Source organism: Mus musculus, chromosome 8, assembly GCF_000001635.26.
Source record: "Mus musculus strain C57BL/6J chromosome 8, GRCm38.p6 C57BL/6J".
Taxonomy (NCBI): domain Eukaryota; kingdom Metazoa; phylum Chordata; class Mammalia; order Rodentia; family Muridae; genus Mus; species Mus musculus.
The window spans coordinates 13,950,672-14,877,132 of NC_000074.6; the positions used below are offsets into that span (position 1 = coordinate 13,950,672).

At 45.1% G+C, this 926,461-nt stretch overlaps 3 protein-coding genes, 3 long non-coding RNA genes, 1 other non-coding gene and 1 pseudogene across 23 annotated transcripts; 3 read left to right on the forward strand and 5 right to left on the reverse strand.

Annotated features, from left to right (window-relative positions):
• Positions 1 to 1,336: 1,336 nt before the first annotated feature.
• Positions 1,337 to 24,807, reverse strand: Tdrp (testis development related protein). 8 transcript variants are annotated; one of them, XM_011242083.3, is made up of 4 exons: positions 24,355 to 24,807; positions 23,810 to 24,058; positions 5,049 to 5,146; positions 1,337 to 3,464 (listed from the first exon to the last, which is right to left on the reverse strand). In XM_011242083.3, exons 1-4 carry the CDS (start codon positions 24,421 to 24,423, stop codon positions 3,116 to 3,118), a joined length of 765 nt encoding a protein of 254 aa, XP_011240385.1. In that variant the 5' UTR covers positions 24,424 to 24,807; the 3' UTR covers positions 1,337 to 3,115. The 8 variants fall into 8 exon arrangements, with proteins under 8 accessions (XP_011240385.1, NP_001348558.1, NP_001348554.1 ...); NM_001361629.1 differs by having other exon boundaries at positions 23,870 to 24,058; positions 24,355 to 24,403; NM_001361625.1 differs by having other exon boundaries at positions 23,846 to 24,058; positions 24,355 to 24,403.
• A 10,611-nt stretch (positions 24,808 to 35,418) lies between these two features.
• Gm5907 (predicted gene 5907) lies at positions 35,419 to 52,890 on the forward strand. 2 transcript variants are annotated; one of them, NR_131137.1, is made up of 3 exons: positions 35,419 to 35,478; positions 52,173 to 52,342; positions 52,607 to 52,890. It is a non-coding gene; the product is annotated as a predicted gene 5907 (long non-coding RNA). The 2 variants fall into 2 exon arrangements; NR_131136.1 differs by lacking the exon at positions 35,419 to 35,478 and adding an exon at positions 48,269 to 48,475.
• Positions 52,891 to 71,358: 18,468 nt separating this feature from the next.
• Positions 71,359 to 74,769, reverse strand: Gm39134. Its single transcript, XR_870160.1, has 2 exons — positions 73,903 to 74,769; positions 71,359 to 73,130 (listed from the first exon to the last, which is right to left on the reverse strand). It is a non-coding gene; the product is annotated as a predicted gene, 39134 (long non-coding RNA).
• Positions 74,770 to 75,210: 441 nt separating this feature from the next.
• Erich1 (glutamate rich 1) lies at positions 75,211 to 139,667 on the reverse strand. Of its 2 annotated transcripts, XM_011242050.1 has the most exons (7): positions 139,570 to 139,667; positions 128,099 to 128,245; positions 113,534 to 113,668; positions 82,665 to 83,093; positions 79,922 to 80,113; positions 77,290 to 77,482; positions 75,211 to 75,906 (listed from the first exon to the last, which is right to left on the reverse strand). In XM_011242050.1, exons 1-6 carry the CDS (start codon positions 139,589 to 139,591, stop codon positions 77,409 to 77,411), a joined length of 999 nt encoding a protein of 332 aa, XP_011240352.1. In that variant the 5' UTR covers positions 139,592 to 139,667; the 3' UTR covers positions 75,211 to 75,906; positions 77,290 to 77,408. The 2 variants fall into 2 exon arrangements, with proteins under 2 accessions (XP_011240352.1, NP_001030034.2); NM_001034862.2 differs by lacking the exon at positions 75,211 to 75,906 and having other exon boundaries at positions 76,894 to 77,482; positions 139,570 to 139,656.
• Positions 139,668 to 145,104: 5,437 nt separating this feature from the next.
• Dlgap2 (DLG associated protein 2) lies at positions 145,105 to 902,755 on the forward strand. 8 transcript variants are annotated; one of them, NM_172910.3, is made up of 16 exons: positions 145,204 to 145,470; positions 228,912 to 229,010; positions 307,301 to 307,355; positions 580,358 to 580,390; positions 744,444 to 744,509; positions 776,258 to 777,327; positions 792,579 to 792,790; positions 822,563 to 822,710; positions 827,525 to 827,744; positions 871,672 to 872,024; positions 872,903 to 872,944; positions 879,198 to 879,283; positions 880,562 to 880,977; positions 889,028 to 889,119; positions 892,827 to 892,979; positions 895,819 to 897,016. In NM_172910.3, exons 2-16 carry the CDS (start codon positions 228,996 to 228,998, stop codon positions 896,035 to 896,037), a joined length of 3,180 nt encoding a protein of 1,059 aa, NP_766498.2. In that variant the 5' UTR covers positions 145,204 to 145,470; positions 228,912 to 228,995; the 3' UTR covers positions 896,038 to 897,016. The 8 variants fall into 8 exon arrangements, with proteins under 8 accessions (XP_006508846.1, NP_766498.2, NP_001139437.1 ...); NM_001145965.1 differs by lacking the exon at positions 228,912 to 229,010; XM_006508781.4 differs by lacking the exons at positions 145,204 to 145,470; positions 228,912 to 229,010; positions 307,301 to 307,355 and adding exons at positions 418,148 to 431,517; positions 503,730 to 503,855 and having other exon boundaries at positions 895,819 to 902,755.
• Gm3160 (predicted pseudogene 3160) lies at positions 185,480 to 186,741 on the forward strand (annotated as a pseudogene).
• On the reverse strand, positions 322,510 to 322,640 carry Gm26184. The gene has a single exon (XR_003947721.1). It is a non-coding gene; the product is annotated as a small nucleolar RNA SNORA17 (small nucleolar RNA).
• C030037F17Rik lies at positions 794,658 to 815,535 on the reverse strand. The gene is made up of 3 exons (XR_001778520.2): positions 815,385 to 815,535; positions 795,282 to 795,361; positions 794,658 to 794,860 (listed from the first exon to the last, which is right to left on the reverse strand). It is a non-coding gene; the product is annotated as an RIKEN cDNA C030037F17 gene (long non-coding RNA).
• Positions 902,756 to 926,461: the final 23,706 nt, after the last annotated feature.

Sequence of the window (926,461 nt, forward strand, 5' to 3'; positions counted from 1 at the left end):
TCCCTAGTACATAACAATGTGAGCATCTTCCTCCTGAGAGCTTGATAACAGGGTAGAAGGTTCGATTTGAGCGATGTATTTGCCTGGCTCTGAGTGGTCACAGGGAGACGGAAGGTTCAAGAAATCTGTGAATGTTTCAAAGAGCTGGTCAGAATTAAAGACGCCGCCTTTCCTCCTCACACTGTCTTCTGGTGATTCTGACAATCTCATCCCAGTTGATGAGTGACTAAGAGCCAGAGAAGCAAGGAGTAAGTAACCAAAAGCCAGCAGGGAGTCTCCTGGGACACCGGCCAGGAGGCAACAGGGGCCACGCTGAGGCAGCTCTGGGAGCATAAGCCTGAACGAACGAACAACAGGGCTGCAGTGATCTGACGAATTCTGACCAGGATCAGGTACGTGGATGGTGAGGAAGAGGGTGAAGCTCAGTACCTGCCTCCTCCTTAAGGCATCTATAGCCAGAAAGGGACACAGGTAGGCTTTCGGGAGCTTTCTCGGGGTCCAGTTCCTATGCGTGTTAATCTTAATAAAGGTCACTGTTTGGGGTGGGGAAGATGTATTTCCAAGGGATGGGTACATTTTTTAAAAAAGAAACTGGACAAATTTAAACAAAACAAACCCACACCATCCCTGGCATGCTCCCGTCTCTCAGCTGAAGCCTACGAGAAAAATTTGCTTATGGGCTTACTTAGTTAACTCACTAAGAGCGGCAGACTGGAAGACACCCAGGGCACTCAGTGCACCGGTCACACTCCAGGTGACAGCCCAGTATAGCTGGCTCACCTAATGAGAAGGTATATGTGCAGAAGTTCAGCCCAAACTGTCTGTCAGTCGGCTTATGGAAGGTGGATGGCTACTTCCTGGTTTGAGGACGGTGAGGCCACCATGTCAGGAAAGCCTGGGCAGATCAAGGAGACAGACGCAGGTCCTTTTGCTTTCTTCTTTTCTTTCATTTTTTTCATTTTTTATTTAAAGAATTATTTATTTAGTATGTGAGTACACTGATGCACCAGAAGAGGGCATCAGATCCTACTACAGATGGTTGTGAGCCACTGTGTGGTTGCTGGGAATTGAGCTCAGGACCTCTGGAAGAGCAGTCAGTGCTCTTAACCACTGAGCCATCTCTCCAGCCCCTCCTTTTGTTTTCTTTAATTCTTAGCTTTAAGGGGGACTCTGCTCCTCCCAGAAAAGGACAGAACGGAGTTCTGGGTACAGCCCCCTCTGCTAGCCGCAGAATCACAGCGACAGCGACATCGCAAACTGCTTCTGAACAGGAGTTCGCAGGAAGCCTTTGAAGAGATGTTCTGAAAGCACACCAATAAATATACACACTAAAGAATCTCGAACACAAGATATTTTAATTTGATACAACAGAAGAAAAAAATCATTTGTAATTAATCTTTCTGGTTTACAGTGCATCTTCACCTCCTGAGAGGAGACAGGGTAAAAGTCCCTGTGTCAACGTGCAACACTGCATCTCAGGCACACGGGTGCAGTGAGCTACAGGCACTTAGCACTCAGCACAGGCCCAGTAGACACAGACAGAGGCTGTGTTGTGTTCAAGAGCTCCTTCCCTACATTCTCAAGGCTGGGTTTGTATTCCTGGGCCACAGGTGGTTAGCCAGACACACCAGTGGGGTCCTGCTGTGGGCGACAGCATGAGCCTGCTCTTCCTTCCGATCCTACAGTTACCTCGTTTCGAAGTCAGAGCTCATGCACTCAACCGGTTACCTGAGGATAGAGATTTTCACACTCACATGTTATAGTAAAAATTACATGCTTTGCATTATGAATCAAAATCTCCATAATTTCACAACTTCCAGGTGTTAACAATTTTTTATTTGAACCCTCCTCTCAAAGCTCACTAAGTAAACTTATTGTTCTATTGTTAGAAGATTAATAGCTTGGTTTATGGGTGGACAGACTGATGTGTGGACAGGTGGATGGGTACGGGTGGCTGGCAAGCTGGGTGGTAGACAGACAGGTAGCTGTGAATGACAGGTAGATCTAGTAAACCCGGGCCACTCAGCTGTGCCACAGAACATTGCGTGGGACACGCAGGTACACGAAGCACACTGCTTACACTGTGGAGACTCGAGGACAGTGTGACTGGAGGCTTTTCATTATTAACCAAAACAAAGAGAACCACGGCTCCCCTGTCCAAGCACTGTAACTGGAAAACAAGACAAACATGCGCACCACGTGAACATTCCCTACTGAGACCGCAACCGAGGACAGTCAGCAGTGTGAGACAGGCAGAACTAGGGGGTAGAGACACTTCTTATAGACTTCACATCAATCATAAAAGTTTTTCATTTTGAAAAACTAAGCATCTGAGAATAGAAACGAGGCACTTCAGTGTTTTATCCACAGTTTAACGCTACAGTAAGCAAGTTAATGTTTTCCAAGCAAAGTCAAGATTACTGGGTGACTAAAACTTATTCCTAGTGTTTCTTCCATCTTTAAGTTTAAAATCAACATTTATTTGAAGAAAATAAAGATCTGTATTTAAACGTTCAAAAGTAAAAATAGAATTCCATAAAAGAACTACTTGCTACCCAGGCCCACACTGCAGGCCACTCCTCCTCAGCAGATGCGCCCCTCAAGATGTCCTGACACCCTACCTCAAACCACCTTCAGTTGCTTCCAGCATCTAGATTTTGCTTCGTTTGTAACTGAATGAGGAAAAATGAATCTATTGTTACACTGAATTACTGTAACCTTCGGAAGATGCTTCTTGCGTTCTGACAAGGGGAGAGGTGCCACAGAGGCCATGTTCAGATAGCCACAACACTCATGTTGCATGCAGAGACAAGATGGGGACGTCCTAAAATCTCAAGTGACTGAGGCTGGCATGAACTTAGAGGAGACTGGCTCACAGGACAGTGTCTACAGCGCACACATCCATTCAGCATATATGCACCCAGTGGGTGGATGTTTCCGCAGCAAGGCAACCAGATGTCACCCGGAAGCCATGGTGTGTGTGGGTCACTGAGCACGAAACACTAGCAACTCAGTGGGTTCCTTCCCCGGGTATGAGAGGGCTCAAGAATTAATGGTGCACTAGTAGGCGGCTGGCGGGCTTGCCAACCATAAAGCAATGTGATGCGCCTTCGGTTCATTCTCCCTCTTCACAGGTCTCTGTCAGGTGGCCTTTGCTCTGTCGCCTGATGCTGACCAGCTTTCCCGCTGACCGGAGGCTCCAGCGGGAGCTGCTGGCTGAGTTGGCGAGGCTGGTGTACTTGGTAGAGCCCTTGGTATCGTCCTCCCAGGCAGACCAGGGTGGGCAGCCACTTCTATCATCCTCGGTATGGTCGGCGACCACGTCTTCAGCAGTAAGTTTGGGAGGCTCCCAACCTTCGATCTGATCTGGTTTTTTAGGCTGGGCATTCTGTTTCAAAACCAAGGCGTCCCAAAATCCTGATTTCTTCTCTGCCTTCAGCTCTTCTCTTAGTCGTTGGTTAGTTCTGTAGATGAAACAGTTTAGTTTTGGTCACACAGTGATCTCATAATGTGTCAGTTTAATAAAGTTGGGTTTCTTTTCCTAAAAATTTTAACTTGCTTAGAAAGCCAATGGAAACCTGGGCATAACTTTGAAATAAATATTAAAAACAACAGTGGAAACTTCGCAAGCATAAGCCTGTAGAAGCCATGCAGTGCGGGCCAAGCACCAGGTCTTAGACAGGAGACTGGACACTACTGCCACAAGGAACCAACTCTCAGAGGCCACAGGAAGGAGTTTGTGGACATTTGAGCAAACTAGACATGAAAAACCAAGGTCCAGGTTAGGTTATAAGAAAGGGGGAATTCTATTCATTAAGTGGGTTTTCAGTAGGGTGGCTCATATAACAAACTTCTCCTAAACATTTAGTGGGTGGTTTACTCCAGAAAAAAATGACTCAAAACTTCTCTCATGGAGAGGAAATGACTACCCAGGCAGTCGAGTGCGCAGCTTTGATCCCAGTACTCAGGAGGCAGAGGCAGGTGGATTTCTGAGTTCAAAGCCAGCCTGGTCTATAGAGTGAGTTCCAGGACAGCCAGGACTATACAGAGAAGCCCTGTCTGGAAAAACCAAGCTGAGTTGGGATGTGTGTGGGAGACGTGGGGGGTGGGGAGGTGGGGTGGAGAGAAAGAAAGAAAAGGAAACGAGTGATACAGAGAACGCATTGTCAGTGTCATTGTGGCTTGCTGGCTATTAGGATCACTCAGACACTGTCGGAGACACTAGGACACAGGTGTCCAAACCTGGTACATCACCCAGTGACCAAGAGGACCTTTAGTGAAACTGCTGCTCCATTACTGCAGGAGGCCTGCATCTGTCTCAGTGAGGGAGAGCTGCCATCTGCCATCATAGATAATCCTCTACCAGAAGGAAACCCAGTTACAGGCTTCCAAGGTCAGGCCCTGCCATCAACAGGCAACTCTGCCACGTTTTTACCTGGAAATTCAAGCTTAACGTTCTGATGAATGCACAATAAGGTAGCAACAATGTATCAGTTTATTCTTAACTTTCTAGACTCTTTTGTGGTTTCCTATCACCACTTGTGGTTTTGTTCAGTTTTGAGGGCACTGGGATCAAAGCAGGTCAGTGCATGTGCTAGGTAAGTGTGTTACCCCGCCCCCACCTTAGTCCTAACCCTGCACACTATCAGGCATGCTTCCCTCACTGCCTGAAGCTACTCAGAGTCACAGCCAGCTGCTGGGCCCTTCTGGGTAGTGAGGTCCACACATGAGCATGGCTCCAGGTTGCCTTCTGTGAGGTCCATTTTCAAGTTCTAGCTTTTTACTTCACTTTAGCCTTTCAGAATGCTTTTCTGTTTACATAAGTTTTACCCAAGGTACATTCTATTTGTCCCCAGGGCACCCCAAAAGTGCACTCCATCTCTTTGTGCACCCAAGCACTCATATCTCAAAGTTTGACTGAATCTGCAGCCTGGGGCAGCAGAGGGCTCTCCGGAGGCAATGGTGGGTATAATTAACCCCTCTCCTTATACCACAGCAATCTCTGCGTCCCTGGTGATGTCACCTCACGACGGCTGCTTCTGACTCACCCTTTGGACTTAGGAGATCTGGAAGTCTCGAGGAGATGTTCTTCATCATCTTTATTAAACAGAGAAGTTGCTTCTTTCCAACCTCTGAGACTTGCTCCCTGCGTCAGTGAAAGGGTGAGAGGGTCAGGACTGATGCCACAGTGCATAGATGTCCCCTATGCCGACAAGTCCATAGATGGTGGTACAGCTTGCAAGATGTAGCACCAGGCGACTGTATCACTGTTAAGATCATAAAAGTGGCTGACTCACACCTCAACCTAGGTATAACCTATGACACACTTTGGCTGTCACATGATGTGGGCACTGAGCAGGGAAACAGGTAACAGGCAACACCTTACATGTCCAGGTGCTATGTGACAAACACAACTGTACGTGCATTCTGTGCTTTCATGGAAGGAATGGACTGTGCTGGTGTCAATGGCTATAACATGGTTGGCTAAGGGCATTTCCAGCCCCATTATAATCTCATGGACATGTTGACAGAAATGTCTGAGGTCGAGCACATCCCAGACCCTTCCATACCTACACAAAATCTATCTTACCCGCGCATCTATGTTCTGGGGAAACTACATCTTGTAACATACTAGCCAAGTACGTTGTACTTGTGGAAAGTCACATTAAAGCTCAGTCCAGTCCAGTAAAGATCACCACACAGGAAGGAATTGGACCTGGTACCAGCAAGCTCTCTGCATCCCTGGTGATGTTGCTCTCTCAAGACGGCTGCTCAGGAGTCGCCCTTTGGACTTGGGAGGCTGTTTACAGGTTCTGCACTACCCCTAGGCTCCAGCATCTTGGGGGGATGGCAATGCCTACCTAACCTCCACAAAGATATGCTTGAAGAAGAAATGATGTGTTTTGTTGATTCTGAAAAACGATTTTATGCAACCTCACTTATGAAATCAAGGTCTTATAATGAATGTCACTGTAGATCATTAAGTATTTTAGTAAGCAGAAAGGAATACGGAGAGACCCTGGAAATCTAATTTTATACCCCCTATATCAGCATCCGAGGTTTTGCTTGAAGGGAACTGTCACAGAGCAAGGTTGTACTTTGAGGTGTTAAATGAAAAAAATACAAAAGAGAGTCATAAAAATGGACCTGAGAGGTGATGGAAGCCTCTGATTCGAGACAATATAATATATGTTTTCAGCAAACCCACCAGGGCAGTGGAAAATCCAACATGCCCAGGAACCAGGCTTGCTCTTTTTGTCCCATGTCAGTCTGGACTTTAGGAATCCACTCTGGGCAGAGGTCTGTCTCCAACTGTCAGGCCCTCCATCAACACCCCTCCCACCCCAATCCCCGTGTTAAACCCTAAGTGGTCTACCCACACCAAAGAAGTCATTGCAGCAAAAACAAAAACTTGGCTATGAGATGCAAGTTTATCGGACCAAGCAACACAAGTCACACCAGTGCTGCTCAGGGGCAGTCTAGGTCTGATCCACTGAGACCGTGTGGCTAGCACTGAGAAACTGTCCCCAGAGTACCTCTCTGGAATGGAGACCCACAAAACAAACTGTGAATCCCTGTGAGGGTACAGACTGTGAGGCCTCAAGGCACTCAACTGAAGCAGCATCCACAGATACGGGGAGCTGGAGCCAAGATATTTTTGGGGGGTTATGATGTTTACCACGCCCAGACCCTCCAGTGCAGATATCACAAAGCAAAAACACCCATCTTGCCTGCTCCTCCCCAACGGGGGCTGCGCATTCCATGATCCCTGACCACAGTTGCCAAGAGCCAGTTGGCTCTGTAAGACAGCCAGGGAGAGGGGCAACTCAGGAGCTCTGAATACCACCCACACCTTGTTTAGGAAGAAGATGCGGTAGTCTGCAGTAAATGGGATTTAAACAAAGAGCCCTGAGGGGGGAAAAATGAACAAAGGAAGAGAAAATGCACCAAAGAGAAAAACTTCCTGGATGCAAAGTGAATGAGTGGTAAAGGCACTTTTCAGGACAGACAGATGGATGCACCTCCCTCAGAGTCAGGGTATTGGAGGTGTGATGAGACCATTAATATAGATAGTTTTATCGGGCTGTGGGCAGCTGTGGGGGAGCTGTGGGCAGCTGTGGGGGAGCTGTGGGCAGCTGTGGGGGAGCTGTGGGCAGCTGTGGGGGAGCTGTGGGCAGCTGTGTCTCCCATGCTCCTGTCCACCCCATAATCACCTGCTGGCGTTTCCTAAGAGCCAGGCAGCCTCTGCTGAGACCACTGGTGTGACTTCAAGTGTGCATCAAGCCAAGGGGGCACATACACTCACATACATGCAGAGCAGAATGGCTGATGTCACACTGGACTGGGTTTCCAGGCCAGAGTCCCCTCTTGCTTCTCCTGGCCTGCTAGCACTCGCATTGGTCAACACCACGCACATTAGAAAAACCCAGTCACGGTTTTTTCCATCTCTCAGTCAAAATGCCCAAAAGTCTTAGGGAATTTGGGCTTTATATTCTCTGGGTCCTTTCTTGGTGAACACTCTTTCCAACACGGTTAGCTGGCAAATCCTGTGTGGTGTCAATTCTGCTCCGACTGAGGGAGTTATCAAGGTTTGTTAAGTTTATATGTTTTGCTGGATTTGGGGACAAAAAAGACTCCAGGAGTCGGTGCTGGTGTTTTCCCTGTAAGTTAGTTCTAGTTCTTGGAGACCCCACAGCAGCCAGCCTGAGGGCTCTGTCTACTCCGTGCATTGGCCCTTAAATAAATATAAAATGTTAGATACTAGTCACTGAAAGTCTCTGGGAAGACTGTCCCTGAGGCTAAAGCCACATGAATGCCCTGGACCTGAGGACACTGGGCAAATGAGTGTCCTAGGCATCAGGAACAGAGGACATCCTAGCAAGGGGTATGCACAAAGCTTGCGGCTGTGTCCTACCTACGCTGCCCAATGAGACGATCTGTCTATACATTAACTCATCAAACATCATCAAACATAGCAGACAAGAACTTATATAAAATTTACACAAAGCTAACAAGGCACTGATGTTCCCAGGTCCCCATGCAGGGCACATCCTTCCCTCAAGGAGCAAAGTCTGGTCTCACCACCAATCCAGAGGGTGACTTCCTTATACGGCACATGAAGCCACCACCAAGGTTTCTGAGCTGCATGCAGCACAGCCCACACTAAAGTGCTGTGCTACAAGTTTGTGGCTCGAACCAAACTACCAAAGTACTCAGCATTTCTGCAGGGCAGCCCTTCTGACTCCCTGGCGGGGAGCTGCAGAGCAGCTTCTCCAGGGAGTGGAGAGGTGAGTGAAGAGACGCTCTTTCATCCTTCCGGGTCACCCCACTTCTGTGGTGCAGAAGTTTCAGGATCCCCTGTAGACCATGAGAGCTGAAACACTAACTCTCCAGCCTCCGTCCAGTATAGAACACCTCATTTGTAGCACCAACCGCACCTGTCACAGGTGACAGCCCTGTTCTTCGGGTGCTCCAAGCAATGCCATCCCTTGGACACTGTGTTCTGTGAATCAGCTTATGTTCACATCAGTGCCCTGTACCCAAATCCCTGCTGCAGTCACTGTGTGTTCTGTGAGTCAACGTGGCCACCAAGGCCTTACTCTGTCCTGTAACCCTCCTGCACAGGCCCAGGGAGGGCTCCGAGGTGATGAATCGTGACCCTTCTCCCTACAGTGTCCTTGATCAGAGAAGTGCAGCCTGGACTGCCTCAGTGGTCCTGGAAGGCCATGCAGAGTGAGCCCGGATGGCTCCTCTCTGGGGGACTGCCCCTGTGTTTCACTCAGAGAAAACCTCACAGGTGCATCCCACAGGACTGGTAAGAGCAGGCCTTGTTTGTTGTATTGGAAGATGTTAATAGTTCAGGGGCGGGAGACATGGACCCGAGGTGGGGCTCACCTCCTCCTGTGTGGGGTGAACGTACACCCTCCACTGTGTGGGCCTCTAAGAAATTTCCTTCTGAGCTCTCTGCCCTTTAGCTACCCTTTAGGGAAGACGTGACAAACCTAAGAAGCAGCCTGCAAATCGGAAAACCTGTGTGAGTAAACCAGTGACAGCGAAGGCTAATAGGGCGAGGAGAGCGAAGCTACAGACAGGGAGCAAGAGTTCTGTCAGACCAATGACAAACTGCTCTTTCCCCAGTTCTTCAGTAAAAAAGCTGGCGTGGGGAGGTGGGGAAAGGAGAAGTGCCTCTGCTACCCAGGACTCTCACTGGAGTGGTGAGGCCGAAGGGCTTGTCAAGTATGCAGAAGAGCCCAGGGAGATTCCGCAGGTCGCAGGGGACATCACGAGCATAGGACACAGGGAAATGCCCAAGAGAGCTTCAAGACAGACTCCGAGGGAGGCTGAGACAGGAAGGTAATGAGTTCCAGGCCAACCTGAGCTATGCAGCAAGTACTAAGCCAGCCAGGATTCAAGAGGAGTCAGTCCCCACCCGCCACCCCACCCCTCACACACACTCACTCACTCATACACTGCACACTCACACGGACACACACAGACACACTGCACTCTCACACGGACACACACAGACACACTGCACTCTCACATACACTCACACTCACTCACACACAGACACTGCACACTCACATACACTCACACAGACACACTGCACACTCACATAGACACACTGCACACTCACACAGACACACTGCACACTCACATACACTCACACAGACACACACATACACACTGCACACTCACAGACACACTGCATACTCACATACACTCACACAGACACACTGCACACTCACATACACTCACATACATTCACACAGACACACTGCACACTCACATACACTCACACAGACACACTGCACACTCACATACACTCACACAGACACACACATACACACTGCACACTCACAGACACACTGCATACTCACATACACTCACACAGACACACTGCACACTCACATACACTCACATACACTCACACAGACACACTGCACACTCACACACTTCCAGGCCAACCTGAGCTATGCAGCAAGTACAAAGCCAGCCAGGACTCAAAAGGAGTCAGTCCTCCTACCCTATCCTCACCCCGACAAAAAACACACTGCACACTCACACACTCACAAACACACACAGACACACTGCACACTCACATACACTCTCACACACACACTCAACACTACTAGCCTGGCTTTCTAAACTGTGCCACCTTTCCTATCCTCTGCTCCCACTACAACATCAATGTTTTGAACACAAACCTCCGAGTTCCCCAGAGCTCAGGGCAGAGTAGCGTTTATGTTTCTATTTTCCTTCAGGTAGGACACTAACTTCAGGGGTTGCTTATGTAAGCCAGGCAGCTGTGGCAGCTTCATCCTCACAGGCCCCGGACAGCCCTGTTTCCAAGCTGACGTGGTACATGGTCTTATCCAGGGAGACCTTGTTTTACTTTACTACCGCACACGGTACACGAGCCGCTGGGCTGCCAATCATTCCACAGAGATGCCCATCTCTTACTGTACCTGCTGTGCAGGTTAAGCACTATTCCAGGCATCTGCTGGACGTCTTGGGAATTCCCCCAAGACAGACAGACAGATGAAGGGGTCACTGTCCATATACCTCCAAAGGACGCCCTGGTCCCACAGCCACGAGCACGCCATACTTCCTCATGTGGATGGGACTAAAGCTGCCCGGGACCACATCCTGCTGGGGTTCCTCCCAACTCTAGACTTTCCTATACAAGGCCCAAGGCTGGCTGGCATCTTGTCTGCAAGGAGGGGATAGAAATGTGTCTTGCAGCTTTGTGGTAGCACAGTAAGATACCTGCTGCCTAGGCATGTGCGGGGCATCCTCCTTCAAGCAGGACAGCCGTGACTTTCATCAAAGCAGCCCTGACTAGGCAAGGGACCCTCAGACCAAGCCTCTTAAGAGTGGACTCCTTCTCATGAGGAAGAGGGGCAGGAGCGTCCTTGCAGGGACGCTCACTTGAGATCTTGGCCTCTCCGGCCTGCACCTCCCACTCAGCTCTCTGTGATTCTAACTGTACACAGCCTCAGACTCCCAAAGTGCTGAAATATATAGAACATAGAGAGCTGTCTTAGGGATCTCACCTAGGCAGCTACAGGGAAGCCATCATCCATGCTGAGGCCGCCGCTCTGGAGTCACCCATGCCTCTAACTGAGCTCAATAAACTCACTGGCTCCCCAGGGTGGACGCTGATGAAACTGCACTTTGGTTTGTTGACACACTAGTAGGAGGTAGATGTCTGTTTATCTATTCCCAGGGAAAGGGTTCCCACAGCAGGCAGTGATCTGACTGGTGGGAGCAGAAGCAAGCCTTCCCAGAGACTTTCCTGGATATCATCAAGAGCTGTCAGCACGCTGTTCTTCTCCATGATCAGTGTAGATATGTTTGCCACTGCGGAGCAATGTTTAGACCATGTGCGGGGCTGTGCCACCTACCCAGGTAGGCTGTTTCATCATGATATGGAGAGATGCAGAGAGATGACCCAAGTTATGAATTTGGAACTTAGAATATCTTAAGCTAAAACACTCAGGTTAGAGAGAAACTGGTATTCTGGAGAAATTTAGGATTCTAGGTCAACAGTGAAACCAAACCCAAGGCCTTTTTATCAGAACCAGAGTATCAGGCTACAGTAGAGTTTTCATGAGACTCGCAACATCCGAGAAGAAAAAGCTGCAGAGTGGCGTGGACCTCCAACTGACCTCACAGAGCCAGGGGCAGAACACGTGGGCGTGCTCCCAGGCTTTGCCCACTGAGATAAACCACAAAAAACACAAACACATACACCTGTGTATGGGTGAGAACATGCAGCCAGTGTGAGAAGCTCAGACAGGGAAAAGGCTGTGGGCTCTGATATGAGCACTGTGAAACGCCCGACAGAGAGGGCACCCAAGAGTCTCCTGTTTCCTGCACTCATGTTTGTGGGGGGTGTGTATGTATAAGATGGACAGATAGATGGACAGAAAGACACATACATACATACATACGCACGGGGGCGGGGGGACTCTGTGGATAGCTTCTGTGTTCACAGTGTCTCTGGGAGATGAACAGGTCGGCTCACTGCAGAGGACTGGGAGCCTGGAAAACAGAACTGAGGAACACAGTGTGACTCCCTCACACGAGGGTATCACCTGTCCTCTTAGGCTGTTGTATGGAAACAAAGCAGTAATTATTATGCCTCTTACCACAGTCCTGATCGGGCCAACAAAAAGATTACCACCCACATAACAGAGATCAGGAAGGACCAAATACACAGACATACCAATACTAACCCACAAGACTTCAGGTACATCCTGTAACATATAGAGCACTGGATGGCTATGGGTGAAGGTGGATGTGGGTAGCCCCCAAGTTTCTCTAAATCCCATATTACAGGGCACTGGTAAGACCAACACGGTCAGAGTAAGGGCATCCATCCGCACAGAGATAGTTATAAGGCTGCAGAGATACTCCTTGGAAAGCGATCAAACAGAATTGCTCTGTGAATGGAACTCTATACCACAGGTAACATGGGGGGGGGGGGGGAGAGAAACAAAATAGCAGCCATGTTGGTAACCAACAGAGTTTAGCTGGCTAAGAATGCAGACAAGCCCCACAGCCCACAGCAAGCACTTACTCAGTACTCCGGAGCAGAGATGCCGTCTGTGAAAGAGATTGCTTTCTACTGAGTTATTAAAGAGGGTTATCAGAGTCCCTCGGATTTGCTCTGAGCCCTCGACCTGGAGCGAAGAGACTAAACAAAAACAGGCTGTGACCACATAACCAGCACGTCACGGAGGCTCATGGTGGGAACAATCAAATGGCTGTTCTCAAAGCCCAGGCCTGTGTGTCACTTATAGACATTCTGTACTGAGGGTAAGGGGACAGATCAGTAGCTCAGGCTGCGACATCTCAAAGGTTGCCTGGAGCAGGAGCAGCACCCACAGGCTGTCACAGAGACTCACTGTCACACCCGCAGTCAGAGGGGCGTCCGGAGACGCAGGTAGGCCCAGGCTCCTAGCAGACAGCTCCCAGATATGGAGGTGTTCCCTGAGGACGCAGGCCTTGCTCAGTGACCGCTGGTCTTCCTCCTTGCCATCCCCCAACCTCCCTTTGTCGCCTCCCAGAAGGACACTGCCACAGGTCCTTTCTATTCTCCTAGGAGGCAGAAATGAAGAGTCCAACTAATGGCTTTCTCTAGAAACTGGTGCTCTAGCGTTCTCCATTCACTCTCCTTCCTTCCTTCCTTCCTTCCTTCCTTCCTTCCTTCCTTTCCTTCCTTCCTTCCTTTCCTTCCTCCCTCCCTCCCTCCCTCCCTCCTTTCCTTCCTTCCTTCCTCCCTCTCCTTCCTTCCTTCCTTCTTTCCTCTCTTTTCTTTTTTTGTGAAAAGAAATGGAAATTGTTCAGCAACACAGAGGCCAAGCAAGAGAGGGCCAAGGACAGATGGATCTGGACAGACGGACAGATCCAGGCAGAAGAGAACAGCGTCCATCTTCCTTTTCCAGTCACGTTGTCATTACTCAGAACATGGCGTAACTAGAAAACACCTGAGCCTGCAGTTCCCATCCATCCTTATGGCGCCAAGGCTTCATGTGCTTGCACATGCTCTTGAGCAAGCAATGTGCAGCCTCAAAGCCCAACCCTAGGAAGCACTTGCTCCCCCCCCCCCACCCGGCACTCCCCCCAGGCTGTCTTCTCTAGACCGGTCTGGAAGGTAAGTCGGAGGGAGCCAGGACCACTACAGACCCCGAAGGCCCTGTGGGGCTGTGCCCCAGGCAAGGAATAAACCTCCATTGTGTTTGATCTAAATCTTGGACCCACTGATACATTAACCGTCATGTGAAAGGCAGGGCAGCTGTAGCTGGTGGCGTGCAGCAAGTGTAAAATGGGCAAAGATCTGAAGGTTACCAGTGAGCAAGGCTTCACAATTAAAGGAAGACCTGCCAGCCTGGGACGCTGGAGTCAGGCATCTGGAGGAAGAGGATAAACGGCAGTGGATCTAAGAAATGAGGAACCCGGCAGCAACGGGGAAACCACCGGACCATCACAGCAGCCTCCACCCCCACCCCATCGCCTGCCGCCAAGGCAGGGCCAGCACTGAAGGCTCTGTAGCTTCTAGTGACAGTAAATATCATTCTGCAATGAAAACATTACGTAAATAGGTCTGGCTGATCTCACTAAAAGATAAAACAAGACAGGAAAAGGATCCAGATTGAAACTGCTGGGGGAGGCGGGGTCACGTGAACTGAAGGACGCACCCGAGGTGCCTGGTAAAGTGGACATGAGCGACAACCCAGGAACCTATAAGTAGACCCACACTGGGAGAGCAGCTCTGGGGACCCAAAGTGCCTGGACAGCAGAGATCCTCAGGCAACAGTACCAACATGGGCAAGAAGGAAAAGGGCATGCTCCCCACAGGCTGGAGCTCCAGTTCCTCTGGGCCAACTTCCTGCGGTTTTGACAAGGATAGCTGTCTTGAAACGCGAGTGCCAGAACTGACTGGCCAGTGGGGCTAGCCTCTCTGTAGCTCTTCTTCCTAGAGTTTTGACACTTTTGCCTGAGACTGCACGGAGGGCAGGACTTATTTTTAGCTTTCCTTCCTTGACACGTGTGATTTATCCACGCAGTCGGGGGGAATGGTTCACTTGCCATTTCACCTTTGCAGGATCTTCTTTCCTCCTGCTATAAAACACCACTCATGTTCTTGGCTCAGACCCCAGGTCTTGAGCGAGCGGCACTGGTCTTCCTGTTCTAGGCAAAGCCAATCTCCATCCCACTCTAAGGGTGCCCAGGCAGGAAGTGGGAAGGAAGAGAATTTAGAGTTGCAAACAGAAGGAGAACAGGGCGCAAGGGACTCACCATCCACCTCAAACTGCAGAAACAACATATACGCTGTCCCTCTCTGAGATTCCATATGCAATATCAAGGCAGTGTAATATTAAGCCAGTCCAGGACACAAACAAATAGCCTGCCCTCTCACCCCTAAAAATGTAAAGTCTACTGTCAGATAGGAAACTAGGAATCAATTACACTAAAATTAATTTTAAGTATTTGCAACCGCAATATTATAACAAGTTAGAACAGGAACCTAATTGTGCTGCATGTCAAAGAATTCAGTTGAATAAAAATGCCAAAACAAATCACATCTAATACACAGACCAAAGGTATGTGATCTGTGTTTACAAATCACAGCAATAATCTAAATTACTCTTACAAAATGAACTTAGAAAGGTAAGGTGCACATGCTTATTAGACAAAGAAGAACTGGGGTAATCACACATCGTTAGACAATCCTCCAAGGCCTCCGGAAAATCACAGAATGTAGGCACAGCAGCCATGGCAACCCCCACCTCCAGCTCTTCAGAAGCCTATGGCGGAGGCAGCGGTGACTGGGGCTCATCAGCCCTGGGTCAGAGCTGGGCGGCCTCACAGCAAGCAGACAGATGCAAACACTGAGAGAAAGAAAGGACCTCACACCTGTAACCTGAGCTCCCACCTGCAGAGTTGGAAAAAGAAGGGCAGGTAGGTGAACCTCAAGCAGGCATTTGGGAGACACAGAGACCAGGTCAGGGACAAACAGATGGACAGACAATAATAATACAGGTCAAATCAGAAAAACTGACGATAAAAAAAAAAAAAAAGGATGGGAATGCTGGGGGCTTGTGCCTGAGGTCCCAGGTCCTGGGGCAGAAAGATCACTTGAGCCTCTAAGTTCAAGATCAGCCCGGCTCAAAACTGGATAATCTGACTCAAAGGATCACAAACAAAACTGACACATTTAATTAACTGAAGGAAACAAAGATTCACATTGCTCAGGCTAAGAAAGAGAAAGGAAACATTACTCCAGAACATGATAAATAGCTGAGAATTAACATAACTTATATCAAAATGAACAGATTCCTGTGAACACACAAAGGACTAGACATTTCAAGAAGCAATAGAAAATGTGAACAGTTCTAAAACAAGCAAAGAGAAACAAATAGTAAAAAATGTCTCCAGGGCTGGAGAGATGGCTCAGCGGGTAAGAGCACTGACTGCTCTTTCTGAGTTCAATTCCCAGCAACCACATGGTGGCTCACAACCATCTGTAATGGGATCCAATGCCCTCTTTTGGTGTGTCTGAAGACAGTGACAGTTTACTCACATACATAAAACAAATAAATCTTTATAAAAAAGACTCCAAAGAAAATGCAAGGCCAGACTCTCTACTATTAAAGTCTACTGACTACTTAAAGAATGAACAGAGTTGGAGAGATGGCTCCAAGGTTAAGAGCACTGACTGTTCTTCCAGAGGTCACAAGTTCAATTCTCAGCAACCACATGGCGGCTCCTAACCATCTGTAATGGTTCCGTAACCTCTACTGGTGTGTCTGAAGACAGTTATAGTGTATTCATATACACAAAATGAATAAATCTTTTTTAAAAATTAACAGCAATTCTTCAAAAATATCCCTAAAAATAAAAAAGGAGCATTCCCTTCCTCAGTCTGTGCTGACAGTGTTACCTAGATACCAGACTGTGCTGACAGTGTTACCTAGACACCAGGCTGTGCTGACAGTGTTACCTAGATACCAGACTGTGCTGACAGACAGTGTTACCTAGATACCAGACTGTGCTGACAGACAGTGTTACCTAGATACCAGACTGTGCTGACAGTGTTACCTAGACACCAGGCTGTGCTGACAGTGTTACCTAGACACCAGACTGTGCTGACAGTGTTACCTAGACACCAGACTGTGCTGACAGTGTTACCTAGATACCAGACTGTGCTGACAGTGTTACCTAGACAACAGACTGTGCTGACAGACAGTGTTACCTAGACACCAGGCTGTGCTGACAGTGTTACCTAGACACCAGACTGTGCTGACAGTGTTACCTAGACACCAGGCTGTGCTGACAGTGTTACCTAGACACCAGACTGTGCTGACAGTGTTACCTAGATACCAGACTGTGCTGACAGTGTTACTTAGACACCAGACTGTGCTGACAGTGTTACCTAGATACCAGACTGTGCTGACAGTGTTACCTAAACACCAGACTGTGCTGACAGTGTTACCTAGATACCAGACTGTGCTGACAGTGTTACCTAGATACCAGGCTGTGCTGACAGTGTTACCTAGACACCAGACTGTGCTGACAGTGTTACCTAGATACCAGGCTGTGCTGACAGTGTTACCTAGATACCAGGCTGTGCTGACAGACAGTGTTACCTAGATACCAGGCTGTGCTGACAGACAGTGTTACCTAGACACCAGACTGTGCTGACAAACAGTGTTACCTAGATACCAGACTGTGCTGACAGACAGTGTTACCTAGATACCAGACTGTGCTGGCAGTGTTACCTAGATACCAGGCTGTGATGACAGTGTTACCTAGATACCAGACTTCACAGCAAAAGACAGCTGTAGACCATAAGTCACAGATGTAGACGGGAAGATCTGCAACAAACGGCTAGGGAAGTGTCACGTGAGGTGGGGCACGCCTTTATCCCAGCACTCAAGAGGCAGAGGCAGGTGGATCTCTGTGAGTTTGAGGCCACCCTGGTCTATATACAGAGTTCCAGGCCAGCCAGGTCTACACAGTAAGATCCTGTTTCAAAAAAACCAAAGCCAAACAAAAAATGTAAAAATTAATTATTAAAAGCATCATGTACCTGGTCAAGTGGCTATTACTCCAGTAGTGTAAAGTTGGGCAGACATCTGGAACTCAATTATATATCATAGCAAGAAAATAAGAAATAGAATTCACATGATAAGGACATGGAAAATTTATGACAAAATCTACCATCTTTTCATGATAAAAATGTACTCAGCTCTAAGTTCATGATGGACATTTAAGAAACTCCATAGCTGCCTTCACACTCACAGGTGAAATACCGAAGGCTTTCCCCCTAGAATCAGGAACAAGAAGAGAAGACTTGAAAAGAGGCCCAACAGATCAGTGAAGAAAAGGAACCTAGGGGCATCTAGACTGCAGAAGAAGGAAAACTGTTCCCACGTGCAGAAGCCTTAACTCTTACAATGAATAAGAGATAAGCAAACATCACATATATAAGCAAGATATAAAAATATACATCAGCAATGAATAATATAAAAATCAAATTGAAGCAATTCTACTTACAATTGCAATTAGAAATAGACAGCAAGATTTCATATTTAGTCTATGAAAATTATAATTTTTTAAAAAAGTCTTGCAAGGTCTGAAGAAATGAAAAATCATCTCATATTTTATGAATCAGAAGACTAAAGTACTGCTAACTTAGCAATGTTCCTGAAACTGATCTACAGGTTCAGTCCCTACGGGAGGCTCGGCTGCCTTCTCTACAAACAGTGATAAACTGATTCTAAAACGCATATGGAATAACTAAGAATTCCAAACAGCAAAATTAGCCTAGAAAAATAATTACACAGAAGAGCTAAAGTTTTCATTTCAAGACTCTCTATGCTGCAAGCTGTAATCAAGCCTGAGGTACTGGCACACGTACCCTGGGGGTCTAGAAAAGATGGCACAGGCATGGCCAACTGACTGTCCAGAATGGCACTGTGACAATTCAGTAAAACAGGAATCATCTTTTCAACAAATGTGACAACTGACCTCCATGCCAAGGAATCAACTTAGACTCTTACTTCATACCATGCACACAAACGAGAGAACCCAGGCCATGGGGAAAGACGTCAAGGTCTGGGACTTTTAAAAGCAATTAGGGTGGCTCTTTAGAACTCTGGATTTGGAAAGTGACTCCCAGAAGAGATATTTAAACCAGAAACAACAACAAAAATAAAAACGTGCTTCAGATGATATCAAGAGCCTAGAGACAACCTTGCTGCTCAAGAAGTAGCTGCAAAAATCTGGTTCAGGAGGCAAGAGGCTCTTATCTAGAATATCTAGAATGTAAGAGAACTTTATATTTCAGCAGTAAAACTGCGGGTCATTCAGCCAGGTGGTGGCGCACACCTTTATCCCAGCACTCTGGAGGCAGAGGCAAGCAGAGCTCTGTGAGTTCAGGGCCAGCCTGGGCTACAGAGTGGAAACTGCCAAATCAAACAGAAATTATGAGTTGCTGATTCTTTTTAATGATTAAGAGACCAAACTGAAAGTCTCAGTAGTTGCCAAGGAAACATAAAACAAGATTGAAAACTACTTTACACCCACTGGGGTCATTAGAATAAAAAGTCAGCTATGAACAGGGTTGGTAGGAATACAGAGCACCCAGAATCCTCACACAGTTGAAGGCATAGAAACTGGTCCAGCCACCATGGTGGCTGCTTCCTCTATGGCTAAGCAAGGAATCAACAACAGGGCCATGCTTAGGGTCGTAGCTACAAAGATGGAAGCAGGTCAACACAGAATCTCGTCTATGAATGGTTAAACCAACACTGTTGTAGAAACAATCCAAGCATCCACTGGAGGATACAGCATAAACAATGCCTTTCGGACATCAGGCCAGCCGAGTATTTAGATACAAAACACTATGGACTGATTCCTGCATGATAGGGTGAGCTAGGTACAAAAGTCCAGTCAGAAACCCCACACAACTACATGACGCCATTCACGTGACATTCCCAAATAGGAAAAGTTACAGCAGCAGAAAGTACTGAGGTTCCCTTAGGCTATGAGGAGAGACGGAAGCCAAGGCCTCACAGCTGTGGAGCACGGCATTCCTTCCGGTTCTAAAACTTCCTACAATAGGGATCACATTAAGAATCACCCCGCTAGGGCTGGTGAGATGGCTCAGTGGGTAAGAGCACCCGACTGCTCTTCCGAAGGTCCAGAGTTCAAATCCCAGCAACCACATGGTGGCTCACAACCATCCCTAATGAAATCTGATGCCCTCTTCTGGAGTGTCTGAGGACAGCTACAGTGGACTTATATATAATCAATAAATAAATCTTTAAAAAAAAAAAAAAAGAATCACCCCACTAGCCGGGCATGGCGGCACATGCCTTTAATCCCAGCACTCGGGAGGCAGAGGCAGGCGGATTTCTGAGTTCGAGGCCAGCCTGGTCTACAAAGTGAGTTCCAGGACAGCCAGAGCTACACAGAGAAACCTTGTCCGGAAAAAACAAAACAAAAAACAAAACCAAACTAAAACAAAACAAAAAGAATCACCCCGCTGCCATGGTTCATGGAAAAGCACAGTGTTTTATGAATGATATCCCAGCAGTGCTCCTAAAAAAGAAAATGCATGGAGCTGGAGAGATGGTTCAGAGGGTAAGAGCACTGACTGCTCTTCCAGAGAGGTCCCAAGTTCAATTCCCAGCAACTACATGGTGGCTCACAACTATCTATAATGGGACCCGATGCCTCTTGTGGTGTGTCTGAAGACAGCTACAATGTATATAGAATATACATAGAATAAATAAATCTTTAAAAGAAAAGAAAATGTAGCCAGGCACACTGAACCACTGAGGATCCAGACCCCCTGAAGGGGCTTGTCCAGAAGTCACACATCAGAGTCTAGAAGGAGACTACCCATCACCTTGGGGTGGCAATGCGTGCCAGCCACACTCAGCGCTTAGGAGATGACAGTGAATTCAGAGCAGGCAGTCAAATCCAGCCTGATTACATATGGTTTTAGGCTAGTCTGGCCACCTCTACATTTCCCTGTCTTTATTGTCACAAAACTGTAGAGGAAAAAAAAAAGAAGAAAGAAAACAGAGAAGAGAAAAGAAAGCTATTTCATAAACCAACTCAGTGAGCATAAACACTGAGACCTAATTGGATGGATACTGGCACATTTACTTGACAACATTAAGTTCAGTGAGAAGAGAAAGGCAAAGAAAGGCAGGTTGCAGGAGAACAAGGATAACCATGGCTTGTTAGCTTTCTACATGAAGGGTCATATGACACAAACAGAAAGAATCTAAGGCACTTTAATCTTGGACTTGGAGCCTCTAGAACCCTAGGAGTCTAGAACCCCAGGAGATAAATGTTTGCTGTGTGAGGCATTGGCTTATCTTCTTATTGAGGCCACCCAGACAGGCCAAGACAGTCTTACGACATAAAACCAGAGACTCGCAGGGAATAAAGCGCTTGGTACAGATAGAAATCTGCAGTTAACACGCACAGGCCCACTTTACTCCCTCAAAAAGGACACCGCGGTTCCCTTAGTAGACTTAGAAGCCGAGCATGGACGGACGCTGCACTTTACAACCCCCCATCCATCCCAGATCCACACCAATGAGCGTTCATCAAGGAGCAGAGCCCCTGGAGTACCCACAAAGGGCGGTCTGAACAAAGAGGGTCACTCCGATTCTCTCTATCACCGAATCGGAATTGGTCAAGGGATGTATTTCAGTGCTCACAAGTGTACCTGAGCCTTGAAAAGATTATCAGGAAGATGTGTCATGCTTTTCCCAGTTTGTCTGTCAAGGTATTAATTTACAGTTTGAATGGCAAATCCCTACAGTTAGCTCAGGAGTAGGGAGAAGCCTGTCTAAGCAGTGCCAATGCCGGGCATCCTTACGGTCCCTTGTTAGTATTACCACAAAAGCTGTAAGGAAGTGAGTTTTAAAAACCGACTGAAACAAGGGCAGTAAGACCTGGCAGATACCTCACATTTACCTACAACCCTCGGACTCCCACAGCCTTGAATGAGCTTTAGCTAGGGGAGCTAGAACAGCAAGTGTTCCATGAAACGCATTAGCATAAAATAGAGCAGTGCAAGACACATACAAATGTCCCACTGACAAGCAAATGCACATATGTAAACGTATTTATAGATTTGCATAAGTGTTTAATGGATATAAAAAAAGCTTAAGAATGCTCCTTTTGAGACAGATGGAGTTATGACCTAACTACATTTAGAAATCTTGTACTATGTGCATCATCAACTTTAATTTTTAAAGTAGACACTAGAATTTATTAAAAAACATTATCTCCCCTTTTGGGATGGCTGGAATAAATAGTCCTTACAAGCCTCACTGAATCTCATGTTATGTTTATTACATATTTATATTAAGTTATATTTATGTTTTTAATGCAAACAGATGTTTCATTTTTAATCTTTTATTGTCTATTTCAATTATGTTTGTTTTTTAACATTTCCTGCATGTAAACAATGAAACGCAGTAATATCACCCACCCATCTCCCCCTAACTCACCTGTAACTCCCCAACACGCTCTCTTCCCAACTTTATGTTCATATTTTTATTAACTCACTAAAGTCCAATTAGTGCTACCCTCAAGACATTTATTCTCAACAACAAAAACAAAAACAAAAGCCAATACTCTAAAGCAATGCAGAGAAATTTGTTCTCCTGAAGGCAGTGGTGGAAAGAGGATCTCAGTGGGAATGGTGGGAACCTGGGGGGGTGGGCGGGAGGCGGCTGTGCACGGACAGGTGCTTGTTCTGCAAACCTGACAACCGGATCTTGATTTCAGACGCAGGGCAGTGGGTCTGTACTCCCAGAACTCCACTGGGACCGGAGCTGGGGGTGGGAACCGGTAAAAACAAGGAGACCCTGCTCACCGACGTGGAAACAAACACTTGCCTGCACTCACCGGTCATACACACATGTACGTACACACATGCACATGCACACACACACACACACACACACACAAATGCACTCCATGACAGCCCAGCAGTCACATTGTCTTACTTAAATGATCTGAAATTCTACAGAAGGCCCACCCTGCCTATTTACAGGAACTTCAGCATCAGCTATCCAAGCTTGGAAGGAGGTGACATGATATTCTGAAGGTAATCAGTGCCAAAAAGAAACTTACTATCGAACCATGAAAAGACAGGTGAAGCAAACTTAAACACATATTGCTGGCTAGAAGATGATTTAAAAAATATCTAGAGACCACAGACAAATGCTCATTACTGCCTTCTAAGAGTTGCCGTCTAGCTACAAAACCTTGAAGGCTGGAAAAATGAAAGCTAGGTAAGTTCTAGGGACACAAAAAGGTGACTTCTCAAATGTAAATTCAGATACAAACCATACCTAAAAGCTTACACTCATCAGCTGGAATGTCTGCGTGCTGGCAGCGAGCTTTATCAAATTCCCGAGAAATGTCTTACAATGAAACTTCATTCCTAACAGACGTTCTTTTGCTCCAACTAGGGAAGAAGCAATCTCGGGACTACTTCCAAGTTTCAAAAGAAAGATTTGCAACAGCCACAGTTTTCACACTATGCTTAAAAAAATAAATAAATAACTTTATGCTTAAAAATTGGCGTACTTTGTGACCTAAATTTCCTAGCACATGAAAGGGAATGAAAAGTGTCCCGAGAAGGTGGGTGGGGAAGCCTCACACAGATCCACCTGGGATCCTGTTAATTAAAAAATTCTACACATTCCAAGCGTATCTCTATACTTGTCGGGCCAAAGCTTTTTCTGTATAAAGGTCTCTGATCTCTTCTTCCGGGAGAGGGGGCGAGACGGGATCAAAGGCTTAAAAAAAGGAAATACGTGTTGTGCAAATAAATATCCAGCACACTTTATATTCGCTATAGTCACCAAAAGAAAAGGGAAAGGAAAAAACAAAAACAAAAACACCAAGCTTTTAAGTCTGAGCGAACCGCCGTCCCCGGCACCATGATTCAGGACTTCTCTGTTTCTCCAACTCCGGAATAGAAATACCTGGCCTGGAAGCGGTCACCCCGCGTCCCCGGTGTCTCAAGCCGAACCCCAAAGCCCTTGTGGCAGCAGAGCGAAGGGCAGCGCCGCCGGCCAGTGCGGAAAGTGCCCGGGGTACGCGTCCCCGCGGTACCCCACACATGCTGGCTCTGGGGCCCACGACCTGTAGGACCCGGCCACTCATCAGAGGGGTCCTCCGGGGCAGTCACCTCGCAGCCCCGAGAAGCGTCGGGTCCCTGCCAAGTCCGCACCCGGCACGCGACCCCATGCACCTGCGCTCGGCCTCCAGAGCACCCCGCGGCCCGCACCTGCGCCCCTACGCGTGCCCTCACCGACGCCGGGGCGGCTGCTGATGCTGGCGGTGCCCCTCGCAGCACATCCTCTTCCTCGGGGGGCTCGTCCAGAAGCACTCGACTTCGGCTCAGCTTCCACATCTCCGGTGCTCGACCGCTCCGCGCAGCTTGGCTCCGGGACTGAAGGAGGACACCCGGCCCGCCGCGGCGCTGGGACAGTGCGGAGGACTGGGCGGGGAGGGGCGGTCAGCTGCGGGCGGCCGTCCCCGGCCCGCCCCCAGGCCCGCCCCCAGACCCTCCTCCAGCCTTCAGGTTCCTCAGGTCCCCTGCCTCCCTGGTCCTCCCCCACCCTGACACTCAGCCCGCGGGTCCCCTACTTCTCCAGGACCGCTCCAACCTCCCTAAGTAGGCCCCCCAGGGAATCAGCGGGCCGAGTGCTTTACCAAGGGGCCAAGAACACTGACGCACCAAAACCACGTGACATTTCACACCGGCCGCCCCTCAACTCCCGGCCCTTCACTCACCCAGCCCGATGGGCGTGGTCCATCCTGGATCACCAAGGCAACGCCGAGGTGGGGCCGCGCTTTACGCATGCTCGCCCAGTTGGTGCTACGGGGGCCGAGGGCGGGGCTTCGGTGACCGCAGGCTGAGGGTTAGTGGTCTATGCTGATCCTAAAAGGTCCATTAGTGGATATGGACCACCGGAGAGGGGGGCACCTGCAAGGGAGGAGGGTGTTAGGGAAAGAGAAGGGTTCCTGCATAGACTACGGTCACTTTGCGCTGCTGTGAGGCCTGCATCGATAGAGTGATGGACACAGAATCAACCAGAGTCCAGGGAAGGTTCCCAGGGCCCAGAAGAGACTAGGTAGGTGGGTTGGCAGTGCCAGTTGGACCTGGGGCCTCGACTTCCCTTTGTAGTCTCAGGGTGACACTCAGACTAATGCAGCCTGAGTTCAGATCTCCAGCCACCAAAAAAAAAAAAAAAAAAATCTGGGCATGTGGGCATGGTGACATAAGGGGGTGGGCAGAAGACAGTGTGCACTCAGTGTGGCCAATCAGTGAGCTCTGGCCTAAGACGTCTTATCTTTGAAAATAAAGTGGAAAGTGGTAAAGACAGCAACTTGACTTCTGGCCTTCCCAAATACTCACTCTGTCCAACACTGTACACACATAACAGGTAAATAAAACTGTCCACAATTGTATGCTTTTGTGAGAAGTGCTGTAGGTAAACTCCGAAATGCCTTGTTCATGTTCTTCAAGTGCATAAGAACGTTTAAGGATGTAAACACAGTGAGAACCTTCTCCAGCCAGCTCAGACCCGCCTGGCCTGTCTGGGAGTTATGAACAGGTAGCCGCAGGGTACTTGCGAATACAGCAAGCAAAGGCTTCACAACACCGTGGTTTACAGGTGCAGCACAGGCCTCCTCTAAGGCTGCATCCTGCCAGGATCGGATGCTCATAGTAAGTTAAACTAAACTGAAATTCCCAGATGACTCAGAAGGCCAGGCCTGTTACCCCACATGCTAAATTCTAGACCGCTTTGAAATGGCACTAAAGACTTTGTGTGGAAGACCTCAGTTGTTAGGAAGGGAGACGGGTAAGTAGAGATGGTGGCTCTGTAAAGGACATCTCTCAGGTCCCGGGGACGCGATGCGGGTCACTGATTCCATCATCTCTGAGGCATGATATTGTCAGAGTTTGTAAGAGAATTATACAGTCTGGCTTCATTAAAAAAAAGAAAACAAAACAGTCTTTACACATGCAAATTCATTTGGGGATCCAGAAAGATCTTGCCTAACCATCCTTTCCTGAACAGCCACTTGGAGGAAGCTGTAGATTTTAAGCTAATTTGGCCTTTATTGAATAAAATAGAATTTATTGATGTAGAAATTCTTTGTTTGTTTGTTTTGTGAGACAGGGTTTCTCTGTGTAGCCCTGGCTGTCCTGGAACTCACTTTGTAGACCAGGCTGGCCTCGAACTCAGAAATCCACCTGCCTCTGCCTCCCAAGTGCTGGGATTAAAGGCATTCACCACCACCACCTGGCTAGAAATTCTTTTTTTGCATGTCAACTGTGTCACCTCACTCTGAGTTCAAAATGCTCAAGGCCCAACTTACTGAGATATTAGTGGATTGATACAACACAGTTCTTGTCGAAGGAGAGGAAAGATTTCCTCTGAGGTGTGGCTCAGGACAGATTCAGGTTGGCTTGACAGACAAGTCTCACCATAGAAGAAGAGAAGAAGTGTCATGAAGTGTTTGGTTTCAGTTTTGTTTTAGTTTGTTTTGTTTTGTTTGAGGCAGGGTTTCTGTGTAGTCCTGGCTGTCCTGGAAATCACTCTGTAGACCATGCTGGCCTTGAACTCAGAGATCTGCCTACCTCTGCCTCCCAAGTGCTGGGGTCAAAGGCATGCGCCACCACTGCCTGGCTACAAAGTGTTATTGTCACAAAACAAAAGAAGTTGTAAGTCAACACTCTTTTTTTTTTTTTTTAATTGATATCGGTGGGAGCATGAAATAAGGGGGCTACACACCAGGGAAGAGTCTTCTGAAGGTGGTGAGGTGACATCACTAGCTTTCTGGTTAAAGGAGGACACAGGTTAATGACACAGCTGAGAACTTTACTTACCAGGCACAGGAATGTTAGGTGAGATACAAAGGTAAAAGATTATTTAAAGGACTAACAGAACCCAAGATGAAGTTGGTTCTTGACTGGCCACCTTCCATCTGTCTACAACCATCATGCTCTGGGGCAGTGGCTCTCAACCTCCCTAACCCACGGCCCCTTTTACAGTTCCTCGTGTTGTGATGACCCACAACCTTAAAATTATTTTCATTGCTACTCCATAACTGTAATTTTGCTGCTGTGTTTTCCAGTGATCTTAAAGGACCCCTGTGACGGTGTCATGCAACCCCTGTGAAAGGGTCCTTTGACCCCCATAGGGGTCTCAACCCACAGCCAAGGTCAGCAGCTACAGGATCTTTGATATGGCGACTGCCTGCCTCTTCAGAGAACTCTAGTTTACAGATAATGGACAGGAGAGGACAGTCATCACAAACAGGACATGAGCATCTATTGGGACGCACAGGGGCCCTTTCTGTCCCAGGATAACCTACGCATAATTCCTGTGATACAGGTAGAGCTTCCCGTAAACAGGGGTGACTGTGCGAGTATCTGCGACTGAGACCATTAGCCAGCCTCCTCTTTTGGCAAAGCTCCGAGGGCTACCAGCAATGGGCACTGCTTTGTTCTTTCCTTGTGCAGCAAGCGAGCGGCGTTCACTCCTAACAGTCTGAAAGCAGAGTGGAAGTGTCCCCCATGTCCTTGAAGGCCTCCCCACCCACAGGCCAGGGCCAGTGGCTTCCTCCTCCTGGCCCTCACCCTCCCTTCATGTTCCCAGACCAGCCAAAGGCCAAGGCCTTTTCCTTATTTTCCGTTTCCTCCTCAGGAAATGATATGATTATAATGAAATACCAAGAAGAATGGTAACTACATTTGCCCTTCCTTCAAAGACTCTATTTTTAAAAGCACTTCTGGGTCCGGTGTCTTATATGAATCACTCCCAAGTCTTCACTGTCAAGGGTGGTGTTTATTCCCTCTTTAAAAGTCATCATCATGTTAAAGGTGTTGATGATTATCCATGGCTCTTGGTAAAAGGCTGTATTCAGAACCATCTCAGCAGGCTATAGGGCCACTGTAGGGGGTGTCCCACAGAGGGGAATTGTGGGTGCCACCCAATACAGTTAGAAGTAGGGGGGATCTAGATACAGGGAGCCTGTTTGTGCTCCTGTGTGTATGCATACATGCGTACAGTCCCTTAGAGGAGAGGGTGGGACAGGGGTGGGTATTCTAGCTCAGCTGACCATAATGACCTGATATTGCTGAAGGCAGGGAAGGTGCAAAGACACCACCCGGGGGTTGCGAAGGATGAGGAACTAGATCAAGTAATCTGTAATGAGGATGTTGGATAAACAGCGTTTGCTCTGGTGCTGAAGATGGTACCCAGCACCGGGCAGGTAATAAATTCACACTCTTATCACTGAGCTAGCTTCCCAAATTACACTCCCTAGCCCACACAAAGTTTTCCTTGTTAATCTACAGCCCTAAGAGGCTGGAGAGTGAAGCCATGGACAGACCTGCTGAAAGGGTTCAGAGAGGATGGTTTGAGTCTGTTAAGGTGGAGTCTGCCATCTGAGGTCCCTTCTGAACACACTTCCCATTCAGCCACTTGTTAGGGGCCAGCTAAACACCCTCTGGGGTTGGTGCCTCCTGATTTACCAAGGGTTAGCTGGTCATCGGGCATTTAATGAAGGGGGTTTCTAGGAAGGTAAAAGAAAACAAAATACAGCTAATGATTGCCAAGCGGTTATCTGAGTCCATAGGGCATCTTAGATTGTGTTTGAACAGCCTGGAGGTGGACAACAGGGTGGTCTAAAGGTAGCCCCACTTCTGCTTACCACTCTGGGAAGACGGCAGCTTTCAAGCAGTCTCCAAGTTAGAGGGGAGGGTAACAGGAGAGTAAAACTGGTTTGTGGTGCTGATGTGGGAGGGAGACAGGGGAAACTGAGACCCCATACTGTGGGGTGCAGAGGTAGGGGAAACTGAGACTCTATACTGTGGGGTGCTACAGTTTTCTACTGAAAGAAAAAACTTTCCAAACAGTCTGCTTGTCGGTCACAAATAAGCCAAGCCCCTGAGCCTTGAGATTTATACCACAGTATCTTTGTACAGACTCTGTTTTTTCTCACCCACAAACCTGTTCTCAATGAGTTGTGATCAATCATTTACACGAGTGCAGCACCTTAATCTATTTATGCTGCCACCACAAAATGTCTTAGGCCGAGTGGCTTAAGGGATTGCTGATATATTGTTTTCACAGTTCTGGAGACTGGCAGATTCCCTGATCACAAAATGTCTGGTGCTGCGCTGCCACGTTCTCAGTGGGAAAGGGCAGACAGCTCTCTGATGCTTCCATTTCAGGACCCTAACACCATCTCCAGGCCCTGAAGCACTACCCAAGGCCTCACATCCTCACTCTGTCTCCCTAAGGATTAAGACTTCAGCTTATGAACAGGGGGGAAACACAAACACACATAGCCAGAAAAGTCATTTATCTTATCAGAAAGCCACTTAAAGTTATTGTGTTGGACTCCACCCCACTCCCACCGCACAGTTTACGGAATCTCAGATTTGTCTTTTTTTTTTTTTTCTCTGAGACTGGGTTTCTCTGTGTAGCCCTGACTGTCCTGGAACTCACTCTGTAGACCAGGCTGGCCTCGAACTCAGAAATCCTCCTGCCTCTGCCTCCTGAGTGCTGGGATTAAAGGCGTGCGCCACCACACCCGGCAGATTTGTCTTTTAAAAAGCTACCCAAGACTGCAAAAAGAATCGCAGCACCTGACTTTGTTTCGTGTCATTGACTTGGGTGGATTCCTTTCTTAGCCAGATCATCAGGTCTCTTAAGTTTCCTCAGCCTGTCAGGAAGTGAGCTACATGAAAGGCTGAGGCCCTACCACTTAGACACCAGCCTAAGAATTAACTCTAGAAAGGCAGCTGACTGCAAATACTATGGGGTGTAATCACGCCGGACGCATCCCTACAGACCTTCCCAGTCAGAGCCTTGATAATATAACCAGTGTTTCTAATTGTGTCCCTTTTCCAAGATTCCTGCCACACGCGAGCAACTGCACTGACATGAGAAGAAAGCTCAGGAACTCCCCCAGCTCTGGAGGGACGAGGAGAGAGAACCGGCCAGTGCCGGTATTGTTTCTGTTTACAACAGTACAACATCTTAATGAAGAACATCAAAGAGCTAGCGACTTTGTAGACAAAAACCATAACCTTCCTGTTGCTCTTGGTTCCTTCCAGTGTAATGGTCTCTGGCTACCAGGTTCGAGAGCCATTAGCTGCCTAGCTGGAGTCCTAGAAACTGGGACTCAGTCCAGTGTGCTTTTTCTGAAGGTTAATTTTCGGTGTCAACCTGACAGATCAGGGATTCCGGGGAGCTGGAGTGTATTACCTCTGGGTATGTCTGTGAGTCTCTGTGGGTGTTTTAGTGTGGGGAGCGGGTGTGGCGGCAGTCCCAAAGGCGCCAGGGACTGCAGCTAAGTCTCGAGCGCGCCCCCAACTCGCCAGCAAGAACGACGCCACAGCAGGATCCTTCTGCACACGTTTATTCAGTCCTGTTTCTTCTTTCTCTATATCTCCCTTGTTTATATCTCCCTTGTTTATATCTCCCTTGTTTTTATATCTCTCTTGTTTTTATATCTCCCTTGTTTATATATCGCCCTCGTTTTTATATCTCCCTTGTTTTTATATCTCCCTTGTTTATATCTCTCCCCTGTTTATATCTCCCCCGAACCCTGGGCCTCTCACTCTTTTATACTCTCAGTTCCCATCCACGCACAGCAGGCCACGCCACCTCACCAGGCACGCAGCTTCAGCTAATCAGGGCAGCAGGGGCAAATCTCCATCAGACTGGATTCACCTGTATCCTGGTACACCTGCCCAGCACTCAAGATGTTTGTGTCTTATATGAGGAAGTCAGGTGCAAGTCATATGACTTAGCTGCAGTCCCTGGCGCCTTTGGGACTGCCGCCACACCCGCTCCCCACAATTCCCCCTTTTTTCTTTTTTGGCAGAGAGAATGTCTGTAGATAGCCCCTCGCAGCCATGCCCCTTACCCGTCCTTGGGTGACAAACAGCATTGGTTTGATCCCTGTCTTAGGTTGGTGACATGCCCAGGGAGTCTTATCACTGACTACCTCTCAATCATGCCAAGCCACACCTGGGGATATTTTGTTTTGCTTGTGGCAGGTGCATCAAAAGGCCAGGATGTTAATTAACTTATGGCCAGATCTTAATTGCTGCAAGCAAGCCTCATGGGTGAAGGTAGAGGTCTGATCCCCAGTGTGCAAGCATAGGGGCCCTACACAAAACCATCCCTTAGGCTCATCACCCAGAGAGGTCTTGGCCAGCTCCCGTGTCGTTTTTCCTGGGGGAAGGGAACTAGGACACTGAACCTTCATGCAATCAGACGTACCTTCCACAGGATGCCAACAGCAAGCTATCCTCTGTGCAGTGCTTAGCCTCGCACCCCACGGCATAACGCAGCATAATTTCTTTTAGAGCGGCAAACCGAATCTGAGGAGATTGTCCCGCCTCCACTGCAGCAAAAGCCTATGCTACCATGGCGAAAGTGCGGGCCTGCACACTCTGCACCTAACACATGTGCCCAACACAAAACACACACACACACTATAACAAGCATACATCCCAGGGCTCTCATCCCCGCTCATCTTCCCTGAAGCAAGGGACAGATAGCCAGAGGGGCTATCTCTTTAAGGGGAATTCAGGGATCAAAAAGCATGGAAAAATTTGAATGTCATGTCGAGCTGGTATCGGCTTCTGGAATACCGAAAGGATCTCTCATCTCGGCTCCATCCTTTGTGCTTGTGGGATCATCCACCACATCCACAGGGGCAACTGGATCAGGAGCCTCATTCTTGCAGCGTCTCACCAATCTCTCCGGCACCCAAAGAGGTTCCATCTGGTCCTGTGGAAACACACAAACAGACCCTCTCGCCCACGTCAACACCTGATCTACTCGATCCCCAGGGGAGATGGACACAATACCTCGTGGTAATGAGACCATAACCTCAATCACCTGTGTGTCCATCTGGGGAGTCAATATGAGAGTCAAGTTTTCACTAGCTTCCCCTCTGTTAGGCAATGGTTTCCGTGCCCTTATGGCAATCTGATTTACCTGCTTAAACACCTGCACTGGATATCCTGTTTGTTGTTGTGCAAAGCGACCTTAACCAAGCAGCATATCCCTATCCCATGCTATCTTTGCCCTGCTTGGTCGGTGAAAACAGGACATCCCAGCAAGGAGAATCTATCCTCTCTCCAAACCTCCGGACAGAAGGTCCGCCTATAGGTGGCTGCTGAGGAGGCATAGGGAGAGGACGCAGAAGCTAATTCGCCTTCCTCCTCCGCCTCGGCTCTTTTATTTTGTCCTTTCTGTCCATCTGATAACACTGTGTCTCCTTTCTTTTTCCTTTTTCTTTTTAAGCCCTTCTTTTCCGACATACTCTCTTGTTGCTCTGTAAGGATTTTCTGACCTGTCTTGACTGCCTCTTGATTCAAACAGTAACAGAGTCCATATATCAGAACAAACAAGACCAAAACTATCAGACCTACCCACAAAGGGTCAATGGGAGAAAAAAGCATAACTACACAGCGAGGATCTATTGATCACTACACTGAGGTTATCATAGTTCCTTAACTTGTCCCCAAACCAGGAACCTTAACTTGTCCCAAAGCCAGGAACCTTAACTTATCCCAAAACCGTGAACCTTTCGTTACTTTGTGCCTGCTTCCTGGCAACTTTATATTCCCCTCTATTTTATCCGAGGTCCTTCCCAAACTCCTGGGTTACTTTGTGCCTACTTCCTGGCAACTTTATGCTCACCTCTATTTTATCCGAGGTCCTTCCCAAACTCCTGGGGTCACAAGTTTCACTCACCTTGAACTTACCCTGCCGGCAACCACTGACTGCTGAAAGTTCTGAACTCGGTGGGGGAGTCGGTTCCCCGTACGGGCCACCAATTGTTGCGCCCGCTCTCGACCAGCAAGAACGATGCGACCACCAGTCCTTCTAACAGCAGTTTATTCAGTCTTCATCTTTCTTCTTTCTCTTCATCAGTACCGTTCCCCAGCTGAAGAGTTCTGAATCCACGCCAGATCCTTCTCAACAGTCTGTTTTACGGGAACACTTTATTAACCCCTTCTTCCCCGTTATGCAGTTCTGAATCCTCCCTGTAGCAGGGGGTCTTCGCTCATGCCTGAAGATGTTTCTTGTCCCGGGTTTCGGCACCAACTCTCGAGCGCGCCCCCAACTCGCCAGCAAGAACGACGCCGCTACAGGATCCTTCTGCACACGTTTATTCAGTCCTGTTTCTTCTTTCTCTATATCTCCCTTGTTTATATCTCCCTTGTTTATATCTCCCTTGTTTTTATATCTCTCTTGTTTTTATATCTCCCTTGTTTATATATCGCCCTCGTTTTTATATCTCCCTTGTTTTTATATCTCCCTTGTTTATATCTCTCCCCTGTTTATATCTCCCCCGAACCCTGGGCCTCTCACTCTTTTATACTCTCAGTTCCCATCCACGCACAGCAGGCCACGCCACCTCACCAGGCACGCAGCTTCAGCTAATCAGGGCAGCAGGGGCAAATCTCCATCAGACTGGATTCACCTGTATCCTGGTACACCTGCCCAGCACTCAAGATGTTTGTGTCTTATATGAGGAAGTCAGGTGCAAGTCATATGACTTAGCTGCAGTCCCTGGCGCCTTTGGGACTGCCGCCACACCCGCTCCCCACATTTTAGGGAGACTGACAGTAGGCCAGTGTACAAAGGGGGACTATAACTTCATTGAGCCAAAATAAGTTGTTTTTAGTCAAGTGTTTAGTCAAGGAGATAAGTACTACCGGATGGTGCTCCGGGAATGTCCCTTTTCGGGGAATCTGACAGGGCCTGCTCTGGGCCTGCCACTTCTCTAATCATTCCATCTTCCAGAAAGAAGAGGGCTGGCTGAGGTGTTAGATACCGAGGCACCTTCTACAAAAAATTGTAGTGTCCCTGGATGCCTCAAGGCGTAAGAAAACTGGAACATTCTAGAATGCAGTTGAAAGGAGTTTTGTACAGACAATAACCAGCCAAAGCTGCCTTGGTGACTTCACTGAAATCAGTTAATACCATAAGAAATATTAGGCCAAAAGAGGAGAAGGGAAAAGAGGAGGAGAGGGAGGAGGAGGGAGAGGAGGGAAGGAGGAGGAAGAGGTTGAGAGGGAGGGGGAGGAGGCCTTTCTCTTGCTTCTGCTGCTTATGACTTATGTAGTCACAGCTGTCTAGAACTGTTCCCACCCCATGGTGGAGCTGCCCTATCTAAGCTTTCCCAGGCTGACCTTCAAGCCTGTGCAGACCATCGTGCTGCCAGGGCAGCTATCAGTAGGACTCAGTGGAAGATAGGGCCCTGCTCCATAATGCCTCTTACTCCTTCGCCTGGGACTTGCACGCTTGTGTCTGCGTCTAGGATTTAGGTCCAGAAAAGTCATTGCAAGTATAGGTGTACGTGTTGCTTTTCTGTTGTGACAAACCGCCATCACCCAGAACAACCCATGGAAGAGTTGAAGAGTTTGCGGTCATGGATATGTAGTCGATGGTTACAGAGTGATAAAAGATAGTCACAGCATTGGGGTGTGGCAGCAAGAGGCATGCAAGATGTCAGGAGGAATCCAAGAGCTCACAGCAAGCCGAAAGCAGAAAGTCTGCTGGGCTATAAACTCCCAAAGCCTGAGTCTACTTAAGGTCACACCTCCTAAAACACCCCAAACAGCACCACCAACTGGGGACCAAATGTTCAAATGACTGAGCCCCTGGGGGACATTCTTCATTCAAACTTCCACATTAGGCCTAGAGGATTACCTGACACACAGTTTTGGTAGGCTAATTATGACAAATAATCTTTTAACATAAACGTCCCAGGGCAGCAATTCGGATCATATGCCTGGGATGATGTAGGCGTGTTATGTATTTGTCTGGGCCCACCGTGGTTCACATGTCAGGACTTCGAGGGACAAGAGTCTGTCTGAGCAAGCTCCTGGTGGCTCGGGATCCCAGGTGAGAAATGTTGCTGCCCTTTGCCATCCCCGATGTGCAACACTAAGACCTAATCAGGTTGCTAGCTGCCAGCCAGGATGTCCGATGACCAGGCTGTCATGAGGCCCAGAACTTCCAACCAAGGATACACAGGACGGCAGGAGCAGAAGCGGCTATCGGTGAGGGCCACTGAGTATACACCAAAGAGAAACCAGCACTTAGGATTTGGCAATAGGATAGGATGGACACGCTTATTATGGGATGGATGACATTTTAAAAAGAGACGGACAGCAAGGCAGCAATACCCAGGTGATTTCAGCATCTAGATGTGATTTATAGTGGAATTACATCCAGGAGAGTTAGCCACACACCTGAAGCAGCACACAGGAACGGAACCCCTGACAGGTGGGAACATTTCAGATTTCCCACAGGTAAGCAGCCCACAGTGGCATATGGCTGAACTCACTGTGGCTTAGAAATCGGGCTTCCTTTTAGAAATCAGGCTTCCTTGTAAACAGCTTGAAAGGAAACTGCCTTTCCTTTAGGTCTGGGACTGGGGACAGGGCTTTTTAATTCCGACTAAAATGTTTAGCCAATACCTAAGTTTATACACCTATTCATGTCAGAGGAATTGAAAAAAAAAAAGTAACTCTCAAGCGAGTTTCCAAATTCATGGAATTTCATAGTAAGCTGTGGCTCGTTATCACAACAATAATACCTTAAGACGCTTGATAAACATCCACTAAAGATTGTGAGCTGAGGTCTTTTGTGGAAAACATCTTGAAGCGCCCTCAAACTGACAAAGCCAGAAGCAAATGAAAGACACAAAAAAGGGGGCCATGACTGCTCTTGGGTATGGTGGGGGGAGAGGGTTTATTGTGGATAAAAGACAGAGTGTAGCCAGAGTCAGCCCAACCCTGAACAAGAACACGTGAGGGAAGCGGAGAGCCAGAAGACCCCATAGGGAAGACCAAAAGACCAGGTAATCAATGGCTGGATTATGTAGGGAAGAGCAGCTGGGGAAGGGTAGCCTAGTCCCTGGGAGGGGGGAGGGTATGCAAGCCATACCCTGTAAGAGGTAGGGACTGAGGGATGCTGGGAGAACCTGGCTGCCTGGTCCTCTTTGATATGTTAAAACAGGTACTTGGGTTAGCCATTTGCCCCAGGCAGATCTCTGTGTGTGAGGCCAACTTGGTCTATAGAGTGAATTCCAGGCCAGCCAGGGCCATGCAGAGAAACCCTGTCTCGAAACATCCTGCCTCCCTCACAAAAGAAGCTAGCTTTAAAATAAGTATAAAAATAGTTTATAGACATTTAGATTGTTTCTATCCCCTTATTGAAGGGGTAAGAGGTAGAAATGCATAGGTGCACAAAGAGTCCCACTAGCGACACAGATCGGGTGACTGCAGATAGTGGCATGGCAGGAACAACAGCCACAGTCATTGGAGGCAAGACAGCCCTGGTTTTCTAAAGCAGAGCAACGTAGGCCTGCTTCTAGGGCCCTCCTTCCTCCGTCAGCTACAGTGTATCGTCTAGGGAAAGATAGGTCAGAAAGTTTACAAGGTTGAAGGAAATGCAATTATTACCAAGACTCTCCAGGGAGATCTCGGAAAGGAAAGGAGGAAGGAGGAATGGGGGGAAAGGAGACAAGGGGGAGAAGAAGGGATTCTTTCAAGAGTATCAAAACAAATTTTGACAAAGGAAAAACAACATTCAAAAGTTGTGTCTGAGGAGCCATAGGGTGGGGGCCCCTGCAACCTGCTGTTTCTTATCTAAGCAGACTGCAGGCATCTGGGGTGGGGGTTCCTGTTTGGTCTCTGGCTTTGATGTGGTCAGATGGTCTGTAAGAATAGCTGGTCTGTATAAACATACAGGTTCTGGGAGAAGGAGTGAGTATTGGCTCTGAAGGAAGAGGTCTCACAGAATAAGTAGTCAAAGCCCAGGGTGCCTCGCTGGGGTCCCGTGCCCCACCACCTGATGCTTTTATTTTTCCTTAGGAGCGTCTATGCAGACATAATGTTTCTTCTTTATCAATAGGCAGATTTTGGGACTGGGGATGCAGCTCTGCGGTCAAGGGCTTGTGTAGCTTGTGCTAGGCTGGGGTTTGATCTCTAGCACAGCAACAAAAACAAAGCCCAATGAAACAAAGCCTTTCTCGAGGCACCAAGGACCTGCCTCCCAGGGGAAGCCCCTGCTCACAGATGACAGCGAGGCTCAGTTCTTAGCTGCTCTTCCGCTGCAGTGGTGGAGTGTCAGACATTCAGGACCGTTCTGCATCCAGCCCCTTTGGGTTGTGCTGGCCATTTTAGGTCAACTAGCAGAAAGCTAGAGTCATTTGAAAAAGAAAAAGTCAATTGAGAAAATGCTTCTGAGAGATCCAACTGTAGGGCATTTTCTTATACAGAGGTTGATGGGGGGAAGGGCCCAGCCCATTGTAGGTGGGGCTATCCCCTGGGCTGGTGGTTCCGGGTTTTATAAGAAATCTGTGCTAAGCAAACCTTGAGGAGCAAGTCAGTAAGCAGCACCCTCGGGACCTCTGCATCAGTTCCTGCCTCCAGGTTCCGTTTGGGAAGCTATATCTACAGATTGGAAATGTTTTAAAACTATACACCTACAAAAGGGCTCTATATCCCAACAGCTAAATTGTTCCTAATCTGATAGGCTCATTTTCTTCTAGGTTACTAATGTTATCCTCCTCCCCCATGGTTAAAATCTAGGAGACGCCACCCGGAAAAAGTTAGAGCTCTTTCGCTGCAGTGACATTTCTGTGGTGGTTAGAGACAACTCCATGTTTCCATTGTTAATCTCATAGTTGCTGGACATGCTGGCTACCAATAAATTAGAGCCTTGTTGTATTGGTGACAGTGTCTTGGGAGAAGTCATGCCAAAGTTAGTTACGTGAATATAGCGACTGTCAATAGGTCCCAGGAGGCTACAGGGCCACTATGGAGGAGCCCCTATTGAGAGTTAAAGTCCTATTTATTGTCTTTACCTTGCTTATCCAGGCTTCACCAAGATTTCCTACCTAGTTTAGTGTTCCTTGTACAAAGCAGACTCCTGCAGCCAGCCAGGGTGGGGGCCCACAGAGGGTGGGGTTCCAGTGGCCTACTGGAGTCTGTACCCAGAACTAAAAGCTTACAGTGGTTAGAGTTTCTAGGTCCCTGGTGGGGGCCATGTGCAGGTCTGGGGCCTCACTGGCAAGTCTCAGTGTGGATGGGTAAAACGGGGTGCCTTTCTCTGCAAACAGGGCAAAAGTCAGTGATAGAACAAGCTCTGCCCACTGAGGCTGATTATCACAGAGGCCACGTCTATGTGGTCTCTGGACTGACTGTGTGCAGGGCACTTGACTCCTACAGGGAAAATAAGGAGTTAGAGCAATGATGCAGCTAGCTCTAGCCAGCCAGACTGGCAGGGGGAATCTGTACTTCCCTCACCTCCCGCTGTGTAGTTCCCGGAGGCTCAGACACAGTGCCCCAGATAGGACCTGAACACTCCGCCCAGCTCCATCTCAAGCTGCTGCTGACAGATCAGACTTCTCTGTCCTCTGTGGGACTGTCTACTCTCCCCTAGACTCCAGCACAAGACGCACAGATGTCCTCATTTGCTCCCAAGAACACGCAGTTGTCTTTGGCACAGAGGCCCCGGCCGTGAAGGCAGCAGCGAGCGAGGGATGGTTCCTTTCTCTATAGCTCTGTGTTCTCTCGTGCTACTTTCACGATAAATAATTTTCAAGGTCGGCCAGGGCACATGCAGTGCACTGAATAATCAGAACCCACATCAAAATGTAGTTTCATTTCATTTGTTTTAATTCAAAAGCCAAAATCACTTTTCTAGTTTGAAAATCACACCCCATGGCTTCCAGGTCTTTTATCCCTGTGCCAATAGCACCATTTTCTCCCAGTGGGTTTCTCTGTCTTACTGATGGCCACTCTTCCCCTCTAATTTTTTTTTTTTTTTTTTACCCAGCAAGTGTCCCTAGAGCAAGGTCAACATCAGTGGAGCATTTAGGTGAGCCACACGGTGGTGACACATCAATTTTCCTGTATACTATCCCATGATTGTGATAGTACTGCCTGCTAGGACTGAAGACATTTCCCAGACAAAGCAATTTGCATAGGTAAATGTGTGTGTGTGTGTGTGTGTCTACCACGCCCAAGTATGACACCTGGAATGGGTCCCCCAAACCCATGCCCTGGTTTTGCCAGAACAAGTCACTCACTTGTAATTTTGGGAGGTTTCACTTGGACATGGAAAGCCAACATTGACTCCGGGAGTCTTATATGTCATTCTTTTCTTTTTTTAAAGACTTATTTATTATTATATGTAAGTACACAGTAGCTGACTTCAGACACTCCAGAAGAAGATGTCAGATCTCATTACTGATGGTTGTGAGCCACCATGTGATTGCTGGGATTTGAACTCAGGACCTTTGGAAGAGCAGTCAGTGCTCTTAACCACTGAGTCTCCAGCCCCTTATATGTGGTGTAGAAATGCTGCATTTGTTTCTGTGGTTTCTCATGCTGTATTGATTGTGATGTCGTTTATGTTGCTACCAGGAGGGCAGTGTGATCTACAGGGAAGAGAGCACTAGCCCATATCACCGTTGCCGGGCTGGCCTTCAAGACTCATAAAGAGAAACGTATGGGAACTCCTGGCTGTTTACAGCCTTCCCACGAGGCCCACTGCCCACTTGGACTATTGACTTTGCCATTTTCTATATTTCCCAACACACAACGCTAGATACCAGTGCGTTGTCATCTGAGTGTGGAACAAGACGGTGCTCTCAAGAGCACTGGCCCGCAGGTACTCAGAAGGCTCCTTGATCACTGGTTTGTCTACTTTTGCTTGACAAGACCATGTTAAGATGCAGCAGGTCCTTCAGGTTATGAGTGCCTCAGGCTCACTCTTCCCAAAGGCTCATCCTAGTAATGTTGTGTGGGCAGCATCCACAGCTAAACACAACCTGAATCCCATGACCTTATTTTATCCCAGGCAGACCACAGCCCGAGGGCTCAGCTTCCAACTAGAAACCCACGTGAAATGTGAGGCAATAGAGGACATGGACATTTGTCACAGCACCCTCTAGTCCTTTTGACATTCAAGGAACTCTAGGAGAGTGTTGCACTATTGGTGGTGTGTGTGTGTGTGTGTGTGTGTGTCTTTTCACATGCCTTCTTTCTTCTGTGTTTCTCCAGTGTGTGTGTGTGTGTGTCTGTTCACATGCCTTCTTTCTTCTGTGTTTCTCCATTGTGTGTGTGTTTGTTTGTGTGTGTGTGTGTCTTTTCACATGCCTTCTTTCTTCTGTGTTTCTCCAGTGTGTGTGTGTGTGTGTGTGTGTCTGTTCACATGCCTTCTTTCTTCTGTGTTTCTCCAGTGTGTGTGTGTGTTTGTTTGTGTGTGTGTGTCTTTTCATATGTCTTCTTTCTTCTGTGTTTCTCCAGTGTGTGTGTGTGTGTGTGTGTGTGTGTCTGTTCACATGCCTTCTTTCTTCTGTGTTTCTCCAGTGTGTGTGTGTGTGTTTGTTTGTGTGTGTGTGTCTTTTCACATGCCTTCTTTCTTCTGTGTTTCTCCAGTGTGTGTGTGTGTGTTTGTTTGTGTGTGTGTGTGTGTCTTTTCACATGTCTTCTTTCTTCTGTGTTTCTCCAGTGTGTGTGTGTGTGTGTGTGTGTATTTGCATTGCTGGGGGATTCACTTGCTTAGGCAAGTGCCCCAGCTTTAAGCAGCATCAGATCACTGGTTTTTTGATGGAGTCTACAAGGCTGTCCATGGTGAATTCAAGGTCTGTCTTCCCCAAAGCAGCTAGAGTTACAGGATGCAGGTCAAGCAGACAAAGTGTACCTCGCCCTGCCCCTCAAGGAACAAAGATAGCTCAGCTCTTTCCCATTGCACGAGACCTCGGGCACTCAGTGCTGGCCACAAGGAACCTGGACCTCACCAGATGTGAACACTGGGGCACTATGGGTACCATTCTTGGACCTGTGCAGTTCATAACCTTGAGATGTTCTATCTGCAGCGGAGTGCCTATTCCCCAGAACACCTTTAGGCCTCCTTTCCCTTTCCTGCCATCAGTTGGAGGGAACAGACTTCTTTGGGGACAGTCATTGTGGTTTCCTCATGGTGCAGCAGGCTGCTGCTCCCCCCTCCCCCAGCTCCAAGCCTGGGAAATATCAGTCAAGGGCCCTGGAGCTCAGATCTGACCAGGCTGTCAGTCTGTTTCACTGTCTTCCACGGAGTCTCCTTTTGTTTCATGCCTGTACACTGGGTTGGGTTTTGAACTGAAGAACTTAAGTGTTAGGAACAGGCGAAGACATGCCATGTCTGTTTCTCTCCAATGGTGGAAGTCCTAGGAATCACTCCCTTGGGATTTCCTTCAGGAAAGACCCTTAGCTACCGAGGGTGTTTTCGATCGATTCCACTGATGGCTCGTTTTCAGGATAAACGTTTTTTCTTTGAGCTTTTTTTTTTTTTTTTTTTTTTTTTTTTTTTTTGTGGTTCTGGAGATCAGACCCAGAGCCTCCACATGCCAACTGCACACTCCAGCACCAAGCACGACCCAACCTGCTCATTTTTCCTTCCTGTATCCTATAATCTTAACCACGGATTGATTTCTTCCTAGGAAGCAACGTTACAGATGTTCCTGCTTTTCTTCTGTGCGCTGTGATTTCAGCTCAAATTCATGCAATGAGTTGGTTTTTCATTTGTTTTGTTTGTTTGTTGTGTTTTGTTTCGTTTTTTTCACCTGCATATACTGATTTTCAAGGAAGGTTAGTACTGGACAGTCACACAAGGGTGTTTTGTCCGGGGCAGCCATCCTGGAGCTGAGCTGCATTCAATGACTGTGGAACCCTGCTCTGTCCCTAGACCAGGACCCTATCCAGCAAATAATCAAAAGGTGCTGATGGAACTGTGTGACCGGGGCCTCTCCTCACCTCTGGGAGGCTGGCATTAGAGTGCCTCAGAGAGCTGGCGGTGGAGAAAGCAAGAGCAGAAGCTGCCCCCAAACACCCGGAGCGCAGTGGCTGTGTTAGGACCAACCTCAGCCATCTTGGTCGGAAGAAGATCCAATATTATCACGCCTAAAACTCGCTTCTTTGCCATATTGATGATTTTGATTTAAAAGGAATTGAGAACCAATTAGTGTTGAGCAAATTCTACTTTTCACCTCTATTGCCTTGAATAAAGTACACACTTTCCCTTTGTGCACATACATAAAAGGAATGTTGCCAACAAATGGCTCCGGCCAGGAAGAGAGTGGTACTCACAAGCTTTGATCAGCGGAGGAATCTGCCTTGTGGCACAGCTGCCCCTGACTGCCCACACCCTCTCTGTAGAGCCCCATAGCATTTACGCTCCTGTGAGCCACTGCGCATGTGTGGACACCGAAATGCTTTTCTCCTATTACTTTCACGTTAAAATGAATTCATAGACTGGCTTAAGAACCGAAACTGGCAGGAGGAAGTGATTTGCTTTCCACCTAGAGCCCATATTTACTTTCTATTACCATTCTGACTCTTTTGTTCAGTGTCTAAAGTGGAAGAGTGTAACTTCCTATGGCTTTGTGTGGCTGGCCAGATGCACAGCCTTGCCACCTCAGGAGGAAGTCGTCCTCCACCCACCCACCCCCAGCCCCCCCGCACTGTACCGCAGCTTGGAGATCTAGATGTCACATGAAAAATAAGGGCTCAAACTGCTTTGTGGCAGTAGGGTGCCAGACTTTAGGGCTCATGCCTCTACCTGAAGTACAGTGGCCTAACGTTGCTCTGTGCCTGGCTGGTTTTCTGTACAATTAAGTTCATTTAAACACAGGGCTCCCTGGCCAAAATGTCATGGTGAAAACCACCAACCCAGTTCAACCTCTTTATTTTCTCCGTGGCTCCCTCGCGGGGGGAATGTACTTTACTATAGGTCAGAGAGTGAGTGGTTTGGCAGAGCTGCCTAGACCAGTCCCGAGGCCCCAGCAGCATCACAGAGACCTACCGCAGCTCCGAGCCCTGAGACCCAGCGCAGTCCTCTTGGATCTCACCCGGTCCACGTAAAAGTCTGTGCCTCCTGCCAAAGGTCACCGAGTTCAACCCGCCTCTAGCCAGAGCCCCACGGCCACAAAAATTACAGTTTTTGAAAGCCCAGAATGGCATCTTCAGTGTACAGTGTGTGTGTGTGTGTGTGTGTGTGTGTGTGTGTGTGTGTGTGTGTGTGTTGTGGCTCTGAAGGAGATGGACCCTTTTAGGGAAAGGAAAGGACAGAAAAAACCCAAAGCAAAAAACAAGACAGCCTTGAATAGCCATTCTGCTGACCCCAAACAACTGTAAACAGTAGCAATAGAAAAAACATTTAACCTCTGAGTTCTGCTCCTAGAAAACAAGACAATGCACGGGCTACTGTTTCGGACAGAGCAGCGGGCCCCTCCCCTTGACACACCCTCCAAGGCCTCTAAGACCCCCTTATGCTAATCCCTGGTTTCACGTGGGTCTTTTTCTCCAGTATAGTTCAAACAACTACACTGAGGTTTCTCAACTCCCCCCACATCTGCTTTAACACAGCAAAAAACACACATGAGTTTGCCTAACATCTGCTCGCTTCTCAGTGTTGTTCCTAGGAGGATGTGAACCAGTGGTCTACGTAATAGTGGAAATGCCGTCCTTGGGTGTTCTAGTCACTAACAATTAAAAAACTATTATTGTTAACCAAGAGCAGTTACTGGTATATAATCCCCTGCCCCCCCCCCCCCACAGTACAGTTATACTTGAGAGACCATGTTCTTTATTTAGAGAGAACAAAATTAACTACTTTTTTTTTTTTTTTCCAAACAGGGAAAGGCATGAATACAGTCCCTTGACACACAAAGCAGGCAATCAAGTTTCACACAGTTGGGAGAGTCTTTGGGATTGCGTGCTCTCTGTAATGGGAGCCTGGGTGGTGGTGGTGGTGGTGGTGGTGGTGGTGGTGGTGGTGATGGTGGTGGTGGTGGTGGTGGTGGCGGTGGTGGTGGCGGCGGCGGTGGTGGTGGTAGTGGTGGTGGTGGTGGTGGTGGTAGTGGTGGTGGTGGTGGTGGTGGTGGTGGTGGTGGCGGTGGTGGTGGCGGTGGTGGTGGTGGTGGTAGTGGTGGTGGTGGTGGTGGTGGTGGTGGTGGTAGGGCATTTTACGATCACAATGTCTCCCCTACCTGATAAATTTCTTTTTAATGACTGAAGAATCATATTCTTATTGCACAAAAATAAGAAAATTCAGTAAGATATACAGACGGAAACACAAAACAATCCATTCTCAGAAGTAGCCTTGAGGAACATTTGAATGTATTTTTTCCAGTATTTAAACACATACCTGAGGTCAGACTCCTATGGTATTTGAACTGCATTTGAAAATTAACAGACTTTTGGACTGGAGATGTCTCTGAGCTGCAGATGGATTCCTCAGCAGGTACGTGTCACTGTATCAGGCTAAAATTATCGTTTAAATTTTTAAAATAATATTTAGGTATCTTGAGATCAGGGACACAAAGGAAAGTCGCCTTGTATGGGGAGATCAAGTGTCTCAAAGTGAGTTTGGATAAAACAGCGCAAATCTTGTCAGATTCACAAATTTAGATGAGTCTAGCAGATGGCTATGTTACTTGTTTGTTTTCTATTTGCCCGGCTGAAAGGTGATCTTAGACTTATTTATTATATGTGATTTTGTTTTTAATATAAATACAGATCTGAGAAGGACTCTGTTGGGACAAGCGAACATCACACATAAGCTGCTCTGTGCCTTCTGGCCTTAAGTGTGGCCTGCTACCAGAACAAGTGTGTAAATCCCAAATAAGAAATGCAGTGCTGTGCATGTATTAGAAGTTGTATTACAGAATGTCATATATTGATGCTACGGGATATAATATATATTATACCATACACACACATATAACATTATATGTGTGTATGTATGAAATATATATTATATGTTATATATATTATATGTGTGTATGTATATGTATATATACATATGTGTGTATATGTGTATATGTGTGTTATGTATATGTGTGTGTATATATATATATGTATACATATATGGAATGAGATAGCAAGTCAGAGCAGGGGCTTCCCAGGGAGGTCTGGGGGAGTTACCTGTTAGGCAGGCAGTCCTTCAACTGCTACAGCACACACTTGGCATTTGACAGCTCCTTAAGAGTCCTGTGCAACTGGGTGAAGACTCTTCTATCTGAGAGCCTCATGCTAGGGAGATGGAAGCCCTGGCTGGTAGAAGTGTTTAGAACCACTCAGGAATCCATGCAGCCACAGGGAACAAAGTACCAGTAACCAGTACTCACTGGCATCCAACAGATGGCGAAGGTAAGGACAGCACAGGCAGGTCACTGGTGTTGACAAAGGACATGCTCCTTTCTAAGGTTCTGGATCAGATCTTGGGGACATCCATGATTATCCAACAGGGGCAGCTGAGCTCCTGTCTGCCGTGAATACAGCATTTCCAGCCTTTGTTCCTGTACTTTATCATGTCTTACCCCTACCTCCCTCCATTTTAATCATCTTTACTGGGATGTAATGCATTCCTTTGTCCATTCCAGGATGCTATAACAAGATACCTTCAGCCTGTAAGCTATAGAACAGTGTGGTCCTCAACCTTCCTAACTTTGTGACCCTATAATATAGATCCTCATGTTGTGGTGACCTCCAATCATAAAATTAGTTTCACTGCTGCGTTATGACTATAATTTTGCTACAGTTTTGAATCACAATGTAAGTAATATCTGTTTTCTGATGGTCTTAGGTGACCCCTGTGAATTAGATCCATTTCATGTGACCGAATTCTTGCTCCATAGACAACATTTTATTCGTGTTCTCTCACATGGGGGATGGGACCATGAGACTCATTAGGTCTCCTTTATAAAGATAGTAAGCTAATCATGAGGGTATACACTCTTATTCCCAAATTACCCCCAAAGAGCCCTCCTCCTTGGCCTTACTCGAGGGTAAAGGGTCAAAGTATGAATTTTGGGGAATAGACACAATCAGGCCACAAACAACACAGATAACATAAGATCAGCCAATTATAGTATTCATATGTATATACATAGACAGACACATTCAACACACACATAATATATAATAATATATGACCCAGTCCACAGGTCTGTCAACGGGGTCTACAAGAGAGTGGGAACTGAGGGGCAGGAGACACAAAGAATGAAGACAACACAGGCTATCTGCTCAAGTCTCAAGTCTCGGTCTCCTTTATTGAAAGGCAACTACAGGTATGCATGCACTTGCTGGGGAGTGCAGCTGGAGACACTTAACCACAGCTCCAGGATGTGTAGGAGAAAAACCAGATGTTATCAGTGTGTTCAGCTGTGGTGGGCTTCTTGCAAAAACATCATGGTAGGAAACCAAGTCTCTCGTCAGGGTGGAAAAGACCACCTGTAAGTAAATAGCCTGAGATGGCTGCAGAGATGACAGCCACTTTCTGCTAAGTGTCGGCTCCCAACAAGTATATATGTATATGTGTTGGGTTTTGTCCGAGGTCCCCTTGGCTATGGCTATTGGCTAAGTGGCTAGAACAATCAGTGCATCTGTTGTGAAAGCTGAAGCACCTCTGGAAGGCTAAGGGATCCAGGCAAAAGTGTGTTGTGATCATGCTTGGAGCATCCACGTCCCAGAAAGCAAAAGTCCTCCCTTCTCATCTTTTCACTGATGGTCTCTTCTGAGGGCGGGTCACAGTGACATGCTCTGGTTTATCCTGCCTCTGGCTTGGGACCAGCCATAAAGATGTTTTCTGACCTACTTGGAAATGATAGCATATCCTAGGACCCCATTCCACAGGCTCCTGCCTAGCTCTGAGGATGGAGACACGTGCAGAGGTCACGAGTCTGAGCACACAGGACTCTCTCGCCACTCAGTTGGACTGAAGTCAAACCCTTTTGTACAATAACCTTTCTACACATCTATCTGTGACCTGACCTCAATGGAGTATCTAGAAAGATCTGGGTAACAAACACATGGAGGCTCCCAGGAGGTGAGTAAGATTTTACTCATGTAGCAGTCAGACCCTCAATCCCTGGGGGATAGAAGCACCTGTCCTTAGGACCCTTCTAGATGGAGGCCTGCATGAGATGTTTTATTTATATCCTTTAGAGTGCTCTTCATAATAAATTAGGAAACATGTTTCCCTGAGTTCTGTGAGCAGGGCTAGCAGATTAATCAGAGCCAAAGGGGTGTGTGTGTGTGTGTGTGTGTGTGTAATCCCTAACTGATAGGTGGTAAGTTCTGGACGCTGGGATTTGAAATTGGTCCCGAAGCAGAGGCCATCTGGAGGCCCCAGCCCTGCTCTGTGGTGTCCGCCTTTGCTTCCTGGAAGAATCAAATCCAAATTGAATGATATTGGAGGCTGCCTTGCAGGACTTTGCCAAGAACTGACTACTGGATTGATGTGTAGGGAAACCCACACAGTTGTCCAAAGACTGCTGTGAGAGCCGTGGAAGGGACTGAGCTTGTATCTTTTTCCTGTGTGTCCTCGGACTGTCTAAGCTGTTGATGTGCAAATCTGTGGAGCTGCAAACAGTTGAGTGGCTTTGCAGTTCTAGGATGTTTCTCACTCCCCATCATTGCCAGGACTTCTTCCCATTCCTGAGGAACACAAACTCCTCACTCCTCTCTCCTAGGCTCCGACACTCCCATTCTATTCTCCATCTCTGTGAGTTCAGTAGCTAAAACCCCTAGCTGTTTCCACACCTTCACATGGCCTGGGTGCTACAAGCCCTTGCCGATTCAAGCCTTCTGGTGAAACTAGCCCTGACAGTTTCTGCTACTTTTTCAGATATTTCTGTAGCTCGGTGCTCAATGTGATGATGGCTCGTATATTTCTGCCTGGCTTCCTTCTTGTGCAGACATGTTCGCATACATAGACTTCCGTTTGCATTTTCTTCTGAGTAGACACGCTGGGCCATATGAGAGCTCTGAGAAGTGAAGGAAGATGCAGTGAGTCTTCTTTGCCCAGGGAAAAGAGATTCATGTGTGCAAATCTAGATGAATTATCCAACATTATACCAGGAATTCTAAATGAACAGATTTGAGAGGTTCGTGGAGTGTTCTCAGGGAGAATAATCAGGCTGTCAGAGAGGACGTGGATTTTAAGTTGGGGCATGTTTCATGATGAAGTGGCCAATGGATGACAGACACTCTTCAGTCTTCCTATTGAAAGAACTTAATTGAGGGCTTTTGGGCATGGAACATGGAGACCAGGGTGTGGACAACTCATCTGTCATTGCACTGAGCATGCGCACCACCACCACCACCCCAAGCTAGAGTTTCCCAGGCTGCATGGTACTAACATCAGGACAGAATGTTTCCCCATCACAGGGAGAACAGTTCTCAATTCCCCATACTGAGCACTTAGGAATTTTTTCCCCTTCTCTAAGGAATCTGAGCTGTCTCTTTTTTTAAGGAACAAGTGCATAGCCCCGAGGAATGCCAGTGTCTGCAGGGATGGGTGAGATAAGAGACATTTGCCTGGAGACAGAGACACAAGCTCTGGGTTTAAAAGAAATCAAGGCTGATGCCCTTGAAGTTGGGGTCGGAGCAGACCCAAGGTAACTGGGAGGCAGCCAAGATTAATTCTGAGTGCATTCCAGGGATGTGGTTGAAAAAGTTTGGTATCAATTTGTTGATAGGGCAGAGTGTGGGAAAGAAAGACTTGAAGCAGGGCGTGCCAGCATGTAGCAGAGTTAAGGTGACTGATTCAGGAAGCGGCTGTGCAAGGAAAGAAACCAGCATGCTGTCGGGGACATCATGGATGCTGTCAGGGGACATCATGGATGCTGTCAGGGGACATCATGGATGCTGTCAGGGGACATCATGGATGCTGTTGGGGAATATCATGGATGCTGTGGGTGACATCATCGACGCTGTTGGAGGACATCTGAGGAAGACCCATGAACAGAACTGGGAACGTGAGGGCTGGAGGCAGAACCTCAGGGACCACTTGTTTTCGAGGTTCATGCAGACACAGATGTGTAGTCCACTGAGACATGGGGAGGGGGGGAGATGGGGTATGGAGAGAAACCAGCATTGTAAGCTGAAGGTGGCCCTGCTATAGGGGGACAGAGGGAAGGAGGGGAGACTGGTGAGAGAATTCAGGCATGGAGGACAATGCTCAGAAGGGGTAAAGGGTGAGGAGTGAGATCCATGGCTGGTGCTGAGCCAACAGAGTCCACTGATGAAGCAGCCTAACTCAGTTCCAAGCATCTCCTGCTGCCCTGCTGCCACACAGCCCGGCTCTTTAAGTCCACACAAGTCCTGTCTGTCTGTGCAAATGGGGAGACAGAAAGTGACCTCAGAAGGAGGAGAGAGGTTTCCTCGGATGAGGTCAGTGAGGCCTAGGATGCACAAGGGCTGAGCATCAAACCAGGGTGGCATTCTTGGGTTGGTGGATGCTGAGGAAGGGCTCTGCCAAGCCACAGGCCTCCAGGCCTCTCGGTGCAGTGGAAGTAGGTTTTCCCTGACGGTCACGAAGACACTACATTGTGTGAACGAAACTCAATCTGTTTAAATGGCTAATACCAAGAGATGTACAAAACGAGCCACTTTTCTTAAAGTGGAAACTCATTCCTTCTTAGAAATTTATCCCTTCCCTCCCACACTGCCCCCACCCCTCTTCTAACTTAGTTTGTTTCAGTCAGGAAAGGGGGCAGGGCAGGGCTGGGCTGGAAGGATGGGCCAGGTTTAGCCTCCTCAATCCACGAGAGGTATAAACTTTATGCTCATGACATTCAGGATAAAAACACACACACAAGAGGTTTCAGTACTTGCTTTCAGGACAGCAGGGTGAGCACCCGGATAAAAGGAACTTGGATGTGAACCAACTGCCACGGGTGACACCCGACATCACCCCAGGGTGTCACCCGGATCCTCTGCCCTGCTCCCACAGGTGAATGAAATATTCGATGATTGTTGTGTGTCCCTAGTACCCAGCTATAACTCAGTTAAACGATTTGTTTTTATTTCATCTCTAGTTTTTGTTCAAAGTGAGGTGACAAGGGGTGAAATCCGAAGCCACTTTTATATGTTAACTGATGCATAATTAATGCATTACTTAGAGAACCTGTGTTTGAAGTTCAAAATACCCCCAAAATGATAGAGCATTTTTCATTAGGCATAGTAATAAAATAAGGTAGGTGCCACATATGTTAGTCTTCTTGTGTGGGAAAATCCAGTTATAAAATGCACGAAGAAGTTGAGTTTCATACATGTGAGCAGAAATAAGTGACTTAAAATTAGCATATTAGTATCCCTGAGACACAGCCCAGTAAATGCATGTTATAAAATTATAATCAGAACTGATGAAAACAAGAATCTATAGCACATCTACTCAAAAGAGCTTTTAAGTCTTCCCACACCTTAAGGTCCTCATGCCTTTCTAGTGTCCTTATCTATAGTGGGCTACCAACGTTGGATCAAGTTTAAAAGGTATCTTGATTTGGCTCTTCTGACTCTCTCTCTCCCTCCCTCCCCCACCTCATCCTCTCTGTCTGTCTGTCTCTCTTGCTCTCAATCGCTCTCTTTCTTTCTAGAAGGGAACTGCAACATAACGTGGGTTCCTTGACCTTGCTGTGTATCTTGAGCTGCAAGCTCAGCCTGCTGAGAGTCGGGCACGTGCCGCTGCACCTGCTCTTTTGGCAAGTGCTGACCAGGTCTGGTGCTGCATCGGTGTTTATTGCACAGACACTTATGCTATTTTATTTTTCCTGCACCAAGTCCACCCTCTCAGTGTTCCTTGGCTGGGAACTACAGACTCAACCAAGGATTTATTTCATACCAGTGATGAACACAGTACACACTAAGGATCTGCCGTCAGGGATTCATAGTCCATCCTTCCCACGCCTCCTTGCGATGTCACTCTGAGGAGAGCAGGAGCAGAGGCCATTGTCTCATGGGTGCCTCTCTGATGTTGGTGACTTGAGCCTCAAGGCTTTGTTCTGGGCTCAGGATTTCAGCTAGTCCATGGGTCCTGGATAGTGCTAGTGTTAGCTGGACTCAGTCCCCGGGAGATCCTAGATAGAGAAGGCAGTAGTTGTGGGGTGTGAGTCTCCTGAGTGAGCAAAGTGAACATTGCAGACAGTCTCTCAAAATCCAGAGTTTCCAGAAGGGCTGGCCTGCTGCCGGCAATGGCCAATGGCCGTGACCTTCCGTCTCGATTCGGTCAATATCTGAAGAGTGGTTTGCTTGGCACCGGAGGCAGCTGGAAATGACAGTCTGTGTACTCGGGAAGATCCACAGAACAGACAGTCTAATGCATGTGTCATCTGCCTCCAGTCCTGCCAGTACACTAGGGCCCCTGAGTGTCACTTGCAACCCTCCTCGGTGGTGGGGCCTGTTGAGCAAACCTTTGGAAGCATGGGACCCTTAGGAGCATGGGACCGATCCTTTCAGAAAACAAGGGTGTACCAAGCCTGTTCTCACCGAGTCAACACCAGGGGCACACATCGATGGTAACAGCCTTTTGAATTCTCGGTTGCAAAGCTGGGCCAACAGTGGCAATTTGACTTACTTCATCCTGATGGACCCTGAGGGGTTTTCCAGTTTCACACCCACCTTACGGCTTCCCCCTCCCACTTGGAGTCAAGGCTAGGCCAAGTTCCATTGTCCACCCACAGGAACATTCTTGAGTAAAAAAAATTCTCAGAATGTACTGACATAGTTACCCGACCCTCTGGAAAGTTCCAGGTAGAGTTCAAATGTGTGTCATGCTTGCTAGTCAATAGATTTAAAGGTCAATATGCTTAGCCAATGAGTTTGAACTGTAACCTTGCTGATGTAACCTGTGCCCCTCAAAAGTATAAAAACTGCTTGTAATAGCCATTTGGGGTCGCCTTCTAGTCACCTGCCTTGAGGGACTAGTTGAAGGTCGACTCCTGGTGTGCCAGAAAATAAACCTCTTGCTTTTGCATCGATCTGCATTTCGAAGTTAAGTACCACTGACAGAGGAGGGTCGGGGTCTTACATTGTAGCCTTGCTGTGGCCTGCTTTTGCATCTGTCTGCACAGACTGGGAGCCACACACCCGCCACTTTATTAGGCTTGTCAGGTTATCTGTGGAACAGTGGCGAAACTGCCAGTGGATAGTGTTTTGTGTCCCTTCCAAGGGTCAGTCTGGTGTGGATAAAAAGCCCGATTTGCCATCCTCGGTTTCACGAGCTATTAATCAGTGCATTCGGAAGAATGGCTGTCATCTGCTCATTTTGGTGCAGGCTCAGCTCTGAGTTTGAAATGGTAGACCCGAGGTCAGTTAATCTACAGTGAGGGCCCTTTATTATCATAGGTGAGAGTCAGACCACAATCAGCCCAGCCAGCCAAGCATGGCCCTCAGCTGTCTGGGATTCCTTAAAGTACTGAAGCTGTTCCCAGAGTGGATACCAGCTATGATTTCAGCAGTGACCGAAACCTTAGCTCTGCTTTGCCACACAGGGTAACTGCATCTGAGTCTCGAGTTTCAGGATTATTACTTAAATGTCGATCATTACATGGCAGAGTTGGAGAACGATGACCCCTGAGGTGGGACCAGCGCAGCTGAACTCAGCACCACACAGATCATCCGGTGCACCTCTGTCCTTCATCCCACCATTTTTTTCCGCAGGGCTCCTGCACCAGGCTCCTCTGGCACTGACTTTGACTCAGTGATCTCTCATCTTCAGGTCGATGCCAACTCCTGGAGGAGGAGATTCCCGAGGTTTCCCCACTAGCCCCCTCTGTCCAAGGCCATGCAGTGAGGACCAGATTCCTGTATGCATGCCGGCTCTGCTCTGGAAAGGGGGTGCCAGTGTGCTGGACTTGGTCACGGAGAGCACGCTCATCTTATGGCTTGGTGAGAACTGTGTGGGATGGCAGAGAAGGCACTAACTGGCACCTGTGTTTAATAGCAGAAAGGATTACACTCCAGTTCTGGCTAGAACGTCTTGTGTCATATTTCCAAACATCTTGTTACAGAGTCCCAAAGTATCTGAGGAACATGCTGCACCCCTCCGCAGCAGAGAAGATGAGCATATTATCTTCATTAACTTTGATACTTTAGGGGACCTGACTGTTATTTTATTTTAAAATATCCCAATTTATTCTATTGTCTTCATAGGTGTGCATGTCTGACGTGGGTATGTACATGAGTCCAGGTATCTGAGGAGGCCTTGGATCCCCTGGATGTTGGAAGCTGCTTGACATGGTGCTGAGAACTGAACTTGAGCCCTCTGGAGGAGCAGCCAGTGCCCTTAACTTCTGAGTCATCTCTCTACCCCTGACATTGTTAGAGATTGCTGGGGAAGACTCGTACTTACTCTGTGTGTGACACCATGCCTTCCAATGTCTAGTTTCATTCCATGCCCAGAGATGTGTAAAAAAAATAAAATCAGATAAATTTCACTGCTTGTCTGGTAATTTTTCTACGTGGGCAACTTGCTTAGATTATATTGGAAATGAAACTGAAGGTAAAGATTAGACATTGCGGCAACCTGAACAGCGTAGCCGTCCAGATTCCCACCGTTTCCATGTATCCAAGTGTTTGGCACTGACCTTTCTAAAGTTTAGTTCTTGTCGCTGTTTGGAGGGATGGACTTGGAGCAGAAGAGATAGAGCGCACTGTATACGGAAGCAAACCTTGGGTAACAGAGTTCTCTTGCAGCCAAAGCTGTTGGATCTGGGGTTGGGCAAATAATCAAAGACTGGTACAGTCAAAACATTCTTCCTGGGAATTTGGATAGCTCTAGAGGGAAGCAATCTGGAGAGAGGGTTCAAGGACAGAGTTTAAGATGGGAGGGAAGGAGGGAGGCCAGGGATGGGAAGACAGAGAGCACAAGAGATGCAAGTATGCAAATGCTCAGAGGAAGAAGATGGGGACAGAGTCAGTCATCCCTGCTCACAGCTCAGCAGTTCTTCATGCCAGACCTTCGGTTTACAGATTAGAAACGGGAGACTCAGGAGTGACACAAGCTTTGGGTGGGATACAGCCGTTTCTGCATGGCTTACAGATTTTCACCTCTCCTGTCCTATGGGACTGTAACTGTACTGTCACAGGGCCACACTTGGCTGGACCACTCTGAGTGTGTCACAAAGTGGAATCTGTAGAAACAGGAAGTCCTCAGGCTGTTAGGGAGCTTCCTGAGCCGAGACATCCCCCGAGCGCCATATCTATGTTCTCACAGGGCGCCTCCTCTATCTGTTATTTTTGGATTCCTAACATGCTTGGTTTTCTTGTAAATGTCCATTTGCTAGGCTCCTCTGGGCCTGTCACAGCAGGTACTGATAAAGCCTCTTCTAGAGGCTGTAGCTCAGATGGCCAAGGGCTGCCAATGCAACTTCCTCATACCAAGCAGCCAGTATTAAAACTGGGCTTGCTTCTGTCACGGATGCTGCACCCTAAAGCAACCTCAAAGCTTCTGTGTCTGGTTCTCAGAAAGGCGATGCAGGAAGATGGCCATGACGAAGCTGATGAATTTAGTTCCCTAAACAGATATCCATAAGGAAATCAGCCTGGAAGTAGGCAAAGGCAACTACCAACTTTGGGTGGGTAGTGATGAACTGGGGCAGTGGAAGACCATGGTCAATGAAACAAACAGGCTGTGTCTATGGAACTAAAGATGACCAGTGACAGCATCTTGTCAAATAGATACAGCAGTAGGAGAAAGGAGCTATTAAAACCCACATGGGAATCTTGGAGTTGAGTATCACAGTTGACTAAGCTGGATCATCGCTGGGGCAGCTCACAGCAGCGTTGAGCTGGAAGAAGATGGGGAAATTTGACAGTAGAACAGAAGAGACTTTATAAGCTGAAGTACAGAGAACAGCACAGAGCCAAAGAAATGTGAGACACTGTTGAGACAACAGTAATCTCGGTGTCACCACCTGGATTAGTCTCACATCCTGGGGTCACCCCACTGCTAAGTCTAGGCTCTTGTTCATCTGTGCGCGTTCAGAACTGAAGACAGTGTTTTTCCCCAGTGTTTTTCGTACTTGTCAACTGTATCCCACGGCAGTGGTTTGAGTCTCTTGTCCTGGGAGTACGGAGAGGCAGTCCTTCTTGCTGAGACTGAGGCTGGAATATTTCTAGATCTGGACCAGTGTGCTCTGGGGGACGAGACGCTTCACCTGTGCCATGGGTCTGGTACAACTTCTGCCTCTATGGTGGGCCACACTTCTATGTTATAAGTGACAGAGGGACATGTCGGTATGGTGGCATAGTAGCTTGGCAAGAGTCCAAAACAAAACAAAAACTTTCTCTAGAAAATTTTATGCTAGGAGGAGATGGGCTGAAGGCAAAGTTGCTCCCAACAATGCCACAACATCCCACAGCTCTGATAACAAAGTATCTAACAGCTAAAGCTTCATTGTATTTTCCTTGCTTCTGTTTAATTTCCTTTGTAAATTGCAATGTACTTTTCCAATTTATAGGTGGAGCGAAACTGAGAAATTTTCTCTTCCTAGTTCTGGTAAAGACTATAAATAAACCCGTATCCATTTACAAATTCCCGTCATATGTGTGTGTGTGTGTGTGTTTTAAGTGTCAAGCAGGGGACTTGAGATTCCTGTCGCAGGAGAATTACTGGCTATCTGATGACATGGTTCTCAGGAATCGAGTACAATGGCCTGGTTCAGCATTACTCCCTAAGTCCTGTGGAGCCTTGGCCTCCTGGGTCTCACATTTCTCAACTGTAAAGTGGAGGCATCAGAAGTGGATTGACGGTGCACAGACCTGACACAGAACATGCTCAGCAACTGGATCCTCATTAGATCCTCATGGATCCTCTAATGAGGCCCATGTGCCCATGTCCTGCATGAGGCTTGGCCTCTGTACAGATGACATCTTTTTAAATGACATTGGCTGACCCAGGAGTCTTATGTAATTTTTTGTAGGGGGTGGTTGAGACAGGATTTCTCTGTATGCATCCCTGGACATCCTGGAACTTGACCTGTAGAACAGGCTGGCCTTGAACTCAGATCTGCCTGCCTCTGTCTCCTAAGTGCTGGGATTAAAGGCATATGCTTCCACCTTCTGACTTTACAGATAACATCTCAGTAAAGTCTTTTACATACCTCTGGCATCATAGCAAAGGGACAGCAAGTGCCAATAGATCAGACACTGGGAGAAGGAACAGAGGGCCAGGCTCCCATCAGACCCAGCTCTGTTGTCTGCAAGGTGCTGAATATAGGGCCTGGCATACGGAGACCCCACAGCCTTAGAGGATGTAGATAGTTCTCATTCCCACTTCTTTTTATCAGATGTGACTATTCTGTAGTCTGCCCTTTCCATGATGGTCAGAAAGGAAGTTGCAAGCCACAAGGAAGCAAAATCAAGCTTCGGGAATCTTTCTCAAAACTCAGTTGTGATGTCTCTAGGCAGTCTTTTTCAAAACTCAGTTGTGATGCCTCTAGGCAGCTTGTTGGAGGCCACATCTGACCTGTTAGTCAGAGACCATTGGGAAGCATCCTGGCCCATCATGTGGTATCTGTAAATAGGGCTGCACCCTAACTCTCCCCCTGAGGAAACTCCTGTCTTCATTGGGCTTCTTCAGGAGGCCCTTGGTACCTTCTGTCTCCTGGGGGACAGTCTCCTAAATGATAACAGTTTGACAAAGAACCTGGCTTTCCTTGCTCTCCACGTGTACCCTCTCTGGACCTGTGGATGCTTGTTCTCATGCGCTGGTCCCACGGCCAGGCAGGGACCCAGGTGGTACCCAGTGGAGCTACATCACAAGCATGGTGAGGCCCTGGCTCGATAAGGCTTAGGGCTCGCCCGTGTTTGTGGGTGAAGCTGTCTGGTTCTGAGCCAAGATGGGAAGCAGAGCTAAATTAAGAGGAGAGATGGCAGATGTCAGTCAGCATCCTTCTTCCTTCCCTTTCTTTGGGCTGGAGATAGTTTGTGTTTTCACTTGGGTAGCCCCAGAGCACCCTCTGTCCTGGCCTAGATGGCAGTGTCTTAACACAATGACCCCCAGATGAGAACCTACCTGTTTCCACTGGGAAGGGCTGGGAGGACCATGTGCCACCTACATGCCCTATATGAGTTCAGAACACAGACCCACCGTCTAGCCAATTTCCCAAGACACTGAGTGGCCTGAGAACAGTGGCAGGTTATAACCTGACCTGAACAAGAGTGGAAACCTGGATGTTAAGAAATGAAGGGTTTGGAGTTACTTTGATGCCTGTAGACATCGCTTTCTCCTGACCACCTGCTGCCATTCCAGTCCCCTTAGCCTTTTCAGAACAAACAGACACACTGAAGTCTGGGGTTTCTGGCTACCACCTTCCACATTTTCTACATGAATGGGGATGTCTTTCTTTCTTTTCTTTTTTTTTTTTCTCTTTTGGTTTTTTCGAGACAGGGTTTCTCTGTATAGCCCTGGCTGTCCTGGAACTCACTCTATAGACCAGGCTGGCCTTGAACTCAGAAATTCACCTGCCTCTGCCTCCTGAGTGCTGGGATTAAAGGCGTGCGCCACCACACTTGGCTTCTCTTCTCTTCTCCCCTCTTTCTTTTTCTTTCTTTCTTTCTTTCTTCCTTTCTTTCTTTCTTTCTCCCCCTCTCTCCCCCCTTTCTTTCCGGGATGTGGCTTTAAATTACTTTTCAAATGAAATCATCTCATTTCTCCTTAGCAGGTTTACTAAGTCACTGAGATGGCTACACAAGAAAGAGAAATTTACCTGCCCAGTTTTGACTTAAAGAGTTTAAAAATGGGGCTGGTGAGATGGCTCAGTGGGTAAGAGCACCCGACTGCTCTTCTAAAGGTCCAGAGTTCAAATCACAGCAACCACATGGTGGCTCACAACCATCTGTAACGAGATCTGACTCCCTCTTCTAGAGTGTCTGAAGACAGCTACAATGTACTTACATATAATAAATAAATCTTTTTTTAAAAAAAAAGAGTTTAAAAACTAGGATGTCATAACTATGGCCTTGTTTTCTATCAACATCACAGAACGGTAGGTCCAAAATCTGGATGGAGCTGTACTCTGAACACCTGGTGTGCACACATGTACATCCCCGCTCACGGGGATGAAAGGCACTGAGCACTTTATGAATGGAAAAATCTCAAATGAGCAAAACGTGTGCCCAAAGAAATAAGCTATGTCTGTGAGATGATCCCTCGATTATTGGCTTTTCTTTTATTTTCTTTTCTTTCTTTCTTTTCTTTTCTTTTTTTTTCGAGACAGGGTTTCTCTGTGTAGCCCTGGCTGTCCTGGAACTCACTCTATAGACCAGGCTGGCCTTGAACTCAGAGATCCGCCTGCCTCTGCCTCCCGAGTGCTGGGATTAAAGGCGTGCGCCACCACGCCCAGCTGGATAATTGGCTTTTCTAACTGGCTTAAAACACTGATTAAAGCACAAGCTTGGGGCTTTCATCACAGAGTTGCTGATGGGTTGATAAGATTTTCAAAGGAAAACAAACAAAAAAACAAGCAAACAAACCCAGTCTCCTAGATGGTATGGCTGGAAAATCAAAACTACCATATCTCAACATCCTTCCGTTCACTTGAAAGGAGCTGCTTGCCTGAGGCCGCAATCGTGGGTCCATGATTGACTGATACTCCTGCACCTGAATCTTTAACTCCACAGATCCCGAGAACTGAGATTATAAAATGTGTGTGGGGTGGGAACATACCAATGTGCACTAGGCGGGATGCTGAGCGTGTGCGTGTATGTGCATGGGATGCTGAGCATGTGCCTGTGTTTATGTGCATAAGATGCTGTGTGTGTGTGTGTGCATGGGATGCTGAGTATGTGCATGAAAGAACAAATGGAGTGCTGGAGCAAGCCAGTGCCCTGAAGAGCTCTGCTCTGCCTCCTTCACACATAGCTCCTGGCACAAGTTGGAGAACATAATGTCCTGCTGCTATGGGTTCAGTTGTGCCCCTTTTACAAGAGACGCGTGGGGATTCTAACCCCTAGGCTTCCAGAATGGGACTTTATATCTCTACAGAGCTCATCAATGTAAAATTAGGGTGTTACAATGGGCCTGATCCAATGAGATTGGTATTCTGTGTCTTTCTAGAAGGAGGGGGAGGGAAAGGGAGAGGAGGAAGAGGGAGAGGTGAAGGAAGGGGAAGAGGAGGAAGAAGAGGGGAGGAGGGGGAGGAGGAAGAAGAGGAGGAGCAGACGGTGGTAGTGAAGAAGGAGTAATGGCATCGATGTGCCAGAGAGGTGCCATAGTTCGCTACAAGGGGAAAAAGCTGAGAAGAGGCTCTTGGGGGCAGGAGTGGGGGATCAAGATGGGGACGACAACAGCTCTGCCTCTCCATTGATCTTCTTGTTCCAGAATGTGAGAGAACAGATTTTTCTTGTTTAATCTATATACCTTGGGGTATTTTTCTACAGCTTTCCTGGTACTGAAGACAAGAAAGGCCAGGTTCTCCTGAGCACAGGGGCTGACATTAAAAGCCGAGAGATGTGTTTGCTTTGTGCCTTGTGTAGTGGCAAGCCTTCCTGACATCTCAGCACAAAGGTTCTTAAGAGGCAGCTCCTGCTATAACCCTACCTCATTTGACTTCCGTTTACAAAGGCATCTGGAGCGATTACTTTCTCTGATGGTGAGCAAGCACAGCGAGTACTCCAGTCAGAGCAGCCTCCCTGCCAGTTATGCATCATTTGCAAACAACACACATAAAGAGGAAATGCACAAGAGCCACGAAGGGGTGTTCTATACGGACTTCCTCCGCACAGCACTCGGAGCTTCGGATCAGAACCCTAGGGTGTGCTCCATACACCCATTCTGGACCCTTCTTTACCTGGTTTCAGGTCTGCTTGAAGCATATTGGTGGAACCAGGTCAGGAGATCATCTGAGATGCCAATAAAACTTGGCAATGGAATCTAGCTGTACACCCGGGAAGCTGAGAAATTCGAGCATATTCTTTCTTCAGCTCGGTCACTGAATACCCATCTCTTGTCCCCAGTACAAGGCATACAGCCTTCTCAGAGAGAGAAACAACCCAGAGCTCCTTCCTAATACTGCATTAAGCTAAAAAATTTAGGACATTTGCCCAATATTCAGCACCCTGATTAGACCCATAGTGGTTCTCTATGGATAAGTGCATGTTAAACTAAGCACAAACTACCCTTTGCTCTCAGCTCCCAGCCCAATCATATAAGTGCTTAAGCAGGAAACGGATTTTTATGCTCTCAAATCCCAGTTCAATCATACACATAACTAAGCAAGAAAAAGAATTTTTGTAGCATAAATTCCTTGTCCAAATAGAGGGGTGTGAGCCACAGCGGTAACATAATCCTGGGTGGGAACACGAAACCCTTGCTGTGAGGTGCTCTCTTCCACGGACCCCAGGTCTGCTTCTGGCAGGACATTTCTGCTGCTGGTGACATTTTGTCTCTGCTTTCTCTTCCAGTGTCCAATTTGACTTTTGGATAGCACTCTTGGAAAACACCCGAGAGCCTTTACAGCCATTATAATCAATGTTCTGCTGGGGCCCAAGGGTTTTTATGGTCTGTGCTAGATTCCAAAGATGTGCTGAGCCTTTGAGACATTCCTTCTCAGGTCCTGGTGTGGGTGACAAGCTGGATTGGTTTCCCTCAGCCTCCCTGGCTTCTTCCTCCTTTGCTTATGTTCCCTCCTCAGTTTCCTTTTATCAATAAACTCATGTTCAGCTGAAACAGGTATGCTTGGGTGAGCAGGCCACATTCTTTAAAAATTATTTTTATAAACTTTATTTTTTAAAAAAATTGCAAATAAATACAAACGGCACACACCAGAATTAACTAGACCCTAAGTCTATCATCCTCACTGTTCACGTCACCTTTAGCCTGGCAGACCGTTCCTCCCTGTGAAATCTTGGAAGTCACATCCATAACGGTCTCTCCGTCTTGCTCTTCTGGCCTCCGTTTTGAGACAGGTCACTCCTGGAAGCCTGCAGAGGTGCTTCTCCGATTTTGTTGAGTCATATGTTACCATGAAAACAGTCTTCATGAGGCCTCACCAAATCTCTCCAGAGCCCTGGCTCTGGGGGCCTCTTTGGGCCGTCCCAGTGAGCCGGTTCTAGGCATAGCTGGCTTTTTCTGCTGTTCTTGAGCTGTCAGTCTTTTCTGATTCAGCTGCCCAAAGCTGTCCATTCCCTGCAATTCAGGATTTCCTCAGTGACTCATCATTTTCCAAATAGTAATTTCTTAGGTCCTTAGGGCTGCCTGGGCTGTCAAACATCTTAGCTGCAATTTCAGAGGATGTCCTGACACTACAGAGCGGTTGGAGGAAGGGATCCTGTTCTACAGTCATTCACCTTGGAGCGTCTGTGGCTGCCCTCACTACAGTTAAGTTAAACCGAAGGGCAGAGCATATGAGTCTTGATGGGCACTGTTCTTTCACCCCTTGTTATGACTGGATCATGTGGCCACGATGGACTGCAAGGGAACTGGAGTATCTGGTTATGTTGTATTCCAGGAAGTCAAAGAGAACTTGGGGAGTGAGTGGCACTTTCTGCCATTGTTAAATATGTGGCAGTATCCAGGATTCAAATTTAGTCCAGGGACGTGAGGAGTCGGGGAGTCCCTCACCACACAGACTAGGTGGCTGTTGACATTCGGGCATTCTGTAACACCCAGGGTGCATCTTATTGCTGAAGGCAGTAATTCAGCAACAGGCTGAGAATCTGCATTCCTGACAGGCTTTGGAATTCCAACCAATAGGCTGGAGGGGTTGGACCTGGAGAGAAGCTGGTGGACAAAGCAACCATTTGATACAATGAGCTGATGTCTTGCTACATTTTCTTAGGCTGTTCTCTCACAGTGAGCTGTTGGCACACAGATAGTGGGTAGTTGTTGCACTGGCTAGATATGACCCTGGCAACAGTTATCTCCTGCTTAAGGAGAGTGGAGGCCACTGCAGATGAATATCTGAGCTGCAAGAACCAAAACTTGGCTGGGCGGTGGTGGTGCATGCCTTTAATCCCAGCACTTGAGGTGGAGGTGAAGGGGGTAAGAAGGAAGCAGAGGCAGGTGGATCTCGATGAGTTTGTGGCCAGCCTGGTTTGCAAAATAAGTAGTAAGACAACCAGGGTTACACACACACACACACACACACACACACGCACACCACGTCTCAACAAAACAAAACCAGCAACAAAACAACCAAAAATTTCTGGGCGTGTTTGCATTCACCTTTCTTAAACCCCATCACCGTAGATGCAGAGGCAGGCGGAGCTCTGGGATCAGGAGCAGCCTGGTGTGCAAAGAAAGTTCTGCGCCAGCCAGAACTACATAGTAAGACTCTGTCTCAACAAAGAAACGAACAAAGAGCAAAGTAAACCTCAAAACAAGCCCCTGAGTTTCAAAAAGCTTTCTCTTTTTGATTATTTTCTGTGGTACTGGCTGGCAAGCTCTAACTGGCTGGCTGTGGCCCCTTCAGCCTCAGCACCGATCCCATGCGCAGCTCAGGTCTCTGCTCTAGCCTGGCACTCACATAGGCATTGGGGAAGCTAACGTGCTTCCAGAGGCTCCTTCTCCAGTCAGGACATCGTGCTCTGGACCTAGCTCACTTCCTTCAGAGCGGGGCATACCTTGGGGTGTAGGTGGGGACCAGACACGCCAAAGCCAGGAAGTGACGTCAGCAAGATCCTGCTCAGACAGGGACCCGCTATCTTCTCATACAGAGGCCTGTGGTTAAGAGGTGTCCACACCCCCGTGTGCTGCTTATACAGGGGCCCTGAGTTCACCTCCCTCCCCTGTTCTTGGCTCTTCAAAGCCGCACTTTGGTCCAGAGTTCTTGCATCCTCCTCTTTTGCTTTGTGCATAGTTAGGATAGGGTAAGGCGCTAGTCACAAATGGCATGATGCCGTATTGCTTGATACCGGACTTAGCCTTCCTACCCTTAGGACCCAGACATACATATGATCAGCCACTCAAGTCCTAAGATACGCTGATGCAACACAGACAGACAGACAGACACTGTTCACACTGGAGAGGCTCAGTACATAGAGACAGAACTGGATTTTTTCCCACTTAATACGTGACAGTGGCTGGAGTGCGGGACAGAGTTGTCCTGATCATTCTGACCTAATCCAATAAAAGCTTGAGATAATTCACATTTTCTTAAAACTCAGTTTTGCTTCAACAAAAACTTTAAAAGTTCCTCTAGGGAGAATGAGCGGTGGAACATTTGAAACTTAGCAAATCACTCCAGTTCACTGCCTCAGCCTGGCTTGGGGTTTGACTGGACTCTGCCTTCAGAGAAAAAAACCCCACAGATCCCTAGACTGGAAGCAGACTCCATTTCAAAGACATATACCTCCTCACTTCGCCCGGCAATGGGGAGCTAGGGAAAGGGTTTACTCCATTCTAGCGTACAGTTCCATGACTGTAAAATGATGGGCAATCTAACCAACTATGCTTATTTTTCTTTCTTTCTTTTTCTTTTTCTTTCTTTCTTTCTTTCTTTTTTTTTTTTTGAGACAGGGTTTCTCTGTGTAGCCCTGGCTGTCCTGGAACTCACGTTGTAGACCAGGCTGGCCTCGAACTCAGAAATCCGACTGCCTCTGCCTCCCAAGTGTGGGATTAAAGGCGTGCGCCACCACGCCCGACCCAACTATGCTTATTTTTCAAATTTTCTTCAATCAGATTGCGAAGGGAGAGCAAGGCCTCAGTTTGCTTTGGGCCTGCCTTGGTTTGTGGCCTCAGTGAATATGACTCACATCCTGAAATGAAGCTCACCGCCTGGATGAGTGCCCCTTTGTGGCTAAGTATAAGCTGCACTGTCAGGGCATCATTTTCAAACAAGAATAAAAATGAAGGGAATTCCCAAGAGTCCCTTAACAGCACGACTTAGGAAGCCAAAAGGGGAAAGAATCACAGTTGTAACTCTGGAAGGCCGTCATTAGCGTGGTGAAGGTTAATAGCTGGTGCCCGTAGGATTCTCCAATCATTCCCCATGGACAAAACCTTCTTCCAAAGATTACTCCAATTATAGCCAATCATAGTGCTTTGCTGCACAAGGAATCTCGGCTGAGCTCATGTCACTCCTGTGCACAGGGGCAGTGCCCTCCTTAGACCTTCTGGAATCTGCCTCTTCTCCACCTATCGACATCTGTCTACTTTCTCCGTGTTTTCCCCAATACTTCATCTCTGTGAAGCCATCAAGAAGCCCAACAGACCGAGTTGTCTCTGCTCAGTAGCATCTCTTGTAACAGCTCTTCTGTTCTTACCTCAGAGAAGATTCTTCTTCCTTCCACCATCGCTGGGAGGAGCTCGTTCTAAGTGTTTGAAGGTTAGGAGGGAGGGAAGTCAGAGCCACTCTACCCAGAACAAGAATGTCATGTGAACAAAGTTTTCAGACACAACTTTTTCCTTTCAGATCCCTAAATGAGGCATGGAGAGGGGCTCCAAGGGGTGGCTGGGAGCGGCAAAAAGAATGACTGGAAGTCATATAGTGGGTCCAAGCTGTGTTCTGCTTGCTATTCTAAGAGATCTCTCTGTCCATGTCCTGCTTCTGGGGTATATGTGCATGTGTGTATGTGTGAGAGAGAGACAGAAACAGACCGAGAGTTCTCCTAGCAGTTCTCTTTTTATGCTAAAAAACCTTATGCTCATCTCCTGCAGAACACAGGTCTAGTCTTCTATTTATTTTACACATCAATCCAGTCATTTACTCCAGGTTTCTTAGGATTATTTTATGAGGCTACAGTCCTCGACCCAGCCCTTTGATTCTTAAGAGATACTAACCTTACATTTTCTTCCCTTTAACTTTGCAAAAGAATTTAGAGATCTGTCTGCCTTTGTTTAGCACATAAACTAGCTGGGTGGGGCCCCACCTTGAAATTACCATTTCTAACATACCTGGGCCTCGCCTGGGTCCCAGGCTGACCTTGACCTCAGGAATCTGCTTGCCTTTGACAAGCTGGCTCATTGTGTAGCTGCCTTGTTCCTTTAGTTTCATGAAGTCTCTCATAATTCACATCACATCCTTATATTTTGCATAGATGAGAAATTATATCTATTTTGGACTCATGTATTTAGAGCTCTTTCCCGTAGCCTTAAGGGCTGTCCTGAGGGCCCAGTGTGTTTACCAGTTTGTGGAGACTTAGCCACTCCCTTGCCTCGGACTGTCTGATTATCATGGAGTCTTCAACATTAACAGGGAGAACCTGCCTTTAAGGAGGAATGTAAAATATGCACATTATTACACAAGCAACCCTTATGCCCACAGCACACTGGGGCCCTGTCCCAGGGGCGGGAACTATGATACTCTGTCCCCACCAGGGCCATACTGGGCTTGGCAGAAGATTCCAAGAAAAGAGCTTTGCTTTTTTGCTGCATGTATAGAAGACTTGCTTTAGAAGATCACCTCTTGGGCACATTATGTATTTAGAGAGATTTTCCAGTTTGTCTGGGTTTGGGGAGACAGAGACAAGAGAAGAGGCTCCACTTGAGGGCCCAGGTGCTCAGTGCTGAGCCAGAGCAACACAGGGGCCATGCCTGTTCTAACATCTCAGTGCGCGAGGATACTCTTTTTTATTTATTTATTTATTTATTTATTATATGTAAGTACATTGTTCTAACATCTCAGTGCGCGAGGATACTTTTATTTATTTATTTATTTATTTATTTATTTATTTATTTATTTATTTATTTATTATATGTAAGTACACTGTAGCTGTCCTCAGATACTCCAGAAGAGGGCATCAGATTTCGTTATGGATGGTTGTGAACCACCATGTGGTTGCTGGGATCTGAACTCAGGACCTTTGGAAGAGCAGTCGGCGCTCTTAATCACTGAGCCATCTCGCCAGCCCCTCGAGGATACTCTTAAACATGCTAGTGTGTGTAAGGGTAAAACTGAATCAAAGGCTCTGGCCACCCAGCAGGACTGAAGAGTTCAGCAGCTCTGGTCAGACCTACCCAGTGAGTGCCTCTTAGGGCATCTTGATCTTCAGAGGGAACCACCTTAGTTATCACCATCTAGGACCCTGGGTCCCCAAAAGATCTGGCAAAGAAGGGGCCCAGAACCTACTAGCATCTAAAGCTAGCGACTGCTTTGGTGCTTCTCTTGGTTGGACATTCTGAGTATCGCTCCTGAGCATTCTCCTCTGTGAGGAAACAGAGGTGCTAAGGAGCTCATTAGTAGGTGTCCTAGTTAGGGTTTTATTGATGTTAAGAGACACCATGACCTAAGGCAACTCTTATAAAGGGAAACATTTAATTGGGACTGGCTTACAGTTTCAAAGATTCAGTCCATTATCGTCCTGGCAGGAAGCATGGCTGCATGCAGGCAGACATGGTGCTAGAGATGGAGCTGAGAGTTCAATATCTTCATCTGAAGACAGCAGAAGGGGAACTATGCCAACACTGAACCACACTTGAGTATATAAACATATACATATACACATACACATGCATGCACACATGCATACATACATACATACATACATACATACATACATACATACAAGACTTCAAAGCCTGCCCCTACAGTAACACACTTCCCCCAGCAAGGCCACACCCACTCCGGCAGGGTCATACTTCCTATTAGTGCCACTCCCCACGGGCCAAGCACTTACTTGCATGAGTCTATGGGGGCTGTTCCTATTCAAGCGACCCTAGTAGGTAACCAAAGAAGGCAGACCAGGAAGGAGAGGATATAAGAGGAAAGGCTGCATCCTCTGAGCTGTGGAATAGCTCAGGTTCCCACAATACTAGCATTCTCTGTCAGCTTCAATGATGAGGTACAAGGTAGCCATTGCACATCCCAGCCAGACTTATGAATGGATACCAGGACCCAGGAGAGCTGAGCTGTGGGTACTAGTGGCTGCAGGCCTAGGCCCTTATCTGTGTTGGTTGTCTGGTGGATCAGGAGGCCTCTGATCTCTGACTGGTCTTGACACATGAGAACTGCTCTCTTAGAAGCAAGAATGCAGGGCCCTAGAATCAGCTCCTGTTTCCAGAATTTCCCCAAATCTCTGCATACCTCCCCTTGGATGAAGTGGGAATGAGCAGGGTATATGGATACGGAACCTCTGGCAGGCGATCAAGAGGGCTTCATGTGGTGGGAGGCTGGGCTAGAGACAGTCTGTAGGGTGGATGTCAATGTGCTTTGGGTCTGCATACAGTAGAAGACTCTACCTGGCTTCTGGGCTCCATGTAGGGAGCTCAGTCCTGGGACAGGTGGGTGGAGAAGAAAGGCTCAGTGGTGAAGCCAGGTAAGCAGCGTCTGTCTGCACAGGGAGCAGATACCAACCTTCCATGGAAGCAGTGCAGTGCGAGGAGGGACAGGGTTGATTCCTTTGACACAGGAGCTGCTCCAGACCCTGGAGGCCAAGCACCGACTCTCTTTCCCTCATAGCCGCTCTCTACTATCATCCTTTGCTTTGTGGTTTGAAAATGAATTCTCTCCCAAGGCCCGAGTCCAATGCGCAACAGCACAGAACTGCCCAAGCTTTGCCTTCAGTGAAGAGAGGTGTTGCTGGCTCCCAACAAGGCATCGTCGACACAAGCTGGGTCAAGGGTCAGAGACCCAAGCCCTGGCCTTGAGAAGGACCTGAGAAAGGGAGTGGGGAAGGAGGGTGGAAGGGAGGGAGGGAAAGGCTGAGAAGGCGGGCGGGGGTGGGGTGGAGCAAGTCTTGGAAACTGGGAACCAAGGTCAGTTTCCTTCCTTGGTACCACTGTGTTCACTGTGACCCCTAGGGTGTTTTATAGTCTGACTCCTGCGCTTTTGAGTCCCAATTCCAGCATAGGCTGACCTCTGGTGAGGCTGCAAATGGGAAGGGCAGTGGGAGCCTCAGAGCTGGCAAGAATTGAATATCTTCAATGCCCAGCTTAGAGTGTCGCTGTAGTTTGTACCATCTTATCAATTTCAAGCTAGCTGTGCTGTGTTGGAATATTCTGTCTGTGGAATGTAACTTTGCAGCAATTGGAACTATCAGGTTGTCCAGGTGGAGACCACACTCCAAGAGTTGAATGCCAGGTCTTCACATGGGTGAGGTAGGTTGACCCAGCTTCCATGGCTCGAGGCCCTGTTTCTGAATTCCTCCATCTGCACTAGGCAGCATGAAGTCCGTTGGAGAAATGTCCATTGTGTAATTAAGTGGGAGATACTTCAGTTCCTCGTCCAAGTGTAAAAAAAAAAAAAAAAACCAAAAAAACAAGCCGGGTGTGGTGGCTCACGCCTTTAATCCCAGCACTTGGGAGGCAGAGGCAGGTAGATTTTTGAGTTCGAGGCCACCCTGGTCTACAAAGTGAGTTCCAGGACAGCCAGGGCTATACAGAGAAACCCTGTCTCGAAAAACCAAAAAGAACCCCCCCCCCCAAAAAAAAAAAAAAAAAAAAAACCTCGTCCAAGTGTTTGGCGTTATGTTTAAAATGATAGCTATTATCAAAATTATCAAAACCCATTTACTTCTTAGCAGATGTTTAATTAAAACCCTCCTAAACTACTCTGAGATTTAGCTAGGCGAAGCCCATGTTGACTCGAATTAGTTTCAGCATATTACAAGCCAGAATGGCGTTGAGCAGAAAATATACAGCATTTCAAATGCTCTAATTAAAAAAGGAGAGAGAAAAAAAAAGAGTTCTTCTCCTTACCTGCAATAGCCTTATGTATTCAGGGTAATTCTTCACAAATCAGAAAGAAAGAAAAAAAAAATCCTACCAAGAGCAACTAGAGGAGACCTGGAAAAACTTCCTGGTCTCACAAAGACTTTTTCTAAACTGACATTTAACAAAGTATAGAGTGATTTAGGTAGTGCTTTTTCATACCAGCATGTGAAGGCTATGAGGCAATACATTAAGTCACTGAATTACCCCTTAATAACTTGCTGTCAGGATCAAATGAATGAGATTCTCTAGGGGTCACAAGGGCAGAGCCTGGCTCCAAACACTCTGCCTTGCTGGGAAAACATGGCGATCCTCTGTCAAAGCTTAACCAGGAAGGCAGCAGTGTCCCAACCTCTCCCAAAAGCTTCAGTGATCCCGAGTTGCCCATTTGATCCTCACCAGTTGTGGTGAGTTTGAATGAGAATGCCCCCCGGGGACTCATATATCTGGATGCTTGGTCCCCACTCAGTGGAACTGTTTGGGAAGGATCAGGAGGGCATGGCCTTGTGGGAAGAAGTGTGTCATTGGGGCAGGCTCAGAGTTTCCAAAAGGCTTGTGCCAACCTGGGTTTTTTTTCTCTTTCTCTCAGCCTCTTCAGCTTCTAGCTTGTGGATTGAGATGCGAGCTCTAAGCTGTTCCAATCCCAAGCCTGCCTGCTGCCTGCTACCTGTCATGATGGTCACAGATTCTAACTCTCTGAAACCAAACCAATAAACTTTTTCTTCTATAAGATGCCTTAGTAATGGAGTCTTAACTAAGACAGGCATGGTAGGCTGTTGCTATCCCCACTTTTATAGTAGAAACCAAAGCTCAGGTAGCTGTCTGTACAGATGACAGCAGACCTCGTGTGCATACCGGGTGCATGCTACGCACCCTCTGAGGGAGCAGTGCACATATTACAGTTCCTCTTGTAATAGGTTTTCCAATTAAGAGGGGACCCTAACTTGAAGGAAACTGTCATATCAGACCTGTGATTGCAACAAACTACTAGTTATGACCTCACTTTTGAGGATGAAGATGTGTGGCTACAGACCAAGGCTGCATCCACATACTCTTTCTAAACTCAGAGTAGCACATGCAGGGGGCTGTCATGTCAGGAGTGCAGAACACTTTGAAAGCAAACTTGCATATGCCTGACAACTGCATGGAGATTTAGGATAGAAATGCCATTTACTATAAGTTTCAGTGTCTCTGGTTTTATGTTAAGTTCCTTGATCCACTTAGATTTGACCTTAGTACAAGGAGATAAGTATGGATCGATTCGCATTCTTCTACATGATAACAACCAGTTGTGCCAGCACCAATTGTTGAAAATGCTGTCTTTCTTCCACTGGATGGTTTTAGCTCCCTTGTCGAAGATCAAGTGACCATAGGTGTGTGGGTTCATTTCTGGGTCTTCAATTCTATTCCATTGGTCTACTTGTCTGTCTCTATACGAGTACCATGCAGTTTTTATCACAATTGCTCTGTAGTAAAGCACTGAAACTTATAGAGGAGAAAGTGGGGAAAAGCCTTGAAGATTTGGGCACAGGGGAAAAATTCCTGAACAGAACAGCAATGGCTTGTGCTGTAAGATCGAGAATTGACAAATGGGACCTAATGAAACTCCAAAGTTTCTGCAAGGCAAAAGACACCGTCAATAAGACAAAAAGACCACCAACAGATTGGGAAAGGATCTTTACCTATCCTAAATCAGATAGGGGACTAATATCCAACATATATAAAGAACTCAAGAAGGTGGACTTCAGAAAATCAAATAACTCCATTAAAAAATGGGGCTCAGAACTGAACAAAGAATTCTCACCTGAGGAATACCGAATGGCAGAGAAGCACCTGAAAAAATGTTCAACATCCTTAATCATCAGGGAAATGCAAATCAAAACAACCCTGAGATTCCACCTCACATCAGTCAGAATGGCTAAGATCAAAAATTCAGGTGACAGCAGATGCTGGCGTGGATGTGGAGAAAGAGGAACACTCCTCCATTGTTGGTGGGATTGCAGGCTTGTACAACCACTCTGGAAATCAGTCTGGCGGTTCCTCAGAAAATTGGACATAGTACTACCGGAGGATCCAGCAATACCTCTCCTGGGCATATATCCAGAAGATGCCCCAACTGGTAAGAAGGACACATGCTTCACTATGTTCATAGCAGCCTTATTTATAATAGCCAGAAGCTGGAAAGAACCTAGATGCCCCTCAACAGAGGAATGGATACAGAAAATGTGGTACATCTACACAATGGAGTACTACTCAGCTATTAAAAAGAATGAATTTATGAAATTCCTAGCCAAACGGATGGACCTGGAGGGCATCATCCTGAGTGAGGTAACACATTCACAAAGGAACTCACACAATATGTACTCACTGATAAGTGGATATTAGCCCCAAACCTAGGATACCCAAGATATAAGATACAATTTGCTAAACACATGAAACTCAAGAATAATGAAGACTGAAGTGTGGACACTATGCCCCTCCTTAGAATTGGGAACAAAACACCCATGGAAGGAGTTACAAAGACAAAGTTTGGAGCTGAGATGAAAGGATGGACCATGTAGAGACTGCCATATCCAGGGATCCATCCCACAATCAGCATCCAAACGCTGACACTATTGCATATACTAGCAAGATTTTATTGAAAGGACCCAGATGTAGCTGTCTCTTGTGAGACTATGCCGGGGCCTAGCAAACACAGAAGTGGATGCTCACAGTCAGCTAATGGATGGATCATAGGGCTCCCAATGGAGGAGCTAGAGAAAGTACCCAAGGAGCTAAAGGGATCTGCAACCCTATAGGTGGAACAACATTATGAACTAACCAGTACCCCGGAGCTCTTGACTCTAGCTGCATATGTATCAAAAGATGGCCTAGTTGGCCATCACTGGAAAGAGAGGCCCATTGGACATGCAAACTTTATATGCCCCAGTACAGGGGAACGCCAGGGCCAAAAAGGGGGAGTGGGTGGGTAGGGGAGTGGGGGTGGGTGGGTATGGAGGACTTTTGGTATAGCATTGGAAATGTAAATGAGCTAAATACCTAATAAAAAATGGAAAAAACAAACAAACAAAAAAAAAACTGAAAAAAAAGGAAAAAAAAAAAAAAGAAATGCCATTCACACGTGCGTCCACAGAAATCTAAGTGAACACGCCCCTTTTCAAAGAATTTCTCACCAACAAACTTCTGGTACCCTGTTGGTTAGCTTATTTTCCCAATTGCCAGAAAGATCTAACAAAGTTATTGTCAGTTTCCTGAGAGAGAAATGGTCCAGCTGTTAAAGGCTATGGTTAACAACCAGAAAGTCAAAAATTACTTTTTTTTCCATTGATGAAAAACCTAGAATCCAACTTTCCTCCTGGAGTGACATAAACAGGACCAAGTCTAGTATTTATTTTAACGTGTAATCTTTTGATTAATGTGTCAGTTGTGCATACTGAAGAGGTTCAGAGTGACATTTAAACATATGCCCATTCACGGACCAAGGCACTTTCTACCCACACCTACCCCTTCCGGTCTTAGCCACATTTCTCATTGCTGGGTGGGTTCATTTTGGCCCATGGTCTCAGAGGATTCAGCCTATCCATGGTGGAGAAGCTATGGAGGCAAGAGCTTCAGGTGGCTGGCCATATTGCCTTTGCATAAGCTCTGCATCTCTGCCAGTCTGTCTCATTCACCATCAAGACAGCCCGAGTAACTCTGTTCCTGGAAGGGGTTTTTTCTAGGAATGAAAAAAAATCTGATTTTACTTGACAAGGGCCAGGAAGCTCAGTGGCTTGCCATGTCTCAAAGGGGACGGTTTTGCTGTGAACAAGTGGAGAGCTGTCAGCATCAGGAACTGAGCTCTGTCACAAGCCAGCAAGATGTTCTATGCAGGCCAACTTTCCCCCCTAGCTGCCTTGTTGGCATGTGGCCTCTGGACTAGGTTTTCCTTGCTGACTGGGGCTATTGGTTGAGCATCAGTGATAAGGTGATTGCACCACGGGACACATGATCAAGTGACTACCATAGAGTAGGGGCCTCATGTGAAATACTCTCCGACTATTTTACATCAGGCATTGTTGGGTAGGCAGGCCTGGGGAATTAATTACAACCCAGTTCAGGGCGACCTTGGCTTATTAGAGGCTAGGGCAATAGATTAGCTTGACGCTTTCAAAGGAGACTCAGCCTTGGAAGGAACAAGGACCGAAGTCCAATGAGAAAACAGTGAATGTCTCTGAGGGAAGAGGGAAGAGAAGGAAAGAGCAAGGGATGATGGGAGGAAGAGTGAGCAGCACTGTATCCTGTCAGAAGAGGGAGCAGTTTTTAGGTTGTGTTGGCAAGAGTAAAATAGCTGGAAGCAGCAGGGGAAGCCCAGACAGAGGGAGGCCTGGAGGCAAAGGCTGCCAGACCATACATACATACGTACATACATACATACATACATACATACATACATACATACATACATAGAGCCCTATTCTCTCCCATTTGTCTCTTCGTTCTCAGTCTTTCCCAGAGCTTGGTACTGAAGGGTGTCTCCCCAAAGCCAGGACTCTGAGCCCCAAGAAGTAGAGAGAGGATGTATCAGAGAGCCAAACTGGAAACAAGAGCTCAGTCCTACGGCCATAAGAACAGAACCTGAAGCAGCCATCTCAATCTTATTAGACTTTTTCAGAGCCCCAAGCAGAGTACCCAGTCTAGCTGTGGCAGACACATGTGGTGGGAAACAGTGTTGCCTCAGAACATTTATCATAATTCATAGTAGGTAGCAGAAGAAACATTGTAACACCACATTGCTGAAAGTCTCTGGGGCTGGGGTGGAGGGAGCGCAGTCCCCTTGGAACTGCACAGGACTTTGTGTGGTCGAAGCATACATGTGCATGCTTCATGGACATGCTTGGAGAAAGCTAAATGCATTTGACAGGTTTTCAGAATACAGTGTCTGGGAAGGAGAAGACATCCTCAGGGCTAGGCGGGAACGAAGACTCAGAATGAATCAATAGTACTGGGCGTGTGGGCTCCATGAGCGCTTCAGCGATGGTAGCAGCAAGGCTGGGCACCAGCACAATTAGGGAGGTGTGCCTGCCCACTGGTTACTGCTCCAGTCTGTACAAATAACACCAAAATCAATCAGCAGAGTACTAACAAGCTTAGAAAATACCACCCCACTTCTTGAACCATAATCACCCATGTTAGCAATCTCCTAAGCTCTCCCTATATTCTTAAGAGCCTCCTTCTCTTTGTCTTCTGAAGGGTTTGTAGGGATTAAGTGGGCTGTACGCACAGTTTGTAACACTGCAGGAGAGAAACTGATCTTATTACTTATTGACTTCAATCATAGCGGGATAAACAGATTAGCCACGGTTATGCTAACGTATTACAGACGAGCTCTGCTTCGGCATAGTTCTCTGTCTGGAATTAGAATTACATACAGAAGTTATGAGCTGTGATTATCTTACCTGCTCCCATTCAATTACAGCCTCCACTGCTGCAAACTAATGTGTAACCCTGCGTAGGTGCTCCAAGAAGTGGATTAGGGGCATCAGGAAAGAAGTCATTAAAGTTGTCTCATTTGAAATTGGAAATGTTTCCTAAACATTACTAAGGATACCTGCTGCAGAGACTAAAGCTGAGAACCCAGTGTGTTAAGTCAGAAGCAAGATTGGACGTTACGTATAGAAGAGACTGAGGTTTGAGTAGACTCAGGGCCAGGGCCTGGGTCTAGGTGCACGGCCTGTAGCTCATCATTCTTTTCTATCATTCACAACCTGTCCCTCCCCTCTCCTAAGCATGGGAAATAACAGGGTCCCTAATGCCATTTACTAACATATTGTAACTTGGTCCCAGGCACTATCCCATAGCCCTTCTCAGTCCTTACCTTTTCCGCCACACATTCCACTTCCCAGATGGAACCGCTACACTTTTAGGGTCAGGAGCACTAAAGAAGCATTGCAAGGAAAACCAATCTCTGGTTTACAAAGGAAGAAGAGATTACGGAGCTTCTGTGGAATCAGGTTAAGGGCAGTGGATTAGAACACACTACCCCTCAATGGTGCATTCATATGTTGGGCAAGGTGATGTAAGTCAGGGCTGTCCAACCTTTCGTCTTCTCTGGGCCTCAATGCATGATGTGTCTTGGAGCATGTATTAAGTACACAACACACAAACAAGAACCTAAGGGTCAAAAAGGAGCTTTGTGTAATTTTCACAATCTCGACCACTGCAGATACAAGACCCCACATCGTAATAGTAGTTATGAAGCATCCTATATAGAAAGCAGGTCCCACATTTGCTATCACTAATGAAAATGAAGAAAACACACACACACACACACACACACACACACACACACACATAGAATTAATAAAACTTCACTGATTTATCTACTTATTATAGAAGAGGGCAGCATAAAACCAGTGGAAGACTCGATGTTTAATTTGAGGATGAAGGCGTCAAGATCTCGTTTGATAGGTGTAGCTGAGATTCTTGGCTGTGTTCTCAAGCTGAGCATCGAATAATTTGTTCAAGTGTCTTCCATTCTTGAAAATAGTTGCTCACGTATATCAGTGCTATGAATGTGGAGATGGGATGGCCTGAAAAGGGTGTACTTGTGCAAGAAAGGATATTTGTTCCTGTGAGGATGGGCCCCATAACAAAGAGATACAATAGAGATTTTCTCAGCTGGGCATGGTGGCACACGCCTTTGACCCCAGCACTGGGAGGCTGAGGCAGATGGAGCTCTGTAAGTTGGAGTCAGCTTGGTCTACACACCGAGTTCCAGGCTACCTTGTCTCTCTCTTTTTTTTTTTTATTCTTTAATTTGAATGTCATTGGAAACACTGTGCATTCTGTCTGAAAATTGGCAGGTAACATACGGAACATTCAACGGAAAATGGAGTCATAAATATACTGAAGTACTGATATTTTCCTGGACTGTATGAAATGTTTTAAAAATGTAATATCAAAAGATTAAGGTTATAATTTTGCCCCACAACATGGTGTTTAATCAGTGTATCAAAATACAAACAACGCTGGACTCAACTGGGGCTTGCTATCATTTCAATTTCCTTTGAAAGCTGTCATAGTTTGACACGCATTGAAAGTTGGTTTTCATCTTGATGACACATGCTTAATTCATTTAAGCAAGCAGTTAAATTCACTAAAAAACAAACAAACAAACAAAAAAAAAAACCAAAAAAACTACATCTGTAAGCCTGTCTTTATTGTCAAGCTCTGGCATACATTTTGCTTCGATATCATAAAGGACTTGATGATGTTACAAGTCATAAATCTTTTAACATTTGGCCCCAGCTTAGCTATCTTACTCCCAAAAAGTGACACTGTTGGTCAGCACCAGTGACTTTAAGGCATTTCTAGAGTTGACAATGACTTCAAGTTTGCCTCTTGGGAAGTTCAGACTTGATGGTGATTTGTGTGGCATTCTTATCCATCCTTAATGATCCTGATGTATTTTGCTGTGATACCCCATTAAATGTGAAATTTGGGTGGAAACTGTATCATCTTTGATTAGTTTTACAAGTCCCTCTCTTTTATCTGTCATTAGTAGGACACCATTGATAACTATACAAGATATGCTGGCGATGGACAAAAATTCTCATTTAAATATGTTTATGTGCATGAATGTTTTTCCTGTATATATTTATGTGCACTGTGTGTATGCCTGATGTCTGCAAAGGCCAAAACAAGACATTCAATTACCTGGAACTGAAATTGTGAATGGTTGTGAGCCACCGTGTGGGCTAAGAACTGAACCTGGGTCCTCTGCAAGATCAGCGCTGCTCTTCAGTGCTCACTGTCTCTCTCCAGCACCTGCTTCACGGTATTTTGTTGCTTCATGTAAACTTCTCGATCCAGCTGTGTCCTTTAATATAATTAAAGAAGCCATTTCTTTCTAAAAATTATATTATCTAGTAAAATGGCAAGTTAAGTAGTATTGTTAGCTTAGTGTCGTCATCTATCGCCAAAGCTAATTTAAAATCAGCTCTTCTACTCTCCAAGACTTTCAAGAGACTTTCCCGGTTTTTGTTTTTTGTTTTCAGTTTGCCTGGCTGTAGTCTAGTGAGACAAGCTGATTTTAGAGCTAGGCACAGTGGCACAGACTTACAAAGCCAGTGTCTGAGGAGTGTCTCAGTGGGACAGTGAGGACACTACCACTCCAAGGTGACTACGAGATGACCTTTATCTCATCCATTATTCATTACTAAAGTTGTTATCTGCACAGCTAGTTTGTATCTTCCCCAGCACCTGTGACTGATGCTTTTAGAACTTAAAACTGGTGGCTGCCCCCTTAGTACAAAGAAAGATACAAAAGAAAGAAAGAGAAACAGATTGTTCATATGATTCCTAATGTAGATAATCAGGAAGAGAACCAATTTATCTATAACAAAGCTGTGTAAGCTTTTTGGTACCCGTATAGAACGTATGATGCCCCTAAGGCATTTTAGAAAATGTTAATTTTTGTCTGTGCAGGACACCAATGATAACTATATAAGATATGATGACAATGGACAAAAATTTCTGTTTAAACTTTTTTTATGTGCTCCTGCCTTCCCCTTCTCGAGGCCTCTGCTGCTGATGCTTCGGGGCGGGCGGGGTGGGGGTGGGGGTGGGGTGGCTGGCTGGCTGGTGAGCCTCTGGGAAATTCTCCCACCTCGGCCTATCATCTTGCTGTGGGTATACTGGGGCTGCAGTACAGATGTGCGCTGCCGCCACAACAGCACTGGGTTTCAGTGTCCAAACTCCAGACATCACACTGCATAGCCAGTGTTTCTACATGCCGGGCCACCTCCCGGGGCACTGGGTTCTCACACACAAGGCGATTTATAATCTTATCACAAATATGATAACTCCAAACTATATAGTTTATTTAATAAAATATCTGCTTTTGTTACAGGTACCAAAAAAAGATCTAGTTTTATGAAGTAATTCAATATATACATAACAGTAAGCAAGTAAATTGCTTTCATTTTATCCCAATTTCTCACTTCAAGTCTCAGGTGATACCTTGCCTATGATATACAAACACAGGAATAAATAACGTGGTAGAAATGTCTTCAATGTCTCCAGTGTTTGATTCACCAAAAATAATAATAATAAATACATATATATGTACAAGCATGAAGTCTGAGTTCGAGTCCTATGCATAACTAACACCTTTGAGTCAAATGACAGCTCTTCTTTTTTTTTTTTTTTGGTTTTTAGAGACAGGGTTTTTTTGTGTAGCCCTGGCTGTCCTGGAACTCACTTTGTAGACCAGGCTGGCCTCCAACTCAGAAATCTGCCTGCCTCTGCCTCCCGAGTGCTGGGATTAGAGGTGTGCGCCACTACGCCCAGCATGACAGCTCTTCTTAGGTGATGCTGATCTTATTCGCTGCTTTTTTCAGGAAGAATCTGCGTGATCCAATAATTAAAGAAGGCTGTGATTATCTTGGCATGGTCTGTAAGGCAAGAACAAAACAAAACAAAACAAAAATAAAATCATAAATAGTTATTTTACAGGTTTTAGCCCTTGGGCCCAGAGGAAACCCTGAAAGAATCTAGCAAGATGATGTCTTGGTGCCCAAGCTGACAGAGATCTGGTGCAAATAGAAACGGAAAGAGAACAGACATTGGTGTCAAGGAGAGAAGAGCCCTAAGTAGTGTGGACCAGGAGCTGCACGGCCTGTGGCTTTCAGGACGGCAGTTCTGTGCCTGGACAGCCAGAACTCCCCGGGGGGGCCAGCACATCTCCAACATTGCCTGCCAACACTGCAGCCCCTTCCCAAGGCAGCAGTAGCCAGAGCCAGGCCTTTTCTCAAACATCAGCTCTGGAGTCACCCTGTACTGCCTGTGAGTTCCGGGTTCCGGCTTGGACACACCTCCTAGAGTTTAGTTTCAGACAGCTCTGCTTCTAAAGTTCTCAGCTACAGAGGATACAAGCTGACGCCAAGACTGGAGGTCTTCCAGAGTGGGGGCAGAGGGGACCCCTCCCAGGTCTGGTCAGACCCCAGGGCTGCCCTGGTGTAGTCTGTTTACTTCCAAACTGTGTAGCATGTAGATTCTGGGAGCTCTGGTGCACGGGTAGGGTGGTGGTGCCCAGTTTCCCCTTAATTTCACACAAATACTTTTTATTTTTTGCCGATGGACAAGGTGTTTGACCTCTCTTTAGTTTTCTTGTTCTCTGTTTGGATACTGTAAGTAAACTTCCACACAGAGAATACAAGGAGAGCTGAGTGCAGGCAGCCGTGCCTTATCTGTAAGTATCTGTGACACAGGTCGGCTCAGCAGACCCGTGCATCGAGGGACCTGTGACACAGAAACAGGTTCACGTCCAGGATTTAGTTCTGTCCACCACTCATGGCAAATGTGCCTGGAATAGACTCTGTTCAGTGAGCGTAAGGCAGAACCTGTGGCTTTCACAATGCAGGGTCTCCCCTGCCCACACTCTTGATGTATTTTGGGATACACGCAAAAAGTGCCAGGACAACTAGAAGAAAATTAATTTCATCTCATAAAAAGTTCACATTAGTTTAACTTAACAAAACTAGCTTGTTACAGTTTGCTTTTTAAGTTTTTAAAAACGGTTTTTGGTGTGGGGTGGTGGTTGTTGTTGTTGGTGTGTGTGTGGCATGGTATGTGTGTGGTGTGATGTGTGGTATGGTGTGTGGTGTGGTAAGTGTGTTGTGTTGTTATGTGGTGTGTGTGTGGTGTTGTGTGTTATAAAGGGTGTGGTTTGGGTTGTGTAGTGTGGTTATGTGGTGTGTAGTGTGATATGTGTATTATGTTGTGTGTGTTGTGGTGTGTATGATTATGTGTCTGTACCTCATGTGCACAGGCAGAGGTAAAGGGAGAGGCAGGTGTCTTCCTCTGTGGGTTCCTGTCTTATCTCTTTAAAAGCTCTCCTTGAGATTAAAGTTCATCAACTGGATAGGGCGGCTGGCCAGTCATCTGGGATCTGCGTGTCTACACTGCAGGACATACAGACAGACACATGTAGGACATACAGGCACACGTTCTCGTTCCTGTTCTTCTAGATAGGAGCTGGGGTTCACATTCATGCCCTCTGCACACATAGCAAGTGTGCATACCCGCTGAGCCATCTCTGTAACTTGATTTAATATTCTAAAAAGCCTTTTTGCAGTTTGGCATAAAACCTTATTGTAAATATTAAATTTGTCAAATACTTAACACAGGCCCACTATCTGCAGCCCCTCTTCTTCCCAGATACACATCTGTACTCCCTACAAGCACACTTCCATATTTGTGAGCTTCTCTGTCCCACATCTTTTCCGGTCTCTTCCATCTGTCCGGTGGCCTGGCCTGTCGCAGGCCATCTTTGCTCATCTCTCTTGTGATTCCTCATTATCTGTCATAAAAATGCCTTTGTCATCCATTTCCCCCTCAGCTTCATCTAAGTGACACTGCCCCTCAAACTCCTCCAGCTCTTCGGAACAAACCTTGGGTCCTTAACAGGGCCACGCACCAAGCCTGATACCACATAAAACAGTTTATTGAGTGGGTCACTGAAAAAGATCAGAGAAGTGAGAAGAAGAAAGACCACCACAGCAATTCAATAGTCTTCCTAAGTGTTCTAATGCTGAGTTTTTAACAAGGCACCAAGATCTCCTGAAGATGGAAAACTTTAACCTCTATCGATCGAGTTGGCAGAAAAGAGAGAGAGAGACAAAAAGAATTATTTCTCTTCCAATTAAACTTAGAGCAAGTGGCCCCACCAGACCCGATGCCTCAAAGGCCAAATATCAGATGGCGCATAGGTTTCTGGATACGTTATGAGGCATCTTTTTATGCCAAATGGAAGCACAGGAAATTCCTTTCTCTGTAGGTTCTGTTCTAGGTCTTATCGGAGGAAATTCCTGAATAGACACTGCGGCACTTACCTGGAGGCATCGTACAGTGCTCTGGGAACATCTCCAGGGCGCTCTTCAGTCTCTCAGTGTCCTGCAGAAGCAGCAGGGTTTTCATGTGGTCCAGGATGAGCACGTCCGCGGGAGGCATGCCTCCGGACTCAAGGAGGTGAAGCAGCTCTTCAGCGGTCTCTGGGCACACAGCTGGATCGTCTCTGGGAGTATCTGGAAGAGTCACAGAGTTTTAGTTTCAAGACAAACTCCCGCCCCATTAGGAGTCCCCAAGTACACATCCCTGGGGCTGAGATGTGCCGAACATAACAAGTTACCAGGACAGAATGGGAACAGAACTCTGGGAAGAAACATGACATCCAAGTGCCGCCATACCAGCGACTCTGGAGAGGCGGCCTGTGACCATGTCTTGTTGTACTGGCTGGTTTTGTGTGTCCACTCAACACAAGCTGGAGTTATCACAGAGAAAGGCGCCTCCCTTGAGGAAACGCCTCCATGAGATCCAGCTGTAAGGCATTTTCTCAATTAGTGATCAAGGGTGGGAGGGCCCACTGTGGGTGGTGCCATCTCTGGGCTGGTGGTCCTGGGTTCTGCAAGAAAGCAAGCTGAGCAGACCAAGGGAAGCAAGCCTTCCACGGCCTCTGCATCAGATCCTGCTTCCTGACCTGCTTGAGTTCCAGTCCTGACTTCCTTTGGTGATGAACAGCAACATGGAAGTGTAAGCTGAATAAACCCTTTCCTCCCCAACTTGCTTCTTGGTCATGATGTTTTGTGCAGGAATAGAAACCCTGACTAAGATACTTGTCTTTTAAACACCTTCCAAGCATAACACTATTCTCTGAGTCACTGACAACAGCCGGAAAAACAGACACGGAAACTAAGCCCAAGTCATGCCACGGGTCTTTGAGAATATCAATGGAATCAGAGTTCTGGCCGCAAATCAAGAAACCCCTCCTGGAGGTCAGCCTTGTCCGTTGTCCTGAAGGCCTGCTGGTCCAGGTGCCTGTTTTGGACAGAGAATGTCTTTTCCTCTTTGGCTCCTTTTAAGATCTTTTAAACTTTCATCAATTTACTTATTGTTTTTGGCTAGCACACAGAGTAACAGGTTTCATGGGGACATTTTGCTTTCACGTGTACTCCTGGCTCTTGCCCCACCCACTGCCACCACCACCTTTCTGGTCCCTAATGAGTCCCTCCTGCTTCTGTGTCACACGTTCCACATCATCTGTTGCCCCTCCCTCCCATTCTTGGCTCATTTCCTCCCACCTTATGGTCCCCCTTCTACTTCCAGGTCCTAGACACACACATTTGTAAACTAAGGCTCATATTTTATATGAGAGAAGAAGCCATTGCAATGTCTGTATATTCAAGTCTGGCTTGTCTGACTTAACATCATTAAGATCTTCTATCCTGTTTCCCTGTAACGCTCAGCTTTCAAACTTTCTGCAGCTGGATACAATCCCACTGTGGTGCGCACCGTCTTTTTTTGTTTCTTTGTCTTTCCCAGAGTTTTCTTTTCTATCAGCGTTCTGTTGGACATGGCGTTCATCTGTGATGCTGTCTCTAGAGTCCTTGTGGTGGCTTGAATAGGAATGGCCCTGTAGGCACATAGATGTGAATGCTTGGTCACCAGGAGTGGCACAACTATGAGATGTGGCCTTTTTGGAGTGGGTGTGGCCTTGTTGGAGGAAGTGTGTCACTGGGGGGGAGGGCTTTAAGGTTTCAAATGCTCAAGCCATGTCCAGTGTGGCATTCACTTCCTGTTACCTGCTAATCCAATGTAAAACTGTCAGTTCTTTCTCCAGAGCCATGCCTGCCTGGATGCTGCCATGCTTCCTGCCATGATGATAATGGACCAAACCCCCGAAATGTAAGCCAGCCCCAATGAAATGTTGTCCTTTTAAGAGCTGCTGTTGTAAAACATTATGAAAAAGAACAACTGTCAACCATGAGAGAGTAAGTCTTTACTCTCACAGATCCCATATAAATATATATATTTAATTGAAAATGCTTACTGGGAACTCACACCTGTGAGTTGTATAAGGAAGAGTGAGCGCCCTCCGGGAGAGAGCTGTGCGGCTCCTCCTTTTGTAGCTGCTTATGAACACGACATCTGCTCAACCCTTGGCTGCAGCCATCCTTGTGTAGAAACACAGCCTCCAACACCAAAGCCTCCCAATCTACACTGGGAAACCCAACTTCACGGCGGGAGCCCCAACCACACCGCAACAGTTTTTGATTCCCACGAGGTGCAGGAGAAACGACAGGTAGGATCAGTGGGCTAATATGGCTACGTGTTAGAAAAAGTGGTGACCTCCCGGGTTTCGATTTGAAACTTACTCTTTGTTTGAACACCGAGCCGGTTAATCCCGGTTGTCAACTAGAATCACCTGGGAGATGGGGCTCTGGGCACCATGTGGATTTGATCAGGGTAATTAAAATGGAAACATCCACGCACTGTGGGTGGGTGCCGCTTTGCAGGGCAGGATCCTGAACTGTATGAAAAGGAGAAAGAGACAAGGACAGCTCTCTTCTTCCCGATGGTGAAAGCCATACGACCAGCTGCTTAAAGCGAATGCCACCCTACACTCGCCAGCAGGGTGAGCTCTCTTCATCATGTGTAAAATAACACAGATAGAAAAACCAGCCAGTCTTTTCACCCCTAAGTTACTGTAACAGTTTAAGCCTGTGACTACCCTTGGCTATTTTCCAAACCCTAAGTGGATGCCATTATGCAAAGGACAACCGGGGTAGGGATGCCTACCATCGTAGAAATAAAGTTCTTGTGTTGACTTCAGAAAACTCAGTACGCCCTCCGCCCTGCTGCTGGCCAGCTCAATGTCTTCCTGGGTGATGTCTGTGACCGAGCGCTCCGGATCACCTTCCTCCTCTCCTCCCACATCATCTTCAGCCTCTGCCTCCTCGCTGCTCTCGGGCTGGTAGGTGAAGCTGACCCCAGAGGCCTTCGTGGCTAGGCCGGCTTCTCTCTTCCTCCTAAGCCGCAGCTTCGTCTTTAGTTTTCTTCTTTTATTTTTGCTCAGGGCAGGGGGGTCTGGATGCTGTGGGTGCATTTTCTTTTGTTGGGTCTCTAGTTCGGTTTGCCTTACAATAACGTCACTGAGGTTTGTAATATTCTTCTTTGATTTGTGTCTTCTAATTCTTCGTCTTTTTGGTTGCTCAGGAAGTTCCAGATCTGTGAAAAAATTCAAATACAGTGATTTTTTAGGATGAGAGAGCCATGACATCCACATTTAATGTAAATACATTTTTCATCAGGATTTTTATAGCTTTAGTAAAAAGGAGTTTAAACAATCAGAAGCCCTCTTCTGGTGTGTCTCAAGACAGCTACAAGGTACACATATACATAAAATAAATAAATGCTTTTAAAAAGAAACAATTTACTTCAGTGATTCTTTTTTTAAATTTATTTATTATTATTATTCATAAGTACACTGTAGCTAACTTCAGATACACCAGAAGAGGGCATCAGATCTCAATACAGATGGTTGTGAGCCACCATGTGGTTGCTGGGATTTGAACTCAGGATCTTCAGAAGAACAGTCAGTGCTCTTACCCACTGAGCCATCTCACCAGCCCTACTTTAGTGATTCTTAACTTTACTCTAACTAACCACATCACCTAAACCTTAGTACAAACCACAATTCAAATGGATATACTATTCCTCCTGCTCTACAAAAAAAAAAAAATACACAGCTGTTACAATTGTGACATCTAGTGTATTTTTTTAGGGATATAAAGGTTGTTTTATTGCAAAATTTAGTCTCCCATGGCCCTGGAATAAAAACAAATGAACTATTCTTATATTTGTCTTGAGATAGGAGCTTCCTATAAAGCCCAGACTGGGCTGGCTTTAAATTTGAGACCTTCTTGTTCCCATTTCCAGCTTATCTCTAGCTGTCTGCTTTCGGAATGTGAGTGGTATAATATTAAACAGGAATAGACATTTACAGATGACTGCAGGATTGAGCAACTCACCACCCCACCACCGAGGCACCGAGCTATCTTAGGAGCAGCACAGCCCTACATAGATGAATCGGGGAAGAAATACTGCACACAGGGTCAGCTGGCAACAGCCAGTGTGTGTATTGCTGCTGGCATATGGAAGGCCTGACGGTGCAGAGCCGACCCTTGAGTGTATGTACGGGGACTGTGGAAGTGTGACAGACAGTTCTGTACTCCACCACACATCCACTTCCCACTTTGGCAGGTGACTTAGCACACAGGCCAAGGACATAACCCGTTCTTCTCATCACAGGTGACTCCTGCCTGAACTGATCCACAACTGTAAAGCCTGCTGCTGTACTTTGTGCTTTGGTTTTTGACAGTTCTAATTTTTAGGAAATTCTTAGTCGGGCGTGGTGGTTCACACCTTTAATCCCAGCACTTGGGAGGCAGAGGCAGGCGGATTTCTGAGTTCGAGGCCAGCCTGGTCTATAGAGTGAGTTCCAGGACAGCTAGGAGATTTCTGAGTTGTCCATTCTTAAGAAGCCAAGATTAACAATGTGCTGCTTACTGACCCCGCAGAGAACTACCTGGCTGGACATCCTTTTTCTGTTTGGACAGCTAACTCCTGGGAGATGCTCTGTTTGCACACTACAGTCCTATGGACAGTTAACTCTCGGAAGATGCTGGAGCAATTATAGTATGCTTCATCACCATGGAAATACACAGCCTACGTGTCTTAGTAAGCTCGAGCCCTTGACTCTCACTGACGCGGACTACCCCTCAGCTTTGTGTCCTTCTTGGGTTAGATGCTGTGTTGTGGGAACGGCGAGCAACTCCCCTGCTATTTTTGAGTGAGAGTTCACAGTTTTCTCCTGTACTTAGCAACAGTATCTATGAAACCCACTGCTACCTCAAACTTGACATGAGGCCAAAACTACTCCTCATAAAATCATGATATTAGATTATGGTCTAGCTCATAAATGGCTTTCCTTAATCACTAGTAGATTTCTCAATAGCGTTCCTTTCCATTTCATTTGCAAGTATGAATCGATACGAGGGGTCTGCTAAGTGTGGCTGACAGATCAAAGTCTGACTATCTCAGAGTTCCTGACAACGAAACAGTCTATTAAATATTCATGTCCCCAAAGTAATGACTGTTATGGGATTGTCTATCTTAGGTTCACTGCACAACAGAAGAGTGGTCCTTCTGGTGTCTTAAAATATTTAATGTCATTAATTTGAAGAACAGAACCCATCCATATTTTATGATCTCAAAGGAGGGCCATTTGGGAGCCAGTGTGACAGGGGCCCTGGGTGTGTGGGGTCCTGATTGCTCACTGAGGAGGGTGGGGGGAGGCGGAGTCCTCAGTTCTCTCCAGGTTATCTATGGGTGCCTTCCCCCTGGAAGCCACCTTCCGGATTACACTAACCGCCATACCATAACATGAACGGCTGTTGTGTTAAGAATGATTGCAGTATTGATCTGCTATTTTAAAAAGACTATAAGGTACTAATTTTAAAAGGTGGCAGTGGCAAAACAGCTCTCCAATGATGTATTTATGACACGTTTTAAAATAAATCTATGCGTGTGTACTGTTGAACAGGAAAACTTAGCCACAGGTAGCCCAGACCTGGGGCTTGCACTCTGGTCACTCGGGGCGACATGAGGCAGGCTGGCCGTGCTCTGCAGCACCCGTCACATCTCCATTTTGAGAACACTATATACTGCTTTATAATGAGGAAAACATCTTAAATTTGAACTTAGGACATCACAAAATGTAAAAATGGCTACTAAGTATTTCTTAAAGGTATTTGTTAACTATATCAAGAAGAGAGAAAATCAGTAGTAAGTATTTATGTCATATAGGTAGTAGTTTAGGGGTACAAGACTGTGGTCAGGGATATAGCTCAGTGCTGGACTATTTGCCTAATAAAAGAAGGCTTTGGGCTATCATCAGCACTGAGAAATAAATGAATAACACATACATACATATATGTATATGTTTATACACATGCACACATAACACATGCACACATACACATACATATACACATGCACACACACATACACACATGCACACACCTTCACACATATGCACACATACATACATACATACTCACACATACACACATGAACATACACACATACACACACCTTCACACATATGCACACATACATACATACATACTCACACATACACACATGAACATACACACATACATACAAACATACTTACATACACACACATACACACTCACTCATACACACACATACACACGCACACATGCATATATGTATAGGGGCTGTTTCCCTACTGGGTGTGGTATGAATCTCTATAATTCCAGCAGTTGATAAGCTACTGCAGGAGAACAGGTAATATTCTAGAATTCTGGACCCGTATGAGAGAGTTAGATCTGATATCAAAATAAATATAAATAAATAACACAAGCAAGCAAACAGCAAATTAAAGAGAATTAGAAGGAAAGCGAATACAGGATAATAAGCTGTAATACCTCTGCTACTGCCATACACCATGCTAACGTGTTCAAAACCTCTTTGGCTTAGATGGAAATAATGAAACTGTGCCATTTGCTCGTGGGTTGGCTCCAGGCAGAAAAAAGGGCAAACAGAGATTGTGTGAGAATCACACTGCTGTGTATAAGGGAATCCAAAGCTGTGAAGACAAGCTCTTTACTAACAGGTAAGGGTAAAGATGAATGTGAAGGGTGTAGCTCACCAGTGAGAAACAGTGAGCTACCGCTACGTACCTACAAGGACCCCAAGTCAGGACATGCGTGCGCGCGGTAGGAGATCCTAGACCAATTCCCAACACGGAAAAAATAAAAAACCAAAACAACAACAAACCAACCCATGACCCCATGCAAAGTTCTAGGATGGGGATCAAGGGGCTTTCCCAGTCGGCAGGATCGAGGTCAGGATCAAGGTCAGGGTCCTTACAAGGCATGGGAGGACTTGATGGAGGGAGACTTTAGGAGTAACACACTGCACCTTGGCTTCTGCACTAATGTGTGCCTAGGGAAGCTGAAGAAGTCGGGGAGCCCTCTGTGGAGCCCAGAGATGTGATTCCACCTTTTACATATGCTGTGGCTATGCACCCCTGGGTCCTAGCATTTCCCAGGGTTGTAGAGCACAATGTAGTGTATAAATACATGACATATAGATTCATACAGGAAAACAATGTAGCTCTTGTTGTATTTAAAACACATGCCTACCAGTCGTGTGGCTTACACATATATTTGGCAAATGGGAAAATAAGATGTGTATGCCTAATTTTCATATGTTAGCTAAAGGAGAAACAATTCCTTAGGATCTGGGAAAAATACCTTAAGGAAGAAAATGTAAGCATGATGGCAAAGGTGTGTGTGACTGCAGTCAGTGTCATAGAAGCAGCTGTTCCATCCTAAAGGCACCAATTTTCCATCTACATGGACAAGCTTGTTTCTTAGAACATACTTTTCATCATGATGCCCTTTTCCTGGGCAACCTTTTTTTTTTTTTTCTTTTTTTTTTTTTCTTTTTTTTTTTTGGTTTTTGAAGACAGGGTTTCTCTGTATAGCCTGGCTGTCCTGGAACTCACTTTGTAGACCAGGCTGGCCTCAGACTCAGAGATCCGCCTGCCTCTGCTGGGAATAAAGGCATGTACCACCACGCCCGGCTTTTTTTTTTGTAATGTACATTATACATTACACACATACACACACACACACAGTATCTGCCCTCAGACACAGCAGAAGAGGGCATCAGATCCCATTACAGATGGCTGTGAGCCACCATGTGGTTGCTGGGAATTGAACTCAAGACCTCTGGAAGAACAGAGAGTGATCTTAAATGCTGAGCCATCGCTTCAGCCCTTCTGGGCAACCTTTTAAGACTTCCACATGGTGAAAAAGCCCTTTGGCAAAGCTTCTGTGCTTGGCCAAACTACAGTTGCTCTGCAGGCCTCCTTCAGGGCCCACCTGTGAACGGTTATCTAAAATCCAGCCCAAGCCAGGCCTCTGATAGGCTGAGCTGGCTGTAACACCCACCTCATGCTCCCCCAAGCCAGGTCTCTGATAGGCTGAGCTGGCCGTAACACCCACCTCATGCTCCCCAAGCCAGGTCTCTGATAGGCTGAGCTGGCCGTAACACCCACCTCATGCTCCTCACCTTGCATATCTGATCAACCTTTGTACAACTCCAAGGTGAGGTCTGCTCACTTGCCTTCCCTCAGCAAGAATCCCGTCAGGTTCGTTTGGCAGGAATCCTTCTCATCCCTGATGTTTTCTTAGTGACACACGCCCAAATTCTCCCTCTGCCCCCAGTCCCAACTCTAAAGCCTAACTTGCCCACACTGTACCTGGGCTCCGGAGGCATGTCCCTGTACCGTCAGGATGGCCCTAAACACAAGCCTGCCAAAACCAAGCGTTGTGAATGACTTTTTTTTCTTTAATATTATGACATCAATCACACTTGCAACCTATGGCTTTCCCAAAATCTCATCAGAGGAAGCTGATCATGTTGTCAGATAAACCCAAGATAATAACTATTACAGAAATAAGATGTTGAAGGATTATAACACACTTCAATGTCAACTTAGTTTCTGATGTAATTTTCTCATACTTTAAATTTCTCATATATGTGTATGTCTGCCTGCTGTAAATAGTTATGCAAAACAGGTTCTGTTTTCATAATTCTGTATACCCTAAATATTTTATTATGACTTCTGGCAGGACCACTTTGCTCAGGGAGTCTGAGGAAAACTATGGTGCAGGTCTGATTCCTGGGGCAGTCAGGTTTCTATTGAAGAACTAAGAGGGATGCGCTCTCTGCACACGGGAAAGAGAGCTCAGGCTCCTGCTTCTAAACAACAGGTCACAGGTAGTGGCCACAGAGGAAACCCGTGCGATGCTCATGGCTGACGTCTGTATGGCACACTGGACTGAAAGCCCCTGCTCCTGGGTTCTAGTGTGCGTAGGTTCATCTGCATTCCCCATCTCTCTGCTCACCAGGCATGAGTGGGCAAAGCATGGCCGCTCCTGTAGGCGTTGGCAAATTCATGGGCCCAGCTGAGCTGATGAACTCTGGTCCACAGACCTCAGCCTTATGCCTACAAGCCTTAGGTCTCATCAGGAACTCTCCCTTGACACCCCCCCCCCCCACCCCCGCCACTTTACTCCAACAGCCCCAGTGAGCCAATCAAGTCACTGATTCTATCACACTGTGATCAAAGCACTTCTCTCCAGCGTGGCCTCCCACTAGCCCTGAAATTTCGGAACAGTGCCACCCTTGTGCAACAGGGAAGTGTCCTCGTGGCTGTCACTGGCTGCAAGTAAGTGCGTGTGTGCTTCAAGGGTGGCTTGTGTCCCAGGAGGACCAACTTGTAGATCTTCCCTTTCCTGATCAAGTACAAGATCCATATGTGGCCAGAGGCAGCTACCTGGGGCAGGGTTATGTGCACAACCGGAAGAAGTGTATTCTGGGATGTTAGCTAGAGTTTTAAGCAAAGACAAAAGGCAGGCATTAGAAAGACAATTGCATCATCAATTAAGAAATAACTTTCACCATACAGTCTAAGACAGTATCTGTTTTAAAAGCATGTGGGAAGCCAAGTGCATTGCTTACGCCTGTGTCCCTGTAATACTATCAGCACCACCACCATCACCACCACAACCAATTCAGAGGAGAGGTAGGGGCTCTTACCGAGCATCTTGGTTGTGGGAGCATGTGCAGAGGCTATTCTTCACTTCTTGTCAGAAAGTGCGTAAAGGAAAATATCAGGGTGAGACAGTTATCCTAAGTATGACATGCCCCTCAACCCCCCTACAGCAAGGCCCCGTCTCTTGTCTTTCTCCACCTTCCAATAATACCATCATATGATGAACCCATCAAGGGATTAATCTATGGATTAGCTTAGAGCCCTTCAGACCTGTCTCTGGTCATCCGTTCACAGACATACCCAGAGATTTGCTTGCCTAATATCCTAGGTATTTCTTAATCCAACTGGGATGATGGTACAAATCAGCCGTCACACAAAATAAGTCTCAGTTAATTCGCAAACTGAGCTGTGAATTTCCAATCCCACTGAGCCAGCACTGGGGCCGTGAAAATAACCAGTGCAGACAGGGCCCTGGACAGAAGGCCTGGGATGAGAGTCATCAGGGCTTTGGCCGCAAAGGGAAGGAAATTACAATCCACCTTACTTAACTACAGGCCTTCAAGTCATAGTTAGGGGCACACTTCTATTTTTAAAGTAATGATAGATTGAAATCCCTGCTCATTGCATATCACGAGTGTCAGATACGGCCACAATAAAGAGTTTCCTGCGTTGCCCCACAGGGACCAGTGGCCTTCTCCGCAGCAGATGACGGCTGAGTACGGTTTTCATTTTTAAGTCCAGAGCTGGAAACACTGCTCTTTGCTTCTTTCGTACTCTTCAGGGAGGAACTTCGTGTTAAATGCGCATGAGCAGTGCTGACTTGTTCTAGAGTCCTGTGGGAACTGCTGGTGTTGATTCGTCCTGAGTTTGTCTGGAAATGACCTGCTATCAGAAGGGTCCTGCCTAGACTGGGTGACAGTTCCATCTAAGCCTCCACTCTAGCAGTTCTCGGTGTGCCTCCTTGGGACAGGATTTTCCCTGTCCAATCACACTAAAATATTAGTGCAGCAGAAGGCCTGTGATTGGACAGGGCAAAGGGAGGCGGAGCTAAGAGTTGTAGAGACAGAGAGCATCTTGGGAGAGAAGGGACTGCAAAGATAAAGGAGGACGGACAGGAGAAAGAACCTAAACCAGCGTGGCTTTAGATAGCCACAGGTAGTTATGATATCATAAGGTTAGAATAATTGGGACAAAACTTTTATCATCATCAATTGGTTCTGAAATTATTGTATTGGCATCTTGTAAATTAAGAATTTACTGATACATAAATCTGATTGGTTAATTTTAAGCTTCTAGAGTTTTGTTTCTACCAGGTAAATGGGTGTTGTGGTGGCTGACCATGGGGCGGACAGTCATTGTATGTGGATTGCGTGACAGCGATCCGCCAAGATACTCGGGAGCTCCGGCTCAGAGACCCAAGCATAGCAAAGGCTTTGTTAGAACACTTTACTTAAAGCCAGACACAAAGGCTTTACTATAAACTTAAACTCAGACATAAAAGGCTCTTCTATACACCTCACTACATATGATAGTATACATAAGTGATCCTCGAACTCCTACCATGGAACTCCTACAGCTGAAAAACACTTTCAGTGAAGTGGCTGGATACAAGATTAATTCAGAAAAACAACCAGCCAACCAACCCAAACCAAACCAAACCAAACCAAACCAAACCAAACCAAACCAAACCAGTAGTCCTCCTAGATATGAATAACAAATGGATTAAAAAAGAAATCAGGGAAACAACATGTTTCATACTGGACTCAAATAATATAAATCATCTTGGGGTAATGTTAACCAAGTAAGTGAAAGCCTTATATGGCAATAACTTCAAGTCTTTGAAGTAAAAAAATGAAGACAACATCAGAAGATGGAGAGATCTCCCGTGCTCATGGATCAATAGGATTAACATAGTAAAAATGGCCATCTTACCAAAAGCAATCAACACATTCAATGCAATCCCCACCAAAATTCCAGCACAATTCTTTACAGACCTTGAAAGGACAATTCTCAACTTCATATATAATAATAATAATAATAATAATAATAATAATAATAATAAAATCCTAGGATAGTTAAAACAATTCTGTACAAGAACTTCTGGGGCATCACCAACCCTGATTTCAAGTTGTGCTACAGAGCTATAGTACCCACACGGTACTAGCATAAAAACAGGCATAAAAAATGAAACTGAGGGCTGGTGAGATGGCTCAGTGGGTTAGAGCACCCGACTGCTCTTCCGAAGGTCCAGAGTTCAAATCCCAGCACCCACATGGTGGCTCACAACCATCTGTAACAAGATCTGACTCCTTCTTCTGGAGTGTCTGAAGACAGCTACAGTGTACTTACATATAATAAATAAATAAATCTTTAAAAAAAAAAAAAAAGAATGAAACTGAACTGAAGATCCAGATGTAAATCTAAATACATACGGACAACTGTTTTTTGATAAAGAAGACAGAAATTCACATGGGAAGACAGCATCTTCAACAGATGTGCTGGTCTAACTGGATGTCTGCATGTAGAAGAATACAAAATAGATCCATATTTATGCACAACACTCAAATCCAGGTGGATCTAAGGCTTTAACAGAAAACAAGATTCACTGAACCCAACAGAAGCAAAGTGGGGAGCAGCCTTGACGGCTGGGCATTTCGACCCTGAGTTTCTGGAACAGGGTTGGGTTCTTTCCCACTGGACTTTTCATGGCTGGGGTAGCAAAGGTGGGAGTGTGGGGTGTCAATTTTAGGTTGAACCAAAGATGGCTCCAGCTGAGACAAGATGGAGGAATCTTTGCCCTGTCTTGTCTCCTAGTCACTGTGGTAGGCAGGGGACTGACGTTCTCAGTGGCCAGCTGGCACACAAAGCTGGTCTTAGTTTATGTGTGCAGGGATGCAGAGCCCCGGTGATGCTCCCCAGTCTAGTTCTATGGAACCCGGCTCACCCTTCCCCATTCTCCTATTAAATCTCCAGTTGCCTGAGCAGAAATCACAGGACCTCAGCTGTTTCCTCTGTTCTGAGCACCTAATGTTTTCAGTGCTTTAACTAAAACTGGTGTGCGAACGTTTGACATTTATAGAATCCTGTTCACCCACTGTTAGGTCCTAACACACTCTCATCTTTCAGATGGAAGTTGTGATGGTTTGTGTATGCTTGGCCCAGGGAGTGGCACTATTTGGAGGTGTGGCCCTGTTGGAGGAGGTATGTCTCTGTGGGCGTGGTCTTAAAGCCTCATCCTAGCTACCTGGAAGCCAGTCTTCTCCTAGCCTTCAGATGAATATATGGAACTCTCAGTTCCTCCTGTACCATGCCTGTCTGGACACTGCCATGTTCCTGCCTTGATGATAATGGACTGAACCTCTGAACCTGTAAGCCAGCACGAATTAAATGTTGTCTTTATAAGAGTTGCCTTGGTCATGATGTCTATTCACAGCAGTAAAACCCTAACGAAGACAGAAGTATACATGAAAACACACACTGCCACTCACTGAGTTCCCGAAGTGGACTCACATTCGGAAAGCTTGTACCAGACTGTTCTTCCTCTGTCCTGCTGAGGCTCCCTGTCCCTGCTGTCTGCAAACCAGAGTTTATCCTCTGGATACAACCACACATCTGGTTTTGTGGCAAACCATTATTTCTGAAGGTTTTTTGTTATGACCATTTGATTTATTTGCTTGTTTATACTTTACAGGTAAAATCTATAAAATAAACGGTGTGCTAACCAGATTGTGGAGGTTTGCTTGTTAGTTTCATTGTAAATGTGTAGAAAATATTGTCATGAAAGAAGGATTATTTCATAGACTTTGCAAAATTTTACATGATGGTTTCTCTCAACAAAAATAAGTTTTGACATTTTTCTGGAAGCTCTAATTAAAACTGTTAAACACGCGAATGTCCCCTGCAATGCCCCTCAGAGCAAGTCACACACATCTCTCCTTAAAATGAATGTCCCAGGAGTCATAGCAAGTCACACACATCTTTCCTTAAAATGAATGTCCCAGGAGTGCTCAGCTTTGGGGATGAGGAGTTCAACCCGTAACCCATGGTAGCAAGTGATGGCCCAATTGCAGTTCATAGATAAAGGCAGATGATCCTGTTCCTGTGCTAACCAATTGAATTTCTTTATTCACAATGACAAAGGGATAAAGGCATTCATTTAGTCTGAGCACGATCAAGCGAATGACATAGAAAAGAAACAACATTAATCAAACACATGAAAACTGTTTAAAAACAGAGCAGGAGACGGGACAAAATAAACAGAAATAAAAGGCCTCATTTTATAAATTGCATCAAGGAATTCAATTTTCATCCTTAAGTGCTTGCTTGCCTCGGTGACTAATGTTGCTCAGCTCCTGATGAGCAGAGAGTGCCATTTGGAGGCCTCACACCCAGCTCTCGAAGTGAGAGTGATCCACCATGCCACCAGAAGAGTACAGAGGCCACACACTGCTCCACTACATTGCCTACCTGTTACAGTTTGAATGTCAAATGTCCCTGTCTTAGTCAGGGTTTCTATTCCTGCACAAACATGATGACCAAGAAGCAAGTTGGGGAGGAAAGGGTTTATTCAGCTTACACTTCCACATTGCTGTTCATCACCAAAGGAAGTCAGGACTGGAACTCAAGCAGGTCAGGAAGCAGGAGCTGAGCAGAGGCCACGGAGAGATGTTCTTTACTGGCTTGCTTCACCTGGCTTGCTCAGCCTGCTCTCTTATAGAATCAAGACTACTAGCCCAGAGATGGTCCCACCCACAAGGGGCCTTTCCCCCTTGATCACTAATTGAGAAAATGCCTTACAGTTGGATTTCATGGAGGCATTTCCTCAACTGAAGCTCCTTTCTCTGTGATAAGTCCAGCTGTGTCAAGTTGACATAAAACTAGCCAGTACAGTCCCCAACAGGGTCATGTTGATGCAGTTTTTTCTCTGGTTGGTGACACTATTTTGGCAAGTCATGGGACTTTGGTATAAGGGCTATGGCTTGAGGTGTTCACAAAGACAGGGCTTTAAGAGTTAATCTGACTTTTGGCTAGAGCTCTCTGTCCCCTGGTTGGTGCCTCGTGAGAAGCCTTCAGTGCAAGCTTGCCCCACTCCAGCTGCCATGTGTTTTCCTCCATGATGGACTGTGTGCCCTCTAACTGTAAGCCAAAAGAAACCTCTCTTCCTTTAAGTTTCAGGCATTTGGTGAAAAGAAAGTCACTAATGAACTACCCACAGCCAGGATCTATAGGGGCATCTGTGAGGTAATCTCGGAGCTTCCAGAATTGCTCTGAGAGGCAACGGACCCTGGGTGAAGGTCTGGCAATAGTTCTAGGTGGGCTGTAGGAGGAGGAACATGTCAGTATCCTGAAAGGAGGGTGTCTGATCGTTCTTTATCATTTCTAAATATAGACCACATTCAAGGGTTCTGGTGAGGTCCCATTTGTCAAACAGCACAAGCAATTGCGGTTCTGTTCAGGAAAAAAAAAAAAAAAAGAAGGCGGCTCTGGTGAAAGGGGTGTGTGTGTGTGAAATAGATTACAGAATATTATAAAAAAGGGGCACTAGATGTAGTCAGAAAAAAAAAATCCTGTGGAGGGTAAAAACCATTATCACTGGACCTTGACTTTTAAATTTCAAATCTGGGGTAAATAGGGACACTCACAGTGTGAGCGAGGGCCTAGGGTGACGCTGCTCGGTGAAGTCCTGGGTTTACACCCTCGTTCCTCACAGTGCCCCCAACACAGGCGCCCCTCCTGTGACACAGTGTGTACTATGCAACTCTGTGGAGTCTTGAACTTGAGATCCTCTCCACTTTCTCTTCTGGGTGCTGCTGGGATTACAGGTAGGTACCGCTGTGCCTGCTTAGTTCTTGTGTATTGGTGCAAAATATAAAATTACTATAACAGCAATCATTATAGCCTTCATATGTCATTACAAAAACATATAAACACCATCCATAAAATTTTCTAGTAAAACGTTAGAGCAAAACTTAGAAAAAAAGAAATAGGCTTATAAATATAAGATACTCCAAGTGGTGTGAATGTATCCCCAAAGTTTTTGTGTTGAGACTTAACCCTTACCAGGACAATGCAAAGAGGCAGGGCCTTTGGGAAGAGGTCAGGCCAGGAGAATTCCACCTTTGTGAATGGATTCTGTCTTCATCAGTGGAGCAGGCTCTGACTAAAAGTATGATCCCGGCCTCTTCCCACTCCTGGAAAGATGAGCTCTTCCTACACCTTCTACACTGGGAAGGATGGAACTCTGACTCCTCCCACTCCTGGAAGGATGAGCCTGACTCTTCCCACTCCTGGCCATCTTGTCCAGCATTCTACCACCGTTGATTGAACACAAATGTCTTCATCAAATGTGGCCCTTTGATCTTGAGAGTTTCTAGGTTCCAGATACATGAGGCAAACACAAAGCTGTTCATTATAAATTACACAGCCTCTAGCATTCCTTATAGAAGCAGAAAACAGATTAAGAGCCTATTTGATAAAAATCTTATGGAAATCGGAAAAAAAATCGCTGCTTTATTTGATAGCTAAAATGGAGGGTCGACTCCATGGTAACTATGTCAAGGATCCTATGAAACAGGCAGGAATTCCCCAAATTTCTGTTTTTCCATCAAGAGGCATTCTCACTCACAGGTGTTCTCAAGCTAAAGTGAAGACCTAGGTGTGAAGAGAGTTGCTAGCATGTTCTCAGAGCTCCTGGGAGCTAGGGACTGGTGGTCAAGGACAGGGTGGGCAGAGCCAGACAAGTGCATTTCACACAGAAGAGGGGCTCTTATGCAAGGCAGAGCTCATGAAACCAGGAGGTTTGTTTATCCTGAGCATATGAATCTACAGGTAGTCGGTACGCGCCAACGCTGAGGGCAAGCTGCTTCCAGCTCTTGTCCTATTTGCTTTGCAGTCTACTCCTTTTGTCAAGACGGGAACTGCATGCTTTGTCACCATGGAGATAGCTGTTCTGACCCCATGTACAGATAAACAAAACCCCAGAAGGCGCATCGGCCACTAGCCGCCATTCACCAGGGTCACACCATTCACCAGGGGTCACGGAGCTGGACAGTTCACACTTTCTGTCTGCACACAGAGATGGACAAGACGACCTGTGCTATGGACTCGGCTCCTCCCCCTGCCTGTCTCATGAACAAGTGGTTAGAGGCAGTGACTACAGTAAGTCAGCCGAGAGCCTTGGCTGCACAAGAGCCTTTCCCAGAAAAGCACACAGTGTAAGGTCATGCCTTATTCTAGGGCTGAGTCTCAGCGGCGGGGGGGCTGTACTGTAAATGTATCAATGGGGGGCCAGGTACCCCACAGTCAGCTGTTCTCTGCATTTTGGCCAGGCGTGGATATCCGAGATGGTCTCCATTAAGATGGATACTCTTGATCCTTAATGTAGCAGCCTCAGCTTTGCCAGTGGATTCAAGCTGACAGAAATGAAAGAAAAGCACTCAGAACGCTGGTTTTCAGATGCCAGGAAGGTCACAGCAGAGAATAGGATGAGTGGAGAAGGAGATAAGGAATACGTGTACTGAACCTTTTTCCTGAACTTCTTTTCTGCTGTCTAAGAGATGGGCAGGTCCTATGGCTGTGTGGAGCAGCCTTTTGGCTTGTCTCTTTAGGGGATTTTATCTAAACATTCTCTCAGAGCTCCAAAGGTCCACAATGTGACCCCCTGCACACAAAAGCTGTAAAAAATGTCCATGAGGGAACCGCGGAGGTTTGGCTAGTTATGATTTCTGAAGCACCACGTTTGAAAAGATGTCACCCCCAAGACATTCCTCTCAAGACCTTATAATTAAAAAAATCTAACGTCGTTTAAATTCTCTAAGCTGCTGGTTGGCACCTGCTTTCTGAATAAACTGCTGGAGTGGAACTAGAGTCTTTAAATAGCCAAGGCCTCCTGACCATTTCAATCTCCACAGCTTCCTCTGAAACAGCCTTGAATTATGGGATAGAACTCACTCAATTCAGATTCAGCCCTGAATCATATTAAAAGAATCCATAGGATATGGGAGTGGGGAAGTGAAATACAACAATCAAGGCGCTGACCTTTCTGAGATTTTAGATGCCAAGGCTTGATAGTAATCAGATACTGTTCTAGCAAGTTTTTTTTTTTTTTTTTTTTTTTTTTTTTTTTTGTTGCCTTGACAGTGGGGATTTCCCGGATTGGTCGTTGATGTAGAAAGGCCCCGCCCACTGTGGGAGGAATTATCCCTATGAGGGTGGGCCTGGGCTATAATAGAAAGGCAGCTTCAATTTCAGCTCCTGCCTTCAGATTCCTGTCTTCAGCACGTTCCTGGCTTCCCTTGATTCCCTTCGCAGGCGGACCATAGTGTGTGAGCCAAACGCACCCTTTCCTCTCCGAGTTGGCTTTGATCAGTGTTTTATCACAACAACCAGAAACCTAACCAGGGCAGATGCCATCTAAGGAAAGACTGAACTATTTATTCGTTGCTAAGGTTACATTTACTTTATGAATACGTGATAAGTATGTGGACAAACATGCAGTACTTAACTGTTTTTAATAAGCTTAGTTCCTGAATTCCTTCCTGAAAAAGCAGAAACACTGAAGTAAGTTCCAAATTTTCTAGGTTAATATTTATCTAAATACTTCTCTGTGTGTGAAGTTCAAGCTAGACAAAATTCCAGCACATGGAAAGACACATGGGCACAGACACACAGACACATGCATTCTCACCCATACTCGAGGAACTGTTTGCAATCAGCGGCTGCTGGGGGAATGGAAATCAGTTTTCTTCAACGGAGTGGCACTGGGTAAGTCAGTCCCACCCCAGGACAGACCGTGCTCAGGGATACTCGGATAATTCAAGAGTCTCCAAGACTTTTGTTCTTGTTTCATCTTGTTTGGGGGTTTTCTCTCTTGTTTTGTGTTTGCAGAATATGGAGATGGGTTGATGGGGAGAGAGTCTGGGAGAGTTGGGAGGGGGAAGAAAACAATGAGAAAGCTGGGAGTACTGTATGTAGGGTCCTGTTCAACACTTACTACATGCGTGAGTGAAAGAGTGTGTGTGTTGTTTTATATGCAGTGTATGTATCTGTTAGTATGCGTGTTGAGAGTAGGTGCAGAAGCCAAAGCTTGGTACTAGATGTCTTTCTTCAATTGTTCTTCATCTACTTAGATGTATATGTATTTTGACACTGTTTTTTTTTTTTTTTTTAAGATTTATTTATTTATTATATGTAAGTACACTGTAGCTGTCCTCAGATACTCCAGAAGAGGGCATTAGATTTTGTTACGGATGGTTGTGAGCCACCATGTGGTTGCTGGGATTTGAACTGGACCTTCGGAAGAGCAGTTGGTGCTCTTAACCACTGAGCCATCTCACCAGCCCCTTGACACTGTTTCTTATTGAACCTAAAGTTCATTAAAATGGCTAGACCAGAATAAACCTAACCATGGAGGTGAAAGATCTCTACAAGGAAAACTTCAAATCTCTGAAGAAAGAGATTGAGAAAGCCGCTGACAACGGAAAGACACTTCATGTTTGTGGATGGGTAGACTTGATAGTGTAATGATGACCATGCTACCAAAAGGAGTTTAGAGAATCAATGCAATCCCAATCAAAATACCTACAGCATTCTTCACAGAAAAAGAAAAAATAAATTCCAAATTCATACAGAACCAGACAACGACGGGACAGTGAACCCTGGGCGAGTAGCCCTAGTGGATACATCTGCCCACACGGCTCCTGCACTTACTGCTCAGGGAAGGTCATGGGCTGGGAGGGTCTGGAGAGAGAAATGGAAGGAGGAAGTGATGTAAATCACATTTTATTAAAATGTATTAAAATAAAAATAAAAACAAAATAAAACACACAAAAAGATATTTAAATTTTTAAATAAGCACAAAGCTATAGATTCTTTAAGTACAGTAAAATATTCCACAAAAAGAAAATCAGAAGAGGTTAAAATGAGGACTGCTGGGCCTTGCCAGGCTAAGCAGGGCGAATCTCAGTGTGGCGGAGACTGACAGGAATGCCAGCTCTGAAGACTACTGTCTAGGGTTACTACTGCTGTGACGAAACAGCATGACCAAAGAGCAAGTTGGGGAGGAAAGGGTTAATTTGGCTTACACTTCCTCATCACTGTTCATCATTGAAGGAAGTTAGAACAAGAACTCAAACAGGCCAAGACTCTACAGGCAAGAGCACAGACCATGGAGGAGTGATGCTTACTGGCTCACTCCTCATGGCTTGGTCAGCATGCTCGCTTATAACCAGAACCACTCACCATGGGCTGGGCCCTACCCCATCAATCACTAATTAAGAAAATGCTCTATTGCTGGATTTTTTTTTAAAAAAGAAGATTTATTTATTATTATTTTATGCATATGAGTATACTATCCTGTCACTGTCCTCAGACTCACCAGAAGAGGGCATCAGATTCTATTACATGATGGTGAGCCACCATGAACTTGCTGGGAATTGAACTCAGGACCTTTGGGAGAGCAGTTGGTGCTCTTAACCACTGAGCCATCTCTCCAGCCCCTACAGCTGGATCTTATGGAGGCTTTATCTCAATTGAGGCTCCTTCTTTCAGATGACTCTAGCTTGTGTCAAGTTGACATAAAACTGATCAGAACAGATATGCTCCTGAGTTCAGGTATAAAGCAGGATGCACCAGGTTTATTTCTTTTCTCTCCAAAGACATTAATCAGGGGAGTCTGGAGTGATGTTCACCTCCACATCTGTCAGCATAGGGCTTGGCCCACATTGGACTTAAACAGAGGTGTAACGATTTCCAGAGAAAAGAACTGCCAGAATATGGAACAAACAAACAAAACTCCAGACTTGAAACATGAAAGGCCCAGGCCAGAGCGATTCCTACCTGACTCACATCTCTTGAGAATGAAGCTGTCCATGTTGGACATGCTGTCTTGCTGATGCCCATCCCCAGGAGGTGATGTTTAGAACATACTATAACTGCTCAGGCATCTTCTCTCATTTCTGGAGGACAACCACGGGATTCTGCCATCATACCCACTTTTCTTGGAGTATATGACTGGCTCTTCTGCTGCCTTTAGCTGCTAATGGGTTGTTAGGTTTAGAGCATACTCTATCTTCCTAATATTAGCTATTAGACTGCCAAGCAGCATTCCCCTCTCTTCCTGGGAGTAAACAGAACAACTAAGTTATCAGAGATAAGGACTGTACTGGCTAGTTTTGTGTCAACTTGACACAGCCTGGAGTTATCACAGAGAAAGGAGCCTCCCTTGAGGAAATGCCTCCATGAGATTCAGCTTTAAGGCATTTTCTCAATTAGTGATCACGGGGGTTGGGGTTGTGGTGGTGGGGAGGTCCCCTTGTGGGTGGGACCATCCCTGGGCTGGTAGTCTTGATTCTATAAGAGAGCAGGCTGAGCAAGCCAGGGGAAGCAAGCCAGTAAGGAACATCCCACCATGGCCTCTGCATCAGCTCCTGCTTCCTGACCTGCTTGAGTTCCAGTCCTGACTTCCTTGGTGATGAACAGCAGTATGGAAGTGTAAGCTGAATAAATCCTTTCCTCCCCAACTTGCTTCTTGGTCATAATGTTTGTGCAGGAATAGAAACCCTGACTAAGACAAGGACTAAACATCAAAGCCTTCAATACTTTGTACTTGTTTCTGACTCTCAGGTTCTGTCTCTTAATGTTAGTAGGGTGGTCTGACAGAAATAACTGTAGGAAAAACCGACTGTCTAAAATGCATGACCGTGTACCACCTCCTCACATAGTGCTACCTTCTTGCCAGGTGCTTAGAAATGACTTTTCTAGAGAGAAAACTTCAATATTTGTTCCCTAAGTTTAGCATTTGGTGCTATTTAGTCTGTAGCCCCTCACTGATTTGGACACATGGTTTGCTGGATTTCTGAAGACAGGATTTTATGCTACTATATGGCATGTAGCTCACATCACAATCCACATTATTTGCTTCTTCTGTGGTGTTAAATATTACACTGTCAAGCAAAACTCATGTCTTACTCACATGAGCATATTTTAAAAAATAATAATGAAAAGAATTTGGATCCATTTTTAGAACTGTGGTTTCGGACTGAGTCATATGCACCATGAACTCTTGGCAAAGGAAGGTCACTTACAGCCTTGGAGATGTGTCAGGCTCAACGCTTGAGAACGCTTTTCTCCACATACCCACCGGGAACCCCTCACTATCACTGCCCTTTCTGCCTGAGCCTGAACCACCCAAATCTTTATTTTTCAATCTCTTCTCACAGCACCGACTTAAAATCCAAGTTCTTCAGAAAAGCTTGCCTGAATGTCCAGAGCTGACCCCACCATCACTGGCATCTCCACAGCATGTGGTCTGTATAACTGATAAAAATCTGTTTTTTTTCCTTACTGCTAGCTCTCTACCAGGAAGGATCCTGCCGTAGGTGTTTTTGCATATCCAACACCTGCATGGGCGGTTCTCAAACGATTTGGATTTTAGGTGGGGCAGAAATAGAGAAAATGCAGCAGAATTTCTTGTATTCTGAGAGCCAAACGCAGCACCTTTATCCTTATAAACATCAGCCAGCGCCTTCTAGAGCCCAAAGTCGTACGCTTGGGTCCACTCAGATGGACTGGGCGTGAGACTTGCTCCCTGGCGTCCCGCATCGAAACAGCCTTCTTTTACTCAGGCTTTCTAACGATCAAACAGGACTAGTGTGACTTGAAACCAGGACACTGGTTCTTCTAGGTTCTAACTAGGAGTCTTGAGCTATCAATTAGTTAATCTGTATCACATAGCTAAGCAGCTTCTACAACCCGAGAGAACACAGTGACGTCCAAGACTCCTCGGCTGAATCGCTGAGTGGATAATGCATGGCCAACCACAGATCCAGACAGTCCATTTGTGTGGAAAGTTTTGAAGCAGAAATCTTGTAAAAACATTCTTTATCACTCTAACTGCATGAACTTCTGAGTTGAAAATCAACTTGCTCACTTTTTTTTTTTTTTAAAGTCAGGAGTTTCTAAGTCCCAGGAGCCACGGCCGATGGAGTGCAAGAGGGCCCCCTGGTGGAAGTGGATTGCAAGGCCCTTTGCACAGCCACCTGGGCAAACTCAAGTTCACAGGCACAGGTTTTTAATGGAAGTAAGAAGTGGCTGGGCACGCGAAGACAGTGGAGTTGGTATTCCAAGCTCACAGACTAGCATATATATGGCCTTCTTCTTTCACTGCACTTCAGAATCTTGAGCAATCCTCATACATGGACCCTGCTTCTGCTCTGTGTCTATGTTGATAACAGCTGCATACACTTTCCTGGTGTCTGGAAGTATTTTCCTTCCCTATTTCATCGGTAATTTCTAGGAATAATATAGGTGCTTGCCCTCAAGCCTGACCACCTAACTTGAAGCCCCAGAAGGAGAGAACCAACTCTACAAAGATGTCACCTCCCCACATGCACCACGGTATAGGGTGAGAGAGGGGCTGGGAATGATGGGAGTCTTTTAAAACCTCCAAGCCCATCCCTGTTGACACACCCCCTCTAACAAGGCCACACCTCCTAATCCTTCCCAAACAGTTCTACCAACTGAGGACCAAGTATTGGAGCATGTGAGCCAACAGGGGCCTTTCTATTCAAACCACCACAGGCCTTAATTGGGGATGTCTCTATCTGTAGCCTCACTCACAGCCACCTCATTTGAGGGAGAAGCCAGGCATGGACAGAGTTGAATGTTCTGCCTCATGTCCGCATACAATAAGAATGAACCATTGTCCTATCCCAGGCATATGTGGAGTACAGGAATGTGTCTCCCTCCTGGCCAGCCAGGGCCTCGCTGTACCTGGGGAAGTTCTACTTTTCTATCGGTCTCTCAGGATGCCACATTACCTGTTACCCGTTGCTCAGCCACATGGTACCCAGAGTCCTGGCTTAGGCTCTCCTCAGTAAAGACAAAGTGTTGAACATGACCAAAGCATCATCAATAAGATTTGAAACCTGTCTGTCTTGCAATGAAGGCTTGAGTCTGTCAAAACATACAACGACGGGCAGTTGATTCTCAGAGATAACTCCCGGGAGAAGCGAACTCGCTCCACCCTTGCAGTCCTGAGCTGAGGGGAGTACGGGCACAGCTGCTTGCATGACTAACTGTTCACTTCAGCTTATCCAGCGCTGACGTCAGAGCTCCCACAGGCCCCAGGCCCCTCAGGAGTGCAAAGCCGGCCACCTTCCCCCCCTCCCCCCAAATCTGTACACCATCCTGCTCCACATGCAGATGAGTTGAGTGATTAGAGCTCATCTGGAGAGGAACTCAGGTTAGGACAAACGAGAGTGAAGAGGGCCACGGACAAGAGGTAGCAAATAACTCGCCATGAAGATGTTTTCTAAGCATGCTGAAGAAACAAAAAGCTAATCCAAGAGAAGGTACTGGATTAAAACAAGTAAATTTATTTTTTAGAAGAAAGAATTGACCTATTTTCAGTGGGTCAGATGTTTCATATGAAGAACCTGAAGATGAGGCACGGCGCGGAGGACGGCTTAGGCGTTTACTACGAGAACACCGTTCTTTCAGGAACATCTGGTCCATCAGTGCCATTCTCCCGGCCAGCGCACCTTTTCTCCCTGGAGTGTAAACCATGCCATACACAGACCCTTCTGGCTTTATTTCCTCTTCAGGTTATTGTTCATAGTGTCTTCTGCCATGAAGACACTTTAAATATCTTTATACTCAAATCTGTATGTTATAGTTTTAGGTTTAGGAAAAATTTCCCTAATGGATACTTTTCTGACATGAAAATGTAAAAGATGTTATCCAAACAATTGGCTAAAGCCTATAAGGTTAAAAATGCTTAGGCCAATGTTAAGAATGTGAACCGGGGCAGCTGTCTAAAAGATTCTGCTGACTATCTTAAGATAGCTCGGCTGGTAGGCTCCCTGGCCACTTGGCCTAATGACTTCGGTTTGATCCCTGAAACCCATATGGTGGAAGGAGAGAACCAACTCCTGCAAGCCGTCTTCTGACTTCGACACATGTGCCATGGCAAATATGCCCCTACACAGATGTATATGAGTGTTCACGTGCACTAGTGCATGCATGCTTACACACACACACACACACACACACACACACACACACACCACACACACCCACACACACCCCTAGTGTGAAAATAAGACTCTGTTGATTTGCTTTAAAACCTATGCCCTGGCTGATTTTGTGTCAACTCGACATAAGTGAGAATCATCTGAAGGAGACACCGCCTCCGTAAGACCCAGCGGTAAGGCATTTTCTTAATTATTGACTGATGTGGGAGGGCTCTACCCATGGTGGGCTGGTGTTGCTTGGTTTTATAATATATTAGGCTGAGCAAGTCATGATGAGTAAGCCAGTAAGCAGCACCCCTCCGTGGCCTCTGCATCAGCTCCTGCCCCCAGGTTCCTGTCCTGTTTGAGTTCCTGTCCTGACCTCCTTTGGTGATGAATAGCAGTGCTGAGTGTAAGCTGAATAAACCCTTTCCTCCTTGAGTTGCTTTGGTGATGGTGTTTCATCACAGCAATAGCAATCCTAAGACAACCTGGGACCTCTAATTCCCAAGAGTCTTTATCTTTAGGAGCTGTCCTGACGCACACAATGCAATGTGATGTACATGCATACGTGATAGTGTTCATGCACAAAGACTCTAGCACAGCGCTACATAAACATCTGGAAGTTCAAAGGGAAAGGGAAGCCAGTTATAAAAGAAGTGTCTCTTGAAATAGATTTTATTATTCTCGAAAAATGATACATAGAAAAGTTTAAAAAAAAAACCTCCATAATATAATAAAAGCAGAATTTATGTGAGAACTATGTGTATGTATACACATTAATATGTACACAGAGAGATTTAATACTTATCATGACATCTGCTTACTGCCCCACGATGACAGTTTACTTCCTGGACATCTTCTATGTTTGACTTTCCTTTGATTAGCATTGTTAATAGCTATGGTTTTTTTTTTTTAATTTAGGAAAAAAAATACTAACTATTAGAGCATATAGAAGAGGCACTTCTTCCAAGGACTTGCCTGTTTGTTACAACCGAGCTTTCTGCTTCAGTATTTTCTAATGACGGCTTTCTGCATAGATGCTGATGATGGTCTAGGACCTGGGCTGGTTCCACCATCAGGCAGGGCTTGTGCCACAGCCATGATGGTCTGCTCTAGAACCAAGTGAGCTTGCCATCCTCACAAATGACTGTCAGCGTACTTTGTTCCAAGTGACACATCCTTGGTAACAAGATGAAAGCAGAAAAGGGAAATAGCTAATCAGAGTCTTCACTTAACTGGGGAAATGGAGATTAAAGCAAAGAAAACACTAATGACAGGTGTATCAGCAACCAGCTGAATACCCTCCTGACATCACCCAGTGGTATTTTCAATAATGTACGACGCCTAAGACATCAGGCTCCTTGGACACCTGGGGGGGTTCACCGTGGAGCTGGAGCTGAAATTAGGGAGCATAGTTACAATGCTGTTTCTAAGGAGACAAGGCAAGGCGTCAAGGCTTGTTGCTATCTGTTGCAGAGCTGCATCTGTGGTTCAGCTACTTAAGCGATTAGCAGATATAGGGCATGAGAAACAAACTGAGCCATCACTATTCAATAGTGAAAGGTGGGTTTCTCAAAATGCTGTGACCCAAGGTTAACATTGTCTTATTGGGAGGAGCAGTAACAGGGTTCTACAAGGCTTTAAATCACTGCCAGAGAACACAAGAAATCTACAAAAGAGACACAAAAAGGAATTTCAATTTTAAAACAAAATACATTTTACCAGACTGGCCTGTAATGCTTGCATTGTTTCTGTCTTCAAGAAAACTGTGAGTTGGCTCCCAGTGACAGTTTAAACATAAAACAGCATTCGCTTGTCAGTCACCTCAGCATTCGCTTTGGACTCGAACATGCTCAATGGGATTCACCAATATCCCAGTGTGTTTCCATACTCTAGTACATGCTAATACTGGGTGATGAGCTGATACTGAGATAGAAGTCACTGTGTTAGGATGATTGCTACACTGAGCGTCAATAGCTCAAGGCTGACACGGGGTGTGTGTGTGTGTGTGTGTGTGTGTGTGTGTGTGTGTTGGGGGATGGGGGGGACAGAAACATGTGATTAACACTCCCAAACAGGAGAGAAAGAAATGGGTTTCCAAACAAACACTGTTATGATCTTGGAGGAAAAAGTCCAAGCACAATACCAGGTCAGAAGACCAAGGCTCCACAATTAGATACAATGTCTCCAGGTCAGGAGACCAAGTCTCTACAATTATATACAATGTAAATGTCCCCAGAACGAGATATGAAGGTCTTAACCATCAGAGTCTGTCACACAATTCATGGAATGTTACATGCTCTGGCTCCATATAATTTATAATAAGGTTTTCACCAGGCCCAACCCTAACTGTTCAAAGTCTCATGTCTTTTAGATGTGTCAGATCTCAAGAGATTTTATCCAGAGACTTAGAAAGACACCAGCAAGAAGACTTTCTCAGAAAGGGCAGAGGTGGCTCTGGCCAGTCCCTTCCCCCGGGGATCTCAGCCTCTACTGAGAACAGTCTCTACTGCTTGTCCACCCATGTAATCTGCTACTGTTGCTGCCAAGACATCCTGGTACTGCCCAGTCCCCCCCCCCCCGGCCCCCCAGTCTGGTGAAGCATTGTTAGATGTGATGGCTCACACTGCAGAGGCGCCTTCGAAGCACTCCTTCCCGCAGAGTGACCATGTCCACACACACATCTGGATCTGCCATCTCTGGATTCTCTCGGAAGCAGGTGGTAGTACAGCTCCAGGACAAAACCAAATCAAAATCTTAAAGACCTTGAAAGTTTGGTCCAAAATGACTCGCTCCCTGCTTACCTGTCCCCACCCATTAGCGAGGTGTCTTTTTGATGCTGCTGTGTTACGGGGTCCCAGTGACCCTGCTTCTGTCTGTTGGTCTGCTGTGTTTCAGGAGCAGCTGTGTGCCCACGCCCTGTGCTCTGCCTTTTTCCACTCGGCTGGCAGGCTGGAGCCTCCTCTGCATGCTGGCTCTCAGTGCTTTTCTAGACAGCTCAACTACTGTGCTGGCTGGGGTAGGAACAGCCCCCAACCAGACTTCAGGAGGCACTGAATAGTTTATTCTGGCCCAATACATGAGACATGAAATCAATAGGGGATTACTGCAGGAAGAAGGGAACCAGCAAGTCAGGGGCAGGGGCAAGGGATCGCAGTGGGGGAGGAGGACAGATAAGAACAGTGTATGAAATTGCCATAATGAAGTGCATTACTTTAAACTAGAGGGGACACAAAGGAGTTTCATGGAGTGACTAGCTGCAGAATATCCTGTACTTCCAGAGAGGGTATGGCGTAGCTTAGAAAACTCAATGCTTTCAACAATCTAGGAAGAACTATCCAAAAAACGAAGGTCTGGGAAAAACAACTGCCCCTGGACGAGCGCAAAGAAAGGCTGCACGACGGCAAACTGAGGGTCTGTGCGGCGGCTGCGGCGGCGGCAGTGGCACAAAGGTTACCGAGAGGAGCACATCACCTACCCGAGATCATCAGTGTACAGTTCATAGGGTCATAGTTCACAGGGCATTCACATCCCTTTGCCTCCCGACTGTGGGTGCAATAGGACCAGTGGCCTCCAGCCCCTGCAGCTGCACTTCGCCGCCTGCCGCGATGGCCTGCATTCCCTCAGCTGTGAGCCCAAACAGTTTTATCCGACACATGACTTTTGTCAGGTGTTTGATGACAGCAATGAGAAGAGAAACCAAACGCTATGTCCAGCTACATCAGGTACTCATCTTTATTTCCCTTGGTAAAAGTCAATAAGCATATATATGTCCTGAGTATGCAGATTTGCTTTAATCTTTGAAGGTAAAATGCTAAAGAAATGTTTAAAATAAATTTCTTTATGATTTATTATAAAAGTTTTTTTTAAAGCACAGAATGCTTTTCACCTGGATATATATGAACATCAGTGACCACACACTGTCTATAGAATAAAATTCTCATAGTTTCACCCACCAAAAGAGGAAAATGAACATGGAACACTCATGCCATGCACTCGTATGCACACATGTGTGTTTGTGTGTGTATGTGTACGTACAAATATATCTGCTTGTGTGTGTGTCTGTGCATAGGCCAGAATATCATTCCTTGGGAACAAAGGAATTTTACTCCCGCTGCAATAGATCATATAACTTTTCATAGGGCAGTGTCCTGCAGATATGTCAACAGTAAACAAGTAATTAGTACACTAAAGAATTGCTAGGGAGATTTTGCCAAAAAAGGAAAGGCTGGGTAGAGTTTATCGAGAGCTGTTTTGTTAGCAACAGCCCAGAGGCGGACTAGCTTTGGGAATCAACAGACACCAGGATACCAGGGTAGGAATGGAGTCCCAGGGAGGGGAGGAGTCTCTCTTTACCTAGGACTACATTTAATTTAACCCATATAGATGGGGAGGGCATGGAACGACCCCGTTTTACCTTTAAAACATCAGCATTACAAATGTGCCTTCCCTCACATACTCATAATTTCCATTTGTTCCTAAGTAGCTGCAAGTCTGTGTTTGTTACACCCAGAGATTGCCCCAAATAATGGACCAAGGAAGACATGGAGTGAGCAGGATGTCTGTGTGGTAGGGGTCTTGGTCCCACAGACTGTGTTCTGAGCATATCCCTGTCTTCACTGTGCCTGCGCACGCGCACACACACACACACACACACACACACACAGACTTATAAGGTAGTAGGCCATGCATTAGGAACAAGGGATAAACACACAATGGAGCACAGGTCTGACAGATCTGAAGATGCTGTAACGTGGTAAGTGCTGCTTGCGGTGGCCCAGCGGAAGAACCCAGAGTCCTAGGAGCACATGAGACACATAAGGATTCCAGACACAGTTTTAAACACCAGACTTGCTGCTATGTTGATGGGGTGGGGGTGCTGCTGAGCAGTTGGTCTAGGCTTCCACTTACACTACAGGGCTGGGCAGAACCCTGAGTGCAGGCATGTGGGAGGCAGTTGGTGAGAGACTGGTACACAGTGATAGTCAACATTGTTCTCATCTCCAGCTATCTACAAGTTACTGTCTGTCAGTCAGTCCATCCGTCCTAGTAAATCAAAGACAACGACTGAAACGGCTTCTGTGGACAGCAAGGGCAAACCCACCCCTTTCCATTCTCAATCCCCATGCCTTCTTTGCTTAAAATGACAACTGAGGGGGTCTAGAAACTCCCCTTTGCTCCTCTCAGATGTCTCTATGGCTTATACCAGAAAGAGCTGCGGGTTCTGGGCTCTGCATCTACTTGTTGGGGACTCCACCAGATTTGTAGAAGCCCTGCAGTCCTAGGAAAGAGCAGCAAGTCTGGTGGTTAATGTAAGAAGTCCATGCCTGGAATTCTTATACTTCTCACGTCATTGTGCCCATGGGACACTAATGGAATCCTCCAGTTAGGCCACAGCAAGATACACTTACTACATTGGCTCTTCTTCAGGTCTGTTGACCCTGTGCTCCACTAGGCTGGGGCTAGATCCTTCATCCTCTCTACCCAGTGCTCAGCGCACCACCTGATGAACACTGAGGATTCCATACTTATTAGCTGAATCCATTTTTGGGGTGCAGGACTTGCTCAAACTCACCCCTGCCCGGAGCCAGGCAGGCCAGGACTCCTAATATTCTTGTTTTATGGAGAACAGACATGGTCGACATGAGCAAACAGTGGGGATTCTTACACTTTTCTCCAACCCTATCATTTCAAATGTCATTAAATGCTTATTTTATGGAATTCATAATGAAAAGCATATTTAAATAAGTTGATAGAAAAAAATCAAAACATTTGGGTATAAGTTATAAGCATTCAAAGTTGAGATATCAACTCCCCAGCTGAATTCTATCTCCAAGCTGTTCAAAGACATCCTGAGAAACCAGAGAGATGTTTTTAGCTTATGCTGACTCATGAATAGGCTACAGGCCTCCAGCAGGGTCCTGTGTGGGAAGCAAACAGCAGCAGGCCAGTCTCTGGCAGGTCCTCTGCAGATAGGGCTAGGTGTCAAGATAGAGGTCCATTTAGGTTAGGGAAGTGGAGACCCCATCAGAGAACTGGCAGAGGGCTGGGCATGGTAGTGCACCCCTTGGATCCTAGCACTGGAGAGTCTGAGGAGAGCAGACTGTGAGTCTGACACCAGCCTGGGTGAAAAGGCAAGACTCTCTCAAAAGAGATAAAAAAACGTTTGGGGTGGGCCTGGAGAGATGGCTCAGCGGTTAAGAGCACTGACTGTTCTTCCGGAGGTCCTGAGTTCAAGTCCCAGCAACTGCACTATGGCTCACAACCATGGTGGCTCACAACCATCTGTAATGAGATCTGATGCCCTCTTCTGTTGTAGGCTTGTCCCAGAGCCCTGGTTCCTGGCTGACTTGCTTCAGGGCAGGCATGCTCCTCACCCACACATAACAGAGGTGACATATTTACCTCCCAGGAGCCAGGAAGCAGAGAAGAAAATGGAGAGTAGAAACACTCTGACTTAACGTTCAATGAAAAGTGTAACTTCTGGTAATGATTTGAAGTCATGGTAACCATACCACTGAGTCTGATTAATTGCCATTGCAATGTCAATAGACTGAATTCTAATGCCTGGACTCCAGAACTCAATTCAGCTCTGGTTTCACTAGGCCACAACAGTTCCCAGCAGCCTGCCTGGAGGAAGTGACAACAGCTGTAGACCACAGGAAGAGCACAACTGCTCAAGAGCTCAGGGACACTTAATCACACAGAAAAACCTTAGGAAAAGCACGTATTTGCCAACTTGGTGCCAATGTGTTTCTGGTTCATGAAAGAGTTTCACCCTGGCACAGTTAGGAAGCATGGGTTTCATGTTTACAGCGAAGTGAGGCTTTCTTAAGTGACACAGCTCGTTGTAGTAGGTTACCCGCAAGGATAACCATCAGCAATGGAGCCAACTGAATACAGCAGGGTGAGAGTAAATAACCATGTGTAAAAGCGACTACATATAGTGGTACACACGTGAACACCATCATGTAACAGCAACTACATACAGTGGTATACTGTGAACACCATCATGTAACAGCAACTACATATAGTGGTACACGTGTGAACACTGCTATGTATCAGTGACTTTATATAGGTGTACACATGTGACCATCATTATGTAACAGCAACTACATATAGCGGCATGCATCATGTAACAGTGACTATATATAGTGGTACATGCGTGAGCACCATTATGTAAGAGCAGCATGTGAGAACCAAACGACTGTAAAACCTCATGAGTGGACAACTGACCTCAGCATCACAAAACAAACTTTGTACAGACATGACACGTGAGAATTGCATGTATGCAGGGAGCGGGTGGGAGCTGGCTCTGTGACATGTGAATGAGGACTAATACATGTGATGGCACGTGAGAGCCCAGAACACAGCAGCGGGAGAGTGAGAGCCAGGTTGATGCCATGGCGTGTGAGTGGAGTGCCTGCGGGGTATTAAAGCATGGGATAGCTGACTGCAAGAGTAGCACCTGGGTCAACTACTCAGAATAAAATCCGTCTGTGGAGGCATGCAAGCGAATGAACTGTATAGAGAGGTGCATAAATGAGAACCAATTGCACATAACAGCTCATGAATGAACCCAGGACCCTTTCTGATGAAAGATATTAAGTTCACAATTGTCAGAAGCCATCCAGGAAAGGCTACGGCAAGTGTGTACTACGAGAAAGCAAGGCTGTGTGAAACTTGCTATGAACTTATAATGAGCCTATAGGATGAAACACTACTTTAAACTTACTAGTGACATCTGCCTGTAACTCCCCTTTTGTGTAACACTTTATCTATGAGGTAATTTTATAAAGAGTTGTCTAAGAAGGTATAAACAGGCTGAGAAAAGAAATAAAGTTTGGCTTTTGGCACTCTGCTCCACCCACCAAATGTATTTATATGTATATACGTCTGTTTGTCTGTCTGTATGTACAATATGTGTGGTGCGTGCCTGCCTGACTTTCTTTCTTTTTCTTTCTCTGTGAAACTGCCAGGTCAGCAGCTTTTGGCCCCCAGAGCAGTCAGAGAGTTACAAGGTCAGAGGTCATCAGCCTCCGGCCTTCTTCCTATGCTGTGTCCCACCTCATGACCTGGCTCTCAGGGTTGGCTCCTGGCACACAATGACATACATTCACCAAAATATTCAGTTTTCATAAGCACGCATTTAAATTTCCTAAATAAATTACTCATCTGATAATATTTCAAAGACTTCCAACAGAGCTTGAAACAGGGACTATGTGGCTCCTAAGTTATTCCAACTCCTAAGTGGTTCTGACTTTCTGATTAGGAAGCCAGAAAGATGTATGTGTTACAAAACCCACAACTTCTTGATAGTCAAATTAACTAATATTTAGGATAAAGACTTTCCCAATTTTACTTGATAGGAGTCATCCTAAGCTGCGGGAATCTGTTTTTAAAGACTATAGGTTCCTCTTTAAAAAGTTTTCAAATTGAATATTCAAAGGGAAAACTCAACCATTTTGATTTTAAGATAAAAACATAACATTTGGAAACACTAACACTCTTACTCAATAGTGAACTGAGTTAAATATCATACTCTCTTTCAAGAAGTCATTCAACAATAAACACAATTATAATAGGCTAATCTCTTCTCAAGACAGATAAAAATAAGTTGATTCTTTCATTTTATAGTTATTAGCAAATTTGAAAAAGCTTAGAAAATCATGGCCCAAGTTCTACTAAAGCAAGACCAATGCCAGCAATGCAGAGCTCTCTAGTCCAGACTACTCGTGTGTCGACAAATGAGCTCATAACCTCATCCAAGCCGCAAGTTCCTGGCCCAAGTTCTCCTCTGTTATTGCGAGTTTGTAATCATTTGTAATGGCTGTGAAATATCTAACAGCCCAGTATATGATTGGGTATACAGTACCATGCTTACTCATACCCATCAACTTATCAGTTTAAAGCTAATTTACAAGACTAAAAAATGGTGCAATACAGAAAATCATGATGGAAACAGGCTCCATTTCCCTCCTGCCCAGACTTTTTACCTTCTGTGTCACCACCGCTGGAGGCATTCTCAGAATCCGCACAGCTGGTCGGTTCGGGCAAACAGGGGATATACCCTTGAGGAGGCAAACTCACAGTGTAGAGCCGACGTTCAGGCTGGATCTTAATGTCACCATCTGTAAAACAAGGGGGGGGGGCTCAGCAAGCGCTAGTAAATATTACAGAATACAAGCAGACAGTTATTTGTCCTGATTACATTAGCATGGTTTCTCCAATAAAATTCAGTGAAGACAAGAAATCAAGTAACTCAATAAAACCAAATCACTGTCATAAACACTGAATTCAAAAAGCAAAGTATTTTGTCAGGAGAGCAAGTCGGCTCTGTGACTGGTCTTGACAAGTGAGCCAGCTACATTTACAGTAAGCTAGTCAAAACGTAAACTTGTGAGCTTCTGAAAGGTGATATAAAATATAACTAGTTCATGGATATGAAATAGAAAATATAAACAGCGCATATAATATACCCTTTACTATCATAACATGAATCTTCCAATATTTTTGTACCTAGTTTCTCCTTAATTCTGTTTCCATGTCTGTAGCATGTACAGAGAAGGTGGACACATTATCCTCACACTTAGAAAAGATGCTCACAAACCTATACACATGACCATTTACACACACAGACATGGACACCCTTTCAGACCAACATGTGCGCACAGGCACTGTAAGTCACAGGAACATGCAGATACACAGACATAAAAATACACATGTTATAAATATATATTTATCATATATATATATATATATCCTAACTTCATGCAACATATAATTCACAAGTATTATATGAGCATTTAAAATTAAGTATAATATTAAATAGTGTAACACAGTATTTTAGCCAGCATACTCTTACTAGTATAAAATATTTTATCTATGGACAAGCTGTAATTATCTTTTAATCGCTATCGTAAATCTTGCTCGGGGGCGGTGGCTCTGAACGGTCACTCTTGTGAATGGTGACTATGGCCATCTGCAATGGTCATTTTCTTCACTTTTGTGCTCAGGCACCTGACAGGTGTCTTATGCAAGAAGTCTTTATTTTGGCTCACAGTTAAGAGATGCAGGCCATAATGGCTAGAAAGGCACAAGAGCAGCTCATGGCTGTGGAGGCAGTAAAGTCAGGCTTCTTGTACACATCTCCACAGAGCAAGAACCACGGACAGGACAGAAAGAGAAGCCGGGCTCCAAATGCCAAGGCCTGGGCCCCAGAGATCTACATTCTCCATCCAGTCCAGCCTCTTACAGCTTCTACAGGGCCCCAGAACACCAGACAAGAATCAAGTGCGCAAACACACACACCTGTATTTTGCACGGGAACCCTAACTCCACCCTCGCTGTGGCTCCTTTTGCATGATTGGCCATTCAGTCTCTCCTGATACCTTCTTAGAATTGGAACTGCCGGTTTGCAGTCTGACCCTCTTGCTGTGGTTTTTATATCCAAGCAGATGAAGGCTCTTTTCTCCCACACGCCTCAATGTTTCCTACCAATCTCCATCTTTTGAGTTTCATTTACACTTTGTTAAGGTGACTCTCACGTACTTGGCAAACACAAATGGGTCTCTCCATTAGTCTTCCACAGAGTAACTAGGATTTTATTTTAAATCCACAACTAACATTTTATTTTAATCCAACAATGACCAGGACTGAAGAAAATAACACAGTGAAAATATGCTTTTAAGATAGTTAAACACAAAAGCCACGAAACCTTTGCTGGTTCCTCGCCATCAATATCTCTCAGTCTCTGGAGGCTAAGTATTCAGGATGTTGCCAGAATTCTGCTTCTTCATTTGATTCGCACAGTTGATTAATGACTACAGCATTCCCTGCTAGAATCGAGGGCAGATGGAGATATGCTTCTATGTATACTAATCCTATTGCAGAACATCAACATTTGATCATTTTTTTTCACAGAGTATTTTTGGAGGCTTTTAACCACTAAATCTTCCTTAATAAGAAAGTTAAATAGAACTTAGAAATGTCATTGTTCACTTAATTACTGGGATGGATGTAGGAAGTAACATGGAAGTGAAGCACGAGATGATTCACACGTGAAAAACAACAGCATGGAAGTGGAACATGCCATGGAGACGGTCCTCTGGCTGGTAACTGCATGCTGACTCTACAGATGGGTTTCTAAGCTGCATGTGACATCACTGCCACAGCCGGGGACATCCAGAAAAGACTATGGAAGATTAAGACCCAGGAAACTATAACCTGGCCCCTGGTTTGCTCATCTCCAAGTAAAGGTGACCAGATCACCTATCATAATGTTTGGTTCTACTCTGGAAATCAGTTTGGCAGTTCCTCAGAAAATTGGACATAATACTACTATTCACTGAGGACCCAGCTATACCACTCCTGGGCATACACCCAGAAGATGCTCCAACATGTAATAAGGACACATGCTCCACTATGTTCATAGCAGCCTTATTTATAATAGCCAAGAGCTGGAAAGAACCCAGATGTCCTTCAACAGAGGAATGGATACAGAAAATGTGGTACATTTACACAATGGAGTACTACTTAGCTATTAAAAATGATGAATTCATGAAATTCTTAGGCAAATGGATAGAATTAGAAAACATCATCCTGAGTGAGGTAACCCAATCACAAAAGAACACACATGATATGCACTCACTGATAAATGGATATTAGCTCAGAAGCTCCAAATAAACCAAGACAATTCACAGACCACATGAAGTTCAAGAAGGAAGACCAAAATGGGTACTTCGGTCCTTCTTTGGAGAACAAAATACTCACAGGAGCAAATATGGAGATAAAATCTAGAGCAGAAACTGAAGGAAAGGCCACCCAGAGACTGTCCCACCTGGGGATTCATCCCATATACAGTTACCAAGCCCAGACACTATTGTGGATGCCATGAAGTGCATAGAGGAGCCTGATATGGCTATCTCCTGCGAGGTCCTGCCAGAGCATTACAAATACAAAGACAGATGCTCATAGCCAACCACTGGACTGAGCGCGGGGTCCCCAATAGAGGAGTAAGAGAAAGGACCGAAGGAGTTGAAGGGGATTGCAACCCCACAGGAAGAACAACATTATCAACCAACCAGTCTCCCAAGAGCTCCCAGGGACTAAGCCATCAACAAAGGAGTACACATGGCTCCAGCTGCATATGTTGCAGAGGAGGGCCTTGTCATTCATCAATGGGAGGAGAGGTCCTTGGTTCTATGAAGGCTCAATAGATGCCCCAGTGTAGGGGAACTGAGGGCGGGGAGGTGGGAGTGGGTGGGTGAGTGGAGGAATACTTTCACAGAAGCAGGGGGAGAGAGGATGGGATAGAGGGTTTCCAGATGGGTGTGGTGGGAGACTGGGAAAGGAGATAACATTTGAAATGTAAAGAAAATATCCAATGGAAAAAAAAAAAGGAAACTGAAAAAAAAGTTTGGTTCTAATTTTCCATATTCCTTTGTAGAATACAGTTTGCTGTGATCTTTACTTTTTCAAAAGTGGGTATCAGATCTTTTGCACAGGCAAAGGGCCAGGGTGAGATGGGTTACACTTGGTGTGGCTAGCAGCCATTTGTTTCTGCAGTCCATTACCCCCACGCAGCACAGAGAGTGTTGTGTCTGTCAGCTCCCGGGATTTCCTTATTATAGTCAACACTCATTATATTACTATAATTTCTTTAACCAATTTCTGTATTCACTGCTCTTTCCAATCATATTTGCCTTCTGATCTAGGCTGAATTTTGTTTTTGCTGAGACACGCAGGATGCTCTTTTGATAGGTACGTGATTGGAAAGGTGCCTAAGTAATGCAGGTGTGAAAGTATCTCCACTGGTTCCCTTCTACAAGATGATGTTCTACAGTAACATCACAGATAAAAAGGTGCAGTGAGGGGATACAGTTACATCACAGGTAGTACAAAGGTGCAGTGAGGGGAAACAGTTACATCACAGTACATAGGCACAGTGCAGGGGATACAGTTACATCACAGTACAAAGGTGCAGTGCAGGGGATACAGTTACATCACAGGAGGGACAAAGGTGCAGTGCAGTGGATTCAGTTACATCACAGGAGGTACAAAGGCACAGTGCAGGGGATACAGTTACATCACAGGAGGTACAAAGGTGTAATGCAGGGGATACAGTTACATCACAGGAGGTACAAAGGTGTAATGCAGGGGACACAGTTACATCACAGGAAGTACAAAGGTGCAGTGCAGGGGATACAGTTACATCACAGGAGGTACAATGACACAATGCAGGGGATACAGTTACATCACAGTTAGTACAAAGGAGTAATGCAGGAGATACATATAAGTCTAACAATAAGTCTCTCTCCTACTCTGCTCTGGCCTCCGCCTCCTTTCTTGGGAAGCAATGAATCTTGCTATATGCTTGGATTTCTGCAAGGCTACTGGTGAATCTGCAAACAGAAAGACACACTACACTAGTCCTGTCTCATTCTCTGTAGTGAATCCTATAGTAAACTTACTGTCTTTGCCTTTCCATCTGATAACACATCTTGGTTCTCATTCTAGAAGACCACCTAGGGGCTTGCATGTCTTTTGAAGAGAGCATAACCTTCCATGGAACGCGTGTTCCACAAATCATTTAATCAACTCCTCCAGCAGCCCCAGGGCTGGTGAGAAGGCTTAGCAGGTAAAAGTACTTTTGCCAAACCTGACAACCTGAGTTCAATCCCAGAACACACACAGTGGGAAGAACTGACTTCTGTAGGCTGTCCCCTGACCTCTACAAGTACACTATGGTACAAGCACACATCCCCTCTGCCCACAGAAAACATACGGATAAACATAAAAAAAAGGTTTGAACTAGCCCGCAATGGTAAAAATCTAGACTTCTATTCTCTCTTTATTCTGAGCAATGTCACAGTTACTAACTTAGAGAGTGCCAATCTTAGAACATAGGAGTTCTTTCACAGGGAAACTGGCCAAGAGGTAAAACTTTCGGGCATGCATGGTGTATTTGGAGATGACCACATTCTCTGTCTGCCTTTAGTCACGATGGTCAGGTGTGAACTTCTGACAAAGGACGTGGATCAATGAGTCTATGACAATATTATAGATGAAAAAGGGACCCCGATTCACTTGTAATTAGTGTTTCTTACGTTAGCGGAAGCTGAGCGCTCTGTTTCTTTAGTGTTGAGAGAGTTGAACATTTGTTATGTGAAATGCCAATGACCCTGTGTACTGGCTAGTTTTGTGTCAACTTGACACAGCTGGGGTTATCACAGAGAAAGGAGCTTCAGTTGAGGAAATGCCTCCATGAGATCCAACTTTAAGGCATTTTCTCAATTAGTGATCAAGGGGGAAAGGCCCCTTGTGGGTGGGACCATCTCTGGGCTGGTAGTCTTGGGTTCTATAAGAGAGCAGGCTGAGCAAGCCAGGGGAGGCAAGCCAATAAAGAACATCCCTCCATGGCCTCTGCATCGGCTTCTGCTTTCTGACCTGCTTGAGTTCCAGTCCTGACTTCCTTGGTGATAAACAGCAGAATGGAATTGTAAGCTGAATAAACCCTTTCCTCCCCAACTTGCTTCTTGGTCATGATGTTTGTGCAGGAATAGAAACCCTGACTAAGACAAATTGGTACCAGCAGAGTGGGGTATTCCTGTGACAACCTGACCATGTTCTGGGGAGGACTGTGGAAGGACTTTGGAACTTTGGGCTTGAAGATCCATCCATTGTTAAGAGCTCTGTCAGATGTTGTGTAGGAGCTTGGAAGATAATGTTGAGAACACTGCAGAAGATGGAGGTCTGGTTTGTGAAATTTCAGAGGGAAAATTAAAGACTCTTTTCAGGGCCATTGCTGTTTTGATTGTGAAGATTCTGTAGTTCTGGTTAGCTGGGGCTGAAGAATCAGCTGTGATTAACAAGATACCAGAACTACTAAAGCAAAAACTTTGCATTACTGGGACTTTTGATGCTGGTTAGCTGGAGCTAAGAAATTAGCGGTGATTAAGAAGAGACCAGCATCATTGAGGTGACATCTTCTGGGAAGTGTTTTCTGAGAGCACAGTGGCTGTGTTCCAGATATAGCCAAAGTTGTACCTTGTGCTCTGGCTGGACTTGGTAACGTGTAAGGGTCACCCAGGTGGTACTGGTTTTGAAGGCATGAAGGAGTTGAGCAGAGCAGCTGAGGCTTGGCACTGTGAGAGGCCATGGAAGGCCATTGGTGAAAGTGCAGCCTCAGTTGCAATTGATGGCCCAGGACTGAAGGGGTCATGCAGTGTTTTGGAGATGCCAGTACCATGAGATGACCACCAAGAGCAGCAGCAGCAGTGGAGTAGAGGCATCTGGAGCCTAGAGGATGACGCGAGTGCTACAAAGGGCATGGCTGGAGAAGTGACCCAAGCCCTTGGAGGAGCCCAGAAGATCGTGAGTTGGATCCCAGACATTGGACGGTTGGAGATTGATTTTTGCTTTTGATTGTGACTGTGCCCTGATATTTTCCCTCTTGAAGGAAGAAACTGTTTTAGTGATGCCCACAGTTAAGAGACTTTTAATTTAAAAAGACTTTGGATTTTTAAAAGAGATGGATATTTTAAAGAGATTGAAATTTTAAGAATATGTAAAGACTGTGGGACTTTTAAAGTTATTTAGATCTTGGGGATGAATAAGAATGTAAGGGTTGAGGCTTACTAGTGATGTGTTTGTGTGTCAAGTTGACAAGGGGTCAATTGTACTGGCTAGTTTTGTGTCAACTTGACACAGCTGGGGTTATCACAGAGAAAGGAGCTTCAGTTGAGGAAATGCCTCCATGAGATCCAACTTTAAGGCATTTTCTCAATTAGTGATCAAGGGGGAAAGGCCCCTTGTGGGTGGGACCATCTCTGGGCTGGTAGTCTTGGGTTCTATAAGAGAGCAGGCTGAGCAAGCCAGGGGAGGCAAGCCAATAAAGAACATCCCTCCATGGCCTCTGCATCGGCTTCTGCTTTCTGACCTGCTTGAGTTCCAGTCCTGACTTCCTTGGTGATAAACAGCAGAATGGAATTGTAAGCTGAATAAACCCTTTCCTCCCCAACTTGCTTCTTGGTCATGATGTTTGTGCAGGAATAGAAACCCTGACTAAGACACCCTGCTTTGACCAATTTTCTCTGAGATATTTATTCTCTTTTTCTTAATGAACATGCTAACTTTTTATATATTAAACAAATAAAATGAATCCTCTGCCCATGCTAGCAGTTGCCAATGTTTTCTGAGTTCATTATTTGTGGCAATTCTGATAAGTATAATCTATACTTTTTATGGCCCTAGGCCATATATATCACCTTCTAGGGAAATAATTCTCCTGTGTGGTCTTGAGTACTTCCACACTCTCATGTTCAATTTAAAATTCTGTATCATTCTGGAATTTAGTCAGCTCATCTTTCCTCAGCTATGTAGGTGGTCTCAACAAAATAACAAAATAAATGAAGAAAAAAAACCCACAATCCACTAACTGGTTAGCCCCCTGGGCTCCGTGGGCTGGAGGATCAGGAGAACACACTGCTCTGGTAAAAAATGCTCTGTGTCTGACTATCCACTGCCTCAGTTGCTACCCCAGGAGGCCAAGGAGTGCTGGACACAAACTGCTAGCATGACAGGAAACAGAATTTTAAATTTAAACTAAATAAACTTTCAACTTAAAATGTCTGAATGTAGACGAAGGCCCAGCTGTAATTAAACACCCTGAACAAAGGAAAGGCTGAGGGTTTGTTCCTCCCTGGGTAAGGGTCTCACTGTGCCCTGACCTCGATGGTCTGTCTGGCTTATACTCTCATCCCATATGTCTACACTGCTCTCCCTTCTTCATGCTGCATGCCGTGTTCTTCATACCCACATGTGCGCAGTGGCTTGTCAGTGGGGCATGGCCCTCACCGTGTCCCTCACTGGAGTCAGCTCCTACCTCAGCATGCGGCATTTTGAATGTGCCTCTGTGGCTGCCTCCTGCACTATGCGCTCTCTCCAGTCTCCTCTTTGCAGAAGCTAGGGAAACGTCTGTAGCTAACCACACTCTGGGCAGGGTTTCCTTGCATTTTTTTTTCATATTTTCCATTACTTTTTCACAGGTTTGATCATGTCCCCAGTAGAGTGTGAGTTTAAGCTTGGCAGAATGGGCCTGTTTTGCCACTCTACAATCTATAATCATCACACAGTGTGTTTATAAGGGAAATTGTTTCCTGATTGGTAATTCCTAGTGTTGTTTCTGTAACACAGTGATGGATTTCAGACTCTCTGGTCCCTGGGGGTCTACCAGACTGCTCAGAATTTATAAATCCAGGACCTACAGTATCATTTTGGGCAGGCAAAAACATTTGTTGGGCCTGATATGATTTTAAGTACTAACATTACAGCTGAGTTAGGATAGGACTTATCATAAGTATCCATGATTCTGAGTGTCAGTTTGAACAGGCTGTTGGAGAACTGGATAAATGCACACCAGTGGCTCAGTAGCAAGGAGAGCGCCATAGACAAAAGCCAGGACCAAGGACAGCACCACATGGCCTGGGACAGTACCAGAAGGGACAGAGTGGCTGGGGTCAGCACCAAGGACAGCACCAGAAGGGCCACAGTGGCTGGGGTCAGCACCAAGGACAGCACCACACACTGGCAGGAGCATCAAGGACCACATTACAGTACAAACAAATACTAAGAACAGTGCCTTCAGGGAACATTGGAAATGACAGCAGAGCTCACAAAGACTGGAGGTTGGGGGTGGGGCTCTGTCTCTCTCAGTTGTTGCTGGTATCCCTTTGTCTTCTAGGTGCTGTTGACTTAATACACTAATGAGGTAATACCTCCCTTTTCAGGGGCACTTGGGAAGGCCATAAGGATCAGGAGAGTCACGACTGTCACAACACAGACCTGATCTTCTGAAGGTGCAGAAATGAGTGTGTACACTGATACACAGAGCAAGGTGACCTTATCTAAAGTAGCAACAGAAAGAAGGACCCCACTGCCCCATGGGAGACTCTTGTGAGGTGTTAGAGCTTACTTGACTATCTCTGCATGCAATCCAGGGAGGAGTCCTAAGCCCAACGTGCTATGCTCTTAGGCCTGTGTCTATAGGAAACTCTGACACGGACCCTGTGGTTATTTTCCACAGGAGCTGTCCTTAATGGTGAGATGCAAAAGGATTCAGTGATTTAAAACCTTAAAACATTCTTCTAAATGAATATACCACATTTAATTTCTTCACTTCCCATTTATGTTAATGGTAGGAAGATTGTCAGGGATAAAACAAGTTTTGGGCTTTTTCTCATTCACATTTTTTTTAAAAAAAGAGTTATTTATTTTATTTTATATAAGTACACTGTAGCTGTCCTCAGACACATCAGAGGAGGGCATCAGATCCCATTATGGATGGTTGTGAGCCACCATGCGGTTGCTGGGAATTGAACTCAGGACCTTTGGAAGAGCAGTCAGTGCTCTTAACTGCGGAGGCATCTCTCCAACCCCATTCACATATTTTTAAAATATTAAACTAATTCCAGTCAGCACACATATTTTCATAATCTGCATTATGTACATATCAGTGTGCCCTGCTGTCAATTCACTCCCACTGTCTCCCTGCCCTGCAACTTGGGGGTGACCATCCACCCCCAGAGAGACCTCCTTTTGCTTTCCTATTCTGTATTACACACATGTATGCAAGTAAATATACCTTTGCATATGATAAACCATGAAGTATCATGCCTCTTTCCCCTATACTACCTTCTTGGCTTTCCCTAAGTGGCAATGGATCAGGCTATTGTACCTCAAAACAGACAGACAGACAGACAGACAGACAGACAGACAAAACAATGATAATTCACTACACTGTACAGCAAGGGTGGTCATCAGTCAAGGAGAAGAGTAAATATTTCCTACAGTTCCATCAATAAAACCACCATTATTAAAACACAACCGAATGCTTAAAATTTGAATTGACCACATGGCTGGAATGCGTTTCTTTCATATCAAGCAATATCCACTCACATACTTAATAGCCTGACTTTATTGCATGAAGAACATTCCATCCTTTGGATATACACAACACACCAGTTTCAAATATTGAGTGCTCAGATTTATAACCTGAAGTTCAAATAACAGCCTGATGCGGCTTGTTTCTTCCCACATCTTAGAGAATGAAGGGAAGTTGGCTCAGGCTCCCAATTACAAGACCTATGACAGTCACAAGCCCACCTACAAGCTGCAGACCACCTCTAGGTGACACTTTCTCAGCATCTGCCCAGTCCCTGGCTACAGGAGCTATCCCCGCTTTGCACTTTGTCAATCCAGATGCCGATCATCCCATACCCCACACTTGAAGACTTGAATGATTTTAACGGACAGGTGTGGGATAGGACGTCAGATCCTGCCCTGCTCCATCTTTGTCTTTATGGTCTCCCAATTCTATCCTTCTGAAGCTCGCTAAATTGTCCTAAACATTAAAACAAAACAAAACCAAAACAAAAAACCCAACAAAACAAACCCCTGTGCTCCTACCAAGATTCACACTCTCAGCCACTCCAATAAGTCTACCACTTAAGCAGGAAACTAGCTTACAGTTCAGAGTTTCCTATGACAAGAGGATGCAGGTATCCAGACAGTGGCACCTGCTGTCTGGTAGGCAACGAAGCAAGACTGATAGTTTGGGCATCAGCAATGCATTCAAAATACTATGATGACCATCCTAGACTATTGTACCAGCTGCCTGCCATAGCTATAGAAGAAAGGAAAACTTTCCATGATACAAACAACTTTAAATATATATAAAGCTGGGCAGTGGTGGCACATGCCTTTAATCCCAGCACTTGGAAGGCAGAGACAGGTGGATTTCTGAGTTCGAGGCCAGCCTGGTCTACAAATTGAGTTCCAGCCAGGACTATACAGAGAAACCCTGTCTCGAAAAAACAAAACAAAACAAAACAAAACAAAACAAAACAAAACAAAACAAAATTATATCCCACAGACCAAACCTAGGGAAAACACAGGCAGCAGTATTTTGGGCTGAAGAGAAAAAAGACGGTAGCAAAGAAACTGTAGAAAAAAAAATTAAGCTATAATTACTAACATACAAAGGACCACTGAGACACAAACAACAACACTGTGTTAGTTGTGCCTATGAGTGTGCGGTAACTAGAGCCATCTAACGTTTGACAAAGATGCCCAAAACATACAGAAGAAGACAGCATTTTTCAATTAACGATTCTGGGAAAACTGTCCACAAGTGGATGACGGGAAGTTAGACTGGTATTTCTCATCTTATACAAAAACTTAGCTCCAATTGGATCAAAGACCTGATGTTGAAAGTGCTAGAAGAAAACACAGCACACTACAGGATGTGGGATAGAGAAAGATTTTCTGAATAGGACACCATTTTCCTAGGAATTAAAGCCAATAATGGACAAGTAGGACCTCATAGGACTAAAGAGTTTCTGAACAGCTAAACTGAATGAAGAAGCTCACAAAACAGTAATCTTTGCCACCTATAAATCTGACAGGGAATTAATATCCAGAATGTGTGAAGAAATAAAAAATTACAGAGTTAAAGAAACAAATGACCCAATTAACAAATGGGCTTTGGATCTGAACAGAGTTCTCAATAGAAGAAATAAAAATGGCTAAGAAATACCTCAAAAAACAAAAAAAAAACAAAAACAAAAAAAAAAACATCATTCCTAACAATTAGGGAAATGCAAATTAAAACAATTTTGAGATTTCATCTTATCCTAGTTCAAAAGAGCTGGCCACAAATGCTCATGAGGTTACAGGGCACAGGGAACCTTCACATGCTGTTGGTGGTGTTGGAAATCAGTGTGGAGAACCCCCCAAAAGCTAAAGCTAAATCTACCATATGACCCAGCTCCACCACTCCAAGGCACACACCCAAAGGACTAGGCATCCCTATTCCACAGACACTGGCTCTGCCATGGTGACTGATGCTTTCTCCACAATAGCCAGGGAATGAACCAACTTAAATGTTCTTCAACAGATGAGCGGAAAATGAAAATGTGGTACATACACAATGAAATACTATTCAACTGTGAAGAAAAACAAAATCATGAGATTTGCAGTTAAATGGCGGAACTAGAAAAGATAGATGGAGTGAGGTAATGCAGACCCAGAAAGACAAATAGCATGTGTGGTTCCTGGCTCCAAGTCTTCAGATGTGAGTATAGATCCTGCAGTAACTACAGAAACCAGGAAAATAAAGGGGAACTATCTGGCGGGGGTCGGGGGGGAGACATAGCAAGGTACAAGTGATTTTAAGGGAGAAACAGGAAAAGTGGAGCATGGGGTCTTTAACTTGATAGGGAGGAAGGAGATACATACAAAAGGAGGGAAGGTGATAAAGTAAGAAGGAGGATGTCCGAAGACATCAAAGGAGCATTGGAGCATTGTTTATCTTCCTAAGATTACATATGGTACATTTGAGTCTATACAAACCTACACACACACACACACACACACACACACACACACACACAGAGCTCAGCTGACAATGCTCTCCCAAGATCCATGGACTACTTATCAAAAACCCTCAATACCAGGCATGAGAAACCTTCTTCTGAACTGCTGATCAGGGCTGCTCAAGAGATTCAAACATAATAGGCTAGTGCCGTTGCCCTTGATTGCCTCCCAGAGGTGGTAGGTTAAGCCCCAGTTGGTGAAGACACCATGCACTTTAAACATAGGACCCAAACGACCTGACAACCTCCTCCCTGAAGACTACCTTTCATGGTCCCAGAAGGATTGATGCACGCTTTAAGGAAGGGAAGCCACCAATAGTCCTATGACACTTACGAACCACATCAACTACCATGGCACTATGACCATACCTTGAATCATACCAGAATGCAATACTGGCACACACACCTTGGTGGTAACCAACAGCTCTCTGATTGGACTCAAAACACACTCAAAAGAGGGAAAACTAGCCAACTACCTGAACCAAGAGAATTAAAGGATCTGGTAAAGAACCTACAACCGCCACTTTACATCAACACAATCTCTAACTACATTAAATATTTATCCTTATTCTCATAGATGGGCGTAACTCACGTGCTTGTTCAAGGAAACTTCTTTTTGCAATGACCATTACAGAAAACCATAACTGGTCAAATTATGCAGAGAATAAGAGATCAAGAGACTGTGTGGTGTCTAGTCCCAATGGACACATCTACAATATTACTCTTGTACCTAAGGTTCAGGGATCATTGCACAAGAGGCATCAGAAGGATTTTAATATCTATAGAAACAGGATGTCTGCTAAGATTGTATCACCTAGAAATGTCAAAGAAGAGACACCTATAAAGTCTCATCAACATGGCTTACGAAGCAAGGCCTGAACAATGAGGCCTAAGGTTAGCATGCAAAGAGCAGAGCTCCCAGGGGCTTGACCCTAGACAAAGAACTACAGGCAGTTAAGGGAGGCTGACAGTGGAAGAGTCTTCTCCAAGGTCTCCAATTGGTTAACCAAGACTAGATGGTCGGCTCTGAAATCATGCATACAAATAACAATATTGGACTGAGCAGGTTGTATTTATATATTCTTATATACATGTATAGATGTATATGTATATTCACATATATTTGTGTATATATACATATATGTCACACACACACACACACATATATATATATGCACATATATCTATATATATATATTTATACACAAACATACATTCCACACACACACACACACACACATATATACATGCACATATATCTGTATATATATTTATACACAAACATAAATTCCACACACACACACACACACACACACACACACACACACACACACACTCGAAGCCCACATGAAAGAACACTGAAAAGAAAAGAGGTGATGAATTTGAGCTAGAGCGAGAATTGGGGTCTATGGGAGGGGTTGGGGGAAGGAAAGAGAGGTGAGGAAATAGTATAATTATAATGTCAAAGAATAAAAATAATACAAAAATTGACAGAGAAGCGATCTCAAAAATTCATAAGCTCAAGATTAGCTTTTATATATTTATATATAAAAAGAAAAAAAGAAGTCTCCCTGCTATGCCTGTGTATCACATGGTCTACGTCACGAGTCTTTTGAGGAATAGTCCCAGGGCGACAGAACTGTGCTGTTGGGGAATAGGAACTGTTGGGGCTCTTCCTGTAGCTTTTCCCACTGCCCCACTTCTCCAGGATGCATACTTGCCAGAGAGCCATGTGCAAGAAGCATCACCCGTCCTCCCTGAGTTGAGAGAAGCCAAATTGGTACTCAAGGGGTTGTCAGGAGTCAGTGTAATGACTGCGGGTAAGGTGACAGCGGCTCTAACTGTAGCTCAGCCCAAACCTGCCCATGTCCAGCGGCCTTTTCCAGAACAAAACATGGAAATGAACTCAACAAGCACTACACGGTGGCCTCCTCAGTGTGTGGCTGGGATGTGATCCCCTCCATTGAGTCACACTGTATGTGTAGAGCGTGAGGCCTGTCCTGCCAAAATCGGCTTTCAAGACTGGAAAAGTGTGTCCACCCAGAGTCCCCAGGCTGAGGGACGCTGCCTGATATACTGTCCAGAGCTAAGTGTAGAGAAGCAGGGACACCTGCAACCCGTCCTTACCTGTCAGACTGTGAGCATCCTTCTGCTGTACTGCTTCAGGGGTCACATCCTTGGATGGTGTCTCGGAGGCTGGAGGCTGGGGAGTCCCCTTTTCTTGACCATTTGAAACATTAGGGAAAAGCCTCTTCAGCACTTTCTCGGTAAACACTACAAAGGCAACAGATGAACAATAGAATGATTTACTATGTTTACTTAAATCACATAGGGCTTCCATTCAAAACAAAGGCATCCTTACTACCCAACAGCCAAGAGTCTGGCCCAGCACTGGTCACCAGCATTCAGAGAATACCTAGGCACACCCAGGTCGGTATGCAGACACTGCTTGGCAGACAATCTCCCAGAGCCCACACTTCAAATGGACTCCCATGGACTCTGCCCCTCAAATGACTTCACACAGGCCCTGTATGATCGATCCCTTTTGTGTTTTTGGCCTTCTCAAGGTGTGGACTTGTGGATAGGGAACGGAGAGAAAAGAGATATACAACAAATAACGTGCAGTTTGATGAGGAAAAGAGCATGGGTACATTTATAGTTGCATATAAGGCAGGTGAGAAGAATGCAGCCATCAAACAGAGACCCAGAAGTTCTGCACTGAGAAAACAAGGTATGTGTCCTGAAGGAAAGATCTCACCCATCAAAAGGATCCAATTTGTAAAAGTGAAACTGACTTCAAGGAGCCTGAAATGGGAAGGCGGTTGAAGGGATTAGCTGTACAAACCAAACCAAACCAAACCAAACCAAACCAAACCAAACCAAACCAAACCAAACCCAAGCCTGTGGAGCAGCCCCCAGGTTCACCCACAGATGCCAGCACAGCTGTCATGGGAGGCCAGAGTATGTCTCAGAATGGCAGGAAAACTTGGCGGGATTTTCCACGAGGTGCTAGTATGGCAAGCACACAGAATACAAGACTTAAGGGGGTTACAGAGGCTTGTACCAAGATTCCAGAAAGCAGTTGAGGACAATATGTGGTTGAGTTGAATTTTCCATGACCAAACCCTCAGAGGTCACTCATTACAGCTGCAAAACTAAAGTCTAACATCAGTGGCAACTCCAGGATATCTGAAGTTGCAGGATCAAAGGAAGTCCAAGAAGCTGTAGATATATTCTATAACTAGCCTAAAAGAGAGGTCTTATATGCTACAGGTGGCAGAATGGAGGGGCAGGGATGCCTAAGGCTATTAGAGCCCAGATGATGCCCCTGAAAGTCTCAGATGCTGCACCCAGAGCGGTAATATTTGGTGTTTGTCATCTTGGGTTTGCATCTTGCTTTGGTTCAGCTGTTCTCCTATTCTTCCCTACTAGAACGGAAATCTTACTCTATGCCACTGTACTGAAAATATGTAACAGTTTTTCCTTGAAATTGCCTAGAGTCAGAAGAGCGTTTGTACTATTTGAACAACATCAGACTGTAAAGAATATGGGGACTTGGAGCCTGGACAGATGGCTCATCTTGCCATCCTGCTAATGACCCAGGTTTGATTCACAGCATCCGTATGATGGCTCATAACCACCTGTAACTCCAGTTCCAGGAGTTCTGATGCCTTCTTGACTCTGCAGGCACTATAGTATACATACATACAAGAGGTAAAATACTCATATACAGAAAAAAGGGGGGGGGATTTTTGGAGTTGAAATGAATGAATGGCATAAAATGGTCATAAGCCTATGGGAGCCAGAAGGGCAATGCTATCATTTAAAGCTGGTGATTTGGGGAGATAGATTAACAAAGGGTGAACTTGTGCTTATTGCTATTCATTGTCTACTTAAGATTTAGGAGTACTGAGGAGACTCACGTTGGGTTTCTCTGTGAAAGGCTTTTCTGAGAGTTATCACTGAGGGATAACCCGGATGTGGACAGTAGCATCCCATGGGCTGGGGTCCCAGACTAAAGGAAAGAGAAAGTGAACGATGCAACAGCAGTCATTCGGCTGTGCTTCCTAAGTACCGCTGCGTTCTTACCCACCAGTCCGGCTCTCCAGGGCTCTCCCGGCTGCAACTAGCCAGCTATCACTGCCCCGCCATCCTTGTCAGACTCAAACTGTGAGCTTGAGGGGATGGTCTTTCTGGGCACTATGTAAAGATTGTCTTTGCATTACTCAGATGCTGATTTCTGTACTGGCAGACTCTGGCACTGTCATTATTATGAAACATATCCTGCCTAAGTATTTTGTAAACATTGGTCTCCATCGTCTTCTGATTGGTCAAATAAAGAGCTGACCGGCTAATAGCAGGGCTGGAGAGTTAAGGCAGGACTTCCGGGCTGAAAGAGAAAGTTCTCAGGTGGGAACCAGAGGCGGGGGTGGGGGGTGCCTAGCTGGATTTGGATGAAGAGGCAGGTGCCAGGACGAGCTTAAGATGGACAGGTAGCTGGGTCATGTGGTGGGATGTAGGCCAGGCTAGTGTTGTTGGGTTAGAATAACTGAGAATCTGCCCAGCTATAGTGCCAAAGCTTATAATAAATATAATAGAGCTGTGTCCTCATTCAGAGCAAGGGTGGGCACAGTGAGGCCATTATGGTTACATGAGCTAAAACAAACTCTTCCTCCCTTAGGTTGTTTCTGCTACTTATATTGTCACAGCAACGAGAAAAGCAGTGCACACACCATTGCCATGCATTATTTATAAAGCAAATCAGTGAGCGAGCGCGAACGCAGATGGTCTCAAAGAGACATCAACATGGACACCTCATTACTGAGTGGAGCTTTAGTCTTTAACAGTAAGCTTAATAAATATTAGTCCAATTTAATCCTAATATCTTGACATCTAAAATAACACTGCCAACCAATGTCTAAATGTTTTCAATTGCCACAATATAAAGCATAAAGTGTTTTGTTTTGTTTTTTTTGTAAATAATGCGATCTTAATTTTTAAAGTCGCCTATAAAAGAGCAAAGCTTACAGAGCAAAATTAAAATGTCATTAATTACTGTCTACCAACTAATATTGCTGGGTCGCTCCTGGGCTTCACTTCTAACCTTGCGCTTGAGATTGCAGGTGGATATCAGGGTCGGTCTCTAAAACCCTGCCCCAGAAACCAAACATTCTGCGCCCTGCCCTTGTTCGCCTCCTCGCTCCTCGAAATGCTTAAGAACAACAGTAAATATAATCCCTATGCACTTCTAAGGGGAGCAGAGCAGCTGCAGCGCATCAGGCTGGCACACTCGGTCTACACTTATGAGAGACAAAAAGAAGCGCTTTCCTGTCACTAACAGTGCTCGCTCCACCAACTTAGAAATACTTGGCTAGTTCAGATCATAGCTTTGTGTAGACACTTTAGTACTCAATGCTAACACTGAACATCCAGGTTATAGCAAAACTTATAAATTGCCTCACCATTTCCTATAAACACATCTTCAGCAAATAATGCACACCTTCTAATACACCAACTTACTTTTGGATTAATGCTGAAAACAGACATAAATGGATCCTTTTTTTTATTTATTATTATTATTTTTTAAGACTGAGCCTTAGTATGTAAGTCCACAGTACATCTAAGGTGTTAGACAGCAGATGTAGCTCAGCGGACAGGCTAGTAGCTTAGTGTGAAGAAAGACGTGAATTCAGTTCCCAGCACTATATGAAACCAGGCATCACGGTGCATAACCCTAACCTTAGCACTTAGGAAAGGGAGGAGAAAGGATCAGAATCAAGGTTGTTCCTGGCTACAAAGTGACCTCAAGGCCAGCCTGTGTGAAATGAAGCACTGTCTCAAAGGGAGGGAAAAAAGTATTTATATTTTAATGTGTTAAAATGTTCATTTTTTACCTGGCATGTTTTTGGGAATATTATGTGTATGATGTGTAGATTTACATACTATAAATATGGGCCTGAAAATCAAGTTAGTGGTCAAGAATCTTTTTTGTTGTTGTTTAAAATCTAATGTGCTTTAAAAACAATTAAAATACTCCCGCAAAACTAGATGATCTACCTGGTCCTTGAGAGACAGGCTCTTGTCCTAGGCCCCAGAAGGCTCAAAAGCTGAGTTCTCATGTGAATGACATAAAAATTGCTTAGTGGTCATGACAGAGACTTCTAAACCTCCACCAGGACCCAGAGGGAGCCTTGTCTTTCTCACCCCTTATCAACAGCCTCCTTTTCTAGCACTGGGAGCAAGTTTTAACTTGAAACTCTAGTGTCTGTCAGAAAGCAATCATAGGAAAATGAAAGGCAGGGGAATGGGTGTTTAATACCAGTTTTAAAAAACAGCCTGCAGGAGAACAAACACAATTACCAAGCGGACCGGGCAGTCAGAGTCAGGAAATGATGGATTCAGGAAAAAGCCAAGTGAAGGAAAACATCCTAGTTAAAATTAATACATCGCAATACCAAACACAGAAATTAAGTCTCCTTCCCACGGGGGAATTGAGTTATTTCGATATAATTTCCAGAAAGAACTAAAGGCTTTCCAAACGTCTATGTCAGTGTAAAGGCAGAAACCAAACAAAGCAAAGCTTGCTTGAGTGTTGAGTTCTTTGGAAATCAGACACTTAGGGAAACTTTTAAGAACACATAGAGCCTGTCGAGGGATAGGAAATTATATTGCTGGTGACAGACCCATGGAACCCTAATTCTGCTCAATGCGGTTCTTGATTTAAATATTTTACATTTGATGTAAAAAGCGAACATTTCTCCCCATTTTAAATAAAGGTGTTAGTGGCCGCATTCAAGGAAATATTTTGTCCGTTTAACTGTGGTGTTAGTACAGAGAGCAAGAGCCGAGGATGGTGGCTCTCACACAACTGTGGGCTGCAACCCCGTTGGGGTTAAATGACCCTTCCTTTCACAGGGGTCACCTAAGACTATCAGAAACTGGATATTTATATTGTCATTCATAACAGTGGCAAAGTTATAGTTATGAAGTAGCAACAGAAATCCCTTTATAGATAGGGGTCACCATAACAGGAGGGACTGTATTAAAGGATCAAAAGTTGAGACCCACTGATCTAACAAGATCCTCCAAGACAGAGCCGCCAGTAAGAAAGTATCAATCACTCGCGATGCTTCACAGCCCAGCCTACTTCCTATTAATATTAAAGAGACTGAGTGCAGAGCTTCCTTTTCTAGTTCACTTATTCTTTATAGATTACACCATAAGGTCTGTGTGTTTACAGGGAACAGTGCAACACCTCAATGCATATAAATGCATTATAGTCAAATCAAAGTCAATGTCTTCATGCATTTCTCTGTGCTCTGGGTCTTTGAATATGCCTCTCTTTTTTGTTCTTTATAAAGGAGATGACAGGGTATTGTAAAATTCACCATGCAGAGTAAGCCATAGCTGTCCTGCTGTGCCATAAGGAGTTGTTCTCCCTGGACCTGGAGCGGCTCAGTGGTTAAGAGTAAGGCCAGGCGGTGGTGGTGCATGCCTTTGCTTGCGTTAGCTTTAATCCCAGCGCTCAGGAGGCAGAAGCAGGAGCATGTCTGTGTGTTGGAGTATAGCCTGGTCTACAGCCTGAGGTCCATGAGTTCCAGGACAGCCAGGGCTGTTATACAGGGAAACCTCGTCTTGAGAAAAAGAAAAAAGAAAGAAAGAAAGAAAGAAAGAAAGAAAGAAAGCAAGCAAGCAAGCTGCAAAGGACCAAAGTTCAGAACTGCCTCAAACTCTAGCTCCAGGGACATGGCTTCTACATGCCCTGTGCTCACATGCTCAAACCTACACTCAGACATACACTTATATACCTAACTGAAATTAAAGTAACATCCTAAGAACAATCTATTCTTCCTCCCAATTGCATTCTGATACTTAGTGTCTAACCGGCCACCTCAGCCTCCTCCCTTCTTTTACTCCTGGCCTCAAATCACTACTAATTGACTCCTATGCCGATACTTTTCCGTGAGTGGAAACATGCTTGTTTCTGTGCTTGGCCTGTTTGACTTAGTGTGATACCCTCCACTTCCACCCACGACGCTTCTAGTGGCAGGAGTTCGCTGATCATAAGAATGTGTGTACTTCTAACTGAAAAGCTTTTATGTAAAAATAAACAAACCAAACACAGAAATACACGTTTCCCTTTTTATAATATTCTTTCTACAAAAAAGAAAATTAAAGCCATATTAAGAGAAATGGGGATTCTGCAATATTCAAGACCACCAAATGTTAGCCTATCAATTCAATGAATATTTTAATATATTTTAAACTTTTTATTTTGATCACAGAAGTATGTTTGTTATCTCTGTTAGCAATCTGTTTAAGCTCCACCCTTCAGTTACCTGGCAACAGTCAGGTAGGCCTGACCCACTATCAAAGGGGCTGCTTGCCCCCTCCTCTTTCTCTTGCTCCTTTGCTCCTGCTGTCCTCTCAGCCCTTCCCCCCTCTCTTCTCGTGCTCAGTCAGCCTCTACTCTTCTACTTCTCCTCCTCTCTCTCCTCCTCCTCTTCTTCTCCTCCTTTTCCTCCTCCTCCCTTTCCCTCTTTCTCTCTGCCTCTACTACCCTCTTTAAAAAAAAAAAAGATTCTGACACACCAGAAGGAGGCATCAGATCTCATTATGGGTGGTTGCTGGGATTTGAACTCAGGACCTTTAGAAGAGCAATCAGTGCTCTTACCCGATGAGCCATCTGGCCAGCCCTCTACTACCTTCTTAACTCCCCACCCCATGCTCTGAATAAACTCTATTCTATACTATACCATTGTGTGGCTGGCCCCTCAGGAGGAAGGGATGCCTCAGCATGGGCCCACCAAGGCTGTGAGAGACCAAACTGTGGGAAACTAAGTCCCGCAGTTACTCTCACCCTAAAGATCCACTGACCCCTTGAAGGGAATTATGTCACCTCCTCCTTCATTGCCTCCACCTGGCGCCCGAGACTGCCAGCTTCACTCCCTCCTTCACTTGGCGCCTAGAACTGCTTAGATTAAGGCAGCTTCACCTCCGCCTCCATGTCTCCGTTTGGTGCCCAGGACTGTTTAGTCAGGACAGGCATTCCAAGATAAACTGCAGAATGTTTGAAGGCCACCGGGACTGTTTTAGGGCCAACATTCCAAGATAAGTTGCAAGAAGCCTGTAATCAGCATTCGCCCCAGATGTCCAGCCCTTTCTCTGTATTTTATTATGTCCCCTCGACCCCTCCCTATTTTCTCTCACTGTGTGCTTATAATCAGGCTCTTAGCCTTCATTAAACAGACCTTGACAACTCTTTGCTTGGTCTCGCTTCCCTTTCTCCGCTCATTTCTCTTTCAGGCCCTGGTCCTTTTCAACCCACGGAATAACTAAGTCCTGCTGGACGGGACACAAGGCACCTCCTTCCCCCACACCTTACCACATCTCCATAGAACATATCCCCCCTCTCTTTATCTTTTTATAAATACATCAATCTCTGTGTGTAATATGCCTCATTGAAATTTAGAATAAATGTATAAATTTTACTTTACTGAATATATACTGCACATCTAGAAAGGAGAAATGGTGGAAGACACCAGAAATGATGCTCATTTGTAATTGACTAATACAAATTTTCAAAATTCTTATAGTATCAATAAACTAATGCCTGTTTGGGAATTGTAATTTCCAGAAAGAAAAAAAAAACCAAAAAAACTGTGTGATTGAAACAGTTCATCTGGCATGGAAGCTCTTTAAACAGGAATGTAAATAAATCAAAATAGCTTCTGGAAGTCCCTGAAACTGACCAGTCTCTAGGCTCTTTTCGGCCAGAGTAAGGAGAGGCAGGGTGCCAAGAAGACTGAAGCCAGACCAGCTAGCTGCCTGGAAGATGTTGAAGCCAGCAGAGCTGTGGGGAAGAGGTTTGGGGCAACTGAGGTCTACAAAGGACACTCTCCAGTCTGCTGAGCTGCATGCGGGTTGTGCAGTGTGCTTCAGGGTCTCAGTTTATGAGCTGTCTGTTACCTATGCTGAGGTGGCTCTGGTCATCCCAGCTGTCTGTCATTTCTGCTCCCTCCCGTAAGTAACACTAGTAAAACTCATTGGTTCACCAAGTTGGACTTCAGTGGTATCCCATGTTTATGTCTTCCCAGGAAAAGGTTTGTTACCAGCAGCTGTTGACTTAGGGATAGGAGGAGTGAGATTAATTCTGAAAGAGTTATTTCAAAATGGAATGTTCATGAAAAGCTGTTAACATTGATAGAACCATATGCTCACAGAAATTACATTGAAGCGAAAGAGATTGATAGCAAATACCAACAAACAGCGTTTACAATATAACTTCTCCGTCTTCGTTTTCAGAGGAACCTCACAGAACAAACTGGCTCATGACAGACCCTTTTCACTTCATAAAAATTTGTTACTGGAAAACAAGAGTTATCAGGCCTTTTAAGTATCAGAACTGACCGGAAATAGAAACTTTCACTGATCTTACAATGTCCCCTTTCCATCTCACTCTGGTGTACTGAAGAGAAAGCTCTCAAAATATCACTCCTAAAACTACAGCATAAAAACAAATCAAATTACCTTGCCAACTTAAACTATTTAGTAAATACACACACACACACACACACACACACACACACACACACACACTTTATTGGGCACTTTAATTTTTTCAGGTTTGTTGTAGTTTATTGAAAACTGATACTCTGAATTCTTTCTTTTCAGAAAAAAACTGGTTTCAACAAGCTGCCTGAATGTATGCCAGCCTACGTAGGGCTCCTGAAGATGAAAGGTTCCCCCCCCCCATTTTATTTCTATAAAAAGGCAAAGTATTTAACCTTTGTCTGTAATCTAGAAAAAAATGAATAAGCTGGTTACATTGTTACTTCAGAAGTTCAGTATATTATGTTAATTCAATAAATGATAGAATTATAGGTGGAAAAACGATTAGCTGAGATTTAAATAGGAGTTGGCAAGCTTTGTGAAATATTAATTAACAGAAAAACAGTGCTCCAAATAAGATTCAAATGGATCTGGATTAGAATCTATCTCCAAGTAGCAGAAATATACTAGAGAGCCTGGCATTGTGGTACATACTCACAATTCAGTAATCCAAGACTGAGACAAGGAGACCATGGTTTTAAGATTCTAATCATGTACAAGGCCAGCCTGGCTTATACAACCAAACCTTGTCTTAGAAACAAACAAACAAACAAACAAACACAAAAAATCTATTTGCTCAAACTTTAAAAAATTTTTAGTACTTAAAAATTAAAAAAAAAAAAAGAATCTGGGTACATTTTGTTCAAAGCTTTTTCTCCTAGAGGGTTTTAAAAATAGCAATCGTCACACAATTAACTACCCATGCAGGAGATAAGCCCCAGGTAAGGCTGCAAGAACTTTCATTGGGATCTGTCAATACATTGTAGCAGGAGAGAGAGCAAAGAGTACTCCTGGACCAGGTGGGCTGGTCCTGTTCCAGACTATAATGGAAGCTTCGTCAACTGCTCAGCGTACAGCACTGCCTTCTCACCCAGACAGACTGAGCTAAGAAATGGCAGCTGCCACCCACGAGGCAAGTCTGTAAGCAGCACTTAGAAACTGAGGCCATGAGATAGATTATGATTTTTGTACCAAGAATTCTACTTTTCCAGTTCATTGTTTTTCAATCAGACAAATTTGGGGTTCGACATAAAGACGCAGTGACTGGAAAAGATGTTCTGGACCAACGGTTCTTAACCTATAGGTTGGGACCCCAAAAGGGGTCGCCTAAGACTATGAGAAAAAACAGATACTTACATTGTGATTCACAACAGTAGCAACATTTCAGTTCTGAAATAGCAACAAAGTAACATGGTTGGGGGTCACTACCACCTGAGAAACTGTATTAAAGGGCCACAGCATCAGGAAGGTTGAGAACCACTTATTTTCACGTGTGGGTTCTGTGGCTCTACAGATGGGAAGGCTATCAAAGAAAAACTGCTGCTCACATTTCCTTACTACCCCTGTCCTGTGGACTCAAACTTTCTGGGCTGGGGCTTTAGGGTGGAACGTTATACTATTTATAATATTTTTCAGGTCCTTGGTATTTCTCTTTGTCCTTCAAACACGAAGTCTTCTCCCTACACATCTGCTGCTCTTTCTCTGCAGGCAAACAAAGGAACTTGCTGCCTCGTTCTGCATGACATCATGTGGGTAACCAGATCAGTCAGGTTCTTCCTTTAGGCCTCCTTCTGTGGTCTCCTCTAGCCATAGCAGTGTTAACGCTGCCCAATCCAGACACTGCGGCTGGCCTGAAGCTCTGATCTAGGTCTCTTTCGGTATCTTATTCATTACCAAGCTGAGTCTTTCCTAGAAACCTTTCTTCCCATCTCTCTCATGCTTTCCCTCCCTCCTCCATCCCCATATAACCACCATGAGGCATCCTAGCTGGCCTTCTCAGGCTTAAATGCCTACTTCCAGGTTTATGTTTTGGGTTCACAAGCCCCACTCTTTGGAAAACACAGTATCCTTCAACTATTTACATTTTACCTGATAATTCTGTCATATAGTCTCTTCAACAGAAAAAGAGACTGTTTTCAGAGAGTAGTTTAGTGTCTGATTAAAACGACCAAAAGCTTTCCTGCATTTTACCTTAATTTACTGAGGTTAAAAAGAGTCTTAAAGTTGGCGAGGTGCTTTATAGATGATATAATTCCTTGCATTTAATGCCAAGTTTTGAAGCATCTCGAACATAGAAGGGAATTCAAGAAGAGAAAGCACAGGGTGTGGCGTCAACCCAGGAAACAGCTGAACCTATAAAGTGTTTGTATCCTCTTCCTTGCAAGGATTAGAAAAAGGTTTTGCTGCTCAGTAAAGAACACTTATGTTCATCTTGAAACACAACATCAGATCAGACTGTTTTGAAAGGGTTATATCTGTCCTTTCTGATCCCTGAGATCATCTTACTTCCAACCCCCCCCCCCGCCCCACCCCCATAAAGTTTGATGAAACTTAAGTCACTGAGGCTGAAGTGGAAAGTCGCTAGTTAAGGATGGGGACTATACTAATTTGTTCATGGTTTTCTTGCTTGCAGAGAAATTAGTTTCCTGCTTTTTAAGCAGATACTTATTAACTATATACAGTTGCCACTAGCCGTCTCCTCCACCTCCCTCCCATTTCACAAGAGAGAAGCATGTTTTAAACACAGAAAAGTCTCATATTCTCTACTCCTATCACATGAACTGCACTTCAGGACCTCAGGGTACTAACCCAGAGATGACTGCAGGCCTGGCTGCCCTAGGTAAAGGCAATCCTCCAGACTCTAGGTCTTGTGTCCTCCACCCACCACCCCAATCCCCATCCCCACGCGCCAGCTCCGCCCCAGCAAAGAAGATCCCAGAGTCCGGTGAGGCCTCTGCTCCACTAGTGTGGTCCAGGGAGAACGAAGGCCCCTAAAAGCTGCGACAGCGCCAGACCCAGCCAGCAGGAAGGGGAAGCCACCACAAGAAGGGTACCTCAGGGCCCAGCATGTCCCATCTTGCCCTAGACACTCAAGGTCCCTGTAGCCCCTACGATCCCTCAGTGCTCAGGGCCATCAGCCTACCACGTCCGCCACCCCTGGGTATCTCGGATCCAGTCTCCGTTCGCGTTCCGCGCTTCCTGCCTACCCTGCTTCCGAAGAGAAGACATACTGGACCCCAGCCGGGATCTCTGGCCCCAGCCGCCACCAGTCGCGCGGCGCTTCCGGATTCCTCTCGTGTAGGCCCGCCCACAATATTAGGAGTGCCTAATCCGGACCCGAATTCCCCGCCGCTGGATGTCAATCATCCATATTCGGGGGCGGATTGGTTCGTATGCGGCCCGGGCGTGGCTTAAACTCTGCCTCTAGGAGCCTGGCTCTGGAGCCTGCGCGGAAGGCAGACGGCCTGAAAGCTCTGCTCCTGTGGTTTGCGGTTTGCCCCTGTGATGGACGTGGGCCAAGACACAGCTGGGGACAGTACCGGCTCTGCACACTTGCGGAACTTGGAGTGCAAGCTGGAGAAAGGTTGCTGAGGAGAGAAGGAAGGTCTGGAGGCTTGAAGCAAGGCAAGGTTCCCCAGACACCTGCAATCCGTTCCGCGCGCCCCTCACCACGTCTGCCAGTTGTACCGCTGCACGGCTGGAGATGCTCCCATCTGTTTCGCGTCTACGAATCCCTCTCATTGTGTCGTCTTCCACTTTGCTTTTAGACCAGCTGTGTTACCGCGCTGGAGCCCTTGTTCCCTGTTGACATTGAGTCTTCACCCTTGAACTGCGTCTTCAGAAACATGACTGCCAAGTTCCTACATGGTCTGCAAGCTGGTGGTAACGTTCATGAAAGGTCAGATAGAGGAGCATGACCAAGAAGACTGTAAGGACCATATTCCAAAGAGATGGGCTCTTTGAAGGGAAATAATGCAGGAGCAAATGATTTGGGTTTCATCTTTGAGAAGATGAAAGAGGAAGACCTGATGTTATGAAGAGAATGCTCAAAACATTTTTAGAGCCTATCTAACGCAGGTTTGGATCTGGAAGGAGAGAAGGCGCGCGGTTGTTGCTATTGCAGGACTCTCTGGAACACTCACTCGGACATCAGTGAGAGTAGAAGCGAAGAGATGTCGCAGATGGACTCAAGCCAGGGTTGCTCCTGAAAGGCTTGGTTGGGCTCCAGTCTGTTGTTTGCGTTTTATACTCTAAAACCACAAGGTGGGGTGGGCAAGCAAGCGAAATTTTACAGATGCCTAAGAGGCAGTCAGCAGGTTGTTAAGGGTAACATAGCCCAATGTTTCTGCTATTTCTCCAGGTCGTTATGTTCCAAGTAGCCAGTAAAGACATGCTTGTCAAATAAGCAGGACAAGCAGTGCTTTGAATAAGTCATGAAATGAATCAATAAATCAGTATTTAATAATAGGTCTCTGCTGCTTTCTTCTACTTTACTGGTAAAGATCATGGAAGAAGCAACTTCAAACGGAGATGTGTAAAATTGATGCATTGAGCTTCGAAGTGAAATGACCCAATGTAAATGTCAAGGAAGTGGCTTCTGTCTCTCGGTTAAAAGGAGGTTGTAGCAGATGAAGCAAAAGTCCATTGCTAGCCCATTGCCATAAGGGAAATGTTGATCGTTAGCATCTGAGTTGTGACATAGAAGGTTGTGGGAAGAGTAGTCAGAGTGTGGATGTGTTTGCAGGCAAAGCAAAGGAAATTTTCTGACTCATCAGATTGGTCTGTGGTAGAAAAGTGAAAGTTTAGAATGGGTTCAGAGTTTTGGTTCAGAAGCTGAAAAGTTGGGGTTTCAGGATCATCATGGGGGGCCTTTGGGAAGCCCTTTGTTAACTTGTGCTGTGTGGCTTTCGATGCATAAACTTAGGAGATCATGGAGGGAACCAGCATGGCCACAATGGTGGTTAAGAATTGAGCCACAAAGACTTCTGGGCTTTGGAAAACTGAGAGATGAGGAGACCTAAGACTGACTAGAGAGGATGACCAGTGACAACTGTCCTGTGGCCACGTCAAAGACGAGATCCCCTGATTCACAGTCGTGTTTGTTCAGGGCAGATCTTTACCACCTTTGGAATCCTAGGCACAAAAGCCTGCCGGTTAAGGAAAACAGAAGGTGCTGGATGTGGACCACCACGCCAGCTTCTACACTCCCAAGAACTCCAGCAAACACCAGGATTCCTGTATCACGCTCAGTTGACCACAAGCACCATTCACTCAGATGCCAGGCTAGCCATGTGTGATTTGTATATTGTTGCACCAGGGAGGCACCATTTGGAGGCCTTGTTGGAGTAAGTGTGTCACTGTGGGTGTGGGCTTAATACTCTCACCCTAGGTGCCTGGAAATCAGTCTTCCACTAGCAGCCTTTGGATGAAGACGTAGAACTCTCAGCTCCTCCTGCACCATGCCTGCCTGGATGCTGCCATGCTCCTACCTTGATGGTAGTGGACTGAACCTCTGAATCTGTAAGCCAGCTCCAATTAAATGTTGATTTTTTTTTCAATAAGACTTGCCTTGGTCATGGTGTCTGTTCACAGCAGTAAAACCCTAAGACACCATGGAAACACGGCCACTTCTGTCTCTCTCCCCTGTCCCTGACAGATCTACTCACAAAGATCCCATCTAGTTTGTCTCCTTTTCAAGTTGATCTCTTCCCTACTCCTGTTGCTGTTTTTCATTCTTACCCTCCTACCTTACCATCTCTTCTGTTCATACCCACCATAAAGATCTTTGAAAAGTCTAAAGCAATCACTGCAGGGCAGGAGAGATGGCTCAGTGGTTAAGAACTCTTGCCGGTCATGCACAGAACCTGGGTTTGGTTTCCTGCATCACATGGTTGCTCATGACCACCTGGAGCTGTATTTCTAGGAGATCTGACACCTTCTGCCCTCCGAGAGCATCGAGCATGGACACTGGTGCATTTGCATACATTCGAGCAAAATACTCATACACATAAAGTAGAATAAACATTTTAAAAAGTCACTTGCTGTAGCCCATTACAGGACCAGAATGATATTCCCTCTAACAACTGATTTTCAATATCATTCTAGAAACCTTAGCTAATGTAATGAGACAAGAAAAGGAAATAAAAATGTTATATATTGGGAAAAAAAAATAAAAACATCTCTGTCTACAAGTGACTTGAAGAAAATCCTAATGTCTTGGTCAAAATCCCACACAAAATTATGCTGTGTTTTAAGACACTATTCCAAGGCCTTTAAATGTGTTATAGAACCTCCCAATTCATTATCTGTTAGTTCTCATTCAAGATGGTCTCACAGTTCTTCCTTGTAGCAGGAATGGCTGGGCACCTCTAGGTAAACATGGGGGATGAGGGCACACAGCCCTAAAAGTATCTCCTGCAGGAGGACCTAATTGAGGACTGCCTAAGAGACCAAGGATTGCTGGTTTAGACAATGCCAGCCAATCAGGAACTGCAGTTTAGAAGAGATGCTTTCTTGGGACCAATGGGGTGTGAGTGGAGGGTATTAAAGGAGCTTGCAGCAGTGTTCAGATGTGTTGCTGCTGCGCCATAGACTCTGCACAACCTCACCTCCAACCCCCATGGGTAGGGTCAGGCATCGAGCACTTCCTAATTTCATTAGTCATTTAGAAGAAAAGATAAGTCTTTCCTTGTCTCTGGGTCTTTGGGTCTGTTCTTCCCACTGCTGGAACGGTCTCTTACCTCATTCTTTTCTGTCCCAAATCCCAAGCTTCCTGGGAGCTTGGGCAGAAGTCAACTTCTGGATTTACCTCATTCAACTCAAACTCTACAATAGCTTTCTTTGATATTATTCAAGTTGCTCAGTAGGGGGAGTCGAGGGGGGAGAGAGGATGGAAGAAATTGTGGAGTGTATCTCAGACTATTCCACTAAGAATCTTCAATAGGATCGAGTCCTTGTTGCCTGAAAGATCGCCTTGGTGACACATCCTTCATTATCCCTTTTTTCCCTTTCCCACTCTTTATTCCTGTTTAGTTTCCAGAGATAATAAGTTTTTCAAATAACTCACTGGAATCCATGTCTCGGGACCCGCTGTGTGCCAAACCTAGAGGAAGACTGTATGTAATGACACCACACAGTATTCCCCTAGGGTCACAAATAATTCCCTGTCCTTTTCCTTTTCCAATAACACTGTATATTTCCTTCATAGGAGCAAGTGCCATTCATGCTCACATGTTACTCCTATAACGTCAAATGGCTTCATCCCAACACTGGATGCGTGCCCAGGGACAGTCTTTCTTTCTGTTTTGGTACAAGTCCACGACCCAAAAGAGCTCACAGCAAGCACCACTGTGCTCCTTTCGTTTGCCTGAGATGGAAGACCGGAAGATGGGGGCACCGTGGAGAGGAGGAGAAAAGTGGATATTAGAATCTTCAACTTGATGTGCAGTCTAGATTTTTTATTCGAGGTCTGGAAACCCACCTTCCTTCCTTCCTTCCTTCCTTCCTTCCTTCCTTCCTTCCTTCCTTCCTTCCTCTCTCTCTCTCTCTCTCTCTCTCTCTCTCTCTCTCTCTCTCTCTCTTTCGATAGTGGAATCCAAATGGAGTGTGCTACAAACACTAGAAAAAAGTCACATCAGATACCTTTGATCCATTTGTGTATCTTTCACACACCTTAGTATTTTGCTCTGAAAGTGCACTGCAGTTGATTGATCATAGGAAAAAACATCTTATGGAGGCTGTTTTTATGGAAAAGATCTTGGGATTTAGGGAAATACAGGGCTGTTCACCTGTCTCTCCTCTATTCGACACCCATTCACCTTTCTGTAAATAGTCACCTTATTGATTAAGTTTTGGTCACATTTAAACTTCTTGACAACGGAGACGAAAGCCCCCTATTATATTTACACGGAGCCTAGAGACCGGCCCAAGGTTAAGCAGGTGTAGTGAGTATCCCCAGAGCCCGGTGCCAAACTATGTCTTTAGTTGTCAGCACCTTTTACTCTAGGCCACAGAAACTTTTCTTGACTGTTCAGTGGATCTAAAAAGGGTATCCCCACGAATCTAATTAGGTTTCATCAAAATATGGCTAATTTTGCTGAATTTGCCAGACTGTTTTTTGTTGTGTTTCTGATTTCGCTGAGGAAAAAAAAAAAGATAGTTTTTTTTCTTTGCTTCCGAGTGCAGCAGCAAACAAGGGCCGACACCATCTCAGCCCTCTATCTGGACCAGGTTTATGACTAAAGATTGCTGTTCAAGGTGCTGGGGATTCCTGTGAGCCCAGAAGCAGCAGTTTACCAGAGCTGGGAGGTAACAGGTGGAAACAGTGGTCTTATTTCACAGCACCCAGAGCAGCACTGTGCTCTCTTAGTGGCCAGTGCTGAGAGCTCCTATCTTCCATCGCTCCCTCTCTATGACCTGGGAGCCCAATAGGCTTTCACCGTGCAGAGTTCAGGGTGCCGATGCGTCTGCAGATCCCACATCTCGGTTCACATTGAGCTGGCCCTTCCCAGGCGCATTGGCTTGCTTGTGGGTTCCCACGCTGACCTACAAACACACGGAGCACACGCGGTGTGGGACCTCTCCGCTCCCCCTCCGGGAACCATCACTGTCCTGGAGTGACCCAACGCTCTGCGCGCAACAGTTGGGATCCGCTGTGCGCGGGCTCCCGGGCCGTGAGCGCCATGCGACCTCTGGGCCAGGCTTGCCATTGGCAGCGGCACCGCGGCCTGAGCGCTCCCCCTAGGCGCGTGGCGCTGGGCCCTTCCTCAGATGGAGCCACGCACCGGCCGCCCCCCAGTGCGCCGGTGCCTCCCCGGGCGCCGAGTGCGCAGGCGCCGGCCGTGAGGACCGACCGTGCGCCGGGCTCGAACGGGGTCGGAGCGCGCGGCGGCGGTGGTGGCGCTGGCGGTGGCGGTGGTGGAGGCGATAAGCGGTAGCGGCAGCGGGGGACAGACAGACTGCGGATCGACGCACGGACCCAAGGATTCTCGAGCTTGGGAGCTGGCGGCAGTGCTGTGCGCACCGCCTGGCCTGAGGGGTGGCCACCTTGCCATGTCGCTCTGCACCCACTGAACTAGGAAAGCCCAAGGATGTCTGCTCTGAGGAAGGTGCGAGACGCGCGGGGCCGCGGGGACCGGGATGCGGGGACCTGGGCGCTAAGTGGCGAGTGCCGTCGGGGCAGGGAGGGGGCGGTGCTGCGAGCCGGACCGGCGAGGGCCCTGCCTGAGTGGCTGCGTTGGGGATAAGAGGCTCCCGGGGACCCGATCCGGGAGCGTGAGAATAACCCCAGGGACGGCTGGTGCTCCGGGGTCCGCCGCTGGGGTCCTTCCGGGCTGCAGCGCCCCGCGGCAGGATTGCTGGCACACGGGCTCCCTGGGTGCAGGAGCGAGGCGGAGGTGTGAAATTCCCCGCTCCGCGAGGCCGGGTAAGGGGGTGCAGCCCGGGGCCCCGGCCAGAGAGGGACTCTGGTGGGGCAGTGGGGTGCGACCTGGGTTTCCCCTCCCCCAAGCCCGGGTGGACACCCGGACCTAGACTGGGAATGAATGAAAGGTGCTTGGAGCTGGTGGTACGGGCACTGGGGTCGCGGAGGCGGGGAGGGGCCACTTGTGCCCTTTGCAACAGCCTTCGCGCCCGGCAGGGCCTGGGCCTCGGGCTTGGGAGGGGGTGGCCGCTGCTGGGCTCTCCAAGTGCGAGCCGGGAGCACGGGGGCTTTTTTAGGGGTGGTTGCTAAGCGAAGCGCTACCCAGCGCAGGGTTTTGTAACTAAGCCTCCCCCGGCAGCTGCTGTTGCTGTTCTCGGGCTCTTTCCCTAACGATCGCAGAAGAAATAATGAGGATGTAATTATTACAGCCCTGCGCGGCGAAGGGCTGGGGGGCGGCAGGCACCGGCTCCTCTGCTTGACGCTGGCCAGGTGGGGCCGGGCGGGGCAGGGGATTTCTCTCCCATCCTCCTGGAGCGGCTGGGTGGCGGGAGATGCTCGCTGGGACCCGAGGCAGGGGCCGGGGCTGTATACCGAGTTAGAAGAGATGGGGAAGGGCAGCAGGCAGTGCCTAGGCGGGCGTAGAGTGTCGCAGGTGAAAGGGAACCGGGAGCGCCGCGGCTGCTTAGCCGTTTCTCACCCGAAACTCAAAACACTTCGGGAATGTGGTGCCAGCCGCCCGCATGTCGCTTCCTTCTTTTCAAATGGATGTGGATTCCGGCCCGGGTCGAAATCCAAATGCGTGACTGACTGATCAGCCTTAGCCGGCTTGTATCGATGAAGAGTATAAAGTAACGGGCAGCGAATTCGCCCTCGCTCTTGATGAACTCTGCCAGTCCGAGCTGTGGGCGTTTCAGGGCTGGAGATTAAAGCGTACCAGTTTTTCCTGGCGTCTAATACTTGGAGGCGGGAGGGAGCTGTCTGGACTCGGAGCCTTGGGATTGCTGTTAGTGGCCAGGTGGGTACATCAGCCTACAACCTTGAGATCTGACCGTTACCTTGGATCCCAGTCACCTGTGTTTTGCAGAAGGCTTTTATTGTACAGTCCACAAACTAATTGCATTTGTATTGAGAAAACAACCCGGAGTCACAGAATAGCCCAAAGTAACCCAGGACCGCTTCAGAGTTGTGTACAAATCTGAAGCTGACTTACTTAATCCAACCTCCCCAATAGTATATAGACTTTAAGTGCACTATAGCGTGATTTTCATCTTCATATTCCCTGTGGAAGGTGCTACATAGCCAAGGCCAAGAAAAATTTGGTGATATGATGAAAAATAATAAAATTTGGCAGGTCAGGTTGTTACTCTGGTGTTTTAAAAATGCCGTTTAATGCCATTAATCAGGATTCTCCAGTAGCCAAATTGTCTTGTGCAGGCAGTAGGGTGACTCACACAGATTTGGCTTCCATGGTAATTGTAGATTGTGCATACGACTTCCTTTTAGATGGTGTGACTTTTTTCATTACTTAGAAGGGAACAAATTAGAATATTTTCCGCCCCACATCTGGCTGCCTGGCTGGCAGGCCTCAGGGAGCCCGCTGCTCGAGCACATCTGGATTGGGAGAAACATAAATCCAATGGAAGATGGGCAGTAATCCGCAGCGACACCACTTCTCCATTCCATGGGGCTGATGTAGTGAATATGGGTTTTGTTCTCTGAGATGGTCTGTTATGAGCTGTTTATGTCCCACTATTCCCTTCTGAAATCATCTCCACTGTTAAGTCAGTAGAGGTAGAGCCATAACTCTTGCTCTGACCTGTGAATACCTTGTATTTTAGGTCAAAGGGTAATACACCAAATGGTGAGTGCTATGTCACATAACTCAAAGGAACATAATTAAAATTACCGCCCCTCCCCCATGGAACTTTTGTATTCCCCAGAGAAACCTTCCAGGCTGAGCAGTGCCAAGCTCCAGTCCCTTTGCTGCCTGTGCAGCCATAGTGAAGTCAGCCTGTGTGGTTGGCGTTGCTGGCGGGAGGCAAGAAGCTCATTTGCAGATCCCTCATGTGCTGCGCTCGCTCGAGGGCGCCTCTGATTCAGGTGGTTCAATGGCAGTGTTGTCATTTCTCCAGAGTGACGTAAGTATGTCCCTCTGTGGCAATCTGTTGCATCTCCTATTTTTGTCCACTTCCTTTTTGACAGTGATAGAAATTCCAAAATGAATATTAGAAGCAAAAACATGCTTCTTAGAATTTGACTCACGTACCCAGAACACGATCCACTGCGGAGCTAAAAAGTTCTAGGGTTTTATTAAGGGTTACAGGACTTTTAATGCTGTAATATTCCTTTAGGATTATATTTGAGGCAAAAAAAACCCAAACCAAACAAACAAACCAAAAAACAAAATCAAAATCAAACAACCCTTCATCACAGTTGCCCAAGGAGTGGAATGCTATACACTTTGATTATAGAATTTATGAAGATGTTAATTAAATATTATTTATTGACCCTTGGAATGGATAAGCCCTGATCATGCATTGGCTACAATAAAAATAGCTGTGATTCATCATTTTGGCCAGATGGAAGTCATATTTAGAGCATTGCAGTATGTTGGCTATAAAGGAATCAGAGATTCACCACACAGGAAGTTAGTGGGCAAAACATTCCATGCAGTTGAAACTGCTCTTACCCAACCACAGTTTTCCCTAGCCTTTGCTTTTCATCTTATGAGGACTCACGCTTTACCGGCATCAACCGAATATGTTCAGTTGTTTCTCGGTACTTGTGTGTGGGCATTTTGAACATGACCACTCACTGGTATTCATAATAGAAGCATGCCAGGTTTTCAGGAGGCAAGTGTCAGGGGCTCTGATTCTGACCAGGTGTGGGATTGCAGGCTCCCGTGCTGGTGTGAAAGCCACAGCCGCCCTTGGTCAGCTCTGCCTCCCAGGGCTTCAGAGCTGTGGCACACAGTATGTTTAGTTCTTAATCTCTTTGGCAAAGGTGATGGGGATTAGCCAGCTGATTTTCCTTGATCCTTCCATTTTCTCTAAACATGAGATGGCCTCTCCATCAGTTCATTAGGGTCTTAGTAGTGTCCCTTTTTATGGGCCAAGGAGAACAACTGTTGTTCTCTGTCTGCCACGACACTGGAGGGGCGAGATCCCGTAAAAGCTTTTGCATCTGGTGTTGCTAGGGAGCTTTTCCTGCTCCTGTGATAAAAGCCAATAGTTTATCATCCAGCCTTTCTTTCCTGACCTCCCAAGATGTAGTGACCTTATTGGTTGCCAGGATATCATGTTGTGTGAATTTACTCAGCTCTGCTTTTAGAGATCCCTCCCATGCGTAGGGTGTGGCTGTGGTGGGCCACCTCCTTCCAGCAGTGGGACGAATGATTGACTGGCCCGGCACATTGCAGGATATGTGACTTTGTCAGGTTGTTCAATCATTAAAGGACGTTGAAGTCTACTCAAACCTAAGTTTTTTATGTGACTTCTGAGAAAAATGTTTCAGAAATAAGAATGAAAAGACAGAAGGCTTGAAGTTGCTGTAGTCAATTTGCAATCTCTCTAAAAGATAAGGTTGCAGTCCATTGCTCCTGTCTAAGGAGGACAGGGCAAGACTATTTGAGAGAACCATCTTTACCTGTTGTTTCAGAGATGGAAATTCTCCTGTTGGATTGGGTCATCTGCTCCTGACAGTCAAGTGTTTTTATGAGTAGGTTTTCGTTTATTCAGAAGCTTCCAAGTGAAAACTTTCATTTTGGAGCAAGATTTGTTCATTACGAGGTGATGTTTTTGCCTAGTATACTTCTTATGTGTTCCCACCGGAACAAAAAGAAAAATTCTAACCAATTAGGTCTGGAAAGGGAGAGACGTTTGGACACATACTGCCAATAAAATTATAGCAAAAAAAATTAAAGTAACTTTGTGTATATAATTAGCCATTGGTCTAAAAATGATACCCCGTGCTGTGCATACTGAGGGAGACCAAATAATAGGCATAAGAATACAGCTGGAAATGAAAGAATGTAATTATTCCCTAGAGCCCATGGAGTAGCCAGGCAATATGCAAACATATGCTCTTGTGCTTAATGGACATTGGTCCTGCTGTTTCTGCACAAGGTGACAAGTGGTATCTCATCCTGTTGGTGTAAAGGATGGCTGAGTTCAGGTCTGCTGTCATCTGCCTACACTACAGAGTGGCATTTGGCAATCTGGTTGGCCTCGCTGCAGTTTAGTCACCCTTCACCAAAAGGGGATGATCTCATGTTACTTTGGTGGGATGACCTCATGGCTTAAGTGGATCAATAGCATCAGTGTTGTAGGAAGGATGCTGTAGAATGTTCATTATGTCCTGACTCTTTCAGTTATGAGGAAGCAGAGCCAGTTTGAGCCACCAGAGCTGAAAGTTTTAAATTACCCTGACTTCTGAGAGAATTGTAGCACTCTTGCTTATTTATATATTTGTTTGTCAATCCTTCAAAAAAAAAAAAACCATCCAAATGTAAGTGAACTTAACCAGTAAAAGCATGGAAGAAATGTTAATGAACTAGGTAGGGCCAGTAACTAGGCAACATTAAAGTTAAAGACATTTTTGAATGTTACATTTGACTATGAGCTCCCTAGGAGTCATAGCAACAAAACCCAAAACACACAAACCTTTACCTGGTTAACTTGTTGCGTTGGACATCACAAATACATAAAAGTCGTGTAGGGTCTTTCCCAAGGAGATCACATACGGAAGAGTTGGGGCTGTAACAAAGTAGCTGTTGTGTTAATCCAGAAGTATTTTTCCTGATTGTGCCTATGACACACTACAATGCAAACTAAAGACAACAGAGGCTAAGCATAGCCTGGAAGAGGGCATGCATAGCTGTCCATTTGTCACGTTTTATTTCAGTGGCAAGACGGAGAGCGAGATGGCCAGGACTTTATGGCTTTGCATCACTGACAGGCGTATTACAGTCAAGGTCAAAGATGCATGTCAGCCATGGTGCAGATCCTGTGAAGAACTCAAGCCTTTGAGGTTTATGCATCTCCATAGTTCCTGAAACCCTGGTACATGACATTTTATTGTAAGGCAAGTGACCTTAACATGCTGACGGTAACAGCATGTGAAGAGGGTCCTTCTTAACAAGTGCTTCTAAAATGAAAATGAGCCCACCACTCGAAAACTCTTCATTAATCGAAAATACCAAAATGCCAGATATGTGTCTAATACACTTACCAAATGTTATAGATTAGCCTCCCCTGATTTAAATGTGTTTAAACCACTGGCATTAGCCTATGGATAGGCAAAATTATCTAACAGAAAGCCTCCTGTAGAACTAGGTGAATTATAACTTATCCAGTAGCTGTACTGGAAGCAGAAGCTGGAAGGGTTGTAGAGGATACCCTTCTGTACCATCCTGAGGTTAAAAAACTATTCACCCAGGTAGCTTTGTTATCTCTGACTCATCTCTGGCTTGTTGCCACTTCTTGCTCCCCCATCCTACCTGGTGAAGCTTACTCAGTGTTTGTCTCCCCTGGCCAGCACCTGCTCCACTCCGTGGGATGCCTTACATGTCGGTCTTCCCCAAATCTGCTAAAATGGTAGCATTGTGAACAAAGGTGCTCGGTCTTAATTGCTCACTTATCTGGGCCCAAGAAGATCTCTTGCATCAGCGAATGGTCCCAAGAGCTGCATTCTGCTCAGCACGGGCCAGGATTGTCCCAGCTCTGTCTTGGAGTTGCTCTTTGCTCTGTCGGACACTCTGTCTTTTGTGAAGGTTAGCTCCCCGTTCCCTCTCCCTCACTCCCATCTGCTCCATCTTGTAACTTTGTATTGCACTTTGGCCACAGAGCACCACATTTTCGCTACACTTAATAATGTTTTCTTTTTAAAAAAATTGTGTCTTATGTGTGTTTTACCTGCATGTATGTGTGTGCCATGTGCGTGTCTGATGCCCCTAGAGCCAGAAGAGGGAGCTGGATTCTTGGCAACACCTAGAGTTGTAGACAGTTGTGAACAGCCAGGTGGGTTCTGGGAACTGAGCATGGGTCCCCTGAAAGAAGATCAAGTGTTCTTCACCATGGAGGTAGGTTCCCCAACCCCTAATTTATTTTCCAGATATCTTTCATACTTTTCCAGACCTAGTTGAACACTGCTTCCCTGTGGCATATTTCCCAGACCTGATGCCAGATGAGGTCATCCTCTTAGTTCTTGCTTTGTGCTCAACAGGGACCATGGAAAGCACACTGGGGTGCCGGTGGCCATTTGCTGTCCTTGGTGCTGTAGGAGAGCTATGAGAAAGACAGAACTACCAATCCCCGTTGTCTATCATAGTGTTGTGGACATGGCTGCTCAATGAACATTGGAATGATGAGTAACTCCATAGCTACTGGCCTAACTATACAGCCACCATGTGGGCCCTCAGTCAGATCATTACCCACTGCTTCTCTGAGTGATGTGCATGTAAGTGAGATTGAAACTTTATTACCACATCAATGGGGTTGTATATACCTTGTTTATATGCTTTTAATGGGAAACGTTTGGCTCTTTAAAACAATATTTTATGACACTATTACATTTTGACAGTTCTGAACTAATCTCTTTTAAGTATTTTCTGATAAAAGCGCAGCATAGAATCTATATTATAGACAACGTAGAGATTTTTATAAATGGTTGAAAGGTAGTTTCAAGATTATATTGGGGCCATTTCTGAATCTAAAACAAAATGTTATGGTTTATCACTATAATTAGATTGAAAGCTTTATTTTTGTTGTGAAAGATGAGTTATACAGCTTTTTCCCCAGGCAACTAAACAATAGAAATACTTAGTAAACTTCTTCAATTTACCCCTTTTCTTGTTTCCTTTTTTTATTATATTTTTTTATTACGTATTTTCTTCAATTACATTTCCAATGCTATCCCAAAAGTCTCCCATACCCTCCCCCCCACTCCCCTACCCACCCATTCCCACTTTGTGGCCCTGGCATTCCCCTGTACTGGGGCATATAAAGTTTGCGTGTCCAATGGGCCTCTCTTTCCAGTGATGGCTTACTAGGCCATCTTTTGATACATATGCAGCTAGAGTCACCTATTCTTATTTCTATAGTGGTATTTCTTAAATATCACAGCACTCAACCAAAAGAAAACTTTCTTTGTATGTAGTAAGTTCTGGGATGTTCACTTCTGGGAGTTTATACTAAAGAAAACTAAAGAAATAATTGCGAACACTCCAGATTAGCTAGTCAGATGCACATTACAGCTTTGTTTTATGGAATAATACTGGAATGAAGGAAAAAAAAGAGGATTCATTTGTTAAAATAGAGCCACAATATAAAAATGCACAGGCATAAAAACATGGAGCTTAAATATTTAATGCTACAGTGTGATCTTCCTATATTGTGAAGTAAAGGAAACTGTTCACAAGATAGCATACCCCATACCTCCATGTCCCCAGGCCCCTGCCCTTGAACATGAAAGGAAGACTAGAGGGTGCCCGGCAGCCAAGCAAGGATTCAACTCTGTGAATCCTGTCTCCTGACAATTAGTCAGTAGTCTGCATATCCATCAGCCACATCATTGGTACCCTTAACACATCCTGCTGCCACTCTGGCCTCTTGGCTAGTCTCTATACTCACAGCTACATCCAAAGTCAGGGACTTTATACCAGATGCCTGTCACAGCTAGTGACCTGCCCCCTACATCTTGTCTCCTGCTCTTTCACAATTGTGCCTCTCTGCTAGGTCAAAGGAAGGGCAAAGCTTTGATCCCCCTTGCTTTGCTACTTTCTCCTGTGCTGTGTAACTTCTTTGTAACATTTGCCCAATAATGGGCACCATTCATAAATATTTAGTGTTTTCTAGGTCTTCTAAGTGTTAAGTTAAATAAGTTTCCAGTGTTAATGTACTTAATTTTTGCAGAGTCCTGTGAGGTCAGCCACCTGCATGTTGCTGAATAGGAATCAGAGGAAGGGAGAATATATGACACTATGGGGGTCATTGACATAGTTTGGCATGCCACAGTGTGGTGGGCTGGCTCCATAGCTGAAATTTGTAGCCTCTTGGTTGGATCGATGCCCTAAGAGGGCAGAGGTTCATCTAGTTTGATCACTGCCACAACCCAAGCACCTAACAGATTCCCGGGTACGAGGCATCAATCCAACATTTGCTGAATGAATGAACTGATGAGTGAAGAGATTCAGATAGAAATGCTATCATGCACATGCAAATGCTTAGCTGTTAGTGATATGTGTGTGTATGTTTGTGTGTTTGTATCAAAATACATTTAGCTTCATGTTTAGGAAATCCCACCAAAACAACTCGAATAAGAATATTTGTTAGACTGTCCTCTGAGAGGCTCCACCTAGCAGCTAACTGAAACAGATGCAGAGACCCACAGCCAAACATTAGATGGAGCTTGGGGAGTCTCATGGAAGGATCGAGGGACCTGAAGAGGACAGGGACTCCACAGAAAGACAACCAGAGTCAGCTAACCTGGACCCTTGGGGGCTCCAAGAGACTGAACGATCAACCAAAGAACAAGCATAGACTGGTCTTAGCCCCTCCATATGTATCATATGTGTACCTTGGTCTTCATGCAGGTCCCCCAAAACTGGGAGGAGGGGCTGTCCCTGAAGTTGTTGCCTGTCTGTGGATCCTGTTCCTCTTACTGGGCTTCCTTGTTTGTCCTCAACGAGAGAGGATGTGCTTAGTCCTGCAGTGACTGATGAAGTGTGGTGTGTGTGTGTGTGTGTGTGTGTGTGTGTGTGTGTGTGTGTGTGATACTCAGGGGGGCTCTCCGTTCTCAGAGGAGAAAGGGAAGGAGAAACAGAGGGAGGAACTCGGAGAGGGGATCTGAGAGGAGCGGGAGGTTGATAAGAGAATGTAAAGTGAATAAATAAATTAATTAAAAATAATGTATAATAAAAACATAAATCATATTTGTTACCTCCTGGTAGGGTTGCTCCAAGTGTCACCCCGGATCTTTTGATCTGTGGTGTCTTCCCCCATCTTGGTAACAGGTGTCATCCCTACTAAAAAGGGTGAGAACAGCCAGCAGGACTTGAATCATCAGGTCACCAAATGCTGTGAGCACACTGAGGTGGTGCTGACACAATGCATGCAGGCCTCTGGCTCTATTAAACGTCAAAGGGGCTTCCTGGGCCTGTGGGTGTCTTCCCCTAGGGTGCACATTCTGTACTCCAGCATTTGTAGGTGGTGGCTCCAACTTGGTCAGGAAGGAGGTCTCTGTGGTGACATAGTCGATCCTCAGCAGGGAAACACAGCATTTGTAGAGCAATATGAAGGAATGTACACCCAACCTTCTACATATTTTCTGTCTGCCTCTGTCTTTGTCACACTTACAGCAGGTCCAGCAGGGTGTAGACCCAAATAGACCCAGAAGGGGAAGAAGAGAGCTTGGCCTTGCCCCCGGGTAATCTCCTTGTTTCACCTTTGCAGGGAAGAGACCTTGCTAGCTATCTCTGAAAGTCTGTGTTTCACGTATCACATCTAGCAGATACTGCCAAGAGCAGAAGCCACCTCTTGAGGCATTGATTAATCTTAATCTGCTTCCAGGTTAAACTGTCCCTCAAAACTGTCCCCTGATCCCATGCAAAGGACAGATCCCTGGGGAAAACTGGGCTCCCTTAACATCAGGAAGACTGGAGCCTGTTTACAACTAGCAGTCTGAGATGCACTTCTGAATTTACCTCCCACCTGTGGCAGGTGATGTTTTGCAATTTAAGGAGATTTTACATGGCTTCTATATGTACATTTAGAGAAAGAGGGAGAGAGGGGGGGGGGAAGAGAGAATATATATATTGAAGTAGACCTCTCTTTTAGAATCCATTAAGCCATTGTAATCTTATAATTTATGATTTATCATTTATTCATACACATGATTGGATTCACTAAGTAGAAAACCTGTAGTTCTGTGGCTTACAAGGTGGAGGGGATGTTGGAAGGAAGTGGCTTATGTTGGGGACCAGAAAAGACTAAGGATCAGGTACAGGCAGGGAAGGTCCTTGACCTTTCAGCCATAGGCTAAACTGACTAAGTACCATTCTCCACGTCTGTGAACTTCCCAAAGCGGACTCAGTGTGTCAGTGTTGTGCGACAAACATTTTCCTGAGAAGACACAACACACATGTCTACTCATCCCAGATAATGATGATAGACTAAAGTACAGATACCACAAAAGTACAACTTGATGAACTATGAATTTTACTGGGGATATTTTGCAGTCCTATATAGGTGAGGGGTTCCTTACAAGAACAGGAATGACCCAAAGACAGCTCCATCACCAAGGGCCACCCCAGCATGATGACATCTCACAAAGCCGGGTACCTGGAGCTTACTGCTCAGCTTGAAGGCAGCTCAAAAGATTGAAGAGTGTCCTTTCCAAGTGACTCAGTTGCTCTAAACCTCTTCCAGGCAGGTCAGCTGATTTCTGCCTTTTCTAGGCAGCTGGTCTGGCCTCAGTCTTTGTGGCAGGGTTTCTCCGAGTCTTCTCCCTGGCTTTCAAAGGTTACTGTGGCAGGGAGGGGCCTAGTAAATCTGGTCAGCTTCAGGGACTTCCTGTAGCTACTTTGAGTTGTTTGCTTTTTGGCTTAAGTAGCTTCCCTGTTGGATGGAATGTTTCAATCCCAGAGGAAACTGTTAAAACAACACTTGCATATCACCTGCTGCTTTTGAATTGTGTATGAGTACAGGGATCTTTGGTTGCCAGGAGAGGGGGAGAGGGGAAGGGAAAGGAGGGAGGGAGGGGAGGAGAAGGGAGGGAGGGAGGGTGGGAGAGGAAGGAAGGGAGAAACCTTTCTTCTCCTTTATAGAACACTGTAGTATAAATCAAAAAGGGAAGAAATACCTGTCGTGTGGTGTGTGTGTGTGTGTGTGTATGTTATATGCATGTTCTTGCTTGTGTGTGCATGCAGATTCATGTGTTTATACGTGCATATGTGTGTGTGGTGGCCAGAGGTTAATGTTGGTCTCCCTCCATCTATTCTGTTGAGAAAGAACAGAACCTAACCCCGCCTCCCTACTTAGATTAGGCCAGCAAATTTTAGAGATCTGCCTGTCCCTGCCCTTCTGGTGCCATGTTTATAGGTCCATTACTACTCTCAACTATTTACACAGGTGCTGAGGCTCCAAACTCAGGTCCTCTTATGTGCATGGTAAGCATCTAACTGATTGAGCCATCTCGTTAGCCCCAAGATCCCTGGCTTATATCATCTTAAAATATTGTAGTGTAGAAGAAAATTCCTGTGTGTGCACTAGGTTAAATCCAGATGCCTAGTGGTATGGATTTGTTAATAGCCTCGCCAATAGCCTTCCAAGGAATGAATTGCCTGCCGTGTGCAGCTCTCTTGGCTCTGCCCCCTAGTGCTCCATTCCTTTACATCCTTCTTCTGTAACATACGTAGGATCCTCTTTGAAATGCATTTGTATGTTTCAAGGGAACAAGAATAGGGGAAACCCAGAGGTCACTGTTTCATTGTGCAATTGGTGATGCATTTCCTTAGCGGCCAGATTCCCCCCCCCGCCCCCCCCCGCCCCCGTTAACTGTCATGCAGTCTGTCTTTTCAGAGTCCTGTCTCCTCAGAAGTATTTGTTCTCTCCCTCATGTAGGATGGATAGGAGAATCTTTGGGCTCTATCCATGCATTTTCTTTTTTTCTAGGTCTTTAATATGTGTTAAATGCTTTGCAATTATATCGAGGCATAAATTAATGTGTTAACAGTCAGCATTGATTCTGTGGCCTACAAATAAGTATAATCTCTTTCTTGGTATACTTCTTTGCAATTATCTTCTTGATTTTTAAATCAAAATTGATAACTATGTTTATTTATTTATTTTGCTAAGAACTTGATCTAAAATATCTACAGTTTTCTTTTTAGTCCATGTTTAATATTCTAGTATATAATATAGCCCCCATTTCTTCTTTTCTTTATACTTTCTTCTTCACATAAGTTCCATTACCCCAAATTAGCTTTTACTTTGTAATTCTTTTATTTTCTGAAACTCTATTTTTCCTCTAGTAAATTCGCTAAAGGTGTATTTAGTTTATTGAGGCTGCCATAATAAATTGCCATTAAGTTGGTGGCTTGCAATGACATAAACATGTATGTAGTCTTGTAGCTCTGGCTGCTAAAAATGTGATCTTTCCAGTCTTTTTGAGCTTCAAGTGGCTTTAGGTGGTCCATGACTTGTGGCCACACCAGTCTCCCAAAGTCTCTGTATTCAGATGGTTTTGTATATACCTAAATCTCTGTGCCACGGAATACTTCTGGTTTACTTAGGGCCCTCTTCCAGAGACCTGGGATTAACCTCTCACCAGAAAGTCCTTGATGAGCAGACCTTCAAAGACTTTTCTGCCCCAAATAAGGTCAGGTTTATGGATTCCAGGAATTTGATAAGAACTCCTTGGGTACAACTTTGGTACTCCAGTAACATGACCACTTCTAAGAACTTTAAAACTATTAGTCAACTGTGTCTTAGGCCAGCAGTGCCCAGAAGCCAATGCCAATTTTGCTATAGTCTCTGCAGTCATGGGGATGACAGAGGCCAATAAGAGGATATAGGCAAGAACTTCACAAAGTGTCAAAGGACACCTGGTCTCCTTGTCTCCAAACAAGATAAAGGCTCAAGGAAGATGAGAGAATATGTAGGGTTTTTTTTGTTGGCCCAGATAAGCCATAGTGCATGTGATCGTTGAAGGAGCACCTTTACCCTGAGAAGGAGAACAGGCTTTATATATAAGTAAAGGATCAAAAAATTTAAACCAATTAGTAAGGAAGGAGCTGGAGAGCATTTGAGAAATGGCTGAGTCACAAAGGCACGGCAACAAAGAGGCAAATTAAAGAGTTACTTTGTCTAATTTACCAAATGGGTTATCTTTTAAAATAATGACCACAAGTGCTTTTATGTGTGATTTTCAAGGTGACTACAGCTAGAGTCCCTTGGTTCATTTGCCTGGAGCCTGCCTTCTCCTCAGCTCCACTGTATGTCTGCCAACTGTGTGTACCTTGCAGCTGCCCCTCCTGGGCCTCCAGCTGATCCCAGAACGCTGTGTTCTGTTTTGTAATGAAATGTAGACTTCCTCTGTGAAAAGGCTTAATGGGATAGCATTTTTAAAAAAGAATTCAAGCTGGCTAAATTTAGTTTCTGAACGGTGTCCAGTCTGGAAATAAATCTATTTTGAAATCTTCATCTCAGGGCCCACTCTTCCACCTGGGAAGGTGCCCTGGCCAGATGGTTGTTAGCTGGAAGTTTCTTCTTTTACCCCTCTGCCAGCAACAGGTATTGCTAGTCCCTCTTGCCAGCGCCTGCTATTTGTAAATACCATGGAGCTTAACCATGCTGTCCTTCTAAGCATTGGCAGTGGAGGGTCTGTATGTCTCCTGACCTTCCTCTGACTCTCTCCCCATCTTCTCCTTGAGGGCACCACAAAATATTAAGGGTTATAAGGGATTTGCCTTCTTCTCAGTTCCTGACTTTGTCCTTCCACTAACTCTTAAGTTTCTGTTACTTCTGGCTTCCTTTTTTACAGGCTTTTTTTTTTCTCCCTCACAAAGAACTAGCCACTTGTTACTACACAAGAGGCACACCATCTATATCTCTGAACATAGCACCCAGGGTGACTCCTAGGCTCTGAATCATCCATTTTTATCTTCCTGCCACTTGGAGGTGTGGCAGGTGTGTGTCCTGTGCTCTTCTTACAGTATGATATACTTGGCAGTTCATGGTCATCACACTCACATGCTAAAGGCACTACAGACAGGCCTTTTCTGAATTTAGAATAAAGAGGAGGGGCTGAGCCTCGGCTCCACCCCGACTTCCTGTTGTAGCGACCATTATTGCTTTGCGCCTGTCCCTTGTACCCCTTGGATGAGAAGCTGTCTAGAAGGTTCACATGGCTGTGGTTAAAAAAATGAGTCAGACTTAACCATTGGCCTGAAAATCCCATGGTCCAGTGAGAAGCACAGACATGAAGGTTGTATGGTGCAGGGCAAGCAGAGAGGTGGGTTGCTGGAGGCTCCTGGAGCGTCGGCCAGGCACAGTTGCTGTAGAGATTTGGTGTGGCCGTTATGTTTCTGTGTGGGAGGCACCACAGAGGAGCCTTGGCTTCCTGGCTTCATTCTGACCATGAGTTCTGTGCCGAGTGCAGTGAGTTCTGTCCAGGCGTTGCAGATACTGGGCTCTCCTTTGAAATGTATGATTGAGGAGATGGAAATGGTGGTCAGGACCGTTCGAGTAAGGTGACCTGGGAGCTTAGTTCATCGAGACCCCTCATGGACAGCACAGCTAGACACACAGCAATCATCCTTCTGTGTCCGCTACGTTCTGCAACTTCTGAAAAAGGATGCTCGTCCTGTGTCCCCAATTCACCAGGCTTTACTGACTGTATGTCACTTCCTAAAGCGTGCTCATCAAATTCTTCACTGACTGAGCCATCTCCCAGCGCAAGATGTGTTCCGTGCTGATGGGGCTTCACGATGAGGATCGTGAAGCGTTCTTGCTGGTTCAGCTGGACCCATGCTAGTGGGCGTGTGAGGAGCAAGTGGGCGGGGACAAGTGGGCGGGGACACCGAGGTCCAGAGGATGAGTGGCACCTTCAGTGGGTGATGCTTGTGAATGAGGTAGGAGAGGGAGATGGGTAATTATGAGAATCGACTCATGCTCGTCCCTGTTCCCAGCTGTTAATTTTGGAAATGGCAAAAAGTTGTCACTCTGCTCCACTGTCAGTCTGTTTCTCCTACATTTTTTTTTCTTAAAAGACCAAGCAGTTACAAACTAAGAGAGAATTTGACCTTGGTGCACTTAAGTCAGCGACAGCCATCTCTCTTTTGCAGACAGGTAACTCAGAATCCATTGAAAAGTTAGGTAATCTTTATGGGTGGGACCTAAACCTGAAATTTTACACCTGGTGTAACAATATGGCAAAGATCTTCCTACTTCTTTACAGAGAAAGGATAAGGCTTACTTCTCTGAAGAATTGCTACTACGTATCTCAGAACAATAACTTAAATACACTTCAGAGACCCATCCCATTTAGGGGAGTGAGTTTGTTTCCTTTTCTGCATTTCTGGCTAATAAAGCTAGGACTTATTTACACGAAGGTCCTTAGGGGAAATCAGGGAATGCAGTCAATAGAAAGAACAGGAGTTAATGAAATCATAATTATATTTAGTTTAACTGTTTGCTTAGAAAAAGCAATGAGAGAATTGCAGTGAGAGAGGAGGGCACGGAGAGCTTGAGCCTGGGACAGGCGTGTAAGGAGTAGCCATGTAGGTGAGATACAGGGGAAGTGGGAATCCCAGGGAGAGTGGATGGAGGCACAGAAGGGGAGCAGCGGGAGGGCCTGGGAACCAGCCTAGAGGCTTCTGTGAGTTCTTTTGTTCTCATCAGTCAGACACTGTGAAAAGTGTGTCAGTTCACTGGGTTAGGACCTTGACTGCTGATGCTTGGATGTCTCACACTGCCGTTGTTTTGGAACTTTCGCTGGAGATTGTTGTAGTTGTGAGTTTTTAAGCCGGCTGTGGTAGGAACAGCACACCCAAGCTTGTGCTGTGTGCATGTTGTGTGCACTTCAAGAATTGTGTTAGGAGCTTCTAGGTAGCATGGTGTTAGGCAGTAAGGGTAGCTACCTCAGGGTATGTTGGGATTCAAGATTAGTGCACACAGGCTCCACCTATGCTTGGAGTTCAGAGCAGGGCTTGGAGGAAGTTGATTAAAACCACTGAGTTTTAAGCATTATTGAATGGTAAGGTTGATGCTGGGCTTGGGAGAGCCTTTGAGGTTGCACACGTGAGTTTGGCATATCTGTGTGTACCTGTTTATGTGTATGTTTAGTTTAATGTGCATGGAGAAGCCAGAAGTCAATGTTGGATGCCTTCTTCACTCTTTATTATTTATGTGTTTGTATCTATTTATTATGTGTGTGTGCATATGCATGCATGGGTGGGTACATGTGTGGATGTCAGAGAACAATATGAGAATCACTTCTCTCCTATAACATAGGACCTGAGGGCTAAACTCAGGTCATCAGGCTAGGCAGCAAGAGCTTTTACCTGCTGAGCCATCTTGTCTACCCTATTTTAGTTTTCTTTTTCTTTCTTTTTTTTTTTAACAACAGGTGCTCTCACTGAACATGCAGCTCATGACTTGACTGGGCTAGCTGGTGGTTCATCTCCATGGATCTGCCCTGTCCCAGCACAACACTGGCTATCCTACAGGCACACACCACCATGACTGACTTTGTATGGTGGTGCGAATCTGAACTCAGGTTCTCAGGCTTGCATAGCAAATACTTCATGGATCGAGCCATCTCCCTGGCCCAACAGGCGCTTCTGATGCGGCTTCACGTTGAGGATCGTGAAGCATTCTTGCTGGTTCGGCTGGACTCACATGCTAGTGGGCGTGTGAGGAGCAAGTGGGCGGGGACAGGTGGGCGGGGACACCGAGGTCCAGAGGATGAGTGGCACCTTCAGTGGGTGATGCTTGTGAATGAGGTGGGAGAGGGTGATGGATGAGCACCATTTAGGAAATGACGTGGTTGCACTGAGATGGGGAAGAGGCACTGGGTGGGGGTGGGGGATCACTCCAAGGCTTTCTGGCCTCTGCCTGCCAGAGCAGGGTGGGCAGCCACCAACCCACTCCTTGAGAATGTTCTCTAATGTTTTTATTTAGCACGGTGCAATCTTGTATATCTGAGATTTTAAGATGTAATAAAAATGCATGAACTTCAGTTTGCCAAAGCCGGGTGTGAGGTTGAGACTTTGTGTTTCTTCTCCCTGATTGGATCTTACCGAGGCCTCAGGATGGACTTCTGCTGGGTCAAAAAGTACAAGCTGAGTCCTTGCAGGGTCAAGCCTCACATTTTACAGGCAGGGAAACTGAGGTCGGGTCCCAGAATTCCTTGCTCTCCCACCCAGGCTCGGCGCCCGACCACGCCTCCCCACACTGTGCTTGAATTAGGAGAACATTCTTTCAGCAGATCTCCACGCCTCCGGTCTCTCTCGGCTTGAAACCATCCTACACACAGCTGCTGGGATAATCTTTCTAAAGCCATTTTTATCATGTCACTTCTCGGCACGATGTTTTCGGTTGCCTTTTGTCACATCCAGATTTCTCCTTTCTGGCTCTCGGGGCTTTCTGCAAAATGTCCTCTTTCCCGGGGTTCACGATGAGCTTTTATGGGAAGCTGCCCCATATTGTGTGATTCCCTACGTTCCTTGTCATTTCCTGCGGCTAGGCCTCTGCATCAGCCTTGTTACCCTCCCGGAAGGTTCTTTAACAACTCCTGTTACTTTTCTTCACCGACCCATGTTCATTCCTCACCTCGGAGCCCTTGCCTTATTTGAATTCACTGCTACAAATCCTTTCCTTCCCCCTTACTATTCCTTTGCCTTCTGGCCCTCTTTAGCAGCTTACAGTCTTACATAAAATATAATAACCCAGCAAACCTAGGGTCATGTGATTACCTAACTTGAGAAAACAAAAACGGGCAAACCGGAACAACAAAAGCACACATGCTCAGTGGCACAGCCCTGCGAAGTTGCTTTGGAAAATGGTTTCCGCTGGGTGCTGGAGATTGTGTGGTCACGCCATGGCCGTTTGTCTTACCAATGTTTTAAAGAAGGGTGCTTTGTGGTTGAGCTGCTCCCACGCTTCACTGGCTGGTAGCATAGTCCGTAAGTTCCCAGGAATGGCATTTTGCCACAGCGAATCCTTCCTCTGGATCCATGGGTGTGCCATCAGAATCGTATATCATTACCAGTAGCCAGTTCTTGGTGCTGAGTCACCTAAAATGGCCCACAGGCAGAGAAGGAGTTTGGAGTCACTCTGCTTTGCATATGAGCTCAGGTGGCTCTCCTTGAAAGGCCACGTGTCTTTCATTTTCTTCTTTTGGATTCATGAATTTAGCAGTGTTTGGGTGGTGTTGAATTGCCCAGCTCTCTGCATTGGAGTCACTGAGCAGAGTCTGAGTTTGTCTGATATTTGCTTATTAAGTACTTGGGGCATGTGGACCAGGTGTCAAGTGTCTTCCTTATTTTTGAGTTTATGGGTGTGACTTCATGGTGTGATGAGGGTTACATGGACTTGGCTGAGCTGTCCACAGTTATTTTGTTTGTGAAATGGGCACCGGGATTGTCTTGCTATCCCCACACATGGTTGTTACACAGATCACTGTAAAGATGAAGTTCCTGAGGCTTGCAGAGCTGGCTCTCCAGGAGGCAGAAAGCTGGAGGGATGTGAGGTTTCCTTGCTCTCTGAGGGATCTTCTGATCACTGCCCACTCTGCTCTTTACTGTATGGTGTATTTTGTCAGATCCCCATTGACAGAGCTCAACTGTATTTATAAAGCAGTCCTGGGAATCTTTCATTCACTGAGAAGAAAGGTGTATTGCCTTCTATGGGTTCTTTGTGTAAAACCAGCTGCTTCTATGAGGGACACATTCCTTCATGTTGTGAATCTTGGTGTCTGGCTATTAAAGTCAGATCTAGGGCTGCAGAAGTGAATTAGTAAGTGAAGCCCCAACTTTGATTCCTAGAGTCCAAGTAAGGAATAAGTAAGTCAATAAAAAGGAACAGGCATGCTAGTGTGAGTTTACAGTCCCAGCACTGGGGAAGCAGAGGCAGAGAGGCAGAGAGGCAGAGGCAGGAGGATCTTTGGGGCTTGTTGGCCAGTCTGCCTAGGTTACCTGAGCCCTAAGCCAGTGAGAGACCTTGTCTAAAAATAAAACCAAGATTGATTGTAAAAAGTAACTTTTGTTTGATGATGAGTGATTATCATCAGAGCCTTACTGCCTCTATCTGCTAGTCTAGGCCTACTCCTGGAAGCTTCTAGCCTCTGTGCAATCTTATCTAGTCCTCGAAGTCTCAGCCTCTGAGACTTACTACTGATAAACTCACCCTTTCTAGTTCTTTCTGAACTCTGGTTAGCTGGTTCAACTCAGCTGTTCTGCCTCTCCAAACTGACTGATTCAATCTGGTTTCTCTCTTGGCCTCTGACTGAATTGCTCTGCTTGGCCTTATGTTAATTTGGGCAATCTGTTCTAATCTTCTTGCTGCTCATTCTCTGGCTCCTTCTGTCTTCACCTGTGTCTGGCTCGTTCTCTCAGATACCTGTCTCTCTATCACTATTCTGGCAAAACTGCCTTTCCTCTCTGTACTGCTCCCTTAAGTAGCTTCCCTCCTTTCTCCTCTTGTGAGAGTTGGGTGTATCCTATTCTGTCAAATCTTTCTCTGATTTGTCACTTTGTCTGCCACTCATTTAGACATCCCTTTCAAATATGGGGCCTTCCTTCCACAAACTAACTTTACCTTCATTGTTTGGGATTAAAGGTGTGTGCTAATGGTGTGTCTGTGTTCCATCCAGAGTAGCCATGTTGCTGGATTAACATCCCTCTACAGCCGATCATACCTGAAGAACAACAGCTGGCCCACACATGTATTGTACATACATATATACTCATACATACATAGATTCACACACTCACATACATACAAATATATATATACATACAAATATATATGCATACACACACACACACACACACACACACACACACACACCAACCCCATAAGTAGTGAAGAAACTATCAACCAGCATATATGAAGTATTACTACAGGGTAAACACACTTTTCTGAAATGTGTGCTAGGAAGGTTTTGAGCTTCAGATTTTTTTTTCAGATTTGTTGATACTTATATAAATATAATGAAATACTGTGGGCAGAGTTCATTTATGTTTCATATATGTATAATCTGAAGTAATAATTTTGTTGAATTTTTAGTGTGCCTGAAGTTGGAGTCTGTGTTGTCATGTGAGGTTAGGCATGGAATTCTAGAATCCATGCTCAGTTGATACATGGATTTCCTAGACATTTTCTAAACATTCCCCCTGCATTGTCGCTCAGCTCTGGATCTTCAAGTGCAATGCTTGAACAGCTAACCCTTTCCTCTAGATCTGGGGAGACAGTGAACAGTCTGGGTCCCCTTTGCTTCTGCACCTGAGTCTAAGGACTGTGCTATTTGGTGTCATGTGTCTCTTGTCTTGGTGTTTCTCTTTCCCAACTGTACCCTCCCATGGGTGACAGTGTCCTATCCAGCCAAGCATCCTACGACACTTGACAGTGTGCTTATTGATGACGTCAGAGACCCTTTAATGATCACTCTGCTTTTCTTCCAATGTGTATGCTTTCTGAAGAGTTATTTTATTAAGGTACATCGATCAGTATGCAGATTGCTGAGTACACACACACACACACACACACACACACACTAACATTTCCACTTCCTTTTGTGATGGCCTCTTCTCCAGAGAGCCATGGTTATCTGCAAACCAGCCTCACCTTGGGGCTCTGGTTGTCTGTGCAGAAGCGGCTAGAACTGGATGATCCGGTGGCGCACAGTTGTTCTCAGGTCTAAGCACGTTTCTTTTCTACATTACTTGGACGTAATTGTTTAGCGCAATGGCCCCTGGTTTACTTTTCCTGAGATGCGTTATGTTCAGATGCCGTACCATCTAACAAGTGAGTTCCCAGGCCTGCTGCTAAAGGATGAAGACATGGCTTCTCCCTGCTTCCCAGCACTTTAGGAAGTTTGTCAGACTTGGACCACAGATTCAAGCCCCAGGACAGGGACTGCTGGATTCCGAGCTGGTCAGTAGACCAGGTGATCTGCCCTGCTGGAGGGGTCATTAAGCGTCCTGCTGTCGTGAGGTGTCTTTAACATTGTAGGTCTTATTATGATTATTTCCTTGCAAAACCTAATCTTGCCTCTAGACTGCTTCCCACAAAACAGCAGAACAGGCGGCAGTAGCTCTTGTTTCCCTACTGCTTAATTTTAGGTGGATTGAGTGAAAGAATTTAAAGATAACATGAAATATAGGATTGTGTGCTTTGTGAGAGAAGTTTACCTATTTGCTCATATATTTAAGGAAAAAAATGCAACTGTGCACAAGGAATTAGAGTGGAAAGAGAGAATGCCTTACTCTGCTTCTCTGCCACCCCAAGGCGGGTGAGTACAGTTAGGACATCGTAACAGAGTGGAATTTCCCACCTCCACTGCAGACGACAACTCCCTGCATCGTCATCTCACATCCTAGAGAGTCTGTCTGGACCAGCTTCATTGCCCGTGACCCATGGCTTACGTGGTGTGCTAGCTAAGTTGTATGTTAACTCGACACAAGCTAGAGTCATCAGAGAGGAGGGAGCCTCCATTGAGCAAATGCCTCCAAAAGAATGGGCAGCAGGCAAGCCTGTAGAGCGGTTCCTTAATTAGCAATTGATGGGGGAGGGCCCAGTGTATGTGGGTGGAGCCATCCTTGGGCAGGAGGTCCCGGGTTCTATAGGAAAGCAGGCTGAGCAAGAGCAAGCGGTCAAAGAGCAAGCCAGTGAGCAGCACCTCTCCAGGTTCTCTGTCCTGATTGAGTTCCTGTCCTGACTTCCTTTGATGATGAACAGCAACGTGGATGTGCAAGCTGAATAAACCCTTCCCTCCTCATGTTGCTTTTGTCATGGTGTTTTACCACGGCAGTAGTGACCTAACTAGGACACAAGGGGACTCTTCACTCCTACTGCTGCGTTACTTGTTTTGTGGGCTTGGAAGCACACCAGAGGTATGCGCCTATACCCCGAGTTCAGCCTTGTATGCTCACGGCTTGCCTTGCTGGTGACTGCTTCTGAGTGTGGGTCTGTCTCCTCAGGGCAACCCCCTGCCTCCTCACCAGGGTGTTTCTGGTGTCAGCTGCTCAGCCTGTCACTGGGTTACTGCTTTTAGTCTCTCCCTTGGCTAACTCGCTAGCTCCAGCAGTGAGTTCCACCTTTATTTCTTATCCTGGCCACTCTAGGCATTGTCACCCGACAGCCAGCCTGTGTGTGGAGAGATGCTAGCTCCTCTGAGCTCACTGAACTTCCAGTTTCTCTCTGCAGCCCAGCATTCTCTATGGCGGATGCTATGCACGGTATGTTTAGCAGTCGCAGTTAATTCTGGTGCTTTTGCTGTAGCCTGGACATCAGAAATAAGTACATCTGTTCACATTGTACTCGCTGAATATGGCAGAGCTGCCCAGCGCATGGTGGCACATGGTTTCTGTCTCACATAGATCCCTGGAATGCCTAAGGGTGTTTCTTCTTTCCTTCTGCCAATTCCTCTTCCTTTTCCCTTCTCTCTATCCCTCTTTCATCTCACTGGCTATCCAGGGTTGATCTTGAACCCACAATCCTCCTGCCTCAGATTCCTCACTACTGGGATTACAGGTATATGTCACTCTGTCCAGCTTCTTGGATTTCTTGCCTGTTACAGTTATCCCAAAGGCCCAGGGAGATAGTTTATACTTCTCAGATATGGATCTCTGGACTTTCCTTCCTTCCTTCCTTCCTTCCTTCCTTCCTTCCTTCCTTCCTTCCTGACAGGTTTTGATAGATCACTAGGCCTGAGCTTTTTCAACACTTCATGTCCTTTCTGGTCATCTGTTTTATTTCTTGAGTCTGCCCCTTTCTGTCTGTATTGATGTCAGGCTTGCAGTAGTACTGTGGAATAGCAAGAGTGGAGGGCTAGTTTCTGATCGTGCCAGCCGTTCCCTCTGTTAGAAGGTCTAGCCCGGTTATTGAATTCTAAGATCATTTCCCCTCTGTTGCCCCTGTCCCCTCTGGAGAGCTTGGTGACGCTGTCACCTATTTCTTCACTTCCAGTTTTCTTTTTTCTGGTCAGGAGTACTCATGCTCTCATGTGAAGCCTGCTATCCTCCTGCTGTGGAGTGTGCTATGTGGACATTCCCGCTGTGCCTTTTTTCTATTTTCTGGTAGATTTTGTTAACATTATGACCTTCCAACATATCAATTAAAATTCCAGTCTCAACTGTTTCGTTTAAATTTCCATTGCTCCGCCCCCATATCTTTTTAAGGTGGCACGATATTTTCTCAGCTTTCTCTGTACAAAGTTGTCTTATCACTTGCTGTGTGATTGTCTGCCTTTTCTTTTTCTTTTTTAATATTTATTTATTGTTATTATATCTAAGTACACTGTAGCTGTCTTCAGATACACCAGAAAGAGGGCATCAGATCTCATTACAGATGGTTGTGAGCCACCATGTGGTTGCTGGGATTTGAACTCAGGACCTTCAGAAGAGCAGTCGGTGCTCTTAACCACTGAGCCATCTCTCCAGCCCCTTGTCTGCCTTTTCTATGGAAACTTTTAGGATTCCCTTTGGCTTCCCTTTACAGAAGGGTGGTTGGTTGCATTCACTTAGGCTCTAGCTGTATCTTGTCATGTGGGCTAAATTTTTTAAGATGTCTGGACAATTAGCACACCATATTGTGATAGAGCCTAAACCCTGAGTTCAAGTCTTCGTTTAGAGGGATTGCCGTTGTTTTAAAGGGGAAGGTGATTGTAGTGCTTACGGGAGGGGCTGTGAGGTGGGAGGTGCCAGGCAAGGGGTGTTTCAGATGCCTGTCTATGAACGCTGATAGGCATTCTGTGGGTGCTGCTGTAGCTACGCTCTGCTCTCCCAACTCGGGCTCTCCACCTGTTGCCTACGTTTTTGAGCAGCTGGGGCAGGCATTCTGGCATCTGCACAGTTACTGCTCTTCCAGCCTCACAGATTACTTCCTGTCTTATCCTTCCACTTGATGTATTCTGCGGATGAGTTGAACCTAATGACACCGTGTGTCTTACCCACTCCCCTCCTTTCATCTCCACGGTTTGCTTTCTTTTTAAACGCCTTCGCTGCCCCTTAATTTGATCTCGGAAGGAAGAGAAAGGTAAATCTATCTGGCCACCCCAACACCTCCCGCGAGACATAGCATAGAGCTTTATTTTATCATAGCTTTGGGGGTTGAAATGTAATATAATTCTCTGACATTATTCAAATGATAATGGCCCGACAGTCTGTTAGGTTATGGACTTCTTCTATCTCTGCCTGCCACTGGAAGTAATCTGTGGATTTTTATCATTGCGTAAATGAACATGGAGTGCCAGGGAGCTGGTGTGTGATGGCTCTGACCTGCCTGGGCAGCAGGCATTTGTACACATGCTTCCCTCTGTGAGCATTGTCTGAGAGTGGAGAAGAAATACAGTTGAAGCCACAGTGAAGAATTATGTGTGTGTGTAAAAGACAGGCCGCAGTGAACCCTACAACAAAGCCTGGGCTTTCTTTTCCCTAAGACTCGTGCTTGACAAAGTGCCTGAAGCAAGCCTTACTTCTTACGTCCTTCCACGTCTTCTTGCTTTGCCCATAGGAACCTGGAGTGGTGACCTCCTGGAGAAACCTCAGGGAGCTTGGAGACCTGCAGGCTGGAAATGTTGTCTTTAGACACCCAGTAGCTCTAGCTTCTTGGATCATAGAACTCCAGTGGTGGCCCGAATAGACCGTCAGGGGAGGATTACTAATAACCCTCTGTGCACATGCGCAGTGAGCTTTATCTCCTAAGTTCAGGGGATTGGCGGTCTGAGAGACATTCCTATAACAAAACTACATTTGGCACCATTTATGTGAAAAGAACTCCTCAGGTTTATATCTGGGAAAACACAATAAAAGCCCGGTGCCTGTATTCCAGCTGAGGCAGATGGATCAGGAGTTTGAGGCTGGCCCGGGCTACTGACTTCTCGTCAAAAACAGAGAGGAAAAGTGAAACAGTCCAGAAACAGTGCTGAGCCCTTCTCCATCCAACACAAAACAGCATTCGGAGAGGCTCCGTGGGAAACAAATATGCTTTTCTTTCTGTCGGGTGGTAGTGTTTTCGGTCTGTGTTTAAATCACAAATGTAGTGTTGGGTATCATTACAGGTGTGGATTTTACTCTGAAGGCCTCTGCTAGAGTTTCCAGGCTCTTGGGCCTCTGTATAATTGAATTGTACAGAGATGCATGGGCAGTTAAAGGAAGGGAGATAGGTTATTAAAAGAGAACTGCAAGCAAGCTCTGAATCACACCAGATACGGCCTGTGGCCTGGCTCCCAGCAACAGAGAGGAAAGGCCTGGCCCTGGGGTGGGGCGATGCGTGTGTGATGTATGTTTGAGACTTTGTATGGGCCATTTACTTAGTTGTCCTCTCTCTCCAGCTCATGTGATGCAGGCTATTATTGAGCATGCTTCCTTGGTTGAATGAAGCCCAGGTGTGCTAAGGCTGTCTCAGTCTTAGGTTGCTCTTACCATTTATGTGCTAATCTCTGGGATGTTTTTTCCATTCTAGTCACGATATTCTCTATTATTATTATTATTACTACTATTACTATTGTTATTATTTATTTTACATCCCAACCATAGTTTCCTCCTCCCTCCTTTCCTCCCAGCCTCTTCCCCCATCTCCCCTCTGCTCCCCCTCCATTTCTCTTCAGAAAAGGGCAGGCCTCCCACGGATATCAACCAAACACGGCAGACCAAGTTACAGTAGTCATCTCCCCTCAGATTAAGGCTGGAAAAGGCAACCCAGCAGGAGGGAAATGTTCCAAAGCATGCAAGAATCAGAGACATACCCCTTCCCCACTTGCCCAACCGTAACATTTATGCAGAGGGCCTAGGTCAGCCCCGGCAGGCTCCCTGATTGCTGCTTTAGTCTCTCGTGAGCCCTTCTGAGTCCTAGTTAGTTGATTCTGTGGGTTTTCTTGTGTTGTCCTTACCCCTCTGGCGCCTACAGTCCTTCCCTGAGCTCTGCCTGGTGTTTGGCTCTGACCCTCTGTGTCTCTTTCCAGCAGTTGCTCTGTGAAGCTTCTCTGATGACAGTTGGGTTAGGTACCAATCCATGCAAGCTATGAGTATAACAGAATATCATTAGGCATAACTTCATTGACTTTTTTTTTCCCCAGTCATGTTTAGTATTATTCTAGGTCTCTGGGCTATCCAGTCTTTGGTTTCTGGCCCTCCAGATAGTGTCGGGGGTGGACTCCCTCTAGTGGCATGGGTCTCAGGCTGGACCTGTGATTGGTTGGCCATTCCCAGCACATCTTGTAGGCAGGATAAATTGTAGGTTGAAGGTTTTGTGGCTGGGTTGGTGTCCCAGTCCCTTTCCTGGAAGTCTTGCCTGGTTCCGTCAGATGGCCAATTTAGGATCCGTGAACCCCATTGCTAGAAGTCTTAGCTGAGGTCACCTTTGCGGATTCCTTGGAGTTTCCATTGTACTAGGTTTCTAGCTCTTTCTCCAGATGACCTCCCCTGCCCCCAATTCCAGTTGTCTCTCCCAGTACCCTCTCCATCCCTCCACTGACCGATCCCACCTGTTTCTGTGCCCCACTGGAAATGTCTATTCTATTTCCTCTTCCCAGGGAGATTCATACGCCCTGCCCCCCTGAGCCCTCCTTGTTACTTAGCTCACTATTCTCTATTTCAGTATCTGTGGACACGAGTACCTGAGCCCATGGCATAGGTATTTATATCATGGCTTCTTGACCCACATATGTATCTGTTGCAGAGAGGCATAAAATGACAATCAGTAAAACCTCAGGCATGCAATGCTTCATTTGAGGATGGATTTCTTTAGAGGAAACAATGTGAAGTTAAGAACTGAAGCAGAATAAAAGAAACTGCGGAGTTTCTAGCCGTAGGCCTGCATTCACAGCTGCTGCTTTCATGGCGCCCAGGGCTCACCACCAACTGGTAGGGTAGCGTCATATCAACACAGGAATAGTTCCAAGGATGGGACCATGGGTGGTAGTGTGACTATGGGTGGAGGTATGACCATGGGTGGAGGTGTGGCCATCGGTGGAGGTGTGGCTATCGGTCGAGGTGTGATCATTGGTGGAGGTGTGATTAGAGGGGACTGAGAGACATCAAATGAACAAAGTAACAGTTTTACTTAAAATGTCAGTAATTACAACACCCTAGGGGACCGATTCACTTGCTAGGTTTAACCAGTTGCCCACAACTCTTCGAAGGGGTGATAACATAGCATCATGAAGCATGGGTTACAAAGTGAGGAATTCAGAAACCTGGGAACTTTGAAATCCTGGGGACACAGTAGGCTGCTGTACTTCAAAAGGAGTGTGATGCGTGAAACTGTGTGGGAAAACAATGGTGTGTAGTGTGGCTAGGTTTATAGAAGGTTTGGAGTGACCCCACGTGTATATTTGCATGCTGCTTAAAAGTTCATTTTAAAGGAGACATTTGTATAGAGCAGGGCTGCTGTTTCCTAGCGACAGAGTCAAGATGCCCTGTCCTCTGTTCAGACAGGGTGAGGATGCTGCAGCTCTAGGGGGCCTCAGAGGGCTCCTGAGAGGCCTGATCTCACAAGCAGACCCAGGAGAGGACAGGATGCAGGAAGGAGGGCGTGTAAGTGTGTCCTAGGTGCGATTTATTCGTTCTATAACGCCCTTTCAAGAAACTGGTCCTACTCTGATTTGCTGAAAGGGTTTGTTAAGAATAGGAGATAGGGAGTTATACTTTGTGATTGGAGACATACATGATGCATGACAGATGCTATTTAGCAGAGGAATGTGGATCTTGGTGAGAAAGGTGCAGAGGGCGTGACATGCTTTTGCTCTCAAGGCCCATTGGCTATTCAGAGGGGAAATGCTATCTAAGCATAGCATCAGGCATGCTCGAAAGGCACGAGTCGCCGCGTGCTAGCTGAGTTGGAAAAGCGAAGGATTATGGGAAAACACAAAACGGAAGGCCCTAACTCCAGCCTTGAGCCTTCTCTGATGGTGTCCTACTTTAAGACCTGTTTAGAATGACACAGAAGCCACAGTATCTGGAGGGGGCCCAGGGCGATGGAGTGCCGGGTGCTTCGCATCTCTGGACGTACTTCCGGATTTTAATTGGAGAGCCTCATTTGGGGGCCATGCTTGTTCCCGTGGCTTGTTTATGTCTCATGGCTCCCTGATCTGTAACCAGATTTAGTTTTTATGGTTTAAATGTGTTGATGAGGTGCTGAGTCACGATTTCTTCCTCCAGAAGGCGTGACTCTGCCCAAGTGCAGAATCCAGGGTGTGTCCTGCTGTGCGAGTTGCTGCCACCAATGCTGGTTCATTTTGACAAAGAGCAGGCATAGGTGTGGGCTCAGCTCGCACAGTTGCTAAGGCTTCTCGCCTCATGAAGTGAAGGGACATGTGGTGCAACGTTTTTATTTCTGTTCCAATTCAGAGGAAATACTTCCATCACCAATCTTTTTTGATTAAAAAATTATTTTTGGAATTAAAATAGTTACAGCATTTCCCCTTTTCTTTCCTCCGTCCAAACCCCTCCCGTGTACCCCCTGATGGGTTCTTTCTCAGATTCATGGCATCTTTTTCTTTAATTGTTGTTTGGAAGCACTCCCCACCCCCACATACACACCCCACACAGTCCACATATTCTTACCTGTATGTGTATGATTTCAGAGCTGACCACTTGGTATTGGATAACAAATTGGGGTGGGGGTCTCCCTTGAAGAAGACTGTTTCTCTAGCTCTTAGTATTTCTTAGTTGCTTGTAATTCTTTGGGGTGAAGGCTCCATGAGATGTTTCCTCTTTTGTATTAATATACCTATCCATGCCATAGTTCAGGTTTTGTTTCGGCAGCACTCTTATAACAAGTATAACTCCCCGATGTTTCTGGGAGACACAATCTCACAGTTGGTCATCTGGCTCTTAACAATCTTTCAGCTTGCTCTTCCACAGTTTCCTGAGCCTTGGGTGTGGGAGTTATGCTGTGCATGCGTCCTTTGGGGCTGGGCACCACACAAGCACATGTTCTCTGCGCTTTAACACATTGTGGTTCTCTGTAATGATCTTCATCTGTTGCGGAAAGAGGTTTGAGAACTTATCTGTAAATACAAGGATAGATCTTGACAGTGTAGTCAGAAGTTATGTTGGCTTAGTAAAGTAGTAGTTTCAGGCTTTCCTCCAAGGTTCGTGGCCTCGTTAGACCAAGGTAGAGCTGCCTAGGTTTCCAGAACTGGGCATGACTTCCCTTCTGTTGAGAAGGCTTTAGGTCCAGTTAGAGAGCTGTTGGTTAACGCTGGGATATTTATGCCACCATTGCACCCTTAGGGTGATCATTCCATGCTTGTCACTGCTATAGTCCATAACTGTCATATCTGGGTAGGATTATTGGTTGCCTGCCAACCTTGGAGGCTTGCGTGGGACCTTCTAGTACCATGAAAGCTAATACTCAGAGGGTAGGTTTTTCAGGCTAGATCCAGCTCAGATTTTTTGGATCCCGTATACCACTATTATTTTAAAGCCCCTACTCAGGTATTTTCGTATGTCCCATGAGTGATTCCATCCATTTGGGGAGAAGAAAGGAGATCAAATGTACATACATACCTTTTATATGTTCCTGTCATGTCACTACAGAAGAGGGCTTAGCCCTCCTGAATCTTCTAGTGTGTCTTTGGACAAAACAACCACTAAAAAAATGGTTGTGATTTTAGGGTCCTTGTGCTTTTACTGCTCTGGGTTTTGTCACATGAGTTAAGTGATGAGATGTCCCACGAGTTAAGTGACAAGATGTCCCACACGTTGGTAGGTGGTTAGTTTTGCGGTTCCATTACCTGTAAGTACCGTGGCATAGCACTATGTTATAGTGCTGAGGTAGCATGCTGCCTCTAGTGTAAGACTTCAATAGGTTCCCACAGATGGAAGTGGACCCTGGACAAAGAACAGTAGTGCTCACACAAATTCTAGCCATGTGACTTAAAAAAAAACTATCAAAATTTGCCCCGTAGAGTTCAGATATGTAATCTATCCAAGGCTGGATGAAATTCTAGATACAATTTTGTTTCAGTGACCAGAATAAATTAAATAAGGCTTGGTCCATCACTAATGCAATCTGACACTAACTAGTTTGTGGTATGCACACTTCATTAGAAAGCTTGGCCAGAAATGTAGAAAGTTTTAAAGAACGCTTGAACAGGAGCTTGGAGTGTTAGGGAGCCCAGGTGAGTCAGAGCCAGTCCTTGACTTCTGGACTCTGGTTTGGGCCTTTGAGCTTCTGTCTGTCCTTCCTACAAGGGTTTTATACATACATACAGGCATTTGATATATAACTCATTGCAAAAACATGATAACATGAACTGCATAATTTCCAAAAGCCATGCTGGGTTTACAGTGGCTTGGTAATCTATAAATTTTACTAAAAAATTACATTCATTTGTGTATGTGTGTATATACAAGTTATATGCACATATATGTACACATATATGCTACGACTCATGTATGGAGGTCATAGGACATCTGTGGGAGCTGGTTCTCTCCTTCGAACCCATGGATGTCTGGAATGGGATTCAGGTCATCTGGCTTGGTGGTAAGTGCCTTTACCCATCGAGCCATCCCCAAAGCCCAGTCTATGCATTTAAAATGGTATGCTTAGGGAAGCTTTGGTTTTCCTTTGTGCCTGTGTGTGCTGAGAACATCCTTAGGCCTGTCAGGCTGTGAATGGAAAATTTTACAACGGAAATTCTTCACTAAGTGATTCCTGCAGTGTGGGTGCCACATGCTGGCAGAGGCAATCTCTATTCATTTGCTATAATAGGATCAAAGCAGGTACTTTCCAAGGAGGTGGCATTTGAGTTAACTGACTAAAATGACATTAATACACAGCAGTTTTTAAGGTATGTGTGAGTCTATAGTGTATTCTATGTAACATCCCCCAAAGAAGGCCTGACATAATAACAGTAGCTTAAGGGACAGATTAGTATTTCTGTAATAGAAACAAGTACCCAAGCTAGGGCATAGAGCTTGTGATGTTCCTCATCCCTGGGGATTTGAACTTCTTCATTTTGCTGCTGGCCTGTCTTTAGCTTTGGTCATCTATCTCATGGACCGAGAGGGATGCTGGGGCTTCTACCATCTCAGCTGTTTCTTAGACAGCAGGAGGAAGGATGGTGAAGAAGAGCATCTTTTCCAGAGCTACACATGATTTAGGAGTCATATACCCCATTCCTGCTAAACTTTGCTACTCAGAACTCAGTCATATGATCATTCCAAGTTTTAAGGAGAATGAGAAGACATCTTTATCCTAGAACAGTTGTAGCCAACTTTTCTGGAGAGGACTAGGTAGGGGATACACTAGGTGTGTGAGACCCATAGTCTTTGGTGCAGTGACTCTGCTCAGCCACAGTGGTGTGAGAGCAGATGACAGTCTGCTGCAGTCAGTAGTGATGCTTGACTTGGTTTCCATGTAATTTTCATATATCATAAAGTATTAAGTTTCTTTTAACCATTCAACAATGAAAATCTAGTTTTAGCTCGTGGGCTATATAAAAATGGGCAGTGACATTTGTATGATTTGTTAGAGTTAGCCAGCCCCTATTCCAGAGTGCCAGGAGCCATCCAGGAGAAGCTAAAAACTAGCTGATGATCTTTCGGAGATGGTTCCATCATGGACTGTAAAGCTATGATGAATTTGCTCTTCTAGGCAAGGTCAAAGAGATGACATTTGGGGAAAGATACCTTCTATTAATATGCTCGCCCCCCACGACCTTGGGCATGAACTCTACAGCCAGTCCCACAACATTCAGAGGAAGCTCCATGCCCAGGCTTTCTAACATGCCCAGGATTCCAGGATTCCGGGATCCCAGGAGCTTGGCCACACCAGGATCTCAGGATCCCAGAGGCAGCTTGACTCCCAGGAGCTCTGACACACCCAGGATCTCAGGATCACAGGATCACAGGATCACAGAGACAGCTGGATTCTGAGGAGTTCTGACACAACCAGGATCACAGGAAGGACAGGCTTCAGTCAGATATACCAAGGGCAGGTAGCACTAGAGATAACAAGATGTCGGGAGGCAATAGTAAGAACATAAGCAACAGAAACAAAGGTTACTTGGCATCATCAGAACCCAATTCTCCCACCATAGCAAGTCCTGGATACACCATCACACCAGAAAAGCAATATTTGGATCTAAAAATCACTTCTCATGATGGTGATAGAGGACTTTAAGAAGGGCATAAATAACTCCCTTAAAGAAATACAGGAGAACACAGGTAAACAGCTAGAAGCCCTTAAAGAGGAAACACAAAAATCCCTTAAAGAACTACAGAAAAACAAAATCAAACAGGTGAAGGAAATGAACAGAATCATCTACGAACTAAAAATGGGAATAGAAACAATAAAGAAATCACAAAGGAAGACAACCCTGGAGTTAGAAAACCTAGGAAAGAGATGAGGAGTCATAGATGCAAGCATCACCAACAGAATACAAGAGATAGAAGAGAGAATCTCAGGTCCAGAATATACCAGAGAAAACATTGACACAACAGTCAAAGAAAATGCAAAAAGCAAAAAGCTCCTAACCCAAAACATCCAGGAAATCCAGGACACAATGAGAAGAGCAAACCTAAGGATAATAGCTATAGAAGAGAGTGAAGATACCCAACTTAAAGGGCCAGTAAATATCTTCAACAAATTTATAGAAGAAAACTTCCCTAACCTAAAGAAAGAGATACCTGTGAACATACCAGAAGCCTACAGAACTCCAAATAGACTGGACCAGAAAAGAAATTCTTCCTGTCACATAATAATCAAAACACCAAAATGCACTAAGTAAAGAAAGAATATAAAAAGCAGTAAGGGAAACAGGTCAAGTAACATATAAAGGCAGACCTATCAGAATTACACAAGACTTCTCACCAGAGGCTATGAAAGCTAGAAGATCCCGGGCAGATGTCATACAGACCCTAAGAGAACACAAATGCCAGCCCAGATTACTATACTCAGAAAAACTCTCAATTACCATAGACAGAGAAACTAAGATATTCCATGACAAAACCAAATTTACAGAATATCTTTCCACAAATCCAGCCCTACAAAGGATAATAGATGGAAAACTCTAACACAAGGAAGGAAACTATACCCTAGAAAAAGCAAGAAAGTAATCTTTCAACAAACCCAAAAGAAGAAAGCCACACAAACATATTCCACTTCTAACAACAAAAATAACAGGAAGTAACAATCACTTTTCCTTAATAACTCTTAACATCAGTAGACTCAATTCCCCAATAAAAATACATAGAATAGCAGACTGTATACATAAACAGGACCCAACATTTTTCTACATACAGGAAACACACCTCAGTGACAAAGACGGACATTACCTCAGAGTAGAAGGTTGGAAAACAATTTTCCAAGCAAATAGTCCCAAGAAACAAGCTGGAAAAGCCTTCCTAATAACAAATAAAATCAACTTTCAACCAAAAGTTGTCAAAAATATAAGGAAGGACACTTCATACTAGCCAAAAGATAAACTCAATTCTGAACATCTATGCTCCAAATGCAAGGGCACCCACATTCATAAAAGAAACTTCACTAGAGCTCAAAGCACATATCACACCTACAAAACAATAGTGGGAGACTTCAATGCCCCACTCACAGCAATGGACAGATCATAGAACCAGAAACTAAACAGAGACACAGTGAAACTAACAGAAGTTATGAAACAAATGGATCTAACAGATACTTATAGAACACTTCATCCTAAAGCAAAAGAATATACCTTCTTCTCAGCATCTCATGGTACCTTCTCCAAAATTGACCATATAATCAATCACAAAACCATCCTCCACTGATATAAGTAGATTGAAATAATCCCATGCATCCTATAAGATCACCACAGACTAAGGCTGGTCTTCAATACCAACAAATGGAAACAATGGAAAGCCCACATATACATGGAATCTGAACAACACTCTACTCAATGACAACTTGGTCGAGGAAGAAATAAAGAAATTAAGGACTTTTTAGAATTTAATGAAAATGAAGACATACCATACCAAAACTCATGGGACACAATGAAAGCAGTGGTAAGAGGAAAACTCATAGCTCTAAGTGCCTCCAAAAAGAAACTGGAGAGACCATGCATTAGACGCTTGACAGCACACCTGAAAGCTCTAGAACAAAAAGAAGCAAATACACCCAAGAGGAATAGATGGCAGGAAATAACCAAACTCAGGGCTGAAAAGTAGAACCAAAAAGAAGTTACAAAGAATAAACCAAACCAGGAGCTGGTTCTTTGAGAAAATCAACAAGATAGATAAACCCTTAGTCAGATTAAAAGGAGGGCACAGAGACAGTATCCACATTAATAAAATCAGAAATGAAAAGGGAGACATAACAACAGAAACCATGGAAATTAAAATTATCAGATCCTACTACAAAAGCTTATACTCAACAAAATTGGAAAATCTGGATGAAATGGACAATTTTCTAGATAGATACCAGGTGCTAAAGTTAAAACAGGATCAGATAAACCATCTAAACAGTCCTATAACCCCTAAAGAAATAGAAGGAGTCATTAATAGTCTCCCCACAACAACAACAACAGCAACAACAACAACAACAACAACAACAACAACAACAACAACAGCAGCAGCAAGAAAACCCAGATGGGTTTAGTGGAGAATTCTATCAGACCTTCAAAGAAGGTGTAATACCAATACTCCTCAAACTATTCCACAAAATAGAAACAGAAGGAACACTATCCAATTCATTCTCTCAAGCCATTGTCACACTGTGTATTTTCCCTTGGAGATGGAACAGTTTCTGCTAATTAGGAACCTGTCACAATTTCCATAGAGGACTTCATAAGAAATCTTTTTTCAACTTCTATCATGTTTGATGTTCCAAATAGATTTTAAAAACTGATTGAGTCCCTGGTAGTGTTGGTGCAGGACTTTGATCTCAGCACTTGGGAGGCAGAGGCAGGTGAATTTCTGAGTTCGAGGCCAGTCTGGTCTACAGGGTGAGTTCCAGGACAGCCAGGGCTATACAGAGAAATCCTGTCTCAAAAAAAAAAAAAAAAAAAAAAAAAAGAATTCTTAAAATTGTACTTTATAATAGACCTGCTATTAAGTCCTTTCCTATGTCAAAACTGCAATGTGAACTCTGCCAGTCTTCAAGTGTCACTAGTTAATTACTTCTGAGATAGCAAGCAGGCATCTACAACTTGGAGCACCTTCCAAGAGGTTGTAAAACCATTAACCAAAGGTCATAAAAGGGAACTGATGATTTACTGTAGGTCCAAGGACAGAAGATAAAATATTGACTGGGTTTATCTATTCAAAACTTTAATGGTAACTGAGTTATGGTCTTTAACTCTCCATGAACCTGTAGAGCCAGTGACAGAGAATGAATGTCTAGTCTTAATGAATACATTTGTAAACATCCTCTGATGTAAACGTCTTATTCAATTTATGGTTTGAAATTATGTTTGAACTTCTAGTGAATTTTTGTTTTAAAGGATGTTTGGGAAAACCATGTGATCTATTCCCCTAGAAAATATGTAAGAAACTTGGAACGATGACATTGCAGGACATTATTCCATCAGAGCAGGAGTAGAGAGCAAGATGTGGAGGAGGGCAGCAGAGTAGACTATCTTAGAGGTTAAAAGGGAACGTAGACATTAAGAGGGCAATATGCAGAATGCTAAGGGAAAGAGGAAAAAGGAATAAGATGCAGAGAGAGCAGAAGGAGCAGGCAGGCTTCTCCTTACCATGGGACAGTACAAGTCTTTTCTCAACAGCAAGGCAGGCTTAATCTTACTAAAGAAGATAAAGCTTTCTTCTTACAGACTTGGGTTTAATTCATTTAGCAATAAAAGAGTAGGAGCTTTTTCTTTCTCGTTGCAGTAAAGATTAGAGCTCATTTTTCATCCAGAATGAGTGAGTTCTTTCTGCACTGGTGCTTGGCCTTTTGCTCCATATGCAAGTGAAGTGTGACACTGTGGGCACAGGCTTTGAGATCTCCCAGTGCTCACACTCGCCCAGTGTGGTACATAGTCTCTTGGCAGCCTTCGGATCAAGATATAGAACTCTTAGCTCCTCCAGCACCATGTCTGCCTGCACGCTGCCCTGCTTCCTGCCATGATGATAACTGACTGAACATCAGAAACTATAAGCCAGCCCCAATTAAATGTTTTATTTTATAAGAGCTGCCTTGGTCATGATGTCTCTTCACAGCAACAGAAACCTTAAGTAAGACACGGTTTCTCACCCCTGACCATAAAATTATTTTTGTTGCTATTTCATAACTGTGATTTAGCTACTCTTATGGATTGTAATGTAAATATCTGACATGCAGGATATCTGATGTGTGACCCCTGTGAAAGGGTCATTCCACTCCCCCCAGAGGGGTCGCCACCCATAGGTTAAGAACCACTGCTCTAGAACTAGAGTAAAGTAGTGGCTGCCAGGGGACGGGATGGACTTTTATCAGCAAGTACCCTGCTGCCCAACACTGTGCCCAGGTCCAGGCACAAATCCAGGAGGGCAGGTCTCCGTTCTCAGACAAGTGGCATTCTTACATAAAGTACTTGGGTGACGCTGCCTCTCACACACACTGATTTCGCCCTTTGCCCTTTTAACATGCTATTAATTGTAACACACAGCTCTCCTGAGGTTGGTGCAAAGTTGTTAGTCCTTTGAAGTAATCCTGGCTTGACAGATAAAGTGGAGACTTTTCACTGTGCAGTGCTGCCTCCTTACTGTGGGCTGTATTGTGGAGGTTCAGGAGAGGACTCTGGAGGGGCAAGGCAGAGTTGAGGTCTGCAGTGTGGCAAGTGTGCTGTTGGCGCCCTCTGCTGTCTGAAAGCACCTTTCTACTTGCCACCCGTGCAGGTGTGTGTGTGTGCAGAAGTGCAGCTGTGTGTGTGCAGGTGTGGGTGTGTGTGCATGAGTACAGTGTGTGCACAGGTGTGCAGGTGTGTATGTGCAGGAGTGCAGGTGTCTGTATGCAGGTGTGCATGTAGACTCACACCTGCTCTTGGTGGCCAGTTTCTACCCGTCATCACATAAGGATACTGTTTATAATTTTTTAAGTAGAGCTGACTTTTGTTGGTTCAAATGACAGAGGTTTGTTTTCAAATGACTTTTGGCTTTGAGTATCAATTTTGGCACATTTTATTAAAAATTAATAATAGCAAAAATGAGGACAAAATTGATCATTTCTTTTTGAATAAAAATTTTAGTTTACTTTTTATCTGTTTATTTTTGTGATAGTGCTGGGAACTGAACCTGGGGTATCATTTATTCTAGGTGCAAACTTTCACACTGAGTTTTAGCCCCAACTCTATTTTGTTGTTGTTGTTCTTAATATCAAATTGATGGAATCAGACATACTTGTCAAGAACATCATGTCATGTAAAGGATATCTGTTTATTTTTCTTTTTAACTGGTAAACATTGATGATTGTTTCTTGTAGGCTGGGAAACCAGATGTCTGACCTTAAGGCATGGCAAGGCCAGTGGCTCTTTTCTTTATGTCCTCAGTTAACCTTAGTTACCTCCCTAAACGCCGTATCTTAAACGTGGTGACTTGGCAGACAGGGATTACACACAGTACTTTTCGGAGAACCTACTTGAGACAACACACTAGTGAATCCTCAAACATGGTCTCCACTGATGAAATGCTGTCTGTGCTCAGGTGAAGAGAGCCAGGTGTGTTCACCATTGCTGTGGAGTTGTGTGTTTCAGTGGAGCTGTTCCCAAAGCAAGGGTACATGGGCTAGAGTCAAAAACAGGTCGTGTCATCGTTTTAGCTCCTTCAAATGTGTTTCTGGAAGAATTAGCTAAGTTGTTTTGAGCCTCATGCCAGTGACTGAAAATCTACATGGGGAGTTGCCAGAAATAATTCATGTATACAAGATCATGTTTCTGGGCTTAAACTGAGCCCCTTTCCCTGGACGTGAACCCAGACTTTGGGTGGGAGACTATGCAGTGAAGTGTTTTCTTTTACAACTTCCCTCCTAAGCGTGTGCGTCTGTGTGGGTCATCTCCCATCTTCTTTCTCCAAAAGCAATAAGGATATATATCTCATCTTATTTGTGCATTGGTCTGTTTTAAAATTTGAAAGTATAAGATCCTATTGAAGCCTAAAATATTGCAGAAACATTGAGGCCAGGGTGACTCCTTGTCACACTTGGCCTCTCTCTCTCTCTCTCTCTCTCTCTCTCTCTCTCTCTCTCTCTCTCTCTCTCTCTCTCTCCTTGTGATGATCCTTCATGAGATCATCTTGGTGCGAGGTACCCATGATGGGAGGAAAGGTTGCAGCAGCCGCTGGTTTCCAAGGAGACCAGGTGCAGTCATTTCACTGGCTTTTGGTGTTCTCAATTCATAGAAAATGACTCAAGGGCACATCTACTGAAACCATTGGTAGGGATGGATACATGGCTTTACACAAAGAAGAGAGCACTGTCATCAGAAGAGGTGTTTGTTCCATTCTTGATAGGAAGAGACCTATGAGTTTGCAGGCAACCAATCTCTCAAAACCACCAGATTCTCAGTAGTCTCATGTTGAAAACTGACTAGTTAATTTTCAAATCATCTTTATGTGCTAGGTGTGTGTGTGTGGTATCTTCTGCAATAGGGGCCACCCTCAACCCCTGGGTGGCAACCAAGGGTTACATGGACAGTCTGTATTATTTGGGGAGTCACTTGGACTACCCTGACCAATAAAAGGGCTTTTCTTCTTCCTGGCTCCTGTAGAAAACACAATCAGCTCAAGTGGCCTAACTTTCTATAAGACACACACACACACACACACACACACACACACACACACACGTATATGTCTTTGTATATGTATACATAATATACATATATGCAAACACTTATATGTATTGTGTATAATTATTTTAGGGAAATACAGAATAATACAATTTCTTTCTTTTTTTAAATAAATAAGTATTTTCTAAAGTAGTTTTTATTTTATTTATATGAGTACTGTAGTTGTCTTCAGACACACCAGGAAAGGGCATTACAGAAGATCCCATTGCAGATGGTTGTGAGCCACCATGTGGTAGCTGGGAATTGAACTCAGGACCTCTAGAAGAGCAGGCAGTCAGTGCTGTTAATCACTGAGCCATTTCTCCAGCCCAATACAATTTCCTAAGGTTGTATCAGACAATCCTGGAGTTATTTGTCCCTCATACCTCCTGTCTGTGTTGACTCCATTCCCCTCCTCAGTTAGAGCCCTGCCCTGGTTTTCTGCTTCCTGCTTCATTTCACCTGTACCCTGTTATTCTCCTACAACCCAACCCCTTGCCCCAGTGCAAGCTTCCAATTAAGGGAAGCAATGAAACAGTCCTACCCAGCTTCAGTACTAGTGAACCTCAACAGTGACCAGTATGGCAAGATCATCTGCGTAGGTACAATAAGTGCTACTCACATGCTAGTGGGAACCAACATCTGTCTAATCGGACTAACAGGAAGAGAATCACGCCCGGTGCTGAAAGTCTAGCTAGCTTCCTGGGGCTGGTGAGGCCTCGGATCATAAAAGAGAATCTATTACCACCACTCTGCTAAAACAGATGATTCCTTTCTAACATTCTGTGTCTTATCTATACTTAAAGATGAGTGTAGCTACCAACTCCCATCCCAGAGCCTCTCTTCACAGCAAATGGTGACCCACCCCTCTGTTGGACACAGTACAGAGATCAATAGATTGTAAAGAGCCCAGCTCTGGAAGATTATGACTCTGAGAAGGGGTGGAAAGATTGCAAGGGCCAGTGTACCAGGAAGTGCACAGTGAAACAGACTGTCCTGGAAATAGCTGCAAAGACAAGACAGGGACAATGCCAATATCAATGGACATCTCAACACGGGTGGGGATAATTTCATGGTGTCCCACCACTAGACAGAGAAAGGCTGAGAAAAGGAGAACTGGCCCCTCATATGGAGGAGCCCCAATACTGATTGGAATGGTCATCCATTTACATACAAATAACAACAGAAGACTTACATATTAATGCACGCACATGCAAATGTATGTGTTAATAATAAAGGAAAAGAATCTGGAATGTTACAGAGCGGAGAGAGTGAGGAGGCTGCGTCTGGTTTCCACTCTCACAGCCATTGCAGTACATTGAGCTCCATAGAGACAGCGCCGGGGCAAGCGCGAGCCGGACGGGCACTGGGCGACTCTGTGCCTCGAGGAGGAAAATCAACTAAACATGGGCAAAGGAGATCCTAAGAAGCCGAGAGGCAAAATGTCCTCATATGCCTTCTTTGTGCACCTAGATGCTTCTGTCAACTTCTCAGAGTTCTCCAAGAAGTGCTCAGAGAGGTGGAAGACTATGTCTGCTAAAGAAAAGGGGAAATTTAAAGATATGGCAAAGGCTGACGAGGCTCGTTATGAAAGAGAAATGAAAACCTACATCCCCCCCAAAGGGGAGACCAAAAAGAAGTTCAAGGACCCCAATGCACCCAAGAGGCCTCCTTCAGCCTTCTTCTTGTTCTGTTCTGAGTACCGCCCCAAAATCAAAGGCGAGCATCCTGGCTTATCCATTGGTGGTGTTGCAAAGAAACTAGGAGAGATGTGGAACAATACTGCAGCAGATGACAAGCAGCCCTATGAGAAGAAGGCTGCCAAGCTGAAGGAGAAGTACGAGAAGGATATTGCTGCCTACAGAGCTAAAGGAAAACCTGATGCAGCGGAAAAGGGGGTGGTCAAGGCTGAAAAGAGCAAGAAAAAGAAGGAAGAGAAAGATGATGAAGAGGATGATGAAAAGGAGGAAGAAGAGGGAGATGAAGGTGAAAAAGAAGAAGATGATGATGAATAAGTTGGTTCTAGTGCAGTTTTTTTTTCTTGTCTATAAAGCATTTAACCCCCCTGTACACAACTCACTCCTTTTAAAGAAAAAAATTGAAACGTAAGGCTGTGTAAGATTTGTTTTTAAACTGTACAGTGTCTTTTTTTGTATAGTTAACACACTACCAAATGTGTCTTTAGATAGCCCTGTCCTGGTGGTATTTTCAATAGCCACTAACCTTGCCTAGTACAGTCTAGGGGTTGTAAATTGGCGTGGAAATTTAAAGCAGGTTCTTGTTGGTGCACAGCACAAATTAGTTATATATGGGGACAGTAGTTTGTTTTTTTTCTTTTGGTTTTATTTTTGGGTTTTATTTTTTTCATCTTCAGTTGTCTCTGATACAGCTTATACAAAGATAATTGTTGTTCTGTTAACTGAATAACACTCTGCAATTGCAAAAAAAAAATGAGGCTGTTTTGTTGACATTCTGAATGCTTCTAAGTAAATACAATTTTTTTTTATTAAAAAAAAAGAGTCTGTACACTCAAGAGACTGTGAGGAGTGCATGGGAGGCTTTGGATGATAGCCGGGAGGGGCTGCAGGGAGGGAAGAGAGGGGGCAAAGTTAGGTAATTCTATTTCAATTAAAAACACTTAATATTTGACCTTGAGTCCCTCATCCCTTTTGTGGAAAGCCTCTGTCTCTAAGTTCTGTGATGGGAACATAGTCTACCTCTTCTCTGAAGACTCTCACCCTTGTCTGGCCTTACCTATGGGTCGTCTGAGTTGATAGACTGTTTACTAGCTGTTAAGGGTTGCAGGTATGACTTATATTTCACTGGAGCTATTTCTGGGTTTCCCATTTTTTCTATTGGTCTATGGATTTGTCTTAGGGTTTTACTACTGTGAAGAGACACCATGACCAAAGCAACTCTTACAAAGGTAAACATTTTATTGGGGCTGGCTTATAGTTCATTCCATTGAGGTTTGGTCCAGTATCATCATGGCAGGGAGCATGGCAATGTGCAGGCAGACATGGTGTCAGAGAAGGAGCTGAGTGAGAGGTCTACATCTTGATCAGAAGACAGACAAAGGCTGTCCCACACGGGGCAGAGCTTAAGCATAGGAAACCTCAAACCCAGCCCCCACAGTGACACACTTCCTCCGACAAGACCACACCTACTCCAACAAGGCCACACCTCCTAATAGTGCCACTCCTTAAGGGCCAAGCACTCAAACACTTGAATCTATGGAGGCCAAACTCATTTAACCACTACAGGATTTACTCAGTGATGATTCACTCTCTTTCAAAGGAGACCTAAGGAGGTAGACTGAATGTTATACTCATTTTCATGAACAGAAAATAGTGGACAGTATTTGTGAAAGTCCAGTGTACAGGTTGTGACCACTTGGAGGGATGGCAAGGACTCCTGGACAGATGCCTAGTCTAGGACCACATAGCAGGGGTGGGAGTGGGGAGAGCAGAGCACAGAGCTGAAGAAGAGCCAGCCCAGGATCTAGGCTAATTATGGAATGTGAAGAAGGTTCTTGTGACTTTTCTATGAGAGGCCCCTGGAGAAAAACGAATTTGAGGATCATTAAAACCAACATCTGGAACTCTAGGAGAGGATCGCAAAGGCCCATTATTGTCTACTCAGTGTGGGATTCAAGGGAGCAAATGCCTGGGATGCTCCCTCACTGGGGAAAGAGTCATCCTTGCACCAGGCAGGGCCTAGCATGCCTCCCCTCAAGAGCCCAGAGCATCTGGCTCTGCTCCCTGCTGTGGGAGCCTCTGGGGACTTGGAGCCCTACAGCTCAGGGACTGAGCTTGTGAGTATATTTGGAGTTGGGAAAGTTTCAAGAACACCCAGGTGGTGATGTTTTAGGACCTCTGTCAGAGAGGATTATGACCAAGGTCTCTTTCTAGAATTCAGAAGTCATCCTGCTCTAGAGGAAGACTGTAGGAAAACGGAGAAACCCAGTAGTGAGGGTGACACTCATCCTTTGTCATATGCAATGTGACAAAGAAGTGGGAGCTGTCCGGTTTTGGTCCTAAAGGGCTGGGCTTCTTGGTTTCGTGAGGGCAGGGGGCAGTTGAAGAAGCTTCTCTCCCACACGGTGCCCAGTGGTGAGCGTGAAGTGTGGTGAGAGGGGCAGGGGGATTTAGAGACATGCCCTGTGTTCACATAGAGCCTGAGTCTAGCTGATCATTACTTATCTGATTCTGTTTGAAATGAGAGGATTTAAAGGCTATGTGATAGTACCTGTCCTAGGTAGATACAGATGAAGGATTGGGTACTGCTCTGTGGCAAGAGCCAAAAACCCTACTGTGGGCTTTTGTACGCCATTAAGAGGTGCCTGGAGCTTGCTTTGGGATTCTGTCAATCATCATTTGAACACAGAGTGACCAATGGATACCTGGTTCAGAGAGGGGGGCTCCCTTGCTGGTACTCTTTGTGCCTGCAAGCAGAAAACGACATTGCTGAATGTTATTAGAGTGTGTGATGGTTTGTATATGCTTGGCTCAGGGAGTGGCGCTGTTAGAAAGTGTGGCCTGATGGAGTAGGTATGGCCTTGTTGGAGTAGATGTGCCACTGTGGGCATGGGCTTTAATACTCTCATCCTAGCTGCCTGGAAGCCAGTCTGCTAGCAGCCTTCAGATGAAGATGTAGAACTCTGAGCTCCTCCTGCATCATTCCTGCCTGGATGCTGCCACATTCTTGCTTTGAAGGTAATGACTGAACCTTTGAACCTGTAATTCAGCCCCAATTAAGAGTTGCCTTGGTCATGGTGTCTGTTGATAGCAGTGAAACCCTATCTGAGACACGGTGCATGTAGGGTGAGTTTACTTGTGGCTTAAGATTGAGTCATGTCTGGAATGGAATTAGTTGATTACTTGATTGAGATGGTCTCCATTAGCCAGTGACTTAATGAGTTTAGTAGTACGTTGGTTGGTGAGCTCTAGGGATCTAACTCTCTCTTCCTCCCTAGTGGAGAGATTTCAAACACATGCTACTACATCTGGATGTTTTTAATGTAGTATTTTAGGTGGCTGAATAAGATGGTCATGTTGCGTAGACAGAACTGTACCCAGAATTCTGTTTGAGACTGAAGGTGTGGGTTGCTTATTGTAGAAGCTGTGTGCTCTGTTGTGCCATGAGGGCTCCTGTGAGCTCTGGACAACATCTGAGCGTGAGTCTCATTTCATTTTGACCCAAAGCCCTCTTGGTGCTGGTATCCTGTTGGCTGTGAGGATTTCCTTGCTGATTTGGCTGTGTGGGAACTTAGATTGTGTGACAAAATCAAGGGCTGTGTGCTTTCATAACCTGAGCTGGCAGTGGGATAACTGTGGCTGGGCTCAGGCACACAGTGCACGGTGATTTTTATCTCTCTCTCTCTCTCTCTCTCTCTCTCTCTCTCTCTCTCTCTCTTTTCTCAGGGATAGGACATGGCATTTGTAAGCCACACTTCCTGCAATGACACTTCCTGCAGTACGGAAGGGCTCTCACACCAGATGGAGCACCTTGCTTTTCTGTGAATGGTCTTGTCCTGACTTCCTGGCCAAAACAGAGGCTTTTGAAAAATGCTATCTCTAGTAATGATTCATTTTGTGTGAGGCTTTGCACAAAGAAATTCAAAGTATCCAAGGAAGTAAAGCCTGTTTATGGGAGGTCATGGGGAGCCACGCAGCTGTGCTGTTCGGCAGACGTGGGCTTATGGTTGCATCTTCTCTGCCGATCCTCTCATACAGGGCTTGGGATTCAGCAGAAATTGCAAAATCAATTTACATTGGCGACTGTTTAAATCTCCACAAACTCTAAACTTTACATCATGTTTATTTCGACTTCGCTGGCCACAGTCATCTGCAAATGCCACAGGGAATTTTTGAAAATGCTCAAATCTCAAAGGTCACATTCTTAATTCCTGCTGTACAAATGCTTTTTTTTAATGCATGGCTCTGAGGGACTTAAACTTACATGTATTCTATAGGTCTCTCTCTGAGGGGATGAAAAATACCCGTAGAAGCCTTATGACAGACTCACTAACAGGATTGGACCCTCCCTTGTTATCCAGACCCCACCGGCTATAGCAGAGCACTTAAACCAGGCCTGCGAGCTTTCCACAGACCCCAGCTTTTCCACTACAGGGTTAATCTCGGTCCAAGATAAAAGTCTGCCAGGGCTGGTTAACTGTGTGGTTCAGACAGCTCACCATGAGGTGCTTCTCCTTGCTGCCTGGCGTGACACAGTGTGTGTGCACCCTCTGAGATCTGTCCCAGGGCGCCTTCTTCGTTTAACTATTATGCGAGTGGGGCTAGGTATGGCTCAGTAAATTTATTTATTAAATGTTTGGTCCTGAGCTACATCCCCAGAATGAAAGAAGTAATACTTATGAAGGCAGTTAGTATTTAGCACAAAGTGAACGGAGCACACAGAAATGCAGACTCAGGCAGGAGCAAATTCTATTCTGTAGAGGACACTGCTGTTATAGCCTGGTGAGCGCCTTCAATCATAACACCATCAGAAATGTAATTTTAGGCACTTGTCAATTTTAAGATTGCTGATTGCCAAGGTTTAAAAAGCTAAAATCAGCAGTTAAAAATCACATATTTAGGCCAAGATATTTAAAATGTCATTTACCCTGTGTCACTATAAAAATTAATAAGTTTATCCCCTTTTTACTCTTATGTGTATTTTTATTTTCATCTTTTTCTTTTAGTTTAAACTTTTTATTTTTTTCGAGAATTTCATACACGAATACTATATTTATTTCACTTACATCCTCTCTCCTTCCTGTGTCTCCCCTACTCATTCTTGGATCATCTCTTCTTTAATTATTATTGGTACACATACAAACATACACACACATACATGTAAACACACCCACACAGCCACATATATACACATTTGTACACATATATACATAAACACATGTATATATCCATAATCTCATACATATACACTTAGACACACAAATGCACAAGTATACACATGCGTATGCACACCTACACAGTACACATACATACATACATACATACATACATACATACACATACAAAACACATAGGTACACACACACCCTACTGAATCTATTTAGTGTTATTCCTATGGATATATATTTAGGCTGACCACTTGGGATTGGATAACCGCGCAGGGAGCTTGTCTTAGGGTTTTACAGCTGTGAACAGACAGCATTTAATTGGGGCTGGTTTACAGGTTCAGAAGGAGCTGAGAGTTCTACATCTTCATCTGAAGGCCAGGAGGAGAGTCTTATTGCCCACACCCAATAAGTAAGTGACACACCTACTCCATCAGGGCCACACCTCCTAATAGTGCCATTCCCTGGGCTGAGCACATACAAACCACCACAGAGCTAATCCTTGGAGAATGCTGGTTCTCACTCTTAGAGCAGCCATTGACTGTCCATGGCTTTTTATCAAGGGGTGTGGCCTTGTTCCTCATCTAGGTTAGCATGTCAACTGGTGGTGTCATTGTAAAGGTCTTGCTTAAGTGACCACGTTGAGATTTCATGACAGATTTCTGTCATGTCTAGAAGAACTCTCCAGCAGCAGGCACTCTGATCCTCAGGCTCTTACACTCCTGTCCCCTCTTCCTCAATTTTCCTGGAGGGGCTTGCATTGTAGATGTAACAGTTGCCGTGGGCTCCCCCAGTCACCTGTTCGCTACATGTTGACCAGTTGTGGATCTCTGTAACAGTCTCCATCTGCTGCAAAAAGAAGCTTATCTGATGAGAGGTGAGAGAGCTAGTCTGTCTGTGGGTGTGAGGCTAAGTATTTAGAATACAGTTAGAAACTACATTGGTTTAGCACAGTAACAGTCATAGGCTTTCCTTTAGGAAGATGGCAGTCATAGGCTTTCCTCTAGGACCCATGATCCCCTTCAGCCACATGGAGCTGCCTAGGTTTATGGTACCAGACACGAAATTCCTCCTGTTGAGCAGGTGTTAAGTCCTAGTAGCTGGCTGATGTTTCCCTCCAAGATAAAAGTCCACTACTGCTCCACTCTCCCATCCTTGCTGACTGAAGCACACTTCTTCCTCTTGGGCTGGTTCCAATTCAGGCTTCATTGTCACAGCTTCGTGTAATGGCCTCACTGGGGCTCTATTCAGGGACTGCATTGCACACATACCTGGCCTGAACAGCTCTCAAATAATTATTTCTCAAGTAGTTAGGTTGATGTAGGCAGGGTGGCAGGTTGTCTTATAAGAAAGGGATTGGACAACTTAAAAGACTGTTGGTAAGGCAGGTCTCAAGAAAGAAGTGGGGTGTGTGTGTGGGGGTCGGGTTCATATGACCTACATGTTTGTGGCCACTGTGAAAGCCACAATGCTCAGCATATGAACTATGGGATTTGGGCCTGGTGGGGTTTCGGTGTGTGCATGGAAACAAGCAATGCTGCCCAGTGTCAGAGTTTCACCTGGAGGCAGATGGGATGGAACCAGGTCTCTTCCATCCTCTTTGCCAATAATCAGAGATACTAATTAGTTGACAGGATCAGGGTGCCTGCTGCTGGAGAGTTCTTCTAGACACGACAGAGAAATCTGTCATGAAATCTCAACATGGTCGCTTAAACAAGACCTGTCTTGTCTTCAGTCTGCTTGTGTTGGATTTTGACTTTGCTAACACACTTGTTACCAATAAGCATCTTCTTGCTTGGAGTAGCACCACAGCACCACGTTTATAAATGTGCTATGTCAACCAGAGATGAAATGTGTTTGTTCAGAGTTTTTGCTTCTATCTTCACTGTCACTTGCTATAATATTGTAACCTTTACTTTGTTATTCATTAAGTGCTGTCAATTCCTAATAATATAGATAGAAGGGAAAGAACTTCCCTTTATAGAAGGGAAAATAAGTACTGTTTTCTCGAGTTTCAAAATATTAATGGATTCAAAATACAAACTCTGAATGCAAACATGAAAGCATTTGGGGACACGCTACAACCACAAGTGCTGTAAGTGAGCCCCGGTATTTAGAACTCTCTTAAAGTGAAGTGTTGTCAGATGGCCTGTCAGGAAGGGCTGAGTGGCTGAAGATTAGGGGATGGGGTAGACAGAGGAAAAAGGACCCATGTGACATGGCTGTGCTGGACACGCAGTGGGGTGCTGAGGAATTTACCCTAAGCTCAGACCCACATGAGCTTCCACACGGAATCCATCTAAATGCCCTGAGATAGTTGCTATGGGAACTATGATTTCATTTCTTGACATAAGTTTGTTAGAATTTTCTGAAACAACAGTTATTTAACCCAAGGTTTGTGCCATAATTTTTTTGGTTTTTTTTGTTAAAAAAAAAAAGAAGTTGGATGCATTTAGGAAATAACACCACTATTGTTCAAGTGGTGGGAAGGCACTAGTTCTGTTTTGCCGCATGCTCTAGTCAGTTCTAAGACCTGGAAGATCTTACAGGACTGTACCCTGAGTGTTTCCTATAAACCATGTGTGATTTCAGACTGCCTGGAACTGATGAAAGCCGATATTAATGAACACTCTATGCTGCTAGACTGTCAATTATTTATAAATAGATAAGATACTCTATCATTTAATGAGTCAATTTCTAAAGGTCAACTGTTCTCAATCACCTACCTGTCTCTAGGTGTAAATTCATATTGAATATTTGATAAGATATTTTGATTTCCTGATAGAATAAGAGTTGAGAAACAATTTGGGTTAAATTACCGATATGGGAAATTCCAAAGAGCATGTGTGAAAAGGAGTAGAGGCTTAGGCTGTACACGGGGATGGGGTGCCAAGGCTACCACCTGTCCTTCCTCATCCTGGTCTTTACTTGGCAACAAGGTAATGGAGACCCCAAGTAGCCCATCCTCCAGCCCAGCTTTATTGGTTATTATAGTTGGCCATTCCATTCGCCCATTGTGCCATTCATAGTGTGCTAATCCCCAAGAATCCATCTTCTGCCAATCTCATTCTGGCCTTACAGCATTTTTAAGATACAGGGATCTTATCTGGTCCCTGTCTATATCCAGGTCTCCTTCGGTAGTGGCTTTGAGGTCAGTTAATAAGAAATAAGGTGCCTACCCCACATATCATTGTACCATGTTGGGGCTCAGAAGCAGTATCTGTCTGTGCTGCCTAAACATAGGGTAGGATGAAGAGGGTCTTGGGTCTGAAGCACCCGAGGGAGTCTGTCCTTGTACCTTAAACCATGTATGATTCCCCAGAGTTATAGGAAAGAGGGCACCTCTTGGAAATTATTTTATCATCTGGCTGGATTAGGTTTTCACCAGTTGCAAGACTCCCTATGACCTCTGGACCTCCCCGGATAAGCCCAGTATTGATGGCGTCTGTGTTGCTGCTGAAGGATTGATCAAACCTACATCTGTTCAGACATGGTACAGCGGGTGATTTACCTGCACTCCGTTCCCTTGGAAACTTGTTTTAAAGAGAGCGGGGTTAAGGATGTGAAAACACATACCAACCTTTCTTGCATTCATCTTCGCTTAGTCTCATCTTCAGATTTTAGAAGCAGTCTGGCAGTGTCATGTATGTGATGAAGTTCCTCAGATGACGATTTGCTGAGCTTTAACAGCTGCGTGCAAAAGACAGATACAGTTTCCTCGCTGCCACACGCAAAGGGCCGAGTCATTTTGTTATAACAGCCGTCTCTGGACAGTGGTGTGTGCATGTCAATGGAAAGTCGGGCTTTTTGTGAATCCACACACCTCCTGCTAGAGTGTTGACTGAGAGGATGAGCTGAGCTAGAGAGTTTCCTCTTCTCCTTTCTTGCCCCTCCTTCTTCCCAAGAGACAAGAGTGAGGCTGCCATCCCAGGTGGTTTTGCTGCTCACAAGTTCGAGGCTAAGGAACACCTGGAACTTATTTTTGGCCTCCAATTTTTGCTTGCAACTTAATTAAAAGAAGGCATCATGAAGTGATAAGCAAATCCCCAGTATATATTTTGATTTCCCAAGGAGTTACAAGAACAAAGTCATGTTGCCATGACAAAATGCATTGGCATTGAAGTACAATAGACCCAAATTCTGCCATCTTGGAGCTGAAAAAGTCAGGGTGTGGTACTCAGAGTCTGTGCTGGTTAGTTTTAACTCTCACCTCAACACAACTAGAACCACCTTCGAGGAGAGACTTAGTTATGTAGCTCATGCTGGCCCGTGTGCATGTCTACAGGGTACTGTCTTTATGAGGTAGGATGACCTGCCCTGGATGTAGGTGGCACAGTTTCATGGGCTGGGCCTTAACCTTGAACTGAATGTGTAATAGCAAAGAAAGTTAGGCACTGTACTGACTGGTTTTGTGTGTCAACTTGACACAGGCTGGAGGTACCACAGAGAAAGGAGCCTCCCTTGAGGAAATGCCTCCATGAGATCCAGCTGTAAGGCATCTTCTCAATTAGTGATCAAGGGTGAGAGGGCCCATTGTGGGTGATGCCTCCCTGGGCTGGTGGTCCTGGGTTCTGCAAGAAAGCAAGCTGAGCAAGCCAGGGGAAGCAAGCCAGTAAGTAATATCCCTCCATGGCCTCTGCATCAGCTCCTGCCTCCTGAGTTCCCGCCCTGTGTGAGATCCTGTCCTGACTTTCTTTAGTGGTGAACAGAAATGTGGAAGTATAAGCTGAATAAACCCTTTCCTCTCCAGCGTGCTTCTTGGTCATGATGTTTGGGCAGGAGTAGAAACCCTGACTAGGACATGCACCTTGCTTCCTGTGGGCCCCAAGAAGCAAGCAATCAAAGAAACAAGTAGGCAGCATGGGTGCCTTTGTGGACATGGTGTGAGCATCTCCCTTGAGCCCCTCCTCTGTGAAGTCCCTTTAAGGATGGCCTGTGACATGGAATTGTAAGGCAAATCAGTTCTTTCCCTGTCTGTGCTGCTTCGGTTGGGGTGTTTTATTACAGCAGCCAAAGGGAAATCAGGACAGTTTCCTTCAGCTCAAAAGCAATGTTTGTCCATGAATGTATTAGTACTGATCTGAGTAGAAGTCTCCATTTCATTCCGAGTTATTTCTCTCACCCAACTTTTGTAGTTATTCTTCAAATACTTATTCTTCAAAACGTAGAACCTTCTTGGACAAATGGTTGTATCTGGAGGATATCATCCTTAGTGAGGTAACCCAATCACAAAAGAACTCACATGATATGCACTCACTGATAAGTGGATATTAGCCCAGAAACATAGAACACCCAAGATACAATTTGCAAAACACAAGAAAGTCAAGAAGAGGGAAGATCAATGGGTGGATACTTCATTCCTCCTTAGAATAGGGAACAAAATACCCATGAAAGGAGTTACAGAGACAAAGGTTGGAGCTCAGACGAAAGGATGGACTATCCAGAGACTATCCCACCCAGGGATCCATCCCATAATCAGCCACCAAACCCAGACACTATTGCATATGCCAGAAAGATTTTGCTGAAGGGACCCTGTTATAGCTGTCTCATATGAGGCTATACCAGTGCCTGGCTAATACAGAAGTGGATGCTCACAGTCATCTATAAGATGGAACACAGGACCCACAATGGAGAAGCTAGAGAAAGTACCCAAGGAGCTGAAGGAGTCTGCAACCCTATAGGTGGAACAACAATATGAACTAACCAGTACCCCAAGAGCTCGTGTCTCTAGCTGCATATGTATCAGAAGATGGCCTAGTTGGCCATCACTGGGAAGAGAGGCCCCTTGGTTTGCAAACTTTATATGCCTCAGTACAGGGGAATGCTAGGGCCAAGAAGCGGGAGTGGGTGGGTAGGGGAGCAGGGGGAGGGAAGGTATAGGGGACTTTCGGGATAGCATTTGAAATGAATATAAAGAAAATATCTAATAAAAAAAAGGTAGAACCTTTATATTAGAGGGTCACCTTTAAGAGTAGGTCAGTGATTATTTTTATTTTATTGTACACCACCCTTGTCACAGAAAGTTAAAAAATAAATTCTTGCTATCACCTCTCTCCTCTCTGTGTGTGTATATAATATAGAGAAATATAATAGAGAGAGAAAGATAAAGCGATGTCAAGAGAGGAGGGGAGAGAGAATATGGACATGAACAAGATTGGAGACCCTTTCAGCCCCAGAGCCCAAGCATCTGTTGGATACAGCCCAGCTCTGTGGCATAAAAAAGAAAAGAAAAAGAAAGTTTAAAGACAGAAGTGAACACTGTAATATTTCTAGCCATATATAAGAATCCTGTTTATGTTTTAAAAATGGAAATGGCTTTTGATATGGTGTTTGGATTCCAGTGGATACTTTTAAAAGGATTGCATAACAGTTGGATCTCAAAATGTCAAGTGAATTTTATACAAGATTTCATATCTTTTAAAGTTATGCAAAAAAATTTAAATTCTATCCTGAACAGGGTTAGGAACATGTTTAATAGTTTTCCTATATTCTATATAAAGCATGTGTTGGACAAATACCTGGGAAAGCCAGGCCGTTATATTCCTTAAGACACATACACATATGCATGCACCCACCAACACACACACACACACACACACACACACACACACACACACACACACACAGAGAGAGCAAAAGAAAGAAATACACAAATAGGAAGGATAGTAACTCACAGGATCACAGGATTTGTTTTACTTTGGAGATTTGATCTCATGGGTCAGTGAGAAACTGAAAACCTTACCCTCCACTCCTGTTGTAGCCTTCCCCAATCCTTTGCTCTTCCTGGCCGGCCTGTTCTTCTCCAGGACTCCTTGAGCAGACAGTAGATGTCTGTGCGGGATGATCTGGCCTTCTGGTCAGCTGTGGTGTTTCGTGTGGTTTCAGTTCCATAGTGATACTGACATTTGAAATGCCGAGGGAATGCTTTTCTTAGTTGTCATGAGCTACCTAGCCATAAGTTTAGCTCTGTGAGGAAATCTTAAAAGATACTTCTTGCCAGCCATGGTGGCAATGTAAGTCTTTAAAAGATGAACACTAAGAAACACATCAATAGTACCCTCCTTTGGTGTTTGCTTATTTTTCATGCTGTGTTGTAGCCAAGGATGACAGCTCTGCCTGGTGAAATTTTTTTCATCTTTCTGATGCCTGCACAGGCTTCAATTGCCATTGGTGTCTTTTCTTTGAAGAAGTGATTGAAAACTTTCCCCCCTTTTTGAAAGGCAGGCTGTCTGTTGTTTTTTTGTTAGGAATATTTTATGTTCCATGTACACATGATGCCCTTGGACTTTGATCTGCAGATACTTGGCAGTTCCCTGGAACTTGTCTTTCATTCTCTTAACCACTTTTTTTGAAGCACCTGCAGATCATGGTCATCTGAACCTGAGTTGGAAAATGCTCACTCCTTTATAGAAAGCATGTAGAAGTGCCTACTCTGCTATAGAAGACAGAAATTGCTTCTGCTTCTAGAGCTTTTGGCTCCTTTGGAAGTCAACCAATACCTAGAAGGCAGAGCCAGATCCAGCTGGGTGTGGAGGAAAGCTGGTGGTACAGGGCAGAGCCCTGTGCTTGCTTGGTGGAGCACTGCTGGCTGCATAGGTGGTTGCTGTCCTGAATGTGTTAGATACCAAGTCATGAGAACTGGACACTTGAAGTAGGTTAGCACCTAAGCTGCCTGGCAGAATCACATTCTTACTTCTGAGTTTCTTCCCTCTTCTGTAGGAAGTAGGAAGAGCCTTGCCTCATGGGGACCGTTGTGAAGGTCAAGGAATTGGCAGGATGGGTGAGTGTTAGTGCAGCAAGTGTGATAGGAAGCTTCCTTCCCTCCCGTCCTTGTCTCTTCCCCAGAGCCAGTCAAGAAATTATATGAGGAGTAAAAAGGGAACCATGGGGGAGTTTGGACTTGCTCGGGGGTGGGGCGGGTGCTTAGAGTGTGAATAGACCTTCAGTGGAAGGGAAAAGGGGGCAGAGACATGGCAGCCTCTGAGCTGGAAGCATCACCAGTATTTCAAGGCAAGCATGGGAAAGTCTCCCTGGCAGGTGTGAGCCACTGACAGTGATGGCAGAGGATATGGCTGAGTGAAAAAAAGCTTTCAAAGTTGAAACATTCCGAGCTTTGCTCCAGCTCTTTGGCGCTTGTGTGTTGTGCTCTGTGCATAGGCTTGCATAGGCTTGCATATTTTTTACTACTTAGTCCCAATTGTTAGCGTTTTGGAACCTCAAGGAGGACCCTCACTGAGGAAGTGGATCATTGGAGACAGATCTTGAGGTTTTGTAGTCTGCAGCCCTTCCTCTCTACTTTGTTTCCTCACTAGAAATACAATGTAACCAGCCTCACACTCCTGCTGTCCTGCTGCCCAATCTTGCTATGACAGACTGTGTCCATCTCCTAACATCGCTTTTTGTAACGTGTTTGAACACAGCCATAAGCGAAGTCACAGATACAGTTGTGCAATGACATCTTCCATGTGTCTCTATTGTTTTCATTGATGGAGAGTGTTTCCTAAAAGCTGAAGCCTAAAGATCAGAATGCATGGAAACTTGTGTAAATGCTGCGAGAGAAAGACAGAGGGTAGGCAGCTTGCAGGTCTCTCATTCTGGAGCAGATAAGTTCCATGTGACATGTGCTGAGGGGAACTCCATATCTGATCACCTGATCGTCTGCCTTCTTCTGGGGTGGGGGAGTGGTAGAAGAGACCCACCTGCCTTCTTCACCCTTACCTTTTCTCGACACTTCTGTCTGTCAGGGCTGGGCATCCAGCATGGGAATTTAATGACTACTAAGTTGACTTATGGTTTTGAATTAATCTTTGTTATTCTTAAATGTTAAAATTCTTGCTAATTTCTACTTTATTTTTAACTAATATTCAAAGGAATACAAGCACATTATAAAGAGGGTAAAAAATTGGAAAATGAAGGAAAAAAGCAGGCTAGGCAGAGTTAATCTGTGTGGGTCACAGGTCCCACCCAACTTCTGTGACACTCACACTTTTTGTCTTATTTTATAGTGTAGAACATACAGCCCTGTGCTGAATACTAAAATTAATCATGAGTGTCCCTTTGCTTGTGATTGTAACAAAAATAATTTCCATCTTCCTTCACAGGGCAATTATTGTAGCGATAAGGTGAATGAGTGGTTTTTCATCACATTAAAGAAATTTCACTTTAATATCAGTTTACAAATTATTCAAAAGATAAATGATGTTGAATTTATCAGGTGTTCATTTGGTACCAGTCTGAATAGGTTTCTCTTTTCTGTAAGTTTTGAATGGAATGGTTGCTAATATCTACTGAACACTTTTTTATTTTTTATTTTTTTATATTTTTATTTTATTTTTATAGAAATGGCACAACACTTTACTCCACTGCAAGCATTTTACTGATAGTTTTAGCATCTTGCAATGATGGGGCTCAGCAGTTCTTGATTCTGTTTTGCTTGTCTGTGTCCTGCTTTGACAGGTCCTCTGTCCTAATCCAATACGCTCTTCCGTACCCTGTGTGGGGGCACGAGCTGCTTGTGGGATCTGTGGCATCTGCCACGTCTCCTTGTAAGCTTTGATTTTCCCTTCATTTCTCCGATATCTGTCTTCCAGAGTCTCTTTGTTAACATCTGTGGGTGGGTAAGTGTTCAGAATCCTTGCATGTCTAAAAATATGTAATTCTCACATGAAATCTAATTTTACTGAGTTCTGGAATCTCAATTCACAGCAATTTTTCTCAAAGCTGTGGCCAGCCAGCTGAGGAGGGCTCCTTCTAGTCTAGTACTTCCTTGAGGGTAGCCTGTCTCCTCCCATCCTTCAGTCTGGTTGAGGACCCTGTGACTCTTGGGTTCTTTATGCTATGTGGTCCTCTGTGGACATCTCATCATCTCTCTTTAGTTTTGTGGACTCTTCTCCTTTAATTATCTCTGACTTTCCTCCTGAAACTGTATGATGGACCTTGGGAGTTCTGGCATTTTCTTTTGCGTTTTTTGAATATTTGTGTGTGTGTGTGTGTCTGTATGAACATATGTTTGTGTATGTGTATATATGCATATGTATGTGTGTGTATGCATGTGTATGTGTGTATGTATGCATGAGTGTGTGTGTGAATGTGTGTGTATATGTGTATATGTGTGTGTATGTATGAATATATGTGTATGTGTGTGTGTATGGATGTGTATGTTTGTATATGCGTGTATATGTGTGAATGTGTGTATGTTTATGTATGTTTGTGTATATCTGTGTATATGTATGAATTTATGTTTGTGTGTGTATGCATGTGTATGTGTAAATGTATGTGTATGTATGAATATATGTGTGTATGTGTGAATGTATGTTTATATGTGTGCGTATGTGTGTGTATGTATGTGTTTGTGTATATCTATGAATAGGTATATGTGTGTATGTATGAATATGTGTGTATATATGATGTATGTATGTATGTATGTATAGTGTATGTGTGTGTATGTATGAATATACGTATGGGTGTATGTGTGTATGTATTTCTTCTAGTGAAACCTTGTGTCAGACCTACTCTCTCTTCTGTGTTTGTACTGCCTTATTTGCACTTTGAGCTGTTAGCCCATGCTGCTCCTTTCATAGAGTCTGGAGTAGCAGCATTATAGCACTCACGCCGCTCAGACATGTGTGTCTGTTGTGTTTTCAGTCTGTAGATAAGCTTTCTCCACAGAGCTGCTTTCCTAATGGATGCTGTTGACCTGATGGTAGATAATGTTTACAAGATATCAGGGTTGGAGAGATGGCTCAGAGGTTAAGAGCACTGGTTCGGTTCCCAGCTGTGGTTACATGGCAGCTCACAGCTGTCTGTAACTCCAGATCCAAGGGTGCCAACACTGTCACACAGACATATACATAAGCAAAACACTGATGCACGCCTCTCTGAGGGAGAGGAGGGATCAGCTACTGGTCATCATGACTGCCCTATCTGGAATGCCTCTTTTGGTCTGGTGAGAAACTGGCACATCATGACTTCAATCCTGTGTACTCAAGGGGGCCCAGCGACTTAATGGTTGGTGCTTTTTCCACTTCTCCAGTGACCTGGCTACATGGTAGTTTTCCCGCACTTAGTATTGCATGCTGAATTACAGTATGAACTCTGAAGTACAGAATTCCGAACCGTAGTTCTTCGGCAAAGATAGGATTGCATTCCTCAGAGACCATATCATCTTTACTAAACAGCCAATAGATAGGGTTATTTGTGTTTAAGATACTTGGTCTGATATCTCCTTTCCAAATGGTTTTCTTAGTTTCAGATATCGGGCACATGCAGGCTCGTAAAGCCAGCCACAGATGCCCCAGTCTGTAGTATCTGTAGTTGATTTGTTAACTTTGAGATCACAGCCAGAGCACAGCAATTCATGCTGAGCCAAGCTTCTCCAGCACAGCTTTCTATGCGACTATGGCAGCATTGCACTTGAGGACACAAGACATATCAAGGCACACACTAGGTGACTCTAAACTCTAACCTCATCAGCAAGACGTGCAGGGAGTGGTGATGAGGCTCTGAATGAAGCACAAGGGACAGTGATTTGTAGAATCAGAGCTGAAGCAGGAAGGTGAGGGTCACCTTGTCCAGCCTCAGCTGAGAGTAGCTCACCAGGGGCCTCAAGGTTTCTGACATGTCCCCCGTGCAGGTGCATCTAGTGGGAGACTTGACTTTGGGTTACAAGTAACTTTATCAAGGAACTAAGGTAGAAGAGAAGCCACCTGTGGCAAGGCTGGAGCCTGCCAGGATGCTCAAGGGCTTTATCATTAATGTGCTCTACTTCTGCCTTGCTGAACACCTCCGGGGAAACGGCTTGATCCAGGCTTGCTGTCTGTCCCACTTTGTGTCTGCTTCATGGGCAGCCCTTGAGACTTCCGTTTGCCTGGCTACTGTCCCCTCTTCCCATCCCTTCTTTCCCTTCCCTTCCCTCCCTTCCTCTTTGTGCTGTTCTTTAAAGAAATGCTTTCTCTAGAGAAGAAGTGAAGAGCTCCCATATCAGCACTTCATAATCTCTGCAGCTGCTTACTTCATTTGGCGTCTCTGGGCCTTTGTCTGATTGGTGTCAATCTAGGTAAAGTCCTGTCTGCTGTTCAGCAGATCCTTCCCACCAGTCAGCAAATTCTTTTAAAGCTACCAGCTGATGTTGTTCCCTGTCTGGCATCCTTCTCCAGCCCAGTCCTAGTACCACTGGTAGTCTTGCTGGATAGCGGCCGTGTCTCTCTGGTGCTCACCTATTAGACAAGGGATGGATGGGTGGATTACCTCTGAACAGCAGTCTCATAGGACCATGTTTCTTCCCTTGAGAGGTTGTGATAGTCAGTGCTGTGCCCCTATTATTTTCCTCGGCAAACACGTACCAAGATGCACTAGACTATTACAGTGGCCGTCTGAGTTCCCAAAGTCGGCCTGTGGATACCATCTTAGAAAGAGGAATATGTCAGAACATCTAATACCACTTTCAAGTTTCTGTTAGAACAATTTAATATAAAGTGATCATATATCAAATGTCAGTTCACTAAGTTTTGTCAGTCATACAGTTAAGCATTTAAGCATGTCACCACCTACAATGGAGGGAAGCAGGTCTCCCAGCGTCCAACACGATTTCTGTTGCCTGTTCCTGACGAATTCTACAGGCACGAGTCCATGGCTTTCTGATTTCTGCCACTGTAGTTAGCTTTTCGTTGCTCTGACAGAATGCTTGAGGTCAACAGCTTGAGTAGAGGAAAGGGTTATCTTGGCTCATGGCCTCAGAAGTATTTACCTGAGATTGCTTGTTCTTTTCTCTTGGCTTGCATTGACTTGCAACAGGGCAGTGTGTTTTGTGGGGGAGCAGGCAGTAAATCAGAGCACCTTACTCCAAGGGGCCAGAGCTTGCTTGATTAAACCCCTGACATCCCACTAAGCCATGAACCCCTCAGTGGATCAGTCCATCCACATAGTGAGAGTCCCCAGGATCTAGTCACTTACAAAGGTACACCCAGACCCAGGTGGACATTACATAAGCCTTTGAAGACTCTAAAGATACAAACTGTATTGGGCACTGTCAACCAGTCTTGACTATTTCTTGAAAAAAAAAAGTTTCTTACACTAAGTATATTTTTGAGTTTTCTTAAATCCAATGCAACGTTTTTGAAGTTTCTTGAGATTCTTGTATGTATCAGTTGTTCCCTTTCTTATGTGACGGTTGATACCCAGTCAGTGAATTCAGGGTAAAACACTGGTTTTCCATTTTCCTTCTAGTTAGTGAGCTCCTGGCTACAGTGATTTCTGGCTTCCGTGAGTAAGACTATGTGGATGCTTGTATAGGACTTTTGTGGACATATAGTTCTTCTCGAATAAGCACATGGGGTGGGATTTCTGTGCCTTAATGTGTGAAAGTCATACCTTTTAAAGAAACTGGCAAGGACTCCACCGTAGTAGTTGCCTGTCTTATATTCCTGCCGTTGCTGAGGGGATTGCCTGGAGCTCCAATCCTTACTAGCATTCAGAAGTTTTTAATTTATCCATCCTGGATGACCTGCACAATTCTGTTTTAATGAAGTTGTTTACAAATGGTTTCTCATTGTCGGCTTTCAGATCACCTTCTAAACAGGGACAGTTCTGTTCTTCCTCTAGTAGTTCCAAGCACCAGTCCACCTATACCTGATAACAAGCACACAGTAGGTGCTGTTTTTCTGTGCTTGAGCACACAGTAGGTGCTGTTTTCTGTGCTCAAGCACACAGTAGGTGTTGTCTTCTGTGCTTGAGCACACAGTAGGCACTGTTTTCTGTGCTTGACCATGCAGTAGGTGCTGTTTTCTGTGCTTGAACACATGGTAGGCCCTGTTCTCTGTGCTTGAGCACACTGTAGGCACTGTTTTCTGTGCTCGAGCACACAGTAGGCACTATTTTCTGTGCTTGAACACACAGTAGGCACTGTTTTCTGTGTTTGAGCATGCAGTAGGTGCTGTTTTCTGTGCTTCCAAAGTCAGTGTTTATTGTTAATTTTTCCACTGGATGATTTCCTTAGAATCTGAGTCTTGACTTTGGATGTTCAGTAATGACTTGTTCTGAGTTAGCTGGATTCCCCTCTGAGAATGTATGAGTCCTGGAGGAGCTGTACTCAGAAAACTTCTGTTCAAGTTTCTACCACAGATCATTTCCCTGCCAAGGATGCAGTTGCCCCCAGAATAATCAGCATGTGCCATCTACGAGGTGTGGCTGTGTAGTTACATTGTGTCCTCTGCCAAAGGGGAGGAAGAGAGGCAGAAAGAGGAGGAGGGGGAGGAGAAGGAGGAGGAAGAGGAGGAAGAAGAGGAGTAAAAGAAAGAGGAAGAAGAGAGGAGGAAGAGAAGGAGAGGAGGAGGAGGAGGAAGAGGAGGAAGAAAGGGGGAGGAAGAGGGAGAGGAGGAGGAGGCATCGGTGGCATGGTGGCAGGGGCAGTGTGGCATATTGTTGAGGGCATCCAAATAGTTGCTGAGTGGAAAGCCACATTGGGATCCCAGACTGTGAATCCAGCTTGGCTCTAGTCCTACTTGGGGCTGGCCATGCATGTCTGATGGTAAGCATGGCAACGAGGCGGGTTCTGCAAAAGTGCGTCTTGTTAATGATTCATATCAAGTGATCGATACTGGCTGTGAGCTCACTTGAATTATTAAAAGGAGTTAAATATTGTGAATTACTACTGTAATTATGGTGATTGGACGTGCCCTCCCACATGCCTTAATTAAAGCCATTGTGATGCTCAGACAGAGCAAACCTTGAGAACTCTGGGATGTTATTAACAGCCTTCACGGTGGGCACTCTTCCTAGAGAAAAGCACCTCCCGCGGCTGTTGCTTGTATCCCTTGCTGAACCCTGTCCTCGCAAATGTCGAGTAGATCTCGAGGTGCAGTTTGATGCCATGGGCTGAAGGCTCCTCAGCACCTCTCCACTCAGGAGGAGTTTGCACAAGGTGGTGTTTTTTTTTTTTCAATTTTTTAATTAGATATTTTCTTCATTTACATTTCAAATGCTATCCTGAAAGTCCCCTATACCCTCCCCCCCATATCCCGCTCCCATACCCACCCATTCCCATTTCTTGGCCCTGGCGGTCCCCTGTACTGGGGCATATAAAGTTTGCAAGACCAAGGGGCCTCTCTTCCCAATGATGGCCAATTAGGCCATCTTCTGCTACATATGCAGCTAGAGACACGAGCTCTGGGGGTACTGGTTAGGTCATATTGTTGTTCCATCTATAGGGTTGCAGACCCCTTCAGCTCCTTGGGTGCTTTCTCTAGCTTCTCCATTGGGGGCCCTGTGTTCCATCTTATAGATGACTTCTGTATTTTCCAGGCACTGGCATAGCCTCATACGAGACAGCTATAACAGGGTCCCTTCAGCAAAATCTTTCTGGCATATGCAATAGTGTCTGGGTTTGGTGGCTGATTATGGGATGGATCCCCGGGTGGGGTAGTCTCTGGATGGTCGATCCTTTAATCTTAGCTCCAGACTTTGGTGTTTTTAAGCGTGAGTTGTTTAACTATGTGTCAGAGATGCTCAGGATGGCGGGTTTCCAAGACAGGAAGGCCTGTGTGGAGAGAGAGGCTCCACGAGGAAGCTCTGTGATGTTTGCTCACAGTTTCCTGGGTGGGCTACATCTGTACTGTGTTCCCAGACAATCGTAAACACCAGAAACACAAGGCTGTGACCAGGAGACACAGATATTGGCTCTTAGCTCTTGGTGGGGGTGGGGCGGTTTCCATCCACAGTGGAAATAGTCAACCCTATCTGGGTAGGGCCAAAGCCCTGCAGCCTTGGAAACTGAGCCTGACAGAAAGCCTCACTGGTGAATGAAAGCTGTGTGTGCATGTGCATGTGTGTGCACATGTATGTGTGTGCATGTGTATGTATGTGTGCATGGGTGTGTGCATGTGTATGTGTGTGCATGTATATGAGTGTGTGTGTGAATGTATGTGCCTGTGTGCATGCATGTGTGTGTGTGTGCGTGTATCAGTGTGTTCCTGTGTTTGCATATGTGTGTAAGTATCTATCTATCTATCTATCTATCTATCTATCTATCTATCTATCTATCTACATGTATGTATGTTTGTGTGTTTGTGTACATGCATGTTTTATAAGTGGTGATATATTTGTGAGTGACATTTGTTAGAAGGCAGTTGGAGTCCACAGTCCTGACTCTTCTGTGTGGTACTCTTATTAGCCTGGCCTTGCCGTCATCCTCCCCTGAGTGCTGTTATTCTTCCTGACTCCAGTCATCCTGAATGCTCATCACCTCTCTGGAGCTGGGAGTCTTTTAAAGGACCGTGTATCTAGGCTTCCTGCTCTCACAAGTGCCTTTGACAACGGTCTTCTCTGCTTGTGTGGCCATCATACAAACAGTAGGTTGTGTCTAATACCCTTGGGCACTTCCTTCTCAGGTCATGGAATTCTGCATGTGTATTGTTTACCACTCGAGAGCCGGGGGAACCTGGGAGATGGAGCCTAAAAATGAGACCTCAGGCCGACTGAGTTCTCATGCCACAGACAACTTTATTCAGAGCATCAGACAATTTATACCTTGAAGGTTACAGAAGTCACCTGACTAAAGCTCTCATGAGTTCAGCTGTATAGTCACAAGGACAAGCCCTGTGTGCTACAAACATGTTTTGTTTTTCCCATAGAGGCATATAAACAAATAACAATATCTAGTTATAATGAATAATCTAAAGCAAACTCACTCTTAATTGCTATACCCAAGAGGGGCGAGGAAAACCCATTGCAAGAACAATTCTGTGTTTTTTAAGAAACAGAGGTCACAGGACTCTTGTTTATCGAGGGTTTCTTACAAGCACTTGGAACTCCCCTCATAGGACTCTGACAATGTGTGATCCTCCTGCCTCAGCTTCCTGAATGTTGAGATTACAGGCATGTGACATCAGATCTGGCATACCATAAGCTCCAAAGCGGCAATTATCATTGATATTTACCAATAAACTTTATTGTATACATCTGAAGTTTGCAATGCTGTATCATGGTCCAGGGTAGTTTAAGGCTACCGTAGAGAAGCAGGCCACCGTAGAGAAGCAGGCTAGCATATTTCCATCAGTTTATAGAGAGCAGCTAAAATCTACCCATTAACAGTCGGAGAAGGTTCAGAATTACTGGTTGAAGGTGAGACAGTCTTCAGTCTGTCACTTGCTCAGCTGCTCTTATAGTTGGGTGCAGTGGCTCTGAGAACCCAGGGTCCCTTAGCTGCTGAATGGTCCCGGCCAATTCTGTGTTCTCAAGGAGATGCCTTCCAGAAGGATTTTATAATGTCCACAGCCAGAGAATTTTTTCCCTTGTTGTCACTGACCAATTTCTTCTTTCCTTAAGCTGACCCCACAAAATCCATTTTATATCAGTTTTCTCAGAACCTCTGCCTTTCCCAGAAATACAAATGCTTGGGCCAAAGGGACTACATTCTAAATCAGTCAGAGCAATACACCATCCCTTGAAGTTTGCCATAGTTGTGCCAACAATTATGAGCACAATGAACGAGTGCTTTAACTTTGTGCTGTGGTTAAAAAAATAACATTTTACCAGCATCAGGGAGGAAATGCCATTCAAGAACTTAGGGATTCCATGAGGAATTTGACGTTAGATTGTGGCTAAAAAAGACAGGCCCACTAAAAAAAAAACAAAAACAAAAACAAAAATTCCTTCAACCTGCAGCTCGGGTGAGATGAAGCTGCACTTGTGTTGCTTGGGTGGAAAGAGGCACGTGTCATGAATTTTAATGGCAGCAAGTGGGATATTGGCTCAGAATGGAGAACCTCACCTTCTGCACGTGACTCTGATGGAGCACTAAGGCATGCTCACAGAACCTGTGAGAAGGCCACCCATGTACTGGATACTGCTGCCCCGCCCCTGGGGTCAGAGTTCTTCCTGGGCAGCTTTAAGCAGGGTTCTTCCTTTTGAGAAGGTGTGGCTCTGCTCTACCTTCTTGGTGCTCAGGTGTTAATCCTCTTATCTTAGCTGAAGGAGAGGCTAATCTGAACCGACCACGGATTTGTTAGCCTTTCTGCTTTTCAGCATAGAGTGTGTTCCGCTGAGCTGAGCCGGCTCTGTGGGCAGCAGCTGACCTCCGCTTTTCCTCCGCCACCTCAAAGTCTTGTCAGTGACAGGAAAAAATGGTTGACATTTTGCAGTTTGTTCTGTAATTTCCAATTTGTGCTCATTTGAGGACATCAGTGCTGGCTTCGGCTTCAGCGGCCCGCACGCACTTCGACTAGGAATATTTTGACATAGAAACAGGAGAAGAAATGCATTTAATTATTTCTTCTCTTTTCCTGAAGAATGTTGGAAAGTTTCTCAATATTCTTTTTTTTTCTTTCTTTTTTATGGTTAAGTTCAGATTCAATTACAGTACCCAGAAAGAGCCCTGGTTTTACTCCACAGATTTATATCAAGTTTCTTCCACTATGAAGACGTCCAGCTTCTGGCTCGAACGGTTTTCAATAAGAGATTTGCTCTCAGCAACTGGCAGCCTAAAGGGAGATTTGGTTTTCTTCTCCCTTTTATGATGTCCAGGAAAATGCAGGTTATGCGCATCCGTACTAGAGCTTTAAGCCGCCATCATATGCCATACTCAGTCTCCCCAGCCTGCTCGTCCCCGAACTCTTCCTGTGAGTCTCTTATTACTTCCAGGGCAGTTTCTTCTTCCTCCAATGGCATCCTCACAATTGCTGCCTCTGTCTGTGCTGAGGGGAGTCTGTGGGGCTCGGGTTCTCTGCCCCAGCTTCCCAGCCTCCATCCTGTTCTTAGAAACCTCCTTGGACTCTCCCTGGTTTCAGCTCTTCCCCAAACTGCAGTCCACACCCATGATGGCTTCCCACCAATCCTTCAGAATGTCCTTCAGTGTACCTGGCTTGAGTTCCCAAGCCTCCTGTGTAGCTTGTTTTTGTTTGTTTGTTTGTTTGTTTGTTTTTAGGTTCAAGAAGTCTCGGTACCCATTTATAACTATCATGCCAAATGTGCTGCGGATCAACGTGCTGTAACGGTGTTTGGTCATGATCTGGGTGGGGATAGGAACAACACCTAAGACGCTTACAACTTCTGTGGGAAATAAAAAACCACACTGAGAATTTCAGCTTGGTCTGTTAGTTTCTGCCAGAAGGAAGAAAATAGTAGAAAGCACTAGCTTCCTAATTCGTTTATTACACGACCCTTGCCAAGACTGTTTAGAAACCTCACAGAATGCTGGATATGTTAATAAGCTTACAACTCAAGGACGGTACAGGACAATAGCCCCTGACTGGGCTGGAGCTGACGCTTATTCAGTCGTTTAGGGTTTATTTGGGTGAAAGAGACAGAGTCACAGCTCACTTTGGTTTATAAATGCAGATGGTGTATGCAGGCACGGGGCTTGAAGGCTCAAGTGATAGAGTAAAGGTGTGTGTGGGTTCTCCTACTCCTCTTGGTTCCAAGCTCCAGCATCACCTGTGGCTTTCACCAGTATCTTCATATTTCCCCCAGATTTCCTAGCATAAATCACACCATTGACTATCCCTGAGGTACCAAGTGATGCCTATAGCTTAAATAGTTCCCATGGATGAAGCACAGGCCACACCAAATGTCCACTTCTGGATCATATGAATATGGCAAGTCCCCCAAGAGTGGAGGAAGGGGTGACTCTTCAGGGGTGGTTGGGTTTGGCTCTGCAGGTGGTGACTTCATGCCAGCAATCTTAGCTGTGTTATTATTTATCAAACTCTTGGCTCTGAGTTTTGGAGTGTGGGTTGGCCTGTCAGAGCTCAGCATTATTCTTGTGTGTCTGCGAAAGCATGGTTGGTTGAACAGTTTGACTTTCCAGGACCGCGGGTAAGTGAAACTGTAGACTTTCCCACATAATTCTCAACATGGCGCCTGCCTTCTTGCTTAAGAGGTTACAGATATTAGAGAATGATGCCCGAAAGAGCAAATACTAAGTTATCGGCCATGTGGATAGAACGCAGGGTGACATGTGCACAGTATGCAGCTGTGTCCGGGGTGACCTACAGCTACCTCTTACCTCCATACTCATTGTTGTCATGTGCCTCTTGCTGGAGACATGACCAGGGATTGCAGTAACTCTTTCAGAGAAATACTGGAAGCACTCAGCCTTGACTGTTAGCATTCCTTCTAGGCTCCGCCCCACAGTTACCTGGCTGTAGCCAGGTGTGCCTAACTCACTATAAAGGGGACTGTTCCCCCGCCCTGACCCCTCCCCCCCCCCACTCTCTTACCCTCTCCTGTTCCTGGCTGGCCTTTCCTCTTCTCTCTCTCCTCCCTCCCTCTCTCTGCCTTTCTCTATCTCAACTTCATCCTCAACTCCCCTTCCCATGCCCTAAATAAACTCTGTTCCATACTTTATTTGTCATAAGGCTGGCACCTGAGGGGGAAGGGATGCCTCAGCATGGGCCCACAGAAACACCTCCTTTCACCTCACTATACACCTCGCTCTACAAAACATATCCTTGCCCCCCCCCCCCACCTTTTTTTTTTTTTTAATAAAACGCAGTAGTGCCATTAGTATTTTGTGCAATTATCTTGCTGTTAAGATCCAGTTTTGGGGGCTGGTGAGATGGCTCAGCAGGTAAGAGCACCCGACTGCTCTTCCGAAGGTCCAGAGTTCAAATCCCAGCAACCACATGGTGGCTCACAACCATCCGTAACAAGACCTGACTCCCTCTTCTGGTGTGTCTGAAGATAACTACAGTGTACTTATATATAATAATAAATAAATCTTAAAAAAAAAAGATCCAGTTTTATTGTGGTCAGATAGAATAGAAGAAGTTACTTCAATTTCTCTATATTTTTAAAGGCCTGCTTTGTGTCCTAAAACGTGGCCTGTTTTGGAGGACGTTTTATGAGCTGATGAGAAGAATGTGTGTTTTTCAGCGTTTAGGTGGAATATTCTGTAGGTATTTGTTAGATTCATTTGATTTATGATGTCACTCAACTTCAATGTTTCTTGGTTTAGTTTTTATCCAGATAACCTGTTTATTGGTAAGACTAGAGTATTGAAGTCACCCACACCCTGTGTTAAATTTAATCTGTGGGTTTGCATTTAGTGGTGTTTGATTCATGATTCCAGGAGCACCCATGTTTGGTGCCTATATATTTAAGATATTCCCTTGATGGATGGTAGCTTTAATGAGCTAACCCTCTTCATCTTCTGACAAGTTCATGCTTGAAGTCTGTTTTATCAGATGTCAGAATAGCTATGCCTGCTTGTCTTCTAGTTCTATGTGGTTGGAATACCTTATCTACTGCATTGTTCTAAAGTGGTCCCATGCATTCTGAGCCAATAGGGGAGGGGACATTTCTGATTGGAATCACCTCATTCAACTCTGTTCTCTATTGGATTACAGCCATATCACGATGGAAAAATGCATTTAGTTCAACTTTAAAAATCTCCGTGGTCCTTATTGGTCAACATTGTTTAAAAGTCCAAAGACCAATGTTTCTTCTGAGACTCAAAGCAATCCTTTAACTGTGATCCCCCTTTGGAAACAAATAAATAAGTAAACCAAATTATATCTAACATCCAATGGCACATAATATATATTTCCATTTCAGAAGGGAGGAATGAGGGCAGTGTGGAAAGACTGGATCAAAGCAGGACCAAGTCCCAGCAGACAAGTAAATCCTGATGCCCTATGTCCAATGACTGAGATTCTAGACTCTAGAGTTTAGATGACTCTACCATGCCAACTCTTTCATGCTGGCTCCGCCATGCCAACTCTGCTACCTGTGGCATGTGTCTCTTCCAGCTGGTTCTAATTCCTGCACGCAGTTCTCCTTGACAGCTGTCTTGGTATCTATGACATCTTGGGATCTCCACTGAAAACCAGGCTTCACTCTATGAGCCTTATGCATTAGCTTCTAATAGGGGCTCCTGTCCTCTCCGTGCCTTCTCTCTGGGACTACCCTGCCACTGGTCTCGGTGTTTCTCTGAAGTCATGGCAGAAGAATCAAAGCTCTCCATGCCTTCATGGCGTCTCCATGCTTCCGAAGCCCATGGTAAAGCCAGTATCCCATGGACAGTGGTGTCAAGTTCGGCTGCCTGGCTGGAATGAACCTTTTCCCCCTTGACCACCCTAGCAGCAGCTTTTTGTGCTGAAGCATTTGATTCCTAGGAGCAAACAGCTCTTTAGGCTTCCCATTCACAAGGTGGGAGCTTGCCTGGGTGGAGCCTTTCATGATGGCACCATGTCCATTGTTCCAGCGTGGAGTAGGATGCTCTTACAGGTACACCTCTCTTGAGCAAGGACAGCTTCTCTTTCAGGATAGGCCTTGTTGGTGGCATTGAGTCTCAATGCTCTTCTCTTGTGCAAACTGTGTATCTTGTATTTCTTTTTGTCTCATTGACTTCATCTTAAATGTAGAGTTGCATGACAGTTATCAGTAATAACTATACCAAAGATTCAATGTTATGTTGTTTTCAAATTTCTCCTCCAAATAAGTTGACCAATTACTATTTTTAACCTGGCCATAGACCCGACCTTGCCTCGGGGGAGATCTGAAGACACACAGAAGATTGATAATCTTTGCCAAAGTCTCACAAGTGGCCTCCAGCCTCGTTGCTGTTAGAGTCCTTGCTTCTATCTGGAACCTCATGTGCAGGACCTCTACCGTCTACATTTCTCTCAGCCCCACTGTCCTCCAGGCTCCTACTAGAGTGGTCACTGAGCTCACAGCATTCATGTGTGTTACTAGATTAAAGTTCCAAAGTCTTCCACATTCCTCCAAAGAGCAACAAGATGGATCCTGTTTTCCAATCTAATCTGTTAGTCTCTTTCTTTTTACTGGGCATTGAGACAAGTAGTATTAGGGTTATTATTGACAGGTGTTGTGTTGAAGACTTTGTGGTGTTTTCTGAGACATCTTTTGGCTAACTGCCTTGGTATTGTTTATCCCCACCCCCACTGGCCTCTGTGGTCATGTCTAGCCCTTTGTTAAGTCTGAAGCATTTTTTTCAGTAAGCTCGCTATAGAGCCCGAGGAGTAACCCTAGGTTCCTGTACTCTGCTTTTGTTTTTGTTTTTTGTTTTTTGTTTTTTGTTTTGTTTTTTAAATCATAGATGCTTTCTTATTTTTTATTCTCTTATAAAAGATAGATTTGCTGGGTATAACAGTCCAGATTGTTAGCTGTGGCCTTTCTATGTGACTTAGCCTTTCTCTCTTGCAGCTTACAGCGTTCTTTATTTTAGTGCCTTTGACATCAGAGGGCATCTCGTTGCTAGTCGTGTCTTTTCAGTGTTCTGGAGGTCTCTTGTACTGGTATGGGCACTACTTTCTGAAGCATTGGGAAGTTTTCTTTTATAATTCTAACCTGTAGCTCATGGAGATAGTCCGGTACTTTTGCTAGATAGAAAAGGGGAACATCATTAGCTAGTTTGCAAATACTTCTTATACGACAATATTGCAGTGTCTGGGAAATCTAGCTGTATCTGGGATACTTGAGAACATGCATGGTTTATTAGGCTTATGCACGTGTATTCTATTGCTTGAGGTAAAGTCAGGTGATTTTGGATACTTGAATTTCTTGTAAACTTGACTTGAATTCAGGTGGGCATCACAGATCTTGTTGTGAATATTTACAGTGCTTGCTGCACAGTACTGCTTTGGATAAACTTTCAAGTTCAAAATGTCTTGAAAGAGGTCATGGTTTCCTTTGGCTATAAATAGGTTCCTCAAGAAATAATGTTCTGTGGTATTGGTATCCAAGGGCCAAGGTTTGTACAGGGAAGTTGGATGGCGAATCTGCAGTTTGGTACATTCTCATGTACAGGGAAGTCAGATGGCGAATCTGCAGTTTGGGACATTCTCGTGTCCTGGAAGCTTTACTAGCACAGTGAAGACGCTTTGACAAAACGCCTGAAGCTGTGGTTTCACCTTTCAATTTTGCATTTTAGAAAATAATTAAAAAAAAAAAAGAAAAAAATATTTTCTATGTCTTTGGCTTGGATCTCTTCTTCTTTTTATGTCCATAATTCCTCAATTCCTCGATTTGGTCTTTTCATGGTATTCCAAAGCTCCCAAATGTCCAATTTATGTGTTTTAAAAAATAATTATCATCTTATGTGACTGATCCACCCAACTCTTCTATCTTGCTTTCAAGCCTTGATACAGTTTTCTTCATAATGCATTCTCTTGGCGAGAATTTCCAGTGATCTTTTTATCTAACAAATTGAATTTTTCTTCTTTTTTTCCAATATATTAATATTTATTCAATATAGTAAAAATATTCAATATATTATATTTATATCATTAATGAGTATATTATACTATTATATGCTATATTACATATAAACACATATGTTATATGTTTTATATAACAATATATAATATATCAACATATAATATATTACTTTTGTATTAATATATTATTTAATATGTTCAAACTATATTCAATATTTTCAATATTTTTCTTCAGTATTTCTGTTTATTTCATACTGTAAATTGTCTTCTTCACTTCATTTAGCTGTTTGTGTTTCCATAGGATTTAATAAATTTCTGCTTCTCTCAGTTCATACATGTGCTTGTTCATGTCCTCTGTAAATTCTCTGAACAGATTTATAATTGTTTTATTGAATTCGGTATCTTGAATTTTATCTTGTCACGAGGGCTGTTACTATGGGGTGAGTGTTTTGGGGGTATTGTTTTATTTTGTTGTCATTGAGGACTATTACTATGGGATTGGTATTTTGGGGGGTATTGGCTTAGTTTTTCACATTGCTTTTGCTTTTCCAATGAGGCCTGGACATCTGGGGCTTTAGTTCAGTCTCTTGCTATGTGCTTTCAGCCCATGAGGCCAGAGACTAGAGGTGACTGTCAGACTGGCTGGACTGGGGGGAAGATTGGTCTGGAATGAGGGGTTTGCTTTACCAGGTCTGCTTAGCTGGATGGCTAGGGGATAAAGATGCTCTTGAAGCTGGGGAAGAGATAGAGGCATTCAGGGTAGAGGGGCTGCCTTTCTGGTCTTTGATCCATGGGCTGAGCTGATTGGGGGGTTCCAGGGCTGGAAAGGGTTGCCGGTGGTCAGTGTTAGAGGGGCTGTCAGCCTTGGTCCAAGGCAGTTTGCTGGAGTGAGCTTCTAAGGTTTGTCTGTTTGAAATTTTGATCAGTCTGTTGGCCTTTATTTAGAACATGTATTTTCATGTCAATTTTTGTCGCTAAAGAGCTGTCACTAGTGACTTCCGGAGGTGAGGCTGTAACCCCCATCACTCTGTTCCTCTCTGCCATATGTGGACCTCTTCTTGGCTGTTTCTCTGTCTGTTCTTCTCCCTCCTTCACAGTCTGTCACAGCTACTTCATGTAGCCCTGATATCTTAGGCACTCTTGGCTTGACCTGTCTAGTTAAATATCTCCTTTTTTATCGTAAGAATCAGTTTCCAGTAGAAGTCTACTTGACTGGAATGAATGAAAATGGCCAAATCTCCTCAGTAAGAGACAAGGTGCTTGACTGAATGGTTCCTCACCTCTCCCAAGGAGGGGGAGATTCCACAACTCTCTGGGAGCTCTAGGGTAGTCGTCTGTATTCCTTTGTCTGCCTTGTTCCCTGAGTGTGATTCATCCAGAAGTACTGCTGATGTCTATCTGGCTTGCTTCAGACCCCCCTCCCCCCAGCTGACACACACTCGGCTCTCTCATGATGTCCTGAAGTCCTGAGTGTGGGGCTGGCTCACAGCGAACACAGTCAATGTGGAGATACTTGTTCCTGGAGGGACCAGTGCACCCAGAGTGTGGAGCTGCAGGCCATACTACTCCCACACCTCTTTTATTGCTCTGCTCAGGATTTGTAGGAGTCACAGTTCTGTGAACTATGTGGATTTCCCACCAGGAACCTGCATCTGACCACCTCCAACCTTCATTTCCATAGTGCACCCCTGTCTGCTAATAGCTCCAGTTTTACTAATTATTTCACTTGGGAATTTGATTTTGTTTAAATTCACGTTTCACTGAAATGTTACTTATTATCTTTTTAAGTCATTAATTAAAATATTTGGCAAAATATAGTGTAGCCAATCTGGTGCAAACCATTTCTGAAACAACCCCAAGGATGAAGAGGTAACTGGCCAATCCCTATGACTTCATTGCACACAAGGCTCATTGACACCTCTTGTTTTTGAAGTATGTCACATAAATGAAAACTTCATTGCACTCTAAATTGTTTTTCTATCGTCATTATTTATGGCACATGACATCCTATAATTTTTCCTAACCTTTGTTTGCTGAGTCATATTGGGATTTTCAATAGGATAATCAACTGCAAAAGGGCATAATTGAGTTTCCTTGTCCAATTTGTTTATCAATGGCTTTTAAAATTAGGGACAGAATAGGAAGAAAAATGGTTATTAGCAACTTGTGAATCAATATCCTCATGTCACTGTGTGAATTTTCTTACTGTGGTAACCGGAGCCCGAGCTCAATTCCCAATGGTTCCCATATTTGATGATGTAGTTTATTAATTAGAGACACATGTTTCAATGTAAATGATGAGGTAATCTTTGTCCTTCTTCACAGTTGGGGGCATTAAGTGAGTGCTATCTATGGGTTTTTGACCTGAAAAGCAGGCACATGTGAAGCAAGTAGAATACCCTGTGACCCCCTCCTGCTTCCTCAGGGATGTCCTTGTTACTGTCAGGTTGCCCACAGTTAATTAGACCATGGTATCCATGCTGCCTGGCACTTTGGAGGAAGCTGGCTGCACCATCTGGCATGCACTGGATGTACGTGATTTGTACTGGGTGCAAACCTTTGACATGGGACAGACAAGGTACCTTCTTCTCCCCAAGACAGTTTCAATTTCTGATAATGGGAATTCCACAACTATACTTTTTGGAAGACAGAAAAAAAAATCATGAGAATCCTGGTTACTCCTCCTGATACCTTGGGGGTGTGATTGACAGCCAGTTGAGGACCATCTATGGGAAGAAGAGGGAACAACCCAGAAGCATCACGGAGTGACTGAAACAGATGAACTGAGCTATAGACTTGGGCAGTTATGAAAACAGTTAATCAACTTAACATTCCAGAGGAGATTGAGTTGGTGTTTCTGACAATTACACTTGATCCCAAGTAAGGGATATGAAAGGGCCACAGGGAGTGATTTTTCCAGATGTCTGCCAATGTCTTTGACAGTCAGGGTTCCCCCAAAGGACTGTGGTGAATAGGATGCACATCTATTTCTGTGTCTGTTGAGAGAACAAAGGTGAGAGGGAGACTCATCACGAGGAGGTGGCTCTTGGGAGCACAGATGCTGGAGATCTGTATGAGGTCTCCAGGAGACCAGGATGTTGATGTTGGAGCTTGCTTCTCCTGCAGACTTTCCCCGTGACCTTGTGTGGTTCATCCCGTGTGAAGACATGAGAGGCCTGAACTTAGTGGTGGTTGCCATGGGAAGACTCTGTCTTCTAGTGCCCTCAGAGGACATCTTATGCCCCAGTCTTCCAGTAACTTGGCACTTGTTATTCCTCTGGGAAAGATCATTTTTAGCAGTGGAAGGAACAGGGCAGAGAAGTCTCTTGTCATTAGAGACACGGGGTCATTGGAGAATGAAATGCTTCTATTGCCAATAATTGAATGCTCAGCATACTTCAATAAAATCAATAGCTACAAAGTAGCAAGTCACAAATGAATAAGACGGCTAAAAAATGGAATTAAGCTGGCCACAGGGCCTTGCATTAGTAGTATGGTCAAGTTGGGTTAACAGTAATCAGCATGTAGGAAGAATGGAGTTGCAAAGTCAGATCAACATTGTGATGGCCAGCTTTGGAGCATAGGACTATTGAATTCAAGACAAGACAGTGACCATGCTAATAAACTGTCGCAGCTAGGGTTTCTTTGCTGTGAAAAGACACCATGACCAAGGCAACTCTTATAAGGGACAACATTTAGTTAGGGCTGGCTTACTGTTCTGAAGTTCATTTCATTTTCATCAAGGCAGGAAATATGGCAGCATCCAGGCAGGCATGGTGCTGGAGGAACCAAGAGTTCTACATCTTGATCCAAAGGCAGCCAGGAGAAGACTGGCATTCTCAGGAAGTTAAGGAGGAAGCTTTCTCAAAGCCCCCTCCCCCCACACTCCCGAAGTGACACACTTCCTCCAGCAAGGCCACACCTACTCCAGCAAGGCCACACCTCCTAATAGTGACACTCCTAGGACCAAACATATTAAAACCACGACATTCCACTCCGTGGTCCCCATAGGCTTGTTTGAATACATGAGTCTATGGGGGCTGTGCCTAGTCATAGCATAATGCAAATGCATTTAGTTCAACTTCAAAAATCCCCATCGTCTATCACAGCCTCATCAATGTTTAAAAATTACAAAGTTCAAAGTCTCTCCTGAGATTCATGCCATCTCTTAACTGTAATCCCCTTTAAAAATCAATATCAAAAAAAGCAGATCACATCCTTCCAACATATCATGGCACAAGATATACATTACCATTCCAAAAACATCATAGCAAGGAAATGCTGGACCAAAGCAAGACTGAAAACCAGCAGGGCAAACTCCAAACTCCATGTCTACATGTCCAATATCAAAGTTCTCTTCAGATCTCCAACTCCTTTCATCCTTGTTGACTGCTCTTGGCATTCGGCAGCAACAAAGTTTGTTCTCTTGGGCTGGTACCAACTCCCTTTTAAAAGGAGCTTTCCTCAGCAGGTATCCCATGGCTATGATATCTCTAACATCTTGGGGTCTCCAAGGCAACTTCAACTTTATACCTTCTTATTCCAGTGTCTGGGATCCACAAATGATCTTCTGAGTTCCTCCAAAGGGCTTGGGTCACATCTCCAGCTCTGCCCTCTGTAGTAATCTAAGCTCAGGCTGATCCACTCCACTGCTGCTGCTGTTCGTGGTGATCTTCTCATGGTACTGGCATCTCCAATTCGCTGGAGTCTTCCAGTGTAACTAGGCTTCTTCATTAACTTCTCACGCTCTCTCAAGCCTCAACTTCTTTCCATGACCCCTGCAGTTCTGGGCCATGACAACTGCAATGGAAGCTGAACCTTCACCAGTGTTCTTCCCTGGCCTCTCACCGTGCCAAGCCTCACTGCTTTCCATGACCCCTTCATATTTTCAAATCAAGTACCACCCCCAGGTGATTTTTACACATTACCACGTTCAGCTGTAGCACGAGCTACAACCTTGGTTATCTTTGGAACACACTTTTTTGTTTGTTTGTTTTTTTTGTGCTCTCAGAAAACACTTCCCAGAAAAATTTACCTCAGTGATGCTAGTCTCTTCTAATTTCTTAGTTCCAGCTCAGCAGCATCAATTGTCCCAATAATCTCTAATATTTTTGACCCCAAAGCCAGAGTCATGTGGATGAAGCTGCTGAGTTGTGCTGCTTGCTGGAGCTGGAACATGGCCCCCTTATTCTATTACATTACCAAAAGCTTTCTGTTTCCCAGTTCCTTCACTGCCTAGCTTGGCTGTCCTGGAACTTGCTCTGTAGACTGACCTTGATCTCTGAGATTTGCATAGCTCTGTCTCCTGAACGCTGGGATTTAAGATGTGCACCACCATGCTTAGATTTAAGCTTATCTTTAACTGGAACTTGCTCTGTACCAGGCTGGTCTTGAACTCAGAAATCTGCTTGCCTCTATCTCCTAGGATTAAAAGCATATACCACCATGCCTGGACCTAAGTTTTTCATGGCCAGGGTTTCTCAAGATCTGGATTGTATTTCATTCCAGATTAAAAGTCCAAATGAAAACAATAACCAAGTACTAATAATGCCTAACATGATATAACTATTCCTTGTTCAATTGCGAACACATCCGCAATTAGCGTAGCTGCATGGGATATTGCCCCAAAGTCACCATTCCCTTCATTTGTTTATCTCCTAGAACAGGATCCAGCTCCATTGCACTTCTTGGTGTCCTTTTATTACTTGAACCATACATTTTGTATTTTTACTTTTTAAGCTTGCTATGCTTGATCCAAAGACTTCATAAGAGTAAACCAGAAGACAAAGTCTATGTTGGGCTTTTCTGAGACTTCCTTTGTCAGCGCAATTAATGGAAATCTCCTTATCTTAGCTTTCAGACAGGGCAAAGAGCAACAATATTCTTCACATAAACATAAGAACAATCTTCAGAGTTCAAATCACCCTCAGCACCATTGTCTTCCATATTCTTACCAGAATGCCCATTAAGCCCCACTTAAAGCATTCCATGGCTTCCCAAATCCAAATTCCCCAAATCCATATTCTTCCAAACTAAAACCTGGTCAGACCTATCACAGCAATACCCTAGTCCCTGCTTCCGACTTCTGTCTTAGGGTTTCATTGCTGTGAAAAGACACCATGACCAAGGCAACTCTTTTAAGGGACAACATTTAATTGGGGCTGACTTATAGGTTCAGAGGTTCGCTCCATTATCATCAAGGTGGGAAGCATGGCAGCTTCTAGGCAGGCATGGTGCTGCAGGAGCCAAGAGTTCTACATCTTGATCCAAAGGCAGCCAGAAGAAGAGTGGCATCATGAAACATCTGTGAAGAAGCTCTCTCAAAACCCACCCCCTCCAGTGACACACTTCCTCCAGCAAGGCCACACCTCCTAATAGTGCCATTCCTTAGACCAAGCATATTGAAACCACCACCTATATCTTTAGTAAAATTGCTATTTAACTATAGTGATTAGGTTCAATGGTGCTTTTGAATACATGTTCATATTTGTTTGCAAACTCACTGGAGACTTTCTTTTCTTACTCTCAAAACGTGGAAGCATCACAAGATATGAGTTCTAAGGTGATGCCTGGAAAACCACACCAATTCAAATCACTAAAGAAATAACTTCCTGTCTCCCACTGCTGTAGAGAATCCCCAGACTGGATTAGACAGACAGGACAAAACCTATAGGAATTTTACGAGGCCTTAAGATAAAATGTAGGGATTTTTTTTTCCAAGAAATTTGAAGGTCCATGTGAGCTGGTTGGTCTTCTTGATGAGTTTGAATGAGCATCACCTAAGGTAGATAATGTTAATGAGCCACAGACAGAGGTACGGCTTCTCATTGGCTCGCTTATAAAACCACCGTTTCATGTCCCATACATTCTACATGCGACTCCATGAAATGATCATTTTATATTATTTAAACTTTCCTCGAGTAGTAAATATCACTGTCTTTTAGTGATTTCAAAACTGGGTTAATGTAGCAGAAAAGGATCTCCTCGCTTGAGATTATAGATAATATTTTAAAAATAAGAGCCATTCAGTCTACCTAGATGTAAAATATGAGCAAGCAGGCTTTGCTTTGTAAATGAAGTATGACTTCAGAGGTAAGATCTTGGTTGTAATAACGCACGAAGTGAGCATAGCGGCGAAACAAAAATCACAGTTATATCAACAGATAATGGAAGTCCTTGATACAGTGTAACAGCCACTTCTGAAACATATTTCAAAGGAATGTAATTATATAAATGGATGTAGCATCTGACAGATTATAGAAAGTGTCTCTGACACAGACTGGAGTCTAGTAGGTAGTTTAGCAGTGCTGTGCAGTGCCTGAGAAATCCAGGACTGCTCCTACATCTCCTACGATCCCACCTTGGGTGTCATTTTGAGAAAATATGTGAGACTGGGCATTAGTAATCAAGTAGAAGATGGAAGTCTATATAAAATCTATTTGATAAATAGGAACATTGATAAATATTGTATCACCAGATAAATATCACTGATGCTATTGCACATGATAAGGTAATGAAAAAGGGGGTCCCATGTCAGAAACTATTGCCTCACAAAATGCCTTGACATGAGGAGGAGAACCTTGATCACTTGGAAGGGGCATAAACTATGGCCAGTCCTTTGTAAAGAGAGGTGTTTAAGTGGCAATATCACTGTGAATGTATGTTACTTCTGAGCGTGTTTGTCTGCATGTGTAAATGCATGTGCCTTAGTTAGGGTTTTAGTGCTGTGAACAGACACCATGACCAATGCAAGTCTTATAAAGGACAGCGTTTAATTGGGGCTGGCTAACAGGTTCAGAGGTTCAGTCCATTATCATCAAGATGGGAGTATGGCAGCGTCCAGGCAGGCATGGTGCAGGAGGAGTTGAGAGTTCTACAGCTTCATCTGAAGGCTGCTAGCAGAATACTGGCTTCCAGGCAGCTAGAATGAGGGTCTTAAAGCCCATGCCCAAAGTGACACACCTACTCCAACAAGGCCTCCTTCTAATAGTGCCACTTCCTGGGCAGAGCATATACAATCCATAACAGCATGTGTGCATAAGTATTGATTGATTGATTCACAGCAGATTACTTTCCTGTATGGAGAAACGGTAAAAGTGGTTAAGTGGGGACCCGAATAAGGGACAATAAAGCTAACTCACAAGAATAACCTTGCAAGGTTTTTAAAAATTAATTAACTTACTTATTCACGTTACATCCTGATCACAGCTCTGCCCTCTCCTCCTGGTCTTTCCTCATACAGGCCTCCTCCCCTTCTCTTCTGACAAGATAGAGCTCCCCCCATCCCCCACCTCAGGTATCATGCCAACCTGGTACATCAAGTCACTGTAGTCCTAGGCCTGCATTCTCTCTCACTAAGGCCAGACAATGTGGTCCACTTAGGGGAATGGGATCCATAGACAGGCAACATATTCAGAGACAGCCCACACTCCAGTTGGAGTCCCACATGAAGACCAAGCTGCACATATGTGTGTGGGGCCTAGGCCCAGTCCATGCTTGCTCTTTGGTTAGTTGTTCAGTCTCTGGGAGCCCCCAGGGGTCCATGTTAGTTGACATGGTGGACTTCCTGTGGAGTCCCTATCCTCTTTGGGCTCATAAGTCCTTCCCCCAACTCTTCCATAAGACTCCTCGAGCTCCATCTAATATTTGGCTGTGGATCTCTGCATCTGTTTCCATTGGCTCCTGGGTAGAGCCTCTCAGAGGACAGTTATGCTATGTTCCTGTCTGCAAGCATAGCAGAGTATCATTCATAGTGTCAGCGACTGCTTCTTGCCCAAGGGATGGGTTTCAAGTTGAGGCCGTCATTGGTCGGCCATTTCCTCCATCTACTCCATCTTTGTCCCTGCACATCTTATAGGCAGGACACATTTTGAGTAGAAGGTTTTGTGGGTAGGTTAGTGTCCTTATCCCTCAACTGGGAGTATTGCCTGGCTAGAGGAAGTAGTCACTCACTCAGGCACTCACTGCTAGAAGCCTCAGCTAGAGTCACCCCATAGACTCCCTGGAGCCTCCTCCATCCCAGGTCTCTGGCACATCCTAGAGATGCCTGCCCCATTTACCTTCACTCTCCTGGCCCACTCTCCCTTGCTCTCCCCATACCTGATCCTCCCCCCCTACAGTTCCCTCCTTCTTCCCACCTCAGATATATATTTTATTTCTCCTTCTGAGTGAGATTCAAGCATCCTGCCTTGGGCCTCCTTGTTATTTGGCTTCTTTGGGTCTGTGGGTTGTGGCATGGTTATCCTGTACTTTATGACTAATATCCACTTATAAGTGAGTATATATAGTACAAATCCTTTTGTGTCTAGGTTACCTCACTCAAAGTGATATTTTCTAGTTCCATCCATTTGCCTGGATGTCCTTGTTTTTAATAGGGGAGTTAGTATCCCATGGTATAAATAAACCACATTTTAAAAATTAATTCTTTGGTTGAGGGACATCTGTGTTATTTCCAGTTCCTTGATACTACTAATAAAACTGCTATTTACATAGTGGAACAAATGTCTTTGTATGGTGGAGCATCTTTTGGGTACATGCCCAGGAGTGGTATAGCTAGGTCTTGAGGTAGAACTGTTCCCAATGTTCTGAGAAATTGTCAAATTGATTTCCAGAGTGTCCTTTCCAGGAGCCAATGGAAACAGACGCAGAGATCCACAGCCAAATATTAGATGGAGCTCGAGGAGTCTTATGGAAGAGTTGGGGGAAGGACACGTTTGTACTTTCAGCATCAGTGGAGGAGTGTTTCCCTTGCCACAAAGTGCTTTCATAAAGAAATTGGAGAGTCCTCATACTAGCAATTTAAAAGTACACCTGAAACCTGTAGAAAACAAACAAACAAACAAACAAACAAACACACCTAAGAAGATTAGATGGGAAGACATAATCTAACTCAGGGCTGAAATCAATCAATTTGAAACAGAATCAGAAAAACCAAGAGCTGGTTTTTGTTTTGTTTTGTTTTTTTGTTTGTTTGTTTTGTTTTAGAGAATCAACATGATAGACTAACCCTTAGCCAAACTAACTAAAAGACAGAGAAACAGTATCCAAATTAACAAAATCAGAAATGAAAAGGGAGACATAACAATGGATGCTGAGGAAATTCAAAGAATCATTAAGTGTTACTTCAAAAGCCTGTACTACACAAAATTGGAAAATCTAATCAAAAAGAATGATTTTCTAGACAGATACCACCTACCAAAGTTTAATAAAGATCAGGTAAATATCTAAATACCTATAAACCCTAAGGAAATAAAAGCAGTCATTAAAAATCTCCCAACCAAAAATAACCCCAGGGCCAGTCGGTTAGAGCACAGAATTCTACCAGACTTTCTTTCAAAGAAGAACTAATACCAATACTCCTCAAACTATTCCACAAAATACAAATGGAAGGAATATTGCCAGACTTATTCATATGAGGCTACATTCATTTTGATATCTAAACCACACACTCAACAAAGAAAGAGAATTTTAGACCAATTTCCCTTAAAACATTGATGCAAAAATAATAAAATACTCACAACTGAATCCAAGAACACATCAAAGATATCATCCATCACGATCAAGTAAGCTTCATCCCAGGGATGCAGGGATGGTTCAATACATAAAAATTCATCAATGTAATCCACCACATAAACCAACGGGAAGAAAAACAAAACCACACTATAATCTCATTAGATGCTTTTTGAAAAAGTCTTTGACAAAATCCAACACTCTTCATATTTAATGTCTTGGTGACATCAGGGATACAAGACGCATTACCCTATAAAGGCACCATATAGCAAGCCAATAGCCAACATCAAATTAAATGTAGAATAAATTAAAGCAATCCCACTCAAATCAGGGACAAGACAAGTTTGTCCACTCTGTCCCTATCTTCAATACAGTACTTGAAATCCTAGCAAGATTGTTTAATAACAAAGAGTTTTTAAAGAAAATCTAAGTTGTTGGTTCGGCACTAGGAGAAACATGAATGCTACAGGCAGCAAATAAATCTGTGGATGAATGTTTTTATATGGATGGCACTTTCAAATTAGGAAATATTCAGTAAATTTTTTGAGGTAATTGTCTATTGGAGAGAAATAGAATTAATTTCTAATTCACAACTTAAAAATGCATGTATAATATATACAATCATTAAAGAAAAATATTCATATGAATTGTGGCCAGTTTATTATTAGCTTTCAATACATTGAATTTACATACATATGTATTTTGAGCACGACTATTCTAAAAATGTATCTTAGTAGAAATGCTACTTAAATGCATAGATAAATTAAGTCAGTAACGACTTAAAAAAAAGAAAAATTTTCTTTTTAAAAATTCTTCTCTCATACATTGCATCCTGACTATAGTTACTTCACTCCTCCGACTTCCCCTTGACCCCAGATCCAGTCTTCCTCTGTGTCCTTTCAGAAAAGAGCAGATCCCCCAGGGATATCAACCAAACACAGCAACAAGAGATAGTAAGACTAGGTGCAAGCCCTGATATCTAGGCTGGAGGAGGCAACCCAAGAAGGAAAAGGACCCATTGGGCAATAAGGTCAGAGACAGCTTTCCTCCCCTACTGTTAGGAGTCCCGCACGAGCACCAAGCTACACAGCCACAGCAGATATGCAGAGGACCTAGCACTGATCCCTATATAGGCTCTCTATAGACTATCACTTTGGTTTCTGTGAGCCCCTATGAGCCCTGCTTAGTTGATTCTGGGGGCCATATTCTCATGGTGTCCTCCACTTTCTGGTTCCCATGACCCTTCTTTGTCCTCTTCCGTGGAATTCCCCAAGCTCAGCCTAATGTTTCGCCACGGGTCTCTGCATCTGCTTCTATGAGTTGCTGGATTAAGCCTCTCTGATGATGATTGGCCTAGGTTCATGTATCCAAGTATATTAGACATTCATTAGGAATCCTTTGTCTATTTTTCCCCCCAGACATGTTTGGTTCTACCCTAGGTCACTTGGCAATTCAGCTTCCTGTTTCTGGCCATCTAGGCAGTGTTGTACATGGGCTCCCTCATGGTGTGGTCCTCAAGTTGGACCAGTCATTTATTGACCACTCCCAGAAGTTCCGTGTCACCTTTACTCCTGCACATCTTGTAGGGCAAATTGTAGGTGGAAGATTTTGTGGTGGGTTGATGTCCAGTTCTGCCACCGGAAGCCTTGCCTGATTATAGAAGGTGGCAGGTTCAGGGTCCATATCCCCTGTTACTAGAAGTCTTTGCTCGGGTCACCTTCATAAATTCCAGGGAGTTATCATTGTACTAGATTTGCACATCACTCCATAAGTGCACATGTGTATGAGTATGTGCATGTCATATCAGTGTAAGTATGCATGGAGCATGTGTGAAGTTCACACACAACCTCAGGATTTGGTCTTCACCTGCTACATTGAGACAGGGTCTCTTGTTGGTCACTGCAGATGCAGACTAGCTGGCCCATGAGCCTCCAGAGATTTGCCCGTCTCTGTTTCCCATCTCGCGGTAGGAGTGCTAGCATTATAGGCACATGATACCACGTTTAGCTTTGGGTGGCTTCTGGGGGATCTTAGCTCAGGTCCTCACTCAGGTGCCGTAAGGGTGTTACTCACTGAACCACCTCCCCAGCCCAAGTGTGACTCACAATTACTTAGTACAAGGTAAAACAGACCTCTGACTAGTTCTGTTTTCACAAGTGTGGAGAAATGCGGATGGACAAGTCTACATCCACTGGAAAGGCTGTGCTGGCTGATGTCTAGACTTGAATTTGCATGGATGGACAGCCAAGAAAGCTTTGTGTTAACTGGTCACGAGAAACACTCGAAGTTGACTCGAGTTTATGTAACGAGCATGCCCCAGATGTACTTGTTAAAAATTCATATCCTTAGCTTATTAGCATTGTACATTTAAGAGTCTTTCCTTAGCATTTAATAGCTCATCAGCAAACCTATTTGTCCAAGATTTAGGGGACAAAATAGTTTTCAGAAGACATTGCACACTGTGCAGTATTCATAAATGCTATTCGGGGCATTATTGTGTTACAATTGTGACTTTTAAGGGTCACATAGAGTACATGTTTTGTGATTGTGCCTTCTCAGTGAGACAGAGAGCATTGTGTTTTCTAGTATGATATTATGGAGCCAAAGTTCCCCTGCCACCCAGTTGGTATTTGCTGCAATGGTGATTTTAAGTTTTAATATGTAAGGAATGAAAAAAAAATAAGGAGTTTTAAAATCTGTCAAATACATGGATTAAAATCAAGGGCAACCTTCAGTGTTGTCCGGGGTTATAACCCCATTTAAATGTTTAATATTTGATGTCACTTCTGTCTTGAAGTGGGCCTGGACTGTGGGCTGATTCACAAACCTGGTTTAATCACCAAGTTGCAGGAGGAGTTACAGATCTTGATTTGCAGTGTAGTTTTTCTTTTTCTCTCCGGTTTAATATTTTGAAGTTGTTAAATCCATTTATCATCTCGAACCTTGCCTTAAAATTGAGATATTTTTCACAATGGTGCATGCTGTGTGCCCTTAGTGTGGCAAGTCCCTATTGCTGTTCTCAGTCTCCCGATTGCTGGGTTGTTTATCTTTAATGTGTACTCCATGTTTTCTCCCCCTGGGGAAGGTTGCTTACCCTTTTTTATCATTTTCCCCATTTCTATCCATTCCTCATCTTAGGCTTTCCTATCATCTGAGGCCCGGCCATAGTACCACGTGATTTCACAGCCGCTTGCGAACCCCAGCCTGCACCTGCCAGCCATAATGGGGACGGCTCAGGTACTGTGTGATCTCTCTATTTCTCCCTTCCTTCCTGTGTTTGTCCATTTGCCAGCCTTTCCTCACTGCTGTGACAGGGCCTTTGTCTCAGGATTGATGTAAAAAGTGATAGCTTAAAATTCAGCCGGTCAAGGGACCTAGGCAACTGGAGAGGAGCTGATGAGCCAAGGTGGTCAGTAATGGCACATAGCACACCCCAACCTCCCCAGGAGCAGGAGTGTCAGGGCAGTGTCTTGCCTGTCACACAGATGTGCATCAATAAAGGTCCCTGGTCCCCAGCACATAGGTAGCAGAGGGTTGCCTTGTCTGGCTTCAGTGAGAGAGGATGCGCCTAATCCTGTAGAGATTTGTGAGGGATATAGGAGGACACCCTCTCAGACTGGAAGGCAAGGGGAGATGGGGAAGAACTCTGCAGGGGAGGGGGGACTGGGAAGGGGGCAACATTTGGGATGTAGATAAAAAAATAATCAATTAATTAAAAAAAGAAAGACAGACTTGTAATACTTAGGAAAATTCATCAACTGGTTTAGCCAGAAAAGGAACCCATTGGAATTCATTAGAGAGAAACTGGGATTCTGAGCATCTCACATCAGATAAAGGAGCTCAGCACAGAGCTTAGTCCTGGACTGGATTACACATGGGGAAGTCGTGTGTGTGTGTGTGTGTGTGTGTGTGTGTGTGTGTGTTGGGGCGGGGGGGGGGGGGGAGACTGGATTACACATGGGGAAGCTGTGGGGGGCGTGGGGGCAGGATGTACAGTCGATGCCTGCCTCCAGCTGCCAGAAAGGCTGGAAAACTTTTCTGTTGTTTACATTTATTTTTTTTACTGTACCCCATGAAAGTGTTAAAGGCTGTATGGGGGAGCCCTTGGTGGGATAGAGAGGAATATAAGAAGAATAAACAAAAAACGAAAGAAGCTTGGGGGGTGGTGGTTGGGAGATCACTAAAGGGGTTGTAGCTCCTCACCCCCTTCTTTCTTCCTCAGACTTTCAAGTGACATCCTTTGATGTCTACTCTAGACCCTAGTAAAGGATTAGGGGGCCAGGCTCACCTCCCTTTTCCCGGTCTGCTGCTCTGGCTCGGGAACCCTAGGACTTAGAGCAGAGGAAAGTATAGCCAGTGTGGCCCTACTGGGGAACAGGGCACACGTTACCTTGCTTATTGGTCATGACTGAATAGAGGTGCGGCAGGGCATGCAGCTGCTGTGGGGAGCTGTGGTGGCCGAGGTCTCTGTTGCTGTTGTGTTGCTGGTCTGTTGTTTTGTTTTGTTTTTCTTTCAAAGGCAGGTGGTTAGCTTTGATGGTAAAATCATTTTGTTGTTGTTCATGTTTATTTATTTTTGTGACCCTGGTATCCTGTGCGACCTGAAACTAGACCTCAGCCCCGTGCCAGCTGGACTCATAGGAGTACAGGATCTCCCAGTGTTCTTCCTACTTAGATATCCAGGCATCCAGGGTGGAGCTTGGGCGTGGGGAGTTGAAGATTCTGTCTACCTCTTGGTTCCTAGGGCCCTTCTTACTGCTGAAGGAGAAGCAAGTCCATTCTGTAGGCTTCTAGGAACACTTCTTACCATTCCATAGGACAGAACTCCTACCATACACCTCTCCCCGACCCCTCCCAGGGTCACTGGATGGCTTGGCTTGGCAGGACCCTCCACTGCTGCAGCATTTTGGGATGGCTCTCTGTGAGATTCTCAGCCTATTGTTGGCCTGCTCCCAGATCTCCTTTAGGATGGAGATAATCCTGCTAAAGCCAGCAGGAGATGACAGAAGTGTCTTCGAGGAGCAGAACACACACGTGGGTCAGGCTTTGGTGTTACAGGGCTTTTCTGACAGCAAGGTATCTTCTGGCCTCCCTGTCCTCTCAAGATTCTGGTCTCTAGCTGGGAAGACCAGTGTGGGCAGACATCAGCAGGCCTCTGAGAAGCATCGCTGTCAGTGGGAAGTTGCCTATAGTGTTCCCCAGGACTGCTCTTTCTGCCCGTGACACCTCGGATGACCCTGCCTCTTAGTTTTGTGTGCTGGCAACTGGGTTTTCTCTCTCCATCCTTCATTATTCTGAAGATTACTGACTCTTTGTTTTCCCAGTGAACCAGCTTTGGCGCCACTGATGTTTTTGTTGATTTTGTAGTCTCTGCCCAACTGATGTTGGCTCTGCTCTTTATCTGTCCCTTTCTTCTGCTGCCCTTTGTTCTAATTCATTCTGGGGGGGTGGGGGCAGGAGAAAGAAAATTTAAAGGTTAAAAATCCAGCAGTTGATTTGAGACTCGATTGCTTTTCCAAAGACGCCCCAAGTTCTGTAGACTCATCTGTGATTTTTCTACTTTGTTGGGTGCTAGATATTTTTGTATTTCCATAAATACCTCCGAGAGGTGGCGAGGCTGCCTAGAAACAGTGTCATCTCTCTGTGTTTTGTGGGCTAGGATCTGCTGGAGGCCCTCTCATTCCCCATGATGCCGCCGGGCCTCACCCCCTCAGCCTCCACCTAGGCTCTGGGATGTGGGGTTCGCTTTGTTTCTGTGACTCCATTTGCTTTCTGGTCTCGGCGTGACCCTACAGATTTTGCTCACTGGATGGTATATGGTATAGTCTTAGTTTTCCAGCCAAGTTTAGGACCTGCCCTTATTTTAAAGCCTTGCTTACTTGCGTGGAGTTAAGGAAGGAGAGAAAGCATGAATGTGTGTTCCATTGCCCTGTGTCTAATCAACCTTTCTCGTTAGATTTTTTTCCCCTTAGAAAAACACAGTCTTCTTGTTCTTTCTCATTAGCGGGGATATGTTTCAGTACTGGTGACAGGATTGCTCCAGATCTCCCATCGGGAGGCGGTTAATTGTTTCTTGTTGCAGTGATTCTTAAACGGAAGTAGCTTTCCTCCAGGTGGCATTGGGACGTACGTGTCTGGAGATATTTGTGCTTGGCACTCTGGAGAGAGTACACTGATACTAATGTCCTATAGGCAGAGGTCAGGGATGCCAAGGGACAGCCTGTGGTACACAGGATGGCACCAAAGCAGAGAGTTACCAGGACCAAAAATGCCAAGGGCATGTATAGTCTTTATAGTCTAGGACCCGACCTCTGATTCTCAGGTGCTCCTGGGTCTAATGAGAGTGATGACATCCTGCAGAGGACTGTTCATCTTCAGTACCTGAGTATTCTTTCCCCTGGAAATGACAGTGTAGCAGGTTTGCACAAAAGATAGTCACAATCACACCGTTCCAACTGTTTACTGCGGCAAGTTAGGAAGTGCATGCCCATGTAAAGATAAAACACGTCATTTGCAGACGTGTGCCATTCAGATTGGTTATAATTAAAGGGTACATCTGGGCAGTGAGGGTCTTTGAATCATTCACAGGGGCTGATTAGTACGTTTGTGAGCTCATACCGCAGACCCCCCAGTAGTGACATCACCGGCACATCCTCACAGGGTTAGGATAGTGAGTAAGCTCTGCTGTGCTCACTGCAGTGGGGTTTGTCTCACTTTAGAGTGAGATATTACAGAGAGAACACTCAGCATGGACTACAGATGCAGTCCCAAGTAACCCCTTGTAGGGAAACGGTTTGTTCAGTAAACGAAGTTGTTCAGTCTTCAAGGGATGTGTGAATAGAGTTGTGTGGACCAGTGTGCCTAGGGAAAGCAACTGAAAAGGATCCGTTTATTATCCCCAATGTGTGAATGTACTAGACTCAAGTTCCAAGAATGCCATGTCCATTGTGTGTAACTTTTTTTAAAAGTTAGCTTTTAGAGCACATACTCTGATTCTTAAATTTTTTTTTAACTTTGGCAAACTTGGTCGTTTTCTTATTTGATGCCGTATCTGATTTGGCAGCACTGGTTAAGCAGGAGAAACTGGCTGTGCTTTCCCCGGGCATCTCCTGACGGAAACCCAGCAAGCTCATCTGTAGCTAGTACACCTGCAGAGGGCTCCTGGCAGCTCAGTGTGATGTGGGGGATGTAGACATGACCTGTACTGGGTCAGCATGTGGAAATCCAGGTTCTAAAGTAGGTCCTTTGGCACCTCCCTTTTGATGGCGGCAAAGTCTGCACCGTCATGTTCTCATGTCCTCATGGGACAAGCTCTGACCATAGCTCCACGTCTTTTCTGCCCTCAAATTTACATTGTTGTATTACAAAGACCTCTGAGCCATGGGACAATAATACCATTGCTGTCACAATCCAACGAGTCCAGTTCTTCTCACTGTAGCAAGTTAGGAAAGTACATGCCCGTCTAGAAACAAACGAGAAAGTCAGTTGCAAGAGCGTCTTCCATCATGCTGTCTCAGAGCGTGCCTTGTAGAGTTATAAAATTCACTATGAGCCTGTATGGTACTTGTGTTTTAAAAGAATCTAAGTGAGGTCTGGAGAGATGGCTCAATGGTTAAGAGGACTTGGCTCTTCCAGAGGGCCTGAGTTCAGTTCCAGGTACCCACCCATGTCAGGTTGCTTATAATTGCTTGTTTCTCCATCTCTAGGGAATCTTATACTGTCTTCTGGCCTCAGAGGTACCCACGTGCATGTGGCACGCACTGACAAAGACACACAGGCCTACATCAATAAAAATGAAATAAACACTTTATGCAGAAACAAAGTCTAAACAAAAAAAATTTAATATGTCTCACCATTGAAAAGTAACACGATGAGAAAAGCTCAGAGGTGGAATTTAGAAGATACTGATTACTTTCTGAAGTGGAAACTTCTAGTTTCTTTGGAAAGGTAGTTATGTCAAATGCTGTTTTGCTGGGGTACACAGGTTAAAGGATGTCTTGCTAAAGCAAACATGGGAAAGGCTGTTTTCCTGCAGCAGACACAGGTGAAAGGACCTCTGATGAAGGAGTGTAAATATGACCCCACAGGCACTGGGAGAGTACTGAGCATTGATTTGGTTTGCTCTGCCTTGATATTTTTCACTAAGGACACACATGCATTGGTTCGCTTTACATTGCGTTGTTGCGCTCAACGTTTGGTGATACTGCCATTGAGAGAAACTCGCCCAAGAACTGCTCATGAAGTTCTTGCCAGAGCTTGGCGCTTCAGTGGCCTTACCTCAGGCTGGTTGGTGAACCTGGCAGTTTCTTCAGGATTAAACTACCTTTGCCTGGTGTCTGCTTGCTGACAGGACTGGACTGTAGCTGCTGGTTCGTGCCTGGTGTCTGCCTGCCTAGAGGACTGGTCTGTAGCTGCTGAGTTGTATTTAGTGTTTGCTACGGGACTAAACTGCTGCCCAAGAAGATCAAGCTCGCCCCCAAAGAACTATTGCTGGACAGGTGCACTTCCCCCATATCCTAATAACTTTTCTCTTCCACTGCCTCTGGTGGAGGAGAAGTTGAACCATTATTAAAAGTACGTTGCAAAAAAAGTTATGCTACAACTTTCCACCAGTATATCTCCTGGTTTATATAAGTAAAACTGTTACAATAACACATTTGACAAATTAATCACATATATTATTATGATAACTTGTAAAAGTTTTTTTAGATAGAGTTGAATATAGTGCAAGCACATGTTCAAGCATGGATGTACACGCGTGTGTACCTGAGAGGTTAGAGGTTGAAGCTGGATATTTTCCTAGATTTCTCTCCACCTTATTTTTTGAGACAGTCTCTCATTGATCCTGGAGCTCACCAGTTGTTTACCCTGGCTGGCCAGGAAGCTCTGAGGATATGCCCATCTCTCTCCCTGCTCCCCAGCACCTACCCAGGTTACAGATGTTCACTGTCACACTTGACTTTTGCATGGATGCTAGAGGACCTTCATGCTTGTACAGCACATGTCACTGACAGAGCCACCTCCCCAGCCTTCGTTGTTCATTGGTTTGGTTTTCCAGACAGGCTCTAATGTGACCCAGGCTGGCTCCACAATCTGTCATCAAAGGATGACCTTATACTTCTCATCCTCCTGCCTCAGCCTCCCGAGCAAGAAGATCTCTGGCAAGTACCACTATTCCCATTTTGTGTGGTGCTGGGGATCAACCCACCCCCCAACCCCCAGCCCAGGACCCTGTGCATGCTAGGCAAGCATTCAACCATCCCTAGCCCTTCTTGACAAATGAGAACATCTTAAAGCCATCAAGTGCACCCTTGTGTGGACCTACAGCAGCTGTGCAGAGCCCCGTGTGGATGTCTGAGCTTGGTGTAACAGATCCTCCACACTTCCCTTGCTTCTGGATATTTAAGTACTTCAGAAAGTATGGCAATTTAAAAGATTTTCAGCGTATATTTCCATACAGTTTCCAGAAAAATGTGTGTAGCCATTGCCCTCCAACTTCTCCTGGGTTCTGCTTGTGATGTCTGGTCCATCTGTGGCTTGTGGGAAGGCTCCATCTTCTAGGCTTCAGAGTTCACCAAAGTGATACCTCTGCTGTTCCTCTTCTTCAGCCTTGAGTTGTAGCGTATGGTCTTCTAGCTCATTTCAGCATGATTAGGATGCTGCTGCTGCTGCTGATTATTATTATTAATTATTATTATTATTATTTTCCTTTTGCTTTTCCAATTGTAACTGGATTTCCACTTTATCAGTTATTATACCTAATAAATAATGTCTTATAAGTCATGTCTAGAAATCTGTTTGCAACTTCTGACTTCGATGCTATATTTTAAAATTGCCTTTCTTTGAGAAAAAAAACCCACAAGAAATACACATTCAACTCTCACAGTTAACTTCTGCTATCTGCAGACTTTTCATATTTATATATAGATATAAAGCAGGGTCCCTGCCGGTGCTTCCAACAGTTTTGTCCTCTGCCTATCACCATGTTGTTGCTTAGGGATAGAGCTCTGACATCTTCCAGTTTGCTAACAGAGCCTGTATTCTCCCTCGATGTCCTGTTTCCTTCCATTGACTTTTTTGGATAACCTATTTTTTCTCTACGCTAAGGTGGAAGTAATATCAACCATTTCACTAATCTATACTTCAAGTTTACATAGCCACAGGTACAGCTGGTCAATTACTTGGGAAACACCTTGTTTTTCTAGACACAGTCTGAGGTGACATGGCCTGCCTGTATATTGCTATTGTGTGTCTCAGTGGTTCCTGTGTGACTTGTGCAGGTATTTGTTGAGAGGTCAGGGAGACTTTGACATTGCCACATCCCGAGAGGACCTCTTAGGAGAAGGGTAGCAGCAGAGGGACCTCTTACTTCAGACGTTGTCATGATGTTCCCATGAGTCTCAGTCTAATACGCTAGTGTCTCAATTCTGCACGTCCTGTCAGTTTGGGGTTTAGTGGGGAAATCCAGGTGTCTATGATGCTGCTTCCTCCTCGAAGGCTTGGTTTTGTGTGTTTTCCTCCTCTGGGACATCCTGTCTGCAAACCTCAAGGACTTTCTGTCACACATTCCCTCGTGTTCTCTTTGGGGACTCTCTAACCTGAGTCACCTCTACCTTCGGATCTGTCACCACACCTGCAAAGGCTCTATCACGTGACGTCACAGGTCTCCAGGCCCCGGGAGCCTGAAGCTCTTGGTGCCATTATTCTGTAGCCACAGTTTCTTCTTTCCCATTCCCATTCAGCATTCATCTTTGGGGGGTTAGTTTTCAACATAGATTTGAACAACACCTCTACATTTCTTGTGTGACTATTTACTTTTGATCTTTTCAAATGAAACATGTTACAGATGAAACAGGTGGGGTTAGCTCTTTTGAACTTTCACAGCAGTGGAAAGATAGACGTTGTTCATGGAGACCAGTGTCCCTGCAGTGTTCCTGGACAGAGGCCAGTGTGTCCCTGCCATTGTTCCTGAATCTGCATGCTTGCTATTGGTAAGGTGGCTGCACCATCTTCCTGGACACATGCAGGCATAATGAGAATGCCTCCTGATTAAAAAGTTAGTCAGTAGCCAGTGATTAGGATCCATGAAGGCAGAAACAGAAGCCTAGGAGAGCCACATATACAGCAGCTCGGGACTGGCAGGCATGAAAGCCAACTGAGGATATGACTGTATAAAATTTTCGACTCCACCTTGGAAGGAGGCAGTGGAGTAAGGTGCAGACAGGCCAGTTCGCTGAGGAACACTGTCTCACTTGGGGTCTGTGTACTTACCCACCCACCACGGAGTGCAATAATTTCAATGTGGGCTTGGAGTGTAAAAGGTGAAGCACATGCTCAAATGAGCAAGCTGGGAGTCAGCCAGCAGTCCTGGCAGGTGTGGTGCGAGGTGCTGAGGTGGGTGGAGCTGGCCTGGGCTGAGGTGGCCACTTCTTGATGCCAGGAGCGCATAATTCTATACATGATTGAGTAGAGTGAACAGTTTTTAGTTTAAAAAATTTGTAAATTTCACTTCGCTGCCTATTTGCCCTTTTAGTCGCTCCTCTTTAGTATTTACAGTGTTCTACCTTAGAACAAAACAAACTACAAATAAGAAATTAAAAGTAATTTTTAAAAAATTTGTAACACTTTTAATACTCAAGTTAGAAAAGAAAGGCCAGCCTTTACCAATCCGTGTAAGAGCAGGAATGAGCCTGAACTGCAGGGCTTGGGAGCAGCCTCCCTTGAGCTGGGCTATCTAAGGGTGTTTTCTTCTGTCCATTTTACTTGTTGATTCTTTCTGTGACGTAAGCACAGCTTTCTGTAAAGGTCTCCAGCTGCTAAAAAGGGAAGCTTCCTTTTATTTTTTAAAATATTTGTTTTATCATTTATACTAGATAGATGTATGAAATTTTGGCTAATAAGGTCATGTATCTTGAAGAACATACATTATACATATACTAATAAATTATAATTCCTTGTATTCTAAGTATGTATCCTTATGCTCACATATATGGCTCTCAAAGCTTCTTTTGGGGCTGGAGAGATGGCACTGACTGCTCTTCCAGAGGTCCTGAGTTCAATTCCCAGAAACTACATGGTGGCTCACAGCCATCTGTAATGTGAGCCAATGACCTGGTGTGTCTGAAGACAGTGTCAGTTAACTCACATAAATCTATCTAGTGTTTCTTGATCATATTTACACTCTACTTCCCGGGCTTCCCCTAAGCCTCCATCACATATTTATCTTTAAACAACTAAATATAAAATTTAAGAAAGATACTTTATGGGCTCAGGCATGGATTCCATGCTATGAGTCTGTGTGTGTGTCTGTTGGTGTGCATGTCTGTCAATGTGTGTCTGCATGCCTCTGCATGTGAGTGGTCCTGTTTGATATGTTCTTTCTGGATGGAGTTTATCTCTGCTCAGATCATGGGCTCAACTGGATTCAAACAGAAACAAGGACATGATACTTAGTCTGAACTGTTACCTGGCATTGGAAACATTTGCGTACTCAAATTTACCTTTCACTACTTACTTAGAATGTTACCTGCTTTTCTTCAGCTAGTTCCTTCTTCTTAAAATCTCCAGAGCCAACCCCTAATGTTTGAAATGCTTTCTTTAGAGACCTACAGGAAATGAACCAGCAAGTCCGGCCCGCTGCCGTGAGTACCGATTCCATTAATCCACCTGTGGGTCTCACATGGCTCCTGAGCATGCTCATCCCTCACTCTTCCTCTTGTCAAAAACTGACTATCTCATAAAGTGTTAGTGCTTTGTAGCAGTTTTATAGTAGATGCTCCCTCTGGGGGCCTCTAAAACAGGGCCAGGTGGTTTTTGGCCAACCCGGCTAAGAGCCCAGAGCCTCCCACACACAATCATTTTGTAGGGTATTAAGGAATGTACAGAGTAAGCGCCTCTGGAGAGCTTCAGGTTTTTTGTGTCTGTAGAGACAGGGCCATACTGCGTTTAGTGTTCCCACTCAGCCCCCTGAGCAGCGGGATGACAGATGCATGCAGTCCTGTGCATGTCAGGTTTCAGGTTTTGCTTGTCAACTTGGAGTTCTTCCAGGCGAGGCAACTCCTCGGGTTTCTTGAATACTTAGCAAGAGATCCTGTAATTAGCTTGTGTTTCTGATTGTGGTGACATCTTATAATTAATTCACCCGCACCACCAGACTCGCTGTCTTCTGTGAGTTGGCCTCAGGTTCGTGACATCTCTGCAGTTTTTTTGTCAGGTATCTGCCTTAGCATTCTTGTATGCCTTCATTGATTGAGTTTATCACACGTGGGTTTTTTTTCTGTTAGGTCTGATGTTTGTGTATGAGGCTTTTGTCTTCTGAGGTCTTTCTATTCAGTGAGTAGATTTTTTTTTAAGGTTTATTTATTTATGTATAGGAGTACACTGTCGCTCTCTTCAGACATACCAGAAGAGGACATCTGATTCCATTACAGATGGCTGTGAGCCACCATGAAGTTTCTGGGAATTGAACTCAGGACCTCTGGAAGAGCAGTCAGTGCTCTTAACCGATGAACCATCTCTCCAGCCCCCAGTGAGTAGATCTTACATAGCAAAGCGAGCAGCCAGTTTGAAGACCCTTTGCATCGGAGAGCACAGCAGTGGCTGGCAGCCATGTTGTTCAAGAGACTCTTTCTCTGGTCCTGCTTTAGATATAGCGATCCTATGAATCCCAAGGAAACCCCAGAAAAGTAGGCCTGGGATACAGCATTACCAGCTCAGTGTGTGCTGTGCAACTTTCCATGAATCTGGCTTAGAGAGGCACAGCGACTGTACCCTGTTGTGAAACAGAGTATATACCATTGTCTGTTGCTGTAATCCTTCGGTTATCCAGGGCTACCCGTGTATCTTAAGGGCATCTTAACACTCACATGTCTGGAATTACAATTATGTAAGAGTCTGTTTGTCACAATGCCTGAGTTTTGGGCAGCTGTGGAACATGGGTCTGTCAGAGCCCATGCTGGATTGGGAGGTATAGGTTGTTGGTCATAGTTCTCAAAGAGAGGTTACATAGGAAGTGGAGAGAATTGAAAAAAACAAAAACAAAAACAAAAACCAAAACCCACAAGGTTAGCAAATTTAACCTGAACCCTGGGGAAAAAGAGAGAGGAGAGAGCAGGGGGAAGGAGGTGGGAGAGGGAGGGAGAGGAGACTTAGAGAAGTCTCTCATCTACTGAGCTTGCTTATTTTACGTGAACAACCTCAGGCCCCAGGAAAGGAGCCCTGTGCCTGCTGGCTACACAAGTCTTTTTTGTTTTTGTTTTTGAGCAATGAGCACTTGTTCTTAGAGGTGATTTCTTCAACTCTGATAAGAAGGAACAGGAAGCCTGGGTAGCTGAAGGGTGGACCAACTCAGGCAGGATCCAATGAATATAGAAACTCATTCCCTTCTCTGATGGTCTTCTGGAGCTCCAGGCTGAAATCAGAGCCTGTTTGGCTGGGTTGGTGGCTCATGTCTGTAATCCTAACATTCAGGAGGGTAGTATAAGAGAATTTCCATGAGGTGTGAGCTTTAGCTATGGGTTAGCTAGAAATAACACCCAGCAAACAAACAAACAAACAAACCCACAACCTAGTGACTTAGGAAGGAGCACTGTCCTCAGGCTGCAAAGCTAGAAGGCCAGTACTGAGATACGACAGGACTTCTTCTTGGGGCCCCGCTCCTTGGCCTGCCAATACCCCCTCACCCCCTCTAGCCCTGCCATCCCTTAGATACCCAAAAGAGTTCTTATTGGACCACAGGGTCCACTAAGGAGCGTTGAGGTTTGACTCTCACAGAGGCAGCCTGTGCGTGTTCTCTCTGGAGACCTGTGAGCGAGTTCTGGAGAAATACCACAGAATGGAAGGCTTACGGAAATCACAGAATATGATATTTTAGAGGCCTGGAATGGAGGGCTTGGTAGGTAACAGGCCCAGAGAGGAGCATGCCTTCAAAACCAAGGTCCTCTTGTTACCATGGTATCCAACTGTTCTGGAGACAACAGCCCAGCGGGGGCAGAGTCCCTCAAAGCCTGAAGTTTGGGTTTTAGAAAAAGCACAGTGCTTCCTGGCTAGAAGGCTTAAGGATAAACAGCACTGGAGAAAACACTGTCTCGCAGTTCATGGAGACCTTGCTCCTCTGGTGAGGGGATCTTCCATGATGTTCTAATGATGCTCCTCTGGTAATGGGTACCTCCATGATGTCCTGATGTTGTTCCTCTGGTGACGGGTACCTTCATGATGTCCTGAAGATACCTCAGGGGAAGACGCCGGATGGCGCTGTTGGGCCTGGCCATATCCAACTTCAGGTCCTTTGTGCTGGCTTTACCATAGGGCCAGGACATGGTGGGTATTCAGGGTTGACATAGGAAAGCTCCTATAATATGGGTTGTTCTTTCAAGTTTACGGTGCAGATTTGAGCTTTGTTCCTTCATTTAGAACACGGACATAAGGACATAAGTGAGGGATTTTGAGAGTTGACATACATGGGCTCTGGGAGCCATTCCGTAGTCTGGGTGTTTGAGCACAGGGTGTGTGAGAAACTGTTAAGACACGTTGTTTTCAGGGGCCCAGTTGATAGAAATGATGTGAGCAGGGATGTCCTGTGTTGCAGCAGGGATGTCCTGTGCTGTTGGACACCCATAGTTCTGAAGCAGAAGGTAGGACACAGTTTGGGAGTGTGACAGAAGGGATTGGCAACACTCTGGCTGCAGCCAGGTGAGAACAGTGGGCAGGCAGGCAGGCAGACACTGGACATGGGTCGGCCCTTGGCCTTGGGAGGAGAGTCCTCCAAAGTCTTGAAGAGTGTTAATGGACAACAGGATCTGGAAGGTCCCACGGGCCTGACAAGAAAGAGCGGTCAGGTCAGACTGATGCCTTAAAATTGGGGCTTCTGTGGAGCCATGCTGATGGAGGTTTCCTGGGGACAGTGTATCTAAGGCCCAGTGAGTTTGGGGACTGGAGGTGTTGTCTGTGTGGCCTCCATGTATTCTTGTTCAGTAGAGGTATGTATGCGTAAGGCCCATTAAAAGTCATTAAGGCTGCTGACCTGGCCATACACTCTCCGAGAGCCTGAGCTACACATTTTCTGACCTGAGAGGATTTGGAGAGGGGAATTCCAAGAGCCAGAGATGCCTGTTTGAGGGGGTGGCATTTGGCATAGTGCCATGTTACCAGGTTGTTGTGAAGGCACCCGGTTCCATTACCTTGCACATGGACAGTGAGGAGTTCTGCTGCCATTTTGAAGCTTTTACCCCATGCCCTTGCTCCTGACTGGCCAAATGGTGCTGAGTTAGAATCACAGATCTGCAAGTTATCTAGGCTTGTTGTGTGTCTTGCAGTTGGGTCTCACTTTAAGGTAACTTCCCCCTCGGGGCCTCTATTGTGTAACAGTTTCCTCTGAGTTTGAAACATTCCATCCTGCAGGGAAGCTCCTTAAGCAGGAATGCAAACAACTCAAAACAGCTTCAGGAAGTCCCTGAATCTGACCAGATTTAGTAGGTCCCACCCTGCTAGAGTAAGCCATAAAAGTGAGAGTTCCCTCTCAGACATGTCTGCCTGCAAAGACCCCGAGGTGCAACCAGCTGCCTGGAAGAGGCAAAAGCCAGCAGAACTGCTTGGCTGCCCAGACAGAGTCACTTAGAAAGGATACGATTAAGCCAGTTGAGCTGCCTGTAGGCTACACAGTGAGCTTCAGGTTCCCAGCTTTGTGAACTGTCACTGCCCTGGGAAGGGCCTACATGATGTAGCTGCTCCTATAAGTGAACCCACTGCCCATATCCCTGTAAAAAACCCCAGTAAAATTCATGGTTCATCAAGTTAGACTTTGGTGGCATCCATGTTTTGGTCTATTGTGGACTCCCTGTCTTGGCTGAGTAGATGTGTGTGGAGTCTCCCCAGGAAAAGTTTTGCCACACGACAGCCTCTATGGAATGCAGGTGGTTTTACCCACATTGTAGAGAATCAAATGAGTTAGCATGATAAAGCTGATCTGTCACATGCTGGGTGTCTCCCTCCCCTTTCGACCTGTTCTGAGGAAGCCTCTCATGCTTCCTGCAGAGTGAGGATGGTCCCTAAGACAAGCCTGGGCAGTGCTCACATCTTTACCTTTAGCACTGCCATTTAATCTTGTGCACTGACTTTGTCAAACACCAGTTTTAATGGATACTGTAAACTTAGACTCAGGGATGGAATGTTGATGAAGGCAATTTTCTTTTTCTTCATTTCTAAGAATTCTCCTCAAAATCCTAAACAGCCTCTCTTCCTTATTGACCCAGCCTGAGGGTCAGTCAACGGGGTCTGCAAGTGAGAGAGTGGGGATGGAGGGGCAAGATGTGAAGAATGGAGACAAGACAGTTTGTCTGATCAAGTCTCATTTATTGAAAGGCAACAATGGGTATATAAGCACAAGCTAGGGAATGCAGCTGGAGACACAACCACAAGCCCAGGATGTGTCTGAGAAAAACAAGATGTTATCAGAGTGTGTTCAGCTGTGGTGGGCTGCTTGCAAAAACATCATGCTAGGAAAACAAGTCTCTCATCAGGGTGGAAAAGTACCAACCTGTAAGTAAATAGCCCGAGATGGCTGCAGAGATGACAGCCGCTTTCTGCTAAGGGTAGGCTCCCAACACCTTATCTTCAATCTGCCTTTGGTAAATGACAGTATGGGATTTGGTTTCAGGTGATTGCTGGATCAAAGCTGCTGTTTATTCTGTGAGGCCCAGGAGGCCAGGCTCCATGGTTGTCTTCTCATTTGTAGTCAGAATCCTTATCACTGATGTGTACAAACTCAGCGTGTGCTTTTTGAATAAATGTTGATTGAGCTACTTTGGTGTGGATACTGAATTGTGGGGGGATGATGGGAACGGAAGTAAATACTTCAGTCCTCAGGAAGTGTTGTAAATATATTTTTTAAAAATCCAGTCATATTCGTGTTCTTTGTTCATCTTTTTCTCTTCCACGCTTTGATTCTTGCTATTTCTTTTCCCCACCTTGCCTCTGTCTTCTTCCCTTCTTCCTTTTCTCTTTTTGCTCCCCTTTAACTAAGGTATAACCCTTAAAATTATGGACTTTTCTGTTGGTGTAGTTATTATTTAAACTTGTTAACTTGTTGTTAAGAGAGAGAGAGAGAGAGAGAGAGAGAGAGAGAGATGATCAGAATCCTTCTCCCTGCAGGATGAATAGTCTTTGGCCTCTATGCTGTGGGGTGAGAAAGCAAGCAAGCTTCTGGCGTTCCATTTGCACAGAGCAGATTTGCTTGTCCTGGCGTTTTCATCCAGCATCAGTATAAAAAAGTTTCATTTTAAAAATTGCTTCCTTAAACATTATAGGGCATGGCCAGGCTGTGAACTAGCACCGTGTGTTAACAGGGATGTGTATGTCCTTGAAGGTTTGTGCAGTCTATAGAACGTGTGTTTTATAAGCAGATCTGGAGTGTGCTGTTTGGCTCATGCTTTCTAAGAATAGGAAAGCAGCCAGGCTTTCTCATCCCCTAGCTTTCCCCTAAAATATTGTCAGTGCAGTGCACTGTGACATCAACACGGTCCCTAGTGGCTGAGAGGAGGAGGCCATCAAATACTTTTATTTCTGGGAGGAAAAGCCTTCATGTTTGTGCCTTACTTGGGGGGAACAGGTGTGGAGGGGACAGTGAAAACCATTGCCACAGCACCCAGGTAGCAAGAGAGGTAACACTGGTGCTTCAGGGCAAGGAACGACTTTCAGCCCACTGTGAGTACAAGTCCCCTCAGTAATAAGGTGCTCACAAGCACTAATTGGTGAGTTCATATAATATTTTGCTAAATCAAAGAGTTTGTATTCAGTTCTGCACTCGCTCCCAACCCTTTGAGAAAGCCGTTATCAAAAGTGAAGCTTGCAGGTCAGTGCGGGGTGGAGGAAGGGAGTCCTGGGTGCACTGTTGGTGGGATGCACAACAATCAACATAGACGCATCACGGAGCTTCCTACAAAACAAGACAGAAATGGAAATAGACATACGATTCAGCGACTCCACTCTCAGGACTACACAAAGGAGACAGAGGCCGTGCCTGCGGGAGGCCCCCACACTTCCATGGTTATTCATGCCAACCCGGGTGTGGGACTGACTTGTGTTCCCAGTTACAGATGAATGGATAAAGAGCGTAGCACACGGGGGAGAACTGTTCGGCTGCAACAGACAGAAATCTGTCACGTGCCTCGTCCACGGGCTAGAGGACATTGTCAGGTAACTAATCTAGGCACAAAGTCCAGTGGTTGCATTTGGTGAGCTCTAACAAGGTTGGTCTCAAAGAAGCACACAGAGAGACATCACTTACCAAGTTGGAGAAGGCACCCAAAGAGGAAAGATTGGTCAAAGGACACAAAGTTTTAGCAGTGAGATGAGTGAGTTCTGAGTTAACGTGCAGTACAGGGTGATAGCTGGGAAGAAAGTCTGACAGCTCACATCTTATTCACTGATGATCCCATAAATTACTTCTCTGTGGCTGTGTTATCATCAGTGTGAGGAGTTTCACTATAGTAAAACTGAAATATGCAGATGACATCAATCCCAAGCACAATTTGATGATTTGTATATGCTCAGCCCAGGGAGTGGCACAATTAGAAGGTGTAGCCTTATTGGAGTGGGTGTGTCACTGTGGGAGTGAGCTTTAAGACTCTCATCCTAGCTGCCTGGAAGCCAGTCTTCTGCTAGCAGCCTTCAGATGAAGATGCAGAACTCTCAGCTCCTCCAGCATCATGTCTGCCTGGATGCTGCCATGCTCCCACCTTGATGATAATGGACTGAACCTCTGAACCTGTTAGCCTGCCCCAATTAAATGTTGTCCTTGTAAGAGTAACCTTGGGGACTCAAGACTCGAGCCCCGGGCTACCTTGCCAGCAGAGTCTTGCCCAACACCCGCAAGGGCCCACACGGGACTCCCCACGGGACCGTAAGACCTCTGGTGAGTGGAACACAGCGCCTGCCCCAATCCAATCGCGCGGAACTTGAGACTGCGGTACATAGGGAAGCAGGCTACCCGGGCCTGATCTGGGGCACAAGTCCCTTCCGCTCCACTCGAGACTCGAGCCCCGGGCTACCTTGCCAGCAGAGTCTTGCCCAACACCCGCAAGGGCCCACACGGGACTCCCCACGGGACCCTAAGACCTCTGGTGAGTGGAACACAGCGCCTGCCCCAATCCAATCGCGCGGAACTTGAGACTGCGGTACATAGGGAAGCAGGCTACCCGGGCTTGATCTGGGGCACAAACCCCTTCCACTCCACTCGAGCCCCGGGCTACCTTGCCAGCTGAGTCGCCTGACACCCGCAAGGGCCCACACAGGATTCCACACGTGATCATAAGACCTCTAGTGAGTGGAACACAACTTCTGCCAGGAGTCTGGTTCGAACACCAGATATCTGGGTACCTGCCTTGCAAGAAGAGAGCTTGCCTGCAGAGAATACTCTGCCCACTGAAACTAAGGAGAGTGCTACCCTCCAGGTCTGCTCATAGAGGCTAACAGAGTCACCTGAAGAACTAGCTCTTAACAGTGACAACTAAAACAGCTAGCTCAGAGATTACCAGATGGCGAAAGGCAAACGTAAGAATCCTACTAACAGAAATCAAGACCACTCACCATCATCAGAACGCAGCACTCCCACCCCACCTAGTCCTGGGCACCCCAACACAACCGAAAATCTAGACCCAGATTTAAAAACATTTCTCACGATGATGATAGAGGACATCAAGAAGGACTTTCATAAGTCACTTAAAGAATTACAGGAGAGCACTGCTAAAGAGTTACAGGCCCTTAAAGAAAAGCAGGAAAACACAGCCAAACAGGTAGAAATCATTAAAGAAAAACAGGAAAACACATCCAAACAGGTGATGGAAATGAACAAAACCATACTAGAACTAAAAGGGGAAGTAGACACAATAAAGAAAACTCAAAGCGAGGCAACGCTGGAGATAGAAACCCTAGGAAAGAGATCTGGAACCATAGATGCGAGCATCAGCAACAGAATACAAGAAATGGAAGAGAGAATCTCAGGTGCAGAAGATTCCATAGAGAACATCGACACAACAGTCAAAGAAAATACAAAATACAAAAGGATCCTAACTCAAAACATCCAGGTAATCCAGGACACAATGAGAAGACCAAACCTACGGATAATAGGAATTGATGAGAATGAAGATTTTCAACTTAAAGGGCCAGCTAATATCTTCAACAAAATAATAGAAGAAAACTTCCCAAACATAAAAAAAGAGATGCCCATGATCATACAAGAAGCCTACAGAACTCCAAATAGACTGGACCAGAAAAGAAATTCCTCCCGACATATAATAATCAGAACAACAAATGCACTAAATAAAGATAGAATATTAAAAGCAGTAAGGGAGAAAGGTTAAGTAACATATAAAGGAAGGCCTATCAGAATTACACCAGACTTTTCACCAGAGACTATGAAAGCCAGAAGAGCCTGGACAGATGTTATACAGACACTAAGAGAACACAAATGCCAGCCCAGGCTACTATACCCGGCCAAACTCTCAATTACCATAGATGGAGAAACCAAAGTATTCCACGACAAAAACAAATTCACACAATATCTTTCCACGAATCCAGCCCTTCAAAGGATAATAACAGAAAAGAAGCAATACAAGGACGGAAATCACGCCCTAGAACAACCAAGAAAGTAATCATTCAACAAACCAAAAAGAAGACAGCCACAAGAACAGAATGCCAACTCTAACAACAAAAATAAAAGGGAGCAACAATTACTTCTCCTTAATATCTCTTAATATCAATGGACTCAATTCCCCAATAAAAAGACATAGACTAACAGACTGGCTACACAAACAGGACCCAACATTCTGCTGCTTACAGGAAACCCATCTCAGGGAAAAAGACAGACACTACCTCAGAGTGAAAGGCTGGAAAACAATTTTCCAAGCAAATGGACTGAAGAAACAAGCTGGAGTAGCCATTTTAATATCGGATAAAATCGACTTCCAACCCAAAGTTATCAAAAAAGACAAGGAGGGACACTTCATACTCATCAAAGGTAAAATCCTCCAAGAGGAACTCTCAATTCTGAATATCTACGCACCAAATGCAAGGGCAGCCACATTCATTAGAGACACTTTAGTAAAGCTCAAAGCATACATTGCACCTCACACAATAATAGTGGGAGACTTCAACACACCACTTTCTTCAAAGGACAGATCGTGGAAACAGAAACTAAACAGGGACACAGTGAAACTAACAGAAGTTATGAAACAAATGGACCTGACAGATATCTACAGAACATTTTATCCTAAAACAAAAGGATATACCTTCTTCTCAGCACCTCACGGGACCTTCTCCAAAATTGACCATATAATTGGTCACAAAACAGGCCTCAATAGATACAAAAATATTGAAATTGTCCCATGTATCCTATCAGACCACCATGGCCTAAGACTGATCTTCAATAACAACATAAATAATGGAAAGCCAACATTCACGTGGAAACTGAATAACACTCTTCTCAATGATACCTTGGTCAAGGAAGGAATAAAGAAAGAAATTAAAGACTTTTTAGAGTTTAATGAAAATGAAGCCACAACGTACCCAAACCTATGGGACACAATGAAAGCATTTCTAAGAGGGAAACTCATAGCTCTGAGTGCCTCCAAGAAGAAACGGGAGACGGCACATACTAGCAGCTTGACAACACATCTAAAAGCCCTAGAAAAAAAGGAAGCAAATTCACCCAAGAGGAGTAGACGGCAGGAAATAATCAAACTCAGGGGTGAAATCAACCAAGTGGAAACAAGAAGAACTATTCAAAGAATTAACCAAACGAGGAGTTGGTTCTTTGAGAAAATCAACAAGATAGATAAACCCTTAGCTAGACTCACTAAAGGGCACAGGGACAAAATCCTAATTAACAAAATCAGAAATGAAAAGGGAGACATAACAACAGATCCTGAAGAAATCCAAAACACCATCAGATCCTTCTACAAAAGGCTATACTCAACAAAACTGGAAAACCTGGACGAAATGGACAAATTTCTGGACAGATACCAGGTACCAAAGTTGAATCAGGATCAAGTTGACCATCTAAACAGTCCCATATCACCAAAAGAAATAGAAGCAGTTATTAATAGTCTCCCAACCAAAAAAAGCCCAGGACCAGATGGGTTTAGTGCAGAGTTCTATCAGACCTTCAAAGAAGATCTAATTCCAATTCTGCACAAACTATTTCACAAAATAGAAGTAGAAGGTACTCTACCCAACTCATTTTATGAAGCCACTATTACTCTGATACCTAAACCACAGAAAGATCCAACAAAGATAGAGAACTTCAGACCAATTTCTCTTATGAATATCGATGCAAAAATCCTCAATAAAATTCTCGCTAACCGAATCCAAGAACACATTAAAGCAATCATCCATCCTGACCAAGTAGGTTTTATTCCAGGGATGCAGGGATGGTTTAATATACGAAAATCCATCAATGTAATCCATTATATAAACAAACTCAAAGACAAAAACCACATGATCATCTCGATAGATGCAGAAAAAGCATTTGACAAGATCCAACACCCATTCATGATAAAAGTTTTGGAAAGATCAGGAATTCAAGGCCCATACCTAAACATGATAAAAGCAATCTACAGCAAACCAGTAGCCAACATCAAAGTAAATGGAGAGAAACTGGAAGCAATCCCACTAAAATCAGGGACTAGACAAGGCTGCCCACTTTCTCCCTACCTTTTCAACATAGTACTTGAAGTATTAGCCAGAGCAATTCGACAACAAAAGGAGATCAAGGGGATACAAATTGGAAAAGAGGAAGTCAAAATATCACTTTTTGCAGATGATATGATAGTATATATAAGTGACCCTAAAAATTCTACCAGAGAACTCCTAAACCTGATAAACAGCTTCGGTGAAGTAGCTGGATATAAAATAAACTCAAACAAGTCAATGGCCTTTCTCTATACAAAGAATAAACAGGCTGAGAAAGAAATTAGGGAAACAACACCCTTCTCAATAGTCACAAATAATATAAAATATCTTGGCGTGACTCTAACTAAGGAAGTGAAAGATCTGTATGATAAAAACTTCAAATCTCTGAAGAAAGAAATTAAGGAAGATCTCAGAAGATGGAAAGATCTCCCATGCTCATGGATTGGCAGGATCAACATTGTAAAAATGGCTATCTTGCCAAAAGCAATCTACAGATTCAATGCAATCCCCATCAAAATTCCAACTCAATTCTTCACCGAATTGGAAGGAGCAATTTGCAAATTTGTCTGGAATAACAAAAAACCTAGGATAGCAAAATGTCTTCTCAAGGATAAAAGAACTTCTGGCGGAATCACCATGCCAGACCTAAAGCTTTACTACAGAGCAATTGTGATAAAAACTGCATGGTACTGGTATAGAGACAGACAAGTAGACCAATGGAATAGAATTGAAGACCCAGAAATGAACCCACACACCTATGGTCACTTGATCTTCGACAAGGGAGCTAAAACCATCCAGTGGAAGAAAGACAGCATTTTCAACAATTGGTGCTGGCACAACTGGTTGTTATCGTGTAGAAGAATGCGAATCGATCCATACTTATCTCCTTGTACTAAGGTCAAATCTAAGTGGATCAAGGAACTTCACATAAAACCAGAGACACTGAAACTTATAGAGGAGAAAGTGGGGAAAAGCCTTGAAGATATGGGCACAGGGGAAAAATTCCTGAACAGAACAGCAATGGCTTGTGCTGTAAGATCGAGAATTGACAAATGGGACCTAATGAAACTGCAAAGTTTCTGCAAGGCAAAAGACACCGTCAATAAGACAAAAAGACCACCAACAGATTGGGAAAGGATCTTTACCTATCCTAAATCAGATAGGGGACTAATATCCAACATATATAAAGAACTCAAGAAGGTGGACTTCAGAAAATCAAATAACCCCATTAAAAAATGGGGCTCAGAACTGAACAAAGAATTCTCACCTGAGGAATACCGAATGGCAGAGAAGCACTTGAAAAAATGTTCAACATCCTTAATCATCAGGGAAATGCAAATCAAAACAACCCTGAGATTCCACCTCACACCAGTCAGAATGGCTAAGATCAAAAATTCAGGTGACAGCAGATGCTGGCGTGGATGTGGAGAAAGAGGAACACTCCTCCATTGTTGGTGGGAATGCAGGCTTGTACAACCACTCTGGAAATCAGTCTGGCGGTTCCTCAGAAAACTGGACATAGTACTACCGGAGGATCCAGCAATACCTCTCCTGGGCATATATCCAGAAGATGCCCCAACAGGTAAGAAGGACACATGCTCCACTATGTTCATAGCAGCCTTATTTATAATAGCCAGAAGCTGGAAAGAACCTAGATGCCCCTCAACAGAGGAATGGATACAGAAAATGTGGTACATCTACACAATGGAGTACTACTCAGCTATTAAAAAGAATGAATTTCTGAAATTCCTAGCCAAATGGATGGACCTGGAGGGCATCATCCTGAGTGAGGTAACACATTCACAAAGAAACTCACACAATATGTATTCACTGATAAGTGGATATTAGCCCAAAACCTAGGATACCCAAGATATAAGATATAATTTGCTAAACACATGAAACTCAAGAAGAATGAAGACTGAAGTGTGGACACTATGCCCCTCCTTAGATTTGGGAACAAAACACCCATGGAAGGAGTTACAGAGACAAAGTTTGGAGCTGAGATGAAAGGATGGACCATGTAGAGACTGCCATATCCAGGGATCCACCCCATAATCAGCATCCAAACGCTGACACCATTGAATACACTAGCAAGATTTTATTGAAAGGACCCAGATGTAGCTGTCTCTTGTGAGACTATGCCGGGGCCTAGCAAACACAGTAGTGGATGCTCACAGTCAGCTAATGGATGGATCATAGGGCTCCCAATGGAGGAGCTAGAGAAAGTAGCCAAGGAGCTAAAGGGATCTGCAACCCTATAGGTGGAACAACATTATGAACTAACCAGTACCCCGGAGCTCTTGACTCTAGCTGCATATATATCAAAAGATGGCCTAGTCGGCCATCACTGGGAAGAGAGGCCCATTGGACTTGCAAACTCTATATGCCCCAGTACAGGGGAACACCAGGGCCAAAAAGGGGGAGTGGGTGGGCAGGGGAGTGGGGGTGGGTGGATATGGGGGACTTTTGGTATAGCATTGGAAATGTAAATGAGTTAAATACCTAATAAAAAATGGAAAAAAAAAAAAAAGAGTAACCTTGGTCATGATGTCTGTAAAACCCTAACTAAGACACACAAAGAACGGTAGTTTTTAATATTGGCGCACAGAGAGTGAAAGAGATAAATGGACAAAGTCTATAGTAAGACATAGTTTTAAGGAAATTACTTTTGAAATATTTATTTCATCTGTCTGTGTGTCTGACACATGTGTGGCTACCTTCAGAGATCAGAAAAGAGTGTTGGGTCCCTCAGAGCTGCAGTTACGCATGGATGTTGTCTACACGACGTATTTGCTAGGAACAAAACTCAGGTCCTCTGGGAGAACAACAAGTGCTCTGAATGCCTAAGCCAACTTCCCAGCCCCTGTACTTGGTGACTACATCTTGGTCCAAGGATGGTATCACTATGTCCTTTGATTTCCATCCCAATCAGAGGACAGCCCCCACCCCCCAGGCCCAGAAAGCTGTTGTCCCTCATTGTCATGGTGATCATTCCTGTCTCTCCAGAGCTTCATTGCCCCAGGGTCTAATGCATGAACATCTCTTTTCATCAAATCATCCTTTAGATTCTTGACAACATATTCTTCTCTTGCTCTTTGTTCCCTGGCCTCTGACCTACACACTCTCGCGCGCGCGCACACACACACACACACACACACACGCACATGCACACGCACATGCCCATGCACACACACAGCCTTGTATCTGCTGTGCACTCCTGCATGCATGTGACTCCACTGCACTTCTCTGTCTCTGTGTCCTATGCGTTGTCAGCTGTGTTGAGAGACACACATTGGCTACCACACATTCTATAGAGCAGGTCTGAATGGTGGGAGGCATTTCCCATGCTGCAGTGAGGTCATGGTGGCTGATGTACCCATGGACTCCAGCTACGTGTCAAGGTACAGCCAGGTTTGCCTGTGCTTTATAACTTGAAAGGTAAGATTCATGATGAGGTGTACAGGTCACAGAGGAAAGCCAGTATTCTTCTCTTACATTAATTAACATTTATCCAGTTATAATTCCCAACCAATTCCAAAAGACTACCAATACACTGAAAACATTCTAGCTGGGCAGAGTGGCACATGGCTACAGTACTAGCACCCAGAAGCTGACCCAGGAGGCTTGTGAATTTAGGGCTAGCCTCAGTTATGGAACTGACACTCGATCTCACAGGAGGTTGTTACAGACTCATGAGTCAACACAGCTTCCATGTTTCTTACTGATGTGGGTTTTTTTTGCAAACCACATTGAGCCTCAGGTTCTCTGTCACCAGCAAGTGTGACTTCGTCTCTTTGCTCCCGAGTCCTTTTGACAGCGTTATTTGTCCGTGTTACATTTATGCCATCATATCCTGTCCGGTGTGTGTCTTAAGATCCCTGCTTTGTTCACGGACACAGCCCATCTAGGTCACAAAGGCCTGTACCTACAGAGTGGTCTTGTCTCTAGACATTCCGGGGATGGTGCGGGGAGTGGGGGGGGGGCTTTCTTCTTGCGCTCACTGACTGAGTGTTTAGTGTATGTGTGCTTCAGAGCTTATTGTTCTGAGATAATTTCTCTGGCACATGGTGTGGTCGTCTTTCAGTAAATTTCAGCCAACTTCTCTTCAGCTGTGTTTGCTGGGACTTTTGTTCTCCTCGTTTTCCGCTTTAGAGATACTTATCACCTGATCTTCCTTCCTTTTTTTTTTTTTTTTGTCAGTCTTTATATTTAACTCTTTCTTATGATGGCAATCATAATCATAACAGAAACTCAAACATGGCAGAAACCTGGAGGCAGGAGCTGATGTAGAGGCCATGGAGGGATGTTACTTAGTGGCTTGCTGCTCTTGGTTTGCTCAGTATGCTTTCTTATAGAACCCAGGACCATCAGCCTAGGAATGGCGCCACCCACAGTGGGCTGTGCCCTCTCCCAATGATCACTACTTAATAGTATGCTTTACTGCTGGATCTCAGGGAGGCATTTTCTCAGTTGAGACTCTCTCCTCTCTGATGACTCCAGTTTATGTCAAGTTGACATAAAATTTGCCAATACATATGGTAAAGAGTGTGATTTAAGCAAGAAGTAAGATTTCATGACTTTATTTATTTAAGCTTTCTCTGGCCCCTCACTATCGTTTAAGCCTATTATAGGTACCTTCTTTGCTTAGAAATTACATATACTAAAAGCATTTTTATTCAATGCATACATTAAAGTGTTTTGTTTTTGTTTTTGTTTGGTTTGGTTTTGTTTTTTCGAGACAGGGTTTCTCTGTATCGCCTGGCTGTCCTGGAACTCACTCTGTAGACCAGGCTGATCTGGAACTCAGAAGTCTGCCTGCCTCTGCCTCCCAAGTGCTGGGATTAAAGCTGTGCGCCACCACACCTGGCTACAATGCATAAATTAATTGCACAAATATTTGGTCCTGTATGAATGAATGGATCCATACTGCTTTCCTGTGGTTGGTATGTTCAGTGCTGTGCTCCCGAGATACACATATATTCCGCACTCATTAGGGATTCCAGCTGAACACAGTTATTCCCCATTGTTGGCTACAGGAGCATTCAAAATGTTCCCAGTGCCTCCAGCCTCAGGGCTCTCATGAGTGTTCGTCTCTGTGTCTCCTCTGTATCAGGCTCTCTGTCCGCCTGCCTGTCTCTCAGCCCCTGTCCCCCACCAGGTATGAATTTTTGGTCATAGCTATTTTTTAATGGATTTTTCACTTTAAGAGATGAAGTTGCCATAAACAAAATTGGACTGTGATGTGAATGACAGAGAAGTCTCAGGTACCTGGAAGGGTACCAAGGATCAGTTCAGATGTCTAGGAAATAGCGACAGCTTAGTTAATGTAGTTACCCTCTTAGTTTATTATATATGTCACTATGATGCATAAGGACATTATCATGTAGGTGTACACTGTACATATAGCCTTACTGTGCTCCTTTGTGCTCCCTGGCCACTTCCCTTTGATGTTGATGTCTAATGCATGATTTAATGTAACCATATATAGGAACCATAAATGAGAAAAATATATTTGTCTTGATTTGCCCTATATGATTATCTCCCTGTTGCATCTACATTCCTGCTAACGTCAGTCTCCTTTGTGGTGCGTGTTGGTCAACTTTTCTTCATTCCCTCTATTACTGGACTCTTAGCTTGGTTCCATTATTTATTGTGACTGGGGTTTTGATAAATACTGATGTGCAGATATATCTATGATATGTAGACTTGGAGTCATTTGCCCGTAGCTGTAACTGCAGTGATTATGAACACCTTGATTAAAAGATTAGTTATCTTTTTGCTGCTGGTTTTTAGAAATCCTTAATGTTGGGGGTTCAAGTTGTGCATCATTTATGAGCTACCACAATTATGGACATTTTTTTTACACGTCTTCTGCTTATGAACGGAGGTTCCTAGAAGCAATGGCTTGCTGACTTTCTTACTTTGTGGCAGAGGGTGGCTCTTGTGGGGAAGTAGGCGGTTTCTGAGGGGACTCTGGATGACTGAAAGAAGCAGTGAGGAGCCCAGCTTGTCCATGGTCTGAGGAGGAAGGTGTTGCAGGATGGGCTGAGAGTCTAGCCTGTGTCAGCGACACTTCTGAATTTGTAACAAGCTGTTCAGACCTTCTGACTTCCAGGGAGGGGGGCAGAGTGAGTGTCTAACCCTGCTTCCTCCTGTCCATTATCCTCAGCTGGGCAGAGCTGGCGGCCAAGAGAGGGACTCTCCTGAAGAACAGCTCCCAGGGTCGGGCTGGAGCAGGTGCAGACTCCAGGACTTCCTGCCTCTGTCTGAAGCCAGGCACAGCTCTGGCTCTGTCTGTGGTACACGGGAAGTCTAATCCTTAAGTTGTTTGCCTTTCTTATATTATTGAAAAGAGGATCGCTTATGGACACATACACATTGGTTTCTCATCAACAGAACGTTATGTGTCCTCCAAAAAGTCGAGAGTGGGCACTGAATTCCCCCAAATGCTTTGCTTCCTCGATGGATTTTACAGTGTAATCTTTCAGCCTGTTACTGTTGGGAATGCTACTATATCTTCTGATCTTAAATTTGGGGGCCTGGCTCTACTTGAACCAACTTAAGAATGATGCATCCTATCCGGCATGCTTTGAATAAGATCTCTTAGTTCACTTTCTCTCAGTATTTTAGCCTCTGCTTTTGCTGTTGCTTCGTTGGGACTTACTCTTAGGTTTATGCCGGATGCACAGAATGGCATGTGCGGTGCAGTGGCTTTCTGCTTACTGTGGAATCATTTTTGCACAGTTGGGCTTTTAAAAGAGACACTTTAAATGTTGTGGTAGATTTTTCATCTAAACCACACGGGCGGGCCTGGCATTTAGGGGGATGTAAAGGTATAACCTCTATAGGTTCAAGACTCTGGGATTCTCAGATTTCCTGTTTATTCTCAAGACACATCAGGAAAAGCTTGTTTATCTAAACCCTTATCTTAGGTTTCAAACTTAGGTATCGATTACTGTGTTTTCTAAAGCTTCTGGGGGCAGCTGATCTTCGCATCTTTTTAAATTGCTTGCTCTCCATTTTATTGCTATGGCTTTGTAGTGCCTTTTAGGTTTAATTAAAGTCAAGCAATCTGATGGCAGCAGGTCTTATTGACACCTCTCCCTTTCCCCTTGTGTGAGGCTGGCTAGGACCTCGGTCATTTTTGCTGTTAGTTGCTCTCTGTTGTGTCTGTTTTCCCACTTGATTTCTGTTTTGATCACACCTTCTCTTCCCTTGCTAACCAGTGATTATTTTTCTAGATTTTTATGTGGATGCTTGGTGTCACTTGTTTATTTACTCTCTCATTAGTTTAAACTAACTGGGAATAAGGAACAAGGTGCACTGGCCTTCCCAGGACGCTCTGCTGTGTGGATAGTGTCTGTGTTTTCTGTGAGTTCAGGCTTGTTCTTGAGTGCTCAGTATCTTGTATCTTTCCCTTCATGTTCTCACAGTCTCACACGCTCACACACGTTTACACGGCCACACACTCACATACAGTCTTACAAGCAGTCACCACTCTCCCTCACACGTATGGATTCATACATAGCCAATCTCCTAGTCTGACACATTCACATAACACTCACATAGCCTCATTAATATGCAGACACATGCTCACACACATACAGGACTTACACACACAGCCACATATATTCACGGACACACATGCTCACACACCTGCACAGCTTCGATCCAGATACCACCTTAAGTGTCATGTATTTCACTTAAAACTGTGATGCTCAGTTCTGCCAGTTCCCGCTGTAAATATCTCCAGTTCAGTTTTTTCTTTACTGCTGGATAAAACTTCAAGGAGTGTGCATCACATTTTCTTCTTCGCTTATCCGAAGAAGCTAGTCTGGTTCCATTCCGGAGCTATCAAGAACAATTCAGCAGTAAACGTGGATGCGCGAGCGTCTCTGTGACATGTTGACTTATTTCGAGCACACCCGGGAGTGGGTGGTCAAGCTGCTCACATGGCTGTTGGAGTTTCATTGGTTTCCGTAGCGTCTGCTCCAGTCCTCATTCCGGCCAGCAGCGAGTAAGGACTCCTTCGCCCCTTCATTTTTACCTGCATCTGCGTTAGACTTTTGCTGCTTTGCTGAATTATACACGATGGATCCATTACTACTTTCTGTTTGCTTTTTTATTCTTTTCATGAAATGTATTCTTTCATACACTCTTGTGATCGAGACTAGTGTTTTCTCTTCCACTTCTGTGTTTAGCATTGCTTGGAGTATCTCTGCAGAGCTGACTTCTTTGTTGTGAATTGCCTCAGTTTATGTATGCTGCATGCTATCCTTATTTCCCCATCATTTTGAAAAGATAACTTTCAGGATGTAGTAATAGTGCCTTGACAGTTATTTATGTTCAGGGCTTGACATATGTCACTCCATGCTTTCCTGGACTTTAGAATTGCTAATGAGACATCCGACATTACATATTTTGCCTTTGTAGTTAAGCTGATGGTTTTCCTTACATATTTTGATATTTAGTTTTGTATTTTTGACACTCTGACTGATACAGGTTGCAGAGCGGTTCTCAATGCCCCTCACCTGGTGTGGCACTTTCTCTCTGTTTGGATTTTTTCTGCTGTAATTTTGTTGACTGGATTCTCTGGAACTTATATTTTTGTTAGCATTTTTTTCTCCACCATAGATTCTTGAATTTAATATCTTGAACATATTCCACAGTTCTTGGGAGTTTTGGCCATGTGTATTTACCTTTTCCTTTATATTTATCGGAATGTACAACCTCAACCTTGTTCTTGATATTCTTTCTGGTACTGGCCATATTTCTTTAATTAAAAATATTTTGAAATATTTTTGTCTCAGCCAGGGTTTCTATTTCTGCACAAATATTATGACCAAGAAGCAAGTTGTGGAGGAAAGGATTTATTTAGTTTACGTTTCCACATTGTTGTTCATCACCAAAGGAAGTCAGGACAGGAATTCACACAGGGCAGGAACTTGGAGGCAGGAGCTGATGCAGAGGCCATGGAGGGAAGTTACTTACTGGCTTGCTTCCCTGGCTTGCTCAGCCTGCTCTCTTATAGAACCCAAGACTAAGAGCACAAGGATGGCACCACCCACAAGGGGCCCTCCCCCCTTGATCACTAATTGAGACAATGCTCCACAGCTGAATCTCATGGAGGCATTTCCTCTAGGGAGGCTCTTTCTTCTGTGATAACTCCAGCCTGTGTCACGTTGACACACAAAACCAGCCAGTACTGTGAGACCCCAACTTAGAGCGTTTCTCCCTGGGAGGAAAAGCCCCTGAACGTTCCCACAAGCCTGTTTTCCCCGATCTCAAAAATTACAGCCAGAAAGAAGCTCTTTGTTCTCTATAGCCTGCAAAAAACCTTTTTGTTTCTATACCTTACAACCAGAGATGTGATAATTGTAAAAAGACCTAGCCAGGCACTTGCCTGGCTCCCTGTGCCAAGGACATGGAGATAAAATTTCACAATATTATATTATTATATTATATATATGTATGTAATACACATACATGTAATATTATTAATATATTATATATGTGTTAGAACCTCTAATTAAAGAGCATACATTGGCTGGACCTAGGCACCCCCATACATATGTAGGTCTTCATATGGGTCCCCCAATGATTGGAGCAGAGGGTATCTCTACAGCTGTTGCCTGTACATGGGATATGTTCTTCTAGCTGTGTTGTTTTGTGTCTCAGTGGGAGAGGATGCACGTAGCCCTGCAGAGACTTGATGTGCTGGGTAGGAGCATCCCTGTGGGGGCCTCCACCCTCTCAGAGGAAAAGGGACAGGAACATGGGGGACTGTGTGAAGGGACTAGGAGAGGGGACATCAGTCAGAATGTAAAGTGAATTTTAAAAGGTATTTTTAGCTCTCTGGGAATTTTTGTATAGTGAACTATGATCATATTCACCCTTTCCCCATTTCCTCCCAGACCCCCCCCCCCCGCTTTTCTACCCACCCAACTCTTTGTCCTCTTTGTTTTAATTGACTTATTTGTTTTTTAAACACCCATCCTATCCAATTGTTCTGCCCAGTGTGCCTTTCCACTGTAGAGTGGTTGGCTTACCATGGTTGGAATTTTGTCTGTTGTAGGCATGCATGAGTTTTGTGTGTGCTTGTAGCAACCATCATGTGTTCCTACGTGCAGTTACTCTGTTGTATGTAGAAGATACTGTTTCTTAGAGTCACCTACTCACTCCTGTTCTTACACTCTTTCTTCTTCCTCTTGCATGATGAACCTTAAACCTTGAGTGTTTTATAGTTGCCCCACATAGTGTGATATACACTAAGTGTCCCACTTAAATATGGAAATTCTTCAGTCTCTTATTATCTGGACTTTGACCAGTTGCATTTCTATATTAATCACTGTCTACTACAAATCAAAGTTTCTTCAATGAGTGTTGAAAGATACATAAATCTATGGGTATTACAAGAAGTCTTTAGGATTCAGTTTAACACTAGTTTATTTAAAAAAAAATGGCAGGTTCTCCCCTAGAACCTATGACCTGACTAACCACAGGGTCTTGGTTCTGGTGACGGTGCGTGATAAGAGTTTCATTTATGGATTGGGTAAAAAATCCAAGCTGAGTGTGGTTGGTTACTTTCATGATGTTCATGCTACCACTGGGCATGTCTTTGCAAGGTCATCTGTTATATTAGCACACCGTGTGGATTGTTGGGTACCACCGATGCTTGCTTTTCTCCTCCAGTAACATGTACAGCACTTTCCAGCACCATGAAAGCCTGCCAGTAGGTATGAAACTTCCAGATGAGTACCAACTTGATTTCTCCATGCTTCTTGACTCAAGTATGTTGTTATCTCCAACAATAAAGTCTTACCCTCAATACTGGAGAATGTCCACAAGCACTGGCAATACCCCATAATATTTGGGGGGTCTGTGGGTCCTCAGTGGTTAACAACTCCCCAAAAGTTACCTATTTCTGGCAATGTGCTCTTTATTTGTTAGCCTGTGGTGTCTAGTAGAGACACTGTTACCTAGCTCCAGGGTCACTTCATCTTAAGTGTGTGTGTACATTCGTGAGCTCATTGAGTGTTTCCTACAGTAGTCGGTTTCCAGATGACTTTGAAAAATGTGCCCAGCGTTATATGTTCCTTCGTATATCACCTCCCTTCCCTGGCCCTAATTTCACCTCAGTCTTGTTCCATTATTCTCCTTTAAGCCTTTATAACACTACATTCTGACTTCCCTCCCTTGAAAGGCCAGGCCCTTGCAAATTTCCTGACCCCTGTGGGTCTTCAAAATGGAAACCACAAATCAGAAGATTCAAAGCTAACACCTGCAGATGAGGGAGAACCTGTAATGCTTATCTTTCTGAGTTTGGGTTACCTCATTCAAGAGTGATTTTCTTTTTTTCTCCCCAGCTCCATCCATTTACCTGTGAATGTCAGAGTTTCATTTTTTTGTTAATGTTTTTCTTAGCATACTATTTCTGTTATGTAAATATGCCATATTTTCAATGCCCATCCACTAGTTGATGGACATCTAGGTTGTTTCCATTTCCTGGCTATTGTGAACAACCCCATCAACAATAGCCTTGAAAAAAACTTCTTGGAATAAACGTATCCAAGGAAGTGAAAGACTTGTAAATTGAAAACCTTATGTGTAGAGCTGGAGGGAAGGAAGCCACCAAGGAAACAAGGTCCTCTAAATCAACATGATACCAGTGCATGAACTCACAGAGTCTGAGGCAGCGTGCATGGGGCCTGCCAGTGTGTGCACCGGAGGGAGTCATTGCTGAAAGGAGAGGTGCACACATGCCCCGTCCCCAATTCAGAAGCGAGCTCCAATTGGGGTTGTTGTTGTTGTTGTTTTGATGACAATAAAGTAGTGTCACCATGTGTGGTTCCCTCTCTGTACCAGGTTTAGGCACTAACATGTAGAGAACTTGAAAGGACCACCTTTTAGTTAGGAACATAAATGGTGAGAGCCAAGATTTTTGCGTCAGGTATTAGGTAGTCTGCCGATCAGAGAAGTAGCTGCTCAAAAGCAATCTCCTGTTTTCTTCAAGGGCATCTCAGTGGGAAAGCAACGTATTGTAAAGGGCGGGATGCATATCCAGCAGTGGATGGCCAGCAGTGGATGGCCTACAGAACTGAGCTCGGTGGTGTCTGTGGGCACTTCTTGCTTCATAATGTCATGTCAAGGGTTTTTCCTTTTTTGTTTCTTTAATTTATATTTTTATTTTAATATATTTTTTCCTTTTCTCTTTGCATATACATCATGGCTTCTAGGTTAGAGTTTTATGGGAGTCCCGAGTGTGCGAACAAGCGGGTCTCTGGTTCTCGTGCCTTCTCTTGGTCTCTTTTTCTTCTGCTTGTTTGCTCTGCAGTGTGTTAGAGTTTATTTTATTTTATTACTGCCCGTAGCCTGTTTCTTTTTTCTAATAAGGGGGTGGATATGGTTGGGTGTAAAAGAAGGCAGGAGCTGGAAAGAGCAGAGAGAGGAAACCATGATCGGGATGGATTATGTCAGCAAACGGTCTGTTTTCATAAGAGGAAAACCAAAGTAAATAGAAACCTTAAGACACTGAAGAAAGAGATTGAAGTAGATAACAGAGGATGAATAGCCCTCCCATGTTCATGGGTTGACAGACTGGGTACTGTGAAAATGTCCATTCTACAAGCAAGCTACAGCGTCAGTGAGCTCGGCATCAAAATCCCAATGCACGAAAATTGAAAAAATAATTTTATATCTCATACAGAAACACGAAGACCCAGGAGACCCAAAGTGGTCTATTCATTTGAGGGTTAGTGTCCCCCTGTCCTTTGGTGAGTGTCCCCCTGTCCTTTCAGTTAATTGATGGGCTCACTGCCAATATTTCCTCCTTGTGCTTTTCCAGAATGTCAGCTTCCTTGATGAACTCATCCTTTAAAAACAACATTGTCCTCCATTTGCTTACCTTTTAATTGTTTTTTTAAAAAACTCTTATCTAGGTCTTATATTGATTTCCTTACCTTATTCATTTGCTCATGAGAGTCTTCTGTGTGCTCACTGAGCTGTTCAAGAAGGTGCCAAGGTCTTAGCATTTCAGCAGTCCTCTCTCTGGTTTCCAGGACTGGGAAGCGGTGAGCTTGTAGAGATGTCAAAGTTGTTTGTTGTGTCTTGTTGTTTGTTTGTGTGTATATATGTGTGCATATGCATATATATATGTGTGTATGTATGCATATGTGTGTGTGTGTATGTGGTGTGTGTTTATATGTGTGCATGTGTGTGTGGTGTGTATATGTATGTGTGTGTATGTGTGGTATATGTATGTGTGTGTATGTATGTGTGTGTGTGTTTTGCATATCTGTTGGGATGGATTTGCCCCCTGTTTTATTTTATTCTCCTTTCTACCCTGTACTGGCTAGTTTTGTGTCAACTTGACACAGCTGGAGTTATCACAGAAAAAGGAGCTTCAGTTGAGGAAATGCCTCCATGGGATCCAACTGTAAGGCATTTTCTCAATTAGTGATCAAGGGGGAAAGGCCCCTTGTGGGTGGGACCATCTCTGGGCTGGTAATCTTGGTTCTATAAGAGAGCAGGCTGAGCAAGCCAGGGGAAGCAAGCCAGTAAGGAACATCCCTCCATGGCCTCTGCATCAGCTCCTGCTTCCTGACCTGCTTGAGTTCCAGTCCTGACTTCCTTGGTGATGAACAGCAGTATGGAAGTGTAAGCCGAATAAACCCTTTCCTCCCCAACTTGCTTCTTGGTCATGATGTTTGTGCAGGAATAGAAACCCTGACTAAGACAAATTGGTACCAGCATAGTGGGATATTCCTGTGACAACCTGACCATGTTTTGGGGACGACAGTGGAAGGACTTTGGAACTTTGGGCTTGAAGATCCATTTGTTGTTAAGAGCTCTGTCAGATGTTGTGTAGGAGCTTGGACGATAATGTTGAGAAGATGGAGGCCTGACTTGTGAAATTTCAGAGGGAAAAATTAAAGACTTTTCAAGGCCATTGCTAGTTTGATTGTGAAGATTCTGTAGTTCTGGTTAGCTGGGGCTGAAGAATCAGCTATGATTAACAAGATACCAGAACTACTAAAGCAGAAACTTTTGCATTACTGGGACTATTGATGCTGGTTTGCTGGCGCTAGGAAATTAGTGGTGATTAAGAAGAAACCAGCATCATTGAGGTGACATCTTCTGGGAAGTGTTTTCTGAAAGCACAAAGAGGCTATGTTCCAGAGATAGCCAAGGTTGTACTCCTGATGCAGTGGGACTTGGTAATGTGTAAGGGTCACCCAGGTGGTACTGGTTTTGAAGGCATGAAGGGGTCACACAGAGCAGCTGAGGCTCGGCACTGTGAGAGATCATGGAAGGCCATTGGTGAAGGTACAGTCTCAGTTGCAATTGATGGCCCAGGACTGAAGGGGTCATACAGTGTTTTGGAGATGCCAGTACCATGAGATGACCACCAAGAGCAGCAGCAGTGGAGTACAGGCATCTGGAGCCTAGAGGACGACGTGTGTGCTACAAAGGTTATGGCTGGAGAAGTGGCCCAAGCCCTTGGAGGAGCCCAGAAGATCGTGAGTTGGATCCCAGACATTGGATGGTTAGAGATTGATTTTTGCTTTTGATTGTGACTGTACCTTGATATTTTTCCTCTTGAAGAAAGAAACTATTTTAGTGGAGCCCATAGTTAAGAGACTTTTAATTGTAAAAAGACTTTGGATTTTAAAAGATATTGTACATTTTAAAGGGATTGACTTTTAATATGTAAAGACTATGGGACTTTTAAAGTTGTTTAGATCTTGGGGATGAATAAGAAATTAAGAGTTGAGGCTTACTAGTGATGTGCTTGTGTGTCAAGTTGACAAGGGGTCAATTGTACTGGCTAGTTTTGTGTCAACTTGACACAGCTGGAGTTATCATAGAAAAAGGAGCTTCAGTTGAGGAAATGCCTCCATGAGATCCAACTGTAAGGCATTTTCTCAATTAGTGATCAAGGGGGAAAGGCCCCTTGTGGGTGGGACCATCTCTGGGCTGGCAGTCTTGGGTTCTATAAGAAAGAAAGCTGAGCAAGCCAGGGGAAGCAAGCCAGTAAAGAACATCCCTCCATGGCCTCTGCATCAGCTCCTGCTTCCTGACCTGCTTGAGTTCCAGTCCTGACTTCCTTGGTGATGAACAGCAGTATGGAAGTGTAAGCCGAATAAACCCTTTCCTCCCCAACTTGCTTCTTGGTCATGATGTTTGTGCAGGAATAGAAACCCTGACTAAGACATACCCCTTTTATTGTTTTATGTGGCACATTTCTGACTGAGTACACGTTGTGTGGTGTGGGCATTGACTCACTGACTGCACTGACATACACAGATCCAGAGTCTCCGTGTACTGGAGGACACCAGCTCACTTTACTTCCATTCCAGTGGGCCTTAGAGACAGCAGCACCAGGGCACTGCTTAGAGAAAATGAAGTTCATGGATTTGAAATATCTAAGGGTGTCAGGAATAAGTATAAGTACGAGGGAATAGGGAAAGGAGAAGAAGAAACACACTAAGGGCCCAGTGAGTGAGTTAAAGCATTGGTTCTCAACCTGTGGGTCGCGACCCCTCCAGCCAACCTTTGTCTCCAAATTTATGATTCACAACAGCAAAACTATAGTTACGAAGAAGCCAAAAGAAATAGCTTTATGGTTGGGGGGTCACCCCACACAAGGGACTGCATTAAAGGGTTGCAGCCTTAGGGAGCTTGAGACCCACTGACTTAGAGTAATGAAAAAACAGCAGAGAAGATCTAGAATGTGTCAGAATAAGGAAGGACAGTTATAAATCCTAGTCAGAGAAGATGTATTCTAAAATAAAGCAAGCAAACAATTGAAATACCAGAGTAGAAATAGTTAGATAGGTAGATAGATGGATAGCTAGATAGGTAGACAGATGGATAGCTAGATGGATGGATAAATGAGTGGGTGAGTGGGTAGGTAGGTAGATGGATGGATAGATAGATAGATAGATAGATAGATAGATGAATGGATGGATGGATAAATAGATGGATGGGTGTATATATGTATGTATGGGCAGATCGATGGATGGATAGGTAGGTAGATGGATGGATATGTATGTATGTGTGTATATATACATATATATATATATATATATATATATATATATGAATGATAGAGAAAATATCTCAGTCGGTATTTCTCACTGAGATGGATGTGTATTCCTCCAGCTGTCTCCACGTTTCCCCTTGCAGTGTGTTCTGAAGTTAGTGAATGCTAGTTGTACTGATTCAAGCAGGCTAAGTGTGAGAGAAATCTTGTGGGCCCAGCCTTCTGTCTGAGACCCCATCTGCCAGCCTTCCCTCTGGAGGGCTGAGGATTGTACTTTCCACTTGGGGCTTCTGGCTTCTGGAAGTCCTGAGCAGCTGGTGAGGAAGGCCCACATGCGGTTTCTGCTTACCCTAGCTTCCGGATGCTCTCTTGTTCCCTGGGACCTGGCTGTCCTCATAGTTCTTGCCTGAGAGTAGTACTTGTGTCCATGAGAGAGACTGTGCCGTGGCTAGCATTCTTCCCATGTGCCTATATTGTCATTTGCCCAGACAGTGGCAGGGAGGGTGGCCTCCAGACATTTCTCAGTCTAGTCACTTACAGACTTTCAGGGAGAATCTTGGCTTCTGGTTCCTAGGGAGAGTTTCTGCCAGAGCCTCTGGTCTCTCTGCTCTCAGTTTACCCCTGGTCATATCTCCCCAGCTTGCTGAGTCTCTAACTGCAGGATCCAGGGTGCATATATAATACACGGATCTGCCTGTCCGTCACCCAGAGACTGATGACTGTCACGCTGTATGTTAGGGTGCATTCCAGGTGCTGTACATTTTATAGGTTTTGGCAAATGCCAAAATGTTTGTTTCACATTTTGGCAACTACAATATGAAGCTGCAATGAGTGTCTCCATGCAGGTGTTTATGTGGCCTGGAGTTTTCACCTCCTTTGGTAAGTTGAGTTTTATAAGTCTTGGGCTATCTCTCAGGTAGCATTTGGTGCTGTGGCTGTCTGGAAGATTGGACATTATTGATAGACTATCAGTATTGATTTTGATTCCTTATTGACGTAGGTGTAACTTCTCCCATGCTTACCAATACCATCTGCACTTTTTTTTTTTTTTTTTGGGTGACATGTCTGTTAACACCTCAACCGAAAAACAATTTTTTTGATCAAGTTGTTTGTTCTTACCATTAAATTTTATCATTTTCATGTAAATATTAACTGCCCTCTCCCAATGTGCCTTTTGATTTTTTGCTCTGACTTATCTTTTCGTTCTCTTGATACTTATTTATTGAGAAATTATTCGGGTACTTCCCGATCTTTTAAAGAGTCTAGTTTCTAACACAATCTATTTAAACAATTCAAAAAGTTCTCCCACCCTTAATATTTGTCTGCAATATAAGGCTTAATTAGCATGTCTCGCCTGCTATACACCTGGAAGAGAATGCTTGTTAATTATTCATGGATTCTTTCATTTGTAAGAGCTTTGTTTGAGAGGCGGGTTGATGATTCAATTTTTATTTAATTTAATACTCAGTTTTTAATGCACTTATTAAATAATTGATTTTTATTTTATCATTAAGCAGCCAACCTTTTCCATGCATTTATATGCCATGGTGAATAAAAGGATTATGGATCTCACAGAGGGAACTTCTGCAAACATTTAACTACCAATTAAAGCACTTAGCCGTTTGGTAACATTTAAGTCACACTTCTCATGCAATAGATTCTTTTAAGCACCATATTCTGAACTTACAAATAGAGACAAAAACAATGTAGTGTTCTAATGCTGATAGAGAACACAGAGGGGACATTGCTTTATCGGCCACATCCATAGTTCTGTGCCTAGGGTCCTGGGGTTCAACCTGGCAACAGCAGAATAATGAGGGAGAATCAGGGCCCAGACTCCCAACTACAGGGACACAGGGTAGATAGAGGGCCCCTATTAGGAGAAACCAAATTCTTTAGGGAAGGTGGAGTTTTAGAGCAGAGGTATTGGGGCGCTTACATCTGCACATGCCCCCGTGGCCTTCTGCATCCTCCGGATTCCTGAGCAGTCCTGGAGAGGTTCCTGTGGCCCATTCCCTGCACATCTCCACTGGGAGTTCACTAGCTTGTCAGAAGTTTTATCACATACAGAGGAAAAGATCCATAGCTGGCTCATTTCTGCCATGGTAGCTAAAGTGTGCTCAATTTGGGAGGTCTTCTTACTAGCTCTGGGTTCCAGAGCATCTCCACAGAATCCAGTTGCATAAAGATGTGAAGTGTCACACTGTTGGTCAGACATCAAATCAATCAATCTCTCCCTCCCTCCCTCCCTCCCTCCCTCCCTCCCTCCCTCTCCTGCCCCTCCTTCTTCCCCTTCCCCTCCCCTCCCCTTCTCTTTCTTTGTTTCTGTTTCTTTCTTTCTTAAGCTTTTAAGTATTTAAACTTTATGCCGGGCGTGGTGGCACACACCTTTAATCCCAGCATTTGGGAGGCAGAGGCAGGAGGATTTCTGAGTTTGAGGCCAGCCTGGTCTTGTAGAGTTAGTGAGTTCCAGGACAGCCAGGGCTATACAGAGAAACCCTGTCTCAAACAAACAAACAAACAAACAAACAAACAAACAAACAAACGTATTTAAACTTTAGAGCTGCTGTGTTGGATCTGAGGATTCAGACACAGATATTGCCATTAATCCATCTATATAGCCAAGTTTGCTATTCACTATGTTGTAAGAGTTTCATGTTCCTGCTAGTGGATGCTTGGGTTTTGTGTGTCAGGGGGTGTGGGGGGTGTCTTTGCATGTTGTGTGTTTACCACAAGGTTTTGACATGGTTTGCTCACATGACCAGAAATGTATGCCTTTATTTATGTTTTTTTTAAAACAATATTGAGGCCCGAGAGATGGCTCAGTGGTGAAAGCACTGGCTGCTCTTCTAGAGGATTGGGGGTCAGTCCCCACCACCCTCATGGTGCCTCACCGTGGCCTGGAACTCTGGTTCCAAGGAGTCTGATGCCTTCTTCTGGCCTCTGCTTGCATTGCATGCACAGAACACTGATACACCTGTAGGCAAGTTAATGATAATAATAATAATAATAATAATGATAATTTTAAAAACTTTATTACAACAGAGTATCTTTTTAGATGTTTACCTCCTAAGAATTAGGGGTAGAGTTAGTGTGACTAGCTTGCCCCGTTATAATATTGTATCAGTGTGTTGTGTAGAGCATACATTCTTCTGTTATGGCTGGTATTTTTCATCTTGCTGTCTCTCATTATTAACACTGATTGGTGTTGTAATTATGTACATTTATGGAGTACATTGTGCTAGTTTAGTGCATATATACAGGGTGTGATGTTGGGCTCACCGTCCATCTGGTCAGATGTATGTGATGCCTGCGGCAGCTGCTGCTGCTTTTGGTTCTCATATGGCTCCCACGTTAGCTGCTTCTTTCTAAGATAGAAAAGAGAATGTAATTTGAATTTCTGAGTAGACTAATGTTACCAGAAGAAAGGATTTCCATATAATCATGTATGTAATATTTGTAATAATAATATCATATAATAAATATAGAATATGATCATGTATTATTGTATATTATATAATTATATCATGTGCTATATTATATAGTAAATAGTATCTAACTATATATGGTAACATGTATAATGCATATTTATTTTTATGTGTCAAAATCAGTAAGTAGACCCTTGATTCTTTGTTTCTTCAGAATTTCAACTGTATATTTCTTAAAGTACCTCCTGTTCTTACTGGGATTCAATGAGGAACTCAAGTGTTGTATAAAAGAGGGGGCTGTCCCTGTCTGTCTGTCTGTCTGTCTGTCTTTCTCTTTTTAAAGATTTATTTATTTTATATGGGGCATCAGATCCCATTACAGATGGTTGTGAGCCACCATGTGGTTGCTGGGAATTGAACTTAGGACCTCTGGAAGAGCAGGCAGTGCTCTTAACCAGTGAGCCATCTCTGCAGTCCCCTGTCCCTGTCTCTTTTGCCTGTTGGTCCCTTTTCCTCCTACCGGGCTGCCTTGATGTGATGGTGTGTGTCTGCTCTTATCTTTACATGTTATGCCCTGTTTGGTTGATGTCCCTGGGAAGCCTGCTCTTTTCTGAGGTGAGGTAGAGGTGGAGGGGGGGAGACTGGGGGGGAGGGGAGGGAGGTGAACCAGTAGTCAGGATGTAATGTACAAGAGAAGAATTAAAACACAGACACTATTGCATATGCCAGCAAGATTTTGCTGAAAGGACCCTGATATAACTGTCTCTTGTGAGGCTATGCCAGTGCCTGGCAAACACAGAAGTGGATGCTCACAGTCATCTATAGGATGGATCACAGGGCTCCCAATGGAGGAGCTAGAGAAAGTACCCAAGGAGCTGAAGGAATCTGCAACCCAATAGGTGGAACAACAATATGAACTAACCAGTACCCCCAGAGCTCGTGTCTCTAGCTGCATATGAAGCAGAAGATGGACTAGTTGGCCGTCATTGGGAAGAGAGGCCCCTTGGTCTTGCAAACTTTATATGCCCCAGTATAGGGGAACACCAGGGCCAAGAATTGGGAGTGGGGGGGGGTATAGGGGACTTTCAGAATAGCATTTGAAATGTAAATGAAGAAAATTCCTAATAAAAAATTGGAAAAAAAGAAGTGATTTAAAGTTAAAAAAGAAAAGAAAAGAAAAGAAAAGAAAAGAAAAGAAAAAGGGAAGGGTGGAAAGAAGGAAGGAAGGAAGGAAGGAAGGAAGGAAGGAAGGAAGGATGATTTTATTTTATTTTCTGGTGTGTATGTTTCCCCCTCTCCAAAGCCTTCCTCCTGCTGTTTTCTACAATAAGTTGCTAACACCTTATGTGTTGAAACTGTGAAGATCTGACTATGCAGTTGGGAGAACATAACCTGGAGCTGGGGTAGCCATTGGTACTTTGTAATTGTTTTACAGTAGTATGAAACTTTACATTATTTTACATCTATCTATGAGAAGAGGCGGGCGGGGAAAGGATGAGTATGAGAGTGCACTGTGCTATGGTGAGCAGGTAAGGGTCAGAGAATGACCCAGTATAGTCTGGGACTTGAACTTGGGCTTGGCAGCAAGGATCTTGACCCATTCACCCATCTCCCTGGCCCAGTAATGTGAAATCAATCGGGCTCCTTTTAGCCTCTCTTTGAAATTATGCCGCGTGTTTAATTTGCTGCAATTTTCTCAGTGACACTGCAGACGGAGCTAAGAGTGATTTTTTTTTTCACCTGAACAGCCCAGAGACAAGCTAATGAAACCTCATCACAGGTTTCCTCATAGAAAACCCTTTGCCCTACGTTTTCATTTATACGATAGCTAAGATTCGTGAAAGTCTTACCAAAGCCTCTGGCAGAGCCATGCCCTTCCGAGCTAAGGGGCAGGCAGCCAGTTCTTCCGCAGCGTGGGACCTCTGGGTCAGGTTCTCTCTCACCTCATCTATCTGTTAACCTTTGCTTCCCTCTAGGGCAGATGTTCCCCTCCCAGAGCCGACTACTAGGGAGGCTCTGAAAAATGTTTCTTTTATTGTGTTAAAGCCCCAAGGTTTTCTTTGCATTATTTATCTCCAGTCTTATTTTAATTTTATTAATTCTTATCTTCCACCTTAATAAGCAAATGTCGGTGGATGAGAGGCTGTCACACTGTTGTGGCTTCCAGCTACGAGATGCTTGTAAATACCTTAATTAAAAATAATCCCTGTGATCAAAGCCGCCACACCACAGAGGTACCTGCACATCTCCATCATTTCACACTCAAGAGAAAGTCAAACCTGGGCTCATGCTGAGTGTCCATCAAGTAGAGTTGGTTTATATACACAATGGGAGTCACACCCAGTCACCTCCAGGCTCTTTGTACCCCAGCTTCCCCCTGAGGGTCACACCCACTTGCTAGGGCAGAGTTTCAGGCTCTTACACTGGGGCATCGAACACCCTCAGGCCCCAGGGTCTTTCCTCCCACTGATGTCCAACAAGGCCATCTTCTGCGATACAATACATTTGTATTATACCCTCTTATTGTCTGTCTGCTGAAAGCTGGCCAGTCTCAGCAGCCATTCTGCACACAGGCAGGCAGCCTTTCCTTCCTGTTCCTGCCATCAGCAACCAGGCATGTGGATTCAGGGCTCACTGAGCATGGGGTGGAGGAGGACACGAAAGGAGATGCACAGGTTGTCTTTACAGCTCTGCCAAGAAGCAGAAGAGGAGAATGGCTTCGGTCTGATTCGACCGGCTGGCCGAGATTGGAACAGAGGAATATGGTGCTCTGTGGTAGCTTGCTTGCACCACACCTGAGCAGAGGAACATGTCACTGGAACTGCTTTCAACCTAGTACATGACAAAACATTCATAGCCTCAGCATGTCAAATAAGAGAAAGGAATGGAGACTCCTGTACAGATCTTTGGAGAATAGGGCTGTCACCCAGCAGCAGCAAACAGACAGGAGGTGCCATCCAATTATGCCAATCGATTATGCCAGTGGCACCTCTGGCAATGGCGAGTTATTGGTCATCAAAGTGATTTTCTGTAAAACCTGGAGTTGTCCCCAAATGCCATTCTAACCAATATGCTTGAGAGTTTAGATAACAAAGGTCATACTTGACATGCTATGGTCAGTGCTGTCACAGAAACTGGTGAAATCTCCTTGCCACCACAGAAGGGCAAAAAGACTAGAAACAAGACTTATCTTTCCTTGTTTCTTCAATGTGGAAGCAGCAGCCCTGCCCCTTTCCTTCAGTGTTCTGGGGGAATTCTCACGTCCTCTGACACTCAGCCACTTGAGAGTGTGCCCTACCTTTGCCACATTCAAAAGCTGACCCTCCAGTAGCCAGCTGTGCCCTGTGACTCCCCAGAAGTTTCTGGTGCTCTGGGCTGACTGTGTCCCACCAAGGAAGGAGACTGCAGAAAGCAAAAGTAGTGAGCGACAGCTTTACTCTACCCTAACAGAAGAGCCCCATCCAGTGTGTGGCAGCACCTGGAGCTACCTACCTGTGGTAGAGGAAAACTGAGACAAAGGAAAATAATCTCATTTGGTATTAAGGATGTAAAGCCATAGTTTGGATTCTCCCAAGCTCTCACTAAGGCTTGTTGGTATTTACTGCATCTTGTCGCCTTTATGAAAATGATTAAGTAGCCAAGGTGCTCACATGACATTAGGCAAAATAATCAGTGCGGAGATTGTTTGCTGAAGGCATAATACCCAGCTTTCAATTCCCATTACCGCTTCCGAGGCTGAAAGGTGTCAATTTGCTCATTCACTGCGAGCAGACAGTTGATTAAGCTGGCGGGACAAAGATGGAAATGGTTCTCCAAAGCTTGAGTAGAATTGAGCTGGTAATTCATTAAAACTTACAGCTGAGAACTCTGCCAGACAGTTAAAGAAGAACTAATCTCAGCTTGCCTCAATTGCTCCATATCATCATCTCTGTGAAGTATTACCAAACCCCGATGACGTCACAGTAACAGAAACTAAAGACCAACAACCTTGATGGGTGTAGAAGTGAAAGTTTCCAATAAAATACTTGCAGCCTGAGTTAACATTTTACTCTTGATCTTAGCCAAAAGGCCAAGAAGCCGTGAGTTAACATCATTTCATGGATCCAAGGATAGTTCAAACTATGCAAATCAGTAAGCTTTGTGCAACACACTTACATAGAATAAAGAATTTCACAACGCTTGTTCATCTCAGTAAATGCAGAGAAAGCCTTTGATAGAATTCAGTGCCCCTTCATTGATAAACCTCAGAGCAAACTAGACATAGAAGGAAAATATCTATCATAATAAATGCTATATAAACAAGCCCGTGCCAATGTTATACAGAAAGCTTTTATACTGGTGTTAGGCAAGGAAATTACCACAGCCATGAAGAAAATGAGTATGTGAGTACTTCAAAAACAAAAAAATAGAATTACCATGAGAGCCAACTGACCCCCTCTTGAGTAACCATTTCTCTTGGTCACTTTTCTATTGCAGTGATTAAAAGAAAAAGAAAAACAAAAACATTGCCAAGACACCTTATAAAAGAAAACGTTTAATTTGCCTTACAGTTTCAAAGGGCTAGAATCCATGATGGCAGAGTGAAGGAATATCCAAGATCCTTCACACTTGAGTCAGAACCATGAGGCACGAAGAGACAGGGGGCACGGTGGGGGAGCACTGTGAATCTAGTGAGTCTTTTGAAACCTCGGAGCCCACCCCTAGTGATAAACCTCTGCCACAAGGCCTCACTTCCTAGTCCTTTCCAAATGGTTCCACGAGCCAGGGATCACGTTTTCAGATGTATGAGTTGATGGGGCTGTTCAGCATCAGAACAGCACAGTATGTGAGGAAATGAAGTCTCCTACATAGCCTGGTGTATCATGCCCTGTTCACAATGGCTGAGTCAGGGAACCCGCCTGAATGCCCATTAGCGGATAAAGAAAACCATATATATACATGCACAACAGCATATACACAATGGCGTTTTATGCAGACAAGAATACTGTTATGTTTTTTTTTTTTCAGGAAAGTCAGTGGGGATGGAAACATTAAGCAAAATAAGCCAATCTGGGAAAGAGAATTATCACATCGCTTCTGTCTCACAAATGTGGGAGGTAGAATTGAACAAGGGATGGAAAGTGGAAGACGGAAGGAGACAACTGGAACAAGAAGGGATGGAAAGCAGAGAGGTGGTGGTATAGGATGTGTGGTGATGTCACACTGAACTGATCAGTGTGGGCCATCAACATGCGAATTATTATAATGACAGATAGCACAAGGGATGATGAGCAAGGCACAATACTCAAGATCATAAGAGGACTGTTACTGATTTATGTGATTATTTCACTATACTTTTAAAAAGCATCATTTAGGAATATAATACTGTGAAAAAGCTTTTTCTTTAATTTTTTGTCATTATAAAAGACTTGCGAAAAGATCAATGTTTCCTCCCCTTCTGGCTGGAAAGCTAAAGAATGCCTGTCAGGGGCTAACCTCAGACCCCTGACAAGTCTGGGCAGGTTCCCTCGGAGCCCAGATACAGGAGACTGTGTCCAGTGAGTCACAGTGAAGGGGGAAGGAAGAGAGAACCTCTCTGTACCAGGCGAAGCGCTTGCCTGTTGTATGTTTATTGTATGTATGTATGTATGTATGTATGTATGTATGTATGTATGTATTTTAGGAGGAATGGTTTATTAAGTGCATTGCGAGAGGGAAGAGTGACTACAGTACTGCCTTCTCATGTGTTTATTTTAGATACCGAGCCAGCTGGAGCTGTGCGTTGCTACCCTGAGCAGATGGTGGCCTGGGAGCTGTCCTCAGATGGAATGTTGTGATTTAGAAGGGGATTTAGTCTGCATGCTTTGCAGAGCCCAAAGCTGAGAGCAGATCACATGTGAAATGAGCATGGTGTGACAGCCCCTGTGGCCAGGACCTCCATGATTGTCTATCGTAGTTCATGTTGTTAGAAAGGAATTGAACTCCTCACACAGTGAATGGTGTGAACCACACAAAATCCTGGACAGAGGATGAGGGTCAGGGACCTAACTCATGAAATCCTAATGTTTGCAGGACCCAAAATCACAAAGCTGGGAGCTCAGGTTTCTAAGGAAGTTTTATATTAATGCTTGGAGGAGAGAAAGAGAGAGAGAGGGAGGGAGAAAGGGAGGGAGAAAGGGAGGGAGAGAGGGAGAGAGAGAGAGAGAGAGAGAGAGAGAGAGAGAGATTGAGAGAGGGAGAAATGGTTACCAGGTTCATTAAATGAATGGTTCTGACTCAAGGGAATAGTATCTTCTAAAAATCTATGGACAGCTAAAGCTGTTGGAAACAATGTTTAAAACAAGGTGATACATCCATTAAATGTCTGATAACTTTCACTGTTGAGCCTGACTAGGAATACCACCTATGCTGTTATTACAAATAAAATGGTGCCCAGTATTCTGGAAACAGCCCGAAAATCCTGGTCTACAAAGAACTTAAAAAAAAAAAGAAAGAAAAAGAAAAAAAGAAAAAAGAAAAAAGATTCCAGGTGTGCCCCTGAGCTCAGAAAAAGCCGATGAAGAGAACAGGGTGTAAACTGTCTCTTTAGACCAGGGATCACCTGGAGGGAGTTAATTCAGCTTTGTAAAGTACCTCTTCTGTGCGAGACAACGCTTCTAACCACCTGCGCTGGAGAAAACATGAAACCAAACAAATGGAATGGAACTCAAGTTGTCCGTGGAAGAGCAGAAATGAGTCATTGGGACAGTTCGAACTTTCACTGGCTTTGAATGACAAGTCTTAGCCTAATTACCACGATGTGTTTTTTAGGGCGCACTCTAACAATGCAGAATACGTTTAATTGTGAGCTTTCCACAAATGCCTACTATGTAATTTGATCATTTTTTGCTATTCACTCTCTTGTTTGGATTCTCTGACTGCATATCTTTCCCTTTTCCTGATTTTCCATGTCTTTCCTGCCTAGATTCCAGACACTCGACAGCTCGTGCAGTATCTGTGTTTTTGATAATCCCTAGTTGTATCCATTTCCCTGCAAACAACAAACTCCGTTTGTGGGTGAATAAAACATCTCTGCATGTATCACATTGTCTTAGTCATCTGTGGCAGGTCGCAGAGGCTCATCCTACAGCCGGGCTATTGTGGATGCTGTGTACATGTCTCTGTGCATGATCACTGGCTTAGATTCCCAGCTTCCAGTTTTCTACTCTAACAAGCATCGTTGGCTGGTTTTCCTCACTCACCGTGCACATACAGCTGAGAGGAGATGGTGGTTTTGCACTGATCGTATGCATACAGGTTGGTGCTTACGTGGGTTCAGGTAGCATTTGCAAACAAAGCAATCTTTGTTCCACAAAATTAATTTACAGTAGAAGTGTAAAACAAGACAGGAATTTGAACACTAGAGTTTGACTCATCTGTTTCTCAGCTGGGGGTCTCAATGATTCTCTCTTACACTGTGGCATTGTGCCTAGTACTTAGATAAGGAGCTTAACGCTTTAATGATGAATCTGTCTGTCTTTTTTTTTTTTTTTAAGGAACATATTTCTCAAATTTGTGGCATCTCTCATAGCCGTTGCTATAGGTTTTGGTGTGGGTATTATTGGCACTGCCATGGATATTGTTGCTAGCATTGCTACAGCAGTGGTAGACATTGGTGACAGTATTACAGATGTTGCTTTAGATAGTGCTACAGACATCGATAAAAGTATTGTAGGGATTTCTGTTGATACCACATTGCTGAAGGCACTGTAGGTATTTATTTTAGATATAGCTGTAGGTATCATAGATACTGCTGTAGATTTTTCCAAGGTATTAGAGGCACTGCTATAGATATTATAGACACTGCAATAGATATTACTGTAAGCATTGCTGTAGGTATTATAAGCCTTATTGAGTAAGAGAATGAAGAGGCATATGTAGGATAAATAATCCAAAATAAATATATAAAGTTGATATAGAAGGTTGAAATTCAAGCTAAAGGGGTATAATTCTAATTAGATTCTACTAATAGGTTCATTTTAGTTAAGTGCTTTTTATTACTATCAGTAAATTTTCAAGCTTTATCACCTTCAGTATAATATCAATTTAGAACTTCAAACCAGGTAAAGAAATATTCAGAAAATTGCACATGTGCTTGACAGCTCTAACAGTGGCTGTTGTCTGTAGATACTTCTGGGATAGCCACACGGACTGCAACAGATGAAGGGATAGTATTGTTACCATCATTTCATTAAGTAGGGCACATCTGGCTTCTAGAAGATTCTATTATTGGATTCTTTGCTGTCTGTCTGTCTGTCTGTTGGTGATTGACATGACATTTTACTCTTCAGGTAGTAATTTGTGGCTCAGTATAGATGATCTCATTACCTTTTGTGAAATCATTAGGATATTATTTCAAATGGAAGGACTGTGTAAATTCTCATCCCCCCCACCCCCGCCCCAGCCTCCTGTGTTGGAGTATGCAGTGTATTCATAGCTCTGTAGCTCAATGGCTCCATAGCTTGCCCAAGATGTATGTGTAAATAATTATTACATGGTTTCGGGAACTTATTGTGATTATGACTCTGCTCATTAAAACATTTAAAAATGCCATTTGAGCTGCAGAGATGTGTGACACAGTCCTAATGACATATAACTTTGGAAACTGGCCAGCTCATGCGTGTCTGCAGCAGGGAAGGGAAGACTCCGGAGCTATGGGCAGCAGGGACCTCTGAGCCTGTTCAGAAGAGGAAGTGAACGCCATGCTATCCACCGAGGCAGAGGCTCTGTGTCTCATCTCTCACTGGTAGGCTTTCTAGGATTGAATATACCAAGTTTACTGACAGAAACTCAAGGGTTACTATAGAAATAGCTGCTAACGCTGAGGAATTCACTGCATTCTGTATTAGTCTGCACCTGGGAAGTTAATGAATCAGAACAGACCCTGCCCAGGTCTCTGTGACAATGTGTTTTGAGGTATATACATAAATGGTTTGACCTGAAGCTCCAGCTTTTAAAAAACAGTCATTTTGATCAACTCATAGTTGACCCAAGAAGGCATGTGGGGTGACAGGTGGGTACATATTTGTCACCACAGATTTTTATCATGTTCTTTGTTGAGAGTACCTAAAATCTCCTTCACAAATCTGTTGAGGGTTGTGTTGATATTCGTTACCCCACTGTGCTATAACCATGAGAAGTCACTCTCTTGTCTGGGTGCCTTTCTGTCTAGCCATCCTCTCTTCATGCCTGGTATCTATAGTCTGGCTCTGGGCACCTCAGCTCTCCTCTCTTCTGGAATCATCTTCAGCTTAGCAGTGTAAGTTATATCTCTGGAGGTGAACTCAGAGACTCAGAAAGTCAACCATCCCATATTATACAGCCATGTAAAGTATCAGTAATGGCTGGTGTGGGGATCGGGATCCAGAGTCTCGCCTTGTGTAAGTTAAGTTGCGTATGCGTGTTCCATCCTGTCCGAGTGTATGGGCCATATGGGTTACTTGGCACAGATGATTCCTGTTCACGGATGTTCAGTTGTGTTAGGATCGTATCTTCCTTTACCTGTATTGGGCTGTCTGAGGCAGCATTTGATACCAGTGGCATTCTTCTCTGGCTTCAGTGGGCCAGAGCTTTGACTAGTCCTGTCATCGATGGAGTGGCTGATGGTGTTCCACACAAATGGCAATGTAGTCTCTGGTATTTCAGAGCTGATGTTCTTGGTCGGGGATGAAGATTGCTGTTCAGTCTTCCTTTCAATGTAGACTAACAGAGAGTCTTTTTAATTATTTTTTGCATTTGGTATTATTATTATCACCACCATCATAATCACCACCACCACCACCACCACCACCACCACCACCACCACCACCACCAGCAGCAGTATTTTGGCAGTTGGTGGGGTCCTACCTCCTTCTGAATTAAAATTCTGGTTTTCTAGAGTACCTTTGGGGCAGAAAAACTTCTGAGACTGACCTAGGAGGCTTGACCATTTATCCAGAAGCTTCTATGGTATGTTAAATTTTAACTCATGTGCCCACATACAGATACCCAACCAAGACCTGCCTGCCCAGTAGCTTTGACCTTTGTGGGGGTGCTTCACTTGTGGTGGCCTCAACAAAGTCCCTGCATGGAAATTTCCTTGAGTGACTCTCCTGCTGGTCTCCCTTGGAGCCTGGTTAATACTGAAGGCCTCAGCACTGAGCCATTGCCTCCTTGGAAATGCTGGTCTCATGCTGTGAGCTAATGCTTTTATATCAGCTCCTGAGGGTGGTGATTGATTCTTAGATTGCACTTTAGAGCTGAATGTGGGGGCTCACCTTGATTTACGAAGCTGCTTCTGCCTTCAAGTCCCTGTTAAGCTCTGTGCTGTTCTCTGCACTGATCTGATTCGGTGACACGCCCGGAGCCAAGCTTACCTCGCGTGGCGACGCGCTAGCCACGATCAATAACTCTCCATCTGCCTTTTTATCCCGTTCCTCCCGTGCTCCCCTTCCTCGGCACGCACGTGCGTTTATGCTGTTTTTACTTGTTAGGGACAATAAGTAACAGCTGACTATGGCTCTAAGGTCTGCAAGAGCAGCTGACATGACGCCAACAGCTTTTCTCTTTGTAAAACGACCTCTGACCTGCTTGGGTATCTGGCTTTGAGTCTTCTCCCTCTCAGTAGGGCTGGGCTTTCCTGGACACCGTCACCCATCTGATGATGGCTTTGCCCAGCCACTTTCCAGGCTTATTTCCTTAAAGACAAGAAGGACGGTGGTGTGTGCATAGTAGGGCAGTGTGCACAGTAGGACAGGGATATCTAATGTGCTCACTTAAAATACGAGCATTGTTTTCCTTCTGACCTTCCCTCTTAATCCATGCTAAGAGTTGCTAAGGGGATTGCTTTAAAAGCACATTAGTTCATTTTTCCACTACAGTAACGAGTTACTTGAGGCTTCTTAAGAAGGATTTACTTAGCCTCAGTGGCTCCAGGGCATGGCACCAGTGTCAGCTCTGCTCTGGAGAGGACATTCTGGAAATGACAGTGCAGTATGGGAATGAGATGATGGGTAGGTAAACCTTGCGACTGGCACAGTGCTATAACACAGCACTCTTGGGCTTTTCTCCTTCATCTTTATAGTACAAAAGAAACTTCTCCTTAGACCAGGAGATTCAGGAGGCTGCAGGTCATGTCACTTCACTGTCCCATCCTAAACAAACAAATGCCATGGACCCTAAAATTACCTCCTGGTCTAAGGAGAAGTTTCTTTTGTACTATAAAGATGAAGGAGAAAAGCCTTCTGGCTCATATCCCCCGGTTCCTCTCCAAACACCTCTCAAAAATCTCTGGATTTTTGTCTAGGGGTTTTTTTCCGAGTCTGGGATACTGAACTGGGTCACTGCTCCTGGTCCCTGGCGCACAGTGTCCCAGGTGGCAGCCTCAGTGTAGCAGAGGGGTCTGTGCACTCTTCTGGGAGCCTCTGTGGCCCCCTGCTGTGTCACAGGTGCTCAGCTGGTGAGGGCAGAGGCAGGTGAGGCTTTAGGGTTTAGGGCTATCTGTGAGAGGGCAGAGGCAACTTATTCAAAGGTATGTTTCTAATACACCAGTGTTGATCCCTTCTGCCCGAGGCTTTTGCAGTCCCCTTACCTTGGGACAACCGGGTCTCAGAGGCCTTGGTTACTAGTTTATTTGGAAACAGTACACAAGGAACAGGATCATAGGCTGTGTGTGTGTGTACTTGGTACAGGATAGGGCTGACTGCTGATATACAACCCTTCTAAGAGGACAAATGTCACCTATTGTCACATTCCTCAGCCGAGCTGGTAACAGCTTCTGATGGCCATTTTCAGTTGGTTTCCAAGTGTTCCCTGCAAGTTGACAATGAACGTCGGGGACAAAATTCAAAACTGTCTTAAGTCTATGAAAGCACACGTGGAGTTTCGCTTGCTACAATTTTGGCAAGCTTTGTTTACATTTGAGATAAGGTGCCTTTAAAAAATTCACAGTATTTCCAAACAGGCCTCTTGTCGGTGTTCAAAATGATCATGTGCCCTACTTTCCTATACTTAAAGGTGGTTTGGAATTTTGTCCCTTATTACATTTAAGGAGTGTAATCAGCCTGTGAGTGAGAAAGGGACAGACCTCTGAGAGGAAGAATATTCTTTTTACTTATTCATAAGTTCTTGTTTATTCTTGAGCATTCTTGCATAGCCCCACACTCCCAGAGCTGTAGGTCCGGCTGTCAGGAGACCCATGTACACCTGTTGTTAAATTGTCACATGCTACACTCATATGACAGGTACTGTTATCACTGAGTCAATTATGACACAGAATGTGCTCTGTGAATACAGAAGACATTCTTTAGAAAAGTGTGGTGTGCCCTAGGCATGTGTGAGCACACAGGAAAGTGCCTCCCCATGACACCATTGCTCTTCAGTGTCCTGGGAAGATTTCCCATAGTTCAGGGAGTGAGGCCTTTCATCATGGGAGTAGTACCTTCTTTCCAGATCCTCTGTCTCATAAGATATACACCCAGTTCTTTTTCTCTAACCAAGAGAATTGATGGTTTTTTTTTTTTGTAAAGAAAATTGGGTTTATATTTATATTTTGAGAGCTTGACTGTACAGTAATTAAAATGGATGTTTCCCAATTTTCTTCTCTGGGAGTCATGGTCAGACATAGTTAATTGTGAAGCACAGAGACCTTAGTAAGGCAAAGGCTTCGTAATTTCCCTGACAGCAGCAGCAGCAGCAGCAGCAACAACAACAATGACAATGACAACTGTGTTCTCTGAGTTAAGGATGAATGTGCAGACTTTGCATCCTACCAGGAACACTTTAGAGATTTTCCCAAGATTCCATGTTGCTGTCTCTGGCCATGCAACTCTGTGGTGTGTGGTGAGATGACAAGACCTCAGTGACCCCCATAGTAGCCATCAGGCCTGGACATCGTGGGCTCAGACCCCCAAATGAGCTGGGTCAGGACTTCGTAACAAGATTACTAGGCGTCCCTCAGGAGGCAGACAGTTCATTGTAACCTGAAAAGTTGCCATGACTAAGGCATAGAGGATGATTGGATGCTAACTTCAGGTTTCTTGTCTTTCTTTGCTTCTTGTTGAACATTAGGCCGTTTCGTGTCTACAGAGCTATTTCCTTGTTAATGCCATCCCTCATCCCACTGTAGCACCACTAAAGACATCTCATGGCTCTAGCATCAGGATCCTGTGCAGCTACATAAATGTCCATGCTGGCACTGACGGCCTGGATCCCTTATCCTTTCTTCATGGAAGCAGGGGCAAAACACAAGGAGCCACTGTCACTTCTATAAATGGTGCTCCTCTAGTCTCACACCAGAGTTAAGAGTTAACCGACCAGACTGTCTTCTGTCCAGACTGTGAGCAAGGAAACCTTATCAGAAAGTCCATTTCCATTCCTGCTGTTAGTTATGTCTGGATTTCCCCCTCCCATTTCCATAGCAACACCACATTCCTTTAAGAATTAGTTTTATATTTACAGAACGACCCTCCATATTAATCTGTCTCTTCTCCTTTCTCTGTTATTCATCATTAGAGTCAGAGTGCTGTACTGGGAACCTGGCTGCTCCTGTCTTGCGTGGAAGTGACTTGGTTTCATTTTGTCTGCAGATGTGGAAGTGACTTGGTTTCATTATGTCTGCAGATATCTAGCAGGAGCGTTTCTCGCTTCCTTCCCAGCTCTGTGAATGCTATCAACCTGCTGTGACATGGTCTGGGAGCAGAGTGGTGATTCCCACGCCTGTGTGTGCTGTGTATCAGTTACTCGCCTCTGTTCACATACTACAGTTTTTGCCTTAGCTGTTTCAGTACATCTAGACTAATGACTGATTTTGGTTTTTGTTATTTACACTGGTAAAAGTATGGAGTTTCTTTACCTTGTTTGACAGCTTTGCCCTGAGGTCTAGGATCCTCAGGAGGATACCTTAACTCTGTCTGGGTCTCTTTATTTTGTAAGCCTCAACACTGGATTTTGCTTTTTGACATGCTAATTGGGAGATTTCATCCCAATTCATGTCTGATTGTAGGTCATATTTTGATTTTTTTTCAAATTTATGACATTGTGTTCATGGCTTAAAAAATTAAAATATCTTTTATGTATATATGGATTATAATTTTCCTTACCAGCCTCAGGAATTGGGAAAACAGTTTTTATAATATTTAAATGTTATTCTGAAAAATATAAGTAAACACATTTTTGATTAATTTCAAAGCTAGAGGAAACATTTTAAAGATCATCAAACTCATTTTCATTGAGGAAGGTTAAGATGAAATACACACACATAAAAAGAAATAAAAGCACACACCACAGGGTTTATGTATGTTCACAGATACATGTGCAGCCATCCCCACAGTCAACTTGAAATCTTTATCTCCAAAGAGAGAGCCTTGTTTGGCTGAGTTTCTATCTTCATGTTCACTGTGGCCCTCTCTGTTAACAGCCCATCTTGGTGTCATGGCTTCCCCTGATCTGCTTGGTGTGTAAGTGGAGTCGTATGATTTTTACGATGGGGGACAGAAGTATATTTATAATTGTCACATATCTTTTCTGAGTTGACTGAAATAGTCCTCTTTGTTACTAGTAGCACTTTTTGTTTCAAAGTGTATTCTGTCTGTTGTCAATATAGCTGTCCACTTCTCTTGTGTCTATTCTTTGATATTACAGCATTCCCCACCCTTGTACTTTACATTTATCTAAGTCTTCTCATGGTACAGTGATTTTCCCCTGAATCTTTATCTAAAGTGGGTTTCTTCTGGGCACTGGAGAGCTGGGTCTTTGTTTTCATTTTTGTTTTTTTGTTTTGAAATCTAATCTGACAGTCTCTTCCATTTGGTTTGATTACTGATTCATTCACATTTAGTGTGTCTGTTTAACCTTTATCCTGCTTTTAATGCTATCCGTGTGCTCATATGCTTTACACTCCTCTGTTCTGTCTGTAGCCTTTTCTTTTGGTTCAGTGATTACTTTATAACACAGCATTATAATGTAGATAATTACTTTTGAGTCTTTTGTATTTAGCTAGGATTATGTATATACACACACACATATGTATACGTTAAGAGTTAAGATATATATATCTTAACTTGTAAGCAATGACTTTAGGTTTATGCTAGCTTAATTCTAGTCATATTTAGAAATATTACTCCTACATGTCTCTGTGTTTTTACCTTTTCTGTAGTATTTTTACATACTTATTTACATATCTTCCTGTGACAAACCCAGTGATATCTCGTTAGATTTTCATTTTTCCATCTGTTTCCATTTTCGCAGTGAAGCAGCATTGCTTACATGCATGCCCTTTGTTCTGACATTGGCAAAATGTCACACATCCATCTCTGTGTGTTACAGGCTTAGCAGTATTCTCTGCACACTATTTTATACAATTCCACTTCATATTCATTAAGAGATGGGAACACATCTATTCTCCATGTAATGAATTAACTGCTGGTTCTCATCTCTGTCCACATGGACCTCAGTTGCCTACAGGGTTCATTTGCTTCTGTGTGAAGTGTTTCCTTCAGAATGTCTCGGAACGTACATCAGCTCACATGAATTCAGCGTTTGCTTTATTTTGCCTTCAATTTTGAAGGAAAGCGTTTCTGGGTGTGGGATTCTAAATTGGTAGTTTTATTTTTGTTGCCCTGGGCACTTTGAACATGTCATCTCACTTTGGTGCTGTTATCGCTTCCTGAGAAGTTCTTCTGAGAAGTCAGACATTAACCTGACTAGGCGTCCCCTGGGAGCAGCGAGTCATTTTTCTCATGCAGTGTTCGTGATTGTCTCCTTTCCCTCGACTTCTCTCACTCCTGTCGTCGTATGCACTTGTAGATCTCTCGGCCTGCATTTTCCTTGAGAAAATGTGAAGTTTTCGGTAAGTAGATGGTAATATGTTCCCTGAGTTGAGAATTATGCACAAAGGGGCTACCGGCAATATGAGAGCAAGCAACAGAGAAGGTAATGCCAAGGGATAATGGCTGGAGATATCCTAAACTTACGGAACACCAAACAGCACCTAGGCACCTAGAACAGACAGAGTTAAAGAATTGTGGCTGAGTTCCACGCAGGTGCTCTGATTATAAGAAGTGGGTAGGTTGCATATAGGCACTCTGAGCATGAGGTTCCCAGCTAAGGGAGGAATGAGAGGTACAGTTCCAGGAAGGTTTTAGGGCCACTGTCTTTGAGGTGTGGCTCAGTCCTCCATAATGGCGCGTAGAGTCTTGGGGTTGAGGTGGTTTTGTTTCTAGGATGTTTTTGATCAGTGTGGACTCGGGTGTATGAAAATCCCCACTAGGCCTTTTATGTTGAGTTCTTGTGTTAATAGGATGTCTATAAGTTTATCAAGGATTTAGAAGTCATTTGGGGTGACCAGTTTATTCCCTGAAGAAGTGAGAATGAAAGTGATCCCTATTATATCAAGGGGGACGGACCCTGTTCACTCAGTGTTTCTGAAGACCTATCAGTTCACTGTGAGTATGGAGAAAATACTTGTTCTGCTCTTGGATGTTCACGCTAGTGGGGTACGCTGTGCTGGGGGAACATTGGGTCCTTCAGGATAGAAACCTGGTATTCCCACATAGCATCTGCCTTCCTGGAAGTGCTCTACAGCTCTCTGAGAGTGGAGCTCAGCTAGGCCCTGCTCCCTGTCTCTTGCTACATAAGACACTTGTCCCCATGATGTCACCACTTGCTAGGCAGTTTGGCCACGGAACCTAGCTCTTCGTTTGCTCTTGTTTCTCAAAGTTAGTTTGCAAGTAGAGTTGCAACTGGAGCAGCTTTGTGTACCCATCCATAGAGGTGAGTGTGGGTGACCATGGCTTCTCATCCCATTCTCCCCTGAGCTATGACAGAAAACTCACTACCCACCTACTCCTGCCTGGCTTCGTTGAGTTGATTCATTTGGAAATGTAGATTCCTCCACGTGCTGACCTGTCACTGTGTCACCTGCAGCTTTTCAAAGGAAGGACTAAACTCCACTGGCTTGTGCCCCTTTTGTATCGGCCCAGCACCCAAGGATGTTGAGAATGAGCTGTGAAACCCACATAGAACAGACAAAGATCTTCTCAGTGTGTTGCAGTTTTGGAGGTCATCTCCTCTGTCATCTGCCACCTCTCCATGACCCAGGTTTTTATTCTCTGCCTGGGGCCTTGTTCCTCAAGGCTGCTACCCTGGTTGCTTGCTCTGTTGTTCTGCTCACTCAGCACATGGGTAACTGCTTGGATTATCCCACGGTGCTCCATGTTTGGGGATGCTGCTGCTGGGAAGTGTTTCCTCTTCCATGCAGGTGCCTTGCCTGGTAATCTTGTTTTCCTGGGTCTCGGTGTTTTGCCTTTGGATTAGTCACCTGTCTGAGCAAGGCTTGCTGTGTTTCTAGCATGAGTTCTGTTTTGCTTCTCTTTGTGGAAGAATAGCTATTAATCATGGCTTGAGTAGCCATCTCCCATCATGAATGATTGCTTAACACCCCTGGAAGTGATAGCTTCCTTGTGGCAGCAGCTGGCTGGCATATCTTCATAGACTGCCTGTTGGGAGATTCTAGGATCCCACGGAGGATGCAAAGGCCATTGTTCTATGGGGCGGGGAGGGGGAGACTTTCAAGATTATCTTGCCTGGGTTTCTTGGCTGCTCTAAAGTCTATAATAAGTTCCCTTGTGTACTTAGGTTATGACATAAGTCATTAGGAGAAGCTATCCAGGAGTAAGCACACACAGCTTGGCTTTTCTGCAAGAGTGTTCAGTCTGATGTGTGGATGGATGAGCATCACACTCCAGAATCCAGGGCTCTAGCTTCCGTGAGTGCTGAGTTCTACCCTAGATATATAGTTCAGAAATTGCTGTTCCATCTCTCTGAAAGTCGGGAACCCAGGCCACCCTGGCTTCTTCCCATTCTCTTTCTCAGATCAGCTGCCTTCAGGATTACTTCCCTGGGCATGCCACGTGATTGCTTCCCTTCTCACTCTTACTCCTGTCTCCAGGGAGTCCCTGCATCATCGAACCTTGCTTCTCTCCTCACCCACTGTGACCCTTAAACACAAATTATCTTCTGTTGTTCTTCCATGGGCTCCTTTACAGGCCCTGATGTACACATCTCTTTCCCCCCAACCCTAGACTCTGCCACCAGGGTCTTTCTCCTATAAAGATATCCTTGGTAGATAAACTGTACTAGATGTTCCAAGGTGACCCTGAGGGAGCTTGCTCTAATTCCAGGCCTCAACAATATACTCCTTGGGGCATTTCTTCCTCTCCCTCCAGCAGTGACAATCAGTGTTACTAGGTTTTCAGGCTGCTATACCAGTGTTCCCCACTCTACCTCCTCCCTGTGTGCTGGAGGGGTCATGTGATTTTTGTGTCTCCACACTCTAGAGAGCCAGTCCTCCAAATGCTTATGAAGTGTGGCTACTCCTTTCCAGAGCTGAGATGAAGTTTGTAAGAACGCATGAGCGAGACATAATCCCAGTCCCTAGGTAGGCTCTCTGTTAGGGATGTAGCTCACAGCCTGTTATAGTGATAACGTTCGAAAGTTGAAGGTGTTGAGAACTGTGTGACAGGGAAGGTTGGGGGGTCACTTCGTTTCTTCCTTTTTTTTATGGTGTTCAAGAGATATACAAAATGTGGGGTGAAGGTCTCAAATGGGACTAAGAAATGGCAAGCATCTAGTAACAACTGGCATGCTAGGCAGGATACAACAATGTGGCCATTAACCAGATGGATGTATGACAGGAAGACAAAGGAATCCTGTGCTGTCTAGAATAGTTATTAGTGTCAGCTGGTGTCTATCCTGGCTCCCATCCTCCACTTGTTAACTGGAGTATGATAAGAGGCTGGGCCTGGGGGCGAGCTAGAGGGTCTGGGGGGAGACAAGGCTAGTCTGTGTCCTAGCAGTCTAGAAGGCTGACATGGACAGCTAAGAGGTGTCTAGCTTTGAGAGCAGGAGAATTGTGAGGACTGTGGTATCTAAACTAGTGATAAGTATGGATTCCTGTAATACTTACAATGGCCATACTACAATGAGAATTCTGAAACACATCATAGTGCTGGTCAGCCTAGGAATACAGAGAAGACCATGAGAGCATCCTAAGGGCTCTGTGATGGGAGATGGGAGGGCTTCATCTGACAGGGCATCCTGTCATGGCAGAAGGTATATTTTCCTGTGAGTGTGTAAGTGTGTGCTTGAGAGGCCTGACAAACACAACTTTATACCTCATGGGAGGACTGTCCACACTGCCCCCTCCCCCCATCCCAGAAAACCAAAAACCAAACCAAAACTACACATCAAGTTGGAGGCAATGTGCAAAACTGGGGGACTTACATATATGGTGTTGGTGGGAATCCACAGTGATTCTATGCAGTGGAAAACAGGAAAGTTAAAGTTAAAACAGAATTTCTGCCATCTAGCACTCCCATTCCTGGGTAGCTACTCAGGTCCTGGAAACAGATCCTTGGGTTATTTGCACACCTGTGTTCATAGCGACACTGTCTGTGAAGAAATGGAAGAGGCCTGAATGCCCATCTGTGCATTGTGTTTATTCATCAGCTTCACAAAGGAAGCACTTCCCAATACAAACCACAGTATAGATGGCCCTCCATGGCCTTGTGCTAAGTGGGATAAGCCAGTCATTAAAGGACAAATCCTGCCTGAACCCCTGCCACCAGCAGGCTTGCAGCTACAGATAGTGGGACAGTGGGTATCAGGGAAGAGGGAGGCAGGGGTATATAAAAGAGTAAATCTAGAGCAGCAGGTCTCAACCTTCCTAGTGCTGTGGTGACCCCCAATCAGAAGATTATTTCATTGCTGCTTCATAACTGTAATTTTACTACTGTTATGAATCAGTGTAAATATCTGACGCAGGATATCTGACAGGTGACTCTCAAAGGGATTGCAACCCGCATCTTGAGAACTGCTGATCTAGATGGAGAAACCAGACACTTGTTTACAGAGAAAGGAGAGACCAACATCTGTCATCCAGGACACCCAGATGTCTGAAGCTCCTCAGAACCCAGCTGCTTCCTTAATGCAGAAGGCACATAACCCCTCTGTCAAGAGCCCCACCACGGGTCACAAAGGCCGTGCACACACGGACCTGCAGTATTCCCTGTGCACGTGGTGGGTTAGATATTTGCTGCCCAGCTCTCCCAGGCTGTAGAACTGTGACGTTTCTGTGTACCCATGGTTGGTCAAGGTTTCGTCTTTGACAAGTGCCTGTACTTCTGCCTTTCACAGGGACCTGAGGCTCGGTGTCCTTAGATGGCAGGAACAGAGCCCTGCGTAGTGGTACATCTGAGACCACCAAACTGTATAGCTGAGCAGGTGCACTCAGATAGCGTGATTACACAGCCATTCTGTGAGTGCAGTGATGTTTCTTAAACCCCCAGGCTCTCTGATTCTTGTTCCCCTCTACTCAAGAGAAAGGAGACTGGCCATTAAAAACCAGCCTGGAGACTCTTGTGCCAAGACGATCCATTCGCTCGGCACACACTTGTGATTTATCTTGGGCATTTATTCTTTGTGCACCAGGTTTTCTTACTGCCAATAAATTTAATTAGATTTAATTAAATAGATGGAGCAAATGCTGTCTGCTTTTTCTACAGCAGAAAAGTAGGAAGTGTCAGAGAGGGGGAGGACACAGGAAAGGCCATGTGCTGGAGGGGGAAGGCATCTGCCCTCCTACTACCTGGAGTCATTTGAGCCCCGGTTGCCATAGGAGGAGCTCCTAGGACTCAGTCTGCTTGGGCAGAAGGAACCGTGGGTTCGTGGCAGGGTCCACAACTCTGCTCATGGGTCTGTTCTTTTGAGTAGTATTTATAGAGTACAGACTCTAAGGCATGGTGGTGGGGGCTGGGTTTGTGGTTCTGGGTTCCCTAAGAAAGTAAGCTGATCAAGCCATGGGGACAAGCCAGCAAGCAGTATCCCTCCATGGCCTCTGCATCAGCTCCTGCCTCCAGATTCCTGCTGTGTTTGAGTTCCTGCCCCAACTTCCTTTGATGATGAACAATGATATGTGTGTGTAAGCCAAATAAACCCTTTCCTCCCCAAGTTGCTTTGGTATGGTGTTTCATCACAGCAATAGAATCCCTAACTAGGACAAAGGCTGATGTGGTACCCGGATGTCCTAGAGTGTGGGGTTCCCATGGTAACTGACAAGCCAGTAGATGCAGGCATCTACTGTGGTGGCTAGGCATTTCCTTATTAAAGAGTCAGCTTTTGAAGCAGAAATCTCTCCTCAGTGTATTTCCACCAGTAGCTGTAGGCGACCTCTGTGGCTCTCTGTTCTCTTCCTCTGCAGCCTGCAGGGTGGTGCTTCTCCCTCATGGCTTGGAATATCATGCCCTTGTATAGGAGCCTTTGTTGTCACATGTGGGCTGAGACTCCTTTGATACTTCACTCTCCTATGGTGCTTCAAGAGAACATACTGTGTGTAGTGGCTATTCCTGGTTGTCAACTTGACAATATTTGGAATGAACTACAATCCGGAATTGGAAGGCTCACCAGTGACCCTTATCTGGAGGCTTGGAGATCCTTATCTGGATCTTGGTTTGAAGATCTTGAGCCATAGTGGCTATGGATTCCAGAAGATTGAATCTCCGAGTTTAAGGAACACACCTTTAATCTGGGCTATGCCTTTCATCTGGGATTAAAGGTGTGGTGGAACACACCTTTAATCTGGGCTCCACCTTCTGCTGGAGACAATATAAGGACATTGGAAGAAGGGAGTCTAGCTCTTGCTATTGCTCCTTCGCCTGCTTGCTGCGTGAGACTGAGTAACTGCTAGATCCTTGGACTTCCATTCACAGCTGCGACTGAATCATTGTTGGGAATTGGGCTGCCGACTGTAAGTCATCAATAAATTCCTTTACTATCTAGAGACTATCCATAAGTTCTGTGACTCTAGAGAACCCTGACTAATACAGAAGTTGGTACCAGGAGTGGTTCTAGAGTAACAGAAGTACAAGGATGAATCTTTTAAAATACTGGAATTGGCTTGTTGATCCACCAGCACTTTCAAAATGGAATAGTTCCACTTACTATCACTCCTAGTGACCCTCTAGGAAAATTTTTGCTTCCTGTCCCCATAACTCTAGGTTCTGCTGGCCTAGAAGTTTTGGCTCCAGAGAGGGGAGTGCTCCTACCAGGAGCTACAACAAACATTCCATTGAACTGGAAGCTCAGACTTCCCCCTGGTCATTTTGGGCTTCTAATGCCCTTACACCAACAGGCTAAAAAAGGAATAACAGTGTTAGGAGGGGTGATAGATCCAGATTACCATGGGGAAATTGGATTACCTCTTCACAATGGTGGTAAGCAAGATTATGTCTGGAGTGTAGGAGATCCCTTAGGGCGTCTCTTAGTACTACCATGTCCTGTGATTAAAGTCAATGGGAAACTACAACAGCCTAATCCAAGCAGGATGACAAAGGACACAGACCCATCAGGAATGAAGGTATGGGTCAATCCTCCAGGAAAAGAGCCAAGACCTGCTGAGGTGCTGGCTGAAGGAGAAGGAAATACAGAATGGGTAGTAGAGGAAGGTAGTTATGAATACCAATTAAGGCCACGTAACCAGTTGCAGAAACGAGGATTATAAAGTAATATGAATGCCCCATTGTAAATTTACAAATGCGTTTGCAATTGTACGAGGAATAGTTATATCATGTTAGGCGTATTTACAACCTTGTTATTGTTTCATGTGAACATGAGATATTATTTGTGTCAAGTTGACAAGGGGTGGATTGTAGTGGCTATTCCTGGTTGTCAACTTGACAATATTTGGAATGAACTACAATCCGGAATTGGAAGGCTCACCAGTGACCCTTATCTGGAGGCTTGGAGATCCTTATCTGGATCTTGGTTTGAAGATCTTGAGCCATAGTGGCTATGGATTCCAGAAGATTGAATCTCCGAGTTTAAGGAACACACCTTTAATCTGGGCTATGCCTTTCATCTGGGATTAAAGGTGTGGTGGAACACACCTTTAATCTGGGCTCCACCTTCTGCTGGAGACAATATAAGGACATTGGAAGAAGGGAGTCTAGCTCTTGCTATTGCTCCTTCGCCTGCTTGCTGCGTGAGACTGAGTAACTGCTAGATCCTTGGACTTCCATTCACAGCTGCGACTGAATCATTGTTGGGAATTGGGCTGCCGACTGTAAGTCATCAATAAATTCCTTTACTATCTAGAGACTATCCATAAGTTCTGTGACTCTAGAGAACCCTGACTAATACACTGTGGCTCAGTCCCACATGGGCTGAAGATAAGCAGTGAAATGGGCGCAGAGCTCTGTAGCTTTCAGCCTCCAGACTAAGGCACTGCCTGCTGAGGCCCCAGAGGTGAGAGAACCTTTCAGTGTTACAGAGTCCTGGCTAGTATGCGGCTCTGTGGAAGGGCATTTACATAGTCAGTATTGGGTCCAGGACCACAAAAATACATACATGCATATATACATTCAAAGGAGCAGGGAGATACCTTGGTTGGTGTCTTAGTTAGAGTTTTACTGCTGTGAACAGACACCATGACCAAGGCAAGCCTTATAAGGACAACAGTTAATTGGGGCTGGCTTACAGGTTCAGAGGTTCAGTCCATTATCATCAAGCTGGGAGCATGGCAGCATTCATGGTGCAGGAGGAGCTGAGAGTTCTACATCTTCATCTGGAGGCTGCTAGTAGAAGACTGACTTCCAGGCAGCTAGGGTGAGGGTCTCAAGTCTACATTCACAGTGACACACCTACTCCAACAAGGCCACACCTCCTAAGAGTGCCACTCCCTGGGTCAAGCGCATACAGACCATCCCAGCTGGTCACATGCCTGCCCCACAAGCATGAGTTTGGATCCCTAGAGCCCATGTAATATTCAGGAACTAGAAAATCTGCAACCCTGCTCCTAAGGATGCAGAAACAGGCAAATCAAAGGAGCTTATTGGTCAGTCAGTCTAGCCAATTGGCAAACTCCAGGCTCAGTGAGCAGCATGTACTTAAAAAATAAGGTGAGGACTGGAGAGATGGCTCAGCAGTTTAGAGGACTGACTGCTCTTCCAGAGGTCCTGAGTTCAGTTCCCAGCTACCACATGGTAGCTCACAACCATCTGTAATGGGATCTGATGCCCTCTTCTGGTGCGTCTGAAGACAGCTACAGTGTACTCATATACATAAAATTAATAATTCTTAAATAAAAAATAAGGTGAAGAGATTGAAGAGATGGCTCAGTGGTTAAGAGTATTTGATGTTCTTGCATCTTCCAGAGGATCTGACTTCAGTTCCCAGATAGTTCCCAGCCTTCACAGAGCTCCCATTTGTGCAAGTCAGAGAATAATGGAGACAGCCTCCCAAGGGGAAAGATGAAGAAGCCAGTTTGAGACCAAGTGACGGAGCTAATAAGTGAGAATGTTTCTGAAGTGTGGGGATTGAGCTGAGATATCCTGTAGAGTCTTCCAGACAAAGAATGTTATGTGCAAGGAACCCCAGGTCATACATGTGTCCTGCACATGGAGCAGTGAGGGACTGGTGCCGCGGACCTTGAGCAGGCTGTGATTGGCAGCTCTGATCAGGTCATGTCTGGCCTTTCAGCCCTTTAAGATCTAAGTGCTCCTGGGAACTGTTAGGAGGGGTTTGGGGAAAGTATAGTGTGTGCAATGTAGTATATGACATGACTTCTGAATGGAGAGATAATTCTAGTCTTGTTCCAGTTGCAATGCTAAATACCATGATCAGAAGCAACTTTTGAGAGAAGGGAGTTTATTGGGCTTACAATTCCAGGTTATCATTCTTGTTTGCTGGGACGTCAAAGTGGGGACTCACTGGGTGACGTGCACCACCAAGAGCAGAGAGAATGATGGATGCACGGGTCCCTGCTTGCTTGGCGCTTCTGTTTAACTACCTTCCTTCACTCTTTCACAGATCAGAGCCCAGCTCAGTGAAAGAGTACTGTATGTATTCGGTGTGGATGTGTGCACCTTTCCTTCAATTGACTACCAAGATAACCCCTCAACTCCCTGCTATATCCATGGGCCAATCTGACTTATGTGACTCCTTGGAGGAAGCTCTTCTCACAGGGGATTCTAAGTCATGGCCAGCTGACAATTCAAACTCATCGTGGGGACTTATAGGGGTGGCTTTCTGAAGACAAGGTTTCTGGACCCATGGACCTCACTAAGGTGAGGGAGGAAAGGAAGTTGGCTGGGCGGCAGTGGTAGGTGCTTATTTAGTCCCAAGAATTGATGCTGGGTTCTGTGGGCTGAGGGCTGGCGTGGAGAGGAGGTGGGCAGGGCGGAGGGTCCTGCTACAGAAGCTGGGGAGAGGTGGCAGGTAATCTGAAGGTTAGTTACATGCAATGGGTTCATTCAAAGCTGTCCAGGGATATCTAAGCGCTGAAAGGGAGTGGGCAACTGGACACATACTTCTGAAGTTAGACAAGGGAGGCTTGGAGGAAGGGATCAGAAAGACAGCAAGAGTGTCATACAGGGGGGAGGGAGGGCGGTGCATGAGGTCAGGAGTGATGCCCGGGAACATTGATTTAACCTCTGTCCCAGTTGAACTCACTGGTGATGTGGCAGGAGTCCCTTGGGTTCTGGTGAGGGAGGGGTGGTGGGGACCAGACTTTACTCATTTAACAAGGTGACAATTCAGCATTTTACAGCATTCTAAAACTATTCACCACAGCTTCCACGAGAGCTGCGAGTTTCTGAAGCCACGTGGTATTTGCAGCTTGTGGTCGCCAGTGGTTGAATGTGCTTTGGGTAACTGGGGGAGAAGGGGGTGGGGCTGGCCAGGGGTGGTGTCCTCACTTGAGGCCAGTGCTTCTGGTGGCTTTGCCCTTTCTAGTGAAATTAATGAGGAATAGAAATTGGGCTTCTCTCATGATCTGAATTATTATTTCCCATCTGTTTTTGGGAAAACAGCCTCTTACTCGATTCCTGACTTCATCTGCCTGTGGTTCCGGAAGCTCAAGCCTTGTGCCACTGCCGTCTGGAATCATTACATGCTGAGTTCTGCTACTGTTAAGCTCAGAAAAGTAAAAGAAAACCAAACTTCTGTAAAATTCATTTAATGGTTTCTCATAAGAAGGGAAATGTCTATTGAGTCTTTGGTTTTTTTTTTTTTTTCCCACCTGTAACAGTGATAACGATAGTTCTTAGACAATGGCAGTAAGCAGGTTGACTTTGGAAGTTCTTGCTATGTAATGTCTGCAGAGGTGGAGGACAGGTCTTCGAAGAGTGCCCCAGATCTGACTTTAGAAGGCAGAATGGCTTTTTCCCATGGGACAGTGCTCTAGGCTTGAGGCTGCATGTGAGGCTAGAATGCCTAAAGGCTCTGGGTAGGACACAGGTCCAAAGCCCCCTAAGCCAGGGCTTTGTGTGAGCCATGCCCAGAGGAGTACACTGCTAGTCCCTCAGGGGACAGGAGTGTGACACCAATCAGAGATGACTCCTCCTGTCTGTCCTTGGGGGAACCCTGGCTTTTTGACCCACCGGGACCCAGTTGAGTTTCCGATTTCTTTGCTGAGACCCAGATGAGCATCTTCTATGGATGAGGCTATTGGTCTTCACTGGCCCACTGGTGGATGACCAGAGTATTCTGATTGGCTGGAAGCTGCCAGTCTGGGCCCCAGGGCAGCAAGGTTGTGGGTGTGTTGAAGGGTTGCTGGGAAAACCTGTGGGATTGTATTTCTAATTGCAGGACATATGTCAGGGTTGTGCCTCTGTGTACGGGGAATATCCAGGGCTGGGTGGTGCCCTTGGAGGGAGAGGTCCAGTGCTGAGGTGGATGTTATTGCTGGGGGAAAGAAGGTGTCCTTGCTTGCATCCTCAAGCCCCCTGTGCTCATGCTTTCCAGACAGCACGTTCTTTATAGGAGGTATGGGATGGTGGGTCCCTGAATGCCTGCATTAAAGATCTATGAGGCCAGTCACTTTTTGTGTCATAGGAGCACATGGTTATGGTTGAAGGCATTACCCAACTCCCAGGACACATAGTTGCCTTGAAAACCACCTCTTTTTCAGAGGCAGAATTGAACATTCTGACCTGGTGCCTTAGAGAAACCCATCACCTTGGATTCTGTGAATCCTGCTTCTCTGAAGATGAGAGTGTCACTTCTGTGATAGGAAGGAGGGTTCTGTGAAATGAGAGCATGACAGAGGTGCTTTTGTGGCTTTTATGAGTCATGGCCACCTTAGTGTCTCTTTCCTGTAATAGTGGACAGAGTCTGCTTTGCCGCACTGTGCTGACCTTCTGACCATGAGATCACAGGCAGTGGTAGATGGAGGTGTATCTCTATGCAGAACTGTGTTTACACCAGTTAACCAACATTTCTGTTGGCCACTGTATTGGGCACTTTTCTAGCCACTGTTAACCAAACACCTGAGAAGAAACATCTTGAAAGAGGAAGATGTATTTTTTGCTCATAGTCTGAGGGTACAGTCCATTGTGACAGAAAGTACGAATGGAGAGTGGCTTGGGGCTGTGGAGGCAGGAGAAAGGGGTTACTTGCTCACATCTGGGAAAAGTAAAGACAGTGGGGACAGGGGCAGGGGCAGGGGCAGGGCCAGGGGCAGGGCCAGGGGCAGGGGCAGGGATGAGCCAGCTACTGTTGACTCAATTCCTCCAGCTAAGCTCTACCTCCAAAGGCTTCAGAATGTCCCCAAACAACATCAGCAGGTAGGAATCTTGGGTTCAGACACAAGAGACGATGGGGGAACAATTCGTCTCCAAACCTTAATGCCTATGATCTGAATGAGCATTCCACAAGGTCTGTCTGGGCACTGGAGGAAATCAGAGTGGAGTCAGGGCTGTCAAGACTGGATGAAGGTTGGAAGAGCTTCCTGTCTTGCAGAAATAATGCCCACGTGTGTTTCTAGATGCCCACACTAGTTTCTCTGGGATAGGAAGGCACTGGTAGTGTTGTCTTTGCTAATACACCCTGTGTGGTCCATTGAGATGAAGGTAGTGTTTTAGAAGTTAAAAGGGGTCTTGTGAATGTCAGAACTAGAATAGTTAACTCTGTCTGGCAAATTGATGTTCAACTCTCTCCTTTATTGATGATATTTTATTGATTGATTGGTTGATCTGTCTTCTGTCTTTTGTTGTCCAACATGGCTTTAGCTCTTTAAAATGTTTAACTAGCACTTAAAATTTGTATCCCCCACCAAATTCTTGTTTTGAAGCCCTAGTGCCCAGTGTGTGGAGGGGGTGACTAGGGTTGGTGAGGCCACGGGACTGGGGCTCATTCCTCATGAGTAAACAAAGAGATCAATAATCTAATTTCTCACCTGAGGGGAGCTTAGTGGGGGACAGGTGTTATTCTTACTTCCCACCTGAGGGGACAGGCATCTGCATGTCACGAATGTCCAATATTCCTCATCAGAATTTGTTGGAACTTGATCTTGGACTCGCAGCTTCCAGATCTTCAAGACATTCTCACTAATGTTTAATCTTGAGCCTATTGTGTGTTGTTATAACAGCTGGGGTTAAGCAGGGTGGCGTGTGTGTGTGTGTGTGTGTGTGTGTGTGTGTGTGTGTTAGAGAGAGAGAGTCAGAGAGATAGAGAGGCAGACAGACAGAGAGAGACAGAGAGACAGAGAGAAAACGACACACAGAAAGAGATGGATAGATGGATGAGTGGATAGATAGATGGATGGATGGATGGATGGATGGATGGATGGAGAGAGAGAGAGGGAGAGAGAGAGAGAACATGAGCACAACCCTCTGTTGGCTCCACAGAGTCATAGGAAGTGTTTTAGCCCAAGGAAACATGTGATCTTTGTGAGATGTTTGGACAGTGGGGTTGCCCTTTGGATTTGGTAGCAAACCAGGCAGTGGTGGTGCACACCTTTCATCCCAGTCTGAGGAAGCAGAGGCAGGCAGATCTCTGTGAGCTGGAGGCCAGCCTGATCTGTGGAGCAATTTCCAGGACAGCCAGGTCTACACAGAGAAATCCTGTCTCAAAAACCAAAACAACAAACAAGAACAAAACAAAGAAAGCAGGTCATATTTGGTAGCAAACTCTAAACCATGGTTGTCTCCTTTCGTGCTGTCAGAGCAGAGCCCCTGCTATGTGGGTGAAGGTGGTGAACGATCCATTACTTGACCCTGATGTGACCACTGAGAAGGGCGTGAGCCAGGTGATGTGTGAAGCATTTACCAAGATTCTGTTACATTTATGACAGGAGTCTCCTGTTCAGTGCAGCATGCATACAGGAGACTCATTCAGAAGAAGGATGCATGGGGTGAACCCTAGGCCCTGTCCTGACACCCATAGCCAAACCGGAGAATGTTAAACATACATCTGGCTCCGAACCAGGCTGTTTCAGTGTCTTTCAAAGAGCTCTTCTGGATTTGCTGGGCATGCGTTTCGAAAAGGAATGCAAACATGCTGACCTCATGGCGGACACTGACTGCAGCAGGACCTTCTGAAAACACCTGAAGTCCTCTATTCTAAGGCTCAATGTTGCTTGTTCTGAAGGACACATGGTACTACATCTTCAGATCCATAAGAGTCATTGTGGGGACTTGCCAGCTTCATGTCTTAATTGTGTCTGGTTCATACATATGCATACTGTAAGCATTGGTTGTCCTAAGAGACTGGCACTGTACTCTTAGGCATGCTCCCCCAGTGCTGTTTGGGGGATTTGCTTCCGCTCCATAGCCAACCCAGCTCTACCTTGGGTTTAAAGGGTTCCCATTCTCTGCTAGGCTGCCCCTGTTCTGTGTGACTTTTTCCATCACTCCTCTCTGATAATAGCCTAGTCCTTTCGTCCCAGGCTTTCTTTTTTCTATTTTTTCCGTACAATGGTGCAGAGTGTTCTCCACCAGCCTTCGACAGCAGAGGCAGGGTTATTCTAGGAAGCCCTGTGTATCCAATGCTGTCTTCTTTCATCGATAGCCCCTATGAGGAGATTTCTCCTCTCACTTTCCAGAGCACCGCTCTTCTTTTCTTTTGCTCCTTGCTGTCCATGTTCAACGCTGTGGGTGTGTTTGGAGCCTCCCTCCTTGTCATTTCACTGTGGTGTATTGGGTTAGTCACTGAGATGTGGCTGGGTGTTTTCGGTGTTCTGTGGCCTTCGAAGTCCTGATTCTATTTCCCATGTGTCTGTGGATTCAGGCTGGCTTGCTTGGCCTGCCCACCACTGTGCTTATGGAAGAGAACAGGCTCTTCTACTGTGAGATAGAATGTGCCACAACTAAGTTTCTTGCTTTTACTCCTCTTGGTCAATCTGTAGTATCTTTCTACATCCCAAGATAATGTCTTGAATCTATTTTATTTTATTTTATTTTATTTTATTTTTTAGCATTTCATTTTCTTGAAAGCTGGTTGACTCTGACTCCTAAAGGTACCTTCTTGTTCTTTGGGTTTTGCTTCTGCGAGTGTAACATCTTACTTTCTAGTCAGACACAACTATCTAGTGTTGCTACATATGGATCCTTGTTCTAGCCCCCACAGGATTTGAGGCAGGAGAATTGTGAGTTCAAGGTCATTTGGAGCTACATAGTGAGTCCCTGCCCCCAAAGCAACAAACAAACAAAAAACTAACAAAACAATAAAAATATCATCTGCACCATCTCGAGAATTCTGAAATATTGAGAGTACTTGTTTTTAAATGTCGTATTCCTTACTGAAATTCTGTTTGGTCTGTGCAGGTTTGGTTTTTCTTGTAGTGGAAACTTTCCTGTACTGTCCGGTGACTCTTGAATGCTCCCGTTAACTGTGAGGCCACCAAGGACTCATGGGAGTCCCTTGTTAGCATGTGGGGCTTGCCGGCAGCAGAGTGGGAGATTTAGCTGCAAAACTTGTATTTGTAGAAGGTGTTATGCTTAAAATGATTATAGGGAACATCTCCAGCTGTGCTCATTCTGGGAGTGCTGGTGCCCCATGGTGGAGGGTGGCCTTGCTGGGTGTGTAGCCTGGTGGTGTTCATGTGTGTTTGCATCAGTGGGTTCTATGCACAAACCTACATATGTTGATTCCCTCTCCTGGTTTCCTGGATATTCTTAGGACTCTTTTTATTTATACCATACATGTGTACCAACCAGAGGTGATTAGAACCTGACAGGACCAAATTAGCATGACTTACTCGTCTAGGGTTAAGGAGGCAACAGTAGATTGTCCATGTGCAGAGGGGTTGGTACCAGTGCTGGTGAGGAACCTGATGGGTGCCATAGGTCTGGATATAGATTTCCAGTTGTCCACATTACCCCTGCCCTTTAAGATATCAGGTACCCCTAAGCTAAGGATCGTTGCTGTAATCTGCTCTAGAAATACTGTTATTTCTAGCTCCTCTGAGTAGCTCTCCATCTTTCCTCATGTCACAGAAGCACATCGAGATTGCTTTCTCTGTGCACAGCCTTTCTGCTGTCTGTCCTCTGTCCGCTTGTTCTGGTGTTTCTATTGCATGAACTCTGATGGGATAACTGGTGCATGAGATGCTGATGGACAGATGTTGTTGGCAGGGATATGTGGCTTGTCAAAACTATTTCCTAGACTGTTGCTGCAGCATCCCCGGGGAACGTGAATTCAGCTCCTGGCCTGGGGGACCAGGATGCTGCACATATGATCGGCGTATGTGTAAGTAGCACTGGCACAGGCTGAGGTGTGAGTTTTTCATGGTAGACTACCCTCACTACTGACTCAAGCCTTTTAGTCCCTGAAGTGGTCCTGTCTCCACAGATAACACAGATGGGGATGCTGATGGCAGCTTGTCCATTATCAGGCCCTACTTGTGTTCTAGGTTGGAGCGCTTTGCTCCCCATGAGCCCCTGCATGAGAATCATGAGGTATAAGGCAAATATCTAATGCCGAGACCCTGCACCCCCAGCTGACAGTTTTCGTTCCAGCCTTCATATCCCTTAGTCTGCTTTGGAGGAGTGTTCTCACCCTGAGCTAGGCACTGAGGCAGAACCTCGAGTCAGCTGGCATTCTTGTAAGTGAAGGAGCTGGATGTTAGCCAGGCAGCCTGCCCTCAGTACCCACACCGAGCTCAGAGCCTGAATTCTGTAAATGGTTCTGGAGCACACATAACTGCTTACAATGATGAAGGTAAGGGTCTTTACCCATGCTGTGATGAGCATGAAGAAGGCATATGGAGACGTACAGGGAAATTCCGAAGTGAGCATCTAACTTGTCCTGTTGATGGCTGGTTCGTGGATGAGTCCCTACTCATCAGTGTCTGCACCACAAGAGGGAGGCAGGAGTAGAGGATGGTCCAGCATCTCTAGAGAAATCGGATGCTGCTGAGTCCCCTTTCATGAGAGACATGGGATGCCATGTTTTCTAGAGGAAACCCAAGGCTGTTTCTTCATAGCTCAGTTGGTTGGGAAAAGTTAATTGAATACTTATTAGCATTCTTGACATTCTAAAAAAATGTGTCTGTATCTCTGGGGCTTGTGCCACCTCAGAAGGATGTTAAACTGTGTAACGTCTGTGAAAACTTAGACTGGCAGAAATGCCCAAGTATGGTGGCCCACTGGGCCCAGCATCCTGCTGCTCATGAAGGAAGGACATCAAGTCTGAGAGAAGGCTGAGGATGGCAAAGATTAATAATTCCTAAGAGTTCATACTTGGAAATAATGTCTATTTGTGTTTTAAGAGGTCAAAGAACAGGACAAAATACCATGAACCCTGGACCTCCCAAAGACTCCAAGGCTACCTTTCACCTTTCACCTTTGGTGCTCACTCTGTACCTCAGAGAGATAGTGGTCTTTGATGGCAGGTATTGCCTCTCCCACAGCCATGGGCCTAGCAGTCTTGAGAATATCCAGGCCACACTAGTACCTGGCTCCCAGTCTCTCACTCATTCTAGACTAGGAATATATGATGTTGTCTTGATCCTATATTAACAATGTTGGCGATCAGATGAAAGCACACAGGCCTTGATATTAAGCAAGTATGGACCATGGACCATCAGATTTTACAGCCATGATATCACCAAGAATAGAGACTATGCCAAAAGTCGAGGAGCCATTTATATGTCTGCCCTCAGGGAGGGAAGAGCCTGTGCTGTGTCCAGAGCCAAGATGAAGCTGATCAAAGTGACACGTACGGAAAGGGAAATCTCAGAGAAATAACAGGGGATGGGCAGACCGGAGGAGTGCTCGGGAGGGATGGAATACCAAGCAAGGAGAGCACTGCCAGAGCATAACATGAAAGCAGAGAGGCAGGTGGATTGCACATGGTGATTAGACTCTCTTATCCCTGCGCCCAAATAATGAAATTTCCAGGAAGAGAAAACAGAAGAGAAATACTAGAGTTTCTGAGAATTAGAGGATACGAGTCTCCATCATGGCTCAGGTAGATCCAGAGTGTGGGCTCATTGGGCCCACAGGTTTACATTACAGGGTGACAGTTCCTTACCTGGCCCACTCTAGCTGTACTCCAGAGTGAGTACATGGCTTTTTTTGTTTGTTTGTTTGTTTTTGTTTTTTTGAGACAGGGTTTCTCTGTATAGCTCTGGCTGTCCTGGAACTCACTTTGTAGACCAGGCTGGCCTTGAACTCAGAAATCTGCCTGCCTCTGCCTCCCGGCTGCATGGCTTCTTTTTGAATAGGAAGTGGACTGTGTTTATGCTGAGAAACAGAGTGAGCTCGGAGGTGCTAATTATTTGAAAGAGAATAGACCCCAGTGTGAGGGGGACGAGGAGTGGCAGCCTCTGAGAGGACTGAATATTAAATTGTCTGTCATCGGAATTTAGATTCAGAAGCTTGGCAGATTACTCCACGGGGCTCGGGAAAGAGAACACACAGACAGTAGACATTAAGGATTTTGGAATGGGGTCTAACAGAGGACCCCAACTCTTTCTGAGGTTGACCATCCTTACATGGTAACTTCTTTTAAAATGGGGACATCTAACTCAGGTCAGCGTGAAGCATCAGTACACCACCATGCCCTTAATTCTCCAGCACCATGTTCCCAGCTTGCAGGGGAACAGATTCCTAGTGAGTGATGGGGCTCAGTTTAGAGCTAGGCTACCAGAATACTTGAGAGTCTCCAGGGATAGCGAGAGCTTGACAGGAGGAAGCTGGGCAGAGGAGTGGAGGAAGGAAGGAGGTAGGGAGCCCCTTATCTCCATTGTAGATGTTTTTGTGATAGTCAGCCAGGGAACTCAGATACCCAGGAGTTATTGGATGAGTAGTAGAGAGTTCAAGGGCAAACAGACTGTCAGAAATGTCCTGGTTCCAGGATGCAGACATAAGACCTTGTAGTGGCCTACAAAGGATTGTGTGTCATCCTCTGACTGTTTCTAGAACTACCATCCTCTCTCAGGCTCTACTCAGCACCCACCCAACTCAACTGATCCCCCGAGTCCCTAAACAACTAGATACCCACTCATGGGGTTTTCTGTTCTATGTGAGGGCTCAACAAGGGTGGGGCAGCTTGAAGCTAAATATGAACTCAACCCAACAATTGCAGGATGGAATGGCTCAGAAGTACAGGGTGGGGGGAGGGCAGATCTAAGAACACAAGAGTTCGCCATGGATGGGTACAGGAGAAGGGTAGACTGTGGTTCATTCCAGGTTCTCAATGATGTGTCTGTGGGAACAAGTCAGTTGCCATCCCAAAGGCACTATGAAGGGAGAGCATCAGAAAACACGGAGGTCAAGTTGAGAGATCAAGGGGGTTATGTTGATAATGCTGTTGTGGTGAGAAAACAGACTCCTGGTAGCCAGGGGAGTCCAGGCCACATTTTGAAGAAGCCCTGGGTTTATTATCTTGTGACAAATTCAAGCTCAGAAAACTCCATGACTTGCCAATAAATGATATTGATGACATTAGGATTCCTCACTGGAACTCCCTAATTGCTGTGCTTTACCACATTACAGGGAGCTCCCTAACTGCTGCATTTTACCACATTATGGGCTGAATTCTTTTTCCCCCAAGCACCTCACAATATGCCTCAATTCAGATACAGGGCCCTAGAAGAATTAACAAAGGTAGACAAAGCCATGTGGTAGGCTCTAATTGAATTGGACTATTTGTAAAAAGGACATGTGGGCACATGCAGGAGAAGATGGGTTGGTTGACAATCATGTGAAGGCAAGGCCACGAGGGTGAGGAAACACATGAATGGAAGGGTGACCATGTGGGGATAGACACATATGAATGGAGGGAAGGCCATGTGAGCTGTGTATGTATGGAGCGAACACCATGAGCAAGTGTGCATAGGAGGCCAGAATAATGCACACATGAGGATAGGGCTTTGCTGACACATGTCTGTGGAGGAAAGACCCTGTTGTGAGATAGAGAAAGGCCATGTAGATACAATGGAGGTTGGAGGGATATAGCTATAAGCCCAGTGTGCCAGAAGCCATGAGGAGTAGAGAGGCACAAATAGGCATTCTTGGAGCCTTTAAGTGATGCATAACTCTATACCTTGGTTTTATATGTCAGGTCTGCAGACTGTGTGGCGGGATATTTAAATGTTCTAAGCCACCCATACATAGCACCTGCTACATCCTCTTTGAGAGACTAATATTCTATATAGCAGGATTTTCCCAGATCACTTGGACTTTAAACAGTTGAACTGCTATGCTTCCTACTCTAGAGGCCCTTCAAGCTCAGAAGTGATGGGAGGGTCAGAGGTCAGAGGACCACTGACCTCTAACCCTCTAGGGTCAACTGTCCATAAAGATGTCAGTGGGGGAACAGAAGAAAGCCATGTGTTTTGGTATCCAGAGACAGGGAGAGGTTATAGTCACCTGGGACCTGAGTAAGGGGGAATAGAGGAAAACTGCCCAGAGGTACTGCCTGGGTGATCAGAGTTGTGTGATCTGAGTCTTCCCCGGGCCTTGGCATCACCACCTGAAAGTAAAGATGAATTCAGGTCTATACTATTAAACATAGGTCCATGGCCAATGTAGCCTAGAGTATGTGAGATACAGCCAGAGTGACCAGACACATGAAATCTAAATCTTTAGATAATATTGCAGAAGTGTCAGTCTCTCTGTGGGATTATCTTTTTATCTTTGATATAAGAAGGCAGTACCTAGAGAGGAAGTAGAATTCAGATAGTTGAGACGTTAGAATTCTTATTTAGGAATCGAATCTCTAGTTGGAAGAATCTGAATGCACACTGCATAGCTATCAACCGGGGTCTCCTCAAAATGTGGAGTAATGGCCACTCTGAGACCTTGGGTTAGGCTGATAGGGATTCTGGGGATTTTTGGATTTGTTGTCCCTCTCTTCTGACTCTGGACAGCAGAGCATGATGTCTCTAATTATCTTCAACAGTTAAATGCTCTCAAAGAATAGACAGGTTGCGCAGGATTGAACTTTTCGAGTGCCTTTGGGCAGCAAGATAATTTCATTCTCCTTTGGCTGCCTTCTGTAAATCCTTCAGAGAGAAGGAAAGAAACCCATTACAGCCCTGCCTGGATGTTCCCTTAAGCTGGCTGCGAGGGAGTGATGTGTGCCTGGCATTTGGGAGTCTGCGGCTGTCCCTAGATTTAGTGCAGGTGTCTTATCCAGGACGGAGGCAGGGAGGAGACTGTCAAGATTAGATATAGGCGCCATTTTTGAACACAAATCGTCCGCCTTTGGGAAAGTCAAGGTGAATTCTACCATGGACTGTTTATGACTTCTTCAGGCTCCTTATATTTTCCTGTTTGTGGTCAAATGAAAGCTGCGTGGCATGGTAAAAAAATAAAAAGAAAAGAAAAAATTGAGGCTGTGTCAGGAAGGGAATATTGCTTCAAAGAGATCAAAAGTGAGATCTCTAGATTATGCTGGCGGCTTTTGGGGGGTAGCAGCAGCCTGGGAAAGCTCTGAGGGGGAAGCAGGAAGCTTGAGTGTGAAGTTATCAGTGCTCCAGAGCCAGGTGTCCACATGGCTTGACCCAGAGACCTTGACTCAGAGTGGCTGGCCCTGGGAATCATTGATCAGTCTCTAAGGTCACATGTCAATAAATGGCCATGACTATTCCTCAACATAGTGGCCCTCAGGTTAGACATTTCTATATACAGCATGGCCTTTAGGACCTGGCTGAAGCATAGGTCTCTCAGTTCAAGACCCAGGGGAAAGGTGACATTGTAGTAATTCTGATGATACCGACACAGAGAGACAGAGCCAACTGTGGAGAGACCTCATTGGTGTAATGACTGGGTTTATGTCTGTTTCCTCCTTGAGAGGGCCATACTCAGCAGAAGAATTACTCTGTGTTCCTGCACTCTAAGCCTTGAAGGCTTAGGGCTGCTCTTGAGGAAGAGTCAGCCATAAACCCAGGGGACAGTCCTGGTTGATGGAGACCATCAACACCATAGGCTCTGGATCACTGGCTAGAGCTGACACTGTGGTTCTTGCCATGCTCTTGGAGATTAATCGGATGAGCTTTTCATAAGCTATGGTTTGTGTCCCAATGCAGCAGTTAACTGGGCAAAAATCAGATATGCTTTTGAACTCTAATCCCACGTTTTCCGTAGCATTTACTAGATACAGATCTGCTTATTGCTTTATTTTATTTGATGTTTTGTATAAGTAGATTTTATCCACCTTCAGAAGTTATTTATGCTGTTCTGTACAGCCGATTATATTTAGGATAAAAAAGCATTCTTTACTGCACACAAGGTGTTCTCAGGGAGTGGAGGAAGTAGCATTCCTGATGTCTCCCTGGGACACGGCTGTCAGTCGTATGAAATCCATTACTCTCATGTCATACTACCGTCCTGGCTGAAATCTCTGGACAGCTGCCACTGCTGACCGAGGGCTGTCATGCCTGGTCTTGTGGAGCATGTGAGAGTTCAGTTTTTCTCTCAGTGGCTTAGGAGGCATGGCCATAATTTTTTTGCTGAGAATCTCCTGTTGCAGACTCGTTCCGGCCTGTGCTCTGCGAAAGCTTTACATTGTAGGATTTTCTTGACAAAAGCAATTTCTATTGTTTTCTCCCTCAAATCAAATGAGACCCTTCCTTCACCTTTTGTTTCCAAGCTTAGACTCCTAACAGAGCTTTTTGCTTTATATTTCCCCACAAGTTTTCTGAATGAGGGATGACAGCCACTGAGGTTAGGTCCTCAGTGAAAATCCAGCAGAGTGTCCCAGCAAGACTCCATTGTCAGGCTCTAATTACACCTAATCTTTTAAAAGCCACCTGGAAAATTGGTGTGCCCATTTCCCTGCACACAGCAGACCCTTCAGAGCCATGTTCCAGATCTCTTAGGGCCTATTAGGGTGTGTATTATTACTCAGTGGCAGCCACATCCCAGGAGAACCATATGCAATCAGCACACTTACTTGATTAACCTTTTTGATGAAAGATGCATGTTATCAGCTTTTCCCATATGGGTTGATCATTGAGTCCGTCTCGGGTGCAGCGACTTTTGCGCCATACCAAATGATCTTATTAGAAAGTCCCTTAGAGTAGCTAACGAAGTGCTTTACCTCTGCCTGAATAATAACCAAGTGCCTTTTATTTATGTGTTTTGAAACAGGTTCTGCCCGGCATCCTGCAGAAGCATTGCTGCATCTTACCAGACAGGAACACAGGTAGGACTCTTCCTGATCGGATCGGAGACCACGGGTTGTATGTCAGTGACCAAACGAGATGCCAGATTTAGATGTTTTGCAGGCTTTTTGCACTTTCCTCCTCCTCCTCCTCCTCCTCCTCCTCCTCCTCCTCCTCCTCCTCCTCCTCCTCCTCCTCCTCCTCCTCCTCCTCCTCTGATGGAATAGGAATCTTGTGGTGCATACTTGTATTGTGCTGTAGCTTTGCATCGTGGATGGATACTGTGGGTAGAGCGTAAGTGCTCTGCATTGTTTCTAAGGAAAGTGGTGGAGAGAAAGAAGGTCTAAAAGCCATTATGGGACTTGGTTTATCATTAAAGAGGAGACTGTGAGGTGTGTTTTCTGTAGCTCTGTAGATCTTGATTATTCCATGCAGACAGCCTGTCATTGAAGTTATTTTCATCAAAATGAAAAGTCTCAGACTCCGAGGCGCGGATAGTGGATGCAGCTGCTTCTTGCAAAGGGCTTTGCAGAGCTCGCAGATTCCTAAAATCGACTGTCTCCTCAAGTACAGGTGCACGTGCCGGGGTATTTTTGTTGGGTATGAAACGGAGGTTTTCGGATTCTCTGTCTTCTGGGATGACACTCAGGCACTTGCTCTGGTGATATTTTCACTGCCATGTTATGCATATAAACAGGCATGGTCTCTAAGGGCCGGAAGGCTTATGTTGCATATTCCGAGGTTTGGGGGAAACAAATTTACATCTTTTAAAGTAAGAATTGTGGATATATTGTTACTGATGCCATCCTTTTCAAAGAGTTTGTTTCTTTTTATTGAAGCAGTTGTATCTTGTTTACTGTATTTATAGAGAAACATAGATGTAACACAGTTACATATTGTTTAAGCCTGTGTTTTCTGACAGTCTTGGGTAATAGTGAAGATGCTGGATGCATGCTGTGAAGAAATACGGTGATGTGTGAGGAGCGGGGGTCAAGTTGTTTGGGCCATTTCCCATATGCCATCAAGGCAGTGAAAACAAGCTAAGCTCTGGTAAATGAAGTTACCCGTGGACTTTCAGGACTAAAATGAGTTTTTACTGGAAAAACAAACAAAAAATTTAAAAAATTAAAAAATTTAAATAAAATGAGTTTTTAGTATTTTGAGACACTTTGCTGTATGCAAAGCTTCAAGTGAGTTTGGGAGATGTTGCCACCTCAAGATAATTTATTTTCATTTTCTAAGAGTGCTGTTTGTTGGTGCCTAGACCCAGGAAGGCTGCCTTCACTGAGTTCAGTCTTTCTGAATTAAACATGGCTGGTTTTGAAATAAAAGATAAAATTCTTTTGCCCTAATTTAATTGCATGTGATAATTTTGGTGAATGAGCTAAAAAGATGGATTAATTAATTAATTAATGATGTTTCTCTATACTACCCGGTTTTGGAATTTGTTCATAAGAGAATGAAGGCACATGCTGAGCATGTGTTTTTGCCTTTGTTGTTTTGTGAAGAAACCCACGGGCACACCGGCTTTACGAAGCACACGGGGACTGCAGTGTAAGTCCACACTGTAACTGAGGTGCGGCTTGGTGGGATAGTTCTCAGGGTGTTCGTAGTTCTGGGTTGAATTCAGCGTTTACTTTCAGATCCTTTCCTTTTCTGATGTCAGTGACCTTTAATAGCGTGACCCATTTCTTGCCTTTGGATTGAGACACAGACATCTGTGTACCTTATTAACCCAGCCAACAGCTATGTGCACTGGCGTCAGCTTTTGGGATATTAATTACCCTTGTCACATACCCTTGTCTCAGGGTTGGTTCCTGTGCACCTCTATTCAAAGTGGTGATTCATACATAGGTGGCTGATGGACCACAGGGCGTGCTGACCCCCGGGTGAATTTGTAAACTTTTCAAACAGCAACTTCCTCACCTTCATCTTTTGATTATAGCTGGCGATCTCCAAGATAAAAGCTAACCTGTCTTTACAGGGTTCTAGGCAGCACAGGTTTCCCACTCTAAGACATGATTACCTCTTGTATAGCTTGAACACTTTCCACCCTTATCTTCTGGGGCGTGGGAACTTTGGTTTCTGTATAAAATGCAGGACACAGTATAAACTATTGAGTTTTCTCCTGTTCTTCCTGCTTCGTAAGATTTGTGTGTAAGAAGATTAGAGCAAGGTATTAGTGGCAACTGATTGAGTGTATTTCCCTTTTAGTGTGACAGACCGTGCAACTGTTGGCAGCTATTTGGTTCTTACATCTGGGCTCTGAACGTGTTTGTTAGCAGTTTGTCTCAGCGTGGTCACACAGGTTGTGGGATAGCAGAGTGTGGGGCGCTAGGAGCAGGCTTTCCCTTGCCTCTGGGATTGGCTGCCTCAGGGTGTTTGTCTGCGTCCTTCAGAAGACAGCCTGTTCTGCCACCAAGAATGAAGACATTTTGGGAACAAATTCATCTCACAGAATGGCAAAAACATTCATTCCCCACAGGCCTTGATGACAACAACAAAGTGACAGGCTGTATGCAGACTAAGTATGCTGGGAGATTTGACTTTGGGCTATCTTTCATTCCAAAGTCACAGAAAGGTGATCGTGAAACATGTTCTTCAGGGAAGTTGAATAGAAAGAGCTTAATGATCTTGATGTGTGCGGCTGTGATTCTTGCTTCTTTGCCAGCTCAAGATGGCATTCTCGAAATACCTGAGCATATCTGTCTCCAAGGTTGCCTGACTACCAGTGAGAACTGCTACGCACACACCTTTCCTCAGCAGGGTGACGCTGGGGAGGTGGGAACCCAAGCCCCTAGTGTTTGCCAGTTTCCATGTTGCCAATTCTCCCACCATGGCCCATTCCCAGTTCTGCTGCAAAGGTCCTGGGAAGAGAATTGGGAGGGGCCTGTACTCTGATCAGTCCTTTGGGCAGGTAGAGACTTTTGACCGTCTTCTGTGCAGCCTTCCCTGGGTACTGACTGTGGTTAAACATGGTCTTCATGTGGTGTAAATTTCTTAGTGTATTTGGGCTGAATAGAATCTTGGATTAAAACCTAATGTTTGAAATAGGATCCCTAATTTTACAATATTCACATATGTTGGACAGATCTGGTTTTTATATGAAGAATATATATATATATGTGTGTGTGTATATATTATATATGTGTGTGTGTGTGTGTGTGTGTGTGTGTGTGTGTACAAGGAGCAGGGGGGTTGTTGAAACTAGACTGACTGCTGGCCAGCTTACAAATTTAGTTCAGAAAACAGAGGGGACACACATCTCTGTTGAAATGACAAGAAAGGGTGGTACTTTTACATCTACTGGGTTTCTCATGAGCCAAAGGTTTTTCAATATCTTGTAATTTCACAGAGAACACATATGGGGAAACCAATGTGTCAGTTTGTTCTTTTTCTATGGCCCGTCTGCAGGGGCATGACTCAAAGTGATTGGTGCCAGAGACAGGGCACTTGGTTTATACACATATGGTGGGAATACTGTTTCCTGGTGTGGCAGAGAAGAGACTGCATGGTGGCCCTGCAGTACCTTTGGTTTAGAGCTTTGGTACTACCTTTGGCTATTGCCTGTGAAGGAAAGACACTGCCCTCTTAAGATGATAGGACACAGACCCCACTTCCTGGCTTTCTCCTCTACATAGCTGTGGAACATTGTTCTGTAACTCACTCAGCATCTCACACTGCATTGGTCTGCGATGCTACAGTAACCTCGGGACATCCTTCCTGTCTGTGCGTGACTCTGACAAAGTGCAGGGCAGACTCATGTGGATGAGGGATGGTGATGCTGTTGTGGGGGAACCTGGGTAAATGTGGAGCTCCTGGACTACCATGCATGGTGCCAAATGATGCCATTTTAATATTATGGGTTGATGGTTTATTCTCTGAGAGGCCAAATGCTTCAAGTGAGCTCTTTTACCCAGTTACTGCAATTATTTATACTACCTTTTTTTTCCCTTTCAAAAAAGAATTGAGGTTGTGCAAATGGAATGCCATATGATATGATTCATAAACTAAGAATAACAGGCCCCGAGCTAAATGGAGAAAGTAAATGCTGCGAGCTGCGGAGATTTGCTTTCTCTGTCTCCTAACACTCAGTGCCGTCGTTGAGTGAGCAGAATGCTTGTTTTCTGTGCTCTCTCCCCCGGCCCACCAACCAAAGATAGAAGAGAAGCCTCTCGCGCATCAAAGGGCTTAATTTCATAAACCGAGAAGGGTTTATTACAAAATTGGTGGTGTTTCAAAACTACTGCCAGGATGTAAGTTTATAGATCAATAGTTTTAGGACTAAAATAGCTTTATTCAGTGTGTTTTTTCTTCACCTATAGGTCTCATTGTATCTTAGACGGCAGTTATTCACTAAAATAGAAAATGGTGCACCCCAGTAGAGATACAGCCAAGAATGAACTGTGCTTATTCCCAGCCCTTATGTATGGAGCCTGAGCTATCGACTCCCACAGACCTGGGTGCGCTTCGCTTCGGTTTCTCACTGGTGAGAGTGGTACATAGACAAGAGGCCATGAGGACTATGGCCAATGCTCTTGATTTTTCTCTGAGAGATTTCAGACTCACCCTGTAGTTTGAACAGTGTCCCTTAATAATATCTCACAAGTTCACCGGAGCACCCTGTAGAGGCCACCACAGCTCTCTGTGGCTGGGAGTAGTCAAATTAACTTCTTGAAGAGGCTCTCAACTTCTGACTACAGTCTCCTATTTGGGAACGTGAGGGATGATTCTTACCCTGTGTCATCCTTTCCAAGCCTGAGTGGCTGTATGCTAACCTTAGCACTGTGTGTTTGCCTAAAATCCCAGAATGCGCTCCAGATAATCAAGAGAAGAAGTGCCCCCCCCCCAATTCATGGTGCTCTAGAGTTTTTTATTTTATAAGCTCTTTAGGAAAAAAAAGGCATACAGGCAAGACGTTTGTTAGTGGTAATACTGTAGGTGGATGCTCTGAAATCTGGTCTGCGGTGGAGCACTGTGGAGAGGACAGGTTTCCTTCAGAAGTCCTATCCCTGTTTCCATGCATGCTGTTGTAGGACTTCTAACATCCATGCTACCTTAGGAGTATCTTAGGATGCTCCCTGCTCCAGCAAGAAGGCTAAGGAGTATCTCAGGACAGCATTGCATAGCCCACCCCCACCCCAGTAGCATCTGGTGCTATGTGGCTGATGCACACCTCATTTCGAGATAAACAGTAAAGACACCCTACACACCCTTCCGTAGTTTGTTCCTGTCTACTTTGCTCTACATTGCCTAGTGCTCTCTACCTCTTGGTACATTAACCATGGCTTTGCCTCACTGAACACTCCCTATTCCTTTCTCCTTTCTGCCATTCTTTTCCTACCCATTCGTTTATAAGCTACCTTAAATTTGTGTTGGCGTTAAGTCAAGGTCATGTGCATTCACCTGTATATGAAACTTATGGCAAAAAATGAAGGTTGATACCAGTGTGCTGGCCAATCAGCAAGCATAGTCTAAGGTCTAAGTTACCAAAGGTGAGGGGATAGCCTTAGACTACCTCCTCTTATTACTATGAAACAAAATGCTGATCTCCTGAGGAGTGGAGATAAAATGGCAGCCTAGCAGTTCTCACCCTCCTCTTCATTGGGTTCTACGAAGCCACCAGGAGCTGGTTTACACAAGGTGCTTCAGGTGGCCCAACCCAGGACTTAGCCATGTTTCTTATCAGGAACAGGAAAGGCCTTCCCTGCAGGACTTGTGGCAGAGCAAAGGCTGGGAGGAGATGTAAGGATGCTCATAGGCTTTCAAAGCCTACAGCTTCTAGCTTGTAACTCAAGTAAGAGAGAAGGAACTATGCATCCACACGTGTTCCAGTGTGGGCCACTGGAACTGGATAATGGCTTACATCTCCAACTACTTAGCTACTGCTAAGAATTGGGAGGTTTGCATATGGGCATGATTTCTAAAGGTGCGACTGAGCATGGAGAGTGGATATGGAACAGAGAGGAGTGTGTGGGCCCAGGATGGGGTGGGTGGGAAGGGTTAGGACGTCCCTGATTGTTATGATACTGTGACTCTGGCATGGCTTCCACATCCTGAATTGATCCAGTGCACGCTCAAAACAAGTTCCCTCGATTGGTTAGTGCAATATAATAATGATTGAATGCTAGAGGTTGGTCAGACTCTTGGCACCAAGTCTCTCCAGAGAACTCATGGAACACGCATAGTTAAAGGCCTTGATTTATTCTAGTACTTCCCATGGGTAGGAAGGGTCTTTTCCTAGGGATTTGTTTCAGTGTGTTTGCATGATGTAGAAACAGTCTATCCTGACTAAGCAAAACTGCCAAATGGGGATTTGAAGAAAGCTGAGTTGGCCTTTTAGGGATGAAAAAAATATAGAGGCAGCAGGCGTGGTAACCTCTGAATGAACCATTCCTGGATCTCACAGAAGCCTGCGATTGCACCATGCGGGAGCCAGAACGCAACTTGCAGGCTTCCTAAGGTGTGTGAGAAGCAGCCCAGAGTCAGGATTAGGTTGCTGTGTGGACATGTGAAGATGTCTCAGTCAACATTGCCTGTCTCTGTGTCTTCATGTTTGTGCTGGTGGCTCAGACACCCCCTTCCTGGGATCTAAACTTCCGAGCTAATTCCTGCACTCCCCCAAAATGTGTTTTCTTAGGAAACCTTATTTCTCACCAGAATCTTTGTCTAAGGCAGTCTTGTAGGACAGCCCTCAGGAGGGCCAGCCTTTTATGAATAAGAGCAGCCTGCGTAACAAGAGGTCTGTGCTTTGGATTTCTGGCTCACTTAAGCTTTGCAGAGTGAAGAGTCAGTCCTTAGACATTTTATGAGGCATTGAGGTGTTTTGTACTGCCATGTGGATGTTCCCCCATTTAAGCATTCTTGAAATGATTGTGTCCGTTGCTTTCCCAGATCTAGAATAACAATCTTTGCTGAGTGCTGAGGACATTTTTATTGTTATTGCCATTTGTGCATATGTGTGCATGCGTGTGTATGCTTGCTGAGAATTCAAGATTTTAGATACTGGCTCCTGCTTTCAAATGTGCCTGTTAGTTGTTGGAGTCAGTTAAAATCCCCTAAGATGATGAGTGTTGTTGATAGTTAGGCCTGTAATAGAAACAGTGGTCTACCAGTTGTCTGACAAGCTGGCTCAATTCACAGGCATTTAAATAGTCCACATAGAGCTATGACACTTTCTGCCTAGGCTGCTGGATGGAGCACAAATCTTTTCAAGAGACTGCAAGGCTACCACACACCTAACTTGATCTCCTAAGGGTGGGCTGGCTATTGGTCTTGGTCATTGACAAACAAAAGGTTCTAGATGACCACGAGCAGTGTGGTAATTGTGGAATTGACTTCACAAGGATCACAGTGGTATTCCTGTTTCTGCTGGTTCTTACTTAAGGAAAGATTGGCTCATTTATTATTTTTATAGATTTTTAGATATAACATATTTGGGTTGAGGTAAATGACTTTGAATGGATGATAAACTATTACAGTATATTATGGTTATTGAAGATTTTGAACAATGTTTCTTTAAAAATTACATTATAATCAATATATAAGCCGGACTTAAGAAGCCATATTTTAAAAGTAAAATGTCTTGGTATGTAAGAATGAATAGTTTAATATGAACTTAACAGGCTGAGATGTTGACTGAAGTGAGCCTAATGTGTACTGGGGAATGGTCTATATAACAGGGCTGGTAATAACAAGGGCCCTGTCTCAAGTGGTTTTAGGCCCTTGATTCTGGGATTGGCGGTATGCTCTAGCATACTTCTCTCCTTCTGCTACATGTTGGCTGCTACCTGGAGAGGGGGAGGGATCTAAAGAAGGGGTCCAGGAGAACCCACCCTGCCCATAGAACTGAAGAAAGAGATTTCCAGAACTCAATAGAACCCATCCTCTGTCATCATGTGCCAGGTTACAGTTGTGCCCAGGACAGAAACACCAGATTGCTATGCCCTTGAGGATAAGAAGGATGTTGGCAGTCTTTTGGGGAAATGTAGAAAAAATATCAGACATAGCAAAGGGTCCTGCACAGTGTCACACATATGGCTTCCTTCTGAGGGACATAGGCTCCTGGTGTGTGATCTGCCTGGACCACTAACTTCCCATCTTTCCCAAGAGCTTTTTCTTTACTAAGAGGTGACTTACTAAGGGATTGTTTTTCAACACTTAAAATTGGCTTGGTGATGATCTGGCTATACATACACTCGGTGTTGTTACGTTTTGTTCAGATATGGTCCAATATCATGTGACACCTGTTGCATAAGTTTTCCCCAAGACTGTAACATTCCATCCTGTAGGAAAGTTCTTTAAGCAGGAAGATAAACAACTCAAAATAGCTTCAGAAAGTTCCTGAAGCTGACAAGATTCATCAGGCCCCTCCCTGCTGGAGTAAGCAAAGCAATAAAAGCTGAGCAGTCCTTTCTAACTGGTGGAGCTGAGCTGAAAAGAAGACTCTCAGTCAAGCCAAGCAGCAAAGACTCTGAGATGAGGTCGGCTACTTAAACTGGCTAGAAGTTTGGAGCAACAGAGCCAGCCACCTAGAAAGGACACTCCCTAGCCCGTTGAGCTATCTGCAGGCAGTGCAGTGTCCCCAGCTTTGTGAGCTATTACCCATGCTGAGGTGGGCCTTGGTGATGTACCTGTAACCCCTCACTCATAACCCTGTAAGTAACCACAGTAAAACTCATGGTTCACCAAATTGGACTTGGGTGGTATCAGTACTATGGTGTATTATGGGCTCCCTATCTGGGGTGAGTAGACACATGTCCCCAGGAAAAGTTTTTTTTACATAGCCTTTCACACCACAGCTATACACCCCCTTCACCTCTTTGTTCCATTTGTTGTTTCAGGTTTATGAATCACTCCCCGCTCCTACCCCACTCTCTTGTTTCCCTCTGTTCTTCCTTCAGGCATTTCTGGGTCTACAGCACCATCATATTATTTGTGGTCCCAGCTAATACCCTTTCCAGTTTCTTTGGACTCTAGGTCTCTGGGATTCCTTTTCAGAAGCCTGTGATGTACCCACATTCCAGTGTTGTTCAGGAGTGCCTGTTTGTGTGGTGCTTGCGTGCACACAGTATATGTAGGCCTGTCACATGGGCTTTTTCTTGGGACATTTATGGATTTGCTGGTGACTTGCTAGCCTGTTCTGTTGTTCTCATATGTCAGAGCATGTATATCTGTTTCTGCAATCTGGTCACCTGTGTGACAGTGGGGATGGCTCCTCTACTAACACAGCTGTGCCCAGCTGCTGTCTGTGTGGGACCTAGCTGCCATCTTTGCAGGATGCTTGGGTATTTTAGTAGGGAGTTGGGGTAGAGGGTTCTTTCCTGTCTTGTCAAGATGCAGGACACCCTGAGCTGTGGGATTGGAGCCTGGTTTTTTTGTACCTCACCTGGCCTCTTTTGGAGTAAATTTGTCATTCTTTCTCTGCTCGTGAGAATGTCATGCCCCCTCCCTCAATGGACAGTGAGGGCTTTGGCTGGGAGAACTGGAGAGAAAGTTACCTGGTGAGCCCTTGTTCTGGGTGGAAGCATGCTTGGGATTGTATCAGTGGAGGTTGGCAGCAGTGACCTGTCAGGCACTGTGTGTCATAGCAGTGACCTGTCAGGCACTGTGTGTCATAGGTGTCAGGTTTGATGGGGATGACCAGATCCTCACAGCAAGAATCCATCTACCTTGCTGGTGCCTGATGGCTTTTTATTAGTGGAATTCAGAACCATGCCTCTTAGAATTAACCCACATGCATCTGCCTTACCCTACAGTGGCCTCCACTTGCAGGGCCTTCTCATTGGCGATCTAAAAGGAGGGCGTTAGCGGCAGGAAGGGCAGGTTTCTTCCTGAAGTTATAATACTGTAAAGGGAGCCATCAAGTGAAAGTCACTGAATTCTTTCTTTTGAAGTTGAGAAGTTTGAATATTTGTAAAAAAAAAAAAAAACCAAAAAGACGAAAAAAAAAAAACCCAAAAAAAACCCCAAAAACAAAACAAAACCAAAAAACAACAAAACAAACAAACAAACAAAAAAACCCAAAACCACCCCAACCCAAACATTATAGGATAGGTGCATTTTATTGTAGAAATACTCCAAACTAAATAAAAAGGTCTAAAAACTTTCGGTAAAATAAAGTATTGATTAGGATTTTAAAAATATTTATTTTTATTACATCTTGAATCATGTACCTGTGCATGTATCTGTGTATGGGTATGTGCTTGTGAGTTCAGGTACATACAGAAGCCAGAGGCTTTGGGTCCCTTGGAGCTAGTTGCAGGTGGATGTGAGATGCTCTGTGTGGATGCTAGGAATCTAACTGGGTCCTCTGCAAGAGCAGTAAGTGTTCTTAACCGTTGAACCATCTCTCTAGTCCCCTTGGCTGAGCTTATGGACAAGCTTAAAATGTCCTTATGTACCGTCTTGTGTAGGGACCCAGTGGCCACTGTGCTGGTTCCTTGGCTGGTGATGCTTGGTTCCTGCATCCTCCGCCACACCCCGCTTAGCATGATGAGCTTCTCTTCCTCACAACTGCAGCTTCACGTAACGACAGTGATGGATTTCCCGCACGGGCTGGCTTATTTAGCAGCATAGTCTCATTGCTTAACAGTTTTCAGGTGGCATATAAATCACTCTCAGCCCACTTGATTTATAGCAGCCATTTCCTCAGGTAGGAGTTGGGGTTAATTTGCAGAGATATTAAGGACAGATGCACAAATAATGAAATTGAGAAAGGAAAAGGGTTTTTTTTTATTTTAATTTTTTATTTTTATGGTAACGTGAAACTAAGAAGCCTGGGGTCTGGTACGTGGAGTAACTGTGAGGCATGTTAACCATGAATCTGCTACGTGACAAACTCTATACTGTGGCATAGGCAGTGGAAGAAGCCGTAAGCCTTTCCTCAGGTGTCCCCATGGGTGTGAATGGGATTTGTCTGTATCTGACTTGGCAGACAGCCTTTTCTGGAGCTGTTCCAATAGTCTGATGTCTCAGGAGAGTTCAGAGAAGGACCCTGAGGAGAATGGTCACTCCAGGCACAGGAGTGCCACACTGACATCGGAAACTTCCCATGTCATCACCTGGCACCTCCCATCCAGAATGTGGCAGCGTCCAGGGCTTCTTCTGTCACTCAGGGTGACATTTACACCTGAAGCTCCAGGTTCTGAAGGTGGTTGTATTGCTTTTTAGGATTTTTTTCCCGAAGAGGAAAATAGTTGGTGACATTTAAATGTGTCTCTGTAAAATCTCAAACAGGTTTCCCAGGGTTGGGGGGGGGGGCATCTTTCCAATTTGTGTGACTCTTGGAGATGATTATATTAGGAGGTAATAGAAGTATTTTAACTGAGCCAGATAGCACAGGAGCTTGTATCAGAGGCCTGGTGGTGGAGAGTGAGACAGGAGAAAACGAGCAGATCATGAGGAAGCCTTGGAGAGAGGCTCTTGAATATAAGAAAGTCTCAGGTGGCCAGCGTCAGTAGCCTGTTAGATAGAGTGGAGTGGAATAGTGGCTGTTAGCAGGCAGAAGTTGCCCCTGTATTTCAGGTCAGGTCAGGAAAACCTCCTCCTCTTCCTCCTCCTCTTCCTCCTCCTCCTCCTCCTCCTCCTCCTCCTCCTCCTCCTCCTCCTCCTCCTCCTCCTCTTCTTCTTCTTCTTCTTCTTCTTCTTCTTCTTCTTCTTCTTCTTCTTCTTCTTCTTCTTCTTCTTCTTCTCCTTCTCCTTCTCCTTCTCCTTCTCCTTCTCCTTCTCCTTCTCCTTCTCCTTCTCCTTCTCCTTCTCCTTCTCCTTCTCCTCCTCCTCCTCCTCCTTCTTTATTGGATATTTTATTTACATTTCAAATGTTATCCTCTCTCCAGGTCTCCCCTCTGGAAACCCCCTATCCCATCCCCACCCCTTCTTCTATGAGGGTGCTCCCCTCCCCAACCCTCCCCCCACACTCCTGCCTTCCTTCCCTGGCATTCCCTTACACTGGGGCATCAAACACCCTCAGACCCAAGGGCCTCTCCTCCCACTGATGTCCAACAAGGCCATCCTCTGCCACATATGGGGCCAGGGCCATGGGTTCCTCCATGTACTCTTTGGTTGGTGGTCTAGTCCCCAGGAGCTCCTGGTGGGGGATCTGACTGGTTAACCTTGTTGTTCTTCCCACGGGGCTGCAAACCCCCTCAGCTCCTTCAGTCCCTTCTCCAACTCCTCCATTGGGGTCCCTGTGCTCAGTCCAATGATTGGCTGCAAGCATCCACCTCTGTATTTGTCAGGCTCTGGCAGAGCCTCTTAGGAGACAGCCATATCAGACTTCTGACCTCCACATAAACATCTTCTTATGAGGGGGATTATCTACGAGTTCTCAGGCAGAATGGGCAGCACCAGGGATGCTGCTCTGGGATCTGCAGCTGCCAGTAAATGTCACGTTAGAGCACCATTTGCATTTTGTGTCCCAGATGTGTGAACAGACGAGACTATGCAGTTGGAAGCGGGGCTTCGGGCAAGACCTCTTGACTTTGCTTCCTTCAGGAATACACCCAGGGTTGATATAGCTGGGTCATATAGTAATGCTAGCTTTAGGTTTTTGAGGAACCTCCAAATAATTTCCACTGTGGATCCAACAGCTTACACTCCCACCAGTAAGCTAAGATTCCTCTCTCCCCACATGGTTGCCAGTATTTACTGTTCATTTTCTTCATCATAGCCATTCTGACTGCTTGAGATGGGATCTCCTTTTCCTGATAGCTGAAAATGTTGAGGGTTTTTTTTTTTTCATATATATCTCGGCCATCTGTACTTCTAACTTTGAAAAGTGCTCAGTTCGTTTACCCATTTAATAATTGGATTACCTGTTCTTTTGTTATTAAATTGTTCTTAGTTCTTTTTATATCTAGCGATTAGTCTTCCTTTGGATGAATGGCTGGCAACGATTTTTCCTGTTCCCGAGCTGTCTCTTTGTTCAGTTGATTCTTTTGTTGTAAGGAAGGCTTTTAATTTGATGAAATTCCATTTGTCAGCCCTTGCTATGATTTCGTGAGCCATCAGAGTCCTATTCAGTAAGTCACCATTCACGTCGTATATTGAAGTGTTTCAGCAGAGACACCTGCATACTGGTGTTTATTGTTTTGCTATTCACAATAGCCATGCCATGGAATCCAGCCTAGATGTCTGTCAGTGGGAGAATGAATAAAAATCCATGGTATATACACACAATAGAGCATTACTTGGCCATAAAGAAGAACTAAATCATGTCACTTACAGGAAAATGGATGTGACTAGGGACTGTCATCTTGAGTGTAATCAGACAGATTCAGTAAGGAAAGTGCCATGTATTTTCTATATTTAATCTCCACATAAAGAAAGAAAGATGAAGCAAAGAAGGGGATATAGGCGAGGAGATCAATGGGAGGTGACAAGGATATAGCATCACTGTATGTGACATGAAAAAGAAAACGTCACTAAAATCTTTGGGCAATCAGTGTGTAGTCATTAGCAAAAATATAGAGCTCCCTCTGCAGTCCTGTATCAGGCGCTGCCCTTGGGTTCATGTTAGCCCCACTGTGCTGACCAATCTTATGGCGGCTGCTCTGAAGAGTTAACCCTGGGCGTGGTTATGAGTATAGGGCCAGGCTGTGAGTATAGAAAGACAGTGAGTTTGTCCTTGGGATCCTGTTTCATTGTGAGACCTTGGTACCAGTGCCTGCGACTGCTGGTGCTGCCCAGAGATGCTGTGGAGAACCCTGCACATGAGTGGAGGATGGGTTTGTGGGGTCTGGGTTATAGTCAGTGTTAAGGAGGGAGGGGCACAATGGGATGAACAAGGACCAGGTGCAGTACTTGGTGTTACTTGCCAAGGTGTTCATCTTGGAGACTCTAAGAAGGTCTCTCTGTTCTGTGTATTTAGGCTCCTGGGCAACATCAGAGAACTGTTTTTGTTTTGATGATGATGGAGAGGTGGGGGCATGCTGGCTCTGGCAGCTAGTGGCAGTGCGAATGGCTTTGATGTTTAAATGAAGCTTTGTATTGGTTCTTAGTGAGTTTTACATCATGCACCTTCATCCCACTTATCTCCTGTCCCCCTCTTGTTCACCTGCCACCCTTACAGCCGGTCTCTCAACAGAGAAAAAAAAAAGTCTCGTGGAAGCCGTAGTGTGTCACAGTGTGTCCCAAAGTGTACTCTTCTCTTCACAGTTCTTTGCTTACAAATGTTTATCGCCATGACTCTTGGGTCTTGTGTGAGGCCTCTGGCTTCTGCTATTGCTACTGGAACCTCACTGGGGCTCTGTGGGTCTCCCTTTTCCTCATGGGTTGTTGGCCATCCACCCATGTGATGAAGGGAACAGAGGCTGCGAGCAGGGCTCAGAAGGTTGTGAGTATGGCAGAGAGAACTTCTGGGAGTCAGCTTTGGAGAGACAGCTCATTGTATTGCTCCAAGGGTAAGGCATATGAAGGTTATTAGGGTTATCTGAAGGAAAGGCTGATTGGTCAGAACACAATGCCTAATTATCATACAGGCAGGAAGGGCTGATTGGTCATAACACAGCACCTAATTATCATATGGGTAGGGGGAAAGACTAAGACTCAGGTACTGAGTCATACAGCACTTGCAGGAAGCTCTGTGCAAGGTCATTCTCCAAATAAGGTTGGGATGTGCTCAGAGACACTCTCCAAACAAGGTCAGACAGAGGAAAGGAAGCCCTCTGGGAAAGAGAGTCCGCCATTTTGCACTGAGCTCAGAGAACTGTCCAGACATGGTTGACTTCGGCCTTAACATCAGGGTCTGTGACCTTAGCATCAGAGTTCTCCAACAGGACTCCTCTTGGATAGCCTGTTGTTGCCCTGTGTCATGGAGACCCTGGGGTTTTGGATCTGTAGAACCAGTCCCTTCATGCACTTCAGCAGTTCATCGATGGGGTAGATGTTAGGGTGGGCCAATTCAAAGCCCTGGATCTGGGCCTGCAGGCTTTCCCACTCTCACACCCTTGGAACCTGCTCACCAGAAGCTCCAACATCCAGGGTTAGCTCTACTGTACTGCTCAGGTGAGGCGCAGGGCCTGCTCTTCCGAGTGCTGCAGCAGGTGAGGGACATGGCCTGTCACCCAGGGACAGCTCTCCTGCCTGCCATAGATGACAAGGGATGAGGGACAGTGGGGGGGGGGGGAGGATTTTTCTCCCTCATCTGCACCACTGCCTAGCAGTCAAGGGGAAGGGCCTACTCTCTCACGCCCTTGGGGCTGGCTCACCTACAACCCCTACATCCAGGTCAGAACACTGAGCGTAGACATAGCCTCTCTCCTCTCTGCCATCTACTGACACACACATGACATAACAGCTATAGCCGCAATGCTTCTATGGGCAGGGTGGCTTGGTTTTTTAATATTCGCATGTCAGTGGGCAGTGATCGATTAGGACTGAGATGTATTGCTGAGGTAAGAAGCTAACATATGGGATCCTAGAAGAGATGGCATTGTGGAGACGAGAAAATCTGGGCAGCCCTATCGATATGGTAGAGAGAGCTCTATGAGGAGCCCAGGATGGCCAATGGGAGGTAAGATTAGAATTCTTGAGAAAAGTGGAGTGGCCAAGGTGTGTGTGTGTGTGTGTGTGTGTGTGTGTGTGTGTGTGTTTATCCATTCTGAGGGGAGCCAGGGGTTAGCCTCTGACATGTTGCTGCCTCAGTGCAGTCCTGGCTCAGCAGAGAGTCTCTGGGCCCCATAGGAAAACTTAATATTTTCCCCAGCGGTTGAGCCCCAGTGCCTGGATCTTGAGATGCTAGGCAGTGAAGAATAGCTTATAGCATGGCTTTAATCTTGTGTTTCTGATGTATTTAGGTACACAGCCTTGCTGACTCTGGGACTGGCTCATTTTGCATCCTCTAGTTCACAGTGATCCGGGGATCATCTACAGTATTATCTTTCTCGGCACCTCCTCTAGGCAAAACACTCACCTCTCCCCTGTGGGCGCACACTGGGGTTCACTGTTGATTTGTCCCATGGTGCTCGCCCTAGCCTCCCTCTTGGGCCTGGACCACTCTGTTTCCCAGACTTCCTCACATCCCTTTGAGACAACTCGGCTAGCCAGTCCCACCTGCCTGCTAGCCTTGCTGTGCCCACTCCTTCCTGGGAAGCCATGGGAAAGGTTGCAGCATTTCCCTTCCCACTGAATCCTGCTTCCCCACAGGGACTAACAGGCTCCCAGCCCAGGAAACCTCTCCTCGGGGAGAGGTCTTACTGTGGACAAACAGGACTTCACAGTAGGTATCTGACTCTGGATCAGAGCCAAGCAGGTGGGCAGGAGGAGGCAGGCTAGTTGGCTGTGCCATGTGCCATTGGATTCATCCTGTCAGGAAGACCGTGACTGTTGGCATGAGGGCCAAAGTTGATAACCAGGCTGAGCACTGAAGAAAAGAAGATACCCCCTCCTCAGCCAGGCTGGCTGTAGGCTGCATAACAACCCTCCGGAGCTCCACATATATGGTAGGGAAGCTGCATGGTTTTGGAGGCCCAGCTCTAACCCTAGGACTGAGCTAGGAACTGGGAGTGAGGGTTACTTGAGCAAAAGGTGTTCTCTTTAAGCCAGGTAAAGAACCCAGTGGCAAGGGGTTGTATACCATGAAGGAAAACAGCCAGAGGATTAAAAAAGAGGTGGGTGGTGGAGTCCCTGGGGGTAGGATGGCAAGGCTGAGGAAGAGGACACTCTATGGAAGCATCCTTTTGGAGGTCAGCGTGTTGCTTTCAGAAGGGGAGTCTACTGTAAAGACTTCACAGTGACTGAAAATAACAGTGAAAGGCAGTGTTATTCAACTGTGTAGGTTCCTGTTGCTGAAGCAAACCTTTTGTTTCCTATCTGTTAATTGAATGGTTGAACGAACCTGAAGGTATTAAAGCTCAGGCTCTGGAGTCTACCTGCAGGCATAAAGCTAACACTCAGGGAAAGTTCGTGCAGGATGACACCAGGTAGCTGGCTCAGTCTCCAAGCAGCGAGGGCTGACTCTAACCCTCCCCCACCCAGGCAGATCCCTGGGTGAAGTTCTGATGGCTGTGGCTGAAGGTTCCTTCTAAGCAGAACATAAAGGCATGGCGTCTCTTCTTAACAGGGGAGCTGGAGCATGAGAAGAGGATATGGGGTATTGCCCCGCAGATAGGAAGGGCTCCTCATCTTCCCTCTCACTGGAACAGGCAAGAAGAGGCTATGAAGACACTTTGGAGTTGTGGGGACTCCTGGCGTCACTAGAAGTCCCCAGAGAATGCTGCTGCTGACTTTGAACTCACCGCTTCTGACAGTGTCCTTTCTCAGTGGACTTTGGCATTGTCCCCTCTGGTGAGCCAGCTCTGACGGGGCGTCTCTCTCTTACGGTTTCACAAGTTCTCTGGGGGTCCTCCTGGCTCTTCATAGACTTCGTGATGAGATACCCTCTCTCTTATTTTCTTTTCCTGTTGCTGTGATAAAAATACTCCAACAGAAGTAACTTAGGAGACAAAGGGCTTTTGTGACTCTCAATTCCGGGTTATAGTCCATGGTGTGGGAGCTGAGGCAGCAAAAACTTGAAGTCAAGAGTAGAAAGCAGTGAGCTGATGAATGCCTGCTGGGGTTCAGCTAGTTATCTCTTTAAAAAAAAAAATAATAGTTTTTATTCTTTAAGAATTTTGTGCTTCTTTACAATGTTTCTTGATAATATTTACCCTCTTTATCCCTGTAACTTCCTTTGGACTCTCAAACATGCCTTCCTCCCAGTTTCATCATTTTCTCCTCCTCTTCCTCCTCCTCCTCCTCTCCTTCTTCCTCTTCTCCTCCCCCTCCTCCCTTCCTCCTCTTTCTCCCCTTCCTCCTCCTCCTTCTCAGGGAACAGTTCGGCCCACAATGGGGGTGGGTGGGTGGGAGACTTCCCACATCAATTAACATAATTAAGATAATGCTTCCTAGAAGGACTTCCTAGAAGTCCTTCTCCCAGTGATTCTGCATTGTGTTAGGTTGAAAATTAAAGCTAACCCTCCTAGCCTGCTGCCCCAGATCTCTCCTGCCTTCTCTTGCTGGAACCTGGCACTCTACTGTGTGTAGGCACATAAGAACTAGCCACGGGGTTCCATTTTTAATGTCTTTATAGCCTCACTACACTCTTGATCTCTGTGCTTTAGGGTGCTCCATCAATTGAACTGGCAGATATAAACACTTCTCTGCTTCAGTGGGTGCCCACAGCGCGCAGCCACCCACTCTTTGCCTTGAGTTCTGGAGCCTCGAGGAGCCTTTGTCCCCAGGGTAGAAGACAGAAGAGCCCAAGACTCCCCATGTGCTTCACAACACATTGTTCTGTATCCAAGGTGTGTCAGGAACGCCTGCTGGAAGTCTTGGTTGCCAAGGGGGAAGGCTGCGTGTCATTCCGGTGCATCGCCTGGGAGGGCTTTCCTGTTACCCTTGGTCAGTACTCCCTTCTTGCTCCTGGCTTCTAGCCAATTTCACGACAAAGGAACCTGCACCCAGGCTTCTGGATCTGGAGCAGTTACCCAGCACCTGCACAGGCCAAATATAATGCCTGAAAGCACTTTGCTGTACTCCCAGTGAGACTCCCAAACTCAAGTCCTTCCCCACTGTCTACAAAGTGAGTTTCTTAGCATGGCGGAAGGAAACCAGAGAAATGGCTCCAGGTTTAAGGAACCTAAAGAGAAATGCATATGACCATGCTCTATGAATTAACATTTTTGTTTTAGTTTGTTTGTTTGTTTTTGTTTTCTTTTCTATATACCTCATGAATAGAATGGTTGATCAGCTTGAATTGAGGCTGGGTCCTGTGCGGTGGTGAGGGAGGGTTGATGTTTGTATCAGCCCATCTGCTGCTTCATCCGGTGCCTGTTAACAGGGCTCCTGCTTGATGCTTGCAAGAGCCCTGCAGGTGATCATGTTGTCCCTGTGGATCCCTGAGCAGGATTGGCACGCCTTTCAAAGATGGCAAGTGGCTGGGCTGTTAGCTGAGTGCGGGTCTCTGTGATGTCAGTCCCATTACCAGTCCTTGTGGCTTCCTGACTATGCCTCCGTCATTCCCAGAGGTCATGAACTCTAGTCAGTAGATCTGGTTGAGTTCTCCTGAGTGGGTCCTGCTTCAGTCCAGCCTCCTCTCTGTTGCGTGGCTCTCTGTCTGATGCTTGTAGTACTTTGACTCTAGCTATTCACTCTGTGAGGTAGGGTGGGGGTGGGAGTGGGGTTACTGTCCACAACGAGCCATAGCCAGGTAAGAGTCAACAAGCAGAGGACAGGCACAAGGGATCTGAGGAGCCTGCGCTCCCTTGTTTTTCTTAGCAGGAGACTGCTTATGCACAAAGGAGAATAGTCCAGACATGCAGGTCGACCCCCCATCCCCGCACCCCCCCCCCCCTGCCCTGTGCAGAGAGCAGAACTCCAGGGTGGCTTTCTAGTATTTTCTCCAGCTCAACACCAACCTCAGAATGGCTTCTTACATTTCCACCAGCACCCTTTCTACTTCCCGTTTAACGTCTCCAAATAACATTGACATGATTTCCAAGTACATGTCTCTGTTAGGCTTCTACTATGAGGAAAAGTTTAGGTTAGGGGACAGAACCTCTGGCTGGACAGAGCTGCACATTGTGTGATGTCTAACCCCGCTACACCCATTAGCAATGACTTCTGCTGTGTCTCTTTGGATGATACAGTGCCCCAGGCTATATACCTGACTCTCAGGTTGTCCCCTCCTGGGATCTAGGGTATAGGTCTGAGCTCTTCCTTTGTTTTCTGGGTCTTGTAGCCAGAAAGATGTGCAGTTTGCCCAGACTTCATTGTGGCGGCTACGAGCATCACATGGTTATGGAGGCCACAGATTGAGAAGTACTCCTAGAACAAAATATACACAGTCTCTGACAACAACATAAGAACACAAAAGGCGTCCACAGTATTTCATGCAGGCTGCATGTGGAAATGATGGTATTTTGAGCCTGGAGAGACGGCTCAGCAGTGACAAGCACTTGCTGCTCTTGCAGAGGACTTGGGCTCCGTTCCCAGCTTGCACATGGTGGCTCAGCTCTCTGTAATATAGTCTCCCGGGAACCACTCACCCTCTCCTGACCTCTGCAGGCACTGGGCTTGCATGGGGTGCATATACATACATGCAGATGAAGCACTCATACAAACGAAATGCATTTTGAAGGAAACGGGGATATAGCAAGTGCATTATATTAAAATGAAACCTATTAGAATCAATTGATCCTGTATCCTTTTTAATGTGATTAATGAAGCGTGTAAAAGTCATGCGTGACCCCGGTCACCCACACGGGCTATGGATGCCTCCACCAGAGCACAGATCACAGCACATGGCACTGTCCTGTTGTGGCATTCTGCGTGTTCTGTGAGCCCAGATTTCCTGTTCACTCCTATTTTATAACCCCCCTCCATACAAAGTATGTGTTCGCCTGTTGAACATTGGATGGCATTTAATATGTGTTTCTAGGTTAAGTTGTCTTCTTTTTTGAGGAGGATAGGATTTCTGTGGTTTTCTGTGCTTATAAACCTATTTGGGATTCTTGGCCTGTGATCTCAACTACTCATGAAGGAGAAGCCTTTTTTTTTTTTTTTTTCCTCTTTTCCGAGACAGTGTTTCTCAGTATAGCCCTGGCTGTCCTGGAACTCACTTTGTAGTCCAGGCTGGCCTCGAACTCAGAAATCTGCCTGCCTCTGCCTCCCAAGTGTGTGCTACCACCGCCTGGCAGGAGAAGTCTTAATTGTAATTTATGGTCAAGATAATTCTAAATCTAAGTTCCACCTGGACCTGTAGGACAAATTCTAAGACAACTTGTATGTACAAGTAAATGTCTCAAATTAAAAAAAAAATGAAAATAAAAAAATTTAAAGGATGTGGATATAGTTCAGTATCAGACATATATCAGACAGTATTATGTGGGGCATTGGGCTATGCACAGACAGGCTGGTCTTCAGTCGAGCTGAGATGCTGAACCCTGGGACCCAGTGGTCATAATTTACCTACATAGGAAGGAAGGAGTTCTCTCATGTCCCTGGAACTCTGGCTCCTACCTAAGTTACCACCCCCCCACAGCCCCCATAAGAAAAGCATGGCTAGAAATCACGTAGGCAATGTCCCAAGCTTCTGACCTTCAGGCTAAACTCTTCCCCAGTTACCTAGCAACAGAAAAGATAGTAGCTCACTTTAAAAGGGGCTGTTCGGCCCCTCCTCATCTCTCTCACTCCTATCATTCCTTTGTTCTCTTATCTCTCACTTCTCTCACTCCTCTCTCTTTGTTGTCTCCTCTCCTCTCCTCTCCTCTCCTCTCCCCTCCCCTCCCCTCCCCTCCCCTCTCCCCTCTTACTCTTTTTCTCTCTAGCCTTCTCTCTCTCTCTCTCTCTCTCTCTCCCTTCTCTCTTTCTCCCTGCCTTTCTACAATAAAGCTCTAAAACCATAGACAATCTCTGCTCATCAAGGCTGTGATCACTCTTGCATGCATGGGAACCTCTCTTCCCTCTCTCCCATAACCCCAGGGCTCCCAAGTTGGGCTGCCCCTTGTTCACTCCCCGATGAGTGGGTTAGAGGCTTGGATGCCCACCCGGAGCTGAGTGGAAGGCATTTGGCAGCCCTCCCACGTCCGCCTGTCCCGAGCATAGGTGGAACTCTGATGGGGCATGGGTGCTTCCTCCCCCTCTTCCCCAGGCCCCCCTTTTAGTTCCCACAGTATTAGACATGTACTAGACAATATTAGACACGTATTAGAAAGAACTAGACATGTATTAGATATGTATTAGATGTGTTTATTAGACATGTATTAGACAGTGTTAGACAATATTCAACATGTATTAGACATGTATTAAACTGTATTAGATGGTATTAGACTTGTATTAGATAGTATTAGAACCCTGTTATGTGCTAGATTCAAAATAAAGATAACATTCATAAATATTTTCCCACATTTGCCTAATGAGAACAGGCCTGAAAGGCAGGGACACCGTGGTGAGAAGAAGGTCTTTACAGAGGGTTCTACTTCAGCCCAGGAGTCCTGTCCCAGCCCACTGAAGGCCAAGAGGCACGAGCACCTGCCAGCATGACCCAACTGAGTACATAGAGCCGTATCCTGTGGGTGCATGGTGTGTCTGAGGTGTTCTCGGGGCAGGAGTCCTGTGTACAGCACTTGGAGGGATTGATCAGTGGAGAACGGGTCATGGGAGCTGCAGTGCCTGGCTTTCACTGACAAGTCAGTCCTGGCACAAGTTTCCAAACACCTGCAGACACCAGGCAGATGGATCTGGAAGGATGTTTGCATGCTGACACTTGTCCCTTGTCACTCCCTGTGTGGGATAGATACTCTTTTCTGAGGGGGTTGGCTGAGGAGTCTGATGTCACTTGCTGTATGCATTTACAGATAGGCCTTGCTTCGAGGAGTCTCACTGAAAGGGTCTCATTGTCTAGCCCACGGTGGCCTTGAACTTCCTGTCCCAATCTTCCAAGTGCTAGGATTATAGGCTTCAGCAGACACTCCTGATTGGTCAGCTGTTGTTTGGATTTTTAAAAAATTATTATTATCTTGAGATATTAACCACGATGGCAGAATGCGGTTGAGTGGATGGATATCTGATGAATAGCCTGCTGATCCCTGGGAATGCAGAGAAAGGCATTTTATCAGCTTCTTAATAGAGCAGAGCTCAGAGGGAAAGTGTCCTGTGGTGTTCCAGGGAGGATTTCAGTCAGCCATGTTTGTCCTCTTGGACATTGTTCTGCCAGCCTCGCCCCTGTGCAGGGGTGGAGCATGATCGATACTGCCCTTTCTAAATGCCTGCCCGTTTACATTTCCCACAGGACACTGAGCCAGTGGTGGCTGGGCTTTCCCCAAGTGTAGAGTGTGATTGCATTTGCAAGGTGTGCTCATAGATCTCTTGCAGGGATGGTGCACAGAAGCCCACTTGGTTGGTGTGAGCCCCCCTCCTAGCTTTGTTCCTGAGACCAGTTCACTCAAGATGTGATACTGATGCTTGGTTGTTCTGGGAAGGTACTGTCACTTAGAGTCCCAGGCTGACTAATACACTTAGTCAGCTCTTTGGCTTTGTGTCACATGTTCATATACAGGCAAGAATCCATTTAAGGTGGTTCTCCCACACCTTTCCTTGCCTCAGTGGAACTTAGGTGACAGAGGTTCTCCTGTTGGTGCCCTCTAGTGATGGCACTGCTACACACACACACACACACACACACACACACACACACACATCCATCCAGTGCCATGACAACATCAAAACAGAAGGGATGCTCTAAGTATTTCATCATCTGTACACCTAGTTGTCAGTATTTCTCTCAAAGTAACAACATACCCCTTGTTCAATGACTGTATTAGGGAAGATGGTTTTCAAGAGATCTTAGTAAGTGTAACTCTGGGGCATTTCCCATGGGCTACAGGGTCAGGCACACATAGCTGAAAGACAGTAGGCTCATAGGGTCCTAGGGGTGGTGGCCATGAGAGCCACACAGAGCCCTGTTGTGGTCTTAAGGAGCAGGAGCAAGGGGACAAGGGAGCTGGCCAACAGTGGTCCTGGAAGGAGCTGGTGGCCTCCCCGTGGTCTTCCCCAAGGCTAAGGAAGCCATGTTTATCTGTTCTCATGTTATGTGACTTCAGTTACCTTTCCTTTTCATGAACTTCATTTCTCTTGTGGGAACTGTCTCTAGTGCTCTCTTCCCACAGCTGGGCTTAAGTGAGCTCACTGGCGCAATGCCGAGGGGCCCTCTCAGCTCTTCTGTGCAGCTGTGACCTAGCTCCCTGAGTCATTAGCAGGCTGGCTAATCTCTCTTAGCCTTCCCTCTCCCAACATCTTCCAAATCCCTCTTGTGTGCCCCAGCCTCTGCTGACCACTGGACACGAGTTGTGAAATGCCATTGACAGGCTCCAAATGCCAGTGAAGGCCAGTCATCTCAGGTACAGCAGATGGCTCTGCATTTAACTGACCCATTTCTTTGCACCAAGAAAGCATTTTACTGCTCTCTCCGAGAGCAGGGTCAAACCTGGTGATTGGCTTTCATTCATTATATTGTATAAGAAAGTGCAAAGCAAGTCCTGGCTAGGGTTGCCCAGGGGACGGAGAGGGAAACAGTTTTACTAGGCCCGGATCCTTGGAGACGTGGCTCTGGGCTATGGTGAAAGTTGGGCGTGAGACAGGAAAGTAAGTAGCCTGGAGTTTGAATTACTTCCTTCTGTTCCAGGATCTGGGAGCATAACACACGGACAGCATAAATGCTCCAAAGAGCTCAGGGCCTCTGGGGACAGACGGAGGCCACTCCTACTGTGATGCGCACATGGGAGAAGCAGATGGTATGGCACATAGTACCCTGTGTCATTTCTACTTGGACAGGAACTTCCCATGGAGATCAGTCAGGCTTTGAGAGTGAATGAAAGTTTTCTGGGAAAAACGGGGAGAGAATCCGATCTGGGGAGAACAATCCTGGGAGTTTCAGCTCAGTCCTTAGCATGATTTGGGGAAAGAAATCTGGTTCAGACTCAGAAACCCTAAGTCTAGAGGTGAAGCCTGGACCTCGGGCCCAGTGAGCAGGCAGGTGGAACAAACCCAAGTCCCATGGCTGCCTCTTGGGCATCTTGGGCAAAGAGCCAGGGATAGGATTGGGAGATGTTAAGGAGCACTCGTTGGGGACTCATTCATCTTTAAGTAGAGTCTAAGGACTCTATTTAGGATCTGATCGAGGTGTTCTGGGTACAGAAACATTCCTATGTAGAAGCTTCCATAGTGGATCTTGGCTACTCACAAGGGCTACAATCCATGGAACTTGAGGCCCCAGTGTAAGGATGTGCTGTGCAGATGCAACGACTTTAGCGCTTTAGTGTGGGTGCTGATGTGGAGGGAACATCTGAGACCAGTGTGGGTGCTGGCATGTGAGACAAGTGTGTGTGCTGACACGTGAGACCAGTGTGGGTGCTGACATGTGTGATCCCTATGTGTGCTGACATGTGAGACCAGTGTGGGTGCAGACATGTGTGATCCCTGCGTATGCTGACATGTGTGCTCACTGTGTGTTAACATATGTGACCACTGTGTGTGCTGATGTGTGTGACCACTGTGTGCTGACATGTGTGATCCCAATGTATGCTGACATGTGTGACCACTGTTTGCTGACATCTGAGACCAATGTGGGTGCTGACATGTGTGACCACTGTGTGTGCTGACATGTGTGACCACTGTGGGTGCTGACATGTGTGACCACTGTGTGTGCTGACATGTGTGACCACTGTGTGTGCTGACATGTGTGACCACTGTGTGTGCTGACAGGTGTTTATCTGTGTTCATCAATGCACACCTCCAGGCTGAAACGGGTAAAGAAATCCCCAAGTCTGAGGGAGACAGAGGCTCATCTTTATGATCGAAATGCCGCTGGCGGCTACTTAGCAAGTGAGGTGTTTGGAATGTCAATGAAGACTGCAGAAGTCTAGAGACCCTGGGACTGCAGGAGCCTGAGGATAGGGCTTGGTGCATGAGTCCTTCTGCTTCTATGACATTTACTTTCCCTGCGTTTTTGTTTCACCTTTAGAATTAGGGTAACAATGGCAGATCGGGAGATGACCAAACGCCGTGTGTGAGTGAGTGGGCCAGTGCACACAGAACAGTCCTGTGAGGCAGACTTGGGTGTTATGAGGCCGAGGAGCTGGGAGCAGAAGCAGAGTTGTGTGTGTGGGGGGACCTAGTGAGTGAGACCCAGGGGTAGGGTGCAGAGAGGAAACCTAATGAATGAGATGGGGTGGGGGCACCCATCGAGTCAGACCCTGTGGCTTCGAAGTATGGAGTTACCCTGAGTAGCATTTACCTCACTGAGCTCAGGGCTCTCATGGGGTCTTTGTCACATGATCTCTCAGATCCTCACCTGGCACATCTGGATCAGGGTTGCCCCAGCCCACTGTACCAGATCCTGTCAGATCAGGCTGGGAAATGAGCCAGCAAGGTCTGTCTGGAAGTCCCAGGGCCCTTTGCCTATCATCATCATCATCATCATCATCATCATCATCACCACCATCATCAGTTAGGGTCTCTATAGCTCAGGCTGGCCTTGAACTCATGACAGTCCTCCTGCCTCAGCCTCCTGAATGCTAGGGTTATGGCATTTTCCATCATTCCTGGTTATAAATTTATTAAACTTCCTATTTTTATCCCTGGCTTGAGGAATTGATTTGGGCAAAGCCTGGCCCCTGGGGCCATAGTGTTTTGCTGCAGCAGTCAGGAGACATGTTGAGGGACTCCATCTGAGAGTGGACTAGCACTCTGAAATCAGAGTCTCTCTGGTGTTGGTTACTCTTAAGACCAGCGGGGGCCTAAGCGATTCCCCACTGAAGCCCTCCTCTGCATGACTTGCTAGGTGAGATCATGAGTTCTGAGTCTGGTTTGTGAGGGCAGCTTGTGGTGGACAATCTTGATCCTCTACCACACATGTTGCTGTCTGCCGATGGTGTGTACGGGCAGAGCGGTGCAGCCACATCTGCCATCTGTGCTCAGGTGTGACCAGAGATTCCATGCCTACGGGGCTCAGGACTTGGAAAGGTAGCAGGGGATGCTGGCCTCAGGAGCAGAGGGAAAGCAGAATCCTCCCTGAGCTTGGCCTTGCCCCACTTCCTGGTTTCCATGTGCCAGGCCTTAATCACCAGAAAAGTTTTCTTTTCCCATCTCTCGTATAATTTTAGATGTTTTCTGGCCATTTTTCCCCCACACAGACCTTCCTCAGAAAAGATTGTGTTCAAGGCAGGAAAGGAAAGCGTCTTTAGGAGACTGGATTTCCATAGGACCTAGCCACAGACAAACATGATGCTCAGAAATGGAGCAGGGTGAAACCCCGGACCTTCACAAATAGTTAAAATATTGATTTTCCTAACCTCTCAGCTCACCTTTGAGCTGATCCTTTACCCATTGTCTTTGTTAACGATTTTCCAGGTTGCTGCAATGAAACACCAAAACCAAAAAAGCAAGGTGGGGAGGAAAGGGTTAATTCCGCTTACACTTCCACACTGCTGTTCATCACCAAAGGGCAAGTCAGGACAGGAACTCGGGGCAGGATCTCAGAGGCAGGAGCTGATGCAGAAGCCATCAAGCAGTGCTGCTTACCGGCTTGCTTCCCCTGGCTTGCTCAGCCTGCTTTCTTATAGAACCCATAACCACCAGCCTAGGGATGACATTACCCACCATGGGCTGGACCCTCTCCCATTGATCACTCATTGAGAAAATGCCTTACAGCTGGATCTCATGGAGATATTTTCTCCACTGAGGCTCCATCCTCTTTGACGATTCTAACTTGTGTCAAGTTGACACTGAAAACCAGCCAGTACAGAAGACCAGAAGGGATCACAGTAGATCACAGTGGATCACAGCTTTTATGGGAGCAACTGGGTAAACTGAGCACACCAGACAGTGGCAGCAGAAGCCAGTGAGCCCGCAGCAATGGGCAGAAGTTCATAGTCTGGCCAGGCCTTGATTTGGAGTCAGAAAGGTAGAGGTGGTCAGTAGTGTGAGTCATAGGTCCCACCAAGAAGCCGGCTGACACTGAGGGTGTGTGTGACCACGATTAGCCGGTCCTTGGCTGTTTTTATGCACCTTCCAAAGCTTGGATCTGCTACATGCCTGCTTCAAGCTGGGTCTGCAGAGTGGAGCTGTTCCTCTTCATTTCAGTTTGGCTTGGGTAGTTGAGACTGGGACTGCTCATGGCAGACTCTGCAGGGTGTTAGCAGAGTGAGGTCTGGACCTGTGGGCCCGAGGGACTTTAGGAAATGCGCGACACTTTTCTTGGAATGCAGCTGAGGTCAGCAGCAGCAGCACTGGGCAGTGTGTCCTGAGCTCCGGTGATGGATGAGGCTTCCTGGAGTGCTTCCCGTTTGTCAGTCAGATGCTCTGCATTGCGTGAGCGCACACACGTGTGTGCACACACATGCACACACACACACACACACACACACACACAACACATGCACACAGAGCCAGAAAAGCATCTGCTTCCAGGAAGCAGAGATCTGACTTCACCAGAGCTTGGCAGCCACTCAGAGCTAGCTGCCTTTGACACCTCCAAAGCCAGTGGCCTCCATCTGAAGGCTTCCCCCTTTGCAGACTCAACAGGGGAAAATAGCCAGTACCAGAGCTGTAGCCAGGATCACAGGGATTTGTTCTCCTTCCAGTTCCCCAGGAGCTTAAGTCTCAGTCTGTGCCAGTGACAGGTGCAGGGAGTGGAGCCTGCCTGCCATTTTTGCTCTCTTTCTGCTGCTTTTCCTTGCTTAGGATGAGCCCTCTGGCACCTGTGGAATTGGAAGCATATGGCATTTATATTGGTTTCATCTTACTTTTTGATTAAATAGCCACAAAATAATAATAATAATAATAAACCTCAGAGTTTCCTCGTATCCCCTCCCTTTATTGAACATTTGCGCAAACAGGTGCTATTGACGTTAGTGTTTACGAGGTTAGTGTGACGCTGAGCACGCGGCTGGAATCAGACATCAACCGCCCCGTTTTCCATCCTCTTGCTTTTCTGTTTTGTTTTGTTTTGTTTTGTTTTGTTTTGTTCACTGAAGGCTATGTTCCAGTCCATGCGACCTGCTTTAACTTTCTTCTAACTAGGAAATAGTCACACCATTTTTTAATAGTCTTGGAAGACCCAAAACTCAGCTGAGGAATGTGTCACACCCTTCTCCAACTACCTGGAGGAGAAAGCATCAAAGGTACCACACAGTAGCCAGGCACTCATAGGACCAACTCCCCGGGTTTGGATCATCATTTTCAAGAGTCACAAATGGCTTTCTCTCTCACAGTAAGAGGGAGCTCGGGTTCAGTTTGGTCCCATGGGTAATATTTGATGTTCACATCCAAACCCTTCATCCTCTTCACCGAATGTTATTTCCACAGCTCAGCTATTCAGCATCCTGTCAAACTGAGATCAGCCGTAGCTCCGAGGTTTGCTAGAAGACCCACTGAGGCCAAGCTTGCAGTACTACCCAGAGATGAGGTACATTTCAGTGCCCAGATGGAAAGGAGAGCCAGCCTGGGGAGAGGTCCATGGGCAGAATCCAGTGGAAGGCAGGAGGCCTCTCCTAAGAGAGGCGCATGGGCAGGTCCAGCTCCTCAGCAAGGAGCTGACGTCACTACACGTTTTCAGGATGTCAGTTGAGCCTGAGCCTTGGAACGTGGGGTTCTTTTGGAACTGGCTGCTGTATGCATTGTAGCTGTGTGATGAACCGGGAGGCAAATGGGTGTCCCACAACCACCATGTTTAATAAAGGAAGTCTTTCTTCCCCTCCTGGGCCAGGAACTCTTTATTAGTCAGGTTCTTATCCTCTAGCAGAAGAGAATTTTGCAAGTTGCCCTTGTTTCCCATAAGCTCCTTGGTTGTTGCTTGCTTGCCTGCCTGTTGGGTGTTGCTCTGGTGTGTCTCCAGGTAGCCCAACTATGCTGTGCACCCCTGGCTGGTGCTAGACTGGAACCCTCTGTCCCTCAGCCTTCCATGCACCAGACTGCAGGTGCATGCTGCCATGTCCGGTTCTCGTGTCCTTGTTTTGTTCTCCAGGTCATGTGATCAAGACAGAAATGGACGATGTTTTATCCTTGCTCATCTCTGAAATCCCACGTGTGCCTTCTTTATAGAATATCACAGCTTGGAGCAGCCACATGCCAATGTGCTATTGTAGCTGCACGTAGACTGGGAAGTACAGCTGTAGTTTGTGTTTCCCAACAGAACCACACTTCTATATGAGCACCGAGGACCACTCTGCGACTATGCGAAAGAACTAAAATGCACAGTTAACTAAGATGTCTACTGAGGAATTTTAGATCAGGTTGGAAATGGTTGGAAGTCAACGGGAACGTTTGAACCAAGTCTCTGAATTTAGCACATCGAACTCCAGGAAGTCAACCTTGAGTCTCTCCAAACGGTATCAGAATCCCTGATGATGCCCGTGGAGAAGGCATTGAAAGCTCCCAGTGTGACTAAGCAAACGATGAACAAATGTAAACATAGCTTTGTTCTTCCACATTTGTGACCAGTTTGGACATTCATGGTGTTTGGCATTTAACCACACAGAGTCAGTTCTCATCACACAGTGATATGTGGAATTACTTTGTAGATCAGATCAGACAATATTTCTCTTCCTTGGTGTGTGGTGCGGACCTCCGTCTTGTGTCACTTCTTTCTCTCTGTCTCCCATGTCTCTGAATCTGTTTATTTTCCTGTGTTCCTCCGCCCCATCTCCCTTTGTGCCTCTAACTCATCTTGTGTTACGTTTTCTGTCTCTCCTCTGTCTCTCTCTGTCTCTATTTCTCTTTCTCTCTCTCTCTCTCTCTCTCTCTCTCTCTCTCTCTCACACACACACACACACACACACACACAGAGAGAGAGAGAGAGAGAGAGAGAGACAGACAGACAGACAGACAGATACACAGAGTCAGACATTCAGAGAGACAGGGAGGCAGAGAGAGACACAGAGATACAGAGACAGACAGAGAGACAGGGAGAGATATAGACAAAGAGAGAGGTTTTAGTAACAAACATGAAGACCTGACAGTGATCAAAAGGAGCGAGTCTTGCTTTTTCTCATGCCATGTTTAGAAACCCACTAATTGCCATAATAAATATTGTAACACAGTCCCCTGGTAGTCTCATCTCTTCTCTATCAGAGGGTACAGACAGCCTGTGGCACTATAAGCTGATCTCCTTTAGGGTGGTCTTGGGGACCAGCTATGGAAGGCCTGACCCAGATCTACCCTGGGACCTCCGAAGTATGCTAATTTCTCGTTCCCATCACAGACTGATACAATTTGGGCATGTTCCCTTGATGGCTACAGAGTGTGTGGTTGTGACCTGTGTCCTCGGGAGAGGCCAGTGGGTTCCCCTGGCTAAGCTTGTGGGTGTCCTGCATCTGAGTTGCAGAGGTGTGGGCTCTGGTGGCTGAAATAAGTGTCTCTGAATTCTCATCAGCTCTCACACAGTGTGCAACATGGGGACTAGAGGAATTTTTAAACGGTGATGCAGTGACCATAACTCCACAAATACCACAACCCCCTGGAAGCCAGCACTCTGGAGGCCTTGAAAGTTCCTGTCAATGGGATTTCCAGTGGCAGAATTGATAATGCTGGCTGGAAATAGAGACGTGCCAATTTATATCCATGCATTTAACAACCACGATGTCCTGGGATTTGTGGCATGCCTTGTATTTTCTGAGGTTTACTTGTTATTTGCTGTAATTCTCAAAACACAAGAGATCTGGCATTTAGGGCTTCTGATGCATGGCTCCTTGGCCTCCGCCCCATGAGTGTCTGAGGCAGAAAGCTCATCTGAGCATGTGAAATGAGGGTACCACTTTGTCTGCTTTGCTGAAAACCCACAACACTGTCCTCTCTACCCTCAGTTTCTCTACCTGGCAGGCGAGGAAGTATGCATGAAATGCCTTTTTATATTATGTATCTAAAGTTAGTGGACTCTTAATAGCGTTCGCGCGCCCGGCCAGGAAGAACACAACAAACCAAAATCTTCTGCGGCAAAACTTTATTGCTTACATCTTCAGGAGCCAGGAGCGCAAACCCCCAGCCCCAAAAGCGAAAGCCACCCCAATAACGAAACCGAAACCCCTTCCCTATTTAGGAGAGTTATCTTTCGCCTAGGACGCATCACTCCCTGATTGGCTGCAGCCCATGGCCGAGCTGACGTTCACGGGAAAGGCAGAGTACAAGTAGTCGTAAAATACCCTTGGCACATGCGCAGATTATTTGTTTACCACTTAGAACACAGGATGTCAGCGCCATCTTGTGACGGCGAATGTGGGGGCGGCTCCCAACAGTGGACTATGATTCTGTCTTCTGCACTGTCAGGTTGTGAGAGAAATGATAGAATGTTCAGCCGAGATGTTGCCATTTGTCCTTACATTGCCCTCTCACAGTAGCTCCTCCCCTTCTCTGTCAGAATCTTAGTAGCATTTGACATTCCAGTTGAGTGTACCCTACCACTCCCACCGTGACCTCCTCTGGCCTCATGCCCACGAAGGTGGGCTCTTCTAGTTAATGAAATCATCAGCTCTATTCTACCTCAAGCCTCTGTGGAAAGTAAGGAAAGGGCCTGTGACACACGACTGCTACATACATGCTGTGTCTAGAGACAGGCATCAAGCCTCAGACTCTTGTTTGGCACTTTGTCAAATCTGTCAAAGGTTGAGCCATGCTGTTTTGGGTCTTTGCCTAGGTCACTGCAGGGTATGTAGACTAGGATGGGTCTGAGTGGCAGCCCTGGTCCAGAAGCACTGGAGGCCATCTCAGGAGCACACTGCATGCATCTGGGCCGTCATGGCCAAGGTAAGTCATGTTAACAGTAGTCAGCTTTGGATGAGACCTACAGAGAAGGCCAGAATCAGCAAACAGCCAACACACATCAAGATCAGGTATAATGAGATAAGACACTAAGAGAATTGCACTGCCTTCAAACGGTACCTTGCAGGAATGAGCCTGTTTGTCAGCCGGAGCGCCAGGTGCCCAGGCAGATCAGCGATGCAAGGTCATACGTATTAGATACAAACCATGTTTAATCCAGTCTTCCCTGTGCCCACTGCTCTGTCACAACACGCTGTGGCCACTGGCTTATTTGCTCATCTGTCTCATGAAGAGCCTCTTATCTTATGCAAATGTATATACCTTATGCTTGATGCGCACAGGGTTACTGAGTTACTGACAGTTTGTTTATCAGGCTGCTGTCCTGGCTTCTGGGCACCAAATAGCACACCTGGTGAGTGCCTGCTCTCGGGGCCTCATATTCTGGTAGGAAGGTCAGCGTGTGGAAAGCCAACAAATGGTGCGTGTCATGATGAGAAGAGAGGATGGAGATGACTTCTGTGAGAGGTGATGGGTGATGGATCTGGGTGTGGTAAAAAGGACCAGCTGGACAGGTGGGTGCATACAGGATGTCAAGGTAAGCGTGGTTTTCTCTGTGTGTGTAGCTAGGACAGGGTGTGGTAGTTTCGATACTGTCTGTGTGTACACAATGCTGGCCACATGGGCGCATGCTCCTGTGTCGAAGCTGCTTGAGTTGTGCTATGGGAACACATCTCATATCTTTATTCACACAGAGTCTCCTTTTAGTTAAAAAGTCAGGGAGCACCTGAGGTTTTGAACAGAGGTTTCTGGACACAGTGAACATGTATGTTTGTGTTAATTATGAAATATGGACATACATGAACACGAGGGCACACATGTGAACAGATAGACAGGAGTACTAGCACCACAGGACTGTGGATTCTGATGGAGAGTTGCTTTCTCGGCACCTGGAGAACACAGCCCATCAAGGCCTTTCATCTCCTCGGAACCACATGTCCTCCCTGGGGGGTACAGATGCATAAAATACAGTTGCTGCTGAGAAGACATGGGAGCCGTGGAAGTCTGACCTGTGTAGAGCTGTTGACCATGGTTCATAGGTCAGTGCCATGAAAGCAGGAGTCATAAGACCATGGGTTTTTTCTTCTATTACTTTATTTATTCACTTTACACAGTCCTGGCCCCAATCATGCCCTCCCTTTTACCTCTGAGAAGGGGGTGGCCCTGCTTGGGTACCAACCCACCCTGGCATTGAAAGTCACTGCAGGGCTTGTTCTCCAACTAGTTCATTACTTAATTAACTATTTATTTAATTCTGTGAGTGCCACATGGCTGGTTACCTCTCCTAAGTTTCATGCCTCTGTCTCCTCAGAGTTTGGGTGAATCTCTTCCCGAGCCTGACTATCAGAGAGTTCCCCTCTCTGTACTAGAACTCCCATCTCCCATCTCCTGCATCAGCTAATAGGCCATCAGCTGTTATTGACAGGTGATGTTTCCACACAGAACACAAGAGGTTCTCTATACATCTCCAAGAGTAAATACATGGATGTTCTTTGGCTTTTTAAGTTAGTGAATTTAAATTATAGAGTATTGGGGTTTCCACTCTGCCTCTTTTATACATGCATTCAGTGTATTTCAGTATTTTCATATTCCCTTCCTCCCCCCTGAAGCCTGCTGCTCTCTATTGTTCGGGCCTATGAGAGGCAGGCCAGGAGCACCACTCCTGGGAGACATCTGTCTATGCTTTCAAGAGATCTCAGATGGCCCTTGGGAGGCACAGGGAGAGGATTTATGTGAAGCATCAGAGTCTCCATCCATTTCTGGGAGGGGCATTGGAGTCTGACTCTTTTGTTAGCAGAGGTACAGGTTTCTGGTGAGAACTGGGTCATGGTGGTCCAGGTGGTGGAGCCTCTCAAGGTCATGGAGAGAGTCTTGGCCCAGGTCTGAGTAAAGAAACCAGAGAGCTGGCATTTCAGATCCAGGGATGGCACTACAGAGTAAGTAAAGGCTCCTACAGAATTCAGAATTCCTCAGAACAGAAGCTGGGAAACCGGGATGACCTGTTGGCCCTGTAGAGTTAGGGGCTAAAAGTTGTCTTTCCATAGATGTATAGATTACTAAGAGGTGTTGTGGTCTAGAAACTGGGCTGGGAGGGATTTCATCTGTGATTCATCCCTGTCCTCAGGATGATCTGCTGAGTAGCCGGGTTCCTATTGATGGGGATTTGGGCTGTTTCCACTCTGTAACATTATAAACGACGCAGTAGTGAATGCCTTTGAGCATGTCTTTGGAATAAGCTCCCTAACATTTAAATATTCAACAATAACAGGATCATTTCCCCCGTAACCGTTATTGGTGATGCAAACCTCTCTACCTGTTGATGCTTATTCAGAAACATGTCTTTCAGGGACTCTTCTCACTAGCAGGCATGAAGCATTCTTAAAAAGATGTGGGCTGATAATTACATGCATCTATCTAGTCTTATTAGCAGAGATTTAATGTATGGAAACATTATTTTCAAGATGATTTTATGATATCTATGTATCATAATATTTGCCATCTTCCCTGCTTTTAGGTAAACAGTTTAGCCACCTTACATGTCTTCACAGGGTGGTGTAAAATCACCCGTTTGTTCCTTAACTTTCTGTTGTCCCTAATGGGAAACTCACGCAAAGCAGTTCCTCAGAGTCCCCTCCCGTGGCCCTGGCAGGTTGCATTCTGCTTAGTGTTTCAATGAATCTTCCAGCTCTTTTTATTCCATGTAAGTGGTATCATTATAATATTTGTATTTTTGTCTGGCTTATTTGATAGTATGATCATTTCAAGTTTCTTTTATGCGGAGGGGAGCATTCCTCAATTTCATGTCTTTTATTTCTCTGCAAACATAGGGGGTGTTTGTTTATCTGTTCGTTTGCTGATGGGTATTTGGGTTGCTGATGTTGTTGGTTTCTATACCCAGCTCAGCAGAGCAGAGCAGAGCAGAGCAGAGCACAGCACAGCACAGCACAGCACTGCACTGTACTGCACTGCACTGCACAGCACAGCATTGCACAGCCCACAGCACAGCACAGCACAGCACAGCACAGCACAGCACAGCACTGCACTGCACAGTACAGCATTGCACAGCCCACAGCACAGCACAGCACAGCACAGCACAGCACAGCACAGCACAGCACAGCATAGCACAGCATAGCACAGCACTGCACAGCCCACAGCACAGCACAACACAGCACTGCACAGCACAGCACAGCACAGCACAGCACAGCACAGCACAGCACTGCACAGCACTGCACAGCACTGCACAGCCCACAGCCCAGCCCAGCCCAGCCCAGCCCAGCCCAGCCCAGCCCAGCCCAGCCCAGCCCAGCCCAGGCCATTGGCATCCCGACATATCTCCGAGCCTTTGTTACCAGTTTTTGTTTTTGTGTTTTGTTTTTTTTTAATTCATACCAAGGAGTGGGTTACTCATTCAGAGTATGATCCTGGCTCAGTGTCTGTGGGCAGAAGGAAAACTTGCAGCAGCATATTCTGGCTTTATTCATTCATTCATTCATTTTTAATTTATTTACATTTCAAGTGTTATCCCCTTACCCGGTTTCCCCCCTCCTGGAAACCCCCTATCCCATCCTACCTCCCCCTGCTTCTATGAGTGTGTTCCTCCACCCACCCACCCACCTTCCCACCCTCAATTCCCCTACACTGGAGCATCTATCGAGCCTTCATAGGACCAAGGACCTCTCCTCCCATTGGTCCCTGACAAGGCCATCCTCTGCTACATATGCATCTGGAGCCATGTGTACTCCTTGGATGGTGGCTTAGTCCCTGGGAGCTCTGGGGGGTCTGGTTGGTTCTTACTATTGTTCTTCCTATGGGGTTGCAATCTCTTTCAGCTCCTTTAGTCCTTTCTCTAACTCCTCTGTTGGGGACCCCATGCTCAGTCCAATGGTGGCTGTGAACATCTACCTCTGTATTTGTAAGACTCTGGAAGGACCTCTCAGAAGATAGCCATTTCAGGCTCCTTTCAGCAAGCATTTCTTAGCATCCACAATAGTGTTGGAGTTTGGGTGACTGTATCTAGGATGAATCTCCAGGTGGGATAGTCTCTGAATGGCCTTTCCTTCAGTCTCTGCTCTGCACTTTGTCTCCATATTTACTCCTGTGCATATTCTGGCTTCTCAAAAAGAATTTATATGTTTTAGGTATTAGAATGGTTGTAATGGTATTATTATACCAAAACTTCAGAGATCTTCTCAAAGATATTAACGATAAGAGAGATCTAAGAAAAACGAAACTACATCTGTCCAACATCCCAGATCTAAGCAGAGTTTCAGGAATTTAGTTGAACTAGGAGCTTGCAGAATTTGGAACAGGAATCGGATGGGTAGGCAAGGAAGGAGAACACCACAGCACACTGCTGCTCAGAGTGTGGGAGGTTTGCTCTGCAGGGGGGACTTCTTGCTATTGGGGAACCCCATTGAAATAACAATGATAAGCTATACAGAAAAAGTCTCAAAGGTGGCTCAACTTAACTTTATTTTATCAAAGTTTAAAAGTAGAAGCTTTGATTGGGGAGCTTTTGACATACTGAGGGTGCAGGTAAGACAGCAACAAGAACATCCTTCTGGTCCATCCATTTGCCTAGGAATTTCATAAATTCATTCTTTTTAATAGCTGAGTAGTATTCCATTGTGTAAATGTACCACATTTTCTGTATCCATTCCTCTGTTGAGGGGCATCTGGGTTCTTTCCAGCTTCTGGCTATTATAAATAAGGCTGTTATGAACATAGTGGAGCATGTGTCTTTCTTACCTGTTGGGACATCTTCTGGAAATATGCCCAGGAGAGGTATTGCTGGATCCTCCGGTAGTACTATGTCCAATTTTCTGAGGAACCGCCAGACTGATTTCCAGAGTGGTTGTACAAGCTTGCAATCCCACCAACAATGGAGGAGTGTTCCCCTTTCTCCACATCCTCGCCAGCATCTGCTGTCACCTGAGTTTTTGATCTTAGCCATTCTGACTGGAGTGAAGTGGAATCTCAGGGTTGTTTTGATTTGCATTTCCCTGATGATTAAGGATGTTGAACATTTTTTCAGGTGCTTCTCAGCCATTCGGCATTCCTCAGGTGAGAATTCTTTGTTCAGCTCTGAGCCCCATTTTTTAATGGGGTTATTTGATTTTCTGGAGTCCACCTTCTTGAGTTCTTTATATATATTGGATATTAGTCCCCTATCCGATTTGGGATAGGTAAAGATCCTTTCCCAATCTGTTGGTACCTGGAGGGCATCATCCTGAGTGAGGTAACCCAATCACAAAGAAACTCACACAATATGTACTCACTGATAAGTGGATATTAGCCCAGAAACTTAGGATACCCAAGATATAAGATACAACTTGCTAAACACATGAAATTCAAGAAGAAGGAAGACCAAAGTGTGGACACTTTACCCCTTCCTAGAAATGGGAACAAGGGGGCTGGTGAGATGGCTCAGTGGGTAAGAGCACCTGACTGTTCTTCCGAAGGTCCGGAGTTCAAATCCCAGCAACCACATGGTGGCTTACAACCATCCGTAACGAGATCTGACTCCCTCTTCTGGAGTGTCTGAAGACAGCTACAGTGTACTTACATATAATAAATAAATAAATCTAAAAAATAAAAAGAAATGGGAACAAAACACCCATGGAAGGAGTTACAGAGACAAAATTTGGAGCTGTGACAAAAAGATGGACCATCTAGTGATTGCCATATGCAGGGATCCATCCCATAATCAGCTTCCAAATGCTGACACCATTGCACACACTAGCAAAATTTTGCTGAAAGGACCCAGATATAGCTCTCTCTTGTGAGACTATGCCCGGGCCTAGCAAATACAGAAGTGGATGATCACAGTCAGCTATTGGATGGGTCACACGGCCCCCAATGCAGGAGCTAGAGATATTACCCAAGGAGCTAAAGGGAACTGCAACCCTATAGGTGGAACAACAATATGAACTAACCAGTACCCCGGAGCTCTTGACTCTAGTTGCATATGCATCAAAAGATGGCCTAGTCGGCCATCACTGCAAAGAGAGGCCCATTGGACTTGCCACCTTTATATGCCCCAGTACAGGGGAACGCCAGGGCCAAAAAGGGGGAGTGGGTGGGTAGGGGGTTGGGGGGTGGATATGGGGGACCTTTGGGATAGCATTGAAAATGTAAACGAGGAAAATACCTGCCGCAGACCTTCTGGGTCCCTATGTCTGCGTGGAACGGGGTCTCTCGACGCGGGTGGGCAAAGCGTGGATGATGACAGACAGACACACACGCAGGAGAGTTTGTGTGGAATCTGAATGTAATTTTACAACTCGAGCATCAGACCTTTTATGCAGAGGACAATAAGGAAGTTGGGTGACATATTCGCAAGGTACAATTGAGGTAACTGGAATCTTACATAAAACAGAGGAATGCAAACACAAAAGGTCTAACGGGAACCACCCAGGATAGAATACATTGATAACAGCTGGGATCAACAAGGGCTCCACCTAAAATTCACTAATCTTAGAAGCCAGGGTCAAGGGCTTCGCGTCCTTGCCATAGTTCCTATTTTAGTCTCTTGTATAGTCCACCTTCCCCTTAGGCCATTGTAAATATGTGTATGGGTGTAACTCTGCTATAGTATCTATTCTGGTTTCTCCTTTGGTCTGAAACTTCCTTCTTCCTAAGCGATGGTAAATTCCTGTGTAAGGGAGTGACTTAGCTTTTACAATCTTGCTGAATTCTAAACCCTTGATCTTGGTCAAGGATGCCCTTGGACTGTTGGAACACTGGCAGAAGGCTTTAGCCATGTCAGAGCACTTATAGGAAAATACTGAAAGAGAGCACGTGGATCCATACTCTAGACTAGCGTAGTACTGGAACTCGGGAATGAAAAATTAATGTATGGGTAGAGAACACTAGCCTCCAGGAGGAGAGCTTCCTTGAAACTCTTTTGCCTCATGAGTGACTTTTAAGCCTTACGGCTTGTCCAGTTGACTCGACCAGAGAGCGTAGCAAATACCTAATAAAAAAAAAATAAAAAAAATCCTTCTGTGTGTATAAGTTCAGTAAAAGGCAGGGTATAGGTGACAGCTTCATACACTTAAATTCCAGCTTCTCAGAGAGGTATTTGTATATGTATACGACCCCAAACTATTTAAGATTATGTTAGGTGGTGGCATTTATTGGCAGGATAATTAGACAGAAACATTATTCCATATCTTGTATACATTTTCTATGTATACAACCTGTCTCCAGAGCAACAGATAGACAGGACATTCCTTTTAAAAGGAAAGTACATCTATTGGTATGGTCCTAGCTATGTTTAGATGTTTTTGTTACTTTGTGGTGAGCTGTGATATCCATGGAGCCCCAGGCTGGCATGGAGAAATGTTTACTGTCTATACAGAAATGCTCTCTCTTAACTGTGATACTCTATAGCCTTAGATTTGGGAATGCCTAGCGAAGTTTGTTCCTCCTTATAAAACATTTAAGATATTCTGCATCTGTGTAGCAGAGGCAACCTAGAAGAACCAGGAACATTGAGCCTTTTGTTACAAGTCTGGCTTCCTTGTAGGACACTTGTTCATTATGCCAGTTTTAGTCCCTTTTAAATTTTTTTTGGGTTTTTGTTTTTGCTTTTTTTTTTTAAAATCAAGGAACGCCTATCATGTGATCTTGTAGGTATTAGCTTGGGTTGCAAGGGACGAAATATATGTTGTTTGGCTAGATTAAGGGCAAGTGATTCATCTGTATACTGCTTATTTTTGTTTCAAAATAATTAATATATGACTACATTCACACATAAAAGCATAATTCTTAAGTCCTTAAAGTATTAATTTTATATCTGTGCATGATAGGGCATTTTCTAATTAAAAAAACCCTCAATTGCCAGGTGAATAGTCAAGTAAACAGTTGTCTCTGGAAGGGCTTAAGCAGTGCAGAGGAAGACTTGCAATGGGATGGTTGTGCTAGGTATAGAATTTGCTTATTTTCTATAGTGCAGTGAGTGACCATTTGGGGGCTACCATTTGCCTACTCCAGGCTAAAGAAAAAAAAAAGTCATCAGTTCTAAGTGTTTACTAGGTAGACTGTTACTGTATAGGTTGAAGGTGTCTGGACATGCTAGTCGAATTTGTTTCTCTAAAGATGACTCCACCTTACTTTGTTGAGATACTGGATAATATCATCAAGTAGTTTAGAAGGTCGTGTATCATATTTCATTTATTTCTAGGTGCTAGAAATCTTCAAGTATGTCTTTGTGACCACAGCCTTTAACAGTTCTTCATGATGATGAAAGGCTAGTCTTACTGTGAGAGAAGACCATGACTAGCGAGTAAGCATGCCTCCATGACACATTTGAGGATTCAGTTTATAAAACCGATCCTTCGTGATTCCCAATACTGATTCTATAACCGTGGATACTTTTCCTTTCCACTGATTTTCTGACTCGAGGAAGTAGTTCTGAGTAAAAACCATGGTGAATCCAGTTTATTGGGGCCATCTGGCTTCATTTGTGAGCCTTGGCCTTACTGTCCCATGAGTCCAAAGTAGGTTAACCTTGATGCATTTAAGCAGATACCTGAAGAGGTGCCAGTCAGTATTCATGTATCTCTAGGATAAGCATCACCCAGTTATGCAGTATTTGAGTTGAAGACACTCTAGACTTTGTTTTAGGCTAATCTGTTGATGCTAGAAGTAGTTGCTCATAAGAAGCTTTGCAAGGTCTTTAAAAACTTTTTTGACTCTATGAAATTTGACTCCCAATTTGCCGTGGTAGATTCTGCCAACTTGACCTTTGAGAATGGATTTCCTTTCCCAGGTTTCTAGATCCCTCAGATAATCTATAACTGTTAGCCTTAAACTTAATCCCAAGGGTGGGACTGTTCTTGGGGCTTCCTGACCGTCATTAATGATGTAGCAGGTGGTTCTTGCTATCAGTTATTAAATAAAATTCTCTTTTATTTGCTTATGCATGATTATTTATGTTTAAGAAATTAGAATTACAGTTAGACTTAGAATTCTGTTTATTAAGCTATTATAATTAATCATTATAATGACGACATTAGAATTACAGCTATGGCTATGACTCATGTAGAGTGCCTGTTCCTGCATGCATGGGGCTGAGGATTACCAAGAAGGAAATGAAGATGTTAAAATGAACACATTTTCTAGATAACAAACATCTCAGGATTATGGGATATAAGAAAGAGCACTCTGATATTGTTATGGTTACATATTTTTATTATTCGATGCTTTATTGATTCCTGACAGAGAAAAGGATAGAGCCCTCTTGATAGAAATCATGAGAACGCAGAGGCCATGAGAGGGGCTGGTCACTGGTGCCAGCTGGGCTGGTCAACACCTGTAGATTTTTTCTGTAGTCATCACAAACTGGCTTGCTGCTGCTCACAAAAAAAAAAAAAAAAAAAAAAAGACTTGATTGTTAGAGATAAACAGTAGTTTAAATGAGTGCAATTTAGGCTTGCATGTTAATAAGACTTCTAAGTTTAACACTTGTAAAAAGCACTTCTTTTGAACTCTTATTGTAATAGCCGTCATATTTGTGTCCTCTGAAAGTTCATTATCTTGTCATTTACAGTAATTTTTCATGGGGTATTTTTTGCTGAATTCCAAGGTGTTAGGTGGAACAAAAGTTACAAAGATGGTTTCTCATCATTATGTGAAATTACAAGTGGGCAGGGCCTGAGGAGTAGAATTGAGGTAAAGCTTTTCTTCTGGACCCAGACAAGTGGAACGTTACTAAGACATTCTGTCTAGTCTCAGAATTATCTGTTTTTCATCACTGACATTTGGAGACTCGTGGACCTCAGTGCCTTTAGGAGAGCATGTCTCTGAAGCTGAGATATCCAGCAATTCTGATCCTGTCCTGGGGTCTTAGAGGGCTAATGGGGCTTGCCTGCCTCATGTCCTTTCCCAGACACTTCAAAGCTCTGGTTAATGGGCATAGCAGTGATGCCATGAAACTGGGCAGGGCAGAGCCACTCTGGAGTTCCCTTTGGTTCCAGAAAGTGACCACAGTTACTCCCTTAGGACCACCATAGCATCTATGGTGGGACCGTTTGACATCACCAATGGAGAGCAAAGAACATCTGACCACAGCTGCAAGTCACCCTATCTCTCACAAGCTTGAGACAAAGGATTCTAGATCTAAGTGCCGACAGTTTTCATACCAGTCCTAGCAAGTATCTGTGGGGGTACACAAGGCCGCAGCACACAGCACCTCACCCTCTAGGATTCAGGCTTTCTTTACCTTTACAGCTGCTTTGGAAAGGCGAGCGACTGAGAGGAAGACATAGAGTGGAACACCCTGACCTCCTAAGCAGCTCAGTAGGCTCTGTGGCCAGCTGCGATCCACGGGGCAGCAATGGAAGATGTTCACAAAGGCCCGGAGAATGTCATATCCCAAACACAGGGTTTAATCCTGGGAGAAAGGAGATCATCAAACTACAAAGGGAGTTACAGTGTAGGCAGGAGCCTCTGGACGTCAAGGGATGCTGCAGGCTTCTTTTTATTCCAGCTTTGTTCAGACATACTTCCCTTGAAAACAAGTGTTATTGTTGTTTTGTGTGTGTGTGTGTGTGTGTGTGTGTTTTTTTTTTTTTTTTCGAGACAGGGTTTCTCTGTACAAGTGTTTTAAAACACACTTTCAGTACAGGGAAAACTGAGTCTTCCAAAGTTGGGGGACAAGCTTTGCAAGGCATGCCTAGGCTTCTGCAGGGAGCTTCAGTGATGTCTGGGTACCATCTCCTCTGTCTGCTGAAGTAACATCGTTTGCACATGTGCACACATGGGCGTTTGTGTGTGCTTCTTGTTTATTAATTGTTTTATAACTCTTTCCTTTCCTTTTATTCTTTTCTGTTTTGAGAGGTGGTCTCTTGTGTCATAGCCCAGGCTGTGTATAGCCCAGGCTGTGTAGCCGAGGGGGACCTTGAGTCCCTGATTTCCCTGCTTCTGCCTCCAAAGTGCTAGGATTTTAGGCATGCACCACCACACCTGGCATATCATAGCTTTTATGTGCTTTTTGCATTTATAAAATATTCACATAGTTAGGTGACAATACTGTTTAACATAAGCTTTAAAAATGTAATTACTCTTAACATATTGTAGGCAAGGATAAACCACATTCATTTTGTCAACTTAATTGGAACTATGCAAAGAGAAAAATTGAAGCAGTAAAAATTGTGGTTGGCAGTCTAGTTCCTCTTTTTCTCTCTCTCTCATGGTGTGAATTTTAATTCACTTAAAATAATTTAAGGTAACCAAAGATTTTTCTTTCATTAACTTGGTGATCCTTCAGGATTGCTTCAAATCCTAACATCACTTATGGATCTGAGGACTTACATGTTAATGAGAGACCAGCACTACCAGCCTGAGCCTGGTAAGTGTGGCACAGAAATGGCAAGTTAGTCTCTGCACAACCGTGAAAAATATAACATCCAGCCCAGATGCTCTGAAGTGTTGTATAGTGCTCTAAAGAAACAACAGTTTCTTTCTCTACATATTGTTTACTAAATTCAATTTAGTTCACTCAAAATACACATATCTCATAATCTCCTTTTAACTGAGGAATATAGAACAGGCCCAGAGGTTCATGGGTCTATTAGCAAACCAAGTCAAGCCTCATATAAAATAAAATATGGACTTGGGTCTTATTCTGCACTGCAGCACACTCAATGAGACACAGCTGCTTTTAAACTATAAATTTTCAAGCCAGTATTATGTGATTAGAGCTTCCGTTAGTTTGAAGTATTTAGTCTGTGTCTGGATACATACATGAAGATGAATGAGGAACAGGGGTTCAAGGTCTGTTTCTAACATACTCACAGGCACCATTACCTCTTGTCACTCTTCTCGGTGTCTTTAGTGCCCTGAAAGAGAGATATGTCCCTATATTCTTTGGCTGGAAACAGTTCTCATACTCCACAGAGTACATCTTTATCTGGGTTTCTATGCAATACCCATCATGTATCAAAGACATCCCTTTCTGTCATGCTAGTCCAGATCTCAAAGTTCATGTGGTCATTAGAAATGCCAATTGAGTCCTTAGAAAAGTTATCCTGAAGTACTTACCCTGCTCCATGGACAAGAAGTGGAAGAGTATGTAAGGTCACTCCCTCTGTTCTTCCTTTGACTTTCAGCCTCTGGATGCTTCTTGCCATAGCTTTCTCAGGCTGCCTGCCTCCTCCCTAGCCCTGGGAACTTTTTCTCCTCTACACTCCCTGTCCCCCACTTCCTTCCCACCACACAGAGCCAGATATCTTCCTCTTGCTCTATGCCTCTGAGCTAGTTGATCAGATTCAAGACCCATGTGTCTTGAGGGTGATGCTTTGTTCTGTCTTGTGAATGAGACAGCTACTAGTGCGTTCCCTGTGGTGGAATCTGATCCCCCACACATAGCCTAACTCTCCTGATGGCTCTGATGGTCACAGTGAGCACACAGGGAGGTGTAGGTCATGGCTCTGACCAGCACTGGGTTCTTTCCCCCCAATGGCCTCCTTTTACCCAAACCCAAGTGAGCTGGCGATGAGTTTTCAGCTCTACTGCCTTCCCCCTATACAGAAACTCTGCCTTGTCACTTGATGTCATGGCAAAGAACATTTCTTTGTCCCTCGTGGTTTATCAGGAGAAGCCAGAAGAAAAACCTTTCTAGAGGGGAGATCTTTTGATCTGTTAATCTCTTGATGTTGCCATTTGTACAAAATGAGTAATTTAGTCACCTACTCGGAAGAACATCCGGGCATTGTCTGTAAGTCTAAGGCAGAAAAGGGGCATCAGAAGTGCCTATGGACCTTGTGGGGTCTGGACTCTGCAAAATGGCCAGCAACAGAGTGGTCTTCATTATTCAGGGGCTGCCACATGGCCAGTGCAGTGGGAACGAGAGAGCAAGCATCACAAGTGTGATTTAGACCATGAGAGAGAGAGCGGTGCTGTGTGGGGCATAACCCGCTACCGTGATCCCTTCTAATGCTTGTCACCAAGGAAGCTGAAGCGTCTTGCCGGCATCCGAGGTAAATTCAGGAGCAAATCAGACATCCTTTCTTGTGCTTAACAATCCTAAAGAACTCTGCTTGGCCTGTGAAGATGGCTTCAGTTTTTTTTTTTTTTAAGTTTTTCAAGGTATTTAATTACTCTAATTACACAGAAAATTGCATGCTTGTTGTAGATAATTCATTCAGGAAATCACATGGAAGACAGTGAAAATGTTCTGAAGATAACACCATCAGGATTTAGCTTATGGTCTTCCAAGTGTAAGAAACAGAAATGAACAAGGAAGTACCTTTGATGAGTCTGAGCAATATATGCTTTTCTGTAGCATTTTTCCCACACCAACAGTATATAACATATGTCTTTTTTAAAATTCCCCTTTCTCTATTTTTGTGAAGGGTAGAGTTTGTGTGTGTGGTTCTGGGGATTTGAACCTAGGACTTTATGCAGACAAGCTGCCTCCCCCTGAGCTGCATCCCCATCTCCTGCTGTTAACTGTTTATTGGAGTCAGGGTCTTACTCACTGCCTAGGCTAGCTTCAGACTTTCTCTCCAGCTCAGGTAGACCTTCAGCTTGTGATACTTTGGCCTCAGCCTCATGAATAGTTGGGATTAAAGGCCTACATCACCAGCCCTGGCTACTGGTAGAGTGGTAGAGTTCTTTAAGATTGCTCTTGCATGTTCTCGTTCTCTCTCTCTAAGACAATGCATAAATAAGCCAATTGGCGAAGTCATGACTCAGTAAAACCAAAACCAAATAAACAAGAAAGCTCGCAGCATTCACAAGCTAATGAGACCAGGTAGGGTAGATGCTTCTACAGTCAAAGTGCTCAATAACCTAATTAAAAAAACAAACAAACAAACAAACAAAAAAAAACTATCCAAGATTCCTGTCTGGTCCACATTTACTGCTGGGAGTCTGCTGAGTCAACAGCCAGCCAACTTCATCTCCTCCTTTCTCAGAGACACTGTTCCTGCTGCCACAGCCAGACATCATGTGGAGAGAGAGTCTAAATTGGAGGTCTCCATCAGGTCCCTCTCTTTGGAGCTTGGGGAACTCTATGGAAGAGGGGGTGGGAAGGTTGTAGGAGCCAGAATGAATGGAGGATACCAGGAGAACACAGCCCAATGAATCAACTAAGCAGAGCTCCTATGGCTTCACAGAGACAGAAGCAGCAAGCATGCACGGTGCTTGCAAAGTCTGCACAAGGTCCTCTTCATCTATGCTGTGGCTGTCAGCTCCATGGTTTGTCAAGCTCCTGACCATGGCATTGGGTGTGTCTCGGATTCTTTTCTTTGCTCTTGGGACACCTTTTTACCTGCTGGCTTGCCTTGTCCAGCCTCACTATGAGGGCAGTGGCCTTGTCTTCCTGTATCTTGTTTAGTTGTGTTTGGTTGTCTCTTGGAGGCCTGCTCTTTTCTGAGGAAGACTGAGGGGGAATGGATCTAGGGGAGAGGGGAGGTATGGGGAATAGCTGGGGAGAACGGAGGAGGGAGGAGAAAGTGTGATCGGGATGTATTGTGTAAGAGGAGAATCTATTTTCAATTAAAATGATAATGGCAAGTGTGTAAGAAGCATTCATCACACTGAAGTTGTAGGTATATTATTATATGTTTAATGAGTAAGGTTTAAAGCTCTATGCTGTGAGCTCTTTGAGCATGTATGCTCACTATAAACACACATAAGCACTCTCATCCAGAGGGACATGTCAACGTGTCAGCCACCACTACGCAGAACACAAGACATGACTTAGCAGCACATCTGAAACATATATTGCCCATCTCCCTGACCAAAGAATATCAGGGTGTTGTTAGCAAGTGTCTCTTTGTTAACAGTACAGAATTTAAAGCTGATGTAGTGGACAATCCTTTGCCCCATCCTCAGTGTGTTCAACCTTTAACCCTAGAGCTGTCTCTACTGTGTCTTCCTCAATGATGACTTGAAAACCTGGGCACGGCAATCAAGAATCAGAAACTACTGAGATAGTTGGTGCAGATGAAAATGTCTGTACTTCTGAGGACATGGCCAAGGATTTGCATAGACAGTTGCAGAGTTTGGGGATATATTTTCGTGTACCCAGAACTCAGAAAGTACAGTCATGACTCCACAGCACGGGGTGGATAATCCACTTTAAAAGGGTCCAGTCTTCCTGTCTGCTCTGGGGGACAGAGAGCTCAGTGCTTTCCTGATGGCGAGTGTGGAAACTGAAACCAAGCAGCGGCTCTCAGATCCAGCAGAGAAGCAAAGCACAAGAAAAACAGCAGTCCTGCCTGTGACAGAAACACAGGAGCCTGAGTTTGGGATGAGGGAGTTCGGCTTGTGGATATGTGAGATTATGATTGGTAAAGCACACAGCTGGAGCGTGGACTGCCCATCGAGGGGCGATTCTAGGAACCCTTTCAACCTAGGGTCATCTTACATCCAGGAGCCCATCAGGGTCTTAGGAAAACAGATCTGCTCATGCTTCAGATACCCAGAGATTTCTGTTGTTTTTGATATGGCCTGCCATCAATAGCCGTTCACACAGCCCAGCCTGTGGGTTTGCAGAAGCATAAGAATGGGATGGAGAGAAAGCCTTTCTCACAGGAGGTGGGAAAGAAAATTAAAAAAGAAACACTTCACTCATATGAACAACCCGGCCCAGAGCATAGGCTCACTAAAAGACCGAGGTAAGTTGTGTGTGTGTGTATGCATATGTGTATGTGTGGGTATGTGTGTGTATGTGAGTATATGTATATATGTATAGTGTTACAGTTATAGCATTATAGGGTGGTTCACTTCCCCTGTATCATCATAATGTTCCTGTCTGGACACTGGAAATTAGAGCTGAAGGAGTTACTGCCAATTCAGTCTTGGTTTGTTGAAGAGTCTGTAAGTAGACAAAGAGATCACAGGAGAGATATACTGGCCCTAGAGGAGATTTCAGATTCTTAAATCTGAGTTGCAGCAGACATTAAGAACAGTTGATTTCCTCACATCTAAATGTAGACCCACGCATAAAAGGGCCATTTAACTCAGTGCACACCACACCACACCACACCCAGCATACAAGACACTCCAAAAGGAAACAGATCTCTAAAGATGGAGGTAAAATACTGGAACAGGGTGAGAGATGGCAGCATCTTTGGAACCATCAGAATAGAAATGTTAAGGGTGGTAATGGAAAGGGGACACGGCTGCTAGAACAGACATGAACACTCCAAGAACAACCAGGGATTTGCTGGAAAGCCATCTTCAGTGAAAATGAGAAGGCTCCATCCATATCAGTGTGGCAAAGAGGCAGCCAGGGAGGGAAGCAGGGGCCTGAGGAGTGCCGTCAATACTTCTGAGGCAAAGAGCAAAGGAAGAAGTGGGATTGGAAAAAGTAAAACAGAGAAAGTGCATTGTGAGGTTCACAGAGGGCCCAGCATGGGAAGCAGTGATAGTGAGAGGGCATAGCATGGACAGCAGTGATAGTGAGAGGGCCCAACATGGGCAGCAGTGATAGTGAGAGGGCACAGCATGGGCAGCAGTGATAGTGAGAGGGCCCAGCATGGGCAGCAGTGATAGTGAGAGGGCACAGCATGGACAGCAGTGATAGTGAGAGGGCACAGCATGGACAGCAGTGATAGTGAGAGGGAACAGTATGGGCAGCAGTGATAGTGAGAGGGACAGCATGGACAGCAGTGATAGTGAGAGGGAACAATATGGTCAGCAGTGATAGTGAGAGGGCACAGCATGGACAGCAGTGATAGTGAGAGGGCACAGCATGGACAGCAGTGATAGTGAGAGGGAACAGTATGGGCAGCTATGATAGTGAGAGGGCCCAGCATGGGCAGCAGTGATAGTGAGAGGGCACAGCATGGGCAGCAGTGATAGTGAGAGGGCCCAGCATGGGCAGCAGTGATAGTGAGAGGGCACAACATGGACAGCAGTGATAGTGAGAGGGCCCAGCATGGGCAGCAGTGATAGTGAGAGGGCCCAGCATGGGCAGCAGTGATAGTGAGAGGGCCCAGCATGGGCAGCAGTGATAGTGAGAGGGCCCAGCATGGGCAGCAGTGATAGTGAGAGGGCCCAGCATGGGCAGCAGTGATCGTGAGAGGCAAGATGTGCATTGGAGTTCAGCTGTGGAAAATCAGAGATGGAATCTTGAGAGAGGTACAGTTATAGGGCAGTGGAAGCAGGACAGCAGTTGCAGAAGTCTGGTCTTCAACAGCCGTGTCAGTGGGCAGAGAGGAGATTGAAAGTTATCTAAAGTGTTGGGAGAAAACTGTCACTGTGAAGTGCTGTCTAGATGGCTCTATCCAACAACAGAACACTGTTCTTCATAGACTCACAGGGACTGCTTGTCACACAGCACAGATTCTTTCAAGACAGAACAAAACAAAACAAAACACCCTGATATCTACTCTCAGACCATGGTGCAACTAAACCAGAGATCAACAACGGAAAGGCAGAAGATCCCCAAATGTATGGATACTAAATCAAGTATGTCTACGTAACAGGTCAAAGGGAGGTTGGAATCTCTGAACTTTAAAACTCCTTTGAGCTAAATAAAAAAATAAAATAAAATAAAGAACATGTGAGATGCCCAAAAAGCCCAGGCTAGAGAAGAATTTTATAACATTCAATACATGCACAAGAATTGAGGAAAGGTGCTGGAGAGATGGCTCAGTGGTTAAGAGCACTGACAGCTCTTTCAGAGGTCCTGAGGTCAATTCTTAGAAACCACATGGTGGCTCACAACCATCTGAAAAGGGATCTGATGCCCTCTTCTGGTGTGTCTGAAGACAGTGACAGTGTACTCACATACATTAAATAAATCTTTAAAAAAAAGATAAGAATCGATGAATGATCTAAAACGTTTGTAAGCTTCTGCCCTAGGAAACTAGAGAAAAGGTCAAATGAGATTCAGAATAAACATAAGAAGATAAATAATATGAATTAAGAAAGAAATCAGTAAAGCCTAAATCAAGAAGTCAATGGGGAAGAAAGAGATTGCTCAGTGAAGAGAAAGAAGTTTTAATAAGGCTCTAGCTACAGTGAGAAAAACAAAAGAGAAGGTGAAAATTACCGGTATCAGAGATGAAAGAAAACCGCCCCGAATCTCATAAATGTTAGAGACATTAAATGGTGTTATGAATAACGCTGAGCCCAGATACTTGACGAGCTAAATGAAATGGGTGAATTCCCTGAAAGACAATTCTACTAAACTCAGGCAAGAAAAAAATAGATAATTTGAATAGGCCTGTATCTATTAAGGAAATCAAATTAATAATTAATAACCTTTCAGAATAGTGTGAACTATGCCAAGATGAGTTCAGTGTTGAATTCTGTCCAATATTTGAGGAAGAAAATTAGTCCAGGATTATGCCATTTATTTGAGAAGACAGAGAAGAAGGAAGTCTTTTTCTGTCATTCTGTGAGACCAGCCTTACCCTTAACACCACACCTTGACAGAGACGTTACATGATAGGAACATGACCAGTTTCTATGTCTCATGAAAACAAAGGGAGGAACATGTCACTAGTAAATCAGTCTTAAGAATGTCTATATTGTGATCAAATTAATTTATCCTAAATATTCAGGGTGTTATCACCATCTGAAAATCATTTAATGTAATCACATCAACAAATTAACAAATTAAAGACATATCAATACATTCATAAAAGCACTGGACAGAAATCCAATATTTATGTATTACCAATACTCTGTAAAGCGGGAAGAGAGGGACTTGCTTAGATTGACAGAGGTTTTCAAATGGCCCATAGCAATCCTACAGCTGGAGTGACAGACAGCTTAGAGGTTAAGAGTGGACCCAATTTTGAGTCTCAACTTGTATGGTGGTTCATAATTAAAAACTCTTCTGCATGCATACGATACACAGACATGCATGCAGGCAAAACACCCATAAAAATTCCTAGAGCTGATGCTTCACGGTGAGAATTGGAGGGATTGCCCATATTATCAGCATTAAATCATCTCTGTTTACCCTCACATTGGGAATCCTATCTAGGATGATGAAAAAAGGCAAGACATGGACAGTGAAGAAGTAACATAAGGAAGGAAGCTATCCCCTGTGGTGGTTTGAATATGCTTGGTCCAGGGAGTGGCACTGTTAAGAGGTGTGGCCATTGGAGAAGGTGTGGCCTTGTTGGAAAAGTGTGTCACTGTGGTGGTTGGCTTTGAGACCCTTCTCTTAATTACCTGGAAGACAGTCTTTTTCTGGTTCCCTTTGGAACAAGGTGTAGAACTCTTAGTTCCTTCTCCAGTGCAATGCCTATCTGGACATTGCCATGCTCCCCACCTTGATGACAATGGATTGAACCTGTAAGTCAACCCCAATTAAATGTTGTCCTTTTAAGAGCTGCCTTGGTCTCAATTAAGTGTCCTTTGTAAGAGCTGCCTTAGGGGGCTGGAGAGACGGCTCAGTGGTTAAGAGCACTAACTGCTCTTCCAGAGGTCCTGAGTTCAATTCCCAGCAACCACATGGTGGCTCACAACCATCTGTAATGAGATCTGATGCCCTCTTCTGGTGTGTCTGAAGACAGCTACAGTGTACTTATATAATAAATAAATAAATCTTAAAAAAAAAAAAGCTGTCTTAGTCATGGTGTCTCTTCATAGCAATGGAAACCCTAACTGAGACACCTATACTTATGCTGTAATAGCAAGGATGCAAGATACAAAGTCATTATATACATGCCAGTTCTGTTACAGTGTCATCAATGTAATGCTAGCCTTAGACATTAAAGACACAAGCTCAACATCAAAACTTAAAATCTACGACAATGTTACAAGATCTCTAAGAGTAAAACTTCAAAACTGATGGAAAGAATCAAAGCTCTAAATAAATGGGTCAATATTTATGTTCATATATAGAGGGGATCGATATTGCTAATGTGGCACTTCTCATGTATTTAAAAGGAATCTCAGGCAAAGTTCCAGTAAATTATTTTGTGGATATTGACAAACTGGCTCAGAATTTAAAAGAAATGAGAAAAAAAGCAGAGCCCAGTATAAGTAGCAAATATTGGAAAGCTACTTTAAGTCTTAAACTATCTTGAAGCTGCAGTAACCAGGCAGAGTGAGCCGGGTAGACAAGAGGTCAACGAGGCAGAATGGAGAGCTGGAAATAGGCCCAGCACAGAAGAGGACCCCCCACCCCCGATTCCTCACAAAGGAGCAACCCAGGGGAGACAAGACAGTCTTCAAACAATGGCGCTGAAATAGCTGGACATCGGCGGGCAAAAGTGAATCCATATATAGACCTTAAACCTTTAAAAATGATTGGAAAATGTGTATGTGAAATGTAGAACTATAGAGCTCTATAAGACAACAGGAGCTGCTAAGGTGACCTGGTCATTGCAGGGGTTTTTCCTGGGTACAGTTGCAAAGGCTGTGAGATTTTAAAACTGGCAAATTGGACTTCATTAAAACTAAACCCTCCTAGCCTGTTAGGAATGATATTCGAAGAAGAGGTTCAAGCTACAGATAACACTAGGAGAAAGTATTTATGTGTCACTGATCCAATAAATGTCTGTTATCCAAAATTTACAAAGAATTCAGGGACAAAAGACTATGAATTACCTCCCTGAAGAAGATGCATAGTTTCAAATATGCCTACGGGAAAATGTTCCACAGCATATATCAAAATTCAAGTCAAAACACTGAAACCTCTCTACATATTGTTAGGACTTCTGAGATCAACAACATTGTCTTCCAACCATGGGAAGGCGTGGAGCACAGAACACTCCCCTCTTTCTAGCCATCATGCAATGGTGTGGTTTGTTTCTTTCTTACTTCTGCCTATTTAGCCAATTGCTCTAAAATGTTTGTCTGCAAAAATACGGAACATGTAAAATTTGCTCAAACTTGGGAGCAACCAAGATAACTTCCAGTATGTTACTGAATTGATGATGATGATGTCAGGTTTTGTTGATTATTCAATCCTAAAGAAAGAATTCAGCATGGAGCCAAAAACACATGGGCAAACATGAAATGTATACTCTTTGTGAAAAAAAAAAAAAAAAACCTGGCTGGAAAGGCATGTGCTACATGTTTCCAAATATGTGACCTTAAAAGGCAAAAGTGTAGCAACAGCGGAGATCAGGGGTTGGGAGAGGATGGTGTGCAGGAACAGCCCAGAAAGGACCCTTCTTCTGATGATCAGTACATTTTAGTGAATCAGTGACTGCAAAAACAAAGGAAAGTAAGGGACAGGGAATTAAAGTAGAGCCAAGCTAACATTCAGGACATTGTCAGGTTATAAAACATATAGAACTCACACGTGCGTGCACACATATTCTCTCTCTCTCTCTCTCTCTCTCTCTCTCTCTCTCTCTGTTGCTCTCCACCTCCCCTCACACATACACTCTACAAAATAAGGTCCTGATATAGGAAGCCTAGACCAGAGCATTTTGACACGGAGGGAGTGTACGGCAGTGAAAGTATTTTGTAGGACACTACAATGGTGGGTACATGTCATTGTACTCTTTTCAAAAACCATCAGGCCACGAACATAAGTGAGAACCCTAATGGCCACTTTGGGCTGGATTTAACAATATTATACCAGCAACAATTCTATTATCCCACCCTGGTACACGGTGCTGTTACAGGATTGTGGAGGACGAGGGGCCCAGGAGACAAATAGGAGCTCTGTATTTCTCCTCAAGTTTTTCATGACCCTAAAATTATTTTGCAGAAAGGTTGGCTGTAGTGTGTAGTTTCTGCTACCCCACTTTAAGTTCTGGGCAGACTGCACTATCAGCCCCACCCAGGTTCCCTCAGATCCACAGATGAAACACACACACATACACACAAACTTATTTTCAACCTGCTTTATTGGCTCAATAGTTGTGGTGCTTCTAATCTCCCATGGCTAGAGTGCCCTTCCTAATACTCTTAGCTCAGAACCCTAAATCTGCCCCACCCCCCTTTAGTTGCTATCCCAAGCCCAGTTGGCAAAGTGGCCGATGGCTACTCCACCCTAGGTCTCACATAGCTGGTGGCCTTTTCTCCCTCCAAAGTATGGTAAAAATCTTTCCCCTTTCTTTTTCTGTGCCTCCTCTCTTTGCCCACTTGAGGGGACTCTGAAGTCCCGCCTCTTACCTTCTGCCCAGCAATTGGCCCTTGAGATCCGTATTGATTGATCAAGAACCAATTGGAGCTGCGCAGTGGTGGCGCACGCCTTTAATCCCAGCACTCCGGAGGCAGAGGCAGGCGGATTTCTGAGTTCAAAGCCAGCCTGGTCTACAGAGTGAGTTCTAGGACAGTCAGGGCTACACAGAGAAACCCTGTCTTGAAAAACCAAAATGAATGAATAAATAAATAAATAAATAAATAAAATAAAAAGAACCAATTGGAGAACAGTACTTAACATCAGCACTGCTTCCTGCAGGTGACAAAAAATCGAATAAGCATTTCCATAAAGAAGATGTACAATGACTAATGGCACACAAAAACTACTCATTTATCAGCACTGGAAAACTTGGTCACTTCCTACCCACATCTAAACATTGTTTTCTATATTGCGGCATTATGGGTGGGATTGGGGCTTCTTTTATTCTAGACAAGTACTTCGCCACTGGGTCACATCTGAAACGCTGGCAGTTTATGAAGAACAGAAAAACAGGAAGGCTAGCGAGACTGTGGGTACATTACAGACCTGTCCATAACTAACCGGAGTGTGGAATGGAGCTGAAGAGTCTCCTATTTATTCCTTAGGTTAAATACTACGTTACCACTTGGGATGGTTAATACTGTCCACCTGACACAATCTAGAGCTACTTAGAGGACAAACATCTGTATGTGTCGATGAGGGAGTTTCAAGACTGGGTTAATCAAGGTGGGAAACCTTGCAGTTACTGTGGAGTACCATCATTAGTCAGGGATAGTCTCAGACTAAATAAAAGGAAAGGGAGGTGAGCATGGCGCTCATCTCTCTCTGTTTCCTGGGTGCAGATGCCTCATGTCCCTCGTATCACACTTTCCCTCCAAGATGTACTTCATCTGTGAGCTAAAGTAAACCCTCTGCTCCTTCCTTGAGCTGCTTCTGTAAAGGTGTTTCGACAAAGCAATAAGAAAAAAAATACAGCCATGCCTCCCTTAGGCACACCTAAGGGAAATGATATCTATCTCACATGTGGATATACCCTAGCCCACATTCATCTACCATTGGAATTGTGTGCACAACTCAGATGCTCATTGGCTGAATGATGAATTGGTAGAGAAGGTAAGGAATGTTGATCTTGTGGGCCATTGATTGAAATGACATAGACATTGAGTGGTTCCTACACAGACAGGCCTGGAAGGGCCACACTAAGTGATCCCACGCAGGAATCCACACCTGTGTGGATTTCTTCAGATGGATGTCAGGACCGAGAGTCTGTGTGCTAGGAGTAGATGGGGCAGCATCTCGGTGGGTTTGGGGTGGTAACAAAGAACCTGCGTGGCTGTTGGCTTTTTTGTAGACTGATTTAAATGTTCTGAACATGACTGTGTTTGTTCAGCTTTGTGGATGCACTAAAAGCTGCTGTTCCCTTCATAAGAATCAGTGGAAGAGCTGGTTAAATACTTTTTAAAACCAAAAACCAAAAAACCAACCAACCAAACCAAACCAAAACCCCAAACAGTTAAAAGTTCACATCTTCCATTGGTTGTCAAATGTGACCCTGATTTATTTGTCCAGCAAGTTGACCTTCCTCACAACGAACAGAAAATGGGTCTTTCCTCCTTTCCCTTTCCCTTCTCTACCCAATTTTTTGCAGCTGTTGTCCTGACCCGACAGGATCAGTAGCAACCGTAGGCCATTTTCCTGCCTCTTCATGCCCTAGCTGGTCTCAAGTTCCTGGAAAATAAATACACACATTCCTTTACAGGTGAGTCTGGGAGCAGCTTCCGGGCCATTCACGTCTCGTGACAACCAGGCTGACACAGGTTTCTCTGTACAGATTGTGGATTTTGTATGCCAATGGCTACATGCCCCTCTCAGTCCCCAGAGTGGGTATACACAGAGTAAGTCCAGGTTTCTTCTATAGCAAAGTTGTTGCTTCCTTCTCTGTTGTCAGATTTTGGGTCTTGCATCTGGCAGGCTATCTCAGGAGCTGTAATAATAGTGAAGGTTTCAACTCATGCCCAAGAAGCTAAAACATTGTCTTATTTTGTGAAACAGATTGATTGGAAACCACCAAGAGAGCCTGTGAAGTCTTAGTGATGTGGAGAGCCTCTTTGAGACAGAGTAGGGGGGCTGGAGCATTTATCTTCGTTACACCTAGAGCCTTTGTCCTTACCCTTAGGTGTTTAAAGGTGGGATTTTCTTCCTTAAATAAAAAGCCTTTGGACACAGATCAACTTTTCATGTGCTTGGTAAAACCAGATTTCTTTATACCTTTCAAGATAAAGACACCGTGGACTTCAGACGCTGATAGCCAAAAGTATGCAAAATATCTTTTAACAAAAATAACGGTTGCCCCCCTAATTCCCATGGTGATTGTGCTGCTCATCTGTGAGTCACCAGTGGGAGCCTCCTTTCAGAACAAAACCCCAGACAGAGTCTGCTTACAGAGCCGAGCCACATTCTGCATAGACCACCCTCGCTTTAGGGGCTCTGAAGGAGCCTGTGGATGCTACCTCTTATTAGTGGCATTTTAAATCTGGGGTGATGGCTGCTCTCAAATCCAGATGAATTCAGCATTATTGCCATCCTTCAAAAGCAGTCGAAATGACTCCACACAGGACCATAATGACAGTGAGAATCACTTCTAATGGGATTATAATGGGAAAATAATAAAAACGTTAAGCAAATGGAAATTACAGCATTAAATATGCTGATATCCAGATAGTTCGAAAATGCAAGAGTCCCATTGAACATCCATCCACCACATGTAGAAAAGACTGTATAATTGGACCTGGTAGAGGAACAAAGATAAATGGCTCCTAATTTTGTCCTTTTTCTGAAAATGTGCTTTGGCTAAGGTTCTCTTAAGAGACATTGTCCTCTTAGAAGACACTTTCTTCTTCACATACACCAGCATGGAAGTGGAGAAAGGACACATAGTTTTGAGATAAAGCCGTGTTTGAAAAGAACACAGGCTACTTGTTGCCACGTGGTTAGTTTTTCAGAAAGCATACAACAACTCTGCTTTGAAAGGTACATCCCTGGCTCTAAGAAGAACTGGGGTTTCTGGATGTATTTCTGCAGTAAGAGTGTTGGTTATCACTCACTCTCTTGAGGCTGACGCACAAGCCCTTCCTCGGATGCACTTCTAAGGAAGAACTATGAGTTTTGAGATAGGATACCTGTCACATTGCATACTTAAATAGCTCTACTACCTGGGACAAGAGCAGTTTGAAAGGAGTCACCAGTATTATCAATCTGGCTGGCTGTGTCTGTTTCATATGATTGCCCTGGAGAAGGAGCAAGCCCTGATCACACAGGTTACCTATTCTAGCTGGGTATGTGGGCTGTCTGGAGAATAGCTAGAAGAAAAGGAAGTACGATAGTAGGAATCTGGAAGGATGTGCTGACTTCTGTCTGAAGGATTCTGTATCTGGTCTGAAGGTGTGGAGACATTGTGGCTTTAGCAGTGGGGGAAAGGACAGTGCCCTTTGTAGGATGCCATTGTCCCTGACTCAAAGAGAGGAACTTTGGGAAGCAGTGCACATCAGGTGACTCTTGGCCTGTATAGGGACCAGGCCACACATGTGGTTAGTCAACTATGCAGTAAGGCTAGAATGGGGTGAGCAGCCTGTCCTTAGCAGAGGGAGACACTGGTGGGATGTTGGGATATTAATGCATTTGTATTCATGACTTGCAAAGTCATAAGAGCATTTGAGTGTTGAGAGCAGAGGATCCAGACTACAGAAAGGCTGTGCTTGGTAACAAAGATACTTATAAACCCCAGAATTGATTGTTGGAGTTGACACTATCAGTATACCCAAGTATATTAGATCATTCATTTGGCAGCAGTTTTTATTTAATGGAAAAGAAGATATAACCACCTCAGTTTGATTCATAGCATGATGTATGTAGAAGTTTAATACCTGGATCTAATTTCTGAATTAAAATGATTGTTGTGACATGCCACACAGGATGGCATGTAGAATCAGCTCTACTGAGACCATTGGAAGGACTCACTGCCTTCCCTGTGGCCAAAGCTTATTAGCCATTGCATCAGTTATAGCCCAACACCACTGTAACACCATGAACTCTAGCAATTGTGAGATGCCTGTCATGGATGCTGGGAACCCAACTTGTGTCCTCTGCAGGAGCTGTAGGCCCTCTTAAACATTGATCACCTTTCTGGCTCCTCTTGAGATTATTTCTTTTCAGTTTGAACAGTGAAAGAATGCTATAGGTTATCTAGTGATGATGTGCAACTCACAGAATAATCATGGTATTCATCATCTCTATAACACGTGAGGGCTCCAGAGATCACTCTTCCAAATGTTCCTTCGAAGGTAAAGTTTTCCTATCCACCAAACACTCATTTTCTTGGATATCTGCTATACTTCTGTGTGACAAGAATGGAGATGGCATTTGTGGAAGACTTCAGTCATAACTGGCAACAAAGCTAATACTGTTGCCAAAAAGACATTCCTGAAATTCTATGAACGAATCAACTTCCCAAGGGTGTTTGTTTTCTGCAGGTATTGGAATACTAAGTGTATTCTATTCACAAGTTTCTCCTCTGGGAGATGTCTAACAACATTTTTAGACTCCCACAGAGCCACAGATTCTGGGTAAAATCTCCATCGATCAGTGAACAGGATGCTTAGATATTCATATCCAGGGAAGAAACAGAACTCAGACCTTCAGGAGCTGGGCAATAAAATCGGACATGTAAAACAGAAAACAAGAGTTAATACATGGGTCATTCATAGTTCCCAAGGAAGAAATGATGTGAAGAGAATCGATTTGAATCTAACAATGGCAGAGGCTTTTTGTTTGTTCTTTTTTTTTTTAATTGTCTAACCAACAAAATGCAGGTGATCTACAGTCTGGTGTACTGGCAGAAGCCAAACACCCCATTGGACCTGGCCCTGACTCTCTCACTCTTTTGTTGGGGATGTCTGCTCAGGGCAACCATCATTTTTCAAAATAAATGCTGAATGTTTCACCACTACAAGAAGCACCCAAGGCAGAAAACAAATGCCTTTGGGAAACGGATACACTCACGGGATTTCATCGGTGGCGTTTGGTAACAGCATTGACTTTGTTGCCAGTTATGCCCGAAGTCTTCCATTAATATAATTTCCATTCTTGTCATGCAAAAGTATAGCAGATAGCCAAGAAAATGAGAATTTGGTATGTAGGAAAACTTCATTTTTGAAGGAACATTTGCAAGAGTGATCTCTGGAGACCTCACGTGCTATAGAGATGATAATACCACGATTATTCTGTGAGTTGCACATCGTCACTAGATAACCTATAGCACTTTTCTCACTGTTCAAACTGAAAAGAAATAATCTCAAGAGGGGCAAGAAAGGTGATCAATGATTAAGAGTGCCAACAGTTCCTGCAAAGGACACAAGTTAGATTTCCAGCATTCATGACAGGCAGTTCACAATTATTTGTAATTCCAGCTCCAGGGGATCGATCTTCTGGATTCCAGATACATATGCATTTGTGTGTACATACCCACACACAAATACTCACATATACACATAACAAAAATAATAAATCTTTCTTAAATAATTTTAATTGATGCAAGAATTCAGTGAAAATTCTCAATAATTGAATGCTTTCATGTAACCTTCAGAAAAATTCCAGTGTTTATAAGTCTTTGCTTTTATAGTAAAACACTTTTCTCTAGAGATGAATGCTTACAGTAATAATTCACTCTTACTACATTAAGTCTACATAGCATGTCAAATATCATGAATAATGTATGTGAGTGAGCATTAGTGCCATCTGTCTTCAGGCCTACTGGATGTATGACTCTTAGTGTGGACAGAAAACAGGAAGAGATAGTCAATGCTAACCCTGTAAATTAATTGTTGTATAATTTCATATTACTTCCTCAATGCCCTGCTGTTCTCCAAAAATACCAGGCAACTACAATCTTCTGGTCTTGCTTATCAGCTCTGATCAGTGCGGCTCAGGGCCCTGCTTGTCAACAGTCCCCCGTGCATGTTTGCAACTGTGTGGGCATTTATATAGTACCATCAGATGCTGTCAACAAACATTCACTGGAGAATTAACTATGCCAATTAATGTCTTAAGGAAGGAAAACATCTTAAGGGAAGGAAGAGGCGTTGGTCTTGGGTTGACTGCAAAGACATCGGTTAGTGTTGATGTACTTTTGAAGTCGTTAGATTTCTCATTTGGGGCACTGCATTCATTCATTGAGAATTCCTTGATTTTGTCTTCAAGAAGTTCATGGTCTATCTTGATGCTTGCACCCTTCATGGGCTAAGGACCTTCACCCCTAGCCCTTGGCCCAGATAAGCTGCTCAAATCTTAACAATCTAGTTACTTTGTAGGACCTACCAAAGTAGTATCAACTTTAAAGATGCCTCTTAACTGAAAGAAAAAAATGCATTTCATCATCAGTCACATTGACTCATGTATATGCTTGCATGGTTTGGATAGAAAATGACTCCTTCGTGAAGATTTGATCCCAGCTGATGGCTTTCTAAGGAGGCAGGCCTGCTTGCAGGAAGTCCAGCATTAGAGCATGCCTCAGCAGGGAGTCTCGTCTCTGACCCTTCTGTCACTTTGCTTCCTGGCTGCCATGAGATGAACAGCTTCTTCTGCCCTGTTCTCCTACAACCATGATACTCTGACTAGACTCAGCTTCCCCTACCTATTACTACAATACTCTACCTCAATGTTTTACCACCATGCTACTCTACCTAGACTCAGATTCTCCTACAACCATGATGCTCTACCTAGACTCAGCTTCTCCTACCACCACGATCCTCTACTTAGACTTAGCTTCTCCTACCACCATGATACTTTATTTTGACTCAGCTTCTCCTACAATTCTGCTGCTCTACCTTGATTCAGCTTCTCCTGCCACTAAGCTGCTCTAGCTTGACTCAGCTTCTCCTACCACTATGCTTGACTCAGCCCCATAGTAGAAGAACCAGCTGACCACAGACTGAAATCACTGAAACTGAGCCAAGGACAACCTTCCTGTTTTAAGTAGCTTCTCTTGAGTATTTGTCACAGCAATGAAAAATTGATGAGTATGCTGTGTCTATAGCCATTATACAACCCCTCAGAATTTGGAATTGGACTGCATGGGCTACCCCTTGCTTCTCTTTCTACACAATTTCCCCTTAATGCTTGTTTTGAATAAACACCCAAAACCCATGGTTTGTATGCATATGACACACTGGTGCCTGGGTGGTATTGAAGCTCTAAATGTCCTTGAAGTGATAAGACATGGCAATAGCACATGGAACGTGGGTACCTTGCATGACATTACCTTTGTGTTCCTAGCCAAGGTCACTTCTGCCAGGGTGGGGATTGAACTGTCTGGATCTGGTAGACAGGAATGGGCAGTTAGGTTTAAGTAGAAGATATAGACCACCTAGTAGGTCTGGATCCCCCAGATTAGAGTTTGAAATTTTGTGGTAAAATGTATATGACATAAGCCATCTCCTTAACCATTTATAATTCTGTAATATCAAACACATTCACGGTGTCTTATAGCTATCACCATTGCAATGTTTTGTATGAGACATGGGCATATAGGCTCATGTATTTGAATACCTGGTCCCCAGTTGGTGGTGCTGTTTGCAGGTCTTATGGAACCTTTGGGAGCCGTGGCCTTGCTGAAGGAAGCATGACATTGGGTATGGGTTGTGAGAGTTTTTAGTCTTGCCCTACTGGCGGTTTCCTCTCTCTGCTTTGGTTTGGGGTTAAAATATGTGATCTCTTAGCTTCCTGCTCTGGTTACCTGCTGTTTTGCTTCTGCTATGGATTCTCCCATCACAACTGCAAGCTCCCAAAGAAACTTTTCCTTTAAACTGTTCTTTAATAATTTAAAGAAAAAGGTTGTTTAACTTTTGTTCATAATGTTTCATTATAACAACAGAAAAGTAGCTAATCCAACCAAATCAACCCATTAGTCCATCTTCACAACAAGCACTGTGCCTGCCCAGGTGAACCCACTCCCCTCCCATGTCCTTGGTATCCTCAGATGCATTGTGACTAGTTCCACGAATCCCACTGGTGTGGATCTCGACTCTGAGGGTACTTTACAGCACGTGTGTATTTGGCACAGTTTCAGAGATGTTCTTCTAAGGGCTGAGGACCATCTCATTGCATGTGTGTCTTCTGTTTGTCCCTCCACCTCTTAATGAGCAGGTTGGATTTTCTGCCTCTGCCTATTGTGAGTCTGGTATCTGCAAATACCAGAGCAAGCAAGGCTTCCCGTCTCCTCCAAGGCCGGTAATCAGCGGATCAGCAGTAACCCTGCACTTGACTTTTGGAGGATCAGTCAGGTTTTTGGTTTTTTGTTTTGTTTTGTTTTGTTTTGTTTTGTTTTGTGATAGATTTCATGGCTATGTTGTACCCCTATTCTGAGTAAGTGGGGGCCCTTTTTTCCCCTCTACATCCTTACCAACTCTTTAGCTTCTGTCCCCTTTTTCCCACAAGACCCATCACAAGGGCATGTCTTTGATGTGAATTTCCCTAATGACCAGTGATGCTGACAGACACTTAGTGGGCTTGTTGAACATCTGTCTGTCTTTGGAGACATGTCTACTCAAGTGTCTGTTTGTGAATAGATTGGTCTGCCATTTACTCGCAGGGACCTTTTATTTAATGTGAATAGCAATCTCCCCTCAGCTCTCTACTTTGAGAACATTTTCTCCCAATTTGAGGGCTGCCTTTTCACGAGAAGTTTTGAGTGTTGACAGTACGTCTGAATCCAGGAGTCTTAAAACCTGTTTCTTCTCTGCTTGTCTTCTCAGACAGACTAAACCCTGTGTTCCCACACCCACCACCATGCCTTGGCAGTGGATGGCCTCACGGACAGGTGCTCACTCCCCAGCTCCTGTGTGCTTGGTTGAGTGGTTAGCTCTGCTCTGCAGTCGACATGCTGCCTCATGCTCTCTTGCATGAGTAACTATATCTCAGTTTCCTCCCTCGGCATAGGGGGTGGTAACTCACCCGCCCATAGCATGATTGTTTCAGCTAATGATCTAGTGCACATAAATCCCTCAGAACAGACTCAGTGGTCAGGAAGCCCGCCGCTGGCTTTACTATTTCTGTTTCCAGCTGGGCTAAAGTGTTCGGTTTTTCATTGCTTCTTATATCGGATTCCTTTTTCTGCAGCTACAAGAAACTGTTTCTAAGTCAAGCAAGGCTTCAAATGATGGCTCTGTGCCTTGCAACATGCTGTGAATTGTCAGGAAAGAGCTTGTAAAGAGTTTTTATGAAGTGAGAGAAACTGTTTCTTTGTAAGGAAAAAATATAGCCTTATAAAGAAAACCAATTGTGTTTCTTGACAGATGCGGAAGTGGGAAGGCTTGGGAAAGTGCAGGTCTCTGCTACAAAGTAAAATTCTCCCAACAGAATTCACCAAGCTGAATAGTTTCGGGTCTGATACCCACAGGAATGTACAGGCTCTGCTGCCTACTTCAAAGGCTCAGTGTGAACATAGGAGGCCTCCTTCAAGCCCTGTGGACGGCTGCTGGCCACAGCTGGTTGCGATTGTGCCCAGCTTAGTGGATCATCAGCTCTGCTCTGCAATCACACTCGGAGACTTTGTAAGGAGAGGATTTTTGTTTTGCTTTGTTTTTACATTCACATTCTTTTTGTGAGCTTTTACACAGAGTAACTGCCTTTACCAAGTTATTTCCTTTTTTTTTCATATGAATGCAGTGTTTTCCTCTTTCTATATCTGACCTCTTTTTTTTTTTTTTTTTTTTTAAGATGATGGGTTCTTTGGAAAATGAAAGTCATTGTTCATTTCTAATGGGGCCCAGCATCACTGTGTGCTGGCTTAAGTGTTTGACTACTTAGTCATACAGTTCAGGGTTGACATTTAGATTTTTATTCACTTTAAAAATCAGACTGGAGCTGGGGTGATGGCCCTGTTGGTGAAGACCTTACTGAATGAGCACGGGGGCCTAGGTTTCATCCTCGGTATTCATGGAAAATCTGGAATGCAGGCATAGGCGTGGAATCTCAGACCTGGGTTGGCAGAAGCAGGTGGATCCCTGGGATTTTCTAGCGAGCCAGCATAGCCCGGTAAGCGAGTTCCAGGTCAGTGAGAGACCCTGTCTGAAGAAACAAGGTAGATGAAACCTAAGGAATAACACCTGAAGTTAGCCTCTGACCTTCTCACACGTGTCTGCACACTTACACACATGCAAACACACACACACACACACACACACACACACACACACACACACACAAAAGACATTGATGCATAGATCTTTGAGCACCTAGAATTAGTGTATTGGAGGCAATATGGTTCTGATTCCTGGGTAATCCATGTGGAATGCCAAGGTGCAGACATCTCAGGGGCTCACATCCTTGCTTCTTGGTAGTTGGGAAGCTGCAGGTCCTAAGAGGTAGTACTTATTATCCCTGGAGTGGTTCAACATGAGGGTGTGTTCTCTCCAGATGTTTTTATCTAACAGAGTCTCTGCAGAAGATGCCAAATGTATAGAACCTGTATCAGTGGTCCTTTCGGTCGTTTTGTGCAGTGTCTGAGATGTAGAAGTTGTGTATCTGTTGCCATTACATCAGGAAGCCACTGGCAGGGCTAGTGCATTTGAGAAATGCTAGAAGAAATGTCCTTAAATACAGATGTAGGCATACTGGCTTATAGCCTAAATTTGCCACTGTCCAACCTGGAGATGATGTTAACCTTGCTCTCCCATGTCCCCAGATTTACATTAGTCAGCTGTGCGGGATGGTTGGAATCTCTCCTGACTTTGTATCCAGGAATCCTAGGATATACCTGCTTTCATGTTCCTTCTGTGAACAATATCTAGTAAGTGCTTTCAACCATGCAACTTAGGAGGATCACAGAGTGCCTGCCCCCACCCCTACAGTTCAGGCTGTAGGACTGGATGGTTTCATTCCCAGGGAGCCTCCAGCAGCTCATCCTGTTGTTCTAGATGGCCCAAGGACACAGACCAAACTACTAGGCTGGGATTGATATGCTGTTTTGGAAGGTCCACTGAGAAAGGACCAACAATATTCATGAAGACAGTTCTCACAGCTCTGTTAGTACCCAGGGGCAAAGGCATGAGGTACACAGCATCCCTCTCAATATGCTGACGCCTCTTTAGGACAGAGCATGGCTTGAGGACATTCAGGACTACCACCACCAGGACATACCCATGTTCCTTAATTACATAGTTGTTGCATCTTCCTTGTAAGTGATCACCGAGCAGAGTAGACAAAAGGAGGACTCACAGTGTAACTGACTCTTTTCTGGTCTTAGAACAGGGATGGACCATGCATGTCTTTCTACACCCACCTTTGTCTCTCTAGTCAAGAGCCAAGATAGCAGAGCATCCTCAGGATAATTGCTTCCTGTGCGTGTGCATCTAAATGGGAGGCTTAGCGGGAACAGATGCTGCGTGGATCAGGCCTGCTTTCAAATAAATCATGGGAGGAAGGGAAGAGCAAATATTTGCAAAGGGCTTCACACTCTGCACAGTATTCCCACGTATTTGTGTCCTGATGGTTTCTGTGTGGACTCTGGCCTGATGTCCCCCTTGACCTTGACTCCAGCACCACCTCCATGAAGGCCAGGAGGAAGAAAACAATCTGAGCATGTGGCCCGAGTTTAGGAGTCCAGTGTGACTGTCACTCCTTCATTCTACAGCTGACAACCTCTGAAGTTCACTTCTGACCTGATCGGTCTGGGAACTCAGCTTCAGGAATTTGCTGGGAGGCTGGGACATGCCAGTGACTCCTCGGAGAATTGTTCCTATAGCTTTGAAGATTGTTGTCATTAAGTAAAGTGGCCTGTACACTTAGCTTAGAAGTAGGTCTAAAGGATGCCCCTTTCCCTGGTTTCCAGAGTCAATGTATTAATAGAGAGAAAACTTTGCAAATTGATTGAGAACATTGCTGTTTGAAGGAGAGAGGGCTGATTCAATTTTTATAGAATTTTCATAATAATTTGTAAATAAACCTTTTAAAAAGTCAATCAACAGCTGAGAACAGGGTATCTTTTGTTAATACATGTCCCCTGCCCCCAGTGGACATGGATTTGTCAATGGAAACTATTTTAAGACAGCTCTTATGTCTGGCGTTCTGAGTGTCCTACTTCCTAAATCTATGGCATCGGTATAGGGTTATACAAGTGCCACAAGGTCACCCTTGGATGTCATGATGCTAGTTCTCAAGCTCTGCCTCCATTAGGGTGTCCTGTAGGGTACAGAATACTGCAAAGGAGCTACCTTTCAAGGGCTATCATATAACTGAGAGGATCCTGGGAACACAGTGCTTTGAGAGCTCCCGGCCAACACAATGCAGCAGGATAGGCTCTACCTCCCTGGCTCTGTGTTCCCGGCTGCCCTGCTAATGAGAGCTGCATTATGCATCACTCTGAAGACATTAGCACCTTGTGCGGTTTCCGATTGTTCTCTAGTCTTGACTACTGGATGGATCATCGTTTCTGGCTAAGAGGTAGAATGCACTCTGAAAACAGATTCCTGAACCCAGAGGCAGGAGCCTCAGCAACATGTGGCTGAAGTGGTTTGAAGGGAGATCGAGATAATAGTGTGCTTGCTGCTTGCCCACAGCCTGCCAAGCACCACATTGGGTATGTAATGACTCGTGATGTGCAGTCGGCACCATAATCCACCAGGAGGCAGTTTGTCATCGTATAGCAACTGTGGAAATCACGTTCAGATTCTGGTTTGCATTCTGAATCAAGGTGAGCCTTTTCACAACACTTCTTTGGGCATCCCCTGTTGCCTCACAGGTCTTGGCTATTTTTTATACTCAGTTGCTGAAACAGAAAGTTGGTTTGGGATTGGTGCCAGGGAACTCTCCCTGGCCACACAAAAGCCACATCATTGCTAGTGGTCAGTGCCCCAAGGCACCACAGGGAACTGGATGGAAGGCCCCTGAGCAGAGATGGTTATTCATACATACTCAAGCTCCTGAAAGCCCATCCTTCCGTTGCTCTGTGTGCGTGTATGGGTGGGAATAGAATTACAGAGCCATAGAGCCCCGCTCTGAGACTGGCTCGTTGAAGGACTGTGGCTGCCTCTTGTGCCACCCCTCTTGTTGGTGGCTCCGGTCACCACAGACTGCACGATGAAGAGATGAACTTTGACAAGTCTGCCAGGTGTTTGGCATCCTCACTGTGCCCCTCCCCCACTCTGGTATCTTTTACTGAACCCTAGGCTTAGTGGTTGCCCTTTAAAATGCATCTGGCAAACAGACAGGGCGGGCTGCTTATTTGCTGAAGTATTTCCCTCCTGGACTTACATCAGCCTGCAGGGCCACTGGTTTCCATTATTTCTAATCACGTCTTCCGCGAGGAAGCTGTCATCTGCCCTTTGGTATATGCAGCTTCCACAGGCCTGGGTCCCTCTTGTACCTCAGAACTTTCCCCAGAGACCAGCCTTCTTCCCAATGACCCAGTAAAAAGAAAAAAGGACAGAAATAAGGAAACTCTTAATTTCTTTAATGCTTTTGGGAGATAGTTTCCAACCCGACTATGATTCTGTGTTTGCTATTATCGTTGACATTGTACTCGACGCATCTTAAGAGGAGTCCTTGTCTTCCGTGGCTTCAGAACGCAACAGGATATTTTAAGTGTTTGCTCTAGCTTCCAGAATTATGGACTTCTCCCCACACTGTGCCCACTGGCCTACTGTCTGGCTGAAGACTAAACTTCCACATGCTTCCTGCTCTATTCTGGGTCCTGTGTGTGCTGGGGAGTTACCGTTTTCTCCACGGTTTCCCCAGGCTTGTGAACTGGCATGCAAGCACGTATTTTTCCATGACCAGCACTTGTGAGCACTCACAACAGAAGGCAGGTCCCAGGCTGTGCTCTCCCCAGATGCAGGTCAAGGTTTTAAAGTTGAAGGAGCAAGTGGATTTTCATTTGGGGGCTCCTGGAATTGGCAAGTGCTAATATCCACAAACCTGAGGTCCGGTCCATGGGTCCGTTGGAAGCATGTGACTTTTCATCTGCTCTCTGAGGTTTTAGACAATCTTGCTTAAAGTTCTTGGGTTTCCTTTTCTTTTCCTTCTTCCTCCTCTTAAGTTGTTTTACTACCTGCCTAACTTCATTTCCTTAGCTATTCATTTTATAGAATGGAAAAGAAATGTGATTTCTTTTTTTGTGTGTGTCACATTTCTCTGGCAGTAGCAGGTGGCCTTCCTTTTTTTTTTTTTTTTTTTTTTTTTTCTGTAGGTTTTGATCTAAGTGGCTCTAAAGGGCTGGCCTCTCTGCAACCCCACGCCCCTGCTTCTGCTGAGCCCAACATTTGGCCCCAAGGGCTCTGCTTTGCTCTCCCATCTCTCTTCCCTGCTGTCCTAGAATCTGTACAAGATGTCCAGGCTGTGTTGGACCCCTTCTCCTGCCCCAGTCTCATGAGGACCAAGGCTTAATCCCACTTGATTTGAAAGTTAGGAAACAATTGCTTGAATGCTTACACTGATACTAAATTTTCAAGATTTGTTTCATTACTTAAAGTAAATTTCAAGTTTAGTTGATGTCTAAGAAATAGATAACATTGCTCAGGTGCTGGAATACTCAAAAGTCAGCATCTATTTAGGCTTCCTCACCAAATCAGAGTGGAGTCCTATTTAAAAGAAAACAAAAAACAAAACAAACAAACAAAACTAAGTAGATCCCAGGGGGCAAAAAATTAAAAAGGTTATCCATAATTTTTCTCATACTTTTCCTAAATGGATTTTGATTCACGTATGGAACAATTGGCTTGTGAGTGCATGTGACTAAAAGGTTTCGTCAGAAAGCTCCTTGGTCCCCTGCCTCATCTCCCTCTCCTGGTTTCCTGCCGAGAGTGTTCCGGTTCTGTCTGTACTGAGTGGCTCTGCCAGCTGTAGAGCTTCATGAGTGGACGGATCTGCTGCCACCCATCTTCTTTTAGGTGACCTGATGGTGTGAGCCTTGACTGCTTAGTACCTGCATTGGTGTTATTCCTTCATTGTTGGAGTCTTGCTCACTTTTCCAGCCTGGGTGCTCACATCTTTCAGCCTTGGATACCAACCTTCTGTGGCTTTTGTATGAGTTCACTGGGGCATGAGCCTCATCCTGCTGGGACCCAGGCTTGGCCTCCCATAGCTGGAGGTTTCACACCTTAGCTCATCTCTGTTCACGGTTCACGCTCCCGTTGCTGTTGCAAACCTGCCTTTCTCCTTTATCAAGCTCTTCCTCATGGAGATTCTGAAACCCTTCCCAAGGGGGGAAATACACATTTGATGGAACCACAGCCAAAGCGCAATGCTACTCTGTGTGTTGGTCTCTAGGCGGTTTTTCCTTCCAGCTTCTCACAGCTGGCTCCAAGCAGCAGCTTGAACTTGGGGGTCCCACTTTGGTGTGACTTTTGAGGAGTAGACGTGGTAAGAAGAGAAAGCGCTGGTGGGTAGCTGCCTCTCGTGCTCTCACTCTTGCAGTGTAATAATCCTCAGAAGAGTTGCCTGGACTGTGCTGCCAAGGCTTCGGAGTGATGCAAATCACCACATCCTACTATGTCATTAGGATTATGACTGGGGAGTGATGGGTGGCAGTAGACACTGGCCTGACCCGGGATCTGGTGACATCAGATGAGCTTCAGGGTAGAACATAGAGAGGACTGCCAGGGCAAAGGTAAGGCATTGTATTATGTTTCTATTAAGGGAATTTATTGTGATGACTTACAGTCTGCAGTCCAACTAACCCAACAATGGGAGGCTGTGAATGGGAAGTCCTAAAGCCTAGTAGTTGCTCAGTCCACCAGGTGGGTGTTTCACCTGGCCTTCTGTATAAGCTGGAATCCTGAAGAGGTAGGTGCTGATAGATGTGCGGGCAAGTAAGTGCAAGCAGGCAAAGAAGGGTGAGCCTTCCTCCCTCCCATGTCCTTATATAGGCCTCCAGCACGAGGTGTGGAGAATTTTCCCAGGCTCCCTAGGCTTCAAGGACTATGGCCCTGTCACTCTTGGCAAACCTTACACTTACTTCAATGTTATATGACTATTTCTTTGTCTCAGGGGTATTTCCACACCTGGCTAGAACTCTGCACCATGGGAGTTGCACTCGTAACTTAATTTTATCCTGCGGCTGTACATCTATTTAGAGCTACATACTTGCTGGAGTTTCACCCTGGCTAGATTCTGCCCTGCAGCTATGCGCCTGGGTGGAGCTGTTCTGTTCCATAGGAACTGTACACCTACCCTGAGCTGCACTGCCTGGATAGAACTATATACCTGGCTGTAATCTACCCTGTAGGTACCTATCTAGAAATGGATGCCTGGCCGATATGGGCTATGCCCCATAGGTGTTGCATAGGGCGTCATCTGAAACATTGGAGCTGGGGAAGCCAGGATACTTTTAGCTCAGGCCAGTCACTTCATGGTGGAGAAACAAGTCCCCAAAGTGTGATTCGAGTTATATATACCGGCAAACTAAGAAGCCATTCTATTTTAATCTGTAGACACCAGTTCATCCCATATTTGAGTGCATTTTGCCTTAATGACTTAGGAAATAGAGTGTGTAAACTACATCAGACAGCAACAGCGAAGCAGGTTCACACAGCCATGCCACGTGGGTAGTCCCTGAAATAGATGCGTAGGACTTACCTCTCAGAGTCCTGAAATAGGCCCTAGGGCTATTCTGCTCAGTGCAGGAATCCCCAAGCCCATGAACCTGACTGTAAGTGGATTAATACATGAACAAGAATGCGTAAAATTGAAGCCATGTATTCTTATTGTTGTAGATGTAATTTTACCTGAGTAATTGGAACCACTCAGATTTACTCCGTAGAACAGTTTAAATAGGAGCAAGAAGCTGATACGTAGCATATAGTCCTCTCATCCTTGTGCATTTTTAAAAACTTTGAGAAGTTAAAATTCAGTCATATCTGATAGAAGCAGTTCTTATTGAATCTTAGTTAAAATTTATAGAAACTTGAAATTAAATATCTTATTTATTGGGAGAATTTCCTAACAATACAATTAACAATACACATTTTTTTAAATAATTAGATGCCAATTTTCATTCTAGTTTAATGAATGCTTTTCCTCTCAGTTACCACAGATAATTTTCAGTATTTCTGGCATGTATATACATAGCTACAACCTTACACACACTTCTATTTAAGTCTTGAGGTGGGTATCAGCACTTAGATAGATTAGCATAGGAATTGGCAGGATCTAGCTGCGGGCTGCTTACTAATGCTCACTGTTCCACATAGGAGAACGCTACAAGGCTGAGACCAACTAATTGTCATAAATCAAATTCTCTCTGCTTCAAAGGTACTGTGAGAGACTCATTTGAGCTGATCATTTCTCAGAGCAGTGAGATGGAGTGTGTCCCGCACTGTTGAGTGAATATCAAATGGGCTTCAGTGTAGAACACAGAGAACACCTATGGCAAAGGTGGGACTTTGTATTAATCAAGGTTCACTAGAGTCACAAAACTTACAGAATGTCTCTATATACAGACTGTCTCTATATACAGAATGTCTCTATATACAGAATGTCTCTATATAGTACGGGAATTTATTGTGACTTATTGTGATGACTTACAAGTCTGTAGTCCAACTAACCCAACAATGGGCAGCTGTGAATTGGAAGTCCTCAAACCTAGTAGTTGCTTAGTCCACGAAGCTGGGTGTTTCACCTGGCCTTCTGTATAAGCTGGAATCCTGAAGAGGTAGGTGCTGATAGATGTGCTGGCAAGTAAGTGCAAGCAGGCAAAGAAGGGTGAGCCCTTTCTTCTTCCAATACCCTCATACAGGCCTCCAGCACAAGGTGTGGCCCAGATGTGCCTGGATCTGAAATTTGCTTTGTCCCAGGCTGACCTTGAACTCAGAGATCTGCTTGCCTCAGTCTCTTGGGATTAAAGGCTTGTACTACCTTGCCTGCGTGTAAGATTTTCATGGTTACTATGCCTCAAGATCTCCATGTTAAGATCTGAGTCAGAAGCCTGTCTTCCAGCCTCAAGATCTACATCACAGATGTGCCTTCCATTTCTGGATTGTAGTTCATTCTGGATGTAGTCAAGATGTGGTCATCACAGATGTTTAATTTCTCCCCTATGCCAAAGGTCCCACTGGGCTCTCAGTAACCCCTGCCCTTAGACTCTGCTGTTCCAAGGTAGGTTGAGGTAGGTGGGTCATCAACAGGCATTTAACTGAGATCTGAGCTCTTCAGGCCCATGGGTTACCCTACTCTTCTCATTTCCATGGAGACAGAGTCTGCAGGAAGCAGAGACATCTGGATGGGACGTCGTCTTTAGTGCCAGTATCTTAACTCTTTTTCCTTTGAATAGAAGATGGCAGATGTATGGTATTCCCCACAGACCACTCTGGGGTGCTTTGAGGGATCATTGATGTTGCTTTGGAGTTCAGATTGCTTCAGGCAGTGCAGGCATCACCCACAGAAAGAGGAGAAGCACTCTGATGTACGGAACAGCTTCTGTCGCATGTCCTTCCGCATCGGTGTGCAAGGCTGCTATCTGAGTTGTCAGCTTGGTGGCGGAGCAATGCTGCTAGGACAGAGTATCCAGAAATGTGGGTGTGCACAAAGATGCAGAGGTGACATGTCAGTAGACAGTCTTCTCTGTAAGAGTCTGTTCTGAGTGAGTTTCCCGATAACAACCCAGGAAGATTCAAAAGTGGATTACAAGAATAGTTAGCTGCTTCCATCATCTCTTGAAGGTAAACTTAGCTTTAAACTATCCAACCGATGAGACTCTGCCTGGGGCGGGGCTTCATATACTTTTCATTTCACTTCTGCAGTTGTGGTCATTAGTATCGACCATGACAATGTGAAGAGAATCCTAAGTCTGGGATGTGTACTTGGCAGTCTCTATCTGAGCATGATGCTCTTGCTGGTTTGTTTTGATAAAACATCCCAGGATAGGCAGACACAGATCGCTGTCACCTTCCATGACTCAGCCTATTTCACACCACTTCTGCAGTATAACAGGAATCTATCCCAAGGCAATGATGCTTCATGCAGACGAGAATTCACGGTGTGAGTTAGTAACTTCTGTGTTCTTCAGTGGAGCGCATGTGTGATGGGCTGTATTAGTCATCATATCCAAGTTTATCGAAAACAGTCACTGGGGCACAGACACTCGCCATCTGAATTCTGCTGACTCATCCAAATTCTGCTGACTCATCCCAAGACATTTGCTTTGGGTATCAGCTTTTCAGACTGAAAACCGAGTCCTTGTCACTTTACAAGCTTGTGCTTGGAATGTTGAAATGAAGCCACAAGGCATATAGCATTGTACTTGATCTTTTAGATAATTTCAGAGATGAAAAGCAATTTACGTAGGAAGACATTGAGCGGACATAGACAGGTACAAGGAGACTCGAATCTCCTACTGCCAGGGAACAGCCGCCATTGGGCGACAGACACAGTATGAGGGGAGACATCCTTTGCTAAGATGTAGTGTTGATGGATGTGGCGTTTAGTTCATGAAAAATAAAATGCATTTAATTTTATTTTATTCCAGCGAAGAGGCTGTTGTGGAAAGAAAATCGTTGTTGTGTTTCCATGGGGATGTTTTCCCATTCCAGAGATAGGCTTTCTTATATGATCTAGGGAGAAAGGAAAACTGAAAAAGAAAAAAAAAAAAGACTATCTGATCTCCTCCTGCTTCTTCTCCCACCACAAATATGTGTGTACATATACATACACACACACATATGTACATCATGTATGTACATATATGCATATATGTACACTCACAGATTTACTCAAACACACATATGTATGTTTGTGTACATGCACTGAAACATGTGTGTGAGCTTTTTGGTCAAGGATTCTTTAGCAATGGCAGGTAACCTGATTTTTGAGGGGCTGATTTTTTTTAAATCGCTATTTAGTTTCTGTTAGACTAACCCCTCAAACCCATTTTTTTATTGACAAATTTTCTTCCTTGGCCATTTCATACATGAGCATTAAGCACTCTGAGTAGTCACCCAGCCACCGTCTGGTATCTCCTTCCCAGTCCAGTCAGCCTCCTTCTCCCTAAAAGTCCATCTGTGGCCCTCTGTAGGACTAGAGTGGTGCGCTGTCTGCTGCAAGCTCAGGTTGAATTCCTTAGCAAGTCCTTAGCACTTATAAAGTCAATGTGGTTCTGCAGACACAGCACAGGCTAATCGCACCCTCTTACTTTAGGTCTACGTGGCTTTTTAGAGAAAATGTACTCGGAGCTGCAATGCACAGTCAGGACATCTTTTGATATTGGCCATTCTCTTCAGTTTAGTTAAAAGACAGCACGTCGTTCCCAGCTGTGGGCTTCCTTCTTTCTCCGTGGCCGAGCCACTCCCTCCTGTCCTGTCCTTGGAGTGTCCTGTCTTTGGGATACTTTGCTTGTGTTTTGATATCGCGTGTGACATCTTCCTCTTTAGACGCACCAGTTATCCTTCCTTCAGCCTCTGATTTTGCTGACACCACCGTCCAATTTTCCCTCTGAATTCAGCACGATTGCCTCCCGTGATCTGCGCGTGGTTCTTCCCCCACGTGCGTTTGTCTGGTAGCTGTCAGTCTGAAGCCCCCTCCGCTACCCTGGTGGTGTCCTGACTCTCAGCTTCCTCAGAAGCTCCGTCTCCAACTGCATTATCACCTTATCTGTGCTTCTCAAGGCTCTGCTCTGAAGAAGGGCAGGGTGGTGGCTGCTGGTGTCCTACTCCGGCATCCAGGTGGACTTCTGCATGTGTGTGTATGTGTGTGTCTTCATTAAAACACGTGTGTGTGTGTGTGTGTGTGTTTCCCATCTTGCCTCTCCTGCTCTGTCCTTGCTATCCTTGGCCTTACACCTCCCTGTGTGTTGAGACATGGCTCAGTTCTGCCCTGGCTTCTGCTGCTTACCTTGTCTGTACTCTTCCTGGATGAGATGGTACCAGGAGGCAAGGGGATGGGACAGAGGACCTGGACAGCCCTCCCGTGCTTCCTATTTCCTTGAGGCACAGGCTGGTGGATTGGAGGGGTAGGGAAAGTACAGACTGGATGAGAAATCTTCTCCTGGCACCTGCTTTTCTCTTCAGCATGGAACCGGGGGTTTCTAATCTTCTAGACCTACCAGCTCATGTTTTCCAGCAGCTACAGGACTCAGCCAAGGTTGTTTCTTCGCCCTGATAATAGTTTAAATGAGACTATGTTACTGGCAATTGCAGTGCACTGCACATGCTTGCTGTGTATTTCTGAGGACTGTGCTTCTCTACCCTTCCCTCCGAAACCAACGTTTCTCAGGACCATGGGTCTCCTTTGTCGATTGCCTGATAATTTGGATCTCTCTGGAGGGCTAGATCTCACTCTTTGGTGGCCACTCTATGACAAGAGAGAGACCCTGTGTGTAGCTATCCTCCACAATGCCTAGGAGCCCGCGCACTTGCGCACTTGGCAGGGTTTTGGCAGAAGCCTGACAGGCACTCTGTGTACATGGTTTTATGTAAATTTCTCTTTTGTTTTTCCTAATTTTTTTTTTTTAGGCTAGCCTTCTGGTAAAATTTAACCAGTATTTATAATTTACCAAACTTTCCCCTAGAAAAGTTCTCTGTGATGTGAAACGGCCATGCTACTCACACAGTTAGGTGTGGAGAGCCGTGCCATGAGCAATCGCCATTATAAGATGGCGCTGGCTTCCACTGCGCCTAACTAGTAAACAAGCCTTATGCGCAAGTGCAAGAGTGAATTCACGCCTAGTCACTGCCCATCTCGGGGCGTGGTAATGGGATGATGGGGGAGCAACTAATCAGGTGCTGTCACGCCACATCAGGTGCTGAAATGTCACGCTGAGGGCTATATAAGCAGCGCCATTTTCTGGGTTCGGGGTCTTCCTGAGAAGTAAGCAATAAAAGCTTTGCCGTAGAAGGATCCGGTGAATTCTTGCCAGCTAGATACTAGCTCAGGCGAGAGTTAGGAAATAAAGCTCTGTACTGTTAATGTACTGAGCACCCCACAGAGCCGGCTGCAGAGGGTCCTGGAGACACGAGAGGAGGGAGCTGCTCTCTGGTACAACCTGGAGGTGGTGTTCTAAACTGAAAGCAGAGGCATTGCTTTAGTGTCAGCCTTCCGGAAAGTCACGAAGCTCCAAGTTCCTGAGGGTTATGAGTTTGGCAGCTTCAATTGATCCTTCCCGGTATTGCCCTAGAGTGCTTACAAACTTGAATCTCTCCCAAGACTCCGGTTACTACTTGAAGATGAAGAAAGAAGCCTAGGAGAGATTCGATAATTCACAACTTTATGGGTACCACGTAGGGAGCCAGGAAGCCGTTCTACAGATGCTCTCGGGGGCCCCAGACAGGATTCATTTAGAGAGTGGATGCTGTAAACACTTTTTTGAACTTGAAAAGGGGAAGCATGAATGGTGGGTTGTATCAGAGTCGAACTTGCCCGTGAAACTCTTACTAAAGGCATGGTCTACTAGGGTCTTGTGCCAGCTGCACTGAGATCTTAATTTCCACCCATCAAGATCTGTTGCTATCCTTGTTGGAAGTTTCGGATGAAGACCCTCAGGTGAGGCTGAGGTCCTCGATGTAGTTCCATATCCAGGGGGTGAGGTCTCTCATCCATGCCACAGGCTCTCTTGTTTCCCACTGTGTTTGATCAAAGATAGCGCTTCATGGGCAAGATTTTTCTTTTTCCAATTGTTTTTCAAAGGAGCTTTTCATCGTGGTCCTTTGACCCCATCTATAATTAAAGGGCAAGAGATCTAATTGAGATGACCTCATTTAACTTGCTTAACTAAATGCACGCTGAGAAAAGGGTAAGGAATGAACAATTTGTTATTTAAAAAGTGCTAAGCTTAAACAGAAGTCTGGGTTTTAATGAGGAGATTATTCAGTGGAAACGGTCTTCCGCCATGCTCGCAAAGCCTCTCATACGTTGTGCTGAGCGATACCTGGAGCCACAGCGGGCTCGCCACTTGTGTGTATGCCTTCATTCCCAAGAGGTATTCGAAGCTGTGGTTGACTGTGCTACGTAGAAACTGGAGGCCAAACCAAGGCTGGTGGCAATGGTGTGTAACATGGAGCCCAGGTCCAGTGTCTCCTGACCTTAAGCTTACTCTCATCTTTGAAGGGGCAGGAAACATGGGGCCAAGATGTCCTCAAATGGCTGGGGGTCAAGATGAGCCAGAGGACTAATGTGACACTAGAGTTGAACAAGATCCTGCAATGGGGACAGCCCCTTTGTCACACTCAGGCCATTGCCAGGTGTGGCTGTGCCCTGCTATGTCTGAACAGCTGGAGTGGATAAGTCATACCTGCACACAGTTAAGGCCCCACTGTGACAAGGCCTTTGTAGAGTTCTGTAGTGTAGCATTGTGTCATTATATCCTGTGGCCCATGGAAGAGCCTTGGTGTGGATTGTGGGCCTGCAAAGACCCCTGAGCCAACAGGGGAGTCCAATAGATAGGACTCTTCCTTTCTATCTGGCTTCAAGTCCCATGGGCCTCTTTCCACTTGCTGGGACACGTGCCTTAGGATCACATGCTGTCCTCCATCATGCTGCCACTTGGGCAGAGTGTATGAGGACACGGATTATGGGACTTGGCTAACCATGGTATGGCAGTGGCTACAGCCTGTCATTGGAGCATACATGGGCTACATAGGAGGTAAACTACCCCCTGATTTGCTCCTGAAGTGATAACTCTGATGTTATCACTGGGTGGCCGTCCATGACGTCCAGCTTTGAGAAATAGTCTAGAAGAGTCTGCACAAGTCTGCCATACCTCTGTCAGTGGGAGGTACAATGAAACCTGAACTCTGTGGTTGATGTTCCTATTTGCAGAATGGTGATGGAAGGTGACGGAAGGTGACAGAAGGTTCTGTATGTGGATGTAGTTTTTATTTTTTTCCTAATGTCTTCCTAATAAATCTATCTTCTTGCCTGCTCCTGGATTACAAATTGCAGTACGCTTTTGACTTAGAATAATGACCACTGTCTGTCATTTCACATGACATAAGCCTAGCCAGGGTCTGGTGGTAGTAGGTGGTCTTGTGCAAGCCTGGGAGATGTCTGGCTCTGCCTCAGAGCTACACTGGACCCCTGACTGGGTGCTTGGTCTCTTTCCTGTGGCTTCTTTGACCTGCCTCCATCACTGTGGAGCTGAGTGCAAAGCATGAGTGCTTGAATTCAAAATCACTTCTATCAAAACGTTATCCTGAGGGTCCAAAGACCTATAACTCAACCATTATATTGATTACATTTTGAATTTAAGTGTCTATCCCTCCTCTTAGAAATTTACTTATTTCAAATTTTTCTGCACCATCTTCCCCTATTCCCAAGATGGTGCCTGGCATGAAATGAGTATCTGCCATTAAGACAGAATTGACAGCTCGGATGTCTTCATTCCATGACTTTTAAAATATTGAAACGGAATTTAATTTCTTAAAGCTTTCCTGCCTTAGTTAATGCTCCCCTGGAATTGTTCCTGGAAATGGAAATGCAGCCCAGGTATGCAGATGGATTACACTCCGGACACAGAGCTTCCCGACTCCCCAGGGCTCATGCAGATTCCTGCTGGTGTTAGCAAACACAGGGGCCCAATCTGCATTTGGATATTTTAATTTTGTCTTTAATCTTCACAGACTTGATAGCCCGCATTGACGGCTCATTTTGCTTTACTATGCATTCTGAAATTGTTGTTACAGGCCCTATGACTTAGGAGAGCCCCGACCTTTCCAAATGCATAAGTAGTTTGTATTTTTATTGGTAATGTTGTGTTCAATTTTGGGTTAACTATGGTTTGGATCAGACAAGACATAAGCAGTATTCCCAAATCCCCTGAGAATTGCCCTCTGTCTCCGTATGTCCTTGTAGATTAGGGCTGTTCCCAGCCTTAGATAAGCTCCTGCTTATAGTGGGCTGCAGTTAATACAGAGACCCATGACTAGTCAGAGTACTGAGAGTAAGTGACTAGTGTCAAGACCTGCAGAGGACAGTCACATCTTCACTTCCCTATGTAGGGATCAGGAAACAGAACAGTGTCAGAGCCTGAGAACAGGAAGAAGTACCATGACATATGGTCATCTGTATGGCATGACTGGTGTACTGCTGAACTCACAGCCGAGGTTACAGACACAAGACGGGGTCCATCAGTGTTCTGTTGGGCATGGATCTGGAGGTCATGCCGCCCACCCTTCCCTGAGGAGCTATTTATTGACAGTTAGTTGCTGGGGGGGCGGGGAGGGGAGATCACTTATTCAGTAAGGTGTAGATGTGATCAGAATACATTCTATGCAGGCCCTCGACAGGGAGTTGTATTATGGTCACCCTGCTTCTGAGTCAGGCATAGGACTAACTTCTGAGCAGCTCACTCACTCTCCCAGAGATGTTATGATTGTGTTTCTGTAAGTACAGAATCTTTATCAGGTACCGACTCAACACTACACAGGCAAATTGAGTCCTCCTGGTGCAATATTCTAGTTTAATTGCCATGTCAATCATTGTCATAGATTTTCTATCTTCAAAAGCAGAATAATATGACTCCATCCGGGGAAGCGGGTAGGGTAGCTGCAGATCTCCAGGTACCCAGCAGTTCCTCCAAATCCTGTCTGCCAGTCTCATCGCTAAGTGCAGCAGACCAAGCGCAGTGGCCTCTCATCTCCCCATCCCCAGAGGACCACACACATCTCCCCTAACTCCCTTCCCCCCATTCCCACCTCCAACTTCAACAGGCATTTCCCGGGAACCCACAGGCGACTCTAGCATGCAGCTCATAGGCTAACTGCAGGTCTTCACTTCTCTGTCCATCCCTCCAGCTCTAATTCCCAGTCCCATCCCTAGCTCTGTCCAAAGATGATGGTGTCTTCTGTCATGTAGAAGCGGTTCCGATTCATGAACTCTCTCTTAATAACTGTCGATCTCAGTGCTTGTCCCAGTGTGACTTTGTTTACTTTTAACATGTTCACTGGCTTAGGTATCCACTCGGGATCTGCTTAGTCCCTGGGAGTACAGGCAGAGAGTGTCTTATGATGTTGTGTCAGGGATATTACAGGTCCTTTGCATATGTTATAACCTCTGGTTTTGTGTTTTTATGGGACTCCTATGTGTGCAAGTGTGTGTGTCTCTGCATCCTCATGTGTTTCTTACGCTTTTTCTCTAGCACTTTTTCTTCTGTTTGTTTCTTTTGTCCTGTTCTGTATGATTTATTTTTTTGTTCATTTGTTTTATTTTTAATCCCTTAGATGCCTGTTTGTTTTCTAATGAGAGACAGAAGGGGTAAGGATCAGGATGGGAGGGAAGACAGGGAGAAATTGGAAGGAATTCTGGGAAGAGAAACTGTATCCAGAATATATTTTATTAAAAAAAAAAACTATTTTCAGTACACGGAGAGAGAGGGAGAGAGAATGTCTACGGTGGGGAGCTGTACCCAATCCATGGTCCCTGGTCAATGGAGAGGCACAGACACGCTTGTGAGCAGAGCTTTCCCATGTGCCACTTGTGACTCTTCCTCTTGTGACAGGCTTGGACAGGCTAGAACTCAACAGACTAGAACAAGATCTTCAGCATTTTTCCATCCTTTCATCAAAATTAATTAATAAGACCAGATCCTGATCTGTCTTGCCATTTGGACATAATTTATTTTTGAAATTAGGAGCTATTTAAAAATTATTAGGCCACGATTTTGATTAAAATAAAAAAAAAACTCAGTCATTATTAATCAGAACAACTGCTAAGACAAAAAAAAAAGGTCATTTGAAAATTGGTTTCTCACAGAGGTTATTAAGAAGTTAAAATATTTCCGCTTCTCTTATGTTCACCTGTTCCAGTTCCTGTTCCAGACATCCACGTAAAGCTGTGAGCTATGAAAATTGTATCAGTTTGTGGTGCTTTTGAACATAATTGTGACTGTATTTCAGGACCAGGCAACTTCTTTAAAGAAAAAAAAATATTTTCTGTAAAAGAAAATGATGTTACAGTTTCTGTTAGCATTTCTTCTAGGCTCTGCCTCACAATTACCTAGCAACAGCTCCGTGTGTCTGACTTACTGTAAAAGGGGCTTCTTGCCCCCGCCTCTCTCTCTTGCTCTCTTCCCCTCTTCCCTCTCTGTCCCTTCTTTCCCCATTTCCCTCCCCCCTCTCCTCTCTCTACATGGTCAGAGCTAGCTGGCCTCTTCTCCTTCTCCCCCTCTCCCTCCCTGCCTTTCTCTGAATAAACTCTATTCTATACTAGACATGTGGCTAGTATACCTCAGGGAAGGGACGCCTCCGCATGGGCCGGCAGACACACCTCCTCCCCCCACATATCTCTGACTTCTTTTTTCTTTTTTATAAACACAACAGTTTCCTCTTGTGCGGTACGGTTGCAGAAGTCAGTCTACCCAGGAGAGAGCATGTGTAACATGTGATTTAAAGATCTGTGATGCCAGGGGACATGTGCTGCTGGGCTCCTCAGTCCCTTTGGTTGGTCTCAATATACCATCCCCAAGTTAGTGGGAAAGCAGCCCTATTCAAAAAGGAGCGTGTGTAGGAGCATATGGGGCCCAAGTTACAGCCATTTTCTCGCTCTGCTCCCCCATCCCATGAGAATGAGACCTTGGGTGGGAGTGGGGTGGGGAGGCAGTGTCATGGATCCCTCATCCTGGGGAACTTCCACACCTCACTGTCATGACAGGACAAGGCAGGCTGCTGGAAGGCAGCCAGGGTCAGAGGCACAGCCCGTCAGCTGCTGCCTCCTGTGCAGGTAGCCGGTGTAACTAATTACCAGTGTCCTGCAGGAGAAGCTTCGGACACCTCACTCAGGGCGCCAGCTCCCAGCCCACTTCCTCACCGGTCTCTTTCTTCTCCTCCGGTGGGCTGGATTTGCTCAAGTGAGCAAGTTTGCTCTGAATAGGTACAGAGAAGGAACCCTGGCCCCCTCCCTAGGAAGCTGATTGGATGCTGTGGGGCTGCTTGTGAATCAACATTGGATCCTGCCAAGGTCTGTTTATCATGTGAATACATTTGGTTTTGAGGGAGAAATGCAGATAATTAACTTGACCACAGGGTGTCTTCCTGTGAGTCTGTTGTTCCTGGAGTCAGAAGAGCCTCCTAAAAGCTCACAGCTCTGTTTACTCATCCCAGCCTTCCAGCTGTCCTGTGAACACAGTCACTGTCAGTTGTCCATTGCTGGAGATGGCTGCAGCCTCAGAAGCTGTACACAATAGAGGCTTCTGATCCTCTCTCCACACAGGTGGCCTGTAGGCATTCATCATGATGGATAGAAACTAAGGTTAATTCTCACAACACGATTAAGTTACTTAACTGAAAAGACATTTAAACAAAGCTCACAGTTTTCCTATTCAACTGGACACCTTGTTCTAGGTCATGTTCATTATCAAGATCAGGAATGTTTTGTGACTTCAACAGACTTGTTTCAGTGAGCACTATAGCTAAAGAGCTGTTGATCTTTGAATTCTCTTTTGATCTGTAAAACATCTAGTTGGGGCTGTAGAGATGGCTCAGCAGTACTAGCTGCTCTCGCAGAAGACTCAACTTCTGTTCCCAGCACTTACATGGTAGTGCACAACCATCTGTAACTTTAGTTCCATGGAATTTGGTGTCATCTTCAGGTCTCCATAGTCACCAGAAATACACATGGTATACAGTCATACCTGCAGACAAAACGCTCATACACATAAAATATACTTTAATACCATCTGGGTGCTCCCCCCCACCCCAATCAACTTCTAATCCTGAAGAACTAATCCCAGAAGTCATGTGGACAGGCGACCCAGAGGGAGAGGGTCACTTGTTCCTGCCTGACATCCTTAAATCAAGGTCCTTACATCAAGGACAAAGCATTGGAGGTAATTCTTGCTGCCATTGTCTTTTCTGGGATTGGTTTGGAGAGAGACAATGAGATGTCTTAGAGAGCATCTGTTAGCTGCCTGCAACTCAAGGACTTTGAAGACGCTTCTCCTGCTCTGTTTCTCAAGAACCTTACTGGTCAGCACGAGAACCTCTGTGCTCTGACCAGCTTGTTGACCTCTGCTCTGAGTAAAGTTTCCTGGCCCTTAAACTGGATGACCTAGCAACCTGCACAATATTTCTACACACATCACCTCACTTGACTGCACAGTGAACTGAATAACATGCACGAGACAACAAACTTAGTCAGTATTAGCTTATTTGGAATGACAGGGGACATTATTAATGGCTTTGGGACATTTGGCATTAGCTTACTGTACTACACACACTGGGAAATATGAATCTCTGCTCTGAGGAATCTCTAAGCTTACAGGAAGCGGAACCCCAGAAAACTGTCATGTCAACCATAGAGGCAGGGTCCTCTGGGTGATGGCAGAGTCTTGCAGAACCAAGGGAGGGTGCAGAAGTTTGGCCAGCCAGCTCTGCATCAAGAGTAACTGAGGACAAGTTGTCAGAGGCTAAGGGATGTGCGGGCACATGGGATTCCTGAGGGTGTCCAGCTGGCTCAGTTCAGCAAGACTGGCCACTCCTCCCTTTTCTGCATGGTTCTCACCCAGGCCCTTGAGGGCAGGCAAGGTGAGCATTCTGGGGCAGCCAAGTGTTACATACATGTCAAAGGTGAGGAAGCAAAGCAGAGGAGATACAGAGTGGTGCCCGATTTCACTTTAAGTCTGGAGTGGAAACCCACGTACTGTGTAGCCTAGAGGGTGACATAGGTAAAGACAGAATGACAGGCATCAGCCTCATCATGGTGATGTCTTAAATACTAAAATTTACCCTTGATGTTAGCATAGGGTGGGTCACAGTGGGTCTTAGTTAGGGTTTCCATTGCTGTAAAGAGAGACACTGTGAGCAAGGCAGCTCTTATAAAGACAACATTTAATTGGGGCTGGCTTACTGGTTCTGAGGTTCAGTCCATTTTCATCATGGCAGGAAGTATGGCAGAGTCTAGGCAGGCATGGCGCTAGAGGAGCTGAGAGGTCTACATCTTGTTCTGAAGGCAAACAGGAGAAGACTGGCTTCCAGGGAGCTAGGATGAGGGTCTTAAAGCCCACTCCCACAGTGACACACTTCCTCCAACCACACCTACTCCAAGGCCACATTTCTTAATAGTGCCTCTCTTTGGGCCAAGCATATTCTAACCACCACATTCCGTTCCGTGGTCCCCATAGGTTTGTTCAAACACATGTGTCTATGGGGGCAAGGCTCAGCCATAGATAACATAATGCATAGTACATTAGTCCAACTTCAAAAGTCCCATAACCTATACAACAACAGTCTCAACAATGTAAAAAAATCTATTCATCTAATCACTTCAATGTAATTCCCCTATAGAATCAAATAAAAAAGCAGATCACATATCTCCAACATCACAGGATATACAAAATGTCGTAGTGAGGAAATCCTGGACCAAAGCAAGACTAAAAACCAGCTGGGCAAACTCCAAACTCTGCATTTCCAAGTCTGATGTACAAGCGCTCTTCAGATCTCTACCTCCTTTCATCTTTGCTGACTGCAACAAAGTTCTTTCTCTTGGACTGGTTCCACTCCCTGTTAGCAGTTTTCCTCAGCAGATATCCCATGGCTCTGACATCTCTAACATCTTGAGGTCTCCAAGGCAACTTCAACTTTATACCTTCTTATTCCAGTGACTGAGATCCACACATGATCTTTTGGGATCCTCCATGGGCTTGGGTCACTTCTCCATCCCTGCCTTCTGTAGCACTTTAGTCTCTGATTGACTCCAGTCCACTGCAGCTGCTGTCATTAGTGGTCACCCCATGGGACAGGCATCTCCAATACAATAGGATCTTCAATTGCAACTAGGCTTTACCAATAGCTTCTCATAGGTTCTCTTCATTGTGCCAGGCTTCAACTTCTTTGCATGCATGCCTTTCAGTCCTGGGCCATCATCAACTGCAACTGAGACTACACCTTCACCCATGGTCTTCCCTGGTCTCATAGACTGCCAAGCCTCAGCTGCTCTCCATGACCCCTTAATGTCTTCAAAACCAGTACCACCTGGGTGATTCTTACACATTACCAAGTTCAGCTGCAGCTTGGGGTACAACCTTGGCTATCTCTGGAACACAGCTTCTTTCTACTGTTTAAAATCTTCCCAGAAGATTTTACCTCAGTGATGCTGGTCTCTTCTTAATCACTGCTAATTTCTTATCTCCAGCTAACCAACATCAATTGTCCCAGTAGTCCCTTCTATTTTTGACTCTAAAGCCAGAACCACATGGCCAAAGCTGCAGAGTTCTGCTGCTTGCTGGGACTGGAACGTGGTCCCCTTGTTCTATTACATCATCACCAGCTTTCTGTTTTCCAACTCCTTCACTGCCTATTCTTGACTGCCTGGAACTTGCTCTGTAGATTGACCTTGAACTTAAGAGATCTGCATGACTCTGTCCCCTGATTGCTGGGATTAAAGGCATGTATCACCACACCTAGACCTAAGCTTTTTACTACTTGGAACTTGCTCTGTACCAGGCTGACTCTGAACTCAAGAGATCTGCTTAACTCTGTCTCCTGGAAATAAAGGTGTATACCACCTTGCCTGGGCCTAAGTTTTTCATGTCCACTATGCCTCAAGATCCAGATCAAAAGCCTTCATCTCATTACTCGATTGTACTTGGTTCCAAATTGAAAGTTCAAGTGAAAATAATAACCAAGTAATAATAACACCTAACATGATATAACTGTTCCTGTTCAATGGCAAATGAATAAACAATAAGCTTTGCTGAGTGGGATCTTGCCCCCAAATCATCACTTTCTTAATCAGTTTATCTCCTTGAACACAGAATTCGGCTCCATTTCGCCTCCTGGTTCCCCTTTATTACTCAAACCGTATATTTTATATGTTTCTTTCTAAGCTTGCTATGCTCGATCAAAATGCTCTTCATGAGACTAAACCAGAGAACAAAGTCTCTGCTGGGCCTTTTTGAGACTTCCTTTGTCAATGCAATTAATATAAATCTCTTTACCACAGGTAAAGACTACCTCAGATAGTCTCTTCAGACAAGGGCAAAAAGCAGCCACATTCTTCAAAATATCAAAAGAACAATCTCTAGGCCACATACTGAAATTCTTCTCCACCTAAACCTGCTGGGCCAGGGCTGCACTGTTCAAATCACCCTTAGCACCAATATTTTTCATATCCCTACAAGAATGACCCATTACACCCCATTTAAAACATTCCACTGCTTTTCCAAATCCAAAGTCCCCAAATTCACATTTTTCCAAACAAAAGCACGGGCCAGGCCTATCACAGCAATACCCCAGTTCCTGGTACCGACTTCTGTCTTAGGTAGGATTTCCATTGCTGAAAAGAGACATCATGGTCAAGGCAGCTCTTATAAAGGACAGCATTTAATTGGGGCTGGCTTACTGGTTGAGGTTCAGTCCATTATCATCATGGTCCAGGAAGGTATGGTGCTGAAGGAGATGAGAGTTCTATGTGCTGTTCTGAAGGGAAACAGAAGAAAGGCTTCCTGTTCTCTAGGCAGCTAGCAGAAGGGTCTTACAGCTCTCTGCCACAGTGACACACCTACTCCAACAAGGCCACACCTCCTAATAGTGCCACTCCTTGGGCCGAACATATTCAAACCACCACTTAGTGCATGGGATTTCTCAGGTTTCAGGATGCAGCAGGAAGCTATTATCCAAAAAGTAATCCCATATATTCACGATAATATTCAGAGAAGCAGTTAGTGGGTCATCTTGCTTTGCTCCCAAATGGCAGTGTGTTGGTGAGCAATCAGAAACCATCAGGGTGGACTATGCCTTGCTCCTGCTTGACTTCAGGTGGAAAGAGGTCATTTATGGGAAGGCAGTTAGCCACACTGGTTTCAGCTGATGCTTTGGACCAGCTGATGGAGGGATTTCCCATACTATACCCCAGCCAGTTGCAGACAGGGAGGCCAGTGTCTGTTGTCTGTGGTAGGTTGGAGTCTGCATAGTACAGGCTTCAGGGGAAAAGGAAATGGATGACTCATTTTCTGGCTGCCTAGGGCATGTCGTCCCAAACTTCTGGGAAGATTTGCTACCTGCATTTAGCCATGAGACCATCATGGTCCATATAGATGGAGAAGCACCATAGACAAAGCAATGGTCAAAGCAATAGAAGGGAAGAGTTGTGCAAGTTGTAGTCAGCGCAAGTGGCATACCATAGCCAAGGAGGGCCAGGGATGAAGCTGGACAGCTTAAGAAGTTATCTCAGGATGGTCCCAACTACCTCAACTTGGGAGTAAAGAGTCTTGTGTTGGTCACCATGGGAACCGTTATCTTCAGCATCCCTGTTGTTCCGGGGATGCTGCCTGTGTCCAAAGTGGCATATTGGAGTGAGAAACATGTTGGGTAACTGTGTCAGTCTCAGAGTCTGCAATGTAAGCCCTCAGCCCTGTGTGGGCCCATTCAGCATGTAGCAGTCTGTAGTGAATGAAGTCTCTCAAAAATCCCATTGAATTCAGGGCTCTAATGCCAAAATCAAGGTCCAAGTCAGCATGCAGTTGGTTTTCAAATTTCTAACAGATACAATGTTGCTAGGAAATACTTTTCTTTTCCACTATCCAGGCAGAGGGGATAGACTCTGGCTGGTTATTGTCACAGAGTCTGGGATTGGCAGGTTCCTCAGAGACTCATCACTCAGGAGTGATGGCCTCACAAATGTCAGAAAAAGTCACTGTAAGCGTTTGGAAATTCTCCGTCTGGTCTTGTCTGTCAGAGGAGGATCAATGTGTGTTCTAATGTGCAAGTCAGAACCTAGGTTAGGACATAAGCTCACTCCTGCTTTAGCGAGACTGGACTGGGATGGGCACTTTCTGTCTGTGTACATGGACAAGAATCTCATTTTGGGGGCTAGCGAGATGGCTCAGCGGTTAAGAGCACTGACTGCTCTTCCAGAGGTCCTGAGTTCAATTCCCAGAAACCACATGGTGTTTCACAACCATCTGCAATGGGATCCAATGCCCTCTTCTGATGTGTTTGAAGACAGCAGCAGCGTACTAATATACATTAAATAAATAAATAAATCTTTATTTTTAAAAAAGTTTTTTTTGTTTTTTTTGTAGCCAGCATTCAGTAAGCCTGGTGACTCAGAGAAAACAAATCAATGTAGATTCTAAAATGGGAATTTTTCTCCTCTGAGTGAGTGAGTGGATGTGTACATAGGTTTCTGAGTTTGGGGATCAGCACCCCCTCTTTTCTTCTGCAGGAGAGGATAGAGACGACCAGCAGTCTCGCATGGCTCTAGAACAGCTCGCTATCCTCAGTCCATGTTAGCAGCTTTGTTGTGTAAGTCTGTCCTGAAGGCTTTGTGTGCAGATGGCTAATCAGGCCTAGCTCCTGTCCTCTGCAGTGTGCTCTGGCAGGGCCACCTCAGCCCTACCTTCGCTGTTCTGTTTAGATGGCTCTGACTCCCCTACTAGGAAATGTTCAAACTTTATATGTAGTTTTTATAAGAGATCTCTTCAGCACTCTTCAAACCTGGCTGCCTGGTTTATCAGAAAGGGAGTTGCCTTTGGCCATCTTTCTTTTGCCTTCCCCTTCTTGTGTCTCTGGGCAGCTCTCTGCTGAGGTACCATATGCTGTGGTAAGGGTGTGTGTTTGAACCTCTATGCATTGGAGGTGCCTCTGGCTTATGGCAGGCGTCTTGGAGATTCTAGTATCATAGACATACAGTTCTGCCTCTTTTGTACTCTCTTGTGTATGGGTGCCTCACGGGATTCCCGGTTGTCCTTGAACAGCACTAGAGTAAAAAAGCCAGCAGACCCTCTTGAGCCCTGCATAGCTGGAGGTAAGCCTCTAGGGTTTACTCCCTTTGCTTATGAAGAGTTACACACATGCTACTTGGAAGTCTGAGAGAAGATTGTTCAGGCCCAGGAGATTAAGGTTAGAGCTGGTGTCTAGCACATTGAGACCCCAACTGTGATACTCTGTCAGGTGAAGTGACAGCCCTGTGCCTGGGTTGCTGTCTCATTTTGTTTTGTGTCTGCTTACAAATCACTGTGATCTTGCAACACACCAGGCCCCCCAGAGAACAGATTAGCAAACATGGTCACTCCACGGGAATGTACTTTATGCTTAGAAAGGCACATCAAGAAAATAATCTCAGTATGGAGGAAATAAATGCTAAGAAAGGAAGGCAAGAAGGCTCTCCTGACAGCTGAAGAGCAAACACTCTTTCATTATTTAAGTGATTGATATGGCAGGGAAAGGGCAAGAATGATTGCCCTGTAGCCCTGTAGACAAATGCCTTGTCTTACCTGGCCCCTCTCTGGTCGTGTAAGGTTCTAATCTTGCCTCACCCCAGCCTCAGTGTCAGCAAAGAATAGCTGAGTATTCACAGGGAGCAACTGAAGGGCTTGTACAGGACATGGCATGCTGCTTTTCTCGGAGGAGGCCTCTGGGAACAAGGACTAGAAAATACCTTGGTGAAGTAGGATGTAATGGCCTTGCAGAAAACACAGGCAGGTCTGGCAACTCTGGATCAAATGAGGCCATATCAGTTTAATCATGGCCATACAGAGGGAGTTGGAACTGCCTTGGACCTGTCAGGTCAGCCAGGCCACTGTGGTAGATCATTTGGGTCAGCATTGGCTCACTTGGGACCACTTTGTGTCATTTGTGCCACCAGAGGCTGTTTGGCTTCCTTGTGTCTCATGTGTACCTCACACAAGCTGGTGTGAAAACGCCAGGCGGCTGTGGGCTGGTCCTGGCGGCCCTAGATGATGCAGATCAGCTAGTGTGTGGGTTTCAGGGCCTCATAAAGGATCATGACCACTGTCACATCTCCAGCATCTGTCACTGTGCCCCAAGATGTAGCTGATACCCCCCCTTGACTTTGCTGCTCCTACCTCTCTCTAGAACCAACGTAACCTCAAACAGCAAGTTGTCAGAGCATGAGGCCACAGCTGACATTGTACGGCTTGTGATTTTAGGCTCCATGCATGCAGAGATACATACAGCTTACCAGACAGTGTGTGCGGAGCTACCCTCTGACCTCTGAATGGCGGGCTGCTTTACGAACATTTCTAGGGATTTTTTTTCCTTACAGGAAATCTTATGTTGAAAAGACTTTCTTAATTTTTCTCTTTATCTCATGTCTGGAAACCAACTTCATTCACAATAGCAGGAAACAGCAAGACAGTCGTTACTGTTTAGAAATGGAGTGGAAAACATGGAAGACTAAAATTAACATATTGGATATGACTTATTTTTTACTTTGCTAAAATAAGGTTACTTTGTTCTATGCTTTACATAATTAAAAAAGAGCCTACAAAATGAGTGACAGGTTTTAAAACGGTCCTGTAACTGACCCCCAACAGATAGAGTGTAATGTCCTCTTTTCTTAAGTAAGCCAATTCTGCACATTGTTAAGCCAGTTTGCATTGTGTGCTTAACTTGTAGCCAAATAAGGCTCCTGCTGGAGCAGCTAGAAGTAATTACCCTATAGTCCCCTGACATCCGAAGCATCCATGGCCGAGCCTAGAAGCTGGTTAAGCTTTTCTGATTTCACAGTTACTAACTTAACACGTTGGTGCGCTCAACCTTAATTAATCAGCTACTGCTTCTGGTTGCTGCAGGCTGCTAGGGTGTTCATGGCGTTGCCCTGTGCTTCAGAAACTGAAGGGTGTGGAGCAGCTGGGGAACTTTAGGTCAACAGGGGTGAGATCTTTCTTCGCCATGGGCCACAGAGCGCTCTGGAGTGCTGAAGAGCCTTGGGCATCCTAGGTTGTTTAAATTTAAAGTTCTCACTTCCTACTGAAGAGCGTCTGCCCAGAACGAGGCCTCCTGTGTCAGTCTACACACTGTGCTCAGCCTCTACTGAGAAGTGAGACACACAGCACCAACTTGTGCAAAGGCGTCCTGAAGGACTTGGCTCAAGGGGCTGAGAAACATGACTGTGAAATGCCACAGGGATAAGGGGGATCTGTGAGCAAGGCAGGGTAAGTGTGGGCGAGTATGTACATGCGTGAGTGGGTGCGTGCATGTATGTGTGTGCATTTGTGCGTGTACGCATGAGTGTGTGTGTGTGTGTGTTTCTATTTCCTATTCTAGTCTGTTATATGCTGGAAGCTTTTAACCTGTACTCATAGTAAGATGTTTGCAGTGAAAAGGAAGGAGCGTCCAAGACTATTCTCATGTTAATTCTTCACATTAAGCCCATGGCCTTCATCACCGTGATCATGCTCTCAGCTTACGGCTGGAGGTAGAACAAGGTCTTGGTGTTTGGGTATGCGTGACGTTTCTATGCATGAGTCTGCAGTGCTACTTATCAGAGCAGTGTCACGGGGCTGTGGAGGGGCTGGCGTTAAGATCCTGAGCTCAAATGTAGAGGAGAGCTTTGTTGGCAGTGCTGTATTTAGCAGGGCAGTTCTTGTGACATTTAAAGCCTGGCTGTGCCTTCATCTGCCACCATGTGCCCCGTTCAGCAGCTGTGTGCTGGTGTCTTGTGCACATGGTTAACTCTGAATAGCAAGTGTGTGACTGGTTTGGAGGGTGGTACTGTAAGTGTGGGAGCTAGCATAGCTCTGCTGCATTATATTGTAGAGGATTTTGTTTATCATTTATTAATTATCTATCTTTCTATCATCTATCTATCTATGTGTGCTTCTGTCTCTCTATATTCATCTCTACATATTTCTGTGTGTTTGTCTCTTTTTGTGACTCTGTCTTTCTCCCTCTGTTTTTGTCTATAAATATTTTGTGTTTGTATCTCTGAATTTCTTTATCTGTCTCTGTCTCTCTCTGGCTTTGGCTCTATTTGTATCATTATGTTTCTGTTTCTTTGTGTTTCTCTCTTTATGTGCAGACAGATGCCTGGTGTGGCTGACCATGTGTCTTAGTTAGGTGTCTATTGCTATTTTATAAAACACTGGTCGCTTCTCGGCCTTTTGGCTAAGATCAAGTGTATAAAGCACCGAGACCAAAAAGCAACTCTGGGAGGAAATGGTTTATTTGCCTTATACTTCCACATCATGGTCTACCATTGAAGGGAGTCAGGGCAGGGCAGAAGCTCAAAACAGGAATCTGAAGGCAGGAACTGAAGGAAAAGCTGTGAAGGAACACTGGTCACTGGCTTACTCCTCGTGCCTTGTTCATCCCGCTTTCTTACATCCCCCAAGACCACACTCCCAGGGATGGGATCAGTCTCCCTGTAGGCTGGGTCTTACATCAGTCATTAGTCAAGAAAATGCCCACAGCTTTGCATACAGGAAATCTGTTGGAGACATTTTCTCAATTGAGTTTTCTTTTCCCAAGTAACTCTGGCTTCTGTCTGGTTGACAGGCACACATGGCTACACATGGATACACATGGCTGACCATGGTGTAGACTGAAGTCTGCACTGTGGAGTACAGCTGCCCATCACAGAATGTCTGTGGGCTACTAGCAGGAGTCTGGGGAAACCCCTCAACCCTTGTTTCTCTTTGCAGTCACAGGTTGGCATCCTAGCTCATTTCAGGGATGAGGAAAATGAGCTAATGCCTGCTCAGGGAACTCTACACTGTAGCCAGACCTAAAACTTAAATCAAAATCAGCATGGGTTAGGATTCCACACTGTCTACCCAACCACATGCATGTTCTGAGCACATCAGTGAGTATTTGCTGGAAAGGAGAGAGTGCAGACCCTTTCCCAAGACAGACTCTTACTTTGAGAGAAGGTGAAGAGCCCTGAAATGTGTGGGGAGCTATGGGATTGGGGGTCTCATGTGAGGGTTACCTCCTCTTAGATCCAGGCAGGGTGGTTTTGCTCACAGTGGCCCGAGTCAAGGCGTATAAGGTGGTGCACGCCTTTAATCCCAGCACTTGGGAGGCAGAGGCAGGCGGATTTCTGAGTTCGAGGCCAGCATGGTCTACAAAGTGAGTTCCAGGACAGCCAGGGCTATACAGAGAAACCCTATCTCAAAAAAAAAAAAAAAAAAAAAAAAAAAAAAGGCTGAAAAGTTCCTGATGTCAACTGAGAATAGATATGTTTTCTCTGGAGAATGAGGTCAGCTCACTGAGGAACATGGAAAGATGAGCAGCTTAGGTTTGGGGACCCACTAGTGACCCCAAGATGGACCTTTGTGAGCATGAGGGAGATATGAGCATGTCTGTCTATATGTCAGTCTCTGAGAGTGTGGGCAGGGCCGACCATCAGTCTGGGCCTTGAGTAGCCACGTGCTGTGAGTCCTGGAGAGGGCAGGATGTGAGCCTGTATTTGTAAATATTGCTCTGGACACAGGGAAGGTTGTGGTTAAGGGGGATGCTGAAAGCTGAGCAGCCAGCAAGAAAGTGACATGCCCAGAACTCTAAGAGTGCCCAGCACAGCAGAAGGCCACGGCTTGCCTCAACTTCCTCTTGAGAGATGATCTGTCTCCCTGGACATCGGAGCACACGCAGCCTCTGCCAGTCCTGGCTGGAGTCAGTCATCATCTCTACCTATGGCAGCCAGCAACCACAAAGGTCTCCTGAAACCTAACAGCAGCCTAAGATTTATGGTGCACTCTGGCTGAACCAAGCAGGGAGAGTGCTCTCCTGGTGTAAGCTTGGTGGGTGCCTGGCACAATGGCCCCAGGTTGCATATTGTTGCAGCAGAGAGAGGCATGCCGTGCTCTCAGCTCTTCCACTCCGTGGGCAGGGGTTCATGGCTTTGACTCAGAAGCTTCCAGCGATCCAAACCCTTTATATTCTTCTTTCTCATGTATGGGTGACTGATTATTTACACATATCTACCACTCTGTGTTCAAGTCTTGGTCTTAAACCCCAGGACCCTCCCATCTCATTCCTTCCTAGGATCCCCCCACCCCCCTGCCCCAGTGAATCTAGATATCCAAGATTTCCTTAAGCTAACTGTCAGGCTATTCTGCACCACAGCCCAGCAGAATTTGGCTGTGTGTACATAAGAGAACCTGAGCCTCTCATGTCTAAGATGGGCTTTGGCTCTGGGCCCCCAGATTACATGTACACTAGCCTCAGAGGGACAGTGTGCCGAGTGAGTCTGCTCTCCGCAAAGCAAGGCTTCCTTTTTCCACCTGTGGCTGCTAGGAGGGTGAGGGTTGCTTCGTGGGTACCTTCCTCAGGCAGGTACCTTACTACGTAGGAATGTTCATTGGGGCTTCTGCTGTCTTAACTTACCCTGAGGTCGCTGTGTGCTCTGTCAAATGTTTCCCCTCACAGCAGTTTCAAATTTACCATGTCCAGATGGGGCTGGGAGTTTGAGAACCAAAGGTCTGAATAACAACTTTGTGGACATAAAGGAAGGTAGGGTGCTCGTTTGTAGTGAGTCTGGGAAAGCCCACGGAGATGCTTGAGCCACTTGAAGCTGTTCCTCATATGCTTGGATGTTCCAATATATGGGGTGTGACACATATTCTGTGAACATGTTCACAGCCAGTGTTAGGGACCAGAAGACTAGCCTAGGTGCATGGCTGTGACCCAGTCTTCTGAGCTAATGCAGGCTGTGTGAGGGACCTAAAAGACCTCAGACAGGCTCTCTGCCCTATGGTTAGATCAGGTAGGTTTTATCTCCTCTGCATACTTTTGGATTCACTGGGCAGATTGAAGTTTGACAATGGGACCTGAGTGCCTTACTTTGTAAGAGTGGTTCTCAGCCTTCCTAATCCCATGACCCTTTAATACAGTCCCTCAGGTTGTGGTGACCCCCAGCCATAAAGTTATTTTTGTTGCTACTTCATAACTGTAATTTTTCTACTGTTATGAATTGTATTTGTAAATATACAGTGATATACAGGATATCTGATATGTGACCCCCCTTCCCAAAAGGGCTTGCAACCCACAAGTCGAGAACCGCTGGCACAGGGCAAACATCTGACATCAGAAGAGGCTGCTCCCCAAAGCAGAGGGATAGACATGTCTGGCAATGGCACCCATTGGAGCCCACCAGACATGAAAGTGGGGACCCAGTATAGAAAGAGGAACATTTTAGGGGCCATGATTACCTATCAGATGTTAGTGAGGTGCCCAGGAAACAGCCTCGTTCTGAATTAAAATTTGAGAGCAGCTGTTAAAGCCCTGTTTAGTTTGTCATTGAACCGTTGTTTTCTTCCCAGTGGTTTGTATGTCTAAGAAAACACGTAAAACGTGGACTCAAGCATGGTTCAGGTGGTTCAGGTGGGTTCAATGGGTGTGACAGGCTCCTACACTTGTGGCTCACTGGACTCCAGGGGCTTCACCACAAGAAAACCAAGCTGCCGAGAACCCAGTAAAACCCCCCGCACTGCAAGGCCAGAGATTCTGGCTGTTTTCCCAGAGCGTCTGTGCACTCCAGTCAGGTGTTTGTGTTCTCTGGGTTACGTTTAATCCTTCAGTAACATCCCCTGTACAAAGGTCTTCAGATGCAGTGAGCTACTGTGATCTTGTTTTTTAAATTACAAATTCTGCTTCAAGTATCTCTCCTCTGCTGCTGCTTTTGAGTGAAACCCAGGTGACAAAGTCCTCAAGGGATGTTTCTCCTTGCCATCCTTCCTAGTGAGAGGACAGCATCCACTGCCAATTTCAAGATAAGACCTTCTTACATGATGAGAATTTTTCTTCTGGTGACCTGCCTTGTTTTGCAGAGTACGGCATGTTCCTGTGAGTCAGTCTATGGGACACTCGAAGACTTCCACTTTATGCACACTGAGTGTCTCTAGGCACACTGAGTGCTACTTCAAGGGTTGAACAGCCACTATTGACTGCTGACACACTGTAGAACTGTCTCCTCTCTCCTGAAGGGCGATATCTATCCTGATCTTGGATAGGGTTACTTTAAATAAAATTTAAACATGAAATATAAGTCTGATATAATTTAAATTGTCCACAGTAAGAAAGGACTGACATAAATACCCCATTCACCTGACTGTTTAAGGAAGGAAAAATTTTAAAATCATGTCTTTAAGCTCAGCAAGTCAGAATCCTGTTGCTATCTTTGTTGTTGTTATTATGGGAAGCATAAAGGGCTGGGGGCATTGCCTCCCTATCATGTGAAAGGCTGGTGCCTGCTACACTCAGCTCAGGCCGATCTCTGACCAGAGACACATGGCACCTTCCTCATACCCAGTCCTATACCATTCCTGTCGGCAGGGAACAATTACGACGGTGTGATGTGTGCAACGCACAGATGGGAAACTCAGAGCCTACAGTCTTCCCAGGGGGCATAGTTTTCCTTCTGCCCCAGGAAGCCATTCACTGTTTCTTGTTCACATGGCACTGGGCCACAGAGAGATAATTTTTTGTTGTTCATGTCTATATGTGTGCACATGTTTGTGGAGGCCAGAGTTCAATTGTCCATCTTCAGGTGCCACTTATCTTGTTTGTTTGTCTTTTCCTCTCCCCACCCCTCCTTTCCTCTCCCCACCCCTCCTTATCTCTCCCCACTCCTCCTTTCCTCTCCCCACCCCTCCTCTCCTCACCCCTCCCCTCTCTTCCTCTCTCCACCCTTCCTTTTCTCTCCCACCTCTTCCTCTCCCCTCTCCTCCTCTTCCTTCCCCACTCCTCCCCTCCCCTCTCCTCCTCTCCTCTCCCCACCCCTTCTCTCCTCACCCCTCCCTTCCCTTCTCCTCCCTTCTCCTCCCTTTCTTTCCCTTCTTTCTTACCTTTTGTTTTTTGAGACAGTGTCAGGAGCCATCATAGCAGGTGCTCTTCCTAAGATAACTTCCTTAGATTAAAATCTACGATGGAACTCCGATAGGCAAGGCCCAGGAGGAAATCATTTTAGGAAAGACTCCTGCTATTAATATGCCTTTTCTCTTATTATTAAACATATATAACAATCAGGAGGTATTACCCCACCCTTTTGAGTAGATCTCTGCTGATCTACGAAGACATACTGTCTTGTGATGCTATTTAGACAAATAGATGATTTATTAATTATTAATGATGATCCTGTAAGAATTCCTGAAATTGTATCAGTATTTATTACACTCTTTTATAGTGGTACTGCTATTAGGTCCATTTTAAAACTGCAATGAGAACTGTCATTCTCCCATGTGTCACCAGTTAATTGCTTCTAGATAGAAACCAGACTTTCTACTACCCAGAGCACATTCCAAGAGGTGGTAAAACCATTAACCAAAGGTCATAAAAAGGGAACTAACGATTTATTATAGGTGCTTGGACAGAAGGTAAAATATTGTCTGGGTTTATCTATACTAAACGTCACTAATAGCTTAGTTATGGTTTGTAACTCTCAATGAACCTGTGGAGCTGTGACAGGTGGTGATGGTTTAATGGGATAATTACTCCTAGTGGATAAGCATGCAAACATTCTCTGTTGTAAACTTCTTATTCCATTTATGATTTGATCTTATGTGTAAACGTATGATGAACTTTTTGCCATGTGACCACGTATTCTGAAAGATGGATAAGTGCTGAGGACAAAGAGAAGAGCCTGAATTTCCCTTGCCCCACTTGGTGTCGTTCTGTTTTTCCCCTTTTTCTTAGAGAGCTTTCATAGGAAACTTTTTACAACTTAGAAATAAAGGCTACATTCTCTTTCCCTTTTTCTTCCTGAGACTTCAACCAGCAGGCTGAAAGTGAGAGAGCCCAGCAATTCCTGCAGAGATAGAACAAAGGCCACATTACTTAATCCCCCGCTGTTAGGCTACAGGAGTCAATCTCCTAAATCAGAGGCTTTTATCCCTCAGAATGGACAAGAAAGTTTTTAGGACTTTTTCAAAGTTATCATCAGCATTTCAGTATAATTAGAGACCTAGGACATCCAGAGACCATCAGTCTTTAAAGCCACATCAGAGTCCTACTCTGTGTCCCATTTTAACCCACTCCAGGCTGGGAGGCTCCAGACAAGACAGGTTTCATATTAACCTGCAACTTGCTAATTAGTCAAGGCAGTCCAGTGAGCCCCAGATATCTGTCTGTTTTCACCCTACACCCGAGGATTGGGACTGCAACCATGGACCAGCATGTGTGCGCACACACACACACATATGTGCATGTGTGTAGGAAGCCAACTCTAAGATGGCGCCGGTTTCTGGTGTGCCATTGTCATAAACAACATCAGCGCAGGTGTAAGCCCGAATCTGGCTCCAACCCCTCCCAAGCGGATGCATGCAAATTAGGTGCCGGCAGACTGACCAATCCCAGGGGGCCACGAAGCCTTCTCCTGTGCTGGGGTGCATATAAGCAGACCTCCCTGGGTTCCCAGGGTCCCCGTAGCAGCATCGAGGTGTTCCTGCAATAAAGGCTGTTGAGAAGAATCCAACCGTGTTGTGTCTTCCTTGCCGGCTGAGGTGGGCACAACATATGTGTGTATGTGTGTGTGTGTATCTGTCTGTATACATGTGTGTGTGTGTGTCTGTGTTTTGGTTTTGCTTTTGTTTCTTTTTTCTTTTCTGGGAAATTGAACTCAGGTACTCAAGCCTGTGCAGTAAACACTTTACAAACCGAGCAGATCCTACAACCCATATCATGAAGAGCTCAAGGCAGGTGCTTCACCCACCCCTTGGAGCTGGAGCCTGACCTGTGAGCTCCACTGTGTGCTCTGCGGGGCTGTGCATCTGTTTTTACCTCTGAGTCCCTGCTCCCGTTTTCACATCATGCCTTGTTGTCCGTGAACCAAGTTTCCTCCCTTAACATACCTGCTGCTTTTTATGTTCTGAATTTTAAAACAGTTTGAAGAAACTTGTGTGAATACAGTAATAAATCTGACCAGAGTGGTTACAGTTGTGGGTAGATGGAGACCTACATTCCCATTGATTTCTTTAGTTTCCCTTTTGAGTGGGCACCATGGCCTCAAGGTGTATGCATCTGTATGTCCATAAACCTGAGAAGCTTATAAGGGAGTAAAAGAGCTGTGAACTACTATGTTAGTAACTTTGCTATTGCAGTGGGGGAAACAGCATAGCTAAGGATACATATACATACATATATATAATATGTAATTTAAATATATATTTAAATATAAATATACATGTACACATATATACATGTATACATATGTATACATGATATATAGAATATATGTATATATAATTTAAATATTATAAATATACACATGCATACACACACATATATGTATACTGTATGATGTACATGTATATACATATGTGTGTATATATGTGTGTGTGTGTATATATATATATGTGTGTGTATATATATATGTGTATATATATATATATATATGTATATATATATATAAAATTTAATTGGGCATATATATGGTTTCGGTGGGTCAGAATCTGTGATGGTGGTGCAAAGGCATGGCAGCAGGACCAACTGAGAGCTCACATCTTTTGACACAACCACAAGGTAGAGAGGGAACACTGGGAAGGACATCAGGCTTTTAAGAGCTCAAAGCCCACCCCCAGTAACACACCTTCTACGCCAAGGCCACACCTCCTAATCCTTCCCAAAAAGTTCCACCAACTGGAGACCAGGTATTGAAAGCTATGAGCTGCGGGGGCCATTTCCCCTCCAATCACACAGCTGTGTTGCTAGGCATGATGATACAGATGTCTCCTCTCTTAACCATGGAGCTGTGTCTTTTCTGCCACCCCAGTGGAAGCTCTTCAGGGTCTCAGCTGGGTTCTTCTGTCAGAAACGCGATCAAATAGTTTCTGCCTTTTGTTCTCTGGGGCTCTAGGTAACCCTAGACCTCTCTGAGTATTCACTGTTGAAGTAACTTTGTCCCCTAGATGGAGCCGTGCACCCGCATTGCAAGGCAGAGACAGATGTTTTGCTGGGGCAAAAGAAGTATGTAGTCCTGCTCTGCCTTGGAGTGGAAAATCCTTCACTATCTGCAGGGCTGCAGGGAGCTGGCACCAGCTTTCTCATGGGGGCTGATCAAGTATACAGGGATACAAAGATAGGAGCTCTCACTGCCTCAAAACAGGGACAACATCAGTCTAGAGTGTGGTCTGTCTCAAGGTCACAGCTCCCATGGAAGAAAATCCATATCATGACTTCTGTAGATCTGAGGACAGCTCCTAGAGGTATCATGAAAGACATACTGGCACAGGGCCTTCACAGAATGTAATTTTTGATACTTTAATATTTAGCAAAAAAAAAGGAGAGAATTGTTTATATCTTGTAAACATGAACTGTCAAAGGACAGCTTCAGGCTTGTCACCCTTTTCTCAAGGGCTATGTAGCTGGTGGGAGGAAAGGCATGAGTCTGAGCTCAGGGGAGTAGGGCTGTGTCTGTGGAGGCGTTTACTGTGACATCCCCAGGTGGGGTCCCCAGTAGGTGAAGGCTGAGAGTGTGTGCAGCCTTAGTTCACATGTAGGCAGGGGCTGGATACAGAAGCAAGCCTGTGCCTTCACGATAGCACATACACACACACACACACACACACACACATACATATGTACATACATACACACATACATACATTTGTACATATGCATACACACACATATACATATGTACATATATACACACATTATATACAGAAGATACATATACATACACATATACATATACAGAAGCGAAGTTCAGAAAGAAGCAAAGTAATGGGAATTCTGACTGAGAGGCCAGACAACAGTTGGGCCATCTCTCCAGGATCTTGAAAACTTGCAAGTGCTCTCCTGGATTGATAAAGGCCAAAATACAAGTGGTGGCTATCATGAACCTGGGGAGAGTTGGTATCTGGAAAGCTGTGGGTGCTGAAGGCCATGGGGGGGGGTTCAGACTGTAACCCCACTGTGACTGCATACCTGCTGATAAGGCCCATGAGGAAGAGGCTGGTGAAGCGACTGCCACCAGTGGAAAGTCGGTGCTATACCTTGTGGGTGTAGCTGATCCCCAGGAAGTGACAGTGAATGGAAAATACCTGATTAGTGGCAGAGAGAAGGAAGGCCAGGAGTGCCACAATAGAGGAAGGGATGGAGCAGAACAGGTAAGACCCTCAGATGACCGTGACTGGCTTGAGTGGATTGAGATCAGTTGTGAGTAGAAGGATGGTTAGTGTGTTGGGTTGTTGTTTTAGTGTTCTTCTGTGAACAGACACCATGACAGGGGCTACTCTTATAAGGACAACATTTAATTGGGGCTGACTTGCAGGTTCAGAGGTTCAGTCAATTATCATTGAGGCAGGAGCATGGCAGCATCCAGGCAGGCATGGGGCTGGAGGAGCTGAGAGTCCTACCTCTTGTTGCGAAGGCAAACAGCAAAAGACTGGCTTTCAGGCATCTAGGATGAGGGTCTTAAAGCCCACCCCCACAGTGACACACTTCTTCCAACAAGGCCACATGTGCTAACAATGCCACTCCCTGGGCCAAGCATATTCTAACCACCACAGTTGCCAATGGTGAGTTAAGCAAGCCTCCGTGTGGGCACCTATTACCTGTGTTTTGGGTACCTAGAAGAAGAAATGCCTCTTGGCCTCTTTTTAGGAAGCTATAGTATAGAATAGTAGAGTATAAAATAGGAAGGAGGTAGACTTAAGGCCTGCTTCGGTGACAAGTCAGAGAAGATAAGTGTAGAAGAAGAAGGCCGGAGTTTAGCTGGAGGAGAGCTACGTAAAGTGTAACTACTGGTGGTAGGTCTCACAGTGTCTGTGCAGTCTGGGGGCTTTTCTGGAGGAAGGAGGCAGCCCACAAACATCTTTCAGCATAGAGGCCCATTGTTCCTTGGGTGACCGTGTGCAGGCCCTGTTCTGCTGGTTCAACTCCAGAGAAAGGACTCAACACTCCACTCCTTCCTCCTCCCTCACACAGCCCTGAGCGGGGATGAGGCTGTTGCGCTGTGAGAAGTATCCTAAGGGGTCTCCCTGCCATGGGACACCTGTCACTCATACAAGTGAGGGATATGTGCAAGTCTGCAAAGGACAGGGTCCATGTACAGGAATCCTCCCCAGGCAGTGCTCCATCAAACTCTGATTGCGAGGTTCACGTAGCAAACCAGTCCCTACTCTGTACCAACTGTATTGTACTGGGTGTTTGAAGCTGGAGAATGGCACCCAGTTCATGGGGACGGGAGGGGACCTAGCTCACAGTGAGGGCACAGGACACAGTTCGCAGTGAAGTCTCTCATAGTGCACAGCGAGGAGATGGAACATCGTAGGCAACAGACACAGGACAGCTCAGCTCATGGTGACAGAGAGTCAGCTCAAAGTTGAGTCTCCAGCTGTGCCCAGGAGGAGCTAAGACTAGGCAGACTGACTGCATTGTGTTTGCAAAAACTGTCAAAAGTTCCTCAGCAAGTGAAGGGAGATTGCTGTATGGCAGAGAAACTTTCAGAGATACCAGCTCTTCGGGTGTCTCAAATTGTATGTCCCACCCCAGTTTTTAAAATGTACATATTTATTATTTTATGGATTTCTCTAAAACTCTTAGTGTATCATGTGATACAAGGCCGTCATACACAGTTGCCATACAGGTGACGTGTGCCATTGAGCTACTGTTTCAAAAGTGTGGCTCTGTGCGTATGGTTTGCCCGCCCTGGCTGTTATCCTTGTGTGTAGACTGAGTGTTTGATTTGCAAATGTGTGCTTGGTTATTAGGTCTACATTATCAGGTCAAGTAGCCTGGGTGGTGCTCTGTGCTAGTTTTCTATCTCTTAAATACCATTTTAACCATAAATAAATGCTATTTTAGTAATTGTTTTTTAAAAAAGATTTATTTATTATTATATGTAAGTACACTGTAGCTGTCTTCAGACACACCAGAAGAGGGCATCAGATCTCATTACGGATGGTTGTGAGCCACCATGTGGTTGCTGGGATTTGAACTCAGGACCTTCAGCAGTCAGTGCTCTTAACTGCTGAGCCATCTCTCCAGCCCTATTTTAGTAATTGTTAGACTGTTTCCAGATTTACATTTCTTTCACTTCGACATTCAGAACTTACCCTCAGGAGGTCAGGCTCTCTGGGGGATTTCAGAACACAGGATTTTTGTCTGTTGGGATCATGGCCCCCAATTCCAGAACTCTGCTAATCTTCCTCTCCTGCTCTGGCTCCAGGTCTCAGTTCTTACTCTTAAGCTCAAGTAGACTTGAACTGTCGTGCCACATCACTAAAACCCAGCATCGGTCAGGTGGAGCACACACCATCAGCACTGCTCTCTGTGCCTCCCTCTCTGCCTCAGTCACAGCTGACCCTGTCCATCACTGTGCAGTATCTGCCCGGTCATCACCCATACGCCTGGTCTGGCTACCGTGTGGGTGACTTGGGATGCTTCCTTGGCCCATATCTTAACTCAGCAGTGAGCTTTTCCTCATCTTTGCAACCCGCTTCCTTGCTTCACCTGCTCCCCCCTTCCCCATTCTCCCTCCTAATCTTCCTTTTCATTCCTGAGATCCCATCTCTGTGGCTAGCTCTGCTCTATGATCCTGCCCTTAGGGTCACCAGTGGCCTCCCATGTAAAACCAGAGTAGTTCTGGAATGTAATACTGTCCAGTTGTTTGATACAGCTACAGCTACTCCTTGACCTTCAGGCCCTTCTGTGCGCCACACTTCTATGGTCATTTCTTGCTACCTAACCTCCCTTGAGGTCATTTCACCTAGCTGTCACTGGTGAGATGAGCCCCAGGCCAAGGCTTTAAATAACTGTTCATCTCTGCCCATCCCTCGCTCCAAACTCCTCTCCATAGGGTCCTCCCTAATTCCTCTGGATGCATGGGAGGCAGACCATACTCAGCTGGCCCAAGCTGGAGTCTGCTTTGGGTCCCCTGCTGCTCTCCCCCAGGCTTAGTAACTGAGCACAGTTTGCTGGGTACCACATAGCCCACGCCTTGTCTTCCCACAAATCCTGCAGGGCCTTCTTTAAACACATCATAAGCTAAGTAAGTACTGCTGTCGGCTGTGACAGGATCCAGCTTCAGGCTGAACTGTGCGTCTCACTAGGATCTCCTAGTCTCTGTCTGCTGTGGGTCATACTCTCCTATTTAGCCCTTCCTATCTTTTCCCAACCAGCAACAGCTCCAAGTACCCTGTGAGGACATGACGTATCTCATGTCACTCCTAAGAACCAAACATAGAGGCACCTTCTTTTCCAAACCATCTTACTGTTTTGAAACTAGGACTCACAGTGGTACCTGCTGAATCTTCTTCGGCTAACTGCCTTTCTTGGTCCTGTGCTCAGTGACGGAGACTGTCTGCTCCTGGCTGTGTCAGTGGAGCTCAGTCCAGGGCTTCTTCAGAACTTGGCACCTGCCTGGGTTCACCTGCTCTATAAGAACCCTGTCCTGATTCAACATAAGACCAGAGACACTGAAACTTATGGAGGAAAAAGTGGGGAAGAGCCTCAAACACAGGGGCACAGGGAAAAAATGTCCTGAACAGAACACCAATGGCTTATGCTCTAAGATCAAGAATCAACAAATGGGACCTCATAAAATTGCAAAGCTTCTGTAAGGCAAAGGACACTGTCAATAGGACAAAATGTCAACCAACAGATTAGGAAAAGATCTTTACCAATCCTACATCCAGTAGAGGGCTAATATCCAATATATACAAAGAACTCAAGAAGGTAGGCTTCAGAGAACCAAATAACCCTATTAAAAATGTGGTACAGAGCTAAAAAAAAGAATTTTCAACTGAGGAATATCTAATGGCTGAGAAGCAGCTAAAGAAATGTTCAACATCCTTAGTCATCACAGAAATGCAAATCAAAACAATCCTGAGATTCCACCTCATACTAGTCAGAATGACTAAAATCAAAAACTCAGGACAGCATATACTGGCGAGGATGTGGAGAAAGAGGAACACTCCTCCATTGTTGGTGGGATTGCAGGCTTGTACAACCACTCTGGAAATCAGTCTGGCAGTTCCTCAGAAAATTGGACATAGTACTACCTGAGGACTCAGCTATACCACTCTTGGGCATATACCCAGAAGATGTTCCAAGATGTAATAAGAATACATGCTCCACTATGTTAACAACAGCCTTATTTATAATAGCCAGAAGCTGGAAAGAACCCAGATGTTCTTCAACAGAGGAATGGCTACAGAAAATGTAGTACATTTACACAATGGAATACTATTTAGCTATTAAAATGGTGGTGCATACCTTTAATCCCAGTACTTCAGAGGCAGAGGCAGGTGGATTTCTGGGTTTGAGGCCAGTGTAGTCTACAGAGGGAGTTCCAGGACAGCCAGGGCTACACAGAGAAACCCTGTCTCTAACCCACCCCCCCAATGATGAATTCATGAAATTCTTAGGTAAATGAATGGAACTAGAAAATATTATCCTGAGTGAGGTAACCCAATCACAAAAGAACACACATGATATGCACTCACAGATAAGTGGATATTAGCCCAAAAGCTCTAAATAAACCAAGATACAATTCACAGACCATATGAAGCTCAAGAAGAAGGAAGACCAAAGTGGGTGCTTTGGTCCTTCTTAGAAGGAGAACAAAATACTCACGGGAGCAAATATGGAGATAAATTGTAGAGCAGAGACTAAAGGAAAGGCCATCCAGAGACTGTCTCACCTGGGGATTCATTCCATAAACAGTTACCAAACCCAGACACTATTGTGGATGCCAAGAAGTGCATGCTGACAGGAGCCTGATATAGCTGCCTCCTGAGAAGCCCTGCCAGAGCCTGACAAATACAGAGGGAGATGCTTGCCGCCAACCACTGGACTGAGCATGGGGTCCCCAATAGAGGAGTTAGAGAAAGGACTGAAGGAGATGAAAGGGTTTGCAACCCCATAGGAAGAACAACAATATTAACCAACCAGACCCCTCCCCACTCCCCAGAGCTCCCAGGAACTAAACCATCAACCAAGGAGTACACATGGCTCCAGATGCATATGTAGCAGAGGATAGCCTTGTCAGGCATCAATGGGAGGAGAGGTCCTTGGTTCTATGAAGGCTCAATAGATGCCCCAGTGTAGGGGAATCAAGGGCGGGGAGGTGGGAGTGGGTGGGTGTGTGGAGGAACACCCTCTTCGAGGCAGGGGGAAGGAGGAAGGGATGGGGGTTTTCCAGGAAGGGGAAAACTGGGAAAGGGCATAACAATTGAAATGTAAATAAAGAGAACTTAATAATAATAATAATAATAATAATAATAATAATGAAGAAGAAGAAGCCTGACCTGTCCCAGCCACTATGTGTTTCATCACCCTGGCATTATTTCATACATGAATGTGATCAGCAATTGTTCACTGCTGTCTGCTCATTTCCCTCGCTAGAGCATTGGTTCCATGGGTCAGGAGTTTCGTTATTTTTTTTTTTTACTCTAATGCAGAATCTATTTATAAATTAGGCAACATAAGTAGTACTTAGTAAGAGCTTTGCATTTTCATGCTGTCAATAAAAATTTTAGTATATAATAGTTTCAATAAGTCATTTCATACTCGAAAGCAAAACTAATTTTTAGATTACATAGCTCACATTCTGTGTTTGCAAATGTAACACAAAATGCAGTAAAAACTCTGCATAGATGAATCAGTCATGTAAGAGCCTTGGTACAGAGTTTCATAGTAGACTCTTAAAGCCCAGGTGTTTTGTTTAATAAAAAGAGCAGCATATGTTTGATAGAGCCAGGTATGGTGAGGTGGGAGGGATGGCTCGGAGGGCCCATGCTGAGGCATCCCTTACCCCCGAGGTAACAACCATACAATGGGTCTAGTGTAGAATAGAGTTTATTTAGGGCATGGGAGGGGGGAGTTGAGAAGGGAGTAAAGACAGAGAAAGACACACACACACACACACACACACAACAGAGACAGAGACACAGAGACAGTGGGGGGGGGGGAGAGGCAGGCAAAGAACATTTGGAGAGAGAGGGGGAAGGGGAGAAGGAGAAAGGAGTCAGGGAGAGGAGAGAGAGAGAGAGAGAGTATGAGAGAGAGAGAGTATGAGAGAGAGAGAGAGAGAGAGAGAGAGAGAGAGAGAGAGAACAGAGATCAGGAGAAGGTGCCAAACAGCCCCCTTTATAGCAAGCCAGACATACCTGACTGTTGCCAAGTAACTGTTGGGCAGAGCCTAGAAGGTCAGGGTCAGCCTTGGAAAAGGTGCTAGGTTGGGCAGGGCATGAGCAATGTTCACAGGGATCTGTGGTGCAACTGGCATCAACAGTTACGAGTCTCTCATATATGATGTCACCAGGATCTCTGATAATGATTTTCAGAGAAACAAATACAGAATATGGAGGGATCCTGCCTATGGTCCCACGTCCCATTCTCCAGTGAGCACAGCAAGGTCAACCACGCCCAGCCTCTGAGACTTTCTGATTGGAACACTAGACTCAGCTTCCAAAGGCTCCTTCTTCTTTTCCTCTGCACACTGGCATCCCTGTTTCTAGGGGCACAGGAGTGGTCTCAGTGCGGCCAGTCAGTGTGCAGTAAGCCTAGCACATTCTGTCTGAGCTCACACCGAGCATCGTTTCAGATTTCATTATTTCCAGCCGACAAACCCGAAATGTAAGTATTTACTCTTTGCAATATGTTTTCAAAGATGGATGCACTCTGAATTGTCTGAATTGTGATTATTAACATGAGTTGCTCATGTATTTGTGGTACTTGTGTTATCGAGAACATCGGCTTTACCCTCTCAACAACCTTTCAAGACATGCTGTGTAGCACAGATAATCTCTAGAATGAACTCCTCCCAAGGGAGGTTTTTGCCCTCAACAGACATCAACCTGTCCCTACTCTGCTGGTGACAACCATCTACCGTCTACCCACTTTCTCCTCCTGAGAGTCCCCTTTTCAGAAATCTGGCTTTAAAGAGGTGTGTGTGTGTTATGTCTGTATGTGTGTGTATTATGTGTATTTGTGTGTGTTGTGTGCATGTTGTGTGTGTGTATGTGTGTGTTATATATGTGTTGTGTATTTATGTGTTGTGTGTGTGTGTGTGTGTGTGTGTGTGTGTGTGCGCGTGTGTATGATTGATGTTCAGTTTTGAGTGTGAGTGCCTGGAAAAGTGCCCTTCACGTGGGAAGTGCTCAGCGGGGCCAGTGAGATGACTCACAGGGAAATGTACCTGCTACCAAGCCGGACGACCAGAGTCCAGCCCCCAGGGTCCAATTGTGGAGGAGAGACCAAACTCCTGCATGCTCATGTCTGACTCTTGCAGCCTGCGGCGCACATACATAGACATGCACTAAGTAAATAAACACTATTTTTTTTTTTAAAAAGAAAGTGCTCAGTAAACACCCACTGTGAGGAAGTAGTGAGATGTTCAAGCATGCCCTTCAGACAAACTCTGATGTCTAGGATTTCTGCAGGTCTGAGTGCCAAATACCAGGCTTGTGGGCTAAAACCCAGACTGTACAGGGCTTGAGAGGTCTCACACACACACACACACACACACACACACACACACACACACACACACACGTTCAAAATAGTTAACGAAGAGAACGCTAGGAATGTGCCTTTTGATTTTATTGAAGATTTTTCTATTGAGAAGCCCTGAAGAGCAGTGAATCCCTGTCCATTAGGCATGCATTAGCCGCAAATAGGATGAGGCTGGACAGTTATTAAAAGAAACCTGATTTCTGAAGCATCATGTGAGTTTCATTACCTCGATTTCCCACCTGCTCCTGCTTTGTCCACTTTAACTGCACTCTCGCATGCAGTGTGGTGGGTCTGTGCACTACCTCTGGGGTTTTCTCCTCTGTGGTGAAGGCACATTGCCAATGCCGGTTTTACACACCTCCAGTTTGTTCTGCTGACCAAGCTTCAGCTATGTGTGCTATCTTATGTACAGTAGAGAGTGGGTGATTCTTTTCTCTTCCTGCTGGAAGAGAGAATGAGAGAGGCAGGAGAGGGAGAGAGAAGAGAGGGGAGAAAGGAAGAGATGAGAGGAAAGAGGGAGAAAGGAAAGGGGGAGGGGAGAGAAAAGAGATAAAGAGAGAGGGAGAGGAGGAAGAAGAGGATAAGGAAGAGGGGAAGGAAGGAAGGAAGGAAGGAAGGAAGGAAGGAAGGAAGGAAGGGAAGGAAGAAAGAATTACAGAGGGCCCAAGTAACAGCAGACAGGGTTTAGTGACTTCTCATACTGTATATGTTCATGTTTTTGGTCTCAGTAGAGTGACATGGCTGGCAGGTTCTGCGAATGGCTATGAAGTGATAGTGACCGACTCCTGTCTGCTGTCACTGCTTGCACAGTAGCCTAAGGCCCTTTGGCAAATGGCAGTTTTAGTCGTCTCTCCATCTAGCTTCCTATTAACAGACTTGCTTGTAGAAGGAGACTTGGTTTGTTAGGTGTCCTGCTGAATGTGGACCTCATCTCAGACCCGCCTCTGTTTTCTACCCAACCCCCTGGGCTACGGCCTTATTCACAGTAAGTGCTGAGAGATGTTCCCTGTGCTCAGGGCTTCGGCAGCCTGGCGTGCACCTTGTCTTTATCTCTAGTATGTGGCGGCATAACTTTTTTTTTTTTTTTTAAATATCCTTTTGAAATTAGTTCACACAACATAAAACCCACTTGTTTCAAACATCAAATTCGTTGCTTTTTTAGTATATTGAAAACACTGTGCTGCATTATCAGATGATAAATTTGATCACTTTTTCTTTTTTTTTTTTTTTACAATTCCAAAAGAGATCTGAGACCCATTAGCAGCTGCTGCAGCACTCCCAGACCAGCAACGCTGGCAGGTAAATCTACCTCCTACATCTATGGAGTAGTGCATTTGTTGGGTATTCTGTGTTGGGTGAAGCCCACAATAAACGGTTGTGGGGTCTGGCTTCTCTCAGTAGGAAAGGATTGCAGAGTTTATTCATGCTTTAAGCTGCTTTCGTACTTGCTTGCTTTCAGGTACTGATTTGAATGTTTGTTTACCCGCTCACTAGCCAGTGGTTGTTTTTCTTTTTTTCTCCCCTGTTATCTGCAATGCTGGTCTAAGCATCCTGTACATGCCTTAATTACTCTTAGATATAGCTGGGAGAGGACTGTGTGGGGTCATGGTGCAGGTCTGCTTTATTGATCACTCTCCAGGTTGCTTTTCGTGGCTCCCGTTTCCGTTTATGTTGGTAACAGATGGAGTTGGATTTCTTTATACCCTAATAGCGGTGGTTAGTGTGCCCTTTGCATTGCAGGTGCCCTAGAAAGAGTGAGGCACTGTACTGCAGCGGCAGCTTCTGTCTACAGCATGTTGTCTCATATGTCTCATCTCTCGAGAAATGACTTTATTCTTCTGTCCATTTGAAAGCGATTGTCTTGTTATTGAGCTGTAGATACTTAAATATTCCGGATATAGGCCCTCTCGTTATTTATAGGGGTTTCAGACATTTTCTCTCATTTTGTGGGTTTTCTTTTTCTTTTTTTGCTGTATTTCGGTGTTTTTGCAGCACAAGAGTTTCAGCTCTGCTTAAGGCTAGTTCCCATGTCCTTTGTGCCTGCAGTGCCCTGTCTCAAAACTCCCTGTTTAACCTCTGTCCACCAGGGGCAGCTCTTGGGCTGCGTTCTGAGTTCTGTGGCTCCTACACCCAGGCCTAAGGGGGTTTGCTGGTTTGTTTGTTGTTGTTTTCCTTTATTTATTTTTAATAAAGTTGTGATGTGAGGTTTCAGATGCAACTTCTTCTTCTTCTTCTTCTTCTTCTTCTTCTTCTTCTTCTTCTTCTTCTTCTTCTTCTTCTTCTCTTCTCTCTCTCTCTCTCTCTCTCTCTCTCTCTCTCTCTCTCTCTCTCTCTCGCTTTTCTGGCTGTCCTAGAACTGCCTGCTGAAAAGAACACTCTCTTCCTGTTGTTGTTTTGACACCTGTCTTAGTTCACTCAGGCTGCTGTGATGGACAGCACAGACAGGGTGGCTGTTTAAAAGCCACACACCGGCTTTTCACAGTTCTGGAGGCTGAAAGCCTTAGATCATGGTACCAACTGGTCCGGTGTCTAGAGAGGCCTGCTTCCTGGGTCTTTGTAATGTCTTTTTGCTTTCTCAATGAGGTGGATTGGATGAAGAAACATTCTGTCCCCCATAGCCCCATCACCTCCCAAAGGCCCCACGCTTTAAACAGTCATCTGACGAATAAGCTTTGGCCGTTTGCCTTCTGGGAAGTATAAACATTCGATACATGTTGTCTTTGATATCCTGTTTTTGGCTCTTGGTTTTTATCACACAGATCTCTATGACCTATGTAATGGCAAGCAGTTTGGTTTTTCTTCTGTGATTAAAAATCTTAGGGCATGTGGGGACGATGGTATACAAGTTCAGAGGCCAGTCTGCTTGGATCTAATTTCAGTTAGTAACTGACTTGGAGCAAGTTGTTCAACTTCTGCGGCCTGAGGTCCTCACCCTGAAGAGCAAATATCTTTGAAACTGATATGGGGAATGTATGAAGAACATATGGATTAATACACGTTCCTGTTTGACTTTGGTCCTGTGAGGTTTTTATACCTACACCATGGACACCACAATGGAGACTGCAAAAGTCCTAGCTAGAGAAGAGGGCAAAGGAAGAACTGTTAAAAGCCTGCTCTACTTGCAGAGCCTCTGTGCTTCTTATCTTAGTGATGGCATCTATGGTCTTACTACTTGACGCCGGAGTGTTGACAGAGCCTCTTCTGAAGCCTCTAAGGTTGCTCTCATCTCCAAGATGGTCCTTTTGAACTCCAACAGCATCCTGCCCCTCCACCCTGCCCCTGCATCCTGCCCGTGCATCCCTAGGATAACTCTAGTGATTAGGACACTGTTGTGACTTACTTGGCTGTACTTGGATACACATGCACAAACTAATGTGCTCACCTGGGCACCCAGGCACTGCTTCGGAGGGTCACATGACTCTGGGTCTAGACAGGACACCAGGTAAATCTGCTGTGCCCACAGTTATGCCACCATGATGGGAGATCTGGGAATACATCCCTTCCCCTCGTTTGTCTCTCCTTTGCTCTATAAAATAAGGAACTTGTTAGCTATTCTCCAGGGGGCTCTGTGACTTTAAATTTCAGTGTGCCTATAAATATGACTAAGTGATTTCACAACTATATTTAAAACTACAAGAGCAGACTAAAGGGTGGGAAAAGCTATGATTCTCCTGTTGGAGTCACAGTTGGAACTGAGTTTCAAGAAGTGTGGTGAGTTATAGAATATGCAAACGCCATTGATAAGGGGCTGATAACGAATGTTTGTCACTGTGAAACTACTTCACAGTGGGATGAGATCTCATAAAGTATACCTATGTAAAAATGGGTTTGGGGTGAAGGGTCTGAGGACTTCATCAGTAGCCTTCTGGAAGACAGTTACTGAGGTGTGCTGCATTGGGTATAGACTACCACAGGGGTCTTTATAGCTCTCATCTGTTAAATAACTCAGTTTTTTAAAATGAATTGTGAGAAGTATTAATATGTAACCATCGAAAATGAAAGTGTCCCTATAGCTTTAGTGCCTTGAAAGTCACAGACTTTGGTGTCCTCATCCAGGGATTTTCTTCTGGGGCTCGCTCCAGAGGGTTTCCTTAACCGAGGCACCTCAGTGAGTGAGTGTGTGGCCAGCAAACAGTGTTTGAATGGCTTTTTGTAAACACCCTTTTTAGCTCCTCGTGGAGAGAAAACTTAGTTTTCCTTTCCTTCTTTGTAAGAAAATCAAATTTGTAGGTTTTTTTTCTGGTTGTCTAAATATTCTTTAGTTTATAAAGATCAGCTATGCAGAAAAAGAAAATACTCTCTACCACTACAAAATAGCCACAAGAGGTAGTTTTCAAGATTTAATTTCTGAATAATAATAAAAAACCCCACAGGCACACATATGAGTGTAGATGTGTGTGCACATACACACATAAACACAAACATATGAATAGAGATATGTGTACACAGAGGCACATGTATAAATATGAGTGCAAAACACATGAATGGTGATATGTGTATTCAGAGACAAATACATAAACATGAGCAGAAGTACAGACATATGTACACAGAGACCTATGCATAAACCTCAGTGCAAGAACACACAAACACAGATGCATGTAAACAGAAACATATACACAAACAATATGAATATACACACGTGCACATAGACCCATACATGCATAAACACTGACATAATCTATGTGAGTGCAGGCATGTATATAAACATAGCCACATGCCTGCACAAACACTGGCATAGCCTACATGAATATAGACATGTGCATGACACATGAATGTAGACTAAACATAGATACATGCATGCATAAAGACTGGCATACAGCCCACATGAATGTAGACACAGACACAAAAAAATTTCACATAGAAATGTGCACATAGAAATATGACCATGTACATGCAAATTCAGAAATGGATATGCTCTTCCATGCATGAACACAGATATGTGCACATTGAGTTCAGTTCTACAAATAGACACATGAACACATACATGACTGTTGACCTACAAATCCATATGTCTATTCATTTCAGAGAACAAAGAAGCTAATGGTGTGAGTACAGTTTCAAACAGCTTCTAAAAACTAATCTTAACTTATAAACACAGAAGTGCCATTGCTCATGTTCTTACTCTACATGAAGTTAATGGTTATATGGTGTTCCATGAACATGAGATAGCTTTTTAAAACCAAACCTCTTAATATTCAGGTTGTTTGCAGTTTACTCCTTACATCCATGATTTTCAACCCTCCTAATGTTGCTACCTTTTAATATAGTTCCTCATGCTGTGGAGATTCCCAACCATAAAATTATTTTATTTGCTACCTCATAAATGTAACTTTGCTGCTGTTATGAATCATTACATAAGTGCCTGTTTGGGGATCACGAACCACACGTTGAGAACTGCTGCCTTACATTGTCTTCAGGGACTTTGGTGTTGAGCCAGCTCACTGTCAGGACTTTGTCTGGATATCTGTGGTGGGATGGAGTGAGTTTGTGTTTTCTCTGTTCCCTGGTGGTATCTGTGTGGGGAGCCTATGAAGAGACACAGTGAAGCGACATCAGGCATGCTCAGTGCTCTGTGGATTCCGGACCTCTGTGGGGACATCATACAGCAGTGCCTTCCGGGGCCAGGCTTCTGCTGCTGGGTTCCTTACAGGGCCATTCTTCCTTTCAGCATCCAGAGGAAGGAGAACTCAGCCCATCCCGCCCATCCCAAGCCTCCCTGGGGTGGGGCTGTCCCATCAGTTCTGGGTGGTGTCTGCAGCCATGTCCTCTCAGTAGGACACTACAACCCTTTCCTTACCTTCCTCGGTTGTTTCCTTTTTCTTTTCTCCAAATCTAAGACTTATTTTTCATAAGGGACCACATCAGGTGCCATCAGTATTCACAGTTAAATGAGCTGCAACCCCCAACCTAGAACACAGTGAGAGAGAAATAGCGTTATAGGTCATTTTAATGCAAGGCAGGCAGCACTGTGACGGGACATGTTTGCCCAGAGATTTAGGAAAGGGAACAGGAAAGGAAGGACAGTGATGTTTTGAGTAAATTTTACATTGTAGGCATTGTGTGGCAGAGTCCATTGTGACTGACTGTCCCCGGATCCAGGCAGAGAGAGCATTCTGACTTAGACTTGAAGGATGAAAGCATGAAAGAAGACTACACGGGCATTTCCTGCCCTTTTGTGACTGACCTGGCAATTTGAATGATTTACCTAGGTAACCACAGGGAGGACTCTTAGGACTTGTTATCTACAGTGGGCTTGCTTATAAATGAGCTATAAGGCTTGTTCCAGAGGCTGTTAGACTTCTGAAAACACCTAGAACACACTGGACAATAGCAGAGCCTGTTAGGAGGCCAGGACTGGTTATAATGAATGCACAGTCGTGATGTTCAGACTCATTTTCCTTCCCCCAAGTGCCTGCTTATTCAGAAACCAAGCAATGAGCAGGTTAAACACATATAGGAATCTATCAAGATCAATTTAACAGTGGTCCTAATTAACCTGTTTCCTAACCGTTCGTATCATTGTCAAGGTAATTGATGTTCACACCTACACTTGAATAATAAGCACCTATATTTACAAACAAGAAAACATGAAATTCTTTCTATGTTAAAATGATACTGTGTGCTTTTTAATTCGGAGTGGCAGGAAAGAGTCATGGTAGGAATGGATGCCATGGAGCCCGATGTACTGAGTTGTATCTGGAACTGTGTCTCCTTGCAGTCAGGCAGATCCACTTGGGCAAATTGTGACTGTTTGATTTCTTCGGGTTTCTAGTATGTAAGTGCCTTCACCATCAAATTGCTGTGAACTGAGGCTTAGGGTAACAGGCAATAAAGGATTTCATACAAGCTCAAACTAAGGGAGTCACGAACTCAGAAGGAAGCCAGGCTCCCCAGACAGAGAATCTGGGTGGAAGAGGAGATCCACTAAACCTTGTTCTGGTCTCGGGCAGCCTGGAGCCTTTGAGGGCAGTCACACAGGAAGTGGGAAAGCTTTATGTAACCCTTGGAGAGAAAGGATCAAGAATCATGGTTTTGTCTTGGAAAATCAGGAAGTGGAGACTCGATAGCCATAGGAATTTGGTGGCTATGTATGGTGTTAAGAAACAATATATAGTTCCTGGGTGTGATTGTCAAGAAGCATACATAGTCTCACAGCCTCAAATGTTGGATACTAGCAGCATGTTGCCATAGCAACAAAGCAAGTAGCTAGAGCAGGATAGTAAGCAGCAAAAAAAAAAAAAAAAAAAAAAAAAAAAATCATTATAATACTTAAGAACCCAAACTTTAATATTTCATTTCTGTTATAATCACCACGACTTTTTTTTTTTGACCAAAGCAATTGAGTTTGTTTTTCAAAAGAAGGAAGTTTTTGTTTTTGTTTTTGTTTTTTTTGAGGAATTTTAATTTTGGAGGCATTTTTATGGAATGAGCTGTGTGGTAAGTTCATCAGCAAATTTGCCCTGACTCTTGATTATTCTGTTCATTTAACATTAGTTACTGCCTGGATCTCTCCACACTCAAAGGGCTGAAAATGTAGCCCAAGATGAGCATCACCATTTCCTGGAGAACTGAATTATTGGTGCACATTTTGTTTTCTGGACTGGGGTAGGCATATATTAAACACATTTATACCCACAAATCTGTGCATGGATGTTTGAACCATGTGTTCAAACCCAGGATTTTTTTTTAGAAAGTTTTACTGTTTTAAAGTCTGTATTAAATGAGTTGTCTCAGACTGTTATGAGAATATATTATAGTTCTACAAGGTTTTGTATATTCCATGGATTTCTTTATTAATATATAATTAAATAAAACATACTTATCATCTTTCATTCCTCTCTCCCTCTTTTGCACTGAAATAATTGGATAATCGTTGACTGTTTAAGTTAAGTTAAAAAAAAAAAAGCACTGTTCTCAGCAGAAATGAAGATGGTTAGGAATATTTGGATTTTCGGTGTTTGAAGTATTGCTGTTCTTGTACTGCATTGCTGAAGTTTAAAAAACTTTTCTAGGCACTGAGAGTGAGCTACTTCTAAATAACCAAGTGACAAAGGAAAAACATAACTTCCCTAGACTTTCTATTATCAAATGTTTTCATTAATGCTTTTATTTGCTTTAGTAAAAGCAGCAGAAGAAAATAATCACAGCCTTCTTACTTATCCAGTAACACACAACAATAGTCTCTCCTCACTGAACAGTAATGCACAGACAAAATTAAATAGAGGTTGCTCCTATAGCAACAGATGTTAAGGGTATACACGGAAAATGTTACTTGTGCTATGATGAACATTTCAGATGTTTACAAGTATTGATCTTCCCCAAAGCATTGGGCTAAGAATTAACCTCATGCAACGGACATTTTAGGTAAAACCAGATGATCACAGCTTGTGTTATTTAACCACAGGATGCATTTTTAGAACACACAGCAGAGTTGGGTTCATTAAGAATTTTATCTTCAACTTGTCAAACTGGCAAACTGATTGCATTTTCTCCTTAACTTGGGACAGTAACTTGGAAACATTCAATGGCTTCCTGGTGTTTTTGGTCTTCAGATGAGGGGAACAGCAATTGTATGTCTATCGTATAAAAGAATGTTTGGAAAGGTACCATGAGGTCATCTTAGCAGGCTCTGGGTGATGTGAAATGCAGGAAGCATATGTCCTGGGGGGACCATGTTAGTTGGTACCCCCAAATCTAGTCTCTGCCAGGAATGACCATCCTAGTCAGGGTAGCTCTCTGTCATATACTGAATAATTCTGAACAGCACTAGAGAACACAAACAGCTATAAACCTGTCCATGCTTTTCCCAGTTATGATTTTCACCCAGTAGCATTTCAAGTGTTTGTATATGGAGTACTTTTGTAGAAGGCCTGACTTTTGTAGAAGACTACGCCTCTCACAGTGCCCTGGCCTTTGTAGAAGACCAGGCCTCTCGCCATGTCTGTGATTTTACCTGTGTGTTTTTCTACTTCTCAAGCCTTTGCCATTTCTGTCCAGGAGGTTGAGTTTTGTGTCTCCCATGCTTCGTTTCAGGTTCTTTGTATTATTTCTTTTCACTTTCTTAGTTTACTCACTAATTTTTTTTTTGGTCTTAATTTTAGGGCTTTTAGAAGTTTGAATCTACAATTCAAGGAGCCATTTGTCTTCTCTTTTGGTTAAATAAGATTGCAGAAGGATGAGAGAAGGTTTATATATTTCTAAACCAACAGAATATTAGACCTGACTTTCAGATCACGTGCCTTGTAGGCCAAAGCTGGGTCAAGGTGGGTTGGGCTGTGGTTGATATACCAGAGGAATCCCACTTCCGCTGTGCCTTAGGCTGTACCTTCTGGCCAGGGCAAGCTGGGTGTTAAGTTTGTTTTTGCCAGATAGTAGCTCCACAAGTGGCAATTCCCCCCACAGGGCTCTGGTATTCCCCTTGCAGAAGAAGAAAATTGCCCATGTCAGAGCAGGCGAGTAAATGTGAATATGTTCCTGAATTTTCAAGAGCATTGAACAACCAGGGCGATAAATAAATTCTAAGCCCACTATGAACCTTCTTTCACTTTCTCTGAGTCGAAACTGTAACTACCTTTGAGGAAGTTGAAGAGACATGGCATTTGGTAATCCTAAGGACTTATGGAGTCACACCATCGGGTTGAAAAGTCTACCTTAAATTGTCCATTTTACTCTAGGAAACTACCTGGCAGCTGTAGATAACTATCTTTGTGAAATTTTATGCTCAGAACCCGTGAAAGTCCTTAATATGAGAATAAATTTGACACCAGGACTCTCACAGTCCTCGTTGTATAGGCATGAAGTTAAGATGATCCAAGTAGCCATTGCTGTTAATATAGGTGACCACAAAACACAAATAAATTAAAATGTGCTCACTCTAATACTCACAGTTAAAGTTGGTATTTAGGAAATGTATGCTAACCAGATATTCAAATGCTGCAGTATCTCCAAGTTCACTGTATTATTATTTATTATCGTTTGTAAACAAGGGGATCAATCTTAATTGTTTAATCACCCCCTTCTCCTTCACATTTAAATGGCATTACCCTAAGAGCTGTGTGGTTGATTTATTGTTTGTAATTCACTGGTTATGTTCTGTCTTGATTTCTCCTATCTGTTTCTGAAGAAGATTAGGAATCTCCATCCTGCATATCCATGCTGGCCTTCCAGCCATGTAAACAGGGACCAGGCAAACCAGATCCTCTGGGGGTGATTTGCTGCAAGTGAGATTTATTTGCAAGCAGCCTGTGGCCTTTTATCTCTGAAAATTGTGAAAATGTTCATTGATACCAACAAGACAGGGTAAAATGTATTACCAGAAAAAACCAAAAGGCAGCTAATCTTTAATTTAATGTAGCAAAACCAAAGCTACGGAAATAAGGAAGGTGTTGACATTCCGACTCTGTTGTGGACCAGTTTGTAAATCCTTCATTCTGGATTAGGAACCACCAGACACCAGCGGTTGCATAAAACATGAGCGCATGGGCTTTCCTTTCCTTGTGGTTCTGTGTGAGCCTGTGATCTTGAAGTCTATTGAGGGCGAGCTTCAGGGAACTCAGTGGTCCTGAGGCTAGATGTTTTGTACCCTTACTCAGCCTCACAATGCCTTGCACAGGAGGTGGTTGTCTCTTGATCTAATTTACTAGCAGTGGGTGTTGTTTTTGTATTTTTGTCTTTCCTCCTGGGGATAAGAAATTAATATGGGTGCTTAACAAGGAGGTTGTCACCTGGGCTGAGCTGCAAGAAATGGCTGCATCCTTGATGACCCCTGCCCTGCCCGAATGCCACAGCAGTCTACATTAAGCTTCATCCAGCTCCAGAACTCACTCTGGGTGGTGAAATCCATCCATGGAATACTGAGAATAGCTTTGTGCAGCCATGAACAGTGATTTCCAAATCAGCCTTGAATGAAATATCAACAACCTGGAGTCATTTTAGCAGTGGGAGTCAGGTCAGCAAAGGACGGAAAGGAGGTTGACTTGGGTGGTCATACTGACCTCTTAAAGTTCGCTGACAACCGATTTCAGTCAGCAACTCAAGTTGGCAGTTTTACTAAAGCTCTTCCGTGGATGAGCTTGTCCATCTATGGTTGTTTTGAGTCAATCTGAGGGAGACCATGACTCCTTGGTGATAGTTAAGCATTTATCTGACTACCGCTTTAGAAATCAAGGATCCTATCTGGTGGGGCTCTGTGCAGATTTCCTAAGAGCTTTGTCAGTTTCCCTGACAGAAACAAGCACTCACGTCTGCTTCAAAAGAGATGGTGAGAAACTGCCGTCGGGAAAACATGGAAGGTTCTGGCAAATCTTTATTCAGTATTTAATGATTAGAGCTGGACTAGATGCCGAGTGAGAAAGAGAGTGTTTGTCTGAGAAGATGTGGGCAGAGCTCCTATTAGAGACAAGTGACAGATGTCTCAGAATTCCCAACCATGCCAGCATTGGTGAGTTCATAGACACCTGGCTCTGTCATACAGAAATCCAACCCTGGCAGTACCACAGCTCTTCCCAGCTGTGTTTTGCTGATCCTACATAAGTCAGGTGCCTCCAGCCACCCTGGTTACGATGGTATCCTTCTCTCTAGGATAACCCAACTGTTTACCAGGCCTGGTGTGCCGCTGGCCACGCTGGTCTCTGTTTTCTGTATGAGATAGGACTGTGTATTGGACAGGAGCATATTAGTTCTAGAGCCACTTCTGATCCAGATGGCTCAGTTGTGGTTTGGTTCCTCCCTCTGTGAAATAAGGTACAAGTCCCTTATAGTACTGTCCCTTAGGCTCTCAGGAGGCAGATGAGCAAAGCACATGGTCCTGGGGAACCCTTAGTACAAGGGTTTTCCTCTTCCTCCTGGTTGGACTTCATTTTCCTCCTGGTTGGATGTTCTTCTCCCTCCTGGTTGGATGTTCCTCTTTCTTCTGGTTGGATGTTCCTCTTCCTCCTGGTTGGACTTCCTTTTCCTCCTGGTTGGATGTTCCTCTTTCTTCTGGTTGGATGTTCCTCTTCCTCCTGGTTGGACTTCCTTTTCCTCCTGGTTGGATGTTCCTCTTTCTTCTGGTTGGATGTTCCTCTTCCTCCTGGTTGGATGTTCCTCTTCCTCCTGGTTGGACTTCCTTTTCCTCCTGGTTGAATGTTCTTCTCCCTCCTGGTTGAATGTTCTTCTCCCTCCTGGTTGGATGTTCTTCTCCCTCCTGATTGGATTTTTCTATTCCTCCTGGTTGGATGTTCCTCTTCCTCCTGGCTGGATTTTCCTCTTCCTCTTGGTTGGATGTTCTTCTCCCTCCTGGTTGGATTTTCTTCCTCTTCCTCCTGGCTGGATTTTCTTCTCCCTCCTGGTTGGATTTTCCTCTTCCTCCTGGCTGGATTTTCCTCTTCCTTCTGGTTGGATTTTCCTCTTCCTCTAGGTTGGACCTTCCTCTTTCTTTCTTCTGGTGAATTTACTAGGTTTGCTCTGATCTAGTCTGTCTTCTGTTCCCACCACTTGGCAGAAAACCTGGTGAATGTGAAGCCAGCAGTGCTGTATCCTGTTTCCTCACCAAATCCCACCATACAGTGGCATCCTTACCCCATGTGCCTCCCAGGGTACTTCTTGTTCTAGGCCTCACTCACCTGTGTCAACTTTACCCCAGGCTGTACCCTTTCATCCCTGGGTACAGCCTGGAGTAAAGTCATTACATCAGGTGCCTCTACTCTACTTATTCATTACTCCAAGGCCCACTCTCCATTGTCATTCTTAACCCAGACTCCACTCTTCCATGTAAGCATTATTTCAGGTCTCACTCTGTATTTCTTTTTTTTTTAATATTTATTTTATTTATATGAGCACACTGTAGCTGTCTTCCCACACACCAGAAAAGGGCACCAGATCTCATTCTAGATAGTTGTGAGCCACCATGTGGTTGCTGGGAATTGAACTCAAGACCTCTGGAAGACCAGTAAGTGCTCTTAACCACTGAGCCATCTCTCCAGCCTTTGATCTTGTATTTCATTATAACTTCAGCTCCTTCTCCCACTTCATCATTACCTCAGGCCCCACCCTTCCACTTCAATATTATCTGGGGGTCCTTTCTACTTATGGAAACTGTAGTGGGTGGATTCATTAACCATGGATTCTGGGCAATGATACAACACCAGAAGAAGGTAAAGCAGAAATGTACTCCATTAGTAAGCAGGGGAGAGGGACATAGCATTAGCTATCATTTTTTTTTTTTTGGACTTTGAGTCAGTTGTTTTAATGACTGGAGACTCTACTTCTGTGGTCTTCAATGAACTAGGAAACATCTAGAGAGCAAGGAGCCACTGATAAGACATTTTAGTGAACAAAGTGTAGATCCCAGATCTGAGTCCCGCTTGCATCATTTCTCTGTGGTATCATTATGAGATACTCCAGAGCCTGATATGGACTGCTGAGTGATTAGCAGGGAGTAGTGCCAGTAGCCTGGTGACCAAGACAGGAGGTACTAATTCTCTCTTGGCTCTGGAGGCCAGACTCTGAACGTGAGGTACAAGCTGAGGGAATGGTTCATTCTGTAGTTTCTAGGGGTCCATTCCACGCCTCTTTACACAACCTGGTGGTGACTGGAGATCCTGGTGTTCTTTGGCTATAGAACCATCAGTCTAGTTAATTTGCCTGTCTTCACGTTGATGTCAGTGTCCTGGGATGCTTGTCATTGGTCTTCCCTAATTAGAGAGTGATCTCATCTCAAGGTCCATAATTATGTCTACAAAGACTTATTTCCAATAATATGGTATTCTGAGGACCCAAGTGGACATAGCTTTGCAGGGTGGGCGTGGAGGAAGGCATTTAACCTACTCCAGTGGTGAAGGCAACCTCCTTGCTGAGCACATCCTATTGCAGGAGCTTACTTTCCTGAAAGAGGTCTTCAGTGTCCACTGAGAGGAAGCATATGTATGTATAGTTAGTTATTCCTTCCAGTAACCTGCTGTGTTGATGGGGCAGACTGAAGAAGATCTGTATTGGTTTACTGGGTTTTTTTAAAAAAATATTTAATTATTTATTTTATGTATATGAGTACATTGTAGCTGTCTTCAGATGCACCAGAAGAGGACATCAGATCCCATCACAGCTGGCTGTGAGCCACCATGTGGTTGCTGGGAATTGAATTCAGGACCTCTCCAAGAGCAGTTGGTGCTCTTTAACTGCTGGGTTATTTCTCCAGCCCAGATTTACTGTACGCATATCATGAATATTAAAGCAAGGTTTTGCTGTGGCTACTCCTTTACACTGAGTAACCTCAACACAGATTCCCCACTGGGGTCCGGAAGCACATTCCCTCAGACCAGTAGCAGCACACTATAAACTTTGCAGCTTAAATGGTTGAGCCACAACGTACTTTAAAGGAGTATGTTAGTCTAATTTGGTCCAAACATAGTGTGTCCTGTCCTAAGCCAGTACTATGAATAGTGAATTGTCTAGCAGAAACCCTGCCTTTTCCAAGTGAGCTGTCAGGCCACTGGAGTAATTCAGGGAGATCCAGGGAGGTTTTTCTAGGACAGTATTTCTGAATGTCTCCTGCAGTATTTGCACAGTGGCCAGGCTCAATGGCTATTCTCTTATCCTTGGTCATCACCAGCCACTGTCTCTGTAGACATGTCGGTGGAGGAATCCAAAGCTCTAATAAACCCAAGCTCTTTGGTTATTCTGCATGTGCTTTTAGAGAAAGTTACTTTGCTATTATGAGGTTTTAGGCATAGTCCTTTGGCCATCCACTGGGCACATAAGGTTCTCATTATCTTTACCAGATCACACCCTTAACTCTACTAGGATTCTTGTGTGTAATGTTTGCCTCCTCGGGTGGAGTTTCTGTACTTCAAACATAAGTGATCAGGTTATTTTCTACCAGGACACCTGCAACTGAAGCAGGTGTAAGGATGTGTAGATGCCAGCGGTCTCTGGTCTGCCCTCCCATTCCCCCTCCTGCTTACAGTTGGTTCTTAGCCCAGTCCGGTATACTGAAAGATTGGAGTGGAAGGCTTGCCTCTTTCCCCTGCAACTTCTCAGATGCCAGGGCGCTTGGAATCTTCAGCATGAGTTGCTCGTGTAGACGGGCCTCTCCGAACACCCTGCCCACTCACTTTTATGAAGACCTGTGTCGTCAGCTCTGTGACGCTTCGTAGGAAGTTGCCCATTTATGGCTACTAGAGCAAATGATATCATCACAATAGGTGGCTCCTGTCTAAATAGGGATCGTTTGTGAAATGAGATTATAGGCATTTATCTGAAAGAGCAAGAGACAGAGCACCTGCTCTCCGTAATTGCTGTCCCGGGGGACAGCACTGTGCTCTAATCAAGGCGTCCATCTCCATGGCTAATTTTGTTACCAGCAGAGAGCTTGCGTTTAGCGCTCAGTGCCAGGCAGCCCCCATATCCACATGGAATCCACTCCAGATCCATGTTTTCTATTACGCTTGAATATATGGGACATGCATAGGGATCCTATGCCCGCCACCGTGCTGCAGTGTGCCTGTTTTGCAGAGTACCGTGGATGCCTAGTCCAAGCCGAGGCTGACTGGAGCTGTGACCACTCACTTGGTCACCCTGGCCTCCTCCTTCCTTTGCAGCGAGGTTGAAGTGCCTCTGCGTGCATAGCTTCCCATCTGCTGTGGAGCTGCCTTGCACTTCACATTCGGATGCTGCAAGGCGTGCAGCAGGAGTCTCGCTTCGGTAAGTCAAAGGTGACTCATTTCTCACTTTCCCTGTGTCTTGGATGTAGACTTTACTAGTTCCGTGGCCTCTGGGAAATGATACTTAACTGATCAGCACTCGACCAGCTAAACCGACAGCTGCTTACCTCTCTGTACTTTGCAGCATGTTTTTTTTTTTTTATGTTTTTTTTTTTTCTTTCATTGCTCTGTTTCATAGACCTAGGGTTGTACTGCTTTCGTAAGTGAAATACTCATGTCTTGATAGATGGTAGTGACAGCCAGGAGACAGCACTGCAATCCAGGGAGCATCCTCCATTCTCTGGGGGGACTTGGGGGAGATGGTCTTGCACAGCAATCCAGGACCATAGCATTGTCCTAGGCAGACAAGTTCTGTCTCTAATTAACCATCATTTCGATAGTCACCAGATACTGGAGCAGTCTGTAATGCAAGCACTGTTTTGGCTGGCTCTCCTTTTATTTCAGCAAAGATGTGGCAACTGGGCTGTGGGTTCCGTGATCCCCTGGGAATGAGTAAATCCAGGGACCTTAGGTCATTAAACCTGTGTTTCATAGGCTAGCAAGAGAGAGAAGCCTGCGGAGAGGGCTTCCTTTGTGTGGCTGAGTGCAGTAAAGGGTTTTGAGCTCTTCCCAGCTGCAGTTGAATAGGATGAAAGAGGGGAGAGGTGCTGGGATGGACACCCGCTGGGAAGAGCTGTCTGTGCCCGGTCTTTATAACCAAAGCCCCTTCCAAAGCACTAATTTCGCGCTTACCCCAAGTAGCCCTCCTTGGCTTTGTAGGAGGAGATGGTGTGCAAGTGTCATGGACTTGCTGAGCTTTTGAATAAAGCGTGCTTTGGAGTGCACAGTCTGACAGGGAGCTCTGAGAACCCAGCCAACTGCTTCACACCAGCCAGGAAGGTTTTTTTTTTTTTTCCCCTTTGCAGCGAGGAACTGTGTAGCTGGTCCAGCTGATGTGGCTGGTCCCCAGCCTCCTCTGGGTGAGCGAGCCACAGGGATGAAGATGAGGTGTGCCTGGTGTGGTCTTTCTCCGCACACTTCCTTCTCACTCTGCCTTGACATGTTCCGTTTTATTCTTGCTTTCCCTCTGGAAAGGAAACACTCCTCTCCAAAGAGCACGGCCACATCTGGCCACATCTGGCCCCTTCCGGGCACCGAAGAGACTTGTTGTTGCCTCCGCATCTGGGTAGTCGCTGGCTGTACACATTCCCCGTTATAAATGGCTGAGTTTTCACAGGGAGGACTTGCACGCTGCAAAGGACTGAGCATGTCCAGAGGGAAGCTGCCATTGGCTTCCGCGTTTCCAGGTGGATATCGACTGCTTCATTCATAATTCTATCCCCAGAGCTCAGGTCTGTCACCTTCCAGGAGCTCAGTGTCCAGGAGGAATTTTGTAGCCTTAAGTCTATTCCCAGGTGAGGGTCAGTCCATTCGACTTTACCCAGCCCTTTAAATTATGCTTCATCGAGCAACAAGTATTTTATTACCCACAACCACCCATCACCCTTGCCCTTCACCCGAGAGAGCTCACAGGACCACACTCGACATCCCAGTACTGCATGGATGTCCCAGCCTTTGGTTGGATTTGTAGCCCAAGTTGAAGGTTGCTGCTGGAAGTAAGCCTAGAGAGACGTTTAGATCACAGCACAGTTAGACATCTGCTAGAGAAGCAGGCCACTGGCTCTTTCCCTAAGTTTAAACCCCGCCTTTACATGTATCCATTACTCAGTGCTAAGTGTATTTAAGTAATGTGTACTTTTTTTTTTTAAATCGAATCAGTTCAATATAATTAAAGCAGAAGGTGGGGCAGTAGAAATGAAGTATGACTTTGTGACAGTGTTCACCCACATGTAACCACAGCATGTGCACACAGGTCTCTGGCAGACATTTCACAGCCCTGCTGTGATGCTGTTTGAGGCCTCTAGGTATTTTCTGGACAAACTTTAGTTCTCTCTCGTGGTCTCAAACACGGCTTCCAAACTATGTGCAGCCTTTGCTTTCTAGACTAGCGTCATTTTATATACATAAAATGCAAGTTTTGATTTTTGAAACTTACTTCATGGAGTGTGTGTGTGTGTGTGTGTAAGTAGTGTGCCATGTATGTATGGAGGTCAGAGATTGACTTTGGGGACTGAGTTCATGGCTTTCACCTTGTTAAGGCGGGGCCAGCCTTCTGTCTGCCATGCATAGGGTATTCCAGCTGGCCTCTGAGCTTCTGCCGTGTTTTCCTATCTCACATGCTGTCTCTGCAGTAGTGCGAGGATCACACATTGCATCTAGCTTTTCTTCTTTTTTTTAACCAAAAAGATTCTGGAGACTAAACTTGGGCTTGCATGCTTGTGAGGTTTGTTCTTTCCCCTTCTGAGCAATCTCTCCTCCCTGAGTTTTATTTTTTTGTTTCTCCTTCAGTGAATGGGTCTGCACCTCAGTGGGGTACGCTGAATTCCGTGAAGTATTCAGTCAGTGCAGGCTGCTGAAACTCCCAATATCCTAGACCGTGGGAGCAGAGCTCTGCAGTCCTCTGTGCTGTATTAGAAAACATGGTCTTTCCAGCATTATCTTTCTTCATGGATCATGCCATGAAGCCATGCTTTATCCCCCTCTTACACAAGCCTGATCCCCCATGTCCCACACGGGTGGTCTGAGAAAGGGGCAAGGAAGGCTGCTGAGGAAGAACTACAGATGTCAGAGGAGGTAAGAGGGTACTTAGGAAGGATGCTGGCATGACTGTTGCCATTGAGATAACAGCAGACACCTACGCACTGTGTGCTTCCAGCCAGTGTACAGTGTGTGGGATATTTCTGAATCAGTCACACCCCCACATGTTAATGGTGTGCTTCCTTTATGCACCCAGCAGCTGAAAACACAGTTATGCACCCTGGGCTCTGTGCACACAGCACTCATTGACGCTGGAGCTCTCACACTTTGAATCAGGAAGTTGTTTATGGAGATGCAGCTGTTACCTGAAATTTGCATATTAGATCATTATTTTATTCATGACTGGTAGTAAAATTAGCATTTTCGTCCAACTAGCATGGAGGGAAAAAAAAGTCTTAACGTTTCTCTGTGAAGAATGGCTATTGTGAAATGTCTTTCTTGTCTGCATATATTGGTTAAAAGCATGTTGCTCCCTAGGATCAAAGGTAAAACAGCCCCTCAAGAACTTTTTGTTTCTCTTTTGTGGCGAAACCCTCCTCTCTCTAGTTTGGAATCTAACGTCCTTTGGACAGTGTGGCCTCTGAGTTGCAAATGCATGCCTTGAGGTCGAGCCTCGGCATTGATCCCAAAACTGCAGAGATCTGCCCGTGCAACCTTTCAGCGGTGGTCACGGGAAGCCTCTGCTTATGTCTTCCTTCTAATGCAGTGTCTCTCAGGCATGCACCACCTTCTCAGACCATCCTGTGCCTGTTCCCTCACTCTTGTACATGCTTCTTTGATAACAGAGACTGAGAGTCCTGATTGCCGGGGTCCACAAGTAGTATAGTCCAGGGCTGGCCACATGGCTATGGGTAAAGGCACTAGCCCGCAAGCCTGATAGATTATCTAAGTTTGATACTTAGGACTCAGATGGTGAAATGAGAGAAATAACTCTTGAAAATAGTCTTCTGACCTCCACCTGACCTCTACACGTGAGCTGTGGCATGCATACACACACACACACACACACACACACACACATACACACACACAGCCATAGTAGTATAGGTTAGTGCATCTGAGTAACTTGGACTCTTAAGAATTCTAAGATATCTTCTTAAGCCATTTGCGATTTTTAGTCTAAGAGGAGATAGTGGCCTCTGTGAGCACATGGAGACCTCCTTGGACCTTTCCTGAGTTCCTTGTCCCAGTCCTACACCTAAGGGTTTGATTTGTCACCTGAGCATGTTCGCTGGGTCGCAGTGCAGGATGGCTTAGCAAGGACAGCTCCCTCCACCCATTGTCCTTAGCATTTGGTTTGGTCTCTAGTGAGAGCCCTCATCTTCTGTAAGCAGTTCCTCTGAAGCAGGAAAGAACAACAGGGAGTTCCCAGAAGTGAATTCTAGTAGGTGTTTCAGCAACGCTTGTCTGTTGCTGTGATCAACACCGTGGCCAGAAGCAACACGGGAAGAATGGGAAGAATGGGATGTATTTCAGATGGCAGCTCCCAGGTCATTCTTTCACTGAAGGAAGTCAGGGCAGGAACTCAATGTAGGGACCTTTGAGCAGGAACTTGAAGCAGAGGCCTTGGAGGAATGCTACTTACTGGCTTATGACTTCCTCATGGATTTCGAAGCTGGCTTTCTTATACAAATCAGGACCACCAACCCAGGGGATGACACTTTGCACAATTAGCTGAGCTGCTCTACATTCATCTTTGATTTAAAAAATAAAAGTTGGCCCCATAGGCCAATCTGTCGAGGGCACTTTCTCAATTGAGGCTCACTTTTCCCAAATGACTTTAGCGTGTGTCCGGTTGACAAAAGCTAGGCAGCATGGAAACCAAGTCACACTTCCAAATAGTCACCAACACCTAGACATTTCTGTGGCCACAGTGGTTTCTTGGCTCCTAGCAAAGGGACCAAGAGTCCTTGGCACCTGGGTCTGGAGCCTAGCTGCTCTGGAATCTGTATAGATGACCAGTTCACCTTTGCTGTGTTTGGGTTTGGTGGGCGATAGCTGTATCTTGCTCCCTTTCTGTATATTTGCAGGGTGGAAGGCACCAAGCTGGGCCTCTCCCATCATTCTGAGGGCAGGATTTTGTAGCCACCTGTTCACTATATGTGCTACCTGGGACAGGTACCTTCTGGCTCAAATCTAACCCTTATTAATGTCCCGAGACTCTAGCTCATTCCTTTCTAGTGCTGAGCGATGTTCTAGATAGATTATCACTTTGCCATCCATCCGCTAAAGGATGTCCAATGGGTCAGTTGTGAGTGAAGCTTTTGAGAGTCTCCTGAGAAGACTGCATGGATGAATTCTTCTTTGGGTAAATTCTGAGAAGCCCAGCCAGACGAGGTCAGGGTCTGGGTATGTGCAGTTTTGTAGGAGTCTTCCAAGTTGTCCCTCAAGGTGACCATAGGCTTCTGTAGTCTCACAAGCAAAGAACAGAGTTCCCAGTGTTTCATCTCCGCATGAGCATCCAGTGGCTCTACTTCTGAGAACTGGACCATTCTCATGGCTATGTGGTCATAGCTAAGGCTGTATCACTAGGCAGCAGTGTTTCCCTAATACTAGAGAGGACATTATCAGTGCAAAGAACGTGAAGGAATAAATCGAAGGAGATGAGGACAGAGAAAGAGAAGGGCCAGTAGACCGGCTGCAGAACTTCTCATCCTGTCCCTAACCCAGTTTCAACCTTCCTAATGCTGTAATTCTTTAATATAGTTCCTCATGCTATGGTGACCCGCAACCATATAATTATTTCATTGATACGTCATAACTGTAATTCTGCAATGTTATGATTCATAATGTAAATATCTGATATGCAGGATATCTGATCTGTGACTCCCAGGTAGGTCATGACCCACAGGTTGAGAGCCACTGGTTTACAGGCAGTGAGGTGGGACCTAGCCCATGAGAATTTGTTTCTCTCCTTATGGGGCCTAGACATGGGACTCAACATCCTCATCATCCCCAAAGCTTGCCCAGCTTGGCTCTGCTAACCCTCACCTGCCCTCTAGCCTGTTGGTCAATGACCAGTGTAGGAAGGTTCAGCTCATCGTGTGAAGTATCGCCGTAGGCTGGGACACGATGGCATCTTACCCCTGGGCAGACCTGCTGCCACTGCTCCTTCTGGAAATGTACCTTGCTGATCTTTAAAGACAGTACTCCAAGACAAAGCAGTGGGACCATGCAGCCCAGAGTCCCAGGGCGCCACGTAGGCTGGGTGCTGCTTCTCGTACCTTGCCTGGGTCCAGACCTTGAAAGACTTATGGGGTAAGTCATGGAAATAAAGTTCTGCTAACCAAACCAAAGCCTAAGAATGTCCCACTAGAGTATGACAGATAGCACTGTTCTGTGCTTCAGACACACACATTTGTTGCAGCTGACATGGTGACAACATTTTTAGTTGCTGGAAAAAAACGATGCAGCCCAGATGGATATTTCTGGAGGAGCGAGCGATTGGTCCCCAGTCTCCGTTTGCTAGGCCAGGCTACTTGAAAGTCCTGGCTGGAGGGCAGGTGAGGGTCATCAGAAACAAGCTGGCCATGTGTTGGGGATGACGATGATGATGCCGATTTTCATATCTGGGTCCCATGAGGAGAGATACACGTTCTCATATGCTAGGTCCCACCTCACTGCCAGTAAACCGAGTAGTTCTCAACCTGTGGGTCACAACCCCCTTGCGGGAGGTCATAGGTCAGATATTCTGCATATCAGATATTTACAATTCATAACACAGATAAATTGCAGTTAATGAAGTGGCGACAAAATAACTTTATGGTTGAGGCTACCACAGCGTGAGGAACCGTGTTAAAGAATCCCAGCGTTAGGAAGGCTGAGAACCACTGCAGTACTCTGTAACACTGATACACAGATGTAAAAAATAAGGCAGAGCAAATGAAAGACATAACTTTTATTTTATTTTTAATGCTTTCTGGGGGAAGTGGTGGGGAGAGAGAGAGACTGAATCATACATTTTTCTTGTCACCTCCCATTGTTTTTACAATTTCCTTCATTTCTAAAGACAGTGCAGGGGAGATAGCATGGAAGCCCCCCTCCCCCCTACACTGGCGTGTGAAATGCATGGATATGAGTATGATGCTGCCCTTCTGTGAACACACAGACCACTCTGCAGCAATGAAAAGGCCATCACTGGAGCCCATTTGCCCTCACTCTACATTGAGGCCTGTTCACTGTGACAGTCCTAGGCATGGGGTGATCTGTCCTTCTTTAGACACAGCTCTTGCTCATGTTCAGGTGACACTTTTGACAACCATTTTAGGGATAGCATGGGGAAGGTGGATCTGACCATCAGCAGGCTGTCTTGTGGGGTGCTAGCAGGTCATAATTCCACCAGAACTATGGACTGTTCCCACCGGGTGCCCTGTGTTATTTCTTATACACTGGACCCTGATCAACAGAGGGCAGAAGGAGAGGATTTACATGTTCTTTGGTTTTCACTCTTGCTTAATAGCAGAAATGTCCCCTTATAGATGTCATTAGAGCCAACCAGAGGCAAGTTAGAGCCACCTGCCACATCCTCTCATGGGTGGATAGACAGCACACAGATTACGAGATGCCTGAAGACAAATATCGGGGGTCCCTTCTGCTGGGTTTTTCATGGCACCTTCTTGGGTATCAGCCACTTCTTACACAGGTGCAGCCCAAGGCCCCGAGGCTGGCTGCTTGCATCAGCTCTGACTTAGGGGGCATTTGGTCATCGAGCATACTCTGATAGCCTTGCAGGTCACATGACTTTCACACACATGTTTGTTTCTTTGATGCTCCCTCTCCTCGAGATTTGATTTCCCCTCTTCCATTAGCCTGGTTTACCCAGAAATTCTGTAGAACGGAGCTAGAAGCAGTTGTGAGCTTTGTTCCTCGTCTCCCTCTGTTTGCACTGTGCCTTCCGTGGTGTGCAGTTTAGATTAATTTTTCTAGTATGTCTATCTCAGTGTGTGGGTGTGTTGTCAATGAAATGAATATGTATATGCTTCAATTTTATGTAGCCTGTGTGACTCTCGGTGAAATGAAGATCTTTGATTATTTAGGGGTTTTGTTTGTTTGTTTGTTTGTTTGTTTGTTTTTTGAAAGAGCTCTTCAGAACAGGAATGTCTTTTCTAACATGACCCCCAAAGAGAAGCAGGCTACATGGTACAGGGCTGCTGGCACCTGGGTTTCAGAAACACACTGAGAATCTGGTTGAGATTGGATACTGGTAGACATGTTTGAGTGTGACGTCTCCCCTGCATGCTCTCTTTTGGCCAGTCAGAGCTTCCTGGGTGTTGGGGGCAGACACATGTGCTGGGTACTGCATGGATCTGGATGCTGAATGATCTGGATTCAGAGCTTTCTCGGGAGACTGTCTCGTTCCAGTTCAGTCACACTCAGGGTCAGTCCTTACACCCAGCTCCCTTGAAGCATGCACGAAGGGCTGGTGCAGTAGGTTGAAGCATTTCAGAGGGAGGAGGTTCTCCCCAGGCCTCTTGCTGTGAGGATGAGTGCCACTGGAGAGGATCAGAAGCCTCCGTTCACTTCCTCTTTGTCTACACCATTCCCAAGTTTTCACCAGTTACCCTCAGTGATTAGCTCACAGGGGCCCAACAAGATGTCTGCTGAACTGTTTCTTTGGTGTCCTTGGGTGTGAGAAAGATCTTTGAGACACACACCCTCATTAAGATATTGCCAAAAGCCCGGACCTTTGTAAACTCTTCAGGTGTACTGCAGAGTCCTTTGTCCTGGGTGTTGAGTGTTTGTTGGATGGATCCACAATTCAGTTTGACCTTGCTATTCTTTTAGTAACGTGAAACCAGGCCTGTCTATTCACTATCCCATTCTCCTAAGAGATATGGTTTGTATTAAGGATACTGTCAATGCATATGCCTTTGGCTCCAGTGGACTTTGTGTAGAACTGAGAGCTGCACTTTCTGGTGTCAAGCAAGGGGCTTCTGATAGAGCCGTGTGGGTCAGAAAGCCCAGGCAGAGCTGGATCTCACCGTGGACAGTGTGTTCCTGAGGTCTCCATGTGGACTGCTGTGGAGGTGATTTCCAGAGGAATGTTGATGTCTTCTTGGCTTTAGGGACTTTCTTTGTGGTGTGTCAGGATTCCTACCCTCAACCCCATGACTTTTACATCTCACGTTCATCTCTGATAGAAGATACTTTAACCACAGTGAGCCAAGCCAGGGCTGGCAAGCCACAGGTGTTATTTTGCATTGAGGTAATTTCTAGTTCCAGGTGTGGTTGGTTTGTTTGTGTTTTTTTTGTTTTATGTTTATTTTTGTTTGTTTTTTTTTTTTTTTCAATCTTCCAGAGCAGCAGTCCTGAACCCGTGGTTTATGACCCACTTGATAAACCTTTATCTCAAAAATATTTATATCACAATTTATAACAAAATTACAGTTATGAAGTAGCATTGCAAACAATTTTATGGTTGGGGTCACCACAACATGAGGGACCGTATGAAAGGGTCCCAGCATCAGGAAGGTGGCGAGCCACTGCTGGAGAGCAGCTTCTGCACTGGAGCCATCGTCACTACATCAGCTTGTATTTCCTTTTACAAATTATTCTCAACACTAGGATTTTAAAATAGGATCGCATACAGTCAACTCACTTACTTTATTAAATCACATGGGGCTATAAAGTTTTGTAGATAACATGATTAACAAATGGTCTCCTTTCTGGCAGCCACTAAGTGCTAAGACCTCTGTTGCAGTGATTATATTAACAGTACTTTTACCATGGTGTTACAGTGCTGGCATGGGTACAGAACTCACGACAACACTGCAGTTAGCTCACACTCTCAGAATGGACAAGAATTGAGGCGAATGAGACAGAACATGTCCCCCTTTTCAAACATCACTTCTATGGAGGTCAGAGGACAACTCGCAGTCCTTTGTTCTCTCGTTTGCTACCAGGATCCCAGGGTTTAAACTGGAAGCAGGCACTGCTTACCAACTTAAGGACTTACCCACTGAGCCATCTGACCAGCTGCACACCACTGATCTGTAATTATCTCCATAGCTTTGCTTTTCTTAGAATGTTATCTGTCTGAAGGAAATGGCGAGTGGTCTTTTTAGCGTGGCCTCTTTCACTTATCAAGACACACCAGCGAGGTTCCTTTCTGTCTTTTCTTGACTTTTTGGCTGGTTCCATTCTCTTCAGGGCCAGTGGTTTGTTTATCAACTGTGTTAGTTATTTTTATTTTTACTGTCACCAAATTCCCCTCAAAAGAAACTTGGGGGGGGGGATTTATTTTGAGGATACAGCCCATCATGGCTGGAAGGCGCAGCAGCTGGTGTCCCTGTGGTGGCAGAAGTGTGACCAGCTAACATCTCAGTAGGTTAGGAATCAGAGAAAGGAATACTGGTGTGCAGGTGGCTTTCTGTCTTTCTCCTTTATCTCAGGACCAAGGGCAGGACATAGTGCCATCTACATTAAACTGGGGGTGGGGGAGGTGGAGGTCTTCTCTCCACCTTTAATCCTTGTTGGAAATGTTCTAACATCGAGTCGACCATGAAGATTAACCATCGCATCTATGCACCCATGAAAAGCATCTGGGTAGATTCCAAACTTGGACAATTCTAAATAAAGTGACATTAAATACCAGTGTGTAGGTTTTTCTGTGGACTGCCATTGTTAACTTGTCTGAGCAAAATGTTTTCAGTTCACTTGAGTAAATGCCAAGAAACATGGCAAAAGTATGCTTAAGTTTTAAAAAAATGAATTATTTTATGTGTATGGGTGTTTTGCTTGCACATATGTGTGTATAGTGTGTATACTACATGTTACCAGAGTCTGTGGAGGCCAGACCCCATGAAAGTGGAGTTACATATGGTTACAAATTGCTACATGGGTGCTGGGAATCAAATTGAGATTCTCTGCAAGAGCAGTCAGTGCTCTTAATTGCTAAGCCATCTCTCCAGACCTGTGGATGGAATCTTGATACCAGGACAAGACATTTTCCTACGATCATGCCGCCGTGGCAATCTGAAGAACACTTGACCGTTGTTTTCCAGGTAGTTCAGAGTTCTTCCTCTTGTGATTCTGCAGACGAATATGTGAATCTCTTAGAGGGAACGCACGTCTTATGGAATGAAGGTTGGGCAGAAGGGCGTGCTGAGATCCTCAGTCAGGATGTGTTGCTGTGACCGACCAGTGATGGTGTGTCAGGTTCTCAGGCTGGGGTCAAGGACAAAGGCACCTTTGGAAGCTGTAGGCTTCTTCGTCAGAACTCTTGGGTCTTCATTTCCCACTAGTATCGAGCATGCAGTCCAGCAGGCCGTGGGCCCAGGAAGTCTCTCGTCCTGAGCATCGTAGTGTATTTCTCCCATGGCACTATTCTTTCTCAAGAGCCCTGTTAAAGCTTCTGCAGCCACTTTACCTTTAGGCCTCTCGTAAAGGATGCGCTTCGTGGAGATACTAGTGGTAACTAGGAACAGGCAGTGGCCTGTGGGGCTTTGTGCTGTCTCAAGAAGAGCCAGCTAGCTTCCTGAGAGGAAAGGATGAGGCTAGAGCGCTGTCCTTTGTGCTGAACACGCACAGCTCCCTATGAAGGGGCTGGTGACCAGCATGCTCACTGAGCTCCATGCATCTGTCTTCGACTAGCTCCTCCTTACAGGTATGAATCACGGATGCTAACCATTTCTTTCAAAATCCTCAAGAGGAAAAATTATGCAGGGCAAAACTAGGGCAAATCCACTTACATAGTATTCTGAAGATTTATCCAGTTTGTTTTGCCTCTTTTGTTGTAAAATTTTTTAACTGCATTAAATATTGCTGTGCAGGAATAATGCGTTGCCTTAAATCCTTAGAACCAAAATGTTAAGATGGATAAGAGACCAGATAGGTTAACATTATAAATATTGCACATGCATTATTTCATCAGCACACAGAAGTGTTTGGTTCAAATACATTGAAATTTAAAATAGATGCTGGACATGAGCCCGTAGTTCTAGCTACTCAAGAAGCTGATGTAGGAGAATCAGAACTTCAAGGCCAACCATGTAGTTTATGGAGTGTGATGCTATCTCAAGGCAATTAGTTAGAAGGTATGAAAGTGGCTCTGTAGTGCTGAGCACTTGCCTACCATGTACAGCGTTGGACAATCCATCCCAGGACCACAATAATTAAATAAGTAAATGAATGAATGAATAAATAAGTAAGATTAGGTGAGCACAAACTAAATTTTAATAAGTGATTGTTCCACTTTTTCCCCCTACAGCTTATATAATTGCATTTGAACTCTCTCTATTTCTGAATACTCGGCATTTCTGAAATAACAATGGCAGTATTAATAATAAGACTATACACAGAGGATCATGGGCAGTGTTGAACATGTTAGTCAATGTGAGTTACACATACATCCCTACATATGCCACCAGCTGCATAAATACGCATCCACAGTCATTGCTCTGTTATGGAATTTTTGGTTCGTAGTAAGTTGAATTTAAAGAGAAAATGCTTACAGCCTCCCCTCCTTTTTAGGTCATTCTCCTTATTCATTATCTGCTGAATCTTTCCTCTGTGGAGGGTGCTCATTGTACTAGAATTTTAATGTTAGGAACATTCTCTAAACTTAATGTCCCCACAGTGCCAATGGGACAAGATCCAACAAGCATGCTCGGGCCTCTGTGGAGTGAATGGACATCAAAGCAGTTTCTTTATCTTATTTCTAGTCACAGAATCATCTTCCAGTATGGGAGGAGAATGCCCATTCCCCTGTAAGTTACAGCAGAGGAGGAATCCAGAGACAAGTGCATGTGGGAACCCTTGTTTCATCGCTGTACGATGACAGAGCTTGGTTGGCAACCACACACTTCACACTGAGTGCAAGCTGTGAGCTGTGTACCCCCTCTGCCCTTTGCTTTGGACGGTGCACGCGATTCAGGCAAACATCTTCCTGTCACTGAAAACACACACACACACACACACACACACACACACACACACACACACACACACACGTGCTTGGGCACTATAATTGAAACCGTAGATTAGATTCCTCTTCTGATGTAACTTACAGGGGAATGGGTATTCTCCTTCCATTTTGGAAGAGGATTCTATGACTAGAAATAAGATATTGTGACAGCTTTGATGTGCATCCACTCCTCAGTGAGTTCACCATTGGGAAACAATGTTACTGATTTTAAATAAAAACAGGAAAAGTTTTTTTTCCAAACAATTTGTTTCTCTGCCTTCTTTTACCCTTTTTTATTTTTTAGAAAAAAAAAAAAACTATTTCAGGGCTAAGTATATGAGTTCAAGTTTGAGGCAGCATTTGTGAGGCAGAAACAGGGAATTTGTAAGTTGGAGACTAACCTAGGCTATGTAGAAAGACCATGCCTCTGAAACCCAAAGTCAGGTGCAGTGGTTAATTGTATTGTCTTCGCTGAGAGGCTGCGATTCTAGGACATGCATGGAGGGAAGCCTATGTCTATGAGGGAACCGTGGAGGGAGGTGTCACAACACTCTCACAGGCAATTAAACCCCAGAGAAGAGACACCTGCCCTGGGAAACTGCTTGCCAAGGAGTCAGCATTTGGCATGAGCACCTGAACTCAGCAGGGCTCCAAGTGGTGTCAGCCTGTGGGGTTCTGTGAGGCCAAATACCTGAGGCAGAGGAAGGACTACTGGTTTCAGTCTTCCCAATTGTTGTCTGCATGGGCAAACCTGGGAGGACAAACCCATCTCCTGAGTGGAGGTCATCAGTGGTAGCTGACTTAATCTGAAGGAAAAAAAAAATGGAATTTAAGATGGACTGTTGTTGGAGCTGCTGAGCTGGGTAGGGTAAGATTGAGGCATTTTTCCTAGTTTCATTCACTTACAGAAAGTGGGCCTGAAATTTGTTGAAGAAGTAAGATGAGAGTTCACTAGCAAGGAAGATCTGTCTTGACCATGCCTGGTCACTTGGCTGTGAGGGTTGACTCTGAGTGTCAACTGTCAGTCAAGCCTCCAAGAGGACCAGTGTGAAATACCTTTCCTTCAAAGAGAGCCACTTTGGACAAGAGGATGCTCCCCTTAAAAGGCATTTTCCTCATGCGGCCCAACTCAAGGGACACCGGGAGGTGCAAAGATCATTCCTTAGCAGGGACTGGGCCACCATTCTTCTCTCACACGGGCCTCTATGACCACAGCCAAGGGTGTGTGGATCTGAGGTGATTCTTTGTCGAGTCTGTATGCAGGTACCACTCTGCGTGTCTGATTGGTTTATAAAATAGCAGATATCATGGGAAACATGGAAGTCACTATTTTTATGAAGCCTGAGATGGTGGTTACCAAATTTCTAATCTGAATACTTGGATCGAATTCATGCATTCCATGAAGTGTGTTTTTGCAAACGTTTAAAGTATGAGTTTAGTGATGATGTTTCCCTCCTAATCATCCTGACTGACATCAGGAATGGTGAGATTCAGTGTGAATGGTCAGTCAAGCTGGAGCAGTAGATACTACAGTGTTTGAAGTAGTCTCCAATAAAGATGGAAGAGTTTACTTTGTACACAAAGCAACCGGCACATGACTCAACCATTACGAAGTGTTAGAGAAATTAGACATCAAATCCACGAATTTGCCTGCACAAGAAAAGAAAGTTTTGTGCATAGTAGGTTTTTTCTTAATATAAAAGTTGATTGTGTTAAGTTTAAGGAGATGATGAAGGTATTTGATGTGTGATTTCAGCAGATGGTGGAAGTATCTTTTTTATGGCAAAATAAACCACTGTCTTTCTATGTCATGAAAACTCATCTGGACCACTAAGAATGGAAATATGCACTAGGAACCGGTAGCTTCTAGAATGTCATAGCCAGGGATTTCTGCCTGCATTAGCTATGTTTCTGTTGCTGAGATCAAACACCACAATTGAGGCAACTTCTGGAAGGAGGGACTTATATGGCATTGCTTATTCTAGTGGGATCAGAGTTCACCATGGTAGGGACACAGCAGGCATGGTGGTGGCTGGGGTAGCAAACCTTGAGCTTACCTCTTGAATGTGAGCAGGAAGCAGAGAGCTACCTAGAACTAGGGTCTTATGTTCTCAAACCCTGCCTCCAGGGACATATGTCCTCCAGCAAGACCAGACATCCTAACAGTACCACCAACTAGAGATTGGCTATTCAAATGTCCGAGGCTAGGTGGGACAGTTATCACTTAATCCACCATACTGCCTGTCATAACGTGAAACCATCCAGGGTGCAGACACATCTTTCCCAGACAGCGCTCAGCCCTGCCATCTCCCATATCAACACATCATCTACTCCATTGGGAGGGTCTCTGTAAGTCATCCCATCGTTGTAATTTCAAAGATCAAAGATTTGCTTTGTGTCTCTTGTTTGGGTACATGAGTATTCTCAAGAGTCTCTACCCCAAAGTCCATGCCATTCCAAATTTTTCTTCTCCTGGCTTTGTTCTTCAGATGACTTCCGTGTCCTCCCCTTTTTTGACTACACCCGAGGGAGTCTGCCTCCTCCCTCCAGTTCTACCCCAGCCCCTGTTTTAAAGGCCATGGCTTTACCTCATTTGTGGGGTTGTCTCTGCAGAGTACCGGGCACTTTGCTTAGTTATTATTAAGTCAGCCACACGAATCACTCACTCCTCTTCATATTTTTTTTTATCCCCTAGTGAGCCCTTTCTGATGTCCTCGCGTCCTCTTTGTCTTCTGAGTTTTGTTCATCTGATCTCATTTCTCCAGCTGTCACCTCGGCGACGTTCATTTCCCAAAGCGGGACACTGGCCTTAGCGTGTCTACATACTGTCAGCTTCCTTCCAGAGTCTATGGAAGTTTTCACCTTGACAATATCCATCATCACGTGAACACATTGCTCTAGGCAAAAACCCACATCTTCCTCCTTCAGGCCTCTGCAGTCTGATCCTCTTCTCCTGGGTACCTTCTGTAGATGCTGAGGGCTTGGGTCCTTCTTGCTTACTTTCTGCATCCTCCTTTTTCCCAGAGTTGCAGGGTTCTATCCCATCACTGTGATCTATTCTTTAAGCACCCACAGTTGAGCTGCCCATGTCTTGTTACCTCCTGGAAAAGAGACTCACTTCTGCTGAGGTCCCTGTCTCACAGGCCTGTTCTCTCCAATTCTAGTTCTGCCTTCCCATTGCCTCCTAAACCAGCTGTACAACAAAGCCTTCTCCAGCAGCCCTGCTCCGACCTCACTTGAGGGACTCCTCCTCTCTCAGCCCTCCCCCCAGTAGGGCTCATGACTCCTGAACCCTCTATGAAGCCTTGTCCTCTAACCTCTGTTGTCCTGTCAGCTTTCATATCTGCAATGAAGAGTTACTCTCGTCATCTTTAAAGTTGGGACTAGGTGCAGGGCTAGAAGATCATACAAAACCTCATAAGCCAGATTAGGCATCGTTCTCCTCGCACTGTGCACAGCTGACTTCTTCCCACCTTCTCTGGGAGTTAAGTTACGAAGCTGCCAGAACCAAGATAACAGCCGAATGCTGCTGAGTCTGTGTGTTTCAGTTTCGGTGCCTGTGAAAGAGTCTAGGCAGGGAAATGGATATGGGTGTCATCCCAGACTGAAAGAACTCGAGACACAGTTCCGTGGCTTCTTCCCCATCTTTCCCCAGCTCTTACCTGGCAGTCTCTAGAGTTGCTGCAGCCAAACCAGCACAGAGACAGAAGTGGCACCTCAGGCATTGTCTGTCAGTATGGGACTGCTTTTAGTTCACACACAGGCACGACAGCACGTCAACAAATGTCCTCGTCCCCTTCACAGCAGCTGCCAGCGGGGTCCCCCTCAGGAGTGGGTGGCCACAACTGGCTGAGGCTTCCCCTTCCTCCAGTCAGGAGTACGCCTGGGTTTGGGGCCCGTTGTGCCTGTGTTTGTTGGTCGTTGTGCCTCACTCTGGGTTTCTGTGCACTGGAAGCGTTTCCTCCTAGCTGCGTATTTGCTAGTGTCAAGGGCTTAGTCCAGAATCTGGGTTGCAAATAGATGTTTTGCAAATGTTCTGAAAGCCCCAAGGTTTTTTGTTTTTTTTTTTTTTGTTTTTTGTTGTTGTTATTTGTTTGTTTTTGTTTGTCTGATTTGCAGACAAAATAGAGCCATTCTTGCTAACACTGGTACTAACACAGCGAGGAAGAGGGAAAGAATATGGAAGGAAAAGGAACAAAGCTGACTTGAGGGACTTTATCATTTCCCACAGCAATTAAAGGGTAGTTTTATTTTAAAACAAAGAAAGGGCTATAACTCTCATGAAGAATTTTGGAGATCATTTCTCAAACACTAGTCCCATTGGTTTATAAAGCATGATCTGCCGCCTCTTTGCTGACCTTGGCTGTTTAATTGAGCACTAAGATGGTGTTGCTATTCAGAGATAGCCATAGACAGGGCACTGCTTACAGCCACTGTGGGGCTATGTGGCAGGCATGCTAGGGTGACCACGGGAAGCCACAGGGACAGAGCGTGAGTGCGAGGGGTGTCCCTCCTCCTGGGGCTTGGATATGACTGCACTTCTGCGACCTCCAGGTTTCAGCTCTTCCAAGGGGCCTGCTGCTGTTTCCCAACCCAGGTTGCTCTGACCATGCAATGAGTGCAGGCAGGGCCTGTGCATGGTCCCTGGTCACTTAGGGAGTTCAGTGTTGTGGAGGGAGTCTGGGGCACTGACAGTGTGAGCTGATACAGAAGGGAGGGTGGTGGCTCAGCTTCCTGCTAATTCAGCGCTTCCTGGGCCCCAGGGAAGACACTGCAGTCTTCAGGCCTCAAGTTCCAAGGTCCCGTTTCTGCTGGTCTAGGCTACTCCAGGAGCTGATGTTTTGATTTTTCTACTTTGTTCCATGACATAAGGTTTTTGTTTTATCTTGTTTTTCCCGTAAAAACGCCAAAAGGAATAAAAATAATACAGTTCTCCCTTCCTCAAGGGCTGTGTTAGCAGAGGAGAGTTGGTATGAATGTGTCTTCACTCAGGTTGGAGTCATCTTCGTAGTTTCTGTGACTTTCTTTGAAATTAAAGATGCTGGTTCTGTACCAAGTCTGAGCCGGTCACCATAGCAAGCTGCTTTTTTCTTGAATCCGAAATCCCCCACCGAAGTGTTAACTCACATTCAAAGACCTGATATTTATCTGTCTCTGATCTCGGTGTCAACCTTGGGTGTTTGTCTCGGGAATGCTCAGAATCTGAAATCTTGAGACAAAAGGGCAGAGATCCACAGGGCTCTCTCTGAGCCTCGCAGTTTGTCCCTGGCCATGTAAACATCACTTTCTGAAGTATCAAAGCGCCCACCCCGGTCGTACAGGGACAGCAGAACTGCTACAGGGAGAGAGGAGCAAGCATGTCACCCAACAGAAACCTGTCTACCAGCCTGGCGTTGTTGTGGGAAGTAGGGGGTTTTCTTTTTTTAATCAGCAAATGGCTTCTTGAATGATTTGGTAACAAAAACCATCATTTCAAAATCCGATGAATAAAGCATTCACAAAGTAATAAAAACTTGTTTGTCATTCCACACACAGGCTATAGACGGTGTGAAGCCATCCCACATGGGTGGACACACACACTTAGCTTTTACCAAACATTGAAAGTGGTGTCACCCCCCTTTTCCCCCGGGCTCAGGCAACTCTGCATAAGAGGAGGCAAAAAGAGTGTAAGAATCAGAGGAGATGGCGGACATTAAGGAAACAGTGCCTTCTAGATACAGCAGGACTGGTGCACATATGGAGCCTAGAGACCGAGGCAGCGTTCACAGGGCCTGCATCAGTTCGGGTCCCAGAGCTGAAAGGAGAAGTGTACACACGCGCCATGCCCAGCAGCAGATGACCAGCACAAAATGAACTCGGTGACATCTTTTGACAGTTCCTTGTCTCATTATGTTTGAGGGTTTTAAAATTTTATCTATTTATTTATGCATTTTCTCTTTCTTTACACCACAGTTCTTTTGCATATATATGCAAAAAGGTTTGTGTATATATATATATATATATATATATATATATATATATATATATATATATATGTGTGTGTGTGTGTGTGTGTGTGTGTGTGTGTGTGTGTGTATATATACTTTTTTTTTCAGCTTAGTGTTTTTTGTGGGGTTTCTCAGTATATGGATGACAGTCATTGGGTCTCCTGTATGTGATTCTTGTGCCTTTTCTTGGACTCTTTTTCTTCTGTTTGTTTGTTTTGCCCTGTTCTGATGTTTCACTCTTTATTTTATTATTAACCCTAGAAGTCTGTTTTCTAATGATGGGCAGAAGTCTGGTGTATATGAATAAAAGGGAGGTGGGGAGGAACCAGGAGGAGTAGAGGGGAGTCAATTTTGGAAAATTTTGAAACGTTTTAAATAGATACCTCAGAATCAAAAAGAAGAAAAAGAGGAGGAGGAGGAGGAGGAGGAGGAGGAGAAGGAGGAGGAGGAGGAGGAGGAGGAAGAGGATGGGGAGAAATAAAAGAGAAATTAATGCCAGAACACTTAGTAGGGTTTATTTTCTTAAGCTAGCATCATCTTCCACATCGAATGGAGATCGGTATCATAATAATTTAGACCAGGAGAAGCCAGAATGTGCTCACCCAGCTCTGTGGATAGAGGATCGGGAGTTGGAGCAGCTCCTTCTATGACCAGGCCATGGTTGGCCTGCTTCATGCCTACATAGCTGGACTGTGGTTTGTGTCTCACATGGTCACGTTGTCACAGTTGCGCTTCCTCCATGATCTGCAGTTCTCCCTGTGCCCCCGCCCCTGTCCTCTCCTACCCTCCCCTGTGCATCACCATCTGGCCTTTGCCAAAGCCTGCCTGCCTCACCATTCTCTTTGTAATATAGTTCACCATCTAGAGCCAGCTCAACCGCTTGGCTTGCAGAGTTCATTTCTTCTACCACTATCCCTCCCTTCCCTCTTACTTCCTGTTTGTCTGATGAGATCACTCTCCGTGTGGCCGATATCCCCCAAAACCAGTGTATTCTAGAGTCTCTTCACTTTGGGAACTCACATGACCTGTGCTACCAGCTATGACTCTTGTGAGGACATCAGTACCAGGTTGGCTGCCCTCTGTGAGCAGGGCTGAGCTCTGCCCTTACTCCCTGCTCCCAGCAGGCATCTCTGGACATCTCACAAGACACAAGTGAGCACAAAGGGCTATGGTCAGTTTCCAGCTCTCTGGCCAGTGGGAAGGGGCGTGGTCTTCCCTCCTGACTGACTACACAGGCCCCGCTGGCTAGGGAGAATATGAACTTTGCAGTCTCCCTGTTGTTTGTAGAGCTTTTGAAGTGGATGTCCTGGGAGCTTCTTGACCACAGGATGAGACAGAGCTTCCCCACTTCTGCCCAAGTGTATCTCACAAAGGGTCTACAATGGGTGCATGTAGTTCAAAGCCGAGGCTCTGTGCAGCAGCTCTCTGAAAAGAGAAGGGGAAGAGAAGAGAAGTCACTGTAGCCAGCTCTGCCAGTGTCACCTGGTGGCCTGACTCTAAAGGAGCCTTGTGCTCCTCTAAGGATTTTGGTAGCCATAGCTGCACCATGAATGACAGTCAATGGGTACCATAGGAGGTTTCAGATATTATTCATACAAAGCCTTTGAGAAGACAGAACCTGAGTTCTGGTGGTGCTGGTGGCCAACTGACGGTGAGGTGTAAAGGGTCCCTACTGTTGAGTGCAGGTTCCTGCCACTATGAAGAGTCACATAGGACATGGTAGTCCTGGGGACCTTGTCACTGGATTTAAGCATTGTACTGTAGGGCAGAGGTCAGAGCCTATAGGATGTAGGTGTATTGATTTTAGAGATTCATCTTTTCAGTTGTGTAGTCTCTAGAGGATGAAATCCTCAGGGCAGACCAAAGCCAGGATCTCCAGCGATCTAACCTGTAGTTCAAGTTTTAACACAGTGGGAGGTAGACTCCTTGCTTCTTTGGGCACCTCAGTCTTTTTCTTGTTCACTTTCAGTTGATTTAATGAGGCCCACCCCCATTGTGAAGAGTCTCTGTTTTCTTCAGAGTCTTCTGCTAATCCTACCTGAAAAATATCATGGCAACATTGGATGATTGACTAAGTGTCTAGGTAACATAGTGTTATGGTTTGTATATGCTCACCCCAGGGAGTGGCACTATTAGAAGGTGTGGACCCCCTTTTGGAGTAGGTGTGTCACTGTGGGTGTGGGCTTTAGGACCCTCATCCTAGCTACCTGGAAGTCAGTCGTCCACTAGCAGCCTTCAGATGAAGATGTAGAACTCTCAGCTCTGCCTGCACCATGTCTGCCTGGATGCTGCCATGTTCCCACCTTGATGATAATGGACTGAATCTCAAACCTGTAAGCCAGCCCCAATGAAATATTGTCCTTAAAAGCATTGCCTTGGTCATGGTGTCTGCTCACAGCAGTAAAACCCTACCTAAGACACATAGTGTAGCCAAGAAGGTACAATGTTAACAATCTCAGGAAGAGGCTTGTGTCTTCCAGCCCTGGGCACCTACATCTAAAGAGAGGGATGGGACTATGGCCTCAGAGATTGGCTGTGTCTAAGGACATCAACTGAAGATGTCATCAGAGATGGAGAGAAAAATGACTGAGGTCCAAGTGTCATGGAACGTGTCTTGGGAAGGGTCATGATATTCAGGAGTTTGTGGCCATGACCTGGTGCTCATTACAAGAGGCCTTGGTTCTGCCTTATTAGGCTGAGACTCCCAGATGCAAAAGGCAGTAAGAACTTGGTATGGAATATTTCCAGTATGATTAAGATCTCATCCACTGAAGGCCCAGTAAGCTCTGGTATTGTAACTTTATGCGTTAAAAATAAGTTTTCTCTAATCCACTGTAGGAGTTTACAAGTTGTAAGGTTGCTGGTGATTAATCGTAGGCACTGAGAAACAAACTGTTGTAGTGAAACCAAGACAGAGAATGAATAATTAATATTTTTTTCCTGGATGAAAGTAAAACCACTATTAGCTACTTTTTTCTATATTCTGTTGAGGCTTTGTGTTTTCAGTTCCCTGACCATGCGTCATAGCTTCTGGCGTGTCTCCTTTCTGTGGAATTACCACGTGAGCTACAACTTGTGTTTGTCAGTTTGTCACAACACACCTCTGCAGCATGATAGACATGTTCATAATTCCAATACTTAGGAGGCCAAGGTAGCAGGATCGTAGAAGTAAGGCTAGCCTGAGCTACAAAGTGAGACTCCCATCTCAACTCACCCACTTATCCACCAAACAAACAACATATGGCTTTCTTTGGCATTGATCTAGAGCAGTGGCTCTCAACCTTCCTAAAGCTGTGATCCTTTAAGACAGTTCCTCATGTCGTGAATGACCCCCAACCACAAAACTATTTTTATCGCTACTTCCTTACTATAATTTTGGTAGTGTTAAGAATTGCAATGTTAATGTCTGTGTTTTCTGATGGTCTTAGATGGCCTTGGTGAAAGGGTCATTCAACCGCAGAGCGGTCGTCACCCCCAGGTTGAGGACTGCTGAGCCTTCAAGAAGTACTTTGCCTTGGTGTCTGTTGAGTGTTCTTGTAATTGCTTCCCTTTCTTTAGGCCCAGGTGCCAGGCTCTCCTTAGTGTGGGCATGACATCAATCATGGCATGTGGATGCTGCCATGATGAAAGGACCACATAAGCACAACATAGATGTACCCAGCGTGGTCTGAGAATGGGTACTTGTTCTTTGTCCTTATCTTTGGGCAGTTGTTACAGATTCGAGCAGGAGCAGGAGCAGAGGGGTCTCTGCAGATTTGGCCCCTTTATATGGTAGCAGATGACCACCAGTGTTGAACTCTTCTTCCATTGAGGCTGTGGGTCCCTTCTGTCACTTCATGGGGAGTTGAGGGTTCCACCATCTTCATTATCTTTAAATAATGGATTCACTGACTACACCACACTCCTTATTCAGGAGGCTCTGGGCAGGGGCCTCTTGAGGCTCTAGGTTCTTGGGGTCTGTGTGGGGTCGTTCTTTGCATCCCTGGAGGACTCTCATCCCTGGAGGCCAGGGCTCCACTTCCTGGGATTGTACCACGCAGTTTTCGTCTACTTTCCACCGCTGTGCATAGGGCTTGCTGAGGCTTCGACTTCGACTTGGTCTTCACTTCTCTGATTGTCACTGGTTCTCACTTGCTGTCACTCAGCGGTGGAAGAGTGGATGGAGCCTGTCATCTGGGACCTCTATGGAGGCCAGGAAGTCACTGGTGGTGTTAGCCAGAGTCAGTGCAGCAGGAAGACTGATTCCTAGTATTTGTTGCCCTAGTCACTGGACTCAGAATAGACTAATTTGGCTGTCCTTTTCCCCCTGTAATATTAAAAAGCCTTGAGACTCTGGAATATAAGTAAAGGGGGCAATAATGTACTTACGGACATTAATAAGAGCTAATTAATTTCTCAATCTGAATCTTAGGGACATAAGGTCTAATAAATGTTTGCTGAATGAGTGCTATTTTTCTTTCCCTGGAGGGTATGCTCCAGTTGACACTAGGAATAGCAAACAATTTTAGCAAACTTTGCATAGTTTGAAAAGAAAATCAACATACATTTTAGCTATCAATATTTTTTTATTAGATGAAGAGAATAGCCAATGTAAACAGTTGAAAAATGTCGGTTTGTTTAGAAATGGTGTTTCCCTAGGTAGTTTTCCAGACACTGTCCTGGAATACAAATGGGGCTGCTTTCTCGCTGTGTGAGGACTCTCTTTCCTTGGTTAGGCGGACGCCTCAACCCTGTTGATAGTTCCTGGGCCACTAAGGAAGCTCCAAGCTCTCTGGATGAGTTGAAACCTCCTCTGTGGAAAACTGAGCAGCAGGCTTGTGTTGGATGGAGAAGCCCAGTGTGTAAGAAACTTTAGGTCAGGCCCGTGACTGGGCACTTGGGAGCATGTGCTCAGACACATCGTAGGGAAGGAGCCAGACTTGCTCCCACTCAAGGGAGGAACCCACTCATGCCTGTGCATTGAATGGGCGCCTGGCTTGGTGTCTCTGTGACTCATGGCTACGCCTTGCTTTACATTGGCTCATGCTTACCTTTTGACCCTGTGTGGTTCTGCCTCTTTTCTGGCCATTTTGGTAACTTGATTAGACGGGGGCATAGGGGTCGTGTTCACATGGCACATCAGTCTGGGTCCTCCCTGGCCAGGGAGCTGAGGGACAGAACCAAGCTCTCTTTATCAACATCACAAAAACTCATACTGTTCTGCATCTGAGTGTTCAGGCTGCTTGTTTGTGGCAGGTTCCCTGGCTTTTCTTCCCCCTCCCCTTATCCCCAAAGGCATGTTTTTGGAGCAGGAATGTTCTTTTACAAGTTTGTGGAAAATGGGAGGGGACTTTCCAGAGTGTGCCAACAGTGGGTACACAAATAAGAGACTGTATAGAAAGGCATTTTCTGGCTTTGAAGAGCTGACTGGACCCTGTTGACTCAACATACTGCCTTGGTCACAGACATCCAGTCTGCCATCAGGCCTATGACAGGAGTCCTTCCTCTGTGCTCTGGACATTAAGCAACTCAGAAATAATTTTTACTAGCCATTTTGCTAGGCGGGGTTTTCAGGAGAACAAGTATACATTCTATCCGTCTTTTATCTACCATTCATGTGGGAAGGGATGTGTTTCGGAGCTGGCTCCTCTGGAGTTAGCATGATTTTCAGAAAATAATATCGTGACATTTAAAAGAGATTCTTTGAAGGCAGAACCCAGAAACATTAAACAAAATAACCCAAGTTCTCCCATTCTTGGCTTAAAGCTTCCTAAAGCGTTTCTATGCCAGTGATGTCACTGGGTTGGCGGCTTGTCAGAGCTCCTCTTAGCTGCTGTGTGTCCCTGCGGAGGGCTTCTGGGGACTAATATTTCTGTTAGCAGTTTGAAAAACTTCATAATGATGAAAAGAAAACAATGTCTTTTGGAGTAATCTCTTTATTATAGGGAGATCCCAAGGTGAACAGGGTATTTGATCATCATCCATTAGACAGTTTACCGGTGTGCCTTGTTGATTTAGTGACTCACAGAGGCCTGAGCGAGCCCTGGGATCTAGCTATGCCATGCTGGGCCTCCTGCAGGCTGCCAATCCCACCACAGCCTCTGCAGGAGGACCAGAATGATAAGAAAGATCTCTTGATTGGCACAGTTGCTCATACAATGCTGAAGCAGCCGCTAAGGATGGAGCACTTCCCCTGTCATCAGAGCCTTAGCTATGCGCATGCCCTGAACAGATGGTGTGTTTGAACTTGGGCGGTCCCCTGGTGGACAGTAGCCTGACATTTAGTGCTAAAATGTCGTGTACACAGTATTTAGACATAACAGATTTTTTTTTAATGTTTACCCAGCTTTCAATGTTTTGAAGATGATTTCCTTAAATCTCAATAATTCCTTCTAAAAACACCTAGGTATTCATTCAAAATTGTCATTTCAGTGAAAACATATTGCTTATGCTATTTTGTAAAACTACACAGAAAACTCAGAAGTGGCCGTAAACCTAAGAGTTATTTAAAAGAGAAATTTTGAGACCTCACTGAGGACAGGAAGATTGTGTGAAGGGTACTGGGGTACCCTTCCTTGACCTCACTAGCGGCATTTCTATATGTGATTGGGTAAGAGTTAAGGAGGGCAGCCAAGGAAGAGGTCCAATTGAAAGAGATATGCTCTATAAAAGTAGAAGAGTTTTGAAAAAAAGGATTTAAGTGTCGTGTAGGTGATAACATTTAAAAATCAATTTCTTAAAGCTCTATTTGAACTATAACCAATGTAGCATTCATAATAAACAGCACTGGGTGTTTGATTTCAGTTGAGGTGACAGTTTCCCTTTCTGTTTCTGCAAATGGTGTCAGTGAGCGCCAGCCTGCTTTGGGTGCCAACATCACCTGTCCACACTGATGTCCAAGAACAACTCTTCCCAAGTGGCCATGCGATAGTGAAGTCAGTATATGATTAAGATCCTGTGCTGCCACAAGGGTGGCCCTGAAGGAGATGTGTTAGGAGCCCCTCGGACTCCTGTTGGGAAGAGTGGCACAGGCTGCAGTGTTGAGGGGGCTCACATTTATGGGAGGGAATTGCCAAGACTCTACTTGGTAAAGACATTCTTGAGCAAGCATCTCTAATGATCAAGAGCGTCTCTGAAGCTGAGCTAGCATTTGATTTGTCCCGAAGCTTCTGCAGTATGTTGTACTGAGCAGATGAGTTCAGTGAGCGTGTCTCTCAGATGGGTATTAAAGCTAGACTTACATACAATTCAGCTTTCCAAAAGACAGAGGCCCCAAAACACCTTTCTTGGGGTGGACCTTAAGTAAGGGCAATATGTTGAATGAATAAGCTAACCACAAAACCAGTAAGTACTCCATGGTTCCAGTCACATGTGGCTGTAGAGTGGCCACATCCATTGAGACAGGACATGGAGTAGTAATGCCAGAGGTTGAGGGAGAGTGGAGTGTTAGTGCCTCATGTTGTGGAGTATCCGCCAAAGAAGACTGTCCAAACGTGGGTTTAAGTCAATAGAAAGTCTTTATTAGTTGGCCAGTGACTATACTGGGTGTTCAGGATCCCAGTGTAACACCGAGCCTCTCTCAGGGTGAGCTGTTAAGCACAAAAGCCATGTTATAGCGTGACATACTTCAGTTAACAAGAATAGCTAACCAGGAACAGAACTACAGAAGCTAAATAGCAAGGTTAGTACATTTGAGACTTTCCCAGAACGATATGGACTTTGATGGATTAGGCCTTTGTTTTAGTTTTGGCAGGTGGCATTGTCTATGTGCTAGTTTTTACAGCCTGAATGGTACTTCTGCCGTGGAGTCAGTTGTGCTAAGGTCTTGGGGCCTAAGATTATAAAGAGGAACATTCTAGAGATGGATAGTAATGGTAAGTTCATGTATAAATATCATAATCACCACTGAACTGTACAATTGAAATGTTAAAAGAGTAATTTTATATTTTGAATATCTTTACCAAAAAGTTCAACAAATTAAAAGAGTCTATATATCTATATTTATATATCTTTCTGTATATATCTATCATCTGTCTGTTTGTCTGTCTGTCTGTCTGTCTGTCTGTCTGTCTGTCTGTCTGTCTATCTATCTATCTAATCCAGTAAAAGTCAAGTAAAATGATTGGAAAGTGAGCTATATATCCTAAGGAGAGAGATATTTCTCAAAGGTAAATATAGAAATTCCCTCTAATTGTATTTAAAAAGTTCCATGTCACTAATTACTGGGGAAATGTAAATCAAAGTCACAGTGAGGCATTGTCCCAGCAAGAATGGCAGCTACTGAAATGGGAACAGGTGTTGGGGAGGCTGAGGAGACCAGTCCTTGCATATTGTCATCAGGACTGAGTCAGCAGAGCCTGATGGACACAAGCTGATGGTCTCCCATCAGTACCGCTCTACAGCCCAACACTTCCGCTAACACATGCATACCCAAGGGAAATGAAGTCAGCACACCAGAGCAGCATCCGCAATCCACTTACCACAGAACAATTCACAATGGCCAAGAAAGGGAGATAACCTAAGTTCCTGTCATCTGATGAATGTATAAAGATCATGACACATGCAAATGGATGTTATTTAGTCATCCAAGAGAATGGAATCATGTGTGGATGGAACCAGAGGATGTGATGCTAAGTGAAATTGCATGATCTTGGCTGTGTGATATGCTCACAGAGAGTCAGCCCTGGGGTGCATTAGCCAAGGTTATCTAGATTAACATTACTTACAGGATGAATCAATCAGCCTGTCTGTTCATGTCTGTCTGTCCATCCATCCATCCATCCATCCATCCATCCATCCATCTATCTAAAAAGGATTTATTAGAATGACTTACAGTATGTGGTCCCCAATGCAACAATTGCTGCCTATGTACAGAAGGTCCAAGAATCTAGTAGATGTTCAAGCCATGAGGCTACATGTCTCACCTGGTCTTGACTACACTGGAACCCTGAAGAAGTAGGTTCACTGAATGCCAGTGACAGAATGGACTGGCTATGAGGCTAGAGCAAGCAGGTGGAGAGCAAAATGCCCCCTCCCTATTTCCTTTATAGAGACTACAGCAGAAGCTGTGGCCCAGATTAGTGGTGGGCCTTCCCACTTCAAGAGATCTCAATTTAAGCTCTGTCTTCCCCGCTGCAAAGATCCAGATCAGAAGCGGATCTTCCCACTTCAAATGATCTAACTAAGCAAAAATCCCCCACCAACTTTGAGTTTTAGTTAATTCCAGACATAGTCTAGTTGACAGTTGAGAATAGACATCTGAAAGGTTAATGGTGATCATCAGAGGCTGGGCAAGAGGGGAGGGTGAGAAGAGATGGATCAGAGGGTGCTAAGTTCTGGTTAGAAAAGAGCGACCAGGCCTGTGCATCAGGGCCACTCTAGATAACAGTGAAGAACCACAGGAAACAGAAGAAAGGCTTGGGTGTCTTCCCCAAGGAGAACCGATAAGTACCAAAGAAGACAGACCTGTTTGCTTTGAAACATGATCTAATGTACTTATACATCAAAGCGTCATGTGGGGACCAGGTGAAGAGGTATACATGGACCTCCTGCTACACAGGCTTGCGGGTGTCTGTGGCTTGAGGCCAGCCTGGGCCAAATAAATAGGAAGACCCCAGACAAATCACATAGCTTCTCAAAGAAATAAACAAATTTTATGTTTTGTGTTTAAAAATGTTTAATTAAAAATGAACCCAAGCATTTGAAATGTAAGTGAAGAAAATATCTAATAAAAAATTGAAAAAAAAAAAAAGAACACAATTGAGCTGGTGCCTATGTAGAGCCTTCACCCACCCTCATGCACTAGTGTTCATAGTATTGGAAGGTACTCTGCACACTATCCAAGGAGAAAGGTAAACCCAACCCGGCTGCAACCCTTTGATCTACAGTGCTGTCCTGCCTGTAGATTGCAATGTACACTGATGCAATAGTGGCATAAGGAATGTGGGTGCAACCAACCAGCTCACACCATGAAATAGAACCCATACCCATTGCTGCGTGGGTAACCAAGAACCTGAGAGTAGGTAGGCCAAGGACCTAGGGGAAAGCCAAAGACTACTGTTCTGCTAAAAGAATGCAGAAAAATGACTCCCAGTGGCATTCTGCTGTACTCATAGATCAGTGCCCTGCTCAGTCATCATCAGAGAAGCTTCCTCCTATAGCAGATGGGAACAAATACAGAAACCCACCGCCAGACAGTGTGTAGAGAGCGGGACCTTGGAACACTCAGCCGTATATGGATGTCCCCATCAAATCCCTCCCTGCAGAGCTCAGGCAGCTCTGTGGAAGAGGAGGCAGAAAGAGTGTAGGCTATGGGCATGAGAACTCTCAGAGACTATGGTAGGTAGCATGCACAGAGTCTGCAGGGGTCTGCACCAGATGGGGTCACAGAGCTGAGAGGAGAAGTGGACACATGGCTCCATCCTAACCCAGAAGCGATCTCCAATCGATAGCCACTTGCAAATGAGAAATGATCTTTTTCCCAAGGGAGTCTGGGGAAACAAAGTATTTTCAAGGGTAGTGCCCCTCCCCCCAAACACTTAAAATGAACTGAATGGGAACTTGGAGGGTCTTTGTCTCATAATACTGTGTTAGAGCAGGTTTTTTTTTTTTTAAAATACTTGAAGTGCTTTTTTGCATATGTTATGCCTTCCAGTTTTGTGTTTTATAGGGTTCCTGTGTGTCTGTGAACATACGAGTCTCTGCATCTATATGTCTTTCTCATGCTTTTTCTTTGGCTCTTTTTCTTCTTTCTGTTCATCTTGTCCTATTCTGATTTTTTTTTTTTGCTTTATTTTTCTCTTATTTTATTAGTAGTATTTAGATGCCTGTTCTAACAAGAAACAAAAAGGGTGTGGATCTGAATGGGAGGGAAGGGGAGAGGCAAGGAGGAACCAGGAAGAAGCATTGGTAGATGGAAAACCATAATCAGAACATATTGTATGAAAAATTATCTTCAATAAAAGAAAAGAAATTAACAGAACCATACAAGATGTTATATGCGATTCAAAATAAATATATGTGACTTGTCCTAAAGTAGAATTAATAAGACCTTTATGACATATGTGGTCTATGTATAATACTTTCTGTGCGCAGCAGCATTGAATCACACAGAACAGCTGAAACATCACCACAGGATCACGGGAGAGATGTGTCAGTCTCAAGTAAGAAGTTCGAGCTGTTGGCAGTGTATCGGAGAGTGAATCATTTGTTGTACGAGTCTGTGTTTATACAAGTTTATAGACATATGTTCTTCTGAAGGCGACACATACATTTTAGTTGTTGTTTTCTTTCCATGAAATTCTGAAGGCATTGTCAGGAAATTCGAGGCCAGGGGCCCTCTTTGATTTCGTGTCACTAAATTATACTTTGTGATGTCTCAAGCTGAGATTGAAGTTTAAATTTGGTTTGTGAAATTGTTCAATACCAGGGAATTGCTTCTACCGTTCATTCAAAGTGAGGCCCAAGGGGCCCAGGAGTGCCAGGCAGCCCTCGGCTTACTCCTTGATTTTTCTCCTTCTCTCTGCAATGCTGCTGCCTAGGAATGCCACATCCTGAGAGGCAGAGATGGGTGCAGGGCTTATATTTATTGCAAAAGAAAACCACAATCCAAAGAAAGCACGAGTCTCATTGCTGGATCTGCTGTGTACCTGACCGACTGTGGCAAACACAACCATCATTGGCTGCATAGCCTTCTTAACTGGAAAAAGAATTCACCACGCTCTGTCTGCAACAGGGGGTGGGCGTGGGGCTAAAACAAGCCCAGATTTAGCTTGGCAGATGCTTCTCTGTAGAATTCCCTATATGTCCAAAGCTAGAGACAGGAGTAGGGAGCAGAAATCCATCCTTGGCAGGGCACTGTGGAGGTCTTCACGATTTTCTAGGTCTACCTCTCAGGGATACATGGTCAGAGGAGACTGGCATCTGTGGGAAGTTTGTCCTCATCCTTGCCACACATAGATGGCTTCAGTTATATTTGGTGGTGTTTAGAGCCATCAGAAGGATGGATCTTTCTCGGTCCATTATGACCTACAACTCTTAATTTGCAGGATTTCTGGATATGTTCATTGCTAAAACTTCCAGCTAAAACTCTTTAAATGTGAAGCCTTATTGATGGTTCATGCTGGAAGATCCATGTTGTATCTCAGAGCCTGCAGATAATTCACAGTTGTGAGGGTTCGGGTCCCAGGGCATACCTGGGCACTATGACCCAACAGGAGTTGTGTAAGGAAGAAGCTGAACTAAGGTGTTACACTTGAAATCCCTAAGCATCTCCTCCAGGTATTTTATCTGGACACTGTCATCAGAGTGTGAAGGCACTTGACCTAGAGAATACAACCTGTCTTAGCTAGTCTGCTCATCCTCACATGAGTGTGGTCACAGAACATGTGTGTGAACCTGTCCTTTGTACTGCAGGCTAAGCCATACACAGGGTACCAAGCTTCTGGATGGGGGGAGGAGGGGTCACTAGTGATGGAGAAGTAGAGGGAATGGACATCTGGATCTTTATCACAGCGCCTTAGGATGCTGTGGAGAGAGTTGGACAAGACTATTGCATAAAGTGTAGAGACGTTTGGTAGAAAGTAAATCTGGAAGAATATTCTATGTACTGAATGAGCAAGGCAAAGTTACAGAAAACTTTTCAGTCTCAGGAAGGGTGGGTTGCTTAAAGAGCTGAGTAAGTAAGACAGCTAACTCTTTCGGGGGACTTCAACTCAGTACTGAATAGGCTTTGACAGTGATCAACAGACATACATATTCCTCCCTCTAGTTGAGTTGTCTGTGCACATCTATGTTACTCAGGGCTGCTCTGGGAGAGAGAGCCATCCACTTTACAAAGGTGTGTCTATGTCCTGGAGCTGATAGATTTTTGTCCAGTCTTGATGACACTGAACCTCAACCCATAGAAAACAGCTCCTTTGTTTCCTCTCTTGGTATGGTGCTGCCCAGTGCTTGCTGGTGAGTGAGGAGATCTGAGGGAGCACTTACATCTGCTGCTGGCTTAATTACCTTAACCAGGCTGCACCAGAGAGGACTGGAGAATGGAGAGAGTCCTCCACCTGCAGACTCCCAGTGGCTGGATGCTTGTTTGAACAGAGAACTCTCGATGCTTGCCTGGTAAAGAGTGAGAAAGGAGCTGCGGTCGCTGTGGTCTCCAGGCCCCAACTAGTGCTCTGCCTAGGAGCACAAAGAGGAGGATGGAAGGGGCAGATGCCATGGAATCAGAACTCTGTGGGGCTGGGATCATACCAATCACATATATCATGGTGGGTGTGTCGATTAGGATCCACAGCCACTCAATGGCACTACCAACAGCCACATAGTGTACTACCCACAGCCACACAGTGTACTATCCATAGCCACACAATCGTGCTACCCACAGCCACACAGTGGCACTACCCACAGCCACATGATGGTATTACTTACAGCTACACAGTGGCACTACCTGCAGACACATAGTGGTACTACCCACAGCCACACAGTGGTACTACCCACAGCCACACAGTGGTACTACCCACAGCCACACAGTGGTACTACCCACAGCCATACTCACACTGACACCATCTTGGGATTGGAGAGTGGTGGTCTATCCTGATTTACGTCTTAACCCTTCCTTTTTCATAAATGATTCATTTCATACTCCATGCTGTAATGTTCACTGTATAGATAGACCTTCCCCTTCTTCATCCAGTCATTGGCTGATGGATTCCACCTGATTTTCATCTTAACTATTAGGAAGGACAATGGAATAACCCAGGGAGAACACATATCCCTCAGTATTCCGTTAGCAGTTCTTAGGAATATAGTCCCACAATGGGGATGCTGACACATAAGGGGGCTCTATTTTTAACTGTTTGATGCAGTTCCCCCTTGCTTTGCATGGCAGATGCATTCTCTAGCAACAGTGTACAGAGTTCCAAAATCCCTCACCATGCCTGCCTGTTATCTAAAAGAGTCACCCTCACTGTGGCTTGACTCATCATTTCCCTGATGGCCAGTGATGTTGAACATAGCTCTCGGTCTCTCTGTCTCTGTCTCTTTCTCTGTCTCTGTCTCTGTCTGTCTGTCTGTCTGTCTGTCTGTCTGTCTGTCTGTCTCTGTGTACAGCCATATATAGGTATGTGTGCACATGCATATAGGAGTTAGAAGTAGGCTTTAGATGTTGTTCCTCAGGTACTGTATACATTTGGGGGGGGCATAATCTCTCATGGGCCTGGGATTCTCTGATTAGACCAGGCTGGCTGGCCACTGAGATCTAGACCCCACCTATCTCGGTCTGCCCAATGTTAGTTAGCATTGCAATACATGTCACCATGTTTGGTTGTTTTGTTTTTACATGACTTTGGGTCCTATGCTTATAAGGCAAACACTTGTCTGATCCATCACCCCCAACCTTTTTATTTTCTTTTCTGAGTAAATAAACAGGAGCATAGACAGGGGAACATGCATGGGTCATGGGACAAGTGTTTTCTGGGCGTGGCTTTTTCTGTGAAGGGAGACTCTGATAGGACTTCCGAAGTCCTATCAGACTTATAATCACTTCCAATGCCTTATGACCAGATGTGTTCAAAAGAGACTTTGGAATGAAGGGATTTGCACTTGCCAGCACTGAGTCTTGAGGCTGTCTGCACAAAGCTCAGGAGACATACTTCTTCCTGGAAGAGTCCTGTCAGTCAGTGAGTTAGAGACGATAGTCTACCAAGCGCATCAGCCCACTGCACCTAGATTAGAAATCTACTCAAAGTTCTACCAAAGTTCCTGTCCTAGTAAAAAGGTGAACATCTGTGAGCTGCTATCATCAAACACCACAATACACACCAAAAATAAACACTAATGGTGTGTTTATAGCATGGTGGAGATATCAGGGCTGCACATCTCAGTGACCCTAATACTTTGATCTTGCTTGTGAAATAGGCATGGAGAAAGGGCCAGGGATGCCACAGTGTTGAACCTTCTTCACAGATGGGAAGCTGGATATGGAGTGACCTTCTTGAGTCTCTGAGATCTACCTACTATCCCTGTCATCTCTCACTCAAGGTGTGGTGGACCCAGGGCCACTTGATAGAAATGTCATTGTACTTGTCAATCCTTGTCATAAATATGGGTCACTAATCAATGTTTAGAAAAGGTGGTGGCTCCTAGAGGGAAGATCAAAGCATCTGGGATGTGCAAAGCTCAGGGTTTGTTATCTTAAAGCAGAATCTGAAGTTCTGGAGATGTGAGAAGAAACATGGTGGGATTGAAAGGAAGAGAGGCACTTCCCTACTGCAGGACATCTGTGGGATTCTTGGACTGTTTCTTCAATCCCTTTTGTGCTGTCCTCAAGAGAACTGCTTTCTGAGTTAGACATTTTTTCTCTCACTTTTATCTAAATTATGCTAGAGACACAATCCCCTGCCCACTTATCAGTCATGACATGCTGCCTCCTGTTCTCTATGCACATAGCTCTTAGAGGACAAGCTGCTCTACTTCCAAGTCTATCTTGCATGGAGAAGGGGTGTGTTCCATATATGTATCTCCCATCTTATTTGCCCATCATGGTTTCTTGAATTTCTGAAGAGCATCACAAGTCCAGCAGCATCCCTGATTTTCTGTCTTTGTTTTGCTGCTGGTTGTTCCTAACTCTAGGGTCCCATGACCTGAGACTGATGGTTAGTTTCATTGTGTTAAAGAGTTAAGCTCCTGGCCAGGAAGACAAAGTTCACTGGGCATTTGTTATGTCCTCAGCCTCCTCATCTGTAAAATAGAGGTGACATACCCTCACAATGAGAATGGAGAAGGCTAAGGAATATCCCACACAGCATCTCAAGTATAGAAGTGACCAAACAACAGATGCCTGTGAACTAAGCTTGGAGGCTGTGAGTACAGAATCCAAAGGTGGGACTGCCAGTACCTGAGGATCCTGGCTGGACATGTTGGGGAATCCCAACATTGCTTTTGCCAAGAGAAAGCTAAAAGACAGTCTTGGTGTGCAGTCCTCAGATAAACCCAGCACTTCTTTGCAGAGCCCAGAAAGTAATGGGTTTGAGTGTTCTCCAACACAGCCATCTGGTCAACCTGGCAGCACTAACAGGAAAGCATTTGGGGAAGGCAGTTCCTACTGTCTAACCTAGGATCATGAAACAGGCCTGTGACATAGCACAGGTCTTAAGGGTGCTATCAATAACAAGTATTGATGACACAGACATGGAGGGTGCCTCAAATGGAGGCTCATGGATTTGTACCCTTCATAGATGGAACACAACCAGTGAAGTCACCAAGCAGCTTCCCTGTATTGGTACCATGAAGTTGATGGATTCACTCAGCTCTCCCTGACATTCAACTTCAGTGGGCCAAGGAGGGGAATTCAACTGTAATTCAAAAGGGCACTACTCCTTTTGTCCAGATGTTGTGTCTTACATTTGTAGCAATCCTAGTACTCTGTTTCTGGAGGAGCCTCCCTATAGAGTCATGATGGAGCAGAGCTAGGTCTCAGAGACTGGAAAGGTTGTAACCATGGTTTTATCAACAATGGGGATGTAGTGCCTTCCATGGGCTTGAGCACAAACAGATTAAGACCTGTTGCCTTCTACCTGGCTCCATGCAGTTATAGGCTGCAAATGTTCACTGGCTGCCAGTAAACACCCAAGAGTTCTTCAGGTTTAAAGCCTGACGTACATCAGGGGCTCCATCCTACCTCACAGTAGAGTTGGTACAGGAAGCAGGGCCGGGCTATGGAAACTGCGCCCTGGACTGTTTGATCAGTAGAAAAGGAACTCTGAATTCCAAAGTGCAACAGCACCACAGAAGGATAAATGTCATCCAAACTCATTTAAAACATCCTGTAAAAGAACTACCCCAGACTTGGGAAAGGAAGGAATTCATAGATGAAGATGTGAGCCCCACACAGTGACACACCTTTTGAATGTAAATTAAGTCAAAGGGCAGAAATACAATCTTTACACAAACTCATTGTCTTAGTTAGGGTTTTACTGCTGTGAACAGACACCATGACCAAGGCAAGTCTTAGAGGTTCACTCCATTATCATCAAGGTGGGAGCATGACAGCATCCAGGCAGGCATGGTTCAGGCAGAGCTGAGAGTTCTATGTCTTCATCCAAAGGCTGCTAGTAGAAGACTGACTTCCAGGTAACTAGGGTGAGGTTCTTAAGCCCACACCCACAGTGACACACCTACTCCAACTAGGTCACACCTATTCTAACAAGGCCACACCTCCAAATGGTGCCACTCCCTGGTCCAAGAATATACAAACCGTCACACTCATGTTGGCTGTTTTCTAGCTGGCAACACCCTTGAGGTAGTTTCCTCTCTTTGAAATGACACCACTATGTATAGCAAATTCACATGTGTGAGGATCTTTGCTTCATGGTAGCCTTTACCTTCTTAGTAGAAAAATCTGTTCGGGCTTCTTCATCAGAGACCCCTCAAGCACCTGGTAACAGATCCAGTGTTCACCAGCCAGTCTTACTGGGATCTATAAACACTGCCTGGCAGAGTCTCTGGTGATCTCCCAGTTCTGACACAGACTTGAACACCCTGCCCCTCTAGCCAAGTTCCCAGATGATGTGCCCTCCAGGGTAGTGTGCCACTTTTGCATGGAATCAACAACCCGTGGAACTTGAGTTGTTTTGAGGCAGTCAGAGTACCCTTTTCTTCTGACTTACACTGTACATCAAGGGTACACATGGCTGTTGTTATCATATATCTCTACAGAAGAATCCTAGTTCATGGGGAGAAGAAGGAAATATGATATGACTACCCATACTATTTCTTCCTTTTTGTTGTGGATTATTACATTGTCTCAAATGTCATGTTTAGGTAAAGGCCACAGGCACCTTTGACTCTGGTGACATGAGAGTTTTCAGTGATGCAGAGTCAGCTTCCCCAATGGGCAGGGAAGTACAGTGCCAACTGGAAGACTAAATTCCTTCTGTTGAAATAGTTTACTGAACAGCAATTGAGAACCAACTGTCTTGCTTTCCAGTCTTGCTAGCCTTACCATTTTTATCCTGGTAAACATGTTTCTCTTTGGTAAATATATTTATATGTATTTTTCCTACTTAGTATGTATATAGCTCATTTCTCAAAAATGCATATGATTGTTTTTCTCATCAAGTCAAATCTGGCAGTGTTCTCTGAGAGTTTGTTTTTAGTACTTAGGATTTCATGATGCCATCTTTCCCTTTGTCTCACCCCATCCTTTTTCTTCCTCCTCCTGCTTCTTTCCCTCCTCTTGCTCCTCCTCCTGCTCCTTTCCCTCCTCCTGTTTCTCCTCCCCTTTGCCTCCTTTTTGATGAGGTACCCTTTAGGTTTCATTCAGTCTTGAAAACAGCATTTCTCTTATTTTCCCTAACCAGCAGTTTCTTTTAGATTTGATGGTAAAGATTTGTCAGGTTCTAAATTGAATTGGACGAGCCTAGGGATGCCTACAGTGCCAGCTATCGAGATCAGGGCTCTGCAGGGAGATTTTTCCAAGGTTGGCAAGACAGACAAAGACTTACAGATTCAGTTAACATAATAACATACCTTGAAATCATTATACAGGTTGGATTGGGGGTCACTGAATCTTCTAATATATTTAAATAGCTGTGCAAACGTTTCCGTCTGAGCAATTTCAGAGTTTAGAAAGAGGCACCAACTTTGAAGTATTGCTAGAACCACACTGTGAACTGTGAACCTAAAGGTGCCTCCATTAAGCTTTGTATGTAGTAATTTCAGCTGAACATGACTTTTAGGTCCCCAAGTGTAAAGAAAAGAATACCAAATAATGATTTGTGTTAACCTAAAACTTACACTGCAGCTCGTTTTGTTTTATCTGTGGATCCTGATGAGGTGGCTTGAATTTGCTGGACCACAGCCCATCTTATTCCCAAAGCCTCCTTGCTATAGAAGGACCTGGGACCTAGCATAAGCTCGAGATATATTCAGGAACAGTGAATATTACGTCTCTATCCCTCGGGAAATGGCTTTTATCATTGAGGATTCTAGAAGAAAAAATATTAATGAGTATCACGTATTCATACAGAAACGTGGAAAGATGTATGACCTTCAAGCTTTACAAAATAGCTTAGAAATTATCATCCCTTAAAGACAATGATAATAGAAATATTTCACCTGTGCCCCATGTCCCATATATTTGCTTCTGGAACTTATTAACATCCACTAACATGATTCCCAGGATGAGTGCTACCTTCTTAGCTGTGCTTCTATCTGAATACCATGCTTTCTAAACGGAAATCTCTCTCCTCTGAGTATATTTTAGTAGAGTGTGTTCCATGTAGATCCTCAACATGACGTTGTTACTTTTCTTGTCCTTTCTGAAGATAGGACCATGGCATGGTGTGACAGTACATTCTCTTCCTGCATTTTCCATGGAAGGCTAGAGGTGGGCACATGTGTCTAAGATGGATCTCCCACGAAACACCTATAGTATGAGCACAGTGAATATCAGTCCTAGACTTGTGCCCATCATGCAAGTATTTTCCCCTGACCAATATTGAACCCTTGAAGTTTTCCTAGAAGATGTAGCTGACCCTAGGCTGGTCAGATAGGCTATGGCCAGACCTCTGCCTACCCACCTGACTTCAAGGGATATAGCAATATTCTAGAGCCTGCCTTCCTTGGTCTGGGGAAAGAATAGTGGTAGGCTAGCGTTTCTTCTTCCCTTCTTTGCATGGCAGCATTGTGCTGGCTTAAGACACAACCTTGAAAGGGCCACTCAGAAAATGTCAACGCCAAAAGAGGGAAGGTCATAGCATCAAGTCTTTGGGCTGATGTGTGAGGGAAACCACTTATTTTTACGTGATTCTTTGATGTGGTTGAGTAGGTTGACAATCTGAGATTTGGTGAAGAGTCTGAAGTACTAGGAATATGGGGTGAGATTCCTGCTTTCTAGGAGATGGGTAAGACTTAGAGAGGCTTTAAAAACGCCATCGTCCTTACAGCCTTTAAACAAAACAAACAAGTTACTTCGTTTTTATATTTCTAATTCCTAGCTATGTGCTAATGTATATACCTAGGAGAGTGGCGATATTATGGAATACCAGTATTGAATTGCTCTCTTCTGTGTTCTTAACATGTCCACACTCACACTATTCAATGACCACACTACAGTATCAGAGCTAGGTAGCTTTAAAGAGCTGGCAGTGAAGTTTTTACTGGGTCAAAATTTGAAAACAAACTGTAAATGTCAAGTTTTATGTCCTTAGATGAAATGATGAGAAGAGAGTCATACCCAAGCTCTCTGTGCAAATGCACAGCTTGGGCTGAGCTCAGAGTGTTTCCCGTCTCTGTTCTAACTATCCCAAGGCCTGGAACCTTCTAGCCTCCATATAATCTAATTTTCCAAGCTGACTGATTCAATCTGGCTTCTCTCAGCTTCTGACTGAGCTGTTCTGCTTGGCCTCCTACTAACTTTGGCAGCATGTTTTAATCTTCTGTTTCTTCTTATTCTATGGCTCATTCAGTTTTCACCCATGTCTGGCTTGTTTTCTCTGCAACCTGTTTCTGTAAAACTATCCTGGTAAAAGTGCCATACGCAACATAATTTCCCCCATACTCCGTGCTCTTAAGTAGCTTCTCTTCCTCTAGTGTTTTCCCACGAATTGGGCATATCCTATCTCTGATACATTCTGTTAAGTCTTTCTCTGATTTGTCACTTTGTCTACTCCTCAATTAGATACCACTTTCTTTTTTAAAAAAACAAATTATTAGATTTTTTAAATTTACATTTCAAATGTTATCCCCTTTCCTAGTTTCCCCTCTGAAAATCCCCTCTCCCCTCCCCCTGCTCCCAACCCACTCACTCCTGCTTCCTGGCCCTGGCATTCCCCTATAATGGGACATAGAACCTTCACAGGACCAAGGGACTCTCCCCCCATTGATGACTGACTAGGCCATCCTCTGCTACATATGCAGCTAGAGCCATGAGTTCCACCATGTATTTTCTTTGATTGGTGGTTTAGTCCCAGGGAGCTAGATATCACTTTCAAACATGGCTGCTTCCTTCTACATACTAATCATACCTTCATTGTTAGGGATTAAAAGTGTATACCAAGGGTATATCTGTATTTCTGCCAGATCATATCTTTGGATATAACTTTGGATATGATCTTTTGCTAGACCATCCATGTTGCTAGATTAAAATTCATCTATAAAAAACCATGAAGATATAACGTATGTTAGCATGCTCGAAAAAGAAAAAAGAAAAAAATGTCATGTCAGGCTGGCCTATATAAATATGCTCAGGGTAAACACCGGAGTCATTGCAGGTTTAAAATTCTGCTAACACCAGAGCAATGTGTTTCAATAACAGCCGATCAAAGTCAACTCAGGTTTCTATATTATGGGCCTACCTGACATTAAAGTTAGAATTTTGTCTTTAAAAAATAAAACTTGATTAAATCTTAAAGGCAATTTTATCCTCTTCTGGAACCTGGGAAAGTACTGTCATTAACATTTGAAGCTGTAATTCTGAGGAAATGTCAAAAGTCCCAAGGGGACACAGTGATGGCACCAGTTCCAAGTCTGACTTCCAGAGGCCATGCCTAGTGGTATAAATGACGGTCTTGTGGACATCTGCTGAGTCCAATTTAATTTTATGTTGTTTTTTTAAAAGTTGACTAAGATGTTCTGCTTATGACCTACAGGTATAGTTAAGTTTGGCATGGACACAGTTCCACGGGGTACACAGAAACATGTGCTTTCTTATGTGCTGATAATAGTGGGAGGGAACGTCCCCACCACCACCAGGCACATTGGATCAGGAGCAGCCAAGACTTATGGACAAGAGTGTGGACATTCCACAAGGCTCTGACCTATTAACCTGTATTTGAAAAGTGAGGTGATAACAAAGATGGCCATACTCTGCTGGTGACCATCTCAGCCTGCCTTCATCCCATGCACTGCCTGGGGATCCTTGCCCTGGCTGCATGAAGGGATTATAAAAATCCAGTTTGGCATAGAACAAACCTTCAATCAGTTGACGACCATAAATTCATCACCTTGATTTATGAAGGACTATTTGGAAAAGTGGATTTTCAGGTGGTGAGATTATTAATACTGTATTTTGTTTTTGTAATTGTATATATTTGCTTATTTTTTGATCATTCTCATTTAAAGGAAAGGAAGTCATAAACATGCTAGCATTTATTCAGAATACTATATCCTAGAAGACACAAAGCAAAAGTAAAGGGGCCAAGAGTACTGGAACAGGCTGCCTGGCATCAACCAAGCCATGAGACTTAGCTTCTAGCCAGAGTAGGGAAGGCTTAGCTCCAAGAGTCATATTATCCATGGGATAGCATCAGACACTGTACTTTCTATGGCTCGGCTACATTTAGCCTCAGGCCAAGAGGGAAATGCATGCCTGAGTTTCCATGGAAGTCTTAAGTATGGTGGAGTGCAAGACATCATAGCAGCATTATTGTAAGCATGGTGGCAGCCAGTTATACCATCTTCCCTTAGATGCCCCAGCCTGGGTGGAAGGTACCTCATTGCAGGACACTCAGAGTAATCATCTCATAGGAGAAAGACCAGAAATACAGTATGTAGGCAGACTCTGGAGAATGGAGGTTGGAGATGAGGATTGGGGCCAGTTGGGTACCACAGACTCCTGTCCCTAGGCAGTCCTGAGTTCTGATGATGCCCCAGCTGGCTATGACTTCCTCTCCACACTTTTGGCATCTCGGTCTCTTTACTGTTGCCATGATAAAATACCATTCCAAAAGCAACTTGAAGAAGGGGTTGATTTTAGCTTCATGTTATAGTCCATCAAAGCATCAAAAACTTGAGGGAGCTGGTTACATCTAATTCTCCTACTTCCCAATCAGGAGTAGAGAGCAAGGAATGTATGCTCAGCTCATTTTCTATACCTTATAGTCTAGGATCTCTTGTCCAAGGAATAGCTCTGCCCACAATTAAAATAGATCTTCCCACATCAATCAATATAAATCAAGATGATCTTGTACAAGTATGCCCAGAAGCCTTCTCTCAGATGATCCTGGTTTTGTGGCCTTGTCAATTAACACAAACCACCATACTTGTAATCTTGAGATAGCTTCATGTTTATTTTAATTATTTAAGGAATATGAAATACCCCTGTCTTAGTTAGGGTTTTACTGCTGTGAGCAGACACCATAACCAAGGCAAGTCTTATAAGGAAAAACAAACAACATTTAGTTGGGGCTGGCTTATAGGTTCAGAGGTTCAGTCCATTATCATCAATGTGGGAGCATGGCAGCATCTAGGCTGTCATGGCGCAGGCAGAGCCGAGAGTTCTTTGTCTTCATCCAAAGGCTGCTAGTGGAAGACTGACTTCCAGGCAACTAGGGTGGGGGTCTTAAGGCCACCCCCACAGTGACACACCCATTCCAACCAGGTCACACCTATTCCAACAAGGCCGCACCTCCAGATAGTGCCACTCCCTGGTCCAAGAATATATAAACCATCACAACCCCCTTATCATAAAATAATAAAAAGCAACAGCACAAACTGCATGAATTTTAGAATCTCTTGCTTGTGCCCTAATGTCTGAGAGGCCCTGCTGGTACCCACTACCAAGATGGGCATGTGTTAGTTACAGGAAGCTGAGTCAGCTTGAGGGGCTGAGATAAGACACTCAGTACTCCAGAGGTAGAATTCCAGCAGATTCAGCAGCTGATAAGGGACATATCCTCCCTACCTTGCTGCCACCCTTGCTCAGTGTTCCTTCATGTAAGAGAATAGGCTGTGGTCTCAGGGCATTGATCTCACTTGGGAAGCATGCTCAGGCCTGTGTGCTATCCTGTCAGTTCCCGGAGGAGGTCTTATATAACAAATAACTCACCCTGAGGTGAATTGGGGTGGAGGGAGGGTGACAAAGATTTCATCCACAAAAGTGACTTCCGTGAGAAGATATGCTTCCTGTATCTCACAGTCAACTGGCATCTGTCGTGGGACAGTGGCAAGGCTGTCTTAACTACAGATGTTTTTGATCTTCAGTGTGTTTTTTATTAAGGATATGTTCCAAATCTCCTGCATTTTCAAAAGCACCTTTGTGTTGCGGGCATGCGCTGTTGGTTGTGTGGCTGGCATGGGCATGTTTGTCACATAAGCAAAGGCCAGAACACACTTTTGCTTGTTTCTAGGCAACATCTACCCTGTACTTTGAAATGGGTTCTCACAATAGCCAGGAACTTGCCAATTCAGCTGCATTGCTGGCCAGTGAGTCCCTGAGTCTGTCTGTCTCTGCCTCCCCGACACTGAGGAGTGCTGGCAAGCCTTGCTTTACATGAGCTCTGGAGATGAAGCTCAGGTCCCCATGCTTATAAGGCCGTGTGTACTGGGAGAATAGATGTGTACACCTCTCTGAAGAATACCATGATTAAATACATCTTTCTTAAAACCAGGAACCTGTGTGTAGGCGTTCTTTAAATCATGCTGAGTGTTGATAGGAGATATCACTTTGAGAAATGCGTTCTCAGGTGTTGACCACAAATACCCTTTCCTTTTAGAATGCTTTTAATATGGTGCCTAATAGATGATTATATTCTGAGAAAAATTAACTCCAACTTCATCTGCAATAGATTATTTTACCTGAACTAAGAGCTTACTAGTGCAATTAGAAAGGGCTAGACCTCAAATTTTAACCAGTGAGTCATATAATTACAAGTCAAATTTTATTTCAGCATCAATTTCTAGTGCAGCCAGTATCACTAATATTTGGGATTACTGTCAGCTATACTAATGTACATATGGCAATTTAGAGCAATCTGAAAATAGGATTATAGAGAAAATAGAGGAAGTTTGCTTGATTAACCTTTAGTATGATTCTTAGGACCAGAGAGTCTTCTGATGAAATGTTATTTTTTTTTCTCCATTCACTGAAAATCCCCTTCCCTGATGACCTTAGGACCTTCATCTGTTGGGCATCTGCAGGTTTTCTGTCCAGTTCTCTCCCTCCGGCATCATCGCCACAAATTGACAAGTACAGGCGCTTCTTCCAGGAAGAGAACACTTCACTAAGTGTTTGGTTTGGTTTTGTATGAAGGGAACTCTGAGGGTTTGTAAGCCAAACACTCAACCCCAAACCACTTTCAAAAATTAATGAGCGGCTATGAGAACTTACACCTGAAGAAGCACGTGAGGCCAGCTGACTCATAACTGTCAGAGCTCATCTGGCTTGAGGAGACAGAAGTAGCTTTCCCAAAACCGATTAGATGTAACTAACAGAGCACCCCCAGAGTTCCTAACTTGGGCTTTGGGTAATCTGTCATATTTTTCTGGCTTTGTAAGAAATAACAGACCCTAAAAGGAACATAAAGATGCTTTGGAAAATGTGAAACCACACGTCTTGGTTTGAGGCATCCTGCTGCTCTTGCCTTCTTCCCACTTTGCTAGGATCCAGAATGCACATGCTCTGGAAGTATGGTGGGTGCCATTTTGAGGATGTGGTTTGAGGAAGGCACCGTTATAGTCCTGGCATGGCTGATTCCACAGACACTCAAAGCTAGCTGTATTTCTGCTGGAAAAACACACATGGAGATGTTGATGAGGAGGTTGAAACAATTGGAGAGAAAAACCTGTGGAGTCCTCTGGGAGCCAGTGAGAGTCATGGCGGGATAGACATGGCGTTGGTCATTTAATCTGAGGTAGTCACTCTTCAGAATTATGATACATCATTAGGATCATCCTATGGTTTGCCTGTTGCCACAGAGGTAAGCTCAATGAGCCATGTCCTTCCAGGGTCACATCCTGTTAGAGAAATTCATCTACTTCCTGTGCTTGAAGGATTTCCCTAAACTACTGTCTCTCCAGGCTTAACCTTCCTCCTGCTGCAAGAAGGCATCTAGTTGAAAGCAACAGTTGTTGTGCTGAGGAGGGTGGGGTAGCCCTGGACCTGGTTATTCTCCCTGACTTCATGGTGCTAGGCCTTGTGAGCCAGCTTGCAGTTTCTGGCCTTCCTGTTGACAGGCTGTGTATGCTGTATCCAGTTGGACTAGTGTCTGATTTTGTCACATGTGCCTGATCTTTTGACATTCTCATCTACAGAATACATGCTCATGTAATTGAAAAAAAAAAACCTCACAATGCTTTAAGTAAGTTTGCAATTCTGTGTTGGGCAAGGTTCATAGCCATCGTCATGTGGCCTCAAGAGGCCCCTGGAGCCACAGGTTGGACACACCTGCAAGTTAGTCAGTGTGGAACGTATCCAGAAACTGTGCCAGACTCTAGATGCTATGGACATCACCCAGCACAATCCTAGATGCATTAGATCCAGTGCAGTGCCTGCTCTAGGTGATGTGGTCAGTGGGCATGGCAGCCCCCAGCACAGTGTTTGGTACATAGTGGACCCTTAACTTGGAACACACTTGAGCCCTTTAATCCCTAAAGTTTTCTTATCTATGTTCAGCAAATCAGACACAGTTCCCTCACACTCCGTGCAGCAGGAGACTGAGAATTCTTTCCCAGCTATTTAGCGACCCTGAGCATCCTCTAGCACATGACTCAAGCAGAAGGCTGCTTAGATCTGACCCAGCACCCACCTCAGCCAGCAGGTTCCTCCCCCAGTGCATGCTCCTTGTGGAGCCTGAATTCTAACCCTATCCACTGTCCTTCCACAGCACCTTACAGGGAAGAAGTCACAGCCTTCCCCAACTCAGTGAAGGCTGTAGAGGATTCGCCATGAACAAGGTGGCAGTGTATAGGGCCAGGCTAGCCCGGCAAGGAAGGGATGCTGGCAGCTGTGGCGTCTGCTCTGTGGACCTACTGCCACTCTACAGACATTGCTTTATTGCAGATCCCTTGGATGAGCAAACACTGCCTGCCATCAGCTTGGCCTACATCTGTTCCCTAAAGGTCCAGAGGCCAGGCTAGGGTTCCTGTGTAAAAATAAAAGAGGCCAGGAAATTACAGAAAATGTCAAAGTTCATTAGGTGCACAAACGGAGATTGAACTATAGAAAAGAAAGCTAAATAAAATTCTTAAAGAGTTGTTTTTAAGTGGAATCACACGACCTATGTTTCCCATTCCGGGGAGAAATCTGTTAGCTTTCTGCTTTCTCTCTTGCCCTGCAGCCTGCGGTTTGGGCTGCAGTGGAGCTGAGCTGCCCTCTGGTCAGCCACCCTTGCCTTTGCATCTGTTAGTTGAGATGTTTTAGCCCCTTTTGAGGATGGGAAAAGCCCATGCTTCCTTGTTAGCCACAGTGTTCCCTGCGAGTAAACTTTCAGAACAATTGTGTAAAGTCACAGGCGTCACCTGCGATCCGATCCCCATCTCGACAGTCCTTCCCTGCCGGTGCCCACAGAGGGTGGTGCAAGGAGAAGCATCAGGACTCTGATTCCCTTGTGAGGCCATGTGGGCACAGAGGCGAGGGAGTGGGCACAGCATGGGGATGCTGGGCCTAACTGCTTCCCTGGATCTCCCTCCAGCGAAGCTTGCCTTAGGGAAAGCAGAAGTCCTAATCACTGCCTGGTCCATTCACGTTGCCATGACAACCAGCTGCTTACAAACAGCTGACATTTATTCCTCATACTTCTGGAGGCTGGATGTCCAAGGGGCAAGGTGTGACACTCGGTGTCCATTGAGTGAGGTTCCTGGATGGTGCCTCTTGAGTGAAGTCCCTTTTAGAAGGTCACTAATGCCACCAGGAGTCTCTACCCTTATGACTCTATCATTGACCAAAGGTCAGGCTCCTAGCACCCTCTCTTGGGGGATAAATATTTCAATATATGAAATTTAGGGACTTAAAGAGGCAGTTGATAGAAAACATGGAGTTCTTAACTTCCAATTAAGTCTATTGCAGGGAAATGACTTATCAAGGGGGCAGTAATAATACTTAGGTATGTCTCATCCTGAAACATCGTTACCTTTTATAGCCTCACCAGGGAGTGTCAGGATGATGTTGAATGCTCCTTCATGGCCTGGAGGGTCCAGACGTGAATCTAAATACCTCAAAATCATGACACTGGTACCTTAAATGACCCTGCATTATAAGGAAGATCATGGTGGATATGACAGCAGGGTCCCCGGAGGCTGCAGAGCTAGCACAGGCTGGATCTAGCCAGAATAGAGATGGAACATGGAAATCACAGCAGGGTTACCAGAAGCAGAGCAGGAATGGATTCTCTCATTTCTACATAAGGAAACCCAGACTCAGACAGGTGTGCTGCACGCTCAGCTCGAGACTAGGAACCTGCTCTCTCTCAGTGCTCCCTCATAGGTGTGGTCAGTCAGTGCTCCCTCAGGTGTGCTCAGCAGTAGAATCCGTTCCTGCTGTACTGGTGGCGACTGCGATTTCCACTCTATTCTGTTCCAACTCTATTCTGGCTAGATCCAGCCTGTGCTAGCTCGGCAGCCCCAGAGACCCTGCTGTCATGTCCACTATGACCTTCCTTATAACACAGGGTCGTTGTTGAAGGTACCAGTGTCACGATTTTGAGGTGTTTACATTCACAGCCTTGTGGGCCCTCAGCTATTGGTCCACAACCCATGACCTCCTGTGGGCTTCCTCTCCATCTAGAAGACAAATACCCTAGATCCATCCTCTCTCAGACTCTTCCTGCCCTGTTGTCCTGGAGACATTTCTTCCTTCACTGTGGTAGCACTATGGTAACACCAGGCCTGAGGCCCCCGATCTAGTCTTTCCTGCCATTCTAAGACCTTCCTAAGCCCCAGGTCCTCTTGCTTTCCTTGTCATGGTGCAGGCTAACTTCCTTCTAAGGTTGTTTTCAGGGTGTCCTTTAGTCAACTTGCTGTATTCATTATGCATTGACCATAGGAGGCATGGCCATTGGCTGTCCTGGTATCTAGATGTCTAAGGAGGCATGGCCATTGGATGTCCTGGTATCTAGATGTCTCAGAATCTTCCTGTTGAATCTTTTTGGATTAAGATTTGGCAGGAAAATGGCTTGGTTTCACTGGGCCTGTCTTTCTAGATGGTCCCAGGCTATGTCATGTGCTATGAGCAGAATGGTAGAGAGATACAGCTTCCTTTTTATGAGTTAGAGAGTAGAAGGGTGAAGACTTCTGAAGAGGGACAAGGAGGTGGTAGTAGGGAAAGGCATGTGCTTTCCGTGAACCTGGACAGGTGAATGCATTTCAAATGAAACTGTTAACAAACTTCAGAGCTAAGTTTCTCGGCAGAATGGGATTTGGTCTAAGGGAGTCCAACAGATTGATTTGCTCTGAATATTTCAAGAGCCTGGCTTGAACAAATGAACATGCCCATATGTTCAGTGCCTAGGAGAGAAGCAACCTTGTTGGCCAGGGATGGTGACACAGAGGGCAAGATGGCCCTTCTGCCACTGCCAAGAATCCAAGCCATGCAGGTTGGGCCTAATTTGGACCTTTTTCCTGTGGTGTGACCAGGCTCAGGAAGTGGCCTTGATTGTTCTGAATTAGAGGAATAGTAATTAGCAGCGCCAGGGCCAGGCACCCCCACATCACATGTGTGAGCATATTTGACAGCATGGATCTAATGCTGAATGGAGGAGGAACTTGGGTTTAATATTGACAGATGAATACGTGTTCAACTCAGAATATAAACACTAATGATGCAGAACTTGATGTTCACGTTTCAACCTTACCTGAGGTTTTGTTCTGTTTAATTTTCAAGATGATTGCAGAATTTTCCAAAATGAACTCATGTTAAGTTTTCATTTAATAAGTCTGCTATAAAAGTTACATGTGGAAAAGATTAAAAATAAGTACTGTAGTCTCATTTATTTTAAAGTGATTTAAAAATATGTGTCATGAAGTATTTTGCTGTTTCCTAGGGAACTGAGAAATTCTCATGTTCTCGCTTTGGATGTTCTTTTGTCATGACCTTGCAACTTAGACAGTAGCTTTCACAAGGAATCTTTTCAGAGGTTTTAAATAAAACTTTATTTTTTTTTAAATTTAAGATCTTTGAAGTTCTGATAGATGGTCATATAGATTTTATGTCTACCAACTGAATAATAATTTAAGTGTCAAATGGTGGGTTACCAGCAAATTGATGGGTTACATCAATTTTTACATGAAGTTTTCTTTCTTTACCGAAGAAAAATGTCAAATAAATTATTAAACCTTGAGTTCTGAGCCTCACATATCTCATAATTTTAAATCTAATAAGAAATGAGTCTGTAGACTTAGTCAGCAAATCCCCTGGATATAGAGATTGACAGAAAGTGACTAGAGATGTATCCACACAGCAAGGTGAAAGGGGGCTCTGAGAGACGAGATCTGTGAATTCTGTGGACTTGGAGCAGAATGATGTCTTCTATAAAATTGCCATAAGTAGATAAGATGCGACATTTACGCCTATCAGAATGAAAAGGGCAGATACTGGACTGTGCTTTTTCTCAAAGCCCCGTGGGAAACCTTTGGTTGACATGCAGTCATTGTAGGGTAGGATGTGTAGGGGCTGCTCTGTGAGCTACAGAAACCTGTCACTGGGGCAGAGAGAGGGGGCCTGAAAATAGAAGATACTGAGTTCAGGGGAAGCCTGGGGAAGGGGGTTAAGGAGGCAGGAGACTGCTCGGTACTGGGAGAAGTTGGAGAATGTGGAGTAGACACATGTGATGAACAGGAAAAGACTCATATTTCCTACAAAAGTGTGTCCCCCTCCCCTGCCCTCCTGTGGGTGCATCTCCTTTGAGTGGACTTTCCTAACTAACTGAATCAGCAAAGACCCTTTTTCCGTGTCGTGGCTCATGGGTAGCTCTTGATGCTTCACTATGCCTGCACATGTTCATAGGAAGGGGGGCCTTGACTGTTCACATTTCCTCTTTCATCTGGGAATCAGGACAAATGCCTTCACCCATCTCTGTCATCGTCGTTCACACAAAGGTACCATAAAGATGAGATGAAAGGTCATTTGAAGGGACAGAAAGGTTCCATGAACTAAATAAAGTGAAGCATGTATACGTCCCACCCCCTCAGCTGACCCTGGACCCCGGGGGCTGTAAGAAAAGTCTCCCCAGTATGTGTGCACTGGAGTCTTCAATTGCAGGGGCTCTTCCTTTTTGCAGCACCACCAAACGTTCATTCTGGAAGACATTGTGGGTTTCTTACTTTGAGACCCATAGATGAGACAGTTCCCGGCTGTTGTAGCACCAAGCTTAGGGGTGTGGAAAAAGAATCAGAGTGTGCAAGATCCACCAATCAATGCTCTGAGTCTTAATCTCGGTGCGGGGGGGGGGGGGAGCGTCACTTGGCTGTCTTGGTCCTGCTGATACACCAGGTCTCATAGGTGTTCTGACTTCATCTAGCATGGATCCAATGAGTCCTCTAGGGCTCTTGATCTTGTCAATACTTAATAATCTGGATTCTGTTAATTCCTTTGGTCCCACTGTCACTATGGCTATAACTACAACTTCAACTCCACCAACAGTGAGGCTGCCATTCTTTCACATGGCTCCAGATGTCAGACCTCTTTGCTACCTTTACACCTTTCTCTGTCTGTCTTACCACGAGAGCCCTCTGTGCTGTCCACACTGGACCTTTGCTACCACGCTCTCGTAAACCCAATCCCTTACTCTGAAACCCTGTGTTCCTACCCTAGAAAAGACTGCCCCATACCAAGTCATCCTGGTGTGGACTAGAGTAGGCTATAGATTGCAGGATGAAAATTCTGGGTGTTTTGTGAGCATTGCCCTGGATGAGGAAAGGCGAGGTGACTGTGTGAGATTTCAGAACACCTGAAATTAGGAAAGACCTGGCTAGGGTGTATCCTAGAGGGATTCCCCTGCCTTTCCTTGCCCCAGAATGCAAATGATTAGGAACAAATGGAAGAGGGAAGCCTAGAGAACTCTAAAGTGAGGCAGAGAAAGAAGAGGACTTCCAGGGGCTGTGTTGGCACTCATGCTGGGGAGCACTTATGGGACTCTGGGGAGCACTTATAGGGCACTGGGGGCTCTTATGGGGTGCTGGGGAGCACTTATGGGGCGCTGGACATAGATTCACATGACTTGGAAAGATAAAAGACAATGGAGCAGAGTAAACGATCAGAAAAGAAAAATAAACAGAAGGTTAAGTGGATGTTTATGGAACCTGAGAGCTGACCAGCCATCCAGTGAAGCTCGTAGGATTTCATTGGAGAAGAAACACTGCAATGATCTAGAGGTGCTTAAGGACATAGAGACAGAAGAGTACAGACTTGCAAAATCTCTATCCTGGGATACCAGTACTGCTCTCCACCCTGGGCATTACTGCAGCTACAGATACCATGTTGGCTACAGTTATCCAGTTAGCAAAGGGTCTTGTTTATCTTTCTAACCATCCAGACCAACTCCAGATGCTCCAGAAAACAGGACATCCCTATTTTCATCCCTTTCCCACAAATCTTGGAAAGTTAATTTGGGACCGTTCTCATTTACCCTGTTTTCTCTCCTTGAGCTCATGATGGTTGGCCTCCTATGTGTCAGATAAAGTGGGCCTGGAATGCTCACATCTAAGGGTCCCACGTGATTGGAGGAGGTAGGCATAGATTGCTCAATTCTGAGAGTTCATGTGGCCAGGGCGGTTAGGCATGGTTCACTCAGCTGTGGGGCCTTCAGATGGTTATGGGAGATGGACATGGATAGCTTATATTCAGATATAAGTCCTGGGGAATCGGGACAGAAGGCGCAGCCTACACAGGTCTGAGGTCCTCTTTGGTCAGGATAAATGGTTTCAGCCCACTCAGGTGTGAGGGTACAGTGTGGGCAAAGGAATTAGGCATGGATTTCTCATGTCTGACGATCTCTTGTCAGGGCAGGTTAGTATGGCCTACTCAGATCTGAGAGTCCTAGGAAGCATATATCTGGTGGCTTCTGGGGACACTGTGACAATACAACTCTCCCATTTCCCTCAAGTCTCATGTGAACGTTTCAGGGAACCACATTTGCAGCAGAGTGCTCAGGTGGGGAAATTAGGCTTTGCCTCCTACCCAGACATCTCCACACATGGAACTGCTTCCCGCCTGCTGTGGATGGATGGTGTGCAGCATGCTGGAGGCTGGGCGTGGAGTTCCTGGATGCTATTCCTTTGTTTGATGTGTATCTCTGCTGTTGTGAGATTTCTGTTGCCTTTAATTGTACAGTTACCCCATGGCTTGTTTATTACTGTAATGTGGACACCCCTCTCTCCTCTCTTCCTTGTTTCCTCCCTCTCTCTCTCCCTCCCTCTCTCTCCCTCCCCTCCCCTCCCCCCTCTCCCCCTCCTCCCTCTTCCCCCTCCCCTTTCCCCTCTCTCCCCTCCCCCCTCCCCCCTCCCCTTTCTCCCGTCCCCTCTTCCCTCTCCTTCCCTGTCCTGTGTTTTTCTGCTTGAGAGTATCACAAGTAATACTGTTGTGGATCTTCCACGTCTTTTCTGGTGAACGCAGATGTGTGTCTGCAGTGTGCAGCATCCCGAATGGACTGTCAGGCTCAGGTATATGTACATCTGGCTTTCAGGCCATCCCTTCACATGCCCACGGGCAGGCTCAGGAGCTCAAGTGTCTCCAGCAATACCCAGTGATGGAGCCCTTGTCTGTAAGCCAGTCTGAGTGATGAGTGGTACCATCACACTGTGGTCCTCATGTGTCTCTGCCTGGGGCCAACTCCTTCTCCTGTCTTGACTGTCCCTGTGATAGGGAATGCCAAATTGTTCCTGACTGGGCTATGTGCTCATGTCTGTTTGTAATGATTTCTCAGTGAGAGCCACTTTAAATCGGTGGTTCTCAATTTTCCGAATGGAATGCTGCGATCCTTTCATACAGTTCCTTGTGCTGTGGTGACCCCCAACCATAAAATTATTTTTGTTACTACATCACAACTGTCATTTTGCTACTGTTAAAAGCTGTAATGTTAGTATCTGATATGCAGAATATCTGATACTCGACTCCTTTGAAAGGTTTATTTGACACCCACCTCACAGGGGTCCTGACCCACAGGTTGAGGACCATGGCTTTACATGTAATTTTGGCGCATGCTCTTTCACTCTCAGGCTGTGGTTTTATTTTCTCAGTGGGATCTGTAGTGACAGATTCACAAATGTCACCCAGCCCAGCATCCATACTGTCCTTTCTATTGGGATTTTTCAAGGCTCTAAAAGCCTTGCTCTTTGCCCTTAGATTGACACCTGTAATATCTCTGGTATTCTGTGTGTGAACATGTGAATAAATATTAGTATGCAGAGTGAAGAGGTGTGTGTGAGTGTGGGTGTATGTGTGTGTGATGATTATGAGATAAAGTGTGGGTACCCAAAGTGTGGCGTGTGTGTTTAAGGAGTGTTTGTGTGTGTGTGTGTGTATGACTGTGTATGTATGTGTATGTATGTGATGAGTGTGTGTGTATGTGTGAGATGAGTGTTTATATGTGATGATTATGAGATAAAGCATGCGTGCTCAATGTGTGGCACGTGTGATGAGTGTGGTGTGTATGTGATGAGTACGGGTATGATGAGCTTTGTGTGTGTGATGATTATGAGATAAAGTGTGTGCGCGCAATGTGTGGCATGCGTGGGAGTCTGTGTGATGTGTGTGTGCATGTTTGTGTGTGGTAAGAAAGTGTGTGTGTGTGCAACACGGCTGTGTAGTGAGATTGCATGTGTATAGGTGTATTGATTATGTGTGTAAATGTGTGGTAAGAGACAGTATGTGTGGTAAGTGGGTATGTATGTGTGTAGCTTTGTGTATGGCGAGTGTATTTTAGCATGTGTGTACCTGAGTATGCTTAGAAAATATGTGGTAAGTTGTGTGTGGGTATGACCTGTGCTAAGAGAGTGGTATATGTATGTGGAACATATGGAGAGTGTGTACATGGCATATGTTAGCATGTGGGTGTGGCTCTGCAAAGGTTGTGTGTATGTGTGTGAGTGGATTTTTTTCCTGTGTGTTTCACTCTGTATGGTAAATAAGTGTGTGTGTGTGTCTGACTTGAGTTCCTTGTATGTCAGGTAAGTGTGTGACTCTCCCCAGGAGAGTCTGGCTGGTGTAACGCTTGTGCCTGCCTACAGTCCAGCTTCTCACGGTCAGTGGCTCTGTGTGGCCAGCCTGTGCCAGCTCAGCCCCTCAGGGCCTTTGCTATCTCCTTGTAACCCCACCTCACCCTCGCACGACCCCATTGCCACTGAATTATCTTGCTCTAACAGTCTTTCCTCTTCACAGGGCCCTCTGAGTTAGCATCAGCATATGTTTTGTGCAGCATGTGTCCCTGTGCTCTATGGAGAGTTTGGGAGTATATGAACTGCTTTAGAGAGAAGTGGGAGTCTTTTATTGGGCTAGACCCTCACTGCCTCAGGTTCCTCCACCTGGACAGCCTGAATGCCTTCTGTGTCACTGCTCTGCAGTCTGCGTATCTTACTTAGATACACTGTAACACATTTGGATTTATAAATCTCATGTAAATCAAACTGATACTTTTGGATAAATAAAATGAAATCTTAAAGTAGTTGATTGGTTGCTTTCTGCCATTATATAGAGATAAGATTTTGTTAACTTTGTATGTTGATCGGTATTTATATGCTAATTTCATGAAGTATTTTGTAGATTTCTAAGACAGTCTGCAGCCATAACAGAATGACTACAACTGCCTTCATTCACTCATTCATTCATTCATTCATTCATTCATTCAGAGTGGTTTTGTTAGTTTGTCCAGCTTGGTTACAGTTGGCAGGACTACAGTATTGTACTGAGTATAAGTAGCTATGTTGCATGTCAAGTTGCAGCCCTGAGTCCAGGTAGGAAATCTCCCAGTGTTTCTGTAATAAAATGTATTTTTGCCTCGTGGCTTTTTGTATACATCTTGTAGTCTACTAAAGGTTTTACTTGTCAGTCACATTTTATCTGATGTTTCTTCTTACCACAATACCTACTTAATTTTTAATTCTTATTTCTTTAATGCAGTCTTATATTGATTGATCTTTGAGTGACACACCAGCTTGTGATTCCTGAGAAACATCACGGCCGGCATTGTACCAGTCTGTTTTTACTGCTTTGGGCAGTGTCTGATAAAACTTAAGTTTCACACTATTATGTGTGAGCTCGGTGCAGACTGAATGGCCCCAAATTCTCTTTCCTTGAGATTAGTGTGGCCTCAGAGTGACTGTGGAAAGTGACCCTTTCACTCCGCTCAACATCATTGACTCTCCGAGAGTTAGAATTGCTCTAGGGGGCATCCCTTCCCCCTGATCCCTTCTGGCGATAGTTCTTCATTAGTTTTCCTCTAAGTTGTGTTTTCCAAAGATTCATTTTCTTTCATCAGATTTGTAAATTTGGAATAGAAGATTTTAACTTTCTAATTAATTAATTAATTAATTTTTTAAAGTTCTGGGTGCTCTAGCAAGTGCTCTGTATGTTCCTGAATACAACATTCTCCTGTTCTCAGTGTCATGGCTCGCCAGTTTTAACTGAAAATTTCTAATCACTAAAATGTGTTTTATGTTTCATTACATTCATCTTATTTCTTTTTTTTTCAGATTTGTCAGTTTTTTAATCTTATTCATTGGAGTTGTGGAATAAGTCATGTAAATTGTATCTTGGCATATTTCCTTTTCTTCTTTCTTTCTTTCTTTCTTTCTTTCTTTCTTTCTTTCTTTCTTTCTTTCCCTCCCTCCCTCCCTCCCTCCCTCCCTCCCTCCCTCCCTCCTTCCTTCCTTCCTTTCTTTTGGATTGAATATTTTCTTTATTTACATTTCAAATGTTTTCCCCTTTCCAGGTCTCCCTTTCAGAAACCCCTTATCCCCTCCCCCCTCCCCCCTCCCCCACATTTCCTTTTCATCATTGTGAAATAACCTCTGTCACCTGGGGATGGAGGCTTTAGAATCTACCCTAGTGTTCAGCCTGTCAGCTTTCTTTGCTGTTTTGTTACTTGCTTGGTTTTCCTTGTCGTGAACAGAACAACTGACAAATAATTTCTGGTATTAGTTTTTATCGGGGATGGCAGGACAGCCACCCCTGGAGTCTGAGGCAGCTGGTACGTGGTCTCCAGAGTGAGAAAGCAGAAAGAGATGGAGGCTGGTGATCCCTCTCCTGGCTCCCTTGTTCATTCTGCACCTCTATCCCATAGCCTCCCCTCTTCAGCTAAACTTCACTCTAAAACTTTCATAGATGACATAGAGATGGTACGTCTCCTAGGTGATTCTAAATCCATTCAAGTTGACAGTGAAGATTAACCATTACCTGTGTTTATGGTTCTTTGTTTTGAAATGGTCCAAGATGTGGCTGTTAAATGCAGTCTTGACATCTTGTTATTTAAATCTACCATATTATTTTTCATATTTTATTTCATATATATATATATATATACATATATATATTTGGATTTTTTGAGACAGGGTTTCCCCGTGTAGCCCTGGCTTTCCTGGAACTCACTCTGTAAACCAGTCTGGCCTCAAACTCAGAGATCTGCTTGCCTCTGCTTCCTCTCCTGGGATTAACAGGCGCATGCCATTGGCGCTCTGCATCTTGTTTATCATGTATGGCTTTTTTTGCATGCTATTGTGCTAAGAAGGAGTTGCCTTCCTCTCTCTTGGCTAATATGTGGGCTTTAGTGTTCCTTTTAAAGGGGTTCTCTGAGGGTTTCTGTTTCCATTCTTGGCTATTAGACATTTGTCTGTGTGCAACATTCTTCTCAATTCACAGAAAAGCCAAGGAAGACCTAGAAATGGTTTTCATTCCATCATGCATATCTGAGTTCTGTCTAGGTGCATATGCTCTTATGTATGCTTCTGACCTTAGCAGAACAGCACTATTACTATTTTTCTAGGTTTGTATTAGCTTGAGCATGCTTATGTCACACCTGTTTCTTCTTCTATTTTCTCGTTTCTTCTTCTATTTCCTGCCTTGTGTGAGGGGTCATTTTACCTTTCTTGAAAAACTCCCCATAGCTTTGCTAGTGTGACTTTCCAGGTGTGGTGGTTTGAATATGATCAGCCCAGCGAATGGTACTATTAGAAGGTGTGACCTGGTTGGAGTAGGTGTGGCCTTGTTGGAAGAAGTATGTCACTGTGTATGGGCAATGAGACCTTCCTCGTAACCACATGGAAGCTAGCCTTCTCTTACTGGCCTTCAGAAAAAGATGTAGAACTCTCAGCTCCTCCTGCACCATGTCTGCCTGGGCACTGGTGTGCTTCCTGCCTTAAAGATAATAGACTGAACTCCTGAACCTGTAAACCAGCCCCAATTAAATGCTGTCCTTTATGAGAGTTGCTTTGGTCATGGTGTCTGTTCACAGCAGTAAAACCCTAACTAAGAAGCCAAGCAGTACATGACATCACTTTCTCTTTACCTAGAGATATCTTCATCCTGGCCTTGACAGAATTTTTGGTGACCTTCTTAAAGATGTGATTCTTCTGTGTTTTGTGTCCTTGCTCAGTTGGCATGTTCCCCTGGCTTACGTTGATATCTGTGACTTGTCTGGTTTGGGGGAGCTTTACCACCGTGCCAAACTTGGTTGTCTGTCCATCCTGTGAGGAGCCAAGGGCCAGGGATCCTCTGCTCTCAGGAACCTATGCAGGATTTGTCTGTTACACTGAAAATCCTCCACAGTCTTGGAATGAGGTGGGGGCTGGCTGCTGTGGCTTCCTGAAGGCCATGAGGGCAGCCTTCCTGCATGGCCCAGGATGATCTGCAAGCAGGAAGCTTCTCCACATGGGCAACACCGCTGAGGGAGGAGGACAAAGCTGAAGAATGTCTTGATTTCTGAGACTAGGAAATGAGGCCACCAATGTTTCAGAAGAGAATTTGAAAGTGAGAAAAACCAGAAAGCTCTTAATCATTATTCTGAATTTATTGTTTATATATCACATTCTCATAATAGAACTTCTGACCTAAAACAGAAATGAAAATATATAATATTGCTCCTGAGACAATCATTCTTGTATAGTTCTGTTTTGATACATTTGCATTCATGTGTATAAAACACACATACACACATGTATGATTGACATGCTATATATTTGGTTTAGAATGCAATATTCTTTACTCAATACCTTGTTAACATCTATCCATTTCCCAAAACATTTTAAGCCCTCCCAGGTAATGACTGGCTCACATCATGTTATGAATAGCCTTTCATGTTTCACTATGTCGCTGCAGAAAACCAAACTAAACCCAAACCTTTTCCCTTCCTATCCTGTGTTTTACAAATGCAGACTACGAATAAAAGTAGAAAAAGTTAGATCAGTAAGAAAAGATCCTGTGAATTATGTATCAATGCTTTCATATAGATGCAGGCTCCACAGTTACATAGTGACAAACCAAAGCAGTGGTTTAGTCATGAGGCTTCTGTGATGAGCTGAGGAGGAGTGATGGATTGTGGGAAAAGAATTAGACAAGAGAGGGGAGAAGGGAATGGTCATGTGGGGTCAGTTTGGGGAGGTGAAGTGGGAGGAGGTATTATGGGAAAGCTTCTCCAAGATATGAACGGCCCTTGGTATAGGAGCTGGTGGCATCTCTACAGATGAGGGCTTGTCCTTCCTCTGGGACATGAGGAGAGGGCAGAACAGTTCTCCTGAGCTCAGTACCAGCCTGTGGCAGGGCAGCCTGGTGGGTGGTATGCATGGTGGCATGGTGTGGGTGTGCCAGGCTACCCTGCCACAGGCTGGTGCGTGTGGGGCTCGTCACCCATGACAGTCCTTCAGGTGGTTGCTCCACTATCTACACTCCTGCTACAATCTTGTTCCACGCAGGTCTTTGGCTTTGCCCCTAGTTATTTCATTAGAATAAACTTTGGATGGCACAGCCGTAGATCTGTCGTTGTAAGGATGTTACTAGTCTTGATATCTAAAGCCTAATATTTCCCTATATATCCGAATACATTCATATCCCCATGAAAAATTTGTGTCATTTTCTTACAATAGCCTCCTTAATGTTAAATTATAGTCCACTTTTTAATGGTTTTCAAAATAAAAGGTAATAATTACATCTTGTTTTAATTTGTATTTCCTTATGTCCCCAAGGCATGGCACATGCTGCAGTTAATTTCTGGCTCTTTCTGTCGTCTTGGAATTACAGTTGTAGAACAGTTGTAGACAGTCATCTACTGTGCTTCAGGGTCTACTGCTCTCATTGTGTTCCAAGAATTTCCATACATTGTTGATGCTAGCATTTTAAGTTATCTTTAGAAATGTGTTTCCACTTAGCTGGACTTCTGCCTTTTTATTATGTAAATACCATTTTTGACATATGGGGATTGTGATATATTTTTAACTTTCCCCCGGAACATACCATTCACTTGCTAAATACCTAGACTGTAAACTGAATGGAACGTTTTACCTCAGCGAAGTGCCTGCCATTAAACGTTCAAATGGAATAAAACACTCTCGCAAACGGCACGTGGTGATTTTTATTACAGTGTATTATCTGGTTCTAGGAGAATGGGAAAGCCTGTGTTCGTTTTCTCCCTAAACATTATTTTATGATGACTACAAAAATACCAAGCTGGGAGTCAGGATGAAGCTGGTACAACACAGTCAGCTGAGGGCTGAGGGAGAGGGATGTGTGGCTGCCTACAAAAGAGCTTTGTCAGGGGCTACTACAAACTCCTCAGGACTGAGGTGGAGGGCGGGGAGAAACAGGCTTCCAATCTGTTTATGTCTTTGGGATCTTATGTGCACTAGCTTGTAACTTGCTCCCCGCCCCCTCCGAGCTTGTGTCATTAAGGGACCTTCCACAAGCACAGGCTGTACTTTGCCTATTCAAGTCTTTGTCCAGAAGGTTCCTCTGTGTTCTTCCATGGATCAGCTCTTACCTTGCACTTGACTCTTGAAACCAGAACTTCAGTGATGAACTCTCAGGTTCTTTAAACATGGAGGCTTGCTGACCCTAACAGAGTACGTTTCACTGTGACCCTGGTCCTTAGACATTCAAGGCATTCTATAGAATGCGAAGTAAAATTCACCCTCTGTACTGCTAGAGTGCCTTTTAAAAGACTGAATTTCAAGACCACAGCCCAGGCGTGCTTCTTCTCGTTCTTCCCACTCCTGACCAATCTATGGACACCAAGGGATGACACCAGGCAGAGCACTGAATCATCATGGTTCAGAAACGTCACTTTTGATCAACAAAGTCAGATGGTTGGGGTTGGGTTCTGCTTAGGTGAGAACCATGGCATCGCTGGAGCCAACGATGTAGCTCTGTTGACGTTGGAGCTACACAGTTTCTGTATTGGCACACGTCGACAACCAGAGCAGGACTCTATATTGTTCCCAGAGTACATGAATAGAAAGCCCCTCACAACCTTGCCTTTGTACAGAACTGTCCCTACTACCAGTACCCAGAGGGATGTTCTGAGGAAGCTGAAGGGGTGTCACTGACTGCCATCATTTACCTGTCCCATTTTCTTTTCTGTGTGTGCTTCAGAGTGAAATAGCTGGCCAGTACCACATGATAGCCTTAGGTTTGTTCCAATGTACATATGTACGTGTGTGTGTGTGTAAAGACATATGCACATGCATGTGTGCATATGTGTTTATGTGTGTAAAGACTTGTGCATATGCATTTGTGTGTACATGTTCATGTGTGTGTTCATGGGAGTGGGAACATATGTGTGTCTGTGCATGTGTGTCTGTGTGCATGTGGTGTGTGTGTGTGCATGTGTATAAGTGTGTGCATGTGCATGTGTATGTCTGTGTATGTGTGTACATGTTCATGTCTATGTTTGTGGGAGTGGGAGCATGTGTGTGCCTGTGCATGTGTACATGAAAGTGTGTGCAGGCGTATACACATGAGCATATGTATGTATGTGGTGTGTGTGTGCCTGTGTATACATGTGTGTGTGTATGTCTGTGTGTGTACATGTGTATGTGTGGAGGCCTAAGAACAACATTCAGTGCTTTTACTGGGTTGCCTTCCAACTTCATGTTTGAAGCAAGCTATTTAACAGAATCTGGAGCTTGCGGTTTCAGCTGGGCTCGCTGGCCAGTGAACTTTAGGGACTCAATGTCTCTGCTCCCCTCCACAAGTCTGGGATAACAAGCGCAAGCTGCCGTGCCCGGCTTTCTGAGTTGGTCTTGGTGATCTAAGCATGGTTCCTTCGGCTTTTGTGGCAGGTACTTTATCAACAGAGCCACCTCTCCAAGTCCCATGCCCCATGTTCATAGGTGTATGGGAGTGGCTCTAGGAGAGCTGGTGTGTACAGCTGTCCTCCTTATTGTGGGGCTGGGACATTGCAGACACTTATCACAGGCATCACTAGCTCACCTGGGGCAACGTTTCCGAGTGATGGAGTCTTCCCTGTTAAGGTTTTGGTGAATGCGTCCAGGGCTGCTCTTGGCACAGTGTTAGTGAAAGAGCGATGCTTCTGCGTGGTGCCGGGCCTTGTGTAAACTGTTTTCATCTCTCTTTACAGGCAGTCGCATATTCTCAGTGATTTCATTTCCAAGCAGTTTCATTTTTCATGTGTGTCTTATTCAAAGCTAACTTTATTTTCTTAAAGCATTCGAAAGGGAAAGAAGGAAATAAGCAGGAAGGGGAAAGGAGGGGAAATGCTGATTTCACAGACTCCACTACTAACAAACCCAGGGCTCTGTTAACACAGACCACAACGCTTACAACCCTGGGCTCAATTAACATGGTTTAAAGACTGGGTGCATCAGAGAAGTGTGACGGGGTGATTTTAAATGACCATGGAAGTCATTCAAGCAGAATAGAAAGCTCATAGCAAGGCAAATGTTGATATTAGGTTCAGAAACCATTCTCCCAAAAGGGACTGCCTTTACCAACTCCCCACATAGCAAGGCGACACAGCAAGGAAGCCAACCCAGTGGGGCTGGCGCTTGTCCCAAGCAAATTCACAGTTCTACCTGGAGGGTACCTACTCAACTCATAAGCTGTAAAGTGCCACTATCAGAGTGTGACTTAGCTGTGTAAAACGCATCTCCTTTATTCCAGACAAGATAGAGGAAGTGACCTGAGCCACACCTGTGCTCAGGCAACTTTTTCTTTTAGTCCCTTTCTGCTTGTTTCTTTTCTTTCTGTCTTTCATCGCAGTTACAAAGACAGGAATAGATGGCCAGCTATGAGCATCCCAGTACCACGTCTATTTGTGCAAGCTCAGGACAACATGGAAGTTGCTCTTAGGACTGATTTTTTTTTTCCTTAAATGTATGATGATAACTGAGTTCCAAATTTGGGGAATCTACAGTAATTTGATTCTACCTATTGCTTCTATCATATAAAAACATCCCCTCTAAAAGAATCTCCATCTTGCATCCTAAACTTCATCCTTGTGGTCCAAGGTTTGAGCGCCGGGAGTTAATCTAGAGAGAATGGTGTGTTGGCTCTAACCACCTGAGGCTCAACCAGCTCCCATCTCCTCCTCCTTTGGGAGGCACTAGTCCAAGAACAGGAGTGGCTTCTCCACCAAGGCTTGGGTCAGGTACCCTGAAGCAGCAAATACCGTGCGCTTCAGGCTTCCTTCTTGCTTCTGAGATGGGGATCCATATGACAATAGCCAGCTCATCCATCCAAGCACATCCAAGACCTGAATCTCAACTGACAGTCTATTCCTTCCAATCTGCTTCCCTTTAATATTTAGTTTGTCATTCAGTCTCTAAGGACCCTAGGTAGAAAACACGGTATTGTCTCTCACCGGTCCCCCAGCTGTCACAGTGATGCATAAAGATTGTCCCTTCTCTTGCTTAGTGTTCCCCTTGATTGTAAGGATCTTCCAGTCTTTCCTACAATGTACTTCCCAAGACAGGAATCCCCCAGATACAGGAATCAATCCCCTTCAAAGGCAGACACATTGGCGTGTGGACCTTGGCCCTTCGCTTAGTATAGGACACAGGAAGATGTGTTGAGCATCAATGTGGCCCAGGACATGTGTAAGGTGTAAGGGTGGCCATGTACAGGGCCTTCGGGGACATAGTACTGATAACATAGTCTTTCCTAGGATGGAGGAGAGACAGGAAGGTGAATGAGACAAGTGAGGTAGTGGAGTCCCCACACCTGCTACACACTCATGCTTTAGGGACAAGGGCGAGGTTAACCCTGCTACCCTGCAATCTGAGGGCATATTCAGACCCTGAGCTAGGAGAAGCTTGGTCAAGGTCAGCAGTACTCTCAGTGCCAGCCCTGTGAAGCTGCCTCTGTTTCCTTTTTGTCTCCACATGTATGGAGACCTTGAAGCTAGATGGGACACGACAGGATTTTACTAGGCTGAGCAACTCTGCTACCTGTCCATGGGATGACAGGACACAGCTTTCTCGCTGTAATGACCTGTAGTGGGTTGGCCTATGTTGTTTGTAATTTAATGTTACTTTGGGACCCCTAAGGCTATTTGCTCCTAAGGTGACCAAGTCTGTACAGAAGACACTGAGTGACCTTGCCCCCAGTTGATTGTGATTGGCGCCTGAAGATGTCAATAGTCAATAGCTGGGGAGAAGAGAAATAGGTGGGGTTGAGTTTTGGCAGGCTTAGAGGACAGAGCAGAGGGGAAAAGAGGGATGGAGAGTTGCCATGGGGTAGAAGAAGACTGTGCAGGAGAGGAGAAAGGAGAGCCATCATGGGTCAGTTGAACCATAAAAAACATGGCCATGTGAGCTCGCCAATTGGAGCTAAGAGTAGCCCAGATGAAACAGAAATAGTAAGTAATAATTTGGTGTAATCGATAGGGAAACAGATTTTAAGAGCATGAAGGGCAGGCAGCTATCTTGTTATTATGTTGCCTGAGGCATACTTAAAACTATGAAGGCTGTGTGTGTGTGTGTGCCTTTTACCTGCGAACATAAATGGTCAAAGGCAGGTAGAAACCCCAGGCTGGGATTTTAAATATTTCTTTTATTACAATGACACACTCAGAGCGCTCCTGTTCTGGGGTTTGGGTTGATTGGCCTTCTGTCCAGAGATCCACCTTTGGTAGAGCACCTGCTTTCTGGGGTAAACATGGTAAGATTGATGACTGCTCCTTTCTTTACTGTGGCCTGTGCTCGATGTCTCCTGTCAACTTGTATTAGAAGAAAGCCTTGCTTTCCTTTGGATGCTTTTCGTGACTACAAAGCATCTTGAAAACACTAAGATTGCTCAGAAAAGCTCATGGCTTTCAGGGGTCACAGTTTTCTGCCTCATCCTGTCAGGAGATGGGGCATTGATAGCAAAGGATGTGTAAGTTCCTTTCCTCACACCTGTGCATGGACGTTGATGCACGGTCTCCTGCTTGGTATCTAACTTTGATTTGAGAGTAGAGGAGGGTCAAGAGCTTCCTGTCTCCTCTGATCTTACCCGTCACCCCTTTATAACTTAAGCCTGCTTACAACTGAGTCTAGTCTATGTTTTAGAGTAATGAGGTCAAATCTGGTGATTTTCCTATGCCTATAACGGTGTTTGTTTTGTTTGTTTGTTTGCTTGCTTGCTTGCTTGCTTTTCCAAGTCCAAGGGCACAGCCCAGTGGATCAGACCCACGTGACATTTGCTTCCTACTTCTGAGTACTTGGCCCTAAAGCAGGACCAGTCTGATTCTGACACAGGTATACTACTAAGTGGGACAAATTACGGCTGTGAGTAGTGTAGACATAGGGGGCAGGGTTTAGCTCTCTCCATTCTGCTCCCTAGGACACAGGTGTAGACAGCTAAGCCACACAGGCTTCTGGAGCCCATGTGAATACAAGCCACTGCTGTGATGACAGAGCAGACAGCTGGCTGTTACTGGTCATATTGGCCCAGCTCACATAGCCACACTGTGTGGGTGAGAGAGAAACTTTCAGGTCTTGCATATTGAATTATTGCTTTACATGTGTGCACACAGCCTAGCACACATTGGAAACAGAACAACATTAGTGCTGTGAACAGTAGTGCTGGCATCCAAGGCCCTGGGAGTCACATGGATTGTGCCTCTGATTTCTGTCAAGTGTTCCTAGCACTTTCTTCTCATCTGTCCCCTTTCCTCCCCTTTCTCTTCTTGTAGACTCAGGCACCTCTGCAAGAGAAAGCAAAAGGAACTCTCACTGCCTGATTGAGAGGTCGGATCTTTTTGCAGAGGACCTCGGTTAGGTTCACAGAACCCACATGGAAACTCACAATTGTCTAACTCCGGTTCCAATTCAATTCCCAGTCTAGTCTTCATGGGTGTTACATGCGTGTTGTGCAATACAAACATGCAGGGGGAAGCAACCAGACACATAAAATTAAAATAGTTACTGTATTTTCATTTCATTTTTGAGAAATTAGCTAGTCTTATCAAAATAATTCAGATGTCTGTCATTTAAAATAACCCCTCATCCTTCGTCTGATTAGCCTGCCCTGGACTGAACCCCTTGGTGTGAGCGCTCACCTCACCCTCTTTTTCCTCTTAGAGCTGTCGCCAGCATAGGCTCCTGAGCCATTTGTGTATTTGATGCCTGTTCTAAGCAGGGCTGGCCACATCCTTGGTTTGTCAAGTGTCTGCCAGGTCCAGCAGTAATCAGCTCATCATAATTTCTGAAAACATCCCTCAGCTAAGCACATGGGCTCTTGAACTAATGCCTTCATGAGATACTTAAAGATATCCCTCCATAGCACTTTGGAACCCTCAACATTTTCTGCAAAATTTTCTGCCCCATGTGGAACATGGCACTAGCCTTGCTGGTGTGTGTGTGTGTGTGTGTGTGTGTGTGTGTGTGTGTGTGTGTGTATGTCTGTCTGTCTGTCCGTCTGTCTGTCTATAGAGAGGGAAACCTTGCACAGCTCCCCAGCCCCTGCATGAAGCACAGAGCTAGAGGAGCTGCTATGGGGTGGAGGGTCCTGTGCAGCTCCCCAGCATCTGCGTTCGCTTCACTTGGCAACCTTAGACTTGAGTCTAAAAATGTTCAGCGGAACTTTCCAAAAAAGCCTCTGTGGCAGCCGGATATTTAAGGTAGCAGATTTGTGATGGAGTGTGGGCAGGTTGCTAGGCAACCATGACTCCTCCAGGTCCAGCCCTTGTATCTCTAGGCAGAGAGCAGGGAGGAGCATAGCCTGGCTGTCACTCCCTAGGCAAGGCTCTGTTTGGGCATACACAGAACCTGATGTAGAAGAGAGGTGTCTCAGCATGTGGACAGAGGAACATCCCGAGGCCATGGGTTTCCAGGGTGTAAAAGCTGCATTGCAGGTGATTTTTATAATGAGAAACTTAGCTGGTTCCTTTGAGCTCCCTGTTGTTCAAAGGGTCACACATAGGCTTCTGATCCTTGAGGAACCCTGCATGCTGGGAATTGCTGGCTCCCAGAAAGGGTGCCAACTCACAGAGCTTACCCGTGGTCCTGAAGTAATTGCCCCCTCCATGGCTGACGTCAGGCTAGGCCCCCAGTGTCACCAGCTGTGGAGCAAGGAGACAAAGAGTGGATATTGCTATAGCTTTCCATGACTTGGAATGGCACAGGAGGTGAGCAGCTGAGAGCAAGGGCAGGAGGAACAGAAGGGGCAGTTACAGGGATGCTTCATCTGCTGATCGTGTTTGCTTTAATATAATTGTTCTCAGTGTAACCTGGCAAAATCCAATTGTTAGTCATGTCTCCGTGTGACACTCAGCTGCTGAAGTTTCTGAGCACAATGTGCACTGGCTACACCCAACAGAAGGTCATAGTCATTAGTGGGAGGCAACTCCTTCCCTTCCTCTGAGAAGGCAGAGACTTCTGCCCCTGCGAGTGCAAGCATGCACACATGCACATATGCACAACACACACACACACACACAAACACACACGAGTCACCTTCTGCATACACACATATACAAAAACACACCAGAGTCACATTCTACACACACACACACACACACACACACACACACACACAAACATATAAGAGTCACCTTATGCACACACATACACACACAAACATACAAGAGTCACCTTCTACACACACACATATCAGAGTCACACACACACACACACACAAACATACAAGAGTCACCTTCTACACACACACATATCAGAGTCACACACACACACACAAATAAACATACAAGATTCACCTCTACACACACACACACATACATATCAGAGTCACCTATACACATACACACACAAACATACAAGAGTCACCTTCTACACACACACATATCAGAGTCACCTACACAAACACACACACAAATAAACATACAAGGTTCACCTTCTACACACACACATACATATCAGAGTCACCTACATACATACACACACAAACATACAAGAGTCACCTTCTACACACACATACATGCACACACATACATGCACACACATATCAGAGTCACCTACACAATATGCACACAAACATACAAGAGTCATCTTCTACATACACACACACACACACACACACACACACGAGCACACATACATGCACAAGCACACACACACACATCAGAGTCCACCCCTTTCAGTGCACAGGTCCTAAGGCTGTTGAGGCTCTGTGGTCTAGTCTAGCTCCCATCACCCCATGGCATACATGGTAACAGAGAGACCTGGGCCTTGAGGGTAAATACTGTCATCCTCACCTCTGTGAGAACACATAGGATGCATAGGAGGTGAGATGCTGAGAGAAGAGCCTGGAAGCTCTCAACTGGAACCTCTCCGAGCTTCTCTGCCTTGTTGCTGCCCAGTTCTTATCTTTTCCGCTCCCCAGGTACCTACCTCAGACTTTGTCCCTTATGTCATGTGACTGGGGCTGCCTCCTTTTTGGATGTTTGCAAAATTATAGACCAGGCATCTACTACAGGGCCTTGGCTGCTTTCTCTCCCCTGACACTTGGCTTCTGACTACAAAAGTCTTGTGTTCCTGACACGGTGCCATTTGTTCCCTCCCTCCTGCCACTTCTCTGCTTCTGTAGCTCTGGTCTCCTTAGCTCATCTCCCATGCTCTTTCCTGTCTGTGTTCCATCTAGATTCCTTAGCTGTGCACTCAACATGCTTCTAGGGTCTTCTTCTAGCCTGTCTTCCCTCTGCTAGCACAATGGTATAGGGTTTGGGTTCCAGGGTAGAGCAGACATTGGACTTGAGAGCTAAGGCATCTCATCTTAGACCAGCAGACCTTCTCCCAAGTTCTCAAGTTCCATCTTCTCTCGTCCAGTAAGCCAAAATATTCAGGTTCTGCTGCCCCAAGCTTCCTTGACAACGGGCTCTTCCATTCCAGTTGAGTACCTGTGCTCTCTCTAAGGGCACCAGCAGCCTCCCACCACTAGAGTAGTCACTAGAGCACCTCCAGACACTCATGAACTGGATCTGTCTTTCTGGTTATATGTGCTGTGCTATGTGTACATTATACATATTAACTATATGTAGGTTATACATATTGACCTTACCAAGCAACACTGTCTTCCTCTCTTCATCAGGCCAGCAGAAGTCTGATTTTCTCTTAAAAAAAATGGTGACCTAGAAAACACAAGTGATTGAAAATCAAAGGAAGTTTTTACGAAGGTTTCAAGTTTACAAAACACCAGGGAAAGAATCTGTTACTTCTGGGGATAATTCTTAAAACCTGTCTCAACTCATCTCCCCCCACCCTCTCATCTATCATTGTCATCGCTCTATCTAGCTCTATCATCTATGTATTGTCTATCATCTACTTATCTGTCATCTACCTATCACCTATCTCTATCTATCTATCTATCTATCTATCTATCTATCTATCTATCTATCTATCTATCTATCTATCTATCATCTATCTATTATCTATCTATCATCTGTCTATCTATTATCTATCTATTTATCTATCTATCTATCTATCTATCTATCTATCTATCTATTATCTATCATCTGTCTATCTATCTATCTATCTATCTATCTATCTATCTATCTATCTATCAATCATCTCTCTATCATCTCTCTATCTTCTCTGTCTCTTAAATGTGCAGCACTGTTTTGTTCTCACCTCCTTGCTATCTCTAACTCACATCCTCCTCAAAGACTAAGATTCACTGCATATATTCCTCACTTCTCTTCTTCCTCTCTCCCTCTTGTGTCCTGGTGTTTGTTTTCCTAAATGAGGCTCCTTTTGGATCAGGTAGTGACCAGCGTGAATAGAAAATAAGAAAATGAGGTGATGATGGCTTAGTGTGCCGTGTGTGCCAAGTCTTTCTCTCAACAAGTTTTGTCCTCAGGGACAAAGACTCAATACTCTGATTATTTCCACATGACAGGAAATAGGGAGGCTCTGAGAGACAGATTTAATCATGATGTTGACCAAGAAATGCTGGAAGGAAACACTGTCAGCCTCGTGGGAGGCATCTGTAGGCAGAACTTAGCCCACACATTGTGTACAACTTGGTGAGGGCATCAGTCTTCATTGGGTCTCCTCATAACAACGCCAAACAGATATGAACCTGTAGTGACCACAGAGTGTATGGGCTTATATCACATATGCGTGGAGAGGATCTAGGGGCCAGAACCTCGTCTGTGTCTGCAGGTCTTGCCTCTAATACTTGAGCACCTAGCAAATAGAAGTAGAGCACACAGGCCTGCATGTCCCCTTAGCTTACCCACCTGCTGCTCCGGTATACTCCTTGGCCAGATCAACAGACATTTGCAGTGCCTCTGCAGCTGAAATGCACTTTGCTTTTCTTCTGTCTGTTTCTCTCTCTCTCTCTCTCTCTCTCTCTCTCTCTCTCTCTCTCTCTCTCTCTCTCTCACACACACACACTCCATTCCTCCCTTTCTGAAAGACCTTTTTTTGTAGGCATATGTCACCATCTAGAGACTTCTGGGAAATCCCAACTCCCCCGGCCACCTGAAGGCCCAGGGATCTATAGGCACTTGTGTGGCAGTACTATTCATAGTTTAAAACCCTCTCTATCTCATGGGAACACCCTTGTCCTGAAAATGGCTCTAGCCAGTAGTTCCTTGAGACCTAGACCTTCATCCTCACCACAGCAAACAGCTCATCCCAGCAGCATACCAGGAAGAACATAGTGATCGGACAAACAGCAAAGGAAAGAATGACTGAATGAGGAGAGCAGAGACAAGCAACTGTCACAGAAGTGGGAAGCAGGAAGCCTGGGAAAACTGAGATAGATGTGAGGCACCTTAGGAGACCATTCATCCTCTGAGGCTAGCCAGACTCTGTTCTTTGGGCCTGCTGGATGCTTTGGGTCTTTCTTATGAGAAGCACACTGGGAAGCAAACCCTCTTCTGCAGGGGCCTCAATGCCTTCATTTCTGAAGCTCACTTGGACTGTGACCTTGAGCCACTGTGTTTCCTTCCAGGATCTGCAGGACGTGAAGCTCCATCTCTGTTAGGGAGCTACATTCTCAATAGAGTAGAGAATCATTTCGAAAGCAGGCTTCTCTCCCTCTCTCTGCACCCCCGCTGGGTGTGTGTGTGTGTGTGTGTGTGTGTGTGTGTGTGTGTGTGTGTGTTTTGCTGTCTCACAGAATAGCATCCAAGGTACTCAGAACTCAGAAATAGATTCACTTGTGGCTATTAACCAGATCTTCGCTCATTTTGCTGACATGTATTATGCCATACACAATTCTCCAGGTTCCTGAAAGAACAGTTTTATTTCATTTTTTTAGTATAAGTGTGTGTGTGTGTGTGTCTCTGTGTGTGCACATGCATGTGTGCATGCATATACACAGACACAAACACACAGACACACACAGACAAACACAGACACATACACACACACACACTATATATATATATAAATAGATCAGAGAGCAACTTGTAGAAGTTGGTTCTCTTTTTCTATCATGTGGGACCTGGGAGTTGAACTCAGCTTGTCAAGTTTACCAACAAACATGCCATCTGAACCATCTCACTAGTCCATTAACAGTTTTAATTGGCCTAAAACAGAGGGCCCCTGTGGCCTGACTTTCCCTCTGCTGAGGAGCTATTCTTAAGTCTTAACATGTAAAACCAAGAGCATTTAGTCCGTAGCGAAGAAGGTATGGTGTCTCCTTCAAACTGTGTTGGGTCAGGCAGTGAATAACTATGGACTCAGAGGGCTTCTATTTTATCTCTCACATTGTGCCCAGCACTGAGCTATGCATTCACACCTTGGCCTCAGGTTCAGCATCATAGTACCAGAGTGGTGGACACAGAATATTATTCTCATCTCATGGCTGGTAAAGCCAAAGCTAAGTGTGGTGCCTTGCCTAGCACCATACAGCTGGTTCATGGCAGAGTCAGGAAAGACAAGACTCTGAATGCCAGAATACTTTTTTCTAAACTGCACTGCAGAAGAGATCCTTTAATACAAATCTTCCTTAGAAAGGCTGAGCCCTGCCCTGCCACTTTGGGTCTGTGTGTTCCCGCTTAGTGGTCTTAGTGAATAGTGATGTGTGCTCCTCTGTGTAGGCTGTTCTTGTACATCTCAGTGTGTTGGCCCTCGTGGGAGTCTCATGGTGTGGTTAGAAGTATTTCTCTGTCCTTAAGACAGCAGGATTGACTGCATGCATGACACACTGCTTATGCAAAATATAAGCTTGTTTCTACCTCATTATCTTTCCTTAAGTTTCACCTTTGTATCTTCCCCGATTTCGGGGTGCAGTGTAGGCCATTACCTCCACGTCCCTCAGAACACACACACACACACACACACACACACAATATATATATATAAGAAACTGTTTTCTGGGTGGCTTGGTGCTGAGTGATTGCCAGCTGCAGTTTGACATGTGTGGCTGTGTGCTTTGGCCCGTCTAAGCTCTGGAGCAACCCAGGCCACCCAGGAGCCTCTCTGGCTTTCTCTGCAGGCCGGCTGGTGGGGCAGTGGCATGTTCTATCTGTCTTGGAGCTGCTTGCGGCTGTGCCTCCTCATTGGCCGTTGTGCTGGAGATGAACAGTGGAAGCTGCCCGGGAAGTAATCATAGTGTCTTAGACAAGTCAGTGTAGCGATCCTGTCAGCTGATGGCTCGGGCACACGACACAGTCCTCACAGCCAGAGGATGGACGAGGAGTTCCCCATGTGGAGTATAGGGCGTGTCCCTGCAAGGGGGGAGCTCCCCTCCTGCAGAAGAGAACACCAAGGGTCAGAGAGCTCAGACTGCCACCCATACCTGTGAGCTATGGCTGCTCTGCAGAGCCAAGCTGCTGGGAACTTAGCTAATCCTGAGACACTTCTACTACCAAAGTCAAGTTTGGTCCTTCTAAAGTATCTGATTAATTAAGCTAAGTAATTACTTTGTGGCCATAGCTTTGAAAAAATGGTTTTAAATAAGGCAATGTTAAAAAAAAAAAAGACTGTATCATGCTGCAGTACTTGGAGACAGAAAGCAGATGCATATATATGTCTGTATATGTATGTGTATATATATGTAAATATACATATATACAGACATAGATATATGCATTACATGTATACGCACACCTTGTGTGGATATATGCATACATGCATGTGTGTGCATACATATATGAGCTGTCATTTCTCAGAGTGCCATGCATGCTAAGGGAAGTGCTTTGTTTAGCTCATGTTTGAGAATGCCCATTTTTGCTTTATCTGTAACAGTTAGTACCACCGTGCTTTGAACGATTTTATACTTTTTAAATTAAACCCATGACTGCACATTTCCAGGGGTGTGTATGAGTGAGTTTCTAAAAACATTATTTTCACATGTAGAAATTGCTTCCTTCTTTTGGTGACAGCTGGGCAATAACAAGGAAACAATTGGCTTTGTTACAAGTTACTTTGTTTTACTAAGTTCTTTAAAGACACAGGCTGTTGTCTGTGTTCCTCTTAACCTGTTAAAATATGGATAAAGTCACCTGCCCCTCGTGAGTGGTGCAGAATGGCACAGCACAGGGCGATGTTGCCGCCACTGGCCTAGAATCATACAGACCCCTTTCAGGAGCCCCACACCTTGGCACCTGTACAGTTCATTTTCTTGTGTATTGATCACTTTAGGGAGCACTGTAGTGGGACCCTAACTTCCCATTTCCCAAAGGACATGTGTAGAAGGTCGGGCCTGCCCCATGGAGCTGAGGCTGACTAAGCTCAAAGGTAACTTTCACGGATTGACTCTGTTCAAAGGTATGGACTTTCTGTTAGTGTCTTTCCCTTTGTCTGTTTTGTACGAGGCGGCGGACACACAGTCACACTGATACCAGGACTTCAGCCTAAGAGACTAGACCGTTCTGTCCCAGTTCATGAGGGAGGAAGCAGCCTTGCCATTTGCTGCTTTTAAGGATTGTGTAGGACTCTTAAAAAGATATCTGAACTGAAAATATACAGAAAAATAGAGGGTCCTCAATTTAGTAGAAACTACTGTAAATTTGAGGATTTAAAAAGATTGTTGTTGTTTCTTCCATAGAATCAAATTACCGCTTTGCATGTCTAAGATAACTTCTTGTTTTTTGGATTTTTTTTCCCTTTGCTTTTGATCCTTTGAGGAACGAGTTGCCCTTATTATTCAATGTCTACAAGGCGTCAGGAATAAGAAGAGCCCTGGCATTGGTTTCCTTCGTGAGATCGGAAGCTCTGCTCTGGCTGGGTTCCTGAGAAACACCACTTACCCCATATCCATCCACACACAACTACACTGTACTTCAGTTATCCAAGGTTCTAGTACAACCTGTGGTAGTAATTAACCCACCAGCCAGCACAGATCCTGTGTGTTGGCTCTCTGCATCTGTATTTGTGTAAGACAAAGGAAAATATCAGTTTCCATCTAAACTTCCTCACAGTTGACTGGCATCGTGGACACGTTAGCAGTTCCTACTATGTGTCCATTTGTACATACTGAGTAGTCCGGGGAGCTGCGGTAATTTGAGTTAGGTCACAGACTAAAAGGTTCCAGCAGTGTAATCCAGACACTGCTTGTTGAATGAATACCCTGAGCAAGGCTCACAGACCCAGCACTGTGGCAGATCACTTGACAGTTCTACTGGCCCCATAGGAGACAGAGGTTCCTCTAGCCAAGGCTGTCTAGAACGCCATTTCCTACCTTCAGAGATTGAAATGGATTTTAAAGAGCGTAGAGCCTAAGAGCACCAGAAAACTAATCCATCACGCACATGAGGAAGTGTGGTGTTCTTAACACTGCCTTCTGACAGAGAAAATAACACAGTGCAGTCTTAATGCACAAGCAAACGAGCCAACAGCACCAGCCCTCTGGTCTCCACGGTCCTGAGCTCACATGGTTGGTCCCAGAATTGAGTCAGCATTGAGATTCAAGCTTTTGCTTAGAAGTCAGTAGTTCATCAGGGAGAGCTCCTGTGAATGCCTGCCTTCCCTCCTGACCAGACCTGCTGGGCACAGAGAGGTGGCATTCCCCTCCCCTCTGGCCACTTGACTTGCGGTTTGCAGCTTCCTGTGTCTTCCAGAGGATGACCTCTGGGACCAGGGCAGAAAAGCTTTGGCTCTACCACCATTGTGGAAGTGCATGTGAACCTTTGCCTGGCCTTGGGGTTTTCTCATCGGGTGAGGTGATGCTTTGGTGATCTTGGCTGAGCTGCGTTGCGCTGGGGCGGACGGAATGAACAGCAGAGGTTTGTGCTGATGCCGCTGCCCTGTGCTCATCCTTCTGCAGTTTTGTAGTAACAGCTTAGCTCTTACGCAGGCCCTGGGAGGGATGGCTGTTCTCCATCTGGCACCACTAGCTTTTACTTAAATTTGTGTGCCTAATAAGGCTCTCTCCAGATCAGGGAGGGCTGTAAAGCTACCATTGCTACAGATGAAAAGGCTCAAAGCCACACAGAGTCCCTTGTAGTTCTAGCCAGAAAAAGCTTGTGTGGCAGGTTACGGCAGGTGCAAAATTTCCTCTGTCTTGAAGTCTGGCATGTGACCTCCTTTGGTTGTCTGCTGTTTCAACCTAACCCTCGCAGTAAGGTAAGTGCAGACCTATATAGTATTACCATTTTCATCTAGTGACTTGTTTTATTCCCCAGAGCAATTAGCAAAAATAGCCAGCAGAGCCCCGTGTCCGATATATTCTGTATTTGTGTGGCATTTCAATGCGTTTGTTTATGTCTAATTTGTCCCTAAGGTACTTAAAGAAGGAGCAGGATGTGGTGGTGGGAGTGTCATAGTAGGATTTGTACCACAGTTGCTGTCGCTAAATTATCATCTGTGAAATAATAGAAAAGGTCCTGTTTTTACTATCAGTTTTGTGTATATCCTTATCCCTCAGCTTATAGAGAACTCACAGAAAGAGCCATTATCTGTTTTATAAGAAGAAAATTGACCATCGCAGCTAACCAGATTGAGACCCCCTAACAGGTGTTTGGTAGTGATAGATAGTGATGCCCCATATTAGTTGTCACCTTGACAGGGTCTAGACTCACCTGAGAGATGGGCCTCTGGAAATGCCTGTTAGCTGCGTTGGGTTGTGTTAGTTGAGGCTGGAGGACTGTGGGCAGTACCATTCCCTATGCAGAGTCTGGACTGTGTGAGACAAGAGGTGAGGAACAGCATACCATCATTGCTCTCTCCTTCCTGTTTGGTGATATAATGCAACCCACTGCTTCAAGCTCCCACCAGCTCAAATTCCCCACTAAGATGGACTGTACCCTTTATTGATGGGTATTTATGGACTATAAGCCAGAATAAACTCTTTATTCATCCAGTTGTTTTCACTGGAGTATCTTATCATAGCAATGAAAAAACTTAGAATAAATGCTAGATAAGTTTAAAGTTTCTTACGTCATGGGAACAATCATATTAGGCTTCCCAGCTTACTGTTCAATAACAGAGATCAGAAAGCCTGAAGGCCTGCACATCTGTGGGGATCTTGCCAGAGGCCCAAGCTTACTGGTAATGGCAGGGAGCAGTTATCTGAAAGTTCCATGCCATGGCCCTTGGTTGCTTGATCTGAGTGCCCATGCTGCTTTTTGAGAAGAAGATGTGTGCCATGGTTCTGCTATAGCCTGGTGTGCTGCAGGCTTTCGAGACTGAAGAGTAAATCTATCTTACAGGTCATAGCAAGAATCCCTGCCTTAGGCCTGTGGAGTTTACCAGATAGAAGTGTCCACATATATGAAGCAAGCCCTTGCCTAGCTTGTTCCCTGGTCCCTGAAGGAGGCCATGTGGGGTAGATGTGGCTTTAGTTCCTTTGGGTTCATAAGCAAGCCCTGTGGTAGGCATATCAAGGGTGAGGCTATGTGCTAGACATGTTTTATCTCTCAGAGCTGGCGCCTTAGATAAAACAGGTCAAGTCAACCATGATCTGATACCAGCAGTGGAGCTGGTCCTCATTGTCCAGTTTCTACATCTTTCTCAGAACATTCCGTCCCCCCATCCTGGAGGGAAGTCCAGGAACCTGCATTTTCAATGCACATCCACTGATATGCACAAACCAGTGCATGGGACTTTAACAGGAGCAGGGGGACTGGGGGACACTGGGGGGAGATTTCCAGCAGAAGGCAAAAAGTTAAGGAAAAGCAATCTACCTGTAACAAATGAGCATGTTATCCCTCTTAGCTCACAAAGCAAATATTTGGGCAGTGTTTGCTGTGCCTTGGTGTCAGCGTGGGAAGAGTCTAAATTCATCAGGCACTTATTTCTAGTCATTCTAATTTGAGCAGTGGCTGAGGTACAACTGATACCAATGAAAGATATATCTTAGATGCAGGCAAGAACTATGTTTACTCTTAAGAAAAACGGTTATCTTATTGCATTCTACTAACCAAAAGTATACAGGGTGCTCATTTGTATCACTGGGAATAGGGATCAAAATACCAGAATAGATGAAATGAATGTTAAATTCAGAATATGTGCCATATGATGAGCTCTGGAATAAGCCATGTGAGATGTGAGCGCAGGCATTAAAATTCTTTACTAAGGCTTGAGGAGTTGACAGTGGCTGTTTGTGTCCTTTTTTTTTTTTTATGCTTTGTATTTGTTATTGATTGTCCAGTAGCTATGTGTAAAGACTCAGGAACAAAGGTATGGAGCCAGTGGTTAACAGTGCATATAGCAGGCTTTGTGTCAGGTGGAATGCTTAGTATGGTATTTGAGCCTTTATGTAACAGCCATTGTCTTAGTTGGGGTTTTATTGCTGTTGAAGAAACGCCATGACCAAACCAACTCTTATAAAGATAAACATTTAATTAGGGCTGGCTTACAGTTTCAAAGGTTTAATCTACCATCATCATGGCAGGAAGCATGGTGGTGTGCAGGCAGACGTGGTGCTGGAGATAGAGGTAAGAGTTCTCCATCTTGATCCACAGGTAACAAAGAGGACACTGGCTTCCACAGTGAGCAGAGCTTGAGTATAGGAAACCTCAAAGCCTTCCCCCACAGGGACACACTTCCTCCAACAAGGTCACATCTCCTAATAGTGTCATCCCCTAAGGATCAAACATTTAAACTCATGAGTATGTGGGGACCAAATCTATTCAAACCACCACAGCTACCATCCCTTCAAGGACACTGAAAAGAGAGACCCCAGGGAGTTTCTGGGGACAGGGTCCAGGATGACTAGTCTTTTCATACAGCTGGGTAAAAACAATCAGACAGGTTAAAGGCTCTGTAGAGCCCTTACCTGATCCTACCTCAGGGAAATTGAGATGACAACTATTTCAGATGGGATCCTGACACATCTTTTAGTATCTGCCAAATGCTACTGTTCTCCCTGGACTAGATATTTCTCTTGGTTGGAGCCAGTTCTGAAGTTCCGAGGCAGGTTTGGTCACTTTGGTGTAGTGAAGCCTTGGCGCAAATGCCAGTACTGGGTCTCAGGGTAGAGACCCCATTCTCTCTGAGGATGCAGTCTCAGGAGGCCTGGAGTGTGGTTGGTTAGCTTGTGAGCTGAACACACCATGCCAGCAAAGGCAACTCTCAAACAGCAAAGCTCAAATAGTGCAAGATCTGGTCAGGAGGTGGACAGCGTGTTGTAAGGACAGGAGGGCACTGGGGATGTTGGAGATAAGGAACATCTGTACATTGGTGGTGAGTAAGGTAAGACCTCCTAATGGTAGCAGCATCTCTTCCTAACTTCAGGTAAGCACCAAGTCGAGACCTGTAGATAGGAACTATGAACCACCAACTCACCCAACATTCCCAAAGCCCGTGCTGACAGAAGGCCACGGGTCTCCTTCCCAGGCCTTAACATCAGGATGCTTGCAGGGCTCCAGAGTCCAGTGTTCTGCCCTGTTAGACAAAAGGTCTCCCTCCATCTCTTTAGAGCAATCACCATAAACAAGAATACCATTAGGGAAGTCCTCTTTTGGTACAGCTGGATTTCCCTAGCAATGTACAGCTTCCTGCCTTGGTCTAAGTGGGGACCATGGTTTGATTGTACTCTGTGCCAGGCTGGAAGGTCTTAGCCTGGATCTCTAACCAATATCCTACAAGGGGCTTGATGGTACATCTGGGGGTGCCTTCTACATGTCACTGTGACCCCACAGATGATACTTGAGCATTTCAGGTCACCTATTTGAAAGACTAGATGTGGGAAATACCAGTGAATAAGGAGGAAGAGGTGTTTAGAAGCCAGGCCCAGCAACTCACACATGGACTGGGGAGTCAGGCTTACAGAGTTCCATCTTGCTGACTCGAGAGGCCCAAATATGGAAATGTATTTGAAAGCCTTTGTATTAACTTCTGTCAGAAGCAGTCATTCTCTAGGGAGCTTCTGGCGTTCTGGATGGGAAATGAGCTAATTGGGAGAGGTGTGATCCTACCCCTGTGCTGGGATGTCAGGGGCAGCGCTGCTCTCTCTGACTCCCTCCTGGGCCCTGTGAGAAACACATGTGACACAAAAGCTGTGGGAAATTATGGCCTCCTTGATTGGGAAACTAAAGGCCATTTATACTGAAAGCTTTTAGAGAAAGCAGCAGGGAGCGCCTTAGCAGATGGATAAAGGACAGTACCCCCACAGGCCAGGTTGGGCCTTGGCACCTCTCCATCCCAGTGTGGTGCAAACACCCTTCTTGTTCTGAGCTTGAGTGCCGATGAGTCTGACCCTGCACCTTTCTCTGCTGTCAGGTGAGGAAAAGATTTTATTCACCAGCCCCCCCGTACTGCCCTAGACACCAAGAACACACTCATCTGCCTGAGCTCTTGGGACAGAGACCGAGGACAAAGCTGAAGTACAGTGTGTGGTGAAGTTCTTGCTCAATATGATCTGCATTCACTCACTCATCTATTCATGAGGTGTGCCTTTGGGTGTCTTCTGTTGCCACCGTAGTAGAATTGGAGCAGTAGAAGGTGGTCCCTGACCTCGTGGTGTTGGCCAGCTGGTAGGTGGAGTTGTTAAATAATTTCCATGTTTTTCTTCATTGATTTCCTGAGTAAATTTTTAAAAGATAAAAACAATAATATTAGTGCAGTTTCACTATTTGACTTGTTACTTTAAATTTTCTTCTGTGGCTCTTACTTCTCCAAAACCTAATCTCTTCCACATTAAAATTTAGAAAAAAAACTTATCAAAAAGGTTAAAATCTCTGTCTTAGAAATATCATTTTATCAGATTCAATTTTACCTACCATAAGTTGTATCTTTTCTTTCTCTCTTTTTTCTTGAGTTAGTGTTGTTTTTCCCCCTAGTAATAAGAAGAAGGAACTTGTCCAGCCTATGAGAAATCTCAAATTCTCAATAGTAACTCAGGTTGTTTTTTTTGTTTTGTTTTGTTTTGGATTTTTCTTTGTAACAAGGCAAAGTGGTACATTATGGTAGTATTTTTAAAAAATAGCAATCAAAATAGTCATGAGAATTAGCTATCTTTTGATTTTCCTTTTTTAATATTTTGATTATCTATAGTCACTTACTTTATCTCATAAAATTGACTCTTCAATCAATATCATGTCACAACTTAAACAATTAGTTTAAAAATAACCCATTTGATCATCTATATTGCCGAATATCACACTTCATTAAAACTGTAGTTATTATTTATCAATTAAAAACAGTGTCAAAACACTTACAACGTCCCTGAGAAACAATGGTCCCATGAGGGTGCTTCCAGCTTACCATTCTTTATGAGTGGAAAGGGATAATGATGCTTAAATAAATAATGAAATTTTGGAGAAAGGAGTATATATCAAAGCACGGAAATTTTCTGACTTCTTTGACCAAAATGAAAAATAAGAGGGGTGGGAGGCACCAAAGAGAGAGATAAAAGTCACAGGACTAAGTTGCTCAAAGATTTGGATCCCTGAGGTTGTCACAGAACTGCTGGGCCACAACCTTATCAGAGGAAGTGTGGAAGTGGTGGCTTGCTTGGGTCATATACACCATTAATTTTTTTGTTTATAATACTTTTCATATAGTATCTTTTGATCATACTTCTTCCTCCAACTCCTTGTTAATCTCCTCCACCCCTACCCACCCAATTTCATATTCTCTCTCTCTCTCCACCTCTCTCTCTCTCTCTCTCTCTCTCTCCATTTCTGCCCTCATATGCTCTCACTCTCTTGATATCTCAAAAACAAGAAATGAAAATCAAAACAAAGAATACCAGAACAAAATGGAACAGAAAACACCCTAAAACAACCGCACAGCGACTGCTTTGCATTGTCCAACTCCTCTTGGATGTGGGGGGTATGCCTTGGGGTGTATTTGATATGCCTAGTGACACTCTTTGGATAAAGAGATTTTCTGTCTCCCAGTAGGTGTAGATTGCAGTTAGCTTCTTGGTTAGGGGTGAAACCTTTTGTCCACTTCCCCTTCTCAGTGCTGGGGTTTTGTCTGCTTTGAATCTGTGTTTGTCTGGTGCAAACTGCACAGTCTCTGCGAGTTCGTGTGTTGTGTCTGGAAGAGACCGTTGCCTTTTGTTTAACCACCTCCTCTATATCTTACCATCATCCCACCTTCTTTTCCACATAAAGCCCCGAGCCTTAAGAGGAGGGCTTTGATGAAGACACCTCCTTCAGGACTGAGTACTCCCTAGTCTCTTACTCTCTGCCTACTCTCCAGGCGTGGGTTGCTCATGCACAGTAGCAGACAGAAGCAGACCAAAGGGATGTTGATAGAAAGCCTTTGAGAGAACTAGGTAGGGAGGCTGTGTACCATCGATGCTCATTGATGCTCATTGAGCAGGATTTTATCAGTGTTAACCAAAGTGTTCAACTACGGATGAATAAAAGCATGCTGTGGCCCCCCAAAAATCAAAAGTGTGAATTAGAAGCTTATTTCTAACAATTGTAAAAGCATAAATAGCCCAAATTGAGTTAGTACATGGACGATGCTTACCACATCTTGAGTGTATTTTAATGATTATAGCAGTAAATGGCTTGAGGGCATGGCTTCTTAAACTCTTCCCACTCACAACCTTTGCCATGAGAAATTTCTATGTGATTCTATGAACACAGGGATATAAGATAAATAGAAAAAAATCAGTCATAGGATCACAGGTCATGAAGACATTTATTTTAAACAAAGTATTTGCTGTACATGAAATCTTAAAACTATCTTAAATCTATGTGAGACTGACATTTGGATAACATCCCTTCAAGGAATAGTGATTTCCACTTCTCATGGGGACAAAAGGAGGCAAGAACCAGATATGTCCCGAATCAAGCTGCACCCATATTTCCAAATCCAAGTCACCAAGCAGCTTGTTTAGAGAAGTCATAGAAGCACATGGAAGTCGTGAGCTGCTTCCCGAAGTCAGGAAAAATCTCTAAGCCTTAATCACCCTTGTATGTGTTGTAATTGTCATGATCCACTTAAGATTTCTTCATCATGCTATAACCATATACTTACTGTAGTCTTATATGACACACCTATAGTATAATAGGTATATATCATGCATGCATGATATAACTGAGGCGGTATGTGTGAGCATTCCTCCCTAACTGAAGAACTTGAATGTGTGCCTTCAGGTTCTTTATTGGAACATAGCTGTTTGGTTTGTCTTTAGTCTCACATTTGTAGTCTATTTTTCAATTCTTTGCCAAAGCTATACATTTGTTTATGTTTTCTTCATATGTTTCCAGAGGATGATGTGCCAAGTGGAGGTCTTACATCATATGCCTAGCAGTTTTATCAAGTTTACAGACTAGAGAGCATGTAGTTCCCAGCCTGGCATCTGCTGCTGATTGCACAGCCTCTTACATTTGTGTTATGTTTCATGAAAACTGGAGCCAAGGCAGATGACCCACTTCTGAACACAAAGTGTTGCTGTCAATCATGAGTAATGGTTTGTCATTGTATTGTATCGATTGCCTACATCTTTACCCCTGGAAAAGAAGACAGCCAGCCTCAGTTCAACTAGGCTACTATGACAATATACCTTCAGCTGGGTAATTTATAAACCATAGAAGTGTATTGCTCAATTAATTCTTCAGGCTGGCAAGATTAAGATTAAGGAATCAGCTGGTTCAGTGTCTTAGGAAAGGGCTGTTTCTTGGTTCATAGATGGCAACTTCTCATTGTCTTTACACATGGGGAGGGTCTTTTCTAAGGGTCTAATCCCATTTATGAAGGTTCTACCAACCCATGATCTCATCACCTCTCAATGGCCTCACGCTATAACCTAGGCTCTTGGGGTTCAGCACATGAATTTTGGAGTCAAAGCAACGTTCAGACCTCAGAAAGCCACATGTATCAGCTGGTGCTGGTGAATTAAGACATGTCTAACAATTCCTGTGAGCAAAGGGTTGTGGTTTTGACCTGTTTGGTGGCTGCTCCATCATTCACAGGACACAATGCATTTGGCCCTGATCTGAGGATCATCAGAGTGTCATTATGATGGTGACAAAGACCTTATAGAGAATCATTAGTGCCCAAAGGCTGACCCATAGGCATTAAGAGGTAGATTTCAAGAGGGTGTGTGTTTGCTCAAAGGTGAATACTCAGGCTATTTCTGAGCAATGGTTTCTCAGTCTCTAGACTATCAGGGTTGGTAGTGAGGTCAGTAGACTAGTGATTGTTTCTTTCTCATCAGGACAAAAGATGGACTTCCAGCAGCAAGTTTTCCTAAGAGTGTATTAAGTAAACGCAGTATCCACAGTTCTCACTCTGCTTCACTTAGACATTAACCCGAGTAATGGGGAACCCCAGTCTTTCATAGCTCAGCGTAGAATCCAATCACAGATGAGTGGAGGGAAAGTTAGAGAAATGAAGATTTTAGGACTACAGGGTGTATCCTCTACTGCTCTTCAGGCTTGCCTGGACTTCGCAGAACAAACATCTCTCAACTTTCAAATGTAGGTTTCATCATCCCAGGAGATTCACAAAGTGCAGACCACTCTAGAGTTGCAATTTGCTTACACATTGGCCAAGTACAATTGCTGGAGTGACCAGGATACTTCCCACACCTGTCAGCATTTCCATTGTCCTGTCTTGCAAGAGAGCACAGAAGAGCCTTGAGGGTGTGTTGGTGGTACAACCTCCCTGACTGCTCTTACATTTAGCACAGCATGGTCACCATTACCTATCCATTGGCTCCAGCTGGTTGGGCACTGACTTGGAGGGTGTCTCACCACAAGCCTATTATGCCAGCATGGTCTCCAGATCATTCAGCTGGCCTTTGGTCCCCAGAAATTTTCTGCTTCTTCCATAAGACTCCCAGCTTCCATCAGATAATGTTCTCTCTCTCTCTCTGTCTCTTTCTCTGTCTCTGTCTCTGTCTCTGTCTCTGTCTCTGTCTCTCTCTCAATGATTTTAAAAACAAAGTGGCTTTTCTATACCTTCATATAACACCCAAGAATATTTAAGTATTTTATGAAGTTATTTTTTTAATTTCATGAGCACCCATGCTTAGGGCCTATTTCTTAAACGTTCCCCAAGTTCCCCCAACATCACCATCAGTTAGAGTCCAAGTGTCTCACTAGGAGCCTGTGAGACACCATTCACATCTAATCCACAACAGTACAGCATCATTAGATTAAGTCTCTAAGTTGCCTGTGAACTGTAGTTTTAAATAAATCCATTTCTATATGGACTGAAATCACAATTTGTGTTTTAAAATACATTAAGGAATCTTGAAATGCCAGTTATTATATTATATATACCTATGTCATTAAAATTCCTTTTGAAATAGAGATGTCAGTATGGAATATTTTTTCTGGAATATTTTTTAACTCAGTGGTAAAATATTTAATAGTTCCTAGCTGTGGTAGTTTTAATCGTCAGTCTGACACAATTTAGAATCACATGAGAAGGGAGTCTCCATGAAGAATAAATTAGACTGGGTTGGCCATGGGCATGTCTGTTGGTGATAATCTTGATCAGTAGGGAAGACCCAACCCACTCTAGGCCACACATTTCCTGGCCTTGTATCGAAGTGTGTAAACTAAGCATCAAGCATGCGCAACTTCAATTTTTTTCTTTTCTTCTCTGCACAGTGGATGTCATCATTGGCTAGTTCAGGTCCCGGCCACTTGACTTCTCTTATGTGATGGACTGGAACACCTCTCCTCCACGTTGCTTTTTGTCAGAGTACGAAATGAAACCAGGACAGTAGCATTAACTTAAATTTATAGTCTACGATTACAAGGAACTGACTGAAAAACATTCAGCTATGCCCATCCGCTGCAGATACAGTGGCTAGGCGACAGGGAAGGAAGGCGTTCCCTGGGGTATGAAGTCCTGTTTGAATAAATGCAATTAAAAATTACAATATGTGATGTTTAGAATAGAGAACTGGAGTGCAAACATCATATAATTTATCTTTATTCAAATGGAGAGGCACTCGCAAAGGGCTGAGTTGTCTTCTTGTACTCCTTTCAATTCTGTGAAGTTGAAAAAAATAAATCAAAACAGGTACACCTCTGCAGTAGCACAACTTCCCCCCCTTTCCAAACTAATTATGATCTAAATTACAATATTCTCAAGTCAGATTTGATTTTAATTAACTTATAATTTGCATACAGTAAAATAGCCAGGTATCTGGTATTGCCGGTCTTGTGCTGCCCCCACACCAGCGGTGGTACAGTGTTTTGCTTGCTCTAGAAAATTCCCCAGTGGCCTTTCATGGTTAAGCCCTGAGAAAGGAGCAGTCTTTGATTCCTCTCTCCATAGATTATCTAATTTTCACATCTTTAAGAAGCAAGATGCCTTTGATGTCCCTTGTAGTCTGTGGGGAAATTCATGTAGGGACGGGTCACATATTGTCTGACTATTAGGAGTGGAAATTTTCCCCATGCACAATATTAAACACGAGGAGCTTTGGCTCTCCGAGGTGGTCACAAGCAGTAGAAGGGGCTTCAGGAGGAAGGGTTTAGGGGCTGAAATACAAGATGGGTGGGCACTCATGGGTGAAGACATAGATAGCATGGTGCTTTCTTCTTTCTAGGGATTCTCCATGGGAAATACCTTCCATCTCTCCCCTGCAGACTGACATAGGAATGCCAATATATATATATATGTATATGTATATGTATATGTATATGTATGTATATGTATGTATATGTGTGTGTATATATACACACACACATATATATAATGATATAGTGATGCATATCTGAGAGTGCAAAGGTGTGGGCCATCTTGGACAATAAAGTAACATGAGGGCATTAAGGGACTCTTACATGAAGCATATGAAGAATGTGTTGGGCAGGGAAGGGAGGGCTCTGATGTCATTGTAACTCACGGAATAACTGTAACAGAAAGATTTGTCAGCCTTGAACGGTGTATTTCTAGATGTCCAATTTGTCAATGCTATGTATATTTGAGAGTGCAGATACTGCTATCTGATGCGCTTAGCAGCTGTGGTGCTTATCTTTCACAAAGGCTCCTGCACCAGGGCTCGTTCCTCAGTCGTCACTGCAGTGTCTGGACAGGTTGAGGCACAGACACTGAGCTGTTCTAAGGGCGAGGATGGAAGGTTTCTAAGTGTGGTGATCAGGGTCCACCGTGCTCTCAGAAGTCCATCACCTATTTTCTGACATTTCTATGTGAATCTGCAGGGGAGAAGTGGAAGGGATTTGCATGGAGCATCCCTTGAGACAGTTTAGCACCACTGTGCTATTGGTGACTTCCTTCCTGGATGCCCATCTCCTGCTTCAGCCCCAACTCAGTAAGAAAAGCAAATCCCATTTCAGTCATGAGCCACTCGAACGGTTTCCTCTTCGTGGTGTCTTTATGAATGGTGCTGGCTGTTTTCAAACTGTAAGTTGCCCATGGCATGTGCTGTAAGCCAGCACACACAGAAGCCTGCCTGTGACATCCAGTGAAGGCAGCATGCACCTTGGGCTATTGAATCACACACCCCTGAGACATGTAACAAGATCAATAACTCCTACTACTTAATGATCATTAAAAGGTCATGTGTGTGGGAAATGGTGTTTGTCAGATGGAAGATTTCAGTAGCTTTCACTGTTGTTGACAAGAATATTCCATGGCATGTTGGTATTGGATGCCAGAGAACTTCAGGAAGATAATGTTTGATTTTGTTTGAACCAATGGGTATCCCTGAATGGCTCAGTCATCTCTATATGGTAGAGTAGCCACTGTTTACCATTCTAAACTATTGTATAGCATGCAATTTAGAATATTAAAACAAGGTGTGATACAGAAGGCATATTGTATATTACTATTACAAGATATACACCGTGGAGCGTATCTGTGGAAAATGTAAATCAATGTTCCAGTGTTGGCATTGGGAAAGGAGCGTAAGGCCCATCCTGAGTGGCTGATGTGTGGCTCTTGGTTGTCTCTATTCTACAGATGACATGGTGCCACCAGAATAGCTTGGGATGTGCTGGCGGTAATGTAAAAATAGTCATAATAACAATGCTGAGGCGTGCATGGTGCTTTCTCCTCTTGAAATTTCAGAGCAGCTCCCAGTAGGGCACTGTGACTCACTGACAAGCCGTCTGGAGGGAAGTCAGTGTGCGTGGCTTCCCTTTTCAGTGAGGAGTTGGACCGTAATCGTCAGCACAGTCTCTGAGGTGCCTACATCTGGAGAGACGGCCCTGTGAGGCATGGAAGAGATGCTCTGAGGTGTCCACCTCCCACATCCTCAGGATGTGCCTTTCTTAGGAAACCACTGATTTGTCACCCCAAAGTCCTTAAAAAAACAAAAAACAAAAAAACTCCAAATATAGACAGCAGTGTACGCTCTTAGTCATCCACCCTGGCTCACTCTTCCAAAACAGCTCTCACCATGTGGGTAGGTTCTGCTCAGGCTGGGCTCAGGTCCACTGGGAATTTCCTTTAACTGTGTTGACAATAAAGACAACATTACATACCTGCATGAAGGGAAGAGTTAGAGGCCACTTTAGACTTCCACTGAGAGGAAGAACTGAAGCCCCCTGCATGAAGGAAGCTCTACCCACCAGGGATGGCAGCTCTACAGTGCTTGTCTACCTGCTGAGGGGTGGTAGTCTCTGCTATCATGGCTCCTACCATCAGCAACCCCTGTTTTTACCCATTGTTCCACCAAGGAACATTGGCTTTTGTTTCCCCAAACTGTGGATGATGATCTGACGTTCCCTGAACTCCAGAATCTGTTCAACCCCTGTACTCAGGTATTTCGTGCCAAGCTCAAGGACAGTGACCATGGATAACATGTTTCCAGTCAGTTGTTGGTAGCTGAGGTTCCTCCTACTGCCACCACAGTGAGTCACCTCACAGCATGGGTGTTCTAGTCCCACCATCAGGGTGATCTTAAACTTGTTGGCTAGCACAAAATCCCTAGAATGTATGGTATCCCGTGTATTATGCATGAAGAATGCAGGTATGTGTATTACATACCCGCATGAAGGGAAGAGTTAGAGCCCACTTTAGACTTCCACTGAGAGGAAGAACTGAAGCTCTTCATGAAGAAAGGGGCTTGAAGCCCACCTTGTGCTCCACTGTGATCAGGGGTCTCCTTCATTTCCTGTGTCTTCTACAATATTTCTGCCATGGAGGGAACATTTGGACGGTTCCCATTCATGGTTAGTAGTTTGTAGCTTCCAGTGTCCACCTATGGCATATAGTAGGGCCCTTTGTCAAATTACACTAACCTGAATGTCATGCCGTATGTGTGAACTCTGACCTAATCAGGCCACAGAGGTCCATCCCCAAGAAATTAGAAACGCATTTCCCTTCTATCAGTTTATGATCTGTTCAGTTGCCTGAAGTTTAATTGTGTGACTCTGTCTTGTAAGCAGGTTTGTTGGCCCAGCAGCTTCTTAGAGCCCTGGTGGCAGAGACAGGCAGATCCACATTTGCTGAGCTTCCTGCTTCCCTGGGCTTTGTGAAACGGAAGATGCTCAACTCTCAGAAGGATAGAGAGGGTGGCCAGTTAATCCTTACACCGAATCCCCAACCTCTCATCAGTGGAAAGTCTGGTCTCTATACAAAGGGACGTTCTAGGTAGCCTTTCACGAGAAGTGCATCATGCTATGTGTGATATGAGAGAAGCCACAGGACACTATGCTAACTTAAATAAGTCAGATGGAAAGATAAGTCAATCCCATCCGTTCATACATAGAATCGAAATTGTCTAACCCAGCGAAGTAAAGACCACAGCTGAGAAAGGACACAGAGGATTTAGCTAACTAGGAGACCAACTTCTGTGGCCCTCCCATACAGCAGAGTAGCGGTGGTTATAGCTGCATTCTTGGAAGTTGCTGAGAGTGGATTTTTTTTAAATGCCCACCAAAATCAAAATGAGCTAATGAGGCTGTGTGCCTGCTAATGAGCTTGATTCATCCACTGTAAAATGTGTACATACTTCAAACCATCATCCCATACGCTGCGAATACATAGACTTCTTGTCAATTAAAAGACTGATTCATAATTAACACTGTACTTTTCTACAAGCTCCTCACTTTTAATGATAAAAATACATTTTATTTATTTATTTTTGTCAAAATGAAAATGCATACGCTGCTGATCCAACCATTCTTAAACCCAGTAATTCATTGATCAGAAAAGAGGAGTAATGGATTCAAATGAATGCTTGTTAAAGGGGCTCAGCGTTCATCAGCAGCTGTTTGATGCCTGGCCCCATGTGTGCGACTGAAAAACCACAGCAGCTCTGCCCAGCTCCTGTCGTCAGCAAGTCCCACAGGAAAGAGAGAAGCACGCCACTGTGCGGGGACCTCTGTCATCTGAGAGCTGTTATTGGAGTCACCAAAACTGACACTGGAGATTAATATCTGTTTGCTCCTGGAAATCTGGAGTTTGGACCCCAGGCTGATATCCAAAGTATAGTTTTAAAGTTCTCGTTCAGCTCATGCCTAGGGAAAAGCAGCAGCTGTTGCTGAGGTGAGCCTAGGGTTCTGACAGGGTGCAGAACCAAGGCATCACATTGATTTGTGGTGTGGATCAATATTGCCACTTCAAAGACCGGCTACTCAGAAGATACATGACCATGTGTGTACGGCTGAGCTTTGAGGGGATGCTACTCTAGAAGAAGGAAAATGGAAGACAATGCATACCATAAGTGGAGAATAAATGAGGGGTGAGCTGAAGAAAGTTCAGGGCCTTTGACAATTTGTTATGAAGGCTGCAGCCACTTGCTGGAGCATAGTAGGACATTAAGCACAGAGCTGTCACTTATTATATCAGACTCATTCCTAACATGAGCTCCTAGAATAGGGGCTACCTTATCTTGGACATATGGAGAAGGATGCTCATCACAGGCACTTTCCTTTGAGACAGCTACCACAGTGGAGGAGAGTTGGAAATGAAGACACAGCCTCAAATCCTGTATCATAAATTAGATCAGGAAGGATGGGAGCTGGCCGCTTCTTGTGTAGCCACAGCAGCTGATTCTGTTTAGAGACCGAGTCTCCGTGGATGCTCTGTTTTTTAAAGTCACGACACATTCTTTTGTAAATAGGTATTTTATTGCAAATTTGACATTTATTTTAGATGTGCATGTATGTAAATCCATCGACATAGAATTGTGCACATGCACACACACATACACATAAATACATACAGGCATACACACACATGGACACACACATACATATACACACACACACATATATATATATACACACACACATACAACACACACACACACATACACACATACACACATACACACACACACACACACACACACACACACACACACACACACAGCGGGCCAGTGGTAGAGTCTGTAGATCTCCAGGTACCTTTTTCATCAGAGATTCCACATGTGTTCATTTCCCCCCATGTCATATATTGATTAAAAGAACATAAAGCCTCACAGCGACTATAACTCAGTTAGCAAAGTGTCTGTGAAACAGGCAGGAGGACCCCAGTTTGGTTCCCAGAACCTTGTCTCGCTGTGGCTAGACACGAAGTGGCCAGTTCCAGTCCTTCCTAATCTAATTTATGATATACATTTGCAGCTGTGCCTTCATTTCTAACTCTTTCCCCATCATGGGTACTATCTAAAAGAAAGTGCCTCTGTGATGTGCACCCTTCTAAATATGCCCCAGGAAAAGCAAGGCAGGGTCGTAGGAGCTTGTGAGCCTAGGGCCCAGGAGAGTGACAGGAATATCCCTGTGTCTCACTGTTGATCTAGCCTAGCCCAGTGTATAAGCTCCAGGCCATTGAGAGACCTTGCATCAAAACTGAAGATGAACCATACCTGAAGAACAATATCCAAGATTGATCTCTGTCCTACATACCTACACAGACACATATGCATGAATATGTCATCTGTGTACAACCCCCATGAAAACACACACACACAATCAGAGGGGGAGAAGAGAACATAAAATATGGTGTAGAGGAGGCAGTGGTTGAGCCGAGACAAATCACAGGAGAAGAAGGTGGGGACAAGAGGACGGAATATGGAAGGCTGTTTTTCCATGGTCCTGGGCCACAAAAATGTACTATGTCTTCAACCCAAGACCTGAGGACCACTCTATATAATCCTACAGGTTAGAAACCCAGCATCTATGTGCAGTCAGGCCAGCCAGCATCTTCTGAGCTTATTCTCCTTTGCTCATAGATGCTGTCTTCTTGTATCTTCATATGGTCCTCTCTCTTTCCCTCTGTGCATCCTCATGAGGACCCTGCTTTTGTCTGTGTGAATCCAGTCTCTCTTCCTCAACATTTTCTCCGCCTCTGGAAAGACATGGGCACACCCGCCTGTGTCACTGAAGTATTGTGCTTGGTCTCTTGACTTGGGTAATACTCTGGAGCTCAGGTATGTCTCTTCCTGACACCAGTTGATAGGTCCTTCCTCCAAAAATCAGTGGGGCTGGAGCCATTAAGCCAGGCAAACAGATGGCATCATTCCATATGATACAGCCATGTTGCTTTTGCTACATAGTTTATTAAAAGCAAAGATGACCCTGGGTTTGTGACCAGTCTTCAATAGAATATCCAAGAGGCTGCCAGGCAGTGTGCATCCAGCCTATGCTTAAGGTAGAGTGAGGGATCTGAATCAATGCTATTTAAGATTTGGGGAGTTACAGTAAACAAGAGTCCATCTGGCTACATGGTAGCTCGAAGAGTCCCGGTCCCTTCACAGCCACACTTAGGGGAGCTGGCTCCCAGAGAGAGCCAGAAACAAACACATAGTCTCTAAAATTGACTGGAGTGTGAAGGAAAACAGCCACAAATCCCTGCTGGCCCGTTTGCAGCTCTGTGGCTTCCTTATGGTTCTCACTGAAGGTCGGGGAGGGCCTCAGCATCTGGCCTGGGTGTGCCACTCTGTTGAGCTTCCTTACAATTCCTTATTATCCCAAGACAGAGTCTGCTCTCTTACTGATGTCTGAGGGCAGCAGCGGGAGAGCAGGCTGTGTGCAGGAACTAGGAGGGCAGGATGAATGGGGCCCTGTCTAGAATGGCAGCAGATTCTCCCAGCCTCTGCCATCTGGACTCAGGGCTGTGACTAGGCGAAGCACAGACAGGAGAATCAGGGTGGCTCGCTGCGTCCCTGGGACTGGGTGCCGAAGCCACAAAGCTTTCGACGGAGAGAGACTAGTGTTAAGTTCGGTTGACCACCGCTAGCCACATTTCTGTATGTACTGCACAATATGTGTACCTAGTGTGCATCATATGAAGCAACACACTGGCTGCTGTGCGGGGGTGGGCTCAGTATGAGTCAGAGGAGAAACACATCTCCATCCTGTCTAATGAGTGGCAACCGCACCAGGGCTGCACATCTGTCAGCATCTACTTTGTAACCAGAAATCAAAATGGGGGGGGGCTCCCTGTCCTGAAATGATGACCAAAGCCTCAGGGTTGAGCTCCTACATCCAGTGCTGTCACCTGCTGAACCTTAGAGACCTGTCGCCCCGAGCTGATGGCATGTCTGCCTGCCTGGCCTCGTTCCCATTCCCCTCAGCCCAGGAGTAGGATGTGAAGGACCCTGGCAGACGCGAAAGGCTGTGGTCTGCAGTAGAGGTGAAGTGTTCTTTGCGACGAAGCAGACAGACTCCATAGAGGGGGAGAGGTTCCACCTCAGGCTGCCTATGGAGCAGGTGTACCTCACGCCTAACTTGACAGAAGTACTACTCCCTCAGTAACATGCTGCTCAGACGCCGGGGAAGCAGGACACCAGAAGAATGTGTTTCCCACAGGAACAGGACATAGATAAACCCCTTGCTTCAGCAGGCTTGGTGTAGGCTGAAGAAGTGTGCTCTAGCTCTGATGCCTGTTGGAACTGGTAGGTAGAGAAGCGCAGCCACAGTATGGCACATGTCCCCACACAGAATATGACGACACAAGAGTCCCCATGAGCTACTCAGTGGTTAGGACGAAAGTGAAGGAATTGAGCTACGGGGCTGATCCTCACTAGTGACCTGAGGGTAGATAGTGGGCCCCAGTGATACAAAGTTCTTTTTGGATATAGAGCTGTGTGTATACCCAGAGCATACCCAGGTCACATGGTCAGCCGGCCACAAAAGTATCCCTAGGAGGTCTAAGGAGCTAATGAGGATACAAGCAGCAAGGACAGTAGAAAGAAAGGAGATGAGATGCCTGGAGGGGGTAAGAGAGGGAGAAAGGGGGGTGTCCTAGCCCTCTTTCCAAAGCTCTGCTCAGGACTAAGCTAAGGCTAGGAGACATGTGGGGATGCTTAGGTGCTGATAGGCTAACTGGGCATTCCTCTGCTGAGTGTGACTGAAGCCGACCTTCTGAGGAACAAATCGAGGAAAAAGGACAAAACATCTTGTAGTGTAATGGGAGAACCTTACCATAGTCTATGGCCACCTGTGTGCCGGTCACACCAAGATTTCGGCTCTTGACATTGTCTGGTGGCTTCCTGGAGTATCACTTCCAAGTCTCAGTTTGATTACTGATGCTCTGAGTGGCATCTTTGAGCTACATCTAATCTAAATGTTTGCACATATGGGAGGCCCAGCCTTCTCACTATTGAGTTTTGCAAAAAATAAAAAAATAAAATAAAATAATTCCAGTTGGAGGCCTGCCTCTTCCATCTGGATGAGTCAATCAATTAATGTCAACAAATCAATTAGAGTTTACATGGGAATTACCCCGGTGGCCATGGAGGGCTCGCCTGGGACTGTTGATGCAGGTGGTTGTTAACAGCATCATCAGCTAAGTTAAGGAGAATGCACAAACTGGGGAGCAGGGACTGCTGGCTGATTCCCACGTGAGCGCTGAGGCTATCCACATGTTCACGGCACCCAGTATAGCTTCTGTTGTTGATGGTGTCTTAATTTCACCTTGTTGCTAGTCTCAGTGAAAGCTCCTTGGTGGTAGATTTCACTCTGCCCTGGAGTGCTTGTGGTGAGCAGCAGAACTGCTGCCTGGGCTGCATCACCATATAAGTCTGCCCACACAGAAGTGGATGCTCACAGTCAGCTATTGGATGGACACAGGGCTCCCAGTGGAGGAGCTAGAGAAAGTACCCAAGGAGCTGAAGGGGTCTGCAACCCTATAGGTGGAACAACAATATGAACTAACCAGTACCCCCAGAGCTCGTGTCTCTAGCTGCATATGTAGCAGAAGATGGCCTAGTCGGCCATCATTGGTAAGAGAGGCCCCTTGGTCTTGCAAACTTTATATGCCCCAGTACAGGGGAATGCCAGGGCCAAGAAGTGGGAGTGGGTGGGTAGGGGAGTGGGGGGGGAGGGTATGGGGGACTTTTGGGTTAGCATTTGAAATGTAAATGAAGAAAATATCTAATAAAAAAATTAACTCAGTAGTATTTTGTGTTTTGATTCTGGTGATATGTAGTGTAATAGTCTGATAGCACATGCCAGGGGCAGAGACCTGCAACTCTCCCTCAGTTCCACTGTCTCCAGGGGAACTTGGATGCTCTGTAGTATTGTGTCAGAAGCCTTGGAGGTCGGCAGGCTGGATGAGACAAACTTTCAACCTGTGGACATGGATTGATAAGTACGCTCCTCTGCTTTCACAGTGAAGGAATGTACTCCTAACATGCACCCATCCTCAATTTGAGTCTCATGTTTGCTGTTTGGAATGTCTATTACCTCTTATAGTGGTTCATGGAACCTTAGCACTCAGGAGACTGAGGCAAGGGGATGGCAAGCTAAAGGCCACAGGGTGCTGTATAGCAAGACCCTGTATCCAATCCAATCAAGCAATAACCAAAACCTTTGATAAGAAGATCCCATGATGGGACAAAGATGATGTTCACACTTCCCCATGGTTCATTCTGGGAAAATTGATATCTGATGAAACACTTGAAAGTTTTCCCTGAAATAATTTGAATGCAAATACATACATACATATATATATGCACAAGCGCGCACGCATACACACACACACACCATAAACTGAATTGCTGAGTATAATTCTGCCCTATAAAACTCTATACAAATGAAATTGTAATGCCCTCACCTTAAGTAGGAGTAACTGGAAGTCTGGATGAGCAGATATTGTTCGGGAATTTACTTTAACAAATAAGTAAACACGTTGTGATATTGGAGCTGATTAAGTCTTTCTCTTGTAATACATGTTGGCTCTCAATTCATATAGCAATTTCCCTTTTCATTTATTTTGTAGAAAATGGGCTTTAGGCTGTAGAAATGAGCACAGTTTATATACTATCTCTCCTTAAAGCTGGACAGAATTGATAAAAGGGTACAGCAAAGACACACAAAGTCAGGGTTATAAGCAGGGTTAAAGAGAAAGTACAGAGCTCTCGGGTGGGCCATTGTCACCTGCTGGGTCAGAAGGCAGATCTCCTAGGAAAGGAACTGAGACCTTAAAATGATGGTTCCCCAGGACCTGTGCATTGTGAAGCCAGTGCCAAGTCACTGTAGAGAACACCACGGTAGACAGTCGCAGACTCAACAGTTCTTACATGAATGGTCTGTCATCTGTGAAATTCTGGGGTCTAGAACTTTGCGTGGAATGCAAGCCTGTGTGGTAGAATACATATTGCTGTGATCAACACATGACTGAGAGTTTTGAAGACGAGAAAACTATAGACACCAGCAGACAGGAGTCTTTGTCCTGTGTGATGCATGGTTATGTGCCCTTCCTACCCCCACAAAATACCCTAGTGGATATTCTGTGCAATGGGGTTCACGTTGTATATTTCTAGAAAGATCCCACATTATTGGAAAAGGTGTAGAAGTCAGAGGTGACCCCCAAAGAAGAATCAGATGATGTAGGAAAGCTAGACCTGGTAAGACCATGGAGGATAGGAACCCAGGACAATGAATTGACTTTACCAACCCTTCTGTAGGAGACTGAGTGGAGACTGCGGTCAGCAGACCCTAGACCGCTATTCTCAGAGTCCTGTTTGAATTTCCTTTGTGTATTTTGGTGTCTTTCCTGTTTGCCTCAGTTTCCAGCAAGGACTTATCCCCTACCTCTGTCCTCTCACTCCAGAGCTCTGCCCTCTGTCATTTAAGGTGCCTCTCATCCTCTAGTCCCTGGTTTGTCCCTGGTGCCTATGAAAACTGTTCACTTTTCCTCCTCAAGGGCAGTGTCTAGCGGTTGTTCTGAGATGATTCATGGTGTTTCCACTCAGTCCACGATGCTTATTCATCATAAAACCATCTATCTAGATTCTTGATCCCTGGGGGACAGTGTCCCCGAGACGATGTGTCATTCTCTTGCCAAGTTCCACACACTACTGACCTCCTCTGATATCCTATGATCCTAAGAAAAGCTATCCCATCCACCCTGTACCCCCCATCTCAATGATGTCATTTCATTTGGGCCATCAACAGCAAATGGAGGATAAATATGCCTCTAAGTATGTGATGCTTAGCTACAAAACCTGATTCTTCCAAAAGACCAGATGAAGTCAGACAGCTGGGTTTGTGCACACACACACACACACACACACACACACACACACACACACACACACACACACACACGTGTCTATTTATAACCTATTGCTGATTTTGCTAAGCTGAACATAGGGATGCCGCAGAGACAATGTGGTGTATACTTTTGTTCGTAGTTTGAGTGAAGTTCACTGCTGAAGTCACAGGCTGGAGTTACAGTCTCATTGCCTTCTACACTACCTCCCAGTTGATGTGTTTGAAGCTCTCTGGGGACCGTGTTTCCTACCACTCTGTGGAAAGAGTGAGCAGATGAAGCAGTGGGGACCCATTCTGTCCCTGCCAACAAGAGAAAAGTACAAAGTACTTAGCCTCATGAGAAGCTTGATCTTCTGAGGAGAGACCCCAATATCGGTCAGGACTCCCCCAAGAACAGAGTCTATGAAAACTCCTACATGTATTCATGTATGTGAGTTTCTGGTTACACATAGATTAAGGAATTGTCACATCACGGAGCTATAGATGGTTAGTATGTCTAAGCCTCAATTATGCTGGTATCTTCTCAATTATGAAGCTAGCCAGTATCTCAGCCACAGGCCCTTCAGTTAGGAGAAATGCCCTCTTGTTCAAGGAGGGGGATTTGCCTGACAGGATGTGACCCACCCAACATAGGGTTGTCTATTCACTATTGTCTCCTGGTTGAAATGTGAATCTTGTCCATAAATTCTCTCATGACATATGCCAATACTAGTTTGATCAATTGTCTGGGCCAGTTGAGCCTGATCAACTCGATGTATAAGTCTCACTCTACCAATGCCTGCCTGTCCCAGGAAAGTTCTGAGAGATGCAGCCATGGCCTTGAACAGATATCTCCAGCTGGTTCTACCCTCAGGCTTCATTTCTGCACACAGTGCCTGATGTCCCAACACGGTTGAATGGTGATCCAAGATCAGGAGAAAGAAGAGAGTAAAGGTATAGAATAGAGGGCAGAGAAAGCCCTAAAGTGTTTAGGAGAACCTGAGAGCATGACATAGGTACCCACTGAGGCGTAGATCCCCTCATTAGCTCAGTGGCTATGTTCTGTAAGGTTCTCATAGGCACCCTTTCAGTGGCTGTGTTCCATGCACCAAGGAATACTTGGAACTACGTCTTGTGGCCTCTGGTCACAACATTTCCATCAATGGATCAGTAGGTAGCCATATTTAATATGAGTTTCTGTTTAAATATGCTATCTCTTTAATATTTCCTGTTCATGTGTTAGAATTGAGTTCCCTAACAACAGCACCATAGTTCACACTGGCAAAACTTTTCCCTCACACATGCGTCTTCTATATCGCATATTGCCCTCTCCCTGTCCTAGGCACTTTGCTTGGGGGCCATTTGAACAGTGACGGTGACAGTAAAAGTGTCAATATAGTACTTAGTCACCAGCACACAAGAAACTTTGCCCTGTCTAGACCATAGTAAAGGCAGAATACCTTCTCGATGCCCTTGGTGATCATGCTTGCACAGTGCTCTGGCAGGGAGGCAGAACATCATCTCGCTGGCCCTCAAGGCAGTGCTTACAAACTGTTCTGGAATGGAGGCTGAGTGTCATCTTTCTGGGCCTCCTGGTAGTGTTTCCAGGGTGTTCTTCTGGTTGTCTCTATCATTGGGGCTTTGAGAACCATCTCAGCACCGTGTGTGTGTGTGTGTGGGGGTGCTGAGGTTACAAATTAATATTAGTGAATGGCAGCTCTGTCAATACTGCAACTCGGGAGGACTAGTCTGTGTCTGTGGAATGTGGTGAGCAGGGCAGGCTGCAGGGTTGGGAGCCCAGGACTCACTGGCTGTGACAGAGCAATAAGAAGAGCAGAGTCAGTACCTCGTAGGGATGGCACACATTTCATGAACATGCGTCTTCTGCCACATGGACACACCTACTAAATGGTCCATCATGGCAAGTGGGCTGTGAACAAAAGACCTACAATGAAAAGACCTTTGTCCATACATCGGCGTGTGAGAGCCCTCAGTGCCCATGCAGCTTACTCATCTGGTTCCAATACCACCTTGGGGGGGCACAAATGGAGCATTGGGTATAGGTTCTAAAGTTGGCAGGCTGGTGAGAAGGGGCTCAACTTGTCTCTTGTCAACGTGCTGTAGTCACCAAAGGATAGGCATTCTTATTGGTTATTCTTAACTTTGTCAAGATGTGGATGACCTGGTCATGTCTGCAGGGTCTTCTTTGGAAAGTGAGGAAGCTTCTAACCATCTATACCTCCTTCTCTGAGGAGGATTGTCTTGTTTTCTGACAGAAAGGTCCCTGTCTATACAGCTAGTAAGAGTGCAGCCTCTGCCCAGTCTGGGCTCTGCCAGCAGCTGCTCTCAACACATCCTCAGCAGGTGTCTTGTCCCCAGCAGCAGTCACCACAGCCAGAAAGGTCTTGTGCTCCGGGTACTTCAGCGTAGGTCTCAAAGTCCCTAAGCCAGGGTGATGAGTACTGGTCATGTTCTTAATGTTGTGTACAGGTGGAAAAGGGAAAGGAGAATGTGGGTTAGCTGACAGGGTCTCCCATCCAGGGTCATTGTAATTGTCAAATGACCAGCTTCGCCATGTTTTAGGCAGAATATACCCCCTAGGTCACCTACATCCTGAGTCCAGAGCCTGGGAGTATACTTGGGTAACCAGAAGCCAGGAGTGGCCTCTGAACCTCTGTGACCACAAGGTCCTGTAAGACGAAGCTGTCGAGCAACTGAGAGGACTGGGATAAGGGGACAGAAGGGAAGTTCACCTCCGACCGGCTTGGGCGATGACAGCTATCTTGAGCCACTGTGGGGACACAGCGGGAAGGTGGCCGTTTTACTCCAGGGAGCCACTGAGAACTCGAGGTCTTGGGATGGAAGCAGCTGCTTGCTGATTTGTTGCACCTAGGAGAGGAAAGGGCTTCAGAATACACTGGAATTTATGGATGTCGAGCTCTTGAGTCAGCAGCTGATCAGTGTCTGATGTGGCCCTGGCCAGGTGGGCAGTGACATACTGGTTTGAAGTGGCAATAGCTCGTTACTCAAATTCCCTTTGGCATCAAGTGGTGCTCACAGACCAGAAAAGTGTGCCTTACATATGTGCATAAGTGTAACTGTATAGGTGTGTGTGGATGTGCGTGTGTATGGTGTGTGTATATGTGTGTGCGCGCATGTGTGTGTGTGTGTGTGTGTGTGTGTGTTTGTGTCTGCCAGCATGTATGTGTGAGTGTGTATGCACACATGGTTAGTAGATGAGTTGAGTTGCATGGTGGCTCTCAAGGGTGTGTCTGCTTACTCATTAGTCAGTGTGATTTTATTGGAAAGGTGCTTCCAGCTCCTTATATATGTGTGAGGATGCTGTTGAGCCTTTGGCCCCAGAGTCAGTACAGTGGAGACCCATCTCCTTCAAGTCTCTGCTTCCAACATCCTCATGCAGTCAGCGTCCCCTGTGGCTCGCTCTGCATATGTCATATGTCACCTTCAGGATATTGTGGACACAAAATGACTGCTTCAGGGTCATGGCAAACCAGCAGGAGCAGTCAACCTGATACCCAACAGAGTTCTCTATGTCCTGTGTGTTTCCTTTCCCTTCTGGGCACCGTGTCGAATGGCATGGAACGATGCAGAGCTGTTGGACACAGAAACTGATTTTCCTCCAGCCTCACCGGCTGTATGGACGCACTCCTGTGAGGCTCCTCCATCTTCACACTTACGGAGCCACCTGGAGCATGGCCTCTGGCTCCTCACTGCCTGTGAAGGGCTTTGCCTTTGGGCTCTGTTGGGTGATATCTCCACCCCAGAGTGTTCCTTTCCTTGCTACGATGTGCTCTGTGTTAGTCTTGCTGAGGGCCTCAGGGTGGTGAGTCCAGTGCAACCTCGGTGCTTCTAGCAGCGAGGAAGGATACATTCCAGCCCTGGAGCCTAGCGACGGCTGAACACTTGCATGTAGCTTTTTCAGATAACCTGAGAGCAATGCTGTTTCCTGCTATATGGTGGTGACCAGGCCTGAAGTCACTCAGCTACCACTTAGGGCCTTTTTGATGGTCCTCACATGCCCTTAAGCCCATGGAAATCCTTTAAAAGTGGTCAGTGGATCAGATTCACAGACACCTACCTCCCCAAGGATGCCCCCAGAGGAGACCTCAGGGCCTGTATTGTCACAGAGCACTGGAATGAAGTATGCCTTCATACACTTCATAACACAGGTGGTTTATAATTTATCTGACCACTTTGTGGGGGCTGAGAGCAAGGCACCCCAACCTGGTCTTCATACATCAAGACAGAGGGTTGGATAGGACAACTGAGATATTTCTTCTAGGCCCAAGAGATTGATAAATTTCTCATTCTGGGAATTGCTTAGGGGAAAGCCAAGAGCCAGAAGTTCAGCTGCCCAGTTTATGGGAATTTGGCCAGTTTATGCTGGTGTGTCCTTGCAGACCTTCTGGCCTTTACAGGAGCACTTTTGTAACCTGTGGCGAGTGGGCTTACAGACTCATAAGCAAGGGAAGGGGCTGCTTACCACATACTTAATGCCTTCACAGCTCTTTAACTGACTTGGAGACCAGGCCTCTTTATTTTCGGATGTATTACCAGTTCTCTGTCTTGTAAGAGGATTTATTTATTATAGCTAGCCCGTACAAAAGAGACGCAATCCTGTTGTTTGATTTGTTTGTTGAAGGTTTGAGTTACATCCCCAGCCATATGTACTTGCTGTTTCTCCTGGCCGTGTGCTCATGATTCATCTATTCTCATGGTGGCCTCTTCCTCGCTTGATCTCCTTTTTTCTTTTTTCTGGTCCCTCCTGAGACACCACACTCGATCCTCCAGTCCCACCTTTCTCACACTACTGCCCAATCACAGACTCTGGCCTTTTTATTAATCAGTTAACTTTAAATTGGAGAGCAGGGTTTACATAACATCACTTGGTATATGTAAGGATCTCTTCATCAGGGAACATCCAGATCTTGGGGTATAGAATTTAGCATTAGAATACAAAGGAGCACCAGGCCAACCCCAGTAATGTCTGCTTCATTGGCTCCTGGCTTTGAGAAGACCAACCATTATAAAACCTGTAGACTAGGTAGATATCTGACCCCGGGTAGTACAGAGATAGCTGGACCCTGAGTGGAAGCAGCAGTGACCAGCAGTATTTCACAGGTTTCCCAGTAGCTGAGGAGCCTCATACAGCCAGGAAATGTAAACTGGACCTTGAAACAGAGGTATATGGAGAGCCTTCACTCTACTAGTGAGGCACTGGAGACAGGATGAGTGAGGCAGAGTGTAGGCTGAACTATGTGAGTCTGGGGTTTTCAATAAGTGGAGCCAATATATTACAAATGGCAGAGATGGCAGAGACAAAGGGTGTGTTTGAGGAATAGTTTCCTGTGCCTATTATTTAACTGAATGCACATGAACTCCCAGTTGATAGACATTCGGAGGATAGAAGCTGGGGTGCTGCTGTCATGGCTCTTGGGTGTAGGGTTCAGGTGAGTTCTCTAGCACAGACCCATACCCTAGGACCATACGAGCAAAGATTCTCCACCTTATCCCCAGCTCCCAAGAGCCTGTGTGAGGCCCAAATGATCCAGCCACTGTCCTCACATCTGCTCTGATAACAGCTACCAAGTCCGGGAGCATGTGGAATCAGACATGGTCCTTAGATGAAGGTGATTATGCCTGGCTTGGTCATTAGCTATTACCTGCCGAGTACTCACTGCCCTTCGCAAACATCTGTTTCCTCTTGTGGCAGCTCACAGCACACATGGGTTCTGTTTGCCCCAGTGGCTCAGTTTCTGTCCTTCTCCATCTCCTTGCCCTCAGCCCCACGGTCTGCTGAAATGTCATCAGTTCTCCCAACTGGGCCTCTTCATTTCTCTTAGGGATTTTTTTTTCAGGTCTGTTATTCTGTCAGTAGATATTAATTATCTGCAAGAAAAAGTCCCAGATGCTTCTGTCTCTGGCCTTATGGCCCCAAGCAGATGCTAGCAGAGGCGGTTGTAATTTTTCCCCAAGAAGGATACCAACCAGATTCTATAGTCACCTGGGCACAGAGATCAAGGAGCGGTTAGGGCTCAATTCCAAATGTTCCCAAGCTCTGCACGAGGGAACTTTCAGCATGGTTTGCCTTCCCAGCCCATCAGAGAGTCAGACGACTATCTTCACTGTGCTTATTCCTTTGTGCATCTCTGCATATGTGATAATAAAACCAAGATGGTGGGATTGTAGGAGCTAGGCATCCAGAAGCTGTTTTCCATATCTGAAGAGGAGCTGGGAAGCAGCAGGCACAACCACACCCCAGGAATTTCCAGGCTATACCGGAGACATGCTTGGGTTCCTAAGATGTTTGAGTTGCTGCTGTCCTGGAAGTTTCCTTAAGTAGTGAAGGACTCACTCCGCCATCATGTAACTTCTGACACAGAGGGATACTTATGTACCATGGTGGTAGGCTTATCAAAACTCTCCAGGGCTCCTACCCATTCAGGTAGCAGAGCAGTGTTAGATGATGTGGCAAGGAAGAACAGAAGGTGAGCAGGAGAAGGCTGCTCATCCATGCACCCCGATGTCTTTTATACCTTGAAATCACATCCATGCATATCTTACAGGGATGCAAGCAGTAAGTATCAACCGTGAGATTTATAATCCTGAAAGTGTGGACTTTCAAAGCAAGGTGTCCCCTCTGAAGGGCCTTCCTGTCTGCCTTGTGTGTCCCCAGAAGGCTTGAGGTTTGTAGTGATCCCTGCAGAGCTGGGTTTAAATGTGCTCTTTCATCTAGTGGCTTCTACTCTCTTGCTTTAGCTTTCATTTTCTCATTTGAAAGCACACCGTGCACATAGAAAGAACTGTATTTATATCAAAGAAGAAATGGTAACAGAGCCAACAGTAGGACTATATAAAATTTTTTTTCTTATTCTTGGCCCTGTTCCCAACTACATCTACAAATTATTCCTTTGTTCTCATGTGCTAGTAATAAAATACCAGTTATTCTCAGAAGAGCAGCACCTAAAAGTTATATTCTCAGCTGAGGGCCTCCACCGTAGGCAAATGAGGTTGTTCACTTGCGGGCAGGATGTTCTTGTGGAGAATCTGTGCACCGACTTCAAGCATGCCTACAAGTGTGTACATGTCAGATGTCAAGAAGCAGATCAAAGTGTGCACAATTCGCCCCTTCTTGGAATCGGGAACAAAACACCCATGGAAGGAGTTACAGAGACAAAGTTTGGAGCTGAGATGAAAGGATGGACCATCCAGACACTGCCCCACCTGGGGATCCATCCCATAATTAACCACCAAACCCAGACACTATTGCATACGCCAGCAAGATTTTGCTGAAGGGACCCTGATATAGCTGTCTCTTGTGAGGCTAAGCCAGTGACTGGCAAACACAGAAGTGGATGCTCACAGTCAGCTATTGGATGGAACACAGGGCCCCCAATGGAGGAGCTAGAGAAATTACCCAAGGAGCTGAAGGGATTTGCAACCCTATAGGTGGAACAACAATATGAACTAACCAGTACCCCCAGAGCTTGTGTCTCTAGCTGCATATGTAGCAGAAGATGGCCTAGTCGGCCATCATTGGGAAGAGAGGCCCCTTGGTCTTGCAAACTTTATATGACCCAGTACAGGGGAAACACCAGGGCCAAGAAGTGGGAGTGGGTGGGTAGGGGAGCAGGGTAGGGGGAGGGTATAGGGGACTTTTGGGTTAGCATTTAAAATGTAAATGAAGTAAATACCTAATAAAAAATTGGAGGAAACAACAACAACAACCAAAAGAAACAGATCAAATATAAAAAGGCTTTCCTAAATCTCCACTTCACAAGATTCTACAGTGTATGATACCCAAGGATCTGGTTAAAAATGGAGATTCTAAACTGCTGGGAGTGGGTATGGCCTGAGCTTCTGTGTATCTGGAAAGGACTTGTTTGGTGGCTATGCCGTACCCAGACAGTAGCCTTGACAGCAAGGGGCTGGGTAACATCTATTTCAGAACTTACTTGATTTCTGCTTCTAGAAGCTTCCAGGTGGTGACCAAACTCTACCAAGTACACTAAAAGACAAAATATAAATCTGAGTCAGAAGTTGCTGGGAGAGATAGCAACAGAGCCTCTGAGAAGAAAAAGGCATACGTGTAGATTTGAAAAGGAGTCACAATGTTGGGGACGAATGTGTTGGAGTTTAGAGTTCAGTAGTCATATACTGTGGTAGACCTGCCTTCAAGTCTTCATAGGCTCAGCTAATGGTTGTATATTTGCAAAGTAGGAAAATAGGACTGAGAATATGATTATGTGTGTGTGTGTGTGTGTGTGTGTGTGTGCGCGTGTGCACTCACATGCATGTATGTATGTGTGTAGTAGTAGTTGATATACATAGTGCTGAGGACAGAGGGATGAGATAGACCTGTACACTAGCCATTAACCATGCTTTTTCTAGAGAAGTTCATTCCCTATATTTCTGGCAGCAGATCCTGGACATGTGTTTGAAAACAGGGCGGGTGATGGATGAGGCGTGGGGAGACAACAGTCCAGATGAGAGCAGAAGAGAGAGCAGAGGTTCATGTGGGCAGTAGAGTGGAGAGAGAGATAAGTTTAGATTTACGAGGCTGAGCTGGGTTATGAATGGTCTTGAAAACCCGGCGCTCTGTGGAAGTTGGATTTGGTCCCAGGGACAACAAGGCTGTGTTCATCCAGAACAGGGAGAAATGGATGACAACAGCCCTCCAAGATTAATCCAGCACAGCTGACAGTTCCATTGTCATGTATGGTCATTTATTTGTAAAATGAAGCCATAATGGTAGTCATTAGGGTCTGTGGACACAGTGTGTGGTAGAAGACTGGGCTGGATTGTGTGTGTCTCTGGTCCATTGAGGCTGTGAGCCAAATCGATGCTCCTACCGACTGGCTCATCAGTCCTGGAGAAAGGCCTGATGGTCTTTTCGTCATTGATTTCTCTATGAGGAGCACATTTTATTCTTGTTTAGGGTTTAATGATGGCAAGTGTCTTGCCATAGTTGAGTCCAGCTTGACTTTGGTATGGATGTGAAATCCAAGCCGTGTGTGAGTTGTGCTTCCTGCCCGGCTCTCTGGAAGAAAGGACCATTGAGAGTTTGGAGTGTGTCCTAGAGACTCTCAGAGTACTCTTCTGTAGGGATTAGGTTTGTGTAGAGCATCAGCAACTGAAAGGGGAGACCTCAGGCCCCACTGACACCCAGAGGACAGGCAGGATCCATTTTTAGGAAAAGCTCCACACCTAGCCCTGCAGCACCATCTCATGGAGCTGAGCTGGAGCCTACATGGGATTCTTCTCCATTTCATTAGAATGACAGGGGTACGTGACCATAACCTTGGCTGCAAGCATCGTCCATGTCTCTATTGCCATGTGGAGCTCTTCCGCCAGCATGGAAGATGGATTCCAAGAACTTTTCTTTGACTAACCACAGCATGAATGAAGCAAATACAGTCTTAGTTGGATCTTTTTTTTTTTCCTTTTCCCTTCAAAAAGGAAGGGAGATCTTGAGGATTTTATCAGCAAAGTAAGCAAACAGTATAGTCGGCCTTTTTAATTAGCGTGTCTGTCAGTTTTTAAAATCCTATAAACCATTGTACATAGCACACAATGATATTTGAACATCTCAGTGACTTACAGAAGCACTGGGAGGGAAACAACACCCCCCCCCCACCCCGCCCGGTTGCTGCTGCTGGCTGTGGATCGCCATAGCTTTCTGTGAGGCACTCCACCCTCCCTCCAAGCACCATTCATATGTAATCCAGGCCTTGGACCACCACTCCTGTCTCTGTTCCAGCTGCTTCTCCCCACATCTCTGGTGTGGTCTGGGCTTAGGCTCACAGGCATCTGCTGCCATATCCCAAGTGGAGCACAGAGCCCACCTGTGCCTAGCACGAGCATCTCCTTGGTGTCCTGTCCTTCACAGTGCGGCCCAACGTATCCCTCCTTTTTGAAGGGCTTTCTGGAATGGCTGTTTCTTTCTCTAGAGTTTGAATTCTAAAGATACCACAAGCAAGATTACTCTTCATTCTGGTACAGGAAGCACCAGCTCCCTTCATGGACAATGGCAAACAGACATTCCACAATTTCTTTTTATTTATTATTTTATTCTTCTCTCATACATTACATCCTGACCCCTGTTTCTCCTCCCTCCACTTCTTCCAGTCTACCCCACTACCACCCCCATCTCAGATCCCCTTCTTCTCTGTCTCCCTTCAGAAAAGAGCAGGCCTCCCAGTGATATCAACTATACACCGTGTAACAAGTTACAATATGACTAGGCACAAACCTCATATTAAATGTATTAATTAGGATTTTACTGTTGTGAACAGATGCCATGACCATGTCAAGTCTTATAAAGAACAACATTTAATTGTGTCTGGTTTACAGGGTCAGAGGTTCAGTCCATTATCATCAAGGTGGGAACATGGCAGCATCCAGGCAGATGAGGTGCAGGTAGAGCTGAGAGTTCATCTTCATCTGAAGGCTGCTAGGAGAAGACTGGCTTCCGGGCAGCTAGGATGAGGGTTGTAAACCCACGCCCACAGTGACACACCTACTCCAACAAGGCCACACCTCCTAATAGTGCCTCTCCCTGGGCTAAGCATATACAAACCATCACATCAATGCCTGGATGAGGTAACCCAATAGGGAAAAAAAGAGAGGTCCCAAGATCAGGCAAAGAGTTAGCCAGTGATACTCTTCATTCCCACTTCTAGGAGTCCCACAAGAATACCAATTTACACACCATAGCACAGGACCCAGAGCAGATCTCTACCAGCTCTGTGAGTGTCACTTCTGTCTCTGTGAGCCCCTTTAAGCCCTGCTTAGTTGATTCAGCTGGCCATATTTCTGTGAGGTCCTCAACCCTTCTGGTTCCATACAGTTCTTCTTCCCCATCTTCTGTGGGGCTCCCCTGGCTCTGCCTCCTCTTCAGCTCTGGGTCTCTGTATCTGCTCTTATCAGTTGCTGGATGAAGCCTCTCTGATTATGATTGGGCTAGACATCCATCTATGAGTATGGTAGGATACTATTAGGAATCATTTCATTGACTTTTTTTTTCCTAGTCATTTTGGTTTTCACCTAGGTCTCTGGGCCTCTGGTTCCTGGCCACCTAGGCAGTATCAAATAGCCTTTTGTGGTGTGGGCCTCAAGTTGGACCAGTCAATGGTTGGTTATTTCCACAAGTTCTGTACCATCATTACCCCAGAACGTCTTGCAGTCAAGACCAATTGCAGGTCAAAGGTTTTGTGACTGGGTTGATGTCCCAGGCCCACCACTGGAATCCTTGCCTGGTTACATACTTCTTGCTGAATGTTTTTGGTCATTTTGATTCATGAGCACATTTCTATACTACATGGGCCAACCTCTCTGTTGATGACTTAGCCCAGTGTCATCTGGGAAGTAGGGCCTTCAGAAGGTGACAGGTTACATGAGGTTGTCATGGAGACTCCATATTGAAAGAAACCAGAGTTTTCTCTTCTACCAAGATAGGACTTAGCAAAAATCTAGCTGTCTATACACCAAGAGGACCTTTAGTGGGAACCAAGCCAGTGGGAGCCCTAGCCTTCAACCTGGAGCCCCCAGTATTGTGCATATTTCTCAGATATAAGCCATTCAGTTTGTGGAACTCCCTATAGCAGCTGAGTTGACTGACATACAGAGACATATGTCACAAAAAACCTGCTATAACTTGAATATTATGGAAATCTTCAGCCAAGGAAAGGTCTCAAACCTTTCAGGGTACAGGAGGCCACTGGAGTTTTCTCACCTATAATGTCTATCCTCTGAAGCCACACTCACCTTTGCTGGAGTCACTCCCACCTATCAGAGCCCTTCTGCTTAGCTGTGTTCTAATGTACTTTGCAATTCCGAGATAACATCCTTTTGTTGTGTCAGGAAGTCTAGTGGTACTTACCATTTTATTTGAAGATGGCATCCTATGCCAGACAGATGTGTGTGACTTATGTTCATTACCTACAATTGTGGTTTTGAAACTTAATAGTTTTATGACACCATCTTTCCTTTCTAGTTCGATGTTTCCTTGGCACAATTTTTGTTGACTGAACTTGTATAATTAGAACTATCTACTTTGTTCTTGAGACTTAGTTTAATGTATCCCAGGCTGACCTTGAACTCACTGTATAGCTGAAGATGACCTTGAACTTTTGATCTTCTTGCTTCTAATTGCCAAGTGATGGGATTAAAAGTATGTATCACCACTAGACCTCATTACCACTATACCCTATATATAAAATACTGGGAATTGTACACCAGTCAAGAGAGTAGTAGACACTCTACTAATTGGTTATTTTAAATAGCCAATCTTTGATTTCAAGATTCTTTTGTTTTATATTGTAGTTCTTAATTTCACTCATTGCCAATGCTGTGTCTTCATGCTAGTGATAGTGGCTAACACACGTGGCTTGGCCTGGTCTCCCTTCTACCGCTTGATTTCTGTATCCTGGTTTGTTTCAGAACTGCCTGTTATGATATATCTCTAACATTGTCCTCTAGGCCCTGGAAACCAAGCAAAATAGAGTGTGGGAAGTCATATAAACAACACAGAAAAAGTCCAGGATACTCACTTGGATAATTTAAAACCTGGAAGATAATCTACTTTTAATTCTCTTCTCTCTTTGTAAGTAACAGAGTGATCTTAGGAAATTTTACTTATAACTTTTCCTTCTGGCCATATAGCTTGGTTCAATTTTTGTACCCCCCATCCATCAACTTGACACGATTATTATCTTATGCTAACTTGTGATTCACCTTCCTTTGCTTGCCTTCCAGTTATATTGGTCAACTTTTTTCTTGATTTTGGTCTGTCCTCTAGGGCGTCCTCCCTCCTGAAGTCCATTCTTTACAACTTGCCCCAGAAAAGTCTCTTAGAAACAGAAACTCTGCTTGGTCTATACAAATAATTTAATTTTATCTTCATTTAGAGCCTCCCTTTGTCTGGATGTAAAACTTTGAGTTAATGCTCATTTTTCTTCGTGGTCATTGTGTTTGGGTTCCCATGACTGCTATAAGAGTCTTTATTAAGCCTCACCATTGTCTGGCTTAGATAACTTTCCTTTCTTTCAGGCTTCTCCCCAATGCCATTGTCATTCACGTCTTGATCCGGAACAGCTTTTATACATCCCATTTGGCACAGGCTGTGCTTCTTCAGATCAAGGCCTCAGCATCTTTCCGTGATTCTGGAAAAGCCTGAGAGATTATTTTCATGAATTCTGTCACCATCCAGGATCATTCGTAGTATCCCTTCTAGTACTTAGACTAGATATGTTTTCCTTCTAAAGAGCGTGGGCACTGGTCTATCTTTCCTTCACCAGGCATCTCTGGGCTGCATTTTGTTTTATTTTTAGCATGTCTTGTCTCTTCTGTCTCTAATTCTTCCTTTAGCTATTTCTAACCTGACATTCTCAGCTCTACTGCATATCTGGTTCCCATTCTTAAAACTTTCAGGAGTAAGCAATCTTCTTTCCAAATATTTCTGGTTATTTCTGGAAGCATATATTCCTTATTTATCTCTGAGACTGCTCTTGCAGGGTGATACCTGTCCTCTTTTCACTGGCATGTTTCTGCTTTACTTTCTGAGATGGTCATCCATGAGTATTCACATCAGTCTTGCCCTCCCCCTGTTCCCTTCAGCTCCATCACTGTCTCTCCTCCACTTTCTCTCAAATACATGAACTTTAATTATTATGTGTGTGGATGTGTGTATAAGTACGACCTGCTGAGTGCATTGTAAGTACCTGTGTTTAGCTTAGCACTTCAGACTGATTAATTTGTCAGGGGATCTGGTCCCTGAAGAAGACGGAGTCTCTCCAGCTTTCTGTAGCCTTTCACTGTCTGTAGCTCTTCATCTTGGGTGGGCTTTTGTGAGATTTCTCCCATCCATACTGGTTTACCAAGTGGTGTTGTCACATACAGGCCTTGTTTAAGTGACTTAATTGTTAAGATTTTGTGTGTATAGCTTCGTTCTCATATATAGAATATTCTTTCTCAACATCAGACATCTTGCCTCATACGATCTCTCTATTCACTTTTTCATGATGTTCCCAGAGCCTTCAGTGTGGAGGTTGTGTTCTAGATTTATCAATTGAGATTCATCTGTACCACTGCAAGCCTTCTGCATTTTGACCATTTGTGTATCTCTGCAACAATCTCCACTAACTGCTAAAAGAAGAGCCGAGAGCTACGTATAGTTGAGGGTATAGTGATAAATATTTAGAATGTAGTTAAGAATTATACAGGTTTAGGAAAGTAGCAGTAATAGGTTCTTCTCTAAAGTCCATGACCTCACCAGCCATGAGTAGATGGCTAGGTTTGAATTCTCTTCTAATGAGCTGGCCTTAGGTCCAATTAGATAACTTTCGGCTACTCACAAGACATCAGTGCCACTATTGCCCCATTGGGGATATCGTGCCTCACTGGCCACGGGGTGGTCTATGTGCTTTACAGCTGGGTAGAACTATTGATTGCTTTTTTCCCTTGCTAGCTTGAATAGCACTCTTGGATACTATGAGAGAGAGAGTGGGGATGAAGGAAGGAGAGAGGTGAGGTGAGGAGAGAGAGAGACAGACAGACTGACTGACTTAACAATCAGGGAGAAGAGTCTCCAAGTCAGTTCTAGCTCAATTCTTCCAAGTCCTGTAGCCCAAGTTTATAGTGTCTTCAATAACAGTGTAGTACCTTTATGTTATATAAGGTAACTAAGGGCAGTAAAAATAGCCTGTATTATTTTGGAAGTTTCTTGGATTCCCCTAAGCAATAACTTGAAGGGGGAGTTCCAATGTGGGGCACTGGAGTTTTTCTTATGTAATCTATGGTTCTTAGTGAGAGTTTTATCACCCAAGAGGTATAACTTCATTTAAAAAGTATGTGTGTGTGTGTGTGTGTGTGTGTGTGTGTGTGTGTGTATGCAGGCATATGTAGTATTATATGTGCATATTTAATGAAAAATAAAATATTTCCCCATGAATTTTCAAATATCTTTAGTGTTGGTTATCCTCTCCCTTCCTCTGTGTCACAGCCCCCATTTTCCCACTTCCCTTCATAGCACCTGTCCTTAATAGTTCATATTTACCATCTGATTCTCTCAAGAAGCTGGAGTCCAGAGTTCTAAATCAGGTCCTTTTGGATCAAGATAATTTCCACTTCCAACAGAACTATTTCAGCTGATATATCTTTATTTTAAATAGCTGCTCTTCTTTTCTCCTCCTCCTCCTCCTCTTCCTTCTCCTCCTTCTTGTTTTGCTTTTGTTTCATAGCTTTAGACCTTGAGAATTCTGATTCAGATCACAGATCACTTCCAAGGGAGGTTTCCGTTCACCATTCTGTGGATGGAGCTGGTGACGATATCAAAGTGTTTACTGCAAACCCCAGCTTAGTGTGCTTCTCGGCCAGCCACCTGTGGGGCCATCATGCCCATCATCCACATCCCCAGTGTGGGATCATCCTCCGCAGCTGTGCTGGGTACCACTCTGCATCGCCGTGTGTGTTCTGCCAAGCTAATTTAAACATTCATGTGTTCTGAGATCTGGTTAGGTTCTAATAACAACCTGATGAGGAATCCATTCCATCACACTGTGAAGAGCTTCGCTGTGGGACGGAATTTGGAGAATTGAAACCAGCCTCTGAGTCTCTCTTTGGTTCTTTCTTCTCTACAGAGACAGCTCTCTCACAGGCAGGCCAGATAGTGGTTTCAAGAAGCAGTATCAGTGCTCAAAGATAACTCTCTGTAAGAGTAATACATAAACAAATCCAACGACAGGTTCCAAACCTTACCTGCTACCTCGAGGTTACAAGAGAAAAGAAGTACTGAAGTAATAAGGATGTAACTGTGTAGCCTTGTGGGAGGAGCATGTCTTCCATCCAGGTCATGGTCTGCTGTTCTGTAATGAGGCCACTTCAGAGGGTGTGGAAGGGACATGATTGGCAGGAACCCAGAGTTACCAGGAAGTGGCCAGACCCTCAATAGAAGGATGGTCATCAGCATGTCCTGTCATCAGGAAGGAAGAACAGTGATGTTGGTCTCCCTGGCTGCAAGGTGGAGCTGCTGATTCTGATTGATTTCTGGATTGATTAGCGGTTGTTGTAAATCTTTTTATGATGAAAGTAATAAATAACCACTGGATACATTTAGCAAATGGGACTTGGATAGGATGGGGAGAGAATTACTACTTGGGAGTGTACAGTGACTTAGAATCTCTGCCAAGATTATCTATGCATCTGTGCTCATACATGCATACATACCACATACATGCATGTCTATATTTGCAGTGCACACATGTACATGTACACTCACACAGACCATCACACACGCATGAGACATATAGGCTGGTAGTGCACATATGCACTCACACATATGCTCAAACCCTCATACACACATTTGCATATACTTTTATGCATGCCCATATCCACTGACTCTTATATATATGTTCACATACACAGAAGCATGTAGATCAGATTTCAGTGTCCAAAGTCCTCATATATGTAACACATACCCATACTCACATTCACATACACAGATGCATGTATACCAGCTGCATTGATATCTCTATGAATATAGATTATACACACACACACACACACATATATTCATACACACACATATATAGAACTAATTCCCTGTACAGTGTGAATTACACACTCACTTACTCTATTCCCATCGTAAGCCAGCTCAGTGTTTGCGGTCTGCTGGTTTAGAACCTGAGGCAGGAATACTGACTCAGTTTATCCATCTCCACTTGGGGCACAGCTTGAGGCGCACATGATCCCCTGCCCTGAAAACTTGAGCGTGACTCCTGGCAGAGCCTTCATGGTGGCTTAGCCTCTGTGTGGGTTTCAGAAGCCAGCCCATGTGTGTAGGGTACAATACAGATTGCTGGAAATGTACTAGACATGGTTTTAATATTTTTCAATCACCTATTTTTCACTTAAGCTAAGCTAAATGTATAGTGCCCAGCTTTGGAAAAACAAAACAAAAACAAAAACTTAGGTCTGAAATTTAAAGAAACCTTTCGTTTTATTTATATTAGAGGTTTGTACATGTTCTGCTTGTTTTGAGGGAAGAGGTTATGGCCAATCAATACAGCAGGAGATCAAATCTGAAGTTCCAATGCTTTTATGATACTATCTACCACATGCGATACTGTTATTCCTCTCTTTCATTACTATGATACTATCTACCACATGCGATACTGTTATTCCTCTCTTTCATTACTATTCGCTTCCATCTCATCTCCAAAACAGCAAGTGCAGGCTCCGGGCAAGTGCCTCCATCCCCGGTACTGTCTCAGTGTCCGGTGGTAGTAAAAGACCTTCACATATTACAAAAGGTTCTGAGGTGTGCAGACGTACCGATGCTCCCTGTGGACTGCCAGCGCTAGATAAACTTCATAGAAACAAGCCTGCTGGGTCTGTGATCACCCAGGGCCCAAGAGTGTCCTAATGTGGCCTTCAGGGATCTGCCAGGTCTCAGAATACTAGCTCTTCCCAGAGGCTCTGGATGACAGCTCTCCTTTTGGTATCTGAGGGAGGCAGGACCGCAGGGGTGGAGATGCAGTGTGAGAGAATCTCTAGTAAAATCAGGAAAGAGTTGTCATGTCCTGACTTGTGGGGAGCTGTAGTGGAGGAATGGCTAGGTATCACTGAGGTTTGCAGAGCCAGCCCAGTCACAGAGAGTGCATAGTCTGGACCTTTGTAATGTGTAGGGATTGCTCTTCTGTGACCTGGTAAGCATGGTGAGGCACCATGTCCTTCCAAGGGTGGTGTCTTGGCTCCTGAGAAGGTAAATTAAGGCTGCTCTCCTGGGATGCTCTGTAGGACTTCTTATCCTGAGCTCAGAGCTGCAGCGAGCTTCAACTTACTCTATCTCCTAAGTCCTCTAGGGAAATGTTGATTTTTTTTTTTCTAGAAGACTAAGGGAAGCGGCCTCTAACACAGGCTCAGCCATAGGGCTGCTATACAGTCTAGATGGGGGAGAAACACAGCGGATGGGTGCCACCCAGAGCAGAAGGCAGAGCTGGGGGAGGGGCTCCACACAGTGGGGTGCCACACAGCTGGGGGGCTGCCACACAGCTTGGGGAGCGCCACTACATAATAGGGTGGGGGATGCCACGTACCCCAAGGAAAGGGGCACACCTGGGAAGGAGGGCAGGATACAGTGTGGGGGCTGCCACACACCCGGAGATAAAGGGACACACCTGGGAGGGGGCTGCACAGAGGAGGGTGCCACACATCCGGGGGGTGGGGGGGTGGGACTCTGTCTTCCGCTTCTGCAGCTGCTATAGCCCAGCTCAGCACCATTTGTCTAGAGGGAAAGAAGCAGTATCTGGGAGTGTGACTGGATGTTCTGCTGAATGGTAATACGTTTTTAAATTATTGATTCTTTAAAGCCTGACAGATCGTGGCTAAGTCATCGTGGTATACTGTTGCCAAGAACCTCTCCTGACATGAGTTACAGGTTCTTAAAGGTTAACGCTCAAACCGGTGTCACATCTGTGAGCCCTGCTCCTCCTCCTGGCTTCCTGCTTAGGAAGTGGGTGCCAGATGTGATTCTGTCCCTGTAGGAACACAGGGAAGAATAGACTGTGGCCATGTCTCCCAGGTGTCCATCCACTCTTTTGCTGGCCCAGACTCCCAGAGATGCTCTGTTTTCTATCAAGCCCCAGGTTCTATTTCCTCATGTTACCAAATTTGCAGGATGAATTTAACCCAGTGCTGGGGAGATGGAGGCCCACAGCCATACCAGTTTTTAAGCTTGGAGCTGGCAGGAGTCAAACCATGCCAGGGATTTCAGAGCTGAGCCTTGCAAACTCTTCGCAAAGTCTCTCCAAGCAAGCACATAAAAGCCTTGGTTATATTTTGACGACAAGGCTTTGGGGATAACTTGAGTGAATGATTTCAGAGCATGTCTACTTGTATACTGTATCCTGCTCGAGCAAAAACAACCCCCAAAAAACAGTGGTGTCTGTGTTTCCCGTGTGAGCTCAAAGCTGTGTGGAACTCTGAAAGAGTTCATTTATACCCCGTCTTTATATCGCAGTAACATGGTTATAACAGTGTTCTGAAATTCTAAATTAAACGGAAAAGCAGTGAACAGGGACAGCCATGGCCACATTTTACCAACTCTCTTGCACATCTGTGTTGCTTGCATGAGTTTCTTGTAGCTCTTGTAGCTTGGCTGTCACAGACTTGGGTGGCCCAGTAGCTCTCTAGGTTTGGCTGTGACCAATGCTAACTACTCTGTAGCTTTTCCAGTTTGGGTGTCGTGGTACGTGGGCACTCCAACATTCTTATGTCATTGGGCTAACAGATCTGGACATCTCATAGGTCATAAGAGTTCAGATGCCACAGATCTGAGTGCCCTATAGTCTTACTGTAATTTGGTGTTGTAGCTTTGAATGTTGCTGAGTGCTTCTGCTTCCTTACCGTGGTTTTATAGCCCGGGAGTCCTATACATATGTATCTATGTGTTCACTGCGTCCAGGTTTGTTTCAGTCCCCGATCAAGTCCTGGCTTCTGTCTTATCTCATCACCAATACTCATCATTTGCAATCCGAGTTGTGTCTGCCGTCTTGGCGGTTACCCAGAGAGCACTTCTGCATATAGCCTTGGCAAAGGAAAAGTTTCTCCTTAAGACACACGGGTGTGTTAGGAGGCCACTGCCTTGTGCACAGGCACACTTTCCCACCATGCTCTGCTGCTTCTGAGACAGGACAAGAGCAACTCAGGAGCCTAAGTCTGTCTTATCTGCAATTGACAGCAAACAAACAAACAAACAAACAAACAAACAAAAAAACCCTTCTTTTCCACTAAAGCAGACATTTATGGAAATATTTTGAACACTTAGTTGTAAGGCTTAGGTAGATAAATGAAAGTTATGTTGAGGCCTTGAGGTCTGGCCAGTGGGTCATGGCTGTTACTGATTCTCTACTGTGGGGGGGGGGGCAGTCTTGAGCATGTGGCTCGTCCTCTTTTCCTCCAGTTTTTGACACTAAGATGTCAAAACCTTCCTCCCCAAAGTGGAACAAAGCCCATGGAACCCTTCTGTACAGCTTCCTGGGGCTGGACCATTACAAATGTTAATTTTATTATATATTGCATGGAAACATTTTGAAATTGTTCAATTCCACGAAAAGATACCTGGAAGTGCGTTGAGTCCTGGAGTCTGGGACATCTCACTGTATTTCAGTGGGAACACACCTAGAGTAGGGCGCCCGTGCTTTTCATGGGAACTCTTGACTACAGCCCTGGATGGCTGCCTGACACAAACCCATTTTCAGCCCCTTCTTGTTCCTGTCAGTCACCTTGACCTAAGGACACAAGCTTCTTGTGTAATCACATCCATGTCCTCACTGTTAACCACACCCAGCCCAAAGCATCTGTGGGCTACTGTGAGTCAACTTGTTAACTTAGCAGACAACTCACAAAACCCCAAGCATGCTAGTCCCCTAGGCTGTGACAGAATGCTAGGTCCTGTCTTGTTCAATAAACAGTAATTTCCTTCCTCACTGTCCTAGGGCTGGAATTCCAAGACTGAGGTATGGAGAGCTGGTTTCTGTTCAGGTCTTAGGGTAGAGGAGTGCCACCACCTAGCTGGTGGCAGCACCATCTGCCTATGTCCCCATGTGGCCTTTTCCTTCACTGTGTACCCCAGCAGTGCCTTTTGTTCCTGTGAGGACATCAGTCAGGCAGACTAAAGCCACATTTGTGTCCTCATTTGGCTTTGGTGAGTCTCTCAAGGTCCTCTCTCCAGACAGTACAGTGGGAGTCAGGGCTGTGACATCAGGTTAGGGGACATTCTTTAGTCTAGTACAAGGAGCCTTTAGACCTGTATAACAGGAACCCAGGAAAGAAAAGCAATCCTCACTTCTACCAAATAATCCATGTCTTTACTAGCCCATGCCCACCTCACCCAATCACTCTCCCTGAGTGCTGGGATCACTGGCTCCTCTGATGGACCCTGCTTCCCAACTTCTTAATGAGAATGCAAACCTGGCTGCTGTATAGTTCTTGGCTTTATTCCTGTGTCGTCTCATTCATAGCTTCCAGGAGGTCACACTTCTCCCAGCCCCCACCAGGATCTGGTGGAAATGTTGTCGTAGAGGAGCTGAGTTGGACCGGCAATAGTGTTTGATATTTGCTTAATGTGGATGAAGGCGGGGAAGGACACAGGCACATGAGTGGATGTCAGGGAAGACTCATCTGCCCATCAGTTGTGTGGTTTCTTTTACAAGGCACAGGCTTGCCAGGTGTTGAAATATCCCATAGTGTCATGGCTGCCAGGCCTCTGTGGCTTGTCCCTGAATCCTCTTGATTCACTCTTGGAAGCCTCCAACTGCAGAGATTACCTCCAGCCTATAACAGTCAAATGAATTCCTAGCAAAGAAAGGGTCAATAGTTGTTTTATATTCTGGCCCACAGTTGATGTAACTTACTGTCCGTTTTTCTTGTGTGCTTTGTGGAGAGATATCTGCTAGGGTATCCCTGGTCCAACATTGGCTCCAATAGGGTGAAAGATCTCCACTAAAGAGCTGGGCACTAGAGCAGGTCATGTCTACTGAGCCATGGACAATAATGGGCCAGGACACATAACACTATTGTGGTCTCATATGTCACAGGATGCCCCCTACACATCCCACTCAGTACAAATGCATCCAAATCACCCCTGCCACAAGAATGCCAGGGACAGGTAATAGAAATGCATTATGATAATAAGTTTATGTCAGTGGGCATTCAGTATAAAGAAACACAGAAGGCATTTGAGTTTGTTCCTGTTCGTAGTTTGAAAGACTGAAAGTTCAAACAGCATGGTTCAGTCTTACATGGGGATCCTCTTCCTGACTGTATTACTAAAAACTGTCAGTGGGGACAGTCTGTGTGTATGGGGCAGAGGTGCACATTATCAAGCCTAATAGAGGCTCAGGGGTCAGGCTCAGGGGTAACAATTCACTCACAATGTCTGTCTCCAAGAGACACGGGACCTGGTGTTCTCTTGAGAGTCTCACTACTTTCCAATATTGCCACCCCGAGGCCTTTGAAGGATAGGCTTAACCTTTGTGTCATCTGTAGTAGTCTAAATACTAAGAAGTAAAACCAAGTGTCTTAATTAGGGTTCACTGCTGTGAACAGACACCATGACCAAGACAACTCTTATAAGGACAACATTTAATTGGGGCTGGCTTACAGGTTCAGAGGTTCAGTCCATTATCAAGGGGTGGGAGCATGGCAGCAGCATCTAGACAGGCATGGTGCAGGCAGAGCTGAGAGTTCTACATCTTCATCTGAAGGCTACTAGAAGAATACTGACTTCCAGGGAGCTAGGACTAGAGTATTAAAGCCCACACCCACAGTGACACACCTATTCTTATAAGCCTACACCTCCTAATAGTACCACTCCCTGGGCCAAACATACAGAAACCATCACACCAAGACATTCTATATTTAGAAAAGCCTTCCAATGAGTCTCTTCTAGAGAAGGCGGTAGATATAAATGCACATGAGACTTAATCAAGGTAAGTTAAGACTCTAAAAACACCGCCAAGACCAAGCAGAAAAGCTCAGGTATGCACATTGAAAGAACAGTCTGCCCTTTCACCATTGTGTCTGTAGATCCTGATGTTGGTGGCTTCTGGAATTCTGTGCTCTGCCTCAGGTCACCGGGTTGTGATGAGCTGTATAGCTGCTCAGTCACCCACCACGTACCTCAGAGCACTGCCTTTCACCTGGGCTGGATGTGGGTGTCTACAGTTTGGACAGACTGAGCGCTAGGAGATTTCCCTGCAGCGAAGCTACAAGGAACACCTTGTGCTTGTGAATGGTGCAGAGCTTGGCTGCCCTTCCCATGACCTCAGCAAGGAGTTCTGTATCAGTATCTGTTCTCAGCTCCGCTGTAGGACATGGATTAGGGACATGTCCTAGATGGATGGGTTCCTGTCTCACCTCCAGGCCCCTCTTGGGCATTGCGGCTGGGCTGGCCATGATAAATGGGCCGGTGGGCTTTTAAGGCCAACTAGAGGCTTTCTGTGCTTTATCACAGTAAAGGAGAAACGGGAGCAAAAGAGCGGTTCTTTTAGAGCTTTGTCTAAATAAAGTTCCAAATCTCATCCTGAGATTCCTGAGTGAAGCTGTATGCAGCCAGCTCTGCTATAGGACCCAGTATTCTATTCCCCCATCACACCAACCCCCAAATCACAGCCCCCCCTTCACTGGATATGTGGGCTTAGCTGGTCTGCTATGACCTACAGTTGGTGATGGGGTAGGATGGGGTGTGAGGGCCAATTTAGACACAACTACTCAGTCTGAAGATGTTAGGATTGAAATGAATTACTTTCATGATCAAAGAGAAACGCTTCACAGATACTTTCCAGGAAGTAGCTGTTAAAGAGATTTTATTCTGCATGATATTAAGAGTTTGCTTTCTTTGCTGTATCTAGAATTGTTGCATTCCACTAGATGATATTAGGGCTCTGTGTGGAGATCTGTTTATTTCAGTGCATATACTCACTACCCACCCAGTGCAAGGCTGGGCCTGTTGTCAGCCATCCGCATTAGCAGCAGGTGGACAGTGCTGATAGCTTTGGTTATTTTCCATAGCAGTCTTCTCCACCACTGAAGGGTGACACCACTTCCCTGAGCTCAGCAACTACAGTGTTCCTCGTGAGCTTCAGTAATACACTGGACCCAGAATCTCTCTTTTTCTATGTTTAAAGTCTATGAAGTATCTCAATCCTGCAGGAAGCAGGGACTGAGTCAGACTCAACTTAGTGACACCTTCCCTAGGCTACAGTAGGCAGAACTTCCCAGCTGGGGGAATATATTCCCATGTTCCTTACAGACCAAGGTAAGAGTTTAACATAGCCCAGTGTTCTCACTGGGCTAGGCTCTCACAACCATTGTCTGTGTATCCCAGAGGCCTCACAGACCAAATCCCTTACAGCCCCGTGCTCTTACAGCCCAGTGTGAGAGTCCATATAGCCCAAGGTCCTTATATCCCTGAGTCAAAGCTACCCGGGGTCCTTAGAGCCCACAATCTATTCATTGAGACTATGCAGACAAGAGTCCTTATAGCTTAGGATCCATGTGACATTTAGCCCTGACAGAAGATGACATTAAGATGTTCTCAGTTCTACAGATGAGATGTGCCCCTCCTCTAGGTAGAGACCAAGAAGCACAAACATCTACAGGCCCTAGATGGTCCCAACCTACAAGTTGGGACCAGTTTATCTATTCATTTGGCAGACAGTTTAGTTCCAATGCTTTACCCACTTCAAGCCTCAGAGCACTGGCTGCACATGATATATACATCAGTGTATGAGTGTCCATTAACACCACTGTCTTCTCATTTCTCAGAGCAAGAAACTGAGGCAGCAAGCAGAGGTCAGGCTCCAAACTGGCAAGCCCAATTCCAGAAGCTCCGGTTGCTCTTTTGATGTCTCCTCTGCTTGCTCTGCAGCCTTTCCAGTTAATTAGCAGTGCCTGTTGTCTGTGTGTCAGATGAGGCTGAGCTTTGTGTAACGTGGAGCATCGCTCATTAACACCATTCTTGCCTCCTTAGCCCATGTGTGGAGGCATTCTAGAAACCGCGCAAGTCAGTCTCCGCTCTCCTCACCGCTGTTGCCCCAGAGTTACACATGATATTCTCTAATGAATTAAAAGCCATATGTTGCTGCTGATGTTTCCCGCATATGGCTACAACCCAATCTCAGTGGGGCATATGCACACCTCCTCCCACGAGAACATATGCTTAGAGCGCAGAACAATCCTATTTCAAGATAGAAGCCCGCTCCTCCCCACTTCCTCCTCAGTGTCTCCTGGAAACAGTAGCAAAAATAAAGGGAGGCAGGGCAATCTGGATCCAAGTAGGAGGCAGCCAAGCCTTCTCGAAGGAGGAGGACAATCTCTAGGGCCTTAATGAAAATGGGTGCAAAGCAGGAAAGCAGAACTCACCCAAAGCAAACTGGGGAACTAGGTACAGACTTTGCGAGTAGGAGAGACTCAAGCTGCAACAGCCTGTGCCTCAGCTGCCTGCTTGGCAAGCCCATGACTGTCATGGATGACGGGAGGTCCCTGGCCCAGGAATAGGCCTGCCTATGTCCACTGTCCTGGAGACAGATGCTGAGGATAGAGTCTGGAAGCCAACCAATCAGTGTGCGAGGTGGTAACTGGTCCCAGACACCAATCTGTGAACTTCTGAGGCTATGGAGGAGGTGTCTGCTGTCTCTTTTCTTGTTTTGAGGAGCGTTTCTGGACAGGATAATGCGTGTGCCTGACACATATTTTGCTGAGGTTGCTGAGCAACCTGGGATATTAGTGTCAGAGGCAAAGTCACCCTGAGGTTCAGCAGTGACAGCAGCATAGCTTGTCTCTGCCTCAGGAACGAGAAGCTGTGACTTTCTATATGGTATGCCTTGCAATCCTCCCGACTCGGCCTCCTGGGTTCCCAAATTAGGTTTTAAACACAAATACATGTCTGTCTGTCTGTATTTCTTTCTTCTATCTACCTCTATCTATATCATAGAGATCTACCTATATCTACATGTATTTTTCCTTCTATCATCTATCAATATATTGATCAATCTATCATCTATCCACTATCTATAATCAAACAATTAATCAATCAATGTATCAATCTTTATCATCTATCTACCATCTATCTATCTATCTATCTATCTATCTATCTATCTATCTATCTATCTATCTATAGAAGTATATATTATTCCTAAACTGTACTGTGTAATCCCCATTACTGAGTGATTGTGTTTCTCATCTTTGGGTGTGTGCGCATCTCTTCCCACTGAAAGATCCTATGTTCCTGAGCTAAAAGTAAAACGTGGTGTCATAATTACAGAATAAATTCTATTCTGTCTTGGTTGGGGGAAAATGATAAAACAATCAAGATAAGCAAAGGCCTTGATCCAACACAGGCACACAAGCCATGTTACTGTGAGAGGGAATGATGTCAGCCCTATGACCCCAATCAGAGACTGCTGCCTAGGGTGGGAATAGAAAGAACTTCTGAGAACCAATTAGTGGGAGGATGACATTTCTCTTTCCTCCTCATATGACTAAAAGTTTAAAATATTAAAGGAAAAATTTCTGTTATGTAAGAAGGACGGGTGAGGAAAACCGTTTCTCAGGTGTTGATCTTTGCTTCCTCTTTCCTTTATAAATATGATTTATTAAAAGCTGCATGCAGCCCAGATGTCAGTGAAGCTTCACAGAGAGGCGCTGGCCCACGTGGCTTTCCCCAGTCGTTTCCAAAAGCAAGTGTGAATGTTGTTTTTGCATGAACCTCTCTGGTGCATACTCCCCTTCCTTTATCTCGGAAGGACTTTCACGAAACCCCACAGCTTTGCCAAAATGCAGCCTGGTAATTAACCCGCTGGAGTCTAAGTACTGATTTAGTTGGTAGAAGTCAGTGGTCCAGGGCATAGCCACGCTTACTCAGCATCTCTATCCTTGCTTTTGTCTGTAGGCAGATTTGCTGGCGAGCCCTGCGGGGGAAGGTAAAAGAGGCAGCTTTGCCACTAAATGACCAGTGATGATCTCCTTCATTCACTGTTTTATTCCTGTCCCATGTCCTTTTGATGTAACGATAGGAAGACAGATCAAGTAAAGCAATGGCATGCGGAAAATTGTGGCTTCCTGGTGGTCAGTGTGTAAACCACACCAATGCCTAGGAGACTTTTTGCTCCCAGAGAGCCTGTTATCTAGAAAAAGTAGCCAGAGCAGCAGCTTGTGACAAAAATATTCTCCTGTCGCTCAACATTTGCCTCATACTCAGGTCTTCACTACAAACGGCAAAGTGGCATTAAAAGATGGGAGGAAGGCATTCTCCCATAAGAGGGATGCAAGTGAGTGTGTGCATTTGTAAGTGCCATAGCCCAGAGCACATGTTAACAGTATGTCCTAAGAACATAGACCTTCCCGGAGGCATATACTTTATTGTCAAGGCCTTTTTAGCCTTCTAGATTCTGTTTTGAACTTACAACTATACCTGATGCAAAGATGGAGCAGAGAGTAATGCAATATTGATAAGGGTGAAAACAAAATATGGTTCTTCAGAGGACAACTCAAACTGGTACACATAACGACCGGTGAAGAAAACAGGAACACCCCATGTTACATACTAGCAACCGTATAGAAACAAAAAGAGTTGTAAGTACTAGCCACACTCTTTGAAGGATGCCTGAAATTCTGCGGCAAAAACGACAGCCTGGTGTACGAACAGCCAATGGGTTGGAGGAACATTTTTCTCTAAAGAAAACAAATACATGGACTCATGTAAGTTTCTGATAAGTTGCTCAGAATCATTGGTCACAAGATATGTGTATCTGAAAGCCACAGTGGGAGATGACATCACATGCTGGAAGTGAGCGTCAGAGGGAGTGTGGAAGAGTGGCCTTGGTGCCCTCCTGGTGCACTGTGGAATACTTCTGTGGCAAAGGGTTTCAAGTTTTGGCTGCCCATGAAACTGGAAACCAAGAATTAGTAGGCTTCTAGCAAATAATTCTAGTTAAAAAAGTTCTAGTAAATAATTTCCCACGAATCCCACACCTGTGTATCTGTGCAGGCTTTAGAGCCAGGAGCCTATCAAGGACTGCACGCACGTTTTCAGAGGCAGAAACAGTGGCTGTAAGCTGACAGAAGCTAAGTAGCATGTGACATGTATGTGGAGTGAAATATTATACAGCCAGGGAGGTAAATCAGCCTTAGCATATGCTACAGTAGGTATCCTCAAAAGCTTTATACTATGAGAAATAAGTCATATACAAAATGTCCCGTAGTATATAACAGATAAATACAATATCCAGATTGGAAAAAATCCAGAGCCTATAAGGTGACAATAGTTACAGAGAGAGTAATGATAGGAAGTGAGGTACAGGACTCTGTTGGTGTGACTGAGCATGCTCAGAAGGACGTAGACCTCAGGCTGTGTCTAGGCATGTGCTACACATGGTATCTATTCCTCATGGTCACTCTGATGGTAAATAGCATGTTAGGCTTAGTTCATGTGTACTTAAAGGCAGTTTTCAAAAAGAATCATGAGAGATGAACAAGATTAGGCCAGTTAAGTTTGGTAACCCAGATAGAGTGGACATGCTCCTCAAAGGCCATGGTTAGCTGAAGGGAACCTTTGAACAGAGGTTTTGAGAGAGCATAACACATGAGGTCCACAGGAAGAGAGAGCTCAGAGACACGTACAGCCGGTGGCACTGGCCTGCTGACCAAAGGGACACGTGCAGCCGGTGGCACTGGCCTGCTGACCGAAGGTTAGGGAAGTAGGTTTGAGATGTTCTCACCACAGGAGAGCAAGCCAGAGGTCAGTGCATGGTAAGCAGCTCTGACTGGCCACTGTACATCACATGTGTGCACAAGCCTTACATGGCCCACCGTAGAGGAGTGAAATAACCTTTGACCTCTGTGGTGTTGGTCTCACTTGCTTTCCATTCACACTGGGAGCAGTGGCTTTCTCCAAACCCCAGCCTGCAGGTGGCACCCCCACAGTTTATCACCACCACCCCAGCAGGTTGAAGAGATTCTCTCAGGGTCAGATCTCTATTCCTCTGATGGCTAATGTCCCTGAGCATCTTATCACACACTGGCTGGTTTTGTGTCTTCTTTGAAGACATTCCTGTTCAGCTCCTTGGTCCATTTATCTATGAGGTCCTTTGATTTTTACTATTGAGTTGGGTTTTATTTTTTTTTTTTTTTGAGTTCTTTATAAATTACGGACATTAACTCCTCATTAGATACACGACTGATCCAGTAGTCCCTCTTCTGGGAATGTAGCCAAAGGCAATTAACTCACCACATCACAAAGGTTATCTGTCCTGTGCACACCATAACACTAGTCACAGATAGCCCAAATACAACACCACTCTGCATGCCTGTGAGCAGAGAAACAAATAGAGACACTGTAGTATTTGTGAGTGTGCACACACACACACACACTCACAGTGAGATCTTGATTCGCTTTAAGGGGAGATCCTACCTTCAATTCCATTTGTGCTGGAGGTACTGGCCAGCAAAGGGGTGGGTGGAATAAGTACACAATGCATAGTGGAAGGAGGAAAGCAGTATCTATCTTCAGAGAACGTGAAAGAGTGTGGAAACCCTAAGGAATGTATTAACATTATAAAAATGATACCCAAGCTCAACAAGGTTTTTGGAAACAAGATCTTTATGTGGAAATCAATTTTAGGAGGTATGGCACCTTGGTAGAGCATTGCCTAGTTATGCCTGAGGACCTGGGTTAGATCCTCAGCACACTAGAAACATCAGATGTCAGCAAGTCATTGTATTCATGTGGGATTCGAATGACTAATCCAAAGGTGAGAGAAATATGAAAACCTAACAGGACTTCATGCTGTATATTCTAAAAGCTACAAAATACTGTCGAAGGAAAGTAAAGAAGGACATATTAAGTCATTGAAAGCATGATCACAGATCAGATGAAAATTGACTATTATTCAAATTAAATCTATCTCTAGATTGAAAGTCCTTGTCAAGACCCAGTTTGCCTGAATTTCAGAAATGCACAACTGAAGGGCTTTGGAGATGGCTTAGCATCTGAGGACACTGCCTGTTCTTCCAGAGGACATGGGTTCAATCCTCAAGCACCCACATGGTGGCTCACAACATCTCGAACTCCAGGCCTGGGAAATCAGACGTCCATTCTGACCTCCAAGGACACCAGATAATTTCCCGGTGCACAGATCTGCAAATAAATTACCCATACACATAAATAAGAATTCTTTAAAGAAATGGACAGATGAATTCTCAGATTCATAGATTCAGAAGAGCCAAACAGTTGTAAAATGGAGCTCAGCGTGTTTGGCGATGGCAGAATGTCCTGCGTGGCTGTGGAATTGAGACAGGGTGGCCCTGGTATCAGAGTGTCATACAGTACAAGGAAAGGTGAGGAGCTCATAGAAACACACTCACTGTGCCCACTGGAGCCAACAACGGTGCCAGCACAGTCCAAAGACTGGAATTTCCAACAGCAGCGTCTATGGCACCCACCGTGCCACCGTGAAGTGGGAAACACAGCTAAATGATTGACAGCTGGAACCTGATAAACAACATGATAGAACACTAAAAATGAGAATTCCAAATGTTGTGTTGGGAGATGCTTTCTTTTCTTTATTTACCTTATTGTGACAAAACAAAAATAAAACAAAGCAAAAAAGACAGAAAGAAGATTCATCAAATCTTCAAAAAGCGCCGGGTGTGGTGGCGCACGCCTTTAATCCCAGCACTTGGGAGGCAGAGGCAGGCAGATTTCAGAGTTTGAGGCCAGCCTGGTCTGCAAAGTAAGTTCTAGGACAGCCAGGGCTATACAGAGAAACCCTGTCTCGAAAAACAAACAAAGAAACAAAAAAACAAAAACAAAAAACCAAATCTTCAAAAAGCTGTACATCGTATTATAACATTAAGAAAATGGAAAGGCAGCCCAAATGATTATAGAAAATATTTACACATTATATATCTAATAAAAGTTTGGATATTAAAGTTCTCTTACCATTCAGTAATAAAAATACAAAAGAAAGAAACCAGTCAAAAGTAGACAAAAGACCAAGGTAGACATTTCCACAAAAATACAGAAAGAGCTAAGAATTCCATGAACAGCTGCTTAACATAGGGACCTGAGGAAAGCACAAATCAGAATAACTGTGAGGTGCAGTCATTAGCATGGCGGTCACTCAGCAGTTCTCAACCTGGAGGTCACGGCCATTGGAAAACACATATTTCTGATGGTCTTAGGAACTGAGATACCACTCAGTAGCAAAATTACAGTTATGAAGTAGCAATGAAAGTAATTTTATGGTTGGGGGGTTCCTAAGGCCACTAGAAATATATGCTTCCTGGTGGTCATGACCCACAGGTTGAGAATGGCTGCTGTACCTAAAAATGCTGCATAATGAGTGAGTGTCTGAGAGGACAGGGAGAGATTAGACCCCCTGAACCTCTTAATGGAAACATTAAACGGTACATTCATTTAATGCAACATCTTTCCAGTTTCTCCTATAGTTAAACACAGATGCACCATCAAATCCAGCAATTCCACTCCTGCCCATGAACCCAAAAGCCGTGCAAGCATGCATCTGTACAGAAACTCAAAATGCGCATCACCGAGGTCTTCAGCATCACTGAGAAGTGGGTCAACCAGCTGTGTTTGTCCTACCACAGATAACGCCCAATGGGGTGGCATGGACAAGCTTCATAAACACAGTGACCAGCTAGCAAGCTAGGCACTAAATCCAGTATACGACACACTCCCTTTTATAGAAGACTTCTGTATGGGGGAGTTTGCAGGGTTAGAAAATGGACTCTGGTAGAGCAGGCTGGGAAGATATAGGTGGGAGCAGTCAATGAAGAGGTTTCCGTGATGCAGTGATGGCTTCCTGTGTCTACAGGCATTCTGAAAGTACCGACTGTGTGCATTTGTTGTGCTAAGATGTGACATATGAGCTAGGCCCCTGTTTCCTGAGATGCAGCCAGTACTACCTTCATCTTAGCAGCAAGCTCATGCATTATAGCTCAGTTGGCCTGATGGACAACTAACGAGCTATTGGGAGCTGAGGAAGTCCATTTTCCCTCATCGTATGAGTTATAATTTATAAGAGAATTACTTTAGGGATTAAAGGGAGCCATCAAGTAGCAAGCTGGTCATTTTGAATTCATTGTACCTTAACTGGAGAATGACTCCAACCGTTTCTACACAATACCATTATTATATGACAGGTTGGTGGCTGTCACCTCATCAAGGATGTGTAACTATGCATCCGTCCTTCCTACCTCCCACAGCAAGCCTTGGAGAGCGAAAGGACTCAGTATTGATTAGTGTTTTGGTTTTGTTTTTTTTTAGCAGTGGCCTCATAGGATAAGTATGAGCTGGGCTGTCTTCTTGGCTTCCTGAGCCAGAATCTCACCTGTGGGGTAAAGGGGATTTCCTTTTGGCCCTTCTCCATCCCATGATATTCCAAATCCCGCCCCTCCAGTGCAATGGATGCCAGTATGACCTGTGGGCGGTCACCTGCCCCTTTCCCTGTCCTACATCAATGCTGTGTTCTCTAAGCAGGATCCAATGGATCGCGGCTGCTACCGTGAGGATTTCAGAGCTGGGTGTCACTTAATACAGGAGATACCCTGCCAGGTGCAAGTTGGACATAACGGCTTAGCTTGGGGAGCCATGGGCTCAGATTACATAAACCACAAAAGTAATAGATGGCTGTCAAGTGCCAGGTTTTGGACCAGAGTGGACTTCCATATACAGCTGTTTCTGATCATTCCACATCTGCAGATACCCACTCTCTCCCTGGACAAGAGAGAAGATACCATGCACTCCCTGATTTCAGTGATATCTTCATGTGTTCATGTTGATATATGATTAAAATACTTTGTTTTCCATTTTGAAGTGTTGCAGTTGGTTGGTGGCTTTTAGTGTACTTAGAGTTGTGTGGCCATAGTCACCAATATCCTCTAAAGAAGCCCCGTGCGCATTGTCACCCCAATTCTAGGCCTACCCAACCCCAGTAGCCTTCTTATTCTAACCCACTGCACCTGCTGTTCCCAGTCTTCACGTGTTTGTGCTCCAGGGCTGGAAACTCTCACTTCCATAGTGTCCTTCAAGGGCATCTATCAGGTAAAAATGTCTCAATACTCGGCTGAGACATTTAATGGGAAAGTGATTCTTGGTAGAGGGAAGGCCTAGTTACTCATCTCCTCACTGTTTGGCCATTTGAGTTGTTTCTTCCCACAGACTCTCGTGAGCAGGGTCCCTGTGGTCACTTGTGTACTTCCATATGTATACATGTAAACATCTGTTTGCAAATGTGTGCTAGGTACGTGCTCCTGTCATTCCATGTGCATTGATGTGTGTGGTTTCTGTGTACACACGTGTGGCTCCATGCATGCATACATAGCTTTAGATACATATTGATGTCCTTCTGTGTGATTCTATATGCATACACATTGTCATCACTTGCACATTAGTGTGGTTCTAGGTACACTGATATTGTTTCATGGGTATGCATGTATGTGGTTATCCTATGCATGCATGTGTGTGTTTCTAGGCACAGATTGATGTCATTGTACATGCATATATATGTGGTTCCATGTACATGTGTGTGGCCACATGTGCATGTGAGTGTTGTTGTAGATACACTTTTGTAGCTTCATGTGCATTCTTGTGTGGTTCCATGTGCATATATGTACAGTTCTGTGTACACACATGAATCTACATGCACATGTGTGGCCCTAGATACCCACATATATTCATCTGTGTGTTATTCTATATAGGAGTGTATTTCCATATGTACATGTGTGTGGTTCCATGTGCACATGCATGTGGTTCTGGGTACAGATTGGTGAGTCCCATGTCTGCTTATGTATGACTATATGTGCACTTGAGTGTGGTTCTAGGTACACACTGATGTATAGCTCCATGTGCAGACATTCATGTAATGCCATGTGCACACATGTGGCTCTGGATATACACCACTTACAGATATTTATAGATGAGATGTAGCCCTGCCTATGCCACGTGACTGACAGGAGGAAGCTGAGCTCTAGGAGGACAGGAGCCACATCTGCTCATCAGTATGGTCAGCATCAGGCCTGATGTGATGCCGAGCAGGTAAAAGGCAGGCTGGGTAATAAACATAGAGTATGTGGTGTCACTAACACTGGAGAGTTTGGGAACTATTTAAAAGTCCCTGAAACCAGTCAGGTGTAGGTGCATAATGCATTAGGGCCCGCTGAACTTCAAGCCTGGCAGTTAAATGTCAGTTATTGACCTTGGTCAATCAGAGTTAATTGAGTACCTGTCTGTCAGCTTCTTGACTACCACAAGGATGATGATAAGGTCCCCGCAAGCTCATTCTGTTCTTGTAGCACACAGTGACCTAAATCTGCATGCGAAGGTGATGCTTTGGTCTGTGCTCTGCATCACCGTCCTTCACACAGGGTAGCAACTGTGAGTGTGTGCACATGGCCATAATTCTAACAGCGCTGATATATAAACAGCATCGTGTATAAACAGGTAATTCTAATACTGACCATATAAACGTTGTCATATACAAAGGTCAAGATTATGCTCGGGAGGGGCTCCCTTGGGGAGGGTTGGGATTACTGACCTATTAGTGAGTGGCAACCTCGGTACTGAATCTTAAGTAAGTATCTGGCTTAAGGGAGACATTGAAGTCTAAGAGAATTCTTCTCGCTAGCGCCCCTCACTACAAAGATGCCCTCCTTGTGGCCAGCCATGAGGATGTCTCAGTCCAGGTCCAGGTGTGTGCTGCTTCAGGTACAGGGTAGGGGAGAGATGGCATAAAGAGTGTGACGAGAACAAGTGCATGCTGGCTGGCTCCTCTCTGTGTCTGTACCTAAAGGTCTCCTTTATAAGATCATATGTCTTGGTGGCTCAGGGTCATCCCAGGAAAATGAGCCTGGCCCCTGAAGGGCCACAATCTAAGGATAGGGTTTTGGGCTCTGCCCCTAGGAGCTGCTTCACTTTTAAAATATAAAACTGTGCCTGCCAGGTAGCGATCTGAAAGGCCCACCCATGATTTGATCTCCGCATGCTTGCTTAAGCGGCTTCAAGAGCTGTCATCGGTTCAACCCACACCGTGCACATCAAGAGAAGGGCTGTGTCGGCAGTTTTGAAGAGATTTATCTGCTTTTATTTTATGTGTATGAGTATTTTATGTGTATGAGTGTTTCGCCTGCGTATGTGTTCCTGTACCATCTGCATTCCTGGTACCCATGGAAGTCAGGGGAAGACACCAGATCTCTGGGGCTGGAATGACAGATGGCTGTGAGCCACCATGTAGATGCTGGGAATTGAACCCAAGTCCTTTGGAATAGCAGACAGTGCTCTGAATCACTGAGCCATCTCCCCAGCCTCATGCTTGAGTTCTTAATACTGTGATTCCAAACCTCAAAGCCTCTCTTCTGTCTTGTTTCCTCCTTGGAGCTCTGCCCATTCACCCAGTGAACATACAGCTAAATAAAGCAGACTGGCTCGCTGTGGGGCAATGCCAACACCCTCTACTTGAGGACCCAGAAGCTGCGGATGGTCGTCACCCTGTCCTGGGCTTACTTCTCTGTTGAACACCATTTATCAGCAGCAATGACTTTTCATTGTTGCCGTTAATTCCATGAGCAGGAGTGTGATTTGACTGAGGTTAGTAGGACCTGTCTAAGCCGTGGCAATGTGGTCCAATCTGGAAGCTTCCCAGTGGACCTGTTTGCTTTGTGCGTGTTCCTGTGTGCACAAATGCATGTATGTGGGGTCCCGTGTGTAGATGCCAGTAGACGACCTCAGCTGTAGTTCCTCGGGAATCATAAACATTATTTTTCTAAGGTCTTTCACTGTCCTGGGACACACCAAATAGAGTTGGCTGGCTGGCCAGTGAGCCCAGAGATGTCATCCTCAGCTCCCTAATGCTGGGATTTCAAGTGTGTGCTACCATGTACAGCTTTTTTATGTCTGTGTTGGGGCTTGAACTCAAGTTCACTTGCAAGGTGAACTGTATAGCAATGAAGCTCTCTCCTGTGGCGGTTTGAATATGCTTGGCCCAGAGAGTTGCATATTAGGAGGTGTGGCCTTGTTGGAGGAAATGTGTCACCGTGGATGTTGGCTTTAAGACCCTAGTTCTAGCCACGTGGGAGTTCATCCCCTAGCAGCTGTCAAATAAAGATGTAGAACTCTCAGCTCCGCCTGCACCATGCCTGCCTGGACCCTGCCATGCTCCCACCTTTATGATACTGGACTGAATCTCTGAGCCTGTAAGCCAGCTCCAATTAAATGTTATCCTTAAGAGTTGCCTTGGTCACGGTGTCTGTTCACAGCAGTAAAATCCTAACTAGGACATCTCCCCATCCCTAAAATTGTTTACTTCTAATGTTTAAGACACTCATACCCTTTCTGGTCCATGCATACAATTATGAAGGGCACATAAACACACTTGTCACCTTGTCAAAATGACTTCGATAATAAATTGTTTTGGTGTCCAGATATGCAGGCCCCTCCCTTATCTGTGCTTCCTCTATGTTAGCTGTTTCTTCATGGTGGACGACCATGTCTGAGGGCACAACAGGGGGAAATATGCATTCAGATGAACTTTCATGATTGACATTCTATGATAATTTGATATAATGGGATTTAATTTGTTTGTGGGCAAACTTACCTAAAGAGATCATCAGGAGAACAGAAATCTCATAGCTTACATAAGCAACAGAAAATTAATTAACATGGAAGTGCTAATTAGTTTATCCAATTTGTGGACTTGTGAAAGGATAGGAGACGAAGAATTGGGGATCAGCTCCGAGAGCCTGGGATACAAATGGGATGGGCTATGGACCTGAAAAGGGACTGGACAAGGGTCCTGTATGTCTTCCCCTGGCCCAGGGACACTATGCTCTGGGGAGTTTCTCGAGGTCTTCCTATAGAACAGACTCCACCTGTGTCTTTCAGATAATCCTGTCTCTGATGTGTTGTTCTCAACATAATTGTCCTAACTTCCAAATCAGGTTCTCTCTTAAACGATCTGCTCTTGTACCGTTTGTCCCAGCTGACATCACATGGCTAATTCTTAGGATAAATGGCTGTCTCACAAGAAGCTATAATCTAAGAGGGAGGGGTCCACAGCGAGTGGGTAGATGGGTGAATGGACAGGTGAGTGAATGTATGGGTGGATAAGCATTTCCCAATATGCTTCAAGCATAGTCTCAAGCAAGCGCTTCTCTGGAGAGCCATTTTCAATTCCCTGAGCAAACTTTGCTCCTCCTCCCAATTTCCCCATGCTCTTTAGTCTGATTTTGTTTTTGACTTACTCCTGTGTGTGTGTGTGTGTCAACATTCACGAATAAGGGCCAGGAGCTCAGGTTGTCCCGAATGTCTCCTCTACTCTTTAGCTTCTCAGGACAAAAGCCATCCCCAACAGGACAGTTGGTGCTATTCCACTCCGTGGGCATCTGTTCTGTGCACCTTCAGGAACCCACACCCTTGCACTGTGGTCCTTAGCTGCACTCAGCTGTTCAGAGTCTCCACCTGGTGGGGAGGAGTTAGGGACTGAGGCTGTGGAAGGTCAAAATGAAGTTACTTCTGGAGACATTGGCTTGGGGGTGAGGCACGTGGTCTCCCACATAGTGAGGCACATGGCTCTGGAAAACTGCTTTTATGTTTTCTGTTCGAGGATAACATGTACCATCATGTAAGTAATGGGCCTTCTCAGTTTTATTGGGACCGTTTTTTGCTTTGTAGCTCAGACATCCCTTTATTGGCATCGTGAAGGCTGGGATCACAGGTGTGTGCACCTCGTCTGGGGGAGGGGGTGGGCTCATGGTTTATTTGCGTTCCTTGGCTTTGAAAAGATGTCCCAACTGTCCCCGTGTCCCCCTGGTTTCCTGCAGCTCTGTCTTTCCTATTGCAGCCGTCCATTGGTATTCAATAACTCATCACTTAAAAAAAAAAAAAAACTTCTTCCCCTCGTGATATATTGTGAAGTCTTTTCCTCCTATGTCCCCTCCATTACTTGAAAAGCAGAGTCACCGAATAGTCCTTCGGTTTTTCTCTGTGTGGTCTTCTCCAGTTATCTAAATCAGGTTTTAAAATCAATTCACACTGCCAGTTGCACTGAGAGAATCTATTGCCACAACCATGGCAATGCTCCTGTCCCCCAGGACTTATGATCATAAACCTTCTCGTCTCACCCCTCTCCCTTCAGACCATCATGCACGACTATCACAGAAATCTTCCATAATCCAGGTTTATTATGTAGCTTGCACATAGCCTCCGAGGCCTGCTGGACTAAGGCAAAGTGTACTTTTTGTGGAAATAAACTGATCACATGCCTGCAGAGGTATGTGGTCATCCAACACCTAATTATCTGGATATAGCACAAGTACTCGAATAAGCCTACAAATTGTGGGGTATGTGGTGTGGCTGAAGTTTCTTTGTCTCTGTCTCTGTGTCTGTCTGTCTGTCTGTCTGTCTCTCTGTCTCTGTCTCTCTCTGCGTCCCTTCCAAATATTGTATGATCATAACTTTGCACTTGGTATGGTGTGTGGCATGCCTAATAAGTATCTCTTGAATGAATGGCGTATTACAGATCATGTCCCTCAGAACTCTACGTTGTTGACAGAACTTGACTGGCTTGAAGCCAGGGGACCAATCTCCTGAGGAAGAAAGACAAACCAATTATGACACATGAGATTAAAGCATTGTAGAAGGATGCTGTTAGAGCTGGTGTTTCCAAAGTACCGATGTTTAAAACAAATCCTTAACAGCAGCTTTAACAGATGACTGCTGGCTAGTCACATGGAAAAGCATGAATCTCAGCCCCTACCTTGTGCTATAAAATTAGCTCAAAATAGACCACAGTGTTAAGGATGAATATTGTAAAATGGCATAGATACACATTTTTGTGACCTTAGATTAAAGTATCTATAACATTAAAAGTATGAATAACAAAATGTCAGTCAGCGGGAGTCATTGGAGTGAGACGCTTTCATGTCTGTGTTCACCATCAATAAGATGGCACAAAAAGACCACAGATGGGGAACATTGCAAATTGTGTGTCTAAAACGCCTCTCATTTAGAAATTGCCAAGAATGCTTATAATGCCCCCAAAATGTATTCTTATGTTTGTCATTAAAAGACAGACCAATCAAATAACAAGCAAAGGACTTGAATAAACCAGATTTACAAACATCTACTGCATTGAGATCCAGGGCAAGCAACTAGGAAAATGTCAACCAGCACCATGTAATTCCACTTCCCACCCATTGAAATGACAGTAATCAAAGAGAGGCGGTAAGTGTTGGCAGGGTTGCGGAGAAGTTGCGAGCCTAGTGTGCCACTGTGAGCGATGGAAAATGACATGTTCACCTTGAAAAGCCATCACATTTCTTTGAGATATTAACTATTAGGTTAGCCTAGGATTTGAAATTCCATTCCTTGTGGTTTACCCAAGACACAAGGTAAAAGAAATGTATATCCACTCAGGAATGTGTGTGTGTGTGTGTGTGTGTGTGTGTGTGTGTGTGTGTGTGTGTGTGTGTTTGTAGACACATTATTCAAAAGGTGGAAACACATCAAACACCTGAGGAGTGGGTGAAGACTCATAAATCCAAAGAATGAAGAAGTATCTGACAATTTAAAAGAATGAATGCTTCAATGTATGCTGCAATGTGGACGAACCTGGCAAGCCTTTCAGTAAGTGAGGAAAGCCAGGATGAGGACACACATGTAGGGTTCCATTTATATGAAGTGCTCAGAGTAGGCAAATCATGTGGAAATCGTTGGTTTGATTGGTTTGGTTTGCCTCTGGCAAACACTGGTAGTGGCTAAAGAGTATGGATTAGAACTGGTTCGGTGGCTTAGTAAAGGAACTTGCTGCCAAGTGTGAAGATCTGAGTTTGATACCTGGAACCCACATGGTAGAAGGAGAAGACCAACTCATGAGAGCTGTCTTCTGCCCTCCACATGTGTGCTGTGACACACGTGTTCACACACAAATGTAAAAAATGCAAACAGTGTATGGATTCTATTTTAGAGTAGTAGAAACATTCTAAAATCTATGCTTTAAAGTATGTCATTGAATATGAGTCTTAGGAGCTCGTATTTTAAGTGAGTGTATCTCATAATAAATGAATGATACTTTTTAAAAAATGAATGAATAATCATTTTCCAGGCAGAGCCAGGAAGGAAGACATCCTCTGTCCCCGGTGTTACTGGCACAGACAGAGGTGGTGGCAGCCAGGGATGATCTGAGTATGACATTAGTGTAGTTTGGTGGCCTGGGATCCTCTCCAGGGAGGAAGGCAGAGGTGTCTCTGTCCTTGCTGAGAAGTTGGGGCTTGACCTCAGGAAATGGATCTCTTGATGGGAACCGGTGGAAATAATGGCGAGAACCTTTGTGCAGGAGCACGTTCCTGCTGTTCTGTGCCATCAGTAACTCACAGCGCGAGTTAGCACAGTTGGCCTAAGCATCATGACTGACAGGAGTCAAATTCCTGCAGGCATGTTCCATATACTTTGAAAACCACCAATGACATTTGTTCTGACTGGGATATAGGCAATTTACCAAATAAAATTGTAAGTCCCTAAGACTGCCCCCAACTCACCAACTGTGTTGTAGCCATTTTCTGTCAAATCTGGAAATGGGAAAGTTATTTCCCCAGTGTGTTCAGGAAATACATTTGCAGTTTATTAGATCACACCGCTTGTTTTCCCTGTCTTTGTCCTAAGCCAGGGATGCACAAGTCCCCCAAGTCCATGAGCTTCTGGCCTGCTGGGCTCTCCTCACCCCAGTCCCTTGGAGGCAGCAACACAGAGCCCTTGGATCTAGAGTTCCTTCATGCTCTTCTCTCAAGTTGTAAAATGAAGTAGGGTCTTGGGAGCCCATATTTAAAACTAGTATTGGCTTCCCTGAACTGGAGACATTTCCCCAGTGTAGCTATGATTCTGGCTCCATCCAGTTTAAAATATTTTGTAGAGTTAAAGGCCATTTCAAAGACTTACTCGGAAAAATGTATTCAAGCATGGATTAAAATGTGTCTCAACGATTCTATACTTTCTCAAGGATGTTTAATTACCTTCCAATTTTATGACAGACATGGGCAAACCAGGTTTCATTCTTAGTGAGTGGGGATTAGGAAAATGGTTGTGCTAGGTCAGAGGCTAGCTCAGAGGCTAGCTCAGGTGTGCCTTGAACTTTAAATCCTGCTGTCTCAGCTTCTCATGGGACAGGATCATGTCTAGTGATCAAGTATGTTCAGGATCATCCAGGGCAACCTTGTAAGATTCTGACCCAAAATAAAACTTTACCAAAAGTGAAAAAGTGAGAAGAAAACAGAAACTACGACTTCAAGTAAAGCCCAAGTGTGACAGCCACCGTCAAGCTTCGTTGTGACTCCTCCACAGAGTCCTCCCCTGAAGCAGCAGAGTAAGGGACTCAGACCTGACAGATAAATAACAGCCTACGCACAGACCACTAAATCACGCTGCTCTTGAGTCCTGTGAGTCCTGCTGTAATAAATGAGTACCTGAGACCAACAAAGAAAAGGCCTTAAAAATAAGTGATATTTTGCTGACACTTTCAGAACAAACTGGGGATGTGACAGGCAATGACAGGGAACAGTTTTGATATAGAGGTCCGTGCAAGGAGAGTTATGGCTTGGGAAACTGAAAGTGACCTTGGTACAGCCTGGGGCTCATTTTTTTACCCTTCAGTTGCCTGGTTTGAGGGAGCATACCCCAATCCATTGCATGTCACAAACCTTGGGAACTGTTGGCAGCTTTTACATAACCTCCCTTTATCTTGGGAATATTAAGGAAATTGGATCAAGTCTCCTGAGATCAGAATTTATTTTCTATGTTTGATAACCAGGGGGAAAAAAGAGAATATAGCTGAACACATGTTTTTAAAAGCCTTAATAAAATTCATAAGCAGCAGTGACTGGCTGTCCCCTTATAACCCAGAAATATACTCACGGCACACATATATTTTTGTCTATATATGTCCTTCTCTATATTTGTGACATCTACATATATTTATAAGTATGTATATATATTTTATATACATGTGTGCTTATTTATTTAATATATTTATTTAATGTACATTTATATATGTGTCATTTTTACAGAATATATTGCATATAAATACATGTTTATATTATATACTATTTATACATATATATTTACACACACATATATATATATAAATGATAAATACATATAATGATAAATTGTGTGCTGCCATAAATATCTGTAATAAAGTGCCTGTTTAGAGTCAGGTGACTGACTAATATTTCTAGGCATATTCTCGATGTGGTCAAAGTTCATAAGGATGGTGGAATATTTCCTGTCAGATTAATGAGCATGAGCTGTTTACAGTGGGAAGCTGTGAGTCTGAAGAAGACAAAACTCTGATATTCCAAACAGCTGCAATGTCAGAGAACTGCGAAACCTGCAAGAACACAGTGCAGATGGTTTGCCTGGGCACCAATGCTGGCCTTCAGCGTGGTCACCCCTTGGAAGAAGCTGGCAGAGTTCCATGGAAGGGAGACATATGCCTAGCTCATCATTTCTCTGCCCCTGATCTCAGTCATGTAGTCAGGGGTGACCAATCTCTCACATGCGCTGTCTACCTCTCCCTTCTTCACTGGACAGTGGCTCCATGGCTGAGCCTGCGTGCTCTATGTTCCTGTACCCTGGCTCTAACTCATGCTAGAATTGCATATTTCCTCTGACAGGTGTTGCAAGATCCCATGTCCTCCCACACATCTATAGAGCCCTGGTGTCTATGGTGACCTGTAGGTCATAGCTATGAGATGGGATTTACAGGGCTTAGTTAATACACCTCTGCACAGGGCCTCAAGTCTGGCCAGGTATCACCAAGGGGCAGGCACTGGAAACAAGGCTTTTGCTTGGCGGGAGGGCCAGGGCCTGGTTTGTCCTGTGAGCAGAGACAGGAGCTGGGAAGAAAGGTCCACTACTATGAGAAGCTTGTTGCTGTTCTCTGAGGAGAAGAGAAAGGAAACATGGCTTCCTGGGTGGCTCTGGCTTCACTATCCTTTGGTGTATGCTGTCAACCTGACCATGGTGGGAGACGTGGGAGGGATTGGACTTTTGGGAAATTTTTGAGTTATGGTGATCAGAGGCTTCTTGGCTATCTGCTGGATACAGGGGTTGTCAGGGAGAACACTTGGCCTCTCTCCTGATTCATCTTTGATTGGCTATGTAGCCGATGCTGTTACCATGGAGGCTTCAGACTCTTACTTCCTGAAACATGGAGCCTTCCAAATACAGTGAAACCCAGCACAGCTACTTTCGCATGATCACGACTTAGAATGATTCAGAGGTGGACAAACGCTAGAGCAGGGGTTCTCAACCTGTGAGTCCTGACCCCTTTGAGGATAGAATCACCCTTTCATGAGAGTCACATATCCTGCATATCAGAGATCTATGTCTTGATTCATAACAGTAGCAAAGTTACAGTTATGAAGTAACAATGAAATAACCTTATGGTTGGGGATTACCACAACATGAGGCCCAGTATTAAAGGGTACCAGCATTAGGGGGGTTGAGAACCACTGCCCTAGAGTTTTGGCTTGATCAGCTGGAGAGTAGGGGAATATACAAGCCCCAACGAGGGAAAATCCCACTGTCCTAATGCATAACTTACACCCTATATGAATGTGATGGCTTACCTGACTGTGGCAAGGGCACCAGGGCTTTCCCCAGCAGCTCTGACCTGGGCAGACAGTATGCTGAGAACTTAGAAACCTGATAGCTGTAGTGGGTCCTTGCAAGGGATGCCAGAGGAGAAGGGGGCAGGAGGAGATTCCTAGGCTGTCAGGTCCATCAGGGGACCAAATGTCTAAATCAGTCATTATTGGCTGGATTCTCCAGCCAGAATCTGGATTGAGAAGGTGAACTTTGGCCCTAGGGAATGGCACCCAGAACTGGAGAACCAAGTGAACTAGTCCAGCTAAGAAGTAGGCAAGTGATACGTAAGAACAGGAGAGAGGACATGGCCTTGGGAGAGGCTCCTCCTGTGAGGAGAGAGAACATGGCCCCAGGAGAGGCTCCTCCTGTTGACTCTTGTCCTAATAAGGGTGACAATTGCTGTGATAAAACTCCATGAGCAAAGCAACTTGGAGAAAGAAGGTTTATTTTAGCCTACAACACTAAGGTCACACTCCATCACTGAAGGAAGTCAGAGCAGGAACTCAAGCAGAGCAGGAACCTGGAGGCAGGAGCTGATGCAGAGGCCATGAGGGATGCTGCTTACTGCCTTGCTCCCTGTGACGTGCTCAGCCTTCTTTTTTATAGAACCCAGACCACCAACCCAGGGATGGCACCACCCACAATGGACTGGGCCCTCCCTCATCAATCACTAGTTAAGACATGCCTTACACCTGGATCTTATGGAGGCATTTTCTCAATGGAGGTTCCCTCCTAGCAGATGACTGTAGTTGATTTCAAGTTGACAGAAAACTAGCCCAAACCACTTGTAATACTAAGAAATGGAACTGAGACTAGAAAGAATGGATGGCAGGCACTTTATCTTTTTGTTTTTATGAGGATGGTTGGGTCAATTAGAAAAGACAGCTGTGGGGAAAACCCACAAAATCCTTGTGTTTTTTTTTTTGAGGTGGGGGGTAGGGGGAGGGCAGGGGTCTTAGCACCATTCAAGAGCTTTAAATTGTATGACTATTCTCCAGAGTAGCCTGCCCTCCTCCTGTGGGCTGACAGTGAGGCAATTGTGTCAGCGGCCCAGAGTGGTCAGAAGGGCTACGAGTGGACTTCCTGACTGAATAGCTTTTGATGGGCCCTTTGTGTTCTGGAATCGGGGAGGCCAGAATACAGCTTCAGTTTGATTGCTCTTGTGTACTTTTGATGTGTCCGTAAAGAGCTGGGACGAAACTACAGAATGCTCTGCTGGGTGAAATATTTTGAAAATTGTCAAAACCTAGAAGTTTCCTTCAGGACTATGTGGCTGGTGACAGGCAAGCTGCTTAATCCTCTCCTTCAGTGAAGGGGGAAATAAGAGAGCCCTGGTTGCTCACACAGAGCCTCGCTGGGTAGATATGGCTCAGTCATGAGCACTGTCCTGTTTCGTAGGTAGCTGTGGTGTGAAATAAAGAAGCATTGATTTTCCTTGGGAAGCCGCTGGTCTTGCTGATCTTTAGTCCCAGGTGCGCTCTGCGGGAGGGAGCTCGGGTTTGGATTGAATAATAACTGGATGCTATTTCCCCGGAGAGTCTAATAATTATTTAACATTCTTAAGTCAAGCTTACTTGGAGGAGGGTAAATATGTGCCCCCAGAATCATTTCAGCCAAATGAGGCATTTCACAGTCAGTTGGTGTGAAGTGGTAGCTAGCCTTTCTGTTTCCACTTCAGGGTCCAGACACAGGGGTGCTGTTTGGAGGAAGCCGCTTAATCTCTCTGTCAGCCACCAGGACTTGTACAGTTGGTTTCCATGGCTGCTTCTTTACTAAAGCGGCTGACTCTTGGGTTTTCCTTCACGGTGTTTTTGGTATCTTCTCCAAAATTGACCATATAGTTGATCATAAAGCAAGTCTCAACAGATACAAGAAGATTGACATAAAACCTTGTATCTTATCAGACCACCATGGACTAAAGCTGGACTTTAAGAACAACAGGAACAGCAGACAGCCTACAAACTCATAGAAATTAAATAACTCTCTACTTAATGATCACTGGTTCAGGGAAGAAATAAAGACAGAAATCAAAGATTTTCTAGAATTCAATGAAAATGAATGCACTCCATACCCAAACTTATGTGATACAATGAAAACAGTGTAAGAGGAAAGTTCATAGCACTAAGTGCCTTCATAAAGAAATTGGAGAGGTCTCATACAAGCAATTTAAAAGCATACTTCAAAGCTCCAGGGGAAAGCAAAAACAAAAACAAAAACTAAAACAAAAAAAACCCAAAAAACAAACAAACAAAACAGAGGCAAACATACCCAAGAGGAGTAGACACCAAGAAATAGTCAAATTCAGGGCAAAAATCAGCAAATTAGAAACAAGGGGAACAATACAGAGAATTAACAAAACCAAGAGCTGGTTCCTTAAGAAAATCAACAAGATACAAAAGCCCGTAGCCAAACTAAATAAAATGCAAAGAGACACTATCCAAATTAAGAAAAGCAGAAGTGAAAAAGGAGACATAACAACATATACTTAGGAAATGTAATCACTCTGCCTTATTTCAAAAGCCTGTACTACACAAAATTGGAAAATCTAACAAAATGGATGATTTTCTAGACAGATACTAATAACCAAAGTTAAATCAAGGTCAGGGAAACTATTTAAATAGTCCTATAACCTCTAAGGAAATAGAAGCATCCATTGAAACTCTACCAACCAACCAACCAACCAACCAACCAACAAACAAACAGCTCAGGGCCAGAGAGTTTTAGGGCAATATTCTACCAGACTTTCAAGGAAGATCTAATACTAATACTCCTCAAACTACTCCAGTAAATAGACACAGAAGGAGCATTGCCAAACTCACTCTAAGAAGCCACAGTCTCTATACTGAAAACACAAAAGGCTTAGAAGAAAAAGGAGTAGTTCTACTTCAAGACCCAGCTCTAACACTCCTGGGCATACCCAGAAGATGCTCAGCCATCCCACAAAGACATTTCCTCACCTATGTTCATAGCAGTCTCATTTGTAATTGCTAGAAACTGGAAACAGTTTACTTGTCCTTCAATCAAAGAATGGATAAAGAAAATGTGGCTCATTTATACAATGGAATACTATTCAGTTATTAATAATGAGGATTCATGAATTATCATCCTGGGTGAGGTAACCCAGACCCAGAAAGACACATGTGGTATATACTTTCTTATAAGTGTATTTTTAGGCATAAATTACAGGATAACCAGGCTAAATCCACAGGCTCACCTACAAAATCTTTGACCCAGAATTTGTCTTGTCTACATGTGGTGAAGGGATAAAGATGAAACAGAGATCCAAGAAGTGGCTAACCAATGACTGGCCCAACTTGAGACTAACCCCATGGGAGAGAGCGAACCCCTGACACTATTCATGATACGCTGCTATGCTTACAGTCAGGAGCCTGTCGTAACTGTCTTCTGCTAGACTTCATCTGGTAGCTAATGGAAACAGATGCAGAGGTCCAGAGCCAAGCAATAGGCAGAGCTCAAGGAGTCCTGTGGAAGAGTGTGGGGAAGAATTGAGGGAGCCAGGGTTGGGTTGGGTGAGTGGATCAAGGTCACCAGAGGAAGACCTACAGTGTAATCTAACCTTGGCCCAGGGGAGATCACAGAGACTAAACCATCAATGGAAGAGAATACATGAGCTAGATCTAGGCTCCTACACATATTCAGCATATTTACAGCTTGTTCTTCATGTGGGTCTCTAACAAGTAGAGCAAGGGCTGTCTCTGGCTCTGTTGCCTGCCTTTGGATCCCTTTCATATAGTTGGGCTTCTTTGCCTGGCCTCAATGGGAGAGAATGCCCCAGTCCAGCTGAGACTTGATGTTCCGGAGTGGAATGGTACCTCCTCTTCTCTGAGCATAAGGGAAAGGGGAAATGGATGGAGGAAGTGGGAGAAGAAAAGGGAGGGAGCTCAATCAGGATGGAAAGTAAATAAAAATATGGTCTTTGAAAACATTAAAATAAATCCAAGTTAGAATTCTATTTGTATGCAACCATTACAATGGAGGAAGCTCTCTTCACTGTGCTTATAGTAGGCAGAAGGCTCCTCAACTATCTAGAACCTTCTATAGACTTCCTTTCTGACATGGCCTCTTTCTCTGTGTGTGAAGCTTAAACTGAACGCTCCCACATTTGGGTGCTTTCTGTCTCTGATGTGTCCACAGAGATGGCCTGCTAGTCATCAAGACTCTTGCTCTTCCTGGGAAAGGCCACGCCCCTCTCACAGTTCTCTGCCTGCCCCTATGGACCTGCCATGACCAGTACCACTGGAGGATCTGAGGGTCCTGAGAGAGTGCTTCATCTTTCAGAGTCTTTGCTCTTACTACATGTGGTCGATTGGCCTCTCCCATCAGCATCTCCCCAAATGAGGCAAATTGTATCCTTGTGAATTAATGGCCAGCGAATGCTATCTTTAAATTGCTAACAGTTTTGTCAGTCATCAGAATATGCTAGGTGTGAACCCCAGATCTTCTTACCTATGTCTGGGATGACTCAATGAATGAAACCTATTACATAGAGAAATATGTAAACTATGAAGTTGCTTTAAAAGCTAATTATTAGTTAAGTGTAGTAAAGATTTCATTCAAAGGTCTCACTCATTGTCTGGTTTACCTTACTGTGCAGACCCACTGGATGCTTACATAACTCTTAGAGGTAACTTCTGAGAACCTCATATTTACTACTGTAGACTTTTCCTTACACATCTCTTAAGTGTACATTAGTAGTAGGTGACAAACATATTGTCACCAGCACATGTCTCCCAATACACCTGTGACATACTGGGTTTATCTATTGCTGAATGAACATTAAAGCACACCCAGGAGCTGGGGATGTAGCTCAGTTGGCAGGTTGCTTGTGTGGCATGTACAAGGGAGGGGTTCAGTCCCCAGCACTGTGTAAACTGGACAGGGTAGCCTATGACTGTAATCTTGGCACTTGGGAGATGGCAGAGGAAGATCAGGGCCTCAAAGCAAGCCTCAACAATAGTACTTTGAAGTTAGATGCTGTCTCCAAAAACAGGGCTAGGGAGACGGATTAGCAGATAAAGGTGGGTGCCTTCTGTCAGGCTTGATAATCTAAGTTTGGTTTCTGGGACCCGTATTGCATCACTCCTGCAATGTGCAGATCCATCCTCTGATTTCCACAGTGCACTATGGAGTGTCCACACCTCCACACATGTTCACATAAACACAGACACACTCAAATCCTAGTTCCCATGTAAACATTCAAAGAAAGCAAGAAGAAACACTTTCAAAACGAAACTGAAAACCAAGTCCTGTGTTTTTGCCCTTTTCTCCTTATAGTTTAATCTTTGAAATGAGCTGCAAGACCCTCTCATAAAAAAAATCAGTTATGATTCACAGGGCTATTCCCCAGTGATGTAGGGTTAGGTCCTGGCCTGTTAGGTCAAGTCACATGGTTGTCATGCAGTCACATGGTGGCATGGCCATATCCTGTTAGAGAGTCATGTATGGCATAGGCATTTTTATCACAGGCTGCCATGACACGTATTACCTGCTCATATCATACTGAGTTCTGTGGTTAAGTGTGGCTTGGCCCCAGGTCTCAGCAAAAGCTTTGTGTGTTTGTGAAACCATGACAGAATCAGAGTTGGGGACAGTAGCGCTTTTTACTCCCGACCTTCGTGTCCAGGACAGAACCAAGAGTAACCTCAGAAGTATTGGTTATGCCCATATGTCTGGTCATCACAGCTCAGCTGGACGGACAGGGAGAAAGCCAGAAAAGAGGCTCATCAGTCATCGCTCAGCATCCAACATCTGACCTAGTACACTTGCTTCTTACAGCCTTCCTTCTCCATGCTTCCTCCTGCCGTCCTTTCTCTGCCTCTCCCCCTCCTGGGGGCCACTCTCAGGGGCATCCTGCTCATAGCAGTGGGTCTTCTCTGTGGCATGCAGAACTGGACTATGACTTTGAATAAGCCTCAGGGATGAGGGGGCGCTCCTGTCCATAAACCCTTGGAATTCTGGCTGTGGGGATTGCCTGCGATTCGGCAGCTATGCACAGTGGCTTTCCTGCAAATATGGGTTCTTTCCTTGAGGGGCTTGGGGCAGGACAGAGCCGCTTTATCCCTCCCATCCCATCCCTTCGGCTACCACCACCTGCACTTCCAACCCCAGCTGCCTCGGCAGTCAGGAGAGAGCAGGTGTCTAGGGACTCTCGCCAGGACGAAGCGTGGAGAAGGCCTGTGTGTTGCTCCTTCCCATACAGAGTTGGAAGGGGTCTCTGGTAAAATATGTGGGTGCATTTAAAGTTCCTTCCGGAGGCAGGTGCTCTTGCGGCTCCCAGAGGTGGTTCCTTCTTTCCTGGGAGATTAAAATAAGGTACTTACCATATGCCAGAGAGCGGTGAGTTTGGCTCTGGCTGTTCATGCTCCGCAGTTCTGGGAATAAGCGGCTTCTCAAGGGTCTGCGAATGGCGCAGGTGCGTGTAGGACACACATAAAATCCCGGGAAGATCTCTCCATCTGTGCTAATTGACATAAATTTGTAGAGTTGTCTCCTTATTTAAATGAGTTCAGTAATGGAGATGAATTTTTCAGTGTAACCAGATCAATTCTCATTATATCCAGCATATTTTAAAGCAGGCGTTTCTTTGGAAGAAGGGCCACAGGGCTAACCCTGTCATACTGGATCCCAAGGGGAACTGTTCATCATCATGGCTTCCTCTGGTAGTCAACCCTTTGGGCTTGAGGAAGCCAAAGGCCGAGGCTGGAGGGTCAGGGAAGGATGGGAAGCAAGAGCTGCCGCACTCCCCCTCCCCCACCAGGAACACAAGCTGCCATTGAGTAAGCTAAGGTCCTGTACTGGCCCCACCATGCACTGTGCCATGTGAGACTCATTTGATTTCGTCCTCATAACAGCTCAGCCCACCTGCCCAGGCCTGGAGATTTTGTGTAGTGTCTTAGACAGGGTTTCTATTCCTGCACAAACATCATGACCAAGAAGCACTTGGGGAGGAAAGGGTTTATTCAGCTTACTCTTCCACATTGCTGTTTATCACCAAAAGAAGTCAGGACTGGAACTCAAACAGGTCAGGAAGCAGGAGCTGATGCAGAGGCCATGGAGGGATGTTCTTTATTGGCTTGCTTCCCCTGGCCTGCTCTCTTATAAAACCAAGACTACCAGCCCAGAGATGGTCCCACCCACAAGGGGCCTTTCCCCCTTGATCACTAATTGAGAAAATGCCTTACAGCTGGATCTCATGGAGGCATTTCCTCAACTGAAGCTCCTTTCTCTGTGATAACTCCAGCTGTGTCAAGTTGACACAAAACTAGCCAGTACATGTAGTGTGTTGAAAGTCTCATTGGTCTATGCTGGTGAAGTCCTTGGTGCCTTTGGGGCATTTCCCTGGAAGCTATACGACCCTTTCACCAGACTTCCAACAATCAGATGTAGTCAGCTCGACGTTCTAGAATCATGAATCATGTGGTTATTCCAAATGTTTCTGACAGTCATGATGCTGCTGTCCAGAGAATGTGACCCTGAAGAGTCAGGCCTGGACCCAGTATGCCTTCTCTCCTGGGCTTTTATAGTTCCTTCATGTCAGTATGTAATGCCTGCACTAGTAACCTCCAAATATTGGAACCAGGGACTCTCGTCAAACTTCAAACTGTGTTTGATGAAAAGTACCATCAGGCCTGGCCACTGTCAGTTGGTGCTATAGCTGCAGAGGCCAGCTGAGCTTTCATGGAGCAACACAGGTAAATATACTCAGGAGTGATGAGCGTAATCACCTGTCCCTGTCATCTTCCTGGAAATGATACTTTAAAGCATGAGGTGTAGAGGCACTAATGATTCAGCTCGGAATGGCACCTGCTCAAGGCTTTTGTTGGGACACCGGCTGAGCTGGTACCTGGGACCTCTGTTCTGGAGGCCTCTGGGTGACCTTTGACTTGTCGGTCGGAATTCGTGATAAGGAACCTTACTGTGCTGTGCCAGTGTGCCAGCTGGGATGAGATGAATTCTCTGTGGAAAGATCCTAATCATGGATTGATGCCAGCATGGATTCTGGGAATTGTAGTTCATAGCATAGAGCCAGGACTAGGGTGTAGTTCGCACACTAGGAGAGCAGCAGCATTGACATCAGGCCCACAGAGCAGGGGATGGGTTGTTTCTTACTGAAGGTTAGACCAGATGTTGCTTTCCAGTGCATAAGGCCCTAGGTACCCATGCTGAGTGTCCTAGGGAGGACACTGCTGCCTTGTTCTCTGTTCCCCAGAGGCCTGGGTGCCAGCATGACTGTTACCTGTGTATGCTCAGTATTGTGTTCCTAGGCACCATGTGAAGTTCTTGTGGTACTCAAGTTGAGGGGCTTCTTTTCTGTGGGATCTTAAAAAAAACTCTGGAAGCATAGTTTGTGTGTGTGTGTGTGTGTGTGTGTGTGTCTGTGTGTCTCTGTGTGTGTTTGCATGTATTTGTGTGTGTACATGTATGTATATGTGTGTTTATATGTGGGTATGTGTCTGTCTTTGTGTGTGTGCATGCATATGTATGTATGTATGCATGTATGTGTATATGTGTGTCTCTGTGTGTGTGTCTATGTGTCTCTGTGTGTGTCTCTGTGTGTATGTGTGCACACACATGCGTGTGCGCTCACATAAATATATGACTGAGGGCCAGTACCTACTGTTGGCCCCCACCTTCCACCATGTTTGAGACAGGGTCTTTCTTGTTGGTCGCACTGGGTGTGCTAGGCTAATTGCCCCATGATCCCTCTCCACACCCCTCATCTTCTGTGCAGGTTAAAGGTGGGTGTGCTACTGCTCTGGCTTTTATTTAGGTTCTGGTAACCTGACCTCAGGCTGTAGAGCTTGCAGTGAACACTCTATCCCCTCTATGGAGCTAGGCTAGCATAAGCCTATACATGCTTTAGTAAGACAGAGGCCCAGCCCAAGAGAGCTCCTTAGCCCTGCATTCTGGGACTGGTGCTGAGGCTGAGTGTTCCTGCTGAAAACAGGCTATGGTTTTGCCTCCGTGACATTGCCCCTACTGATGGCACCAAGCATATGTGTGGACTGCCTCTGTGTAAGTTTTACCTTCTGTTTCCAGGGAGGCTTGTGGGACCCCTGTCAGATCTTCTTCTGAAGCTCCCACACTACAAACATGTGGGCAGTAAGACACTTCACACAGTGACCCTCTGCTTTTCTGACTACCACGGGGGTCCCATGGATCACTATACCACAAACACAGATCACTATACCATTGTACTTCTGATGCATGCGTCTGGATACATGCTGGGTTACCATGTCTACACACCCCGAAGTGTGTGGGTGAGCATGTAGTCATCACCATGCCTGTGTAGTCCAACATTGTCTAGGGAGAGACAGAAGTCACCATACCTTGGGTGCCCTCTTATGTGTGTCTGGGTGCACACAGGTTCTATGTCAGCATGAGACAATGCATATGACTGAGTGGTACAGGAGTCACCATGCCTGTGCATCCCAGACTCTGCCTGGCTCTATTTAGGTCACCATGTCTTATTACCCTATGTGTGCTTGGGGCAATCTAATACCATTATGCTATATACCCTACAGTATATACCCTATAGTGAGCCAGAGAGTCAAAGTCTGAAAGCTTCCCCTGTTCTCCAGGAAGGCCTATGGCTTTCTCGTGTCCTAGAGTTCTGGGAATGGAGAATGTGTCTATTTCTGGTTAACTCTGGACTGTAAGCTGTGACCAGTGTTCCTACGTATGTATCTATACTGTAGGGGCTGTGACTTCCCACTGGGAATATCCTGCAGATACAATGTCCTCTGCCTCTCTGTCCATTCTATAGATCCAACTATGGAGCCTTGAGCTGATTTATGAAGAAATCAATCAGTATTGGTGGATGTGGGTGTCTTTATTGAGATGTGATATACTTTCTGCCTCTGAAGGTCATGCTGACTGTAAATTCTAACAGAGCCATCGTCTGTCATCCAGCTATTGAAAGTGGTAACACCACCCTCCCAATGTCCTCTAAGTAGCTTGAAAGCATTGAGCCCTGCGCAGTTATGAAAATGGATTTGGTGTGCACTTATGCATATGACAGAGAGGTTGTTATCTTAATAAAGTCGAATGCTCAAGGCATTTGCAAGTCCAGGTTTTAGATAAAACTTGCTGAACGGCTGGGTCAGGGCAGCTCTGTGCTAAGGTCTCAGGGGTGAGGGGGGTCTGGGCAGAGAAACTCCAGCTGTGTGAGGCTACTGTGGCTGCCTACATTCAAGAGCAGTGTGCTGTCATGCTCACGACTAACTCCTCTCTCTCTCTTCTCTCCACAGAGTCTCAGTGCACCCTTTGTGGAGAGCCAGAAGGTGAGTACTGCATGTCTGCTCTGGTGGGCAGGGTACCGCCGTGTCTTGTGAGTTGGATTGGCAGTGACAGCCTGCTGCAACGGATGAATTGGTTGGACAGTTTTGGAGTTGAGAGTATATTCTTTGTGGTAGTCGATGAGAAACGTGGGTGAGAAGAAACAGAACAGTCGACGAGAATTCATGCGTGAGCATCAGGCATGAATTTCTTCTGAAATCAGCATGGTGACCCGTTGGCCGTATTTTCTTCTTATTGTTTACTGTACTTAGAAATTTTCAACTGCTTTTCTCCAGATAACAGATGTCGATATGCATTTGCTAGCTTTGAAAATACAACTCAGAGCTCCCGACAAAGCTCACCTCAGATGAGGCTTTGTGAAATTACTCCTAGTTGCCAATGACTGAACCTGAGGGGATGTGCCAGGAAGCACAAGCTGACCATCCGGACAGAAGCAGCAGCCAGGTCCCATGCTGGTCTAGACATTCCAGAGCGAGGCTCCTGAGACGACACTCAGTCAAAATGACATTTCCAAATAGTAAAGGCAGATTTACATGGCGCTTGTCAGTGGTACGATGAAGGAGAAAGAAAATGTGGATGCCATTGTCTTGCCCCTCCTCCCAAAGTTGGGTTATGGTTTTGTGTGTTTTCGAGAGACATACCAGCTGCAAAACTAGCCACCCTTGGGGTTCGAGGGAGACACAGTCGCTCAGGAGCAGCCTTGGGGTCATGTTCCAGCCCCTATTCCCTCTCCTAATATGATATTCCTAACACTGGCACAGGAACCTCAGTGTCAAAAGACTTCAGTGCCTTGAAGACAGAGCACCTGAACAGAGTCCCCTGCAAAAGAGAAAACAGCTCAAGTACCAAGCTAATCTGAAAATCCTGACCTGTAGGCAATTTCTTCAGTGGCAAAGGAGTATTTTGACAAAGTTTTCCAAATGCTTTTTGTGTCACTAAACGCACGAGTGCATAACACGAATTCGGTGGTGATAAAGTCTGGTGGCTTTGCATAAGTCCTTCTGTCCCTGGTCTTTCTGGGTTATGAGAAAAGTGTAACCTTCAGAGGGACAACGCTCTGTCCTCGGGCTGCTGTGAGGCTCCCCACCATCTTATGGCCCTTGGTGGCACTGGGAGCTCTATCCTTTCTGATCATTACATCTTTTCTGTGTTGTTCCCAGCCTGTGAGTAGTCACTGCGCTCTGGCTTCAGGTTCAATGTCCCCTTCCCCACCTCCTGTTGAAGATTCCTGCATGCTGGGAGTTGTAGAGGGGACAGGACGTAAACCTCCTAGGTCACAGCTTGATCAAATTCTGATGGGTTTCATTTGCCTTTTCTTATAACACAAGTCTGCCGTTGACTGGGGATAGTGTACTCTGTGTGGTACTCTGTGCAGTGTGTAGTCCCCAAGGGCGTCTTCTGATTGAAGGAAAACATGTTTTGGAGTTTAGGCGTGGGCTATCGGGTGGCTAGATCATGACAGGTGGCATGGGAGCCCAGAAGGGGTGTGGATTCCTTTTTAGAATTTCCAGGGACCTGATACTATGTCTAGGAAGGACCCAAGTCTCTTCACTGTGAGAGCTGGTGTCCCAACACTTCATTGCTGAAGGGTTAGGTCCCCCATCTCTGTCCCAGACACCCCATGCTCGTCCTTGTTTAACATCCACATCACAAATTTTGTCAGCACAAGCTACAGTGTATCGCTACAGTGTGTCTTACTCTAGGATGGATCAGCTGGTAAACGTTAAAGAGGAGCCAGGCTGGACCCCATGGAAGAGTAGCCCCAGCTGTCTGAGAGGTAGAAACTGAGAGGTCAGGAGGAACCTCCTGATAAGGTGGAGGTCCCCGTCTAGTCTTCATGAAATGCTCTTGCCTTCCAGGCGAGATGTCTCCAAGGTCCCCCCAGGAGTTGATTCAGTTGTGCAAGTATAACTTTTCTGAACAAGAGAAAGGGTGAGGGGCTGCCTGGGCTCAGCTGTGCTTTGTGATTCGGAAGCACCGGCATATAAATATTCATAGGTTTTTAAATCATTTAAGTAATTAGTCTAAGTGAGAGCTGGCCCTGTACAGTGAGTGGAATCTAGAATCAGCTCTTTTTTCTGTTCAGTGATTTCTTTAGCGGTGTCCCTGCGTTAACTTATGAATGCCACCACACTGAAGGGATCAGAGCCAGAGGCCTCTGCAGTATGAGGCTCAAAGCTGAGCCCACCTCCTAGAAGGGGCTGGAAGAGTTGAAACACTGAGCTGAGGTGGCTTCCCCTCCCGTCAGAAAGCTGTTAACAGCCTTTCCTGGCTAACCAGCGAAGTGGGAAACACCTATTTGCATTTTAATGCTTGGGTCTTTTGGAGAGAGCTGTTTCTTCATAGAAACAGAATAATTAGCATCATCTCAGAAGATAGTATCTGTCAAACAAATGCGAGTCAGAGCAGAGTTGACTGAGGGGTCTCGGAATCCTACAGCTGCAGTCTCTGCAATGACTAAGCCAAGGTTGGGTTTTCTCAGAGAACCCAACATTTTTAATCAAATGCAAAATGCAGATCAGGGCTTCAATATGCAAACTGCCCGCATGGCCTATACTATGAAGTTCTGCATCATGGGGGCTATGTATGTAATGAGGTATTAAATATATATCCTCTCCCTAGCAAGAACAGAGAGCTGGCTCAGCTGTGAATCCTGGCCGGCAGCCGTGGGGTGAACCTGAGTGCAGGGCAGCTTGATTGTCCTGGGTCTGCCTCTGTCAGGAGGGTGACCCTGCAATGTGTTACCATGGAAAGAGGCCTCCCCTAGAGGAGCCAGCGCACTGGGAACAACCTCAGTTGTTGACACACAGCACCAACCTAAAGACCTAAGGTTCAGACTGCCTCCACTGCCTTTCCCACCGCCTGTTAGCTCACCATGAAGTATCAAGATCTACATGTGACTCTGATCTGTCTTTTTTATACACGAGAATAAGAGCACATCCCTGATTTCCAGCTTTATTAGGGTGAGTGTGAGGCCTTTTGCCTCTCTTAACAAGAGCCCAGTGAAAGACGTGGACACGACTGGACGAGGCGGCCCGTATGTAGGTTCATGGATTTGTCTGTTTACAGTTTAGGGTTTGACTGAGAAATCTTGTAATGACAGGCTGGGAGAACCTGTCAGATCTACTCGGGTGTTCTCAGAGATTCCGTAGGCTCACACCATGTAAACAAACTACAGTGCAAAGCCAGACTATTACGAAGTAAATTTACATGCAGGACTATTCTAAAGGGTAGCAGATGGGGTTTAGCACAAAGCATTCTTTAGAGCATAAGGTGGAGTGGCCGGTGGTGGTCATGTAAGTCTACATTTTGGAAATGTTCTTTGTGGAAATTTCTAGACCAAAGGTAAAATTTAAGTTTTAAAAACAATCTATAAACTCTTATGGTAAAGGATCTTCTTTATATCTTCATCATCACCATCACCACCATCACCATCATTACCACCACCACCATCACCATCAACACCACCATCATCACCATCACCACCATCAACACCACCATCATCACCATCACCACCATCAACACCACCATCATCACCATCACCACCATCACCATCAACACCACCATCATCACCATCACCACCATCAACACCACCATCATCACCATCACCACCATCAACACCACCATCATCACCATCACCACCATCACCATCAACACCACCATCACCGTCAACACCACCATCATCACCATCATTACCACCACCATCATCACCATCATCACCACCACTATCACCATCAACACCACCATCATCACCACCATCATCACATCATTACCACCACCATCATCACCATCACCATCAACACCACCATCACCATCAACACCACCATCATCACCATCACCATTTTGATCTTTCAAACACACAGAAGTGCACATCACTTGGAGAATTTTGCTTAGACATATAGACTCTTTTTTTTTCTGCTTCTCTCCCCTTATAAAGCATGACTAAGAAGTAATGTACGTAGGAGCATTATGCTCTTGATTTTTTTTTAAGTACAAGAAATTCAAGATTTTCCCCATAAGTGACTCTGAACAATAGGAAATCCCCCCACTGCTTGCCACCTCAGCAAATGGGTGTCACCCTGGGGTTTCCAAGACTTCTAAACAATGGAGATAATGAGTCAGGTGCTCTCTGAAAAAATGGACAGAGAGGCATTTCTGTCCCACCCACAGCCCGTTCTGCCTTACTGGAGAGAGAAGGCTATGATTGCTATGTTCGTGCTCTCTTTAAGGGTGTACCTTTTAATTCTGAGCTCCAGATAACAGTGGCCTTTCCTGACTGCTGTTCTTGGAGAGTGAAGAGACTATAACCAGCTCTTATTAAGTTCTCGACGTGAGCCGGGCACTCCAAAAGAATTAGTGTTGCCTAGGAACTGGGGCCTCTGCTAGCCAACCTGTCTTCCAGGAACATGAGATAGTCACTTAGTGCAAAACTGAAAGAACCTTCGGATGGGGAGATGGTGGGGGAGGGGGATGTCGGCTGCTGTCCTCATACAGGTCTGTACTGAAGGAGGTCAGGACTGAGGAAACCTAGGCTGATGCAGAAGGGCCCTTTTCCCAAGGAACGCCGCCCCCCCCTCAAAAAAGTGCTTTCAGTGCAGCAGTGCGAGGAGAAAGAGAGAGAGAGAGAGAGAGAGAGAGAGAGAGAGAGAGAGAGAGAGAGAACAAGCTGAGACTGAGGACTGAACGGATGTAAGGTCCAGGGTGCGTAGATGCAATGCATGTCCCATGCCTTGTAACACTGGGTGAAAAAGACAGGGCCGACGAGCGCCCTCTGTGCAAACCTAGACAGTCAGAAGTTTTCCCCCTAATAAGAAAAGAACTGTGAAAACACTGGCCAAGGGTAGATGGAGCACATGCTTGTTACATACCCAAGGTTGTAACTATTCTGTTGATAGAACACACTATTCACCATAAATGGGGACCTCAGCAAGGGCACAGTCTGCATCCCTCCCCTGTATGGTGGAAGAGAAATGGGTTGAAATTCATGTGAAAGCTGTTTAGACACTGTCAGGACCCAGTGCTCTGGATCAAAACCACAGCCCCTCCCCTACAAGCTGTCCCCCCCCCCAAAGCAAAGGAGAGTTTTGTACAGCATGTGAATGTGCTTCAAGGGGGTGAAGAGGCGACAGTGGACAACCAACCGACCTGAAAGAGACTTTCATGGATACCGAGTATGTTTGAAATGATCAAGTGGGTTTTCAAAACTAAAAGGAACCCCCATGTAAGTAAGAAACAGCTTGTATACAATGGCCACAAAACAAAATAAAGAAAAATGAGCCAAACCGCTTAGATTAGTGACAGTGGGAGTTGTAAGGTGGAGTGGGTGGAGCTGAAGAGAGAATCAGTAAACTGGAAAGCAGGTGTGAGCCTGTTGCCTAGAGCTTGGCATAGAAAGGATACAGGGTAATCTAAGGATGCTGTAATGTATCTGGATACTGCAAGAAGCTGCCGAGGAAGGGAAACCGGGAGAGGTAGTCAGTGTATCCAGGGCTGAGATTTTTTTTTCTCCTCAGAAATAAAGATGCCTGTTGCTACCTTGATCTTGAAGTTCCCAAAGCTGCAACCAAATAACAACCTTCAGATGACCTCACAGTGAAGCTGTGGAATGTGATACAAAGAGATACAGTTGAATCAAGCGAAGAGAATGCAGATACCAGTCCTTGTGGCTCTTTACCTTCAAGTTGATACCAGAGAGAGGGAGTGTAGTAACACCTGCATAGAGAGGCTGGGGGTGGGGCTTGGGGTGGAATGGCACAATTTCCACTGGAAACAGAATAAAAAGGGGGCGGGTGTAGGATAGTAGCAGAAAACCAGCAACAGTAAATGCTTAGTCAGAGTTACTTGAGTCACTTGAAGATTTACTTGTTGATTAAAGGATACAGCTCCAAAGAGCAGAACCAGTTTTACATGTTACAATTCACTCAGCATAACCGACAAGGAAAAGCAGTTGCAGCGATGAAGAGGCAGAACAATCGTTCTGAGAGGAGACGGCCTCAGAAGGACCCAGGGCCTTTCAGAAGGAAGACCATTACTAGAATGTAGGCAAGAGAAACTCACACATGCTCTGTGGCCAGCAGCCCTGGTGGACCCTGTCACCTGTTCACTGTCCGACAAGTACCTGCCTGGTCCTTTGGTCTCACTTTTATGAATTAACAGCCCATGTGACATTTAGCAAGTACGCATCTAAACATTTGCTCACGATTTTGGTGGGAACTCTAACATGGAAGCCGTGGCAGAATCCCTCGGGGTTCCCTGGCCAAGGTGGAACGTAGAATCTCTTGATTTACTTTGGTAAAGTTTCTTCTTGCTCAGATAGACCTCTCTAAGGCTGACTGTAAGCCACTTTTTCTGAAGTGTAGGTCAGCTGAAATAAATCCTCCAGTTTTATCCAGGTTCCTTATTGCTGACAGGGTAACTTCCATGTCCAAAGTTGTCACCTTTTGGACTGGCTTGTCATCCTAACCCACATAGCTATTTGGTAAATATTGTCCATTCTCAGGTTACCAGAGGCTGAACTCTTGTTCCCAGGTGCAGTATGCTAAGGTTTTTATGATTAAAGAAAGAATAGAAGAGGTGATGAAGGAATGTATGTGTGTGTGTGTGTGCGCGCGCGCATGCATATGTATATGTATGTGCATGTATGTGTATATGTACGTATGTGTGTGTATGTATGTATGTATGCATGTGTGTTTGTGTATGAGTGTTTATAAAGAGCCATGAGGATTCACAGAGCTCTTTGCATACACCGTCTCAGCAGAGGTTAGTGTTTGCACACGCAGTAGAGGGCACACCTTTCTGTTGAAAGCACAATGGTCTAGGAAAGGACTTCTGGGTCAGCACAGTCTCATGCCCCGTGCATTTTCCTGTGTGCTCCTGCACCGTGGATGTGCCCTACTGCATGGATCCACGCCACACCTCTGTATGGTGCACTGAATACACATTGCTTCCATCTTTCTTCCAGTAGCACCTATGGGAGCATAGAGGTGCTGCCTACTGAGTTCAGCACAGCATTTGCAATGTCTTTTCTTTTTTCCAACTGTATACCTCCCCACACAGTGCCCGGCCCAGTCATTCCGCCTCATCGCTGTATATTTCTGAGAAAATGGGTATAGCTAAGGTACCTGCTTCTGCTATCAACCAAGGCAATTTCTGCAAGTGTTACGTTTAGAATTGGTCAGAGCCACAGATTAAATGTGATAAGATAAAGCAAAAGCACGAATGAATTGCACATACCATCTGGTGTCTGAGACTGGGACAATTATGCATTTATGCTGAATGATGTAAATGCACAAATGAGCCCTAATTTTTGAGTTTCTTCCTTTTTATAAATAATATCCAGTAGCTGAGATGTAGACAGTCAGCTGGCATGAAGGCTGTTTTTCCTTCCGTTTGCTCAGGAACATTACAACCCCTGGGTGAGCTGAGTACCGGGTCTCAGGATGGGTATGGCTGCAGTTGCAGTACCGTCCATTTTCTTGTTGATATTACTATGTCTGATTGCTGCAATTTTGAATTCCATTTAGGAAATATGTTCAGAATCGATGCACTGAACAATAAAGAATAAGTATTAGAGAAACTCCCAGTAATTCATGACCAGCTCCAAAACAATGCACAACACAGTGTCCCTCGAGAGAAGTTCAGTGCAGGATATGACATCTGTCTCTTGTGTCAGAGGTGGCCACTTTGGAAGGAACCCAGTCATGGTCCTTGACATCCTAGGGGATGCATGAAGCTCTTCCGACTGAGCATGACTTTGCTGATTGGCTTAGCTAACACCCTTGAAGGAATCCTGGGCTCTTCAGGTCTCAGAAACATCTAGAACTTCAGTGCACCTGAGACTGAGATGCCAGAGGAAGTTGAGTGTTTTCAGCTTATAACTCATTTCCCTTTCGTTGGTCAGCTGAATACCTTATGTTTCCCATTGGCAGACACTGTAGCGGGTGCCAGGACTCTTTGAAAATCAAGAAAGCATTCATGTTATGGGTACCCTTGGCAGCTTCCCACAGTCCTGTGGGAACCCCAGCCCTACCTCTCATGTGACTTCAGGGAGACTTGCATTGATCACTTGTCTGAGACCTTCTTGGAGAAGACAGGAGACTAGGGCAACAGCCCCCATTTAAACAGTAGGGCTTCAGAGCTTGGGAGAAGCAACCTCTTGAGTTACATTCTACCCCATGTCTCTGTATCCTTTGGGGCCCCTGTCTTTGTCTTCTGCCTGAGTGTAGATGCTCCTGACTCTCCCAAAGACTGTGTTCTCACAGCTCTGTTGTGTGCACAAGAAACTGCAAGGAAAAGAGAAGATGGCGGGCATTCTAACCTCAAGGAAATCACAGCCTGCGTGAAATTGCCACCATGTCCATGGAACGTGCCAGAAGCTATTCCACAGGGAACAAAGCAGTTGTAATGGCATTTGAAAGGACAGATGGTGTGACCAGGTCTATCTCTTATGAGCTATCCTCGCTGCCGTGTTTATGGTTATGAACTTGGGTTTCAGACACCTTTTCTCTTCTCATATGATGGCTGACAGGAGGACCCCTCCTCCCCAGGGTCCTATGTTGCTGTGGATGTGGATTTACCGTGTTGCTTTCTCTCCAATTGCTCCATTTCATTAGCAGTGATCAGAGTGTTGCATGATTGAGGGTATCTCTCTGTGGAGGACGACCTTGGAAGGAGACAAGCCCATCACAGAATTATTGGATTCCCCTCCCCCAGGGCTGATCTTGTGATCTAATGACTCAGAGCTTGGGTTATGAGTTTAGAAGTAAGTGAGCAACTGACAAAGGCTGGCAAATGCTGGCCCTGTGAGTCAGGCACAGGAAGGTGCCTGTGGTGTGTGGCATGATGCCTGCATGGTGGGCTTGGAGTTCCAAAGGCAAATCAAATCGATGGCTGGTTTTCTAAAATCTGAGCTAAATATTTCTTCCCCTCTTCATTGGTGCAGAGAAAACAGATACCAGGACCCTTTGGTGACTGCACCAAAGGGGAGCCATGTTTAGAATGGTCCTTAACTATACTAGAATGTACAATTCTTTAGCAGATAAGCAAACGTGACATGATTCAAGGAGAACCCAGAGTCTTCTTAGATAGGTTCACTGAGAAATTTCTGGAAACTGGAAGGAAAGTAGATTGTTAAGGAGAGAAAGCCACCAAAGGCACTTGGTGACATTGGTCACCAAGGCACTATGGACTTGGTGGTGCAGACACTGGTTCCATTGTAAAATCACTTCTGATGCCTCTTCTCTCTGCCTGGACTCCTGTCAGAAACCATCACCTTCCCTGGAGCAATCACAAGTTCCACATGTAGTGCAAAGAGTTGCACCAGCAGCTGGGAACCAGTGTTCCAACTTTGCCTTAACTAGGAATGAGACTCCATAAAATATAACCTCTCTGGCTTTCTGTTCTTATTTTTAACATTTTTTGACCTTAACATTTGGTAACTGCTTGTATGTGTGTCTATAGAGGAAAGCCTTTGTTTTGAGGTTTGTTGGGCTTTTTAGTCTCTTTCTCTCTCTCTCCTCCCCCCATTCTCATTGATTTTTAACTTGATTGTCTGTATACTGGATATGAGGCCACCCACCAGAGGGTACCCAATCTACCAGGAGCCTTACCCTTAAAGAAAACCAACTCTTCCTCCCAAGAGCCTATCAATTGTCCATAGTTCATCCATTGAGGATCAGCAGCTCCTGAGCCCCTTCTCCCTCCATGTTAGGATGGTGACTACCTCCATCTTACTTCAGCAAACATAGCAGATGAGTTGAATAAGCTTGGTTAGAATCCAGCCTTCCCCCTTTATTACCTGAAGACCTGGGGGTGGGGGGAATGTCACTGAATCCTAAGACCTGCTCCACAAAATGGGGCACAGGGCCTCCGTGTCAAAGCAGTTTGACAGTCTCAGTGATCAGAATAAAGACTGAGAAGTGATGGGGCTCAGTAGCTCCCATGATTCATTTCATTATACATTTCTTTATTACCAGTGATCAGCCAGCTTCCGTTCTTTATGCCAAGTCTGTTTATTGGGTATCATTTTAGGTGTAGGGAAAACGGATATGAACAGGGCACTTCTTAGCCTAAGGACCATCTGCAGTGGGTGAGCTGTGGGAATAGAGTTGTAGATAAGCTTGCTGTGATGAGTATTATAGATTTCTTGGTTCAGAAAGATGATCCCCAAATCATGACCTTTGATGACCAAGTAGGTTCTGTAGATTCTAGATGGGTTTGCTCTGAATCAGTAGGGTGTGGAAGGAGAGAGATGACTGGATTCTTTTCATCTCCTTTATCATTTGCTATTCCTTTAATGTATAGCCATAAAAACATTTTACCTATGTCTCGCAGAGCAATGACTTTTCTAGGGGGTCTCTGTCTCTCTGCCTGTCTGTCTGCCTGTCTGTCTGTCTCTCTCTGTGTGTGTGTGTAAAAGGAGGAAAGAAGAAGAAAGACAGTGAGAGAAAGACAGACAGAGGTACTATTCAGCATAGATAAGGTGAAATTCAGTTGTTTATAACATCTTGGATGGACAGTTTGTTCAGTTAGACAAGTCAGGCACAGAAAAGAAGTATTGTATGCTCTTGAGTTTGGCCTTTACCTGGGTGTAACAAATCACAGCTGACTTACAAATAGATGTGTTTGGGCCCATGGCTTCAGAGGCCTCACTCCAGGGTCACACAGTCCAGTTGTTTCTGTGGCAAGGTAGAGCATCAGGGCAGGAGGGTGTGGTCCTTTGAAAGCTGCTCACACCATGGCACCCTCTGAACCATGTGAGAGAAAGGGTCTTTTAGGATATGATGGCCCTCCAGTGACATGTCCCCATCATGCTGGAGATTCTGCTACCTCCCTGTAGCCTATTTAGCCATGGTTTCTTTCCATGAGGCCAGAACCTACATCAGTTAGTTCTCAAAGGGCTCACCTAGAACACCACTGCACTGGGACGCGAGTCTTCAACACATGAGCCCAGGGGTATAGTCCAGGTCTAAGCTGTGACAGTGTGAAAGGTTAAAAAGTTGACTTTTTGAAGTTGATAGTGGAATGGTGACCATCAGGGTTGAGTTAGAGAAATGGGGGTGCTTGTTGGTTAGAGAAGATAACCTGTAGTGGTTAGTCTGTTCTAGGGGTCGAATCCTCCTTGCTATGATAGAGGCTGACATCACAGGACTGTGTATGTAGAGTCTAGAAGAGGGAACCTTCTGTGTTATCATAACACACATGCATGGGAAAGCCCTAGGTGGCATGACAAACAGATGTGCTGATTATGTCATTCATGGCTATAATTCCCCGCTGTAGACATGTGTGGAACAGTGTCACACCATGTATCATGAATGCATTCCAGTTCTGAGAGTTACTCCTCAGTAGAACTGTGAGATTCCCAAGGAGCCGTGTACAGCAAACACACTGCTGTTTCTGTGCCCTGAGTGGAACGTCACCTCATCGAGAGCAGGGCAGCTGTTTGCCAGCGCACTGCAGATTTCTTTCCTGCAACTCTTCTCCATTGGCATCCCATGGATTATTAGATGCCATCCAAACCTATATCTTGACATAACTATATGCTAAAAACTTAAGGAGAGGACCTTCACTAGAGAGACCCCAGAGTGAATGTGCTGCCCCCCAGACTTTCTCCTCCCCTCTACCGTGGTGAGGTATACTCGCAGTAGAAGAGAGAGCACATGAGATAAGGGCCGTTCTGAGCAAGTGCACAGCGAACCCTGAGCAGAGTGTGATTTCTACCTAAGACTCTCTGAGAATGTCTGGTTAGGGGCCGTGGAGTAGAATCTAAGATGGATCCCGATTATCATCAGATATACACTGAGGATGGTTGCTGCAGTTCTGATGTAGGTTAAACATTGCTGCTGAGTGACTCACCTGGAATAAACATGGAGAGGTGACCTCATATTACTCTTTAAAATAGTCAGGCTGATTTTGCACTTGAATAATACAATTAGAGTGAATTTATCATTTCCCCATTTTTCTCCAAGTCTGGGTAGCTTCTTAGGTACTGGGAAACAAAAATCTTGGGCAGTTATAAACCCCATGCAAGAAGCTGTTATAGCACCCTTATTTTAGGAAGAATGTGCAGCTCCTTGAGTTTGAGTGGCAGCTTCAGTTAGCATGTTGAGTTTTTCATTGGGACAGCGACTTACTTAGCTCATGTCTACAGAGAGTGCCTGTGACACATAGCAGCCAGGGTTTTCTGTTTTTTGTTTTTTTTTTTAAACAAGAGAGTTAGCAGAGGAAAAAAATCATAATCAAGTCATATGTTCTATGATACTTTGTGTTGTGACAGAGCCCAGGAAGCAGCAAGTGGCTTTGACCATGGGGAGAAAGAGTCACTGCAAAGCCTTTGCTACCAGAGGACATTGTAACGTAGGAGCCATAGCTGAGAGCTAGACTCTGAGAACCCAGCTTGTGGGTGACTCTTCAGATGCTGTAGGCACTCTGTCCCACTCTGCAAAGGGTTCCAGGAGCTCAAGGCCTCTAAGCACCCAAGAGTACTTCTGGGTCTCACCTATGCTGTCTACATGAGCTTTAAGGACAAGAGGCTGTGGTGTTATCAGCTTTAAAAAAAAACAGCCACCATATTACAGATTAAAGAAATATGCAAAGAAATATGGTCTATTAATATGTCAGGACCATCAGACCACCTCTGATAAAATGCACTTGACCTTGGGAATTGATCTTGGCACCCCTATTATTATCTAAGACATCCCCATAATTCAGTGACTAAATTGAGCAACACCTCCATGGACCTGTAGCTATCTCTCGCTGGAAGCTGCTTTGGTGTCATTTTTGAGGCAGGTCCTTAGCACAGAAGCAGAGTGCCCGATGTCTAGGCTGGGTGATGATGAGATTTGGAGGCTAGGAGAATAGGCTTTGTGAACTCAGGAGAGCCTCACAGAGCAAGCAGGCCTCACAGTCAGATACTGGGAACCATCTGCACTAAGTCCATACTCAGTTGGGTGATTAGGTATCAGGCTGCCCCCTCCTGTGTGAAGGTGTGCCCAGTGGGCAGAGTATCCCAGCTTCATTAGTTTGGATATTGTGCTGCAGCTTTTGAATAAGCAGCCCACGGGCTTTGCAGGAGGCCTCCTGGCTCTTCTCAGGCCCTTGAAGTTTACTGCGTACGGATGCTGGTCTGAATTTGAATTTAATCCAAATCCTCTAGCCAGCGTAGGCGCTCCAGCTTGAAGCTAGCTGCCTTTAATGAAGGGGATATGCACTGCATGCTAAACCGAGATAAGTCGCCGCCGAGGCCTTCCAGGCCAGGTAGATGGAATTCTGTTCAGAGGAAAAGTAGTGCCTTCAGTGTGAGTCTCAGGCCAGAGCTCCTGATGAACGTCTTCAATGCTAATACCATTGTATATAGCCATGGCCTGTCCGTTATGACTCTGAAATCAATTCAAAACTGGAATCGCTCAAAAACCATTTTTCTTTTATGAAAGTCCTGTCAATTTAAATAACAGCTTTGTGGTAAAAATCATTTATGGTAATAATTTACTCAGTCCAATAGTGTTATCATCAGTCAATCTATAGTAGCAGCTACTATTATAAAGAATATATGTGTATGTATATATATATATATATATATATATATATATATATATATACATACATACATAAACACTCACATGTAATACACACACACACAGAGACATATATATACACATACACACACACATCTTTTGGAGACAGGACTTGCTGGGGTAGCCCTGGCTAGCCTGGACCTTCTCTGTAGACCAGGCTAACCTCAAACCCAGAGATTTTCCTTCCTCTGCCTCCAGAGTGATGGGACTAAAGGCATGCATCGCCACACCCAGCTTGAAAACTATATTTTTAAGTTTCAGTTTAAATAAGGTTTTAATCCAATTTAACATTTAATTTAATTTTATGTTTGTACCTTAAGGCTTAAATTTAGTTGAGATAAAGTTGTTTAAAACAGGGAATTCATTTTCCCCAAAATAAGGACACTGGAGTGATTTTTATACACACATGCAAAGAGAGACACCTATATCTACATATGTAGGAAAATAAGAATGAGTATATGCAGAAGAGGCAGAGAGATTGTAAGGGCTAAAGGAGACAGACAACTTTTAAGGACACAACCTCTTCTAGACACAGCAGGACAGATGAACAGAATCACAGAGACTGGGACAACAAGCAAGAGACCCGGGAAGTGGACACAGTCCCACCCCTCATCAAAAAGCTATCTGCAATTACTACCTGCTGAGAAAGGCAAAATCAATTTTCTCTAATGGAGTGTTCTTGGATGTATCAACGACCAGGGCAGGCCACATGCCAATACACAACAGGGACTTTTTTATGACAACTTTTTAAATTTGTTTTGATGGTTTTGATGATTTTCATATTACTTTTGTTTGTTTATTTTAATTTCCATGATTTGTTTTTTGTTTTGGAGATTTTTTGAGAAAGTGATAGAGAGAGAGAGAGAGAGAGAGAGAGAACATGAAGATGGGTGGGTGAGAAGGTGGGGAAGATCTGGGAGGAGCTGGGAAAGAAGAAATAAATTTTCATATATTGACATATATATTTGATATACTATATATTATATGTATTGTTTAAATAAACATGTAAAAATCTATAGTATGAAGACTGTTTTTTCAGTTTGACCAAGAGTGAGCCCAACTTTGAATTTTCTTCTTGTCTGTGTTTCCCATCTGTCTGTACTCCATACTTACTGGTCTGTGTGTCTGTCTGTCTGTTGTGTGTATGTAATCTGTCTACCCCTGATGCCTGTGAGTGGTGCTTGTGTGTCTGTTGTATGTGTGTATATGTCTGTTTGTCTGTCCCTCAAAACAGCTTTGCTCTGTATTTATCAAATGTCACCAAAAGGCATAGTTTGGGGAAATAATAAGAGATTCTTTGTATTCAAGGTTTATTTATTTTACTTTGTCTTTGAGATTAGAATAGGTCACATCCCTCCCTCCCTTTCTCCCCTTCCAAGCCCTTTCATAGGCTCCCCCCACTCTCCTTCAAATCCACAGCCCCCTTCCCACTAACTGTTATTGTATGCACCTATGTATATACATATGTGTCCCTAAATATAGCCTGCTCGGTTCATAGAACGGTAGTTGTATGTGTGCTCTCGAGGCTGACCATTCGCACGGGAAAACCAACTGCTGTGCTCTTCTCTGGGGACGATTGCCTCTCCCACCCTGAGCTTTCCTCAGTTGCTGTAGTTCTTTGGGGAGGGTTGAGGACTCATGGCCTTTCCCCTATCCACTGTGGCGTGTCCATTGGTGTAGTCTTTGTTCAGTTCATGTGTAGGCAGTCGTGTTTGGGACAGCTTATGGATGTAGCTTCTGCCGTTACTGTAAGACACAATCTCACAGGAACTCTGGTTCTTGCAAATCTCTCCACCCCTGCTTCCTCAGTGTTCCTAGAAGAGTCTTAGGTGCCAGAGTACATTTTAGGTGTATCCACTGGGACTGGGTCTCACGCTGTGTATTTTGATTAGTTGTGGTTGTCTGTAGTGGTCACTGTCCATTGCAAGGATAGGTTTCCTTGATGAGGGGTGTACACACATGCATACACACAACACATATACATGACACACAAGCATAACACATCCATATACACATAACACACACACACACACACACACACACACCCCTCTGTCAGGCAGGAGAACCCTTGCCCAGTTGCCTTCAGTTCGCTCTTGCAGGTCTTGTCTTCTCCCTTCTCAGGACAGTGACAGTGGTGACCGGTTAGAGAAGGGTGAGCTTGCCCATGACCCAGAGAGGAAGCTGCCCACAGTCTTGCATCAGCTGGGCACACACACAGCACATAGCTGAAATGAGGCTGGAGGCTAGACTGTGTGCCGTCATAATTTCATGGAGTCCATGTGTGTCTCAGCAAGGAACGGAAACAGAAATAGCCAGCCCTTCACCAACCTTCTGGGACTTTTTGTTTACAGCAGCGGTTCTCAGCCTGTAAGTCATGATTCCTTTGGGGTCAAACAACCCTTTCACAGGGGCCACATAGCAGATATCCTGCATATTTATATTTACATTAGGATTTGTAACAGTAGCAAAGTTACAGTTACACTGTAGCAAGAAGTAATTTTTTGGTGAGGATCGCCACCACACGGGGAGCCTGAACTGTATTGAAGGAGCAGCATTAGGAAGGTTGAGAACCACTTCTTTCATGGTTTAAGCGTGATGCCACATCTTGTCAGTGATGCCACATCTTGTCAGTCCTCACTCAAGCTTTTCTTAGTGAACAGCCCACCTCACTTAATTTCATCTGCCAGTGTTGTTGTTCCTTAAACGTAGTGTTTATTACAAACACAGACTTGTTTTGTTGCTTAGCTCATGGCTTTCCATTGGTGAACATCATCTGGGTATCTTATGTTGGGAGGAAACATTATCATTTTCTCATTAGAGTGAATATGATTCAGTCTTCACTCAACAGCTTCTGGCATCGTAGCACTTTTAGGAATGTCTCAGCAAGGGATAGATGTGTTTTCTACTCAATCCCACCACACGTCATCCTTGTGATCTACGCTGCCCACTTGCCTGTGAATTGTGAGCTACCCCACAGCGTTAAAGATGCTTCTGGAAAATCATTTCTAGTAGATATGTATTATCCCATTGTGTGAGTCTACTGTGATCTATTGAGTTAATCCCCTTTTAATGGCTACATAAGCTGGTTCTAATTTTTTTACTGATATAAATTTTACCTTTATGAATATATTCATAGGTTTATCATTGAGCTCATTCATGATTGTTTCCTCTGGCTAAATCATGGAGATTTAGAAATATAGTTAATTTCAAAGCATGGTTGCTTTTCTCATAAGTATCGGCTGCTCAGGAATCATGCTCTGTGCTTTTCCTGGAGAGGAGAACATAGCTATGTACATGGGACCTCTCCCAGGTGCTCAGAGGATCTTATTTATTATTGCTTCAAAACTGACTGGATAGATTTCTTAATGGAATCTACATTAGCATAGCAAAAATTGAGCATCAAGGATATAGGAATTAAGAAACTGTAATATATATACATGTATACACACATATATACATGTATATACACACATATACACATGCACATATACACATATGTACATATATACATATATACGTGCACATATACACATATGTACATATATACATATATACGTGCACATATACATGAAAGCACTAGTGCATACAAATGAAGAGCTGAAGAGAGACAGCTCAGTGGTTAAGAGCACTAGCTGCTCTTCCAGAGGACCTGAGTTCTCTTCCCAGTACCCAGACTGTGGTTCACACTGGCTGTAACTCCAGAGGATCTGTCTCTGTCTGAACTTCACAGGCATGAGGCATACACATGGCACACAACTTACATGCAGACAAAACACCCAGATACATAATATATACTAATTTTAAAAATTATACACACACTAAGTAATTTGAATATTTGCTGATTTATAGAGTCCAGAGGAGATAATAATTTTACCAGAAGTTGGGTAGATTACAGAACTGATTATGAAATAGATGATTTCCAACTGAGTCTTGGTTCCACATGACAGCCAGTCAGAGAAATTGTGTGTATGCAGACTGGGTATGTGGTATAGCTCAGGTCAACAACTGACTTGTGGTTGGGTATTAGGAGACAGCGGGCAGCTTAAGGGAACTCAACAAAATTCCCCAAGGAACAAAAGACTTGCTTTGTCTCCTCTAGTTAATAGTTGATAATTTTTCACCGTTTCCTCCAATTCTGACACGCAGAAGGTATGTGTGGTCTTCCCTTTTCCCACCCACCTGAGCAGATGCCTCTCCCAGACCTCCCAGATCCAGATGTATATGGATTCTCTGGCCCCACACTAACATGGAAGTCAGGAGTCAGGGGGTCGCATTCTTTATTTACAGCTGAAGAGTTGGAGGGCCGGGGATAGGCTCCCGTGGACTCTCAATTCATTTGCATGTAGAAGTAAAAGAGGAAATCAATACGCTGTCTGCGGTCCCTTCCAATGGTTCAATGAACCAAATTACAGCATGACCTTTGTCTCCGAGGAGACCACAGTCTTTGGGGCTTGGCTCCATGTCATTTGCATAATTCTGAACACAATCAATACTCAATTACTTTCCTTGTTGCTAGCTGAAGGAATGATTGCCAGGAAAAATAAATGCATTCCAATGCTACTAGATCCTTATGCTAACAACAAACAAACAAAAACTCATACCATTTTATTTGCTTCCTGGTGTGCGAATGACTTGATTTTCTTTCGAATCCATGTTTAATAAAATTCAGGTATTAATAAAAGTGGTTTATGTTCTTAGTCTAACCTAGGCTTTATTGAAGAAGAGAGATCTCTGCGTAGTAGACTGTCTTTAGAGAAACTCCCTCATCTGTGCTCTGTGGTTTGGCCACTGCATTTTTTTTTCTTTTCATTTTGAACACATATCCGCAGCATTTGATAGACAGCTCTAAGAAGATTCTCTAGGCAACAAAAACTCAGAGCTGCACAGACACCCTTGTGCTGTACAATGGTCTTTTGTGGGGAGAATGCCAGCTGGCTTGCTGGCTTGCTGGCTTGTTGGCCAGGCATATGTTTGGATAAGGACTCTGCACCTATGGCCTTCTCACTGGTAACCCGTGAGCTGGGTATAGACGTAGGAAATGTCGTCGAGTTCAGACTGAAAGGAGAATGCAGATGGGAGCTTGGGAGAACCTGAAGGGCATTAACTTTACCCACACTAGAAATAATTTTAACTGAAAAAAAAAACTTGCAAAACAAGATCACACAGTCCTTTTATAACTGAAATGGGCAAAATTGCAGATAATTGAAATGTCTCCCTGTGGATTCACAGTCATTGTTTAGCCATTTGAAACTGGGGCATTCCCAGCCTCAAAAGCCTTTTGTAAGACAGCTGTAAACTGTCTTGATTTTGACCTCAGTATTTATCTGCTTATTGACTCTGTTCTAGAATGTTCTCCAACTCTAGTTCTTCCACCTGTTCAGTAATTGCTCACTGAGAAGGAGGCTCGTTTTGATACTTTTATTAACATGAGGACATCAGTTCTGGCCATCCTAATTGATTATATCAAGCAAGTTAGACATGTCTAAAACTATGCTTCAAGAGAGAAATAAGCATCTTAATTAGTACACAAAGAGCCAGCCGCAGAGGGAAATTAGACTTCTAGCTTTATTGTCTTCTCTGCTTCTGCATAATAACTCACCATAAACACAGCAGCAGAAGACAACATGCATCTACTGTCCTGCAGCTCCTGAGAGTCAGGGGCCTGGGCTGGCGAGCTCCACCTGTGGCAAGGCTGGATCTTCATCATGATCTATAGGCTCAAGCGCTTTCTGTATGATTTCCTCTAAGCAAAAGGATTCATGGCCCCTTGCTCCATTAGCCTACGGCAAATAGAGAGAGTAAGTCCCCTGACAGGAGAGGGTGCCTGCCTCTCAGCAGTGCTGTCACAGGGGTCTCTCGTCACCTCTGACAGTCACAAACACATCCCAGGTTCTGACTGTACTCACACAGGCTATTTATTATCTCATGTGGCACTACATTCACTGCCATCCATCTTATGGCACACATGGAAGGAAGCAGCAACAGAAGCCTCAACTATGGCGATTGCAAAGTGTTGTAATGAGTGAGTGGTACACTGATAATGGCCACATAGGCTCTGTAGCTCTGCATGCTCCTGCTCCAGGAATCCTTAGTGACCTCACGCTGGTAACCACACTTGGCTTCGAGGGACTCACAGTTCCTCCCATCCAGTCTGAAGCCTGCTCTGGAACTGGGTTAGGCTCGATGCATCTTGGCTTCTTCTCCTCTCTCTAATTTTCTTGATTACATCTCAGTGAGTCCCACACCTAATAATTCAGACTAGCTTTGCATTTGTTTTACAGTCTGAGTATGTCCCCAGCATCTTCCCCTGCATTTCCTTGAGATTAAGGGTAGCCCATGAATATTTTACTGAAAGGGGGGAAACACCTGATTGCATCATGAGATCTACTTATCTCCACCTGGGTAAATGAACAGCAGATGGTTTTCTCTGTGTCAGGAAAGTGCATGCCAATCTAGGTATTTAATCAGGCGAGTATGTAGCAAGAGGAATTGGAATTGAATAGGTCATATCTTGGGAGTATTTTATAGAAGATCGGATCTGAGAACTCAAAATTGAAAACGACCTTCTTAGGAGTGATGTTTGATGTGTCTAGTGGTAATAGGGTTTTGTTCCATGGAGAACGGCACATCTTCCCTGGATAAGGGGTGATAGGATCAAGTGTATGGTAGACTGTGGGTGTGGAGGAAGGTAAGGTAGCTTGATGTGGTCCTGCAGATGGGGAAGGCGGGAGGAGATGAGATAGAACTGAGTTCGGAGTCAAATTGAAAGGCTTTTTATTCAGCAGTGTTTCTAAAGGAACTCTGAGTGTCCTTGGGGCTCAGGGGACCTTCCTATCTGTCTCTGCAATCACGATCAGTCTGTCTGGGGTTACAGTTTTCTAAGGGAAGAAATGTTTTGGTTTGTATCAGAAGGAACTAGGGCTTGAAGGTAAGTGGTCACAAACTGGAATCATTAGGCATGTAATAAATTTGCTAGTCTTCTAGGTGTAGCTGGGATAGTAAGATTCTAGTACTGAGGATATCCTGGGCTTAAATGAAATTACAAGTGACCAATTCTCTTTACACAGTAAGTATTTCTCTCTCTCTCTCTCTCTCTCTCTCTCTCTCTCTCTCTGTGTGTGTGTGTGTGTGTGTGAGAGAGAGAGAGAGAGAGAGAGAGAGAGAAAGAAAGAGAGAGAGACAGAGAGAAAAAGAGACAAAGAGACAGAGACAGACACACAGAGATTTTTCCAGTTGGTACCTCAGGTACACACCCCCTACAGACTTACAGATGTGGTTTCTTAGCCAAGTTCCCTATTAGTTCCGAGAGAGATAAAGATGTGGTGTAGAGACCTCTGTCTGCTCTTGTCAGGTGAGGACTTTTCTTGTTCCCATGACATTGGTAGGGTCCCTTGTTCTTTTGGCTTCCTAGTGGTCTAAGATTAATGATCTGCAAGTATTCAAGTGTCCAGACAATTCCAAGCCCTTCTGTCCCAGGCACAGACTGTCTTAGGCCTACTTCACATAGAGACATTTATCGCACATTTAGGGCAGGGTACTCTGAACTAACAAATTTGAGCACAACAGCGTTTGTCAGGTAGTAAAAGCAAATACACAAGGACAAACTCTGGCGGGTGTCACTAGCGCTCACTTGATGACCAAGTGCGCAGCATAGAAGGGCCGTCCTCTAGCAATACTCCTCCATGACCCTGGCTTGCCATACTTGCCTTTAATCTGCTCCAGGAGTAGCTGTAGAATCCTATGAGAGCATCATGTGCTGACAGATCACTGCTGCTTGATGCACGCATGTTCTTCGATGCACTATGATGAGTACATGTGGTCTCCACTCAGTACCTAGGATTTGTGCTCTCTTATCTTCCCCAACTACTTCCCAGAACTCAGTGTTTACAACAGAAAAGGTGGGTGCCATAGAGCATTACTTGTTTTTATGTATTCAATCCTAGTTGTTTTATCATAAAGACGTATCTTCCTCTATTCTCTCAAAAGATAAGCCGCCTCCCTGTAGCCCTGGCAATCCGTTCGCTCTGTTGTGCTTTCTCCTTGTTCCGATTTCTTTATTTCTGTGGAGGTGTGTGGCATGTGTGTGTGGTGTTTATGCTTTCTAGCATAGTTGTACACATGTGTGCATGTGGGCACACGAGTAGTGAGTGCATGTGGAGGTCAGAGGTCAACACTGGGTATCTTTGCTGATTGCTCTCTACCTTTATGTTTTGAGGTCTTGTCTCTCACTGAATTCGTTCATTGATGTAGCAAGGCTAGCTGGCCAATGAGATCCACGGATCTCCCGGTCTTCATAATAATGATAATGTGAAAGGACCTCTGACGTACAGGAAAGGATGCACTGGAGCCTTTTGAATCCACAGCTCTCATCTGTTGCTTGCGGTTGCTCTTGGTTATCCTTCAAATGCACTGTAGGCTTGTGGCTCTAGTATAGATGTCCTAAATTGCTTCAGAAAAGTCCGCTAAGAGGCTGTCATCCATCTCCCCCAACCCCATCCCATTCAATAAGACACTAAGCATCCTTCTATTTGTCTTTTTATTCTGGACCTTCCCTGGATTATTGTTATTATTACTATTATTATTATTATTATTCCTCCTCCTCCACCCCCTCCTTCTCTCCCTCTCTCCCTCCACCTCCTCCTTCTTCTTTCATTTTGACTTAGAAACTTGTGCATGGCTGGGCCTTTGTCCAGTCTCTTCTTGTTCTACTTTCCTGACCTGTGGTACTTTGCCACCATTTGATATGCTTGGGCTCTCTAACAGGCTATATGTAGTGTCCCTTCTACCAGATTTTACATATAATACAATCAGGGTCTAATGTAACGACTGGGATCAACACCAGCATCCTGTAGTGCTCTTAGCTATTGTCTGAGCATCTGACAAATTCTCATAAATGACAGACTTACAGGAAAGCACTGATATCTGCCCCAGGAGTGGGCCACCATAATCCTCTGTTGCCAAAACAGCCATGGCATTTCTTTTTGAATGTCTTGTGATTCTTTTATTCCCAGTATTTCAAGTAATATTCCAGAAAAGGCTCTAAGGAATGAAGGCAGTGTCATGCACATGGGTTAATCTTGGAAATCCCCCGAAAGGAGCATGTCTAAAAATAGAAGAAGCCCTACAGGTGATGGAGAGCTCACCCCTGCTATGCAGTGGGGCTGTGAGAGCCCTCTGTCCCCTAGTGAGCAATAAAGTACACCTGCCAGAACATTCCGCTGACCCATTCAGACATCTCTACTTTATGACAGAGCTCCTTAGACAATATTGAACACTGTCTCTATTTGCCAACTAGGTTCCAGGAAAAAAAAAAAAACCTACCTAGAGTTTATGAGAAAGTCAAATACTCTGCTATGGGGGTGGGTGGGGGGTAGCTCTGTTTGAATTTACCAACTGAGGTTTGAGACAAGCAATCAACCTTTGTATATTACTTTTAGAACAAACAAGGAGTTGGGGATGAAAGGAGGTAGCTCAGTAAAGTGTTTGCCATGCAAGCGTGAGAATCCAAGCTTTGTCCCCAATACTCACTTCTAAAGCTGGTCTGCAGCATGCATTGCATGCACCATACAAGCCAGCACTAAGGAAGCAGAGAGGTGGAGAGATGCCAGGCCTTGCTGGATGGCCAGTCTAGCCAACTCAGCAAGCTCTAGGGCCAACTGGAGACTGTCTCAAAAGATGGTATGAAGAATGATTAAGGGAGACACCTGATATCAACCCCTGATCCCCCCTCCCCACGCACACATATTCAAGTCTTCCACAAACACACACACACACACACACACACACAAAGAAAAAACAAAAGATGCAGTGCAAATCATTTTGGTTATGTTTTGTGGTATGGTGTGTGTGTGCACGTGTGCACAAACACACAGGAATACAGGCACTTTGTCGCACTTCCCTGGTTCTATTAGTTGTGAAAGACGGTGATAAGGTGTTCATTGTTTCTTAATCTACAAATGAGTCTCGTTGCTTATTGTCTTCCTTTGTAGAAACCTGTGTGAAGTTTTCTAACACGAAGCAAGGGACTTGGAAGATTCAAATCATCTCTTCACTAGAGTTGCTGAGCTTAGGACAAAGATCCCTTGTGTCTCTTCTTACCTCCACTGATGCAGGGGGCTGTCTGCTGTCAGGTGCTGGGCCAGGCCCTGACTCCTGTCCACCTGCAGGAAATGAATCTCTGGTTTAAGTGTTCTCATACCTTAGTGACCTCCATTAGATGAAGGACCTGAAGACTGGGGCATGGGTAGCAGTGAGTTTTCGTACAGTTACCAGCACATGGAAATAATCTTTTCTATGACTCACAAATCAGAGGAAATAAAACTCACTTGTGTAATCTTCCATGGGCACAATAAGACACACACAGAGTGCAACTTTTAGTATGAAGCTCAGTGTTTCCATGTTGGTTCTGAGAGCAGCAGTGTGTGTCTGGTGCTCTTAGGTCTTTCCATATGGCAAGGCCATCCTCTTCACTTCCAGGCCTCTGTGTGCTTGGTAGTATTGGTTGTGTTCCTGTATGGTGTATGTTCGATAGTGAGGCTTCACAGTTGGTGACGTCAGGGTCAGGGTCCCTCCACATGACTTTGTCTATGCTCAGTGTGCCCATAGGGACAGCTCCAGCTGACCCATCCTTGTGTTTATACTCTATCATGCTGCCTTTGTGATGGGCTTCCAAAAATCTACTATGCAGCATCCCTATAGAGGAGCCTCTGGGGTACCAGGTCCTAGTGTATAATAGAGTGGAGGCTCCTGGTGAAATCGGGTGGTACTACCCTCATCGGGCAGGAAGGCGAGGAAAAGAACAGTCCAGTCTCCTCATGGCTTCAGTTGCAAATCGAAATCAGGTAATCTCTCCGGAGGCACTTGGATGGCTTCTGCCTGTTTCATCTACTTTCTTGACCATCCATGGTAGTTTAGAAATAACCAGGCAACAGAGAAGAGATGGGCAGGTGACTGGTAAACAGGGCTTAAGGCCTGGGATTTCCAGAGCTGCCAGCTTCTAGAAGTCTATCCCAGGACCCCAGGGACAGAGTTGGTATCAGGATCCTGTTCCTTCTAGATAACGGGGTCAGGTTGACAGAGCGTGGAGGTCACCAACCCTTGTAGCCCATTCATTCAGTCAATATTTCCCTGAGCACACTTGGCCAATCCCATGTGAAGTGATGCGATGTCATAGGTGTGGTGAGGCTGAGAAGAGGAGGGAAAGACAGGTGTCCTCTGATTCCCTGGATAGCAGTGCACTCCTCTGGTTCCTCTGTTTCGTATTTACAGCACCCCACAGCTGGCGGGGGAGAAATGGGTCTGAACATATCTCCCATTACCACAGCTTTAACTCCAGAATTTCCCTTGGGGACCTGGGCTCCCAATCTCAGATAGTCAACCGTTGTTATGTAACTTAACAGTTTTTTCAGTTGCTCCCAGGGGCCAGGATGGTAACCTTGCTAGCAATGCAAAGGGCTTAGTCTTCATGGAAAGAGAGGTTGCTAGGTGGTGGCTGCTACAGACAGATGCCCATATGGAAGAGAGGAGACAGGCAATCCGGTCAGGGCTCTAACACTTGAGTACTTCCCTGTGCTTTCTGGAGTGATTTTTTTTTTAAGACAGTGCGAATATTTTATATTCCAGAGACTACAGTTAGAGTCCTTGGAGCTTTGCATCAAAGTTTGCACTCAGGTCTGAGTAACATGGAACTCATGACAGATAGGATTCTGGGAGGAATGGTCTGAAAGAATGGGTTTGTTCGTTTGTTTTGCTGTTAAGGAAATGTCTACACTGCATAAACTTTACTGCCCACCCCATGCTCCGCTGGGCAGTAGAGGTGTGTTTACAGTGTGTACCTGTGGCCTCACAGAGCCTCCCCAGTGCTTCACTGTTCCTTAAAGTAAAGACTTACATGGATGAGAAATGGGTCCCAGAAGCTGCCCTTGGGACAGTCTGGGTGACAGGCAGAAAGGCACAACCCCCCCCCCCCCCCACACACACACACAGCCTCTTGGCTGTCACTTCCTCTGGGCACAAGGGTGTATCTTGACAAGGAGGTGGCTCTGTCTTGTGGAGTGACCTTTAGAGGTCACTGGTTGTGGCAGCACACTTCTTTGTCTTTAAACCTGGGACACTGATGGATCCCAGGCTCCATAAATAGAGAGTCCGGGTTTTAGAATCTCAGATTTTACAAATGGAAATTGAAGTTGAATTCCTTCCCCTGAATGTGACTCCAGATATGTGCTCCAGACCCAGTGCCACTTCCGAACTGGAGTTCTGGGCTAGTCTGCTCACACGGGAAAACTGCCACAACTATCCACCCATGCCTTGTGTCCCCTTTGTCTATATAGCCCATTCCTTCCATTTTTATACTTTCTAGCAATGCTTCCTGTAAATCTATAGTATAATTTTATTTCAAGTACATCAAATAGTTGAAATTGGGTCAGGCAAATGTCAGAATATCCTGTTCCCAAATGTGTAGATAGATGGACACAGTCTGATATTCCACAGGCTAGAAATAAAGAGAAGCTGACCTCTGCTCCTGAGGACTCCATGTCCTCTCTGATGGTATCTGTTTTCTTAGGAAGTTTTCTGTATCATTCTTGTAGCCTTGGGCTGTCATGGCTTCTCCCTAGACCCTCTGTTAGAACCCTATAAATAAATTGCATGAGCTTTAGAGAGATTTTCACAGTGCCTTTAATCATGTGTAGAATTCTAATTGCTTGTACTCTGTAACTTCCCAAGTAACGCTGATCATAAGGGGCGAAGCTGTTTGGTAGTTCTCAGCCTGCTGTGCGAGCGAGCAGTGAGGCCGTCTTTGCTAATCTGCCACGGCTCATTCTGTCCTAAGAGCAGGTTTTGTGAAACTTCCCTTGAGATTCTGCAGCATACGCACGATCCCAGAGGAGCATAAAAGCTAGTTTCATAATCTTTGTGAAGTCTTTGGAATTCTGAATCTTGATGGGTCCTGTGGAGAAAGGATAGAAGAGAAACTGCAAAAGGAGGCCCTGGGTCCTTTTCAGAGCACAGTCAGATGTATTTAGCCAGCCCAGCCCTGCAGGGGACCAGTGAGGGCTATGTGAGTAGTACCTGTACCCCAAGGGCAGAACACATGAACCCATAAGTGTGTGACCAGCACCACCATGGCTCTGGGTGAATCATCTTCAGCAGGGTCTAAGGGTCCTGGATGTTGGCAGAGCCCCAAAATCATGTGTGTTGTTGAAGGATGGATTTGAAGGAAGGGTTTGAGAAGGGTCATACTCTGCTCTGTCCTCTGCCGATGCCCCTCCTCTGTTGGTAGCTTCATGAACTTGAGGAAAGAAAGGTGCTTTCAATAAGGGTGTTATAAGGGCAAGGGGGATCTGAAAATTACATTAGCATCCACCGCAACTGCTTATTGAAAGATGCTGGTTTATATCCATGCACAAGTTTTAACACTTATAGACAGACACACATTAGGGAAACACACCTTTGCCCTTGCATTTCGGATGAAGATGTTCTGGGTTGCTGGCTATCTTTCTGAAAGGGAAGCTCTTGTTGAAAAACCTTAAGTCACACACATCACTTAGGGAGAGTTTGGCAAGCATCAAGGCTGTGAGGGCAGAGAATCATTGCTAATGAGGGTCCTTGGGGACAATTTTATGTCAACATCTCTGTAAAGGATGTGGCAGGAGCAATACAATCTAAATCCTTGAAGCTCATATGCCAAACTGTTTCCTCATTTACCTTTCTGTGGCTCACAGCTTGCCCTGTAAATGTCTTCCTGCACTTAATTCTTTCTTGCCTCCCTCTCTAGCTCTCCTTCCATCCTCCACCCAGCTGGCTCCTCTAACAGGCAGAAGTTCTACATAACACACTGTCTTGAGCTGCAGTGGATACATGGGAAGGCCTTGTCCAAATGATACATAAAATGCCTAAGGAAAAATTGAGCCTTGAGTGACCATATGACCCTCTAGTTTCATGCCAAGAGAGGACAGTGTGCCATGGAGTATGAAAAGGAGCCACAGAGGGACAAAGAGAACAGTTAGGTGATGGCCCTGGTGTGAATCACTCTATAACCAGTGCCGATGTACGGTATACGAGATGGATCACATCAGAATATTGTCCAAAGGATCAAAGATTTCTAGGAGAATTTTTAAAGGGAGGTCTTCCCTTCCCACTGCCAGGACAGTTCTGAATGGCAGTATAACTCTGACTGTGGGAGCTCAGAGAGGAGAGATAATCCTTGAACAAGTGGTAGAGACCACACCCTGAGTATACATTGCTAGGGATAAGCAGAAGGTGGGGTGGGTCAGTACATGCCGCTGCTGGCTGAGGTCCAGCTCGGCATGATTGACTCCGGAGAGGCCATGGAAGTAGAATGTGTCATTATCTCTGTCCTCTTTGCTGTTCATGGGGAAAGGACATGCAGTCACCGATAGTTTTATATTTTCTAGTAGCTACATGTAGAAATGGTACAAAGAAATAGACAGAGTTAAGTTCTGTTTCCTTACACACAGCCCTGATTCTTGAAGGGGCAAATGTCCACCATATTAGATGATACTGGCCTGACTTCCTTGGTGGTTGCTGTGACTTGCATACCGTAGACTACCTAGACTACATAGACTACCTAGGATGCAACTAGCCTGGAATCTCATAGGTGTAAGGGACTCTCCATCTGGCCTCCTTTTAGCCTGGCACAGGCTACTCTAGAGCCAACATGGGCTCATTGCTCTTTCTGTGTTGAGCTTTTAGCCCTAGTTCTGTGAAATTACAAAGATGTTTAATAAAAAAGGAGGGAAGAGGAGAGGAGAGGAGAGGAGAGGAGAGGAGAGGAGAGAGGAGAGAGGAGAGAGGAGAGAGGAGAGAGGAAGAGGAAGAGGAAGAGGAAGAGAAAGAGAAAGAGAAAGAGAAAGAGAAGAAAGAGAAAGAGAGAAGCCTTATGCTAATCTTAGGGGCATGAAGCCGTGGAGTGGAGCCTAAAAGCATGTGCCAAAATATTCCATCATAGGCTCCGCTATTGTATAAAACAGCTGACTCTCTGGCTCGGTGACTAACACATGAGTTCACACCAGGATATTTACTTTAAGAGCTGGTGTTCTGATGCTAGCTTCCAATTAGAAGTAATCAGGCTGTCCCCTACCCGATGTTTCTACATTATATTTCAAAAAAGTGCTGCAAGCTCCCTGAAGAAAAGTACTGTATTAAACCAAACGACATGGTGATGATTCCCACGTGTGCCCCCACTGGACCACAAGCTAAACTAGGTCAGAAGTTGGTCCCAAGCTACTTGACTGTAGTGAGTGAAATGCCAAAGGCAGCTCACATGGCCTCTTTATTCTGCTGGGGCTCTTACCATGAACAGCCCAGACTGGGTGACTATGACAACATAGCCACAGTCCCCCCAGGTCTGGAGGCCAGAAAGAAGCAATGGGGGAGGGGAGGGACAGATGGAAGATTTCATTCTGGCAAGACCAGGTTCCTGGCCACTAACTCTAACTAACTCTGTATACAGTACTGAAAAGAGAGGGGTGTTGGAGGGACTCCTCCCCACCCCCTGCCCCCCAAGGATACTGTTCTGATTAATCTGTAGCCAGATTTAATCTAATTCTGCTTCACACCCAATGCAGCACATTGGGGATGTTGAGAGGGGCTTTTAAAGCGACCACTTCCTGAATCCCGCAGTGAGCTATGCCCTGGGTTGATTCTGTGGGATGCTTACAGTCCTAGGTTGGACTTTCAGGACTACAAGCTCCCACACAGTGCCAGCTCCGGGAAGCCTGTCAGATGCAAGATGCATGGCATTGAACCCAGTTTGGCACTGCTGAGGGTGAAGAAAACACAGAGCCATGTTTCAAAGACTTGCATTTCCAACAGCTAGATAGGGTATGTGTCTCCTGTTGGTGTTGAGGGACAGAATGTGGTAGACTACCTGGTGGACTGTCAAAATGCCACCAGAGAAACCAGAGAGCCCCAGACAAAAATCAAAGTCTTTTTTTTTTTTTTTTAAAGAAAACAGAATCAAACTTTGAGAACTGGTTGCCAGTTTAACTGGTGTTTATCTTTGGTGTCAGCCCAGTGACTGTGGTGTGCGGCTTACTAGGATTTGGGGCAAATGTTATTGTGCTTTCTGGGTATTTCTTTGCTTTAGGACTGCACCATGAGCAAGATAGGCCCTTAGAACTGGAGGACAGTGACAAGCAGCTCAACCCGGCTCAGCACCTCGGCATGTGAAACACAGCCTAGACCAGCAGCACCCCAGCACATATTTCTCTGATTTCTTAACAGACTTCATCCTTATCTTCAAAAGTTGTCAGCCAAGTCATCTCTTGAGCTTGGAGTATGACTTGAACTCAGCCTCTTCAGTCAAGGCAACAATCTCAGCAGCTTGTCTAGCCCGTTCCCTCTCTTGGGGTGAGGGTGGCCACCCTTGAATGGAGAGTAGTTTTGTATGGCTTCTTCTTGGCTCCTGAGGTCTGGCAAGCTTTCTGAACCACCAACAGCGGCATCCTGTCCCATCGCTCTCTGAAAATGCTGCTGAGGTTGTCTGCACTCTTACCCAAGCCCTTCTTGGCCTCTTCAGGGCTGCAGAGCCTCTAAGTCAAAGGTGTATTTCCCACAGGCCCCTAGCACTCTACCCCAGGACACTGTGTCCCCAGCTACATGTCCAGTCTTTTCTGAGGAACTCCAGCTCCCTTCCTCACTTCCTAGTGCGAGGTCCTTAGAGTCTGCTGAGCACATGGTTTCTGCCCTGGGTTCTCATATCCGTGGCATGCGCAAGATGGTGCTGTCCTCTCCAGTTCTTGCTCCTGCGGTAGACAAATTACCCTCAGAAGGTAGAAGCACCTCCTACTTCCTCAGCAGTTTTCTGAGAACACAGCTCCCCCTGGGGCCCAGTGCCCACTTTGGGAGGTGGAAGCTCTAACACTGTGAACTATATAAGGCCCATATCTGGCTCTCACTGGCTCTTTTCTGACCTGCTGAGGGATTGCACAGATGATGGTGAGAGTTCACCCACCACTCAGGTGTGAACTCACTCACACTGTCCCCTCCCACTGGAACTCAACATCCAGCTTTTAAGGTGTGGCTCCCGTCTCAGCAAATGAAGTGGTAATGAGTCTGCAAGAGGAGAGAGAAAGCTCACTGTTTTCTCATGGTCAGAGAAAATAACACAGAAGACAGCTCAGCTGCTCAGACCCTTGCAGATTGGGCAGGCTGGCAGCTCAGTCAGCGAAGCTTTTTAGTTCTTCTGTGTTCTCTGGTGTAGAGGCCATTTTAATATTCATGAATTGCCTCTTAAGCCATCGGAAAGTGACAACTCTGGCTGGCCATGCATCTTCAAAAGGGAGCTAAAATACTTGCAAGCACTAAATCTGAAGGAATACAGACAGCTCTCCTGAAGTCACTGGGCAGGGAATCGTGTGGATGTGACCCTAGATGGTGGTGGCCACCGTTGGTGATGAGGTTATGAGAAGGGAGACTCTGCTCCTTGACTCTGGAGCCTTTGCAGGGGGAAACAGGCCTCACAAGCTTCCACTCAAGGCAGAAGTAGCAAGCGGAGCTTCTTAGAGAACAGCAGTCCACTTGCCTCCAAAACAGAAAACTCTCCAGAAAGCGGAGTATTTTTTTTTTTTTGAGAAATACCTTATTGTGTTTTAACATCAGAGGAAATTCAACTTTTTATTTTAAAAGAAAGAAATGGGACCATAAAGAGACAAATGTTTTCTTCTGAACCTACAAAGTAAATTAAATTTACTCAGCTATCTTTCAAATATAAATAGAAGTTTAAAATACCTTGAGGAGAGCTTCAAGGAAAAAAAAAGGAAGTAAAATCAGGAAGAGAAGGAGTTGTCCAGATATGTGCTTGCTGTGTGCACAGCCCAGGGTGCTTGCTGTCTGCACAGCCCAGGCAACATGCCCACTGCGCAGTGCCTTGAAGACCATGATGGTGATTAACTGGATGCTGGGCCTCCCAGGGCTCACCTTAAGACCCAGTTCCTTTCAGAATCACATTGGAGTTGTCACTTGTCGTCTACACAGGCACAGATCACCACAAACTGATGATAAGTGGAAAGGCGATAGGTTTGGGGGCAGATAAGTAAAGCTCAGTACAGCTATGCAAGATATCCATTTCAGCAGTGGGCAAATGTCCACATCCAAACATATGAAGACGTTAAGAGTTGCCCAGACTCATGTATAGGTTTGCCCATTCCTCCCTACTCATAACTCTCAAATACTCCTCAAACCTCTGAGTTTTGAATGATGAAGATGGCCCACCAAGCCCCAAAAGTTATGGAAGTCAGAACAGCACAATCAAATGTCCTGGCCTTTTATAGGTCTCAGCACATAGTAGCTATGAGGGTGTCAATACATAGTAGTTATTGGAGTCTTAGTACATAGTAGCTATAGTGTTTTTAACATATAGTACCCATAGGAATCTCAATAAATAGGAGCTGTGGGAGTCTCAATACATAGTAGCCGTGGGGTTCTCAATATATATATAGTATTTGTGGAGGTCACAATACATAGTAGCTGTGAGGGTCTCAATACATAGTAGCTGTGGGGGGTCTCAATATATAGTAGCTAGGGGTCTCAATACATAGTAGCTATGGGGTCACAATACATAATAGCCATGAGGGTCTCAATACATAGTAGCTGTGGGGTGACTGAGCAGAGGACCTTGATATTATCCTGTATGATTTAAATACATCACACTTGTTCTTCATTTTACTTAGGAAAAACAATTCTTAATCATTTCATATAACACAAACACAGTATTAAATTACACTTTAATTTTTTAAAGTTAATTTAAATTTGCTTAAAACATTGGTTTTGGTCCTAAGAAGAAAGGGTTGTACTTCTGTTCCTGCCCTGGACAAGTCCAAATGGCACCTAAGACTCAGTTTCTTCTTAAGAAACCAGGCAGCCATGCAAACGAGGAATCATCCACCAGCTCCTGGTGTGTGGCATTGTCATGACTGACAGTAGATCGTAGGATCATCCCATCTTGTCACTAATAACATGCTTGTTCTTTTTTAAGAAAAATGGATCCTCTGTTGTCAGTAGTCTTCAAAACTCCTGGCAAACTAATACATGCACTCAGTGCTCAAAGCTGGTTTGTTAATAGACCCTTAAATGTTTAAGTCATTACTGGGTTATTATCAAGCAGTTATCATACTGCATATGAATTTAGTATTCTATTCTAGCTGAAGGATTATTTTATGTGTTGATTTGTTTTTACAGCCAACAGCTGCCACTGCACTGGAGAGACAGACATTAAATCAAAGCATCTGTTTGGGCCTTATAGAAGTGATTGCTTCACCCAGACTTTCCTATATGCTTCCTGGGGAAAATTGGGATTTTTAAAATCTCCACCAAACTGACTGAGAGTCATATTGACAGGCCACCAAGCACACCACAGAGAGGGCTGGCCACACACAGTGAGGACATTGGCTGATAATGGCCACACAACAGCAGCTCTGGTCCCCAATAGTTACCACCTGGATTTAGTGATTTGCCCTTGCATCTCAGCCAGATGGCAGGGCATTCCACCTGGCACAGAGCTGGACTACTTTTCCCATCTCAGAGAAAGCAGTCACCATTATGTGGTGAAGGAGAGTGGCGGGGTAGCAGTTATGTCCGGATTTCTCACACGTTCTGCACCCATACCCTGACTGTCCTTGAAGGCCAGCTGTTGTGCTTCCGTCTTTGGAACCCTTCCATGGGGGATGGATTCCTGACCTTTCACAGTTCCTTCACCCACGCTCCCTTACATATCTGCATCTGCTCTATCAAACCTGTCCTTCCTATTTTGAGCTATCGTGAGTGACATCTGAAACTTCAGAACGGCGCCTGGTTCACTCTTTTAGGTTCACTTCTGCTAGATGGGTGGCCGAATGGTATGCCATGAAACGATGCATAGCCTGTCAGCCACAAAGCAAAAAAGTAGAAAGCTGGTAATAACTGGATTTGGCAAGTATTGAAGTGTTGCTTAGTGTACTTTACTTCTGCATGCAAGCTGTGGGCACACTGACTGATGTGGCTTCTCTGAAGAGAAACCTAAAATGGTGTCCCGGAATAATGCCACAGATAACTTTGATCTGCCATCTTCTCATAAACACACTGGAAAATAAGCAGAGAATGTCAGGAAGAATTTTATCAGAACTCTGAAAACTAACCAAATGTTTACATCAACCAGGTAACACTTGATTTTAAAAGTGGGGGTGGGTGGTGGGTAGTGATTTTCTACATGGAAAGAAGGCATGGCAGGCCCCAGCAACCCCAGACCTAAGAGACAGCCTTGAAGAGAGAAACCATGTTCCCAGTCGGCCAGCTATGGTATGGAAGGGGGAACTAAGGGGAATGTTGTATTTGTTCGTACGGTACCTCATAGAGCTGTTCCATTACGTCATTGGATGCCAGGGGGCTATAACAAGCTCCTAGTCCCTGTTTCCATCTAAGGGAGTCTCTGACAATCCTGAATGCACCAACCTGTCGAGGCTGAAGCACAGGCTGATAGAAGCACACAGTGTGCTACCCAAGGCCTGGAGCAGCAGCTGAGGAGATTAGGACCATCAAGAGCACCTTTCTACCCACCTCTGCCATTGTACCCAGCAGGGAGAGACTCAAGTTTCCCTGGAACATCAGGAGTAAAGCTAGGATACCCACTCAGACCATCTCTACCCAAAAACAGTAAAATATTTAGACAGTAAAGAGATTAGAGTAGAAAAGTAAAAAAAAAAAAAAAAAAAAATTAACCCATCCAAACTGGAAAGGTAGTAAAAGTATTTGTTTATAGATGATTAAAAAGAAATCATAGAAAACACTGAAAATTCAGCCACATGTTCCATATAAATAAGATGAGCAGACCAGGAAACAAAATAAACAAACAAACAAACAAACAAAGAAAAAACCATTTTGTTTTACATACAGAGAATGAACCATCCAAAAAAGGCATGGATTTTGAAAGTCCATTTATAATAGCATCAGAAAGAATAAAATACAATCAGGAGATGTAGCTCAGGGGTGGTAGAAAGCTTGCTTAGTGTGTTAGAAACCGTGGACTCAGGCCTCATCATTGCAAATAAATCAAAGAAAAATAAAATGCCTAAAAATAAATGTATCTGCAGAGAAAAACATGCTGACTGAAAGCCATGTCACCACTATGTGAAATCAGGGGGATCAGCAGGAAATAGGAGGGTGCCTATGTTCACAGCTTAGAAGCCAATCTTATAAAGATGTCCGTACAACCACTGCGGTGTTCAGCTTCAGTGTAATCCCTGTCAAATCTGGAGACATTTTCTTTTGAAAATAGGAGAAGCCATCCTAAACTTCACACGGACCCTGGAAACAAAACAATATGGCAGAAGAAGAAAATGGGGGACTTAGGCTTCCTAATTTCAGGATGCATCTCAGAGCTGTGGTGAATGGGGAAATGCCATGTGTTGTTTTGTGTGAGGGAAGACATCTATATGGACTGGTCTAGAGCAATGGGAAGGAGCAGAGGGCTAGAACCTCACTCACATACACATGCACACATGACTCTCACCTAGGGTTACCATGAGCACACTGTTGTGTGACCATAGACAACATAGAGAAGTGGTGTATGCATGGACAGAGCTATGGTGTTGGACTCTTCTCTTTCATAAACAAAACCTACACAAGATGGATTAAAAACCTAAAGGTGGCATTGAAAGCTCTTCAACTCAGAAGGAAATGGGGGGAGGGGCTCATTACATCAGCTTTGCCAGTGATTTCCTAGATATGATCCCCAAAGGCACAAGCAACAGAAGAGATAAAAGGTGGATTAGAATTTAAAAGTTAAGCCTCCTTGTTAGGTAGGTAGGGAGATGGGGAAAGATCTGGAAGAACTTGAAGGAGGAAGAGAAAAATGATCAAACTATATTGCATGTCATAAAATTTAAATTAAAAAATGTCAGCCTGTCATGTAGGAGAGGTCAATATCACCAGAGTACAAAGGTCATGATGCAGGAGAGGATTATCTGCGATGTAAATCTGCCTGAAATGAATACTTAGTTTATTCAATGTGCACGACTTAACACAAGACATAGTCGGGTTCAACAGTGGACACGTACAGTCCCAGCTATTGGAAAGTGGAGACCTGAGGAATGGGAGTCCAAGGTCAGACATAACGACTATACACACTGAGCTGCATAATGAGTTTAAGTGTAGGAGGACGAACCATACAAGGAAATCATTGTCCCAGAACACTAAAGTGAGTTCTTAAAGGACCGAAGAATGAAAACATTTCTCCAAGAAGGCTTAAACATTGCCAACATTTGTGTGAAAAATAATGCATATCACATATTCTCAGAGAATATAAAAGGATGTCACAAAAAAAGACACCAGTTCATGCATGATGGTGGTTTTCTAAATAAAGCAACAGTACCATACATGTGCACAGCCCTTTGCACACACCAGAAAACTACAAGCGTAGGCACAGGTGTGAAGGAACTGAACACGTGGTCATTGGAGGAGAATGTAAAGATGTGTGTCCGTTATGGAATACAGTTGCTGAACATGTAAAGGACATGATCTGGGGTCTAATGCTACCACTTCTGAGAGTATTCTCAAAAGAGGTGGAAGCTGAGTTTCCAGCAGATAATTGTGTTCTCAAAGGAAGGAGGATAAGAAATACAAAACGATCTACAAAATGACACACGACAAGCAAACTACAGAAAGTCAGAGAGGAGTCCTCTTACGAAGGAGGAGAAGAGGCTGGGGGGTGGAGGGCTTTCAAGGGTTACCTTGACTTCTTGTCCAATGCCACGGATACCAGAAGAGGATGGGCCAAATACTCAAAGCATTAACTGTAATAAAAAGAAGTCCTCTAACCATATGCTTCCGAGTAAAGGAGAAATGAGAACATTTTAGATAAACAAACACTGAGAGCCACTCTGCTAGAAATGCCACAGGGGGTGAAAATGCATGAGGTTTCAATAAAAGAATGCAGTGCAGAGTGCATAGAAATCAGGTCTCATTGAGACTAAGGTGAACAGGCAAGCTGGTTTGCTGTGAGTTTGCGTTGTGACTAATTGTAAGGACTACAGGAACTGAAATACATGCACAAAGATTATCCTAAGCTTGCTGCTGAACAGTCTATCACGATAACCTCCAATGATAAACCATGAGAAATTAAACTATGTTGGAGCTAGAGTTTTTATACTAGTGAAGCTAAGTCTCATGACACATAAATGACATCAACAGTCTACTACCAAAAAAAAAAAAGTCGTCTAAACACTAAAGATGGCGGGGGGGGGGGGGGGTGGAGGGGATAGGTGGGAGGGAATGACAGGCAAATAGCATTATACGCTGGTAACAGGATCAAGCCCCGCCCCCCAAAGTATAGAATTTTAAATGTATATGCACAAAATGAAAAATGGGATTCACAGATGAATAAAGCAAATGTTGACATAACCGAAGAAAATGCACAGCTCAGGGAAAAGGGCTGAAGACATGAATATGTGCTGTCCACACAGATGGGACACAGATCAGCAGATAGCAGAGGGCTGGAACTTCCCTGGGTTCTGTGAAGAGGATGGACTCTCCAGGGCCCAGTGTGCTTCAGCCCCAGAGACAGATAAGTAAGAGGTAAAGACGGACTCCACATGGAGTACACCTTTTAATGACAGTGCAGCATCACTAGCTAGATTATCAAAGAAAAGCAGAAAATTTACTTTGCTGAATGTGGAACTCAGCCTGACAATGGCAGGGGAGTGTTGGGTAAGAAGAAAGTCTCAAGGAAATTGTTTTTCCTTTTAAAATGCATTTGGTTAGTTTACAAAGTAATGGGTTTCATTGTGATATTTCCCAATTCCCTGCGATTATACTTTGTCTTTATTTACACCCTCACATTGCCATATCCCCTGTTCCCCTGACAAGAGAAATCAGAAAATGCTTAAGAGAGGAATACAGACAAAATCACCACGTATAAAAATGTTATAGCCTCTTCAAAATGTTATCAAAGAAAAAACTAACAGCCTACGTTTAAACAGAAAAGATCACATATTAAGATGACTTTATATCCCCTGAAGAGCTGAAAACACCCACCAGTTTACTACCAAAACATCATCCAAGCACCAAGCATGGTGGTGTTCAGAAAAAGAGGCCAAAGCTAGTAGAAGCAAAGGAACTGTAAAGAATAAATCAGAGAAAATTTTACTACATAGAAAGATTGTATAGTACCAACAAGAACTCAGGAAGAGCTCTTGAGGAGAGGAACTTGAGCAGATGAAAACATTGGCAAATCTTCATAGACTGACAAGGGGAAAAGAGAGACTCGTTAAAACAGACTAAACGAAGGTGCTGCATCTCATCTACTGCACAGAGGTGATGAAGGTGGGGGTCTCATTGCACAACACACAGGAGGAACAAAAATGGATACATCACTGTGTGTATCCATTTTTGTTTCTCTTGTACACGAGTAAGGCAATGACAAGCATGTATAAATCTGGGTGAAATGGGGAAAAAATCCCCACAGAAATGAACATGGCTGACCTGATTCAAAGTAGGAAAACATTAATAGCGTATCACAAGTTGTTATTGATTCTCCATTCAAAACCTCCCAAGGTAAGCATTAAGACTAGATGGTTTTCCTGGTGAATTCCATCAAATCTATAGAGGCCAAAAAAGTAAATCCCCCAATTCTTCCAGAAACCAAAATAGTAAGGAGCAGTTTCCTACATCCCTGGAGACCAACGTCACCTTGAAATCAAAGGCGGTAGAGAGGTTAAAGGGCAGAAATCTACAGGAGAATATGAACATAGATGTCAGCATCCTCCCCCAAGACCATCAAACCGAGCGTGCCGCATCCTGTTGATTGGATGAAATATGTAACCAAGTGGGACCTTTCCCAGGAATGTGAAGTAGTTCATAAGCATTAGTACCATATCAGGAGGGAAAAAAATCTACCCGAACATCTCAACTACAGAGGGAAAGGCATCTGAGAAAATGTACACATTTCTCAGAAAACAGGAATAGAAGGAAAATTCTTCAGCAGAATGAAGCACATGTATGAAACCCCATAGCCTAGGCATTTGGCCTCTGGTTTAGCACAATACAAAGATAAAGGAACAGGTAAACACTACAGTGCCCCTGTGTCTGTGGCTGAGAAGGTGGAGCTCGAGTGCAGAAGGCGATGGCTGCAGAAGGTAAAGGGAATGGGAGCAGGATCTCTGTTCCTGTGGCTGGAGACTGCCTTCTGCCTTCACACCCAGGAAGGGACAGCTAGAGAAACAGGAATTCAGGGAGGGTTCCAGATATGATGGACACCTGATGGCAGCTTCATACATACACCAGGATAGACTATGTCCTAGTCCAGGAACCTAGACATAGTACTGAGAATTAACTCTAAGTAGGACATACATAACCACAAAACATACAGCAATGTGACTGTGTGTTAGAAGTCACCGCACGGGAGACTGTAGGGACCTCAGGTCTGGTGACTGTTGTTGCATTGCAACATCCAAAATAATTGAGAAGAAGAAAGAGTGACTCTTCCGCTCTGTTGAAATTAGCATCTCCGTTCCGTGGAAGATATTGTTAGAATATAAGGAGAAACTGACAATTTGACGTGTATGTAAGTTCTATATTCTACAAGGAACTGTACCTAAAATGTACAAAGAACCCAAAACTGGGTGCTAATAAATTAAGCACATAGGCAGACATTTAGAGGCTGCTGGGTTCTGGGGATAGGTCTACCACACAGTGGGTTACTCAGGTTCTATTGGGGTTGCTACTGAGACCTGGAACTCTGTCAGTGCTGGCAGCATTGTGATGGGTTTAACACTGGAAGGGAGTGAACTGGCCAGTTCTATGTTTTTTTTATGGTTTTTTTTTTTTAACCACTGTGAAAATGTTTTACAAAGTAAGGTTAAAATCTCATGCCTTCGACCAGACTCATGAACTTGGAACTGTCACACACACACATGCCCATAAACATAGAGTGCAGCTATTCCAGGGTACATAGGGTTAAATGGTTGAAGATGAATTGGGTATCCACACAGAAGAAATTGTTACTGCCATGTACATCCGTGTCTGCTCCCAGGACGACTGGGGAGGACTGGAGGCTGGAGAGTGAGGAGGTTCAAGCTACCATCATGCATGGATCCCTTTCAGGGATGCTGTGTTTCCTAAAGCTTGAGGCAGGCTCGTGCCTTATTTGTGCTCCCTTAGGAAGAAAGGACAGAGGTTAGACCCAGCATATGCACACTGGCCTGTGCATGGTGCCACCCATTCCTGTCTGGGAAAGGTCAGAGCCAAGGGCTGAACACTGTATTTCGTAGAGTGTCTGTGTCTGTGTGCTGCATGGACTTGGAATTGCCTTGGAAACGAAAAGCCAGAAGCCTAACACACAAGTGGCCTGTGGCCAGGAACCAGCAGAGCCCATTCCCAGGAGCTGAAATACTGTTTTATGTCCTCTTGTTTACCTTGTGGTTGTACCTTTAGCATTCAATATTGTTTTAACAGATAAAGCAAAACGTTGCCTCTTTAGAATAATGCATCGTTGATCCTCTCCACTTAGATTCCTCAGGGCTCCACCAATCAGTAAACAATACCTCACTCTGCAGGTGACTGGCAGCATAGCCCTGCTTGTGTGTACTCTGGGTATTACCCTGGAAGGGTCCATGATTTGCTGAATAATAATACCCTGGACTCAAATAGTATGCAAAAACAAAGAGTTTTATTCTGCAGAAGTCCAGCATGCTGGGGTCTCCCATTACCAAGATAGAGATGCCCCAGTGAGCTCAAAGGCCCAGTTTAAAGCACATTAGGAGAATTCTCGGGAGAAGTAGGTGACCTCCATCTTCATCATCTCTAGGGACATTCCAGAACCAACCCTGGAGCATGGGGGAGGAAACTATGACGGACACCTGATGGCTGCTTCATATGTACCCAGGATAGACTATGTCCTAGTCCAGGAACCTAGACAGAGTACTGAGAGTTAACTCTAAGTAGGACATACATAACCACAAAACATACAGCAATATGACTGTGTGTTAGAAGTTAGTAGAAACTATTGTGGAGGAATTCTGGAAACTGTTGCTGAGGAAGTCGGTGAACTATTGCTGACCTATTGACCTTGCCTCAGGCCAGATGGCAGAGCAGCTTCTGAGGCCTGGATTTGCTGACTTACCCAGTTCTTAGAAACTTGAGATTTAGGCCTAGTCTCCTGAACTGCCGATTTGAAGCCTGTCATGGAGTCAGCCTAGCCTGTCTCAGTCCAAAGTTAATAAAATCCTTTACAAAAAGTCAGGAATGATCACGTGATAGTGAGGATAGTTTGGCCATGATTGCTTTTTTTCTTTTTCTCCCAGGGGATATGACACACTCAGACCGAAGTCAGGAAAGTCTGTTGGAGGATTTGTATGCTACATCCTGCCTGCTGTATGTCTGTCCTGCATGTTAGTCCCACAAACTCATTTATGGGATTTATATAAATCTCAACTACAGGATTGTTTCAAAGGAAAGGTTTTTTGTTTGTTTTGTTTCAGTTTGTTTTTAAGACAAAAAGTATATAAATTCTGAGTTTCACAGAGAGGAGTGGAGCAGAGATAGGCCCACCCAGAGCAAAGGCCTCTGTGACTGTTTTTTTCTCAAGCCAATAGTTACCTTAAAGATGAAAGGTTTACAGCTCACCTCATTTCCAAAAGAGCTGCAAAGTAGCTATCTTTAGAAGATGACAAAACATACTTTTTAAGGAATCCAAAAGTATACAATGCGGCCATGTTTATTGTTAGGATTCATAATAGCACAGGCTTTTGATTGTCCATTGTAACATGGTCACTGCTAAGCTAACTAAATGTGTGGCTTATTTTGGTAAATGACACTTAACAAGCACTGATTTCTTCCCAAACTGAAGCCACATTCATGCAACAGCCAAGAGAAGTCTCTCTGATACACACGCTCACCTTAAAACCACATTATGTTCTCTGCTGGTAAGGTAATCAAAGGCACATAATATTTTCAAAACCCATTAATATAATTACGCTGAGAGCCATCAGATTTGTGATGGAAACATTTGTGAGATCATCGCTCTTTCTAAGGAGCACCCTCCCACAGTCCCAATGACCCCAAGTGACACCCTGTTGACTTGGTTCTGTCTCGGGCATCATGCCTTCCACATGGCTCCTTGTTGAAGCAGATTATAGAGGAGTGACTACAGACTGACTCAGACTGTGTACATGGGTCTTGTCCTTCCCTCCCTGGCTTACATGAGGTTCTGCACTGCCCAAGGCCCCTCCCCAGCTACCCCTTCACCTGGGGGCAGGTGATGGTGGTCCCTGATCTCCCCCCTTTTCCTGAGCTCCTGGGGAGTAACCATGGGTTCTCTATAGAAGAGTCACAAGCTGTCTCCCTCCAGGAAGTCCTAAACATTTTGAAGACTGTTCCCTTTTTCATTTCTCAGGTACCAATGGGTTTTCACTGTTACGAGTACGGACTTTGGGGTGTCACTTTCTTGCAATGTTTCTTAAATAATACCTTGTGAAAATGCTCTCTCACAAAGAGACACCATGGGACCACACTTAAAAGCAGCATCTTGAGAAGAGGGAAACTTCTAGAAGACAAGAGTGACTTGGGATAATTCCCAGCACTGGATATAGTGGATGGTTCTCAACTTTATTGCCAGGATGTATACAGAATCCCCACACAGAGGTTACTTCTCTTGTTTTCAATTTATAATTATTGACCAACCCCATTTCAATTTTTTAATTTCTCAGAACCAATGCAACATGGTGACAAACACATCAACTTGCGGATTGTTGGGCAATGCATAGTTGTTGCCCACATTTTACATCTTGTCTGCTTTTAGAAGCCGTTAGCTGGGGAGGGGCCTTGGGCAGTGCAGAACCTCATGTAAGCCTGAGTCAAAGTCTGTAGTCACTCCTCTATAACCTGCTTCAACAAAGAGTCATGTGGAAGGCATGATGCTGGAGACAGAACCAAGTCAACAGGTTGTCACTTGGGGTCATTGGGACTGTGGGAGGGTGCTTCTTGTTCCCTCATAGAGCTGCTGTTTTAAGTGACCAACACATCCAGTGGCCACCAACTTTTCTTCTTTGTGCACATGAGTGCTGTCTAAGGGATTGGCAGCAGAGCGGAGCAGCTCTGTGGAAGATCATTTCTGACTGTGGACATGGAGCCTCTGCTGACCTGTGTCCCGGCCAGCATTCCTCAGTGTGAGCTCTTAGGAGTTCACTGGTGCAGAAAGTGGGCTCTTGTATCTCCAACACTAAGCGCTACTGAGTGTCACACCACTTTATTGCTTTTGAGATGAAACGAGAACGGCTCACAGGAGCACTCTCTGGCATCTCTTACTAACCTTCGCACTACAGACTGCATGGTGGAAGACAGGCAGAAGTTGTAAGACCTGCAGCAGTCCTTTGCTTGCTTGGGTGTGTGCTTCCTTTGGGTGTGTGCTTTCCTTTGCTTGCTTGGGTGTGTGCTTCGAGCAGTGCAGATTAAACTTTCTGCTCATGCTTCACTCCGGTGAGAGATGATTTGAACCTCTCTTAGCTCATAACAGTGGCAGACCTGGTACTGAGAAGCTGAGAGTGGGGCATGTTTGTGCTACTTGAACTGGCCCATGCTATGTGGGTAGATGGCTTACTCACTGATATCAAAACAGAAATAGCTAGCTATGTCCAGGGTGACTTAAGAACATCCGCAGCCTAATGGAGTTTCTCTGAAGCTCAGTTTCCCTGTCTTTGGCACCCCAAACTTATTTCTTCTCTGAAGCTCTGGGCAGAGGGTCATAGTTAGTAACACTGAGTGGTTCCATGGGTTTTGGACGTGTTGGAGCTCTTTGATGTTGACTGGTGGAATTGATTTTCTTAGCCATTCTTTAGTTTCTACAGCAGCAAGGCAAACCGATATGATAAATACAGGCATTCCTTTTGTTTCATGGCGTAAAGCCCGAGCTGTGCCATGATTCTGTAGATTAGAATTTATAATTCCCTGCAGCTCTGTGTGACAGTGAATCACACCCCCCAGTTAGCAGAGATGCGGGTAAGACTGAGCAAATGATAAAAAAGGAATGCGTGATACTGGATGAACTCTTGAGTTTGGCCCCATGACACAGTGAGTGTGACGCCATTACACCTTGAGTGTGAACCCTCAACAGTGTGAGTACAGCATGGTGACTTTGAATCTGTTACACAATAAGCGTGAGCCAATAAAGCATGAGTGTGGGCCCATTACCCAGTATCAACTACATGGGGAGTTTGAAGTGTTAACTATGGCACAATACTTCACATGGGCATCTCAGTGAAGAATTCATGGTGTTTCACATTTTCTAAAATGTAATTCAGGTAAAAACCAAGTATACTGAAGGATCAGCACTCTCAAAATATTTACTCTTTACCATGTGATGTACAGCTGAGGTACATCAAGTCCCTTAACAACAGAGACATACCCTGTAGAAAAATGCTGCTGGCCCATCAAGCTGAAGGAGACTCTGATTCCCTGGTGTTTTCCCCTCATCTGGCAGTAGCTCTGCACCTAGCCTGAGACCATGGCAGGCCCTAGCTTACTGCCATGATTGACCAAACTACTTTTTCCCTCGCAATATTTCTCAGCTTCCCATCGGCGTACCTCCCCCTCACCCAGGACAGGATGACTGTGACAACTGCGGCTCGTGATGTGCGTCTGCCTCACTGTAGGTCCTGAGCTCCTGAGAAGCAGGCTTTTCAGTAGAAGGAGTTCACCTTTGAGCCTGCCACGTGTTTCATGAGCATGTCATGTTTGACATTCACATAGAAGAATGAAACCCCCTTAAAGCAGTTGTGACCTACAGCTTTGCCCTAAGCAGCATATTTGAACCACACAATTTCTTCGTAGGTCCCGGTTCACTCTGTGGATGACTGGACTTCAGCAGTTTCTTAGGGCAAGGATTAGGGGAGCAATGAGAGGCTATACTTCCCTTTTACTCTGAGGTGTTAACAGGCAGCAGCTCTCTGGTGGTGTGTATTCGAACCACCCAGACTCACCAGACGTAACTGGGGCACTACCTGCCTGCTCTAGAGACTGGGCAGGTCTTGGTGTCTAAGGACAGATTTCCCCGTGGTGCTCTGAAGAGAGTTCCATGAGCCATTCCGCTTCCCTGCCTGTCCTGCTGGCCGAGGTCTGACTCGGTAAGAAGAAAGTGTTGTGTTTCAGGGACACAGTTTCTCACTGTTTGCTCTGCGACCTGCTCTTTCACAGGGCCAGTGAAGTTTCAGTAGATGCTAATGCTGATGTGTTTTATCCTGGGTGGGTGGGGTTTCTCTTGACAGTTAAAGCCTTTGTCTGAGATGAGCCCCATGGGAAGAGTCAGACATGGGTCCCAGCACTAGGGTCCTCAATTGAGTTAGGAGGTAGGCCCTGGGTGAGGCAGATGGCCGCTCGTCTCAGTATCTTTGACATAGGCAGTTTGCTGTCTGCATTTTTGAGTACTACTTAACCTTTTCTAAATTAGGACAAACCTTCATCTGTGCCCACTAACAACAGATCAATGTTTGTGGCTTAAAAACAAGACTGCTGGACATGTCCTTATGTCCTCAGGGAGCCTGCTTCTGCCTGCTCACCTGTCTCCTGCTGACTGCATCTACATCCCCGGACTCAGTACTCAGCTGCCAGGCAGTTGGACTGATGGGACCGTTGCCCTTTCATAAAGAATGTGATTTTATGCCTATACCGACGTCCCGATTATTCCATAGCATCCACTCGGCATGTGCTAGCACATGGGGCAGGCATGTTCTTCTCATAATGATTATGTGTGAGAGCAAGAACATATGAGTGTGCGCTTGTGTTTTCATGTGTGTGGAGCCCACAGGCCAATCTTCAGGTTTCTTCCTCTGCTGCTGTCCAGCTTGTGTTGTGAGACGCCATCTCTGATTGGCCTGTGGTTCACTGAGTAGGCTACTGGCTAGCCAGGAGGCCTGTGGATCCTTCTCGCTCCATCACCCCTGCATGGGATTATACGAGTGCGACATCATGACTCCCTCAACCCCTTGTGCCTTTTGAGGGTGCTGGGTGTAAATGCAGGTCCCTGTATTTCAAGGCAAGCAATTTACCAACCGAACTATCTCTCTAGACTTTCCTATCTAAGTTCTCAATTATTATATTATTGTTTCTATTTTTTCTCAACTTTTATGATGTGGGGAGCAGAAACAATTATTCTAGAAAAAATTAATCTCATTTGACCACCCTGAGCCGATTTTCAGTTCTTCACTTACTTTGGGCTTGATTGCCACGTGGTGCTCATCCAGGAAGGGTTTTCTGTGTGCTTGTCTTTCTTTCTGAAGGGTCAGAGAAGGAGGAAACTCATCTTAGCAGCTGGGAGAAGTATGTGAGAAGCCTGGTGGAGATGCCCTGGGCAAGGGCTTACCCATTAGTGTCTTCAGTAGCCCCTGAGCAGGTGATGTGACTAATATACACACCTCCCACCCCCACGGTATTAGTCAGGGTTCTCTAGAGTCTCAGAACCTATGGATAGTCTCTATATAGTAAAGGAATATTGATGACTTAAAGTCTGCAGTCCAGTTCCCAACAATGGTTTAGTAGTAGCTGTGAATGGAAGTCCAAGGATCTAGTAGTTACTCAGTCCCACATGGCAAGCAGGTGAAGGAGTGAGAGCGAGAGTCCCTTCTTCCAATGTCCTTATATGGTCTCCAGCAGAAGGTATAGTCCAGATTAAAGGTGTGTTTCACCACACCTTTAATCCCAGATGACCTTGAACTCAGAGATCTCCCTCTCTTAATCTTCTGGAATCCATTGCCACTATGCCTCAAGATCTCCATACCAAGATCCAGATCAGAAACTTCTATCTCCCAGGCTCCAGATTAGGGTCACTGGCGAGCCTTCCAATTCTGGATTGTAGTTCATTCCAAATATAGTCAAGTTGACAACCAGGAACTACACCCACCAAAAAAATGTCAGACAAAATGTTGGACTTCTGTGTCGGGCAGGTGGAAGTTTTCTCCCCAGGAAAGTTCTAAGGTTTCCAAGGTTTAACCAGACTGTTGTTTGTAACTCAGCATGGGTATAGTTCTTCCTCACACCCGCCTCTGCTTGGGGCCATGAGAATATCAGCTTAGATCTGGGCCCACCATCTGTTCAGCACACAGGTAAAGATGCTATAAAAAATAAAATATAAAAAGTAAAATATAAAGCTTCTCCTTTTGCTGTGCTCTCTTGACTTGTTACAGTTCTGAGTTTTGTTTGGTTTTGCCTTTGGGCTTCCTTCCTTCCTTCCTTCCTTCCTTCCTTCCTTCCTTACTTCCTTCCTTCCTTCCTGCCTTCTTGCCTTCCTGCCTTCCTGCCTTCCTGCCTTCCTGCCTTCCTGCCTTCCTGTCTTCCTGCCTTCCTGCCTTCCTGCCTTCCTGCCTTCCTTCTTCCCTTCCTTCCTTTCTCCCTCCCTCCTTTGTCCCTTTCTCTCTTTCTTCCTCCCTCCCTTTCTTCCTTCCTCCCTTCCTCTCTTTCTTCCTCTCCTCTTCTATTCCTCCTTATTTCTCCATTCCTCTCTTTTCCTCCCTTTCTCCACCCCTCTCTTCCTCCCTTCCTTCCTCCTTTCCTCCCTCCCCTTCCTCTCTTCCTTCTTCCCTCCCTTCCTCTACTTTTCTTTCCTCCCTTCCTCCCTCCCTCCCCTCCTTCCTCCCCCCCTCCCACCCTTCCTGCCTACCTCTCCCTTTCTCTGTTCCTTGTTCCTTCCCTACCTTAGCTCATCAATGTCATTCTAAGTAAAATAAAAACGGTGTTTAAATTATTTTCACAATTTTAGCATTTGTCTTTATACTGGCAACATCAACGTAAATATAAAGAGACTTTAACTTGTGTCCACTGGACTTTGGCCATTTGTGATCCATCGCTGAGACCCACTTGTATGTGCAGTTCCTGTGCCAAATAAAATTAACTGCTTCCCTTTCACTTCTTGCAATGCTGTCTACTTAGAGCATCCCATGAACTTGCTCAAGGCAAAACAGCATGGAAGGAGAAGGAACCGTGGGTTTCTTCAGCCACTGTTACTGTCTCTAATTATCTGAAGCTAGGCTCAGCAGAAAGAAGTACCCTGGGGTATAGCATCCACCAGACCATCCCAACCAGGCAGGCCTTCTCCTTTGCTCCTCAGAAGTCTTCCTGCATTCTCAGGTGTTCACAGACTTTGGGGGAAAGGAAGGACACTGGTAACACATACTCTGCTGCTGGGGAACTTTCTAGACTAGAGGGAGCGTGTTGCTTGTGTGCCCATGTCATCTGTACATTATTGTTCTATTGAGCTTTATTTACAAAACACAAGATTGAAGGTTAAAATTATTAGGTATTCCAAGGTATGAGAGCAGAGCCTCAAATCAACATAAAGCCCAAATCCCAGGAACTGGCCCAGGGTGGGTTCTGAACAGCAGTGCTTCTCAGTCAACTCCTTTGGCACACCCCTGTCTCCAAAAATATTCACATTACATAACAGTAGCAAAATTACAGTTATGAAGTAGCAACAAAAGTAATTTCATGGTTGTGGGTCACCACAACATGAGGAACTGTATTAAAGGGTCTCAGCATTAGGAAGGTTGAGAGCCATTGCTCTATAGCATCACCACACCCACCCCTCACAGATACCTGTGCTGGCTTCTGTGGAGACAGACTGCCTTACCTCAGCATGTGTTTGTGGAATGAAATTTCCACTTTGGAAATTAAAGGCTTTAAGGAGCAAAGCTTGAACCTTGATGTCACCCCTGTCCCCCTTTTCCCTCCATCTAAGAAAACTAACTCCAAGGCCCTTCCCACATTAGATTTCTCTAACTCAGCTTGCTTTATGGCCTTCTGTGTTTGTTCATGCATAATGTTTTATAAATGTTTAAATAAAGAGATCAGTAGGGAGGGTTGAAGAATGAATAGACAACATCAGTTAAGTCCTTTGGCCAAGTGAAGAGAGCCTTGAGCAGTTAGCTTCAGTGGTGAAGATGAGAGGGGTTTCACCACAGCAAGGTCCACACAGACAGATTCTGAGGCACACCCCAGGACAAGCCAGGCACCATATAGGCCACCCATGAGCTTGTGTTACATCATTATCCCAAGGGTGACAAGAGAAAACACAGCACGGAGGGCTAAAAGCAGATGGCCTTGTGGGAACGTGTGTCAGGTATGTTATCTGCTGGGCTGTAACTGTTCTGGGGGTAATTGTGGATTTACAGGCTACACTCAGCTCAAGGCAAAGGGTTAGCAGAGTGAGCCAGTGGATGGGACAGGTCGTGTTTTTACCTTGTGGATGCCATAGCCTGTGGCTTCTGTACTATCAGTGGGTTTTACCTGAACAGTCATCAGGCTCAGGATGGAGTTGGAGTTCATTGCAGCCACACCCAAGTCAATGTTTATTCTATGCCTTTGTCTTATCACCAACAAGAAAGTATGTTAAAAGAAGGAGGGAGGGGAACAGGGGGCAACTGAAAGGGGACTCTTTAGCAGAAGGAAGTATTGGAACCCAGAGATCCGCACACTTACAACACTTAGCCAAGCCTCTAAGGCAGGTGGCCTTCTGTAAGTTAATCACCACTGAAATACAAGGGACTCTGGAGTAACACCCTGCTCCCTCCCATCTGTGTGAGCCTGTGACCCACCAGGTATGTGCGAGAGGACTGTTCCCTTATGCTGAAAGTTTTCTTCGCCACATTTGTTTCTTGGCTGGTGTTGTGGGTGGTGTGTTGAAGCTCTGCAGGATAACATGTAGCTACCAGGCAATTACATAGTGTGGATGCTGGCAAGAAATATATAGCCCCTCAACCCTGAGCAATGCAAGGGATAGATGTCTCGGTAAATTCTAGTAACTAAAAAAAGCAAGCCAAACATATAATAAAATTGGATGATTCTTGCATGACAGCTTTAGGCTGAATAAATAATCGGCAGAGAGCAGAAAATAAAGAGAAAAAAATACCAAGAATTTGGATGAGTGTGTTTATGTGTGATCTGTAGTATAAGTCATATTATATAGTCTGTTACTGGCTGGTTTTGTGTGTCAACTTGACACAAACAGGAGGTATCACAGAGAAGGAGCCTCCCTTGAGCAAATGCCGCCATGAGATTCAGCTGTAAGGCATTTTCTCAATTAGTGATGAAGTGGGGAGGGTCCATTGTGGGTGGTGCCATCACTGGGCTTGTAGTCCTGGGTTCTATAAGAGAGCAGGCTGAGCAAGCCAGGGGAAGCAAGCCAGTAAGTCACATCCCTCCATGGCCTCTGCATCAGCTCCTGCTTCCTGACCTGCTTGAGTTCCAGTCCTGACTTCCTTGGTGATGAACAGCAGTATGGAAGTGTAAGCTGAATAAACCCTTTCCTCCCCAACTTACTTCTTGGTCATGATGTTTGTGCAGGAATAGAAACCTGACTAAGACATAGTCCATTTGAATTATGCACAAAAGCAATGTATTGGTTGTGAGGGAGAGCATCATGGAGCAGAAACAGAAGAGCTGCTGAGTTCTGGGAGAAAGAGCTTGCACCTCGCCCAAGTGCCGCATGTCCGCTTCCTTTAAGCCTGATCTGGAATCAGTGACGCTGTGGGTCATTTTTACATGCAGGGGATTATAATGTTGAATGACAGTGACATGAAAAAGAAGTAACGTGTCCCTCCAGTATGACATCTTGCTCTGTGCTTCTAATCAGCAACTCCCCTTGCTGTTAGGTTGCAGGCCCAGGCATTGGTCTTCCCAGACATGCAGAGAAGGTCCACCATCTAAAGCCTGGACAGTAACCAGAGGCTCAGGGTCAAGGGTCTTGCTGGTTCTATGACCTGCCTGCTGCCATCATGAAAGTGATTATGACTTCAGTCAGGGGACCTGGATCCCATGCCTCATTGAGTTCTAAAACCATTTAGTCCTGGTCACGGAGGTCATTCCATACTGGGTAGTGTGTGTGCGGGGGGGTTCTACAGCTTTTATTTCAGAAGAATAGACCTGTGCTAATGCTTCAGATGTTCGTAAAATTGCACACTTGTAAATAAAGTCAACTTTTCATTCTTTTAGAAACTCTGCCTCATCCTATCTATGTTATTCAGGGCATGGGGAGAGGGGGGGCGGAGCAACCAGAAGCTATAAGAACAGCAGAGTTCCGGTTTGTATGTGAGGGGACTCTGGAATGATGGCCTTGCCAAGTGAATATATATTCTTTCTAAATCCACATTGTTTTATTTTTCTTGAAATCTGTAAGGGCAAAACAACACGTGAGCCAAATGTCCCACTGCAGTGGAGGCGATGGAGGTCAAATATTGCTTGTGTGTAGGAATGTTTATGCTCAAATGTTGTGTCTCATAAGTGTGGACAACAATGCCCTCCTAGGGATGGAATTGTTCCTGCGGAGCATGGGAGGTACCTCCAGGAAGGAGGGTAAGTGCTGGGTCTCCCAGGATCTCTGCATAGAGTGAACAGTACTATAGGCACACAGAAAAGTACTGTAGGCACAAAGACAGAAGCTGCCTCTGGGCCCAAGAGCAAGCCAGCACCAGGCAGATGTGGATGCATGGGAGAGCACGGTGCTCTGCATCCCTGGCAGTGTGGCCCAACAGGTAGCGAGCAGGGTCCAGAAGACAGCGACAGAGTGCAGTGTTGGGACTGGATTGTGATGCGTAGAAAAGCCAGAGCACAATCAGCTCAGTCCTGGAGATGGTGAAGGAAGGCTTAGGCCGAAAGGCACAAAGGTTCTGCGTCCTTCTTGACAGTACCTCTGCTTCTGCAGGGCTCTGCCAAGTTCAAAGTCTGCCATCAAAGGACACCAACATCAATAGTCTGGGCAGCTGGGATTAAGTAGTATTCACTGCAGACACAACATGCATTCCGGTGTTTCAGTAATTGGTGAGATTAAGCCAGTCATATTTTGGGAATTTTTTTTAAACACAAATATGAAGAGGATTTCTGAATTTTTACAATTTTACCTTTGTAAGTGGATTCTTTGTTTCTCTGTTTCCATCTGTCTCTATCTCTGTCTCTGCCTACATGGCCCATGTGTGTATGTGTGTGTGTGTGTGTGTGTGTGTGTGTGTGTGTGTGTGTGTGTGTGTGTATGCATATGTGTATGTGTGTGTGAGTGCACATGTAAAGAGAAAGTGAATTCTAGTTTGAACACTGGGGAGATTCAATCAGTAAATGCTTAGTGAGTAGCTCTCTGTTCCAGTCTTGTGCAGGGTCCTAAAGATACTCAAGTTTGGCAAGTGCTACAAGGCACAGCTTGTTCAAGGTCTCTGCTCCCATAGCTGTCCCTCCCCATCTGAATTGTGGGTCCATTCCATGTTCTATTGGAGACCAGAATATATGGAATTCTTCTGAAGATTTTTATAATCACAGGAATGATTGCATTGCTCTGTGAAATCTGTCTTAAATTCCACTCCGTGTGGCTTGTATAGTTACCAATTATGAGTGAGTCTTTCTTAAAATCTCAAAGGCTAAGGAAATGCTGACCCCCCCCCCCAACATCACAAGCGCCTCTAACAATCCAGGCAGAAAAAAGTGAACATACCATCATCTCCCTGCCTCATTTCTCTCAACCTTACCTCTCAGCATGCCAGCATCACAGACGGAGGGAGAGGACCCTTATGACTCTGCTAGACTGATGATATATTATCAGGTTAAGAAGATGCCTGTTACTCTCTGTATGTCAACTGAGGGGTATCTGTCTCAGCAGACCCTGTACAGACACACCCCATACGGACACACATTCAGTGGTATTGCTGGTATCAACCCCCATCATATATAGAAGCTCTCATATAGGGAAACTCTGAGTGCGGTGGAAGTCGGCAGCCTGCTGGCCTCAACCTATGGTGGTTTAAACCAAGAAGTCATTCAGTTGGGAGTTCAGCCAAGGCTGCAAAAAACCATCCCCATCTGTGTTCCCTCTTCCTCTGCTCATCTCCTACCCCGACACAGCCCAAAGCCATCCACACCTGCAGGATGGATGTCCGCAGACTAAAGAACTTCACTGAAGTGCTTGGTACAGCATGCCCTGTTTTTTTGTTTTTTTGTTTTTTAATTTTTCCCTTATTGTTTCACTAAATCTTTAAAATCCACTGGTACAGTTCACAAAGTAGCTCCCAAAGGAAGAATCTATAGAGCAGATGCTTATGAGACAGGAGTTGCCTGCCCTCCTTCATGCCTGGTAGAAAGGAACACAGGCTGAGTACCATATGGCAAATCCAATTGACTAGCCCATGCAGCAGTCTGCAGCGTGAAATCTCGTCCAAGATAAAGGCTTCCCCGGCAAGAACGCTGCATGCGTTATCCAGGAGCAGGAAGGAGCTCTGTTGTATTGATGGATACCTCTATCCTCCCTTGTCCAGTGAAGGGATAGACTCCATGACCTACCTTGAGAGCAGTAGAGTCGGATACATAGCTTCCTATCATTCCTGAGCCCAGCATTTAACCCACATAAACTGTGTTGAGCAGACCGGATATCGGTTTTTATCCCAATGATTCTTCACGCAGGAAGTGTTCATAGAGGACCAGAGAGAGAGAGAGAGAAGAGAAGGAAACACAGTGAGACCAAGTTCCTAGAACAGTCACTGGTGGTTGCTCCATAGAAACTGCAAACTGCTGTTGCAGATGTGATGAAGAAGACAAAGGCAATACAGCGAGAGAAAGCTGGAAGAGACCAGTGAAAAAAGGGACCCTGGAGATAATCTCGGTGCTGATGGGGGTGGCATGGGTGGTGGTGGTGGTGGTGGTGGTGGTGGTGGTCGTGGTGATGGCTTTGGATGGTGGTACTGGTATATCTGTTTCTTTTGGGGTTGCTGTGACCAGATCTCTGAAAATGAGCGACTTGAGGCCAGAAGGATGTGTTTCAGTTTGTGGTTAGAGTCCCAGTGGGGTAAGCATGGCGCAGGAAATAGCAACACCATCTCCCAGCAGTGATCAGTCTAAGACTTCTTGTATTTGGGCAGACAGAGCAGCTGAGAGAGATGACACAGGTCATCTTGTGCAAGGGTGGCTTCCTCCGTCTTGGAGACTGAGACCCCAGGCGCGAGGATGTTGTTGTCCACATTTATTCACTGTGAACTTTTCCTTCTCTATTAAATCCTCTGGAAACACTCTCTGTGACATGGCTAGATATATGTCTCTTATGGATTCCAAATCTGGTTAAGATAACCGTGAAAACTGACGGTCAACCATGGCTATCAGACTTCTGGGGCCCTTGCATATGATTCAGTGTTGTGGTGCAGGGAATGGGCTGTCACTTGATGTCCAAAACCCTCCTCTATGTAGAATACGAGCTTGGCTGTAAGCAATTCCTAAATAAATAAATAAATGAGATAAAGGGAATATTTAAATAGTTGCACTCGGGCTAGAAAACAGTGAGAGAGATGCAGGAGATGAAAAGCCCAGGAGAGACGGGGAGCAGGAGCTGAGCAGAGCAGTTTGGCAACACAGGGTCTCCGCCCACAGCACAGCTTTCTGATGCTTGTTTGCTGAGACCCAAGGGCATGCTTCCTATCTGAGGAGGAACTGTGGGACCACTGGTCTCTCTAGTACATCCATAAGGGGAGGGGTTGATTTTCAAGTTGCACTGAGTATCTTTTCCTTCTATTTACCCTAAAGACCTCTGAGGCAGTGGGGGAAGTGGTGAGGCCTTTCTTGTGTGGGGCTAGGTAAAACCCATCCCTCATTCCTTGTCTTAGAACGTATTTGCACCCTTGGGAGTAGTGATCTGTACAGCTGCGGTGACTCCATCTTGCACCTCATATCACTTAGGAGATGCACCATCAGTCTCTGGGACCTGTGGCCAAAGCACAATAGGACACCATCTCCTTATCTCACCTGTGACTAGCCCTAGACGAGGGGACATGCTGGACTCCCTCAAATATTCAGTCACTTGGAACTCTGAAGAGGCCTGGACTGAATGAGGGCCATATCATTTTCTTAAATATGGGTAGGTTCACATGGAGGCATTGCAAATAAGTTATGGATATATATATATATATATATATATATATATATATATATATATATGTATATATATATATATGTATGTATATATGTGTGTGTATATATATACATACACACACACACACACACACACACACACACACACACACATATATATATATATATATATATATATATATATATATATATATATATATTAATGTGTTTATAAAAAGAGAAAGAGAAAGGAGGTATGTTCTATGGGGGTGTGGTGAGGTATGAGAAAAGGGGATGTCTCCACAGGCCCATGCCAAGGTATTGCTTCCTCTGAGGGATCAGCCACAGGACGGTATAGTATAGAATAAAGTTTATTCGGGGCATAGGGAGGGGAGTTAAGAGGGTAGTAGAGGCACAGAAAGGCAGAGAGAGGGAGAGAGTAGAGAAGTAGAGGCTGGCCATGAACACGTGGAGAGAGGGAGAAGGAAATAGGGGAGGGGGGAAGCGAAGAGCCCAAGAAGGGAAGAGAGAAACTAGAGAGCAAGAGATCAAGAGAGGGAGGAGGGGGCAAGCAGCCTCTTTTATAGTGAGTCAGGCCTACCTGGCTGTTGCCAGGTAACTGTGGGGAGGAGCTTAGACAAAATGCTAACATATCTATCTATAGATAGATAGATAGATAGATAGATAGATAGATAGATAGATAGATAGATAGATAGATAGATGGATAGATATCTGTAATAAACTTTAAAAAAAAAGAACCTAAATTTAAATGTCACCGGTGTTATTCTAGAATGTTCTAGAATGTTCCCCCACAGGTTTATATGCTTGAACATTTGGGCCCCCAGCTGGTAGCAGTTCTTGAGAGAGCTGTTTAATCTTGTGTATGTGAGGTCTAACTGGCAGACATAGGTCATTAGATACAAGCCTTAAAAGTTACATAACCCAGTTCCTGGATCTTTTCTAGATTTCTCTGCTCCCTGACTGAGGAGCTAGCCATCTCACACACCCACCACAATGGACAGTGTCCACTGTCATGCCTTGTCTGCCCCGAGGAGCCAAATAAATCCACTCATTTGTCTCATTGGGTATTTTGTCATGGTGATAAGGACAATAACTCGAGACTAACAGTGGCAGATGCTGGGCTTCTTCATGTCCTTATGTCTGAATATATTCAACAAATACAAATCAGAAGCCCCAGTGTGCTTGCTTCTAATGAAGTGATTAAGCATAGAAGGCAAAAAAATAGGGCATGCTCTAGGCAAACAACCAATGACTGAAAATGAATCCAAGACCCAGACAGAAGAGACAACAGCATCCTTAGAAGATCATGCAGGTGGAAATCCCTGTGACCTTAAGCTAGTGAGGGCTCTTTAGGTACGATACTGAAAGTACAAGCAGCACAGGCTGAAAAACTGAGAGAGTTCAGGCCACCCTCAAGGGACACAATGCACAGTGAAGAATAAAAGCCCACAGAATGGGAAATGTTTACAGACCACGTAAATGTCCAGTGTTCCAAATAGAGGAATTCCTATAGCTGGCAGAAAAGCATACATCAAAATAAAAGTGGACACATTATTCGAGTAAACATTTATTTACAGGAGACCTAGATAACAGCTAAGTTCGTGGAAACATGTTCCACATTGGTAATTAGAGACCTAAAACACTCATGAGCTAAGCAAAACCATGGGCAACAGTGGCTATTGGAGAAGAGATGCTCAAATTAGGACCACCCTGGTAGGGAGGTGGAATGGTGCAGCCACTCTGGAAAATAATCAGGCATTATCCAAACAGCTAACGTGGAGCTAAAACATGACAGACTTGTAGTCTCCTTTCTGTTGCTTTGACAAAACATTGTAACCCAAAGCATCTTAGGGGAGGGAAAGGTTAGGTCACATTTCAGATTACAGCCTGACATTGAGGAATATCAATGCGGGAAGTTGAAGGCAAGGCTGATTGCTATCCCACAATGCCTTAAATGTGACCAAGGGACTCACTCACAGCAAGGACTCTGGAAGATAGTTCTTTCCCATGGCTCATGGAGTGGCTTATACTCGGCGGGATTTCTTATGTAATCCAGGAGAACTGGTCTAGGGCATGGTACTGCCCACAGTGGGCTTGTCCCCTCTGCATTAACTAATAAACTGATCATTGATCAGTCTGATCAGGGCAACCTCTTACTCAAGACTCTTCCTCGGGAGTTGTCAAAGCTGACAGTGAAAGCTAACCACACAATGACCCAGCAATTTCAATTCCAGGACTATATAGACTTCCTTATACCCAGGAAGAATCAAAACGCTTATCCATACAAGAACTCATAAAGAAGCACCCATGGCAGCCCTGTTTCTAATGGCTAGAAAATGGAAACGGTTCAGAGGTCATCAAGATTGGATGGATAAACTATGGTAGATGCACCATAGTACATCTACCAGGTAAAATGGACTTTGAAAATGTTATACTTAGTGAACAAAGTCAGACTTAGAAGTCCACATATTGTGTAGTTTTAGTTAATGTGAAGTGTGCAGAAAAGCATTTAGCCACAGATCAGGGACACTTTTACTGGGTGGAAAACAATGGAGAATAATTGTCCACAATATTCCTCTGGGTTGATACAAACACCAGCCATCCTGGAAATTATCACACAACCCCGTCAGCTCACTAAAACCATTACCTGAGTCATATTAGGATAGCAGTGTCTCAGTTTTAAAAATATAAAATAAACAAAAGCCAAAAGATTAAATCTATGCAGTATATAGAATATAAAATCCCATAAGGAGATGGGGAGACCAGGACATATCACAAACTGGCTACTCTGTAGCAAATGCTTTACAGAAGAGCCGAGAAGTTGAAACAATGAGGCAAAGACCTCAGTAAGACTTGGGTAAGAGCGTGGTTGTTGGGATGTCTTGGGATGTAGGGTTTCAGTAAGGAGAATGCAAAGCAGATGAGGACTTCCCTACTCTTCTCTGCCTCCGTGGTTCAAGGTCCTGAGTGACATGTGGAATATCTCCAGCTCTGTTGAGGGGATTAGGTAGAGGTCTTGATAACAGGCAAAGGTAGAGCAAATGTCACCTCAGGGACCCAAGATACATCTGTTTTCAGGTAGCTGTCCATTATCATCATCATTACAACTGGGAAAAGCATTTGAATATCCCAAAGGTGCACACGTGAGGTTTCTAATATTTTTCTTTTGTTCAAAAATTAAATGTGTTTTACATAGACTAGCATTTTGTACTAGAGCTATTTCTGTTCTTCTGGTGAACTTTTTAAAAAAAAGGACATTTAACTTATTCTCATAGTTCTTTCCAGGAAGTCATTATAGCCAAGTTGTTAATGAGGATTACTGCTCTCTTCGTAGGTCGCTCCTCTCTGGAACACAGGCAGGTGTGTTTGACAGAGCAATATGCTTAGCATCTCTATACATGCTTTAGGCTTGATGTGTTAGTAGAGGTCGTGTCTCAGAAAAATCAAAGTCAGTAAGGAAAGTTAGCTGAGCTTGTGTAAAAGTCAGTTGTGTCTGCTTCTCCCTGGAGTTCACCATGCAACGGTGAACATATATGCTGTACTTCAGTCAGACAAGAACCAAGAGCACCAGGGAAGTTGAAGTATGATTCCTTTTGGTGACCCTTGTTGCTACCTCCCCAGGGTAAATGACCAAGGTAGACCAGCAGGACCACTCATCACAGACACCACGGAGTATCCTCCAGGAGAATCTTGATATTACCGATGCACTGGACTGATTTTTGCATGGATCATATGTTAACTATGGTAGGAGAGTATGCATCAGTGAATACAGTGTGGGATTCTCATTGGAGATAAGTTTTCATATGTTAATTGACCTGTCCCATATAAATCCAAAACTGGACTGCCAACTTCCCAATCTTGAATAATCCCAGAAAGTCAATAGTCTCTGTGGATCATAACTGGTGAATTTAGTTTGTGACAGATGTCAGGTTCCCAGATTTTCATTTAAAAATATCTGAATAACATACATGATAGCAGAACCCTTCTATTGCTCCAAAGTTTTATAGAAATACATCTCAGTAAACTTTCTCTATAAAGAAGCATGAAGTCGATATTTTAGTCTGCCACTTTTACTACATTCTACCATCCACAGATTATACAGTTTATAAGTGGACAGGCATGACCAGGAAATAATACAACTTTACTTAAAAAATAACAAGCAGTTGGTCCCAGGGTGTCATGGTTTGCCATCCTCTGATAGGGGGATTTATGTACAGAGCTGTTCCTTCTTGTTTCCATTATAAATATGCTGCAGTGTGTTACACAATAGGGCTAAACATGTATCCTATCTTTAAAATTTCCTGCTCAGTGAAAGTAAATGAGTATGCCCTTGAACAGAAGGCTTCAGCATTTGGTTTTAATGCGGTTACTAAGGGAAACCACAAAGAGAACTTTTAGCATAAGATCAAGTGCGTGTGATGGCTAAATGATCAGCCATCTTGCTCTTTACATTCCCTAATTTCTACTTCAACGTGTCATAAACTATTCTTCAGCTCTCTGTTATAAGGACCCTGTTACCTATCAGATAACTTCCTGCAATATTAACTGCCCATCAATTCTTATGTGAGATTACTCCACATTGGCTGATGATGCTACCTAAGCCAGAGTTCTCAGCAGGAAAGTCAGAGAATTATAGGGAGTCATATGCTCTTTTTGGCAGGATGTGGGAAGCAATTGGTCCTTTCCTTGGTTTGTTCCCATTCCAGAATAACCTGTGTTTTTCTAGCTGGGCTGGCACCAAGGACCCAGAGAAGCCTACCCAACGAGGCTCATGGGAATTATGTTTCAGGAAGACAGGTACAGGAGCAGGGAAGTTGATACAGTACACATCTGGACAGCAGTACAGATGGTTAGTCATCACACAGATGACAATGTAGATGACCGATGAGCTGAGGAGAGGACGCTCACCTGCCAAAGGCCACTGGTATAGCAAACTCAAAAGCAGTAAGAAAGGAGAAGGCTGGCAGGTGTCTACAGCACCACTTCTACTTCTGAGAAGCCAGCTAAGGTTGTTTGGATACCATCTTAGTCATCAGAGGCCACTTGAGCTGGGTAGCACCCAGACATGAGGCTCAGGAAGTGCACAGAGGTGGGCTGTTTGAAAGGGGACTGAGCAACAATGTTCAACTAATTTGGAGCTATACCCTTTTGCAAGCATTTCTTCCAAACAAGAGTGACATCCCGCTTTGAAAGTTACTTTGTTGTATGTGTATGTTGAAGTTCTATTTAATTCCACTCACTGTACATTTAATCTTTGCTTAAATGACAAAAGAGGCTCAAGTTAAGAGGTTCAAGCTACACAGGAGAAATCTTGGCAGAAACTCTGCCATGTCGGGTGATGCTGCACACCCTGTGTCCTAGTATAGCTGCAAGTGGTCCTCCCTGATGAGTAGAGGGCAGCTAGTGGGAAAGAGGCAAAGAGACAAAGAGACACAGATGTGGAGACTTGGCTCTGCAGATAGGTAGATGACAGACTGATGATAGGGAGGGCCAAAGGGAGGGAGGGAGGGAGGGAGGGATAGTGGGTGGATTTATAGTAATACATATAGATAGATATAAATAATAGATTATTGGTAAATAAATAATAGAAAAGTGATAAGTACATAGAATAAAAATAGATGATGGGTAACATAATAGATGATAGATGTATAGATAAATAGATTTATATGAATGGATGGATAGATAGATTAGATAGGTAATAGATTAGATAAATAGATGATAGATAAATGATAGATGAAAAATGATTTATAAATGACAGATAGATTAGATAGATAGATAGATAGGTAGATAGATGATAGATAGATATAGGTGATGATAGATAGATAGATAGATAGATAGATAGATAGATAGATAGATAGAGACAGATGACAGATATATATTGCATCTTATAAGGAAGAAAACCAGATGAAAAGCATGCACATCTTAATTAAGCAAGTCCTCCACTAATGAGCTGGGAAGGTCCTAGGGGAGAGGGGAAAACTCTGCAGAACTCAGTTGTTCTTGACTGGTACCCCAAGTTCCCCTCAAGAAAGGGACTCTTTCATACTACATCCATCTCTATGGAGGGAGAGGCTTGTGAGCTTACCACAGCTTGGCTGAGTTGTCTCACAGGCCGTCAAAGCAAAAACCCCTCCCCTGTCTTTAGTAAGATATTTCTCTGCAATTATATGTATAGAAGCAGAATATCTGCAAAATTTGTTTGAATTTATCTTTGCACTGAAGGTTCAAAGTCTTAATAATACCTACTTGTTACTCATTTACCACCCTCCTCCCCCAAATCAAACTAGGGTGCCCTTCAGGAAAGCCTAGGTAGAATGCTACTTACAGGAGACGAGGAGATAACCTTACTTGATTCTTGCCATCCAAGTAAGGCTGGAAAAGAAACCTGAATGTGGGAGTATAGACCCAGTGCCCAGCTGGCTAAGGTACCTGACCAAGGGCAGTGAAGGAAGACCCAGGGCTTGCATCAACTAGTGGGCTGGCTAAGAACAGTGAGGAGAGCCAGTCAGCCGAGCAAGAAAGGCTCATCCATACCTATCAACATTGTCACCCGAAGCTAATGTGCCTTGTCAACTGCACATAGAGGTTTTCATCTATGTCTTTATGTCTTAAAGCAGCCTTCTAGGTAGAGAAGCCCTGATAGTCAGGTCAGTGCATGGCACACTGGAGAAACCCAGCTGCAACTGCTAAAGAGTTTGGAGCTTGTCCTGCACAGGTTCAGCATCTCTGAATGTCCAACTCTACCTTGTGTATGGTTAGTGGGTACAACCTCTTCTCAACACACACCAAAGCAGCCCTGCAGCTACACGACCAGGAGGCCACTTGTGACTCTGTGCCTGGAGTTACCTTAGCATTCCACCGTGACTTCGGGTGCACATTGAGTTCCTATCTAAAGGCTAAAACCCATAAGAACCTCTGCTGTGAAAGAAAATGCCATGAAGGTATGCTATAAAAAGGGTGTGTGTAAGTGCTCATATATTCACATTATCAGATCCAATACCCTATTTCCATTAAAATCAAGGCTATATACTTATCCTGTAAATGTCTAATCAGCTAATCAGTGAGAGCCTTCTAAAATGCAAGTATGATCCACCACAGGCTTCCTAAAGAGTAAGGAGAAATACAACAGAGCCAATATGGTCTTTATAGTTCTGGGATGAGATGCTTCTCTTCCAGGAGGAATCTGCACATGTGAGCTGTTGTGGTCTCTGAGACTAGCTGCAGTCTGAGATCCCTGCCAGCTCCCAGGAGACTTGTGTTCAGCTGATCCTAGCCTGGCTTTGTGCTCTACAGAAAAGAACAAATATACACCATTGCTCAGGGATCTATGGCTCAGGAACTCCTCTTGCCCCCTGGACCAGGGAAAGCAATGCAGACAAACCTGTGGGCTTCCCAGAGCCCAGGGACTACAGGAGGACTGATAGATGGGCCAGAGGAGTCAGCGATAGATGAAGTGGGAGGGAGAGATGGGTTTTGAGAGCTGTTATGTAGTGGAAAAAATGGAGGGCATTTGGAATGTGGAAGACTTGGGGAGCCAGAGTGTGTTGGCATGGGAATACAGGTGTGGGGGCTAGAAGTGGGGGTGCAAGTATGGGCACAGCTGAGGCAAGCATGGAGAGTGGAGTGAGGGGGCACTCCTCTCTTACTTACCTGCATACCCATATGGTCTATGCATATAGCCCAGCACACTCGGTAGTTGCATAAAATAAGTGCTATGGTGTAGAATAGATGTAGGGAAGGGAAGCCTCCACGGGACTCTGTGCCATCTTGCTTAAAATCCTGGAACCCAGTGTGTTCTTTCCTCGGATTGGAAGGTGAGGGCTCTGGGTTTTATTTGCTTGGTTTTCCTTATTCTTGGCATGTTTGGGCCATCAACATTCACTTCCAATTCCTTACACGTTCAAGTAGAGAAAGACAGATTTACAGTTGTGGTAGAATTTCGGTAAGAGCCTCTTCGCTTATGAATGCTGAATTTTCTGATGAGATTTCTCATCTCCAGCTTTATCCCCCCTCTCTTAACATTAATTGAAAGTGACTAAACAGAATTTCAAAATGAAAATTAATGAGCTTGTAAAATATGGCGTATTTGTCAAAACGCCAGACGGAGCCGTGTGCCGCATGCTTGGCCTCTCTTCGCCATCGATTAAGCTAACACAGTATCTCTAAGTACAGTGCTGCAGGTCTTAGCTTTACCTTTCGCACGTAGAATAAACTCATTTCTGCCTTGTTAGACATGAAAGTGAAATGGAAAACAAGGCCATAGGTCAGCTGGGTTGGTTTGTTTTTTTTTTTTTTTCCTACTTTGAAATGTTAGGCTGCTTTGACAAGTATCCATGCACACAGTATGCTACTGGGAAACTCATTTTAAGAACTTTGTTCTTGCTGCATCCTTGCTTTGGCTCTTGGCTCCTGGTTCCATTAATGAGAATGCAGCAAGTCAGCACGCATGGAAGACAAGTGGCTACTCATACTTACAAAATCCAGGGTACCCAATCCAGCTGTGCAAGATGTGCTAAGATTCAGAAAACCTCTGTTACAGCCAAAATGGCAATTAAAATCAGAAGCTGAAGGTAACAGGCAGGCCCCAGAGAGTGCAGAGGCCTCTCTCGGAAAGAAATCAATAGCACAATTCACTCTACAGAAATATAGACAAAGCTGAGAGTGCTTACCCCATAGAGGCTCACCCAGCTTTGGGCCAGAGATTTTATAAGGCTGTCCTTTGGACCTGCTGAACCTAGACTCCTGCTTTCTAGACCTCAGAATAAAACTGATACTGCATCAGCCACGTCATTAAAACAGGCATGAATGCCCATGGTCCCATAACTGCAGATGACAGATGCCATAAGCCATAAGTCATAAGTCTCAAGTGGGCAGATAGTGTTTGGATGGGTGGAATGTGAACACCAGACTGTTACTTTTTCTCTTTTCCAAATACCACATGTGCTAACAATAGTTTATGTCCATGACAAACTATCTGAGAAACTTTAGAGAGAAAGGATATATTTCCAGCACAGTGTTTCAGAGCTAGCTTTTGGTGTATACCACTTGTGTCTGTTGCTTTCCTGTCCAATTAAAGCCAAGTGGGATATCATGGTTGGTTGGTGTAGGGAAAGTGATGTGTATCACCTCTATAGACAAGAGGGAAGGGGGAAGTGGAAAAAAATAAACACTTTCAACTGTGTCTCTGTTAAGTTTCTGTTTCAGTGACCTGTCTATTGGTGAGAGTGGGGTGTTAAAGTCTCCCATTATTATTGAGTGGGGTTCAATGTGTGTTTTGAGCTTTAGTAAAGGTTTATTTTTATGTATGTGGGTGCCCTTGCATTTGGGACATAGATGTTGAGACTTTCTCTTGGTGGATTTTCCCTTTGATGAATATGAAGTGTCCTCCCCCATCTCACTTGATAACTTTTGTTTGAAAGTCTATTTTATTGGATATTAAGATGGCAACTCCTGTTTGTTTCTTGGGACCATTTACTTGGAAGACTTTTTTCCAGCCATTCATTTGGAGGTCGTGTCTGTCTTTGTTGTTGAGGTGTGTTTCTTGTATTCAGCAATATGCTGGATCCTGCTTGCTTATCTTTTTATTGGGGGAGTTGAGTCTGTTGATATTGAGAGATATTAAAGATGGATGGTTGCCAGACCAGGCTAATATACCCTGCAAAACTCTTAATCATCATAGGTAGAGAAACCAAAATATTCCATGATAAAGCCAATTTTAAACAATATCTATCTACCAATCCAGCCCTACAGAGGATTCTAGAAGGAAAACTCCAACACGAGGAGGGTATCTACATCAAAGATAAAACAAGAAATCAATCACCCCACAATAAAACCAAAAGGGTAGATTTACATATACATAAGGCCACCCGTAACAACAAACATCACAGGAACTAACAATCATCAGTCTTTAATATCTCTCAATATCAACGAGATAAACATTGTTAAAATATGCTTTCAGTGCCCCCCTTTTCCCAACTGATGCCCACTTACTAGTAACCTATTCTACTAAGAAATGCCTCAATTGATTCATCCATTAATGAAGCTAACATCCTCACAGTCTAATCAACTCTCAGTAGGACCACCATCTGGGCAACTATCATGTTGGAGGGGACTCTTCATATCCAGAATGTAACAGCATGTAAGGACAAGAAGTGCTTCTCCTCAGTGAAAATGAGTTTATTACTTCTGAACAGTCTATTCCATGGGGATTTGCACTGGAAGATTATTGCTACTTCACTGAGCAAGAGAGGGAAGTGCCAAGACTGACCTGTGTGGAGACTTATCACCTTAATTTGTGTGTACTGTTATGTCCCATTCTCCAACCAGCCAAGTGAAGATGGATGCCCCAGTTCATGAGGTGGGGCAGGGAGTGTTTTCCTCCTCTGTTGTATCACAGGTACCAACTTCCCAGTGCTGGAGCATGCTAGGACAGAGGAAATAAGTGTATGAACATCCCCAAATGTTTCAGAGCATGCCCTAGTCAAATGGTCTTCTCACACCAAACAGTAGTTCTTATTGTCTTCCCATGGATATGCATGGCAAGTGCCAGGAATTATAGTAAAGATGTTTTTCCTGAGTGGTGATAGCCACGGAAAGAAACACACAGTCTCACTGAGACTGTGTGCCATGACTACACATGCTTTTTATTCCATCTGAAGTATTCACATGAGCCTGCCAGGCTTACCATAGCAGGGTGCCCCATCCCAGTGTGCCATTTCCTACCCAGAAGTGGACGATCACAGTACAGCAGTGTAGATTCCACAGAGGCCCTCATCTCAGTCTTGCCAAAGTGGAGGCTCCTATGTGCTATCATGACCATGCTCCTATGTGTTTATAGCTCCACATAGACAGCCATGCAGGGCTCATACCCCTGCTATGAGAGCTTCATGTTAGCTTCATAATGCCCATCCCCCCTCAAACAGTTTTGTTCTAAAGAGCAGATGTTGGAGGGCCAAAATGTGACTCCCAACAGGTCACACACCAGTCAACAAAAACGATCTACTTGTGGGTTCCAAGCTCTACTCCAAGACTCAGACCAGGGAGGCAAGATCTTCATTTCTGTTCCTGAAGGAAGGAGAGGCAGCATGATGAGATGAGGTGAACTGTACAGAATAAGACTCTGCTCCCTGCTGAGAGCGCACCCTCTTCTGTGGCCTTGTGTCATTAATGACATCACAGTGCACATGCACAGTATTTTGTGATCATGTCCTATTTTGTGCAATTTTATAAACACACTTGCTCCAGCTAGGCTCTGGGAACAGCAGCCGTCTGCCGGCCATCTATTTAGCTGCCCACTGGCTTGCCAACACTTTCCCCACAAAACTCTCCACTGACCATCCACCCCTGTAGCTGGCTCTGCTGACTGCCAATGACTACTGTAGCACCTCTCTCTTGCCCACTTGAATATTTGCAGATGGAAAACACCAGACAATCTTAATATTTTAAAATTAAGCCAGATGACACAACCGCTGGCCTCAGAATCTATTGTTCTGAACTCATCAGCTATTCTATATTAGAGTTCATCTGGTGGCAGAGGCCACCACCAGTTCTAATTGGCCCAAGGCCTACATGGTGTCTGTGCTTCTCCTTTCAAAGCCCGGCCCAACATCCCTTTCTCTATCTTGTCTCCTCCTCTTCCTGCTGGGACCCAGAAAACTCACCTCCATATCTTCACCCAGCGGTTAGCTTCAGTCATCTTTATTTACCCGGTCAAGAGACAATTAGGGAAACCTCCACCTACAATTTCCTTACTAGTGGATAAACATGTTGGGGGTTTTATATTAAATTCAGATTCTTGTAGAGAATTTTTGCTCATAGTGCAATCAAGTCTGGCTCCCCTGTGCAATTTCTCCTATGTGCACTCCACTGGAGAACACACAGGGCTTTAGGACATCAAGTTTTAGGTTTTAGATACCAGTCCCCACTTCCCTCTCATGCTGTTAATGTCCAGCTGCTAACCACGTATCTTCCAGAGAGTTCCAGCACCTGTCCTTTGGAAAGCCACCCTTTGGTTGGATGTGGATATGGTTGAAAGTCCGCTTTTCAGGAGCTCACAGCTGCTTGCTCTTCAGAGAGTCACTAACACTCACAGTACCTCAGTCTCCTCTTCTGAAGACTGTGTGGCTCTACCCCACTTTCTTCCTCAGGAGTTCTGAGGCTGCAACAATGTGACTCAGGAAGCAGCGGAGTGTCCTCACAGACAAGAGCTCAGTGCTCTGTTCTGAGCAGCTGATTTGAGCGTGGCGGTTCAGACTCACAGGGTATCTATCAACCTATTGTGGGAGCACCTGCTCATCTCCCGTTCACTCCCATCTGCTCTGGAATTTGATAGAGATGGTCAATACTTCAGAGGCAGAAGTAGAAGCCTGGCTTTATGGTCTGGCACTTTGCAAAGTCTGTTGTTATGGAACAATCAATCCAAACACAGTCCAGAGGCATGACTGAGTGTTGATATCCTCTCAAGGACAGGGAATCTCAGTGGAATCCAAATACTTTATTGCAACACTTCCTGAAGCTTCTGGTACCCACATCCTGGAGTACTAATACTTACACTGTCTATTTCCAGGAAGAAGTCACCACGTAGAACTTCTCTATACGGTTCTGTGTTCTCATGGCCACTGTTGCTGCTCTCTTGCTGTGCCCAGATCATAATCAGAAGTTCTCATGGGTGTGTACACATGGGAAGAAACCATGTCCATGGGATATTGGGACTTTATGTGGTTTCAGGCAACCTCTGGGGTCTCAGAAGGTGTCCTAGGTGTAACAGGGGGATACCTTGTGTTATATGACATGGTTAGAATGTTGCAGCTGTGTCCTTGGCTGGGAGGTATGTGTAGGTCCAAGCCCCTCCCCCTCCAGTGTAGAGGGTGTGGTCTTATATAGAGAGTTTATTGTCCCCTCATTTACCCTGCTGCTGCAATTTCAAGATATCTCAAAAAACAAACCATTCCACTCCACTTGAAGATGTAAGTACCTCTCCCTTCCTTGGTAATAGCTTTTCATATCTCTGCTGTTTCTTCGGGTAATTTTTTCTCTCTTTTAAACATTTAAAAATGATAAACCATCTCAATAAATAAACGGTGCATTACAACACTAGTTCTGAAATACATGTTTCTTGTTAGTAATAAAATTGCAGCTGAAACACAGAACATCGCATAAATACACTGCCATGGGATTCTTCAGTCCTTCATGTGCCTTCCTGGGTCTGTAGAAAGTGAGAGAGAGAGAGAGACAGAAGCCTTGGTAGTGGCTCCTGCATATCAAAGCCCTGTGTATTTGATGCTATTGGACTGATGTTATTTCACATGTAAGTTATTTAACTTTACTAAAGTTTTAAAAAAGTGACCATTATAATGATGCTTTTAATACCTACCTCAGAGGTTTTGTGGCTCTGGAAAGAAAACCCCTGGCTTTCTCCAAGAGTCAAAAGTACAGCCATGGAGACCAACTGTGGATTTTACAGAGCTGCAATGTCTGAGAGTCTATAAATGGTCCTACTTGGAGAATGGCTTATTGATGGAGTGGCCTGTGGACCCAGGCCTCTGACTGGCTGGAGTACTTGGCTGTCTGTGTTCAGACAATATCCACTATACTCTTTTATGCATGGAGGAGTCCCTGGAATCTTGTAGATGTTGTCGATATGCCTTTAATTATATCCTAAAATATCATCCAGGTCACCTTGATGGAAGATAATTTGAATATCAAACATGACCAGTGTTCACCCACACTCTCTAGACTTCACAGTGAGAGGTCTTGCCTGGAGAGTACTTGTCACTATGTGACAAGCTTCATCACCTATCACTTGTTTAGAGAAGGAAATGGAGATGCTGCCTCTGGGACCAAAAGCCTTCCTCATGCTCATGACTCAGAAGGCACAAACCCTGAGGCTTGCTGTCATGGGCACTCTGTACTCATGATGGGTTCAGAATCATCTGTGCAATGCTGGGATGTGATTCCTGTCACAGGGAGACTATGCAGCAGTAACATGATGCTGTACATGGATGCACAGATCAGGAAAACGTGAGACTTGATATGCTAAGTGGGTAAAGCAAAACTGGAGACCCTCCTGGGGCGAGTCACATTTATATAAAAACATAGATTACATAGACAAAAGGAGCCTGTGTTTAGTGCACCCAAAGCTAATGGGATGACTCTAAATGGTGAGATTTGAGGGAAACTTCTGCTTTTATGTTTTATTGTATGTACTAACAAAGTGGACTGTTAGCTTTTCATCACCGTGGCAAATCTTGAAAGAAACCAATTCAAAGAAGAAATGATTGACTTTGGACCACAGTTTCATAGGTTTGGTCCCAGGCCACTGGCTCTTTTGTTATGAGCTGAGTTGATCCAGAGAATCATGGAGTATATGTCAGAGGCAGCTCCTCACTCCAAGGTAGGCAGGGAGCAGGGAGAGACAGGACAGGACAAGGGACATAACCTATTTCTTTTTTTTTTAATTGGTATTTTCTTTATTTATATTTCAAATGTTATCCCCTTTCCTGTTTCCCCTCCAAAAAACACCCTCCCCTATCCCGCTGGTCCCCTGCTCACCAACCCACCCACTCCTGCTTCCTGGCCCTGGCATTCCCCCACACTGGGGAACAGAGCCTTCATAGGATCAAGGACCTCTTCTCCCATTGGTGTCTGACGAGGCCATCGTCTGAAACATGGCCTCCGAATGAGCTACCTCCACTTACCTCAGTGTTTGCCAAATGATGAGGTCCAAGGCCTGTGATCTTTCTAATCACCTATCCAGGGTTGAATCCACCCTCTGAGAACTAGCTCCCCCAACATGTGAGGCTTCGTGGTAATGGTTTATAGCCAAGACTTAGCATTTATTGTAAAAGCACTGTGTTATGGGCAAGCAAAGTCGTCCAGGTAAGATGCGTAGACTTGTGCACCTGTCTGAAACTCCTCCAGAGTCCCTGATTTCCTCCACAAAGTCCAGCCTATTGGGAGCTCAGTCATCCTTCGTCTTCTCCTCACACAAGGCTGCTTGTTCACAGCAGGGCACATAAGGAGGCACATAAAAAAGTGGTGCTTGGCTGCCTTTGCCTCTTTTTTTTCCCCTTTAGGATTTAGCCCATGAGATGGTACTGCTCAAATCCGGGACAAGTGCCAACTCCGTTAATCATCTGGAGAGGTACTTTCATACTCAAAGGCATGATTCAGTGATGAACTAGACGTTTCTTAAGCCAATCAAGTTTGACATCCAAAACAAACTATCGTGTGGTCCTATGTCAGTGTAGTGGTATGCAGCCCAAGGCTATGGTTATAGCATAGCTCAACAAACCAGGTATCCCTGTTAGTTTGCTAGCATGTTCCACTGACTTCCAAGCCCACCATGGCCTAGTGACAATATGGCTCACGCTCTTGATTTCTTCCAAGCGTTCCCTGAAGACCTTCTCCGGAGAACTGGACTTATAGTCATTGTTCGAACATTTGCCTACTGGCAATGTTACAGACAGCAATAAAACAAAGAATCTTTTCCTAGATTTTGAAGCCAGATTAAGTTCAAAATATCAACCTTTCTTCTAGGGAAGTAGGGCAGGGCTACCTTTTACATCAAAAGGCCCACAAGAGTTAAAAAGATCCTCAGATAACTTCCCTAAAAGGCCTCAAGAAAAACAAGGCAGCCATCCAAAACCATAGGGGTTGGAGCATAGATCTCAGAGGCTGTGCAACTAGGGTTCATGGGCTCTAGTGTCTCTGCCCTGCTCTGGCCAAGAGTTGACCCAAGATTACTCCTTCCTCCTTATCTTTTCTGAGATACACCTTGAAGCTCCCACAGGAATAGGAACCAAAAGGACAAAGCCAGCTGCCAGGAGATGGTAGGGACTAAGACAGTTTCATCCATGGCATACTAACAAATGTGATAGAGGGTAGAAGATGGCCAGAAGATGGCCCAATTCCTGGTCCTTGGGATGAGGAAGCAGCCTAATTTTGGGATGACTTTCTGTTCAACCTCCCCTCATTCCCCACTCCTTAGTCAGCAAACTCGCTGAGCAATGGCTTGGCACAGGATGAGGCTGTGCAGCTAACAGCTGGAGCGTGCGAGGCAGAGAGAATACAGATCTTAGACTCCAGTGAAAGAAGCAAAATTATCCCTCCATCACATTCATCCTGTCTGTAGATTCCGGTCCGGTGACATTGATGAAAATGAGCCGTGTGAAATGAACACGGTATCCCCAGAGAAAGTCGATGCAGGCGCTTGTGGGTTAGGGCCTGAGGATAAGTCACCTTAATGTCAGGCTTGGTCCTTTAGACTCAGTGTTCAGGTGTGGACACCAGGGTTCTCAGAACGTGGGAAGTGTTCAGTCCTCAGGGAAGTCATGATCACCCGTGGTTGTCTTTTGGGGAGCCAGATGTCATCTTGCCAGGCTAGTCTATGTCAAATCTACATGCCATCAATCGCCTAGACCTCCAGACTCACTGTTTCCTTTTCCCAGAGGGTGCTCCCTAGCTTATTATTATTAGACTGATTTCTGTGACCACGGTGAGCCCTGTACCACACAGTTACTGTCACTCCTCCTGTTATTGGTAGTAATGAGGCCACCACAGTAGTGACAGTAAGTACCCCTGCCTCCAGCTGCCGTGATACTCAGGTTTCCGCAGAAAGCGCTCTTTATGAGAGCTCATGCATTTTCCAAAATAGCTAAAAGAAAAAACTCTACCCTTTGACCGAATGCTGCTCTCAGAGCCTAAGACATCAGCTCTTCCAATGACTCTCAAAGCAATTCCAGAGGTGACAGGATGTCCCCACCTGCCCAGCCCCTGTCCTTCTGGGGCCTCAATCCTACACACACACATCTACTCCAGAATATTGGAGAGTATCCACAGCGTGCCTAGTACTGCAACAGCTGAGTACCAGTCGCTAGAAGTTGCTTGGCCGCATGAGAGCATCAGAGACCCTGTAGGGTCACTTTGAGAGCATCTGTAGGGTCACTTTGCTTTTGAGCCCCTGGGAAACACTGAAATAGTTAAGGGCTTTCTGATGCACCAGGACTCTCTGTTCATGGCTTTGTTTAAAAAGGACTTAATTTTTTAAAAATATTATGTGTCTATTGTACAGAAAACAGGGCTTGTTATGGCTTGTATTACACATCCATATGATGGACTTTGAGAAATTCACCCAAACACCCCTCTTTCAAGTAATTTCCAATGGAATATTTTGGGACTTTTTCACTGGCCTGGATCTTGTAATGACTGTCTGTACAGCTGTAGAATGCAGCCTTACCCTTCTCCTTGGTGGCCTGGGTACCCTTCACCCTACTTAAGGTCTCCTAAACGTTTGCAGGACCACTCTCTCAGCTGTCTGTGCCAGGGCAGATCAGTGCCCAGACTGCACCTGGTGGGTCTTTGCAGGGCTGTGTAAGGTGGCAAGAAGGTATCACGATGAAGCAGGAAACACCATGGGTGAATAACATTGTCCAAGTGTAGGCTGCTGCAGGCCCCACCCCTTCTTCCCATCAAGCAAATTTATGACAGCATTGCTACTTGTACCTGGCACCAAACTTCCAACATTTAGTCTCCACTGCACCACACACACAAGGTGACGCCCAAGGACAGTATGGCCCCGTTCTTTCAGCTGGCATTTCATGGGTCAGCTTCTCCCCACACGGGACTTAAGAGTTCTAAGATGACCCAAATTCATCTGACGTCTTTACTGTAGGGCATGTTCATAGGACGTGTGTTTATCGTTCTTAGTGATTTATAGAAATGGAAATATATGCATTGCCTTTTAAAATTACTTTATCTCTATTTTTCCTCCTATCTTCAGAATTAATTTGAATACCCAGCCCTGTAGCCAGCTGCCTGTTGTTGCAGGATACATAAACACTTCAACTTCTGCTGGGCCATAATCATTTTAGGCGAATGGCATCAAATGAATGATATTATTATTTGGCTGGGTATATTCTCGGCTTGCTCCATAGTCTAAGTAGAAACAGAGATTCATCTGGAAGCTGCCAGCAGCTGCTTATTCACTCCTCAGCTCACCGAGCCAACATTCCTCTCCTCACGAGGTCCTGTCTGAGCTATTGGAGAAGTCTCAGTCAGTGACTTCATTCCCACCCAAAACTCTGGCATGAGACAGGATATTTTCCAGGCCCTGTGAATAGAATCCTAAGATAATAAAATAACCAATGCATGGCTCCAAGCAGAAATCTCTGTCCTGACATGTGGGCTAGAGCCAGGCACCTCCTGCCTTTGTTACGCCCTTCTCCTTGGCGTGGTGTCCCCCGTGTCCCCTGTGTGCTTTCTTCCTCTCACTGAACCAGATGAGAAGCAGAAAGAGGGAGGGTCCTGAGATGACATGTCGGGGATTCTGGGAAAATGAAGTCTAGAAGAGGTGAGCACTTAGGACTTAGGGGGGAATCTTATCTATAACCAGGTGTATATTGAGACCCCTCTGAGGAGTATCCAATGGCACCTGTGCTGGCAGGGACAGCAGATGAGAGAGAGCCTCTTTCTCCCCTCCATGGGCACAGCTTTGGACCTGGGACAGGCAGAACAGATCGAGTCTGAGTGCTGATGGCACCAGCAAGGTTTGGCTCCAGTCTAGCCACCTTCGCTGCATATATAACCTTGGCCAGCTGTGTCACTTCTGAGTCTGTTATTCACATCTTCACTGCAGAGGACGGTTATGATCTCCTTGTGGTTCTAAAGAGTAGGTGTGTGTGTGTGTGTGTGGGGGGGGGGTGTCTGCAGCATCCAGTCCATGCAGGGATCTGTTGCACCACTTTATCTCACTGTGCCCCCAGAGCTGTGCCCCACTGAGAGAGCCTAGGCTCCTCTTACCCCCCACCCCCTTTCCCTCTTTCTCTCTCCCTCCCTCCATCCCAGAGCACTGATCTCACTTTCTTGGAAAGCGCTTCAGAGGGGGCCCTGCTGAGCACTGAAGTTTTCACATTGATTTTCCACAGATTTATGTTTTAATTAGGGAAGCTAAGACTTTAGCTTTGAGCACCCTCGCGCATGTCTTCCAGATATTTATTTTAGCTTAAGATGCATGGCCTCACAAATTCCCGAGCTTTTCTTAATTTAGTGCAATTTCAAAAGTGTGTAACTGGGTTCTCTTGCCCTGACTCCTTTCCCGTGATCTTCAAACATTCCGTTGTTCCTCTGGAATTCTGAGGTGCACACACACACACATTCTCACACATATACTCACACACACACACACACACACACACGCACACACACTACACACACACTCACAGACTACACACACACTGACACATGCTACACACACATACACTCACACACACTACACACACTCACACACACTACACACACTCGTACACACACTACACACACACACACACTACACACACACACACTCACACACACTACACACACTCACACTACACACACACACACACACTCACACAAACACACATTCTCACACATATACTCACACACACACACTTCACATACTACAAACACTGACACACACACTGACACATGCTACACACACATACACTCACACACACTACACACACTAGCACACACTCACACTACACACACTCACACACACTACACACACTCACACACACTACACACACTCACACACACTACACACACACACACTCACACAAACACAAACACACATTCTCACACATATACTCACACACACACACTTCACATACTACACACACTGACACACACACTGACACATGCTACACACACACTCACACACACTACACACACTAGCACACACTCACACTACACACACTCACACACACTACACACACACACTCACACACACTCAGTGCTCCAGCCCTGCAGGACACAGGATATAATGCTGCCGGATCGCCAAGCTTTAAAAGAAGCCAATAATCCCATTTCTGTTTGAATGTGAAATTTTCTCATTTTTAAATGCTGGCAGGTAATTAAAACACAGAAGTGGGCCAAACGAGATCCTTCTGCTTCTGCAGGTAGACGTGGCTGCCAGCCAACACACTTTCATCCTTGCTGCAGAGGAGAGATGGGGATCTGAGGGAAGACCTGCATGCAGCCTTGAAATGCCTGCTCCCAGTCTGTAGTTCTGAGGCTTGGTTGCCTGCCCTGCATAGGAAGCATGTCCAGCACCCTTCCTTGTAGTTCCAGGACAGAACTGTCCCTCTGCATGCTTCCCTGCCCCCCGAAACGGGGAGTGAAGGAAAACACAGCTGCTGCTAGGGGAAGTCGGAAGTGACCCCACCCTGACCCCGGTGGAGCTACACCCAGGATTAGGCTTTGGCCTGCAAGTACAGCAAGCCTCGCTACACCTTTTCCTGTAGCATTCGCAGGCCTCCATCCCCACCGCCCATCACCTTATCAGTGCTGCCTTTTCCTAACTCCCCACTGACTGCCATGCTCCTTCCCCAGCCCTGGGTAAACCTTGTTCACCCTTCCCTGAGGCTCAGACCCTTGTCTTGGTTCAGGTGTGGTTAGTGTACAGAGTGGAACACTGCATAGCCCCTCAGTGGCCACATACCTCCTCCTGCTGGGTAGTCTATTTCTTCCATAGAACTGTTCTCACAGGACCGTGGAAGAGATCTGCTCTCAGATCTGAACTGGTTTAGTCACTAAGCAAAGTTGCTAGATGGAATACCCCAGTGATTGGGTCAATCAGGGAATGTACGGTGGGGGACCCAGGTATTGGGATGTAGCAGGGCAGATGGTTTAATTGAGATACTCATTAATCCCCTGTGTCTCTGAAGAGCTTCTTGTCGCATAGTGGGAACAACTAGGGCCTGTGGAGCTCATTTGAATGCACCTGCTTCCTTGTTGAGACAGCCAAAAGCTCTTACAGTTGAGGAGACATCCTAGGAGAGGTTTGGCCGCTGCTTGGGGTGAGTTTAGCTTCTCCAAGTTTGCTCACCCATACAGAATAATTCTCGCTAAACTAAAAGCTGCTGCCCAAACGTCCTCCAGCTATTAACGGCATTGACCTGTCTCCAAACTCAAGTATCCAAGCGTGCCAAGCAGGGCAAAATCAATCTCGGGTCCCAGCAGACAGAGCCATGCAGCCAGCTCTCCTGAATGTCTCCTGGAGCTGAAGGCGGGGGTGAGGGAGGAACCCATAAAAAGGCACGGGAGGATGGAGCAGTTCCACATTGCTGAGCCTCGAGCCCAGAGGGCCACAGGAGCTCAGATATAAATGCTCATGCCACTTTTCCCTCGATGCCCTGAACAAATGTTTGCCCAGCAGGAAGAATAAGGAGGTGGCAGGGCACAAAGCCTCTGCTTGTGCTCCTGCATCAGAGCTTGGCCAGCTCCGTCCTTGTCACATCCTGCCTGCTCCCACTGTCCCACACAGCTTCTGCAGCCACAGTGCAGGTACAGAGCCTTAAGTTAAAGCCCACCCTAGCATTCTGAGTTTTACCATTATGTATCTACGCCATCAGTCTCTGCTCTGCAAACCCATAACAACCACAGAGTTGTAACTCTCGTAGTTTCTTATTATGTTTTCCTCTTTATTTTTTTAAAAAATGAATTCTAATATCCCATTTTCTGAATTATCAACATTTGTGCACTTGTTACACCACAAAGCAGACATTGGTCACCTATAGTACCAGACACAGGGTCAAGGGTTGGGGATACAGTTGAGTAAGACTACAGGGAGTTCTCAGGCTATCCATGTCCATGCTTAGTGAGGGGAGGGCATAATTCTGCTCCGGTGTGTTGTGTAGTACCAAATAGATGCAGGATCCATCCTAAACTAGGAATTTGCGGAGGGGGCTTCAGGGATTGACCAGTACTGACGGGAGGCCAAGGGAGAAGAATGGGGGAGAACCAAGGGTTTCTGGATCTCAGGTTGTGCCAAGACTTACCCTGTTCCTCCTTCCCTGTTTAGGGATACTCCTGTTACTGCATCTTAGCTGCATACTACATTTTGAGCATGTTTCTAAGGAAAGAAATTTGTCTTCTAAAACAAAACAGAAGGACGTGGCCTTGTAGGAAATGTATGATCTGTTTAGACAGCACAATACAGAAGAGAGAGGTGGGTAAGCATACGTTCCCTGTGAGGAGGGTGTGGGTCCATGGCCTTCTGTTTTGGATTCTCTTCTGGATCTCAAAGGTCTTTAAGAGTCCATTGGAAGCACCTGACTGTCTGATAAAATTCAGTGATCACCAAACTCAAAAACTGGGAAATACTTGATGACTTAATAAGCCTAGCCTGGTAATAGAGATACTCCCTGCTGGAGACCAGGCAGGACAGGTCAACCCCACTCACCCCCTCAACAGCCATTCTTGCTCTCCTAACCATCGTGGAAGACAACTCACATGTGACTAAGGAAAAGCATTTGGGAAGGCAATTTGGGCTGCCCTTCTTGGAAACTGCTCTTTCTCTGTCTTGTAACAAAGAGAAGGCATGTCTCACTTAGCGTTGCTTTTAAAAAGGTTTGCACTTATATGTACATTCCTTACTGTGATTCATAAAACCACACACTTGTACAAGTGGTCACGTTGTATTTCTATTTAAATTTCCCATTTTTTTTTGTTCAGAAATAGCAAGCTACTTACTTAGCCTAGGTCCAGATGTGAGTCACATACAAGAGAGTGAAGAGGAAGCAGCAATGACAGGCACAGTGGGAACAAAGGTTGTTTGGCTACAGCATCACCAGAGAACAGCCTGGCCTCTGAAGACTGGAGGAAGGCCTTCAATGGTGTGTAGGAAGTTGTTTTAATTTTAATTTGACTTCCGTTTTCATGTTTGCATACAGAGACCATGCCAGCCCCAGCCTCTGTGGTTGTTGTGAGCACTTACTCTGTTCATGTATTAGAACTATATAAGCTCTGGGTGCTGAGTTCTTAAGACCACCTGGGGAATTGTGCACAGGCTCCTGGGCTTCCCCACTCATCCTGTGGAGTCGCCGTGGAGACAGACGTGGAGAGAAGCCCCGTCAACATTAATGAGTCACATCCTCAATTCAGGCCCCATTTATGAAGTGTGAGCCTATCTAGGGAAGCTCTTTGTTGAAAATAGTTAAATGTATACCCACCCCTCAGGCTACCCAACACCTCAGGAAGCATTCTCAGCTTCCTGATACCATGCTGCACACCATGGACCTGTCTCTCTACCCCGTGGATCTGAACATTCAACTCTCAAGGCAGTGAGTGCTTCTCCACACAGCTCTGAAATCCATGGCATGATTTTTCAGCCTTCAGAAATATCTCTACCTATGATCCAAGGGCTTTTCATGTTTTTCCGACACAAAAAACTGACTCACCTTTATGGCCCAGTGATCTCTTCTGTCATAATGTCTGCTACCCACTTCCACCTCATTATCTGTAACCTCGTCAGCATCACTTGAACTCTGCCTACACACAACACCACACATCGTGTTGGGTATGGCGTGGGAACCTATGCTCAGAGACCTTGCCACTCACTACTCCCACGCAGCAGAGGCTCCAGAAGGTCCCATGGGCAAGTTATACTCCTCACACCCAGGAAAGCTGAAGTTCCAGAAGCCATGGATAAGTTTTCAGGGTTGGTGTCTTAGTCATCTCAAGGTACTGTAGCCAAGTACCTCGGACCAGAGAGTTTGACAGACAGGCACTGATTTTCCCATAGTTCATCAGTCCAGAAGCCTGAGATGCAGGAGTGGCTGGACCCTTCATCTGAACCTGTGGATGGTGCCTTGTCCCTGAGTCCTCCCCACGTGTCTGTCCCTTTGTGGGAGTCTGGGTCCTGATCATCTTTCCTTACAAAGATTACAGTTGTGCTAGATTCCATCTCATTCAGTCGTCTCATGGCTACACGTGCAGCCAACTTCCATCTCCATGGTGAGCAATTCCAGGGCATCCTAGACACAGACCTAGTAGGAACATGTACAACAGGTTCAGAGCTTGCATTTGCTGCTTTTCTCAAGTCTGTCTGTCTGTCTGTCTGTCTGTCTGTCTCTCTCTCTCTCTCTCACACACACACACACACACACACACACACACACACACACACACACCCTGCTTTGTCAAGCCTCAGAGACTCTCCAGGAGGAAGAAGAGGAGGAGAAGGAGGAGGAAGAAGAGGAGGAGGAAGAAGAGAAGGAGGGAGAAGAGGAGGAGGAGGAGAAGGAGGAGGCAGCAGCTCTTTTGATGTCTATATAGGATTTTTCTTGTCTCTTCATCGCTAAGAGAAGAAATATAAGAGGAACATAAAGGCCAAGCATACAAAGGCAGAAACAGCAATGGGCTAACCCAGAAGAGGATGAACTGAGCCAAGGAGCTGCTCTCTCAGCAGCTGTGGTCTCTCCAGCTCAGTAGTGTTTTCCCTTAGTGTGGCTCAGCCTGCTCTAGATGTCTCTGGGGAGATGAACATGGACCTAAGCAGTCTTTTCTCTTGCATACATCTTTACACTCAGTTCTTCCTGAAACAGACCCCAGTCTTCCCCCTAATGATATATCCCAATGCCCCCAGTCTGGTCCTCCAAAGTGACAGACTCCTCTTCCAACCCACTTCCCAGACCATGGAGGATACACATAACTAATCACAGGCCCTGGCCATGCTTGGCAGATCCTTAAAGTTAGATATTGAAATATCCAGTCAAGCACCCTTGTCCTTTGGAACTGTAACATTTCTCCAGTTTCCATCTGTCTGTCCCAGAGGACCTCCCTGCCATCTGTCACTCATGACTCTTTAGCATGACCGGGATGGTAAATGACAAGAGGATAAGGTTTCTTTTATTCCATATGCCTTACATTAGCTGCATCTTCAGTATGAAGCCACAGATGCCTTACTGTCTCCTTGGTGTAAGGAAAACAGGAAGGAAGAACTTTAGGAGGGAGAAGGATTACCTTCTGCTGCAGGTGAGCAAGCAAAGGATGGGAGGAGCGTCTGCTGTAGGACTGCCCCATGCTTGGCCTAACTCTCTGTCTCTTTCTTTTCTTGCACCAGTGTGAGATCCCTCTGCTGTACTGGCCCAAAATCTGCTCTCCCTCAGCTTCCATCTTTGACATGAGCATGGAGGAGGGATGACCACAGCACAGGATGCTGTGAGAACCACATTTCTACACACATGCATGTGCTTCGGTTGGTGCTTTGCATAGACAGCAGCACTGTGAGGTGGGCAGTGGTCGCAGTGGCTTATCAAGAGTCTGGCAGGCTCCAGGGCGACTCCCTCTGTGCTCCTGTATCTGTCGTGTCTCCGTACTGCAATGGGCCCCTTGAGGGAGACATGAAACACACTTTCCCTCTATTCTCTTTTCTGTCCTGAGTCTCAGAATGGGCCTGGCACCCGGCAGGCCATCCGTCCTAAGAGGAGCTGAAAGGAAGTGAAGCAGTAGCTCTCCCTCACACGGCTGTAGGATCACCATAGCCTTGAACACACCGTCTTTCTAATGTAGATCCGATACTGCCTGGCTCCTGTATCCAATTTGGACCGTGCATATACTTGAGAGGAGCTCAGGGGCTGACACTAGGCTGCGTGAGGAAGAGGTACAGGCTCACATTGGCCCTGTGAGTTCATTGCCTGGTCATCCATGGCTAACATTCTTACTAGGTCGTGGCATCTCTAATTGTAATCTTTACCGTGGAGTTCTGTTTTCTTTCTTCTGGGGCTAATTGGAAAAGCAAGGATTTAAAGATCTTTTGTACGTCCTCAAGTTTGATGGTAATGAATCTGGAGGCTGATATTTGATAAATAAATCATGGATAACAGTATATCCAGGGATTTGGCTGAGAGAATGGGAGTGAGTAAGACTATTTAGATCCTGTCGGTTCAGCGAGGAACAGGGAGTGAATATGCATGTTTTGTCCCTGCTCTGAGTGTATGGTAAGGCTGTTTCAGCCTCTGAAGAAGGGGGTGCATGTCCTGTCTCCGGTTTGGAAGTGGAGCCCTGGGATTGGTGTCTGGTGACCAATCATGTGCCAGAGTGACGGGTATTCTTATTTAAAAATGCCTCTTGGCACTGAAAACTGGAGCCAGCAAACAAACAAAAGATTTCTCACAAAAATAGATGCTTTGCTGTCAGCCTCTTTGCTTTGCAGGTGACTTGGCCCACAGGTCGACAGCACAGGGGTGACCTCACCTGCTGTCCTGGGCCTCAAATAGGCTGTGTCCCTATAATCAATCATTTTGACAATTAAGAATGTCATAATGGTTGTCTAATGGGGCTCGTTGGCTGCAGATCTCCTAAATCCTCTCCGCGGGTACTAATTTTATAACATTTGCTCAAAATATACCATGAATGACTCTGCACAGCTAAATGAGAAGTTAAAGTTGATGTTTATGAAAATCTTTCCTCCCTCCCTCCCTCCCTTCCTCTCTCCCTCCCCTCCTCCCTCCCTCCCTCCCTCCCTCTCTCCCTCTTTCCTTCTCTGACCTTTTCCCTTCCTTTAGGAGAACAAGACTCGTATGAAGGTCACATCACCATATCTGTGTACATCATGTCCTGTATTTGTCAGGTTGATACTACATGGACTGTTCCTGTATCCTGTTTATGCCCATGTCTGTGTGTCTGTCTTGCCCATGTGTCTGTCTAAAGCTCAGTGTCTTGATTGTCTTGAACTCTGTCGGGTCCTGTGGTTTTGAGTGCTAGAGTCCAGAATTCTCAGAAGCAACTTGACTCTAAACAGTCTGTCTTCCCACCTTCTCCATGAAGGAAGAGCCAATTATAGCACAGGACACCAGAGGAAACAATGGCTCCTCAGGCTGTCTTGGGACATGTCAGTGTGTGAGTGGTGTTAACTCTTTACAGCAGGCCAGGGTTCCCCCAAGGAGAACCAATGTCAGAGAGATTTGTCCACAGCAAGACCAAAGGGAAATGGCTTGCTGTTTGGAGACCACTGTGAGCCCTCTCCTGCAGAGGCAAGGGCACAGTTCCAGATGTGAGAGGACACCACAGACATGTGGTAGTCTGGCGGTGTATTCTGGAGCTCCAGGCTATAACTTCTAGTCCTCCATGCACACAACCCCCACATCCAGAACTGGTCAACCCAGACTCCCAGGCCCACCAAGACCTGCTCGTGGGTTCCATTTCAATCATCCAACTCATCCCCTGAGGTTGATGATGAAGGTTCAGGAGAAGCACACCAAAGCCAGTGTTTCCAGGAGCAATTATACAGAGGAACAGGTCTGTGTGCTCGTGAGCTCAGGAAGCCATGGGAGAGAGTGTAGCTAGCTGCTCTTACTATCATGATGGTCATGGTATACCAGATGTCCCGCTTCATACTGGTAGGAGACAGACACTGAGCAGGCACACTTGACTGAAGTGCTTCTAGCCTTGGCTTTGCCGGCATGTTCTTAACTCCTGTGTGCATCATAAACATCATGCAATGCCTCAGAGCAAACCTGGCTATGAAGGTGAAGATGTGAACCCACTTCCCAGCTAGTGATGTGCCCCAGACCTCCTAAGCCCCAAACTATTCTGGAGTAAGATGAATGGTGTGGGTTAGCCAAAGCTTGAAGAACTCAGAAGTAAAACTCTTAATGCATCTCTTTCATCGCTGGATTCTTATTTACAGCATTGCAAGGCAGGCAATGTGTGCCTTCTCACAAGTGGGCATGGGAAAACCAACCACATTGTAAATTATTTCAGTGCAAGAATTTCTTAGCCCGTGTTTTGTCCTCTAGTGTGAGTGGTAGTCCCATTTAAACATGTATACAAGATGCTCTACATGTGTTTGTGTTCCAGAGAAAGAACCATAGGGTCTTTTCTTGTCATAATTGTATGCAGTGTTGCAAAGTCATAGTAAAGCTCATAGTTTGGGTGTGCTTTGAGAACAGATTTGTGTTTGTCCTGTCATGCCTTCTGCATGTCTGGAACTGAGTGTAGGAGTAGTTCCCAGGTCCCTGTTGACATTACATGAGCTACACTGGGATGCACTTTAAGTGCTGTCTTGGCTCTGTGAATGTCTGGGTTTACTTCTGTTTAATTGAGCAACTGTGCAGCGTGAGTTCACACTGGGGAGAAGCCTCACCTTACAGATCCATCCTGCAAACTGTATGGTCTGAGTGTGCAACAAGGAAGTTCGGGCCAGGGGCATAGAAAGGTAGGAAGCTTGGCTGCCTCTCACCTTTGAGGAATATTACAATGCCTGCCCAGTGCCCACTGGAGAGCACTAGTGAAATTGAAGCTTCTACAGCAGCATAGGTGATTGCTCATTGAGACACCTCAATGTCTGCATGCCCAGCATGGAGCCTTGTGTGCCATCCACACCACACGTGAGTACCAATGTCTGCATGCCCAGCATGGAGCCTCGTGTGCCATATCTGGGATTAGATACATGTTGCCTGTGAACACACTTGCCTACCAAGGCTACAACGGAAGATTCTTCTTTTGGCCAAATGCTTTTGTCAACAGTATACCCCTCCCACTTCTTCGCCCAAATGTGACTTCCAGGTATAGTCCCTATCTTAATGCAATGGCCTTTCTATGCCCATGAGAGCCTGCCAGTCAGGAGCATAGTTGGTGCAGCTTTGTGCTGTGTGTTCTTCATTGTTGCGTCCTGCCTAAGAGGCATTGGTACTCACATGTGTTGTGAGCCTTTTTCTGCTTCTCCTCTGCATGGCCGTATGCACATGCACAACAGAGCTTGTAGAATGCTTTAGGAGATGGTGAAGCAAGGCACAAGCAGGACGAGTGTCTATAGCAGTCTGTGGAGAAATCACTATAAGCAGGATAGCCAAGTCTGCAGTGCAAAGTGTGTTGGGGGGTGCCACTGAGTACCACTTAGACATGAGATGGGGTAGGAACAATGGCAAATGGCTTATTCTTGAAATGCTGCTTGACCATGGTCTGCCCTCCAATCTCCCCGAAGCTCATGCTTACAATGGCCATTTTCCTAGTCAGATAAATGGGTGTGTTCAGTGTCTGGGACTCTGTGGCAGCTTCCTCTGTAAGGTTGACGCGTCCACAGAGTGGTGCTGATTCTGCTACCCCATTCTCAGGTGACCAGGGACCATTCTGAGAGCAGAGGCGTCTTTCCCTCCCTCCATTCATTTCCATGTTCAGATCAAGGGTTGCTGAGAAGGGCCTTCTATTGTATGACTCACTGTATCTCATGGTTTAAACTGGTCTCTGCTGGTGGCTGTGCGTCCGGCTCATAAATACACCTCGGGTCAGGAGCCAGAGGTCGCTGTTCCTCATTGACCTCTGAGGGTTTTATATTTGGCCCTTGTTCATCTTCTCAGAGTCCATTAGTTTCACCTTATGTTAAGAAGTCACTAGTATGGAGGTTATACTAGACTGCTGCAATCACCAGAAAATACTTGGTTACTTAGTTGACTAGTCCATGTTAGTTTGGGGAATCGAATGGTTCTGCACCATACCCTAGTGATACCCTTATCTTATGAATGGAACCTTAACCCACTAGGACGTTCTCTAGTAATGGTCGTTTCTGGGACACCCTTTGTCCTTGGAAACAGAGTCCCCTTTTCAGGTTACCAAAAATTGAGCCACCAGGCCTTCTACCCAAGAGCCACTGCTTGTCAGATAAGATGGCTACCAGCCACCAGAGGTTTAGGATACTGGTAAGCCCTACAGGAATGAAGATTACCAGCCTAGCTTGGTGACAGATCTGGACCTGTCTGTCTATGGTCCCAGGAGAGCAGCCTCCTGGGTAGAGGACCCAGATGCGGTGCTTGTTTTTACCCAGTGGTCTGCACTTACGACAGAAGCAGCATCAGCCTGCGGAGAGGGCTGCTCCAAGCAGCCTCTGTGTGGTGCACACACAGAGCTTCCCAGCTGCTCTAGGGCTGATGCTGAGCTCAGAGCAGGGACTGCTGTTGTGCCGCAAGCTCAGGGCTCTGGAAAGATGGAGATACTCTGTGGGATCCACCAAATCACTCCTTCCCCTTGGCAGACCATGGGCCTCCTTTTGAGTTAGGGATGAAAACCAGAATCAATTTCTTTCCCTTAAAGGTTTAGTTAGTTTCTATGACTATAAAACTGTGAAATGCGGAATGATGGTTAGCAGACAGACAGTCCAGGTTCTTGCTCCTGCCAGGTGACTTCTTGATACTACCAAAGGCATTGGTCTCCACCTTGGGGCCTTTACCCCAGTTTGTCTAGTCCTCACAGATCATAGACTCTGTGCCAGGAGCTTTGTGGCACATTTTCCTCACCTCTTCCATCCTATGCTGCAGTCTCATCTGTTACCCTCATTTTGAAAGATGAAGAGAGGCGGGGGGGGGGCATGCCACTGGGAAGAAGTGCCACCAGACCTCCCCTCTGCAGAGGTCTCTGCCCTGCTGTGGTTATCCAATGCCTTCAATACCCTCCTTCACGCAGCCATCCTGTTATCCTGGAATGCTCTCCTCTGCCTTCCCTAACCATGGTAACTATGTAACCTTCCCTAGCCATGGTAACTATGTTACTATATAGGACCCTACCAGATCCTTGTACTGTGAACACAGGAACGCTCAGTCTGGATCTCTGATACTTTTGCTTTCTGGTTAGGAAGGGGCACTGAGGACCACACCTGCAGGGCATCATCACCTGGAGTAACTCAGCCGTAATAGCCTGCCATGCCTCCTGCCCTCCAGCGTGTGTTTACTTTGCTGAGCCACAGCCTTCGCATCCAGATTCCAAGAAATTCTCAACTACCTCCCAGGAATCCATGGGGCGAGAGCAAACTCCACGTCTTCATTTCATTCTCCCTGTGTCCCTGTGTCCCTGTGTCCCTTGCCGATAAATACTTTATAACAATGTTAAAATCGTTGAGTCATCGCTCAATGAATACTTTCAGGTAAATTTGTGCAGATCATTTATGAAAGAGACATGAAAAGTTTACAGGAATGGGGGGATCTGTTAACACTCCCCATGTCAGAGCATTACATGGAAGAGGTCCACTCAAGCTGAGTGCAGCTTTGGAGCTCGCAACAGTCTTACCCTCGATACAAATTAGCTAAGCCTGACCACACCTCGCCATTGTGCCCTGTATTTGGAAGGCCTCTCAGAAATATCCTGTCTGTGTCATGAGTCAAATTAAGCTGTTGCTTTGGGGAAAAAAAATCACAACTCAGTGGGAAAAACAAACAAAAACAAACAAAAACCAAAACCTCACCACATGTCTATGAGGTGATCTGTACAGAAGACATGCGAGCAACAATGCTTTCTTTATTCCGCAGTGGAGACAAGACCTTTTTGTCTGTCAGCCAACTACAAAGTGTCACAGATCAAGGAGCTGTGTGAGGGATCTGTGATTTAGTGCTCTGAGTCACGTCTTGAAATAAAAGGCACCCACACACTTGAATTCAGGGAGTCCTTCAGACAGCACTTGGCCACTTCACAAGGTTTTGTTAGTACTCTTCACCTGTGTCACTGTGAAAACTACCTGAAAATGGCGACACAACGGGGAGACCTATGTGTGGCCCCATGCTTTGTGGAGCTGCATTGCTGGAGGTCTGTGAGGAGGCTGAAGTTAAAACAGTGGGCACATGTGACGAGGAGACTGCACACCTGGTCAGAGTCAGAAAGTAGAGAGACGCACAGGGACTACAGGCAAGCCATGCCCTTCAAAATTACCTTAAGTAATTCCTCCAACCAGGATACCACCCCGCCCCCAATAGTTCATCCAGCTGTGAACTCATTGAAAGATGAACCATTGACAAGTCAGTCTTTTCATATAAAACCAGATGGGGAATGAAGCCTTTGGCACATGAGTCTTGTAACTGGGGGTTGCATTACCTTGTATCTAAACCATGTTGTGATCAATAGAATGATAACTATTGGGTATTAAATGGACCAAAGTTGTAGTTTGCTGGGAGGGAGACATTGGGTTACTAAACTCGGGTTAAATTACAGGAGCTCCAAAATAAGATAAAGAACTTGTGAGACCATTTGCACCATCTTGAATGCATCAAGTTATCTCAAGCATGATTACAAAGACGAGGACCGAAGCCATTATACTCACCAGATAAAATAACACAAAATAATTGCTCATTAAAGTAGACTTATCAGTAGTTTGCCAGCAGAGTAGTTGGTAGCACATAGAGAAGAGTTGATCCCACCCAGCTGCCATAGAGCCTCAACAGAAACTGCATGAAGACCACCAACAAGGGGGAAAAGCCAAGCGGCTCATGGGAGACCATGGAAAACTGTGCCAACAGTCAATGCCTTCAGGAAGACACCCAACTTCACTTCTAATTTCTGCCGGGCTTTAAAATGAGATTCTGTTGTTGGCCTGTCAGATCGACAGCCGATGTTAGCCAAGTCATGGAAATGAGCTGCCATGTGGTGAAGGTTTATGGATTAAAAATGTCGGTGGGTCAGCTTGGCAGTTTAAAGTGAGCATAACTGTTTTTAGGAGTGTGATGTGGGTCACTTGATAGCCGTGTGCCTTGTGTGGCTCTGACATGCACATAGCCTGCGCGGGGTGCTCTGTCATTGTCTGTGCATGAAGAACTGGATGGGCAGACAGCTAAGGGTTTTGTGGCAGAAGTTCTGAAGAATAGACACACTGTAGCAATCTCACTGAAACAACCAGAGAGCTGACCAGGGGAGAGTCAGCCACAATGTAGCATAGAGAGGGGGTGTAGACAGCCTGAGAAGGTCCTGGCTTTCTTAATTTTGAGGGCTTGTTTAGGAAGCCCAAGGGCTGCATATCCTGCAACCAGATCTGGATATGTTGGCCCAAAAGTTTCCTTCCTAGACGCTCACAGAAAAGCTCTCTCTTCAAGGTCACTCAAACATCTCTTCAAGGTCACTCAAACATTGCCCATGTTTGCAGTACAGGGCCCTGGTAACTCTATAGGGACAGGAAACCTGGCATGAGTTCCCGGTTGGAGGACCACCAGCCCTGCAAGCAAACAACCTCCAGCGGAGCAAACTAATAAATCTATCGATTGCTCGCAGGGCCCAGGGCTGTAGCTACAAATGCCTTTGGCAGCAGGTTCCGCTGGATGGAAGGTCATTTTGCTTCCTTCTGTCTTCTCAGAGTGCAGGATGTTCACAAGGACACTTCCATACACCTGCTAGTGACTTAGTGACTGCCTATGTGGTTAGTATGGAATACCACTGGGAGTGTGGAGGGGATTTCATGACCTATGGTTCATTCAGATGTTAGGAAAGAATATTACCTTATTTAAGCATCAATTAAGGAGAGATCAGATAAACAAGAAACTCAGTAAGAGAAATCACTGCACTAGAACTCCTTGTCTGTATAACAGTGCATATTACTGTTGTGACCAAAGGTACTGTCACTGTGAAGAACTATCCTAGCCTCAGACAGGATTTTGTAAGGCTAGCAGTTTTTTTGTTTGATGGGGAAATGGTCTTCTGAATGAATTGTGCTTGGACCACAGGCACAACCCTGTATTTGAGTCCCTGTTGCCTTCCAAGTATCCACCATCACCTAAATGTGAACGCACCAACTCTCCTGAGACATGCAGATGTCACTAGGGACTCCAGACTCTCTTAAGTTGCTTCACGGATGTTTAGAAACTCAACTGATTTGCATGCAAGCACTCCCAGAAATTAAAAGTATGGTTCCAGAAGTTTTGCAAGAGGGAGTTGGAAGAAAGCAAAGACAAGAGAAGAGGAGAGTGAACAAACACCTCCCATGAGCTCCAGCACATGCCAGGGAAGGTTCTGTGGGAGCATAAGGAAGTGGCACAGAGAACTTACTACCTTAGAAAATTCTAGAAAATCTGTAGACCTGACCAACAGTGTCTTCCATGTCATAAGGAGGAGGAAGAAAATGCACTGCCTTAGGGCTTCACATTGGCGGTCTGGGGTGCAGCCATGCTGAGTCCATTAACCTTGCAGTATCACTGGATTTGTGTAAGAACATACATTTGCCAGATAGGTCAAAGGTGAAATTTTCAATTTAAAATGAGAATGAAGCAAATCGGAGTGGGGTGAGCAGAGCTGAGCACAGGCAGTGGCCAGGGTATCAAGGGGAGGGGTGGATTTGAATGATTTGTGTAGCGTCTATTAGATAATTGCTGGGATGCCTCAGCCATGGCCTGGGACAATGCGGAAGTGCTGGAGACAGACAGAAAGACAGCGGTGACAGCCTCACAATTGTGCAGGTGTCCATGTGCCATGGAAATCGTGCTTAGAGACTGCTGAAGTGGCAGGTGTTGCACTCTGTGTGGGGTTTTTTTTATGTGTTCTTTCTTGTAATGTTTCGACATTATAATGACGTCATTTTCCCCTTCCCTTCCTCCAGCCTTTCTGTGTACCCCTTGCTCTCTCTCAAATTCAGAACCTTTCTTTCTTTAGTTGTCAGTAACTACACACTGCTTAGTCCATATAATGACACTTATATGTATATATAATGTCACTTATATGTATATATAATGTCACTTATATGTATATATAATGTCACTTATATGTATATATAATGTCACTTATATGTATACATAATGTCACTTATATGTATATGGTCTTAGGGGGGGCTGCTTGTACTGGATGACTAACTTGGGGTCTCTTCCCCAGGGAAGATTATTTCTGCTGTTCTCGCCATTCTCCAGTTGTCTGTGGTTCTCTGTCTAGGGTTGAAGCCCCGGGAACCTTGTCTCTCCCATCATAGCCTGTCTGTCAGGGTTCTTACATAATATGAGCATGTGAGGAGTCAACAGAGCCGAACCTGGTCCCATGGATGAGATTCTTGGTGATGGAGTTCTCCCTGTAGTCAGGCAGCCATGGGGAGCCCAGCTCTTGCTTCAGCAGGAAGGGAGGGGGACCAGAGCAGTAGGGGAAGCTTTTGGTGTCCTTGAACTTAGGATGTCAGTGACAACACAGATTCAGTAGCAAACCAAAGCTTTGATGTTCTCATGCACTCTCAAGGTGAGTCTAGTGCCCATCGGGCTGGGTTATAGATGAGATAGGGGGACCCACACAGGCCATGCATGGAGCTCACAGAGCATGCTACTGTGTTTGATTGCCAAAGGGGGAGCTCTCTCCGTGCAGTTAGGGTAGGGTCAGAAGTAGGGGGAGGGTTTGGAAAGCATTGGTGAGATAAAGAGAAGCAGAGAAGTGGGTGTGAGTCCTCAGGTAATGCAAGATAAAGACATGTGAATTCATTGGCTTCCTATGACAACGGTACCTGAACATACATACAGGACAGAGAATCATTAGACCAGAAAAGGAAGAGGAGGGCTCGCTCAACAGAGGAAGGATTCAGAGAGGTGACTTTCTCCTTGACAGGAAGGGACGAAGGATGGGACCAGTGATTGTCAGTGCAGTCTCTGGAACTCAGAAGGAACTAAAATAATGATCAAAGGAAAAGGGGAATATTTGGAACGAGCCAAGGAAGGACACTCAGCAGGAACACGTAGGGCGGGAGAGCTATTGAGAGAGCAGCCATTGAGACTCCGTTGAGAGTTGGGGTTGTACCAATCTACACATCTTGTGATGCCCGTCCCCTTGGCTCAGCGTCCTGAGCAGAAAGTGCTGAATGGCTAGCGTTTCCCGACCTCGGAGTCTGCAGAAGGAAGAGCACAGAAAGAGAACTGCTTATCCATCAAATATTCTTTATCTCTGTCCTTCCCTTAGTGACATTTGGGCAATGTGAGGCTCTGTGGTCACAGCAAGATCCAAAGCAAGAGCTCTCCAGGACCATGGGCACAGAGCCACCTATAACAGACTCCTGTTACATAATTGCTAAGAGATCAGCTTCCCCAGTTCCTCAGAGGTGGGGCCAACACGCAGAACTGGGCCCAGGTTGCCCCTGGTGAGGAGATGTGGGGAACTCTCGCCAGTGCATAGCAACAGAACCGCAGAGGTCCAGCATGCACCATGGAGGTTTTGTTTGAAAAGTTCCAGAGCAGGAATCAGCAGGCCAATGCTGCAGCTCATCTGGCTTACAGGAGGAATGTTCCGAAATCAAGGCATGAATCAACCTGCTGTGTAGACTATGAAGATACAAACCAACTTACGGTGGCATGATGCTGGCCTAAAGTAGCAATGCTAGCAGGAACGTTTTACCTCCTGGGGCTTCTGTAGTGGACACAGAGACATTAATGTGTCACCTACCACTTTGGTGAGATATTTCCCTTTGGAACTCTTCTACGTGTTTTTAAAGCTCAATTTATTAAAATAGCCATTTTCCCCAGCCTTCCATCCCCTTCTCCTAGAGTTAATGAATCTGTTTTTATGGAGGCTCAAGGTGACACAGGTGGCCTAGAACTCTTGAGTATCAGGGTTGGGCTCAGGTGCACCCACACCCCTTCCTTCTCCTTCCCAGACCTCTGCATCCTGTGCCGAAATGACATTAGGGCAGTAGCTTGTCTGAGCCATGTGCTCAGGTGACAAAGGACCGCTGCTCTCCCGACGCAGGTATTTGACTTGTAGGAGGACTGTAGTCACAGCACACACTTCCTCCTTGGTACCTTATTTACTCTGCATTGCTTGAGGATCACAAGGGGCAGGGGTGTTTCTTATTTAAAAGATCATCAGTAGACTTAAGGTTTAAAAGATCATCAGTAGACTTAAGGAAATCTCTGTTGCAAATCCATAACGTGGTTCTGTTAGGCAAAGACAAATTCCATGCTGAATACGGGGGGTGGGGGGCTGTGAGGGGGAGATGAAGTCATTGTAGCACACTAGTTAGTGCTCATAAAATGAGTAGTATGTGGCCCAGGGACCAGGTGAAAGTATCGGGTCAGGCCACTTGAGGAGATGGCAGATAACCAATTGCTGCAAGCTGGAGTTCTTTGAAACAGGTACCTGAAGAAATGAGTTGCCTTAAGTCATAAAGGGAAGGAGGACACATTATGAGTAGGGTTCACTTCTGAGATAGGGGAGTCTAGGAACAGCAGACATTGAGTGTTTTGGAGTGTGTGTGGTAGGAAACTGGAAGGAGTCACTCAGAAGTAGGTATTGACACCAGATCTCTAGGACTTTGTTTCAGTGGTTAACATTCTGAGGCTCAGAGTTAGACAACAGGATGTGGGAAAGACCTCTGAGGAGGAAGGAGGCATGCAAGGCTGCAGGATGCATGCTGTGGAGGTGAGCAGGTCCCCCAGAGGTTTTAGTACCTGCAGCTCTGGGTGTCTCACCTGGGAAACATGGGTGCTGCATGCGTGGTGATGTGATGGAGTGTTGAACACAGTGACACACGGGGACAAATAGGGAAAGCAAACATGGGTCTTTCCTTGCTGAGCCAGAGAGTCACTTGTGAGCATATGACTAAACGAAAGCAAACACACTCTGCTGTTGTTGCTAATAGACTCTGCTTGCTTGCTTGCTTGCTTGCTTGCTTGCTTCTTTTTACATATTTGCTTTGAATTTTAATTCCAAAATTGTAACCTTATATACTGTGGAAAGTAGAGGCATGTGAGCAGAGAGAGCTGCTACCAAGAATGGTACCACACAGTCCACTCTGAACACCATCACCAAGCTGGTTCCATCTACTGCATGATGATCTGGCCAAAGAAAAACTCACGAATTCATGGGTGGCTCTGAGGATGTATGTTCTGTTCCTGATATTACTGTGGCATCTTTAAAATAATTTTAATGTATACATTAGAGGGCTTCAAGGTGATAAAACGGGATATAGAAACACAATGGAAAGGCTACCATGGAGAAGTCAGCTGGCTTATCGGCACGTCATGGTTACTTTTTGTGATAGAAGTAGCTGACACCCATTTATCTAACAGCCCCTCTCACAGGGTGCTGCTCCTTCCCATGGGTCTCACGCTGCACGCCAGCTCTCCAGCTTGTCAATCCAACGTGGCTCTGCTTTGAACCCTCTGAACCACTCCCACACCCAGTTTCAGGTCAGTGCTTCGTTCTCAGGCTGTGCCTTTGAATGTCTTCTTTCCTTGCTCATGCACTGCTCAGCTCACACGGGCTGTGTTCTTTTGTGCCTGCTTCCTTTCACTTGGTCCATCCTGTATGGTAACTAATAGCAGGGCTCTCCCATCTCTGAAGACTATGTGGCATCCCTCTGTATTCACATGACTCTGTCTGTAGGCAGCTTCCGTATCTTGGTCACAAAGCTGTTGCAGTAGTGAACTTGAGTATATGAGTCTTATATATGAGTATTTATATATGTGTGTGTGTGTGTGTGTGTGTGTGTGTGTGTGTGTGTGTGTATGACTAAATGAGTCTTCAGAGGTGTTGACAGCCTCCTGGGTCAGCACTCAGGAGTGGATCCTGTGGTTCTGGTTTTTATTTCCTTAGGGGTCTACATGCTGATCCCGTAACGACTGTACTGAATGGTGCTGCCACTGGTGGTGCTTCGGGCTCCTTTATGCATGTTCTTACTCACAATTGCCAGCTCCAAGTGCTGAAATATTCTAGTGTTCAGAGAACTATTTATGTCCAAGGGAGAAGAATATCTTTCCTGTATCAGAGGAGATTCTCCTTTCTTAGACCAGAGGGGTTGGAGAGCATTCCTGACTCCAATCTTGGGCTCATTTCTAAATGCCTCCTGTCAATTAGATCGGGTCACAGGTGGATAATAGATACCCTTTTCTCAGTTCCTAATCGAAGGCTCCTTTTCTCCTGGAAGCTCTCAGCAATCAAGAGATCCCAGGATCCAGTCAGCCTCCTCCGGCTACCACAAAATCTGAGCCCCCGTATACTGTCCCCAGTGTCACAGGGTCACTTTCCTCGCTGAGCCCGAGAGCCACTGTTGAGAATGGAGCCTAGTGAAAACAAATAATAATACTGTGTCTGCAATTGTTTCAAAGAGACTGGTTATTTTCATATTAGCTTTGAATTTTAATTGTGACCTTACATGCTGTGGAGACCAACTGGGCATCAAACTGATCAAACTGTCCTGCTAATGAACTAGAGTTGTCCTCTCTCTCTAGAGATTCGGGAAACCTTGCTCAGCACTTCTCAGACTTCAGCAAACGCACTGACTTGAGCGAGATAATTGTACAGCACGGGCTGTGAGCCCTACACTCTTTCTTGTGGATAATTGCAGTTTGGTGTTACTGGGCATCTGCGGTCTGACTTTGCCAAGTGCATATCTGTATGTGTGTGTGCTTGTCGTATGTGTGTATTTGTTAGATGGAATTCCTTTTTTTTCCCTCCCCAAAGGCAGAAAAATTGGTTTTGTTATAAACGTAAAGCAACAGCTTCTGGAAGGGACTCGGGCTTGTTGAACTCTCTCTCACACAGCATCACTGTCTTAGAAAATTATGCATTGAGTGATTGCCGAGAACTCACTGACTTAGTTCAGGGTCTTCCAAATGGCGGCTTCCGTCAGTGTGTAACAGTGGACACCCCTTCATGAGGGGCTTTCTGCGTAGTATAGGGTACCCAACTCCACTGTTAGACTTCATCCACTCACTACCTACCATGTAGCAATTAAATGTGTCTCCAGAGTTTATAAACACCCCCAAAGGTCTAATCATCCCCACTAGAAGCGCCCATGTGTGCTTGGACAAAGCCAGTTTCATATCACCTCTATCCTCAGGACTGACTTCCAGGAGTCCAGGAACTCAGGAGCTTCCTTAGCCTCACCATCCAGCCTTGCCCAACGTCCATGCGCCATTTTCATATCCTGTCTTCTTCCAGTTATTCTGGATGTTTCTCCCTTTATGAGTGGTTATTGAGCTCCTTTCTCTGCAGAGACATTTATACCCTCAGAGGCTGGTAGATCACGTGATGCCCACTCATCTCCTGATTACTAGTTTCCTGTAGGTTTCTCAGGTACCTGGGGCCCCAGTACATTGCACACATGGGAAATACTACAGCAGATCACAAGGGTGGTAGGGTTCTGGGAGCAATGGCAGATCAAAGTCTTCAGGCACTTAGATCTTTGAGATTCTGTTTTCCTGGAATCCAAGTCTTCCAGCATACACGTGTTCTGTTTTGACCATCAACCAATTACCATCTGACTGCTGAATCAACACCATGTTACTCATGACTTCAAAATACATCTCAGATATTTGAGGGCCTTCTAGCAAGCTTTGTACTAGGCATCTTCATGGACACACAAAGGCTTTTCCAGTGAGATCAGGGCCAGGGAGCCCAGCTCCGTCAGGATGGTAGCCATCTTCTGCTGGCATTGTGCGGATCAGATTTGCAACTTTAAGGCTGAGATTTTAGAAGCATGGAAGGCAGAGTGCTCACTGCAGCAGCACATGCGTTCTGATGACCTGTTGGTCTATGACTTCCATTGCTGGACTGAGCAAAGTGGAGATGCTATGGCTATCAGTTGCTGAAGCAATGTTGGACCATGGTTTCCACTGCTGTGCTAAGCAAAATGGAGATGAAGCCATGGCTCTCATCCTGAAACATGAGCCCTTCAAGAAAAATGGGCCATAGTTCCAAACTTCAGTGGCCTCTGCCCAACCCTTCTCACTGTGGCAATATTGTCTCCTCTTGGTAAGGCACTGTCCTGAGAACAAACTGTGATCTGGAGGAAACCCTCTGTAGTCACGTTTCAGAAATCCCCACATGTAAGTTCAAGAAAAGAGATGACTACAGGTAGAGGGCCCAAATCTCTCCCCACTCTGCCTATGGATGTCACTGGGAGGGGGGCGAGCTTATTCAATCATTTTGATGGGCCTAAGAGCACTGGTAGCAGGAAAAATAAACATGATTTCCAGTCTGTGGGTTTCCAGAAAAGACTAGGCACAAACTGAATATTAAGTAGACGGGGCTCTCACCAATCTGTGGAGGGAACTGTCATTATAGTATGAAGGAAGAACACATTCATATTCTCTTTTTGAGCTGGACATTTATCTTCTGCTCTCTGGACCACAGTAACCACTCCAGGAATCATGCTACTGCCAACAGATTCTCTAGTCTGCAAACAAGCTAGTGGGACCCCTTCACTTCCATACCTGTGTGAGCTGGTTCCTCCCTCCCCTATTCCTGGACCAGTCTCTCCTCTCCCCCCCCTCCTCCTCCTCCTTCTTCTTCTTCTTCTTCTTCTTCTTCTTCTCTCTCTCTCTCTCTCTCTCTCTCTCTCTCTCTCTCTCTCTCTGTAGATAGATAGATAGATGATAGATAGAGATAGATAGATGTGCCTGTGTGTGCATGTGTGTCTCTGTGTCTCTCTCTCTCTGTGTATGTACATGTCTCCTATGGGTGCCTTTTCTCTAAAGGTCTTCGGTGAATAACTGATGGTATGCAGACTCTCCATAAATTGGAGAGTGTGGTGAGTCTATTAGCTAAAACATGTTCACTCCCGGGAGCGTCAGAGGCTGACACATGGAGTGGGCAGCGAGACGACCTTCAAGTGCATGCCTGTTCCTGTGACCTCAAGCTTCAGTCAGCACCCAGTCACCCAGAAGTGGCCATAATCCCACTGGCTCCAAACAGTACCTTGCATCCTTTTGAGAGATGGATGTAAGGTGAGCATGTCAGAAGTAGCATTATGGAAACAGCACTGTGAGCAGTTTTGGTCTCATGAGGGCAGAGCTCATAGCAAAACAAATAGTGTAGGCTCTCGGTGTTGACCAGCTTCTACACACTGGAAATATTAATTTAGGCGTCTCCTTGGTCCCCATCCTCTCCCTTCAAATGTGTCTATCTAGTGCTTATCTGAAGGGTGAGTCTTCAGTCATGAGCAAGCATTTTAAGGTCAAGAAGTAATATTCAAGTCATTGTTAATGGTTCTGTAGCTGTTGGTTTTCTGTCATGGGAGATTCACCAGGCTTGGTCTTCAGGATTCAAAAACACACAAATAGATAAAGACCCAGCACAGCTCCTAGGTGACCAGGACCGACAACACCCAGTGTTTCACACAGCAACCACACCCCGTGACTCCCGTCCACTCTTAATCTCCTAGCAGCCTCTTGTGTTTTTCTTGGTTTACTTAGTGAACTTCCTCAAACTGCTGTTCTTCATTGAGCTGTCGTGTATTACTCTGGAGTAGTTAATTTTTATGGCCCCGTCCTAAACTGTCTGCCTGAAAATACCTTTTGAGTTTTAGTGAGATGTAAAAACAGGGTATTCAAGATATTTTAATGGGTTTTATTTTTTCTTACAACCCCATAGTTTTATATGGAACTTTGTTAAATCGTATGTGCTAAACCAATATTTCTATGGCCTTTCTTTACAGAACTTCAGTGTGTGAAAGGCTCTTTGTCAGTAATGTGCTTGGCCACACAAGCACAAGGAGTTCCATCTCCAGCACCCACATAGAAGAGCTAAGTTTGGGGTTGTGCTTAGAATGCCAGGACTGGGGAGGTAGAGACAGACTAGGCCAGCCAGACTATCTAATCAGTGGGCTCCAGGTCCCCAGTGAGAAACCTTGTCTTTAAAAATTAGGGGGGTTAATGGGTTTCTTAGGAATAACACCCCCACACTCCCACACACATTCACACTCACAGGTCACATAAAGACTCCGAGGCATGAACAGAGCTTACAAGGAGCTGTCCTTGAGAGACCTGCAGGTGCACCCGTGCTTTGAGCTCTCAGTAGCCCAACCCTGCAACCCAGTGTTCTTTCTTAAGGGTTACTCCCTGAGAAGAACTATTCCGCTTAACAGAAAAGCAACCCCTCATTCCAGTTTGATTTGAAGAGCAGTGCTTACATTTGTCTGAGCTTACTCATTTTTAACAACGCACAGTGAAGAGCTAGATCTGATACGAGTATCGCTTAAAAAAATCAGAGTTAAATCAAAGAAATCAAAGCACCAAAGAATGTTTCCCAGTTTTGAAAAACGGGAGACTTTAATGTTAACGAATAACTTTACATTTAAAAAAAAAAGTGGAAGAAGACATCAACCACTGAACCCACCGTTTAACTTTAGTGCATAGTTTTCTGTCTGAAGCCTAGGTGTGTGGCCTTGAGGATAGAAGGAGGTTTGTGCCAATGCTGATGGATCAAACAAGGAGATTCTGGGTAAGATGGTGCAAGTGGCAGATATGGCCCTTGGTCTCCTTGCTGAGTGTATTTATAGCTTCCCTGTTGCTTAGGACTAGCTGCTAAACTTTAAAGAATGTCCAATATACACATTACAAACCCACTGGTTTCGGCCTTTCTCATCCAGAAATCTTCTAAAATTTTATTCATGAATTTCCTTTAACCCAAATGTGTGGAAAGCCAAACATATTTCTCTGCTGCACAGCGATTTTTTTTTTCTGCTCAGCTCTGACTCCAAACCTGTGATATATTCTCTTCTAACTCTGTCCCAGACCCACTAGTGAGCACATCAGAAACCTAATGTGTGCCAATTGATAGCGTGCTCCTAAGATCTGAGAGCAGCACTAGGGTTCCCAAGAGACTTAAGAGGGTGAACACATCTGATGGGTCCACTCCAGCATGAGGTGTCCCCTCAGTCAAAGCCTAGCTCCATTCTGGCCAACACATCCCTTCCAGACAGCTCTGTGCAAGCATCACACCCAACCTGTGGTGGGCCAGCTTCCACATCAGCCTGACTTCCATTGCCCTCTGTTGAGCTGTCTAGTCCCTGGGACCTTGGAGTTTGGGGGACATTGTTAGCCCGCCTTCCTGCTCTGCACATTAGATTCCAGTCCATGTCTGCTCCACACTGCCCCTTCTATTCCCCAGAGCTGTCATTCTCTCTCTTAGTGTTCCATATCTTGTTGGGCCTTTCTCTCTCTCTCTTTTTTAAGGTTCTAGATGGTTCTGGAAATCTTTCCTTCTTCCATGGTTCATCACCTGTCTTCCACTAAGTAATGTTTCAAAACAGCAAGAGTTGGCCTCTGACCACAGAGACGCCTCTGGCCCACAGGATGAGAAGATCCTTTGGTTGCTGTACAGATTCTTTACAACTTAGGGTCTACTGGGTGTGTCCACTCCATCCTCTTTGGCTCCATGGGCTCTGTGTGGAGATAAAGGAGACAGCAGTAAGTTGGTCTCGGGTCTGCCCTGGGGCACACAGAGCCTATTAGGTGCCAAGAAGTCCCTGCTGACACTTCCTCTCTGCCCTAATATGTGTTTTCCAGCTTGGAACTTCATGTTTGAGCCATGAGATTTCAGATGCCCACGGTAGCATGTTTCCTAACTCTACAGTGTCCTGTCTGTTACTGTTGCTTTGTCTGGACTTTCCTCCAAACAGGGATGTATCCCTCCACTCCTAGATCAAATATTCCTTCCCTGTGAAAGGTTCCTGTCCTTGAGATACCAGAGCCTTTCCATTTCTGAGGTCCCAGCCTCTCCCTGCAGGGGCCACTGTTCTAAGGTTCACAGATGACACCCAGTTTCCTGTGTGCTCTCATTATGGACTGAAGTCCTTTGGTGGTCTTCCTCATGCTACAGCCCCTTAGCCTAGTTCAGTTCCTATAACTATGCACTCCTTGTCGGTATATATTTTAATGGATAAAGCAAATACAAGATGAAGCACGGGGACAGGAAATGAGAAGAACAGAGAGATGGCTAGAGATACATAAGCACAGATGAAGAAAGGAATGACTGCTGTGACAAATGAATCTTACCGGAGAAAGGAAAATATAGTTGAGATGCTGAAAAGGCATAAAAAACAGATTTTTTTTTCCCAGACGACTCAATGAAGGACAAGTAGGTCTTATTCCGGTTCTCAAAAAGCTATTGACAATTTCGCATTAAATCAGACAAGTTGTTCTGGAAACCTTAAAAATACTTTGCCACAAAAAATATATATATTGCCTTCAAATCAGGGAAGACAGAGTAGTTGGAGTTAATTCTCATGAATAAGAGAGACAGAAGGGAGCCAAACACCTGTGATTCATCTCTGGAATGAGAAATGCTATTGAGTCAGAAGGGTACTATAGAGTCCCAAATCTGTAGTTTCCCTGAACACAGCGACAAGATAGTGGGGAGACAGAAATCTTCATGAAGCTACAGGAAATGGGCAGATGTGTGGCTGTCCTTAGAAAGGATACAGCATGATAAACACTTGTAGACATATGGTATCAACTGTGTGCATACGATCACTGAATGCTGGGCCCTTGCAGAAATACAGTATCAACTGTGTGCTTGCTGAATGATAGGCCCTTGTGTGTCCACAGGAAGAACCTTGGAGTCCTTATAATCCACTCCCCAGCAACATATAATCGGAAGGATCCCAGTATTCCAAAAAGATAAGTCATTTCTCCTGAGCATGCATCCCAGGGCTGGGATTTCTTCCGTAGTCACCCTAGTGAGTGGACAGTGGGCCACCAAGGCTAGAAACTTCAGCTCCATAGAGGAGCACTTCAGGGTGAGCCTGAAGCTTCGATTATAAGGTCAGGGTCAGCCAAGTACAGTGGAGCCTGCCAAGATTGGTGACAGGAAGTCTTCGGAATGCTTGATACGGGTCAGGCTAGTGTCAGCATGGAAGCAAGGAGGGGACCTGCTAAATTGTGCCCTGTGAACTGTTTCTTGGGGCTTTCATTGCCTGCTCAAGTCTCGGTGGCTTTTGTCCTCAGCAGGTCTTGACTTAAAAGTGTCACTTAACCTGTTCTTTTTCTCAGTGACATGATAACTGTATTCTGTTTTTCTTTTTTTTTTTTTTTTTTTTTTGCCGTGGGGTGAATGAGTGTGTTATGTGAGTGAGTGTTATTTTGGTGAGGCAGGGAGAGGTGAGAAGGGCCCATGGTGCATTTGTGCATCTTTCAGCCCTATATTCTGTATGTTCAGCAGTCAAGAGACTGCCCTGTTCCATTGTTTGGGTTTTTATGCAGACTTCAAAAGCATCATTGATCGGCTCCTGAGAGTCAGTTGAACCAGTAACCCCCTGCTCTCTTTTGAGGTGAGCGGCAGGGAGTCTGACTGTTTCCCTACAGTCCATCTCTTCCATCCCTTGGCAACCCATCAGTGAAGGCAGTCACAGGACCGTGTGCAGGGGAAGGGGCTGTTATGACAACACAAGAGGCTCCTCTCACTTCCATAATATTGTTGCCACGTGTTAAGCCACGGTGCCCCAGCTGTTCTCATTAAGTGCGGGTGACAAAATCTCTTTCGTACAACCTTTTGTGATACAGTGTTACAGATTCAGTTACTGATACAGTGTTACAGGTACAGACTCTGCCTTCCTAAGTCCTCTTGTGTAAGTTTTCTTTTTGATCCAAGTCATTATTCAGGAATTTCTATGACTATTGTAGTACATACTAAGTGTTCCATTTCACAGGGATCCCTTAGCCTGGGTTAGCTCATTTGCAGTGGTCTTTACTCTGATGGTTTTCTTCTACCAAACATCCTTCACTCAACCAAAACCCACCTACCATCTCCCCAAAGTATGGCATGCCCAGCTGTTTTGGTTCTCCCTCATCATAGACTTTCCTTCCAGATCCCATCTTGATTGAAATTCTGTGATCATCTATGTTCAGATGGGTCAGTGCCATCCCCAGCGTGCTCAGCTCCATGTAGTTTTTTGTCCTCTGGACCTCCATGGTTTGGCATGAATCTTCTCTGTCTTGTGTGTAGACATTTGAACAGCTGTTTTAAGGCTGCACTGAGTACCACCTTCCCAAAGAGCAAAGGACCCTTTTCTTTATGTTGTAGACAAAAGTTGTGCTGTGACTTTTTCGACTCACAACAGACAAATCACAAGTCACTCCAAACACTGCTAAGCTGAAGAGGGCAGAATAATTCATCAAAATATGCACCTCAGATATTTGAGGTTTCTGGTTTCGAGGCAGAAATCCCAGTCCTGTGGGCAGTGGCCTCTATTATCTGTGAGCTGAGTCTACCATTCATTCTTTATAATTCCAAGTGCTTTATAACCGGAACCTTCCTGCACACATGCCCTGTTTACATACATCACAGTTTCTATACATTGAATAATGTTGTGACTGCAATTCATCCATTATCATCAAGTTCTTAGGGCTCCAGAGTAACGGTGTTGCCACAAGTCACACATAATAAGTAACGAGGCCAACAAAATATATCAAGACCTTTATAATAGGTAGGCCAACAGAAATTGAAAATATAGAACTGGTCTAATGCTATTTATTTGGTCTTACTATAATCTCATGATGCTCCATGTGAAAGTTGAAAACAGAGAAAATTATATTTCTATATGTTTATACATAATTGAGAAACTGATAATGATCAAGAAGTAAGCATATGTGTTTAGTACACAAAGGAACTGTCCCCAGAGACACTGATTTCACTGTGTCCACTATCCATAGCACTGGTCCTCAGAACATCCTGCAAATTGTTTGGGGCTGTTACCTGACTTTGCAGAGAGTTCTGCTAAGCCTCCCTGTAGGCTCATATCATCAGTGAGTGTGACAGACATAGAGGCTGCAGAGCAAGGACTTCCCTCTCACGAGTGTAACAATGTTGTGTCTTTAGGATCATACCATCCCAAAGACACAACACTGACATCTGCCGTGGCTGAAGCTCTGCTCTCCTCACCCCTCGAAGATATGGCTCATGAATGTGACACTTGGGACCAACATCAGGAAATCTCACAGGGCCCGTTGAGACTAAGTGGTGCAGGGGAGTCTCTTCTTGGGGGATGCTAAGAAAACAGAAATCTGACTCTCACTTTTATAAATGAATGTCCTTGTGCAGATTCATCTCATGAAGACGAAAGACTGAACAAAGGACTGGGGTAAGGGAAAGGAATGTGGTTAGTAATAGTACACTTGGGTCCATGCTGAGGTCACCCTGTCACCACTACCAACTGTGACACGTGTGCTTACCAGCATATTTAGACACAGCACATCCACTTAGTGCTCAAGGAACACAGGGGAGCTAAGGACTGACCAACAGGGCTGCAGGGAAGCATGGTGCCTCCACACTTAGGATGGGGCATGTTGATTCCCACCAGGATCTCCAGCTACTGAGAACTGGGGATGCTGAGGGTGGAGTTGCATCATCTCTACTCTTGTAATGGTGGTTGTGGGGGGTTTCCAGAAGGATTCGAGAAGTGAGCTTAGCTAAGGTGCTGGGTCCCAGGAGGAACTCTTCTGTGAAGTATGCATCTCTATTAGAATTGAAGCAGCTATAGGCTTAGGGTTCTGTGAGGCCCTCGGGTGTTTGTGTGAGGACGTTTACAGTTGACATCCAGCAAATTGCAACTCTTTGGGGAGGTAAATACCATGCTCAGAGTCTCAGGAATCTGTGACATCATAGACAGGCCCCAGAAGATGAAACCTCCCCTCTGAGTAAGTCCTTCCTTGGAGATGTGACCCCAAACTTTTACATGGAAAGAAACATTAAGGAAAGCGTAGGAACAGTTGTGCAGGAACAAGTCTGCAGCAGCACACACGCTGCGTTCTGTGCTTGGTATCTGGAGCAGGTTGCATACATTAAGTAAATTCTAAACACTTCTTCTTGGCTCTCCTGAGAGAGCAGGGTAAGAGAAGATCCCTCCGAGTCATAGACAGTTTGTGGAGTGATGGTCCAGATTACGCCCCACAGTGAGAACTCACAGATGTCGGTGGGTCAGACCCACCCCGTGGGCGTGCAGTTCTGGGCTCCTCTATTAAGAAGTGTGCTCCAGGAGATGCCGAAGCCACTCTGCTTCCTCAGCAACCCTCACCCACTCCTGTGAGATTTAGCTACAGCATTCTTTCTGCCGAACCCTGATTTTCCTAATTGAAACATTTCCTTTAGCTTTCTTAGTCCCTGTCAAGAACAAAAAAGAAAGCCGTGTTTGTTTTCTGTCCCTCTAGGTGTGACTGTCACTATGGACCTGGATAGTTCAGCTCCTGAATTTTTGGTTCCTTGATTTAAAGTATTTTTCCACACAGTGAAAAGCTGCTTTTTAGCACCCTCTCTCCCTCTGGTGATGTTTCTAGAGATCTTATTCCCAGGTAGAGGCTAAGAATTTGAAAGAACGATAGGTATATAGGTCACTCACCACGGACAAGCAATCTGTTTCTCATTATCCTTAGGGAGAAAGGGCAAATAGGGAGGATTTCTGGGCACAAAGGAGCCCTCTAAGTACCTGGAACAGGACGTGCCTGCCTGCTCACTTCCATCTCTCTCCTGCTTTCCCCCACCAGCCAACCTGCCACATCCTAAGGTTAGTGAGGTGTTGCCTCAGGATATACACATCCATAGCACAAGTGTTTCTGTCACCAAGGTAAAGCTGTCCAGATCACCTTCACAATGCAGACAAGAGACAGGCTTTTAGGGAATCTACTTTAAAATAATAAATGAATAACTAAACTTCACAGCTGAGCCTAAGCCCATGGTGGTAATTCCACGTACACATTGGAGCTTGGCCAGGGGAGGTTTATTTATTTTTAATTGTAATCGAAAGTGAGCAGAGCCTGTAAGCACAAGTTAGCCTCTGTTCTTACCATTCCATGCTGCTAGTCTTCCTCAGTTCTGGGAGACAGTTTGTCTGAATAAGGGAGGCCTGGGAACTAATGCAGATCTTGCCACTCTTCCCAAGCCCCAGCCCATTTCTCACTCAAGAGGGGCTGAGGAATCTCTGTCTTCCAACATTCCTGGCTTGCTGATGTCTGGCCTGAGTTGGCCCTGCTGTCTTAATATTAACCATTTCTTCTACCCTGGCCCCAGCTGGATAAGATGCCAGTGCTTTCAAGACTGGTGGTGTTGTGTTATCTTCTAGAAGTGCCGCCCCTGAGCTGTTCTGAAAGCTCAACCCTAAGAGAGACTGCTTATGAGCCTGGGTAGCTGCGGTTAGCAAGACCTTCTCTCCTCTTGTTGAATGCTCAGAACAATTAAGTTCACAGTAGCTGTGCATACTGGCAACAGGCATTTAGGAAACGTTTGGAAGGAGAAAAATCGGAGTGGTCCAGGCATCAGGAGCAGCTATGCCGTGTAACAAGGAAATCATGAAGGCTAATCTCTCTCAAGGTGACTTCTGTGTCCCTACACTCAGTCCTCAGAGAAGGGGTGTTAGCAAAGCACCATACAATACGTCAAAAAGAACTTAAATAACCAAGCACGACAGAAGGCTTTCCCACGACCAACTCACTCACACAGCCTGAATGAGCTTAGCAGAACTAGCAGCCGAGTGATCCAAAGCTCTTCCCAAGAGGCCATTTGGACAGAAGCTTTGAAAAACACTGACAAATGTAGTCTGATATTTGTAGAGCATCAAATAGAGAGAGCAAACATTCTTGAAGGTAGTCGCACAAAATGTGTTTACTAGTTAGGTAAATGTATTACTGATTAGGTTTCTGGTTGGTAGAGCCACAGTCATTGGTCAGGGTTCTGATTGGTAGAGCCACAGTCATTGGTCAGGGTTCTGATTGGTAGAGCCACAGTCATTGGTTAGGTTATAATTGGTAGAGCTATGATCTGGAGTTGTGATGCTGAGCCTTCTACTTTCTATTCACTATTCTAGCTTGTTTATAAAGAAGAAGCATCAGGCATTGGGGTGATCCCAATCTAACCCCATCCCGCCATAACCTGTTACATTTTCTATCAGACAGTGGACTCTTTCACCTGCCAGGAACTCATGATCCCAAGGCCATCTTACTCACGACTGTGGTTCACAGCCAGACCCAGCTCTGGAGAGACAAGAGTCGAGAGATTAAGAGCCAAGGAAGAAATCCCAGATTTATTTCTTGATATGTGAAGTGGAGTTTTCCCTGAGGTAGAATGCTAATCTTTCAACAAAAACAATCTCAGGCATAAAGCTTACTGAAGACTCAATTCCTAAGGATGAACTTATGAGGCCACCAAGATGAAGATAGAAAACATGGCTTCTTAGCGCAACAGAGAACCAAAGGGGCATAGATATAGCAGTGCCATGGTACAGTGGGAAGGTGCCAGGTACCGTCACCTCTCCACCCATAAGCTCCTCTTCCATGATGCAGTCAAGGTGCCTCTGTCTCCACTGGGTCGTGTTCAGTGCTTGCTCTCCCATACCCTCTCAGCAAAGCACAGGAGTCCTCTGTGTCCACTTAGAAATGATTGAAGTGTCTGATCTGGCAAGGGCAGTGTGGCCAGTGACTGTGGGGTAAGGGAACACAAAGAAAATGTTTGAGGATGGTTATGCTAGGCATTCCTCTTAATTTGGAGATGTTCAGCAGAAACCCTTGTACCACAGAATAAAAGCAGACAAGAGAGATTCAGTGCGTGCACAGAAGTGTAATTCATTTTTAATGAGAACAGTTATGTTACGGTAGGTAAAATAAACCACGAAGTGGAATTTTGCCCTTTGGGTAATGTTACGGCTCATTAACGGGCTTCAGTGTTCACGTTCAAAATGACATTCTTGGCAAAAAGATTTTAATCCCTATATGTTATCAATGATCTGTGGTTCCTTTGGTTGGATTTTAATTTAGATTCTAAATAAGCTTTTGGAATCATCCTTGCTGGAAATAAGAAGGAAATAATAATGCTGACTAAGTGTTAGGAGGCTCATTATTCTCAGCAGAGGAGTCACCTATAGACATTAATGTCCTGCTTCTTCACATGCAAAGAGAACGTTGTCCCCTCCCCCCAAGGTCACTCAGGCAGATACCTGAGACTGAAGACTGTGGAGTGTAAGCTGCCTTTTGATGGTAGGGTGGAAGGTATATTTAGACATCCAGAAAACCTGGATCCATACACTCCCTGACAATACCACCACTATAGCAAACCCATTTCCTCTGACATGTTTACTAAAGGATCCATAAATAATAGCAACAATGATCATGGCTAGTAATAGACTCTTTTTATAGAGGCTTTTATTATTTTATGTATATTATATAGCATATACACATATACATGGTTTTTAATGACTCTTTTGAGTGATTAAAATGAAAGACCAGGTGTCTATTTTCACCACAGCCTGGAAGAGCAAACATAGGATATAACTGGTGGCCTGTCAGTGTCCAGCCCTCCAAGGCTCACGCCACTGTCTCTGATCTTTGAAGCTTTGGCAAAGTATCACCATTTCTGCTGTCTGAGGCTCTTCATTTGGAAAGAGCCCAGCACACCTGCCCACTTACACTGAGGACAGAGGAAGGGTTTCGACCTGGGCATGACTGTGAACTCCAAGATGTTAAGCCAAAGTAGCTAGCTTCATTACCTTAATACAGTTTATAGCTCCTGGGAAGGAAAATGTCAGTCATCAGCCTTTCGTAACCATCAGATCTCCTGCCCAACATATCACTAGAATCACTGTGTTCATGCATTGATTCATTTCTAGAACTCCTTTAAAGACTAAACCTCACTATCTTTACATTTTTATTATTATTATTATTTTAGTAGTAGGGTACGGATATATTTCTGTTGATTCCCCATGATTATTGATGGGATGCTGACAGATAGAAACAGCTCTCAGCATCCAAGTGGGTAGGTTCAGTCCCCTTGCTGGGCATGGATCAACACTCCTCCCCCAGTAGTGGGGAACCAAGAAAAGAAGCAGGGGGTATGGGTGATTTTTCTACCATTGAGGCTCAGGCTTTCTCCACGAAAGCTGTCTCCAAGGGCAAAGGTGATGAACCCTCAGACTATGAGTTGTTAGTGACCTATTTCCTATTTGTGGTCACCTGACACATTGGCAGGTTTACAGTGAGGCCTTGGTCTCATATATATGTATATGATGTATATGTATATTTGTGTATGTATGTGTATGTATACACATACATATACATACACATACATACACACATACACATACATATGCATATACATATATACATATATGAGATACATATAACTAAGAAGGCCAGGCAAACATTTGCTTCTCTCCATACTATATGTTATATAATGTAATCACCTGTTTCAGTTGTTCTTTATGTGTGTGGTGACTCCATCTACAAAATATGACCGCCATTACATCCATCCCATAAGCTCTTTGATGCTTGTCAGCAACCCCGATCCCACAGCCTTCAGACAGGCTAGTCACCGCACAGAGATCAGGAGGACTTGAACCTGGTATTCTGAACCTGCAGTACAGTTTCCGCACACACCCTTGTGACAGGCACAGATGTCTGTCCCCACCCATCCCCCCTTGGCGAAGACATTTGTGAAGATCAGCTGTGAAACGAAGACTGCCACACATAACATTCTTCACGGATTTGTTTTGCTTTCTCCACAAAAGCGGCTGCCAAATTTAGCCTGAGAAATGGCCTCTGCGTTCCAGAGCTGCTCCAAGCTTCAGATAAACACGCAGACAGGCTGCACACATTGAATTCAAGGGGTTAGAGGCCATAGATGAGCCCTGTTGAGGAGACGGGCCTTGTCTAAACATTTGTTTTTAATTGCCCCGTGAAGATCCGGGGGACATATTCTTTTAAAACTGCTGTCTGAGGGACAAAAGAGATGAGAGGCGAGTGAAAGATGTTGAAGTTATTAAACCTTATCTTCTTTTTATATTTCTAAATTCAGGACTGTTTATTAATGGGGAAAAAAGTACATGTTTTAAGGCATCATATTGAAAGTACTTGTACCACGCTGCTCTCTTCTGTATGCATCATATTGGCAATGTTGTGATTTGGGGGAACAAAAGAACGGGGCAGCCGTGGCCCATTCACCCCACTGCCTGTTGCCTGCAGATACTTGGAATTCCCTCTGTGCTCTGAGATCTGATTCAGAGTAGTGGGCTATCATAACCCAGTGCTGGGACCTGGGAATCTGGATCATGAGGTGTGACTTGACTGTGCCAAGGACATGAAACTAGCCCATGAATACTCAGATTCCTATGTCAAGGGTTGTGTGTCCTTCTGTATAGACAGCACCCTATGATCCAACCAGGTTTCACCCCCCTACAGACTTTCAACAGCAATTGTCCGAGCTCTCAGAAGCAGGCAAGGGGGGACAGACAGACCGTGAAGTAAATTCCAATTCCCTGCTCTCTTGTTCCATAAGATCTAATGACTTTAGGCTCTAAACTCTCAAAAGATTTCCTTGGATATAAGCCCCCAATCACTCTGCCTGTTTTAGATCTCTTGAGAGGGTTCCTGTGCAGTTTTCACTGTGAGGCAGGGCCAGCCACGGGCTGCACATGACTCTGGCGGAGAGTAAACAAGTGTGTTCGCTGGCTCCCCAGGGTCTCACTGCACAGACAGCTGGCCAGGGCCTGGTACTACAGCACATTTCAAAGAATACTTTGTAGAAGGACTCTGGAACCAGCCCATAAGTCTACGTTAGAAAGACGTGGATGACACTGTCAGCCAGTCACACTTGATGGCCTGTGAGCCCTGGGTGTCACCCAGCTAGCCCACACGCTTAGTGCAGAGTTGTCATCAACTCAGCAGAACTCCTGACCTCTGGACACTGCAAGCGGCAGACTGGGCAGTCTGGCCTTCTTCAAACATACATCCAGGCGAGATGCTCAGAACTGTATCACAGGCAGAGGAGAACCCAAACTGGATTTCTGTGCTGGGAGATGAAGCCACTTGGGCAGCAGGTAGAGCAGGCCTGTGTGCTGCCCTGCTTCTCACCAGGAGAGTGTAAGCTGGGACTGACTTGGGGCTCCCAGGAACCCTAGACCTATCAGAAACAGGGAATGATTCTGCCCTGAGAGCCACACGCTCAAACCCTATACGCAAATATGGGGTTTTCTTCAGAGAAGAAAAGCAGAGTGGGAAACTTACCAAGCCCTGGTTTGTTTGTTTTTTTCCAAACCATTTCTTGCAGGTCATTGAAGAAACAGTGCCCAGTTGGGTCTGCGCTCGGACATTGGGGTAAAGCTTGGGAGAGTTAAGATGGGGCTATTTGCTGGGATGAAACTGTCCACAGCTCGGCTGGGCCATCTTCTTACTCAGGCTGACCCTAATTAAACATGGAGCAGACAGACTGGCTCCCAAGAAGATTTGCTATGTGTCCCCAGCAGCCATAGACTATGGAGAGGACCCTTGTATTGGGGCTGAGTGATGGAGACACTCAAGGAATACCTGAGTTAGAGTCATGGGTAGGACACACACAGTCAGACCGGGTTCTCACCACCTGCAGAGCCAGCTCTCTTCAGGGGTGGGGGCTTGTAACCCTTCTGCATAACAGTCACACAGCCTTGAAAAGCTACAAAAGAATGTGAGGCATCTGGACAGACAAAGGCATTCTGTAAACATGGCGTACCTCCACACACCTCCTTCCCCCTTGTCTTAGTCAGGTTTCTATTCCTGCACAAACATCATGACCAGGAAGCAAGTTGGGGAGGAAAGGATTTATTCAGCTTACACTTCCACACCTTGGTTCATCACCAAAGGAAGTCAGGACTGGAACTCAAGCAGGTCAGGAAGCCGGAGCTGATGCAGAGGTTATGGAGAGATGTTACTTACTGGCTTGCTTCCCCTGGCTTGCTCAGCTTGCTTTCTTATAGAACCCAAGACTGCCAGCCCAGGGATGGCACCACCCACAATGGGCCCTCCCACACTGATCACTAATTGAGAAAATGCCTTACAGTTGGATCTCATGGAGGCATTTCCTCAACTGAAGCTCCTTTCTCTGTGATAACTCCAGCTTGTGTCACGTTGACACACAAAACCAGCCAGTACACCCCTCCACTTTCCCGGTATCTTCTTCCTTTTTCTCCCCTCTACCTCATAAGCCTGCACCAGTAGATCTCAACAGCATCTGTTCCTAGCTCAGGGGCATTGACTCCCAGTATTTCTTATCTTCATACATACACAAAATACTCTCCCTAAAACTGCAGCTTTGTCGACGTTGAAGGAGGCACCCTCATCTGTGACCACTCTGGGACCCTTGGGCATTTGGGCATGGAGCCCTGCCTGTGCCCTTTAACCCACACTGGCCTTCTTTCATCTCTTATTCATTGCAGAAGCATTGCTGGGTCATCCTCTTTAGGTTTAAACCTCATGTTTTCCACAGTAGCTTTGTGGCTTAAGCTACTGCTGTGCGCTGCGGTGAAGCAGAGATGACTTTGCCCCTGTGACACATGTGGCTTAGTCAAAGCAGCAAGGCGCCAGGAGCTGGGCAACCTCTAAAACGGCCATCTTTAGAACTGATCATCGCTAACAATGAGAAGCAGAACCCACACTGCTCCAGAGCGTTAGACTCGATGCTTTATGACGCTGTGCTTTAAGTCCTGAGCAGATGAAGTAGACTCATGGGAACAGAGACCCTCTGGTCTTAGGGCTGGATGGAATAGGGTACCAGGTCCCCACCTCAGGGGCCTTACCTCTCATTGCAGCTTATGACAGGATGACCTCATCAACTTAATCCTCTCAATCAGCACCTAGTTTGTGCACTAAAAATGAATATTGATGCCAAAGTCAGGGAAAGAGACCTAAACACTTGGTTTAGAGGATTGGGTTAAATCCTGGCTATTTCTGCTTTAGCTCTCTGCTCCCAGTAGTTAAGACTTCTGCCACCCTGTGCCATAGGACAGGGAGTCGGGGTTCCCTAGAGGTGAGGGGGAAGTACCTCAAAGGTGCAAAATGCTGATCCTTCATCTTGTGGTACATACACCTCACCTCACATTTTTCCACGTCCCCCACCTTTCTCTTATCCCTCCCACTTCCTGGACACAAGCAACTGCATCCTGATGTCTGTCTCCTTTCACTAAGCCCACTGTCCAAATCGGGGAGGGAGGGGGGCATTGAATGGCTTGCTGAGGAATTTTCTAAAGAACAAAATTATTCGTCTGGCTCGGCGATAGCAAGACCCATAAAGCTATGGCTTATTAAAGGAACCCTTGGCAGTCATGCATGTGGACACTCACGTAGCCTTTGACTAGAAAATTCTTTTCTTTTTTAAAAATAATTAGTTGTGCCTGCAATATTTTCAGGAAACTAACAATGAAGAAAGAAATGATGACTGTTTTCGCCAGGGTGGTATTTGAGCCCTCACCATATGAGAGCTTCTTCAGAAAATGAAGTCCCACATTTGGGACTGTGTTGATGGTAGAATTCTTAGGGTGGGGAGGCACCGCCTCCTGTAAGATACAGTGCTGGTTGCCATGGGAACCGTGTGCACAGGCAGAATCTAGTCAAATTTGAATGGTGTCTAATACCAATATCCTGATATTAATAGCCTCCGCGGGTTTTTTTTTGTTAGAAATCACATCATTTCCACAATTGCTAAACACCAACATGAAAATAAGAACATTCTGTTAAAATGTGGTTGTCCTCTTAAAAATAGCTTTTGGTTATAAAGAAATATCCTCTTTAAAATAAGCATAAAAGAGAGAAATGGGAAATTATGGGCCAATCTAGTCTTAAAGGTTAGTGACTGTCCTCTGTACTGACTTACTAAACCTCGGTGGGGCCTTTTTAGCCATTGGAAACTTAAATACATAAACGAAGAAGTGAAATCCACATGGTGTGAGGGGCAAGAGGATGTGCAGGGGGCTGGATCGTCACCTGTATGCAGCAGCATACGGATGCTCATGCACAGTGATGGAGGAGTCAGACATAGAGCAGAGATACAGAAAGAAACATCTGAGAGGACTGTGACAGCTAGCTGAGTTGGTGTCCTTCTCCTGCCCTATGCGTGGCCAGCAATGCCTGTGCCCTCTGGTCTCACTTCCTTCTGAACTGGTCATCACATGAGTCATAGGTTCAAAGCCATGAAGCTGTTATGTCACTATGCTGACTCAAGCATATAGGTCCATCCTAGTCCAACATCCACCTTCTTTGCCAGCCCACCTAGGTCTGTTGGTCTCCTACATAGAATCAGTGAGCATGGGCAGCCTAGAATGGGCTACTCTCTGTGCTGCTCCTGTGTGGCCAACAGGCTTACAGCAATGGCTGTGTGTTACTCGGCTTTCTCATCATACCCAGTGCCCATGGGCATAGCTACTATGGTGGTTAGAATTCATTGCCAATTTGAGACAATCTAGAACCATCTGGGAATCAGAGTGAATCACCATCTAGGTGAGATTGACTGTGGGCACGTTCATTTGGGGGGGGGGGGTTGGTTTAATGTAGGTATAAAACCAACCATGATTGTTGGCAGCACCCTTTCATGGGCTAGACCCTGAACTGAATGAAAAGGAGATCTTGAACTGAGCAAAAGGGCACACATATCACTCCACTATTCCATGACTGTGCCTGTGGGTCTGATGACCAGCTGCTTCAAGTTCCTGATCCTGTACTTCAAAGTGATGGACCATAAGCCAAGGGAAAACCCCCATCTGCTCTAATTTTATTATAGTGAGGGGAAATGAAAATGAAGTAAAGACATTTGCAAAGAGAAAGGATTATGGGATGCAGTTTAATCCTGATTGTCAACGGGACTGGAGGGAGAAGCTTCTAGATTAGTGAAGTACACTCTGAATTAGTGAACTACACTGGATTAGTGAAGTGCACTTCTGGCTCTGTCTATGGTGGTGTCTCCCAAGGCAGTGGATCACTCGTGGCCATTGCGTGTGGCCTGGGGGGGGGGGGCAGTGTGAGGTAGTAGGAGTGTACCCACCTCGTGGCCAGGAGCAAGAGATAATGGAAGGGACTGGACTCCATAATCTCCTTCAAGGGCACAGCTACTGGCCCTAAGATCTCCCACTAGATGTTGCCTCTTTCAGGTACTACCATCCCCCAACATCAAGAAGCCGAGGACCAAGCCTATAGTACTTGGGCCTTTGGACAATGTTGTAGGTCCACATTGGCTCAGGCTCATGGTGACTGGTTGACACCTGTTCCCCTGGCTGTGACTGACAGTGAGCATGGAAGGTGCTTGTAGCAGGTGAGCCAGTGTCTGTGGATAAGATATTGGAAGTTGGTCAGGTTTTACCAGGCAGCCCTTCTTTTATCTTATTACAGCTATGTTTATTAGAATTCCCATCACAATCCTGGAGCCTAGGTATTTGATAGCTGTTCATGTAATTACTTGTTTTAAACTGCTGCTTCTGTGCCCAGATTGGAGGGCCAACCTTCTGGCTGATCTTTTATGAATATGAATATAACATAAAAAGCACCTGTACTGCAGTAAGCCCCCCCAGCTCTGGGATGCTTTTCCAGGAGGGTGGCTAAGACTTACTCAGAAAGATAAAATAGAGGGTTAGATCCTTAGAATGCTGAGCCTCTGAAAGGAAAAGTCTTAGGGATGTAATCCTCATGTAACCAGGAGCCCGAGGAAGGGCAGCTTTGAGGAAGAGATGTTCAAATGAAGAGATGCATTAATAAAATTGATATGCTGTGTTTATTCTGTGTTAATCTCCTCATTAAAATGCATTTTGGGTTTTCATAAATTCTAGAAGAATTAATTATGCATGCACTATTTATCATCGAATTTAAAATTTGCATAAAATTACATTAGTTAAGTAGACATTTATTAAATAATAGAAATGTCTTCAAGTCCCCACTTTGTTAAATGTTCACTAGTTCAAAGCGTTGTAGGCATAAGGCTTAGAGAAAAAGTCTTGTTCTGGCCATGCTTTTTGTGTCTCAGATAAAACAAGCAACAGTGAGACCCATTTCTAGGGAAGCTACAATGTGTTTGCCAATTATGTGCAATCATGTGAACTCTTACATTTGGGGGCTGTAGAGCAGACAGATATTTGGCGCAGCCAGTGTGAAGACTTAACAGTGTGCAGATCCACCTGGCTCTGGCTGGCCTGCCCTCCGATCCCTTCAGGACACAGTTCTCTTGGTCTCGCTGGATGCACCTGGTGGATGTTCATGTATCTACAGACACTTCAGGTCCTCTCCCAGAAGTGAGGGTTGTAAAACTGCTTTGCTTATTTGTTTATGGCTCTTCTAATTGTGATTTAAAATCGACTCCCCTTTATCATTCACTTGCCGCCTAATGCGTTACTTTTTCAGACAGCCATTAATTATCCCTTTAATGCTGCATATATATGAGTAGTTCCAGTGTGCACTTTAAAAAATAGCTTAAAATGTTTTCATATCACATAAGTTATTTCTAAGTAGTACAGAAGAGCTTAGCAAACACGGATAAACATGAAAAGATATTAAAATAGAATAGGGCCATCCAATGATGCAGTTAGCATTAGGTGGCTGGTACTTTGGGTCCGCCATCTGCCCCATACATGTCACTTCTTATTTCTAGTATCACCACATAGTATGGCTGTCTTTTTGTGTTTCTGCAATACGTAAACAGCATGTCTAACATGTTCAGGGTCAAGTTACTTGGAAGTGGCACCAATAAAAAGCAAAAATCCTTATCTTGATTATGCTGAAGACTTCGTTTCAACTTCTGAATAAGGCAAGTAGAGCCTGTAACTTGGGCTTTGTCAGTACCATGTTCCCAGCATTTCTGCGATTTCTCCAATATATATGAATGTCCTCCATTTAGAATTAGTTAATGGATGGAGAAAAGATGCCCCATGCCCTGCACCTGCTCTGGTCTCCAGTGTGACTTAAAGGACCTGTCATCTCTACTAGCAAGGCTGACATACACTGACTTTCAGAAAGCTAAACTTAAAACTCTTAACAGTGCTACCAAAATGTTCACGTTGTTGGATAAAAGGAAATTTTTAGCTCTCTGCTCTGGAAATTAACATCCCAAATATTTCTGTATCTGATGCTTTTCTTTGTTTGATGTATTTTTGTCTGGTACTATTTATGTGGTAGTTTATTGGAAAGAAAGAGGGGACAGGAAATGGGGAAATAAGAAAAGGGGAAGGGAGAGAAGGGAGGGAAGGGAAGAAAGAGGAGGGGTGGAGAGGGGGGAGGAAGGATGGAGGGGACAAGAAAGGAGGAAGAAGAGCAGAAGAGAGAGGAGGAGAGGGGAAGGGGGGAAAGGAGGGGAGAGAAGACAGAAGGGTAACAGAAGAGGGGGGAGGAGAGGGGAAGGGAAAGGAGAGGAGGGGAGGGAAGAGACTAGAGGAGAAGGCTCCCTAAAGAACACCGTGGGAACACTCCACCATCTCCCAATCACCTCCCTTTAGTGTGCCCCTCATTTTCTAGGCTAATGATCCACAATATTGAAGACAACATCACCACTGCTTGTCAGTAACTTCTCTGCATGCCTGTTAAAGATTGCCTCTGTGCTTTCAGGGTCCCATGGCCACCTTCTAGCCAGCCATGATCTTCCCTGGGTGAATTCTTTCTTCACATGGGAATTGGACTTCCTGATTTTGTTTCTCCAAACCTCAGCAAGTAGGCTGGAGTCTGATATGGCCATAGGGAGACAGCTGGGCAGCAAGGCCAGATTGGGGCCAACTGTATTTATAGAAGTTGTGTTAGATGTATCCAGTGTCCAGTGAATACAAATATGAGGTGCTGTAAGGAACCAGTCTGGTTCTTTATTCATTTGGGTCCTGTTCAATGGGGAGGTAAAGGCATAGTCTGAGAAAACAATAGAAAATGGTATGTGACTCAGCATCAATGTGGTGCTCACATTGCCTGGCTTTCCAGGACAGGTTGGTGTACCCACTGCCCACACCATGATTCCTGGTGCTCTTTTCCTTTCAATGTACCTTGCTTGAGAAAATAACACACAGTCATCTGACCATGCCACATACTCCTCAGGACAGGCCCAGCCTGAGAGTCACCTGTCAACCCAGGCTTAAGCACACCTTATTCAGCCACCCTAACAGGGTCAGGCAGTGACAAGGTGAAGACAGGTAGGGTGAGGGTAGCCTTCACAGATAGGACATAGAGCTAGTGTCCTGCTTAGTTTTGAACCATCAACTTGACACAACCTAGAATCTCTGGGAACAAAGTCTTAGTAAGGAGTTTTCCACATCAGATTTCTTAGTTAGGGTTTTACTGCTGTGAACAGACACTATGACAGAGGCAAGTCTTATAAAGGACAACATTTAATTAGGACTGGCTTACAGCTTCTGAGGTTCAGTCTATTATCATCAAGGCAGGAACATGGCAGCATCTGAGCAGGCATTGGTGCAGGAGGAACTGAGAGCCCTACATCTTCATCTGAAGTCTGCTAGCAGAATACTGGCTTCCAGGCAGCTAGAATAAGAGTCTTATAACCTACTCCCACAGTGACACACCTACTCCAACAGGGCCACACCTTCTAATATAGTGCCATTCCCTGGGCCGAGCATATACAAACCTCCACAGTTTCCCTCTGGGAAAGTCTGTGAGGAGTTGTCTTGATTGTTGATTGTGGAAGGACCTGGCCCATTGTGGGCGGCACCACTCCCTACTCAGGGGATCTGGAACTGTGTAGGACAGGAGAAGGAAAGAAGAAACAACAGCAAGCAGGGATCCAGCCACTAATCTTTGCTCTTGACTGTGACATCACCAGCTACTTTTGTTTGTACCTTCGTTTCCCTTGACTGACTAGCCATAACCTGGAAATGTAAACCAATTGTTTTTGGTCAGGATATTTGTCATGACAACCGAAATGAAGCTAGTAAAGCTGGACTTTACGGGGTGACCTGGGGTGGGTTAAGCCATGTATTTCTTTGGCTTGTAGGACACATGGTAGAGGACACTGCAACCACAGCACATATGCATAGAGCTCAAAAACCTTCAGGAGACTCCACCCTGCCACAGGTTCTTGGGGAAGCTCATTTACCTGCCTCCCGAGGAGCTTCAGAAGGCCGAAGGTCCAGCTAGGGGTGGCAGAGGACATCCGGGGAGCCACCACCGGTCAGGCATAATCCTCCCATGCTCTGCAGATGATGGGTGACAAGCGTGGAAAGGCACAAAGAGATCTGCATAGAACCAGCCTGGAAGCAGACATCAAGGCAGAGAGGTGCTGTGTCTACAGGTGTGGGACTGCAGAGACACAGCTAAGATCATGTTGGCCTGCTGCTCTCCATGTTACCGAAGGCCACTTGGGGACGTCAGTCGTGACCCCACTTCATGAGGCTACCTGGCAGCTTCCCTTTGTCAATGTTCTCCACCCATGCTTCTCTTCCTTTCAACCTTGTCCTGTGCCCACGGGCCCTCTGGAATTTTCAGACAGGAGTCTAAATATTACATAGGGCAGGTGCTGTAGGATGAAGAAAGACCGGCAAGTGGAGCTGTGTGACGTCAGTGGTCCTGATCCTGAGTGGACCAGGGTCTGTCTGATGTTTATCTCTCACTCAAAAGCATGAGAGACAGAAAAGTGCTGTTCAGGCAAAAGCTGCAGAGAAAGCCTGAAAACGCGGAAGGCTCATAGGGTAAAGCTTATTCTGAAACAGACACTGTAGCAAGTTTTGCTTAGTACAACATATTTTTTTGTGTGTGTGAGAATGGTTTTCTTAAGTTAGTGCATTGCCTTACATATGATTTCTGTCCCCCCACTCCCACCCCTGTGGAATATCATCTTACTTTGAAATTATAAAATTAAAGGTCTCCAGACCTTTATAAAATGTCAGGCCCCAGAGCCTTTAGTGAGTTTGTTCATGTGGAGTCTCTGAGCTGAAATCAGAGAACTACCCAGACTCCCACCCCACATCACCACCAGAGTCTTGTACGAGGTAACAATGTTTCCACTTAATGGGACTGCTCAGAGACCATTTCCCTTTGCAGAAGACATCTTCATGTCCTGCAGGAGGGCCAGCATGCAGTGGAGGTGTCCTAGCTGGTACTGTTCATGCACTGTCACATTGAGTGATTCCACCTTCATGATGGGGCAGGGGGACAGTGATAACCTCCACTTCATCCTCAGAAGACTTAAGCTCAGAGCATAGCAGTTCTAGGTTCCTTCCCCCAAAATATTGCAGTTTTGGTCCACCTGACACTGCAGCTATGCCCCTAACCATTGAGCCCCCACCCCCAGCTTCTCCTCCTGCATTGTCTTTGTCCTGGTGTTTCTGAGTAGCATGTAGCATATGCATCCACACATTTGCACACAGCTGAGGCAGGAACCGTTCTCTCTGTGTTGTTGGAGCTGAGCTCACAGCCACCTATCTTCTGTGTGTGGATCTGCCTCCCTCTGCCTCTCCGCTGGACAGCTGAGGTTCCTTTGGGGGTCCCTCCAGTGCTGCTGGCTCCCTGCATCACGCTTAGCATATGTCAGGGAACCCTTTGTATTTAAGAACAGTGGCCAATAGCAGAGAGCCTTTTCCCCACTCTGCCACAAGTCTTCCCCAGGAAAAAACATGAAAACATGGTAGTAATCTAATGGCTCTGACAGTGACCCATAGACATGAAACTCCAAGTCTTCCCGTCCTTGTACCAGGTATGCCTGAGAGATTAGAACCAGACGGGTTCTTACACCTCCAGAGTAGGTGCTGGGTTGGAGATAGTTGCTTCGGAGGCCTGTCAGGTGCTTCTACATAACGGGCATGAGGGTTCCAATTGGTATAACTCTATGGAGAGGACCTATAGATTTGTCATAGGCTGGCTATTCTGGGGCCATGCACATGGGCTCTCAGGGCTGAGCTTGTAGAGCCCCAGCAAGACCCTGCAAAAGCACTGAACATGTGGGATACCTGTGCTTTTCTTGAGGTGCCACCCTGCCAGGGAAGCACCAGGTAGCATAAGCTGCAGCTGTCGTGGATTTTAGGAGGTGCTTGTAATGTTGTGCTTGGTGACTAGAGTTAGATGCCCAGAGAAGAAAATGCTAGATGATACACTAAGATCAGAGGTAGCAGAAACAAAGTTCAATCAGTTATGGAGGGGTGGTGAGATGTGCATTGGAAATCAGACGTGCAGAAAAGGCATGTGGATCACAAAGGTGTCTTTTTTCCGGTGCTGGCCGGAGCCCTGCCATACAATTAGAAGGAGGGCACAGAGCATCTAGGGTAGTGCTTCTCAACCTTCCTAATGCTGTGACATTTGATACAGTTTCTCGTGTTGTGGTGACTCCCAACCATACAACTGCTTTCATTGCCACTTCGTAACTGTAATTTTGCTGCTCTTGTGAATCATAACGTATTCACAGGATATGCAGGACCTCTGTGAAAGAATCGTTCGACCCACAAAAGGTTGATACCCATAAATTAAGAACCACTGATCTAGGGTCTGGTATTGGTACCAGTGGTGCTCCTTAGGTGGTCTTATGAGTGTTACTCCATTGAATAATACCAAGCCAAGTCAGGTGCCTAGTGTTCCAGCACTTACCTAGAGTCCTGGGCTACATTAGCATCCTCATCTTACCCTGGTGTCCTCCTCTGCTCCCTTGTGGTCAGAGTGAGCACCATCTCGTCTGACATGCTCCTTACCAGGCTCCTCTCCATACAGACAGACCAACCCAAAGTCCGTACATTGCTGCAACTCCACCTGTCCTCAGACATGCATAGGCACACTCTAAGCGAATGAAGAGAGGACCACAGCTTTTTCTTGGACAGCTTGAGGGCCAGCATCACTTCAGAGGGTGGAGAGCTCTTCGTTTACACAGAGGGATTGTAAGTGAGAGACTTACTGTGGCGCTAATTACTTTAAGAGTGTTGTTTATCCAGACGCAGATAAACAAATCTATTAGATGTCCTCTTAGTGGTGTACTGAGTGTTGTTAAAGTCCTCTCTCTTTGATCCACCACACACAAATAAGAAGGGCTTGTTGTTTATACAATGGGAGTCATTGATAGAAGGACCCAAGAGGCAGTGGCTTGTCTTCTGAAGTCAGACCTCAGACTTAGTGGAGCGAGACCAGGGATTCATGGATAGAGCCATCAGAGGCCTAGCTGAGGCTATTGAACAGATATTCCCCAGGCCTTCGCCAACACTTCCCAGGGCTAGCATGTAGTCCTGGGCCCCCTCCTCCATCCTGCCCTTGTCTGTTAGGGCAGTCTCCCTCCACTGTTGGAAATCCATCACGTACTACCTGGATGAGCGGATGGTCACCCCATGATTCGTAATCTTAGCTCCAATTGTAGTGGGGCATGAATAAGAGCAAAGACTAACTTGCTAGTCATTGGCATAGTCAAGATGAGCAATAAAAGTTAGATGCACAGCAGTGTGCTCTTTGTGTCTGGATTATTACTGCCTGTCATGAAGACATCCAGATATGATGTATATAAATCCTAGGGTCCTATAGAGTCATGTTTCTGGGTTAATAACATCCCAAGTCCCTTAAATTCTACAAGGAAGAAGCCAACATTTCAGCATTGCCTTAAAACTTCCCCTTCAGTGTTAACATGACTTCCGCCAGGACAAATCATCAGAGACATCAAGACTCAGTGTCCCTTCAGGGTTCTGTGACAGGGCCAGGCCACTTCACAGTTGTTCCAGCCTCCTCGGTGGCTGTAGCCTCTACCATCACATCCATGTGTGGAAGTCCTCTCCACGGTCACAGGGTTAGGGAGGTCTAAGCCGCCTATCAAGGGACCCTGTCTTACTTTCATTTACTGAACTGTATAGAGAGGACAGACTACCACAGAACTGAGGCGATGCTTGTAAAAAGAGCTTGCTCTGCCAGCTCAGCCCAGCACAGCCTTATGCAGGAGAACATTCTGGGAGCACAGCAGTAAGAGGTTGACTTTATGATTAGCAAATGTGTTTTCAGCAAGCCCCACTTTCTGCCATCAGCTCGGGCTTCAAGGTGCCTTAGTTTCTTTGTCTGTCCGGAAGAGCTGCTTCGACATTAAGGCAGGGAATGGCCAGCTGGGTGCTTGGCTCGGGATCAGCTCTCTGTGTGGTTTCTTTGTTCCCATCACCCCTGTGATGACTCAGCCTGGCCATGTGAGGAACATGGTGGAGTTAATTCTGCCCTCTGGAGAGGATGAGGCACACTCACATGATATGAGACTCATGCTTGCCCAGGGTTTGCTCATAAATGGTCTTTGTGTCGGATCAGGCTCAGTTTCTCTCACCTTCTCTTCTTAGAACTTGTACAGTGTGGACGGTAGTTCCCTGGCCACTGGGGCAGGCAAGATCACACAGTCCTTATATGTTCCATCACAGGGCAATGCCCCAGCATGGTAAGGACCTCATTTTCTCCATTACTCCCTCTACCAGAATGAACATACATACACCTGCCTCGAAACCAACCAACCATTCTTCAGCTCCCCTATCTAATAAAAAAAAAATCCCAGGTCAGAAGAACTGAACTGCAGTATCTAACCTTTATTTGCTTCCATGCAAAGCCTCACATACAGCACGATCCCTAGGGTATAGCTGACTAGCCATAGCAGTCTCATTCTTGATGCTCTGGTTAGCTCCCATATCTTGTAAGGACCCAAAACACAAGGTCAACTTCAACTGCCGTGCTGACACCCTTCACCAGCTCCTTGTGTTATTAGGAAACTGAGGAAGCCCCAAAGAAGGTGCAGACAGGTTAAATATAGAGACCTGGAGTCTGGACAGTGGACAGTGGATCCTCTTCTAGCTTTTCCACATCCTGTCATGTCCCACCATGTGCCTTGTGCCTCTAGAATGTTTAGTGAATTTTTGAATAATGAATGAGGGAGTTAATGCCCAAGGGCTCAGGGCTTGGCTCAGAACATTGCAATATCAACCCTTCCTATGGCTACTCTAAGCCTGTGGCCTAAAACATAGAATGATACTGTGCCCATGATTTAACCCTGATCCTCTAAACTTCCTCTCAACAACACCCCCCCCCAAGCTCCCTCACATCCACCATATTGGCCATCCTTCTTTAAAGGTCACTTCCTTTATGGCCTTTACTCCTGGAGTTAGCCACTTCCTGACAGATATATAAACTGCTTATGTCTCAAGACTTAGCCCACACCCTACCTCCCTAGGACATACTCTCCAGGATGTCCAATCTCACGCCAATGTCCACACATATACCTTTTGCGGCAGTGTTACTTGTTGGACTGTGGCTTTTCAAAGGTCAGACCATGCCCTTCCTCTGTCATCAGGCCTTCAAAGGTTGAGGAAAATAAGGTGTGATAAGGAGCCAGTGAGAGCATGAGCCAGGGGGATGCTGAGGAAAAGCCAAGGGGAGTTGGTCTGTTGGTATCAGTTGAGTATCTGCCTCTGGTGGCGACACTGTGGTCCCCAGGAGCAGAGCAGCAAACAGGGGCTCCTTCCCAGGAGACTCAAGAGGAACTTTATCTTCTCCTTTCTCTATTCTCTTTGCATATAGAGAGAAGCCCCAGTGTGGCAGAGCTTATTGCTACATCCATAATGAACGCCAGAGAACTCTCTACAGTTTTGCAACCCTATGTTTAATTTAATCTCACAGTGAGCTTTGAATCCTACGTTCTTACTGTTACTTCACAGCTGGAGAACTTGGGGGTTGGTAGGCAAAGGAGTTTATCCAGGATGTAAGTAACCTTGTTCATGTCATGAATGACTTTGTGCCCATCTAGGAAAACTTCAAATGTCTACTGTGGCTCACACCATCCTCGCACATTCACCTTCCACTGGCGTGCTGTGTCTAGGATGGCCCAGCTAACATCCTAACATAGATCCTGAGCTAGCTTGAGTTCTCATAGTAGGGTCTTTAGACCAGCTTTGCTACCCTGCAAATTCCTTAGATATAACAATACCCCAATAAGAAACCAGAGTGGAGCACAAGCCATTGTATTCATGAGAGCAGAAGTAGACATGTCACTGGGAGCATGGATTTCCACCTGCGCCATGGGCTTTAGACCTTCAGTTGTCAGGACTATGCTGAAACATGGGGACCAATGTGAAATATCATAAGAAGCACACAAAGTTCTAGAAAGTGAGCCACTGTGAGTGATGGGTGAGAATTCTAAGAACATGCATGGTACCAGTACACATGGAACAGGGAGAAAAGGGTCTTCTACAAGACAACATGTGAATGCTAAGAACTGGTTGTACCCACAAGGGGCTGAAAGAAGGAGATTCTGGGCAGAGAGCTGGAGACAGCTAGTTATCCCAGGGAAAAATGTGGTTTTCAGTCTTGTGAGGTCGAGCTTGGAGCATTGTGGTGGGCACAGGGCTCTTCCAAGCAATCACAGTACAAAGACAGAGGAGAAGCCGTGCAAGGTCAGAGGTGCACCTGCCATAGAGAGGACACTCCTTCCTCAGAATGTGAGGGGCAGTCCTCTGTATTTCAAAGCTATCTCGAGAGCAGCTCAGACCATAATGAAATGTACTTTTCTAACTGGGTTATTGGTAGGGTCAATCCAATTCCTCGACACACAAGTGACAAAATTGAGACGGTGCCAGCGTGTTCACGGGGTTGCTTTGAAAATCGTTATGAATTCTAAATGAAACACCCAGGAATTAAGTGGATTACTCTTGACTGAAGTCATTTGCAAACTGAATTTGGTGACAACTTACAAAATGTCTCTCGGGTCCCTTCAAAGAGGTAAGCATAATTCAGTCTGTGCCAGAGACAGCATCCACCCAGAGTAGTGCTCCATCCAGACTGAGACAAAGCAGGGGAGAAGGCTCTACAGAGTTCTGGAAGTTCTGAAAACACTGCCTTTCCATGTAATCAGAGAATTTGTGAGGGTCCCGGGGGGCACAGCCGTGAAAATGAGCTGTCATCAGCTATTCTCATTAGAATATGCAATTGCATATTAGCAAAATGTGTTTGGAATAATAACCAGCAGGCATTTCAACATGCTCCAAAACTGTAAGGCATCAGGCAAGAATTATGTTTTAAAAAAAATGGGAGAAAACCTCTCATTAGACAGTTCACTTTGATTTCAGTCTCCATAGAAACGGGATATTCAGATACACGGAGATATCTTTGCCTTTGGAATTTTTTTGCATGTCTTGGAATTTGGACATGTGCACAGACAAAAAGCCAGATGTGATGTATAGCGTATGAGGTGGCAATTAGAGGAGCCAGTGCCAGGCAATGAAATTCTCACTGTTGAATGGCAGATTCAGAACCTAAATCTGGAGGGAAAAAACCTGCAAACTTCATGAGAGTAGACAGCAGGTCTATACAATGCACAGTAGTGCCTGTACATGTGTGTGTCATGTCCATGTGACAAGTACATCTGTGACCGAGTCCACCGCATGGTCCCAATTGGGTCCTCATCTGATTGGAATGAGCTTTGCTTTCATCCATAAAATTTTGATTTTTTTTCCTTTGATTGTACGAAGACCTTCTGTTCTTGCATGAGTTTGCAAAGCCAAGGTTTGCCCTGCCTTAAGAAATATATTCCTTGATCCAGATGATTTGAAGTTGCACAGTTAGGAAAAAGGTTCTTGAACCCAAGGCCAGGATATAGACCAGACACCCCCATGTTACAATAAACCCCCTTGGAAGGTTAGCTTATGGTAGATGTATCCAGATCCATTAGTGTGCCTGTCTACTCCAAGGAAACCTGAGAGCCATCTAAATCAAATGCCTGCATATTTCTGAGCTCAATTCCAGGGTCCAAAAAGAAAATTGATTGAACTTTCATAATACCTCAGGGGTGCCACTAGCCTCACATTTTCCCTGCAATCTTAGACTGACAACTGAGGTTTTCTGTCTTTCCCAAGGTCAGTTGTGGACAGCTTTCTTAGTCATAGAAGATGCTAGCGGGAGTTGGATGGTCCTATATGTTCATAAATCTTCATGTCCCAGGTCCCAAGCCACTCCTGTCTGTGGGGACCCAGGTGTATACATTTGGGCAGAGTGGCCCCAAAGGATTTCTGTCTATTCCTCCATGATATCCAGGGTAGGAATAAGAGGTTCAGCCTTCTAATGCACCTCACTGTCTCTGCCCTTCCCATGAGCAGGTTCCTCTGATGCAGCATGGACATCATCCTGGGTTCTCCCTTCTCTCCCCTGGGGACCCTGATTCATAGGCACGCAGACTGTCTTATCTTGGGTTGAAATAAGGAAATAAGGACCTCAGGAAGCAGGGCCTGTAACTCCTGGCATCAGAGGAGATTACAGAGTAGATAAGTCTCGTCTTATGTGTGACGTCACTGACACATCCTCAGTGAAGACAGGTACTGTTTATACCCTGCTTGCTTGAGATCACATGGGCTCCAGACCAATACCCACACCTGAGAAGCTTAGCTGGAGGCTGCGGGTCACGTGACTTTAGACCTGTCAGATGTTACCTAGGTTAGAACAGTCTTTTTAATATTGGCCCAAGGGCTTCTTGTTGATTGCATCCTGAGGAATCATTTCAATTGACTGGGAGGTTTTGCCAGGAGATATTGATGGTGTAAATTCCCACCGTGTTACATTTACTTCAGAAGTGATCTTGCTGGCCTTTTGAACAGCCTCTTTTCCCAGAGAGCATAGCAGTACAGAATTTGGAAAACAGGATTTGGGGATTTTTTTCCCCCAAGTTCTCAGTGCTCTGCCACCTCACCACTGAAGGCCATGACTCTTAATGGCAGCAGTGTAGCAAGGGTGTGAGGTGTGTCCCAGGAGTTGCTTCTCTGAGCTGCCATGCGGCTCGCTACACTGCACCCTAATAAGAATGACTGTGGCCCTGTTGTGTCACAAACGGAGACCGCCCTGTGGCTGCTGCATTAACATGCCTTCGGCAGCCTTGGAGCTGTTCACAATCCACTGTGGTGTCTCTTTTGCTTCTGCCAGGTAGAGGACTCTTAAGATGGTAGTTTCAGAAGTGGCCAATTTAATAGTAGAAACTATTCATTTAGAGGTTGCCAGCATTGCCAGCCATGATGGCAATACCTGCAGTCCCATCATTCACAAGGCTAAACCAAGAGAGACATAAGTTTGAAACTTTTAAAATGGAAAGGGGGCAGCAAACTATAAAAATCACTACTGTTTTTCAGTACCTTTGGTATTTTTAATTTATTTATTTCCTTTATATCCTGATCACATGCCCCACCTTTATACATCCCAGGCCAGCCCTCATATACCCCTCTTCCCAATGCCCACTCCCCTTCTCAGAGAAGGGGAAGCCCCCCCATGGGCACCAACCTGCCCTGGAACATCAAGCTGAATGAGGACTAAGTGCATTCCATCCCACTTAGGCCAGACAAGACAGCCCAGATAGAGGAAGGTGATCCAAAGGCAGGCAACAGAGTTGAGACAGTCCCTGCTCCAATTGTTAGTGGACCTACAGGAAGACCAAGCTGCACATCTGCTACAAATGTGTAGGGGCCTAGGTCCAGCCCATGTGTTGGAGCTGGGTCCAGCCCAGCTCTTTGGTTGGTAGTTCAGTTTCTGGGAGGCACCATGAGCCCAGGTTAGTTGACTTTGTAGGTCTTCTGGTCTTGTCCTTGACCCCTTCAGCTCTCTTAATCCCGTCTTCCACAAGACTCCTCCAGCTCTGCTTAATGTTTGCTCATGGGTCTCTGCATCTGTTTCCAACTCTGGATGGCTTCTGGGAGCCTTCATCCAGCAGCTAATGAAAATAGATGAAGAGACCCACATATAACTTGGATATTTTTAAGTAGTAAGAAGGTGTCCCTAGGGCCAGCATGATGGCTCAATGGGCAGAGATCTTGCTGTATATACCTAGTGACCTGAGTTTAATTCCTAGAGCCTACTATATATGAATCTGCAGGTTCTGAGCTCTGATAATGGTGTCAGGTATAGGTTTTATCTTGTGGCTGGGCCTTCAATCCAATCAGAAGGTGGTTGGTTACTCCCATGATGTTCATGCCACTATTGTGCCAATGGGCATGTCTTGCCACACTACTCAGTAGTATAGCCCCAAATTCACAGCTGGGTAAGCTTGATGGTGAATTGTAACCTCTGGTCGTAGGACTAGTACCTTCCAACTCCATGATAGCTAGCTAGTAAGCATGAGGCTACCAGGTCAGTGTCAGCTTGGTAGCTCTAGATTCTGTGACTTAGGTACATGTTGCCTTCTGCAACAGGGACTTACCATCAGGTTCTGAGGGGTAACCAACAGGGCCAGCAATAGCCTGTAACATCAGAGGACCTATGGGACCTCAGTGGCCAAAAACCCCAAAGGAAGTAACCTATCCCTGGCACTGGGTATTTTATTTATTAGTCTGTAGTGTCTAGTAAGGTCATTGTTGAACTGTTATAGGATGGCTCCGTTTAAAATATTTAATATAAATGTTAAGTTTAGGAAACTGCTCAAGTAGTATCTTTTCATACACTTTTTCAAAATGTCTTTTATGTTAGCAGTCTCTCCCCTATCGCCTTCTCCACCCTACCTTCCCACTTCCTATTCCATTAACCCTTCCATTTCCATCAGCCTCCTTTACTCCTTTAAACCACTGGTGTCCTTCCCCATCTCTTGAGAATCCCTCCCCACACCTCCCTAGCCCCTTACTAATTTCCGGGCCTCACATATATTATGTAGATGAAACTGAACACTCTGTGAATTTTTTCCCAGTCTATCTTATTTGTTTTAGATACTCAGCAATATCTGAGTTGGAGGGATTGTTCTTAAGCGATACCCATAACGCGCAATGAGTTCTTTGGTTGGCATGCACTAAAGCCATTGCAGAAACATAGCATGGAATCCAGGTAGATTTCTTTATTGCCCCTGGAAAATAGCCCTCAGATCTCTGTGGAGGCTGTATGTGCACGAGGAGGGGTTTAATGAGAGGTGCGCTGTAGCTAGGAGTCTATACTGTCTCTAGAAACCCAGGTTCGTGCCCTAATTAGTGGCTCTAACATCCTTACTACAAATAGGACAAGATGATACCAAGGCACTAGAACTTGAGTTCTGATGAAACACGTTGTCCTCGCCAACATGTCTTAAAACCCACTTTAGAAGAAAAATGACATTTGATATTTATTTAATTTTTTATTTTTATTTTTTTCTTGGATACTTTATTTACATTTCAAATGTTTTTCCAGACAGGCATGGTGGCACACGCCTTTAATCCCAGCACTCGGGAGGCAGAGGCAGGCGGATTTCTTAGTTTGAGGCCAGCCTGGTCTACAAAGTGAGTTCCAGGACAGCCAGGGCTACACAGAGAAACCCTGTCTTGAAAAAAAAAATGTTTTCCCCTTTCCAGGTCTCTTCATCAGAAACCAGCCCCCTCCCCCTGCCTCTATGTGGGTGCTCCCCCACCCATGCACTCCCATCCTTCTGCCCTGGCATTCCCCTACACTGGGGCATTGAACACCCTCAGACCTGAGGGCCTCTCCTCCTACTGACATCCAGAAAGGTCATCCTCTGCCACATATGTGGCCAGAGCCATGGTTCACTCCATGTGTATTCTTTGGTTGGTTGTCCAGTCCCTGGGAGCTCTGGGGGTCTGGCCTGTTGATACTGCTGCTCCCTTCATGGGGCTGCCAACCCCCTCAGCTCCTTCCGTCCCTTCTCCAGCTCCTCCATCAGGGATTCCTTTACGTCTCTTGACAAGTTTGACTTCCCTCTAACTCAATGTGTAGCTTTATCCCCTCGCGCTGGTCCTCTCAGGCTCCATCCTGACTCTCTGTGTTCCCAGCAGCAGTGGAGCTGGTGTTTGGAAGCTCACTAACTCTGTTTTTTGCTATTTTCTTCATTAATGCTGGTTTCAAAGGCAGGTGCATTTCAACTGCTCAGAAACTGTTCTGTGAGCCGATGCAGGAAAACCATAAAAGCAGAGTCCCTGCACCCTGCACGTCTTCATCTTCAGGCCCTCGTCCAACCTGTGCTGTCTTCCCACCAGTCTGTTTGGAAACATGTAATTTTGAGTTTTTTGTAACTTGGCCAGTTAGGTTTATTGCTCTGTGTACATGCGCATTTCCGCACAGTGAGGGACCAAAAAACCTTTGCTGGTTTTGTGGTTTCTAGCAGTTTTATGCCCTCTCTTTTATTGTGTGTGACAAGATGTGATGACTGAAAATTCATTGTTTTTGACTTTCAAAATTGGCAGCTCCCTCTAGCTCAGCCTAATACATTTATACAATGGCTACTCGGGATACATTTATGCAGTGCTTTTCAGGATAATGGCTGGGACTCAAGGAGTTAAAATTCCCTGAAAACTGGTGTGTAATATGTGTGGCATTATCCATCTCAGGGGCCTCCTGCTTTTTCTTTTTTTCTAAACAGAGCAGGTCTAAATGTTGTGCTGGCTTCAGGCAGAGGCAGCAGCAGGCAGCAGGCTCACTTAGCCTTGGGGATGTGGCTGTGATGTCTTGGGCTAGCAGAAGAACATAGATCATATGTTTAGAGAAAAAAAAAGATGCAACCAGGAAGAGAGAAGAGAGCCCTGAGTGGCCCAGAACAGGATGAAAGGCCATTGTCTCCTGTAATGACCATATACCCTATAAGGCTCCTGCATAGCTCTTGGGTCTGGTGACCTTCCCACCACTTCCAGGAGGAAAACGCACCTGCCCTAGGGAGAGTCTGAGAGTAGAGAAACTGTGTCTGGGGTAGCGCCTTCCTGAACATCATAAGATTTAAGTACCAAGATGGGCACTAAGAAGACACATCTGACACTGTCCTGGAGTCCCAACATTGAGGTTCTGAAGAATACTGCAGAGGAGAATTGTTTGAAAACTCACTGTTCTGCACGCATTTGTTTGGCACCGTCAAGAAAACATTAAGTGGGCTTGAAGTCATTGCTTCCTCAAATTAACTGCAATACCAAGCGTGTGTCACTTGTAGATCTGATTAATTGCATGTGCATGTGAAATATGAATATAGAGGCAGCGCTCAGAATTCGGTAGCACTCGGCAACCTTCGACAGCATTCGGCAGCACTCAGCACTTGACACTTGGCAGCACTCAGCACTCAACATTCAAAATTTGGCCTTCAGCCCTCGGCATCCGGCAACACTCGGCAATACTCAGCAACAATCGGCAGCACTTGACACTTGGGAAACCATGTCAGGTTCACAGTAGTCCCTCTCTGGACATTTTATAATTATATTGCTTTCTTAATGGGAAGCAAAGTGAGCTGACAGAGGTGTGTCCCTTAAGATCTCTTTGTAAGTAGAGAGGTCAGAGAACACATCTGTCTTGCAGTGTAGACAGGATGCCTTGATGCACCCTGGAGATAACATGTGACACAGCAGGAACAGCTCACACACACTGATGGAGACAGTTCCTCAGCTCCCACCCCATTCATGCTACCCTTGAACAGAGTGTGCTGTCAGTGTAATGAAGCAGTCTGTCCCCCACGTCCCAGCGGATTCCTCTTGAATATGGGGATTAGTTGCTGTTCGGAGTAGCTGTGACGAAATCAGACTATTAACTCCAAAGCTTGCGCTATGTTTGTGGAGCAAATGTAGACCCAGATATTTGCCAGGCCTCCTAATGCCTTTTATCTAGTGCTCAAGGTGACCCCTTGAAGAACAGGATTTATTGGCAAAGCCAATGGAGACCAGAAGAGGTGGGAAGTCTATGTTTGTCACAGGCTGCAGAGATAAGTGTAGGTTGGGACTAAATACCTGTTTCCCACCTGGCCACAACTGTCTTCTTGCCTCACGGCCACTGTCATAACTGGCATCTACTTATGGCTTTAGCGACAGAGCTTTGAGTTCTTGGAATGCCACATCTGACCCTTTAAATAAACTGACATGGGTATTTAATTTCAAATGTATGTTCATTGTACTAGATTAAGTAAACATTTCTACAACTTGGAAATGCAAATGTCTTGTAGTTTTTGCATGGGCTCTTTGGTGAATTTGGGATCCAGACTGAATTTTACTTTGTAGGTACAGATTGCAAAGTCATTTGCTACTCAGGTCGTCTATCCTATCTGGCTTTATTCACTATCTTCACATGAAATCTGTGAGGCCCTCAGTCAACCATACATAGAGAATTAAATTTTGGAGAAACCAGAGCTGGCTTTTCTGGCTCATCAACCCAAGGAGGTTCTGTGTGTGCTGCTGCTGAGTAGTGGCTGCTGATGCTGCCTAAGGAAGAGGGATGCTGGAGGGGCACATGGAGGAGAGCTGCTGGTCAGACATGTATTAAAAACCTCGCTGTTTTCCCAAGTCCAGCACCACAGAGACAGATGTGGGGGTAATCCAATTGATTCCTCCTGTCCTCCTCACACAGGCTCAGCTCCACAACCACTGTTGCTTGGCAACCAGTGCTCAGAGGGTGAAAAAAAAAAAAAAACAGGCAGAGAACCTCATCCAGCAGGGTCCACTGGCCACTTCCTGGAGAGATATTATCTCTGTAGAATACACCAGACTCCCTGCCTTGGGAGCTACTGAATACCATGGACACCATGCACAGCACCCATTTTGTCTGCAAAGAAAAAAAAAAAAAAAAACGCTCCCTCTCTTAAGTGACTTATACAATCATCGTTTTGCCTCCCATTGCAGGAGATCTAAAGCAGCAGTCAGCTGAGCATCTAGCCAGGTTCTGGGTGGATGAGGGACCCAACAAGAGGGTATTTACTCATGATAACACACACTATGTGCATTCTAGCAAATGCGCGCAAGCAACTGAGAGAATTGAGTCATACTGGTATTTCCCTTTGCATCCTAGACGCACTGATTCAGCATCTAGACATGGTGGGAGCAGTTTTAGTACCTGGTGGTTCGTATATATTTCTGCCCTGTAGGACCAATAGGTATTTTAGACTTCACTGAGGGTAAGGGTTGTAGAATAAATGGGTCAGACAAAGCAATTGGATGCAGTAAACAGGACTGATATCACCATATCATGCACAACCCACTAAGTGCTTCTGGAACCATTCGAACACTAGTATCAGTAGCAGCATTGCCTGTGCAGTGAGCATCTAGCTGTCAGCTTGTTGCTCAGGAGAGTTCTACACAGTATGAGCCTGACACATGGGAAGAATGGAGGCGGGACTGAGCCCCAGTGAGCAGTGGTTTTAACAGTACTACACGAACTTTTCCTCTCATGTCCTGCGAGTTTCTTTCCCTTTTACTACCTAGGCACCATAAGACACTGCCAAGACCCTCAGAGACATGAAGGCCCTTTTAATATCATTCTAAGGAAATAAAACATTGAGTCCTCATGATGGTGGGAGGAATAGCCAAAGTTCAGGAGAGAAACAAAAAGGAAGAATAAGTCATCACAGATGCATTAGTGCCTATGAGCCACCTTCACGGGGCAGTAGTGAATCCCCAGCCGCACAGGGTAGCATTGCCAGAGACTATGGGAGCATAGTAATGAATACTGCCAGGCCTGGGTGGCTTCAGAAAGAAAGAACACTCCTACAGCTCCTTCATCCTTACTGTAAATACCATAGGCCTTATTGCCTGCCCTTCCCTACTAACACACAAGGTGCAGGACCTAAAAAAGAGAAATATGGAAGAACAGGAAAAATGCTAGTTACAGATCAAGAGCTGACCTCTTTGGGCAAGCAGCCCGAAGAATGTGAACCACTCTTCAAGACTATTAGTACCCTTCTGCTTGTTGCTGGAATCAATTAGCCATGTGTGCAATAGCACACAGCTTTTACCCAGCATGCATCCTGTGAGCCGTATGGAAAAACAGTCAGAGGGTCAAACCAGATAGTGGAAGAACTCATTACAATATTTACCAATTTGCAGGAAGTACTTTGCTTCTCCCACCCTCAAAAGAGCCATACCATGTTGACCTGAATAGTTTAATGACAGCTTGGCACCAACCATGCTAGCAGCTCAAACAGTACCAGAGTGTACACTTGACCTTGGCCTCCATGTTCTGACAGCCAAGAGCACACTTTTCTTCAGCACTGGAAGCCTGCCCATCAGAGCTGAGGCTGACAGGACAGTGTGAAGATGCAGAAGCTCCATGGGCATCTATTTTGTGCTGTGATCACAAACCTAGACTTATTGATCAAAGCCCTCGAAAAGTATTTTGTTTTATTTGTTATGCCCAGGGTCTGCCTACATCTTAATTCTAATTCTTCCGGGAAGATATGAGCATGTGGGGGTTTGAACAAGAATGGTATTTGAATGCTTAGTCATTATGGAGTGGCACAACTTGAGAATTAGAAGCTCTGTTGTTGGGGTAGGTATGGCCCCGTTGGAGGAAGTGTGTCACTGGGGGGTGGGACTTGAGATTTCAAAAGTCTGAGCCAGGCCCAGTGTCTCTCTCTTCCTGCTGCCTGTGGATCAAGATACAGAACTCTCAGCTACTTCTCCAGCACCATATCTGCATGCCTGCTGCCTTGTTTCCCACCATGATAATAATGTTTAGGGATCTTCCACATTCTTATGATTCACACTTGGTCTACCTAGATAAGTTTTTTGAAGAAGATTTTGGGGAAAAGCTGTTCTTTATTTACTTTCTTAGAGGGTAAAGCAAGTCCCAGTAAATGCTTTCTTTGATAAGATTTGCCATGGTCATGGTATCTCCTCACAGCAATAGAAGTGACCAAGACAGAGAGAAAGGTACTTAACTAAAATCACAGTGGTAGAATTTTAAAATAACAGCTGTGTTTTCTACCTGGTTTATGTTTCTCTGTCAGACAGGGCATGTTCTAAGAAGAAAATTCTCAGTGTCTCAGAATAACAGTGAGGTGGGACACCTATGTCACAGCTACTCTCTGTGTTGGCCATGGTGTGGATCAGAGCTAACATTGGGGCAGGGGGATCTGTTTGACATGTTGACTTTTTCTCCTGAAATGACAGTGTAAATCTGTCATTTAGAAATTATTTTAAACTGCATCTAATTAGGGAAATCTTTGCTACAAACATGGCTGAGAGGGTGGTAAACACTGAAGTTTCAGAAGGCTAGCAAACAGATTAATGGAAATTTCAGCTAGGTCTGAATATGATAGCCAAAGGGAGACAGAAGTGCCCAGAGGGCGCAGAAGAGAATAGCCTGACAAGCAGGGAAGCTCACAGCATGTGTCTGGCTTTACACCTTAGGCTTCTCATCGTACCCGGTCAGATCTTTAAGGAGCTCAAAGGCCAGTGTCATGAGCCAAGGCATCCCTTGCTGTGTTTTCCAAGTCCAGGGTAGAAAATGGCCAGAGATTGGGTAGTTTATGTAACAGAAATGTAATCCTTCAGAGTTACAGAAACAAAGTAGCCAAAGCCACTAATTGTTGCCAGGTTGCGCCTGAAAGACACCTGGATCTGTTCTCTTCTAAGCTCTTTGTTCTCCAGGCAACCTCAGCATTCCTCAGCTGAGGACCGCCCTTCATCTGCTTCCACCTTCTCGTAGTCTCTATGTGTGTCCCTCCTTATAAGGGTTCCAGTTACTTAATCAGGACCACCCTTGTCCTATGTGCATTACCTTACCCTGGATACTGTAAAAGCCAAGATCATATCACAGGTGCCAGGGATGAATGAAGGCTACAATGTATCTTTGAAGGCAGAATTGAACTGGTGGCTGGCTACCACACACGGGGTGAAAGAGAGTACTGGGCAGATAAGGTGAGGAGGTGAAGTCTATGTAGTCCTCCACCCCCATGATAACTTGGTGGATGGTGAGGGCTTCTCAGTTCCTGCCCCGTGAGCTGGAGCAGTTGACATCACTGAGAACAGCTGGATGGATTTTCATGGAGCATTGAATGGCCACGGACTCTCCGTGTACAATGTCTGGAGAGAACCCTGGCAGAGGATACAGAATGGCTTATTTTTTAGGTACTGGAGGCAGGATTTTAGGGCCCTTCCACGTTCTTAGGATTCACACTTGGTCCACCTAGATAAGTTTTTTGAAGAAGACTTTGGGGAAAAGCTGTTCTTTATTTACTTACTTTCTTAGACGATAGTGGAAGTTAGCGGAACAGTAATGCCTACCTACTTTCCAGGTTTTCACCCGCTCTTGAATTATTTTTTGCTGCAAGTTCTCCAGCAGTATGCGTACATCATTCATTTTAGTCTTGATTTCACTTCAAGATTGTTTCCAAGGCCAGAAGTACCCACTCTGCATTTTTCGGTAATTCTGCTCAACTGATTACTGGGTTCCCTGGAGGAAACCCCCAACAATGGTCTCACTCAAATGTTTCAGGACTAAAAGGAACTAGCTTTGAAAATTCTACCTTAGCCCCCTTCAATAGCAAATGGCCCAGGGATATTTCTCCAAGAATAACACAAATAAGGAATCCTGTAAGATTCAATCCCAGCTGGTCAAGCTAATCATGTCTGTGTGATGGATGTGCGATTCCTGAAATGTGCTGTGGGATTTTTTTTAATGTGTTCTTCACCAAATGAGGCTCTCCCACAGTGGGTGGCCTGTTGAGCACTGCTCTTCATTTCCAATGTCACCCTCCAGCTCCATGATGAGAGATGGCCTCATCCAGTCCTGTGGCCAGTGTCCCCTCCAGGGAGAGCTGGAATTCGATCTACCAGGTTGGCACTGTGACATAATGGTTGATAAATATTTTTAATATCACCCCTTCCAAACGTAGCATTTTGTCACACCACCCCTTCCTAACGCTTCTATAGGCAAGCTTAAGTGACTACACCAGAGAACTTGACCCAGCAAAAACTCATACCAGTCTTTTAAACATTCAATGTTCAGCTAACTCTCCAAGTCACTGGGAAATATTACCTAAAATGAGTCAGAGTGCAAGTCATGGCCTAGATCCATAGTCTCTTTCTGAGTCTCCCTTTGGGGCTTCAGTTCTCCAGTGACATTACCTCCCAGCCATTTCTTCCTCTTCATTGTCTCCACCAGCCTACTAGTGTGATGACCTTGTCACCACTATGTCACCATCTCTTTATCAAGGCCTCATGTCCACCTCCAGAATGGACCTTTTCAGGCTGTCTTAGTTAAGGTTTATTGCTGAACAGATACTGTGACCAAGGCAAGTCTTATAAGGTCAACATGTAGTTGGGGCTGGCTTACAGGTTCAGAGGTTCAGTCCAGTATCATCCAGGCAGGCATGGTACAGGAGGAGGTGAGAGTTGTGCATCTTCATCTGAAGGCTGCTAGCAGAACACTGGCTTTGAGGCAGCTAAGATGAGGGTATTAAAGCCCACACCCACAGTGACACACTTACTCTAACAGGGCCATTTCCTGGGCCAAACATATACAAATCATCACACAGGCCTCTTGTTTGGAGCATCAAATTTCTCCCTCTCTCATAGCACTTGCCTATATCAGGTGAGCTCTAAGCCTCCCTGCCCAGTTGGCCCATCCTCAGTATTCTGGTACTAGATAGACACTTGCAAAGATTGGTACTTCAATACCAAGAAGGAATCTTGGTAAGTAAGATAACAGCTACTGTGTCTTGGAAGCACAGTTCATCAGTTAGAGTAGTGCATTTATCATTCTGAGTTCAAATTCTAGCTCTGAAACCCTGTGCTAGGTTGACTCAAATATACTCTGCAATTTGCCATTTCTTCCTCCACCTTCTAAGCCGTTGTGATGGTCATACCTGGCTCCATAGACCTATGATCTGTGAATGACTCTGCCTCTGCCACTTCTACATCTGATAAAGTATCATTAATTTATTTAGTAAGTGGTGGTTAGCAGCCCACTCCATGCCAGGCACCATATAGAGTCTAGCAGTGAGGATAAATCCCTGTTCCTGTATCTGCCTCTATATGACTAGGTGAGCTTTGCAGATATGCTCCATGTCCCTGTATCTATGCTGTGCTAAGATGCCATAACCAGTGCAACTTAGAAAACGCTTAGTGGAGCTCACAGATCAGGGTGTAAGAGTCCATAATCGTTATGGCAGAGAGCATGGCAACAGGCAGGCATAATGCTATAGCTTACATCCTGATCTACAGGTGCAAGACACACAGAGACCAGCAGAAAGCTAACTAGGAATGGCATGGGATTTTGAAGCCTCAAAGCTTGCACCCATTTCATGACATATTTTCTCCAACAAGGCCACACCTCCCAATTCTTCTCAAACAGTTCCACCAACTTGGGATAAAGTTCTTAATATATGAGCCTGTGGGGGCCATTTTCACTTGAACCAGTACATGCTAAATATGCAAAGAAGGACAGGCAGGTGGGGGCAGTTGCAGCCAGTGGCTGGGAATCTGCTGAGAAAGTACTACTGAAGTAAGGGTCATTAGAAGATGACACTAATATGCAGAGATCATAGCTGGAGTATCCTGAGCAGAATGCCCTCAGCAGAGGCACAGGGAGAGAAAGAGAAATGAAGAGCCTGCTTTAGGTCTCCCTGGATGCTTAGCTGCCAGCTTTGGAAGTTGTTTCACCTTTCTAGAATATACTTGTCTTATTTTAACAATGAGGATGTGATATGGCTTTTTTCCCATATGAAGCCTTTTAAAAGGTCTATATATTTTACTTGAGTGCTCTATCTGCGTGTATACCTGCATGCCAGAAGAGAGCATTGGACCCCGTGATAGATGGTTTTAAGACACTATTTGGGTGCTGGGAACTAAACTCAGGACTTCTAGAAGAATAGCCAGTGCTGTCAACCACTGAGCCATCTCTCCAGCCCTGTGGCTTTTATTTTTATCACATTCACGTGACATGTATTTTGGAATTAAAGAAGCAACATGAAGGATGAGGGAGACTTGTCATCAGGCAGGAAATGACAGCATCTTGGGAACCTGAACATCAGAAACAGAGGAACTGTGGGGACAGACCACACTGAGTTCATGAGGGAAACCATGTAAATAATAACCCAGCTTCGTGAGGCTTCTGGACTTAGGCTCCACATGTATTTTCTCCAAATTAAGTACAGAGACACAGTCAGTGGCCGGCTATGAGGACGATGCAGAAAACCGAACTTGTTAAACCAGTATTGGAATAGATCCTGCCAAGGGGAACCATGGATGGAAACCAGGAAGCCAGATGGCATCCACAGCAAGGAAAGTGGACCCAGAGTTTAAGATGCTCTAAGTGTGTGGTCCAGTTCCCTTCCCAGATGCTTAATCTTCAACAAAGCAAGGCATGGCTATACAAAACTGTTTATTTCCAATATAATATTTTTATTGAATATTTGCTTTGCAGATTTTATAGAGTACACCCCAATCACACTCACACCCCAATCCTCCCAGGTATAGTCTCCTGCCCTTGCCCTTGCATGCTCAGTACCACTACCACCACCCCCCAAAAGAGAAAAATATACCAACCCCAATTTGCATTGCCCGTATACTCATTGGAGCATGGTCAAACTCTCAGTGCCCTGCTCCTTAAAGATAACTGAGTTCTTTCCTGCCCCCTGCCAGAACTCATCAACTGTGAAGAGATATACTTCAGCGTTTTTTATCATAATTTTAAAGGACTCTCTTCAGTGGCTTCCTGTCTAGACTGTTTCTTTTTAGCTGGGGTGGGAGGTTGTCACAGAAGCCTTCAATGTCTCTCATTCTCAATTATGATACTGCAGTCATCAATACCACCACTGCAAAAGAAGCTTGCTTGTGTGACGGCTTGAAGTTAACTGTATCCCTAAGCACCAGCTGCAAACCACCCGCTGTCCTTTGGTAGATGAAAGGTAGGCAAATACGCTGCTCTATTCAGTCCAGTAGATGAATGATCCACGGAGCATGGACACACACACACTCTATAGGAGGCTGGAAAGCCTGCAGTGGGGGATGCTTTCAAGAAACAGAAAGCTATGGGTAATGAGCTTCCAGCCTACATTCTTGAAAAAAAAAATAATAATAATAATAATATCTACCTCCTTGGAAACCAACTATCAAAAAAATATGCAAGGAGGTTTCTGGGATATGCTGGATTGTGACAATGGTGTGGTTACCCAACCGATTGTACTGGCCAAAACCTATAGCTTCATCTAGCTGAAAAGCTACACTCTTCATATTTCCAAAATACCTAGGAAAGCCTTACTCTAATATATTCTGCCATCTTTTCTTCTTATAGGATGGGATGCAGAGCCAGCCTCACTGTGAGGCAAGAAACCTGGAGAGTAATCCCCTCTGAGCTAACTGCAGAGAGAGGCTAAAAAGAGTCTTGGGGATAGCACTTTGCTCTGCACCTTTTCTCACACTGCCCCCGGGTCCAAGTTCCTCTGCCCTTGCTAGACTACAATTTCCTCATTTCACGAGCGGGGTCATGTCGACATCTGAGAGTTATTATGAGCTCATGGTATAATGGACTTGATTCATAGAAGTCTTTCAACAGATAATAGCTGCTTTCATTTCAGAAATGAAACTTGGCAATAGCTTCCTTCTCAAGGGCAAGCCATGCTCCAACCCCATGAACCCCTGGGCTGTGTCTGGCGGGTGGACGTCCAGGTATCCCTGGGCCTCTGTATGTCCTTCTGGACATAGACATGTACCTTCTCCATCTCACATGCTCAATCTATGACCTGGAACCAAAGAGAACCCCCTAGCTGAGGTGATAGGTGAGTCACATACAAAGGTCGTATGGAGCTCGGAGTCTCACACAGAATGAGAATATGCTTCACTGGTGTTGGGTATCATGGGCCTCATTGCGATGGCGGGCTCTGTCATTGTACTATTTACTCTGCAGCATGGTAGTTATTTTTATACTCCATGACAAAGCACCTGGAAGAAACAAATGAAGGGAAGGGAAGGGGGCTCATTTGGCTCATGGATCCAGAGGATCTCATTCCATTATCTCTGGGCATCATGTCTTGGGAAAGACATCATGACATCAGGAGTATGTGGTAGGAAACAGCTGTTCGCATCACTTCAACAAGAGGGCGGAGAGAAGAATGCCAGATTTCTATTAGCTTTCCTCTTTCTGCCTCTTATTCTGTCAAGGACCTCGGGACATGATATATTCCTCCCTCAATTGGTCTCCTCTGCGAACCCCTAACTATCACACCTGGATGTGTGCTCAACTGTCTCTTATGTGATTCTAAATCTAACGGAGTCGACAATGGAAGTTAGCCAATTGTAAAGTCCTTGTCAGCTTGACCCAAACAAAGGCTTACCTCTGTCTCTGATGCACAAATGGATTTGGCATGTCTCTATGAGTCCACAAAGTTTTAACAGTTCCATTGTTATTCAGAAAACGTAAGTTCAAGGACTCCTCTCAGTGAGGCTCAAGACAACTCTTAGCTAACAGCTAAGAGTTACATATGAGCCATATTCAATGGGCCAGATTAAATACTTCCATTCCAAAAGGGAGGCATGGAGGTATCAATAGGAAAAATGGGACCCAAAGAAGGCCAAAATTCAGAAGAACGAGTATCTAATTCTATAACTCCATGTCTGTGCTTGAGGACTTGTGGAGGCACCATTGCAGTTACAGCATACATACTTGACTATTCTTTCCTTAATGGCCTTCCCATCCTTAGCCCATGTGCCCTTTCTCTTAGACTGACTTCACTCTATTCTCAGCTTCTTTCATGGACACTCTGTATCCTTGGGTTTCCATTGCAACTTGAGTTTCACCCTCACAGCTTCAGATATTGTTCTCCCGGGAGCTCTGTGCAGAGAATCTAACCTGCTGCACATTGCTGATGCTCACAGGCTCTTGTCTAGAGTCATGGTGGAAGCCTCCATTGATTCATGATGCTTGCATTCCTTGTGCCTTCAAAACCAGCACTAAGTAGGTAGCACCAGGTTTGGTACTCTGTTCAAGCAATAGCCAGGACCCTTGGGACCACAGCTTCAATAGCCTTTGATAGATGAACCCTGAAAATACTTCTCTAGGCTGCCATTTTCCAGCAGTATCTGAGAGGCCCTCTATGTCAAAGAAATGTCTATTGAATTTTCAGTTTTACACTTCGGAGCCGTGATGGGTAGGGTCTTCCGACTTCCTCAAATTCTCTTAAGTCACCTTTTCTATTATTACCTCATAAAATATTTGTCTTGTCCTTTATGGTCCTTGTCTTTTTAACTGCTACAGAGCGCTTACCTACAGCTTTAGGTGAGTTCCTTTTCGGACCAAAATACATGTGTTACATCATTTTGCTCCATGTTTGTGTCCAGTCCTCCCTGTAAACTCGCCTAAAAGCATCCAGTAATGTCTTCAACACCATTACTGCTATGTGATCTTGAATTTTACCCCCACTGCTTTTGAATTCAGCTGTACTCTGATTTTCAAGATGTAGGGAAATTATTTGCCAGAATGTAGCATGAACGGCCCCTAGTTCCCAGACAAGGGGAGAATGCCCGGCTGGTGAACACTGGCTTTACTGATTGCATTTGAATCAGCACTCTGAGCTGCTGAGCTCCTACCTCGGTGGCTTATTAAACTCTGCCTCTTGTGTTGTAAGGCTTATTAAACCTAAACTCTTCCAAATTTCTAACAAATCAGTCCAACAATGCCCAGGAATCCCGTGGTTGTGTTCAGTGGCAGCGATGACCCTCTCTACTCTGACACTGGGTTGCTGAATTTGTTACTTTTGATACAGCCAAAACACCTGACAGGAACATGTGAAGATGGGAAAGGTTTATTTGGTCTCTTGGTTTCAGATCTCACAGTTGCTGGACTCCGGGCGCTTGAGGAGGAGAAGTGAGTGACAGGGTCCAGCAGTTGTCATCACTCAGACCAGGGAGAACAGGAAGAGTATAGCAGTGTCACATTCCACTAGCTTTCACCTTTTCAATTCTACTGTGGTTTCCCCTGTCACAGTGTGGTAGCACGCACACTCAAGGTGGGTCTTCCCTTCAGTTCATCCTTTCTGGAAATGTTCTCATAGACACAGCCAGAAATGTATCTCAGCAGTCCCTGAGTGGTCCTAAATGCAGTCAGGTTGACAAGGATGGACCCTTGCACTTGGTTAAGCATGCGATTCTCTGAGGCAGAGTTGTTGGGGTTGTTTTAGTGTACACACATGTACATAGTACAAGTTTCACAAAGCAATTCCTTTCATGTGCTTCCACCCACTGTCACTTCCCACCCATCTTCTGCCTTATATCACACTCTCCCTGATGCTTTCATGTCATATGTATATGTGTATGTGTATGTGTATGTATATGTGTATATATACACATATATGTGTGTGTGTGTGTGTGTATATATATATGTATATATATATATATATGTGTATATATATATATATTGTTTCATGAATCTACAAAAGTTCCAATAATTGTCTTCCTGAGACTAGAATATGTCATTTAATATGATGGTCTAGTGGCTTTTGCTTTTCTAGTATGCAATACTACCTCATTCATCTTCATGGCCTCCTTGAATACAACCCCATTGTGTACACACACCACGTTTCGTTTATCTGTTCACCTGCTGATGGACACCCAGGCTGATTCTGAAGGGTGACTATTGTGACTAGTGTTGCAGTAAACACAGATTTGCAGGGATCTCTGTGGCACCCTGGTTCAGACCCTTTCAAGTGTGTGCCTAAAAGGGGTATAGCTAAATCTTGTTAGTTCTATTCCTTTTCATTTTATGACAACTTAATACTGATTTCCATGATATCTGGGCCACTTCAATTCCATCAGCATTGCATAAGGAGTCCCCTTTCTCCACATTCTCATTCGTATTTACTGTTGTTTTTATTCTCCAGTAATAGTTATTCTGAAGAGTAAGGAGGAATCTCAAAATAGTTTTAATTTCCATCTCTTCGATGACTAAGGATGTTAAACATTTTTTTCATATATATTGGCCATTTGTGCTTGTATTGAAAGCCATTCATTTCATTGCCCCATTCAGTCACTGGGTTGTTTGCTGGGTTTGGTTTGGATTGTTTTTGGGTTGTTTTCTTTTTCTTTAGCTCCTCTAGACATTAGTCCCATTCAACAGGCCATCTCTGAATCTTTTGACTTGTCAGAGCATTTTAATCAAATGCAATCCTAACTATTGATTCTCAGAGTTGCTATAGGCATGCATGTGATTCTTTGTCTGGGATTTCATCTGACTCACTCTCCTTGGCATCTAATGGGAATCTAAGGGGAAATCTATAGAACCTGACAGTTGGAAGCCAGTGAGCCTCACTCTGGACTCATTTGGTGTCAGTCTGTCCTGATTCTCGCCCCTGGGACAATGTATGGTTGAGACTCAGCTCTCCTCAATCTGCTAGAGGCATTCTGCTCACCAGGGCCAAGACAGTAATCCCCTGACACTTGCCCTCAGGTCACAGAGAAGACCATGCAGGAAAGGACTCTTGCCTCTAGGGCCATAGCTGCTGATTTAGCAGGGGTCTTTTAAAAATTGTTCTTGCCACTACTCTACTTGGATGCTGAGAAGAAAGCATTTATTTCCCCAGTGTCTAATATGGTGTGCTGTCCCCGCGATTCCTGTCTGGTTGGAAAGCGAGTTTGGTTAATGACGTGTTCAGTGTTGGTTGTGCTTTCTGAGGCTTTGAGTGTCTGGGTATTACTTCTCTGGCCACTCCCAGTTCCTTTCCCAGCATGCAGTTGTGTGAGCTCCTGAATGTACTCTGATCTCTCGTCCTCCATTCTGCTTCCGGGGGTTCCCTTTCCTTCTTAGCTACTGAGACTAGCATCATATCTGCCATCGTCGACCTCATGGGACAGCTCTCCTCCGACTGTGTTCTTGGTTAATTCCCAGGTATGGGTGTTGTCCCATTTTCTCCATCTTAAATCAGGTTGGTTATCACTGTATAGATTTTTCTCTCTCCCACTGAATTAAAAGCTATGTGACTGAAACCTGTCTTGTTCCTCAATAACAACCACCTCTAGTGAATTGCTTAGTTTCTAAGAAGGGTAGCTCGATGGATAGCTTCAACCAGAAGTCACCTTGGTGCTGTGGTTCCAGTGACTTCTCTGAAAATCATACAGAGTAGCTGTCTTTATTCTCAGTGAATGCCCTATATATGCAAAGGTATACCATGGTGACTGTGAGTCAGGTAGAAAAAAGATTTAACTTGACTTCTTACTTTGCTGCTGGATCAATCATCGGGATCAATGGAGGTCCAGAACTAATTGCTTTCCATGCTGACTCAATTCATTACCAAAGCTACAAGTTATTGGCCCACATAGAACCTGAACTTCAGGGTGGATCCATAACAGAGTGAACTAGAGACCTCTGAATGGTCTATGCAGGTTAGGAGTACCCAGGGGTTTTGGGGCTGCTAGTGACTGTTAACCAAGGGACTACTACATTTCTACAGTGACTTATGGGGCATCTTTTGCACCTTTGACCCACGAGAAGAAGCTCAGTATTCATGTTGCCTGTATGTGCATGGGTTTGTATGTATGAGCATTTGTGTCTGTGTCTGTTTGTGTGTTTGTATATGTGTGAATGCATGTGTTTGTTTGTATGTCTGTATACGTGTTTGTTTTACATTTGTATGTGTTTGTGTGCATGTATTTGTATGTGTGTGCTTGTGTGCATGTATTTGTGTGTACGTGTTTGTGTGTGTGTGCATGTGTGGAAAATGTGAGTGTGTGTATGTGTGTGTGTGTGTGTATGAGTGTGTGTTTCCTTTAAGAAATCTCAGAAGTACCTTCTTTCACTAAAAAGAAAATAATATGTATCTGGAGAGCTGGCTCAGCAGTTAAGAGCACTTGTTCTTGCAGAGGTCCCAGGTTCAGTTTCCAGCACCCACACAGTGACTTGCAATCAATCACCTCTAACTCCAGTTCCATGGGACCTGACACTATCTTCTGACCTCCACAGGTACCAGGTATCCATGTGAGGCACAGACATACGTGTAGGCAAAACATTCCTACATGTAAAATAAGTGCACATTTAAAAAAAATAATAAAAAATCTGTTAAGTTACACTTCCAAAGTCTTATCTTGTAATAGACTGCTGGTCACTCTTCGTTTCGTATAAGACAATGAGACTGCCAAGGCGAGCATATCCTTTAAAAGAAACGTATATACAAACCTCCTTTTTTTTTTTTTTTGGAATTTGTGGGAAGTTTTTTGACAAAACCAGAAGAGTCTTAATAGTGATGACTCCCTGGAGGTCTCCTGGCACTTGGCATGCCCTCCCTGCCTCTTAGTTACTGTTCCCTTCTAACAGCCCTTTGAAGGGATGCTTGTAAAAACCCTTCCAAAGTCACAGCTGCATCTATGAGAGAAGAGCATCCTGTTCCCATCTTCAGCCAAGTTAAAGAATAGAGTGACTCTAGTCGCGCTCATGGCTTTCTCTTCCTTGCGCCTGGAGATGTCAGTGGGTCTATTCCCCCACATTCTCACTAATTTTGATAGTTCAGCTGAGCACAGCATGTGTATTTTGAGCTGAGTCAAGCTAATTTCCGCTGAGACCAGCCTGGGTATTTTCATCGCACACTTCCTCTTCGTTCCTCCTCCACTGCAGAATTTAGCAACTTTAGTATTGTTCTCACAGCGTGAGGCTCCCGAGGAGTCAGTGTCACTCTTCAGCTACTTCCCTACAGTAGGACCAGCGTGACGGCTGTCTGTTCTCATCTAACTTACCAGCTGTGTTGCTGAGTCCAGCTCTGCACTGAAATCTACTTGCTTCCTGTTGTGTTCCTGGGATCTAAATAGATGTAGAGAGAGGCTGGCTTTTAGGTAACTCATGCAGAACAGGACGTCTGCTGTGCTGGGACTGATCATTCTCTGTGGACAAGCCTTTGGCTAAGGGAGGTTTGATTCACCCTACTGGCAGCATGCTAGTTGGGAGTGTGGTACAATGAGGGAGACCCCTGAGAGGAGGGCGTGTGCTTGTCTATAAGCTCTGAGCCCCAAGCTCATTTCCAAGTTCAAGTCTTGAATGGGGTCATAGTCTTTGGTCAAGGAATGGAAGGTGCAAACTATCACTCGATGTCAAGACAAATGCAATAGATCTAGTCTAGGGGTTTGTAGCTTTGTACCTGGCAGGAATGACTGAGCTAGAGTCTATTCTCCCTCTCTCCCCCTCTCCCCCCCCCATCTCTTTCTCTCACTCTCTCCCCTCTCCCTCCCCCTCTATCCCTCTCCCTCTCCCTTTCTTTCCCTCCCTCCCTCTTCCCCCCTCCCCATCTCTCTGTGTATATACATATGTACATATGTGCATATGGAGGGCAGGAGGCAACCTCAATATCATTTCTCAGATACTCTACACCTTTTGGGGTTTTTTGGTTTGTTGTTTGTTTGTTTGTTTGTTTGTTGAGACAAGGTTTCTTCACTGTCTTGAAACTCACCAAGTAGGCTAAACTGAGATCCCCAAAGGCTCTACTTCCCCAGTGCTGGGCTTATAAGCCAGATACTGGCTTGGCATTTTTATATGGGTTCTTGGAATTGAACTGAGTTCCTTGTTCTTGCAAGGCAAGCACTTCACTGGCCTAGTTATCTCTCCAGCATTCTGATTTTGCCTTTTTTCTTTGCTTTGCTTTTTTCGAGACAAGATCTTGCTATGTAGGGTTTCCCAGTCTTGAACTCACTATATAGACTAGGCTAGCCTTGAGCCCATAGAGATCTGCCTGCCTGTATCTCCCATGCTCTGATCTTTTATTTATGGACGATTTCCTTCCATCCCATGGGCCTCTTTTCTACACCCCGACCCCACACCTACCCCTGCCTTATGGCTCCACTCAACAGAATGTCCTCTAGAAATTTCTGTCTTTGAGGACGCTTTCTCTTTTATTGTCATTCCAATTCAGAAACATTTCTTCGATGCATACCAGTCATTGGCCACACTATTATTCTTGGACCATCTGTCTGAAGTACTAACTAAGTTGCCACAAGTCACCACCTGTCTGCAACAACTGAGTTGTCCCAAGTCACCTATCTGCAGAAGCAACAAATAGCATTCTTCTGCCATCTGCTCTGAGGACTGTAGATCGCAAGCAGCTAACTGGCATTTAGTTCCTCATGGTTAAGCATACAGGTAGACGTGGGTCCACAGGCTCAGAGCCCATGTGAAATTAGATGATATGGCTGGAATAATTTAAAAGATTGGAGAAAACGAATACTGCCAAATGAAATTTCCACCCGAGTCTTTCCCATACTCCTCTGCTTATAGGAGTCCCAGTCAGTCCTCACTTGCAGGGCAGGCTGGTCAGTGAGCATGCTAATAAGATTCTAGGAGTCACCTCCGCCACTTGTTCTGGGGTTACCCCAGGTCTCTGGACTTCTTCTAATCTTTCAGGTGAACTTTAGGGCCCACCTTGTTATTTTCCTTAAGCTCATCTTTACTATAATTGACATGAGTTAACCCATCAGTTAGAATGAGAGTCTATTTGAATGTGTCCTGAGCAGATCATAACTACTCTGGGATGTAATAGTATCTGGCAACTAGAATCTTTGAGGCGGACTCTGTCTCTGGCCAAGTTCTAAGTGAATCCCCCACCCTCACCCCCCCCCTGCCCCATGTTGTTCTGCAGAATGGAACAAACGTACAGCAGTGGCCTAAGGCATTCTGGGTAAGAAGTTTGGCTCATGGGGTCTGAAAGGCTGCTCACTGGATCCGTTCTCTGTTCCAAACCCAGCGTTTCAGCTATGCATTTGCATAAGAACCATTCTGGCCTTTCCTTTCAGTGAGCTGCTTCTTCTTCTTCTTCTTCTTCTTCTTCTTCTTCTTCTTCTTCTTCTTCTTCTTCTTCTTCTTCTTCTTCTTCTTCTTCTTCTTCTTCTTCTTCCCCTTCCCCTTCCCCTTCCCCTTCCCCTTCCCCTTCCCCTTCCCCTTCCCCTTCCCCTTCCCCTTCCTCGTTTTCTTCTTCCTCTTCCTCTTCCTCTTCTTCTTCTTCCTCTTCAGGCCAGTACTTGAGGCAGGCACTGTCTGCATGCTCCCATCCTTCCTTCCCTCCTCTCTGAACTGTTGCTCAGCAGGAAGCAGCATGTGTTGGGGAGTGCAAGGAATGTGCTGTGCAGGGCATAGATACTTGGCAGTCCTGACGATTTCTGTCAGTTGTCCCTGGATGATAATGTGGCTCTTTTCACTGGTGGTCAGTGCTCACATACCTCAGGGTGATTGGTACCAGGCATAGCTCTACGTGATGTATATCATGCTGAGTTAGCCTTCCCAAACAAAGCCTGTGTTGTTATGCCTGGTAATTCAGGAGAACTTCATCAAGGCAAGGCTGGTAGCTTAGTGTTTAGTGGCAGTTGTTCAGGAGGGAGTGGGTGGAAAGAGGGTGTGGGTCGTGGTTCAGGTGCCATGGGGAGCAGGCTCTAGTTCAGTAGAAGGAGGGGTCTGCAGGGACCAGAAACGAGCATGTTCTGGCACAGCACGTGCATTTTCAGTCACATGCAAGTCATAGAAATTAATCTCTGGAAACACATAATTGCATTAGATTGTCTGGATGGAACCAGGGAAACTAGACCAGACGGGTTCCGTAGGGCACACAAAGAAAATAGTATCACAAAGGAATTGAATTGGAGCAAATGAGTAGTGTTCAGACCACAGAGCCCAAAGGATCCAAGAGGATTTTCTCAGTGACCTTTAAAAGAAAGAGACCACAGGTCTCAGAGCCAATCAAAGTCAAGATGAAATCCATTCCAGACCTAATGGGGCTTCCTAAACCAATTCAGCATCAGGTCACGCAGAGAAGGACATGTACTATGAGAAGTGGCAGAATACGGCTGTCTTCTGCTGAAAATGGTCTTTTTGATGGTGAAACAGCTTCTACGTACTTATACATGGGAATGTTTTATCCTGAAAAAACAAAACAAAAACAAAAACAGAAACAAAACAGCAGGGTTGTCTTGCAAGGGGCCAAAAACCAGCAGCTGCTGCTGAACTGCAAACAGATTTAGGAAAGTTGGGCCCATCCCTAAAAGACAGTGAGCAGCTGCTGCTTGGTAGAACTAACTCACCAAGAAAAGAAAAGTTGCCTGTTGTTTTGATTTTTGAAACAGTTGGCAGTGGAATTCTCGTTCATTTTGATAAGTTGCCAGTTTCTGTCTCCCATATCATTCTTGTTATCAAGCCTTGGTTAGCAGAGCAGCAGAAAAAAACCCACCACCACTACCACCACCAACAAAAACACTTGCTGTCAGGGTGATCCTTTCCCAGGAATCTCATCAGTGGCTTCCTGTAGTTCGTGCTGGCTGTTGATTTGTTGGTGTCTGTGCTTTGCAATACAGTCATATGAACTGCAACCAGAATTTTAATGTGGAATCCTTTCTTCAGATAGAAGTTAGGAATGTTATAATTATTTATCCCAGTAAGATTTATTATGAAGGATCTCGGTTGCTTATCTAAAAATTGAGCTACACTAGCATAACTCTAATTTTCTTAAGAGCCTTGTTCCTGCTTTAGCTGTTTTACGTATATTAGTGCTCACCACCATGCTATCAGATATGTATTGCGATCCCACCAGGACATGATGACAATGTAGAGAATTGGGCCCAGCAGTTGGCTTCAGGGACCATGCCCCACGTCTAGGTGTCACCTTTAATGACATAAAAGCTGCCTTTCTTTGCTCATAGCTTCAAAAATGAATTTGCTCATGTTTCCTCATAAGTCCTAGAGGGTGGATGATGGGGACATCTGGGACAGAGAGGATTCGTTTTGTTGCTCAGGATCATGTTTTTTACATAGCAGCAACTGTGCAAAGACTTTCAGAATATATATACACATATTTTGCATTAAGCAACAACTTAAACCTAGAAAGAAAATAGTTTTTAAGCAAATACGTAAAAAGGAAAAAATTAACAGTTCATTTGACTGGTCCACTAAATCATCTACAAATAATTTTTCCAAGTAGAGCTCACATTAACAAAATAGCAAGATAACAAAATAAAGCGCCAAGGGAAGGTGCCTTTCAGAGTTGGTTTTCATCGTCCGCTCGCATGCTGACGTGTAGTGACATTGCGCAAATGAGACTGGCCACTGATCAAGGCTGCAGCCTTGGGTTGAAATGAGAAAGATGCTTCTGATTCTACCCAGTGGAAATGGCTTTTCTGAAAAATCTTATAGGCAAAGCGAGCAGCAGATGAGGTTCTGCTGGGTGTTATTTTTGAAGGTAGTTAATTTTCAGATGATGCATGAAGCAACATCTGACTCACTGGGTGCCCTGGAAACCCCGCCACTGCCGGGGTCCACAGGGCTGACTTGTCTGTGACTCATGCTGACCACTGCCTTCTTGGGCCACAGACTTGGGGGTGGAGGGGTTCCAGTGTGTCCCCACCATTGCCTTCTTCAGTATGTCCCCCAATTCATACACTTGATGAGCATGTCTGTGCTCTCATACCCCAGCAAGTGTGGCCTTTCACCCAATACCCTTCAGAAGTGTGGCTCATTTGGCTCCAGATAGGGCATCAGTGACAGGCTAAAGAGATGGCTAGATTAGTAAATTGCCGAGGTTATTGGGGCTCATTACAGAAACTTGGGTCACTCAAAGGCATCTCTGTCATCTGAAATCTCAGTAGCATGGGGCCTGAGTCACAAAAGCTGCATATCTGGAGTTCTTTGTACAAGTTGCAGGAAGCTCAGACAATGAGAGCTCCTTCTCCTCAACAACTGTTACTATTTCTAAAACTCTGAGATTGGACCTTGTGAATCCTGTAACTTTGAGGATATTCCTGTGCCTTGTAAGTTTCGTTTATTCCATAGGCATTGCATCTTCCCTTTTTTTTTCCCCTTTATTTCTTTTCCCTTTTTGAGAATCCCTCTTTCTTTTAGGAAAGAATGTTTCAATTAAGAGGAAATACATACTAGCTCTCCATTGTGTCTGGTAACAACACTCTGTGACCAGCCAGGGCAGCAGCAGGGTCTTTAACAAGCACAGCTGCCTTATGGAAATCTTTGAAGGGGGTGTCTTTGGTTCATTTAAAACCTCTTGAACAGCTAAAGGAGTTGGACTGTATGAAGAACTGGAATTTTGCAATGGGGCCATCAGCTTTAAGAAATGTTTCTCTAGAGCTTTTGTGGGCACCAAGAAGAGGCCTAGAAGCATCCAAGACTCCAGTGGGTATATATGCTCTCCCAAGTGGGGATTTTCCAGCTTCTATGCAGAGATGTGTGTGGCTTATACTGTGCCCTGCTTCTCCTGAATGCTAAGCCACCGAGATCTCAGGGTTTGGGCTTGGGATCCTTGAAAACAATTGGTCTCCTTGTGCTGGCCTATGGGTGAGTGTGACTTGGAAATTTCAATGCTCTCTGGGAAGGGACTCTGGGCTGATGGGGATGGCAGATACGAATGGAAGAAAAAAGTGGTTGGTCCTGAAACTAACTGAGATAGCAACCAGAGATGGCTGCTGAGAAGAAGGAAAAAGGATCTAGGGTGCTCTGCCAGGTATCTGGGGGACCAGGAGCATGTGAACAACAGTGAACTAGCTCAACAAAAGGAATGACTTACCAATGGTTCTATCTTAGTCAGTGTTTTATTGCTGTGAAAAGACGCTACGGCCATGGCAACTGGTATAAAGGACACATTTAATTGAGGGCGGCTTACAGTTTCGGAGGTTAAGTCCATTGTCATCATGGCAGCGTGCAGGCAGGTATGATGCTGTAGAAGGAGCTGCAAGTTCAGTATCTCAATACGCAGGCAGTAGAAGGAGACTGTGTTCCACACTGGGCCTAACTTTAGCATATGAGACCTCAAAGCCTCCTCTCACAGTGACACACTTCCTTACTCCAACAAGGCTACACCTCCTAATAGTGTCATTCCCTATGGGCCAAGCATTCAAGTACATGAGTCTTTAGGAGGCATTCCTACTTAAACCACCATACCCTCTTTGCAGTACTACCCCTGTGTGAATGCCCTAGTCCAACAAAACAGCCCTCGTGAATTTCAGAACTTAGCCCTTCTAGTTCAAAAAAAAAAAAGAAACTTGGCTCAAGATTATTCCAAAACAAACATTAAAAGTGGGGCCTACAGAGCTTCCTCGTGGAAGGCACTTTATAAGGAAAAGGAAACTTGGAAGCCTAGGGGATGGCACTGCCGGGTGCCCACAATGTTCTTCTGTAGAGCCATAATCTATAAGTCATGATCAAGATCTGTTGATAGCCGGGTGTGGTAGTGCATGCCTTTAATCCCAGCACTTGGGAGGCAGAGGCAGGTGGATTTCTGAGTTCGAGGCCAGCCTGGTCTACAGAGTGAGTTACAGGAGAGCCAGGGTTACAACAGAGAAACCCTGTCTCAAAAAAAAATCCGCCCCCCCAAATCTGTTGATAAGGATGCAGAACAACTGTACTGCACCCAGGGGAGGCACCCACCAGGGTGAGACCGGTTGAGATGGTCACTGTGGGCTAGACTAGGACTTCTGGCCAAAATGGCCAGATTACCCAACATCCATGCTTATAAACTGTAATGGAAGATCTAAGAATAATTCAGCCAACTGGAACCTCTTGTAACGTTCATGGAGATGGTATCTTCCAGGTCTTCCCGTGGAATCTGCATGCTCATCTCCCTGAATCCCTGGCTGTGAGCACAGGTTCCCTGGAGGGAATCAGATCTGTCTTCCTGTCAGCTGTCTGTACACCCCTCTCAGCCTCACCGCTCTCTCTACTGCCCACTGGAACGTCGGCCACCACGGCTGCAGCATCAGATGCAATCTGACATGTTCATGAGGATGGATACACTGAGGGTGAAAATCAGACATTAGCGCCAGGCATCTTCATGGCCCGGTTCACCGAGCTGTAGAGAATCGTGTGGACATTCAGGAGCAAGCCTTGACAGGCAGGCTCGGGAATGAGCTTGCAGCTGAAGATGCTTTCAATGTGCTGCCCTGCCATTTTGCTGTGAAATTATTTCTGCATTCTTTCTTCTCATCTTACCAGATAATGACACACTTTTAGTATAATTTAGATGAGGTTGATTAGCCAGGCCTTCTCTTGCTATAAACTAAGTTAATGAATTGCATATATATATATATATATATATATATATATATATATATATATATATATTTCTACCTCAGAGGCAGAGCAGGGCTTATCATTATTGAAATGAAGAAGATGTTTCTGAAGAACAGTCATGCATATTCAGCATTCGTGGAAAGCCACTGTAGAGATGTAGTTGTGCATGCCACGTATGAACAAGAAGCAGAGATAGCAGGTGGTTAGGCACTTTATTCAACAGCATATAGTCTCATGCTGGGACTGGTTAGCAAAATATTGAGACGTCTGTAATCTCAGGTCTGCATGCTAAGATGGTGCAGTGTGGCAGCCACACAGCTCCCCACCCCTAGCCCTGGTCAGTTAAGCTGGAGCATGCATATCCTGAGAAAGGACAGTGATCTGGGACATGGAGTTGCTTCACAGGTGGAGGGCAGTGGGGAGTCTCTGAGGACTCAGGCACCACAGGAAGTCAGTCAGGGAGCAATGAGCTTCTTCCACACCCGAAGGCCACATGCACCACCACCCCACCACCACCCCCACCAAGGCTTCCCAAAGCAAAGGCCAGTCCGCCGTTTTGAGCTTTCACTTTGAAAGGGACTTCAGAAGTCGTTTGCACCTTGCAGACATTGTTTGGAGTCCTGTCTGTCAAATGCCAGTCGCTCTGCCCAGGTCCATTGTGCATTTTCTCTCAGTCCGAAACCTCTGACAGGAGTAATACTGTTCGGCTTTCCAGATAAGGGGCAACTGAAGTGGAAGTCACTTGAAACCCGCTTCAGCCTGCATTCGAGCAGTTCAAGCTGGCCAGGGCAGCGGATGGGAACTGTGCCAGTCAGGGGAACACTCCGTTATAAGGCACAGCAGCAATGGGACCAGGGGGTTCTCTGGGGAAAGTGCAAGACCACAGCTCCTGAAGGAGTCTGTCTGTGACTTAGCACTGTTGCCCATGCTGGTTGCAAAGTGTGTTGCTCTCAGATAGTTCCAGAAGGCAGCTACATTGAAGAGGGCAGACTTAAGGAAAAGCTTCCTGCTCTGCACGTTCACAACAGCAGCGCCAGGCACCGGAGCTGTGACCTCTGACTCACAGGGGAGCAGAGATGGCAACAAAGCTGTGTTTTTCTCTCGCAGCTCCGAACATTTGAGAGGCTCGTGCCAAGTGCTTTGAAAACTGTCAGGGCACTTCACTGGCAAAAACATAAATTGCTGAAAGGACAGAGACTGCCAAGGAAGCCGACCATGTGGACACCACTGTGTGTGCCACAAGGTGACACTGAAATGCGTGCGTGCCTGTGGCTGCCAAGCTCTGAGGTGCAGCTGGGCTCTGACTCTGTGTGGCCCCTTCTGTCCCTTGTCTTGATGTCACCTTCTATGCAGAATCAAGGAGGAGGCTGAGACAAATTAGGACCAGCAAGCCACCCCAGCACAGTACAATCATTTTGGGGGTGGAGGGAGAGGGCTGCATTTAGGTCAAGAACCATACAATTTGTTCAACCAAATCGATCCAGAAACCAAGGACTTATAAAATGAATTGCAATCTTGTCGCCACTGTAAAGCCTCCTATTTATTTGGTTTCCTGCGCTAAACCCAATGTGTGATGTATTTAGAGAAAGAGGAATGATGGCCTGGGTGTGATTTGTCAATGAGTAATGGGTAACCAGTTTCGTCTGTCAGTTTTTAACAAATGTTATTCGTTTTATTAATATCCAAAGTGAAATAGGTGAATAATGGAGGGGCCTAGGGATATAGATCAAAATTCAGGTTTTCAGCTCAGTCGTACTGAAAGTGGCCACTTACAGGGATTCAGGGCACAGACCAACCACAAATCATCTTTCTAAAGTTGGTTTCTTTTAGAGAATGAGAGTAAACCAGCAATAGTTAGCTGGGAGATATTTTAACCTAAAGATTTAATACAATGAATTCTGTATGTAATCGAGTGAGTTTCTTCAATTGTGTGTGGCTTCCAAACATGGATTTTAACTAGCGTTGTTGAAGAGGAGAGATTCTGTTTAAACCTGCGGTCACCCTGTGAGGTCACCCCTATGCCCTGTGATGTGAAGGTCTGGAAAGGCAAAGTCACCTATGCGCATGCTGTTGTGCAGGATCCGAATCCTCAAAACAGCATCCTTCTCACATTCCACTAAGTGCCTGCACATACACACAGCACAGTCCAGTTCAAATATGTGTAGTGGATACCCGAGAGTTAAATGCTGTGAACCAACTGTCTGTGGAGAAGGCTGGACACGTGTTACAGCCTCATCAGAAGAGAACCCCGCCCCTCCCCTCCATTTCTAGGATGCACTAGATTCCATGAAATAAGAAACATGGGACTATTAGTGTCTCCATTACATGATATCTTTACATTGGAATTCCAGGGACACAAAGAGATGGCTTAGCAGTTAAAAGCACTCCTCTGCTTCTTCAGAAGCCTGGGCTCAGTTCCCAGCACCAACAACGTCAGGCAGCCCACCACTGCCAGTAATTCCAGCTCCAAGGGATCCAACGCTTCTGTGGTCTCACACGCATGAACACACATACACACGCAGATGTGCATACACAAAAATAAAAACTATATACATACATATGTACATATGTATGTTATTTTTAAATGGAATGTCAGTACTTATGTGAGCTCAGGGGACTCAGCTCCAACAGTAGCTTTATGCCGTGCCCCTGATAGTCTCAGGATTTCTCTCAACAAAGCCACTCATAAGAAATGCCAGAGGAAACACCAGATGAGGGAGGGACATGAGGAATCTACTCCATAAGTGGTCTGCACACCACTGCTTCCCACCACCCCACAGCACACGCAGCCTCACCTCACTGAACACGGACACAGGGTTGGCCTCCTGTTGCACAGAGTCAGCTCCGAGTCAGCTCTGAGCTTACACGTAGGAGGGCCGACTTTGATCAACTTACCCACGAGTGTCAATGAGTTTGGCATCTTAGAGCCAGGATATCCATTCAGGGGAGAAGAATGATTTCAAGAATGGGAGGATCTGACTTCAGGCACCTGAGCACCCTGGTGTGACAAAGAGGTGACAGCCACACCCGGTCATCTGGTCATCCTGATTACAGCCAGTGTGACCCCGGGGTAAATGTGCAGGCACCGAGGTGGGCAGCTTACACCTGTGTGCAGCAGAGGGACTTGGAGCCCAGGTTCTTCTCCTCTTATATATGCAGAGCTGTCTGTCATAGGACTTTAGGTTAATTACACACCACCTCTCATTTGCAATTAGTTTTCATACTGTTTTATTTTAATGTTCAGACGTGAACTCTTTTCTCCAAGGTTACATAGCCATAATCAGCAACTAGGACATGAGGGTGACAGGTCAACTCTTGTACCAGGACAGCTGGAACAAGAAGGGGGCACCGGAGGTCCTGGATTTAGAGAGGATAAGTGAGTATGTTATCCCACCACAACCATGACCTGTGTTCCTCTACACACCCTTGGGAAGATACAAGGTAGAACCTTCCAGACAGAGGCAGGCTCCGAGGTGCAGTGACCTCTGCTGCTGAGCCCCTGCTCATAGAGCCATAGAACCTTTGTCTCTTGCGGCATCCTGTGTCCCTCTCATGTGACCTTGGCAGTGAGCATTTGGAAGGTGTCTTTTTTGAGCTGTGTGATGCCACTGTCCCAGAGCAGCAACCTGATCTTGTTCCCAGTGATCACTGGGGTCTTGATGTAACGTCATCACTTTGGCAGCACCAGGAATCTGCTGGATGAATGAGTGAGCTTCTCTCTGCGAGCATCCTGGTCAGTCTTAATTCTGCTGCTGTCTTCCCGAGGGAAGAAGGCAGTAATACTGATCTTCATTATAGGAGAAGCACCCTGCACATCCTCGTCTCCGGGACACATTCACTCCAGACCATCAAATCCCAGTAACAAAGATTTCGAGTATTTTCACAGTGTGCTCTCTACTTATAAAATGGTATATAGGCTTGTTGAAGGAAGTGCAGAGAGTTACGAGGGGAGAGGAAAATGTGGCCATAATTCCTCCAATCAGAGAGAATCACTGTAAGTGTCAGGAAGTGCCTCTGGTCCTCTTTACACACTGAGGCCATGCCATAAAGAACAGTGTCCATGCAGCCATCTCCACTAACACTGTGCTGGGAGTTTCTACATCACCTGGAGCTCCTTAACGTTCTGTGCTGTAATCATGCTGCCGTTTATGTAGCCACTCTGCCTTAATTGGAGTTTTGAAATCGAGACTTGCCATGTTTTTTTAAAAAGAAGGGAGAAGAAGAAGAGAGAAAAAGAAAAGAACAAAATAAAACAACAAAGAAGCATCTTGAGGCTGCAGAGATGGCTCAGAGGTTAAGAGCACTGACTGCTCTTCCAGAGGTGCTGAGTTCAATTCCCAGCAACCACATGGTGGCTCACAACCATCTGTAATGGGGTCCAACGTTCCTCTTCTGGTGTGTTTGAAAACAGATACCACGTCTTTGTACATATACATAAAGTAAATAATTTTTTTTTAAAAAAGCACCTCAAGTTACCCTAAAGTCTTGCACAGAATCCAGAGAGAGACACAACTTGGGTAGAACCATCCCACACAATGGTACCTGCATGGAGCTGATGTCATTCATGTCTGTTGAAGAGGAAGAGGCAACACTAGAGGCCAGGCATCCTCAGGAGGGAAATTGAAACAGTATTTCAAGGGTAATGTATAAAGCTTAGCTAGTTGTCCCTGCATAGCATGCCTGGATTCAGTGTACTGGTTCAGTGCTCAGTACTACACTAACCAGGCATGGTGAGCCGTGATAACCAGATTTTCAAAATTATCTTCAGCTACATAGTGAGTTTGAGGCCTGCCTGGGCTACATGAGATCTAGAAAGGAAGGAAGCAATCAAGCAAAGAAGGAAGGAAGGAAAGAAGGAAGGAAGAAAAGAAGGAAGGAAGAAAAGAAAGAGAGAAAGAAAGAAAGAAAGAAAGAAAGAAAGAAAGAAAGAAAGAAAGAAAGAAAGAAAGAACGAAAGAACTGCATAGTATTTCAAATGAAGAATTTAAAAACTCGAGCATGTTCAAATGTTAACATTATTGTTTTTCATGTCAAAAGCTTGACATGTTCTTTATAGAATGCATGTCACAGATTGGAGAGATGGCTCAGCTGGTAAAGGTTAATGCTCATAACCAGAAACTTCAAGAAATCATGTCATGTAATAAGGAACACGAGCATGTGTTGCCTTTCTGTACGAGGCTAGTATTATAGAGGAGGTCTGGACTTGCATTAGAGCGCTCAGGGCCTCTGTCCAACTCCTGGTTGCTGCCACCGCAGACCTGGAGCAGGGGTGGATTAGGGAAGACAAAGCCTTCCTAGATAGATAGTTACTCACAGTTCTGAACGCATCTCAGGTTTGCCTCTGTGACCATTAACGGGACTTCCCAGGCCTTCCTCCATGCAAGTAGGCATAGCCAGGTAAGATCCAGCCAGTGATGGTAGTGGGCTCCCTCCTTGAATTTCAGAAAACTACTGATCTATGAGACATTCATACGGACTCTGAAACTCATCCCCGCTCCTCTGAAATGTGATGTATCTGAGATCTGGTCTATTGTCCAGTAGCCTTCCTAGGACCCTGTGCTCTCTAGAGTTATGTCATCTTGACACAACTTAGAGTTGTTTTAGAAGAGGAAACCTCAACTGAGACAAATGCTCCCATCAGATTGGCCTTTGGGCAGACCTATGGTGCATTTTCTTGATATGAGAGCGCCTAGGGCACTGTGGGCGATGGCACCCCTGGACCAATCATCCTGGATAGTCTAAGAAAGAACGCTGAGGAAGCCATGAGGAGCATGGCTTCTGTTTAAGTTCCTGCTTACAGGTTCCTGCCCTGCTTGAGTTTCTGCCCTGACATCCCTTAATGATTGACTGTGATCATGACCTAGAAACTTGACTAAACCCTTCCCTCTGCAAGTGGCTCTTGATCCTGATGTTTTCTCACAGAAATAGAAGCTCTAACTAAGATAGACCTGGTAATGCAAAGGGTATTAGATCCACTCCCAGCTCAGACAAGGAGCAAGTTCGGTTTCCGTACCCCTCACCCTGGTCTCCAAGAGTGTCATGCAGAGCAACGGTGACTCCATTTGGACAGCCATACTGCCTAAGTTTGTGACATGACCTTTGCTTTAGCTGTGAGTTTGTGTTTTCTGTGCAAGCATGATAGGCATGTCTTCAAAGCATCTTTGATATAAAACCCTGTTAAACACTGAGGTGGAGCGCAAGGGACTTAACACTTGATGTATTTAGAGCTTGAATTTAAAACATGTTATATAAAATGTAATTAATGTCACTTTTCAAGTGAATAGTGATCAAGTTTAACTGAAGACACATAATCTCTTCTTCAAGCTTTCAGACATTTAAATAACAAAGTCTGCCTTTCTAACTGCAGCACCTTTTCCTCTCCCCCACCTTTCTCTCTCTCCCCTAGTCTAGAAAAAGCAAATTAAATGTGTGTTGCTTTTAGTCAGAGTTTTTTCAGAAGCCTGTTTGAAGGGCACAGTCGGGTCTTGGCTACCTGAACTGGACCCACCCTCAAAGCTTGGAGACAAGCACAGAGGCAACCCCAACCCTTGTGGGTCTGAAGCTAACATTCAGCTGTCAGTGGCGGATGCCACCTGCTGTGTGAGAGAGAGCCTCTCCCTGTCATCTTCAGCCGAGTGGAGTGGCCTCATCAGGGCCTTTGAGTTTTCCTCTTAGCCTGATTCAAGTGACATTGAACTACGGGTAAAGAGTCTACAGACTTCAGGGCAGCTTCTGCTGAGGCTCAATCTTCAGTCCAAAAGAGAATGATGAGCCCTCTGTGTTGTCAGAAAATTTAAAATGAAAGGCCCTGGTTATTGTCGAAGCCACGGCTGGCTGGCTGGCGGCAAGCTGGTGGTGCAGCTGCGGCTGCGGTGGAGGAGGAAGCCAGCATCAGAACTCATCAGTGTCATTGTACTCGATGAGCAGAAATGAAGCCTTCATTTAAACAGCCTCCAAATGCTATCATTAGCAAATGGGCCAAAATGTAGACTGGGGTGTGCTGTCTTCAGAGGAAACTTTTTAGAGAACATGGCGAATCTAGAAAGTGAAGTCTGTGGGACAAGGGGGACGAATCAGCAAACTAAGCTTGGAGCATCCATGAAAGCTCTGTAATGCCTATGGCCCATGTGGCTCACCGAGAGCATGATGTCACTGCTGGCAGGGGCTTAAGGGCCCCATCTCCAGGACCATACAGAGCACCCGGCCAGGAACCCCCTGAACATAAGCCAGGCTACAGTTCCCCAACCTGTAAGGTCAGTTTGTCTTGCAGAGAACCTCCTACACTCTGCACAGAGATCCAAAATGAAAAACAGTGGGTGTGGCAACCAAGGGAGTGACATGGGAAGGACCAGAAGGTGCATGTCACACACATTTGTTTGCATGGTTCCCAGGTAGAATTCTGACCTCCACCTGACCCTCCTCTCCCATCTGTACCTTGTAAGGAAATAGAAAGTACGATTCCTCGGAAAAGCCAGAAAAAAGTCCTTGCCAACCAGAGAGTGTGCCAGATTGAGGGGCGTGGTAGGCCGTGCCAGGGAGGAAAGCATCAAGGTGCTTAGTAAGCCCGGGAGAGCTATGGGAGAGCTATGGAGCTCAGAAGCTCCACTGCAGGGGCAAAGGCGCATCTCCTACCACCTTTAGAGGCCTGAAGAGGCTGAACCATGAAGGTGTGGACAGTTTACAGAATCATCCATCCCCAGGGAAGGTGAGGAGAGACAACTGAGTTCCATACAGGTCCCACCCAGCTTTGAGTGATGAGGGTCAGGTTTTGATACTTTGATCTCGAAGCAGAAGTTCTACAATTTAGTACCAGTGTGAAAGAAGACAGGCATCGGGCCAAAGTATATCAAGCAGCCCACTAAAAACAAAGAGAAGCCAGGAACCTTCTTCTGCTTCTGCCCTATCCCTTGGCAGGCACATCCTCTCCTATAGTTTTCTCTACCCTCTACCTGGGTTGACTTATCACCATTACCTGAGGTGACTCTGCCCTCTACCTGGGTGTTGTAACCCCTCCTCCTTGAGCTGACTCTGCCCTCTGCTGTCCATAGAGAAGGGAATGTGATACCGTCACTGTCCTCCCACAGACACTCAGACACAGGAGCCATGCCATTCCCAGGGACACCAGCACCATCCTCTGGGAAACATCTGGACACAGGAGCCATGCTTTCTACAGAGTTGCAATGCTATCCACAACACCCTCCCACAGATACCTGGACACTGGAGCTGTATTGTGCCCTGCCTTCCTGAGCATATGGCCCTTTCTTAGAAGTGATCTCCTGGCCCAACTGTCACCTGTCTACTCTCAATCATTTCTCTCGTGTCTTCTGCCATTTCGTCAGATTTATCCCACCTCGGTCCTCAGAGTCACCATAGAATCTCCAGATGATGCCACACTGGTTGGTATTAATGACAGTCCGGTGGGACTTCTGCTGATGATAGAGAGGAAGAAAGGGACTGGAAGCAGGGATAGCCATGACCGCCTGTACCATGAAGTTATGCTTAAACTTCCTGATTTACATCTTCTTCAGTGACACAATGTGGTTTCAGTGGTTGGAGGGACCTTGCTCCAGCATGTGCTGTCTTTGTCCACCTTGAAGAGAGCATAAGTGGCTGGTATTCTGGATAGTTCATCTTGCAAGAAGTAAGAGCAAGCATTGTGCACTCCTGCGGTGCCAGGCAGAACCTGCGTCCTGTAAGATGCAGTCTTAAATGTGTCAGAGCCATGCAGGAAGCCTGAGAACTCGGTGGAGCAGGAAAGCCTTTACCTGCAACTTCTAGGCAGCTTCAGAGAAGGGGACATCACACCTGTACCTTGTGTTCTAAGGAAGGAGGAAACACACATGTTTGTGGAACCTATGCCTCCAGTCTGGAGGGCGGTACAACCTCTCTCTTACCATACGAAAGCACCGTGAAGACCCTGTCCATGGTTCCTTCCCACTGCCTCGTCTCTTATAAGCTCTTTTCATGGAGCTGGGTGGTTGAACCTTGGAAGAGGGGCTGTAACATGGAGTTTTAGAAAGGTCTCTTCCCACACAGAAAAGACCCAAAAGGTCTCTGGTCACGCTCTTCCAAGCACGTCAAGCATTTAGTTCCAGTGTGAAAGAAAAATAAGCCATAAAGTAAAGTGAGCCAGAAACCGTTCTGAGGGAGCAGTGTGAACGGAGAAAGCTCAGAGAGCCAGGACAGGGAGAACCTCCGACGGGGACTGATGCTCATTAGACACATTCACAGGCATAAGTGGGTAGTTTTCAGAACTTTCTATAGAGAGCGCTTTCCTAGTTTTGCTGAGGATGTGATGGAAATTGAGCATGGTGTCAGATATAGGCACTATTAATTTTATAGCGCTGATTAATCTCACACACAATCTCACAGCTCTCCCCGTCCAAGATCTATTGGCCTTGAACATGGGAAGATGAAGAGGCTGGGTCAAGGAGGCTTGCAATCACCAGATTCAGATGCCTGAGAGCCTGGCTAATGGCACCATTGTTCTTCTGCCACACCCCCAGCTCACATTGTGCAGCTTACTTTTGTGTTAAAGCTGAAGTGAAGCAGGGTTTTTTTTTATGAGTATAAAGACAGACAGACAGACAGACACACACACACACACACACAGAGGGAGAGAGAGAGAGAGAGAGAGAAAGAGAGAGAGAGAGAGAGAGAGAGAGAGGGGAGCTGCTGATCATCAGTATCCTCATGGCTTTAAGGCTGTAGAGGCAGATGTGGGATTCCTTGATATAATTAGAATGGTCATCTAACGTTTAGCAGTCCTTTGCGTCCTCTGCGTCTCTTTTATTCCTCCCATCCCTCACCCATTTATTGGCACCTACTGCACAGACGCTGGAACCGTAGACAAGGACACTCCTGTCACCTGTGGCCTTCAGTCAGGGCAGGATACTTGCCTGTACAGATCAGGGACTTGGAGTAGGGTATGGCAGAAATAACACTTGGCCTGAAAATCCAAAGCCTGGTTGAGCAAGGAAGGGCTACATCCTATCTACAGCGAGGCAACCTCTGTCAGCCCTGAGGTAGCAAATACAAAGATTTCTGTATGCTTGCCTGGTTTTACACCTGGGCATTAGTTGACCTACATACCAGGACTTCCTGTTAAAGTAATGTGAACAAGAGTCAAGGTAAATTATACAGACAGTCACTCCTGTGCCTGAAACTCAGGGCTGACCATAAACTCTCCTACCTACCATCCGTTTTCCTCCATCAGCACTGTAAGCCATGACACCACCACAGCGGTATGATCAGTAGACCACCATGTTGTGCTTTCTGTACTCTGTCCATTTTCTCAGCATCATTGCTAGCTAAGCATCCAACAACGTAATGTAACGTCCCATTCAGATCCTTTCTGTAAAATCTCATTGCGCACACAAGTGTATGGAGGATGACAGAAAGTATAACGGACTCCTGGTCTGTTGCAGAGTTCTTTTTGTCTTTGAGATAACACTGGGTAGCAGTTGTCTCCATAGAGACTATACTTGGTTAGAACTGGCTATGATGCTGGGTCTTAGTGTGGACTCAGAACCCACCATATCCCTAATAGGCATGCCTATCTGCTAGTAGGAAAACATGATAAAGTATGTAGAAAGCCTGCATAGTTAGGTACTAAAAAGCTGCAATAAACTACCTTAGTGAAATAATGAACCTGAGTCCAGCAGGTGGTTTCTCAGTGTCAGGAAAACCCAGGACATGAAAATTGACTTCATCTTTATTCAAGGAGGTTCTAGCTTGGTCACCAGCATCTTCCATGACAAACCTGCCTCTTTCTTCTCCTAAGTTCCTATGGAGCAACAGCTGATAATGCACTGCTTCAAGAGGTAGTGGTAGTGGAGTGTGTAGATCCAGTCATGATACACTTGCATGGATCTTGTTTATACTATATGATTAGGGATGTTCACTACCAGAGGCGATGTCTACACAATCTCAGAGCCTCTCCACTAATGTTGTCATGCCACGAATGCGCAAATATGAAGTCTAAAATTGCAGTTGTATTTATAGATGTATGTCAGAGTATTTATAGATGTATGTCAGAATGGTGACATATTGTATAGATTCCACTGCATAAATGCCATGCCATAATTTTGATGCACACCCCCACATGTATAGACACAATTATATGTGTGTGATGTGGCACATGTCCGTCTGAGTTGCATCTCCATGTTCGGCTGAACACTGCACATTGCAGACTACAGATCAGTGCAGGGCAGGCCATCCCAGGCACTGAACTCTGCACATGTGGATGCATGGCAGCTTCGGAAACCAGACCCTGGGGTGCTGTGCAGAAGTGGAGGTAGAGTCCAGATTCCGCCAGCCCAGGTCCCCAGGGGATAGTTGGATAAGAACACATATCCATTCACCTTCCCATTCAGTGTCTCCATACACGCAGGGAAGAGAGTTGAAATGGCATATGTCATGACCATGCTAAGACAGCAGTGCCACTGCTGCACCAGCCAGAGAAAGCAAGTAAAAGTAAAGATGAGGACCTGGGCTGGCTCCTCACAAAAGGAGAAATTGATGCCCATGGAAAACCCACCCAGAATGAATTTACAGGTAGCATTAAAGCAGACACTGCAGAGTGCATGAACATGCAGGAATGGGGTGTGGATACAGTTGCAATCACTAGAGTCGGGGGCTCTCTTTTGGGGTGACTCAGACCCTTGGGACTGAACTGGTCCAGGGAAGCCAGGCCAACAATGGTCAGGACATCTCAGCAGCCTATACTGATGCTAACAGGATCAAATACACCCAGAGTAATACAGGGAAGCTAAGATGTGTTTGCAAATGCTGTCTCTGCGGGGACCTCAAAGAGGAATGGGGCACATGTGGGGTCTTGTGGTTCACAGAGAACATGGCAGCTGCTCAGAGGTTGTCCATACAGGACACGGAGCTTTGCGCACTGCCATGGGAAGAAACAGAAAAGTGTCTCTGTGTCTGTCAAATGTCTCAGCCATGGGCAGAGACAGCAATTTCACCAGAGCTATAGTAAGCTTATCTTCTCTTGTCTCTTGCAGAGGAGGAAGGAGGAGACTTGGCCCAGCCGGGCCTCAGCTTCCCGGGTCCAGCAGAAGAGGACATAGGTAAGGTGAAGTAGATGCCAGACAGTGGGGGAGGGGGTGGTCTGGGATGCTGAGAACACCCAGAATGTGACGTCAGTGGGACATGAGAAGCCATGCTGATGTTCTTACAAAACAGTGAAAACTCGTGAATCTCTTGTGAGGAAAGTGCTTCCTGTACCCTCATGTCGATGGGTTAAAGACATAAGAATGCAGAAGCCATGTGTAGATAAGCCCCCTCCACCGACCCCAGGCTGGAAGGACGCCAGCAGCTCCACTCTCTCCTAGATGTGATTGGTGCATTGGGCCAGCTCAGTGCAGGCTGTGGTAGATGCCGGTTGGTTCATCGGGAACTCTCCTGTTGGAGAGCTAGTGTCACCTCCACCTCCCCAAGTGCTCAGGTTGGTCTCACATAGGACTACCATTTGGTGCCACTGCTGACACAAAGGCTGGCACCACTTTGGGTGGTTGGTCAGTTGGCAGGGAGTCATCCTTATACTCACCAGGGCAACCACCACTGCCAGGGATGCAGTCAGTTGAGTAAACCCAATATTAAATGTTAATCAGACAAAGAACCCCTGTGTGGTTCTGAGCTCTGCTCCACGGCATACTCTACTTGCAAACCTCAGGGTCAGGTGCTCTCTGAAGATGACACCAAGTCACAGACCGATACAATACACAGAGAGGTCATGGGGTTAGCCCCAACTTGTTTCATTTTGTTTGTGTGACAGTTTCATACTACAGCCCAGGCTAGCCTCAAGCACACAGCAGTCCTCCTACCCCAAGCTCCAGAGTGCTGGGATTTACAGACTTGAGCTACAGACACCCAACCTACACAAATCTTTCAATGGAGATTTCTCTTGGTTTTCTTCAGACCACCACACATAAGGACTATGTTGCTTGCCTGACTGGCATAAAGTAATACTAGATACTCAAGGAACCCTCTTTGCATGAGCTAAGGCTTATTTTAAAGAAAGCTCTGTCCCTTCCACGTTCTGAAACAGCTTGATTTTCGATTTAAACTTGGGCTAGAATGAGAGCCCAAGTCTGCAACAGCCTGGGAGCTCACAGTGGTCGTCGTCTCCAGAGTTGGCCAGCAGAACGTCAGATACACACAGTTTTTCTCATTGAGACCAAAAGTGGCAATTGTGGCAGCAATTCCATTTTTCCTCCATGAAAGACAAAACAGGTGGGAGTTTCCCCCCAAGGGCCTGTTTCCCTGGCAGCAGGAGCTTGTGACTTGGTGCATTGGCCTCCAGGGACAGGTATGGATGCAGACCATCAAGAACCCTGGTCTCAGTACAGGAAGCTAGCTAGCATATAGATCTCAGGAAAGCCAGGAGCTGGTGCCTGCCTTGGCTGCGGAGAGCTAGCTTGTCCCTGAGTCACAGAGAGGATGTCAGGGGCTGAAGCTGGGGTTGATGTCATACTGGGAGAGGTACACGGGTTGGCCTGCACTTCGTGATGTCGGAGATGGAGCAGGATTAATCAGTTCTTCTCATCGTCATTGTAGAGTTTAGGGCATGGTACACTCACAGGATGCAGCCACCGACACCCCTGTGTGTCTACAGAGCTTGCCACTCATCCCTAACTAAAATTGTGGCCTCTCCAATAGCCCCACCATCCGATTCTCTGTTTCTATGGATTGGCCTACACTGAGAACTTTAAAGAGTGCAATCAAACTGAGTTTGTCTTTCAGCGACTGAACACGATGCCTTCAAGGTTATTCTGTGTTGTCACATGGTAGGACTTCATATCTAGAGCCACAGTGTCTGAACTATACCAGGTCCCTCTGCTCATCCATCAAGTCCATGTCGCTGTCTCAATGGTTGGGCTGCTGGGCACAGGACTGTAGGAATACAGTGTGACACTCTACTCCTATGTGCACATATGGTATGGCTGCACCACATGGTAAGCCAAAGTTCACTATTCTCAGGCTCTACCCTGCTGTCTGGGGATAAGAATGAGAAGGAGCAGTCAGTTCTGGAAGCTTTGAGGACAAAGAAACAGAAGGTTGTGGGGATTGCTGATTTCAAAGTACTTCCAGGGTTCCCATTTGAAGTAAGGTAAAGGGCAGGGGTCATAAGTTTAGGAAAAGCACCAGTGGGTTCTCTGTAGGTCTGGAGGAAGAGAAAGAATACATCCTTAGGGTGTGCCTGTGTAGCTCTGTCAGGCTCTGAGAAGAAGCAGATACTCAGGGAGCCCTTCTTTGAAGCACCAGAGCCTAACCACATCCAGCTTCGTCCCTGTGTGTGCTGGCTAGGTTTTGTCAACTTGACAGAAGTTAAAGTTAGTTTTGGGAGGACAAACCTCATTTGGGGAAATGCCTCCTTCAGATTGTCTGTGGGGGAGTCTGGAAGTTATCTTCCTGATAATGATTGATGTGGAAGAACTCAGCTCACCGCAAGCAGTCTTACTGCTGGGCTGGTGGTCTTGGGTTGTATAAGATAGCAGTCTGAGCAAGCCATCCTCATTGAGCCAGTGAGCAGTCATTCCTCTATGGTTTCTACAGTTCTTGAGTCTAGGTTTCTACTTTAAGTTGCTGTACTGACATCCTTCTGTGGTGGACTGTGTTGTGAAAGTGTAAGCCAAATTAACCCTTTCCTTCCCCAGGTTTCTTTTGGTCATGGTGTTCAATCCTAACAACCACCTAACCTAACTAAGGTAGAAATTGGTACTCTATTTGTGGGATATTCCTGTGACAAACATGACCATGTTTTAGGGAGGGTTATAGAAGGGCATTGGTACTTCAGGGTAGGAAAGCTATTGAGTGTTCAGAGCTCAATAGGTTATTGCAGGAACTTATAATGCAGCAGTATAGTTAGTGGAAGCCTGGCTTATACAATTTCCAAGAGAAGTATGAGAGGCCCCTAAATACTCTATTGAGGCAGTTAAATATTTTGGATTAAGAATCTGTGATTCTGGTTAGCTGGAGTTGAAGAATTGGCTGATTAACAAGAGTCCATAATCATTAAAGTAAAACCTTTGGTTTTGGGGACAATGAATAGTGGTCAGCTGAGGCTAAGGAATCAACTGTGATTTAGAAAATACAACCATCAGTGAGGTGAAGTCTTCTGGTAAGTGTTTCCTCTGAGTCACCACAGAAGAGCTGTGGTTCGGCAGTGGCCAAGGATGTACCACATGTTGGGAGCCCAATTTGGTAATATGTCAGTTTCCCAGGTAATGCTGGCTTTGAAGGCACGAAGGGCTCCTGGAGAGCAACTGAGACTTGTCAGCCATGGTGAGAGAGGCCAATGGAGAAAGTGTAGCTTCAGTTGCAGTAGAAGCTCCAGGATTGAAAGGGTCTTGAAGAGAAGTTGAGGCCTGGTACCATGTGTCAGGGTTAGCGTCCCTGAAGAGAGGTCAGAAGAGGCTGCTGGGGAAGTTAAAGCCCAGTTACAGTGGCAGGCCAAGCATTTGGAGATGAAAGTACCATGGGATGCCTTCCAAAGACAACAGTATGCGTGGAATGGAGCTTACTTGAGCCTAGGAGACAACCTGTGTGTGTTGTGGTTTGCAGAACTAGAGAAGTAGAGTTGCCCAGGCCCTTGGGAGCCCCGAGGACCCTGGGTGGATTCCATATGCCAAGCACTGAGTTGTTTACATGGTGGGTTTAGCCTTTGCTTTGATTTGTTTGCAACACTGTGTTCATTCTCCCCTCTAGAGTAGGAACTGACTTAACTTGGTTTTGATTTTAGCGGAGCCCACAGTTGAGAGACTTTGGATATTTTAGAGAGTTTTTTTTTTTAAGTGTTTGAATTTTTGGAGACTATGTGATTTTTTTAAAAGTTAGGATGTGTTTTATCTTGTGATAGTGCTATAACGTATTAGGAATAGATCAGAAAGTGAAGGTTGTGGCCTAATAAGTGATATGTTTGTGTATCAACTTGACAGGGGCTCACTTGTGCTGGCCAGTTGGGTTTTGGTTTGTTTTGATGGTTTGTTTGTTTGAGAAAATGCCTCCATCAGATTGTCTGTAAGCAAGTCAGTAGTGCATTTTTTTAAAATTAAAAACTAATGACAAGTGATTGCTGTGAGTACTGTCACATGTACCCATGGGCAGCTGGGCCTGAGTTGTATAGGAAAGTGGGCTAAGCCACCCATGAGGAGTGCAAGCCAGTGAGCAGTGTTCCTCCATGGCTTCTGCTTCGGTTCCTGCCTCCACATCCCCGCTTTGGAATCCTGCCTTGACTTCTTCCATGCTGGACTGTGACACAGGAATATAAGGCAAACCACTGCCTTCACAGGTTGCTTTTGGTCCTGGTGTTGTATCATAAGGACAGAAACCTACCTAAGACACTACAGCTGGGAACCCCTGAACCTGGTGCCCTGCTGCCTTTGATGGGCAATGCCTGGGGCCTGGTATCTCTGGAAATTCCCTAATTGTCTCTATTGCTGAAAGAAAACCTGTGTTTGTTTTTGCCTTGCTTGTTAATTTCCTTGCTTTCTTAAGTGAGCATTGAAAGCTAGGAATTGTGTACATTGTAGCATATGATGTGACTATCAATATATGCTTAAGTTGAATGATAATTAAATCAAGACCATTAACCTATCACCTCACATACTTGCATGTTTTCTGTTGTGAGGAAATTAAGAGCTAATCTTGTATACAGTCTGTTGCTATAGTTACTGTCGAGCGGATGCATTATCTTCCACCAGCATCTTCCTACTCTCTACTCAGCCCTTGGTGGCCACATTCTGCCCTCAACTCCCCAAGGCCAACCTTAAAGTTAGCACATTTGTGAGGGGTCAGGAGGTACTTGTTCTCTGCTTGGTTTAGTTTATTTTACATGATCCTCTGCGCTATTCTACAAGGCCACTAAAGGCAGGACTCCTGTCTTTGTCAAGGCTGAATAGTATTCCACTGCAGATATGCATCCCATTTTATGGGTTCTCTCGTCTATTGATGGGTACTAGGTTATTTCTATTTCTTGGCTATTGTGAACAGTGTTGTAATATTTCCTTTGGAGGGATACCCAGGAATGTTGTGCTGGATAGCCATCGCTCATGATAATAATAGAGACCTGCCATGAGGTGCTTTCAGGCAAGAATACTCTAATCAACTGAAAAAAATAAAACAACAACCCTAAGATTTTCTTGTGGGTTATGTTAGTAAAGGGTGGTTTGTAGAAATCAGATATTATACCCTTGTCTGAATAAGTGTCTCTTCCATTTGAGATCATCTGAGCTCTCCTATGCTTGTGTATGACATATAATCCTGTGATGAGAGCACAGGGATCAGAAAGATATAGGTTTCTACACCATTTACCTCCAGAATTGGTAACAGGGATTCATGGGGCTCATTCCCAATGGCCACAAGGAGGAAACTTGCTCTTCCCAGAAAAATTCATCTCTAGGGAAGATGCTCTTTGGTGGTTAATCTGCTCTGTCAGCTTGCCTGGCTCTGAGATCCTGGAGGAGATGTGTGACTATAAGAGTGTACTGCCCCATGTTCCAGTATCCAAGACTGAATAAAAAGGAAGAAAGGCAGAGAAAGAGAGAGCACTGAGCAACAGCTCTCTGCTTCCTGACTGGGGATTTGGTGTGAGCAGCTGCCTTACACTCTTGCAATGCTTTCCCCACCATATGGACTGTCACTCCAAACTGTGAGCCAAAATCAATCAATCCTTTCTTCCTTCATTTGCTTCTGTGACACTTTTTTTTTTCAAAACAATACGAAAACTAACTAATATGCCCTCGGGTATTACGCGATCCCTCAGTAATTTTTGTGAGGTTTGGTTTTTTATAAGGTGTTATAGTTGCTCTTCCTCACATATTGAATCAACTAACCACAGCCGGACAGTGTTTGAAAGCATTTCTTCTGTGCTGAACACATGCAGGCTCCTTGTCATTTCCCTATAACAATGCACATAGCAGCTCTGTACTTGGTGTTTACGTGGCATGTCCTACTTTGAGCCTGAATATTCTTGATGGGTATTCTCATCCTCCATTATGTGGAAGGTCGTTCTGGTTCTAAAAGCGATGTTTCCTCATTTTCTGGGCTGTTATGTTGAGCTGTAGGGGGTTTGTGGTTTGCTCAAATTTATGTGGAGCAAGGTAAAAATTTATAGTTTGCATTTGTAGGTTATTTGCAATCTAAAATTTTAAAAAAGTGTTGGGAAATCTAAGAGTCCTAAGATCATCCTACATATGAGACATAACACGGGGTGAGGTCTTTCTTACATTGCAACTTTGAAATGCATTAATATAACACCTCCTGCTACTGAGATCCTATACTAGGGCAAGCATACACACTGTGAAATTTTCAGGGCAGAGTAGATGGCTCAGTTGTTAAGGGCTTACTGCCTAGGTGTGGGAACTGGGGTTTAGATACCCAGAATCCATGTAAATACTGGGAGGGTATGGTGGTCTTCCTGTAAATCTAACCTTAGAAGGCAGAAACAGAAGATCCCAGAGCAAGCTGGCTAGCAAAACAAGCTAGAGGCAAGCTCTGGTTTTGCTTCAAAGACTGTCTCATTGACTAAGATGGATACATAACCAATGATAACTCTCAGCATCTATCTTGCACCTCCAGATGCCTACAACACACATGAACATAGAGAAAAAGACTTCTCCATACAATGAGACCTTACACAGCTTCATCTTAATATATCACACTCAGTGCAAGAACGTCCCACAGTGATAAGGATACTTTCCTTTTCTAACAAGAATACCCTTCCAGACATTTGTATCAGTGTTCTTTTATAAGCAGAGATAGGTATCTGTGATGGGAAGCATTAACTGTCAAATTGACTAAGTCTAGGATCACCTTAGAGATGGGCTCTGGGATGTTATCTTGGGTTAATTGACTTGGGAAAATATGCCCACTGTGGGCGACACCATTCTCTAGATGGGGTCCTGGACTGTGTGAGTGAAGAAAGGTGGTGCAGCAACAATATACAAGCATCACTGTCTCTTTCCTGATCAGGGATGCCTCGTGTCCATCTGCTCTAGTCCCACTCCCTGCTACCTCTGCTTCCTCACATTATTGACTGTAACTTGACCTAAGAGGCAAAATAAAGTATTCTTTCTTTGAGCTGTTATTTTCAGGTAACAAAGTAACAAAGATCATAGTAACAAAGACGGTATTCACATAGCTTTGTGACACTTTTAAATGTTCACACTTGTTCTTCCCGTCAGTTTCTAGTGGAAATAGTGGAGCGCCTTGGAGTGCTGTCCTTCTGTAAAGAAGAGGACTACCCTCTTTAGAGTCCCAACTTAGCCTCTGGATCAGCAGCTGAGCACCCCTAGTTTTGCCTCACATAGCCCTGCCCTACTTCCTCATTCTCCAAGTTTGCAGAAGGCATCCTGAGACTGTCCCTCCTCCATATGTGATATGGGTCAAAATATTGTCAACTGCACAGGAAAGGACTGAAAAGCTAGCCTCTGGGAAGGTCCCGTTGAGTAATTCAAGGGAACTTATTTTCATTATTCCATTTTAGTTTAATGTTTAAATTTTCAACTTTTTTTTAAACAATAGATTCTTGCTGAGTAGCCCAAGCTGGCCTCAAACTTATAGCAATCCTTCTGTCTCAACCTCCCAAGTGCTAGCATGACAGACATGAACCATCATAAGCAGGTCATAATTCCAATTTAAATGTTGGTTCCCGTGCAAATAAATCAAAATAAAATTTAGAGCCAGGGATACTGAGTGCTTCTGGAGGTCAAGGGGGTGAGGTGTTCATAGACTGGCGCTCTGCTATCAAGTGTCTATTTTCAGCTGTGCCAAGCCTAGACCCTGGCCAGGATGGTGCTTGGGACTCCCTTTGGCACTCAGGGCCCCTCTTTGAAGGTATTCCCTCATGCCTAAGTTATGGAGTGGGTGCGGCAATGTAAAAGACGAAGACTGGCAGCCCAGTGCAATAGAGGATGTGTAAGGAAAGCTAGTGCATAGCCAAGGCTGGGAAAGAAAAGATACCAGCAACATGGCCAGAAACCAAGCTAGAACTGAGGGCCCAGGAAGATACAGGAAGGAAACAAAGGCAGTTGCAGGCATGGCTGGCTTTCTGGAAGCCATGGTGTCCCTGGAAGCTACTAAGCCTGTGCAGATAGATGGGCTATCGGAGCTGGGTCTGAGAAGAAGGGTCTCCTGTGGGCAGTGGCTCGATGTGGGGATGGATGCAAGAACTCTACTTACACACCTGTAGTCACAGTAGGTAAGTCATCTCAGGGTTCCACCTGGGAGCACTGAAGACTGAGTTCAGGACAGAACAACACTGGGTATGGCATGGCACCGGCCGCTGGGCTCACTTTCTGAAGAGCTCTGGAGAGACCACAAAGGGCTGCACTCTGCAGGAGGTCATGTTACGACCAGGACTGGAGCAGGTGGCTTATGTGCACACAAGACCCTGGAGACAGATGACAGAAGGGATAGGCCAAGAGGAAGAGATGAGTCAGGACTCCTTGGAAGCACCAGCCAGATGCTGTTTTCAACCTCAGACTCCTGCAAAGGGATAGAAAGGAGAGAGCCCAGCGCTTCTACTAGAAAGCTGCAAGTTCTTATGGCATGTGCTCAGTCCGCAAGGTGCCAGGTATTCCAGGTCTCCAATTTGTGATTTATTTGTTTTATTAGACTTTAATAAAACATGGAGAGTATTGTTTCTCTTTTCAGGCCCTAACTAGGTTTTGGAGCTCACATTTGTTTGCATAGCCCATTAGTTATCGTAAACTGCAGGTTCTTATTTCCAAGGAAACTGTCAGTAAAAGACAAGACGATACTACCAGAGAGTGCATACCCTAGGGGCTCCCCCTCCCTCGGAGATGAGCAAGTTTGCCTGGTTAGCATGTCAAGTGCTCTCTGCCTGACATTGACTTCCAGTTTCTCATGTGACTCTGGGGCTCACTTGCACGTTAATCTCAGCTATGAACACCAGGCATGGGTACCTCTGCGTGTATTTTTGAGCACTGGCCATACCACCTGAACTGTAGATAGGTAGAAGTGTGCTTCCTGCATTCTGCTCTGCCCATGGAAAGGCATCCTCTCAAACAGGGCAAGAAATTCGCAGACTCCTGCAGTTTGTCCCTTGACCACCATGATGCACACATATACTAAATAAATAAATAGGAAAGCAAGTAGACCGTAGAGCAAGGTATGGCTCACTGCCACCTTCTCTGCCACCACTGTTGCACTGTGACTAGATGATGTCACTAGCAGTAGCTGCAAGCAGAGCCGCAGGAATAAAATGTAGACCATAGTGCAGGGAAGATGGCTCCCGTCTTGCTTGCTTATGTCATCCCAGAACACGATTTCAATGATGACTGAGACCCTTTGCAAACTGCAACATCTGAACACCCAGATTCCAATGCCTCGTGCATTTTTCTGTCTGGAATAGCCTCTGTGACTAGGGCTTGGCTTTGCATACAAGTCATCAGCAGGCTACCGTGATAGGAGTGTTCAAAACTAAGCTCTGATTTGTGCAAGGTATTGGCTCTCTAGGTGGAAACAGAGGGAACTGAGCAGCAGGCCTTTCCTCCGAATGAGGAGCTGCTTAATGATGTACAGGACAGTATCTGTGCATGGGGAGACTGGCCTCCCGACCTAAGAAAGCGTCACTACAGGAAGAGGAAGTTAGGACTAGCTGTCAAGTCCTTGACTTCCAGGAAACTACAGTTTGTGGGAAAGAAAAGCAGCAGATGCTCTGTTGTGGATTAGAGTCTGGGGGATTCCACCAGCTTTGATGTTTCTGTGCTTCCCTGAAAGAGGTAACAGGAGGGCTTCTGAACACCCTACATCATCCAGGGACCGCGGGCCGGCACATTCCATCCCAGGCAAGCCTGTGAGTGAGCAAGTGAATGTCTGCCACCCATAAGTCAGTATGAGACTGCAGGGTAAAAGTCTAGGGATTTGTCTAGGTCTTTAATGGGTGAGTGACTATTCCAGATCTGAGCCAAGAGAGACCAGGTGGGAACTTCCGGTACCCATTTTCTCTAGTGTCCAGCTTATAAACAACATCCACTCCATTTGCCACCTGGTATTGAAATCAGGTGTTATCTAATTTAATTTAAAAAATGTGCATGGAAAAAAACCATAGTACCAATGTGCCCACAATACATATGTTTTCATGCTAAATCAATGTGACATGCATCTGTGAGCTGACATCCTTAACTTTGCTGTATAAATCCCTCAGTGTTTCCTCTGAAGCCGTTAGTTGGCTCGGCTTAAAACCTGCCCCCATGGTGGAAGCACGCACACTTTCACTGTAATCGTGAAACCAAAAAGTCAATTTCCCTAGTAAGAAACCAGCTTCCTTGGAAATGAGAACTTATGATAAGTAATAATGCTCTGTGGACAAATGTGAGCCCCAAACCCAGTTGGGACCTGAGAAGAGAAAAAAATGTCTCCAAGCTGTATTAAAGTATAGCAAAAGACATGACTATTTATCATAGGAGGAACACCAGTTAACCAGCTATAGGTAGCACTGATGAGACCTTTAACTCACTGTCTTTTAGAAGGCCCTTGGGATCAGAGTTGACTGAGTCAGGTGAAAGGCAGAGGCTTGCAGTCCCTCCCTGTTGCCTATCTCATCTCTGTCTTCCTGGAATAGTAGTAGAGGAGACACCTGGACCTGAGGTCACCTGCTCACGCTGCAAAGATCCCATGAATCCCGCAAACTCGGTGACATCCGAGGAGAGGAAGCTGAGCTCAATGCAAACACTTCAAACAAAAAAGAAAAGACTTTAAAATGACTCACGAACTCTATAACCACCACGGCAACATGACTCAACTTGTTCCTTTTGCACAATTTTCCAAACAGGAGACTCTCCAGTTAAATAGTGACATGCGTCTTAGCAGAGTGTCTTAACTAGGGTTTTACCACTGTAAAAAGACATCATGACCAAGGCAACTCTTTAATGTTAAGGAGAACACTTAATTAGAGCTGGCTTACAGTTTCAGAGGATTTAGTCCATTATCATCATGGTGGGAAGCATGGCAGCATGCAGGCAGACTTGGTGCTGGAGGAGCCAAGGTTTCTACATCTTGATCTGAAGGCAGCAGAAGGGAACTGGAGTCCACCTGGGCATAGATGGAGCATGTGTATGGGACCTCAAAACCCCGACTCCACAGTGATACACTTACTCCAAGGCCACACGTACTAATAGTGCCACTCCCTAGGGGCCAACATTCAGACACATGAGTCTGTGAGTGCCAGGCCTATTTAAACCACCACACAGAGTGGTTAAGCTAGCTGAGTACCAGATGCTGGGGTGGGCATGCTTCAGTCGTGAACACAGGGTGCTTCTGTACCACCCTGAAGCTTCCCCAATTAAAGTCTAGCAGAGAGCATTGAACCCCAACCTCCAAACCCTGGAGTTGTCCTGTGAATTCCATACGCTCACAGGCGAAGCCACAGTTTGCAGCAACCTGAACCAACAGGGAACGCCCTTGGGTTATTAAAAACATAGCAACTGGCCTAAGCCCAGAAATTGATTTACTGATAATTCTGAAATGTCTGAATTCAAATGCCTGAATACTTTTTTGTGCATGAAGAGACCTCATCAAGTTCTAGTGCTTTCTGAAAATTAATTGGACCAATGCATGGCTGTTTTTAACATTCTGGGGTTAAAAACTCAAAATTCGGATTCCGAGTATGGGTTCTCGAGGAGTCTGAACCTGGAGAATGTGTATCTGGAATTCAAATACTGCAGTCTTACATCTTCTTGGAACATATACCTTGGCCTCTCAGTGACCTAGTGGGGGGTGCATAAGTTGGTCCAGGGACACACAGTCCAAACCATGGAGAAATCACAAAAACAAGATCTACATACTTCAGCAACATTAGAGGGAGACAGGTGAAAACTGTTGTTTACCCATTGAGTCTCACAGTTCACCACTGGCTCTCTACCATAGGAGGAGTGAGTCTCCAGAGGCAGGTGTGGGCTAGAAGTAATTAGGTAAAATTTCTGAACCTAAAGATCAAGGCAACCAAAGCATATAATCTCATTTAAAGGCAAACTCGTCAGATCAACGACAGAGCTTTCTCTTTTAAAAATGTCAAAGCCAGGAGGGCATGGAATGATTCTCTTCGAGACCTAAAATATTTAACTGCCAGCCGAGATGACTATACCCAGTAAAGCTAGTTTTCAAATAAAAGGGAAAACCGAGGCATTCTATAACAAACACAAGCTAAAGAAATCCATGGCCACTATGCTAGCACTGCAGAAAATATTTGAAGGAGCACTGCAAAGAAAACAGAAAACAGCAGGAGACTATATAGGAAGAATAATGCTTCCCAGAAAATTGGAGACGCAAATGGGTATTAGGAAACAAATATTACCAAATAAGACAAATAAGTGTGTGTGTGTGTGTGTGTGTGTGTGTGTGTGTGTGTGTGTGTATGCGTGCACGAAGCCAGAGGTTAACAGCATATATCTTCCTGTCTTCCTTTATCACCCTGCACCTTTTTGTGAGACAGGAACTTTCACTGGACCTAGAGCTCTTGGCCTCAACTAGACTGGCTGGCCCATACCACCACCATCACCACCATCATCACCACCATCACCGCCACCACCACCACCAGCTCCCTATGATCCACATGTCTCAGATGCTAAGACCTATGCTGGGGTAACAAGCGTGTGACAGCATGCCTAGCTGTTAGGTGAGGACCCAGCCTCGGAGCCTCATGCTCACACACAGCCAGCACTTCACCCAGTGAGTCATCTTCCCAGTTTGGCACTCACCTGTAGTAGTAACCCTAGGCACTCATGGTCTCAGTTTCCTCATGAAGAGATACAGACTAGCAGCCTGTGTTATACAACAAGAACACAGAGTAAGAGCTGCAGCAGTCCCACACCTACCCTATGAAGCCACAATTAGCACAATTTCAAAACTTCATAAAGACGTAAACAACAAGTAGTGTCCTTGTAAATATAGATGCAACATTTTAATAAAATACTAGCAAAATGAATTCAAGAACATTTTTCAAGATTTTAATATTTATATTTTTATTTTTTAATTAAAATAGATCATTTTAAACATTATACATTGTGATCAAATTGGACTTGTTCCAGGAATGCAAGGGTAGTTCAACAAATGAGCATCAATAAACGCAGTACTAAAGGAAATCAAGAACAAAATCACACAGTCATCTCCATAGATTCCAAAAATGCCTCTGACAAGATTTAACATCCCTTCAATGATAGACACCCTGAAATCTCTGAATAGAGCAATCATAATTAAATATATAAAAGGAGAATATTTCGTAAACCTGTAACATATCTTGTATTGAATGGGGAAATTTGAAAGAGTTTTCTCTAAAAGCCGGTGTGAGGGATGTTTGTGCACTGTCTTCACTCTTAGTCAATACAGTGCTTGAAATGCTATCCACAGTGGTGAGGTAGGAAAATTTAATTGGAAATAGGAATGGACTGATTAAAATTATCCCTTTTAGCAGATGAGATGGTTGTATACCTAAAAGATCATAAAGACTCCTCCAGAAGGCCTTTACATTGGATATTCTGGAGGAGGGGGAAGCCTTCAGCAAAATAAACTGAGATGCATCAAATACTCTTTCAGTACACTAACAACCAATCCAATGAGAGAGAGATCAGGAAAGCAGTTCATTTATAACAACCCCTCATAGACATGACAAAGTAGCCCAGGAATACACCTAAAGACAAGAAGACATCTATAAAGAAAATGTATAAAGCAGCGAAGAAATAAAATTGAAGACCACATCATAGTGTGGATAGTCCTTCATGTTCCTGGATAAGCATAACGAATGTGAAAATGGCTTGTTATTGAAAAACACCTATAGATTTAAGGCAATCTCCATCAAAACTGGACTAAAATTTTTAACAAAATAATTAGCCCTAAAGTTTCTCAAGAAGCACAAAAGCAAACGGCCTTAAAGAGAAAGAGCAAGGTGAGGGTGTCATAGCACCCAACGTCAGATTGTATTACAGAAACAAAGACAAACGCAGCCCAGCACTGCACACAGCATATACATGAACCGATGACATAACGTCAAGGACCCAGAGGGGAAGCCTCACATATGTAGTCATCTGGCTTTTTGACAAAGATCCCAAAGCAAATGGTACTGGGAGAATGGAGCCCCAGGAGAGAACTAGGACTCCAGCCCTGCCCTCCCCACTGTCATAAATCAAGCCAAGGGACATCAAAGACCTTAATAGAAGACCTAAACTCTGAGGTGTTAGAAGAAACACTTCAAAAGATAAGGCAAACCCTTTCTGAGTTGAACTCTTAGTCCCTTAAGATAAAGTAGCACAACAATGGCAAATGGAATCACGTCAAACAGAAACGCTTTTGACAGCCTAGGACACAGTGAGATACAATCTGGACACTGGTAGAAATCTTTGTCAACTCTTCATCTAGGGGCTAATGTCCACAATATATAAAGAACTCAAAAACTTAAATAAGAAAAGAAATAATTTAATCGTAATCGAAAGGAGAAATACAAATTGCTGATCAATATATGAAAAACTGTGCAACACCTTCAGCTGTCAAGGAACTGCAGGTCAAAATAAAATTAAGATTCTATCTTACCTGCCTGTACTGCTAAAATTAAGATCAGTGTATCTACTTGCCAGTTACTATGTTTCAAGTATGTGCTCTTAAAAACCTGTTGATAATTCCCACTGAGGTTAAGGAAGACTGACGTGGAATGGGTTGTTTGCTTGTGTCCTCTTGTAATAAACAAGTTGTTGGTGTGTGTGTGTCTGTGTGTGTGTGTGTATGTGTGTGTGTGTGTATTTGTGTGTGTATATGATATCATGTTGGCTCAGCATACTTAATTGCTATGTTAAAGAGTTTATAATTAGTTTAATAAATACTGTCCAAATGATGCTTTTGTTGTTTATAATTGGTTAGTTTAGCTTAAATATTATACTTGTTAAGAAAATAATTGCTTTGTTGATCATAAAAGTAGGGGTAAATATTTTTGTTCCCAACATAAAATATGAACATAATATTGATTTTTCCTTTAATTCAATTTAATTTAATATGAAATTATTTCCAACAATAAAAATAACGACAACAATAAAACAAACAAACAAAAGAATGTAGAATAAGAAATCCTCCTGAGGAAGTCAGGGGTAAGGGTTTTTGTAGACCACTGATGGGAATATTAACAAGGGAATCAATATAGACATCTATCACAAAACTAACGCTAGATCTGCAGTAAGACCCAACTAACCCAGGTCTGGATATACGCCCAAAGGAGTCAAAGTCAGGCAGTAGTACCTGCACACCCCACTGACTGTGCACTGCTCATTGTGCCCACAGCGGCTGTAAACCCACAGCCATCAAGTGAAACAATGTGGATTCCTGTGTAGTGGTCACACTAAGGCCCAAGAGTTTCTATCTGTAGGTGTTCTTGGTCACCCACAGGGTGTCAAGAAAAGGCATTTGCATTACAGTGTCTGTGCTGGTTCTCAGAGAGATGTTCCTGGGCACCAAGGGATACAGACTGTACGTTGAGACCCCTGCGAAGGCAGCCAAGGGTCAAGTGCAATGAAACATAGTGAGAGTGCAACCATTGTCTGGATGGTGGTGAATGACCTCACAGAGGAGGAACAAGGAGGTAGGTGTGGCTTCTCCCTGATGAGCAGCTGAAACATGGCGGGAGTGTCTTCCTTTTACTTGATGGGAAAAGAGATGAAGGTAAGGATAACCACCGAGGCTTCCTGGGCAGAGTGAGGAAGTGAGGTACTGCAGTCAACACAAGCATGTACACATGCATATGTTGGAATGCACTTAGGTACACATAGACATGCAGGCACACACATGAGCACATTTACAGATGCATATATGTGTGAGTATGCATGCATGCACACCACCACATACATACACAAATAATTGAATGTGTAGATGTGCATTCATACATGTATTCACATCCATACATATAAACATGCATGCACAGAGGCACACACACACTAACTTCTTGGTCAAATCCCTGTTCCTATCTACCCAGTGCTATAATGGGCTTTGCATTGATTCCACCTTTAGCATTCAACGAAGGCCAGGCCTTGTTTCAAGATTCAGTTTAAGGAAGGCAGAAAGACACATAACTGGCACATGTCAGGCCCCATCTTTTCTACCTGATCCTCATACTCTCAGCATTCAAGTTATTTTTAAAACACTTTGATCAAAAGGACCAGAGGCCTCCCCAACCTGTTCCTACTCCACCTTCAGCAAGATGCTGTGTGACCTGAGCAGGAACAGCCACAGGTCTTGAGGGGTGGTAACTGGACCAGAGCTGATATGGCCGCAGGACGTCTGTAGAGCAGCTCCCAGGACAGGAGCCAGGCCAGGTGTGTCTGTTAGGACGCATGGTAATAAGGACCTCAGTGACTGCAGCAGTCAAGAACCTTTCTCTAAAAATAAGGAGAGAAAGTGCATACATCTCACTAGATGGGAGAAGGTACAGCTGTTCTTTCATCTCCTGCTTGTTGGTCGAAGAGAGCATCCCTGCTGGGCACTGGGCATTGGCGGCCATCAGACTCCTGCCTTTGTTGTATAAAATTTCTCTGTGAGTCTGAAGCCTATAGTCACTAGTCGGTAAATCATATATTACTCTTGGCTCAAAACTAAGATAATACAAAATATAAAAGAATTCTCAAATCTCTCACGCAGCCAGCCAAACCCTCTGCACAGGGGTGAGATGCTTCTTGCACTTCTGAGCCAATATTATTGAAAGGAGACCACACCTGCCCAGGTTTTCCCCTACAGAGGAGATTGTGAGCCATTGTGGGCCTGTTTGCTTCTGTGGACCCCCACTTGGGTCTGATCTTGGGCCAGCTGCCTGCACCCTTTGTCCAGCTAGCAGTGAACAGGTTATGATTCGTATAGAGTTCCAAAGATAGTGGAAGGCACTTGCTGGACCCAGAGAAAGGATAGAACCTCTCTGTTGTATGGAATTTGGTAGCCTCTGGGCACTGCTACATAGGACTTTGTCTTGGTTTGAGTTTCTATTGCTGCAACAAAACACCATGACCAAAAAGGAAGTTGGAGAGGAAAGGGTTTATTTGGCTTACACTTCCACATCACTGTTCATTATTGAAGAAAGTCAGAACAGAATCTCAAGCAGGGCAGGAACCTGGAGGCAGAAGCTGATGCAGAGGCTATGAGGGATGCTGCTTACTGTCTTGCTTCCCATGGCTCACTCATGCAGCCTTCTTACAGAACCCAGGACCACCAGTCCATGGATAGCACTGCCCACAATGGACAAGGCCCTCCCCCATCAATCACTAATTCAGAAAATGCCCTTCAGCCCAATCTTATGGAGGCATTTCCTCAAATGGTCCCCTACTTTCAGATAACTCGGGCTTGTGTCAAGTTAGGTAAACCTATCCAGCACAGACCCTCTGAGAAATCACAAATACTTTTTGCACCATCCAGAACAGCCACCATCAGCCATGTGTGACTCTCAGTACCAGCCATGTAGCCCAAATGCCTGAGGAGCCGAGTACTCTGTTCACCTTTGAAAAACCTCGTAACAACTCTATTCCTATCAGATGCCTGCCTCATCCAATAGCATGAGATCCCTCCAAGAGGACACAGGTACACTCTCAGAATGTGCCCTGTTTTGAATCACAGAAGGCATATATGACGCCCACTCCTGCAGAGGGACCTGACTAGGACTTGCAGGCATTTGTAGAAAGGAAGCCAGGAGTTGTTATCTGTTGCTTAATGGATCAGGGGTTTGTTTTGAAAACAAGACACAGCATGTATAAAGTCTCTTTGGAGATGAAGGAAGTGCAGATGGGGGTTAGGGAGGCACTCTGTGGATGTTCTAGGCAGCTGGAAGGAGCCCACCCATCTTGAGTAACAACACAGTAACTGGATTTCAGTCAAGGCAGCTTCACAGACTAACCCTTGAAATGGCATCTTCAAAAAAGAAAAAAAAAAGTCATTAGTACTGGCAGCCTGGCTGATGATGGAGTCTGGTGTATCTCCGACAGCCCCGGTTGAGACCAGCTGAGGGATGTTATGCAGCATGACGTCCCTGCATTAGGCAGCTTGCCTGTACCATTTAGTCTTCCAATCAGGCACAAAATCGAGTTTGCTGATGTGTGTAGCTCTCACTGAAACGCCTGATGTTCCCAAATTGCATTCTGGTCAGAAAGGTCTGTGAATTACATACACCCTTCCTGGCCAGGACACAGTGTGTTAGTCCGCACTAGGATTTTCTTTGTTTTATCGTCTTCACGGCCTATTCTCTGGCCATGGCGGACCAAGTATGATATTGTACAAAGGGGGAAAAAAGTAAGTGTATATGTTCAGATAGTGTCTCTGTGAAGTGCAGAGAGCAGAGCTTACTGTTTGTATCGCAGCAACATATTGGAGCTGTCAGCCTATTCTGTATGAAGAAATGGAATCTAAAAGGTCATGTGACTCATCACACGCATCAGCTAGTGAAAGATCAAGTTGTGGTTTGGACCCAGGCCTCCTGGACCCCTTGGTGTTTGTGTTGGAATGGAGCTCAGATCAGATCAACTCTGGTTCCCCGTGCCATCTGCTGCAGTTATTATGTTATTGGATCTTTGATACTGTTTTTTGTTAGTTCCTGAAAATTGATGTAATGACACATAAACTTATAGTCGTTCTGAAAATCAAATCGGACCAATTCTAGGGATTTCTATTCTAATTACTTTCAGTGACCAGAAATAATTTTAATTAATTAGTGTTTTAGTCGCACATGGTAGTGTGACTTTTCCTGGGGTGATATGAGCAAATGTTTTCTCACTCTACATAGAACATCAACAGACCAAATAAACAATTCCACCAAGGTTCAAGTTGGTGAACCAATAAATATTGGGGTTACTTAGAAGATATTCATCAAAGGCAGCTACATGACTGCAAAGCTCACTTCAACCTGTATGAATCATAAAAGCGTCATCCTGGCAGCTCTCTGCATGATATACTGACAGCTTACCAGGTCAGATGGTCTCCTTTCCCCAGCAGTATTTACTGTTTATGTAGTATTGAGGAAGAAGCAGCCTTGTGAGTTTGATATGTTTCAGGAACTTCCTGAGACTTGTGGATTGCCTGTATCCTGAATCTTTTTAATATTATATTTTTGTTAACTCTTTGAAATTCTATATATGCACACAATATTCACTCTCCTCTGCTCCCCCTAATACCTACAGAGTCCATGATCACTTCAACTTTATACTTTCTTTTTCTTTTTTTTTTTATAACCCACTCATTCCACTTTGTGCTGACTATGTATAAATATGTGTGAGTTCATCTACTGGAACTTGATGGAACTATGAGAGGCGACAACCCTAAAAAGCTGACTACTTCTCCGCCCCCATCAGCAGTCATCAACTGTCAGTAGCTCCTCAGTGAGGGGTTGAAGCTCACAGGCTCCTATTCCCTCCCTGCTGGGATGCTGACTGGCTTGATATTGTATAGGTCTTGTGCAGACAATCACATTTGGTGTGAGTTTGTGAGAACATCAGTCCTGTGGTGTTCAGAAGATACTGGTCCTTCCCTGATCCTCCAAGTCTCTGGCTCTTACAGTCTTTCTTCTTCCTCTTCTGTGATGTTCCCCGAGCCTTGGTAGGAAAGTAAATGTGATATCGATTTTCCATTTGTGGCTGAGCACTCAAGTGACACCTGTCCTCTTCACTTTTACCAGTTGTGATTTTCGGGGCTAGCCATAATCCTCTGCACAAAGAGGCTTCTCTGAGGTCTGAAAGCTGTTCTAATCTAGATAGTATGTAGAGGACATTTTGATACTGTAACAGTAGGTTCATAGCTAAGGCCTACGGGCTCCCCAACCATGGTTCATGGTCAAGTTTACAGTACCAGGCATGTGTTTAAGGCAGGCCTTAAATCCAATTAAAAATAAAACAGCTGGTTATTCCCACAATAGCTGCGTCCCTATTGTACCCTGGTGCATATCTTGCCTGGTGGTCATTATTGTAACTTGCAGGCTTCAAGGCTGAGCATGACTGCTGTAACTTCTTTCTTCCAGCACCCGAAATACTTTCTGGTGCTATGAAAGCTAGTCAGAGGGGAAGGGGCTTCCCTATCAAAAACGGCTTAATTTATTCATGTCCTGTGACCACAGTATGGCATATCTTAAGCAATAGGCCCATACCATTGAGTTCTAGTGGATATCCAGTAGCCATTGCAATCACTTGCTTTGTTTGATGGGGTCTCCAGAATACCTCTTACCAACAGTTTGAGGGGAGGTATCCCACACCTGGCAGTGGGCTTTTTATTTTGCAACCTATGGCTTCTGAGAGGAGTATTATCCTCTGGCCAGGGTAGTGTGTGTGTGTGTGTGTGTGTGTGTGTGTGTGTGTGTGTACGCACGTGTGCTTATAAATAGTAGGTTCCCCTATTTTCTAAAACATTCTTAATGTTAGTTACCCCTTCTTCTACCCCATCCTCTTCTCTACCCTCACAGCTTCTTCCTTCAAGGATGGAATGTTTCAATCCAGAGGATGTTGCAACACAACAATATATGTGCATACCTGAAAACCCAAAGCTCATAATGAGCTAGCCTGTTTACATAGAAATCTTCTCCAAATATCAGGGTAGCAACCCTGTACTATTCCATACAGTGGCTGGAGTTTTTCTTTCGGCTAAATTTCAGGATTTTGCACACTTAGGGTTAGTTTACCTGATTTCTGAAACAGCCATGCAGGCTTGAGACAGAGAGTCTGGAATCACAGTTAGGGCCTATGGGGAGACAAGGTGAAGGCTTTCTCCATTCAGCCTGTGATCTCTCCTTCAACAAGAACTATTGCTTGGGAAGCCACATGGGTACCTTGTGTCTCCAAGGACTCCAGGCCACTCAGCTTCTTCATCAGTGTGGATCAATCGATTGCTATTCCCATACTCTTCTACCATTCACTCTACCTCCTACAGGTGCAGAGACAGTGTCCTAGACTATAATAGCAAAGTCAGCAGGCTCAGTATGGACTGTGCTTCCACACACAGCTGACCACTTGAGAGAAGCCAAAGCTCTCATCCAACACGGGAAGTAAACTCTGGCACCTCCCTCCCTCCAGATGGGATATAAATGTTGCATACAAATGGAAATGGTACTGAAAGGTTCAACCTATTCCTTTGGAAATGGGTGTGAGGTAATCGCAGATCCCAGAGAAGATCCATGGAGTCTATCCCCACACTAGAGTATAAGGTATGACTGTAGTGTCAGAATCTTATACAGGTTCAGCCTGTGATGAAGTGTCTCAGCTACCCACATCAGAAGACAGGTAAGAGAGAATGCCAGGACTGGGAGTAATGAAGAGGCCTGACTTGGCCTCCCCCCGACCCTGTGGAGAGTTCAACCTCCCTAGCTTTGCTGGGGTCAGATGCATAGTGTGTGTGATCATCACACTTGATGAACATACTTCATTATTGTGAAGGAAATTCTTCAGCCAGATCTGTGCACTTGTGACATGATGAGTCACCACGAGACGTGTCACCTCTATGTCCAGGCAGGATGAGTAAAGCACTGGGCTGGGTGAGGAAGAGCCTCCACGGGGACTGGCCTCAGAAATGGCTTTTGAAGTATAAAGAGGGAGGTGACAGTATGAGAACTGTGTGACAGACAAATAAAGGCCCTCCCCAGATGCTGATATCCGAGTCCCCTAACCTGCAAATATGTCAGGCCACATACAGGAGGGGCCTCAGGTGGCAACAGGAAACCAGGTCACTATCCTGCTAGCTGTACTAGAGTTTTTCCGTGGCTATCAGAATGAGTATATGTCATCAAAGTCCATCTGGAAGGCCAGCAAAGTCCGAGGGATCTGTTGCCTGTTGCCGGGGCTCAGAAAGTGTGTGACGTGAGTTTACAGAGCTTGCTTACGGGAGTATGGGTGACTCGGGCACCATAGGTGAAGACAGGAAAACTGGATATTCAAGCCCAGCCAACCTTCAACCTTGGGTATACGTTACGACCTCTGAAGATCTGGTGGAACTGGAATCTCACGTGAGGGTCTGATGACACACACAGCCCATTCTGTAGAGGAGCACAGTAGGCTTATTCTTGTGAGGGTCTTTGTAAGTAATCACAGACTCTCTGGTTTCAAGATGAGCAGCCATGCTATATCCAGAGGCCAAGTGTGCACCACAGGAGAAAAGAAAGCCAGAAAGGAAAGCAAAGCTATTTCCCATCTGGCCACTGCTCTAACCAGATTCTAGATTCTGCCACCAATCCCACATAACCACAGGAAAACACAGGAAAAACCCTGCTTTCATTTCTGTGACTGAGTGAGGTCACTGGGTGAAACGGAGCCAATGTGTCACCATGATCTCTCTCACAGCATGGGACTGTGCAGTCTGCCCATTGCAGAGCCACCCTTCTGCAGCTCTGATTGTCTTTGCAGCCTTGATGGACACCGTACACACTGATACTCTGTGCTTATATGAACTCTGCGCTCTTTGCCAACCTTCTGAATTTACTCGTGAGCCTTTTCGTCTCAAATTCTCAGCAGCTTCAGGAAAGTTGGCATTTTGTGGGTGATTTAAGTAGCAAACTGCTCCATGGGTTTGTCAGTTGTTCTCCCCTTTGACCTGATGCCTCCTGGAAAAGTGTTTTATTGTAGTCATATTTATTGGTCTTTTACAGAGCTCTTAGGTGGTAGGTCACTGTTAGTCGCTCAGCCCTAAGCAGCATTAAAGGGACTCACTGTTTGCATCTAGAGGTGTGAAGCTTCTCTTTCACATGATACCTCTTCTGGAAGTCTGAATAACAAACTTCCCTTAGGTCTGGGGTCAGGGATTCAAGCCGGTGATGTCCTGTAGGTTAATCACTTTCGATTTTGTTCTGATTCAGGGATGGGAAGTTGTTGAGCTGTACTTCCGTTATAGCCAATAGAATAACAAGAATGTCTTCCATATTTTTTTTTGCAAACATGGCAGTTGTGTTCTGACAGTGTTCATAACTACTACTGTCTACTCTTAGCAAAGACTGGAATATGTTGGGATGACACAGGCTACCATCCTCACACAGAGGAAGCACCTGTTGCCGTCTGTATGCAGAAGCATGACGCCATCGTGTGCAATTGTCCGCCTCACACAATGTTGACTCACCTGGGAAGAGCATCTCAGATGTATATCAGGCCGGCCTGTGAGTGTGCCTGGGGTTAGCATGAGAAGCCCCACTGTGAGCACCACCATTCCCTAGGCAAGGCAATCTGGACTGTGCAATATAGAGTGTTCAGCACAAGTATGCATCCATTCGTTTTTCTCTTCTCTTTATTGTGGATGTGATTTGACCAGCTGTGTCAAGGTCCTGCCTTGACTTCCATGCTACAGTGTACTATAACCTAGAATTATGAGCTAAAATAAACCATTTATCCCAACACTTGGACTTGTCAGGGTATTTTATAGCAGCAACAGAAATGAAACTAAAATTCACGGCCTCTCCCAAGACTTCAGGAATTCCCAAACACAACCACAGTTGTGTAATAGAAATAGCATACATCTTAAAAACTGTACTCTGAGGGTAATGCAGATGTTGTTTGACTTGGTCTCTGTGGTAACAATTTTTCTGAGCCTCATTCCATGAAACAAAATTTCCCAATCCATCTGTGTGACTCCAGGCCATTGGCCTCTTTGCATGTCACTTTCTTCATCTAGAACACAGGTTTATGCTGGTTGACCAGGGCTCAGCTATTAGTTGGTTTGGTTTCGTTGTTGTTGATGATGATGATGTTGTTGTTTTGTTTTGTTTTTTAATACTAGTGACCCATTTCTTCTATTTAGCCAAGTGTCACTCATTCATCCACTACCAACAAAGTACAACCCAGAATAATGACACTTGCTTAGTCCCTAGGAAACTTCAGTGCTTGGTATAAGGTGGAAAGTGGACAGATGAACTGGCCTGAATGTGTAGGAAGACAGACAGATGACTGTGAGCCTTGAGTCTGAGCCTATGCTTTTTAAACATTTTCAGGAACTCTCAGCAGGCTGTGTGTAGTAAGCATGATTTTCCTGGGCATTTTCTGAATAATGCCAGTGCTTCAAACGTGAAGGCCTCACCTCTCAAGAGGAGAGGCTCAGTGACAATATGGCCATGCTCCTGCTCACTTTCTGCCATGCATGACCACTCGTGCAGTCTGCTGCTCTGCAGAGGCACTGTTCCCTCCCTGCGGCACCTCATCCACAGGATACACTCCTAGACAGCTGCCGAATTCCTCTTGCTACACCTTGGCCAAGTGTAAGCATATTCAGACAGAGAACCGTGAGCCTAGAACAGTGGTAGCTCACAGCGTGGGTTTATAGTGTGGGAAACAGGAAACAGTTCCCATGTGAGCCCAAAGACATGGACACTACATGAGTTGGGGAGAGAGGAGAAGATGACACACACTCTAGATTCCTACCTGCAAGTATCAGAAAGATGGCTACTTCAGTGCTTATCAGCATGGAGTTCTCAGCAGCAAAGCTAACAGCAGCCAAGGTCCATAGGAACAGAAGAGCAGCCTGTGGCATCGAGGTAACCAAGATCCAGGGCAAGGGTCTCACCAGACAGTCCTCTCAGCACTCAGACAGGAGCTTTGCCATTCTGTCTGCAGTGCCCTTATACTGTTCTCATAGCAAAAAGAAATTGTTATTAAATTTATTTTAATGTGCATGTATTAGCTGTACTCTTCCAGGGTCCTTAGATTCAAAGACCCCAGGATGATAGGGTGGTTGGGCTTGGTCCACAGTGAGGCTATGAAAATGGGATGGTTGATTGCTATCTGAAAACTGCTAGGAATTGGCCGCCCGTTGCAAGATGTATTCTCAAGGTAAGACCCACAGGGCTAAGATTGTGCCAGCTGTTATGTTGTGAGCATTTAAACTCAACAGCTGCTCAGCATCTTGTGCAATGTGAAAATCTGGGCAGACACTGTAAGTTCCAGTATAGTACCATGGCAACCAAAAGAAAACAGGAACCAGCCATCCAAGAACTGGAATGATGTTCTGTTTGTCTGTCTGTCTACAAGGACAGCTTCTCCCTTCCTTTGCTCCGCTGTTTACCTAGGACACATTAATTCAATGAATCTATTCTGGAAAATAGTCTTTATTCCTATAGTCTTATAATTTATTGGAAAGGTTGAATCTCATGCACATATTTGTAATTTATATTGTCTTTGTGTCCATAAGATGCCTTTCCTTTTGTTTACTAATATTTTCAAGAAAATGCTTTCTTTAGACCCATGAGCACCTGTGTGCATGTGTGTGGTATATGTACATATTTGTATGTACATGTTTGTGTGCATATGTGTACATGTGGATTGCATGAATATGTTTGTGCATATATTATGTGTGTATATCTGTGCATGTGGAAGACACCAATGCCAGATGTCTTCCTGGCCTACTTTTCATATTATCTTTGAGACAAGGCCTCTCACTGAACCTGGAGCCCAGCAGTTAGCTGGTCTTGCTGACCAGTGAGCACTAGGGAGCTGCTGTCCGATGTTTGATTTGTTGATGTGGTACTGTAGGTGCTAGGGATCTGAATCCAGGTCCCCGACCCAGCTCTCTAGCTCATATTTCCACACACACCTTAAGCAGTAGCAACAGTGCTGAGAATTTACCTTCTCTTCCCTGTATTGTAATGTTCTCTAAGAGGACCCTCTCTGATTTTGAACTATTTTTTTTTTCTGAACACACCTCTCTCCTTCCTGTGATTTTTCTGTTTCTATTCTCACTGGACACAGAAAGAGCGAGGCTACAAGCCGCCTGGAACTCTTGCCCAAGGCTCTGGCACACAGTCTCACTTTCCTTCTCTCTCTCATGGTATAAAAGCACTTCAACAGTTTACCTTATTTTCTCATTAACATTTGTAGCATCAGATTAAATTCTTTGGCAGTGTGTAAACAAGTAAGTAACATGAAATTGGTGTCCTGGTACTATAGAAACGCTCTGTGCAAAGCAATTTGTTTCATTTAAGAGGTTTTTTCCCTTTTCTCTTTCCTTTTTTCTAAAAACATAGAGTAACGGTAATTGCCCTGCCAAAGGGTAGAACACTTTACAGCTTCTCAGATCCTGGCCTCGTTTATTTCCTAGGTCACACTCGTTTATAAATGCCCTCGAGTAACATGAGATCCATGCCTTGCCACAAAGTGACCTCACGGTGCACTTTAATTTTTAATGTATCTGTTTGACTCTTAAGAAATATTTCAACCTCAATTTCCAGCAGGTTTTCTTGCGTGGGTGGACTGGAAAGGGTATCTCCTGGAAGCACCTGTCTGTCGGAGCATCTCTCAATAGGAGTACCAACCTACGGGAGCACCTCTCATGGGAGCATCATCTCTCTGATGGCTCCATTCAAATGCTTTGGGTAATCGCCAAGGCTTCTAACCCCCAAACTGGCTCTTTCTAGAATGAAAATATAAACCACATTCAAATACCACGGGGTGGGGGTGGGGAGGCTTTTATAAGTAATGATCTGAGTTCTTTCCCTCTCACCCTTCAGCAGGAGGAGTGCCTGTGATCCTGGGGCTGGGCAGTGTGTGCCTCTCAACCCATCATCCACCTAGACTCTTTTCAGAGGAGTCATTGGAATTCACAGGCCTGACTTATGCATTCCCAAATTAGGTGCCCTCTCCCTAGTAGGTTCCCCTGTTGAAACACTTTCCAGTCCAGTGAGATGGCTCAGCGGGCAAAAGCACCTTCCTTAGAAGTGTGAGTTCCCTGGGGCCATGGTGGAAGGAGAGAACCAACTCCTGCAAGTTGTCCTCTGGCCTCCACACACTTGCTGTGGCATATGTACAGGCATTTGGCCTGCATGTGTGACTTGCACCACGTGTGTACTGCCTGCAGAGGGCAGTCAGATCCATAGAGGGGCTGGTAATGGAACCCAGAACCTCTGGAAGAGCAGCCAGTGCTCTTAACCACTGAACCATCTCTCTAGTCATACTGTGGCTCATGTGCACCTGCACACACACACACACACACACACACACACACACACACACACACACACTGAGAGAGGTAGACAGACAGACAGACAGACAGACAGAGACTAAGAGACAGAGAGAGAAAACAAGAAAGACAATAGTAATTAATAAAATGAAAGAGTGAGGCTACAAGCAGTCATAATGTTATTAGACATTAATAACAAAAACAAAAATAATATTACTGCATAAATACCCACTGATACCCCCTCCCTAGTAATCTCTCAGTTTAGTGAGAGACTATGTGACTTCTACAAAGGTCCTGTGTGTTTCCTAGCAGAAAGTCAGCAGCATCCACAATACTTCCGGGTTGAATGATATTAGTGTCCACATTGTCTATATCCAAGACCTCTTTATGGTAAAACTTTCTATTATTTTGCTTTCATAAATGTTATATTGTAAAACAAGGAAGTCAGGGTCACCACCTTGTGAACTGCATTTCCAGTTTTTGTTCACTTGTGGAGCAGCGAAGTCCCCTTTTGCTGCTGGATTCTGGGGCATGCATTTAGGATCAACATGTTGCTGAAGTGTAGTATAATTACAATAGCCAAATAAAAGTTAAGAGAGAAGGCTGGTGGGCAGGAATTATTAAGCCTCTGATTTGCATTAGAAAGAATCCAGATAGGAGAAATTGTTTACAAAACAAATTATAGTTACTTTTGTGATGCTAAAGTTCCATTTCAGAGTAGATTTCTCAAGCACAAAAAAGGAAGTCCCGACCTTTGGCCTCTAGAATAATGGAACCAGGTCTTACAGCAAACAGCAATTCTCTTCTGTGCCTTGGAAGCCATTGTTTCTGAGTGTTACAAGGAGGAGTTGTTTAAAAGCTCTTTATTAAGCCCATAAATAAGATGTCATTCGGTAATTAAGTGGCGGTACGTTGCAGATGTGCACGCTAGTCCAGTCTGGTGGAAAACAGCAATGCAATTAGAAGACAGAGCTGCAGGGTTAGACACCTGAGCTCAGCATCACCTACTCTGCAGCTCCTTATTCACCTTGTGCTCCCAGGAGACACCCACCTGGGTGCAGGTTTTCTTTTCATATTGTGGCTTTGACGTATGTCTACTCAGTGGGGACTTTTGTATGCCTTAGAGATTATTGAGGCTGCTGTTGAATCTGCTTATCAAAGAACCAAGAAGAATCACTCAGCAGTGTATGGGTGCGTGAGTGTGTGTGTGTGTGTGTGTGTGTGTGTGTGTGTGTGTGTGTGTGTGTGTGTATGTGTGTGTAAGCACATATATTCCCAGTTTATGATACACAGTTGAACTAATGAAGAGGGTTAATGAAATTCTGAATATTAGCTTGAGGCTGTGGAGGAATTGATGGGTTTAGATAAATTTGGGTTATTTTGATGCATTCCTCAAATTACCCTTGACATGACTTTATGGATGGGGAAGGTCCTTTCTGTCTACCATAAATGTCCACTCTGCTATGGGATTCTACTGCATCTCAACCTGAAGCCGTATGTTTAGGCATAGAGCAGTGAATGGCACTTACAAGGTATGGCTGGGCAGGGCCGAGGACGGGGCCCATGCCCTGCAGTGGTAGCCCCGAGAACCACTTCAGAGAAATGCTGTCAAGAGCAGTCCTGGCCTTACTGCCTTCAGCAGTTTCCATCTGAATATATGTCTTCTTTGCTACCCCCTTTTTTCCAAGCCCTCGATTGCTTGCTTTCTCCTACATTTTACTACCTTTTATCTGTTCCAGTTCAGACACCTCACTCAATGGGAGCTGCATTAATCCCCCTGTGGGAGGTATCAGCCAAGCTCAGTAGGAGATATGAAGGTGATTTTTAAAAGAAAGATGGCCGCAGTTTTTATGTGCTTAGTGAGGTCCTGATGCGGTCTGAAGCATATGTTTAATTTGTTCATCTGTTGCTCATGCTAACCCTGAAGGAGGTGTAAGGATCAACTGCATTTTACTTGGGAAGGGGGACATTTCTGACCATGCATTAATACTCTACTCCTGGGTTCCTCCCCCACATGGTAATTCCCACCATGGGAGCAGAAGCACCTTTCTTAGGTTTCTATTCCTGCACAAACATCATGACCAAGAAGCAAGTTGGGGAGGAAAGGGTTTATTCAGCTTACACTTCCACATTGCTGTTCATCACCAAAGGAAGTCAGGACTGGAACTCAAGCAGGTCAGGAAGCAGGAGCTGATGAAGAGGCCATGGAGGGATGTTCTTTACTGGCTTGCTTCCCCTGGCTTGCTCAGCTTGCTTTCTTATAGAACCCAGGACTACCAGCCCAGAGATGGTACCACCCACAATGGGCCCTCCCACATTGATCATTAATTGAGAAAATGCCCCTCAGTTGGATCTCATGGAGGCATTTCCTCAAGGGAGGCTCCTTTCTCTGTGATAACTCCAGCCTGTTGACACACAAAACCAGCCAGTACACTCTCCTCTTTATTTTTACATTTTAGGTTTTTAGATTTATTCCTTATGTGCGTGTGTGTGCGCCTGTGCATGTACATGCATGTGCATAGGATGGGGCCAACACTGGGTGACTTCTACTATTCTCCACCATACGAAACAGGGTCTTCCACTCAACCTGGTGGCCACTGACCACCTACCTGGACTGAGTAGACACTGAGTTCAGCGGGTCTGCCCCCCCCCCCCAGGAATGGGGTTATAGACAAGTACAGCCACGCCCAGCTTTTTGAGTGGCTATAGAGGATCTGAACTCAGATCTCGTGCTTACACTCAGATCTCATGCTCACGCAACAAGTGCTTTACCCACCTCATCTTCCCAGGTCTGAGGGGACATTTTCAGTAGGGCTGAAGACAGGCTCCTCTGGGTCATGCGGAGACAGAGACCCTTCACTCCTGCACAAAGTGAGCGTAGCCCAAGGTCCCACAGCTGCATCCTGTGCCCACCTCCTCCTGCACTGCTTTTGTTCCTGTGTCTCCAGAGAGCTGGGCTGATCCTGAGGACACACCTGTCCTCATGGGAAACTCATGTTCATGGGAAACTGAGGAAGGACAGTAACATTAGTGGGCACTGAAAGCAACAGAGGAAGGTTAATATTGTGTCAGTTGCTGACTACAGCAACCCCGCAGCCTTTGATTCCAGCTGAAACTTCTGAGAAATGTTAGTAAGTTCATGAGTTTGTGGAAGATCATCTTACTTGCCCCTTTAGCTTTTATTCCCACAGCTTGTGACAGGGTCAGCACTTATGCCCTACAGGAGGTCAGAGCAGTGCCCTTGGGAAGCCCATGGCACATACACAATGCACAGAAATGTTCGTGACTTCTAGGGTGGAGATATCCTACTGTAAAAGACTCATTTACTTTCTGTTTTCAAGGTGCAGAGACAGGAACGCGCTGTTGAATGGCAACTCTAATTGCTGTTGCCTCCTAATAACAAAACGCTGTTATGAAGAGCAACAGATTAAGCAACTAAGACGATCCGCGCACTTTATGCTTGTTATACTTCATCTCCAGCAAAAGAAATAGTGCAGCCTCTAAGACGTCATTGTCGGTTATGTACACCCATAAAGACCTGGAGCGCCTGTCCTTACTGTGTGCGTCAGGATCGCTGTCACCTGCAGCCCATCATCATCCCATTTGTTGATGTCCTGGGGCTTGTGAGAGACCATGTGAGACTCCTCACCCACTTGAGGGAACTCAGAGCCATGCTGTGAAAAGGAGACATCACAGATGTATTGCATAGTCAAATTTTATTATTTCTGCTAAATTTTTACCCTCACCCCTGCTCTGTTCTTTGATGTGGCCACATTCATAACATAGCTACTGGGCTGAATATTGGGATGAAAGAAGACATGTGAGTGGAGAGGCAATGGGCTTGTGATAAGAGCTGAGAACTGTGTTAAATTGCAAGATAATGGGGAAATAAAGCAAAATATAAAGAGGCAATAACTTTGTGGTATGGTTAAGTTGGGATTGCAGAGCAAGGTCTTACAACTTATCCAATAACTGCTGGCTCCTTTGAAACCTCCTGCTTGTTAAGTGTGATGTCCTCTGATGCCTCCTGTCTGAGACACTGGTACTGTGGCTGGACCCTAGCTGGATGGAGGCACTTCATTCTAGCTATCCCAGAACCAAGAGAATAGGACCCCCACCTAGGAAGGCCTCTTTGGAGCTCACTTATTCCTGAGTTGATAGCCACTTGCCATGCAAAAGAGAAGGTGGTCCCTTTGCAGCCCCAACGGGCTGCTGCTGTCCCCAGCTCTGCACCCACCTATTGGGATTGCTCCAAGAACAGTGGTGTCCACTTTGACAGTAGCCCTTCATGTCCTAGTGCCTTAGCCTGGACACGCAGGCCCCTTCCTTGTCCCTTGTTTCTGTGTCTGAACTGGTCTTGGCAGTTGCAGTCTGGAGCTGACATCAGACACTTTGCTCCCTGGCCTTAGAATGGGTATGTAGCAGAGGTTTTCCCAGGATCTTATATTTTCCTAACACCTACAAAGTGAGCGGCTGGGATGGACAGAGAAAACCACTTCTGCCTTCTACGTCTGGTGTTCATGTGTGGGTGTACTCTCTCTACTTCTGCCTCCCTAAAGCTAGGATTGTAAGCACATGCCACTGTGCCCTCCTTGTACTGTGGGTGCTAGGGTCTGAACACAGGTGCGTATGTTTGTACTTGACAGACAGAGCTATCTTCCAGCCCATTGCCTGTTAGTATCTGTCGACTCCTCAGTGCATCTGGATAGTGCATCCAGATGTTGGATATCTATTGGTGGGCCCTCATGTGGGAAAACCAAAGTTTCTGCTTCTTAGTACCTCCTCGTCCTGAGGACTCACTATGCTCTAAACTATTGTGACTGCTAACTCAATCTAGAATCTGGCAACTGGGAAAATGAGTCCTGTGTGTCTGTCAGACCCCAGTGCTTCCAGGGTTTCACCAAGTACTAAATCCCACTTCTGTTTTTGTTGACAGACCAGCAGTACTCATGGTCTCCAACGCAGCACTTCAATGAAGAGAGGTACTCACCCGCACCCAGGAACATGAAAGGGTTAACCGGAAGCCGGAACCAGCCTCAGCTGTGTGCGGGTCACACCTGTGGCCTGTCACCCCCTGATGACTGCGAGCACCCCCATGATCACATGCATCATGGGTCAGATGTGCGGCAGCCTTATCTCCTTAGCCCAGCTGAGAGCTGCCCAATGGACCACCACCGTTGCTCGCCCAGGAGCTCCGTCCACTCAGAGTGCATGATGATGCCTGTGATGTTGGGTGACCACGTATCCAGTAGCACCTTCCCTAGAATGCACTACAGCTCACACTATGACACAAGGGATGATTGCGCCATGTCCCACACAAGTACAAAGGTAAACCGCATCCCCGCCAACCTCTTAGACCAGTTTGAGAAACAGCTCCCCCTGCACCGGGATGGTTTCCACACACTGCAGTACCAGAGGGCCTCGGCTGCCACGGAACAGCGGAATGAGAGTCCAGGCAGAATCCGGCATTTGGTCCACTCCGTTCAGAAACTTTTCACCAAGTCTCATTCTTTGGAGGGATCGTCCAAGAGCAACATCAATGGGACCAAGAGTGACAGTCGTGTGGATGACCACCACCAGAGTCACCTTTCCAAACACAGCAAAAGGAGTAAAAGCAAGGAGCGGAAGCCAGAGAGCAAGCACAAGTCTGGTATGAGCAGCTGGTGGAGTTCTGACGACAACCTGGACAGTGACAGCACATACCGGACACCCAGCGTGGCGCACCGCCACCACATGGACCACATTCCCCACTGCTACCCTGAGGCGCTGCAGAGCCCATTTGGGGACCTCTCACTAAAGACTTCCAAAAGCAACAACGATGTTAAGTGCTCAGCCTGTGAAGGCTTGGCCCTCACGCCAGACACCAGGTACATGAAACGTAGCTCCTGGTCCACGCTCACGGTGAGCCAGGCTAAGGAGGCCTACCGCAAGAGCTCCCTGAACTTGGACAAGCCCCTGGTCCACCCAGAGATCAAGCCTTCCCTGCGGCCATGCCACTACCTCCAGGTAAGGCTCAGGTAACTGTGTCCTTGTGCGGAAGGTTGTACCCTTTGCTGTCGTTTGAATTTGGTGGAAGGACTGCATAAATGTATAGCATATATAGCATACAAAGTGAAGCTTGAAGGCACTTTTAGGATTCAGAAGCAGTCCAGGATGCTTGCTCCATAGACCTGTGTTGTAGCTAGAACTCCCCAAGCCCACCGTCTTGAGAATTTAATTGCTGAGATATAATATTGTTACGTCTTTTTTTGTGAAGTCCGGTTGTTTGGTATATACACTCTGAGCATGATAATCCTCAACGTCAGTCACTTGTATGGGAACTTTACAGCCCTTGGATTTTTTTTCTATTAGTTTGGAATTAGAAATTCTTATAACTGGCAATTACCCTGCTAAAAATTTTTGGTTGCTTTCAGAGATAAAAATCTCACATTGTGATGCAAGCTAGCCTTGAACCTAGTGTGTAAACCATGCTGGTCTTGAACTCACAGCAATCCTCCTGCCTTGGCCTGCATGGGATTATAAGTGTGTCCCACCAGGCCTGGCTAAACCTACCATAATTTTTAAGTTTTTATTATTAGCATAATATTATACATTATACATAGTAGTGGGCCTCATTTTCATATGTGTACATAATATTTTGGTCCCATTCACTCCCATATTCCTGTTGATTCTCCTGCAACTCCTAAGCATATAATCTAAGATTAACTGTAACCATCCTGCTATGTAATGGATCTCAGATGACCTCTTCCTGTATAAGTAAAATCAAGCATCCTTCTAACACCACCACACACACCCTCTTCCCGCCCCTACGCTGCTTCTGTGGACCCCAGCTCTCGAGCTTCCACGTGAGGGAAACTGTTTAGAGTTTGTCTTTTGGAGTCTAGTTTGTTTCACTGAGCGCACTGTGCTCCAGGTTTGTCCCTATTGTAAGTGGCAGTGATTCCTCTTCACCCCATCTCTCAGCTTAAACAGCACCCCATGCTGTGTGTACAGCACCCCATGCTATGTGCATGGCATCTCCTGCTGTGTGTGTAGAGCATCCCATGCTATGTGTGTACAGCACCCCATGTGTGTGTACAGCATCTCATGCTATGTGCATGGCATCTCCTGCTGTGTGTGTACAGCACCCCATACTATGTGTGTACAGCATCCCATGCTATGTGTGTACAGCATCCCATGCTATGTGTGTACAGCATCCCATGCTATGTGTGTACAGCATCCCATGCTATGTGTGTACAGCATCCCATGCTATGTGCGTACAGCATCCCATGTGTGTGTACAGCATCTGATGCTATGTGTGTACAGCACCCCATGCTATGTGTGTACAGCATCCCATGCTATGTGTGTACAGCACCCCATGCTATGTGTGTACAGCACCCCATGCTATGTGTGTACAGCACCCCATGCTATGTGCGTACAGCACCCCATGTGTGTGTACAGCATCTCATGCTATGTGCATGGCATCTCCTGCTGTGTGTGTACAGCACCCCATGTTATGTGTGTACAGCATCCCATGCTATGTGTGTACAGCACCCCATGCTATGTGTGTACAGCATCCCATGCTATGTGTGTACAGCATCCCATGCTATGTGTGTACAGCACCCCATGCTATGTGTGTACAGCACCCCATGCTATGTGTGTACAGCATCCCATGCTATGTGTGTACAGCATCCCATGTGTGTGTACAGCACCCCATGCTATGTGTGTACAGCATCCCATGCTATGTGTGTACAGCACCCCATGTGTGTGTACAGCATCTCATGCTGTGTGTACATCCCTTCTCTTAGCCAGTCACTCACTGATGCACATCAGGTTCACTCCCTGTGTTGGCTTCTGTGAACAGAGACACAATACGACTGATGGGAGATGGGCGTGGGTTCCTTTGGGCTGACCTTTGAAACACCGCTCCAATGTGACCACCCATCCCTCAGTGCCAGGGATGTAGCACAGCAACACAAGTGCCCTGAACACATAGATGCTTGTGTCTGTGACCTGCCATTCACATGAGTTCACTTCTCTCATGTGGCAACAGCATCCCTAAGCCATGTGGCACCTAGTGATGACAGGGAGTTTTGTCAGTGGTAAGGGTGCCTCTTCTCCAGGATGTGGATAAGACGGATTCACCAAGGCAAAAACACATTACAGACATTGCTCACAGGATCCTGTGCTGCTCTGCGTTTTATATAAATCTCCTCTCTGACTCCTCATGACTCTCTCACCAAGAATGACAGGGGAGGCCTCAGCCTCAGAAGACACCACCACTCCTGAGGAAGCCTCTGCAGCTACTGCCAGCCAGCAGCACCTTCACCACAACCTAAACACTTCAGGTTTCCTGAAGGATTCATAGTATGTGTCTAATTCACAAACCCCAAATCTGCATCCTGTAAGAAGCAGAGCTTGGCCTGGCCATGCACTGGCTGAGTGTCGCCCTCTTAGATACTGAGTAATGGCTCTAAACACTGGCTGAGTCACCAAGTGGCCAATTAACGAAACAGATGAACAACTGTGAATCTTTCTGGGAGTCAGGTGGCAGAGGCATCCAGCAGTGCCAATTCTTCCTGGTATGTCGTCCAAGGCTCACTGGTTCTGTTTTGAAAGGAGATGCTCACCAAATTGCTTGTATAGACAGATTTATTCAAAGAGACAAATTGGTAGTTAGATAAAGTATTATTTTTACAGCAGTAGAAAAGGTTTAAATTTTGCTTGTAGTTGGCAAACCTTAATGATGTCCAAATGTAAAATGTTCTCTCTGCTTATCTAAAGGTACACTGTGAGTAAAACCGGGGCTCGCTCTGGTCCTATCACAGAGTAGCAAAAAGCTTGTCTTTTTTTTTTTTTTTTATTTTGGTTTTTTTTGTTTTTTCTTTTTTTTCCTTTGTGCCTGGGAAATTTCCAGTGCAGCATTTCCTGAGCACTGGGCAGTGTTGTAATGGGCTTTTCACCCTGTGTCCTCCTCACTCCAGTCCTGAGCTCTCTGCTCTGCGCTTTACCCTCAACTGTTCAGCATCAGCCCACAGCCCAGAGGCTACCATCCCTGCTCTGCACATGCTCAGTGCTGGCCCAGAGGCTACCAACCCCGATTTGCACATTCCCTTCTCTGCCTTCCAGTCACCCTGTTCTCAGTGCTACCGTTTATGGAAAATAGCAACAGTCCCCAAAGGTGGAGTGTAACATCATCTTTTACCTGACACCCACTTTAAAAATCCGTGACTTTCTGGTGGTTTTACTCTGTCTACACCTTGTCCCTTCCCTACCAGGTTAGGTGGAAGGGGTCCCACAAACCATATCATGGGAGCTGTAGTGATTCCATAATCCATCTATGAAAAGGACATACTACAGGGCCATGAAGATGTGCTCAGCGGGCAAAGTACTTGCCACAGAAATATGAGGACCAGAGTTCAGATCCCCAGAGCCTGGGTGACCACCTACAAGCCCCAACTGCCTTAGGTCTTCTGTCCACTCCATCAGTCCTTCTGTGGCTAATGGTAGCCAGGGGGCTGCGCTTTGCTAAGCATGGCAGCTGCAGGGGGCACAGACCTAGCTCCCCTCCCACTCTTCACATGAACAGCATGCTCCAAACATTAAACCTATAGGGTGGGAGGTTTGGGGACCCTGAAAGGAAGTTATGGCTTTCACAAGGACCCTCCCCTCCCCCACAAAGAAATAGCTTATCCCCAAAGATCTTTCCGCTATACACCATTCTCCGTCCGCTTTCACCTCTGAACAAAGTCCTTCCTCCTCTCTTCCCTGGCGTCCTCTAGCTGTCTCACTACCACTTGTGGGAAGATTTATGAAATACACACGCCTCCTCAGGCAGCGTTTGTCCCCAGACCCAGCTGAATTGATGTCCGGGGTGCATTCAAAGATGTCCTCATAGGGTTGTCCCCTCACGCTGGTGGTGCTAAACTTTCCAGTGGAAAGGTCCTGGCTGACACAAGCCAGGACTTTATTTCACAACTAGCATTGGGAATTGATGAAAAACTAAAGGCGTGTGCCTGCGGTGCTTTGTAAGGATGTGATCTAAGAGAACAAGAACTCAGTGCCTGGGGGCAGTAGGTTTTGTTTGGGTTTGGTTTGGTTTGGTTTGGTTTTTTTGTTTTGTTTTGTTTGGTTGGTTTTTTTCTACCCCAAATTAGCGATTTGCAGTTGAACGAGAGCACAACACTCCATGTCCACCTTCGGACTGCTCTACTCGGAGTCTGTAGTTAACACTCTGGGAAGATCCGTGTTTGTAAGTAGGTCAAAACCCAGTAAATAGAACCGAAGGGGAATTTTGGCCCATGTTCTTCTCTGGAAGGGCTTTTGTTCTTTTATTTTCTGCCTCAGTAGACAAACGGTCTTAAGGCCAAACTTGGAATAATGGGGCAAGGAGTGAGTCACTGTACCCTGTTCAGGACCAAGCGGTTCCCTGTGTGCGGAGGAGGAGACACTGGCCTTGGAGGGTACCTGGTGCCAGCCAAGGAGGCCACATTTGTTCTGTCCCCATAGAAAATATTCTCTTCCCTCAACCCCTGTGAGCACCAACTCTCTGGCTCTACCATGCCCCATCACCTGCCTCTTTTGCCCGCATATCCTCTCTGAGTTGTGGCTTGGCTGTCTCCCCACACACAGTGGGGGACCACAGTGGAACCACAGTGACCCTGGCTCTGTTGGCCCCCTGCCAAGTAAAAGACAAGCCCTCGGGGTTTGCTTCCTTGTCTGTGTAGCTGGGAGCACCTGTGGATCTTTACAAACAAGGCTCCTAAGTGTTGAAGGGTTGAGAGAGATTGGATGGAAAGGGATAAGGAACTATTCCTTATATGTAAAGCATAGTACACTGTTTCTGAATCAGGGCTCTTCCCTCTGAGGACTTCCCAGCCTGCTGGCCTCCGAGCTGTGTCTTCCCCCATCTACACTCAGGAACAGGCATAAGCCTTTCTTGACTGACCACATGGCTTCTTCCCTTCAAGGTCAAACATCAGTTCACAGTTGGAAGCTTGTCTCCACTTAAGACTCTCTTTTTCCCATCACATCTGCCCAACCCAGTAGCATGTATATTTACATCAAAGCTCACATTTACATTCACATGTGCTACACACAGCCAGCAGCCGAGGGTATCAAGAAATGCCCAGCCCTAGCTGTTGGCTTCCACAAATCCCAGAAGTGAACAGTATGCCTGTGAGCCAGCTTGGAGCAGCCCAACAGAAGCCCCATCAGTCATGGTACCTTGCCCGTTGCCTTTGCAGAACCTCTACTATACAACCTTTTTCCTCTCTTCTTATCTTACTCTTTGTAACGGGCAGACGATTGCTTTATGTTTATGGGAAAGACTATGACACTTCAACACATATAAATAGACAGGGGTCAAGCCAAGGTGACAAACAACTGCATGTCTGTGTCACCTCCTATTCTTAGCCTTCGAGTTTCTCTCGTCTGGTTCTTCGTATGGATTCGAGGCTGATGTGTGCTGTGGGTACGCACTATGCTCTGCAGAACGCTAGCCTTACTCCTCCTCTAGGCTGGGGTTTGGTACCTGTTGCCCATCCTCCCTCTCCCACCTTCATCTCACCCTTCCCAGGCTTCACTAACCACCGCTGGACTTTCTTCATCCTAGACATCTATTCCTTATCTGCACCAAATGAGTGAGCTGCACGGTGTGTCTCTGTCTTGTTTTATTACCATATATCCTCCATCACCACTCAAGATTGTTGCAGATGACAAGGTCTCCCCTTTAATGGCTCAGTGGTGTCCCACTTTGTATATTTATGTGCATGTGTAAGTGTATATTGCATATATGAATGCATTGTGTTTTATTTATCCCTAAGTTAATGGTCACCTCTATTGATTGCACACTGTTGGAACTAGGCTGCAGCAGACATGATTTCATAGGTATCCCTTTAACAGATGATTTTGTTCTCTTTGGTTGTATACCAGTAGTGTGATCACTTTACAAGTAGACATAGATAGAGATATATACATACACACACACACACACACACACACACACACACACACACACACATATATATTGTTTTGGAGGAGGAGGAGGAGGAGAGATTCCAATACTGTCTTTGATAATGGCAGTGCTGGTTTATTTCCCATTGACAGTGAGCAAGGGCTGTTGCCTTTGGGTTCTCTAGGCAGAATTTGTGGGGGTTCTGCTTTTGGTAAAAGTTGGGGAGAGTAGGGTGGCATCTCACCTTTGTTTTGATCTGCATTTCCCTGGCATGTAGCTGTTGATGTGTTTTATTTTCACTGCCTTGGTGATTATCCACCCTCTATAGGAGGGAGCTCCTCTGTTCCTTTCTCCACCTTGTAATAGGATCAGTGAGGGATGCAATTGAATTGTTTGAATTATTTATGTACTTTGGAGTTTATTACTGTGCATGGTGCTTCATGGCTGTAATCCAAAATCTTGTGAACTGGAAGCAGAAGGATTAGAAGTTCAAGGCCAGCCTCAGCTGTATAGTAACTTCCAGTTCTGTCTCAGGAGGAAGGGAAGGAAAGGACAGAAAGAAGGAAGGATCACTTTACAAGTGGGAAGGAGGGAAGGAGAAGGGGAAAGAAGGGAGGGAGGGAGGGAGGGAGGGAGGGAGGGAGGGAGGGAGGGAGGGAGGGAGGGAAGGAGGGGGAGGAAGGAAGGAAGGAAGGAAGGAAGGAAGGAAGGAAGGAAGGAAGGAAGGAAGGAAGGAAGGAAATAAATTGTTCTCCTATTGGGAGACAGAGAGCGACTAAATTGGCTTCTCTGATGGGAGCTGGGTAGTCCAACAATGGCCACCTATTGAGGTGGCAACTCAAGAAGCTAAGAACCTAGGAGCTGATGGGTTCAGAAAGACAGATGCCTCCGCTATTCTAATATGGTGATGAGAATCTTCAGGATTGCTAAGGAACTGCTTGGAAGGCTGAGGGAGCTGAATTCTGACATCAGCTGGGGACACCAATGGTAGTGACAGCAACAGATGGTGGAGCAGAAGCACTAAGTGCCAAGAGGCAAAGGTGGTCATGCGAGCAGGACTGTTTTGCTCTTACTCTCTGCATCTGGCTCACCATGGGAAGGAGCTGGCCACTCTGAAGGACTGTCTTCTCTGCCCAGTCAATCCTGAAAAATGTCCTCGTGGACCCAAATGCCCAAAGATGTGTCTCCTAGTTGATTCCAGATTTCATCAAGTTGAACATCAATATTAGCCATCCCAGTGGATAGCACACAGATACCGTGTGGGTGGCCTTTTCACTCCGTTGATTGCTTCCTTTGCTGTTTGGAAACTTCTTAGTTTCATATAATCTCATTTGCTGTTATTGCTCTTATTTCCGGTGTTCGTGAGTCATATAAAAATCATCTCTCATGCTGACACCTGAAGTATTCCTGTGTTTTTTCTAGATTGGGAGTTTCGGATATTGCATTTAGGTCTTTGATCTGTTTTGAGTTTATTTTATACGGGGTGAAAGACGGGGGTCTAACTTCATTCTTCCTCACAGGGGCTATCCAGTGTCCTATGTGCCACTGATTGCTTCTCTGTCATTTCTCTGGTATATGTGATTTGCACCTTTGTCAAAAACCAGAAGGCTACCAGTTTGGATTTCTCATTTCCCTATTCTGTTCCATTGGTTTGTGTATCAGTTTATGAGATGACCATGCTGTTTTGTTTATTGCTGGTGTGTGTGTGTGTGTGTGTGTGTGTGTGTGTGTGTGTGTGTGTGTTTCAATGTATTGATGCCTCATTTTTGCACAAGACTGTTTTTACTATCCAGTAACTTGTAATTTAGACCTCTTTTTCTTTCTATTTGAATGAAAAATATATGGATATTCTGTGGATCATTGCATTAAATCTACTTATTGCTTTGTGTTGTTTATTTTGAGGTCATATATAGCTTTGAAAATATTAATTGTTCTAACCCATTAACATAACAGCTGTTTTCATTTGTGTATATGCACATATGTCAGCAAGAAGGGGAGAGAAGGGGGTTGTTTAGATTCCTTCAGTGGCTCTTATCAATTTTCATTATAGACGATACACATTTCCTTCATTAAATTTATTCCTAGATGTATTGCTTCCTTGTAGGTGCTGTGAGTGAGAACACTTTCTTGGCTTCATTGTTAGCAAGTTTAGATTGGTTTCTAGCAGTGTTTCTGATTTTTTTTTTTGCACATTTGTTTTGTATCCTGCAACTTTACTGAATTCACTTGCCAGTTCTAACCTCTGTCTGTCTAGTATCAGTCAGGCTTTTGGTGGAGTGTTGAGGGTTTTTTTCACATGGCTTTTTCACTTTACTTTTCCTAGTTAGACACCTTTCATTTCTTCTCTGATGTAATGGTTCTAAGACCTCCAGTACTGTGCGGTGTACTGAATACGAACTGTAGCCATACAAGCCTTATGTTATTATAGACCTTAAAGGAACATCTCCAACATTTCCTCTGCCCTGCTCCACAGGATGTCAGCTATGGCTCTATCACTGGTCCGTAGTATGTTCGTGTGTGCTCTTCCTATACTTAACTGGTTGACATTTATCATGGAGAGATGTAGAAGCTGTGTCTTGTGGGATAACCAGTCACATGGTTTGCCCCTGCCTTCTGTGTATGCAGTGGATTATTGGTTTGTATATGATAAGCCACCCTCATATTCTTGAGAATAAATGCCTCTTGATTGTGCTATACGAGCTCTTGAGATGCACTTGCTATTATGTTGAGAATGTTTCTTTGTTTTCATCGGGGATGTTAACCTTTGTTGGTTGGTTATGCCCCATCTCCTTGGGCTTCACAGAATGGATGAAGTTTCCTCTCTTTGCCTTTTATGATCACTTTGAGAAGAATCCATGCTTGTTATTTACAAGTTTGGTAAAATTCAGCACTGAATCTATCTTGTCCCAGATTGGTTTTTTATCTTTTTCTTTTGTTTGTTTGTTTTCTTTTGTTTTGCTTTGTTTGAGGATGTTTGACTGCTGGCTTGGTCTTTCTTTTTTCTTTCTTTCTTGCTTTTGGTTATTAAAGTTTCCTATGTCCTTCTGGCTTGGTGCTGGTAGATCCACGTATTAAGAAATGTATCCATGTCCTCATAAGCTTCTCAATTTGTCACCAAGACAGCCTGTGAGATTTTATAGTGTGCCCTTGTGTTTCTGGCTTACCAATTGTAATGTGTCCTTCATTATCTTAGATTTCATTTGTATCCCCTCTCTTGTTTTATTCTTAATAAGCATCACTAAAAATAACATTAAGGTATTAGGATAGCTTCTTTATCACAAACCCTAGGATTGGCATACGACAGAGAGCCACACAGGTACCACCAGGGCCAGGCAGGGGCAGTGGGAGAGAATGCCCCCATAAGCTTTATGGTCTCCATGCAAGGAATGGCAAAGCAGGGTCAAGAGAGGATAGCACAGTTCAGTTTGAACGCTAAGTGCTGTTCCTAGGTATCTGCAGCAGAAGGGCAGTGGCCTTGGCATAGGGCCCACAGGAGAGATTGGGATGAAAACTCTGGTTCTGTGAACTCGCTGTGAAAGGTGAGCTTGAAAATTCCTTACTGCCCACATGACCTGACAAGCCCTGAGAAAGACTAGTTCTATGGCCATCATGACCACAGTATCAAAGCAACCAGAATACAGAAAACCAAAAGGTCTGACTAACCTAATGGAGGCATCTCTCGAGAGGAAGTCAGGCAACATGCAAAGGAAGCAGTGAGGCCCCAGAGCAGTGGGTTACCTTGAGCCAAGTGTCCCCACATGGCCTAGTAAGAAAAGGCTGAGTCATGAGCACCACCGTTTAACCTCGACTTGGAGATACATGGCTCATATCAAAGATTCTCCCTGAACATTTTCCATGGAGCACCCCAGCACAGCCTACTGTATAAAAGGATGTGAGAACTGCCTCCAACTCATTTTTGACTCAGAGATGTGAAACCCATATCAATTCTCTTTCTGCCTGTTCTCCAGAGAGCCACCTGGGTATCTGACACAGGCTACATAAGGCCCACTATCCCCAAAGGACAGATGTGAGACCTCAGCTGTGTTTCCTGGAACCTCTGACCTCTTGTCACGAGAGACCATTTACCTACGCTTTTCCCACCAGGCTCATGTCCCTTGTCTTCCTGGCCGCAGCTTCCACAGGAACTGCCTTCAGTCCCTCAGCACTGAGCAAGAACTGACTGATGTTGAGCACTCAAACCCTCTTAGCGTTGGCAGCTGTGGAGCTGCAAGGTACTCTCTCAAGAGTACTTTCAACCCACACAGACTCCAGTGGGCCTTGTTTCATGTGTGACAGGGACCAGAGAATGACTCTCCAAAAAAGCATTGAAAGAGAGACAAACAGGAGAAGAAAGTAGAGACAGAGGCAGACAGAGAGACAGACAGATACAAACAGAGAGACAGAGACAGAGAGACAGATACATACATAGAGACAGACAGATATAAACAGAGAGACAGAGATGGAGAGACAGACACAAAGAGACAGACAGATATAGAGAGACAGAGGCAGACACATACAGAGAGACAGAGAAAGAGAGACAGACAGATAGAGACAGAGACAGATAGACAGAGACAGAGATAGACACATACAGATAGATAGAGAGACAGAGGCAGATAGACACACACAGAGAGAAGGAGAGACAGACACGCACAAACAGATACAGACAGAGGCAGACATCTCCAAGGGACAGGATTGACCATTTAGCCAAGAGCTAATGACTCAAAATGACTTTGGAGCAGGAAACTGATAACCAGATCCCAGAGGGATGGATTCTGTACATACTTAGGCTCCAGTGTATCCATGGAGATGAGAGTTGAGTGTTCACAACATGGTGTAGAATGAAACACAGGCATGGGTCTGAGGCTGGCCTTCATAGCTACTCCTTTTATACATGGTTTCTTAGTGTCAGTAGGTACCGGAGGCCTCCCTTCCTAGCCCTAGATGTCCTGCATTCTGCAATCTATATCCAAAAACCTCTTCTAGCTCTATCCTGTCTTATAGTAAACACTCAGCGTCAGCCAAAGCTCATCATCACAAACCAGATCGCCATTGGTGGTGGCTTGGCCAGGAAGGCCTTGGCCTTGGAAGTCTTTTCACCACCAAAAGCTCTGCATAGAGCTCTTGCCACATGCTCCCCAGGTTCCTCTGCACAGAGCTCTTGCTGCATATTCCCTAGGTTTCTTGTTCTGGAGGTACATCCAGGCAGCCTGTTCTAGCTTCCTTTATGTGCTGTGGTAAAACAACCTGGCCAAAAGAGTTTGTTTCATCTTACATTTCCAGGTCACAGCTCATTGCTGAGGGAAGTCAGGGAGAGAACTCAAGACAGGAATCTAAAGGCAGTGCTACTTGCTATTCCATGCATTACTATCTCTACCAAGGGGCTTGCTCACAGCCAAGGAACTGCAGGAGAAACCATAGAGGAATGCTGCTTGCTGGCTTGTTTGCATGCTTATTCTCTGGCTCATGCTTAGCTAGCCTTATTACACAGCCTAGAACTACCTGCCTAGGGAATGGTGCTGCCCACAGTGGGCTAGATCTTTCTACCTTAAGTACCAATTCCTCATAGGTGTGCCAAAAGAACAGCCTGATAAAAACAATGACTCAATTGAGACTGTCCTTCCAGGTGATTCTAGATTGTGTCAAGTGGACAGTTAATACTAGCTATACTCCTTATGCTCCTGCTCTGACAGGGGTTCTCAACCTGTGGGTCATGACCCCCATGGGAGGGGTCAAAGAATTCTTTACAGGGATCACCTAAGACCATCAGAAGACACAGATATTTACACTACAGTTCATAACCATAGCAAAAATTATAGCTATGAAATAACAATAAAAATAATTTTATGATTGGGGTGTACCCCAAAATGAGGAACTATATTAAACGGTCGCAGCATTGGTTAAGAACCAATTCTTCTCTTATAATTCTTCATAAACTCATCAGACTGTGTGTCCCTTTATTCAAACACTTTCAATATTTTTCTGAGTATTCTAAAATGAAACTCATATGACCTATTTAAATACACATTATTGAGGGGTGGGGCATACAGGACATGGAGGGAGAAAGATAAATATGTGTTCACGGCCTGATCTCTAATGTAAGAGAAAAAAATGAAGAAAGTAACTTTTAAGTAAAAGTATTTTAATAAAAAAAAATGTTGGGGCTTAGCAAATCTGCACAGAATAAAGTGTTCTGGTATTTGTTTCTGAGTGAAGGGTCTCAGTAATTGGAGAGCTACAAATTAGACCAACACAGGCGTGTTATAATGAGGACTCAGACTCCAGCAAGGCTCTGCCAGCCCTGGGGGATTTGGAAATGGTAAACAATTCCTGGTAAATTGCCAACTGAGCAACGTTTTCTCGCTCCCCTTGATTTACATGGTAGTTATATTCTAGAAAAAAAAATCCATTGCTCATTAAAATTGCCAACTAGGACAAATAAGCCTGATTTTCATACAAAGCATAGCAAGGCTCAAGGAAAACTGTCTCAGATTTGTGCAGGATGTAGGCAGTTGTTTCTTGGTGGAGTTGCACACACGGCTCCCTTAAAACAAGCATCTTTGGACCCCTGGGTGTGTGAAAGAACTCCCCTGCGTGAATTGAATTTCCCCAGATGGGTCTGTGGAAAGACTGGTAACTCCATGGGATGTTCGACTTAGATCTCTTGCCATTCATCTGCCCTCCGTTCACGGCATGCAGGGACCAGCTGTCACTCTCCCCCGTGGCTCATGTACTTGATACTTGTTTAAAACACACACACACATGTTGCTGACGGAATGAGGAAAATGTTCCCCGAGAGAGCACAGCTTTAGATGGCATGTCCCTTTGGTTTACCTAAAAGGGACGTTATTATGACATTCTAGCCCCTCTCTCCTGTGCCTTGCCTGTTGAAAAGAAAGATGTTTAAAGCACAGTGCCACGGCTCACGCAGATGTCAATCTCAGGAGAGCCCCTCTTTTACAGAAATTATAAATGCTGTTCACCACTGCGTGCTGGCAATCGGGGTAGCTGATTGCCTTGGTGTAGCGGAGGCAGGGGGTTGGCTCTGCAGGGGCTGGAAGCCTCTAGCTTGTTTCCCTGAGGCTGTGAAGCTGCCGCCATGCAAGTGCCAGGTGCGCACTTGGCCACTTCTCTGCGTTCTGCTGCGGGTTTTAACATTTTGCGTTTTTTTTCCCCCCATAAGGGGAAGGTTTATTTACTGAGACTTGGTGGCTTTTCATAGCCCAGGCATATGCTCTGGAAATCGGTTGCTTTACACTCCTTCTGTATTGAATTTTTTTTTTCTTTCTGTCAAAGGCTGTGAAATTGGCTTCTCAAATCAGAAACAGAAACAGACAAGCTGGTCTCATTTGTTAGTTAATTTGTAGGCTGCTGGGGAAAGAAAAAAAAATCTTTACCTTGTTCTTTATGAAAACATGTTTTTGGCTTAAAATAAAATAAAATAAAACTCTCCATAAACCCCACAGTGTGAGCCTCTCCTTTGGAGGCAGCTAGCATCTTCCCCCTCTGTCCTCTTCCCCGTGACCACCACCTGGAATGCACACTGAGAGATGAAGAATGCAGGCTTTTCTGGTCCAGCCTAGGGGCTGGCCACCTGCCCCTTCTAGTGCTGTTTATTCTGCCTGCACCATTCCACTGGCCAGATTCAGACTACGTGGCCCCTGGAGCCTCCCTCAAGAAGCCTGTACTGGCCACCAATCGCCAGCTTCCCCCTGAATCCCCACTCACCCTAGCCTTTCACCCTGAGCACCCTATAGCCCATCACCTTTGGGGTGCATTGCTTCCACGGAAATGTAGTGACATTCGGGGTTCTGGCAAAACTAATACATGACTTAGAAAAGCTTAGAAGGTGTAAACAGATGAGAAAATGATTGAAAACTCTCTGCCCCCCTTTCTCTTTGTTGATACTCACTATGCCCCTTGCCGCCGTGGTCATTAAAATTTTACCAAGCCATCTTACCATGGCCTGTGTTCTTCCTCAGACCTGACCAGAGAGTGTCCTAGAGCTGTGTCTTTAAAATGCCAAAGTGCTCAACCTACAAGCAGCACCTACCCCAGCTCAGGTGTAGAGCATATTGTCTGTTAAGCCTTTGATCAATAGCTGCGTCTCACAGTGTCCAGCCTTGCTACAGAGTTGGTGGGCTTCATTCTGGGGAGAGCCATCTGAATCCACCACCACCACCCCCCCACACACACACACACATTGGGCCTTGTGAGTTATGTTATTCCTTGGCACGAAAACATAAGACCTGCCTGAGGTGCAGAATGGGAGACTGCACAGGAGCTCCTGACTACAGCGTGGAAGACATCAGATCTGCAGGCACAGCATACGCCATGCTATTCAGGAAGGAGCATTGGTGCCTGCTGCCAAAGAGCCTGCCATCCCATTAGCCATATGGGTCTCAGTCAGAAGGGCCAGAGCACTTGGCTCCATGCGGTGTTGAGGCTGGAAGGAAAGCAGGATCCCTCTCAGGCCAGCTTCAGAACATTGCTGAAAATTGAAGTGTTTTACAATGAAAATGCCACTTTGGAAACTTTTTAAGTATATAGTTTTACCACTCCCCTCCACCAGCAGCATCTGACACCCTCTTCTCCAGCCAGGGTCACCCTTGAGTAGCCTTTGGAGCTGCTGGCAGAATTGCACAGGCTGGGCCAGTGCCTTGCTTAGGAGCTGTCCTGAGTTGGGGGCCGGGCTGCTATTCTGAGAAACATCATGTTCACCCCCGTGAGACGTAGCTTACTGGAGGAGCCAGGATGCTGCCCAGCTTCATGATTGGTGATCGAGGCTACCCTCAGGCTGGGGACACCGCAGGAAAAATTTGAGTTGAGACTTCCTTAGAATGCACGGTGTGTAGTGCTATGAAGCTCTGCGTGCAAAAGGTGGTGGGATGTCTTTTTTCATCTTCCATGTCTTTAGTGTATGTGATATGATTCTGCTTTGGGGATTATTTCTCTTCTTCTTTATTAGCATATGCCACTGGAAGACATTTAACAATGATGGTATCACCATCATTTTCTCCTCTGTTCTTTTCAGTTTTCTTTACTTGGAATTACCTTTGATCAAAAATGAAAACTAAACCTTAGAAAATTTCCTACATTCCTAGAACCTTCTCAACTTTTCCCATAATGTTTATCTTTTACAATGGAAAAAGTCAATGGCTTCATACTGAGGCCCTTTCTGGATTTGGAAGGCTGGGGGAAAGCAAGCCTTTACATGTACACGACTTAAAATGATAATAGGGCCAAAGGAGCTATGTCTTCAAGAAATCATAGGTCACACCCTCAAAGGGCACGATTGATATGGGCTGTCTCTGCTCTTTCCCAGGTGCCTCAGGACGATTGGGGTGCGTACCCCACAGGCGGCAAAGAGGAGGAGATACCCTGCCGTAGGATGAGGAGCGGCAGCTACATAAAAGCCATGGGTGACGAGGAGAGTGGGGAGTCAGACTCCAGCCCCAAAACATCCCCGACGGTGGCCATCCGGCCGGAGCCGCTGCTGAAGCCCATCATACAAAGACCACTTGGAGACCACCAAACGTAAGGACGACATCTTTTCTTTCCTGATCTCTCTCCTCTTCTTCTCCAAAGGCTGTTTAGCTGTGGGCGAGCGGTCTTCAATTTGCACCTAATTTGACAATGTTAGAGCCTGTGTCATCTGTTCTCTCATCCTTTCCTTCTCATTGATATCTTAGGATGCTTTTATTACCAGATTATATATATATATATATATATATATATATGTATATATGTATATATATATATATATCTTTTACTTAATGGGATTAGAATACATCATTTTCCCCTTCCCTTTTTTCCCTACAAACCTTCCCATACACTACTCCTCTTTCAAAACTGTGTCCTCTTTTTTCATTAATTGTTCCTTAAGTACAACCTGATCAGTCTATAAATGTTATTTGTATGTGTATTTTAAGGGCTGACCGTTTGGTGTTGGATAACCAATTGGATGGCCAAGTAGACCTCTGGTTGTTTATTTCATAATTATGGAAGTAAGCTTGGGCAATGTCTTAGTCAGGGTTTCTATTCCTGCACAAAACATCATGACCAAGAAGCAAGTTGTGGAGGAACGGGTTTATTCAGCTTACACTTCCACACTGCTGTTCATCACCAAAGGAAGTCAGGACTGGAACTCACACAGAGCAGAAACTTGGAGGCAGGAGCTGATGCAGAGGCCATGGAAGAATGCTGCTTACTGGCTTGCTTCTCCTGGCTTACTCAGCTCGCTTGCTTGCTTTCTTTCTTTCTTTCTTTCTTTCTTTCTTTCTTTCTTTCTTTCTTTCTTTCTTTCTTTCTTTCTTTCTTCCTTTATTTCTTCATTATTTATTTATTTATTCATTTACACTCCAGATTTAATTCCCCTCCCAGTCTACCCTCTGCCTGGTCCACATCTCATACCTCCTCCTCCCTGCCCCCCTGTCTCCACAAGGATGGCCGAACCCCTCATCCCACCAGACCTCTAAACTCCCTGGGTCCTCCAGTCTCTTGAGGGTTAGGTGCATCTTCTCTGACTGAACCCAGACCTGGCAGTCCTCTGCTGTGTATGTGTTGGGAGTCTCATATCAGCTGGTGTATGCTGCCTGGTTGGTAGTCCAGTTTTTGAGAGCTCTTGGGGTCCAGATTAATTGAGACTGCTGGTTCTCCTACAGGATCACCCTCCTCCTCAGCTTCTTCCAACTTTTCCCTAATTCAGCCACAGGGGTCAGCAGGTTTTGTCCATTAGTTGGGTGCAAATATCTGCATCTGACTCTTTCAGCTGCTTGTTGGGTCTTTTGGAGGGCAGTCATGATAGGTCCCCTTTCTTATAGAACTCAAGACTTCCATTCCAGTGATGGCACCACCCACAATGGGTAGGCATTCCCCCCTTGATCACTAATTGAGAAAATGCTTTACAGCTGGATCTTATAGAGGCATTTCCTCAAGGGAGGCTCCTTTCTTTGCCATAACTCCAGCTTGACACACAAAACCAGTCAGTACAGGCAATCTGTGTGTCTGATTAGGATTTCTTTTTTTTTTTTTTAGAAGTTGGGTAGTTAAGGTGGGACCTCACGTAGCCCAGGTTACCCTGAACTCTTGGTTCTCCATCTGTTACATCTCCATCAGAACCTGGCACATCACCCCAATATTTGCATTACCAGGGACATGTTTCTTTCACATGACAGTGTGGGAATGTGAATGTCTGAGGAAATATCTGAACACAAGCTTCAGTTAACGAAAAAGGTTTCTCTGTCTGCTGCCACTGTAGCATGGAGCACCCTGTGGCCTTCATGCATAGGGGCTTTTCTGTGGACTCTCACTTTGTAAGTGCATGCTTAGAAAACAGATTTTTTTAAGGGCAGAGAAAGCAGTTTGGTTCCACGAGCATAAGATCAATAGACACTGTGTATTCATTCAAAGGTTTGTTCATTGATAAGTTTAGCTTCTTAAATATAGACAGCTAAAACCCACTCGGGAAATAAGCTATTGAAGTATATGAGATCCAGTTGTTCTCAGCGGTTTCCCTGATGGCGTGCCCAGTGTGTCGGGGAGCATGGTTGTGGAAGTTAAGAAGTACCTGGCGCCTTCCTCGCTTCCCATTTCCAGATGCCTGTGCTGTGGAAGAGGACAGCAACAGGTGACAAGCTGCTCAGTGCTCTCTGTGGCTTGGAGCCACTCCCTGTGATGCACACTGAAGCATCAGTGGCCTGATCAGAGGAGGCACCCTCATGGACCCTCCACCTAGCCTGGGACTCACAATAGCAGGGCAATACTATAATTTCTCCCAATAGACCCAATAACTCTTGAACATTGGCTTATAGAGGAAAATTTTAAAAATTGAATTGCAGCAGAGTATTACTGGGGGAACCATGCACCCAGGGAGGCCCATATGAGCAATCCCCCATGCAGCCTACAGGGGGCGTGGCATGAGCAGCTCTCCATGCAGCCTGGTGAGGAAATCATATGAGCAGACTTCCTTCTTGAAGGACAGAGAGGTGCTTGGTGGGATTTGAATTAACCTCATTCCTCTGCTTACCTGCAAGTCCAACTGGGTCGTGGGTAGGGCCATCTGTATGAAGGAGGGTGCTCCACGCTACAATCAGAGGGTGCTCCATGCTACAGTGGCAGCAGACAGAGAAACCAATTTAGTTAACTGAAGCTTTTGTTTCCTAATAAGCCACCTAAATAAATCATATTTTTTATTCTGGAGCTTATTTATATTCAAAGCCTGTTTCAGATGAAATTGATTATTCTAAAATTGCGTTCAAGATATAATTGTAAATAACTGGGTCCTGCAGGCTCCTCGGTATTGTTTCCTTTTCGCACCATAAAATTTCCCAGCAGGAGTGATTGACAAACCCATTCTAGATGCAGAATTGGTTCAAAGAATGAAAACAGGCACAAGACTGTGCCCATCTCTATGAGACTCCAGTCCCTTCAGTGTACAAACCATTTGGCTGCCTTTGGCAGCACCTTAGAAAGCGAATGTGGTGAGATGAGTCAGCAGTTAGCTGGGCAGTGTCTTAAATCATCGTCATTTCAGCCTCCTGCACCCTAGGGACCCTTTGCTGCTTAGGTACTTCCTGTGTCGCTGTGCAGTCCCATAAACTAGAAGGTGTCAGCAGACTGTTAAAGATGCCTAGCCTAGGGGCTTGAAGGAGGCTGGGCCTCTGGTTGTCAGTTACCAGTTCTCTGTTTGAGCCATGTGTAATAGAAAATCTACTCTGTGAACACTGCAGATATCCTGCGTCCCAAGCAGTACCTCTTGGAACAACACCAGAATTATTCTGCTGAAAGCTGTCTTGTCCTTCATCATTAAAGAGTCAGTCCCCTCGTTACTGAGTTACATTGTAGCCATATTGTTCACAAAGGCACTTTAGCTTCCCCAGATACACTCTCCAGAACACTGCATGATCTAAATTGTCTTTAGAAAAGTTAAACAAACACCAGGCGCTGAAGTCTTGCAACTGTCTTCCTACCTCAGACCCAGAGCACAAGCCTATCTGCTGCCCCACTCGCAGATCAGGATGGCTACCTGAGGCCTGATGGAGGCCTGCCCATCTGTACAGCAGCCCCTGCCGCGTCTGGAGCACGGAGCAGAGTTATTATCAATTCATTTAAATGTGAATACCAAGCTACTACTGAATTCAATTTACTGCACTTTTTAATTAGCTTACATATTAGCGTTGAGATACTTGAATTGCCAATTCCAGTCTGTTGTTATGAAAAGTAGACCTAATAATTTAATTTGAGCCTTTTGCTTTGTTTTGCTTACTTGAATTAAAAATCGAAAGTCTAATAATGTTGGACCTGCCTGAGCTATTCAGTGGTGAAGGCAACACTTTAAATGTGTAGAGAAAGGAAGACTTACTGAAGAACCACACTCACACTCACGGTAAGGTGACCTCTTCTGGTGGCCACCAAAATCTTCACATTGAAGCTGTGTGTTCTTGGAGACTCGAGTACCCTGAGGCTTTGGTCTTCATGGCCAACTGGTCTGAACTGAGCTATGAGCTATGACTAGGACTAGTGAGCACTGCCAAGGTGATCAGGAGTGTAGCCCCTCCCCCTGAGGGGCGTGGCAACTTGTAGTCACAGAATGCAGGCTGCCTTTTCTTTCTTTTCTGAGCAGGTGTGTCTCTGTTCCTGAGGCAGTCCTTCTTCACTGGCATCAGACACCAGCTTCCTCAGCCTCTCTTGTGAATTCAGTACTGGCTACTCTTCCCGCAGCTATACAAGGCGTTCCACACTTCCTTAAGCCTACTGAACTTCCTGGTTTACGAACCTGGTTCTCTACCTGTCCAGCATTAAGGCAGGCATTTGTTGGGCTATCCAGCTCCATGTGGAAGCCAATTCAGTAAGTGACCACATGAATGTTTTTAGTTTTGTCCTTTTGGAGGACACTTTCTTATATAGAAACACACACACATTCTATAGCCTTACAATGGATAAGAAATCTTTAAACATTTTACATGAGAAAAAGCTGTACGATACAGGTCAATTTGAGTTAATTTTGATAAAATTAAAAACTTACTCATGGCCAAAGCACAGAAGCCAATGGACCAAAAGTGCTATCACCAGGCTAAACAGTAAAAAAAAAACCTGGGAGAAAAAAATTTCCATGTGAGAAGACACATCAGTATTCTTAATATATAAAGGCACTGTAGGAATCAAAAGGGGGAAAATAATACAAAAGCAGGTAATTTTCAATAAGTAACTCTTTCTGGAGAAGATGACATTTGGAACTGAAAGACCTAAAATTTATTCTGAAATGTTTTCTAAAGATTATAAAGACACAAAAGAATATAGCAGTGTCCTGTAAGAAGCTTTGGAACCGCTGCATGCCCATCCTGAGGAGGTTAAGGTGAGCAAGCATGCTGCCGGAGACAAACCTCATCAACTGAGGCGCCCTCCTGAGGTGACCCTAAGTCATATCAAGTTGGCAATTACAGCTCACCAGCACCCTGACCTTCTGCTTTCCCGGGAGTCCGCACACCAGGGAAGGCAGGGACCGTCTTCTGCACCATTTCAGTCTTATACCCATTACTCAGCATATTACTGAATGTATAAAAGCAAAGACTTGGGGAATCACCTGCAGAGACCATTGCTTGTAAAACCTAACAAATAAACTGTTCCTAGAGGCTCCTATGAGGTGACATGTCATTAACGAGTGACCACAGCAGCCATCAGGATAGGAGAAGAGTATGCAGCCAAGGCACACTTTATCAGCTTCTTTTTTTTTTTTTTTTTTTTTTTTTTTTTGGTTTTTCGAGACAGGGTTTCTCTGTGCAGTCCTGGCTGTCCTGGAACTCACTCTGTAGACCAAGCTGGCCTCAAACTCAGAAATCTGCCTGCCTCTGCCTCCCAAGTGCGCCACCACGCCTGGCTTATCAGCTTCTTATACTCAGTACAATTAGTCAAGGGAGCAGATGCCTCCCCAGACATCACACACCTCAAACTGGCAATGTTTCAATTAGCAAGAAGCCATATGCTCCCTGATGGAAGGTTCCTCTCCCACCATTGCCATGGCTAGCTGATAGCTTCCAGATTCATAATTTCTGTTGGAGACCAGGGTGGATTTCAGTGCCAGGCCGTGTGGATCTGTTGCCAGCTATGTGGCTCTGTTTGTATCTCTGAGTCCAACTTTCCAGTGCCAGACAGCTCATGATGACCCCAGCAGGGACATGGATTCTGGGAGGTGGCTGAGCACTTGGCATATGTCTCCCAGGTCCCTGCCATCGGGACTTGGCACACTTGGCAATCTGTGACACCGAGTGTGAATCTTGGGATGTGCCTCTGTGCTGCCTGGGTTTTGTCTCTGGTTGTAAGGAGCATTCTCCTGGCATACATAGCTCTAGCCTTATGTTAGTTATCCTATAGATCTTCTGGCATAGCTCTAACCTTATGTTAGTTGTTCTATAGATCTATAGATGGTTCACTTTCTACATGTCTTCAGTTTTTGTGTGCACCTTGGTTATAGTCCTACTTTAATACTATTTTCCTGACAGTTAGACATTCTTAAAGTTTAATTCAAAAACCAAGAGCCTATACTGATAGCTCAGTCAGTGAAGTGCTTGCTATGCAAGCATAAAGACCTGAGTTCATGCCCCAGACGCTCATAAACCAACTCGGTGTGTCATCCTTCTCCCGTGTCTAACCCTGTAAGTGTAGTGTTCACCCCTCAGTCAAGGAAACTTCCATTTGTAATAGACGGGTCATTAAAGAAAACCACAACCAATCAAAATACAGAGTTGTAGAGCCTAATCCCAATGGATACATCTACAACAACTCCCTCACCGGAGGTTCAGGCTTCGTTCTTTTAAGAACAGGGGGTAGGATTATAACAGCAAAGGGTCAAGGAGTTCCTTGTGAGACTGTGTCTCCTAGTGATGTCAGATGCTACACGCATAAAGTCTCAATAACATCACTGTAGAAACAGGAGCTGAACAGGGCAGGAATAATACACAAGCCAGAATGAGCTGAGAAGAAGCCCAGGGGAGGCCTCGGCCCTACACAAAGAATACAGGCAGCTAAGGATGCTGAGAGCAGGAGAGACAGTCTGCTCCAGGGAAGAGCACAATCAATTTGTTATCCAGTACCAGTTGGTCAACCCTGGAATCATATATGCAGACAATATTATACCGACTAAGCTGGTTATAATTAAGAACACACACACACACACACACACACACACACCACAACTTTTAAAAGGTAAAGCACATACAGGCTGGACCTAGGGTGCAGATGCGGCACTCCCTGCTCACATTCGAGGCCCTGTGTTTGATTTCCTGCACATTGTCCTCTGACATCTGTGTTCATGCCATGACGTTAGCACACCTATATGGATGGATGGATGCACATGTATTCATACATGCATACGAACATGCACGCATGTGTTCATTTATTAACTATGTTTTTACAGTAGTGCACTATTTTCTTGAGAATGTCACATGCTGTATTTTGATCCTATTCACCCCTCCAGTCTCCTCAGACCCAGTCTTTTTCTTCACACCTACCAACTTTGTGTCCTTGTCATTCTAAACCCATTAAATCCAGTTTGTGCTGTGCATTATATAATCTACTTGTATGGCTGTCCACCTGAATTTGGTTGATCACCAGAGACCACACCATTTAAAAAGATTCTCCCACTCCCAGGTTATTAATTACCAACAGCTCCTCAGCAGGGGGTGCACTCCATGCCTCCCTCCTCGTGCCATGCTGGGAGTTGGTTTAACATGTGCTTACATAGATCCTGTGTATGCTGTCACAACCCCTGTGAGTTGTGCATGCAACTGCACTGCTGTGTCTGAAAAACAGTGTTTGGCTGTAGTAATCTTTTGCCTCTGGATGTTAGCGACTTTCTGCATCCTCTTTTGCAATGCTGTCTGAGCCTTTGGCTAAGGACTATCGTATAGACACCCTGTTTACCGTTGGACATTCCCTGGTCTCATTCTCTGCACCTTGATCAGCTGTGGGCCTCTGCCTACAGCTGTGTTCACTGCCATTTCCTTTAAAAGATAAAAAGGTTTGAGAGGTGAAGTAATCTAAGGGCATAACAATAAAATGTTAGAAGTTCATTACTACTATGGCCACTTGATATAATAGTAGCCTCTCCCCTAGTGCCTGTGACCTGTCTGTCACAAATTCCTGGCCTGATAATGGTATACATATCATCTTGTGAATCGGGTCTTGAATCCAGTCAGAAAGTAATTGGTTACCTTTATGTTATCCATGCCAGTATTGTACTTGTGGCCACGTATTGTCAGGCCAGTCATTGTTACAGCTTATAGGGATCACTGTTAGATCGCCATTTCCTGTTCCCTCTGGTAGCACCTACAGCACTTTATAAAACCATGAGAGATGATAGCCAATAATGTGGAAGCTACAGGGTGAGCACAGGCTTGGTTTCCTCATGGGTGGTGACTCAAGCCAATGGTGTCTTCATCCATAAGGTCTTACTATCAAGTTCTAGAGGGTAAGCAAGAGCAATGGCATTAGCCTGGAATGCTTGGGCGGTCGGCGGAACCTCACTGGTCATCAACTTGAAAAGAGGTAACCCATTCCTCATGCCGTGCCGTCTATGTGCGATTCTGTGTTTTCCAGTAGGAACACTGTGACTCTACTCAGGCTTTTTTATATATGGACGCATGTATGTGTATATATGTAGACGGAAGCCTCTGCAGTGTTGTTTTGCAAATACTGGGTCTAGAGGTCTTTGGTTAATTGTCCCTCCCTAGGCTCCCTCCTCTATCCTCCCCCTCCCCCACCCCTTTTAACCCTTTGCTCCCTTATTTTTCTTCCATATCTGCGTTTTTATCTTCTCTCCCTTGAGAGCCCCCACATGGCGCCTCAGTAGCCTCCTGGTCTCTATGAGTATTCCACCTAACAAACACATCTGAATATTCAAATATAACATCTTAAAAGTGAGAGAAAACATTCAACATTTGCCTTTTGGGGCCTGGGTTACCTCCGTTAAAGATGACAGTTTCCAACTCCATCCATTTATCTAAAATTTTCCTAAGTTTGTTTTTTAACAGCTAAATAAGATTTTATTGTTTATGTATACATCATTTTCATTATCCATTCATCTGCTGGCATACACACACACAAAAAAAAAATAAACAACTAAATAAATGTAATTTAAACATTTTTAAAATAACAGAGTTCCAGCCCTGATTATAGCCACTGCTGTCTCTAACCATCCAACCCAAGTGTGTAATACATACTTCAAACCTATGGTCTGTCAAGACATGTCATTTTTCTGACCCACCACTGTGTCATGCAGGAACAATCCAAAAGAACAGCATAAGAAATCTATCCTGTATGTTAGTCACAGTGAGAAAGTCTCCCGAAGGTATATCTATGGAAAACCCAAGGTCATGAGAGCCTGAGCCCTCTGTGAGGTATCAAGGCCAGCTTTTAGAAGCTAATCAAATGAACTATTAAATCAATTGTTTAAACTGTAAAATTAGTTACACTCATGGCAAAAACCTTGCATGCAGTAAACTGTGCCCAGGTCACTCACATTCTATAGATCCCACTGCCTAGATACTCTTATGTTCATACAAGCATGCACAGGTAGGCATGGATTATGGCATTAAGATGGGATCATATGTGTACTATACACTGTTTTTCTCTGAACTATTTTATTATTTTTCAACTACAACAAAAACACACTACCAAGTTAGCAACTTAACATAGAACACTGTGAGAAGAGGCTGGGATCCTGTGCTGAGGTCCTGTGCCTGACGTGGCTGTCACTGGGCAGCACTGTTGCTGGTGTCAGTGTGTGCCACCCTCTGGCCAAGCTCTTGAGGTGTAAGATGGAGACCCTCAGGTCCCTGCTGGTGGTTACCCCAGGTTAGCTCCAAACCTGTAGGGGCCTCCACAGAACCTGTAGGTTCTGGCTGGTGGCCCCAGCTGGTAGCCAACTAGAAAAGAAATGTCATTGTCCCTCTTCAGACCTCTCCATTGTCATTCCACATTGCTTCTCCTGCCTTCCCCTTCTGATTTCAGGGTATCTAGGAGGGCTATTATCCTTCCTGAATGATCTGGGTTATCCCTCTACCTTAAAGAGTGCTGATGAGGACCTTGGTTACATCCACAGCTGCCTTCTCTCTAGCCGTGTAGTGATGACATGTTTGTAGATTGCATTACTGGGAACTGAAGCTCATAAGGTCAGATTCTACGTAGACAACCATGAGCAGCCATAGCTCACAGCCCTGAGAATCTGGATCCCCCTGACAGGAGTCCAGTGAGTAGATAGGCTGTAATTTAAGTACCTTATTGCTGGGGCACTGCCTCTGACTTTTCATGATTGCAAACAGAGTTGCAAGTGCAGTTGAGAATGCTGACCTACTTACCACCTGCACAGTTCTCTTTGGCAACACAACAAAGGAATTCTCCTGGGCTGTGTGTACCTCCAGATCTTTCATCTTTGTCAGGGCAAGGGAAGACGGCTCTAGCTAACTTGGAAGTTATTCCACATTGCTAAATACATCGACAGTTCAGCACCTTGTCTCTGTGAAGTCCTAAGGGAGAGGGGCAGGAATACATTCGCACCTTGCACTGCCTATCTTCCTTAAAACACTAACAGGATGCTTTCTTAGAAACATGTGGTGGTGGTGAACACCTTTGATCCCAGCACTTGGGAGACAGAGGCGGCTGGGTCTTTGACTTTGAGGCCAGCTTGATCTATAGATTGAGTTCCAGGACAACCAGGCCTATTGAGAGAGAGAGAGAGACCCTGTCTTGAAAAACAAAAAATAAAAAACAAAAACAAAACAAACAAAACCATAAATACATGTCCCAAAGTGTATCTTGGGAATCTCTGAACTTTTAACCCACTTAGCTTTGGACACAATAGAAACCAATTCATTGCCAATTCATCTGGTCATAGAGATCACTCCATCCTGAGAGTGAAGCCTAGAACATTCTTCTACACTTGCTTCCCAGGTGAGATAACGCTGGCTCCAGATCTCTGTCAACCTCAGAGGTTGTCCTCAGAAGAAAAGTGCCCTTCTAAAAAGAGGCCAGAAGCAATAGACCTAAGGCTGCCTCGTACAGCCAGCTTGGACTGGACTTCCAATTTTTTCCTCTTTTCTTGTTTCCTGATTTATCTATTTCTTCTGTCAAGTTAAGTTTCCCATGTGGATTCATTCCTTATATATCCTTATATATTTTGTTCATCAGCCAGATGTGAGTGCTTAGCGATTAATTTCTGGTGAGAAGTTAAAGACTGTGAGCCTTCTTACGGATGTATCTTAATCAGATCTCAGATATGCGGGCAAGCAAGGTTTCTCTTTCCTAGATTTTCTGCAATTTTAATTTTGCTTTCCATTTTCACTGAGGAAATGAATGAGTGAGTGAGCAAGTGAGTGAGTGAATGAATGAATGAATGAATGAAGGCGAGCTATGAGTCTTGGGGAAAACACACTTAATCGTTGTTCCTTCTGCTTTCCTTTACAAATAGAAATATAGATGTAATTAGTACTTGCCTCTTTTTCTCTGTAACACTATTGGAAGGAAATCTGATTAGATGCATTACATGGAATCTCCCTTTCTTCTGAGTTCTAAGTGAAGCCAGGGACGTAATTATTCACTCCTGTACCACCCACAGCTACAGAATGTGTTTGCCACAACATTAGTCATGAAGTGAACACATTTTGGCTGGTCTGCATCTACAGGTAACTTGTCTGTTCCTCCAGGGGACCCAGCCCTGTGGGTGTTCATCCCAAGATGCCTGGAAGGTAGCTCTGTGTGTGTGTGTGTGTGTGTGTGTGTGTGTGTGTGTGTGTGTGTATTTTTCATGTCAAACAGGGAAGCTTTCCAGGTGGCCATTCCTTCAGTGTAAGATACTCTGTTTTCACGGTTATCACAATGCCTGCCAGAGGCCAGGAACTTAGAATTTCTATACACAACCTGGTGGCAGATGAAGGCCTAATCTTCAAGATTTCAGAGATGACACTGAGAAATGGGTTGAAGGCAAAGAAGATAAATCTCCTAGATTTGGGGACCATCAGAGTGACAGTAAGCCCACTACTGGAAGCAGTGAGAAGACACTAAGTGACACTACGTGAAATTCTCTTGACTGGTAAAAACAAAGGGATCTATCGAGGTCACTGTTTCCTTTGGGTTGTGATACCTAATTATACCAACTCATGTATTTGTTTGCCCAAAAGATAAAAACACGTGAGGACTGACTTTGTAGATCATCAAGTAACTTAGGCAGAAAGAAGTGTGAAAGGCCACCAGTAAGTTACCCTCACCAAGACACTCAATTAAAAATTACAAAGGCCACCTTCATGGTTTTACAAAGTGAAATTTTGATAATTGCATCTCTTTGTGAAGTCAGCATTTTGACTTGAATTAAAACCGCTTTCAGGATCTCTCCCTTTGAGCCATTTGGCAACCTATGTTTTAAAAATAAACACTTCAATGTCTCTCTGGATCCTGCTGAAGCAGTCAGACTGTAGCAACTATTGAAGCAAAGCAGAAGCTCCAAGACGCAGTTGAATCTCTCACTATTATTTATGATAAAGAATTAGAAACACAAGTCCGCATTAAAATGGGGAATTATGATTTGTTTGTTTATTATCAATTTCCTGAGGTCACCAGCTTTTTCATAATAAAGAAAATCATGGCATTATTATTTTGAGGACATCATCGCTAGATTCCTGAGGACTGACCATATTCGACATGCATGGTAGAACTATGACAGCTATGTAGAAAGCTCAGATGGGAAAACTGAGGGCCCTCTTAGTGAGGGTGGAGTTAGAATCATGTTCAGAAATTACTCTTAAGTTACAGTTCATCATGGGACAAATGGGCAGTGTCCTGGGGACCCTGGCCTTGTCATGTAAGCAGTAGTGGAGCTGGATATTCATACAGGAGAAGACTGTCCCATGAATGCTACCCCCATGACAGGTGTCTAAGTAGAAGCCACCTGTTGCTCCTGGTTCTGCCTACTCCCAATTAAGCCTAGGGGTGCACCTCAAGATTGCCTGGCAAGAACACAGGAAGGCAAGTGTCTTTCCTGTCCTTGTGGGCCGGGGTTGCAACACTGGGCTCCCATGCAGAGCAGCTCAGGCTACGGAGCCTAGAATCTGCCACTCAACAGCATGGACCATCGAAGGGAGACAGGAACACATGGAACTGGTGAGTGTGCATCCAGAGAGAGGTGTTCAGGGACAGATGTGCTTCAAAGGTTGAGGTCTGAATCCACAGGGCAGGTGTAGGATGGAGGTCCAAGGAAGAGATGATATCGTATTTTGAGTCTGAAGGCTGGGTGGAGACTAGATTCTCTCTTGCTTGGGCAACCCAACCCAGGTTTTGGTCTTGTTTTGTTTTGTTTTGTTTTGTTTTGCTTTGCTTTGCTTTGTTTTTCTAAATCCTCTGCTGATTGGATGAATACCCCAGTCCATTCCAAAGTGTCCTCTGCTTTGTGAAAATAGAGCCATTTGGACATTAATCATCTAAAGACCTTTACATATAGAGTTGGACTACATCTTGCTACACAAAAAAAGCAATCATTCGTGACTCTAGGAAATGAACTTAAAAGATTGCCAGGCTTGTTGGTGCATGCCTTTAATCCCAACATTCAGGAGTCAGAGTTAGGTGGATCTCTGAGTCCAAGGCCAGGCTGGTCTACAGAGTGAGTTCCAGGACAGCCAGGGCAACACAGAAATTCTTACAAACCAAAAGAGGAGGTGCCAAAATTTTAATTATGGTTGTCTTTGGGTAGTAGTTCGCCAGTGAATTTTCTTTTCTTTCCTTTTAATTGTTTCCTGTTGTTTTTTTTTTTAATTTTGTTTTGTTTTGTTTTTTGTTTTTGCCAAAAACCTGTGCCATGTTAACATAAGACAAGATACTAAAAGAGAGATTATTGTCTTCTGAGACCCCTGGTAGCCTGTAAATATGTTTCCCAAACAGTTGCATTACATTTTAGAAGCTATGCGTAGAGTTGTTATTTGAAGCCTATCTGACAAAGCTTCCAAAATGACTTTTATTTCCAATGACACTGCCTTATTTCATGTTCCCACTGTGGAAGTGTCAAAGTACTAAAGACAAACGAGTTTCCCTGGAAACGGTAGGTATGCAACCTCCCTTGGGAGAGAGACAAACCCTGGAGTTGGGCTGCACCAGCAGCATCCATGGCTAACCACCCACTTGGATGGGCAGGCCATCTTGGCTTCTGGGCACTGCTCAGCAGAATATCCACACTGCACAAACTCCACAATTCTATGGCCCCAAAGCCCCCTGTCTGGGTGCGGATGTGGAATGCTCTTCCATGGGCTCCAAGAATCATCCTTCTTGGTCCTTCCAGCACCAGGCCGTGTGGTCATAGCACACTCATCTCCCAAGGCCTGCCTGTGTCTGTCTCTGCTCTTCTGCTCGTATGAGCACCTGCTCAGCCTCCTAACTCTTCTTATGCTAACACAGAAAGTGTTCTTTCCTTCCTACCCAGCATTTCTCTTCTGACTACCCCCTCTGAGGCTCCATCCCAGAGCATCAAGTCCTGCCCTTGAGCATCTTGCTAGGCCAAGCAGTATGGGTCAGCGGCTCAAACCCAGACTTCTGTAGAATGCACACCGAATCACTGTGCACAGGAGGACATAGGTTTGCAGATACCTCCTGCCTCCTGTCTGCTCCTATCTACCTTGAAGGATCCTGGAGTATCTTCAAGATTGGATCTGTAGACTTTACCAAAATAATGTAATGTGCATTGATAGTTCTGCGCCTTATGCCTCTGCATCTAAATACTTCATTCTCATGCAAATTATAAAGCTTTGATTGGTGATAACAATGCCCAGATAAGTTTCACAACCAAGAGCCTCTAAATCTCACTGATGAACAGAGACCTCCTTATATAGACATGAGAGAGTGGTCCAGGAGATGGATGGGGAGGTAGGTATCAGATGGGCCTTCTGGTCTCTATTCATCACTCACTTTTATCTTATCTGACACTGAGTGGCCCCATGGACCACTGTATTTTGTGTGTTCACACTTCATCTTCCTCTTAGCCACACTTCCTCCTGTGCCTGATGTCTTCTGCATCCCTCTTTGATGATCACCAGACCACAGAATCTCAGCACACACCACACTGACTTTACAAACTCATGGTCACAGCTCTTGAGTTGTTCCATGTACTGGTTCTGACCAATTCATATTCATCACAATTCTTCACAGAATACTGTTGTGGTTGGTTGATTGGTTGGTTGATTGGTTGGTTGGTTGGTTGGTTGGTTGGTTGGTTTGGGGTTTGGGTTTGGTTTGGTTTGGTTTGGTTTGGTTTGGTTTGGTTTGGTGTTTGGTTTTGTGTTCAGCAAAATTATCCAATCATAAAACCTGTGCCAAATCTTTACACATTGTTTTATAATCTTTGTTTCTTTCTCCTCCTTCTTTCTTCTTTCCCTACATCCTTCCCTCCCTTCCTCCCTCCCTCACTCCCTTCCTCCTTCCCTCCCTCCCTCCCTTCCTCCTTCCCTTACTCCTCCCTTCCTCCTTCCCTTCCTCCCTCCCTCCCTCCCTTCCTTCTTCTCTTCCTCCCTCCCTACTCCCCTCTCTTTTTCTTCTTTCCTCTCCTCCTGTCTCTAGAGTCTCTCTTTTTCCCAGTACTAGCAATTGAGCAAGCTAGACAATGTGCGATGTACAAAGACCCATTTGATGTCCATCTTTCCCCAGCCCTCTCCTAGCCCCATCACCATGATGGGCTTAGACCCCAGCCTCAGTTTCTCCAGTCTTTATGGAATGATGAATGACCCAGCATCCCCTCCCCTTCCTCTCCCAAGCAGCATCTCCCCGGACTTTACTCCTGTTCTTTCACTCAAAGAAAGGCATCCCTGAGACTGAGGTGATCCCACAGTACAGTGCAGTACAGTATAGTACAGTACAGCACCTGACACAGCTCAGTGTGGCGTCTCAGAATCCCATCCAGGCTACAGGAACCATTACACCTTCTGTCCTCAGTTGGGGCTTTTCACAAGGCCTTCCTTCCTTCCAGTGCCTTGGTCCACATGCAGGATTTCCCACCAAGGGATGTCCCCATTGTGCGACTGTTCATTTGTCATTTCCTATTGTTTCATTTGATGTGATTGCTGTGTTTGAGTTGCAGGGTTTTCCTGCTCTCCTTTTTCCTTTCTTGAAGCAAGCTCTCACCCTGTAGCCTTTCTAGTTCAGAACTTCCCATTCTCCTACCTCAGGTTCTAAGGGTTAAGATTTCAACTTTGCACTGCCCTGCCTGGCTCATTAGCATTTCTCTCTACTTTCTGGTTAAATTGATAAGTCTTTGGCTGTAAAGGCAGTGAGTACTTGTTTCTTTCTCTATTCCACAGTCACTGTCAGACTGTCATGTCCAGGGAACATTGCTAAGCAACTACAGCAGCAGAGTGGCTTTACTGCACTGGTGCAGTGACATCTTAGCTTACATGTATACACAGTGAGTGACTACTTAGTCATCTAATATAACAGTGGCACAGAAGGGAGTTCCTTCTATCGCCCTTTACATTCATGCTGTAGAGTATGCAAGTTATTAAGCTTGGCATCTATCATTAAATAATGCCATACTAAATATAGTCTTGGAGTGATATCAACAAGAGGGTGAAAGAGGAAGACCTGAACCTTTCCCCACAAACTTTCCAATTCATCGCTAGCTTATGGGTACTTCCCCTTAATGAGAAATCCAGAAACCAGCAAAAAGGTGCCTGAACATCTCAGGTACTCATAAAGCCAAACTGAGAAGATGGTAAAGCTTTACAAGAATCTATGCCCCTTGCCACAGTGCCATGACATGAGAAGAGATGCCCTACCTCTCGACCCAGGGAAGAAATGGTATGGTTGGCAAGGACACCACTCCAACTTCTCCAACAGGCTCCCTAGAGATCTGGCTTCTGACTTGGAGATCTGAATGATATACAGAGTCCACCTGCCTGAAGAGAATGGAAATGGTAGCTTGGGGTGGTAGATATATCCTCACCCTGCCTCCCGCAGAGCACGTGGCAGGAATCCCAGTGCCAAGCTTCCTCTGGGGAGAAAGGTTTGTGCATGTTCCTAATACTGCTGCCTTGCCAAGGCTCACATCTCCTTAACATTTGGAGCTTTGTTGGGTCAGGCAAGTTGTTGCTCTGTTGGAAGTGGCTTGGTCTAATCAGAGTTATGGTTCCTTCCTCCTGCTCAACAGAAAGCAAGCAGGCCTAAAGAAGCCTACTTCTCACTGAGAAGGGAAGGTTGGCAGAGACACCCAGAATCTCTGGTCGAACAGACCGCTGGAGTTCTTTCCATGTGAGGCAAGGCTAGGAGAAGAGCCTGACTCCCTTTTAATGTGTAGACACCAACACATGAAGGCAAAAAAGCAAAAGTGACAAACAGCAGAACTAGAAACCAACTACAGAGAAGACGGGATACATAACCCATTTGACAGAGAGTTCAGAGTAATCGTCATGAAAGTGCTCATCAGCACAGCCGAGAAAATAGGTGACGAAAGTGGCTCTCAACAGAGTGAGCATCCGAAGACAACAAAGCATCGTGAAGATAACAGCTGAACGGAAAAGGCTCACCATCCCACGGCAGACTAGGTGAGGCAAGCTCTGAGTCCGAAAACCCAAAGACAGAAGTCACTACAAATAATTCAGTCAGGAGCAAAAGGAACAAAAACCAGAGAGTAAAGAAAGCTTATGGCCTGTCCACAGGAAATACTTCCAGCCTGAAGACAGGCTGGGGAGTGAGGAACGGGATTCCAAGAGAACACAGAGAAAGTAACAGTGGTTCTTGGCTGTTTATCATGGAGATTTGAGTTGTGGGTTTTTATTTGTGTGTTTGCTTTATCCTTTTTTTTCTAGTCCTGTGTCACCTACCCCCCAACTCCAAGCCTTTTCAGTCATGTCTGCTGCTGTCTCATGAACTTGGAGCCAGGGAAACTACACGGAGGTCCTCAGCAAGGGCTCACCCAATAAGCCAATGCATGAGAAGAATAAAAGAATCTATTTCTGAGCTCTAGCGTGGTTCATAACATATGTGCAAGGCTCAGAAAAAATGTTGACTGTATTAATATGTTACAAAGAGTAGAACATTGTTTTATTTGAGAACAGTTGATATTTCTTATTAATGGTATAGTATAATGGTGGCCAGGATGCATTATTGAAATTGGGTTTCTAAAAAAAAAAACAAAAACAAAAAACAAAAAAACACTTCTAGACAGGTTGACAGGTTGTATATTATCAAGACTCTTTACACTGAAAGTTAAAGTCCTAAGCAAAGTAGGAAATGTGCAAATTTCTACATCCTCCCGTCCATGGCCAGATGCAGCTAGAGGTCTAACTCACACATAGCTACCGAGTTCAGCTTCTCTGTATGTTCTGTCTCATCAGACTTGCCTGAGCCATAGCAGGGTACCACCATCTATCTCAGGCTACAAACTCAGAGACGTTGACACAGCACAATACATGTCCCCTGATAAAGAGTAGTAGCTAGCTCCTTCATCCCATAGGCATCCACTCAGCTCGTCTGTATCACAGTCTTCTCACTACTGGAAATTCCTGTCTGTCTCGGAAGGTCTACGCTGCTCTAAACATGTATTGAATAGACAAACTCGGCAATCAAAGTCCCTGGGTCTAAGGACTCAAAGGAGACAGGCATTGAGCATTCGAACAAGCCACATCGAGTACAGAGCATGCTGAAGCCAGGAGGGAATGAGGAAATCCCCCAGAGTGGTGGGATCAAGCCAGCTCATGTGACAGGGTATGGTGGGAGGCAGAAGTGAGAGATAACACCGTCATGCTGGGTGACATTGTGTCATCAAGAACATTGGGTTTGTGGGTATTTACAAGGGAAAAAAACAGAAGCATAAGGCAGGAATCTTCCTCACCTTTCAGGGGAGACAGGGTTAGGCAAGGCCATAACCCAAGGTGGGAACAAGGTACCTCGCCTTTCCTGAAAGGCAGAGTTCACTATGGCCAGTGGCCTGAGGTGGAAACACCTCTCACCATTCAGGAGAGTCAGAGTCCAAATGCCACCCCCACCCATCTCTCTTTCTCATCGTTCATGTGAGGAAGAGTCTAGTATGGTAAGGACAGTTACCCCAAAGGGGACAGTAGGAATCTTGGTTATGAACATAGCAGGTTGAAGGTGGAAGAACAGAGTGTGTTGGTTGTGTTAATACACATCTATAGTTTTCTCCACTGGAGGTCAATGATTAGAGAAGATGGATATGATCATATTAGTCCAACTGTAACGGGAACTCTAGAAAAGCCACAAGGCCAGAGGTGGGGAAATCTGTTATAGGGTCCCCAGGAACACAGACCCCCTCACGTGACATGATTCTCACTAGCACAACAGACAAAGGAGATAGATTGTGTGCCATATACTGTGAGAGCTAAGGCAGCCAAGCCTCCCTGAAGGCTTCGGTTGGAAAGCAATGAGCAAGGGACCAGTGAGGATGCTCAACACTTGGGACCTCAGTCTAAAGTCAGATGGATGGACCAGAAGCCTGCATTGAAGATCTCATGTAGGAAATGTGAGAGACCAGGCTCGGTTTGTGAAGCCTAAATAGGCAGGACAAAGGTCTCTGCCATGCAGAGGTCAGCAGAGTAGATCTGGACCCTGGTCTTACGGTGGTCAGTAATGTAGGCATGTACCTCACCCTTACAAAGGCTGTAGGATGGGTGTTGGTGTTAGCCCTGAAGATGACAATGAGGCAGACAAGAGTCTCAACCATGCAGAGGACCATGGAGTAGGCACGGACCTTGGCTTTGCAGAGAACAAGGGGGTAGACATGTATCTGAGCTTTTGCAAAGGACCTTGGGATAGACAGGACTCAGTCATGAAGCAGAGACAGTGGGGCAGACATGACCCTCACTCTCACAGAGATAGTGGGGTACACATGGTCCTCACTCTCGCAGAGATAGTGGGGTGACCATGGTTGGTTCTCAGCCTTGGAGAAGGAATGGAGTAAGTCTGAGCCTCCTGCATGCCGAGGACTGTGGGATAGGGGATAATTAGGACTGTATCTCTGGCTCAGGTATAGGTTGGGATCAATTAAACAACTGTCAAAGTCATTCACTATAGATCAAATAAAATTAAAAGAAATCAAACTACATGGGAAGAGTGGGTGTTGCGAGTCTCTAGCCAGTTACGGAGATCAGGGGTGAGTATGCTGTGAGCTCATCCCCCTGTCCCCTATGGTCCATAGCTGCTTCTGTCATCAGACTTCTGGCCAGCAGTATGTTCTGAGTGCTGTCTGTAGCTGCCCTCAGTTATATGTGTGGTTTTGAGGGAGGGATGAGGGTCACAGAAAGCCTCCAGTCCCTCAGCCTTTCTGAGCTCTGAGAACCATATCTCACTGTGAATCTAATCTGATTCGCCACACTTTCAGACCCGGCTGGAGACTGACAACCTCCAGATGAGACACTGATGTCACTGCTAACTCATCATCATGTCTCCACACTAGCATGGAATCAGAGGCCGCGCAGCTCCCTGCGGTTCCACACACAGACAGATGGGCCTGGATCGCGGCTTCAACAGCTGAGCCATTCAGACTTCCCATCTCTGTGATATTTGCCCAAGGAGCAGACCTGGGGAGGGGTAGGAAGCTTCTGTATCAAGAGTTTCCTGGCAGGAAGCTGTGGTTCAATATTTGATCATTTAATATTTGATGAGATTCCGTGAGAGTTATTAAACTCTAGTCACCTCAGTGTGTGATGTCTTCTGAGGTCTGTCTTCTCAATCCAGGGTAACTTGGGATTCCTGTCTCCTCGCTTGCTTCAGGTATCCCAATGCCCACCTTCTCTGCAGGTGCCTAAGTCAGAGCTGGATCAGACAAAGTATACACTGAGGGATGGAACAGCAGAGAAAGGGAGGCAGTTGCTGGCTCCTCTCTGCAGGTGCCATGGATGCTCTTTGAACCGTCCCAGAGCTGCATAATCTCCAGGAACTGTGGCTTTGCTATCAGGGGAAATGTCTTGAGTGAATTATTGTTTCCTCTAAACGCAGAAAAAAATTCACCTCCCAACACTAGAAAATAGACTCCACACATTTGTTATGCTTTGTAAATGAAATGACTTAAAAAAAAAATCTTGATTTCTGAACAGTCCTTAAGAGGCTTCCTGACCCTCTGTCTAAGTAGAGCGAGTTCCTCAAATGTGGTCTGGTCTGTAAACCACCTGTAGTGTCTCCTTAAGGAGGAGTTTGGGAGCACGCTGTAGCCTTCCATGTCCCCTCTCTGGAAACAAGATGGTAGGCAAGTGGGTGTGTTTGTGGCGGGTCTGTGGTGACAGCAGAGCTACTGGAGAAAGCTGCTGCAGGGAGGTGTGGCTTTCCTACTTGTCCTTGGTACTTGTCACAAGATGGTATGGTGCCGCCACTTCTATCTACAAAAGCCAAAGTGACAGAGCCAGTCAGAGCTAGCCCATCAGCCTATAATCCAGAGGTCCCATAGTCTCCACCGTGGAAAAGGGTCAATGTCACTTCAATCTGCTGACCCGGACACTGCACCCTTAGAGGAGTAAGCCATGTGTAACTATGACGTCTTCAGAATCAGCTCAAGATTTGCCCTAATGCTCTGACCTCACCCCGGCATTCCTCCTCTGGAACCTTTGAAGGACAGGTGGTAAAAAGCACATTCTAGCAGAGCTTTGTGTGGCCCTTCAGATGCTCTTCCAACTCCCAGGCAGCTTCTGTCCCCCCTGAGTGTCTTCTTCTCACAGCTTCAGCAATAGGTGAAGAGAGCTGAATTCACAAGAGTGACAGCCTGTGGAGACTGCACACACTAGGTGCTTTAATATAGACATAGGGTGTGGCCTCATTTGCCCCAGGGTGCCACCCGAGGGTGAACTGTTGAAAAGGTGACTTGAGACTTTTTTTTTATGCCTGAGTCATTTCAGGGCTACTCCATCTACAAACCCATGACCCAGGACGTGACATGGCCATTTAAGGGGAAATGAAGCACGCAATCTCAGAGAAAGGAACACCAGTGGGTTAAGGCCAGCAGCGCTCAGCTCTGAGAACAGCCTACTGGCTCGTCTCTGTCCATTAAGTTACTAATTCACCATAGAGCCATGAACACCCACTGCAGGTGTGTAAGGACATTAACTTGAAATCATACAAGCATTGTGCCAAAAATCTCAACCCTATCCTGTAGCTGGGGACACAGCCATGCGGTCACCTCTCAATGACGTCATTCTTTTCTACCAAGTCAAGCTAGGTATAGGTTCCACTGAGGTCACATCCAGTCTCAACAGAGCGAAGCACATAGCTTAATAATACCACACTGTTTTGTTCTGTTCCTTCCTAGGAAAAAAACAAAACAAAACAAAACAAAACAAAACAAAACAAAACAAAACAGATTATTGGGAAACTTGTTCACAAGTTGAATCTTTACATCTCAGAAATGACTGTCTCAGGATTAAGTTTCTGCCTTCTACTCCAGTTAGCCTCAGCAGACATTAGTGGTGAGACCGGTTTTGGTGAGGCATGACAAGGTCTAAAGGTCTTAGAGCCAACAGTGTTTTCTAAGGGAGCCTTTCAGCAGAGCCATGGGGCCTCCGAAGACAAGATAATGCCTGATGTCACCTCCCTCCTCAGAGATTTGTCATCTAGGAAACCAGCTGGTCACCACACATGTCCTCAGGAACACATGTGGGCTCTGCCAGGATGCTAAGCAGAAAGAAAACAGTCTGAGCATGCAGGACTCGGGACTTGGTAATGGACATGGCTTACCACCTTTATAGGAGCAGAGCCAAGACTGCTGTAGGCATGGGAAGGAAGTCAGCTTAGAGTTGGTTTCATATACACAGTTTGCCAGTTTGTGAGGTGTGGTCTCACAGATAATGTTGCTGGCCTCAGTCACACAGACAGAGTCAAGAACTGGTGGCATGGCTATCCATAGGGTTTGTGTGTGTGTGTGTGTGTGTGTGTGTGTGTGTGTGTGTGTGTGTCTGTCTGTCTGTCTGTCTATCTCTCTGTCTCTCTCTGTCTCTGTCTCTCTGTGTGTCTCTGTCTCTCCTCCTTTGTGTGTGTGTGTATATGTGTGTGTATGTCTTTCATTCTGTTTCTCTCTGTATGTCTCTGTCCGTCTCTCTGAGTGTGTGTGTGTGTGTGTGTGTGTGTGTGTGTGTGTATCTATCACCATACTTGACTAATGGCTTACCTCAGTTTTGTGTGACAAGTTGTCAAAGCCTGGGCACAAACAGTCCTTGTAGAATCTTTGCATATTCCTGAACTTCACCACAAGGCGAAGCATCTCAGGCTATGGTAGGAGTCGGCACCGATTTCCCTGAATCAGCCAGTGACTGACACAAAGCTGCCCAAACATGTTGCTCATGCCAACAGAGCTTAAAAACATAGAGATCAGGTTCCAGAATAATGGCTTGTGTTGAACTAACCTATGTACAGAAGACAAACTCTGGAATATATACACACACCAGTTCAAAACAAATAAGCAGAGAGAAGAGAGAAACCCCATTCTCCCATTGCTCTCTACAGTCGTGTGACCTGCATACTTTCCTAAGTAGCAAGGACGTCCTTCAACAGAAAACCAGCATCTTAGTGGACTAGTATATTAAAGGGTGGGATTCAGGTTTCCATGGTGACAAGAAAAATGTGCAGAAAAAATGGAACCATACAGGAGAAGACCCCCAATTCCTATGGAAAAAAATGTATATCCCTGAACCAAGTTTAGGACTCAGTTGAAGCCCATGGGAAATATGGTGAGTGTTTGCTGAACAATACTTGGAGCTTCCCACAGCCTACATAACACAAGCCCAGATAGCTCAAGGCACCAGACACAGTAAATAACAGCATGCTTAAGAAGAAAATAACAAAACCCAAAGCCTCTACCAACCAACCGTATCCATAATGAAGAAAGAAAAGAATGGGGAGGGAAGGAGAGAGAAAGGGAGGGTGGGAGGATGGGAGGAGGAGGAGGCAAGGTCCCAATTGAAAGAAATCTGAGAACAGCTGAAAAGAACTGGAAAGCAGGTGTCCTGGTCTCATGTGTTACATAAGGCAGCCATTATACAGCTGAAGGTCTTAAAGGATAAGGTTGTCTAATTGCTTTATTTTGGTCAGCATGTACCAGCCATCTAACTCAGTAGGGTTTACTGTGGTATTTCAACACATACGCACACGTAACATTGATCCAACCCGCTTCCCTCACCTACCTTGCTAATGAATATCACTCCTGGTCTCTAACACACACTGTCCTAGTGCCAAGTCAACTTGTTTTTTATCTTCTATGAATGGCGGAGAACATGTGGTATTTGTCTTTCTCCATCTGTTTGATTGTACTAAATATAATGTCCTCCAGAATCATCCATTTTTACTGAAAATTGGAGGATATAATTCTTCACTATGGCTTAATAATATTCCATCATAGATAGATGTATGTGTGGACAAGTGTGTGTCTGTGTGTGTCTCTCTGTGAGTTTGTGTGTCTGTGTGTATATGTATGTGTCTCTGTGTGAGTGTGTGTGTATATCTATGTATGTGTGTATATGTGTCTGTGTGTATATGTGTGTGTATGTATGTGTGTATGTCTGTGTGAGAGTGTCTGTGTGCATGTGTGTGTATGTCTGTGTGTCTGTGTGTATGCATGTGTGAATATGGTGTTGGTGTGTGTGTGTGTGTGTGTGTTGGTGTGTGTGTACATTTGAAGGCCCAGAAGTTGACATCAGGTTCTTTCTCAATTGCTCTCCACTGTATTTTTTGAGACAGCATCTCTCACTGAACCTAGAACTCACCAACTGCCTACACTGGCTGGCCAGCACACCTCCAGAACCCAGCACTGGTATCGTAGGCACACACCCTTCATCCTGTTTTTACATGGACGCTAAGGTTCAAACTCAGACCCAATGTCCATGCAGAACTTCAACCAAATATCAGGTTCCTTGCTGATGAGGCTTGTTACCTTAGCTCCCTGAGGGTGTCCCGAGACAGTTCAGTCAACATCCAGGATCACTAAAGTGTATAACTAAAGTTATCCCCACATCCTTCTAAGCAAATTAAACAGGATGTCCATGGGTTGCCACCATGGTTCATTTTGCATGTGACACTGCTCCGGTATAGTGAGCCTAATCCCCTGTGTGATGCTCAAAGAATTCCACAAGGGACTCTTGCTATGGTTCCAGTTTTTAGCATCCTACACTGTTCCTGACACATGGCTCAGGAACACTCTACAGAATTGCCCTACACAGGGCAAATGACTCTCTATGGAGGGCTTGCCATAGACTGCCACAGACAATACAGGAGATAAGGAGAGGACACGGCACACAGGGGAAGATGAAGCGATGAAGCAATAGAGAAAGATAGCAGAGAGAGGTGGTGTTAGAGCTAGGGAATAGGCTAAGGTGTCGTTGAGGTTTAATGTTAGACATAGGCTTAGGCTTAGGGTCAAGGTCATCAGAAGGGAGGTGGCTGACTCAGTGGCGAGCTTCCTTTCCAGGGTGACATGCCTCTTCCCACACTTGCCTAGACTCCACCTGAGATAAAGGAACCCCAGTTCCAAGTTCCAAGCTCCATCTCTGATGCTTCCACAGATGGTTCTACAAAGGGTTTGCACCCCTTTAGCCACTGCTGGCATTCCATGGAGGCCTCTGTCATAGTGTCCTTGGTCAGAGCAGGAACCCATAGGCCCAAGACACTCTTGTTGTAAGACTTGTTGAATATGTCACAGCAGTGGGCATAGAGCACATGGCCTGAGTCCCTGAGTTCTCCGTGCCAGGAAGGTACACACCCAGGTGCCCTGGCCACCAGGTCTGTACTCCAGATTCACAGCCTGAGCCCTCACTCTGAGGTGCCACCCCAGTTTTCAAAACCAGTCGTCACCAGAGTGGAGGAGGCGGTCCTTTGAGGAAAGAGAATATCTCTCTCCAGCCATGGTGCAGACCCTCTATGAACTCTACAGCACCAGCCCCACAAGGGGAGCAAAACAATGGAGTTATTCATTCACAGAGCTCCATGGTGGGAGACGTCCCCACGGAGCAAAACGGTGGGGCATCACAAGGTCAACATGAGGTCATGCGTGGAGTGCCAGCAGGCACATTGTCATCAAGGAACCCTGAACCAGGACTGAGAATTACCTGTGCTGCAACCACCTGGGTGATGTGGAAATAGGCCGAGGCCAGTGGGCCACGCCTGACTAGGGGATTCTGTGAACCGTGTGCCAGGAGACAGCAGAATCCTCTCCACTCTCTAGGAGGAACCATGCTTACTCCTAAAGTGGTTTACCATGTTCCATTTAAGGCAGCTGAGGAAGCACGGCTGTTTCTGTACTACCCCTGTCCTGTTCCATTTATAAATGTGAAAAGGTGTTCTCTGTGTTTAGGTTACACCGAACACAAAGGCTTGTTGTCTTATTTTTCCCCTTACACAAGCCGAGTCGACTCCTCACTGCTTTTTAAGGTGACTCAGCGAGGACTTTTTTTTTTCCCTTTTGTTTTTGTTTCGAGTTTATTTACTCGAATCTAGATAGCTGTGTTCAAAGACTCACGCGGGCGGATATTCTGTTATATGAAGTCATTTTTATAAAGATCTAAAGTTACAGATGCGGTGTTTGATCCTAAATAGCCTGGAACAATTTGCAAACGGGGAGTGGGGCATGTAAAATGCTAGGAGCCCATTGCTCTCCTTCAGAAGATTACCCATCACTCTTGGAGGGTTCCAAAGTGGGTTTCCTGCCTCACTTAGGCAGACACGGTGATCTAAGGTGAGCAACATTTGAAAGGCAAAAACTAGAACAAAAATATTGCACGGCATTCCAGAAAATGGTCTCCTTCTACGGCTTTCAGAGCTTCTGGCCGTCTACGTGGGAAGCTAATTTTTTCCCAAGACTCTGTCAACTGAGATGACAAAGTAGAAATCACCACTTTGAATAAGCCAAGGGGAAGAAAGTCCACTCCAAAATGTTAGGGGGGGGGGGCGGTTCCAGGACAACCTCTCATGGATGAACAATGGAAGGCCTTGCTAAGGATGGCATGAGACTTGCTTCCCCATGACGTACAGTGAACCTCAGCTAGGCATGCCCAACTACACTGTACTGCCCACAGTTGGCTCTTGGTGTTCAGTCCCCAGGAATGGGACTTTTGTCTGTTTGTTTGGGGGTTCGTTGCTTTTAGTTTATAAAACAAGTCCTTGCCCAGGCTGGCCCCAAACTTACCCTGTAGCCGCAGCCTGAAGCATACTGAAGTTCAGGCATGGGCCACCATGCCCAGCTCCCAGATCGTGACATCTGAGGCACAGTATTATACAAAGACAAACCATTATAACACTTTCAAAAATTACTGTTAATCCTGGTAAGGCTAAAGGATGTTTTATCAGTGTTTTAAAAATATAAACATCAATGTTCTATACCTGGGTTCCAATCCAGAGATTCAAGCAACCACAGATAGAAATAGTCAAAACTGAAATTCCAGAAAGTTCCGAAAAGAAAAATTGAAATTTAGCGTGAGGCAAGTGCCATGCTGAAACCGGGAGAGTGAAATGTGACCAACCAGTGGATACATCCTGCTGTGACCCCTAGACACCCCAGTGTGAGTGGTCACCTGTGGCCTCTGTCTCTGTGTGTTGCACATGTAGAGGCTCTTCTTGGCATTGCTAAATGATACCTAGATGATGTCTGGCAGCTACTATGTTAGGCATGTTAGTCATCTGAAGATGATGAAAGGGTATAGAAGGATATGAGTAGGTTATATGCAGATACCAGGACATTTAAATTATGCCAGGCATGTAGGTCATGGGACACAATTAGAGCATACAGAAGTAAATGTATATCAGCATCCTTAGACTGTGGTACCCTGGGTTCCCTGCAGTATCCAGTTCCCTGCAGATGCCAAGGGAAGGCTAGATGTGGTAACAGGATGGTAACAGTACCCTGACTCCTTTCCAGCAGCTTTGACCTAAAAGGTGAACTTTTGCATATAGCCAGGCTCCAGTTCTACTTCGCTCTCTGTAAACACAGACTTTGGCAATATGGTCTCTAGACCCTACTCCATCAGTTCAATTAAATGCCTGTGGAGACTCTGCCGTGATAGTCAGTAGCAAATGGCAACTCTTGTGAGTCTGTGTCTAAAAGAAAGCAGTTTCTGTAAGGTTTCCTATCGGGGCAACTTCTCTTCAGATGCTCATTCAGCTTTGGAAAAAGCTAGAAGTTTTATTTGAAACCCAGTCCTGGATACTGAACTGTGGGCTCAGGTTCTCCTGTGGGCCACCAGCAGGAGCCTGAGCTGTGACGCTGACAGTTAGCCAGGGCACCAGACGCTGGCTTGGAACAGTGGGTACCAAGGCCTAGAGGACACTGGTTCTTCTTATGGTTCTCAGTCCCAGAAACGACTCGAGAATGGTATGGATGGTGATGTGAATAAGTAGGGGAGAAATCTAGTGAAAAAAAGACACCAGGAGCATATGGTAGACATGCAAGTAAGAAATCAGAGACTGCAGATAAACACAAGAAGAAAGAGGCTGGAGGAAGGTGGGCCTGAGACTAGAGTAGGTAACCCATCTTCTTTGAAAGTAAAAATGACTTTTGGGCTGGTGAGATGGTTCAGTGGGTAAGAGCATTGTCTGTTCTTCCGAAGGTCCTGAGTTCAAATCCCAGCAACCACATAGTGGCTCACAACCATCTGTAATGGGATCCAGTGCCCTCTTCTGGTGTGTCAAAAGACAGCTGCAGTGTACTTATGTATAATAATAAATAAATCTTTGGGCTGGAGTAAGCAGGGACTGAGTGAGCAGAATTGACTGGAGCGAGCAGGGTTGACCAGAGCAAGCAAAGCGGTCCTAAAAATTCAATTCCCAACAACCACATGAATGCTTACAACCATCTGTATGGCTACAGTGTACTCACATACATAAAATAAATAAGTAAATCTTTTTTTTTAAAGATTACTTTTAACAGGATTGAAGTCTACAATTAGTAAACATTGCCAAATTGATTTTTATAAAGTCAAACGTTTTCTCTGCTGTCCCATTTTCAAAGTGTATTTCATTTGAGGGCGAGGTCACATGGCACACGTGGAGGTCAGAGGACAACCTGCAGCAACTGTTTATTCTCTTCTGCCACACAGGTCTAGGGGTCAAGCTCAGGTGTTTGGGCTTGGCAGCCCCTTCTGCCTGAGCCTCCTCACTTGCACCCAATGCCCCGTTTATAAAGAAATAAATAATAACAATAAAAAAGTATTGACAGAGCCACTGTAAAAAGAAAGAATTTACTTTGTTTGCCAGGCATGGGGGGGAGGGGCAATCTGAATCTGTTTAGTATTTATGAATATTTCTACATATGAGCTGCATCAGCAAACTTAATGCTCTATCATGCTCCAAATCAGGGGAGGGAGTGATTGATAATGCCTTCGCACACTACTACATGAATTTTTATGGCACGGTTTGACAATAAAATTTAAAAGGAAAGTTACCAAATTTTTCCCGGAAATGTAGGCTACGTAGACTTTCTAGCTGCCAAGCATTCACAGCGTTTTCCCACAAGTTAATGTCTCCCAAAATGACAGGAGGGAAAGCTGGAGGATTCTGCTTTTAAAGAAGCTCAGAAGACAATGGTCTTTGTGAGAACAGGCTCCCTACTGTATCTCTTTGCTCATACTGTATAATCTGCTCACCTTCAAACCAAGTGAGGGGCTGGAGAAATGGCTCCTCACTGAAGAGCATTACTGCTCTTGCAGAGTTCAGTTCCCAGAAGCCATGTTGGATGGCTCTCGGCCACCTGTACATGCATCTGTTAAGCCATTTAATGTTCCCCTTTGACCTCTGTGGGAAAACTTCACTCATGCGCTCACAATCCCATGTTGGCACGCATGCATGCACAGGAATAAAAATAAAGTTGTATCTTTAAAAAGTAAACAAACAAGCAAACCTAGAGTGGTGCCTTCATTTTTTTCCAAGTGTGCAAAGTTGCCATTGAGCTAGCAAGAATTGTATGAGGTGCTCAAGGATCTAGTCTTAGATCTAGTCGTTGGGCTTGTGCTTCTGCTGTCTGAGTTAGGAGGGACTCCACTAATGTTCTGCTGTTGTCTTGTGTTCTCTTTAATGGATGGTGATCTTAACATCACTGTCTGGCCATGGGGGGCGGGGGGCGGGGGGGGGAGAACATGTCTCAAAGCAATTTGCCAAATCTTCTGCCCTGTAACTTTTTATGCAAATCACCTTTATGGATGCAAAACCCATAACATTTGCATAAAGCAGAGTCATCCATTTAAAGATAGTCAGCCGGAAGTGTCCCAGCAGCCACAGCATGGAGTTGAGGTATCTACTGGCAGCCATCTCCTCCTACCCTCCCCCGGATGCTCACAGACCACATTTCTCTCTTCTCTGTCTTTGTAGCCAGAGCTACCTACAAGCTGCCACTGAGGTGCCTGTCGGTCACAGCCTGAACCCATCAATCAACTACAACTCTCCGAAGTTCCGGTCCAGAAACCAGAGCTACATGCGGGCTGTGAGCACCCTGAGCCAGGCCAGCTGTGTGAGCCAGGTGGGGCCTCTTCTGTGCTTCTTTGCTATGTAGGGTGCAGCCCCCACAGCTATGCTGGAGTGAGAGGCTCCTGTCGGGAGACAATACACGGGCATCCCTGGGTAGCCCACTCCTGCAAGGAACACACAACAGTCTGTCTTGATTTAGCGTGGGCTTCCTTCCTTTCCCAACAAAACCTCATCGGCTTAGGCTGCAGGACCGCCAAGGCCTAGTGATTGTCACAGGTTGCAAGGGACACGGCAGAGGGCATCTGCCTGGCACAGGTAAGGCCTTGGTTTTCTAACAACCTGGCACAGAAAAGAGAAGAACGGGATACCACTCGCTCCTCATATTCCTCACTAGGCACCAAGTCTCAAAGCAGGAGCCAGGGTCAGCACAGAGCAATAGGGTTTGGATCCAGCATAGGAAGAGGCCCTAGGTTTCTCCCCTGGGTAAACAGACCAGGCAGTGTAAACTAACATAGCAGGTACTACTGGTGCCAGGCATCCAGGGATGCACAGCACATGAGAACTGAATTTCTAAGCTTTAGTTAGGTACCTGCTTACTAGTGGGAGCTTCTATTAAAAGGACAACCTAAATGCCAATAATCCCAGTGTACAAGAAGCAGGGGTAGAATCGGCAGGGATTACAGGCCACCAGCAAGACCCTATCTCAAATATATGTAATTATAGTAACAATTTTTTAAGTTATAAATGAAAAATGACAATTTACACTTCTCATTAGCTTGACCCAGGATTTTCTAGTGAAGGAATGGAAGAGCCTGGACTCAGGTCCTTCTTCTAGGCAGTTGGCAGAACAAGAAAGTCGGTGGATGAAGGTATTGTTGAGGAGAGAGTCCTGTATACCATAAGTATTCAATAACAGCAATGTTTATTGTTGCTATGACCGTGACAAATAGTATTGGTACATAACTCAGGCACTAAGATGTCCCCTGGCTATAGGCAATGCTGTGAACACTTGCTTCCAGCCAGAGGTATTTTTCCCTACAATCTTTTCATGTCAGAAAGTTGCACATAGGTAGTTTTCCTCTAACTGCAGTGGGGGTCGGGGGGGGGGGCGTTGCCCTTAATGTGAGGATTTTACCGTTTTAACTTACCTTGGTGATGGTTTCCTCTTAGAAACTAGGTCTGTTAGAAATAACATGGAAAGAGATGCCCCTACTCTACAGGTCAAGACTGTGGGGTCTTGGCTCTCCCATGTTCTACATGTCCACAGTTGCAGGCCAACTAGAAGGCTGCTGTTATGTCCATACCCACCACTCCTACAATGTGACTAGAACACAGTCAGCTCTTGGGAAGCAGGCTACTATGGAATGCCCTCTTTCCACATAGAAGAATCACAGATGACTTTGGGAGGTATCTGCAGGTCAGTTAGTCAGTGTGCAGTGTCACAGCTCCCACCTCAGGAAAAGGATTTCTGAGATGGACCGCCATCTTTTAAATGTAACACCTTCCCTTTCAGTTAACTCAATTCATTTTCCAAATAAAACATTTTTTAAAAGTAGGTAGGAAGCTAGGCATGGTGATACATGCCTGTAACTCCAGCACCCAGGGACTGAGGCAAAAGAATCAGGAATTCAACTATATCTTTAATCTCTCTCATTTAAGTTTTCTTTCTATAATAATAATTAAAAAAATCCTCTCACCATCTCCTATTTGTCCATGAAATTTATTCTTCAAATTTGTTGGACAAGGACCTAGAGCCAGTAACTACTGGGTTATCTCCATCTGAAATGAAAAGGTCTCCTCCACACTCCCTTGGGGTTCACCCTTCAATTCTGTCGAAGTCCAATTTGGAGAACAATTAAGTTAATCTGAGTTATTTACCAGAGTATGAACAGCTAAAAACAACTCCATCCCTAAAATGTTTGCTCCAGCATGGGTAATGACCCAAGAATATTGCTCCCTAACCCCAGAGTTCCCTGTACAATTTCCACTCAGCTAGACAGGTTGCAAAGTTTCTCCTCCCCAGAAGGCTTACTGCTCATATAACCTTGGTGGATGGTCTTGTAAATCTTCTAAGTTCCAGGAACTTCCTGAGACTTGTTAGTTGTTTACTTCTTCAGTCTTAAGACCTTCTTGATTCTCTCCAGGAGGGAATACAATTACATAATAGAGTCATATAATGGAAATATCTCATTTCAACCATGTTCTTGTGCACATAGTTAGACCATCACCATCATAATAATCCCAAGCTGAAGCCCTGTCTCCTTTTCTCAGCCTATAACCACCCTTATTTATTTATTTTTTGTATTATTTTAGATACCTGCTGTTAATGTAACTACTCAGCAGGGATCCCTCTGGAACTCATTTATAAGCACATTTTCCTCAAGATTTGTCCATATTGTAGCCATGTGTTCTAGGCATTTACTTACTGTGGGTTGAGGTTTTCATGATGTCATGCTATAGCTTATCTCCTCTGAGATGTCTGTCTCTAGCTAATATCACATACCTTCATGGTCAGGCATGTTCTGATCCATTCTATCCTTCTTAGAGATGGTCTTATAAATCACCCCAACCTGCTCCTCATTCATTGACAGACTTTTAACATAATATCTTCCTTTAATCTATCTGCCAGCATGCGCCAAAAATTGAAAAGCTTTTTCCAGACCATTTGCAGTGGGCCAGAAAGAATAAGATAGAAATTATTCTTATGTATGTGGGAGACAGGGAGAAAGAGAAAAATGGGGAAGACAGGATGAAAACTGGTTTGAACATCACATTGGCTAGAGAGGAGCCAGAAGGAAGGGAAGTGGTATCTGGAATATGGGAAGCCCCACTTAAGAACCTGCTCTAAGTTTGATCACTGTAGCTGCAGAGAGTTGTGTGCAACGGCAGGATTCTGCATACTTCCTGAGACAGACACTCTGTCCCAGGCAGCTGGGAAGATGTAGTGGAAAAGGAGAGGGCCAAGGTGGAGAACAGCAGTGTAACACTCGGGACAGACAAATGACTCTGCCTGTGCCCATCAGGCACTGGGGATAAACACCAGATCTCAGAGTGCAAGTCCTCACTAACCCGTCATGTGAGAGATGGAATTGAAAGGGGAACTGGAGAGGTTAGGGAACAGACAGCACACATAGGTGCTGTTCTGTGTCCCGGAACACTGGCTGGCGACCTCCTTAGAGAGATCCCCATCATACCACTGGCCATCTGTCCTTGTGTGTCAATACAGAAAGACACACCTGAAAGAGAGAGAGAGACAGAGACAGAGACAGAGAGACAGACAGAGAGAGACAGAGACCCATGGTGCATGAGAACTCTAAGGGTAAGTGTGTTTTAGTGTCTTTTCCTGATGTTGTGATAAAACCCTCTGATATAAGCAACCTAAGAGGGGAAGGAGTTTATTGTGGTCCACAACTTCATGATACAGTCTATCACAAGGCAGCAGGGTCTCGAGGCTGCTGTTCATATGGTGTCCACAATCAGGAAAGGAGAGCAATAGATGCTCGCTGCTCCCCCGATCACTCTCTCCATTTATACACAGTCCTGGATCCAGCCCAGGGAATGGCACTGCCCACAGTGGGCGGGTCTTCTCACCTCCATACAGTCAAGATAGCCCCCCCAACCCCCACAAGCATGCTCAGAAGTAGGCTTCTCCGGGTGATTCCAGATTCTGTCAGCATCTCAGAAGTCATTTGCCAAAGCTGAGTCAGTGGGGTAGAGAGAACGGCAGGATGAGCTGCGGACTGAACGTTCAGCCTCTTGTCTCCAGCACTCTACGCAAGCCTGAGTTCACCAGCCCCGTTTAAGCTCCTTATACTTAAAATCATCCGTGCCCGTGCATCTCCCACCTAACCCTTCAGCTTGATTTCAGTCCTGTAGCTCCCTTTATTGAATTTCCAGTTTTAAATCTCTAGTTTCAGCTCAGGAACAGCATATGATAGGTGCCTATGAACATCACCATCAGATGTCAGGAAACACATGTCCTGTGGGGTCATCTACCCTAAGCAGAGGCCCTGTAGCTGAGCTAATAGTCCAGCCTTTGTCCACTCAGCCTATGAGCTCACCTGGGCTGACAGGCCCAAGACAGTTCTTCCTTAAGCGTATTTGGAAACGTGGGGTTCCCAGGGTGAACCTGAATACATGACTTAAGACAAAAGCTGAAGACGTATTGCCGTTATCTGCTCTACTTGCAAGTTTCAAGCTAATAGGGGAAAAAAAAAAAGGAAATGCAAGCCTAGATATAAGTCAAGGTAACATGTTTCATGTGTACAGAACTCCTCCCAGTCAGCCATGTCTTCCCCACCCCTACTCTGCTCTTGATGCCGTAATGGTGATGAGGGCAGGAATGCCTCTGCCAAATTTGGGATTCGTTTCCATGACAATGAGCAGCAGCTGACTCTCACGTCCTGAAAATGAACTAAAAGTAGCTGAGGCACTTGAACGTATGTGCTTACTTCTACAGCCTCCAACCCAGAGTCAGCCCGAGCGGTAGGTAGCTGGGGAAGGTGAAGGGGCCAGTGGGGAAGGAGCAAGGATTGGTGGTAGCAAGGACCTTGGCTTTGTACCAGGTTATCGTGGGGGCTTCCAGCCACCCTATCCCCTGATCTCTGTGATGGTTGTCAGCCTGGGGAGTCCACAGTACTTCCATCCCCAGTCGCTAGCTATGCACCTTCTGTTTTGTAAGAAATCACCCCAAGAAGCCATCCCCCCCAAGCCTGACGGATTCCCAAGGCGGATTTCAAACCAGACGCGCTGAAAATATAAAGCTGTAGCCAAGGACTGTGAGTGTGTTCTGTCTCCGTGTCTTGTGTGACGTGATTGTGATCACCCTGATGGGTCCCGGCATCACGTGTGCTATTGCTGTTCCAGATGAGTGAAGCGGAAGTTAACGGGCAGTTCGAGTCTGTATGTGAATCTGTCTTCAGTGAAGTTGAATCTCAGGCCATGGATGCTCTTGACCTTCCTGGGTGTTTCCGAACAAGGAGTCACAGTTACCTTCGAGCCATCCAAGCTGGTTACTCCCAAGACGATGAATGTATTCCCGTGATGACATCATCCAACATGACGTCAACCATCAGGTCAACAGCAGGTAATCGAATGTCCTTTTTCACCTACCTGTCAGAAACCCTACAGGTGTGCTTAACTTATTTTCCTAGAAGGGAGCTGGCATACACCTTTACTACGGGTAAACTGTATGAAATTATCACGCACCACATAATGACATGCGCAACAGCCTTCTGAAGCCTTTCGTTCAAAGACAACCATGCCTTTTTCTCGGGACAAATTCTATAAATTGTAGAGGTTCTTGAAAACAATCAAGTATAACTTTCATTAGGATTTCTTCAGCAGACAGGAATGCCAGTGCTAACATCTGGGCCGAGCTTGTGTGCAGGAGGTAGGGGTGAAGTCCGGGGTGGATACGCAATGACCCCTGCAGTGGCTCTGCAATGCAGAGCCCAGCCTCAGACACTGCCACTCAGTAGCAGATCCATAAATGTGATTCATCACTACAGAGCCAGCCAGTGGTTAATGTAAATTCCCTCATCGACTTAAGCTTGGAGGATTCAATGTCACTGTTTCTCTCCGTTCCTATAGAAAACCGTATCCACACCTTGAAGATTTACCACCTAGACCAAACACCACTGCCCACTAGTTTACTGCACAATTATTATTTATATAACACAATGAATATACATGGCCCAGAGAAGCCCATAAAACACAGCGAGTAGTAAAAGTTTGTCACGCTCCAGGTGAAGCTATAAAATATCCCAGTGTCAAAAAAACCCGAGGTGTCCCAGCTAGCCTAAGATTCGAACTGCTGTGGCCATATCACAGGAATTTAAAATACAGACCCAAGGAGAAATAGAACATACTTTGTCCATATTAAGTAATGTCAGGATCCAGAAGACAGGTAGGGAATGTGGCAAGAAAGAATAAGCATTCAGGAGGAAGGAGTCAGGGTGCTAACAACAAGCCTCACTATTCAATGCTAACATGAGGACCCATGTACCACTGAATAACAGACTGAAGATTTTTCTGTCATGCAGTGTGTTCTGCACTGCTCTTTGCACTGTGGGAGGAAATGCTTCATGTGGGAGTCTCCTTTGCTTTCCTTGGTGAGATCTTGGGCTTGCTTACTTTCTGACTCTGTTGTTGGAGGTCTCTCTCCTACAAAAGCAGTGGAAACTCCCTGTCTTCTCATGTGGTCTGATGGCCCCAACAGAGACTTTTGCATTGTACTGAACCACAAGCTGTGGGTCTTGAAGAGAGATGCCCAGGGGAACATGGCACTCTGTTCTCATTGAAGCTTTAGAGAGCAGGGGACATAGCCCAAGTCTATGACACTTAATCAGACAGTGCTGTACATGTCATGGGGTTCTTGAGACAGGCAGTTATAATCTTTGGTTGTTCTCTCAGATGTCCTGTGTCATGTGCTCCTCTGCCTTGGTAATGTCATAGATTACCATTTCTCCACCATCCATGTGTGAAAATAGAGATAATTGAAAGCTTAAGGAAGGAAGGAGACTCAATCACTACATTAAAAAGAAGTCTTGGAATCTAGACCTGAGCAGTGTAGTCCTATCAGCCCAGCATTGAAGAGGCTGAGTCAGGAAGATTGAGAGTTTGAGGATAACCTGGGCTACATAGTGAGTCCCATATTAGCCCAAACTTCTTGGTAAGATTCTGTCTCAAAAAACATAATAATAATAAATTAAAAGGCAACCCCTTGGAAGGAGGTAACCCCTCGGAAGGGAATTACTCATGTTCACTAGTGTTTGTTGAGTGCCCCCTACAAGCAAATGAACAATTAAGCATTTTCATGGTCTTCAGAAAGGCTCTGAAACAATAATTATGTGGTGGAAAATGGCTTTGCTGTTTTTAGAGCTGTCGTTATGGAGAGAATAGAAATAGAACAGATTTTCACAGAGATAATATAAGAATCGGTACCAAGCTCGAGCTGAAGTTCTGATTTATGTACACAGTAAATCATTCTTACCAGGCATACCGCACATTCCAAAAATCCACACACAAAATAAATTTTTTAAACATTTCTATTCCAAGTTTCTAATGGATCTTGGCCTAGTTACTGAGTCGAAATCTCTTCTAAACTATGGGATAAATACCAGCATCATGGAAGGAGCTGGGGGTGGACTAAGCAGAGTGGTGGGCAGCTGGAGGAACACTGACATCACCATCTTGGGCATAGCAAGGACACCATGGGAGAATCGAAAGTCAAACCATCACCAGCCCCACCACTGGGCACAGCCTAGTACATGCCGGGGTTATTCTTCACTCTACAGATGTTAGAAGATGTGCAGCATGGTCTGGTTATGAAGATTATGAACAATAAGAAAGAGTATTGTTAACCTGGAAAAGTAGTAGAGGAAAATCTCCCAAGTCGCAGATTTCAAGTAGCTAAGTGTTTCCTTACTGGCCTTCTAGGTCTTTCTCTGTAGACGTCAGATCACACAGTTCTAACAGTCTTTTTCCCCAAGAGAGCCAGGGGAACAGAGCGCTGTGGCCTTGTATTCTCTGTCCCTCTCACAGCCGTGCAAAAGCTCATGACAACTTGAATTATACTTTACTCTGCTCTGGTGACTTGGAGACATGAAAAATGTGGGGGTGTTTTTGAGAGCAACGGAGACTCTTAGATGGGCTTTTAACTCAAGAATTAGGGGGCCAGACACTCATGCTCACACACAGTAGCCTCTAGGTTCTTGGCTTTCAAATTCAAAGAATGAAATTCACAGAAGGTGCGTCTTGGGGAGCGTTTTATTGTAGGGAGCTTAAGAGAGGTGACAGAAGGGATCCCTTCAGGGAGGTGACAGAAGGGATGATGTTGAATGTCACCACCTTGGAGTCATGAAGGCTTCACTGGAGGGAGGCATGGGGATGAGCCAGTCAGTCTAGTTCCCAGTTCAGCAGTCCAGAGTGTGTCGACTCTGACACACTCTCCCATAATGTATTGCAAGAAAGGTTCATTTAGAGGGAAAGAGATAAGGAAAAAAAAAAAAAACAACAGAGCATTCTGTCATCCCAGGTCTCTAGCCAAGGCAGAACCAAACCAAATCCATTTTGGCTTAAACACTTGTAGCAAAGGCAAGAGTATCATCCATGGGGCTAAGGATGTTTGTAGCTTTTAGTCAAATTTAAAAAAAAAAATGATACTTTCATGATTCTTTACCCTAAACTGCCTGCCCAACTCTCTCCCCTTTTCTTATCACATTCCTGCCTTGAGATTCACACATGGAACTTACCTCCCTCCCCTGGAAGACTATAAGATGAAGATACTCCCTTAGGTCACAGAACTGAGGGACCTGACCGCCTGTCCCTCCTTCCATGGCCCCATTATAGCTGCTTATGGCCATGGTGTTGAGCTTTCCTAATATTCTGGGACTGAAGAATGTCCCTTCAGTACCTCCTTAATGCTTGCCATGACTTGATGGCCTGGTCAAGCTGCTCTTTGGACCCAAGGGCTCACTCTCTCTGCCCTCAGGGCCACACATGGCTGCTTGTGCAGTTGATGTTGCCAACTTCCTAACAAAGTTCATGTGGAGGGCCAACCATGTCAGCTCCCTTCTGGGGCCTGCCTTCTCTATCAGTTATATCAATAAGCATGCCGACTGTAAGAGCTGAATCTCTCCTTTGATCAGAGCTGCCTATGTGGGAGGCAAGTGGATTTAAGGGACTTTATTCTTAAGCACTCCTTGGTTTCATAAACTGTTATGCTAGCATTTGATGGTTACCTTCATTCACGTTAAGATTGTTTTGGTCAATTAGCACTCTTCTATTATCCTGGGATGCTTGGCATGTGGCTTCATGGTAGAATGTTTATCTGGACTGAAGGAGGCTCTGGGATTTGTCCCCAGAACTGAAAGGGATTTTGAAAAAAAGATACTTTCCTTTCATGGCTCTAAAAAAAAAAAACAAAAAAACAAAAACAAAAAAAAAAAAAACCTACTTTCAAAAATATCTCAAAGTGATTGTTTTGAAGTATAAGGTGCATTTAAACATATTCTTTACAGAAGGTTGAAAAATGTCAGCTGGCAATATTAGATTCTCTCACCTTATAAACATGTTAATGTAGAAGTCCTGGGCTCATGCAATAAATCAAGTGTCAGGGGTACACATGAGTGAATTACTATAGATTTTTAAGAATATAGTAGACTGTCTTAACTTAGACACTGACAGATGCTGCCAGCTGGTATGACAATCAGACCCTTCTCAGCAGGACTGTGGGGATCAGGGAGTCCAGCCCACCAGGTATCACTTATCTAGTCTCTGTGGTCCCCAGCAAGCATGGGACACAGCACTGGGCAGGATGATCCCCACCTGCTGGGCCTTCCATTATGAAAAGCAGTGGTGTTGATTATAGACCCCTCCTTAAATGAAGTGGTTTTGAAAACATCTAACTTCCATTTCACACTTGGGTTCTCTCCCATCTATGAAATGATTTATCAGGTAGATTTGCTTGTCTTAATACCCATTCCACTCGCTTCTTCGAGGGAAGGAGTACCATTGATACTGTGGAGGGAAGCAGTATAAAATTAGATGATAATGGGTTTTCTCCGGGTCAGAAATCGTCTCCACACATGTCACAACTAATTCTAGAAGTCATCAGAACGAAGGGAAAGCCACACAGAGATGATGGAAGGAACAGCGCAGACCTACCTCATCTTATTATTCAGATTTCTGCAGTGACTTCTCTCTCCGGGGTGCATAACAACTCTGTTTCCAAGACAAATCCTCACTAACACAAAGGAGGAAAGCTAGCCTTGTTTTTTGTGCGTCTTGAATATTAGACAGAGGGAAACTGTTTTCAGTACTATGGATTTTTTTTTCTGTACTTCTTTGCAAAATTCTCTGTTGTGTGAACATTAGGTTTTCACACATAGATAGGCCAAGTTTCAGGCCTGGGAGTTGCTTGGAGCTTTGTCACCTAGTTTTCAACTTCTTCAAATCTAAGCACTTCCCAATGAGGCAAAGGAGAATCATAATACTTTAATAAACAAATTAACCGAGAACATTGAAAATAAAAGGTCACATACATCTTTCAATTTCAAGATGTGAAAGTCCAAAATAAAATAAAGAGAAGCCAGCTGACAATATGAACAAGAAGACATGATGCTGTGTTTGGATTCGGTATGTGCTGTGTTCAGGGTGTGGACGGCTTGCTTTGAATGTAGAACTGGGTATGAGCTTCAGTCTCAGATGTAAGGCCTGGGAACAGCTGTGAGTCATGGAGTCGTCATCTGCATACACCTGCTACATGTCAAGGAGATGGGAATGGGAAGTGATGGAACCCAAAGGGAGGCTTGAGACACCATGGCAGAACCCAGAAACCCCCAGATGCCATGAGACTGCCTGACAATATAAGGTAGGGAGGCAACATGCAAGTCTGGAGTCAAGAAGGCTCATGATATCAGGGACCCAGAGGCATTGAGCAGGAGAGAAGGAGAAACCAATGGCACCTAAAGGATGTAAGAACTATGGAGCAGCTAGTCTGCACTGTGCATCAGTACCCACACAACTCAGAAGCTGCTAAGTGACTCCCAGCAGAAGAGTGTTGCAGGCTGAGTCAAGCCCTCCACAGAGATGGGCTTCTACTGAGGTGATTAAGCTAAAGCCAGGTCACCTGAGTGGCCTTCTTCCGGGAGGAGTTGGACCTCATGGGAAGAAGAGAGGGATTTGGAAACAGGCCCACAGAGGAATGATTGAGGAACAGAGGGAGAAAATATTATCTGCAAGCCAAGAGGAGGTGTTTAAGAAGGCGTGAGCCATGGCACTGTAACTTCAGACTGCATGCCTCTTGGTGTGAGAAGAAATGACCCAAGGCTATGGTTTCTTGTGCTGTCAGAGCCACTGGGCACAAGAAGATTTGCCAAGTCTGAGCTTGCTCTGCTATGGGGAGTTCTAGAGATTACTGCCAAACCTAATCTAATCATACAGGTAAAAGGAACAAGGGCCAGACAGCACTAGGGAGCTAGAACAAGCTAGGGAGGGTGCTCCTGTATAGTTGGCTAGAGAGTAGAACACAGTGAAGAAGCCTCGGCCTGAAGCTCTGTCCCTGCAGGACTCAAAAGGCTGAGGCCAGATGACATAGATGATGCCATCAAGGAAGACAGACCACACAGTTATCAGATGAGACATAGTTGCAGGAACCGTGGTCCCAAATAGATACAGATCAGACACCAAGAGAAACTGAAGAGGAAATGCATTCAGAGACCCAGAGACCCAGTCTTTCTGGTCCACTGTTATCCTCCTGAGTTGAAAGTCACACTTCAGGAATGATCGTGTCTGAACCCAGAAACTCAAGGAGCAACTGCATCCAGAGAAGAGAATTTCTTTAGGGTATGCCAAGGAGGTAGGAACAAGGATACAGGAACAGAATGCTGGGGAACAGGGGGCAGGAACAAGGAGGCAGGAACAGTGTAGGTACTTCTTGCAGCTGTTACCCTCACCAAACAGAACCAGTGGGGAGCCTAGTAGCAGGAGAGAATAGTGTGGATTTGTGACAGCTAAGGCACTTCTGTTGTATGACTTCACTCCGTACAGGGCACCAATGACACACTGAAGAAAGATTCCATTCAAGGCTAACTTAGTGAACCAGTGACTTTATAAGGAGTATGGGTAAGGTGTTAACTTACAGGAGCAGAGGTAAGGACTCAAAGATGCATCACAGAGAAGCCTATCTCGGCATGAGTGACAACTCACAAAAGCTGTGTGTCCCTGGAGTTCCCTGAATGACTCACAGACAACTCAGTTGGTCAGAGAGGCCCCTGTCTCTAGCAGTCCTTACTGCTTAGCTCAGGGGGCGGGGGATCTCATAAATCTTGTGTTTCAGGAACTTCCTAAGCCTTGAAGGTCTAGTTTACTTTCTAAATATTAAGAACCTCCATACCAAAAAGAATTCTCAATTTTGAATATCTATCTATGCTCCAAATGCAAGGGCACCCACATTGATAAAAGAAACTTTACTAAAGCCCAAAGCACACATTGCACTGCACACAATAATAGTGGGAGACTTCAACACCCCACTCTCATCATTGGAAACAGAAACTAAACAGAGACACAGTAAAACTAACAGAAGTGATGGACCAAATGGTTTTAACAGATATCGATAGAACATTTCATCCTAAAATGAAAGAATACAGCTTCTCCTCAGTACCTCATGGTATCTTCTCCAAAATTGACCATACAATGAGTCACAAAATCATCCTCAACTGATACAAGTAGATTGAAATAGTCCCATGCATCCTATCAGATGACCACAGACTAAGGCTTGTCTTTAATAACAACAAAAACAACAGAAAGCCCACATACACATGGAAGCTGAACAATGCCCTACTCAATGATAACTTGGTCAAGGAAGAAATAAAGTAATTAAAGACTTTTTAGAATTTAATGAAAATGAAGGCACAACATACCCCAATTTATGGGACACAATGAAAGCAGTCCTAAGAGGAAAACTTATAACTCTGAGTGCCTCCAAAATGAAACTAGAGAGAGCATACACTAGCAGCTGGACAGCACATCTGAAAGCTCTAGAACAGAAAGAAGCAAATATATCCAAGAGGAGTAGAGGCAGGAAATAATCAAACTCAGGGCTGAAACCAACCAAGTAGAAACAAAGAATCAACAAAACCAGGAGCTGGTTTTTGGAGAAAAATCTTTCTCTCTTTCTTTCTCTCTCTTTCTTTGTTTCTTCCTCTTTCTTTGTTTCGTTCTTTCTTTCTTTTTCTTTCTCTTTCTTTCTCTTTTCTTTCTTTCTCTTTCTTTGTTTCTTTCTCTTTCTTTGTTTCTTTCTCTTTCTCTTTTCTTTCTTTTTCCTTATTTCTTTCTTTTTCTTTCTTTTTTCTTTCTCTTTCTTTCTCTTTTCTTTCTTTCTCTTTCCTTGTTTCTTTCGCTTTCTTTCTTTCTTTCTTCCTTTCTTCCTTCCTTCTTTCTTTTGTTCATTCCTTCTTTTTCTTTTTTTTTTTTTGTTCTTTTTTTTTTATCAAATATAGTCTAACAGGAGTCAAACTGAAAAAAGAAACTTCAGTTGAGAAAATGTCTCCATCAGATTCCCTAGTAGGCAAAAGACCATTGAGTATTTTCTTGACTGGTGATTTACATTGCAAGTCCAGCCCTGAAAAGCTGGAATAAGAAATCAATCTACACAAGATAGTAATTCTATTCCTTCATGACCTCTTCTTCAGTGCCTGCCTGCAAGTTCATGTTTGATTTCCTGTTCTGACTACTATTCATAATGTAATGTAAGATAGAAGATGAAATAAACTCTTTCCTCTCAAAAAGAAGGAGGTAGAAGAGGAGGAGGAGGAAAAGAACAAGAAGAAGCAGCCATTTAGTACAAAGCCAATGACTGGAAGATAAGCAGGTCTGTAATAGCTAATATCCAAATTAAACATCTGGATATTAAACATCTAGGTTAAAAAAAAAAGGACAACCCTCCAGAATTGAACATTTAAAGTCATAGGAAGACACCGTGCAACAGTCTCTGATAGCACATAGATGTGGGCCTGATGCTTAGTGACAAGTGTGGAAGTCCGGCAGAGAAGCCTGGAGAAGAGAGAAATTCAGTTTCCATGCATCAAGAAGGAGTCTGCTGTATATCATCAAAAAGCTGTTTGTCCTCCATGATGGGCAAGAAGGGGAATGTAGACATCAACCTAAGACCCTAGACAAAATTATGGAAAACAAGTAAATCCTGTGCCCCTCCAGCCCAGCTCATCTTTAAAAAACAAAAAGGTGGGAAGTGTACCCTCCCCCCCACCCCTCCACCCTGGCCTTTAGTAGGTGAAACAGACCCATGATGGTTTTACAAGCTAGCTAGAGTCTGTGGCCTCACTTCATTTGCAATTTCCTACAGTAGTAGCCTGCCCGCTGAGCCTGCTTTGCAACATAATCCAGCTGAAACAAAGGATGGGGGTGTGGGCTTTTCCTATATAAATGCAGTAAAGAAAATTTAACTTTGAACCTTGATGAAGGAGGAGGAGGAGGAGGAAGAGCAGGAGGAGGAGGAGTCTGCTGAAGGATATTTCCAAGAGAGGGGAACTCACAGAAGGTGGGGTACAGGGCTACCAGAAGTAACACACAGCCCACATCATAACCCTGGAAGCAAAGTTGTACTGACTTCTGGCAATATGGACAACTGGGAAGACTGCTAAAAGGCCCTGGACAGCATAGGTCCTCTGTGGAATAGAACAGATCTTTACAGAGATGAAGCCAGTCTGGGATCCTCTGCATCTCCTGGACAACTGCAGAACCTGGAACACCAAAGAGGCACTGGGAGTGCAGAAGCCTAAGCAAGCAGGTGTGTTCATTCCAAACTCACTGTTGTAGCATATGGCCACATCTCTGTATCTTAGAGCCACACAGACCTGTACCATGTCCACTGTAGGGACCCATGTATAACTTAGGTCTAAGGGTGTTAGCCAGACACTGTTTCTCTAAGACCCAAATGAGAATCTAAAACCCCTCCTTTCCTTTTAGTCCACTGAAGTCGCCTGACTTCTGTAGCACCAACCATGTGGTCTTAACCCTGTTTCTGTTGTCACCATTCTGGAATTCCCTGACCCAGGCCTTCCTGTCCCTACAAATAATAATGGCATCAGCCCACAAGTAAGCCTGCATCTTGTCCTGTCTCAAGATCCTGCTTGGTCACATCTGTACCACTTCCTGTTGTGCATGGTTCCAGATTCCAGACTACAGACGTGGCAGTGTTGGGGCGGTGACATCTGTCTAACACAGAATGTCCCAGTAAACACTGAGTGAGTGTGTGTGTGAAGGAAACTTCGATAAACTGGGACAAGGGTGAGTGCTGAAGTCTCTCTGACACTAGACTTTGTGGGAACCCATGTTTCTTTTGGGAAAATACACCCAGGACTAAAGTCTAAAGTCCTATGGGGTCAGAGCCCACATTGCCAAACTTACATCTTCTCCTGCTCACAATATCAGAATTTCTGCACAGGCCACCACGATCTCATGCCAAAGTCGGTCCGAAGGGTTCCTTCCGGTGGATGTCCAAGGTGTCACTGCGAGTTCTGTGGTCTACCTCATTCTCTTCTCGGAAGCAGCCAACACCGGGGGCTTCTGGGAATCCTGAGAAGCCTCCAGATCTCTGTGCTGAATTGAAAACCAGATTGTGTCTTTGAAATCCCTCCCCTGTGTTGGATGTTTAGAGGAATATGCTTAGGTCCAGGGACCTGGCCTTTTTCTTGTGTCTGAGCATCAGTCCAAGGCAGACCCTGTTGTCAGGGCTACAAGTTAGCATGGCCTTCAGAAATGAATAAAGAACAAGATGAGACAGGGTGAGCTGAGGAAGTCTACATCCATCCCAGGAGGAGAATGCAAGAGGCTGTGACTCAGGAACTCAGAGAGGAGCAGCCACTGAGGAGGGCCAGCAGCTGTGGCCACAGGGATTCAGGCAGCGGCTCATCTGACAGCAGCTACAGGAGCTCAGAGGCCATTGCAATGAGAGAATGAACTTACCAAGAAGGCTCTGGCTGTGTTTCAATGTTTCATTGCTATTAAAGAAGTGACAGGTAATTTTACATCATAGCTTTAGGATCCAGCCAAGGTCTCTTGATCTAGTGGTTTGGGGTTTGTGACAAAGTCAGGTGTCTTGGCAGAGGGTGCATGAAAGAGCAGAATGTCATAGGGAGGAAAGAGGGAAGAGAGGCTGACAGAAGATACGTCTGAGGACAAGATATATCCTTTAAAGAGAACAAATAAAGCAAAGGCAAGATGTGCCTTTGGTGACTTTGGGGGATATAACTGCCCCTGTTTTGTCTTTAAAAGCCAATTTCTTAAGGTGCAATGAGCATGTTTAACTATTCCTTGTCCCATGGGGTTATAAGGAATTCCAGTTTTGTGTTTGATGCCAAATTCTTTACAAAATGAAGTGAAATTTTTACTAGAATAGGATGGCCCGTTATCTATCTTAATAAGTTTAGGCAATCCCATGGCATTAAAGGCTTGCAAGCAATGATCAATTACATTTTTAGAAGCCTCTCCTGTATGCAGAGAAGCAAAAAGAAATCCTGAACAAGTGTCGATACAAACATGTATATATTTTAATTTTCTAAATTCCGCATAATGAGTTATATCTATTTGCCAAATATGATTAGACATAAGACCTCTAGGATTGACTCCTAAATGTGGCACTGGAGATAATGTAATACATTTAGGACATTGTTTTACAATCACTCTCGTTTGCTCCTTAGTGATCTTATGTCAGAGCCTTAAGGTATGGCTAGAGAGATGAAACTTTTCATGATCACGTTTGGCCAAAGCAACAGGATCCAAAATTAAGGCTTCTCCTATTAAGCTCTGTCAATGCAATCACTGCCTTCAGCTAAAGGTCCAGGAAGACCAGAGTGAGACCGTATGTGGCCAATATAGAACGGAGTTTTCTGGGCAAGAATGATGTTTTGCAATTTTGAAAACAAGGATCCTGACAGCGTATTAAAGTTAAACGTACCACAGGTCTCCAATAAGGGTACTGATTGTGCAACATCTAAACTATCAGTAAAGATATTAAAAGCCTCATGCACAGACTGAAAGACCTTCAGTACTGCTGTTAATTCAGCTAACTGAGCCGAACGCCAGGGGTCTCTATGATAACTTGTTGATTATTAATAAGATATCTAGCTCGCCCTTTAGAGAAGCCATCAGTAAAAATCAATAGAGCATTATATAAAGGCTGTAAGGAAGTCATTTTAGGAAATATCATTTCATGTACATTTAAAATTTTTATCAACCTATCTTGAGTGTAATGGCTGTCTATAGTTCTGTTAAACCCTATTTGTGTAAGCAACCAATCTGTACTATGCAGCAACAATATGTACTGTTTCAGCCAAGTGTCTTGACTTACGCTGTAAGGCTGAACAATAATATCTGGCTCTTTGCCAAAATAAGTTAGTGCCTGCTTTCTTCCAGTGATAATCATCTGGGCTACTGCTTCATGATATGGCAAGATATGACGTTTAGGAGAAATCCTCGAATGTATCCACATTATAGGGTACTTTTGCCATAGCAGTCCTGTAGGCACATGAGTCATATTAAAAATTAACAGATGCAACGGCAAGGAGTAATCTATATAAGTGACAAATTGCATTTCAATAGCTTTTTCCACTAGCTGTAAGGCCAGCAGTCCTTCTGAGGTTAGGGATCTAGGGGAGGTAGGATCAGAACTCCCTTTAAGAATATCAAATAAAGGTTTCAACTCCCCTGTAGTAAGCTTTAAATAGGGACGAAGCCAATTAATATCACCTAACAATTTTTGAAAATCATTCAAAGTCCTTAAGTTGTCTCTGTGAATAACTATCTTTTGGGGAAAAACAGCTTGATTAGTAAGTCTAAAACCCAAATAATTATAAGGATCCTGAGTTTGTATCTTTTCAGGAGCTATCTGTAATTCTTTATCAGCTAAAGCTTTTTGTAAATCTCTGTAACACAAAAGCAAATCCTGGGGGTCTTTTCCCACCATCAAAACATCATCTGTGAAATGAGTGATGTAAATCATTGGCCATTGTTGTCTCACAGGCTGAATGGCCTGTGCCACAAACCTCTAGCATAAGGTAGGACTATTAGCCATGCCCTGTGGGAGAACTGTCCATTGATATCTCTTCATAAGTTCCTTAAAATTTACAGAAGGAACACTAAAAGCAAATCTTTCACAATCCTTAGGATGCAAAGGAATAGTAAAGAAACAATCCTTCAGATCTACCACAATTTTATAATATCCCTTAGGAATGGCTACTGGGGATGGAAGCCCAGGTTGTAAAGGTCCCATAGGTACCATAGTCTCATTTACTTTTCTTAAATTTTGTAACAGTCTCCATTTACCTGATTTCTTCTTGATAATGAAAATTGGTGTATTCTAAGGAGACTGAGATTCTACTAAATGTCCTGCTTCTAACTGCTCGTGCACTAGTGAAGAAGTGGCTTCTATTTTTTCTTTAGGTAAAGACCACTGATCCGCCCACACCAGAATATCATTAAGCCATTGGAGTTTATCGACATGGGATGCAGGCAAGATAGTGGCCACTACTGAAAATACTCTAAACCTCTTGTGTTAGAGTGAGGCTTAGGAGCCTCAAAAGTCTTAATTCCTTGTCCCTTCATTTTTAGTCCATGACCAGGCAGAGGTCCCTGCCTGAATGTCTGCTTAGTCACCATCTCATTAGGACTGTACATTATAACACCCATCTGTGACAAGAGATCTCTTCCCCATAGAGTTACAGGCAAATTTGACATAACATACGGATGAATTTTTCCTGATTTCCCATCCCCATCTCTCCAGGTTAGCAATTTGGAACTACGTTTTGGGTTACTAGCGTACCCAATTCCTTGAAGGTGAGTTAAGGAATCAGTCAAGGGCCAGTTTGAGAGCCAGTCCTGCCCTCTTATAATCGTTACATCGGCTCCAGTATCTATTAATCCTTCAAAGCTTTTTCCATCAAATGTCAATTTAAGGTTAGGTCTCTGATTAGTAATAGACTGAACCCAATTCACACCAGAGAAGTCAAAGCTACCTTGTCCTCTCTCATTTTTAAAGAATCTATACGGTGACTGACGTAAAGGGATTAAACACGGTGAGCAATTCTCTGATTAGCAGGTACAGTTATAACACCATGAGGGGAAGCAGCTGTGATTTTAATTTCTCCCTCATAATCATTATTTATAACACCTGGATAAATCTGCAGGCCTTTTACAATAGAACTGCTTCGTCTTAAAAGAAATCCACAAGTTTCTACAGGTAGAGGTCCAAAGACTCTGGTAGGCAGAGTTTGGACTCCCATTTCTGGGGTTAATACTGCATGGGTGGTGGAACAGAGGTCCAATCTTGCCTCTCCTGGGTTTGACCTGACAAGCTCAAAAACTGATCTTTTTGGCTGGGCAGCAGATTTATAGCCCTATAAGCTGTTTTCTTCAAGTAAGTCGGGGTCTGGGGCTGACCCCCTTCCCTCGTTTCCCGGCACTGGGTGGCTCAGAACGCCTGGCTTAGACTTGCACACCCTAGCCCAGTGGTTGCCCTTTCTGCACCAGGGACAAATTTCTGGGGCACGGCCTGCTTGCCCACTCTTGGCACCTTTGTTCTTAGGACAATTACTTTTAAAATGATCTAAACTTCCATATTTAAAACATGCTTTATTCCCTCCTTTCCATGAGAACATTGCTTGTACGTGGGTCCCCTGTGAAGTTGCGCAAGACGGCCCGATGTCACCGCAAAGACGGACATATCTCGCCAAATCTGTCTGTCCTTTGTGCGGTTGAATTGCAGCATGACACATTGTGTTAGCATTCTCATAAGCCAATTGCATAACGAAAGGACTTCCCGTGTCCGACTTTTCAAGGATTCTACTAGCTGCTATCAACAGCCTGTCCACAAAGTTTTGGTAAGGCTCATCAGAACTCTGCCAAATGTTAGCTAAACTCTCACCAATATCCCCTCTAACTGGTAACAGTCCCTAAGCATGGTGTGCAGCCACCGCCATCTGCATTTGCACTGCAACGGGAAAATCAATCTGATTTGTCTGTCCCTCATATGGACCCTCTCCTAAGGGCATGTTGCTATCCCAGTCTAAATTACCGGTCTGAGCATTTAAAACGGCACTTTTCTTACTGGCGTCTCGCCATTCAGAATCCCAAAGCAAAAAATTTCCTGACAGGGTAGCCTTACAAAGATTCTTCCAATCTAGGGGGGGTTAAGTGTGACTCCACGACTGTATCCAGTAATGCTTGAGTGAAAGGGGCTGAAGGGATATATTGCACAATAGCTGTTTTTAACTCCTTTATCAACTTGAAATCCAAGGTCTGGTAATGTCTGGCCCTAGTATCTTGCTGATCAACTACCTCGACCACAGGAAAGGCTAGCACATCAGATGTTTTCTGTCCTCTCCCACGAGCCTGACTCACAGATCTTTCTAGCAGCACCTGGTGAACTTCAGAAGAGTTACTCCTCTCCGCTTCTGACATCTTTTTTAGCTCCCGAAGCTCATTAGTCAGCCTCTGAAGCCTAATTTCAAACTCTAATTTGCTTAGTCCTGTGTCCCTATGAGTAGCACCTCCCAAGGTGGGGGCCATAGGTGGAGAGGGAGACTCGCAAGAAGGCCACTTCTCATCAAAATAATGGGCAGCTCCTCTATCTGAGTGATCTTTGTCTGAAATTAGTTCATCATCAGAGTTTCCACATTTATCAAATTTAGAGTTAAGAGGACCCTTTTCTGAGAAGGCCCTCTCCGATAGGTGCTCTTCCTGAGATTCCACAAGCTCTGCCTGGGTACAGTCCGACCCTCGAGAGATCACCTTTACTTTTTTTTTTTAATATTTTTTATTACGTATTTTCCTCAATTACATTTCCAATGCTATCCCAAAAGTCCCCCCCCTCCCCTACCCACCCATTCCCATTTTTTGGCCCTGGCATTCCCCTGTACTAGGGCATATAACGTTTGGCTGACCAATGGGCCTCTCTTTCCAGTGATGGCCGACTAGGTCATCTTTTGATACATATGCAGCTAGAGTCAAGAGCTCTGGGGTACTGGTTAGTTCATAATGTTGTTCCTCCAACAGGGTTGCAGATCTCTTTAGCTCCTTGGATACTTTCCCTAGCTCCTCCATTGGGGCCCTGTGATCCATCCAATAGTTGACTGTGAGCATCCACTTCTGTGTTTGCTAGGCCCCGGCCTAGTCTCACAAGGGACAACTATATCACCATCCTTGCAACAAAGGCTTGCTAGTGTATGCAATGGTGTCATTGCTTGGAGGCTAATTATGGGATGGATCCCTGGATATGGCAGTCTCTAGATGGACCATCCTTTTGTCTCAGCTCCAAACTTTGTCTCTGTAACTCCTTCCATGGGTGATTGTTTCCAATTCTAAGAATGAGCAAAGTGTCCACACTTTGGTCTTCGTTCTTCTTCAGTTTCATCAAACTTAGTTCTTATCTTACCACACCCTCAGCAACACTTTAAAAAATGAAATTTTAAGCTAGCGCTAGAATGTATACCTGTTTGTTGCTCCGGTGCATGATACGAAAGACCGTTTGCTTTTCCTGTGGAGCTCCACATGGATAGCGTTCTCTCAGCGTCCTTCTGCCATTCTTCAGGTCCCTGTTCGGGCACCAAACTGTTGCGAGCCGTCCAGTTGCTCGCGAGGAACAGGGTATGGCTGAAGCAGCAGACTCTGGCTGAAAGAGAGGGAACTAGACGGATGAGAGAAAGAATGGAGCTAAGACAAAGTTCTGATCAAAGCTCAATTTTACTACTCAGAAACACGGGGTTATGAAGAAGGGAGAGGGGCCCATTCCCGCCAAATTCATCTTCGGAGTCCAGCTGCAGGTGACCACGTGAATGCTCTGGAACTGCTAGGCGGCAGATAGCAGCAGTGGGAGTAACAGAACGATAGGGTGGTGGGCTCCACCCCTGATGCTCTCCTGGTGATAACAGTCAAACCTAATGAGCCAGATTTCAGGCTGAGGGGGGAAGGTTAACACAGTCATACCCAAACTTCTAAGAGTCTTCCTTTGTGGTCCAATAGCCTCAGCAGGACAAGAGTCAAGCTTTTGACACGTGAGCCTTTTGGAGAACACTTCATATTCAGACCAAGACACTGGCAGTAGCAGCTGTACTAAACAAGGTGTGCCATGCTCCCAGGAGTACATAGACCTAGATTTCAACACCAGCCTTTGTCTACAGACCCCATAGGGGACTGCAAATCTCTACAAACCCAAGTGTAGCTAGGATAAAAGTGCATATTTCATTTTCTGGCTGCAAATTTCACCTTAGCTTCCTCCAACTATGGTAGCCCATCAGCAGTGAGCTCAGAGGGCCATATCCAGATGATGGTCACATGCTTCAGGGTCACAGCAGTTGCTATATCAGTGCCAGGTCTCTGTCTTTGTCCTATCTGGACCACAGACTTCCAGTGGATAGACAAAAGAATATATTTCTGATAGCTCTGAAGGAGAGGTCTGGAAATCTGGGAGCATCCTGATCAACACCTGGTAGGAGCTGCTTATTGGCTCATAGATAGCACCTTGGCTGTGAGGCTAACGTGGCAGAGGAATCAAGGCAGCTCTCAGAGGCCCCTTTATCAACACACTAATCTCACAATGAGACTCCAGCCTTGACTTTACATCAAAGGCCCCTCCTCTAACACTGTCACCTTGGAAGATTGGGGAGTGTGGCCCAGCTGTACATTACCCAAGGACCCATGCTGCTAGAGAGGCTTGTGGTCATCAAGAATAAACCTGAGACGGTTACCTTGAGCTGATGAAAAGTTAGTCATGGATTATCGTGTAAAATGAAAGCAAGCTTGATTAAGAATTAATGTGGGAGGCTGGAGAGATGGCTCAGCGGTTAAGAGCACTGACTATTCTTCCAGAGGTCCTGAGTTCAATTCCTAGCAACCACGTGGTGGCTCACAGCCATCTTTAATGGGGATCTGATGCCCTCTTCTGGTGTGTCTAAGGACAGCGACAGCATACTCAGATACATGAAATAAATAAATCTCTAAAAAAAAAAAGTGATTCTGTAAAATAATTAATTAATCAACTAATAAATTAATTAATGTGTATTTGGGACCCCCTTCCTCCTGCTGGGCTGCCTTGTCTCCCCCTCACAGGAGAGGAGGTGCCTGGTCTAGCTGCAACTTGACATGCCATGGCTGGTTGATATTCATGGGAAGCCTGCCCTATTCTGAAGAGAAACAGAGGAGGAGTGGAGAGGGGGAAGGTGGGGGAAAGACTGAGATGAGAAGAGGGAGATCAGAATGATACATAATTTGTATATGTGTGTGTGGGGGGGTGTTAACTGTTTTATATATGTGTGTGTGTGTGTGTGTGTGTGTGTGTGTGTGTGCGCAGATACATATGTATATGTGTGTATATATACATATAAGCATATACATATGCATATTATACACACACACATATAATTGTGAGCAGGTAAGAAATTGAGGGAAATTGAGAGGAACTCGAAAGGAAGAGATTTACAAAAGGAAAGGGAAAGAAAGCCACTTAATCTCCTAGGCCCAGGGGTTTTAATGGGGCAAAGGCAGGAACTTGGCAAAGACTGATGTAACCTCTATGGAGATTGATTAATTCTTTGGGCTCTCATGGACCAAGGCAATGGAAAGCCCTCACACTCTACACTCATCATCCTGGCTTATCCAGAGAAATGACAATGTGCTGTCCATGCAGTCCCTGCCCGCCAGCTGGGGTGGATGAAGCTCCCACCCTGTTCATCTCTGACTCCAGCTTTGACTTTGGCCATCTGCTAAGCTATTAGCTTCTTGGCCATCGTTACTCCCCTCCAACCTTGCCACCCCATGTTCTCTCATTGACATGATCAGCTTGAAGCTTTCTCGTGGCGGAGAGTTAATTCTATCCCAGCCGCTAAGATGTAGCTGGGGTCTTGGCTAGTTCATGTTTAGCTCATTGTCTAGGAGATAGTCTCTCTCCTAGATTAAAGCAACATAAGAAGTCATCCTTACTTACAGTTTTAGTCTGCCATAATTCCCTGCTATGGAAGCAAGAATATATGAAGAGACCATGTATTTGCCAAGTCCTTCAGGGGGCCAGCTGGCCTGTCATCATTGGCCCAGAGTCTGTCCTCATATCTGTCAAGTTTGGTTAGCTAATACCTACCTACATCAGCCCCCATTCATCTCCATCAACTCTTAAGGTTCTGCTATTTTAGCCCTTAACCTTCCTATACCTCCAGCCTGTGTTCTCATTGTACAGTGTGCAAACAGTTTACAATTTTTTTTCATTTTATTTAATGACATTTCAAATGTTATCCCCCTTCCCTGTTTCCCCTCCACAAACACCCTATCCCCTCTCCCTGCCTCTATGAGGGTACTCCCCCGCCCTCCCACCCACTCCTGCCTCAGTGCCCTAGCATTCTCCTACCATGGGTCATCGAGCCTCCACAGGACCAAGGAACTCCCCTCCCAAAGATGCCCGATAAGACCATCCTCTGCTACATATCCATCTGGAGCCATGGGTCCTCCCATGTGTGCTCTTTGGTTGGTGGTTTAGTCCCTGGGAGATTTGGAGGTTCTGGTTGGTTGATGCTGTTCTTCCTATGGGGTTGCAAACCCCTTAACCACCTTCAGTTCTTCCCCTAACTTCTCCATCTGGGTTCTTGCACTCAGTCCAATGTTTGGCTGCATGCATGTGTTAGCCTCTCCTTACTACCTAGAGAGAGCTAAATCATATCTCGGGAGGACTTCAGCACGTTTGGTGGGACACAGACATTTAGTCCATAGCAACCTCTTCCTTTTCCACACTAATAATTCACATACATGTCACAGAAATTTAAGCATTTTAATCATTACATTTCAGTATAGTGTTGTTTTTAAGTGATTCACACTTCCCTGCATACAAGCACTATTTTGAAGCATTTGTAGGGTTTGCCAAACGCCTTAAGACAAGGCTAAGGACTGGGGCAGGTCACATTGGTGGGGAAACTCATAGGCTCAAAGGATGTGGATTTGTGATGTGGTCTCAAGGTCCTCCCACACTGGACACATAGCATGTGGGCCCAGGCCTCAAAGCACCTTGCTATAAAGTGCCTGGGAGTGGGAAGGCAGCATCTGGCTTCTGGTGACAATATCATCGTGAACCAGCCTTGTAGATACCACCAGCTCTGTGTCTAGCCTCAATGTACAAGGCTCCATGAAGCCACTTTAAAAGTGTGTCCCTGGGTGGTGGTGGCACACGCCTTTAATCCCAGCACTTGGGAGGCAGAGGCAGGCAAATTTCTGAGTTCAAGGCCAGCCTGGTCTACAAAGTGAGTTCCAGGACAGCCAGGGCTATACAGAGAAACCCTGTCTTGAAAAAAAAAAAAAAGTGTGTCCCGTTCTGAACAATGCTGAGCTCGAAGGCTACTAGATAGACCAGCCCATAGCTGCAGGTCTCATCTGTGGGTAGGTAGCATCTCTTGGAGAACTAGCCAGGGCATTACTGTGCCAAATATGTAGAGCTGCACAGATGTATATTGACTTCTCTCAACACTCATATGTTGCAGGATCAGTAAAACATAAGTGACTAGAAAATTTACATGCAGTGACACCCCATGATTTACACTATCTGTGGTCCTTCTCTAGTCAAGTATTTAAACTCCGCTATGCTTCATGGTTGTCTCAGATCTCAAGGTGTGCTGTTCTCTTTAGAGGCTCTTTTTGCAAGGACTATGACTTGACCCTCTCAGGTCATAATGTTCAAGGAACAGCATATGGCCATTTCCTCTAAGTGAGCTGGGTCCAGTTCTGAACCTCAGAGCCTCCTGAAGAGTCAGCATACACATGACCACATCATCACCAGGAGCCCAGGAGGCCTCAAGGTCAAAGGAGACTTCCTGTTCTAGTCCACTGGTCCACAGCAGCCTCCCTAGGATCTCCGTGCCCTCCTTCCGCATTGGACCCTCTGAGTCTACTGGTTCTGCATGGGCTGTATCCTGACAGGGACAGGCGTTCTGCTGCAGAGCTATTCTATCCTGCTTCACCACCCACAGGACAACGATGCCTTTCCCTCTGCATCTTCTCCTTCTGTGCCTCCTCCCTGTGCCTCTCCTCCCTCTATGCCTCCCTCTGCACTCCCCAGCCCCCGTTGTTCCTCTCTCTGTACTCCTCTCCCTATTGCTCTTCCCTCTGCCCTTCTCCCCTTTCTGTGATTGTGCATCCCCACTGAAGGCCAGGTGATCTTCATCGGGAAAGACATTCTCCTAGAATTATCTTTCCCAGAAAAAGATCACACAGAAGAGGAGCCCCTGGGCCCACTTGACATGGGAAGGGTTGGAGGAAAATATGTACAGTTCCACCGAGACTTACAAAAGCATAAAGTTCAAAGGCAGGGCTTTTCCCAGAACAGCAGAACCCACTTGAACCCTTAGTTCCTAGTTGACTTTGACTCAGACGTCATAGTAGCCTCCTAGCTACAAAACCATTGCATGGGACCCTTCAAAAATATCATATTTATGCTCTGGAAAGGTGCTAATTATTTAGGAGCCTAAACTTAACTGAACTGCTTTTTAAAAAAAGATGTTTGTTTAAACGTTAAATGTATACTTCAAAAATATTTTTAAGCTAGATGTGGTGACACAGGCCTGTAATCTCATCTCATGGGAGACCAAAGAAAGAAGACAATTGATTCCATTGAGACTATGTCTCAATTTAAAAACTTAATGTAACAGAACCCCACAATAACTCCCTCTTGCATTTGACAGCCATCATTAGTGCTCAGACCTGACACTGTGAGTGTCCGCTGTTATTGACGGCAGCTGGGGTATTGAGCTAAGATAGATTCTCTCAAGCCAACTTAATGTTTCCAAGATTGATGCCAGAGCTGAATGAGACTGATTACTCCGAAATTAGTCTTTCAATCTCTTTGGGACGCCAGATGCATAGAATTCTGAGCACTGCACAATGACGTGGTGAATAGTTTGAGGGAGTCAGAATGTAAGATTTGTGCCATTCTCGATACTTCCAGAAGACAAGGAACACAGCAGGAAAGCCAAGCGGGGAACCGTTGTGTAGAAAAGAGTGCCTGGGCACACAGAAGCAGCCCTGGTTAATGTGAGCATCCCTGGTTAACATGATCTATCCTGCCCTGACCTAGTTGTGCCAGAGGAGCATGCTGTGTCTTTTCAACACAAGTACCTTTTGGGGGGAAAGCCTCAGGGAATCATCACTAAGAATATTCCATCCATCCAGTTTCTTTTTGGAGGGGGGTGGTTTTGGTTTTGGTTATAGTTTTTTAAGACAGGGTTTCTCTGTATAGCCCTGGCTGTCCTGGAACTCACTTTGTAGACCAGGCTGGCCTCAAACTCAGAAATCCGCCTGCCTGTTTCTATATTCTATCTATCTGTTTATGGACTTACTTCTGGTTTCAAGTAAAAGCAATAAAGAAAAATAAACCGATCAATCATATTAATGTTGTCATAGCCAATAAAGAACAGCTAAGGCACCTCACTGGTCCTGCATGATGCAGGCACCCACAAGGGCATATCATTGTAGGAGGAAAGCCCCAACCATAAAAATGAGCAAGCCTGCTCCTCTGGTTCTCTAAATTGCCCGTGTGTGCTTCCCTTGCTTTCTCGGGCCAAGGCTGACATTTCCCTTTCTGTTGTGTTGATTTATAGCAGGTCATTACCTCACAGACATTCTAATCAATCATCCAGTTGATTGAATCAAATTTACAAATATTTACTTAGTACCTAATGTCTATAAGATATTGTAAGGATGTTCTGCAGAATGAAAGGAAACCAAATGAGATTTGAGGCCGATTTGGAAGCTGCAAACATGTACAAATATATTAATAATCATTACCTTCAGAAACATCTATATGAGTGCTTGCTAGCTGACATTTAATCCTTTCCTCTAATTAATGTCAATTGTTGCAAATCGTTCTAGGATTCGTAGTGTGGTCACAGATCTTTTTGCTTATTCATATTTGGAGGATGAGCGGAGATCTTGGATTTTTTAAATTTTTTTTAATTAGGTATTTTCTTCATTTACATTTCAAATGCTATCCGAAAAGTCCCCCAGACCCGCCCCCCTAGATCCCCTACCCAAGCACTCCCTCTTCTTGGTCCTGGCATTCCCCCATACTGAGGCATATAAAGTTTGCAAGACCAAGGGGCCTCTCTTCCCAATGATGGCCGACTAGGCCATCTTCTGATACATATGCAGCTAGAGACACGAGCTCTGGGGGTACTGGTTAGTTCATATTCCACCTATAGGGTTGCAGACCCCTTTAGCTCCTTGAGTACTTTCTCTAGCTCCTCCATTGGGGGCCCTGTGATCCATCCAATACCTGACTGTGAGCATCCACTTCTGTGTTTGCCAGGCACCAGCATAGCCTCACAAGAGATAGCTCTATCAGGATCTTTTCAGCAAAATCTTGCTGGTGTATGCAAAGTGTCAGAGTTTGGAAGCTGATTATGGGATGGATCCCCGGATATGGCAGTCTCTAGATGATCCATCCTTTCTTCTCAGCTCCAAACTTTGTCTCTGTAACTCCTTTCATGGGTGTTTTGTACCCAATTCTAAGAAGGGGCAAAGTGTCCACACTTTGGTCTTCCTTCTTCTTGAGTTTCCTGTGTTTTGCAAATAGTATCTTGTATCTTGGGTATTCTAAGTTTCTGGGCTAATATCCACTTACCAGTGAGTACATATCATGTGAGTTCTTTTGTGATTTGGTTACCTCACTCAGGATGATGCCCTCCAGGTCCATCCATTTGCCTAGGAATTTCATAAATTCATTCTTTTCAATAGCTGAGTAGTACTCCATTGTGTAGATGTACCACATTTTCTGTATCCATTCCTCTGTTGAGGAACATCTGGGTTCTTTCCAGTGTCTGGCTATTATAAATAAGGCTGCTATAAACATAGTGAAGCATGTGTCCTTCTTACCAGTTGGAACATCTTCTGGATATATGCCCAGGAGAGTTATTGCGGCATCCACTGGTAGTACTATGTCCAATTTTCTGAGGAACCACCAGACTGATTTCCAGAGTGGTTGTACAAGCTTGCAATCCCACCAACAATGGAGGAGTGTTCCTCTTTCTCCACATTCTCACCAGCATCTGCTGTCACCTGAATTTTTGATCTTAGCCATTCTGACTGGTGTGAGGTGGAATCTCAGGGTTGTTTTGATTTGCATTTCCCTGATGATTAAGGATGTTGAACATTTTTTCAGGTGCTTCTCTGCCATTCGGTATTCCTCAGGTGAGAATTCTTTGTTCAGCTCTGAGCCCCATTTTTAATGGGGTTATTTGATTTTCTGGAGTCCACCTTCTTGAGTTCTTTTTATATATTGGATATTAGTCCCCTATCTGATTTAGGATTGGTAAAGATGCTTTCCCAATCTATTGGTGGCCATTTTGTCTTATTGACGGTGTCTTTTGCCTTACAGAAGCTTTGTAATTTTATGAGGTCCCATTTGTCAATTCTTGATCTTACAGCACAAGCCATTGCTGTTCTATTCAGGAATTTTTCCCCTGTGCCCATATCTTCGATATTTTTCCCCACTTTCTCCTCTATAAGTTTCACTGTCTCTGGTTTTATGTAGAGGTCCTTGATCCACTTAGATTTGACCTTAGTACAAGGAGATAGGGATGGATCAATTCGCATTCTTTTACATGATAACCGCAAGTTGTTCCAGCACCATTTGTTAAAAATGCTGTCTTTTTTTCCACTGGATGGTTTTAGCTCCCTTGTCAAAGATCAAGTGACCATAGGTGTGTGGGTTCATTTCTGGGTCTTCAATTCTATTCCATTGGTCTACTTGTCTGTTACTATGGCAGTACCATGCAGTTTTTATCACAATTGCTCTGTAATACAGCTTTAGGTCAGGCATGGTGATTCCACCAGAGGTTCTTTTGTCTTTGAGAAGAGTTTTTGCTATCCTAGGTTTTTGTTATTTCAGATGAATTTGCAAATTGCCCTTTCTAATTTGTAGAAGAATTGAGTTGGAATTTTGATGGGGATTGCATTGAATCTGTAGATTGCTTTTGGCAAGATAGCCATCTGTACTATATTGATCCTACCTATCTATGAGCATGGGAGATCTTTCCGTCTTCTGAGATCTTCTTTAATTTCTTTCTTCAGAGACTTGAAGTTCTTATCATACAGATCTTTCACTTTCTTAGAGTAACGCCAAGGTATTTTATATTATTTGTAACTATTGTGAAGGGTGTTGTTTCCCTAATTTCTTTCTCAGCCTGTTTATCCTTTGTGTAGAGAAAGGCCATTGACTTGTTTGAGTTAATTTTATATCCAGCTACTTCACTAAAGCTGTTTATCAGGCTTAGGAGTTCTCTGGTGGAATTTTTAGGGTCACTTATATATACCATCATTTCATCTGCAAAAAGTGATATTTTGACTTCTTCTTTTCCAATTTGTATCTCCTTGATTCTTACATGCATTCTCGCGACCGGCCAGGAAGAACACAACAAACCAGAATCTTCTGTGGCAAAACTTTATTGCTTACATCTTCAGGAGCAAGAGTGTAAAACCCCCCATTGCTTACATCTTTAGGAGCCAGAGCGCCAGAGCGCCAGAGCGCAGAGCAAGAGCTCTATTGTTTACATCTTTAGGAGCAAGAGAGCAAGCCCCCCAAAAAGCCCAAAGCGAAAGCGAAACCCCATCCCTCTTAAGGAGAGTTATCCTTCGCCTAGGACGTATCACTCCCTGATTGGCTGCAGCCCATGGCCGAATTGTCGTCACGGGGAAGGCGGAGCACATGGGGTGGAGAACTACCTTTGGCACATGCGCAGATTATTTGTTTACCACTTAGAACACAGCTGTCAGCGCCATCTTGTAACGGCGAATGTGGGGGCGGCTTCCCACAGTTCCCCCTTTTCTATTAATAAAAGCAATAGGCCACCCATATTAATGAGAGTGGAGATAGAGGTCAAATCCCCAGTGTGCAGGTAAAGGAGCCGTACACATAACCTCCTCCCAGGCTCATCACCTAGAGGGGTCCTGGTCTGGTCCCGTGTTGTTTTTCCTCGAGGAAGGACACTTGAACACTCAACCTTCTTGAAAGATGACATGTCTCCCTAGAATAGGCTCATATATGCCGCAGAGCCCTTCTACTGCAGTGCTTAGCCTTGCAACTCTCTCGGGCTGCTGAAGCACACTCACTCTGTCCCGTGCAATGAGACTAGCCTCGTGGTGTGCAAGAGCTGAGTGGCCAGCGACCTATTGCTTAAGCATAGATAACCATAAATCAGGGGAAGCACCATGTTCTAGTCCTGCAAGCGCCTGGGCAATAACCACCTTGTCTCTCCTAGTTTGGGCCTTAAGCTTACAGACCAACCAAAGAAGCAACACTAATCCACAGCAAAGTGTATCTCCAAATAATATCAATCCCACCCATTCTTTAAAGAAGGAAAATGCTGAGGAGATCCAATTGGGTAATCCTTTGGTCAGGGACAGGTCCAAGCGTGTGGAGTTGACCTGAAGTCTCAATTCCCGAAGGATCTGTTCAAATTCAGCCGTCCAATTCTGTAACATATACTGAGAAAGACTTTTTGACAAATTAGCTGCCCTAGTAAATTTCTCATACTGAATGGAAGTAACACACAATCCCGGAAACTTTTGTTCACATCCCAGCTGAGCTATTTGCCATAATACATCTAGTTGTACCTGGACAAGATCTATGAGTTGATTAACCAGCATGAGACCACCCTGTATCATGACATTAGCTGAGGCCTGTTTATCTATGACTGTAGTCACTGAGGCTGACAAAGTGTTAATGGTGTCAGTCGTCTGGACCTGTCCAGACAGAGCCAAGGCTGTCTGAATCAAGGCCAAACCCAGTTCCTAGTTAGTGGTAAAAAAGCAGGGGAATACTTGAGCATTATACATCACCGGCATTGGGAGTGGAAATGTCGACATTATCCCCCAACGCTGCTCTCTCTTTATTATTGACGCCCTGGACATCACCAAGACGAGGGACATCAGTATTCCCTTGGTCAGTCTGGATTTTTCGGGTGAGTCTTTCTGGTATCCAAAATGGGTTGTCTTCATTCTGTGAGAAAACACAAATAGCTCCCCTGGATCTTATCAAAATAGGATCCGGGCCATACCATTTATTATCAAGGACATTTTTCCATTTAACCATCTCATTGGGCCTATCTGGCTCTGAACAATGACGTTCAGCCGCAGTATGGCCATGAGCATCAATATTTAAAAAATTGAGTGTAAAGAGTGCCATAGACACAGACACTCTTGGTACTCGGGATAGAGTCTCGACTCCCCTCTTCTGCTTTATTAGATAGGCTTTGAGGGTACGATGCGCACGCTCAACAATACCCTGTCCTTGAGGGTTGTATGGAAGTCCAGTCAGGTGGGTCACGTCCATCTGACGGCAGAACTGCTGGAATTTTTGAGATGTATAAGCTGGTCCATTATCAGTCTTAAGGAGTTTGGGTTTCCCCCAAGCACTCCATGCCTCAAGGCAAAGTTGAATCACATGTGAGGCTTTTTCACCTGTTAAAGGTGTGGCAAACATTACACCAGAGCAGGTGTCAATAGAAACATGTAAATATTGATTTCTCCCAAAGGAGGAAATATGCGTGACATCCATTTGTCAGACCTGTAATGGCCTGATGCCACGAGGGTTTACCCCTACATGAGGAGTAGATAAAATTTGACAACAATCTAAAGGCATTATTAAGTAATCAGAATCATTTCCAGTAGAACCAATCCCTCTGGCGGCTCGAGGAATACCAGAGGAAGGAAAAACAGCCATGTAGGCTTGGCAAAATTATTAGTTGAGCTATTCTGTCCCCTTGTGATATAGAAAAAACAACTTGAGGACAAGAACAGAGAACCTGAAGTTCCCCTTTACAATCCTGATCTACAACTCCAGGGTGGACAATAAGACCTTGTAGGCTGCAAGAGCCTGCCTCTGTCTCTCTGGCCACAAAATCTGAGAAGGACTCCTGAGGTCCCTGGACGATCTTTGTTAGTTGTCCAGTGGCTTCACCTGCTCGGGAGAGCGCCTTCCAGGCCCTAATAGCCTTTTCATCTGATTCAGAACTACTAAGAACTGGCTCCTTGAGCTCATCTAGTGATGAGTATAGGCTCCTTCTCCTAGAAGCCTCCGCTAATTGATCTTTTTTCTTTTCCTTCCTTCTAATCTCTCCCCAGGTATTCTTACCTGACCTAAACTTTTCCTCGGGTTCAAGACCCGTGGAAAGGCCTGTATACTTATTTTGTGTACCATATTTCCTCTTTGCTCCTACTCTCTCTCCCCGCTTTACTTCTGATAGATTGCCCTGAATTTCATCCAGAATTTTCAGCCCTACCTTAACCACTTGATAACATATGAAAAGGAACAAAAAGGCTCCTAACACTAGAGAAAGTTCAAGGCCAAACATACCTTGTAAAGCTATTTCCCACTTTACTTCTGATAGACTGTCTTGAATTTCGTTAGAAAGTTCAAGGCCAGGCGTACCTTGTAAAGCTATTTCCCACTTTACTTCTGATAGACTGTCTTGAATTTCGTTAGAAAGTTCAAGGCCAGACTTACCTTGTAAAGCTGTACTCACTGGTACCCCTGTTCCCCAGCTGAAGAGTTCTGAATTCATGCAGTTGAATCCTTCTCAACAGTCTGTTTTACGGGAACACTTCATTACCACCATTCCCCAGCTGAAGAGTTCTGAATCCACGCTGGATCCTTCTCAACAGTCTGTTTTACGGGAACACTTCATTACCGTGACCCGCAGTTCTGGTTCCGGAATGAGGAATCTTCCTTGCGCCGGTGATGGTTAACTCCCGTCCCGAGTTTTTCTTCCCGGGTTTTCGGCACCAACTCTTACACGCGTTCTCGCGACCAGCCAGGAAGAACACAACAAACCAGAATCTTCTGCGGCAAAACTTTATTGCTTACATCTTCAGGAGCAAGAGTGTAAAACCCCCCATTGCTTACATCTTTAGGAGCCAGAGCGCCAGAGCGCCAGAGCGCCAGAGCGCAGAGCAAGAGCTCTATTGTTTACATCTTTAGGAGCAAGAGAGCAAGCCCCCCAAAAAGCCCAAAGCGAAAGCGAAACCCCGTCCCTCTTAAGGAGAGTTATCCTTCGCCTAGGACGTATCACTCCCTGATTGGCTGCAGCCCATGGCCGAATTGTCGTCACGGGGAAGGCGGAGCACATGGGGTGGAGAACTACCTTTGGCACATGCGCAGATTATTTGTTTACCACTTAGAACACAGCTGTCAGCGCCATCTTGTAACGGCGAATGTGGGGGCGGCTTCCCACACTTGATCTCCTTTTGTTTTCGAATTGCTCTGGGTAGGACTTCAAGTATTATTTTGAATAGGTAGGGAGAAAGTGGGCAGCCTTGTCTAGTCCCTGATTTTAATGGGATTGCTTCCAGCTTCTCAACATTTACTTTGATGTTGGCTATTGGTTTGCTGTAGATTGCTTTTATTATGTTTAGGTATGGGCCTTGAATTCCTGATCTTTCCAAGACTTTTATCATGAATGGGTGTTGGATTTTGTCAAATGCTTTCTCTGCATCTAATGAGATGATCATGTGGTTTTTGTCTTTGAGTTTGTTTATATACTGGATTACGTTGATGAATTTCCGTATATTGAACCATCCCTGCATCCCTGGAATGAAACCTACTTGGTCAGGATGGATGATTGTTTTGATGTGTTCTTGGATTCAGTTAGCAAGAATTTTATTGAGTAGTTTTGCATCAATATTCATAAGGGAAATTGGTCTGAAGTTCTCTATCTTTGTTGGATCTTTCAGTGGTTTAGGTATCAGAGTAATTGTGGCTTTATAGAATGAATTGGGTAGAGTACCTTCTGCTTCTATTTTGTGGAGTAGTTTGAGAAGAAGTGGAATTAGATCTTCTTTGAAGGTCTGATAGAACTCTGCACTAGGGCCTAGCAAACACAGAAGTGGATGCTCACAGTCAGCTATTGGATGGATCAGGGCTCCCAATGGAGGAGCTAGAGAAAGTACCCAAGGAGCTAAAGGGATCTACAACCCTATAGGTGGAACAACATTATGAACTAACCAGTACCCCGGAGCTCTTGACTCTAGCTTCATATGTATCAAAAGATGGCCTAGTCGGCCATCACTGGAAATAGAGGCCCATTGGACATGCAAACTTTATATGCCCCAGTACAGGGGAATGCCAGGGCCAAAAAAATGGGAATGGGTGGGTAGGGAAGTGGGGGGGAGGGTATGGGGGACTTTTGGGATAGCATTGGAAATGTAATTGAGGAAAATATGTAATAAAAATATTTAAAAAAAAAAAAAGAACTCTGCACTAAACCCATCTGGTCCTGGGCTTTTTTTGGTTGGGAGACTATTAATGACTGCTTCTATTTCTTTAGGGGATATAGGACTGTTTAGATCATTAATCTGATCCTGATTTATCTTTGGTACCTGGTATCTATCTAGAAATTTGTCCATTTCATCCAGGTTTTCCAGTTTTGTTGAGTATAGTCTTTTGTAGAAGGATCTGATGGTGTTTTGGATTTCTTCAGGATCTGTTGTTATGTCTCCTTTTCACTTCTGATTTCTTAATTAGGATGCTGTCCCTGTGCCCTCTAGTGAGTCTAGCTAAGGGTTTATCTATTTGTTGATTTTCTCAAAGAACCAGCTCCTCGTTTGGTTGATTCTTTGAATAGTTCTTCTTGCTTCCACTTGGTTGATTTTGCCCCTGAGTTTGAGTATTTCCTGCTGTCTACTCTTGGGTCAATTTGATTCCTTTTGTTCTAGAGCTTTTAGGTGTGTTGTCAAGCTGCTAGTGTGTGCTCTCTCTAGTTTCTTTTTGGAGGCACTCAGAGCTATGAGTTTTCCTCTTAGAAATGCTTTCATTGTGTCCCATAAGTTTGGGTATGTTGTGGCTTCATTTTCATTAAACTCTAAAAAGTCTTTAATTTCTTTCTTTATTCCTTCCTTGACCAAGGTATCATTGAGGAGAGTGTTGTTCAGTTTCCACGTGAATGTTGGCTTTCTGTTATTTATGTTGTAATTGAAGATCAGCCTTAGTCCATGGTGATCTGATAGGATGCATGGAAAAATTTCAATATTTTTGTATCTTTTGAGGCCTGTTTTGTGACCAATTATATGGTCAATTTTGGAGAAGGTCCCGTGAGATGCTGAGAAGAAGGTATATCCTTTTTTTTTTTTTTAGGATAAAATGTTCTGTAGATATTTGTTAAATCCATTTGTTTCATAACTTCTGTTAGTTTCACTGTGTCCCTCTTTAGTTTCTGTTTCTACCATCTATCCATTGATGAAAGTGGTGTGTTGAAGTCTCCCACTATTATTGTGTGAGCTGAAAAGTGTGCTTTGAGCTTTACTAAAGTTTCTTTAATGAATGTGGCTGCCCTTGCATTTGGAGCATAGATATTCAGAATTGAGAGTTCCTCTTGGAAGATTTTAACTTTGATGAGTATGAAGTGCCCCTCCTTGTCTTTTTTGATAACTCTGGGTTGGAAGTCGATTTTATTCAATATTAGAATGGCTACTCCAGCTTGTTTCTTCAGACCATTTGCTTGGAAAATTGTTTCCTAGCCTTTCACTCTGGGGTAATGTCTGTCTTTTTCCCTGAGATGGGTTTCCTCTAAGCAGCAAAATGTTGGCTCCTGTTTGTGTAGCCAGTCTGTTAGTCTATGTCTTTTTATTGGGGAATTGAGTCCATTGATATTAAGAGATATTAAAGAAAAGTAATTGTTGCTTCCTGTTATTTTTGTTGTTAGAATTGGCATTCTGTTCTTGTGGCTGTCTTCTTTTAGGTTTGTTGAAGGATTACTTTCTTGCTTTTTCTAGGGAGTAGTTTCCATCCTTGTTTTTGTTTTTGTTTTTGTTTTGTTTTGTTTTCTGTTATTATCCTTTGAAGGGCTGGATTTGTGGAAAGATATTATGTGAATTTGGTTTTGTCATGGAATACTTTGGTTTCTCCATCTATGGTAATTGAAAGTTTGGCCGGGTAAAATAGCCTGTGCTGGCATTTGTGTTCTCTTTGTGTCTGTATAACATCTGTCCAGGATCTTCTGGCTTTCATAGTCTCTGGTGAGGTCTGGTGTAATTCTAATAGGCCTGCCTTTATATGTTACTTGACCTTTTCCCCTTAGTGCTTTTAATATTCTATCTTTATTTAGTGCATTTGTTGTTCTGATTATTATGTGTCGGGACGAATTTCTTTTCTGGTCCAGTCTATTTGGAGTTCTGTAGGCTTCTTGTATGTTCATGGGCATCTCTTTCTTTAGGTTTGGGAAGTTTTCTTCTATAATTTTGTTGAAGATTTTTTGCTGGCCCTTTAAGTTGAAAATCTTCATTCTCATCTACTCCTATTATCTGTAGGTTTGGTCTTCTCATTGTATCCTGGTTTTCCTGGATGTTTTGAGTTAGGATCTTTTTGCATTTTGCATTTTCTTTGATTATTGTGCCCATGTTCTCTATGGAATCTTCTGCACCTGAGATTCTCTCTTCTATCCCTGTATTCTGTTGCTGATGCTCGCATCTATGGTTCCAAATTTCTTTCATAGATTTTCTATCTCTGGCGTTGCCTCTCTTTGGGTTTTCTTTACTGTGTCTACTTCCCTTTATAGCTCTTGTATGGTTTTGTTCAATTCCATCACCTGTTTGGTTGTGTTTTCCTGTTTTTCTTTAAGGACTTTACCTCTTTAGCAGTGTTCTCCTGTATTTCTTTAAGTGAGTTATTAAAGTCCTTCTTGATGTCCTCTACCAGCATCATGAGATATGCTTTAACTCTGGGGTATCCAGGAGTGGCTGAGGTGGGAGTGCTGGTTTCTGATGATGGTGAGTGGTCTCAGTTTCTGTTAGTAAGATTCTTATGTTTGCCTTTAGACATCTAGTAATCTCTGGAGTTAGTTATTATAGTTGTCTCTGGTTAGAGCTTTTTCCTCCTGTGAATCTGTTAGCCTTTATCAGAAGACCTGGGAGACTAGATCTCTCCTAAGTTTCAGTGGTCAGAGTACTCTCTTCAAGCTCCCCTCTTGCCAGGAAGGTGCACAGATATCTGGCGTTCAGACCTGCCTCCTGGCAGAAGATGAAGGCCAGGCCGAAACAGGGCCTGTCCCAGAAGCTGTGTAGCTTTTGTAGTCGGCACTCTCACCTACACAGACTAGTCTTTGAGGGATCCGTGAACCAAGATGGCTCCCCCAGGTGCTCCAGCAAAGCCCTCCCAAGTGGTGCGGACACCTATCTTCTGGCAGGGAAGGTGCCCAGATGTCTGGAGCCTGAAATGGGGTCTGCCCCAGAAGCTGTGTGGCTTTCACCTGTCCCAGGAGCTGTTAGCTTCTGTAGTCCACACTCTCACCTGCTCAAACTAGTCTCTGAAGGGTCTGGGAACCAAGATGGCTCCCCCAGGTGCTCCCGAGATCTTGGATTTTAACTGTAAGAACTTAAGTGTTCTCAGCCCTTTTCTGTAAATGTACTGACGAGTTTTTTTATCCGCTTAACACAAGCAAGAGTCATTTGGGAAGAGGGAAGCTCAATCAAGAAAATGCTCCCCACTGTGTTGAGCTGTGAGCAAGGCTGTGGTACATTTTCTTGATTGGTGATTGATGTGGGAGGGCCCACATGGCTTTATAAAGCCATGGCATACAGTTGGTGCCTCATGATCTGGGGTTCCTGAAGTGTATGTATAAGAAAGCATGCTGAGCAAGAGTTGGGAAGCAGGAAGCAGCACTCCTTCATGGTATCAGCAGCGTTCCTGCCTGGAGGTCCTGCTCTGACCTCCCTGGATGATGAACCACAGATGAAACTCTTTTCCTCCCAAGTTGCTTTTGGTCGTGGTGTTTTATCACAGCAGTAGAAATTCTAAGACGGTAAACCAGGGCTACATTTATGAGTATCCTCAACGGCTTACCATCATTGCTGTTGGGACTAAGCAGGCTTGGGAGGTCATTACCATGCAACACTGGATGCTTTTGGAAAGATTCCCAGGGCAGACCAACAAGGCTGTGAGACCTATTACTGCTACCTTGAATCACGCATAGCTGAGACAATCCCCCTCACAGACTTTTGGGATTGGACACTCTTGGAACATTTTGAAGATATGCCAGTGCTGAAGCCAGAGTTGCTGAGTTCAAAAGACTATGGTTGAAAGTCATAAAACTTGTAGGTCCATCTTCCCAGTGGCTCCTCAAATCCACATGTGGTCATGTTCTCCAGGGCATCTGAAACCCACAGATCATTCAAAGAGCTACCACTACCATTTGCTCCAGATCAAGACTTAATAGCATCATTAAGGACAGCCCATTCCAGATCTGCCTGGTGAATCAGAGTATAACTGTGTCCCCAGTTGTAGATGCGTCAGGAGCAGACAGGTGGTCTCCAGGACAACCATCTCTGGACAGATGTGTTGCCACAAGCCTTTGGAGCCACTGTCTGACCAGCAGCTGCTTAGATATCTGGCTTTCTTCTCTGTACCCACTGACACATGTGCAGAATTCCTAAGAAGGCACCCCCCCCTTTGTCAAATGGCATGGGAGGATGCCTGCTTTGCAAGACAAATACCAGCTGTAGAAAGGGTTCTGTGGTTATCCCCCGTCTGGAGTGGCACTCATGAGGAAAGTAAACATATTATGTAAGAAAGCCAAAGGATGGGATGCTGTCCAGAGTATGCCTGGTGCAGAGCTAGCACCACGTCTGGCCAGATGTTTGTTAGTCCCTAAACTTCATGAGGAACATAACTCTTTATAAATCCATGACACAGAGCCAACGTGGCTACACAGCTCATGGTGCAAAGCCATCTGCTCAATAATTAATTCCCATCGTGCCTCGAGAACTGGGTGGATTTCCTCATCAGGTCTTTATTGGCAAGTGGCTTTGAAACTGGGAAGTCCATGTGTCTTTCTTCCTTTAATAATCCTATTATTAATTTGGGACTGACTGGACAGTAAGTCAGACCCTCACTTATCAGGGAAGCCAGCAAGGTCCCACATGCCCGGTGCCTGCCAAAGGTTCGATGCAGTAGCATCTGGACTCTCCAGTGTATCCTGAGATGGACAATTCACTAGCCCACTTTATTAACCATCTCTCTTCTCTACTAGAATAAGAGCATTGTAAGGCAGAGATGTTTCTTGCAGCTGAACTTGCAGTCACTGGAATTATTATATATTGTACATAGGAAACAGAGTATCAAGTATATATTGTATAGAGATGTGCTAAGTTTTTGTAGATTTGTTTAATGAAATGGTGAATCAATGAATATATGATTGAATGAATAAAGGAATGAATGGTGAGTCAATGAATTGTGATTGAATGAATGAATGAATGAATGCATTGGATTTCTCTGTCTCTGGGTGGACTTGCATAACCTGCAGGTCCTACGGGTTTTATAAATGAGTTTTCTGAGTGAGGAGAATAGGAGATGAGAGAAAAGAGAAGGAAAAAGAGAGGACAATCACGTCTTATCCTGTCTGTAGCACCCAGCACCCAGTAGGCTGCCCTTGTATGTTAGGACTTGTGCACTGATAGGGTGCTCCTGTGTGTGGGCTTCTGTAAAAATTCTTAGTAGTTCATTATGAAATGTGTGTCTTTGTTTCTGTATCCCCTGGAGTCACAAGCAGATTTCCTTAAATAAAGATAGCATTTGCAACATACCAAGAGCCAGCTGCTAAATAGCACCGAAGCCCTCTGATTACACAGAAAATTGCCACATTGGCCCATACATCAGGCCTCTGGGCACCGAACCCAAGCAGAGCCTTGATAAGTCACTGTCTCCAGGACTTCCTCTTCTATCCAGGCACCCTTTGCCTGGGACAGGGAGGGGCTGGGCTTTCTAGAGACGGAGAAGTGCTATGAACATATGCATCCTGCGAGAAGCCCCGTGTGGTTGTTTGACGATGCCAGAGTGAGCAGAGAGTTTGCAGCATATGAACTTTCATGGCCAAGGGACAGCTGGGAGGTGCAGAAAATGTCCATTGTGAGGACATTCCAGGTCTACACGGAGTTTGTCTCAGTCCTTGCTGTGAGATGCAGCAAGAGAGCCACAACCCTTTGCTTTTCGCCGTGAGGTGCCTGTGGCCATGATGTCTAAAGTTACCTGCCAGCACCCACACCCTCATACTTTCAACAGCCCTGTGCCTCCAGGCCATTGGATGGCCGTGCTTGGCCAGTTCCTAGTGATGGCGTTTATTGATTCACCTAGACTTGAAGATTCTCAGAGGACTGCACGCCAAGGACGCTCATCTGTTGTCACAGCTGACATTGGCTGTCTGCCTGGACAGTCTCAGTGAGGCAGAAGGAAAATCAACACTCGCTTGTGTTGTAGGGGGATCGATACCTGTGTGCTCCTTTTCATTCTATTATACCTTGAAATTATGACAGTGCAGTCCACGGTGTATGCCTGGGGCCTCTAAGCATGTGCTAATTATACCCTGAAACATCAATAAGTTAGGTGTGCACTGTCTGCACATGCAAGAAGCATTTGCTTTATCGTTCATGGATACTTTATGGAAAGTCATCTCTTCCTCAATTTTTTTTTCAAGACAGGGTTTCTCTGTATAGCCCTGGCTGTCCTGGAACTCACTTTGTAGACCAGGCTGGCCTCGAACTCAGAAATCCACCTGCCTCTGCCTCCCAAGTGCTGGGATTAAAGGCTTGCGCCACCACTGCCCGGCTTCTCCCTTAATTAAGAGACATTGATATCTAGATATATTTACCTCGGGAGGTCAGTCGCGCCCGTAAACTTAAGTCCGCAGTGTACCATGCAGAATTAGCCTTTCCTCAAGCCCCAGTGAGACAAATGCAATTCCAGAATCACTAGAATAAACATAACATTCATTTTAAGAGTCGGAATGAAACTAATGTTTGTGGCTAGGTGTGCACACAGATACACACTGTGAGACAAATGACAGGGCTGTCCACTGCACAGATCAAACATGTCACCAGCATATCCATCCATGCCCTCCCCACCCCAGTTGACATTCAATATGTTTGTTATTAATCTGTGATTTTCAACTGGATTCTTTTCAAGTGTTCCCATATAAGTTTATGGCCTTTATGAGCCCTGAAGACCTTCTTTGATGGCTTACCACTGTACCACATCCTTTGAGAGTGTCTCACTGTGTAACCCAGTCTAGTCTCTAACTCATGGTCCTCTGCTGCCTGTATGCTGAGACTGCAGCATGCGCCACATGCCTGAGCCCAAACTCCCATTCTTAAAGAACTGGGCCAAGTTGGTATCAGATGGTCTGTTTATTTTAACTTTTGTCTTGCAATGGTAGTATTACAAGGTTTCCAATGGGATGCTGAGGAAGTCCTTCTAGGTCACCTGGCCTTTTGTAGATGTTGTGCATAACAGAATTCATTGGTTCTTCACATCATATTCAAGCCCTCAATGTGTGGTATGATTTGTAAACAGTTAAAATGAAAACAGGAAATGTCTTGGCAGTAAAGCAGCTGTCAGCACTTTCTGTGCCTGTCTGGGATATGCTAAGTGCTGGCTACACTATAATTTCTTGCTAATTAGCACATTCTAAACAGGCATCTTACTTGCTAACCCTCAGTGTGGCCCCAAAACTTGTGTGGCTGCCTAATTGTTTTGAAACTTTAGGGAGACCATTGTGTAAATGCCCGTGGGAAGTGTTTTTGGTGTCTTGGTTGATTTATACTTATGCTTTGGGACTAACATTAATTAAAGTGTCAAAATGTCTATAATCCTTTATGTCAAATCATTTTTTTTCCTTCAAAGTTCAGTTTCTCCAGTTCCCCTTCTCATCTAGGCCGTCTCCAGCTTGATTACTGTAATTCCTTTTATGCTGCTATTCTTAAAGATCTAATTAAGAGAGTGCTGTGACTCTGAGGGTGGTGTGCACATCCAGAGAGAGTGGAGATGGTGATGCCTGCCATTCTGGGTACGCTCTGCATTGATGAGAGATTTGTGCTCCACACCACAGAACACCAGATTTTACAGCTCCTTATTGGCTCTCAAAGGACTGGTGGTTTGAATTCAGAAATGTGCTCCTGGAGTCTGGGTGTTGATAGTTACATATGCCCGGAAAGTGAGGTCACGGCACTGTCATGAGGAAGGGAGAATGGGGCAATTTGTTCTATTTCATTCAAGTTGTCTTCTTTCCAGTAAAGGGGGTTGGTTCAACTCTCCTGTCAGACCCTGGATAGCCCAATATGAAGCTATGAGGTGGGTAAGCATGTGTCCCACATAGAGTCACACTGTATGTATGCTTAGGTGTTCTATGTGGAGTCATATCGTGGATGCTGGCATTTCAAATGGAGCCTCACTGCATGTGTGTGAGCATCCCAGGTATAGCCATGTTGGTGTGGGGGTATCCTGTGTGTGGAAAGAGTGTGTTTCTCTGGAACCACATGAGGGGTGTGTGTGTGTGTGTGTGTGTGTGTGTGTGTGTGTGCACATGCATGTGCAGATGTGTGTACTCTTAGGTATTTCCTAAGAGGCATAGATAGGATTTTCTTCCCCATGATTGAATTTTGTAAATATGTATCGTGTAGTAAGTTGGTAGTAATCTCTAAAGAGGTGAAGGCTTTGGACAAGCTCCAGGTTGCTGTGGTGGTTTTGTTTGTTTGGTTTCAGTTTTGGTTGGTTGGTTGGTTGGTTGGTTGGTTGGTTGGTTGGTTTGGTTTTGGTTTTGGTTTTGATTTGGTTTGGTTTTTTTGTCTTTTCCTGCTCACTAAGGAGAGGGATCATGAGAGGCAGTAGGTAACCATGGCATAATGGCTAGGTTCTGGGTGCTTAGCAGAAACATGGACAAGTGGAGATAGAAGAGGATAGTTTTCCCAAGGTCACAAGAGCACACCATCTCATGTCAGTAGAAAGAGTGACACTGTTATTTCTCAGAGCACCAGGAAGGAGATACATGAAGCCCACCCCTCTGAAGGTGGTGTATGTAGACAATCTTGAGAGATGGCTCAGCTTAGCACCGACCACCATGACTTGTCTTCCATCCTGATTCTACCATTGTAGCTACATGGAGGTGAGCTCCAGATACTGGACCATGTGTGTTGTTTAAAGAATGCTGAGCAATTACAATAATCAATTCAAGACATCAAAATAATAAATATTAAATTGCATCAAAGCAAAAGTCCAGAGCCTTGCAGAGACATGGGACCTAGAAAAATGATTCCTGAAACCAACAGATTAATGGCATAATTCTCATGTGATGTCTGCAGTGTTTATGCTGGGCTGGTTTTATAAACCTGTAAGATTTAAGTGTTTCCAGACCCTTCCTCTGTGTCTGGGGATGTGATATCTATGGTCCCTAGTAGGTTGAATGATACTCAGTGTGGATTGAATGTGAAAATTAGTAATTATAGGTTTTCACTGCAGAACAGTTGACTGCAATTAAAGATACATATATTTGAATTTGCTTTCAAAAAGGCTTACTAGGAAAATATGATAGCTTAAGTAATGTGTGTTTAACCTCTGCAATAAGAAGAATCTCTCTTGGATGTTCTGACTGCAGCCAGAGCCAGTCAAGGATATCCCCTGACACTGCATTACTGGCACCAAGTAGATATTATCTCTGCCCCTCTACACAGGCATCATGGCCCAGCCTGAGTCAGTGAAAGCTGCCAACCTATTTTTTTTTTCTTGTCATTGAAGAAAAGTCACCTCTCCTATCTTCCTGCTAGAGTGTAGCAAGCCCTTCACTGGGTTTTGCAAGAGCCTGTTAATTCCTTAGCTGCCCATGCCCTGGGGTTCCTGCTCTGCAAAGACACCAGTGTCAATATTCCCATCTTTGCCCCATAACAAACATGTTGCCAGGCAAGAAGGCATGGAGTTTGGTTTCTCTGGGCTCTCTGAGGTCTATCCTAGCCGTCCCCATAATTACCATGATGATTTGCTAAAGAGCCATGAAGCAACAAAGTTTTGGTTGTTATATTTTCAAATGTTGGTTTTTTACTTAAACACACTCAGTGAGTCCTGCATTGTGAACTGGGGCATAGGACACTTTCTTGGGCAGGAATGAAGTAGAACTGGAGTGTATCTTCGAATTTCCTAGAAAGGCCAACTGCCAACAAATTTTTCTCAGGAGTTCACCTGATAGGAGATTTAATGTTCTTCAGCATGCTATGACAATATATGTAACTGTTGTAGGACAGACAAATCATTTTAGATGTGTTGAGATATACACTGTGTGTGTGTGAGTGTGTATGTATGTGTGTGTAACAGAGGTCAACTCACCTTATTTTTAAGAGACAGGATCTCTAATCAAATCTGGAGCTCACTGATTTGATGAGACCCCCACCTCCCAGGTTCTAGGATTTAAGCACTATTCCCCACTCCTGGATATTTTTATAAATGGGCTCTTGGGAATCTGATCCAGGTCCTAACACTTGTACGGCACGTGACTTACTCCCTGATGCATCTCCCCAGACCCACATGCAGATTTCTGTTGCTTCTTGATCCCGTGTTCTTCACTATTGGCATCCAGGCTTCCAGTGCTCTGCTGTAGACACTCGATAAGTCACCAGTTTCCAGCCTGTGGGTCACGACCCTTATCTCAGTCCAGAAATACTTCCATTATGATTCATAACAACAGCAAAATTATAGTTATGAAATAGCAGTGAAATAATTTTATGGTTGGGAGTCACCGCAGCATGAGGAACTGTGTGAAAAGGTTACAGCATTAGGAAGGTTGAGAGCTACTGCTATAGATGGTCTTCCCAGGTGGACCTGCCGTTTCCCCTGTGGGCACATGTAAGTGTGCACATGTAGTGCTTAATGTCCTGGATACACTACAAACTAGTAAGAGCTTAATGAAAAGAAGACTCTAAATGAAAGCACTCTAGTTTAGTCTTCTCAAACGTGGCAAGACCCGTGCTGACCAATATTGCCAAAGCTGAGAGCCAGGAGGCAGTGTGATTTGCCTGGACACATATGTCCCCACACGTGACGTCAGAGCGTAAGAGTCATATCGAGAGACAGAATGGTTAGCCCCTCTGAGGTCATCAGCCTGGTCACTATTGACATTCAGAATGAAGTCCATTTTGGGGAGTGAATTTATCTAAATATCCAGAGGTTTCAGCAGCACCAGACCCCATCTGGGGTGTGCCATAGCACCACAGCTCTACCCTCAAAAAACATCACCAGATATTCCAAGATCCCCCAAGGGAAAGAATAAACAGGATCACCACAGCTGTGGACATCTGTCCTTCCAACGGGGAAGGGTGGGAGACCCAGGAAACTCCATGATGATAGGACCCTCCTTGCCTGCCACTTGACCAAGTGCTTCGGCACCTTTCTCTGACCCACAGTACATGAGCTGGCTAACAGGCCAGTGGCCAGCATCTCAGAGAGATCTGCTATGCCTAAATCTCACTCAAGTTCACAAGTGAGAAGAGCAAACTTAGAAATAGTGGTACCTGACAGGTGTGTTCTGTATCTTTGCATGTGCATGAAAGACACGGCTTGGCTCTGTTCCTAAGAGTGTCACTGGGTGGGCTGGTACCTCTCCCAGGTCAGTACATGTACATTGCTGCCTTCTTCTAACCCAGCTAAAATCTGACCAGAGACCAGAGGCAAGGCAAGGGACACTGGTGCCAGCCATACCATGGAGACTTTTTCCTGGGTTTTCTATAGCTCTGGGTTTTCAAATACAGATTCAGATCATCAGTAGCTGTCAAAAAAGAAAGGAAAAAAAAAAACCTGTGTGGCCCATTGGAAGAAGCCATCATAGAGGTCAGCTGGCATCAGTGACTTCTGACCATCTCTCAGCGGCCAGCAGACGGATCCTCTTTGTTTTCCCCCCTAGCCTGTGTCCTACTCCCAGAAGCTGCCTGTGACCAGGCCTGATAAATCCATGTGGAAAAAGCCCGGCTCACTGAAAGCTTTCCTTCTATGTGCTCGACGGGGTGACCTTCCTTCTCACACTGACCTCTGAACCGGATCCTATTACATAGCTCTCCCTGTTATCCTGTCTGTATGTTCTGTGCCCTCCTGAATATCCACACAACTCCATGAGGACTCAAAGAGGCCAAAGGCAGTGCCCACCAGCAGGATGTTTCCAGCCACTGCCGGCCTCTCTAGGCTCTCTCAGCTAGACCTTGGCTCATCCAGTAATCTCACATGGGGGCTGGCAGTGTTTCTACCCTGTCTCAAACATGTTGTGAATGAGCTTTAAAATGTTTAGGTGTTTGCCTTTTGCCTTCATTATCCGAGAAATGCAGAACAATTCTCAAAAAAAAAAATTATAGAAAAACCATCACCTTTCTGGGCATGTGGCTTTTCTCTGTCTGTGTCCCACACTGAGAGCCCAGCATTCCCATGCAGATGCTAAGCTCAGGGATTCTCATGGAATTCTACTTGTGACTTTGGCTGCACTGTGAGGTTGGTGGGTCTTTGGCAAATATGGGCTGGATGTCAGATGTAGAGGAAACCAAGATCAGTGTGTCCCAGACTGAAGAGAGCCAGACTCCAATGAATCCCTTAAGAAGATAAACTGGGATGCTGGTCTTTGGTGGATGGATTCAGGAAAGACCTGGGGAGGCAACACTGGACAGAGCCGCAGTAGAGACAGGGTCGTGGGGGGGCAGGGGGAGCAAAGAAAACAGTCTAAGGAGAAGTGGTAGAGTAGGAAGACAGCATAAGTGTGGTGGGGAAGTGGGATGGGAGGTGTAGGGAGACAGGGTACAGAGGTAGGGGGATTGAGGCCAAGCACAAAGGTAGGGCTGGGTGGTGCGGTGAGAGAAGGCTCTGGTAGCTTCTGGGGAGGGTGGGGTAAGACCTGGGGCAGAGCAGTTGTTCAAGAGCCTGAAACTTCCACCCAGCACAGGGATCTAGTTATGTGGCCCTCAGACTCTAGGACCAGAGAAAAGAGGAACAAAGGAGATACCACACATATGTCTCCATCATTCACACCTTTGAAGTAATTTACTGTGAGGCAAGCAAGAGCTGGGATTCCAGGAGACACCCAGAGAATCTCCAAGTGGGATACGTCCCCCAGAATGAACCACATTGAGAAGACAGTGCTGCAGACAGTAGCACGTGCTTTCCATGCTTGGCATCATGGGATCAAGGGGATGGAGGAGGATGAGTGAGTCTCAGGGTGTTTGTAAAAGGTAGCCATGGAAGATGCCAGTGTGTGAACATCGGCAGAGGGTGGAGACACAGAGAGCAGTGGGTGGAGACACAGAGAGCAGTGGGTGGAGACACAGAGAGCAGTGGGTGGAGACACAGAGAGCAGTGGGTGGAGACACAGAGAGCAGTGGGTGGAGACACAGAGAGCAGTGGGTGGAGCAAGAATCTCACCATGCACATCTCTGAATCTGAAAATGTGGAATGCTTTTAGTTTAATAACTCTCTTTAGATAGATCCACATTAACAACAAAAAAAAAAAACTCAAAGAAAATCTCTTTTCTATTATGTGTGTGTGTGTGTGTGTGTGTGTGTGTGTGTGTGTGTGTGTGTGAATAAAAGAAAAGGAAAGGAAAGGGGGGATTCAAGGTACTTTTTCTGTGGCAGAAAAAAACTTAGCCTGATTTGTGACACCCAGCTCTCAACCAGCTTCTTTTTAAATTATTATTATTATTATCATTGTTATTATTATTATTATTTATTGGATATTTTCTTTATTTACATTTCAAATGTTATCCCCTTTCCCAGTTTCTCCCCTCCCACAAACCCCCTATCCCATCCTCCCTCCCCCTGCTTCTATGAGGGTGTTCCTCCACCCACCCACCCACTCCCACCTCCCTGCCCTCGATTCCCCTACACTGGGGCATCTGTGGAGCCTTCACAGGACCAAAGGCCTCTCTCTCTCTACCAGCTTCTCTCCTGACTCTTGCCACCGTTCCCTTTAAACTGCATTCCCACTCATCGGCATTATGTGCTGCCATGGTGAGCTCACTTCACTTTATTTGTGAGTGTTAAATAACAGCTACTCATTATGAAGAAATGTAGGAAATACAATCAGAAGAGAGAAAATTGCAAATACTGTCACTCACTGTGCAATAAATGTGACTGACATTTTCAATGTGCCCTGGTTTCTCACACCAGTGATTCCCTATGTGTGCATTTCATGTTTGTCTCTGATTTGGGACCCCGCCTGCTTCCCTCACCTGGTGTGGTAAAAGGGGTGTTGGCACAACATGGTGACCTTCATGAAATCAGTGGTATAGAAGTGTTCTGTTTCACACATACACACACACACATACATTTTCACACATACTTACATTCAGATGCGCGCACACACACACATGCACACTCACACATACATTCACACACGCACATACATTTTCTTACACACATGTTCACTCACACACATGCACACTCACACACATGCACACCCACACACACACACACATTTTTTAACTTATATGCTAGATTCTTTAGGTGCTTTTATGATTTTCCTTTTGTTACACATATATCCATACAGATATCTTTAAATACAACAGAATCTTGTCCACTCGCCTGACTTTTTCGGGCCAGATGCCCAGAAACAGCCTAACTGAGCTGCGTATCAGAGCTGTAGACCAGCTCAATGGAGGATTTCCCCTGACTAGGCCTTCTTCTCTTACAGCTGTCTCCTACACAAATTACAAGAAGACGCCTCCCCCGGTGCCTCCACGGACCACCTCCAAGCCTCTGATCTCTGTGACGGCCCAGAGCAGCACGGAATCGACACAGGATGCCTACCAGGACAGCCGTGCCCAGAGGATGTCCCCCTGGCCCCAAGATAGCCGTGGCGGCCTCTACAACTCCATGGACAGTCTAGACAGCAACAAGGCCATGAATTTGGCTCTGGAAACAGCTGCAGCCCAGCGCCACGCGGCGGACACCCAGAGCAGCTCCACACGGAGCATCGACAAGGCGGTCCTGGCATCCAAGGCTGAAGAGCTCCTGAAAAGTCGCTGCTCCTCCATCGGGGTCCAGGTACTCTCCCTTGACCACCCTCCCTGGCGCCTGCACAGGCTGAGTCAAAAACCAAGTCACAGCCCCAAGTGTTTGGCCCCTTAACAGAAGCAGGGCAGTAAATGATGCTGAGAGACCATATGTGCCTGCCACAGCATGAGAGACCCCAGGACAGAGCCCAGGGAGGTGAGACTCATGTACTTCCCTCACACACACTACCTAATGGTCCTCAGGACTGACAGCTAGGAAGATGGTTTGGAGAGGTTGTCCAGATGTCTATAACAGGGGTGATGAACTTGTTGAAAACACATCAGCCCTCGTGGAGTATTGGGAATAAAGAGGCAGACAGACCCAAGTGCTGTGAGTTGAGCATGTGACCAACTGGAACAGTGTGCAGCTGGGCTCTTCCTCTTGGCCTTCTGTCCCAGAGGCCTCTACACACAGGAGCAGTATCCTGTAGTGTCAGCCGTGCAAGGGTATCCCACCATCCCATTATCCTCCCTGCTCCAAGCCTGGCTGGCCCTCCCACTCCTCAGTTGACTCAGAGAGCTTGACTCAGGTGCATTGAAGCACACATAATACAAAAAATAGGGCTCTGTCTCACAAACGGCATCAGGTGACCTCCTCTAAGCCCTAGCAGACACAGTTGCGGAAGCCAAGCTTTGCCAACGTAGGTTTGCCTCTTGCTTCTGCGCCTCAGCTCAGCCTGTGTGGCAGGTTTTAAAATCATAGTGATTAATTCTCCACACATACATCCTGCAAAGGAGGAAGTTCACAGAGCTGGAAGGGTTGGTTCCACATAGGACTGGGGGGACAGGAAGAAACCCAGGGGGGTGTCGGCCCACTGGCCTGGGTCCTTGAGCCAGGTCTCCACACTGTGGCTTCGTTGGTTTTTTTAGGATTCTGAATTCCCCGATCATCAACCCTACCCAAGGTCAGATGTAAGTACCAACCCTCTCCAAATCCAAGCTCGCATGAAGTTTTTTCTCTCTCTTCTTTGGACTCTTCATATGACTGCTCTCGTCACCTCTCTGTCCAGGCTCTATGTGCCAGGCACTCTGTTGGGTGCATCACGCTGTTGCACAGAACCCTTGACAACCCCTAGGAAATACCTCAGCCCCCACTCCAGGGGAAGACACAATTTGCAAGCCTGAGGAATTCTAGCAACTGTGGAAGCACGGGACGTGGCCATTCCTCTGTCCGTAGTTAGACCCAGAGTTCTCCAAATACATGAGCACATAATCACTACCAGGCTTCCAAGCTCCCCGTGGTATTCATAGCCAAAGTTGTCTGTCAGTGGCCCACGATAGGACTGAGGATGGAGACTCAGCCTCTGTGCGGCTAAAAGTGCCCGATACAATTCACAAAGTTGGGCTATCATACTCCAAAGGGAGACAACACTTCATGCTGCCTCCTCAGAGCTGGGCTGCCACCTGAACTCACACACATTCTCTCCCCCTCACAGCTGGGCCCCACACACCTCTGGCCCACTCCTATTTACAAGAGCTATCCTCCCTCACTCTGTTGCGTGGAGGCTGGGCCTGTGCCTCCTGCCTCTTGGTACCCCAGCACCTAGCACAGTGCCCGGCACATAGAGAGCTCTCAGTTCATGTTAAGTATGGAGTGGATGGCTGTGTTAGTGGCGAGTGCTTGGTGGACAGATGTGTGAACATCAAGATGCCGGTTAGTAAACTCATTCAACTTCCTTTTTCAGTGGGAGAAAGGAAAAAAAAACAAAAAGAAACAAACAAACAAACAAACAAACAAAAACCCACCATGACATGAGCCCAGAAAGCCACTGCTGTGTAAATAAAATCAACTGGAAGGCTAAAATGAAAATGTAGTGGAAGAGACATGTTAGGATAACAAGGGGTATGACCTGACCTCCACTCCACCAGTAAGAATGAAGGCTCAGAAATGGCCCTTTAAGCAAGCGGAAGTATATTCATTTGTGGACAGTGCCAGTGCCTGAGGGACGCTCGGGCTGACGTAAACAAGTAAATAAGCTGTGTCATATCCCTAGCTCTATGACTTGTCTTTACTTAACCCTCATTAATGACCCTGTGGACCACGTGTCATTATTCCCAACCAAAGGAGGGGAAACAGGTGACCAGGGAGGATGTGTGCCTTGCCTGAGACTGCCTGGCTAGGAGTGCCACTGTAATGGATAGAGCCCCGCAGGTGGCTTCCCACAGCCCAGGCTGCCCAGAGAATTTAAACTAAATTGGGAAGCCATTCTGTACCAGGGGAGTGTTCCTTAGCATTACTCATAAACTACTGTGATTATCCATCCTGCCTGACCCAGAAACAGAAGCCAGACTTACTCTGTCCTTGGCTTATAGAGAAGGGTCCATAACATGGTGCCAAGCACTAAAGGACACCACGTCCTGTCTCGCCCAAACCCCTATCCAATTACCCTGAACCCCCCTTGTCTGGGGACTCTTGAGAAGAGCCACGTGAATGTAGACAGCCCACAATTGGTAAATGTTGCCCTCTCTGCTGAGCATTATGACCCATTGGCCCCTGGAGTAACGACTCCTAGTCTGCAAGTATCGCATGACCCTATACAGCCAAGACTAGGATCCAGGGACATGGAGAGATGGCCCGGTGATTAAAAGCATGTACTGTTCTTGCAGAGGACAGGAACATGTCAGCCAACTCACAACAGCCTGTAGCAGCTCTGAGAGATCCAACACCTCTGGGCTCTACAGCCGTACACTGCACTCACTTGCACGTATGCACAGAAAGGCCCAGCGTATACATAATTAAAAGAATACTTTTTAAAGACAAGACCCTAGGATCTCAATGGAGCCTGCTGGACTCTGCACCGTGTGGTTTCTGTAACAGTCTTTACATGACCACGCTGTCACCCTATCGTCCCTTTCCTTCCCACCCAGCTTAGAGCACCATACTTCCTGGATGGTTGGACTCTGCATGGTAGATTCAGCCTTAGGACCACATGGCCAGCTCTTGAGCGCTCTGAACTTTAAACCAGATCCTCAAGCTGACATCCCAGTCCTGGGATGAGAAGAAGAGGCTGAGTCCTCTGAAGTTGCCTACGCAGGTCCTCAGACCTGGAGCTGTCTGTCACCTGGCTCCCTTCCCTCTTTACCGTGCCAGGCCTGCGTAATCCTTTTTGTTTGTTTTGTTTTGTTTTTTGTTTTTGTTTTATCAGGTGATGGAGTGTCTGTTGTACAAAGGTCTTCATTTTGTGTGGGTGTGTGTGCTTTGTGAATCTACCTCAGTAGGAGGCAGAAAGCCTTCAGTTCCACCGTTCCACCGGCCTGAGCATACCCATGCTGTGGGAACAATAGCCACAAGATGCCACAATGAGGAGCACCTCCAGAAGCCTTTGTGACTATTCCTGTGGAGGGTCCTGTTGTGTATCCTACACTGCACCCCGCACCTGGCACAACCACACACACACACACACACAGCTTCAACTGCTGTTAGTTGGAACCCCCAAGCTCCTCACTTAAACATCCTATATAGCTCCTGGACTTAGAATGGGCTCCTGAAGGAAACAATGAGTTTATCTCAAAAGCTCCCCATCTGCTTCACTGTAAGGAAGGCTTCCAAGATGGCGCCCAAGGGGCTTGTTTGGAGATCTGCACCTCCAGGTGGGAGTTCAGGTGTACTACTGAGCGTCCTCAATGCTCCAGGGCTTGCATCTCAGGATGCAACAGTTCAGGCTCAGACTAAGGCGGCTTTGCTGCAGTGAGGTGCCAAGCCTGGTCTGGTGAGAGAGAAGAACTGGGCACAGGAGAGAAAGCCTTAGGCTTTTGCCCGATGGCTACCACTCTTGGGCCTGCACACATCCATATCATGTGTGCACACATGCACATACTCAGAGGTACATGTAGAGAGTCTCCACAAGATTCCTTAGACTTCAAGGAGATCGTACCGACAGGCACTTTTCCCTTTTCCCACCCTATCCTGATGGCTCCCTCTAATGACTTCCCTCTGTATATAGCCCAGCAAGAACTGAGAGTCGTGTGCCTGGAAGTAGAAAGGTGCCTGTCAGTCACCTCCGTTACGTGCTCATGCGACATTCTTCACTGCCAACTGGGGAACCCCTACCACCACCACCCCATACAGATTCTGCTTCCAGAGTTACCCAGAAGGACTTCACTGATTCATCCTTCTCTTGATTAGATTTCGTCACATACAGATCTCATAGACAGACATTCTGCACACTGTTTTAAATTTATTCACACTGGTGAGCACATTTCTTCAGGAGGCAACATGTTTTCTCTCTCCTGTTGATCACAGTAGCTCTTCTCTACCTTGCATTTCTCTTCTGGGGGCTCCGGGTGTTGGTAGACCTTGAGCTCCTTTTGGACACATGCTGTCAAGCCCTTCAGCCTTCGCCTTCCACCACAGATAGATAGCTTCATTGCCTTTTCGTATAGTTTCAGATGACAACTTCTATTGAATTGGCCAATCTCTTCAGTGTGTGTCTCTTTAACTTAACTCTCCTGAGGGTCCTTGATGGCACTGAGAAGACATGGAGTTTGCTGAAAGCAAATCTCCCTGGCTGTTCTTTGTCCTGGAAGGTTGGCTATATCCATGTTTTTAAACAAGGAAGCAAAGATTCAAGAGAGCTAAAGAGATTTTCCTAGTGTTTGTACCACTAGCTTGAAGCACACCTGAAAGGGTGCAGAAGCTCTGCCTCTCTCGGTCACCCTAAAAGTGACTTACTTACATTAGAAAGAAAAAAAAATGACAGGTTGAGGGGCTCTCACTCCTTAATCACTATTTAAGATCTCTCTCTCCCTCTCTCTCTCTCTCTCTCTCTCTGTGTATGTGTGTGTGTCTATCATATGTGTGTATGTATGTATGTGTATATGCACAACGAAAGTATATGTATGTCTCCCAACACTATGACTAATAATGGCCTGCTGATCCATGCATTTTAGTCTAATTCCATCAAAAGCATTTTTGATGTTTTTAACTTTACAACTATCATTTAAATAACTGCAGGGCATCCGTCATCATGACTGAACAGCGATTTACGGAAGAGCCCTTTCTCAGCCTCTATTTTCCCATAATTCCCCTTATAAATAATACTATGGTGCAGACCTCACACGGGTCAGAGTGCATCACTCTTTCAGCTGCATTCTGGGGAGTGAAGTAAATTAGACAACTGTTTTCAATATTTGTATGGCAGAAATGTGTACTGTTTCCACTTCAAAGTCTCTCTGAGAGGACACATTGAATGTATGTCACTCACTTTACATGTCTCAAATTTAGCAGTATAAACCCAGACATGAAGGCACATGCCTAGGTAGATAGGTAGGTACATGGGGGTCGGGGGGACTCAACAACCATAGGTCATATGAGATATTCCCAAAAGTTTGCCCAGGTATAATCATTAACAATCTGGTCTGGTAGAAAGCTAGAAACAACCAAATTAACCCTCCATTGAAGACTAAATAAGTAAATTAGATTGCATTCATAACAGAAATCTATATAATTAAAACACAAAGCATGACTAGGATGGAGTTCAATAATAGCGTATTTGCCTAGTATATAAATATAGATTAGGTAGGTAGGTAGATAGATAGATAGATAGACAGACAGACAGACAGACAGACAGACAGATAGAGCAAGCCCCTGGATTCTAACCCGAGAAAAATAAGTGCATGAATGAATGAATAAATGGCAGCTCTCTGTGCTGACACATTATTTTAAACATACTAGTTTATATTCAGGTCTTTTGTTTGAATATCAATATCTACATGTCCAGTAAAGTATATACAATTCAATGGGACTGTGGGAACCACTTACAAACAGGAGGCAGAATGGTGGCCCCTAACAAGAAGGCCAGGCTATCTTTCCAGATTTCTTCCTCCACTCGACCCTTCTCTCCTTCCAGCTGTCGGAACCAGCAGCACCGATCCTGTCCACCCTTTGATTAGAAATTCAAGAGCTCTGAGACTCCCATGGTCGTGAGGGGCAGAAATCAGAGCTCTGAGGTCACAGGCTCCTGGGCTGGAATCCTGGCACTGCATACAATGAGCTGCATGCCCTCTGGCAAGGAACTCCCCTTCCTAGGTTCTCTAGGAACACCCTGAGGTCTTTGTGGGGACAAAGTGATAAAGCTTAAGACACTGAACCAGTATCTGACTCCTGGTCAATCAAATCACACAGATACACAACCACCACATCCTGTGGCCTATGGGGCCTGGAGGTGCAGCCACAGATCACAGACCAGCCTGGGGCAGTGGTTTCTCCTCCCAAACACACAGGGTACACTGTCAAGGGGTTGACTGCTTTGTCCTTCCTGGTAGTGACTTAAATTTTTAAGAAAATGTGTTTTTATATTATGGTATTTGAATGTGCGCTTAACAGTCCTATAGCTCTGTCAGATGATGCTTTGAGTAAAGAGGATGCCGGCTGGCACCTGGAAAGATCTCCACAGCGTTACCGGCCTTGGCCTCACAGAATTTCCTACACGGGGTTCTATTACATAGCAGTTTCCCATTGCTGACAGTCACGAAATGCCTGGTGGGTTTGAGAGAACTTAGCGACGGGGCCACGGTGAGGAGTCTCTTCAGGATGCCTGTCTCTGTCGTCACCTTGAGCAGCCTCCTGGCCATCCCAGCAGCCACGAGGCTTCCTCGTCCCCGTCCCCCCCCCCAGGTGCTCTCGTCCCTTCCTGTGTCATTCTGTGTGCGGCTGCAGCCCTCAGTCCTCTCTCTTAAATTGCTTATCTGTCATTGTTAGCTGTGTTTGGCTCACACTGTCCTCACCTTCCTCACTGCAGAGAGTGATAAACCCGTCCACGTCATGTAATGATGCAGCCCAGAAAAGCCCTGGGTATTTATTTATTTATTTATTTATTTATTCATTTTGACTAAGCAGTTTTATCTGCATATGTCCAAGACTCAAGTGCAGCCTTGAGTTCAAAGAGTTATGTAAAATTCAATGAAACCCCGGTAGCCACATAATTACACAGACATGAATGTGCATCTCCCATCCTCCTTCCCTCTGTCTATCCCTCCCCCCCCCCCCACTCCCTCCCTTCTTCCCTCCCCCCCTCCCTTCTCTATCCAATTCTACTGGATCAAGTGCATTTCAGCATTAATTAAACACATACACAATCGATTACAGCAAATGAGCAAGAAGAAAACAATCAGTTACCAGGTCCCACGTCCTGGGTCTAAAGTGAGATGTTCTGTGTTGAATTAGGTAGAAACAGCCACGGATTCCGACACGGAGAGCAGAGGCCTAAGGGAGTACCACTCTGTTGGTGTGCAAGTAGAAGACGAAAAACGGTAACTCCCCCACCAACACCACCCCCCTTCAGAGTGGCTGTGTCCCCCAAGCCAGCTGCTTTGCACTGGCTGTCAGTAATTCATTCTGCCTTCAGAGACAGGCCATTCATTTATACTTTGTCGCTCAAATATGAACGTACATGGGTCATGCCTTGTTTTTGGAAGGAGGAAGGGAATAATTCTTTTCAATGTAATTTACCACCTATTGAAATAGCATCATAGCTCACAGCCCTGGGAGGTGAAAGTCCTTTATCCAGAATCCTTTCTCAGAAAGAGAATAGGCTAGGGGCAAGGAAAACATGTTTCTCACCTTATAATGATGAAAATAATGAGGGAGAAGTGGGAGAAACACATAGAAAGAAGGGAGGGAAGGAAGGGGATGGGGGGAGATCGAGAGGCAGAGAGCCCAGATACAAGCTATGTCCTGAGATTGACTCCTTTAAGAAGTTTTATCTAAAATCATAGAACGCCAGTGTGTACCTGTGGTCATGGCATTGTTTTGAACCAGGGCAGAGAATTGTCTTCCTGGCATTAAGGAACATACTTGCCAACTACACCGCAGCAGAAAGTACCAGGCTCTATGTTGAAAGCTGCAGGTGCCCTCTCCCTCTCCTAGGCACTGTGCTGTTGGGTGGTGGGTGGGGTAGGGCTGGGCAGTCCTTCCTGAAGGAGCTCAAGATCCAACAGGAAAGATCTGGACTGCAAAGAAATTCACGTGACAACCTAAGGATCTACAGAGGGCATTGCTATATGCATGTGTCAGAGTTCATAAACTTAGCATCTCTCCAGAGCAGTGGTTCTCAACCTATGGGTTATGACCCCCTTGGGGTTCATATATCAGATATCCAGAATACCAGATATTTACATTACAATTTAAAACCTTAGAAAATTACAGTTATGAAGTAGCAACAAAATATTGGGAGTCCACACAACATGAGGAACTATATTAGAAGGAGCATTAGGAAGGCTGAGATCCACTTCTCTAATAAAGGGAGCCATTGAACACCACTGTCACCCACTCAATATACTTTAATGGTGAATGGGTGCCACCTAGAATCTGAGTTGTGGATATTGAAGTCCATTCATTTGTCATACCCTGTGTTCTTCACAGCGACACTCAAGCACAGTAAGTTGGACTTGCAAGTGGGTGTTAGTGCTGAGGCTTGGGAGTTCCCCCATGAAGGGTCTGGGGGTGTTAGTGCTGAGGCTCAAGGGTGTCCCCGTGAGTGTCTTCAGGACAAGGCTACATCTTTCCTCTGTCCTCCCTCCTTTTTCCAGGCACGGCCGTTTCAAGCGTTCCAACAGCGTCACAGCCGCTGTGCAGGCTGACTTAGAGCTGGAGGGTTTCCCTGGGCATGTCAGCATGGAGGACAAGGGCCTGCAGTTCGGATCCTCCTTCCAACGACATTCGGAGCCCAGTACCCCGACCCAGTATGGGGCACTGAGGACTGTGCGGACGCAGGGCCTCTTCAGTTACAGGGAGGACTACAGGACACAGGTGGACACTTCTACTCTGCCACCACCGGATCCCTGGCTGGAGCCATCCCTGGACACGGTGGAGACCGGGAGGATGTCTCCGTGCCGGAGAGATGGCTCGTGGTTTCTGAAACTGCTGCACACGGAGACGAAGAGGATGGAAGGCTGGTGCAAAGAGATGGAGAGAGAAGCAGAGGAGAATGACCTCTTGGAAGACAGTAAGAACCCGGCTTTCCCCACAGTACGGTAGCCTGGTAACTTCTCAGGGGGGCAATTGAACCAGTGACAGTCTCAGTAGGGAGACATCCCTTCCACATCCGAGCAAATGAAAAGGAAATGCTCTCTGCTGTCCCCCACTCCATCCCAAGAAGCAGTGTCTGCAGGACACGGTTGTCTTTCAGTTTTGCTTTGCTTCGTCCTGTGGGTGGGAGATGAGATGAACTGTGCTGACTCTTTCCCTGTGGTGCGCTCCACCTCATACTCCACTAACCAGTTCCCTGATAACTACATTATGCCCAAGGAGCACTGAAGCTGAGCAGGAATTCCCCACTGCAGGGTGCAGAAGGACTTTACCCACAATGCCCTCAGTCGAGCATGCCCAGTGCTGACCTGTTCAAACCCCCAGACTCTCAAATCCCTGCTTCTCCACAGAGTGTAAAAGACTCACTCTCCTCCCCTCTCTCTTTTACTTGAAGAAATGTACCACCAAGAAGTAGAATCAAATAGTGTAATGTAGAAATGTGTCTCCCAGAGGCTGAGGTGGTGGCTGGGGGCTGGGGGAGAAACAGAGAGGGAGGAGAGAGAGAAGGAAGGGGGAAGAAAGAATGGGTCAAGGAGGGAGAATGAGTGGAGGAAGAGAGGGAGGGAGAGAAGAAATGAGGAAAGAGAATTCGGAGGAAAGTGAGGGGAAGGAGGAGAATGCAGAGAGAGATGGAAAATTAAGGTTCAGGAATAGTTGTTTGTCCATAAACCTACCACTTCAGTATTTAATAAACAAACTGATCAAGGAAAATGGATTTAGTCAATTTAGGTCAAATCAGGAAGAGAGAGCCCCTGGCTTTTTCAGCTTCTTCTGTAACAATGCCACCTTTATAGAAAAGATGAAATGAAACCGGGAAGATGTAAGCATGCCCGTGTAAGCCTCGGAACCCTATGAGGTCTCTTCCTTCCAGGCAAGGTCGTCCTCCGGCTGGCACTTCAGCCTTTCCCTTCCACCAATGTGGGACTCCTGGATTCTTTTTTTTCCTCTTTTAATTCGTTGGGAGTCCATTAATCTGACAACCAAAAAGAGGGGTGGGGCATACATGTCTGTAGCCATCCACGTCACCTGCCAGGAGAGTTACATCATTTGGACTCATGTCATTCTAGAACATTCTAAAGGTTCTGATGTGCTTTTGAGTATGCAGATAAGGATGCAGCGGTTGCTCCGTTTGTAAGATGATAGATGCCACCTTACTTTGTTTCCCATGCTTAGTCTATGCTATACCTTTCCTGTGGGCTATACATACATCCTTTAAAGGCAGTGTTTATTGGCCATGCACTGTCTGCCAGTGACCTTGTAGGCAGAGCCCCCATCAGCCCCGCCCTGCCCACTCCCATGCTGGGCTTCACCATCAGCCCCACCCACTCTCACACTGGGTTTCTCCATCAGCCCCATCCACTCTCATGCTGGGGTTTCCTGTCACCTCCACCCACACCCACGAGGGCTTTTTCATTACACATTAACAGTTTCAGTATCTACTGTTTCCAGAGACATCCTCACTGTGTCCACATTCTCCTTACTGTTTCAGAAAAATATGGGCCCGCTGACCACAACCCAGGATGTCTTTTTGATTCCTCACTGCTGTGAGACACCATTTATGGTCCATGGAGAATGCCCAGGCTGATAGTACCCACACAAACAAGGTCACTGTGACAGGGCTGTGGAAATGCAGAGATAGGTGGTCAATTCTTTTTCCATGAGCAATAAATACCTAAGTATGAAAGGTGTCTAGGCTCAGGCACAGTCACAGGTTATAATTTTTTTCTCTTTGGGGGGAATCCAAGAAAACTCTGAATTTCCTATTGTGTCGAAAAAGTACATACCTGTAACTGAAGTGGCCGTGCGATCTATCCTCACAGCTATGTGTGTGAGATCTCTGTGCTCAACTGCATTGGCCCTAGGAAAAGCATTCCCCTCTAGGTTAACTATAGATCAGAGTAAGTTGCCCCGCCTTCTGGTTATAGTCTCTTAAATGTGCTACTTAACCTTTGGAGAACTGTAAGGGTCACCTTCTAGACTCTTTCAACGATGTTTATGTCCAGTGAGAGTTTACTGAGCATTCAATGGCCAAGCCGCTCTTGGTAGGCCAAAGTGATACAAGAAATGAGTAAGCTTCTGCGTAGAAGGTAGGACTGAGGGACAGGACCAGTTGGGAAGAGCAAGACACTAGGATAATGAGAGAAGTGTGGACAAAATGCTTCAGAGATCTGAGAGGAAACTCCTAGGTGACTTTGTCGATAAGGTGTACTTGTGCCATACTCTGATGGGCCAGAAAACAAATGGGGGTCAAAAAAAGGAGACTTGGGACACAAAAGAGACACAGAGCTTAGAAGCATGAGCCCTTGGCCTGGCCCCTCTTGTAAAGACAACCACTTAAGCATCGCCTTTCCCACCTGCCTGGCAGAAGTGTCATTCTGGACCACGATGGCGTTGCCGTTTCTCAAGGGTTGGCTTTGCACTGTCCCAGAGATTCCTGGGTCTCTGAATGCAGAAATGACAATTACCATGTTTTGTGCATCCGTGGTATCTCGCACACAGGCCTCTGAAAACGACAATTGGGAAGAGGAAAGGGAAGAAGGGAGGTGGGCAGGCTTAATGAACAACACCATTCACAGCCTTCCCATGTATTAGAAGCACATCCAGGATCCCAAGGCGTTGGTCTGTGTGGGCAGTGGGGTGGGAGCTTCACATGGTGCTAACCCTGAAGCAGTAGCTACATGGCCTTGACTTGCTTGTTCTTCCACCCCAAGAACATGAGTTTTACACCATAAGCCTTGAGCACAGGGACAGGGAGTAGAAGCTCTGACCCATCCCTAAGTTCTACTCTCCTGGGCACCTGTGTCTCCTTGTGATCAGAGATTGGGACTCTGGCTGTATCTTCCACTTACCATGACTTTGCACTTACACCTAGCCCAGAATTAATCAACTTCACAAGTCTCCCTAATAATGCTTAAAACTAAGATAACCTTAGAGTCTGGGTCTTATTTTAGCAACAGTCATTGGTCTCCGCACTTTTAAAATTAAGATTAAATTAAATGGCTTATTAAGCCAAAACTCCGAGCTCTGAATATTGAAATTTCCATTGCATGAAATAACTCTTGCCCCAACTCTAATTTTGTAATCACAGTTCACTGAACTGATCGAGTGTATCTAGATGTACTCAGTGCTGTGTGGCTAATAAAGGCTAGCTTGAGCCAAATACAGACTGATTCGGGTTAAGGGCTACTGCGCAGGCCTCTCACTTTCAATACAAAAATGGAAATATTTAAGACAAAATGGAAACTCCTGCAAAACTAGAGTTTGGCGATTTCATATTAACTAGACTAAATGGGTAAGGGCGTGAAATGAAACCAAAACTTGCTAAGTCCTTTGAAACAAACAAAAACGTCTTAAATATCCCATGACCACATGGAACTGGGGCTATCTCAAGACCTCGATGCAGGAGACACAGCACATGGACAGTCAGGTCTTGTGATGGGTGTTGGGCTCCTTGTCTACAAACATCTGCTCAGCAAACATTCCCCAATTGGATGTGGAAGAGCCCAGGTAATCAGAGAGACCTTTAGAGATCAGATGTCCCAGATCCCCTTCTATGGTCAGGACAAATAGCCACCAAGGTCACAAGTCACACGATGCCAGAGTGGGATCAGATGCCGGGCATGGGATCTCCCGGGCCATATTCCATGAGGAGAGATGGTCGTCTGTGGATGGGAATGTCCAGCTGTGGAACACAGAGGAGCACAAAGTGGAAGAGACACTGCCTCTGTCTCTCCTTGGCCAGGATTCTGGAGCAGACAGAGGAGAAAAGAGGACAAGAGTAGATGCAGTGATGCCCTCCCTGCCTCTGTGCAAACTAGATCCCAGGGTGTGATGCCCTGCCTCTGTGCAAGCCAGACCGCAGTGCACAAACAACAACATTCAGTGTGGGAAGGATATGTGCACGTACATAACATGCATATAACATGGCCCTGTGTAAAATGATGTCTACCCACTGCTTGTGGACTTCTGACAGGAGCCAGGCCATAAGATGTACCCAGTTTGGAGGCAAGACTGGCAATGTCATCAGCTGGCCAGAGTCTTACTGAGAGTGTGGGAAGAGCCAGGGAAAAGCCAAACAGCCTAAGTCAGATGTTCATGACCTTGAAGAAACTGGAAATAGACAGGTCTGGGGCCTGAAGGGAAAATTTGGAGGAGTGGTGGCCACCTCTGATGCTGTAAAATTAATAACCAGGGAATCCCAAGAGAGGCTGTCAATACCAAACAGCCCTTTTAAACTCTGCAAATTCTATAAAAGTCCACTTCGAGTTTTAGAATGTTGCTGGGATTTCATAGCAAATTTTCATAGGATTAGAAATTAGACGACACACGTGAAAAATAAATTCAGAGCCAAGGCAACTAATTTTTTTTTTTGTCCACCAAAGGCCAGGGTTATATCAGGTTCTTTGAAAATTTGCATTCTGCTGAGTACCCGTCCTTATCTGTGTCTCTTAAGAGGACACTGTTGAAACTCTGACAAAATTAGGCAAGTATAATGGTAAAGAATAAATTGAATTTTCACTTCAAATTCCCTGCAATTACAGGGAGCTATTTACAATATAGGTCTCAGATATGATCACTCCTATTCACTAAGTGGCCAAGTTCACCTGCCATTAGCAGCTGCTCGTTAGCTGCACTCCCGCATGCTTTATCTCCCTGGCACTGCTTAATTTAGACCTGTGACAATGACTGCACCACATTAATCCATACTGAGAACTGCATATATTCACATTGTGCTAAAGATTATAAATTGAAGTCTTTTGTGGATACCTCAGCAGAATTCCATTTCAAGAGGAATGAAAAGATTAGGTATTTAAACTTCAAATTTTATAGAACAAATGGGTCTGATGTTACAATTTAAAGCAACAAAGTTAGTGAAAAAACCAAATACACTCATTCATGGCTTCTGCAATTTCATAGTAACAGTTTGATTAAAATGAGCTCTTTTAAATATCATCAATCATTTGCACTACAGGATACAATGAAACAAAAATTCCACCTTCCAGAAACAAAGAATCCATCTTCCAGACACCAAGACTGCTGCTGATCATGTTCCTGTAGGGCATCGGGTATAAATGAGGGATGGTGTGATGTTTGTTCCTCTTTGGAGTCTCTGTCCCAAGTCCAGCCCACCTACACCTCTCTGTCCCTGCATCTTCCCCTGCCCCCTTCATGACACGCCTGAACCCAACTCTTAAAATCCCAAATTCAAAACATCTTGGGTAGGGGCAGTAGAAAGTAGAAAATTCTACACCTGACCTCACAGGACAGCCAATGCAGCCAAGTGTGAGTGCTCGAGAGCTTGTACAGTGTAAGAAGCAACTGTAGGTCATGTGGAAAGGCATACTGAAGCATCTGGAATCTGGTGGTTAAACTTGGGTCCCACATCCCGGTGCCTCATTATATATAAGCAAATGTCCCCAAATCCAAAGGAACCTGAAATTAACCACCAATTCAAACTCCCTCCCCTCTTCATTTCTAACAAGGGATGTTGGATCTGACCCACCTCCAGGAGCCTCCGCATCCAGCCCTTCTCCCTTGTCCTTTCTTCCTGTCACCAGCTGATGGAGAACATCATATCACTCCCTGTAACCTCCCATTCTCCTGAGGCTGGAAGGAAGCCAGTGTGGTCTCATTTGCCCACTGGTTGGCTAAACCATGCTTTTGGGTGGCTCAGGAATGTGTGCAGTCACTCGAAGCCTCAGCTGTTCACTTTAAGAAATACAGACAGGGGTGTGTGCTAGCTAGACTTCTCTCTACAATCTTTCCCAAATGTGTAATTTTTCATGATCAAATTTGAGAAAATAAAAATCTACAAATAAAAGGAAAGAGAGAAATAGAGAGGGTAGAAAGGAAGGGAGGGAGGAAGGAAGGAAGGAAGGAAGGAAGGAAGGAAGGAAGGAAGGAAGGAAAGAAGGAAGGAAAGAAGGAAGGAAAGAAGGCAGGCAGGCAGGCAGGCAGGCCCAAAAAAAGAACGTTTAATCATTTCACAAGCACATGATATTCAGGGGGGAAGACGGGGGAACCCTGGCTTTGAACATTCTGCATGTGACCGTGTGGCTGACCTTTGAGTCACCAAGTCTTAAACTTCCTTCTTAACAGCCTACAGTTTCTGCAATGCTATCTTCCACTGTCTTGTCACACTTGTCTGAGCTCTCTGTCTATTCCCTCCTCAAGTCAGGCCAAGGAAGAGTATGGAAGCAGCTATGGCTGGCCTATCAGGTCAAGAATGGTGCTGCCAGCTTCTGGCACATGTGGAATGTTTCTTTTAGTCTTCAAGTTCCTGGAGCTCAAACCCACTCCTCACTTGATTCCAACAGTGGACTTCTCTGCTGAACACATCCTCAGCCCTTAAAGAACTAGCCCTGGGATTGGCTGTAGCCATCACGGGTCTTTGGGGAGTTGGCCATCAAGAAGGAAAGCTACAGGAACCAAGGGCATGTCTCTGAACTTCAGCATCTTCCTCTGAGAATGACTCTTGGACTGGGTTGATACAAAGCACCATGGACTACCATAGGTCCTGCTTATTGGTCCTCTGCTGATCAGAAAGCTCTTTTGACTTTACTGGATAAAACCTCAAGTGTGTGAATAGCCAGTTGAAATGCACAGCTCTCCGAAGCAGAGCAATGGGTTTCTCGTCTCTGTTTCCTGGGAGATAGAACTCCACGATACTTGTCCCACATGTCCTTGGCTACTTTCCCCAAACTGAGCAGACAGCAGACAGGTGCTAACCAGAGCTCTCTTCCTGAAAAGCCTGGGAGAATAGATCTAACTAGCAAACCAGCAATGATTTGTTTCAAGTGCTTGACATGTGTGGATGTCTGTGCTCAGCAAGGGAGCTGAAAGAGAAACTCACAGGCAACCAAGGCTGACTGCCCAGTAGTGAGCAGAGAAAGAAGTCTAGATAACTATACTGTTAGAGTTCTGTTCTGTTCTGTTCTGTTCTGTTCTGGGATGACGTATGATCTGGAACTGGTGAGGGAAGCTGGGCAGAGAGAAAAGCAACCAGAAGGAAGAAAGGCTCCCATTGCCTCCCAGAGGTTCTGAGGCCCATGTGAAGTGGGATCCACAAAGCATCTGTTTTCAGAATGGTGCTGCGGTCCCAGGGAAGCGGGGAAGGGACAAAGAGGCAGCTCAAGGGGCCTCTCAGAGCAAGAGGCAGAGCTTTCCCCTTATCTATTCTTAGATAAAGTCTTCCATTTTCCCAGTCTAAATCTAGAAGCTGTCACGATGCCTTAAATCCTTTGTGTGGATAAAAACATACTCTTTACTATTTTTAAATTTAATATTTGGCTTACCAAATAAAGCCATTGAGGACCGGGAATCCTTTGTCATGGAACCTGAGGCTTACTCAGTGGCAGTAACCTCATAAAGAGGTTTAATAAGCCAGCGAGTCTGACCTACTGTGTGGCTCGTAACCCTTTGGGCTGATTCCGAGGCATGCCATGACCTTCCTGTGTGGCTGACTGCCTTCTATGTAGCTCCTCTAAGTTTGAGACACAGCTCGTGCCATTGCCATGAGATAGCTGCCCTCAGTTCCCTGGGTTTTAGTTGAATTCACTGAGATGGCGGGTACCAATGCGTTTTTTTCTCCAAATCGAGGAGTTGCCATTGGAGTCAGTGGTGTCTTCTGGAGTCCCAACTCAAGGGACTCACCTGAACATCAAAGCTAAATAAACTCAGGACCCCAAAATAAGGAGATTCTGTAGTGTCCATCACCATAAGAAGCTAAATCATCCCTAGTACCCAGTACTAAGACCCTCTTAGCTAACACTTGGTTGTCGTTGTGTATTCTCACAAGCTGGGAAGGAATGGGAACATCAGCTGATGGATGCGTTTAGCATGGTCCACACTAAGCTCCAACCCCAGCGAGAAAGCATGGACGGCAGTTCTGATCCCTGCTCACTGGACGCCCGGCGTTCTTGCTTTGTTATGACTGACTGAGTCTTCGTCTTCCCTGTGTCTCCCAGTTCTAGGAAAGATCAGGAGTGCTGTAGGAAGTGCTCAGCTGCTCATGTCCCAGAAGTTCCAGCAGTTTTACTGGCTTTGTCAGCAGAACATGGTAAGTGGCGTGGTAGCCTCGATCCCATAGACGCCAAGATGTGTGCGGCCTTCGTGGTCACAGAACCTTTCTGTTACTTTTCAGTTGCTATGACTTTTCAAAACACCGTGACCGACACAACTTATAAAAGAACAAGTTTCTTAGGAACAGACAGTTTCAGTGGGTGTTTTCATGATCATTGTAGTGCGGGGCATGGCAGCAGGCAGGCAAGCAGGCATGGCACTGGGGCAGTAGCTAAAATCTTACTGAGACACAACCCCCAGGAAGAGAAAGGGTTAACCGTGAATGGTAATGGATGGTGTGGGCTTTTAAAACATCAGAACTGTATCCCAGTGACACACCTCTGCCAACAAGGCCGTACCTTCTTATCCTCTCCCAAACAATTCAATCAAGTGTGGACCAAGAATTCAAACCTATGAGCCAATGAGGAGTATTCTCATTCAGACCACCACACTCCTCATTGGTCAGAGAGCTCCAGTGCAGGGATGGGAGAGAATATAGCCCAGCCTGGACCCACATCCCAAGCCTGGAGACCCACACATTGTCCCTGATAAGCCATACCTCAGTCTTAGGGACCTACACCCCACATCAGTGGGGCACTTATACCTTTTATGGCCCTAGAAACATCCCTAAGGTCCAGAAGCCGACACATCTTGCACTGGAGACCCACACACCTAGCTCCAAGGACCAACATCCCATCCTTAGGGTGCTGACTCCACCTGGGACTCACATACCCTAGTCATCTACATTCAGGCCCTGGCAACTCACACCTCTTAGGCCCAGGTTCCAGGTGGAAGCTGGGGCTTGGGCTGGGGTTAGGGCTGAGTAGGGCATGCAGAAGTGGGGGAAGAGTCTGACTGTATACCTTCCTCTACTTGCTTTCTCTTCCAGAAAAAAACCTCAGGAGAAGAGGTAGGGAATGAATTGCTGTGATGGCCGAGGTCACAAGGAAAGAAAATCAGCTGGGGGTCGGGGGATGTTGAGCACAGATGCATATAAGTGTGAGGAGACTAAGATGAAATCTTAGAAGTCATTTGGCCTTTGCATATCCTATAGTGAGGACAGAAATGAATGTGTCTTGAGATAGATTTATGAATTCAGTTGGCATTGATCCTGGGCCTTCCTGTCAAAAAGAGAAGAAACTCACCTGTATATATCTATATCTACACATATGCCTATACCTATACTTATATCTATATCTATATCTATATATCTACACCTATGCCTATACCTATACTTATATCTATATATCTATACCTATGTCTATACTTATGTCTATATATCTATATCTATACATCTCTATGTCTATATAATCTATATCTATCTTATCTCTATCTATATACGTATGTATATGTGCATTATGTGTATATATATGTGTGTGTGTGTATTTATATACCTGCATGTATGTTCATACATCCTTACCTTCATATATTAACATATGCATATACCCATTTATTGCACACACACATTGTTTGGTTTCTCCTGACTAAGATATTTATAACTCCATGAGAATCATGAATTATATCCGTAGTTCTTTATAGGAGATTTTACAGTCCTGACATTTAGTACCTAACATTTTCCACGAAGGTAAAAGGCTCTGCTGGGCCTGTCACAAAGGCAGCAGGTGTTCTGACTGCGCTGTGCTTGTTAGCATACATGGAGACACTGGGCTTACAGCATGTCCTACTGCATATGCGGACATGGCCCCTCAGAGCTGTGGACCCAGGTCCTTCATCAGGTCATTAAGGATAACGTTTTCTCTAACATTTTCCTGTTAGCCCATTAAAGTTCATCAGGACATTTCGCATGATAACACGGCACCTTTGGCATGAAGCTTTGTCGACATTTAAAGGGTGATCTGGAAGGTGTGCGACCTTGGGAGATGAAACTAGATAAATGTCTGGCCATTATGTGTGGCTCTGCCTTCCTCTGCGCACTACCTATGCAAGATTAGATTGATCATAAGGAATGCTATTCTGTGTAGTTGTACTCAGGGTGGCCAGACAGCCTCTGAGGCCTCTCGGTTCAGATCATTCTGCAGGGGGGACAAAGCTCACCCTTGAGCCTCTTAATTGCACCCCTCTTCTGCACCTGATGGAGCTGATTTGGCCTTGAAATGACCCACCCTGACATCTTTGAAGCCTTGCAAGTTAAAAAAAAATCTGGTTGGCTATCTTCTTTTCTTTTGGTTTCTCTTTGGGACCTATGAGACCCTCATTGGAGGGCAGTGTCAGAAGACATAGGCGGAAGACAGAGCATATTATTTGCTCTCAAAGCCGTGGTTCATGGTTGCTGGGGCCACTGCTGGTAGTAAACATTTGTAGGAAGTTTGCCCATCCTTAAGTCTAGGAAATGACCCTAGGGAAAGACAGACACCTCTTCCTAGGTTTCTCCAAGCTGTGCAGGCATGGGCAATTTGTGATGTAGCTATAATGCAGCTATCCCTCTCCCACACACTCAAGCAGAATCAGACAGAAATCTTGGACTGCCAGAGTCAGCCTTAGCTTGGCAGACATATGGACAGACGTCGCCATCTAGTGTTTCAATGGAAGAACAGGCTCGAACAGCAGAGCCCAGCTCTGAACCCCACTTAGGAGGAAATGGAACTTTCACATTGTGAAAGTTCACCTTCTACCCTAGGACCCTCCCTGGTGACATAGGCTGTTACTTGAGTGCCTGTGAACTGGGAAGAGGCAATGGTGCCCAACGGGTATAGTTTCCACGTGAGCATTCACTCAGCTGTGAACCAAACAATGTTCAACCCAGACCACTGATGAAATGTGAACAATGTAAGCACTTTTGGACAAATGTTGATTGTGTAACTCTACAGAATAAGCCAGCCTCACACTGAGTTAGGTAACCACACACAGAATCGGTGCTTAACTGTCACAGTAAGAACCCATTGAAACAGGCTGGAGAGATGGTGGCTCAACGGTTAAGAGCACTGACTCCTCTTCCAGAGGTCCCGAGTTCAATTCCCAGCAACCACATGGTGGCTCACAACCATCTGTAATGGGATCTGATGCCTTCTTCTGGTGTGTCTGAGGACAGATACAGTGTACTCATTTATATAAAATAAATAATTCAAAAAAAGGGAGCCAATTGGACCATACACTGTGCAGAAGTGAGGTTCGTCTTAGGCTGAGAAGAAGCCCAGGTTCTGCCTGTGGATGGTGGAGTGGCACCCCTTGGACAGGCTGAGTTAAGTGGGAGGGGGTGTCCTTGAGTCTTTTGTTCCTTCAAGAGATTGACTTGACTCTCCATGGGAGAAAACTTAAATCACATTACCTTTTGAAGTCATGCTTAATCCTCAGAACTAGAGCTAGGACCCATCAAAATAAACACAATGAAAAAAAAAATGGCCATAATCCTAGTGGCCTACCCACAGGGCAATCCGTCCCATCTGATTAAGTCACATGGCTCTATGGCTTTCTTGAGCTGCAAACCATTTGAAGGATGGAACCCAGAGAGTCTGTACATGCTAGGCAAGTATTGTACCACTGAGCTACATTCTACCCGCCCCCCAGGATTTTCAAGTTGAAGCATTAAAGGGATATGCTACGTGTTTGTAAGCCACTGGCATGTGCCTGGGCTGAGGTGGTCAGGAAGAATCTCCTGCCTTGTTTCAAACGTGTGGGGCTTCTCCTTGAGTGACTTAAAGGAGAAAGAATAGACACCCCCCCCATAATGTCCCTGTGTTTCCACAGGACCCCAGCGCCATGCCAAGACCCACCTCACAGGATCTAGCTGGCTATTGGGATATGCTGCAGCTGTCTGTGGAAGATGTCAGCATGAAGTTTGACGAGCTGCACCAGCTGAAGCTCAATGACTGGAAGATAATAGAGTCACCCGAAAGAAAGGTAATGCAGTCATGTGATGCGGTGGTCCCAAGCTTGTAGGCTTCTGGCGCCTGCTCCGGTACCAGATGATAGCGGATTTCTCCACATTTAATACAGGAACAGATTGTGTGTGTGTGTGTGTGTGTGTGTGTGTGTGTGTGTGTGTGTGTGTGTGTGTGATGGAGGAGGGGTATTGCAAGCACATACACAAATGGCCAGGAATGGAATCCTAGGTTCGAGAATAGCAGTGGGTGTCTTGCTCTATCTCCGGTACACAGACATCTCAGAGACACCAGGAAAGATCCCTACATCTCTAATCTCGTTTCCTCCAGGGATAAATCCTGGCTCATTTTCATCCAACTTCTGTTTGGATTGTATTTAGCTGATCTCCCACAGGTAAGATCTTAGGTCTGGCTAAGATGACAATTGTCTTCTATCCAAATACACTTTACCTGGTACATGTAGGGAGCTAAGGGCGTGACTGCATTTAAACCTTTCGGAGCAGTCTGAGGGTGTGGTCTTCTGATGGAGCTTCATCATCCTTAAATAGGCTGAAAATTTGCATTAAGTCTGAATTTGGCTCCTGCTGCATGGTGACATCATCTCAGGAGAGCCCTGGAAGGCAGTCCAAGTCAGCAATGCATGTGTCGACTTACAAGCTCCCTAGAGATCTAATAATGGCCTGAATTTTCTAGACAGATATAGTCCATTAAATTGAGTTACGGCTAATGGGGCCAGCAAGATGGCCCAGTGGGTAAAGGTGTTTGCCATCAAGCCTTATGCTCTGAGGCCGGTCCCAGGATCTACATGGTGGGAGATCTAATTCCTATACATCGTCCTCTGACCTCCACACAGTGCACTGTGGCACATGTACACCCACATGCATCATCCATACATATGCTCACTAAATAAATGTGGTCCTTTTATTTAAAATTCCAGTTAGATGTGGTAGTAGTTTATGCCTGAGTTCCCAGAACGTGGAAAGCCAAAGTGGGTTTGTAAGTTTGAGACCTGAAATAAATCAGGAGACTCTGTCTCAAAATGAAATAAAGTCAAGTTACAGAGCAAACAGATCCATAATCGTTTGGAGAAGTACCACTTACTGCATGAGGGAGACTGTGTAGCTGCTGCTTAGGAGGAAAGACAGTGAGGGTGCTCACTGTCTGGGCTTCCTCACACAGTGCTGGTGGCTAGTGAGGCTCAAAGCCGCCAGCCTGACATGCCCCTGAGGACATCGAGCAGACTCCTCCTAGCAGATAATAAGAGGGATGTGGAACACAGACATAAGCCCACACTACCCGAAGAAGGCACACGAATGGAATAATGTAAACAGACATGTAACCCCCCTGCAGACAGCAGCCCCTGAAGTTTAAATTCCTGTGGTACCGAGAGCAAGAAGAAGCCCACACGGACCTGGTCTCCTGGGAAGTATGTTCTTGCTCAAGACACTCACGCCAATGCAGAGGGGCAGGTTCACACCGTAAGGTCAGGTTCACACTGTAAGGACAGGTTCACACCGTAAAGAAATGCCTGTCCCTTCTAGGTGCTTCTGGGGATGGAGTGCGAAGATTGCAAGGTTCCTATCTCTCCCTGTCCCTCTAGTGCAGCCTGCTGGCTCTGAAGCCCCTTGGAAAGGGAGCTCACAAGAAATGTCCATTTCTCACAGATATATATTGCAGAGCTACTGAAGGAGGAAGAGGAAAGATGAGAGCTTCATGGAGACGTTGAATTTCTGAATAGTCTAAGAGGCACACCAGGGAGGCCAGGGTATGCAATGGCGTCTAGCCTTAGGAACAAATTCCAAATACCGAGACAGCTTCTCACCTTTTCCAAAATCAGGGGCCACTGAGGGCATGGGCACACACTGCCCTGCTTCCTGTACCAAACACAGCTTAACCATGGAGACTCAGATGAGAGCTCTTTACTTAGGAGGGAGTCTTCCAGTATCTGAGAGAGGTCCAGATTTGCCTTCAGGAGTCCAAGGCCTTTATGAAATAGTCACAAGTCCTCTGCGTTGTACATATTTCTGGTTTATCTAAGTTATCTCTCTGGAGGTGCATATATTTTTAAGTATGAATTATTTGAGAATCAAAGCTAAGGGAAATATTTATGTGTAAATACACACACACATATATGTAGTTATATGTGCTTACAGTAAAGTCCATGTGTCCATGTGGATTTAGGCTCATGATTGAGAATTTAGCTGAGGGATCCCTGGGGTTCCTGTCCATATAAGATGATTTTCATGAATTTGCATCCTGCCACATAAAAATCAGGTGACCACTTCCACACTCCCTCAAGACATTGCTAACTAATACTCAAGTAGGATGGTGCTTCAGTAAGTGTGGGGACGAGGGAGAGCTCCAGTATGCAGCACTAAGGGCGTATCTGTGCTGAGATGCAGTTTACTTTCTTATCCGTAGACACTGCCCCAGAGTCCTCAGCCTACACTGAAAATGAGGAATTTAGAAAGGTGAATGCAGTTAGATGAAGCTGACCCATTGGGCATCAATGGGGGTGAATTTGGCAGTGTCTTCAGGGCCAGGAAGTCAGGGGGAACTTGGATGAATGGGGCTCCAGGACTCAGTGTATCTGGCCCTCCCTGACTTCCCTGTGACCTTCCCTTGACCTCTAATGACCTCTCTTCCACTTCCCTCTGACTTCCTCATGACTCTCCATGACCCCCTGACCTTGCCATGACTTCTCACCTCTCTCCCAACTGCCTCCACTTTGCCCTTGGGCTCCCCTCTGACCTTCCCCAGACCTCCTCCCCCTGATTAATTTTCAGATGTCCTACCACTTACTTCTGTGACCTCCCCATGACCTCCCCTGACCTTCTCTGACTTGTGATGCTTTTCAGGAAGAAAGGAAGATCCCCCCTCCAATACCAAAGAAGCCCCCCAAGGGGAAATTCCCCATCACGAGGGAAAAGTCCTTGGACCTGCCAGACAGACAGCGCCAGGAAGCCCGGCGCCGGCTCATGGCAGCCAAGAGAGCCGCCTCGTTCCGCCAGAACTCTGCTACGGAGAGGGCAGACAGCATCGAGATCTACATCCCTGAGGCCCAGACGCGGCTCTGAGGACCAGAGGTGGCCACACGCGCCTGGTTTTGTTCTTTTTCACAAAATGCTTGTACAGTTTATTGCCTACCCGGTAGTTTCTGTCTCACCCTCCACCGGATTCGCCCTTGCCGTGTTCTCTGCACTGTGGACAGTGGACGGATGCTCCAATTCCTAGTTTGCCGAGTTCATAGCAAGATGACTCTGAAGGACATCGGCTCCGAGGAAAAGGCTTGGTGAGCCCTGACTTACGTCCCTGTTCTCAGAGGGCTGCCAAGTGGCCTCTTGAGATGGACCCTAGCTTTCACTTTGTTATTTATATTTTTATAAATTGTGTGATAACTAGAGGTGCATCTCCCCACTCTCGAGAGGCATTAGACATCCAAGTGGAAGGTGCTACAACTCGAAGGGCCGGAAAGACAGACAAACCTGTTCCCTCTCACCTGAGTTACTCTCCCCAGCCTAGCTGCCCCCTGCCCTTGCTGTCCTCAAGGGTCCTGTCGCCACAGGAAGTTCCTTGGCTGACGTTGTGATGACAGGAAAGGGCTTATCCAAGGTCCCCACCAGGTGGTTCTCTAAAAGGAAATGTCAAGGCTGAACCCCCTCCCCCCCAAAAAAAGATCTAGAATAGAATGTTTACATTGAAAGCCAAGGTGAATGTCCCTCTAAGAGAGGGGCCCGTGGAAAGCTCTGGCTCAGAGCCCAGAGCATACAAAGAGGAAAACAAAAAACAAAAACTAAGAAATTATCATGGTCATTTTATCCCTTGGTAACTTAAACCATTACACACACAGCATTTCCTTTCAACCTCGCTGCTTAAGCGACACGGACATTTTATATATGTTACGTGCATTCTCAGACTGCTAGCAAACTTGACTTCCCAGGGTACCTTTAAAGGGGTTTGCTTGTTTCAGAAGCCAGTTGTGATGTTGTAAACCATATGAGATATATGAATGTGAGTGATAAGTATATCAGTTAAAAAAAATGGTAAAGAAGCAAAGTTAGCTGATGCTTGTATTTTTCCAGAATTCTTCTGTCCTATGCAGTGCTGCTGAAGTTAAGAATATATTTCTTGCCTGTGTTAGACATGAAAAGGGAGAGAGAGAGAGAGAGAGAGAGAGAGAGAGAGAGAGAGAGAGAGAGAGAGAACATGCATGGTGATTGCCAGCTGTGGAATTTAATAAAGATAATCAGTAGTCAAACTCTGAGGGGACAGAGAGGCTCTGATTAGCAGGTTTTGTGTAAGTTATGTTTACAGCTAAGATCTCCTTTCTATGACTTCTGCATGGAAGTTCAGACGCTACAAAGAGTGGTCAGATTGCCCACCACAGCCCTGATCTCAGAGTTCTTTGTTTGTCACGTATAGGCAGGGTCCCACCCCACCCCACCCCAGGTCTCCGCCTCTCACTGCTTTAAGGAGCACTGCGTGCTCAGCCATAGGCAGAAAGCTTTCGACAGCCTATACCACTTTGTGTTCTCCCTGTGACTCGCACTTTAAACCATCCCCAGTGCCCCCATCTGCAACCTGACCACATCGCTGGTTGCCACATGGGTACCCAGCGAGGCAGCCTTGCGGCTGGGGCGTTACTGGGACTACACCGGCCTCTTCCTCGTCCTCTCCATTCCATTCCGCATGGGGGGCACGGTTGATGTTACAGCATGACAAGCCTCAACGTCTTACTCATTTTATTTTTTTTAAAGCTGAGTAGTTAAGAAGTCCCTGTAATAGCAAAACCCTATAAATCGAGCCTTGTAACTGGTATATATTTTACCAAACAGCCTTAAGATATATTTGGAAGCAAAAATCATACGAATGTATATCCTTTAAAAATGCAAAAAAAAAAAAATAATAACTCCCGAAATATTCTTCTATCACCAAACCCTATTTCCCCAGAGTGTTCAAAGCATTTTCTACCTAAATAAATATGTAAACCCTGAATAGTGTACAATAATGATGCTTCCTCCTGGACTCATGCCACCAAGTTACAAACAAGGGTGCTGCTGAAAGCACGGGTACTTCAGACTCCGAAAGCAGCGTATCCTAGAGGAGCCATTTAGACGTCAACAGAGGAAAACAGAACCGACGTACATCCCTTAGCTGAAGGAAATGTGGAATGCAAATGTCCCTGCTGCCCATACCCATTAGGACATCGGCAGTCCTTCCTATCATTTCCTCAAACATACATGCCATACACAGAAGCAAATTGCAACATTAGACAATCATCATTTGCCATAAACCCCAAATTCTATGGACCCAACTTGAACAAAAGCATCTACTAGGTTTTGGTTAACTACATTGTCTACACTCATTTCTCATCCAAATGTGACCCAAAGCCTTGGCCTAAAGACACCCCACCCCCTCCCCCACCCCCACCCCCACCCCGAGTTGAGCAAGTCTTCTTCCCTGAGTTGCATGGTGGCCCCCTCTTTTGAAGTAGGAAAAAAAAAGTGCCCCATCTGATTCACTAGGTTCCAAAGATAATTATTCAATGGCCGAACAAATACCTGCTGCTAGTTCTGATGAAGTGTTAACTGTTTGAATCCCCTCCCCTTGTAAGTGCAATACCTTCAGGTCTCATGCGTGTGACACTGTTGTGGAACAAGAAGATAAGCCATGTGTGTACTGCATCGTCCAGGCAGAGCCAAACAGCTGGTCCCTCCAGCTTCTTTTTAGTTCTATCGCTTTCATGAGGTTCGTGGTGTGGAGTTCTCCTGTGGCCCTAGGATCTCATCCAAAACAAGATAGAAGTTAAAAAAACAGATACAAGACCAGGCTATAACACAGTGCAGCCCATGTTACCTATAACAGCACACCTATGTCCCTAGAGATGCCACCATCCACTGGAGAGACTTGAGTGTCGCCAGTACAGAACCCCTTCCTCACTCCATCAGGCTGATCTGGACTCTACTGTGCTGACCTATGGAAAATGGTGGGAAAGGACTGAAGGCCCGCTGGGGTGCAGGGCCAGGGGGACAGATGTGGCTGAGGAAGAGGAGGATCTTCCATGTACTTTCCTGAGCATTGCCATTTGTTCCTGTTGGGATTAGTGGGAAGACAGTTGCCACCAGAATTGATCGTTCCCAGGTGTTTAGTCACCAGTCCAGAATGGTGTAGAGAGGAGCCAACTTGTTTTATACCCAGAAATTGCCTCGTTGTTGAAAGGAAAATGCCCACACTTTTCGCTTCAAACTACACCTGAAGACTTCAACTGTTTAGCACAAGTAAATCCGTAGGGGGAAAAATACAAATTATAACTAAGACTGCCTCAAAACAAAACAATACACACACACACACACACACACACACACAAAGAGAAGCTGCAAAGTAGAGGCAGTCATCCAGCTATGGAAATGTCCAACTTACGATTAGACTAATACCAGTAGTGCACAGGGCATACAATGGACCCCGCTTCTTGGGGTGTGTGTTCCAGTTCACCCCATCTTGATTTCTGCCTTTTGTTAGCATAACGAGCAAGCACCCTCACTTAAATCTGGTGCCTCTGACTGCTCACTACACACCCCAACCTCAGGACCCCAGGATGAGAGTTCACTGGAAATACAGTGAGTGACATTGTAGACACACGGCCCAAGTGCCTGTAGTAGTCTTAGAACTCCCTGCCTTAGAAACAACTGTCTGGTTTGGGCTAAACATTTTTGTGTGTGTGTTTTCAGAGTCTCACTGTGTGTAGTACAGGCTAGCCTCAATTGTGCAATTGCCCTGCCTCTTTCTTCTGGGTGCTGGGATTACAGACATGCACTGTCACATTCAGCCTTGGTCCAGAACTTTTTGGCAGCAGAGATGGGGTGAAAGGAGAGTGGCGTAGACTGGACTTTGCAGTTGATTGTGAGATAATCAGGAGTGAGCCAGCCTTCCTGTGTTTCTGATGGGCTGGAAGCCAGTCACCCTCCGGAGAGTATGAAGGTCAGATTTCGGCTGCTTTCATCATGTTGTCAGTCATCTTGCTCAGGGTTCTCTGACCACAGCTCCAGGACAGGACGTCCACATGGACAGAAGCTGACAAATAAATAGCTTGTCAGAGAGACTCAGGCTGACACGTCAGCAGGATTGTGCCTGTTGATGACAGGAACTCCCTCAGAGGCTGGAGAGGCGGGGGCAGCAATCCCCTGAGGGGCTGCATCTTGAAGGAAACTGGCTGTCTGGAGCAATAAGAAGACACCTAAGCCCCATGTTCAGCCCACTGGCCTCAGACTTGAAGCCCAGGGCACAGACACACTTCCCCAAGTCACATGCTTTCCTGCACACTCATTGCCCAGACATTTTCTCCTCCAGTCTTGGGCATCTTTCATATTCTTACTGCAAATTTAACGTATCACCACCTTCATGGTTACCGCTATCATTTTTTTTTATATAGTTTTCAAACTGCATTCGCTGGACGTTCTGAAGGAGTTCTTAGTTTCACTCACTCACCATTTATACTTCTAAGTAGGTTTGGATCGAACCTGAGCTTCTAAAGCCAGGAAATGGACTTAAAAGATCAAGACCATGATGGCCTCCAGTTAGCTCTGGCCTCAGCTACCATGGTGAGGAGTGAACTTTGTGCCACATCCTGCTGTGAGTTGAGCACACCACATCAGTGGAAAGCATCCCTGTGCCTCTGCTCCGTGTACCTCCTGTGATCAAGGGGAACAAACTGGAGGCGGTGAACTTCCCAGTCAGGCTAAGAGCCTCTACACAGAGTGGCAGCTGGAAGCTAAGAAGATATCAAGAAGAAGGCACCAGGAGCCCCGAGGCCCAGCCAAGCTGCCGGAACTGATGAATGCAACTGCTAGTAACATGCCCTGAGTCAGGTTCCTGTTTTCTCTTCCATGACGTGGCATTAGTGTTACTGTTCCTACCTCCCTTGAAGGCAGGTGTAATGTGAGGGTTGGTGACACACCCCCTCTGGCATCTGTGAGCTTAGAGGTCTAAGACGAATGTGTATTGTCTTTTGGGATCTGTGCCTCGGTGTGCTGTGCCCCCCCACCCCCATGAAGGAAGCTGGCAGAGATAGACCAGTACAAGGAGGGATGTTTGTTTTGGAGTCCTGTTCTGCCTAGGCAGGAGGTCAAAACAAGAGATACAGAAGGGCACAGAAACAGAACATAATAGCCAGGAACTTCTTTTCCTACTGGCCTTGACTTCAGTTTCTATACTCTTCCATGAACAAGACTCAACACCACCACCAAGAGCCAGGTGATGTTTTGGGTTGTTTTGTTTTGTTTTGTTTTGCCAGCTCAGCCCCTCCTAGATGAACTGGACAGATGTTATCAATATGGTAAAGTGGTCTGAGAACAATCCTGGCCGGGAAACAGAGGAATGCGCATGTGAAGAGCACAGATGGACTCAGACCTGCAGCGCAGTCGCTGCAGAGGTGCGGACTTCATCCCCAGCCCCCTGCTCTGCCATCATTGTCCGACCCGCTGCAGAGATGAGCACACACTCTGAGAAGAAACCTTTCCATTCTCGCCACGCTGAAAAAAAAAAAAAAAAACACCACTGTGTTATGAATTGCTGTCCGAACCCTGGTATTTTTGATCCACTGTTAAAAAAAAAAAAAAATTACCTTGTTTCCGTCTCAACATCTGACAGGTGACTTCTTTTCGAGAGGACGTGTTAGTTACCTACAAAACTACTACTTTTTGAAAGATTTTGTATACACACTAACTAACCAAGGTAACAGCAGTTTACCTCCCGATTTTCTTAGATTTTAGGAGACTCTTAATCATTGGTGCTCTGAATCTGAAAGCCTTGGGCTCCAAGACTTCCCATGTGCGGTACAAGAGAGGCGGTCCTAGAGAAAGGGGTGGTAGGATTCGTGTACGCATTTATCTTCTGAGCAGTGGTCTCCATGGGGGGACTCTGATGCACGTCTATAAGCTCCAGGACAGAAGCCAAGGTTGACTGTGGGACCTTAGGAAGCCACTTGATAATGACCCTAGTTCTCCACCCAACTCCAGCCATCTCAGACACTTAGTCACCTTCAAAGGGCTCCACAAGAATCGTCACCCTCCCTCCATTTTCAATTGGTTTGCTGCATTCAGGAAGGTGTCCCCTAATGAGCAGCGAGAATTGGGCTGCTTATTTCCCAACAATAGTCACTTACCTCTGGCCAAGTACCCTTCCATAGAGACACAACCCTCTGCCCGCCCTCCATACTGTGTGCCAAAACCCAGGCGTGGCCTAAAGACTGAGTTTAATGCCTCCTATAGGGACTCAATGAATGCTAGAGCAGGAGACTATCGATTTAGTTAAAGGTTAAAAGTATATAAATAAATATATACATATATAAATAAATATACATATAAGATAATACCCATGACAAGGATCAACAGAGTGCCAAATATTCAAACTGTACAGAGTTACCCTCACCAGGACTAAACCACTTTATGTAAGTCTCTTTTTCATGCCTTTTCGGGTTCTTTTGATAAACCCTTCTTCCCAGCATGCCGTATCCTATCTGATGTATCTCTCATTGCCAACCGGGTTTCTTCCTTCTCATCAATAATTTGTCAGAATGACGGTCATCATTTTAAGTCATTTTTATTTAAAGATTACTTTTTTAAGTTTTCTTTCCTCTGTGAGGTTTTTTCTTTTTAATTTTTACTGTTAGGTGACTATGGAAACACCATTGTCCAGAATCTTTTATGATAACACCTCTTTCATTTGATGTCTGTATTGCCAATATTCACCTCCTGTAAATAGTTCTGCAATTAAATTTTTGGAGAAAAGTAATATTTACTTTTACTGGAGTAAGTTTCTCTGTGTTGTTTTAAATTCAGAAAATATAGATCAAAGAGTTTTATATAAGAAAAAATTACACTCCTCCTCCATTATATATTTTATTATTTTAAATATCCTGTGTATATACATTAAGATGAATTGGGGGCTAGAGAGATGGTCAGTGGGTAAGACTTTGGGATCTGAGGTCATATTTATAGCAATCATATGAATGCCAAGTACCTAGAAAGCAGAGGCAAGGGATACCCCAGGCAGCCTAGCTAATAGACTACCAAACCAGGGATACCTTAGGCCTAGCTAATAGACTACCAAACCTGTGATTTCTGGCTTCAAATGAGAGATCCTGCCTCGATACATAAAGTGAAAACTGATCAAAAAAAAGCTCTTGATGTCATCCACATGAATACACATGTACACATACCCCCAACACACATGCAAACACACATACACATGCTCATGTGCACATATCACACACATACACATGCATAAAAAGAACTAGACAATCCTCAATGCTGTGCATTTAATGTGTATGCAAAATGTCATGGATCAGCGGGATCCGTCAGTCAATGCTGTAGTATTTACTTACTAGGTTTCACACACCTTAGAGTTACAGGGGGAACTGACATGGATCACACAAAGGCCCATACATGTTGGGCACAGTGAGGCAGGGCTGGGGACTGATGACATAGTACCAAGGCCTTTGTGTAGAACGACAAAAAGGCTCCACTGCTTTGGAAGACCCAAGTTGCCCAGAGGTAGGTTGGGTCTCTCCTAAGGGATGGAAATGGAGTTCACTTTTCCAGTGCTTCTGTTCAATTGCTTATGTGACTGTGGTGAGAAGATCCAGGCCAGTACCATTCTCAGTTTCACTCCTGGACGGGAAAGAGCAGACACCATGAGCTGAGTGCTGTGTGTACATTCATTCCTCGCTGCTCTTGACTGGAGGTGATGCGACCAGCTACTTCAAGGCTCTGCCTCCATGCTTCCTTCTCAGTAATGAACTACAACCTGGAATTGTGAGCTAGAGTGTACCTTTTGTGCCCCAGGCTGCCTTTTGTCGCTGCATTTTCTGTATTTTTCTTCCAGCACTAGAAATGGCACTAGACAAGAAAGAAAGGTCACAGAGACTCCTTGACCTTTCTACTCAATTCTTTTGTAGAACTAATCTATTTTAGTGAAAAGTGTGTGTATGTGTGTGTGTACATATGTGTGTAATAGATTATACATATAAGTATATATAAATAATATAAATATGTACATATATAAGGATGGATGGATGGATATTGAACTCCTGATCCTTCTGTCCCAACATCCTGAGTGCTAATATCACACATGTAAGCTGCAAGCCAGGTAACGATCTATCAACATAAAAGAAGCATCGCAAGAGGCAGTCTTTAGAAAATGTCACCTGCAGCAATTTCAAAGTTTTCAGCTCATTTCCGATATTTGACATTTTGAATGAGCTGCCATGTGAATACAAGGACTCTGGGGATTTCAGGCCCTTATTTATATTAGTTTTTTTTTCTTGCGAGCTCTCTAGTTACTGTCACTTAATACGCTCTGAGGATGGTTACTTGCTCCTTAATTAAGTGGAGAGCACTTCACCAGCATGCTTCAGGAAAAGAGGAAAAGATTTCAGAGCATACTCACGGTTTTGAGCTCTGTAGCCCAGCGCCTCAGTGAGTTCTTAGATGTGTTCCTCAGCAGCCTTCATTGAAGTTTAAAATTGACTGCATAGATTTTTGCCTAAATAATTAAGAGTCTGAGACAGATGAAAACCCATTTCCAAATGATTTCATGAGACTGGAAAAGTCTTTCAGAACTTATACTGAGAGAAATTCAATCTTATGTCAACACATTTAGCATGGCCAAGATTAAATAAAGATGCAGACCACATTTATAAACTCACGTTACTGCACAGCCCCCACCTCATGGGTCTTCTCTACACCTTCTCCTCAATTTCCCAGCCTGTAATGAGAATTCTGGAATTTACACAAATATTATAAGAATATGTTTCATTTTAATCTCAGGTGTGGGCTATGGGGCTGTTTCAGACTGTCCACGGCAGCTGACTGTGATTTGCCTCATGCTCTAGCAGGGCTGTGATTTTGCCAGATGCAGATAGTTTCTGCAATTGTGTGACACTGGGAATTGTGGGGACTTTTCAGAGGGTGTAGAAATGTTAGAGCCCTGAGAGATGGGATGGGTAATTGATTGGTGGTTGGTTGGTTGGTTGTTGTTGGTTGTCAGTTGCTGTTGGTCATGGTTCGTTAAATTGTCATGTGCAAAGAAGAAACAACAACAAGGAGAAAGTAGATATCCTGATGATGACTCTCAGACTCGTTCAGCAGGGAGTAGTCCAATGATAATGTTGCCCTTTCCCACCCCTGACTTTATTCAGGGATCTCTTTCTTTTCCTCTCTATCCTTTTTTTCTCTTTTATCGGGTGTTAGGGGGTTGAAAGAGTAGAAGAAAAAGGGTGGAGAAGAATGGAAGAAAGAAGAACCTTCAAAGTAAACAAAGACAGCTATACACGCCTCTGCAAATACAGACATTCTTGTGTTGAAAAGCCCAAAAGGAGGTTCTTCAACATAGCTAGCCTCTTCCTCTGGCTCTCTGGAGGTCTGACCGGACCATTTCTCTACGGCCTCGCCGACCTTCTTCCTTCTTTTTTTTTTTTTTAAAGATTTATTTTATGTATATGAATACACTGTAGCTGTACAGATGGTTGTGAGCCTTCATGTGGTTGTTGGGAATTGAATTTTTAGGACAGAGTTCGGTCAACACTGCTTACTCAGTCCCTGCTTGCTCCAGATTTATTTATTATTATACGTAGGTACACTGGCTGGCTTCAGACATACCAGAAGAGGGCATCAGATCTCATTACGGGTGGTTGTGAGCCACCATGTGGTTGCTGGGGTTTGAACTTAGGACCTTCGATAGAGCAGTCAGTGCTCTTACCCGCTGAGCCAACTCACCAGCCCCCTTCTTCCTTCCTAACACAGGGCCCATCTTGAAGCCTCAAGGCTTCAGGCACTGAGACTCTGCATTGAGGCAGGCAGACACACAAGCAGGTGTTGTGCCCTTCTCAGGAGCCTGGCTTCTGGATCACAACCATACATACTGGGATCATACTCGGGCTCACAAAGTGTCAGCTTCCACTGGACTCGATCCCAGTCACTGCCAACATGCAGCGCCTGAGATCTGAAATATTGCACTGGTGCCTCTTGGACTTTGAAGGTTTGAGCATGGCTCCTTCTCCTGCACCTCCAACCTCTATATCCTAGCTGTAATATGTCACCAGAGTGTTCTGTCTACCCATCTCAGGATCCTGCCCTGACTCTGAGAGAAATATCCTTCTTCCCCCTTTACTGCCCGGGGCTCAGGAAGCTCCCCCAAAGGCTTCCTCTTATATCCCCACCTTCCAAAGGTGGGCTCCTCTCCTCCTACCTCTTGCTGCAAAGTGTCACTCAACCTGATGGTGACCACGGTGCACCCCACTAAGCAGGAAGCTTTGGCTAATTGGTTTGTGATCTCCTTGTGAATGTCCTTAGAATAAGCAATCACGGAATTCCTGTTTATGTCTCTCTTACTTCTTCACTTTAATTAAGTCCAGAGAACCTGGGGGCATGTGCAGTGTTCTTCAGACCTCAGCAGAGCCTGGTCAGAAAGAATGCACAGATCTAGTTCCCCTGAGTATCTGCTGTTGAGTCAATAAACATTTTAAACAACTTTTGTGTGGTGAAAACTATACTAAAAATACTATAGTTTAAAAGCAAATCGTGAACCCTGCATGGGGCGTCTTAACTGAGGTCAGGTATCTGGTTGGGCCAGATGTTTCCAGGTGGTTGGCATTTTATTCAGGAAGGAAATAAAATCCCACACAGATTGAAAAGTGCATAGAAACTGTATTCAAAGCAAAGCAATAGAAAAGAATGTACTGTCATGCAGAAGTAGACAGCAGGGCCCTGATTATTATTGGGGGGGGGGTTGCCTTTATGGGAATTCCAGTAAGGGAAGGAGGAGTTTGGTTATTGGGGGTGTAGTGAGGGTGGTTCTCTGTTGTCATTGATAAGATCAAGTTATAGAATCCTTTCCCTATTGCACATGGTCTTTCCCATAATGCATCTGATTTTAATCATATGCACATCCAATCATACATAGGCATAAGATGTTAAATAGGGGATTCTTCCCATAATCTCTTCCGGGGACATAGTTTTGCCTTACTGACTATGCCTCCCAAAGCAGTTCAGGCTGGATCAGCCTTTCCAGTCTTTTTGTCCAAATACCCTAGGAAGATATTTGAATAGTTGCTAAGTTTGGTTGCTGTTGGAGGAGGTGAAACCTAGCCCGCTGTTTAGAGAGGAGTGTCCAGATAGAACCTATGCCTGCTTGCTTTGTCAGTCCACCTCTCAGGCCAGTTTACCCCAGAGGGATGGTCTGTAAAGTGCAGCTGGCCTCTTTAGTATTAGTCAGGATGTCAGCTACAGCCATTTTCAGCAATGGCCATGGATGCCCACAGACAAAGTAGGGGTTTCCTGATGCCCAGGAAGGTGAGAGGGTGCTGCATTTCTTGTCTGATGGCACTGGCAGAGCCAAGGGAGATGTCACACATGTGAGCTCTGGATGTGTGTCCCAGCCAAGGGACACTAGGCCTTGGCTGCCCACTATTACCATGAAGGACACCTACTCTTTATCCCAGAGTGGGTGTGGCCTTGTCGGCGTTACCTCAGTACAAGCAAGCACAGCCTAGAAAGCAGTCCTTGGTAGAGCAGGCTGGTAGTACACACTTGCCACAGCTAGGAAAGCCCATCTGGTGTTGCCTCAGCCTCCCAAGTGGTGAGATTACAGGAAGGACTACCATGACCAATTCAGACTCCCTTGTTAACATCTAGAACCCAATGTCTAGTCCTTTTGTAGTTGCATAGTGTCTCACCTTAGAGCCAGGCTGGTCTGAGGCTGACATCCTCCTGCCTCATCAGAATGATAGGGTTGCAGGCATGGGCTGCTGCTCACAGCTTCAGATGCATCTTGGGACTGCTCCCTCTTTCCTGAGGAAGAAGGAACTCTAGGCCAGGCTTTCAATGACTCCTGTGCTTCCAGTAAATATAATTGTTTTCAAAAGCTTCAGTGCAGTAAGTTATTTAATCTGTATCTGAAAGGTGGGTTTTTTAATTTGGTTTCAGTTGTTTTGGGGGTTTTTTGGTTTTTTGTTTGTTTTTCTTTTTTCTTTTTTTTTGGTACTTGTTTTTTTCCTGGAATTAATAAATATATTTCTGAAGATGTAATTGCATGAGATATTCTGGACACTCCAGAATTTTCTAAAGGCTTTATATCCATGAGCCGCACTAGCAACTGCTTGTGTTAATATCCTTAGTTCAGTTCTGTCTACAGCATGATCCATGGAAGCTCTCAGAGATGAGGCAGGAAACTGGATTTGAGGTTCATTCTTCCCCCAGCTCATTCTTAGGTGCTGGGCTGGGCTTTCCCACGTGAAGAAATAGAATCATGAAGAAATAACGCAGGAACTCTTCATTGGAATTAAGAAACTAACACCAAGACATCTGTGTAAGGAAGATTTATGAGTGGCCAGCAACTCAGAAACAAGTTTCTTTCTTCCTTTTTTATTGGGAGGGGCAGGGTGCAAGACAGGGTTTCTCTGTGTAGCCCTGGCTGTCCTGGAATTCACTCTGTAGACCAGGCTGGCCTTGAACTCAGAAATCTGCCTGCCTCTGCCTCTGAGTGCTGGGATTAAAGGTTTGTGCCACTGCCCCAGGCCACAGGTTTATTTCTGAAGTCAAACATTTTATCAGATGTCTAAGGATAATTTTGAGCCCTGAATAATGAACTTACAGCAGTTCTCAACCTATGGGTAACAACCACGGGGGAAACACATATTTCTGATGCTCTTAGGAATGGAGACACCACTCAGGAGTAAAATTACACTTATGAAGTAGAAAAGAAAATTATTTTATGGTTGGGGGTCACAACATGGGGAACTGTATAAAAGGGTCGCACGCAGTATTAGGAAGGTTGAGAACCACTAACTTCAGGTACAAGTTTAAAAAAAAAACAACAACACATACCCACACAAACAAAACAAAAACAAAAACAAACCCTCTGCTACACCAAGGACTTCTCACAAGAGGGCACTGTGCCAACATCCCAAGCCACAGATTTCCTTCTGCCTGGGCTTCTGCTACAATCAGAAACAGGAACTGCAATAATTTAATTACATCAGCCGATTTTATCTTTATTTGGGGTTTTGTTCAAAGATCTTGAATAAGCAGGAATTTAAAAAAAAAAAACACTGTGTTTCTAAATATGATTGGTTTTTATATAAGCTGCCGGTCATAGCTGCCTGCCGAGTATGAAATATTTATTATCTCTGGTAACTTGTCGGAAGTGGCAAGCATTGGCATAGAAAGTCTGTTTCACAACAGAATAATAAGAAAATAAGTATGAGACATAGAGTAAGGAATGGCTGAAATCTTTTCATTTTAACTCTTACTAAGCAGTAATCTGAGTATTGTGAGGAAAGCCTATAGTTCCAGCACTTGGGAAGTGGAGGCTGAAGGTCAAGGTTGCCCTTGGCAATAATGAAGTTCAAGGCAATAATGAAGTTCAAGGTCAACCTAGGCTACATGAGATCATATCTCAAAACAGCAGCTTGACCAGGAAGGGCTTAGTCAGTAAAGTGGCTCCCATCCATCTAGAAGGACCTGAGTTCAGGTCCCCCCACACCCGTGTAAAAGTTCAGTGTGGTGGTGTATGCATGCCGGTAACTCCAAAGCTAGATGACAAGGGACAGAGACACATCTCCAGAGCTTGCCAGCCTGCCAACCTACTTAGTCAGTGAGCTCTGGATTCAGTGAGAGACTCTGTCTCAGTGGTTTTCAGCCTTCCTAATGCTGCAATCCTTTAATACAATTTTTCATGTTGTGGGGAGCCCCAGTGTCTTAGTCAGGGTTTCCACTGTTGAGAAGAGACACCCTGGCCAAGGCAACTCTTATAAGGGGCAACATTTAATTGGGGCTGGCTTACAGGTTCAGTCCATTATCATCAAGGCAGGAGCATGGCAGCATCCAGGCAGACTGGTCCTGGAAAGGGAGCTAAGAGTTTTACCTCTTCATCTGAAGGTGGAAAAGGGAAGAGTGGCTCCCATGTGGTTAGGAGAAGGGTCTCATTGCCTACCCAAAAAGAGACACACTGCCTCCAACACGGTCACACCTCCTAATAGTGCCACTCCACGGGCCAATCATGCTCAAACCACCGCACCCAGCCATAAAATTATTTCATTCCTATTTCATAACTGTAATTCTGTGACTGCTATGAATCATGATATAAATATCTGACAGACAGAGTATCTGATATGTGACCCCTGTGGGGGTCAAAGCCCACAGGTTGAGAAGCAGTGTCATGTCTAATCAAGGGGTAATCAAGGCATGTCACCAACATTGACTTTTGGACTTCATCATACAAACCTGCTTGAGGAACAAAACACACACATAAACTAATACATCTCGACCTCTTCCCTGCTATTTTGTACATGGAAAATTCTCACCAATGGGCACTGATGAAGGACAGGCTCTCTGCTTCTGCTGTTGCACAGGGACAAGTTACCCTGGCAGGGATGCATGTTTGGGGTACACACATGGTACTGTGCACCTCCTGGAGTCCCCACATAGGCTCCCCTGCTCTCTGAGTGAAGATTTTGATCTCATTTTGCATCATTAGCCATTTCATTGAGTCCATTAGCTTGAGCCAACCATCTGCACCATTCTACACACCGGGGAAAGAAAGGAGAACAAAAAACGGAGATGTAGAGGCAGAGGATGTAGTAGAGAGACAAAGCTGTCTTATGTACAGTGGAAAAGTGTGTAAAACTGTGGTTTCCCACTTACTACACATTTGTGTTTGGTCTTAAGGTAGGACGTTAATAAGAATCAGTTATATGGGGCTGGAGAGAGGGCTCAGCAGTTAAGAGCACTGACTGTTCTTCCAGAGGTTCTGAGTTCAAATCCCAGCAAACACATGGTGGCTAACAACTATCTGTAATGGGATCCAATGCCCTTGTCTGGTGTGTCTGAAGACAACTACAGTGTACTCAGATATATTTAAAATAAATAAAATCTTTTTTTTCAGAACAGATGTATTTTATAAATTAGGTGTTTTCTTCATTTACATTTCAAATGCTATCCCAAAAGTCCCCCACTCCCCTACCCACCCACTCCCACTTCTTGGTCCTGGCATTCCCCTGAACAGAGGCATATAAAGTTTGCAAGACCAAGGGGTCTCTCTTCCCAATGATGGCCGACTAGGCCATCTTCTGCTACATGTGCAGCTTGAGACACGAACTCCGGGGGTACTGGTTAGTTCATTTTGTTGTTCCACCTATAGGATTGCAGACCCCTTTATCTCCTTAGGTGCTTTCTCTAGCTCCTCCATTGGGGGCCCTGTGATTCATCCAATAGCTTACTGTGAGCATCCACTTCTGTGTTTGCTAGGCCCCCGCATTGCCTCACAGGAGACAGCTATATCAGGGTCCTTTCAGCAAAATCTTGCTGGTGTATGCAATGGTATCAGCGTTTGGAGACTGACTATGGGATAGATCCCTGAGTGTGGCAGTCTCTAGATGATCCATCCTTTCATCTCAGCTCCAAACTTTGTCTCTGTAACTCCTTCCATGGGTGTTTTGTTCCCAATTCTAAGAAGGCACAAAGTGTCCACACTTTGGTCTTCGTTCTTCTTGAGTTTCCTGTGTTTTGCAAATTGTATCTTGTATCTTGGGTATTCTACATTTCTGGGCTAATATCCACTTATCAGTGACTACATATCATGTGAATTCTTTTGTTATTTGGTTACCTCACTCAGGTTGATGCCTTCCAGGTCCATCCATTTGGCTAGGAATTTCATAAATTCATTCTTTTTAATAGCTGAGTAGTACTCCATTGTGTAAATATACCACATTTTCTGTATCCATTCCTCTGTTGAGGGGCATCTGGGTTCTTTCCAGATTCTGGCTATTATAAATAAGGCTGCTATGAACATAGTGGAGTGGAGCATGTGTCTTTCTTACCAGTTGGAACATCTTCTGGATATATGCCCAGGAGAGGTATTGCGGGATCCTTCCGTAGTACTATGTTCAATTTTCTGAGGAACCCTCAGACTGATTTCCAGAGTGGTTGTACGAGCTTGCAATCCTACCAATAATGGAGGAGTGTTCCTCTTTCTCCACATCCTCGCCAGCATCTGCTGTCACCTGAATTTTTGATCTTAGACATTCTGACTGGTGTGAGGTGGAATCTCAGGATTGTTTTGATTTGCATTTCCCTGATGATTAAGGATGTTGAACATTTTTTCAGGTGCTTCTCAGCCATTTGGTATTCCTCAGGTGAGAATTCTTTGTTTAGCTCTGAGCCCCATTTTTAATGGGGTTATTTGATTTTCTGGAGTCCACCTTCTTGAGTTCTTTTTATATATTGGATATTAGTCCCCTATCTGATTTAGGATTGGTAAAGATCCTTTCCCAATCTGTTGGTGGCCTTTTTGTCTTATTGACGGTGTCTTTTGCCTTACAGAAGCTTTGTAATTTTATGAGGTCCCATTTGTCAATTCTCGATCTTACAGCACAAGCCATTGCTGTTCTATTCAGGAATTTTTTTCCCTGTGCCCATATCTTCAAGGCTTTTCCTCACTTTCTCCTCTATAAGTTTCACTGTCTCTGGTTTTATGTGGAGTTCCTTGATCCACTTAGATTTGACCTTAGTACAAGGAGATAGGAATGGATCGATTCGCATTCTTCTACATGATAACCGTGCCAGCACCATTTGTTGAAAATGCTGTCTTTTTTCCACTGGATGATTGTGCCAGCACCATTTGTTGAAAATGCTGTCTTTTTTCCACTGGATGATTTTAGCTCCCTTGTCAAAGATGAAGTGACCATACCATAGATGTGTGGGTTCATTTCTGGGTCCTCAATTCTATTCCATTGGTCTACTTGTCTGTCGCTATACCAGTACCATACAGTTTTTATCACAATTGCTCTGTCGTACAGCTTTAGGTCAGGCATGGTGATTCCACCAGAGTTTCTTTTGTCATTGAGAAGAGTTTTTGCTATCCTAGGGTTTTTTTTTTCCAGATGAATTTGCAAATTGCTCCTTCTAATTCGTTGAAGAATTGAGTTGGAATTTTGATGGGGATTGCATTGAATCTGTAGATTGCTTTTGGCATGATAGGCATTTTTACTATATTGATCCTGCCAATCCATGAGCATGGGAGATCTTTCCATCTTCTGAGATCTTCTTTGATTTCTTTCTTCAAAGACTTGAAGTTCTTATCATACAGATCTTTCACTTCCTGTTAGAGTCACGCCAAGGTATTTTATAATATTTGTGACTATTGTGAAGGGTGTTGTTTCCCTAATTTCTTTCTCAGCCTGTTTATCCTTTGTGTAGAGAAAGGCCATTGACTTGTTTGAGTTAATTTTATATCCAGCTACTTCACTGAAGCTGTTTATCAGGTTTAGGAGTTCTCTGGTGGAACTTTTAGGGTCACTTATATATACTATCATTTCATCTGCAAAAGTGATATTTTGACTTCTTGCTTTCCAATTTGTATCCCCCTTGATTTCTTTTTGTTGTTGAATTGCTCTGGCTAGGACTTCAAGTACATATTCAAGTATATGTTGAATAGGTAGGGAGAAAGTGGACAGCCTTGTCTAGTCCCTGATTTTAGTGAGATTGATTCCAGCTTCTCACCATTTACTTTGATGTTGGCTACTGGTTTGCTGTAGATTGCTTTTATCATGTTTAGGTATGGGCCTTGAATTCCTGATCTTTCCAAGGATTTTATCATGAATGAGTGTTGGATTTTGTCAAATGCTTTCTCTGCATCTAATGAGATGATCATGTGGTTTTTGTCTTTGAGTTTGTTTATATAGTGGATTATGTTGATGGATTTCCGTGTATTATACCATTCCTGCATCCTTGGAATGAAACCTACTTGGTCACGATGGATGATTGTTTTGATGTGTTCTTGGATTCGGTTAGCAAGAATTTTATTGAGTATTTTTGCATCTATATTCATAACGGAAATTGGTCTAAAGATCTCTATCTTCATTGGGTCTTTCTGTGGTTTATGTATCAGAGTAATTGTGGCTTCATAGAATGAATTGGGTAGAGTACCTTCTGCTTCTATTTTGTGGAGTAGTTTGAGAAGAAGTGGAATTAGATCTTCTTTGAAGGTCTGATAGAACTCTGCACTAAACCCATCTGGTCCTGGGCTTTTTTTTTTGGTTGGGAGACTATTAATGACTGCTTCTATTTCTTTAGGGGATATAAGACTGTTTATATCATTAATCTGATCCTGATTTAACTTTGGTACCTGGTATCTGTCTAGAAATTTGTCCATTACATCCAGGTTTTCCAGTTTTGTTGAGTATAGTGTTTTGTAGAAGAATCTGATGGTGTTTTGGATTTCTTCAGGATCTGTTGTTTGTCTCCCTTTTCATTTCTTATTTTGTTAATTAGGATGCTGTCCCTGTGCCCTCTAGTGAGTCTGGTTAAGGGTTTATCTATCTTGCTGATTTTCTCAAAGAACCAGCTCCTCATTTGGTTGATTCTGTGAATAGTTCTTCTTGTTTCCACTTGGTTGATTTCACCTCTGAGTTTGATTATTTCCTGCCATCTACTCCTCTTGGGTGATTTTGCTTCCTTTTGTTCTAGAGCTTTTAGGTGTGTTGTCAAGCTGCTAGTGTGTGCTCTCTCTAGTTTCTTTTTGGAGGCACTCAGAGCTATGAGTTTTCCTCTTAGAAATGCTTTCATTGTGTCCCATAAGTTTGGGTATGTTGTGGCTTCATTTTCATTAAACTCCAAAAGGTCTTTAATTTCTTTCTTTATTCCTTCCTTGACCAAGGTATCATTGAGGAGAGTGTTGTTCAGTTTCCACGTGAATGTTGGCTTTCTATTATTTTTGTTTTTATTGAAGATCAGCCTTAGTCCATGGTGATCTGATAGGATTCATGGGACAATTTCAATATTTTTGTATCCGTTGAGGCCTGGTTTGTGACCAATTATGTGGTCAATTTTGGAGAAGGTACCATGAGGTGCTGAGAAGAAGGTATATCCTTTTGTTTTAGGATAAAATGTTCTGTAGATATTTGTTAAATCCATTTGTTTCATAATTTCTGTTAGTTTCACTATGTCCCTCTTTAGTTTCTTGTTCTGTGATCTGTCCATTGATGGAAGTGGGGTGTTGAAGTCTCCCATTGTTATTGTGTGAGGTGCAATGTTTCCTTTGAGCTTTACTAAAGTTTCTTTAATGAATGTGGCTGCCCTTGCATTTGGAGCATAGATATTCAGAATTGAGAGTTCCTCTTGGAAGATTTTACCTTTGATGAGTATGAAGTGCCCCTTCTTGTCTTTTTTGATAACTTTGGATTGGAAGTCAATTATATTCGATAGTAGAATGGCTACTCCAGCTCTTTTCTTCAGACCATTTGCTTGGAAAATTGTTTTCCAGTCTTTCACTGTGAGGTAGTGTCTGTCTTTTTTCCCTGAGATGGGTTTCTTGTAAGCAGCAAAATGTTGGCTCCTGTTTGTGTAGCCAGTCTGTTAGTCTATATATTTTTATTGGGGAATTGAGTCCATTGATATTAAGAGATATTAAGTAAAAGTAATTGTTGCTTTCTATTATTTTTGTTGTTAGAGTTGGCATTCTGTTCTTGTGGCTGTCTTCTTTTAGGTTTGTTGAAGGATTATTTTCTTGCCTTTTCTAGGGCGTAGTTTCCGTCCTTGTACTGGTTTTTTTTTTTTTTTCTGTTATTATCCTTTGAAGGGCTGGATTCGTGGAAAGATATTGTGTGAATTTGGTTTTGTCATGGAATACTTTGGTTTCTCTATCTATGGTAATTGAAAGTTTGGCTGGCCATTGGACATGCAAACTTTATATGCCCCAGTACAGTGGAACGCCAGGGCCAAAAAGTGGGAATAGGTGGGTAGGGGAGTAGGGGGGAAGGTATGGGGGACTTTTGGGATAGCATTGGAAATGTAATTGAGGAAAATACGTAATTAAAAAAAAGAATCAAGAAAAAAAAAAAAAAAGAAAGTTTGGCTGGGTATAGTAGCCTGGGCTGTCATCTGTGTTCTCTCAGTGTCTGTATAACATCTGTCCTGGATCTTCTGGCTTTCATAGTCTCTGGTGAAAAGTCTGGTGTAATTCTAATAGGCCTGCCTTTATATGTTACTTGACTTTTTCCCTAACTGTTTTTAACATTCTATCTTTATTTAGTGCATTTGCTGTTCTGATTATTATGTGTCGGGCGGAATTTCTTTTCTGGTCCAGTCTATTTGGAGTTCTGTAGGCTTCTTGTTTGTTCATGGGCATCTATCTTTCTTTAGGTTTGGGAAGTTTTCTTCTATAATTTTGTTGAAGATATTTGCTGGCCCTTTAAGTTAAAAATCTTCATTCTCATCTACTCCTATTATCCGTAGGTTTGGTCTTCTCATGGTGTCCTGGATTTCCTGGATGTTTTGACTTAGGATCTTTTTGCATTTTGCATTTTCTTTGATTGTTGTGCCCATGTTCTGTATGGAATATTCTGCACCTGAGATTCTCTCTTCTATCCCTTGTATTCTGTTGCTGATGCTCCCATCTATGGTTCCAAATTTCTTTCCTAGGATTTCTATCTCCAGCGTTGTCTCACTTTGGGTTTTATTTATTTTGTCTACTTCCCTTTTTAGGTCTTGTATGGTTTTGTTCAATTCCATCACCTGTTTGGTTGTGTTGTCCTGTTTTTCTTTAAGGACTTGTACCTCTTTAGCAGTGTTCTCCTGTATTTCTTTACTTGAGTTATTAAAGTCCTTCTTGATGTCCTCTACCATCATCATGAGATATGCTTTTAATTCCGGGTGTAGCTTGTCGGGTGTATTGGGGTATCCAGGACTGGCTGAGGTGGGAGTGCTGGGTTCTGATGATGGTGAGTGGTCTTGGTTTCTGTTACTAAGATTTTTACGTTTGCCTTTCGCCATCTGGTAATCTCTGGAGTTAGTCGTTATAGTTGTCTCTGGTTGGAGCTTATTCCTCCCGTGATTCTGTGAGCCTCTATCAGCAGACCTGGGAGACTAACTCTCTCCTGAGTTTCAGTGGTCAGAGTACTCTCTGCAGGCAAGCTCTCCTCTTGCAGGGAAGGTGCACAGATATCTTGCATTCAGACCTGCCTCCTTGCAGAAGATGAAGGCCCAAAACAGTGCCTGTCTCAGAAGCTGTGTAGCTTCTGTAGTTGGCACTCTCACCTACACAGACTAGTCTCTGAGAGATCCCAGACCAGAGATGGCTCCCCCAGGTGCTCCAGCAAAGCCCTCCCAGACGGGGCGGATACCTCTCCTCTGGCAGGGAAATTGCTCGGATGTCTGGAGCCCGAAACGGCGTCTGCCCCAGAAGCTGTGTCATTTCTGCCTGTCCCAGAAGCTGTGTAGCTTCTGTAGTCTACACTCTCACCTGTGCAGACTAGTCTCTCATAAATAAAATTCTTTTAAAAAAAAGAATCACTTATACTTTTTCTTGAATTGTTAGAGAAGAGAGAGGAAAAAAATACCACCACCAACACCAAACTTAAGACTCAGTACTGATTTGTCTTATTTAGGGTTTTACTGCTATGAACAGACACCATGACCAAGGCAACTCTTATAACAACAGCAGTTAATTGGGGTTGGATTCCAAGTTCAGAGGTTCAGTTCATTATCAAGGCAAGAGCACAGCAGCATCCAGGCAGGCATGTTGCAGGAGGAGCTGAGAGTTCTACATCTTCATTTGATGGCTGCTAGCAGAATACTCAATTCCAGGCAACTAGGATGAGGGTCTTAAAGCTTACACCCAGTGACACACCTACTCCCACAGGGCTACACCTTCTAATAGTGTCACTCCCTGGGCCAAGCATATACAAACCATCACATGGGCTAGTGAAACCCGCAGGGAACCTATAATGACCAGTTCTCCTATAGCCCCTTTGCCCCCTTAAAACCTTTGCCCAACAGAAGCACCACCCTGAATCCCACCTGGACTCTGATGCCCTGCATAGCAGATGTGAATTCTTATTCTTCCTCAACTTGTTTGAAGTTTAAAGTTGGTTCCCACAGTGCTGGTTAGTTTATATCATCTTGACACAAACTGGAATCACCTCAGAAGAGGGAGCCTTAATTGAGGGATTGCCTCCATCAGATAGGCCTTTGAGCATGTCTGTGGGTCATTTTCTTGATTAATGATTGACATGAGAGGGTCCAGCCCACTGTGGGCAGTGACACCTCTAGGAGGTAGTCTGAGCTGTGTAAGAAAGCAGCTTTGTGTTTCATGGCCTCTGCTTCAGTTCCTGCCTGTGGTTCCTGCTTGAATTCCTGCCCTGCATTCCCTCAGTGATGGAGTTTTGTAACCTGAGGGTTGTACATTGAAATAAACCTTTTCTTCCCCAAGTTGTTTTTGTTGTTGTTGTTTGTCAGTGTTCTATCTCAACCACAGAAAGCAAGCCAGGACAGGAGTTGATAACAGTATGGGATATTGCTGTAACAGGCCTGACCATGATATTTCGGGGTGAAGATTGAATATGTTTAGAGCTTTGGTCTGGAAAAGCCATTGAACAACGAGGGTTTAACGAGCTGTTGTGGGACTTTGGAAGTTAGTTTTAAAGGAGATGCTGCTGACGGAGCACCGAGCCTGGCTCGAATGCTTCAAAAGGAAGCAAAGATTCTGTTGTGGCTGTTTGTATGGTAATTTGAATTTAAAATCAATGGAAGTGAATCTTTGCTTTAGGGAATCAGTCAATGCTAGTTATCTGGGGTTGTCGAATCAGTTATGATTAATAAGAGACCAACATCACTGAGTTTTCAGGGTCAACACACAGAAGCTGTGGACAGGTGTGGCCGGCCATTGCTCTATCACAAACTGGCAGCCAACCTTGGTTAGGGGTAAGAGCCTCCTGTGTGATATTGGTGCCAGTTTTGGTGGCCTGAAAGCTAAAAAGTTTCAGGGGTCATGGTGAGAGGCTGAGGCCTGACACTGTGAGAGGCCAGGAAGTCATTGGTGAAGGTGTTACTTGAGTTGCAGTGGAGACCCAAGCCTACTGAAAGATGTGAAGATGTTGGGACAAGCCCTGAGGTTAGCAACAGCAATGGAATGGGGCCAGCTTGCACCTGCGAGAGGAGTTGTATATGCTAGGAATAGCAAAGCCTGAGGGCAGAGTTACCCAAGAACTCTGGAACCCAGAAGGTCTTGAGTGAGTCATAGGTGGGGCATTGACCCACAGGATCTGATTTATGAAGCTGCTGGATGTTAGTTTTGTTTTGATGTGATTGTAATGGTGCCCTGGTTCTTTCTTGGAATACAAAGTACTTATTTTTTTTTTTTATAGGAGCCTACAGTTGAGAGGCCTTGGGCTTTTAAGGAGATAATGGACTCGTTGTTTTGTCTTGTCTTGTCTTGTCTTGTCTTGTCTTGTCTTGTCTTGTCTTGTCTTGTTTTTCAAGACAGGGTTTCTCTGTGTTAACAGCCCTGGTTGTCCTGAAATTTGATTTGTAGACCAAGCTTGTCTCTACCTCCCAAACATCCACCTGCCTCTGCTTCCCACGTACTGGGACTTAAAGGTGTTCGCCATCACACCTGGTGACGATGTTTATTTTTAATGCACTTTAAAGTGCTAGAATTCTGTTTAAAGGCTGTGATTTTTTTTAAAGTTAGACTATGTTTTATATTGTGATGCTGCTACTAACTTGACACCTTGGGTACAAATGAGAAAGAAAAGGTTCAAGTTTACTAGTGATAAGTTTATATGTCAGGTTGGCAAAGGGTCAAACAAGTTTTTGGGGTTATTTTGTTTGTTTGTTTGTTTGTTTGTTTGTTTTTAGTCAACTAACTCAAGCTAGGATTGTCTGGGAGGAGGAAACATACCTCAGTTGGGAAAATTCCTCCATCAGATTGGCCTGTAAGCAAACCAAAAAGCAGAGTGAGCAGGCCATGGGGAACAGGCCAGGGAGCAGGAAGCAGTTTTCTTCATGGTCTCTGCTTGCCTTCCCCACTCCTTGCTTCTTGAGTTTGTGCCCTAACTTTCCTCAGTGATGGATGGATTGGGATATATAAACCAGATAGCTCCTGCAGTTTGTTTTGATCAGTGTTTTATCAACAGAAATCAACCAAGAACATGCCTTCTGCCCCCACCTACAGGAATCCATGTCTCACCCATTAATTTAGTGACTCAGCAGGGCAGCAGTTAGGAGGATTCAGAAGCCTTGCAGAACAGCACAGGCTACTTCCGCACTGTGCCCAGCTTGTGAGCCTATAAGTCACCAGTGCTGGCTGGACTTTCCTACGGATCTCTGGATTTGGAGAGGAAGACGAACCCACCGTGGAAATCAGTGGAGAACACTGATATACAGCATTAACACCAGAGACTGCATTCACATCGGCTCCAGGGCACGTGCACAGACATCAGTGTGCATTTACAGAACATTAGCATTCCAAGCAAGTAGGCAATAGTTACAAGTCCTGACAGCCTATCGGCAAATGGAAATGCAGAGCTGAATGTCAGAGGTTTGTGGAGCTAACCCTGCTGTGGTGAGCAGTCATCATTCCAGACAAGATGTAGGCCCTTGGCCTCATCTGGTGCATCCATGGTCCTAGGCACCAAGAGGTGTGTGTGGATTCAGAGAAACACTGGGTTTGGATGAAGACTTCATTATGGTTCAGTTATGTCCATCCTACAGGAGCTATGTTGGAGACCCAACCACTGTACCTCATTAGAAAAGAGTCCAGTTGAAATAAGATCAGTAGTAGTGGGGTATTCCTAATTAAACACAGTGTTCTTATCGGGGATTTCTAGACACAGGAGTTGGTGAGGTGTTGATTTCCCTAGAACTCCTAGGGTCCCCAGGGCTCAGTAACCAAACTATGCTGGGAACATGAGTAAGTCCTTTGAGTCTTGAATCTCAGAATGCAAGTTAATGCATCTCACAAAGAGGGGATGAGACCATCGCTACCCTGGCCTGTCCTACCTGAATGTTTGACATCAATCCTTCCAGTTAAAGAAGATTGGACATTCAGCCTTTGTGTGTTTTCCTTTAAGAGTAGATAAAAGGTTAATGTGGAAGTAATTAAATTCTTGAGTAAAGTGCATAGTTAAGATAATTGAAGAATAGACAAGGTCTCCGGGGGTCCTGAGTCTGTCTCTGAAATATTCCTCATAGATCCTAGACAGCCTGTCTTGAAAGTCCTTGTAAGTTAAATCCTGTGTGCAGTGCACTTAGAGAGTAGAGTGACTGGGGCAGGCTTCTTACTTGGCTCCTTAATGGTGGTTTGGGGAAGATGCATAAACCCACAGTGGGCATCATGCAGAAAATGCAGATATTTTTTTGACTGGGAACCCAGGCAGGGATAGGAGGGAAGCAGGTGACTTGAGCAATGGTTGCCATCCTGACAGAGGGGAGTGAGACAGGGAGGGTGTCTTAGTTAGGGTTTTACTTCTATGAACAGACACCATGACCAATGCAAGTCTTATAAAGGCCAACATTTAATTGGGGCTAGCTTACAGGTTCAGAGGTTCAGTCCATTATCATCAAAGCAGGAACATGGCAGCATTCAGACAGGCATTGGTGCAGGAGGAGCTGAGAGTTCTACATCTTCATCTGTAGGCTGGCTTCCAGAGTACTGGCTTCTAGGCAGCTAGGATGAAGGTCTTAAAGCCCACACCCACAGTGACACACCTACTCCAACAGGGCCATACATTCTAATAGTGCCACTCCCTGGGCCAAGAATATACAAACCATCACAGAGGGCAAAGGACAATGAAGCAGACTTCCATGGGGGTTGGGGGGCAGGTTGTCATTGGTGTGACTTTGGTGACATGGGAAAGTGCTGACTCAACCCTATTGTGTAAATTCAGTGGATGAGAGTACAAGAGCCAGGGTACTTGCAGACAGGAAGGGAGCATCTGGAAAGGCACCAGCATCAGGTGTTTGCCACCCAGTACTGATGAGGTAAGATGGGGTGCGGGTGGGATCCCTTCATTTGTGAGGACTGGGAACTCCTGAGTGCATAGGACCAGCACTCTCTGCATGAAGGCAAGATTCAGGGTCAGCCTGGAAGCAAGAAAGGATCTGGTATCTGACTAGGAGACGTAGGAGGTTCCTTTATCTGTGTTACCACAGGTGGACAGACCAGTTATATGTGTGTGTTTGTGACCATATCGTCTATATCCATAATTAAATCTGTATTGAATCTATCATTTGTAGTAGTTATATATACTTGTATCAATTGTCTACGTTTATGTCTTCAATCACAGCTGTGTGTGTGTGTGTGTGAGTGAGTGATGGGGAGAAAAGGTCTAAATTATGCTGTCTGTGCTAGATTGAAATTCTCTCAACTGATGTTTCTCACTCAGCCTTCTGTAAACAGCCTTCTGTTGGGACCACAAACATGTGCCACCTATGCAGGCTATATATGTATGTATGTGTATTTTTTTATTTATTCATTTGCTGGTGGTTGAGAGTAAACCACAGACTCCTACACAACAGGTAAGTGTTCTACCACGGAGCCACATCCCAGCCCCATATCTGTGTGCTGAGACAGGGTCTCATATAACACAAGCTTGTCTTGAACTTGCTCCTTGGCAAGGATGACTTGAAACTCCTGATCCTCCTGACTCGACCTTCCAAGCTCTGGGGATACGGACCTGCACCACCACTTTCAACTTCACTAAAATGGGGAAGCAATCACAGACAAACCACACAACTGCACTTCATTCAAGTCAGAAGTGAAACAGGGACCTGGGATGTGGGCCACCCATGCAAGAGCTCTGTGTATTCCTCTCCACAATCCTCTCTTTGGGGACTGAGCTGGTGACAAAGTGACATACACTGGGTGGCTTGAAACCATCATAATATTCCCTTTCGGTGTTGCAGGCCAGAGTTCTGGGACAAGATTGTGAGCTGGGCCTTGCCCCTTGGATGTGCTCAGGGGAAAGGCCATCTGAGCCTCACTTGTGCCCAGGGTTCTGTGGCAGGTGCCAGCAGGACTGCCATGTTCATGGGACACAACCTCTGTCCTCGGATGTTCAGCAACCAGATATCTACAATGTGCTGAGTCCAGACTCCCAGTTGGAGTCCTCAGCAGACATCAGTTACAATGTAAAGAAACAGTGTGTACTTCTGTAGTGGGTAGTCTAGCCCCACAGATTGGGTACATTTTCATGAAAAGACGTTTATTTGGGGTCACCATTCTGGTCAGATCTGGAGCTGCATCAGACAATGGCTTCCAGTGGCAAATGCCTAGGCTGCTCAGGGTACCACTTAGTAAGAAGCAGGAAGCCCTCATTAGAGTGCCTCCTCCGGCCCCTCTCCTATGTGTGGGAGTCAATCAGGATCCCACTTTGATGATCTCATCTAATCATAATCACTCCCTGAAAGCCCCGCCTCTCCGCTCCAGCATGCAATGTTTAAATTTAGATATCTACTCTCTCAGCACCTCCTGATGCAGAGTGGAAGAAAGCACAGGGGTCCCTGGGGACACCCAAACCACATGCAAACCACAGCAAAAGGAAGTGAGAACCAGAAACAAGCAGCGTTCCCAGAGGGCCCTCTGGACTGGACGCCACAGTGTGGAACCTGTTGCCTTACACATGTTTATACTCCCTCATACATACCCTTCCACACTCACCCTCTCTCACACACCCTCACCTGGACCCACACCCCTTAGCCTCCCATACCCTCACACACACACACACACACACATGCACACACAATGCACACATGCACACACACACATACCCTCACACACACATATACACATACCCTCACACACATAACCTCACACACACTTGCACACACTCACATATATACAAACATATGCATGCATGCAGCACACACATGCACATGTGTATACACACAGAGACCCTTATATTATTACACACTCATTCACACTCTTAAAAACAGCTTCAAACATAAGCTCAAAATCTCAAAGACACATACACAGGTTCACTGTAACCCTAATGCATCATATAGAGCTCTCTGCTCACATTAATTCTTACACACACACACACACACACACACACACACACACACACACGGAATTGCAATTCCATCTGGCCCTGGACTACTCTGTCTTCTCGCTTACCTGTCAGTAGTATGATCTTGTCTTTCATGTCATAGGATTGTCAGACAGACATAAGCTCAATGGTCCGAATAAGTGTTTACACGTGACATCACATTATGAGTGTATTCTTACAGTGCTGAGTACCAGACACGGGTCTACGAGCATGCCTGGCTGAGTTCTCTGCCACTGCGCCTATCCCAAGCTCACGTGTTATCATCTAATCTTACTTCCTAACCTCTGAGCTTCCAGTGATACAAAGTCATAGGAAAAGTTGGATTAGCCCAAAAGTCCTGCTGAAGGTTCCCTACTGGGCATGCTCAGAAGGTTCACAGGACCCCATTTGTTCATGGTGCAAAGAACTTTGTGTTCCATAAAGCAGGAGGGGACTTCATGTACTATAGGGTCCCAAAGATCTTAAAGTTCGCCCTGCTGATTTATCATATGGGCTTGGCAGTTCATTGGGAATTACTGGGAAGCGATTTTCAAACGTTGTCGTTCCTTTTAAGCGAATCATCTTGGTGTCTGGAACGTTCTCACTGGGCTCCAGCTTGGCTCTGAAATCCACTTGCCTATCTTTTTAGAGAACACTCAGGCTGAAAGTCCGAGGACTCAGGTCCTTCTATGGAAAGCTCCCGGGCTTCTGTGCTAAAGCTCTTGCCATTACCTACTACTGAACACACATTTTCCACTCTCAGACACTGGCCCCAGGAGAGGACTTCTCCAGAGGGACACAGGAGCTCGTGAGCATGTGGGCAGCACATGCTATCCTGCAGGCAGCGCCCTCAGCAGCCCTAAGTGTTTCCTGAAGACCACTGGTATTCAGGGTACAGCAGGAGGAGCCCTGGGGGCAACTGGAGAACCCATTCATTCGCCACCTGGGTCCCAGGGTTAGACATCATCATAGGACCCTACAGGTCAATGAAACTATTACTTAAGGGATGGTGCCTTGCTCCACAGCCAGTCTCTTCCATGGCCTTCCCCTGGGTCCCATAGTAATCCCTGACCTGCCAAGCCTGACTCAAGAGCATCTCTCCAGATTCTGTTTCTCAAGACAGGTAACTATGAGAACGGCAGCACTGCACACTCCTCCGAGGGAGGAGAAGCATCTAGCACCTCACTGGCCTGTTGGCTGGTTGTGGTCAGAGCTTCCTCAGGTCTGCACTGTTAGTGGAGGTAGAAATTCAGATCCACCCACGATATCAGTCTTCCTCGTTCAGCCTCAAGTTACTCAACTGGTTAGCCTCACTTACTAAGCCTCAAGCCCCGAGACTTCTATGGTCTGTAGGAAAACCCTTTCCAGGGGATACAGCCGCACCCCCTCTTTGTGTCTCTCTCCTTGCCTCTATCTCCTGCATATTTCTATGCTCGTAGCCATTTGACCCAGGCTTCTCAACCTGTGGGTATTGACAGGGGTCAAACAACCCTGTCACAGGGGTTGCCTAAGACCATTGAAAACGCAGGTATTTTTATTATAACTTATAACGGTAGAAAAACTACAGTTATGAAGTAGCAAGGAAATACGTTTATGATTGGTGGGGTCTCCACACATGAGGAGCTGTATGCAAGGGTCACAGCATTAGACAGCTTGAGAATGACTGAGCTAGAGTTTACATTGATGTTTTCAAGAGAAAGACTAGCTCCCTTAGTGCTTAGAAATGAATGGGTGGGGGGAAGGTTAAGAAAGAATGTCTAGGGCTGGGGAGGCAGCTCAGCACATAAAGCGACTGCAGCGTGAATTACAGTAAAAGCAGACCAGAGTTCGGATCCCCAGAACCCACGCAAGCATCTGGCAGGAATGGGGGCCATCTGTAACCCCAGCACTGGGGAAGCAGGGACAGGGGATCCCTAGGGCAAGGTGGCTGGCAAAACTAGCCCAAGTAAAGAGTGAACGAGTAAAGACGTGGTGGCGCACACCTTTAATATCCCAGCACTCGGGAGGCAGAGGCAGGCGGATTTCTGAGTTCGAGGACAACCTGGTCTACAAAGTGAGTTCCAGGGCAGCCAGGGCTACACAGAGAAACCCTGTCTCAAAAAAAAAAAAAGAGTGAACGAGGACAACAACCAATGTAAACCTCTGGCGCCACACATGAACCTGCACATGTGTGCACATGTGCCCACACACATGAGAAACATGCACTCGTAGGTCCATACCATACACACCCAAAATAATAATAACAATAATAATTCCCCTAAGCAAAGTCAAAGCACTACCACCAACCAAAACCCAGTGCATTTGCAAGGTGCGGCTACACGTTATTTAATGAGACACTGTCTCAGTCAGGGTTTCTATTCCTGCACAAAACATCATAACACCAAGAAGCAAGTTGGAGAGGAAGCAGTTTATTCACCTTATACTTCCACACTGCTGTTTATCACCAAAGGAAGTCAGGACAGAAACTCACACAGGACAGGAACTTGGAGGCAGGAGCTGATGCAGAGGCCATGGAACGGTGGGTGCTGCTTACTGGCTTGCTTCCCCTGCCTTGCTCAGTTTGCTTTCTTACAGAACCCAGAACCACCAGCCCAGGGATGGCACCACCCACCATGGTCTGGGCCCTCCCTGCCTTGATCACT

Bases quoted from the DNA above. Each gene is read 5' to 3' on its own strand.
- Tdrp (XM_011242083.3), bottom strand. From the start codon at position 24,423: ATGCGTAAAGCGCGGCCCCACCTCGGCGTTGCCTTGGTGATCCAGGAT. The intron at 24,059-24,354 runs GTGAGTGAAGGG...CTCCCCGCCCAG, and splicing joins GACCACGCCCATCGGGCTGG to TCCTCCGCACTGTCCCAGCG. The intron at 3,465-5,048 runs GTGAGTCAGAAG...TTTCATCTACAG, and splicing joins AGATCTCCTAAGTCCAAAGG to AACTAACCAACGACTAAGAG.
- Erich1 (XM_011242050.1), bottom strand. From the start codon at position 139,591: ATGTCTTCTCTTCGGAAGCAGG. The intron at 128,246-139,569 runs GTAGGCAGGAAG...TTGCCTTTGTAG, and splicing joins GTCTTCTCTTCGGAAGCAGG to TGTTTACCGAGAAAGTGCTG. The intron at 80,114-82,664 runs GTAGGCATCCCT...TGACTCTTCCAG, and splicing joins AGAACTTTATTTCTACGATG to ATACTCCCAGAGACGATCCA.
- Dlgap2 (NM_001145965.1), top strand. The intron at 822,711-827,524 runs GTGGGGCCTCTT...TTGCTGTTCCAG, and splicing joins AGGCCAGCTGTGTGAGCCAG to ATGAGTGAAGCGGAAGTTAA. The intron at 827,745-871,671 runs GTAATCGAATGT...CTTCTCTTACAG, and splicing joins AACCATCAGGTCAACAGCAG to CTGTCTCCTACACAAATTAC.